Source organism: Vicugna pacos, chromosome 20 (assembly GCF_048564905.1).
Source record: "Vicugna pacos chromosome 20, VicPac4, whole genome shotgun sequence".
NCBI classification, from domain to species: Eukaryota; Metazoa; Chordata; class Mammalia; order Artiodactyla; family Camelidae; genus Vicugna; species Vicugna pacos.
Window position 1 is genome coordinate 35,403,849 of NC_133006.1, and position 979,731 is coordinate 36,383,579.

The 979,731-nt window shown below is 41.4% G+C and overlaps 4 protein-coding genes and 4 long non-coding RNA genes across 28 annotated transcripts; 6 read left to right on the forward strand and 2 right to left on the reverse strand.

Moving 5' to 3' along the window:
* The first annotated feature begins 1,315 nt into the window (after positions 1-1,315).
* On the forward strand, positions 1,316-98,199 carry GFOD1 (Gfo/Idh/MocA-like oxidoreductase domain containing 1). Of its 3 annotated transcripts, XM_072945670.1 has the most exons (3): positions 1,316-1,586; positions 78,064-78,200; positions 91,144-98,199. In XM_072945670.1, exon 3 carries the CDS (start codon positions 91,200-91,202, stop codon positions 92,061-92,063), a length of 864 nt encoding a protein of 287 aa, XP_072801771.1. In that variant the 5' UTR covers positions 1,316-1,586; positions 78,064-78,200; positions 91,144-91,199; the 3' UTR covers positions 92,064-98,199. The 3 variants fall into 3 exon arrangements, with proteins under 3 accessions (XP_072801771.1, XP_072801770.1, XP_006198693.1); XM_072945669.1 differs by lacking the exon at positions 78,064-78,200; XM_006198631.4 differs by lacking the exons at positions 1,316-1,586; positions 78,064-78,200 and adding an exon at positions 6,693-7,817.
* On the forward strand, positions 7,681-138,085 carry TBC1D7 (TBC1 domain family member 7). 6 transcript variants are annotated; one of them, XM_072945672.1, is made up of 8 exons: positions 7,681-7,817; positions 122,116-122,270; positions 123,287-123,367; positions 126,465-126,652; positions 130,524-130,661; positions 135,319-135,464; positions 136,743-136,872; positions 137,860-138,085. In XM_072945672.1, exons 2-8 carry the CDS (start codon positions 122,159-122,161, stop codon positions 137,944-137,946), a joined length of 882 nt encoding a protein of 293 aa, XP_072801773.1. In that variant the 5' UTR covers positions 7,681-7,817; positions 122,116-122,158; the 3' UTR covers positions 137,947-138,085. The 6 variants fall into 6 exon arrangements, with proteins under 6 accessions (XP_072801773.1, XP_006198694.1, XP_015090158.1 ...); XM_006198632.4 differs by lacking the exon at positions 7,681-7,817 and adding an exon at positions 120,613-120,858; XM_015234672.3 differs by lacking the exon at positions 7,681-7,817 and adding an exon at positions 120,613-120,814.
* An 8,756-nt stretch (positions 138,086-146,841) lies between these two features.
* On the forward strand, positions 146,842-155,751 carry LOC116284456 (uncharacterized). The gene is made up of 4 exons (XR_004194222.2): positions 146,842-150,929; positions 151,638-151,796; positions 152,868-153,234; positions 153,345-155,751. It is a non-coding gene; the product is annotated as an uncharacterized lncRNA (long non-coding RNA).
* On the reverse strand, positions 155,719-622,301 carry PHACTR1 (phosphatase and actin regulator 1). 9 transcript variants are annotated; one of them, XM_072945660.1, is made up of 15 exons: positions 622,260-622,301; positions 589,127-589,279; positions 565,136-565,282; positions 324,630-324,794; positions 248,542-248,622; positions 229,430-229,597; positions 226,943-227,149; positions 216,204-216,525; positions 199,349-199,599; positions 197,255-197,411; positions 167,553-167,608; positions 162,840-162,922; positions 158,329-158,469; positions 156,601-156,677; positions 155,719-155,794 (listed from the first exon to the last, which is right to left on the reverse strand). In XM_072945660.1, the coding sequence occupies exons 2-15, from the start codon at positions 589,227-589,229 to the stop codon at positions 155,779-155,781; spliced, it is 1,974 nt and encodes a 657-aa protein (XP_072801761.1). In that variant the 5' UTR covers positions 589,230-589,279; positions 622,260-622,301; the 3' UTR covers positions 155,719-155,778. The 9 variants fall into 9 exon arrangements, with proteins under 9 accessions (XP_072801761.1, XP_072801763.1, XP_072801765.1 ...); XM_072945662.1 differs by having other exon boundaries at positions 162,840-162,901; positions 622,260-622,298; XM_072945664.1 differs by lacking the exon at positions 226,943-227,149 and having other exon boundaries at positions 162,840-162,901; positions 622,260-622,299.
* LOC140687800 (uncharacterized) lies at positions 256,029-261,424 on the forward strand. 4 transcript variants are annotated; one of them, XR_012062367.1, is made up of 5 exons: positions 256,029-256,863; positions 258,577-258,652; positions 259,008-259,078; positions 259,538-260,666; positions 261,140-261,424. It is a non-coding gene; the product is annotated as an uncharacterized lncRNA (long non-coding RNA). The 4 variants fall into 4 exon arrangements; XR_012062364.1 differs by lacking the exon at positions 258,577-258,652; XR_012062365.1 differs by lacking the exon at positions 258,577-258,652 and having other exon boundaries at positions 261,250-261,424.
* Positions 622,302-622,429: 128 nt separating the features above from the next.
* LOC140687802 (uncharacterized) lies at positions 622,430-886,821 on the forward strand. The gene is made up of 4 exons (XR_012062370.1): positions 622,430-622,745; positions 642,656-642,728; positions 764,774-764,833; positions 886,740-886,821. It is a non-coding gene; the product is annotated as an uncharacterized lncRNA (long non-coding RNA).
* An 18,748-nt stretch (positions 886,822-905,569) lies between these two features.
* Positions 905,570-913,083, forward strand: LOC140687801 (uncharacterized). Of its 2 annotated transcripts, none has more exons than XR_012062369.1 (3): positions 905,570-905,867; positions 906,498-906,687; positions 912,962-913,083. It is a non-coding gene; the product is annotated as an uncharacterized lncRNA (long non-coding RNA). The 2 variants fall into 2 exon arrangements; XR_012062368.1 differs by lacking the exon at positions 912,962-913,083 and adding an exon at positions 911,740-912,204.
* EDN1 (endothelin 1) lies at positions 912,303-920,705 on the reverse strand. 2 transcript variants are annotated; one of them, XM_072945676.1, is made up of 6 exons: positions 920,687-920,705; positions 918,513-918,611; positions 916,749-916,917; positions 915,369-915,527; positions 915,101-915,214; positions 912,303-913,535 (listed from the first exon to the last, which is right to left on the reverse strand). In XM_072945676.1, exons 2-6 carry the CDS (start codon positions 918,574-918,576, stop codon positions 913,433-913,435), a joined length of 609 nt encoding a protein of 202 aa, XP_072801777.1. In that variant the 5' UTR covers positions 918,577-918,611; positions 920,687-920,705; the 3' UTR covers positions 912,303-913,432. The 2 variants fall into 2 exon arrangements, with proteins under 2 accessions (XP_072801777.1, XP_072801776.1); XM_072945675.1 differs by lacking the exon at positions 920,687-920,705 and adding an exon at positions 919,091-919,109.
* Positions 920,706-979,731: the final 59,026 nt, after the last annotated feature.

The window sequence follows — 979,731 nt, forward strand, 5'->3', positions numbered from 1 at the left end:
CTCAGCCCTTTGGACCATATAACTACAGGGCTAGAGCCTACATTATGGTATCACTGCCCAGATACATATAGTTCAAGTGATTGATTTTTGGATTCTGTATGTTGCCTCAACTGAAAAATAGGAGAGCCTTGTTTGAAATGGAGCATATATTATCTTATGTGCTTAACCCTTTAGACCAGAAATGGCTCTTAATTTGAATTGCAAAGTCCACGTCATCCTCTCCCCAGCAGTGTTTACTTTCTGCCAGACTGTTACAAGGGTTATTTTCCTGGTGTGCTAATCTGTGTATGTAAGCAGTGTGTTAATGATTTGGGATCCTAAATAGGTTTCCTATGTACTTATTGATCCGTCCGGAAAAAGCACCATACCTACTTTCTGTTTATTTATGGAGCAATTATACCATCTGCCCCCCAAGCCTTCACAGGCTCACTGAGGCAGCAGAAAGTTACTCAGAAGAGCATTATCCCAGAGACATCACGGGCATGAAGAGGCCAAGTGCCCTGAGGATTTTCACGCATCAAGAAGAAAAGTTCTGTATTTTCCCCGTAAACTTGTGATGCCCAAGCCCCTGTGTACTTACTTTACCCCCGTTCCCACCCTCCAAGAGCCATGAATTTGGTGATGGTGATTTAAAGAGCACTTGAGTTTCTCTTAGGCTGGTGAGTGGCACAGATAAGAAATCTGTTGCTATACCACCTAGCTGAGTCAACTATTATTTTTAGTATTTCAGAGGACTAGCAACTAGTTAGATGAACTAGTACCTAGTTCATTTCCTCAGAGTTGGAATTAGAGATACAAGAAATTTCTGAGCATGTGACCAGAACTGTTAGTTCATTTAAACATTTACCTGGTTTTTTCCCCTTTATTTTTGAATGTAAGAAAAGAGGAAAATACATCTAGAAAGCAGTTTTTATTTCATAGGTTATTTCTTCTTAAAAATACATGGTTGAATGCACAACAATGTGAAAGTATTGAATGCCATTGACTTGTACACTTGATAAAAATGGAAAATTTTATGTTATGTATATTTCACCCCAATAAAAAGACAAAAATACATAATTGCAATAATATTATATAGGCAATATTATCTTGGCTTTTAAACATAACATTATGCTATAATCATTTTTCCATGCCATTGTATATTAGAAAACTTGACTGTCTATGGGATTGATTTATTCAACAAAGATTTATTACATATCAGTGAGGTACCAAGTATTGTTTTAGGCTGTCGAGATAAAGCAATAAATGAGACCAAGGAGAGACTGGGACGAAAGCAGCTTCTATTCCAGCCAGGAGAGATGGGCAGGTCAAGGAAGCAAACTCAAGAAGACTGTGTAAGTGGCTGAATGGAATGCAGTCGGGTGGCGATGGAAAGCAGCCCCAGGGGGTTTGGAAAGAATCACCATCATAGGGTGGGGAGGATGCCACATGTAATGGAGCCCAAGAAGCTGAGAACAAGCCAACAGGTGAATGGAGGGCTGAGGAGCTGCGTTCCCGGCAGAGGGAAAAGAAAGCACAAAGATCTTGAAGCAGGAGAGAACCAAGGAGTCGAGAGGAGGCAAGAGCAACTGATCCTCAGCTGGAGAGTGAGTGGTGTCTGACCAGGATGGGGAGGGACAGAGCAGAGAGCCTCCCGGGCCATGTTGTGGGGTTTAGATTGTGTTGTAAGCACCGGACAAAAAGAGCAGTTTTAAACAAGTCAGTGACATGCTTTGCAAAGCATGCTCTGATCCTTATAGATCAGAGGCAGCTGGAGTGTGAGGGTCAGTCCTGTTAGGAGGCTGACCGGGGGAGAGATGATAATGGGCGATCCTGTCCCTGCCCCGTCCCCCCCCCCCCACCCCACAGCTGCACAGCAGGGCACCTCCTTCCTGACCTGGAGGGCAGCTCCACTGAAGCCTTCCTCTGGGGATCACTGGCTTGTTAGCGGATGGGGAGAGAGACAAAGAGAAAGGCAAGTGTGCTTCCTTATCCATCTCCCCGAGAGGGTCAGGGCAAAGCAGGGGCTGTGGTACCTAACGTAAGTACAAGGTCGGCATGCTCAGTGGTTCCGCGCTATGATTTTGGAGTCAGTTGATTTTGGTCAGATGCCTGCCTTTATGACCACTCTCAAGCAAACTGCTTTTTTATGGAGCAGTTTCTTTATTTGTAATAGTGGGGATAATTGTACTTACCTAAAAATACTCTGAGGCATAAATGCATACAAAGTGCTTTACTTATGTCTTCATGTGTGTAGCAAGCCCCCAATAAATGGTAGCTATTATTCATGACAAAAAAAGCCAGACTTGAAAGCATAATGATGAACGGATGGGTACTTTTCAAAACTCTACTGATGAAAACAAGTTCAGGAATCAATTTCAGCATGATGCGTTTCAGAGCTGTTTAGTAGATCTGCTCCAGACTCCTCAGAAGTCATAACTGTGCTAGCTTTTCAACTTGGCAAAGCTTTATTTCTACAAAGAGCAAAAGTATGTCATTCCACACACAAGTACTTAGATTTATAAGGATATTGGGTATTTATGGATACTCAGCTAAAAATAACCAAAGTCTGTTTCTACTATGTGTCAAAAAAAGCAAATTGAAATAGCAAGACTTTCTCTTTTATTCATCAAAATATTTCCAAAACTGCGGAAGCAAAATAAAAATTATTTACATGAGCTATGTAAGGATGGAGAGATTAAGGTAGAAGTCATCTTGTTTTCTGAAATTTCTGTAATATGTGTAAGTGACTATTATAATGAAAAATACTCTAAATCATCATGAAAACTAAAGTAACAGGAGAAAAACTTCTATTTTATCATCATCCTAGGGCTGTGAATAAAAAAAAAAGAATCCATTCTATTTTTATTTCTAAAAGAAGGTTTAGAATGTTCTTTTTGGATTCATGTGACAATTATGTGAAATGACATTAGACTGGGCCTAAAATCTTCGCCCAAATGCAAATAGTAGAGGTTGGCAGCTAATCCATGGACTGAGGGGAAAGAAAACTCTAGGCTTATTTTCAGAACTGTTTCACAATGTCAAAATGTCAGGTTGTGTTGAGATTCAGGATCCAGGTTTAAGACGTTTTTACGTGAATAATAACCACCTGATGTGTCTGAGGGGACCGGGGATATAAGCACTATGGTTCAAAGATCTGTGTGATCAGAAGCTCAGAATCGATGTGTCATCCTCCCCAGCTCAGTGCTGATCAAGCAGGACCTGCCGAGCTAGTGAGACACAAAGGCGCACCTCACCCAGCTTCTTGGCAAGCCCCAGGCTGGGAAGTCGCCCCAACTCCTCCTCACTCACCTCCCACGTCCAGTTGGCAATGAGGCCTGGGAGGCTTCATCCCCTTGCCACCACATAAAGCACCCTGTTTCAGCCCTCCTTCCTTCACTCTCGGGTTATGGCAGTGGTATCCTTGCGGGCCTGAGATGAATGCAATCTGTTCACGGTCTGCTTTCAGCCTTTCAGTGATTTCCCATCATGTCCGAGCCTCCTCCACACACTTTCCACCTCGGGATAGCTTGTTTCAGTCTCCCTGTGTCTAGAATCTCCTCCCCTCTTCTAGCTAACTCCCACAAGTCTTTCAAAGTCGGGGTCCAGCCCACTTCTCTCTCTGCAAGTCTTCAAAGACTTCCCATTCTGATTTCAAAGCCTTTCTCCGCTCCCAAATCATCCCCCGCAGGCCCCTACCTTGGCATGAGTCACGCTGTGCTGCCATTGTAATTCATGGCCCCAGTCAACAGGCCACCAGGGGCAAGGGCCTTGGGTGCTCAGCAGCACTTCTCTGGGGCCTAAGCCATCCTGGCACTTGGCACAGTTTTTGGGCATTTATAAATAATAACTCATACAATTCTCATGATAGTACATGGTTATTAGAAGAATATATAAACATTCATCCAACAAATGTATATTAAGTGTCCAGCAGGTGCCAGATACAATTTTAGGCTCGGGAATTCAGCAATGAACAAGACACAGAAACTTCTGGTCTCAGTGAGTTTATAGTCTATTGAGGCAAATGGATGATAAAGAGATAAACAGGTCTCTAATATGAAGTGAGGCCGGGAGAGGAGCTAGAAAGAAAAATAAAGCCAGACAAAGTGGTGAAATGGGACAGAGAGCTCATTTTAGATAGGATGGTCAGGCAAAGGCAACTTGAGGAGGGGACATGTGAGGAGAGACCTGAGTAACGTGAGTGAGTCACGTGCATACGTGTGGAGGGTGGAGATGGGGGTGGGCAGAGGAAACAGCTAGTGCAAAGGCCCTGAGACAAGAATGGGCTCAGTTGGCATAGCCCACAGCGAGGAGGCCAGCATGCTGGGATGCAGGGTGTGGGGCGGAAAGTGGTAGGAGATGAGATGTTCCAGGCGGAGGTGGGGTGGTTAGGTCAGGTACAGCTTTCCAGGCCATCCTGAGGACTTCGGTGTTTATTCACTGGTAGGTGTCAAGCCTGGTGGGACATGATCTGACTTACCTCTTAAATGATCACCCTGGCTGCTGAGTGGTGAACACGGACTATGGGAAGCAAGAGTGGAAGCAGGTAGACAGACAGTGAGGAGGCAAAGCTGTGGTCCAGGTAGCGATGCTGCTGCCTGGGGCTCCCTGACTGCAGCAGACAGGTCGTCAGACTGGATGGGTCGTGAAAGCAGAGCAGACAGCGTCTGCTGATGCAGGCTTTCGAGTGTATGAGACAGAGGAGTCCTGGATGGTTCCAAGATTTCTGGCCAGCTGGTGGGCCAGTGGCACCATTTGTTGAGGTGGGGAAAATTGAGGGAGAAGTGGTTTGGGAGGGTTAGAAATGAAGCATTCTGTGCTAGACCCATAAATCTGAGTTGAGTTCCCTTTAAAAGAACACAGAATTTCCTCTGATTGGCTAGATGTTGCTGCCCTTGTACAATTATCTCTCACATCAAGAAATGATGTTGGTAACAGACTCTCTCTCTCTCTCTCTCTCTCTCTCTCTCTATAAACGTTTATGGAGAGCTTAGTATGTGCCAGACACCATTCTAAGGACTTTATAAAACTAACTCATAGAATCCCCCCAAATCCTTAGCGGTATATACCATTATTATTCTCATTTTAGGGGTTAAACTGGCCCAGAGAGGTGCAGTAATTTGCTTAAGATCCTCCAGCTAGTAAATAATACAGCCCAGAGTCAACCGCAGGTGCTCCAGCTCCGCTTCCAACCCCAACGCCCAGCCGCACATCTCCTGTTCCATGTGAATGGGGCCATCTTTGACACGTGACCCCGCCTCTGGGTACCGAGCCTTGAGTCTAACACCATTGCCCGCACCCCCGCCCCCGTGGGCGTTCCTGCCTCGGTGCTTACCAAACCTTTGCTCTAAAGAAGCCTGTCAGTATTGGTGGCTACGCCCCTTTTGTCTCAGTCACCCCAGCACTCAATGTCCTCGCTGCCTTTCCTCTTAACACCCTGAGGTCAGCCTCCTCCCTGTATTGTTACACACAGGCTTTTTTGGTTTCCTGCTCTCTCCAAGCGCCCCGCCTCACTGCCAGTTGTTACAAGTTGTTTTAAAAGCTTCTACAGATCTCGCTTTTCACCCCTGTGTTCCAGCCGACCTTGTACCACATTGAGCTGAGTGCTGAAGACAAGAGACGAACACGACAGGACGCCTGACCTCTCCAGAAACTTTGAACTAGAGGCTAGGTCCCATGCCTTTTAGGTTGCGTCCCCCCTCCCAGCACCAAGTGGCCGCAAAGCGGGCAATCAGTGAACATTCATTTATTTAGCAAATGTTTATTGAGTGCTCTTACTACAGGCCAGGTAGGCAGCGTGATAGGAGCCCAGGATATGGCGGGAAACCGGACTGCGCAGGGTTCCCACGGGTCCAGAGAAGCGGGACGACCCTCGTCCTGGCTCTGGCTCCTACGCGAGGACTCGGGAAGGGAGCAGAGGCTTGAGGTGGGGGCCGCGGGAAGTGGCGGCGAAGGAGCCAAGCTCGAGGCGAGAGGCTGGCGTATCTTCTGACTAAGCGACCCCTCGTTTCGAAAACCGGACGCCACACACACACACACACACACACACACACACACACACACACAGGACATGCCGCAGCCGCTTCGGGAACCCCTACCTCACTGCCGTCGCCTAGCACAGCAGCGTCTACGGGGGCGCCGGCCTCGCCGGGAAGCAGGGCTTATCCAGACAAGACTGTTGGGGAGGAAGGCGGCTGGACGGTGCTTGCGCGGCCGGCGGGTGGGAGGCACAATCGGAGCAGTTTCTCTTAGAAGGAGAGGGGAGAACTCCTTAGCTCGTTGCCCGAACTCTGGAGCCTGGATTCCCATCCCAGGCCTGTTGCTTACCTGCTGTGCGACCTTGCTCAAGTCCCTTCCCAGGACTCAGTTACATCGTCGGTTAAATGGGTTTTCAATTAATTTAGGGTTGGTGCGAGAATTAAGAGAGAGAGAATGCCTGGAAAGCTTCCCTAGCTTGGTTCCCAGCCTGGAGGAAGCGCTCCGGGAGCGGAGGTGGTAATTACCCACTGCTCACACCTCGCCGCGTCCCTTGGCCTCCCACGGGCTGGGGCGCCCGCTGCTCTCTTCCGAGGCACCGACGACTAGCCTATTAGGGCGCGCCCTGCCTTGATAGATTTATTGGCTTGCTTGGGGCGGGGTTTGGAAAGAAGCGAGGAGAAGGAGGTGGTGGAGGGCGAAGAAAGGGAAGACGCGAGTGGCAGGAGGCGAGCGAGGCGGGGTTGGGGAGGAGCCCGGCGTGTTCCTGGGCCCCGGCGCAGCGCGCACCCGGAGCCCGCGGCGGCGGGGGCGGGGGCGGCGCGCGGCGGCCAATGGCGCGCGGCGCTGCGGCGGGGGCGGTGCAGGAACCCCCGGCCGCTGACAGCCAAACTCGCCAACTCCGCCCTCGCCCCCGCGGGATCCCGGAGCCCGAGCCGGCCTCGGGCTCAGGCCGCTCGAACTGCGCGGCGAGCGAACATGGCAGCAGAATAAGGCCGGGCCCGGGTCGTGGCCTCCGCGCTGCAGCTGTAGCTCCTCGCCCAGCACCCTCAGAGCCGCATGCTTAGCTGGCCTCCTGGTGGCCGCTGGTTTATTTTATTCGGAGCGGCGGGCGGGGAGGAAAGGGGCCCCGCAGCCCCGCCGGTCCGGACTCTGGAAGCGTGTCGGGGCTCGTGCGTGCGACTCGCCGGCTGAGGAAACGACGCGAGGAAGAGCCGGTCCCGGCTGCGGCGGCTCGGGCGCGGGGATGAGCCAGCCATGGAGCGGCCTCGGCGGGGCGCACGCAGCCGGCCGGCGCTGCGGCGGGGGCGCCGCCTGAACCCAGGCTCCGCTGGGCTTCGGGGCCTCAGGCGCCAGTGGAGGGTCCCTGCCGCCGCCTCCGGGAAGGACAGGAGCCCCTCGTGACGGACACTGCAGCAGTCACCGTACTGAGGCGCCCGAGCCTGCTCCGTCCGCAGCTCGGTGCGCTCTGGGCACCCGGGCGCCTTGCCCGGTGTACGGGGGCTGGCGCACCGCGGCGAGCTGGGCGCAGGACTGGCTAGAGGGGTGTGTGTGCGCGTGTTCGAGCGGAGATCCGAGCTAAAGCAGAGCCAGGCGGACCAGAGCAGCCATGCTTCCCGGGGTGGGCGTGTTCGGCACGAGCCTCACGGCCCGTGTCATCATCCCGCTGCTGAAAGACGAGGGCTTCGCGGTGAAGGCGCTGTGGGGCCGCACGCAGGAGGAAGCCGAGGAGCTGGCCAAGGAGATGAGCGTCCCCTTCTACACCAGCCGCATTGACGAGGTGCTGCTGCATCAGGACGTGGACTTGGTGTGCATCAACCTGCCGCCGCCCCTCACCAGGCAGATCGCTGTCAAGACCCTGGGTAAGTGACCCCTCCCCCACCTCCCCTCCAGCCTTCTTTCCTTTCCAGGTGCTTTTCCTGTCTCGCCCCCTCTTCATATCAGCGGCTTACGTGGCATCTACGCCCACCAGGGCACCTGATAGCCCACACCCCACTTTCTCCTTCCTCATCCCTGGCCTTCCCCACACCTACGCTTCCCTCCTCCCTTCTGGCACCACCTGAACGCGCTTCCCCACGTGTGTGGCGCGGAGGCTGGAGCAGGCGTGTGTTCCGGGGAAGCGGACCAGGCGGAGGAAATGCTGCGGAATAGGGAAAGGCTGCTTGAAGGAGACAAAACTAAGTCCCCAGCTGTGTGTGATGCGCCGGGGTGTGTGTGTGTGTGCGTGCGTGCGCGCCTGCGACAGGCGAGTGCGCGCCTAGGAACGCCGGAATAAAGGGCCCAACACGTGTTTCGGGTTTTCTTGGGGGCAGTAGACTACCTGACTGTTAGCAGCTGTGGCGCCCTGCTAGGATAGTTTATTTCTTTCTGCTGTGAGTTAGTTTAGTGTGAGATTAGAGAGGTGACGGTCAGCTGGAATTGTTTCCTTTTCGCTGAAAGCAAGGGTGGCGGGAATGATTGGATGGGGGTGGGGTGGGGAGGGGATGTATTAGGATTCGGAGGCGGTTGGGAGGTCATAGGTTGATTCAAATTTATCTGAGAAAACCAGAGGGATTTAACTTTCGAGTGCGGCAGCTCAGGAATTATCTTCTGCGCATACTTGGAGTAATGGATCTTAAAATCTTAGGGGAGGGCGCAGTAGTTCCAGAGGCATGGATGTTTGGTGTGCGAAAAAGCCCCACGCTGCCAGTTTCACGTTAAACATGGAATAGTCCCTCCTTAATTCCCCGCAGTAGTTCCCAGGCCCGGTGTTGACAAGCAGGTGGGGATGAGCCTTTCAGCCTTCAGAGGCTGCTTTCCCCCAGGCAGACGGGACCATGTAAGAGCAAATCATCAGTCACTACCTTGCCCAGAGGAAAAAAGAAGTACATGTTTGTCCATCAGCAGTTCTCACACGAACCAGGAAGGTGGCTCCCTCCTTACCATCCTGAGAAAATGTTACCGCCCACCTTTGAAAGTTGGAATTTTTGTTGGCGTTTGAAAGAACGTTTTATTTTTAAAACGTGGTATGGATTTAGGGTAGGTGGCATGGACATATACTTCAATTCGATCTTCTGAGAGCTATGACCAGAATGTATAACTCTTTCACCCTAGAAAACCATTTTTTTCTCAAGCCCTTCTCTTGTTGACTCAGATGGGACCTCTGGTAGGATTCCTAAGGAGGCTCTCCAAGGCGGTCAGTTTTCACGTTAATTTTATTAAGCTTCTGATCTTTGTTGCCTGTTGTCTTTGGCCTTGAATTGAACGTCATTGGGTTCTGGCCAATATTTCTTTTCTGTTTGATCTAATGTATATGTTGGGTGGCTAACCTCTGGGCTTACAATGGGTCTGTGCATTTAAAATAGATTATAACCATCCTATAGCATAAATCTGTTAGGTCGGTTTGTAGAAAACAGGTCCATTTTGAGTCCTGTCTCTGTTGGAGAGCTTATAACTGATCACATCAGAAAGACCTTGTTGTAACATCGCTCCCCACACCCCCCCAGCCCAGGGTAGTACAGTCTGCAGGTCAGACCCACAGAGCAGGTCTCCTGGAGGGTGGCAATTTGGGGAACAAGGATGTCCCTGTTTCCTGACAGTCTCTGGTTCTTTAGCCAGGAGAGCATTTGGGGCTCTGGCTTTGAGAGAAGTGGCACAAGTTGTACATTTCTGGATACTTCTTTGTTCTTACTTTCAGACATCCCTATGATTTTTTCCTTGACAAGGCTAAGGTGGGTTACTTTTTCAAAACCAAGAGTAAGAGGCATGAGAAATAGACTTGGTTTAATAATCATAACTAAGGAACAGGGGTTTGTTCATATTTTCAAGATAAGTCTTGGGCTTTTTTTAAATTCCTGATTTCCCAGGTAATTCGAGGTAGTCTGTGATTATAGGAAATGTGGAGGCATTGGATTGAGAGATAGCTGAATATTAGGCTCATTCCAGGCTCTATCTTCACTGGAAAATCCCCAGACGTGGCTTTCCTTCTCATTGTACCTGCGAGTACCAGGCAGGGTGGTCATCTTGGTTTGTTTAGCTGTCACAGTTAGACGTTCAACACATACGACAGAGGAAGTGAAAAACCGCAGCAGTTATTGGGCCAGTCTGACCGTTGGGGGTTTATAGATAATAGTGTTTGCCTGGGATTGAAACAAGCCAGTCCTGACTAGTCCTGGCCTAGACGATTTGTCCTTCCATCAGCAAAGGCATGGGCTTTGGGTTGCTTCTCTAGCAATGGTGAGAGATCTGTGCCCCTCCCCTCCACCCATACTGGTCACAGGCCGACTGAGGTGAGGGGCTGATGGGGGGACCAGAGAGACATAAAACTTGCAATCAGTTGAATCACAGCGTTCTCCTTTGATTACTAAAAATGTCCTTGAAATCCCTACCTTAGTGAACTAGCATTTCTCTGTTGTAGAGACTTTTCTACAACGGATCATTTCTACAGCGTCCAGGGCTGCCTCTTGTTATGTACCTACCATGTACAGTGTGGTAGGAGCTATCTGTAAAGTGTTTCATTCCATGACTAAAATAATCCTCTAAGGTAGGTACCCATTTTACAGATGAGGCTACAGTCGAATTGCTTCAGGACACACAGCTAGAGATGTGAACCCGCCGTTGCTCCTCCCCTAGAGTCTTCCCTTCCTCTCCCATCCCCTAAACTTGCTCCTTGCCTCCCTTCTGTCAGTTGCAGCCCAGGTGAGATGGTAGAAGTTAGCCTTTATTGGTGTTGACCCTACCCATGGAATGGGTTCCCAGATCTGGTTGATGCCAGCTCCTCACCTGTCTCGTATCTGTTCCTGCTTCTGCATCATTGCTTCCTCCGTAAAAGGACCGAGGCTCTTACCTCGCTTCCGAATTAGGCTCCAGTCTGCCCCTCCCTAGCCCTGCCTCTACCCAGCTTCCATGCTGCTGCCAGAATTACCTTGAAGACCTGCAGACCTGATCACGTCACTGCTCCCCGCTTCCATCACTTCTGGGAAAACCCAACTTCTTGGCTTGATGGGCAAGAGCTGACCTCTAATGAGCCTGCCCAGCCTCATGTCCTGCTGCCTGTTGTGGAACCCTGTGCACTTCAGCTAAACCAAACCACAGGTGTTTCTTGGAAGGGCCCTGGTCTGTTCATATGTCCATACCTCTGTCAGGAACATGCTTCTGCCTCGTGTGTATGATGGATGCCTTTTCATCCTTCAAGACTCAGCTCCAGTGTTACCTCCTCCCAGAATTCTTGTCCTCCATCCTGCACCCCCACATACCCATCTGAGGTCTCAGCACCATGTAGCTCCATCTTTTCTCGCACTTATTTTAATACATTTGTTTAAAAAGTAGATTTTATTTAGTTATTTTAAATAGGTTATATATTCACATGGTACAAATTTCAAATGCTGTTAACACATTTAAAATAGTACATGGTGAAGTGTTAAGTGTCCCCTAGTCGCTGTCCTTTAGCTGGAGGCAATCATGATTACAAGTTTTTTGTCTCCTTTTGAAGATTTTTCTGAGTATATGCTGGTGAATCTGTGTGTGAGAATTTGAAAAATGTTTTTTACCCAATTAGTGACATCAGTGGGGGAAGGCATAGGTCACGGGTAGAGTGCATGCTTCATTACTTCTGTCTAAAATACATATATATATATATATATATATAATATATATATATTTATATATGCATAAACCCGATTACCTCCATCCCCCAAAAAACCCCAGGATTAGTGACATCTCATACATACCGTTTTTGTCATGCAACAATATATTATCTTGAAAATTTATATATATAAATTGTATATATGTGTATATAAAAAACTCAAAATGTGAAAGTATTCTTGTTCCTAATTTTGGCTTGCATAGTGTTTCATTGTATGGACAAATCAAAATTTATTTAAGCAGTTCCTATTACTCAACATTTAAGTTGTTTCTAATCTTTTGCTTATACAAACATGTAATGAATAATCTAGAGCAGATGGCATTTTGCGTAGATGCCAATCTCCTTGTAGGATAAATACGTTAACTGCTGGTGAAAAAGGATGTGTTTGTTTCATTTAACCAAGACACTGCCAAATTACCGGGCACCTGACTGGACACTGCTCTTTGTCAATTTCCTCGTGTGCCTCTCTCCACGAGCCCCTGACTGTCAGGTGCCTGAAGGCGGCCGAGGACAGTCCTGCTCACCTTTGTATCTAGAGCAGCATCACACGGAGGGCCCAGTGTGACTCCTGGCCGGCCCTTGGTCAGTCAAAACATGTCCCCGGTTTGTCCTCCCACAGCAGGCCACTCCACCGAGACTGTGCAGTCAGCCGCCTCCTCACTCCCCTCTGGATTCCTCTCCACTCTGTTCTCCACAGAACAGGTGAGTGGCATATACATGTATGTATGTGCTTGCGTTGCTCGCTGCTCAGAACCTTTCAGTGGCTCCCATGGCGCTTGGACCAGCATTCGAGCTCTTCGCTGTGACTTCTGTGGCTGAAATGGTCCTGCCTCGGAAGCTCTCCCACCCCTTGGGTGACGACATGCTCTCTGGGGCTCACTCCCTCCTCTCCTGTCACTTAGGCCTCTTTTCTGTTCCTCCCAACACACTAACCGCTTTCCTGACTCTGGGTCTTTACAGACTGGCTCTTCCCTCTGCCTGGAAGGTTCTCCCCTCACTCTTCTGACTGGCTGGCCCATTCTCACTTTCAAGTTTCAGCTCAAATGTTTATCAGGAGAGAGGCGTTTCTGGTCCTCCCTTCCCACTCGAAAGTCTTCCCCGCAGCTCTCCATCGTATACCTCGATCATCCTCTTTATCCTCTTGGTAGTGCTGTTCACAGTTGGTGATAATCTCCTTCATTTGTTTGCTCAGCCTCTTGTGTGTTACTTGTCTCCCCAGTTAGAATGTAAGTTCTTTGAGGTGGTAGGGCCTTTGTCTGCTTGGCTCCCCTGGTTGCCTTATCTCCCTTAGACAGTGCCAGGCACTGAGTCACCTCCTGGGCACACTGTAAATATTTCTTTAATGACAGATGAATGCCTTTCATGGAATGAATGAACGCTCGGGTTACAAACAGGATGTGTCAATCAATACAGAACATTTTTGTGCTGCCTGCAATAGCCCAGTGCGTCTCAGACTTCAGTTTCCAGTCCCAGTACCTGGGCGTCTTGTCCAAATGCAGATTCTAGAGTGGGACCTGAGATTCAGAATTTGCAGCCAGCTCCCAGGTGCTGTGGAGGCTGCAGCAGCCATATAGAGGTGTGATAGCCCTCTGGCCTTTGGGAAAAGAAGCTGTGCCCTGCCGTGAGTCATTAACCTGGCAGGGGGACTGTGTTCAAACACCTGTTGCCTTTGTGCGTAACGTAATGACGTCTGTTCCATGGTCCCTGCCCCAGTTTTGGGAGATAGTAGTGCAGGCTCCCTTGGGGAAGTCTCATGGGATGGATGGCTCTTTGGGATGGTGAATGAGGCTGTAGGGTTTCACTGAGCTTTGATCCTGCTGCCGCACACTGTTCTTGCTCCAACTTGTTTGTCATCATTAGCTACGGACCTGGAGCTCTGTGTCCTTTCCTGCCCTCCTTCACAGTGTCAGATACTGCTCAAGGTTGAGGAGGGCTGCTGGAAACAGGCCTGAGAGAGCAGGGAGGAAATGGGGTTGAGATGGGGCCCTGCTGGCTGGCCGAGGTTGCCACACTAGCAGAGATACGGCTGCTGATAACGAAACAGTGTATTTGGACTTGAGAGTAACCCTTCTGAAACTCCAGCAAACCCTGCATTTCCTGTTCTTCCTTCAAGTCTTTTCTCCATCTGTTCCTGTCTGAAGACTCTAGAAAAGGGGACTGCATTTTTTTTTCTCTACCTCTGGACACTGAGAGAAATCATTGCGGTCTGTTGATTTGGTGCAGAGTTGAGGAAGCCCTGGGGCATATGGGAATGAAAGGAACGACTCTGTTTACAGTTAGGAAAAGTCAAGCATCACCAGCCTCCTTTTATCTCACTGCAATTAGGCTCAGTTGAGTGAGTATTTTGTTGATGGTATCTGGCTTTGAAAAATGTACAATTCTGCAGAAGTTAAAAATGGAGTGAGGTGAAACCAAATGAAGAAGTTGGACAGTTTGATACCTGAAACTGGGGAAGAACCAAAAAATAAAAATAAAAATAAAAATAAAAATAAAAATAAAAATAAGTGAAGGCAGATAGCAATGTTTTAAGGGTTTCACCGATGAAGAAATACACAGGCAATTAGTTATATATTTTGATTAAGGGCAATCATGGCCCAGCAAAGGGCATCATTATTTAAGATGTTGTGATTCACAAGACTAGCCAATGCTGGGAAGGGTTGGCAGGTTCCAACTATGTGACATTAGGACAGGTAACGACCTTCCTGAGCCTCAGTTTTTCATCAATAAAATGGGGTTGAAGATACCATCATATAGGAGTGACAATTAAAATGAGAGGTTGTGTAAAGACCTAGTCTATGGCCCCCTTCCTTGTCTCCATGGGCTCAATAAATGTTAATTTTACTTCTCCCCAGTGTAATCAATTATCTAGCCTATTCCAAATGGTGCTTTTGAAGATTTTTTTTCTCATTTTCTAATGAAATGATTCCTTCCTGCTAGACTCAGAAAACACAGTTAAATTTTTTATTTTAAAAAGGGAATGTACATAAGCCAAGCTTCAGATGTTATCTTGGCTGAAAATCGAGTCCTTGCTTCATAGATAGGTGATCCAGAAAGTGTTGCTGGTGTTAGCAGGAACCTAGCATCCTCCTATGAAGATTTACCATCCCTTGTGAGAAGGATGCTGGGCCGTCTCATGGAACTCGGGACAGGGAGGTTAGCTGGGTCTCAGTAGGTACCTGGGAACTGTGAACTCCTAGAATTTGACCATTTTGTGTTCTGCTCCTCCCCACGTGTCACCTTCATCACCCACCCCTCATTAGAGCAGCGTCCTCTGCTTCCTGAGCCCATGTGGTGGATGGAACACCGTCCACATGCTGCTCCTAAATAAAAATATTACCAGTTCAGCCCCTTGAAAAGTGCAGCCCTGCCCCCCACCCCCAGGTGTGCCTACGTCCAGTGCTTCCTCCCAGCTCTGTCTTTCTGGAGGTTCCCTCACAATGTGGGGGATATGTCACGAAATGCTGTGGGGACCACACTACTGGAGGGTAGTGGCGATGGAGGGATTAAGAGTGGTCATTCCGAGCTGGGGGCTGGGCTCCACAAAGGTGCTGATTAGAAGAACTAGACTTGGTTGAAGATTTTACAGATGTAGACATTTCTGGATTATGTGGGTTCTTTGTCTACTTTATGAAATATGCATTTGGCATTTTGCTCTTCTTCTAGTGGCCATAGTAAAACCAGTGGGGAGAAAAATATATGTGGTGATCAAATGGCGTCAACCTTACTGTCATTATTCAATTTAGGGTGTGCGTATGTTTAAAGTAGGTTATGGGAGAGCCCATAAACATGACTGACTCCATGGAGTTGTACGGTCATCTGTCCAAATGGCTTATGGTCTGCAAGCCTTTACCGAGCGCCTCCTGCACGGTGTGCACCAGCAAAGGACCACTGTGAGCCATAGACCCTTTGAGTTCAAATGTAGGGCCTCAAAGGAGTCAGGAAAAGCTGAGGTCCCCCGAGGAAAAAGCACTTCTGTCTTCAGACTGCTTTTGTACTGGGAACTGCAGCATCAACTCTTCCTGGGTGTGCAGCCTGCTGGCCTGCCCCGTGGATTTCGAACTTGCCGATCCCCATGATTGCACATGCCAATTCCTTAAAACTAAACCTCTCTCTCCGTACATACACATCCTATTGGTTCTGTTTCTCTGGAGAACCCTGCCTGATGCAGGTTTTGGCTGGATCCAGGCCACCTGGCCAGGCACATGGGGCGATGCTGTGCCTATCAAGATGTGTCCCAAGTGTGGGTCTAGAAAAACTGGGTGGAGAAGCCCCTCTGGGGAGTTCAGCTGATGGAGTGGGCCCCTCAGACACACTGAGTGTTGTCCTCTCAGTGGGAAGAGCTTGAAGGGGGAAGTTCTTTTTATTTCAGACTCAGGCCAAAGGGAATGTTGGGAAAAGACTCTCACACTCGCTGCTGAGAGCCACGTCGCCCCCTCACCCGGACGGTTCTACACTCGTCAACAGGGCTTTGAAAGAGCTGGTCCCTCAGGTTTGGGCAAGTCTGGGATGCCTTGGGGTTTAGACTTTTCCTGAGAATTGTTAATGAGTATTTTAAAAAACATGGAAAAATAACTACAAAAATGATGTGAATTGTTTTTTAAATTTCCAATTTCCAACTATAATACCCCTGAGGGTAATGAGATTCTCTTTTAGTTAGTGTAATATCCATAAACTAAAACTATAGCGTTTTGAAGCCCCAAATTAAGTTGGTTTGCAGCTTTAGCATTGCTTTTTTAAAAAAATGAAACAACTTTATTGAGATATCATTTATATATTATAAACTGCACCCATTGTGAGTGATCTGATCATTTTTAGTAAACGCGTATGGTTGTGCAGCACAGAAAGCTTTAGAACACTTCAATACCCTCAAAAGTTTCCTCATGCTTGTTTTCAGCCAACCGCCATTCCCACCCCTAACCCTGGGCAACCACACGTCTGCCTTCTGTCTCTAACATTTTGCCTTTCCCAGAAATTTCATATGAATGGAATCATAACATGAGGTCTTTTATGTCTGGCTTCTCTCACCTAGCATGTTTTTGTGGTTCATTCGTATTGCTGCATGTGTCAGAAGTTCTTTCTTTTTACTTGCCAAGTGATGTTCCATAGTGTGGCTGTAACACATTTCGTTTATCCATTCAACATTTGATGGATATTTGTATTGTTCCCAGTTTTTAGCTATTATGAATAATGCTTCAGTGAACATATGCAGACAAGTCTTTTGTAGACCCATGTTCTCATTTCTTTCAGATGGACATCTAGGAGTGAAATTGATGGGTTATATGGTATGCAAAGATTTAACTTTTTAAGATAAACTGCCAAACTGTTTTCCTAAGCAGCTGCACCATTTTGCATTCCTACCAGCTGTGTAGAAGAGTTCTGATTTCTTCATCGCCAGCACTTGATATCATCAGTCTTTTTGCTTGTAGCTTTTATAGTTAGTGTGTAGTGGTGTCTCATTATAATTTTGAATTGCATTTCCCTAATGACTGATGATGTTGGGCACCTTTTCATAGGCTTATTAACCAGTCATCTATCTTCTTTGGTGAAATATTCTGCTCACTTGACCATTTTAAATGGGGGTTGTCTGTCGTCTTATCATTGAATTGGAAGCAATGGTTTTACGATTTTGGGATGTTGTCAAGTTAGGGGTAGGTTTTTTTGATTTTCAAGTACTTTCTTTATTTTTGATTTTGGAACTAAATACAGCTGAACTAATTCTCCAGCCCAAGTGAAATTAGCTTTGCCAAATACTTGTTGAAATGGTTCATTATTTAGAAGAGGGAGATGACCGTGTGAGTGGATGCTGGTGACCAGGTCTTCTGCGTTGTGCCAGGTCCTGGTAATGCACGGAACATTCTTTGGGAGCCATTCCCAATTTGGAGATTTTCAGAGTTGCTCCAGGACCTTTCCATCACTAATTTTGCCCGGTATCTAGAGAGGGTTTCTCTTTTTTTCATTTATTTCGATTTAATAAATGCCTTTGAATGTCTGTAGCACTGTTTTAGCTGTGGTGAGAAATAGCCCAGATATTAAGAGAAGATAAATATCTGCGAACACACAGCAATGCAGTGAAATACATGCATTAAGTACAGAAAGGATCGTTACTCTGCAATGACAGGAAGTGTTTGCTTAAGGCAGTTGAGTAACCCCAGAACATCAGTATTAGATTAAGGGTCGGCCATCAGGGTGGCTTCCCAGTGCCAGTCTGTAGAGCGAACTGGAACAAAGAGGGAAAAGAGAGACGGTGTTTGAACAGAATCCCCCTCCTGGAAAGCTCTCTGTGCGTGAATGGGAGAGCCTGGGGAGTGAGTCCTGGAAGGGGCTTCGCCCAACAGGAGCTGACGTGTTGCCAGGTTGCCTTGTAGAAGGGCCGGATCTGGTTCACTGCTGAGCCCTTATTTTCCTGAGGGGAGTTTGAGGTTAGAGAGAAAATGCACGGGGCCTGTGAGAAAGGGCCACACTGGTCCCCAGGGCCCATGCCCTCAGGCAGCCTGCTCCCTGAGGAGGTGGCTCTGCAGGTAATGGAGGAATTCCCGAGGGTGAATGGCTTGGGAAGAACCTTTGAAGGAGGTGGGGCTTATACTGGACCAAGAAGAGGGAATCGGATTTAAATAGCTGAAAGGTGATAGATTCTCTGAGGCAGCGCTCTGAGGAAAATTGTTTCCTACCATCAGCTGCGTAGAACAAAGTTAGAGTGGTTCAAGAATGTCCAAAATTTAAAAAAATTTTTACCTAGAATTAAAAAATATGTATATTTTTTGCTAGCCACCCCCTTCTCCCCATCAGCAGTAAGTTCCACTCACCATTTTCTCTCTCCCCAGATCCCAAACGGTGACAGTCACAGATGACACAGCTCTGGAGGAGGGAGAAGGGAACAGCTTGCGGGATTGTGGGGAAGGACCCTGTGGAGAGGGACACAAACGGTTTCCTTAGAGGGTGTGAAAAGAGCTGCAAAAATTGATGCAGCAAGAAACCTTGTAAAGACAAAGCTCCCTGTGTGATGGGGTGGGTGGAGGGCATGGTCAGCGGAGGAGAGGGCAGACGAGCGGGCCGTGCTTAGTTTTGTGCTTGTGTTGGACGGTGGTGTCTCTTTGTTACACTGTTGAGCCCCTTATGGTCCAAGGAGCAAGGCGGGCCTGAGGCTGTGAGTCACTGGATGAGAAGGGATGAAAGAATGTCCGTGGAGAAGAACACTCAGTGCATGAGCGGTGGACGTGCTTGTCAGCATCAGGAGGTGAGAACTCGTGGAGATGATGACTGTGAGGCCACCGCAGAAAAGTCTGCTGCCGTAGGAGGTGGGTTTAGGGAAAGGCCCCAGCAGTGGAATGTACACTTAGTTCTTGACTTGGGATCCAGGAGCCGGTCAGTGGGGCCATGCTAGGTGAGTGTGCTGGCTGGGCTTTGAAAACATCTCCAAACATGACACTCTATGTATTTTCATTGCTTTATTTCAAAAGGAAATGTTCTTTCCTTTTCCATATTTCCAAAAAAAAAAAAAAGTTGAACTTGGTGTCATTCTGTAGACAGTAAAGTGAGGCGTCCGAATACTTTCTTCGTTAGTAGAGAAGTTGCCTAGTTTTAAGAGGCTGACCCTGTCGTACTGCCTGGGGTTGAATCTGGGTCTTGCCGCATTTTACATGGCTATGGGTCCTCCACTTTTCTCATCGGAACCTCAGTGTCTTCATCTGTAAAGCAGAGACAATAAATGTACCTAGCTCAGAAGGTTCTGGACTTACTTAAACAGGGACTTATTTCAAGTGAGGGCTCAGGAAACACGGGTGTTGTGCTTAATCAGGACTTACTTTGGTGAGCTCCTGTCCATGCTTCCCTTGAAAAAAATCTTTTTGTTTTTAAATTGCGATCTAGTCAATTTATAATGTTGTGCTAATTTCTGGTGTAAGACATAGTGATTTCAGTTATGCATATATATATATATTCCTACTCATATTTTTCATTATAGGCTATTACAAGGTGTTGAATATAGTTACCTGTGCTAGACAGTAGGACCTATTTTATATATAGTAGTACCTGCAAATCCTGAATTTCTCCCTTTCCGTCCCCTTTCCCCTGGTAACTATAAGTTTGTTTTCCATGTCTGTGAGCCTTGGACAAACCTTTATTGAGCACCAGCTGTATACCAGGCAGTCTCTAGATCTGTGCTTCACAATACAGTAGTCACTAGCCATACATGGCTCTTTAAATTTACAAAAATTAAAAATAAAGTAAAGTATTCAAGTTCTCACTTACCCTAGCCACATTTCAAGCGCTCAACGGCCACGTGTGGCTGGCTGGAGGCTACTGTGTGGGACAGTGCCGCTCAGAACATTTCCATCGTGGTAGAAATTTCTGTTGGAGGGCACTAATCTCAAGGCTGGAGATTCAGCCATGAACAAAGCAGTCATTTGTGTTTGATATAAACAGGGATTTTTGAGCGATCCAAGCTTTTGGGTGTGTTTCATTTTCTCCTAGGAATGGGATGCTAGGGAGTCTACAGTGTGGGCTGCTGGAGTTGCATGAGTAATTAGTAGATATTTAATGATGTATAGGTACTACATTCTTTATTTACCCCCACCAGGGTCCTCGCAGGGACTTTGGGTGGCAAGTGGCACAGACGCAGCTGGAGAGATGCCAGGGCAGGACAGCTCCCCTCCCTGGAGACGCTTCCTTAGCCCTCAGCAACTCTCTGAAGTTTTCCTTCCTTTTGGCCCATGTAGAGCCCAAGGCACAGAGAAGCAAAGGGACCTCAGAGACTACACAGGGGGACAATGGGGGAGGGACTAGATTCAGGCCCCTTAATCCTGTGAGAACCCAAGGGAACAGTCCCGGCTGGTCCCCAATGACGTGGGGAAGGATACTGTGTTCACAGGAGGGTCATTTTCTCCTCTCTGCGCCGCTGGCACGACTCTGGGGAAAATGAGGTTTCTGACAGTTCCCCTTCTCCCGGCCCCCTCTGCCCTCTCCATCCGTGGGGCAAGGCTAAAACAGCACTAAAGCATGAAACTTCAGCCAATAGGTAATTGCTATTTTGGTAATTAGTATTGTTTTTCTTCCCCCTTCAAGTCCCATTAACTTTGTGAAAGCGATACCCATTTGTGCGAGCATTCCTTAGGGACCTGGGACTGTGAAATTCCAGCTAATTGGAGCTTGGAGGGAGCGGTGAGTGCCTCTGTGAGGGTGTGAGCATACTCATGCCTCCGACACACTGTCTTGTGATTGAAGTCAAGGGCAAAGTCGGGATTTTGGATGACTTGTCATTTACATTTGTCATTGGCAGTGTCCCTCATCTCCTCCGTGACTCTGAATAATCACAAGTGGGTGGTGGGAAGTGAGATTCTTTCCCTGCTCTGTCTCTTTCCCTTTTCCAGTAGAGCTGGGGCACCAGAGGGAAAAAAAGCAGAAGATATAAACACTTCTGGGAAAAAAAACGCTGCACGGTTCTGTTTGTCTGAACTTCTGCTCCTTCCAGCATCGCGCACGTGGGTCATTTGTTGACACCGCACAATGTTGCTCTCAGAGAGTCCTGCGGACAGGTTGAGAGCCCCTGGGGACGTAGCCTGTCTGACTTAATATGCACAGCTGTTCACATCTAGGACACAGAGGCAGCCTGGTTTTCCCTGGGAGGCCTGTGGGTACCACAATGCTGCACTTGTCTGCAGACCCGAGATGTAGCCACGAGTGCTGACCCACATGCAGTGGGCCGCTGTCCACAGCCTGCCCACGTGCTGTGCACCCAAGCCCCTGCCAGTCGCTTTTCTTCTTTCCAGTCCCCATGACCCAGGATGGTACTGACAGGTGTGCTCATCACTTCCAGGTGCTGGGGGAGCCAGTGGGATTGCAGTGGCCGCATCCTCCAACAGAGGTTCCCCCAGTGGGTATTGATCAGTTTTCAAGCTAGTTCAACCCTTGCATTCACTATCCATTTGTGGTGTGCCTAGGACGTCTACAGCATTGTTCTGGGTCATGACGGGGAGGTGAGAAGAGGTAAGAAGTCAGAGATACAGAAGATATGGTAACTACTCTGAAAAAAGCTTACACTCTATCTAGGACCTACCCCCATCCCTTTCGAAGTAAGAAGAGGAACTAACATTCTATCGAGTACTTTGTACCAGGTCCAGAGTCAGGTGTAGCACATGTGGTACCTAATTCCCACTGCACAACCAGCCTTCATGGCGGGGAGTTAGTGTCTCTGTCTTACAGGTGAGAAGTTTAACTGGAGAGAGGTTAAATATCGCAGATCATTGATACTGAGACTTTTTTTTTACGCTTTAACATCTAAAATCAGGACATGCCTACTGTCGGTGTCAGGTCGTAGCTTAATTGACAGTGGCTTTTCTTTGTTGGTAGTAGGTAAACTCACCGTAGGTCTTCACAGTGGTGGTTTAGAGCCTGTGAATCAGGGTATTTTGTCAGGTTTACCAAGCTCCAGAGAAGTGAAGTCAGACTTCGACGTAGGATTGTCTGACTCTAAAACCTGTGTTTTTGCCAGCACAATATGCTGCAAAATCCAGGCGCCATATGCACAGTGGCCATAAGGTTTCAGCATGAAATATGAAAAGGGGAAACTAGAGCGCACAGAATCCAATCCCATCCCAGTGGGGACAGCAGCCTGGGGAGCTGCACATGCCAGACAGGATGTTCAGAGACTGAGAAAATGTTATCTCATCGTCTTCCCTTCTCTGCTGATTGTAACTCATTGTTTACAGAGGCTAAAAATAAATGCCAAATTCTCGTGCGGATAAGGTAGAAACCACTTCTCCACTGGTTCAGGTGTACTCTATTCTGTGGGCGGTGTCTTCACCTCCCGGGATCCACTGGGGATGTGACTGGTGGTCGCAGGCACAGTGGCCTCCTGACTGTCCTGGGGAACCCTGATCGGGGACTCAGGCCAACGCCCTCCCCTGCTTGGCTGAATTCTGGGAAGTCCCCACGTGCAGGCCTGTGTGTGTTTATGGTTGTCGCAACGCCCTATGATCAGCACTCTCAGGTTTGACTGTTGAATTCCACAGCTGACCTGGATTCAGAAAGTAGTGCCAAGGACCGGGGGTGGAGTGGGGGTTTGTGGGGGCGGGGGAAACAGCCAGTATGGCTGCCACACTTGACAAGCCCTAGACCTGATCTGTGTGACCCTCACATGCTTAAAGAAGTCTGGTCTCGTGTTGGGCTTCAGCTGAGTCATTTTCTTGAGCAGCTGATGTTAAGGGGCAGAGAACTAGAAGGGAGAGTGGTGGATGACTTGGTGTCTCATGGGAGGCCATGTGGTATGGTGGGCAGAGACACAGTGGCAGGTCTTGGGGGGACCTGTCGCCTAGCGCCCAAGGGAGGCTGAGTCTCAGAGGAGCTGAGGCTTGATGGTGCGCACACAGCTGGGGGTTGACAGCTGAGTCAGCGCCAAACCCGGCTACCTAGAGCTTGCTCTTTTTACCCAATCGGACATTTCATCACTTGGGGCCTGTGTTTCTCCAACAAAGAGGAAAAGGTGGAGGTTGACTGCTGGGAAGCTCTCCTCTAAGGAAATAACGTCAAGAAATAACTAGAAAAAAACTGTTCACAAGAGCGTTCAGTGAAGACTTATTTATATCATGAAACACTAGAAACAAACATAAATGTTCCATAGGTAAATATGGTAAATGCAGTTGATTAAATACTAAATGGCCGTTAGAATTCTGTAAAGGAAGGCTACAGCAGTATGTGGAACTTTTATGATTTAAATATATATGTATGTTTAAAGTTACAGTCAGAATGTTTCAGTTTCTGGGGTACAGCATGATGTCCTGGTCAATTTTCATATTCCTTTTCATTAAAGGCCATTTGTAAGATATTGAATATAGTTCCCTGTGCTATACAGAAGAAATTTGTTTTTTTAATCTATTTTTGTATATAGAGGTTATCATTTGCAAATCTCAGACTCCCAAATTTATCCCTTCCCACCCCTTTTCCCCTGATAACTATAAGATTGTTTACTATGTCTGTGAGTCTGTTTCTGTTTTGTAGATGAGTTCATTAGTGTCCTCTTTTCTTTCTTTCTTTTCTCTTTTTCTTTTTTAGATTCCACATGAGTGATATCATATGGTATTTTTCTTTCTCTTTCTGGCTTCACTTAGAATGATGCTCTCCAGGTCCATCCAAGTTGTGGCATTATTTTATTCTTTTTCATGGCTGAGTAGTATTCCATCATATAAATATACCACAACCACAACTTCTTTATCCAGTCATCTGTCAATGGACATTTAGGTCTTCCATGTCTTAGCTATTGTATATAGTGCTACTATGAACATTGGGGTGCATGTATCTTTTCAAATTAGAGTTCCTTCTGGATATATGCCCAGGAGTGGGATTGCTGGATCATATGGTAAGTCTGTTTTTAGTTTTTTGAGGAATATGATATAATTACAGGTAAAGAAAAACGATGCAGAAATATTTGTATATTACGATGATAGACTTGTTTAAAACACACACACAGGCCCAGAAAATGGAAGTCTGACAGGTAATAAGCCAAAATCCTAATGATGGTTATTGTGGGGTTGTGAGACTGTGGAATTTTTCCTTTCCTAAATTTTCAATTTTTAAAAATACAATCTTAATGGAAAAAAAATACATTGATTTTTTTTTTTTTCCAAAGAAAGAGACAGTAACATGAGGGGAGAGCGTTTGGTTGGAATGACTCTCCAGTTCTTACATTCTGTGGTTCTTTGAATCTGGGGCAGCTGTCCCCAGGCACGTGCAGACGCTGATAATGTGTACAAATTAGTGCAGCGTTGGCCTTCCAGGAAGTGGAAGTGGATGCGTGAAGGTCCAGGGGCTCTGCTGTCTTTTGGGAAGGTGGTCGGATATGACTCTGACTCTGGCGAGAAGCTCTTGGTTCTAGGGGGATTTCGCTGTCATTCTAACCATGTCCAGGTAAAACCCAGACACTGCTGAAAACAGTGTGACCCTGTCGTTTTCCTCCGCCTCCTGGCCTTGCCTCAGGATGGGAAGTGGAGCCCTTGCTGGCTTCAGCCTTCCAAAGAAATACAGGGATGGTGCAGGGACAACATTTCCAGTTTTCACTTCCCCGTTTCTTTGCTGTAGGTTTTCTGTGCTGCAGCGGCTGGTGAGCAGCTTCAGAACCGTCGTTCTGGGAAAATGCATCACCGTCTGCTTGAACTCTTTCCTGGGCTCTGGATGGTGATGTGATACGGCCAAAGCGTGTTGGCCTGGGAGCCTGGACAGGTGATTCTTGTCCGGACAGCAAAGCTAATTAGCTGTGACCTTGGGCAAGTGACCTCACCTCCCTAGACTTTCATTACTTTCGCTGTAAAATGCCGGCGCCAGAGTCCATTTATAAGAGGTCCCACTGTGTGTATCTTTTCCAATAACTCACATTAAAGGCTTGGCTCTGACTGGGCCACATTATATGGTTTGGTAAATATTTTTAAGTGCTGTTTTATTTCTATTGCTGCAGTTAAGGTTGATTGCCTATACTTGTCATTTTTTCATCTGTTGCACAGACACAGCTCTCCTCCTTACCAGGAAGCAATCTTCCCTTTATCTGCAGGGGAGTTGTATTCCAGGGGCAGAGTGGCCTGACCAGTGTGGTTCGGTGGGAAGGCTTTTTGCCTAAGTGTGTGGTGTGCTGTGTGTGTGTGCCCGTGTCTGAACGCCCGATCACGTGCCTCATGCCCTTGATGGTGCAGGTTTTCTTTCCTTTAATGTCACTGCTGAGAACACATCTAGATGCATAGCTGCTGCTACCAGCTGCCAAGCTGGTAATTCAGTGGGAGTTGGGAGGTTTCTGGGCACACATGCAGTGGATGTTTGGGGTTAGCTTTTTCCGAAGGTTAAGCAGATTGTCCTCCACTGTGCTGAGGAAGGATGGAGTTTTGCCCAAGAAGAACTACCGCACTGTTAGCAGCGGATCAAAGGGAGAGTCACGCCAGGCCACTCCTGTCCAGTTGATAGGAGGCCGTTTTAGACAATGTCACCCTGTCACGCGTGAGCAGTTGTCTGGATGCATTCCAAGACGGGCCCCCTCTGCATGTTAGTCACCCCTCTTAAAAGGGAGCAGGTGGTGGAAATAAACTGGGGGGAAAACCTGTGGTTACTGACCGTAACTGTGGCAGAGGAATTCGTGGACTTCCCCAGGTCGTGTAAAGATAAACCCAGAGAGAGTTTGCAAGGAAAATAACTGCTTCCTCCCCTCTTTTCTCCCTGTAGTCTCCTAGCTCCGAGGAAAACTCTGTGCCATATGGCAACACTAAGCAAGTGCAATCATATCATCTTATTCCTTCCACAGGCATTACATAAGCAGAGAATCAGGGGGGCAGAGGGTAAAGGTGCCAGTGAAGGCAGGATCTGTGTCTGCATAGGACATTTTTGAGTCACCCTAGACCAGGGTGGCTCCTGTCGTTCCCAGCACTCATTTTACATTGGTTTCAGTGTTTGACAGTCATTAAAAATGGAAAGGGTCCTGGGATCCAGCGTACACTGAGTGGTTCTTTGTATTCATTGAGAATCCCATTGGTTCCTCTTTGCACAGGGGCCACGCGGTGTAGCGACAGTGTCTTGTGTCTGCTGGGCGTTGGATGACCCAGATTTCCTTTTAGATTTGCTGACTGCGCATAGGGATCTTTTTCTCTTTCCCTAACATTTTGAGGGAAACGGGAAACCTTGGTGGGGGTCCTATTCCTGCTACTAACTCACTTTGTAGCCTGACAGTCTCTTAACTTCACCAATCTCCATTCCTCTTATAAAAGAAGGGTTTGTTTACAGTGGTTCTCAAGCTTGGCTACACATTAGGAGCCCTTGGGAAGGTTTTGAACGTTCTGATGCCCAGCCTGAATCCCAGACCAATTATGTCAGAGTCTCTGAGGGTAGCAACTAGGCATTGATATTTTTAAAACCTCCTCGAAGTTAAACAGCTTTATTTAAAACAGTGCTTCTCAAGCTTTAATGCACTATGAACCACCTGAGCATCCAGTTAAAATGCAGATTCTGGTTCCATAGGTCAGGGTGGGGGTCCTGCATTTCTAACAAGTGTCCAGGCTAGGCTGGCATTGCTGGTTCGTGGACCAAGCTTTGAACAGGGTTTAGAATCTAAGTCTTAACCCTGGTACAAGGCACAAGAATTATGTTTGTAAAAATGTGGCACAAGGAATATACTGCAGAAATGAGCTCAGAAGCAGCAGCAGTTATTTTGACAGAGGGAATCAGGGGTTGCTGCATGGAGGAGGTGGCACTTGAACAATGAGGAGGCTCTCTTTGGGCAGAATATGAGTGTATATTAGTCCGGGAAACTTCTGTTTCTCCAGAGAAAGGACCAATAGGATGTGTGTGTGTTGTGTGTTTGCAGTTGATCCTTGAACAACTTTGGGGTTAGGGGGGGTGCCTCCCCGTAGTTGAAAATCTGCATATAAATTATAGTCGGCCCTCCATATCTATAGTTTATCTGAATCTGCGTTTCTACCTGCATGGATTTGACCAACAGAGGATCGTGTAGTACTATAGTATTTACTATTAAAAAAATCTGCATGTAAGTGGACCCACACCATTCAAACCTATATTGATCAAAAGTCAACTATGTTATGTGTATATATATGTATGTGTATGTGTGTATATATATGGAAGTTGGTTCATGCAATTGTGGATGCTGGCAAGTCTGAAACCTGCAGGACAGGACAGCAGCCTGGAGACCTAGCGAAGACTTGATGTTGGAGTTCGAGTCTGAAGCCTGTTTGCTGGCGAAATTCCCTCTTTTGAAGTGAAGATCAGTTTTTTTTTTTTTCCTATTAAGGGCCTTCAACTGATTGGATGTGGCCCACCCACATTATAAAGAATAATCTGCTTTACTCAGTCTCCTGATTTAAATGTTAATCTCATCTAAAACATACTTTCACAGAAACATCTAGAATAATGTTTGATCAAATATCTGGGTGTCATTTCCTAGCTAAGTTGACATGTAAGTTCACCACCACCGTCAGGGAGAGTGTATTCCAGTTTCTTTGGGCCTCTGTAAATGAGGGAACTACTGCTGGGGCCACAGGAGCTTGTGGGCCAAGGGAGCAAGAAGAATGATTTCTAGGCATGTCTTCATCGTGGCTGTTGATCCGACAAGCCTTTGCTGGGCCATAAATGTATCAGGGCCGGGCTTCATAAGCCACAGAATCAGTATCAGTGAGGCTGTGGGTCTGTCTGTCCATCCTCCCCCCGCCCCTGCCTGTGTGTGGGCCCTGGAGCCCAGACAAGTGTCTGGGTCCCACCGGCTGCCTGGCTCCATGCCAAGGGGGAATAGATGAGCAGGGAATAGCTCATGGGGCAAATCAGGTCTGGAGGAAAACCCGTGTATGAAGCTAGGAGCAGACACTTGGCCTCACTCTCTCGTGATCTGAGTCATCTGGAAAAGAGGAAGGTGAGCGAGGGCCAAAGCACCCAAATATTTACAGACATGGAGCACTTGAGTGCAGAGGCTCTAAGTTTTCCTGACCCTGACCCACTGGAAGAAATACCTTTTATGTCGTGGCTAAGTAGATATATAACTAGAAATATATAAATACAGAAAACGTATGAATGTGTGTGTATAAGTAAAACTGAATCAGTTGAAAACGTTTTATCACCTGACTCTTCCCCTTATGTCATTGGCATGTGATGCACTATGATATTTTCTATGCTGTGCTGTTTCATTAAGAAGAAAAGCGGGTCTGTCCCGCTGACCCAGTTTCACACCGCTTCACAGATGCCTGCCTGGGCTGAGAGTGAGACCCAAACCCCTGAGGAGTGGGAACATCTTGGGGAGTGTTGTCTGCAGCGGCACCATCCAGTAGAACTCTCTGGTGATGGAAACATTCTGTTCTGCGCTGTCCAGTGTGAGTGCCATGGGCCCCCTGTGGCCACTGAACACGTGCCATGTGGCCAGTGCCAAAGAAGAACTGACTTTTACCTTTTATTCCATTTTAATTAATTGAAATGTAAGCAGCCACATGTGGCTGGTGGCTCCAGAGGTGGACAGCACAGATCTGGGGTCCTGCCTTTGCCTCTGGCTAGCTGGATCGCAGTGCACCCCCACCTCACCACACCTCCAGGACCCCCAGCTCCACCTTTCTGGAGTCTGGTGGTCAGGAAAGCCAGGCCTAACGCTTACTTGGGGCACACAGCTGATTCAGTGCCCTGGGCGGTGTTAGAGATAAGGTGCTTTGCATTTTTAAAATGGTCCTTAAGAAACCTCTCCCTTCTTCCCTTTCAGTTGCTTAATTGTTCCCCTGTGTGACTTGACCGTTTGAAAAGAGAGATGCTTTCTGCCTAATGAAATCGTGGCAGCCCATGTTCTCCGACTTGCTGAGCTCTGAGTAGGGTGGCATTTGTGACCTGAATTCAAGATGCTTTGCTTCCACTGGCTTCTTTCTTTCTTTTTTCATTTGGTGGTAGGGGAGGGGGGTAATTAGGTTTGTTTGTTTATTATTATTATTTTTTAATGGCGGTACTGGGGATTGAACCCAGGACCTCATGCATGCCAAGTACACACTCTACCATTGAGCCATACCCTCCCCCCTCACTGGCTGCTTTCTTCTCGAGTGGAGGGAACCTCTCTCCAGACAAGTGTAACAACCCAAAGGAAGAGGACTGCGGGAATTGGGGTGCAGAGGTTAACCATCAGTCTGGGTTCGCTTTTGTTGCACGTGGTTTGCAAAGTTAGTGATTATGAGGTAGAGGGATGGAGAAGGAGCTTTCTTCGTCTCGAAGTCAGAGGGAAGGAGCTCATGTTGAAGGAAAGAGTGTACCCCACGCATAGCAGATAAAGGGGAAATCAGCAGCGTACCCCTCGAAGATCCAGCCAGCAAGAAGCAGCTGCTGAAGGAGGGATGGCGGTGCGAGGGCCAGGGAGCACTGCCCTGCTCAAGAGGGTAGGAGGTATGAGCTGGCAGTGGATGGAAAAACAAGGTGGGGCAGCCGCCCTGGGTCATTAGCCAACCCAGGCTGTGCGGGAGGGATCACAGCGGTGGTAACTGACTCAGGGGACCCGGAATGTTTCAGATGGCAAGAGTCTGGGCGGGGCTGGGCCTGGGAGGGTGGCTGCCTCCTGCTCCCTCTGAACTGGGGCATCCCCCACCTCCCCAGCTGCTCCGGCTCAGTGACATGACAGGTGCAGAGCCCACCTCGGGGGCAGAGGGCTGCCTGTCATCACAGCATCAGTGGGGGGTCCCCCAGGTATAAGACACTCGGCCAGTGGTTACAGAGCAAACACTCAAAACATAATGAGATGGATCTCGGCTTCCAAAGGATCCGGTTGGGAGATTAAAAAATAGATATTACACAAACAGAGAGCAGAAAAAGACAGAACAAAACAGAAACTGTCACAGTCAAAATTTGAACCTGCCATTTGGCCTCTTAGACGCTGCTCTGCTGAGCTGCCTCACAACTTCAAGCAACTTACAAGTTCAAGGTGACTCGCTGCGCCCCAGGGTATCTGTGACTCATTGTGTGCCTCTGATGTCCTTGGAACCCATAGACGAACGTGGGCTCCCCCGGCGCCCACCACCCCGAGGTGGGAAATGAAACCGAAGGCAGATTCTGGGGCCGATCAGGAGGCGGTGTGATTCTTCTTTTCTCTCCAAGAATTCTCCCCCTAACCTGTCGTTTGTGGCTGCGAGGGGAGGCTCACTGGCATTACTGAAGTTGGGCTCAGCGACCCTGCAACAGCTGGTTATTTCGAATCTGCTGGAAGCAGAGCGAGTTGGGGTCCCTGCCCTGAAAGAGCTCATGGTCCCTCCGCTCACGGGCTGGGCTGGGCTGCTGGGAGGGTGTGACATCATCTGTTTGAACCATTGACACCAGCCTGAGCTCCAGGAATCGTATCTGGAACCTCTGCTGTTGCCTGGATAGAAAATGTCTCTTGGTTCCCACTGAAGGCTGTCCCTGAAGCAGCCCAGGAAAATGATTTAAGAGCCCCAAGGACAGAGCCAGTGAAAGCTCCCTGTTCATTTTTCTTATGTAAACAGGCCGGTAGCCACTTCCAAAGAACGTAAATGATAGAGTCCAGTTTGGAGCCACGTTGAGGATGTCTTGCTTACTCTGAATCACATCCAGCTGCAGGCGTTCGTTACAGACGGTTGCTGACGCTTAGCGGGAAATACCCGCTCTCCATCAATAATCAATTATCGCTTCTGGCATACGAGAAGTATCAAGGGTAACGTTATCCAGACCCAGGCTCCACTCCCAGCTCTGCCATTCCCCCGGTGTGTGTTTCTGCATCAGTTTCTCAAAATGTTTCTGAGGATCCTGGGTTGGGGTTGGACGAAGGGCTTGTTAAACATGGAGCCTTTTGGCCCCTCCCTACCCTGCGGTATCGGGAAGTGGTGGATGGGGGAGTCACGTTCCTCAGTTGGCTCTTTGCTGGTGGTAAGCTTATTAATCATCTCCAAACATTGACTGAGCACCTGTTATCCGTAGGGCATGGTTTTACGTGCCATACAACTTTCTAGAGACAATTCTCCATTTTTTTGGCTCTGGAAAATTACAGGAAGTCTGGGTCACCTCTCAGATCTCTGGCAGGTACCCATTTGCCTCTAGCAAGTCTGACTCAGGATCCACAGGAGGGAGCAGGTCAGGGAAGGTTAAGCTCCCCTTGAAGTCATCTTTCCTGCTTCCCTTTGGGGCTGCTGCGTCTTTGGCCTGCACAGCCGTGGGCTGCAGGCACTGTTGCTCCTTTGCCTCATGTCTGTCAGAAAGACCCGTCTTGGATTTTCCCAGGTGGGTCTCTGAAGCCACCCGTCAGTCATGGGAGCAGGGAGGAGTGAGGACCTTCCCCTGCATAATGCTCCCCAGACTCCTCGGCTCTAGGCCCCAGAGTCAGAGAAAGGCATAGCTCAGTGCCTCCTGCAGGGACAGTCATCTCTCTCTGAGGTCTCTTGTTCTTACTTGAAAACTTCATGTGAACTTTTCATTCTACTCCATAGTGTCCCTGTGATTATCTGAACAGGAAAGCTTTTATTCCCAGGAGGCTACCATATGCCACGTGTGTGTGTGGTTGGGGGAACAGGGGTGCAGTTGCCCCGGGAGGCTGCACAGCAGGACCTGACCTGCTCAGGATTGAGTGCGGGCAGCAAGAGAGCCATTGAGATCTGTCTGCATGTTTATTTAGAGTCTTGCTTTATTCTAGAAAGGATGAGTGGGGGCTGTGATGCATGGTTTCAAAGTTAACCTCTACTTAATGGGCAAAAATGAAATAAACCTCAGCTGCCATGGTGATACTCATTTAATTTTTTTAAAAGCTAAAACAACCTATAAGAAGCCTCGCTTCCTCTTAAGCCTCTGGGATCTTATGCAGCAGGGTGGATGGGCTTCGGGCCCCCTCTGACACCCATATCCATTGTGAGATGAGACAGTGAGGATCAGGGCTTCCCAGGACTGAGCTGGGCTGAACCAGGAGAGTCCCCAGCCTGTCAGGCCTGCTGTGGCAAAATCATGCCCGGCAATGTTTTAGGAGTAAGCAGTAGTCAAGCTGGAAGAATGGTCTACAAATCGCCCGTGGTGTCTGTTTGGAAATGCTGTCTGCAGAGAGGGGACCAGGCAGACACTAAGCCACGACTGGCCGAGTGACCAGTCTCCCCTCCCTTTTAGCAGATTCCAGTGGGAGGGTGTGCAGACACAGACACACAGGAAGGACCCAGGCCACTCGACCTCCTGTGCTCTTCCTGATCTAACGTGGCTCTCTGTGTGAGTGTCTGTGCTGAACGTGGCTGAGACATTTCTTCCTCTTCTCCTTGGTTCAAACAGGATGTGAGGTGGCCCAGGCAGGGCACTGCTGACAGGCAGTAGCAGGACCTCCGACTTGCTCCTGTTTTGGCCTAAGGATCCCCCTTTGCCTACAATTTCAGAAATTTCCCTGCCAATCTGTGGTGAGGTGTCATGAGCGTTTTCTCTCTAGAAATAACGTGTATTTGCACCTTGGCTGTTTCTACAACCAAATTCAGACCAAGGACAAGGTTGCTTTCCCACCCAGGCAGCCTTCCTGCCTGGGACGATTCTCCATGGCTCTGTCAAAAGCCTGATGGGCGTCTGGAATTACCAGGGTGATTTAGTGACAGGGACTTCGGAAAGAACCAACCTTCAGCAAAAAACTCAGTCTGGATCGGGTCAGAAACCTGACCGCCTGGGCACCTCTTGGAGAGTTCCTGCTCACTGCCAAGCTTCCAGTATCCCCAGGGAGGCATGTGCTTCTGCTTGGATGCTTGCAGGGGCAGGAGTCTGGGGGGAAGGCCAGAGCGTGTGTGTGTGTGTGTGTGTGTGTGTCTGCGTGCGCGCACATGCATGCAGAGACCCGGTATGATGGGCACACATGCATAGAGATTTAGATCAGAGGGCCTCAGATGACTAAACCCTGAACTCTAGCGGTAGCCATGGTATCAGATGATATAAACTCTCACCCAAGTGCACTTGTAATCTGCTTGAGGTTTTTCATATCAGAGCAGGCGATATGAGGTTTGCTGTGAGTGACAGGCAGAGGATGAGTCCAGGTCCTGAGGTCTAAAGTGCCCCTATCTCCTTCCCAGCTCTGCTGTCCCACGTAGGGGGCCACTGCTGTCTCGGCCTCGCAGCCCCCAGAGGGACTGGGAGGTGATGGCCTCCGTCCCCGGCTGTCAGCTGTCCTCTCTGAATCCCGAGCAGGCCTCAGTCCATGGGAGGTGGAGGGTACCAGCAGTGGCCTTAGGCAGCGACGAGGGGAGTTTCTGCCTTTGTGGGGGTCGAGTGAGTGTGAAGCAGTGTGCCTGTGGGCGGGGTAGTGCCATTACTCACCCCAGGGAGCCAGGAAGCAGCATGGCAGTGAGTCTTCTCTTGGTCTCTTGGTTTCTTTTTGGTTGGTTTTAAAAGAAGTCACCAAAAGGCCAGGAGGTAGGATTCGGGGACTGGCCAGGGATCAGGAAGCCCCACTTGTGTCCTTGCTTTCCCGTCCAACGAGCACATGTTACTCTGCCGGCTCCTGTCACCGCAGGACTGTCCCTGAGAGGGGGACACGGGCCTTGCTGGCTCCAGCCTGCTGCTTTTATTAGCCCCGTGGGCTTGTGTGCGCTTCCTGGGCTGGCCTGCCCACCCTAACAAAGACGCAGCCTGGGCAGCTTCAATGACAGCAGTGAATTTTCTCAGTCCTGGAGGCTGGAACACTGAGACCAAGGCGTCTGCAGGGCTGGTTCCTTTCAAGGGCGGGGAGGGAGACTCTGTTCCAGGCTTCCGGTGGGTCACTGGCCATCTTTGTCATTCCTTGGCCTGCGTTCCTGTCCACTGGTGTTCTCCCTGTGTGTCTGTCTCTGTCTGCATGTCCCCCTTTCTGTCAGGAAACTAGCCATGTTGGATTGGGGCCCACTCAGCTACCCCAGTCTAACACGATGGTCTGTGAAGGCCTCCTTTCCAAATAAACGTACGTTCACAGGTCCTGGGGGCTGTGGGAGAACACAGTTTAATCCGTAAGGGAGGCAGAAAGGGCTTCTGTGCTCACCCAACATGAGAGGCCGTGTGTAATGGGGTCCAGCGGCGTGAAATTGAAAGCTGACACTCACTAGCTGTGTGTCTTTGGGCAAGTTGTCGGCCTTGCTTCTAGATCAGTGAAGTGGGCAAATTAAAAAAAAAAAAAAGGTTGATGGATCAAATAAGTAAATACACTTCAAGTTCTTTAAACGACACTTGGCACATTGACTCTCACTGAATGTAAGTTGCTTCCGCTGTTACCGCCACTATTCACTTGCTTGTTTTAAGTGACGAGCACTTGGTGTTATTGAGGACGCTTTAAAAAGGGTGAATTGGAAGGAGTGAGGACGTTACCACCTGAATTTCTACATTCATAACATCTTCAGATGACGAAGTAATTGTCCCCTCCAGGGAATTTGCAAGGCTCTGTTGTGTTGTGAATACTGAAAAATAATTCTTTGTAACTAGGTTTATTCTTTTAACAAACATTTGTTCAGGCCTTGCACAGAACACTTCACTACGTGCTAGGGTGGATAGAAAAAAAAAAAAAGACTAAGATAGTATCTCTGGGTTTTAAGACACTCGCAGCTTAGTGAGGGACGGACGTAAAGCGAGGCAGTCCGAGGCGGCAGCAGGCGTTCTGCACAGAGTGCAGCTGGATTTACCAGCATAATCCACGCAGTCATCTGAAGAGATGGATACAGGGTCACGGTCCCTAATCCTCAGTTCTGGAGCGGGGGAAACAAAAAAATCCAGAAAACTCAACTCTGAGAATTGAATTTTTTCTTTGGTTGGGTGCAGCCTCATTTGATAGCAGAACTGATGGGAAGCAACCCATTGTTTTATTATTTTCACTTCATGTGAATGTCCACACATTTCTCTACAGAAAAGCAAAGGGGTGATATGTAACATCTGGGAAATGCACCGTATTATTACCTTTTTGAAGTCTGGGAACCTGTGGCCAGAGATTTTGGGGACAGGATGGTGGGCCGGTCCCATTAGACATTTTACAGACCAGGAGCACCGAGGTACAGAGGACTTACACTGTGTGCTCAGGGCTCAAAGCTTCAGAGGGATGGAATCGGCCTTCTGAGCCGTGCAGCCTGGCTCCCTGGCCCGAGCTCGGTCACGGCGGGATTTGGGGGTGGAGGATCAGGACTGGGGAAGTGCTGAGGGCAAACATCTTACCTGTTGGGCCCTGCTGCCCCTGGTCCCTGACTCTAGACTCCTTTAATCTGGAACATTCCTACAGCCTCTATCATAGTGAAGAACTGAACTCTGCAGGCGTGGGTCAGCCCATCCTACCTGTATTCATAAGCCTGTGTTGCTGGCAGATCACAGAAACTGGCTCCAGGAGCAGACCTAGAGGGCCCTGGGCTGGGGGATATGAGAAGGGTCCACGGTACCTCCCAGATGCCCAGACAGAGCTGTGGCTCACCCTGGGGAGGAGTTAGAACCTGGAGCCTAGGGAACCCCGGGGAGTTTTTGCCCTTTGTTTCCCATCTGAGCTGCTTTCTTTACCGTTGACTTTTCCCGTTTCCCAGTCTGCCACCACCAAACCTGACTTTACTCCTCCTCAGTTTAAGAGGTAGCCAGATGGAGCTGGAGTCTCTCCTCCAGTCCGTACCAGCACGCGTCTGCTTCCCCTTGCGAAGAACTGGGAGGTGGGGCCTAAGGAAACACAGCATGTAGACCCCTCCCTCCAGGTGGACTTGGGGTGGGGCGTCCCCCGCCCTCGGTTCTTCCTGCCTGTGTCTGACGCCTTCTGTTCAGTTGCTGATTTGCAGTTCCGCTGCCCCGGGATGACCGTCCAGCCTGTTTGCTTGGGGCCCAGGGGAGTCGCTTGGCCTTTGGCTGTCCTTGTCCTCCAGTCTCCTGGTGTCAAACTGAGGGGCCCTGGAGCCATCACACCACCACCTGCTTGACAGCTGTGTGGAGGGCTTTGCGATGAAACCTCAAGGCAGCTGCAGGTGGGCCCTGTGTGGATCGGGAGGCACAGGGCTGGAGCTGCCTGCTCCGTGGCCTCTTGTTCAGCAGGACTGAACTTTTGGCCGCTGTCCCTGACCTCTCTAGGCCCGGTCACAACGCCAGACCGCTCCCTGAGCTCAGGCCTCCACTTTGCTGGTCTGTTTCTCTTCTGTCAGGCCGATGTGTGGGGCCTGGTCTGTGTCAGAGGCCGGGAGGGTCTGGTAGAGGAAAAGACTTTCAAATCCAGCCTTATTCTGGGCAAGTCACTTCCCCTCCCTAAGGGTCTCTTTCCTCATCTGTACCCCCAGGTGAATGAACCAGATGTTCTTTCAGGGCCCTTTGGGTTCTGAGAAATTCTGTGATGTCCATTACGAACTCTGGCAGGAGTTGCCAAGGGTGTACAGGGAGGGCGCATTGCAGCTGACCGGGAGGAGGGCGAAGTGGGCCAGCCCGCCGGGGAGCGCCACTCTGATGTCAGGGCGTGGGAGGAGCCCTCACAAGGGGAGCCCGGGCAGCTGTGCTCTGGGATTCGCAGTCCTCGGCCTGAGTCCCGGATTACTCGCTGAGCAGGCCTGAGCCTCCTCGGCTTGGAAAGGCCAGCCTGCAAGGCTGACCCTTGGCTGGGGTCTGGGAGCCTGACTGGCGGGCAGTTCCCTACCCTGACAGAAAGCTTCCCCTAAGGAGTACTCACGGCTCACTGTGCCTGAACTGTCTGTGCAAACAGTATGGTTTGTACCAAACACTCGTTTCCTTCTGGGAACCTGGAATGTTGGCACGTGCCAGGCAGCAGGGTGCCTGTGCGACTAGCCTCCAGCAAAACCCTGGGCGCCAAGTTCCTGATGGGTTTCCCTGGTCGACGACACCTCCCACTCGTGGTCACAGGTCGACGCTGGAGGACTTAAGTGTGTCCAGTGTGACTCTTCCAGGAGAGGACACTTGGAAACTTGTGTCTGGTTCCCCCAGACCTCACGCCACGTGCCCTTTCTTTTTGCTGATTTACTTGCCATTCGCTTTCACTGTAGTCCATTGTAGCTGGGGGTGTAACCCTGTGCTGAGTCCTGTGGACCTTCCTACCAGTTCACCTCCTAACAGGCCTGGGGGTGGCCTTGAGGACTTGAAAGTGGCTGGGAGCAAATGAAGGTGAGCCCCACACCACAGTGTGGTCCCCCGGGCTAACTCATGGCCCTGGGGTTCTGGGCTCCACTGCCTGGTCTGAGAGGAGGCACTTCAGTTCAATTAAAATCACTTCCTTCACACTCACGTCCCCACTAGCCACATGTAGCATCCGGATGTCGCACTGTCCATGGAGAGGCCAGATCACTCATGGTCCAGGTTTAAAAAATCAGCAAGGAACTCCACTCAGCTTGAGGTTCCAGAAGAAGAGGGAGTTTTCTGAAACAGAATGTGGCTGCCAGGCCTTCTCATCAGGGCAACTCTGGCTGCAAGATTCCTTATCCCATGAGGTTATAAATTCTCTAGAGTCGAGTCGGGAAAGCCTTCTATGAGTTAGGAAAAAATGATGGATGGAGGAAAGGTCATTTGAAAGGAGACACAAGGTCTTATGTATGTTTAGGATGCTTATGTGAATTTCCAGTAGAAGTCATGTCGCTTTCCTTGAATGCTTTAGGAAAGCATTCTGTTCAGAATAGAGGTCTGTTCTGGGCAGGTGGAGTCTTGCACCCTTTGTGGCAAGAACAGTGAGTCTGTAAGTCAGCAGAGGACAGTATGAGCTCTTGTGTTTGGCTGTCGTATCTTTCATGGACCAGGAGCACCCAGATCACCCCAGTTTGATTCTCCAAGCGGCTCTCTGTCCTGCTGGCAAGTTGGTTGCCCGGGTAGTTAAGTGTTTGGCTCTCCAAGGGCGGAAGGGTCACTCGACCACGTTTCATATTCCAGCATTTAAAATTAGCCCCCTGCTTCAGAGCTGCTTTTGGCTCTGTTTCCAGAGCCGGAGTTGGAAGTCAGCAGCCGTAGGAGCAGCATCTCAGGAGGCGCTCCAGGCCTCCACCCACTGGAGGGCGGTTGCTACAAGCATGGCTGTCAGGCCGCGCTGAGTCTGTGAATTCCCTGGCAGTTCCGGGCCTGAGACAATGACTTCACCTACATGTGAATTAAACACGTTTCCCTTTATCCTTGGAGGAGCAGATTCAAGGCGTTGAATCACACGAAGAGCTGCTGCAAATAACATGCGAGGAGTAGGCAGATCTTCTGCCCCTCTCGGCTCTGGTGAGGAAGTCTGAGTGTTCCAGTGGCATTTGGAAACTTTCATTTTCTTTTCAGGATTATTCATAAGATCTCCACTGGGTGGAAGACTAATAACAGCACCCCTTCCTTGGGGCTAAAATGACAAAAAAGGAAAGCGTTGGCCAGTCTTTTATGGGGCACCTCCTGTGAACAGAAAGCTGGTTGTACTTTGTGCCTGATGGGGTGGGGGGGTGGGTGCTGGGGAGACGAGAGTCGCCTCTCCCTTCTAGGGCTTCCGTTTGGGCTGGGTGAGGGGGGGCAGCCCTGCACCCCTGCCATTACCTGATGACTGATGGGCACTTTGAAGCAGAAGTATAAATCAGTGGAAAGTACTTGTGGACGTGAACCGCCCCACCTACCTAGGAGGTGTGGCCACTTAGAGAAGTTACTAAGAAGGAGGTTTCAGAGGGAACCATTAAAGCCAGACAGGCATTCAGAACCATCTCTTTCGTCCGGCCGGGCCCACTTGCTTTCCTTCCTTCCCTGCCTCTGTTCGGGATGCTGCCGGCCCCCAGGCTCACACACCAGAGACTTGGAAGTCATTCTAGCTCTAACCCTCCCTCGTCCCCCCGAATCCTACCAGTCAGCCCAGATTCTACCCCCTCTATTCCTCACTGCTGCCCCAGCTCAGGCTTTCAGCATCATTTTGTCCCCCGCCCTTTTATTTGGAATTAATTTCAAGCTTACAGAAAAGTTGTAAGAATAAGAAAAGGGCACATATTCATTTTAAATCAAGTAATAAAACCTAAAATTGTTATTTTGCTAAAGTACTTACCAGAAAGGAAAATGTTACTGTAAATAGAAAAAATGCTATAAATATGACTATTAAAGAATGCCTCATTGGTCATTAAGCCTGAAAATGTTTTCTCTTCAAGGATGAAATATTTTTAAGACAGGGTTCTCATTTCGTTGATTTGCTTCTGGGTGCTGATCTTAGTTCTAAAATCTATTCTATTAAATCCTTATTGTCAATTGAAACACACATAAAAACAAAAACATATAAATGACTCAACAGACAAGAATATAAGATTAACTAAATGAAAAGAGTATACCTATTAAAAAAAAGAATAAGAATAGTACAGAGAACACTGTTGACCCTTTATGCAGATTCACCTGTTTGTGCACTTTCCCTTCCACACACACACACACACCCCCCACACCCACACAGCCCCCACTCCTCTAATCTTTTCTTTATCCACTGGAGGGTACGTTGCATTTATCATGGCCCTTAACTTCCTAAATACATCGTATTTATTTCCTAAGAACTGCACCTCTTCATCTTCCCCTCCAGCCCGTTCACCTTATCCTTTATCATCTAGAAATACTCAGCCGGGGATGTTGCCTCAAATGTGTGCTTAGTTCCCTTTGCTTTCTTGTCCCGAATGCCTCTTCCCTGATGACTTTGGCAAACTCCTACACGCACTTAAAAACCCAGCTAGTTTTCCCCTCTTGGAAGGCCTTCCCTGGGCTCCCACAGTGACTTGTGCCTGCGTCTCTCGCAGCACTTATCACACCCGCTCCCACCCACTCTCCATTCCAACCCCCAGACCTAGTTCCACAGCAGCAACTGGGTCTTATTTATTTTTAGAGTCTCAGAGCCAAGGTGAGTGCCTGACATGGAGAACACACTTCATAAATTTTTCTTGTAATAATGAATCTTTAGTTTAGAGTTGGAGCATTTCTTAAACATACTGGACCAGAGGATTCATTTGTTCTCATTCTCTCTCTCTATATATATATATTTTTAAGTTTATCTTTTATTTATTTAAAAAATACTTTATTGACATATGATTAACATGTAAAAATCGTACATGTAACATACACAACTTGATGAGTTTGGGGATAGGTGTATCCTTATGGAAGGGTTCTCTCTCCCCACAGCACTTTTCAAAACTCGTGTTCCCTAAAAACCGCTGACACCTCAGAATGTGACTTTATTTGGAAATAGGGTCACCCAGTTAAAATGAGGTCATTCAGTGGCCCCTAATCCAGCATGACTGGTGTCCTTATAAAAGGGGAGTTCGGGGACAGGCACACAGGAAGAATGCCACATGAGATCAGGGCAGAGATTGGGGTGATGTATCTGGGAGAGGCCTGGAACAGATTCTGCCTCTCGGCCTCAGAAGGAACTGACCCTGTTATTACCGTGGTCTCTGACTTCCGGCCTCCAGGACTGTGAGACGAGACATTTCTGTCATTGGAGACGAGACATCATGTCAATGGAGACATTCTGTCTGTGGGACTTTGTTGTGACAGCCCTGCAAACCAATAGACCTCCCAGCCTGAACCTCTGACCTTTTGAAATGATGGTGAAGTTGTGACTTGTTCATTTTAATATTTAGGAGGGCGTGTAGACTCTGAAAACTTCCCCGAAGCACTCCCTTTCAAATTGTAATTAATTTCAGTCAATTTTTAGAAAAAAATGAATGGTTATTTTAGACTAGTGTATTAGAAGATTCGGTTGTGTTTTAATGTTTTTTTCCCTCTAAATTAGTTAATAAGTTCAATACTATTCCAATAAAAATCACCTTAGCCTTCAGTAAAAGTTTTGTTTGTTTCTAAAATTTATATGGAATTCCAAATGAAGGATTCTTGATCAGCCCAGGTTTTTGACTGACCACATGAGCAGAACCCCTCCCTCTGTTAACCATAAGCATAAAAACAAAAGAAAAAACAAAAATTTTCATTATTTCCTTCTTTCTACTGACTTTGGGCTTCTTTTGTTCTTTTCTTTTTTTAATTGAAATATATTCAGTTATAAATGTGTCTATTTCTGGCGTACAGCACAATGTCCCAGTCATGCATATATATGTGTGTGTACATATATATATATACACACACACATACATACATACATATATTCATTTGTTCTTTCAAAAAAGCATTCCCTTTTAGGTTAGCAACTTTTTGCAAAACAAAATCAAAACAACAAAAAAACCTTTGACATCTAGTGCAGATGGACCAAGAATTGGGGAAGCCACCTCTGCTTTGGGCCTCTACAAGGTGGGGGTGTGGTGAGGATGAAGGCTGGCGAAAGGCCCAAAGGCGTGCTCCCAGCCTCTCAAAGCCATTTCACCATCAGCAGGCCGGTTAGTGGGATGGTGTCGGCCTCCCCCTTCCTTAGGACCCCCCAGTCCCTGCACGGCTCACTTTGCTGTAACTGGCTGCCACCCACGTTGCTGTGTTTGGGGGAGTAGACACTGCCGGCATATGCGATTCACCACCAATCTCAGGGGCATGTCTGCTGACGGTGCTTGAGACGGTCACTCTGGGATTAGCTGGTGCCCACCGCAGGCCTGTTTGACTCTTGACCGTCATTCAGACTCTCCCCGCTTCACCCTCCTAGGGCTGCACACCCAGGCTCTCCCTTTGGAGTGGCTTTTCCAGAAAGATGGTCCTCACCACACTGTAGCCTCCAGCTTAGAGATCAGGCTACCAGGTGGTGTAACTAGTCACCCCACCGGCGGCCCCCAGAGCTCTGACAAACACAGGCCTCTGTTTTGATGCTCTGGACTCATTCTCCAGGGGGCTGCCTGGGAGTGCTGGTTGTTAGGATTTGATTTTGTGCATCACAGGTGACTAGATCTGTGGGAGTTTTAAAGATGGTTTGACATAAATTCTGTTTCAAAATATGGATACTTCAAAAGCTTGTCCCCTATTGTGTCACGGCCCCCAGAGCTGTGGCTTTGGTAACTTTCTGTTCTTGGCCTCATTGTCATGCTACGAACGGGCTGTGCTTGGTAGCCCAGTGGGCAGAGTGGTAGGTCCAAACCCCAGCATGGTGGTTTGTGGCCCCTCCCCCTCGGGTGGTCTTTTTTGGTCCCTGCCAGCATCACTTTCCCCCTTTTGTGATTGGACAGACATTCTCCAACCTTCCCTCTGCCACCCTGTGCATTTCTTTTAATCCAGGCTGCCATACTTGGCTGGGTCCTTGGTGTGATGTTCTGTTAAGAGATCAGAGCTCAATGTGGTGTTCGGCCCAAGAGGCTTTGGACAGCCAAGGGTTTGACGTCTGTGCAACCCAGCAGGACAGGCTGTGTCACACGTGGCCTAAGGCTTCTGGCCTCTTGAAGATGAGACGTGTGCTTTATTTCGTCGGTGCATCCTCTGAGCAGCAGCATTAAGATATCTTGGTCTTGAGTACATCTCTTGATTCTGCAGGAATAAGGGAGAAGCATTACCTTTCTTTTGAAAGCGAGCTGGTTAGGAGAAACCAGCTGTCATCCCCACTGGTTCTGTGGGCGGAGAAATCTTCTCCCCGCTCCACACTGTTGTTTTGAGAAGAAAGAAGCCAGGCATTGCCAAAGGACAAGATCTGTTTGCCTTTGCCTGTGAAAAATGTCAAACAAGAGCTTGTTTTCCTAAATCATTTGAATTCTGTGGCTATTCTGATGGTGGGTTCGGGTCTTGAGCTCCTTAGATTAAGGACCCAGTTATGAGTGCAGAACGTTATTGCTGTGAGCAAAGAGGAGATTATGACCAGGCAGTCTCTACGTCCCACTGAGATGCGTATTAGTTCCTCAATATTCACATGTAAATATGAGGAGGACTCCGTGAACATCGGGAAATCTGGCCCTTTGCGGAGACAGGGGTTGTGAAGCAGGCTTGGATGGCTGCCAGCCAGAATCTGCCAGAATTCTGCTGCCCTCCCCAACCTTCCTCCACTTTGCCTTCTGCCAGAGGCTGAACCTCTTCTTGGCCATGTTTCATCTCCTGCACTGTGTGCATAAGACAGGTCGTCGCTGTGTTCCTGGAGGTGGACCTGCGGCTCTAGGACTGTTGCTTGTGTTATTGTTTAGTTACCTGTTAGGCGGACTCAAGTCATTAGGGGAGGTTGATCGTTATGGGGGAGCTGAGAAGATTGGAAGATAAATTCTTTGCACAAAGTATGACATTGAGGAGAACTCTGAATTTAAATATTTGCCCCCTTTGCCCTTGGATAAGTGTCTATCTGTGGAATGCATCTGTTCTGCATTTCATTTTAAAGAGACCTGTCATTTGCAGCAGTCTCAGATTTGTTGTTTTCCTGGAAACTTTTCACCAATAGCCCCACCAGTTCAGAAACCAGGGAGGCCAAAGCCCATAGGTGTGTGGTGGCAGCATACCTGTGGGCGGACCCAGGAGGAGAGCGGACGCCCACGCTGGTGCCTGTCAACCTGCAGGGCCTCATGGGGGCTTGGAGTCCGTGAGGAAACTTGGGCCCCAAGGGGTTTGAGGTCTTAGGTTGCTTGTCTGGGCTCACAGCTGGTTAAAAATCATGGATCGTTGGTTAGAGAAGTCTCCTGGTTTCTCAGCCCGGTGGAGTCCATCCCACCATGGACTTGGCCGGTTCTCCAGGAACAGGGCAAAGCATTTGAACTCAGGGCCGGGCAGTATTGGCTCTGGGCTACAGACGCATCCCCACTCACCTTCCTGTGCTGGGAACTGACGTCAAATGTGTGGCTCTTCAGTGTTGAAGGTACCACCCTGGGCACATTGCTGCCCTCGCCCCTGTAGAGAGGGCTTGGGGAGGGGAGCTTAATGTTAATGCTTATCATGTAATGAAATGATACCAACCCTGGCCGATGTGGATGGTGGAATGACTTCTTTGCAGTGGTCTGATGACTTTTTGATTGGCTGATACAGTGACTAGTGCACCAGGCCAAACCCTTTTCTTTTTATTCTTGTCTGTCTGAATGCCCAGAGAGTTGCAGTTGTTCCCGTCTGTCATGTAGGGAGAAGAGAGGAGAGAGGGGTTCTAGAGCAGGAAAGACACACACCAGGGCTCACTGGGCAAAGCTGAAGCATTGGAAGAAAACATAAGCACTTACTTGAAAGTATTGAAAGCGTTCCGCATTTCTTAAAACAAACGAAGGATGTTTGAGTAATAACCCGAGTACTGGTTACATGGAAAGCTGCTCTCTGATTTAATAGGAAACATAGCTGGTTTTGATTTTTTGAAAACATTTGTTAGCAAAATTGCTGCCAGGAGGTCAGGCCGGTCCTGGGATGGGAGGACGTCTGAGCTCTCAGTTTTCTAGAAATGAGGAGTGGTGCCCAGGGGCAGTTCTGAGAGCAGACATCTGAGGACACATTACAATGCAGGAGGTGGGCACTGCTCACAGAGAACGCATGTAAACCCTTAAGTGGAAAGACCTGGAACTGCGTGGGCAACCCGGGCAGCCTTGAACTGGAGAGCTGGTCTTGCTGGGATTGTCTTTAACAATGATTGACTGCCTGCACCGCGTGTTCTTATTTCAGCGCAGGTCGTGTGGGTAAGCGGTCACGATCGCAGGCTCTGGGACTGGAGAGATTTGCGTTCAGGTTCTGCCTCCTTCACTTACTTACCCTGGTGCCGTGGTTCTCAGTCTTGACTGACTGCATATTAGAATTGCCCCGGGGACTCTTAAAACTCTGGGTGTCCAGGCTGCATCCTCGAGCAAGTGTATCAGCATCTGTGCAGGTAAAACACAGGCATGGATATTTTTTTAAAGTATTTGCCTTCTCCTACCCAGTAATGGAGAACCGTGCTGGGAACGAGTGTTTAAGTAAGGCTGTGGAGAAGTGTGCTAGCTCAGTTCGCTGTGTTTCCTTTCCTGTGAAGTGGGGATAACGTTATCTAATGTAGACGGTTCCTGTGAAGATAGGAGATAACACATGCCAGGTGCAGAGTCCAGCGCCCAGCATATCGTAAGAGCTCAGTAAAGGACGACCTGCATCGCTAACTCAGCTGTTCCGCTTGCAGAGAGAACTCCGGAAATGCAGGCGTGACGTTTCTTACATCCGCGAAGGAAGGCTCGGGATGACCAGTTTTGCATTTATTTGAGACAGACAGACAGGTGTCCTCTGCGCCGGCAGTGGTTGCCGAGGAAGGAGGGTTGAGCATCGGAGCCCCTCTTGGTTAGGTCTGCACAGGGCGGCCGTGCTGCCGTGGTCTGACTTTCTCAGACCCGCAGGCACACCCAGATCCATCTGAAATCACAAACCTGATTCTTCTTTTACTGTCAGTTGTTTATTCTCTCCTCTGCCTCAGCATTGCAGTAGCTGCTTAAAAACTGATCCTATCATGGTGTTTGACCAGCAGCCCATATTAGGAGCATTGGGAACACGGATAACAGTGCAGCAAATCCCTTCCCTGTGCTTGTTCCTGACGGTCACCACCCCATACTGTGGTTCCCATCCCTTCAGAAGACACTCGGTTTGGTGCGTAACTAAATCCCAGGTGGGGCTGCCCGAGGATGCTCCCTGTGGTGTGGTGGGAAGAGGACCAGGCTGCTAACTGGGGTTTGGGGATTTTGTCCCAGCTCAACTATGTATTAGCTGTAAACTTGTTTTCTGGAATCTGATTTCTCATCTATAGAAGGAGGGTTTGGGTTAGATAATTTTTCCAGCCAATTCTAAACCTTAAGTTATATGAGTTCTTGAAAGCTTGCCTTTAGGACAAAACTTCTCCAGGAAGCAGCCTTCTCTGTGGCATCTCCCCATAGAAAGGTCTGCCCTTCCTCCCCATCCCCCCTTGCCTTGCTGGTGCCCTGAGCAGGACTGTGAACTCACCTGTTGCCTAGGCTCAGGGGACCTCCCTCATTTTCTCTCTGTACAGTAGGAATGAGAGCAAGGTGGGCTCTCCCAGGGGTGCTGGGAAGACTGAATGGATAGCACGTAATAGGCCCAGCACACTACTAGGCTCAGTAAATTTTTGTAAATAAGTGAACAAATGAATAGAAAATAAGTGGTGGTGAAGTTCAGTGTTTCCTGAGCTTTTTTTGACATGGGGTCGGTGTAAGAGATACATTTTCTATCACAGCTCAACGATTCTGCTTCTCTCTGGCTGTGTCCTGCGTCACCCCCAAATCTAGCAGCATGAAACAAAACCAGTCGTCCATTTAGCTCTTGAATTTCTAATTTGGGCAGGGTTGGTACGGAAAGCACATCTCTGCTCTACACTGCATCTTCTGCGTGGCTCTGAAGATGGCGCGAGGCTGGAGTCACCTGAAGGCGCACTCACCCATCTGGTCAGTTATCAGACACGGCTCCTCAATGGGGTGTCAGCTGGGGCTCTCGAGGAAACACTTGTGTGCGGCGTGGGCTTGCTCACAGTGTGGTGGCTGGATTCCAAAAGCCAGCATCCTGAGGGAGAGCGTGAGCCATCGGGAAGCTGTATCACCTTCTATAACCGACCCTTGGAACTCACATAGTGCCACTTCCCCTGCAGTTTTGGTTTTTTTTTTTTTCATCATGCCAGTTACAAAGACTCACCCAAATCCAAGGGGAGGGCCATACGGTCTGCCTCTTCATCAGGAAGTAAGAAGATTCTAAAAGAATATGTGAGGTTACAGATTCTGCACTCACATTTGAAGAATACAATTTGCTACACCAATATATACATGAATATGCATAGGTAGTATACGTGCATATTTATATAATAGCATGAAAATGCGTATGTCTATATAATATAGGAATATATGAATACATGAAACAAATGAACTTATTACATCGGGTAACACTCTGTTTTCTGTTCTGTTCTTTTAAGAAAGATGTCCTCCATCAATCCACTCAGTCAATTTCATGCCATTATTGTGCCCTGGTCTGGTTCTTCCAGAAAGTCTTGGGCAAAGAGCTGTTTCTAAGAAGCTCAGTGTCTGAGTCACGCCCAGAGGCCCAGGGCACCACCCAACTTAGTTTCCAGCCAAGCTTTTTATACCAGCAATACCTGAGTAACTCCTAGATCTTGGCCAGCAGGAAACACATACCTTTCTGCCTGTGAGAACCCCTTATAGTCTCCGAGATCCTCCTCCTTTGCATTAGATAGGCAGTTGGGCAGTTTTGGAAACAGCAACAAGCTGGCTGAATGCCCTGGTGGATGGCATGTGAAGGAGGGAACCAGCTCCTGAATGCAGCCACCCTTTCGTGTTGGGGCCACAAAGCCCTTTGGCGGTGCAGTGCCTGCCCTGCAGGGACTGGCTCTTCCTTGCAGCTGAGGCCGAGGACTGGGAGGTGTGCTGTGGCCGGCCAGGGCCTCTCATCCCGCAGGGCGCAGGGAGATACCTGTACTCTTCTTTCTTTCATAGGAATAACAGATGCACCACCCACCCTGACTCACTCTGGGTCCTTCCTCTCTGTTTCATTTGTGAGGCTCCCAGGAGCACATCTTTGTAGATTCATGCCTGGGCTCATCCTCTTAGCATCTTTTCTGGGCTTCTAGTGAGCTAGCTTCCCCTGTTCAGGGGCTTTGGTACTAATTAAAATGTTTGTTTCCACCTTTTGGATGATCAAGAAAATGTGCGTCTAACCTGATACTTGTTAACTAGGTCAGAGAAAAAGCAGGCAGATGCTGTGCATCGTGGGATCCCCGGTGGACCTGATTTAACAACTGGGAATAATCAAAGTCCTCTGCTCTTGATGGAAGGAGATGGGGCCCCTTTGAGCTTACAGCTGGGCTGCGGTGGTGGGAGAAACAAGCATGAAAGTGCAGATACTGGAGAGGAGGGCCCCCTGCTCCTGCCCTCGGAGGAGGCCCGGGGATTCCCTCAGAGAAGCTTCCTGGTGCTTCAGTGGGGCGTAGAGAGAGGACTCTCTGCTGGTTCCTCAGCTTCATGATTTAAACACTTGAGCCCTTTTTTTTTTCCCCCTTAAAGCAGTCTTTAATGTGCCAGGTGTGAAAGGCAGGGGGAATGAAAAGCCAGCGCTGTCTCCCTGGGTGCCAGAGATCAAAAGGTAACAGGATTTGACACAACATTGTAAAATGATTATAAATCAATAAAAAATGTTAAAAAAAATAAAATACAAAAAAAAAAAGGTAACAGGAAAGTGACAATGTCAAGTTTGCGTTTCCACTGCTGTGTGTGGGGCTCCTGGGGCACCCTGCCCCCTCCATTTTCTCACACTCGCCACTTCCTCCCCAGCCCCCGGTTTTCACACCGCTCGGTGATGAGTGTCACCCTGGACCAGGGCTCACATGGTGTCAGAAGAGGCGCTAGGGCCAGAGCAGGGGCCGCTCAGCCGGGCTGGGGAGCCAGAGGGGACCAGCCGTCTGCAGACGCCGGAGGGGGCTGCTCTTCTTTTTCTAACACTGAGAAGAAAAGGGAGTTCGGCATTAAAACCTGGCTGATGGAAAAGGCAGCTTGTTTCCACGGGATTTCCCCTCTCTCCGGTGCCCGGGATTCCCAGGCCCGCGTGCGTGTGGATGCTGATCGTGTTGCTGAGGTCTGTGGGCTGCCAGGCCTCTGTGCTCTGCTGGCCAGGAGCCATCTGAAAAGGGAGCAATCATAGCTCTCCACCAGGGACTGGTCATCGTTCTCTTTTGTCAGAGTTGACCTCGAAGTTCTGCAGTCCCTTCCTACGCTTGGGGCCCGCAGCGTCAGGAGGCTCATGTGATGTTCCATGGTCCTGAGGAAGATGTGCCCTTCGGGGCCCCCGCATCCCAGAAGTGCCCCATCCAAGGGAGCTCCCGGCCCAGCAGGCAGTGGCATCAGCCTTCCTTCATCATCAAATGTGCTGGTGACACCTTTGAAATGCGGGCAGCTCAGACTTGTGATGGTTGAGAAATCAGAGGAGTTTGCTGAAAAACAGTGCTTTTTAAAATTGTGTTTGCAACTCTTCCCAATTCCCTCAGGTCTTTTCTCAGCCTTGAGCCTCCCTGTTGGTAATTTGGCTTTGTGCACAGTTCCTGGATCTTCTGACAGCCGAGGTCTCCCATGGGCCCATTTTCTCTTCCAAGGCCTGAGATGTGCAGAGGACCCAGGGCCCTGGATCCTGGGAAAACTCCACACCACCTGGAAAATGTAGTTTCAGGGTGATTTGGTCCAAGTGGAAAAGCTCAGCACGTCGAGAGCCCCGGTTGGCATGAGTTTGTTCTATCAGTTTCCAAACACGTGCCGTCAGGGCCGCTTCCCGCTCCGTTGTGATTTCAACCCCTGCTTCCCCGTGGTTGTGCTCATCACAGCAACCACGCAAAGGAAATACTGCTGTCCTGCTTTGCAGAGGAGAAACCTGAGGCCCAGAGACGTTAAATAGCCTGGCCCAAGACACAGGCAGCCAGAGAAAGAGCTGACTCGAACCCCAGCCTCTGGCTCCAGAGCCCTGTTCTCCCTCCACAGACACGGTCGCCATTCCCAGAGCAGGAGAAAGCTGCGAAGAACTTGCCATCTTTGTCAAAGGGCTCTCTGTTCTCTGCTCTACCTTAGCTCCCGTCCCCATCCTGCTTGTAAGGTTCTGGGTTGTCCCTTGCTCAGAGTCTGCCCTGTAATCCACCCAGAGCTCTGGGGAGCTGTTCTCCCAGCTCCAGGCTCTCATTGTGACCTCCCTTTTTTTTTTTTTTAAAGTGAGGTACAGTCAGTTACAATGTGTCAGTTTCTAGTGTGCAGCACAATGTCCCAGTCATGCATATACATACATATATTCGTTTTCATATTCTTTCTCATTAAAGGTTGACCTGCCCTCCCTGGGTGCCTGAAGGACCACTTAGCATCCTGGGGGAGCAGATGGCAACTTCCCAGGCTTTGAAGGGGCAGGCAGTGCACCTGGGACCCTGGGCAGCTTCAGAAGGCTGGAGGGAGAGGGTGCAGTCATTTTCCTGGGAGCCGACAAGTCTGCGTCTCACCCCCGTTAGAGCCCCCACCCCACCTTGTGACCCAGAGGACAGAGTCAGGGCTGGGGGAGGATGGACCCAGGCTAGTTTGTGGGACACCAAGCCCCTCAACGGCTGTTTCCGTGGCTTCCTGGCGCTCACGTCCTCTGTTTTGTAGAGCCAGGCAGGCTGGGCCTGAGGCTCGCCTTGCTGTGTGTGGCCTTCTCGGAGGAGGCACTGGGAAGCCAGCTGGGAGGGGGGAGCTGGAGGCCTGGCCTCAGCCTGACTCACCTGCTTCCAGCAGCAGTGGCGCCCATCAGACCTGGTGACGTGTGCTTGTGCCCCCACCTATGTGAGCAGGACGGCCCAGACCCTCTTCCTCTTTTCCGGAAAGAAGTGGTGAACATGGCTGTCATTTTTATTTTAATTTCTAGAATTTCCACGTGGAGCCTGACAGGGGCCGGGGTAGAAATGCTCAGGCCATGTGGACTTGTCAGGAAGAGGCAGGTATTGGAGACCTTGAAGCTTTCAGTCCTGAATGAAGACTGTGACCTGTGGTCTCTCTCTGAGCAACCCCACAAGCTCACCGTCTTCAGATGCTTTTTATTCATTTTGAATCTTTCCCATTTTTTTTTAATTGTGGTAAAATACACATCACAGAAAAGTTACCATCTTAACCATTTTAAGTATACAGCTCAGTGGTATTTAATACGTTCATAGTGTGGTGCAGTCATCACCACCATCTGTCCCCGGAACTCTCTTCATCTTGTAAAACTGAAACTCTGTGCTCATTAAGTAATAACTTTCCATTTCCCTCTCCCTCCAGCCCCTGGCAGCCACCATGCTGCTGTCTCCCTGATTTTGACTACTCTCGCATACCGCATGTGAGCAGAATCTTACGCTGTTTGTCCTTTTGTGACTGGCTTAGCTTAATCCCTTCAAGGTTTATCCATGAGGACAACTCATGCTGTAGCATGTGTCAGAATTCGGTGTGTGTATGTGTATATATCACGTTTTCTTTATCCACTCATCTGTTGATGGGTATTTAGTTTGCTTCCGCCTCTTGACTATTGTGACTAATGCTGCAGTGAGCATGGGTGGGTGACTATCTCTCCAAGATCTGGTTTTCAGTTATTTTGTACATATACCCAGCAGTGGACCAAATGGGGTTTTGAGCCATTTTTTGCTGCTCTGAATCTTAGCTCAGTTCTGATGGAACATGGGCCTTAGAGGAGTGGCCCAGAGCATGGCCACTCGGGTCAGACTGCCTGGATTTAAATCTACCTTTTACTAGTTCTGGGGCCTTCGACGAGTGCCTTAATCTTTCTGACCTCAGTTTTCTCCTCTGTAAAACGGTGACAATGGTAGTATCTAACTCAAAGGGCTGTGGTGAGGATTCAGTGTGTTAATGTATTTGATGAAGTCCTAAGAATGCTGCTTGGCCCATAGTGAGTCATAGAAGTTTTGGAGCTGCTACCGATATTATTATCATTATTATTGCTATTATTATTCTAATCTTTATATGGATGTGCTCACGGGTAGTTCCTTAGATTGGATGGCTAAGTCCGAAACATTAAAAAAAATTTGTAAAATTTCAAAAGATGCAGAAATAGAAAAGGAAGACTTTTTTTTTTAAAGCCCTCTTCATTAATCAGGGGTGATCACAATTTTTTTTGCATTTTTTCTGTTTATTTTTATATGTTTATAGGTTTTTGGTTTTTTGTTTTAACAGAGTTGTGATTATGCTGCTTTTATTATGTTCTTGTTAACAGTATGTGGTGAGTATTATGATTCGGAGTATCACTTGAAACTTGATTTTAATAGTTTTATAATATCCATCATCCAGATGACATAATATATTAAGTGTTCTCTTTTGTTCACATCTTGATATGTCTCGTATGTCCTGGATGGGGTGTTAGGTTTGAAAGGGGACCCTTGACATCTGGCTTCTCTGTAACGAGGTTTTAAGATGAACTTTGATGGCATCACTGCCGTGTCATTGTCAGCATCACCTTCCTGGTGCTTGCAAAATTTGGGACAGAACTGAGCACTCAGAACCCAGGAGTCAAAGTTATGCCGGGGCAGCTTTCAGCCCAGTGTAGGGACAGAACTTTGGACCGCTGGTTCAGCTCAGCCATGGAGTGGCAACTCTCTCAGCCCATTGTCACTATAATTAGTTAAGCAAAGGGGGAATGACCATCTGCTGGGAACATTCCTGCTTTGGGTGGGAGGCAGGTTGTAAAGGGTCTCTAAGGAAGGAGCCGTCTCTGAGTTACTTTGAGAAGATCCTTCGTGGAAGGCAGTGTGTTATAGTGAGCAGAGAATGAGTTCTGGATCAAAGTGGGTCCAGTCCTGGCTCTGCTGCTGATTCCTTGAATGACGCTGGCCCAGGCACCTGGGCACTCCCAGCACCCTCCTCTGTATGGCGAAGTGGGTCTGACTGCCTTCTCAGGGTGACAGGTGACACGGACAAAGAGCAGCTGGCCTAGTGCTTTGCATGGAACAGGTTCTCAAGAAAGGAACCTAGCTTCGTTCTCAGGACTGTCGGTGTAACTGTGTGTAAATTTCAGCCGTCTTTGGGAACCTGTTCTCAAATGAAATGCTGGAGTAAGAGAGTCTGAGATTTATGTCTTTTTCTGTCTGCCAGGTACTCTGTGGGCATTTTAGACCAAATGTAATGCTGTCTGGAGTTTCCTTCCATTATTTTATTTTGGAAGTGAAACAGAGTTTCAAGGGGATTCTCTTGGTTGGCTTTCAAGAATGTTTTTGGTAGACCAACTGAAGGGCATCATGGCCCCTTGGACACCAGCTCTTTGTGAGAATCATGTTTGTTACCACACATGTGTATTTGAAACAGCATTAGTTGGAGAGGAAATAGCCAATTAAAGCAAGCTGGATGTCAGGTCGCTCCTTGGGTGAAACCACTAGTCACACACATTCACACGGTCCATGCTGCCAGCGCAGTGTCCAGAATTGTCCAGCCAGGGTAAGACGTTCCCACCGGAGCGCCTCCTGCTTTCACTAAACTGCTTGCTAAGAATCCTTGCCCTCTGGTTCCTTGCAGCTTTCAGGAAAGCCTTTTGTTTAAACAAAGGAACCAGCCCACTGGTATCTGGGTGAACACTTGCTTCCTACTGAGATGGAAATGATCTGAATCAAAAGGAACGTGAGTTTCTTTTTTTTCTTTTTCTGTGTTCACATCCACCTGAAACAGTGAGTGACTCACTTGCAGAGGGCTGCAGCACAGATGTGGAAGCATCTCTGCTTTTTGGGAAGCCTCTGCTTCGGTCCTGTGGTGGCATGATTTCAAATAAGTCCCGAGCAAGTGGAGAAGCAAGGGGATGAAGGAGAGGATTTATTGGGTGGGGACTGGGACTGGAGCTGGGGAGGGCACAGAGCCTCTGTGTAGCATCTTGGGGACACTAAGCATCACTTGGGAAACCTCAGCATGCTCTTCTGCAGGGGGCGGGGGACGTCCCTCAAGTCCCTTCCAGCCATGTGGTTCTCCGCACCTGCAGTCTTTTACTCTTGGGGGCATCCAGCTGGGCGGCATGAGTTCCATGAGCCTCTGGTTCCACCTGGGGTTTTCACAGCGTCACAAACCATTCAAATGAACTTCCTGTTTTTTGTTGTCCTTAGAACCTAAGGATGGAATCGCAGCCTTAACTGCAAAAGGGGATGATTAGAGGAAAGGAGATCACCTGTGTGCGTGTGTATTGGTGCATTGTGTGTTCACGTGTGTGTGTGCGTGAGTGTATACATGCCTTATGTGTATATAGAGGTGGAAAGGGGGAGGGCTCCCAACCAATCCCTAGTTTTCTGACAGCCTCTTGATTTGCATTCTTCTTCTTTTGGATATATTTCACCTTAGAGGAAGGATAGCTTATAATTTCAGATTTTCCCCCTGGTGCTTCCCAGAGGAAGAAGCCAGCTGCTGCTCTAACTATTGCAGGGTGTGACTGACAACCCTGGAGAAAGGCCGTACTTGCCCAGCAGGCCTTCTGGACTGTCCCTGGAGACGCTCCTTGGACAGGAGGGGCTTCTGACCCATTAGTCTGTACGGTCCTTCCTGTGACGTGCATCTTAGCAAAGGCACAAAAACATGATAGATGCAAAGAAAAGGAAAGACATGCTGGTTGAATTGCAGAGTGGTTCTTTTTCCACCTGCTGCTCCAAGGGAAGGCTAATGAAGACCCACGGAGCAGCAGTTCAGGTAGCGAGAACAGAGCTTGTGGGTGGCATGTCCTTTTGTGCAATTGTCTGATATAGGGGTTGCGGTGGCTGGAAAAGATAGATGGGCCTTTTCTGAAAATACAGGTGGACAGACATCTCCTGTTGGAAGGCAGTTGTTGATTTTCCTCTTACTCAGATTTTTGCAGGCGTATGACTATCCACCATACAGTGTACCCCACAAAAATGTTCTACCCACTCCTGTGTGCCTGGCACTGGACTAAGAATGTCACATGCATTATTAGTCTTATTTTTAGATATGTAGGTTGTTCCCAGGGTATTTTTCTGTTATAAATCGTGCTTAGATAACTATTTGTGCAAATAACTTTTTGCCTGATTTATGACATCCTGTTTAGACTCAATTCTTCTAAGCACAATTACTGGGCACGGACTTTAAAAAATCGCTCTTAAGACACGTCGGCACGTTGCTTTAGTGTCGTGTCCCGTTGCCACATGGAGGAGGGCGGGCCTGTGCCTACTTCCTCCTGAAGACTCAGGACATCAGACCTTCGTGGACATAGAGACCAGCCTGTTGTGTAAATTGAAGTCCTGAAAGTTAAGATAAATACCTGACAAAATTCATTCCAGAGACCCAGAAGAAAGGACAGCAGCTCTTCTACTGTGTTTCCCTATGATGCAAATTAGACGTGGCATATTGGAGAGAGAAAGCACATGCCTTTGTCCTCATGGGGCTGGGATGTTGCAGGCGCGCTCTGGGGCCAGCTTGGTTAATGATGCGTTTAGCTTTCCTCTGTTCTGCCGCTCTTAACATCCTTGGCATTCCCCTCCGAGGTGAGCCGTGTCTCAGAAGGAGGTGGGATGGGACTTTCCTCTGAGAGATGCATCAGAGTCAGGGCTGTGCTTGGATCGGAACCCTGGGAGGGCCTCTCCTCCGGGAAGTTGAAGGCTGATCCTGCTCCCTCGGCCTCCCTGTGGCATCCCTGAGGCTTGGTTGTCACCCTTCAGAAGCAGGGCCATGTGGGCAGACAGAAGGATGTATCTAGTTGGAATCAAATCTATATATACAGAGAAACCAGAGGGCCCAACCAGCTTTGAGTTTTCCAGTGGAAATTGTGTTTTCTCCATCCACACCTAGTTGAAAGGCCTGGCTTCAGCTCCACGCAAGCCAGCGAATGTGGACTAAGTTCCTTCTGTGTGTCTGCTGTTGTCCCAGACGGGGCAGCACTCGGGCAGACCACACGGCGCTCGCTGCTTCCAGCCGGGAGGAGCAACACTGAAGGATGATTGCAACCCCTCCACTGGAGAGCCAGGAGGGAACAGAGAGTGATGGGGCCAGAGAAGGGCCCTCTGACCTTTGAGTAGAGATTTGAAGGAAGTGAGAGAGTGAGACTTGGAGATGTCTGCGGCTGTTCACAGGGCGAATGCCCCAGGTAGAAGGCACAGCTGGCACCGAGGGGTAGGAGGGTGTTTGACCTGTCCTGCAACAGCGGGTGGCCAGTGGGCCACAAAGGAGTGAATGGGGGGTGGTCAGAGTCGGGGAGGGAGACACTGTGGGTCTGTGGATGCCCGAGAAGCCACAGTGAGGACTCAGTTTTGGTGTTAAATGTACTGCAAAGCCACCGGAGGGCTGGTGACAAGAGAGGGACATGATGCGATGTCCTGCTTTACGAGGCTGGCTCTGGATTAGCAGATGGCAGAGTGAAGCAAGGAGAACTGCAGTGACCGCCATGGTCCAGGTGGGGAGGATGGGGGCAGCTCTGGGAAGCGAGGAGTGGTCCCCGGGGGCACACACCGTGGGGAGGTCAGATGTCGTTTGCCTTTATTCCATCCCTTGCAAGTAGACCTCTGTCCAGTGCAGGCCTTCCCTCCTCCAGGGAAGATTGGAAACGTCTAAAATAGTCTGTTCCCTCTTCAGAATTGTGATCTCCAATTCTCAATCACATCCATCTCCTTCTGGAAAGATGCGTAGCGTTCCTCTCACATTGGCATGAGTCTTTCTTTCCGAGGCATGAGTCTTCAAAGGAAATACGGGAGAAGTCCAACATGGCAACCCAGACTCAAGCCAGAACCGTCTGTTTCTTTCCCTCCCTGCCAAGCCTTCTGCTGGATGGGAACTTAAGGGAAAAAAAAACCAACCCCACAAACCCAGGAACCACCTGCTAGAGCTCCCCAGCTATACAATCCAACCAGGAAACACTGAGCAGACAATTGTCGGGTTGCATTTTGAATGTCCCGTCGGCTTTGGCGGCTGTCAGACTTCCTTCTAGGGCTTTGCATTATTGAAGATGCTAGTAAAGGGCGGAGTAACATTTCCCGGTATATCAGGAAGGCCCTTGCTAGACCAGGGCTCCGGAAGCCTTGGTTTTCCCTCCAGCTCTGCCAGATGTGTGCCTGCGAGCATCATCCTTGTGGGTCTGCTTCTTAATTTTGAACATGAGTCCCAGACAGCGTGATTTCTAAGATGCCTTTCAGCTTTGATGTCTTACAATTCCAAGTAAGCGTTGAATGAAACCAGTGCCCTAGGCTTCAGGAGACAGATTCCTTCAAGTGGTGGTCTGGTCTGGGTTTAAATTTAGGGCTGCCTTCTCTGTGTCCCTTTTTAGGGCTCCACATTTGTAATTTTCATGATATCAGGGGCTGCATGACTTGGCTTGTTCTGTTAAAGGAAGTATGAGCAAACTGAAGCCTGAGATAAAAAAAAAAGAATAAAATTTTTTCCATATAAGGAGAACTATCCCCATGGCTGCATATTCTACAGAAGGATCTAGTTTATCAGCCGTGTGTCAATCAGGCTGTGCGTCTAGGTTGGACTTTGGCATCTCAGAAGAGAAACTAAGGAGAGAGAGACAGGTAACTACTCAAGAGGTGACTGTTTCCTGCTGTTCCAACCTTCATTTTTTGGGGGGGGGAGGGGGTCCAGTCCCTATTTTGATTTACCGTCTTGTCTGTCCCCTGCGGTGGCCTTGGTGTAGATTTTAGAGTAGGGGAGTGGCTAGCTTCCAAAAGTGACAGCCTTAGTCCAGGTCTAGGGTGGAAGCCAGGTCAGGTAAGCCAGATGCCTCTCTCTTTTCTTACCTACAAGTGAACCCCTCCTTCCAGGCACGAGAGGATGGGGGACCCAAGGCGTTCACCTTTATCTTCTCACTGTGCTTTCATGTCCTCAGTGCACCCGTTGTATAATTCACTTGTCCATTGATGAACATGGTCCACGTCTTCCCGAATTCATTCTTACTAAAATGAGTGTGTGCTCTACACCGAGTATTCATGCTGTGGACGAAAAAACCCCGTGTCCCAGCAGTTCTTTACCTGCCGCCTTTATGAGAAGCTGTCCGTGGGCTGAGGGCTCTGTTGCTATTTTGAGCTGACGTTCTGGGTCTTTGTCTGACAGGCTGCTTGACGCAGTAGGAACCTTCCGTGTGATGCTGTCTGTCCTCTCGGCACTGCTGCGTTGGTAAACAGCACTGGTACTTTGTGTCTTTAGGAGGTTTGTCCCCTGGCTTTGCTCTTGGAGCTGACTTAAGTCATCTGGACCATTCAGCAATTGTTAGGGTCTTTTGGAAACTTTCTAGGTTGAGCCACTGGCAGTAATAGGTCTGGATGAAGTCCCTAAGCACGGAGTATTAGATACTCTGGAGGGCACGTGCTTCTTACTGAACACATTGTCCTTCAAAGTGCCGTGTGCATAGCTGGTGCTTTAGAAACACGTTGGCTAATTGAATTCATCTCGATCTTAAATGATCATTGTGACTCGGAGATGATGATGATGATGATGATGAGAGATAGTTGGAGAAGCTGGTGGCCATGGCTGAGCTGGCTTCTTCCCTGGGCCCCATTCATTCTGTCAGCAAAGCCCACCCTCTTAGCTCTTACATATGTCTCACTTCTGGCCACCTGTCTGTCCCCATTGCCATCACCCTAGTGTCTGCCTAGATGATGCAGGTAAAATTCGTATCGCAGCCTGGCTCAGAGGGAGTGCTTAGTAATGGACTGATATAAATGTTTGTTATGAATAATTGAAGGAAGTGTCATGCATCTATATGAGGTACCATTCCCAGGTGAGAGCCTTCCAGAGACTCCCCTTAGGATGAAAATCAAACTTCCTTAATAGGAAGGCCTACAGCTCAGGCCCCAGCTCTCCTGCCTTACCCAGGGACACTTGCCCTCTGGGATGGCCTGCCAGCCATGCTGACTTGCTGTCCTTCTTTGGACCCGTCAAGTTTCTGCCCACCCCAGGGCCCGCCTGTGTGCTGTTCCTGCTGCACAGAGCGCCTTGTCCCTCCTCTAGCTTTTTCTCGTCCTTTCGGTTTTAGCTGCAGTGTCCCTTCACGGAGGCCGTCCCTGGTCCCTTTTGTTATCCTGTCTCACAAACTACGCTTGAGTCCCTCAGAGCCTTCATTCCACACCTGAAATGATGTTTCTCTCTGTTTCCCTGTTTGTTGGCTGTCTTCCCAACTAGATTGTAAATTCCGGGAGGGCTGGGACCCCGTGCCCGGCACATGGCTGATGCTGGGAAAACATGGTCCACGTTTGTTGAATGAATGAATAGAAAACTGAACATCATCATAAATAGATAATGATGCTAATGATCTGGTGGGCAAATGGCCACTGTGTGCCAGACTCGCACCTGCGTGCTCTGTGTTCATGCACCTCACTGAGCCCTTTCCACAGTCCAAAACAGAGCTTCACCTGCCGAGGAAGTGAACCATCAAAGAAGTCAACCTGCCCAGGAATCGAAGCCAAACCCACACAGGTTCTGCTGTTGCTTGATGCCCTGTGGAGGTGAAACCAAATCCCCCTCAGGTCCGGGACGCGGACAGATGCCTCCCCTTGAGGAAGGATGAGGGTGGGAAGGCATCCCAGATCTGCAGCTGCCCTCGGGGCTGGACCACTCTTGGTAGCATCCACAGTCGAAGAGCTCTGTTTTCTGTTCTGGGCCTGAGTGGCTGAGACAAGGTGGATGGAGGAGGTGGGGTGACTCAGCCACACTGCGTTCATTTCAGGGGAGAGAGTGCCGTCCCTTGGAGGGGGACATCAGTGCTGAAGGGTCCCTGTGGGTGAAGCGCAGGGCGTGCTGGCCGGCCAGGAAAGATCCTGTTTCCCCCGTAATCGGACGTGTTCTAGGACAGTCTCATGAGGAGAAGCACATGTTCGGTGCTGGAAAGGGTGGGAGCGGGGAGGGGACTGACTTTAAGAGGACATGAGAAGAGGAGGGTGTTTGAGTCTAGCCTCTATTCTGAGGGTTCTCACCAAAAAGGGCGGCAGGGCTGGGGAGTGATCTGAACGTATCCGTGCAGCCCAGTGGGGCTCCTTCGCTGCCGCTAGGTGTCCTGGGACATCATCACTGATGCCCTTTCCCTTCAGCGCTCCCTTCAGTTCCCACGGCCCCTGGTCACTCACAGGAGCAGCAGGCCACCCCTGTCCCTACCCATGTGGGCTGGGGTGACAATGGCCTCCACCCTGAGTTACAGCTTTTTATGACTAACACCATATTCATGGGACTCTTGGGCCTCTCTGGAGGCCCTTCTCTCTCTCTTTTTTAAATTGAAGTATAGTTGATTTACAATATTATATTAGTTTCAGGTGTATAGCAAAGTGATTCATTTATATACTTATATATATTTTGTATTTTTATATATATTTTTAGTATAGATATTTTTTCTGGTTCTTTTCCATTATAGGTTATTATGAGAAATTGAATATAATTTTCTGTGCTGTACAGTAAATGCTTGTTGTTTATCTGCTTTATATATGGTAGTGAGCATCTATTAATCCCACACTCTTAATTTATCCCTCCTGTGCTTCCCCCATTGGTAACTATAAATTTGTTTTCTGTCTGTGAGTCTGTTTCCATTTTGTAAGTAATCTCCCTCCCTTGTCTTATTTAAAGTTACTTTCCATTCACCTAGTCTGTCTTTTGACTTACTGAATGTCCCGATTCCTGCTGTTAACCATGGGAGCCCCATCAGAAGTCCAGGCCCGTGGTAATATGACTGACGCTTGTCAGCCCTTCCTGTGGCCCAGGCACTGTGCTGAAGTCCTTCCTGCAACAGCCCAGTGATGTGAGTGCCGCTGACCGGTCTGCATGTTACAGCTGTGGAGGCCCAGAGAGATCACGTGACGGGCCCGGGGTCACACACAAGCACATGGCGGTGCCAGCAGTTGCTCTCAGACTCTCTCCAGCTCTGTGCCGGGCAGCGTGTCTGGCTGGAGATAGCCGTGATGACCCTGAGTGGCCCAGTGCACCGCCTGCCTGATTTCAGATGGGCAGCTCGGCCCCTAGCCCTCTCCAGTCTTTGCTGGCTGGTTTGGTTTCATTGGTGGGTGCGCAGCAGGGCTGGCTGACTCTGGTGCTCTCCGGATGCTTAAGCACAGGTGCCTGCATCCCACGATCTGGCGCTCCATCCAGTGTGATCTCACTGCCACCTCCAGTCATTGCCAAATATGTACGGCTTTTCTCTCCATCCAGATTGTAAGATGCTAATGATCAGGGCCCCGGTTTTGTTTTTCCTCCCGTTTCCCCAGAGCACCTGGAATATTAGTGGGTGCTTAGAGGTGGTTTAATGCCGCTTAGCCTGACTGAAGGACAGGGCCTACCCTCCTGACTTCTTTCACCTTAATTACCTCTTGACAAACCCTGTCTCCAAGAACGGTTCCATTCTGAGGGACTAGGGGTGAGGACTTCAAACTGGGAATTTCCAGGGACACAGCTTAGCCCCAAGCACCTGGCACTCAGTCTCAGTGGTAGAGGGTCCTGGTGGCCCTTACTGTGTCCTGGAGCTGTGCTCAGACTTGAGTGGACCAGCTCCTCCTGTCCCTGCAATAGCACTAAGGTAGCTACGAGTACCCCCTCAGGTCACAGATGAGGAAACCGAGGCACAAGGGACCTGAGGAAGCAGCTGGGCCTGAACTCGGGGTTCTGCTTCCAGAGCCCCTGCACTGAGCTTTTCCCTGCAGCCTCGGAAGCAAAGGCTTAGCGCGGGTCTCTCGTGGGAGACTGTGTCGGTGAGCGGGTGGGGAGAGGTGTGGCCTCAGTTCGGTGACAGAAGACAACACCGAGGTGCTCTTTCACCCTCAGGCCTGGCCCCCGTCACAGGCCAGGAGGACAGGCCTTCATCTGTGAGGCCAACTGCCGACCCTTCTGTGTGGGCAGGAGGTCCCCCAGGTGACACTCTGTGCCTGCATCCGAGGAAAACAGGCCGCACGTCACCCCGCTGCTGAGACTGGACAGCTGATGTCTTTGTGGGTCCTTGCTCCAGAGTGGAGGAGGCAGGCCCACAGCCGGAGGTTTGGTTCTGGCAGAGTCTGGAGCTGCTCTTTTCACAGCAGGCTTCTCCGATCCGGGGTGTGGCTTTGCCTGGAACCTTCCCTCTTGCTCCTGCTCCTTCCCGGCGAGGCTGGAGGACTGCGTGGGCTTGGCTGTTTGTAGGCCCCGGTGAGATCCTGAGGCTTTACTATACAATTAGGTACGAGGCCTTGGTTACTTTGAAAGCATTTCTCATTGTCTTTTGAGGTTCAACTGCTTTGCTGTGTGAATAACAATGTCCCCTCAGAGGCCGGGGCAGAGGGCAAGGGGTGGGCTTTGGGGGGAGCTGAGGTTTTGGTTCTCAGTGTCAAGATTTCCAGACGTGTTTTTTTCTCTCACCCTCCTCCTCCTTCAGTCTTTCTCTTCCCTTTTTCTTCTTTCATCCAAACTGCTCAGACCTCCGTCAGTCTATCCTGGGAGTCTCCTGACACACTCTGAGCTTTCAAAGTCTTCCCCGCTTTCTCTCGCCAGCCTGTTAGGTGACCAGCACCGTCCTCTCCGTCCTCCTCGTTCTTGCCAGAATTTCTCCAGCACTGAGGAGATGCTCCCTTCTTCAGAGATCAGGTAATCTACCCAAACACAGGTTGAGCCAGCTGTGCTGCTAGTGCCAGGGCCCGGGCTTCCAGAACGCTGAGTCCAGAGGAGGCTACCGTATGTCAACTAAGGCATCTCTCCAGAGTGCCAAGGAAAGCATTTTAAATCTCTTAGGGGCTGGGGTTTTATTTCCCTGTGTTACCTGCCCCTCTGATGTCCTCTCCCTCAGCTGGCCTGGGACGTTCACTCTGCCTTCAGAATCCCACCCACCAGGATCACAATCTGTGTCTTTTCAGAAATGTGGCAGATTCCGTTTCATTTCAGTTTCTTTCCTAACCTGTCGAGTTCAACTAATGGAATCCTCTTTCTCAGAGGTGGTGTGTGGTAAACTCCCTGTGACATTATTGCTATCTAGAAATCCACCTGTCTTCCTAGCCCTCTGTGGCCATAAAGATGTCACTGGATCATGGTTACCTGACTTAACGGTGGAGGCTTGATGGGTGGTGGGGTTTAGAGTTTCATTTTCTTCAGATTTTTCTGAGTTGCTTAAGTTAAAAAAAAAAAAAGGAGTATGTGTCATTTCTCCAAAAGGCAATAAAGTCATTCTGAAATAAATGAATATATAAGTGAACAGCTGTATTAGCCCAACTAGTCCCTTAGCAGAGCTGTGTTGACCAGGTGGACACAGTACCGTTGGCCAGGAACATGATGTAGGTAGACGGCCCGAGGTCTGTGCCGGCATCAACTTGTCTTCTGTTTATTAAATCTTTTGTTTGCTTGTGAGTGGATTTTATTTCAACCCACTGGCCTACTTTCCTTCGGGTCCGAAGATGTTCACTTGAACTCCTTTACGTGGCTGTCTTATCTTTTCTCCCTGCCAGGTCACAAGGGGAGGTTCTCACAGGCAAATAGAAATTATTCCTGGGGGAGCTGCCAACAGTAAAAAAAGAAAAAAAAAATTCTTTCTCCTCATCATCATCACTGCTTTTTTTTTAAGCAAAATATGCCCCTTATCAAACTTCTGATTCAAACCATAGGAAAGAACCAGGGGATGCCTTGGCCCCACTGCCCAAGATAAGATGCTTGCTACATTGTGCAGAAAATTTAATTAGGCACAATTAATAAGACAGTTGGCACTAGGACCTGCCTTGGGAGGAAAGGAAATTAACCTCTGCCTGCCACAGCCGGGGTCCAAGGTCAGGTTCAATTGTGTTCTGACCAGGCAGCTATTTCCGGAGCTGGAGAGTGAACGTGTCAGTTCTTAAACATTCTCCACTTGGAGGACAAATGCTTCGGGGTCGGACTCTTGGCCACTCTCTCCTGCTGCTGCGTTTGGTGGTTAGGGCCCATTTCTCACATACCTTCGCTGGATCACGGTTCTTCTGGGAGCACAGCCAAGTGCTCCCATCCTGTGGGAGCTGACCCAAGAGGAGAGATTCTGTGAACTTCTGCTCTTTGGTTGAGCAATCTTGGAGAGTTGGTTGGATGAGTGTGAGGAGGGAGGTGGCTGAGTGGGAGTCACCCGATTTATTTCGTCACCATCTTCATTAAACAGAGGGTTCGTGTTTGCAATTCTCTCCTGATGAAATTCAGTGACTCAGGAAAAGCCATCTGACTAAATCCTGTTGCAAAAGTTTATCCTCTGACCCCCGTTTGACCTCGATTTCCCCCCAAATTAATTTCCCCCAAACTTTCCACTTTCATTTTGCTACGTAGAACCTCATGGCTAGGCAGAAGGTGTTTATACAAAAACTCAGTCTCTGCTTTGAAGAAGGTTTTGATTCTAAGATAAGCCCTTTGAACTTGGCCATCTTGGACAATTTTCTCAGCTTTTGTAACAGGGTGTTTCAGAGGCACTCCAAAGAGATGTGACAAAGGGCTTTGTTTTTAATATGATCCTTTGTTCCAGGATCTAGGAGTGCTGTTCTGGGTCCAGCCTGGAGTAAGTAGCATATAGAGGGAGGTGGAGGCAAAAGAAGGTGATGAGAAAGGTGCGTCTCTGCAGCCCAAGAGTATCTAATCTCGGTAGGGATGTAAGATTGTTCATCAGTAAGAGAGGCAGGAAGAACCAGAGGCTGGCTCTTCAGAATGAGAGCCAAATAGTGGGTGTATTAGACAGGATGCTCTGGAGAAACAGAATCAATTGGAAATATATCTGTATCTATATCTGTAGCCATATCTATCTATCCATCCATCCATCCATCCATCCACTTAGAAATGAAAACTATCTATCTATCTATCTATCTATCTATCTATCTATCTATCTATCTGATAGTATGGTGTAATTAGACAATGCCTTGTCTATCTCCCTGTTGGCAGGACGGCATCTTACACAACACCCTATCTCCAGCACCTGGCAGGGTCTCGGCAAATTATAGGCATAGCACAGACCCCTGGCCATCCCTCTAATCAGCTCTCACCTTCTTCTCTTCTAACAGAACCATTAACGTCATGCTGGTTGCCAAGAATAAAAGAAGAGATTTAGTGTGAGGAGTTGGGTAGCACAGTTATGGAGGCTGAGAAGTCCCGTAGCTGTGGTCGGTACACCGGCAACCCAGGGGAGCCAGTGCTGTAAGCTCTAGTCCGAAAGCCAGCAGGCTTGAGACTTGAGAAGAGCTGATGTTTCAGTTTTAGTCCAAAGACAGGAAAAGACTTATCTCTCCACTCAGACAGTCAGGCAGGAGACGTTCCCTTTTACTCAGCCTTCAGGCTGAGGTCTTCAGTTAATTGGATGGGACCCACCCACCTGAGGGAGGAAAACTGCTTAACCCAGTCTTACCAGTTCAGATGCTAGTCACATCAAGAACCACCTTCCAGATACCCGCAGAATAATGTTTGACCTACTGTGTGGGGCACCCTGTGGCCCGGTCCAGTTGACACATAAAATAAGCATCACAGTGGGGTTCACTGTTTTAGGGGTGTCCTTGTCTGTTTTCATCAACAAATAAATCCTAAGCATATAATTTCAGCTACTATAACCCAGTCCCAAAATAATAGTTTTGTTCTCACACGGCAGCCTCTCTGAAAGCCGTCTGGCAGCTCCACATTGTCTAGGATCCAGGATCCTCCGTCTTGTTGTGCCACCATCCCTAGGTTGTTGTCCTTGCCTGCGTGGCCCGTGATGGCCTCACGCCTGTCAGTACTCACACAGAAGGGAGAGATGGAGAATGGCACTGTGAGAAGTTTGTACATCACTTCTACTCAGATCCTATTGGCTAGAACTTAGTCCCATGGCCACACTTAACTGCAAGGGAGGCTGGGAAATGTAGTTTTTATTCTTGGCAACCATGGGTCCAGCTAAAACTTGGTTCTGTTATTAGAACCACTGTGGGGAGAGGAAGGACAGCCTGTGCTTTGCCGAGACCCAGGCAAGGCGCTGGAGATAGAGTGGCGTGTAAAATGCAGTCCTGCGGGCCGTCAGTGGGGAGATGGACAAGGCGCTTGTTACTACGTTGTGCAGTAAGTCCTAACATGGGGGTGAACACAGGCAGCCAAGCTGGAACAGGACTGTTAAGGAAGGCGTCCTAGTGAGCTGCTGTAGATCATTTTAAAGGGCAACTGAATTTGGCCCCATGGGTTGAGAGTCCGTTTTCTTAAACCTCAGTTTCACCTGAACTTGTACTTTCCCTTCTTTCGCAGTCAAACTGAACTCAGAAGTTCACGTTCAGATCTTTGAACTTCATGTCGAGTCAGGAGATCCACGATATTCCTGAAAGTATGAATTAAAAACGAATAGGATTCCTTCCCTTTTCTAGCTCCGCTTCTGCCTTCTTTCTGCCTCCCCACCACCCGTTTAGTCTGGGATTAAGAGGCATCCTTTCTGAACCTTGTTAACCTGTGCACGTGGGGCTCTTGCAGGCTTTGCACAAGGTGCCCTTTAAAGGGCTTCAGGGTGGGGCTGGAGGAGGAGTGGTGGGACAGAGAGCTCTTACGTAATGTGGCAAACAAACAGCAAGCGGGCGTTTTGTTTTCCATTAGCCAGAGAGGCATTTTATTTCCACTAGAAATGGCAGCAGACGTGGAAGCAATTAGTGTTAGTGGGTTTACAGTGACGTCCCTGGAGCCAGCAAGATCCTGGGGCCAGATGTCTGTGCTTTATGATTCCTTGTTCAGAGAACATTCGTGAGTTATTTCCACCCCTGCCCATCCCACCTCCTGCCAGAAAGTCCCAAAATATCACACTTGGGAGAACATGATATTCCTCGAATAGCAGAGCCAGAAGGCCTGTTCTTTGGGGATAGAGAAGGCTGCCTCAGAAGTCGGGGAGGGGAGGTCGAGAGTAGCAGGAAGAATCCTCGCCCCGGGACCTTCAGGTCACTGGTGAGTTGGGGCCGGAGCTTGAAGCAGAGGTAAATGTCAGGGGTGGTGAGCTCTCAACCCCACCTTCTGTTCTTCTCTGCTCTGTTTTCAACCCTGTCCTTTCCCACTTCCAGTATGCATGGGGTAGGGAGGACGGAAGTAGAAGCCACAGCAGAAAAGGAAGCCCTGGATGATGTCCTCTCCACTACTTCCTCCCTACCCTCCTCCCAGCAATGGAATCATGTGACCTCAAAACTTCATCATGACCATTGTCACCACCATGATTGTCAAAGCTCCAAAATCTGCCACTTAAATGATTTCCAGTGTAGATGTTCTTTTCCTGTGTAACCCCACCTCTTCCTTTAAGGTCTTGTATTGCATGGTTTGTCACTGGTTTTCTGTATCTGCACTCTGCAGTTTGCGAGCCACTGGCCACAGGTGGCTCTTCAGCACTCGAAATGCAGCCATTCCAAGTTGAGATGTGCTGCAAGTGTAAAACACACACCAGATCCCAAAGCCTTACTTTGAAATAAGAATAGAAAATATATTTCTTTTTACTTTTTTCATGTGACTATTAGAAAATTTAAAATTACACAAGCAACTTGCATTTGTAGCTTGTATTGCACTTTTGTTAGGATAGCGCTGGTTAATATTTTAAAATATTTTACAGCCATATTTTTTAAGTTATTGTGAATATTTAAATGAATATTAAAACCTTCCAAAACTTGAAAAGTCTTAAAAAAAAAAATAAGAGGCTCTCCAAACACATGTAAGAGGAAAGTTGAATAGCTAACAAAGAGATTTCACAGCATTTGAGATAGAGCGTAGAAACTTAATCAGGGACCAGACAGTGATGTAAACAAGTGAGGTCTGCCTGAGGTTATCAGTGTGGAATGGTGGGGCTTGTGTTTCACTGGGATGAGGGACCCTGTATAAAGGCAACCAAATTTAAAATTTTAAAATGCTAGTTACTCCATAAGCAATGTCTTCAGGTGGACTTTGGGTCCAAAGGACTGCAGCCTGCTATCTTGGGACCTTTAAAACAAACTGTTGCACACTACAGATTGTATGAAAACTATGCATTGTAGAGAATTCAAACTGAGCTTTGTAACTTGGAGTTTCTTTTTTAAATCTTGAAGTGGCATTTTAATGTTGCACCCAAGTCCCCAGAGAGGCTTCACTCTGGAGCTTACATATTCTTTCACTAAGGACATGGCTAATAGGTAACTCACATGGACTGAGTTCATATTCTGGGAGATGCCAGGACGGTGTTGCCTCCTTATAGTTCTTGTAACAACCCCATGAGGCTGGTTGTATCTTCATTTTCTCTGAAGCTCAGCAAAATTAAGCCACCCACTTGGCCATAGCAAGAAAGTGGCAGGACTGAGGTTCTAGCCCATGTAGTTGGGATGCCATGGTTTTAATTTACAAACACGAGTTCTCACAGTTTCCTCTTGTGTTTTCTTCTAAAAGTTTTATAGTTTTAGCTCTTACCTTTAGGGCTTTGGTTTGGGGTTAATTTTTACATGTGGCATCAAGTTGAGGTCCAGTTCATTTTTTTGCATATGGAGAGCCGGTTGTCCTAACATCATTTGTTGAAAAGATAGTTCTTTCCCCATTGAATGGTCTTCACACCATTGTTGAAAATCAATTAGCTGTAAGTGTGAGGGTTTATTTCTAAATTCTCAGTTCTATCTATTAATCTGTTTCTCTCTCCACATGCCAGTATCACATCATCTTGATTACTATTGCTTTGTAGTAAGTTTGAAATCATGAAGTGTAAGTCTTCTAGTTTTGTGGTCTTTCAAGATTGTTTGTGCTATTCTGGGTTCATTTCCATATGAATTTTAGGATCAGCTTATCAATTTGTTAAAAAAAAAAAGGCAGCTGGAATTTTGATGAAAATTGCATTGAAACTGTAGATCAATTTGAGTAGTGTTGCATCTTTTATTTTAATTTAATTTTATATTGAAGTGTAGTTGATTTACAATGTTAGTTTCAGGTGTATAGCAAAGCAATTCAGCTATACATATACATAAATATATGCACATATTTTCAGATTCTTTTCCATTATAGCTTATTACAAGAAATTGAATATAGTTCCCTGTGCTATACAGTAGGTCCTTGTTGATTATCTATTTTATATAATATACAAAAGTGTGTATCTGTTAATCCCAAACTCCTAAGTTATCCCTCCCTGTCATTCCCCTTTGGTAACCATAGTTTGTTTTCTGTGTCCATAAATCATAATCTGTCTCTGGTTTAGTATTGCATCTTAACAGTGTTAGATTTCTGACCCATGAACACAGATGTCTTTCCTATTATGTTAAGTCTTCCCTAATTTTTTTCAGCATTTTTTTTAGTGTTCAGAGTACAAGTTTTGCATTTCTTAAATGTATTTCTAAGTATTTTATCCTTTTGATGCTGTTATAGATGTGTTTTTCTAATTTAATTTTCAGATTGCTCATTTTCCTGCTCATTCCAAAATACTTACATGACATTCTACCTGTAAATACCTAAGTTAACATTTGTTAGTTCCCTCCCTCCCTCCTTCTCTCCCTTCTTTTTCCTTCCTTCCTTCCTTCTAGTTAGCCACCATGCCGCTATTGGACCTACAATAATTAACAAGAAGTCCCTGCTCTCATTCACCACACAGTCCAGATTCACATTTCTTTGATTGTCTCTAGAATGTGTTCTCATGGTTGGACCTCTCAAATCAGGATCCAAACACGCCCTGCCCTTAAACCTGGCAATGGTATCTTTCAAATCTCCTTCCCTTTCTAATGGCTCCTCTTTTCTCTTTTTTTTGTGCCTGGAGTCTCTCACCTTATACAAAGCTAACATCTACAGCTAGGTAATCCTCATTAGACAGAGTCAGAACCCTCCTGCTTTGTTTCAGGTGAGAAAATTTGAAACATAGAAATTTTCCTGCAGTGGCGGGGCTGTTGGTCTACACAAATGTGTGATGCTGTTGCTGGCCCTCCAAGCACCTGTTGCAGAGAAAATAATCCCTGCTGAAGATGCTGGACAGATCACCATTGTTTCTTATCCCCACCCCCACACTTGAGTAACAATGATTAATTGTTCTAAGGAGTGACGAAGAAGGCTCTCCTCATCTCACTTTATTTAATAGTGTGAGCCAGATGCCCCCGCCCCGTGGAAGAGTTTCTCCCTCACTCCTTTGCTCCCATTTCTTCTCCCTGGCCTCCAGTCACCAGATACAGTTTTCTCTCTGTCCTTCCAAGAGTCCTCCCTCTTCCCCTCATTTAAAATGTTGACCTGGAAGCAAGACACAAGTCTGCAATTAGAGTCAAAGCAGGGCTTACAAACGGAAAAATCCCTTAAGAGTTTTTACATGGCATGTGCTTTAAAAAATTCCACTTTTGTGGTTTTTCCATTGGCGGCCCTCCATCCTGACAAAATGTGTGCTCTTTTAAAATCACTGTAGGCTTGTGGCTTACTCCTAACTTCAATTGTTCTTTCAGGGGAGCCACTAAAACTGTTTCCCCATCCGGGATGGTTGGGCACCAGCGCATTGGCACAGAAGCCACCTTGGAGCTGGAGTAGGGTCTTGGCTCTGTAGCTGCCAGCCTTCAAGTTACTGGACCGTAGGGAGGCGGGGAGGGTTCCAGGCTGATGGGGAGATACTCAGAAATCTCAGGGCAGAGGCTATTTACCAACTGATAAGTACATGTTTTAATTTTTTTTTGCCTCGAACTGATCGTGTACTGGCTGAATACCACCTAGATGTTCTGTACATTTCCATCTAATAGCTTGTACTCTGTCCTTTCCAGAGCCTCCACCTCCCGTCAAGTCTGTTTTCTTTCCAATATATCAGAAGACCAGAGGTTTCTCCTTTTAAAAGCAAAAATCAGTATTCTCATAGTTTCACAGAGGCTCAGGGGGGCCAACATTTTATGTACACATACATAACATTATATAATATACACCATATAGCATGTCATATATATGTTATATGTACTGTGTATTCTATACATAATACCTGTTACATCTCATAATTGATAACAGTACAGTAACCTGATACAGCTAGTTGCTGGCTGTGCCAGGGGTCAAGCACAGCTGTGAGAGATCCCCTGTTGGCACTTTTCCCTAAACCTGATTTCTCAGACCTTCTCTGAAATATTTGTTAAAAAGAGAGAAAAGGGAATGCATACTTAAGGGGACCCAGGGAATAGCTGGGGACGTGGCCTAGAGTTGGAAATTTCTCCTTCTAAAAATTAATGCAGAATTTGTATGTGGTTCCACATGTGTCTGTGTTAATTTTACTAGAAGATACAGTTACTATAAAAATGCTCACACACACCCCCCCACAAATGGTCACATCAGGGACATGGCAGGGAGATACATGGCGGCCAGTGTGTCCTGACACACACACCTGGGACACCGCCGTCTTCTCGTGACGCTGAAGTTGAGTTGCTGTTTGGCTAAATATATGTCCTCCTTCCCACCTGCTCTCCTGTTTTGCGTTGGCTTCTGACGTGGCAGACGGAGGCAAAGGTTTGCCCTGCCAGGTGGCATCGGGGCACTTGGTTTCTCCCGCGGTCCACCTCTGGGTTTTATGACAAGTCCCTGCCTCCCACCCTTCAGGGTATCACCGGGGCTGCCCCAGAGATGATGGAGGGCCTGGGAGACAGAGGAAGTGAAAGCCATGTTGTGACAGTGCAGGTGAATTTCTCACTACAGGCTGGCCAGCTGGCCTCTCTCCGATGGAGAGGAGGAGGGCCTGACACCGGCTTCTGCAGGGCCCACGGTCCCCAGCCACTGCTGCGAGCTTACTCAGTGACGGTCGGTGCCCTTGTCCTTCCCTGAGCACTTTTCTCCCCCAGGCCTCTCTGTGCTCTGAAGGTGTAGGCCTTCCAGGGGATCACAGCACAGAATCTTTGGCATCAACTCCTGGGAAAGGCTGCCTGTCCTGTAGGTAACTGAGATGCTAGTACAGCTCGCGGATACTCACATGGCACTCACTTTGAGAGGCGCATCTGAAAGTCTGGGGAGGCGCTTAGACCCAAGTTCCAATTCTGACCCAGCTGGTAGTTCTGTGACCTCTGGCAGGTGAAATAGATCATCTCTGAGTCTCCGTTACCTCATCCGTAAAACAGAGGCAGTTTGCATCTAACTTTACAGGAAAGAGCGAAGATAGAGCATCTGGCACTATGGCTGGCAAACAATAGGTGCTCAAACAATGATGCCTATAATTATTTGGAGAATTTCTAGTGAACTGCCTGGAAGTGGGACTGATACTGTCCCTGAGGTTAGTTTGCATGTCAAGTGGCTTCCTAGGTGCATCTGTGGTTTTGAAAAACATACTGAACGTATGGATGCTGTTCCCAGGGTTCCCAGATTCCAATTCCATGGCTGCAAGTCTGGGAAGGGCAGTTGATGGTGATGGTGACGGTGACAGCCTAGGATGGCCTTCCTGCATTCCCCTCTGCCTGCCCTTACTCACCCCAGGCTCAGTGGCTGGCGGTTTTAGTCCCAGGATCAGACCCTTTTGGAATGAATGAACACCGAGCTGGGCCTGGACTTGTCCCAGCCCCCAGACCAGGGATTACACAAGCCAGAGCGAGCCCTCCCCAGGGAGGGGCCCCAGCTTCCCCTGCTCGTGGCTGGGGCTGCCCTCGGGTGGGATTCATGCTGGCTAGTTACTTATGCCAGGGGAGTTTCTTTTCTGGGGGAGCAAAGACCAGAAAAGAAGGCTTTCTTCTTTTAGGAAGGCTCCCCCAGCGATGGTTTCTGGGCCCTTTATCGCTCATTTCTGAGTGAGTGCTGGTTTACATAAGTTATCTTTATTTGCTCCTCGGGATATGACTGCCTGCATGTTGCTGGTGAGGAAGCTAAAACCCCAAGAGGCGAACGCTCTTATCTGCGTTTGCACAGCTACTACAGGGCAGCCTGGCATCTGGCCAGCTCTACGCCGACCAGCCCGTGACACCACCGTATCTGAATTTCTGGATAAGGCATGAATCTCTTGTATTACAGGAAAGGAAAAACAAGATTCCCCTATCAGAGGCCAGGCCGTGATGTGTGAGCTTTAGTGAGTGATTTATAGGCTTGTTATCACACACTCAGTGCGTCTTGGCAGAGGGCCATGCCCACAGCGGTGGCTGGCCCGCTCCTGGATGTGCCCGTTCCTTGGTTAATCCGTCCTGACCCTCCCTCCGGAAGCTTGGGCCCCCACGTCCATCCAAAGGACATTGTAGGGGTTGTTTTTTTCCTTTTCAAATGAAAGTTGTAATTTTATCTGTTCATTTTATAGTGTGTTGTGCACTCACTGGGTTCAACATTCAAAGAGCACAAAAGCAGATACACTGAAGAGCCACCCTCCTGCTTCCTGCTCTCTCACTCTCCTGCCCAGTGTTACTGGTTATCAGTGTTCCCTTCCACAGAGATTTTACATAAATACAAATAAATATACATTTATCCTTTGCTTTGTATACACATGGTAATATACCAGGCATCCTGCCCTTTTTGTGTAACTTTCCGTATCATGTGTGAAGATCTTGCTCATTTGTATGTGAAGCACAAAATTTACATAAACCATGAAAAAGATCATGTTTAATGACAACTAAAGTAAATCTCTGAAAAACAGATTACATATTTATTAGTTAGCTAGCTAGCAAAATACCTATAAATTATTCCTTTGAGAAACTGGCCAAGGAAAATAATGTACTATTTTGTAGAGTCCAAATTAATTGAATAAGGAATGATGTCCCCCCCCCCAAAAGTTATTTTGAATCAGTTTTTAAAAATATTTTAGAACTCAAGTGGCACAGAAACTCAAGCTAGACCATTGGAAGACACTAAGAAACAGACATGGTTCCTTATTGTTCCGAAGAGTTTCACTAGCTGATTAATAAAGGCACTTACGAAGCCCTCACTGTGCCAGACTTTGTGCTAAGTAGCCTGCATGCATTATCTCTTTAATCCTCATAACAACCTTTGAATCAGATACTCCTGTTATCTCGTTTTAATATAAACTGAAGCCCAGAAGTTTTGGGGGACCTTGCTCACAGTTACAGAATTCGCAGATGGTTGGCAGCTTTAATATAACGCTGAAAATATGGCTAAAAATTCCAGATGTTATATTATAAAGGCTAAGAAAGTTATAACAGGCAGGCAGCAGGTATTAGAGAAGGAGAGCTACTTGAGGGTTGAGGTCCTCAAGAAAGATGTCTCAGAGGAGATGGGACTTAAGTTGGACTGTGGAGGGGTCTTGGCACAAAGTGGTCTAGGAAGGAAGGGAGTAAAGGTATGAGGAGGAGAAAGTGTACGGCGAGGCTGAACCTGTTTGAACTTGAGGACCGAGCTGGGGGAAATAGAGAATCCCTTTGGAGAGGTAAACCGTGGCCAAGGCCAAGTGTCAAATGCCTTAGGATGGGCAATGGCAAAGATTAAGTTTCTAAACAGGAGGCGTGTGTGTGCACACACACGCACACTTGTACATCAATGTTTGGAAAAGACTAATAGTAAACTAGATTGCAAAGGTGTGTTAGACACTTTTCTTAATGGAAGTACTGGGGATTGAACCCAGGACCTTGTGCGTGGTAAGCATGCACTCTACCACTGAGCTATTATCCTCCCCACAGGATGTCAGACATTTTTTTAAAGACACTGTTCTGATACAGTTTGGACCTTTAGAAAATTGATTGCATATCAGCCGTTGGTAAAAGCACCTCTGTGTGAATTGTGCAGTGAGCTGTTTCCATGTCCAGTTGCTAAGATTTTTTCTGAAGTTTACCAAACCTCTTTCTACTCATTCAACTTCAAGGCGGGTGTGCATTGGTGGGTGGGAAGCATGTGCTACCCAGCCTGTTCTAATGCGTTCACATCTCCGCCTTCCCTGAACTGTACCTTCTAAGAGCTAAAGCGCTCCCCTCCCTTGAGGCCACGTGGGAGGCCAGCTGTTACACCATGGGTAGCCCTGGCTTAGCATCAGATCCCCTCTGGCCCCTCGTCTTCTCTCTGTTCCGACGCCCCCCAAATAAATGCATATGAGTGGCTTATTAGCAAGGCACCTACTGAAGAATGTAAACCATGGATGGTACACTTGGAGGCGTCCTGTAGAACATCTAGTCCAAACACCAGCTGTCTGTCTTCTCTCCAGCATGCTTTACTAGAAAAGGGAAAAGCCGGATCATTTGGGGATTGTTCCAGTCTCACTGATTCCTTGCAGAGTCACGTAAATGTTAATGGCTTGAAATAGTAGTACATCAGGGAAACTTTCCTGATGGGAGAGGGTAGTTGAAACTTCAATTTATTGTGTGTGTGCCTCTGTAACAGGGTGCTTAACATTGCTTTAAAAACCATCAAAATGATGGTTTTGAGCTATACTCCCCTACCAAATTGGGGAGTATATAGCTCAGTGGTCGAGCATGTGCTTATTAGCATTCACAGGCTCCTGGAATCAATCCCCAGTACCTCCATTAAAAAATAAGAAGAATTAAATAAACCTAACTTATGCCCCTCAAACAAACAACAAACAAAAAACCCCATCAAAACACACAGGAGCATAGGAGGTGAGGGTGGTGATTGGACTGTGAGGAATGAGATCTAGGCTAGGAACGGGGCTGGAACCAAGAATAGACACTTTTTTTCCATTTTTAACAAGCACTTCCCAAGGTTCCTGACGTTAGAACCCTCTTCTTGTGCATGCGCAGCAGCGACACCCCGGGACTCTCATTCCTCAAAAGTTCTGTTTTAGCCCCGTCCCCTCCCTTCACAGATGAGAAAATGCACAGTGGATGGTATACTTGGGACTGCGGCCTGGGTGCAAGGGGTACAGAAAGTCTCGAGCCCCTGCTGCCAGCCTCACGCCCACGGGTACTGATGGCTCAACTTCTAACAGTGAGATGTGTGCTGTGTGGAGGGGACGCGCCTGTTAAAGCCATCGGGCAGAGCAGCTGGAGGAGGGCGTTTGGCGAGGAGAGCTTTGTGGGGCTGATGCACTGGTTGGGGAGCGGGCGATGGCGAGTTCTGCCAGGTGAACGGTACTTCTGCTGACTCCAGGTGGCAGGGGACAGCAGGTGTCTCCCACAGAGGACGAGGTTCCTCTGCAGTCAGGCTGGAGGCACTGCCATGAATCAGCTTTCCAGTCAGTGGTTCTAGAATTGCCGATTCACTGGGCATGTGTCCAGTGTAAACGCAGGGCAAGTTTGTTTGCCTGGGTTTAAAAATGAGGATTTGGGAGGGAGGGCAAAGCTCAGTGGTAGAGCGCATGCTTAGTATACACGGGGTCTTGGGTTCAATCTTCCCTCCATTAAAAAAATTTTTTTAATTAAATAAATAATAAATCTAATTCTGTCCCTCCCCAAAAACTAAAAAAAATTTTTAAAGGGGGGATTTGGGTTAACAGGAGGCCCCTGGGACATCAGTGTGAAGACCCTTTAGGGTCTGGGAATAAAAGGAGAACAGAGGACTGTAAATACAAAGCTGCTGTTTGAGAAAATAAGGGTCATTGTCCAAACTCACTGTCCTGAGGTTACTGATAAGATAAAGGTGAAGAATCATAAACGTGTCTGATGGGAACGGGGTGTGAAAAATTTAAAGGAGACTCGAGCTGCATAGACCAAGTCCCCTTTCTGTGGAGCAGACATGCCTGAGGAGGGCACAGTGACTTTACTCTTATACATTATTACTTATTGGTGTATTTTGTTATTTATTATCTTCCTGCCCTGTGAGTGCTGTGCCTTTCACGGAGTACATTCTGGAGGCTTTAAGCCCTGGACGCGGGTGAGTGGCTGTGTTTTAGGTGCTGTGCTTTATCTGCCCCTCACCCCTTCTGCTGGATTTAATACTTCTCTCTCTTCTCCCACCCACCTCCCCCCAAGAGAAATCGACCTGCGCTCAATTATTCAATGAGCTAATAGGACAATTTGGCCAGTTCTACTCATCAAACCCTTGATGACTGCTTAATCTTAATGCACAGAAAGAAAAAAAAAAAGATTCCGTAATGTCTTTCCAGCCCAGCAGAAATGCACCATAAGAGTCCTCTCTGGACCCCACATCCCTGTCTTCCTGTCCCCAGCCCCAAGTGGGGACGGCAACCCTTCCTTGTTGCACGGTCTACAGAAGGTTCCCACCATCATCATTTGCCAGCTCTAAAGACAGGTGCATGGACTCCAGTGGCATTTTCAACTTGTTAATCTCATCTCCAGTTGATTAGGACCAGAGCCCTGTGGGAGCAGGTGTCGTGTGGATCCTCTCCTGCTGGTCCTGTCTTCAGATACCCACATAGAAGACTGGCACATGCCCGAGATTAGAACTTCAGCCTCACCATGAACACACACCTCCTCTGCTCTCCCCTCACCCCACTACCCTCTCAGTGAAGCGGGCTGCAGCTGTTGCTAAGCAACCAGGTTATCCTCACTCTCCTAGTCAGCAGATACCCAAGCAGGCCTGCAACTCCTGCTGGAGAGTTCCAGCTGGGAGATACCCAGGGGCTAGAACTTGAACTCTGCTGCTGCAGACCACCTCTGACCCTTCCCTCTCTGCCAAGGGCCTTTTATTCCTGGAGGTGTAGGGTCTGCCTTTTGACACTGGAAAGAATGATCTCGATCAATGGCGTAATAATAGATTCAACTCAAATAAAACAGAGTCTCAGAAGTTTAAAATGATCTCTACCTAAAGTTTAGAGCTTCATGTGTGTTTAAAACCCTTAAGAGACAGTTGATTACATTACTTTGTATCAGAGAGCTCAGAAAATCGTAGTCATTCTCTAGGATCAAGAAGGTCCCATACATGTCTCTACCTCCCAGCTGGTGGGACCTGTGGGCTGGAGTGTCAGGAGCCCCTGTATCACTCACACTTCACTGGACTGCTGTGGATCTTTAAGGGCTTGCCAAGGCTAGATTCAGTCTTTTATTGTAAACTGTGAACAAGTACTAAAAAGGCCAGGGACTATTGTGATAGGAAACCAAAGCAGTAACCAGTAAAAGATGGCTCCTGTCTTTAAAGAACTTCAAATTATGGGTGAGGGGAGAGTGTACACAGAATGTTCTAGAACAAAGGTTCCCATACCTTCTCCATTTACAGTGCCCTTAGTGTCCCAGTAGTTTTTTCATGGTGCTCCTAGGCCAAAAGAAAGACCTAGCAATTCCATGTAATCAGTCCAGATAATAAGATCCAGATATTATTTGTCCTAACAACATAGCAGATGCTTGAAAAAACAACACATGAGTTGAAATAAAGATATTTATATATTTCATTCTTTTTTTAAAAAATTGAAGTACAGTCAGTTACAGTGTGTCAATTTCTGGTGTACAGCATAATGTCCCACTCATGCATATATATACACATATATACACATTCATTTTCATATTCTTTTTCATTCAAGGTTATTATAAGATACTGAATATAGTTAGTTCCCTGTGCTATACAGAAGAAATTTATTTTTTTATCTAGTATTTCATTCTTAAATAATCAGAATGAGTTATACTGAGATATGTGTGCCTGTGGGGCACCACACAACTTCTCAAACCATGGAATCAGAAAGAACACAGTCACCCTCACTTCCTGTCCTACCTTGAATTTTGCCTGGTACTTGTGTTTGGTTAGTTTCATCACAGCAGCTGCCAAAAACCAAGCGTCATAGAGATGGGATATTAGTGAAAGGAAGGCAGTGCAATCCAATATTGAAACTGTGAACTTTTTTGAGTTAGCAGTTCCTGAAGCATCCAATAGATGTTGAATATCACTGTTTTCCTCAAAAATTTAAAATACACTGCAGTGCCCCTGCGAGTTCACAGTGGGACCCCTAGATGCCTTGGGTCCCAAGACATTCAGGTTGGGAACTGTGGTTCTAAAGCACAGAAACTAGTAGTGGAAAATACAAGACCAGGTCGAGCCCAGGCACCCCCTCCCATTGCTTCCCCAGGAAGCTGTTAATAAGTGTTTGTGGGTTGAATGAATAATTTCATGAAAATCTATGATTACAATTGGCTTCCTTTGCAGTCATGTTTTACAGCCTGTCGAATTGCAACAGACTTTTCAAGATGAGCCACAGATACGCAGAGGGAACCAGGATATGTGGGTGTGAATCCCAGCTCTACCACTTACAAGGCTGTGAATTTGGATCTTCACTCTTGCAGGTTTGGCTTCATGGCCTGTGAGTTGGGGATGACAGTGTCTCCTCAGGGTACTGGGAGGATATGAGGCGTGAACGGCCTTTTGCCGGGTGCTTGGTACCTAGTAAGGCCTTTAATCAGTGTGTGTTAGTTCCTCCTCTAATTCTTACTCCTGCGGTGGGCACTTAGACTTCAGTGTGATTGAGCATCACAAGTTTTTCTCAGAACGGAATGTTAATGAGAGGAGGATGAGTGGGTCGTGGAGGCGGGAAGGTGACGAGCCACATCTCTCTGCTCTCAGAGGGCCTTACCGACACACCCCTACTCACTGTGGAACAGAGTGAACCAAGCCTGGTCTCTTCCTGGTTCTCTGTCTGTTTCTGACACACCTTTAGGGCATCTGCTGTGTCTAAGACATTGGGACATCTCCCCATGGTCCTGTGCCAATCTGATGAGTGGCCGGATGTTCCAGAGCCCCAGGCCAGACTTGTTCCAGCGCTGTGCCCATGCAGAACCCTCTCCTGGGAGTCAGACCCCCTTCCCCTTCCATGCGGGAGCATCCTCAGGATGTATAGGGAGCCTTACAAGCCTTTATCACCTGTATGCCTGTATCCTGGCCGCCTCCAGGGCCTCGAATTATACTATGTGGAAGAGAAAGTATTAAGACTTGATTCCACCCATTTCCTCATCCGTGAAGGGGCTGCTTCCACCTGACACCGCCAGGCAGCCCACAAGCTCTCTAGCTTTTCAGGCTTTCAGTGAGCGCTGCAGGGGCAAACACACCCTGGTGTGCCCAGTTTCTAGGTTTTTGCCTTTAAAAAATGTCTGCATTGGGAGTTGGGGGGTGGATATAGCTCAGTGGTAAAGTGCATGCTTAGCATGTATAAGGGCCTGGGTTCAATCCCTAGTACCTCCATTAAAAAGACAAAGAAAGAAAAAGTGTGCACTGGTATTAGCCTATAATGAAAAAGAATAAGAAAAGGAATATATATATATATATAAACTGAATCACCATGCTGTACACCAGAAATTAACACAATATTGTAAACCGGTAATAGTTGAATTTAAAAAAAGTCTGCATTGTTTGCAAATTGTTGCCAAAACAAAATTTAAAAAAATCAACAAAACCTCAAATAACAAGAAAGCCCCAAAGCCTGGACCTTTTAGCCTCACCTCGGTTGGCTGGACTTGCTGAAACCTTCATCAGTTCAGCACCAGGGATTGTCATCCGGTCCAGAGATGGAAAACTGAACACTGTCCCTTTAAGAGAAAAGACTGGAGGAGGGAAGCCTTGGCCCGTGGCTGGCTTCTGGGCTGCTCCAGGGATCTCTGCATTCAATTAGGGGCTTTGTAAACTCCCTGCCACCCTGACCCTCCCTGGTCTTGCCCATTTCTGTAATTCTGGGCTCTGTGGACAAGACCCTTAATCTAGTGATGACAGTAGCATAGATCTGTCCAGATATCAGCTGCAACCAAGGGTAGGGGTGATTCTCAGGAAAGAGGTCCCGATCTACAGCCTGGATCACTAGCTGCGCTTCAGTTATTCACCAGGGGCAGCTGATAAGGTGCTCAGCTAAACATCTCACGCTGCATTCGCCTTTATGGTTGCACGACCTCGCCTCCCTGCACCACCCCATACAACTAATAATGCCCACGGAAGTCCTTGCCAGGGGTGTGTTTGGTGTCAAGTGAATCGGCACACCAATTGATGCCTGTAGGCTCTGCATTTTGTTTTCACAAGAGCATCTAGGATCCAGCCCAGGGATTCTGGGCAGAGCGCGCTGCCGTCAGTTTGTTTTTTTCAAGGGATTTTTTTGCTTCCGAATCTCAGCAGGAACTTCATTCTTGTAATAGGCTTATTCCTTCCAGCAGACTTTCCTATATACTATTCATTTCATATTCTCAGCAGTGTGATAAAGCTGGCAGGGCCAGATATCAGCCCCATTTCACAGATGGTTTTTGCACATTGCATCTGTGGCAAAGCCAGACTTAGAACCCATTTTAATTTCAAGTCTTGGTACCTTACCCACTGCCGGACTGTGGTGTACTTACCTCCCTGGCCCTGACCTCTCCTGAATTCTTGTAGCTCTCAGAGCTGACATGAGCAGTTTTTATTTGGAAGCGTTGTTGACTTCAGCAGGCATTCATGAGCAAACACCTTTCATGGGTCGGACAGTACCTACGTGTCATTTTGTCCTCAGAGCAGCCTTTTGAAGAAGGTCTTGTTATCCCAGTTTTATAATAAGGGAATTGAGCTTTCTCAACGTCAGATGGCTTAGGTCACACAGCTCCAAATGCCAGAATCAGAACTTCAGCCCACGCCACCCGACCCCCATTCCACTTCCCTTTCCAATAAGTCACACCAGGGTCTCGGGTGGCTTTATTTATAGGCCCTCAGTGGTTCTTCTGTGCCCAAATCAGTCTTTTCAGAAAAGAGTCCAGAGAGCTCATAAACCCACTGTTCTCGAGAAGCATTTTAACTGCCCACGACAGAAATTACCTGACTGATTTTAGTAGAATGGAAAAATTTGAAAAGACATTAATTCATCCCCAACAGAAATGTTGGGGAGGTGGTAGGGAGTGGGGTTGGAAAACAGGAGGAGCAAAGAAAGGCTTGGCAGCTGGAATCAGTCCAGATCACATGGAGAAACCCACCCAACGTGGACGGACCCCAATGCTTGTGACAATACTGGCCCTGAACCACAGGTGCGGTCATTTGCATCACTGCCACCGAAGCCCTTGAAAACTGATGTTGCTGCCCCCACTGCCAGCCTGGACTCGCCACCTTTCTCCTTCCTTGTGTCAGGCCCAGGCGGTATCCCTGGTTGGCAAACCCAGATGTGTCCATGCCTTTGCTGCAAAGGCTGCTGGGAAAGCGACCCCCGGCTTGGCTTCCGTAGTGAGAAGAAGCTGTACTTCCCACCAGTACTCACACAACAGGGAGCTTCCTACAAGGAACAGGGGGTGCAGGTGCCGGGCAGCCCGGAACATTACAAGTCTCCACCACCCTGCCCCAAACACACACAGACACCTAACTGTTGGGGACTTCTCTGTTTCTAGCCATCACCACCTTCCCACCACTCGCCACACCTCATCCGTGGTCTAAATGTGTAGCTGATGTAGGTGGAAGTGCTCTGGGAAGTGGTTTGTTAATGATTATCCGCAGCCCTGGCTCCAGTTTGCCCCCGGCCGTGGGAGGGCTTGGTTACTGTTCTCTGTTCATCCCCAGAAACACTGAGCCTTTTAATTGAAGATGGTCTCATGGCTGGTTTGTTCCCCCAGCTTCTGGCTGAAGGGCGAGATCTGTAGTTTCTTGGTGAGGAAGCCTGAAGCGTGGTGCTACTTTCCTTTCCCCAGGCAGGTCTCTGGCCACCCCGAGGTATGTATCCCTCCAGGGACCTGGGTTCCTGGGCCTCAAGGCAGGCGGTGGTGTGGCCCTGCTGTGATTTTGCTGCTGCCACACTGCTCCTTGGAGCTGAAGTCTGCGGCGAGCCCGCGGCCGCCCAGTTCCTTCTGCCGGGATGGCAGGTGCCTGGGGCCCTTGCAGGGCTTCCTTATTCGTCTGTGGGAACCAGTCACCACAGCGGCCCGTTTCCCCAGTCACTCTCCTTCCTGATAATATTCTTTCGGTTGCTCTGGCCACAGGTGTAGAGCAAGGACATCTATCTTTCAAGAACAGCAGTCGCTGTGGTTCTCCCATGTCGAGCCCCCAGCCCATCCTGACTTCTGGCTCATCCCTCTCCAGGCAGCATCCAGCCTCTGCCCTCCAGCATCACTTCTCAACTCAGTGCTGGGCTCCTGTGGGGCCCAAAGGCTTTGGGCTTCTTTTATTAACCCTCCTGGTCCTCTGAGGCCTAGTGATTTAATTCTGCTTCCACCCTCCCGCTAGAGCAATTCCCTGGACGGAAAATGGAAGATGTCAAGCTTTGGGATCTCAGAACTGAATTCGTAGCGGGCCCTGCCATGTGTCTGTGACTGTGGGTGATTGTGGTCACTCCCAGCCTCCGCTCCCTTTTCTGGACAAAAGGGACTAATGATGTTAGTGTGTTGCTCAACTGATCTGATGGGAAGCCCAGGCACCTGGTAGATTCATAACAGTTTCAGCTCCTCTTCCCTTCCTCCTGCTCACTCCAAGATGGAGTCTGCCACCTTCCTGGCTCTGTTCCTATTACCACTGCCTACAGGGAGCCCTGAATTGGGGACACAATCTCCGTGGTAACGAGGAGATTAATAATAAGTTTTAAAAAGCCTGGAGTACCTTGCTGAGTCTTTGATAGAGTAAAAACTGCCACAAGAACATAGAGGCAAAGCGGGGTTTTAAAGGAATGTCGATGGACGTCTGAGGCACTTTGCTTGGGAAAATACTCAAATCTTCCTCTGGGCGGAAGCTCAGAGGCAAGTGAGGGGGCTGAGCTGGAATAATTTTAAGATGGCCTTTGCCCCTTTTGTCACTCCTGTGATTGGTTATACAGCCAAAGAAGGGTCAGTGTGGGTGGGGTGGGCCTAATCTAATCACAGGAGCCCTTTAAAGACACAGAGGTCTCTCTGGCTGTTGACCAAAGAGGAAGTCAGAGGGATTCCCAGCATGAGAAGGATTTAGGGGCTGTGGGGGTTGGGGGGCCTGTGGTCTACAGGAGGCGCCCACACCACCAAACTACGGAGGCCACCGTTCAGTTCCAACTGATTGTTGCCGTGCAGGAGGCCCTGGGGGAAGAAACCCAATGTTTCTGGATCTTTCCATAAAAAAAAGAAGAGGCCAAAAGCTTAGACTGTGGGAAATATACTGATTTTTTTACAGAAACATTTGCTGGGTCAATATACCTGTGATCCCTTCACTAAAGCATAACCCCTCTTGAGTGGGGTTTCCTACTTTTTTTTTTTGAGGAGTTGCCTAGTTTAAAGTCTGTTGTCTTTCACGCACACATAGAGTGAAGATGGTGTTTCTCTGGAGAGTGTAAACTTGCAGTGACCACCAGGGATGGAGGTTTTGTCTGGGGCCACGCGGGGGCTTTTGGGAGCTAGCACGAGTCTCCCACCCTTTTAGATGTGTGACGAGAATTCCCACTTCAATTAGGAAGAGGAAGTACAGGTTTCTTTATTTCTCTGCAGCCATCCTGATCACCGTTCTGAGCCCCACCCATAGGAGGGAAGGTAGGGAATGGAGCTACCCGGTCATCCCCCCCCCCAACCCAGTCACCTACGTTTTCTTTTAAGTAGCTAGGTCTCCTTTAGGTGACTCTGGTGGCCCAGCTGTTCAGCATTCTGCCCTTTGCCTGCCTCTACTGCAGAAGGTGGCTGCTTCTACGGGACAAGTGTGGCTGATGCGACTGGCTGTGTTCCCTGGATGCAGGTGGTGCCTCTGACTCCTGGCTTGTCCAGATGTGTGATGGCGGTGCAGGCTTGAGAGAGGCTGTTCCAGGCCACTCCCCAGAATAACAACCGCTAAGGTGCAGGAGGTGTCCTTTGGCTATATGGGACCAACACAGCAGGACCCATGGTTCTGGCTGTTTTCTTCTGTCCCCAAGTCCCTGACCACTGCAGCCACCGCATCCAACCCCAGACCTCTGTTCTCCCAGGGCCCCTCTCCCCACCTCCCTGCCCCTCTCACTTGGGTCCACAGGCAGGAGCTGCCTCAGGCCACCCACTTGGGAAGCTTGCCACTAGCCCGGAAGGGCTCTGGCTCCTGCCTTCCTACCTGCTGTTTCTAAACCTATGCTCTTGGGCTCCCCTGGGCTAGAAGTGGCTAGCTTTTCTTTTCTCTCCTAGGGAATAGTCAGGCTGGAATGAGCTTTCAGGTAACTTCCCAGCATCATATCCTCAACCTCACCACGTATAAGCCATAGTGATGGAGATGTGTGTGATTTACCAGTAAGGAAACCCCGAATGGAAAGCGTTTCAGGAGTGCTGTCCCCGTTATGGATGGTGTAGGCTCAACGGTTAGATGATGCATGAAACAATCTGAGAAAACCTAACTCCTGATGGGGGCTCCTGTGCAGAAGGAGGGCTCGGATGACAGGCGTGAGTCATGGGGGAGAGTCCATGAAAAATGATGGTGGGATGGGGCTGGCCTTTAAGGGTGGGTTGGATATGGAAAAGCACTTGAATATCTAATTCAATTCCATATCCAGTCCCGTCCACATTAGCCCTGCTGACTGTCTTCCTCTGGTTGTCCTCCCCTATCAGAGCCCGGCATCAGGGGGCCTTGACATAAGGAGCTAAATATGGGTCTCCCTGACCCGTTTCCATCTGAAATTTGACATTAGAATGGAAACTTCATCACGTTGCTCTGAGACTTTTGGCGCGGGGGGGGGGTCACCCAGCTGAGTGTTAGGCACCCCATCCCCCGCCACCCTGGTTTCTGGTGCTCACTACCGTCACACCACCACCTCGGAGCCCTCCTATGTCGCTGCGGGTATGTGCCACAAGAATGGGACCATGTATCAGGGAGGTGGATATCGCCTCTGGGTGTTGTACACAGTTTAGATATGGGTGCAGAGAATAACCTAACCAGCTGGAAGACGAGGGTGGCTGGTGGCATAGGAGTGCAGGAGTGAAGACCAGGTTTGCTCTGGGGCCAGGCATTCTGGGTTCAGATCCCAGTGGTAGCACTCATTGAGTTGTGGAGCCGCAGGCAAGTTGCTTACCCTCTCAAGGGCTCAGTTTCCATGTCTGTGAGATGGGGATAGTGTCATACCTGCCACGTGGGGTTGTGCACACACAGAAATGGAAGTGTGTGTAAGATGTGCACCCTCTTCTGGCACAAAGTAAGTGCCCTGTGAAAGGTCATCATTGCTATTTTAAATGACATCAGAATTATTGTGACCACATCAGGTCAGCAATGTGAGTTGGGAAGTTGTCTGTCAGGAGGTCTAGTGGGGCTGAAGATGAAGGATTTCATCTCTGCAAAGGGACTCTCTTCCCAACTTCTATGGAAGAAGGGCTGGGGGCAGAGATGGGGTTTTGACAAGACATTTCTGCTGATGCTGCCACTTCTCTGGGGGGGGTGTGTTGGGAGGTAGGGCAGGGGAAGGAGAAATGGAAGTGGGAATAAAGGAAGAAAGAGGCTGAGCTGGACCTGTCCATTCATATACTTAGTTCTGTTAAAAGCAGAGATTTGTCTTGACTTGTTTTTATTTTTCCTTCCCTCTAAACTCTAGTCCTGTTTGATCTCCTTTGAATGATAAGACTCTTTTAAGACTATAACAACCCTCTTCCTCAGAACATTGAACATCAGGATACACACAACTTTTTGTAAATAGTCACATTGTAGTGGTTTCTCAGACCCAGATTAAACACCCACGTTTTAGACCATTTTTTAAAATGGGACCCGAAGCTTCTGAATGAAGAGGTAAACTCTTACACATGCTTCAGAACCCTGCCCAAATGTCACCTCGCCGGCAGAGCTTTCTACCAAACGCAAGTCGGTTGGCCAGCCCCTCTCATGGTTCGTCCCTCTATTAGATCCTGTAGTCTGTTAGGTCCTCTAATCCCTCATTTCCTGGTTGGTCTCCTCTCTTAGACTGTGAGCTCCTATTCATCGTTCTTACTCACTTTTTGGGTCCCAGTGCCTAGCCCAGAAGTGCTGAAGGAATGGAGTGTGAAGGAAGAGAATGAGTTTCCTGGTTGAAATGCAGAGAAAGGCTTCTCTACACTGTGTGAATGGGAGGGAAAACTAGGAAGCCGTATCTGATGGGACCTCCTGTGGGGGCTCCGCCAACCTGCCCGGACCACTGCAAGCCAGCCTAGAGAACCAGCATCCTTTTTGGCTTTCAGGAGATAAGGGGCTGTCAACACAAGTGGAATAATCAGGGAGAACAGGTGGGAAAGTCGCCCTGGCCTCATAGATCACCACCATCGATTAGATAAGGGTGTGTGTCATTGGAAGTGTGCTGGCAGAGAGGGCTTTGAAGTTCCAGGCTGATGATGCTGGGGAAGGATTTTGGTGGCGGGGCAGCAGCCATCCTCCAGGTACCCAGGGATAACCTACCTGATCAAGGGCCGGAGAGGACCAATGCTCTATGGGACAGCAGAGGGCAGGTGTCTTTCTCTGGAGATGTTAATGGGCCACTCCTTTCCTGCTCCTGGGGGGCCCCCGGGGTGGAGTATCAGCCCCTATAAAAGCTCTGGTCCCTGGAAAGAGATCTGGGTGGGTTCTCAGCCATAGCTTGGAGACCCTGAGCTTGCAGACCCTGAGGGGTATAGCTCCCTGAACAGACTTTAGGGTCTGTTGCTTAGAAACTCCTTCCCTGAGTCCTGACGGCACTGACGCCTCCAAGGGCCTTGGAGATTTGGGCTCCTTTACAGAGCACACGCTCAGCAGGCACTGGAGGAGGCCAGGTCTGCATTTCCCCATGAGGGGTCTCAGGAGGGAGGTAAACTTCCTTCTGAAATGATTTAATGCAAAAGCTTCCGACAAAGAACAGGCCCACTGCTTTGCACGTGGCACTTTCCCTTCCAGAAATTTCCCATCAATCTCATTTTCTCCCCAACCTCAGCTCCGTGACATGGGGGAGAAGGCATTGACCCCACCCTCTTACGGAGAGGGAGCTCTCGCTTTGCTGAAACGCCAACTGCTGGGGAAATGTCTGGGCTCTGGCAGAACACACAAGGCATTTTTCTCAGGCACTCAGTGAGTCCATTTCACACTGCCTGTTTATTGGAAGTGAAAGCAAGTCCATATGTTTCAGGTCCCTTTGCTTGATTCTCTGCCATATGATTTTCTCTATGATTGAGGCCCTAAAGTGTGGGATCTTTTGCCTTAGGAGGAGAATGCATCTGACCCCAAGAGAATATGAACCCCAAACCTCAAGGGAGCGTGTGCCGTGCTGCTCTCTGAGAGATGGATGGATGCAGGGCAATAGAGACAGCCCTGCTGTCCTTTTGGTAAGGTTGTGCACCCAGCGATGAGAGTGTACAGGCTGTCCTCCTAGGGTTTCCAGAGCGGAGACGAGGGTGGTGATTTCCCCCGTTAGGAGTCCGCCACGGCTGCACCTCTCCCTGGCCTCTCCCGTCTCTATCTCCCTGGTAGAGTCTACTTACCTTCATATCAAAGGAATCTCAGAGCCATGGGCGTGTGTGTGTGTGGGGGGGTGCCCCTATTATTTCCTTTCCAGCACAAAATGGAGAGAGAGAACTTTTCTCTAAAGAACCCATTCCAGTACTTTCTCTGGGCATGGCGAGAAAGGCGTGGTGAGAGGCCATAGGAAAGTCATGAAGACACCAAAGCCCTGTGGTATTCCTGGAGAACCAGTCCCAAAGGCTGGGCTGACGGGGCGATTTGGAAGCTGACTGATTTCTTTGGGAAAAATCCTTGCATATATTCAATGGCATGTGATACCCCCGACTGTGGGCTGTGTCAGCCCTCTGTGCAGACAATGCATGTCCCCGTGATTTTAGGGGTGAGGGGGTGCTCTGTGCCACACTGATGCACCTACACACACATGCATGCACACTCACATGCTATCTGATGACCGCAAGTCCACAATTAGAATTGTATTCCTTTAGCCTAAGCCCTTGATTCTTGTCACGCTGTTAAGAACCTTGGAGTTTCGGGTTCTGGGTATTTCAGAAGGGCAGATTTGGGTGGAAAAGCTGAGCGAGAGAACCGAAGGATCTTAGCAGGGAGGTGGGGGAGGGGTGGCTCCCAGAGTGGGCTTTGCAGAAGCCCCACAGAGGTGAGGTTTGAGGGAAATCTGTGTAGAGCAAGGAGAAGACAGACTCTGCCTTATACATCTGTGAAGGGCCTGCTAGCTCTGCATTTTGGGTTCCTTTGAAGCTGGAAGCATTATATTATTTTTGACAATATATTATACGGGCTTCCAGGAGCATGTACCATGGAGATGCCCATTCCTCAGACCATGAGGGGACGGTGCACTGGCTTGGGATGTGGGTAAAGTGTTGTGTGTATGTGTGAATAGCATCTTCTGGAGAGGGTCCCTAGCCTTCACCAGAATCATGAAGATGCCTTGAGGAGCTGGAGCAGAAAGACGTAGCAATGTAGCCTGAGCCTTCGAAGCGTCACAAGTTCAGGGTGGGCAGGAGCTGGGCCAGGACCTGCCTGCCCCAGGCTTTGGAGGGCCCTTCTGCCATCACATGAGCTCTTCATGTCTCCTTTGAGCTTGAGAGAAAAAGTCATGTTTTGCTGACCATAAAAGTAGATAGACACTTAGAAAATCTGGAAAAAGGTAGTGAAGAAAAGAAAAATGAGTCCTAATCCTATTAATTAACTACTGTAAACATTTTGAGCTGTTCCCTTTCGGGTTTTTTTCTTCTTCTTTTGTCTTCTTAAGAGAGAGCTGAGATCATAGTATGTCTATGAATAGAGCCCTTTTCACTTAACATGACCTCATGTTCATCTTGCTTGCCATTAAAAAGGTTTTATAAGCATCATTTTCAGTGGCTGTATAATATTCCATTATACGGCTGGGCTACAGCCTACTTACCCATTCTATGGTTGGGCATTTGTAATACTTCCAGCTTTTTGCTTTAATAAATAATGCACTGAGAGGCATCTTTGGGTAAGCCGTGCTTACATTTTAGATGATTTCTGTATGAGAGATTCCTAGAAGTCTCTTTTGACTTTTGAAGATACTGTGTGTTAATATGTTGTCAAGACCCGTCTGTAAAGTGTGGACATTGCAAAGGACTGCGGGCGGAGTGGTGCAACCAGGCAGTGAGGCGCACGGGGTTCCTGCACACTCAGGGCACGCCTCTAGGTGCTGCAGGAATGGTGGTGACTTTAGAAATTAAACGGCCCAGCCTTTATTCTTGGAACCATAACATACTTAAATAGCCCGGAGGAAGAGATGCCTGTGTCTTAGAATCTTGGGGGAAGAAGCCACGCTGTGTTTTTCTGTAAAGGGAGTCGAGCTTTCATCAGTATCTTTTCATCTACAGCGCTTCAAAGAATTACCCCTGCGATGATTGTTTTGGGTATACCGAGTGGGAGAGAACTGTTTTTCTCTATTTTTTCTCTTACTATTTTATCTTACAGTGTTTATAAGAGAAAAAGATAAACTTCTTTTTTCATGTGTCATGAACATGACCAGTAGAGTGTATTACGAAGATAGCAGTTGGGTGCTGGTTTTGCAGACTATGAATTAGATATAAGAGGGTCACAGCCTACATCCATCGGGTGGGAGGCAGGTTTTGGCAGTATTTGTCACCTGTACCTACAATGACCGGCCAATCTGTTTACATATAAATCTGCTCCTGCCAACGTGAGCCCATGTTACATGAACCTCATGCCGATAGGGCCATATTCTCAGCACATAGTTACATGGGTGCCCAGCACATTCGGTTTAACACACCAGTGTTTCCCCATCCCTTCACTTGGCTGCTCAGAGTTAAAGGTGCTCTTACTGCTCACTCATGGTTATCAGGAAAGCCAGCCCAGCTCTGCCAGTGTAGAAGAGGCCAGGAGATGTGGTCATTGTGTGGGCTCCAGGCCTTTCACTGGGGCCAGAATTAGATGTGCCCATGGAAACTGACAGCCATTGACTGTATTTATTTTCTCCAGTCTGTGCTGACCACTTCTATTGCTCAGCCAGCTCTGGTTAGCTCTCCAGAGGGGAAATGATAATGCCACGTGTCCGTAGCCTTGTCTAGGCATCTCCACTGGATGGCCACCCACAGATGCAGGACTTCCACCAAACCCTCTGAGCTCAGTTTACTGGGAGTGTTCATGGGTTTTGACAAGTCGAGTGCCCATCCATGGTCAGGATAGCTGGGATGGGCGCATGTCTCATCACCCCATCTCCCCTGTGGCATGTCCCTCGTCTGTGGCCGAGCGCTCAGCTCTTCATAAGAGGGCCTACGTGCAGAACGTGACCAGACAGTAGAGACTTTTTTTTTTTGTATTTTTGAGTTCCACTTGGCTGTTTCTCCAGGTTCAGCTTAGTTGTTTTTCTTCCCTGACTCTTGGCTTTACCTTGGAATAAATCCTTTTCTCATTCTCTGCCACACGCCTTCCTTCAGCTTTGTTGTCTCCTGACCCAGAACTACTCAGTCTCTGACAGGGTTTCCATCTACCTGTAATGTGTGCACCCAGTACAGTCAGCACATAAGCCGAATTCTTATTTGGCCTCAGCTCCGTTGCCAAAGAAACCAAACTCCACCGTGAGGACAGGTGAGGGTCGGGCCACTGCCCACCCCTCAGGTGTAAGGAATATCTGCTCTTCGCCTAAGGAGCAGGAGAACATCAGACACACACATCTGTGACCACTGCCAGCCCTAATCCATAACGCGAAACAGACAAGCAAGAAAACACTCAAAAACAATCCTTTGTTGATGGTTATGGGGAAGATGGCTAAACGCTTAGACCTTTGAAGGATATGAAGACATTCTTCCTCATACTTAATCAGACTCTCTCCTTGGCCACGATTTCAGCTTATGTCTTCTGGTTCTGTCCAGATAAAGACACTATTCTCTACATATGGTCTTTTTAATAAAAGTTATATCTTACATATAAAATAAAACATGTCAAACATTTCCTGTGTAAGATAACTTTTAATAAAATATATTTTATATTATATGTGAAAAGCTATATTGTATACTTTGATAGAACTCTTTATAAATATTTTAAATATATTTTAAAATTTATATTTGAATATATTTTTACAAGTAAAATACATTTGTATATAAAATGTTATAGGTTAATATAAATAAAACATTAAAACGAAGCATTTGATATTGGTACACATTTTAAAATATTTCTAAAATATATAGACTAAATGTATGAAAATAAATCAATATTGAAATCAATGCCGATGGTTTAATACTAAAATTAAATAATTGGACTCAAGTGTTATTTTTGTATAAATAAAAGTTATTAAATGTTTCTAAATTGTAATAAGGGTACCTAGTCTGGTCTGGGTCCGTGCGTAAGTTCCCATCCAGGGGCCACAGCGCCCCCTGTCGCTGTCTCGGCGCCAGGGCCCTGATGTACTGTTTGTCCTCCCGCCCGCAGGCATCGGCAAGAACGTCATCTGCGACCGCACGGCCACGCCGCTGGACGCCTTCCGCATGATGTCGGCCGCCCACTACTACCCCAAGCTCATGAGCATCATGGGCAACGTGCTGCGCTTCCTGCCGGCCTTCGTGCGCATGAAGCAGCTCATCCAGGAGGGCTACGTGGGCGAGCTGCTGGTGTGCGAGGTGCAGGTGCACGGCGGCAGCCTGCTGGGCAAGAAGTACAACTGGAGCTGCGATGACCTGATGGGCGGCGGCGGCCTGCACTCGGTGGGCACCTACATCATCGACCTGCTCACCTTCCTCACCGGCCAGAAGGCCGTCAAGGTCCACGGGCTGCTCAAGACCTTCGTGAAGCAGACCGACCACATCAAGGGCATCCGCCAGATCACCAGCGACGACTTCTGCACCTTCCAGATGGTGCTGGAGGGCGGGGTGTGCTGCACCGTCACGCTAAACTTCAACGTGCCCGGCGAGTTCAAGCAGGACGTGACCGTGGTGGGCTCGGCCGGGCGCCTGCTGGCGGTGGGCACGGACCTGTATGGGCAGCGCAACAGCGCCCCGGAGCAGGAGCTGCTGGTGCAGGACGCCACGCCCGTCAGCAACTCCCTGCTGCCGGAGAAGGCCTTCAGCGACATCCCCTCGCCCTACCTGCGTGGCACCATCAAGATGATGCAGGCGGTGCGCCAGGCCTTCCAGGACCAGGACGACCGGCGCACGTGGGACGGGCGGCCTCTCACCATGGCCGCCACCTTCGACGACTGCCTGTACGCCCTGTGCGTGGTGGACACCATCAAGAGGTCCAGCCAGACGGGCGAGTGGCAGAACATAGCTGTCATGACGGAGGAACCCGAGCTGAGCCCCGCCTACCTGATCAGCGAGGCCATGCGCCGGAGCAGGATGTCCCTGTATTGCTAGCAAGGAACGGGGACCCAGCGCGACTTTGGTTAGGTCCCCCGTGGGGCCGGGAGAGTGGGAAAGGCCAGGGGGACAGGCGGCCTCGAGGAGTGTGGGGGCGGGGAAGGGGAAAGGTGGTGTGAGAAAATGGCATCTGGGAGGCGGAGCCCCTGCCCAGGTGAGGGCCCCCCCAAACAAGACTGTTGCAGGGCTGAGCTCGTACCTGGGGGTATGCAGAGGGCTTGCTCCGAGGTCGTCCCTGCTGGCGCCTGCGTAGGGGGAGGAGGTTCAGCTGCCTCTGCTGCCCTTCACTGTGGGGCGGGGCGGGGCGGGGTTGCGGTCCTCCGCACCTCGTCCCTCCCCGACATCTTGGCCTCCTTTGCAAGCCAAATGCTCCTGCGAGGTCAAGGCCCTGTATCCAATGGCAGCTCAGTTGGCAGGAGAAGGCACATCTTCACATGTCCACGCAAGCCTGTGGGTCTGGGGAGAGGTGGGAGCGCAGCGGCTAATGAGAAAGTTCAGATTCCAGGAAGCCACTTAGTGTCTGAAGGAGAAAGTACTTGGTAGCAGAGTGTGTAGCTTTCTTGATTGATTGGTCTTCCTCCCAGGACACAGGAGGGTGTGCCTTCCTCACTGACTTTTTGCCCTTCTCCTGACCTGAGGTGGGGTGTGGGAGTGCCAGGAACCACAAGAAGTGGGAGGGGTTCCCTTGAACCCAAAGGAGAGAGCAAGGGTACACCCTGCACCCAGACAGATGAGGCAGAGAAGAAAATGTCCCTTTGGATTTGTCAGCAGTGAAAAGCCCACGAGGAGCCACCGTGGAACTATTTCTCGTGGGATGGGGTGGAGGGTAAGAGGGGCTGGGTACTGGGGTGGGGAGGCTGTCCTTTGATGGGGCCAAGGAGACAGCAGGAGCTTGGGGTTTGAGGGCCCGCTCTGTGCGGGTCTCCAGGACTGGGGGCAGCTGTGCGCACCCGGGTGGCAGTGACAGTTCCCCAGCAGCAGAGAATGAGCCGGCCCAGGCCCAGGCTCTCCTAGGAAACTGGGGAAGGGCTCTTCGGAGATTCCCCAGCTTTGTGGATTGAAAAAGGGAAATCTTCAGGTCTACTCAGATATAATCCTCTTCCCTGAAAAAGTAAATAAATAAATAAAAGTCAAGGCTCTTTTCCTTAGCTTTGACCTTTGCTTTCATGAATCACACACCTGAAAAATTTTGAATAGGTATTAAAAGGCCAGCAAGGAATATCATTTTCAGTGTTTCTAAATAGGGTTTCAAAGCCCTCTGATGTGTATACTTCACGTAGGCTTGAAAAGCCTAATATAGGAAAAAAAAATCTTCCTCCCCTTGGTCTCCTGTCTCTCTTGTCTTGTCACCCTCTGCTTGTAACTGTAGGCTTGGATCAGGCAGTGCGGAAGGGAATCACTGGACACACACACACACACACACACACACACTCTCTCTCTCTCACTCACTCACACACACACACACACACACGGGTTGATAAATGCTCACTATCACCAGTGTTACTAAAAATCGCTCTTAAAAATTCAAACCAAAAAGAAAGCCCAAGTCAAATACATTTTGAAAATGGGAAATTACACTTTTGTTCTCTTTTCTTAATCCTTCACCCCTCCTCTCCCCCATAGGACATTTGTCAAGGTCAGTGTGGAGACTGTTACTTATAAATCTACACAGTGTGTGTTTACAGTCACAGAAATCCAACTGTTGTCTTTGGCACACAAGTGAGGCTTAAGCTTCTTTTCAGACGGCTGGCAGGAGGCCTGGAAGAGAATTTAAGGGGCCCAGAGGGCACCCCCAGGTTCTCAGAGCAAAATCTGAAACTGAGCAGTCTGGTCGGTTGCAGCCTCCCTCCTCCTCCCTAGGTCGGTGCACGAGGGTGCAGCGTGGTCAAGCCCCAACACCACGGGCATGTTGGGATTCTCTCGCACAGAGGAGTAAGGATTACATTCCCAGAAAGAACGACCTTGCTTCCTGGGGCCTCGCTGCAACGTGCTGAGGTTAGTCAGCTGAAACTCACCATTGTACGTTACGGTCCCTGTGCTGTTGGCAAAGTTCATGATCAGCGTGCCAGCTTTTGTAGCTATCAGTTCAAAACTAGAGACTTCGTAGAATGGAAGTCTCCCAGTAACAGTGTGAGCAGAGGGTCATGCCATGGACTGTTTTGGTTCAGATTGTCCTAAATTCCTTTCTAGATAAATAGCTTTTGTGGAAATTGAGTGGAAATAATTTTTATTTTCCTAGCTAGCCCAAAGGCTGTGATAAAGGATGAAGAAAAAGGAAACTAGTGACTCTGTGGGTCTCATTTTTCTAAGTCATTTATAATCTAAGCAGGGATATTGCTGTTTCTGTACTTCACTAAAATACTTGGGAGTTTTTTTCCCCTAAAAGATCTCTGAACTCTGTGATAAATATTTAGTGTCTAAAATAAAAATTCTCACTTGAGGCTGGGGTATAGAGAAAGAATATATATTCTTTAAAAGAAGCATGAAAAATATTTTAGTAAGTGTCCTCAAATTTTATCTACTGAAATGCATGCAGTAGGTAGATGCAGGGACAAGAGGAAGACAAGACCTAGATAGTTCATTTTTGAAAAAACAGAAACTATAGTAAATGGGTTCCCTGGTGCTCCCTTGGCCCCTTTCCTACTACTTGCAAAGACTTGATTGGGAGCCACAAGATACAGCAGAAATCTCAAGCTTTCAGCAACATTCTACAGAAGGACTTTGTTCCGGCCCAGCATCCCTAACAGTCCCCCACAGGGGACTGGGTACCATCAGAAGGATTTGGGCTTAGATGGAGTCTTGGGAGTGATCGGCCCCTTTCTGCCTTATTGATTGTGTTTTGGGGACTTGGAGTAATGGAGTCTCCATTTTAGGGGCATCACACTTAGTCCCTCCTTCCCTGCTTTGTGGCCATCATCGTGTGTTTGCCACTGGTGGTGGCCTCTGCTGATGTTCCAAATTCTGAGAGAGATTGTAAGTCAGGCTCTTACCCAGTGCCCACAAGGGTTTGGGAATGCTCCGTGCTTACTTGGAAGGTTTGAATGCTCTGAGGTTTATTCTGGAGAGAGTCCAGGACCACTGTCAGCTTCCTTACGACTTCTCCCCCCGATGGGAGAGGCACGGCAGGGGACGCTCCTCAGCCTACCTGGTAGCAGGTACCTCTAGCCTCTAAGGGCAGTCTTGGTTGACTCCAGCTGAAGATGATCTTCTCCCAGACCCTGCTCTGTCTGCGGGGATCCATCTAAATACTCCCCACATTCCCACATGTCCTGACCTTCCACTGTGTGCGGGGTGTTTTAAGTACAGTATCTCACTTAATCCATAAAAACAACTACATAGTAGTGGGTTGTTCCATTTCACACGTGAGAACATGGAGGCTGAGAGGAAGAGTAATTTGCCCAGAGCCACAGAACTACTAAGTAGAGGTGGGATCACTTGAATCCCAAACCTTTCTTCGCCTCCAAACCACGCTGCCTCCCAGGTTTGAGTTTCTCCAGTTCCGTGCGGGGCAGGAAAGCACTCCTGGTGGAACCCTGTTGGGGTCTGTGGAGCAACAGCGATTAGAGCTCAGTGTGACCTGCGTGGGGCTCCACTCTGCCGCTGTCGGCACCTTCCCGTTGAGCAGGACTCCACGTTTGATGTTCTGCCAGAAGGTTCCTTGTTGAGCTGCATATAGAAGAGTCGATTTTTCTTCCCCTTCCAAAATGGGAATGTCACTCAGCTTCTTTTAGAACCAACTTCGTAGGTTGATTCTGATTGTAGGTGATGCAGCAAACTGCAGATTTGGGAAGTTTCGAAACACTGTTGGCCGATTATTGTAGACGGTTGGGTTTTGCTCTTGCTGGTCTGAGTATAACATAGGAAAATGGCTTTTCTCAGGGAATGGAGCTCTTAAAGTTCATTTGTTTGGGACTCAGATTTGAGCTGTGTTTCTACTTGTAGACTCTCTTAACTCTTCATCGTGTCTCGTAGCTGCAGCTGTGGAAATTGACCTGTGGTCATAAAATAGGTTTCTGATTGCATTGCTTTTATTCTGGTGGCTGTGGGGTGGGGATTCAGTATTGCTAAGGGTACCCTGGGGAGAAGGTAAATCTATTTTCATCTGAAGGGACTTCAGAGCCCAATCAATATGTTCAGTTCCTTTATTTTTACATCCCCAAGATGTTAAGTGACGACCAAGGTCACACCGCTTCAGAGCAGTAGAGCCAGGACTAAAATTCCAGTTTTCTGACTCTAAGATCCCATCCTGCCTCACACAGCATCTTCAGAGCTCTCAGATGGGGAGTGGGAGGCCGAGAGAAGTGCGATGACTCGTCTGAGGTCCCATAGCTAGTTGATGGAAGAGCTGCATTTAGAACTCAGACCTGCAGTGGACCTGAGCTGTTGCAGCTGAGTTTTTTTTGGTTTTTTTAAGAAACTCAATGATGTCTTGAGAGGACTCAGAAAACTAGCTGTTTAAAATTTCCCCTTGTGACTGTAATGTGAACAATAATCTCTAATTTGTATCGTCTTTGGCCAGGGTGGAGGGCACATATGCAGATGTCCACCTCTGGGATTTCCTGAGGCCACCTCTACTCATAGGCCTCCACCCCTCTCCCGGATCAGATCTAGGCCTTGACTCCCTTAGGACCCCTGCCCTCCCCGCCACCCACTTTTCCGGCCGTCCAAATCCAGAAGTTTATAGGGCAAAGGCCACAACACTGGGGAGCTTTGTTGTTGTTTTTTTGATCAACTCTCAGAGCCCTGCATTTCAGTTCCTTTTTGGGGATAGGAAGGTAATGAAAGAAAAGCTGTATTTGTCTGCAGCCCGCAGGCCCCCCCAGCCTGCCCTGCCCCACCCCACCCCGGGTAGAGAAGTGGGCAGGTGGGGAGTGCTTCAGGATGTCTCCCAAGAGGAGTGAAGACCTTCTTGCTGCTTAAAGAGGTGATGGGCACAGTGGTCTCATCATAGCCTGGAGGTGAAGCCAAGACCTTATCCGAGTAGCTACACCAGTTAGCAGCAGCAGGTGGTGGCCTACTGACCTTTCCTTCCCCGAGACGCAGTCCCTATTTGCCGGAGTTCTTGGGAGGGCCACCCAGGTGGCTGGCTCAGTCAGGCTCCTACAGTGTCGCACTACTGAATGCTCTCGAATCTGTTGCCCCTTTCTGTTTACGCCAGCAGTGAGGAGAGTCATCACGAGGCCATGTCACATGCAGTGGCTCCATGCTTAGCGTGGCAGTCAAAAGCTTGTCTGGGAGGGTGTGAGCAGGGCCCACAGACTAAGCCTGGTGTCAGCTATCTGTCCTTCCCCGTCCGTCCAGGCCTCTGCTGTGCCCCGCAGCCATCACAAAGGCTGTGTTGTTGAATGTTCCCCGTAGTTGTTCCTCATAAACTTGATGGGCTTCTTTGTGATTCTAGTCCCAGGCTCAGAAACAAAACACAAGCAGGAGACCTGCCTGCTCCTGTCCGCCACCCCCACCCCCACCCCGGCCCCTGTCAGGCATCCCGTTGAGTTTAGTATTCCGCCCTGTGCCTTGCCCAGGGGAGGGGGAAGTTTCTAGCAAGTATGGCTTTCTGTCTGTTGCCTGGTGCTTTTACTGTACTTCATTTTTTTTTAACCAAAATTGCATTTGTTTGATTGTCAACGTCGAGTATATATTGTGTTTTACAAACATGAGTATATATATGTATGTATATGTATAAAACCAAACTTATATATAAAAGTCAAGGCATGTATACTAGATATTTTAAAGAGTTATTTATCAAGGGCAAAAGATGTGTGTTATAAAGTAAACAGAGTCTATATTTTATATATAATGTAGATAGCAAAAAAATAGCTTATAAATTATAGAAGGTTTGGGATTTTTTTAATCATTAAAGCAAAGCAAAGAAAGACAATGAATGCAACTGTTCTTAGTGCTTTAAAGGCCACACTGCTGTGGGAGGCGGCCTCGCCTACCAGGCCCTCGGGCTGCACCGTCTGTGCCCCGGCCCAGAGCAGATGGCCTGCTGTTACCTCTGCGATGCTCAGGGGGCTGTGGTTGCCATCATTCCACCCGCTGGCCTGTACCACTTCAAACCTGGCTTCCTGCTGTCCTCAGTTTGCGTTGGTTGGGTGAAGGAATGGAAGTACCAAATAAATATTGAAGAGAAGATACGAGTCCAGCTGTTTTCCTGTTTATTAGAGGGTGCTCCATCTGATGAGTTAGGTACCTGGCCAGTTTATGGGATGTGAAGCAAGAATGGGGTGGGAATGATGGTGGAGCACCCGGGGGTGTGTGTGTGTGTGTGTGTGTGTATCTAGCATGGGAAAAGCTGTTCTTTTTGATTGTAGATACATGTAGATGTGGATGTTAGAACTGGAGGCAGTTTAGAGCAATGTGGTTCAAAGCCTCATTTTGAAAATGTGGAAATGGTGGGGAGATAACCTGTATAAGGCCACTTGGGGGGGCGGTGTGTGTGTGTCTGGGTGGTTGAAAGTCTGGTCCCAACAAACAAGAAGATGACAGCATAGACTTTAGATTGGGGGAGAAAAATTTAGAATTCTCTGTTATTTCAAGATCTTGACCTAATACCACCCACCAAGCTCTGCAAGACGTGTTCTAACAGGCTCAGCTGACTAGTTTCAAGAGCATCTTTGCTTACTTCGTTCTTAGTAGTGTTTAAGGGCAACCATCTAGAACTGAGCTCGGCCGAATTTCAAATTTGCATGAATGAGGATGGGCTGGCCTTTCCTTTCCACCATCTGCTGTCTTAAAGAACGCACGTGGGTAATTCTTCTGGTCCATGCTTTCCGTTCACTTAAAAACAGTTTAGACTCAGGAAGAAGAAAACAAAAGCTGAGATTCTGTGATTCATTCCTTCATGAGCAAGTCGTGATGTTAATGCATTCAGAACGCAGCCCATCTGTTAAGGCAATAAAATTGGCAGCAAACCCTTGCGTTCACATAGGTTATTACGAGGCACGTATAACATTCTGAACCTTACGACACTGTAGTAAATCTAAGATCAGTACTGAAGAAGGCAGTGAGAGAGAACACTTTGTCAAAGCTGAAAGCCTCACTTGCCCAAATGTACTACGTGGTTGCCGTGGGGTCCGGTCCTCTGAGTTTCTTCCAGCGGAGTGGTCTGGGAACCAGCCCCTCATGGAAGACATCACTTTCCTAAGCACTTATGTATATTTTCAATCCAGGAGCTAGTTGTTCCTTCGCAGATTTGGAATCTCTTGGTGATGCTGGTTCCTCTCAATTTAGGCTCATTTCCTGTTACATAAGCCAGGGATTATGCTGCCTCCTACGATATCACAGGATATGATCACATTGCTTTCATAGTCTCTGGACTGCGGTTTCCAAAGAACAGTTGCAATTACATTGCGAGTCATTGAGGTTGTAGTTTACGGGTCAAATGAAGAGAAATCTGTGTCTCCTCCCGTGCCTAGCTACCTCAGCCCCTGCCCCACCACACACACGTGCATGCGTGCGCACACACACGCATGACCATTTCTGGTTTTATCTCCCGCTGCTTTTGTCTTAAGCGTTTTAGCACCTTTTGTGGAAAAAGAAAATGACTGCTACAATTGTTATGAGAATGGACTATACATGTACAAAGTATGCAGAATTTTGTATAGAAAAAATAATTTCACCTCACTCTAAGTTGTATGCTCCCATTTTATGAACCCACACTTACCTAAATCTTGCCTGAGAAAAGATCCCTCTGCCTTGATTGTCCCAGGCAGTCTCCACATGCCTTTGTCAGGAGCAGTGCTCCCTGCGGAAGGCTGGCCGAGAAGTGACAACCACAGAAATAGAAAAGAGGCACTTGATAGCATGTGAGCCTTGTCATGACCAACTAGACAGCCTTACAGCTTACTTTAGCCAAAACCTCTATGAAGAAGCTTATGCAAAATGTTCAGAATTCTTTGCCTTGTTCATTCAAGTTCAGGCTCCCTCTTGAATCCTACCTCTGAGTCTCCATCTGCTGGGTAAATTCTTGAGCTAGGACAGTCTTTGCAGCATCACTGTGGTCCAACCACTTCTACTAGATGGACTTCTAAGTTGGTTATTGGACTTGCTCCCAAATATCCTAATGATGGGAACCCCTTTCTCTCCTAATGTTACCCATATTCTAACCATCTTAGGTCAAACAAAACTCTCCCTTTGGCCATGAGTAAAAATGAAAGACTAACTTTAGGAGTAACTTCTTGGGCAGTTATAGATGCATTTCTTTCTTGGTAGATGATTTGTACATCGGTGGGGCTCAATCCCAGAATTACAACCTGGGAGGCACATGTATGTAAGTCCCATTGTCTCTGACCCATTTATCACTGGCCATCAGCCCCTTGGAAGCCGGACGCCCTGGGAGGAGGAACCTAAGAGGGCCGTGGGGATTGTGACCACAAAGCCCATGAGGCCCTAGGCTGTCCTCAGTCTTGAACCCCACCAAGTCACTGACTCCCTTTTAGGGAGCATTGAGGGGTCTAAATCAGGCCAGACCAAAGCTGTTTGGGGCTGCCTTGGGAACACTGACTCACTCTAGGCTCCTTAAAACCAAGACCAAGCAGACAGAATAGCTGGTGAAAATATAGAGGCGGAAAGGAAGGCCAGAGTCCCTGCTGTCTTTCTAGGTCTTCTGAGGCTGCTTGTCTGGGATGTGGCAACTCACAGGTGAGGCTGGGGCCTCGGTCCCTCTTCAGTGTGCTGAGCTAAGTACTCAGATTTCTACCATGAAGCAGAAGAGAGAGCCAGCCGGGGAAGAATAACTGGGTATCGGGTATCAGCCCGGCTGTGAGGAGCTAAAACGTCTGCTTCACTGAGGAGGCCAGTGGGCGGAAGTGATGGGGAGAAAAAAGAGAAGGAACTGGGGTCATGGGGAGTGGCAGTGGGGACATGAGGCAGAAGCAAGAGTGGACATTCCTGCCAAGGGTAAAAAGACGAGTGGGGGGAAACAAGTGGAAGGCAGAGGCATGCATGTAAGATATGGAAGGTTCTGGAGATAACTATGTGTTACATGAGACACCTGAGACATGGCTCCTCTGCGGCTGACAGCCTTATCTGTGTGCTGGGAACAGTTTGTTTGAGGAGGAGGAGAGAAGACGAGAAAGCACGAGGTAGGAATTCTTACAGGAACCTGGAAGAGCTGGGCTGACTCACTTCTAGAGCTGTTCAAAGCAATCAAACCGTTGGCGTTTGCTGGGAAAATTTCCATACGACCCTCTGTGTTAAACGAGTACCAGACTCCGAGTGCGCCCTGGGTCCCCTCCTCCTTTCTTGTTGCTTTTGCTGTTTGCAATCCCCTTCCCCCTCGCAAACCTGACGTGTTCAAGGATTCTACATCTTCCATTTCACCCTGTCTGCTCGTCCCCCCTGGGGACACATTCGGGAATCTGCCAGATAGCCTTTTTTTCCCCCCCACACAGGAAGTCTCACCCTCCTCGGCTTTCAGGGACCCCACCCACCAGGCCATTGCTCAATCTGCTTTCTCCTCTTGCCAAGAGCATTTCTGAAGGAACTCTCCTCGGGGAGCAGGAGGAGGTGCTCCCTAGCCACATCCAGCCGTGGCTTTGCTGCCTTGGACCCCCGCTCAGTCCTCAGCTCTGTCCCGGATCTCATCGGGTTGCTGTGACACCCAGGTTTTTCCCTTACTTGTTGACAATAACCTCTTGCTTTCATTTATCCATTCATCCAAACGGAGGTCATCTGATGAGCTCCTCCCTGCCTGTTTTCCTGATCACTGAATGTGGGTTGTATCTGACTTGCTTCCTCATCCTTGCTTGGAAACAAAGGCGGGTACCTCTGCCTTTGCTATGCTGGACCACATCCCTTCCCAGCCTGCTCCCGCGCCCCACCTTGAAGCTCTCCTTGTCCACTCAACTCTCCCTTCATCCTTCAGTTGGGCCAGAATATGAATTTCAGGCAGTCTTTGAAGTTGGATCAAAAGAAAAAACTAACGAACAAAAATCTTAATTTTTACTAACTCTAACTGAAATTCAGCATTTTCTTTAATTGTGGCATCAAGTCGCAGGTGGATTAGTGGCATCTGTGACTTTATCACCAATAGGAATCACATATATCTTCAGATCTCATCACTGGTTTTGCAGATATGTTAAAATATCATTTATACTCATGACTTCTCTAAAATTATGGAAATCATTAGACTACAACCAGATCTTGTTATTTAATACTTCAGTAAAAATCCCATACACTGCCCTATCACAACTTTAAAATATTTAGAGGTACCTGTATAGCAATATAATTCATTACCTTATAGTCATATGTGTATTATTTTATACATTCGAAAACATTTTCCTGGATGTTATAATAACATTATTCCAAAAAGGGATCCATTGACTTACAAGACCACCAAAGATATACGAGGCACAAAACAGTTGAGAACCCCTGAGTCTGGCAGAAACAGCTTTTGCATGATTCTTACTCTCAACTATGAAAATTTTCCATGGTGATTGAATATGATTTAAATAATGATACACTGACATCAAAAGACCCCTTCTAGGTGTCCAAACTCTTACGTTTAGGAAGTTCTTGTTTCAACAAAGCTGGATGGTTAAGATGGTCAATTTTATGTGTTGTATATTTTGCCACAATTTAAAAAATTTTAAGCTCCCCAGGTAACTGAGGGGCAGCCCCAGCCCCCACCCCTCCCCCACCAGCTCCCTCCCTCCTCCTCCTCCCTCACTTCGTCTCCCACCCCTCCCCCACCTCTTCTTCCCTCCCCCCTTTAGGTCAGCCAATCTGACATTCTGGAAACGCCCCCTCTCTTTTGCCTGTCTACCGCCATTCAGAGCCCTTTCATTCGTATTTCTTTATGGAAACAAAAGCCCTTCTTTCCACGGGTGGCTGTTAGCAAAGTGTAAGTGGATGAAAGGTTCTTCCCTAAGCCTGTCAGGAGGCAGCAGACAGCTGGCATTACCACTGACAGTCCCAGCGCTGGGGAGGGCAGCATCCTTTTCAGCTCTGGAATGCCTTTCATCCTCAATGTTGAAAGCTTTGCAGAAATTAGGCCAGGGCTTGTGAAACAATTTAAGCCTGGTCGTAAACAACCCCGAAGTCGACACTAACGCCTCCATGTACTTTCTTTCACTGGCTTTTTGGCATCCTTGACCCAGCTAATGGGCTTGGAAAAAGCCTTTTTCACAAGTGGCACGTTCAGCCAAGTTACATCCCCTGAAATTCAGCACCAGGTGGTGTATCTGTGCAGTTTAATGCACTTCCACTGATGTGGGGACTCGAGCAGTTCAGATCAGAGGGAACAGATCAGAGGTGGAGCCCTCCTCCCAGGCAGCCCCCACTGCCCAGAGCCTCGGTCCCATGTTTCACGTCAAGTCTGTGGGAGCTCTTGTTCTTGGCTGCAGATGGACTCAGGGCACCGAGTCAGACCCTTGCCTTAGTGACCTGGAAAAGTGACTGTGGCACCAAATTCTTGTCTCTCCCTGTTAAGGAATCACTTAAAATCTCACTTTGAAAAGCCTCTGTGTGTACTTGCCACATATATGTAGCTGGCTCTGTGAGTTTGTTTGAGTCTCCATCAGTAGGGTCCCGCCTGTGAGGTTACTCTGTTGGAGAGAATTTTCCCAAGGTTTCACCCCTCCCTGGAGTGCTTTGCTGTGTCATTGCACACATCAACACTTCAACACTTCATGGAAGGAGTCTTTGGTGAGGCATGGCTGTGAACTTACAAGTTCACTGGAGAGTCTTTTCAATTTTCTACCCCCTACGTACTTACTAATGGCTACTTTTCTGGAAGGTCTCATAGTGTGCCAGCACCCCCCCCCCTCGCCCCGCTTTGCCTACACGGTCTTTCCATGCATTCGTGAACTCTAGTCCACTGTCCCCGCTTTCAGAGTTTGACCGGCTCACACACCATTTCTTTGAGCTGCTGTGGCCTTGCCTGGCCCAGGCATGGATCGTCATGAAGGCACAGGACCGAGGAGCAGAGGCAGTGCCAGGCTTTTCTATCCAGAGAACTGTGTGGCCGCCACACCCATTGTGCGTTCATTTCTCTGCTGCCTTTCCTCTGAGATCAGATTGTTCTCAGACCTCATTCTGTGACTGAGGTCCTGGCAACTACCCTATAAGGTGAAGAAAAGGAGTTGGGACAAGCCCCACGGAGCTCCAAAGGCCCGAATCTCCTGGCAAGCTGGTTTTCTTCAACCCAGCGCTGGCTCCTGGTGGCTGGGTTGCTCGGTGGCCTGATCATGGACCACGTCTAGCCTTTTCAGAACTCTTTCCCGATAACTAACTAGTTCTAGGATGACTTTCAAGAGACTTGACTTTCAGCCAAGAAAGGAAATATAAACAATTTTCAATTCTGCTTTTTGTGTCGTGGGTCGCTTGTGGCCATGTTTTTCTGCCCAGGATCCCTGAGAGACGGCACCAACTACAGTGGGCGTCATGTGCGCTGCCATCATTTTTGCTCAGAGTCTTAATCAGAACTGCCCCCCTCCCCGTCCTGTGCTCCCCAAGTCCACTCTAGGGGGTACAACAGACTCTCAGGCTGGAGACAGTTTGAAAAGTGACCTGCAGAGCAGTGGTTCTCAAAGTGTGTTCCCTGGCTCAGTGCCATCACCTGGGGAACTTGTTAGAAACACAAATCCTTGGTCTCTGGAAACAGGGAAACTCGGACCTGGGCCCAGCAAGCCCTCCAGGTGAAGGTGAGGCATCACAGCCCTAGGCCAGTCTTTGTTTTCCATGTAGCCCCCTTTAGAATCACTCATGCTTCTAGAAGAGTGGCTCTCAGCCCTGGCTGCATCTTAGAATCACCTGGGGGAACTTTCACAAAATAGATACCCAGTCTCCCCCCACCCCCCACACACCGAGATTCTGATTTAACTCCTCTGCCAGGGGCCCAATCACAGGTCTTCAGGTGATTCTAATGCACAGCCCAGGCTCAAGAACCACTCACGCTCCTCTCTCTGCAGATTTTGGCAGCCTTGTAAGTAACCACCGGTTTGTTCCCCACTCCCTCCTTCCAGCACAGAAGGAATTACTCCTTGTAATTCAGCATGATCCCTCATCAGCCTGAGAGACAACAGGAGGTAAGACAGAGCGTTGCCAGAGGGGACACTTTGGTTCTGCCCCCTTTACTTGCTGCAGGACTTTAGGAAAATTAAATCCTTTCGTCTTTCTAGGGCTCAGTTGCCTCATGTCTAAAACAGAAATTATATTAATAATCCCTTCCTTTCTTAAGTCGGAAAGCTAGTTGATAGCCAAAGTCTTTTCTAGCAAAAAACAAAACAAAACTTATATTCTAGGAGCTTTTGAAAGGTCAGAACTTGTCTTCAGCATAGAATTGCTAATATTTAATCTTACCCCCCCCAGGATGGACAGAAAATATTGTGAGCTGGTCAATTTTGTGTTTTTGTAGTATTTCCAAATATAAGTTGAGTCTAAAAGAAGCTGGTACTCAGACAAACAGATGCCATAAAAGAAGCCATTACAATGGTTTGCGTTCTTACTCTGCTCCAGAACGTCCCAGCGGGGCCCTCAGCAGTCTGTCTGGAGGGCGGTCCACGTTCACGTTCAGCCCAGTTACCCCGTGGTCACGGACGCCTGACTCTTTTCACGTCTACTCAGCTACCTGCCTTTTCTCCTGACTCCTTCTCCCCTTCCCCTCTTTTTTTCTTGGCTCGGCAAAAACTGTACTGTAATCAGCCTGTGATGAAACTTCACGGAGCTTGTCGGCCCCGCCGTGCTAACACATAGACTCTTGTTATAAAAAAAAGCAAGTCGAGTGGGCCAGGATGGAGAAAGTGAATAGGCTGAGTGTTTCCTGCATCAGTTGCTTAATGTTTTTGGTTGGCTCACTTTCTTCTTCCCAGAAAACAAGATAGGTTGGAATTCCTCTCCCTCCTAAACCACCCCTCCCTACAGTAAGTGATGAGATTCGAAGGCTGAGAGAGGATGGTAAATGGCTTGAGGGTGATCTCATGTCAACGGTACTATGTAATTAGCCAAGTAGATCTCGAACGTCTAGAAATTCCTTCAGAAACGCAAAAGAAACACTGAAAAAGGAACCTGGGAACTTGGCCAGAGAATACAGCCAGGCCTTCCCAGCTGTGGCCCGGGTCACCCTGGGGACAGTGCAGATCTGCACAATGTGTTCAACATGCCAGAGTCCTACCTTCTTTATATATATATAAACATATATTTATTTACTAATATATATATATTTATTGAAGTATAGTCACTTTACAATCTTGTATCAATTTCTGGTGTACAGCATAATGCTTCAGTCATATAGGAACATACATATACTGTTTTCATATTCTTTTTCACCATAAGTTACTACAACATATTGAATATAGTTCCCTGTGCCATACAGTATAAACTTGTTGTTTATTTTATATATAGTAGTTAGTATCTGCAAATCTCAAACTCCCAATTTATCCCCTCCCACCCTGTTCCTCTCCTTGTAACCACAAGTTTGTTTTCTATGTCTATGAGTCTGTTTTATAAATAAGTTCGTTTGTTTTTCTTTCTTTTTTTTTTTTAGGTTCCACATATAAGTGATATCATATGGTATTTTTCTTTCTCTTTCTGGCTTACTTCACTTAGAATGACATTCTCCAGGTCCATCCATGTTGTTGCAAATGGCATTATTTTATTATTTTTTATGGCTGACTAGTATTCCACTGTGTATATATACCCAGCTTCTTTATCCAGTCATCTGTTGATGGACATTTAGTTTGTTTCCATGTCTTGGCTATTGTATATAGTGCTGCTATGAACACTGGGGTGCAGGTGTCTTTTTGAATTAAGGTTCCCACTGGATATATGCCCAGGAGTGGGATTGCTGGATCATATGGTAAGTCTATTTTTAACTTTTTGAGGAATCGCCATACTGTTTTCCATAGTGGCTGCACCAAACTAGATTCCCACCAGCAGTGAAGGAGGGCTCCCTTTTCTCCACACTCTCCAGCATTTATCTTTTGTGCAAGAGTTTTACCTTCTAACCTTCACTCCCTTCTCCATTTCTATCATCAGAAAACTTGTCTTTTCTGGAGGATATGCACAGGAAGGGGGTGTGGCCAGCCAGTTCTATGCCCCTAACCCATCTCTCAGCTTGAATTTGGGAGACTCAAGTGCAGCTGGCCGAGAATCCTAGCCATGCTTTTTATTTAGTGTGCAGATCAAGATCAGTGACCTTTATTCTCTTTCACGTATGTGCCCCTTGCTGTTGAAGAGACTTGTTTTCTGGACCCCAGGTCTGCAGTCCGATCATGCCACCTGGAAGTTTCTCGGGGAGATAGGTAAAGTTTAGAGGTATAGATTCCACACACTACTTCTTAGCGTTCCTACTGCCTTGATGAGTAAAGAGACTTTTGCATCTTGTTTAATGTTTTGGTTGCGTCTTTGATTCTTTTCTTTTTTAATTTTACAATTGAGGAGATGTTTTAACTTCTAACTGTTGTTAAACCCAGATGAGATCGAGTTAGCCTCCAAGACAGCTTCCCCATGCTGTGGGGCGTACTTGGAAATCTATATTCATTTGGCTATGTTTAGGTGCATAAAACAGAGACTCAAAATAACAGTGGCTTAGGCAAAGTAAGAGTAGCTTTCTCTCTGTGTAGCAGCTGAAGCTAGAGTGGAGGGCCTGGCTTCTTTATCTGGTGGCTCCGTCTTCCCTAAAAAGTTGTCTGTGTCCGGATGTTTCTAGGGGGCTCCCCACTATGCAACTGTGTCTGCATCCCAGCCGGCATGAAAGGGGCATGGGAGAACATGTCCCTTCCCTTGGAAGGCATGACCCAACGTTTCACACAAATGTCCCCCTCACAACTTGTGGCCAGGACTTAGCCTCATTGTCACACCTACCTGCAGGCAAGGCTGAGAAATGCAGCCTTGATTCTGTGGTTCTGTTATCCCCACCTGAGACTGCCCCACTCTGACCCAACTAGACCTAATTTCCATGTTCACACTTGACTTTCGATTTAGGTCACCCCCTAAAGACCCATCCTCAGCTGTCTTCCCACTTGTGCTCCAGATCCTGGACCGTCTCCCCTACTCAAGGATGTGGCTCCAGTAAATTGCACCCCCCTTTCACCGAATCTTCCTTTGCTAACATACTATTGCATCCCTGCTGCTGCTTCATCTTGACACTACTTCCTTATCACCCATTTCTTCACTTCTCTTTGCAACAAAACTTCTTAAAAGAGCAGCTGATATGCCCTGTCTCCAATTCCTCTCCTCCCATTTTCTCCTAAAACCATTCCAACCAAGCTTTTGGTCTTGTGGTCTTGTCAAGATCATCAACGACCTCCTGTGATCAGTTCTCAGTCTTCTTTTACTTGATGTATCAGCAGAATTTGATGCGGCTAATTGCTCCCTCCTTGATACACTTTCAAAATTTGGTTTCCAGGAAAGCCTCCTGATTTTCGTCCTGCCTCACTGATTGCTCCCTCTTGGCCTCTTATGCAATTTCCTCCTTCTCTCTTGACCTTTTAAAGTTGAAGTGTCTCCCTATTTCCTTCTCTCCTTCAATTACCCACTGCTTTGGTGACCTCATGGCTCTTAGGTAGCCTTTATATGCTGACAACTCCCAAGTGTATATCTCCTGCCTGGACCCCTCTGCTGAACCCATCAGTTGCGACCAGTCAGGAGACGGACACAACACGGTAACCTGAACCAGGACAGTTTAATATAATTATGACAGGGGACTGGAGTGATGGAGGATTGGCTATCAAGGAGTAAAGAAACTCTAAAGAATACAGGAATTGCAGCTACAGGGAACAGCCACTACCCCTATGGCTGAGATAGAGAACCCAAGGAGGGAACAAATCTGGAAGAGGGGACCCCCCCCCATTCACACCCTAGGACTGAGGTCCAGACCTAGTTGGATGGGGCAGAGCTGTGGCTCATGGGATGGTGGAGAAGTCCGCTTAGCTGCTGTGCTGGTGGGATTTACTGAGAACGGCCCTCTCTGGTGCTGGGGAAGCTTTTGCTGGTTGGTGCTGTACTTTGGAACTTGCTGCGAAACTTCACAAAAGAGCACCAGAGGAAGCCATCCATGAGGAGGTATCTTGTGTTCCTGCCTGCCAGGGGCTGTCATTGGTTGTCACTGCAGGAGCCAAGCTCTGTAGATGCCAGGCACAGTGCCAGGCACTGTCAAGAAGAGTGAACCAGAACCAGGAAAGGAAACTCTTTCTTCTTGCAGGGTCCCACCAATGCACTCTGCTGAGGAAACTTAATATCATGCCAGAGGGCCAAGTAAAAATGTTCACAGGGTTCAGCTCCATTATCGCACAGCAGGTGTTGAAAGGTGGGCTGGGAGCTGAAAGGCATATAATTGACATCTCCAAACTTGTGATCAGTCAACTACATGACATTTCCACTGGGATGTCTGATGGCCATCTCAAGCTTACTGTGTCCACAGCTGAACCAGTGTCCAAATTCTCCCAAATTCTCACTCCCTTCCCCACTCTTGCAGTTTCTGAGGCCCAAGTCTCTCCAAGTCACTGCTCTCACTCCCTGTATCTAATCTGTGAAGAAAACCTGTTGGCTCTACCTTTAAAAAATATATCTATAATCTGACCACCTGTCCCCCTATCCAGTGTTACTTCCCCATTCAAGTCATCATCATCATCCCTGTTCTAAAGCACAGTGGATGGATGGAAAGTGCAAGGTCTAATAAGGCCACAAGATCAGGAGATGACTGCCATTGAAAAGACTGTTTGACTCATAGTTCCTAAGAGGAGGGGGGCATGCTGCCCTGTGGGGGGGGCACCCGGGGAAGCACCAGGGTCATCAAGAGGCAGCGAGAGAGGGGAATGGTGGGCAAGAGCGTTTGCTGTGGCTTCCCTTGGAAAGCAGAGATGAGGCAGGGAAAGGAGGCTTAGGATTGGCTGGTTTGAATACTACCAGTGGACTCTGGGCACAGGGGCTGTCCCTAGGTGTCTGGTGTGTGGCCCTGGGAGAATTAGGGCAGGGGAATCGAGGCCCAGAGTGTGAGAGCTGATAAGGGAGGTGCTTGCGGGTGTGGACTCTGGATTGGTTGGTTTGCATTTGAAAAGCAAGCTCCTGGAGGGGGACTCCTCCCAAGAAGGGGGCCAGCGAGGGAGGCAGGAGACACGTGGGGACCCCGGCATGTTGAGGTCCTCCAGAATGAGGCATGTCCAGCTTGTACATGTGGGACAGATGTTAAAACATCACGTTTACAGAAGTTGCAAACGTGCTTAATTCCATCCCTGGCTTGGATTTCTGCCTTGGCTCTTAACAGGTATCTGTTTCTCCATGTGTCCCTCTGAAGTCTGTTGGCAACATAGCAACAATGTGGTTCTTTTAAAATATGAGTCAGATCATGTCACTTCTCTGCTCAGAACTCCCCATTTCACTCCAGAAAAGGCTAAAGTTCTTGCAGTTACCAATGTGATCCTGCCACCCACCATAAACCTTTCTGCCTACCGCTGTAATAGCTCGGCCCCTCTGTCACTGCAGTCCAAGCACACCAGCCTCCTTGTCATTTTTCAATTAAAGACATATGCAATCTCACCCCCAAGACCCCAACCACCGTGACCCTCATCTAACTTTTCTCCTTTCCCCCAAATTTACTTATTTGTTATATATATTGTTTTTCATCCATTTACCCCACTCCATGGAAGGGATATTTTACTTTTTATCTACTATATGTTTATCTTTTTCTTTATTTATATGGACATGCCCCAAGCCCTTAGAAAAGTGCCTTGAACATAGTAGGAACTCAATAAACATTAGTGGAAAAGTGAATAGCTGGTGTGTGTCCTCAACAGAGGAGGCACCAGTGACCACACTTCCTACCAGCTCCTGACCAGCAAAAAGTTACTCTCTCTTCCTGCTAAAAGCTTGTGTTGTACCAAAGGCCCTCCTTAAGGGCCTGCTTCTAATCTGGGGCACATCTCAATGGCTTCAGCCTTTCTGAGGATCCACCTGGGTGTCCACATGCAGCTCCTTACTTCCAACCCTCTCTTTCCAAAATCTGGGACTATCTTATCCACAGAGTCAGAGAAGCAGTCCCTCCCACCATCCCTCAGTTCATCAAACTACTGGGCATGGATGTCACTCTTGAGCAATTGCAGGTAATCATGGTACACTTAAGCGCTCGACATATTCCTTTTATTTAATTCTCATGATAACACCGTGAAGCACATAGTTCCACTCTCCCCATCTTACAGAAGACATTGGGAAGTTAAGTACTATGCCCAACCAGTAAATCAAGGAGCCAGAATGCATCTGTGCCTTTTGGCCAGAAAGTTTGATGTCTTGAAAACGACAATTACTAATTTGGAGGGAGCGAAACCTGACTTGAACTTGAATTAAACATTGGTTTTGAGCTGAATTATCAAGGGATGGAAGTCCAATGTAATTTTCCAAAGTAAACTGCTCTTAATCGGTCTTAATAGGCTCAGATGGAGCCAAATCAGAACAGCCTGACCTCATCCTGGATCACAGGGCTTGGGCTCCTGTTTCTATATGCGTTATTCTTCAGTGCCTTCCCGTGGCTCTTAGAGCAAAGCCCCCATTTCCTCATTTTCTATGACCCCTCCCAGTCTGCATGAATTCTCCTCTGACTCCTAGACGCCACCTCGTACATGCATTACAGCACCAGATATCTGTGTGGTTTTGGGGATTCATCTGTGTCTCTTTCTGTAGACTTCGAGCTTCTTCTTGAGAGTAGGGATGTGCATTCCCAGTATTTGGCACACAGTGGGGACTCAAAACACTTGTGGAAGAAGAATGAAGGCTTGCAGCCACCTCCAGTCTCAACTACTCTCCTATCAAATCACATTCTCTGGAGAGAATCTGATAAACTCACATGCTCTCGGACACAAATGATCAATTTGGTTGAAAGTCTGGATCCTTCCAGGGTTCCTTGCTTTCTAATAGCAGAGAGAGTCTTAAGTCAACAAAGTGGCATTTAAAGCAGAGCAGGAGCAGGGGCGGGAAGATGTGGGGGGAACCGGGCAACACTTGTTGGCAAATCGTATTGGATGGATGGACATCTACTCTGTGTTTGCGCAGTGCGAGGCAGCTGCTCCTGTATCAAGGCAGAGCTGCGCATTTTCCCCTTTATTTTCTCAAAGAAGGAAAATGCCTGAAAGTGAACAAAGAACATTGCATTTTTTTCTTCTTTTACTCTAGCAAACCCCATTCCACATTTAAAAATTTTACATATGCCTTGACAAGTACTTTTTTGTTTTTTGATTTTCCTATGGGAAATGCCACTTCTCCTAGAACTTTCCCCACCCTGACGCCCACACTCCTAAATAGCAACTTTTTGATGCCAAAGCTGGAGGAAGGCCAAGGGCTCATTTTTCAACTGAGAATCAGGTATTTTTTCATCATAAATGACTAGGAACAAATCAGTGTGGAAGCCTGGTTTATTACATGGATCTTGGGATCCTTTGCTGTATCAAATGTATGTGCAAAAGATGCATCAGAAATTCCTAAGGGCCGGTGTTAAATGAAATTACTCCGTATGCCATCTGTTTCTTCATTATTTTGTGCTTTTCCTGTATTCATTGCAGTGATTTGGCCCAAAGATAAGAAGTGAAAAAGGTTCCTGTTCCTTAAGTCTTTTTTTTTTAAACAGAGGCACTGGAGATTGAACCTAGGACCTTGTGCATGCTAAGCATGCACTCTACCACTGAGCTACACCCACCTCTCCATGTTCCTTAAGTCTTATCAAGATTTCTCCTTCCTCTTTCTCCCCCTCTTCATCTTCTTCCCACTGCTCCCTCCTCCGCTGCCACCTCCCTCTTCATTATATTATAATCACGACCATCAGTGGAGCTGTTGGAGGATTTACAGGAGTAGCTCCTCCATGTTTTAATCATTGTGCTGGGTGCTCATTTTCCCTGTTAAAGGAACAGATCTAAAATCCTACAGACTTTTACATCTCTGTTATGAATTCCACTGCAGGGCTTCTCAAGCAATCTTGTGGCAAAGAACCAGCTTTCTTGATAAAAAAAAAATTCCACTCTGTTCTGGACTTAACTTTTCTCAAATATAATAAAGATGAATGACTAGAAAATGAAATAAAAAAGACATAGATGTGTAAGTCCCCAGTCTTGATTATTAGATGCAACAGGCATAAAACTACTCTGTCAAATTGCTATCGGAGTGTCTGACTGTGTGCTCTGAACTTCTGTACTTACCAGGTTGCAGACCCATCATGCACAGTCCATGGACAAACACTAGACAGAGGACCACACTTTAAAGCAACTTTGTTCCAGCAAACCAAAGTATCTTGTTTCTGCCTTACAGTGTTTTGGTTTATAGGAAAGATCAAAATGCCTACAAGTTCTCCATCTTACCCTAAATCTAAACAACTAACAAAAACTCTTTATGCGCCACACACACACCCACACACACACCCACACCCCCACACACACCAATAACAATACCACTCCCTAGAGAGGTAATACAATGTAGGTTGAGTATATGGACTCTGGAGCAAGATATCGATCATTTACAAGTTGCATCCACTTGAACTCATTTCCTGTAACATGTGGATGGTAATAATAACACCAACTGCTTCGGGTTGTTAAGACAGTTAAAAGGCATAGAATGCATACAGCTCTTCGAACAGAAGGCACTTGGTAAATTTAGCTGTTAATCTTTTTACCTGAGGGAATGAAGAGGTCTTTGTTCCCTTGCTCACATTTCCATTTGCAAGAAGATGGATCTGCGGTTTATCTGACAAGCCAGGGTCCATCTTCCCTTCCCCAGCATCTGGATGTACCTGCTAGATCTTGGTGGAGGCAGAATCCCAGCACCCCTTTGGCTTGAAGCTCAGTGTGAGGAACGTCCCAGCCGCCTACCGTTGCTGCCCTCTGCTGCTTCTGTCGGGAATGACGCCGGGCAGTGTTTCTCCCGCGGCAGCCTGGCAACATCTCCCAGCAAATGGAGGGGATTATCAATTTGTACTGTGTTCAGAATTTAATGAAATGTCCTAGAATTTGTTCTTCGCCTTCCACATCATAGCTTTGCATTTTCACATGGGCAGACCATCTATAGCTGCTTTTGGATTTTGCCATCAAATGTATATTATGTGTTACCTCAAGCTCAGCCTATTTGCAATCCAATGTGGCCAGCTCTCAAACCTGCTCTTTGCTGATGTCCTCATTTTGATGTTTCATGCCCCAATACTCCAGAGGTCCAGTCTTGAGTGCCAAGTTAGCTGTGACCTCCCACATCTTCTCCGCTGCCCAAACTCATCCTTCCTTCCCTCTGCACCTCCACAGGCACCCCCCCCCCGCCTCCAAGTCTCTCCCCTTTACAGGTCTTTGAGACCCGTGGTTATAACATCTTCTTGATCCGAGTCACGTCTCCACTGCCCACACTTGGTCCGCGCTCCTTTGTCCTCCTCCATCTGACCCTTCTTGCTCTCGTCTTATCTTGTGTGATGCCCACACGGCTGCCACAGGCCAACTCCCATCTCCATATACCCATGATCATTTCCTTTGTGGTTTAGCGGATGCTGTTTCTTTTGTCAAAAATACCCTCATTTCTTCAAAAATTCTTTACTAACTCAGCTCAAATGCTATTCCCTCCAGTGTCTTCTCTTAACACTCCAGGAAACAGTGCCTCAATTTCTATCGCATTTCTTATGTGTTACTCAGGTCACCCCGAACAAATGCATTGTTATTTGGGTAGACTTAAGTTATTATTCTGATAAAACATTTTGTTGAAATTTGGGAAATTCATAAAGAAAATTATGATGAAATTAAAAATACTTTTGGCCCTTTGCCTCCAACCAAGATGTAGACTAAAAATGACAGGTTTATCTCCTATCTGAAACAACCAAAAAACTGGACAAAATGTATGAAACAATGGTTTTCAAGACACAGGATATCAGGCAACAAAGGACACTGATTCCCTGAAAGGCAGGAAACAAAGGAGGCAGGTCCTACAGTTAACCTGGCTTACTGCCTTGAGACAGTTTCCAAGCCGTGGTGCAGGGAAGGGGAGCCCACGAGGAGCCTGGTGGACTCCTTACATTGAGGACAGAGCTGAGAGACTGGGGACCCAAGATGGCTAGAGTTCACAGGACAGAGTATTGCAGAGGAGAGCAGAGAGCAGATTCAGAGATCTATAGAAGACCCCCCTCAAGTTTTCCGCAGAGTCCTGGGCAGTGCATGCATGAGAGGAAACAACCCGAGTTTGGGGAAAGAACCACCCCAAAAGAGAGAGAACTGTGTCCACTGGGTTGAGGACATTAGTGCCTCTTCCCACCAGCCAGACTGGGAAGCCTCACAATTCACGGAGCGTCAGGTAGAGGACTCAGAAGGCTCTTGCCTCAGTAGTGGGAAATAATTAGCCCTAGAGTACCCATGCCTCTGGTTTCACCTAGCAAATCTTAAAAGCAAGATCCAGAGGGATCAAACTGTTTCCCAGGCACTAAACTTCATTCCAGAACAAAGCTCAAGAATATTTACAGGGATGCAGTTATATGCAGCACCCAAAATGTTACAATTGACAAAGTCTGGCATCCAATACATTACCGGGCATATAAAGAAGGGAGAAAATATGACCCATAATGGAAAGAAAAATTGATCAACTGAAACTGACCCAGAACTGACAGACATTAAAATGACCAGACAAGAACATTAAAACAGTTATTATAACCCTATTCCTTAAATTAAAAAGTTCAGTAGAAGCATGGAGGATATATAAAAGACCGCAGTTGATATTCTAGAGATGAAAATTACAAAGATCATTATATAATGATAGAGGTCATTCCTCATGGCAACACAACAATTGTAAATATATATGTACCCAACACCAGTGAACTTACATATATATTAAGCAAATACTAACAGATTTGAAGGAAAAAATAGACAGCAATACAATAATAATAAGAGACTTCAATATTCTACTTTCAACAATGGTTAGAACCTATAGACAGTCTGTAAGGAACCACTGGACTTGAACTACACCTTAGACCAGATGGACCTAACAGACATAAATCATATGTCAGGTCACAAAACAAGTCCAGTTACATGTACCAAGGGTACATTACGAAAAACTTTATGGAAATTCTAGATTTGCAGATACTAACTAATATACATAAAATAGGTAAGTAACAAGTTTATACTGCATAGCACAGGGAACTATATTCGCTATCTTGTAGTAACTTACGGTGAAAAAGAATATGAAAACAAATATATATATGTTCCTACATGACTGAAGTATTGTGCTGTACACCAGAAATTGACACATTGTAAACTGACTACACTTCAATAAAAAAATATATATAAAGGGTTAAACAGCCCATGGCAAAAAAACCTTTATTGCAATAAATTTCAAAACCTAAATGAAATGGAGAAATTTCTAGAAAGACCTAAACTACCAAAGCTCAATCAAGAAGAAACAGGTGTCCTGAATAGCCCTCTATCTTTTAAAGACATTGCATATATAGTTTAAAACTGTCTCACAAAGAAACCTCGAAGCCCAGATGGTATCCTACCAGACATTCAAGGAAGAAATAACACCAGTTCTACACAAACTGTCCCAAAAAAATAGAAGAGGAAGAAGGAACACGTCCCGACTTGTTCTATGAGGTCAGCATTAGCCTGATATTAAAACCGAATAAAGATTTTACAAGAAAAAAAAACTAAAGAATCTTATCCCTCGTGAAATTAGATGCAAAATTTATACATGAAATTCTAGTAAATCAAATCCAACGATATGTAAAAACAATACATCATGATCAAGCAGAGTTTATCCCAGGAATGCACAATTTGTTTACCTTTGAAAATCAATTAATGTAACTCACCATGTTAAAAAAAGCATGTATGAAAACCTGTGTAATTATCCCCACATGTACTGAAAACTCACGTGGCAAATTCTAACATCTGTTCCTGATAAAAACGCCTTTGGGAAGTGTGTACTGCTAGCTCTGAGATCTGCGTCTTTGGAGTCTCTACTTTCTCCGACATGTGCCCTGCTTGATCTCCACTGCTTTTGGAAACTTCTACTTTATACATACATTTTTCTAGTTTCACTGAAACTGAAATGCAGTTTTTATTTTTACCGTGCTGACTTTATGTGCCATCTTGACACTTAAAGGGCCAAAGATTCATGCAAAATATAAGACATGGTGAAGGCCAAATAATTACTGATGGCTAATGGATTTCATTATTTGTTAAATGACCCCATATGTACAAGGCACCCTGCGACCTCTGACCGGGGTTTCCATATACCAGGACAGTATTGGAAGTCTATAATCACATCCACCTGATACATATGCTCCCGGTTTTGACAGGTAAAGTAACGTCTCCTCCCTCTAACAGTTATAAATCCTCAACAAGGGCCATCACTACTGTAAAATGACGCAAGTATAAGGTAGGCTTTATTAGAGGAAGATTTTACAAATAGGAAACAGTCAAGTGTACACAGTCCTTCAAATCTATTCCACGGCTTAGACCAGACCCAGAGGGTCTACATGCACTGCAGCTGACACTGCAATCAAGGGGAGCCCCTGTGCCCCTGATTCTTTACATAATTACAGTGATGGGGTCGGGGTGGGGTGAAGCACAGAATGGCTATGACACTAAGGGAAGCTTGCTGATTAGAAAGGGGGGACTCGAGTCCTGCAGCTGGTATCTGTCTATGTGATTAGCCAGCCCAGACCTGCGGAACCAACCAGTTCTCTGTCAAATGACCAAAATGAAGGAGAAAATGAGCCTCTACGACCATCCAGATTTGTCCCTCTTTAGATGTTTTGGAGATGTGAGTTGATTTGTCAATTACTTTAATTTATATAGCACCCCCCCCATCATGCTGTATTGGATTTTTTTAAATTGAAGTACAGTCCATTACAATGTGTCAACTTCTGGTGTACAGCACAAGGTCCCAGTCTTGCAATGTATTGGATTTTTTTTAAACTATGTTTATTTTAGATGCTACTGAAAATGAAGACAGTTGCCTTAGAGCTAGGACCTCACTGGGTCTCCATTTCCTTACCTCTTATAAAAGGGCCAAGGGGCTGAGGTTGATGGTATTTGATCATTACTATCCTACTACAGGTGAATTTAAAAAGACGCAATGCCATCTCTAAACACTTTCTGCTGTTTTCATACCCTGAGGTCTAGCTCTCAGGCCCACCACACTGAATGGAACTGGCTGAACTTTGAGTCCCTTTCAACCTTGAAATTTTGATTGTTTGACCAGCAGTGTAATTATTCCCATAATTTAGTAAGAATAACTAACCACCAGAGGGCAGTCGGGTTACAAGGGAGTAAGGAGAGATGCCAGCAAGGTATACACTCAAATGAAGTGAACTGGGGAGTTACTGCAGGACTTTGAGCAGAAGGACCTTTCCAAAGGGTCACTCTGGCTGCAGTGTTAAGACTAGTCTCCAAGAGACTTATTTTCTATAGGAGCTTCCAAAATATTCGGTTTATCAGCTTATCCAAAAGCACAGTGGATGAAGGTTAAAGGCAACCATCTTCTGTCACCATTTAGCTAATAGCAGCCAATTTGAATACATCCTCACTGTGCCAGTGCCAGGCACTGGGCCAAGCACTTGACGTACTTTCTCCTTTAACCCTTCTGATAACCTCTATGATAGCATCACCACCATTAGCTCTCTTTTAGAGGTGAGAAAAAGAAGATTGTAAACGTTAGTGACTGGTCCAAGTTATTGACTGGTCCAAGGTTTAGATAAACTAAGTGGAATTCTTGAAAGTTAAAACTTGAAGAATGCTGCTTGCTAACGTGCAGAAGTACTGCTTAAGCAAGGCTTAGTACCCCAGTACTGCAGAGTTAAAGACGGTGATGGTAGGGGGTTGGAAGAGCATAAATGTTTGAGTTCAACTATCACACACTGCTTTAAAGTTCTGAGGAGCCACTACACCACAAGCTTACTGACTCTGTAACTGCACTGACTTTTGTATTGTTGATTCCTAAGATTCCCTCTAGAGCTTGGTCCCTCTGTAGTCTGTTTTGTACAGATTTGGGCTCTTAAGGAAGCAGCTCCTATCACTGAACTTATTTCGAGATGGTACTGAAACCGTAGATCAAGACCATTTCATGTGCCTTCACTAATCAAGATCGTTTTAAGGCTTGCTTTTCCTCCAAGTGACCCATGGCCTAAACAATAAGCTGTTTGCTGGAAGTGTTTTGCAGGAATTTTAGAGTCAGCTGTGTCTAGTTAGAGCTGAGCTGGTTAAGACTGGATGGGACCACTGACCATCCAATTGGGCATGCGCGATTAAAAGTGTAGCTTAGTTAACACCTGCGCAGAATGACTATTACCGCACCTTCTCCCAATCACGTCTCTCCACGCTCCCCACGCCTCGGACCGCCCTGCTTCTTTATTTTTCATCCCGTAAGTACCTAAGCCTCTTGTCTCGGCGAACCAGGTTTGAAGCTTGCTCTCCCTCTCTTTGCTGCAAACTTTGGTGTCTCAGCGTTTGGCTTGCCGCGCGTTGGCCAAAGTGAATCTGGTTCAGGAACAGTTCTTCTCAAACCCAACGGGTTTAAAAAACCTGCTCTGGCAGTGCTGCTCACAGGAATGTCTCTGGAACCAGTGCTGGTCTGTTACAAGGTCAGTGGGGAAACGCAAAGTGTTTATAAACTTTAATAGCTCGTTTAAAGAGTAATTTCGACTGCTGAACCTAGTAAGTTGGGGCTTGTGTTTAGTATATTTTGTTTTAGAACTTCGTTTTTAGTTTTACAGTGCCTTATTTTTTTATAGTGTTTTACTTGAGAGGCGGAGTATACAGACAGAGGTTGGACCATATGTAAAAACAGGACTGCCCCACAACCTGTCGCAACCCGCCTAGAAAACCAAACCCTCATCTACAAAAGCCAGCCTACTGTAAGTCAGACTTGCAGGGAGCCTGACTGCTAGCTTTAGTAACAACCCAGGAAGCTGAACAATATTGGCCTGGACTCGATTAATGGACAGGACTTGATTATTAACTGAACTTTTGTCTCTGCTTCCAAATTAAAGAACAACCAGAGAAAGTCAAACGTGGCTAACGGACCACATGGGACGCCCGCTTCTAGTCTGCCTACACCTTCCCCATGCCAGCAGTCTCCAACAGGGCACACCCGAAACCTTTCCTTTTTCCCACTATCAACCCTTTCCCTCCTCTGCCTGCCTTTGAGTTTCTGCCAAAATCCACGTGAGCGTGGGGCTGCCTCTTGTGCAGCAAGTTCTCAGTAAGGTGCCTTTACACTTTCCATTTGGTTGGTCATTTATTTCCACACACCGGGAAAAAGGAAGTGAAACAAAGCAGGGGTCAGCAGACAGCTTGAGGAGCACTGTTTGGGGGCTCTGAGGTCACCAGCATGGCAGGGTTGGGGAGAGCATCCCGGCATTCACCGCCAGGACAGCGGTAGTAAGGTAGCTCGCGAGGTTCTCCAGACCCAGAGTTGGGTGGATGCGGGGAACGCTGTCGTGGGAGAGGAGCTTGCTCCGCCCGCGCCGGGTGCACGCCCCTCCTTCTCGCGTCTGCGACCGAAGCCCTCGGCCGCACGGTGTGGGTGGAGACTGCGCAAGCTCTGACGCACGAGCACTCGGCCCCGCCCCTGGGGCGGGAGCTGACGTCACGTCCGGCGGCGGCGGGTTGTCGTGTCCCCGCGCGCGTGCGCGGGTGTTGCGCCGTCTCCCTCCGTCCCGCTGGCCGGCCTCTGGCGCGCTGGTCCCCGGGACCTGGGCGGCCCCGTCGTCGCCGCCCGCCCGCCGGCTGGTCAGCGCGCTGGGCCTGGTTTCCGCTGCCTCCCCGGACTACTTAGTCTCAACCCGGGTGTGGTTTCCACTACTGGAGGTGAAGCATAACAGGGAGAGTGGAACCTGGGGTGTTGGACCAGGGTGTGTGTACTTTTCCCGTCAGGTGGGCGTCCATGGGCAGGAAGGAAACATTTCCTCCCGTGAGGACGCGTTTGCCGTTGCGTTGCAATTCGAGGATGGTGTCCTTAGGCGGCAGCCGCCGTAACGTCTCGCAGCTGTTTGGATGCCTCTTTTAAATAAAATCCCTACTTATTTAGCTTCTTAATGCTTTGGAATTCTGTTTTTTTGTTTTGTTTTTAATTTGGTCCTAAAAGCCTGAAAACCCTTTAGAATTCCTCAGTGGAAACGATTCCTATTCTTTCTTGCGCCCGAGCCGGTCCTTGTCAATAAGGAAGACCTTGGCTGTCTAGAACGCCCCCTTGGTCCCTGGGGACAGCTCAGAATTTCTAAAACCTGAGTCTTATACTCTGTTCACACTGACGCTTTAAGCATTTGGATCGGGCAGGACAGTACTTCTTGGAAAGTGCTTTATATCCATTCTGTTGTTAAAACACAAACCTAATTTTACCTTTTCCTGACGACTTGCCATTAGTCTACTGTAGGTTATTGTGAAAGAAACTGAAACCACCAAACTTTCTGAATTCTAATGCCAGATTTTAAGTCGTTATTGTCTCTGACTCTGTAGCATCCCTTGTCAACCGGAAACATTCCTGCCCCTCTTCTAATTTATAATTAATTTAATGCTTAATCTGTGGGTTTTGAATTTTGACCATTACATTTGGTAGGACTGTGCTTGAAGGAAAACTGAGGAACTTGCGGATTTTTATGAACTTCTTTTATAACTTAATTTTTGTTTTACCCATTTTCGAAATGCCCACTGTACAGCTAAGCAAGAGAGCTGGAATTCTGCTACCTAAACATAACCGTTGTTAATATTTCCAAATAGTCTTAATTTTAAAAATGCATCATATTTAAAACAAAAGCAATCATTGTGTATGTACCCTTTTGCATGGCATTTTGTCTGTCTTCCTGATTTGCTTTTTTCTTTGAACATGTACAATGGCTGCAGAGTATTTCATTGTGCGAGGTGCCCTCCTCAGTCAAGTTGGAGCCCTAAAGCATGAACCTTGCCCATCTATTTTTGCAGCTCAGAGGACTTGGTTTTTATGATTTGGTTTTGGCCAAGGTGCACAGGCAAGGTGGTGGTAGAGTTATGTAAAAGGGAAGATTTAATATTGAATCTTATGCGAGAACATACCGTTTATCATAGTATATGAGATTTATGGAAAAGTTGGAGAAAATCATTTAAAAATTTCCTCAATTCTTCTTTGTTTCTAGGCTCATTTATTTCCACTCCCTATTGTCTCTCCACGAATGAAACATGACTGAGGACTCCCAGAGAAACTTTCGCTCAGTATATTATGAAAAAGTGGGGTTCCGTGGAGTTGAAGAAAAGAAATCATTAGAAATTCTCCTAAAAGATGACCGGCTGGGTGAGTTTTGTAAGTTAAATTAAGCTTATTGGTTCTCAGTCTGCCAGATCTTCTGGAATAAACATTACCTTTTAAGGCATCCAAAGGTATTTGTCATCTGCCATGTATTTTTTTACTGATAGGATGACAGCAGAATAGTGTATTTTGGGAGAAGTTAAGAATTTTTCAAGTTTACCTCTGACTGAGTCAGAGCCAGACCTTTTTGAAAGGCCGCTTAAGAAGTCAGTAATATTTTTTTCTCTTATTAAACCCATATATTTTCCTTTCTTAGTTTTCAGAGGTGTCTTCATAGCTTCTGGGTAGATTTGCAGCAACTCTTGCCATGATTTTCTTTTATGGAAATACTAAGACTACCTTGTATATTGACTTTTTTTTAACCTAATCCAGTCATAATGAGGTCTGTTCTGTTGCTAACTAAAGTAAGATAAACTGAACCATAGTTAAAAATAGTAGTTTAAATGCATAGAGTGCTTTTAAAGTTTCAAAACCACTTTCCACCTGATCTTAGATCCTCACTGGATAGTCCATGCTTTAAATATTAATTCTCACTTGATGAGTAGAGGAATTGAGTTCCAGGATGGTTGAATGTGGTTTGTTGGAGAATGTGCAGACCTGTGGGTTGACTGCCACTTGCCAGTTATGTTAACTTAGTTAAGTCACTTAACTGCTTTGAACTTCAGTTTCTGCATCTTTAAAACAATAACTACCTGACAAGCTTGCAGTGTGGATAAATGAAATGTTCTATACATAGTAACTACTGCTAATGTTATAATGAATGTCGTAATATATACAAAATACATCTCTTATGCAGTGAAATGCTAATTGTTTTTAAATAGCTAGTTGGAACACCTGGGCTGAACTCAGTCTCGTGTTAAACCTTTCCTAGATTTGCTGACTCTATGGCAGACTTTCTGTGAAGAAATCTCTTACAACTTCCAGTTTTAAAAAATGAAATGCACTTGTACGTATCGTGGTCAGCATGAAAAGCATCTAATTATTTTTTTTTCGTCCTCTAGATGTCGAGAAACTTTGCACTTTTAGTCAGAGGTTCCCGCTCCCGTCCATGTACCGTGCGTTGGTCTGGAAGGTGCTTTTAGGTATGATTCCCAAGAGTTGGAAGCTTTATCTTCAAAAATGTTGAATGATTGGACCATTGGTATCCATCGGTTAGAAAAAGGAGGATGTGTTTAGGCTTTTTACTGAATGCTGGATCTAACCCCAGGAGCTCACTTGGGAAGCCTTGAAGAAGGAGACTTCAGTGGCAGGACACGGAAGGTCGCTGTAAGAGTGTCTGTAATGTTAGAAGAGACAGCAACGTACCTTCCTGACACAGGTGTGGGGAGCATCGGGCTGGGAGGAAGAACTGGTCTAGGCTTTGCTGTCAGCTGGGTAACCTTGAAGAAGACCCTTTAGACCTTTTCCCTAGGCCTCTTTTTTTTTTTTAATCTGTAAAATGAGAGTAGATTTGAGCTAAATTAACACCTAGGTTTTAGCTTTCAGTTTTAGCCTGTGACTCCCAGCTGTAGAGGCATAACTTCCTGATGAGCTCTATCAGAGTCAAAAAGAATTGGAGGGTTCTTACTTCTAGAAGCACAGATGAATACATTCCAGCGATGATCGGCTGAAGGAGAAGGGAAACATGATCTTGCTCAGTTTCTGTGGAAGAGAAAGTGTACTAGGGGCCCAAAATGACTGGCAGCATTCCTTTTGCGCTATGGATTTTTTGTTCTTGATCATCGCTGAGCCTGCAGATGCATAAAATACCCATCCATTCCCGCTCTCCTTTGCATTCCGGGAGAAAAAAAGTAATCTTAATGACGGGCAGGTATCAATATCCGTGTTACTGATGGGAAAAGACTAAGGCTAAATAATTTGCCTAAGGCCTTAGCCTGTAAGTGGCAGAGCTAGGATTTGAGCTCAGGTTTGTCGGGCCCTTTTGAAGTTAGGGTAGATGTAGGCACTGCTTTCTTTCCAAAATGTACAGTATTTTCAGGACTTGAGAAATCTGTAGTCCTCAGTCTGATTATGTGATGTGGGGGCAGCGAGGGGATGCAGGCCGCACTAGGAAGCACTGCAGGATGCCTTTTTTGTTGTGCATCTCGGCAGTCTGTATGCTTGTATTTCTAATAGGTCACCGTATGGTTAAAATATAGAGCATGTGTGCACAGAAATAGAAAAAACCGTAAAAGAATACTGTGAACAACTATATGGCAATAAATTGGACAACTTAGAAGAAATGGACAAGTTTCTAGACATGTACAATCCACCAAAACTGAATCAAAATATAGAGCACATGTGAAAACGGTTTCAGTTTTTCCCTGAGCGTTTTTTAAGTCTTAATGTTTCCAGTGCCCATTAAAATAAATGCCTTCTAGGGGTGCCTTTTAGGTGGTGATGTCGATGATCATTTATTTCTGCTGGGAAATACCATGTGTCCTATTAAGTGCCAGTGGATTAGTGTGAGATGGACAGTTGTACTTTGCAGCTAAGCGCCGAGGCCTGTCAGGCTGTTCGTCACCTCTGTTTCTCGTGGCTTCCTTTATCAGGTAAGTCTTTGTTCTTGTTTTCGAGGTAAAAGGCACTGGAGGTTTAGAGCTGCCACGCTACATTGGAGACAGGCTGACTCTTCCTAGAACAGGTGCTTGATGGCTCGGGGTCCTTGGCATGCCTGCCTCCTGAAACCATTTTAGTTAGTATCAGAAGGAGATGTTTTAGGACCAGATCGTAGGAGACAAGTTTAACATGGGAAGCGGGTGCCGCCTCGAGCAGTGTGCTCGGGGTTTGGCTGTATTAACCCAGGTTGGAGGGCACCTGAGTGTTCGTCCTCGGCTTTTCTGGAGGCCTGGCACAGAACCCCATGGCTAAGGTCTGTAAAGATTTATGTCAGGAAAAACATTTAAGCAAGTTTGGCTCTCACATTAATGTGGCACCATGTTAGCTGGCGTCGGTCAAGCTCATCCAGCTTGTTTCCCAGAACATTGAAGATGCTGGATCCGTGGTGGTTTGCACCAAAGAGGGGTCCATCAGCAGCTGTGCTAGCTAATGCATATGAGCTTAGCGTGTGCCGTGTGCTTCCTGAGTGCTGTGCGTTGCTGATCTGTTGATTCATCATTGCACCTGTGTGAAACGGGTATTATTACTCCCATTCTTCAGGTGGGGAAGCTGAGGCACAGGGAGATCAAATAAGTTGCAGAAGGTCATGTAGACAGTTAGCTGTAGAGCTCGACTCACACCCAGGAACTTGGACTCCTAGAGCTTGTGCTGCAATACAGCTTCATTACGTTTAATGAGGCTAGAGTAAACGACGTTTTTCTTTATAGCAAAACTTAAAGCCTTAAATTCATTGTCACCATTTCCCAAATCTGTTTGACCAGGGTACCTTTATTCTCATGAAGACCCTTCGGGCTCATGTTCTGCAGAGAACATTTGGTGAAATGCTTTATCTGCCTCTGGCAGATGAGGAAACAAGTGCCTGGAGAGACATTTGTGAGAGTCCTGGGTTTAAACAACAGTGTGTATCCTCCCAGCTCTGGAGGCTGGGAAGTCCAAGATGGAGGTGCTGGCCCATTTTGTTCCTGGTGAAGCCTCAGGTCCTGGCTTGCAGGTGGCCACTTTCTTGCTGTCCTCACATGAGAGGGGGAGGAGAGACCGCTAGCTCTGGTGTCTCTTCCTTTTCTTATAAGGGCACTGGCCCTATTGGACTGGGGCCCCTTCTTACGACCTCATTTAACCTTAATTATCTTCTAAAGGCCCCGTCTCCAAATCAGGCACATTTGGGGCTTCAGCATGTGAATTGTGGAGGAGGGGGTACAATTCAGTCCATTAGGGGCCAAATGCAAAAAGTGGAGATAGCTCTGGAGGTCTAAGGGTGGCCCCAGTCTGACAACCTTAAACTTGAATTAAATCAGTATTGTAACGGGTGTAATTATCTTGAATTTATGTGGCATATTTATTTCATTTCTCCTTAATAGCAGTGATTCAGTTGCCATTTCAAATATTGATAGTATTTAAAATTTAAGATTGTATTGTTTCATAGTGAGAATTTCTCAAAGAGAGTCATCACGGTGATTAAATATCTGTGGGTCCTAGTCTAATTGTGATAGGCAGCTTCTCCCGGGATTCTCTTTCGTAGAGGTGGGGTTTGGATTGGCGCCTCAGTATTTTGCCCCTTTCCTCCCCCTTGGGTCTCTGTAGGAATCTTGCCTCCACACCACGAGTCCCATGCCCAGGTGATGATGTATCGCAAGGAGCAGTACTCTGATGTCCTTCACGCCCTGGAAGTCATTCGCTTTATCAGTGATGCCACACCGCAGGTTGAAGTCTATCTCCACATGCATCGGCTGGAGTCTGGGAAGTTGCCTCGAAGTCCCTCCTTTCCACTGGTTAGTGGTACTTTTGTTTGACCCTTGGCTCAACTCGAGACTGCTCTGTCTTGCCAGCCTCTGATCGCATCATGTTTTGCCTTACGAACTTTCAGTGACTCTGCTTTGTAGGGTAAAAGCAGCAGATCTGGCTCTCATGGCCCTGTACATTCTGATCCAATCTCCACAATCTTTTAAAATTTTATTTTGAAGTAATTTCAAACTTACAGGAAAGCTGCAACAATACTGTTAAGAATTCCCATAAACCCTTTAGCCTGGTTCCCTAGTTGTTAACATTGTACTACATTTACTTTGTCATTTTTCCTGTATATGTGCATACATATTTTTTTCCAAACCGTTTGAGCATCAGATGTAGACATGGCATCCCATTACTTCAGATTCCTTCAGTGTGTACTTGCTGAAGATAAAAACTCTCCCCTAGGTGACCATAGTTCAGTCATCAGCACCAAGAAGTTGACACTGATACAGTATTAACATCTAATCTTCAGACTCCATTCCCGTTTGACCAGTTGTCCGTATCATTCCCTTTATTACAAACAATAAAAGTTTTGGTTCAGAAATTAGCAACATCTCAACCACTAGTTATACCTTTTGCTGATTTAAAATTTTTTTGATATTTTAAAATCATTTTAGACGTAGAAAAAAGTTGTACAGAGTATAGTGTTGCCATGTACCTTCACCTGGCATCCTCAGATGTTACACCTTAATTGTACTCTGGTTATTTATCAAAACCAGAAACTTAGCGTTGATACAGTACTGTGAACTAATCTATCTAGCCTTTGTTGAAATGTTGCTGACTGTTCCACTGACCTTTTTCTGGTCTGGGGTCCCATCTGGGATCACATTTATTGCCATGTTTTAGTCACCTTTAATCTGAAACAGCCCCTCAGTCCTTTCTTATCTTTCATGACCTTGACCGTTTTGGAGAGTTCGAGCCAGTAGAGCATTTCTCAGCTTGGGTTTGTAGGTTTCCACACGATTAAAGTCCGGTTGTGCGTTTCTGGCAGAAATACCACAGAAGTGTGATAGTTACTCTGCTGACTTTGATCACTTGGTTAAGGTGGTGTCTGCCAGGTTTCTCCCATGTGAGATTGCTATTTTTCCCTTTGTAATTAATAAGTAACTTGTGGGGAGGTACTTTGAGACTGTGTAAATATCAACCCACTGATGATTGTGGCCTGAAACAATTTCTGCTGTGCTGCTTGCCAGATGGTGACTTTCTGACTCCTCCATGCCGTCTGCATTGAACAGTCGGCATTCTTTTCTGTGGAAGAGTTTTCCCTTCTCCCTCATTTATATTAATATGAATTTATAGATTCCCTTTTTCTTCAGTGACCTATAATTCATTTCTACCATGGTTTTGATGTTCAGATTGTCCCAGATTTCACCAGTGGAAACCCTTTCAAGCTGAAGTCTGTGTCTTTTTGATAAGTTCCCATCATTTTGAGCATATCCTTACTTTTTGGCACAAAAAGATATTCCTAGTACATTTCCTGCCCCAGGCCTGGAGTTAGCTTTTTTTTTTTTTTTTGAATGGTGTATTGTATTTAGAAACCAAGAACAGAATGCTAGTTAGGTATGTTCATTGTCGTTGGTTTGCCATGGCTTCTAAGGCGCTCACAGCAGACAGAATTAGGAAATACACACATTCGCACACACACGTTTGCATGTCTGTCTCTCCGTAATAAAAACCCTGAGTTCGTGGTAACAGTGCCAATTCCTTTCTACTATTATGAGTTCATTCTAGCCCTCACCCTTTCTGTATTTGCACCTTCCTTATCTGGCAGTTGCACATTCGAAGAGGCTTCCATTAGCCTCATTGTACTTTTTTGCTCATTCCTCTGTAACTGACACGGCCAGCTACCTCTTCGGCCCTGGCCGGCAGGCCCCACAGGCCTTGTAGTTTCTGACTGCCTCCTTGGCCCTGACCCCTCCTTGGCCTCAGCGCCACAGGCTCCAGCCTGCTTTTTAAACTTCATCTTTTTTTTTTTTAATTTTAATTCTTTATTTTTTATTTAAATAATTTACTGAGGTGAAATTCACAATCTAGAAATAAACCATTTTAAAATGAACAAATTCAGTGGCATTCAGTACATTCCCAGTGTCGTGCAAACATCACTTCTGGCTAGTTCCAAAACATTTTTAAACTTCATCTTCGACACATTCCTTGGTCTTCTTGCTGACTGGACTGCTTATTTATAAAGGAAAGAGAAAGGGAGGAAGAGGAGGGCAGTCAGAGTAGTGCCCACAGCTCCGCGGCTTCGGCTCTTTGCCTCTTACATTTCAATCCAGGCATTTTAACTTTTGGCTGAATTGTCAAAAACAGGGATTGTCCTGCAAACTGTGCTGTTCTGTCATTTTCTGGGGCAGCAGATTGCAACCTGCCAGCACAGCAGTTTAAGCTTTGCCTTGTTCTTTCTTTTGAGGTTAATGATGTGGATCCTACGGATAAATCTTAGGCCATCCACCTTTAAGTTTATCAGGAGAGAATAGCCCTGAGAATAATCGGGACTCTTAAATTTCTGTAATTTTTTTTCCATTGGCAAATGCAGTTAGTTGATAGTATTACCCGACTTCTTAAATTATATGTGAAATTAGGGGAGCTTATCCACTAGCTCAGGAAGTCTGCGTGGTGGGTCATAGTTTCCACCTCCTTTCGGCTCCACTTGCCAGGCCCAGATACCTGTGCTGCGGCCTCGGGCACACTTGCTGCCCAGGGGTTCGTTTTGGGCTCGTGTCCCTTGGGTCACCAAGCCCCAGTCAGCCTTATTTTTTGTATCTTTTAGTACGCCTGTGCGACAGTGCTCGGCCCAGGGCGGGAGCACAGATGCTGAGCTCAGCTGAGGGCGTTGGTCCAAGATGCTGCCGCTGGTGGGCAGTGTGGAGATGGCATGTCCTGGAACACGCGGGGCCAGGCGGGCGTCCAAGGAAGGATGCTCCCTTTCCCTTTTCTTCCTCTTCTCTTGTCTCCTTCCCTGACACATTTACAAGTGTTTTGGAGAATTTTATTTTCTATGGTTCTGCTACCCTTCACATTTTGTAGCATGTTAGTAAGTTGAGAGAGGCCTAAAATGAAATACTTGTATTAAAATAGGGATTTTGATTTAGCTTCAGACTTTTTAGGGGAGTAGGAAGAAACTTTATAGTTGTTGGTTTTCTTTTCCAACGTTAAAATCCTTCAGCTGTTAAGTCCTAGTTGAAAAATGTAAAGCTTTTGGTATAAGATACGGTATTAGAAAACAGATTTTTCAAGTAGATTCCAGTTTTTGTAAGATTCCTTTTGAAATCTATTTGAGGGTTTACGTTCATGTTCTGAGTATTGACACCAGGGTTGAGAAATGCCGTACTTCCAGGTCCTAAAATTCTGATTCTAGGGACATTTTTAGCTTTTCAGGTGCTTAAAGACAGAATAAAATTCTAAAGGTATGTATGAATGCTTTGAGATAAAGTGCTTATTAGCCCTTTAGGGGTCGTTTAAGTTTTGCAAATTGCCATGTTGGTGAATGTCTCTAGTTATTTGTGCTGTTTATCACATCTGTTTAAGAGGAATTCTCCAGCACTAAGAATATTTTTGGGTAGAGAGTCAGCCTTTGTTTGGATTTATGTTGACTCATCGGCCTTAATGTTAGAAGTTGGAAAATCTCTGTGCGTCAGGCTGAAACCTGATCGTCAGAAGCAACACTGGTGCAGGCAGATTCCTCTGGTTGCTCGTCCTCCTCTCCCTCTGGTCGTCTGTTTAGTGACTGCTTTTGGTCCCACTTTGGTTTCCCGCAGCCTCTTCAAAATTTAGGGAGCAAGGCTTCATTTTTATTAAAGAATTACGGATTTCTCTCTTCCTCCTTCCTCTTGAGATTTGTTGTTAATCTTTCAGGAGCCAGAAGATGAAGTCTTTCTCGCCATTGCTAAAGCCATGGAAGAGATGGTGGAAGACAGCGTGGACTGTTACTGGATCACCCGATGCTTTGTGAACCAGTTGAATAACAAGTACCGGGATTCTCTGCCCCAGCTGGTGAGGGATGATGTCTTGGCTCCTGTGGGGTGGGGGCGAGCCGTGGTAATAGGGGTCTTCAGGAAATGCCCTTACCTCCCGGTGCCAGTGCAGTTGAGTGGACCCACCATAGTAGGAGTCAGCAGATATTTTCCTAAAAGGCCCGAGGGTAAATATTTCCAGGTGGGTGGGCCGGCTGGTCCATGTCTCTGCAGTCACACAGTTCCGCAGCTGTCATGCAGAAGCAGCCGTCGGCAACACATCGAAGAACGGTTGTGGCTTTGGCCCCCGCAGGCCGGGGTTTGCTCACCTCTGCTCTGTCACACTCCTTATCCTGATCTAGAGTCCACTGACTTTTTCTAGAATTATCTCTCTGTCCTGAGGTTTGCATTTGGCTCATATGGAAAGCCCACATAACAGATGCTTTCTTATCTTCCCTCATGTAAGCCAGAGTCTGGAGGCAAGGCAGCCCTGAGCTGGTGCCACAGCCGCAGTACTGACAGACACCCAGGCTCCCGTCCTCCGCTCCAGCATTCTTAGGTGTGATTCTTCCTCTCGTGATCACGCGATGGATGCTGGAGCGACTGCCACGCCATTCCTGTTCCAGGCATGGAGGGAAAGGCGGAGACAGAAGTAGAGGAGGGGAGTGTGACAAGCCAGTCCAGCCTGTCCCCCTGTGACAGACTTTCCTTCTGCCAGGCTGGTGTGGGGCAGGACCTTGTCACCAGGCTGCCCTGGTTTGCAGTGGAGCCTGGGACATGTGGCTTATTTGGTGGTTTTGTGCTGGCACGTGTGATCTCACATTGGATTGGGGATTCTGTTGGTGAAGAGGGAGAGGATGGAGGGAGGCGGCGGCTGTGGGCTGTCCTCTGACAGGAAAGCCGAGACCCAGCACTTGCTTCACCAGCTTGAGCCGGCGTCCTTTGCTGTTCTCTTCCAGTTTCTTCCCTCATTTCTCATTTATGAAAGTGAATCTGTATTTAAGTCATTGAGTTGTTTCATTTGGAAATTCTGTTGGCAGCGGTGACTGTGGTACAGGGCACAGATTCAGCCAAGGGGCGCTGGTGGGGGCTGGGGGAGCCGGAGGGTCCCTGCAGTTGGCATGAGTCCTCAGCTTCGGAGAGCACCGTATGGGCATGTGTTTTATGTATTTCAGTGAAGTAAAACTTAGTTTTTAGAATTCTAAAATTTAATGCACTTAGCTGATTTTAATAAAGCGTGGCATTGGAGGACATGTAAATGTTACTTGCCTGATTCAATCAAGAGTCCCACGTTGCATCATGATTTAATTAGCTTTTCTTAATATTGGAGTAAATTCAGTAGCATTTTGATAGTTTCTTTAAAAATGTATTTTGAATAATACAAGTAGTAGACACATTGTGGAAGCGTGAAACTATCCAGCTGAATCCAGTGTTGCGTACCTGCGCCAGCACCTCCCCTCCCCCACCCCTGAGATGTAAGCGTTGTCATCAGCGTGGTGTGTGTTTGTCTAGGCTGCTTTGTGTGCACAAGAATGGCTGAGAGTGAGTGCATACCTGTGCAACGTGTGTGTGTATGTAACTTATGTTTTTTTAAAAAATATGTATGTACATACCGTTTATATGGCCCTGTGTTTTTTCTTTAAACTTAATGTTTTAGAGCTTTTCCATGTTAGTACGCGTAAGTAATTTTCTTCCCTGACTTCCTACTAGTGCCACTGGGAGCACTTAAAAATGACCAGTGCCTTTCCTCCTCCTAGACCAGTTAAATCAGCATCTCCACAGGTGGGGCCCCAAAATTCTCATTTAAAAAAAAACAAAACTCAGAGTGATTCTGAAGTGAAGCTAAGATTGAGAGCCACTCATTTAGAACCACCTCTAAAATTTTTTTTAAATTCTCAAAGTATTTTCTGTTAAGAGTTTGCCATAATTTAATGTAACAGCTCCATGCTAACAGTCACACCGCCTGTATGTGACATGTTCCCGTGTGTGTGTGTGTGTGTCTGTCTGTCTCTCTCCCAGGGGTGGGTTACCTACACAGGGAACGCACAATTGAAAGAGACGTCATTAAATTTGTTAACTGCCAGATTACTCACCTACAAGTTGGACCAGTTTTGCTTCTCCAGTCTATGAGATGTCCTCTTTTCCACCCTATTGCCAATACGTGATAGCATTAGTCTTTTCAGTGTTTGCCACCCTCATAGTGAAATGGTAGCCCATTTTAATTTCTGTAGCCTCACTTCTGAGTGCAGTTAAACAGCTTTGGGTATGTTTATTGGTCGCTGTATTTGTCTACCTTTCTATTTTGTTTACCTCTTTCCTTTTTTTGGGGGGTAAGAATTATCGACATATGCTGGATATTTATCCTTTGTTTTATAAATTATTTTCTCTCTGAAAACCTTTCTCCCTGTTGTATAAAGATGTAAAGTTGATACAGTTGGATTTGTCAATTTTTTTTTTTTGGCTTTTCTGTATCTAAGTTAGAAAGGCCTTTCTAACCCTGAGATTAAAAAAACAGGTTTTTAAAAAGCTATCTTTGAAAAATATTTCAACATTTAGAGTCCTTTAATTTATGAGGAACTTTCCTTTGTGACTGGCGTATCAGATGCAAATGTGACTTTGTTCCTTTGTGGTTAATTGCAGCACAACTTCAGCCAGTACCTCACTGCCTGCCTCCTCCTTCCCACTCTGGTTAACAGTTATTGAGAAGGAGCATCATGCCAGCCAGTGCTGAATTTCCTTTATTAATGAGTTGTTTTATTTTAACATGTTTTTACAGATGAGGAAACTGAAGCACAGAGCAGTTAAATAACTTGCCCAAAGTCACACAGTAAGCAGTAGAACTACCAGTTATGCTATTTTTTGTCAGTTCATCCTTATTCACAGATTTGTAATGCCACCTTTATCTTCTACTGGATTTCCGTATTTATCTCTTTCTAGACACTTTTTTTTTCCTCTCAAGGTATTTGTCTATTCCTGGGCCAGCACCATATAATTCAATATAACTTCCTAGCATATTTCGATAGCTGGTAGGGAAATTTCTCTCTCGTTCTTTTTCACGAATGCCTTGAACATTTTTTAGAATCAATAAGATACTTAATGTCCCCATGTCCCGTAAGTCTCAATTTCTTCTTGTATATATTACAGTGCCTAGCATGTAGTTTTAAATAGTTATGAAAAAAAATTTTTAAGTTCTTCACTATGTATTAGAAAAGCTAAATTTTCTTTGCTATTTGATTTAGGCAGCAAGTGACTGACTTCAACTTTTAAGGTCAAGTTTTTAAAAGTCTTTAGTTAAACCATGTCTAGTCTAGCTTAAAATTTTTTATTGTTGTATATAAGATCTCTTCTTTTGAGCTTTTTGTTAGCGTCTCCATAATCTTGTCTGTTGTCTTTTCACTTTTTTGTGGTTTTACCAAATTAGTTATCACGAACCCATTTGCTTTTTTTTTTTTCTGTGAGAATTTTTGGCTTTTTTCTTTTTTTGGAAATTCTCTTTAGTTAGGGATGTTTACCCTTTAAGCTGAACTAGATGTTACTATATGGCCCTCTTTGATGAACTTCTGTCCCTTCTTAATGGCTGGCTCACACATCTGCTTTCGTGGGAACCTGCTTCTGGCCTCTAAAGTCTGGGTCAGGATTCACACATGGATGTACCCAGTGCCTCGTGCTTCTTCCATCATGGCTTTACGACACTGTTACACTTGCCTCTTTGCAGGTCTTTCTCAACCACATTGTAAGCTCCTTGAAGGCAGGGGTGCTGTCTTACCCTCTGGCTCTCTTCCCTGTGTGTAGCACCGTGTCTGGCTGCAGTGGATGTTGGAAGGATTATGAATTGCCTCTTTGGCAGAAGTGCAACGGTGCAGATACTTAGTAAAAACATTTGCGTTATCCTGGGTGATATGGGATCTGGTTGTGCCCTTCTGGAGAGGGAGTTCAGACTTGAGGGTCTGAGAATGGTCCCTATAAATGTAGCAGCCCGTGCCAGGTGGATTTGGCCCCATCTGGGAGGCAGCCTTGTTAGCTCCCTAGTCTTCTGGAGGAGTTGGCTGCTGTGTAACTTTACGTGGAAGAGGCGACCTGAGGGAATCACGGGGCTTTGCTCCTTCTGAGCTATTCCTGTGCCTCCCAGGACTTCGCATGCACATTTTTTGGGGTATGGAGGTCTCCCTTGCGCCGTCCCTCTTGTCTGGACCTCCCTGCCCCGGGGCACGATGCGTTACACATGGGCCAGCACAGGTGTAGTCAGTGGCTGCTGGGCCCTTTTAATCTCCAGCTCTTCCTGTCTCATTCTTCCAAGTTCCCTCTCCCGCTGTAGCCCTACTCCGCTTCTTCGGTCTTAACCTCTCCTTTCCCTGTAGATATAATCTCCTGCCCCAGAGTAGCCAGAACATGGCCTTCTCTCCCCGGAACAACTGAATTTTGCTTTGGACTTTGTCTTGGGCTAGTGAATTGGTTAGTGCGGTTAGTACTGACTGTTCTGTTTAGCCTGGGGCTGTCCCAGGAAACCTCAGTCTGGATGGTGGTTTGCTCTGGTTTGTGCTGATCTGGGGAACCGCTGCGTCACCAGTGACTTGGAGGATTCTGAAGTTTTGTTTTCCAGCATTTCTTTGTGTTCAGCATGTAGACTTTTTCATCAGAGGCTGTAAGATCAGGTAATGTTACAGGAAATGAGTAACCCCTTCTTGTTTACTCATTAGCCAAAGGCTTTTGAACAATATTTGAATCTGGAAGATAGCAGACTGCTCAGTCATCTGAAGACGTGTTCTGCGGTGTCCAGACTTCCTTATGATCTCTGGTTCAAGAGGTGCTTCGCCGGGTGCTTGCCCGAGTCCAGTTTACAGAGGCAAGTATTTCTTTCAAAGACATACTGAAGGCTTGGAGTCCAAGAAGAACCCTGTTTTGTTTTTTCTTTTATTTAAACGTAATCATCTCAGAAAACAAATTTGCTTTAGAACAATAGTTTGATGCTAACTTCTCCCGCAGCTAACACAGCAACACAAGATTCTGCTTAGTGTATATACAATTAGAAATGTTAGAGAGAGTTAGCACTAGTGTAAATATTTAAAGTGTTAAAATATACAGGGAGAAAAATTGAAGACCATCAATGTATTAGATGCTGTATTCACATCTGAAATAGCCTCCAAGAGTTTTACATAGGCATGGGCTTTTGTTTTCCAGAACGGAGGTAGATTGTAGAGAAAATCTTTATTTCTTGGACATCTTATGACGTTCTAAAATAGTTGAAGGCAGTCAGAGATTTGACACTCAAACTCAGCTCTTCCATCAATTTCAGATATGAGTTATGGGTATCTCAGAGCCCTGTCCCGCCCCCTCCAGGACTCTGCAGTTGAGGAGAAAGGCAGTATACAGAGACCAGTACAAGACCGTGCGTAGTCGGCACAGAGAGGGTAATACCAACTACAAGAGTTAGACAGGAGCTGTCGGAAGAAGAATTTTAGCGTGTGCTCAGTAACTAGCTCCTTCATTGAGGAATGTAAACCACCAGAAAATGCAATTGAATTTATCTCATTTCATTTGCTTCTGTTGTTGTGGTTCCTTAATATGTAATGATTATATGAGCATTACAAAATATTAATAAAATCTAAGCTTTGGTTTAGGACTTTCCAGCCCCAAAATGTCAGTTTTGGAGCATGAGGGAATGGGCGTTTGGTAGCAGAACAAGTATTTTCTAGTGCTCATCCCCTTTTTTCCTTCCAGTGCTGACTGTGTCTGAAATAGACTTCAAATGGCTGATTTGTTGTTTCCCTGATGATGATTCTTTATAGCTCTTCTCTGGAGCGTATGCAGTCAGCCCTCTGTGTCCGCAGTTGTGCATCTGCGGATTCAGCCAGTTCCGGATCCTGTGCTGTTTACAGTTCGTGGTTGGTTGAATCCTTGGATGTGGAGTCTGCGGGAACAGGGGACTGACTGTACCACCCACTTTTACATGAGGGACTTGAGCGTCCACGGATTCGGTATCCTAACGAGTCCTAGAACCACTTCCCTGGGGACACCGAGGGACGACTCTACTTGAAGTGTCATTTGGTTTAATTTTATAATTTGAAATGTTGACGTAAGCATAAATTTCAAACTTGTAATTGGATTGTCTTTATTTTTGTAGGGTTTGGGATAAAGTTGTAAGTGGATCCTGTAAGATACTAGTGTTTGTAGCTGTGGAAATTTTGTTAACCTTTAAGATAAAAGTAATGGCACTGAACAGTGCGGAGAAGATAACGAAGTTTCTGGAAAATGTAAGTGTGCTTTTTGTTTGAATTTTGAATCTAGAAAGGAGGTTTAGCAAGCCAGATTTTTCTTTCGCATTAAGTTATTTCAGTGTATTTTTACATTATAAGAAACTTTTTTCCCTTGAAAAAGTTTAAAGTTGGTCTGTGGATTATAGTCCCTGTCGTTTGTTTGTTTGTTGAGGGAGGGGGTGGTCAGTGGTCTGAGCAGCAAGACTGTCTCCATGAGTGTGTGCGCTTAGGACCAGAGTCTTGTCCCCTGATGTGACTACTAGGAGGCTCGTCAAAAAAAGGAAGAGGTGAGATCTATCACTTTTGGAGGAGCGATCCTTGCTGATGGAGAAGTCCTGATGTTTTGAGGGATTTTGTAAGCCCTTGGCATTTCTGTTACTGTCGCTGATGGAATCCCAGTTAGACTTGGAGCATGTTGAAAAAGGTCTCAATGAATCAGTTCCCCCCCTCTTTGTATCTTAGAGTACCCCTGAACTGGGCAAGAGGTGTGAAAGTAGAGACTTCGGATGAGTGAGTTTCACTGGACCCACAATCTGTGTATTTTAGCCAGTATTAACAGCTGAACAGTGAGTGTGTGTTGGATAAAGGAGCCACCGTCATTGTAGGGGTTAGTGGCTCCCAGTGCTAGGGCCCCCACTAAGTATTGTTTGTGAATTATCTCATGTAACCTTGTAAAGAGCTCTGTGAAGTGGGGCCATCATTTGCCCCATTTTAGAGATGGGGATCTGAACCCAGGGAACTTCAGGAACCTGCCCAGGAGTACACAGTTGTGGGCAGTGCAGGACTGGCAGCCAGGCAGTGTGACCACAGCTCCTTGGGATGACCTCAGGTGGCGCATGAAGCAAAGATCTGGCAGCAGCCTCTTATGGGATCACTTTCTGAAAAAGCAGTGGAAACCCAGTGGAAATGAGTGTTAGGCCATAGTGAATGAGGGAGATACTGAAGCTGGAAACCCATTTCAGAGACTGGTTTGCTTGTTCACAGATTCCCCAGGACAGCTCGGATGCAATCGTGAGCAAGGCCATCGACCTCTGGCACAAACACTGCGGGACCCCAGTCCATTCGGCCTGAACGTTCCTGACGTTGTGGACAGTCCGCCCGGCCTCCCCAGGGCATTTTGTTCTTGAGATGTAATCTGCTGAATTGACAATAGGGTTCTTGCTTTGGTGCTCACAGTGTAATTGTTTTTCCAGTAAAACTATTTAAGGTACCTGGGGTTGCTGTGTTGTGGAATGGCATCTCTTGGTTACGCAGAGGTACACAGTTCAGCGCTGAATAGCATTTTAAAAGGGTTGTTTGAAAATAGTTCCCAGCCTTTAAAGCTGTTCAGTCAGGGTGTGGGGGATGACGCTTCAGTCTGCAGCGTGTACCAAGCCTGCCCTGCTTCTCTCATTAGTGCCAAGCTCGTTACTTTCTCGGGTCTGTTTCTGGAATGAAAAACAGCTTCCTTTTGTTGGCGTCTCAGATTCGGACTTGGCCGGTGCAGTACCTGTTGAACCCTAAGCTGACTTCCCAAATCTCAATCTTTGGAAAGCTAAATCTAGTTTCTGGACTTCGTCTTGTTAAATAGGCTGAAATAAAGGCCTTACCTTTTTTTTCTTTTTCTTTTGGTCTTAGTGCTAGTTGGAATGAAACTGTCAGTAAACGAAATGTGTCTCAATTTCCCTGCTAGGAGAGAAAGGACTTGTTGATATTTTGCTGGACTCAGGCTTTTTCCTGATGGGTCATTAAATGTTGGGTGGACATTAGGGAATGCTCTGCCGCCCGGAATAGGAACGGGAGAACCGGCAGGTTCAGGTTAACACTAATGACCCCCCGGGCCATGTTGTGTCACTTCGATGGGACAGTTGCAGGCTTTGAGGCAGGCGAGTGACACGGGGCCCTGTGTTTGAGACTGATTCAGCTGTCAGATCTGCGGGAGCCTGAGTGGTGAGTTGGATTCTTTGCCCCACCCCACCCCGAAAAGAGAAGGAAGACGATGAAATCCTGGAGCTGGGATTCTGGGTCCCTGCCTAAGGTGTAGCTGGCTGCTGAGGGAGTGCAGAGCGTGCTGAGTTGTTGAAACCAGCCCAGCATGGCTGTACAGTGACATCCAAGAGTATTTGATTTTTTTAAAAACAAAAATATACTCAGAAGAAAATCTGTTAAAGCGAACTCTGCTTACAGTTAATACTTAAAACATGTGTTCAGTCCCTCTGCCCCTGTGGAACTTTGAATCCAGTTGGGGATGTGAGATAAAGCACGAGAGAAGGGAATTCCTGCTCCAGTTGTCCACAGTCCAGTGGACTTGGGGGACGTGTGAAATTCACAGAGAAGGCATAAAACAGATCAGTTTCCTTCTGTTTAATTTACAAGCTGCATACCATTACAAACCATAAAAACTTCTACAACTTTTTATTAAAGTAGATTATCAAGTCAAATGATGTTAGTAAATCCCAACTCCAGAAAAAGAAAAGAATGAGCGAACGATGTCTCAGCGAGAGGCTGGTTTGAGGTAACTGCTCCTGCTCGCCCCCACCTCCGCGCTGGGGGAGGGTGGCAGAGGGGCCACAGAGCAGGGGGCGGGGGGTGTGGCTGGTGGGTGTGCTTGGGACTCCTGGGGAGGACGGAGCTTAAGGGGCTGGAGTTTCTCTCTGATGGTTCTGGCCAGGGTCCACATGAGCCAGAAGGGAGAAGGACTGCGGTACCGCTGAGGGATCAGAAAGTAAGTATTCTGCAAGTGTATTCAGTCAGTCCCTGTCTGGTAAAAACCTTTCCTGCTGTAGTCTGTGGGCTTTGGATTTTTTTTTCTTTTTTTTTTTTTTTTGGAGTCTGATTATCAAGAATTTTCCTTATTAGAAAACTGAACAGCTCTGTCTCGGCAGAATTTAAGGCCCACCATGAGGACACACTAATACACCAGGTGAAAAACCAATTTCATCTTAACATCAGAATTTCCTTTCACTGAGAGTGAAGTACTTTGAAAATGTTCCTGCCTACTGCCTCCTGTGAGGGGTAGAGCTCCTGATGAAAATTCCCTAAATTCCCTTTATAAATCAAAACATTCCTTCCAGATCCTGCAGACATCAGGGTTTCGGCTGCGGCCAAAACTATCGTGGCCAGTAAGCAGGGTTCTCCCTCTGCCTGGGAAAGCCAGGATGTAACACAATTAAGCTTAGTTTCTAGTTCTTCCCTTCTGCAGTGTCATCTTAAATACGGATGGGAGAAGTGCCACATCTGCTCTGCGAGGAGGCTCGGAGGGCTGGGGAAGCTTGGGGTCGGTGTGTGTGGCTTTTGCCTGACGACAAATCAGGTGGACAGATTTTGTGTGTACAGGCTTGTGTGTGTGTCTGAGGCTGCTTCGGGAAATGAGGTCAGGGGTCATTAGAGTAAAGTGCTTTTTTGTTGTTGTTGTTAACAGTTTGCCTGAAAATCAGGGGCAACCCTCCAGTCATGTGCTGTGTAGAAAGAGCTCTGAAGGCCTCACCTTCTGCTGTGGGTAAGAGACACCTGCCTTGTCTCGAGTCGCTGAACAGGCCTCCCCTTGGCTCCGACCGGCCCCCTGTCATGTGGTCATCGGCGCCTCACTGTGGGGTTATTTTTTTCTCCCTGAAAGTACAGAATATAGAAGGAAGTCGTGGGGATGAGGAGGGTAGAAACAGCGTGTGTGCCCAGGACTAGGGCCGGGATGGGTCCTTGCCGGGGGGCGTCCTCTGCCGGCGCCGTGGGGTCTCCAGCAGGAGTAGGGTGCCGTGTTCTTGAGCCACAGGCAGGCTTTGTGGGGTTCTGTGGGGTGTGGACGGCTGGCGGGGCGTCTGGCTCCGGGGGTCCCGGAGGGCCAGTAGCTTTTGTCTTGAGATGCGGGTTCCGGGCTGGGAAGGGCCAGAGGCCGCCGTTCTCTGCCTTGACAGCGGACAGTGGGAATTCTGTAGCAGGAGTCAGTGGCGATCCCTCTGGCAGGGGGACAAAGAGCTGATTCTCCTTGAGAATCGGTGCCAAGTGAAACCGCTTGTGGCTCTAGGCGTAGCCGTGGCTCCCTGTCAGCTGCTGCTCCTCCGAGTCAGCCCGAGGTGGAGGGAGGGGCTGTGAGAACAGAGGGAGGAGGAACTTTCTGGAAGACTGCCAGGCTGGCGGGCACAGCGCTGTCCTCTCCCTGCTTTCCTGACCAGTCCCTCCCTCTCCTTTTTGGTCTCCCAGCCTGGCCTTCTGGAGGCTAACAAGTGGATAGTTCATTGCTAGGTGAGGTGACAGCCCCCTTACCTTACTCCTGGGGGCCGCTTTTACTGTAGGGCCACCACCCGGGGGGTCAGAGGGTGTGATCAGAGGACATGAAGAAAATCTTTCAAGAAGCTTGTCCTGACTGAGCAAAACTCCAAACAGACTATCTCAAAATCACGCCTAAAACATAGGGAATACTTCGGCATTTCCTTACACGCGCTGGGGCCCGCCGGAGCTCACGCCGTCCTCTGATCCTCCTGTCCAGTCTCTTCTTGGCCTTCTCCCGTCACCCTCCTCTCCCTAGAGCGTTAATGAGCAGCAGCCTGGGGCTTGGTGATGTTAGCCTCTCTTTGCCCCGACCCCCAGCCCTGTGGACGTAACTCCACGAAGGCTTGTGGGGGAGGCAGCAAGGTGGAGCGCTTCGGATGATTCTCTTTATGTCAGAAGGCTGCGTCCTCACCTCCCATCTCCCCCTTCCATTCTGCATGGTTCATTTCTTTTTTTATTCATCCTCAATCATAAAATGACATGTGAGCACACTCCCATTATGGCCCAGGTACTGAGCTGAATTGCTGAGTAAGGCATGTCTGCCCTTTGGAGCTTGTCACCGTTCAAGGAAGACAAATATTACACAAGTTTGTATTTTGTTTCCTGTTTTTAAGAGCACATCTCGCTCCTGAGCTGCCACACGAGGGTGGAGGTGACCTGGGTTTGCCCAGAAGCTCCAGAGGAAAGTTAGAATTACTCTGTAATGGAGGAGGTGACAGAGGAGGAAGCCTGGGGTGAGGGGAGGGGTGGGTGTTGCTGGGAAGGGTCTGGGCCTCTACCCTCCCCCCAACTTAGTTCTGTGACCCAAGGAGACCACCCAGTCTGCATCTGTTTCCCCGTCACCAGTCAGTTCTAGTACTTTCCTTACTCCTCAACTTGCTTGGGAGCATCAGATGGGTCTAGTGTGAAAGCACTTGACGCAGCATGGAGCTCTGAGGAACGCTGAATGTTTTCATAGCGTGGCATGCAGGGCGGGGCCGGCCGCTGCCTCTGTTTGACTCTGCCCTGTGCTTCAAGGCCTAACTCAGCTCGAAGCTTCCCTGGGACAACTTCCAAGCTTAAGTGCCTTCTGCTGCCTCTGAGCTTCCGCAGCACTTCATGTATGATTGTTTAGAGTCTTTGGTTTGGTAGTCTTGACCTTTTATTAGAGTCCACGTGGTTTCCCTCTGAAATGCAAGCTTCTTGAGGCCAGGTTGTGTCTTGTTCCCTTTCACACTCTTCGCCTTTACCTAGTACAGTTCCTCATGCGTGTTTTCTCCCCGAAACCATGCTATCCCCCGCCCATCTTTGGGTGTGCTGTCATCTTGGTCGGGAATACCCTCTCCCCACTGCGGGGACTGTGTCTGATTGGGCTGAAGTATCCCCTCCTCCAGGAAGCCCTCCCAGCTCTCTGACCCTTGGCTTCTGCCCCAGGCTTGTTTCCTTCCATGGTACCTTGTTGAACTTTTCACCACATTTAATACATTGGTTTCCAATGACCTGTTTCGGAGCGACACAAGTCTGTGAGTCCCTTGAGGGCACAGATCGTGTCTTACTCTTTTCCTTTCCCTTGGTGACAAGCATGTCTTAGCCTGCCTGGGCTCTCCATGAGTGTTAGTTGAATACATAAATGCCTGGCTCGGTGTTGAGACTCCTCTCGGGACAAGTAATAGAGCCGTTCTGCAGCTAGCCCTTAAAGGAGACTTGATTACTGGACACGGGGGTGAGGCTCAGAACCCAGCAGGCGCAGGGCTAGAATCTGGGACGGGGCTGTGAGACTCTGGCCCCTCTGATCTTTGACGTGCTCTGCAAATTTCTGAGCGCGCTCTCTGTGCAGCCTGGATTCTCTGGTGGAAGATGCCTCCGCCTTGCGAGCCTGAGCTCACGTGGTACAGGTCCAGCCTCTGGAGACAGTTTCCTGGCCCTGCTTCCTAAATCCCTGGGACAGGGCCTGCGGTCAGTCATCCATGGCCGTGGAGGTGGAGGGGCCATACCAGACACGTGGCCAGCAGGAGCCTCCTGTGTGTCCATGGCAGTGTAGGGTGGTGAGCGAGGGTCACTGTCCAGGGTCCTCTGTGGACTGGGAGACCCTCAAAAGCTCCCACTCTGTTTGGCAAATTTGTTGAGTGGCTGTGTGCCCTGCAAAGGTGCCAGGAGGGGCAACAGGCCCCTTCCACTGTGAACTAAGTCCAGGTGGGCGGGCAGCGTGGGAACCCCCCGCGGCAGCTTTGCAGCCAGCACCTCACACAGCCAGGCGCTTCCTCGTGAACATTTCATACCGAGCCTGATTCTGGGAGTTTACGGCAAGTTGGCTTTGCCCTGCACCTGAGTCCAGTGAGAAGGCTGAGGGGGACGCGGGTGGGGAGGAAGGGGTTGAGTGGCTGGCAGCAGCTGTGTTTATTGGCTTCTGATGGCTGGGAGGATGTATGGTTCTCCCTGGGGTGTCCAACAGCTGGGTCTCCAGACTGAGTTGGGCTCCAGCCAGGCCTGGCGGCAGTTGGGCGAAGCTGGATGAAGTCGAGTCAACAGCTGCTAAGGCTGACTGACTTCAAGATCACAGGGGAGGCACTCGTAGACTTGAGGAATGTCAGCTGGAGGAAAGCTTGCTGATCACCTGATCGACACTCCCCTCCCCAGTACACAGATAAGAAAAGCCAGATTCTGGGTGGACGGGGGGTTATACGAGGTCACTGTAGGTAGCCAAGCAGCCTTTGGAACCGAGGCTTCCTGGCTCCTGTCTATCTAGAGCATCCTTTATTTCACCAAGCTTTTCCCTTATCCTAAAACACTGCCACATCTGTCCTCTGAGGCTTAAAATGCCATCGGTGCTTTCTGTGTCAGCCACTGTTTGGCAGATTTCCTATTATCTGAAGGCTGCTGAACCCAGTGCTAATTGACCCCACCCGAGCAGATGCAGTTTAGCAGGGCAGACATGGGTTTTAACCTGTGTCTAAAACTGTCATCCTGCTGAGCACGCTTTGTGGGATTCCCTGGTCGTGTGGAACTGGATTGAGGTCAGAAGCGTGGGGCGCTCAGCTCAGCTTTGCTCTTTCCTGGCAGTGTGAGCCTGGTCCTTTTAAACCTCAGTCCCCATCCTGTAAAATGGGGACAATGGATGATATGTGTCCAGCAAGGTGCAAAATGCAGAACTCACTCCCTGGTGTTGGGGTGGCTGGGGGGGGGCGGTCCTCAGGATGATGGGGAGGATGCGCTGGTGTTGGGGTGGCGGGGGTCTCAGGATGACAGGGAGGATGCAAAGACCAAGCAGCCGCAGTGACCAATGCTGTTGGGAGCAGCAAGGGGACGTACAGGGGTGGAGCTTGGGGATGGGCACTGACACCTGTGTCAGTGCCTCCCCTGGTGCACTGAGGGCAGCCAAGCACCACGTCTCTGCTGTAACCAAGAGGGGTGGGACGCAATGCCCTGTCAGCATTGATGTGAGTCCGCTTTTGTTCAGAGACAGGGGGCGGCACAAGTAGCTCTCAGCTGGGCCTTGAGCCTCCAGCTCGTGAGCTCGAAGGCAAGGCCTGGAAGTGGCCTGACAGCGTCTCCACTCCCCCTATGGCTTTGCTTCTGAAACCTGAAGGCCTGCACCTGTCTACTGGCTCCGAGCAGCCAGGTGGTGTCCACAGTAAACAGCAGTTCCTGTGCCTTCTCTCCTGCTGGCTGAGATCTGCAGTAAGATGTTTTCCACCACAGCAGAACCGCCCACACCTCTTTGGTCCAAATCAGAGCCCCGCTTTGCTTCAAGTTTCTCTCAACTACCTTCCCAACGGGAAGCCATCACTCTGTCTTGCTCTCTTCCCCACCCCCATTCCTTATGTTTGGCACCTGCGCTGTCTCCACTCAGGCGGTGCCAGCTGGTTCCCGGAGGGCAAAAACCGTGTCCTTACAATGAACTGCAACTATCAAGAAGCATCTTACCCCCCAGCCTTGAGGACAGAGGCTGAAATAAGACCGCTCACTGGGAACATCTCATTGCTTGGCCCTGCGGGGCCCCATTTTTCTGACCAGCTGCTAGATGGTCTAAAAATGCCTGCATTTCCTTATTGTGGCCTGTTCCTAGATTTTTTTTATGCTGATATGATTGAAACAAGGTCGATCTGGGTAGACGTGATACACATGGGTGAGTTTCCTTGTTCAGGGTGACAGGCCGCCAGCAAGCGCCATATATACTTCCGATCCCCTCCTCCCTTGAAAGATAATTGTAACTAAATGTTTTAATGGGACAGGGATCTGTGCGTGTGGGGATAAGAGGCAACCAGGACAGGAGGGTGTGCAGTGCCCTCCCGCTCCCCCCCCAGCCCCAAGCCCCTTCCGCAGAAGCAGCTTCTGTCGGCTTAGAAGGGAGCGTGGTGTCACGGGACTTCCTAGGAAGAAGGGACAGCGTAGGAGTGTGTCCTGCCTGCTCTGGGGCTGTTGTGACTGAGCGAGAGAGAAATGAGCATGCAAGGTAGTCAAACTGCAGCAAGGGGCTTTTCTCGTGCCGTGGTTGGATGGGTGTCGAGCGGTGGGGTGAGGCTGGGGCTGGTGGGGTGACAGCGTTTTAACACTGGCTTGGAACAGTGTCCCCACCGCACCCCCATCAAAGCAGCGCATAGTGTGAACCAGGCCAGCCCACTGGGGTGCAGGGGCCAAGGCCCTGACCTGATTCTGTGGTGGGGGGACTTTGAGATCATAGGCTCACCCGGTGCGCACAGTAGTTTTACCTGTGTGGCTGGAGAGATGGGCTCATCCTCTTCTGGGGGGGGGGGACTCTGAACGTGCAGGTCTTGTAAGGATGTAGCCTCTCATGGACCCTTGAGACAGACCCCCACTGAACAAAGTGTTGTGATGACCATCCCACTCCGGGTGGCTAACTAAGAGACAGACCAAACTTTTCTCCCTCCCTTCCACACTTGCTCTTGTTTTTCATTGAGAGACGTGTGTGCCAAACGTAAGTGCTAACATCTACTTTTAAAATTTTTAATAGACTATCAATTTATTGGAATACTATATAACCATAAGATGAAAAAATTTGAAGACTAAGAAACTTCACATAATAAAGCTAATTGAAAAAGCGGAATATAAGTGTAAGCACATTGGAATTAACATTTTGTGAAAAATACAAATGGTAAAAATTGGTAGACAACTCAGGTATGAAAATCCACTGGGGAACTACAGATAATTGTTTCTTGGTAGGTTTGTTTAGTGTTGCAAATTTTTCACATTATTTTGTAAGGAAGTCATAAACCATAGTTGCTAAATATAAGATAGCAAAACTTGAAATTTAAAGTTGAAAGACTCTGTGCTTTCTTTTCATAGTCAAGAGATGGAAGTTTTTGAAGGTAATTTATTTACTTTTGGTGCCTCTTCTTCCCCTGCCGCTGTCTTGCCCTGCCTGCCTTCTCTCTCCCCACTGGTAGCTACTACTTTGTTCTCTGAATCTGTGAGTCTGTTTCTGTTTTGTTATAGTCATTCTTTTTTTTATATTCTACATATAAGTGATAACATACGGTATTTCTTTCTGTGACTTAATAATACGCTCCAGGTCCATCCATGTTGTTGCAAATGGCAAACTTCCTTTTTTTATAGCTGTAGTATTCCATTGTTTGTATATATACCATATTATCTTTATCCATTCATCTATTGATGGACACTTAGGTTGCTTCCATGTCTTTAGTTAATTATAAATACTGCTGTGAACATGGGGTTGTGTGTATCTTTTCAAACTAGTGTTTTCATTTTCCTCATATACATACCCAGGAGTAGAACTGATGGATCATATGGTAGTTCTATTTTTAGTTTTCTGAAGAACCTCCGTGCTGTTCTCCACAGTGGCTACCCGAGTCTACCTTCCCACCAGCAGTGTACTAGGGTTCTCTTTCCTCCGCATACTTGCCAGTACTTGTGATATGGGGTCTTTTTGATGATAGCCATTCTGGCAGGTGTGAGGTGGTATCTCATTGTGGCTTTGATTTGCATTTCTCTGCAGATTAGCAGTGTTGCACATCCTTTCATGTGCCTGTTGGCCATCTGTATGTCTTCTTTGGAAAATTATCTATTCAGACTTTCTGCCCATTTTTTAATCAGGTTGGTTGTTTTATTGATATTGGGTTGTATGAGCTGTTTATATATACACACATATATTTTATTTTTCCTCCCTCTGGCGCTCCCTCCCCACGCTGTTTATGTATTTTGGATATTAACCCCTTATCAGTCATATGGTTTGCAAATATTTTCTCCCATTCTTTAGGTTGCCTTTTGTTGTTGTTGTTGATGGTTTCCTATGCTGTGCAAACGATTTTAAGTTTAATTAGGTCCCATTTATTTATTTTTGCTTTTGTTTTCTTTGCCTTAGGAGACAGATCTAAAAAAAATACTGCCACAATTTATGTCAAAGAGTGTTCTGCCTATGTTTTCTTCAAGGAATTTTATGGTTTCTGGTCTTAAACTCAAAACAGATTAAAAACCTGAATTTATTTTTGTATATCATGTGAGAAAAATGTTCTCATTTCATTCTTTTACTTGTAGCTGTCCAGCTTTCCCGGCACCACTTACTGAAGAGACTGTCTTTTCCCCATTGTATATTCTTGCGTCCTTTGTCATAGATTAATTGATCATAAGTGTGTGGGCTTATTTCTGGGATCTCTATTCTATTTTTATACCCATACCATACTGTTTTGATTACTGTAGCTCTGCAGTATATCCTGAAGTTAGGGAATGTAATACCTTCAGCTCTATTCTTCTTTCTCTAGATTTCTTTGGCTATTCAGGATCTTTCATGTTTCCATTCAAATTTTAGAATTATTTGTTCTGGTTCTGTGAAAAACGTCTTTGGTGTTTTGATAGGGATTGCATTCAATCTGTAGATCACCTTGGGTACTAGGGTTATTTAAACAATATTCTTCCAATCCGTGAACACAGAATATCTTTCCATCTGCTTGTACCGTCTTCAGTTTCTTTCCTCAGTGTCTGACAGCTTTCTAAGTACAGGTCTTTTACCTCCGTAGGTAGGTTTACTCTGAGGTATTTTATTCTTCTCGATGCAGTAGTAAGTGGGATAGTTTTATTAAATTCTCTGATAGTTTGTTGTTAGTGTATAGATATTCAACAGACTTCTGTATATTAACTTTGTATCCTGCAACTTTACTGAATTCATTCAGCTTTAGTAGTTTTTTGGTGGCATTTTTGGGGATTTTCTGTGTATAGTATCATGTCATCTGCAAACAGTGAGTTTTACTTCTTCCTTTCCAATTTGGATTCCTTTTCTTTCTTTTTGATTGCTTTGGCTCGGACTTCTACTATGTTGAATAAATTAGCAAGAGTGGGCATCCTTGTCTTATTCCTGATCTTAGAGGAAATGGTTTCATCTTTTCACTACTGATTTTAACTGTGGGCTTGTTATATATGGCCTTTATTATGTTGAGATATGTTCCCTCTGTACCCACTTTGATAGTTTTTATCATAAATGAATGTTGAATTTTCTGCATCTATTGAAGATGATCATGTGACTTTTAGTTCATTAATTTGATTTTCAGATGTTGAACTATCCTTGCATCCCTGGGATAAATCCCACTTGATCATGATGTGTGATCCTTTTAATGTATTGTTGAATTTGATTTGCTAATATTCTGTTGAGGATTTTCTGTATCTTTGTTCATCAGTGATATTGGCCTGTAATTTTCTTTTCCATGTGATATCTTTGTTTGGTTTTGGTATTAGGCAATGCTGGCTTCATAGAATGAGTTTGGAAGCATTCCTTCCTCTGCAGTTTTTTGGAGTAATTTGAGGATAGGTGTTAAGTCTTCTCTAAATGTTTGTGAAAGCATCTGGTCCTGGACTTTTGTTTTTTGGGAGTTTAATTACTAATTCAATTTCATTTCTGGTAATTGGTCTGTTCATATTTTCTATCTCTTTCTGGTTCAGTCTCAGCAGTGTACATTTCTAGGAATTTGTCCATTTTTTTTAGGTTGTTCATTTTATCAGTATATAGTTGTTCATAGTAATCTCTTATCATTTGTATTTCTGTTGTATAGGTTGTAACTCCTCCTTTGTCATTTCTTACTGTGTTGATTTGGGCCCACTTTTTTTTTTTTGATGAGTTTGGCTAAAGGTTTATCAATGTTATCTTTTCAGAGAACCAGCTCTTAGTTTCATTGATCTTTTTCTTTTTTTCTTAGTATCTATTTATTTTTGTTGGATCTCTATGATTTCTTTCCTTCTACTAACTTTTGTTCTTTTTAGTTCCTTTTGTTTGTTCTTTTTCTAGTTCCTTTATGTGTAAGGTTAGCTTGTTTGCGATTTTCTTGTTTCCTGAAGTAGACTTGAATCACTATAAACTTCTCCCTCAGAACTGCCTTTGCTCCATCCCAGATTTTGGATTGCTGTGTTTTTCCATTTGGATTTGTCTCTAGGTAGTTTTGGATTGCTTCTTTTTTACCCCCAGTGATCCATTGTCTGTTCAGTAGCATGTTGTTTAGCCTCCATGTGTTTGCCTTTTTTGCAGTTTTTTTCTTGTAGTTACTTTCTAATCTTATAACATTGTGGTTGAAAAAGATGCTTGATACGAATTTCAGTTTTCTTAAATTTACTGAGATTTATTTTATGGCCTACCATGTCATCTGTCCTGGAAAATGTTCCATGTGCATTTGAAAAGAATGTGTATTTTGCTGCTTTTGGATGGAATGTTTTATGTATATCTGTTAAGTCCATCTGGTTTAATGTTCTGAATGTCAAGTCTGAGCTGGTGTTGGCCCACTGTGGGCAGGGCCCAGGCGCAGGGTTCCCAAGCTAGCGCTGGCACACTGGTATATGGGGCCAGGTCTTGGCCCTCTGCAGGGCAGGGCCATGTCCCTGGGCAGCTGTGAGCTCAGGGGTCTGAAGGCAGCAGGCCTGCTGGTGGGTGGGCTGTGTGAACTCCCCTAAATGGCTGCCGAAGCGTCTGTGTCCCCATTGTGAGCTCCAGTCGCCTCCTGCCTCTCTGGGAGGCTCTGCAAGATCAGCAGGTGGGTCTGACCCAGGCTCCTTCCACATGACTGCTTCCGCCCTGGGTCCTGGAGTGTGGGAGACTTTGTGTGCGCCCTTTAAGAGTGGAGTCTATTTCTTACAGCCCTCTGGCTCTCCCGAAAGCAAGCACTGCTGGTCTCCGAAGCCAAATACTCTGGGGCCTGGCCTTCCCAGTGCAAGGCCCCCAGGATGTGGAGCCTGATGCAGGGCTTGGGCCCCTTGCTCCCTGGGGAGGACCTCTGCAATTGTCATTATCTTTCCACGTGTGGGTCTTGACTGTACCATGACTCCACCCCTCCTACCTGTCTTGTGGTTCGTTCTTTATATCTTTAGTTATATAAGATCTCTTCTGCTAGATTCCAGGCTTTCTCATCAATAGTTGCTCTGTAAATAGTTGTGATTATGGGTCCATGGGAGGAGATGGGCTCAGGGTCTTCTTACTCCACTGTCTTGGCCAAGTCTCAAGAGCTGACACTGAGCAAGGCCTAACTGTGCTAATAATAAGCACTTTGCACATTTTACTTAATCCAATCAGGCCTATAAAACAGGTGCCATTATTCCCATTTACAGACGACGAAGCTGAGGCACAGTGAGATTAAGTAACTTGTCTAAAGCTGCACAGCTAGTCAGGGGTGGAAGAGACAGAATTTGACCCCAGGGAGCCTGTCTGACCCACGTGGCTGCTTTGTGACATTTGGACATGTGGGTCAGGAGCTCAGGGCGGACCTGAATGACAGCTGTAGATAAGGAATCATCTGAGTCCAGAACAGCACTCGGGACCTGTGGAGCCAGCCAGGGAGCATCTCCAGCGTCAGACCTGTCCTTTGGATTAATGATCAGGGGTAAGTAACCGCATCACTGAAGTGCTCTTGAACTTGGGGTGCTGTAGGGGACAACAGGCTGGGTCTTAAGCATCACCATTCAAGCCCACAAGCCCCCCAGGGTGCTGTGCCCAGAGGAAGTGGGTGGCGGGGCGCAGGATGGCATTATCTGGACGATAGCAGCTTTAGGCCGAGCCTCCATGAAGACATGTGGGAGACCACAGGTCCCAGTGCCAAGCTGCCCTCCAGGAGGCTGACCTGTGGCAGAGTAGGGTGGCAGGCGTGGTGCATCAGACTTGTGGGTGGTCTGAAGGAGAGGGCGCCAAACTGTTCTCTAAGAGACTTCCCCAAAGCTTACTCTTTCCTAAGCACTAAGTTTAGTGTTTTAAAAATTCAAATAAACCCAGATCTTAGAAAGCTGACGTCCTAAAGGATGTTACAGGACGCCTAATGCCCCCACTTTCCATGTGAGGACACTGAGGCCCAGAGAAGTGGACTTGGCCGAAACTGTCAAGTTTGATGTCGCAGCAGGGCCACCACTTCTGTGATAGGATGACCCAAGAGTGGACACACCAGGTCCTCCACCTCTTGAGAATGTGCAGCCATGACCTGCTTTACTTCAGAAAGGGCTTTATCTTAGGATGACAGCTAGTTTCCTTCCATCTTTCAAGCCGGAGCCTGTCGGTGGCACTATCAAAGCTTTTCTTTCTTGTCCGTCCGCTCCCCCAGGTAACTGCAATCAAGTTCTGACTTGTTAAGGTCAGAATTCTGGAGTGAAGAGAGGGCAGAACGGCAAAGAAGCCCTAACCTTGAAACCCGAAGTCCTTTCTGTGCACCGTGCACGCTCCACTGCGGCCCACCGGCTCGGGCATCCCTCTTCCCGCACAGGTGAGAGCTCGCGCGACTCTGGTGCGGTTCCGCTGACCTGCAGGGGGGCCTTCCCGCTGCTGCTCGGCAAAGACAAGCAGTGTGCGTGGTCACCCCGAGCTTCAGGGGCCGGAGATTCCCGGGCAAAGGGGGAGGCAGCTCCCTTTCCATGGTTCTCTCAAGCCCTTGCTGCTCAGAAGATGCCCACGGGCATCGGCATGCCCCGGGAGCTAGCCGGAAGTGCAGGCTCGCAGGCCCGCCCAGGCCGCAGAGTTGGCACCTGCACTCTGACAAGATGCCCGGATGATTCCTGGCAGTGGCCCAGGGGAACAGCACTGACTCGGGTCCTCTTTCCCAGAGCCACCCTCCCAGGTACCTAGTCCAGCGGTGTGTTCCTCAGCAATCCCACGACCTAGAATGCAGCCAGTGGGCACGGCAGCCCTTCTTCCCGCCCCTAAAACCTGCAAAAACACGTTAGGACCGAAAGGTTAAGGAATGAAGGTCTCTGCTTTATGGGACAAATACTCCAGTTCCTCAAGGAAGGAGACAGACGTAAGTCAGTCCTCCAAGAGCAAAGGCCTTTGGGGCAGTGATGCCTGCTGCTACCAAGGTGACCGAGTGATGCCACTCATTGGGTTAATTTCCACCTCCTCATTCCCAGGTTACTAAAGGACAGATAGCTGGCAATCCATTTAAATATTCTTTGAAAGATGTTTGGAAGGAGAAAAAAAAATCCTAGCATACAGAAGTTATCCAGAAAGCTCGTTTATGTGCAGGAGTCCTGCCTCCCCCAATAGCAGCACCTGGGTGAGGCTGCCCTGTGTCTTCATAACCTGCTAGCTTGCTGATAAGCTGGTTTACTCCTCCCCCCCACCCCCACCCCAGCCAAACTAAGTATTTTCTGTGGTCCCTGCTGGTAGTTGATAAAAACACACACAAGTCAAGGAAATGATTTTTTTACTTTTTTTTGGTTTGTTTTTAAAGAAACTGCATACATCATCAGAGACAAACAATAATTTAAATACCATGCAGTTTCTCTATGTACAAAACCTAGGCCACAGAGATCCAGCTTAATTTGTATTCTATTTACAGTGTCGTCCTCATAAGCTGTCGTCTGTTACGTCGGAACACGGGCGAGTGCTCCTCTACAAAGACACGCTATGTACAGACACCCGGGGAGCAACTGGAAAAAGCAACTGGTCTGGGGATCAACACAGGGGAAGAAAAAGTCATTTCAGGTGACCTTTGCCCTCTGGCTGTGCACAGGGCGAGCCTGCAAATCCACTCATCAAAGCACACACCACGATTTTCATTCGGCAGATACACATACACGTTCAGAAGCGGGAGAAAAATAAAACTCGGAGGTTTTCATCACATCTACCGTCGCCTCTAATCTGACAGTTTTACAGAGTTTTGAGAGCCTCCGGGGAGGAACATACCAGCAATTTCAGAAGAGCAGGTAGGCCAACGGGCAGTCTCTCTGGTGGGTGGGGTAGGGACTGGGGGGCAGTGTCCACAGGGAAACGTTCTGATTGAGAAATGTCACTCCCCCCCCTCATGCTACTCCAGATGACCAGAGGCTCAGCTGGGAACTGATACCCCAAGATAAACCTTTATCCGAACTGCAGCTTTCTCAGAAAAGGGGCACGTCGTAAACTACCTAGCCCATCTTTCTTCCCTCCCACCGATGTCAAACTGTCATCTTGGAGAGAAATACATTTTTCAGTTGTCTTAACAATGTGGCATAAAAGGAAGTTTGGACAGACGTCTATAAAAACCTCACGATTTCGAGAGGAGAGAAACAGCCGAGGGCCATCCTGTGACCTCCCCAGGTTGCCGAGCTGCTCACAGGGGGCTGGAGGAGCCCACTGAGAGGGCGGTGACGGCGCTCTCCCAGAAGAGGGCGCTCAGCAGGAGGAGGAACAGAAGCTGCGGTGCTGCGGCGCTGTGGGCGGAAGCCCTGGCCGGCTGGCTGGCGGCAGGGAACTCAATTTAGGTGTCACGTTCCCAGGGAATCTGAAAGGCCCCGGAGCCGGAGCCGAGGCCAGCAGCGAGGCCCCTGGCCTTGGTGGGCGGAGTCCAGGCGGTGGACTGAGCTCCCTGAGGCCTGGCTCCTGGGCCGGGGAGGGCCTGATCGTCCGCCAGGCCCCTGGGAGGCACCGGAAGCACAGCTGTGAGTTAGGGGAAGGTCAGACTCAGCTCCCGGCCCAGCACCCCACCCAGAACACGTGCCCACCACAGAGAAGTTACCAGAAGGGCCCTACACCCTTCGTCACGCTGTCTGCACATTCAAACATCAGTAAGCCTTTTGGGAAGACCCATGTTTACAGCCACAGTAAGATCCTGACCACATGTTTCTGAACGATACCTCTACCCACAGCAGTAACTATTCACTTTAACAGTCAAAGAACGGATGGGGTGATGGCATCCCCCGGGGCTGGGCGGTGGCCTGCTCCTCCAGGTGGTGCAAGGAGAGCATAGGCCAGCTTTGTGCCGCTGTGGGCCCCCGCCTAGGACCGGGCCCCAGCTCCCCACAAGACACGCACGGGTTAACACCGGCCCAGGAGCTGGGTGTGCATCCCCAAAGTAACGTGATCCGACACGGTTCGGGGAAGAGACCTATTAACTCTTTGGTGAAGGCCAAGCTGGCATCTTTCTAAATCCCGGGCCTGTGTGGCGGGAAGTGAGCCAGCACCGAGAAAGCTGGTAGAACCACAGGACCCCACGCGCAGGCCTGGTGGGGCTGGGCAGCCAAATGCCCTACAGGCTCCATCAGGAAGGAAAATGGAAGCAGCCTGGGGCTGGGACAGCCTCCCCTCGTGTCCCCCTGTCTGCACTGCTTTCCTGCGGTCCCAGGTGGGGGAGATGGTCAGAGAGACATCTCCAGTCCCTTCACCAGCACCGAGAGGGAGAGGTGGGGTGGCTCCCTGGAGAAGCGGGGACGGGGGGGTGCAGCACCGCCAATGTGGCTGTGTCTGCAGGACTCTGGGGCTTCTCCAAGACTCTCCAGGGCGAAGAAAGACGGGAAGGCCCTCAGGTGGTTCTGGAGGACCAAGCCCCTAGTCGCTGGAAAGCCAGCCTTTCAGGAAGGGTCTCTGGACTGCATGCATTGGTTCTCGACTCAGGCCATTGACTTCCAAGCCACATGGTCACCAGCACTGGGGCTGGCAGAACAAATGAACATCAGCCACACGGTCTGTCACCCCCTCAAGGGCTTTTATACCCTCAATAGGGTCCCGCTGCCCCCACGCATGATAGACACGGCTGTGTGCCTGAGACCACCTGCGCCGTCTGGCTGTTTTACTATGACAACCTTCCCCTTCTAAACCAGAGCTTCCGGGAGGCAGCTCAGCTCAGCCTGAGGGGACAGGAGGGGTGCTCGGTGCCAGCCTTCCCCTTCTGGAGCACACACACTCTTAGGACAGACACTCAACCACAGACTCGCCCAGCGAAGGGCTCTCCCCTTCTGTTCACCGCACGGATGGTGGTTGGAGAGAGGTAAGGACAGGGGCCACCAAGGACAGTGACCCTCTCCACAACACCTCCGCAGAGGCTCCCACACCAGATGCCGCACCTGGAGCCAGGCTGTTTGGCCAAGTGGAGGAGGCCAATGCAGATCCCTCGCTTTGCAGTCTCCAGGCTGGCCCCACCGCCTCAGCTTTCTTTGGACTCAGGTGTTGGACACTTTCGAGGCAGAGGCTCACTGGAGCCGAGATAAACGTGGTACCTGTCGGCCTGGCTGGAGAGGCCCAGGACGTCTCCGGTGTCGTCAGCCCTGTCCGTCATCAGCGGTGGTGCCAGCAGCTCTGACCACGGAGCCGTAACCATCGCATTTTTGCAAACAAAATCCTGATTGTGTTTCCTTTTCTTCCTCCTCCTTCTTTTAAAAAAAGGCAGTTCAGAAGATTTACATCGTGATGGGGAAGTGAATAAATACCAGCACTTATGGTTCTTATAAATTTATGTTTTGAAGACAGCATAGCACTCAGGAGAAATTCGACTGTTAAGGTCGGTGAAACCTAGGGAAACAAACAATCACATCAAGACCACAGGGCCGGCAGAGGTGTTGGGTTTGACAGCCCAAGCTCTCCATCTGCGGATCCCTTGCTCCTGACAGCAACAGGGAGGTTTGGGGGGCCTGTCTACCTGAAGGCCAATAAATCTCCACCAGACCCATCAAGAACATGAGGCCCAGCCGGTTCACCTTTGGTTTTGGAGTAGTCTGATCAGGAACTCCTGGGGCCCCCCAGCCCATGCTCAGACTCAGCGGTGAGGCGGAAACCCCAGCCTGGTGTCTGAGGCGCCGTTTCTCCAGACATTCACCAGAGGAGAGGGTCAGAAGGATTAAGTCAGTGGCTCTGTCCCTAACTAGCCCTGTGACCTTGTGCCAGCCCCTTACATCTCTCTGGGCTTCAGTCCCACCAAGTGTCCTCACACAGGACGGTCTGGGAGACTGGCGTGGCGTCACAGCCGCGAACCCACTTGGACGAGCCACGTGGGTTTGGTATTTTGCCCAAGTTAGGTCTCGGCTGACTGGCTGTAAGTTGGCAATGATCTTTTCTCCTCAGCTTAAGTTTTCCTAAAAACACACTGCGGGGCTGGCACTTTTCAGAGCTTTAGTCTGAGTTAAAAACTAGGCTTTGAAAAGGTGGCCTAGACTGCTCCTCCTCCCAGTTTCGGCGACTGCAGTGGAACCCCATGCTGACCTTGTCCCCCACGGCACCCATCACACCACCTGTCCTCCAGAAGCAGCTGGGAGAGTCGAGTTTGGGAGTAAATAATTTTAAGGGGGGAAAAAAAAGAAAAAGACCCAGCTGCTACTAACCTTGTTAAATGTCTACTCAATTCGTGAACTTCCATTTCAGTGCTTTTAAATTCATTGAGCTCCTTTCGAATGGCAGCCTGGAAGGGAGAGAGCCGTGAGTATGCAGAGGAGACAGACGGACAGGCGCTCACCTCTTAGCTTATTCCTAACAGTATTTTCTTTCTTCAACAAAGCCACTCAAGTGCGGAAAATGGCTTCTCTCACCGGGAGGAAAGGAATCACCGGGGCGATCTTTTAGAGCCTACGAGGCATCCCCTCCCCTAAATCTAAGTTGCCAGACCTGTTCCATCTGGGCGCCCAGAGGGCCTGTCCACCTGTCCCACACTCCTGGGGCCCAAGTACACATGGAAAGGTCAGCCTCTCGTCTTCCTTAGGTAAATCTAAGGTCCCAGAGGCGCAGTGATGCCTCAGGATGGCTCCTTCCAGAGGAGGTGGATCCAGCGCCCCAGCCAAATTAAGGTGCGGGGTTACGGCCAGCTCCTGCCTTGCCCTTTGACTTACGAAGCCTCTGCTCTTTTACAGCTCTATTGGTGATGTAGTTCACCCTCGAGGGTAGAGTTTTAAATTCCCTCAACTATGCACGAGATAAACTTGCATGACCTATGGTGAGACGCTCAGAGTGGCTGCAGCGAGTGGACTGGGCTGGTCATCAGACCACAAAGTGGGGTGTGGGGCACTGGAGCAGGAGCGTGTCTGGAGGGGAAGAAAACCTCATTCCTTCCTTGGGGGCTGACATTTTAAACATGTGCCCTTTCCCATAGCTCTAAGGTGGACATTTGCTTTGATGGGAAGCCGCCAATGCGCCGGAAGTCTGAGGATGGAAAAGCCTTTGTGTAGGGTCAGAGTGGCTCCCGCCAGGGAAGGCAGGCACTGGGCTTTAAGTGGCTGCAGCAGGGGGCCCTGCTTCCCCAGCAGCCTTTGAGGAACTGGAGATGCTCCTGCCCACCAGCCACTGAGAACCTGAGCACGTTGGTGTGGAGGTGGTCTAGACTTCCCCTTGACATTGGCTAGTTCCTGCCTCCTGGTACGCAGGTGCACTGCAGTGGGTGTGTAAACAAGAAAGCGAGGCCACGGTCCTTCCTCTGGTCACGTCTACAGGACACAACTGCCCCGGGGACTGGGTCATGAAGGGAGGAGGGGAGTGCCGTGCTGGCAGAGGAGAGCAGAGGCTTCCACAGATCAAGATCTGGGTGAGGAGAGAAGGGTGGACCCACCCCAACAGGAGGCCGTTTCTGGGAGACGTGTCTGCCTTTGGCCACGTCCAGCCTCACCAAATACAGAAGCAAGTTCCCCGGGCTCACCCTCCAGCCAGAGGCTGGGCTGGAGGGACCTCCTGTGTCGTGGCAGGAAGTCACTAGCCGGGGAAGGATGGGGCAGAGGCAGGGCTCTAGGAGATGGTCCCTGATGTACCCCAGTGTCTCCTTATTGTCACTCGCACATTAAAAAAAGGCCTTGGCTCTTCAGGTCCTTGTGGTGGATTGGGGACAAATGAGCCCCAAGCAGAGGTCCATGCGCTGATGGATGGACAAAAGTGTGTGTCCTGTGCCTTCTCGAGAGCCGTGGAGAATCAGTGGCCTCTCTGCACACTGTCTGGGGCCCGTGGGGAAGGGGCGGGGAAGCAGCCCGCCCAGCAGGCGCCCCGCACCCCAGGACCGACTGTGACCGGCTCTGCTGCTGGGAGAGCCAGCCCCCAGGCGTGGGGACCGCCACCCTCCTCGCCCCTCTTACTTTGTCAGCAGCGGTGAGGCGGGTCCAGGGCTTGTCGGCCCTGCGGTCGTAGTCCTGAGCGTCTGCCACCTCCACGTAGTCGCTGAAGCGGATGAGGATCTTGCGCTCCCGGAGCTCTTCCACGGTGGGCCTTTGGCTGAGCTGCGGGAGGGAGGGAGCAGTCAGCCAGGGCGGTGCAGGCCATGTGGCCCCTCCGAGACTGCAAAGGTGTGGGAAGGCCACCGACTCATCACACACAAGGGAGGGCCCCCGCGGGGAACATGGGCTCCTGACCCCCGGCCCCGGGACCGCCCCAGGACTCTGAGAAGGAGCTTTACTATCTCATGAGCCAGCTCCAGGCCTGTTCACATGGACAGCCAGGCGGTCTCTTAAGCACACTGCAGTGTCTTGGTCTTGACAAGCAGTTCGTCTTTCCTTGTGGGCAAGGATTTTCCCACATCTGTCCTGTCTCTCCCATCAGGTGACAGAAACCTTACACAACGGCTCTGCATTGTTTTGGATTTGTGAGCCCACCTCTGTGTGTCAAAGGCAGTGCTGTCCGCAAGGTGGATTCGTAACCTTTTATGTTTTTTAGACACACACACAGTGTACGTGCAAACAGTACACAAACTCTAGGGTGTGCAGGAATGGGAATATATTGATTTACGAGGTCAAATGAAAGGGGGGTCCACACACACACAGCAGGCCGTGTTGTTGCCAAGGGAGACTCGCAATGGGCCGTTCGGATGGGTTCGCGGTGAAGGAGTGAAACGAGTGATTTATTTAACCCTCTCCCGGTGTAGCCCACGGGCACCCCTCTTTCCTTTGAGCTTTAACAACATAAGGCTGACATTTCTATTATCCCTTCCTGTCACCAGGCTTATTTCTTCTGGAGCAGCACAGGGGCTCTCTCTCTAGGATGCTGTCAACTCATGTTCAACCGATGTTATTTAAAGGCAATTTTTCCTCCAAGCCCTAGACTGTATTTAATTCTATTAAAAGAAGATGCAGTCAGACAGAATCTTACCACAAAGGCCTATAAAACAAACACACGCAAGTGAATGCAAACCACCCTGGCTGTTTTGACTCTGTATCGTGCAGCTGCCATGCACCTTTGGCTGGTGCCAGAATGTTCCAACTTGCTGCCCACCGGCCAACAACGGAAGAGCATAATTAGGTGACGGCCTGGCTGGTGCTGCATAGGATGATGACAGGTACAAGACTCTGACAGGACCAACGCAGCCTGCAGCTCTGCCCTGGCCAAGCGCAGGAAGATCTGGGGGCCAGAGGCCTCCTGGGCTGTGGAACTTGCCCCCTTTGTCTAGACTCTGTGCAGCCCCCCTCACAGTGGGTCCAGTCTGTCCTGAGGTGGCCCTGGTTTTCCAGGGATGGGACATTTTGGCATCAGTGGTGGCCTGTCACAGGGAACCAGAGGTTTCCCAGCCTCCATGGCTGGGGCTGCTGTGAACAAAAACGGTGGTCCAGCCTGACTCCCAGATGCCAGGGCAGGGAGCTCTGTGCCACCGTCACACCCACACAGGCGGCCACCAAACACCACGAAGAATAAGGACTCCTGCCCCAAGCCCCAGTGTGTGCTTCTAAGTACCAGTGAAGTTACCCTGGGCTGTCGGACGAACAGCACTCTTTACTAAGTGTGCCATGACATAAGAAAGGTGGTTAAGCACAGTCTCTAATTTAGATTTCTGGAAATCATGACTTGGATTTTGCAAATAGCCTGTCCATGGTAGAGTCTGGACTGAACAGAAAACTAGAGGTTGGCTCTGCAGGCGAGGGGCTATGTTTCATGCCTGAATCCCATGGGGACCTTAGACACAACCTCTCCAAATCAAGATGGGACTGCGCCCAAGTACTACCAGGGAGTGAGTGAGGAGGGCAGCAACTGCTTCCGCTGGGAGCATCTCCGACTAACAACCGCCCAGACTCTGCCGTGAGCGTGGGCTCCTGCCCGGCCACATGGGGCTCAGGAGATGTGCCTTCAGCTCACAGCTGGCTGTAGCCCTTGGGGCACTTGAACCCAAGGTACTTCCTCGGATGCTAAGGAAATAATCTTTGCAGCCAAAGTTGGTTTTCTGTGGATGAGGGCTGGAAGAAGGGGTAGGGTGTAGAGGCTGACAGCGTTATTTTTCAATCTATGGCACCAGTATCATCATTGGTAACCAAATACTCAAACAAAAGGGTAAGGTGGGACCCAAAGTTTGCTGTTATTACAACCTGACCCAGATGCATGTCTTCCCTCCCTTGCTTCCATCCATCCGCCTCCCTCCCTTCTTCCCATTCATCCATCCGGCTAGCGTTTTTTTGGAGGGAAGTGGGAGGCAGACTAATAAAAGACAAAGCATATAATTTTTAGGTTGGTCTCAGTTTGGCCGAAGAAAATGACTGGTCCGTTGCTATCAGTATTCGCTACAGTTTCATCTTCCTCAGTGCCTTAAAATTAACTAGAACGTAAATAGAACGGAATTGAGGAAATCCTCGGGCTGAGGGGAAGGAGGCGAAAGGCAGTCACCATCGCTGGCATCTGGTCTTGCTGAGATAAAGGCTCACGAGGAGCAGAACTCGCCCAGAGCCAGGAGGTGGTGTGGATTCTCTGCCTGCCGGCTGGCTCCACATCTCTGCTGACAACACCTGATGTGAAAGCTGCATCCGGTCTCTCCCTTATAAACAGTTATCCCTTCATTCAAGCTCATTATTTCTTATTCGCCAAGCCAGGCCCAGGGGAGGGCAAACGCTGAAATTACAAGGCCATTTTCCTGAGAGAAGGAAGGAGAGGCAACGAGGAGGAGGAAGAGGCATTACCTTGTCTTGATGACTTGCAAAAACTATGGGTGTTTGGGGGTACCCACCCCTAGCATCACCCCTCCTAGGGGAGATGTGTGTGGGAGGAAACCCTCTTTTCTCGCCCCCTCCTGCCAAATCATTCAGTTAGTCAAGTTTTCCCCTAAAAAAATCATATACTCTTTTTTTAAATGGAGGTTCTAGGTATTGAACCCAGGACCTCTTGCATGCTAAGCATTCGCTCTACCACTGAGCTATACCTTCCCTCCAAAATTATATACTATTTTTAAAGAGATGAGAATTAAGTGCACATCCAAATCTTTTCCTATTACTAGTTTTTAGCAAGAAACCCTAAAGGTTAGGAGAATTTTGGGGTCCCAGCAATCAACGGCAATGAATTTTATGAAAATCAGATGAAAACATTTTTTTCTGAAATGTCTAGACCTTTCTGTGTCAGACGTGACAGGTTATCACCAGTCTCCTTTTGATGTCCTTGATATTTCAAGGACACACTTAGAACAATCTAATGCACCTCCCCTGGTCCTCCTCACTGCTCTGGCTCAGGAAAAGGGATGCCTGATGTCAAAGGCTAGGTGGCCTTAAGGATGTTAAGAGTCAGACTTGGACTGGAGTGGGGGCACCTGGCGGAAGTGAGGTTCCTTAACTCTTGTTCTGGTTTCCCACCGGGGGCCCCAGCCTGTCGCTGGCCTGCCAGGCCCTTGTTTCTCCTGTTTCTCTCAACTGGGGTGGCGTTTGGCTTGTCACCAGATGTCTGGGATGCTGCGAGGAAGATAAACTGTTGAGAATCGCAAATCACCTCCGCAGTAATTGGTATGGTATTTTAGGATCTCTGAATTTCTTCCTTTGCATAATATTTCCAGGGAGAAAGATCCATTAATAAACTTTTAAAAGATTAATTTTAATGGGTCTCTTAACTGTCTCTAAGCTTTGAGTATCCTTCTCTCAAGATGGTCACTGTAGGAGGCTGATTAAAAACACTAGTCAGGCAGAATACAGCATTTTATCTTACGTGTCATCAATTAAATTTGTCAACATCACCCAAGTAAGAATTTATTATCAAAGGGGCCACTTGTAGGATTAGATCCACTTGGTTCTACACCACATTTCCAAACCATCTATTTTGGGGGTTAAAAGTACACAAAAATTCTAGCTTTCTGCCTTTTATCTTTATCTAAGTGCTTCTCAAATATCTTCATTAGCTTTATCAGTACTTTTGGTCAGTACTTTTGGCATTTTCCTAATTCAGTACTTCAAACTGGATTTAGCATGAGAAACTAAATAGTTCTTAGGTAATAGGTTATGAACAGTATTAAAGGAGACAAGGAAAACATACTTTCCCAGGCTCATAGCAAATAACAGATATTTGAACTATTGATTTGGATGATGAATTTCCAACTGCTTGATGGGCTTAGAGTGAATTTTTAAAAAATAAATATTCACTGTAACTGAAGATACAAGGCACCTGACATTAAGTTGCTTGGAGGTAGGTCAGTGTCACAAAGTCTAGCAACACAGGATGTCACCATCCAAAAGGACTGAGGGTCATGAAGCTGACTTGACCTCTGTCCTCTGGAGAGGCCAGAGAGTTGTGCTCCGACACCCGAGGAGGGGGACCATTAACGTCACTCCCAAGGGCAGCTGCAAGGCCAACACAGAGCGCAGGAGTGGGGTCGGTCACCCCCTCCCCTCCCAGCTCAGCATAGAGAACGTCTTACCTTTCGAGTTAACCTCCTCTTGATTTCTCTTTTCTCCTCTTGTTCCTCTTGTTCATTCCGAGCTGAAACACACACAAAAGACGCTTTTGACGTTGGTAAGCAGTGTCCTGCTCAGGTGCACCCTCTGATCCTCTGCGGGTTCTAGGCCAAGCACCTACAGTTTGAAAAGGCAGGGAGAGTTCCCATCCCTTACCCTGGCCAGCCTTCTGCCTGTGGGGACACTTTCCAAACTGCCTGCACTGTTTCAAATTGGTGGTGAGCAAGCAGGTTGACCTTATTTTGTTTTCTTTATGTCACACGGGGTTCTGAGTCTCCAGGCAGAAATGCTGGGTTGAGGGAGTGGGGCCACAAGACAAAGAAGTTGGTCCTAAAAGAGTGGGTGCTGTCCGCATGACACGGGCATCTGGGGATTGGTGAGGCTCCCTTCTCTGGGTAAGACCTGGGCCTCACTCAGTGCTGCCTCGATCCTCACAGCGACTCACTGTGACGTGGCCCTTGTGTCTGGTGCCCTGCGCAGATGGAACAGAAGACGGGCCTGGTGGGGGCACCTGCCACCCGCTGCAGAAACAAAACGAGGCCCAGCTGACACCAAACACGAGGCTGGAAGTTCAAAATGCTCACCTTTTCCAAGCCCTGATTCCATTAATTCTTTGAATCTTCCAAGAAGTCCACAGAGCATGTGTGAGGCCACAGTGTGGGAGACAATTGCCTGCATTTGGACTCTTGAGGAGTGTCTTAGGCGAGCAGACTTCAGAGCTTAACCGTTCTCAGCTTAATATGTGGGGTGACTGACTCGTCAGATGTGTAAAGCACCGGAGGTGAGAGGGTCTGGGGAAGGGAGCAGAGATGCAGAGGGCAGAGGGTGGGTGTATTTAAGTCACTGGATGACATTCGGGGCATCACTTTCCTTCTGGGCTTTGGAATGGAACCTTGGATGCCAACATGACATTGTCTAGCTTGCGCACAATCATGAAAGTCAACCTGGGTCTAACGCCTCTGCTTCTCGTCTGCTGAACTGAGAACAGCATTTGTGAGCGGACACCACTCTGCGCTGGTTTTGGTACGGGCTGTACCAAAGAGGGCCCAGAGCACTTAATCCCTCGCTTTGAAATCACTGTTGTAAATGATGTTCCAATAACTCCCTTAACTTATCGTGTCAGCGTGCCCTCGCCGTTCCATCGACTCAGTATAGGACAGATCTTTAAAAGAGGGGCCTCTGTGCCTAGAAGTGGGGTCCCCCCACCCCTCCTTGCCAGCCCGACAGCAGCAACCACGACCACAGCCAACTCATACCGCAGGTGGCATCACCTCCCGCTAGAAGGAATGATGGTGCTTCAGAGCAGGACTCGGGCCCTCGAGTGATGCCCCCAGGGGCACAGTTTGGCTACTGTGACTGCCTGTGGGGATCAGGGTCTTAAATGAGGGCAGCACCTGAAATGCCCACAGCCTGCTGTGGGCCAGGGTCACTGGAGCCCCCTGCTGCATGCTCCACAGTGCCCCAGACCCCACGAGCTCCTTCCTTTGAACTTAAAAGGTCCTCCCTCCCAGAGTTCCTTTTATAAATGTGTGAATATCCCTTGGATAAAAGCCTGTTAAATTGGCCAGTCATTAATATCTTAGCATGAACTAACAGAGATACGCTGGGAGGCAGACAGCCAGACCCAGGAGAAGGGAGCCCCCACACAGCTGCATTTGCAGGCGGGAGGGAGAATGAAAGGAAAGGTCTAGGGAGGATGCTGAACGCCCAGGAGGTAGCTGCAGGGCACTGGGTTAAAATGCACAGACTCACAGAACATTAGGGCCAGGAGGGGCCCGAGAGACCACCTGGTCTACCGCCCTTGGTTTGGAAATGAGGCTACGAAAGCCCAGGGGAGTGGAGCGGTCGGCCACACGCTCGTGGCTAATTAGTTAGACAAACAGCCCAGCTCTTTTTCCTGCTGGAACACACTGCCTCTTCCCCCCAACACATTTTGCCTGGGACCAGCCCTCCTTCTCATTACAGGTTACTGGCCTCAGACTCCAGGCGGGGCCTCCCCATCCTACAGGACCCCTTCCAGGCTGTGGAAGTCGGCATCCTGCGATACAGCATGGAGCTGCCCTCTCCTGCTTGTGTCCCTGAGGTCCCTCTGAGGGGTGGAGGCCCCAACTACCACCTATGGAATCAATACCTTTAGTTCAAAGCCATTTATAAACCCAAGGTCATGAATTCTCAGGCACTGGGTACGGAGGCAACCCCATTGGGCAAGGGGGAGGGAGACCAGGGAGGGGCCAGAAGTCATCACCTGCTGCCACCATCAGAGGCTCATTATGTGCTCAGACCTGCACAGTGTCTCACTGGCTGCTGAACAGAGCAAGTGCTGCCTACAGGGCCCGGCAGCCTGGGGCTGGAAGGCGGGCCAGGCTCTCAAAGCCCCACCGCCCAGCCTCTCCGCCTCTGCCTACCTCTCTCCTGCCCCTTAGAGGAGTGGTTCATCCTGTGATTTAGAGCCCAATTAACCTGAGACTATATCACTGGCTATTTTCTGAGACCACTAAACACTTCTTGTTTAACAATCACAATAGATTTAAAACAGAAAGAAAAACATATTTAGGAAAACAAAGTTCCAGAATGCAGGGGTGCAAAAAAAAAAAAAAAAAAAAAAGAACCAACAAGAAAAACGAGCTCATTTCCATAAAGCTCTGAAACTCTGGAATGCTGGCCCTGCTTGAATTTGGTCAGGTGGTTCTTTAATCTGCACCTATTTGGATAGGACAAGGAGGAAGGGAACAGAATGAAAGGGAACCGGTGGGAACATTCTTAAAAGCCCTCTGCTCCCCTGAACCTGAGCCCCCCAGCTTACTAGATGCAAGGAATGGTCTCTGAGACCCGAGCATCTTTCTGGAGGGCGGGAACAACCTAACTCCAAGGACCAGCCCGGCGTCTCCCACGGATCCGGGTGAGCCAGACATGGGAGCCGGCGCCTTCAGGAAGCCAGGTGAGCAGGGGTTCTGGGCCATCTCTTTCCGACGCCCTTGCCCTTGCCGAGAGGAGTGCTGTCTTCTGAAACCTGAGCAAGTCCCCAGAAGGTTTCAGCTCCTTCACGTCTGAGAGTCAGCTCAGGGGCCACAGGCACCGTGCGGCCCCATCGGTAAACTGTCCAGAGGTTCCTACCGAAGACAGCGGGTCCGTGTGAGGCACGCGTGGGGCTGGGGGTGAAGCCGCAGGGGAAGAAGGAAGTACGGCCACCTGATTTCTCTTTTTAGGAATAAACGGTCACTTCCTATTTTTCTTTCGCTAACAGTGGAAAGCTGATAACCTGTCAGGTACCAGGGTGGGGCAGAAAGGGAGACGCCACAGATGCCAAATGCTTCCCTGACCAGGAGCACCTCCTGCAAGAGTTCTGACTCTGTTTCACGGCCTGTTAAACCTTATAGACTTAAAGCCTCCCCCCAAGCCCCCCCCCCCCCCGTTAGAAAGCGTGTAATCCTACACACAGCTTCCTAGACATCTGGAAATGGGAGGAGCCCGGAGGGCTGAGGGAGGCCAACGCTGAGGGCGACCTCCGCTGAGAGGTGTGGGAGCGGCCTGCGCAGGGGCGGGATGCTGGGGCGGGCGGCGGGGTGCTCTGGGGGGCTGTGGGCCCCGCACCTCCCCCACGGCCTTCCTGGTGCCACGCCACGGCTCCTCACCCTCAGCGAGCCATCTGATGCCGACCAAGTCACAGGCCACAACGAGGAAGGGGCGAAAAGTAAAATCAAGAACGCCTGGGCTTAGTCTAAGTGGAAATACCCAGCCACGCAGCGCGAGGCCTCACGTGACTGGCGCGCGTGTGTGCGGGTCTGTGCTCACGTGCGCAACACAGCAGCTCTGTGAAACTCTGCGTAGCTTCTGTTTCTCTTTTCTGGAGAGAAATTAGAAAGGGATGGGTGTGTGGGGAGAAAGGTCACGAATTAACCTAAAAATATTATCTGTTGACCATCTTGAGAGCGGTGCTGGTCAGAGTGTAGCAATGATGGAACTGACATGGACAGACAGGTTCTTTTTAATGACTGTCTTTCTCCCCCTAAACTGGGGCATACCAGTGTCCATGAGATTTCTTTCAGTATTTTTTAAATATACATTTTAAGCACCAAATGGATTTTCTGGACCTATTCAAATATCTCTGTGTTCTGACCCAAAACAGAGACCTGTTAATTTTTTTCTGCCCACAAATAGAGTGACAGCGAGTGTTTTTCTGACTGAGAGCATGGGGAGGCACACCAGCGGCCAGCTGTGGGAGCCCTGAGCCAGGACATGAGATTTTCACCTGCAAATGCCTTCTTAGACTTTAACGCTCAGGGAGGAGGCATTTTATCAACAGCAGCCAGCGGCCGTGGAAAGCTGTGTTTTCTGGTCCCAGTTTTCAAATGGCTACTTGCCTTCTTTTAGCCATCAGTATAGCATTTGCAGTTTCTAAGCCAATTTGAGTTTCAAGGTGACCCCAACCCTCATTTAATAATAAGTCCTCTCTCTCAAATGTTTCAGCCTCTGCAGACCTCGAGCTCCTCGTGAACTTAGTGGATTCAGATTTCTTTCTCTGTTCTGGATTTTCTAGCATATGGGGATAAAGTTTCCACCACCAGATTCTCAGTCATTTCCACACGAGCACACGGAAGAAACCTTGTGGCCTCCAATCAAACAACAACCAAAGCCACCGCAAAGCACCAGCACTTGCCGTGGGCTCAGTCACTTACGTTTCAAAATGTTCCTCTGCTCCAACTCCTCTGCAGTTGGCCTCTGGCTCAGTCGCCTGCGGAAAAAATCCAGGAAAAGTTTTTGGACCATATCATACCCTCCTCGGGTCATTAAGCTCCCCGGCCGTCGGAGATACATGAGACTGGGTTGGTGGCTGGAGTTCTTGTTCCATCCTGTGCTCTGAAGGACTGACTCTCACCACCAACGCCTCCTCAGTTCCTCAATTTCAACCCCAGGAAAGGCACCGACGTGATGTCACGTGCCGCTGACCCTCCCCCTTCCTCGGCCCCTCCCCAGCCCTGCAGGCAAGCGGACTCTTCCCACAGAAGTCCCTTTCTTTCGTTGCGGTGGCCTCCTAACTTAGGGAGCGTGGCCTCTGCCTTTCTCCCCCGACCCTGAGGCTAGAGCTTGCTTCTCGCCTTGTTTGTGCAGGCCCAGTTAGAACACAAAGAGGCTCGTGGCCCTAGGGAGACAGGAGAGAGCATGCCTGTCTGCAAAGAACAATAGCTGCTCTTCTGGTCCCCACCCATCGCCACCAAAGCCTTATTAGACGTGGGATGACAAATGGCCAGGAACAGGAATGACACTCCTGTTGCTGGCATGGAAGTATCCATAACAAGTGAACACCACAGCCAGGACGTGAACCTGGTACGCACAAGGGCAGGGGGTGGGCGCCACACAGTGACAGAAGTCGCCAGAGAATGGGGAGGGTGCCCAAGAGTGCCTGTGTGTTCTTAGATGCTTTTGTGGATCTGACTGCAAAGGTAAGGAACACAAAAGCAAAAACAAACAAGTGGGACCGTATGATTCTTAAAAAGCTTCTGCACAGTGAAAGAAACAGCCATCAAAACAAAGAGGCAAACTACTGGATGGGAGGAGATAATTTCAAGTCATATATCCAGTAAGGGGTTAATACCCGAAATATATAAGCAACAAATACAACTTAACAACAACAACAAAAGGAAACAACTGGATTAAAAAACAGGCAGGAGATCTGAGTAAAGACATTTCCGAAGAGGACATATAAAATGGCCAATAGGCACAGAGAACAAGGTTCAACATCACTAAGTATCACAATGCAAATCAGAGCCACAATGAGATATCACCTCGCACCTGTCAGAATGGCTATTCTCAGGGAGAAAAAAGAAGTAACAAGTGTCGGTGGATGTGAAGAAAAGGGAACCCTCATACATTGTTGGTGGGAATGTAAATTGGTGCAGCCACTACGGAAAACAGTATGGAGATGCCTCAAAAAATTAAGAATACAACTACCCTATGACCCAACCATTTCACTTCTGGAACAGGAAAAGTCTTAATTCAAAAAGACATTTGCACCCCCATGCTCTCTGCACCATTATTTACAACAGCCAAGATATGGAAGCTACCTCAGTGTCCACTGATGGATAAATGGATAAAGATAATGTGATAGATATACACAGTGGAATACTACTCAACCATAAAAAAGGATGAAATCTTGCCATTTCCGACAACATGGGGGGACCCTGAAGGTATTATTCTGTGCGAAATAAACCAGACAGAGAGATAGCACATGATTTCACCATGTGGAATCTAAAGAACCCCTAACCTAATGAACAAAACAAAAACTCACAGGTACAGAGATCAGATTAGTGATTACCAGAGGGGAAGGGGGTTTTGGGGGTGGGTGAAATGGGTCAACTGTATGGTGATGGATGGTAATAGACTGGTGGTGATGATCACACTGTAGTGCATACAGATGTCAAATTATACTGCTGTACCCCCTGAAACTTACATTAAAAAAGGGGGAGAACTACACGCCCAGATGCAGGTCCAGGAATGGTCACACGATGGGCCTCAGTGTCACAGAGACACCTGCATTTTTTTTTTATAGAGACATTCTGTATTTTTGAGGCTCTTGGAAATTATTTAGCAACCCTGCAATTATTCAGCATTCTGCTTCCCCCACTGGGATGTGGTGTGTGTGAAATGAGAAAATTGTGGAAGGAGCTGGAGGCTGCTCAGAATCCTCCAATGGGACTAAAGGGTAGAAAAGACTGCCGTCCTGGCAGCAGGGGTGGTAGCCCCTCCCCAAACACCGGCAGCTGGTGTCTACGGTCAGCAAGATGTTTACATCATGGACTCTGAAGACAGACTGAGAGTGAAAATCAACAGTCCACAGAGTCATCAGATTGATAAGAACATGTTCACATTCATTACTCATTTTCTTCTCAGAACATCCCGTGAAGGCATTATTTACCCCTGCTGCTAAGAGCCAGCTGTGTATTCGGAGATTCACAATCCTTGTTGTTCTAAATGTAAACTCAGCAGTCCTTGCGTCCTTTCTAAAGCTGCATTCTCAGACTGCAGGGGGAAACTTGTGGTTACTCGACTGAGCAAGCTGGTGTCATGGGTCTGGAATGCAGCTCCGGACTCCACTTAGAATGAATGTCTTAGAGGCTCTGCCTCATCTTTCAATTTATTTTCCCCAGGAATACTGGTTTTTGTTTTGTTTTGGTTTTTTGTAGGGATGCAGAGCCCCCTTTATGGGACCATTTGGTAAAACCCAGGCTTTACACGAAGCTAAGGTTTGGAGCAGTAAGTTCTGAAGAAGCCCTCCAGATTCAAGGTTGGAGCTTGCATCCCCGAAGTGGGGCCAGCGGTTTGGAATCTCACGCCCAGAAGTGTCTGCAGGATGTTCGCTCACTGGCTTGTGCTCCTCGACTCCATGACCAGATGCGCTGCCTGGTTCTGGGCTGGCCTTTGTTTTTCTTATGGGTCATACTCGGACGCGACAAAACAATGAGTGACTGAACAATCACGAGAGAAAATTCTGTTAACTAGGCAGACTTACCATCAGACACACGTAATTTCAAACGAGGCCCTGTATTTACGTTTCCTTTCTCCTGAAAGGGTCTGAGCACACGCAGGGAAATCACAGCTGTAAAACGGAGCCGAGCCCTCCCGAAGGGTACGTGCTATAAGTAGCTGTTTTGACTTTGAAAATGTGATTCGGCAGGAAAACGATATTGTGGCATGATGACAAAGCGCTAACAGCTCAGGAGTCAGGGAATCTGGGCTCAAACCCTGGCTCTGCTCTCAATCTGCTTTTCTTGGACAAGGTATTGGACCCGCTCAGCCCTACGTTTTTCCCTCTGCCAATAATAGGTAGTAATTTAATAAGCAAACGCTGATTTAATGCCTAAAATGTGCGGGCATGGTTCTAAGAGCTGCATATATGTTAACTCATTTCATCTTCAGATCAGCCTCGTGAGGCAGGACGCTGGACGCGTCATGGAAGCAGAGTAAGAAGATGGGTGTGGCCAGCGAAGAGACCTGAGGGCAGCTGAGAGGTCAGACGGGGCCTAAAAGAGCTGCCCCCTGGGCTCAGCCCTGGGGAAGTTGTCAGTGACCTCCCCCAGAGCTCTTCCCGAGGGGCGATGAGGACAGAAGCCAGGACGGCGTGGTTGGGAACAGGGGGGAGAAAAGGGACACCAGCAGCCTGGAGGACTCTTCCGGGAAGCCTGGCTTTGAAGGGGATGAGAGAGAACCGGTGGTGAAGGAGGCTCTGGGGAGATTCTTACTCTTTTGTGGGAAGAGACTGACCATGTTTAATGGGAAGAATTCAGATGTGGCGGTGGCGGTGGTGAGAAGCTAAGTATATTAGGAGGGAGAAGTCTCAACTGATGGTGCAGGAGTCCTGAGAAGGCAGGAGGGGTTGGGACTTAAGGGACAGAGAAGACTTTATCTTTCAAATGGAGGGGGGAGAGCTCTTTACCGTGACAGGAGGATGCAGGAAAGAGGGTGTTGTACAGAGGTCTGTATGTTTGGTACTGGAATTAATAAGGGAGTTCCTAATGGATGGCTTTTACTTACTCTTTCAAAGTAGACTAGAAGAAAGATGACTTAAATTAGTTTAAAATACTATCTTTCTTTGTGGGATCTGCCTTTAAACAGAGCCAAATGCACCAAGAAAAGGGATAAAGCTGCAGAATTCTAGCCGTCAGAATTTTAGGGGAGCACCCAGGGCAGCCTGCCATCTTCACCAAGTAAAGCAGCCATCTGCTTGGTTCCTTTTAGGATCTACCTTGTGCAGAAGTGTTGGTTCATAGAAAGCAGAAGAGCAGAGTACAATTACTGTATTAATGAAGTGGTCAATTTTACGCATAATCCCAAGGAGCTAATAATTACAAGAATAAAAGCAGAGATGCCCTCTGAATGCACTGCATGTGTTACACTGTCCTCATCTTGAGGGCAGATGCTAGTCATCTGATTTAGACTAACATTTCATTAAAAAATTTCCTGCCTAGGTATTTAGATATGACCATTCCAATACTAAATGACACAGGAAACCTTTTTGGGAGTTAAACTTTTATATAAGATGAATTAACCAAAAGTAAAACTTGAACGTCCTCTCAAGTGATCTATTCAAATAGCTTTGTTGTTATATACACGACCCTGCTTGATACAGCGTCTCTGAGCAGCAAAATTGTTTCCATGCCTCAAATGATTCCTTCTTTACCATGGACCGTGGCTAAGTGATTTCCATTTACTGTGAACTGAAAAGTCACTGACTTCCATTTAAATGCTACTTGCCTTCAATAGCCAACTATGAGCCTTCTGTTTTCTTTCAAAAATGTAAGAATGGATCTTATTTTTTTATGAGTCTGAACAACACCATGTAGACCACTGACCATAAGAGAAAAGCAAACACACTAACATTTTTCTGTGAAGCAAACCCACCAACCCCAAACAAATGGCACTTCGGCGCCGGCGTTGGCAGATTACTAGTGAGCGCAGCGGCAAGACGTTTTAAATGTATGCAGAGCAGAGGAGAGCTGTCTTTGTGCACTGCAGCATCTCCCCAGAGAAGTGACACAACCCTTAGGTTTTGCTGGTCTGACTCGACGCCGACCAGGATTCGTTCTGCTGCACGGACCTAATGAGCCTTCTGCAGGCTTTGGAGCAGCAAGGTCACAGCTTTTATGAGTATTTACAACTGCCTGTTGTTTTGCAAGCCCTGATTTTAAAGTGTGGATCTCTGAAGCTGAATCTGCCATTTCAGGAGAAAAAGAAAAGTAGAACTGACTTTGATTTGCTGCATCTCAGCCCCAGAGGGAGGGAGGTACCTGCCTTTTCAGACAGATGGAAAGAGAAAATGCAAAGGCGCCTGTGCACAATGAGAAAAAGCAAAGTCCTCTTTCCTAAGGCAGGGGGAGAAGGGGGTCTCCCAGCAGACGCCCTAGGCGGGAAACGGAACAAGTGGAGATGGACTTGCTCGGGGTAGGCGGAAGGAGAGAAGCACTGAGTTGTCCCCTGCACCTCCTTTGGAATTCTTTCCTCGGAACCTGTCAGTGCCATGAGGGCTGGGGCATTTCTGTCGGTCATCACTCCACCCCCAGGTTCCTAGGAGACCACTGAAAACGTAATGGATGCTCATTTAGTGATTGACCCAGATCCTACCAGTTCTGATGCCACACGTGCTCCTTGCACGATCTCTTCAACACTTACGACTTCAGTTAGCATTCGCATGCCAATGACGCCAAAATCTATACCTCCAGGCGTAATTTTGAGTCCCAGACCACCTTTCCCAACTGCATTCTTATATTTCCACAGGCCATCAAACTTCAAGGGTCTCAAATGAATTAATTCATCTTCCCCTCCTGTCTAGGTAGTTTTGCCAACTGGACAAATTATTTTGTCCACCAATCCTATCCCCACCCTGCAGTAAGCTGCCCAGGAAACTGGAAAGTATCCTCTCTGTACTTCACCCTTAGCGGCCAATCAACCATCAAGTCCAAAACATCTTTCATTCCACTGCACCACCGCCCCCTCAGGAAGGCAGGCCACCAGCATCTCTCCCAGGTGCAGCCAGCCTAATGGCTTCCGCCCCAGGCAGCATGGTCTTTCCAAGGGGTAAATCTAATCACTTCACCCCCAGCTTGAAAGCAACACACACCTTTCCAGCACCTGCAGCAAGGAGTCAAAACACCCAGTGTCCTATGAGGATCTTCGTGATCTGGCTGCTTGCCAAGCACCTCCCCCATCCCGTCCTTTAGATGGAACCACTGCCTCTTGGTTCCTTCCAGATTTGCATGCCCTTCCTTATATCTAAATATTCTTTCTCTTCCTCTTTGTCTGGCTAACTGACAATAATCCCCAAGAACTGCAGCTTAAACCTCAAGTGTCACTTCCTCTGTTCACTAGCCTTTTGGTGAAGGTGCTTCTACACTGTGTATCCACAGTCCTGTATCTTCTGGATCCCGGTACTTGTCATACATCCATTATTGCCCATATTGTCCACTGGAGCCCAGGGCTTCAGCTTTGTAGGGCGGGGCCGTGTCTGCCCCCCAACCCCAGGGGTGCTTCGTGAGCAGATGACCTGGGCAGGTGCACGGAAACCCCCACTGAGAAGGGCCCTGTGCTTGTGGTTTGATGTTCCTGAGGTCTCAACAACCCGTCACAATCTGCCTTCTGTCTACAACACTCTATCATGCAGGAATGACTCCCCCCGACCCTGGGGCATTTGGAAACGTCTGGGGATGTTTTTGGTTGTCACCACTGGGGAGGATGCTGTTGGCATCTCTACCAGGTAGAGTCCAGGGTCGCTGCCAAACATCTTACAAGGCACAGGACAGCCCCCTCAAGAATTACTCAGTCCGAAGTGTCAACAGTGCCAAGGCTGAGAAACTCTGCTCTACTGCGTCCCCTCTCGCCAAAGTCATTGATGACTTAAATGCCAAACGCAGTGGCCTGTGCAGAGCCTTCATGTTATATGACCTTTACCATATGACACTTTCGACTAACAGCAACTTCCTGAAGCTTTTCCCTCCCTAGGTTTTTAGAGATCTCACATCTTCTTTTCCCACCTCCTTAGTTCCTGCTTCTCAGCAGGTTTCATGAAAGATGAGAGCACCAGAGATGCCCTCTCCTTCAGGGACAGGACTGTGTACACCAGTGATCAGCACAAGTCCATTACCTGACAGGTGTGGGACCTCAGATGAGCTGGTGTCCCTCTCTGAGCCTCAGCCTTTTCATCCCTGAGCGATGGAGCAGAAGGAATCCTCAGCTGCCAGCCTCTGTCAGACTACCTTGAAGAAATAAGGCTACCTTATTGCTGTGCCCAAGGGGGTGACTAGAACTCTTGGCTTGCGGGACAGCCTTCCTGCCACTGGAGAGAGGCCTCTGGGGAGGGTAAGCAGCAGTTGGCTTTTATCCCTCAGTTCCCTGTCCTCTATCTTTTCTTGTGCAAATGAGGCAGCACAATTTTTAAAGCTGTTGATCCATGCACCCAACTCTTTCCAGAAATTTCTCAACCCTGCCCCCCCATCATCTTTCCCCTTAAGCTATTAACAAACAGCCTGGCTACTGCATAAGAAAGAGCACAGACTGGGGAAAATGGACTGGGATTTGGAGCCCTGCCTCCTGACTTACCTCTACCATTAGCCAGAGGCTCCGCTGGGCACATCACACTGCTTCACCTCTCTGCACCCGAGTTTTACCATATGACAAATGGCCGTAACAACAACCCAGCCTGCCTACTGCATACAAGTGCTGAGAACCGAAGGACAAGATGTGAAAGTCCCCTTTAAAAATAAGTATATAGTGCTGCTATGTACATTGGAGTGCATGTCTGTTTTTGAATTAGAGTTTCCTCTGGATACATGCCCAGGAGTGGTATTGCTGGATCATATGGTAAGTCTATTTTTAGTTTTTTAAGGATTCTTCATAATCTTTCCATAATGGCCGTGCGAAACAACATACCCATCAACAGTGTAGGAGGGCTCCCTTTTCTCCACACACTCTCCAGCAATAGCCAAGACTTGGAAGCAACCTGAATGTCCATGGACAGATGAATGCATAAAGAAGTTGTGGTATGTTTATACAATGGAATACTATTCAGCCATAAAAAGGAATAAAATAATACCACTTACAGCAAAATGGATGGACTTGAAGACCATCATACTAAGTAAAATAAGCCAGAAAGAAAAAGGAAAATACCATATGATATCACTTATATGTTGAATTTTAAAAATTGAGACAAATGAACTTACTTATAAAATAGAAACAGATTCATAGACATAGAAAACAAACTTGCAGTTACAGGGGCGGGGGCAGAGGAGTGGGGGTGGAGGGATATATTGGGAGTTTGGGATTTGAAGATACAAATTACTATATATAGAAATATAGGTCGTACTGTATAGCACAGGGAACTATATCTAATACCTTGTAATGGCTTATAATGAAAAAGAATATGAAAAGGAATGTATTTATACATGTACCTGGATCACTATGCTGTACATCAGAAATTAATACCAGAAATGAATGTTGGAAATTGACTATACTTCAATAAAAAATAATAATAATTAAAAAAGAAAAAATAAAAATAAGCATAAAGCGTGATACGTTAACTCGAAAAAAAGCCTCTCACCTCAACTAGATAAACAGGTTACTCTTAAGAGAGAAATGATTTTGGCTTTATTCACTGGAGGCCATAGCCCCACTGTGAAGCCCCACGGCAAAGATAAAGGACTGCAGGTAATGATCAGGAAAAACACTGAAATGATGCTGATCACTGAACTGAACACTGAAATCAGTTTGGGAATACCAGCGAACTGGGTGTGTTGCTCGTGGCATCAAACTCATTAAAAAAACAATAATTAGTACAAAGACTGAGCGCCTACATAGTGCATACGTTTGGTGTTACTAGGATTCCTAGACATAAGGCTCAAAACTAGCAATCAGGAAGACCACCTTGAAAGAGTATCTGAACAGAAATTAAGATAGTTAATGAAGTTAACCTAAGAATATAATCATCTCAATAAAGCCGTGTTTACATGAAGAAACAATCAAAGGAAATGCTAAAACAACGTGATGTCAAAGGATAAGGAATATGGGAATAAAAACTAATGTCCACTCTTCTACCACTTTAAAGTGACTCAGGAGATTTGGTCCCCTGTAGTTTAATCTTACCCGTCTATCCATCCATCCGTCTGTCTGTGCATGTGTACATCTATCCATCTTTCTATTCATGCGTGAGACTGTCCATCCGTCCATGTATTCATCCATCCATCTGTGCATGCATCTCTCCATCTATCCATCCACCCACCCATCACATACCAGACACTGGTCTAGGCCTTCAGTTAGAGCTAGTTATAACAGCTAACAATATTACCAAGAATGACTGTGTGTGGATGATAGAATAAAGTTCAAATATACACTGTGTTTTATCCTTAGCCTCTTCTCAAAACATAAGATCTGAAATTTGATCCTTGCTTTTTTTTTTTTTTTTTTGGTAAATCCTTCAATAGATAGCTCTACTGCATTTCTGTTGTAAAAGTTAACATTCTCCCCGGAAACACAAAACTATTTTTTTCCATCAGAGTCTTCAGCAAGTTTAATATGATCTGCTAAGAGGTCAAGGTAAAAGACTAAGACTGAGGCAAAACTAGCGCGTCAGCACCGCCCCAATTACCACACCTCACTAGTCAAGTGGGAACAAATATCCTCAAGTTGTGGCTTGCTGCTCATCCCTGGTCCTCTCCCTATAGCGTTTTGTCTTTCTTCCTAATCTCTGCTAACTCCATGGTTTCCGAGTCAGTGGCTCTCAACCTTGCAGCACATTAGAATAACCTGTGTTACCTTAAAAAAAGCTAATGGCGGGGCCACACTCTGGACCAGTTAAATCATAATACATGGGGGGGGGCAGAGCTTGGGCACTGATACATACTTTTGTTTTTAAAGTTTACTTTTTAAAAATTATTTTTTAATTTTAATTTATTTTTTATTAAGTATAGCTGATTTACAATGATGTGTTAGTTTTAGGTGATACGTACTTTTTCAGGCTTCCCAGGTCATTTCTCGCAGCAGCTGGGAACTCACTAGCCATGCCAATTCCTGGGCTCCAGTGGAACTGAATCAGAAAGCCTGGGGGTGGAACCCAGCAGCCTGTGTCGCTTTAACACAGGACATGGGCCCACAGGGGTCTTCAGACTTGCCCACACACTGAAGTGTGAGAACACGGACGGTATTATAAAGCACCGGAGGAGGCTGCTTTAGCAGCTGGGGGAAGGTGGGGGTGGGCAGAGACGAGGCAGGTAGGTAAGTTTAGAGAGCGTGTGAGGATTTGGAGGAATTCTGTATATCCTGAAAAGGGTTTAGTCATTAGTAACTTTACTGAAATGAGGAAGATGATCGAGAAATCAGGGGAGAAATGGAGTGGGCAAGATGCTAGTCTCCATATACAAGGCGAAGAATTGAGATCTATTTTCTATCTTACGGAAATAAAATCTTGAAGAAGTTAGGGGCCATAATTTAGACAAATGAGTTTAATATTTAGTATTTATTTCACTTTAATTCCACTGAATTCAGTATGATTCCTCAGATCTGTTGAACATTTTCCAGATAAGTGCCAGGTAGGTGGAAATTAAAGAGATGAATCTGATGTGTAATAAAACTGGAATTAGAGATGTGTTAGTTTCTTGGCCTCGAGGAGCTAAGAAGTAGGTCTTTTTTGGTTCCAAACTTACCTCCTGTCTTAACTCATTGCATTTGAGAGCTTCCCACACACTGAACACTTTTTCATGTAAAAATAGATAAGCAGGCTATGGCATTATTGGTTCTTATGCACAGTGAAAAATTAGTTCATCTCATTTGTCAGTTCTGACTGTTTGACAGAGGATGCCTAGAGCTCTGTGTTAAGAAGGATTCTGAAGCCTGTCCACATCTTTGTAATTAGTTCTATTGTAAATAAACCCTCCTCCAGTAATCATAATGAACGCACTGCCTATCTCCTGTCAGATCCCTGATGGATAGGAAGATCATGGTAAGGAAAGTCTTTCTTTTTGATGAAGCTATTGAGATTTGAGGTACTGAGAAATACCAGAGGAGGACACCCTGGCTTTGCTAGTCAGATAAACATACCAATTCTGGTGATGAGCAGAGTGACAGATGACAATCTCATTAGACTGTCTCCGTACCATTTCTCGTTAAGGGTGGGGACTCAAACTGGGGACAATACTCCAACCAAGAGGAAAAAGTCAAGAAAAAGATTCAGATAACTTACACACAATATTTCCTACGTCAAACACATTATCTCCAATGTTTGCAAATTACCCCAATTACTTCAGGGAGTCCCCAATTATGTCCTCAGAACAAGTCCTGTCATTACCAAAGGGCACTGGCAGATTTCGTCCTTTTATGCCTTAGCCCCTTCAGCGCGGACTCTTGCCTTCACTGCTGGAAAGGGCACCTGACAACGGCTGTTGCTGAAGGACGCCTGCCCAGAGTGAGGGCACAGCTGACTTCCCGCAAGAAAGAAGACGTCTTGTCAGACCCAGAACACGCCTACCAAACAGGCTTACAGCCATCTGAATCTCAGCCAAAGATCCGATCTAGGCCCAAGCAGGAACTGCTATGCACGGGCATCTGGACAGCCTTCTCTTAACTCGAGCCTTAGCGAGGTGTCCCTGTACTTACTGTCCCCGCTTCTTTAAAGAACGCTGCTTCTGGTGAACAGACCTCTGCAAGAAGGACAAAAAGTGATTCAAATGAAAAGCAGAAGCTCTGGGGGTCACTGCTGAGTGACTGTCCTGGACAAGACTGTGGGTAGGTTGACTTGCACGGTCTAGACCACATGAAAATGTCACAAGCAAACAGTTAACTTACTCGTCCCCTCATTTCATTCACAAAACACTGTGGGTCCAGATGTCCCAATGTCTTGCTGTGCTGGGCTTCAATAAACAACATATCCAACCCTCGATTACTTTCCAAAGCAAGGCAAGGGATGAAGAGTTGGAAGTGGGGCCCCGGGATGCCTTCTCCCATGCCCATGCTCTGACTGTGACACCCGGACGACCCCAGGAGCGACAGAGTATGTGCAGCCCATGCTCTTTTCATGTTCACCCCACAGGCCAGTCCCTCGTCTTGGGGCCATCAGCACCTCCCAGAGAGAGGCTGAAGGGGCTTATGTGAGACAGAAGCTGGGAGACAGGTGCCAAGACCTGGAGACAGAAACAAAGAGCCTCAGACGCTCGAGTGGTGGGGGTTTTGGTCACATTATTTTGCAAAGTTTTCTATAATTATCTTTTGTTAAAGGTCTCATTTCCATACTGTTTCCTGATCGATGACCTCACAATTTTAGCACAATATTTCATTTTAAAAATCAATAGCCCCAAAGAACGAAAGAGTGGTGAAGAATGTCGTTATTCTCATTAGACTATAAGCGCGTTCCCATGGCCTGATAATGTTTCACAAAATACATACAAATATATCATGCAACAAAGAGACATCACTCCACTCACGCACTCACATCTTTTCTTCCCCAGCAGCAGGTCGATTTTAGGACTGTGTAATCAGTTTGGATTTGTATTTTTGCGTTTTTTGAAAATCTATTTGTTAACTCTCAAAGAACCAGGAAAGATGGAGTTCTAATACTGGAATGGGTTTATCTGACCAGGGAAGTATCTGTAAGATGGGAAAGGCGAAGAGGAAAAAGAACATAAAAATGGAGTGTGACATGGTTGCTTCAACAGACTTTACCCTGACCACACAGAAAACAAATAGGAATGATTTTCACTAAATTCTTGGCCTTATCTTCGCAACGGATTGGGAGAGAGATGGCTTGTAAGAAGAGACTGTATCCCCTCAAGTATGTTCGCCAGAAGAGGCCAGGAACACATAGCACGTGTGTAGCGCAGGATCCTTGGCTCCCAGCCTGGTGGACGGTAGTCAGTATCCTTGACTCTCCTGTGTACGTGTGTACGTTTGTGTGTGTGTATAAACATACACATTTCCTTTTTTGTGTATGTGTATACATATGTATAGATGTAAGTGTGTGTGTGTGTGTGTGTATATATATATATATATATATATAAATATATATATAAAATTTCCTTTTCTCCCCTCATCTCCTTGCATTCTGTCCACATCGGATACCCAGCACACACACACCTCCCCCCACTCTCTCGCATGTGCACCTGGATGTGTGAAGCCACAGGGAACTCAAAAGACCCAGCAGCACCAGCAAATGGGCATGCAGCTTCTCCACGCAGAAATGCCCCAGCAGGAGCCCAGGGAAAACGTGGGCAGAATCCGTTAGTAGCCCTGGGCCGGGACTGCCTGAGCCTCGCCGGCATTACCAGCGAAACCAGTTCCTGAGGTGTGAAATAAACACCCACCTCTGTCCCGAGGGGAAGGGCTGACTGTAGAACCTTCCCCCGCACCAGGCGTGATCCCCCCTTTCCGGGAGAGCCTGACCGTGGCCAGCATCCTGACCAGCATGTCTTTAACAAGAGGTAATTGTGAGGCCTGAAAGCAGAATCCTACACGCAGCAGACAGGAACGCTTGGACACTCAGAGCCCTGAAAGCCACCCTTCCCAGCCAGGCCAGCATCCACGGAGAAGCACGTGGAAGGGGACAGAGAGGGCCAAGCACAGCCAGGGGACCCGTCTCAGCACCTCCTCTGTCTACTTAGAAGACGGACGTTCCTGACATGGGTGTCTGTGCAAGATACAAATGCTTCTTCTTTATGCAGTAAGCGTCGTGTAGAGATTTTGTCAGCCTCCTGTCGCCACAGTTTTACACACGTCCCCGCGTTTTGGAATTTGTCAGAAATGCCACCACAACACTGCTTCATACCTGCGTGATGCTCGGTTAACCGAAACCTGTGTCACTGGGCCTGAGGTCAGGCCTATTTTGCTCCCCAGGAGTCGCGTGCTGTGATCTGACTCTCACTCCGTGTCTCTCTCACTGCTCCCGACCTTCCCCTGTGGGGCTTGGAATTTAGCTTCGACAGCAGGAACAGGAAGACACTCATCACCCCTGCGAATATTTATGTTCAAGCAAGGCCTGCCTGGCATGGCATGTGGCCTTCCCCTATTGAGGACAACACACTCCTTTTGCTAAAGTGACTCCCTCTGGCACATGTCTGGGGAGCCAGTCCCTCCCTAGCTGGCCAACAGCTGAGCTGCACCGCTTTCGATGGTACCTGGGTGTCCCTGAAGCAGCTCCTCTACCTGCTCAGGTAACAGCATTTAAAAGAAGGGACTGTATCCTCAGTGTCATCTCTACAAGCAATGCAGTGCTTCAGATCTGGACTAAGAAGTAAAAGTAAACAGAATCACTTTGACGGTTAGAGAAATTAGCACAAAGGAAAACCATACTTGTGTGAAGACAAATATTTCCAGCCGTCAGATGGAGATATCTGATGGCTGCCCTCCTCCTAGGTGGATCCAGCATCGATGCTGTGAGAGCAAGGTCACCTTCTCTGAACATCCCTAGTCTAGATCTTCAGACACGTCATCTCTTTCTTCTTCAAAGGGACAGACGGTAAATACAGTTAACCCTTGAACGCCACAGTTTGAACTCTGTGGGTTGATTGACATGTGGATTTTTTTCAACACTGAACACTACAGCACGACATGGTCTTCGGTCGGCTGAGCCCACAGACGCAGAACCTTGGATTTGGAGGGAACCTGACCATGGAGGGCCGGACATGGAGAATCGACTGAGCGGAGGGTCTGCATTCCTAACCCCCCCATTGTCCAGGGGTCAACTGTACTTCAGGTTTGGGGGGCCCCTGGGCTCTGTCATAGCTGCTCTGCCCCATCTTCCATCTGGAAGACGTCCTGCCTCTCGTGCACCGGCTCTTCTGCGCACCGTTTGGATAACTGCTGAGTGTTTTTCTTATGCCCCCCGTCCCTGCACTGAGTTCTCATCCTCCGCTGTGGCTTCTGGCTTCCGGCCCCGTGCTCAGGCTTTAGCCCACACGAGGATGGCATTTTCGGTGGGCCTGCAGTTGGATCACAGCTGCAGCTATGCATTCCTTAAAAGCACGCTTCCCTTAATATGATTTATTGCCTCATCTCTTCATTGGCTTTACAGTGATGACTTATTTCCTCTACTAGGGTCCACGGCCTTAGAGCTTTGTCATTAACTCAACCTGAGGATACTGTTATGCACGTGAAGCAGATCAGAATTTACCCCTAAACCCCGTTTACCTGTCCAAGAGGCAGTTTGAAAACTTACAGAAATGAAGAGTTTTAATGTTCAAGAAAATGTCCCATATATTTTTACATATGTCAGTATTCTATTATTAGTCATTTAGGAAACACATTACATAACAAATAAATTCATGACAGATTTAAGCTAATTTCTTAGGTAGTCTAAACATGACATTATAGGTAGGCATTTTTTTTAAGTGGATAAGCTGATTTTATTTTTGCCTGGACAAAGTTATATGAATTTATAGCTCCTTCATGGGAAATGGCCTGAGCATTAGCCAGTGGTACTGTTTGTTGGCTGTGGGGTGAGAATCAGATTTCACAGGCTGTGGCCCCAGATGGTCACATTGCATTAAGGGCTGTGAAGAGAGCGGGCAACATGATGGAGAAGTGAGATGGAGCAAGAGCCGGGTCAGGCGGGGGAAGTGCTCAGAGCACGTGCTGCGCTGACTGGGCAGGCACCAGGCAGAAGGCACCCCCAACCTTTCTCAGCTTCCATGAACCCAAAGGAAGTGCCAAGTCACTTAAGGAGGGCGTGCTGAGGGCTTCCCTTGGACAGGACATTGACCAGCTTCTTGGGGAGAAACATGCAAGATGGCAGACCTGTTGGTTCGAACAAATCTGGGGATGGCAGCCCCTGCCCAGTCTCATTTTAACACATGGGAAGATGCAATGCAATGACCTGTCCTAGCGTCTTTCAAGATGGAGCCTGTTAGTTACAAGATGAGCAAAACAAGGAACATCGTAACAGTCAAAGGAGGGTTGGATTCACTGTGGGTAAAATTCCTTTCAACACGCTGATTACCTGTCAGCTTCCAGTATTTATCTGTCTGCCTATTTTTTTCCCCCAAAGGCACTAATGAGGCTGCCCGTTTTGAAGAACTATTGTTTTAATGGTTCAGTGGGCACAGAACATAAAATTTTCATGATCACATTTCCTAAAATAGAAGCGTATTCACTTCTATTTCAAAAGAACTGCCTTTGGAATCAGAGGGAAATGCGATTTTCCAGGGTTTGTACCTTTGGATGATTTTTCCAGTTTATATTCTGTTAAAAAATTACTAGCTAGCATATATGCAACTTTCAAGGCTATAATGAAAATCTTTGCATTCTAAACCAAGAAATGAATATAATGACGATAAATAAAATGAATTTCTCTTATTAGCATTTTGCACGAGAGTTGGGGTTTTTCTTTTTTGGCCAGTAAACAAAGATGTGCGGGGACCCATGAAAAACAACTGTACCGCGAACGTCTCCGTTGTAACCCAGCTCCGTATGTTAATGTGCAGGACTGTGTGCAGCTCTGCAGGCGAGCTACAGAAAAAGCACGTGCAATCAAACCTGCAGCCACGCTGGCGGATGAGGAAGAAAGAGCATTACATACCATGGAAATTATTCTGCAAACGAGAAATGCCAACTTCACCACTGAAACGGAGAACAAAGAAATCTTAAGGATAAATGATCAGAGCTTCACTGATCATGTGAATGACAGAATCACGAGAATAGTCCCAACTCCAAACGAAGGCACCAGCCAAAGAATCTTCTAAAGTATCTGCTCAGTCTTCAGAATTATTAACGAGACTTTCTCAGCTGTGTTGAACTATTAAGATGGAGAAACGTTTCTCACTCAGGCACTTGATTTAAATGTTCTTTCAGCTAAGTGAGTGGGACTGAGGAGGAAACAGTGCCCGTGAAAGAACTCACCTATGAGAGAATCCAAGGATTCCTTATTCACGGGCCTTCTGATTTCTGAAAATGCTTCCTCAAGATTTAATTCAAAAATTTGCTTTGAGTCATTTGTTTTTCTTTCAGACATGAATTGAGAGAATCAGTGACGATCTATGACTTGGTATACTTTGTAACAGATTAACTGGCCTGTTTCTTCCAGCGAGAGGTGAATGCACTGCTCCCCTTTTTTCAGGGATATTAATTTTTAGCACTGGCTGGTGTCAGAGGACTTGGTTTCAAATCCCAGTGTAGCCAGAAAACTATGTGAACTTGGCTAGCAAGTTAATCTCTTGTGGCCTCAGTTTCCTTATTTGAAAAATTAAGGATGTGAGAGGTGATGACAGTGAGTGCCTGTCGGAGCTCTGAAGTGCTCTAATGCTATGCTTCTTCCCATCCAGAAGATGCAATTGTGAAGGACACGGGAAAACTCACAAACAGACTCCCCATGGAATAGGTACAAAGCCCATTGTGGAAAAAAAATCTCTCCAAATAAGCCAATCTGAAAGCACTAAACCAGATTTTGAGGTAGTGTTCCATGAGATAGAATTATCTTTCAACTAAAGTTTGACAGATACTTTGGATGCTTCATAAGATGATTTAAACTCAGTTTATTCATTGCTTCCCAGTGAATTCACCAATAGCTTTGAGAGCTCCTTTCATGGACAGGAGGATGATAGCACTGACATTCTTATGACTTTCATCTCATAAAGAGATCGAAAGATTGTAGGAAAGAAAAAGAACGTATTGCAAGAAAAGTGGTCTGACAACTAGTGTTGATGTTCCTACTAACGTGTAAGTGTTCAGATTATTCAGTGTTTAAATTATCCAGAACCCCGTCCCACCCCCTTTCTTTTGGAAACATTTTTAAAGGAAAAAAAAAATGGAAAGAGAACTAGTCTAAAATACATCCCACCAACGAAAGCCTGTGCTCCACAAGGACCCACACCTTCCCCACAGACCCTGCCATCAGCATCTCTTTCCCAGGCTAAAGCAGAGAACGATGAGTTACCCTGACCACTTTAAACTTCTCTGAGGGACGATTATCCAGCTGCCTTTTAAATGACACCTAGTATAGTGCAGTGCACCATCAATTCCAACAGGATGCCTACAGAACCAATTTGTTGAGGTTCCACGGTCTCCCTTAGTAACCTGTTTCCCTGAAAAGGTAACCTTAAGCCCACAGAAAACAAACTCGTGCTGCTCCAGGTCCACTGTTCCTTTTGGGGACCTCCCAGTTGTACTTCAGCCAGTTTTTCCTTTAAACGGAAGTAATGTTTATTTGGGGTCTCATTTTTCTCTGGTTGGGATTATCCTGATCTCCTTGAGTTGCGTTACTGAACTGGACCTCACTGATGCAGATCACAGGCACACAGTGATCCTGGCCGCAACACAGACCCTCACAGCTTCTCCACATGATCTGCTCCCCTTGGATTAACTGCAAGTCCGTATTCCAACTGCCAACTGGCTGCCTCCTTCCTTCAGCCAACTGTATAATACTTTCATTTACTCTTATTTTTGACAAATGAAAATTGTATATATTTAAGGTGTAGAATGTGATGTTCTCATACACGTCTACACTGTGAAATAAATGACCACAATCAGTTAACGTATCCGTCACCTCCCAGTAAGTTACTGTCTTCTTGCATATGGAACACTTGGCAGCTACTCTCAAAAAATTTCAAGTATGTAAATTACAGTTGACTCTTGAACAACACAGGGTTGACCTACCTGTGCATAGATTTTTTTTGGAGATTTTTGACAATTTGAAAAAACCTACAGGCAAACCATATAGCCTAGAAATACTAGAAAAAGTTAAGTATGTCATAAATGCATAGAATATATGTAGATATACATGTAACATACAAAGCGTGTTAACTGACTGTTATCTATAAGGCTTCCTGGTCAACAGTAGGCTATCTGTAGTTAAAGAGTTTTGGGAAATCAAGTTATACATGGATTTTCAGTTGTTCTGGGGAAGGGGTGGCACTCAAACACCTGTGTGGTTCAAGGGTCAACTGTATATTAACTACAGTCACCATGCTGTTCATTATCTCTCCAGAAACTACTCAACTTATAACTGAAAGTTTGTACCCTTTGGGCAATAGCTCCCTTTCCCCCTCCAACCCCCAGCCTCTGGTAATCACCATTCTATTTGTTATGAGTTTGACTGTTTTCCAAAGTTGCAACATATAAGTGAGTTCATGCAGTATCTATGTCTGGTTTATTGCATGTAGCATAGTGTCCTCCAAGTTCATCCATGTTGTCACAAATGACAGAATTTCTTTCCTATTTCAGGCTGAGTACTAGTCCATTGTATGTGATTACCACAATCTCTGAAAAGTCTCTTAGTCAAGTCTTTTTCAGATGTGATGGCCCAGATCCATGCCCAGAACACCCAACAAATAAAGACGACCCAAGACAAACGTTGCCTCAGTGGAATTGTTGCAAAGACACTTTGTGCTTATCAAATACTCCAAGTGCTCCTCTACCTTGTCCAGCCTCCCCTGCGGCTGGATTGGGATCATGAGCCTAGTTTTGGTCAGTGAATTGTGAGCAGAAGTGATGTGTTTATCTCCTGGACTCCATCCCTGGCTATGGAGATGCTGGAGCCATGGGTTCTAGAACTAATAATAGATACGAATGGATAGAGGTCATCTGATCCATGGTAGGCTTTATTCCAGTGAAACATACACTTCTAATGTCTTAAGCCATTGGGATTCAGAATTTGCCTGTTAGGGCAACTAGCATTACTGTTCTGACTAATAAGAGTCTAGCAGAACACAGCATTCAAATTCACCACGAGAGGGAAAGAACTAGGGTTCATTATCTACGACTCACTCAGTGCTCCTGAGGACCTGAGTGGGAGGTCCATGTTACAGGTGGGGAAACTAAGGCTCGCGGGAGCCCAGCTAGTCAGTGGTGGATGGAGCTTTCATCCAAGGCCCAGCTTCACAGTCTTCGATTGTCTTCCCTACCAGACCACTGCTTCTCAAAGTCAGTGTGCATCAGAATCATGCTCGTTAAAATGCAGATTTCTGGGTCCCATCCTCAGAATTTCTGATTCAGAGTCTGGGGCCTGAAAAGCTCCATTTTAATAAGTTTCAAGTGATGCTGATGCCAGTGACCCCGGGACCACACTGTTGGAACCACTCCACTGGACCACCTTGTTTCTTGCCCTGCATCAGGTACCAGTGTCTTGAGAACCAAACCACATTGTCAAGTGTTTCAGATCTTCCTACTTACTGTGCACAGTGTTACTGAAATGCAAGAAAAAACCCAGTTAAGTCCAAGATGGAAGAAAATTTTCTATTTTTCTCTTCCTTACAAGACTTATCTCTCCCTTGAGCACATCTGCACATATAAGCCTGAGCCACTGATCCAGAACGCCACCATCCCACACAATCCCCACCCAACCACAGGCACCTGGGAGGGAGATGCTGTTCAACATAAAAACTACAACACACTAAACACTGCTCTCAGCATGTCTGCTTGCAATGGGAAAGCCTTGGATTTGGAAGATGTGCTTCTCTTTGCCACTTGTCGCCCCTAAAGTTCAGAGCTCAGTTTCCTCACCTATGAGAAGGGATCCCCAATTGCAGCCACAGGCAGGGTTGTGGTGAAGACTATCAGAGGAGGTGCTGCTGGGAGAGTGTTTTTATCATCAGCAAAGTGCTCTGAAGTCTCTGACAATGGCATGCCAGGGACAGTCACCCTGAGTGGTTGTCTCCAAAGACAGATCTCTTTCTTAGCCAAGTATTCCGAGAAACAGGACCATTCTTTCCGCACCTGCTAAGATGAACAGCAAACAAGAATCACCAGTGCAGACGACCCCAATAACGATCAGGAGAAAATCCCTGGAACACTAAAAGGGCATCCCTCACCAAACGCTTCCCGGCTAAGAGGAACCTCTAAGCATGGGGCCAAACAGCAGCCTAGAGGACTCGCCCATTCTCCGCTTAGTCCGTAGCTGAATACAGCGGTACCCTTCCTGCCCCTGGGCCCCAAGTCTGAGATGCTGCTGGAATAATCAGCCATTTAAAACAGCTTATTAAAAAAATGACTCCCTATCCCATAATGATGGCTACTTTTTTTCTTTTTAAACCTTTGCAAGTTTTAAACACTGAGGTCGATTCTGTTCCTGCTGGGTAAAAAGCAGCTCCTTTGTCCCTCACTCTTACTCTATCATTGAAAAATGCACAGGCAGCCGGGGCAGCTGCAAGGCACAGACGCAGAGCTCTGGGAGGGCCTGACAAGATGTGGCTTTGTTCCTCAACATCCATTGTGGGGCCTGCAAATTGTGACTCGACACACAAGACAGAGTCAGGGTCAGAACTCTGTCTTGGCAACAGGATGTCAAGACCGCAATCCCTCTTTTTTATTTTTTTAACTGGAGTATAGTCAGTTACAATGTGTCAATTTCTGACGCACAGCATAATCCAAGAACTCAATCCTTACTGCTATCTAACAGCTGGAGGCTGGGCTGAGAGGGCAAGAGGCTGTAGACACCTCTGCAAGGTTCTGAGACAAGTTCAATGGCTGTGGGTCCCTGTGGGACAGGCTAGGACCTGGGACCCTCCACTAGACTGCTCACACTTGCACCTGGACAGACGTCTCTTCCAGCAACAGAATAGAAAGAAAACTATAAGGGACTAAAAATCACCGTACCCATGCGCAGTTGAGGCAAATACGAACAATAAGCTACAAGAAGGCCACAAATCAACCGCCATTTCTGAGATGCTGGGAGCAAAAGCAGGGGACTGTGCGTGATCCCTGCACACGGCACCTCGAAGAGGGTGGCAGACCACCTAGACTACGCCTCCTGCCCATCCACTCACCCACCGGACCCTCACATTCCAACCCTCACATTCCATTTAAGGAAGCAGCCTGCCCTCCATTTAAGGAAGCAGCCCGCCCACGTTTGGCACCTGTTACTTGTGTTCGTTCCCTCATGCTGCAGTACAAGTAAATTTAGGGGGAAAAAAAAGCAAGGAAAAAAAAAAGAAAAGAAAAGAAAAAAAAGGAGAAAAACGCCTTGTCTGAATTTATCCGACCTCTTATCAATTTCTGTTCATGAAAGAGTCCAAGGACCCGAGTCGGTAACACCTGTGATGGGTGTGGCTCGTGCCTCAATACCACCACCTCTACGCATGTGCTTTTCAAGTTTTACTCCACCTCCTCTCCATATGCCTCCCTCAAATCTTATCGGGACTGCTTTCATATCTCTCATTAAACAAAACAAATGTGCAGCTGCCCTTAACTTTCTATCAGGCAGGCAGTGCCGTACCTTGACTCAACTCGGCACCTTTCAGAAGATGTCAGCATTTCTGAAGGGCGTTTACAGAGGACTTTCTATTTTGTGCACTGAGTTAATGGGAGACGTCAAATGGTCTGAAAGCAGCTGAGCTGCTAGAGGATTCCACCTGTCTGTTATACAGATGCCAAGGGATTCAATAACTCTGTTCCCATCATATTCCACCCTGATTTAGCTTGTTCCAATCACTCAGTTTCAGCTCGGTAAGTGACTGGTCTTCAATGTCAGTTTTGTTTGTGGGAGGGCTCAAACTCCACAGAAAAAGCCCACCGACCTGAGCTAGTCCCACCTAGGCTTTGTGGACATGAAGATGAGTGGATACAGCGCCCTTTTCCTGCTCCTCTCTGGTCCCCTCTGAGCCGTGCTCCACTCACGCTCCATCACGGTGGAAGCGGCAATGAGAACGCTGATGATGCTGCAAGGCTGCAAAAGCCAGGTGTGCAAGGAAGCTTCTCCAAAACTTCATTTGAGTCTATTTTCCTCCCTTTTGTCTTTCAAGCGATTCACGGGGACGCATGTCCAGAGCATACTCAATCAGCCAAAGGTGAACTGAATTCATAAAACCTTTGATTGCTATTCCTATTTTTAGTAAGCGCTTTGCAGTGGAAGAAATTACCTCGCCTGGGGAGATGCCAGCTCACCCTTAGCATCAGCTCTTAGATTTTGGGAGAGAGACTATTTGCCACCTTGGAACTAGGCTCTAGTGTGTCAAGACTCTTAACACTGATTTTCCCAAACCACACACAGGATGCCAGCTACAGTTAGAAGTCAGGATGACTGCATTTTATTGCCTGTGCTATAAGCATAAAAAATGGATTTCAAGTTTCTTCCCTTAACATTGTGTTACGATTTAAAGTAGCACATAATCCTTTACACACATCATTTTATAGTCTGCCTATAGTGTGAAGTGTGAACTGCTTAGGAGAGTCAAATACAGATTTAGAATACTCTTCCTTTCTAGCATATTGTTAAATTCTAAGTAAGAGAGAATAACATATTAGGTTTCATGGGAATGATCAGGTTATCATTTTTCCACCTCCCTATCTCATTCCCCACCCTCCGGCCACCGCAAAGACAACAGCTTTTGAAGTGACGGTGTGAGCAGTACAGATGAGGAGAGAAGTGGGGGAATTGTGGTAAGTTTCAAAGGCGGCTCCTACACCTAATCCGCCACATGAGGCTTGGGTGCTGGATCTCATGCTGTACGTATAGATTCAAACTATCCACAGTGACCAGTGTTTCAACCTTAAATCCTTCCGATTTCCAGACTCATTAGCATTAAGGAAAAGAAAGTGGTTACAGCTATTTCAACCGATTTCTTCATTCAACTTCATAAATTTTCCAAAGTCACTGACAGACATTCTGAAAAATCACCTGACTAAATTCCTAAAACAGAGCTGGATCAAAAGTCCTTTCTGGAATACAGTATATTAACAAATAATCCACATAACCACATTCAAGTTAATTTACATCCTATAAGGTGTTCATTCCAAACTGCTACACAGAAATACATGCACACTCTCACAGGTACATTTATCACACACAGAAGAGCTCTACCTTATGTCATCAAAATGTGTAGTGCACACCACAGGATTTAGGACGACACTGCAGACAGGGAAAAGCTATGGCTTCCAAGCCAGAGATTAAATCCAGGGAGGCCAGGCTGAGACACGATTCTTGGGCTGAATTTAATTCATAAGTATACTATGCTTGGTCTTTACTATGTTTTAAAAAATTTGGGATTTTCACTTAAAACATCCATATCTTTTTCATAAGATCTGACAAATGGGTCCTTCATTTCTCCAAAACCAAGGGGGCTGCAGCTGAAGAGCGATGACCCCTTTGGATAAAGGATGGACTTTCCATCTCATGCTAGCTCCCCACACTCCCTGTTAACAGTGTTAGAACGGCCTGACTGCCTATGTTCAGTGTTTGTCTGGCCCTGGACACACAACTGAGTTTGTGGCTCCTCTTCCAGGTAGACGCACTTTATGCTTCTCCAAACGTTATGGACTGAGTTGTGCCTCCCCAAAATACCTATGCAGAAGTCCTCGGTACCCCAGAGTGTGACCTTATTTGGAGACAGGCTCTCTATAGAGGTAATCAAGTTAAAACAAGGTGATGGATGGTTGGGCCTTAATCTAAGATGATTGATTTCCCTACAAAAAAGGAGAAATTTGGACACAGACACACACACACACACACACACACACACACACACACACACACACACACTGGGGGGAAGTGAAGATGAGGGCAGAGATGCACACAAGCCAGGGAACACCAAAGACTTAGCAAACCACCAGAAGCCAGGGGAAAGGCCTGGAACGGACTCTCCCCCGTGGCCCTTGGATGGAACCAACCCAGCCGACACCTTGACTTTAGACTTCCAGGCTCCAAAATGGTGAGACCATAAATTTTTGTTGTGTGAGCCATTCAGCACGTGGCACTTTGTTACAGAAGCCCTAGAAAATGGATCCTCCGAGTAGCTGAAATTAAGTCAGTACCCTCTGACCCCTGGGAGGAGTCAGAGGGGAGTGGCCTCAATCGCCAACTATGTCCAGTCTAGGAAAAGGACATCACGAGGAGCAACATCCTTTCCAAAACCAAGCAAGCCTTCCAAAAGCTTCCAAGAGCTTCCTCATTGGATGTTTCCAATTTTCAGAAGGGGCTATGCCTGCTCCAGCTCACAGGGGTGCTGAAAAAATTCTGGTCAACCATAACTTCGACTAAGATGATGACAGTTCACCCGTGGGTGGGAGGGTGATATTTTAAGGGTGAAGAGGTATTTTAGGGGCACAAGTGTGTCAAGGAGGCAGACTGCCCAATTCCTCCTTTATTCCCAAGCTTAATTTAGGTTATATACTCCTACATAAACTGCAAAGCCCCTCCCATTTTACTTTTCTTCCCAGGTTTTTTGCCCTCCTGACTGATCCGAATATTACAGAGGGTACTGGAGGAAATAGAGGGAGAAATCTCAGTTGGAGAGGACTGGGCCAGTTGGGTCTGAAAAGCAGGCTGTTCCCAAGAGGAAGCCTCTACACACTGACTGTTGAGTGACCATGACCAGATCATGTTTTAGAGTCTTAGCTTCTTCCTATTAAAATAAATAGTCTTAAATATCATACGGTATCTCTTATATGTGAAATCTTTTGAAAAATGACACAAATGAACTTATTTACAAACCAAAAATAGACTCATAAACTTAGAAAACAAACTGTGGTTACCAAAAGGGAAAGAGGATGGGGGGAGGGATAAATTAGGAGTTTGGGACTAACACACACACACTACTGTATATAAAATAGATAAACAACAAGGACCTACTGTATAGCACAGGGAACCATATTCAATATCTTGTAGTTACTTATAATGAAAAAGAGTCTGAAAAAGAATATATATATATATATATATATATATAAAACTGAATCACTTTGCTGTATACACCCAAAACTAACGCAACTTTGTAAATCTACTATTCTTTAATTTAAAAAAAAAGTAGTCTTGGTGACTTACAGACCGATTCACTTTCTAAAGGATGTTTCAGAAGCAAAAGCATTACTTCTTTAGGCATCAGACTTCCCTTTAATTCTCAAAACCCCCATTCCCAACGGTCCCGAGCACCATCCTCTGGATGGAGTGGGGGTGGGGGTCACTTCTTCAACACATCAATACCTCAAGCTGGGAAGTGGAGAAGGGCCAGCAGGCACTGTGCCCTGGCTGATCAAGGGGTCACTCACTACGAACACTGAGAAGCATGGCTTCTTGTCTGATTTTTTAAACAATGATTTTGCGGGAGAAGAGGTAGTAAGTTGGATTTCTAATACATAAAATGGAGTCCTGTGGACTCAATATTACTTTCTTGGGGGAGTGAAAAGCTCAGTAAAAGAAGGCAACTAGAAATGAACTGGAGAGCTAAGATCACAGTTAGGCTGACCACCTCCTCGGGTTCAGGTTGAAGGGCCCAGAGAAGAGACTCAGAGAGCAGGCAGCAGCATCCTGCATCTGGGGGCGCTGTGGAGGGCGAGGGATGGCCCCAAGGTCTCTACATCTCCACTGACTGGAGGTCACTGGAGAGGAAAGACCTGCTCATCTAGCCCTGAGAAGGGACCCTCACATCTGTGGACTCAAAGCTTTTTGAGAACTTCATCAATTTAACATTTTAAGCACGTACCCTGACATATTTCTTTACTTACAAGTTCTATAGAAGCATGACTGCATGGCTACACCACGTACATTATAATACCGACACAGTCAACTCAAATGAGGCAAGTTCAACTGGAAGTTCTACAATTTCACCCCGGCCCCCTCAGAGGACGATCTTGTTGGCCCCTTGGGTCTCTGCACCCAGCCTGAGTCTGTGCACGTAGTGGGCAGAGCAGTGTGCACCCAGCCGACCACGTCCATGTCTCAAGGGCAGCCCGCACTTCTCAAATAGCAGTCAACTAAAATAGCTATTAATTACCAAGGCATCCAGATGACTTTTGACTGAGGTTTAGGAGAGTCTGCCCAATAGCATCAGTCAGAAAGCATTTCTGGAAAAACAGTATTTCTGCATTCTTTGGTAGGAACTCTGCCTTAACACTTGGCATCATTTTACTTGATGTTTCTGTTCCCTACCCCCAATCTGGAATTATTCTCGAAATGCATTTTTTCTTTAATGTCATTAAAACTGCCAGGCTAAAATGATGTCTTCTATCTTGCTCAGTCCATGAGGATTGCAGACTTGGCTGCACATTTTCCAAAGACTTCCCGTACATCTCACGACCTCAAACAGCCAAAGGATGCCACAGCCTTGAGGCTTCAGAAATGCAAACAGATTCCTACATTCTCTGTTATTTTTGAGGATAATGAAGTTCACATTTTGCACAAAGGGATCAGATGATCTCGTCTAATCCCCTCGGATTAGGAAATGTAGGTCCAGAGAGCAAGTGCCTACTTAGGCCAAGGCTCCTGGCCTCAGATTAGTTCACTCTCTACCATGGTCACCCTCTGGTTCTCAGATTTACCCTTCATTCTGCCCTGGCTTCGGGATAAATGAGTGGCTGGAAGCACAAAGCTGGGTTTTCATTTTAAAGGGAACAGTCCTTAAAACTCCTTGCCTCCAGGAGGACCTTGAGATGTGGACTGGGCCCAGCCACCAGGTCTGCTGAACACACCTGGTGGCCTTTCCTTTAGGCTCAGTTCCTGTAATCTGGCCAGAGAGGCCAAGGGTTATACCACGAGGAAATAACCTCCACAGCTGAAACAGGGAACAAAGACAAAATGGATTCAGAGCTCAGTACCTTGTACGTTCCCGACCCCGCCCTCTCTACCTCCGTCTTTCTCAGCCTGGTCAGTGTGTCCTTCTGCTGATCAGGGCGAACGAGGGGTGGGTACAGATGTCTGCTATGGTGAAACCTCCGTGGATTTCATGACTCCTAAGCAGTACTGAAGTGTTGTTAGAAGAAGGGTTGGAAATGGTTGATTCACAAGGCTCAGACTTCAGATGCAGAGTTCTTTCAGGGCAGGGATGGTCTATGTCTCTTCCCACCTCTGGGATTTGTCATTGCCATCGCCGGGCACTCATGCTGGCCGTATGTGAGGCACGAGAAACTGGGCTGTCTCTTTTTAGGAGTACGTTCTGGGACAACTATAGCCTTTTTCACTTTGTCAGCTTCCTCCAGGTAGAACAGCTCTACGGTGAACAAGCAGAGCAGCCAGCTGCACACGTCTGCTTTCTGTACCTCCCACCTTTGTCTCTCTCTCCACAGAAGATGCCGCCTTGGGCAGCCAGATGGGCTGGCTTCTCACGTACACCTGTAGAGAAGTTCTCAATTTCCCCCACAACCCTGGGGCTCTGCTTATGCTGCAGCAAAGCTGGGGAAATGGGAAGCAGGGGAAAGAATGAGCAGAAAGGACGCCCACACTCAGGGGTGGAGCTGAACTTTGGGAAGGGGGACTGGGTCCAGGATCTGCTCCTTCTCTTTTTTCTAGTCCCCCAAAGGACAGTCCTGTTTGTACTGGTTGTAAAATTGAACGAGCTGGTGCAGGAAGCAGCCTAGAATTACATACACCCACTCCACCCAGCCCCAGAGAGATCTGGCTCTATGTGGGGGGGGGGGTTGGGGGAGGAGGTTTGGGGAGCAAGGACCATTGTCTCCAAGTACCTGAAAGCATGCATGTTAAGAGAAGGGCTGAGGCACTGAGTAGCTGCCGAGAGAAGAGAGTAAGACCAATGGGTGGGAGACCCATGGACAGAGATTTCAGTTCAATAGAAGGAAGGGTGTTTAACAATCGGGCTCTTCAACAATGGGACAGGCTGTCTAGAGTGCGGTGAGTAATCACTGAGGTAGTAAGAGAGATCGGATGTCCAAGGTGTGGATGTGGTACCAAATTCAATCAGAGAGAGAGAGTTAGATTTTTCATTCTGTAACTTGAAAGACCACGTATCACAAGGTCAAATCACCCACCAGTGTTGACCGTTTTGCACAGCCCTGTACCATTAAAACAACAGCCTGAAGGAGGAAACCAAGTGAATTACGAGAAAGAGAAGCTGCCCTTAGGTGACAAAGTAAATCAGGTGGGAGCGAGGAACTGCGGCACACGGCTGGATGATGTCCGTGCCCCTATAACTTCTTTATGCACCCATTTCCTCACGTGCGTTGATGAAGCTGACAATGAAAGTGACTTGACTGGGCTGCTGGAAGGAGAAAATGAAATAACAGCAGATAATTGAGGGTGTACTCTGGGGCAGGGACGGTTTTAAATGCTTTACTTACACTGTTTAATTCTTACACCAACCACCCCATCTTACAGAGGCAGAAACACGGGTGGAGAGAGTAAGTGACTTACACGAGGCTCTGCGGCAGGCAGAGGGAGTGTCGGGAGGAAAGCGGGGAGAGGGAGACCTCTACACACTGGATCCGAACCCCGAGCACAGGGCCAAAGTGGGGACTCACGGGGTGAATGTCATTACAGAGCGGCGGCATAATGTATGGTCAAGAGGGGGCGCTCCAGAGCCATCCTGTACGACACTATGCACGTAACTCAGGTTCTGTCTGTCTGGTGTTCTTTTCCATGAAATGGGCACAGAAAGGTCCATTTCATAGGGAAGCTCAAAGATTAAATGAATTAATACACATACAACATTTAGAAGAATGTCTGGCAAATAGCATGCTGCAAATGCTAGCTAACGCCATATAAAGATGTCCTAGGGTACTATTACACACACAGGTGTTTAACCTTAATATGACATCCTGCTTTGCAGACACCTGTAATATCCACACATAAAGACAATCACTCCAGAAGTCACAACTCAGTAAAGATGCATCTTTTCCCACCACTGACCTCTTAGCTGCACAATCTAACAGAAAGTGCATTTATTTGATTGCTTTGGAAAACTTAACCAAACCACAGTGCCTCTGTGTGTGTCCTCAGTTCTACTGGATGATGGTGCTTTTCCTACAGGTGGTTGTTCTCCCTGGAAGTCTGCCTCTCAGCTTCTCCCTGAACCTTTAATCAAGTGAAATGTCCAAGATTTTGGTAAGTGAAGAAGAGGGGACCATAGGAGCAGCCCTGGAGAAGAAATGTTTTCCACTGACTTTTTCTGTAGGCAGCTGCTCAAGAGACACTCAGGTCTGATTTGAGGATGGGGACTGAATTCTTCTACTGAAATCTGCAGAGCCAGTGGTTCTGCGGTCCTACCTGGTGAGCTTGGTGCCGATCTGCTGCCTCAGCTCCAGCCTCTCCTCATCCGTCTGCCGCGGAAGGATGTTCTTTTCTTCCAGTTCTCGCTTGGAAGGCCTGTTGCTGAGTTTGATGGCTAAGGAGTCCTTCCTGCACACCTTCATGGCCAGGGAGCCTGCAGGAGGGGAGGGACGAGTTAGTCAGGCTGTCACAAACCTGCCTGGGCTCCCATGGGGCTGACCAAGGGCCACAAAGTGACAGGCAGGGAGACATACACCATGGCCCAACACCAGACAGTGGTCAAGAGCTCAGTCAGAGGATACTTGCATATACTTCCTGCAATCAGCATATCATCTCTACCTTGCAGCATGCTGGGCATGTGACGGGCACACGGGGAGCCTGTGATTGGATCTCTGCTCCACAGGCCCCCCAGCATGCGGACAGCATCACAAAGAGGGGGCAGGACAGTCCGTGGAGTGCAAAACAGAACGCAACGGGCAGAGGAGGGACAAAGGCCTTCGGTAATTATGGAAGGCTTCTCAGAGGAGGAGGAGGGGCTGGCACTTGCAGGATAATGGAGGCAAACAGAATATAGGCTGGCAGGCATCTGCACGTCTGAAAGGCTGGAGGTGACAGATGAACCAGGGAATCCTGGGAGACAAAAGACATCAGCTACAGTGGAGCTGGGGATGGTGGCGGGAAGTAAAGTCAGGCAGACGAAGTGGGGTCAGTGCAGCGCAGGAGAGGGAGTGAGGTCACTGAAACAGGCCATATTCTGGGGTTGTTTATCTTTCAAACATAAGAGGTTCTGAGCACCAAGGGCAGAGCTTCCTTACACCTGGGATAAATCCATGATTCTCAATCAGGAACGACCCCCTCCCACTTCCCTAGGCAAAGACACTTGGCAAAGTCTAGAGACATTTTTGGTTGTTAAACTGGGGTTGGCAGGGGGGTCACTACTGGCATCCAGTGGGCAGAGGCCAGGGATGCCAATAAACACCCCACGATGCACGGGCCAGCCCCCATGAGGAAGAGGCATGTGGTCCAAAGTGCCGCCTGCGCCGAGGCTGAGAAATCCTGGTGCGAAGAGTTCCATTCTCTGGGCAAGAAATGGTAAGCGGAGGCTGGGTAACAGCTCCTGGGTAACAGCTCGGGGGGCACGTGGCTCCCCTCCGTGGCTCCCTCCTTGATGCTGTTCTACTCATTTCATGGCGCACCTGGACTCGTAAGCAAAGCTCAAGTCCAGCTATCCCAGGTCTGGGAGCTGTAAAGCAAGAGGAAGGGACAGGGAGGCAGCAAGTTCAGGGGCCTCCTTTGGATTTCATACAGAAAGGGCTTGTCTTCCTTCTCCTTCCGCTGGTTTTAGAACTTGGGCTTTGGAATGAGACACCGGCAGCTCCAAATCCCAGCGCTGCCACTTAGTAGGTGTGAGGCTCTGGGCAAGTCCCTCACCTCTCCACTTCCTTCCCTCACCTGTAAAATGGGGCAGTAGTTTATGCCACTGGGTGCTGTAAGGTGTAGACAAGAGAATAAAATCTTAGCTCACTGTCAGGCACGTTGTCGGTAAAACGTTACTATTACGTAAGTTCACGTATTAAAAAGTTGACCAAATATCAGCCTATATTCACTTAACTAAAATCTATTTGCTTCTCAAAGCCAGAATGATAGATTTTCAACGTGGCTTTCATCATTTTTTCTCTTGTCTCTTAGCACATTTCAAGGCCTTAAAGAAGAAATTTAAATTCAGGCCTTCTAAAGTGGTTGAGGTAGGCGTAAAAATGAATTTGTTCCATATACAATGCTTAGCAGCACTATGGAGCATTCTGTAGACTCAAATTGAATTTTAAGGTGCCCCCAGCCTTTTTTTTTTAATTGATGGGGGTGTTGCATCCCAAGGGAAGCAATCAAAGAGACACACATCTGAAGAGGCAGGAGACGGTAGCATGGTGTTGCATTTTTGGAGCTCTGAGGCTGTTTAGAGAATAGTCACTCTTTCATTTTACTCATGAAGAAACAGTACCACCAGACCTTGGACTAGAACCCACAAGGGTGGGCAGCTCTTCCCACCAGCCCCGCCCCCCCCACCCCCGGGGAGGAGGCAGATGCACCCACTAGTGTACAGGGAGCTGTCGTCATCCTCATCCTCTTCCTCCTCCTCCTCCTCTTCTCTCGTGTACAGGCAAGGAGAGTCTTCATAGTCTGACTCATGAGGCACATTTTCTTTATTGTCATCACATTCAATCACAACAGTTGGCACTTGTCTTATTTCCGGAAGGCCCAGAGGTCCTGCTTTGGTGACACTGTCACCCGAGTGCAAACCAGAGCTGTGGTAGGAAGTAGAACAGGGAACCCGCTGCTCAGAGCTGTTGAAAGAGAAGGAGAAAAGAAGACATTCATTCTAGCTAAGGCGTCATGTCAATGCAATACGACCTTTTTAAAACTTAGCTGTCCCGTCCTAAGAGGCAAAAGGTCTACTGGGCAATTCAAGCCTCACTTCTCATCTTACAGCCAAATGTGTTAGGACGGCAGTTACCCTGATGGAGGGAGCAGCACGGAACAGGGAACAAGGATTCTAATTCCCTGTGGATGGATGGTGGTGATGGTAGCACAATTATGAAACTGTACTTAAATGCCACTGAACTGTGTACTGCAGAATGCAGAAGATGGTAAATTTTATGTGCTGTTTATTTGCCACAATTAAAAAAATTTTTTAAATAAAATTTTAAATTTCTGATTAAGAGTGATAACTCCAGTGGTTGAAGGAAGGTTCCTATGCAACTCACATGTTTCACAGGAAGAGTAAAAGGATTAATTTGATGATGAAGCTGGAGATTCAGGAAAGAGATGCTGCAAGAGGGTCCAGCCTGCAGAGCTCTACAGCATGAGTGGTCAGGGCTGAGTGTGGGAGAGACTGAAACGTCACAGATGGAGATGCAGAGAAAGAGAAGAGGTGGAACCACCAGGCTGGACCACCAAGCATGACAGCAGGGTGGACATGGTCAGGGTCAATTCAGACAAAGTTCTCTCCCAAGGACAAAGCCAGACCCTCAGGAGACACAGGTGGTGCCCGTCTGGTTTGTCAGCAGGTCAATGTTCTAAGGAGCAACGATGATAATATTCTTGGTTTTAATCCTTTGGTTGAGCCAACTCAGATGAAATATATATTTTTAATTAAAAATGATCTGGTTCGCAATAAAAGTCATACAAGTTCAATGTAAGAAAATCAGGAAACGTGTGTCATCAAACATAAAGAAAATAGTTATTTTCTTAATAGAGTCTATCCTAGGTTCCTACAGCAATTTGGAATCCTTTTTATGACCAGCTCTGAATGAAGTCCAGCAAGAACAACGGAGCCAGAAACATAGCTAAATTTTATAATTCTTTTTCAGATTAACTGGTAGTGGAATTTACGTCTTTCATTTAAGGAATTTCTAAACATAGGAAACTGAATGCATTTTACCAACCAAAAGTGTTTGGCATGCATAAGGAAATGAAGCAGAAGGTTATCCTCTACGGCAACAACTTCTTATCCAAAAGAAAAATCTTACTCACGACATGTGAATGCATGCCAGGTCTCCTTTAAAACTTTCAATTATGTTTTAACTGATTGCTAGGTCTAATTTAAATTCAATTAATTTTCCTCCTCCTATTGTTTCCAAAGGGCTGTTTTTCTCTTTGTATTTTTCATGTAACTCTTTAGGGACACAAATGGAAAATCTAGTCAACATGTTTATGAGCTATGATGTTCAAGGCAATGAATTAAATTAACTTTAAAAAAAAAACCCAACCTTCAACCATTAAGATTAAATCACATATTTACAAAAATGCAGCATCTTCATTAGATATTAGCAGGTTAAGGAGTCCATTTTCTACTTAAATTTAATACAATGGCAGTGAGAGAAGCTAGATGGAACACATAACAGATGGTCTCCGGGTGACAAATATAATAGCTGACTGAGAGGTGACTGATAGGGGAATTACTGACCCACCTCACAAGATGGCCCTTCCATCAGACGATGATACTCCCTGGGTTCCAACCCTGCTTGGATTTCTACATTGGGTGTTAAGGGAATTACGGATGAAAGAGGCAAAAATATAATTCCATGGCTCATATTTTGCCCCATCCCTGCCTTTTCCCCACCCCATGTATGTCTCCTGCAAACGCACAGAAGTGGGGACATGACAGGAGCGGGGATGAAAAGAAGCCAAGAGATATCCTTATCTGGTGGGAAGAATCTTTTGAGGAAATAAAAGTTGGAAACCAGAAAGCGTAAGCATTCCTTAAGGTAGAAGGCTCCAAGCTGCCTCAAGAGGATGGAGAGAGAAATATTATGCAAAGGAAGATAAGAAACTCAGCTTCACAGGTAGTCTGTGATGAAGAGGAGACTGTGGTTTCTCCTCCCTCCAAGATACACAGGAAGTGTGAGGCCTTGAGTAGAAGGGGATTATGAGGTCCCTTGGGCAGGTCCTACATAGAGTGCTACCATGGTGACCAGTCATAGTGACCAGCGACTGCCAGAGACCTCACCTGGCCAACCCATTCATCTTCCTGAGTGTGAATCGAGCACGTGACAGAATATCTAGTTTCCAGAAGGACAAAGAAGGTATTTTCCAGCAAGCTAGGTGAAAACTCACCAAACTCACCAAAAGGGTTTTAAAATATTCTGTTAATCAATATCCACTGACTGCCGACTATGGCTTAGGAAAAATTGCTGAGAGGGAAGAAGACAAATACCCAGCTAGCCCACACGCCTGGTAACTCCGGAGGAGCACCGGACAGCAAGAAAAGACACAGGAGCGCAGAAGAGTTAGCCGAGAAGGGGGCTGGCAAGGTTCGGATGGGGCCTCAGTTTGAGGAGGCAAGACACAGATCCAAGTCTGAGTTTTGTCATTTACTACCTCCTGACACTGGGCAGATTATTAACTTCTCCGAGCCTCACTTTCCTTGGGCAAAATTGGGTTAAGTTGTATTTTTTTCATGAGGGCTGGTGCAGATGAAGTGTCCCACTGGCACAGCCTCAAGGGAGCCCCTCACTTGTAATTTAAACAAAGGGCCTCCCCTTCCAAATGGTTTCCACGTACTCTCCATGTCAATCTGTTTTCCAGACTGTCATCAGAACAACGTTCAGAAACTCAGACAGAACCATTTCACCCGTTAGAACTCGGAAAGTCTGCCTAGTCTATGAACTCAGCGCTCCAAGAGTGAGACACGTGGAAAACCCAGAAAATCCACATTACCAGCTACACTATTCACAGCAAAGGACGAAATCAGCTGAAATGTAGCCCCTGACTGTATCTGGCCTCTCCTCCCCACCACCCAGCCCGATCGGTTTTCTGTAACGGAATTGCCACTCAGAAGCCCTGCTCTACATAAAAGGTCTCACTACAAAAGAAGAGTGAAAATCATTAGCCTGGGAGCGGTAGTTCACACACAGCCTGACAAGCGACGCCTTGTACAATGTGACCCGTGCTATTCACCCAGCCTCATCCCCCTGCCCCACCTCCATCCCCACACAACTCACCCCTCGGACACATGCAACATCGCACTGTGCGCTCTTGCCCTGGAGTGTGCTCCCACCCCCCACTTCACCTTGTTCATTTCTATTTAAATTTTAGTTCTCATCTCAGACAACACTTTGCCTATGTTCTCGGGAGATTTCACAACCTTGAAAACTGGGAATACCTATTTGCTTACTAGCTTCCCCTCCCCAACCAAGTGTAGGTGCCTCGAGGGGCAGGGACCCTGTCTTCTTCAGGTCTGCAGCAGGTGCTGGGCACCCTGGCCGACACTAAGTGGACACTCATTGTTTATTGTTCTTGCTGAATGAAAGAAAGATGGGCTGGAATCACGGACACTTTAGATGCATTTGTGAGTGGTTGACAAGTCATATTCGAAGAGTATTAATGAAGAGATCATTCTTTAATTTTCAGGGAGGCATCCGGTGGTGTGCTGCAGAGTACAGGTGTCCCTGCCCTGATTGGCACTTTTATTAATGGCTTCATGGATAGGATCAAATATACGCAAGAACCGAGGTAGAGAAGGAAAGGCGGGAGTGAATAAAGGGGAACATTTACTGAATGTCGCCCACTGTTCTGGAAACTTCCACATCCAGTATCTCATATCATCATTATAACCACCCTGCAGGAGAGGTGTCATTATCCTCACTTTACTAGGCAGGAAATGGAGCCTCTGAGAGGGTAATTAATAGGTCCAGGAGGGCACAGGCAGAAAAAGCAGGAGTCGGAATTTGAACTCACTCTGTGTCAATATGCTGTGCCCCAAAATCAAATCGTGATACTTGTAAGACCGCTCATTTCAGTTACAAACAAACCCCACTAACCCTACACCTGCAACACGAAGGAAACACCAGGCACTGTCAACACAGGCACAAAACAGGCACCATTACTTTATAAATATTTAAAATCTTACTAACCAGGGTGAGCAATAGGGTCCTCTCCTGCCAGAGTCGGGCCTCAACTGGGGCAGTGACTTGAAAGGATGCATCCTAGACTGGGTTTAGAATGGTCAGGATGGGGAAGGGACCCATCTGTTTACTTACTGTCATGGTGACTTCTACACCAAGATGGCAGCACTGAGAAGTTCCAACAGAGCCTCAGATATTTACTACCCAGTTCTTTACAGAAAGTTTTTTGACCGCTGGTCCAAACCAATGTTTTCTAACCTCCGTCATCCCACACTTGTTAGCTTTTTTGTGTGAGCCGTATTTTGAAGTCCATTTATACTATCATTTACCTTACATTTTAAAGTCAACACATAAAAAAACTTAAATACTAATTCAGCCTCATCTTAAGCAATAATATCTTTGTAATCACTGGTTTCACGTTATGTGTTTACAACTTATGTTAAAATAAATACGCGTCTATTAAACTTTCAAAACACTTGTCTTAAACTCACTTTGTGTTCCACTGATGACGTAGTTATCTTATTTTGGTTCAGTGTTGGCCTAAGCCAGAGTCTCTCAGGCTCGGCGTGGCTGACAGTCTGGGCTAGACAGTTCTTTGTGGTGAGGGCTGTCCTGTGTGTTGTAGGATGTCTTAGCAGCATCTCTGGTCCCTACTCACTAGCTGCTCGTGATTCATCTCCTCCAGGTGTGACAACCCCAAATGTCACCAGTTATTGCCAAATGTCCTCTGGGGGGCAAAACTGCCCATTTGGGAACCACTGGCCTAGAGTATCCACAACGGCTTCGCTACTTGCTGCATTCTCAGATCTGTACCACGTGAGTCTCCTCTAATGCAAGTTGAGCACTAATTATCAGGAATTTGCAGTATTCCCTGAATGATGAACTGCCCAGATCCCATCTCTGGAACTCTGACGTGCCGTCTCAGGCTGGCACTCTGGGGGCCGTGCCCACAATCTGCTATTTACAGGTCCACTGAGTACGTTATTTGCACCCCTGCTCTAGTTCTGAGTCACTACCCGATTAAGGCAAGAGCTCCAAACTGATTCGAGGGAAGCAGCTTTTTTCATTACGTTGCCCAGATTAGTGATTTATGAAATGACAAGCCACAAGTGCCCTGAAAGAGTCACCACATCTTCCAGAGTACCTGCCAAAGTCCCTGAGGAAAAGCTGACTCACGTAATCAGATCTATTCTAGACCGTTCGCGTCAACACTCTTCGGGGATTAAGGATTTAGTCTGCTTGGAATCCAAACGGGTCTCATTGCACCGGGGTTGTGCTCATTGTTCCTCTTCCCTGTGGGTGACTAGGAACTAAAACAGCTGGTCAACATGGAGCCCCTCATTCTAACCTCCTAGATGGGGCCTCCCTAACTCCTCCTGGACCACTGCACATAGCGGTGATGAAAGCTAACACTTTAAATGCTCACACAGTGCTGGGGGTGGATTCATTTCAGCCTCCCAACCACCCTATTAGGTAAGTATTGCCGTTATCCCCCCATCTTGGAGAAGAAAAATGAGGCACGTGGCCGTGGTCACAGCAAGGGGGTGCAGGCGTCACTGAACTGCGGCAGTAGGGCCGAGGGGACTGATCTCACGCCGCTGTCACTCTAGCACGGCTTGGGCAGAAGCAGAGCCCTGCAGAGACTTCCAACCTTAACTCTCTTTCCACAGCTTTCTCTCCTCATCATCACCCGGCTCACTCCCTCCTGCTGTGAAACAGATCCGAACATGTAACTCTCCCAACTAAAAGACCTCTGAAGGGTCTCACTGTCAGCTGGATAAACCTCACCCTCTTTGGAATGGACTGGGGGGGGGGAGCACCTCAGAATCTGGCCCCCTAATTCCTTCCAATCTCACTTGTTCCTTTCCTCACCGTGCACCCGGTGTTCCTGCGCGGCAGGCCACTCCCCACTTCCCAAGTACCCGGGAGCTTTCCTGCCTCCTCCCCCTGCTCCTGCCATCACTCCGCCTCAGAACTGCTCCCTCCGAGTTTGGAGCATCCCATCCATCCTCAGGGAGAGCGCCAGTGCCATTTCCTCTGAGCAGCCTTTTCTAATTTTCCAGTGGAAATCAGTCCCTTCTCTGGGCTCCCACAGTCTGTGCCCACCTCTGTAACAGCATGTCACATAACACTGTAATGACACATCGAAGCACTTCTCTCCTGCCCTCAGTGACTGTCAGCCTTTCAAAGACAGAGGCTGATGATCAATTGTCTTCATATCCCAGCCCCATTTTTGTACATGTTTTTGGAACTGACGGAAAAGTCAATCAAATATTTCAAGTCTCTAGGAATCAATACATTTTCTATCATTTAATTCAATAAACAGTCACCCCTGACCCTTAGATGTCTTGCTGTGCAGGGAAAGTATCCTATGGAAGGAGAGTGAAAGTTGTGGAAATAGTGAAAGAGAGTTCTTCCTAAGAAGATAATTTAAAGAGATAAGCACAGAGAGATCTGTCTAAGGAAGAATGCCACGTGCCGCCCATCCCAGGACGGTGTGAGCACGGAAGGTGTAACAGAGAGAGCTTAAGGTCACTGCATTTTCCAGCTCTACATCCACAGGCTGTCAGGCGCTCCAGTGAGGACTGTCCAGGGTTAAGCTGCTTTGTAAGGGGAGGTATCTGGGCTAAATGAGATCCAGAAGGTTTCTTCTTATATGGCGTTCTACCATGAAGTTAAATTAACACCAAAGAACCTACATTATTCTCCAGGGTGGGGAAAAGATGAGATTCTGTTCCCTGTCCAGGTAGCTTCAAAGGGTATAATCTTCCTGAGAAACATAATAGGGATGAACATGCAAAGAGCTGAGAGCGTTTCATGACACTCACTGGCCCGCTGGCCCGCTGCACCACGTTGGAGTGTTTCCACTCCATTAACAAAATATACCAGGGGCTCCACGGATCAGGGCAGAGGGGAAGAGCATCCTTCAAAAAAGCGACAACAGCTAACACAAGTGGGCCTTTGCAGGTCCTATCGCAGTGCTTCGTACATGTTCATGATCTCATTTAACCTTCACAAAAACTTGCAAAGTTAGGTAGGGTACCGTTATTATCTTGATGTTATGGACGAGGACATCGCGTTTCTGAGGAAATAAGTGGCCGCTTGTCTGTGACCACAGCAGGGATATGGACTTGGGTTTTCCCGCTCCAGGGCCTGTGCTTGCTCCATGAAGCACGCTGCCCTCTCCCAGAGGACCCCCGGTGTCACTATTTCCTTGTCTGTGGACATGCTGACTATAAAGTGCAGTTTGCACCCCAAATTCAAAAGAAAAACACCAAATAAAATAATTACCTGGATAATGAAAAGCAAGGACAACAGATGCTCACAGAACTCAATTCCTCTTTTGCTGTGAGTTTTGCTGGGAAGAGCCCCCAGGTTGGAGGCTCTGATGGGACAGAGACAGGTTTGAAATCTAGACCTGGGTGGTACAACAGTGTCTGTGTGAGTAGCACGTGGCTGGGGTGAGGAGGTGTGCAGAGAGAACAGGATATGAGAGAGAGGAGAGGATGACCACCAAGCTGGATAATCCAGCCTTGGGTGATGGCGTGTCATCAGTAAGAAGAGATGCCGGGGGTTTACTGTGGCCACGTTAATGATGTAGTTCCTTGAGGGCAGAACGGCATCACCATCACCCGCTCCCACTCCCGTTTGTATCTTCTGCAGTGTATACACGTATATACCCAGCATATAACACATTCACTGGTGTACGATCTGTCTCCTCCACTGAAAGCTAAGTTTGTGAGGATGTGAACTTTGTTTTGTCCTTTCTCCCCATTCTCCAGAGGATGGAAGTGCCTGAATATCTACCTTCATGAGAAAAAAAATGAGTAAGTCAGGAAGAACAGAAGTTTATCTAAAACAGGAGGCCTGCTATTTACAAGAGACACACAAAAACAGGATTCAGAAAGCTTGAGAGTAAGACGGCAGTCCTAAATTGGTAAAAAGCACACATTTCAGACTCCTTCACTCTGTCCCATGATTTGTCGGGGAAGTGAAAAGCTATATTCTCTCCCCTTGGTCCTGTCTCCATCAAGAATAACATTTAATTTCTTTCTGGCAAATTCAACTCTCTTTTTTGAATCTACTAAACCAAGTAGGAGACACATAAATTGAGAACACAATGGCACCCCTCAGGTCCCCATCCACAATTTCCTACCATTTAAACAGTCACATGCTTCTGAGAAATCCCTAGACTTTGAAAATTAAGAGACTGTTTTACCTTCCATGTTCATTACTGGTGAGGGAGAGGCATTTTATTTTTAATAATTCATCAAGAAACGAATGCCAAGACATCTACAATGACTCGGTCATTACAACAGTTGGCCCCTTTTCAAAGGACCTTTATAACCATCACTTTATCTCCACCACATGGCCATAGCTGATGCCTGGTACACACTGTGGCTCATCCCTGGGCATGGGATTACCCATTCTCAAGCACCTTCGACTCTCTTGCAGGAAATCAGGGGCAGGTTTTGAAATTAAAAATCACTATTTTAAATCCTTAATCTTCTTGGAAAATACCTGGGAACCATTTCACCACCACTGCTAAAGAAAAACGTGTCATAAAGGGACACTGCTTTCCGGCATCTGATTACAAATGCAACTACTGTCAAAATGAAAGAAAAAAAAAAGACATTAATCTCCTGAAAGGACAGAGACAATTTATAAATCCCTCCAATATGATGCCGAAAATGAAATTAAACTTCAGTAGGAACGGCTTCTGTAATTTACACTGCACAGAGTTATAAGGAGTTCTTGGAGAGGAGAGGGGACAATCAGCTGTTTTCTTCTCGGGGCTTAAAAACATGTGAGAAATTATGTTACAAATTGCAGTGCCTGAGGCTGAAAGAATGACAGAAATAACCACTGAAACCCAAGAAAACAGTTCATCGGTTTCATTTTAGGAAAGTAGGCACACACTGTGTGTCTTACCATGGCCTAGGATTAGCCTTCTAAGATAAGAAACTCAACATTGGAGCTTTTGTGTTTTCGGTGGGCTTTAGTCAGCAGGAAACGATGCTGTTCTATATATAGACTAGGGGACGAAGCTTTCCTGAGTAGAGAATGTGTTCTGAGCTGCCTTTTTTCCAATGGTGGTAATGAATTTAAATAAATTCATTCATATCTCTTTCTCTGTCCCTCCAGGGACCAATGACCCACATTTCTGAAATAGTGTCTGGGGTTGGGATGTGATGAATAAAACCATACGACACCCAGAGTCTGACCAACAGCACCTCCATGTCTGATGGAGGAACCACACAATGGCAGCTTTTCCACATGACTTTCTCCTTAGACATCAGCCAATGCCCTACGTCCTGCTTGGCTGGATGGTGGCGCTAGGAAGTCAGGACATGAAGCGAGGAGACCTATGTTTGAGTCTCAGCTGAACCACTCACTGGTTGAGCATTCTGGTCTTTCGGTTCCCCAAGTGGTAAATGGAGAAACCTATTTCCCTACCTGGCACAGGCTGCTGCAAGATCAGAAAATAATGCTTCATAAATGTCAATGTTGGTAGTTGCTGTTTTAAAAAGGGATGTATTTAAACACCAGCAATTTCTGATAAACCAGTCATTATGGATATTATCCATTAGTTTGTTAAAACACTTCCTCTAGCTTGCAGAATCATTCTGGACAATGGTTTCCAAGATCAAAGAATACTGATACACGGGGCAAAGGCAAGGTTTCTGCTGATGTACACATAAGAATTCAGAAGCAGATTCTGTCTTTTTTTTTTTTATATATTTCCTTTTTCATCCTCTTAAGACTTCAAAAGATGTTAGTGATTCATCTAGTCTCATTTTAACCTTCCTCTGACCAGTTTGCTCACTAGCCTTGCAGGGAAGGCTCTCTCCTGCTCAAGGTGACATTACCTTGCACTGAAATCTCATCGTGCCCGTTAAAATAGCAGCTAAACTGCACACTACCACCTATGTGCAGCCACTTACGGATGATAAATACATGCTGTAAAATCAAAGTACTGACCTAAAGAGATTGATAACTCTGGCCTCAAAGAGTCAGGGACAAATGTGTCACCAGAATTGCATGAGATTTTGAAGAGATGGTCATCAGTACAAGAAAGTCTTTCTCTGGAAGCACATTTTGCTTGAAAATGTATGCCATTTACTATACAGTGAACAGGATACCAAACTTCTTCAAACAAATGCCACTTCAAGCAGATAAGACATAGTTATTCAGAGGTTCACTTTTGCTAGGGCACCAAGGCACATCTGTTGATCATCACGGGACACTGATTTGCAGGTGGAAATATTAACATAAACCAATGCAGTAATTATGTCAGACTGTCAAAGCTAAAAGGAACCCTGAGGATCATCCAGGTCAGGACCAAGAATTATTCTTTAGAATTTCCTGTTATCCTGGAGACCGCATGAAGAAAAGTAATTGTCAGCCTGAAATGTTTTTATACATTTTATACATGCTCTTTGAAAGCCCTAAAAGATAACTACGGAATGCCAGAATTATAAAGATTGATTTCAATTTCTTCTGTCCAATGTTGAAATCGTTCCTTCTTCAATATTCTTGACAGGTAGTAATTTAACCCCTAGCTAATGTATGCAGTACCCAGTAAGTGTTGCTAAGAGTTCAAGATGGTTCTGGAAGCCTTCTCGGGTCTGGTTGGCCATTGTTGGTCTGGACTAGCTGTATTAACATAGATGTACAACTAACATCCCAGAAGAGGTAAAACCACTGTATTTCTAGAAAACATTCACATTAGAGTTTACAATCTACTTCAGTATCTCTAACGTGGAGTTACAGGGTTGGACAGGTCCTTAGCAGACAACCTCACTTGTAGGGATTTTCTTTATGAAGCACATGAGTAAACCATTTGGGACAGCTGTTAGCCTGATCTTGTCAAAAGATCTTCTGTATTCTCTCTAGTGGTTCCTAGGTTCCTCCTTACGTCTGTCAGATTGCAGTTGTCCGTCATTTCTCTCACCCTCTATGACTGCTTCCTGTCTCTGCTTATTAAAAATCTCATCACCTGTTTGGAGACAGTGTTATCACTCCTTCCTCTAATCTGCCTAGAATATTCTCTCACTCCCCTCCTCCCTCTTCTCTTGGCTGTTTCTGTCTGATTCCAGAGAAGCCTGCCTACCACCTGATACACTGGGTCTGGGGTGCTTTGCTACGGTGGCCCTAGAGAACTAACAGTCATGATCTGATTTTTGCTAAACCTCATCTCTTTGACTGTTGTGTCAAGGACAGACTGACGAGACAGGTGTGGAAGCAGGAGACCAGGTAGGAGGGACCACGGGGGCTCAGACCATGGGCAGTGGCAGCAGTGGGAAGGGGCCCAGCCTAGACGTATTCTCAGTGTAGATGAGATAGGACTTGCTGCCCAATCAGACATGGGGTATGAGAAAAGGAAAGGTGTCAAGGGTGACCTCAAGATTTCTGGTACAGCACAATGTCCCAGTCATGCATATAAATACATATTTTTTTCATATTCTTTTTCATTAAAGGTTATTATAAGATATTGAATATACTTCCCTGTGCTATACAGAAGAAACTTGTTTTTTTAATCTATTTATATATATATATACATATATATATAGCATATATATATATATATGCTAACATTTGCAAATCTCAAACTGTGCCTTACACCAGAAATTGACACACTGTAACTGACTGTACTTCAATTAAAAAATAAATAAATAAAAATTTTAAAAAAATTTTTTGGTATGAGTAACCAGAAGTATGAAGTCAGCTTTCATAGAGAAAGGGAAGATCTGTTTCAAGCTCACTCCCTTCAGAACCTTCCTAACATTCCTTCAGGGTCAATAGGGGTACACATCCCACTTCATTTTACTAAGAAGGAAACCAGAGGACACAGAACTGGTCAACTGAATTAGGATGGGAAAGAAAATCAGAGGCTGATTAGGATTTTAAGTCTGTATTCCGGGATGGATGCCAACCAGATCACAGAGCTTATTGCAGATATTTAAAAAAAAATTGTATAATTTTTTTTTAAAGTTTAAACCACTGAACCAATACTTTTGAATGAAACACACTTAGAGCTTTTCCATGTGCCCACTCAGGCTTCAGGCGGTGGGAATGGGTTGTTTGTACAGACCTATCAAAGATGTGAAAATTTAAAGAAATATACATAGATATGTATATTTCTCTCTCTGAATTTTTATGGAAATTAAACATCAGAGGCTTTGGTTCTCTCCATCTGCAGATCAAGCTCATTTACCCCAGGGGACAAAGAAAGGTTGCTTCTTATATATCCTCCTTTCTCCTTTGGAGTCTGCCCCACCCAGGAGAGAAGCAAGCTCAGAAGACTCTAAGGCTAAGGAGCTCCAGGAACATGGGGCTCGGAGGGGAGGGAGGGAAAGAGACACAGAAGCCAGGCTCCCTCCCACCTCCAGCAGCTCCAGGGTTGTTGCCAGGCCTCGATCCACAGACGCTCTGACCTGCTCCTGGCTCCAGGGGCTGGATCAGGAGCCGTGAGCAGAGCCATGCGTACTGACTGTCCTCTTTCCCTGACTTACTAGGCAGGTGCAACACTCACCCCAGTGGCATCTCTCCATTATCCCAGGGCACTGGCTTGCAGCTACAGGGAGAAGTCAGCAGTGGGAGCGGAGCAAGGGCTCTCAGACCACACCCCCATCGCCCCCAGCTCTTCTTCTGGGATGGGCTCAATCTCTCTCCTTAGTGGAGGAAAAGCAGCTGAGAGGGAGGTTCCTTGCCAGGCTCAAGCCCTAGTCATGGTTGAGGAAAGAGGATCAGGACAGACGGGGTGGCCCTGGGTGGCAGCAACGCAGTCGTGGGAGGAGGCAGTAGGGTCACCCCTGTGGAGTCACCTTCAAAAAAGATGTGAATCATCAGGGAAGAGAAGATAAAAGAAGATGATCTAATTTGAGGAAACTGAGACAAAATTTCCAACCAGATTGGATCCAATCTATTTGAATATGCCTTTCAGGGGCACTGAAGACACACTCTGAGTTCCATAGAATTCTGCTTAACATTCGCCACCATCTATGGGACACTTCTTATATATCATGTAATAAGATGCCTGATGTGGACTCGGTGTCATTTGTTCCTCGCAAACAACCCAAACGAGGTTGATGGTGGTATTATTATCCCTGTTTTAAAGATGAGGAATCAAAGGCAAAACGTAGTGGTATCTCTGAGACTGAAATCCTGGCAGTTAGATTCTGGAACCCAGGCACTCAGCCATGATGTGGGGAGCGGGGGCCGCCTCCAGCTTGGCCACGCTGCCTAGGGCAGCCGGTGACTTCAGATAAATACAGAACTCTTTAAGTTTGCTTCAACTTGTCTCTAGTTCTCTCCTTCTGTACCTCTTACCCCAAATCTGGTGAGCCAACACTACGTAACTAACTACGCATGACTTTTTAGTATCATCAAGCAAGTTTGGGTTAGGGTAATGGTTAAGAAACTCTTCATACAAATCAAAACAGAGTAATCTTGAGCGACTACAAGATGGTAAAGGGTCTCGAAACCATGTCAACAGATGATTCCATGGGATTATCAGCCTGAAAGAGAGAAGCCATTTGATAAAGGAAATAGTAGCTGTCTTCAAAGACTTTCTTGAAAGCCTTTCATGGGAAAGGAAGATTAGCGACAAGGCTGGGACAATGCAGTTACAGTAAGTAAAATTTTTAACTTAATGTAAGAAAGAACTCCGAAAAAAAAAAAGAACTCTAATAATCAGACTTTCTGGACAATGGATTGTGCCATTGTGGTACCTGGGGGGGGGTCCCATTCTTTCAGAGACCAGAGGACAAATGGTCAGAAAGGCTGCAAAAGGCAGTGGTTAGCCGCATCAGTGGTCTTCGGGGGCCCCTTTCAATTACATGATGACTATGTATTCATATTTACGGTCCAACGTCAGCCATTAATGCTGTTAAGTTCATCATTTGATTTTCAAGTTACGTACAAGATTTCACCAGGGTCTGGACTATATGGGACGTTCTAAGAGATCTCAGGTTCTGCGTTCAGTAGTATTTCTTCCTTTTTGCGATTTTTTTTTTCTGTCACTGGATATTGCCAGAATAGAGAAATGATTCTTTCTGAATGAATGAAACTTGGTCAGAGTAAGAGTGAAATCATGTTGACAGGTAGCAGGGAGTATTTTCAGGGGGTAAAAAGAAGGATGACCTCCCCGGAGACAGCACTAAACTGAAAGGTGCCTGTGACCCCCTTCTGCTCCCAGATCCTTCCAGGACTCCTGGAAGATAATGTGGATGCTCAGAAAGCTCTCTCAATCCTTCTTTGCTTGGACCAAAGGCCTCGTTTTCTCTGGAGGGCGATCTTGTCAAAGCGATGCATGCATTAACCCCGTGTCCTAGCTGGTCTACCAGAACAACCCTGTGCCTTGGCCCAGGGTGGGCAGGCGGGGAGACCGAGGAGGTAACAAGGGTCTCAGGGTGGCACAAAGCACAGGAGATTGCCTGGGTTCAGCTGTCAAGCTCATGCTGTCCTTCCTCTGATCCCCTCCCCCACCCCACTGCAATATCCCATTATCTCCCTTCCCATTCACTCTCTCTGATTCATTTCAATAGAGAACCTGACCCCATGTAGGTCCAATAGACTTTCCCATTGGTCTATGCTCAATATTCTACAAATACACACAGAAACTTCTGAACTAATGAATCTCATGTAATTTGTTAATTAATACTTTCAATGGAAACTTTTTAAATGGCATGTATGCTTTAAGTAGAAATGTTTTTAGCCAATATCCACTGTCATGAGTATCTTTCCCAGATGGTTAAAGCTCCTGAAGAGATACAAAAATGTACTGAGGGTTACGGGAGACGTGGGGGCAGGAAATTAATTGTGCTATAGTCCAAAGAGTTTTAGATTTGCAGGAGGAAGACCCGGGACCCTTGAAGCCTTGGACCCTTGGCTTACTACCTAGGGCAGGACTTTTAAAAATGTCTGTGGGGAGGACCAGTTTTGTGGGTCAGCTGGTTGACTTATATATTTTAACTTTCAATCCATCACAAACTGATGCTTTAAAAAAATACAATAAAAACGCACAGCAAATAAAACCCCTTTTTATAAGTTGCTACAAAGGTACCTAAAAGCTTGCTCTCAGTTTCTGTATAATTTCTGCAGATGGGCACCAAGTTTTTGGACCACTCTTTGAGTAGCTGGTGTTGGGGAACACAGCCTTCCTTAATTTCTCTGCTGATTCAGTTTCCCTAGGTAATGTGAGGATTAAGATGGTAACAGAGGTGTGTGATAAACTACAAAGAACCATCAAATTCTAAATAATTATTGTCCTCATTAACAATGACAGTAGTTGAGAATGATGCCAGTGGGCCAAATATATACATATTTTTTTCAGTGAGGGTAGATATTCACATGAACCTGTCAAGCCAGAATTCTTAGTGATAACAACTTCCCTTAGAGTTTACTAATTTCCCAAACATAGAGTACCTGGCTGAGATGGAAGGAGGGAGGAAGCCACTGAGCGTTGGGAAACAACAACAGAAAGTTCCCGACTGTGTCCATCTTGCCTCTGGCTCTCAGCCTGGTGATCGGCTGGGCTCTCGGGCTGCAATCTTCCCATCTGCAGGACTCAGTTTAACTAACCTGGGACAGGCATTCAGGACCCCAGCTCAGACACATCCTCATGCCAGATTGCAACACTTCCCTCTTGGCCTGCCAGGGAACTGGGTCAGGCAACACGTCTGGGAATCGTACCGGGAAATCTCAGCTACCTCTTGGGCACCAGCGAGGTGGTATTTGAAAACACACGTGCATACACACATGAGCAATTCAGAACCAGCATGAGAGACCTCCCTGGGTGGTGGGCAGTCAGGATCTCTGCTGCAGACCTGCCCTTGGAATCCTCTTAGCAGACCTCCCTGCAATGCTATTGGAGGCAGATTCTGGTGAAAGAAGGGGCCTCACCAGTTGCTGGTAAAAATGAGAGGCTCAAACGCACATAATCAGCCTACAGGACTCTGCTCCCTCTATCAGCAAGAACAAGGGCGTACCTCTCCACCTTTCCCATCTCTCTGGTTTTCCACCACCACCCTGCCAGTTCTCTTCTTTTCTTATTTCACATTCACATTGTTTTTTACAACATAAAAGTAAAATATAAAAAATTAAAAGACAATTAAGCAGTACCGAAGGACACGAAATAAAAAAGATTTTCTCCCCTTCTCCCTGCCCTAGGGGTTACCACAGTAATGACTATGTGCATATGCTTCCAAAATAGGTTAAGGCTTACAGAGGCACAAATGTGCTCTCCATCCATCCATCCATCCATCCATCCACACGCACACACACATGTACATACGTCTACGTGCTACTTTTTCTTTTTGATGAACGCGATTGTTCTATAGTTTGGTAATTGACAACACTATTTTTTTTCCTTCCATACTTGACATTCAGATTTTGGTCTGATTTTACTTTTAAACTTTTTCCACCCTACAGTGGGGATGAGCCCTTGCCCTGGTCTCCAGATTTCTTGTTCATGGTCGGACCCCCAACCCCCAACCCAGCCAAACTCCCCCTCTTGCCCTCACCCTTCCCTCCATTACCTTTCCAGCCTCTGCATGGTCATGGCCAGCGTTTTGTTCAGCTCGTCTATCATCCTGCAGCCCGAGGGGTGCATGGGGAGGGAGCCGGTGCTGGAGGGGAGGTGCTGGCTGAGGCTGCCGTACTGCAGCTGGTGCTGGATCTGGGAGGGCAGGACTGTGTGGTGGTGCTGGGTCCCGCCCTGCTGGCCGCTCTTCTGGGCGGCATAGGATGCCAGGGAGAGGTCTGGCCCCCCCACAGGCATACAGATCATGACTTTCTTTGGAGGTAGCGGAGGCGACAGCTTCACTGGCAGACAAGGCAATTTCACGGGGGCGCCAGAATCTGTGGCGGAAGGAGGGTGAGAGGTAGATGTGAGTTTTGGAGCATCAGGGAAAAAACCTAGAGCACCACACGTGCCCACCTGAGGACTGTGGGCCTTGAGATAAAATGCATCAACTCAGGTGAGTATCACTCAACAAGCATCCATCAGCTCTCACTTCCTGCTCGAAGCACTTTGGCGCCAGGGGTGCTCAGGGACCCAGGTGTCGCAGTGTCTGTCACACAGCTGTCAGGCTGAGCCAGCTGTGGGAAGGGGGAACAAACACACTCGTCTGCTCTTGGAAACTCATGGACCTTCAAAGAAGTCTTTTCTCGGCTATGCAGGATGCCTACAATTCTGCCATTATACAACAGGCATGGGATTCAGTCAGCCCAAGGTCCAGGTCCACTGAGGGCGTGTCCCCCCACAGGTGACTTTAATGCCGCCAACTTTAATTCCCTCATCTGGAAACAATCAGCCCACCTGAGAGAACGCCTGATCGGATTCATGGTCACAGAGAAGGCTCGGGTGCCCCACGTGGGAACCGGACGTGAGCATGGCGGCTGGGCTGGCCAGTCCGCTCACGTGGCATCCACGGTGGGCTCTTCAAACTGTAGGGGGGGGTTCCGATCACACTCTGGGAGCCTGGTGGCACCTGCACACAGCTCACCCCTCACTCCTGAACTGCTGGGTTCCCCAAACCACCTGACGTTTCAAACCCCTGAGGCTTGGTGACTTTCCTTCTGTTCTGTTTTGTCTTCTGGGTTAATTCCTACTGTCCCTTCGAGCTTCAGCTCAAACATAATCTCTCCTGAAAACCTTCCCTGATGGTTACATCACTGGCCTTGGTGAAACCACCACGAGCTTAGAACTCAGAAGAGCTGGTTTCATCTTAGCTCTAAGAGCAAGAAGCCCTGTTACTCTCTGCCTAAGACATTTATCCTTCCTGAGCCTCAGTTTTCTCATCCATAGAAAGGGAATACTGCCTACCTTCTAAGTCTCTTATGAGAAGTAAATGGATTAACAGCTACACAATCTCCATGTAAGAGGATGCGTGGGCTGAAATCCAGCCCGAGATCTGTCCTGGAATGGGTATGAGTCATCCCAGAGGACGGGGGAACTTTGTGTAATTCATTCCTCCAAAGGGCACCTTTTTATAATTTTACAAAATCCCCAAACAAGTTAGTAGAGGGCCCGAGTATAAAATAACCACAGTACAGTCCTTGATATGTGACAGGAATTCGACAAATGCGGTCTTAATTGATTCTGAAAAAACAGTAATGTATTCTGGGCTTCTCCCATAGGTCATCGCAAGGGTCAGACAAGATAACGTGGGCAGGCTTTGTAAATTGCGAAGCACTACAGACATCTGCAGTGTTACTCTCAGGGCTCCTGCCGCCCCTGTGAGAGTCCACCTCACCTGGTGCTTCCCAGTCAGGGAGGGGGAGCCAGAAGCCACGAAAGCAGCAGCGAGGATGGTGGCTGCATTATAAGCAAGTGGGTGAAAAAGCCTGGTGGAAGTGAATCAAGTCACAGAGCAAAGAGGCAGCCAAGGGACCATCCTGGGAGTTTTCCAGGTTCACAACAAAGCACTGGGAAGAGAAAAAGGCCAAGTCGCCCAGGTTTTGGTGTGTCTTTCCGATCCACACCGCCCTGCATCAGTCCTGAGAGCTAGTGGAGAAGGATTCAGAACTGAGTCAGGAAACCTGCATTCTCTGCTACTCATCAGCTAAGAAACAGAACCAGCCTTTCTGAGACCCAGACACTTTTACCTGTAAAAATCCAGGGATTAAAAATGCCTCCTTTACCCCTGATGGCACCTGGCTGAATCAAATGCTTTGCATCTCCCTGCTGCATGGTATTTATGGATTGTGGGAGGACACACTCTGCCTCTCGCATCCGTAACGACAGCGGCTGGTCCTGCTGGGACATACACAAGGCTCTCTGCTTGCTGACTTAGGGGTGGATGAGTCTTCTGCAGCCAGGCTGATCGAGACGCAGCATATTCATAAAACTGTCTCTGCTGATGGGAGTGGAGAGAGCAAAAACCACCAGAGAACAAGAAAAATAAACCCAAACGGTGTCACAGAGTCATAAAACCCAAGGGAGCAGTATTTCCCAGCCTGACACAGCTCTGGCTTAAGACTTCAGACAAGAAAATTAAACCCGCAGGTGACTTCTAAGTCGATCCTCCTGCTTGAAAACTGTCCTTTATGCACAGAATGAGTCTGGGCCACACAAATACATCCCTCGTCTCTCTTCTCACTTTTTAAAATTAACACCAGCAGTGGATGCTGTAGAAGCCCATTTATAACTGCTGATGTACCAGAAGTCCTTGACAATGAGAGTAGCACTTGGTATCTTAATGAATGAAAGTGTTGTAAGAATTTCTCAGTCATCTGCCACCTGGTTCCAGTGGGTTAGACTGTCTGATCTCCTTCCGCAGATACAGGCACCCACCCAAAGCCACAAAGAGCCTAAAAGAAGTATACTTAGAACTTAAATAAGAGTCCAGTATCACTAAACTACCAAATCAGATCCCTCCGGCTGCAAGAAAGGTGATCACAGGCGCTCCACCAACCCCGCTGGGCCACCCTGGGGACTCTAAGGTAGCTTGGCCTTCTTCATGGCCAAATGCCAGGAAAGGCAAAACGTGTTGACCGAGGGATCCAAGAGTAACAAGCAATTTGTGTTAAATGCCCTCAGCCTGAAGCCAGCCCCGCACCTGGAAACCACAGCAAGTGTCTGATGTCCTGAGACCTTCCAGGATCCTAAAAATCGAAGGCCATTATTGCACTGCATCATCAGCACTGGACTTTGTTTCAGTGCTACTTTTCACAAAGAAATATTTTTGTTTTTAAATTGACCCGGGAAGGCCACCTGGGAAGGTGACAACAAACAGGGGGGAAACAGGCCTTGCTGAGGTGCTGACGCTGGGCAGGAGAGGGGGTTGCTCTCCAGCTAACCGGGTTACTTGGGCTGGTCATCTCTGCAGCAATGAAATTCGACTTTGTAAAAGTCAAATTACACCTTATTCATGGTTGGGAAAGGGCTCTCAAAGAGTCAAAAATACAGATGTTCCTAGAATCATGAGGAGAAAAAAAAAAAACACCTGTTCATCAGATCAATATTTTGTTAGAAATTATCAGTCATCGATAAAAACACACTCTACTGTTTATTTCTGCAGCAATGCAGACCAGTGCCGTCGCTCCCAGGGAGACCAGGCAAGGAGAGGGCCAGCCAATCAATGACTGGGTTGTTGAACCTGAACCTTCTGTAAAACAGGCAAAAAGGAAGGCGAGAAGGTCCAGAGAAGGGCGACAGAAAAGAGCTGGATGGGACAGTGCCCTGATGGGAGGGCTGTTTGTGACCGTCCAGGCGAAAGCTGAGAAGCAGTCAAAGCAAAGTCACAAAGTCATGAAGCCAAACATAAACATGCTTATCTGGTCTCAGAATGCTGGAACCTGGGGATCTATCTGTGAAGTTCAAAAGCAGTAAATTTAGATCACATACAATGAAATACTACATAGAACATATGGAACTATTAAGGGTTAAGTACATTCACAGTGAAGGTACCAAGAAGTTCAAGCTAGACCCATAAATCTTATAAAGGGGAAATGAGGATGGCTACAGTTCATCTCTAACCTTGCATCCATCTGATGCACAATACATATTCATTGTAGGGGGACACACTCAGATTTCTTGCATTTATAGTGATGGTGGTGGCTGGCCTAACCATCTGCAGTGGTGTCTACCAGGGCATCCTCATCTCCCCATAAAATTCCCAGTGTACTGCCTGACATCTAGGGCTGGACCACAAGTTTTCCTGATGGATGACTGTCATGTTCTAATTGCTGCTCTTATAAACGGTTGCTTTTCTACCTACATTGCCCTGTTTCCTTCAAACACTACAGAACACATGAGAATCAGATTTCATTTATGCAGAACTCAGAGCCAGAGAACAATGTGCACAGCTTCTCCTAAACAAGCAAGCATCCTGCTATGAACTCATGGACTAATGATCATCCCGCTCCTCCTTCAACGCTTCTGTAATGGGGTTCTCTCCCTCTCAAGGTCTCCTGTCCTGCTGTTGAACAAAGCTAGCTAAGGGCACACCAGGGAACAAGACAGACTAAATCTTCACCCCCAGAAAACTTAGCCCTGAGACGTTCAAACAATGCCCAAGAGGAAGAACCAAGGGCAGCAGCTTGGTGCCCTCTGCAATTTCAGGTTGATGCTGGACAGCTCCAGTTACACTGCTAAGTCCAGTTGTAAAGCCATCTAACAGCAGTAATGTCCATCCTACCCAACCAACCTCAAGATGAAATCAACCTCTGGTTGAAATCTAGCAACTGCTGCTAAAAGTCCACAAGAGATGCCCACTTCCTCCTCCAAAGTTAAATCCTTCATCTTGGCTTTCAAGGTTCTTCACAGTTTCCCTTCAACCCACTTCTGACCTCATCTTTCTTTACTACCCTACAGGAATTCCACATCCCTGCCCAGCCAGGCTGTTTGCTATGTCTTGAACATGCTTATGCCTCATACAGTCGTGCCTCTGTGACCTTTGCCTCAAGTTTCACGGCAACCTCCTCTCTCATCCCTTCCAATTGTGCTCATCTTTAAGGTCTGTCCTAAATACAACCTCCGTTCTGATGCTTTTCCTGACTCTTTCAAAAGGATTTGCTCTCTTACTATATGAATTTCTTTAGAACCACATTTATACATCTTCACATTAAACATTTTTGGTAGCTTACAACTATCTACAACTCCAACATGACAGGTGATGAAGGAACGCTTTTCGCAAATTATGTCAAGGCTGGAAGAGCACTTTGCACTCAGCGCAAGAAACAGACAAAATGGAAGCGCCATTCAGTCTTACAAAGGAAGGAAACCCTGTCACGTGCTCCAACAGGGAAGAACCTTGAGGACACTACGCTAAGTGAAATAAGCCCGTCATACAAAGACAAATACTGTATGATTTCACTCATGCCAAACAAGAGGCAGTCAAATTCATACAAACAAGAAATAGAATGGTGGTTACCAGGGGCTAAAGGGAGGTAAAAGAGAAAGGGCTTTTGTTTAACAGGCAGAGCTTCAATTTTGCAGGATGAAAAAGTTCTGAAAATCTGTTGCACAACGATGTGAAAATATGTACCATTACTGACTGTACACTTAAGAATGGTTAAGATGGTAAATTTTATATTATGTGTTTTCATCACAATAAAAGTGCCATGTGTGAATTAAATCTCCAATTTACCAGCGTTACAAAAAACAAAAAAAGGTATTACACAGCAACCATTGCCCTGATCATAGAGGTTAGAGCTGAAAGTGCCCCTTTTAAATGTGTTTTAATTAATAGACAGTCCTTACATGCACTAAGAATAGAATGTCTCCATTTTGAGAAAAGAAAATTAAGACTGGAAAACTATGGAGAAATGGGTATGAAGAGTAAATTCAGGTAAATTTTCCGTTCCTTCGAGGTATCAGTTATTAAGAGACTGTGAACAGTAAACCTTTTAATGAGACTTTTGGGTTATGATTCTTTTTTTTTTTCCACTTAAAGGCACAGATGAGGTCTGGGGCCCCAGTGGTCTAGTCATCAGTTTCCTTGCACTTTCAGAGTAAGATACCAGAAGGGAAGGGAAGGACAGAGGGAGAAGTAGTTAAATGATTTTGGAAGGTTGGAGAGGGAGCTTAAAGAGGAGAGCAAGGAGGGTGGGGTGGAATATCTTGGGGAGAAATGGGGACAGACAGAGGATAAGGGAGCAACAGAGAAACATAACGAAATCACAAATCAGAATGAGACTGCAGAACGGTTCCTGGCAGATGCTGCCCTCAGTTCTAAACAGCAGTACTGGCTTTGCCTTGACAAGCCCTGGATGGAGGGCTCTCGTTAGTCATGCACTGCGGCTGAAAATAGCGGCAACTACTTCCTAGTGCTGAAACCAGCAACCAATCAGTTCTGATGTACAGTTAGTTTCCTTGTTATTTCAGGGTCTAAAAACAGTGCAAATAAGCCCTGGGCAGGTTCACAGGAGCAGAGGGACTTGTTTTGCAGAATCAGCAAGAGTTTCTTCTCTTTGCTGAATTGTCAGCCTCTAACTGTGGTCAAGTGCTTCCCCTGTGATTGGCCTCAACTTTGATTCTTAGACTGTCTCCTTCTAGCATGTTCTTTGAAACCCAACTCAACTGCCCCTTTCCCTCTTTATAATCAAATGCCTTGGAAACATTATTTATTTCTGAAAGACTGGATAATATTTTGTCTTTGAGATATACAAATGAAGTGGAGTTTCTAACTTCTTAAATAGATTTAAAGACAGTGCAAAAAAAACAAGAAGACCAAACCAAACCAAACCAAACCAAAACAAAAAAACAAACAAAAAAACCCAAGAACACCAGTAATTCCACCGTTTTGAATTTTAAGAATAGGTATCTTAGTGGAGACGGTGTAAGCTAATGATTAAAAGTGAGGACTCTGGGGTAAAACAAAATGGGGAGACTCCATCCCAGGCACTTACAGCTATGTCACCACGACTAAGACATTTAACTTCTCTGAATTTTGTTTTCCTCGTCTATGAAAAGGAGAGAATGAAGTTAATAGTACCCACCTCCTAGGACTAAATGGTATATTGTAAATTTCTCAAAAAATGGCAGCTGTCATTATTACTCGAGTGAATGTCAAGACTGTGATGCTCAGCTATCACATAAGTTGGTGATCCTTCATTCAAATGGCACTATGGGGCACCTAATCGCCGGTACCTTAGGCAGAAGGAATAGATTACTCAGTCTTAAAACATTTAACTTCTGGAGCCAGAAGAGCTGGAGAGGTGATTGGTGAAGACTCAGAAAAGTAGGAGACCCCATTTTTTGCCTCAATTATCCTTTTCCTCTATGGTCAGCCATTATTCCAAGAAAGATGCATTTTGAGAAACATTCATCTCAGATCATATTCATTATGCCATCACTCTGCTGGGCACAGCGCTTCCAGAATGGAAGAGAATCTGATGCCTGAGTCCCTGACCCTGTATCATATGCCGCTGTGCATCCTGATGATGGAGATAAGACGGAGAGGATGACAGCAGGGGAAAGATGGCTGAGGAGGGGCAGGAGGGCTTTCCTCTATCTCTCTGAAGAACAGAGAAACTATGTAAGACAAATAACCTCCAAGTTAATTACGGTTTTCCTGATCAAGTGGAAGCAAATGCCAAAGCAGAGAGATTTCGGCATGTCTTTCCCTGATCGTGGATCTAGACGTAGCCCCAGTTCAGGCTCCCACATCCTCTAGACCATTAACCACTGTCACTCTCTATTAACCATGCTTGGTGTCTTTCAAATTGTTGTCTGTTTCCTTTCAAAAATGTCAACAGAACAACAGACATTGAGAACATGCTACAACTCGTACACTTCCATTTAGAGTTCTCGAGTTCTCAGTTTATTAATTCCTTCTGACATGGCCCAGATGTCTCTGGAGTAATTAGTAACAGAACAGGGTTAATGGAGCTGCCTCGTGGTGATGCAGGTTCATTATGACTGATTGCTCACTTCCGAAAATTAAGCAAGTCTCACTAAGTTTAAACCCAAAAGGAAAGCACCAGACTCGCACCCCATGCACATCTGCACCTGTCCTGTCTGCATCGTATGTAAGAGGCTGCCAGGTACACTATGGTGAGGACGACCAGCTTTTATGTATTCTTCTCTATTTGACCCAAGCTCTCTGGATGTGAGATTTATAAATAGATAAAATCCACTCTCTTGGGGAAAGAATAAGGGAAGCCAGAGAGACCGGGCTAACTGAGGCATCTGTAGTCCTTCCTACAGCAAGAGTCCTGCGGACACCTGGCTATCTGAGTTCACGGCTCACGGCTGAAGTTCATGTGAGCCTCCATTAATTAGGTAACTAGAGACATTAAAGGGTGTTGTCAGTTTAAAAATTCTGTCAGTTCTTTTAAAATGCCTTCTCTACTGGCCTGTTCTCTCTTCCCACTGCTAGCAGTCATATGCTTGTCAGCTCCTAGTTCCACACCAGAAACAGCCTCTTGAAGAGTCTCCCTGCCTCCAATTGTTTGATTTAATTCAACTAGTGATTCTGCAGAACGAGACACAGGGCTGGCCTCGGAGGCTTCTCTGTCAGGCCTTCAATCTTCTCCTCTTTCGGTTCATTCTATACACAGCGACCCAGGAATACATTCTAAAGGCTAGTTTCCATCATATCCCTCACTTCTCGGCTCAAAAACCCCCAAAGGCTCACAGCTGCCATGGGATCCAATCTAAATCCTCACATGCCCAACCCAGCGAACCCCCTTCTTTCTCAGTGCACCCCCAGGCGGACCCTCCACGCCAGCTCTGCCTCCGCGTCACTGACCCGAAGCACGGCCGCCCCCGGCCTTTGTCCAGGTCTCCTTTTCTGGAATGTTCTTTCCTCATTCCCTACAAAAGTCCATCATGCTTTAAGGGTGGACTCAAGTTTCAGGCCCCCCAGGAGCACTTCTGTTAGACTGGGCAGATCTGCGAGCATTGCACTCGGCAGTAGGCAGGCTGGCCCTCTGTTTCTGAATAATTAATGAATTATATATTCACATATAAAATACATCATACACATAAATTGATGTCTCAGATATCCGTATCCGCTTTGATACCTAGCACAGTATTCTTCCTAGAGTCAGGTGTGTTGAATAAACAGGTACTCTATGTAGGAGTTAAGTTTTTCAACATTTAAACTTTCCCAAAGGAAATTTGGCATCAGTCTTAAAAGGTACCTAGCCCTTAAAGCATACACAATTTACTTCTAGAATTAGAATTAGCAATTCTTGTGCCAGGGATAAGTGAGGAAAGACTCAGAAATGCTTATAAAAATATATGCGCGCTGCTGAGATGCCGTGTTTTTATAAGGAGGACAGAAAGCTCCTAAGGGGTCCGTCATGTAAATCCTGATCCCCACCTTGCAGCTAACAAATTGATGTTGTGGAATATTCACTAATGGGAACCTGGTCACAAGACATCACTGAGAGCAAAACAACAGGTGATCAAAGAATATGTACAACGGTGTTTGATTTTTATTAGAGGATAGATGGACAGTGGTTATGTCTCCGAGGGAGGCTTACAATTCCCTTTTTTCCTTTGTGACTTTCTGTGCATTTAAATTAGTAACACTGAATGTTACTGATGCGTTGGACACTTCCTTTAGATGGAAATGTGCTCTTATGAACCACAAACACCAACCTGGACGTTGACAGAGGAGCTTGACACAAACTTACACTTGAATTTTGATCTAATGCAACTCAGCACCATGTGAGACATCCTGCCACTGAGGAAACGATACTCATTCATCTAGGAGTTGGGAAACACGAGGTCTAATCATGGCTCTACTGCAGAATTTCTGCCAGCCCTAGAAAAGTCACTTATCTTCTTAAATCTCCATCTTTTTATGATAAAATAGGTGAACATCCTTCCACCTCCATCCCATTGTACAAAAACGTGTAGAGATCAATTAGAAACTATTTATAGAAATAACAAACATTGTAAAGAGGCAGTCAATCAGTATCAGGTGGGTTTATTATCACAGTTGGAGAAACTCCCCTGTGAAATCTTGAATCTCGAATTATTCCATAACCTTGAATCACAAAGCAGTATCTGATTCCCAAGGCTAATGTGCGGTGAAATGCAATTTCACTAGATGCCCAATTTAATAACTGTGGGTACATTTGTTAAGTGACATTTAAACAATGAGCATATAACAGTCATTTCAGGTTATTATAATTCCCTGTGCTATATGGTAAATCCTTGTTGCTTATCTATTTTATGTACAGTAATTTGTATCTGTTAATCCCAATGATAATCTAAAAAAAATAACTGAATCACTTTGCTGGACACCTGAAACTAACACCATATTGTAAATCAACTGCACTTCAATTAAAAATAGTCATTTTAGGACAACCTTCTTCAGCTTACTCGTCTTTAAAAGTGTTTCCCATAATACTTTGCAGGTTATTGTCTTTGCCTTTTTTTTTTTTTAAGAGAAAAGACATAAATTTTAATTGAAGAAATACACGGGGCTTCAGATCAGTATTTTAAAGCTTTGGCAAACGCATTATGAAGGGAACAGGTGCAACTCTTTATCTCTGCAAAGTTTTGATGATGAATCGAATTCACCAAGATGGGCAAATAATCTTGACTGAGCCACATAAATACCAATGTACATGTTTACAGACGCACAAGACTGCAGGCTCTTAGCATATGACTGGTGGGTGTGTACTGAATGCTTCTGGACACAAACACACAAACCCAGGTCATGACTGCGTGTACCAAGACACACACAGAAACACCCAAACGTCCCACAGAGCAACCTCTCCAAAGAGGTGCCTCAGGTGAAAAAAAGACAGCAAGAAATGATCCCTTGAAGGGAGGGCGGGGCTGGGGCCCCAGGAAGACGTCTCGACTCACCTGTTAAGTGGTTGGCAATCCTGGCAGTGGGTTTGGGAGGCAGGGCGGGGGGCTGCTTGAGAAGGGAGAGCTGCTTCACTGGGGTCTCCTCATGGTCTCCAGGGAAAGCAGCAGGTTTTTTGGGGGGCAGGAGCAGGACTGGTTTGGCTGAAGGATCTTGGGACAGGAGGACTCCAGACTCACTGGCAGAGGGACTCTCTTCAGACACTGAGGGGACAACCACAGGACACACAGCGACATTACATAAACGCAGTGCAGGGAGGTCCAACGGGAGCCGGTGGGTACACAGGACAGGGACGTGGGTTAGCAACACAGCAGAGTGCTGACCGCCCCAGGTTGTCAGGGGTGGAGCATTAAAAAGAGGACATCAGAAATCCAATAAAGCCAGGGTAGGGGTGGGGGATGGAGAGGGAGGCAGACGCAGAAAACAGAGAAAGCTGGAAGGAGCAAGAGGGAGAAAAAGGAAGAGGACACTTCCTCAAAACCGTCCAACGTGTCACCCCGTCAGTTCCTGGTGTTTATAACACAAGTTCTGTGGGTGCTCCAACATGTGACTCCGGGACCAATCGAAAGACGGCAAGTGGAGCGGACCAAGGACCAAGAGCCCCTTCTGAACCAAACCAGCGCCAAAAGCAGGCACCTTCCTCTGGGCCTGCTTGCGCTTTGTTGGGGAGGAAGAGTGAGTGGATTCTGGGGTCTCACTATGACCCTGCTCCCCAGCCTGAGGCTCACAGTAGGGGACAAGGCCCCCACACACCTGGGGTGGCGAGTCCTCCAGGTTTGGGGGTCATCTGAGCTGGGCAGCCGCATCCAAGGGGTGCTCTGCAGTTTGACAGGCAACTTCCTGCCCCTGCTGGCTCCTGTACACCTTGACAAGGTGAAGATGCTCCAAGTCAACATCTCTTATCTTCTTCCTTCCCCTCCCTTACGCTCCATTTCTCATTGCTCTGCACTGGGCCTGCCTCTTTCTCTCCCCCACAGGGAACCAGGACCAGATCCAGTTAAGAGCCGCCACGGGTGGTAATGTAGGCTCTCCCACCAGCCTGGCAACCTGGCCAATGACAGACTAAGACTCAATGACTTCCCTAGGATGACAGATCTCACTCCAACCATCAAATCCATTTGATTCCAAAGCCACAAGGGAGGTTGGATAGAAATCTCAATTTACTGCTTTAGCTGGAACAATCTCCCCTGCAGGGGAGGGGGGCGGTGTGGAGGGGGAGGGAAATACAACTCAGAAGCATCTCTTCCCTCCCCATTGCTGCTACAGTAAGAACGTCTGTAAATGACTCCTCTCCTGCCCTCTTCTTCCTCCCTAATCTGGGTAGCAGCGTTCCTGGCAGCATCCAGGTCCTGTATATACTCCTCATGAGAACTCAATTCTCCCCTGTCTCAAGGGCACTGTTATTATCAGTGTTGGACACACTGACGGAGCAAGAACTCACTGGGTCCCAAGGTGAAGCTGACTGTGTGAAACATCACCCCGCCCAGCCTCCCCCTGTGCAGACTCTGCGCACCGTGTGGAGGAAGGATGTGGCCTTTCTACCCAGACTCTAGATATTCCAAGAGGTCCCTTCCCCCAGGCTCATCTCCTGGCAGCAAGGACCTCTCCTGATTGGCTGTCAGGAGGGTCCCATCTTCTGGCTAATGAGGACCAGTCTGCAGACCTGAAGAAGTGAGTACTGGCCACTCAGAGGGCTTTGGACCAAAGAGACAGTGACAGTCAGATGGCATCAAAATTCATCTGTCAGCAGGATATAACGTAACTGGGAAATTATAGACAATTAACATGCTAATTAATTTTACGCAGTAAGCTGTTACAATTTACTAAATTGATGTAACTTTTTTTTCCACTAGGTCAAGTAATTTATTCAAGGTCACAGGATTCACAAGGGACCAGCTTCGACTTGAAGGCTTTATCTCCTTTCAAAGCCTGTTTTCATCATCATTCTGCTATACTATCTATTTTTGGGGGTGGGTGGCAGGTCATTAGGTTTATTTGTGGGTTTTTTTTTTTTCTAAATGGAGGTACTGGGGAATGAACCCTGGACCTTGTGCATGCTAAGCACATGCTCTTAAACTCATATAACTACTAACCAGTATATTGGAATTAGGATTAAAGAGCATACCAGGGTCTACTGACCAGGTACCACAGAGAAGGAGAGGACTCTTCAGCCTTAGCCTAACAGAAATGAGTGTTAGAAAACAAAACAATGACATTTTAGATCATCAGTGTGACAACACAAGATATAACCTTCTTTAAGAGATTAAGGCTATAAAAATGTTTTTAAAGACTGTAGAAAAATAAATGTATATACCTTCCACATTTTTATACTTAGCAAGCCCTCTCTGGTCAGCTCCACCCTCATTTCCAGGAGATCCTTATGCTCAGGGTGGTTCAACACAGAACCCCAAGTCCAGCCAGGCTGGAGGTCCTTAATGCTGTGCATGCTGGGGACCAGCTCTACAAGTCTAAGGGGGCATTACCTGTCCCATCCATGATGTCAGAAGGCTGGAGCACCTCATACGAGCAGGGATCCCTGGGCATCGGGACTGGCTCCATCTCAGACAGGGCGGGCAGAGACAGCTGGCTGGAGCTCAGGGACTGCCCATTTTCCAGGGAGTCATCTTCATTCGATATGGAGAGCTCCCCGTCTGTCAGAGCGAGAAGGAGAACACGGAGTTAAGAGCACGCCTGCCTTCCGGGAAGGGTGACGTTCACCGCCTGCTAACAGGGACTGGATGCTCTGGACAACCTTTATCAAGGCCAGTCTGTAAAGTCTACACTTGTTCTTTTGCTTTTACGGCGTCTAACCACCAGGCAGCAATTTCCAATGACCTTCGACCATTTGTCTATTTTGTCTCCATCTTTCTGACCGATTTTGCACGGATTTTCAAATGAGAATTAAAATGACTGTTTCTTCATAATTTTTGAAAACTTAGAAGAACTGAGCAGGACTCAGAGACTGGAAAATCAGAATTCCTATTTCAGGGGGCAAAGGGCTTCACAGCATTCAACAAGTACCAGGACACAGTCTACCAAGGTCCTAGGAGAAACTCATCTTGTCCTCTCCCTACCTCTGCCTGCATCCAGTTTCTCCAGGTAGATAAATGTGTAGGGGGGTGGGGTTTAAGTGCCAGCTGAGGGCTGCAGCAGCTCAAGGATGCTGGGAAGTGCCAGAATCCTCGCAGTGCCTACCAGGGATCCCGCCGTGTGGGCTGCAGACTTTGATCCTGCTTGAAGCTCAGCAAGACAAGGGGCAGCTAGTAGAGGATCAAAGCCTCCTGCACAACGGCCGTTTGTCAAATCAAAATCCCCCTCCGTGTGATTTCACCCTAGCCCAGGGGAGTTCTGGATAACTAGACATTAGAGTCAAATTAATTTTTAAAGAGGGCTGAAAGCTGTTCCAGTCAGATGCATAAATATCCACATGAAAGACTCTAAGTTATGTTTAGTCAGAAACACAGAAACCAGGAAAGCGATTACCTGCCTTAAAACGGGAAGATAGACGATTCACTTGTAGAAATAAAATAGAGAAATGACTCCAAGGTTAATCTTGGATAAATAATCCTTTCCTTTTGCTATGTTCCTCCCAAGGCTTTAATTTTACACACACTGATGATACAGCAGCGAAGGATTTCTCTGCCCGCCCCTCCTCCCCCCGGTTAGAAGTGGCCTGATGAAATAAATGTTCAACAGAGCAATTTATAAACCGACAGGCTTTAGACAGCATATGGTTCAAGGACATAGGCTATTTGGCCTGAATCTTCCATAAACATAGGAAAAATGGCTATAGTGGATACCCAAAACCTCACGTGAAGCAGACCATATAAAGCACTGACTCTTGAAGACTATGGGTGCTTTTCCCCCCTTCTTTTCACTCGGCCTCTTCTATGCCTCAGATGGTAACAGTGGTCCCCATGACTGTGACTGACAATGTGATCAGCGCTCCTCACTACTGAGAGCAGACCAGACTTCAGGCTGCTGCTGTGCTGTGGGCAGCACACAGCTGAACTGCGTCTTCAGGATGGAAAGGGCTGCGGGTGCGAACGTGAACGCGCTGCCGTCCCAGGATGGATGGTCCCTAGTCTTCCTAACATGTTTTAATTTAGCTTGTTCAAATGCACACCGTGGGAAGTAGCTCTGCTGAAAGTTCCCAGTTGGTGAAATGACGATGCAGCTGCCATTAGGTTTAATACATCTCTGGGAAACCACTTTGACTTCTGATGTTCCCAGTGCAGTGAAAGTCCCGGATAAGGCCACCCGAGGAGGACGGGTTGCAGGGCTGTGGCCCTGTTCTGCTCCTTTGGGGCAAAGATGCAATGGAATGACTGCTATACATTTTAACTGTTAAAAGTACCACAGAAGCAATATTAGGGAAAAAAAATACAACAGCAGTCAGATTGCTTTAGATTCTATGAATCTCTGTTCATCAAGGCAGCTGGTTTAGCGCTAGAGGTTTTGGTGGTAACAGAGAGGCAGTATGACTTACTTCTCTTGGGAACATATTAAGTCTCAAAAAATTTAGCTCCCTATGGATTAAAAGTACCTTTGCTAAACTGCAAAGGCCCAAACCACTTTGGAGAAAAAATAATCTTGAAAATTCTACTCTCGTAATTTCTAAATACACATTTCCATTGAAAACATGAAAGTAGGAGAAAAAAGAATAAGACACTGATCATATCACTACCCTAACAGAAAGCTTTTTCCCCACAAGTTTCACAGTTGTGTGTATCAAATTTTGTCCTGTTTTTTTAAAAACTTTGATAAGCATGTAATTCGCATGGTTATCGTCTTAATTATACTGAATGAACATGCAGAAGTTTATTTAGTTATCTCTTTGCGATGGGTCACAAAAGGATTTCCAATGTTCTATGCTATTATGAAAACAGAAATCTCTGCTGACTACCTTCCTGTATAAAATCTTCTCTGCAATTAGAATTCTCCCCCTTTAGGAAAGATTCCAGTAAGTGAAACTTCTGTGTATCAATATTTTAATGTCTGGTGACATATACCTGGATCTCGTGAAATCGTTTTTTTCCACAGCGTTTGTCCATTTACACAGCAGCAGGTACAGACCACAGAACTTTCTCAGCTTTTGGTCATCTCTTCAACATTAACACTAGTAACCATGTTTTATCTACCTACCTGCTCACATATATGTACAGACATATCTGGTAGAAATAAATTGAAACTATGCAATAGATACACATTCATCATTAATACTATTTATGACTAAGATGACAAGTGACAAAAGTGAAACCTGATTTGCATTCCTATGATGTGGGGATAGAACGATGCTGCTTCTGTTGAGTAACTGTTATTTTAAAGTTCCTATGACATGTTCAAACCCACACAGAAGTAGAAGCGTTAATGTACTAGACTCCATGTAGGAAAACCGTCTCCCCTGGGAGGAATTTAACCCTCCTGAACAAACCGAGTCTTACGGATTATTTATATTTCCATCCATCTAGATCATCACTGTCTCGTTATCATTAACAAGATGGGAAAGAGCTCACTGAGTACTGGAAATTATTTTGATGTTTTACAGGCTCTTCTAAAATTATCTGTAACGGTGGTTTTCAAAACAGTACAATTGCTCTAAGTGTAAGACGTCTCCCACTAGAGTCAACAAAGCACGACGAGGAGGAAGGAAGCGGGCAACAGAAGAGACCTGATGGGTGAAGGCAAGGGCTCTCACACCTCAGCGGGCATCACAGCTTCCTGGAGGGCACTTACAACACAGGCTGCTGGGCCTCATTGCGGAGTTTCTGACTCGGGGGGTTGGTGCACGCACGTCTAACAAGTACTTGGGTTATACCAAAGCTGCTTTTGCTGGTCAGGGTTCTGCACTTTGAGAACCACTGGACTGGAGGTAAGGAATGTCACAGAAGCAAGAGAACCTGGAATGGCAACAGTGCCTTTTCCTGATGAGGTTTAGGACAAGAAATGCTGTTTACGTGGCTAACACAGAACAGAGAGAGTTGGTTTGACTCTCAAAGACAAAGCAGGAGGTTGCGCTGTCTAACCATGGATTATGAATATGAACTTGTCACGATGGACACTGGGACTGGAGGTGGCGATAGGGCGGGGAAGAAAGTACACTGTGAGCCAGATGCAGACACATCCGACAAGGCAGAAGTAGGTCACAGAAGCGGCAGAGAAAAGAACGCAGAAGTGAGTGCAGGTGAGTGTCATGACTTAAATGGTGAGACGTGGGAAGCAATGGATTAAGAGAGAACTGGCCACGGACAAGGTGCGGGCCATCGGCTCCTCTTCTCCTTGTCAGGTGTAAGAAATAAAGATGTTGGTAGAATCAGGCTCACATCAAATCAAGGAGCGTCAAAGGCAAGGTGAGAGTGAACGACTTCATCCAACCGACAAACACCAGGGCAGACCCTCTCGTGAACAACAGGGATCACATACCAGAACTCGCTGACCCTTACAAATGGATTTGCTCTTAGCTCCTTATGATACCTGGAGAAACGACTGCCAGGTCGCTGCCTCCAAACCCTGGCGCTGAATCGCACCCTGCCCGGCCTCTCCTCCCACAAGGCAGGTGTTGTGCCAAATGCTAAGGAGAAAACAGACGTGCCCTGGGGAAAGAGTGCGGCAAGACGTGATGCAGAAACGCAGACAGAGCGGACCTCGTGTGAGCTAGCTGGTGTGCGGGTTGGAGGGCAAGAAGTGGATAAGAAAAATAAAAGGTGAAGGAGAACAGAAGATGTATGCTCAGAATAGACGGAGACCACACAGGGGATCTTGTCTTGCATAAAATTTTCTTTATGTTCTAAAAGTACAATCTGCGTAAAAGAAGGCTGGCTCAAAAGATACTTCAAAAATATTTGTTTGGTTCAGTTTGTTAAGGGATTACATCCACCTACAACTGGGTATTAACTTTGTGATTTTATTCCAAGTGGGTCTCAAAAAAAATTGTTGTCTTGTTATTGTTGTTTGTTTTGCTGTAGGAATATTCTCTGATTTTACGGTGACTGACATCAATGTCTGATCAATTACATTTCTCAAAGTTTAAGGCTAACCGAAGACTTTTTTCAAGTGGATGAATGTCTCTATGGAGAACAGGCAACAGGAATTCCTCTGGGTTTTCGTGAATGCCTGTGTAATGACAGTTTTTGTTTTTTAAAAAAGTGCATGAAAGTTGGACATTTTGTTCTGAGGGCACTCAGGATTCATGGCCCCATAGAGGCCAAGATTAAAAAAATTTCAATTCTGAAAACCAAAATACTTTAAACAAACTCACCACTTAATCTAATTTTCCAGGATACGTATTATGGTTTATATAAAAGCGTATGTTTAAAATTGTATTTCTAGTTGGATAAGAACTATTTATTTGATAAATACTAGTTGAATATGAGTTTAAAGAACTGCTTTACATCTATATATTGAATCACTCATTACTGCAATAAATTTTACCAGGTCATAAAGCTAAAAATAAAACTTTAAAACTACAATTGTTTAAATAGATAAATAAAAAAATACATGTGTATACACACGCACACATTTTTAGTTAGGCTGTGTAACAGGGAAGCCAGATGGAAAATTTTAACTTACTCATAAACTTTTAGATTTTTAATTTGCAAATGAAAATGCTGTACACCCAATATAAGGAAAAACCCAAGCAGCATAGTGGGGAAATATGAACCAAACTAAACATAGCTAATAAAAGAATGGCTATTCCAAGTATGCAGACTATTTGTACAAATAAACAAAAGTCAAGTCCCAGGTGCCACTTGTGACACGCACAGCCTGGCTGGGAATGAAAGAAATGCAAGTGAAGTGACCCTGCGGGTGACGCGGACCCAAAACAGTGTGTTTGAAACAACGTCAAGGACGAAAGCAGGCGTGGAGAACAAGATGTACATGCTGATCACAGTGACCTCAAGATGAAATATGTATGCAGCTCAGCCGAGTTCTGCAGTGCGTTTGGCATGACAGAGCAGAGCTTAATGATCACTAACTTTTTCTTTTGGAAAACATGCTTATATGTCTAAAAAATAAAAAAGGGCATGCTGCCTTCTTAAGTTATACGAAAATATAATAGGTTTTTTGGAGGGAAAAACCCTTTCCTTGCTCGTCTGGTTTCTTGAGGTATTTTCCCTGAGCCCGGCTTCTTACCCCTTCTCCACAGGTACCTCGTTGTTAGGATGCAACCACTGGGCCCTGTTTCTCCACCAGGTGGAGCAAATCCATCCAAACAGGGAGCACAGGGGACTCTGCATCCTCCCCTTACCCCCGTGGGCCAGTGCTGCTTCAGGACTCTGACTTTCCCTCCTGGTGGGCTGACTTGGGGAGAGTAGAGAGTTATCGGCCTCATCACTGACTTCCCCCCGGTTAGAGTTTATTGGTAATAAAGGTGATACCCTACTTCAATTCTCACTTATCTTAGCCTTCAAATGGTTCAGAAACTCAGAGAGGGAAGAAGTGTGCTAATACTGGACCACTCAGATGCTTAACAGTCTGGAGACGTAAGGGAAGAGAATGCTTTTTTCCATCTCAGGTAAAAAGAAACTGAAGGACCCACTGACAGGTGCCAGAAACGATGGTGGTATAAGCCATGCTCTCCTGAGAGGCCTATGTGTCAATAAACAGAGGGGTGCTGGTGAGCACCCCTAACTCATTCTTGAGGGGCAGGAAGAGAGAAGCAGGGACAGTGGAAAGGAGCCAGACTCTGCGCACCAGGAGGGCGGTGTTCTTGTTTTTGCTGTCACTACGATGGACCTCAGTTTGTCTCTTGAAAACAAAGTGACTGTGATGAATGTTGTCCAACGTTCTTCCAGATTCAAAGTCCGGATTATCGACAGATGCAAAATGAGAATAAGCTCTCCCAAGCCTGCAAACAAGCCTGAAACAACAGATCAGCTAAACTAGCAAACTGTTTTACCTTTGTTCCAGAAAGGAAACAAAAGTTTTCCTTTTTCTCCTACAACTTACTCTACTTGTGCACATTACAGCAAGAACTAGGAACAACATTGATTGATTTCATGTTTACCATTAGCCAAATAAAGCTTTATATTTTTATTTTTAAAAAAACTAGTAAGTTTTAGTGTAGAGCTAGAGGCTCATAATGTACATAAAACCCTCTATACACAGCTGAGAGACAAGGAGGAAGAAAGGAAAGAGGGAGAGATGGCAAAAGAAATATTTTTGGAGCATTTGGAACATCTTCAGTATCAAGTACCACACTGGGCATCTTACATATAATAACAAAATTTTGTAAACTATATTATTTCAGGAATATATTATGTGCCAGGCTCTTGTTCCCTTAATATATATAAAACAATCCTATGAAGTTGGTACCCAAATTATCCTCATTGCATAAAGAAAAGTGAACATTAGATGATTCAAGTAACTTGCGTAAAGTCATATAACTAGTAGGTGCTGGGCCAGTACGTGGTCAGAGTGAGTGTGTGAGACCTCATTTAAAATGACTGACTTAAAAATTTTTATTTCCTTAAGGATGTCAAAAGGACAATATAGCAAACCTTTATAAATCAGACATGTAACTGTCACAGCTCAAATTCTGCTACTGTTAGCACTTGAGGCAGAGGAGAATAATGAACATCACGAGATCGTGGTTACACTGATGCTTCCACTGTAAAGAAAAACAATTCTGTAAGTGATGCAATGTGACAGTTTTAGACCGAAAACATTAGGAAGTGTTAACGACACTACATCTCTGTTGGTAACGCAAATGTGTAGAATTCACACATGCATGCCTGTGAAAATTCAAACACGTTTTCATTCCCTGGTGATCACCGATGGCTCTAATTAAAGCAAAATCAAAAGGTGAAGCCACCTATGTTAAAGCAAATGATTATCTTGGCAAAGACATGGAAGAGGAGCCCTCATGCAGGCATTAGCTAATTGTTTTGTCCCTCTGAGACAAGAGCGGCTGTTGCGGCTTCCCAGACGTGCTCTCTGACCATAAAGGGCATCTCCACTGAGTGGCTGGTGAGTTACCCTGCGGAGCTGAAGGTACTCTCCCGAGAAGTGTCACTCTGGTGGTGGTGAGCCACAAAACAAAGACTTCGATTTTGTTTGTTTGTTTGCTGACACTGATATACCCTTTCCATTAGAGTGGGAAAAAATTAAACAGTGCTACAGATCTCATTGTGAAGAATTTTAAACACACACGGAAAGCAATGCATCTCTATTAACATTGCATATTTACTAATTAATTTGGGGATTCTTGCGAATTTAAAAAGACGAACTGAAAGTCTTACTTGCAAAAGCGAAAACTAGAGCGTGTCTCCCTGTCTCTCTCTCTCTGTCTGTCCGCCTCCCTCTTCTGGTGCACTTTCTTCCTCAGTGAGGAAAAGTCATTTTAAGTGTGTGTCTGTATGTCTAAAAGTACCCGTGTACCCCTAGGATTTAAGGCAGAAATTGCAGGAATTCTGTAAGGATCAGAGAACCTATATTTTCTGAATCCACAAGTTAGAGAATCTTCCCGCTTACATTTTACCTCTGTTTGCAGGCAGAAGTCTTTGGATGATTCTGACCAGCCTACACAGAACAATTCTGCCAGAGCCACGAGGTCTTCTGTCTGATACAGGAATCTTTGTAACTCACAGAATCCTTCTGAGCCTAATACTACCTTGAAAATCTGTGCAAGATGGATTTCAATCTCAGAAGGCAGTCAATTCCCTGATACTCTGATTGGATGATGTTAAATATAGGATGGAATGGTACATGTCTTTGTGCTTGGAGAACTTGGTTTTTTGGTTGGTTGTTTTTAAATAGTTGCTATTGTTCTGGATTTAACATCCTATTTTGATGTTAATGATTTTTCTGCTCTTGTTCAGAGATCTTTGCCTAAAACAATGACTTCCTATCACAAAAGTGGCATTGGCTTTGGGTAGCCTCGGCTTTGGGTAGCCTCTTTTCCTTGCACTTCCCTATAGCTCTTTCCCGCTGGATTTATCAGCATTTTCTGCCTTTTACTGGACCTCAAGGTCAGCAAACCACAGCTCATGTGGTTTCTCGGCTGCTTCCGTGACTCCAAACACCTCATCTGTGGTGTGTCTCCCAGGGGTGTTTCTTTCACCTGCCTCCCTCGGTACAGTTATGCCTCCCCCCAGTCTTCACACCAGGTTTTTACATCATTTATCCTGAGGAACTGGGATGGTTTTGACCACTATTACCAAGTCACCACCCTCGTCTCCCAGGTTTGTAGCTGTAAGAGGATCTACCATCTTGCTATTCCTGGGCATCTTGGTATCAAAAATGCAACTGGAGCAGAGACTGAATACAAAATGAATGGAATGGCACAGTTTCTCTCCTACATTATTATGTGATAGTGTAGATCTCACAGAATCATACATCGTTGTGCAAGGGGCCTTTCAGAGTTAACAGGGAATCCAAGATTTAAAAAAATCTTTACTGGCTGGAGTTGGAGGAGGAAAGTGATGAGGGCTGACCACTTCAAAATTTAAGCAGCTCTGTCTCTCCAGCTGAGCTCTCCAACAGGAAACCCCTTGCCACGTACGGCTATCGTTTAAATTAGCTAAAATTAAATAAAATTAAAAAGGCAGTTCCTCAGTCAGACTAGCCACATCTGAAGGGCTCAACAACCACACGTGGCTGATGGCCGCTGCACTGCCCGGCAAAGGTGATGGAGCATTCCTGCAATTGCTGAAAATTCTGTTGGACAGCACTGCTCAAGACAGACTTAAAAATCACAATAATGGGCCTAACGAATATGCAAAAGTGAACCCGTTTCTGGAACCGGGAGATTGAAATGATGTTGCTAAACTGGTCCACATCACAACGAGTGGGCAGTTTAGCGGATATTTCCTTTAGCGATGAAGCAGTGGTGGGTGGAGCACAGCGGGGAAAGACAGGGCTTGAGAGCACGTGCAGCCCCGAGAGCAGCAACACACAACTAAAGGGGGGGGGCCTTCGGGGAAGTCCTGTTGCCTCACAGTGGAATCTTAGGGAACTAGGGAGAGTCTAGGCTGGGGTGAAGGGGAGCCAGGCAGGGGAGACAGGCATGTAAAAAGAGCAGAGAAGCAGTCCAGGCCACATGTCCAGTGGAGACCACCGCTGACACTGCGCACTCACTCTGGGCAGGCAGTGCTCTAAAAGCCCAAAATGGATTGTGTCCCTTGACCCTCCGACAACCCTATGAGCGGACGAGCCAGGGCAGAATGGAGTCGCAGGGTCAGCCATCCCCGGATGCTCCCAGAGACTCTAGGAAAGCCCGCTGGTTGGTAACAGACTGTCTTCAATCAAGCAGGCTGGAAGCTGGGCGCAGTGAGAGGATGAGAGGAACGAAAGGCTTTGCTGGCGGGAGCAGTCTAGGATCCTGCGGTTACATTCAGACAGCAGAGCCCAGGGAGGTGAGAAGCCGCCCTGTACCAGGTATAGACAGAAGGTGACGCTGCTGGGACCAGAATCCTGGGCTTGGGGCTCCTAGGAGAGTGCAGCTGTTTCACAGACATTAATGTGGGGGTTAAGGCCCAACGCCCCACTGGCCTGTCTAGCTCTGTAAGAGTCCGAGGCAAACGCATAAAGTCAGGAAAGTTTTCCTAAGCATAACCAGCTTTCCTTATATTGGCTACTACCTTCCAGAGTCCGGTTTGCCTTCTCATTACAAACATCAGTGCAGGTCAGTGGCTGTGGAACAACCAGGCGTCAGAAGCAGGCGGTGATGCTCACCATGCCCCAGGCACCCTGCCCTGTCCTGACTTCACATCGGGGCCCAGGCCAGGCAGTTGGACGGGTGGTATTGTGGTGGGTCTTCCAAGGATAACTCATACTAGGTAGCAGCTCTTGGGAGTTGACTGCACCTGCAATACTTTGGTTTATGGAAACATCTGTCAAAATTAGGGGGAAAATATCCAGTGGTTATCTCTAAAAATTTTGCTCAATGAGAAATAAGAGTAATTCTGGAGAACTTATGGGGCCAGGTTTTCTTGCTCACAGGAAGAGATACCAAGAAGGGAGACAGCCCTCTCTCTCTCCTCTGGATATTGTCTGCATATGACGCTGGAACTACTGCAGCCATCTTGTTACCATGAGGAGGTGTAGCCTGAGGATGGCATTATCTTAGCCATGCTACTGAGATGATGAACTAGCCAGCCCTGAAGCTGCCCTACCACTCAATTTTATGATGTGAGATTCATTCATTCCTTCTTTCCCTTACTGACTCATTCATGCAGTAGTAAATGAGCGCTGACAAATGCCAAGCATTGCTCAAGGCCTTTAGTTTGCTTTAGAAGGTAAAGCACACAAAGATCATTGGTCTAAATTTGCTTATTGCTGCAGCCTCCTTGAGTTGAGGTTTTTGTTACCCGATACCACAAGCATTTTAACGTACACATTGCTGACGGCACACTGGCTTCACAGGTAACTAAACAGCCTATGATTAAACAGCATAGAAATCATCAAAAGGACACTTATCATAAAAAATAAATAAATTAAAAAAAATTTAAAAAGGACACTTCTTGATCCTTATGTTATTTGACATGTCTGTACTTGACACTTTGGATCATTTTCCCCCCACTGAACCACTGTCTCTTGTCTTGGCTTCCGTGATGCTACACATTTCAGGTTTACTTCCTGTTTTTCTGTCCGCTTCTCAGTCTTTGAGGGTTTTTCTTATTCCCAGGCCATTTTTTTTTCACTCCCAGATCATTCAGTGCTGGGGTGCCATGGGGTTTTCTACCAGGACCACTTATTTTCTCCTTTTACATCTTCTCTGAGAAATATCATCAATTTCTATGATTTCATGGCCATTTACACATGGATGATTCCAAATCCGCATCCTCAACCCAGATTTCCCGCTAGAGCTTCAAATCTGAACATTTAGGGGTCTGCCTAGAAATCTGGATATCTCAAAACTCAGTGCGGTCACACCACTGCAATACTTTGTGCCCTAAGCTCACTTCTTGTTAGTCCCCAGCTCAGTGAATGTCCCCTGTATCTGCTGTATCTGTCCACCCAGTTGCCAAGCCAGAATCCTGAGTGTCAGTCATGCTGACATCTTCCCCTTCTCTCCCCAGATCTAAGCAGTCACAGGCCCTCTTGACTCTGGCTCCTACAATCCTCCAGCCTGTCCCCTCACCCACCTCCCTACTACCGGCCATCAGGCCATCTGAATCCCACAACAGTGGCTAACTAGTCTCCCTGACTCATGTCTTGGTCTCCCTCCAAGTCCTTCTCCCCCCACAGGCAGAAGGATGAGGCTGCAAATCTGATGGTGTAGAAAATGCTCCCAGAGCTCCTCACTGCTCTCAGGATAAAGAACAAGCAACTAATGTCATTTTTCTGCTTGCATGGTCTGCCCCGACTCCCCCTCACCGCACAGACAGGCTGGACTCTCTCTCTCCCTAACTTGGTGCCTCCACATGTGCTAGTCCTCCTATTTAGAGCATTTCCCTACCCATCCCACCTTCCCCAGCTCCTCCTTATCATCCTCCAGGTTTCCTTCCAGGATGCCTTCCCTAAGTCTCCAGGCCTGGGCAGATGATGCTTCCATGTGCCCTAAATATCCCATACTTTCCTCATCATGACCATCAAGCACCTGAACCCATCCCAGGACTGTAAGCTCCGTGAGTCAAGGGAGCCACCTTGTCCCTCCTGGTGCCCGGAACGGTGCCAGCAACGTAACAGGGACTCAACCAATACACAAGAGATGGATACATTTGCTGGGGAACGTTTGCTCACTGTTCTAATCATAATTTCATTAATTTTTCGGTTCGGGATAGTAACTTTATGAAAAACAATGCTGCTTAAGAGAATCTGGATCACAATTTCTCTTTATTCTTCATTTTATCATTTCAACTGCTTTCCATTTACCCCACACGAGGGCAATCCACTGTGCTAGACGCTGAGGTGCCATATAAATGATTATACGTCACTGAGGCCGAAAGTAAACACTCTTCATTTTCACAGTTACTCCAAACTGCAACTTGCAGAAGATGCCATTCTAGGTGAGACATCAGAAACAGCTAAAACTGTGACAAAATCACAGCGCCTGGTAAAGGCTGTGAAAAGCATTTTCCATAAACTTCAAGACTTTAAAAGCCTACACACCTGGGATACCAGATAAACAATGGGGCCTAAAAGGCTCCAGCCGACTACATTCTTTTCCCTTGATACAGGGGAGAATTGTTATTTTTATTTTAAAAGATCATGATCTTCGAATTTAAATATCAGGCTTTTTCCTCCTGAATGCCAGACGGGGGTGGGGGTGGAAAGGCAGCCTGTGCATAGGAGTTGTCCATTTCAGGTGCTTCTGTTTGTGTTGATAATTAAAAATAACACCTTCCAAAACGTTGCTCTAACTCGACTAAGGGAAAAAGCACACCTCAATGCACTTTATTATTTGCTGTGAAATGTTATCTCTAATTCTCAGCACACAGTGAAAAGCGAAGCTGCTCACTGAACGTAATCAGTTCTGTTCTTCCAAGTCCCGTGATCCTCCTCCTCCGGTGGGATCCTCTCTTCCCCCGGGTCTTGGTGTGACTGCAGGGAGCAGCCACCTAGTGACTAGGGGCACACCCCTGCTTCCTGCCCCTCTGAGCTGTGGACATGTGTCACACGCAGGGGCAACACTGTATCATTCCACCGTAGAAAGACGGTTGTCTTCCCCCTCCTCCCCTCCCGACAAGTGATACACCCACTGATGTGAATTAAACACACCCGTAGTGTACAAAGCAAGCGACGGGACAGATAGAATTTCAGTGATGAAAATACAGTACAATTGCCACTGATATCCCTAACATCCTTTAAATACAGCACTATGCTTATTTGTAGAAATCATTCACAATAACCACCAACAGCAATATTTATTAAGATCCTCTGACTACCAACAGGCAACATATTACCCTGTTTCTTTTTGGGCTCCCATGAATTCCAAACGAAGGACATAAGGCCTTAGCAGGGGTTTCCAGAGTCCACACTCACTGGCCGTGAACCCTTAGGCAAGTCAATAACCTTGCTGGGCTGCAGCTGCTTCATGCCTACATTGGAAAAGTAACAGAAGCCAGGCCAGGTGACCTCTTGAGATCCTTGCTAAGCCTGGGAAATATCGTCACTGTTTCACTGCTGGCCAACCAGTTCAGTTTTCAGGGTATTTTTCTCCATAACACTTAAAAGCAACCATTTGTAAGTAGACTATTTGGCATCCATATACAATGAATATAATATTTCCTATTTAAGTAACTAGCAATAAAGTTTCATGGGCCATACAAATGAATAAACAAGGGGGATCAGCACTTTAGCGTTCTGGATTTTGCCAGCACAGGTGAACCAACCAAGGGGTGTGCACATGCAGAGAGAGCCTCAGGCTTGCATATAAACATAAACTGAGTATCCACTATGTCCCAGGCACTGCTGTGGGCAACTGAATGCCTGTAATACCAGTGAACACACCAAAGATAAAGATCCCAGCGTGCCTGGTGGAGCTTACATTTCAGTGAGGAGAGACAGATGAGGAAAAGGCTAATATAATATGTAAGTAATTTATAGAGCATGTCTGCAGGTGATAAGAGATGGGAAACAAACAAGCAAGCAAGCAAACCAGAAACAGAAAGGAACCCAGTGGAGCAGGGTCAGGGGACTAAGGACTTATGGAAGGAGGTGGCAATTTAAAATCTAGGGGTTCCAGGTAAGCTTGATTGAGAAGCTGACATTTGGGCAAAGAGTTGGAGGAGTGAACCATGTGGATGGGTATCCAGGGGAAGAGGGTTCTAGAAAGAAAGCTGCAGCCAGTGTCAACCTCAGGGGCCGGAAAGCAGGGCTGGCGAGATAAGTTACAAGGAGGTCCATCCAGGGAGTTAGCTGAGGGCAGATTGTGGAGGGCTTCTTAAGCTGTGGCAGGAACTTGGAACTTCTGAGTGAAGTGGGGAGCCACTTCAGGCTCTGAGCAGGGGGGCCCTCTGAGTTACAGAGGACTAAGAGAGAGGCAAGTGTAAAGAGAGGCTTTAATTTAAAAGAAACACACTGAGTCAATGTAAAGAACTTAAAGGCTCATGATTAGGTTTTAAGTTGTTTTGAAGCACTAGTAGGACCCACACTCCCATTTCAGGCACTGATCACGTCTCTTAGGTCTCTGTACAAATATCACCTCCTCCAGAAGTCCTCCGTGATTGCGTTTATATAAAATCATGGCTCCCCACTCCCTGAATTTCTCTCCTTACCCTGCTGCTTTGTTTGTCTTCATAGTGCTTATTGCTCCTTGACAATATATCATATGCTTATATAATTATTTCATATTTCCTTTAGTTGAATGTCAACTCTGAGAAGGTAAGAAGTCTGCTCTTTCGGTTATCACTGCAGCTGAACACCTAGATCACATGGACAATTTGTTGAATGAACGAATGAATGTCCTAGGAGCCCAGGAGAACCCTTACGTTTCTAATTCAAACAAACAGGCTACAAAATTAGGGAATAAATAGTTCAAAATAAGTTCTCAAATTACAGATTATTTTCTATCATTAGTTGATTTAATATCTTTTGAGTGATGATGGTTCAGTATAATGTTTACATTGTGTTTTTCATAAAATTGCTAAATCCAAATTATGAAACATACAGAAAATGAGAGAAAAAAGAATTTACAATTTTATGTTACTACCACATCATGATTAACAATTAAAACTTTTCTTTGTATGTAGTTTTTAAAGTTTGCTGCACTCTTACATGGCCTCGATGTATCCAGAAATCAAACCATTTTCTCTGAGTTTAAAACTTTGATCTAAACTTCCTTCTGGATTCTGATCTTACAGGATTCTATATGGAAACCAATAAAAAAGAACAAGCTGTCCAGTATCCTATGTTCTTTACATTCAACACATCCCATGAAATGAAGAATTCCTGAGCTAGTTTCTACAGATATTGAGAAAATTTCCCCTTTTCAACCTAAGCTCTCATTTCGCCTGATTTAAATTTACTGACCAGTTTGGGATTTTAACCTGCTAAGAAAAATATAAAGAATTTTGAGAACTATCAAGAGTAATAAAACCTCATTAATTCTGAGGCCACCCTGCTGAAACAGTTACAAATCTCCATCCTACCGTTTATACTTTTTCTGAATGAGCGAGGTATTATCCAACAAAATTATTAAGAGTTGGAAGAGAAAATGTTGCCAATTAAAGATAAACTCCTTTCCACCAGGTTAGCAACACCGTACCCAAAACAGTATAGCTGCAGCATGAACAGGGGCCGGCCCCGTGAACCGGCTGACGTAACAACTGCAAATCAATGGGCAGCTGTCAGGGACCATGCATCTCTGGTGGAAACTGTTTTGCTGCCAAAGGACCAGAGTCATGTGCGCTAACCCAAAAGGCGGTCCAAGATGAGGCATGACGGCCCAGCAATGTGGAAGGACTGCTGAAAATCTATGAAATTCATCTTTGAGACAAACTACTTGGAAAACCATTAAATGCTCTTTGCCACGTGCTGTTCACTCAGGTTGCAGCAATCAAATTTTGTTTTACTCAGTAGGATCCCAGACACAGCAACTTGAATGATGCTGTAGGAAGGGAAGAACGAATGACAAGAAAATGGCCCATTTAGAGGTTAAAAGGAGGCAGGGAGGGGGTATGAGAAGGAAATTAAATCGGGTATCAAGGGGCTTAGTAAGACCACCGTGAGGCGGGTTGAAGAGCCTTGCACCTCAGATAAAAGAGGACAGTGATGTCCCTTCCTAACTCGTGGGCCTGCTGAACCAGGGTCAGGCACGTAAAGGGTTTCAAAAAATATAAAGGAAGATGATGCGATTACTTCTACTAACGGTTTGTTAGCAATTTCTCGTGAATGTATGGAACGATGGCCGCTACCTTCACGTGTTATGGACTGGACTGTGTCACCCCCTCGCCTGAATTTCTATCCGAAGCCCAAACCCCTAGTCTGACTGTACTTGGAGAGAGGGCCTTTAAGGAAGAACTGAGGTTAAATGAGGTCATGAGGGTGGGCCCTGATCCAGTGGGACTGATTTTCTTATGAAAAGAGGAAGAGACACCAGGAGTGTGCGGGCCCAGAGGAGAGGCCGTGTGAGGACACAGCCAGAAGGCAGCCGCCTGCAAGCCAAGGAGGAGGCCTCACCAGAAACCAACCCTGCTGGCACCTTGACTCTGGACTTCCAGCCTCCAAAACGGTGAGGAAATGCATTTCTGTTGCTTAAGTCACCCAGCCTGCAGTATTTTGTTATAGCAGCCCAGGTAAACTAATACAAATGTTATCTCATATAATCCTCATTATAACAACATCATCCACACTTTCAGATAAAGAAATAGAAGCACAGAGAAGTTAAGCAACTTGACAAAAGTTGCACAGCTATTCAGTAGTGGAACTGGAATTGAATCCAAGCGATCTGATTCCAGGGCCCAGGTTCCTAACTGCTGATGGAATGTGACATAAGGTAATGTCATTAACACCCACAGTGGTACAAAATGGATGCTTTTATCAGAAAAGCCCACAGCAGATACCAACTTCTACATCTACCATGTGCAATGGATTTCTAATTTTAGTCCCCCTCTGCTCCTCCTCCCATCATCCAAACAGTAAGTATCTATGGGAGCTGATCTATCTCAAGTAATCTGAGGCTTGGGGGATCTGCAAATAAGCCAATGAGGTCCGTGTTCTCCTGGGGTTTCTGCGCTGGTGAGGAAAGCCAGCCGACAACTGAACAGTACAAGGCACACTGATAAGCGCAAAGACAAAAATAAAACCAGAAGTTGTGGTGACAGCTCAGGGCTAGACTGGTCCCCTCCTCCACAGCCAGCTACTGGGTGCAAGCTATGGAACAACCACGAACAGGACACGGCTCTGAATCCTGGGGGAACTCCTAGTGCCCGCGTGGTGCTGGCAGGCCCCAGACTCAGTACCCCAGCCACCATGTTCCTTCCTCTGTAAAATGAGGCCTTGCTCTAACACTCTAGTACTGCTTTGATTAAGTCAGGAAGTACCTTAGGCAATACTGACCCAACCTAGTTATTAGGTGTAATGGAAATAATAAATACTGTAATGAAATGTATTCTCTAGGGTATTCCTGAAGTTTTACAGTGAGAGGTACAAAGGCGGCAGGAAGAAAGGAGGGAGAGGAAGGGGTCATTTAACTGCATCTGCACAGACTTTAGCTGTGACAGTAATGTTCATTTCAGCCATCACTGGGCGCTGATCACGTAATAGCACAGTGGTGGTCAGACATGCCCCTTCTCTACCAGGGAGGGCACATGAATAACAGAGTTTGGGCTGCAAAACGGAAACTTAAGGTCAATAACAAGGGAGGGTCAGGGGGCTGTACAGAAATTAAGACATTGGATAAAAGTGACAAAATTATGGATTCTTTTCCCCTGGAGAGCTTAATTAACGAAAGATGGTGGATCTTGGTTTGGCCTTACCCAGAAACAGAAAGACAAACAGTGACTCGCCAAGGGATGCCTTGGCACCAGGGGGCTCTGAGAGTTAACCTCACACCCCGCCTCCCGCACCCCCTGCCCCTGGGGCAAGAGCAGCACCACTTCCTACCTGCAGCATTTCAGGGTGGCCGTGTGTGCGAAGAAAGAACACTCCCAAAGTGCCACCAGGAAGCCCCGTGATGGGAAAGAATGAGGCAAACTGCACTAGAGGAATAAGGACCAACTCACTGACGACAGGGAATCACGGAGAAGCAATCAAGTTTGAAACACCACTCGCCTTTCTGTGCTACAACACAGACTAGGCACAGGGAAGACCCACACGAACGCGGTCAACTGACTGCGCTGTCGGACTTACAGGGTCACTCTGATGATCAGGGTGGACCTTTAGAGTAGAGTATGTGATTTAATAATCTGGCCCAACAAATAACACAGGCCTCAAACAATAAGACCTGAAACTGACAGTTACTAGTGGTAAGTGTAACAAGATTGGAATCAACAGTTCATCATTTCTTTTAAAGCCTTAAGTGAAGAGTGGTGAGGGAAGGGGGGAGGGGGAGGGGAAGGGGAGGAAGGGAGAGGAATACTTACTATACTGTATAAACCACTGCATACATTTGTATTTAAAGGCCAGAATTCAGTTAGCAACAGACATAGAATAAGTTCACTGGCAAACGCTTGTGGACACATTCACAGAGCGTCCGAATCACTGTAACTACTAGCATTTGGAGTATCTTACGTGTACACTTATAGTTTATGCTTTTCTCCACTCTGATTTCTTCTGTTATGGGGAGATGAGCTGCCAAAAAAAAATCTGTTAGGGAAATTTCAGATGCTTGTGGATGCTTAACGTCTGTCTTGGGAACCCCTGGTGCCTGAAAGAGCCTGAGCAATTATATTCGCCCCAGCCATGTGTGCTCAGACACCAAGGCGCTCACCACCAGCACCGACACCACTCCTGGAGCCACGTCATTCCCCGTAGCATCCTGTGGTTTGACTTCAACACCGAGAAAGCGGGAGCCCTAGTCCCTGCTGTAACACCGATAGTTTCAGCACTGTCTGCTGCTTCCTCAGATCTCTCTGCGAGTGTCTGGAGTTTTAAAGGGTCCAACTCTGATAAAGTGACACAGAAAACCAAATCCAACTCCGGGACACATGCACACGGATTCCACGCACAGCTTCCATCTGGACCCCCGAGGCTGGAACAGTCCTCTTACCTTTGTCATAGATCTCCTTCAAGACTCCTCGTTTTATCAGCTCCTCTCTGCTTTGCCTCATTGATATTTTCCTTTCCAGGGCTACAAGCAAAACACAGGGAAGCAGGTGTAAACAGGTAACAAAGACGTGTTTAAAAAGCATCCTATTTTAAGAAGTACTGAAATGCAACGTATGGAAAAACTTCTGTAAATTATACTTTACTAATGGAAGCTAATGATAGCAGTTAACATTTCTGATACAATCATCAGCATTTTAATCCGATTATTTTATTTAATCTTCAAAACAATCAAATTACTCAGGAGATAGGCATTTTTATTTCACTTTATTTAAATGCAGCAGGTGACGGAGGAAACTGTAGCAGAGGGGACTCAACAAACTCCTGGAGGCACACTGAGAAGCGGGTCTAGAATTCAAAGCCAGAAACGCTACTCTTGATCTTGGCGACATACCTATCTTCCTGTGTATGGCCTTTCCTCATAGGTAGGACTTCTTTTTTAATTACCTAATTCATCTAGATCACATCTCACTGAGGATTCTGTTGCTTCTTGACTATTAAACAAATGACGTGAAAGTATCTCCTAAAAAGTTCCCTGGATTGGTACCCGGGTCTCCAAGAAGAGCCTGGGGGGCAGTGGGAGACCTCTGTGGGACAGCCACCCACTGCTCTCCTCTCTTAGGCTCCAAGCAAGGAAATGAACTGCTTGGTTCCCAGATGCACCTCCACCGTGACCCAGCCACTCACCAGAGCCGATCGCTCAGGCAGGTGGGGGATGAAGGAGGAAGAGGGAGCGTTTCCTCTCAGATCAGTGGGCGTGACGGAGGGCAAGTCAAGTGGAAACAGAGCCCTGGAGTGGGGACGTGAGGGGCTGCACCAAAGGGCAGGACCGTGGCTCAGGGTAGGGCAGGGGAAATCAGCAGAGCCTGCAGAAGAAGGCTGTTCTGGCAGCTGACATTTCAGTAAACACCGAGCGGAGGAGGTGAGAGGTGACTGCGGTTGCTTTTGCAGCTTGAGCCTCTTCACATCCTTTGGATACACAGTTATTCAGGGAGAACAAAAAAGGTCCAGTTATAAAATAAGGAAACTAAGTCATGCAGACAAGTTTAGATACAGATTAACATACACTTCTCATTAGAATTTAGTGCAAATAATATGAGTAAGAACTAGAAAGAAGGCAAAGAAATGAAAGTCATGATTGTAACTCTGTTACCCGCTTGCTGTGTAACCTTCATCAAGTCACCTGGCTAGCCTGGGAAAACAGTGGTGCCTCAGCCCCAGCCACTCTGATTTAATAGGTCCAGGTTGGACCTGACGTCTATATGGTAATAAAAAGCTCTCTGGGTTATTCTCAGGCATTTCAAGGCTGAAAACCACTGACTCCGTAACTTGGAACTCACTGTTTTAAAAATGCATCCTAACTCCCTCCTTTAGATTACAGCGAACTAAGTGGCATGAGAAGGAAAAATTAATGTTAGGTTAGGTTGTCCTAGCAGGTAGCTTACTGAGAATGTATTAATAATAAGATAGATATTTATAAATATATACACACAGAAGTGAGGGCAGGAAGGCTGGAAGGAAGGACAAGGGTTAGAGGTGGGTGTGAACCAGGGGAGCTCTGCGCATTTGGGGAGATAAAGGAGTTGTATGCTCAGAACCAAAGGACACGATAGGGTGGGAAGAGGGCAGAAGGGTGTTCTTGTGCAGGAGACGGATGCCTGGGGAAGGGAAAGGGAAGTGTGTGCAATTAGGTTAGAAAGTTCTGCTTGATTTTTTTTAAAAAGATTTGCTGGGCAGCAAAGTGGGAAAGACTGAACAGACAAGGTGAAGAAAGGTGCTTTGCCATCCTGCATTGAACCACGTAAATGAATCGATTTCTCTTCAAAGAAATGAGACGTCCCAGGGGCTTTTCAAAACTACGGACTAAGTGTAAGGACCGGACCCACAGCACGAAGGGAAGGGTCTGCAGCGAGGCGGGTGGAGCCCTGGGCGTGGAGGTCCAAGATCTCAAGCATCAGCAGAACATGGACATCTTTCAGGACGACCCCTCAGCCATCTGGACCTCAGCTGTCTCTGCGTACGCATTCAACAACTGAGGACCACCTGCCTGCAGTGAAAGGCACCACGCCAGGGGCTGGACATGACAGTGACCAAAGGGACAGTCCTTGCTCTCACAGAAATTATAGACTAATGTGTGATTTAGTCATCAAATTATAATATTACCTAATGTATGATTGCAAACTGAGATTGCAAATTGAGTCTTCTTAAAAGAAGACATGGTTCCATCAGAGCATGTGATAACCTCCTCCACTGGGGGGTTAGAAAAGGCTTTTCTGAGGCAGAGACCCCAGGCTGAGTTTAAAGACCAATATACTTTATGTCAGCCCAGAGTGGTCAGGTAGGGGCTGAGGAAACACTCCAGACATAGCACGCTGGGTAACTGCTCCCGATGGAGGAATCACGGTGCCCTGGACAAACACAAAGCAAGCAGGTGTGACTGTACCATCAGCATCAGGTCCAGAATGATGGCTGGAGATGCGGCCAGAGAGGCAGAGGTGCTGGGCTATGCAGGGCCTTACTGATCAGGTTATTGTGAAGGAAATGGGAAGAAATGATCAAATTTGAGTATTTGAAAAATCAACGTCCACTTTGGCGTGGAGGACGGATCGGAGGGAAGCCAGTGACTAGGTGGCTTCAAAAGGCGAGGCAGAAGATAACAGGAGCTACACTAAGATGCTGAAGACAGAGGTGGAGACAAAGGATGCACTCAAGACATGTGAAGCTGGCGGTGTTGCCACCACTTGAAGTTAAAGTCTAAGTGTAGGATGTGCAGGAAAGAGAGGGGTCAAGGACGACTTCTTAATTCACGACTTGAATAGCTGAATGGACAGTGGTGGTGATTACTACGGTAGGGTAATCAGATGAAAATCAGGCGTGGAGGGAGGATGCTGCACTCAATGTTAGCCACATCCGAGAGGAGATACCAAGTGTGTGCTGGGAAATGCGACGGAAAGCTTCATGAATCAGGGATGGGAAGTTCAATGAGACTGTCCTGTACGGCATGGACCTTGCTAGACCCTTTCATGCACTAGTGCTTCTCAAATTTTTCCATGGAAACACTCCTAATAGCAAAGGAGTAATGCCAGGGGCTCCAAGGGGATGACTGAAGTTGCCTGTCTCAAGCATGCCATTTTTTAAAAATGCATTTAGTTTTTCCTTAAAGATAAAGGTGGACTTCATATAATAAATCTGCTCTTATTTAACTAAAGTACCCCCAACCTTACACACACACCAATTTCCAACTTTAATTGACACTCTGGGAAGAGATGGCTTATTCATTCTTGGACTTGGTCCATTTCCTACTGCAGAAGTAGATGTGCCCAGAGAGGATACACAGATCATTCTGGGCAAGGCAAGATGTCATGTCATTTAACCTAATCTTCACCACAATCCTGTGAAATGTTATTCCCATTTTACAGATGCGGTACCTGAGGCCCAGCAAAACAAACTGGCTCACAGTCACAGAGCAATACATAGAAGAGCAGAAACAGATTTTGAAGCCTGTTTTCCCCTCTATACCACATTTTTGAGGAGATCATTGTAATGTATATAGGCTCTAAATATGATCTAATGTATAAAGCTTTAAAAATGAAAGGCAATTTTATTACTAGTTTATTTGGAGCTGAAAGTCACGGTAAAATGACATAACCACACTTTGTATCCAGGAATGACCTCTTTCCAGGCACTCTTGACTTACTATCTCTATTAACAATGTAAGCAGGATGCCTTTCTGCTAATCTTACTTTCAGCAGTTCTTCCAAAGTTAGAGCTAGTTTAACTGGGGCCAAAGACACAAGCCCACCACCACTCCTGGAAGTGAAATAAAACAGGCCCTCCAGCGCAGAAGGACTGATCATCTGAGCCATAAACCCCGGGGGGAGGTGGGGGAGAGGATTCAATGTGGGGGAGGAAGGAAAATATAACCGTTTCCTTGTCACCAACCAAGGCTAGGTCCGATTCTCCCTCTCCAACAACTCTGAATTTGGGTAGAACAGAGACCAAAAAATGGGGAGAAGAGATTATGAAAAGTTACAGAAGTCAGAAGGAGAGGGGCAATGCATCAGGGAAGAGAAGCTGTAATGCATACTGCACCTGTCCAAGGGTAACAGGGATGAATCAGGTAAGGGAGCGCCGAGGCGTGACAGGGAGCTGATTAACCGGGCAGTGTTGGGCTCTGGGGGATGGGAAATGGAAGTTAACAGAACAAAACTATTCATCTCAAAACAAACAAACAAGCAAAAAAAAAAAACCCCAACAAAACCCTGAAAAATTGCCTCATTAGACTGGTGGCAGAAAGCATATGAATAGGTAACATTTTCATACAAAAGAAAAATAAAGTCATTAAGGACTTCCTTTCAAACAAGAAAATCTATTATATAAAGATCACTCACTCTAATGTTATTCAGTCACTAAAGCCCAAGGCAGTTTAAAAGCCGAGTGACCACACGTAGGAATGTTCTGGTATAAATTTTTTGGTTATAAAACTGGATCGTGGTGATGGCTGCACAACTCTCCAATTTTACTAAAATCATTGAGTGGTATTCTTACGAGTTGATTTTACATTATGTAAGTTTTAGCTCAATCAAGCCATTAAGAAACGAAAAAAAAAAAAAAGTGACCACAAAGGAAAATTCTCAACAAGGGCAAAAACATCAATTCAAAACAAAAGCAGTAAATCTGAGCAGATGATTAAATGAATGAATTTTAAGGCTACAGGAGGCAAGGGGACAACGTTAAAATACAAGGATTAGAAATATAACATACAAAGGCAAATTTCTAAAAACAACAATTTCTTTTTTTAATCTCTAACACAGTGGAACCAACATAGAAAAAGCAGGGAGCCGATTCCCCTCAAAAATGAAAACACAGCTCAGATGGTGACAACGCAACTCCTTGGGTCTTTAGAAAAGGACCAAATTTCCAGGCTGCAGTAAATGCAAGACACTGCAGTAGGCTTTTGAGATGGTCCTGTTGCAACTGAAACATCAAAACGAGATCACACAGACCAGCAAATGTGTAAAGGCTACTGCAGGGACATCCAGTCTGAAATGCTACGCCACATGCGAAACAGCCTGAAGAGGAAAAGGGAAAAACATGGCTGACTTGCTTTTACAGGCCAACAAAGAATTAGCTGAGTAAGTCCAAACACATTTTTAAAAGCTTCACCTAGTCCTCTTTCTTGTCTGAAATGAGTGAGAGACTTGGCAATTATTTTATCAAAAATGGCCTAAAATGACCCCCAAAAACCACATTCCTCAAAGGTTGGCCTCTCCAAGGAAGGCTCTCCAAGTTTGTCATTAAATAAAATATTAGTATAAAAACCATGTAGAAAACCTTGAAAGGCATAGCTTTTCTTCTAGTTTATCGCCACCTACTACTGATCATGCCTTTTTATTTTCTGTAGCTCTGATCTGTTGACATCTTGCTGATCCTGGAGAGACTGCCCCTCCCAAGTTAACCAGCTCCTACAGATAGTAAATGACGCGCCTGTGGGGCTGCCTTTCATATGCAAACCAAGCAGTCCAAGGGCCCTACCCTCAACTACCTCCAGCATGGAGTTTTTACACTACAGGCCACAGTTGCCCGCCCTAGTCACCCCAGGGACAGGTACCAGACAACCAGAGACAGTTCTTATGCCCTAGGGCCCACTAAAATGATTCAAACTAGCCAGGTAAGCCTGCTTACCCTGTCCTGCCCATTTCTCCCAGTGGAAACCACAATAAAGGCTCTGCCCCACATTTTCCTCCCATTCTTTCTGCCTCCTGACTGACCCTGGTGCTTCCACATATGGCCCTCCGTGGCCTGCTGTGACCTCTTCTCTTGGGATCTGTAACTGTGACAAAGTCTCTCAAACAATGGCGGTTGTCTCTTGATTTGCTGGCCTCACCACACCTGAATAGTAACAAAACCTGAATCTTAAAACACATGCCCTGCACTGGTTTATAAACAAAGGTAAACACTAGTGGGGGTTCCCACAGCTTTATGCTCCATTCTGTTGCTCTGAAGTCTGTTTACATGTGACCAGGTGCTTTGGTAAGGAGAAGCCTGGTGAAGGACTGATTCTCAACAGTAAATTCCACCAAAGCTGGGAGACCAACTCTGGTAAGAGAGTGACAGCGGCTCTAATCGCTTTTGTAAACTCTTCTTCTGAGACACCATTGCCATCGATGCCGTATTTGCTAAAAGCCAGTGTTCCATCATCTCCCCCTAATTATTTTTTCAGTCTCCCTATCCACCTAGGTTTGGGCTAAGCCAAAAAAGTCCTATGCTTCTTTGACATCTTTGATAAACTTAAAACAGGCATCTTGGATGGGTTTGTTCTGCTTAGTGAATGCCTGGGTTGGATGAACTTGTTAAAAATAACTAGGACAATCCTTTTATTTTTTTGTAAATGCACACACACACATACACACACTTTAATTTTTTTTATTTATCAAATACATGAAAACACTTTCACTGTAAATAATTCAAGAAATAGAAAAACTCCTTTTTCACTGTCCCTCCTTCCATAGACCAAACTCATCAAATCTACTGCCCTTCTCTGATATTTTTATTTTCTCTATCTTTTCTTTCCTCCCTCCCTCTCCCCGCCTCTTTCCCACACACTCCTACACTACGTATAAATACAGATTTTATGACCACAAATGGGATCATTCTGTTTGTACTGTTCTGCAACTCTTTTCCCGTCTCATTCATCCATGTTTTAGGGATCTCCCATCAGTACCTACAGCAACATCTCAGTAGCTTCAAGTACCGTATACCATGACATGGGATGTAAGTGCCATAACTTATTTTGTCATTGGCAATTGAAGGAAATTTAAGCCGCTTCACATTTTTGGCCTGAAACTTTTGCTCCCGTGAATATACCTGCTCAGATACCCATGTGAACAAGTACAAGAATTTTTCTAGAATCTATCACTAGACTTACAGTTGCTGGGCTCCCAGTATTGCACTTTACTCCCAGGACAGTATAAAGTACTCTTACATTCTATAAAATGAGGAAAGCGGGGCGGAATGTAGTATTGATGCTTTTTTAGTTATCTGGTTCTTCTCAGAGTACCAGAACAGGGAGTTGTTCAGATGTTTCTCCAGGATAATCTATCTCTGTTGAATTCCCTACGCAACTGCCTTTAAATTACATAGACGTCTGAAGGGGGGTAAAAACAATTGAGAAATGATGAAATCTGCAGTAGCTGACTGCATAGTCTTACACCTTGAGTCGTTAAAACAGTCAACCTGCAAGTAAGAACTGTAGCTTTCATCCCTTTGGAATTTTACAACCCCAGTGAAAGTGAATTTAGGCTAGAGATCTACCGTGACAAATGGAATGAACCTCCAGAACTGGAACCTATCTCTACTTCCCATCTGACATCATAAATAAGGAGGATTATGAATATGATGCAACAGCCATAGCCTAGAAGGACGCAGCATGAAACAATCAGCCACATTTACACTGTCTCCTGAGAACAGGCTCCCATTTTTTTTTTCAAGATGAAAAGACTCTTTCAAAATTAAATCTATACATACAATATATGAAGAGGAGAAAAGAGAGCAAGGATCTGATGGAGTAGGATAAACTTGGAGGCCTTCCATTTCGAAAGATCAGATGGCAAATGCCAGTTGATCTTTTATTTCATAAGGAAATCAATGAGAAAACAAGGCTGTCAATCTAAATCCCTTGTTGGGAAATAAGCAGAAAAGAATGCAACTCTGAATGTCTAGTTTCAGACAGAATAATATGACAAATACATTCAAGACGAAGTCGTGTTAATCTAGAAGCAATCTGGGGGGCACCAAGTATTGTGACTTTTACCAACTCAGATGATGTTCAGGAGTCCCAGGAGTATCTCAGCATTTTGCTACATGTAAAGTAACTAGGCAAGAAGGTTTTTAACTGGATTATCTAAAGCTTTCTGAACTACTCATTCAAAATGAAAAGTACCTTTAGAAATATTTGGCAGTTAAGGTCAAGTGATCCTCAAAATCAGAGAGGCTAACCAGTTTGGAATTTTTTTTTTTCCCTGTAAAAATCTAAACCACGTGGAAACATCTAAAAGAGAGATGTGTGATGAAGCGTTAAGTGTCCTCATCACACGATAATAAGCAATGATCCTGATTCCTCCCATTATTAAAGTGTGAACTTCAACGAAGGTCCAAGTGGAGGGTGTGCATGAACAAAGTTCCTCATCCCCAACGTAGTAACCCACCTGCTGAACTTGTGCAGTGCTGAGTAGCTACCTTAGATGAACTCTTCGCGGCCCACGAGGTAGGAGATGGGACTGTTTATCTACTGTTGTTTGTGATGACATCCAAGTCATGTAGGTCAGCACTTTCCACAGTGTGTTTAGCAGGACAGCAACCCCCAGAGATGCTTGGAGGACAATGATTTGGGGAAATGTGTGTGCCACCTGAGACGCGTAGTGTTCATTAGCAGCAGAGGGCCTTGGTTTAACCCAGTGTTTCTTCCAAATTCATTTGACAATATGATCCTTTTTTTTTTTTTTTAATGGAGTACGAGGGGACTTTCTTCACTCTGAGGAGAATCTTCTGGGAAACACTGACCTAAGCACCAGGTTGCGGGAAGCAAAAGTGATGTTTTGTTGTAAAAAGGAATCAGGGAAGTCAGCTCTTCTAACTCAGCAGGGACACAGAGAGGCCAAGATCTTTTGTAAAGAGCTATCCGGCCAATGTTTGCATCAATCACAACTGAGAACCCAAAGTCCTATAATATTAAATGAACAAGGCATGACTGACCAGAAAGATCCTAACAGAGCAAAGTGATCAGCCATCTACCTCCCTGTCCTCCTGTGGTCCTGGCAGAAACTTCAGATGGCAGAGGTCTGCATTCCAATGAGCTCCTCGATGGGCCAGCCCGCCATCCAGCCCCCAGATAAGTAAAGACTAGACTTAAACCGTGATCAGCTCAATACCACATAGTAGCTGTCCAAAATAACAATCTTGGTTTTGACATAATTGATATTAGGTACTTCTTCCTAACAGTTATGCACAGTATAATTTCCTCTGGAGTCAGAGAGCATGAGAGTAGCACTACGTCACCAGCACAGACGAGGTGATTTATTTCCCCTCTTACTGTGGGAGAGGTGCCGGCAGCCAGCTTCACCCAGTGATGAAGTGCGTGAGAAAAAGGATCACAGACTCATTTTAAGCTGCAAGTTGTGCTGTTTAAAGCACATTCTTCGTGGATCTTGATCCAATCCTGGTCTGAACAAACTAGCTGTAAAAGCATTTTGGGGTCAGTTGGGAAAATATAAATATGGACTGGATATTAGATGATGTTAGGGAATTATTCTTAGTTTTGCAATATTTGATAACAATCTTGGGTTTATACAGGATATTTTCCTGAGTATTTATTGATGAATTATTAGAGCTGTCTGCAATCTACCTTAAAACACATCAGGGGGAAAAAATACGGCCAAATCTTAGTAACTGTTAGGTGATGGCTTTATCACGAAACAATTGTACAATAATACTCTACAATTCTCTCAGTGTCTCTTAATGTTTGAAAAATTTTCAAAATAAAAAGTAAAACACACAAAATGAATCTTTCAAGTAATGTTCAGGGAAAAAAGCAAGACAGACAGATATATTGTGATTCCATTTCCATCAAATTCAAACTCTGGCAAAACTACATGTGTGGTTTAGAGATGCACCTCTCTCAACTTACAAGCTACAAAGAAAAGGGTATTTTGACAACAAAAAATTAGGACAGTGGCCACATCTGGTTGGGAGGGAATCTCTCAGGCACATTCAGGAGCTTCCGGGCACTGTCAATATGTATATGTATTTTTTCTGATTTGGCAGCAGTTACATGGTGGTCATTTTATAACCATCGGTTAAACTGTACAATGATGCTTAATGCATTTTCATTTAATGTGAGTTTCATTTTCCAAAGCAAAACACTAAAACGACATTCTTACTAACTCTGCTTCTCTTTTTACTGTTGCAATGGTCTCTGAAGAGGAATAAAAAACCCAGTCACCATATAATGAAATGACATCGCTGGCCAGCAGACTAACTCCTGCTAATGAAAGAAGGTGCAATTATAAGGCAATAAAAGCCACAAGTCCCTTCCTGGTCATTTATTCAAATAGGTTGGATTATGAGTATAGAAGGATAGCTCTTTATGCCTGCAAGTCTCTTAGCAGGACAGGGACCCGAAGTTTCACGGGGAGAAAGTTGGCAGGAAGTTTTAGAGGTGAGAAATTTTGCAGAAGTTAGGATTCTGATTTTTGGAAACAAGGTGGACTGTTGTTGGAGTGATCAGGAAGAAGCAACTAAGGGGAGAGTGGTTTTGCGAGGATCAGACTCAACAGTGGGAAGGCACTGAGGAAAGCTGATGTTATATTTGCAGATTCCAACTTCTCTCTCTCTTTACCTCAATCTGCACAGGAAACTTCAGTCCAAGTTCTAACAGAGCAACCATCAGTTTTCTCTTCTGAGGTTGACAGGACACAAAAGAAGTAAGTCCTTCTCCATTTACTGGTCCCCTCTTATGGGAACCTGGTAGGACATGATTTAATCAAACTAAGATCTGAAAAACAATTTATGTTGAGCCCTGTTTACAACCTTCACTTTGTCCTTTCACCCATATTCCACCTATTCCGAGAGACGTTTTCATTAAATGTGAAACAGGTGGCCTTAGAGTGATAGAGAAGGCAATGTGATCGAAGTGTTTATGTTAGAAATAAAGGTTCAGTGCTTTGGGGTTTGCTTCTGTGACTTGTAGGAAAGTGTGTAATAACATCTTATGTTTTTCTGATGGTGCACAGAGCCACAATTCACATTTCCACCGTGTTCCCTGCTACCTCTAGCAACCTCTCAACACAGGAATAAAAAGAAAAGTCATTGATTTAGAGCTAGTTAAGTGAGTTTCTCTTCCAGATGTAGGAAGCATAATGCTGTACTGTATTTCATTCCAGACACCTAATTATTATTGATCGCTTTATGAGAGAAGTGTACTGCCTGAAGCACTGAAGAATGGAAATCTGAAATCCTGCCCAGAACAGCTTAACACCCCAGCTACCACCTGTTACCTCAAAGATAATAGGGTCCTTGTTCAAAGGGTTTTGAGGAGCCAAGTTAATGGAAATAAGGTCTCCTGCTTCATTGCTTGTTTTTCCACTCATGGGCAGATCAACTCTGCTGACATGAAGTCTTTTAAAGGCAGTGTTAAGAGGTTTAGGCTTTAAAATCTTAGTTCTCTGACACTCTGTAAGACAGAGAAAGATGTCAGCGTTAGATGGAGGGTTTTTATTTGCTCTTATTAACCACGGTCAGAACTAAAGTCAACTAATGATTTTGAACACAAATTTTAAAACTCTTAACTATGTGTATTTATGTCAAAGTTCTTCTCAGACAAACGTTTTGCCTGAAAGGGACATTCTGTGTGAAGTCCTGATTGCGCCCTTCCATTGCCATGGTAACACCGTGCATTAGGAGCTGCTCTGTGTGCTTTTCATGTAGTACTTTACGTAAGTTCCAAAACAACTCCAGAGAGTTGGTACTACTATCTCCACTTTTCAGACAAAGAAGATGTGAAGTAACTTGCCCAAGGTACAAAACTGGACTTGAACTCCAGCCGTGCAATTCCCGCATGTGAAGGCTGCCCATCGAAGACTTTAAAAGCTATGAATATGCCTCACAGCTTATCCAGACCATCCATAAATAAACATGTGCAGATAGGCCACAGTGCACACACAGAAGAACTAAAGATATAATTGTTGCTGTTTACTAGGCAAAATTTTGTAGCTTGTAAACTATGATCATTTCTTAAATGATTTTAAGTTTAATTGTCATCGAATGAGGTTTCACATACACAGACAAAGCATACCGCCTTGTGCACGGAACTCAATACACTGTGATGGTTTTTACGCTCACTCTGCACTTTAGGAAGAAGTTAAACTGGCCAGAGGAAACATAGAGTCACACACAAATTTATAATTTCTCTCTTCTTTTATATGCGTGGGATAAGTAATAGCCGTGTTTAGGAAGGGAGATATCTGTGCAGTTACTTCTCATCGGTCATTTCAAGTGGAGAGAACTACACAGGTAAGAAACATGCAGATTTGCTATAGATTTTGATGCCCATCCTGGAAATATTGAGCTATATCACGACTTTTACACCATAGCAGGGCAGAAATGCTCATGAAAAACAGATGTATATTACACATAATTAAATAACAAACTCTTCCAAATCTAAGAAAAAGTCCAAGTAATTTAAGAACATCCTTTCCTAGTCTGCACACCAAATATTTTTTTCACTCCTGTCTCAATCTTCTCCTTTTGCATAAAAGATGCTTCACTCAGAAACAGACAGGCTTTGGCTACTTCATCTGAGCATTTGCCAGCTAACGATAAAAACATTATGGCCAAATAGCCATTCTCTTCAAACAGGAGAACTGAAATATTAATCTGTATTATGGGGGGAAAAAATCAACCTTAAGTACTTGGATATTATCCCTGAAAAAAATCCCAGAGTGTTTGAATAGCAGGTGTGTGACTCAAATTATCTACCCAAACAGCAACTGGAAAAACTGAAAAATATAACGAGAAATCTCATAACATATGCAATGAGGAGGAGAGGTCTAGAAGCTACTCAAAGCTTTCCTTGAGGCACTGCTTGTTCTTCCAGATGCCACAAGTCCTCCCAGTTATGACAAGGCAGTGAATGTGACACGCGTCACGCTGCTCCCTTCAATGAATGCTCGGTCTTCTCCATTCATCCTTTGTGACGGCGACTTCTGAGTTTTGTTTCTGATGGGTACTTCTGTGTGTCTTTTGAAGTAACTGTAGCACGCCTAGTGAAAGCTGACAAATGTGCAACCCTTAATTCACAAATGAAAATAGCAGAATTCAATTTCTTTCATTTGCTTGAGGCTGATTCTTTATGATATCACAAATGGAAAAATTTTTTCCCCCATAAAGTTGTCCAGCAGTTTCTCAATTCTAGGGATTGACTCTCAGTGATGGGTTGATTTGAGTACATGCTGGACCACAGCAGCACTTCAGAATTCAGATTCTGAGTCTTAGTACTGTTAACCAAGCAGGACTCTACTGTCACGAGTGACCATCTGATAGCTGTAGTGGAGTTTGTAACTGCTTAACTGTAAAATGGCTGAAACGGTTTTCCTCACGCTCTTGCCGACGAGGACTGGGCTGGAGCGGCGGGGGCGGGGGGCTGCTCGGGTGATCTGCCCATGCCCCTCATTGCGCTCCCAGTACCTCAGAGACAGCAGCTGGGTGTTGTGTGCATCTTGTTTTTCATAACTCACCCCACCTACTCAAGTCTGCAGCTATTTTTAGCCCCTTATGGTTTCTCTGTGTTCTGTTGTCCCAGCCTGAGCAAACACTGCAGCAAGAGGTCTCAGGCCTCCGCCTGCCTAAACTGCTACGAGCATCTATCAGCCTGACTTTAAACTGCACAAGTCTTTCCCTAGAGCACATTTCCACAGACCCCTTGCCTAAGCCTTTGTTCCAGGCACAAGAATATTAGAAAAGTTCCAAAGCCAGAGGTGAACACCACACCCAGCAGAGGGAAGGAGACCCCTGAATCTGCAAAAACAAGGACAACTTTGCAACAAATTGTTACCCTGTATGTGATCTCTGTGGAAAACAGTGCTTTCCCTTAAACTCCTACTATAACCCCCCACCTTCTCTCCCCAGCAGGCTCACAGTCTTGGAGGCATTAGCCCAACTCCTTTGCCTGACCAAGAAATAAAGCTGCCTTTTCTACTTTATCCAAAACTCTGTCCTTGCATCTCAATTTGGCACGCAGGGTACAGAGGCCGAGTTTCAGCAACACTACCACCCGGGCTTGACTGGCGAGGGGAGGAAGTATTCGATGGCTGTGGTACTGATGGGAACCCAGTTGACAGCAATGGTGTTCAAAGGCGAAGTCAACGATCAACCCACTTTTCTTTCTTCCTTGCCAACCCACAAACAGAGGGCGTGGTGGCACCTCATCACTAAGTTAACAGAAAATCTTGCCTGAGGTTGTGTCTGTACAATATTACAGAACGAGTCACGAAAACAGATCAATCAGCTTGATTTGATTTCTCTCCCTATTAAAACATGCTGTCACCTGACAGAGCTAACTCGATAAATGAACTGCTGTGAAACCATGAAGACAGGGCCTCAACAGAAATGGTCTGGACTTTGTTACACTTTCTGTCAAAACTATTAGCCCAGGGATGCCATCAGCTTAGTATTTTTTTAATTATGGAAAAATACACATATCATTTGAAATTTACCATCTTAACCACTTCCAAGGGTACAGTTCAGTAGTGTTAAGTATATTCATATTGTTGTGTAACAAATATTTTCATCTTGTAAAACTGAAACTCTATACCCATTAAACATTGAAACTCCCCACTCCTCTCTCCCCACAGCCCCTGGCAACCACTATTCTACCTTCTGTATCTAGGAATCTGACTACTCTGGGTACCTCATATAAATGAAAGCATACAATATTTCTTTTTTGTAACTGGCTTATTTCACTTAGCAAGGTATATCCACGTTGCAGCATGTGACAGGACTTCCTTTTTAAAGCTGAATAAATATTCCATGGTCTGTATATAGCATGTTTTGTTTATCCATTTATCTGTTGATGGGCACTTGGGTTGCTTCTGCCTCTTGGCTATTGTGACTAATGCTGCTATGATCATGTGTATGCAAATAATCTCTTTGAGATTCTGCTTCAGTTCTCCTGGGTATATACCCAGAAGTGGAATGGCTGGATCATGTATGTGGTAGTTTTAAGTTTAATATTTTGAGGAACCACCATACTATTTTCCAGAGTGGCTGCACCATTTTACATTTCTACCAAGAGTGCACAAGGGCTCCAATTTCTCCACATCCTTACAACATGTTATTTCTGCCTTTTTTTTTTTAATAGCCATCCTAATGGGTGTGAGGAGATGAGCTTACCTTTAAGATGTCAAGACTCAGGGAGAGGGGAATTAATGAGAATCTAATATCTAGCATCTAATATTTGGCTATGAGCTTAAATGCTTTTAAAAGTTGCCATTTCTTCACCTCGGGTCGCAGAAATAATATAAGCTAAAGGCCTCTTTGACCCTTTGGGATTATAGGACTTGATTTCTTTATAGAGAAAAGTAGGGATAAATTTTATGGAAAGGATGAATAATAAGATTACATTTTTGGAAAAAAAAAAGGTTTGCTGTTGCTGTAATTTTTACATTATTTTCAAAAATAGAAACGTATCCATGTATCTCTTTATGATTCATGGAGGACAGTAGCTTCAATGCAAATCTGTCTCTATTTTGTGTAATGAAAGCGTTTAATTTTATGAGCCAAAGTTTCTAGTTTACAAGGAAATCTGGCTACTGGAATGCACTTGGGTCTCTTTCTTTGAAGCTTCAAAGGGCCTTGAAACAATGCTGTTCATTCAACTTGAAATCCTCAAATGAAAATTTGGGGGGAAAAATACAATTGAATTCAAAGGTAGAAAGTATGGACTCTGTAAGCTTTTCAACCCCATGTTTAAAATAGAATATATTTCTAATGCAAAGAATTAGATTGTGAATATGCAGAGCAGGTGTTGGCAAATGTTTTCTGCAAAGGGCCAGACAGCCACAGTTTTGTGGAAAGTACCCGACTCTTGTCACAGCAGCCGCAGACAGTACGCAGATGAGCAAGGTGGCTGTATTCCAATAAAACAACACTTACAAAAACAGGGTGGGAGGTGGATTTGGCCTGCGGGTCATAGTTTGCTAACCCCTGCTGTAGAAGGTCAAAGAAAAAAAACTTCAAAAATTAGTTTTCTCATAAGTTGAAGAAGGAACAAAGCTTCAAGCTCTGTGGCAAAAAAAAAAAAGGGGGGGGGAGACAAATGGCAAAATAAACCTTCCTGATATTTCTTTCAAAACTAAATGTGGAGAAAACTATAATTCGAAACAACACCTCCCACCCCAGTGTTCACAGCAGCACTATTTACAATAGCCAAGACATGGAAACCACCTCAATGTCCATCGACAGATGACTGGATAAAGATGTGGTATATTTATACAATGGAATACTGCTCGACCATAACAAAAAAGAATGAATTAATGCCATTTGCAGCCACGTGGATGGACCTAGAGTTTATCATATGAAGTGAAGTAAATTAGATAAAGAAAAACAAATATCATATGATGTCACTTATGTGTGGAATCTAAAAAACAAAATGATACAAATCCTATTTATAAACCAAAAATAGACTTACAGACATAGAAACTATGTTCTCCAAAGGGGAAAGGGCAGGGGAGGGATAAATTAGGAGTTTGAGATTAACAGATACACATTACTATATATAAAATAGATAAACAACAAGGATCTACTGTATAGCACAGGGAACTATATTCAGTTTCTTATAACAACATATAATAGAAAAGAACCTGAAAAAAAAAGTATATATGTATAAATGAATCGCTTTGCTGTATACCTGAAACTAACATTGTAAATCAATTACACTTCAATTAAAAACACACACACACACAAACACAAAAATGGCCTAAGTATAAAACTGTGGTTTTCATGTAAAAAAATGCATTTCAGGGGTCCATGTCATGGTCACACTTTTGATCTTTGATCTGAGGAAACTTATGGTATGTGAGAATCAACATAACCTTGGATGTGGAACGCTGAGTCCCAACTTGCTCAAAAGCTAAAGTTCGACTTTACAGAGAAGAAAATCTCAGGCAGAAGTGGCACATTTCATCACAAGTCACTTAACAAATTCTTGTTGTCAGAACAAGGAAATGACATTTTCCTCATTAACCACACTTGGAGGCGCCAAGGTAACCAGTGGAAGCAACGCTGGACCAGCCCCACTGACGTCCACTTCGTTTCCCCCTTGCAGTTTCTCCCAGAGTGGTCACAAGGACTCTCTCCTTGACCAAACTCTAGTCAGGCTCCCCTGAGCCTCTTCTTGACTTGGGCCTCAACGAACTCAATTTTCAACACAATTTCATCCACCCTCGACATTAAGAGACTTGAAGAAACACACATAGTTTCTAGCAACTCAAGGCCGTGTCTCTTGGATGATGACTCCAGCCCCCAACAAAGTGCCTCTTGAGAAACCTCAGTGCTGCCAGAGAACGTACTGCTCGTCCAGCCAACACCTGACACAGGCCCCTGGACTCCCCTTTCTTCAGGCATTTACTTAAGAAAGCTTACAATAGTAAATCCTTTCTCTGTCCCTCTGAGACAGAGACAGACATATATGTATCTTCTACAACCCAAGAGTGTCTTTCTCAAGGACATGGAAGCCATTCCTTTGAAATGCAATCATCAAAAAGAACAGAGCCCCTGTCTCTCAGTTCCTGTGGCGGGTAGGAGCTGAACTTCCATCAGAGCCCGTGAACAGACACAGACGGCCTGATCACATCTGTGACCCGCCTTTAGGGCTTTTCTGTTAACACACCCAGTGTTTAAAAGGCCTCCTGCCTTTTGTTGCCATGAAACTGAGCTCAGGTTACACTGGGTACTACGACTGCAATAGCAAGGAACAAAATCTTTCTTCTCGCCTGTAACTAACGTCCAGCTTTCTCTCTGACAGTGGTTACTGCTCCCCATTGCCTTCAGGGGACATTGCTCCATCTTTAATGCTCAGGGCCCAGGAGGGACAAAACTTCCTCCTCTTATTTTCCTTAGCATGTCTTGTGACACATCACCCCTTCCAGTCCCAAGGGGCCCAAGCAGGCTCTCTGGCTGATGCTTCATAGGCAAGTCCAAGAGATGTATTTTCCTCTCCCACCCCCTGGAGCCTGCTCTCTCAATTTCAGACTCCTGGAGAGACAAGGCCTCTTGGCCCAGGTGGATGAACCAGGAACAGACTCACCCATTCCCAGTCCCAGTCCCCACGTATATGGGCCACCTGTGCATTATTACCACATCTTCATACAATACAATAGCATAGGATTCAAACCACAGGAATTACTGACTACAGAAACCAGACTTACTTTACCTTTATTTTGGACAAAAGAGGATGAAGGAAAAGGTATATGGATGCCTTAATCCCAATAATTTAAACCTACCAGTGAGGCACCTTTGGAAAGTACCATTTTATGTGGAACCTCTAAATTAGGATGGCTTGGGTCCAAATCTCGTTTACACATTCCATCACCAAAAACTAAGCATCTTTATCATGAAGGCCCTGGACTAGCTTTAGGTAGTAGGCACATTCCATTAACTTGATTCCTTGGTACATCCTGAAAAATTACTTTTTATCTTCTGTACTTACTGAAGAAAAACAGAGCAGAAGCAAACCAACCCAAAATCTAACGCCTCATATTTCCAGGCTTTGCAAAGGAAGTTTCACATCCTCAGCACAAAAGACTGTCCACCGGTTAACTCAGCGGCCTTAACTGCTCGTTTTCCCCGGTGCTTCCCAAAGACAGCTATTCCGCCTTGATGAGACAAATAGTAACCGACAGCACTACATCACTGACCATAAAACGTCATGAACAGACATTTGCTATGTATTTACTACGTGCAGGATGAGAAGGATGGCAGGCGGCCTTGGCATTTGCAGAACACAAAGGGCAAATGAAGACACAGGTCTCTGGGGAAGGCTTTCGAGCTCAAGGCCAAGGTACGGGGGAGAGAGGAGAGGCTACTGTGGGTTCAGAGGAGGGAGGAGTCACCTAGTGGGTGCCTAAGGTGGGACTTCGGCTGGGATTAAAAGGGAAGCAGAAGTCAGCTCTGTGATAACCTGCGCTGGAAGTTCCACTAGTTAATTGGAACTAGAACAAAGGACTCAACCAGTTCTCCCACCAAGTAATGATAACCCCTTCTGAGTTACTGATTCTGAAAGGTTCTTTTGAGAGAGTTAGTCCATGAATCTCTAACAGAAGAAAGTGATACCTGCGATGTGAGTCAATCTTCAGTTTCACGTAATGAGGGGCCATCTGAATTTCTTTTCTTAAAAGGGAGTCTAGTGCACTATTTTACTTATAATGGGTCTTGGAAAGGATTTGAAGAAAGGAGATTAGAGAATTTCATGAAATTCAAATTCTGAGAGACATCTGAGTTTAAGCTTTTTCTAAACTTCTGGCTCTGTGAAAGCTCCTTTCTACGCTATTAAAAGAACAAGAGAGGTCTGTATGTTTGTGTTTGAGGTTCAGATCATTGAAATAAATCCTTAAAAATATTTAACAGGTCTACTCAACAGGTCAAAGAAGCTGAGGAAGTGTTTTTAAATATTTTAAATTATTATTTTAACAGCAGAATGCCAAGTTATCAAATTAAATGAAGGTAAAATTTCACAAACATCTGAATAGGCTTTTGAAACAGCGAAACAGTTACTGAAGGGATTTAAAAATAAACCCTGCTCTTAACTTATTGAGTTATAGGAATTAAAAGTAGCATCCACATAGCTTGTGACAAAAATTTTTAGAGAAATACCAGGGACAGATCTCACCAGATGCACTCAATCTCAGTGGAACATGCATCCCCACCGAAGGCTGACTCTGCTTGGGCACCAGTGCCCCGAGCCTTTCTGGCAGAATTTCACACCAACAGGAAGAACAACCAGACTTCAACAGTCTGCTCTGCTTCAGGTCAATGAGCAAATTTTGAGTATTTTATCGGTGGATTTCATTCACTGTTCTGACAATTTTTTTGTTTTTGTTTTTTTTCAATTTTTTCTATTGAGTTATAGTCATCTTACAATGTTGTGTCTATTTCCAGTGTAAAGCACAATTTTTCAGTTATACATAAACACACTTATATTCATTGTCGCATTCTTTTTCACTGGAGCTACCACAAGATCTTGTATATATTTCCCTGTGGTATGTTTTGATTTGAGCACATGCGCTGGTCCAGGCACAGAGGTAGGCATTAGAAATAGAGTGGAGCATAAGACACCCAATCTGATATTAAAAAATCACAGCTAATCTTGCTCTGCCCAAGTGTTTTGATTCCAGAACCCCAGTGTCAGTTTTATCCTTGAACTCTCTACTGTTAGGAACTAAGATTCTTCTGTTTCTTTCACTTTCGCTAACAATTTTTCCCCCTTGAGGATTTTTGCTAGGGAATGCAGTCATGCACTTTTGAATCCTCAGGACTGTGTCTGAGTTTCTGCTGCGTTCCTTCCTGACTCTGACTACCCACCCACTGTAAATATATTCAGCTAACTTTTCATTACCTTTTCATTCTCCTAGTGATACAGGCACTCGATTTCTTACATCAAATCTCTTTCTGCACCGAACTTCAGTGATGCCCCAACCATGATGGGGAGGTTGGGAAGGGGTCTCCTTTGGGCTGGGAGGTGGGATAGAGGAGGTGGTCTTATCCTTTGAATGAGCTGGGATATCTCAATGAAAACGCCTTATGGGCAATGGAATATATGTAACTGGAGAACTGACAAGAAGTCAGAAGCCAAGAGAGAAACTAAACAGATCTCAGTATAAAATCAAGGGAGGGAAAGGGCTTCCTAGGGAAATGAAATTGGACAAGAAACGACAAAAGGAAGATGACTGAGCCTTAGAGACAATCACAGTGATGAGGCTGGAAGAAAAACATTCACCAGAAGTGAGAGAGGAAAAGCAAAGCTGCTGGAAAGCAGGCTGGGACAAATTCTAAATTTTGAATGTTATATGTAAGGAGTCCTACCACTCTATTTCCTAGAGGTCCTCTATTTCACACAAAGGTTGTGTAATCTTGTTTGAACCACACCTTTAATGGGACTTACTGTATCATCCATCCTCAAAGCAGAATTTTTACCTTCTTAAATGTTCATGTAAAAGGGAGTCATTTCCTAATTTGCACAGCTAAGAAGAGGCACTTTTACCTTCCAGGTAAGTCAATTACACATTCAAAACTTGTATGTCTCCACTTATGAACACTGCCTACAACTGACTTATCCAGATACAGAGAAAATCCAGAGTCGTATTCTCCTACCAAGACACCACAGATAAGAAACAGTTTTGTAGAAGAAAAAAGGATTGTTAAAAAAAAAAAAAGTCTTTGGCTTTCAAATTTGAGGTGAGAATTTTACAGGACTAGCTTCCTTTAGAGTATACCAGGCCTTGTTCATTTGGAATACACCTAAAAGGTTATTTTCAAATGCACCCGTCTAAAATCACAGGTTGATTTCCTAATGAGGCCATTAAACAATTTTCAAGCCTCACATTGCTAGTTTATGAGAAGGTTCATTTAAAATTTTCATTTGCCTCAAATGAACTGCAAAAATTTATACTGGGCTCATGGTTGCCTAGCAAAACTATGCAAGGAAAAAAAAAGTCCTTCAGATTGTGAACTGAAGCTAAAAGAAGAAAAATCTTCCATACGTGTCAATTTTTTCCCAGTTTAAAGAAACTAATGGAATAGCAGGTGAGCCAATTAAATGAGAGAATAATTCGGAAGCTCAGATAATGTTTTTCTTTATATTAATGTATTTTAAATTAGAGGGACTTCACCTTTATTAATGATTTGAAATAGATTCAACAAATTGTCTTCCTCTCCAAGTGTTACTTTAAAACATTTTTCAGCGTTTTAAGGCATCACAGCTACCACGTGCCTAAGCTGCAGTCAAGTTTCTAGCAAGCAAGAAGCCAAAAAAGCAATGCAGCCAGCAGAATGGTTGGCACAAATCCATGCATTAAAACTCACGCAGTTAAATCATTGTGAGGGCTCCCCAAGCTCCCATCCCTAGCTAGTTTACTTTAATTTTGGTTACAATTTAAACGGGCTTGGTAGTCTGGTTTCCTAGCCTATCCCAGATGAGAAATATAATTTAGAAAGCACGAGGTAGCCTGATAGGAGAAGGAGCATGGTACAGGAATGGGGAAGAGGGGAGGGGATTTTCAAGCAAAACAGATCAAATTGTCCTACACCCTTTATTAGCCCCTGTGAGCATCATTAGTCAGGGCGGGCATAGTAAGAAATGTTTTACTAAGGACCCTGAAGCATCAAGAAAATATAAAATCAGGTTTACTGTACTCTGAGGAAAAATGGGAAAGTACACGTTTCAAAAAGACTTTTACTGCAGGCTGATTTTAAAAATTAGCAGGCTGATTTTAAAAATTATTTAAGGCATTTCAGAGAGATAATCTTTTGGTAAAATCACTAATATAGAACACCCAATTTCCTAATGCTTAATGAAGCATTATGATATTTCCATAATGATGTAAATTGACATAAATCACATGGAGACATGATTGTGTATACAGCTGCATAACACTGTGTGCCTGATTAAAAAATCAATCAAAGGAATGAACAATTTAATAAAGCTATACTGATGCTACTGTTTTCTAAGTGCTTCGACAGCCTCAACATGTATTTTCAAAGTTCAGCTTACAAAGTGATGAAGCCAGAACACGGTTCTAACTCCACTGTATCAACTCATCAAGCCTAGTCCGTTTATATCTAGATCCCTAGAGGCCAGTGGCAGTTAACACTTCTGGTAGCTGTCACTAAAGCCATCTACCATTTAGAGTAAGAGGATACCTTGGGGGTCCCACTGGTCTCTGATTCTGAGAAGTATCTTTGGTCAAACATGAAAAAATCCAAAGAAGCCATAATTTGCATGAACTCTCAACCCAAAGATGGGGCAAAGTCTATCACAGAAAAAAAAAAAAATGGCCTTCAAGCAAAATGAATCATCAATACACAATACAGTATAAGAGATATCTATATATTTCATATACATAAGTCACTAAACCTTTTTGTAAGTTATAGAGTATGTGTCTTCATATCATATGAATATAGGAAAAATATCAGAGACATGGAATCAAATATTTTATGAATGGATGAGAAGACAAGGACTTTCTATTCCAATTTTCAAGAAGCAGAAGCTGAGAGAGGGGCCAGTGATGTACGACTCTGATATTTAAATGAGCAGATAGATACTAAACACATGCTGGACATCTAGATTGGATGCTGTGGCGGGTTACACATTCTGGTTCTAGGCCTCAGAGGCCTGTTCAAGGCCAACCCAATCTTTAGTGGGGGGGGGGGGAGCTCAGTTTCTTGGTGTAAACCAGTCACCCATTCTCCTAACTTGAAGAGGTCTACCCAGCATTTAGCACACTTCTGTTAGCAAACAGTATTTTATAGGCACCTGTGGTTATTTTCTTTCTTGACCATTTGAAGAATCAAGTAGGTAAATTCCTTCTCTCTTATTCTCTCCCTCTCCCTCCCCACCTCCCAAATTTTGATCTGGATTCAAGATACATTATTTGCTAAACATAAATGCAATAATGTATCTTCATGAATTGTAGAATAAGATAATTTCTGATTCACATACACATATAAACACAACTAACTCAGTCATATCATTTATGCTACTTTTGCCTTTTTATTTTTCTTCTTGCGTGATTATTTGGTGGCCTGCATCCCAAGAAAGAAATCTTATTTGAATAAGAGCAATGTTTTTAAATATTATTAAATTCTTAATATTAAATATTAACCAGGTACAGATGCACAACTTGGACATCTTCCATGTGGAAACATCTTCACACAAAAGGCATTTATTTAACCTGGAGAACGTTCAACATAATATTTTTTAAAACACTAGAACTATGCCTCTACATATTAGGGGTTTCTCATTTAAATTGTTTAGCACAGAGTCAAATTTGATGGATTTTTAGAAATGATACATTTCTTCCTCTGTTGGAGGGAGACAGAAGATGACATCATAGGAGTAGTGATTATAAATCATTTTTCAGTGGGTTTCTTCCATTGATAGTAACATTAAAAATGACTGAAAGGTAAACTAGAACAACCCCCCAAAACTGCTGGCTTTGAAAACAAGACACAGTCAAGTTATAAAACTAATTGCAATAGAATGACTGCCACTGGGTTTACTAGTTACAATCTAAGAATACAAATAAAAATTAGAGCAGAGCAAATACACAAGAATGTTCAAGAACTATCTTCCTAGAACCACCTAAAACTGTAACTACAGCAGGAAATAATTACAGTTAATGCCCATTATGTGTGGTAGTTGTAGTCTGGTAAGAATACTGGATTAGTGAACACTGAACCATTGCTCCTAGGGGAAATACAGGGATAGGTTCCTGCAAGCCTCAAATCACAACTTTTCTGTTAAGAGATCAGCACATAATTTTGTTTTATATGTATTTCTGGGTTTTTTGGTTTTTCTTTTTTTTTTTTTTTTTGCCCAGCCTTACTAAGGTATAACTGACAAATAAAATTGTAAGATATTTAAAGTGTACAAAGCAGGGAAGGGTATAGCTCAAGTGGTAGAGAGCATGCATGAAGTCCTAGGTTCGATCTCCCAGTACCTCCAGTGAAAAACCAAATAAACCTAATTACCTCCCCCTGCAAAAAAATAAATAAATAAAAACAAAGTGTGCAAAGTGATTGATACATGTACACACAGTGAAAGGATTCCCCCATTAACACATCCATCACCTCATGTATGTATTTAATATATGCTGTTGGCCCATTAACCTTGAAATCTGCCAAAAGCAATGCAACTCATGCCTGAACAAAGCTTATCAAACACATGTATTTCCTCCATAAGGCACATCGCAGCCTTCTGGCACTGAGGACCACTAGACAGCACTTCAGCACTATTTTAAACAGAGAAACCACCAACAAAAAGTATTAAAATACAAAAAACATGGCACCAGATAGGCTGCAAAAAGGACGCTTATTTACCATATGAGAGGTGAAACAAGGCAGCAGATTATCGCCTTGTTTGGACCTCTGCTGGGAATGTGTGTTGAGGAACTAAAAATTTTCACTGCTCCCCAGATGTCTGCGGATGACTGCAAAAGCGTTACAAGTACTGATCTTGGGGTTACAGATAAATTTTAGCGAGTAGGTGAATTCGCAAACATGAAATCTGTGAATAATTCTCAACTCTCGTTACAAATGAAGCCACCAATACAGTGGCAATCAAATTGCCCTAGTGCCTTAAATATAGTACTTGATTACAGGAACATGATTTGGAAGGAATCATTCCTTTTTTGTGAGATGAGGCTCAAATCTACATCCACATAAACAGTAACACACTGCATCTCCGACACAGGTGCAGGAGTGATTACTCACTCATAAATAGATGATGTTACCCTTGTGCAGAAAGAAATATGGCGTTCCAGCAGTGGTGCAAAGGGTTTGACGAGGAGGAGTTAGAACAGGATCAATGACTTACTCAGTAAGTGTGTCCATCTGCCAGAAGGGAAATTCCTCAGGAATTGTTTGGTGGGTATAAAACTGAATGCCACTGCTTCAGTAAAAACTGAGGTCAGAACTGTTAGAAAAACAAGGTCAAATTCTCAGTTGTCCTGGCTTGTGCTGTCCAATATGGGAGCCCCTACCCATCTGTGACTGCTTAAGTTCATTAAAAATAAATAAAATTCCATCACACTAGCCACATTTCAAGTACTCTGCAGTCACACATGGCCAGGGCCACTGACCTGAATGGTATAGGGGAGATGGCTGGTCTGTCGGGTGAGAGGCTTCAGGCAGAGACCTCTGTTTTGTAGAGGATCCCAGACTGTCCATATCTGGAAGAATTTCCTGTGGCCTGAACACATTCCTTAGTTAAGAGTCCTCTAGTTTCTTGCTTCGAAACACAAGCCCTGGCTGCCAGCATTTCTAGCCCCTGGGCTGGGGGGTAGGGTGGGAAGAAGAGATGGGTCCGTCACAGGTCAGTAGGAGGCCATGCGTTATATAAAGTGGGCATGGCCCATGTGGCCATAATCACTTGGGTTCAAGCTCCACAATGATTAAGCCCCATTTCTTTTGCCAGGATTCGGGGTGGAGGTAAGGAACAGTTGCTTCTTTGCATGGGGTGAATGAGGGGATCCAGAGATCTAATTGCTTCTTATATGATCTTTCAAAGAATCTACCTTTTCCAGCCCCACTGCACCCAGGTCTTTAAAACTACCTGAAGCCCTTGGCTCCTGAGCCTTGCTGGCGTCCTGCAGCATGGATGGCCCATGGCTGCCCCACTGCCAGAAGTTAGTTTTCACCTTTCTCTGGTCTGCTCAGTTCACTCACCTGGTTTTCAGCTCTGAAAGTTTGTTGGACTTCAGCTCTGAAATTATGTCCTCTGCTATTTTTTTTCCCCAGGTAGGTTCATATCTCTATTGCTCTTTTATGCCATTTACTGGTGTTGCAGTAGGGCGTGGTGATCAAGTCATGTGTTCAGTCCACCATGTTACCTGGATGCCCTTAACTTGCATTTCAAGATTTGGGTCTCATCACAATCTAAATATTTGTGTCCCCTCTGCCCCGCTTCAAATTCATATGTGGAAGCCCTGATGTGTTGGTATTTGGAGGTGAGCCTTTGGGAGGTAATAACATTTAGATGAGGTCATAAGGGTAGGGTCTCCATGATGGGATTTATGTCTTTAAAAGAAGAGGCACCAAGAATTTTCTGTCTCTCTCTCCACCATGTGAGGACACACCCAGAAGGCAGTCATCTGCAAGCCAGGAAGAGAGTCCTCACCAGAACCCAACCAGGCTGGTACCCTGATCTCAGACTTTCAGCATTCAGAACCGTGAGAAAATAAATTTCTGTCTGAGCCACCCAGTCCGTGGTAGTTCATTATGGTGGCCTGAACTAATACATGTTCCTGTCTTTAATGAAAAGGTCTTTATAGCTATAAATGAAATGTTTGGCTAAGAATCAAAACAAATTTGAACTGTATTAGTGGCCACAATGCACACAGGTAAGTGGGGTACCACTGACAATAAACTGACCAAGTGACTAAGTCATAAGGAGCCTGCACACTGAACGACCACTGACATGCTTGCTTGAATGCTCTAAAGTGGTGTCATTTCATAGGGAAAACATGCAATTATTTCATTGATTAATTTAAGAAATAAATGGAAACACACGTTACAACTGCTTCTAATGAACTGACCCCCGGGGAATACCACTGGTTGGGGGATCCCATGGTATGGGGAGCCACGCTCTGTGGTTCTTCCAAGTTAGCTGGAGATGCAGCCCTGCCCTGACAGCCACACCCCGAGGCCCCAGTGGCACGCGGCTGGTTAAAACGCTGGGGAGAGGGAGGCCTGCACGCAGGATGCTGGAGCACTGCACACAAATGAGCTTTTTGTGGTTCAACACCCCCAGACCCTTTGATGAGGTTCTTACTCAGCCTTTTAAATACTGTGGCTTTCTGTTTCCTTGGGTTATTTGAATATGGTATTTGAATATGAGAGGACCTGCCCCCCTCTTGAACTCGAGATAGCAAGCTCTCTTTGAGACTTGGGCTGTCTGACCTCTGAGCAGGGTTCACTGCCTTCATCAGCAAACCAGCAATTTGCAACACTCCCCCTCAGGGCTGTCTGAGCCCCCACCTCCTGACCACACGCCACTGGGGTGGCCTAAATGCAAGTGACATCTACCCACTGTGGTACTCAGGTAACTAAAGAGACATGATGGAGACCAGCATTTCTAGCAATATATACAAATGCAATTCATAATTTTTTAAATTGAAGTCTAATCGATTTACAATGTTGCGTTTCTGGTATACAGCATTAGAGGTTCAGCTACACATACGTATATATTCTCTTTCATATTCTTTTTCATTATACATTATCACAAGCTATTGAATATAGTTCCCTATGCCACATGGCAGGACTCTGTTATTTATCTATTTTGTATATGGTAGTGTATATCTGCTAATCCCAAACTCCTAATTTATCCCTCCCCCACTTTCCCCTTTGGTTTGTTTTCTATGTTTGTGAGACTGTTTTGTAAATAAGTTCATTTGCGTCTTTTTTTCAGATTCCACATATATGCAATACCATATGATATTTGTCTTTCTCTGACTTACTTCACTTAGTATGATAATCTCTACATCCACCTATGTTCCTGCAAATGGCATTATTTTTCTTGGTTTCAACTGGATATTCTTTTATCTGCTTTAGAGGAATGGCTATGAATGCTGGGACTTTCATCAAAACTTCAGAGATTAACAAGAAAACACCCCCTCCATGCCCAACCCCTCTCAAACCAACAAGGACGGACAGATGTCTGCCAGTGGGATGGAGGATATTAACAACTCTCGTTTTCTCCTACCAGAGCTGGCTGCAGGATCCAAATTTAAGTGGCCTTCCAGTTCTCATTTTGAGAGAGACACACCCATTACAAGCCTTTAAATGTTTAATGCTTCGCACCTGCTGTGAGAGGGGGACAAGCTGTTAAGCTTCTTCATTTATATTCTGAGGACAACCCCATTCAGGACTTACCATTCTTCCAATTATAAGAATATACAGATTTGGATTCTCTCAATGTCTTTAAAACGTTCCCACCTTGAAATCTGATCCCTTGGGAGCTCAGCTGTCACCTGGCCGCTCAGGAAAAAGGCACTAAAACTCTCTTCCAAATCATTCTCTGCACCCCAGAGCAGGAGACAGGCTGAGCTGACTTGAGGTGAAACTAAGTAAAAAATGTTTGTCTTCAGCATCTGAACTACTTATTCTTTTGCTTTTTTAGGCCCCTTTTTTCTCCTTCCAAGATCTGGAAGCCACTATCCTTGGGCAGTTTAGGAGGTTCTGGATCTTTATGTTACTTCTTCAAAATTCACCCCATGAGTGATTTCCTGAGAAGCCCCAACTTCACACCTCTGGCTTCTAAGGAGTCTGTTCATTAAACAGATGAAACAAACCAAAACAAACTGCTGCTGTCTGATGAGTATTTGTTGGGCACTGTGTAAACTCACAGGTAGCAACCCTTGCTCATTCTCAAAAGGACTAAAGGTATGCCCTTAACTGATGGAGTCAGTCTATCAGCCTGGTGGGAACGTCAGGCTGAAAAAAACAAGTAGTCCTTCCAGCGGCCCTAAAATCATACCATATCCTCTCTGAGGCATGGTTCCTGACAGTACCTTTCAGTTCCTCCAAGTGGAATTCTTCTTAAAAACTAAAGAAAAAAATAGATTTTTAAAGTATTTGAAAGTAGAGAGATTAGTACCATGAAGCCCCATCTCTCATTCCCTGTCTTCAACAACTGTCACTAAAATTCCCACAAGGTGGATAAGTTAGCACTTCTCTAAAGCAAAAGTCCCATATTTGGGTAGAACAATATATAGTTTGACGTTGTCAGGATGTCTTAACCTGTAAGCACTATGTTGATGTACACGCGTGTTTTCAAAGCCTTCTTTCTTCCTATGACAATGATGAAGCTCTTTTCAGATCAGGTGTGGAGGAAGCTCACCACACCGTCTCTTCATTACTCTAATTACAGACGTAAGTGGAATACGTATTTGGGGGTTAGGCCGGGTTGTTATGCAACCCTAGTTAAAAATAACTCATGAAAGCACAAGGCACTGAGATGTAAGAAACAAGTCCTTATACACTGAAACCCTTCAAAGTGATTTTTTAAAGAGTAATTCTGTCATTGGACTTTTTACTATTTAGACAGTGCTGGCCAGTATTCCAACAAGAGATGAGTTCCTACAGAAGAGGGGTGGCCGCAGGGCTCAGGAACAGGCTGCTCCTGTAGCACACTGCAGAGAACACACAACCACACTATAAACACATGGCAGGTCCTAATACTGCCTGTAACTTTTTTTACAAGACTGTGTGTGTGGACAGATTTATACACACATGCATAAATACAGACACACAATTACATATGCACACACGTACATGCACTTAAATACACATGTTTAAAGCCCGGAGTGCCCCTGAACTTCATGATGCAGGATATAAAACTGAATCCACGAAGTCCCTCTCCTCCTGCTCCATTCACGGTAGCATCTTGTTCATAAGATCTCCGTCACTTCCTGCACAGCCCTGCTCCAGGTAGACGGACGCAGCCTGGGTTACAGCCCTTTTACACCCTGTCTGGACTGAAAGAGGCATCTGACACATCTTTCTTCTCACGGTCTCACCTGTTCCCCACCTGTCCCTCATGTTGCTGCCGGAGCTGTTCTCTGCAAACCATGTCAGACTGTGTAAAATGCACCTGGAGCCCCTTCTCCGTCTCCCCGTCACTTACAGAATAAATTGACATTCATCATATTGGCACAGTATGCCCTATGCCAGGGAACCTCAAATTCTAATAGCTAACTACTCTATTATACTATACATATATAGTATTATATAAAACTATATACTTACTGCATGTTATATGATCAATAATATAAGATCTACAATATACTATATTAGAATACTTACTGTACAATAGCCATATGAAGGAGGCACTATTATTCCCATTTTACTGATGGGGAAACTGCAGCACAGGGTAGTTGAGTAACTTTCCTAAGGGCGCCCAGCTCTTCTTAAAATTTTTTTATTATTTATAAATCTTTTATTGAAGTACAGTTGATTTACAATGTTGTGTTAGTTTCAGGTGTACACCAAAATGCCCAGGCCTTAAGTGACAGAACTGAGAGTTGAGCCCAGGCAGTCTGGCTCTTCAGTTCAATCCCACTGGGTTTTCACAGACACACTGCCTGCCACTGGAATTTCACTAGAAGGGCTGCTTTTCCCCCTATGCATGAGGCCCAATTTGTTATCTTCTGCCATGTGAATAATATACTTGGGGATAAAGAGAAGGGATGTTGAAAAAAAATGCCTCACTCTGTTCCTTATGAGTTAGAAAACCCAAGGAGAAAGCCTGAAAAGGCAAGACAGGGAGAGGAAGTTTCTTATCAACTCTCCAATGAGGGAGAAGAACTGTCTGCTCAGGGCCTATAATGTGTCAGGAGCTTCTAACTCCTAAGTACCCCCACTGCTTTGTTAGCAGTGTTAAGTCCTCTAGGTACCATTTTACAGATGAGACAACTGAGCTCAGTACTGCAGGAACGGCGACAAAAGACCGAGTCCTGAATGTGGCTGGGCAGAGGTGCAAACCTGGTGGTTCCAGCTCCAGTGCCTGGGTCCTTTTCTCTGTACCACCCTGCCCCTCCTAGAAAGGGCCCTGCTCGGCCACGCGTCGGAGCAATGACCTCATGGAGGGGTGGGAAAAGCCCCCGGGACCTGGGTAAAAATCCCAGACAAGTGGCTTCTGGATTCTTGCTTCCCTGAGGCCAGTGCCTCTGTTTTGGCCTTTCTGAAGGCTGGGATGGGAGCAGCAGAATCTGAGTGTAACTGGTGAACACGCAAATCTATTCCACATCCATGAAGCCTAGGTGCTTCTGGGCAGTAAAAATAATGGACAAAGCAGAAAATCTATCAACACATTCAGTGCACTCTTCTTTTCCCTTTTAGAGAAGTTTAAAACATTTCTCTGAAGTTTTGATTCATAGGTAGAAACGGCCTGAATATTGAATTTATCATTTGATTCCCTCTAGTTCTGAGGACCAGCACTGAAAGAACTACATACTGGTTTAAGGAAGAGAGTAATATGAGATTCTACACACAGTGTGAATATTTAAAATTATCCTCCTGCTCATAAAAACCAAGAGCTGAGTGGAGAGGCTATGGTGTGCATTAATTTACTTGAGACATCTGTTGAGTGCTTCCCAGATGCAGAGCTCTGTGCGCGGTGCTATAAAGGTGAGAAGAAAAAGTAGAAAAGCGGCAGCTAAAAGAGATGACAATACCCAACGGGTGACAGAAGGATACAGTGCTACAATCACCAATCAGCATAATGGAGGAAGGAAGAGACGTGATGTGATTGGGCTAAGATTACAAGGTGAATTACTAAAAATTATGTTAGATGCCAGTTTAAAAGCCTAGCTTGGTAGGATTTAAAATATGTACACACATTTGCAGATATCCCATCTTCCTGACCAAAGAGCCCATTTCTGTGAAACTTACAACACGTGCTAACTACTCACAAAACAGTTGTCAAATAAAAACTTGCTTGATTGCATAAAACATGTCGGATGGTGACTAGGATTCAAATTGGAGTCGTTTAACAGCTAAGGATGAATTTTAATTTGATATTTAAACTGTCCTTTATTAGCAGCTGTCTGGGATTATTCACCCAATTCACAAACACATCCACATGACCTCAGTCCTGAAGAGGAGCCTGTTTCAAAAGATGACCAGACCTGACACAGGATGGAAAGGTTATCAACTGAAACCAAGCCCTAAACCCACTGAACACGGCACCTTGCTAGAGATGGGGGGTGGGTGGGGATCAAGTCTACAGAAACTAGACTAAGTGGTCTCTTGTTTTTGCAGCTACAATTAATCGGTAACTTTTAATCTAAAGGAAAATCCAAGAGATGGACGAGAGTAGCTGGTTTCTACAGAAAAATGTCAGCTGCTCTAAAATAACATGGTGGCCGACTTCTTCCTATGTGGCACTAGGGCACTTTGCTCTTGTCACATTGGGCCTCAAGGTCTGAGGGTCTAAGCTTCCATCAGTGAGTGACTAAGCCATCACAGGCTCGCTCAGGCTTTGAATAAACCAAGAAACTGCTGAGCACCTCACTCCAATGGGCCAGCTCTGACATTTTAAAAAATGAAAACCATTGTGTTCAAATAACAAAACTCACCAGAGCTCTGGGTAGTATGACCTGAGACAAGTAATTTGATCTCTGTGTGCCTCAGTTTCCTCATCTGACAATGGGGTAATAATACTGTCATCTACTTCATAGAGTATTGTAAGGATGAAATGAGATAATGCTTACAAGTTTCTCACTATTATTGTCTCCTCCTCAGGAGTTATAATTTTTCTATCTAGTCATTAAACAAATGTTTAATACTTTAACCTCCTTTCAACTGCAAAAGATCACGCACTTACAAAAAAAGATATAAAGCCTGAATGTATTGTGTGTTGCGAAGAGCACATCTCTGTAACCACCACTTGGAAATAAGAAATAGAACCTTGCCAGCTGCACAGAAGACCCTCATGTGCCTCTGTTCTCTCTGCAAGTAAACATACTGTTCTGTCTTCTAAACTACTACCATATTCTCTCAAGGTGTCCTTAAAGATTTAAAGCATGATAAACACTCAATAACTGATGGCTACTGATTTTTTAAGAAAATACAAGGCACACTCAAGCAGTTTTCCGGCTTCTTTCTATCTCATTCTGTAATTGCACTTATATGTATGTAACACATCTCACTCAGCCTGTCTCAGGGAATAACCAGCCTGCATTTGTCATTTTGAATATGGCTGTCAGACTTCACAGCACATTGCATTTGTAAAACTGTGTTAATTTAATGCACATGCCTCCAATTTCAGTCTAGTTAACTACTATTGTTAGCAACCTCAAGAGCAGCAAGGAAGAAATGAAGCCTTAACAATTGCCTCTTGTTCTTTGGATTTGCTCAGAACTTTCACAGAAAAACCAGATAATTCCAGTAGCATCCTGAAAGAAAAAAGTGAAGAGATAATGTGTCTGTGTCAAGAAGAAAGTCTGTCTGCAGCACGCTAACCATACGGGGACCCATCTGATCACATACACGACAGCTCCGTGTTACACCAGCAGGAGACTGGTGTAACAAGACTTAGTGGAGAAATCACTGTGCATCTGCTATTTTGTCACTGTGCTTGGTCAACCTTCCAGAAGAAATGAGTTGATATCCTTTGCCCTAATTCTGAATTTAGCTGTAGCTGCGGAGGACAGTTCCATGTGAACTCAGACCCAAATGCACTGAAATCATCCCCTCTCAAGGATACAGTGCTCATCTGCATCAACCCACCATCTGCTCTAAGCCCTTTACGTTCAGCCCAAGCACAAGTGCAGCCTGAAATAGGTGGATTTAAAGCAGTGGGTACAGGAGCTCCCAACGCTCACACTGACAACCTAATAACACACCTTTATACTGGCTTTTCTTCCTCCCTTACTCGGCCTCATCCCTGTTTCCCGAGCTCACCTTCCAAACTGAATACCTGAAACCAAATCCTTGCCTCAGGCTCTGCTCTCAGGCTAACCCAAACTAAGATAAGGGTGGAAGGGCGAAGAAGGCATAGCTTCAAAAGGCATTTCTTTGGAGGAGGGCAGAATCAAGTGTCATAAAGCCTGATACCTGGAAGTGGGAGATGGAGGGGTGGGGAGGGCTTTTCGCAGTCTCGCCTTTAACCCCAGCCGTGTGACCTTACGGAGGTCACTGTACATGAAGTCAAGTATTAGTAAAACAAAATCTTCAACCAAACACTTCTCTCGTAGCACAAAACCAAGTCTGGGATAAACCTGTCCCATGTCATTAGAGCATTTAACTATGAGGACTGAAAGAGGAACAAACCTACGTTAGAATTCCACAAAGTTCTGTAATTGAGGGCACTGACTGTGACTCGGGAGGCAGCTAAGCCTAGTTAAACGTTCTGGCCCTGGAGTCAGACAGATCAGTTTGAATTCCAGCGTTTTCTCCCTTAGTCACTGGATCATCTTACAAAAGTTTTTAAACCTCTCTAAGCCTCAGTTTTGTCAGATGTAAAACAAGTGTAAGAACGGTATCTTCTTCATTCAGGAAGAGCTGTGGAGGTTCCATGAGAACATACATGCGATTTATTTAGCACTGTGTCTCAGATATAAGTGCTCAAAAAATGTCCATTGTTCTTATCGTGATGATAGTTTAGATTTATAACCTTTGGAGGACGACTTGTTGGATCACGGAAGGGTTTCTCAAGCGCAGCACAGCTGATATTTTGGGGAAGACCATTCTTCATTGTGGGGCTTATATCAGAGGATGTTTAGCCTCTAGTCACCAGATGCCAGTAGCACCAATACCCACCACCACCATCCCTTCGAACTGTGACAACTAACAGTGTCTCCAGACACTGCCGAAAGTCCCCTGGACAACCGCCTCAGCTGAGAACCACTGAGCTAGAGAAATTAGATTCTAACGCTACACTTGCTGATTACTGATTCTGAGATTTATCGTGAGAGAAAATGTCTTCCTGCTGTATATGTAAATATTTGTTTCTTAATACATATTTTTAGTGTTCAAATTTCCAATTGCTGCGCAAATGTCATAATTTATTGAGCTATAACTGACATAAAACACTGTGCAAGTTTTAAGGTATACAACATACAGATTTGAAACATTTATGTTGCAGTAGTATGATTGCTGTTGTAGTGTTAGCTAACACCTCTACCCGATACATCATCGTCATTTATTCTTGAGGTGGGAACAATCAAGATCCAGTCTCTTAGCAAGTTTCATATTTATAATACATCTTAATGCTTAGGGTATCTTGTTCCTCTCAGCCTCTAATAGAACAATATTTCCCGGGGGGAAGGAGATTTAATAGATGCTCCAGATCAAGAAAGGGGCACCTGAGCCTGGAAAGACCCAGCAATGTTTCTCATGCGTGTACCAATACCAGGAGCTCTAGGGATGAACTCACCAGACGCCTTCCCCACTCTAGAGACTTTTCTGAGAGGTCTCAAGGGAACAGAGAGGTTTTGGGGGGGGGGAAGTAACCCTTCCTGTTCTTGAGTCAACCCGTGGGAGCAGCTGGAACTTCCCTGGCAGAGGGAAGAGAAAATGAAGCCACTGGGACTACTCTGTTCGTGGAACTGGCGAGCAGGAAAGCCAAGCCAGGGTGGCACTCGGTCACTTTCAGGATCAGATACGTGTGCTGTGCATGACTGTGAGTGAAATGTTTTTGCAGATCTTTCTGTTTTCATTTTGGATTTTCTTAGTATTCCCCCCCCCCCAAATTAATATAGTTTTACTGCTTTTTACCCATTTGAAACTTGGTTATTTGTAGCTTATCTTGCTCAATACTTTTATTTCTAATAACTAATCCAAGAGTTTTGTGTGTGTGTTTACGTGTACGTTTGCCTAAACTATCATATAATCTGCAAAAATGACAGGTTCTTCCCTTCCAATCTTATAATTTTAATATAATGTTCTTACCACACTGACTGGGTCCACTGGCACAATGGTGAAACAGAAGCCTGAAAAGTGGACATCCTTGCCTTTTTCCTGATTTTAAATGCTTTTTAGCATTCAGCATTAAAAATGATGCTTGCTCCTGTTTATGTCTTGTATTTGGTTTTGTTTTTGTTGTTGTATGTTTTGTTAACATGAAGTCGACTATTTCTAGTGCTTTTGTCATTGTTAATCATGAGTAGGTGTTAAATTTTGTAACGTCACTTTTCTGTGTCTATTGAAATGGTCATATGTCTTTTCTCCTGTAATTTAAAAACTATGAATTATGAACTGAATCTAATTGAATGAGGTAGCGTGTATCCCTTTTTCCTTTCCCTGGAAGAGACTGGTTAAGGGTGTAATGATGTTTCTTGCAAGTCTGCTAAAACTGGCTTTAAAACCTTTGATGTACTTTTGTTGAAAAAATTTTATCTGTCGATTCAGTTTATTTAATAGTTATGGATTTATCTACATTTCTATGTCTTAAATCAGTTTTGATTCATTATCTTTTACTAAGAATTAATTTTATTTAAATTTCAAAATTTACCTAAAGTGGTATATTATTCTACATAAAACTGCCATATTTCTTATTATCTTTTAAAACTTTGTCCCCTCTTTCATTTCTAATATCATTTATGCACCTTTTCCTTTTTTTTTTCCCTTGATCTCTTCACCAAGTCACTCTATATTGGTCCTCTGTATTGTATATTTTTCTATATTAATCTCTGTCTCTGGAATCTTCTTCCTTCTACTTTCTTTGAATTATTCTTTTGTTCTTTTGCTTAGTTTCTTAAGGTGGAGGTTTTAATTTTTACTCTTTTCTCTATAAACACTTAAGGCCGTGAATGTCCCTGCATTCCACAAGTTTTAATATGTAGTTAAAAAAATGTTTCTGTTCTAAATGTTAAATTTCCATTACAATTTATCCTCTTGCCCATGGGCTGTTGAGATGTATGCTTATAAGTTTCACATATAACAAGAATTTTAAAAATTTATCTTTTTGTTGGTGCCTTCAATCAGTATTTGCTTTTATGGAAATCTAATTCAACTTTTTTTTTCCTGCTAAATAACTTCCTCTCAGGTGTCAGCATAAGACTTTTTGTTTTTGCCTTTTTATTGCAGTGGTTATTTTACGGTGGGAGAGGAGCTCAAAATTTTTATCACTTTGTAAAAACTCAGCAAGGCTTCATGCTTAAATACAGACACACAATGAATGGTCACCTGGATTTGATGGGAAACTTTTATATGAAAGAGGGGTACCAGGACAAATTTTAAAACAAGGGTCTTAAGAAAATAGACACTACAAAGAAGAACAGAATATTATTAAAAGTTCTTTGAATAAAGATGAACTGTATGCTTTAAAAAAGAAACAGAGAACAACAAAGTGCTCTTGAAAATAGAAAATGATTGCCAAAATAGTTGTATGTATACGAGTTAAAATAGAAAGTCAAGAAAATATCCTAGAAACAAAAGGCAAATGAAGAAAAACAAAATACAAATTTCACTCAGTGAAACAATCACTCAATGAAATCTAACATCTGATGGACACTATTTCTAGAATGAAAGAGCAGAGAAAGCCAAAGAGAGTAAAGTTGTAAAAGAAATAATTTTAAGAAAATTTTCCAGAGCTCAAGGACAAAAGTCTCCAGATTGAAAAGGTCAGCCAGATGCCAGGCACAATGAAGGTCCAGGAGCAAAATTATGAGATTTCATAACACCAAGGATAGAGAGAATATCCCAAGATACTCCAAAAAATAAAAGGTCATTTCCCAAAGAATAAGAACCAGAATTCATTCAACTTCTCAAAATCACTGAGTGCTATAAAACAACAATTGATGCTCAAATGTTTATGAGAATTATTTTAAACCTGGAATTTCATATTCAAAGTGTGAGATTTGTTGGAATTTACTTGAGAATATGCTGCAAAAAAATCCATAGAAAACCAAAAAGTAAGATCAAGAAAAAAAATATGAGATCCAGAAAAAAATGAGTTGCATGTAGAAAACAGCTAAGGAAAAGTTCCCTGATGATAAAATGGCAGGTCTAGAGAGTAAATGGCCTATACTTAAACAGGAAGATGGAAGGGAGGTGATTGTACAGAAAAAAGGGAGGCACTCACTAAACATTATGCTAAAGCTACAAAACGGTATCATTTTAAGGAAGATATTGCAGGAAGAAAAGAAAAACAATTAGAAACTTGAGGAAGGCAAAAAGCTTTCTAAGATGAAAATTGTAATACATAATATCGTCTCTGAGAAGAACATCCTTACTCAGACACAGTAATATAAACACTGTTTACTGATTTAACTATACAAGTATGTTGAGAGGATTGGGGAAGAAAGATAGAGGATTGGAGCAAGAGTCTAACCTAAAAGAGTAAGAAGCAGAGAGGAAACATTAATATTAATAACTGAAGTAGTAGCAATGTAAGATCTAATTTAAAAGTGTAAAGAGTTAAAACTGGTTTCCTTTGAGCAACAGGACTGGGATGATGAAGTATGGGACAAGGAATGGCTGTTTTCATTGCGAAACTTTCTCCATTATTTGATATTTTAAGACATGTACATAATTTAACTTGATGGGATTTAAATAAATAAGTGGCCAATAGGTATTATGCAAATTCAAGCACAGCACTAATAAAATGAACGTCCAGATGAATGATGTTCCAACAATAAGATACCAACTTTTACTTAAATTGAAGAGTTAAAAAATATTTCAATATCTAGCACTAGCAAGGTCATGGTGATATGTACAATCTCATACAGTGATGCCAGGTTTAAACTAAAATAATCTTTCTAGATAACAGTTTGGTAATTTTCATAAAGAGCCATGCAAATGTCTACTCCCTTTGACAAAAAAATTTCATTTGCTCCTATGGCAATAAAAATGTACATTAATATTAATGCACTACAACTGGGGTCGATATTCTTATGTAAATTATGAGGGATTCTCATGTAAATGATGGTATATCCACTCAAAAGACTTCTTCAGTCAATCAAACGAGAATTTCTGAGAGGTATGGAAAAGATTTAAAATATAAAGAGAGAGGAAGGAAGGAAATAGGGTACAAACTCTAAATGAAGGGCAGAATTTCAGCTTCCAGATATGACAGAGAAATCTGACTTGACCTTTGACTGTAAAAAACTAGGAACTGGGCAAAACTTAAAAACAACTGTTTTCAGACAGTTCAGACAAACTGAAATACATGAGAAAAGGGTGAAAAATGAGGTAAGCCCCATGATCTCCACAGATTTCTGTCTGGAGTCACTTTAAAGATCTGGTGCAGAGACGTGGATATCAAGTAGAGTTCAGCAGTCTTGCTGAGATGAAGAGATAGAGATTAAGGAAGTTGGAATATGAGAATTAGAGTACTGGAGGTGAGAAAGCTACACAGAATAGAGGTAAAGAAATCCCCTTGAGTTTTTAGCTGAGAGTCAAAGTTTTGTGCAAACTACAACTTCTGGGGAAAGAAAAATTGCTGGAAAGCTGGGCTTATTCAAATTCTGATCATTAAGAATAGAGAACATTCATTGAACACCTGTAGCATTCTGTACAGACTCCAAAAGGCTGTAGTAGAAAGACTAAACTAGCCCTAGAGGAAGAAAATACCCCAGACCCATCCAAAACAAAATTTAAAACTAGTTTTGGAAGAATCACACAAATAATTGCTAGCTAGAACAAAACTCAACACTCTATAGTGGAGTCCAACAAAATCCAGAGTGTCAACAAGTGATAGCACAATGCTCAGTATTCAGTCAAAAATTACTAGGTAAATGAGAAAGCGGAAAAGCATAAACTATAACCAGGAGAGAAACCAGTCAACAGAAACAGACCTAGAAATAATGGAGATAACAGAATTTGCAGACAAGGACTAAGACACAACTATTTTATTTATACTCAAGGATTGAAAAGTAAACATGAACATGAGAGAAACTGAGAAAAATTTAGGACCTCAAAAAGAACCAATAAAAACTAAAGCTAAAAAATACTGTATCTGAATTAAAGGTTTCACTGCATGGGGTTAACAGAAGATTAAACAATGCAGAAGAAAAGATCAGTGAGTTTGAAGACATAGGAATAGAAACCATGCAAACTGAAAAACAAAAAGAAAAAAGACAAAAAATTGAACAGAGCCTAGGAGTCTTATGGGACAATTTTAAGTATCCATAAAATACATATAATTTGAATTCCGAAAGACAAAAAGAAAAGAGAAGGGGTAGAAAAGTTTTGTACCCCAAGTAGGAGAAAATAACACCAAGACACAACATAATCAAATTATCCAAAATTAATAATCCAGATAAAGTTTTTTAAAAAGTAGCCAGCTAATAAGATCTATTACATATAGGTAAACAAAATTAAGAACAATCTCTAACTTCTCATCAGAAATAATGCAATCTACTAAGGCAGTGGAATAGTATCTTTATATTGCAAAAAGGAAAAATTAGCCCATCACCTATAATTCTATATCCAGAGAAAATATCCCTCAAAATTGAAAGTAAAATAAAGAAAATTTCAGATAAACACAAGTTGTATGAATTCATTGCTAGCAGTCCTCCACTATAAAACATATTAAAGAAATTCTTTAGGCTGAAGAAAATTGTATCAGACAAAACTCAGATTTACACAAAAGAACAGAACAGTAAAATGGGAACGACTTCTCAGTTTTTAATTCACTTAAAAATAAATAACTAAATTAAAGTATTAAAAGACATTGTGAGGTTTATAATAATATGTAGAAATAAAATATATTTCAACAATAGCACAAGGATTGTTGAGGGAAATGGTAATTTACTGTTTTCACGTTCTTACATTATAGATAAAGTGGCCTATTACATAAAGGTACACCGTGAATATAGTAAACCCCAGAGCAACCAAAAATAATAAAAGAACAAGGGAATATAGCTAGTAAACAAAATACATGTTAACAAAAAAAAAAAAAACCCTCAAAAGGCATAAAAAGTGGGACAGAGAACAGATGGGGCAAATGGGAGGTAAGCAGCAAGAATGGTAGATTAAATCCAACTATACTGATAATTCCACTAAAATAACACCCTAATTAAAATGCAGAGACCCACTATATGTTATCTACTACAAACAAAATACACTTTAAATATAAATACACAGATTGGTTAACAGCAAAAGGATGGAAGAAAGATATACTATTCAGACACAAATAGTAGGAAGCTGGAATAGCTACGTTAATATCAGACAAAATAACCTTCATGACAAGAATATTGCCAGATACAAAGAATTCCATTACATTATGAGTCAATTTTTGAAGAAGATATACATAATAATGCTAAACAGCAGAATTTCAAAATACATTAATGAAAAACTGACAGTATGGAAAAGAAAAACAGACAAATTCATCATTATAGTTGAAAATTTCAATACTCTTTTTGCAGTATTTGCTGGAGAAGTAGGTTGAAAACCAAAATTTGAACAACACTATCCACCAGATTGACCTAATTGTCATTTATAGGATACGTTACCCCAGACTGCAAAATGCACATTCTTTTCACGGGCACATGCAACATTCACCAAGATATACCATATGCAGAGCTAGAAAATAAGTCTCAATAAACGCAAATCAGCTGAAATCATAATGTCCTGTGACTATAATGAAAACAAATGAGAAGTAAACACCAAATGTTTTTAAATAGTGATGTATTACAAAATTAATACCAATATATATAACCGATAATTCCAAGAAGAAATCATTAGAGAAATCAGAAAATAATTCAGAATTGAATAATAATAAAAATACAGCCTATCAAATTTGTGGGATGCAGCTGACAAAGTGCTTACAGGGAAAATTATAAAGCTTTAAATACTTAAATTATAGAAAAAAAATCAATGATATAAAATTTCACATTTTAAAGGAACCTGGGAAGCAAAATTGAACTGAAAAAGTAGAGAAGGAAATAACAAAGACTGGAAATCAATGGGAAAGAAAATGAATAATAGAAAAACAAATCAATGAAACTAAAATCAGTAAAATTGATAAGCCTCTAGTAAAACTGATCAAGATTAAAAGAATTTTTAAAATTATCAATATTAGAAATGAAAGAAAACTAAAAGACATCACTATAGATACTGTAGACATTAAGAAGATGACAAAAGAATATTGTGAAAAATTTTAGGCCAATAAATTCAACAACTTTCATGAAATGGATAGATTGCTTAAAAGACAAATTGTAGTTGATATAAGAAGAAAAAAATGCAAATAGTCCTGTATCTATTAAAGACATTGAATTTGAAATTAAGACCTTTCCTACAAAGAAAATTCTAGTCCAAGTGACTAGACTAGTCCACTGCTGAATTCTATAAAATACTGAAAGAAGAAATAACAAATTTTTAAAAACTCATTCATAAAATAAGGAGAAGGAAATATTTTTCAACTCCTTTTACAAGGTCAGCTTTACACTGATAACAAAGCCAAATAGACATTACAGGAAAATTACAGACCAATGTCTCTCGAAAACATAACCATGACAATTCTTAACAAGCCCAGCAATATATGAAAAGTATAATACAGCATGACCAAATGATATTTATACCAGGAAATGCAAAGTTGCTGTAACATTTCAAAAGTCTTTAAATTGCAATCTATCATACTAACAGTACAAACGAAAAAATCAAATGATCTCAAAAGGTGAAAAAAAAGTGTTCAACAATATGCAGCATCAATTCATGATTTTAAAAAACTCACGGAAAACTCAGGATAGAAGGAAACTTCCCTAGTAAAGGGCATCTATGAATAACCTACAGCTAACATCATACTTAATGGTGGAAGACTGAACATATCTCCTCTAAGATCAAGAACAGACAAGGATGGCCATTCTCACTATTTCTGTTGAACACTGTACTGTATTATAAAACGTGCTTTAAAATATCCTAGGTAGCCAGCACAATGGAGCAAGACCAAAATTAAAAGGACTACAGATTGGAAAGGAAGAAGTAAACGTTATCTGCAGGCAATGCGATCACAGATTTAGAATACCCCAAGGACAATGTCAACATACAGAAATTATTTGCATTTCTGTATACTAAAAATAAATTGTTAGAAAATGAAGTTTTCATAAGTACTATTTACAACAGCATCAAAACATTACATACTTGGGGATTATTTAAGAAACTAAGAAAATCTATAAACTAAGCCCCAATATTGTTTAAAATGCAGAGAAAAATGATTAAAATGTATATAAGAATATTCAGTGATGTTTTGATTGTGTAGGATCATGGATGTTTATTTTCTTCTTAACTTTTTTTGTATTTTCCAAACAGTATGCGATGTCCTGTATTTTACTATCAGAAAAAAAATTTGAAGAGAAAAAAAAACCCCAGAGAATTTGGCCCTTGCCTTGGGTGGGGGACTCTGAACCTTAGCTATCTTCTGAGTGATGAGTGTCTTTGTTATTCGTGGTGGGATCTGTTAGTTTATACTAAAAAGGTGACCCATGGTGGGCCTCTGTATAGTTTTGTAACCAAGCAGGATCCCACTGTCATCGGTGACCATATGGTATTTGTAACTGTTTAATTGTATAATGGTTTAAATGGCTTTTCTTATGCTCTTGTGGACCAGGGTTAGGCTGAAGAGAAGGAGGGCTTCATGCTCAGTGCCCTGCTTTTGATCCTGATACCTCAGAAATGGCAGTTGGGTGTATTGTGCATCTTGTTGTTCATAACTCACCCTAACTGTGCATATCTACAATTATCTTTAGACCCTTACGGTTTCTTTGTATTCCGCTGTTTAAGGTGCAGGGCTCAGCCTGACTTTAAACTGCACAAGTTTTTCTCTAGAGCATTTTTCCACAGACTCCCTTCCTAAGCACCCTTTGTTCTAGGCACAAGAATGTTAGAAGAGTCGCAAAGCTGGAGGTAAACTTCACACCCAGCAGAAGGAAGGGGACCATTGCATCTGCAAAAACAAGAACAACTTTATAACAATTTGTTACCCGATATGTGATCTCCATGGAAACTAGCTCTGCCTCTTGAACTGGTACTATGAAACCCCCTGCTCTCTCTCCCTGGCAGGGTCACAGTCTTGGAGGCATTAGCCTACTGTGACCTCCTTTGCCTGGCAAAGAAATAAAGATGCCTTTTCCACTTCATCCAAAACTCTGTCCTTGAGTCTCAACTCAGTAAGTGGGGTAGGGAGGCTGAATTTCTTCAACAACAGTTTCAGGATCGTCAGACTGGGAAGATTATATGATTAGAGGGATGAAGCTTTGAGCTACATGGTATCAGCCTGACTTTCTGATCTCCAGGGAAGAAAGAAGGGGTTAGAGACTGAGTTCAATCAAGTGGTCGATGTTCCCTCATAAAGAAACCCTAATAAAAACACCACTCAGTGGAGCTTTCTGGTGGGTGAACACACTGACGAGCAGGGAGGGTGACACGCCTTCATTCCTTGAGGACATGGGAGCTCTGCATTCAGGACCCCTCCAGACAGAACCCTCTGCTTCTCTCCATTTGGCTGTTCCTCATCTGTATCCTTTACAGTAAAACCGCAGTCATAAGTGTAAGTGCTTTCCTGACTTCACTGAGTCCTTCAGGAGAATCACTGACCTGACAACGGGAACCCCTGGATCTGCAGGCAGTCAGTCCAAGTTGCAGGTGGCCTGGGGACCCCACTTGTTGTGGCCTCAGAAGTCTGGGCAATCTTGGGGATTTGTGCCCTTTGACTTGCGTGGTCTGAGCTGACTCTGGGTGGTTAGTTCAGAATTGCAATATACCTAAGTTGGTGTCAGAGTGGTTTGAACAGAATGGAAGAATAAAACAATGTGGAACTGGCGTGTGTATCTCCACTCAACAGTCATTTTTAGGAAGAGGTGCAGCATCAAGAATTCCTGCCATTTTTACCCACTGGACTATGTTCACAACCGTCAAGTACACATGTGCCTGTTGGGGGAGAAAACAGGCAGAGGACCAGCACACTAAGAACAGCTCAGTTTATAAACGGTTCGCCTGCTCTCCAAAATCACGTGTCAGTGACAACTTTCAGTTTCTCATTCAATAAAAACCTCACTAATTTGAAATTTGTAGAATATGGCCAAGATTCTGGCTGTGGTTTATTTTTGCTTAGCCAACACTTCTTAATAACAACAACAGTAGCAATAATAATAATAGTAAGATCCTCCTCAGGGAAAATATTTAAAGAACCAAATTATTTTTTGAAGTTGAAATAATTTACTTCATACAAATAATACTTACACTAATTATAAACTGGCCTTACATATTCAATAATAAGAGCTCCTAGACAACAGGTAGAACGAAAAATCTCTATCAATTTAGAGTTTTGTAAAACTAATGAAATTAGGGCCCAATCTACTTTTCAATTATTATATTTTAAAATTTGAATTCGGCCTTTGTTTTTAACGAAATCTAATTGGCTTTTAAAAATTTAATCTGAATTAGTAAAGTTTATTGAATAAAACTAAGTTGTCACATGTTGTTAATGTACTAGGACGGTCTCTGGAATATTTTTCTTCAAGCAAAGAAGGAGTTCAAGTGTTTTCCATTCAATTATCATACCCATCCCCCAAAACACACACAAGATCTTCCCATACATGTTACACCAAATACACAAAATATTTGCTCTTTAGGAGGCATTTTCATGAAAGAGACAGAAGAATGGAGTACCACAGATTAGAGGAGACTAAAGAGAAATACCAAATCAATTCAACTGGAGGTCCTAGATAGAACCCAGAAAAAAAAAAACTAATGGAAAAATGAGTGAAACTGGAATAAACTATAGTTTGGTTGATAATATGATACCAATGTTAATTAATGTTCTGTCTTTCATCATGTATTCTGGTTATGTAAGATGCCAACATACAAGGAAGCTCTGTGTGTGCTGTTTTTGCAACTTTTCTATAAGCCTAAAATTAGTTTAAACTTCAAATTTCAAAACAAAGGAACATTTTTTTTACCCCATATTAACATTTTTACATTTTACAAAAGTATGGAAGGTTTTGGAAAGAGGAAAGTTCATTTTAAGAAGTTCCTATAGGTACTGGGGTGTCTGTGAAATAACAGTGGTCCTACCATCTGTTTCACTATAATTTTCTATTACAAAAGTAACATGACCACCCTTCAAGCTTTGCAGAAAGTATTTGCAAATTCTCACAATTAACCAATCTCTGCTAGAGTTTTGTTAACATCTCTTGCTTTCCTTGGAAAATAATTCAGAGACTCTCCTGTATCTAAAGCTGGTACAGGTCTTGTGTTTCGACGTGATCGTGTCTAATTTATAACATGCCTCCAATTAGATCCCTGCTTTAACACTAATGTGCTTGCCAGAAAAGCAATAAAATTAACAGCATGGCATTTTTTTTTCCAACAGGGAAAAGTAATTTATGTAGAATGTTCCAAGCCATATTTACGACAAGCCTTAATAGGTAGAAGTAAGTAAGAAATCTGTATTTTTTTGTTTTGATGGTATCCTAAAACAAATTCGCATCATATTTGAGCCTGGGCAGGCTGAGCCGTTCCACGGAGAAATAAAACAGCACAGTATGGACTCTCTACTCTGCAAACAGCGACATTAAGGTCATGAGCTCCTTCAGTGAGCAACCTTCTTAGATAGAGGTTGACAGACCAGAACTAGGCAGTAGGTGTCCGTCCATCTGTCACTTTAGAGATTATTTCTAAAGGGATGATTTGCTTATGAGTAATATATAATGAAACATCAATGACATTTTCTAGGTAGTATACACTACTATTATACCAGGATGTTTTGTGAAATTTTCAAAATAAGTGTTTGCTGCTAAATGCAGATACATGGAAACTTTTTTTTCTCCCAGCCCAGTTCTGTGCATCCTTGAAGTTGCATTCAGACTGTACAGACATCTACAGCTGATGTTGGCAATAGTTTTGGTTGCTCTGCAACATTTCCGAGCCAAACAAACAAACAAGACAAAAAATACACATACTTCTTAGAGTAACTGCTCTGAATGAACAGGCTATGTTGTTAAACACGAAAATCCTCCCTGCCTTTCAGTTCTAATTACAAAATCTACCATGGAGATTTACAAATTTTATTCATTTCATTTTTGATCCTTTGAGAATAAGAAAATATTCCAAATTGCTGAACCGTGGTTTTTCACACTGTAGATGACCCTCCTCTCCAACAAACCCGGAAACTCCCATGCTCCAAGGCAGGGAAAGCGGTTTTAATGAATCTCTGGAACAATTCTGTCAATGTTGAACTCTGATGATTAGGCTGAAACTTAATTGTACTTTCTTCTCCTCCAGCCCAATTGATAGCTCTTTGCATGGGGCTTGTTAGAAGCTGCTTGTTAAATACTTGGCAAGTGCTTCACCCTCAGGGAAAACAAAGGAAAGTGCTACTCTAATTGCAGGGGTGCAACTCTGGGTCAATGAACAATACAAATGTTTTCCCAGATTTTAACTAGCATCCTCTAGCTGGTGAGGAAAGCCTTTTCAGAGGTTCTCTGGGGTATCTAGAGAGTGGACACCCAGCAGGACCTCTCTGAAACCTGGTGGTATTAACCTGTGGGCAGCAAGAACCCTCCAAGGAAACCCAGTGTTCTAAGTATCTGACTTTACCCAAGGCAACGTAACAGAGCAGAACAAATCTGACTTCATGTTGGATCTACTTCTTTCACTTTTTTTTTCTTTTTAACAGAGGTTATCTGTATCCTATTGCTTTTGTTACAAGCTAAGAATGTTGCCCATAGCCTGAAATACACAGGACAGCCTATTATCAAAGCTCTGACTTTTTTTTTAAAAAAACATTTTTTTAATTGAGGCTCTGACTTTTAAAGGTGTAACACTTTTTCATTCATATAGAGATAAAAAGTTGCAGAACAGAGAATAACATTTGTCTTGTTGGAGGTTTACAGAAACACGGTGACCTGAGGTGACCTGAGTACAAGAACCAAGAAGTTTGTAGCAACCAACCATACCCCTCTCCCCTTTTAGTATAAAAGAAGCCTGAATTCGGTCCTGCAGCAAGCAGTAGGAGCTTGGACGTGGTAACAAATCAGAGGTTCTCATAAGATATTTGGAGATATCAAGTAGAAGTCTGCAGCTCAGAAGAAAGTCTGGATGGGAACGTAAACTTGGGCTTTGTCAGCACAGAGATGACACCTGAAGCCACATGAGTGATGAGAATTCCTAGAGAGGGAGTACAGGAGATTTCAGCGGTAAGGGGTTGGGGAGCAGTGGAGGAGTGGTCAGGGAGAGAGAAGAAAAAGCCATAAAGTGCAATGCAACAGAAGCCAGGAGAAAAGGACATTAAAAAGGAGGGATGGGTCAATGGAGCAAATGTCTTTGGGACGTTAAGAAAAAGGAGAACTTGGAAGGAGCCACATGGATGGCATGGGCCCTTAAAGGAGCATTCAGTCAAGCAGTGAGCAACTTGAGAAGTTCGGCCACAAGGGATAAAACGCCTGCACTGGTAGCTACAGGGTCAAGGGAGAGTCTTCTAAACAGGAGTTGCTACAGCACCTCTGACTGGCTACGGGAAGGATCCGGGAATAAACGAAAACTGAGCTCTAAGAGAGAAAGGAGGTGGAAGGGGATTATGACTACGTGGGAGAGTAGGATCTAAGTGGGTTTTGTTTTTTTTTTAATAAGGTAAAGGGATGTTTCATTTATCACGTCAGGAGGACAGGATGCAGAGAACAGGTAGAGGAGACGCTGGGAGTTGGGAGCATTCCTGTCTGAGGCCGGCTGTTCTCTAGAGGCTCATAAGGTAAAACTGCATCTGGGGGATGGGAGTAGGGGCTGGGAGCAGGGAAGGGAAATGAAGGGACGCACTAAGGTGCCAGAGGAAGGATGCATCACCACGGACAATGGGAATGTGAACATGCTAGAGAAGTGTAACTGGACTGCAGAGTGGTACCCAGGCCCCCATTGAGGCTGCTGGGTTTACAATCTGCCACGGCTGGATGTGAATCTGGTTCTGAACTACTCAGTACACATTCTGGCCAGTTAGCCAGGGCAAGAGGGGCATTCTTCAGTTTTAAATCAGTTTCCTTGCAGCCTCCTGGTTTTGTATGGCTTAAAAGTAAAGTAACTTTCTTTTGCTCTAACAACCAAGAAAATAAAATCTCAGAATGTTACTACAAGTAACTCATGATTAGGCATAAAAATAACAATACATTAGCTCCCAATGAATTATCTTAGAGTACAATCACTGCTTTATACCATTCCTGGTGGCTGTCAGGGCAGGAGGTGAAGGGGGTTGGGGACTGGGAGGGGGAGAGTGAGGACAAAGGAGAAAGAATCGGTGCGGGGGGGGGGGCAAGGCATAGATTAATTTACGTCAACCTGCATAATACTTTCTTAGAAACAAATCCATCTTTAATAGGTACAATGCTTCCCATTCTCCATGGGAAACAGAAAAAGAAATCCAGCAGTCCATTCGGAGATTTAAAAACAGTACTCCTTAGCTAGAACAAAGCTCAAGGGAACTCAAAGTGACCCTATCTGCCACCTTGTGGGTTGCAAGGAGTTAACTTTGCTCCGGAAAAATGGTGTATGTCTGCCTTGTCTAAATTTGCGTTTATGGGAAACACAGTTTCCAATGACTTCCCCCGCCATATGAATGCGTATGACAACAAAGAAGCTGAGTCTTTTCTTAATATCAGATTAGTTTTTCCCTATACATCTAAATTTATGCTACCCTGACTTTCTCTGCCATATTTGTTTTTCCCTTTGGAGCACAAATGCAATAAAAGACCTTTTCACTATTCCAGAAGCCATGCCTGACAGCAGGGAGAAACGACATGCTTCTTGAAACCCTTCACAGAACAGACCCAATCTTTACCTGTTACGTTTCCTGGCACCTCTGTATCCGGGGCCCTTTCCTAATAGTAATACCCACAAAAGGCTATGCTTCATGAACAAATCTGTCACAACACTGACTTACAGCCCAGATGAGAATATTTTAGAAACAAGTGAAAAATGAAGACTAGTGAAGTTTCTGCACAAACTGCTGTTCCCTGGGTTTTGTCACGTCCTCAGTCTCCGCACGTGCTCTTTTCTCTGTGAGGCAACTCCTTTTAGAATGTCCACACCCGCACAATTCTAATTACTAATATTAATCTGCACCCACAGTGTCATCATTTGATTTGTTTTCCCAAGAAGCTTCCTAAATGTGATTTCCGTATGTTTAAAGAGTAAAAAAGCGGACACATCTGTAAGCAGCCTTCCTCCTCAGGCTCTGTGAAGGGAGTTCAACTACTTCTCATTAACCAATGTACTGGAAGGATCTGAAACATTAGTTTAATCTCTAATCAGAAGAGGAATTTCTCTTCTACCTTTAGAGTCTTATGAATGAGACCATCACTTCTTTACTCCTAGGATAACAGAACTAATACCAGGGGGGTGAAAAGGCATGGTCCCATTTATTTAACTAATCAGTTTGATCTCTATCCAGGAAAGTATGTTGGTAAAAAGAGAAGGAAATAAAAACGTGAGTTAGAAAGGCTCTCATTTTAACCTCTGTAGGCAGCTTAATGCACTGGCTGACTGTGCAAGGGCATAAAAACTCAGAAGTTAACATCGTTTGTGGGGATGAGTTTTAAAAACTAGGGAGCACAAAGAGGAAGAATGTCATCCCCAGTTGTGATTATTTCAGATTCTGGTTATTGGAAGGCACACATCGATCAAAAGAGATCTATCTCCCTTCCACCTTCTGAGTTTCAAAACCTGCAACTGTTCTATCCACTTGATTTCTTGTACTTACGTGACTGAACACATAGACATGAAATGGGATAAACAACAGATCAAAACTCAGTTCCTCTTCCTGGTAAGTTATCCAGTTAGTTATCTATTTCCTTATTTCTGTTTATCTGCCTGACAATCAATTATCAACAGACATGTATTAATAAGTTCATTCATTTATCTTTCTGTTTGGCCACCTTTTGCTGTATATACATTGTGACTATGGAGTTAGTTAGATATACACATTTTTTTTTATCATGACATATTTATACTGCAAGTATACCTCTCCAAAACATACATATAGCAAACATCTACAAGCTAATCTTTTTAAAGAGGATATAACTTCTGATTTGCAATACCACCACTATATTTAGTAACCCGACCCAGTGATTCTTAACCTATTTTAGATCTGACACCCTATTGAAAATCTGATTAAAGTTCTTGACACCTTCTCTAGAAAAATACATGTACATAGAAAATTTGGTATAAAATTTGACAGTTTCACAGCCCCTGATAGAGATATAGACATATTTTGAATTGTTATATCTTCCTCATGAATGGCTCCTTTTATCACTATGTGATGACCCAACTTTACATTTCTTGCCTTAAAATATATTTTGCCTGATATTAATGTAGATAAACTAGCATTCTTTTTTAAAAAATTATTGGTTGGTGTATCTTGTAATGCCTTTTTATTTTAAATCTAATGTCCTTACGTTTTAGGTACATTTCATAAAGCACTTCTATCTGGATTTTGTTACATAGTTTTTAGCAATCTCAGTCTTTTAACTAGTATATATGGATCATCCACATTTATTGTAATCACTGATATATTTGGATTTATTTCTATTCTTATTCAGGCTAATCGTCATGATTTTTCTTTCCTTTTTCCTTCTTTATAACCAGGAATTTCTTGCCCAGTACTTTAAACACTGCACTCTATTCTACTCTCTCCTCATGCGGAGAAATAATGTATCGCTATTCAACACATTCGGATTTAATGTTGATGTAACAAATTGTCTGTACGCCGAGTGCTCGTTGTATTTTTCTAAAAATATTCTCACTTTTAGCTCAGCCTGAAAAATCCTCTGGTTTTCTATTAGTCACAGAAGCAAGCCATTAAAAACTTTTCTCTTTTACAGAAAAAGTTCTAAACTAAGAGAACAGAAAGTTTAGGTGGAGACGGTTCTAACATCACTGTACTGTCTAATCTCTAACACCTCCTTTTCTCTTTTCCACCAGGTTTTCTTTTGATATTTTCCTTCGTGTAACATTGTTTATTGTCCTCAAGGACAATGTAAGGGAATTTTGTTTTCAAAAACAGTATTTCTGGCTCCAGATCATCAGATATAGGCCATGCACAGTGATCAAAATGGGGGGGGAGCATTTATCCTATTTTGTCCACTGAGCATTTGAATTTTTAGTTCTTGGAAGACCATCTGTGAATTCAGAAGGTTATCTTATTTTACAGGACTTTTCAGGAGGAAATCACATGTACCGTTGATTTAGTTAGCTTAGTGTCCTGAAAGCCTCATCCATGTAGACCCTGCACACCCCTCAGTTCCAATTAAGGCGGCTGGCTAAAAATTTCAATGCGGTTAGTTTTGCCCGCAGAGCAAGTTCATGCTCACTCAGACTCTTGCTTCATTACAGAGGTCTCAGGCCAACTCTTGTCCTACAGAACCCGAACTTCCAGCATTTGTATAACTTTTGAAAAAGTCCCTAAAGAAAAGTGTTCAGTCTTCTGAATCAGGAGTGATGGTTGCGTGGGTCCGGTGGGAAGGAGGGCAGAGAAGGTCAGGAGACAGTATTCATTGTCAAGACAGAGAGCTGGCAATGAAGCTGTCCTAACAGGAGGACTTCTATGGGACATGCTTCTTACACAAGGCTTGGTGCAAGTGAATTTTTTAGCCTTCCAACACACAGATCCTGTTCTTGCCTAGAAAAACAGTGACAGTGTGAGAGAATGGTTAAATGATTTTCTTTGTACTTGTAGAGAAGGATGCCCTGCTGCTGTCAAAATGAGAGGGCTCAGATGTAACAGACTCTTGGACACGGTCCAGTCTAAGCCTCACACTTTGAAGATGGAGAGAGAAGGTTCAGAGAGGTGAACTCACTTGTCCATAGCCTTACAGCTCGTAGTATTCGGACCAGTGATCTTGCTAATACATGGCACTGTTACTCCTTAACACCCAATTAAATAAAGAAAGAGCAGATCACTGCCTACCCTGATACTGGGATACAGTGCAACTTTCTCAAGGACTAACGGGAGCCCCATAATTAGAATGCAGGCAGGTCCCAGGCATCTCACTTGTCAAATTCCCTGAAGCTATGTTTCTGAGACCTATTGCCGGGCGCAGAAATGGCTTGCCAAATATTCTTTGGCCTGCAATGCTAGCTCTGCATATCTGTGCGTCTCCTGCAGGAAGAGGAGTGAAAAATTAATGAGGAGCTCAGAAAAGCTTATTTTCAGGGCTACAGAGATTGGAAGGGCAATGAAAATTGGAAGTGAAGGGAAAGGTTTAAGCGATCAGCCTCGAGCTCTGGCAAATCATATAAATGTGGTGTAAATGTAAATATACCCATACAGAAATGGAAAACCACCAAAGAGCTATTTAAGGAAGGACTAGATCTGAATTATAAACACCCAAGGCAGAGAGCTCTTTGTGATTCATTCATGGGTGTCCATGCGGCTCTGAGATGCCCAAACTTAGCAGCCATCTGACAAAGAGCACAGCCCAGGGCTCCTTGGGTTGTCATTTCATGAGGAATGACCATGTATCTTGATCCAAATGTGTTTTCTTCTGATACCGCTTGGGTATAACAGCCCAGAAGCCTTAGGAGGATGAGGGTAAGAGAATGAGTGAGGGTGAATCCGGAAATTTTGGGAAGGATTTTTTTTTCCCCAACAAGGTGATATAATTCATTTTCCAAGAAGAAAAAGTCTAATTAGAGTTAAAACCTATAAACTACTTTATTGACAAAGCTTGATGTCCAAAGCAGAACAAAATGGGTACAAATCACTCCCTACTGGGTACTGACTACGGCATCTTCTTGGCACCTTAACGCCTGGGTACTCCCAGCTCAGGCTCTGGTTTTCACCTGTCCTTTCTCTCAAGCAGTTTATTCCCAAGTAAGAGTACTCTAGGCATCAGGTGTGTGCTCCTGGCTGTGAACTACTTCTCCAGGAATATGATGTTTGGGACAGGGACTGTCATTGCTTAGATGTGCTCTAGGGCTGGGAAACCAGGAGAGCACTATTCGTGGGAATCACTCAGGCACTAACATTCTTCTACTGATTAAAAGTATTTGCAAGTCCAGTACGGAGATGTCACCAGACCTCAGTTCTTACTGACATGATAAAAAAAAAATTTAAGCCAATAATGACTTGCTCAGAAACCTCCAGAAAATGACTAAGAAGAGAAACCTGGTTATCTTTTGACAGCAAGAAGGCCTTCATCTCGTTCACTGTTGTTATGGGTTGAATTGCGTCCTCCCCAAATTCACATGTTGAAGTCCTACTCACTATCTCAGAATGTGACCTTATTTGGAAATAAGTCCATTAAAGATGTAATTAGTTCAATTAGGATGAAGTCACGTGGGTGGTAGTTTGGGCCTCTAATCCAATATAACCGGTGTCCTTACAAAAAGGGGAATTTTGGACACAGACACACGTATAGGGAGAATACGTAAAGACGAAGGCAGAGATCAGGAGGCTGTATCTACAAGCCAAGGAATGAGCAAGGTTGTCAGCAAACCACCAGCACCTAGTTAGACACGGGACAGATCCTCTTTCACAGCCCTCAGAAGGAACCAACCCAGCTGATACGGGGTCACAAGCTCAGAGCTATCTTTGATTTCTCCTTCTTCCTCTTCCCCACATCTCTTCTCCCAAGTCCTGTCACTTCTGCCTCCTCGGTGTCTCTCAAACCTCTCTCCTCCTTTTCATCCCCGATGCCATCCCCCCACGCGGGCTCCAGTGATCTCTGGCCTAGACTGTTACTAACCGGCCTCCCCCTGCCAGGATCTCACTGTCCCAGTCGGTTGTATCTGTCACTGCCAGTGAGTCGCCCAAGGGCCAGCTGTGATTATGTCACCTCCTTGCTCAAAAGTCTGCGAGGGGATAAAGCTCAGCTTTGTGGCCTTCACTGCTTCCCACGATCTAATACTAACTTTTCTCCCAGCACCTGCCTATTTATTAACCCATGTTCCAACTAAGTCAAACTCCTAAAACCCACTTGTGATTGCCCACTTCTGTGCCTCTGTTTATCGCATCTGCTCTGTTCGGAATACCCTCTCCCCTGATTCCGTATGTCTAAAGTCTAGCCACTATTTAAGGGCTGTGGCTAAGCTTGCAGGTTCTAGCGGTCAAAGAACAAGGTCGATGTGGCGCCCCTAGGCACTGAGACTTGACATCAGCGTGTTGCGGAACTTCCCTGCATTTCAGTTTCCACAAATGCAAAACGAGGATAATAATACCTTGTGGGGTTACAGCGAGAATTGAACAAGAAAACGCATCAACCACATTTAGCAACAGTAGCTGGCGTATTAAGCATTCACTGACTTTCATCTGTTGTTCACAAACACCTCTGTGGGAGTTGGAGGTACCAGCACTGTCCCCTGACCACGCATAGCCCTCTGACTAATCTGCTCTTAGGACACTGAGGTTTCCTTTATAATTCCTTTTGGGCCTGTCTCTCTGCAACTTTGCAGCATTTCTTCCTGTATCTGGAATGAGTCTTCTCTCACAGAACTTCAACACCAGTTCCAAAGTCCTTGAGGAGCCTCCATCTGTCTGCTCTTCTCTCCAGTGTTCTGCTGCAGCCTCCACTCCTGCACTGCTGGGGCCACGCTCATCTCTGAGGGTGGGAACTGCATTTTGTCATCTTTCTGTCCAAGGGCCTAGCTCAGTGCTTAACACTTAGTAAGTATAAAACGAATGCTCACAAAACAAATAGGAGATCAAATGTTGAGCCGCTAGAAGGCTCAACACCCCAACAGACAGTAACTCTGTCATATTATCTTAGGTACCATGCTTTCATTTCTAGGTGCTACGTAAGTGTGTGTTGCACGCACGCACAGGTGAAGGGCTGAACTATCCCAAGGCACCAGTATTTCCCAATGGGGGCTTCCGGTCATTTCCCTGTGCAGTAATTCTCAACTGCAACTAAATTAAGACAATCAAGAAATTACTTCTTTGTGCTTCCAGACACCTTGTATATATCCCACGATCACTAATCTCGCAGCCTTGGAATTACTGGTTGCCAGTTCTGTTTATTCCCTTAAGGGTGTGTTCAGTGTGGGCAGATTTTGTCTTATTTAGCTTTCAATTTTCTGTGCCTTGCATTTAGGAGATCTTGGGAGATCTGTGTGTTGAACAATGGAATTTGCAGAAGAAATTTCAGCTAAACAACAGGGCACCAGGGGCCATTAAGCGGCATCAGACAGTCAGAAAAAGAAAGATGTTCTCTTGCATTTTTGAATATTCCATTGCTAAGATGGTATATCTGATCAGATACAATTGTGGTTTCCACAACATAACATGAAAAGAGTGAAAGTCTTAGTTGTAGTCATCTAATCACCCTGGCTTTGGATCTAGCTTAATTTACAGCATCTGGTTTTCCAAGCTTGATACAGGGATTCAGAGAGCAGAAAGACCCCTTGGCATATGATCTTGAACTATAAAGCTTTCTGCTACGGGGCAGTCAGGAGGCCCAGCCTGGGATCCCGCAGCTCGGGATGACAGAAGACAGATGTGAAAGTGTCCTAGCCAACCCGCTGATGGGGACCCACAGCATGCCTGGAAGGAGTAACTCTGTGCATGTCCCTTTCAGAAAGCAAAACTAAGGCTGATAAAGAGGAAGGAAGGACTTCCCTCCTTATATAATGGCCTCACTGTGGACAGATGAAGGCTAAACAAATTCTGAATCTGAAAAAGAGGCACCTGTTGGAACCGAGGCCAGAAACACTTCTGCCTTCTTACTGAATAAAACTGTTTAGTGACTGAACAAAAAGAACTTCAAATTGGTAACAAGTAATAGTATATGGATCATTCCCAAGAATTTACTCTAGGAAATAGCTTCCAGTCTCTTTTTTTTAAGAGCTGTGTGACCCTGGGGCAAGTTGCTTACCCTCTCTGTGTGTCTCTGTTCTCTCATCTGCTAAATGGGAATAAAGATACTTCTGGTCTTACATGGGTCTGTGATTATTAACATGAGTTAATAAATGTAAAAAGCTTAGAAGAGTGAATGGCAGATAAGTAATATATGTGTTGATGAACTAAGATTAAATCAGCTAAAGTTGATGTTTGGTTATAATTCAGTGAGAATTTTTCTTTTGTAATTATTTTGTATAAAAGTAATACATACCTATAGCAAGCATTCAAATGCAAAGGAAGCAATATGATGAAATGCCGAGCCCTTCTCCTTTGTCTAATTGCAATAACCAGTTCTGTTTCCTAAAGACCACTCCAGTCTTAAATGTTTCTTCCATATTTTTGCAGAAAAAAACTCTTCAGAAACCAACATGTCTATGTATAACCTATCCCTCAATTAATAATACTGTGTTGGATACTGGAAATTTGCTAGGAGAGCAAATTTTAGGCAGTCATCACACACACACACACACACACACAAATGGCAACCATGTGAGGAGATGATGTGTTAATTCCCTTGATGGAAGTAATCAGTTCATTACATGTGTGTCAAATCAGATTGTACACCTTAAATACAATTTTTATTTAAAAATAAAATTAAAAAGATGAAATGCAGAAGTAAAAAAAAATCATAAGTAAAATCATAATACACCTACTGTTCTGCACCTCACCTGGCTTGTTTCACTTAACTGTACATTTTAAGGTTCTCTCCAATATCTGAAGATAGACACCTACCTTACAACACACATTTTTTGTGGCTCACTGGCACTACATTATGTAGAAAAACCATGATTTATATAATCAGTCCTCCACTGGTGGCATTTGTCTTGTTTCCAGTTTTCTGATATTTATAAATAATCTGTAAGGAACAACCTTGCACACCCATCTTACTCCAAGCAAAATGTAGGTTAAATCCCTGGAGACATACAACTCCTTCTGGGCATGCCCCTCCCTCAGTCTGTAACTTTGCATCTTCTTTTCCTATATCTGGAATCTTCTTTGTCTCACCATCCTTTGTTAGGATGATGAATTGCCAAGGTCAAGGGCAAACGCATTTAAAATTTTGACTACTCTTGCCAAGCTATCTGCTAAAAAACTTACATAGATTCATTCTTCCAACAGTGTATGAGAGCGGGTGTTTCCCACACCACTGTTGCTCTCGCTGACACAGTTAGTTATCAATTTATTTTATCTGCCAAAATCGTAAGTGAAAAATGGCAATGTCTCATTCATTTCAATTTGTTTCTTTAATTATGAGTAAGAGTGAAATATTTTTATTTATGGAATATTTACATTTTTCTTTGATCTGCTAGTTATTCCCTTTGCCCAATTTGTTTTAAATCAAAAAAGTGAACTTTGCTACTTCCCTGCTTAAAACTTTTAATAGTGACCCACTGACTATAGGATCAAGTCTGGAATCCCTAATATGAGAAAAAGGGGCCTATGTCCTGGTCCCTTTTAAGCCTCCTCTCTCAGGTACTTGCTAGCCTTGCTCAAAACTGAAGGTCCAATAACACCTGGCTGCTTGTGATTCCAAGTCTGTATCATAAATAATATGTCCGTCATGGTTTCTGCTGGTTTATACTGATGACTGTATCTAGGGATCTTCCAGCTGGCTCTTACTGCAGTTCTTGCTGAAGTTCAGCCATTCTGATGGGGGAAATGTTAGGTTACAAGTGGGCTGCCACGCTCACACCAGGAGTTTAAAATGAACTATAGAAGAACTTAGTCCAAATAGAGGTCAAAGATCACAATGGCTTCCCTGAGGGCCACTCTGGACAGATGATCCCGTGCTGAAATACCCTAGACATCCTCGCCTACTCTCCCCGAGACAGGAAGGGGACAGGGCGCAGCCATTCAAGAAATGCTGCAGCAATTAACATCAAAATGGTGAAAGATTCAACCCCCAGTAGGCCTTGAGGCTCAAGATGGTGGGAGATTTAACTTCTAGTAGACTTTGAGCTTCATTTTATGCTTATTGTAATACATCAGCATGGTGAATAACATGCCCACAGGTACCATGACAGTCCCAAGGCTAGCCACAGAAGGTCAAAGAGTGGGAAATGGCCAACTTCCTGGGGATCCCAGCCCCTTCCCCAGGCTAGTTAGACTGGTCCTTCCACATATTAGCATATGAAGCCATTGGGCCCATAAAAACTGGCAACATGGCAGCCTCTCTCCGCTCTCTCCCCCTCTTTGGAGATGGCCCACACTCTATGGAGTGTATACCTACTTTTAATCTGAGCACCCACCCCCCACACCTCATGGACTTTCTCTCGCCCTTCAATGTATCTCTCTGGATAAATCTACCTTTACTCAACTGTGGCTCCATCTTAAATTCTTTTCTGCACGAAACCAAGGACCCACACTTGGCGGCCACGTCCCAGGAGCTCAACCGAAGCCTGGGACACGGCCCTCCTCACACCCCACATCCGTTTTTCCTGCGTCAGCCCCTCCTGATTTCTCACTGACCACAATTACAACTTAACAACACGACACATCCTTATATTCCAACTCTGCTAAGTGCAAAGTCATTACTCTCCACATCACATTATAATCTTTCTGGAACGCAAGGGCCAAAAAAAATATTCACACCCAACGTGGCCCAGAACCAATCCTCTACCCTAAAGAAAAAAGTACAAAGAAAGAAGCACTACACAGGCAGATGTCTGGGGCAGGGTTGTTTATGACAGCACACACCCAAGGGGATGCTTCACAGTCATTAGGAAGGTGACTTGGCAGGCTCTGAGCAAGAGTTCTACTATGACATAACATGAAGTTAAAAAATTAAGATAGCAAGGTAAAATTATACTTCGATTTCATCTATACAAAGTCATTACGAATGAATGAAGCAAATATGTGCAAGGGATCATTTGTGAGCATGTAGGATTAAGGGTGAATTTTCTATTTTCAAACTTTAATGGAATCAATTCTTTTTATTCAAAAAACTCTCAAGCTTTCTTATTTAGAATCTAAATACTAGATTATGACAGTAATAATCTTACATGGGGATGCAGTTTCTGATAATGCCCTTATTGACTTTTTAAAAGAGACAGTTTAGTATTCAACACACAAAAGCCTAGTGGTCTCACCGGAAACTGACGTGACTGTGGCCGTCAGGGAAGGTACCTTATTATAAGTATCTCTGTAAATATCTACCTGATCCAGATAGATCAAGTGAGGTTTCAATCATTCACGAAGCAGGCGAGAATTATCCTCGCTGTAATGGCAAATTTTCTGGTAATAAATCCTTCCAGTTGTCCATGCATGAAATAGAGTTTTGTGCTAGAATGGAGAAATTGTATAACTTTTTTTTTTTAATATAGGAACATAGTATTGCAAAATGATGTTGTAAAATGCCAGTTCATAGTGGCTTCATATAATCTTCATAGAAACATCTGGGAAGTGTAATCAGCATGATGCTCAAACTACTGCCTTAAACAACCCTTTGCTGGAGGCTGGGAAGCACTTAAAGGCTCTTTCCATGGGCACCTTTGACAACCACGTGCAGTGGTAGCAAACACCTTCCTATAATTTCAGAGCCTCTTAGGGCTCCTAGAATACAAACCCCAGCACTACGCAACAGAGCAGCTTTCCCAAGGACACGAAGATGTTGCTATGCCACAGAGGAGACATTCATTCTCTTTGGAAACTCACACTTGGTTAATTGGAGGACAAAAATAGACTAAATGTTAACAATACTCTTCTGTGCCAAAGTTATATCTGCATCTGAACATCACCAGCATGCCTCTCTGACTTCTTCTTCCACAAAGACCTCTCAGAGCTCCGCTGAATTCTAACTCGCTGGGACTAGACAGGAACGTCCTCTGCGGCATTTGAGGTTATCACCCGAGTCCTCCTTCCCCAGGTCAGACCGCCACTCAAGGCAGGTTCTCAACACACAATGCTCTCTTTCATTTACATGATTTCATGAATAGCTCACACATTTTAAACTGACACATTGCCCCCATCCCAACTCACCCACCAGCTAAAGAAAAGAATAAGGAAGACCTTAAAAAGTGACCTTCAGAAACAATAGACTCACGGTCTATTTTCCTATTAAGGTTATTCGGTGTTTCAGTCAAACAAGCCCTGAATAATAATTGCTTCACTGCCTAACGTCATTCTTCTATCGCCTATAACCTTATGAGGAAACCCACACCACCACAAACCAACCAGCACACAAAGGAAATCATTTGTTTCAAAGATAACTTAATGCACTTCCTGTAGGTGTCTTTGTCTGTCTCAGGAATTCCAGCATTAAGCACTGAATTGCCAAGTCTTATTTCCAACATTATTTTGTCCCCTTAATGAGATCGGCTTTCTGAACTCAAGTGTGTTTAACACCTGTCTATCTAGATGTACATACATTCTAACCTTTTCACTCTTTATGCTTTCAAGTCACTTGTAACAGTGATATTTCCGAGCAAAGCCTGGAAGACTTTGGTGTGAGGGCTTTATCATAACCAGCCAAGTGACCCTGGGAAGTCACTGACCCTAAACCTCGTGACCCTCATCTGTAAGATGGGTATTAGGAGCAATTGCCTCGGACTGTTGAGGCAGTGAGAACTGTATCGCAGCTAGTTCAGTATCTGCCGTGTTGTGCGCACTCGACTAACTCTGTAACTCTGTTACCTCTTATTACTAGAGCTAGTATGTTATTATGATGCTCACAGTCACTAGAAGTCCGAGGGAAAAGGTCAAAGAATTCTGGGGAAACACAGAAGATCCAGATAAACATCTACAGGCAGACTTCAAAGACATTGTAGGTTCACTTCTAGACCATCGCAATAAAGCGAGTATCGCAATAAAGCCACACGAATTTTTTGGTTTCCTGGTGCATAGAAAAGTTATGTTCACACTATACTGTGGTCTATAAAGTGCATAATGGCATTATGTCTAGAAAACAACGTACATACCTTAATTTAAAAATACTTTATTGCTAAAAAAAAATACTAACCATCATCTGAGCCTCCAGTGAGTTGTTAACAATAACATCAAAGATCACTGATCACCATGACAAATAATGAAATTTTGAAATATTGCACAAATTACCATCATGCAACACTGAGGCATGAAGTGAGCAAATGCTGTCTGAAAAACGGCGCTGACAGACTTGCTTGAGGCTGGGTGGCCACAAATCTTCAATCTGAAAAAAACGCAATCTCTTCAAAGTGCAATAATAAAGTGGAGCATAATGAAACAAGGCACGCCTGCGTGTGAAAGAGACAGCGGAGAGAGGAGAGTGCACTCTGAAATTAGACTGGATATGGACATAAAATAGAGGCCTGATTCAAGGGTGTCCGCAAAGTGAATGATGATGCATTTCACAGAGTCAAGGTGCTCCTGGACTGGAAGGCTATCAGGGCAGAAATGAGGAATTTGGTACCCACATGTTTATTTAGGGTGAGAGTGGGAAGGTCCGGCCGAGGGGTAGAGCCTGGACCTGCCCACAGAGATCCAAGTCCAATACTGCCATGCGGATGGTGCCTGCGAGTGTCCGGGAATGTAATGAACTTAGGAGACGTCAGTGCTTCAGATGGGACAAAGGAGCACCTCCAGGAGGAAAGGGGAGGCAAAGTGAGAAGGGAATAGAGCGAGGAAGAGGAATAAAGAAAGAAGAATGTGGCGAGCTCAGGGAGAGTGGGGCCTGCTTTCAGACCTGGTGGAGGGGGGTGCCCTCCTGGGGGGCCTCCCAGTGGGGAAAGGCACCCTGCCTGCCAGCGTGGGAGCTGATGACAGGAAGCGTCAGGAACTGCGGGGAGAGGTGTCGAGGGAAGACGGAGTAAATCATCAGAGGAATAAATTGGCTCTGGGACAGAATTTCCAATCAAGACATTCAGCTGACGTGCAAGCGGAGACAAACATAGTCTGGGGGATGGGAACAAAGAAATTTAATTCTGTAAAGATGCTTAGGGTCTCGACTATCATTAATGAATTCAACTGGAATGGCAGACTTTGAGGGCCATTCTGATGCTCTTAGCCCCAGTGGCCCCTTCTACTTACTCTTGCAAGTTAACCGACACTTCTATTCTGTTTGCACAATGGGACTGGCCTCAGGGTGTGCAGTTTACTGCAGGCCGTTTTGCATGGGTGCCCATACGCCCCGCCTTGCCCAGGGCAGATGAATTTCATACTTATTGTCCTGGCCACGGCAGTAATGACATCTCATTTTCCCGTGAAAGATGTCCAGGTTTGGAAAATAAAGTGCATGATCATCCTGCTGCCGTCTTTCTCTATATTTGAGCGTTCTGACTTGCCACAGAGATCTGATTTTTAGAAGGAGACGACACCCTCATTGTTTCTTCTCCCCCAAGAACACCTCTTACATGAGTATTTTTGCCTATGATGTAGCAAAGGAGAAACAGGATGGAGCGCTTCCTCAGGAACCATTGTGTTCGCTGACTTAATTGTAAATTCACAGAGAAGAGGAAATACTTTGGTGAGCTAACTTGCTGGTACCTAGGAAAACACGGGGAAGACTCTAGCTCTGTGGAATTGTATGATGTGTTTAAAAACAAACTCTTACACTGAGGACCTAAATAAACATTTCCTAAATCTAAGAGAAGCTCATCACAATTGTCATTTGATACACACACCATCCAAAAACTGAAACTAAGAAATGAGAAGTCTTTTGTTACTCTTGGATGTTTGCTTTTTAATGCCTTCCTTGAAAAAGAAGTAATGGTAGATAAAACCTCCATAAAACTTACGTGTAAGATGTTATTCTAAAAGCCTCCACGATTAACTTCTTTTTCAATCCTCACAGCTCTATGAAGTGGCAGTTTAATTCCTATTTTAGCCGAGGGAACTGAGCTCAGAGGGTACAGATAACCTGCCTGAGAAAACATGGCAGTCAGGCTGCAGGGGCCGTCCTCACCGTTAGCCGGTCCACACCACCTCCCTGCGTGGAACTCCCAGTTACCTTGGAAGTCAGCAGCCAAGCAGAAGCCTTATGACAAACGCCGTAAGGTTTGCGTCCTTTCAGAATCAGTTTTTCAAATGTCTCACCCTAAATCTAGCACCCACCCCAGAGGCCTGTGTGATCACTGTCTCTGTAACCACCCCAGGTATGTTTTGTTGCTATGCCCCAAATAGCAAAAAGACATGGCGTTTTGTTGCAAACATGAATGCAATGGTTTTGAAGGGTTTTTGTCTGCAGCCAGTATCAATTTATTAATTAGCCATTTCAACAAACAAAGCATTTGCCATGTACATGGCGTTGAACTAGATACAAAGATGAGTAAGAAGTTAACCTCTGCCTCTAAGGACAGTCAAGAAAGATAGTATGACGTCCAGTGTCAGTTTTTATAGATGAGATTCTCTCCCTTGACATTTTGGCTTTCTAGAGAGACGTCAGACAAGGGAAGTATTCTGTAACATCGCTATTCAGTGCGGATGAATGATGTGTTTTAAAGCATCTGAATTATGAGTTCCCATATCTGTGGGTCAGAAATGCAATACAGGTGGTAAGACTCCAAGGCTAAGTTCAAATTCCAGCTCTGCCGTTTCTAACTGGAAGGTATTTAGTTGCTCTAAGCCTCAGTTTCTTCGCCTGCCAGATGGGATTAATTACACCATGCAGGTCTGGTGTGAGAGTAAAGTAGTAAGGCATGGAAAGGGTCTTACGTATTTCACATTCAGAGGGAACCTAAGAGTTCACAGCAACTGCTGTTGTCGTAGATATAAAACTGTTAAAGCACATTCTACCTGGATAGAAGGGAATATGTAGCACTTGAACTTTTCTTACACCTTGCCAATGGTGGTTGCTGGCTTCCAAAAATGGCACCCAATGAGCCATGCTCCTGGCGTTCACACCCGTGTCTGTTTCGCTCCATGATTAGTCTGGGCTGGTCAAGCAACTCATCTTAACAGAGCACTGCAAATGTGATACTGGGCCAGTTCTGGACTCAAGTCTTAACAGGCCTGGCAGCTTCTACTTCTGCATTCCTGGGGGCCTGAGTTCTCCCGCAGGAGAGACCATGGGAAGACCCCACATGGAATGGCACTGAGGTTACAGGAGGAGGAGAGAGGCCGGGCTCCCCCCAGGTCCTGGTGAGCCTCCAGTCCCATTTGTCTGCAAACATAAGAGAGAGATCCCCAAGGGAGACCAGATGAAGAACCACCCAGCCGAGTCCAGTCAATCCTCAGGTCACAGGACTTAATACAACTGAGTCTGTTGTTTTAAGCCACTAGGTTTTGGGGTGTTTTGTTACACAGCAACAGATAACCCAAGCAACAGTGCAGCCCAAATAACCAGAGATCCAACACACACACAGTCTTGTAATTAGACTTGTGTACAACTCTGGGGATCTGAAAAGCAATCAGGAATGATGCCAAGTTTTTCCAAGGCTGAGACTTTGTCATATGAGTCAATCACTGTCCTCACCTTTTCCTTTTTAGATCTACGACAATATAGTTCCCTGGCCACCGCTTGTGGGTACCCACTGCATCAGGCGGTCTACTCAATGAGGGGGGACAAAGGGGCAAAGGCAGGACTACTGTCATGAAGGACTCTACAGTCTTGACATGTAAGCAAAGCGTGATGGATAAAATTCACTCTGAGAGGAAACACTGACATGTTTACAACCCCCGCTCCAGGGGGGTGCTGATTTCCACAGCCTTCACCCTGTACCTACTAGAGATGTTCTTTAAAAACAGAGCCATTAAGTCCACTTTGCCGCCTAGCTCCTAGGTGTTCCCTTTGTGGGTCAGGATGGATATGCAGGCAAAAAGATTCTGTGCCTGTCCACGCTCAGCCTTTTTTTTTGTTTTTGGGGTGGGTTTTGGGAGGTTTTTTGGTATTTTTTTAAATTGAAGTGTAGTTGATTTACAATGTTGTGTTAGTTTCAAGTGTACAGCAAAGTGATTCAGTTTTATATTATATACTTTTTCAGATTCTTTTCCAGACTAGGTTATTGTAAGATACTGAATACAGTCCCCTGTGCTATACAGTAAGTCCTTGTTGTTTATTTTATATACAGTAGTGTGTATCTATTAATCCCAAACTCCTAATTTATCCCTCCCCTCCTTTCCCCTTTGTTAACCATTAGCTTGTTTTCTAGGTCTGTGAGTCTGTTTTGTAAATAAGTCCATTTGTATCATTTCTTTGGATTCCACATATAAGTGATACATGATATTTGTCTTCCTCTGACTGACTTCACTTACTATAATAATCTCTAGGTCCATCCATGTCCTGCAAATGGCATTATTTCAGTCTTTTTTATGGCTGAGTAATATTCCTGTGTGTGTGTGTGTGTGTGTGTGTGTGTGTGTACATACACCCTACATCTTTATGCATGTATCTACTCATCCACTGATGGACACTTAGGTTGCTTCCATGCCTTGGCTATTTATTGTAAATAGTGTCACTATGAATATTGGGGTGCATGTACCTTCTCAAATTAGAGTTTTCATCTTTTCCAGATATATGCTCAGGAATCAGACTGCTAGATCATATGGTAACTGTATTTTTAATTTCTAAGTGATCTCCATACCACTCTCCATAGTGCATGCTCAGATTTTCTTTTTTAAGTTGAATGTTTCAATTGTAGAAAGAAAACTGTGACCCAGCTAGGTGCTGAAAGCTACACAACTTAATGATTTCTTATTAAATCAGATGCTAGCTAGCACCTTAATGGCATGCTTGTTGCCCCTACTCATGAGAATTGTCATTACTGGAAAATGTGCGGAGATATATTTATTTGGCTTCACAGTCACTGTGCTGATGTTTCTACTTCCTTTGAAATGTCAAAGCCGTGTTAAGGCAAATTTTGCATCTTGACACAATCCAACCAATCTTAAACCAAAAACATCTCCATCAAGCTCATATCCCCTTTTGGCGATTACTATATTTTTCTCCTCCTCTCTCCCAGCCAGACTCCCCAAAAGACGTCTTGCTTCCTTGCCTCTCATTCACACCTTAACCATATGGTTTCTACAATCCCAGCCACACGGCTTCCCTGAACCTGCTCTCCCCAAGGACACCCAGTGGTGAGCTGTCACTGAACATACCAGACACTTCTCAGTCCTGACCGTCTCGTCAGGACCTGGCAGGGTAGACCCTCCTCCTTCCCTGAAGTCTCTCCTACTCTTGTTAGGGGACACCAATGGCCCCGCTGGTGTTCCCCGAACTCTCCAGTGGGCCTTGCCTGCCCTCTCTGGAGATTCCACTGCCTGTGCCCCTAAGTTACAGGCCAGGGGGCCATCAGGGGGCCGCCACAGCCCTGTCTTTGCTTCCTGTGTCACATTCTCCTTTCGGAGTTTTCACCCCATGGCCTCTGCAAATATCCAGGTCCTGTGACCTGCAGATCTGCATTTCGAGCCAGAAATCTCTTCCGATCCCCGTCCTCTATATTCAGTCTCTCTCAATCTCGATTATCTCAGAAGCACACAAAAGCCAGCAGGCCCCCAAATAAATGCTCATTTCCCCCACATCCCTGAGGTAGTGAGTGGGATCTCCACTCACCCCACTGCATGTCACGGTTCAGCAAGAAACCAGAGTGTGCTTCTTTATTCTCCCCTCATCCTCCACATCCAATCTGTAATCAAGTCTTGCTCATTCTGCTTCCTAAATATCTCTTTCAACTGCTTATAGTCTTCAGTTCCTAATGCCACTCATTTAGTCTAGGTTCTCTTCATCGTGTCCAACAGTATAATCAACCACCTGCTAGCCCGTTTCCTTGCTACCAGAATCAGTGGGAGCACTTCCTATTCCGCATGATGGGACAGCAAAGAGGTGTCTTCTGAATCCTCTCACAAGTAAATCTTCTCTCATTACAGACATCAATACAGGGAAGTAGTTGTAGTAACTTCAAAACAGCATTTGGTACCACTCCGAACTTTCCCCTTACTATAGAAAGTGATCTTTCAAACAGGCAAGTCCTCTGAGAGCTGCATTAGGATGATGCATGAGGAGAAAGTCCAGACGCCACAAGATTCTCGTAAGAACCTTTCTGAGCAGACCCGTGCCCACCTCTTCATCCGCATCTCTCCCTACTCCGTGCTCCCCCGCAACAATCCTCTTCAAACTGCCACCTCTTTCCAAGCTGGAGAGCGCCAGGCCCTCCTCCTCTCCAAGCTCTTACACTCAGTTCTTTCCACTGGGAGAGAGGACTCCCTCGCGTTCACTGCCTAACTCCTTGGCTAAACATCCATTTCTCTAGGAAGCTGTTCCTGGTAACCTGAAACTCAGCTGGGTTTGTCTCCTCTGAGTTCTTGGAGCCCCTGTGTATCTCCTATCATTCCACTTATACTTTATTGTAACCACTGGCTTAATTACCTGTTTTTTCCCTCAAGGCCGTAACCTTTGAGAGGCAGGGGCCATGTCTGTCCTCACCGTTGCCTTTTTTAGGGACAGTGGCAGTGTTTGGCGCAGATACAAGTGCAACATGCCAAGCTGGTATCATTTCTGAACTCCCTATGGTTTACAGAAGTCTGAAATCCCAACCTCTGGCCAGGTAGATAACATCACTTTGTGAGCCTGAAAAAGGGGAGCTCCCAGAGAACATTACAGTTAGGGTACAAAAGCCTAAACCAACTCTCTTCCAAGCACACGTGTCTATTCCTGAACATCAGCGTTAACAACCTCTCAGTTTCATCTCTTTGTCTAAATGGAAAGAATAGAAACTTCCAGCTCAAGAGGGGTGCCAGTGAGAATCCCAGTGGACACAGCCAGTCTTATGCATAAGATTCCATTCATCAAAGGAATCTTCAGTCCTACACTAGAAAAGGATGTCAAGCTAATCCTCGATATAAACCTTAGGGTTTAGGACTTCCTTCCAGGAATTGCAAACGTACTCCCCCAATCCCACAGCACGCTGGGAATCCCTAACGGAGAGGATTTAGCAAAGCAGGGTTAAGATGGGGCCCAACCATCCTAGACTCAGGGACAGACTCATCCTGAAGAGCCAGGAAGCCCATCGCACCAGGCCCAAAGGCAGAATCCAGTGCTGACCGTCTTCACTGCCCAAGGAGTTTTATTTGAAGAGGAACAATTCTAGGGACAGGGGCTTCCCAGGAAGGGATTCCTCGAAACTAGTGGTTGCTAACAGCATCAGTAACTCTGGGTGAATCTGTGGGTAAAATACAGGAAGCCGAGTCTGGCACTGAGGGAAGGGAGCAGCCAGAAACTAGCTGAAGCAGTCAGCTAACAGGCCAGGGTTCAGGGTTGCTCTTGTTCTTGCGTTGGGGTGGTTTGAGATAAGTGGAACCCACAGCAGAGGGGCCTAATGAGAGGGCTGGAACTCCATGCTCAGGTGAGTTCCTAACAATCTCTTACCCACAGTTACACCACCGTTGTGTTGCACAGAAAACACCGGCCAATCACACAGCCCGCTCCTGGATCCCATCGTAAGTATGAAGGGGGCTCCCAATGTATTTCAGGCCTGGCCCCTCATTACCGCTGGCAGTTGGGTGGGGCTGTTGTGAGCAAAACTGAGGCCACGGTGCTCAGGTTCCCAACTGTGTGGCAGAGAAGCAGGTGATCCATTACTCCTGCTTGAAAGTTGCTGCTACTGCAGCACAACTTTACCCACGTTCGCTGGGTTTGCTAAGAGCTGGAGGGAATACTTAAAAAGCAACTTTCAGTTTTCTATGAATCAATTAAACGGCGGTACTTTACTGACCTGAAAATATTATGGACTGAAACATCTCAATTGGAAAAAGAAAAAGGAATCTTTGCAAGAAAATATAAATTCAGCAATAAGTTGAATGCTGTAATCAAAAAGGAATGCTTTTGTTTCTTGATTGAATATGGAAAATTAAACCAGCAAAAATTTTGCAAATAAGATGTGTGTTTGTCTATTAATTGATGGGATCATTTACCGCATTTTCAGTAACTTCCAGACTTAATTCCTCCACCTCAGTCAGCTACTTCGATGGTTTTAGTCTGTGCTTTATCACCATAACTGCACCACGTTCAAAATCACAAATTCAACAATGCAGCTCTGACCCCACAAGCTCCTGTCCTGGCTCGCTTCCGGCAGCTGCTCCCACTGACTGCTTTAAATTCTTTGACCTCTTTGGAACTTAAGTCTATTGATTTTTCTAACTCCTCTCAACCCACTGGACCTCTCCTTTCTTATCGAATTTGAAGTCCAATACTATAGTGGGCTGAATTGTATCCCCCTAAAAGATAGATCCAAGTCTTAACCCTCCTTAATATGATCTTATTTGGAAATAAGGTCTTTGCACAAATAACTAAGTTAAGGCTCTCTGGATGAGATTATCCTGGATAGAGAGAGGACTCAATCTAATATCTGGTGCCTCTGTAAGAGGAAGGAGCTTTGAGACACAGAGAGACCTGGGGGAAGGGCCGCACGAAGACAGAGGCAGAGATTTGAGTTAGGCAGCTGCAAGCCAGAGAACACTAAAGACTGCCCGGCAGCCACCAGGAGCTAGGAGAGAGACACGGGGCAGATTCTCCCTCAAAGCGTCTGGGAAGAACTGACCCTGTCAACCTTGATTTTGGACTTCTAGCCTCCAGAACTATGAGAGAATAAATTTTTGTTGTTCTCAACTGCTAAGTTTGTGGTGATCTGTTACAGCAGCCACAGGAAACTGAAATCATCTTCCCCCTTCCTTCTTTCCCTTTTATACACATGGCGAAGCTCCAGCCCTATCGGACACAACTATGTGCTTTACCCATAACTGCACTTGGCCAAAGCCACTAAATCAAGTCACCAGTGTCGTTGACACTCGTAATCATCAATCTGAAATGGGCTTAACTCTGCATGTCCCCTTCCTCTGCTCCCTGTTACGAGCCAACCTTACTACCTAGAAGAAATGAGGGTTACTCCCAATTTCCCACCTACCTAGGAAACCAGCCCCTCCGAGTGCCTCACGTCAGAGGAGGTTTTCAACCCTTTTCTGATGCTCACTCTCCCACCTGTGCGTCACATCTCAACTACTCCCAACTTCTCAGCATTCATACCCTTCTGTCTCGTATTTTTCAACTCTTTCCACTGGATCTTCCACATCGGCTTCTCAGGCTTATGTCTCTTGCATCATAAAATGACAATGACAACAACACATCACAAGGCACACATACAGCCCCTCCCAATCAAAACGCACACTTGTAACAAGCCCCTGTAGATACAACACAGGTCCTCCACTGTCCATTCTCGTCCTACTCTTTATCCCACGTCACAGCCAGACATTTTGAAAACTTATTTCCCTTTTCCTATTAATTTCTCACTCCACACTAACCTGGCATCTACCTTCAGAGAATCCACCCAGTCACCTCTAGCTAAGTTCATCAATGACCTCTAGCTGATCAGAATCACTAAAGTCAGTGGGCACTTTTCTGTGCCTCTTTCCCCTGACTTCTTCACAGCAATGAACGCAGCCGACCAGACCCTCCCTTGAGATACTCTCCCTCTCCCGGCTCCTTTCACCACATTCTTCTGGTTCCTCTCCAATCTCTCTAGCCACTGCCTTTCTCTCTCTTGCACAGATTCGTGCTGCTCCATCCACTCATCAGAGATGATACCATTCCTTTGTCTGTAAGACAGTCTTTGAGCCACTTTTATTTCCATTCTCCACTTGTTCCCTTGCCAATCTCATACATGCTCATTACTCTAATCAACATAGGAATGCTAATAATCCCAAAATTAATAAATCTAGCTAAGCCCTCTCCTTTGCCTTCCATGTGTTTCACTACCAACTTTGGTACCACAAAGTCAACACAAATAGGGACCTAAAATTAGAATCATATCTCCTGCACTTCCCTACTCGCCCTGCTCCTCCAAACCTGTCACTCTTTCAAAGGACTCATTTCAGGTAAGGCCACCAGCATATACCCTAAACTAACACAAGAGCATCAAACCTGATGTTTCTCTTTTCCTTCTTTATCTGACCTGTTGCTAAGTCTGTCACTTGTTTCTTATAACATCTCCCAAATCCACCCATTTCTGTCTCCAAATATTAGTCCAAGCTACTACTGTCCACACAATGGCCTCCTAACTGGCTTTCCTGCAGCCATTCACACTTTTGTCTAATTTGTTCTATGGGATACAGGCCCAGCAAGGGTCCAGTCTCTGGTTACCTCTCCAGTCTCAGCCCACCCCATATTCCTCACTCTCCATTCTCTGGCCACTGGTCTTCTTGCCTTCCTAGGTTGCTCACCCCTGCTTCTTCCACCACAGGGCCTTTGCACATGCTGTTTCTGCTACCTAGAGTATAATTTTCTAAATTCCTGTCCCTCCTTCAGTTCCCAGTTCAAACTTCTCTTCTTCAGGGAAGTTTCCCTGATCCCTCAGGCTGAGTCAAACACCCCTTCACTCTTCCAGGTACCTTCCCTTCCCTGTCCTTATCACAGCTGTGATCTTAACCTTTACTCTTGTGATTTGATCATCTGCATCTCCAACAACACCATGCATGCCATGAGCTCACCAACAAGGTCTGGTTTTCTCACAGTCACATTCCCAGGGCCAGCTCTAGTTTCAGCATGTGGTAGGCACTCAAGAAAAGTTTTGTTTTTGTTTTTTTGCTCAAGGCTCTAGGGATGCAGGAAAGCTCAGAAACACAAAGGGAATTTTGGCACATTGTGGAATTTTAGGGCCAACTCTTGCAGTTTGTGATTTCCTGTCAAGAGGAAACAAAAGTCCACAATGGTATCTTCACAGTTGATTCCTGCCAGTTCTGCTTTTCTATAAATACAGTCCTCATTTTCAAGGAAGTTGGATATGATGTCCGCAGTTGACTATTTTGGGGGAGGCACTGTCGGTTCTATTTCAGAGGGGATGTTGTCATCTGTCTTTGTTCCTGCGGCAGGTGTGGGGATGTTTCATGGACACCTGTTGCTGATTCCCACAGGAGACGTGGGGCGTGACAGGCTAATTGCTTCACAGGCCCTGGGCAGGGCCCGTAAGGACAGGCTGAAAGGCCTGTCAGGATCATCTCCCTGAGGACCCATTATTTCATGTTCTATCCATTACTGTTTCACTCCTACTGTCATGTGATGCAGGGATGATTCTGAGAGAAACTCTTTGTCTTATAACACTTTCACCACCATCCAGGGGCCAGTGCTCAAGGGCTTTTAAGGATGCTGGACTTCAGCTTAGGATAGGAAGATGTCTGAGCAGCATGGGACATGGAGATCTGTCTTTGAAAACTTCATGTAATTGTTGATGCCAAAATTGAGGAAAACGTTGTGATCATAATTTTCTAATGTAACTTTCTTATTGCTAATACAACTTACAAAGCAAGATTTCTGGGTGTACCTTTGAAAATGCTGTATACACAGACACACATCCTGTAACCTGAGTTACAGTAAAAGTACAGTATAGCTCATTATGGCAAATTATAAATGTAACTCATTGTGGAAATAATAATAGGCCAAGTACGCATTGTGTTAATGCCCTTTGGTGTATTCAAGAAAGCATACAACTTTAAATACAAATACATAATGTAAATTTAATATCTAGACTTACTCTTTTTATTTAAAATTGTGGCAATCACTGTACATATGGAAAGACATTACATACACACACATACAAGACAAATATATGCACACCAGCTAAAACTGACCAACCAATTCACATTCCCATTCAGTCAATCCTCTTGTATATTTAGCATTTGACTCTTATTCATACACAGGGAAGTCTGCACTTCAAAGTATTACTTGAACATATACACAATTTATCATGTTAAACATCCTTAAATTGTCAATTATTTTTCTCTTTGGGGCTAAGAACTAGCACAGAAAGTCTCTCCTTTGCAAAAATACAGAATAGTATTTCTGAGTCCAGTTAAGAACAAAGGATACTACAGTGTAAACCACTGACTTAAAAACAAAAACAAAACTACAACCATCCACATAGCAGGATAGACCAATATCCTATTGTCTATCCTCTATTTTCTCTCATCAGGAGCTGAACGTCTCTTTAAAACAAAACCACATACAGGTGTATACACACACACACACACACACACACACACACACACACACACACTGGAATGTTACTCAGCCATAAAAATGAATGAAACAATGCCATCTGCAGCAACTTGTCAGACAGAGAAAGACAAATATTACCCGGTATCACCTATATGTGGAATCTTGAAAAAAAAAAAGTGTCAGTAAACTTATTTACAAAACAGAAACAGACTCACAGACATAGAAAACAAACTTCTGGTTACCAAAGGGAAGGGGGGGAGGGATAAATTGGGAGTATGGGATTAACAGATGCACACTACCATATACAAAACAGAGAAACAAGGATTTCCTGTATAGCTCAGGGAACTATATTCAGTATCTTGTAATAAACTATAATGGAAAATATTTGAAAAAAGAACATATATATGTGTACCCAAATCACTTTGCTATACGCCTGAAACTAACACACAATATTATAAATCAACTGTATCACAACAAAAAATTTAAAAACCACATACAAGTATCACACTCAGCTGCCAAATTAACCAGTCTGGGAATGTAAGAACTTTGTAAGAATAGGGAATAATAAGAATGATTAAAGCTGCTGCTTTGCCTGTCTCATGTTTGAATTCTTTCTCCCAAAAGAGTTTTAAATGGTGGGCTTTTTAATGGTTCATCGGAAGTTTGACGCCATCGTATTTGTATCCATCTAGAGGACAAGTCTTCTGACATCTTAAAGAAGTCCGCATAATGGTCTGGGCGGCTTTTCAGGTGAGAAGCGCCAGAGCTCCGCCCTGCGGTCTTGCTACATGGACTAAGCAAAGCTCCTGAATGCCAGGAGGAAAGGCACCAATCAGGCTTTCATGCTGATAAATGGCAATTCTTTAAATACATGTTTGTATTATTATGAACCACTTTCACTGTAAAGTCAGGAAGACCAATATAAAGGAACTTGTGGAACCTTTGCTACGATTTTTCCCAGTGCTTACAGAACACTCCCTCCTTCTTTCCTGTTCTTTGCCTAAGAAGAGACTTCGTTTAGATTTCTCCTCTCCAAGGCAATGATCTAAGTGCCCTTTTCTGTTTGTTGGGGATACAGAGGGGATACAGAGGAGTCACCCATTCAGAGTTTTGCTTGCATGTAAATCTCTCAGGAGTGTTTTGAAATATGTGAATGACCTACACGTTTGATGACAACTTAACACTGTACAATATTGACGACAGGGGGAGAATGCAGTCAGGTGAAGAGATGCATCCAGAGGGGTGACATTTTAGAGATTCATGGAATTCGGAAGTTCACTCTAATCTCAGGAAAGAACAAATTATAGCAACAGGGCATTGGGGCTTCCACCTGAGAAACAGTCAGAAAGCACGAAGTAGAGATGTCTACTGAGAACTGTTAAAGATTTCAAGATATTCTGCAACTTTCCTATGTTTGGGTCTCTCTTTCATTCCCCAAAGCAACTAGCATGAAAATTCTCAGATCTGTGGACTAGTTGTTCAGGGAAGAGAAGCATATCATTTCCTATTTCACTGTTAGTCTGGGGGTGAGTCAAAGGGGAAGATGACTAAGAAATAGCGGAGGTGATGATTCAGACGAGGAGAGAGAGCAAGCCAAGTTTTTGAGGACGCACAAGAAGAGGCAATGGAATGACCTGGGCACATCAACACCAAAATCGGTACACAGAAAAGAAAAAACAATCTACATTGCTCTTTCATCATCTTATCTCAAACCCAACAGGGTGAAATCAGAACTCTTTGGGTTTCTTTCCCTGTACATCTCCCTCTGCAATACCCTTGCTTACTGAAAAAAATACCCACATAACGTGCCTCATGAACACCCCACGGTACTCAGTCGTGTCGGGTGCTATTCTGACCTGTCTTACAGACAGGGAAGCTGGGGCACAGAGCTCAGCTGAGCAAGGTCCTGCAGCCACCACGCGTCAGAGCTGGGACCTGAACCCAGGCCATCTGACCCCGGGTCTGTGCTCTTCCCACCTCAGCCACGCTGGCTTCCCCCAATCCCTCTGCGGCCCGCTCAGCCACACACTGTCTGCTTATCTTCATTATTACAACGCTGCTTCCTTTCCATTCTCCTGCATTCTCCTGCCATGTCCAGAAATTATTTATTCAAGATTTTTCCTCCAAGAAATAACCTATTCCTATCTGCCAACGACCATATATAACTTACTTCCTGCTCGGTGCAGATTTTTACCGGAGCAGTGAAAATAAGGGTGAAGGGTAAGAAATGGATTGTCAATGCCAGAATGAACGCATTCACTTATGGGAAAGGTGGGGCTCTAAGCCCAGATATTCATAGAGCCAATAAAAGTGGTGGTTTTTTAAACGGAAAAACAACAACAAAAATCCTGAGACAAGAGAGAACACATGGGATCTAAAAGCCATTCTCAATCACATTGAAGAATTATTTAACACAAGAGCAATGCCAAGGCTTGATTTTTCCCTTGGGTTCAGATAGTCTACAGTAATTAAATTCTACTAATGAACACAGAGAGTTGATGTCAACAAACGCCCAATGAGAAATATAGGAAAAATATCATCTTACCTGCAGACGTGTGTTTGAACTTTTCGCTTTTCTTCTTCCTCCATTTCCAAGGCTTGAAAATCCTTCCTAGGTTGGCAAACTTACTTCTCCTCCGGATGGGTGGGGTGTGGGTACCTGGGACGAGGGAGTCAGAACGCATCGCCGCCAGCCTCTCCACTTCCTCAGCTTGTTTTCCCGAGAAAGAGATGGAAATAGAGAGAGAAAAAGTGTTAAAATGGGAGCCTCACAGATGGCCAATGTTTTCCATGGTTACAGATAACAGAAACCACATGACTGAACTTCCGTCTCTCTTTCTGCCTTTTGGAATGGAAGTCATACCAACGTGTTCCGAAGGCTGGTGACAGTCAGCCAAACCCTAGGGATTCGGAACACCCCAACCAAATTTGCCCAACCTTAACCTAAGCTTGGGAAGGAAGACACGGAGGTGGAGGAGGAGGAACAGAGGCCTCCTGACACATCAGAAACTCCCCACAAGGCAGGGACAGGGCAGCGGAAGAGTCAGTCCAACTACCGGTCCAGCAGTTCCTCAAATTAGACTTGGTGGATGCAATCACTACAACACCATCCGCTGAGAAAAGAGGAGGGAGAAGACCTTTATCAGTGGTCTATTCCAAGGCCAAGGTCTCCGCCACCCAGCACTCTCTCCTAGCGCCATGCTTTACTCAGGCCTGCAGAAGCAGAGGAACCTGTCGAGTGGGTGGCTCCACCTTAAAACCCACGGACCGACCCATTTTAGAATCACTCACGCTTCGTTAGATTCTACAACTGCCTTAACTCCTCTAAGTCTTTAAGTTCCCGGTGCTTTGCTCTAGCAATTTTTTAAAATTCTTAGAAATTGAGAATCAAGAGTGATACCAGGTACCACCTAGATTAACCCCAATTAACTTGAGATTTGAGGACATGAAGACCTTCATACTCATAATGCCCAGTGGACCCTTTCTTAAGGGCCACAACCACTCTGACCGCACCCATCACTTGGAATACAACAAACTCTTTTCCGATGTACATGAGCATGCATATGTCTATGAGGCAAACAGACCCTGACTTGAACTTTTAAGACAGGAATAATCAGAGAAAATAACCTCCTTGGCAAAATCAAGGAGGGTAGGAGGGGCTTTCCAGAAAGTCCACTTACATTTAAAGCTGCGGCCAATCCAGAACCACACTGTTGAGACTCTAACACTGTCCTTCAGGAAAGTCTCCTAAATTTGCAACACAGGCTGTTCTCGGAAGCTCAGCCTTGCAGCCTGATAGTCTACCCGCTATCGTCTGATATGGTTTTAACTCAGGAGATTCAATATTCAACAGATATTCAGGGAATCTCAACCATGTGCGATGGTGATGCACTGGTTGGTAGTCTCCTGGGCAAGACTGAGAGGAAGGAGATAAATTTGAGAGACGTCTGAGAAGTCAAGTCAGCAGGACCCAGTGACTGATTGGGTGACTGGATCACGTCCGTAGGCTGAGCTGCAAGAGCCAGTGGAAAGAAAGAGACTGAAGATGTAGGAAAGTGGTTGAGAAATCTGTGAAGCCAGCTTCTTAGGGAAGAGAAGAGGAGGCGTCAAAAGCACTTATAGAAGTTAGTCGTCGGAAGACTTTACTCTGAGTTATCGAAGTCTGAACTGAGGTCTCCGATCACAAATGGCAGGACCACATGTGGGCCTCGAGAAGATTAATCTGGCGGCAGCGGGTGAAATGAATTACTGGAGGCTAAAAGGAAGATAAAGATAGAGGAGACTTGGCTAGGGAGAGTGGTTTAAGAAACCAGCTACACTGGGGAAGCAGAAGGAAGCCAAACGGAGCAAGTAAACAGCCTCTGGAGCAACACTGAATTTGGAAATCGTTCTCTTTAAATGGTGTCAGCTGCTTGAGTTGGTGCTCCCTCAAGAACGCTCCGTAGTTGCGAAGAGCCACACAATGACAGTCGTGGGAACCCAAATCAAGGAGCTTTTGAGTCCAGGATGGAAATAAAGCCAAGACAGTCTGGCCATCTGATTCCCACAAGATTGCCTTCTATTTTACACCCATCGCCGTTTTAAATTTTCTTACCTTAGTTGATAATCTCATTGTTACTTGTCCAGATTTTGCAAATCTCCAAGCGTACGTTCCCAAATCAAGTCTCCTGCCTTCAGATCTGTATTTTAAATTGTTGATACTCTTCCAGAAGGCTACTTTTCTCAGAAACTTTCAGTGCCCCCCACAACTTACAGTAGAAAGTTCTAATCTTTTGCCTTGATCTTCAGGAACCTCCATCTGAGTTTCCTGCCCCAAACAATCTAACAGTAACTCTCTAAACACACGCTGCAGCCAAAATGAAACACTGCCTGGATCCCAATGGGCTCTGTGGTGGGGCAGGGTGGGGGGCACGCAAACCACTGAAATTATATGCAAAAGTTCACGTCTACTTGAGTATCTGCATTTGGTTGGAAGAGTTTCCATCTTTCTTTTGAATCTCCAAATAGTCTAAGACACAAAAGGTGTCTTAGACTTAAAGTATCCAGGTTGAGGCTTCTATGAGTTCACCTGACTTAAAACATCTTCTGCTAAGGATTAAAGAGGAAGAGTATATACTGGAGCCAAAAAAAAAAAAATCACGATACAAGTTATTCAGGATTGAATAACTATTAGCACTCATAGTTGGCACTCCACAATGATTTGTTAAATAAGTAAATGAATGAGAGCATTTGATTCAGCTAATTCACACCATCTCGAGAGGTATGAAAATCAGTGTCACTATTCGACTTAAAAAAAATGCACTACTAGGACCAAAAGGCTGTTTCATAATCACATCTTCCAGGACTGAATAAAAATGATTCTGAAATTACCATGTTAAAATAATTATAAGAAATTAGGAATGCCTTTGAAAAATTGAGAGTGGCAATGAGCTGACAAAGTGTTATAAAGGCCTAATTATAACTCCACAGTTAACGGAGCCCTTAAGAAGAGTATTATTAAATTCAAGATGTTTAGCCCTCACGTACAGATTTTTTTGAGCAGACTGGATTATTTTAAGTTTAACTGATTTATAGTTTAATCATCTACAAGTCTTCCCCCACCCCCCAACCCATTTGATGATAGAGTTAACCTGATCAAAACCTGTTTGTTTTGCCACCAGATAATGAAATCGGAAGTTCAGAGTGAGGAAAGAGGCCAACTGCAAATACAGTTTGAAGAGGAAGATAAACAAGAAAACAAAATAGTCTTGGAATAAAGTGGCCTCCGTCCGACCAATAGGAGGGACATGAGAGAGAACGGGATAGAGAAGGTGTGTTTATGGAAAAAGCTTTTTTTTTTTTTTAGATTGAAGTATAGTCAGTTATAATGTGTCAGTTTCTGGTGTACAGCATGTTTCAGTCATACATATACATATATATTCGTTTTCACATTCTTTTTCACTAAAGGTTACTACAAGATACTGAATATGGTTTCCTGCACTATACAGAAGAAATTTGTTTATCTATTTTTATATACAGTAGATATTTGCAAATCTCAAACTCCTAATTTATCCCTTTCCACTGCCGGTGACCATAAGATTGTTTACTATGTCTGTCAGTCTGTTTCTGTTTTGTAGATGAGGTCATTAGTACCTTTTTATTTTTTTTAGATACTACATATGAGTGATATCATACAGTATTTTTCTTTCTCTTTCTGGCTTACTTCACTTAGAATGACATTCTCCAGATCCATCCATGTTGTTGCAAATGACATTATTTTAGTCTTTTTATGGCTGAGTAGTATTCCATTGTATGAATATACAACAACTGCTTTATCCAGTCATCTGTCGATGGACATTTAGGTTGCTTCCATGTCTTGGCTATTTTATATTGTGCTGCTATGAACATTGGGGTGCATGTATCTTTTCATATTAGAGTTCCCTCTGGATATATGCCCAGGAGTGGGATTGCTGGGTCATATGGTAAGTCTATTTTTAGTTTTTTGTCAAATCTACATACGAAACAGCCTTCTTTTGAAGCAGATCAAGAAAAGGCTGCTTTGCCCAAGCCCTCTGCTCTCAAAGGTGGCTCCCTCCTGCTGCTGAGAGAGGAGACAGCTGTCTGGAGAAAATGCTCACTTAGCCGTGAATCAACTCAAGTGTCAGCTGCCAGGATGGAAAATGCTGAACCCAAAGGCAGGAAGCTGGGCAGCTGAGCTCATTCAGAGAGCTGAGGGGTTGGGGGAGCCTGAATCAGATGATCTCTGGGGTCTTTCCAGAGCCTCCATCCAAGAAAACATTCTTCTAAGAGACTAGACTGTCTGGGCTCCCTTTCATGACAAGACTGGAATTTGCTTTATCCATATGGAGGGAAATGGTTGGGGAGTGATTTTTCTTTCTCTTTTTTCTAAAGAAAAGCAGGCAACAAAACACCTGATGGGTGCATGATTTTAATCCCCAGGAATCCAAGTAGCTGTGTCTGTTTGTGCTCTGATGCCACCCCTCAGGGTAAGCTAGGGGGCTCTCAGAGCAGGCAAGGAGGAAGGGTGGGCAAGGGGCACTTCAGCTGACACCCTTACCACTGTATTTCTCCTGGTGGGTTAGTTTTCCAAAGGCTTATCCAACGAAAGCACCAACTTTGGTGTCCTGCTGACCTAGGAAGTGTTAGTCATTCAGTGACCCCCGAGAACTTTCGGAAAAAGGAAGCCAAGGTATCTGTGCTGTATGAGGTCTTGTCAACAGAAGAGGCAGACAGGCCAGGATGTCTGGGGTCCCCACTCAGATCTCTCTACGTGCCAAGTGCTCTTAGGATTTTTGGAGGACTTGAGATTTCAGAGGTTGGATACTTGCTTCTCAAGCCAAAGAGAACCCCTAAACTGAATGCTAATGTAGCAGGATCCGATAACATTCATTTTTCCTTCCAATCTCATGGGAAGGGGTTATGTTCTTGCCAAATCTCACCATCCTAGGAAAGGGAGCCAAAGACGGGGAGGGGGTGGGTGGAGGTGCAGTTAGCTGTCACTAACTACACTGAGCTGTCCAGGGTCTAAAACTGTCACCTTTCTGCCTCAAGCAGCATTATCTTTTCTTACAGCTGCAAAATGATGTCACTCAGGTCCCTAGCCATTGAGAAAGTTCTCAACGACTATGGCTTTCCCCCTTTTTTAAGTGCACTTTCAGTTTTATCGATACCTTATTGCAGGGAAATGGAGAATTGATATGAATCATCAGGCCTAAGAGGGCAGTGCTTTCCCTTTTTCACTCCAAAAGAAGTCATAGCACCCTCTCCTATAGAGGCCAGATCTCTTTGAAGAGTTTCTGTCTAATCTAGGATGGATCTGTGTTAACTACAATGTCTGTTTAAAAAACAAGAGTGATGCATTTTTATCCTAGTCCCTGGAGCTGAGGAATGGGATGGAGATGGGGGTGGAGAGGGCAGGAGGACTGGGCATTAGAGGAGGCGGCCATGGGGGCAGTGGAAGTTCTACTGCCCAAAAAGGGTTGCCTGATTTACAGAACACATGTAAGCCTGTAAGGGCTGGGACATACTAAAGGGTTCAGTGCAGACATAGGCTACAATCAGGAGCTCAGGAGGTGCCAGTTTGGCCTGGATTAGACTCAGACCTGCTATACTTAGAAAACGCTATATGTTGTGTGTGGGAAAGAATGTTAGCTCTGAAGCCAGGGGGCTGTGGGTTCAGATCCAGAACCTACCACCTAATAGCTGCTGATGGACAAGAGTTCTTTTTGGCAGAGCTGGCCTGGGCTTCCTGGTTCTCCTCTGGAGAACCACCTCTCCTCCACTTCCAGTTCTGACAGTTCAGGAAAGGATGATCTCACTCCTGACTCCAGAGGCGGGCACGTGATTCAGCACTGGCCAATCAGAACACTGCATTCTTCACCCACCTTCCCACCCCTGGTAATTCATTCAGGGATGAGCAACTGGGCCTCACTAGGCAATAAGATTCAATTATAGATTTTGCTGGGGCTATTGATAAATGTGCTCCTTCAGCTAAGATTGCAACTAGTTAGGCTCTAAGCCTGGTCAAAGCAGGGGCCATAAACTTAAAAACTTGTACTCAAATTTGGCTAACATTAAAAAAAATTTCTAGGGTACAATGGTAATTCATATACTTTGAAAGGAAACTATTCCGTCAAGTACTTTCTGTTTTGTAAGTACTGTGCTGAGAGGCTATTCCTATTCCATGACCACAGGTAGTCAATGGATAAAGAACACTGCCAACAGACTAGACAGGGAGGGAAAAGTCTTATTTAAATGCAAATTTATACAGGTCTGTGTGGTTATATTTACTGAGATATTAGATGTTATCAAAATTCTTCCTGTAATATACAAAACAAAATTCCTGTTTCATCTCCCAGGAATCTAACCTTCAACCACTAAAGCATGTAATGACTACAAAAACTTACAAAACATTCTACTGTTCCTTTAATTTACAGAATACACTTGTGCTGGGAATGGAACGTCTTTATGTAAATTGGAAATGAACTCCCAAGTCTTGTGTTAATCCAAAGCAACAATCTTTAAACAACGTAGGCTCTTTGTTCATCTTAAAACCGCAGACCCTAGGGTCTGATACTCTTGATGTAAATAAACAGTGTCTCTCACAGATTCAAATCAAACCTCAATGAAACCTAGTTTCTCCTGCAGGGGTCAGCAAACTCTTTCTGTAAAGCCAAATCATAACTACTTTGGGCTTTACGGGCCATACACTTCTGCTGCAAATACTCACTTCTGCTGTTGCAACATGAAAGCAGTTGTAGACAAATGTACACAAATGGGCGTGGCTGTGTTCCAAAAATTTTTTATTTACCAAAATAGGCAGCCAGCCTTTGGGACCATAGTTTACCAACGCTTGTCCTATAGAGTAGAGCGGCTGGTAGTCTTTCTACCACCTTGAGGAGACAGCCTGCCTGAGAACTGAGCCACTAGAAGAAAAAAGAGCTGAGGGAAGGATCGCTCAGGTGGGACTGGGACCTCATTACATCATTTGGGCCCCTGGATCCAGCCATGCCTGAAACCATTATAACCCTGGACATTTTCCTGACGTGAACCAATAAATTCTCTTTGTTACTTAAGCCAGGGTGGGTTGGGTTTGCTTTCACTTGCAACCCAAAGGGTTCTAACAAGTTAACTGTGACCTCAGGAAAGTACCACGAGTTTTCTCTTTCACGTGCAGACAACACTGTCTTGTAAGGATTAACAGGTATGTACTTAAAAGTACTTCTTTGGGGCAAAGAAGAGGGGCTCAATGAAAGTTATCTATAAATGAAGTCTCCTCTGGTACTAGGCAGACCACCTGGCCAATAAGGGGTCCTCTAGGGGTACAGTTCCTTACCTCTTCACCCTAGGCTGTCCTTTAAGGAATTACATGAATTTTTAAAGTTTTGGAGGCTCTGAACCTATGCCGAGACTGCACCCCACCCCGCCCCGCCTCAAGGCTGATACAAGAATCAAATGAAGTTATCTGTAAAAATTTTTGATCACTAATTTCCATCTTACATCTGCTGAACCAGGATATGAATGCATAATAAGCATCCCAGGTAATTCTGACGCCAGAGTTCTGATGATCACAGAGAAACATACCAGAGCATTCCCACAGAAGCTAGAATTCTACTCCCATCGCCCCAGTTAAATCCACAGCCTTCAGGTGGCTGGCTAAAAAGGAGGATCCCCAATGTAGAAAATGAAGTTGTTCCCGCACCATCAGCAGCCCCCAAATCCTCAAATCACCGGGAATTCTTTAAAGAGTGCTTTATTCTTTCCAAGTGCTTTGACGTCTGTTATCACATTAGAGCTTCATAACCTGCCCATTATGTAGGTAGGGTATCAAACTTCCTAAATTTGTTTCCCTACAATTTATGATTAACATGCGATTTTCTCTTCTCGAAGAATCCCATCACAATTTAGCCTTTTTAAGACTCGGAGAAGGTCTGCAATAAACCTTTAACACTTTGTTTCCAAAACTTGACTTAATCACACACATGTTTATGCACTTTACTTGCAATATGGTATTTCCCCCTTTCTGAAGTTTCCAGGCATTAAACGATAAGGCATCAGGTCAAGGGAAGGGACAAAAGGTGTCCTAAGGTACAGACTGAGTTCAGGCCTCTCTCCTTAAATCTGTACCTTCAGGCACTTTCAGCAAACCTTTGTTACACATCTATTTCACAACTCAAGTTTATGGTATAGGGGAGTTAAGGAAAGAAAAGATGAAGCTCCTACTCTCTAAAATCCTAAAATGCAAAGGACTACACAAAAGCAAACACTATTTCAATTTTAGATGAATTTGAAATTGATATAGGCATATAAAGCACATACACAATGAAAGATAATAGAAATTCCTTGCTCTGTGTGACCTTTAATAATCTTAAAGGTCACTGTTTAATGCAAAAGCAACATCTGTTTCTGGAGCCAAACTCAGAATTTTAAAAGCATATCTATTATTCACAGATAATTCCCGCCTACCCTAGAGTTTAACAGGGAGAAGAACTTCATTTGCTTTTATCCATGCCTGAATCTCCAGGCACCATATGTAGCTTCAGTACCTAAAACACCCTGTTAACTTTGCAGTCAGTTTCTTAATGATGATGGCAACTAGTTTCTGAATGATAGAGCCATTCCCTTAATTGCAGTCACCATGAGGGATCCTGGCTGGAATCCTTGTTATACTACCACTAAGTCAGAATGGTGAAGACCAGGTGGGTTAATGATATAACTTCTGTCCCTACAGATAATTCTCCCAGTTTTTCGACTAGACAGCATTCCTTGGACAGTGCCTAGATTCAGCACACAGTAGGCAATACTGACAAGACATTTTACCGCAGAGCTAATCAAATATCAATCTCGGATATTCTGAAATTGATTCTGAAAGAAAAAGGAAGCTTTGCCATTGGAACACAAGATTTGTAGAAAAATGTTCTCTTGCCCCCAGTTCACATGCCCTGCTTTGAACCTAACAAATTAGTGAAAAATCTTAACGGGCTTCAGGATTTTCTCATCCAAAATACAAATGTCTACTGTGTGCAGGAGTTAATGGTCATTCTCACAGCAACTTTTTGAATAACTTTTTCTCATTTATCAAGCACTTGCCCATTATTGTATCATCTGATCCCTACAACAAATCAACAAGAAAAGTAAAGCAAATATTTTAATCCCTACTTTATAAAAGAGCAAACTGACAATGGCAGAGACGGCTGGTTGCCGCCAATATCCATCCTTCCCTTCCTCTTTGGTGAAAGCTTCCTGGTGTTTTGCCAAGCTGAAGACCGCTTCCTGGGCTTCTCTGAGAAGAGGTGTGGCCACGTTACCAAGCTTTGACTTGAGCTTATATATAAGCTGAAGTGTTGTGAGCAACTTCTGAGATGTCTGCTTACAGGGAAGGGATGTGCCATTTCTTCAGTCCACTTTTCTGTTCATCCAGTTTTCTAAAGCAGAGACGTGGTGGCTGGAACTTGGCAGCCACTATGAGGACAGAGGCCACGTCATAGTAAAGAAGGAGCAGTAAGTTAGGTGGCACCTTGGTCCTTAGGAACTGTGTGGAGCCATCATACAGAGAGCTTTGAACTGGCTGCCTCTGCACTTTTCTGTGGGAGAGAAATAAGCCCCTATCTTGTTTAAACTACTACTGTTCTGAGTTTACAAGTTCTATGCAGCTGAATCTTACCCTAATGCTTCAGAAGCAACTTAAGTTTTTATAAACTATAGTTTAAGCGGCGGAACAGCAAGGGCTAACATCCATGTCCATATTCCACACACTCTCTGGTGGAGTTTCAGAACTGTTTATAACCAGCTTCTTTCTTAGTTTGTAAAGGAGTCAAATTCTTTCATGTTTTTTATTTTAACACTAACATTCATTTTAAAAAGCCAAACTATACGAAGACTTTCTTCCTCCCTTCCCCCTTCTCCCTCTCCTCTATTGTCCTTTTCTATCTCAGACTTTGATTTAAATCCCAGGGTTCAGCTCTCCCTAGACAGTGTCATTTACTCTTATGGCTTTCATTAGCATGGATAAGCTACATATTTCTACATTTACCGTTGCAGCCTAGAAGGTTCTTCTAACCAACACTGCACTTACTAGCTGTGTGACTCTGGCCAAGTTACTTAACTTCTCTGGGTCTCAGATATCACATTCGTAAAGTGGGGACAGAAACAGTATCTACCTCACTGAGTTACTGGGAAAACTCAAATATTTTATACAAATAAAGACTGTGAGTGGCATCTAAACCTCTACTACTATCACTACTCTTCTCCAAATATTTCACAGGCACCTCAAATTCACTTTATTTAAAGTGAATTGTTTTTACTCTCAATCTGATCATTCTTCAGTAACGGCAATGCCAGTTACCTACCTGCTCAGAGGGAAACCTGAGTCAATCTCGACATCACCTCTTCCCTCACCCCCCTCAATCCAATTCATCACCAAGAATGGTCAAAACTCACTCTTACATTATGTCTGAACTCTCCCCACTTCACTCCTCAGGTCAGACCATTTTCCACATCACTCACTTCTGTGTTCTTACTCCTGCCGGTCACCTCCAGGCCCTTTACACAGCAGCCCAGGAATCTCTCATCAACTGAACTAAAGCACGACACTGCCCTGCTCTAACCCGCTGTTAAGTCATCCTGCTCTCAGAAGGTCCCAGAGTCAGAGGGACATGATCTGCCCCATGCACTGGCTCCAGCCCTGCTCAGCTTTGTTTTCTTTCAACACAACAAGAGACACATCATTTCTGCGTCAAAGTCTTCACATCTGCCATTCCCTCTGCCTGGATGATTAATTACTTGTTTCACTTCTGAACGTCAGTTTCCTCTTTGACAGAATGTCATGCCACTTTCTGCTCATCTTCCCTCTTAACAGAACCCAGAGTATCACCCTGCTCACCTGTCCATCCCTTCTCCACAGGACCACAAGCTTCTGGGAGGTAGGTCCCAGCCACAGCACCACAAGGTGGATCTTTGATCAATGACTGATTAAAGGGTGGGGAGCCTGAGCACGTCTGGCCACTGAGATCCGTAAGTGGCACCTGTACAGGCAGCCAGGCTCCTAAGGATGGCTTCCTTGCTCTTAGAGACATCAAAAGACAGTCTTATTTCTACCTCTCTTCACGGTGGTGCCAGGATATAAGGCCTCCACTGACAGCCATCTTGCCACCAGCCTGAGAAAGGAGTCCTGAACTCAGGAGGGCAGAGGAGAGACTCACGGGGCAATGGAATTGTGCCCGAAAGCCTGCTCCACTTTCAAATTTATTCCGTAAGACAATAAATGACTTCACTGTTTCAGGCCAAGATGCACAGGGTCCTCCTTCCTGCAGCCAAAAGCATCCTAATTGACCTGCCCCTGCTAGATTAATTCCTCTGAAGAGCAAGGACCATTTATGACACATAGGAAATGATCAGCAAATATTTCTTGAGCAAGCAAATGAATGAAAGTTTCTTAGAAAAAGACAAGATAGGAGATGTTATATACACGCACGTCAGAGCCCGGCTCCTGGAACGTTCACAGTAAGGACAAACCACTGTAACTGTGATTCACCCTTTATTTACGTGCAGGCAGAGCCGTGGCTAGAGATGGGGCTGTGGGATAGGAGACAGTGTCTCCCTCTCAGCCGCAGGCAGAAACGACACAAGGAGAACTGTCTCCCATGCAAGGGATAGATGGGAGGCTGTCACGTTTCTGAGAAGAGTTGTCTCGGTTCTAAGTGCTATCCCAAATCGGACTGAACTGAAGCTTTTGCTTCAACATAATCACTGGCTTTTCACAAAAGATTGTCCCATACGGCACCAGATATTTGCAAACCTGGGTCAAGTCTGATATACTGTTGAAGGGTAACATCATAAACTAAACTCCATTTGCATCTTAACAGCATAAAAAGACAGTAACCCAAATGGTCCAATCACGAGGGATTAAATTAAGGGACAACCATGGAACATACAACGATCTGGCCCTTAAAAATGATGATGGACATCTCTAATTATTGACTTGAGAACTGTCATGGTTTCCTGTTCAGTGGAAAATAAGTTGCCACAAATTATATATAGTATAATGTGGTTTTTCTAAAAGAGAAGTTTACTTACTATCTATCTACCCATAAGCATAGGATCTGGAAGAAGAAACTTGGTTACACAGTGGTTCTAGTTGGGTCATAAAGTTAGAGATGAACTTAACTTTCTCTATAATTTTATTTTCTGAAGAGGGGGTGGATTGGATGTGACCCCGTCTCTGCCATTTACAAGCTCTGGGCAAAGCCCCAATATCTACCTGTGTACAATAGAGAATCTAAGAGAACCTGTCTCTTAAGTTGTTACGAAGAATGAATATATGTGAAGCATTTATTTTGGTATCTAGCATATTAGCCATTGTGATGATTCTATCACGAAAAGTCTGTTGCCATTATTATAATGTGAATATTGCATTTGTGGTTCAGTGTAACAGAAATCTACCAATGGTACTTAGCAGAGGTGTGGCTGAGTATACAGAGCATAAAGGAATTACTGGTAACTGAACGTGACCTCTCCTACCAGAGGCTATCACTGGTATATGCGTGATGCAGCATTTAAAAGCCTGGCTTTGGAGTGGACAGACATCAGCCTCATGAATTAAGGCAAATTTCTTCACTTTAAAATGGGATTGACAGTATCTTCTTTACAGGTTATTGTATTACACGAGAGAATGTACCAACATGCAGAATACAGTTCCTGGTCATAGTTAAGAGCCCAATAAATATTATTATTATTACAAATCACCATAAAATTATATCTTAAATACAAAAATATTGCCGTGACATTCTTACCTAGCAAATTTATCATATTTTAAAATAGAGTTATAGGGATTTTTAAACAAAAACTAGAACAGTACTAAAATGGCTGGCCAAGTTAAACGAAAAATCAACCACATAAAGCTTTTCTGGAATATTAATATTTCAAAAGGAGATAACTCCTTTCTAAACAGTGGAGGCAGGGAAGGGAAGGAACTCATTACAAGAGGAGGGTGTATGTAATACTTTCAAATTTAATTGGATGCCAAACTTGTCTTTATCCTAGGATTTAATGTAGGATTTAATTTACATGAAAATGGCACTCTACTGAGAAGTGGAAGTGCAGTCTTTATAAACTAATTAAAACAACAGGACCTGCTAGGTGGTTAATAAGACATAGTTACAATTAGTTTTTGTCTTGGGGAAAATAATTTGGATTTTAATTGTAGAGCTAAGTTGACTGAAAAAGCAAAGGGTAATTCAAATATATACACAACACGATCACACAAAGCACAAAGCAAAACGCCATGAATTCTTTGCAGGCTTCAGGGGCATGTACCTAAACAGAAACTGCCTGAGATCTCGGGTAGATCCACTAAGCAGAAAGAAATTCGACACCACGAAGTCAATATTTTCATAGGCTTTCCAACAGTATTTGATATTTGTTAAACTATCCTTCAAGAAACATTGAAGGTGATTTCTTCATCTATTTCCTGGCTCTCTGCTCCCCAGAAAAGTAAATTTTTGCCATTCATACTGGCTCAAATGCAAATATAACTTTTCCTTTTCATGTTTACTTAAAAATTAGACGCAGTTACAGAATGGAATGGCTTCAAGACAGACTCAACTCCGGAGGACAAGCCAGGTGAGAAGCAAATGGAGAAGACACAGAAAATTTAAGTCCCACAAATACGTACCCTCTGTAACACCGAGATACAACCACAACCCCAAAGCCCATGAGAGATTAAAAAAAACTCTCTGGAGAACTCAGCCACACATCCACTGGGGAAAAGACAGTAGCTGTTCATTTTTAGATCTTTCTCGGCTCACCAAGAGAGCAATAACTGAACTTCTAAGATAAACTATGGGAGGAAGTGGTTTGGAGGGGGAAAAATCTATATTAAGGACTTTATCAAAAATTGGCTCCCCCAACAAACTGCCTTTTATGAATTCAATTCAAGCAACATTTACTGAGCATGTGCTTTCTGTACAGCTTTGTAAAGCAGACAAGGATGAGCCCTGACTCTTCAGCAGTGCTCACAAGATAGTGAAACACACATAATCACACACAGCTTAGACAAGATGTGGAGAAAATGATTTTCAGGTTTTCCCAAAGATAAGGTCATGCAGAAATTTTAGCAGAAGTGTTTCTTGGGAACGTTTTGCTCTATCATAACTCAGTATAAAGAATAGACAATTTTATTAAAAACTGTAAGCTAGCACTTTGTTTAGGGCAAACTGTGGGACAGGAAGTAGGCAAGTGAGTTCTATCCTTAAAGCATCAAGAAAGTTCTTTTCTAGAACAATTTCAACTGTAAAAGTTTCAGAATGACAGTAGTCAGATTTGCATGAATTAAGCTTCAAAAATTCTGGCAGACTGAATCAATACCACATACAGAATTTTCCTTTCTGGTTCTGAACTTGATCAACTAGGATAAACAGCTGGAAACAAACAGTATTACGTGTTGGTCTTAATTTTTTTTGTTAATGTCTAATTGCCAACAACTGTTACGTACGGCTGTTTCTAGAAAGAATAATATAATGGTACATTATAGCAGAATGTGCCCATACAAGACAACTTGTCCCTAAAACTCTGGCAATACTTTTTGTATAGTGCTATCATGATACCAGCAACTAGAACAGGTCAAGTAGATGCAGTTATTGTACTCTGAAAATGAAAAATAAGCTCAAATAGTTACAAATCTACAATTTAGTTGGGGCTAGAACGAAGGGAAAATACCCTCACTTGTCAGTTCCTTGTAAAAAGGCAATGGAAAATATTTTGCTGGTGTTAAAAATCTAAAATTTAAGCATTTGAAGACAATTTTTTGAGTTATTCTTAATTTGGGGGGATCTGGAGGGAGGGAGGGCACTGAGTAATGCAGCCATTGGCCCTTTTGATGACAAGAATATGCACCAATGCTGTATTTATATGATCGTGGAGAAATTTTAGCTCATTTGGTTATTAATCAGCTACTAGTTCTCCAAAGATTTTTCTCCTTATAAATAAGGAGAAGTTAGGTTCATTTTCAGGACACTCAGGAAAAGTAGATTTTCATAAAATTGAGATTTTAACTGGAAATTCTGATCATAGTTTCAAAATAATAACAAACAATAGCAACAAAAAACCTCTCTCATATCATCTGTAGTCTCAAACAGTATAAAAATTTGAGACAGAGTTAGTAAATATCACATAAATATACAGGGCACAAGGGATATTCTGCACATACTAAAAGAACCTAGAAAATACTGTTGTAAACACAGCAACAATAGGCTTTATTCAGCCAGGACCTCAGAAGAACTAAGCTCAAAATGGACAGGTACTTGGTCATTTACTTACACAGTTCTTTAAAATCAAGCATTATAAAAGAGGAGGGACATAAAGGCAAATTATTACATGTACACAAATTCAGGAAAGAAAAACAAATAGGTGAGCTTAAAATCATGGTTTTGGGAAACCCAACTTTCTAAAAATATATAATACCATAAGCCACAATTATTTTTCAAGGTACTGCTGTTCAGTGGAAGATGAATCTCTTCAATAAACAGTAAGTTTACAATGTTGTGTCAATTTCTAGTGTTCAGTATAATGCTCAGTCATACATGAACATACATATACTCGTTTTCATATTCTTTTTCACCATAAATTACTAAACGATATTGAATATAGTTTCCTGTACTATACAGTATGAACTTATTTATCTACTTCATATATATTAGTTAGTATCTCGAACTCCCAATTTATCCCTTCCCCCTCTGGTAACCACATCATAAACTGACTATACTTCAATAAAATACATTTTTTAAAAAAGGTTAAAAAAAAACAGTAAATATACAATAGTCCAGGAATAATTTGGCAAAATTATTCCCAATCTATACAATATTAGAAAAGTATGTCCACAGGTAATTATTCTACAACATTAGGTAAAATATATTTCTGAATTCCTCTACCTGATGCCAAAAATTTGGTGTTTCATAAGACTCGTAAATGCCGTAAGTCTCAGAATAGCAATACAGAAAAACTATAGGCATGTTCTGCCACAAATACCTTTAAGCCATAATTTAAAACCTGACACCTTTCTCAATATCCCCTATAACTTATCTTATTAAACAGCCACACTGTCATGCAGCACTTGGTGTAAGGTGTACTAAGAAGTACGAACACAGATTCAGTTTTCTTGCTACCTTTACTTGGGCAACGGTGAGTTTAAAAGAAAACTGGTAATTTTTGATACTTGTTTTAAGACATGAATCATGTCAGCCTTATTTTACAAATGGTATGCACCCTAATGATAAAGGAACCTGCTTCAGGTAATACAGCCAACGTGCCAGTAATTACCTGCAAAGGTATCTTGGTAGACAGAACAATACTCATGTACTCCAAAAGGCCATCCCTTCCCAGTCACATAAAATGTAACTAAACCAACCAGCAGTGATGATACATGTGAACCACCCCCCACAAAAAAAAGCTTTACCTTAAGCACCAATATGGAAAAAACCAGACCAAAACATTGTGCTCTTCTGCTTAAAGTTTTAAGTGAAATTTGTTTCAATTAAACGAAAGCAAACTTCTGTCACTCTCAGGATATAATTACATTTACTATCATTCATTGGTATGAAGTGCACCCACTATTTGTCTAAACAAAATTCACGGAGACTAAACATGAACAATGATACAGTAAACATCTTCAAACCTTCATCCCCAAACAAGACAAATACTGCAGAGGAATGGTCACCCTATTTTCAAATTTAAGAAAATCAGCTGAAGTGGGCTTCCAAGCCTAGGCGTATTTGTTGGGTCACCAAATTTTTGAAATTAAGAAAAGAAAAAAGTAAGACTATCTGAGAAATCTGGCATGTATGTTTCCATGGGGATAACTAATCATTGCTTGGATATACAGGGCCATGTTGTCTCCAGGCACTGTTTAATCATTAGTCTACTCCTGTGGTTCTTAATTGGGGCGGCGGGGGGTGGGGGGAGGCAAGGAGGCAGGGGAGACACTTGACAATATTTGTAAATATTTTGGTTGCGACAACTGGGGTGGAGAGGTGTTACTGACATCTGGTGGACAGAGGCCAGGATGTTGCTAAACATCGTACAGTGCACAGGACAGCCTACCATAATGAAGAATTACATGGCCCAAAACATCAAGAGTGCCAAGACTGAAACCTTGTGGTCTGTAACTTAGAACACATGACTCAGAAGAAGCCAGGCTTCGGCCAACAAGCTCTGCTTTTGCCTCCTGTATATATTACTGCTCCATCACTGACTCAGTGCATATATGACCATTCACAGCGAGTGCTCCCAATATGTAAAACAGACTGTTCTTTACGACCAACAGACAGCTGTTTTGCCTGTGTGATTTATCTTGTTCTAATAAAAACAGACGCATTTTGAAAAGCAAATGCCTTGACTTGTTTTAAAGTTCCTAGTTTGTGAGCAGTAGATTCCACTGTAGGAAAGCATTAATCAACAGAGCCAAGCAATTAATCGATTCCAAATGTAAAAAAATGAAGTCATTTATGTATACTGAATGCTGAAACCTCCCCATAAGAACTCCTATTTCACTGAAATGCCACAAGATTTCTAAGTAATTAGTGAATGTCTTTACATTCTTCATTCTGAAAATGTACAGTACCAACTTCTTCTCCCTTTTAGCTATAACATACGGAATGCCATGTCCCAGGCACTGTGTGAATTACTGCACGTGCATTTTGTGCTCACAGCAGTCCTAGGGGGCAGCAACTACAGAAGTTCTCCTTACCATTCTTCAAACTCAGGAAGTCTGCCGATAGGAAATGAGGGCAAATCAAACATCTGACCACAGCACTCACATGCATGAATTCAATCCGAACTCACTTAACAGAATACAAAACAAGAAGGAAAAAAGCCCAGAGGGTATCAAGAATATTTATAATAATTACAGTAATAGCCACCACTTATTGAGTGCTTACTATACGCTAGGGTCAGTGCCAAATACTCTATTTACATTATCTAATTTGATCCTACCACCAGCCCTAAGCGTGGATGCTGTGAGAGTCATCATTTTACAGATGCAGAAACTGAGGCTTACTCTGAACAAGACCACACAGCAAGTGGCACAGCTGGGGTCTGTGTCCTGTAAAATCTGAGAGCCTACACCAGGGGTTTAAACCTGGCTTGCTGCCTGGCTTTGTAAATAAAATGTTATTGGAACATAGATTTATATATATTTATATATTGCCCGTGGCTGCTTTGGGGCTACAACAGCAGAGTTGAGAAGTTGCAACAGAGACCACATGGTTAAAGCCTAGAACGTTTACTTGCCTGGCCCTTTACAGAAAAAGTCTGCTGACACCTGTGTAAACTCAACGCCACCCTGCGCGCCACACTGCTAAGCACTGAAGTCCTTTGCTCTCCACTTCCTGGGTAAGCAGCTTCATTTCCTTTCATTATGACCTCCTGCTTCTATTTTCGTAGCCATCCTGAGGACTAATACCATCCTTCTCTTCAGGAAAGAGCTTGCAGCATGGTAATATTACACAAGTCAAACTTACGGAGTCTGATTACCTCGCTCTGAAATCATTAAGAAGCCAAACAACACACAAAAGCAATGATTGATCATCTACTGGGAACAAGTTACGTGCCAGGAATACAAAAATGAATACAACACAGTCTCGCCCTCTGGGAGCTCCCAGGTGAGCAGGAGAAAAACAGGTACACAGACAGCAGAGAGGCTTTCCCTGCACTACACCCAGGGGCCTGGGAGTCCAGGGAAGGGATATCTCCTCCTGGGCCAAGCAAGGCCTCAAAAGGAAGACAACATCTGAAAAGCAGTTTCTCTTTTTAAGACAAAGGTCTCCATGATAATGAATTAAACAACAGAATTAGGTTTGATTTGTTCAGTAAGTAGAACTATCATTCAGACATGGAATGACAGAGCGAAAAGGAAGTTACAAGCTCAGCCCCTTTATTTCATAGTTGGGAAAACCAAACAGCAGGTAAGCGTCCCCAGTGATGACAGAAGATGACATCGCCCAAATGCCCAGCACCTGCGAGTACATAACACGCTCCAGAAGCTGCATAGCTGGGTACTTAAGGGCGTGACTGTGGAGCCAGATTTGGATTAAGCTTAAACTTCTCTGAGCCTTGGTTTCCTCATCTGCAAAATGAGGTTGCCTTCCGAGGTCATGGTAATACGTGAATGCACATACAGAAAGTGCAAAGAGCTGCCCCTGGCTGATAGTACGTATGAACGTGCGCTTCTGTGAAAATTAAAAATGAGGCCTGGAAATGAACTAAAACTCTAATCTTTAAATGAGCCCACATTCCACCCTGCCCTTCCATTACACCTATGCCCTTTCCACTGGGGGGATGGCCGTTCTAGGCTTTTGTCTTAGATGCTATGGAGTAACCTTCTCTTCAGCCTTTATTTCCTATCGTCAAGACACTCTGACACCTCTTTCCACTCCAATCCTATTGTCACTCGCCTTGGCCCAGCACTGATTGTCCAATCTCTATCACTTGATCTTGCTCGGCGCCCCCCGCCCCACCAGCCCACCTGCAACCAATTCCTCGTGCCTGGTGCCTGCCCCTCCTTGCTCCTGTTCCTGTGAATTCTCCTATGTGGGATTTCTTCCTGACTTCTGCCAGTCTAAACCAGTCCCTTCGCAAACACCCTCCTCCTGGGATTTAGTCTGCGTACTTGCTTGCTTTGGTGAACTCATGGATGCCACTACCCACTCTGGCCTTTAATCAGTGATTCTCAAGCCCTGGGGTGATTTTTGTCCCCAGGGGACACTTGGCACTGCCTGGAGACATTTTTGATGGTCACAAGGGGAAGATGGGTGTATTAATCATGTTTTTTATTTTCTGTATTTTATGATACTCTGACATCCTGAGGCCTGGAGAGACTGCCCCTCCCAGAGCTAGCTAACTCCTAGAGATAGTAAACAACTTGCCTGCCAGCATACTTATCCTTTGTAAACCAAGCAATCCCAAGCCTGTACTTCTGACCTCCTCCGGTGTCTAACTCTCATACACCAAGCAGTTCCTCTGCTCTACATCACCCCGGGCCCGGGTACTGAACAATTAGAAACCACCTCTGCAGCCCTGAGCCCCTCTGCCTCCAGACCAACCGTGGTACTTCCCCACGGGGCCCTGCGTGGTGTGGTGTGCCCCTCCCTCTTAGGAACTGTAACAAACTCTTCTTTCAAAGACACTTGTCTCCGTGTTTGTCCCCTTAACATACTCGAGCAAAACAAGTCCCAGGAACACTTTCAGACCGTAGGTGCTACTAGCACTTAGTGGATAGAGGCCAGGGACGCATGGAACACCACTCCTAACCCCAACAAACAAGCACCTAGTCCAAACGTCAGCAGTCTGGAGGCTGAGAAACACTGGCCTACATCAGATCGCAGGTCTCTGGAGGCCCAGCCCTGCCATATGGTTCCGCCACATAGCCTGACTAGGGAAACAGAAGATGCACCTGATTCTTAGATTAACTGAAGCAAAGATACAATAAATATGAGAGTCTGATTTGCATCGGTTGCCCTTTTAACCGAAAATCACTCAATAAACATGCTTCGCAAAAGCGCAAGTATTTCTTCTCAGTTACTATGCAAATTTCAGTGCCATCAGCTTCTGGTCAGAAAGAAAAATTCATCAACGAACCTCAGGGTTCTGCGTGCGGTTCTGTATTTCTCACACGCGGGAAACGTTCCATCCACGCAGTACTTTCCATGGGAGGGTTCTACAGCAGTACATTTTTCTCTAGGGTGTTCATTCATCATCTGTGACGCTCTCTCACCCTGCCTACCACCCCATCCCACCTTCAGCCGCCTCCCCCCAAAAAACCCCACTGTGTGTGATAAAGTAAGTTTGGGTAAAGAAGTATCTACACCCCATTTTTGAAGTTTCACTATGCCCATGGGCACACCGAGGGCTCAGGGGTCAACTTAACTTTAAGCTCAGTTTTCCAAATTAGTTTGCTCTTGAAATATTTCACACACTATTACCAACTTATGGAGCATGTGTCAGGTGGAACATGTTTTGGAAAACATGTCACTAAAGTTGACAAAAATTTCAACACGGAACTTTGGAACGTGAGTTTTCAAAGTTTCTCACACTGCAGTCAGAGCTGCTCTGGGTCGCTACACAGCAGAGAAGCAGGGCACAGCCTCTGTCACCGTCAGACGCCTTTGGCAGGAGGATCGGTGCTTCTGCAGGTCTCTGTTGGCACAGCCCAGACCCTGGAATTTGGGCAGACCATACTTCCAAATGGCATGGAAGAGCTTGTCTTTTCCGACTTATTACCCTGGACTGGTTCTAACAGTACAGACTGCAATGCATGTAGACACCAGGAAGAAAATTAGTATTTTCCCACAAGCAGTAAGGCTAATTTAAACTTTTGTGTGTTGGGGAGGAGCAAAAGAACCAACAAAATATGTCTATAAGGAAGCAAAGGGAGGGAGTAAATTAAGAGTGAAGGTGAAGATACAAAGTACCCGGATTTACAAAGTACCACTTTCTGACGAGTCCACAGTCCACTCTAACATCTTTTATCCCTAAGTCATACACACATTTTTGCATTTAAAAAAATGGTGTGATACTTATGGATTTAGTTGGATAGCAGAGGGCTGAATTCTGAAGAGGATCTGTACTCCCTAGGGGACCTGGGCCCACCCACTCTGGCTAAAGTTCGAGCAGCCTTTGTCTTTTGGGCAAGGCGCCTGGGTCTCTCAAACAGCCTTCAGGAGACTGCTCTTCAGAGCCGGCCACAGCTCTGTGACCTGTGTGTCTGAACAGGGCTCAGCTGGGTGTCGCGGGGAGGCCACGCGCAGCCAGAAGCAGATGGCGGAGTCGTCTGTTCACCGAGCTCAGGGGATCCCTCTGCTCTTTCACCTTGAGAGAAAGCATCTCTCATCTTCCCAGCCCTACAAGTCACATAGCCTGCCCCGGTCTCCGTCCTTCCACCGTCACCGTGAACAGAGAGGAGAACACGAACTCAGTTCCTTCAACCCTTTGGAATGAGGAAGCCAGTACAAACAGATTTAAAAGCACAAAACCCACTGTGTTTTCTATTTTTGAAAGATTTCCAGAAGCTTCCTGAATATTCTGGAAAAAACAAGTATGATCCTCCTCTCCTTCATCCCCTTCCGCAAGAAGGGAAACAGAGGCTGAGACTAAGTGATCTGCCTGAGGACAGTTTGTGCCAAGGCTACTGGCATCGAGACCGAGAAGCCCGATTCCCAGAGGATGCTTTGTTTCCCTAAACCTCCCCTGGAGGCTGCTAATTCCTTCTCTCTGGTAAACACTGCCAGGAACTGCACTCCTAGGATTTTGCAATAAAAATAAGCTGTGTTTGCTTTCTAAAAGCATGGTGGGAATCCTCCCAGTTAAATCTTAACTTTAATTTAGGCCATGACATTTTCAAAGTAAATTTGTGCCATTTCATTCATGGTGACTTATGTACTTTAAACTAGTAACACACACAGACCCATCCATCATACTTATGGTTAAGTGCGAAGTGTCATTTCTGTTTGGTCCTCAACACTTGCCTATAAATCCAATGGTGAATTTCAACAATGTTCCATCAACAATGTTAAGAAAGAAGCAAGATGGACAATATACCTGATCCAACTTGATTTTGAGCAGTTGCTTTTTTTAAAAGAGGTGATTATTAATGTTGGCATGAGATTAAACATTCCTCTTGAAATAATTTGAACCTAAAATTGTTAGGTTACTACCCATTTATACATGATGCAATGCACATCTTCAGCCAATATACACATTTTCCCCAAAATTAACTCTAGCCTGCGGTATACCCAAACACATACACGCAAAAACCTATTAACTTATTTGGTTAAATCTTATTCATGTCACAAACTGCTCTATTGGAAGTTTCATCATCTTCATAGGGTAAAAATTTGGGATATTTAAATGTCCCATTATGAGCTGACATTTGTATTTTAGAAATCCAATAATCATGGTTTATATATAGGAGTCTTCTAAGGTACTTGTAAGTTTCCTCTTCCAAAGAGTAACTCTCATCTTTGGTCATATCTCTTGTCTTTTATTCCTTGAATATAGATACTCCTTTCTCTATGTCTTCCCTCTTCCGCCTTCTAGAAAAACTTGGGAAAAATTAACCTAGGCACATGGTCCAATGACTACACACTCACCAGTACTCCGAGCTATTCCTATTGTCTTAGCACAAGAAATCTGTATTCACGTTCAAGCTTCCGCCTCAAAGACCGGGGCAAGGGTGGGAAGGGCCCAGTAGCCCATCATTTTCACTTCCACTGCAAATATTAAAATCTGCTCCTCTGAATTCAGTTTTACTTTGGGTAGTGGTGTTCTGACCACAGGCTGCTTAATAGTGCGTGAATAATTCATATCATGGCTAGCTGGAAGCTGCAGCGAACTGTTCATTCTGGACATGAAAACAGTGGAGCTTCGGGCAAGCAAAAAGGTTCACTAGGTGTTCATCTGGGGGATGATAAGCCCCTGTCTGTGGCCTGTTTGGTTTTTTTAAGTGAGCTGGCAAAGGGACCCATCAATCAGTGAGTTGCTGAAATCTGGGGAGGGTCATTCCTGAACGCATGGCAGACCCACCACGGCGCCCACAGCCAAGACCTGTTCTGGAGACATCCTCTCATCAGGTGGAGTAGCCCAGCTTATCAGACAACGACGTTTCCAAACATATAAATGAAACCTGCACTATGTGCTGCCATAAACAGACTTTAAGTCTCTCTAGAAATCAGCCAGTTCTGGTACATGCCCAGCCTGTCGGTGACGGATGGTCGCTAACTGTGTGGCAGATTTCACTCCTCACTTGGTGCCAGGAAATCCTGGTGCCAGCTCTTACTGGGAACACCTTCAGAATCTGGAGGCCTCACTACAATGCAGCTCTCCTGAATAATTCCAACCAACCAGCAATAGAGTCCGTAGGCTGTTACTCCCCTTTTAAAGTTTATTTCCTATTACCTCAATTCAATCAGGCTTTGCGCTTCTCTTTTCTTGCTTGCTCCTCTGTCTTTCCACTTATAATCTCGGAGCACTGTTTTAAGAAGGGCGCATCAGAAGCAGCTGGTGCTTCACTGAAGACCACGGTTATACTTGAAATAACACAAGAACTAAGCTAAGAGGGGAATGGGAGCAGAAGGTTACAGTCCTAAAAATGAAAGTTAAAGAACAGGAAATTTTTTTCCCCTCCCAAGAGTCCTTGCTGAGGTTCCAGCTTGTTCAGAAGATAATTATTTGAGTTTACAATTACTTGGTGGGTTGCAAAATAATTACTGGGAAGGCACAGCTCCATGTGCCAAAACAGCAGAGGCGACTGTTCTAAAGTTCACACCGAAACAGTAACAGAGGCAAGAAGGTTAGCTCTTCAGTGGGGATTAGAAATCCATCCCCTTTGTCACATGCACCAGCCTGAAGCCCACATAAAGGTCAGGGTGGGGGTGGGGACAGCAAAGCTACTCCACCAACCCTCCTTCGATGAGTTGTTTCTTGTCAGGTTGATTTTAATTTTAAATCTGTCCCTCTGCGTACACTAGGACATCAAGGAGCCTTTTAAAAAGACTAAAACTGCAGTTCTGGTGAATGACATGTGATCGGAATCCCTGTCAATTCTAAGATTAAATGCGGTGCCAGGATGGTTCAGCAGCCATATCTCCTAATTATAGGAGCTGTGATCTATCAGGGTTGGGAGGATTTTGTTTGATAAGGGCTAGAGAGTAAAATATTTTAGGGTTTGCGGGTCTCTCGGGCAGCCCCTCAACTCTGCAGTTTCAACGCAAAAGCCACCATGGACAGTACGTAAACGATTGTGCTTGTCTGTGTTCCAACAAAATGTTATTTATGGACACTGACATCTGAATTTCATGCAAGTGTCTTGTGTCACAAAGTATTCTTCTTTTGATTTCGGTTAGCCATTTGTAATTGTAAAAAACATTCTCAACTACAAAACCAGGTGGAGGACTTACAGACCACAGGTTACAAACTCCTGCTCTAGATAAGTTTTAGGCATCTCAACAATCTTTAGCGAAGAGACGTAAATTTATCTCACAGGTGGAAGACACTCAAGACAGAGGTAACTCAAGAGTGGGCAGAGGGCATCAGTGGTCCCTGAGGCTTTCTCATTCTAACCAAACACACTCTTTACCACATCATGTCCCCTTTCACTTTTTAATGAATTGACAGTTTGCTTTCAGTGTTCCTTTCTGCCTGAATTTTCCTTGAAGGAATTACTTTCACATTTAATCAATGCCTTTAAGAAGTTAAATCTTATTGGCCAAAGCAACTAATCTCTTCTTAGAGGGTCATATCTCAGAAGCAGCCAGTCCTGGCTGCACAGGTAGAACTGGAGAGACAGCCCAGGTACAGCAGCATCAGCAGGTGACAAGGAGGAAGCCAGGACCACTGACCCACCGTTTCCTCTTCTCTAAAATGGTCACAACACTATTTCAAACCTTAAAAGGCTGTTCTGATGATTACAACGAAATAATAGGTGCAAATTATAAAGTGTAATATATTTACGTCTAGGTTTTCTGAACTTACTGGCTTTCTTAAATGGACTGAATACTTGCTCTTTGACCACCAATTGATAACCTTCTCACTTTCTCTCTTAATCCTCCAGGGTGGCTATAATCCAGAACACAGATAATAACAAGCACTGGAAAGATGGAGAGAAATGAACTTTATCTTCATTGCTGCTGAGAATGCACAATGGTGCAGCCATTTTGGAAAAAAGCCTAGCGGTTCCTCAAGTGGCCAGACATGGTGCTACTCTCTGATCCGGCAACCTCACCCCTCGGTGCGCACCCAAGAGAAATGGGAACACACATCTACACTAAAACCTGTACATGAATGCTCAAAGGAGTATTACTCATACTAGCCAAAAAAAAAAAAAAACCAGAAATGACAGAGACTGATTAGTGGATAAGCAAAATGTATCATACCCCTACAACGATTCAGCGATAAAAAGAAATAAAGTACTGCTATGCCTTCCAGCGTGGATGAACCGTGAAAACGTTATGGTAAGTGAAAGAAGTCAACCATACAGAACCACACGGTGCCTGATCCCCCTTATGTGAAACGTCCAGAATAGGGAAGTCTGTAGAAGCAAGACATAGATTAGTGGTTGCTGAGGTCCAGGAGAGATAAGAGGAGTGGAGGGATAGACTAAGGGGAGTGAGGTTTCTTTTGGGAGGTAATGAAAATGTTCTAACACTGATTGTGGTGACAGATGTACAACTCTGAATATATTAAAAGTCATCAAATTTATATACTTTAAATAGGTGAACTGTATGGTGTGTGAACTACATCTCAATAAAGCCACTAAAACTCCAATGACATTTTTCACAGAAATTTAAAAAAAAACTCCTAAAACTTGTATGGAACCACAAACAGCTAAAGCAATCTTGAGAAAGAAAAGCCAAGCTGGAGGCACCACACTTCCTGATTTAAAGTGTATTACAAAGCTATAGTAATCAGAACAGTACAGTACTGGCATAAAAAGACATACAGATCAATGGACTATAACACAGAGCCAAGAAATAAACCCATGCATACATGGTCAATTAATTTATGACAAAGTAGCTAAGAATATACAATGAGGAAAGGCCAATCTCTTTGATAATTGGAAAACTGGACAGCTGTATGCAAAAGAATGAAACTGGACCCCTATTTTACAAACTACACAAAAATCAACTAAAAATGGGTTGAAGTCTTAAATATAAGTCCTGAAACCAAAAAATCCTAGAAGAAAACATAAGGGGTAAGGTCCCTCTATTGCACTGCATAGGTTTTGGCAATGATTTTTTAAACTTGCATCAAAAGCAAAAACAAACAAACAAACAAACACACACGCACACACACAAAGCAAAAACAAGTGGGACTACATCAAAGTAAAAAGATTTCACAAAGCAAGGGAAACTATTAACAAAATGAAAATGCAATCTATGAAATGGGAGAAAATATCTGCATCATATAATCTGCTCAGGGATTAATACCCAAAATACATACTCAGCATATATAAATAACTCACACAACTCAATAGCAAAAAAACCAAAAAACAAAAAACCCCGAGGAATCCAATTAAAAAATGGGCAGAGGATCTGAACAGACATTTTTCCAAAGATTTCAAATGGCCAACAGGTGCATGAAAAGGTACTTAACATCACTAATCAGGGAAATGCAAATCCAAACTACAATGAGATCTCACCTCACACCTATTAAAATGGCTATTATAAAAAAGACAAGAAGTAAGTATTGACGAGGATATGGAGTAAAGGGAGCCCTTGTACACTGCTGGTGGGAATGTAAATTGGTGCAGCCACTATGGAAGAACAGAATGGAGGGTCTTCAAAAAATTAAAAATAGAACTACCATATGATCCAGTAATCCCACTTCTGGGTATATGTCCAAAGAAATGAAAAAAAGGGGATATTGATGAGATATCCGCACTCCATTATTCACTGTTGCATTATTCACAATAGCCAAGACATGGAAACAACCTAAGTGTCCATCAACAAGTCAACGAATGAAGATTGGAACCTTCCCATGAGAAAGCAGGAAATCTTGCCATCCGTGACAGCATGGATGGACCTTGAGCACATCACACTGAGTGAAATAAGCTAGACAAGTAAAGACAAATACCACATGGTGTCACTTCCATATGGAAACAAAAAGTCAAACTCAGAAACAGAATAGAAAAGTGGTAACTGGGTTGCAGGGGAAATAGGGAAACGTTGGTAAAAAGGCACAAACTTTCAGCCATAAAATGAATTCGTTCTGAGGATCTAAAGTAAAACGTGATGACTACCACTGATAACACTGTGTTGAATAACTGAAATTTGCCGAGAGTAGAACTTAAATGTTCTTACACACAAAAAGGTAAAGATGAGAGGTACTGGCTGTGTTCATTAACTTGATGGAAGGAATCCGTTCACAATGTATACATATATCAAGTCACCACATCTTACACTTTAAATATCTTACAAAATTTTTCATCAATTATGCCTCAAAGTTGAAATTTAAAAAAACAAATTTAAGCTGTTAAAAAAAAATCCTCCAGGGCATCTTGCATCCCAACCTAGACCAAGTCCCAACTCCTCCACGTGGTAACCAAGGCCCTTCATGACTGACCTCTACCTATTTCTCCAGGCTCCTTCCTCGTCATTCCCAAGCCTGTATGTTCTACCCCAGTCATCCCAAACAACTGGCCGTGCAGTCGCTTTAATAAATGAATAGAGTTACTGAATAGATCAAAAGTTAATATATATATTCAAATGTTGACCACATTTTTAAATGCCTATTATCTGTGCACTCTTCTAGACACTGGCAATACAGCAGTGAAGAGGAGAGACGAGAGACCTCTGCCCTGAGTAGTTTACACCTGATGCCCCCTGTGGGCCTCCTGACCTTTCTCTCCACCTGCTCTTCATCCTGCCCGAGTGACTCTCCCTCAGGCGGCTCTGCCAGCCTAATCCTATGCATCTTCCCTGATGACCTCACTGGTCTCTCTCAAGACGATGGAGTCCCCACCCGTGTCTGGAGGATCCTGAGCCTGCCTCTACGTAGCAACGTTCCTCACTTGACTGAGTTTCTCAAAGGCCAGGAACTCATCCTGATCTCTCTATTCGTACATCATGCTCACTATAGGCATCGATGCTTGCCACGTGAGGTCACAATGCTTGTTACACCTGCCTCTCACACACTTTAAAAACGTCTGTGCATGTGTTTGTCTACCTGTGCTACGTTATAATGTCTCTGAGGGTAAAGACCATTCTATCTTACTGACTTTTATATTTCCAGTGCTTACCCTGGTACATAAAAATGCTTCACAAATATATTGTTGGAAAAAAAAAAGGAATTGCCCCAACATATGTTTCCAGACTACCTCACGACATTTTCCACATTCCACTAATTCTACCTGTGGAACTTCTCTCCTCTCCCAAACAAGCAGTTAAATCTCTTTTCAGTTAAATCGGTTGCAGTTAAATGTGATTTTTTTTTCTCCTTACCAAAATGCCCTTCCCTCTTCATCTAAGAAAACTCCTCCATTAGGTCCTAGTCCAAATATCACCTCCTCTGGGAAGCCCTCCTGCCTTACTCACACAGTTAATGGCCTCCTCCAATAATGTAGCAGTTTACTTTCCTGCTGCTTTAAGGTCCAGACTTCAGAGACAACTGGTTGTTGTACCTGTTGGCACCTGAGGGGGCCCTACACACACAAGCTGCTAATTTTATAAATGAACGTTAACAGAATCAATCAATAGCTCAGTTATGTGAGTGCAGCCTGCCCTCTGTATCTGCAGATACACAAGCCACAGATGCAGAAGGTGGACTGTAGTCATTGCACTAGGCCATTTTACATAAGGGACTTGAGCATCCCTGGACTTTGGTACCCATAGAAAGTGCCTTGAACCAACTCCCTGCAGATACTGAGGGATGTCTGTACATGATACTTTAATAGAATTTTAAGAGTACAACTGCATTAGAATTCCCCAGTTCTATACAGCCCCTCCTAACACCCCACTAAGCCCTTCTTCACCTCTTCACTACTGTCTGAGCACATGCCTTTCTTTTCAGGGTTACTCTCTGCCCAAGTTAGAGCTTTTAGATACATATGCAAATCATTTTACCTAGGAAGAAAAGATTATGATCGCTAAAACTCTAAAATCACCACAACCAAATACTTTTGACATAACATAATGTTGAAGGAGCTCCTCCCCGATCTCACTTTTACTTTACTTGCTTTTATTAGAAATACATGTTTTCACCATTAAATACTGAGTAGAACTGGTGTTTTCATCTTGGACCTAATCCAGGGACGTTTAATCACAGAAGAGACCGAGGAGTACAGTATAGCAGCAGGAAAAACCCAAGACAGAACTGGACTTGGCAGTGACAATACAGAGGCTAGTACTCACAGCTCATACTTCTCGAGCACTTTCTCTTGCCAGGTATCACGCTAAGTGCTTCAAACCAAGTATCTCTTTTCATCCTCACAACTCCATGCAATAGATAATATCACGGTATCCTAGAGCCATTCAGCCAGCAAGTGGAGGAGCCGTTATTTGAGGACAGACAGTGAGATTCCAGGATCCAGCCCTAGACTACTACTAAAGGCTTCTTCCTCCATCAAGGGACAGGCTCTGTTGGCAGCCCTGGCACCAAATGGCGGTTGAATCTTGGAGGGCTGCTCACCTAATCTTTATGCTCTTCAGTTTTCTCACCTGCAAAATGAAGGATCTGACCCACAGAAACGCACAAGGCTTTCTTTTCTAAAGAGGCTGTCTTGCGGAATGAAGTAAGTCAGAGCAACAGAAGTATAATCACAAACCGTTTTTGTTCTAAAAGATACTGGAATCCATTAGAAAACATGTCAAATATTTCTAATCCCAAAAACAAAATTTGGAAATGTGTCTAGTGAGTCAACAGATTAGCCAATTTGTATATGAATACTTGAAGAACAGAAATCATATTTAGTGAAATGAAGACAATCTTGAAATATTGATTAATCACATGTAAAAGGCACTGAGTAGCAGCTGTAATCGATACGTCTTATTTCTAACTATTTACTTTGATTACTTTTTAAATAGGCCATTATAAGATAGAGGCTTCAAAATATTTCTAAAAATTGTTTTTAAAATGTCTTATTCCTATTAAAATTACTTGAAGTTACATCTTAATATATAATTATTAGTGACATTATAATTCCTACAATAATTCCTCACTACTAATAGGCTCAAAAGGAATTCAAAAGAGAATGGGAAATACATATGAAATTATATATGGAAATACCTTGTCTTGAATAGATTTCTCCCTAGTTGATTTTTAACTATTTGTAAATTAAGTCATGTTCCCCTTTGACTTCCAATGTAAGTTCAGTGATAATGTAGTTATGGTTCTTGTAGTTTTACAATGTACATAACTTCTATCTACTTAGCTAAAAATTTCTTCTCATCTATTCCTACCAATGCCAGCCTCTCTATCAAGTAAGTAAGGCAGATAAAATTAAATGTACTAGGAAACTGAACAATTTCTTCTAGTTCTGTATCTTAATAAACCTGGCTTATCAAGACTACACATGTATGTAACACAGACACACACACACATCACAGTTCTCTCTACATTTGGTATGGGTATCATATAAAAAAAATCAACTTGATGGCATAGTGGAAAGCTCTTTAGTTTTAAATACAGACAAGGATTTCAATCTTTGTTCTACTTTTACAATGGGGCCTTTACAATGAAGTGCTATATAAGCTGTTTCCTCATCTGCAAATGGCTTCAGTATTGAACCAAAACAACAAAGATGAAGGAAATACAAACTGTCTTTGGCCTTTAATGGTGAACTGCATTCTATGATTTTTAAAAAGTAATTTTCTATTAAAAAATAAAGTCAGCAAAACATCTTTAGTACTAGTTAGTGGACATCAGGAACGTTGGGAAACAAGAACCACTCGAGTAAAGTGACAAGTGTTAAAATGTAGTTTTAGACTTTATATATGTTCATCTCGCCAGGGAAATTTTTCCTCTTAAAATTTATTCTCTGTCAGCCAAATACTCTTAGTTATATGTTGTCTTTAGGCTGAAAGTTATTAAAATCTGCTTTCAGCATGTTTAAACATATTTTGTGTAAATATATTTTAGATATGAAGAAATTAAGAATGAGACTCAGTGAACAATGCCTCTCAAATTTTCCTTGTGTAAAATTTCAAGTGAAGGCTTTCCAGTTGGACCAGAATTTTCCTTGGTTGCTACTAAATGGCCCCCGTGGTGTTGAATGAGAAAATGAACACATTTATGGTACTGAACACAACGCAGGTATGCCCCACCATAAGAAATGTCCTCCTCCATGGGGCCCAACCAAATCTGTTGGCATTACTACAATCTTTACTACACACTTCCTTTAATAGCTGGCTCTCCCGGCATACAGCAAAGATGACTCAAACTGAAAACAGCTTCTTGAGAACTTAGCTAACAGAACATCCACTCATGACAAACTATCTTTCAAGGTCAATCCTTGCAAAAAGTGAAACTTACTTGAACTTCCTTTCCTTTCTCAGTGGGCAATGCTGCTTTGGCCTTTGGTAGTAAAAGTAGAAGGGTTAAAGCTCCTGACCTCATTTGATTTCAGCGACTAAAGGAGAGCACCACACACTGGAAGGCAGGATGAGTGGGTGTAGAATTCAGCGAAAGTTAGACACCACAACATGAGGTCTCCCCTACACAAGAATCCTTTAAAATTAAAGGCTATAGTCATTCCAGGTGATATGTGACCATCCATAGGTAGCTCCTTAAGATATTCTGGGGGGGTTGAGTCTGTATAGATGGTGCATATTGTAAGCAGCAGCATTGTGTTAATAAGTATACACATCCTTGAGTGTAGATACAGACCTTTCCTGACTGTAGCAACATTCAGAGGTCCTAATTTAAATAAACCCCAAGGTTGTGGAAGTAACCCATTTGAGAAGCAATTCAGTCAACAGAGCGATTTAATAAATATTCTAGCCTGCATCTCATTCTCTGTTACATTAAGTAAGTCTGGCTTTGGATTATCCCGTGAATCCACTTATATTCCATAGGAGTCATCAGCTTATAAACGAACCAAAGGACCAAACACACGCAGTGTGTGCTGCTCACAGGCGGCTATCCTCCCCCAAACCTAACAGGAGCTGCCTTCCTGCGTTCTGTGCGCCTGCCTTCCTCCTGTACGGTGGCAGTTTTCCTCTTGGATGCCTAGTACCATCCTGCACAGCCTCTCCTGCAGTTTAATCAAAGAAAAGTATAATTACGCTAGCAAGACTCTAATTTTGAAAAGACATTAGCCAAGCCACAGTCACTTCATTAAGCTGCACTTTGGCGGCCAGCAAGGAACCAGAGGGAGTGTAAGTAACGTGTATCCTTCCAAAGCGAACAAGCGAACCCCGCCTGGTTGACAGGAAAATCTGCCTGCCCAAGCAGGTGTGAGTGGTCAAGCCAGGCAATGAGCTTCAGGCTGGCCAGTAGCTAATGCTCTCCCTGCAAAATCTGCTGCCTAAAACTTTTCTGAGACCTTCAGTGGCCCTCCAGAGTCTGCTGTGAGCTGCTTCGGAACCGCCTATTGGATCCTGTGAAATGCACCGCCACCCAGGCGAGTCCACATCTGCAGAAGCTTCCGCCCGGTTCTTTCTGCCCAAAGACTCCGGCAGCCCGGCACCCTTTCACCGCCCTGCTTCAGCTCGGATTCGGTGGGGGAAGCTCTTGCTCGCACATACACAAGGCTCACCTGGAAGAAGCCGCTGCACGCCCCCTCCCCCACCTCCCACATTTTGGCCATTAGGCATCCTTCCAAAAGGGGCCAGCAGCGGCACTCCAAAAATCACGGCCATGTTTTACTCTGAACGGACATCATTCAGCAACTCCACAAGTCTCTGGGGCGCTCGGCGCTGTGGCCGAGGCCAAACCACCTCTCCAAAGTGAATTCACCCGAAGCCCACATCTGTAACACAGCCCAGCAAAGCTTATATCCTATCATAAGGAAAGGATGGGAGAACAGCTAAGAAGCCCAGAAAGCTAGTAAGAAAGCGAGTGTAACCATCTTTTTAAAGCTAATAATGTTGCCCCGGACAAATCCCCTTAAACCCCCACCTTTTCAAGAGAAAAATCCCAGAGTTGCCCCTTTAACTGTTTCAAACCCCTCTTTGCGGGGAGCATTTACATTTATGGTCTATATACGGACGCGGTACGAGTTTGGCTCCGGGCAGCACTCTGCAAAGTGCCGGGCGGGCGTCACGCTTGGGTAAAGGGCGGCTGTCCCCGCAGTTCTCCAGGCAGAGACGCCGGAGGTGCCCCTAAGCTGGGGACCAGCAGAACCACCTCCCCGCCTCCCGCGCTCGCCGCCGCCCCGACGCGCCCCGGCACTTACCGTCCCGGGCGTCCTCCCCCCGACTGCAGTTGCTGCAAATGTGTTTGATCTCCTTGCCTAGTTGACAGTGGATCACAAAGGACACGTTGTTGTTGTTGGGGGCGGGCTCCTTCAGGGGCTTCATCCTCAGCAAATAAAAAGCTTTCTTTTTGGGTCTCTGGGCGCTCGCGCCTGGCACCGCGCCCTCCCTGCAGCACCGCGAGCGGAGCGCAAACCTCCCCGGCTCCGCGGCGCGCGTGGGCTCCGCCATCCGGCCCCCGGGCGCCCCGGGCCGGGCGCTGCTCCGGGCGCCCCGCGCTGCCGCTCGCGCCCCGCCGCCTGGCCAGCATGCCCCCGCCACGCCCCGCACCCGCGTCTCTCCAGCCACGCGACCGCGGCGGGGCGGGTCAGGGGAAGGCGCCGAAGGGGTCTTGACCTCGCTGACCTCCCCGCCGGAGCCAATCCGGATCCCGCGGCCGGAGGAGGGTTTCCGGAAGGCGCTCCTCGGTCCCACCTGAGCCGCTCCACGCCCACCCCTGGCGCGGCCTCACGTGCTCATCCTCCCCTGGCAGCCCCACCCCTCCGTACGTCTCAGCACCAGCGATTCGAGCCTGCCGGTTTTGCAGCTACCCTCACTCTCTCGAGCTCCAGAGACGCCAGCCTCCCCCTCCCCCTTTTCCTGAAGCCTCACGCTGCCAATTGAAAGCAAGATGTACCCCACAGAAGGTGGCTGCTCTGGGAGCTCTCGGGGTGCAAGCGCCTCTCCGGGGCCAGAACAAATTACTGTTCTCCGGTGAATCCAACCCACAGCCCTGACTTTAACTGGAGTTGACAACCTGTTACAACATAATTGATGTTTTCACGTTCAGTAGAAATTCCCCGGCCTGAAGGGGGCCTTACACCAGTGTCAGTAAAACTTAGAGCGAACAGGAACAAAAAAGGCTACTTTTATCAATCCTCAGAAACGACCACTTGCAACTTTGGGATCCCAGCTAATTTGGCTGAAGCTTCCCCAGCTGTTTTAGCACAGTGAATAAGATTTATTTTAGCAAGGCCAATTACATCAATCGAGATTTCTAAAGAACAGTGTCTTTAAGATTGCAAATCCATAGCTTAGTAATAAAAGCAACTATAAATTACCATGCCATTGTTTGTTCTACTTTTTTTTTCAAAAAGATACTGTATCTACATAATAATCCTGACTCCGGTATTGTGAATACTGCGTCACCTTTTAGAGAGCTAAGGCTTTGAGAAGCCTCATAACACAACCGCCTTATGTGCTTATTCTGAAAACAGACTTTTGCGTCCCCCCCCCACCCCCGCCCTGAGATTCTGGTTTAGTAGGTCAGGATAGGGCCCAGGAATCTGTAGTTTTAACAAGCTCCCCAGGTGATCTTGATGTAAGGCATAAGTGGGGAAAGAGGTGTTTACAGCCGGGTTTAACTGGTCTGACTCCAAGCTCTATTATTCCCTCAGCACCCCATTCTCTGTGAGCCACAACCTTTGTCCTCTTTTCCTGAAACATTTTCTATTAAAGGATGCACTATCACCACCGATTGTTTCCAGGAACTTTTACAAAGTGAATTTATTTCACATAATACCCCGTGGCTGACATTTCCACCGTTGCTCTCTCCTCCTCCTGGGCAAACTCTACATGTCCAGCTCACCTTCTATGGAAAAGACTCAACTACCTACTGGGGATCTTAAATTACTGTGTTACCATGTGCTTCTGATCACCCCAATTCTCCCACTCGCTCATTTATATCACTTCTCATCTGCAAAGCGTTCTGCCTAAATCAGCACATTTTGAGCTTCATTTGCATTCTGTAGTGAGGAATGCCAGGTGTCCAGCTGCCATGGCCTGCTCTAGAAGGAGATGTCAGGGAATCCTAGCGTTGGAGTTGTGCTCTCTTTAATTACATCACAACCAAGTCTCTTTCCCCATGCCCATCGGGGGCCTTCAGGGACCCCCTCCCTTCTCACTTGGATGACCAGCCAAACCATAGTAAATCTCACTGCTTCTGCTCATGTCAGATTCACTTGGTCCCTGACTAATCATAAGCCTTATCTTGGAGATGGCCAAGGATTCATTGGTTCTGCTAGTGGAGTGTTAGGGGGAATTTATTGCTCTGTGTTAGGGCAAATATTTGTTATTCTCTTTTTCAAATCCTAGATCCCTCTCCCAAACTGTATCACCACCTAACTATCTTCTGAAAAGGAAAAAAAAATTTTTTTTCTTAAATGAATTTCTGAAAAATTGCAAACCTTTTCCACCTTACCCTCTTCCCACAGATCAGAACAGCAGACCTGCATACACCCTGCATGGTCTTGTCAAAACAACAGAGCCTGCAGCAACCTTTTTTCACTGGCTGAATACTAAACCAGACCTAAGAGCTCAGGTGTCTCTATTTTAGTTGGCCACATGACGTTGTAGCATAGAGAACACTGACACGGCCGTCAGCTGAGTCTCAAATATTAACAGGGATGCCCCGCAGCTGTGGGAGCTCTTTATTCAAGTTCAGTGTATAGAAGCCTAATGTGTAGCTCAGAGAGCTGTTCTCTTGTTTGGTGGTTCATCTTCCTAAACAGTCTTCCCTGAGTTTGCAGCTTCTGAATGTGTCGGCCAGGATACCAGCCACATGTGGCTATTTACTTTAAGTTAATGCAAATTAAATGAAATTAAATTTCAGTGCCTCAGTTGCACCAGCCACAGAGTCACATGTACGTGGTGGCTACTGTGTCAGACAGGGCAGGTGGCAGAACGTTTCCACTGTTATTGCTGAAAGCGCTATTAGGCCTTGCTGCCCTTAGAAGATGCAGCCAAACACCTACCACTGAGCTACACCCCTGGCTGAATTTGGAAGCTGAGAAGCAGTCTTCTGTTGTAACAAGGGCAGGTGGGTGGAGAGGGGGCCAGGATGGACGATAACTTAGTGCGGGCAGCATTTTGGAAGAAGATGGCTGTGTCTGGTGGCTTCTGACACCCCCTTTTCTTGGACCCTCAGCAGCCGTCAGAACAGGGGTGCACACAGGTCTCGTGTTTTTTCTTGACCCTGCTCTGTGCCCTGAATGCTACCTCACCGAAGCCTTCTTCCAATACCCATTACTCTAATGTCCCTGTAGCTCCTGGTGCCAAGACGTGTCCTATACAGAGTCTGTGTCTGCTCCATCCCGTAAGACAAATCTGTGCTTAACTGTGATCCTTGTAATTATGGCTCAGCCATTGATAATCATCTCCCTGCAATAATAATGGGAGAAAATGGTCATCTTGCAGCATTCCTACAAAAACATATAGTATTGTGGGATTTTTTTTCACTTTTAAGAAAAAGGAGGGAAACACTGAAGGGACGGAGAGTCCAGAGCACTCTATCACTTACATCAGGGGTTCTGGTTCTCAATGCAAGGCTATGAAACTTGCATGGGATTTTTACCCAGATGATCTAAATGGGAAAGAAGAAATGCAGCTTTTCAAACTCTACCGCAGAATTTGTAGATTAACAAGAACTCCTGGTGATTCAGAGGCATATTAAGTTTTGAGAAGCACTTGCTAGGAATCAGCCTGGAAATAGTATTAATTGCCCACATTTTGTTTGTCCCATAGAAAATACCAGATGGGACCCCTGATATCATAGAGCTTAAAATTTAATAGGAAAGGGTATGCACTCAATGAAAGGACCTATAACAAAACACACTCTGCTGAAAATACGTGTGCAAATTTATAACTAGGAGCAGCCCTGGAGAAATATGCATTTACTGTCTGAGTTGGAGTCGTGTGTAAAGGGAGTTCTGCAGTGATTAATGCAGAAGAGATGGAGCTGTTGAAGGACAATTTCCCTGGGCAAGTTGATCTGCAGTAGAGGGGTGGTGGCAGTAGTGGTGGCAGTGAGCAGAAGGCAAGCTTGTAGGCTAGAAGGGGTTCATGGTGGGGGCAGTGGTGGGGGGAGTCATTAGTCCTGCAGGAGAGTTACACCCAGCAAGGCAAGGTGTGAAAACTGAGCTTTCCAGAAGACACCACCATTAAGATGACAGGAAGGCAACTGCAGACACTGAAACTCCCCAAGTCTGAATGTGACAAACAGTGTGCGATCAACTTGGACCGGAGGTTTGCTCTGCTTTCTGTTTCTCTATGCCCCACCCTACTTTTAATGCTCAATAGTTCTTAGGGTTAAAGGAAGTCAAAATCAAAGTTAAGGGTACAAATTTGGAAATGCTCATATAATGCTTTAACTCTTATGAAAAAGATAGAGTCAAAATACAAAATAGTAATGTCAATACAAAGCAAGCAGTGGAAACATTCAACGAGAGATGTACTTAGAGAAATATCACTACACGTATTTGATGTAAGAGAAGAAAAAAATTTTTTCTTCTCAAGCTATCCATTACATATTCTTCCTGCTTCTGTCCACCTCCTTTCTTGCCCCTAACCTCCCACTGTAGGTCTATGTCAAATCCCTGGAACCCATGAGTAAGACTTTATTTGGAAAAAAAGGTTCTTTGCAGATGTAATTAAGTTAAGGATCTCACAGGAAGGAGGTCTTCGTAGATTATCTGGGGGGACTCTAAGCCCAATGACAAGTGTCCTTAGAAAAGACACAGAGGAGAGATACAGAGAGGAGAAGACACAGGCAGGAGAGAAGGCAATGTGAAGACAGGCAGAGAGTGGAGCGAAGCAGTCACAAGGAATGCCAACAGTCACCAGAAGCCAGAAGACAAGGAATGGGATCTCCTTCAAGAGCCTCTGGAGGGATCACGGCTCTGCTGACACCTTAAATTTGGACTTCTGGTCTCCAGAACCATGAGAGGATAAATGTCTGTTGCTTTAAGCCACCAATTTTGTGGCAATTTGTTACAGCAGCCATGGAAAACTAATACACTCCCTAACTATTAACAATATGTTACATATCTCAGATAAGAAGAGCATCTATTTTTTCCTAAGTTTGATCTAAATGTAATATGTTAAATTCTAAATGTAATATGTTAAAAACCAGAACTGTAAGCTACTCTACAAAGTACAAATCTAAAAACTGCATTAAAAATTACTGCCAAACGGTTCACGGACACAGAATTGTGCTCCACTACTGCTACTTCTGTGTGCGTGTTGTGTGTGTGTGTGTATTGTTTTTGTGTTTGGTGTTTTGCTTTTATTTTTGCAGATGCTGGAATGGAAATATGAAATGGAATGGAAGTAGGCTGTCATTAAGAAGGGGTTACAGCTTCCAAGCTTTTTTATAGTTAGTATAATGCATTTATATTCTGAGCAAGGAGACATGATCAGAGCTGGCTGTGGGAGGCTGGTGAAAATTCTTTAGGCAATTTGGTGACGTATAAGCAGAGCTCGTAATCAGCCCTCGTGCATTGGTACAGCTGTATGGATTGTTTGTGGCTGGTACCTGTTCTAATAGGTCTTTCTGACTCTTCCAAGTTTAGTTATTAAATACTTTGAATGTTACTGCTGAAGATAAAGGTTAGAAACCAGCTGTACTATTGGCAAACCTCGATTCTCCCTTTAAAAGAAGGGCTTTCTACCACAGTGTTTTTCTTCCAACTGAGTTTTAGAACCTACAGCAAAAGTTCTTTTGGTCTTAGCTTTTCCCTTATGATTTCTTAATTCAACCTGGAAGGGTTTTGTTGTAAGAGGCAGGGAGAGGTCAGCAGACTATAGGTTTGAAGAAACAATTTCATGTCTCTGTTTTTAAATGTTTGAGGCATCTGAATGATGTGAGCAGTTTTTTGGTTGTATTTTGGTGGATTTTTAAAATTTTTGCTAAGGGTTTGCTTTTTTTTCCTCCTAAAACTTTGAATAGGAAGCAATTTTACTTCTAGGCTCATGATAATTATGCTTACTAAGGGACTGTTCTGTGCAAATTGTTCTGCAAACATTTAGTAGATAGTAACCTGATGAGAAGGGAAGATTGGAAGCACTGAGATTACAAAACAGGTGGAGAAAGAGGTGACTGAGGGGAAACCATCAGGAGTAAACTCCTGTAGTTTCTTGATTGCAGTGTTATTTTGGGATGTTTCTTTCTTTTTCTGCCTTGCCATGGACAGGAAGAGGACTGGAGTGGTCTAGTTCTTTAGTCCAAATAGGAAGATCATCTCCATCACAGGCCATGCTTTCAGAGTGAACAGAAGTTTTGTGACTGTGATGGAAAGAAGGCAGGTCTGGTAGGAAAATTTCCACAAAGTCTTCTTATGTCAAGCATCTTTAAAGTCCATACTGCCAATATCCAAGGAGGGCTCTCAGTCTAAATTTAAAAATTAGACATCAAATATTTCTGCTTATATCCAGGAAAACATGGAAGAGAAGTTAAGTAGAGGTTGTGGATTGTTAAAGATTAGTGAGACATCTGTTGTTCTGAACTATTAAGTTTCTTTACATTTTCCTCCAAATTATAAATCCAATTTAAACTGAGAATTACAGCTTTATAAATATAGCCTTATGTTTTCTTTTTTGAAACAGGTTAATCTTGGCAGATTTTGACACTTCTGGAATATTTATCTTATAGAAATGAAAGCATCAAAACAGAAAGATGTTGTAAATCTATAACATAGGCTGTTTACACTGCAATAAAATAAAGTTCACCAATAAAGAAATGGCCACATAAATTATGGTATATTTATATTATGATGCCACTAAAAATAACGAGTTGTATCTAAACAAATTGGCTCGGAAGGATTTCCATAGCGCATTCCTATGAGAAAATTAACAGTCAAAAAACTGACTACAATATTATGTAATTTTTGTAAAACAAATATTGTAGGCATTAAAATTGTTCTCCGAATATTTCTGATTTACTACCTTCAGGTACATGGTAGGACTGCAGTCTGTATACCTAGGTCCCCTTAAGGGTGGGTGAAACCAGGTGACCCTTTCTGACCTGTGTCATGATGAGCTGAAGTTCAAGGTGGTGGCTGCTGCTTCCTTGGGGGTTCTGAGTGAGCTGACCCTCCCTGCTGACACACAAGCGTCCTGCGGTGAGCACTATTTTAGGGCAGAAGCATGTGGCATCGTGAAACACAATCAAGAAAGGTTATGGGACAACGGGCACGGGACACAGAAACCTCGCCTGCCACGCAGAGTGTCACTGCTGGTGGTGAAGAGAACAGGGCTAAAACAGGACACACAGGTTCTCACCTAGCATCTCTATCGGCAGATTTGTGCCCTTTCAGTCTTGAAAACAGACCACAGTTGATACTGTCATCCTTTGGGGCCAGATTGTATCAACAGTGTGGCGAGCCCCTCAGGGCTGTTTAACAAAAGCTCACGATCAGCTAATGAGTATTGGCCATGGGGACCGAATCACAATTGTGTTTGTACAAAGCAGGTGCAGGGACAAGGTAATAGGATAATGTAACATTGGCAAGAAATGCAGATTGGCCCTTTTTCCAAATGGGAGAACTTCAGTTATACATTAAACATAACTGAGCGTGTGGGGGTAGCTGTGAGCAGCCGGCTATGAGGAGCTTTTAAGTGGGTATCACCAGTGTATAAAGTGTGCCATGCAAATTATTCTTCGTGGAAAATCAGATGGTCTAATTCACTGAGGGAAACGGTAGGCACTAAGACTTGTGAAGTGAATGATCAAAGGAACATCTCTGCTCTAACAAGCCAAGATGTACTGATCCTGTGATCTGGTGAGCCTCCAAAACAGTTTATAAGAGAGAAGCTGTGTTGAAGAGGAATTATATTTATTTGTATTCATTTTATGTCAGTAGAGCTTCTTCCTCTAGGATACAGATATTCACACAAAGTACTGTAACAACAGTTTGTTGCCATCTTACATGTAAAAGGAAATGTTATTTATAGGAATGGAAGGGTAAATTAAAAAGCTAAGAAGAGGGGTAGGGTATAGCTCAGTGGTAGAGAGTCTGCATAGCATGCACAAGGTCCTGGGTTCAATCCCCAGTAACTCCATTAAAAAAATAACTGCCCCCCACAAAAAAAATCTTAAAAAAAAAAGGCTAAGAAGAGTCTAAGGAGAGAGCATATTAATTAGAGGAATAGATACACACCTGTATATATAGGTAAAGCTATTCTCTAAAACCCATGCTCAAAGGGTCACAGTGATGAGTTTGCAGGGGAAGACAGCTTATTGCAGGGAGGAACATATCCCTTGGTGAGCTTCTAGTGTGTTTGGGAAACTCTGCTGGGCTTTTTGTTAATGAATACATTAAGGATTTTAATGTATACATTATTTATAAAATACAGAATAACAAATATATCAAATACATATTAAAATTAAATATTATCTATTTTATATCTATTTTATATTTTTAACTAAAAAAATTAGCATTGAATTCTCACCATTCCAAGAGTTGAGGTGTTCTGACCAACATCTAATAAGGAAGAGGCAAAAAAGATGAAAGAAGTTGCCCAAAACTGTCAAATGTGGACAAGGCAGAGCCCAGATTTGAAACGAATGCAGATTTCCCATTCAGAGACCAGTCACTCTCCGCTATATCATGCTGCTGTCCAGAAATGTGCACTTAGGAAAGATGCTGTAGTGGAGTAAAAATATCTTTCCAAGCCAGTCTGGGAAGAAATTCCTGGAGGACTTCCTTAAAGATGAAGGGCAAACCTGTTATACTCGTTAGGGTCTACCCATTTACACTGGAAGTAAATCTGCCTCTCAATTTTATGGATTAAAAAAATTACTGAAATGAACATCCTTTCATTCCCCAATCTGTAAGTAATGTATTTCTAAAACCACTTAAAATCATGTCTTTTTTCCTTGAAATTCAGCAGGTGAAAAAAAACAGAATTATTAAACCTTGACAAATATGATCAATGTTTAGAAAACATGAGTCATGATAAAAAATGAAGGAAACATTCAGAACCTATGGATATTAAATCAACGTATTTTTATATTTTACCAAACTTCCTGTGCAGAAACTATTTAAAATCAATTGTGCAAAAATTTTAACTATGTGAATTTTTTTCCAGACTCCCTTTCTCTACCTTTTCCAAAACTGACAGGATGTCAGAGGAGACCTGGAGGCCCCAGATTAAGGCTCCTTGATTTCAAGAAAATAACCATGCCTTCCCAGGCTGGTGCCCCCTACATTTATCAATGCCTTAAAAGGCAAAGAAAGCTTTTACTCTTCTAAATCCTAATCTTAACTTTACCTTAAAACACTCCTGCTTTGCTTACAAATGGTGTAGACGCTGCTTAACAGTCTACATCCAATGTTCCAAAGTTTTCAGACATGTCCAAAGGTATTAATGGATATGAATTACAAGCATGACCTACAAAGCTTTCCTGCTAAAACGTTCATGAACCCACACAGGGCATACTAGCGTTTTTGTATATTAGGATCCACTCATTTTTCCTAAATGGTGTATATTAAGTCAACTTAAGTTGTTCAGAACATTTTATACACAGTTTGGGAACTACTGCCCATGACGAAATTTATTTAGAGTGAACTCTCAAGGCAGGCATTGTAAAAACTAAGCTCAGGTTTCTATAGCTGTATATGATCAACTGATCGCTGAACTTGCTTTGATCTTAGGTTTACTCTCTACCAGAGACAGGCTCTGTCATTTCTGTTACTGCGCTTTTAAGCATGAGAGTTAATACAGGAAACACATAATAATCACAGGAAATGCTTTCTGTTTAAATTTTCCCTCAGTTTTTAACATGTAAATAAGGAGAGACACGGATATTTCCACAAATAATATTGGAATTAAAAGAGAGCTGAGCAATCTTCCTATGAATAAATATTTGCAACTAACAAGAAAAGGGAGTGGAAATGTATAGAACACTTTGTAGTGTATGGTGTCATTCCGCCAAGTCAAGAAAGAAATGGGATAGCTAAGCTAATGTAGCAGGCATTTGTGCCTTCACCTGAGACACTGTTGTTTGCTAAGAGAGATGAGCAGTGTGCTGCTGTGTTCTCTAAAATGACCTTAGCTCAAAATTGTATAAAAGAGGGGAAAAATCAGTAACCCAGAAAGAAATGGGTCCATTACCTATAAATGTATAGTTTTGGGTGTTAATTATAATTACAAGCATAAGTTTCATAACATGAAGAGACTGCCCAGAACTGTTCAGATCACCAATTGTTGGAGAAATGAAGGAAAGAGTTAATAAAATCATCTTCAAACCTAGGCTAATGGTACTCGCCACACTAATCACCTGTCAGTGTTACCTGGGCTGAAATCTTCGGTGATGGTAGTTTTATGAATTAGAATAATTCTTCATGAACATCCTGGTTTACCTAGGGCTCAAGCATGACATGGAGGATCAGGAAACAAAGATTTCAAACCAAAGTAAGAAAAAAGAGAAAAGACTGGAAACAAGAGAACACATCCCTAAAGTGAGGGCACACTATTTATTGAATTTCACTTTTCAGGCTGCCAAATTTTTCTTGAGAGATGGCGTCTGAATCAAGAAAAGGAAGAGATTGTCTTTCTATGGTAGAAACCACATTTCAGAACATGTCAGAGCATCCTTGAGAAAGACTCGATCGTGCTTACCTGAGCTATCACAGAGCTGTGGTGTCATGGAAGGGGCATGAACCAAGCTGATCTGCAAGGTAGTCATATTCTGAAATTCAACAGTCTGAACTCAAACCATTCTCACTGTCTCCTTGTGTAAACTGTTGCTGCCTCCCAGGTCCTCCATTCCTCCCAGTCACCTGGACTAGAGCCCTCTGAGTTATCTATAATCCTCACTTTCTGTATACAACGACCAAGTCTTATGCATTCTTCATCTTAATCCTCTCATTTATGATAAAAAAATTCCCAAAGTGGCACCCCATCTCATTCTTCAGAAAATGAATTAAAGAGACAACTTCTTCAATTAATTTTCATAATTAAGAATTCACCAAATTAATTTGTAGTTTATTAAGCACCCATCTGTATATATATCACAGTATTACTTTCACGAGATCTACCAATGAACAACTTCTCTGGATACAGTCTTTCCCCTGATTCCTTCCTAAGTCTTTCCTAGGAATCTATCCTTCCAGAAAGCCAAAGGAGTTAACTGGGATTGCAAAGATAAAAGCCTTCAGAGAGGTTTGCCCTCAAAGTGATCAGGCATTCTTCGGTAGATAAAATGAAGGGAATGGACTAGTAGATGATTGCTAAGGTCTTTCCAAAAATGTGATTCTTTGACTCTAATAGTCACTAAATTGCAGCTTTTGGAAGACTGTCTCAAGGAGGAAAGAACCCTAAAGAACTGATCGTGTTGGAAGAGGAAAGTAACACTGTAGATAGAAGCAAGAGCTTTCAGTGAATGTTAACCTTTCTAAGACATTAAATCTCAACCGACAGCCAAGACAGGTCTGATCTTCCTCTGTAGCGGCATCTTCCAGGACCTTGCGTATCTCCTGCCACTTCAAGGTTAGTTACTACAGGTCATTCACAGGTCCCACAATGCCATGCCTTGTCATGGCTTTGCACATGCCATTTCCTCATCTGGAAGACCTTCCCCTTCCCTCTCCCAGGCGGCTATTTCCCATTCTTTGTATCACAGCATTAAGAGCGCCATCTTGGAAGGCTCTCTTCCTCAATGCCACCTTGGAACCTACTGCTGATTGAATGCTTATTGTAACACCCTGTAAATATTAAGTTCTCATTTATGATCATCAAAGATACAGAAAAAAGATAGTGAAGATGTACTACTCATGTGTGTATTACTCAGGGTTTACAACGTTAACATTGTGTTCTAGTTGCCTTGGCGCTTTCAAAGAATACAAAGGGATAAAAATTACATATAGAGCCAAAGACCACCAATCTTCCCTTTTCCACCCTCTTTCCCATAGGCAGTTACTATCCTGAAGGTGATGTCTGCGTATCCTAGCTGTTTTTTTGTATTTTTACCATATATGATGCACTTGTAAGCATTACATGATATTGCTTTGTGGATTTCAAATGTACATAAGTGGTATCACATTTTAAGAATCACTTTGTAATATTATACATTTAATTCAATGTTATGTTTTAGGATTATTGCATGTGGATTCATGGAAATCTAGTCCATTCATATTTCCTGCTATATTAGTATTCCACTATATCACAATTTATTTATGAATTCTCTCATGGAGGGTTCTTTAGTTGGTATCTAAGTTTTTTTGGCAATTACAAACAATCCTCTGGTGGGCATCCTGATAAAGTTCTCTTCTTTGCTCTTATGCAGTTCTCTCTCTAAGGAATGTAACTAGAGTTGGGATAGCTGTATCGCAGGATATGCACACCTTTAGCGTAACTAGATATTGACAGATAGCTCTCAAAGTGATTGTAACAATTACCACCTTATCAACAATGTAGGAAAGTGTCCCTTTCCACCTCTTTGTCACCTGGTATTACCAATATTTTAATTTTTTTTCAGTATGCTGATAGTGATTTAATCACCCATCCTGACTACCTGTTAGGTATTCAGATTTCTTCTTCTGCAAATTGCTTGCTGATATTTTTGTCCATTTTGATCCGTTGTTTATGTTTTGTTCTGTTTTTGGACTTTTAAAGGAATGCTTTCCCATGGTGAGGTTATATACCTGTCATCGGCTTTCTATTTGCCTTTCTCCTCTTGGTCTCTGATTGACAGAGTTTTCTTTACTCTTCTTTTTCCTTCCTTTTGTTTGGAAGCTGTATGTTTTATTTCTATTTTCTTTACATTAGCCATTAAATCTTTAACATCTTCTGAACTTCTATCCACTATATCCTGAACAACCCTAGAATGCTTGAACGGATACCTATCTCCATCTTTCATGTTATTATAGCCTTGCTTTTAGTTCTACCTTGTTTATAATCCTCCTTATTTAAAAAAACATTCCAACATTCCATCGCTTTTGTTTTTGTTTTACTTTTACAAACGTACTTGCCAACTTCACATCTGCTTCTTGGATTCCACCCTTTCTTGGTTCGCTTCCTTTCTTCTGAATAATACGTGATTAGTTCACTTAGTGAAAGTCTATGAATAGTAAGCTCAAGGTCTGTCTGAAAACATCTTTAGTTCAGCATCAATCTTGCATGATTGAATTGTAATTATCCAAGAAATGCATGTAAATAGCCTAAAAATTTTAATAGTGCTAAAAGTAGTAGTCTCACTTCCCCAGAGGTAACAATTTTCAACTTTTCAGGGAGAATTATTCCTTATGGTATTTACCTCCATGTTTTAAAACAGTGTGCCTCTCTTAATTCAGTAATTTATAATACTATTTATCAATGATGTATTATGGTAGACATCAATTAAGTGCTAATGATTTATCTCAAAGTTACAAATTTAGGGCTATGAGAGTGATAAAAGGGAGGAATAAGGCAAAGAAGGATGGGAAGTGATGGTAGGCAATGCATGAGTGCACTGGCTACTGCTTCACGATGAGCCAAAAGGAGACAGTGCATGTGGGTCCCAGGTGTGTATGGAGAAATGGGGCCTGAGAGCGGTTCATTGGGAGGAAGAATCCTGGTTCCCTCCTCACCTCGAATCCCCATCCCTTATTTCTCTCCGCATGAACTTCTTAATCTGTAAAAGTGGGGCTCGTAATAGTACCTACCCCAGAGAGTCATCATGGGGCTTGATTGAAATAATAGAGAGAGGCAGTGTGAACAAACAGGGCTTGGGACACGGTCAGGACGTAACAAGTGCTAGGTCTTACTCACTGTTATGTCTCTTAATGCATCATATTTTTCTTATTATTATTTCTCTAGGCTTCATCCTGAGTGATTTCCTCAGATCCTCCAGTTTATTCATTCTCTCTGGCAGGGTCCACTCTGCTGTTTACTCCGCTGAGTGCTTCATTTCAAAGCCCATCTTGTTCATTCATTTCTAGACGTTGTACTTGTCTCCTTTTCTAGTCTGTCTTTTGTTTGCCTGTTTTTCTTGGGGCCTCTTCTTCCATGATGATCTATGACTTCTTCAATTGTCTTACTGCAAGCATCTGTAGTTTATAATAACCTTTATATTTTTCTCATTTCTAGCTCTTCCTTTGTTGCATCTGCTGACTCTCCTTATTGTGGTCCATTTCTCCGTGTGATTTGGAATTTGTCATTGTGAATGACAGGATGGTGTTCTTCATTCCCCACAGAGTGAATTTTTGTTGGATTCTATCACTATCCCAGTGATTCCTATGGTCCAGGAGAAAAAGTTCACTTTTGGAGCTGGGATTCCTGAGTCCTATCAGCAGTGTAAGTTTGAATCCCACATAAAGAGGGGGACAGGCTTGCTGTTTCAGTGTCTCCCAGGGACTTCCCTGTCTCTACTTGCATCCCCAGAGCTTGTCTCCTCGCTTCCTCCCTGCCCTTATAGGCAGAGTTTTCTTGTCTGTATTTTCCTGTTTCCAGGTTTAGTATGGGCTGACTCTTGAGGGGCCTTCCCTTAAGCAGGATCTTAGCTCATCGCCTCAAGCAAGGCCAAGGACACGTCTCTTGTCCCTGAATTGGGCACTGAAACTCCAGCCCTCAGTGTCTAGGGTGTACATCCGGGTCAGGCCCCCCAGTGGACCATCAGTTCAGCCACCTGTGCTACTGAAAGTCCTTCTAGTTGAGTTTCTACCTGTTTGTCTCCCTCAGTGGTCAATGAGCATCTCTAAGGCAAGAACCACAGTTTGTCACCTGTTATTTTGCTCTGCTCCATTCTCCCAGCTTCTAGCATAGTCCTGGCACTTGGTAAACAGGAGGTCGGTAAGCATGGGATGAATGAACTAATGACTTTAATTTAGGTGAGTCTGACATCTGCTTAAAAGTTTCCTACAACTTGTCACAGCATGAGGTAGAATATTTCCAAGACACAGATAAGAGGTGTGTCAGAGAATTAGAGGACTGGAGAGAGACACTGAGACATGTCAGTGGTACCTGATTGTTCTGACCTCATCTTCAACTAGTGTTCTTCCTCATTGTTTGAGACATTGTTTAAGTTAAATAATTAAAACTGTATTAAAACCTGAGAACAGCCCTCAGATGCTACATATATATCTATCTCTCTTCTGACTACCTAGTTATGCAGTGCACTGGAATGCGGCAAAAAGCTTTTTGGCAATTTAATTAGCATCTTTCTAGATCATCTTTCGATTTCTTAAAAATACTGGGGTGCTTCATTTTCAAGTTGCTTACAGTGCAAAAGGAAAGCACTCTGATTTGTCCTTCAACATCTATCATCAGGGGACCTGGGTGTGGAACTGGAGGAGAAATAAAGAGGAAAGGAAAGCCTTGTCCTTTATTAACCTAGAACTCGTCCTTTTCTTGAACTCACGTTGTAAGTCAGTTGTTTACCTTTTGAACATGGTAAATAGCCATGCATGTGTTGTCAGTGAATCCTGGATGTTAAAAAAACAGCAAGAGTAATTAGGATTGAAAGACCTATAATGATAGTGACACACACAGAGTGATGTCAGTGCCACAACTGGGGAAGGCCATGTATTCTGATGTGAAACTTGCAAAGTTTATCACATCGAGTACTTGATATTTTCATTATCTGAGATCCTGAGCAAGCTTTTAATGAAGTGTGTTTAGAAAATATTGCTCATGTGATTTCCCCTCCCTTGGCCTCAACATGATAGTTTAATCTAATTAAACTAAGTCCATTTCCTTCTCGGGCTCTCCACAGTGTGCTGGCCCCTTCTGATAATGTGCCTTGTCATCCAAGTCTCAGCTTATTCCTCCGAGGCTGGCCAGCTCCAGATGCCAACAAAATGCTGATGAAGTTGTTTGAGTTCTTTAGTTGTAGTTGTTTTCTTTGTTTTGTTTCTTTTTAGAGGAAGAGAAGATGTACAAACAGGACCCAAACAGGACTGTGTCAGGAGATAAACCAAAGAGCAGAAGGGAGTATTTTTAATGAAATCAGAGAAGTGGCAGAAGACTACTTTTCTATATTGCTGGCCTCTTCAGAAAGCATTCTGTTGGGTGAGAATTTTCACTATAATGGAACAAGCTATTGTAATTACTGAGAGCTGAAAGTCAGCTCTATTAAGAGGAAAATTTTCCGCTGTGGGGCAGTCCTGTGGAGACACATGCTACTGCTTTGCAGACCACAGCCTTCCCTCGAGTGTGCAAGGTCTTTGTCTTTAGGAACTATCTGAGTCACTCCAAATCAGTGCATCAGCACTCATCTCACCTGATTTACAAAAGGAATAGCATGCTGGCCAGTGGGAGAAATCTGCTAGGCAAGCCACCCTCTTGGAACAAGGGACAGGCCACAGAGCCCACCACCCACCCACAGTTGGGAGTTCTGAGCTCCTTGAGGCATCTGATCAACCTCACATGCCATGCATGGAGTAGGATGGAGTCCAAGGATTGGAGAACATCCCCAAAATGAGAAACAAGCATCCAAGGCCCCCATGGGTTCTGGTCCAGGTCCAGGGCTCCCCACTCAGACAGCTGCCACCTCTGCAGGCCCAGGCTCCCAATGAGGCCTTAGAAAATGTCAAGAACAATGTTCTAAAGTGGGGATTGATGGGGTATGGGGCTGAGGAGAATATTTTAGGATGGAGGGCCCTGGAACCTGGAGATTACATTGCTGTAAACAGCCCACGATCCCAGCGTCCTAGCTGGGTGGCCTGCTGGACATTGGTACGACCTGCAGCTCAGAGGTCATCTCCTGGATGCGACTTTCTTATGTAGGCAGTTACCCACTCTTCCCTTGGTGCCCACCCCCAGCATTTGCTTCATGCCTCAGCTCTCACTTGGCTTTGTGAACATGTAGTTCTCGCTCCCTCTCCCCTTGTAGGCTTGGCGATTCCATGGAGAATAATTACATACTGTGTTTCTTTAAGTCTGCAGTGCCTGGGCACCTGGAGTAGCAGTGATGTCTGGAAAATAAATCAATGAATGGCTTGTCCCCCTGGTAGTCACCTCCTGTAATAGCAGTCCATGTGCTGATTGCTAATTTCCACGTATAGGACACCAAGCTCAATGGCAGGCACTGTGATGCTGTGTTAAATATTCACACTGAGTGTTTGAAAACAGTTGCCTCCTTTTTAAGCCTTTATTGATTGCAGCAGCAGGTTGAGCAAGGAGCACATTGTTCTAGGGGATCGATATTCTTCAGTGGGCTGTGCGAAGTCCAAACATGTCTATGGGAGCTTTCCATTCCAGTGACACTGATGGTATCTTGCATTTGAACACTGCTTTCCCATCCATTATCTCTCTGATCCTCTCAAAACTCTGTGAGATGGGTGGGCTCTTTTATTTTACAGGAAAAGATAGCAAAACAGACTGGCATCCCTGGTCCCCAAAATTTCCAACATGACTGTCTTGACCAACTCAGACTTTTTTTCCCACTATACACCTGCTGTCCTGATGCTGCCCAAGTCACTTAACTTCTCATCGATCTTTTTAGATTTTGTATATAAAAAGAGGGAAAATGTACTTTACATAGTGAGGGAGGTGAGATCAGAGATTTGAAAGAATGCTTAAATACTTTGCAGGTATTATCATTTTGTGTCTTGGTGGGGGTTTTCCACGACTGTCTGAGGGACATGTCATTCACATGCATTCATAATGTTATCACCCCCACCAGCACTGTTGATAATTCTGTAACCGAGGATCAAAGGGGAACCTTCTGCTTCAAGACTTCATTACGAATATTTAACATGGCATCCAAGCACTTTTCACACCCTTTTGCTACCTACCCATGGTAATTGGTGATCTGTGTGATGTGACCCTGTGGCACATAACACTTTGAGACGATTTCTAGGTCATCTACAGCAATCAGTCTGGATGACGGCCATTTAATTTGTAATTGCTTATGACAATTCCTCTATATTTTAAGAAGCTCTGAAGGAAATGGTGCCTTTAATCCCTGTGTATTTTGCTCACCAATATGTACTGCAAATGGAGCCCAAACCATTCGGTTTCCTATATTAATTCACATTAGTTACCTTTGTTGACTGTCACGTGGTAAGTGTCACATTAGAGTTGGAGGTGTGCCCTGTTATCACATAGTTTTGCCCTTTCCCGTGGCCATAGACTAACCAACCCTTTTATAAACGCCCACCTTGAGCCACTGAGGGGCTTAGCTAATCCAATCCAGTACAGTTGCTGAAAAAAATCCACGACATTCATGCCCACGTGATGGGGACTGGTGTTGCCACTTTCATATGAACGGGCTACTATGGCAGTTTGTAGTTATCTTCAGGACTTAGAATTCTGCCCTATGGTGGAAGCACCATGAACTCTTCCCACTCATTCAGTCTCTAGCCAATCTTCATCCATTCAACTAATTTTTAAAATTTTAAAATGTGCTACCTCTGCTGCTCCGGTCCGACTGAAGCACTGTCATCACCCACATGGAGATTATTAGTGCTTTTCCCACCCCTTCTCCCTGAACACTGCAGCCGAATGAGCTTTATTTGTTCAAGAACTATTTTTATCCCATCACTCTCTTGCTGGAAAATCTCCCCTGGCTCACACAATCAAGTCCAAAACCTCCTTTCTGGAACTAGGAGCTATCTTAATCTGCCACGATTTCACTTGTGCATCCCCAGATCTCATTATTTTCAACAGAAATATTTGTCCTCAACACTTTGCTTTTGCTCACACTTTGCTTCAGCCTAAAATGTCCTCTCCCCTGTGTTTTTCCTCTTTCTAAACATTACCAGTCTTTTCAAGATGAGCTCTGCACCCGGGTCTTTCCATAAAGCCTGTCATCCACATTCTGGTCTGTGGTGCTGTTTCCTCCTCTGACCTGTAGCCTATGTTGACATAACACATTTCAGAGCTGAAGCAAATATTATTCTGAATTGTTCTCCATTTGTTTCCATGGGTAATTCATTCTTTCTCATTTCTTATTTGTCTATAGAGTAAAATCCAAATCTTTCGGATTCTGGATCCTTTTTAACCCAATCACAGTAGATCACTGGCTTATGATCATGATATTTCAAGCTACATCCCTTTTAAAACCATAACGCATATAGATTTTTTTTCTGATGGTGAATACAGTACATTCTTTTTGTAGAAAATGTGTAAATGAGAGTCTTCTATAAAGAAGCAGGAAAAATCTACCCCTCCGAGGCAGCCCCATGTCCCAGAGGACATCTTGGTGGCTGTCCTTCAGATGTGTCTCCCACCAAACCACACACTTTCACATCCCTTGGCCTTTACTCACATTGTCCCCTCTAATGATACAGTCCTTCAAGGGTCCTCAAATGAGCATGACTCAAGAATTGTCCAAATATACCTCACCTGTAAAGCTCCCCTTACATCCCATCCTCACGGGTAAGATACTGGCATCATAGTGTTCAGGTCAAAATGACTTGGCAGTTACATCATTTGCATCCGCAGAATCTAATTTCCTACATCTATTTGGCCTGGTTTTTTTTTTCTTCCCAAATCTCAGTAAGCTTCTTTTCCTGATTGTCTTGGAAGGAGATTAAATGTTTGCATACTGATTTTCAATATGACCACTACTTTTGGCTTTATTGTTTCATAGATACTAACCAGTTTATACCTTTTTATTTATAGAATATTAGCTACAACTAGTTTCTGAATACTTTTGCATGTATCTATATCTATATGGAGGTGAACAGCACACTGAAAGATACTCCTTTTTGAAATACTGGGGGGAATAGATTATGTGGGCAATGATACATGTTCCTAAGGTTAGAACTGTTGATTTACACTCAATCCTGACATGGCATGTTCCTAGAACCTGTCCTTTTCTCTCCATTACCACTGTCCATGCCCTTGTGGGCATTCCAACCCAACCTAGACTAAATTTTTAAGTGTTAAACTATCTCACACCCCTAGGCTCCTCAAATACCTGCAGTGGCTGTCCATTACCTTAAGGGCCAACGCTCTTGACCATGTGGCCTCAAACTGTTAAAGTTTTCAATCTAAACTCTACACATATCTCCTTAGAAATCGTACACTCTAGTTAACATGAGTCTCTTTTGTTTTTCAGTCCACATCATGCACTTTCAAGAGTCCAGTTTTACTTCTGTAATTTCTTCTGCCTGGAATGCCCTTCCTATCCCCTACTTCTCCATTCATCCAAATTTTTCATAACCATCAAGACCCCCATGGAAATGCCATCTCCCCTTTGAATCAGAAAAATTACAAATATATTTTGCTTTATTTAGCATTTACTTCATCCTGCCTTATATGATTTAGCTGGTGACATATTTGTTTCCCCTACTTGTTCACAATCTTTTTGCCTGGTAAGGACTTCTGATTTGTAACCCTGTCTGGTGAGCATTCCTACCAGTACACTTGGGGGAAGCTGGCCAGGCTTATGTCAAACAGAATGGTAGCACATCTCCAGACATCTGTATAACCTGCATACAGCTCAAAAATGGGAGGAAGAGTAGGTGGAGCTATGAATACTGATGCACAAGTTTAATTTTAAAGAAATTGTGTAGGCAGATTCAGTCCTACATGGGAATTTCTAAAAAATTAAAATAAGTCTAAGAAAAGATTGTATAAAGGCATATAAATAACAGTTAGACTATCTCGTGGCCATCATTATCTTTGGTTTGCACCCATGTCTCTAGGAAACAGTAAGAAGAATTTATATATGACTTAGGAGATGGGAGTCTCAAATAGTTTTCACAGACATGCAGTGGGCATTGTTTTAAAAACCTGCCCACTTCATCCTACCATCTCTGCCACAACCACACAGAGAAGTCATTCTGCTTGGGACTCCGAAATGGTGAACCCAAACCCACCGCAATTTCAATCCCTAACTCCTATGCACTCAATCCAATGTTTATGGGGCACTACTAACTAAGTGCCAGGCACTGCACCTGCTGTCCTGGTAGCAGAGCTCAAGCAAGGAGAGCTCATTCCCTTCCAGAACTTACTGTATTAAAATGATAATATGAAAACAAATACATGTATGTATATGCATGACTGGGACATTGGGCTGTACACCAGAAATTGACACATTGTGATCGACTGTACTTCAATTTTAAAAAATGATAAAGCAAATAGCAGAATAACAACAATGCAAAGAATGACTATGATTAGCATTATAAGAAAGACCCAAACCAACTGTTACTAGAGGGAAAAGCATCTGGCTTGAAGGAGCAGCACGTAAACCTGGATCAGCAACCGTGGGAGAGAGCAAAGGGATACTCCAAGCACGGAGCAAGGTGGGAGCAGAAGCAGAGAGGTCGCCCGGCACAAAGCACGTGCCCCTTTTTGGAGCACATAACGGTACTTCTGTGGATGTGTCTGACACTGCTGGCTCTGCTGCCAGGAGGTACTGGGGTAGGGGAAGAGCGAGGGGTGGGAAATAATGAATCATCCTCTCAGCCCGGTCATTTTAAGGCCCCTGGAGGGATGGATGTGTAGGAGCAAAGAGAGTGAAAGAGGCAAAATGATAAACTCTGCTAGCATTTGTTGTGGGCACGAACACACACCCATCCAATTTATGATTTTTTTCTGAAAGCTTTTCAAGTCCCCAGCGTTTTCACACTGTAGATAAGAAACTCTGTTACATCGAGGACTTACCCCGCTCTCCTTTTGCTATGACACAAAACAACTCTCCGTAATTTGACCAGGATATCATAATTATGTTATCGTTTTACCAGCAGTTGATTGAACATTTCTATCTATGGTGAAGAGAATTCTCTCTACTCGTGGCTAATAAATCATGCTAACTGTGAAAATGATTTCATTCCTATGCAAACAGAAAAGAACCATTTGGAGAGCCATTCTCGGAATGAGAAGTCTTAAATCAGCCATTCCAGATCAGCTGTGTTATTTAGCAAGCATCTGACAGCTAAAGATGGGAGAACTTTCATCACCGATTTTGTTTTGGAGAGACCCATAGTGCCTTCCAGAATTCCCAGAGTGCACACTAACATTTGTTGTATTTTTTTTGTTTTGTTTTGTTTTTTGGTGAGAGTCATTTACTTGAAAGGAAAACTCACTGTCTTGGAGCTCCTCCATGCACAAACACAGAAAGGGAATGTTTCTCAAAACAATAATGTCTGTGTGTGAGGCTCACAGTGGTACCCAAATTATGCCAGGACAGCACAATAGAAGCAAGGAATGCATGCAGGTGTACGCAGGCTGGACACACTGCTGGTCTTTGGGCAGGTGGGTGGGCAGGGTCTCCCTCCACTGCCAACTGCCGAGCTGAGCTCTGGAGGGCCCCCTGGACTTTGATAACTTTGCTCTCTTAAGCACATTTGCACAGTGAACTCCTGAAGGTAATCTCCACTAGCAGCTCTGCATCCTTAGCTCAGTGCCCAGCACAGCATCGCTGCCTTGAGAGAGGCAATTCATAGAGTCAGAAACAGATTTAATGATTATAATCATGATTAGAAGGAATCCAGGCAAAGGGAGAAACTAGGACCCAGGTGGAATTTCTCAAGTGGCAAAAATAAAGCAGGACTAACCCTCCCTCATCCTCCACCTGAAGAAAGAGAAATACAAGTCTCTGGCCACGGAGGCCCCTGGTCCCTCAGGGACAATGTGCTCAGTGGCTGGGCTGGAGGTGGGGAGGGGAGGGGACATCTGGCCTCACATTTTAGCTGAGAGGTCTCCAGGACCACGCTCTTCTTCAACTTCTTCCACAAAGCATTGCATTTGATTTCCCTTCCTGAATTAGAGCTACGTTTCAGAAAACGGTGTTGATAATGGCTTTTTCAGTGGGCTAGGAGCGTCCCCATCCTCTTTTCACTAATTGGCCTCATTATCCCTGCCGTAAAGATGCACCGGAAATGGTGGGCCAGGCTTGAGGGTTACTAAGAATATTCCAATGAAAATCTAAGACGATGATCCTGGCATTAAAGTAACTCAGAGTCAACCTGACCCTCCTATCTCATGAGTTCCTCTATTTCATTCTGAAATGTCGTCAAACACGTATTACCCTTAAGCCCTGATACTGCTGTGGTGATTAAAGAGTTAATGCTGTGTGGACTTTATTGAACATATTCCACGACAACTATGCTCCAATGTTGCGAAAACATATAAGACTGTCCTCCAGCTTTGTAGGGGAAGAGGTGAGTAACTCATCGGAGCAACAAAGTGTCCCGGGAGTTAAGGCCCGGGCATGTAAAGGTAAGCACAGTGAGGGAAGGAGGGGACATTTTTATTGGGGATCCTGGAGAGGCTTCACCATCAGATGATTTGGGAGCAGAGTCAAAAAAGAGGGGTATGCCAGACAGACACGGGGGAGAAGGTGCAGGTGCAGGACACGGCAGCCATGTAGGCAGGAGAGCCCGACCTCCTTCGGAAACAGCAGACAGTGTGGCTGGCTGGAGTGTGGAGGCAGGGCTGGCAAGAGAAAACACTGGAGGAGCAAGGACTGGCTCCTTCCTGGGGGCCTTGGATGCCTTTATGGAGTTTGGGCTTCTCCTTAAGATGATGCGGAATCGGAAAATTTACACGAGAGGAAACATGATTAGATTCAGATTTTGAGCACTTACTCGGGGAGCCAGTGGAAGATGGACCCATGGAGTAGACTCAAGGCAGGCAGGGGACCAGCCAGAGCCACTGCTGTCAACCCCGCCAGAAAGGATACGGGCCAGATTTCTTGGGATGAAAAGAACACTGTGGAGGACACTGGGACACATGGACAGATTTATCGTGAAGGTTATGACACTTAAATTAGGCACAGTCCCTTTCCAAGGCCCTGGTGGGGTGCGTACCTAGCAGTGTGTTCACAGGGACATGGTACTTCCTAAATTTCCAAAGTCAGACATTTTTGTATTTTTTCTTAGAAAGACCCTTCTAAAATAAGATACACCCCTGCCAAGAAGATTATTCAGACATTAGGAGACTGAGGTTCAGAGAGGTTAGATGACAATGACATTGGAGCGGGTCAGGGACAGAGAAGCTGAGAGAAGCTGGACAGACAACACAGAAATGTGGCCTTTTTTTTAAACTAAATGTTCTGTGGTATGTCATGGAGATCAAAGTGAAGGTCACTTCGCTCAAAGTGAAGATCAAACGGGGACAAGGTCTGGAAAAGACTGTTCCTGTGAAAACAGCCCCTTTCTCCATCAGGGGCGCGTTCCTCCCACCTCTGCCCTGCGTAACAGTCAAGGATTTTGTTCTCGGTGTTAAACAAACCCCACAACACAAATCCTCGCAGACCTCATTCGACAGGAGGTGTTCAAAGGTTTACGTTCATCATGGTAAAGCCAAGGGCAACTTCGTAAATTTCTGGGGGGGTTGTGTGTGAATCTATTACACGTAGGGATAAGCTGCAAGAAAGAGATCCTACAGTGTGGTCCTTTCAATTCAGGTGTTTCATTGTCTAAATGAACTGGGGGTTGGGGGAGGAGATGTGTGGCCATGTGGTGAGGTAGAAACAACACTGGATGGGGTATCAGAATACTTGAATTCATAAACTCTGTAGTCCTGGAGAACAAATCTCTGAACCTTTCAAGACCTTGGTTTCTTCTTGAGTCAAATGAGGGTTGAATTTGACACTCTAGAAAGTCTGCTCTTATTCTAAGAATCTAAGTTGCATGTAAGTCAAATCTGATTTAATATTCACCCAAGGAGCTTCACTTTTTACCAGACTGTTTCCTAAAGGAGTTACACCTATACTTGGCTTTATCAGAATATTCAATATGCCATTCGCATACCGCCTCTCAAAGGAAATCTAACAGTCAGCAATCCTGCTCTCATGTCCTGAAATACAAAATGATTGAAGCTTGAAGTTCCTCGGCCAGCTGTCTCCTTCCTCTTCCATCGCCTCCTCCTCTAGTGATTGATTGCTAAGGCCTCTTCTATTTTTCATAGATGTTGACAAGTCGGGTTCTCAAGAATAAAGTTTAGAAGGAGGAGAATGAATTGAATTATCCCATTCCTCCTACCCCCATATTTCTAAGAGCTCATCTGAATGCTGAAACTTTTAAAAGAGCAACGGATGATCATAGAACCAACTGGCCCATTTTACACAGAGCACTGGCTCTGCATTAGGGAAGGCTCTTGGCCAAGCTGAACCTTCTACACCAAGCAATTAAAAATGAGTTCCTTGCTAGTTAAAATGTCACAGCACGATAGTGCTTTAATGTGATTGCCTGGGTAAGGAGAGAAAATTTCACGGCAGATTTTTGCAACACGGCGTTTTAAGAGTATTTCTATGCAAATAATATAGAGCATCCATAATTTACTAACACTCTTCACTCGGGTCAGGATTCTGACGTTTAGATACAGTTTATTCTCTTGCCCGTGCCCACCATGAAGGCAGCATGTACACACTGCTAAACCCTGCAGAACAAGAGCTTGTAATCTCTGGAACATTCTTGGCAAGTTTAAAAGGAAACCTACTGCCTTCCTTGTCTTTTCGGTCTTTCTTCCCCAAATCTGTCAGTCCTTCCTGAGTACACCTCCCAAATAAACTACTTGTACTCAAAATCTTATCTCTGGGTCAACCTCTTGGATACCCCAAACCAAGATCCAACACATGGCTCCCATAACCACTATATGTTCTGAGCTTATAAGATCTTGGAACTGAAAGGCATCTCACAGTCCTATTAGACAATCCTGACAGGTTTGATTTTCATGTGGAAAAACCGAAACCAGACAGGCTGACCCCGAGGTCACATAAGCAGTTAATGGCAAAGAGCAAATACCTTGAGTCTCCCAGGATTCTACTTGGAGAGTAGAACTTAAACCTGGTTAAGGACCCAGGACATGTTTGAACTGAACCACTGCTTTTAGCAGATGCATGTCATGGGGTTTGAACTGAAGAACAGGAAAGGTCCATGGTGGTACACTGACTGTAAGAGAATAAAAAGTTAAGAGGAGGACCTATTCTGTGAAGGTGGCAGGAGTTATAGAGAAAGGTATTATTACTCCTGTCAAGGAGAGAAGGAAGCACACAGGAAAATCTTCATTAAAGGATCACCTCCATCCTCGTCAACTCCCGAACTCTTAGCGTTCAGTATTCTGAATGTGTATTTCAAAATGTGGTAAGGTTTCCCACCTTTCCAAGAACAACCCCTCAGAGCCCCAGAGCCTTGGATAATAACAGGTAAGTCTCTTTCTCTACACTGTGCTTTTGGTCAGCAAAGTCAAGGCCGTCTCACGGCCCCCGGTTTTGCTCTTTATCTTCTGTTTGGCCCTTGACTTCGACAATTTCAGCTGTTGCTGTAGGATGTAAACCTAGAGGGAAACAGACACCTACACACCACAGAACTTAAAAAAAAAAAAAAGACCCTATCCTATTTAAACAATGTCTTATGAAGCACACAGTCACCTTAAATGACAGTGTGGAAGAGAAAGCATGCCTTGAAACAGTTTATGAGCAACATAAATATTATTTGACATGTGTGTTTGTTCTCATTTGTCCAAACATCCACATTCCTCTGGCATGAAATCTCTCTGAGGGCTTGACATACTAAAGTAACCCTGTAATTTATCAACTAAAAATGACACCTTCAAAGGAAAGTAGTATTCGTGATGGCACCTCATCAAGCTTTTTTTCTCTTTATTTTATTCCTCTAAAGTCTCAAGAGACAAACTGGAGACCAATAATTAGCATTATTTAAGTCTTCACTTTGGTTCTTAAGACTAAACAGAAACTTTTGAGTTTATGTTCAAGGACAAAATATGGACGATTACATTTATTCAGAGACTCCTTTCAAACAGATTTCTAGAGCAGGGGTGTGCTGGGTAGAGTAATGCACCTCCCCAGTGATGTCCACATTCTGGTCCCCCAACCTGTGACTATGTTACCTTACAGGGTAGAAGGGACTCTGCAGGTATGATTAAATTTGGGCTCTTGAGATGAAGAGATTACCCTGGATTATCCAGATAGACCAATGTAGTCACAGGGGTCCTTCTAAGAGGGAGGCAGGAGGGTCAGGTCAGAGAGGAAAGAGATGTGCTGACAGAAGCAGAAGTTGCAGGAATCCCATTGCAAAGAAAGAACCAGAGCTAAGGAACGCGGGTGGCCTCCAGAAGCTGGAAAAGGCAAGGAAACGGATTCTCCCCTAGAGCCTCGAGAAAGAACCACCGCTGCCTTTATCCCGGTGAGACTGCTTTTGGTCTTCTGACCTCCAGAATTGGAAAGAATAAATCCGCGTTGTTCTAAGCCACTAAATTTGTGGTCATTTGTTAATAAAGTAGCGACAGAAAACTAATACAAGGGCATGTCAGAGTATTAATGCTGAGCAACCTACCAAGTGGTTTAAGCCCAGGCTGGGCACGCAGATCCACCCAATCTCAGGGCAGCGGGGTGGAGCAGAAAGAGCAGAGCCTTAGCTCAGTCAGACGTCCCTTGAGTTCTCCTGGCTCTGCCACTTACTGCCTGTGTGCTTTGGGGCAAGTCACTTAGCCTCCCTGAGCCTACATATGAGAGCTGTCTCACAGGTAAAGCAGTGGTTGTCTGTATTTCAGATCTGGTAGAATTACATCTCTATAGCAACAGCAATAAATCATCCAGCGAGAGTAAAGGTACCAGTATGCTGCTGTGAGGCTTAAATGAGAGGATGTGTAGCAGGTGCCTACGCAGTGTTTATCACACAGCAGATGCTCAGCGGAGGCCAGTTCTCTTTACCTCACCCCAGCCTTGCACAGCAAGGGGTGCGCCATCCCAGGGGGGTGTTTTCTAAAATGCAGGTGCATGAGTCTACATGGTCAGTACCTTCCTGCCTCAACCGGGAAAACATCCAAACTCCTTAGCAGGGTTTCTGAGATGCCTTTTTATTTTAACAGCGTTATTCAGATATAATTTACACACCCTAAAATCCACACATTTTAATTGTACAATTCGATGAATTTTAGTATATTTACAGAGTTGTACAACCATCACCAGAATCTAAGTTTTGAACATTTCCAACATCCTAAAAGGAAAACAAGTTCCCATCTACCATCGCTCCTGAGTCTCACACTAGACCTGCACAACTACTAACCTGGGTTCCCTCAGACGGATTCCAGATGTGGTGTGCCCTTGCTTCTAGAAGAAAATTTCACTATTTAAGCAAACTGACACCCATGAGCTTACTAGCTATCACTTCAAAATTCTACACTAGCTTTTTTCAAAAACGACAAACAGGATCTACCTGAAAGTATTCCTGAAGGGGAGTGGGTTTTATTGGTTAGAACTTTCAGGATTACAAGGAACTGGCACTTAAAGGGTGCATTTTCAAATTATGATTTTCCAAGAATGTACCACTTTAGATGCTCCCCTCCTCACTCTTCCTCCCCAATCCCTACTCCCAAACTCTCGTCTCAGTGGTGAGAGGACCCAGGGTTTCAGAGGTGAATATAGACGGACACAAAGTCCCTGGAGAGGGCATCAGCTTCCAAGTGCATGTAGGGTGGTTCCCAGCCCCCTCTCTCCCCTCCTCCCCACGCTGGTGTCTTCAGGAATCTGAGGGCCAGATCCATGTCACTTTGCTCACCCCAGGCTTCTAGGTGGTCTTCTGTATAGTTGCTGGGTGGGCCTGGCTAACGTCGTCATGATGGGAATGGGTTCCTTGGGGATGAGTTTGGACAGGAAGTTTCTGACTGAGGCAGTAGGGGATGTGGACAGCCACAGGGCAGCCAAGCCTAAATCTGTGAGGAAATCTGACGTCTAAGTGCTGATGAGGAGAAAGGTAAAGTACGATGTGCAAAGAGGCCAAGAGATGAGTTCCAGGCCCTGGAAACTTAGGAGCTCCAGGCTGGCACTGGGAGAAGATGAACTCAGAGAAGAAACAAGGGGAAGGGATCCCAACTATGTCCTCCCGCGCTGGCTGGTTTGTGTTGCTCACGCTGCTACATGAGTGCACTAAGTCCACTCCAAGGGCCAGGGCAGAGCACACAGGAGCTCAAAACAGTGGGCGGGCTGCACTGAAGACCAAGAAGCACCCCTCATGACCGTCCTGGCCGTGTCCGTCCTACTACCATCATTACGGTACAGTTTCAATTCATGGAGACGTGGGTAAGAAGACAACTTCTGCAATGCTGATTACTTTTGTCAGTCTCAGATTCATGCCCACGAACTACCCATAGCATAAAGTGAGGAACATTTATATGTCATCCAAAATCTTAATTCCTTACAGCCTGTCATCATAATACCACTGGCAAAAAATGGGGTGGGAGGAGATGGCTTTTGGACGGATTAATCTAACTTCTAAAATATGCTGGGCACTAAAGTCCCCTTCTTTGGGGTTTAATGTTTAGATAACTTGATACAGTTATTAGACAAAGTGGGTCTGTATCCATCTACCAGAATAAACAGGGATACATTTTTCTCCCTGTCTTGCCATAGTTTCATTACCAGAAATGAGCAGAGACCTTAAAAAGTAACTGCAACTGTTGGCTAATTATTGGGGGAGAGAGAAGTTCAACTTCAACTTGGCTACAATTGGAATAATTGTATTTGGCAGGCATTCTCTAATGTTTAAGTGTACAACATTTAATTATTCAACCACAGACAGCACATTCAGCTACTTATGGGTGCACTTTGCAAGTGACTCATCCAAAAAGGTCCACTGGGATGCAGTTATAAGCACAATCAGATGTTCCACAGAAGTAAGATTACATTTATTTTATGCTGGAGACAAGTGGATTGAAACAGTTTGACATTGTTAAAGCAAATTTTTCTCTTCATTGTTTGTGTGTGTGTGTGTGTAGGGTTCTGAGTTCTCAAATATGTGTCTAAGTACTTGAGCATTTTAAACATCTTTTGTTGGCACGTCAATGTTGGCTGTACTCATAATTCTATCTGTAGCTCACCTATAAGAGTAAATAGGGAGGTTCTCTGTAGAGGAGAGAATATGAAACAGGGTGCTAAATTTTCACAGCTGAATTTCAACTCTGCAGTCAGCAGGTCAGGAATCTAAAGCATCTGGCTCTTTCTTTTATCAGCAACATAGAAATAGGCACTTAAGGGCTCTTTTTACAAAAGTATAAATTCACTGCAATCTAATACTCACCAAATACTGGGGCGAGACATCTGACTTTGAGAGAAGCTGCCTAGAAATATTAACTCTGCTTTTCCAGGTCAGAGCTTCTCAATGCTGGCTGCATATTAGGTTCACCTGGGGTGCTTTAAAAATACCTATGCCCAAGCCCTACCCTGAACATTTGACTTAGAACTTTTGTAAAGGCTTCCCAAGGTCGTGAACTACTATTCTAGAACCTTGCTTCTCCCAGTGTGGATCGTGGACCAACATCATCTCCTGGGAGACTCAGAAATGAAGTACCTTAAGCCTTACTCGAGACCTGCTGAATCAGCAGCTGCTACTAACAAAATTAACAGGTGGTTCTAATGCATTTGAAAGTTCGAGAGCCACTTTGTTTTTAAAAGGTTTTATAAGCTCTTTGTGCTGTCAGATCATCACAAAGCAGCGCACCAGCAGACCTCTCTGAAGAAACGCCTTCATTGAGCTCCAGCCTCATGATCTGCCTGAAGATCAGTACAGTCCATCAGGATCAACTTACAATTCTCATTAAAGACATTTTCTCCATTATATACCCAATATTCCTTAAGCAAGAATTCATGCAACAAAAGTCCTCTTACATTTTAATGACAGAAAACACTCACGTCATCAGATGAATTAGTTCCTACTTTTATATAATTGTAAAGCCTGCAGATAGTCTAATTCATGAAAGTCTCTAAAAATCATAGGTGTTCTATATACACTGGCTTCATGGTACTCCCGTTTCCTAAACTAATTCTTTGTAGAGGCCCCAGAGTTACATAATCATTCTAATAATTCTGTAAACTATTTCATTTCTTTGGCCATGAATAATGATCCATAGGAATTTTGAAAGATGGTATCCTTGTAAAATCGAGACACAAGTAACCATTAGAGGAAGCACCTGGAATGGGCTCCACTTACACCTGTGCTTTAATGCCCATCTCCCTGCCACTCAGCTGCCAGCCAGTGATGAGAACTGGAAAGAAGGTAGGGTAACGGGTCTGCAAGCAGGAGGACCAGGACAGCAGCATCACCTGGGAACTGGTTAGAAATACAAGCTCTCGGGTCACACCCAGACCTGCTCAATCAGAAACTCTAGGGGTGGAGCTTAGCAACACATATTTTAATAAGACTGTCAGTGATTCTGATGTATGTATAGTTTGAGAATCACTGGGAGCAGTAGGTGTGAGGTGGGCTCAGAGATTTTCCATGTCTAACAACTTCCTCGGGTGAAACTGATCAGGAAACTTACTTTAAAAACCACCGATGAAGACCAATGAGAGAGAGAAAGCAGCACGAACATTATTTTATTTAAAGCCATTTTAGGAGACTTTCTAAAAAAATTCTGAGAGTTTTAGTTTATTTTTTTAAAAAACTCAAAAACAAAGAGAAAAAAAATTTTTTTCCTATTCCTGGAGTCAGTGGCTCCTTTGAAGCCGCTGTTTTCTAAGCTCATTTATGAAATTCCACCTTAGGTTTGTAAGGGCTAGGATGTTACCATTAAAATTTCGGTAGAGGAGTTATCTCCTGAATTACTAGTTAGCAAACAAACTATGGTGAGAGGGATATGAAATCTCATGAAAGAGAATGAGTTTGAGTGAGAATCATGGAAGCCAGTGGTCACCCTCCCCTTGGGTTATCCTCCCCAAAGGATTTCTATAATTCTAGTGAGTGGAACCAACACACAGCACAGATTCCCCAAAGGCAGTATGAAATTGGCTCTGCCAGACTTGGAAATCTCAGGACCCAGGGCTCTGCCCCCACAACCAGATCCAAAACCTCTGTGCAGGCATCTGCTAGCTCTTGGCAAAAGAGGGCTTCCTGTTTCCAAGATAATGTTTTAAAATGGCTCATAAAAGGTTTCTTGGATATAACCAGTCCTTGCAAAGCAATATTTTGATGATTAAACTATAAATAAATCAGAAACATATGGAGCTAATTTCCCCTGGGTTTGGCAAAACACACTTTGGAATTTATTCTGTCCAGAATATTTGAAGGATGGTTTCAAGTGTTTGTTGACTCAAACATGGCTTCATTTTCCCCAGTTCCCTTTCATGCCATGGCTGCTGAAGAGGACAAAGATTCCTTAAGGTTTCTTTGTCTTTGCCTTTGTTCCTAAATTACCAGGTCTCTGTACAAATGCAGAATTTACTCACCTAAGCGTCACAGTTGACTGAGTATATAGTCCAGTTGCCAGCAGCACTGAAACTCTCTCTTCTGGTTTCAGAACAGTTCAAGAGGTTTCTTTTTAACTTACAAAGGGAAGGTTTCAGACTTGGGTTATTTCAAAGAATAGAAACTCCCTTGTAGGTGAACTCCTTCCCACTTAACTACAGAGATTTCAGGCTAACTGTTCTTGCAACCTCTGGCCTTTGAGCTCTGTGGGCAGAAGCGTTTTTGTGGAGTTCACAGCTCCGGAGAGCACCTTCCGTGTGGCCAGAAACAATGTTCAGCTTCCGGACATTTGGGGGGGTCATATGAGAAAGAAAGAAGGAACCAAAGATTCTGACAGGAGTTTTTCCCCTATTATCCACTGTTAACATGTTTTTGAATGTAATAAATGGCTCTGGCACTTTTTAGATGAAACACCCTCTGTTTTGGGAACTCATTCCATCCCCAGGCACAGTCCTACTAGGAGTGCTGTGAAAACAACACTTAACACCTAAATGTTGGGGGAATATATAATTTCTTAATATCCCAGGGACATGGGCAAATAAGTCTCAGTGATACAGATTTGGGAAACTTAATGGGACACTTTATATCTTTTAAAAAAGTTGAAAGGTAATTGATATCCAAGATGAAAAGCAAAACAAGGACCATGTCATTTTATGCCAAGTTATCCAAATCTCATATACAAATAGCATAATCATGTTTCCTCTATTAATGAGAACACCTGTAAATAAACCATAACACTACTAATGTGAAATGAAAGAAAAATTAGAAGAATAATTCTTCTTTTTTAAATGGAAAATAATTGACTTATATTAGCTTCAGGTATACAACATGATTGAGTATTTTTATACATTACAAAATAATCACCATGCTAAGCCTAGTTACCACATGTCACCATGCAAAATTATTACACACTCACTGACTATATTCCCCGTGCTGTACACTTCACCTCCATGACTCACTTATTTTGTAACTGGAAGTTTGCACCTCTTAATCTCCCTTACCTAGTTCACTCATCACCCTATGCCCTGCCCCTCTGGTAACCACCAGTTTGTTTTCTGTATCTACGAGTCTTCTGTTTTGTCCTGTTTGTTCATTTGTCTTGTTTTTTAGATCCCACATATAAGTGAAATCATAGGATATTTGTTTTTCTCTGCCTGACTTATTTCACTTGGCATAATACCCTCTAGATCTACCCATGTTGTTACAGATGGCACTATTTCATTCTTTATTTATGGCTGAGTAATACTCAGAGAATAATTCTTCTTAAGCAACATGTATTACATTTTAGGAAACCTTAAAATGTTCAAACGTTTTTAACAATACAACATAATATAAAATGTAAGGTGTCCAATTTCTGCAGCAACCAAATCACTTTACCCCTTTGCAACATTAAAAAAGAAAAAGAAAGAAACCTAAAAGCTAGAAGAGAAGAATAGTATTATTGTAGAAGAGAAGAATTTGAGTAAAAACATGAAAGTAGGAAATATGCAGTGTAAAGAGAGAATATTGGAAAAAACAAAATTAAAAAGAAGAAACTAGAGAACAAGATAGGGTAGTATTAACACTAATGCTTCTCTTCTTCCAAGATCTCAACTTCCAAAATTTCTCTCTGTTTGTTACAACTTCTAGGGTCACTCTGCCTGAGTTTGAATTCCCTGTTCTGTTGTCTATAAGCAGGGTGTCCTTAAGCACCTTACTTTACTTCTTTGAGCTTCACTCGTCTCATCTGTAAAATGGGCATGAATAGTCCCTGTCTCATGGGGCTGTTGTGAGGATTAAATGAGATCATTAAGCTAAAGACTCTTAACAGTACCTAGAATATAGCGACTGCTCCAAAAGTAACTGGCATTTATGTTCTCAAGCCCCAGTCCCTAATCGCAGTTGACCTTGCTGCATAACCTCCCTGCAGCCTTCCTTTCTCAGGCCCTCCTGATTCCAAGAGGTTATCACCTCCGCCAGACTTCAGACTCCTCTTGGACCTCTCCTTCCTCTTTGCCCTCCCAGTGCAATCAGTGGCCAAGTCCTGTCGATTCTGTTTCTTAAACCGTTTGTAATTTACCTTGTCCCCTCCATCCTTCATTGCTCCCACCCGGTCCAGGCCCTTGTTATGTCATTACAAATGTATATATCACATGATGACATTCCTATCAGGTATACTGGGTTTGCGACTGCTGTGTGGCCTCAGGCAAGGTCCTCATCTCTTCCAGTCCCAGCTTACTTCTCTGTGAAAAAGAGATTACCAATACATTCTTGATATTCACAGTAGCCTTGTTCTACGAAGTCACTGTGAATACTGAATTAGTGAACACTGAACCATGTTCTTAGGGGAAATGGCTAGGTTCCTGTGAGCCTCTGGTCACAGTATTTTCAACAATTGATCAATTTATTCCTTGTCTTATGTGTGCTTCTGTTTAAAGGCACCTTATTTAGAATACATTGTTGATCCATTAACCTTGAACTCATGTCCAACAGCACTATGAAAGCATGCCTAACACACAGAACTTCTCCATTAAGCACATTACAGCCTTCCTACACTTAGGAACACTAGACCGCACATCAGCACCACACCTGGGGACCATTTTAAACAGCAAGATTGCCAACAAAAAGCAAAAAAAAAAAAAAAAAAAAAAGTGAAAAATGTGAAACTAAATAGGCCACAAGGATGACACCCGTTTACATTATGAGCTGAAACAAGAAGACAGAGCATCACCTTCCTTAATTTCACTGGGAAAGTACACACGGGGCAACTCTGCACATGTCCACAGATGACTGTGAAAACACCATGAGCACTGGTTTGGGGGTTACAAAGAAATGTCAGCAAGTAAGTGCATTTGCAAATACAGCGTCTGCACCTAATGAGGACTGGCTGTATTCGTACCTGCCTTGAGGTTTGCTGAGCAGATGAAAGGAGATAATCTAAAGAAAACGCTCAGCAACGATGGAGCACTCAATAAGTGAGAGCTGTTTATGACCGTTATCATTACTGCTAAACACTATTACGTCCTCCGCTGCTCGAACAGCGGTGTAACTGATGGATGCACTCACCATCCCTCTCCATTCACCCCACCCCACACATGGTTTTAAGCTCTGACGATGTCATTCTCCACTTGATACTCAAGTGCTTTCCAAGGTTTCTGCAACTGGTTGCCTGCTTCACCCTCTTCCCCCAGCAGAACTGGCCTGGCCGCCTTGCCTCATCTACAATTCAGGTGTGCCTTCCTCTATGGTTTTGCTTCCTGCTTAGTCCCTCTCCTCTGCTGGCAATGTCCCCTGCCTCCCCCTACTCAGATCCCTCCCCCCTCTACCTCTTCACCCGTCATACAGAAATATTCAGCTCTCAGGACTCTTGTTAGAAACATTTCCAAAGCCTCTTCTAGCTGGAATTAATATTTCCCTCTTCTCAACCTCGATAACCATTTTTTTTCCATTCTCGTGAAGCTGTCATTCTCTATACTTTGTTAACTCTTTTATGGACAGTTTTATTTCTCTAAAGAAATATGGGCAAATTGGATTCATCTCTTTATCCTGCAAAACCGTGCATAACACCTTGCGTTAGGTTCAGTAGACAGTGCTTACTGATTAAATACAATTAACAGCAACAACAAAAATTCCAAGGTAGTTATTTTTTATGTTGTGCTTTCATCAAACACATTTTCATTTGAGAAATGCTATATATTAACAAACCAACTTAAATAAGAGTTCCTAATTTGTGTTCCTAATTTATAGGAAAGCCAAAGAGAACCAACACTGGTTGCCTTAAAGTCTGATGGCTTATTCCTGAGTCTGGGCCCCTTATTCTCTTTAGCCTTTAGGTCCTTTTCCTGGCAAGTCCTGAGCCTTAAAATTAGGGCTAAATAATGCAGGCACTGAAATATTCTGAATTACACCATGGTTCCTCTCAACAGCCCCTTCCCAATAACCCAAACAGGAGCACTTGACACTTGGAGAGAACACTGCGTCCCAACGGACTGAAGGTTGGGTAAACTGATTTAGTGCACGAACCCATTCCTTCCCCTGCCGCCAGAACGGATCCTGGTAGAAAGGGAAAAGTGTGTACTAGTGATGAAGTGTTCTCTTGTTTGTGCTGAAACAGCACCAGAAAGGATCAGGAGGTATGATCATGACCTTGGGGAACTGACTCTTTCCTCCTGGGCAATGGAAGCACATTTTATTTTTAAGGAAAAAGGATACCATGGGAGTATTTCACAAGTTACTAAATAGGTGCTTCTTTGTTGCTCCCAGTATATTTTTTTCACCATCATCAGTTGTTTAAAAAGGAAAATCAAGGTATGTGCCTTGTTTGCATGATTTTCCCACATGTCCTGTGTGGATCTAGCACCCACATTGCTAACAGGGACCTGGGATGTGCTGGACCAGCACGTGTAAATGGTCCACCTACAGGGGCAGCTGAGATTGGGGAGGGGAGAGGAAGGCAGGGGGCACACCCCTCCTTATCCGTATCCCCCTGGGAATCCCTGTCATCACTTTCTCCGTCATGCCTTTTCATGCCTGTGAACTTCAACTAGGCATCAGTTCCCTTCCTCACTTGCCACATGTGTGGGGACATCTCAGCCGTGAGCTGGGCCCCCATCTCCTTCCCTGAAATCAAAGATCTGAAATTTAGAAAGAAAGCGATGTGTAAATATCACTTACAAATCATCTTCCTCTCTAATCACAAATTCTGTTTCAGGAATAAATAAAGGTGTGTGTGTGTATTTCAGGTTACCATGTCACTGAATAGCATGGTTCATAGTGAATGGGAACTGGGAAAGTTAGGGACTGACTGAGGAAACAGTGAAAAGTATGCATGACCACACCAAACAGCAGGAACCCAGATGATGGAACCAATCTTAATCTTCCTTTAAGAGACAGAATATTGAGAGGATGTGGGAAACTAGCCCATGAAATGTCATAATCCTTTTGATCTCAAAGGAGCCTCTAATCTCAAACAACATTAAATCCCTCCTCCAAGAACAGCTGTCACCATAGAGATGCGACCTTGCTGGGGACAGTCTGCTAGTTCTCTGACAGAATGCCAGGTGGAAGTGAAAAACACAAGGTCTTCACTTTCCCTCTTAGTTGAAATATGCCAGGAAGGCAAGTTTCTCTTGAATCTTGGGCCACATCTATCAGGCTACCTTCCATGGCACGGTCTCCCTACAGCAATTTGGAGATACCATTTTCCTCTCTAGAGGTAACATTTTCTTTTATAAATTCCTAGACCAAGGATATACCTTTTAACTAGAGATGTCATAGGATGAATAGTATTTTCCCAAAATTCATATGTTGACACCCTAACCCACCCAGTACCTCTGAATGTGACTATATTTGGAGATAGGGCCTAGAAAGAGGTAATCAAAACTAAACGAGGTCCTGTGGGGTGGGGTCCAAATCCAATAGGACTGGTGTCCTTACGGGAAGAGGAAAAGACATGGGGCTGTGCACACACGGAGGAAAGGCCATATGAGGACACAGGGAGAAGGTGGCTATTCTCAAGCCAAGGAGAGAGGCCTCAGCAGAAATCATCTCTGCCAACATCTTGATCTTGGCCTTCCAGCCCCCAGAGCTGTGAGAAGATAAATTTCTGTTGTTTAAGCCACCCAGCTAGTGGTATTTTGTTATGGAAGCCCTAGCATACAAATATAAAAGTTAATGGTTATTCATCAGCTATTTCTTCTTCTGCGTTATTAAGAAGAAAATTCTGTTTCTTTATAACATACATATTCTTTTTTTGGTCAAATTTCTTTAATTCTATACAGTTACTAACACCTGCCTGATAGACTCAGGTGGAGTTCAAGTTCCCAGTGTGGACAAGAGGAATACTGGTCACCTCTCCAGTCTTGATACCTGTTCCTCAGCTCATCTGTTACTGTCAGTAGCCTTGGGTGCAGGGGCAGGAATTATTTTTATAATTTTATAAAAGAAGAGATAGATTCAACTGAATGATTTACCCGGGGTATAGGACTGAACTTATAACCAGGTCTTTCAATCCCATTCTCTCTGCTATTTCTCCCATGTTCCAGCACCTCCCCTCTTTTCCTTAGCATTATAATATTTCCAAGTGTGGGGTGTTTTTACATGTCAAAATTTGGGGGGGGGTTGTTGTTATTTTTAAATCTAGCATCTTATTTTTCTGTAATTCTGTTTGATTTTTTTTTTCTGTTTCTATTAATTTTAGACTTTGGTGTTGCCTTTTGTGGTAGATTTTTTAGAAGAAGTCATCCTACACTATTCTCCACTCTGCCATTTTATGACCAATCCCAAGTCAGGGTTTTTATTTAGTTAGTTTCCTAGGGAAGCCCAGGCTATACCTGGAAGACCTTTCATGAAATCACTTCTTTTAACCCCTTTCTTGTACCAGTGGATTCTGAATTTTATCAGAAACTGAATACACATGAGATGTAAAAGTAAAGGGCTTTTGACATCTTTACCCTTCAGATTAATTATGTGACTCTCTTTGGACTTCACAGTGTATAATGGGGAGTTTGCTTTATGGGAGGCATTAAATCCCTACGTTAGAAGTCTGCGAAGAGAAAATAGAAACACAGTGTTTCATGCAATTTCAAGAGTACTGTCATTAAATAATTTTTCATGTTTTTCAATTTAAAAAAAAAAAAGAAAGAAGGGGCTAGACAAAGGTAGCAGATTCTGTGTTGTCCCCAGGAGAGACTTGGAGAGCTGCTTTTTTTAAGGTGTTTGTTTTTTTTTTAGTTTAATTTTTTTTCTATTTTGGGGGAGGAGTAATTAGGTTTATTTGTTTATTTATTTTTAGAGGCAGTACTGGGGATTGAACCCAGAACCTCGTGTATGCTAGGCATTTGCTCTACCACTTGAGCTATTCCAGTGGAGACTTGGAATTGGGCGTTCACGGTCACCACCACCCATTGGTATGAGCCAACCAAGTAGTCAACACCTGTAAGGGTCCTCCACCCAGCAAGTCCAGGAGGAAAGAAAGGCAGAGCCACAGCTAATAGTAGGGCTGAAGCAGGGGAAGCCAAGCCTGTGGCACCAAACTACACCCCTGGGAAGGTGTCAGAGGCTCTTCAGAGACAGGAGCTACTCTGCCCTTGTTGGACCACCCCCGATGTGGACCCTCCACAGTACCATCAGGAGTGGTAAGATCCGGGGGCAGGGTACAGAGTCTGGAGGCAAATCTTCCCTCTCTGGTTCTGCCACTGATGTCCTGTGTGCCTTAAGCCAGTTCAACGGATTCTTCTGTGCAAAACATGGGGATAGCGATGCCTCCTTATATAGAGAAACAGACAGGCCAGTGACTTAATTCCAGAACAGTCTGATGCTCATGAACCTTGATCTAAGGTTGTACAATATATTCTTTATCTCTGGCATATTAAAAGGTACACTCAGTGATAACGGTAGTAACAGCAGACACTGTCTGTTAGGTACTAACAGTTCCACACACTGTCCTAGGTGCTGTTCTAGTCACATATTATTTTATTTACTCCCATGCAACCTCCAAGGCAAGTACTGTCACTATCCAATTTTACAGAGGAAGAAACAGCCTTAGGCCAAGAAACTTGCCCAGTGTCAGTCACTGAATAGGTGGCAGAGTTGGAATGCAAACAAGTCAGTCTGAACACAAAAAAAGTACGCTTTTAACAAAAGCATCTGTATTTCTATGAGGGCTGAATTTTCCAGAGCTACCCTATTGCACACCTTCTGACCAGCTGTCCCATAAAGTGTTGAACTGTCCCAGAAATGGACATCTGAACTACAACTTGGCATCTGAACTGCATTTCCCAGACTGTCCCTCACACTGAAAGTAACACAACAGTCCTTTGTAAGAACACAAGTCCTGGTTCTTGGTGTGAAAAATGGGGGCACCACAATTTAGGCAGATTGCCAAATTTTAGAGAATTAGCAAGAAAATGCACTCAAACTATTCAGAGCATCATGTTCTGATCTGTGAGCTGGAAGGCAGTGCTGATTTCTTGTGGTGTCTGAAGGTCATCCTTATGAATTTCCATCCTTATTTTATTATTGAAGTGCAGAAATGCAGGTTTCCAGCAAGTTTCAACCCATGCAAATCTGGATAGAAGGAACTCACTGTGCTGACATAAATTATTTAAGCAGTACTTCTTGAGGGACCACCATGGCTTGCACAAGATGCTTGATGAGCTGTTTTCTTATATTATGAATATTTATAATATTTTCCCATTGATATTTCAAAAGTGGGCTTTAATTAGAAACCTCATTATGCCATGCCTTCTGGGTTTGTTGTCATTGTTTAGTTTTATTTGTTGAGCATCAGAAGATGGGGGTGTTAGGGCCACAACAGAGAGATGACTCTAGAAATTCATCATCACCTAAGTCATTTCAATTTCCCAATGTGGTCCATGGTCTCAAAGATTCAAGAGCCACTGATTCAAGATCATTTTTATTCTAGCACCCAAATATCCTCTTACAGTGATAACTGTATCACTCTAAAGAGTTGTTAATATTAGACACATTCAAATTATATAATTTGCCCAAAACTGGGAGCAGGATGGGGAAGGGGGGAAGGGCAGCAGAAACTTGAAAATGTCTTCATAGGCATCATTCTAAGCACATTTTCCCTTTGGTTCTAACATCACCATATTTTGTTTACAGGACCTCATGTGGCCAGAAGGAATAGCTATTAGAAATGAACTCTTCCAGACTCAGGTCTTTTCTAGTTCTCAGGGTCTCTAGGAGTCAGTGGGGAAAAAAAAGACTCCATTGTAGCACTTCTTATTCATGCCCCATGAGCTGTCATTGGTTGTCTTATTGATTTTTATATCCACGCTGCAAACCTCAAAATGGCACAGCCTGAGACAGGATGCCCCCAAATCTACTCCTTTACTAACTCTTTTATTTTGCCAGTCATCTTTCTCCCTGATCCTTGATAACAGCTCCCAGCACCCACCTTCTCCAAATTAACAATTGCCTATGCCAGGTGGATTTCTCCTTTCCTATCTCTTTTTTCCCCCTTATTTTTATTATTTTTTTTGAAATATAGTCAATTTACAATGTTGTGTTAGTCTCCGGTGTACAGCATGGTGATTCACACACGTATATATTCTTTTTCAGTAGAGGTTACTACAAGATATTGAATACAGTTCCCAGTAGGCGGGGGTAGGGATGAACTGGGAGTTTGGGATTTGCAGGTACTAACTACTACATGTAAAACAGATAAACGACAAGGTCCTTTCCTGTCTCTTTAAGTCAGAAACTTCCTGAGATTCCTAAGTGCTGGCTGCCTCAGCAAGCATCCAAGACTCCCGGCAAGTCTCCATTGCAGGGAGATTTGCAAGTGAATCTCCCCGATCTGAAAAACAGCACGGCTTCCTAACGAATCTCTGACTTCCAGGCATCTACAACAGCACCAGGGGGTTCCAAGACATCCAGCGAACCAAGTCCGAGGACTGAAAGACCAAACCAACTCATATTGGCAGCTCTGAAAAGAGAAAATTCCCTAAACTGAACAAAACGTAAAGCCACTACAAGATCCAACTAACAAACACACAAAAAGCAATGAAATTATTTAAGACTCAAATGCCTACCTCACAGATTTCCCAAAGCGCTTTGCTCACACGTGTATTGTCCTCTGCCTCTGCTCGCTGGCTCTCCAAAAGAAGCTGTGCGTTCCTACACTGAGCAACAGTCTCCTCAAGTGTCAGGCTCTGAAATACACACGCTACACACGCCCAGACAGCCTCTCGGTGCCAGGCAGCCCCTTCTCCTTCTTCCCAGCCCCGGGCCAGCCGGTGCCAATTCCCTGACTACGACCAATTCCTCCCCGGGATGGAGCCGGGGAGGGGAAAAGATCAGACAGGGGTTGCAGACAGATCCAACTCACCACGGACTGAGTGGCCACCCATTCACGCAGGAAGGGTCCATCTTATCCCTTTTCTAACCTTAAAACCCTTCCACAGAGAGTTTCTCCAGCCTGGTTCAGATCCCAGAACAAGTAGGCAGACTCCTCCTGGCGTTCCCTGCTCGCACCCAGTCCACTCCCGGGGCGGCAGCCCCCAGCCGCTGGGACGCGATAGCTTCTTACCTTCACAAAGCCCTGGCTCTTAAAAGCCTGGCTGGAGTCTCCAAGGAGTCCTGTGCTTTCCTTGACATTGGAGGTAACCAGTTTCAGAAGCAGGGAACATTTCGAAATGAAACAGAAAGTAACCCGGTGATCCAGACCAGACCCCCGACCTGCACTGGGCTCTCCGCAGCCTCTGTGAGTCCTTGGGACTCAGCCAGCCAGCCCAGCTGTTTCAGCCTGGAGAGAATTCAGAGGAAACTGCAGCTTGGAAGTCTGGAACTCACGGCCTGGGCTTTGCTTTTTTTTGTTGTTTTTTTTCTTTCTGAGTATTTGTTGAGCTTTTTAACATGCAGTTTGTTTCCTTCTGCAGGGAATTACTCAGTGAGCCTGTCACCTGACTCCCAGCAGCTCCATTATATAATTCAAACTGTGCTGTTTGCGTTCTGATCAGAAAATCAGAAACTCCCTGACCCCTCATCTGTCTCCCCTCCTCCTCCCCCCCCCCCCGGAGTGGAGGGAGAGACACTCCAAACACCAGACAACGACAATGAACCTTTCTTGAAACTTCAGGGGAGTGGCTGCATTTTTGCAGTGTATTTCTATCTCTCTTTGGCTTGATTCTTCTTGGGCAGAGGACCTCTTAAATACAAATGCTGAGTTAGCAGGGATTTCTCAAGATGTAACATCTCAAGGTGTAACTGTAGCAGCTTCTTTGATTTTCATTTAGGGCGACTGTCTGTAGATTAAATAAATCAGTGAATGGATTTGCAAATGACAGAGCGCATCATCAGTTGAAAAGCCTCGTGAAGATTTATCACACCTGTGCAAATCAAATCCAAAAGCTAGAATGTTTATTACTCTAGTCACAATATCTAAGTTCTGTGAAATGCCAAAGGGGTAGGTTGGATCGAGGAGTCTTTAGCCAATCCCCTCCCCTGCCCTTGACAATCATAAACCCTCCTCCAGCCACCTCAAATAAGCACAGTATCCAACTGAAAACTGCATGCTTGCTATGCAAACACCTCAATGTCTAAAACGCAGCCTCCACTACCAACCATGTGGAAATCCTTATGGCCCATCTATACGGATATTTTGAAGCCAGCACTGGCTTGAGGTGAAGGAACTAAGAATCACTTTAGTCTGTTCCAATTTTCCTTTCTCAGCATCTCTCATCTCTGTCTGGATGATGTATATTGAGGGACAAGTATGTTAAAATAGAATTGACCCAGGAATGAGAAGATCTTCGAGAAACTTAACTGGCATAAATGAGCACAACACTTAATGCATCATGAAATGACTGACATAAAAAACTCCAACCTGTTTGCTTTTTCCATGTGAAAGCTGGGATGAACTCTCTGCAGCAGGGGCTCTGGACTCCCAGGCTTGTCCCAGACAGTGGAGACTTGTTGCTGAATATGGGAAATACCCCAAAAGGGCAGTTACAGGCTAGGGGAACAAGGCTGACGTTGGTCACCTGCTTTTGGTTTTTCCTGGTCTGATCTCTTTTCTCCCTGCTGCATTCCCTCACCCGTAGTCACCGAAGGAAACCTCTTGTCCTTTCTGCCTGCCTCCAGCATTGCACTAACAATAGTAGATACCATTACTATATTAAACTGGGTGACATTAGACTGACACTGCACCCTAAGAATAACTTGCAAAATACTCCGTAGCTATCTATCCACGTGTCCCTCTAAAGTGGGCACGGGATAGTTATTCCTCTCCTCATACAGACCCAAGGCAGCCAGTGACAGAGGTGGCAATTAGAAATCAAGTTTCCTACACTCAGAGCTCTGTTTTGCAAAGGAAGACCCAGATATACATGAAAAGAAATATAAATATGTAAATCTGAATGACTGATTGATGTCTGTTTATATCTCTCCCTCCAGGTGTGGTAAATACAAGGCGTTGCAGCAGTTGCTATGGTAACTACTTTTTTCTTAAAGAGCATAAGGATACCTAGTGAAATATTAGAAAACATCAGGTGGTGAGACCCTCCCCAGCAACGGGAAGAAAACCAATAATACAAAATACACCCTTGGTCTAGTTGTTCAATATTGATGCTGCAAAAATCGAATTTCCCAGACCAGTGCTGTCCAACAAAAGTACAACGTGAGCCACATATATAATTTAAAACTTCCTCGTTGTTGCATTAAAAAAGAAAAAAAACTAGTGAAATTAATTTTGGTAATATATTTTATTGGATCCAATATATTCAAAATATTATTTTGACATGTAGTATATAAAATTATTAAGAGTATTTTATATTCTTTTCTTCATACTAAATCTTTGAAATCTGATATGAATTATATATATTTTACACTCACATCACATCTTAAATAAGAGTAGCTCTATTTCAAGTGTTCAGAAACTACCTGTGACTAGTAGTCACCATATTAGACAGTCCAGCCTCAGAGTATTATTAGTTATTTTTGGCTTGACATCTGTTCTTTGAGTACACGTTTGTCTGTCCCTCCTTGGAACTTTTAGAAAAATGAATTGCATTCATTTGGTTCTGACTTTATGGCATAATTTAAGTGGTGTTCTCTTGAGTGGAGCAAGAAAATATCAAATAAGCTCGGAATTGAAATGGTATTAAAAATTCAGCCTCTTTCATGCTACCAGAGGATCATGAAGATTAAAAAAAAAACACCTCAGGTTTATAAAAAGTTCCTTCCTTGGGTTGCCTAAACGACCAAGTTAGAGACCTCAGAGTCATGCTTGACTGTACTTTCTACCTGCCCACTCTCTCTGCCCTCTCCTCACAGCCTCTCCCAATAGACCACTTAGTCTTTACAAGTCTACCTGTTGCCTCTGCTGAAGTCTGGGGTCCTCCGCTATAACCCAGATGATCTCAAGAACCCCTACGTGGTCTCCCTGCCTCCATCCTCTACCCACTCAATTTCATTTTCTTTCCTGCCTTAAGCATGGAGCATGTGTTGAAAGCAAACATTTAATCACGCAGCTTCTTCTCAGCTTAAAGCCTTTAATAGCAGGGTGCTACCTTTCAAATAAAATCCATACTCCTTGGTACCATACACTAGGCAATCAGCAACTGGCCTTCAGGGAACATTCTGGCCCATCTCCTGGCTACACTGTCTTTGATTTTACCCTTGTCTACATTTTCGACTGTGCCATGATTTCCATGACTCCATGCTGTTTACAGTCTGTTCCCTCTGCCTGTAACGTCCTTCCTTAAAATGCCTTCCCCTCACCAAACAGCAAAATCCTTCCAGCCTAGCTCCAATATCTACTGTAGCATTTCTTGATCTTGCAGTCAAAGTAACAGTTCCCTCATCTGTGTTATCATGCCACTCTTACGAATCAATGTTACAACATTTATCACATTCCATGATAGTTGCACGATACGTTAGCCAAGGATTTCTTCAAGAAGGGGAACCACATGCCGTTTACCTTTGAATTCACCTTGGGGATAATAGCATCTCAATAAGCGCCTAAGGAATTCCAATACGCTTTTCTTTCCATTCCTCTTTCTCCTTGTTGTCGAACTGCCTGGTACATCATCACCATCATCGCCACCATTACGTAGCAGCCAATGTTTATTAGCACTTCTATGAACCAGACACTACGTCAAGCATTTTACATACATTTCATTTAATTCCAACAACAAATCCACAAGGTGGGGACTTAGCCTCAATTTTTAATAGTTGTGGTACCCTGAATGCCACTTCATTCTTTCAACGGACGTCTTGATGTCATTATGACAAGCAGGTATGCAGGTAGGCTTCTGAAGAATGCAAGATCACACAGTTGTTTGTTAACTTATTTGTTAACAGGCTAGTGTGTGTGTCTTTTGTTTTACGCTCTGAGTGTCTCCATCTCTTTAATGCTTCCAATTCTTAGTGGGCTGGGAAAACAGAAAACCAGACTTAATAGTATTTTGTGCAGAGTAAGAATTGGTGGCTTTGAGTAAGGGCACGAGAAACTCTGCTCCACGGAACATCACAGGATGTAACATTGAGTGTTGTTGCTCAGAGGCATTTTTGACTTTACATCTGGCTCTCTAGCTGTTTCTACACAATCCGGCTCAGTAGTGCTTTAAACAGTGCAGGGAACAAGCCCAAATGCTGGTGAGAAACTCTCTTTCATTGCTCGGGGGAATGCAAAATGGCACCACCACTTTGGAAGAGTCTGGTGGTTTCTTACAAAACTAAACATACTCTTGCCTAACAATCCAGCAACTGCACTCCTTGGCACTTACCTAAGTGGACTGAAGATGTACATCCACATAAAAACCTGCACCTGGATGTTTAGAGTAACTTTATTCACAACTGCCAAAATCTGAAAGCAAACAAGATGTCCTTCAGGAGGTGAATGAATAAATAAACTGGTGCATCCAGGCAGTGGAATATTATTCCGTGCTGAAAAGAATGAGTTATGAAGCCATGAAAAGACATGGAGGAACCTTGCATGTCTACTACTAAGTGAAAGAAGTCAATCTGAAAAGGTTCCATACTGCACAATTCCAACTCTATGACATTCTGAGAAAGGCAAAACTATGATGGCAGTAAAAAGATCAGGAGGTACCAGGGGTTGGGGGACAAGAGGGATGAATAATGTGGAGCACAGAGAGATTTTTAGGGCAGTGAGACTACTCTGTATGAGACTATAATGGTGGATGCTTGTCATTATACATTTGTCCCAACCCATAGAATGTACAGCACCAACAGTGACACCTTATGTAAACTAGGGACTTTGGGTGGTGAAGATGTGTCAGTGCAGTTGCGGTAACTGTGGATGTAGATTCATCAGCTGTAACACATGTAGCGCTCTGGTGCCTGATGCTGACCAGGCGGAGGTCAGTGCAGGCCTAGGGGTGGAGGATATATGGGAACTCTCTGTACTTTCTGCTCAATTTTGCTCTGAGCCTAAAATTGCTCTAAAAACTAGCCTATTTTTTAAAAAAGGAAGGACCAGAGAATGGCTTGCCCGTGGGTGCCCAGGGATTGGCCTCTGACATGATGTACAAGTTGTTTTCCTGCTAGGTTGTCAGTCGCTTCAGTTTATTAATTGCTTTCTCTACTTTGTTTCCACACCAGCACTAAATAAATGGCAGTGCCTGTACACAAGGACTAATAAATTCTTGTTTAAATGAAATGAAGGAAAAACACACTTAATGCTTCAGATAATAAGTACATATTTCCACCCACAGAAACAGCATAATAGCCTTAGTGTCAACAACAACAGCAAAAACTCTTACTGAGGCAGTTTCTGGAGACTCTGGAGCCTGGGACAGACTCAGACTTGGAGGAAGGGTCATGTTAAGAGGCCTGGCTCTAGGCTAAAAGGGTGACTGAGCTGGGAAAATTTAACTCGTCCTTTGACTGAATCCTGGCAGTGCTCTCTGTGCCCTTGGGGACCAGCGCTTGATCACTACCTAATAGATTTACAATGCACTGCCCAGAGCAGGGCTATCTCTGCTGGCAAAGTACTTGCCCCCATGAGCCTCAGTTTCCTCATCTGTAAACAGGGCTGGAGGATATAGTGGGTTATTCTGGGTGTTCACGAGATCATGTCTATAATCCCTCTGACACAGAGTGACAGTGTCAATTGATGGAAAATGTTTATTCTTAGTATTACATACTGTTAGATGTTTCATAATAATAAAGCATCAGAGATGGGCTTGGGGAGCTCAAACAACGGCGGTGCCAGTGTGCACTCTTCTTCTACTGTTTCACCACATCTTCTTTCTACTCAATTTGCTATTGGCACATATTACAATGATGAATTTATTGACTTCCATAACCTCTGCCTTCCTTCCTTCCTGTCTTCCCTCCTTTTCTTCTTTTTTTCCATCCCTCCCTTCCTTATTTCCCTTCTTCTTCCCTCCATCTTCTCTTTTTCTCTCCCTTTCCATTTATTATTTTTAAAATGAGTTTATTTTGTCCCTTGCTATTCTTGGCCAACTAACTAAGACTCTTTGTATCGAGATCTTCTTGCCAAAGCCACATTAAGCTCCCCAGGTTGCTAAACTTAGACCAGCCTGTTTCTGCTCTCTCGGAAGGCTTGCAATATGAAAAACAAGCGAGGTATGAGGTCAAAGGATTCTTGTTCAGAGCAAAGGGGGCTGCTTCACACAGAGCTTCCCAGAAGGAAGGCAGAGCCTGACAGGAAGAAGATCTGAGGCCTCGGGCATAACCTATATGAGAGCAGTTAATACTTCACTCCCTGCCAAGTCAATGCGACTGCCAATCTCAGAAGCGATCTTTCAAATTGCTTTTTGGCCAGCTCAGCACAGTGTCCATGTGACAGCTCTACTTTGGGAGAACAAGAGAAAAAGGCAGGTTCCCAGAGGGATAGGCAACTTCATTGCTTCCTTTAATTCTCTCCAGAGCACCATGTGGAATTTATGGGATGAACTGTGTCCAGAAAGACTAAGCTCCAAGAAAGACACAAGAGGAGAGATGAGATACATAGTGGCCCAATAATGGGGCAAATGAATGAGGTTTCAAAAGGCAGAAAATGCGGCAGAAGGATTGAATTCTAGTCCTGCCACCTGCTCACTGGGGGCAAGTTAATTAGCCTCTGTTTCTTCCCGTATGAGAGCCTAATAGTAATAAACTGAGGTGGGGGGAGTCTGAGGGGGTGTTTGTAAAGCATCTGTCAGGGGCCTGGTGCAGAGCGGGTGCAAAATGACCCTGACCAGGTAGGCAGAGCCTCCATTTTTCATGTCTAAAATGTAAAGAGATTGCAATGTCCCTATTATAAAGTTCTTTGGTGGAAGTTAAATGAGATCCCCAGCAAAGGGTAAATATCACAGGTATGTATCTTCCCTCTCATGCTCCTCATCCCTGGCCCCCAACGTCCACACTGCAGCTTGTATGTTCCAAAGATGGACACCACTGTATCTCCGACCCCACATACTCTTCTAGAACCTTGCTCCTCCCCTGTCACGTGGTGGCATCTAATTCCTCTCCCTCTGAATCTGGGTGGGCTTGGAACATGCTTGTAGCCTGTGTGGTAGAAATAATTCTTCGGGGCTACAGAGGCTAGGTCCTAAAAGGGGATGCAGCTTCCACCTGGTTAGTTGGATGCTTGCTCTTGAAGCCTTCTGCTGGCAGGTAAGCAGTTGACTGCACTGGGGCCACCCATGCTAAGAGGAAGTCCAACCTGGCCCATGTGGAGAGACCGTAGAGAGAGTTCCCAGATGCCACCCCACCCCCGCCCCGACTCCCACCCCCAGACATTGTCTGTTTGCAAGCTCTGGAGAGACTGAAACCAGAATCACTCACCCAGCCCTTCCTGAGCTGATCCAGGTCAGCGAGATAGAGACAAGGAACACACAACTGAACCCATCAGGAAGAGAAGCATGGCTTCCCTTACACTCTCTGAGAGCACAATAACATAGGATTCAAAGATCAGACCCTGGAACTGAGGAGAACCAGAGTTCAAATTGACCCCATTACTTCAGCTTGTGACCCTTAACAAGTCTGCATGTCTAAAAAAGCGACAGAAATAACGCCGAGGTCTCAGGATTACTGTTAGGGTAAACGAGGTGGTTCATGTTAGGTACTCAGCATCATGATGGGCACAGAACAGACACACATTTTAGACACTGTTTGTCATCGTCATCATCACCACCACCAACTCTACTCCACTCATTATAATGGATTTTGCTACTAAGGTCTTTAGAGCTGGCTGGAATATGCCCTCTTTCTCTTATCATAATTCCTTCTCTTTAGACCCACTCCCTTCAACTCATAATATGTATAACTGCATTTCTCAGCCTTCATGTTAATGTCACAATCATGAGGGATTGTTTCAAAACATCCAATCAGTCTTAGCTGCTACAGACAGCTCACCCACAATCAGCCGTCTCATTGCCCTCAGTGTTCCTAACTGTCTTAGTCATCATTGCGTACTAAAGGCCAAATACTCTGCAGCAAGAAATCTGTTTTGACTAAGGATGCAGAACCATCCATTCCTACATCCGTTGGACCACTCAGCTCAACTTTTTCTTTAGTGATGTAGAAGGGCTCATCAAATACCTACAATGAGCCAACAGAGGAGAAAATTGAGGTTCAAAAAGATTAGAAACAGCATTATAGTATCATTGTTCATTCACCTATTCATCTGCATATTCATTCGGTCATTCAACAAACAGCTATTACAGATGTCTATGTGCCAGGCTCTGGACTTACAAACATGAACAGTCTCACTGCTTTTGATTTTGATTTTCCTCCAAGTCATTAATTCAACTCATCACTCATTCAAAAGTAAATATTCCGTTTTTCTGTGTGTTTTTTCCCCATGGTTTCTTCTGTTACGCAGCTTATAGTTTTGCCCAAAGGGCAGATAATTAAACATGCAACAACCACAAAACACGCGAAGAGCTATCAGAGGGGAAATAGAGAGCTGTGGCAGTGCTTAGTAATAGGACTTAATCAGTCTGGGGGAATGGCTAGGGACGGCTTCCTATAGGAAGTGGCTTCATACGGGGGCCTGAAGACAGACGGAAGTTGGGAGCAGAAAGGGAAAGAGTGCTGTAGGCAGAGTCTGCTTGTGTGAAGGTCCTGAAACAGAGAGAACGTGGGGAGGACTGAGGAACTAGAAGAAATATCAACTCAAAGGTCACCATGAAGTCTTTAATACCCCTTTAATCTCCACTCCCAGAATCTTCCCGTCTTCCTACTCTACCTGGCTTAAAAAGCACATGTTTCATAAATGCTTGTTGAATTGCTATTTCACTTATAGTAATCTTATTGCACTGTTATTTTAGGGAGACAGATAGGGTCTGTTGAAGCTACACACACACACACACCTCCAACACTTTTAATACATTCAGAATAAAGGAGTTATTTTCAGTTAACTTCTTTAAGTTGATGTTTGTAGACATTGTGTTATTAATTTTATTTCCAATTTATTTTCTAATTAAAAAATTAACTATAGATATGTAACTGTGAACGGTGAGGTGATTTTCTTAATTAACTCCATTGCTGTTTAATCCTCTTTAATATGTTTTCCATTCTCAGGCAAGCTGGCTTTTGTCATCAAGCAAACAGAGAGGTAAAACTGTAATTGGGCAGACTGAACTAGATGCTTAGCACTGAGTATTACCTAAGAGCCCAGACGTTGGACTCAGCCCCTCTTTCTGTAGCCACTAAACTGGGATTTCTGCTCTCTCTGGCTACCTTAATTCCCAGACACACTGTAATTCTTGCCTTTCTTTCTGGGGCTGCTGTCTGGTAATAAAAGAAGAGCTGTCCCTTTTGTCATCTGTAGAACAGAGGGTAATGTCTCTTAATTAACGAAAGGAAATGGTGCAATGTAGTGAGAACATTGCAATGGTTTCGAATTAATCCCACATGCCATTTGGCAAAGTTAACAATCCATAGAATGACCTAGGATCTAAATGTGGAGAACCATCATCTTTTATCCGTCATTTTTCTATTTTTCCAGAAAAAGTAAGAAAATTCAAAGGCTAGATGCAAAGTAGGACTACAGATTTAGAGTATCGTGAGTTCCTGAATATAATCTCAAATAGAAGAGAAATGTACACGTGCCAATCAGATCTTATGAACTCCCAAATATTTTACAACCTCTGTAAGTCATCACATACTGACAGGTGTCAGTTCAACCACCAATGGAGCAATTATTTGCTGTTTACACCATTTGTCATTGAAGCAAAGACACCTTCACGGTCATGGCAGAGCAGGAAAGACCTTTATTTCATCAGACATTGCATTTTTAAATCCTTCAAAGATAGAGAATGTGTCTTGTACATTCATGAACCCCTAAAAAATGTCTCATGGAACATCTTACCCCAGACCCATAATACTTTTTTTAAAAACTGAGGTCAAATACACATGACATAACATTCACCATTTTAACCATTTTAAGGTGTATAATGCAGTGCAATTTAGCACATTCACAATGTTGTGCAACCATCACCACTATCTAGTTCAGTAATATTTTAATAAACCAAAAAGGAAACCCTGTGCCCAATAAGCAGACACTCCCCGTTCCTCTTTCCCCCTAGTCCCTGGCAACCACTAATTTACTTCCTGCCTTTGTGGATTTCTCTATTCTGGACATTTCATATCAACAGAATCATACACTATGCAGCCCTTTGTATCTGGCTTCTTTCCCTCAGCATAATGTCCTCAAGGTTCATCCATGTTATAGCATATATTAGTATTTTATTCCTTTCATGGGTGAATAATATTCCATTGTGTGGATATACTGTTTTTTTAATCCATTCATCAGTTGGTGGATATCTGGAGTGCTTCCACCATTTGGCTATTGTGAGTAATGCTGCTCTGAACATTCCTGTACAAGTTTTTGTTTGAACACTTATTTTCCATTCTTTAGGGTATCTACTTTGGAATAGAATTGCTAAGTCATATGAAATTTCCATGTGTAACTTATTGAGGAACACATAATAGTTTTTTTTAAATGAATATTACTAGGATTCTACAAAGGTTGAGTGTGGCTGGTAGGGAAAATTTACACCTGCTGAATGCGCTGATGGAAACACTATAGGACACTGGGATATGCGTACGTATATCACGACAGGCCGGGAAGATTTTTGTGGGTAATTCATCTCTTTGTTAACCTACAAGCTACTTTCTTCAGTCAAGCTTTGCTGCCAAGCACTTGGGCTTTGGAGTTGGATTATGTGCATTTCAGCACCAGGCATGGTATGTATCACTGTATGACTCAAACTCTAAGAGTTTTGTCATCTGGAAGTGTGGGAACAGCTGTAACTACAGTATAGGTTGTGATTACTTTAAATAGGGAAGCATCTATAAAGGATTTAGTATATCAGTTGGCTAATCAATGCTCAAAAAGTGTGAGCTTGGATTGTATCAGTGCTTCTCGGTATCCTTGTAGTGTTTAAGCAGCACAGTGCTAGGCACACAAAAGGCACTTAATCATATCTGAATAAGTAACATGTTTAATGGGAAACAACTTGAGTCATTTTGAAGGTTTTGAGTTTCTTTTCTTCTTCCTTCCTTTTTCTCTTTCTCTTCCTTTCTTCCTTTCTTTTTTCTGTCCTCTCTTTTCTCTCTCTCCTTCCTTCCTTTCTTTCTTCCTTCCTTCCTTTTCCTTCCTCCCTCCCTCCTTCTCTATTTCTTTCATTCCTCTTTTTTCTTTCTCCCTCCCTTCCTCCCTTCCTTCTTTCCTCCCTTCCTTCTTCCCTTTCTTCCTTCCTTCGATCTCTTTTCTGCTACTTGTGTGTTAGAATATTTTCTTTCCTGAAGGGTGAACAAGAGATGGGATTTGTCATTGGAAGCCCGATGTCCACAAACATAAGCAAAGATCCCCTCATGGGGGCTTGTCATTGAGTCACTTTGTGGGTGAGGTCTGCAGAGTAAGTGAGTGTATGAATCTGGTGTTGCCTGCTCGAAGTCGCTCATACCTTTGGGAGGAGCTTCTCGAAAAGGGAATATCTAAAACTCTCTGGCTGCATTAGAAGATTTATTTTTATTAATTCAAGTCCACCTAAGGTATTTTGATTGCAAGCCCTACATACTAATATTTCAGTCTACATCATGTAAGTTCCTATACCAGTGCATACCTTCAGCTCTACAAACATCAGATTGTATAAACCTCTGCTTACATGCCTGTTCTTGGCTTATCATGTGCCCCGGGTTCTCATAATTCTGTGACCCTGACTTCTGTCTGCTGTTGGCTCACCTGTCCTGACATAATTCACAACTCTGCAGCTTCCCAGAATCCCAGGGTTACACTTGAAGAATTTTTAGCTCCCACCCACTTTAGATGAGAGTCAGATTCAAGTGGAGAGACCAGAAATGGTGAGAGAGCAACAGCAGGTCCGGCCGCGAGCTCTCCAGAGTACTGGAGAGACGTGCTGGGTGACGAGACTGCTTAGCTCCACTTCCCTTCCAGTCAGTCCTCCTGTGCCCTGGCTTTCCACTTGCTTCTGCTCACAGTTGTAACTGCAAGGAAGATCCTGCCTTTACTTGTCAGGGGACATCTATGGCATAACAAATGGTCATCAAGAGAACCGCATGCCATGGGCCACGCAATGGACACCATACAGGAAGGAGGCTGGCTAACCATCCTGTACTTGTCATGGATGTGCTGCCCCTCTAGGGATGCTCCCAAAGGGACATTTCTGCTGGTCTGGTTTGGCCTTTCACCAGCTGAAGGTTTGTCCCAATGTACTGGGGCCCAAGGATTTTCTGTAGGTGAACTGGTGTGGGCGAATGACCTCGGCCGTGAATCTCATCAGCAAACGTTGCTCACGTGCAACTGGCACCATAGGGAGCCCAGTAAACCCAACATCCACGTGAAAATTCTACGCTTGCCAGGCAAACACCTCCTCGAGACCATGCCTGTAACCAGCTGCTGCCTTAAACCGTACTGAAATTCCCCAGGCCATCTAAATAGACTTTTTGAAGCCACCAGTATCTTGGCTGAAGGTAGTAAGAATCATGTCAGTTTCTCCCAATTTTTTTGTCCCACTACTGGCAATTATAAAACAGCAAGTGTCTCTCTCTAAATGATGCATGCTCAGGGGCAAGCATATTAAAACGTTGGAATTAATCTATTCCTGAGAGGCTCAGAAACCTGGATGGCATAAATGAGCATTGCACTTAGAGATGCATTAACACAACAATCGACAGAAACATGACCAACCTGTTTGCCTCCTTCACGGCAAAGCCGGGACAGGCTGGCTGCAGGGCGTGACACGGGGAGGTTGGAAGTGGGCATCTCAGTTCCTTCTTGGCAGCACACTGTCTCCAACCAACAAAGCTCTGAGAACTCATGTCTCCTCCCATTCAACGTTTGAAGTGTATTATGAACCCTAAACTGAGTCCTGGTCAGCCAACTATAAAGCAATTTTATCTCCACTGAACATTTCACCATCCTAAATAGAAACTCTTTCAGCTATTCCTCTGTTATTTAAGTTGTTCTAAAGAAGAGTCACTCTAGAACAAATATATGGAGGCTTCTGTGAGCTAAAACGCTAACCTCTTACAACCACGTTCTGTATGACAAATTAATCTTTTAACATCGAAAGATGAAAGATGGTTTAACAAAGCCTTAACAATTCCATCCTACCCTGCGAGTTATTTAATCACAGTATGAATACATGTACCAAGAATCATTCCTTAATTAGTCTAAACCTAAAACAGCAGTTGTGAAACGTGTGATTTGAGCTGATGCAACAGCGTGTGCTTTGCTGTTGTGCACCAGGGACAGTAAGGCTGTTTTATTTTTAAAGTTTGGGTAATTATAACTTAAACAAACAGAAGAGGGGAAATGAATCATTTATTTGTCTCTCTTATTACAGCTTCTATCCTGCAGAAGTGTTTCTTGCAGCATTTACCTAGCTAGTGAGGTGTTACTCTGTGTCCTGAGGACTTAAGCATCTGCGGTTTGATCACAGATTGTATAGTAAACATACTGAGACAGATGACTGCCACCCTAATTCATTGTAAACTGGAAAAAAAAAAGCCTGCACCCATTTAATACAGCACATTGGCTTGATATAAAACTAGAACAATCAACAAGCAGCAGTTTCGTGTAGGAGAAAATGGTCTGGATGATGTGATGTCAGGAAAGCTTCTGCCAGTGACTAGGGGTCACCGCGGTCACCCCCTCACTCCCTGGGCCTTGGTTTTCTCACTTGCTTTTTCAGACTGTATGCAGCGCTGGGATGCTGGGATCCTGGTGAGCAGGAAGGCACAGCAATGAAAAGCAGCGGAGTGGCATGAATGTACAACCCCTGGGATAATCTACTGCTTTCCTCTAACTAGTATGCCCCATGAGTCAGCCTTAGACTTGGTTGGGAGTTTGACTGATGAGGAAAGAGTTCTGGAGAGGACAAGTGACTTATTGGCAGTCACACAGGTAGTAAATGCGGGAGAGAGACCGCAAACCAGGGATTTCTGCACTAGGTTATCGATGGCAATCTCTCCTGATGGAGAAATCAAGCGACATCTGAATTAAAGGCTTTGCATCTATATTTTTCAGTGGTTACTCATCACCCTTGGACTAGGAAGGGATCACAGCTTTTGGAATCTAGAAGTCTTGATTCTGGTTCAAGTGTGATTTTGCCACACAATGTAGCTTCTATGCATCCTATTTTTAACTTTTGAGAAGTTGTATTATATAATGGTTAAGTGAGTCTAAGTCAAAGATTTGTACATGAATGTTCATAGCAGTTTAGTTTGTAATAGCCCCAGACTGGCTATTAATAGCCCAATGTCTGCTAACAGGTGAATGGAGAAATAAACTGTGGTATATCCACTACAATGGAATACCACTCAGCAAGAAAAACGAACTGTTGATCCCCACAATGACATGGATGAATCCCAGGCTAATTATGCTGAGTGAAAGAAACCAAACAGAAAAGAGTTCATACTGTATAATTCCACTTACATAAAATTGTAGAAAACGCAAAGCAGGTCAGTGGTTGCTTGGAAATGGGAATGAGGAGAGGGAAGGATGGGGAATTAAAAGGAGGCACCAGGAAACTTTGGAGAGTGAATGTAAGTTCATTATCTTGACTGTGGTGATGGTTTCATGAGCATATACATATGTTAAGAATTCTCAAATTGCACACTTCAAATGTGTGGTTTATTGCATATCCCTTACAGTTTGTTACAGATGTTTCAAAAAATAAAATTCCCCACAAAACCTCAGGGGGCCTGGAGTTGAAACCTAGTCTCCCTATCCACTAACTATGTAATCCTTGGTGAGTTACTAACCTCATCAGCAGAAGGAGGATAATAATAATTTTTACCTCCCGAAGTCGCCGCGAGGACGAAACGGGTTAATCCTTATAAGGCACTTAACACAAACTAGTTCTTATTTTCCCAGAACCACAGAGAAAGGATTGTTTTATCTTTTGCATCTCATTCCCATAAGATTTGAATTCATTAGTCTATTTAAGGCATATTAATAAAGACTCATTTATGCAGATTTTTCAGATCTCTGCTTGTCACCCTGTCTGGGAGCTTTTTCCTGACCACACTCTAAAATAGCACCCTTTCCCCAGTCACTCTTCAGACCCTTCCTCTGATTTATTCTCCTTCTTGACTCTTATCACCACCTGACACTACGTTATATACATTTCCCTGTTTATTTCTTTACTCTGTCTCCCTCCACTGGAACATAATCTCCCTGAGACCAGGGAGTTTGTCTGTTTGGTTCACTGAAATAAAAGTCACTCCATGAGTGTGTGTTGAGTGCTGAATAAATGAATGACTGCATTATCTCCAAGAACCTTCCTTGGGGATGGTGGTAGTGGTGCTGGCCCTGTCGTCACGGCACTGTTGATGCTGGTAGAGTGCATAGGTCCCTGGTTCCCCTGTGATTGGTGCAGCTGGGCTAACCCCCAGAGACAGCTGGGCAGAAGGAAGACCTGAAAGCGGTCAGATCAGTGAGGTCCTAATCTTGCATCATTCCTGGCTCTGTAACAGCAAAGGACTGCACAGGCTGAATATGACATTTGAAAAAATAAGATCGAGGCCTGAGACTGTTGTTAAAATGATGAAGAGTAAAGATCTGAAGTTTTAGAAAGTTATGACCACATAGACCTTGATGTGATCCATCCCTAGACTCTTTCTTTGATAGTCAATACGGAGAGAAATTGGCTAAAAATTGAGTCCAGTGTAAGAAGTCACCCTGCCCTCCAGGGGCCCTGGAAGCCAGCCAACAGGTTCTGGTTTGGGTAACTCGAGACCTGCTCAGACTGTCTTTTTTCCTTCTTTTTAATCCTCTAAATGGAAGTCACGTATCTAAGCCTCAAAGGAGTTAATTCTTGACTCGCTTCCATTTGCCCATCTTGTCTTCCTACTCTGCTGTTTCTGCAAGTGTGTAGCTTTAGGAGAAACCTGAAAATGGTATTAACGTCAGCTCAGCATTACAACTTCTAAAAAGATGCATCTAAACAACGCTCTGTGGAAGGTAAGCTTGGACCTGCAATTGGACTGCAATCAGTCCTCGTGTGAGTACGTTTATTCGCTATCTTCGTGTAAGCAGATCACAGAATTCATTCTGCCTTGAACTCTCTCCTTAGGAATCTCCAAACAATGCTTTATAAATAAGTAGCACACATTTCAAAGCATACCCAAGACTTTCTGAGTTAGCATTTGTCATCTTTAATGTTTTAATTATCTCATTTGATCTCTCTATTGTTGCAATTACATTCTAATTTTGTGTGCAGACACTTGAGTGCCTTGGGCTAGATTAATCAATTAATATTACAATGATAATGATACACTATAAATGTAAGTTGCTAGGTGGTACAGTGGCTCTGGATCATTATTTTAATTCTGAATAAAGAGAGTCTGGCTGTGGAAAATTCTTTCAGACTACTTTGAAGGAGAAAGATGAGATTCTTCCTCAAATCTTAAAGGCACAAAGGGGTTTGGATGGGGTTTTTTGCTTTGTTTTGTTTTGGCACTAAGTCAACACTGTTTTTGTTGTTGTTGTTGGAAATATGCAAAGTTTTAAAAGGAGCAACAAGACTGTCTCTTATCTTGTTTTCTATGATGCTTAGTCTGAAACCACAAGACAGTGGCCTTGATCAAAGGCTCTCAGTGAACGGGGAGCTTGAGCAGGTTGTGAGGACATTAGGGTCCAGGAATAATCTCTTCTCAGGCAAAATAAGGAGACATATTTCAGCCATGGGGTGACCTCCCCGCTCACAGCACAAGTCTAACAGACTTTTCAGGAGCCTACTGATTTCACATAGGCTGCAACCAGCATGAGTGCAGGGCCCAACACAGAACAGAGTTCGTCCCTGGGGCTTTGCAGGAACCCTGTGGTTAGAGGGAAATAAAATGAGAAAGACAGGGTCCTAAGATCTTTTTCAGCCCCAAGAAAGATACTCTTCCTCCAGATTACTGCTCCTTTAACAAACTACCTCCAAACCCAACACACACACATACAGAGTTACCCTCATCTATGCATTCACATGCAAATAAATGCATGCCATAAATAAAATAATAAATCACTATCTGAGATGGTCCCTTTCCTTTGTCTGAACTTCTATATTATAACATGAATATATTATATTGTGCTTTTGGGTCTTATTTGTTGTCTAAACCAAGGGCTCATTCTGTTCACACATTGGATTGAAGCCGTTGGTAACATTTATGGAGTCTTTGCTACGGTCCACACAGTGACTGTTATCTCATTTAACTCTTGTAATAACCCTCTGAGGAAGGGGCCACTGTTATCCCCAGTTTATAGACAGGGAAATTGGAGCACGAGACAGGTACCTAACCTGATGAGATAGAGACATGGTTTGTACACCTCAAGTGTGCCTCCAGAAGCAATACAAACACATGCAAGGTGACCAGCAGGAACTATCAGAATTGTAACCCACCCAGTGAATAAAGGCAGGGTCCTTGGGGAGTTGATGCAGATCTGAAGTCCTCCTCAAAACCATGACCCACAAGAACTGTGGACTGAGTCTTATACACTGTCATGGGTTGAATTGTGTTCCCCACAAAAGATCTGCAAAGTTCTAAGCCCCAGAATCTGTGAATGTGACCTTATTTGGAAATAAGGTCTTTGCAGATGTAATTAAGTTAAGACGAGGTCACTGGGTGGAGTGTGTGTGTGTATGTTCTACTACAATTTGACTGGTGCCCTAATGGAAAGAGAAGAAAGCCAAAGACAGGCGTGTACGTAGGAAAGATACTGTGAAGACACATGGGGAGAAGGCTGTGTGAGGATGGGGTCAGAGGTGGAGGGATGCATCTACAAGCCAAGGGATGCCGAGGTTTGCAGTCTGCCACCAGAAGCTAGAAGAGACAAAAGAGGTTTCTTCCCTGAAGTCTTCAGAGAGAGAGCATAGCGCTACTAGCACCTCAGTTTTGGACTTCAAGCCTCCAGAACTGTGAGAATAAATGTCTATTGTTTTAAGCCACCCAGTTTTGAAGCATTCCCTAGGAAACCAAAACACACACCAACCCATATTTTTCTCTTTCTACAATAGATCAAAGAGTAAATGTCCTTTCGGACTTCTAAAGTCTCCTTGAACAGGGCTCATACTGAGTAAAGAACTGCCCAGCTGCAGTTGGGACCCCAGGTGTGGGCTAATGTAGTTTATGTAGGAGCTCTCTCAAGGAGTCCATGGTTTCTAGGGAATCCAACTCAAGTCAAAGAGTCTAACTCAAGTTTTGGCATTGCTGATCCGACTCTTGCTTCATCCATATCCCCCAAAAGGGAAAATTCTGGATCTTGTGGGAATATGAAGTCATTAAGGTATGAACCCCAGTCAGAAGGAGAAAAGATACCCTGAGGTGTAGTCAGGTGTCTAATATCCTGGCATGACCCTCTTTTGTTGGCTTCTCCTTGTTTGGCCCAGGAGCTCTGTACTGGGCCACTAAAATTTTTAACAAAAACAGTCCTTTAGGGGGAAATACTGTCTTTATTCCAAGATTATACCTTTCTATATTTAAAATGTTAACATGTCATTTGTTCTGCGAAATGAAGGTGATTCTAAATAATAAGTTTTTTTTTTCTTTTACTATCCTTCCTTGAAAAAATAAACAAAGTTAGTATTCCTATGTCCATCCCTGATTGTTTATTGAAATTTTATAATTTGTACCATGGAAGTTCAAAGTCTGACTTCTTGGTTAGGCTGTTTGTAGCCCAGAACTGTATCAGCTACCTTCTTTCTGATCTAGTGTTTAGCAGGGAAATATAATGGAAGAGAGATGACAGAAAAAAGAACTGGGAAAACTGAGGGGTTTCTAACGTATAATTTACAGACAGTGAAATGTACAAATCATAAGAGTCAGTTTGATGAGTTTTGACAAATGCAGAACCCACATAGGGAAGGTGAGTTTTAATTCCAACTCTACCATTGTTCATCTATAGGACCTTGAACATGTTACATAACTTCTTGGTCTCAGTCTGCTCATCAGAAAACAAAGAATGGGCGGGTGGGCCTCTAGATAATTCTCATCTCAACAGGCAGTTGTTGAGGGCTGCCTGACTCTGATATTTTCCTTGGAAGCCCTCTTTGAAGACGAAGAATCAACCCCATGTTTATTTTCCTAAAACTTCATGGTGTACACATACTAGGTGCAAGGCCTTCTTCTAGATCTGGGGACATAGCAGGGGATTGTCCATGAAGTAGTTTGGGGGAAAAAGTACTTTTTTTGATAGTGTTGGTGCTCACCCCCATGAAGATAACTCTAATGAATCAATTTGCCACCTTTGCCTCCTTCTCTTTCCTCCTAGTTTTCACGGCATTTGGATTCTCAAATTACGATTATTTAACCATCACTTTTTTTGAAGTATCCCTTTAGAACATCCAATTTTATGAAATAACATGTCTTTTATAACATGAACATTTTAATTCATATAGTCATTCTTGAGTATGTAGATATTTGTAGGACATTTAAAGCTTCTAATTTACAACTGAATTTCCAACCTTAAGAAAAATATGAAATCGTTACTTTATCAAGATTTGGAATAAATGCTAGACATATAGACACATAAAATTGAGGGTATTGACTCTTAGCTGGTGAATTTCTCCCCTGCCATTTCCAAACTCTGTATCCCCAGGCAAGCGTGTTAACCTTACTTAAGCTCAGTTTCTTTACGTGTAAATTGGGAAAAAACAACAGTGCCTATTCCTTAGGGTTATTATAAGGAGGATTAATGAGCTAATGCTGATAAAGGATTAAGATACTGTTTTAGTCTGTTTGAGCTACTATAACAAAACACCACAGACTGGGTGGCTTATAGACAATAGAAATTAATTTCTCATAGTTCTGGAGGTTGGAAGTCCAAGATCAGGGCACCAGCATGGTCAGGTGACCTCTTGCAGGTTGTAGACTTCTCATTGTATCTTCATATGGTAGAAGACACTAGGAATCTCTGGGGGGTCTCTTTTATAAGGCACTGATCTCATTCCTAAGTGTTTCACTCTAGTGATTTAAGTACCTCCCAAAGGCCCCATCTTCTAACACCATCACCTTTAGGGGTTAGGATTTCAACATATGCATTTTGGGGGGACACAAACATTCAGACTATAGAGGAACCATCATGATCATTGAAAGATGTTTGTTATTTGAGGAACTAGAATTGTTTAGCTTAGAAGAGAGAAGAATAAACAATGATTAAATAAATGTCTTTTAGTATACAAATGATAACTAGAATGACCAAAGATTGGAGATCTCTTGAAAAGATTTAAGAATACATGGGCTTACAGAAAGAGAAAGAAAAATACCGTATGATATCACTCATACGTGAAATCTAAAAAATGACACAATGAACTTATTTACATTTACAAACAGAAACACAGTCACAGAAATAGAAAACAAACTTATGGTGGGGAAAGAGGGTGGGAAGGGATAAACTGGGAGTTAGAAATTTGCAGATGCTAACTACTATATATAAAATAGATAAACAAGTTTATATTGTATAGCAAAGGGAACTATACTCAATATCTTGTAGTAATGTACAATGAAAAAGAATATGAAAATGAATATATGTATGTATATGTATGACTCAAACATGCTGTACACCAGAAATTGACATAACATTGTAAACTGACTATACTTCAATTAAAAAAAAGGATATCTGGGCTTACAATACAATAAGAAGAAGTTAGGTTATAAAGAAAAGAAAAATATCTTGCCTAAATTCAGGTTGCACTGGAATGAGCTAACAATTAAGAGCACTTATGATTTCCACACTTGGAGATATTCAGGAATAGTGTTGGCCGCAATGACTATCTTGGATGGTTTACATATATACTACTATAGAGACAGACGGGTGGATAAGAGAGTTTTTTGAAATTCCATCCTATCTAGGATTCCAGAACAGGATCTCTCACTCTCTTCCTGTGAGATCCAGGCCACGCCAAGCTACATTTTGGGCTGCACTGTTTTTCTCTGAAGACACTGAATGGTAATGGCTCAGTAATGTCAGGAGAAAACAGATAATTGAGGGAAAGCAGCTATCTAGAGTTGTGGTGCCCAGACTTGAACATGCATCACAATTATCTACAGAGCTAATTTAACACAGATTTCTGGGTCCCACCCCCAGAATTTGTCTTTTAATAGTTCTGTGGGTGGGGCCTGAGGATTTGCTTTTCTAAAAGTTTCCAGAAGATGCTGATATAACTGATCTGGGGACCATACTCTGAGAACCAGTGACCTGTAGTGAAAGGGATGCTGAGAGGGGAAGATTCCTATTGTCTGAGTGATGTCTGAATGCCAGGGCAGCGGCCTCGGTCCCAGCTGGCTGAATTTCCCAGCTGTGAGATGCTGAGATCACCAATGAAATGAGAGTTAAGCTCTTTCCTTGGTTTCCCAGCACACATCTGCCAACCTCTGCTGGCCGGCACTTAAGAGGATATATCCAAGGGCAAGCCAGAGTGCACACTGCTAGGTCTTTTGTGCTTATGTGAATCCATCTGCATGGGACTCTGCTTTGTGAATATCACCCCTATTTAACTGGAGTTTCTGGATGCTGACATGAACATTTTCATTTCATTCATCCATTTATGCATTCACCCGTCAATCCAGCCTTTGCATAGGTACCCAGTGTTTACAATGTGCATAGCGCTATGGTGTGTGCCTACTTAGACTTCATTTCCTGTCTTCTTCTGGATTTATCTGGGGGTCCCTGAACATTTACATTAACTTGCCATGATAGAGACTGCTGATCCCTTTCTTTTAATAAGAGAACCCCCTCAGTTTAGTGGGACATATCGCCATTATGCTCAAAACTAAGTTTGCCAACCTTCCATGCATATAGGTTTGACCATGAGACTAAATTTAGGCTAAAAGGATATGAGTCAAAGTAATGTGTGTGGCTTTTGGGTATCTTCTTTAAAGAGGAAAGTGCATCTCCAAACTCTCCCACCGCACTCTCTACAGTGAAAATGGCTGGGACAAGCCTGGAAGTCACATGCTGAAGACTGCAGAGCCACTCCACCAGCCCTGCACCACTTCCTTCTAGGCTGTTATGTTAGAGAGAAAAAACAAATTTCTGTCTTGCTTAAGCCTGTATGGGGGCCCCTTTGTTATAGCAGCTTAGCCTTTACCTTAACTAACACAACTGCCTACGTGGTTGTCCTCTGCATTTGTTTGGACACAAGATTCAGCTCAAACTCTTAGAATCATGGTGCTGATACATCCTTTCTTATACCTAGAACTGGCCTTGAGTTGATATTTGTTTCCACTCTTTCCAAGCAGAGTCCCAGACTAAGTCCCCTCTGCCCTCCTCTGCAGTGACTTACAACCTGGGGTACTTGTGCAGGGACAGTATGTATTGCAGGACAGATGTGGTTGGCTATCCTGATATACAAATGTTGTAACAACCCAAGCAAAGACAATGATTATCAAATACTCGAGTAATTGTTTGAGGGTCAACTGTCAGCTTTCTTACACTTCTCTTCCTTCTTGTATAATCCCCAAGGTGGCTCTCCAGACACACCAAAAAGCTCTGTTCAAAGGGACTGTTTGGAGGTTTCACCATTAGATTAGAAAGTCCTTTACTTATGGTATTTTGGAGGTAAAATATTTTACTAAAAAATATTTGGAGATAAAATATTTTCTAAAAAAAATCAAAGGCCATGTTGGTGACTCAAAAGACATTGTCATTTGCATCAACATTTTAAAACAATGATTACTCAGCCAAGAAGTGCCACGAAGGCATTTACAGAAAATTAAAATGATTACTTCTGACAAGCTTGAATAAAGGCGCAATCTCAGTGGAGGCTGATCAGTTAGAAACTATTCAAGAATATCATCTGGGGATCCTGGATGTGTTTTTCTAGACTAAGACAGCATAGTGAAGAAGCTGAAGGCTCTGGCTGTGAATAAACAGTCCTCAAAAGAGGTGAGATTGGCAGCTGTTTATGTGGTGTGACTGAGGAACAATGAGCCATTTGTTCTTTAGATCTGTCTGCCTCACATCTGAGAGTCACTGTGTTGCCTCAGACTTCCTTGGATTAAACCCCTGTTCTCCACATTCGTACGAAAAAGGGACAATGCATCATTTGCAGATACCATTTTAGAGGCCATACATCCTCTGGGAAATTTTACCACCATCACTACACAGAAATCCACCTTATATAAGCGTTATAATGAACAGCTTGAAGGACTGGGGGTCAGGAGTCAGGTACCTAAAGCAGAACCCAGATGGAGTTTCAGGCGCATGTGACTTGCTAGGTGAAGGCCCTCAGGAGAAAGAGAGTGAGTAGGGGCAGGTTAGGGCAGGGAAGGGGCTAAAAGCAAGGATGTGATCTCGGCTAGGTTCTAGCTCCAGCCTGACCCATGGGGATGCTCTGAAGCATGAATTGCTCCACAGAGTTGGTCCCACCTTTAGGCAAGAGGGCCAGCCCTCTGTCCCTCTGGGCCAGCCATTCATTCATTGGCTGCCAGCTGCCCTGGGCGGGGCATGAGTGGAGGAGGAATTGGTGGGGCCTAACTTCCCAGATGGAGCAGTTCTGTTTTGGGTAGGGCGGGCCCCCAGAGCAGTGCTTCTTAAATTTTGCTACACATTGGAATCTCCTGAAGGTCTTTAAAAAATACCATTGTATTTCTCCCTTACTCAGACACTGTGATTTAAAGAACTTTGGTCTGAAACTCCTTGACTTTCCCCTCTGCTCCTTCAAAACTCATGCACCTTGACTCTGTGCAGCTTTTCGGTAGCCCACCTCGAGGTGAGTGAACACAGCAACTCTGCCTTCTTCTAGAACCTTCACCTCTCTTTGCTATAGAATGAATCATCCTCTATTGAAGTTGTCTTTCTACCCAATCACCTTGTTCGCTGGACCGGGTTGTCCCTTGAGGATACGGACAGTTTTAATTTGTCCCCCTGTCTCAGCCCCATCACAGCACCTGGCTCAGGAAACAGCCCTGGGTCAGGGTTTGTTACACTGGTTTGTTACACGATTGGGTGGACAGAATGGAAACTTCTCAGACGAGGGGCACAGCCACAAAGGCTCCAAGGCCCCTGAGCAGGAAGCAATCCCGTAGGACGGGAGCAGGCTTTGAGGGAAAGGTGGCCACTAAACCAGTACACTGAAGGAAAAAGGAAAACATCTGCAACGTCCTAGTTTCACTGTAGAATCAGGGGCGTTAATTTCAAGCCGGTTTTGGTGGTAGGTAGCGGGATGGAAGCTGGATGAACCTGGAGTTTTCAGTGCCTCTCTCAGCAGCCTTCCAGAAGGACTAACTGTGGTTTTTAACACACATAGTGAAAACTGCTTTGGAAGGAGATCTTGCCCTTCTCCCGTAGTTGGTTGATGAAGATCACTCACCCACCAGCAGGCCTTCCACTCTGGAGGCATCTGTCCTTCTCCTGCTCAATGTGTTAATGAGCCCTAGGTGACACACTGGGGCGTGTGGGCACGGAGCCATCACCCTGGCAATGATCAATGGTGTGACTGAACCTCCTCATCTGAGCCTGACAGGGGGCTCCGTAGCTTACACAGAGCCTGCATATGACTGAGACTTGAACAAGAGCAAACAACCCAGCTGAGGTTTACTGCTGGACAGAAAGCAGTGATGCTGGTGGCAAGAGACACCTGCCGGGAGCAGTCAGAGGTCCAGCCCTCTTAACTCTGAGATGCGCTAACCTGCCAGGAGGATGATTCCTCTTAGACTGCCAGGAAACAGCTGAGCTGGCCCTTTTTCTGCACAGAAAAGTTCCATCTACCTTCTTATAGGTGGGTTTCACAATGCCTCTGGGTTCATCAGACTGCTTTCAACAAAAACACTTCAGATTCTCCAATGGTCCTGAGCCATAGGCTTTACCGTCATGGGTATTTGGTGTGTGCGTGTATGTACCTGTTCCATTCTCCACAGTGTTTAAGGGCCCAGGCTCTGGAATTAGGTACCCCTGGATCCAAATCCTGGCTGTGTGACTTTAAGCAAATAACTGAGCTTCTCTGAGCCCTCGTTCTATGATCTGTATGACAGAAGTAATGATAGTACCTTCTTCATAGGCTTATTGTGTTAACTAAGTGAGATTACCCAGCTGATATCACAACTTAACTGTGTTATATCAACAGGTTAGTTTGAACCCTCAGTAAAAAAGGTGATAAAGTTGTTGGGAGCTATTTGTGCTTGAAATTTGCATCACAAATTTCCTAGGAGCTGCTTGATTGTATATAAAACACAAACGACATCTGCTGAGCATCTGTATCACAGCTACTGTCGGGAAAGTACATGCCAAGATAAATAAGCAACTTAGGTGATGGATCTGAAAAAGAACCAGAACCAGAGAAACAATCCACGCTGGCATAATGAGCGTCTCACAGATGATTTCTGTCATAAATGGTGCATGTGGGAGGGTGATGCAAAAAGAAATGACTTGAAAATGTCTTATTTCCATTGTGATCATCAACTTGTAATATAAATGCATAAGAAAAAGCACTTATGCCTTTTTAAGATGGGTCCAAATGACTGTAAGCAAGGGCTAAATATGATTACTTACTATAATTTAAGAATTTTATCTCACTTTATGTCTCATTAAGAATTCGTGGAAATTAGTGCATTGTCAAAAACTTGGCAAATCAGTGTTAATGAGAACAAGTTTAGCGTGGTTGCTTATAGAAATACACAATAAAACCAATAATAAAACTTCTACTTTCATTTGTATATGGTTTAAATAACCTAAATAACTATGAATGTACACATGTTTGTGTATATGGCTGTATACTCACATACACATTATCTATATCCATATAAAATAATGTGTGTGTGTATATATGTGTTTATGTACATATGCACATATTATCTAGAACAAGTAGTCTCAATAATCCATACTATAGTTCAATTTAGCCTAAAGTACAAATCTTTTATATATTCTAAAATACTTCCAAAAATTAAAAAAAAACAAACCATAACTTGTGCTTGGCAATGATATCTTTCAAGGTTGAATTAATACACTAAAATGTTTAATGCTCAGAGTTTACTTTAGAACTTTATTATCATGAACAGAAGCTCCTAATTATCCAAACTTCCACATTTATTATGTTGTTCACAGAAGCAAAAAAAAAATCACAATGTACATGAGTCATGGGTAAACCTATCACTTATAAGTCATCACCCATATCACTTACTACACACCATATACTAAAGTCTATTCAGGTCCATCCTGTCTTTGAAGGTTGGTTTCTTGCTAATGGATAATGTTATCTGACAACACAATGCAAGTCAATTATAAAGAGAAAAAGCAAATTCTATGAAGAATATATGGTTCCGAGAAATGAGTGAAAATGATGATGGAAAAACTGCAAAGCAGTGAAACATGAGCTTCTGAAAGAGATTAGTTAGCTACTGAAAAGGGGAAAAATTGGCAAGGATAATGACATGATAGCAGCTTCAGTGGGAATACGTTCAGAATCAAGGGACTGATACTAGGAGAATGCAGAAGTCTTCATATAATTTTGTAAATGCAATTCCTTTCTGATTCACACTGCAGACGTCGTATGGGACATCCAGGTGGCAGCATTGTGCTATCAAAATATTTGTTGCAAAGTTATTTTAAGTAATGTATTCTTTTTGTGTGTTTGTTTTATGAATTAGAGCATAGCAGTGTTTTATCCTAAATTTCATTAAATATGATATGAAATAGCTTATGTAGATTCATTTTTCAAGGCAGAGTCTCAGTCATATACCTTTCCTACCATTTATTGTTAAAATATGGCCAATTTTGGAGTAGATTCACTTCCACAGTCTTTGATAAGGATCCATCCATCATGGCTTAGACCCCCTGAGTCTCTTCTTCTCGGAATCTCTTCTAATTTTGGTGCATTTCTAGTCTCCTTGGCTTTACTTTTTAAGCTACTGGAATTCTCTTTAAATATTCCTAGCTGCAGAGGTAATAGGTCTATGAAGGAAGGCTCAGTTTCTGATTCTATCCCTGTAATCTCCCATAGCCACTGACCCAGTGTCTTGCTTGTAGAAAATATTCGGTAAATATTTGCAAAATGAAAAAAGGTCAATTTCCTTCAATGTCCCATGCAGAATCCTGGCCATAAGGTAGAGTTGTGGGAGGAAGGATTATTCCTTTAATTACTGTGGGTCTGACTTTTAAGGCAATGTAAGTCGTGAAACTTCTTTTGTGTTTGGAAATTTGTGTCTAAGAAGGTGGTATAGACACCCTCTCTTTTACATGAAATAACGATAGATAGCTGTGGCAGCTCTCACAAAACAGGGCTAATTTTATGTACAATAGCAGAAGCAATGTCAACAAACATAATTATAAATGCACTGTCAAAATTTGTGCTCAACTCCTTTCACTGAGTGGAGATGTAATTATGTATGAAACAAACTGTGTTTGCAATCTGAAGTTATGGATTTGTGTGCATGATTACAGCAGCTACAGCATGAAAAGTAGCTGTTCAGAGGAGGGATGGGCATTTGAAAAGGCCAGCCCAGTGTGTCCTTAGAGCTATCTGACAATTCCTGGATGAGGAGGAACGTGCTGAGGAGATTTGCGGCGGGGCCAAACGAACCGTCCTCTAACTGAGACTGTGAACCTATCCTGTCTGGTGGAAATCACTTTGTGGCTTCTGATAGGCGTGATTTTCCCGGACTGATTTATAAAGGTGGTCCATCGTGCAATGATACTGTTTGGTGGCACATGGGGAGAGCACAGGGTGAAAGCTCTAAGTGGCTGTGCTGTTCCCGTCCTGGCACCTGATCCTATCACCGTGGGTGGTGCTAAGCTTCACGCCCCAGCAGGCAAGATCATGTTTTTGTAGTTATTTTTGCTTCCCATCAAGCACAAAACTGGATTCTATATTTAGTACTACCATCAGAATAGTGATGCCTGGATTGCCTGTCACCTCTGAATCCCCGAAGTTCTGGGTTCCTGAGCACAATTCAGTCAGGGCAGTTCCCGTGTTGAAATGAGGGGCAACATCCACCTCGTGGTCTGAGCTGCGTTTCACTAACTGCTCTCTCCTTGGAGGTGACCACAGGCGGCCAGCTCGCAATGAACACAGATGATTCTGCCAGCGTATAAGTTCCCCTCTAGGGTCAACTTGAAAAGCTGTAGGTCTGGAGCTAGGCTCCCACCTTCCCATGCAATGGCCCTGGGAGAAGAAAAACCCCAGCTATGCTACCTGTGTCCTTGAGACAAATTCATTCAAGAACACTCACTAGCACTTTCACTAAGAGTGAGAAAATAACATACTGGCGGCTGCTTGAAGAACTGTCCCTGGTCATGGAAAAAGGAACTGATGCAACCAATGTGAGGATTAAAGGGGAGAATTCACGTGCAGCACTGGGGTCCTGGCGTATTTACTTATGTTTTTATTGAAGTATAGTTGATTTACAATTTTGTGTTCGTTTCAGGTGTACATCAAATTGTGTATAAATAAATAAATAAATATATATATATATATATTTTATACACACACACACCCACATACACCCCCCCCACATCTTCTTTATCCATTTATCTGTTGATGGACACTTAGGTTGCCTCCATGTCTTGGCTTTTGCAACCAGCTGGCTCACTGACTTATTATTAGTGGGACCCAGAATTATAGTCACAAATGTGCACTCTGCTTACCTCTGCTGCTCTTTTTCCACCTAAACTTAAAAAAGTAATAGAACTAGAAATCACTGGATTTCTGAGTTACCGCGGATGAAGTGCAAAGGCCTCTCATGCTGATATGTTGAAAGTAAAAGCCATTAGTCCCTTCATCACTTCAACAATTTATTCTACACAGGAGCCCAGGCCCAAAAGTATCCAATTCTCCTGAGACTCATATAAGTGATTAATCATTTTGAGTTAGCAATTGTAAACTTACTGGTTGTCAACATTACACTTTTATTAAGGGTGCGCAGATAGGAATGTCTAGCGTTTTTATTTTGCTCTATTATTTTCCCCCCACAAGACACGTATCCTGACTCCCTGAATGATATTGCTCTCCCAATTGCAGAGACGTAGCAATAAATTTGCTACAAGACTCCTGATGCTCTTCTCGGCATCCACTCATCCCTCGTTCATCATCCCACAAACATTTATTGAGTGTCTATTCTGTTCCAGTCACTGTAACAGGTGCTGGAGGTAAAGAGCTGAATAAGAAGCAGTCCCTGTTCTCTAGTTTGCAAACAAATGACAAAGTCTAACATGCAAACAGGAAATTTAAAATATTTCCTGTTAAGAAATAAAATGAGAGTGGAAGGAAATAAAACAGCTAGATTGCCCTGGTTGTCTGAAAGGTTTTGCTGAGAGCTGACATCTGAGCTGGAACTTGAAGGGTGGGTAGAAATTTTCCAGGGGAAGGAAGCAGGGAAGTTGTCCACACAAACGGAATGCCTTGTTTTGAAGGAGAGCTGTGGAAATTCAGGACTTGGTATGGGAAACTCAGTCTGATGAGAATGGAAAGATGAGGCAGAATGACATGAAGGTTGGGAATGACCTGATGCCAAGAGAAGGAGTTTGGCAAAGGTGGGGGGACCACAGAGGTGGGTTTTTTCTTTAAGTTAATAAACTGTTTTTTAGAGCAGTTTTAGAAAACTGAGTAGACAGTACAGAGAATGCTTATATGCCCACCCCAGCAGTTTTTCCTGTTATTAACATCTTGCACCAGCCAGTTAGACACCAGACACTTGTAAGCAAGAGCATAAAGATGATTTTGTTATTTTAGGAAGGTATCTGGTATTTGCATGGTGCTGGGGCTAGAGTCAGAATATGCTGGTGGCAGGAAGGCCAGTTACAAGGTTATGGCCAAAGAACACGTGACAGCAGAGGGGAGGATGAACCAAGGCAGAGGCGGTAGGGGTGAGAGAGAAGGTGAATTCCCTTCGAGAGACATGTATCTGCTAAGTGGTTAGCAAGGCTTGGTAGCTGAATGTGAAAGAGTGAGCAGCAGGGAGGAGTTTAGTTTGGGCAATCATTCCAGCCATCAGTTTATTGCCTCTCAGCTCCAGATTCACCCTTCAGCACCTGCTCTGCCAGAATAAACTGGCCCCTGTAATCATTTCTCCTTTACCACATCGGTAGAGGGGACACTGCAGGAAAAAGGGAGCTTCTCTTCCTGCTGTGGTTGCTGAGTGTTGCTTTTTCTTGCTTTTGCCACATGGCCCAGAAGTGGTGCAGAATGTGCAGGGACATCCAATGGCTCCCTGCTCTAGATGCACCACAAAATATGCCATCCTTGGCTTGCTCTGGTACCATACTGCTGTAGCCCCCACAATGCACACATGACACACTCCAGGACTCATGCTCATCGTGGTGTCCTGACTCCCTCTGTGACCTGTCCTTCAGGCTGGGCTCACCTGCACCCCAGAGGGTAGATTCCTGTTGCCCAGTGACTGTTGATAAGCTCTGGCATGGACACCCAGGCAACTTCTCCATCATCCTGTGGGCTGTAACCCATACATTCTCCAATGAGATCTGAACCCCAGGCTTGGGGAGGAAGATCCACTTCCAAAGTTGTCCATCCTTGGGTATTCTCCCTCAGCCCTAGGCTGCCCTTTAGAGTCCTCTTTACACTTTCATAATTACTCTGCTATCCTACTTAAATAATTTTTACATTACGCTTCCTCTTTTCAGTTTCTATGAGGTTTATGCCTCATGATTGGATCCAGCTACTAGAGCAACCAAGTGGACGGTGGCCCTGAGACAGAGGAGGAGGAACACCTTTTGGTGGTACAGATAGTGAATTCATATTTGCAATTGCTGCATTTAAGGGGCCTGTGGGACTTCCAGGTGGACAAATCAGATAGTGGATTGGGACAGGGATCTGGAACTCAGGCTGGTGATACAGATGTCTTGAGCACATATACGGCAGCTGAAGTGAAGTCATTCAAAGACACATAGAGTCTCAAAGGTAAGAAAGGCCAAGAATGGAACACTTAGGGTCTCCAAAGTGGAAGGACGAGGCAGAGTGAAGGAGTCAACAAAAGAGGCAGGAGAACTAGTCCTGGGGGTAGAAGAAGGATTAGCAGAAGCCAAGGAGGAGACACTGAGATGTCTCAGACCACTCAGCAGAGTCGGCTTGTTTTCAGAGCTTGCTCTGAAATTCAGGATATTCTCAGGAACAACATCCCCAAGAGGGTCAAAATGTGTGTTATGTAAAATCGTCACCTCCGTGAACACTTCCCATTTGTTAAGAGTGAAATGTTATTAAGGGAGAGCTGGTGTATTCCTGCCTTTTCTTCATTATGAAATACACCCACAGGTTTATAGCTCATGATATCTCTGGACCATAAAAAAAAAAAATCACTCAGATCCCTTGGGATTTGAAGCTCTGAGCTCCTCTCTGACATTGAGAAGGCACTGGGTGAGTGTGTGATGCATTTTGCTATTTCAGAGGTGGAGTTTAACAAGGATATCAGAAAACTCATTCCATCCTTTAGGAGTTCCCTTGAGCTCGAGGGTGTGTGGAGTGGATCTGGAGTCAGCTGGGCATCCTTGGAATGATCTGAGAACTGTCTTATCACTCAGACTTTTCCTGGGGAGATACGGTCTCAGATGGAAGCTGCTGGCATCGTTCTGTGTGATCAATTGTACCCAGTTCTAAGCTGCCCAGTGCCTAACTGGCATATGGCTCTTGGATTTGTAACAAGAGGGTCTTGGGACTTCGGGTGCTAAAATTTGCATGCAGCTCTATTCACTTAACTACCTGAAAACCAATAGGTGAGAGAGGATGGGCGAAGGAAAGTGCATCACTGAGAACAAAAGTACATCACTGAGAACAAAGAGACACAGAACTCACGGTCAATTTGCCAGGCAGTGTGCTGCATAGACAGTTCACTTGACAAATCTCTGGTCCCAATGCTGTTAGTATTCTGTATGACCTCTCTCCACTGAGACCTAGGAAATCATTTTCTATGTTCTTATCAGAAGGGGCCATTGTATTTTTATACTTCGGTTATATGCCTACATTAGCTTTTTCTGTAGGAAACTCAGTATCTAATCTGATACGCTAAACCATGCTTCCTAGGGACTGGGGGGCAGACATGAAGCCTTTTTAAGTAGGATGGAGCCATCCTATGAAATGTATTTATGATGGCTCTAAATGCCAATTTTTTAAAAAAAATTGTCATTTCTTGACACACGAGGACTAAACAGAAACTATTTATTAGAGAAGGCATGCTCCTGGGGTGGGGGGTGGAAGGTGTGGTCAAGAAGGGCTCAGCATGGACAGTGTCTGCACCCCTAGCACCGTCATTCTTACATGGGCACACCCTAACTTTAGAGACGTGAGCCAAAATGACCAGCCGACAAAACCTTCTCAAAACCTAACGACTGATTCTCTCTTGGGATAACACAATCTGTGCATGCGCTACATATAATGAAATAAAATCATTCACACAGACCCTCTGATTTAGGTTTATAAATAGAATCCCCTAAAAGCCTGCGCTGCCAACTCTTGAGATTAAATGTTGTTGTGAAATGTCTCTTTGTCCTCGCCTGTCGGCTCTCACCTGTTGGTTTCCAGGTAGTTAAGTGAATAAAGCTTTTGAGGATTTCACAGTTGGTAGTGGAGGAGGTTAGCTGCCTCCTTGAATCACACTGAGGATATTTTGTGACTCTGGAAAGAGGACAAAAGCAACAGTAAAGGTGTCCACCATAAACCCTTTGAGAAACAGCAAAACCTCGAAGGCTGCTGTTTTTCAGCTGAGATGCCTCTGGGCTTTGTGGATTTTTATTTTAAAGACCCATTTGGGTAGCTCACAGACCTCGCTTTTGAACTTAAACAAAACGAAACAAACGAACAGAACGTGTGTCGCCCCACAGAACAGCCACATTGTTATTGAACATAGGTTGCCCTCTAGCAGATGACTCAGTATTGCAACTATTTCATTCACTAAGTTATTCTGGCACGTATATGAGACATGCATTACAGAACTAGAGCAGGTCTAGAAAGACGTGCAGAGGAGAATTTGCCCGGTTCTCCCTCTTGGCCAGCCTGGCCCCTAAGTATCTGGTACAAAGGCTGGACTGGGCTCTAAAGTAGGCAGAATTGAAGAGCAGATGGGCACATCCTTATTGGAGCTGGGCCAAGTGAGATTAAGCAGCTCCATTCTGTAGAACTCACCGCCATGACCAGTGGAGGGACTGCACAGCTTGCCAGGGCAGAGCTAGATGGATACTGAGGACCCCTGGATCTTAGGATGAGGGGCTGTGAGAGAGCACAAATGGTCATTTGTTTTGTTAGAAGCGGGGGGCATCTTGGCGGTCTGGCCGTGGGCATGTATAAGTGGTGAGCTTAGATGCTATCACACATAACTCCTGGGGAAATTTCAAGTATTCATTGCTGAGGGAACACCCCCAAGCCTCAGCAGGAGGACCAGGATGCCCTCCTCTTGCCGTGGGCGCTGGTCCCCTTTCAAAGTGACTCTCGTGAAGACTCCATGTGGCAAATGTACTGAACAGTTACTGAACTTGGAGGGGTCACTGTATCTACACTGCACTATGACAGATGAGCAAGGTTTGATTTCAGCTACTGGTAATAATCATTTCTTTAATCTACTTATTATGAAGACATGCATCGCACTCAACGCCATGCCCTTTGTATTTTTTAATTCACTTCCATGTTCAATTAATATGATTACAAAAAGAAATTTAAAACAAATTACGCCTGCCTATAATTCTGTATCTCACAGCTCAGCACTGGCAGATACAGGAAGCCGTAGCTATGATGACAGTAGTTCCTAATAGCCTGGACTTGTGACTTAATTGCAGTTTAAGTTGACGTCGTGATATAAACAGTGACACTGCTATTACTTCAGGACCATTACACTGTGAGGAAGAATGGGTTGCAATTAAGTTATGGCAGGAGGGTCATCAGGTTCCATCCGTATCAAGACAGTAACCAAAATGGTGAAGAGACGGGAAACAGCGTGGCATGGAATGGTTGAAAAGGTTGGAGTCTAAGAAAAAAAATCTTCCTGCCCATGCATTTCTTGGACATTCAGTCAAGTTCTGGGTCCTGAGGATTTTACCCGCATGACAATCTGGGTCCCCACACTGCCTCTCCATCTCCATTCCAGGCACCACTACATACCAGTCTTTTTCCTTTCTCCCTGTCCTGTCATCCCTTCTTCTTCTCTCTGCACAAACATCTGACAATTTTACTGAAGTGCAAATCTGACAGTGTCATTTCTCTGCTAAAAGTCATTCCGTGGCTCCTGATGACTTGTTGGATAAGCGGTTCTAATGTTGCCAAGCAAACCTATGAGGACCTTGGGGATGCTGCCTCCTTTGTATCATGGACCATCGCCCCCTTCCCTTTCCTTCTACTGCCCAGGATCCAGTGCCTGGCTGACCTGCAGTTCCATGAATACACTGTTTTTCAATCCCACCCCCTGCCCCAGCCAGTGATTTCATTTATCTGTGCTCCCTCTTCGTGGAGAGGCAGCCAGGTTCTTTCCCCTGCCAAACTCCATCCCACCGTCATCTGCTCAATTCTTATCTGCCTTTCAAGACTCAGCCCAGACAGCATCTCCTTGCTGATGTCTTCCCGGACTCCTCCAGGAAGCGTTATCTCCTCCATCTTAATGCCACACACCATCCCGTTGTTAATCTCTGCAACTGCACTTACCACAATTTAAACTCGTTTTGATTACACATTGTGTCCTTCACTAAACCTTTAACACTTAAAGACAGCCACCAACCTTTACACTAGAACTTAGCTCACTGCTTGATCGAAAGGCAGTCTCTATACGATATTCAATTCTATTTTTGATAAAGAAGAACTTTGGTCTAAGGAAGAGATGGACAGGGACTTGATAACCGTCTTGGAACATCTGAAGGGTTGTCATGTGGAGAAGGACTGGGGTCACTCTGTATTCTGGTGGGTTTTAAGCCGAGTGTCAATTCTGCAGTGCTTTGTTGTCCCTCGTAATTCCTAAATTCCATTAACGGTTGAATACCACTGAACATAAAAACTAAGATATTTTTAAACCATTCCAACTAAATGGTTAAGCCAGAGCTGTCAACAGGCCTACTCTCTGGGAATTGATTTTACACTTGGAACACAACTGACCTTTCCAGTCTTCTGTCTCATACACAGACATTGATACACAGATAAAAGCTGTCTTCATTAGTCTACCAGATAAACAGAAGAGTGGGAGTAAAATAAGGGAAAAAGCTTGCAAAGTCATTCTACCTGTATTCTAGAACTTAAAAAGTTACAAACAACCTTGGGAGTCAGTCAACCTTTAAAAACACACTGTTTCAGGATATTGTCACACATATTTCCCAGGAAATCTAACTAATGGGATGTTGCTGTGATATTTAAACCCCTACGATCCTAATACTATCCCCAATGTACAACAGGTGTCTACAGATTTACACCAATAATTTTAAGATAAAGCAATATTAATTCATGGTGGTTACATAAAATTGGCAAACCATCCTTCCCATCTGTGTCACCAACATCCTATCATTGGACCTCTCTTCTCTGCTCAGTTCACTCCTGTTCATTCTTATCATCACATTCTCTGGATATGCTCTCTGGTCCTCCCCTTCCCTACCCGGCTCCTGCTCCAGCGCACACCTATACGGGAACACGTCACCCAGAACTGTCACTTCTCCTTGCTTCCTCCATTAGACTGGGAGCCACGCGAAGGAAAGACTGTGTCAGTTCTAGATCCCAGAACTCAGTTCAGGCACAGTTCTTGACACATACGTTCAATGACTTATGTGTTTAAATGGACACGTGAATGCTGATTCAGGCTCTAGAAGATCATACTTAGACGCTATCTCACACGCTACATTCAAGTGGATCTCGCCAAGAAAATGTGCCTACACGGCTGTTTACCATCAAACCTCTGACTTACCAGAGTGCGGGGACACTGGGTCCTGCTCACCTGTTAGTTCAGGAGGTCCCAGTCCTGGAAGGTCACTAGAATCCCATGGGGGACTTTAGAAACATATAACTCCCTTGTGCTCATTTAAATCAGGCTCCATGGGGGTGAATATCAAGCATTCAGAATTTTTCAGAAGTCCGCTAGGTGATGTTAGTACTCAGCTAAGTGCTGGGAAACACCGAGGTAGCTAATGGGTAGGAAGGCTCTTGTACCATCAAATCTGCTTTCCTATGACTTTCCTGTTATTTCTGTGGAGGTGATGGGGATCATGCCCTAATAAACATCATGTGCTCAGGGCTCACTGGATGCCACGCACTTGACATAAATCATTTCCACAAAACCGCAATCGTTTCTCCCACCCTTGTTGAAAATCACTTTGCTCAAACTTAGACACTGGAGTTTACTAGGGACTTGGGTCTCAGGTGTGGACTCTCTTTTCTCTCTTAGGCTGTACAATAAGAAGATTGAAAGAAAACTCCCTGAATTTTCATTTTCACTTTTTTCCCTCCCTTCCTTTGCATTAGCTTCCCCACTCCCTCTCTCTCTCTTTTTTAAACCATATTATCATCTTTTGGGGAAGATTATAAGGGGAGCGTCTTGTTCTTACATCTCCTCAACTCTCTTCACTTTTTATGAGGGCCAAGGTGCAGGTGTTTATACCAAAATTACTTGTAATTGTGGTTTTGGTACAGATGTGTAGGTATTGTTGCAAAATTGCTCTTGTTAGCAGAAAACAGAATCCTCATTACCCAGCTACTCAACTCAGAGCTTCAGGGCCTCCAAGAGCCCCTTCTCTGCCTCACTTCCTGACTCAACATTCTTTCCTTGTTCATACACACACACACACACACAAAACTATGTAAAGGTGAGCCACTGGCCTGGACTCCCCACTGCCCCTTCCCCTCTCCCCGAGGAGGACAAGCACCCGTGTGCTGTTCTTCAAAGCATGGGTCAGCCTTCTGACCGTCCCCTTAATCAGTATGTCTCTTGAACTGCCCTTTGTAAAATAAGAGGAAAAAAAGGATCATTCAAAAATAAAAAGAGAAGGTAATACTCGTCTAAGCAACATAAGAAAAACAAAGCAAGAGAGGCTTGCTCGTCAAGTGGTCAAGTAAAATGCTGAACCGAAAGAAAAACACACACCCAAGGGTTAGGGGTGATTAGTGAACACTGGATGAAGTAAAACAAGGCAGAGAATAATTCATTCATGGAGTCACACATTGAAACCTGGCTTCAATTGAAAACAATTGATAAAATGTTAAAATAAGCAAAGACCATGTGAAAGAGCTAATAACATAAGCGACTGGGAAATCTAAAGCTTGAAAGTCTCTCAGTGAAAAGACAGGAAGTAACAGTAAGGATAAAATAATAATGTATCGCAAGATAAAATGATCAGAAAAAATGGGAAGAAATAATGAGAAAAGGAAGCAGTCAAAAACAATAGAAAGTAAGACAATGAACTGAAAACAGAGAATGGGGACAGGATTAAGACAAGCAAAAATAATAAAGAAAGAAGTTGAAGTTCACACAGTTTAAGGGACTAGTGAACTGTAAGAGGAAGCATCAAGCAGGGTGAAAGGTAGCGTCCGGGGACCGCAAGGTGGTGTTGCTGGTTGTGTCGGAGATCAGGTAGCCAGAGAAGAGAAACTATTCGCCATATATTTGCTAAATCTGGCAACCGGATTTCTAAGAGAGCCAGCCAGGCAGAGGCAGTCCCCTGACTTGGTGTTTTAGCCACCAAGGCAGAGGCCACTGGTGGTGGAAGGGCCAGGACTGTGTGGCCAGGGGCAAGGGCTCCGTGCCTCTCAGCTGGAGGGACAGAGGCAGACGGATGGGGTGCAGAGCAAGGATGTGGGCTTCCTGCAGAATGAGCCGCCAGGACCGCACAGTCCCCTGACCAAGGGTGATGTCACACACTTCCCTCCTCGGATGTTCAGCTACTTATTCTCACCCAGAAAGTCTGAGTTGATGTGAACCCAGAATCACGCTTTTAGGTTGGTCCTCCTCATTCCTTACGGAATCTTTTCCACACTTAAGCTATTCTCAGTCCATCCAGAAGAGGGCGTAGGCAAACACACGTTGATCGCTAGGAAGCGTTAGTTTGCCTCCCTCACCTGAAGGCTTATTTAGTATAAGAATTTTATGAAAACTTGCAAGTATCTGCATAGAGAAACAGCTTGAATTACAACTTCATTCACGTGGACAAAATAAACAAAACATATTAGTTGCGCCAATTTAATGGTCTATGGCATATAGATAGGACTAAAAATCACATTAACTAGAGTAACAGGTAAAGGGCTGATTTGTCATCTTCCTTCTGGGGGTGATTTTATTACTTTAATGCATTTAAAACGATCATTTCTATCAGGATTCCTCATACTATCCCTGCACTAGGAAAATAAAATCATGCTGCATTTATTCAATTGCTATTTATCCTTCACTTACTATACGTCAAGCAGGTTATAGACTTTGTGGGAGAGTGATGAATAAGATTCAGACTCTCCCTTTGTGGATTTGCAGTTCTTCTCAAACCAAGAAGACACAGAAAAAGAGGCCATTTCAGTCCAGTGCATAGGTGATATGACTGAATGACATATCCACGCTCTGAGTGGGCAGAGGGGGCCATAATCACAGCCTTGGGGGATACGGGAAGTGAAGACATGCGGATGGTAACTAGACAAAGCAGTGGGGCGGGTGGGGAGTTCTGCTAGAGGCGGGTGTGTTTCAGGTCCAGGGAATAGCACAAAAAAAGGGACTGAGGTGAAACACAGTAAAGCAAGTGCCTGAGTCCTCAGTGCAGTGGAGCTGGTTGACAGAGAGGGCTGGGACGAAGTGTCGGTGGGAGACTAGAGAGAACCCTGCAGAGCACATGCCAAGGGGTTTGTATTCTAGAAGCAACAGGGAGGTCCTGATAACTGGGATGGACTGTGGTGTTGAAGGTTCTGGCTGCAGCGTGGAGACTGGATGAGCAAGAACAGAAGCAGTGTGTCCCATCAGGAGGTGGCTGAGGTGGTCCCAGTGCAAGACAACATTAGCTGCCGTGATTCAAGTGACAGTAGCTGCTTTAGACTGAATGTTTGCATCCACCTCCCCTCGCTCAATTCATATGTTGGAACCTAGTTCCCAGTGTGATGGTGTGTGGAGGCAATCAGGTCGTGAGAGTGGGGCCCTCAGGAATGGGATTAGTGCCCTTATAAAAGAGACTCTGCAGAGCTCCCTCATCCTCTTCCATCACGTGAGGATACAGTGAAAAGACAGCCATGCGTGGACTTGGATGCAGGCTTCCACCAGATACGGAATCTGCCAGCACCTTGATCTTGAACTTCCCAGCCTCCAAAACCATGAGAAATAAATTTCTGCTGTTTTATAAGCCACCCAGTCTTGGTATTCTGTGACAGTGGTTTGAATGGACTAAGACAGTCGCTAAGATGGAGAGAGGGGTTGTTTGTGAGACACTGAGGAGGTAGGCCTGTCAGGATAGGGTGGTTTTGTCATCAAGGATGACTGCTGGGTTTCTTGTCTGACAAATGGGCTCTTGGGCTTCCCACTCATGGACACGAGGGAGACAGAAGTGAGGGGGAGAGCTGAGTTTGGGACATGCTCAGATTGTGGGGTCTGATGGGTGCATGGTTTTAGGGCACAGGCACATGATCAGGGCTGTAGTGGAGTTTGAGGGATGTCAGCTCGCAGCTGGTATTTGGAGGTGTAGGGGTGGATGGAGCCCCCAGATGAGACTCTACAGAGAGGAGAGAGAAGGGTAGAGGGCAGGACAGTGTGCAACCACAAGATGTAGGGGAGCAGAAGGAGGCATAGGAGGCAAAAAGGACCCCAGGAATGGCTAGAGAAGTGGGAAAGAATCCCCAGAGAAGGTGGTGGCCTGAAGTCAAGGAAAATGGTGTTTCAAGGAGAGAGTGGTTCACGGGCTGTGTGCTGCCTGAGAAGTCAAGCAGTAAAGTCACCAAAGTGCCCATTACATTTCGGAACAAAGACGTAAGGGGTCATTTGGGTGGAGAGGACTTAGAGGAGTGAGAAAGGTTGAAGTGAGATTCAGGATATAAGTGAAAGGGAGGAAGTGGACGCTGTAAGTTAGGTGAAGTGTGTGTGTGTGTGAGGTAGGGACTTAGCTGGATGGCCTGTGGCAATAACACAAGGATGTGGGGCTTTTATTTTTTAACACGGGAGGGACTGGGTGTGTTTAATTCTAATGGGAATCTTGCAGAAGGTCGCAGGAGAGGGTGTGAAATATTTTCTGTGTCCATCATGTGGCAGAGGAACACAAAAACTAAGGCCGGTGATGACTTTCATTTATTATTCAATTCAATTAGGTGCTGTTTTCAGAAATGGCTCCTTTAAGGGGGGTGCATGTGATCATCTCGATTTGAGGACTTGTCTTTAAATCCAACTTTTCCACATCTGCTGCTGACCCAAGTGACCGGATTTAGGTGGAATTCATTGTGACACTGGGACCTTAAAGTTCAAGGTCAAGACACATCAACAGAACTTCTGGCTACTTCCCTTAGCTCATAGGAGACAGATACAAAACTGACCTTCCCAGTTCTCCAGAGAGAGCCTTCCATCCCTCCCCCCAAAACACAGGAGTGATACTTAAAAGACAAGAAAGAGCTACAGAGATCAAAACCAATTGTGTAGGAAGAAAAACACATAAAGGAACTGTCAGTTCACTGGAGTTTTAAAAATGAGACTTTTATTCCCTAAAGAAATATGGTTAGAACTGTTTTTGGCATTGAAGAATGTTTCTCTGCTGTTTGCTTTTATTTTTAACTAGAATCTCCCAGGGAGCAGGGACTACATCCAATGCCCTTATCTTGATTACATCCCATGGGACTGTCTGGCATTTTGGTCCCATGTGAAGCATTCATTGTACCCTGGGATGGGGTGGGGACGGGGTGAGTGATCTGAGCATGTTCAGTTCGGAAAGGGTTGCTCAGAAGTCTGGTACAAGTGAAATGAGAGCAAACAGCAATCAGGCTAAGAGAACTGCCAAAGGAATATGTGGTCTGTATTTCCAAAGAATCTGAGAGGAGAAATTCCCTCATAAATCTACCAAATGGTTCTAAACCAATTACAACGTAGGTACTGTATGCAGTTCCCAGGGTAATTTCTTCGGCCTTGCAACAGAAGCCTGCTGTAATGCTGAGGGGGAGCCATAAGAATAATGCCTGCTAATGGGTTTACTATATTACAATGGAGAGATGTGGTCTGCGTGTTTATGACTGATGTATATAGAGTCACTGTGGTATTAGAAGTCATCCAATAGATATTTACTCTACTTGCATTACTTCTGTTAATTCCCTAAACCAGCTCTGAGCGGTTCCAATCAGCGTGAGGATGCAGGACCTGCCGCACTGTCTCTGAGAAGAAAGACATGCATACCGGGCATTCTGTGTCCATCTTCAGTCACACACCCACGGGGGCTGCTGTATTAGGCTGTCTCCCCTCTCGTGCGGTCTCCCTGACATGAACTCTGCGGATAACTCCATTTAAAGTAGAGTTCTCTCTACTCTGGCTGCATATTAGAATTACCCTGAAGTCCTGGAAAACACATGTGAATGATATCCACCTGAGACCAATTAAATCACAACCTCCAGGGGCTGTAACCCAAGCATCTCTAGTTGTAAAAGTTTCCCCCAGGTAATCCTCCATTTGTAGATAGACTTGAAAATCACAGATTAATGTTCAGAGGAAGATGATGTCACTTTGGTCTCATCCTGATGGGTAAATCTGTGAACACAGGGTCTTCTGTATCACAACTGTATTTCATTTTAAAAGCAGTCATCACCATTATTGCTGCTGATCTCATAATCACAAGGTTGACAGAAGGACCCCTTTACCACAACTTAGTAAGACTCAAAACTCTACTGCCCTTGCTTATTGTAGTTTTGTTAGTGATAAAAATTAAAATACATATATTATTAGATAAAAGTAGATTGGTTACATAAACATGGGGAAGCCCCGAAGTGGAATGTTATACAGGTATTAAAAGCAATTATGTAAATTGTTTATTCACATTCACTTATTTAACAGCTACCTTTAGGGAAACCCCTTGTGTGCCAAATACTGTTCTAGGCTCTAGGAATATAGCAGTGAGCGAGAAAAAGGCACCAGCAATTTTTAAAAAGATGTTTAAAAACAGCCTGCGTTATGACACTACTTTTGTAACATATATGCATAAAATATGGGAGAGATACATAAAACGTTAATTGAGAGCATTATCTCTGGGTGATGAGATTTAAAACGATTTAAATTTTCTTTCATTTTTGGTATTTTTTCCTCCATGACAGGCATTGATCACTTATGTAGTTTATGTATATAAGGCATATATTCCGTACTCAGATACCTCACATGCTAATGGGAACGTGTTAAGTGACTTGTCATCTATCAAGACTTGTCTAGCTCTGTAGGAGCGATAGCGTGGCTGGGCTGAAAGGTCAGTCAGAGGTTGCATTTCAATGTCCCTTTAAATCTGGTGAGGCAAATCTGACGGCTGCGGTTTAAAACATATTAAGTGATAAATTCAATAATAATTGTAGGCTTTCTTACTCTTTACTTTTACTGGCTTGCTTTTCAGTGCAAGTGTCTAAGATTTTAGGAGCTCAAAAAGGACTTGTTGAACAAATGAGTAAATGAGTGGTCGCCAAGGCCAGTTAACCTGCACCGAATCCTTCACATGCAATATTGAAAGTAGCCACGAGATGGCGATAAAGTTTAAAAAGTGAAAGTTACAAGGGTTTCTAGAAGAAGCCCCACAGGTCAGGCGTGGAAGATGTGTTCTGGTGCAAACTGCCATTAAGTAACCCACACAAGTGCTGTCTTTCCACCTGGGGAGTCTTCCCTTCCTGGTCCCTGCCGGGTGGGGGATGCAGCTGGCCTCAAGTAAACAGAACTGAGTTCCTGAATCTTCTCTCCCTCAAGCATATGGTTGACAAATAGAAGTTTATTGAAAGGGCTGCTTTGCAGAATCTGTAGGCCCATGTGAGTCCTGTCTCAGAAAAGGGTTTTAGCCTTGAGTGAAGTGCCCAGGCAGAGAGGACCTCAGCTGTTTGTCCCCAAGGGGCAGGCAGTATCTGCAGTAACAGTGGAAGAAGAGAAAAGATTAAATGGTTTCTTTGCTTGTGATCAGCCTGAGGCTGGAAAAGAGGGGCTGACAGGTTGGCTGGAAGCTATTGGTGTTACTATCACACAGGCTGCAGAGGCCCTGGGGTGTGACAGGTCACAAGGAAGACAGATAAGGTGGACCCCCAAAACATTTGAAAAACCATATATATAAAAAGAAGGGATTCCAGGGCCATTTGCTTATATCTACAACCTGTCCAGGGATCAGCTGGCCAGTTTGTGACTTATCTTTCTGCTTACTGACTTTCAAGCCATTCTGTTGTTTATATTATCCTGCTAGCAATTCCTGTGGAGAAACTGGAGAGGTAGGGAGAGTTAGGGGAACCTTAAAGCAGCAATTTTTTTTAATGGTTGACAAATAAAAGTTCATTGAAAAATAACAGCAAAGTCTTTCTCCCCCTGACTCTATTTTTGGATTTCGACTTCCCAGCCTAGGTAGCATTTGTGTATCTGATGCAAAGAGCGTAGGCTCTGAGGTCAGACAGCCATGAATTCAGCTTCTGCTTTGCACCTGACTGGCTCTGTGACCCTTTTGGACCCCTCAGAGCCCCGGTTTTCTCGCCTGTACAATGGTCTTTACAGGAGGAGCCAGGGAATCAGGATTCTAAAGTGCTCAGCACAGCCCAGTACATAGTCAGGGCTCAAATAATGAGGTTTCCTTTTCTTTCTGATTTTATTTTCACCACATTACTGGCCTAAAAGTTTTGCCTGGATGCTCTTTATACTGTCAAGAATGTCCCTTTTCTGTTTCTTTCCCCTTTCTGGAAGACTCCCTTCTTTGCCTTAAGAAACCCCAGCATCTGAAAAAAATGAAAGCCTGCCTCTTTCTCAGAGCCCCCTCAGCCCATCCCTGCACAGCTTCAACAACACCTCTTCTTACTGGCATCATTCACATCACTTTAGAATCGTCCTGCTCAGTGGGAGATGGCAGTCTCCACATCTTCCACCCTCCCTTACTCCACATGGTGTATTTCTTGAGGACACAAGATCATGACAGTGTCTTACAGGTCCTCGAATCTCTAAATAAGTAGGATCACTTTGATTACTCACACTATTCTGTTTCCATGGAAAGAAAAACTGTTCATAAACTGTCTGAAATGGTACCTGCCACTGCTTCTGCTCTGCTTTACCATCAGCTCAAGCTACAGCCAAAAAAAAGGAGACATTTGAATAGACCCTATTATTTTAACAACCAAACTGGACCCTATACTTGAAGATTTTGCAGCTGAGTCCAAAAAACCCCCAACACAGCTATAAATCCAAATGGGTGTGTATGTTTCACGACTTGCCTCGGACAGATCCAGATGCAGCTCTGTCCTGATTTGATCCAGATCTGAAGAGCCTCTGTCCAGGCAAGAGCAGTTATGCACATGTAGTCTATTATTTGAATAAGGTGAAGCCCACATTAAATGCATTAAATCTTAAATGAGCTGAAAACTGCCCTGGGCCTTTCAGATTTTTACAAAGAGGACAATTTTCTCTGATGCGTTCCTTTGGCAAATACTACTAATTTTAACAAGAAAGTTTAAACTCAGTGAAACTGCTTGCCCGCTCATGTCATTAGGTCTAGCGACACAAGAGGAGCTGGATTTTTCAGTACTTTCTTTGGAAAGGCTGAGAGTTCGTGGGGAGAGCTGTATCACCCATGTGTTCAACATGGACTTCTAGCGTCCCTGTTAATAAGCTGGTTGCTTTATAGGGAGTCACGTAGACTCTTTAACATTCTGCTTGAACAGGATTGATGGAAGAGCTAACAGAAGCCCTATATGTCTCATTCTGTCCTCCACCAACCCTAAAACATGCCCATTTTACAGATGAGGAAACTGAAGCTTAGGGAGTTGAAATGACTGTCTGAGGGTTATACAGCCAGCAGGTGGATAGAACTCCAGCCCAGTGTGATTCAGAGTGAAATGTTAATATGTGCAAAACCTTGTAAGACTTAGCAAAATCAGGTTAGTTTGTTTCCAGTTCATAATCTAGGGTGTGTTGTATGTTCATAAAATGCAGAGTCTGAAAAATCCTGTCAACAGGGGGCACAGATACTCTCATAGATGCACCAGGAATTATGGAACTTGGTAGAAGGAGGGGATCAGGAAGGCTATTTGGCAGCAGGGTAAGTTAGGTCATGAAAAATGGGAGTTATTTGGAGCAGCCTTGATCAGGTTTACCCATCAGTTCCAGCCTGCCTGTCAGGGGAGCGTGGCAGGAACCCAGGTGACTCCAATCAAACTCTGCCTGTTTGGGGGGAGTTAAAAAGAAAAACGGACCCATGGAAGATTGTTGCTTGTAATCAGGTTTCAAGTCTATCTCTGAGTTCTCTCATTTACTAAACAAATGAATTGGTGAAAATAAACACTTTTTAAATGCATCAAAATGGCAGTGGATGGCAATGAAATACTGGCTAAAGGAAGGCCGTTTAGCTCACGAGTGGATCTTTCTTGCTGCCATCTGCTCCCAGATGGCACAGAAATCGGAGAGAAGGCTGACAAAAATCACATCAGTTCCTTTCCGGGCCTCCAAAGTGCAAAGTGGAACCCTGGTGTCAGATTAGTGTACACTCTCAAGTATCGTGTTTCCTTGACATTTGTGATTCTCCCAGCGTGCACTGACCAGTACACGTTTGATCGTCATATGTCCTTGAGATATAGACATACATATAGATGTAGCCTCATCCGGCCAGCAAAATAGGCTTACTGAGGGCCTGGGAATTCAGTAAATACTTGCTTCCCTCCTCCACCCCTTGCCCATGGGAAGCATACATCTCCACTCCACTGATTTTGACCTTGATGTTGTGACCTGCTTTGGACAATGAAATGTGACTCACTGTGACATACACCTCATAGAAGCACTTTAATAGACACTGCATGTATCTACCGGTCCTTTTATTCTTTCTCTCTTGAAAGATCAGCACACTCCAGGTACCTTCGGCATGAGTTTTTAAATCGTAAGACACATCAAATAGAGCCCCAGCTTATAAAAGAACCCATATAAAGCATGAGTGAGAAATAGTTACAAGCTACTGAGGTTCTGGAGTTGTTTGTTACTGCACCAAAATTGACTAATATAAAGTCATTCTGGACGACTGCACTTTCTACATAGCGAATCTAATTAAAACACACATTTTATTTACCAAAAATATGTTACTCAATTTATGGCTTTTAAAAAGAGTCAAATGGCTGAGTTAAATAAAACTCCTTTCTGATAATTTGGGGGTTTTGAACTTTGTGATTAATTATAAACTGATAACCTAGATACAGTCTATTAGAATTTGGATTTCTGCTTAAAACTATTTCATTAAATGATAGATTTCTTGAGATGAGAAAGAGTGTAGTAGCCATCATTTCTATCTCTGGCACCTGGAATAATGCCTGGCACATCCTGGACTCCATAACTGTTTGCTGAAAGTATGTGGCAAAGGAAGGAAAGAAAAATAATAAAGTGCTAATATCACACTCAGTGTTGGAGAACTGCTGCTCTTTCAACTCAAAAGGTAACATGACAAGGATGGACGACAGTACAGGATGATGTGGATCAGTGATGCAGGGAGAAGGGAGACCCTGCGTGCTTAGCTTTGCTGGTGGGTTTTGGATTAGCCAGGAAGACCGGGACAAACAAAGAAGAGAAGCCTTGGGCTGCACGCTACACTGAGCAGAAAGCTGCAACGCATTCAGCTGACTGTAACATAAGCCTCCCCTTCACTTTCAGCAGGCGCTGGGCGTTCTGGCCTGGAAGTCCCCTCCTTCTTTCTGTTGGTGCACATTCAACAGAGCCTAGAAGTCCAAGAGGAGAGGAGCAGGTGGAGGAGACTGGGGAGCTCAGGAGATGGCTTGATTTCCCAAACTTGGGAGGGACTGGCTAAACCAGAGGAAAAGGAGGCCCCCTCCTGCTGGCTGGCTACGCGAGACAGCCCATGGCCGACTGAGAAAGTCTCCAGCGCAAGAGAAGAAGGAGAACATGGAGGTGGAGGAGAGGGCATCTTATCTCGTGGAGCTGCACGCTGGTCTGAAGCCAACCAGCCATTTCTGCTGGGATCCCATGCTTGGAGCCAAACTTTTTTTTTTTTTTTGATCTACATCCTCTTATCCTTCCCTCTACTGTTTTTTGAAGTGAAAGTATTATTTGGATCTGCATTCCTGAAGTTTCCGCCTGCCTGAGACTCCTGACCATCCCTGCCGAGCGGCAAGTACCAGACGTGAATACTGACAGAGCAATTCTTTGCCCTTTTGGCTGCTCCAGTCTCCTCCTCTCTCTGCATCACACAGCATCATGAGGGTCAACAGGTTTCTCTTGGTGGGTTCTCTGGGTCTGTGTAGTTTGCAATCCAAGAGACTGGAGTCCTGTATCATCAGTGATGTTTGCTCCGAATGAATCACTTGGCTTTAAAGCCAGGACACCTGGCCAGCCATCTCTCCTGCTGCTCCTTTTCTTCCACAGCCAAGCCCAGACCTGGGAATAGCAGGTGGAGCATTTGAACCCTGAAGTTCTGCTGCTCCTCTGGTGGTGTGGCCTTGGGGAAATTTACCTATCTCTCTACTTCTCTCCAGTTACTACTATGGCCAGTAAAATGGCCATAATAATCCCACACCAAAGAACCATTTTGAACATTTTATGTAACAAGTGTATTTTAAGTAGTGAGTGCGAGCAAGCATTTGGTAAGAAGGCTTATAATTATAGAAATGATTATTGAGACACTTGTTTCCAACGGGAATTGCTAGCACCAAGAGTGACCTTTTAACTTGCAAAAATTTTCCTTCATGTTCAAGAATGTAAATCTCTGACATTTGAATGCGTTTTTTTTAAAGTTGCTTTTTTTAAGCAATAAGACAACAATTTTAATGTGAGAATATATGCACTTACGGTTTGCTTTATCACAAGGCCACAGTGAACCCATTTCTTACGGTCATAGTAGAATCAGAGCTCTTTTCCATTCCATTATGCCTCCTCTGACAGGGTCTGAAATGGTCAGTTGTGTTCCCAGACCTTATTCCCCGTGTCCCGGTCATGAGATGAGATCCTTGCTCATTTCTCACATTTGTAAGGATGTATGTAGCTAATGAACAGTATCTTCTCTTAGGGACACTAGTGACAAGAGGCTGTGTCACTGTCAGGGAAACTTTCATACAACAGTCCTTCTGGTGAAGTGATTCTTGAAACAAATCCCATAGGAGGAGAGGCAAATAGAGAAGGAAAATATATCTTTGCAACTTCTAAAGCCAGACTACAATTTAAAACTTCAAAGTGAAATAAGTAGGCAAAGCCTCAAACACTCCCTACCCCAGCTTTCTAGAAAACCAATTTTCCAGAAAATTGTGATTCTCTGATCAAAGGCACACAGGCGTTTCCCGTCAAATGGGTCAAATGACAATTGCCTATGTGAGACACCCACGTTAACAAAGTCTTCAGCATTCTGAGAGCCTGCAAGGGATTTGGATGGCTTGCAGGCAACTGTCCCCAAAATACTTTCCCAAACAGCACCAGATGAAGCGGAAAGGCTACTCTGGTGCAAGAGGAAAAGCATTTCTTTACCATGGCGCTGTCTGGTCCTGATGCAAGGAGATTCCAAGGAACCTCCCTGCACTCCACAGGGATGTGTGGGAACCTCGCTCCAGTCTGTGACGTCAGTGATGACAGTGGATTTGCACCGTCTCCAGGTGAGTCAAAAGATGCTCCTGTTTTTCCCCAGGACCCTACTCCCCTGTGGCCAATGCTTAGTTACCAAGTCAACCCCTGCAGCTCCTTTATCAACCACTTTTATTAGAATATGTTAAGCTACCCTGTAATTATTTATGATTAATCTTTTTTTAAAAACAAAACCGAGTTACAAGAGAGCAGGAATTGTGTGTGTGTGTCTATGTAGTGTGTGTGTAGTGCGCACAGTGCCTGGAGAGAATAGGCACTCAGTGATGTTGAATGAATTAATGGATGAATGATGTATTCATTCATCATTGGTGCCATTTTGAGGAGTGAGAAATTCCAAGAATTCAACAATCTAATTCTGTCGTTTTCTGGAATGAGTCATGATGCTCATCTCTGTGTGTATATAATCCTTTTAATGAAAGTTTGTGCTAACTTACAAATGTATAGAAAGAATTGAAATGGAAATAAAATCCATGAAGATTTCCAGGGCATAGCACTGTTCCAGGTCCCAGAAGGTGAAGGTGTCTGGCATTGGACCCTGCCTTGAAGTGTGCACGGTCTGCTGGGAGCATGTGTGTGCCTGAGGAGTGTGAGGGCAGATGAAACCGTATATATACTATAATCTTACAAGACAGGACCTGTTGCGGTCAAAGGGCCGGCATAAGTGAAGAGATAAAGACGGTAACATAGGAGGAAAGAAAAAGGACTAGAAGGTGATCTGAAACCTGAGAGAAAGAAGTGATTCTTTGCCAATTCTAAAGCCAGACTACAATTTAACACACCAAAATCCCATAGCAATTATAGCAGTTCCACTCCTGGGTATATACATCTGAGAACAACAAAAACACTAATTCAAAAAGATACATGCACCTCAGTGTTCACAGCAGCTTTGTTTACAATTGCCAAGGTGTGGAAGCAACCTAAGTGTCTATCACCAGATGAACAGATAAAGAAGATGTGGTCCACACACACAATGGAATATTACTCAGCCATAAAAATGAACGAAACCTTGCCATCTACAGCAACATGGATGGACTTGGAGGGCATTATGCTAGGTGAAATAAGTCAGAGAAAGACAAATATTGTATGATATCACTTACATGTGGAATCTACAAAATAATACAAACCAGTGAGTATAACAAAAAAGAAGCAGATTCATAGCTATAGAGAACAAAGCAGTGATTACTAGCACGGAGAAGGAAGTGGGGAGGGGCAATACAGGGCTAGGAGATTAGAAGGTACAAACTATTATGTATAAAATAAGTTATAAGGATATATTGTACAACATAGGGAATATAGCCAATATTTTATAATAACTATAAATAGAGTATCACCTTTAAAAATTGTGGATCACTGTACACCTATAACTTACATAACACTGTACATCAAATATACTTCAGTTTTTAAAAACTGTGAATCACTAAAATAGATGCCATAATCCATCAGCCCTAAAGCCCCAGCTTCAAACTGTCCCAGCTCTGACCCTACAGGGGACAAGAGGGCAGCAGGAATTGGACCATCCCTGGAGAACATGGAACTCTAAGAACTCAAATCCCTTGATGCCTGGAGTTTGGGGCATTCCTTTTTCTCTGTTGTATGAATTTTTTTTAAATCTTATACCTTTTAAAAGAAAACTTCACATTCTTGCTTTGAGGTACCTGAGAATGCATGCTGCAGACCTGGCCCCCCCTCAGTCAGGGGCTGGAGTGGGGGTCCTCCTGCCAAGCTCCCCATAACGCAGATTTATCACTTAGGTAACGTGGGAGGACCCCGCTGCTGGCCGTGTCGGATTCCTGCCCCCAGGACAGCATCATCCCCCCAGAGTCATGAAGCCTCCTGTTGGTCCAAATCTTCCTCCAAACAGGTGCTTTCAAAGGTCTTTGTAGGAGGTTGCTGGAGACCCATCAATCACCTCTCAAAGGGTGTAGGCAAAGCTGTCTTGTTACATCTGGGATAATAAAGTCAGTTTTAAGCATGACTGCACCAGCTTGCATTCATTTATAACACACTCTAAGTGCCTTAAAGCATATTATTTTTCTATCAAACCTATGCAAAAACCTCCCAAGGAAGGGAAGAGTCCGGGAACCATCCCATTTTCCAGAGTGGACAGCCACAGTTCAGGAGGGTGGAGCTTCCACCAGGTTGCTGGCCAACGTGCTGACGAGAGCCCTGCTACTTTTCTTTCCTTTCTTTATTTTGACTCTCTTCGTCTTTCCCTAATGATTTTCTCATTTTGCTTCTGATGCTCTGTTTTGCCCCTAAATTGATTTTAAGCAGGTGAAAACAGGCAGGTCACAACTGCCAACAGGGCTGAGTGTCACGAACTAGTAAAGCAGGGTAAGGGGACAGAGAGTGCAGGGGGCTGCTACCCTATCTTAGGGTCAGGGAAAGCTCTTCTTAGGAGGTGACTCTGAGCTGAGCCATGAATGATAAGGAAGCCATGGGCACCTCTAGGAGAAGAGCACTCAGGGACTGAAGCAAGGACATGCATGACATCCATACAGATGATGCCAAACTCAGGGCCACAATTCGTGATGTTTAAAAAAAAGCTCTCATTCCCTCCCTCCAACTGCTTCCTGGTGATAGTCACTGTCACTGCAGGTACAGCTTGTCTGCAACCAAACTCAACACGCCTATAAAAACTGGCTCTCTATTTTCCTGATTTCTCTGTCTCTTGCATCAGTGCCAGTTAGGCTGGAAACTTAGGAGTCATCTGGCACATACCATTGTCCTCTTTTCTAATATCCAGGGTGTCAGTAAGTCCCTAGCATCCCTTGCTTCCTCACCCTCCATCCTTTAATGCATCTCCCTGTCACTGGGTTCCTACCTATATAATTCATCCCCTGACCCACAGTCAGATGAACAACCACCACTTAACACTATTCTAGGCATGTGCTAGGCACTTTACACACATTGGCTCATACTAGCCATAAGGCCGTGTGAATAGCTCTATTGTACAGATGGAGAAACTGAGGCTGGTATCCACCTAAATCACGGCCTTCACTACGTCTTCTTCTCTGTATAAAAAATCAACATGAAAAAGACCACATTTCTGAGCCTGACAAAGGCCCCCAACACTCTTCTGAACCACAATCCACCCGCTCCTCTCAACATGAAATCTCGGACCCTCCTAATCAATAAATCTATCTCGTGTTCACCCATCATGTTTTCTCACCCTGACCTGCGTGTCTGGAATGCCTTGCCCTTTTTCATTTTGCTGGCTCAAATCCTGCCTCATCTTTGCTCTTCTCCTCACTGATGTGTTCTCCATTCCCTTAGGCCATGAAAACCCACAGAAAATGAGATCAGTTTTTTTCTGGGCTCTTGATCATGCATACATTTCCTCACCATAACCGTGAGCAAACCTGTTTTGCAGCAGAATGTGATGCCTAAAAGTGTGAACTCTGCAGATCATCCCAGTTTGAATCCCGGACCTGTCCCTCAGTGGCCATGCGATCTCTGGGTTCTATTCCTCATCTATAAACTAGAGTTGATGCTAACAGCACCTACCTCACAGATTTGCAATGAAGTCAAATGAGCGAATGCACATAAGGGGTCATTAGTCTGGCACAGACTGCACATTCTGTGAGTGTTAGCTGTTTGCACCCCAGCTTAGCAAGGTATTTGGGGAACAGTGTGGCCTTGACGAATATCCTTTTAATACCAATTTATTCAAATCAATAAACGTGCATAGCAGTCTTCTAACTACCATGAGGATAGAGGGAAGTACCCATTTAAGAACTGAAGAACTGACCCAATGGACCAGATTCATCACCGACTATTCACAGAACAAGTGTGTAGTGAAGTGGGGGCTGTGGGTTAAAATCCTGACACTACCTCTGTGCTGCTTGGCTTTACCATCTAAAAATGTCGATAATAATATTATCTGTTTCAAAGAGTTCTTATGAGGAGCCAGTAAAGATAATAAATGTAAAATATTTAGTACTCCTACAATGGAATACTACTCAGCCATTTGCAGCAACATGGATGGACCTGGAGATTGTCACACTAAGTGAATTAAGCCAGAAAGAAAAATACCATATGATATCACTTATATATGGAATCTAAAAAAATGAGACATATGAACTTATTTACAAAATAGAAACAGACTCACAGACATTGAAAATAAACCTGTGGTTACCAGGTGGGTGAAAGGGGAGGTGGGGGATTTGGGAGTTGGAGGATAAACTGGGAGTTCGGGATTTGCAGATACACACTACTACATATAAAATAAACAGCAAGTTCCCACTGTATAGCACAGGGAACTATATTTGGTACCTTGTGATAGCCTATAATGAAAAAATATGAAAATATATATATATATACACACACATATATACACGTATAACTGAATCACTATGCTGTATACCAGAAATGAACATGACATTGTAACGCAACTACATACTTCAATAAAATTTTTTTAATAAAAATAAAATACTTAGTACTCAATAATTGTTGGTTCATGACATTATCATGTATTGTTGTTGATCCAGTCCTGCATATGTCTCTGACATGAGCACAAAGGTCCTGAGGGAAGGGTCACAGATCAGATTTGAAGGAAATCAGGAGGAAGGAAAGAATCAGAACATGAGCCTGAAGCTTCTGGAGAATTCTGGAGGATTCTGGGCACCTGGGGAAAGTAAGGGAAAGATGCAGACAGGAGACAGGGGGGTCTCTCTGGGCCTCTCAGTTGCTTGATTCAGAGGCTCTCCTGCACTGGTTCCATTTAAACAGGCTGAGTGGCCTTGGACAATGACATTCCCCTTGACTCCAACCTCCTGCTCAATTTCCATGTTCAGCTCGGAAAAACAGACCCAGGCTCTCTCCCCAGAGAGCTTAACCCTCTCCCAGGTTTCTCCTCCTCGCATCTGGCCCACTGCCTCTGCCTTGTCACCAACTCACAGTTCGAGTTTCTTGCTAAGATGATTGCTTCAGCCCCCTGAAATCTTCATGGCCTCCAGCCACACCTCTGTAATCCTCTCTACACTTGAGCAAAGTTAACCTGCTTGAAAAACATAGCTGCACGCAAGAACTGTATTGAAAAATATTGAAACTGTAAGCCACCACACAGCATCTACAGATTATTAACAACCCCCCTGCTGCTACATGAGTCATCTCAATGCTGTTGACACAAGAAGATGGAGAGGTGAAATTTTAAGTGTATGAAAGATTGATTGTATGGGACCATAAATTTCAAATGAGTCCACTACAAACAGTGCATTTGAATCTGTCTCAAACGTCTTCATGCACCTCCTCCCGTTTTAGATGACAGTTCCAAAGGATAATACATAATAACACTTCCAGGACCCAGGGAAGTTAAAAGGAAGACAATTTAATGAGGCTGAGCGGTGCACAAGTGCTCTAAATATTTCAGAAGCGATTCAGTTCTCAGAGACCCACTCTAAAATCCCCAGGGCAACCGTATTTCCAGGCTGAACTCCAACCACACTGGCAGTTGTGGGCGTACCACTCAGTCCTTGGTTACACACAGTATCTGTGTGTGAGTGAGCAAGGCTTCTCTGCAAGATGTAAGTTCCCTGAAGACAAGTATCAGGGACTCAGGAGATTTACCTGCTTATTCTGGCTCTACTGCCCAGTGGTCTATGACCTTGGAAATAATTTAAAATTAAATTTCCCTCTGTTTCTCAAATATAGGAGGTTGAATTACATCTATAAGCCGCTGGTAAACAGCAGAGGTCTTTCATAAGTTCATTCTTTAAAAAGTTTATCCACTCATGAGTTTGGATTAATAAATCCATAGCAGCCTATTTATTTTCTCAATGCACAGATATTTCAAATATCTACGATTTTGTGGGAATCATCAAATTTTGATTTATAAAGGGGATCCTTATATACATGGCAAAGCATTAGATAAGATACTCTCTGAGATCCTTGGCTGCTCTAATGTTTATTCATCCTTTTTTTTAATTTAATTTTTTTAACATTTTTAAATTGAGTTATAGTCATTTTACAATGTTGTGTCAAATTCCAGTGTAGAGCACAATTTTTCAGTTATACATGAACATACATATATTCATTGTCACATTTTTTTTCACTGTGAGCTACCAAGATCTTGTATATATTTCCCTGTGCTATACAGTATAATCTTGTTTATCTATTCTGCATTTTGAAATCCCATTCTGTCCCTATTCATCCTTTTATTAAAAAAATAAATATTCATTGAAGACTTCTTTTAGGTGCTCTGCTAAGTGCTCTGGAATCACAGGTGAAAAGGTATGATTTTGGCCTTAAGGAGTAACAGATTTTAAAGAGACAACTATGTCCAACATGATACGAGTAGGAAACACATATTGGAAACTTTCTGAAATTTTACGTGAGTGTATCACTTGGCCTTCCCCCACGGTAAAGCAGGTACTCTGACAATCCCTGTTTGCACAGGAGTCAGCTGATGTTGGACAGTGAATGAGCCTGGGTGGGAGAAAACTCTGACTCCAAAGCCTGAATTCTCGACACTAAACCAAAGTTCCCTGATGAAGGGGAGCACTCCGTGCAGTGGGAGAGTGGATGGAAGAAGGACGGTTTGGAGAGAAACAGGGAAAATGTCACAGCGTGACTATGTGAGAATCATCCAATGACTGGGGAGCAGTTTGCCAGCTCATTCCAAGGAGTGAGAGCACATGGAAAGCCACATGAGTGGGAAGGCAGAGGACACACCCAGGGAACGTCAGAGTGCTGTGTGCTGGACCAGGGTGACGGGGTATGAAGCAAGGCTGAGGAGGAGATAAAGGACCGGGTTCTGTGACTCTGTGCATCCCAGTTCCTCTTTATACTGGATGGTCTGGTATACAGTAGGTGCTCTCTAGTCCCCATTGGTTGATTAGGACTGGATTATGTGCATTGTTCCTTTACGCAGTGTTTCCCAGTATTTCCTTTCAGGTGATGCTTTATCTTGGAAACTACCGTCATCCTAAACTGACATCCAAGCCTTTGATGACTATATGCTGAACTTCAGAAGGAAACAGCCTCCTGTACCCCAAACACACACATCACCAGCATGACACTAGTTCAAGCAGACATGCAAGTCATTTTACTACAGCCGGCTGGTGGCTTTTAGCATCCATACAGATGGCTTTGCTGTGACCCTAGACTACGGGTGCTGCATGTTTGGGGCGTTTCTTCCCTTGATGTAAATTTTGGAATCAGTATTTCTGAGGCTAGGCAGAGTCTCTTTAATCAGACTGCACAGATTCAGTGTCTGCTTGCTTGGCCTTGCAGAAGTCTTCCCGGAGAAGACAGTGATGGTGTGCTCACTCCTACAGGCAGGGAGAAGCTGAAGCTCAGAGAACCATTTTCTCACCAGAGCTGAATTCTAACTGTGAAGTTCACTAGCTGTGTGACCTCGGGTAGGTCTCCTACCTGCTTCTTGTCTCAGTTTCCTCATCTGTAAAATGGGAACAATCATGATGTCAATATGAGTATTGTCATGATTGTAAATAACACTCACATCATTGGATTACTATGAAGGTCGCAAAATTCATATATGCTTTTGTTTAGAACAGTGCCAGGCACATTGCAAGCAGCATTTAAATATTTGTTCTCCATACAAGGAGGCCCTATAGAAAGGGTGCGTGAAATCCAGCCTTTACTCTGCTCACAGACCCCTGTGCTGCGCAGAGGAGAACATTTTCCTAACCAGCCCAGAGGCACTGGCTGGACTAGCAGCAGCCCTGCTTGTGAAGGCGACGAATTTGCTCTCTTTCTTTGGTGTTCACTGAGAAATATTTGTGGAGCAGACACACTGAAAAGCTTTATTAGATTGGCTACAAGTGTCCCCATTTCCCATTCATGTTTCTACCCTCCACAGCTTTACCTTAACATTTAGCAAAGAAACACAGTGGAGCAGACCTTCATTATCATTCCGTGCAATGTCCCGGGTTCTCCTTTTTATGCACTTGTAAACAGAGTGCTGGCACCTCTTCACCAGGGACACTTAAGGCACCTGTTATATGTAGTCACATTTGGTTTCTTCAGTCCCTCTGAGAAAAGCTTAAAACATTCTGACAATGCAAGCCAAGCTTATCTAGCAATTTCTCCATTGATCTAACTGAAAATCTCCATTGCTCCGTGGGAACTGACACAAATTCCACAATGGTGATTTCCAACGTCAGCCCAGAAAACAGGACAGCAGCTGAACAACACTGGGGGTTGTATGTAAAGGTCAGACTGGACTAGGCAGCTTCCATACCAGTCGGTCAAGCACGAGGTACTAAATGGATGATTTTTATTCATAGGGGTAGCACAGAACATTGAAGAAAGCCCTTTGTTTGAAATCAGAAGGCTGAACTTGACTCTTGGTTCTGGGTGACCTCGGGCAAATCCACCAAATTATGCTCTTAGAGTGAGAGCAGGCCTCATTGGTCACCATGCAGATACTGAGGTGGTGAGCTTAAGCAACTTGCCAACCATAACTGAGTTAGTGACAGAGTAAGGACTCTCCCTCTCGGCTCCTGGCCCAGGGCCCTTGGAGAACCAAGAACCCTTTGGAGTCATGATGAGGGATAAACGATTTTTCTGGATAAACTGTAACATGCACTCTATTGAACATACTTAGTATAAAGTCCACGTGTAAAGCTTCTGCGGGAATTCAGTCTTTATGTTTCTGAGTCATTTGGAAACTCACCTAAATGTTACTCTTCTGAGAGCTACTGATGCCCAAAGTGGCCTCTAAGCTTAGTTTTTTACATAAGACTTTCTTTCTTTTCTTTTCTTTTCTTTTCTCTTTCTTTCTTTCTTTCTTTCTTTCTTTCTTTCTTTCTTTCTTTCTTTCTCTTTCTTTTCTTTCTTCCTTCCTTCCTTCTTTTCAAGAAATAGGACATTCTTTGCCACAAATAAACACGTTTGAATGCCAGATGATTTAAAATTTTCTTTCAGGCTAAATATCTGCCAAATCTCAGTTAGTTCTAATGCTCTATTTTAAAATAAGAGGAGGGAAGGTTCAACCCTCATAACAAGCCAAAATAAGCAAAGCATAGCCTAAGTCACTGGAGTAAGTGTTCTTATTTTAGTGTAATGTTATAAGGATTTTGGAAAGGGGTAAGTGGAAATCAGCATTGTTATTACATTTCTTATGGTTCAAGGTAGAGACCCACTGGATTTTCTCTTATGTTTTACAAGAAGTCCTTTTAGTTTGATACTGCATTTGGAAAAATGTTTGGTTACCATATTATTGCAGCTAAGAGAGGGATGTAGATGGATGGTCAGTGGGGATGAAGTGCATGGGGGGAGCCTTATGTAGCCCACCAATGAGGAGATCTTTAGTTAAGAAGGAATAGAAGTGGAGAGAATGTATGCAGAGAATATAGTGACTATGGTAAAGCCTTGTTTTGAGGATGAAGCAAAATATAATTAATGGCCATTTGGTTTCTAAAACTGTTCTAATAGTTTCAGCTGTAGTTGCTGAAACAGGGATTTGCATCTCAGTGAACTTCAATTAAGTCAGGTAATACCCAGGTTATATCTGGCCATATCCTCAACTCTGAGATGCCTTCTGATGGATTGTTATCCCAGAAGCACAAGCCCTGAGAATCCAGAGTTTCTCTAGATCTTTGCTATGAAGAGTGTCCTGAACTGTCTAGCAATGTTGGCATCACCAGGAAGGAAGCTTCTTAGAAATTCAGAGTTTTAGGTCTACTTAGTTCTATTGAATCAGAATCTGCATTTAAACAAGATTCCCAAGTGATTTATATGCAGATTTAAGTTTGAGAAATACTGTTCTGGAGAAGAGGTGGAGAAACCACTTCAGTAAAGGACCAGACAGTAAATATTTCAGGCTTTGTGCACCAGAAGGTCTCTGTCCCAAATACTCAACTCTGCCATCACAATACAAAAGCAGCCATCAACAATCCATAAACAAATTGGCTGTGTTCCCATAAATGTTAGTCACAAAGCCAGGTGGGGGCTGGATTTGGCCTGTCGGGGGAAGAGTCACAGGCATATTGTTACTGAACAACGCAGAAAATCAAGCCCCTTTCCTTGTGTTCTTCTTTGTCGGTTTATATTCCTCTGCCTGTGGATATCTGAGACAGGAGGGAGGGGGGCAGGGCACAACCATGAAAAGAATGACACAACAATTGAGGATGGGACATAAACTGGTTAGTACCTGCTAAGCCCAGGATGGCAGAAGACTTGACCTCCAGTAGAGCTGGAGCTCCATTTCATGCTCATTGTAATACACTAGCATGTTCAGTCACACACCCACCGGTGCCATGGCAGTTCTGAGGCTGGCCACAAAAGGCCAAAAAGTGGGCGGTGGCCCAATTCCAGGAAACCCCTGCCCCTTCTCCAAAACAGCTGGAATAATCCTCCCACTTGTTAGCATATGAAATTACCTAGCTTATAAAAACTAACCACCCCCGTATCCCATGGCCTCTCTCTCTCTCTCTCTTGCCTTCTGAGACAGCCTACACGCTTGTCTGTGGAGTGTGTATCTACTTTTACTTAAACTAAACCTCCCACAGCTCATGGCCTCTTGCCTTTTGAGCCTACACGCATTCTGCCCATGGAATGTGTGTCTTCTAGGGCTGCTCTCCCTTTCCAAAATGACCCCATCTCCCCGGGCCTCTCTTGCCTTCTGAGACGGCCCACACTCTGTCTCTGGAGGGTGTATCTCCCTGAATAAGCTTGCTTTCACTTTCCTACGGCTGGCTCTTGAATTTCATCATGAAGCCAAGGATCCTCACCTGACACGGTGTGTCCCAGGGGCTAGCCTGAAACCAGGGACGTGATCATCATTTCTCACCCCATTTTCCTGCAACAGATCCCCTTTCCTCTCCCTAAATAATTCCCTCCTCTTCCCTTGATTCCATTCCCTTTCATTGTCTGGGGAATTCCTACTCCTGTTTAAAGGCTCATTTCACATCCTACCTTTTCTCTAGATTTCCAGTTCTGTGCTTCCTCAGAATTAATTGGTCCTCCTTCACATTTCAAATTGGACTTAACGTTGAAACTTTTTCTCTTCTGCTAACTTCCAAGCTACTCAAAGGCTCTGTGTGCACCTAATGGTTTATATGTCTTTCTTTCCCCCTAAAATGCAATCTCCTTGAAAGCAGGCGCTGTGTTTTTTTAATTTATGTTTGCATATCTAGTGCCCAGTACAGTAATACAGTGCATACCAAATAAATACTTATCACTTCTTTCATCCTCATTTAAACTGGTCTTACATTAAAAAATACATTTAGAATTGAAGAGAAATATGGACCTAGAAGAACTGCATAACCATGGGAGTGCCAGGCACTGAAAATCCAAAGATGTGGTCCCTGTCCACAGTGAGGAGGATATTCCGGGATCCAGCACATCTAAAGAACCATAGCGGAGAATAAGAATGATGAAGAACTCCAGGGGTATCTTCATGACATCGGGGAAAGAAGTTGAACTAAAGAAGTCCAGGATTGAAACAAACCAGGTTCATAATAGGGGATTCTCCTTGTTAGGGACTAAATACTCACATCCTGTATCTCCCTACTCTCCTCCCTGTATCAAGATACTAGGAGAACTGAGTAATTAAGATGTTGCTCTATGTACGTGAAATCAGAAAGAAAAGTGAAAAGTTAGGGGTGTAAATGTGTGTGTATGTGTGTGTGTGTGATATAACCCTCTTTTAAAACTTTTTATCATGGAGATTTTCAAACATCCAATTAAAGTGGAGTAAATAGTATAAAAAAACCTTCGACACAGCCATCATTCACTTCAAATAACATTTTCCAAACCTTTTTTCCATCTCTCTACTTTTTAAAAAAGTTAGAATTTTTAAAACAAATCCAAGCGATCATGTCATATATCACTAATACATACTACAGTATGCACATTTAACAGATAAGTTTTCTTCTAATGTAGCCACAGTATCCAATACACAATATTTTCTAGCTCTGTCCAATGATAAAGTTCAGAAGCAATGAAGATCCAGTAGTAATGAACAACCCTAAAACCTAGATGGTGGTTTGTAAATACCTCCCACAATACAAGGAATCAGGGCTCCTTGGAGAGATGAATGAATGACCCCAGGTACAGGCTGGAAAGTGTATGAAACTATGTATGAGCTATGAACATCTTATTGTGCCAGAAAGCAAGGATATTATCAGAGACCCCCACAGCCATTTCAAAAGGCACAGGAGCTAACTTGAAGGTGCTCCTACCAGCCAAACATGACACAATTTGAATGTCAAAAGGAATAATGACCACAGTGGATTAAAGCACATTTTATTTTAAAACCCATGTGTTCATAGTGGTACAAAAACTCAGTGGTCACTAACTCATTCCTCTAAAAATTTATAAATAAAAGGAAAAATAATGAATCATACAGCCTGCTGTTTACACACCCTAAAATTGTATTTTAGGATAACACAAATGTTTGATGAGGGAACATTTTTTTTTAAAAAGAAATTCAGCTACTAAATGCAGAAGAAATGAATGAATTATAAAAGGAAAATTTTTTCAACCTCTAATAAAATAGTGAAGCTCAGCAAGAATCATTAATGGCTGTTAAAATATTTGGATATAATTTTGATGAAGAACCTCAGAATGAATGACAATACCTAACAATACTTCACAACTTCAGGCTGATGATACCTAAGCCATTAATCAATCTTAACATCACTAAAGTGGGACAACCAGATATTCTGTGACTACACATCAAGTACTTTTGGCAAAGAACTGAACCTGAACCTACGTGAGCCAGTTTACAGGAAGTATGGGGAACAAAGTAACACATTAAATGACACCATGGGGATGAAATGAACTAACTCTAGAATGTGAGGAATTCTACAGATGAAATGACCTGATTATTTCCACCATAAATGAAATGATAAAAGGGGGAACTTATGGATGAAAAGGAACTTATAAACCAAATGCAACGTGAGAATCTCTTTTGGGGATTTTGATTAGAACAAACCAACTGAAAAAACCACTTGTGAGACAGGACATTCAAACACAGCGGAGAGTCTTGAGGCATTTTTGGCGGGAGGTCTGAGACACGTACATGCCTAGTGATCAGGTGTTGGATCTACAGACTCATGGACCAAGGCCCATAGCTCACAGAGCTGGATGAATACTGACAAATTCTTTATTTGTCCCCTTTTCTTTGAATCTAGCCTCCCATTCTCGGTGAGGAACTCTTTCTTCTTTCCTGGGCTTCAACTTTTGTAGTGACCACCACAGGCCTGAATTAACCAAATTTGGGTCTTTATGTGTTTCAGCCACATATTTAGTGACAGTCTCCTGTGACTCTTGTGATTTCTGCACAGGCCGAAGTTCATTCCTTATAGATGATAATTATAGTTCTATTCCCAACATGGTGATTTTATTTCCTGGGTCTGCGAATTAAGTACTTTTCCTCAGGTGCTGATATTAGCACGTGTGTGTGTGCGTGCGTGTGTGTGTGTGTGTTTTAGAGTGAGGTGATTTAAAAAATCACTTCAGTGAAGGCCTTTAGAGGCTGATGAAAGTCAGCTTCTAACTCTCATCAGTCCAAGGAGCGCCACCATGGAAATGAACATATGTGGCTCTTTACTTCTAGATGGAAGTGAAAGTATGTGTTATGGGGTTGTGTGTACTTTGAGGATAGTGTTATGAAGCATTGTACTCAGACGGGGAGACCTAACGTGCTTCAGCATTCAAAGAAGAGAAAGACCAGGATGCACGCGGGTATGTGCAGGTATGCAATTACAGGTGTACCTGCTGGAGGCCCTCAAGTAAAATTCCCAAGGAATCAGGCTCCTGTCTGTGTTTTCCGGATGATTATCATTTTAAACTTTTCACAGGCTGACATTTTCTAATAAAAATCATTCTACCAAGTCCCTCTCCAGGAAGGGGATGGATTAAGTCCCCTTGATGAAACATGTAATCATACATTAATGAATCTTCCATTTAGATGAATTGAATTAGGTTGTACAGCAACAGCCTGAAAATAAGGGGGAAAAAAAGAAAAGCATTCCAAACAAGATACACATTTCCCTGAAATCAGTGTGTCAAAGAATCTCTTTGAATTGACAGAGCAATGTGTTATTACACCTACATGTACTGCCAGAATCTCTGCCATCTTATTGAAGAAAATGTGTATGTTTTCTTTGAGCCAATTAAGGATGCTTTTGATGCATGAAAAGCATTGGAGTTTTTTTTTGTTTTTTTTTTTTACTGTGCCCCTATTCAGCTGCAGTGATCATTCAGCCAGCTAATTTGCCTTCCTTCTTTCATTCTGTCCAACATAATGGGCAGAGGATCTGTTACTGGCACTTTGCCAGATGCTCTAGGGACATATAAATGATCAGACCATAAAATAAGGTCATATGAGGCCATGCCTTAGTCATCTTATAACATTACCACCTAGGACAATGACTGAAACAGAGGAGAAGCTTGGGGACTTTTTGTTAAAAAGATGAGGCACTGCACCCAAGTTCACAGCCTTTACAGTCTTGTGTGTGTGGGCAAGATATATATGATGCATCTAACCATAAAAATAGAATGTGCAGGATAAGTAAGAAGAGCCATAGACAGAGAAGATGGAAGGAGAAATTCTGATCCAAAGGGATCTCACACAGGTGGTAAATTTTAAAAATAGAGAATATGAAGGGCATTTAGGCAGAGTAAACATCATTAACAAAAGCATCATGGTTGGCAGGAAGGAGGAGGTTGCATCTGCTATACAGTGAAGAGTCCAGGTTAGTTGAAATAAAGGGGATAGGGCTGAAACTCAGTACTGAGTGTCAGCAGGTGGATGTAGGGCTGGACCATCAGATGGAACTGCAGTAGGACCATCCCTGTGTTACAAGAGTGAGAGGTAGGACTAAACAAGAAGATAGAGATACAGGAGAGGGAGATGGGCTGGACTATGAGGTAGAGGTGCAGGGGGTTGGGGATAGTGCTGGATCATCACGTAGAAGTGCAAAGGATGGGAAACAGTGCTGGCCAATCAGGGAGTGGTGCAAGGGGTTGAGATGGGGCTGGACTATTAGGTAGAGGATGCAGGGGATGAGAGACAGGACTAGACTATGAGGTAGAAGTCCAGGAAATACGAGATTGGACTGGACTGCTAGGTAGATGGTGAAGGGGTGGGAAACAGAGTTGGGCTATTTATTAGGTGGAAATATATGATAGAAGACCTGAATGTCACAGTAAATTTGCTTCTCATTTTGTATGCCCTGCAGAAGCACTGTTAGCTCCAGGCTGGGAATATATCACTGCTTTGTGAGTCTCTTTCCTGGCTCAGAGTTATTATATCCGAAGCACATGATTGCAGATTTGAAGGAAGGTGTAGGTGGCAGTGGAAAGGGGCTTGAAAGAAGAGGAAAATATGCTGGACACTTGCTATTGATTATAAAATGAATTAATCAGTAAAAGTTACCCAAGATCTGGGACTTAGCAGCGGCCAAGCGTGTGGCTACTCCCTCCCATAAGAGGTTCTAGATAGTCTATGGATAGGACTGAGGTTCCTGGCTTTTGGTGAAGGGACTACTCAAAGATACTCATTTCTCATTGTTCTAAATGAAGAGAATGCCTGCCTGGGGCCGGATCCTGGGCAAGTCTTAAACAGTCCTTAAGTTTTCAAACACTGTTTCTAACCCTCTGCATGACTCTCAGGGGAAAGGCCAGGCATATGCCTTTTGCTATTTTGGGGGTGTTAAGACAGAATTTGACAGCTTTCTTCTCCTTTCCCTCCCGTGTTTCTTTCTCTCTCTTCCATGTCATATTTCCATTCAGTCTGCCTGTTATCTATCCCTGGTGCCATTTTCGTGAAAACTGATGAGAAAGTCTTGACCCACATGTCTTGATAGACCGTAGACTGTCTACCACCCACTCCGTGTTTCATGTGTCCTCTCCCTCACTTCTCTATTGAGTTTGCCATCTCCAGAAATGTCTTTTCATACAGAATACATCTTTAGAGTGTAAGTGCAGATAGTATCATGAAAAACAAGAAGAAAAAAGATGGTTATCATTCCCTAAGGGCTCATGGAGATAAGGAAGTGTTCAAGGGGTCCTCTCAAGCACTTGGTCAGTACATGAATTTCTTATTCCCACCAAATTTGTCAGTTGAGATAGAAACATTAATTGGTATGGACTGTGTGGCAGCGTCAGTCTGAAAACAAGAGTGCTCGACATTCAGACTCTCCCCTACCTTCATCCACACATGAATCGTGGACCAACTCCTCCAATAATCTAGCTAAATCAAGCAAGAAACAAAAAGAAGGGGAAAAAAAACAACCTGTAGCTCTATCTTTCTTCATTTGCAATCCAGGTCACTATGACTCCAAAACTCTTACTATTGATAATGACAGTGAACCTGTATTTTGAACTTGTGAAGAGCTGCTATGTGCCAGGTGTTGGAATAGGCTGGACCTCTTGAGTCACATTGCCGGGGTTAAAGTTCTAACTCCTCCATTTTCTAGTAGCCTTGTGAACATAAAATTAATTAACCCCTAGGGCCAGTCAGTTGCCCTCTTTGTATCTCAGTATCCTCATCTATGAAGTGGGGACAATGACTGAGCTGGAATCATTACTGTTCCTAAGAGGATTAGTGAATTAATGCATGCTAAGCACTTGGAGGAGAGCGTGGTTAAGCAGGAACGGCTGAACAAGTGTCCACGAAATGACTTTTCATTTAATCCTTGGAAGAGCCTGACCAGTTAGGTATTGTTATTTCCAGTTTACAATGAGCCTAGCAAGGTTTGGCTCTCCTTTGGCCCCTGGAAGCAGCCAGCACCAAAGATCCCAGCAAACACATGATGTAAAGCCTTTTGATATGATCAAAGGTCACATGACCTGGATTTGGATCTTGTCCTCCAAATTGAAGACCAGTACAAATGATCAGGCTGGTGGTCACAGGGAGCCCTGGATCAAGCATGTTGCAAAACCCCCTCTACTGGAGGGTCTGATTTTTTTTTCCACCAGTGTCCTAAGCAGCTTAGCAGTCTTGCAAATTGTACTGATAATAATTAACTATGTGAGCCCAGACAAGCTATGAAATCTCTCCCAGATTCTCCTCTTATTTCATCTGTAAAAGCTGGTGGTTAAACCAGATTACCCTCTCCTTAGATTCTGTGATTCTCCAGCCTGTTACCTACATAATCAGGTTCAGCACCTTCTTCTGGTTTATACCCTGTCTACTCTACCTCGAAGGGCTGTCTCCATAGAGGTCATCCATCATCCCCAGCATAGAGGACATCTGTGTCCAGCTCTCTCTCTCTCTCTCCTGTTTTCTTTCTCTTTCTCTCTCCCTCCTTATTTCTATTTATCTATGTCTTTCTCTTCTCTCTGTATCTCCATGTTTCTCTTTCTCTTTATCACTCTCTGTATCTTTATCTTCTCTCTCTCTCTGCCTCTTTTTGTCTTCTTTCTATAACACTGAATACATATCTTTTATTCTCTTTTCTCCTCTCTGTATCTCTATGTTTATCTTCTCTCTCTCTCTCTATTCCTCCTATGTCCCTCTCTATTCTTTTTCTCTATGTCTCCTATCCTCTCTTTCTTTCTCCACTACCAGTTTCTAACGGTTAGCTAAGCTCCAGATTTAGTAAACACAACAGGCAATTGAAGGGAGAGGAGAAAAGGAGAAATAACAGCATTCTGCAAAGTGGGACTCTAGCCTAGTAACCTAAGAGGGAACACATGCTTCCTTTGAAAGATTTAATTTAGCTCAACAGCAGTGAAAAACAGAAAGCCTAGTTTGGCATCTATGGCCCCTTGACTCCCTAGCATAGGAGGCTGCAGAACACACTTCCTAACTATTGTTGGTAGTTCTTTTCTGCCGCCAAAGCACGGAGCCTCTTCTCCACAAGGCAACTTGCATAAAATTTTATTTGCAGAGGGAAGTTAGGTGCCCTGCGGGGGCTCCTTAACCTTTGCAAACACAACTGAAACCTTTTGAATGTGCTTCTCAATCATCCCATCTCAACCTGCAAAAAAAAAAAAAAAAAAAAGTGGCATGTGTGGGGGAGGAAAGAGGATTGAGCAGGCTAAGCCTCTCAGGCACCAATTCTTTCTGACAAAAAGAATAGCAGTACTGTATTGCAGGGGGAGAATTCTTGAAATTTTTCCATTCTCTCTTGGGGAGTAAGGGACTGATGAGAGAATTTCATCAGAGTTGCGTGGAAGCAGTCCTTTACCAGGGATGTGGGTGGAGGGAGGGAGGAAGAGGTTAAAATAGCCCAGGAGTGGAAGTTGCAAATGCAACCAAAATCTTTTTTTCTCACTTTTTTCCTTTCCCAGGAAAAGCTCAGGACCTATAATGCATGAGATCTGCTGGCTTGATACACCGTTTGTTCTGGTAGAGAGGAAGCGAAAAGCTTTAAGTCTGCCATCACAAGCCCCTCCCGCAGCTCGGATTACTTAGACACAGCAGAAGTACACACTCTTGGTGTGTTTATCATAATGTTTCTTCCCCAGAACTGCTGCTTAGACTGAAATGCGCTGGGTACAGCATCCATCCACAGATGACATAAAACATAATGGAAAGAATCCTGTATCTCCTTCCTTTCATCAGAAAGAGAGTAACTAACTCGGGGGTAGAGGAGAGAAAGGATGAAAACTAAAGGATGGAATGGAGGGTCAAAAGTTCAAGTTCTCCCGCTGAACTTCATTCATGGGTCATTTGCCTTCCTTGGGGGAATAGAATCATAACGTTTTATAGCTGAAGGAAAACACATTATCAAATTTCCCAAGCCCAAAATTGCTCCCCCGACTCCCGCAAGGCCACAGACATTTGTGGGGACCAATGTAACAAGCTCTCTGAAAGAGGGACAGTCCGGGGAATCGAGAAGTTAAAAGCCTTTAATTTTATAGCTTTGCAAACTCCAATATTTGAATAGTACTGGTAAGTGGAGAGGAGGAAGCTTTCACAGTGGCACTTTATGACAGTTTTAGACTACCAAGAATCCAGTGCACTGCCTGTGGGAATAGTGTGCAAAGGTGCCCGTTAGAGGGACTGAAAAGACCAGGGAACTGAAGGCGAGAAGAACTTGGGGAGAAGGGATGGTCTCCACACTCATGGACCCATTAAGCAACTGCACAGTGTTTCAACAACAGCTTCACCCTGGAATCTACACAGAAGGCAGCAGGCATGAGCTTGCTGGTATTTGTCAAATCAGTTCATCAGTACTGAAGGATATTTTTCTGCACCCATGATACCATCATTGTCAAAGGATTTCACCAGTCTGAAGCATACTGTTAGTATGATGCCCTGATCAGTAGTCATTACCCTCCTTCTCTCCACCCTCCCCCAAGGTCATTGGCAAGCTTCTGCTAGAATGACTGACTGTCCTGGTTTGCCTAGGCTGAGGGGTTTCCTGGGATGGGAAACTTTCAGTTTTAAAAACTAGGATGGTACCTGGGCAAACTGGGATGTGCTGTTGACCCAACTTTCTACTTAGTCTCTCTCTACTCTCTGTTTCTTGCCCTTGGCTAGCTCTAACTAGCATTAACACAGTACTAACATACTAAACTTGGCTGTGTGGACAGAGGTGAAGAACATTCAATCAATGACACAAAGCAGAGAATCAAGAACAAAGAATGCAGTGGATTATAAAAAGCTAGGCTGTACAAATCATACCCGAAATCCTTTAAACTACTGAAGGAACCCACAATGGAAGCTCAGTCCTCTGTGCTAATCTGTGGAGAGTTTCATGTTGATCTCATGAGTTTTCATCTGAACTTTTCAAAAAGACCAATTAGCTTAAGGAACTATTTCTTAGAATTTAAGACTCAGTGTTGGGGTGTGATTTCTTTCTTAATTACATGGAGTTTGAACCAGCAACATTGGTATCACCTGGGAATATGTGGGGCAAATTCTCAGGCCCCACCCTGGACCAAATGAACCAGATACTCTGGGGCTGGTGCCCAGCAATCTGGGTCTGCACAACCCCTTCAGGTGTCTTACATGCCTTCAGCAAAAATGTGAGGAACGCTGAATTGATGTACCTATACCCTATCTTCCTTGCTTGTGACTGATAGTCGATGGGTTAGTAAGATACATATGTAACCACAGGACCAGCTCAGACTCCTCCTATTCTGTGGATACAAGGATGTCTAGTTCTCTTGCAGACAGAGCATAGCCAAAACTGCAAGTCATGTAACCTGGGCATGCCCGGAGGAGGAAAGTCCTCCTCCACTAACACTCAGAACCACATTTCATCCCTGCAGAACCAAGAAAATTGGAACATGACAGGAACCCTTTTAGAAATGAGGGGTCCGCTGTCCAGGAAGATCCAGTGCTGAAACCCACCATCCCATACCTTAATGGACAAGTTTAAAGCCTATTCAAAAACCTGCCCTGCCAGCACTTCTGCACACCAGCCTGTTATCCCTAACTCGTAAGAATTTGACTGCCCCCAGATCAGAGCGATAGATTTGAGCCCTGCCTCCTGTCTCCTTGCCAGGCAATCTCACAGTAAAACTCTCTTTTCTCAAAGGCCTGTACAATAATATTGGCTTCTATGTGTTTCGGGCTACAAGCCCTTGCTCAGTAACACATAAAGATTCCAACTTCATAGCTTCTCTACCTGCATTGTTGGTTAGTAAATTTTAGAGTTCACAAAACCTTTCATGGATTATTGGGAGTCCCCATATAATGGTGAAAAACTGGGGTTCTGGGAGCTGAAATGACTTGCTCAAGGACACAGCCAGTAAGGGGTAGCACTAAGCTAGAAACCATGTCTTCCAAAGCAGAGGTCATTGTTCTGTGCACTGCAACAAGGTTATTTCAGTTGCACAGGGTTTAAATTACATATTAGTATCTATCACATACTAGTACAGACATGAATGTGTGTAAAGCACTATGTGTTTATATGTGCAAAGTTTATGTAAAGTATATTTATATACATACACATTCATATATATTTACAAATGTGTTTATATGTACATATTATATGTTTATTTCAAATGTTAATTTACATTGATTTAATAAAAATTATCTATTGTGGTATAGGGCTAGTTTTTGAATTCCAGCTTGCCAGAAAAGGTGATGTGAGATCTCACACTTACTATGTGTACATTGGAGAGGACAGTTAATTATGGGTTTGAAGACAAGGGAAAGAAAACAACTGAGAAGGACACTTGGGTAGATTCCATTTTCATAACTGACCTAATAAAACAAAGATGACAACTGGATGGCCTTTACATACAGCACAGATCCCCTATTCTCTTTCAATACGCTTAATCCTCTCACAGTAGAGAAATCATTTGTTTAGAACAGTGCAGTGACGGGAGGTCACCAGGGGAAGTGTTTGCTCAATTTCTCTATTTCTTTTCTTTGCCACAGAGATTACATTACAACATGTAGCTAAAATGCTTGTTTCAACCTGAGTTTCGTACACCAGCTGTTTTAGTCTCAGAAGACTGGGAGTTGGCATAATTATCATTATTTGTATATGTTGGTTTAACAGGACTTGTGTGCAGTCCAAACGAGATCCAGACCGGCAGATCACAACGCTGTTTTTTCTCTCTTGAACCGGAGTGTTGGCTGACCATTTTTCAGCTACTGCATGGGTTGTTTCTCTCAAGAACTGTGAGCCATAACATTTGCCCAATGGGCAGGTCCCTGAGGCTCAAGAAGTTCAATGTGAGACAGAGTGTGCCTACTGGCTTTATTTTTAAATGTTTCCATGATCAAAAAGGTTTTATGTTTTGGGAATTTATTTCTAATGTATTGAAGAAATAGTTTTCAGTCACCAGCATATCTAAAGTGTGTGGGATGTTTTGGGAAGAGAGGCATGGCCCTCTGCAATGGCATTCTGCCTGTGGACCACATGAGCAGGGCATTTTGTGAGTGATCTGAAACTGCACATTCACTTTACAATGCTGCCTTCCTTGTCCAACAAAATTAGTATAGTTTGTGTAATACACCAGCAACTGATCTTGTAATTGTCACACAATCCTTAAATCATAACCTTGGGAAAATGGTACTCTTAAGATACCATCCTTAACCCATGGGTAAGAATTTTTATAGAAAATCCAGTGGCACCTTAGTGCTGTTGGTGTTCCCTAGTTCTAAAAGCTCTGTGTCTAATACTACTAGAAACTTTAAAAAAGCTCTCTCTGGAATTACCACCTGCTGTCTTCATGTGTGAGAGTCCATGTTAGTTAATGATAGTGAACACACTGGTTCTGGGCAAGGGTACAAAGCAATGGTTGATAAGGCACCATCTATAACCAAGAGGAGGGCTCAGTCAGCATCCATGGGACAAGCAGGCTACTTGGGTGATGCTCTAATTCATAGCCCTGCCCCCTGAGAATGAACTTGGCACACACGGTTCCTGAAGTGTGTTTGCCGCTGCTGTGGAAAAAAAAAATCTCTAGATTGCTATCTTCTCTCATTGTCTCTGGACTTTTGCCTACATAAACCCTACCACTGTGTCAGATTTAGAAATCAGTTAGTACAACATTACTGGTACAATACTGAATTCATGAAATACACTTGAAATATAAAAGCCATGGCAAAGCCTCATCGACATGTGTAAAACAGGAGGGAAAAAAGCTCTAAATTACTATGTAAACAGTATAGATTTACTATATATAATACATATATTGGCTGAAAATACTATTCACTGTTATAAAGCAGGCTTGGGACAGTTTTTTTATGATTATATCCCAAGTGCTATATATTTCCATAGGCAAGAAAGTATGTGTAAGTGGTTAAAACAAAAAAGAATAGCTAGTAACTTGTGAGAATAGTGTCTAAAACCAGCAATTACTTTCATAAACTTTCCCTTGTTTCTTGCCACATCCTATTAAGTCACTCTTACAAAGGTGTTTGCAGCTAATAGGTTCTTGCAGATATATTTTTATTATTTTATAGGAAATTGTATACTTCATGTCCAACACCACAGGTTTTAGAATAAACCATTTTCAAAAGTTGGCTGTGAGGCTTGTTCATTGTGTGGTCTTGAGTAAGTTATTTAAATTCTCTAAGACTTGGTTTCCTCCTTTTTAAAACTGGCGTAATATTACCTCCACCTTAACACAGAGGGAAAGGATGAACTACATAAAAGACACTGCACAAAAGGACACACATCAAGCACAAACGCAGCACCTGGTTTAAACATTCCGTGAATGTGAGATATTTGGATAGCTAAACTTTGATCTCAAAACTTAGCCATACACTTAAGAGGCACACTGGGAATGTATATTCATTATCATTATTGTCATGTTGACAGATAAGAAATTAAGGTGTCAGGTGTAATTATCCAATCCCCTGGGCAGTTATATGTTTATCTGTAAATTAACAAATTGGTTTTATGATTTATATCCTTTAGCCTTCTCAGAGTACCAACAGCCTGATGGGCACTGGGACCCTGACCGAAGAGAATTTCTAAGCCTCTAATAATAAGAGTGACATGCAGATTGTTAGAGAATTTATCAATATTACTGTCATCCCGTTAGGTCCCTTTAAAAGCCTCTCCCAGTCTTTTCTCAAACTCACTGTGTGCTTCCCATGCCAACCTCTATAACCTGTTATTTTAATGCTCATGTTATAGGGTAATTGTATCTACTGTTCAGCTCTACTGTAAATTTATTGAGAACAGGCTATATCATTTCATCTTTGCCTCCTAAATGCCTAGAATAGTAGCTGACATGGAAGAAGCACTCACTATTGTCTGTTGAATGATTAAAATGACCTGGCCAAGATTACAGGGAATAAATGGTGAATTCAGGACTTAAACCCAGACCTTGTGATTACAAATCCCTTATTTTGTTCCTACAGACTGTAGCTGAAGCAAGGCGACTGAATCTCGTATCTTAAGAGTGGGAGAATCATATCTAGTCCTGAGATACATTAATCCTGGTTAAGGGCTGAAAGATACAGCCTAGGCTTTCGTGATATAAAAACCCCCAAATCCCAAACTCACGTTGTTAGTTGATTCAGCATGATTTTTTTCATCACCAGTGGAGTACTACTCAAGCCTAGGAGAATGCCAATTTGTGTGTGTGTGTGTGTGTGTACGCGCGTGCATGCACGCAACTATATTAATCTGGCTTTAAGTGATCTGAGTGTAATTTATAGATCTTTTCCTTATGATAACATTTGACCCAATTTTTATCTAAGCAATAAATTCCCATCTAACTGTAGCCCATAGGCAAGAAATAGCTAATAGGAAAAATAAACACAAATATCCTGTGAATAAAATCAGCATTTGGTCTACCTCATACACAGAGCTACTTACTGAGAATAAGAGATTGCTTTCAGGTTCTGTGTTAGAGTATCATACTTTTCTCAGCTGACTGTTGGTCTGTTTGGTTGTTGGTCTCAGTTTTCAGTTGGTCTGTATGAAACACAACATTTCCCAAACAGAGTAACTCCCCATTTCAACAGAGAACAAAATGATTGAGACCTCAGTTTTCACAGGCTGGGAAGAAGTATGAGGTTTCATTACTCCCATGGGCCCTTTTCTGTGGTCCCATTGCTCAGGAGAGCAAGTTCTCTGATCATTAGTGGAGAAGGAATGCTCAGGGCCCTTCTGGCTTATTTCTCCTGTAAACACAGAATTCTGTTGAGAGACTGTCTAATGGTGTGGCACTGCCCTTTTCTGGGTGCTTCTATGAACTAGTCAAGGCGAACAGCCAAGGCAGGTGGAATATGGGATCAACACAATAAACACCCAATAGGAAGTGGGGTTCTCTGTAATTATAGGCAGGTCTCTTGCATATTTGGTTGATCATCAAGGAAGATTTGCATTTGGTTGGGCAGTTATTTTTTAGGTAAGTCAAGAAAGAGTGAACTTTGGGAATTCAATGTAAATAGATGGTGACTTAATGAGTTTAAGAGACTGCACAATTATACTACCCTTGGGACCCAGGAAGATAGGCAGTAGCTGAACTCAGATTAGCTGAGCTTTTCCACTGATAGCCTCGCATAAAACCCTCATCATTAAGAATATGTATTACCTTTAGTCACACTCTTAATCCAGTTTAGCAGCTTTCGATTGTGACTATTAATGTCAAGGTTCACTATGTGCTGGGCTGTAAGGCTCTGCAATTAAGAGAAATCAGGAATTCACTGTAAGCCATTCTGCCGGCAAGTAGCCAAGGTGATACATTTGTAACTTGTATTTCCATTCCCATGCCACATTGTTCTCATGTCATTTTCAGATTCTGAGCCAAATTTTTTAAAATTCAGTATTCAGGAAGTCCTTGGACAGAAGCCATCGATCACACAGTGACACTTCCATAGGTATACAACACAGCATTCTATCAGGATTTGATAGAAACGAGGCAAACACTAACAAGGTGCAAACATCCTTTGAGACAAGCAGGTCAACCCAAAATACATCCTATTAGCCTGAACTACTGCCCTACATCTGAGGAAATGAAACAAAAAAGAAATATACACATTTCCATGAAAAAACTTTAAGCAGATTTTGGAGGACCCTTGCATTTGGCTGCTCTTTGGAAAAAATGGGTACTTTAGATATTTATGGTTCTATTGTAAGTGAATTGATGAAATTAATATATTGTTATTTTCCCCTCAAAACACTTCTATTATTTCAGAGAAAAAAGGTGTTAAATTTCCTAAGACATTGAAGGTCTTCCATGGCATGACTTTAGGTGACTTTTTAGTTTCTACTATATCCTTACATTCACCCAGTCACATGGAGTTGCCATCACATCTAGTTCCATATACATATGCTTTTGTTCCTGATGTTGTCCCAGTCATGAATGTTCATGTCGCACACATCTATTCACTGACATTACATTCATTCTGTCAAGTCTTATTTAAAAACTTTGTCCTCCATGAAGTCTTCTCTGCTCCAAACATTTAGAATAAACTTTAATTTCTCTTCACTCTCTCAGCACACTATTTGAATCTCTACTTAGCACTACAAAAATTACCTTGAGTCATTACTGGTGACATGCAACGTGGTTAACAAATAGATCCTATCTCCCATGGCAAATCTGATCAGCATCATTTGCCTGCCTAGACGTCGTGTTGAGGATTCTGAAACTGTGTCCACTGGGGGAAAAAAACACCAAGGATTGCTGGCAAATACCAGAAGCTGAAAGAGGCACGAAAAGACCCTCCTCTAGAGCTGTTAGAAAGAGTATGGCCCTGCTGATACCTTGATTTTGTACTTCTGGCCTCCAGAGCAGTGAAACAATGAGTTGCTATTGTTTCAAGCCACTCAGTATTTGATACTTTGTTACAGCAGCTTATGGAAACTAATACAAATACTGAATGAGGCCCGTGGTCCTTCGGAAACCCAATTGGGCTAGAAAGTGATTTTTCTGCTGATTTGAAGACAAATGATGAACAGTCCCTTCTCCAGGCAAAGTCATATAGGAGGAATGGTTAATCAATTACATCTTGTCCACAAAGCTGATTTACTAGTAGTGGCTGCTGGGAGCACCAATTGAGAAGGATTTTGCAACTGTATCCAGGCTTGGTGGGAAAGAGAGCAGGCATCCATTAGGAGTTTCTACAGGGAAGGCAGAGGACAGAGGATGGAGGGGTAGATATCAAGCAAGAGTAGAGCAACAGTTGTTATTCTGGTGCCTACCTGGAAGGAACAAAGAGATCCAGTATGGGGTAGGCTTGGAGAATGTGGAGTCAGGATGAAGAGGTAAAATTTAACTGAGGCAAAAGGAAAAAGGAATCCCTGCTTGTTCCAAGTTTTAGCCTAGGCATTCAAATCCTGTGACAAGCTGGAAGAAGGGCCCCTGAAGACAAGAAATCCCCTACATCTCAAAGCCAGTCCAGGAAAGAGAAGCAGGCACTGACGTTTATAGAATGAAGTCATCTAGGAAACCTTCATGACTCTAAGCAATCTGCTCACTTCGTTTTGAATAAATGTGCATTTATTTATTTTCTGGAAATTTAAACCTCCTAACATAACTTTGTGACCAAGAATTGTATATGTATGTTTTGTGTTTTGAATATTCCTAGGAGTCCTGGGGACAGAGGAAGGGAGACTTTTTCACCATTATTATCTGATTATCTGGAGTTGGGGGAAAGCATTAAATGTTGCACAGAGTACAATATTGATGAACATAATGTTGGTGTCACAGTTGGTGAAATCTGAGCTATCCTAGGTCTCACCAGCTCCACCACAGCAATGGGATCATAGTAACAGCAAGATCTCAAAATTCACTGGCTTTCACTTTTCTTTCTCATATGGAGTCTCTGGCCTCCTCCTAAGCTTCACCCTGTTATTTCTAGGAGTCCACAGACTACGTCTCCTCTATGCTGACAGTCAAGTCTGCTATTATGTGTGCTGTGCATTACTTTCTTGCTCTTCAGATCTGACCTATAATCCACGTCGCCACAGGGTTTTGCCTGCAGCCCTTCTCCACAGGGGGTCACAGACCATCTGCCATCATCTCTCCGCCCCTCACCCCTACCCCAATCTCAGGGCACTGCCTCTTCCCAGCAGGTTGATGTGTCCTTACAGAGAGGCGCCTGTAGGTCTAGCTGACTAGATCCCCTACGTGGGACCTTATTATCCCTAAATGTGATTCTCCGGGGGCTCGGTAGTTAAGTTTTCCAGAACTCCCAACAGTGGGGTGAGCCCTTCCTAATTGGTTCTTTCTCTAACACACTCCCAGGGAGCTTCTGTTACTGCCTGTAAGCCGGAGAAACTGTACCATCTGACTCAGCAGTCTCCTTGATGCCGCACCTGGAACTTCCTGCTGGGGAGAAACGGCATCCACCTCACCTTTACAAGGAGTTGCATTGTGGAGAATGAATTAGGCAATATCTGCAAAGTAATTTGAGTTGTAGCAAAGAAGAATATTCCCTGTCTTAGAAATCCTAGATAGAACAATCATCGGTAATGAGAGGCAGTCAGATTAAATGTGCTTTGAAATATCAAAAAAAAAAAGTTTCCATTTCCTTGGTATTTCAGTGACTTTAATAAATGTCTTTTGGTTTTCAGCTATAAATCCAGAATCCTATAGCACTTAAAAAATTTTTTTTTTTTTTTTTGCTTCCTTAAAATTGAGGTGGATTTCTGTCTCAGGGGAATTCATTTAAGTGTTCTCTGACAGCAGAAAACCATTTGAAAATAAGTTCAGAAGCAGAAATCTAGCTATTTTCCTCATTGTTGTACAAGTTTGCATGTCTTGTTTTCAGAGAGATCAGTTACACTGTAATGTTTATCAGGATGTGGAAAAGAAAGCTATTAAATGTCATCTTAAATGAGATACTCTTCAGGCGTGTTGCAAACCAAATGTCTTGAGAAATCTTTTATCAAATTCCACCACCACCACCCTTTCTAAATGGACTGCTATTAAAGTTCCAAATAAACGTCTCTACTAGTTGCATTAGGTTTTTAATAGCTATGGATTGGCACCTTAAATCAGTTCAGTGGAGCCTAAAGAAGCTTGGGAAAGAAGATAGTAGGAGAAAAGAAAAATGAGATAACAGCCCTCATACGTATTTGTGTTTATACAAAATCTCGTATATTTAAAACACACGTATGTACATATATATCTAAGACCATAAACAGAGAAAATGGATACAGCTTGGTCTTTCATCAGTGAGTGATCACTTCTGCTGGTTAAAGATAAAGATATGATCACACAGTCTTGGTCTCCGTGTGGGTGGGTAGCTCTGTTGCAGAAAAATGTGTTACAGCTCAGTTGTGACAGCAACCTGGATCCAGGCGAGAGACCAAGCGGCACTTAGAGAGTTGGAGAATTCAGGTTTATTATACCACTGGGCCCAGTGGAGTTAACACTTCAAGCTCTGGACCCCATCTGTACTTTACACAGGCCTTTTATAGGCTGCTAGTTTTACACTTTGCAACATCACATGCAAATAAAGTACAACAGAAATTGACCAACCAGGAACAAGCTTTGTAGAAACAGACCAATCAGGAGTGAGCTCCATGCAAATGAAGTACTACAAATGGACCAATCAGAAGTTAGGGAAGTGGACCAATACAGAAGTGAGAGTAACAACCAATCAGAAGTGAGAGTAATAACCAACCAGGAGTGAAGGAAATAACCAATCAGAAGTGAGCTCAGGGAACCAATAGAATTCTAGGTGTAAGTTAGCTGCTTTAGAGGCAAAAAGTGAGAGAGAGCCTCTGGGCCAGGGAGGGAATCAGACGGTGCTAAGAGGAGAGCAGTGGCCTTGCCAAGGGGTCCTGCCTGTCTTTTTATGGGGCTTCCCGCCTCAGCTCTACTCTGTTTATAACCAACATGTGCTATTATTGGTCCAGCCTAAAGTTGCAGGTGCCCTGCTGCAAGGATAACAATGATTAAGGATCATTTCTTATACTTTTCTTTCTTGTGTCTATCATGTATGTATACTAGTATCACACCCAATGATCAGCTGTGGTTCCCAGGAAATGTTCTCCTAACCACATCAGGATGAGGGGATCTATCAAAGTTCAAATAAAAGGTAATGTAAAGGGAACAGTGAATATTATTTTTAATACCTCAGCTAAATGATATTATTGAGGAATAAATTGTTTTAAAGAGGTATACTTTGAGGGATGTTGTTTTGTTCCTTTAAAACCTCACTGTAATTTTTCTTAATCAACTTTGGGTGAAAATATCTCCAAATACATTAGCTATTTTCCTGTCTTTGGAAACAGAATACATATCTTGAACATAAAGTAGTACTCTTTAAATAGTTCCATACCGAACACTCTGCTGCTGAAACACCTTGGGACATGCTGTGTAATTTTATTTTCTTATACTGTATGGGCTCAGAACCCTGTTCTCACTGAGGTTTTGTGTTTATTTTTATAGTTCTACTGTTTCTTTCTCTCTGGGCTAATAAATCCTGGACATTATCAATATCAGTATTAGTACTAACATCAAAAGCCATAATGAAGTGTGTTAGAACTGGACATAAAATAAGAGTACTAGATCATCAGTGAGCACTGAAAGCTACTTAATACGATTAAGATTCATGAGCTGTGTCATCTAGTTTGGTGACTGAAAGCTCTTTTTAATTTGTTCTCTTGGTTTTTGACTCATCAATTTGTCATAGATGAGATTATGGAATGTTTAACTTCCAAATAGCTGAGAGGCTATTATTTATTCATGTCTATTTCTCTATCTCTGCTAATACGTACATACATATATATGTTCGTGTACAGAGGTGATGTTAAAAATGACATCACTAAATGTGATAATACCAGCTGTTGCAGAATAACCTACAACTATAAAGACTATGCAGCAACATAAGATGCTTATTCTGGAATATTATTTTATAAAAAAGCAAGACATGGGGTGGCATATAAAGTATAATTGGAATTATCACAAATTCTCCAAGGCTATGGAAAAAAGGCCAAAGAGAAATAGGCAAATAGAGGCATTCATTATTGGGTGACAGTGATGCTATTATACATTTCTGTATTTCCAAAATCTCTGCAGGGTTAATATTGTTAAACTAATTAAAGAGGCCATCAGACTGAGGTAGTTCTAATATGTCAGCAGCCTACTTAAGCAAACCAAAACCTAAGCCCCAAATATATTGAGGTTAAGAAATCGAAACCTAAGGAGAGCCAATCACAGACAGCCAACTGGGCTTTCTCAAATAATGCAACTGCTAAAGCTGTAGCCAATCAAATTAATTTCTGTGCTTTGCTTCCGCCTCTTCTCTATAAAAGTCTCGCCCCTACCTCCTGTCTGCAGAGTGTCCCTAATCACTTCCGGTTTGGCGTTGCCCTTTTGAATCCAGTTTTGTTCAAATAAACTCTTAAGATTTTTCATAGGCCTCAGTTTCTCTTTTAAGAATCTCATTTCAAAGGTTAAGCAAATGTGCACCCAAAAAGCCCAATAAAGAACCCAAAGTCCCCACAACACTTTACTCATAAGAAATATGATTTTGACTAGTAAGCAACACAGTGTGTGCCTTCCAGCTCCGAATCTTGGACTCAAGGTCTACCCAAGGCTTCGTTAGAAAAAGAGCATCCTCCCGTAAGGTTCACTTACCTAGCAGCAGGGATCCTTAAAACATGAGAGAAAATCGGACTTGCAGAGTCCTTGGAACTGTCACTATTTTTGAAGAAAATGTGCAATACAATCCCATAAAGAATATCTAATATGTGGCATCAAATTAAAATGTTCCATTTCCATAGCACTTAAGATTACACTCAACATTTAAGATCTTAACTTTTAAGATCTCCATCTCAGGTGTAAACATTTATCAGTCATTTCATTCCCTCAGCAGACATTTCTTAAGCTCTTACTACATGTCAGACAGCACAGCACAAACACTGAATGATAGTCAGATAACAACATGGGGCTAAATTCATCCTTCTGAATGGAAGCCTTCATTCCACAATGTTTACACCTCAGCTTTATTTCGTCTTGTTTTTTAAGAAATAGCTTCAAAACAGGATTCAGTCCTCTCCTTTCCACAGTCCTCATTTTTTCTATTGGCAAACAAATTACATTGAAACTATTCACCTTGTTGGCTTGATTTTGGAACACTGTAGGGAAGAGAGATGCATGCTTTCAGCAGATGCATAAGGTCTGCTCACAATTAATTGCTTACTTTGTCAGATGAAATGTTAAGGTCAATAATACAAGAGCTCTTTTGAATAAAGAAGTCAAAGTGACTCTTAAGAGTATGCTGCCTTCTGGTGAAACAAATGGTCTTTTAAAAGGAATAAGATACCATGCATTGCAGGGACGCATGGTGAACAATTTCAAATCTGAGCTGACAGAAAGAACTGAATACATTGCCAAGATCTGGTACCCAAGTAGCAGAGAGCACGCTAAGTAGATGCATTAACCTCAGTAGTTATCTTCCTTTCAGGAGTATTTTTTTGTAAACAGTACACAAAAGCCATATGTATGATAATAATCTCAGCACATTAGACTGTCTCCATGCTGAACAGAAATAGTAATCCCTGAGGTGAAGTATCTGCTGCGCCAAGGATGACAATACTGCCATCTGATCCTGCAAAGCAGCAGAAGGAATGCTCGGTATTAAGGGGGACTTTTCACAATGATATCTTTGCACTCCACTCCTTTTTACCTGCAAAAGAATGAGCAAGCACCTGGCAGCAGAGATTCAAATGCAGAGGAGAGTGGGGAAGGATTGACAAAAGATCTGGTAGCATGTGTGATGTGTAATACCTATGCACCATGAGAGCTGGTGAAGTAGAAAAGAGACCAAAATAACGTGGAACATTTCCGCACTTCCATCATACAGATCATGCTAAGATTTATAAGCACATCAAGCATGTAATCAAACTGTAATTAAAAAACCCACGGTTTTGCAACACACAGACTCTTTTAACATCCTGAAGCAGCTGTATGTAAATATGCAGATAAAAACACACTTGCCACACATACACCATTACGGCTTTATTTAAATTTTTTTCTTTAAAATCTTAACTCAGGAGAGAATTGAGACAAAGTAGGTGTCCCTTTCTGCAATCAGTTCATTTGTGGTGTCTTGGGCTGCTCAAGTCTTGAGCATAGTTATTTGTTTCCAGCAATAGAGAGCTGAACCTGGGGGACAGTTTCCTCCTCTGTATCTACAGTTTACGTTAACTATGGTCCCAATTTCATCCACAAGACACTTCTACTCTGATTTTTTCAGGAGTACCTTCTTCTGCTGTTTTTCCATCTCTTTCACATTTACTTCTTTCCTCCAATATCACCAGAACCATTTCAGGTTCTAGAAGGCAGATAATCCACCCAGTATTTCACTTCACTCTGTAGCACAATGTTTTGTATATATTTATAAATCCCATCATTTATTGAACCTGTTTATCAATATATAAACTCCTAAGAGCAAGGACTTGGTCTGTATGCTTCCCCTCTGTCCTCACTGTTTGGAACAATGCCTGGAGCATCAGGGAGAACACCAGGACCCGCGTGTTTACCCATAGGATAGCTGAGCCTCACAGCTGGATAATTGATTCTTATAGTTAGATTTTTAATCTCATTCTACATACAAGGAATCTGGGATTCAGAGACATGAACAACTCTGCACAGGGTCACACAGCTAGTGAGGACAGAACTGAAACTCAGACCCATATCAACTTGCCTTTGAAATGTATTTTATTTCTACTACAATACACTTATTCAAAGAAAGAAAGGCTTTTATGACCATATAAATATTTTATACAAATATAAATATTTAAATTGACTTGTTTTCAATGAAAGACAAAGAATTTTATTTTTTGATTGTCTATCAGGGTCATATCCAGTTCAGGGCATGCTACCTATATTACTTCCTCCACTTAATGTCAGGTCTTTATTAACCATGTTTTGAATATCTGCAAAGCTCAGTTGCTCGTGTAGGACTGAAATCCTTGATCTGATTTTCATTGGCATTGGGAAGGAGTTGTAAATTTATGATGCATAAATATATCACTTATATGGAATCAATGGTTTCCAAGCAGCTGCTTTGTTCCTCAGCTTCAAAAGAAATAGGTGTTTCCAGGGAACTCCCTGTGTGTGTGTGTGTGTGTGTGTCTGTAAAACTGCTGTCCCTCCACCCTCTTTGCCCTGTTTTCCCCATCTGCCACCTCCCCAACCTCATGGCATCTTCACCAGGTTCTACGGCTCCTTATTTGTGTTTCCTCTCTTCTTTTATCTCCCATAAAATTGTCATTGAAATGAGAGCAATGAAAAGATGAATCAAAAGATGGGATGGATGAAGCTCTTGGTGTCCAAATTCCCAGAGTGAAGGTCCTTAGAAGAGTTATAGAAATGACTTTTATTTTCATGTATTCAAAGACTGACTCTAATTAATTACTGCTCTTAGCTAAGAATAGGAAAGTTTTGCATTATTCTTTTTGCTGAAAGAGATTTTTAACAAAAGAAAAGGGTGCTACCAACTGCAACTTCAAGACTCTTGGACCATCAAAGCATCACCTTAAAGTTTTTCTAACCTCCAAAGACAGAAAGCAGTTTCGTTGATAAATTTTTTTTAGATAGCATATAAAGAGGAGATAAGTCAAATTGTGACCCAGACAATATATATAATTATGTGCTGGCCGTGCACTTTACAGTACATTAAATAATCAACAAGCATAGTATATTCACACTGATTTTTACAAAATTTAGAGAAACACTTTTACTGTTTAAATGCACTTATTAAAATGTGTTTCACTGTTTAAATGCACTTATTTAAAATAATTTCAAAGATTTTAAGTTAGATACCTTCCTTTTAACAGATTATCAGTAATTTATGACATTGAACCATTGGTCAAGCTCACACACCCCACTACTAGCAACCATGTTCTCACAGGAAAATATGACACACTTTTTATAACTGACTTTTCTCAATAACACGGGGAAAAGTTGAGGACTGTGTAGTATATAATACTGACAGAAGTGACACTAATAAATCATGAAGTTATGCCATAAATAATTAACTAAACCTAAATAATGCAAGTGAATGATCTGATTGTTTTTCAATTTTTTTCAATTAAAATTTTAAGGGTAGGACACTGAGCAAGCATCATTTTTCCTGGTTGAATGCAGTTTTTTCTCACTACTATTTTACATGTGTATTTTTATTTATTTTATTTGTAATGTCTCTTATTAAGTGGTAGAAAAACAGTTGTATGCTTATCATGGAATGAAACTCCTTATTTCTAGGGGCATAAAAATACCCACTCGTGAGTGCCTCGTATGATGCCAGGAACCTGAAGAATATTGTCAGGATAATAACAAGAGGTTCTAAAGAGGACTTTTTTTATTTTTAAAATAAAGGTGTAGGAAGCCCCAGGCAACTGAAATAAGCTGCTTAATTAAGTGATAGTATCACCAGAAAAGTACATTGTCAGAGCCTAATGATCCCCATGAGAGAAACACGAGATCCAGCAAGATGATTATCAAAATGAATTTTAGTATAAAATTGAAATGTTTACCGTACTCCTTCTTGGCCAGCTCTATTTAATTCTTTACATAGAATACTTATTTTTAAAACTATCATTTCTAGTCTCCCTTTTGAGAGCTGGATGGCTACAGTAAACACTGAAATACTAAATTATTCCATTTGACTCACATTTCTTCCCAAGCATGATGGAAGTTTCATTTTATGTTAGTCATCAGTGTATCAAAAATAATCTTCTTTTCCTAGTAATATAACAAAAAAGAAAATCTTGCTATCTGATGCTTAATTCATATATATTCTGCTTTCCTCTTTGCAACTATAAGTATGCAGAACTGAGAAACGAAGTCCTTCTTGTTTTAATCAACAATAGTCTCCTAGAACTTGGCCAGTTCAAGGTAGTGGTCCCTCAGATTACCCTGTGCAAATATTTAGGGGTGCACTCTTTATTGTTAGTAGGATGATGTTAATGTGCAGCAAACAAGAAAAAGAAGGAAGCAACACATGGTCTAACGGAAAAAGCATGGTCTTGGGGTCTGTGCCTCATCTGATAACATACTAAATGTCTGACCTTGAGTGTGTCACATAACTTCTCCAAATCTCTGTTTTTTTATCTCACACCTCAAAAAGTTGTGAGGATTCAATGAAGTAACTGTATCTGAAGAGCTTAACACACTGCCTACTATGCAATAGACAGTAAAACAAAGTTAGTTCTCATCAGATTTTTCACTATAACTCACTCTAATGCAGCCAAGGTCCTCTCTCCTACAGTGCCACACGTTTAAGGTCTTGTCTGAGCATCGTGGAAGGAGGGACCATGTTATCCACTAAGTCAGCTCAGGTGCTGAGTCTGCAGCATTATTTTCTCACCAGTGCAGAGCAACAAGCATTTATTAAATGCTTATTATTATATTATATTATAATTATATTAACTGCTTATTAAATGCAGCACTCTTCTTTAAAGCACTGATAACACCCCTAGATATTTTTTAAAAGGCAAGAAGTAGTCACTATCTTTTAAGACATACACATTTGTAAGTGGAGGGTATAGACCTATGCATTCTTCTTTTTCGGCAGAGATAGTGATATAGAAAACATAGGTGTGGGTACAGAAAAGCCATGCCTATGTTACTCACTAATACAGAGGATTTCACTCAAATCTGCATTATAAGGTATCCTCAGAAATTTCCCCTGCTGTTGATGCATTAGTGTTTCTCTGTGGATGAGGACACAGGACCAAGTGGCAGCACAGAGGTCTCCATGTATGTCTAGCTGTCGGGGAGTCTGTTGCTACAAAGCCATCCTGGAGTGTAAGCTTCCTTGGCACCTTTCTCAGGCACAAAAGCTTTATCTCTGTTATGCATAGATTGTGAGCATGCTGGAACAAGTTTATGGAATGAACAGCTACTATTTAAAGACAACAGATTAGACATACCATAATATCGGCTTGACTAAAATCAGCTATTCTGCATTATTAGATAAATTTCTATGAAGATCTAAACCATGCATTCTTGAAGGAATTAACATGAAAAAAGAATGGAATATAAATGTTTAAAAATAATTTTTAAAGTTGGTGAGATAGAACTGGATCTCTTTGAAGGCTCCTACAGGACACCCACATAAAAACTCTGTGCGTGACTTCTATCAATATATATAACTCCTCTATACTGGGGTTGGCAGTAATCTCTGGTAACAGAAGTGTAAGGTAATGATCCTTTGTTCTTGTTTGGTAGTTGTATTACACCTACATTCTCACCTGCCTACCACAGACATTTAATTTCTCCTCCTGTGCAGCCTACTCTCACCATATCTGACCAAAGCAAAGCACCTGGAACATTAGCACCTGGATTAGTACCAGTTGGCCTTAATTTCTTTCATTTCAATTTAATGAGATGTGTATCGTGATATGGATGAACTCACTGCCCCTCAAAATGTGTCCATTTCGATCTGTTTGTGACAGGTATTCTGTTTCTATTAACTGCATCACACTTTGGGATAAAGTTGGGAGGCTGAGCCCCGAGGGACCAAGGATAATCTGGGTACCCATATTTTGGGTCACAGGAACCAAGTAGAAGGGGGCCAGCCCATGGGACCTATGGAATATTGAGCAAGGGCAGCCTGCCTCAGATATGTCCTGGTTACTCCGCTTGCTGGCAAAGGACAAGCCTGGCTCTCACTGACTCCCACTAAGGACTCAATGTGGAGTTCAGGGGCTTGAGATATCCTGGCCCATTCCCACTGACTGGCTCTGACAAAAGGGGTAACAGCTTGATGGTACCTGGGTGTATGTTCACAGTAGCTAGGATGGGGTGAGAGTCAGAGCAAAGGCTGACATTCCTTGGTCACAGGTATGACTCTTACTCATCTTCAACAAGACAGTCCTATGACATTCTAAAGAGAATATTTGGCTGCACCTTCTTGCTTGTGTCTTAAAGTCCGTGTTTTTTTTTTTTACAGTGAGTTCTGAGGTTCTGAGATTGGACCTTTCTATGGTTAGAATCCAAGCCCTACCACTTACTAGCCATTTGACCTTAATCTCTCTAAGGCTCAGTTTCAGCATTTGTGAGACAGGGAATAATAACAGTTCCTTTCTCACATGGTTGTATTTGATTACACATATGAAGCATTTTAGAGTAACTGGCATGTGCTAAATACATAGTAAATGTTAGCTGCCATCATCATCATCATCATCATCATCATCATCACCATCATTATCAGCAGAAACAGCCTTATATCATGAAAATCCCTACCATCTTTGGAAGACCCTAGTTCTCAAGAGACTCCAGAGACCAGAGACGCAGGTAGGGCGTACCAAACACGGCCAAACTACCCAGGATGACTAACACCTACAAAGACGCCATTCTACCCCATGTTGGGGCTTGTGGCTATTTTTTTTAAACATTTTTTTTATTGAGTTATAGTCATTTTATAATGTGTCAAATTTCAGTGTAGAGCAAATTTTTCAGTTATACATGAACATACATATAGTCATTGTAACTTTTTTTTTTTTCGCTGTGAGCTACCACAAGATCTTATATATATTGGGCTTGTGGCTATTCTTAACCACACTTATGGGGAACAAAATCCACAGCCATTTCTCGGCTATTCAGTGAAATTATTTTGCAGTGCCTGTGTTTCATGAGTGCTTTTGTACTCAATCGATTCAGATTTGCAATTATTTTCTGAACACACTCCAACAAAATGGCATCAAAAGCATAAATAAATAGGAGGAAACAAAAAGCCTTCTGTTTTATGAAATTTTACTTAGATACTAATTTTACTGATAAAATTTAATTTTATCTTCTTTTCCATTTTATTTCTATGAAAGTTTAAAGTACTGTCTTTAACTACTTAGACAAAGAAGATTTTGATGGGCAGCAGAGGTCCCTAAGAATCAAAAAAAGGAAGGCATGGTAAGATAGGAAAGAAAGAACTGGGTATTGGACAATGTGGTGGGCAGACCCAAGGTGGACCCCTGATCCTTCCTCTTGAGTGTGGGCAGGAACTGTGACTTGCCCAATAGAACTGTGACTATACTCAACAGAATATAGCTTAAGGGATGGGATGTCATTTCTGTCATTATGTAACATAGGGAGACTCTCTCCCTGCAGTTTGATGAAGTAAGTGAATCCTGTTGGGTGGCCCACATGACAGAGGACTGAGGGTGCCTTCTAGGAACTGAGGATCCTTCAGCCAAAAGCTAGTAAATATCCAACCCTACAACGGCAAGGAACTGAATTCTGCCAACAACCATGTGAGCTTGGAAGTGGATCCTTCCTCAGTCAAGCCTTCAGATGAGTCTGTAGCCCTGGCCAACACCTTCATGGCAGCTTTGTGAAACCCTGCAGCAGAGGACCTAGCTAGGCTATGCCTGGGCTCCTGACCACAGAAACTATGTGATAATAAATGTGTGTTGTTTTAAGCCACCAAGTTTAGGGTAATATTGTTATGCAGCTCCAGATAACTCACACAGACATTACTGCCATTCACTGGATTGTTACTTTCACTTATACAGTGTTACAATACTCCCAATAATTCTGTGAAGGAGGATTTATTCATATTTTTATAGAGAGAAAGCTGATGCATGGGGTTGTTAAATAACTTGCATAGGGCTATTCAGCTACATTGAGGTAGTGCTGTAATTCTTATAGAGAAAGACATTTGTATGGTTTGTTTGTTTCATCTTTTATTTTGGTCAAAATGTGCTAAGTTGGATAAAGAGTGTCTCTCCCTTATCTTTTATTCTTCATAAATAGAATGAAAAAGATTTGAAATATCAGTTCCATTTTTTTTCATCTTATTAGAACTAATAAGACTGATGCGATAATGCCTTTAAGAAACTCCTTGCTCCCTGGAGAAAGGCTTGTAAATGCAGTTAATATTTGAAATAATTTTAAAGATTTTAAATTATAAGTGAATTACTGAGGAAGTACTTGCTTTCTCAGAGCCATTCTTTCTTCTTTGTAACTAAAAGACAGTGATTTAACAAGTATGCAATTTAGACTAGTAATATTACACAGAAAGTATTTCAACTGTCATTTCTAGAAATGGACACCAAAGGTAAATGTGTCCCTCTCTGGCATACACTGTATTTCTTTTTATCATTCTTTATTGCATTTGTTCTGGAAAATTTGCGAAGATGATAGCTCAATTAGCACTCGAGGATGTCTCTTTACTTTTCAGTTCTCTAAATATTGCTGGAGACTTTCTACTCTTATATTCAGCCTAAAATCCTGCATGCTGGACTAATGCTGTTGGTTTCCAATAAAGGGATAGAAGAAAGTGCTAAAGTCCTGAAAACTAAGATTCAAAAGAAATCAAGATTTTGACCTTGCTTTTTGAGATTCACCGAACTGCGCCACCAGAAGAATTCAGATAAATTGTCTGGCGGCCAATGGGAAAAAGGAGACTAGGACTAGAATCAGTCAGTAGAACAGAAATAGTATTTGTCCTATCTACCTTTCAGGGTGTTGATAGGATAACATGAAACTATGGTAAAGAATAAACCACTATATACTTCATAAGTACATTTTAAATATTCAATTTGTCCCCCATTATAGCTCTCCAAAAAGGGGTCTATAAAATTTTTATAACATTAGTTGGTGGGAAGAGACATTTTCATTTGCATAGCCTTTTGAAACTTTTGAATTTTGAATGATAAGAATGCATGGTCTATTCAAAAATAAATAAATAAAATTAAAGCTATTAAAAGGTTAAAGAGAATGTTTCCTGCATTTGACCTTTCTTTGGGCCTGGCACAGTGAAATAGTTGCCTCCCAGCTAAAGGATTAGACAAACAAGCGGTTCAGACCTCTTCTATCTTATACTCGCCTGTCCCCAGAGTCTCATGTCTCACACTCTGACACAGGCATCCCTGGAAATGTCTCATTTTCCTTTGGCCAGATTCCTTTGTTGGGCTGAAAAGGAAGCAATGTCTTCATAATTTGGCAGGACCCAGTCCCAGTCCTCTCATAGGTGTACTCTTCCTCCAGGCTTATCCTAACCCTCAGCATATGTTCCAACTGAAGTTCTACTCTGTGCACAGATTCTCTCCCTCTGGGTTTGCCCACCTATTCCCCACTCCTCCAGCTCTTCGCATGTCACCTAGGCCCGAGCTTTAAGTCATCCTCAATTTTAATGTTATACATAAACATGCTCACTCTAGCTGCCACACAGAGAACAGACTGTGTGTGAAGTTGTATGTGTGTGTGTATGTGCACACACAAGAGTGGAAACAGAAGACCAGTAAATAATTCAGATGAGAGAGACGTTGTTTCCAAACATGATGGTAATGGTGAAGATGGAGAGAAGTAGACACATTCAGATTATGTTATTCAAGTAACAGAAGCTCCTAGAATAGAGATTATCTGGCATATCCAAAGGTATCTTAGATGTACCCAGCTTAACACAAAAAAGGAAACAAAAACCCAAATAGCATGTGGATAGTTACTCTACATCATAGCATTTCTGAGGTAGAAGGGATTTCAGAAGTCACTCAAGAGATGAAAAGACAGCGAAATTTATAGTTAGATAACTTCCTGAAGTACATACGATGAACTTGTTCCAGAACCAAGACTATGCCTCCTCAGATCCTGTCTTCCTCACCATAGGTCAGGCTAGTTGCTAATTTGGAATTTGCCACTTGGATCACATTATAGTTGGTACTCTAAAGCTGCAGGTTACCTAAAGAAAATCTCAGAAAGACCACTTACATAGAAGCACCTCGTATGTTCTAAGACTTTGGTTGTGATGGAAAAGAAGTCAAATATCTTTCTCAGAGAGAGGAGGTATTTCAGCATTTAGCATAGCCAGAGATTTGCCTTTCTACGTCCCTAAAACTGTTATTGGTACTTCTGTGTGCCGGACAACATAAGGGGAACAAAATAGAAGAGAATTTTCCTCTTCCAGGTCATAGTTGAAAGATCTGAGACTAACTTATTTCATGAGGCAGAGCAATCGGGTAAGCATTATACTGAATTTTATAAAAGCATTTCAATTTTGCTTGCTTTAAGAGTTCATCAACTTTCAGAGTTCTTGACTCCTTTAAGTATTTACTTGCATCCCACATAGCAGGGCCAGACTGAAAGAGCCCAGAAGGGCTTCCTGTTGGCAAGGGATGAATTGTCTAACTATTTGAGACACGCTATAGCAACGAATTATTTTCCAGGGTTTACTGTTTTACACCCATAACTGGACTGTAACTTTCTTTACTTTCATGCTAAAATGTGACAAATATGTTGACCATGTTTGTCAACCAATATGGTAAGGAGACCAACAGTCTAAAAGTAAACATCTATGAGCATACATCTCAGTTGCAGGTTATATAGTGTGATTCTTAGTTCTTATAATGTGCTCTTTCCAAGTGCTCTTCCCATAACAAATGTTGTGTCCTAGAATTTCAAAGTGCTTTCTTCAGGGAATGTGAGGAGGGATCCCTAGGTTGCACCATGGTTCTGACAGAAATGAGTATCACCATAGTCTGCTCACTTGTTAACTTTTTCAAGGTACATTGTTTCCTCCTTTGTAAAATGAGGAAGATATCTAGATTAGATGCTCTAAGATCCCTTGCTTAGGAAATTAAAAGACATAGCAGCTATTTTAAGAACTTATTAAAAATTGTGTGTGCCACAAACGACCAAGACCATATTCATGAGAAGGAAGTTCTCCAACTCTTAGACTTAATCTTGTCTTTTCTTTTTCTCCAAATAGCCAATAGAATTTGCATATTTTGAACCATCCTTGCATCCCAGGGATAAATTCCTCTTGACCATGGTGAATGATTCTTTTAATATGCTGTTGAATTCAGTTTGCTAATACTTTGAGAATTTTTACACCTATATTCATCAAGGATATTGACCAATAGTTTTCTTTTTTTGTAGTATATGTGTCTGGCTTTGGTATCAGGGTAATGCTGGCCTCATAAACTGATTATCCTCCTCTTTGACTTTTTGAAAGAGTCTGAGAAAGATTAGCATTAATTCTTCTTTAAATGTTGGGTAGAATTCACCAGTGAAATTGTCTGGTCCTGGGATTTTCTTTGTAGGAAAATGTAAAATTACTGATTCAATCTCCTTACTCATTATTGGTCTGTTCAAATTTGTTATTTCTCCATAATTCAGTCTTGGCAAGTTGCATGTTTCTAGGAATATACCCATTTCTTCCAGGTTGTCCAATTTGGCTAGGAGGATTAAACATAATTACTATGAGAGCATTAAACACTGATGGCTTTAAATCATACAGTGTTTGCCATTCTTGTTATGTCAAGGAATGTGATAGAACATAGAATAATCCCAGACTGGCCAAAATCTCCTAAGAGGCAAGAAACACTTCAAACTGGAACAACCAATGTGAATTTAAACAGTGGGTAGACATCTGATCTATGTCTTTATATCCAAGTACGGCCTACATGTCAGTTAGTTAGGAAATGATAGATGAAACTTCCTCCTGTTTTAAGGATGTTATCCCTTGCTCTAGGTTGTCGAAATGCAAGGCACAATAATACGTACCTGAGCTCCTGAGTGAACGATTCTTTCCTAATGATTCTCCTCGTTTTGGTACCATGACACTCTTTATCTTCTAATAAATGTAATGTCTATAGACTACAAAAATTGTATCCCTAAGTGCTCACATAGCTTTAAAAATGCACCATAAGTCCAACATTATTTATTTATTTCTTCATTTATCTAGTTATTCAGTGGATATTTTTGAGCACCTACTATGTGCAGTGTAATGGCTTTTCAGTCAGAAAATATGGAGAAACAGTAAAACTTTATTTTTCTTTCTCCACAGGAAACTTAAATATAAAAGTTCCTTCATACCTTCATAAGCTTAGGTTTGCATAATTTTACTTTAGTGTTATGTCTTAGAAGAATTGAATTGTCAATTAGTATATGCTGCTACTGGTCATCTAAAGTCCATGTTCTTCATTTTTTAGTTTTTTTCCTCTCTCTCTCTCTGTGTCTCTGTCTCTCCATCAAGTCATCATTTTATTTATATGTTCAATATAGAAATGATATTGCATAAAGATACACATCTCCATAGAGCAGAGATTTAAAGAAGCAAATATCTTACTATCAATGCTTTTTTCACAGATTCTTTTTTCCTAAGACCCTTGAATCCTATTCTGAGGGCAATCTACAAAGAGAATAGAGTAAGATTCTGGGAAACCAGGCCAACTGGGTATCAAACCCGATTAGAGTTTTTGGTTTATTTCCAGTTTTTAGATTCAGTCAACTGTGAAATAAATAAATGGTGTATCTTAGATTAAGTGAACTAAGGACAGTTTTAATTTTCCTTTATAATCTTTTATTCATCTCATCCATACCACTCATAAAACTAGAGCCCATTTCAAGATCATTTTAGAAAGTCTCAACACCTTAAACTCATTCTGCTATTATTCCATTCCCCAAGCCATTGACCCAGGGTTGCAGATTTATTTTCTAAAGCATAGCACTAATATTATCACCCACTTACTCATACGCTTCCAGATTAATTCTCATTATCTCCTAAATCAAGCACAAAACTCCTTGGTCTTGTACTTAAGGCTATAATGGGGCTCCAAACTCTTCTATTAAACCTCCTAAGAGTCTCTCAAAGCTATCTTAGGCTGAGATAAAACTTCATGTGAGTAGTTCTTTCCACTGCTAGAAAGACACTCCTAGAAAAGCTTTTTCTCTAAGTTTGTGGGTATTTTAAACTTTTTTTTTTTTAAGAAACCCCACTCATACTCCTTCCAATCAGGCTTCTGTAATGACTCCCCTTGGCCAAGGGCTGAAGTGTAGGTCATGCCTCTATTCCAAATTGCTTTTTAAAAGGATCTGCTTTTACAACAGACAATTATTTTCCCCTCAAATGAAATTTCTTTTGTTACCTTTTTTGCTCATTATAAAAGCAATATATTTCCACTACAAAAAAAAATTTGGAAAACAAAGATAAAGAAACAATGGGAAATAGAAATCACCCATAAGCCTACCCATCCAGAGATAACCACAGCTGAATTCTAATGTATTTCCCTCTCCTTTTATAAGAATACTACTCTTTAAAAAGTTCTCAAATATGGATTTAAAGTAATAATAAGACACCAATTATTACAAATAAAAGAAACCAAAATGAACAGAAACTCCAGCATAGAATACCCTTGATTATCTACTTCTTATAGTTATTTCCTTATAAAAAGAACACATCCCCATAATTTTACATCCTTTTATACCATCTAAATTTACTTCAATCTCTGGGTTTTCTCCTGTGCAATGGTTTTATAAAATGCATATAAATATGCTATAGAAAATGTACAGTATCAGTTCTAACAATATTTAAGTAGGTAACTGTGAAAAACAGTGGCAAATCCTAATTAGTAGGAGAATAGAGAAGCATAATGTTCCACTTTAAGCTGAGAATTTCATGATGTTCTATAAATAAATTTTTTGGGTTCACTGGCATCATATGTAGCAAAATCACAGAATGACAATTCTATTACCTACCCACTCAGCCAACTGTGATTGGTTAAGAGGCAATCAAAGCCCACAGCTACTTCTTTGTATAGATAATTCTAGCTCTGATTAACCTGACAATCACACTCCAAAATTAAGTTTTCCGCTGGAAAAGAGAGACATTAAACAATTGTTGGAAACCAAAGTGACTAATCAGTATGAAAAAGGTACAACTATTACATCATAATAGATTCTAAAAATTCTATTTATTGCAGGGCCCCCTCCCTCATGTAAGACAGAAAATAAATCTCTTCTTTTTACTTTTATGTTGTCATGTAATGTGGTTGGAAGTTTATATTAGAATCCACTTCCGCCTCTTCCATATCATGGGTATGATTGCTAAGGGCTAGTCTTCTCAGGAAGTGTGGACAATTTTAAGCTGGCTTTGCTTCTATAAAAAATATTATATTTTGGCAGCTCCAACAATATCTCAGTCTTAAACATCAGCTTCTTTAAATTCCAGTAAATTGTATATTCATTTGTGTGGGGATTTATGTTGCTTTTCATGTGAATGAAAATACCTTCACAGTCTGGCTACTGACATTGACGTATGGTCATTTCCAGTTAAGTCCCAGAGCAAGATTTTCCATATGCAGGCTTTCATTTATGTGTCCTTACCTTAAAATAACCAGATTAAGTCAAACGAATAGCATTGTTAGGTTAGAGGACCTTTGTATAGACTCTAAGAGGCCTACAAAATTTCTGAAATTGTATATAAAATTTAATATTAGGAATCCTTGTGCATTTGTCTGGGGAAGGGGTCTGTAGCTTTCATAATTTTCTTGAGAGTTTGTGATGCCAAAATGTCTAAGAACTCTTGCACGACACTGAATACATTTGAGTGACTTTGCTTTCATGTTGACGCAGTGAAGTTACAGCAGCTATTTGGACAGCCCCTCTATCTAAAGTGATTAATCAAAAGATAGGAAAAGTTTTTCAAGAAAAGTCTAGGAATTTTAGCCAAGAACATTATTTCAAGATGTGTTGCTTTCCTACATAATTGATAGCTTAATGGAAATCAGTTTTATGACCATAAATCATTAAAGAGGTTGACAAATGATGAAATGTAGGTATCCCACAGGATTCATTGCCTTTCTATAGATGCTTATTAGGATGTCATTAGCAGCCCATTTTTCAGTTGGGATAAAACTGATGTATAACAATGTATAAGTTTCAGATGTACAAGGATTCAATATATGTATATATTACAAAATGATCACCTCAGTAATTCTAGTTAACCTCTGTCATCACACAGTTATAATTTTTTTCCTATGATAAGTACTCTTAAGATCTACTCTCTTAGCAACTTTTAAATATATAATACAGTATTGTTACTACAGCCACCATGATGCACATTTCATCCCTAGGACTTATTTATTTATTACTGGAAGTTTGTTCCTTTTGACTGCCTTTACCCATTTCACCCACCTCCCATCCCCGCCACTGGCAAACACCAATCTGTTCTCTGTATCTATGAGTTTGGCTTTGTTTCATTTTGTTTCTTAGATTCCACAGCAGCCCATTTTCAAGGCTGTTAAAATAATTAGTCCAATGGAGCTTCCTGATGTTTCTATCAGGATGTCATGGAGAAAGCTATTCGCTGCATAAAAGTGAGCTCATTTTCATGAAGAGTCTCAGGAGAAATTCCTACTTGACCTTTGTTTCAAGATTAATTGTCTTTAACTGAGTCATTATTTCCTTTACATTGATTTGTGGACATTGAGAATTGTGCAAACCTAAAAGTTCTCCAGGAAGGAATGTTTAAGATATATTGCAAGTGACTTTTATTATTAATATTAATATTAATGCAATGAAGTTTATAAATTATGTACTTAAGAAATAAATTAGAGAAGATTCAAGGATAACCTATAACTATGTCAGTCATTTGAATTCCCATGTACTTTCTTCTTGAGTGGCAGAGAGAATGAATAATAAATAGCAAACTGGCTACAATTGGGTCTATCTGTCCTATAAGCTGAGGCAGAGAATACATCAGAAATTGTTACTAAATCTGATCAAGTTTCCATTTTTTCTAGCCAACTATGTGAACTCATCCAAAGAAGAGGTTTGGGTCACTATGATATATGTGTGTAGTCTCTCTGCTACAACGAATTTTGGTTCTCTTTTTTTGCAGGGGAAAGGGGGTGTAAGTTTAAATTCAGATTATCTTGTTGGAGAGTATATATTCCTGTAAACTGCTCAATTCCTTTCCAGAAAAAAAAAGGCAAATACACAAATGAAAAAAGTGTAATAGATGTACACTCTCTCAGCTTTCTTGTTTCTAAGTCAATCAGTGAAGTATTTGGATGTTGGGTATTAGCCACAGGGAAAAAATTACAGAGCCTTGTACTCTAAGTGAACACATAGAGCCATATGAGAAACACTCCCAATCTATTAAAATTATTAATTAAAATTCAGGTAAAACTTTAGGAGAAAACATCTCATTAGTCATGTAAACCTAAAGCTGTGAAAAAAGTCTCTTCCTAAAAATGTTTCTTTTCTTTTTGTTTGTCACTTAGTAATCATTTTACAGATGCAGAAACCCCAATACAGGGGTATTAACATTACATGTGCTGACCTGCATATTTCAATTTAACACATACTGCAGTGATTAAGAAAGCACGGATTCTGGAACCAGAGTACCTGGTATGCATATGTATACTCCCACTAGGGACATCAGGCAGATGACAAAATTCTCCTTTCCTTGGAAGGAAAAAATGAGTAACTTTTGCTTTGGTTATCTTGGCTAGGTAAATTTTCACTTCCTTTTCCTTGGGAAAAAAAAAATCATGACAAATACAATTCAGGAATGCATCAAGTCAACGTGTAGTCACACCCCAACGAAGCAGCAAATGACCCCTAACAGCTAATGAGTTCTAGTTTCTATCTGTCTGCAAAATAAGGACAGAAAATGGATGTGATGAAGGAATACTAATTAGGAGCTTCTAAAGTGGAAGGAAACAACTTCCACCCTATTTCATAATAATAGTCAAAACCCTTGCCAGAATCAAAATAGAGAATGAACCTTGAAGTTCTGCCTGAGAGATCTTAGAAAAATCAATGACTGTAATTCAATATGACACTGTGTCCTGAACATGTAAGCGGGTCAGCTCACTTCCAGGACGTCCACACAGATCTCTAATCACTACCAAAACCAACAGGACAGAGCCCTCTAAACCCAAAGGTGAGCTTGCTGTGCCCGTATAACCACCAAAGTACAGTGAACACTTGATTTTTTTCCACATCACTCAAAAAAATTTCCTGCCTCTTATTGTTATTCGCACTGCTGGAACATTTCTCATATTTTATTATTCTTACACTCATTGCTCACTGAAGGAGTGGATGCTTCCATTTCAGCTCTTGGGTCACTGTGTTGATTTTAGTAGAGTTTACTTAAAAAAACCAAATGAAGTGCTCCCCATGTGTCAATTACTCTTCTAAGCATTTTAAATATATGAAATTATTTACTCCTCTCCCAGCATCTTATGAAAAAGTGACATTATCCCTACCATTCTGCGGAATGAGAGGTCTAAGCATGGAGAACATAAGTAACTTGACCAAGGTCATAGGGGTGACAGTAGATGACAGAGCCTCTGCAATCAGCTGGTGTCTGCGAATGGTCAGATTTTGTAACTCTGCCTTGCTGTGCAATACTTTGTGATGGGACACCAAGATGCCCATTATCAAAGTATTGTTCAGTAAAAAAAAAAAATGCAGGCACCATGAGGTTTATCTGTTGTCACTGCTAAGCCACTCCTATCCCTGACCCAAAGGCTATTGTTCAAGGAGGACTTGAGGGTAAAATCAAAAGGCATTTCTCTACCCACTCTCATAACTTTTCTCGAAAACTCTCTCTGCGGACCCATGCTCATCCTCAGGGATAACAAAACAAAGTGAAAAATCCCTTTCTCACTTTAGACCTTGAAACAGTCTCCATTCAATAATTAATGTGTCCAGTCTGGTTTATTATACACATGCCGAACACTAGCTGAAGTCAAAGCTGTAAGTCAGGACTGCTGCAGACTAGAAGCCCATTCTAGGGAAGAGAGGCCCATCTATTTCTTTTCTTTTCTTATTTGAGTTTCTGCTTCTCCTTTCTTCCCTGCCCCTGACCTCAGCCACACACTAGCTAGATTCCCCTGCTTCTCCAGGGCATGGGAGAGGCAGGGCCAAAAGAGAGAGGAGGAACAGGGAATGTCTCAGTCGCTTAGAACTTTTGTGAGTTAGCACGGGTCTCTTCTGGCCGTGGCATGGCCATCTCTTTCTCGTGGAGAGCCCTGTGGATTATCGAGAGGGCCTTTATCACCCGCTGTCCCCCATTCACTTGGTATCTCTCCCTTGTGGCTCCCTCACCAGGGTGTCTGGCTGTTTCCCTGTGGCTTCCCCTTAGGTCTCTGGTTCTCAGAAGTCTGTTGTCACACAGGTTTTCCCCATTGCGGTCTCACTGCTCCTGTGGGTGGCCCTCTATGCAAAGTCCACTTGGGAGAGTTTCAGGCCAGTTTTCTGTTTCTGTCCACATCTTATCCCCTGGAAACACACATCTTTGACTGTTTGTTGATAGAGTCAGTGACTTCCAAATCTACAGGCTTCTATTCTGCTGCCACAGCCGGGTTCTTGTCCTTTATATTTCTCAGGACCACGTTCTACAACAGCCCACTGTGCTCACCAAATATCACAGGACATATAACAAACTCTCCTGGTTTTTAAAATGTTTTCCTTATTTGGTTTGAGGCCTGAGGGAATCCCCATCAACGATGATCTCCTTAGATGGCTTACAATTAAAATCAGTTTCTCCAAAAGCTTCTTTCAGGGAATTTTCAGATAACTGATGTTTCCAAAGACATAGTAAAATCTGATCACTGAATTCACTTATTCACAGCTCTGGGTTCAAATATGGATCAATTTGGATGAACTTTGGCAACTTATATAACCTCCCTTCCTGATTTGTAAAATGTAATAATAATATCTAGAGATGTTTTATTTATTATTTATTTATTTATTTATTTATATTCATTCATTCATTCATTTATTCATTTATTTGGGGGGGGGTAATTAGGTCTAGTTATTTGATGGCAGTACTGGGGATTGAACCCAGGATCTCATGCATGCTAAGCACACTCTACCCTGAGCAATAACTACCCACTTCTAGAGATGTATTAAACACTGACAAAAACAAGTACAAAACATTTAATCCAATATCCTGGCACACAGAAAGCAGTCAATAAATTATAGGTATTATCATTGTAAAAGCCTTAATTTTTTTTCACAAAATATCTCTTGAATCACTTCCATTTATATATAGGCATTGAAAGACTAAGTGATTGGCTGCAGGTTGGAGTCTAGAAAGGTTAGAGGTAAGAAATACCCTGGGATTTCTGGTCTGTGGTTTAGGATCTGAGCCATATTCATTGATGCTCAACTTCTCATGCACTTATCTTTTTTCATTTGAGTGTTTAAGACATAACCACATTGAATCACCACATTGGTAGACCTCAGAAAGACTGTCTAGCTTTTACAAGTGCTCACAAATTAAGTCTTTCCTGAAAATCTTGTATCTCAATACTAGGTTTTCCAAAAAGAAAGTATTTGAAAGTGGTCTGAAAAGGTGAAGGGAGAAACAAAGTAAGGCATTATTATCATCTCTCAAGAGCAGATAGGGCAGGTTTCCTTTTGCCTGTTTCTTTTCTTTTCTTTTTTTGGCTTGGTTTTTGATGCTGATAATAACAAATTTTTAACAGAGTTCATACAGGTAGTTCTCATATTTTAGCATTTCAATTTCTATTCTTCATTGGAAGAAGTACATTGGAATATATTTTTAAGTTTGAAAAAATTAAGAATTCAAATGTTCAATGAAATGTTTAGCTCTCTGATTTCATATTGGCTTCCATTTTCTCTTGCCAAAGTGAAAGTTTGACTTTGTAAATCTCTCTGGCAAGGAAACCTTCTGTAAGGATATGGTACCCAAAGATAAGAGATGAGAGTGGAAGTAGAGAAAGGAATGGAGGAGAGGAAAAACACACAGGTGAGGACGAGAGAGATATAAAGTATCTCTTTGCTCTGAAACCAGTTTTTACTGTCTTTAGAAACATGACGAGTATTTGTTCTCTGATGATGTCATGAGAGAGTGAACACTCAATGGTGTATTCCAAAAGGCTAGGGAGATAATAGGTAATTTACCCTTATATGAAATATTCACCCTTACCCCATCCCCTTAAATATTTAAGTTCTCATTGTTTACTTTCTTTCCTATGTCTGAATGGAGTACCGCTAACGTGTAGAGTGGTTACTAAGAAATGAGCTGCTGCAAATTTGGGCAGCAACCGGAAGGAAGTAATCCACGATCTGGATAATTAGTATCTAAATAACTGAAAGTTCTGGCACCTTAATAATCCCAAACAAACTAGAATGAGGACGTTTGAGCTGATACAGAAATGGCTTTCTTGCTTCTCACTTGATGTAAAATTTATTATTCGTCCTAATCTGAAAATGGTGAAAAGACATTACTGCTTAGTGAGCCCCTTACTGCTCTGAATGATTACAGATGTTTCTGAAGCTAGTAATAATAATGGTAATGCCACATCTCTCTCTATTTTTATTATTTGCAAATCACTTTTCCATACATGATTTCTTGAGTATCACAACAATACCTCTTGGGATAGGCAAGAATTTCTATTTCCATTTTATTGACGAAGCAATTGAGACACAGTGAAGTTGTTTATATTGCCCCAATTCACACAGCTGCGACAGAAGGGGTGAATTTAAATTAGAATCCAAGTTTGTTTTTTCCAGATTCTTATTACATAAGTGAGAAGTTATCATCTATATCAATATTCTGTTCCGTGTGGTTGAATTATGCAAGGGACCTGGAGACAAGCTGTTTGAATCACTCTGGTATTCCCCACAAGAGCTATTACAGAGTGAAAGAGAAAACCCAGTGACTCCAAGAAATATTTTGTTTGCAGAAAATATAGCTATAAGTTGTAACTGCAGAGAGTTTTCCACTCACATGACACACACACGTCTCTTTTCTCACCACTGCTCTCAGATATTAAATGATGAGCCATAAACAACCTATAAAAATCCAAATAATCCAATAAAGAAAAGCACCCTGATATGGAAATAAGAGCTATGGACAAGACACACTGATCAATCTGAAGATGCCAAGGATTTTTAATGGACTACTTGATGTTCATTGTCTTCAAGTCACCGTCACTCAGTGCTGTGGCTAGAAGTTGCAAAAGGTGCGGCTGCAGTGTTGTTTGTTTGGTTCAAACACTTTCCAAGCTCTGATTTTTCTAGCTAATGTTCCCTGCAAAAACATCTCCGGCTTTTCTTACCCTGTATTTTCTTGAATGAATGTGGAGATGCAGAACCGCTCCACTTTCCAACGTGTTTTTCCAAGAGTAAAGGGAAGCCTGACTTGTGTAGAGAGTTCTGGACCAACTTGCTTTGGCTATAATAACCTTGCAAATTTTATATGTACATTGGTAGTGGTTGAAAGGCCAAGAAGTAGATGTAGATAATGATTCTGTATTCAAAGAAGTGTTGCACTTTTTCCTAAAGGCTTTGACTTTTTTATTGGAAAGAAAGCTGTAGAATCACTACAGAATATCCTAAAGAACTCTTGTTAACAGCTGTGTGTGGAGATGAGAAGGGCTGGCTAACTAAAGCCCCTGCATCGTGGAGTCTGAATGGCCAAACGTCTTCTGCAGTAACTCCTACAAGTGGTGGAGGCTATGCTCCTTCAAACTGGGCTGGCCATATGATTTGCTTTGGCTGATCAGCAAAGAAGGCTTAAAGAGTACTTGCTTATTAAGGGTGCCCTTTCTAACTGCTGGAAACCCTTTTGCCATTACGTGAACAAGCCAGGCTAGCCTCCTACAGGATGAAAAACCTCTTGGACACAGGTTCCTGCCAGCCCAGGAGTCTCAGCTGTCCCAGCTGAGGCAGCAGACATGTGAGTGAGACCACTGTCTATCCAGCCCTACCGGGACTGGTCCAGACCAAAAGACGCACCCAGGCAACTCATAGAATCATGAGAAATAATAAATGATTTAGGTTAAGTTTTTGGATGGTTTGTTGCATAGTAAATGCTTACTGGTATATATTCACACTCCCAAAAAAGGAAAATAATTTAAAAGCAAACACTTGCTTAAAATGTCCATACAAAACAACCTACAGAGTCAACGTAATCCCTATCAAAATTTCAATGGCATTTTTCACAGAAATAGAAAAAAAATCCTAAAATTCTATGGAATCTCAGTGCTTTAGACATTATCTCAACCAGAGCTAGGAAGATTTTATTCTTCCTCTTTTCTAGTTTACAAAACGGAGGCTCAGAAAGATAAACTTATCCAAGATCCTACAGTGAATGGCAGAGCCAGGATTCAATCCCAGATCTTTCTGATTTTCAGTCATTTTAATTTATGGCTTCCCAAGGCATTTATTACCACTATGAATAAGTTTAAAATAATTTTCCCAGAATTTAATGGATGGAAAAGTCTACAGAGGTATAAAGAGCAGTAAAAAGTCTGCAGAAGAAGGTGACAGAAAATGTGATGATAAACTTCACCTGCTTCATAATTTTGCTTTCTATCACCGTTTCCTTGGTTAAGGTCCTGTTTGTAAAATAGTCTACACTTTTACCATCCACTAAAATTCCCCAAAGTCAATGAGGGTTTATGAAAAATCATCATGTTTAAACCACTCCACAAGTATGACCAAACTTGTACCTCCCTGCCAATCAGGAAAACTAGTATTACCACTGTAAAAATCCTCTCATTACATGCACATGCACAAGTGCACGAGCGCGCGCACGTGCACACACACACACACACTGCCCTACTTTCTTCTCTTCCCTTTTCAATATAAATTATGACTGTCCTTCTGAGCCGCCATGCTTTTTTTCTTTCTCATGGCTAAATCAAGTGGGAACTCTCAAGGGTTAAGACAAGCCATAATTCCATTACTCATTCTGCTCCAATCTAAATATTGTTCTGATAATTTTGTATTCTTTCTCAAAGCAGTTCTCCTGAAGTCTTTGGACACTTTGTTAACATCCTTCTGACCACCCTGGTTTGTTAATAGGATTGGGAAGATTTAAAAAAAACAACAGCAATAATAACAAAATTAAAGCCTCTTTTGGGGCTCTGGCTATTACAATTTATATAGACAAAAACAAGGCTTACTACTTCTGAAAAACTGTATACTACTTCAAAATTGTGAGGATAGAAGAAAGCTGTCACATGTGACTTCTCTGGACAATGACACATGGACAGATGTCTCCAAGTCATGATGTACTATAATGCAAGGCCTCAAGAACAAAAAGTGTCCTGTCTCAGAGTAATCACCTTCCCCTGGGGTGAGCCTAATGAGGCTCTATCTTTCCTTAACGTGAAACACAGACATACACCCTCGGAGTTTAATTACATACGTTTAGAAGACTAAAGAGAATGACTGAATCTACCTTAGAGAAAACTTCAGATTAAGAGAGGGATAAAATGTTAAAGAGATGACACCCATTCTTTGAAATTCAAAAAGAATGGAGGTGATGAGATATTTCTCAGAAGAAGGTAAGTGGTTCAGAGCTCTTTTGAATACAGCAGGTATTGTCAGGTATATTAAGGAGACAAAGTTGACAGCTTCTTCATGTAAATGTCGATGTTCATGAATCTCTACATTAAGAACCACTTACTCAGTTCCAATTCTTAGTTGAGGTGGAGCCATTTAAGGTAGCCTTAGTGGCAGGTTCTAGAATACAGTAATAATAATAAACAACTCTTGTTCACATATCCAGTACGGTCCATCCTCAGGGGTGAGAAGTGCTCCCTTAACTTGCTTTTGTCCTATCCCCCCGGAGAGATTCTTCCTCTTGAAAACTGAGTATTGGCCCATGGCAACATGCCTTGCTCCCTTAGAAGATGGACATACACAAGGATAAAGATGGACATACGCAAGGATAAAGGAACTAACTTTACTCCATAAAAACCTTTGGTTCTTGGGTTCAGTTAGGTATTAGAAGTAGGTTAGGCCAGAAAAGAGACAAAGGGACAAAAGAGCCAACAAGGCATGAGAGAGAAGAAAAAAGTAAACAGATTTCTCTTTTATAACTTTCCCTAATGACTGGTATTTGACCCCCTGTTTTGGATGTGAGCTGGAATTTCTGGAATTTGACTTGGTCTGGGAGAAGGTACAGTTAAGTAGACTGTTTCTGCATCTCTATCTCTTCCTTCCTACCCAACTGACAACCTACACTCCATAAAAAAGGGGGTGATTGTTTTCTTCCTTTTCTATTCTAAAACACAAGTAGATAAGGGTAATTTCGCTAGCAACCACTGAATACTTGGGAACAGATTAATTTGCCGTATTTGCTATTCAGTAGCAGTGACCTGGCTTCAGAGAGAATGATGAGAACAGTTAAGTTTGGCATAGGGAGATTCAAGTAGAGGAAATCCCACAGTGTGAGGTTCTCAGTAGAGAACGGAATCTTGGATAGCTGTGGAGAGAGGCAGCCGTGGGGCCTAGGATTAGAGGAAAAAGGAACCTCTAGTCAATACTGAAAGCCACTCTTCAAACTTCCCTGGTTTGGGACTCCTTGAGATGCTTTCGAGAGAAAAAGCAGTATCTACAGGTTGTTGAAAAATTTTCTGAGACTGCAAACAAAGCATGGTGGCCCACCTATTGCATGGGCAATGCGTTTACATTGAATTATAATTCAAAGCAAAGCAATTAGAACAGATTCCTTGAGCATGATTTTTAATTGTCTGCATGGGAGACTGTATCATTACAATGACAGTTGGTCATGATGGATAAACACAAAGTATTGAAGCTCAAAATTAATCTTTTCATTTTGTCACAGAGGAATTTGCAACTGTGCTTAATGCATGTGAAGTGTGTTGTGTTTTGAGGCAAACTTAATGGAGGATATCTCACAAAGGACCAAAGATTGGGCTCTGGGTTACATTTAGCAGTCACAGCAACTCAGAATCCCTAATGGAGGGGATTAATGTCTGCAGAAGTGGAACAATGGAAGTATATCTCTCTCAAGAGATGCCCTTCAAGAGTCTAATTCTACACAGTGTAACTTTTTCACCATTTGTAGAACATCTGGTGGGTGACGGCTTCCTTTGGGAGACAACACATAAAATGACAGAGTCAGGAAGGATCTGAGAGAGCACTGCTGTCAAAGCCTCATTTTATAGGTTGGGAAACTGAGGGGAAAGGGACTTAGCCAAGTTCACACAAAACTAGTCAAAGCCTGATTAGGGACAAGAAAAGCAGATCCTCTAGCTTCCAATTCAGCGCCCTTTCTGGACTTTAACAAGGATACACAATTTCAGTTACACAAGATAAATAGGACATAAATTCTGGAGATCTACTGTACAGATTAGTACCAACAGTTCTCAATACTGTATACTTTGTATACTTCTTAGTAGAGGAACTCTATAGCAAGATGAGGAAAAACAAAACATGCAAACAGAAACACCAAAAAGAGGATACTTTTTTATACCTCACTATGTTCTTTAATTATATATCTTTTCTTTACATTTCTACCATTGATTTTTTGTTCCAAAGATTGTGCATTTTTTTTCCTTTTTTAACTGTGGTTAAAAAACGCACAGAAATTTAGTAGATCAGTACATATTAGGTACAGGTGCATTTTGCACACTTAAAATTTGCTAAGAAGATAGATCTCAGGTTAAGTATTCTTACAACAAAATGATGATGAAGGGAACGGGAGGGAACTTTGGGAGGTGATGGATGTTTTGGGGAGGTATGGGAGTAATAGTTTCACTGTGTTTTTCCCCCTAAGCTCATTGAATTATACACATCAAATATGCACAGCTTTTTACATGTTAATCATACCTTAATAAAGTGCTTATTTTAAAAGAAAAGAAACATTTTTGGAATATCAACTCTATGTGGAACACAAAGTACTTTTCATAAGTATCTTTGATCCTTATCCCAACTCTATGAAGACGAGGAAATTGAGGCATGGGAGGCTGTGACTTGCTCATGACTGTTTCACTCGTGGAGAAAGTGATTATAGAAACTAATCTTCTGATTCCCTTCTTTCTTCTTATCACAGCACCATCAAGAGAGGGCAGTGCCTAGAGTTTGTGCACCAGCAAGGGGCTGGAGCTCAGATCACATGCACTAGAAACTGCTGCTAGGTGACATGAAAGAACCATGGGCATCCTATGTGACACAGAGGAGCCAGAATCAGGGTGGAGACGTAGGAGAATGTGGCTTCATAGGGGAGATGGCAGGAAGGAACCGTGCTGGGGTTGGATGGTGACATCCAGAACTATGCACCTGCTGAACCAGTGTTTCTCAAAGTCTACTATGTTTAGGAATCCCCTGGGCATCTTGCTGAAATACAGATTCTGATCGAGTAGGCCTGGGTGAGGCCTGAGATTTTACATACATTTCTAACGTGTCCCGGAGGGTGCTAATGCTGCTGGTCTGTGGACCACACTTTGAGTTGCAAGGCTCTGATCATTCTTTTTCTGCACCTCCAGAAAACTACCTCTAGTAGCTGACTGGCTTCTAGTGTTGGCCTTCATCTAGCTGCTCCCAGTGTTTACTGCAGTCTCTGAACTGGTTGTATGAGTTGGTTTACTAGCAAGGAAGGCACAGGTGGAAAGTGCACAGTGACCACTCCAAGGCTACAGCCACAGGAAGAGCTCCGAGCCCCTGCTAAGGGGTCAGTTGGCCATCAGGGACTCTGGGATGGTAGAGGCCCCCTAATATAGTGCACATGTGTCTCCTCACATTGCAGAGGAATTAGGGTCCCTAGACTGCTAGACCACTGTTGGCTGATGCCTCAGAGTCAGAGAGAAAGTTGTGACATAGTAGTTCCTAAACTGTGACAATCTGACAGAAGCTCTGTATCTTCACCCCAGAAAAATAAACACACACAGAATGTTTTCCAGATAATTTCAAGGTATTAATGGACCCGCTGAGCACGTTCATAACCCCAAGGTTAAGAATGCCCCCCCCTCAACTCTCAGAACTTGTGTTTAGAACCGACGTCCCAGAACAAATACAGACAATACCCATCTCTGAAAATAGAAACAAACTTCATTGAAGTGCAATTCGTAAATATTTAACTATTTGTTTAAGATGTACTCAGGGCCCTCTTGTCTGTTTTCATCTCTCTGTGCATTGTTAATACCCAAACTCCACCAAGTTTTACATTTTTTAAAAATTGGTAATTATTTTTTTATTGCCTAGTTGACAAGGCTTCGTAACCAATTAAAGAAAGAAATAGGCCTAATGAACTAATTATTAAAATCCACCTCTGCTGTTGCTGCCTTGGTGAAGCTCATGCATATTCAAAGCACTCCCCAACCCTCTTCCCAATAGTTTAAACAGACCTTGAAGAGATCTTCTTTCATGACCAGCAGGTGATGAAGGAAAATGGCTTTTAGCTTCAATTGGATGAAACTCCCACTACACAGCACTGGAGAGCAACAGAAATTTCTGTAATCTTCTCAGTGTCTATATGGAGAGTTACTGCATATGATTCCAAACAAGTGAAACCATAAGCAAAGGTCCGTTTGACCCACTCTGCAATGTCGGGCTGTGCCACTATCATACCAGCAGGTAGTGGAGAGACAGATGCGGATGTGAAGTTAGGATCCTACCGATGCTGGGATGAACGAGCTAAGGAAATCAGGAGCTAGCAAGAGAGACAGCCCAGGGTAGTGGGGAAAAGCTGCACTTGGCGTCAGGAATTTGGGTCCTAGGCCTGCTTGGCTTGTTTGCTTGCTTTATAAACGTGGGCTAGACATTCACTTCTTTGAAACTGAGTTTCCAGATCTGTAAAATAGAGATAATAATATCTATATCTTAGGGCTGTTACGAGGACTCCATGAGGTTACATATGTAAAGCACCTGGCGCGGCATCTGTTCGCGCTCAAAAATGGTAGCATTTTAGCCCTACAAAGGAATGAGACACTGATACATGCTACCTGGCAGGTGAACCTAGAAAACATTATGCTTAATGAAAGAAGCCAGACACAAAAGGCCACATATTATATGATTTCATTTATATGAAACGTCCAGAATAAGCAAAGCCACAGAGACAGAAAGCAGATTTAGTGGTTGCTGGGGGCTGGGGGAAAGGGAAGGGAAGGAGACTGCCTAATTGGTATGTTTTCTTTTGGGGCCATGAAGGCGTTTTGAACTAGACAGAGCTGGTGGTTCACAACATCATGAGTGTACTAAATGCCACTGAATTATAGACTTTAAAATGGTTACTTTATTCAGTGCATACACAAAATGTAAAAATTATAAAATTTCTATTAACAAAAAAAATGAGTGCTTGCTCATCTGTTTCCTTCCCCCTCCCCCAAAACCCATGAACCAGCTTTTTCTTTCAGAAAAAAAGGAAGGGCTGCGGATCACCATGGTTCCTTGCAGTTCTGACATTTTCTGACTCATTATGTCCTTAATGAAATCCTATCATGAGTTAAGTCCTGTGCTGGCTGCCATGGAGACATAAAGGGAAAATAAAAGACAGGGCCTGCCACCAGGAAGTGTACTGCTAAGTAGGCAGCAAGAGACAGACACACGAGTTATTTAAACAAGGGCAACTGACAAAGTCAGAACCAGAACAGGGCTACCTCAGAGGAGGAATTCAGTAGAGGGCGGAATAACAGGAAGAGAAGGGAGGGCACTGCGGGGCATATTTAGGCTACAGACCCAAACTGGAGGCAATCTGGCCAAGAAAGGGATGAGAATTAAGAAGCAAATTACGTGATGTCCTTCCAAATTAGAGCAAACATAAAATAAGATGCTTCAAGTACACTAACCTTAAGTGTGTAACTCAGTGACTTTTACATTTGTAATATACCCTCGTAACCGCCACCCATGTCAAGATATAGAACGTTTCCCATAAGAAAACACGTAAACTTTGAACAAGTCAAATCATTAAAACCTACCAGTTATTTTCAGTAATGAAACTATACTCTCAAGCATAGCTTTATATAATCAGGGATGCATTTTATGTAATGGTTTTAAATAAACCCAGGGCTAGACCTTGCCATGCATCTATTTTAAAGGCTTGCATGAACAGACATCCACTACATTTTTCTACATTTTCTCAAACTTTTACACTTCTTCCTCCTATGATTTCGGAAGCTCCCTTATGTAATCCAGGACTGACACCAGAACAAGTGCAGAGGCAACTTCCTATCATGGTAAGTCCCATATCCCCTTACAACTCACAAAACAATCTAGGAAATCAATCTTGTGCTGGACGTGCTACGGAAGAGGTCTTCAGCGCATCTGCTGAATCCACAGCCATTTCTGAGGTGTTTCTTAGGCAGAGAAGCACCTAATAGGCAAGAAAATGGACAACTGACACAGAGCCAGCCATCTCTAGTCTGGGCAGCAGCCTGAGGAGCCTGCTGCTTCGTGGGGGCGCTCTGCCTGCTACCCGAGGGTGACTGGACCACCACATGTGCTCGTTCTTGAGGAGTTTGAGTGAGACACACTGAGAATGGGGACATACAATAGAGTGGAACAGGAGCAGAGACTCACAGAGGGAGAAGGAAGTAAGCAAGAGCCATGATAGGGAAAGGAGGTAGCAAGGAGGTAGGTGATGGTTGAGGAGGGAGAAGATGCATTTAGTGGGAGAGGCAGAGTCAACAACGTGGAGCTTTGAGCCGGGCACTCCAGGCCAGTTACTATCGGGTCTCCCTGGAGAAGATGTGGGAACTCAAGCTACCGTCACCTCCCAACAAAGGAAACAGCCTTCTAGTTCTGCAGCTGCTGCGAGCTCTCAGGGGTCTGTACCAAAAACCCCATCCACTGAGAGAACCCAAGTGCATCCCTGTTTCCTAAAACCCCAAGGAGCTTCACACAAATTCTGTCTTATGTGAAATTCAGTGAGAGCACTTTTACAAACGCCTGGGGATATGGAGGGATACATCAGGTCTTTGGGAAGAACACTGTGAATTACTTTAGGAAACAAAACACACAATGCAGGAACAAGACTAAATTGTCATAAAATAGGGGGCAATTTTGGTCCCCCTTTTAAAATTAATTATCAGTGAGGGAAAAAAATGAGTTTAAAAATACCTAGATTTTGAAATGTGTGTACCTTATGAAGAGAGAAATAATGTGAGGGAACATTTCATTTCTAATCCAGATAGATTTCACTTGAGTAGTTCTGTTTCATTCCCATCAAAACTGAATGCATATAAGAGTTAGGAGAATTCTTGAGGAGCAAATGTGACTAGCCAGGCAATGAAAGTAGGCTGTTTAGAAACAGGTTTTAAGTAAATCCAGTTTATTTATTCCATGTTTCCACCTTCTAGTATTAAGGTCCTACACCACTTTCCTTCTAAGGGTGAGGCCTTGGACTTAAATACTGAGGAGATGAGAATTATTTTAAGATATATTTATTGTTCCTACCATTAGAAGAATAATCAAATCATAAGGTTTGCTATCCACAAAAGATAATGTTTTATATATTTTATTTTATTTTATTTGGATGGAGGAAAAGTTCTAATCTACAGGCCTTTCTATCTATATCTGGTCTTATAAGGACAATTGAATTATAAAGCTTCTTTAAAGTATCTTTTTTTTTTCCTCCAAGAAAGACACCTGTCTTCATACCTATCATTTGTTTGGTCTATACTACTTCCCTGGAAGTAAAGAGAAGTTTTTACAAAGGGAAAAATTAAAACATTCCATTATATAAAAAACAGAATGCAAGAAGATAAATCTTCAGTTCCTGGGAACAGAGTTTTGTTTTGTTTGAGTAAAGTTGGCATGTAGGCTTCATGTCTCACGCCAACTTGAATTAAGGGATAATGGCTGCCAAAAGCATTGTTCTCAGAAAATTTGAGGTTTCATCAAGGTTGCTCAGGGCAAAGCACCCAGATTGGTGAGTGGTGCCTGCCTGGGGGCGGAGTATCTGGTATTCCTGCACTGGGGAAGGGGTTTCCTTCTTTTCATGTGAAAGAATCCATGTAAATGTCAATGACAGCTTTTATTTTCTTATTGCTAAAGCAATCCCTGCTCATTGTAGAAAGTTAGAAAATACAGATAACTACAAATAAGGCAGCAGAAATCATTACCGTTCTATGCTGATGACAACAACACTAACAGATACTACCTCCCTTTCCCCATCCACATATAATTTTCTAAAAAAGAGGTTGTACTTGTTTAGTTCTGCAGCCTGATGTTTTAGCCTCGATCGTATCTCATGAAAATCTTTCTAGGTCATTTAAAATATCTTCCTTCTTTTCCATTATACCAGTTTTATGTAGTTCAACCATTCTTCTTGTATATTATGATGGTCTCTAATTATTATTATCTCGATAACCTCAGTTCCATGAAATTTGTGTAGCTACCTCTTTTGGCACCTACATGAATATCATACCAGGATAAATTTTCATGAGTGGTATTGCTGGATCAAAGTGAGCACAAATTACTTTTGATGTGTATTAATGAACAGCTCTCCTGAAATGCTATAAAAATTTGTTCTCCAACAACTTTTTAAAAGTTGAAAGTATATTTTTAAATGTGCCCAAAGATTGAGTAAGAGTACTAAGATTTAAGATATTATTGGGGAAATCTGTAAAAATAAAATCACTATTATGTTGTACACCTGAAACTAATATAATGTCACATGTCAATTATATCTCAATAAAATATGTATCAATATAAAAAAGATTTAAGAGACTGATAGGGAATACTGTTGTATAGATTAGCAATTAGCTCTCTAAAAGCTGGTTTCTGCACATATGATTACAATGAGTTACAGATAAAAAAAATGATTACAATGAGTCATTTTAATGTAATGTTTGGAACTATGTGGGTAACAAAAAACATTTTTTAAACACAAAAGTATAATGGAAAAGTTACCCACCTATCACAAATATTTTGACTCATTAGGTGTGTCAGGATTTGACACTGAACTTTACTCTGAGATGTCTTAGAGAAAATAAGAAACAGTTCCTACAAATAGGAAAGGCAGAGTTCTACATTGGGATCCCTGCTTTCAAGATGCCTTGATAAACAAATTAAAACCAATAGATCAGAATCAATTAAAATGAATAGATCAGAATAGAGAGCCCAGAAATAAACCCACACACCCACAGTCAATTAGTCTTCAACAAAGGAGGCAAGAATATACAATAGAGAAAAGAGTCTCTGACAAGTAGTGTTAGAAAAGCCGGACAGCCACAGGCAAATTAATGAAGTTAGAACACTTCCTCACACAGTACACAAAAACAAACTCAAAATGGCTTAAAGACAAACATAAGACAAGACAACATAAACCTCCTAGAAGAGGTTTAGAAGAGAACACAGGCGAAACATTCTCCGATATAAATTGTAGCAGTGTTCTCCTAGGGCAACCTAGGCACTAGAAATAAAAGCAAAAATAAACAAACGGGACCTAATTAAACTTATAAGCTTTTGTACATCAAAGGAAACCATAAATGAAGTGAAAAGAGAACCTACTGACTGGGAGAAAATATTTGCAAATAATGAGACTGACAAGGGCTTAATTTTCAGAATACACCAATAGCTCATAAAACTCAAAAACAACAACAAAAAACAAACAACCCAATCAAAAAATGAGCTGAAGACCTAAACAAACGTTTCTCCAATGAAGACATACAATGGCCAATAGGCACTTGAAAGAACGCTCAATATTGTTAGCTATCAGAGAAATGCAAATCAAAACTACAACGAGGTATTACCTGACATCAGTCAGAATGGCCATCTTTAAAAAGTCCACAAATGATAAATGCTGGAGACGATGTGGAGAAAAGGGAAACTTTCTACACTGTTGGTAGGAATGTAGTTTGGCGCAGCTGTTACGGAAAATAGCATGGAGATTTCTTAAAAAATTGAAAACAGATTTATCCTATGATCCAGAAATCCCACTCTTGGGCATATATCCAGAGGAAACTTTAATTCAAAAAGATACATCCACTCCAATGTTCATAGAAGCTCTATTTACAATAGTCAAGACATGGTGGCAACCTAAATGTCCATCAACAGATGACTGGATAAATAAGTATCTGTGGTATATTTACACAATGTAAAACTACTCATCCATATAAAAAGAATAAAATAATGCCATTTGCAGCAATGTGGATGGACTTGGAGATCATCATACTAAATGAATTAAGCCAGAAAGAGAAAGAAAACAAATATGATATCACTTATATGTGGAATCTTAAAAAAAGAACACAAATGAACTTTTTTACAAAATAGAGACAGACTCATAGACATAGAGAACAAACTTATGGTTGGTTACTAGTGGGGAAACAGGGTGGGGAGGGATGAACTGGGAGTTCAGGATTTGTAGATACTAACTACTATATATAAAAATAGATAAATAACAAGGTCCTATTGTATAACACAGAGAATTATGTAACTATATTCAATACCTTGTAATGGCCTATAATGAAAAAGGATATGAAAAGGAATATATATACATATATATATGAATCACTATGTTGTATACCAGAAATTAACACAATGTTGTAAATCAACTATACTTCAATAAAAAATATTTCATTATTTAAAAAAAACTAAACCACACCAAATGTATTAAAATTATGGAACCAGTTCTGCAGCCTAAATGCAACATTTGATCTCTGAAGATTATATTTGTGGATTATAAATCTCCTTAAAATAACTGAGGTTGAAGTGTGAATATCTAATATATTTATCCTCCCAGAACAATTCAACAAAATTCATCGGGAAACCAAATTATGCCAAACACAGTGGATGCAAAGATTATTAAGAGACAGTCTCACCCATTCAAGCATATCACAAAGCTATTGGGAGAACATCCAAATAAATATTTGGGGGATTAGAGTAACAAATGCCAGTAAGAAAGTGCAAGACACATGGACAAGTGGAAGCAACGCACTCTGCCTGTGGACCATTACTGAAGGCTTTATAAAGGAAGAATATTTTAAGACAGACTAACTGGGAAGACTGGGTTGGCAGGTGATTTTTGGTCAGAGTTTCTACCTGCTCTTTGTAAGGATTTCACATGTTTCTGTTCTAACCAGTCTGCTGCTAAAATAAAGTATCTGAAATCACAATGATCAGCTGCATCCACTAACCATCCTGCCTTTCTCAGTTCCTGTGTTTCCTGGGGTTGACACAATAATTAACATGGAGAATCAAAACTCTTCAATGCACATTAGTATCTCTCTTGGTTTGAAATTCTCCGGAGAAACGCTATCTACCTCTTTAATGTCAGCCTGTGGGGGACGAAAAGAAAACAGTACCAACAAATATTTTGAATTTTCTTTTCTCATTGCTCTCTCACACATACACAATAGCTTTTAGAATGATATGCTTAAATAATCAAAATACTAATCATTGACTCGTCCATTCACAAACTACTCATTGGGTACCCACTCTGTACTAAGTGCTGTGTGGGATTTTTTTTTTTTTAAACAAGCCCATCTCTGCAAGACAATTAAGCACATAGGAAAAAAAAAATCTATGAGAGCACACATGTGTTACAACATCATCTTCCGGAATCAGACTCTTCATGTTTTGGGAAAAAAAGAGATTTGTTTGCCAAAATACTGTAGCATGGGAAGAAAAAAATAAATCTCTTTGTGCTTTTGACCACAACAGCTGCTTTGAAAAAAAAAGTCATCTTAAAAATAGTTAAGCATGGAATGGTAATTACTCAACTTGTCATCTGATTGCTAGATTAAAAACTCCAGATTTGTAATTGCAGTTATCATGCAAACAAATTCACAGTTCTGAAAATATATGTCCTACTGGCCATGTTTTTTAAGGACAGTCATTTTGCCCAGGGATTTTGATGTATGCTAAGTATTTGAATCATCCTAAAGGTTGAATTTATAGCTATTACTAGTGAAAATACATAAGGCAGGCCTGATTTGTGAAAAATTCACTGTTTGACTAAATAATATTCTTTAAAAGATAATTTCTATTGTTAAAACATGATATACGTGGCAGAAGTCACGCTTTTAAAAAGACTTTGAAAAATCCAATTAGCATAATTTAAAATATTCCATTAACCACATTTCTGTTATTTAACAGACTAAACCTCTATATTCTATTACATAATCATTCAAAAGACATGAGAGAATGTCTTCCAGGGGCCCTCAGTGTTAAGAATCAGTTCTGAGTTGAGAGGATCTGTAACAAAGTGCAGAGGGAAATGCGGGGGCAGCCTTAAGCTGCATTAAAGAAAAGTGCTCTCACTGGAGTGCAGAGATGAGCTCCTTGAATCTAAGAAGGCAGGGGAGTCGCATATAGCTCTATGCACTATCCATATGACCCAGAGGAGAGTAACTCATGAATAAAAGTAGGGGAGCTGAGGACGCTTGCATGGACACTCAGCAGCTGCTTACTGGAGACAGGTTTGCACTGTGGTTAGTGCTGACGTGCGTTGTTCTGAGTCTTGGAATTATTTTAAATGCACTCTCGAAATGTCTGGAGTTCAAGAGGGCTGCAAGCACAAGAAGGCTGAGCACCACTGAGCTAATCTTTCAAGGGTGCCACTGCAGTGTTCACGTTGGGTGAGTTTCATCAGTGTAGCCTGTAGACCTTGGAGGAGTACCCTAACCTTGCTGGGCATCTTTAGTTGTCAGATGGGGATCTTGCATCTCCTTTCTCAGAGCTTTTAAGAATTGAAGTGCCCCTTTTGAAGGGCTGGATATAGAGCAGATCCTCTATGACTTTCCTAATTTGGAAATCATTACCTTGAATTCTGGTCAATCATTAGAAGAGCAGATTTGCTACTACTTTAATTGCCCAGGTAATCTCAATAGGGAATCAAAGTGAAGCAAGAATTTCAGCAGTGTATGGCTACATTTGAAATTATGGAATGGTTACCACCACCTGTGTGACACAATTAGCTCTCACGCTCTTCCAACTTTTATTCCCCGCCCCCCAATTCTGCTCTTACCTGAGAAAATTGGGCCTGTGAATATTATTTTATATTAAACATACATGCATAGTCACAGTGACTCAGTCTTATAACTGAATACTACTTTAAATGAATCAATAAATATTAACAGTATAAAATGGAATAATAAGAGTTCAAACCACAGATGTAGGACAATTGGGTAATTTAGATGTATTCATTTTAATATTTAAATTTCATGCCTCTCTGGGAAAATGCTCCTCTTTGTCTCCAGACACTCCTTTGGATAAAACAATTGTACAAACAGCAACAGTAGCTGTGAACTTTGTGTGGAGTAAGGCACATTCTGAAAACACAACTTCTTGTCTCTTTGATACTATTGTGCAGTTAAATTTTTTTTCCCAGAGATCAGACAGTCCAAATGGTCTGAAGTCAACACCACAGTATCAAATAGGCCTCTCATAATTGAATAAGCATGTGAGATTAAAGAGTGGATTTATTTTATTAGAAAATTAAAGCTACTCTGCCAAATTTTAAGTGCTCTTTCATTTCTCCTGATAACCTTCTGGATTCTGATGAATTACATCACTCACAAATTAGAAAGTTTTATTCATTGTTTTCAATTCTACTTTTAAAAAATAGAAAACAGGTGAAAAAATGCCGAGAGACGGCATAAAGCAAAGTAGAACACACACACACACACACACATACAAGCTCCCTATCCTTGAGCTTAAAATCTACCAGGGAGGTCCAACATGTGCGTATAACTGAGAAATAAGGATGGACTTTGAAAATGAGACGATAAAGACACAAGAGGTAACTATGGGAGCAGGACAAAGAATTAGAGACAACCTTATGGAAATTTTTGAAAAGGCAGGGAAAATTTTAGCAGGGAGAACAGGAAAACACTTTTCATGTTCACAAGCGTTAGTATGCATCAGAATCCGCTGGAGGGCTTATTAGAGCACAGGCTGCTGGGCCTCACTTTCAGAGTTTCTGATGCAGCAGGTGTGAGGTTGGCCTGCGAATGTGTATGTCTAACAAGTTCTCAGGTGCTGCTGATGCTGCTGGTCCTGACACAACACTCTGAGGAGCACAGTGTGAGCAGAAGGACAGTGAGGGCACAGGTGGAATGTATTTGGGAGATGGCGAATTGTCGGGGTTGGCCAGAGCGTGGGACATGGCAGATATAGGTCATTTGAGGTCAAAGAGTAAAAGACATTGGATGCCCGGAGAGACCACTGAAGCTTTTTGAGCGTGGGAAAAGCAAGGCCAGTTCCCATTTCCTATAAAGGAAGAAAGAGCCATTGTTGATAAAGTGGTAGGTTCTAAGAACAGCTTGTAGGATGCATTTGAAGGGAGAAAATCAGAGATGTGCTTAGTCCCTAAGAGAGGGAACAAGGGCCTGAACTAGGATCTCGAGACTGAAGGGGAATGGAGAGGGTATCAGACACAACACAAAGTGCCTCCTACCTGATGGGCAACTGATACAATGCGTGGCGTGAGGGAAGAGGGGGCATTAGGACTTTCTTCTAGGCTAAAAGTCTGAATGATGGCAAAGAGGATGGTGCTCTCACGAGACTGGAGTAGAAGTATGCCCAAGAGATAGGATAGTGGAATTAGTTGTAGAAAATCGAGGCCCATGTAGGTTAAAAAATGCAGATCAGGAACTCCAAAGATGTATATTTTGGAGGCGGGTACTAAAGTCTTAAGACTGGATAGGATTGCTAATAAAGAGAATGTACACGGGTTATCAGGCCAAATACACAGTACTGAGATGCACTTAGTAGGGAGGGATAGGAAACTGGGGACTTGCGATTTAGGAAGCAGGAGAATGAGAAAAATGCGGCATTACGAAGCCAAGGGATGGAAGTATTATGACGGACTTTAGTCAACAGTGGCAAATGCTACTAAAACTTAGAGGAAGCAAATAAGAAAGAGGCCATTCACATCGACAATTAGTAAGTCATTGGTGTCTTCCAGAGAATGACATCACAGGGCAGAATTTGGGGACTCATGTATGAACGGGAGGTGACAAGGGGAGGCTGTTAAGGGCTGAAGAGGACTGCTTGCGACTAAGAAAATGTGAGCCAGAATTTCAAGCCACATAAATGTTTTGTGCTTTTTAGAAAAGGAAAATATTTGAGGCCCTGTGATCTCAAGTAGAGCAGGTCATTTAAGAAGAGATTTAGTCAAAAAAGAATTTGAAGAATTTGATTTGACACCTCAACAAGCATTGTTAAATAAATTCCATACAATGTGCTAATTGATGAATTTCAAGTGTGATATATTCAAGAGCACAGATGAGTCATTTCCTCCAAGATAACATTGTCTGACTTTACTAACAAGACAGCTTAATAGGTTTACCCCAAACTTTACCAAAAAAAAAAAAAAGTTAAAAAGTCAAATCCCAAACAACCCACATGTGACCAGAAAGAAAAATTCTTTTTCTATACATATGTTGAGGATAATAGGGGTGGATTCTGAATGGCATATGAAGTGCTGATTGTTATTACTGTACAATTTTGTAGCAATAACATGTAAATTAGGATAATATTTTTTAATAAACTCCCCATGAAGGTGGTGGGCCTAATCAGACTTAGTGGTGCAGGTGCAAGGGAGGAAGGGAAGAGACTGGAAAGACAGGGCACCTTTGTAAATCCTGCCTCATCTCCCACCTCGTAGGTCCTGATTAGCTTCCACTCTTGGCTCCAGGTACTGGAGTTCTGTAATTTACTGAGGGCAGCAGTGCTGACACATATAACTTTCAAATAAGAGAACACACAGAGAAGTGATGAAATAATGGACCATACAGAATCAAGCTCAGCAGAGCACAGATACAACAGTGCAGCTTGACAACAGAGCACAGTGTAACACACAAGGTTTGAAAGGGCAGCCTGGTATTTTAACATGTGTGCTCATTTCTATTACATTATACAATGTGTCTCCTCCTCCTTAAAAAGCCACACATATATCTTCACATAAGGTTTTTATTTTGTCACTCTTGTAATCTAAGAGCATAGAATGGATTTAATCAATTTTCTCTTAAAGAAGGAAAAAAAAAACTTGTGATGACTTTAAAAAATTTCTCCTTTTAGAATAAAATGACTGAGATGAAGATCTTGGGTGTGATGGAGTTTCGAGAGGTAATCAATTCCTATGTGGTTAAGCTTAGGATATCATATTTCACTGATTCTACTGTACACACTTTTAAAAAGATTTTAACATTTAAGAAAGGATGCATTTATAATTGATCTGATAAAAAAGCATTGTGTCATGGTTTAATTGGTTTTTCCTTTTTGGTAGCAGATTAATACATCCTACAATTGATGGCATTGTAGATTCAGTGAAACAAAGTAAATTCTTTCCAAATTTCCTAGAATCACTTGGATCAGGCAGGTCATCTCTAAAACTGCTCTTTTTTTGATGCTTGTATATATATATCTTTTCTTTTTTAAAAATTTGCCATATGCACCTGGGAAGGTGAAATTTTAATCTAGTGATACATTCTATTTGCTAGCACATAAAGCATGATTAATTTTGTGTGTGCTTTTTGTTCCTAAAATTGTTTTTTTATTTTATATTCTTACAAGTTGCTAATGAGGACTACAAACTAATGAGCACTGACATATTTTTTTCAATAAACAGGTTAGACTAGAAATAGACGAATATAGACAGAAGTTAGTATCTACTTATCAGCTTTGGCATTAACTGGCTATAAAGTTTTACTCTAATTATATAAAATAAGGCATGGCTCAATTTTGTCATAATTTTAAGGGGTACAGAAATTCAAAGGGTTGTGGGAGGTTAAATTATCACACCAGAACCTAGAAATTATATTTTCTTTTCCAATTTCAACAATTTGAATCAGATGAGGCTACTAATATGGTATATATATGTAATGCTAAGCCAGGATATCAAGACTGGATCTGACAATTTATGAACTCCCTTCTCAGGGGCTTAATTCTTATTTATATGAGTAAAGATATTGGCTTATATGTTGCAAAGAGATCTCCTATTTCAGGATTCTAGGATACTGGGAAAGAACTGAGGCAGAGTTTCTATTTGGCTCATTAAGCTTTATTAAATAGTTCTCATTTGCAGAAGATTTTTCTTGCTCTTTATCTCAAGTTTCCCCAGCTTAATTTAGCCTCATTAATTCCAACCAAATCGCCAGATGATCTCTAAGATGCCTTACAGTTTTAAAATTCCAGATTCTGCTAACTGCTTCCTTCCTAAACTTCTACAGACTCTTAGTTCCTTCTTTGCAATTAATTCCTCCCCCTTCTGCCATCCATGCCCCGGCACAGCTGTCAGCCAAGCAGAGGATATCCTGTTCTTTTTATTTTTATTCTTACGTGTGAACCCTTGTGATTTATTTTTGTGGCCTCATTCTGAACTCATTCTCCTTTGCCTACATTCCTTGTAAGAATGAGATGCCCAAACCATATGCACCTGGGAAGGTGAAATCTGCCAACACACGGTCCAAGAGGACACATGGTGCCAACTCTGTGGACTCAAGACCATCAGTCCCATGGTCCTGCTGACCGTCTCACTAATATGACACAAACAATTGAGCTTTATCACCAAATTAGACTCTGTTTCCCCAGAATTCATTTGTACCCATCTTTTCAGTCTTTTCTCCCATCTTGACTATTATCAATATATATATTAACATGCTCAAAATCTTTCTCTAAAGTACTTTCTCTAAAGTAATAATTTACCACAAATCAATAATTCAAGACACACCATTGCACTTGTCATTTGCTTTAGTATTCTGAATACAAAATTCAAAAACCCTAATGAACCACTATATATAATTACTATATATTATCTTTCCAGAAGTTTCACCTTATTTTAAAAAATTCTTCTACTTAAAAGTTTACTGGCACAATTCACTCCTTAGAAACTGAGAGCTGGAAGGGTCTCTGGGGAATGAAATACTCGAGTTGAATTTTAAACTTCTTTAACTCAGTATTTTCTACACCAAACAACACTTTTTCTTTGTTATGACTGACTTAATGAATTCACATTAAAATTAGGAGTCACTCTGCTGACTTCAAGTGAAAAAACGATGGCATACAATGAGACATAAAATCAATTTGCTTAACTTGAACCTAAGAAAGATTTGTAGTTGGCACAAAATACAAAAAGGATCTAGTCAGTCTCCCTGCATGTGTTACCCACTCACTATCCTTCTTGGGTTGTATCCTTTTGGTGAGATGCCTAGATTTGGGGATTTTTTTCTCTTGCAGATATCAAATGACGATCCCTGGATATAAAAGAATTAACTCCAGGGATTCATATCCCCTAAAACTCATTCTAATCAAAGAAAAGAATAAACATCCAGTTTAAAATTTTCCTTTGTCACTGCTTCCTGTTTCTTTGTTCCTCCTTGATGGAGTAATGGAATGATCATGGGGCTGGAGGTCAGAAGTTTGATGTGTCAACAAAAACGGCCAGTGTGGCTAGAGTGCACTGAAGGAGGAAAAGAGGGGTCTAAGGAAAGGTTGATACAGTAGGTGGGCTGAGATGGACCAGGGTCTCCACTGGCCACAGGGTGGATAAAGCTGACACCTGCCTTCTCCTGCACTCCCACTGCAGTTGGTATCTCCTCCATCGAAGCCATTAAATTGTTCTCTTCCATTATTACTGTTCACTCCCTTTTCCTACTAGTCTTTAAGCTACAAAATATTATGGAGAAGATGCACAAAGAATGATTTATTGAGAAAAGTATGAATGAGTTAGTTTTCACTTACATGTCCCATGGTTAGAGCCACTGCAGTTACTGAACTGAAGAGCCAGTGGATAACAAATTTGTTGATTACCAGATTAAAAATTCAATGAAAGTACGTGTCCTGAAATTACTACACAATAGCAGTCCACGAATGTATGTTTTTGGTTGTTGATCTGTGTTAAATAGTCTCTTCCCAGGGGCTTCTGGAAGGGCCCAGTTGCCCCTTAGCTGCTTGCAGACTGGATGCTACAGAATTGACAATGCGTTTGCATCCCATCATTCTGTCTTACCACATCTATTGTGTACACCCTAGACTAGCCATCTCCATCACTCCTGGAAGGCCTCAGGTATTGCAAGATCAATTCTCTTCTCTCCGACTGGAGTTCTCTTGTTAGTCAGCCTCCTCTCAACCTCTCTCTGTCTCTCTCTCTCTCTGTCTCTCTCTGTCTCTCTCCCTCTCTCTCTCTCTCACACACACACACACAATGCTAGGCTTCCCTAGGCTTTCCTGAGTTTGATATACGGGCTCTGAAGTCTGACTCTTCTACTGAAAAGCTTTGTGCCCTTGAGTGGGTGAGTTAGTATTTCTAAGCCTCAGTTTTCTCTTCCATAAAGTGGAAGTGGTAACAACTGCTCTTCCATGTTGGTGTGCAGAGTATATGAGAATTTTTCAGAAGTGCCCAGCCCAGCATCTGGAACACAACGGGCAAAGAGAGCTGTTAGTTGCCTCTTTCTGCTCCTGCTTCAAACTGCTCATGGACTCAAGCCTTGGCGTGTCCTGCTGTTCACCTGCCACAAGGCCCAGCGAAAGTCTTTTCCATGATGCTGCCTCCATTTATGCTGAACTATTCCTCCCAACTCACTTCTCTCCTTAGGTGTCTGTGGACATTCTAGACACCAATACTTAGCACATATATTGGGAATCTGACCCAGAAATCAAAGATCAGAAGAAAATTAGTTATCGACTGAATGCCATGTGTCCGAAAATCAAGGCATCCAAACTCTAAGTTCATTTTGCAGGGGCTTCTTAAAGATCCAACTTGCTGTGTGTATAGCGTTAAGTATTGAAGAACTGTGCTAGTGCTCGGTCAGTGGGCTGAGGGGGACACTGCTGCCACTTCAAAGTCTGTGCTGGGCACTAGGTCTCATGAGAAAACAACAAAACAGACAGTCCTAAGCATCAGCAATCTTCCAAGTAGCTTGTCCTGGGAAAAAGAAAATGTTGTCTCGCCCAAAGTGTTTTGATACAAATTGAGTTTTATATATAATTGCTATAAACCAAAAAGCATACATGCTTACTTAAGTCAGAGGGTACTCAAAATATTGTAAGAGAAAAATGCAGATATTTAGAAATGACAGCAATTAATCCCCCCTCCTGCTAATACATCCCCCAAATGCTGTTCTTTTTCCATCCTTCCTTCCCAAGGTCTTTCAACTTATTTGAGAAAAAGTCAGCTTTTTGGCCTTGGCAAAGTTTAAGTAAGCTATACAGTTTAAATCTTTGAGTTCTCAAGGAACAGATGTATATGTTGGGATCTTCTAATTTAAAATATTAATTCTTTATTTACTTAATAACACAGAATGGCCAAGAATCATTTGGGAATCTTTAATGAATTTTGAAAACAATAATTTATGTTTCTCCATGAATTTCAAGATTTATTTTCTTAAAATATAAGTTCTGGCTAAGGGAGGACAAGTTTTCCATCAAGAATTTTCCCTGAAGAAAATTCTCACTCTTTTACAAAAAAAGAAAAAAAAAAGAAAAAAAGAAAAAGTCAACCTAATGAGCTAACTTACTTCGCCCTTTAAAAAATGGAGGAATAAAACAGTATATAAAATAAACTTCAAAAACCATGTTACTCTCCATATAGATCAACTGACCTCTCAAATTATTTCACTTATATTGACATAGGAAAAATTCACCACTTTTATTGTCACCCCCTCAACCCCCCCAACCATTATTTGGTTGCCTGTTTCCTACATCAAACACTAGGACTCATTAATCACACATCCAACCTTTACATGGGCAATTTTGTTACAGTCCTGTGGTTTCCAACTCATTTGTGAATCAAAATGTTCTTCCCCAGGAGCATTAAATCACAGGCAGTTTGGGCTCAAATTGTCTTTATCCTTTTAACATGAATTAATGAGTTTCCTGGAAAGGTTAAGGAAATTGAAATTCAAGATAATGGTTGCCATTCGCATCCTTAATTGACACAGCTAGTTAAGGGGGAAAGGGTGACTTCCACAGGAGGTCAGTGCTCAGTAGTTAATTCTGGACTGCAAAGTACTAGTGTCATTTGTTTACATTTTGATTATTAACTAGGGATTCTCCCTCCTCTCTAAGTAAAATAATCTTTTATATTATTGTTTAGTTTTCATTTTTTTAATTAAAATTTTTTTTAACTTTTTTGGGGGAGGAGGTAATTAGATTTATTTATTAATTTATTTTAACAGAGGTACTAGGAATTGAACCCAGGACCTCGCATATGCTAGGCACACGCTCTCCCCCTGAGCTATACCTTCCCCACCTAGTTTTCGTTCTTTTTTTTTAAATTTTTTTAATTGAGTTATAGTCATTTTACAACGTTGTGTCAAATTCCAGTGTAGAGCACAATTTTTCAGTCATACATGAACACACACGTATTCACTGTCACATTTTTTTTGCTGTGAACTACCACAAGATCTTGTATATACTTCCCTGTGCTATACAGTATAATCATGTTTAACTATTCTGCATATGCCTATCAGTATCTACAAATTTTGAAATCCCAGTCTGTCCCTTCCCACCCCCCACCCCCTTGGCAACAAGTTTGTATTCTATGTCTATGAATCTGTTCTGTTTTGTATTTATTTATTTATTTATTTATTTATTTATTTATTTAGATTCCACATACGAGCGATCTCATATGGTATTTTTCTTTCTCTTTCTGGCTTATTTCAGTTTTCATTCTTGATTCTTGCTACTCGAAGTGGGGTTTGCAGACCAGGGGCATCAGCATCGCGCAGGAGCTTGTTAGAAATGTAAGATCTCAGATCTAGAAAGTCAGAATCTGCATTTTTAACAAGATCCTCAGATCATCCCTGTGCACCTCAAAGTCTGAGAAGCAATAGTCTATCTAGATCATTTGTGACAGCCTCCTAGGCGATGGCCCTTCTTTCAAATGCTCCCTCCTGCACAGTGATCTTTGTAAATTACAGATCTGGTTGTATAACTCTCCTTACACTTGTCAAGTCCATTTCCATAACCCAGTTACACTTTGTCATCCAGTCCCTGTGTTCCTCTTATCTCTGCTCTCTCTCTAACCACCAGGCTCCTTCACACCCACACACCCCCTATTCCACGTGTCCACTATAGCAGCCCCGAGTCACATGTGGCTACTGAGCACCGGTATAAACTGAGAGGTGCTGTAAATTGGAAATACTGATTTTAAAAGCTTAGTATGGGGAGAACAACATAAAATACCTCTAATTTTTTTACATTGATGGCATGTTGGTATGTTACTATTTTAGATACATAGAATCAAAATTAATTTCCAGTGTTCCTTTTGCTTTTTTAAATGGGGCTTCTAGAAAAGTTTCATTTATTTCTATTGAACAGTGCTGCTCCATGACCAATACATTCAGGCTTGTGATCTACTTGGCCAATTCTCCTGGTTTGGAATTTTCCCCCTTACCCTGTCTTCCTGAAAAATGTCTTCCCCATTCAAATACTTTCTCTGGTTTCCTGACACTTCCTTTTAAGATAAAGCAAAGGATGCCCTCAGAACTTCAGCAGTAACTCACTGTCGGTTTATCAGATTGTATCATTGTCATCTGTTCAGTTTGGTCTCTCTTTCTAGATTGCTTAATCTGTGAGTTAAAGGGTAGGGGAATGTCTCACACTTGAGGATCTACTCTGTGTGAAGGAGACTAGGCATCTTACAAAGCGTCATGTTCTTTATCCTCACAAGTAGGCCAAGTGGGCTGAAGCTCAGAGAGGTTATTTTCCCAAGGCCATACAGCTGCTAAGTGGTTGAACCAGAATTCAAACTCAAGGCTCTCTGACTTAACTGTGCCCTTTCTATCTTATTTTGCTTCATATCTCCAGGACTTAGCATAGTACTTGGCATTTTGTTGGTGCACAGTAAATTCTTCCTTGAATTAAGTTTATTTCTAACTCACATGAATTCACACTTTATAGTCTCACTCGAATTACTCGTGGCTGTAAGGTAGTTCTGGAGGAACCCCTGGGAAGATGATACTGACTATATGAGAAATTGGATGATTCATTAGAGAAAACAGAAACACAGTGTATCTCAGAGAAGCTGATTTACATTATTCATTTATTTTTCCCTTACCTTTGGGAAACAGAACATTATGGTTGAAACACCACTAAGTTGGTAGTAACAAATCCTGAATTCTGATGTGGCTTCTACTACTAACTCAACTTTAAAATACCACCCACCTTCTGGGTCTGTGTCTTAGGTGATAAAATCAGAGTTGAGAGAACTAGGTGTCTTCTAGACCAAAGATTCATAAAAAGTTCATTTTCTCTGTGATTTTTGCATTTCCATTCAAATCTTAAAGCATAAAAATGACATTATATTGAATTTCCTTATGTTCACTTAATATACAAAAAGGATGGAGAAAAAGATACAGGAACCAAAATCCTACAACATCCCATTCAGTTCATCCTTGTCCTTTACCAAATAGCTTTCTTTAAAAAAAATGCCAATTACAGAAAGGATAACAAATCTGATTAAAGGAAAAATTATATGCTTTGTAGTTATAAAGCTTTGCAGTTACAAGATTTCATAACCCAATAAAACTTTAGAATCAGTACTGGTGGGAATGGTTGCCAACTCTCGCGTAAGGAAACACTTGACATATGTCCAACTTTGACTCTAAAACACTCATGAAATATTGCTTAATAATCCTTTATCAGAGCACTTGAGAAATAGTGCAGCAAAGAATGAAATACCTAATGTGAATGATATCTAATAATTGTCCTTTTCTTTTTTCTTTTAACATGGGGCAAGAGTTGATAATGACCTTAATAAGGATCTTAGGGGAGAAAACACAACCTTGAAGATAAAATTAAAATGACGAATCTCACAAACTTGACTAGGAGCAAGAAAAATGTAAAATCTAAGTAATACCTCTGACTAGGAGGGAGCTTGCCAAAAATAGCAAGCATGTGGGTGTAAAGACAGAAAAGCTTCCGAATTCCTTTGATGATTACTCCCTGAACAAAGCTTTTATTTAAGGTACAAATTTAGTGGTAATATCAAGCTTCATAAATGTATAGCTCTATTTAATATCCCTAATTTTTGAATTCCATTTTAACTCCACGCTTCAGAGTCCAAAATAATGCTAGCTGAAGTTACATTTTCAGGATTCTGAACAGAAATTGGAAGAATATGATCACAACAGACTAATTTCTAAGACATAAAAGCACTGACATTTTTCAGAACCATAGATCTAACTTGAAATGTATGGGCATAAACGTGATGTGTGCAGTGCTGTATCTGAGTTTTCCCAATAATAAAAATTATTCTGTAGATTTTAATTTTTTCAGGGTGATGTCAGAATTCTTCATTCTTTTATTTCTAATCATAGCCTAATGTGCAAATATGAACATGTAAGTAGTTACATATGTAAATATACACATTTATATATATGCCGACATCTACTTTCATACACATGCAAATATTTACACTTGCATATTAACACCTCCTTTGGATCTCTGTTCAAATGTCACATTATTAGAGAGGCCTTCCTTCACCGCCCTTTATTAAATATTACCCATTTCCACCTAATTACTTTCTATCTCTCTTGCTTTTCTTTCTTTGTTTTCAAGACTCTTATTACCAGAAGCATATTACGGAACATTTTATGTATCTACTGTCTGCATTTCCTGCTATGGTATAACTCACAGGAGAGGGGCAATTTTTTCTGTCTTGGTCATTGCTACACCCAGAAGTTGGACGCAGAGGTGTTCAGCAAATATTCACTGAAAGAACAAATACGTAACACTGCTTATCTTGTGTGTGACACCCTGCTGGTCATTCCACACACAGCAACTCATGGTCTCATTTAATCTTCTGAAAAGACTATGATTTTGCTGCATTATTATCCCCTTTTGCAGAGGTGAGTCTTAAAGAGGTGAAGAAACTCTCCCAAGTCACCCCCACCTGCCAGTGCATTCAACCACTCAACTCTGCTACCTCCTCATCTGTCCCTTTGCTGAGGTTACTGGGCAGGCACCTTCTTTTGCCAAAGGTCTAGTCTCTTCACTTCTCTCTGAGGACACCACATTCATAGTCACTGTAAAGCTTTGCCCAGGTCACTTCATCTGTGGAGGAAGTGAGATCAGGGACGAGTTCCCAGGGTCTTACTCGTCTCTGGATATTTGCGCTTATCTAATTCCTTAAGTAGATTCCTCCATTCCAGGGAGAGAACATGAGCAAGTATCTCAAAATGCCATGAGAGGGGCCCTAATTAAGCATCTCCTTAGCACCCATAGGTGAGAGAGATGAGGGATGAGATTGCTGAGATCCTCTCTAATAAAATATCTCCACATCTTCTAAAAACTTTCAGCTATTTCTCTCCTCCATCTCTGCACAAAGAAGCAGTCACTCACTTTTCTATGTCCCCATTGAAGCTTAGTCTGTTATTATTACACATAATTACTTACACGACTGTCTGCCCCTTCCCTACACCCCATTTCCCGTGAAGTCCCATGCATGGCATACAGTTAGCACTCCATCAGTGTTGGTTGAATGACCACTGAACAGGCTTCTATTGTGTTTTCCTGATCATTATTCATTTTCCCTTTTGAAAAATAATAGCATGCTAATTTTAAAGGGAGGAACTGATCTTTCTCCATTTGTTCCAGTTTTGAGAGAACACTCCATCAAGCTACCCCACCCTCCCCTGGCCCAGTGGTCAAGCCGGTGACCAATCTAGGCCAATCAGAAGCTCTCTTTCTGGAATTTCAACCTTGATCCAAAAGGAGCTCATGATTTAGCCTGATGGTAGGGACCTGAGAAGATGGGTTTCAGTCTTTCTCAAAACCTAGCTCATCACTTTCCTTTCGAGTCTTTGACCCATCCCGTGTACTTCCAATAATGTCTTTTCCACAAGTTAGCCACGGTCAGTCTCTGTCCCTTCATTCAGCAAATACTTAACTGAGCACTTACTACATAGTCTCGACTACTGAGCAAAACACACAAGGATCACTGGTCTTACGGAGCTTGCATTTTATCAGGAGGACAATGGACAATATAAAAGTAAGAGCGACGGGTGTGGGCAGGTAGTTTGCAACTTTAGAGTGGTTAGAGGACCCTCACTGAGATGAATGACACTAGAGCAAAAACGTGAAGGAGGTGAGGACGTGAGCCTTGTGATACCTGAAGAGAGACTTCCAAGCACAGGGAACAGCCAGCAAAAAGGCTGTGAGGCACAAGCTTACCTGATGCAATAAAACAAGGCAGGTCATCGTGGCTGAATCAGAGTGAGTGAGCAGGACGATTCTCGAGAATGCGAGCAGAGGTAACAGGGTCCCAGCTTATGAAAGGCCTTTCAGGTCGTTGTAGGGATTTCAGCTTTTACTCTAACGGAAACTGGGGAGCAGTAGAGGGTTTTAGTAGAGGAGTGACAAGACCTTTCATTTTAAAGGATCACTCCTGCTTCTGTTTTGAGAATAGATTTCAAGTAGTAAAAAGTAGAAACAGGGATTATTTGGAGGCTCTTGTAATAAACCAGGTAGGATACGATGGTGGCATGCACCAAGTCGTAGCAGTAGAGGGGGCAAGATGTGGTCAGATACTAAAAATATTTTTAAGGATGAGCTAATACGATTTCCAGATGTAGGTGATGAGAGACAGAGAAGAGTCAAGAATGACTCCGAGGTTTTAGCCTAAGCAGCCAGAAAGATGGAGTAACCATCAACTGAGATGGAAAGGCTGAGGGTAGAGCTTAATGGGTGGAGATGAGGAGTTCAGTTTGGGACATATGTTGGGCATTTAGGTAGAAATGGCAAAAAATAGTTAGATATTTGAGTACAGAATTTAGGAGAAGAGTCTGGGCTCAGAACACAAATTTGGAAGTTATCTCTGTATACATGGGATTTAAAATCATGAGACCAGATGAGATCACCAAGGGAGCCGGTGCAGATGGATAAAAGACCAAGGACCTAGCTTCGAGGCACTTCAATGTGAAAAGATCAGGGACAGGATAAGGGTGAGAACAGGAGAATTGGGGACTGTAAGTATTAACAAAGAAGAACAAAGAAATAACTGTATCATCCAAAGGATCAGGGCAGATAGAAAAGTAATACACTTATTCAGTTCCTGACTTCTTCCTTCTCCAAATACTCTTGATTTTCCAGTTTCCATCTTTTTTTTCCCCAAAGTCTAACTCATGTCATCCTGCTTGTCCCTGAAGATGTGTTTTTGCATTTATTTCCTCTGCCCTCAATTCTGCATTTAATCAAATTCTGCCTCACATTGTTACTCTACTCTTTTCTTGTATGTCTTATCTTTCTCCAAAATTATTAGCTCCTGGAAGGCAGAGACAGTGTTTTAAATGTGTTTGGTGTTCTTATAAATGAGCACTAGACTATCACCCACACAATGGGCACCTGACAAAGCCCGACTGCTGTTCTCTGTCAGATTAGTTTATAGTCTCTGATAAATTAACCAATTCCACCCTTTATTAATATTTTAATAGGTAAGAATAATAACAAGGACAAAATTAATTTTGGTATCTTATTCCATCTCAAAAGCAGAACAGTGTATCAACGTGAAATAAAATGTCATAGAAACTCAGAGCCCAACATAGCTTCAATGTCCTATGAAACCCTCTCATTTGTTTTATTTCTTTCCTCTCCTTTGCCCCATGAGGTCCTCATTAAAAACAGTAGATTTTGTACATCATTGCTAGGTCATTCAAATTGCCCAAAAATAACTCTGACAAGATAATATTCCCATCTGGCCCATCTCCTCTAGATTTTCCTTCTGCAAACAGGAGAAGGGGCTTCATTCCTGCAAAGCCTGCATCTCACTAAATGGTTGAAAATCTCAGGACAACTCACACCAGCAGATGTCGTGGGGAGCTTGGGAAGGAAAGCCAGGTGATAGTAGTGCTCAATTTCTCTCATGTGGGTTGTCCAAACCTGCTGTTAATGGACCCACCTGCCCTCTTGAAACCCCAGGTTTAGGCCAGGGCAGAGGCAGAAGCCATGGGCTCTACAGTTTGTCTCTTACTCATCCTGAGGTGCTGGTTCCGGTCTAGAAAGGTCACTCTGGGTAGAACACTGCAATTGATAAAAGCCCGGGACCCAAAGGGGCAACATACTAGCCTGTTTCTGCTAAAATCCCTCAAAGAGGAAAAGTGCTGTGATTTAGCCCCTGACCCCAGCCGGACGTGTGATTGATTCTGAGCAGATCTGCCAGCCTGCTACAGGAGCCTGACTATAAATTAGAACCAAACAGAGCTTTTTCTCACTGCTTTCTTAAACTTTGTGCAAAGGCACGTTGGTATAAACTTCCCAAATAGGTCTTTGTTCTTTGCATCAGTATTCTGGGAAACCATTTGCTCAGGATACATCAGACTTTTTCCATCTTGGCCTTGAATATTTAAGATCTGCTGCACAGAAGATCCCTTTTACCTTTCACATTCAAGTCATGGGAGGGTACTAGCGTCTTTCTCAAAGAAAGTCTCTTTCTACAGGGAAAGTTCAACCACGTTGAGTTTAAGTAAAAATTCAAAATTCTCATGTTTTACTCCTGCTTTTAACCTCATACCCAAGTTCTAAACTATAATAATAATAATAACAAGTTCCAACTTAAAAAGGTAGCATCACTAGTAGAAAGAAACTGACAAATTGTTCCCACTCTGCATCAAAGACTGGCCTCAACTCCTGATTCAGCCTTCTGCCTTCTTGTGTCACATTTCCTCAACTGTAAAATGAGGGGGTGACCTCTAAGTTCCTGTCTATTCCAATATTCTATAAAAACTGTCCATTCGAATTACCTCTTTTCAGACAGTTGGAAAATAGTCCTGATTTTCAACGGCCTCACTAATTGAAATATTTTCCTCGGTAGTAGTACTTCGCTCACACCTTAACAGCTTATTTCCTAACCTCTCTGAATTTATATAAAACTTATAATTTTCCCTCAGTTATAGAAGTTCGGAAGTGCTGTCTGTCCCACACTCTGTTTCCCAAATCTCATACCGTAGATGATTTAACTTGGGAGTTCTGAAACATGTGATTTCATAGCTGGAATATTTTTATATATGACCATAATTTGAGTATGCTGCCTTCTGTCACTGCAGCTTAGCTAAGTGATTCAAAAGTAGGAGGGGAAAAAAAAGACAGACAAAATGACTACTTTTACCAAGACTGATGATAGTGGGCACTGAAGGGGTTTGCTTTGGTAACCTGGAAACAGCTGTCACTTTGAACTCAACTTCAGAACAGCAGTTTCCAGATCTGCAGCTTCCTTGACACTTTAGTACTCCAAATAGTGTGGTAAGGGAATCTGTCAGTTAATATTGATCCTAAGCCAACCTGAAGCATATATGTACAACCACTCACAACTGACACTTTTCAGAAACAGGGAATTCGGTTTTTTTTCCTCTTCCTACTCTCCTTACTTGAGTACTGATTTCTGAACCTTATAACCCAATCATGTAACAAACATCACATTCCAGACTGCTTCAAGCCTTGTATTTGATGCTTTGAAATTATTACCAAAACACCAGAATCTGTATTTAGAAATATTTTCCTATTCAAAAGAGTCACCTTAGAAAGTATGAATTTATAATGCTGGCACTGCTGAAACACACACACAGAAGAAAAAATTAGAAGCTCCTCATTTGGGATTACCATCGGTTTATGAGAGCATAAGAAAAGCAGTCACATTCCTTTATAATCGAAATGTGTTATATTTAAGACCCTAAAGGCTACGTACCCAGACCATTATAACAAGTGCCCTATTTACTGGAAGAATCTGCAGTCTTTCTCATCATCATGTTGATACATTTTGAGCTCCCAAAGTTAGAGAGAAAATTGCATTAAGAAGAAAAGATTTTATTTTCCCTTCGACTAGTGGTTTTAAAATCTCAAAACTACTATACTGCAATGAGCACAATGCAACCCTTGACCTTTGAAGGGCTGTTTTGTCAAGACAGAATTACTTCCAGAAACGTCAAAATAGACATCAGCAAGAGGATGAGTACAACCAGTGAAATATCCCCCACTACCTTGCATAAAGTTGAAACTCAACAGATGTTTGTTGAATGAATGAATGAATGAATAACTAAAGCCGTGATGAATGATTAATGGATAAAAATATAAATGAAAGTAATATAAATAATACATGTTAAGACTAGGAGTTTGAAATTTGGAGATACTGACAGATACTTATAGAACAGATAAACAAGTTTATACTGTATAGCACAGAGAAATATATACAAGATCTTGTGGTAGCTCACGGTGAAAAAGAACGTGAAAATGAATACACGTATATTCATATATGACTGAAAAATTGTGCTCTATGCTGAAAATTGATACAACATTGTAAACTGACTATAACTCAATTTTTAAAATTAAAAATTTTTAATTAAAAAAATTTTAAATAATATATGTTAAATATATATAAACCATAATATAAATAAATGAATAAAAACATATTGGCAAAGGAAAAAACAGTTTATTTTAAACAAAGTATATTAAGGTTTGCCTTAAGAATCTTTTCTTGATGACATCCAGATCCTAAAAAAAAATTCTAAATTAGTTTTTCAATGCCACAGAATCTTGACTCAACACACTGTAAAAGTACTGTTCCTTCAACCCAAGGGAAGAAACCAGAAACTTCCATTTTTCTGCCGCATATAGTGACTGGCTTGGCAGGTCTGCAGTGATTTGGTCAACCCTGGGCTACTCTGCTTTGAGACAGCCAGGAATTTCCTTTCTGAGCAAAACATAAAAAAACCCTCTCTACCCTTATATGTCCACTTAATGCATACACTTCTATTTATTGCCCTGTGTAAAGCTCTCTATGGAATAGCAATCAAGACAAAAGGAGGTGGGCTCCAGTAGCCTCTTCCGTCTGATGGCAACGTATGCAGTTACTACTGGTGAGGTCCAGTCCTCGTCTGCTGGTGAAATACATTTCTTAATGGATATGTACTGTATTTCTTCTTAAACTATAAACTCCTAGGAAGTATTTAAATTTTGTTTTCTCTTTCTCTTAATTTTTAATTTAAAAAAATTGTAGAATAGTCTATTTACCACATTGTATTAGTTTCCAGGGTACAGCACAGTAAGTCAGTTATACATGTATATTCCTTTTCATATCCTTTTTCATTACAGGCTACTACAAGATATTAAATACAGTTTCCTATGCCATACAGTAGGACCTTGTTGTTTATCTACTTTATATATAGTAGTTATCTGAAAATCCCAGACTCCCAATTTATCCCTCCCCAACCCCTGTCCCCCTGTTTTCTCTTTCTCTTTATAATATATATGTATGTATGTGTTTATATCATCATGTATATGTACATATCATGTATGTGTGTATAAGTGTATGTGTATATATATCATGTATATGTGTGTATATATGTGTGTGTGTGTATATACACACACACACATATATATATATATATATATATATATATATATATATATATATATATCATAGTGTATGTGTTTGTGTTACTCATTCTAGCATTATCTCCCAGAAAAGTTGCCAAGCAAGTGTAGGACTAATCTCTTGTGTTGCTCTTTCCTTTCTCTGAACTTCTAGGGTAATTACCCAGACTATTTTATTTATTTAGCATGATATAGTAGGAAAATGTGGATTTAAATTCAGATAACCTGAATTTGAATTCTGAATCTGGTTATTTGGGCTTGTCACTTAACCCTGCTCACTCTTACTAAAATGAGATAGTAATTTATGTTTGTATATGGTTAGAAATAGAAGTAAAGCATTTAGCGTACAATAAATGTTGACTGCTATGGCAACTGTGGTTTTAATGATCGCCTTTCTCCACAATATGCTCAAAAGCTCCTTGAGGCTAAAAAAATGTTATTTTGGAATCTACCATGGATTTGCTTACCAAAGCAGCAAGTACATCATGCGTTTATTATACATGCGTTTATTACGCTGAAAAATCCATGAAGTTTGGACTATACCAAAATAAGTTTAAAGATAAAGTTATCTCACTATCCTAAGAACACAGGCAAAGCCCATTCACATTCTCTGTGCCTCTGTTACCTCACCATTACACTTCAGCTGTCATTGTGCCCCAGGTATTTCTGAGCACAAAGAGAGCAAAGAGGCATATTTAAGTCTTTAAATGAGCACACTGAAAAATAAACGTTGTTACATATAATTTTTACACTTTGAACCAACGCTAATCCAAAGTGGATTTGACCTCTGTAAATGTGAGGCATATGAACCCCCACAGATTCTGATCAGCATATTCCTACTTACCTGCCAGGATGCACAGCACAAAAAAGTCTGGGCATTTGCTGCAACCCACCTGGGCAACAGATGTAAAGAGATGACTTGAAACCAAGGTTCCTGACATCAAACAAGCGATACACAAGCAAAGCAACAGGGTTTGACAGCCTTCCCTTTTCAGTCAACAGCTCAGACGTTCTCACAAGGCATGTAAACTCAAAGTGTTTGCCTAAAACATGGCTAAACTAACTACAGGACATCACAGTTCATACAAAACATTCACAGCTGATTTTTTTCAGATTATTTACAATGATGTCACTCCAAAAATGAAACAAATTGAGTACAAATTTTTTTTCCCTCTCTATCTCCCAATTGAGTTTCCAGCTGGCTATATATCTCATAAAAGAATAGGCACTAAGATAATTACTATGTCTACTGAACAATTTTTCTTTTTGATAGCTACACAGACCCTCATTTCCTATCATCAGGGTGCCATCCAGAGTCATTATTTTCTGTTTTCCTCTTACTCTGCCTGTCTAATTAATAGCAGTCCTCTTTTTAAATTCTATTGCTGGCCACTATCCAGCTTTAGCCAGCATTCCCTAAAGGCCAAACACATCTCTTTCAGTTCTTGTAAATTTATTACTACTTGTAAAGTTATTACTATTTTTCCTGTAATTATCCCGTGTGCCACCATAATTCAAGCTCATGAAAAGTAAAATATTAGATTTATAGACTTAGGTGGAAAAAATTTACGTCAGTCAATATTTTTATGAAAAACCTAAGCCATATCCTCAATACTACAAACCTACATGCAAACATTAGAAATAGTCCTAGAAACTGGATTCAAAACACAAGCTGATTATATTTCATCCTAAAGAATACAGTCTTCTTATGGTCTGACATTATACTGGAAGGTCAGTATAATGGTACGGTCAGTCATGGTACTTGCTACATCTAATGTGCTCTCTGAGGACACTGGTTGCCCACATGCCCTGCTGGAGAAAGAAGCCATAGGCAGTTCGCTGTGCAGGGACTCGGGCTCTGTGCCCTGTTTTTAACCTCCAGATCTAATGAACTGGACCAAGCAAGGGCGCCTGACTGTTAAACCTTAGGGTGACCTGAAATCTACAAGATGACTTCGTACAAATGCTCATCCCCAATAGAGTCAATATTCATTTGTTAGGACAAACACATTCTTTCTCTTGGAATTTTTGAAAGGAAAAATTTCAAATAAACAGTTAGCTGGTAATGAGAGAAGATTAAGAATTTGTTGCGTAGCTCCCTCCAGGAAGAAGTAGAGATGGCCAGAAACAGAGCCATCCAATGAGATGGGAAAGAACTGCCCAGTCCTGGAGGACCCACCATGAAGGTGCACAGACAGTGACTGATCTTGGACTGCCTGCCTCCCTATAGCTATGCTTTTTGTTAAAATGATCTCCCATGCATCGATATTGCCATATCGAGTTTTTCTGTTCCTTCCAAATGAAAAGTCTAGCTAACAGTGGACAAGCTTGAAGAAAATGTTCTTTTGGACAGGGCAACCCTAGAACCCCTGTTGGGCCTGTTGGGAAAATAGCTTGCCAAACATTTCACTTCTTTATTAGAGTGAGCGTTGATTTGAAAATGGTTTTGTCATTAGAGGCTCAGGTACTGGGTGGAATGAATATTTAGTAGTGAAGGAACAATCATAAACTTGGTCATCTACAGCAGGTGCACATGGGGTCTGGATTCTCCACCCTAAAGTTACCACAGAACATGGAACTCACAGTGAAGCCAGAATCATCCCAGATGCAGAATGTGGGAGACAAGCAGGGAAAGACTCAGAACCACCAGCCTCCAAGTTCACGTACAGAACGCAGTAGGGACACCAAAATATTTGAAGAATTCATTTAATTTCCTTTCTTCAAGTCCCTCAGTCTTCCCTAGGAGAGTGACAAGGAATACGAGGCCTCTACATCCCTCATTGGAAGGAAAGATTTCAGTTTTTCATGAGTGACTTCCAGCAATTTGCCTGAGGATAGCATGAGTGCCAAATTGTGCAAAGGGTCCTTCTGTAGCTGAGGGGGAAAGAGCTAGAACAAAAATATGTCTTTCCCCGATCCTTTGCCCAGTTTATCTGCCCTCCTAGGGGATGACAGGGATGAAGCATGGAGCCAGTACGCACTCCAGTATATCAGAAATTATCCATTTAAGATTTGTACACGTTTTTAGAGTTTTGGAGATCCCTTTCCATAACTTTTGCTTAGATGTGCTTAGACAACCTTTAGGCAGCTTGAATGAATGTGTGCAAACACCAGGAAGGCAGCACATAAAGTCCCTGCCTTGAGTGTGCAGTTCTTTATTTGCTTGCCCTGAGGAGGTCATCCTGCATGCAAATAGAGGTATTAGGGACATATCCAAGGCTTTGACTCTAGGTAGAAGGCCTAATGCTCTGTTCCTTTGCAGGGATCTGGCAAAGATTTACTCTGTGATAAACGGCCATAATCCACTAAGTAAAATTGCCTCTGCATAATTCCTCTGGGTCTGAAGCTTAGAGAAGAGAGGATTTACTATATAAACTCACAATCGCATAACAGCAATTATCTGTTTCTGTGTATCAGGCCTTGATGTTCATACATAAAGTTGCCACTGCCAGAATGTTTAGGTATGTGTGTTTACACACACAAAACGGAATGGCTTCTCTCTCTTTCTCTCCCTCCACACCCCCTCCTCACCCAAAATGGAATGCTTCCATTGCTCTATCTTCTAGATATTGGGTTTTTAATAGGCATACACCTATCAAATCCTTTAAATATTTAAGCAACAATAACAATAAGACTAAAATACAGTCAGGTTCTTGAAACCCTTGATCTTCCTGATTTCTACCTCCAGGTGTCATCTGAGAGTTCCCTGCCATAGGTTCCTGATGTATTTCTCTCTTCCCTTCCCCTCTCTGGGCTAGAGCAGGGTGGGCTTGCACACTGAGAAATGACCTGTAAGTAGCACTTAAAAGCTCGGTGAGTAATAGTCAAGATAACAGTATTATATAATTCTCTGGGATGTATTCCTGTTTGAAATGCTCTAAGAAAAGGGCACTTTATTTAAATTAAGTTATATATATACATACAGAGAAAGAGACAGCAAATGAGAGGGAAAAAATATATTCCTGTATTGCTGCTGAAGAAACACTGTCAGAGAAGATAGTAAAAACATTTCTTTCCAATCCCAATCATATAGTAAATCAGTGGTTCTGATGACCAGGTCCAATGCGGGGAAGGGAGTTTCCCCTACACCAGCAAGCAATGCTTGTTCACCAGCTTGGTGTCCTACAGTTCAACTCAGTGTTGACACTATCTACCCTGGAGACAGCATCAGATCCCACAGGTTAAGGGGTCAGTCCTACAAGACTGTCCCCTCACCCCCCACTTCCCATCAACTTCAGAGGGAGTCACAAGCCCAGGCTGCCACCTATGTGTCTGATTGATTGGCTATAGATTAGATTCCAACAACCTCCTTCTTGGGTTCAATTAATTTGCTAGAGCGGTTCACAGAACTCAGAGAAATACTTTACTTACTGGATCACCAGTTTATTATAAAAGGACATGGTAAAGGATACAGATGAACATTCAGATAGAAGAGATGGGTGGGCAAGGTGCGTGGGAAGGGCGTGGAGCTTCCATGCTCTCTCTGAGTGTGCCACTCTTCCAACATCTCCACTCTCCCCAAATCTCCTCCAGCCCAGAAGCCCTCTGAGCCCTCTCCTTCTGAGTTTTTATGGAGGCTTGGTTAACTAAATCATTGGCCATTGATGTATTCGATCTGCAACCTCTCTTCCCTTCCCAAAGTGGGAGGGGGTAGGACGGAAGGTTCCAACCCTCTAATCACATGGTTGGTGTATAACCAGCCCCCATCCTTACGTTACCTGAGGACTTTCTAAAAGTCGCCTTATTAATATAATGAAAGATATCTTACTGCTCTTACCACAGGAAATTCCAAGGGTTTTAGGAGCTATGAGTCAGGAATGTTTGATGAAGACCACATGTGTATGAGAAATATATTTTGGCCATCCAAATGACCAAATACATATTTCTTATAAATCACAATATTGCATATATCAAGGAAATAGTCTTTTCAATAAATAAAAAGTAATCAAGAAGATGTGAGGGACTTGAAATTAGAGCTTGACTACTTGGTCAATTGTATCAAATGGAACAAAATGGGAAGAATGCAATGAAATTAGGGAAATAAGTGGAAATGGAACTTATGGGTAGAAGTGTCTTTTATTTAAGATGAGGTTACCAGGAATAATTTCCCAAGGGAAACTGCATAGAGTATCTCTCAGTTCATTTGCTTTAATTAACTGGAGTAAATATGACATTTCAAAGAGGTTTAGCTTAGCTAATAAGTCAATTTGAGAGTCAGGATTTCTTTCTTTAGAAAATGAAATGAAGAGGAGGATTCTTGCCTCCTTAACTTTTTAATATATTGGGTCGGCCATGTACAGTTGTGCAGGTTGTCAGAGCATGAAGGCACCAAGCCAGTGGGCAAATCCTGCTGAATTCCTGTTGGCCCCTGTGGTTAGGACTCTGCTTGGGACTGTGGCTGCTGGGAGGGACTCCTGGTTTTAATTTGCACAAAGGAACAATATGGGTTAGTAGTGAACTTGCAACATACTATGTAGAAAATCAAAATGCATTTTAATTTTTTATAATGTGACACTGAATTTCAAATCTTGATGCTTTTTGTACAGACTACCCTTTCACATAGTACAGGTTCAGAACAAGATTACTATTGTTAAGAAAAAAAAAAGACAACAGGCCCAAAATGTGCCTGATGCGCTGTGTCCCTTGTGCTTAGTCCCATGTCAGCAAACCGACTTAATGCCTAATCTATTTGAGGTTTCACCTCTCCCAGGCATGTAACCTTTAACCAGACAATCTGGGATTTTTAGGTCAGCACTAGTGAGGTAAACTGCCTGATAGACCCCTTTCATCCCCCAAGGAAAGAGGAGGTAATCTACTCTTTTCTAGTCCCTGCCTCCTTCTGCCTGTAACTCTCCCATTTTGTACAGCTCTTTGGAGCTCCTTTCTGTTTGCTGGATGGGATGCTACCCAACCACGAATTGTTGAATAAATTGAATTAGATTTGCAGATGCACTCAGTTGAACTTTGCTTTTTAACACTACCTTCTAGGGCACTGGTTTCAAACAGGTGTCCATGGTCATGAAGAATAGGGGTGGGGGAGTTCTTGGACATGTTTTTAAGATTCTGCGAATTATAGGAATTGATTTGATTTGATGCTTTTATTCAGATGATAATCTAAAAATTAATATAATCTCTTTAGCAATAGCGACAAGTAATATTAATAAGAACTATAAGATGAACTTAATACTTCAATGATTTATCTGCACCAAGTAAATCCAAAGAAGAAATTATTTGTTCTATCAGAAAACCATCACCTCGCACTTGAAATACATAGGCATTCTGAAATCAAAATCCCCGTTCCCATAACAGTCAATACCATATTCACACTTTGAATGGTAATTTAATTTCAGCTCAACAACATGTTTTGCCACATTAAATTAGTTTTGTTAATTTGATTTTAATTGATTTTGTAACTGCTACTTGATTGTTAACTTATTTTGATTTTATGGTTGGACAAAGGCTCTGAGTGTAAAGAGTTTATAACCAGGTTTGCATGTGTACAGGTTTAACATAGCTATTATGTTGCATGTGTACATAAAAATAATTTAATTCCAGGGATCAGTAATATATACTTTTTCCTTTTAAAAGGATTCATTCATTACTCAGTTCTGAGAAACCCCCTTATACCTTCCATACCACACTGTTTGAACTGCTGTGGGACCACAGAGTTATCAGAGGCAGTCATCCCATCCATGTGTATATACCAGATATTAACTGTAGTCTGAATAAATCTCAAAAGTGTCCATGCTATTATTCTTCAGATGTATGCAAATACTGCTATATTGAATAAAGTACAAAAAGTCTGCATATTACTCAATTCTTCACCATTTCCACCAATCAATGAATATGAAACACAAATACTATATGCATACGATGCTCATCTTTATGGTGGAGGCAGGGGAGAGTGTTTGAAAATTTCTAACTTTCAAACTGAGTGTTTTTACTAAAAAATGAATGAAAATTATTACTCTGGGAGCCCATTGGCTATTCTGAGGAAAAAGTATGGGTCACAATTTCTTATTTCCATGTATTAAAGAAGATATTTTTCAACAAGCTGTATCATGTAAATAATCCTACCTGGTTTTCTTCCTTTTCTAAAGAATCTAAGAATCTTTATTATTCTGCAACTCAGTATCTTATTTCCTCAGTCTATGGATGAGCAAGAAGAAGGAGGTAAAGATTAATTTGATTACATAACTAGTATGTGAGATTTCTTATGTTCTTAAGTCAGAGAAGACAGTATGAATGATCAGTCAAAACAAAAACAAACTTTAAAATAAATGTCTATTTTGTTTAAATAACTCTATTTAATGGGTGGGTGGGATTTTACTCAGACTATGTGAAACTCCACATGTGAAAATGGAGTAATAGAACTGATTATAATATGCACAAGGTATTTCTGATTTTCTCTAGAACCTGAGCCCACATCTGCCCAATGACAAATGCTGTCTAACGCTTTTCAAAGCTGAGTGGAAACTTTTGCAGGATGGAGGGTGCAGATGCCAGGACCACTGCAAGTGTCAGCTGGTGGACATGATCCAGCACCTGGTTTATCAGAGGCTGCTGAAAGCAAGGATTCAGGCTTTACAGAGTACGCTTTTTCAGCAGAAGTAGAAAGACTGTTTTCTTATTCTAGACTATCTTAAATCTGTAAATGGTAATGAGGAGTTTGTTAAGACAACAGAAGAAACTCTCACTTTTTTCCTTCAATATATAAGTAAACAGGAAAAGAAAAATAAAGACATTGTTGGCTACACAACCAATACTTTCTTCTGTTGACAAAGATATGTATAGTTAAAAAAAATTTATAGCCAAGAGTTGGAGGAAAAACCTCCTGTTTGGTTAAAATATTTTATATACATTTTAAAGAAAAAAGGATCTTTAGACAATAGTCTTTTTTAAAATTTTCAAACATTACTTGAGTGTTTGATTAAGGTGACCTTTAAGATTGTAAGAGCCAATAGAACAGGGAATATGATTATATTGTTCATCACTGTCTTTCTACCTCCTCAAATAATGCCTGGCATAGATTGAGCATTTAATAAATAATTGCTGAATGTAGTAATTATTTTTAATTATTTAGTTTTCACTGATTTTAACATAAAAAATTGATGAATGGTTTCTTGCCCCCCAAATCTATGAAAATACTTGAGAATCTCTTGTCTTTTCTTAGATCTGGTGGTAGGTAAGCCTGGTGGTACATTATATTCTAACCAAAACTATTGGCAGGAGAGAATCTTGGGCTCTGAGATCTTAAAATACCAAGCTTCTAAAAAATGTACTAAAGTAAGAGCAAAAGAAAACCAGCTGCTCCTGGAGTCCCATATGTACAAACTGCGTTTCATCCTGCCATGTATCTCACATGAATTTGCATATTTTCTTCACCATAATGGATAAAAAAAAAACCCATAACACTGAATCTTATTTTAATCTGTCGTTTGGCAATCAAAAATAAATGAAGTATCCCAGAATTAGCCTTTATAATAATGCAAATTTAAAATATGAGTAATTCTGTGCCGTCACATTAGACCCCGTGATGAGTTCAGTGAATGGAAATAGATTTATGTCCTCATATTGTATTTACTACTTTACTAGTTAACTATGTGGCAACAGATGGCCAGATCCAACTCCCTCTAAATAGATGTTTTTAAAAATGTAAGATATTTACTGTAATTTTTTAATAGGAGGTGTTATTTCATTAGGGGTGTTTTGGGAGAGCAGAACATTGATTTAATCATAGGGTTACAAATATTAGGAAACCGGTTCTTTGAAAAATTGAGTAAGACAGAGTCCCTGGGTAATTAATGCGTCAAAAAGATTAAGAGAGACTTTGGCAAACCTTTTTAGGTTTGCCCTTGGGAGATAGGACAGTGATGTCCTTCATTTGCTCATCTTTTTAACAGGCTACACGGGCTAGAGAGGCCCTGGGAGGCTCTTGCCTGGCACTCTCATCTTTTCAACAATTCCTAAGTGGGAAGTCTCCTTGGAGACACAATAGAAAAGTCTCAGGTCCTTCTGTTGTAGACACATTCTAACAGTGACTCAGGAACTTCTTAGCAACATCTTGCCTTACTTTATTTGGAAATGACTTTGCTTTTTGGGAACTAAACTGGATTTGACGCCAAGGCTCGCACCCCTTTCTTACAGCCTCTACTGAAAACTATCAGCTATAATATGTCTGTGTCTGCAGGTAAGGTATTGCATTTAAACACCCCACAATACCTAACTGCTCAAAGAATTATTGGTTTGAATATGTTCAAATCTCTGTGAAGTGTCAGGGAAATACAGACATGCCTCATGGTTCCCAGGAGTTTACATTGCAGTAGATGAGATAAGACAGGATAAAATAGGGTAAGATCTGAGAGTGCTTTGTAAAGTGTAGGGGGTTGTGCAAACATTCATCATGAATATTACATATAAAGATAGCTAATAATACCAAAAATACATGTAAGTATAAAACAGAGTATTTCCAATACAACAATATGCATCCATTTCACCTGGAAGAAACATTACTGCCACATATGTTAAATTTTATTAACTCACCTAGCAGTTGAACATCTTTCTTTTTACCCACTACTGATTTTTCTTGCCCTTTACTTCTGCCTGTGTAAGCTCTTTAATTTCCCAGAGTAAAAGTCTTCAGCAAAAATTCTAACAGAAAAATGGTTTTTGTTTTCATAACCCATTTTCGGGGCAGTAATTTTGATTGCCTACTCAATTAACCAACCCATACAAAATGAAAGTGTGAAAGTATGTTCTAGCCTAGAAATAAAAAGGAGGAAAAATAAACTTACCAAACAAAAAGATATTTCTGACTCTTGAGTGACAAAATTGGATGTTTCAGTTAAAGTTTGATATTTTTAAGCATTAAGTGAGAAGTAGATATTCTGGCAAAGTGAAATGTCTATGTGGTCTCAAAGAGTTTTTTTAAATGCCAAGTTGATGCCTGAAGCAAATATTCACAGCTCAGATATTATGAGATCTGTGAAATCTGAGGGTGTATATTCGAATTGAGACCTGACTTTAACCGACAGCCTACTGATTCTAATGTGTATTGTTCTTACGGTTAATTTGAAATGTGGTCTTTTTCAAGTCTCTGATTTAAAACAAGGTAATAGAATTAACAAAGTTACATGTGTTATCCCTCTAGAAGGTCACGAAACTGTGGAAGTCTGAAAAATACACTAGTGATTCAGGTGAGACTAGCTGGTACAGTTACAGCAACTGGAAGTTAGCTGAGGAAAATAGAACCATCTGCCACAGCACTCTTAAGATATTAAGCAAATGCAGACCATACAAGCACATACAAGGGGCAACTCCTGGAAACAAAATACCATTAAGAAACCTTGGTGTGAAGTGGAATGTAGCTGAGACAACCGGTCTCTTGATTTGCAAATTCAAGCATCTTTCAATATCCACCCAGAATTTCATTTCAGGAAAATGCAAGCGGAAACCACTGCACACTAATGATTACGTACTTTAAACTTCCACTGAAGAGAGGCTTCTGCCATGTATTCAATCGGCTCACAAGATTTCTTAATTCTTTTTATTATTTTAAAGGGCAGATTTTCTTTTTTAAAGGTCTCTTTCTTATCACATCCATACTGTATCTTTACAGAAACATCTGGAAATCCTACTAGATTTGGTACAAGCATAAGTGAAAAATGGGACTTGAAACATAGGGGCCATTTGCTATGATCTTTAATCAGTTCTAACATTTTTCTGAGCTTGAATGACACAGCCTCACACAAACAGAAACTTTAAACATGTTTTTGGGGGCGTGCTTTGCCCAATATAAACCAATGTACAGCTTTCCATTTAAAAGCAGTGGTAAGGTGATATTTTTGATCAACAAGTTGTTGCCCAGGAAGAGCTGATCTCATGCTTAAGCCTAATAACTATATTTGCTTGGCATTTGAAAATGATGAGACCCACCCCCAAGTACCATTTACTCCACCAAAAATAAGTCAAAACACTACAGAAGAGGAACATATGGTCCAGCCATTATGATAGAGAAAATGTTTCTTAACAGATGAAATGTAGGAGAAAGGCCAGCGTGCAGAGAAAAGTGGGCACAAAGTATCTTGTAAGTAAGTCCAGATCAAAGAAGGTAAAGAAGATAATTACCTACTGAATCATAATATTTTTAATATATTCAGTACTGTTAGTTAACTTCACAAAATCTGCTTTCTCTCCTTATGAAATGTGTCTATACACATCTGTGTAAATGTACTAAGAAATTACATTCAAAATTGATGCACACGCAATTAATATTGTTTGAATAATTCTGTGACAAGGATCAGCATGTAAACCTGCATGTCCTGAATCAGCATCTGGACTATGCCCAGTGCTGTGGGGAACACGGCTGCTTCTTTAGGGAGCCTGTAACCTAACCAGGGAAATCAGATTAGCCACTCCCCTGTGCATTACTGAAAAACAAAACCAAACCTTTCTGAAGTTCATCTCACTCTAGCTAGCTAGGGTACTTGTTCTCACTTTTCTTTCACAGCCAACACCCTTGAGCGAGGAATCAGTGTTTAGTGCCTCTGTGTTCTCACCTCTACTCACTCCTCTACCCACTGCAACTGGACTTCCACCACTTGATAAAGGCACCAAAGAAAAGGACCATGGTTCAGTCCTCCCTGGGTCTCTCCAATGCAAATGAACCTGCTGGTCATTGTATTTCCCTAGAAAACCCCCTTTCCCCTGGCTTGCTCTTTTTCCCTCTCTGTCTTCTTTCCCCCTCAGGTGCCTGTGGTGCTTCCTCCTCTCTCTGCACCCCTTTCAAACAGATGTTCCTTGGGGGTCTGTTGCTAATTCTCTCCTAACTCTCACCACAGTTTCCCTAGCATAATGTTCCCTTCCTAATGTTCTGACAGGTCATGTCAAATATAGGAAAGGATGGTGATGGATGTTAACTAAACTTATTGTGGTAATCATTCTGCAATATATATGTATATCAAATCATTATGTTGTATGTCTAAAACTAATACAACTTTGAGGGTATCCATACTTTGGCACAATGCAATCACTGATGAGACACTGAACAAGAATCTTTGACCTAGATCTCACCCACCTCTGATTTCTCCCTAGTTCCTGACCCATGTATTCACTTCTTGAGGGGTCCTCCACTAGGGTGTCACACGGGCACTCTAAAACCCACCTGTGTATGGATAAGCCCATTAACCTGTCCCATGAGTATTTGCCCCGTCTGCTGTACCCTGAATTGATGACTAGAACTGAATGGATCAAGGAAGAAACTTAGAGGTCCTCCATGCCTCTTCCTGTAGTTCCATAGTCAATTGGTTACTAGGTCCTGGCAATTCCACCTTTTATACTATCTTGATGCTAAATCAGTTTTCCATCCCTGCTACTACCACCACAGTTCAGGCCTCTATCATGTTTTGCCAAAGATAAACTAAGTACCTCCCTGCCTCCAGCAGTGGCATTTTCCAACCCATCTTTCTCACCATTGTTGAGTATGACAGGAAGCCCTGCACTCTCCAATTCTCTCCCCAGTCTCCCCTCTGCAATTTCCTGCTCACATGATGTGCTCCAGTCCCCCCAGCTTCCTCGCTCTTTGTGGTTTGTGCACACAATAATTCGCCTTCATGCCTTCATACACACTCTCTCCTCTGCCTTCCTGGGGGACATCAGTCATTCTATAAGCCCTACTCAAGCACCACATTCACTGTGAGCCTCCAATGAGGTCTCCCTGTGAGATGCCAAGGCTCTGCTTAGGGAGATCTATTTCCTCCTGACAGTTACAGCACTTATGTTACATCACAGTCTCCTTCCATTGCTGTCTTCTCTCTAGTCTGTGCTCCTTAATGGCAGAGATGCCCAGAGCCAGCTCAGGGCATTACACATCATACATGTAGTTTTTAAAGGAATACATATAAAATCTTTGTGAACCAGGGTACCCTAAATGCCAAATGGATTTTGTGCAGACTGTTTCCTCTGATTAGAATGCTCTTCAATCCCAAAACCCTTCTTCCATGTGCCTCTACATATGATTTCATCCATGGGAAAAATCTACTCATTCTCTGAGGATCAGCCCAACTGTTCTCCTCAAGATGGATTCGCCAATTCTCCCAGGCAGGGCTGGTCTCTTCATTGTCTGTGTCCAGTGATTCTCTGTCTGTGCCTAGACTATGACACTTTGCATCAGAACCATCTGTTTTTTATTCCTCTACCCAAGCAGACTCGGGCTCCTAAGAATTAGGGGTTTCCCTACCTATCTTTGTGTCCCTAGAGCCCAGCACAGGGTCTGGGTGCAGGGGATGCTAAACAGAGGTATGATATAAAATAGCTGTACTAACACCTAAAACATTGGCTCCACTATCACCTGATGGGATAATTGTGAAACCAGGTAAACGAGTTCTATCAGTGGGAGGACACACCAAGGAGGCTTTCCAAATGAAAGGGCAAGAGGACTAAGTCTACACTGACTCATACTCTGCTTCCCACGTCTTGTGGCATTTCAAATTGCATAATCATCTCAAGCAGTTAGGATTCAAAATGACTAAACACTGGTATATCACATCTTTTACCTGCCTACTGAGTTAAATACTTAGCCCCATAAATTTCCTAAGTTATCTAAAAGAGGCTTGAACATTGAATCTGCTTAGTCACAGCCTGAATGATGGCTTGGGACAGGTTGCTTCAGCCAAGACTCCACGTAGGGGGTTAAAGAGGTTTTCCTCTGAGCCTCTAAGCAGATCTGTGCAGAACAAGGAACAAAGCAAAAGCGTCGACTCACAGAGAGATCCACAGCTGAGCCAGCTGGCTCTGCTCACCCCTAGTCTGTCTGTGCTCTTCTCCCAGCAGGTGCCGAGTCTCTAAAGCTTATTAGCATCCTGGGCTGACTGGGCCGGCAGTCCCCACTAATAACATCAGCGAACATTTGCTGAGTGCTTACTACGTATCAGAAACTCTTTAAGGACTTTATACATATTGCCTTAACTAATCCTCAGAACTGTAAAATAGATGCTATTATTATCCCTGATTTATTGAAAGAGAAGAAAGGCACAGAGGAGTTCAGCAACTAACTCAATGTCCCACACTTAGTGAGGGTCCACTCCACAGTCCATGGTCTGACTCATAGACACCAACCAAGACCAACATCTTTCTCAAAGGACAAGAAGGTGAAAAGAAATTTGCTGGCCAACCATACGAATTCATCCTATCAAGATCCTAAATAAGGAAAAATCCAATCTTTTCTCAGGACCTTTTGTCCAACAAGAGTTTGATGGTGATTATTGTTCTTGCCAGGATCTGTTCCCCAAAAGGGGTTTGATAGTATTGCTAAGTAACTGTCCTCACAGAAAGAAAAGCTGTTGTACCAAGTCACATCAGACTTGTCAAAATCAGGGCATTGCAGTTCCCAATTGATGTATCAATTGTCCCAGTGAACCAGGTCTCCCTTTTTATATCAAAGAAAACTGCCAGGCCCATTATGCAATAATTTTAGTCCACATAACACTAACACTTTCTGCTTGATTTATGTATCCAGCTGGAATATGTTAAAGTAATTCAAACAGGATTTATTAATACCTTTTAAGTTTGCCTTGTGATTTCCCTGGAATTCTCCATTCTTTGGCCATTTTCTTAATTAATGACCTCTCATTCTGAATCCCTTTATACATTTTCTTCTGTATGTCAGAATGCTCAGAAATGACCTAGAGAGCTTTAAAGATGCACCATGAGAACAAATATTCTCATCTATTACCATATACCACCCTGATGCATAAACTGTGAGGTTCTAATTTGGTTTCTTAGTGTATGCATGGATACTCCTTTATGATTGTCATGGAGTCACATTTTAAAAAGAAAAAGAGTGTAAAGGAAGTTGTTCAAATTCCCTACAGCAAGACAGGTGTTCCTCTGGGGCCCTCATTTCATCTACAACTGCACTCACTATCCATTAACAACTATTGAGAAAACAACAAAAAAGCTTTCTCTCCCCTGCTTGAAAAATATATGTGACCTGCAGAAACTGAAATATAATTTTAAAAGTGTCTCTTTGGAAAGCCTACTTATGATGACTTCAAGAAAAAATTCTGGTGTAATCTAGCAGTTGTGCTAAGGACAGACAGCTGGGAGAATTCTAAATAGCAGTCAACTCCCTGCTTCAAGATGCTTCTTACCAGTTGGCAAGGCTGGTTTGGGGACATTATAACTGATTCACCATTAATTTGATTGAAACTGGATTCCAAATCGCGTTAATGTATTACAGTAGCATTAGCTGGGAAGTGTGGAAATGCTGCATAATATGCTGCAACACTGACCAACTTGATTTTATTATTGGATGGACTGCAAAAAGAAATCCATTTTCATCTTCGTAAGTGTCCCAAATATAGTATACAGTGATAAAATATTTTCCATGAAAAATTATTAAATGTTATCATACATATTTATATCTATTTTAAAGATGAAAGCATATTTTCAGTAGACATGCTTATATCCTTCACCTTAGCCACACTGATTTTTCCATATTAAAGTAATAGTAAAGCAATAAAATAGCAACCTCACCTAGCAACATACCCCTAGATCCTTTGAAGTAAATAAACATTTGAATGTTAAGTTGTCAAATTAAATTGATCAAACAAAAATAGTCTGATGCCTTTCCTTTGACATTTTTAGCATCTATTAAAACATGCCTAAACCACTTATATCTTATACTCAGATGGTGCTTAGAGTTATTTCTATCAAATATCAGGCTCAGCTCTGTGAACTGAGCACTAGTGTGCTGGTAAATGTTTAACAACCAGCTCTTTTAAAATTCTCTTATTTATAGTAGTGCTTGCTGATTTCCAGGGGGTAAAGACTCCCTCAAGGATGATTGCAAACTACTAATATGATGTCACTGAATGTGCAGCTGGGAAGAGATGTACCCAGTTGGCTCCCACGACCCTATATCAGTTGATTCTAGCTCATACCTGAAACTGAGCTACTTTTAAATGTCTAGAATCTGAGGAATTTCCCTTTTACTTTCTTTTTTCTCTTCTTGAGGAACCACAGACTCTCTAGGACATAATTTCCTTATTTGCAAGATATGTTAATTGGAATAGGTAATCTTTAAACTTCAAGCTCAACTCGTTAAATATTTCAATAATCTTCCTGCTCTGAATTTAAAGGCACCCTGAGTCTGACTCAGAATTTTTAAAAAATTCTGTTGATTCCAAGTTCATTATCTAAGGACTTGGAGATGAAGGATGGCCTCTAACAGAGAGCATGTTATTTCTATTTTGGTACGGTTTATTTTATAAAATTTAGGTATACTTTTGAGAAATACATAAAATGGGAGGCTCCCATGATCTTGTCACAATGACGTCAGTTCCTATAGTTCAGCTCAAAAAGGAAAGAAACGCTGGATCAATGAGGAGAAACACATCGTGATCGGCTGTACCTGCTTCATTTCTACTTCTACATTTTCAAGATGGGTAAAATCAAAGGTATCCCTATTTCTGATGTGTGGGAGAAGTAACAGCTAGGCTCCTTTGCAAGAACTGCACCTTTCTTCACATCTAGGGATTCACTTGAGAGGGGACCATGAACTGAATATTGATGAGAAAAAGTTAATGGTATCATCACAAGTGCTATTGCAATGATAATGTAACAGGCGTAAAAATCAACATAACCCTTTTGTTCCACATTTTTCAGAATCCTGACACAAACTAGAGCACATCAAGTCTGCGGATCTTTCCGCAGAAGAGGAGGGGCTAAAGAGACGCACACAGCAAAGCTGAGAGACCTGACTGGCTTGTAGGCAGCTCTGGGGGGTAAGTTTGTTTCTTTGTTCTATCCCTGCCTACAGAAATTGTCAAATGTAAATGAGAACCAGATATATGAAGATGTCTATAGATGTCAGTAAAAAATGAAGAGGAAGAATTCTCATTCATTGCTGATAGGAATGCAAAATGGTACAGCCACTTTTGAAGACAGTTTGGCAGTTTCTTACAAAAGTAGACATACTCTTACCATATGATCCAGCAATCGCACTCCTTGGTATTTGCCCACAGGAGCTGAAAATTATGTCCACACAAAAACCTGCACACAGATGTTTATAGCAGCTTTATTCATAATTGCCAAAACTGGGAAGCAACCAAGAAGTCCTTCAGCAGGCAGATGGATAAATAAACTGTGGTACATAGAGACAATGGAATGCTATTCAGCACCAAAAAGACATAGGCTATTAAGCCATGAAAAGACATAGAGGAAACTTAAATGCATATTATCTTAAATGCATATAAGTGAAGGGAGCCAATCTGGAAAGGCTACACACTGTATGATTCCAACTATATGACGTTCTGGAAAAGGCAAAACTATGAGGGCAGTAAAAAGAACAGTGGCTGCCAGGAGTTTTGTAGGGAGGGAGAGAGATGAGTAAGCAGATCACAGAGGATTTCTGTGGCAGTGAAAATACTCTGTATGATACTATATTGATGGATATTTGTCATCATATATTTTACCAAACCCAAAGAAAGTACACCACCAAGAGTGAACCCTAAGGTCAACTACAGACTTTGGGTGAAGATGACTTTGGGTGAAGCTTCAATGCAGATTCATCAGTTGTAACAAATGTACCACTCTGGTGGGGAATGTTGATAAGAGTGGGGGTGGGTATGGGTGTGTTAGGGCAGGTGATATACGGGAAATCTCTGTACCTTTCTCTCAGGTAAAATTCTTCTAAAAAAAATAAAGTCCTTTTATCAGCACCTTATATACCTTAAACTTACATGATGTTATATGTCAATTGTATCTCAATAAAATACTAAAAGTGAAAAAATGAAAAAAGTCCTCTTAAAAATTTGAAGAAGAAATCCAACAAGTTTGGTGTAAAGACACACTGACAGCAAAGTGGCCATTACCCTGATACATTTCTCATGACAAGAACTTCCTGAGCATCCCTCACAGGTCATGCCCAGTGCCAGGTACTGAGGCTTCAGGGGTGAAGAAGGACTCAGTTCCTTCTCTCAGAAAGCGGAGTCCACTGGATGTTGATGTCCCTACTGATGGACTCAGCTGTTGATGAAACTGTTAAATCTACGTTGAGCCTTTGATGAATGTTTGTTATGTTGTCATGTAATGAAATAAGTCACAATAAACTATAGCAAGTCATCCTTTCTTTCCTGAAAATTGTGTCCATGTTTGATCAGAGGGCTTTAATAATGTAGTGAAATAACTGTCACTGTGATACAACGTTGAGATTTTATGTCTATAAACTAAACTGAGCACGTGCCTTGCTTGAAATGCTTGAAAGGTGTTTATTAAGCACTTGCTATGCCAGGTCCTTTGCTTTATATCCCTCTTCATGTAATTCTCACAACAGTTCTGAGAAATGAACACTCTTAGACTTTTTATTTTACCGGTAAGCAAGCCGGAGTTTATAACTATAATAAACTTGCCTTAAAACTGACAAACAGAGTCAGAATTCATACCTGGGTATGTCTGGCACAAATCCATTCTTTTCCCTCTACACGCAATTATTTAAGAGCTGTCAGAAGGGTCATTACACCTTTGCCTGACCAGAGATCCTCACGTGAACCAACATGCCCTAGACATTTTTCTCCTTCTATGTAGGGCGGTGTATTATAAATCTGTGGGTACTCCAGGAAATTTATCCCTGGGAAGACCAGATTTCTACCTTTTACTTGCTGCCATACTTTCTTTATCTGCTCCTAACTGTACGGCTTCTAGGTCTTCATCACAACAAGGCATTTTATTTGAACACTAGGCAGAGCCAGGAACATAATGGGAGAAATTACAGGAACCTAAGGCTTGAAACCGTTCTCCCACTCAGGGGAGGAAGATAATGAACTCCAGCAATAGATTTATGGAAACTAAGGCCCTATGGAAAAATTTATGTTTTTATGAACCCATATAAATAACACAATTGTTTTCCCTCAGGTCGCTACAGAGCAAGCATGAGAGAGATGAAACGAGTTATAATTTAACAAGACACTAGCATGCGCTCAAGATTTCCTGTGGTTATCGGACAGTAGTTGAGGTTTCAACAAACTGACAGAGAACAAAGTCCACTGAGAACCAGCTACCGGAAAGAACATCACACCAGCTTTAATATACACCAGTGTTGGGTGTTTTTGTCCAATGGCAGTGAATGCAATAAATATCTGAATCAATGCACTAGTAGCCATAACATGCTTCTCATTTCCCCCTAGTTCTGAATGGCAAGTCTTGGCTACAGGAAAGCTTCCATCTGCACATTAAATCTATTTCTCTACTTGGTCCTTTTTTAGGCTTTTTCAATATAACATGTGTGATTTCTTTTTAAAACCAGTATCACCACTCAACTCTGTTTGAGATAACAAATTTAATATGGTCTGAGCCTTGGTATAAGGTTAAAAGGAATCACATCTTCAACAATTGGACTTTTTCCCCCTAACATTTTATCAATTATTATTGAACAATGTGTTTTATTATTATTGTTATTTAACTCTCTGCCACTTGCCACCAAAAATCTCAGTTATCAAAGTACTATGATGGTTGAATTTAAATTAAATAGCCAACTAATACTTTCTAATGAATTATGCACAATTTTTTGCAAATACATCAGTGAGATATCGAAAATTTATTCATGTTTGTGCACAAAGGGCCTGCTTATAGGTTTTCTTTAGACAAATCACCTATAATAAATGAAGATGACAATATAGCAACAGAGAGAACTAAAGTTATGCCTGATTGAGTGATGACACCAGTCTTTTCTGTGTTGGCTAAATTCAGTCACCGTTTCCTCTCCACTTCAGTATTTCCACTTCAGTGTCTTTAATAAGTAGAACCAAGGAGGATATAGAACACAGATCCTAGAGCTATAACTCTACTGAACTGTTCCTATAATTGGGTTTATGAAAGGAAGCTGTAGATGATATATTTCTTTATGAGGTAACTTTACAGCAGAAATTGTTCATACACATCACATTATACAAGCTGTAACCGAGAGGCCAATGAAGTGAGTTTAAGTCTGATTTGCGCTTACTTTGGGTTGACCTGGTATTATTTTTATGGATGTTTCTAGTTGGTCTGAGATGTAACACACACTTCTGTTTATGTGGTTGCCATTCTATGAGACAAGTGGTGACACGGTTTGACTCTGGTCTGGTGAACAAGAAAAATAAAAGCACATCTCCTATTCTGAGAAATATAAATGTTCCTAAGATACCTGAAAGGGTATAGGTGCAGACATGAATAAATTCTGAAAAACAAAGGCGAAACTTAGAATCAACTAAATAAACAAACCGAGCATCGTTTACTGTGACCACTGACCATGCTGTCTGTTTGCTTAGAAAATGGAGAGGATTTTTGTGGTGAGAATTGAGTAGTGCATGGGGTTATAGGGACAATCTTTAGCTAAAATGTCAGAAACCACACTAATGATTTATTTCTGCATACTCAGAATGAACTACTTACATAAGTGGATAAAAGAAAACTACCTCAGGCATTTTACAACTTAAGGAAAGATTTAGTTGCTGTGAAGTTTTACAAAATTGTAATAATGTATCAAGCATTTAATTTGCATAAGGTCTGTTAACCAAATATCTTTTTATGTCAAAGTGGAGTAAAATACACTCATGAAAATCATGTGGCATCATACATTATGTATAAAGGGGAACCCAAGATTAACCAAAATTTGGTGTGGTCTGCATTACCCATCATAGCTCCAGACCCAGATATTGGCTGAAAAATTTTGCTTTAATATGAATGAAATCCATAGCTTAGAAGAGCCTTCAAACTGTAAAAGTCAAAGACAAGAAAGAATAAAAATAAAAAACTAGTCACTAATAATTTTGTTTTTGCCTGTTCTATTTCAACTGATCAAATCGAACATGGAGAAATTGTTTCTAGAACTAAGAAGTTTCCTTACATGTAGGACAGCTCTGAGTCTATGCCAAAACTGTTGGTAGAAGTCACTTTTCTTACTGAAACAGTTGCTTCTCAGCTATTACTGCCAGCATCATGACCAGATATAGCAAGGATGTTGCTGGAAAGCAGCATGGAGCGAGGTCTGGGGTGAACGCAGGGCAGCTGGCTCCACTGGCTCCACAGCTGTGCAAACTGAGTAATTCTATGATTGGAGTGGGAGGCAATGAACATCCCTAGACTTCTGCAGATACACTGGGGTCATTTAACCCTCTCTCTCTTTCTCTCAGAAATGAAGGTTTTGCCTTGAAACCTCTGGTTGTGTTTTTTAAGGTAAATGCATATATTTACCATATATATATATATACACATATATATCTGATATTCAGTTGGGGGAAGAAGGAGAGGGTGAAGAGAAGAGGCGAGGAGACTGTGAAAGGAGGGTGCACCTGGTTGTTTGTTTGGTTGAGGGTCTGCTGAAGGCCAAGGTGATCTAATGCCCTTACATGGCACTGGCCAGTAGTTCTAGTGTGCAGTTACTCGTAACTTGAACATGACAGGTACCTCCTCCAGGACTGTTATCAGGTGGAAAGTTAAAGGGTGTCTGGGACTACACTAAAGAAGTGAAAAATTTCTGCAATGCACAAACTCTTGTAAAAATTCAAGCATTTTGTTTCTTATGGATGGATAATAATATCCTAGGGTGACCACATTTCATACAATAATGGGAATTGACAGTGGAGGCATGAATATAGCCTAAATTTATAAATCAGTAGATGCTGTATTTAGTCTTTCTGGACTATTAAGGCTGTACTGAAATTTTGGCCATGACAGAGGCAACGTGTTAGGTAGAATTAGTCTATTTCTCGCATTTCCATTTGTGTGCTTTATTTGTGTCAGAGCTAGACATTTAGCTGTCCCATTCACCCAGATCATATCTGTTTCTTGCCTTTTTACAGCACTTGGCTGTTGGCAAAGCATTTTCACATTTGGTCCTCAAAGTAACAATGAGAATTGGGCAGAGTATTATCCCCACATTACAGGTTTCAAAGATTGAGAGATGATTCAGCTCATAAATACAAGACAGATTTTGGAAACAGCAAATCTCCAAACCCATCATGGAACCCTTGTGTTAAATGCTCAGAGAAGACATTCCTCTTGACTCTCAAAAATCAAGATTCTGTGATTTTTGATATACTCTCCTGACCGATATGGATGGCTTCCTCAAACTGAGTTTTGTTCTTTGTCTTATCCCCTTCCTCCTTTCTTCTCCCTGCATCTCTTTCTCTGCTCTTTTTTTCCCCTTCCCTCACAACACCTCCTCCAAGTTTAGAGGATTGTTGGAAAGTCCAGTAGGTTGTTTTCCACATGGTCGTTTTCATGTGTCTTTTGCAAAAGACATTTCAACGTTGATCCATTCAACTCTACTCAGAAGATAGAGTATTCTTAATGTAGATTTCCATAACTTTGAGTTTGAGGGTGACTTACTTTCGCATTTTGGGCAGGTCCTATTCATTCTGTAGTATAAGCAAGAAGGATTGGATGAGGGTAAAATTTACTTAAGAAAATTTATTCCTTATGTGAGACTTTCTGAGTCTGTACCACATTTGGTCTTGTAAGATGTGGTACCTAAAAGGGCACTTTTTTGTATAGTATCTTGGAAGAATAGAACAAAAGTGAGACAGAACACAGAAATATAATGGAATAATGGAGTTCATTCTTCACTGTGTAATGAATACCCACTATGTGGCAGGCATTATTCTAAGTTTTTCCATGTTTAAAAAGCTATTTGTTATTCAAAACAAACCTCCAAGGTGGTAACCATTATTAGTCCCCTTTTACAGGTGAGAAAACTGAGGCAGGGTAAGGTTAAATGCCTTGCCCAAGGTCACACAGCTAGTAGGTAATAGAGTAGGGTTTTGAACCCAAAAAGTCCAGCTCCAGGATATAATCTCATAATCACCATCCAATCTCAAAAAAAGAGAATTTTTTTCTCACTGCTCCTCCCTCCACCCTTTGCAGGGCTGCATTATGACTTTCTTGGGTCCTAGGCACGTTTGTGTATATAGATGCCTTTTAACATAAAATTTTTTGGCTTGTATTGCTTGTTTTACGAGGGGGAGGTAATTAGGTTTCTTCATTGATTTCGGTTTGGAGGAGGTACTGGGGATTGAACCCAGGACCTCTTGGGTACTGAGCATGAGCTTTACCACTTGAGCTATATATACCCTTCCCCCTACACAAAAAAACTTAAAATATATTTTATGATATAAATATTACAAAATATTTATATGTGTTGGTAAAAAAGATGTATGTAAAACAGGTTGGATTATATTTATTTTTTCTTCTGACTTCAGAAGAAATTAAAACATTTCTGTGGGCTCTAAGTGTATCCTGAGGCTGGGCTCTGTGCCTACTGTATCCAATAACTAAGTTGGCCTGTACCCTGGGGTTTTTCTCTTTCAATTTGATTCATGTCCACACTCCTAGGGAGATAGTAGAAGTACGAAAGAGGGATTTCCTTGCAAAAGCCTTTCCTTGCAGAAATCACTCCTAAAAAAACTATCAATTAATTAATCTTTTTTAAATTGTGGGTTACAAAAATCATTCCGATGGGTCAAAACTAGCACTTTGATAACTAAAATATGTTAGAATAAAATGAAGTGGGAAAGGATGGGATAATACAGAAAACATCAGAGTACATTTGCACATTATAAGGGTATTTTGAGGAATATTTTATTCCAATTATCAATATGTATGAGAGGTGATATAAAGTGCATTTCTTACAGTGAATCCTAGACAAACATTTTTTAAAATATTGAACTAAGATGCATTCCTAATTCCATCTCTTTCTTTCTCTTAGCCATGTTCAGCTGAATACGTGACTTCATAACAAATCTAATAACATAAGCTTGCTCTCTTATAATAAATCATGGCCATTAAAAAATAGATTTTGAAATCATATAAAACATGATCTGAATTCTAATTCTTCCTCTTATTCCTCTTATTAGCTTCATTGCCTTTGCTAAGTTATTTGACTTTTTCGTTAGTTTTTGCATAGATAAAATGAGAAGAAGAATAATAATATGTCTCATAGGGTCATTGGGAAATGAGAAATAAATGAGCAAATGCTTACAAAGCCCTTTATAAGGGCTCTCTCTCTATACGCTGACAACTCAAGTATCTATTTCTGGGCCAGATCTCATTTTAACCTTAGACATGCATAACTGCTTATTGGATACTTCCACTTGCATGTCTAGTAGACATCTCACACTCGACATGTCAGTATTTGAAATCCTGACCATCCTCCCCACACCCCAAAATGGTCCTTCTATCCTTCTAGTTGCTCAGGCCGAACTTTGAGGTACTCCTTGCTCCTTTCCTTCTCTCACAACCACATTCAGTCCATTGTGAAAGCCTGTTGGCTAGATTTTCACACACATACAGAATTCAACTTCTCACTGCTTCTGCTGTACCACGTTGCTGAGCCAGCACCATCTCTCAGCACCATCTCATCAACTATAATACCTTCCAAGCCAGCTTCCCTGCTTCCTCTTTGCCCCATTATAGTTAGTCTGTTCTTAACACAGCAGCCCCAGTGATCCTTTTAATATCTATTTAGATCATGTTACTCTTACGCTCAAATCCTTGCCTTGCACCACATTTAAATAGGAGTGGACAGTGGCCCACCAGACCCTCTGTAATCTGCTCCCTGATCCCTCCTACCACTTGATTCAATCCCCTCCAGCCACACTGAGTTCCTTGCAGATACCAAAATCCACAGATGTTCAAATCCCTTATGTGAAATAGCCTAGTACAGCTGGCCCTCCATACCCACAGTTGGTTGAATTTGTGGATGCAGAATCATGGATACAGAGGGCCGACTGCATATTGAATCCTCATGTCTACAATTATAGCCCAAGCATTTACTGTTCAAAGATTCTGCTACTGAACTGTTAGTATAAGGCATACAAATGTGGCAGAAAAGATCAATAGGAAATCTACAGGCTTTTACACAGCACTTGCCTTCATAAACATTAAATGAGATTATTCTTGTTGTCCCTTGATAACCTGTTTAAAAAATCATGCTAATCCATCACCATTCAATAAGGCCATAAAATTGATTTTTCTTCTATTTTAACTATCCTTCATTATATCAAAGAATTGTAAATTAAAGCAATTAAAATGTCAACATGGCCCACATTCCACCTATCCCCCGCCCTAGAAATAACATCCAGTTTATTACCTACTAAAGTGGATGGGGAGAGTTATGAAACAAAATGTGAAGATTCTAGCTGTTTTTTTTTTCTAGAGTTTTTCTTGTATCATACAATGAGGAAAAACGTACATCTATTATTTGTTCCTTCAGGCCCTCTTCTGTTTATAAAACATAACAATACGTACATTATATATATGTATGTATATGTACTGTATATGGCTATAATGTATATCCCCTTTTCCACCTTATTAAGTCAAAGAGAAAAATAGCTCTACAAGTTATCTTCTCTTCGCACTTGAATTTTAACCCTTTTAGTTATATAATAAATAATGATGATGAACTGAAGTTGTGTATGTCAGAGAGTAACTCCATAAGTAATTTAAAAATATTTTTGTATTAAAATGTATGAAAGAAAATCTATTTATGCACTTATTCTGACCAATAGTTTATTTGCTCCTGTCAGTTTATATGCTTGTGACGAAGAAGGGGAAAAAAGAAAAAAACAATAGTTCTTTGTCGTTTGTGGTCAGATTTTACAGACAGTGCCTAGCAGTAAGGATTAGTCTATGTGCGAATTTCAAAGGGATATATTGCAGCTTGATTGAATCCTGCCATTTAGCTAGTATTACTTTCCCCAGTGATTTTAAAGGATACAGGGAAAATATAGATCTTACAGGTATACCATTTCATTTTAATTATGAAATAGAACAGGCTATAAGACTTAAAATGCCACCTGGGAACTGCATTAATATTTAGTTTCCTGACTATTTATGGCTAAGATTTTTCTAATACCGTATTCAATCACTCAACAAACACTTACAGAGCATCAACTGTGTTAAAGATGCTAATCCCTGAATATTCAAATTAAGAACATTTTGATCAATATGGTGCATATAAATGTGCCTTCTGGCAATTCTTTATTAACTTATTTTTAAGTATTATATAAATTATTATTTTAAATTTATTTTCTTAGCTGTGATCAAATATTTTAATTCTTATTGTAACTATGCTATTCTATATGTTTTATACCATAAAGAAGACTATATGTAAAATCAGTGGCATAGTATGTATCCACTAGCAAAGCTAGAAGTACCAGTTATTTATACAAATTTTTTAGATTGGATGGGACTTTCGAGATTTAAGAATTTAGAGCTGAGTGAATCAAACTCAGAAAGGTTAAATGACTTGCCTATGTTTTTAGAGGAAGAGATTAGAATCAATCTTGATTCTTAATTTTTCATATAAACATACCTTCATAGTCTTCCATGAAATTAAAATATATGGGCATATACAGACAAACCAAACAAGAAACTTAGCATTTAGTGATAATAGTAAATATAATAGTTAGATATTTTTAAAATTTTTTAAAATAATGCCCAGATTAAAAGATCCTAAGAAAATTTAACTATGCAATGCAGATTTTGTGTTTGAGTTGTCCATTAATGTATGAATTATTGAAACAGTGACATGACAAGCAGCCAAGTTAAAGATTTATGGCAAATGACTTCCATTTTGTCATAGTGTTACTTACTTTTCTGTACTCTGTGTATATTATTTGTGTTATCTGGAGTGGTCATCATTAGTACCACTTCAATGCATGACATAATGGGATTATCAGGTCAGCTAGCTTTGCCAATGGCACAGAGGAGGGCAAACCCTCAGAGAGTCCCACAGTAAAGGCTCCTGGTCAGCTACATAGTCAGCCACTTGGATTCTGGCTACTGAATGCCAGAGCAATAATTTAAAGGAGATTTTGGACCCACCAAATAAAAGCCAGACCCATATACCTGCCTTCAATTTGAAATCAATGACAAGAATATTCTGAAGGATACATTGGCATTCTTCAGAGAGTGAAGGAGGATGCTTACCAAGAGCTTCAGATTGTTGAGACAATCTTGGTTCAGCATGACAATAGTCTCAGTTTTGCCTAGCAACAGTTCTCTTTGCTAAATGATAGCACACTAAGGGCTGTCACTTCTCAATACCAAGGACTTTTATAATTTAGCTAAGGGATAAAAGTCTTCCTCCTCAAAAAGGTAGGAAAGGGATCTCAGTTTAAAACTTAATGTGACTGACCCATCCATTCTTACAGGTAGGCAGAGCAAGAGAATTTTGACTGCAATTTTCTTCTGGGCCTGAAAGAGCGGAGGAGACCAATGGCACTCAGAAACAACTATCCCTGGCTAACATCAGGAACTAGAACAGATCACAGCCTTCCAAAGAGGATAAGTATTCTGGGGTTGACCATGCTATTTAAAATTTCCTCCATAAGTACAAAGCCATTCTGAAATGTCAACAAAGTTTAAATGTACTTATGACTAGAGAAGAACTTATTATTCTCAATAATGCAAAATGGCTGGTTTTGTGTTTAGCAATCTTAAACATCACAATGGCTAGCCTTCCCTCTTTTGACTGCCCTCTGAGAAAGTTCAGATGTGCTTAAATCTTCCATTTATCATAACTTTCATTTATTTTGGTGTGTAATTATAGAGAACCTTTTCGTTTCAGTATCTTCTATGTATCAAATATTCTTTTGTTAACATAAAGATAAATACATTAGCCCATTGGAAAATATTTGCCAGATGAGCTGCAACTCTACACTGCATTCACTTCCATGCAGGGAATGGATGACCTCATAAGGCAGGGTAAGTTATTACAAGCTAAACATCAGTGATGTTCATTACTGAGTGAGAACACAGTTAGAAACACTTGCTACTAATAGTGTGAACTTACTGTTCTGTTACACGATGTCCTTTTAACACATTTGAATTTCTCAGGAAAAAAACTTCTTCCAGTGTTCTAAATGAGATCTAATGTGTCTGGGTAACTTTCAGGAAATACATTGGCTTAATTCTCTCTAGAATTTACATGATCTCCAGCAGTCATCTATCAATGTTTTCATAATATGCTAAATGCTAAACAGAAGTTAAAAACCTACAAAAGGGGCTCTTTTAGAAAAGTAAAGTCATGGTTCAGACAATTTCTGTTCTCTAGTCTTTCAATTTAAGATGAACCCTGAAATTAGCATCTTCACAAAGTGATGAAAGACCCACATTTTGGTTCCCACATTCTTTGACTGACTTGGGACCGCAGGTGAAGGATTATATCCTTCACTCAAGCTGTGGAGTTATTTCTGAAATGATATTATTATGTACCATTAAGGACATGGTATAGTTGAAGAAATGCTTAAGAATTTAATCAGCATTTAAAATGCCCAGGCCACTTTATTTGGCAAGTGTACAGGTTAGTTTTAAGGGAGTTGGTCCCCAAATGATTTCATGATATCCAAGTAAAATGAATATGTGTGTATTTATTTCCTTGAAGCACTGCTGAACCACTAAAACATTAAACATGGACTTATATATAATGAGTGGGTATAAGAAAGCAAATATTAAACATAAATAGCTTAAACCAATAAAGAATTTCTCTGGAAAGAATAAAGAGTAAGTGCTAGGGATAGAGAAGAGTGGAAAGGAAGGGCAGATAAAAGCTTCCTTGCTTAATTGTTTATAAATTGTTGTTAAGAGACAAACAAAATTCTCTCTATGCCCAAATTATGTAATTTATCCAGAGTGTGCAGGCTCCTCTGTTCAGCAATGCTGATAACGACACTAATAGTTTAATTACAACTTTCTGCTCAAGGAGATAAACAAGGCTGTTTGCTTTTTAAACCAGGGGTTACAATTACTTTTAAATGCAGGGGAAATGCACATCTGCGGGTAGATCTTACTATGTCAGGAAAGCAACCACAACCAGCTGGAAAATAAACAAAGCCCCAGGAGTGAGCAGCCGGTGCAAAATTAGAGCAAACCCTCCCGATTTGAACAGTGGAGTAGTAGGCGTAAGGTGTAGTAAACAGGCGGCAAACGTAGGTGGGCAGGGATAGAAAAGTTTTCAGTGGCCAGATATTGTGCCTTTTCCACGGGATTCCATCACGAAGAGAGACTGAGCACTCCTTCCTCTGCTGTCCAGCTTACAGCCTTGTCTGTGTCGCACAGCCCTACGCTTCAGCACCACCGAGAGGACAGCTCCCCTAACCGCAAAACACAGCCGTCAGCGACTGCCCTCCCTCCTTGACAAACATCCTCTCCCACCGCATCTCTTTCTTGCTGCTGTCTTTCCTGACACTTTGCTTTTAAGGATATTCTAAGGGACATATGTAAGGGACTGGGAGCTTGTTCTGCTTGTTTATTTCCAGATGGAAAGGCGACAAGTCCAACCTGAAAAGTCCAATCTTTTCATTAGCCTCCAGAGCAATTTAACCAGAATAAAAGACTGCAAGTCACTGGGTTTAATCTGGTGGCAAAATGGCTCAACCTAATTCAGTAGTAGCAGAAACTTAAAATTCTTTTTTTGTGCTTTATTTTATTATTTGTTGTAAAAGCAGCACTGGAAGGTAAACAACATTTATTAACTGCCTCTTTCGCCCTTTTCCTTCTGTGCTAAGCCAAAGACACTAAGGGAATATACCAGAGTTTGGCAGCAGTGTAATCAAAGGAATAATTCTTAATATTGCTGGGTCAGAAAACAATCTCAACACTAAAAGAAACTCTTTTCAGTCCTTCCCAAGACTTCTCACAACTATATTCTGAATCGGGAACACACAAGTGAAGGATTAATAGTTCCACGGGGAGAATACAGGCTACTATAGAACACCACAAAAACCCCCAATAAAGTCCTCTTTCTCCCAGTCCCAAATCCAGAGAGGCAAACATTTCAGGAGTGACAAGGAAACACAGAATTTAAAAAAAAATCACCAAGGTAGGAAAATTAAACTCCAAAGAACCTGGCAACTTTGGCACATTCAGTAACCAACCTACCAGTCACACATCTTGTTTCTCTATGCAGAGTTTTCTCTTTTGTTCAAACTTCTCAATAGTGTATAAAATAGTCATTATCTGAAGTTTCTCTTTAGTCCAGCATGTGCATGTGCACTTGCGCGCACACACACACACACACACACATTTTGATTCAGATCCATTACCAAGGGTTTAGTTTCCTAAAGAAAAAAAGTATCATCTGCTTTTTAAACTTATTTTGAAGGTGCATCTTCAGGAAAATGCCCTTGCTCTTTTTGCACTGGAGTTGCTAGAATACTAAGGGGCTCTAGAAAGGAAGAGATGCAATCTTGGGTAGAGACTTAGCCATCTTTCAGAAGAGGCAGCAATGCGAAGTTAGTGGTGAACACCTTCCTCCCAGTGATAGTGACCACCTGCTAGTAACAGCAGGTGAGGTCTGCCTGTGAACCTGGAGCAGCAGCAGTGGAGACAGCAAACACTGGGTGCTTCCTTTCAGATAACCCTGACAGGTCTCAAAGCAGTCTGACTCCCTGAATCCCTCAGTGGTCTTTGTGGTTCCTTCTTTCCCTCCCCCTTCCTTCTTCTCTTCTCCTTCCCTCTCTCTTTCTCTCCCTCCTCTACTTCAGTTATCTTTTTCTCTTAATTCCATCTGGGCCACTTTGGGCACCAGTCCTAGTGACAACTTCATTATCATCCCACATGTATCCTATAGACCATATTATTATCATCATCACTATGGTTGCTTGCCAACTCTTTGGTCCTGTTCCCATCTGTTAACCCCAACCCTCTCTTCACTCCAAAACCGCAGCAGTGGTATAAACTCCGCAAAATCACCACAGTCTGAATGTCACCAACAAGTTCTACCTTCTCAGTAACCCCACCAGCAAACCACACCAGCGGAGCCTTGCCAGACCCTCCGCCCACAGACAGCACACTTGCAAACCGACCCAGCTCTTGGCTACGCCCACGATCATTGTTACCAGTGACAACACTTTCTTCTCTTCAAGGAAGGGGAAAGCCTGCGTGTGACTCCTGGGTGGATGTAGGGCTCCGAGCACTACCCTCCCCCACCTCCGCAAAACACACACACGCACACACCCCTCCTTACTCTGCACACAAAGAGAGCAAGCGAGCGAGCGCAGGCACCCGGCTGGGTAGGAAAAGGGGCGGGAGGGGAGGGCACTGCCGGGAGGGGAAGACCAAAGGAGGGGCAGGGGGCTGAGCCAGCCGGCGAGGAGGGAAGGAAGCCAGGCGGGGTGGGGAAGAGAGCAAGGCAAGAGCTTCGTCCTTACCTGCCCCTAGGTTAAAGGAGATCCTGGCCTCCGCGAGGTACGGCGTGTCGCTCTTGGAGCGGACTCTTCTGATGGGCCGCCGGTCTATATCGTCCTCCGAAGATGCCGCCATTAATGTGGGAGGCAGGAGCAGGGTCGCCCGGCGAGCTGAGAGGGAGAAGGAGATGGAGAGAGAGAGAGAGAGAGAGAGAGAGAGAGAGAGAGAGAGAGAGAGAGGCGGAAAAGGGGAGGAGGGGAAAGGAAGAAGCTCACACACGGAAAGGGGGAGGGGAGAGGGGGAGGGGAGAGGAAGGGAAAGGGATAGGGAGGGAGGGGAAAAAAGAGAGGGAAAAAGGGGGGAAAAGAGGGAGAGAAAAAGAAAGAGAGCAAAGGAGAGAAAAGGGTGAAGGGAGAGAAAGAAAATCCGTTAAGGATTTGTGGACTGGAGCAGAGATCAGGCTATCCCTGGCTATCGCTCAGGGCTCCCCCTAACTCCTTCCCCAGCCTCAGGGCCAACGGGTCAGTGCTCAGACTGACACCCCACCTCCTGCCCGCAGCCCCAGTTTTCAGCTCTTGGCACAGATAGCCTTATGCGAAAGGGAAGACTCCAAAGCAAAGATGCTCAGTCAGCACTGTGCCCTCTCCCGCCAAACGCACTTACTCTGCTCTTCAGGTGCCCACTAGGGTCTCCTTAACCCATGAGATCCTCCAGTCTGAGGATGTCCAACCAGATATCCCAGCTTTCGCTCTCCTTGCATGGAATTATTATTTTGGGGTGCAAGCCTAGGTCCAGGTGGTCATGGAGGAGAGCACCGTACACAGAACAGCCTTCTGCTCCCTCTTTCCCAGCCTGAAGCTCTCTTAAAGACAGAACCGGATACAGAATCCCCAGAAGCTCTCATGCAGGCCCTCCTTGAGCCTGAGAGGTAGCGGGCAGAGGAAAAGTGTATACAACTTCAGGAGCAGTTTGGCAGTAAAGTTTCTAGAGTTGATATTTTGAATGTAGACTAGGCATATTCACACAGAACTCAGTGGCCTTCTTACCACCACTGACTTCTAGGATGTGTTTATCTCTATAGAAGTACCCATTCATTTTAACCTTCAACTTTTTATTTGGTGACTTAGAGCACAGATAATAGCCTTTGGATTCTGTAGTCTCTGTAACTCTACACTACTGTTTCTGAAGGAGGGGGTGAAGATCAAGGGCACCTTACATTTCTTTGAATGTTTGCACTGTGACCTTCTCATGTTATACAGCAGGAAAAACTAGAAGGGTTTCTGGAGTGTGAATCAGAATGCTTTAATACTCCCACTGAACCTATTGATGGCTCAACTCTTTTATGTTTGTCTTTTGGCAGCTTCAGTCACTTGGTCTTTTTGTGGCCTGATGTTGCCACTTTTCTTTCTAATAAGAGCCCACCTGGAGGATACAGATAAATGTTACCTCGATTCCCTTCCCGCTACAAAGGAAATCTCAGTGTCAAGTCATGCCCCTCTCAGAGGATGAAGTGCTGCTTCAGCCTTGCAAGACTTCCCTCTCCACTTCAGCTGTCAGTTCTAACTCTCATCCTGTATTCTTGCATCCTAGAATCTGCGATCTCTTTACATTGGTCTCTTAGTTCACACACAAGTAGTAGTTCTTCATTTGCACTTGGCCTTGCTGCTTTCTCAGTTCCTACCAGACTGCTGCTTCCCCATTCTGTTTAACCTTCCACTGGAACTCTTGGTCTCATGGGCTCCATTTTTTCAATCTTAATTCCCTTCTTTCACCCCTACCACAACTTTTTATCCCCACCACTCAAAGTTATTTTAAAGGTCATCAATATCCTTTCAATAGTTAAATCCATTTTTTTTCTTGGCTTCTTTGAAGTATGTGGTAATCTATCCTTCTCGAAATCATCTCCTCCCTTGGCCTTCCTCTTCCAGTCTAACTTCCTAACTGGAATTCTAATTGTTAGCCAGTTCCCTGCATGTTAATTTTAAATTGCTTATCCTGGCAGCCAGGGCCCTTTATAATCCGATTTCAATCTATCTTTCCAAACTCATCTCCCATTATTTCCCTCCAGTCTGTTCAGGGTTGCCCAACAAGTCTGGCTCATTTTTGCATCTGCACCTTTCCTTGTGTTGCACACCACAAATTTCTTCCCTATAAACTTTCCATGTTCTCCCTCAGGTATATAAGATAACTGGCCCACCAGTGTGTGGCATGAATCCAGGACAGAGTAAATGCTCAATAGATACTTTTGAATAAAAGGAGGGAGGAGGGGGAAAAGGGAGGAGGGAGGAAGAAAAGAGAAGAGTAGTGAAGGAGAGTTATGTAACTAACAAATAAATAAGTAGTTGAACTGGGGACCAAATCTATGTCTACCTGATTTTGAATCCTGTGTCCTTAACCAGTATATTGATTTAGTAAGTATACATATTTGGTTGACTAGCCACGTTTTAAATTCATTTTCCTGTAACATTTGCCTCCTTACTATGCCCCATTTATCTCTGTTAAAACATAGATTAAAAATGGATACCTCCTCTCCCAAGAGGCACAGCAGGGGCATTTGGCTCATCAAATGAACCATGAAGGTTAATGCTTTTAGATGACTAATAGGGCTGCAAACCAATATTATGATTATAACATTTAGGTTCAAGCTCTTAAGGAAGTACAAAAGTAGGGAAATCAACGCAAACAACCCTGAATACTGTATGAACTATATATCTCTTTGAGTTCATGCAGTGGTATTTGATTGCTCAAATTGTTTGGGATTTTCCCACCCCCCCTTGTATTTTCCTTCATCTGCCATGTCTCTAAAAAGCAATAAAATCACCTGAAGGAATACCTAGTCTTAGTTTTCTCTGCACCCCTTTGATATTACATAATAATGGTTCTTGATATAGAGAAGTACATCTTTGAATTCCTGTTTCTCACTCATTCAACATTTTAAAGCATTAGGAACTTAATATTGTTAAGGTTTTAGGTTTATCTTTCTTCTCAAGAATTTAAATGTATTTTCATATAATCTCTTTCATATGAACTATTATTATTGAAATAATTCTAGATACACACTTTTTACAAAAGTGACATGAAAATACTACACCTATCTCCATGTTCTTAAATTATTTTATATTTTCATTGCTGACTGTTATCTTCCATTTTTTGGTCTCCATAACTTATTGTCTTCTTTATCTCATTTACTAAGAATGAGAACATTCTGTTTCCACTTAGCCTCTTTTTTCCCCTTCCATCTTAGTTCTTTAATAACAACTTCCTGACAAAGTCCCATTTCATGTATCTCTCTTATCCTGTATGAAGGGTTCACTCCTGTATGAAAATTTACTCTTGTGGGCTTGTCCCAATGTTTCCACATTCTTTATTCTTCGGGATTTCTTTCATACATGTGACCTATTGTCATAAAATGTCCAGCTGAGTAACATCAAGGGAAGAGCCCTGTGGTGGGAATCAGGGATGGTGGGTGCTGCTCTCAGTTCTTACCGCTGTCTCTTCAAGTAACACTGGGCATGTCACTCAGTCACCCCAGCTATGAGAATGTGAGGGTTATACTGGCACAAACACAGACACATGGGTCTACGGAACAGAATAGAGAGCCCAGAAATGAACCCACACTTACATGGTCTATTAATCTATGACAAAGGAGGCAAGAATACACAATGGGGGAAAAGAAAGCCTCTCGAATCAGTGTTGTGAAAACTGGACAGCTACATGTGAAAGAATGAAGTTAGAACACTTTCTCACACCATATATAAAAATAAACTCAAAATGGATTAAATACCTAACTGTAAGACTTGAAACCATAAAATTCCTAGAAGAAAACATAGGAAGCATGCTCTTTGACATCAGTCTTAGCAATGTTTTTTTGGATATGTCTCCTCAGGCAAGGGTAACAAAAGCAAAAATAAACACATTGGGATGGCACCAAACTAAAAAGCTTTTGCACAGTGAAGGAAACTGTCAACAAAATTAAAAGGCTGCCCATTGAATGGGAGGAGGTATTTGCAAATAATATATCTGATAACCAGTTAATATCCAAGATATATGAGGAATTCATACAACTCAACATCAAAAAAAAAGTTGATTAAAAAATGGGCAGAGGATGACATGCAGACATTTTTCCAAAAAAGACATACAGATGGCCAGTAGTCAATAAAAAGATGTTCAATATCGTTAATAATTAGGGAAATGCAAGTCAAAACCATAGTGGGCTGTCAATTCATGCCCGTCAGAATGGTTTTTATTTGGGAGACAACAAATAGCAGGTATTGGCAAGGATGTGAACAGCGTGGGGTTTCCTCAGAAAATTGGAACTAGAACTACCATGCAATCCAGCAATTCTGCCCTTATTTGTCCAAAGAAAATGAAAACACAGATTTGAGGAGATATGTCCACCCCTATATCTACTGCACGATTGTTTACATATTCAAGGATATGAAAACAACCTGGGTGCCCATCATGGATGAATGGAGAAGATGTGGTATATATATATATATATGCATGCAGTGGAATATTACTTAACCATGAAAGAGAATGAGGTTTTGCCATTTGTGACAACATGGATGCACCTGGAGGGGACAGAGAAGGACAGATGCTATGTGGAATCTAAAAAGCAGAATGAATGAACAAATATAACTAAATAGAAGTGGAGTTGTAGATGCCGAGAAAAGACCAGTGGTTGCGGGGGGAAGGGATTAAGGGGTGAGAGAAATAGGTGAGATAGATTAAGAAGTACAAATTTCTAGTCACAAAATAAATTAGTCATAGGCAAGAAATGTACAGTGTGGGGGAATATAATCAATAACTATGCAATATCTTTGTATGGTGACATTTTAACCAGTCTTGTCAGTGGTGATCATTTTGAAATGTATAGAAATATGGAATCACTATGTTATGCACCTGGAATTAACATAATGTTGTAAGTTAACTATACTTCAAAAACAAACAAACTCATAGAGAAAGAGTTCAGATTTGTGGTTACCAGAGGTAGGAGCGGGAGGGGAAATTAGATGAAGGCAGTCAAAAGGTACACACTTCAGGTTATAATAAAAATATGTTCTAGAGATATAATACACAACATGATAAATACAATTAACAATGCTGCATCTAATATATGAAAGTTTTTAAGAGAATAAATCCCAAGAGTTCTCATCACAAGGAGAAAATTTTTTCCTTTTCTTTTCTTTCGTATCTATATGAGATGGTGGATGTTCGCTAAACCTACTACAGTAATCATTTCATGATGTATGTAAGTCAAATCATTATGCTGTAACCTTAAACTTATACAGTACTATATGTCAATTATATCTCAATAAAATTGAAAGGAAAAAAATGCAAAGGTCAGATAACATGACCTTAATGCTCTACTTAGCTCTAATACTCTGAGTATTTATAGCCATTCTTGGATCTCTACTTCTTTTCATAAATATCCATGGCGTATTTTGTCTCCTAATCTAAGAAAATACATTGTTCCCTTGATTTATAATAAATCATATTTAGGAAACCACATGGCATCCATACTTCTCTCAAGTTATTTCATGTTATTCAAGTCTATTTGATGTAACTATGCATCCCTTAGAATCTGTTTCTTTTCCTTCATACTGTTTCCATCATGTGGCAATACCCATATGATTGTGTGTGTGCCTGTGTGGATGTGGCTGTGCAGGTAGAAAGGACTGAGTTCAACAGTGACCTCAACAACTTCCAAATATAGTTTTGCTTTTTTTAAATTGCTTCTTTTTAATGTGATTGCTGACTCAGGATAAGGACTGTTTTCTTTTTTTTTTTTCCCTAAAGCCAGTCAACATTTTAATACTAAAGACCTTTACGTGCATGTTATAACCAGAGCTAGAGTATCAAGTTATACATTTTATATTTGTGTACATCATTCTACATGTGTTTTATACTATTAAAAATAAATCTTAGAAAGCCTCTAGCTCACAGAATTAGGCTTACTTTAACAAAAATTTGCTAGCTACCATCAGCTACATATTTAGAAATAAAACAGTTACATCGTTCTTATAAACAAATACATTCTGGGGGATATCATACTAATGATGTGGAATATCATAGCTATTTGATACCAATCATTATCAATTTAAAAATAAATGCACAAGGTTTTTTGACGTTAAAAAAGCTTTTATCTTATTAAAATAGAAAATAAATTTGAAAATTATTGCATTTAAGTACCAAAGCTGCAAAATCATACTATTAATAATAATCAATTTAATTTGGCTTGATTTGATTACTTAAAATAATTTCTTAATGTCTTGTGCCATCTTTGTGAATTCAACCTTTCACTGTGTCAAAATTCTGTAAGTTTTGTTTCAGATTCAGCCTTACTTTTAGTCTGTCATCATATTTATCTCTTATAGCAATAATCTTTTAAGTATTTGCTCCCAGTGTTCTGTGGTGCATTGAAACTGACCAATTTCTGGATTGGAAATGAATATAAGGAATAAAGAAAGAATGATGATAGTGGGCTTCTGGTCATGCCAGAAACAAGACAGCATTCCTCCCCAATAAGGAAGCATGTCACAGAACACAGGAGCCAGCTTGAAGGGTCTTGCAGTGGCCAAATCTGGGACAATTTGAGCACAAAAAACAATTAAGTCCATTAATGAATGATAACCTATTAATATAACACATATATATTCTCTGTCTTCCTTCCTCTCTTCCTTCTTTCTGTCTGTCTGTCTCTCTCTCTCTCCATCTCTACATATACACTTCTACACTCTTCTCTGGATAGATCAATTGATCCATCTATCAGCAGACAGATAATAGATTAGAGACAAGAGGCAGCAAGTGATAATCAAATGAGGTCAAATACTATCAACAGGTGAATTTGCATAAAGGGTATACAAGTATTCTTTGAACTATCTTATTTTTGCAACTTTTCCATAAGTTTTAAATCATTTCTAGTAAAAGTTAAAAAGTACTAGTAAAAGCATGTTTATTTGCATTTATGAAAGTTTCCAAGGATTAGAGATGGTGTCCCATTATTATTTTAAATTTTTCTGAAAAATTATCATTGTCAGGCATCCTCACAAGCTGTGGATAAATACAGTATTGATCCTAAGGGTAACTGGTTCTGCATTTATGCTAGAGGTGTTTGAATTTTTGTTAAAAATTGATTCTGGTATTGTATTGTCAGACAGATTAAGAATCTGGGCTGTACAGATGAAGTATATATGTCACTGTTTTGCATATCTAACATGAGTTAGAAATATAAGAACATTTACACCTTGCAGTTAAACACAGTATGACGTCACTAGAGTGATGTTACTAAAAACCATTCATGTAGAAAATACAAAATGTAAATAATGAAGATGAATGTTATTAACTATAATATCGAGCCAACAAGATTGCAGTAGTAACTTGCATATTTAAATAGGCTTAATACCAACATATCAAAAAGGCTTTTGGACTTTTTATTATAACTAAATTTAATATGTAGTGGCTAAGATATTTTTTCTTTTCTATACATAGACATGCTTTCCTAGAGAACCAAGAATCTGAGGAACTGTTATTGGTACATCTTAGTGCCCTCTGCTTAAACTTGTAATTAAAGGAGCTGTCCATTCTGTACAGTTTTGATATTGATTTCTTTTTCCATTTGGATAATTTTGTGGGGTCCATAAGCTGCCTAGCTTTTTACCATCATTGCTGCTTAATTTAGGTCTTTAGTGGAACTTCAGACAGTGGTGCACCATTTACATCATTGTCATGTTAGTGGAATTATGGAATTGTGAAGGTCACAACTTGTGCAGCCATACCCCAAAGGTGGTGGTTTCCCAAAGAGATGGTTCCATGCCTAGGCATTCAAGCCAGACATGTTTCTTATAACAATTTATGCCTTTGTTCTGATTCTTCATTTAAGGCTTGAATACCTAGCTCTCCTTGAATTGATGCCTGGATAAAGATGGATGCAATACTATTTAATACTACTTAATAGCTAACATAACATTGCATAGTGCCTTCTCTACCCAGAAGGACTAGTATTTTGGTTTATGTAATATTGTGCTTAATTTTAAAATTATTTGAAAGATATGAGATCTATTAGCAAAACCTGTTCAAGTCTGGGGACCATGTTCTCTACGTTTTTTGAAATTTCTCTGCTTCCATAAAGACTTGTATGTTGTGATAGCTAACCTCCAAGATGGCGCCCAATGATCCTCGACACTTGGTATCCATGCCCACTATAGCTTCCTCCCACATTCAATTAGTGTTGGCCTCTGTGACCATTCTACAATATGGTAGAAGTGATGGTGTATCACTTCCAAAACTAGGTCATAAAATACATTACAGCTTCTGTTTTGTTTTCTTTTTAGGTCTTGGGAGAAGCCAGCTGCAATGTCACAAGGACACCCAAAAAGCCTGTGAAGAGGTTCATGTGGCAAAAAGCTGGGGCCTCCTGCCAAGCACCATTTGCATGAGCCACCATGGAAGCCCCAGTTAAGCCTCTGGATAACTGTAGCTCTGGCCAGTATCCTGACTGCCACCTCAGACTCTGAGCCGGAACCACCCAACTAAGACATTCTTGAATTTCTGACCTCCAGAAGCAGTGAGATAACAAATGTTTGCTGTTTTAAGCCACTAAGTTTTGGGGTAATTTGATATGCAGCACTAGGTGAGTAACATACATGGGTTCTCAATGGACCGAAATCATCAATTGTGAGTGCTTAGATGCCATTTATGTCTACCAGAAAACCCAAATCTTCACCAGCTTGAGCAACGGGGAATTTTAAGACACAAGATCCAATAATGAAGAAAACATTATCAAATGACAGTACAAATGCTTCCACTGAAAAAACCCTTCTTTTCCTTCTTCTTGCCAATCAATGGCTGTCTAAACTCTGCCCGTCTTTTATCGCTAAAATGTTTTTATTCTCATCCCCAATCCAGCACCAATGTGAGAATGTAGTATTTTTCGCTTTCTCGCTACCTGTGGCACTTTGTAATTTTCCCTTTGTATGAATATAGAAATAATGTGGATATTATTTTCCTTCTAGACAATATGCAATAAATTTAATTACGTAGGCTTTGGGGTTAGCCTTCCTGAGTTTGTACCCCAATTCCATACTTAATAGCTGAATGATTTTATGCAAGTCACTCACCTCTTGTACATCTATAAAATGGGCCTTACATAGTACTTATGTCTCAGGGTTGCTTTGAGGATTCAAACATGTGATCTATGTAAAGTGTTTAGCAAAGGAAATTCCCAATAAACATTTATTATTTTAAAACTATTATTACTAGCCAACTTCAAGTAAAACTGTCACTGTGAAATTAAACCATGGCATAATTCCCAAGCTTAATGTTTATTAGATCTTGGAAAAAAAGTTTGTGAGCTCTCCAAGCTTTAGTTTCCTTACATGTAAACTAGAAATAAAATAAACTCTCTCACTGGGCCTTCGGAGGATAAAACATTATATAATAAATGTAAAACATCGAACACAGTGCCTGACAAACGGTAGGCGGGCAACAAATGTTCATTGCTTCCTTTCCTCTCAGCTTCTTAAAGTAGATACTGTGCAGAGTGCCTGGGGGCTGGCTGCTAAAACACGCTAGATGCAAAAAGGAAAACGTGTTTTAAGCTTGGTATGTTGAATTGCGCTGGACATAAAGCTAAACAGCTTTCTATTACTTAAATGTTGAACATGCCTGGTTAAGATATACAAGTCACTTTTCCAATCTTGTTTAATAGTATAGGTAATGCTAAATCTTATCTATTTTATTTTTATTTGTTCGTATTTTTTATTTGTATATTCTGCATGGCCAATTTTTAATACAGTTGCTGTAATTAATGACCTAATTTGAAATCTAAAGATTCTAATGCTTCTAGTTCATGTTCAGTGAACAAAAGGATGATATATACTTGGACTTATCTTTGTGTGGTAAACTGTTGGGTTTGGCCACTTGCAAAGTGATCTTAGGGGCAAAGGCTATGGGGTTGAATCTCATTTGAGCCCCACATACAATAACAGGATATAGAGATACAGGCATCAGACTAGATAGTAGGAGTCCAGGTCTGCCACCACCTAGCCATCAGGTAAATCACCTCGTTCCAGAAAGTCAAAATGTTGTAGGGAAAGCTGAGTTAGAAAGACCCACGTTGGAATCTGGGCTCTGCATCTTCGTAATTGTGTGATTCCCTGGAGTTTTAGTTCCCTATAAGTTGAGGGCCGTCATATCTAACTTACAATTTTGTGATTATCGAATGAAATAAACATGCATAGCTTCTAGTATGTGGTAGATATTTAATAAACAATATTTTTGCTTTTCCTTTCTTCCCTAAGCCTCAGTTTTATCACCTATAAAACAGGCCAGTTGAATTTTATTGCTCGTTTAATGTTCTGTTATGAACTATGCTGTTAAGTGGTACTTGGTATTGAAATGTAATGAAGTGCAATATCTGGCTATAATAAGAATAAAAGCACATTGTGGTGGTGGAGGGGAGAAAACATAAAAATTCAAATGTACATGTCTAAGGGGAAGGCCCACCCCATATAGATTCAATAGTTACTTCATTTGCATTCTGTTGTGCCTACAGATGCGCTGATGACAGTGATCAGTTTACAGGGTTATTAGTCAGAGGCTTGTCTAGTAAATAATGGCAGAACAACAGATCCAGTAACATCAATCCAGCTGGCAAAGTCACCCTTTGGGCGAAAACAAAGCATGGTTGACCTTTTCCTCTTTTCTCCTGAACCATGTCTGATTATTTCCTACATCAGTTAGAATCAACTACCCCAAGATACAATTTTTAAAAATTTTTTTTTAAATTAAGACAGAGAAAATTGAAGGTAATAAATCTGAGGAGCTTGATTTAGGTTGGAAAAACATGTATGCATATAAAAAGAATGTAAGAATGTTCACAAGGTTGTAAAAAGCACCTGTTTTTAGATGATGGGGCTGGTTGAGTTCTTCCTGTTTTGTTGTTTGTCTACATTTTCTGAACTTCCTTTCATTGTTATGTGCTACCTCAGTAGTGAGAGGGGAAAATGGGCTATGAGTATAATAAGTTCCCATGGGGACTTGGGCAGATTGCCTTCCTCTCCTCCACCTACCCCTGGAATTCAACCTAAAGGATGGAATTCTCACCACTCCCTAGTGATAGTTTCCCAAGTAAATAAGGTAAAAATTCACTTTAAGAAGCTGAACCTCAGGGTCTAATTATATAGAATGATTCAACTGCCACATCTATTCCTTACAACACTGAGACATCCTACCTTTGAATGTGTGGAAAGACATGAACGTCTATACATCCCTACACATCTGCTCAAGGAAGCCTTTTATAGAATTGCCATGGACATCAGTACACAATAGGACTACAAGGTGTAGTAGGAAAAGTCACTAGGTTCAGGATTATAATTCTGGCTCCATGCCTAATAGGTGTGTGTCTTAGGGAGTTACTTGATGATTAGAAGCATGGATTACTTCATCTATAAAATGAGGATCATAATAAGTACTTCACAAATTTCCTGTTCCAGGACTAATGAGGCCATAAATACCAAGCCAATGGCACTTAAAATGTGGGTCTTCCCTTCACTCCCATTTCCTTTTGTGACTTCTGTGTACGTGTCCAGATTATTGCGCTAGTGTAGGATATGGGGCTAAGGTAAAAATCAGCTTTCCAGAATGATGTTTGAAGTATGGTTTTGCTTTCCAGAGACAAGGATAAAACTGGACTAAGCCAAGTAATTTTTTCTCCACGTGTAACCAATCAAATTTAGTCACAAATAGTGCATAGTCAACTAAATGGAACAGAAGATCTTATTGCGTAGGTTCAAAAGAAAAGTGAAGTCTATTTTTAACTAGCTATAGCTGAGTCTCTTTTTTTCTTCCTTTGCAACATTTTGTGACAGCCTACAGTTCTGTAAAGTGATTGAGCTGCACTGAGATTTAAAAAGAAACCAAACTTGTTTTCTTCAGATGATCTCATAAGGGTTAACTTGGAATTTTGCTTCCTATGAAAACACAAGCCGAAATTTGAATAATGTTGGTAACTTCAGATGTTTCGTTTTTGCAAATATTTCAAATGGACTATTAATTTTAAGCACTAGTGCTAGGGAGAAAATATTGTACTCACAGGAAAAAAACTTTTAATTTAGAAAATAAGTGTTTCCTTTAAACAATCTCCCAATCCTTCAAATAATATGGAAGGAAAATTAAAGGCCCAGAGGAACCACATATTCAGAGGCAGATGTAACACGTTAGTGAAATTATTTTAGGAATTACTAAGGCACACAGAGTGTTTTGGATAGTTTTCTAAGCTTTATGTCTATAGAATTTATCCCCTACTGGTAATCTGTATTTGGATATTTTAGAGTGTCTCCAAATTCAATATATTCTAAATTGAATTTATATTTTCCCCCTCCATCTTGATTCTCTTCCTTTATCTTCTTTCTCAGTGAACAGCTTCATTATCTACTCAATGAGTCCAAGTAAAACATCTGGGGATCATGGGACATACCCCCTTCTCACACTTGGTGTACTTATTTTACCAACATGTAATCTGGTAAGAACTTTCCTAATATTTCAAAGATCCCTCCCTCCTGCTGGATTCACTCTGTCAATTTCCTTTCCAAACTGTCTGTCTTTCTTGCTGGGATTACTGCAGTGGCTTCCTTATGGTTCTTTTTTCCTCTAATCTTATTCCCTCTAAACTGTCCTCCATATTTGTGGTCTTGATCTGAGAGCAGATCTCCTTTGCATTAGATTCCTTAGTGGGTTCAATGCCAGGTTTGGAATTCCTTAGTTAACCATGCAAAGTCTTACATGCCTTTGCTCCTGCCTACTATTCTGGTCTCTTTTCTTGCCAGTCTAGATAACTGTAATGCACCTCTCCCTCTGCTATACGTACAGCTCCCGGAAGGTATTACACTCTTAATATGCCTTCTCACATGCCACTTCACACTGCCCAGAACATTTTTTTTTCTCTCCTACCTAAATCTAACTCAAAGATTAATTATCATCTCTTAGACACTAACTTGGAATCACATCTAACTTTCTCCCCCATACACACACACATACACACACATTTCTGTCTCATTTGGATGCCCTCACTTGTCCTTGCAAAACTCCCAGTGTGCAGATTCTTCCAGAATTTATCTTTTGGGACTAAAAGAAATGATTTCTTTATTTGTCTCCATATTAGATAATTAACTTCTCGAGGCCAGAGGATTTATCTATTTTGAGTTTGAATTCCCAGTCTATGGTTAGTGTTCAAAAAACAGTGAATTTTGAATGAATATAATCTTGAATTTTTTTTGCACTTCACTCATTTACCTCTCTGGGCTCCATTTTCCTCATTTATGACAGTAAAGAATTGGACTACTCAATGGGTCTCAAATTCTAGACCTCACACTATTTGCATCAAAGCTTCTGGGAACTGCAAAAATAAAACAAAACAACCCCTCAAAATAGGAAAAACCCAGATTACTGTACTTAACTCCCAAAGATCCCGATCAGCATAGCTAGGCAAGGGCTGCAGAATATGTAATTTCTGATATGTAACAAGGTTTGGGATCAACTGGCCTAGAAGGTTTTTGAGCTTCAGAAACCATTCAAATGCTCTGTGTTTCCTGTAGAATAAATGCCAAATTTCTCAATCTGGTGCTCAGGGTCTCTTTCCCTGAACCCTATTTTTTTTCCTGCAGTCTCAGGTATTATCTTCACCTTCTTGCATTTTCTGATCCAATTGCACTGAATTGCTTATAGAAAGACCTATACATGCTGTCTCTTTCTGCAAGTAATGCCCTGCTATTGTGTTAACTCCATGACGAAGCTTAGGCACCAACTCTTCCATGAATAATTCTCTGAATTCCCTTTTTCCCACTTTGAGATCCTGTTTTTGCTTCTCCAAAGTTATTTTGTATTATACTGACTTTGAGCTTCTTGAAGAACAAAACAGTTATTCAATGAGTGCTCTCTCCTTTCTTTATTGTGGCAATTTACTTATTACTTCAACAAATATTTACTGAGAATCTACCATCTACACTGATAATCTACTAACTTAAATTTATTAATGTCATTTTATCCTTATACTAATAACATTGCAAGCACTGTCCTCATTTTGCAAATGAGGAAATAAAGGCTGATAGAGGTTCAGACACTTGAACAGCCAGCTTTGTGGCTGTTTAACGGTTGGGTTAGAAGTAGCTTTCAGGTACCTTTGATGTCACTTTCTTCACAATATCATGTTTTTCTTAAGGGAACAAAATAAAATAATGAAGATAAATACAATTTAAGGTGGATTCTCCTAAATCTATGTCCTCATTTTTAGGTAATTGCTGGCTCATTTTTAAAATTGAGGTAACACTGGTTCATAACATTATATAAGTTTCATGTCTATGACATTATATTTCAACTTCTGTATACACTCCAGCATGCTCACCACCAAAAGTTTAGTTTCCATCCCACCATACAGTTGACACCCTTTATGCATTTCAACCTCCCTAAAGCTGATTCATTTAAATCACCCCTTGGAAGCCACAGTCTAATAAACTAGAATTTGTTGTAAAGTCAGAGGAAGTCAGTACAGTTTAGTCGATGTTTTAAGCGAATTTGAAGGAAGAAAATTCCCAGTAGTAAAATTATAAAGAGGATCCTTTTGGGATTTGTGAACAATTTAATTTAAAAATCAGTTTTGATGCTTTGTCTTTTTCTTGTGTTTTAAACTGTTGCACCTTTCCAAGGACTTAGAAATTTGCATTAGGAATGAATGGCGGCAGAGAAGACCAAACTGGGCAGAAGTCTCTCTTGGGGGGTTGAGTCCCTCACATTTTCCTCTGAGGCCTGACAAGATTAAAAGATAATTCACATGAGCTAATATATATTAAATGCATATTAAGTACTTGACATTTTGTTTAGTGTTTTATATTCATTTGTTCAGTGTTTCCGAATGTCAGTCATTCCTATATCACTTTTATGGACTTTGCTACCCCTAAGTGTCATCTACACTATTACTTAATGTTTTCCCTTAAATGGATTTCAGTCATCCTTTTTATCCCCTCTTGTCCTAAGCAGTAGTCCATAAGTATGAAGTCCAGTTATATATTTTTATATTTCAATCAAGTATTTTTCAATTCACATTAAAAAAAACACAATAAAACAGATACATCATTATTACAAAAGAGTTCACGTATTACCCCAAAATCATATATTGGACCATAGTTTGTGAAACACTGTTTTGTTTCATTTAAATCCTCAAAAATAACCTTTTGGGTTAAGAACTCATTATTATTTGCATTCAAAAGTGAGGCAAAAAGAAGGAAAAGTGAGGCAAAAAGAGATTAAATAGCTTGCCTAATGTCACAAGCTGAGAAGTGGTAATCATGGTTTGAACTTCTAAAGCCCAAGCCACAAAATATTCTGACAGTCTTCAGCCTGCCCTGGGAAAGATTTAATTCATATATTCCCAATTTTGCATATGCCATAGTTGTAACTTTGTAAAAGTATGAATGTGTGTGAAAGTGACTGAAAGTAAAATAAAAAGTTATAACAGATGTGTAGGGTTGGTTTTCCTTTCCATCTTTTTCCCTAAAGATTTTAGTATTACACTTGTTTTACTTTTATGATTGAAAAAAAGGTAGACAGATTTCTGAGATCATCTCTCTGTTCAGTCCTAGCATTTCAGAAGTCCAATTTAATACCAATATTCATTCAGTGGTTTTATATAATTGTGTGGGTCTAATTGTTTACTAAAATATCTTTAAAACCTTAAAAACGGTATCAACCATGAACTGATTTTGATGTGCTAGGCTCTGCATCCTTGCCTTGGCCAACTGTCATAGAGGGCGGTTCTGAAAGTTTTTAGAGAAACAGATGTTTGAACAATGAGGAGTGAGAATTTTTTTCCAAGCACCTGTGACTTGTTTATGCTAACTGGGTCACGGCGGATGCTGGCTGTGTGTGGGCTGCATCTTTTATGCTGTAGGTGAAAGTAAGAGTTATTAACTGGAATTATTTTATTGTATTTTCATATGATTTTCCTCTTCTCTGTCTCTCATCCTCTCATATTCTCTCTCTTGTCCTCATGGCCTACTTATGAGCCCTGAATCACAGTACGTGACAAAGCAGATGCTTGCTGGGGGCAAAGGTACAGCCAGCATTGGAAGGCCACGTGCAGGTAAGTTGTCAGCACCGAAAATGCTGCTTTGTATACAGAGAAACGTCCTGTTTCAAGGGCACACTTTAGAAATGGGAGGTTGGATTTCATGATCATCTATATATGGACAGAATTGGCAGCCTGGGTATCTCCACAATATCTTTCCTCTTGATCTGCCTCCATCCTCTCCTTCACACACAGTGTTCCTTGCGTTAAACACAGGTTTGGGAAGCCTGAGTGTGAGCAATTAGAGGTCTAAAATGGAGTCCGTGGGAGGTTAGGCGGGAAGGCTTGGTAGTTAGCTTGTCATTCATGAGTGAAGCACAGCATGCTGCATCCCGGCTAGAGCTACAGAGAAAAAAACAAAGAACCTCCCCCCCTCCCCCCAAAAACCCCAAAGCAAGTATTTGTTGAGGGTGATGACCTGAGCACCATAAGAACAAGGCTGGAATCTGGGTAAGGAAAGTGTCATCTGAAGCACTTCTCAGAAGCAAGGGTCTGAAAAATAGTACGGCTGCATGTAAACTACTTGGTTAGGTCATCACCATGAGGACACAGAGGAGATGTGGCCAATTTTGCTGTGCTGGTCCTAGCAGGACTCTGAGAGGCAGACTGATGAATGGAAAAGATTATAATCCAATTGGCAACCCAGCCCCAAACGAGGATTCAGTTGCTTTACAATCACTGTTTTTGCCTCAGTCCTTAAGGAGCAAATAAGACTCACAAGTCCAGATATGAGACACATCTAAGTCCATGATATTAAAATTTGGGGGGACAGACATGGAGACAGAAGACAAAGTGGCAAGCAAGATTTCTAGAGATGGCATGGCCAGGCTTTCAGTGAGTGGTTCTCAAGGTGCACTTCTCCTGCGTGGGGCTTAGGTGGGTATCTACGGCCATCTTCCTTTGAGTCTGGTCAGAGGCAGGAGTGTGAATGGTAGTTGGTTTGAGGATTAATCAGCCCAAAAGTATAAGGACTGGACTGGGCAGCAAACATCTAAAGAAGGAAGGGGAGAGGGACCTCAACTAATGTACAGCTCAGAGCTAGCTTCCTAGACATATTTAGAGCGGCTTTTGAATTGATCTCAATTAAGTTCGTCAGAGTCAGTGTTGAGGGGTCACCTCTTCCAGTATTCTACTTTTAGGCAGAATAAAAACTCAGCCTTCACAGACTATTGTACATTAAACATTAGAAAGTTCTTCTAAGAAGGGTACTATTCAAGAACCTTGGAAGTCTATTTTAAAAGGTTAATTCTCTTCAATAGTACACCAATTGCCTCCTGCTGTATTTTCTTTTTGCTTCTGGCTTTTAAATTCTTTCTGTTTTATAGAAGATGTAGCAGTGTTGATGACTTTCTTCCATTTCCTGTGTCTCTATGCAATTGAAAATTATTTTTACCTGTCCCTCCCTTCCCTTCAGTCTTTAAATAGAGCCTCTATTTTCAACTAAAGATTTTAATTCTTTAAAGGCCTTAGGAAGTTCTATTTTGTCAGTCATGAATCGTCAAAAGTCCCTTTCCTGGATCCAAAGATTCTGTTTGTAATGCAGATTTAGGCATTTTCATTCCTTCAGTTCAACAGAGACATTTAATAAATCTTAATACTACTGTATACCAAGGATGCTACTAGGCACCCAGAAAATGGTATTTAAAGACTTCACCATCATCTCGGTAGGTAACAGACACCTAAGTAATAACAAAACCACGGCATCAATAATAATTAAGAACAACAATGTACAAAACACTTTATAGGCATATAAACTCCTTTAATTCTCAAAACCCCCTATGAATTTGGAGCTAGTATCAGATCCATTTTGATTCGGATCCTGAGGGTTAGAGAAATAAGGCTGTTTATATGAGCTCATGTATCTAGGAAGTGGCAGAAGCAGAATAAGACAGTGATAGTGGCTATAGTGTAGGCTGAACAGAATACTACAGGAGAAAGCCCTGGAAAAATCAGGCAAGGCTTCACAGAGGAGGCGGCACTGGGGCTGAATCTTGAATTAAACCCAGGAAAGGAAACAGCATGAGGACATTACATGCAGATGATTATTGTCAATGATTTGCAAATAACTGAGTGCAACCAAACATCAAAGAGTCCCAGAGACTTAGAGTTTAGCTTCAGAGTACACTTAAAGCTAAGGATGGAAAAACTAGCAGTTCTGATAGATTTCACAGGGTAGGGAAAAGGTGGAGTTGGAAGGTGGTTGGAGGGGTGGGGATGAAATGGTCGACAGAGGAGTTTTAGATGAATTTCTCTCTATTTCCAAATACAACTTGAAGAGGCTCTTAGCATCTCACTGTGGCATTCATCAGTTGTCAAAACTGGCATTTCCCTTTGTTTGAATAAGAACAATGTAGACGGCAGAAAAGATGCATCATGATGAAGTAACAATGGTTCCAAGGCCGAGAATTATTTAAAATGATTAAAGAGGGGAAACTGTGAGCAGGAATCATAAATGTGTTTGTCTAGTAACTTTAGTCAAATAGCTGCCTTTTAATGTATTTTCCCTTTTGAATATAATTTTAAACACCCAAAGATATTGATGGTCTTTGAGAAAAGAAACCTAATGCAGTAGACAGGGCATTGGTTGCTGTGGTAAGAAGACGTCTGATTCCAGTTTCCATCTTCTCACTGTTGTAAAGTGTGTGACTTGGGCATGTGGCTGAACGGCTCTGAGCTTTACCATCTCCAGAACTATGATTTGGTTACTAATGTTGCCTTTACTACCTGTGGAGTTGTGGGGTCAGACACGCTGGAATTCAAATTCTGGTTATGCTGCTATCTAAACGTGCGGTCTTTTCTAATCTGTGAAATGAGCGTTATAATTCCTCTCTCCATCAATTTCTTTGAGGATTAATAGATACAATGAATATGCAAAGGGCAGTGCCTGATACATAGTCCAGTCCTTCTAATAAAAAGTCCATTTACACCTTTCCAATGGTTTGGATTCATTTAATAAAAAAGACCTAGATAAAGAAAGCTACTCGGGCAAGAACAGCTGCACAAAAGGAGCTGTTAAAGCCTCCTTTACTGTCAAATAGGAGGTCAGCAGTTCTTAGCCCTGGTTTCACATTTGAATCACCGGAGACAATTTAAAAGATTCCGTATGGGACTACTGTAACCCACCTGTGGAGCCTTCCCAGCACAGACCCCCTACTAAGCCCCCGAAGTCCCCCACCTGTAACTTATCTGTAGAAAAACTTTAGCCTCCCAGGCTTCCCCGAGTTCCAAAGAGTATATTTAATCAGAAGTGAGAAAATGCAGAAAGAAAGGAAAATAGTCAAGCAAGACAAAATAATAATAGTTCAGCCATTAAACGAAGTGAAGGACCTTTAGTTCCCCCTCAAGGTCTAGAGATAATATTGAGTCACAGCCCTTGAGCTGTTTTGCAGCTACTGAAACCCCTACCAGGTGGAAGAAGTTAACTGTAATCTGCCCAGAAGCACATAGACCCCAGACTGATTGGAATCTGGTGTCAGAAGATTGACTTTACTGTCTGTGGGCAGGTGGACCCAAGTTTGGTGTGGTAACATCACCACTGAAGATTCTGCCTTAATTGGTTTTGCCATGGTACTTCAGCCTTGAGGTCGTAAAAGCTCACCAGGTGTTTCTAATGTGCACTAGATTCAATCATTGCATCTCAAACTTCACCATAAGTTACTTGGCAATCTTTTTAAAAATGCAGATTCTGATTCTCTAGGTCTGGGGTGTCTGAGATTCTGCATTTCTAACAAGCTACTCTGGGATCAAACTCTGAGTAGCAAGTGATGTAATGATCCATACTGATTGTTTTCAACCTCCAGTGTCCATCAGAGTAGCCCGGTGGCTTGCTGAAAATGTAGCACTGGGACCTGGTCTGGTCCTCACAAATTCTGTTTTACTGGAGGGGCCAAGGAAAATCACTGAAGTATAACGTCCATTTCCAACCTGAAAATTCTGTGATGCTAATTTTGTGATGTTATAATATGTCCCATTTCAACTATACTGTAAAAAAAAAAAAATGAGAGAGTCCGAAATTGAGTGTGTGGGAAAGATGAGTAAATTCAAGCTATGTGATGTCAAAACAGAGCTGATCTTGATATCATCTGTATCTTCAACCTCCAAAAATTCTCCCCTTGAGTTAATGAGGATTTTCGCAGAACTCTGCATGAGCAGGATTCACTGTTGACAAAGCACTCACAGATGAACTGGGAGAGGAACAGGTTAACCCTGGACTTTTTCTGCTCTTTGCATCAAGCTTTTTAAAGCAGAATCCCTGGAGAAGCAGGCTCTCATCTTTCTTACCTCAAGATTGAACCAAGGGAAAATGGAGATGGGAGAAAATAACAAGCTGCTTTATTCAGCAGAGCAGATGATTGAAAATCTCTGGGAATTTCAGCAGAGTTTGCCCCAGGATAGATATCAGATCACTTTTCCCCTTCTTTTTCTTATCCTCCTGGATTCCTCTTGCTTTTACTAAAAACATCTCCTACCTACCTAGGGACAGGCGTTTAGTCACTTTCCAGGAAAAACTGAAAAACAACCATGCCAGGGTCCAAAACATGATAACTCTTGTATTGTGGTTTTGGATAACCATTTTGCATGTAATTAACATAGAAGGGGGTTGTTCTCAAAAAGTTTATGAATTTGTAGATCAACTGATGCACAGACAACAATGTGGAAAATGAAACTCTGATTTTCTTGCTTTCCCCTTTAAAAACATTTACATCTGTAAGATTAAAAGTATTTATACCTGTAAGAGCACTTGATCCGTCCATAGAAATAGCCGCATGCCCTTGAGAATGGACAGCTCAAAAACATAATAATCACACAACAGTTTGCCAACCAAGTCCTAGGTCACCCTCATTCCAGGTACTTAACTCCATACTGTGTTCCCATTTGGACCTTCTTTATAAAAGAGGGTGTCAAGTCAGGGCCACTTGACTTTACTAATATTCCCTCTGAAACTGGGCTGGCCTGGCCAAGTAGAGAGCAGCACAGGGCCGTAACTGCTGCCTCAAGTGCTGTTCTCAAGAATGAGCCACTAGGCTGCCCTCCTTCCACTGGTCCTCAGAGCCTTGCCACTGGTGAGATACAAGCTTTAGTCATCTACTCTAAAAGATGTGCATTTGGTTCAGAAAGGGAGAGGGTGCACGCCATGATCCTCAGCCCTCTGCCCATTCACTTGGAGCCCTTTATCAGGCGGAGGGACTCGTTATCCAGGAAAGACTGTGCCCAGTGGAAGAAGACTGCCGTGAAGGAGCTGGAGCGATGCAGTAACAAGCCCCACATCGCAGTGGCAGCAAAGCTCCAGAAAGGAGACTCTGGGGGTGACTGGCCCCAGGTGGTGGGGCTCTGGGGCAGATGCTGGGAGGAGAGGGGCTCTCAGTTTTCAAGTGAAATGAAGGACGAGGTAGATAGGGAGTCCCAAGACAAACTTACTATTTTCAGTTTTGCCCTGAGTTGGGTTTTGATGTGACAATAGTCACTGTGCTTTAAAATATATTTAAAGTTATTTATTTATTTATTTATTTATTTATTTAGCTAAAAAATAGGAGGTTAACTTCTATCAGGTAACATTCTTGTTTGTAAGGCAGCGGCTTCCTTACAGAATCTCAAACACAGGAGGGATGGCCTTTTGCCAAAAATGTTTATTTCATTGAATTGTTTATGAATGGCATTTCCCATGTGGCCGACAGTTTAAAGCACTTTAAAATCTTATCTCATGAATGCTCTTAATTTATGAATTGGGCACTATTATTATTTCCATTTTTCAGAAGAGGGAATCGAAGATCGAAGAGGTTATTTCTCCCAGGATCACTGTGGTAAACCCAGGATTTGGACCTAGGCGGTCAAGGTATAACCACTGTGTTATCCAGCCTCTAATGCTGAGGAAAGTGTTCTCATTCTGGGGTGGAAGGACAGAAATTGGACAGGATGGACTGGCTCTTAAATGCAGGTCCCCAAACTGGTGTGCTGGCTAGGTAATCATCATTGGAGCTCTTGCTTGAAATGCAAACCCCTAGGTCTTAACATCTTGATTTCTGATTCAGGAAGTCAGAGGGTTTTGAAAAACTGACCTGGATGTTGTTTAGGGAAACCCCACTCTTACCACAGACCCAAGATGCCTTGATTGGAGCATCATTCTGATTACCCTAAAATGAACGTGATACCCAGGTAGCTTATGCTACCACCTCCCATGCATTTCCCAGTCATTCCAGCTCCTGTGTCTAAACCACAGTCACCAGTGGCGACAGTTCTGACCACTCCGCCCCTAACTCCATCTGCCGACAACCATCAGGCTGCCTTGAGTCCTCTGAGCCTCCCATACCCTGACTGCTTTCCTTCTGTAAATACTTGGAGCCCACAGTCTTCTTAAAGGCTTAAGCCATGTCCACGGCAAGGCAAAATGACATCTTTATTAACTATAGTTAACAGCCCCTCCCCTTCTCTGCTCTGCCAACAGATGTGCAGCCCAGAGGATGACCCCACCACCAAACATTTTTCTCCTGTTCAAATGGAATGGACAGAGGCAGCAATGTTTAAACACAGAACTGGAGATGGAAATGAGCCCTGCCTCAGCCCTTCCCTTTTCCCTCTGGCCTCCATTCTCCATCTATTCCTAGCATCTTCCTACTTGCAAACCCAGAGGGGGCCGGAGGTTCTGGCCAGCCTCTCACCCTTTTCCTACTTTAGTACATTTTCATGTCTCTTTAAGTGGCTGACAGTAGCAATGCTGACTACATACAACCACAGGGATGAGAATTAGCTACTGTACCACTTTTGCTAATACTGATGAGTGGGCTGACCCAAGCAAATCAACCAGATAATTACCAGCCTCTCTTGGCTTTAAGACTGGATCCTGCCCAGGAAAATGGAAGTGGAGAAGGAAGAGGCTTACATGCCCTTAAGGTTGTCATGAGATATTGGCTTGAGAGCCAGGTAAAACCAATTCAGAAGAGACTACTGAGAAAGCCAAGGCAGAAAGTTCTCAGTGCCCTATGTGAAGTACCCATTACTGCATACAGTGAAAGATGCCAGAATTATCAAAACAGCATTTCCTTTTCAGTTCTGCCTTGAGACATCCAAGAATTCAACTACTTCTCTCTTTAAGAATATGGATGCTGCCTTTCTCCTCAGTGCATTACTTGTACCATTTGGGATATGCCCATCATCAGGTTGCTTTGACCGAATACCCTAAATATTCCATGGAAAAGAGAAAATAGGCTTAAAAGAAATCTCCTGCCTGTCAGGAGAGCCCATTAAACACTCCAGCTTCTTTGTGCTGGCAAAACATTCTAAGTATACCCTGGAACAGAACAGCAAGCAAACTAGAGTCTAACTGACCATCTTAGAATCTGTAATAAAAATGCATATATCAGCCACACTTCACAAGGGGCATGTTTCTTACTGTGTCCCGAGTGCACTGTTTATTCCTTGAGGCAATTAACTGAATTCTAAAATAGATAAGGCAGCTGTTGAAGCATAAAGCTTATTTCAGGAGCCCCTCATCCAGCAGGATCTCAATCCAATAGGTCAGAGTGCCCTAGATCTTCTCCAGGGCAGTGTCTGCAAACTGAACTTTTCCCGGGGGCTAAAAACATCCTTAAGCCTTTGAAACTTACACTTTGGTTGCAAAGAGGTGGGGGAACAATTTTCTAACATAGCTTTCTGAATGGCATCTGTGCTGAAAGTTGGGTAGGTTGCTTTTTTACCACATCCAAGAAGTCTCTAGATTTATTTATTCCACTATATGCCTGCCTCAGTTCCAGGAACAGTTCGATAGAGGTTATCAATTTAGAAATCGCAGTCATTGAACTTCTGCAGTAGAGCACACACTGCTACAGTCGGCACTGCACTGTTAATATAAAACCAACATGCAAACAAGAGGAGTTTCCTCTTTCTCCCATTTAATTACCTTGAGCTCCTTGACTGTAGAAGAATCTTTGAGCCGACTCAACATCCAAGAGTCTATGAGCAGACTCGACATCCAGAAAATAATCCATTTTGGGATAATCCATCCTTGATGTTCCAAAAACAGAGTTTTAAGACAAAATAGTCACTTGTATGCCTATGAAAAAGGGCAAAAAATCCACAGTATTTTAGACTGTCAAATACAATTTTGGAATAAGAAATATCCCATTATAATAGCACATTACTTGACTGACACTTCCAGTTTTAAGTCCCTCCCTCAACAGAGCTTTCCTCTCATATGAGAAAATGCAGCATTTAGCCAACATTTGTTAAAAGTAATATATTCTACACAGAAAATAAAGACGATCCAGGCTAAAGAGAGATAACATACCAGTCTTTCCTTGCTGTGTACTAACTGGAAAACACACTTTTAAGGTCATATGCTGTTTTCAAAAGGTCTGTCTGATAAATGGCATCATTAAGGGTCAGCCGTTCTGAGCATTGATCCTCAATTGATCCAGGGAGTTCCAATTCCCCACAAGCAGTGAGGAATGCCAGGGAATCAGACACTCCACTTAAGCTGCTTTGCGTTTATGACACATGCTGACATGTTTGCAGTAAGAATGCCTTGCGTTCTTTCCTTTCAGCGTTTCTCTACATTTTATAAAGTGCTACACGATCATCACCTGCTTGCCCCTGACACAGGCTGCTTTTGAGAAGGAATTCTAGTCTGTAGAGCAGTTTATTCCAGAATTGCAATGATCCCCGTAATGTCATCATGCACTAGCCTGTCAGGAAGCTAATATACTTCATTTAAAAACATTCAGCCTGTTAGGTTCTTTCTAACATATGTAGCCTTTCCCTGATACGTGCACAAATGAAGAATCTCTATTTCTGCAGGATGTTTTTGGAAATAATTAACAAGACAAAGTCATTAAAATCAAGCTCAGAAGGATAATCCAATTGGTTTCTCTTTTAAACAGTGCATATTTTCATGTAAGAAGCCAAGTCTGTTAAGAGGAAACTTTTAAAAATACCACAAGCTACCCCAACAGCAAAGCATACTTACTGCAAAAAAAGAGGAAAAAAAAAATCAAGGGCTAACTGCCGGTAGTAAGAGCAAGAGCAATTTCAGCCAGAGTGTCTTGGATCTCACTAACTATTCCTGGCGAATGTAAACAATTTTGATTGTTTGATTAGAACGGCGATGAATAATGTATACCATCCACTGGACTTTCTTTATCAGATAAAATGGCCAGAGCACGTTACCTTAGCAACGGAAGGTGACGCCAGCCTCAGCCTCTTTGTATTCACCACTGTGAAGGAGGAAAATGACCCGTTTCCCGTGTAAAACTTTGGCAGAAAATCATCACCATCAAAATCTACATGTCACCATCACACGGGTCGACTTCCCCATCTCCCGACCCCCGCCCCCACCCCCACCCCCGACCGCTGCCGCCCATCTTATGCAGAAAACTGTCATAGCCATTAAAAAAAAAAAAAAAGGTTTTGGTTTAATTATTTTCGTAGCTCCAAGCCTCAGTTTTATTTGCAATTATAACAGAATTACATGATTAAACAGTTAATCTGATAGCAAAGTTGTCCGAGTACCAGCTCTTACCCTGACACTGGCTAAGGGTGGTGGGGAAAGGCCATTTTAGCTAGCATATGTTAAACATTCCTCCGTTATAATTAATACATGGAACACTCACCAGCATCTAGGCTGAAAATAACTCTCTTCCCTTCTGCGAATCAGTCACTGGAAGAAGCTTAAAAAGCTGTCTGAAATTTCCCAGGTTTTGAAAGATGCATTATAAATCTTTTGGGAAATTTCCCCCCATAAAGAAAAGATATATGAAATGAAGAGTCTTGAAGTTAGCAGATACTCACCAGCACTTGTTGGCCCCTTTCAATAGGACAGCGTAGAGCATAAAATGAAGCTGTGTTACGCTGCTGAGCCCACAAGCCCAAATGAACAGCTTCTAATTTTCCCTTCAATCTCAATTCAAGAGCACTGAGCAGAGGAAAGTGATGGATTTGCCCATTTTATATTGTGATGAAATGCAACCCCTAAGAAGAGATCTGAGGGGAGCTGCTCTTTAGAACACATTAGACTGCTAATTTAAGAAAATTGAAAGGTTTTGTTTTACTGTCTTTTATGTGTTCTCTCTGCTACCCCCTCAATTTAATTTGCATTTAAAATTATGCTCATGTCTCCTTGGTTCTCCAAGGTGTGGAGTACTTTCTAATCACGACGGCTGCTTGGGTAGGGTTTGGTGCAACGCCACTTTTATTCTGAGCTGCAAAACAAGGTGGGTAATTATAATTGCGAGCTGTTTTCTGGAGTGAAATAGAGGGAACATTTGAGTTCACCCCCTCCCTCTTCTCTGGCTTTTCTGCCTCTTCCGCCTGTGATTGCTTTGGTCAAATCTCCAGCCCAAATCATGCCAATTTGTCTAAATGCATTCCTCTCTGTCTGAATGTAACAAAATGAACCTAAAAACAAGAAATTTCAGTGTAGTACTTGAGATTATTCTGGTTGAATATCCTCCCTACCAAACCTCAGTAAGGACTTTATGGCACAACACTTGACATCTGCTTGTGAAAGGCATAATGACAGCCAAATACATCTATACAAATACAATCTAGTGGGTTTTCCATGACCCTCTTGGACCCTTTGTTGACCAAGCAGAATTGGTAATACACATGGTGTGGAGTATGACATGTTGGATTGTTAAGAAAAGAGAAACTACATTTGAGAAGACTTGGAAGGAAGATCACCAGACTCCCTTCTCCCTTACACACTGCTCTGCTGGCTACTCTTGAGACAAACCTGAACATCTTCTGTTTGTCTTATGGGCTCTCCTACCCAATCAGAACAAACCAAACACCAAGCTAGTACTGCAGTGGAAGCTGAAACTACCTATCATATGCCCTTGTAGGGAAAGCCAACTTTGGGCTCAGAATACTGAGAGCTTTGCCCAGACCTAAGGACTTACTTCTCTAAGGTTACATTTCTATTCAGTCCCCAGTGGAGACATGCTGAACACTTGACATTTACAAGAGGAGAAAGCTGTCTTCTGGTTCCTTTAGCTACAGTAGGGTGTGGGCGACAGGTTCTGAACTCTATTGTGATTCTACTGAAATTGTAATGACTCACAGGTGAGAGAGAGAGAGAGAGCGTATGCAGTCTACTGCTGCTGACAAACGTCAAACATTTAGGTGAGCACAAATGTATGTATAATTGAAAAGGACATGCTAAATTGGAAATTTGAAAAATAGAGTTGATTCCTGGGAACTGGGGTATGAGTTTGGAAGTTAGTCATCTCTGGAGAGTTGACCAAGAAAGGGAACTTGAAATATATTACAAAATGAACATATAATGTGAAAGGGCCATGGTTTGAGAAAATTCAGAGAAGAAAATTTCAACTCGGAGGAAAAAAATGTATTTGGGAGAGGGTTGATTATTCACTTGCAGAAAGGGATTTTATTTTCCTAAGTAATTAATGACTGAGTTTTTTTTTTAAACGTGATACGACCCGGTTCTGAAACAGATTTTCAAAAAATGATTTTACTCTGGGGAGCATACATGTAGATCACATATAGGCATATCTGTGAGAGGAATTATTTTTAAAGGTGGGGAAATACTGCAATGTTCAAAAGCCAATGTCAAAATCCGATCAGCTCAGCTCTGTTTTATAACTTTAATCTACTCAAAAGCAGCATTTATAATTGTTCTGAGATATAACAGAACCAGACAGAGAAGGCAAAGTTAGAGCAAGTACTCAGAATAACACTTATGCAGCAGGGAACAATTCAGCCCAAAACACCCTTGAGACAACAGCTCTAAAAGTTAAACACTGTTAAGATATCTCAGCTAGAAATTTAAAACACTATTTTTAAAAAAGCCCAAGTAGAATTTTATCTTTTACATTGATGGCATTACAATATGAAGGTTTAGAATTGTAAGGCTGAAATAAATAATCTAGTATTATTTAAAGTACATGACTTGGCAGAGATGTTTCTATGTTTTTGTTCAGTTTGGTAGTAAGAGGATGTGTGTGTGTGAGTATTCTATAGAAAAAAGGAAGAAGTTTGATTAATTCAAAATGGAGGCATAATTCAAGATGGAATCTGGAGATCAGGGAAGATATCTGCTTATACTGATTTATCTTTGAGGTGTACTTATTTATACTAGATGATGGCATAAAATCCAAACAATCTGGGAAAGAGGATCACGTGATTTGTAGTTAGACAATTTGCTCTTTTAATATCATACAACTGACTTTCATCAGAGTCAGTCTGGGTTTATTCTGTTTGCTAAGAGATAAAGATGTTTGTGTTATTGACAATTTTTTAAATTTTGTTTTTGTTTGTTTAATTGCCTTACCATAGTCCAGAGCTCTCTGGAAGACCACGTTTATATTTGTGCTGACTACATGAAGTTCTGCCTTCCACTGGCATGAAATCTTGGGGAAGTTTCTCTTTTCCCAATAGATCCAACTAACTTTAAAATACTAAAACTCTCTTAAAGTGTGGGACTATTTTGGATCCCTTGCGGGTTACCTAGATTGAAGATCTTTGGTTAAGTGCTAGATTGCTAAACAAGTATAGAATATATTAATTTATTTTTGCAAATAGTTGACCTGAGAGTGATATGTTTCAATAGCAGTAGTTGCTCTCTGCTTGGCAAGTCACTCTTTTATCTCTCGACACATCACGCAAAAGAAATCTCTCCTCTTCTCAAGAAAGCTTATCATTAAATGGTAGGGGCATTACAAACATTTTATCTGAGGCTTTATTTATATTGACATCTCCCTGGGAGAGGAAACACTAAGCCATCATCAATTACTTTTCCTTTACAGTAAGTAAATTTTCAATTTTTCCTGGTGATAATAGTTGGAGAGCAAAAAAGGCTGGGAGGGTTGGAAAGATGGATTGAGGGGGAAAAAATAGTCTCACAGGGAGGAGGAGCCTAATTTTATTCCTTGTAAGCATGGAGTCATATTTTGAGGGCTTCTGTTATGTATAAGATGCCAGGTATTCAGCTGGCAAAGAAGGGCATTAAGTCTGTAAACATTAAGTTGGACCAGGGCTTGAAACTGCCTTAAAGGACCAAAGGCAGACTCCTAAATCCTATTCAAGATCATTATGTCAAAGGAGTTTCCCCTTGGTCCTTAGCTAGCAGGAAAACTCTTCAAAACAAAATCATGCAGCCTTCTGTTCTTGAAACTGCATTAGAGACAGACACACTTAGAAGGGAAGCTGCATTGGCCAATATGGTAGAGGCTAGGGCCAAGAGTAGTGAAGTCTTTGGTTCCATTTGCTGTCTCCTTTGAAAGTAATCTTTCCCCTCTTTTAATACTTTGTAGAAGGGTGTATTCACAGAATGAAGAATAAGAGTTCAAAGTGTCATCTTACCCTTCTGCCAATGGATTCTAGTAAGTTGATCTTGCTTATAATGTGGAAATTTCTTGGCTTGGAAGAAAGAATACTCAAAAATTATGTTTTTATCTCAGTGTTTATGTGATTGATGCAGAAATAGGGAAATGAAGAAATGTTGAGTAGGAAAATGAGGAAGTTTTAAGCAACTCTCTACTTACTATAACTCCTAAATCCCTAAATATGAAGACATGAAAATGGCCAACTAATGATGGAGAAATGTAGCAGCTTTTTTTAAACACAAATTTACAGATGTATAATTGATATTTGACTTCATTCCCTCTGGCAAGAAAATCACATTGCCATGAATTCATATGCGTGTGTATATGTGTAATTTGTTTCAGCTTTCTTGGAGGGGGATGAAAAAAATCTATCACAAGTTCAATTGTGTTTTCCTAGTCCTCCTAAAATTCCAGATAGGAACCTGAAAAATATCCAAAGATATTGGATATGTTGAAGAAAGAGAGCAATGATTTCTAAGGGCCATGAATCTTATAGATCTTACACAGAAGTTATGAACCCTGAACTTCCAGAACACATGAGGAAAATGGGATTGCCTATAGCAGTGGGAGCCCACAGGGAGTGAACGCTATCAAAACAGTGTAAGTCAGTTTTTAGGTCATTGTGAGGTCATTTTTATAATCCCACGTTACTATGCAAAGTGAGGACTGCCAGTTGATAGATTAGATAGATAAAAAGATATAGAGGTAGAAGTAGAAATTAGAAAGAGTCAGAAATAGAGACAATATAGAGATATTTAGAAGAAAATGATCAAAATGAATTTTGGCAGAGTGGTGACTTTGAACTACCTTTTCTTGTGTTCCCAAGTGGCAAGGTCAAAAAACAAAACAAAGCAGTGTAAGTCAAAGGAACTTGGGTAACTTTCTTTCCTTTTAGGCTTTGAATATACTGACAAATTCTACAGCAAGTTCTATGTGCTTCAGTGTTAATACTAAATGTTTTTCTTATGCATATATGTAAAGGTATTTTATGCATATCTTTGCATAGCAAATATTATTCATGATACAGTCTCTGGCTTAATTTTAAAGTTGAATGTCTTCAGGATCCATCACCTGAAGGCACTGAGGAGTGTTATATCATGGGTATCAGGTTTCCAAATCAGCATTCTCAGCTCCTAGTGGATTGAAAATAACAGAAGACCCACCCGCTTCATGATACTCATGAAGCAGGGTGATGGTACATGGGCACTTGCTTCTGAAACAAAGAGAACCTTATTGGTATTCACTGCGTTTTTTAATTTCTCACAAGCATTATTACTATGTGGGGAAAATGTCATATTCAGCCTCACAACACTCACTGCTCTATAATAAACACCAAGGAAATGTTATCCAAGAGACAAGGCAGTAAAATAGCTAAGAGTATGTTGCTTTCTAGCAGCTGAGGAAGCTAATGTCTTTAGACCTCAGTTTCCAGGTCTGCAGAACAGGAATAAAAATAAGAATCAAAATCTCTGTAGACAACATAACACTTGACACACAGGAAGTATTTAGGTTAGATATTATTTTAAAATATTTTTAACAGCTTGCAAATGCAAGGAGTTGTGGGAGTGTGACACCCCATCCGAACAGCATCTGTTTCACATACCAGTTGAAGTATTACTTCCATCACTTTGATTGCAGATAAGCTCCTGGTCCTATGAAATCTCATGGTATTTTGTCTGTATTTCTAATTTATGTTATAATCATGTGTACATGAGGATTAAATGAGTTATTATGTGCAGCACATTTAGAGTGGTTCCTGGCCCATAGTAAGTACCCCCAGGGTGTTGGTCATTTTAATTATTTTCCCCTACAGGTGGCCCTTAGTGAGCTCTTCAGTGCATGTCCTTTTTCTGGACAGCCATGCAAACCAGGGGAGCATTGAGGACCCATGCCAAGATAGCCTCACCAAAAGGGCATGTGTTATTGTTTTTAACACTATGCTTTCCTGAGAAGTTTGCAACAGGGAGTTGCACACTAGAGCAGAATTTTGTCCACTGTTTTTCATAAACTCATCTTCTCTTTCCTCAGCCAAATTAAGTGACATAATATATGTAGTTGCTGGGCACAGAATAGGTGTTTTATCCACTGGGTACTGAGGGGCTCAAAAGACGGTCCTATTCTTCCAGGGATGAGTCGCAGATGCTTCCCAATCTAAACGTTCAGTCACCATTCATTTATTCATAAACAATTATCTGCCAATAAACAGTTACCATTCACTAAATGCCAGGCACCACATGAGTGGCCGAGAGTACAATAATAAACTAGACCCACTCCTCTCCTTAAAGAGATTACCAGTTAGGTGAACTTAGATATTCCCAACATTTTTCATATTAAGATATATATTGAAAATGACCATGTTTGTAATTGAGCAGATGTGTCCAGAGGCAGTCAGCTTCAGGGGCTCAACTTGGCACACCAGTTGGAAAGCATTATGTAAGGTGCTCAACTTTCAATGTATTTAATTTCTCCATAGCTTTTCAAATTAGATGAACAATACAGCGTCTAGATGGCAGTGGCGGGAAAGGACGAGTAGATACTAATTAAACTTGGTGCAGTCTGTAAGGCTGAATTTGCAGGTTGGTACCCTGCCACCAGAACTTTGAATTAGCAAATGAAAGGATTAGTGGGCTAACTGGTTGGGGAAATGTATGGAGGTGGGGCACCATATTTTAAACAAATAATCTCTAAGACGGTTTCAAGAGCTATCGGTTTTAAAACAATTGTTTGGTTTTTAAATACTCTCCCACAACAATTTAATAATTAGCTTGGTTGAGTTACCATCCGTTACAGACTCTTTTGTGTACTTCATAAATCCCTTCTGGGGAAGAAAATATCAGAACTATATTGTGTTTCACTAGCTTAGAAGTTGTGGGACCCACAAGGTACCTGGGAGAAGCCTATGTCTTTTAGCTGTTCGAGCCTTGGGAGTGACATTTTTTTCAGATTAATACAGCGTCCTTTGGGAGAGTAAACATTTACGCTGCAGTTTTTAAAGAGCCACGATTTTAAAAGCTGGTAGTGGTAAACAGCAAGAATCCACTGTCACTTTTTTTTTTTAAACATAGCTCCAGAGGAACTATGACTTAAAATCTAAAGTCTTCTCATTCCTATGGCAACAGAAGTATTCAGCTAATGCTACACACTGTGTACATTAAGCGGAGCATTGTGTACTTCCCCCACCTTCTGCTACCTCCTTCCCTGTGGATTCAATCTAAACTTCACTAAACTGTATACCTTGAGAAAAGGCTCTTTCCCGACTCAGCGTTGTTTTCCAAGCTGTAAGCAATCAAACCCATGAATGTAAAAGGGAAGAGTCCTCCCGGAGGAAACCTTTACAAACCCAGAGGGGAAATGTACCCCAAAATAGAGACACCGTCTGCTTCCCTGACTTGACAGGTTTGAGAGCTCCTTGTTTTAAAGCCAGACATGAATCTGTGAAGAGATTCCCCTGAGTTACAATCCTTTTTGGGAGCAGCTACCATGAAGATAACATATGTGGTGAGACAGAGCCAAAAAGCACCCAGTGGGCTGCAGCGCAGCTCTGGGAACATTTATAACACATTCTCAGGAAGCTGGAGTGGTTAGTCATGGGTATGGAGAAAGACCCCCTCGGTGTTGACTGTCTCACAGCGCGGGGAGTTGGCTGTCATCACCACTGCCTGTTCTTCAAAGAGGACTCCAGTGGTTCTGTTCTCCTGAAGGGCTTGTTTTTAAAGAGTCAGAACCTGAACCCTGGGGTTCAAAGATGCAAAGGCCAAGCAAGGACGGGCTGAATCCTGGATGAGTGTTTTTTTTTAAATTTCCAAGAAATAAAAAATCTTTTTCAGAGTGGAGATGGCTTGGGATGTTGTGCATAAAATCTTCCTTAGATTCCAAGATATTGACAAAAGGTGGACTAGTCATTCACTTTTGTTCCTTGGGGAAGGTTCAGAGGAACATCCCGGACCAGAATGAAGCACGATGGCCCTGTTCGCTTCTCTCTAGAGGCCCACCATAGTCCCTCTGTCCCCCATGCTTCCTCAATCCTTTAGGATGTCCGTTTGGGGTGGGGGTGTTGGGTTAGGACCCTGTCCTCAGTCACTGTATTCCAGGTAAGTTTAAGGACTGCAAGCTGGAAAACCCAGATGTTGATTCCCAGATATGTTGGTCTGCGATGTGAGATGTGGTACTTACCAGCTCTGGGCTTTCCTTTCCCTCTCTTGTAAGACAAAGATGTTAAACAATTTAGTCTCTAAGTCTCCAGGTATCTTACTGCTCAAGAAGTCTAGAATTTCCAGAGCTGAAGTCAACAGAATTGGGATCTGATGAAAGCTTTCTGGCTTTGTCTTTCTTTCAGTAAAGGGAGACCAGAATATTTAGAAGTGAGGCACACGATGACTCTTGCTGCTCAAAGAGTGTCCATGAACGAGCAGCATCTGCAGCACCTGGGCCCCTGGGAACGGTAGAATCTTGGGCTCTACTCCAGACTGACTGTTTCAGAATCTGAATTTTAACAATTTCCTCAGGAAATTGAGGAGCACTGACATAGGGTAGTTACAAAGGCTGTGTTTCTAGTGATGAACGTGTTGGCAGCAAGGTGAAGTGTTTGAAGCACCATGATCCACCTCTCACATCCCCTTCCCCCAGAGGTTTTTACTGATCAATATCCCCATGTAACAGATGAAAAAACCAAAGTGCAAAGAGATCAGATAACTTGCCTATAGTCACACAATACATAGGTTATTAAGCGGTGAAACCAAGATAGATTTAAGGTAGATTTGTCTGTATAGCCAGTCAGCTAAGAGGGGAAAGGAGTGTCCATTAGGCCTTCAGATTCTCCACCTTAAACCTCCCTTGTTTATTAAAAGGTAGAGTCTCCTGGTACAGACCTTATCCATCTCCCAACTTGACATAGCATGTTTTAGTTTAAGAATCATCACTTGATTTTCATGACAGCATTACATGGAAATCATGGGTGGGATAATTACTTAATTTTAACAGAGGGATGAGACCCAAAGCCTAGAGAACTAAATTGACTTGTTTAAGCTGGTAAGTCACAGAGCCCAAGCAAAAGCCTGGACCTTTGGCGCCACGCCCAGTATGGTATCATTGCCTTCATACTGTGTTTGATTTAGAATAGTCACTGTGCTGCCACTTGCTGATTTGTGTGTCCACGTTGACTTCAAATATCAGAACAATGGATAGTGCCTTCTTAGTGATGCTCTTTTTAATTAAATATTAATTATAATACAATATGTATAACATGAAATTTACCATTTTAACAATTTTAAAGTTCATGGTTCAGTGGTATTACATACGTTTGCACTGCTGTGAAACCATCACCACCATCTACCTCCAAAGCTTTCATTTTACAAAACTGAAACTCTGTACCCACTAAATAATAGCTCCCTCTCCCCTATCCCCTAGTTCCATTCTACTTTCTGTCTCTATGAATTCTGACTATTCTAGCTACTTCGTGTAAGGGGAATCTGCAGTATTTGTGTTTTTGTGACAGGCTTATTTCATTTAGCATAATGACTCCAAGGTTCATCCATGTTATAACATGTATCAGAATTTCCTTCCTTTTTAACAGTAAATAATATACCTCTGTACATATGTAACATTTTGTTTATCCATTCATTCATTGATGGACACACAGGCCGCTTCTACCATTTGGCCATTGTGAATAACGCTGCTAAGTAAGAGGGTGCACAGGTATCTCTTTAAGATCCTGCTTTAGGGCTTATGCCCAGAAGTGAAATTGCTGGGTCATATGGTAACTCTGTTTTTAATTTTTTGAGGAACTGTCATACTGTTTTCCACAATGGCTGCACCGTTTCATATTCCCACCAAGAGTGCAAAAAAAAAAAAAAGGTTATTTTGTTAATTGAAAGAAGATTTAATACCATAATTGATTTTAATCTCTATTTTTGTATCTTATTCCTTTTAGTTAATATTCTGGGAGATTGAAAGGCTGAGTTCTAGAGACTTAATCTGGTACAACAGTATTTTCACTGCTCAGAAGGGATTATACCACATCTTTTACTCTTAAACATGTATAACCTATTGTGAGACTACTACATCAGACAAGCAGCAGTTCTTGCTGTAATTAGTTTTCATAGCAGAAAGTCATTTCAACAATGCAAGAAGTAAGCTGGTCTTAAAAGAGGTAAATATATCAAGGAAGGTATATTTTTGAGATTATTGGCTAACTCACGGTGTTTTCAAAGCCAAAACGTCATTGACGTGGGATATAAACATACCTCAAAAAGTAAAAAATGGTCCTTTGGAATGGTTATGTGGTTATCTCATTTCACAGAATGAGCAATTGTTGAAATAGATTGTTAAATGGTGTAAAAGATTTCTCATATCATAACTTGGGCAATGAAATTAACAGAAACATGGCTCTATCCTGTTTCATTTTGACTCTGGTATCCTTCAGTGACTGGCTGGTCTGAATTTCTCTAAATTGTCATCAGGAGGAGGTATCTTCCCCAAAAGCTCACTTAAACAAAAAACATTCATGGAAGAACATTTTACATCTTCCAGAGTTCAGTTTTTCCATTTTAGCTTTTCATCTACTCTTAAGAACTGTTGAGAAAACCTTTTATCTATCTATCTGTCTATCCATCAAGCCCTCACAAACATGTACACACCGAATGAAAACTTGTTCCTAGGAACAAATATTCTCAAATTCAAAGGGTCTATAAAATTTTAATTAACGTATCAGAATATGACGAGGCACAAAGGTCTTATTTGGTCTCTGTTAGGGCTGAACTGTTTATGTCTTTAAAAACTGGGAAAATCCCCATTGGATCAAGGGAGCAATCGAATAGTTGGTAATTTTGTCATTTCATAAACATTGTAACACATGAAATTCATGGAATAAATGCTGACTTTCCTTTTAAAAAGTCCAACCCTGTTAAGTGAATATCAATGTGAAGTAATTGACTGAGTATTCAGTTATTAAATATTGAACAATTATTAGGTTTAACAATATGAAATTATTGGTATTGGATCACTGTTGGTCTGTAAAAGCATCAGGCACTGGTGAGGTGCTTAACATTCAGAAATGATTGAAGATAAAATCCCTGCATTCAAATAATTCACAGCCTACTGTAGTGAACAGACTCAAAATATGATTAACATGAATGTTCTGTAATAGAGACATGCACATAGTATTTTTTGATGCCCCTGTTTTTAGCCATATACATGATTTTACATTCACTGGTACTAACAGGTCTTCTAATCCTTACAAAGAACTCCTTTCTTGTTAAAAAAAATTACATAAAGAAAAATAAGCTGAAGAGAACACTTTCTAAACATTTAAAAGTTTTAAACACCTACTCACATTAAAAAAAAAAAGAAAGCAATTGCACAGCAAACCTGCTGATGTCACTTTCCATGAATGTTGACGCATTTAGGCTGTCAATTCTATTTCTGTTCACTTAACCATAGCCTCTGATTTCCACTTACAGAATTTAGCTTGGAAATTTGGCTTTGTTCAAACTGTGATGGCTGAAAAGCCACGTAAAGCACGATACAATAAAAATACCCTTGAAACTGCCTCACCTTTTTTGACAGATCTTGAGTTGCTTTTGTGATGCTAAGCATGGCACTTTTATCTGGGGCTAACTATGGAATGAAAGATCCAAAGATAGGTAACCACATTACTTAATAAAAACCACCATTTATGCATTTGAATTCATCCTAAAGTGCGAGTATTTGTTTTTTCTATTCGCTAAATTGACATCTCCTAATTCTGTTGCTCTCTAGGGCAGCTAAGCAATCCATTTGAGTTTAAACAAATAAACGTTCATTGAACAAGAGAATGAAACAAATAAAGCCTGAATTCTTTCAGAGAGTCAAAGAAGGCAACATTACTGACCATTTAGTGCTACCTATTCAGTTTGCGATTTCTTTGGTTGATTCAAAAGGATTTGTGCTTAAATAACAACAACAAAGAGAGACAAAGAGACATCAGAGTTTTTTCTCCTAGGGCAGAGGTGGTGGGCGGCTCTCGGTTCAATAAAGAAAATGTCCTAAAGCAATAGTTGCAATTCAAAGTTCAAAGTGATTTAGCAGAGACCTGGAAGAGGGAATTTGACCAACTCATCTTGGGCTTTAGAGAGGGTTTAAGAGCAACTGTTGTTTTTCCCAAGTTAACTGCTGAGCAGCAGGGAAGAGGGAAAGTAGAGTGGAGAAGAAGGTCTTAAGGCAGAGGGGTCAGCCTGAGAAAGGCATGGAAGCAAGGAGGAGCCAAGCTTATTTCAGGCAGAATAAAGAAATGAAGAGACTCCTCCAGAGGACAAGTTCAGATCTCGGCAGAGGATGTAGAGGTAAGCAGGAGTCACATCATGAAGGAGACCCTATTCTGGCTTTATGCTTAGACTAGAGGCAGGGAATCTTGCTAAGAGGCGGAAAAAAAAAAAAAAAAAGTCCAAGCAAACTCTGATGAGGGCTTGAGTTAACGACAGTGGAATTCAGTTGGAGGCACTTTGAATTTCAAATGTCTCAGAAACATTCAAGAGGAGGTGTTTAAAATGGAAAAAGAAACATGAGCCTAAAGGGAGAGGTCTCACCTATAGATATGGATTCTCAATCAGCATACTTAGAAGCTGAAGCGGTGAAAACAGAGTGGGTTCACTTAGGAGATAAAGTGTTCCACAGAGCAGCCTAACACCTGGCAGCTTGTTAGAAATGCAGAATCAGGCCTCATCCCAGTACTGCACTGGAATCTACATTTTACTTAGATTCCCATGTGAGCTCCATGGACATTAAATTTTAAAAGCCCGCTTCATACGTTACAGTTGACCAGGGTATTGCCATCACACAGGTCATGGGTCATGCGTAGAAGTCAATTGGCAGACCTGGCCAAACCCAACCAAAGTATCCCCTGAATTGCTAAAACAGTAGTCTAAACCCTGGCACACATCGAAAGTACCTTCCTAACTTTAAAAATATTCTGAAGCTCAGACTTTACCCCCTTGAGATTCTGATTTATTTATTCTGGGATAAGACTCGAGCATTAGTATTTTAAAAGCACCCAGGTGATTCTAATGTATAACTAGGGAAAAGAATCATCATGTTTAAGGGGAAGCAGAAATCTAAATTCAATCAAATACAATAGGATTTTTTAAAAAATAATGAGAGCATAATGCTAGGAATGTATTAATAATAGAAGCCTTAGTTCTGTGCAGCAGGATGGTGTGAAGGTAATTTCTGGAATGTATCACTGATGACATAAAAGATGGCATATTCTTTAAGAAACCTTTTAGTTCTTATTAATCGCTTAACTTGTAAGTTTCAATTAACTTAGGAAACTTACACAACACTTTCTTAAACTTAGCAGGGACAGAATAAAACCTTGTTTTATGTTAAAGTAGTTTGGGAGAGAGGGAGGGAGCAAGAAGTCAGGAGAAGGAGAGAGATTTTTCTCTTGGCGGTAAAGAGCTATATGCCTCAATTTGCTAAACCTTGAAATGTTGGCATTTTGTAAGGCTGAAAGACTTTGTGTAGGTGTAAGTAGAATGTCAAGGATGAGTCAAAGATTAATACCTAAATTATAGAGTAGGGTCTGAGTTTTATGCCTCTGCCTTGGAAATCAAGTAGGGGAGAAGGAAGTATTGACTGATTCTAAAGCACTACTTATATTGGGTTATAATTTAATCAGATGGATGATGCCCAATTCCAAGAATGGAGAAAGACTGAAGCCATGTATTTTTAAATAGTTCTGCAAATTTTGTCAAGCATATAGCTTATCTATTGGCAGGCTAGCTCCAACTATGTAGAAAGAGATCTCAAAAATTTAGGAATTCTTAATTACCTCAGAATGCATTATGCACTGATTGTGATAAGATTTTTCCAAATGCCCAAGTCATGCTATAATGGAAGTGTTGCAGTAATCTCAAAAATGACCTACTAGCAGAAAGATTCTCTATGAAATGCTTTATAGAATGTCTGTACTTAAGCATCAACAGCTGCTTGTTTTTTTAATTACACTTTTTTTTGGTGGGGGGAGGTAATTACGTTTAATTAAAAGCCCTCAGGTAATTCTAATGTGTAACTAGGAAAGAATCATCATGCTAAGATGTCTTAAGGGTAAGCAGAAATCTAAATTCAATCAAATAGAACAGGGTTTTTAGAAAAAATAATGAGAGCATAATGCTAGAAATGTATTAATAATAGAAGCCTTAATTGCTGTGCAGCAGGATGGTGTGAAGGTAATTTCTGGAAGGTATCACTGATGACATAAAAGATAGCATATTCTTTAAGAAATCTTTGAGTTCTTATTAAGCACTTAACTTGCAAGAGTTTCAATTAGGAAACTTACACAACACTTTCTTAAACTTAGCAGAGACAGGATAAAACTTTTTTTTTATGTTAGTTTGGGGGAGAGGGAGGGATCAAGAAGTCAGGACATCTCAAAAGTTTAGGAGTCCTTAATTTTCTCAGAATGCATTATGCACTGATTGTGGTAAGATTTTTCCAAATGTCCAAGTCACGCTGTAATGGAAGTGTTGCAGTAATCTCAAAAGTGACCTACCAGCAGAATGATTCTCTATGAAATGCTTTACAGAATGTCTGTATTTTTGTATCAATAGCTGCTTGGTTTTTTAAAATCACATTTTTTTTTGGTGGGGGGAGGTAATTAGGTTTACTTATTTATTCTTAGAGGAGGTACTGGGGATTGAACCCAGGACCTCATACGTGCCAAGCACTCACTCTACTACTTGAGCTATACACCTTCCCCAATAGCTACTTGTTAAATTCTCCAAATTATCCTGGGTACCTATGTATGGTATGAGAGAATTGCAGGACACTATCCTCAAGGAGCTTAAACATTCAATAAAAACAATTAGATTTGGGCATCTAGGTAAAATATATTATTGTGAAGATAAAATAAAATTGCACTTACAATCGAGAAAATCTATAAAGTCATAAAGCTCAAGGTTTTCAAAATTGAAAGACAGCAATAATACTGGGAATGCAAAATAGCCACAGATGGTTTAATATCTGGTGCAATATTTTAAAGAAATTATTATGTCAGCTTAAGGACACAGAACACTGGTCTGAGAAGCTGTATTATTCAGTAATTCTCTTTAACTTAGAACATAGGCATAATTACCTGCTCACTCCAGGTCTTGTAATAGGGTAGATACAAACACGATTGCTCTTCTCACCTGAACATGTTAATTTTACAAAGAAGATGGAAAGGGAGCCTATTCTGTAGTATTCACCCCACGCCCCGTCTGTTCCCTGGTATTTTGTGAAGGTGGCTACTTTTAGAAGTGAATTGGCTACTGCAGATCGAAGAGAGTTGAATGTATGATAGACTTTTAGTGAGTGCTTACTATGTGCTTCACTTTCAAATAAATCCATTTTATTTCATTTTTGGAAAAATCCTTTTAGGTGGTTGATAGATGAAACTTTGACAGCTTGAAAAAAATTGAAGCTCAGAGATAAAATTAATTGCCTAAAATCACACAAAGGAGCATTTCAAACCCAGTTTTTTTTAACCTAAATTCCCTACAGCACAGGACATTTGCTCCCTGGGTTGCAGTACATTGCTAGAAAAATGCAATAGCATGAATTTATTTTCAAAGGCACTCAAGTGCAGTTCAAGGTTCTCACCTTAGCAGCTTTCTTTGGGTCTTCAATCTCAAGGTTTAGGAACTAGGAATGTGCTCTCTGATTCAGATTTTGGCTCAGCCATTTCCTAGTTCTGTGGCCTTGGGCAAGTCAACTAACATTTCTTGTTAGACTTTTTTCTTTTTCTATAAGAAGAATTAGTGATAGTTCTGATCTCACATGGATGTTTTGAGAATTAAGTGGGTGACACACATGAAGTGCTTAGAAGAGTACCAGGCATGTGGCAAACATTCAATGAATGTTAGCTGTTATTATCTCCATGATTCTCAAATTTTTGTCTCCAAACCAGCTAGCTCTCCTCAGCCGCAGACTCATATCCTCATGGTGCTGCTGGTGAGGATGCTTTCCTGGAGAGTCACAGACCTCTCAAACTCATCATGTATAAAATAGAACTCACCTTTGATGTATGATAATGCGAAGAGTCTGGCACGACAAATGGTGAGTAAGCACTGAATAAATTTCAGTGGTGATCACTATGTCTTCCTGAGCTACTCTCTCTCCTGTATCCTTCTTTTTGGAAAGGGCACATCATCATCCAGGGTATCTCATCCAGAAAGCTGAGAGGCACCCTAAATTCCTGAATTTTCTCCATCCATCAAGATCTAGCCATTCATTCAGTCTAATCAATTTTTTCTCCTCACAAATATCTTTTATATCTTCTGTTCCCACTGCCTCACCTTTTTTGCTTCAGTTATTTGAACAGGTTTCTAATGGTCTCTGGGATCCAAGTCATGTCCCCCTCAATCCATTCCCCTCAATGACGCTAGAAGGAATCCTTAAAATTCAAATTGAGCATGTCATTCACTTGTCTGAAATACTTTACTAACACGCATCCAGCCTACGGGATGTCTGTCACGCCTTTCTTGCCACAGTAAACAAAACCACCTTCTGCTCGAGCTTCGCTTCTCACATGTACCAGATATTGTAGCCACATGGTCTTCTGAAGTTTTCTGTACACTCTTATCTCTGAGGGACACTGAAAATGTTTTTCAAACCTAGAATGGGCTTTTCTCATCTCTGTAAAGAAATGTTTTTATCCAAAAGGTTGGGAAACAACAATTGTTTGAATACATTCAACAAATTTCAAGTATATGAAATCAAATTCAATATAATAACTTTTTTGGGAAGCTAAAAATTTGCCAATAAGTGGGTACACAGAATTCACATAAGAGATGCTTTGCAAGAAAGGGTAGAAATTGTCATTACTAATGGCTTTCTAAATAGAAACTAGTATAATTCTTCAGATGCTGAGAAAACTATAATCAGACAAAGTCTCTTTGTTAAGGAATTATGGACCTAACACAAACCCAAACTTTAAACATCATTCATATCACTACTGTGGAGAGGGTGAGAGATTCTCATATAATTGAAGTATGTCAGTCTCTCCTTATTGCCTAGGTGTCTTTCAGAACCTGATGTTAGTTTTTACACTGCTCACTGGCATTGATTCAAACTACATGGGCTTCTACGTACTACTCTCCTAGAAAATTATCTCCTGGCACCTGGAGAGGGACCACTTGGATTTGATCCTGAAAGAGACTATCAGGAAAAGTGGCAGTTAACACATCAACAGAAAAAAAAAAAGTTTAAAAATTCAGAGAAGGGTGTTCATACCAAACATTTCAGGGAAAAGAAGCAGCAAAGTTCCAAGCATTTCAGTAAGTGGTTGAAATAAATATTTTGCATGCAAAAATTCAATAACAGATCATCTTTGCTGGGTCAATCTGTCTTTTATACACAGCTTGTAAATGTAAACTTAGGTCATTCAAAATGTGTTTCTTTTCAGAATCTTCTGTCTTAAACAGTCCCAAATTAATATCAGCCTACAACCTTCAAAACAGGAAGGTTTTGGTCCTGCCTAGGAACTATGATCTTTGGTGATTCCTTCTTTCTTCAGGATGCAGTTCAAATTTCCTAGTATGACACACAGGACTTCTAGACTTTTTCCTTTCAGCAGCTGCCCCATGTCATTGCATCTCCACAAACATCACCCTTTCTAGTCAGATCAAAACTGCTGGTTTCTAAAGGCACATTGCTTCCTCATGCCTCTTTGTCCTTGTAGTTGTTCATCTTCTGCCCCGTGTACCCTTCTCTCCCTGAGTAACTTTCTTTCATCCTTCCACACACCAGTTCCTAAGGACTGAATTAACATCCTACTTATGTTTCCCTCTCTGATATTCCTATAATACTAGTCCATGTTTCTGTTGTGCATATGCACTGTTTTGTGGTGATGATGATGATGATGATGATATCAAGTATTTCATTCTAGGCTGTGAGCTTTTGAGATAAGGACTATTTCATTCTTACTTTATCCTCAATTTCTAACTCAGAGCCTCAGACATAATACTGTCTATAGAATGAATGAGTAAAGCATCACAGTATTCACTAGATACTTGCCTTTTAGATGGCTTATATTAAGAATTGTCTATAAGATATATGGTTGGCTTTTAGGTGTCATCCAATTATTACAGTCATAAATCTAAACACATCTTTACAGCATGTCTGATGTACTGTCTCGTCTCTCTTGTGTGAAATTTATGCTTGATTCCAGTGTTTGAGTAAATTTCCTATCATCCTCCTTCTCTCAAGCCCATTCTTGGTGGATAAAATAAACTGGATGAGACCCAAATGTCACTTTTGCTTTGACATCTGAGCTGGTATAATGTCTATTCATTCATCATCCATCATTCATTTATACATATTTATTGGGCACTTACTATGTGGCAGGACCAGTTCTAAAATCAATTATACTCCTATTGCATGTTGTATTGCACTTTATTATGTGCTATTATCTTATAGTTGTGAGTGAATGTGGTTGCTTTTGCTCACCTGGTACAGTTCCTGAAATAGACATTTAATATATGATAATGTGAATAACTGATGAATATATGACCCAATGGCTCAATTTGTTTATCCTGTCAGTATTTAAATTTCAGACTTAATTGTCAAACATAACAGTGGCTTAGGTGTATTTTCCAATTCAAATGCTCTCTGTTCATACTTTCTTTGGGATTATAAAATGCCATGATTAGATAAGTAGCTTTCAAATATATTTAAAGTGCTAGAACTTTGTTTTCAAATGAAGTTGAAAATACAGACCAGTATACAGAAAAAGTGAAGATTACCCTTAATCCTGTTGTCCAAAAGCAATGTTTCAATTTCAATGAATGTCTTACTTGCAGTTCCACAGTTTTGCAACCACCCAGATACACCATTTACACAGAATTCAGTGTGAATTGTGCCCCCTTGAGTTGTCTGATGTGGCAACACACATTACCTTGTTATCTTTCTAATATGTATGTCTATGTATATTTTTATCATTTGTATTTTCATTAACATAGCATCCTGCTTTTCTAATTTATGTTTCTAGTATTTTCCATATTATTAAACTCATTTTACTAGTTACCTCTTTTAACTTATCACTGTTCTGTTCACAAAATTTAGACTTATGTAGCATTTGTAGAGCCCCGGAGACATGAGTTCATGCTTTCTGTTAATTTTGTGTTGCTCCCATCAGGAAACTGATACATAGAGTATTTCATATAATATCAAGACCCTATCAAAACAGTTTTTGTTCCCACAAACCATATAATACTCATCTGTGGCAGGACATTTCTGAAGGTGGGGGGTATGGTATGTGAAACCGTCTTATAGAGCTAACTGCCAACAACATTCATTATTAGTTTCAGTTAATATAATCCTTTTAAAAAGGAATATAGCTAAAAGCCGAAGACAAGTTTGACCTAGTGATATTAAGAATTTATCATAAGGAAATAGCTCAACGGTACTGAAAATATATTGATCTTCATTTCTATATTTTTTAGTATACTATGAGACATATACCATTATTCTGTTGATGCCCTTATTTTATTCTATATAACAAATGCCACATGGACTTTAAAAATGAATCTAAAAAATGGAACCATCAAAAACAGGAGAAAATTTTATGTGACTATTTAATAAGTATTTAGGTGGGGAAAACTTTCAATCTTTGAAAAGAACAGAAATAATAACAAATGATAATACTAGAATATTTGACTATATAAAATGAAAACTTTTATAAATATGAAATATAATAGAGTGGAGCAGAAAAGGATTAACATCTTCATAACTCAATAGAAAATTATAACTCAAGACCAACTATAACTCAATAGAAAAAATCAGCACAAGTCATGAAATACACAGGAAAAACGGCTCATAAACATATAGAGATATTCAAGCTTAGAATCTAGAAGTGAATATTTAACAAAGCTTTACTATACGTCTTTCTCTCTTTCTAGTGACTATCTTAATAATATTAATAGTCATGTTTAAACCCATTTGTCTTTAGCCTATATCAAGTAGAAATGCACTTGTCCCAGCCCTTCATGGTGCAGATTTCCTTATGGTTTGTTACCTCCTTCTCCATCTCTCCACTAGCATTGTACACAATAATGCAGAGATGCCTCCCCATCCAGAGCCAGGCACTGCACCATCTCTGCGGAACCCAAGGTCCAGCTGTGTGGGGCCAACTCTCATGTTTCTAGAAGTAGATGTCATTTGTCAAACTTTTTGAGTAATCTCATCAGAAGATTGGAAATAAAAAGGACTCTTGGACTGCCACCCAAGCCAGGATCCCAGTTTCCTCTGATTTAGCATATAATCAGGAAAAAATTGAAAAATATTGATGCATACATTGTTGTAATTATTAACTATATAGAAAATATCTTTGCATGAAGAAGAATATATACAAAAAAGGAAAACAGCTGTGCTTCAGTGGTGTAGTTATTTACAGATTACTCTTAAAACAATGTATTTTTTAACCTGCTATTTTTAAGTTTTAATAGAAAGTAAGAAACGTATTCACAGTTGCATAATAAACTAGAGCTTCCAAGAGGGGAGATGTAGCCTGCTTTCTTCACTAAGCACCATCCCTTATTCACCTCCCCATATGAAACCTAAACAATCTTTGCACCAATTAAAAATAAGCAAACATACTGCCCAAGGCAATCTACAGATTTAATGCAAGCCCTATCAAATTTCCCAGGACATTTTTCACAAAACTAGAACAAACAATTCTAAAATTTATATGGAATCACAAAAGACCCAGAATTGCCAAAGCAATATTGAAGAAAAAGGACAAAGCTGGAAGAATAACCCTCCCAGATTTCAGACACTACAGAGCTACAGTAATTAAAACAGCATGGTACTGGCATAAAAACAGACATATGGATCAATGGAACAGAACAGAGAGCCCAGAAATAAGCCCACAGACCTACGGTCAATTAATCTTTGACAAAGGAGGCAAGAACATACAATGGAGAAAAGACAGTCTCTTCAGCAAGTGGTTTTGGGAAAACTGGATAGCAGCATGTAAATCAGTAAAGTTAGAATACTCCCTCACACCATATACAAAAATAAACTCAAAATAAGTTAAAGACTTAAACATAAAACAAGACAGCATAAACCTCTTAGAAGAAAACAGGCAAATCTTAGCAATGTTCTCTTAGGGCAGTCTACGCAGGCAATAGAAATAAAAGCAAAAATAAATAAATGTGACCTAATTAAACTTATAAGCTTTTGTAAAGCAAAGGAAACCATAAGCAAAAACAAACACATGGAATGGGAGAAAATATTTGCAAAATGATTCAACTGACAAAGGCTTTATTTCCAGAATGTATAAACAGCTCGTATAACTTAGTAACAAAAAAACAAACAACCCAATCCAAAAATGGTCAGAAGATCTAAACAATAAAAAATGTTAAAAAAAAAGATCTAAATAAGTAATTCTCCAATGAAGACATACAAATGGCCAATAGGCACATGAAAAAATGCTCAGTATCACTAATTATCAGAGAAATGCAAATGAAAACTATAATGAGGTACCACCTCACACCAGTCAGAATAGCCATCATTTAAAGGTCCATGAATGATAAATGCTAGAGAGGGTGTGGAGAAAAGGGACCCCTCCTACACTGCTGGTGGGGATGTAGTCTGGTGTAGCCATTATGGAAAATAGTATGGAGATTCCTCAAAAAACTAAAAATATACTTACCATATGATCCAGCAATCCCACTTCTGGATATATATCTGGAGGGAACTCTAATTTGAAAAGATACATGCACTCCCAATGTTCATAGCAGCACTATATACAGTAGCCAAGACATGGAAGCAACCTAAATGTCCATCAACAGATGACTGGATAAAGAAGATGTGGTATATTTATACAATGAAATACTACTCAGCCATAAAAAAGAATAAAATTATGCCATTTGCAGCAATATAGATGGACCTAGAGATCATCATTCTAAGTAAAGTACATCAGAAAGAGACAGAAAAATACCGTATGATATCACTCATATGTGGAATCTATGAGACACTGTGAACTCATCTACAAAACAGAAACAGACTTGCAGATATAGTAAACAATCTTATGGTTACCGGGGAAAGGGGGTGGGAAGGGATAAATTTGGGAGTTTGAGATTTACAAATGTTAGCCACTATATATAAAATAGATCTTTAAAAAAGGTTTTTTCTGTATAGCAAACTATGTTCAATATCTTATAATAACCTTTAATGAAAAAGAATATGAATATGGATGTATAGGCATGACTGGGACATTGTGCTGTACACCAGAGATTGACACATTGTAAATGACTGTACTTCAATTTAAAAAAACAAACAAGCAAACAAAAAAATAGTGAAAAATCTACTTGAAGAGCAAGGTAGTGAGAGATGCTATCATGATCCAATCTTTCTCTCAGATGTTTCAAGTCATAAAATCAAGTCTATTTTAAAAAAAAAACTTTAAAAAGTACTGAGAAACATCAGGGGGAAACTGATGAACTTTTAGTAAGAGATTTATTTCACTTTGTTTTGTATTTTGCTTTATATGTCCTGTAAATAGTAGGAAATATTTTTGGTAACTTGTGAATAAATGATTTTATGTTTGAAAATTTTAAATAGGAAGGTGTGAATTCTTTACTTGTTAATTCCATGAGTTACATTACAAAACAGTGTCTCTCTACATTTTCTGATTGCTCAATGACTGAGAAGGGCCATGCACACAATTTTTTATTTCTCTCAATAGTTACTTCATAGATATCACAGCAATTATTTGAACAATGGGGCAATGATTGTGTTCATAAGAGAGAAGGCCACTCTATTTTCTCATTAGAAAGACCCACGAAATAAGCAATTTTGAGAACGTTAAACTATACCCTTGCCTGGGAAGGACCTGTCTGAGCCTCTTTCTTTTGTGGAACACAGGGTGAAGCTACACATTCGTTTTAGCAAAAAATTTTGAGACGAACAGGACTTAGAAGCATCCAGTCAGTAAGTTTTACAATTTCCAAAATTATACAAATAGGCTTTTACTTCACTTGAATGGGTAAACACTCATTTTTGAAAAAAATAATTCTGATGGCCTAATATTCTCCCATGTGTAAAGAGTACTGCATTTAAACTTTGTGCTTGAACAGTCTCACCATTCTAAGGGTAAAAGAGATCTCTGGAGGCCAAATTTTTACTAATTTTTAAGTCTTTATAATGCATCTTGCAATTGATCAAATCATTGCTCTAACAAGCTGAAGAGAAGTAATGGTGAAAATTTGAGCCATAAGAAGAAAGAAAAACACACTTTTCAATGAAAGTGCATTGCATCTATCCTGGCTGTTGGTCTCTTTGGGGGCATTTTAGTAGAAAGCCAAGTGAGTAAGGCTGTTCTTTACTTACAGAGATGGGTTTATAACTTGAACGTTTCACTATTTGCTGTAAAATTTCATCTTTCCACAAATAGGTTTTAAACTTAAGCAATAACTAAGGCAAATAGTTATATGAACAATTTGCAGATAAAACACATTTTATGCCTTAGTTTAAAAATAGCCCAAAGGCTCACTCTTTGAAAACGGGCTTAAGGGACAATCATAAGCAAAATCAGGACTGGCATCCTAGCTTGGGCAGTAATGGATGATAACTGCCTTACTACCTTCTGAACCACATTATCTCTCTTAACTCTAGTGAGAATGAGGCTCTCCCACCTTATTTCTTCTCTCCTTTTCCCAATCTTTCTCCCCTGCATACACAGGAGTGGGCCTGTACCATGAGCTCACATAGTCAGCCTAAAATCTTCCTTTGCACACCCCAAGACTCATTAAAACCCTCTGCTAAGTAATGGTTCATCCAGTCCAGGCTCATGCTTTCTCCTTCCTTTATCAATTTTCAAAAGTGGGAGAGAGTAAAATAGATACTTATTTCCTTGCTAATAAGATTACAAGAACTGATTCTTTCCTCCCTCCACTCAACCAACACAGAAAATGGGTTATCAGAACCTATCTTTTCCCCCTTCTCTTTTTTTTTTTTTTACAACAGATGAAGTGTCCCTCCTCCAATCTAAGGCTCTTCCCTCTGCTTGGGCTCTAAATACTATTCCCTTTCATCTCCTCAGTGACCTCAATCTGTCAGTCATCCCTCCTCTCTCCTCTAACTTCTATTTTGATTTAATTTTAAACTTACAGAAATGCTGTAGGAAAAGTACAAGAAAATCCATGAACCCAGATTCATCAATTGTTTACATTTTGCTCCATCTGCTTCTCTTCTTCTTTCTCAATCCATAAGGAATAATTTCAGATACATTGGAGAGACAGCATACTTCTTATCTCCTAAATACTGCAGGGTGTATTTCCTAAGAACAGTGCCATTCTCTGACATAACCACAGTGCAATGATCAAAATCATGAAGTTTAACATTGATAACAATACTATCTAATCCACAATCCATATTCAAACTCCACCAGTTTTCCTAATAACGTCCTTAATAGCTACATTCTTTTTCTGTTCTAGGATCCAGTCTCAGATGATGCCTTGATTTAGCTGTCATATCTCTTTAAAGTCTCCTTAATCTGAAACAGTTCCTCACCCATTTTTATCTTTCTTGAGCTTGACCATTTTATAAAATAAACATCAATTGATTTTTAGAATGTCCTTTAATTTGGATTTGTTATTTGTATATGATTGGAAATCAGGTTATTTATTTTTGGTGGGACTATAACAGACAGGATATTCTGTCTTATTTAGTACATTTTATCAGAAGGTTCAGGATGTCAATTTTGTCCCAATATTGGTAATATCTACTTGGTTAAGGTGGTGTCTGCTGTATTTCTCTACTGTAAAATTATTAGTTTTCCCTTTGTAATTAATGAGTTATTTGTGAGGTGATAATTTGAGACTATGTTAATACCCTGTTCTTCAATATTTCACTCATGAACTTTAGTATCCTATTTGTAACCTGCGGAAAATTGCCAATTTTCTAGCCCTATCATTTCTTCCATATTTATTAGTTGACATTTAGTTGAAAGGAAGAACTTTCCTTTCTCATCAATTAATTGATTGTATTATATTACTATGGACGTATGGATTTTACTTTTAAAAAGTAATTTCTACTATTTCTATCATGATTATTTTAACGCTCACATTTTCAAGGTTTGGTCATTGGCAGTCTCTCACCTGTATCTTTAGCCTCTCTCCTTCTGCTTACTGCTTTCCACCAGCATTTAAACATTCACCCTACATCAGTCTATTTTGCATCTATATCACTCCACCAAAACTGACTCATCAAGGCAAAAAATGGCCTCCTGTCACTAAATTGAGACAATTTAGAAATATTCATTTTTGATAACTTTCTCTTTTAACCTCTTCATTATCAACAGATGCAAAAGAAATCACAGAGAATATATAACTTACTGAATTACAAGTTGAACACTCTGTTAAACATCACTCAGGCCAAGAAATAGAACTATGCCTGCCACCTGGAAGCCCCTCCTTCCACAAATAACCTCTATCTTAACTTTCGTAATTATTTCCTTGCATGTCTATGTGCTTTTATCACTCATGTGCATCACTAAAACACTTAGTCTTGCCCTTGCAAAATATTTGATGTAGCATTTTAGTGTCTTTCATCTACTTTTCCTCTTCCATTCCTTTCTTTCCCTTACAATCTGACTGTGGAAGAACCCTGGCCATTTCGCTGTGGATTGTCCCACAGTCTGAATTTTGCTGATGGCACATTCCTTGTGCAGGGTAGCATGTTCCTCTGTCCTATTTCTTGTAAACTGACAGCTGGGCTCAGACACTTGATCAGACAGACTTGGGTTTGACTTCTTTGGTAAGACTATACGTGGCTGTGTGTTCTTTTATCAGGAGGCCTATTATATCTGGTTGTATCTTTTTGTGCTGTCACTAGCCCGTGATTCTCAGTGCCTCAATCTATTAAATAATGGGAGCTGGCATATTCTAATTTATTAATTCTTTTGAATTTGTTATTTGAAAATCTTTTATAGAAACACATTAATCTACTATTTGGTTGATTGAGGAAAAGGTGGGTAAATACTTGATTCATAATCTTTATTAGTTTTCAAGACAATGAAGGTTCCTTGTGATCTGACAATAACTATTGTTTTAAAAATATTATGAACTTGTGGATTTAAACATATTTAATAATTTCCAATGTATTGCAAATCTTATTTTTATTGAAGATCAAAGCTTGCTCACTGTAGATTCTTTTGCTCAAACTTTGGTCAGTGGGGCACTCTTATTTAGAGTCTGAGTCATTTTGACAATGACCCTAGCAACATTTAATTTCTCCCTTGATATCGAGTAGGTCAAGGAATCCCAAAATCATCTTGTGCATTTCTTGCCATAGGCCTGGAGCCAGCATTTCTCCAACAAGCCCTGGTTTCTTTTTAATGGGAAATAATACTTCAAGACTACAATCTAAGTGCTATAATTTCTTTCTCTCTCTCTCCTCCCACTGTATATACCATAATCTGTGTTTCTTTTCCTTTATACCAGGGACACAGAGAGTGAATTAGAATTTGCATATTCCATTATTGTTCATTTGCTTTATCCAAGTGGTTCTCAGCCAAGGGTGAGTTTCCTCTCAAGGGATATTTAGCAGCACTCAGGAGACATTTTTGGTTGTCACAGCTGGAGGAGTTGGGGCATTGGTGCTATTGGTATTTAGGAGGCAGAGGCCAGGGCTGCTGTTAAAACATCCTAAAAGCACAGGACTAGCCCTCACGACAAATAATATTTGGTCCAAAATGTTAGTAGTGCCAAGATTGAGTAACCCTACTATCCCATATTATACACAAATAAACAACAGTCTCAGAATAATACTACTAATGCTACTACCATCAATTATAATCACTAAAGTAGTTTAAAACTTATTTGAATATGCCAATCTCCTCATACAGGCCACCTAATGAGTGTAACAAATTTACATTGTCAGATTATGTAGCAATTACATACTAAACTCTCTTCCCTTTAACTCCCTTTTCGTGTTGGGCTCTAGACCTAGGACTAGATCAAGGGTTGGAAGGGAAGTTTAATAAGCAGGTGGAGCTTGGCTCCAATAAAATGATGTCACCAGACTGCCACATCAACAGTAAATCAGTTTAACTAAAAAAAATCTCTGTGCTCAGAAGCTGTGGAGAAAACAAAATACAACTGGGCTATTTTATACATTGGCCTATTTGCCTCTTATGACTATAACTGAATCTGTTCAAGTACATTAACTGATGACTAATAGAAACAGAGTCATAGCAGTAGACTTGAGGAGCTGGGTGGCAGGTCACAAGAGCTTGGAGCAAGATAAGTCCTCCTATTTCCCATTACTGCCTTTTTTTTTTTCTGATTACTTTCAACAATCTGAATTTACAGTTTTTTCTGACAGCGACTGCTGCATTTTAAGTTTTAATAAAAGGTAGTGTTAGTTAATGATTATTCATCAGTAATTCGTTAACCACGTTCATGGGATTTGACTCATAAATCAGAGACTTTCTCTCCAAAGTTGTCTTCTGTGTATTTCCTTCTAACTCTTGCACTTCTTCCAGGAACACCCCCACCTTTCCTGTATTTCTCTCCCTCTTCCTGTCCTTGTTTTCTTCCAGCATCTCTGCCCTTCTGTCCTTTCATCTCACATTCTTTGCTATATATTTTTTGATCTTTTCAACTTATCTCCTGACAGAGTACTTGTTCTTCTCATATTTAAAAGATTTTCACAGTTCACAGATCTTTTCCTCTCATCACCTCTCATTTCGCTTCCTAATCCCAGCTCTTATTCTCTCCCCTGCCTCATATTCCACTCCAGTTATCCTTATTTACATTCATGAGAGAAGTGGTGATTATGGCTTGACCACTTTGCCGTCAGCTTTAAGTCTCCCATGCTTCCAACATCATTTTGGGGTGTTTTTCTAGGGTTGCTGCTTTTGTTATTGTTCTGATGGGACACTCACAGGAGGGCCGTTATCATGCCTGTCCATCTCCCTCCAGCATTCCCGTTGCTTTCTTATGCTTTTGATGCCAGGTAAGGAAGATGGTCTTCAAAACAGGGCTATTGCTCTAATTTTATAATCTAAGGGAAAATTGCACTCCTCTTAAATCTTTGCAGAGAATTATATCTCACTCTATTTTCCTTATTCACCTTTCTTCTGCGCATTTTATTTCCAGCCTTTCTTAAACCACCCTTTGGACCTGCACCTGAATTCACTGTTGAGCAGAAGACCTCGCCCCTTTTCCCTAATCTGGGTAATGGGGGCCAGGATCTTGTTACTGCTAGCATTGAGGGTTGACATGGACTCCTGGTGTCTAGTTATCCACTTTGGGCTCCCCACAGTTGGAAGACAGCTGGGATTAGAGATGGAAGTGGGGAGGTACGTGTAGAGGGGAATGATCACGATTTAATTGCTGCCTGGAATACCCTCACTGGTGGTGGGGCTGGCTCTGGTGGTGTTCACCTGGTGATAAGTCCCTACAAAGCTTGATCTTGCTATGCCAGGGCTCCCTGCTGGGCACCACGCTGCTCTGCTGCTCCACTAGAGAAAACAAGAGGAACTGACACATTTCTTCTTAACACACAAGGACCTGAGCCGAGCAAGTGGGAAAAAAACACCAAATTTCAAAGTGGCCTTTCTCCCTTGGGACTTTCATTTCATACATAAAATTTTCTGTATTCCTTAATCAGGTAGCACATGGTGGCCATTCAGAGTTGTCACCTGCCCAGCTTGAGATTCCTGCGGTGATGGGAAGTAGGTTACTGAGAAGTTAACTGATCCCTCCACCCCCAACACCGGCCAATTCCTGGCAGGTGAGGAAGGTAAGCCTACGAACCAAACGGAGAAATCAGAGAATGCATTCTTAAAGCAAGAAGGGACACCAAGCATTAAGAAAGCAAATTTCCATACAGGAGCAATAGACTGAGAAACTAACTGCCTGTGTGTCCAGTGTCAGCAAAGCCTTTCAGCCTCCTCATGCTTCTTGCCAATTTCTGTCACAACCCACAGAAAGCAACCAAGCAGGGACCTGCTAGACAGTCAAACGCAGTCCTCAGAATCCATCCCATGCTGCCCAGTTATCAGCGGAGGGAAGAAAGAACACTTTTGCTCAGAGTTCCTCAAACAGGGTCTCAGCCTTCATTTTAGAATTTTAAAACCCAAGATTTCAAAGTCAGTGGAATAACAGTTCCATTGACCCAACATGTTGCAAATCTGGCAATTAAAAAAAAATCAGTCTGCTGTGACTGGTGTCTTCAGGCTAGCATTTAGCATTTCTCCCTGCTTATTCACTATTGGAAGAGATCCAAATGTTTGTTACGAATGCTGGTCAGAAAAAGCTGGACTGCAGCAGATAAGACTTTTTACCTTCGAACATCAGTTGGTGTAAAAGCATTTGTAAATCTGTCTCAAAATAGGGAAGGGAAGAAAATGTATAGTGTCAGGAGCCCAAATGTATCTTAAGTGTAATACAAAAAGGGATGCTCACTCATGGGTTAATTGTCAAAGACACTTTTCACTCTTCTCTCTTTTGCAGTAGCTTCTTAATTGAAATTTAAGCAGTGTATCTGGGACTCTAGTCCCAGAGTTCTTGGCACATTCCAAAATATTTGCTGTCATTATACATGAAAGACAGCTTGTGTGGGACTGTAATTCTTGGGTCAACCTCTCAGGTAGGCAGAGGGCATGAGAAGGTAGTAAACACAGCATAGACCAGGATATGGATGAAAAAGCCTTTTTATATGGCCCGGGTTTCAAGGAAAACTGTCCATAGGAAATGCCTTAGCAGAGAATCAAGGCCATTGGCCTAATGATTCAGCTTTACAGCAGCACTGAGTGAAGGAAACTTGAAGTGCACACACGGCTGGTCTATCTATTTTAATCAGCTTTGCTAGGCGGTTACTCACCCATTCACATCGGTCCACCAGCTTGATCCATCTTAAGAACACCTGCTACTGGGCCGTGTCTCATTATCTAAGGGAGGGTGCTGATAATTGGGCTCAGGTGAGGGTGCAGATGATTTGCAGACAGGACGCCTTAAATGATGCCAAGCTGGTTTTTGTCTTCTGTTTTTTTTTTTTAAATGTAAACTCCCAAGTCTCCTGGTCATCCTCTATCATCCACCCCTCACCAGCTAAGCTCCTTGAAGAACTGACCTCACCCATCTTCCTGCCACCTCCCTTCCCATGTACTCAGCTTTCTGAAGCTTTGATTCTGGCTTTCTTCCCCACGTACTGATATGTTGTCCTATTTAGTGAATGTTTTCCGTTATCCTCTGATTGGTCACTATCAGGTACTCCTTCATTTTAAACCTCTACTTTCTTGGTTCCCCCATACATTTCTGCACGTTTTAATCTCTGTATCCTGTATAGGGCCATTTGTTTACCAGCACCCCACCCCCACCCTGCCATTACAGCTGGTATACCCTTGTTCTAGCTTCAGCCCAGTGTTTTTCTCTCATCTCATTATTGCTTTACAGTAATGCCCCATATTCATGTGCACAGCTATTCACTCGGTGCTGATAAGCCCCAAATCTGTCTAGCGCAGACTTTTCAGGCATTTACCTAACTGCTGATGGACCTAACGACCTCAGCTTCAACCAGGTATTAGCTCCACTGCAGTTAAAGGCAACTACTAACATCATCTTCTTTGGCGTCCTGTATTTTCTCTAGGTTGACAGTATCTCCTAGGTAACACAACGTGGGAGCATCCTCGACTCCTCCATTCCTCTGAAGTCTCCCACACAAAATAAGTCTCTAAACCCAATTTTTCACTTTATAACTGTTTCTTCAAGCCCTCATGTCTTCTCTCACTTTATCACCCCTATCTAAAACAGACATCCTCTGTGGGGGGATATTGTACTAGGCCCCTAATCACTTTATCAACCTTTGGTATTTTCCCTCTCAGATTCATCTTTTGCAAAGCCAGTGGGGTGATTTACCCAAAATATTAAACCAACAATGTAATTCCACAGCTCAGAATTCTTTGCTGGCTTTCCAGGACCTGCAGAATGAATCCCAACTACCTAACATAGAGTATGTGTCCAGCCCCTGTACCCTCTCAAGCTTTACCTTCTGTATTTTGTACTGAAATGACACTGAACTCCTTGTGGTCTCTGAGCACACAGAACACATTTTCCTTTCCTGTTTTTGCTCATACTATTCGTCTGCCTGAAAGTCGTCTTCTACCACCCACCCCATTTTGATATTCTACTCATCCTTTAAGAAAAAAAAGTCATAGCATACTTATGCAATGGAATACTACTCAGCCATAAAATATAATAAAATAATGCCATTTGCAGCAACAAAGATGGACCCGGAGAATGTCACTCTAAGTGAAGTAGGCCAGAAAGAGAAAGAAAAATACCATATATCACTTACATGTGGAATCTAAAAAAAAATAAAAGGCCAAACAAACTTATTTACAAAACAGAAACAAACTCACAGACATAGAGAACAAACTTATGGTTACCGGAGTGGGGAGGGATAAATTGGGAGTTCGAGATTTGCAAATACTGACTGATATATATAAAATAGGTAAACACGTTTATACTGCATAGCACAGGGAACTATATTTGATATCTTGTAGTAACTTACGGTGACAAAGACTATGAAAACGAATATATGTATGTTCCTATATGACTGAAGCATTGTGCTGTACACCAGAAATTGAAACAACATTGTAAACTGACTATACTTTAATAAAAATATCTTTAAAAAATTTTTTTAAAAGAAAGAAAAGCTTCAGGGTCCTACCTACATCCTTAGGAGCCTTTGCATTTCCCTCGTCACGGCTTCTCGTAGGTTCCGCCGTCTCCTCAGAGCGGTAATCCGTACTTTCCCCTTTAATTGAACGGACCACAATGCCTTGCGCGCGCCGTTTACGTCACTCTCTCCCCCTGGGCTTCGAGTTCCTTGAGGTCAGAGGGTTGTCGGATTCGCGCAGCCAAAGCCAGGCAGGGTCCCTGAAGGAGCGAGCGCTCCGCTAGCGGTTGCTGAATGACTGACTGAACCTGTGAACATCTCTGGCTTTTAGTTTCGTTTGTTAACTTAGAAGACAAGAAAGGGGATAGAACAGGAAAGCTAGAAAAGGAGACGTACTGAGGCGGTTGGTTTTGCCCGATGCACGGCGAGCCAAAATGCTGAGACGCCGACGTTTGAGGCCTACAAAGAGAGAGTCAAATGCACAAGGCAGCCAAGAGAGAGGACCGGAAAACAAGCTTCACGTCCGCCTCCCGGGGGGTAAGGGTCTTGGGGTGTTTGTGGCATGAACAAAGAAGCCGGGAGGTGGGAGGCGTGGGGAGCTTGGGGAAACGTGATTGGGAAAAGGCCCGGTAATCGTAGTTCTCCGCAGTCTGACTAGGCTACAAATTATTTGCATGCTCCAGAATATTTGTTGGCATACATGAAAGGCAGCTTGGGTGGGTCTATAGTTCTTGGGTCAAGTTCTCTTTCTTTGAAGATTTTGGGGCAGAACTCCATGTTCTAACACTGTGGCAAAGTCTGAGACCAGACTGGTTGTTTTTCTTCTGATATTTTAATTACGTATTAAAAGATTCTTTATCTTTGAAGTCCGACAGAATTACCAATTAGTTATCCAGTGTCTGCTACGTTAGCTTTCTTCCTCCATCCTCAAATTACCTTCTACGTTTTTCTCCTCCTCTTCAGTAAGAAGGGTGAAGCTAAGCCGTGGGCAAGTGCTCCAGCCCCATCCACTCACACCTACCCTTGAACCTTGTCCTTTTATTCTCTCTCTCACTTGACTTGCCAGTCTCCCCTCCTCTGTGGGTCCCTTTCTTCTGAGTCATGAGGCTTATCTTCTCCTCATCATTGCTATGACCCTGCTAAGCGTTCCAGCTACTGCCTTTTCCCTCCCTTTGCATCACCACCAAACTTATTAAAAGAAAAATGCCCAATCATTATCTGAATAATGAGACTTTGCAACTCATTTATCTAATCCATAAAGAATGAACATATGGTGGAGGGGAAGCAGTATATTGCAAAGGAAAGGACCGTTTTGCTTCAAAAGCATCTTTCAACATGTAATCTGTTAGAGGGTATGGAAGATAATTCAAAAAAACAAGCAGTTAAATTAAGACCTCCACATCTATTCCACCCCATCTCTTTCTTTTCCACTTTCTTCCTTAAAGGCCAATAGACTCCCAGAGCTTTGATAGTCACCTTGATCTAGGCAGGTGACTCGCAGAGCTGCATCTCTGATCTGCACTCCATACCTTCTCTGTTTTTCTGCCTGATAACCTTATTTGTGAGTCCTAAATCTTAATATGTCAAAATTTCAACCTGAAACTCTTACGAAACCAGTTTCTCTTCCTCTTGACTCCTCTATTTTCATGACCATTTTTATTGGCCTCCTGATCATTCAAGCACCTTGACTTCTTTCAACGTGTCTCTCAATATAATCACTTGCCAGGTTATTTTCTTACACTTTTGTAACAGCCCTGAAATCACTTTCCTCCATCCTATTCTCATAGATATCATGAGATCCTATTTCTTTTTGGCTTAGGTATTGAAACAGCATCTCTTGTCTGTCCATCTTCCCAACATTGTATACACACTGCTGCCAGAATAATATTCTCAAAAACATATAGTGATTCTCTATTGCCATCAAATAAAGGAAAAAAGAAAAAAAAACCCAGAAAACAAAAGCAACAATAAAGTAAAATCTTTCTCTGGTTTCCAAGGGATACTACAGTATAATCTCATCTTATTTTTCTATCCATCACTCTAAACCAAACTATATTCAGTATTCCTGCTCCTCCCCTTGGGCACAGTGTCTGTGCCAGGAATGCATTCTCCCAGGTTGAAGAGCTTCTGGGGTTATATCTGAGCTACTCCGTGTCCACCTCCATCATCAAGTGGCCTTGTCCTACAGAACTCCCCCCCCCCACTTCTGTCCCAGGTACTTCTCTTTTTGCAGAGCCTCCTCATGTCATTATAATTATCTAGGCAAGGAGGGAAGTGTGATGGGAGGAAGAAGGAAATACACAGAGGGCTGGACAGTTTATCTCACCATTTTTTAATCACCTTCTTTCCCAAACCATGTTCCAAAATTTCTCTGATATTACCCACTCTTCTCTCTGGCATTAGGCTGTAATTATAGTTTTCCAATTTTAAGATAGCAGATAAAGTGGTGGAGGAGAGAAAAGGACACATATAAAACATGTTCCCTACCAGGTTCCCCATCCTCTGCTCCCAGCTCTTCACTGCCATTCCTGCCACATATGTGGCAATAAAGACCCAGTTCCTGCTCTCCTAGGGATTTCCTTCTGTTTCTGTGTTAGATTCTAGGATCCATCAACCGCCCTTACTTCCATGGCATCTACCTCTTTGGATTCATGAGAAGGAGCCAATACCCTCTGCTACTTTTCCTTCTTTCATTTTTATGCCAATAAGTTGGACATCCCTCTTAGGAAACACCAACTAGGTCACAATAAACGCATCTTTCACAAAAGTTACTTGATAATTTAGTAAAGAACTTCCACAGATAAGCTCAGGTTTCTGGAAGTTGTTAAAATTCAGTAGAACTATTCTGAAGAGAATTAATATATAAATGGCCATGAAAACAGGGGTGATGAGGTCCCACCTTTTAAGTGCTATAAAGGCAGATAGCCTGGTGAAGCATTTAAAAATCAGAAAAAGCCTTGAGTGATAGATAAATACTAACAAAGAATTGCTAATGAGCTTTAGTATCTTCAGCAATAAGCAAGCAGAACTCACCTACACCATATGTAGTAGGGGAACATAACGAAGGTTGGTTTTCTGACAGCCCAGAGTTTCAAGAAAGAAAAAAGTGCAGTGGCTGCCTGCCTTTATTAAACTTGTACATGTATGCATCTGATAGAACTAAAGTGAGAAAACACATCTTTCTTCAATCCATTATTTTAGGAAAGCAAAAATACTACATTATTGAGATCATTTTAAAAAAGATTGTTATGAATTATTATAAGAAGATTGTTCCAAACAGTTTCCTTTGAGAGTTACACTTGGACTAGTCAGGGATCCTTCTGTTTGTTTTTGCCTTCTGTCCTTGAACTGTGAAATCAAAGTACAAGTGGAGTGGAGGAAGCCAGTGCAAGCTAATTCAGCCAACCCTGGCAGCTGTCTGTCACTGGAGCTTGTCGCCTTGAAGCAGGAAATTGTTTTTTTTTTTCCCATTGCACCAGAAAAAGAGCGATGCAAACAAGGTGGATGGGAAGGTTATCTAGACATACAAAATTACTAAAAAGGGAAATATTTTAACTTTGCCTTCTTTCCAGATTGTCCTAAGAATAATGAGATCATCTAAAAAGAGGATGAAAGAGAAATTAGATTTCTATAAGTATTTCAAAATAAAATAATTTAGAAATGTCTATTCAGTTGCTGACAAGGATAGTAATGAAATTCATTAATAATCAATTATCCCAAATCAAATATCCCAAATATACTTCTCAAATTTCCAGAAAAGAACAAATCTCAGCTTTCATTTTAGTAAAGTTAGAGAAAAATTTGGACAAATCAACGTTTTCCCAGGAAATACAGTAAGGTTCCAAATGCCTATCTATAATACAGTTTTTGCGTACATTCTTTCAAATTGTTTCTCAAGCAGATATAGGTGATTTGTACACCTAGTTGTGGGTTTCCAACATACATTGAAAAGAATTTGCCTTTTTTGACATAGCATTTTATTACATTTTTATAACATGAAGATTTTCAAACAGACAGAAAAGTTGAAAGAATTTTACAACAAACACTGAATGTGCACCCAGATTCTGCCATTTTACTATAATCACTTTATCACCTATCTGTCTAGTCACCCTTCTAACCATCTAGAATATCACCACCCCGACAGCTCCCCTATGGTTTTTCCTGTAAATCCCCCCCACCCTGCAAAGGCAGACCTTAGATTTTCATCCATCTTTGATTTAAAATTCACATTTAAATGTCACTTAAAGACTTCCTGAATGCTTTATCATTTTGAAGTATTGGGGAGTTTACATAGTTCTTTTAATTTTTAAAAGTAATATGTCTAGTAAGTATTTTGCTTTCTAGACAAACAAATCACAGCCCACATTCTATGAAGAATCTTCCATCCTTAAACAGGACATGTCTGGGTGGCATTTAACATCACTTTGGGTGAGAGAGTTCATCCCTTTTGGGGTCAGTTCTTTATTTGTAAAATGGAGGTATAAATACCAACTGTAAGCTCACCTCAGGATTGTTGTGAAGGTGAGAAAAAGTAGAAGCAGTTAAAACTTCCATAGAAATGTACACTGTTCTCCTTATCTGTGTAATCAGGCAAGATGAACTATTAATGGCACGTTGCAGGTGCAGCCTTGGAGATCACATACTTTCCTAAATAGACATGATGAGCTTTATCTTGTGGAAAATTGGGTAGAATCACAGAATTGGCTCAGTGTGCTATAGTTCCATTTTTCTCATTAAAGACGTTCAAATTCTCACACTGACAAAGCTTGTGAAATCACTGAATGTTTTTGGCATTAGCCTTTAATAATAATATGCTTATTTTTAGTGCACTGTACTAATTCAAATCAATTTTATTTATTTTTATTGTTAATTAGATGAGGATTTGAGAATAAAAAAACATTAAGGCCTTTCCCCTATATCCAACTTATAGGTTATTTTTTAATTCTTTCCTCAAAGCCAGCATAAAGAATTGACAGCTGATCTTACTGATTCAAAGCAGTTTTCACTCTGCTAAATTACTCTACATATCAAGAACATAAAGCATTTCAGATAAAAGTCAGTCAGAAAGTGAGCAATATAAGCATTTTGTTTAACTATCTAAATAACTAGCTTTGATGAATTTTTCATTTCTCAAGTGATTATTCTACTGATGGTGTGTATCTCTATATATGAATGCTACAGCAGTGATTTCAATCTTGACATATTCAACATGAAAGTCACCTTAACTAAAATTAAAACTTAATAATATTACTGTTTGCTTGAAGATCCATATCATAGTGTTCTTTAGGTTGGAGAAAACTGAAAACAACCTAAATATCCAATCTTAGGGGAAAGGAGTAGGTAATTTATGGCATATCACACAATAGGGTGTTATATTACCAGCACATTCAGAGTTATAAACCTATGTGTAGTTTGCTTACAAGTGAGCATAGAAAAAGATAGGTGCATAGGCATCATAATATTAATACTGGTTAGAGCAGGATCATGGGATTATGGTGTTTAAAAATTTAATTATCAAATTTATTTCTTAAACTGCTTTTATTTATTTCTCTCAGATTAACTATGATGCTTGCATTGTATAAAGCTACAAGACTGCATTGTATTAGACATATTCCATTGCTGTTTTTCCTAATTAAAATATGAGCTTTTATTAATAATACAAACATTATAGGCATGTAAATTTAGAAAATAAAAATTCTTATAATCTGATATATCAGAAGATTATTGCGCTTTTTATACACACACACACCACATCACATAAGGTTTAAGAGCATGGAATTAATCATACCTGAGTTTGATTCTCAACTATGTTGTGTGGTCTTAGGAAAATTACTTAGTATCTTTAGGCTTTAGTTTTCTTGTTTGTGAAATAAGGATAATGATAAGACATTTCAAAAAATGCCCAACATTATTTATTCAATAAAAATGAGTTTGCATGTACATATATATATTTAACAAAGATGGTATATTTTACATGCTTTTTTTAACCCCCTTTTCCTATATGACATATCTTAACAATTCATATCAATTCATTATGTACCTGTCATTTTTTTAAAAAATGGCTTCATAGTATGTCATTGTACGTGTGGAACACAATTTACTTAGCAAACCCCTATTTTATTTCAAGCTATGCTGCAGTGAAGCATTATGTGTATATTTTTAACTTCTGCAGTATGTCTGCAGGCTTAATTTCTAAATATTGGATTGCTTTTTTATAAAGAATGGGAAATACAAAATTGGAAAAGAGCCATTCATTGTAGCAGCAACACAAATAGTGACAGCAACAAAACGACTACTGCAATTCACATAAAATACCTAGAAATAAATTTAATAAGATATAAATATATAAAAATGTTATGAAACTACTGAGTGACATGTATTAGCAGATTGATAATGGAAGATACATGCTTTTCCTTAGCCAGAAAGATTCAGTTATAAAAATATGATTAATATGTAATTTAAAGTACAAATTAAATTCACCAGTAAGACACTATTTTATTCACAATAGCTTTTATCATAAATGCTTGCAGTCTTGGGGGCAAGTCTCACTTAATTTCTCTTCTCTTTCAGGATTTTACTATTTTCCCTTGTTTTTCCTTACAGGTTAAATTTAAACTTATTTTATCAACTCCTAAAAACATTTTATTGGAGTTTTAACTAGAATTACACTGAATTTATTAAGTTTATTCCCAGGTATCCTATCATTTTTAGTTTGTTGTTGCTTATTGTGAATTAAAAAAAGAATGTTTTCCCTTGTGTTTTTCCTAAATATGGTGTTTCAGCATCAGGCATACCTGACATAATTTAATCCTGTTAAGAAAGCATTCATTCAGTTGATAATTTTAATGAGCTGGAAAACATGGGGACTTTTTTTTCCAGTTATTTTCATAGCTCTTGCAATAATCACAATTTCCTATTGGATCTGTTTTATTACTGGGGTGGTTGAGGAGCAGATAAAAGGACAAGGAGAAAAGTAAGATTTGGTCAGGGAGGTAGAAATAGCATGATCAGGAATCAAATCCTGGATTTACCTTTAACTAGCATTGACCTTGGGCTGGTCTGTCACAGTTGGGTGTCTTAATTTTCTTTCAGCTTTAAGATCATCTGATTTGTTCTCTATTGGGTTAAACCCACTGAATTCACATATTTATAAATACCTGTTGAGTGGTTTTTGTTTTTTTGTTTTTTTTAATGTACTAGGCACTGCATTAAGAGCTTAGAAATCTGCATCTTAGAGAGGCAATACAGAACATTCAAGTAAGGTGGCCTTTTGTTTCCAATTCCTCATGTTAATGTTACTGTCTTTAGATATCCTAACTAATTTACATCTCTGAGTTGTAGGTTCTGGAGTGCAGATGTTCATGGTGTGATTTGCGGCAAGGAGCCTGGGTTAGTTCTTCCTCCAAGTCAGCTTCTTCCCAGTCCCTGGTTTCTCCTCTGTGGAGCCTGGAGCTCTTCCATTTAACCTTCTGTGATTCTCTAACTTCCATGTAGTTTCACATTTGACCAACCAGCAGAGAGAAAGCAGGAGCATGACATTCTCCAAGACAGTGATTCTCATGCTTTTATGCATCTAAGAATCACCTGAGATCTTGATAAAAGTTAGCATGTCTGAGATGGGATCCACAGCTCTACATTTCTAATCAGCTCCTAGGTGAGAACTCTGACTACAGTTCCACAAACTACATTGTAAATAGCAAGGAGCTAAGTCAGTTTAGAAAAGGAGTGAGAATGAGTTGTTCCCTAAACAGAATAGCCTACTAGGGAAATCTTGCCATAGCTGTCGAATTCATCTAATTGCACAGTAACAGGTCAAAAATATAATCAATTCCTTTCTTGTTGTTCAATCTGCCCTGAATCATTTCTTCCCCCTCGCAGGCAAAATGACTCAATACTGAAAAACTCCTGCTGTCTTAAATCTCAAAATGGGATAATCAAGAATGAGGTTTTAAGCAATCTTCAGTAGAGGGAAAAAAATAATGGAAAAAACCCAAACACCCACACATTTGCTGAAATGCAAGAGTAGAGAAATCAGGGAACCTTTCTGAGGGACAAATAAAAATGTATCCTTTCCCTTTACTATTCCCCAAATTTTAGTTTTTTAATTTCCCCCCACTTTTAGTTAAATTAATAACAAACTTATGGTTAATAATTTGACCAGCAGTGAAAACAATAAACAGCAGAGTAAAACTTATCTAAAATCTTTATATTCAGATATAACCACTTCTAATATCTTGGAAAACATTCTTCTATGTCTGTTGGTCTAACTCAACACACACCCACACCCTATTTAATTTAATTTTTGCATATTTAAATGCATTTTTCACGTATTGCATATTGATTATTTTTACAAAGATAGATTTACCTAGCAATAAGTCTTAACACTAGTACTTAATTTTTTAAAAATTTGAAGTATAGCATTGTGTAAGTTTAAGGTGTACAGCATGTTACTTTGATACATTTTTCTATTGTAATAATCTGATGTAGCAATTGTTATCGTATTATATAATTATAGTGCAATATTATTGTCTACATTCATTATAGTGTGCATTAGATCTCCATGGCTTATTTACTACTTACTAAAAGTTTGTAGCATTAAACATCATCGCTCTTACCAGTACCTCCTCACTCCCCATCCCCTCTGATTATTATAGGTTACACTCTGATTATTACAGGTTTAATTTTTTGGGATTCCACATATAAGTGATATCACATAGTACTTGTCTTTCTCTGAGTTATCTTGCTTAGCATAATGTGTGCAAGGTTTATCCATGTTGTAAATGGAAGGAGTCTTCTCTCCTGTAGCTGAATAATATTGCATTGTGTGTGTGTACCACATCTTTTTATCCATTCATCTGTTGATGGGCATTTGGGTTGTTTCCATATCTTGGCTATTGTGAATAATACTGTGATAAACATAGGAGTGCATATATTTCATCAAAATGATATTTTCATTTCCTTTGGGTATATGCCTAGAAGTGGAATTGCTGAGTATGGTAGATCCATTTTTGATTTTTTGAGGAAACTCCATATTGTTTTCCATAGAGGTTGGACCAATTTACATTCCCACTCACAATGCGTAAGAGTTCCCTTTCTGTCACATCCTAGTCAACACTAGTACTTTAAATAGCTGCTTAAAAATTCCTGGTATTGGTCCAACAGAGGTATTTTTTTTTTCAAATTAGAAGACACACTTTTAAAGAATATTTTATTAATTTTATGTACCTTACTAATTATATAAGTTCAGACAATATAATTATAGAGCAGAGAGCAAAATATCACCCCAAATTTAACTATCTGGTGTACTTTCTCAAATATTCAGTGAGCAGCATTCCTGAACAGTTTTCTGTGCACATCTATACAGTTTAAAAATAGGCAAATAAAAAATCAATTTTTACAAAAATGAGATTATAGTGTACATATAATTTTAATTGAAATATTTCAAATTTAATTATCACATATTAGGGAGAGAAACAAACTGAAGTCAAAGGATCCACCACTTAACTTTCTTTGGGGACTTGAGCAAGTTACTTAATATTTCTTGTGTCTCAAATTTCTGATCTGTAAAATAGGACTTATAGTATCTAAATCATAGGATGTTGTGAGGATAAAAAAAGGTAATATAAACAAAACATTTAGAACAGTGCCTAGAATATAGCGATTCATACATGTCAGTTATTTTTACATTAGCTCAATTATATGAATTTATTTTATGGGAAATTGGTTATGAAAAATATCAGATAGGAGTCATGTTTTTGGGTTAGGTCCATTTTTGAAAAAAAATTCATAGCTTTCTACTGTGAAAAATGGAGAAATGTATCATGTTTTCTCCCCCTCCCTCCTACCTTCTTCCCAATCACATCCTGACTTCTATCTTATTATTTTTGTTTAGCTGAGAGTTTTAACATCTACATTCTGCTCTATGCCCATAATTCCAATAGTCATCTCCCTTTCTGAGAACTTTATTTCAATTCATCTTCTGATTCATGGGTTTCACCTTGGCATAACTGCTTTCAACAAAGGCCCATGGATGCACTACCCCATGATTATTTTCTGATTAAGAATGTCTGTTAGTTTAGTACTTGGACAAAAATATAAGCTGCATATTATATTCTTCAACTACTTTTCCTCTGATTTTTATAAATGTTTTTGTATTATCCCCTGGAACTTAATAGCAGTTACTTTTCCTCTTTGTAAGTGAACTGCATTTCCTCTGGATGACTAAAGATTTCTTTTCTCTCATTGTACTTAATGTTTAGTAACTTCTTTGTGACATGTCTTGATGTAAGTATTCTATTAAAATAAATCTTCTGCAGAACATAAAATGTCTTTGTGTCCTGCATATTTAGTTCTTCCTCTATTTAGGGAAATTTTCTTCTACTTTATCTTTAAAAAATTAATTGTGAAAGATATCTGTATACAGGTGCAGTTCTGGGCTCCCCAAGACCACCCTCATGTTCAAAGATCCAGCCGTCAATGCCTGGAAGGACTCACAGAATGCATCAAAGCTGTTATACTAACAGTTACGGCTTATTACAGCAAAAGGATACTGGCTAAAATCAGCAAAGGGAAGAGATGCATAGGGCAGCATCCTGCACACCAGGTGTGAGCTTCCAGTTGTCCCCTCCCAGCAGAGTCATGCAGGCAGGTCTTTCCCGGCAACTGTGTGTGTCAACATGCAGCGAGTATTGCCAAGCAGGAAAGCTCAATCAAGCCCTGGTGTCCAGGGTTTCTTGGGGGCCAGACACGTAGGCATGATGGACTGCCCACTTGGCTGACCTTCATCTCCAGCCTCTCCAGAGATCAAGCTGATAGTGCGTGGCCCAAAGCCTCCAGTAATAAACACACTCTTACCAGGCAGGACATTCTAAATTCTTAGGGGTTACTTCTCAGGATCTAGTTAAGGGCCAAACCTTCCTTTGGTCAAAGTTAATCCTTAGTGCAGAACCAGAAACTGGGTATACATATAGGGAGACTAGATAGATAGGTAGGTAGGTGGGTGTATAGAGAAATAGATAGATTTAAGAATTTTAATACAACAAAGAACTATGTAGCCTGTGCTCACTACCCAGACCAAGAAATAGAATGTTACATACTTTTAAATTTTCCCAGTTGTGTTATCATTTCTTTCTACCAGAGATAACTACTACTCTGATTTTTATGTTGAACATTTTCTCTCTTTCTCTTTCTTTTTTTCTGTGTGTTTCCTTATCTACCTATTCTTAGTTTTGAAAATCTGAGTAGCAGGCACAAACCTATTTATATTGGTATTCTGAAACGTGGCAACAAAGTGCCTTGTTTGCACCTGTCACCCATGATACTAGAAACCTAGCCAATCATTTAGAAAATGCTTTAATGAAATACGCTTCACATATAAACAACTTTAATGAGATATAATCTACTAACAAGTCACTCATTTGAAGTGTACAACTAAATGGTTTTCAGTTTATTTAAAGAGTTGTGCAGTTGTTACCACAATAAAATTTAGTATATTTCATTACCCTAAAAAGAAACCCCACACTTATTTTTCTGTTTGCTTTTTGGCTTCCCAAGTTGTGTTACAGTTTTCACCTCTTTTTTCTGTCTAACATAGGATTATTATTATCACGTTTATTGTTAATATTATTATTATCCTATAGCTACAGTGGAGCATTAGGATGGAAGATTATTTGCATATGTTCAGATCACCATCCTCACCTTAATTTATTTGTCATTTTCTACCTCAAGGAGAGGAGCTCTCTTGATGCAAGATTGTATTTGTCTTTTATATCTATTATTTTCTCTCTAATTGCCTTGCCTTGCCTTTGCCTACTTCCTCAGCATTCATTATGATTATCCCAGAGGCTTTCTTCTTTGTCAGTAATTATTTTCAGCCATACTTAATCATTCCTTAAGGTTTCTAATTTATTTATTTGTTAGGTAATGGTGAACTTTTGATTGTCAATTTAGTTCCTTGGCTGGAAAGAATTTCCTCCTTCTCTCTTATTATGTGGTTTTATTGTTTTAACTTTGAGTCCTTAATTTATCAAATTCATATTCTTTAAAAACTTTTCTATCACTTGAGGCACTGACTAGGAATTTTCATCTATCCTTTGGTTTATGACTTCTTTTATTGTTGTTCCTTTTCTTTTGTTCATGGTTAAGATGGATCACACTGTCCAGACTTAAATTTTTCTGATAGAGTATGAATTAACATTTGTTGACCGTATTGCTAATTCCTCTCATGCCAATATACTAATGTGGCTTCCTCTTTAACCTACAGTTTAAGGGTAAGTTATTTAGTTTTATTTGTCTTCCTGCAGTTTGTGGGGACTGGAGGAGACAAGGGAGTTTGAGAAGTAGGCAGAGAGATCTGCTGCAGATTTTACTGAATGGTGTAGATTTTAGTCTCCGTTCTAAGATTGTGTTGACTGTCCTATTTCAGAGTTCCCTCCTTCTATTTTGGGGGTGTACACTGTTTTCTTTATATGGTATCTTGGGATACTCCATTAAATTTACAGCCCCAGCATATGAGCTATGGTGGTTTTTCTAGCCTTTACTGATAAACTGTAATATTAGGTAGAGGCTTTAATTAAAGATTTTCTCCCCTTGAATTTTCCCTGAGTTGCCTTCTTAGAAATTTCATTCTCTTTGCTATTCATTGATCACTTTGATACTTTTTCATAGATCTCAGTTTCAAATGGGGCTAACTTTAAGACAAGGAGTAGCCTGAGGACAACCAGATTCCAACTTTTACCATGTTATGCACATAGTGGTTCCCCTCACATTTTTCTAGGGGTCTAATTCTTAGAGTATAATCTGTAAGTCTAGAATTTGCATCAGAACTTCTCATTCTCATTTTGATATAAATGACAGATATTAACTCAAAGTGTGACTTACTCTGATGGAATTTTCTGTTTCTGTTTATTAAAAAAATACTGCTTATGATTTACTTTGCCAATGGTATATTAGCTTGTTTCTCATAAACCCTCTGCCTGAAAACAGCTAGAAGAACTGCAGAGCAGAGACTTGTGTGCTTGAGAAGAAAGTAAGCCTAGATAGTTGAGTCCTCAAAATATTTGCCTGTTTCTAAAGCAATGTTGAAAATTTAAGAAGCTGAGCAGAGGTATCAACAGACTCAAAAACTGGGATGGGAATGAAGTGAGAAAAATTGAAGTTCGAGGTCCACCAGTGTGGAAGGAGTTTCAGAAATACTCCAGCATAACTTTCCAAGGTAAAAGTAAGGGGGACTGGGAATAGAACATCCTTTATAGAGTCAGGACTAATTTTAGATCATCTCAGTTCCTGATCAGAAAAGTGAATCTTGGATTGCTAGTACCCCAGCATAGCTGCCTGCTAGAAGCAAAATTAAATTTTCTCTGGAGAAAGATAATATTATCTAGAATCACAAAACATAGGTACAGTTTTGCATATGAAATATCTGGCTCTCAAGAAGAAATAATCAGTTATGTGAAAAGACAAGACTTGACCAAAAATTGAGAGAAAATTCAGGAAATAGATACCCAGATACAGGTAATGGAGTTATCATGGACTTCAAAATGCGTGATATGTGTTCAAAGCATTAAAATAAATAAATGAGAATCCTGGAAGGAAACTATAAAAAAAGAATAAAATGAAGATTCTAGAATGGAAAAATACAATATCTGAAACTACAGACTCAATAGATATTTAACACAGATTAAAAATAGCTAAAGACAGAATTAATAAACTTGAAGATAAGACAGAAGAAAATATCCAGACTGAAGCACAAAGAAATAAAGGAATATCAAATACAGAAAAGAGTAAGAGACATGTGAGACTTGGTTGAAAGGTATAACACATGTGTAATTGGTATCCTAGAGGAGAAAAGAAAGAGAATGGGACAGTACTATTATTTGAAGAGATAATGACTTAAATATTTCTGTAATTGATGAGTGACATCAAGCTACATATTCAAAGAGTGCTAAGAACTTTAATCAGGTTAAATACAAAATGGATCATATTTACACCTATCCTATTAAAGCTACTGAAAACAAAGAGGATGTCTAAAAGCATTCAGAGGAATAAAAAAGTAATGCTTACTTGTTTAAAAAATATGGCAATATTGAAATGTAAACACTCTTTCCCAATTATATTCCTAAGCTTCATTTTTCCTGTCTTTTTTAATGAAAAATAAGACAATATACACATACCAGCAGGAATCTTGTATTATTATGATTTTCTGCATAATATGTATTGTATATCTTTCAATGTCAGCAAATATAAACCTAGATTATTCTTTTTAATTGCTGTAAGGTATTCCAATATGCAGATGTCTAAAACTGATTTAGCTGATCTTCTATTGATGGAGATAAAATAAACAGAACAAAAATTTACACCAAAACTAAAAAGAACATTGAATATTAATTTTATAATTATTGTACTTGGTACTGTCCTAAGTGTTTAACATGTATCAACTGACATTTAAGTAATAAGTTATTTCCAGTTTTTAATTAATGATGCTCATATGAATATACTTATTTCCAGAAGTAGTATGCAAAGATGCACAGATGTACATCCATAAACACACATGAAAATACTTTCATAAGTACACACAAAGACAGATATATCTTTGCATAGTATTTCTGGAAGTATATATGGCCTAATTTCCTAGAAGAAATATTGTATTGTGATGGGTTTATGCATTTACTTATGCATTTCATAGATACTACCAGAATTTCACAAAAAATACATAACTGATGCAAATTCGTGCCCTATTAAAAAGTTATTTTCTATCAGAAAAGGTAAGGTTTGTGTGTCTTTAATAGTTCTTCAAGAGTTTTTGGTCTACGAGTGGACATGTGTGTCAGTTCTGCTCGATGAGACTCAAGGGAAAGACTTGAATGACCCTTCTTAATGAAAAGACAGAGCCCTAGAAACCAGGGTCTTTTGGTCCTTGAACCTTTCTTCTTGCTTAGTGTTGTCACATAGCATTCTGGAGCTGCAGCAGCCATCTCTCCATCATGGGATGATAAGCATGGAAGTAAAAAGCCACAAGTCTGGAATGATGGGGCAGGAAGATTGAAAGACAGCAGTTGAACCAGGGCCAACAGCTTCCATCCTCCCAGTTTTTATGCTTTAAAAATTAAGCACCATTTCTCAAATCCATTGTTAGTTGGGTTTTTCTGTTACATGCAGACATAACTATCCTATACAAGTGGTAACATTTATCTACCTAACAGCATTTTATGAGAGTACCCATTTCTCCACACTGTTGCTGACACTGAATGTTTTCAGTCTTTTGAAATTTTTCCAATCTAGTGGATAAAAATATATCTCATTGTTTTAATCTAAATTTTAATTGCTGGTGAAGTTGGTAAGCTTTCCATATACTCATATCATTTTTATTTGTGATTTAATGATATCTGTTACCCAGTTTCTGTTGGGTGGTCTTTAGGGCCTAGCAAACACTTGAATTTTCAGGAGCAGACTACATTGGTTCTTTATCTCTTTTGTGTTTCTTCTGGCTGTACTGAGCATATGGTCATTTCAGTGTTCATTAACACCTCTCCCAGGCAGTAGGTTGAAGGAGGAAGAGAAGATGAACTCCAATCCATCCATCTGTGGTCTTGTTGCACGAATCTCACCACCCTCGCATGCAGTGCTAGAGAACTTTTTGAATTCGTAGTGCAAAGTAGAATTACTTCTCACTGAAAAATGATTCTTATGCACCCAAGGGTAAAGCTCATGTGAAAAGAATAGAGACCAAAAGTAAAATAACATCCCTCACACTGAGTAAACAGTGTATGAGTGTGCTTGTTACAGCTACAGGAATGTTTAAAACAATAAATATATATTTTAAAATTTTGGTACTTCCTAGTACTGCTGGCTTTGAAATAATTATACAAGTGTGGCTATTCATAATCACAGATACAAGTGAGTTGGCAGTATAAATTGAAATGTTGATAACCGTTATATATTTTAGCTCTTATTGTTTTCTGGTGTGCATGGTTTAATATGCATAGGAATAAAATACAATAAAAGTTAACTACTTCTTACTTCATACCCTGCCTAAATTCTATTCATTTTTCTAGTATTAACCAATGTTAAAACTAGCCCTCAGTCAAGTCTTACTTTATTCCAAGATTTTCTCCATGGTCATTTTTCAACATTTTCTCAACAATGTTAGCCTATTATAGAAATTAATTTTATTTGTAAAAAAAATCTGTTATCTGTCTGCCTGCCTGCCTGAGTATCATCACTACTCTTACCTAGTGTATCATCTACTTAGATATATAGATAGATTCTTTTTATCCTATTATATATAAGTATTTGGTTATTTTAAAAGTTGTATAAATATATGCTGACATATATATACACACACACACACACACATAATATATATCTCTCCAAACCTGAGATAATCCCAAAAATTATCCTCCAGTAAAAAGGATATTGCCTTATATTCAAGTCCTTGAAAAATTTCATACTAAATGCCATTTCTTAATATTTTGAATAGTAAACTATTGTTTGGGAGAAGGCATATTTTTCCCAGGTAATTTCAATTCATTCCCAATGCTAGGAATTTAAATGCTATGCTGGGTTGTTTTTCTGATGTCAACTTTAGCCTTTTATGACTTCAAATATTTTTATCAATATTCTTGATACCCTACATTAAAAATGTTATTACTTTCAAGTTATGCTTATTTGTTCTAATATTGATATATTTTGACATTTTAATATATGATCGCTCACATCAGGATACTGAAAATAATGGTGGTACCATCGTACATTTTGTTATTTTTCTCTGATAGTAATGTGATAAATCAAGTATTTTTTTAAACATTTTTTACTGATTTATAATCATTTTACAATGTTGTGTCAAATTCCAGTGTTCAGCACAATTTTTCAGTTATACATGAACATATATATATTCATTGTCACATTTTTTTCTCTGTGAGCTACCGTAAGATTTTGTGTGTATTTCCCTATGCTATACAGTATAATCTTGTTTATCTATTCTACAATTTTGAAATCCCAGTCTATCCCTTCCCACCCTCCACCCCCTTGGCAACCACAAGTTTGTATTCTATGTCTATGAGTCTATTTCTGTTTTGTATTTACGCTTTGTTTTTTTGTTTGTTTGTTTTTGTTTTTGTTTTTTAGATTCCACATATGAGTGATCTCATATGGTATTTGTCTTTCTCTTTCTGGCTTACTTCGCTTAGAATGACATTCTCCAGGAGCATCCATTGTTGCTGCAAATGGCGTTATGTTGTCGGTTTTTATGGCTGAGTAGTATTCCATTGTATAAATATACCACATCTTCTTTATCCAGTCACCTGTTGATGGACATTTAGGCTGTTTCCATGTTTTGGCTATTGTAAATAGTGCTGCTATGAACATTGGGGTGCAGGTGTCATCCTGAAGTAAGGATCCTTCTGGATATAAGCCCAGGAGTGGGATTCCTGGGTCATATGGTAAGTCTATTCCTAGTCTTCTGAGGAATCTCCACTGTTTTCCATAGTGGCTGCACCAAATGTCTTCCTTGGAGAATTGCTTGTTTAGATCTTCTGCCCATTTTTGGATTGGGTTGTTTATTTTTTTCTTACTGAGTCATATGAGCTGCTTATATATTCTGGAGATCAAGCCTTTGTCGGTTTCATTTGCAAAAATTTTCTCCCATTCCATAGGTTGTCTTTTTGTTTTACTTATGGTTTCCTTTGCTGTGCAGAAAGAAGCTTGTAAGTTTCATTAGGTCCCATTTGTTTATTCTTGCTTTTATTTCTTCCAGGAGAAAATCTTTGAGATGTATGTCAGATAATGTTTTGCCTATGTTTTCCTCTAGGAGGTTTATTGTATCTTGTCTTATGTTTATGTCTTTGATCCATTTTGAGTTGATTTTTGTATATGATGTAAGGGAGTGTTCTAGCTTCATTGTTTTACATGCTGCAGTCCAGTTTTCCCAACACCATTTGCTGAAGAGACTGTCTTTATTCCATTGTATATTCTTGCCTCCTTTGTTGAAGATTAGTTGACCAAAAATTTGTAGGTTCATTTCTGGGCTCTCTGTTCTGTTCCATTGGTCTATATGTCTGTTTTTGTACCAATACCATGCTGTCTTGATGACAGTAGCTCTATAGTATTGTCTGAAGTCTGGGAGAGTTATTCCTTCAGCCTTTTTCTTTCTCTTCAGTAATGCTTTGGCAATTCTAGGTCTTTGATGGTTCCATGTGAATTTTATTATGATTTGTTCTAGTTCTGTGAAATATGTCCTCGGTAATTTGATAGGGATTGCATTAAATCTGTAGTTTGCCTTGGGCAGTGTGACCATTTTAACAATATTGATTCTTCTAATCCAAGAGCATGGGATATCTTTCCATTTTTTAAAGTCTTCTTTAATTTCCTTCATCAGTGGTTTATAGTTTTCTGTGTATAATTCTTTCGCCTCCTTGGTTAGATTTATTCCCAGATATTTTATTACTTTGGGTGCTATTTTAAAGGGGATTGTTTCTTTACTTTCTTTTTCTGTTGATTCATCGTAGTGTAAAGAAATGCAACTGATTTTTGAACGTTAATCTTGTAACTTGCTTACCTTGCTGAATTCTTCAATCAGCTCTCGTAGTTTTTGTGTGGACCTTTTTGGGTGTTCTATATAGTAACATGTCGTCGGCATATAGTGACACTTTTACCTCTTCTTTTCCAATTTGGATCCCTTTTTAAATCAAGTATTTCATCAAGTGTTGATGTGGTTTCTGGTTTTAGACTAAATTCTTTATTATGTTTAGAAAATATACTGTTATTCCTAGTTAACTAACAAGTTTTGAGAATTATTTTCTGTTTGACATGAAAATACTTTAGGAAAGGTTAATTTGATGCTTTCGGTTTCAGCTTTTTATACATTTCTGGTACTAATGTAATGAGATAGGAGAAAGTAGTCTGTATAATTGTTATTTCTTGGAATTTTTTAAAGTTTTCTTTCTGGACTGGTATATGACCCTGTTAAAAATATTTCAAGGGCTTTAAAAATGGATATCTAAAATAAAAGCATGTACACATATATATACATATACTTACACACATCTGTATTGAATCCAAGTTTATTGACTGTGTGTATTTCACTTAGAAATTGAGTTTTGAGTCTAAAATTAAGCAGGACAGCATTTGAAGGCAGCCATCCCTGCTTTGTGTCTTATGGACCTGACTGATTGGGCTGCATATCTGTAACAGTGGTTATATTTACACATATGGAAGACAGCTGTTTATAAGCTGGAATCCCCAAGGTTTTGATGGTATTCAACGAAATGAGCATTTTGGGGATTATTTTCAATGTGTTTAAGAGTGTAATAAGGATGTTACATCATGTGCAAGAAAGCTCACAAGATAATTGTCTCGGTTACTTATTGCCCTCAAAACGAGGAGTTTTATGCTCTATAAGAAACAGTGATGTGTGTTTATCATGTGGGGTCAGCTCTGGGTTATCCAGGTGACTCTGCTGATCTTGTTTGAGCTCACTCACCTGCTGGGGGTTGACTGACCTAGGCTGGCCATGGCTTCTGGCAGACTAGCCAGGGCATGTTCTCATGGGGATGGCAGGAAAACAAGAGCAAGCAGACACTTGGAGGCTCCTTGAGGCCCAGATTCAGAACTAGCCCGCTGTCACTTCCACTCATTCTACAGGTCAAAACAAGGCACATGGGACGGAGAAACACTCCATCTTTGAAGGAGGAACTCTAAAGTCACTTGACAAAAGGTGTAGAAACATGAAGGGGTAAAGAATCCATGATGCAATTCATCTACCACAGTACATCCTCTGCAGGAGGAATTCAATCAGGTTGACCTGGCTTTCTCGTGACAATCAAAAGCACTGACTTTTGTTTACAAAAGCCTTTGATGATTGCAACAGGTAATAATAAATTGGTATTTAATATTTGGAGTTGTGTTAATAAAATATTTCAAAATATAGTCATGATGAAAAGACATGATAAAAGTTAAACTTCACTGTAGAGATTTGATGTGCAATTGATACATTTGATGCTAATGAATATGTACAGGCTACAGAGTACTAATATAATGATGCTGTGGTTCTTTGTATTCGAAAGTTCCTGTTTGTAGTCTTATTTCCTGTAACTGTGGCCTAATTTCCCTCCAGCTTTAGTGGAACCTAGTTAGTTCAGTTTTCAGGGCAAAAAGATGCCTCTTCAAGCTGTTTTATCTTTTTATTTTTTAATTTTTTTAATATTTAAATTTTTCTAATTAAAGTATAATCAGTTAAAATGTGTCAATTTCTGGTGTACAGCATAATATTTCAGTCAAGCATATATATATATATATATATACATATATTCATTTTCATATTCTTTTTCATTAAAGATTATTACAAGGTATTCAATATAGTTCCTTGTGTTATACAGAAGAAATTTGTTTTTTTATCTATTTATATATATGGTGGTTATCATTATCTTTTTATTTTTATTATTCTGGACCAGGGGAGGATGGGGAAGACACTCAGTACTTCAGGATCTTGAAGACCATGTTTTTTCACTTAGAGAACAAAAAAAGGTAAAGTTTGATTCTTTTTTTATTTTGATACCTAAATTTGTGATAAAGATGGCTATTCATAGGCTATTTTGGCTTTAGAAGCTGTGAATTTTTTATTATGTAAGTTTTCAACACTACTGAGTTCTTGCAAGCTTTCTATAGAATCACAGCATTGCAGAGCTAGAATGATTTTTATAGTTCCTCTAGAAAAATTCATTACCCATTACAAGAATCCTTTATAGAACATCACTGTTAGATGATGATCTGACCTTGTCTTGAACATTTCCAGTGATGGGGAGCTCACTTTGATATAAAGCAGACTGTTTCATAAGTATTGACCAGTGCACATTATAGCAATCTATTTTTCTTTCCATTAATACTCCTTGCTTGATCCTAATATTACCCTCTAATCTAATCTGTTCTCTTTTCCAACATGACAGATGGTCAGAGTTTTGAAACTCATTGTCATGTATCCATTCGATCTTCCCTTTCCCAGGTTAATTATTATATGTTTGCTGTATCATTTCTCATGTGCTGTGGTTTCCAGACCGTGCTGTTCTGACAATGATATGCACACCTGTTTATTCATGTCCTCTTACAGAAAACTATCCAGCTTTGAACCCCATGCTCCCAGACACAACCTAAAGAACACGAAATCTTATAATACTAGGACCTCCTCTGGAGTCCTAATGGTTAGAGATGGGAGTGATTATAGAAAATGATTAGTGACCCAACGTTTCAGAGGAAGAGACTTAGATCCAGAGAAATTATATGACTTGCCAGTGGGTCTAATTAAATGGCAGGATCCAAATGAAAATCAGATGACTGGAAATGCAAAGTTAGGCCTAGAAATCCCAATGGTAAGGGCCAGGACTGGCCAAGGTCATTAAAGAGACTCTAACTTATCTTGGTTTCCTCGACTGTGTCAGGTGCTGCTCTAGATATTTTTAGCTGTCATCACATTAAATTATCAAAACAATCCTTGAAAGTGAGTACTAACAAACCTATTTTATTAGGTGAAGAAATTAAGGTTTTCTGCCTGTGTTTCTTGCTAGTTAGAGGAATAGCTGAGGTTCAAGAGAAGTTTCTTCCAATTATAAAGTGCATGGTATTAGGTGGTTTTAGTGTCCAACAATGGATCCATAATACAGATGACAGAAAAGTTAAATCTGTTGATTCCTGGTGTAAGGATAGACTTATAGATCAGTGCAGCAGAATAGCAGATGAAGAAATGAACTCTTAGACTTAAAATCAGCTGATTTTCAACAAACATTTCAGGGTCATTCATTAGGGGGAAAATAGTCTTTTTTTTTTAACAAACAATGTCAGAACAATTAGATATTCGTATAAAAATAAATCTCCAAATTACTTTACAATATATTACAAAATACATATTTTAAATATATATAAATAATATTACAGTGCACAGTATAATAAAAATTAACCAGAAATAGATAATTAGTATAAAAATAAAAGCCAAAAGTACAATAATTTTAAAAGATAGCATAGTAACATTCTCCTCCCTTGTGGGAGGAAAATATTTCTTAGTTATGACATAAAAAACATAAATCACAAAAGAAAAAAATCAATAAATTATATTTCACTAAAACCCCAGAGTGCTTTTCAAAAGACTCTGTTAAGAAGGCAAGTAACAAACTGGGAAAAATATTCACAATACACATACAAGAAAGAGTTTTATTTAGAACACACAAAGAACTCTTGTATCTTAGTAGTAAGTTTTCAAACGTCTGATCAAAATGAGGAAGATTTGAACAAACTCTTCACAAAAGATGTACAGATGGTCAATAAGCACACGAACAAATACTAAATATCATTAGTAATCAGGGAAATAAAATGAGACCCCACTCCTTGCCATTAGGATGTCTAACCTTAAAAAGACTTACAATATCAAATGTTGGTGGGGGTTGAGCATCTGAAACTTCCATACATTGTTCTTGGGGAAATAGCTTGGTATAACTACTTTGGAACAGTTTGGCAGTCTTTTAAAATAAAGTTAAGTATTTACTTAATGCTATAAAGAAAATCCATTCCAAGACATTTCCTTAAGAAAAACTAAAGCATATGTTCACAGAAGGACTTCTACACAAGTGTAATTAGAAGCCTTATTTATAATAACCAAAGGCTGGAAACAACCCAAATGTCCATCATTAGTTGATATGATAAAGTGTTGTGTGTCTTTAAACTCAATACTGAACAGTGAAAGGGAACAAACTGTGGACATATGCATCATCATGTGTAAATCTCAAAAATGTTACGTTGAGGGAAGAAGATAAACACAAAAGACTACATACTGTATGATTAAATGACATGAAATTTTCAAAGAGGCTAAAATGACAGGTAGTGACAGAATGCCGACCAGTGGTTGCTGGGGGTGAGGATGGAGCAAATTGACTGCAGATATTCTATCTCTCAATTGTAATGGGTGTTATATATATTAGGATGCCATTTGCCAAAACTCACTGAAATCCACACTTAAATGATGTATATTTTATAGTATGGCAATTATACTTCAATCAAGTTGATTTTTAAAAAATCTATGGGGTTTCCTTAATTGTAAAAATAATGCAACTCCCTATACAAAGTGTGAGAAACAAAAAAGGACCAATCCAAAACAAAACTATTACTCTACATCCAGAGAAAACAATATCAAATTACAATATGTTTTCTTCCTTTCTTTTTTCTGCATATGTGGATTAAAATACATGTATATTAAAGTTATATTGCATTATTGGATATTTGATGGTATATAATATTTTGTTGGAGTAAATAATGCCAGAATGAACTTTTCATATAAATTCTTTGACTAAGTTTCTAATAATTTCCAGAGGCATAGTCCTGATCAAAGGGTATAAAAATGTTTAGTGTTCTTGCTATACATTGTGAAATTCCTTTCTGGAATGGCTATATATTTTTACTAGTAGGCATGTGTGAGGTGTGACTTTGACCTTTGCCATATTCTAACCACCATTGCTAACACTGAATACCTCTTTGCTAATTTGAACAAAGGTTATTTTCATAACTTATTAAATTAAATATTATCTTAAAATACATCTGTAGTTACTTGTGCTTCTGTAAATTCTATTCAGGTCCCTGTCCTTTTTTTCTATTAGGGTCTTAATTTCTTTAATAGATACATATGAGCTCTTTATCTCTTAAGAACATCACCTTTTGTAAATCGTATTTGTTGTAAATATTTTTCTCAAAAATTTTTTTCTGATATTTTGGATGTTAAGACACTTAAATTTTGTGTAGTCACATTTTTCGATCTTCCTATTTGAATTCTGCTTTTCAAGGTGTCAGCAACCAAACTTTAGAGGAATCAGAGATATTCTTATATAAAGCACAAGGCAGTCGAATAATTCCAAATGTGAAGACATTAAAAAAAAAACCAAAAAACTGGGCTCTAGGAGGAAGGAAAACTTTCAGAAACTTTGACCTGCCTGAGGCAGGTGAAATATTTCAGCCACCTTCTTAATGAGACATTAATGGTAGTTTTAAGAAAGTGAAATATGGAAAAGAAAAAGCATTAGATGGTGTTTTGGCATACACCACTCCTTACAGACAAGACATAGAGCTAAGGAGGTGGAAGGTTATGGTTGGCTAATACCTGTTTAAGATCGAATGCTTGAAAGCTCACCTGAGTGGGCCCTAGGGAGCTATTGCCAGGTAGTGAGAGAAATATTTGGACATTGCTAACATGACTCTTCCCAAGACACTGACAGAAGAATAACAATGAATCTGAATTTCAGAAATTATTAGGAAAACCATGACATCAGTTTTGAGTAAGCAGGCCATGATGTGTTGTTCAAGAGTGAGATGATAGGAAGGTGCCTTGTGCATCAGAGGGAATGTGACCACAGAGGTCTCTCTAATCTGTCTGTGAGCACCGCCTGCTGGCCATAATGGGACAGCTGGACACTGGAAAAGTTCTATATGGAAGCATTCATCCACAAACAAAATATCATAGTCTTTGAAGTTGTTGGGCTTTCTGGAAACTTTAGTGATGACTGACTACGGAAAGAGATTTTTGCTTTCAAAGTTTCTTGGAATGTGAGGTTTTAAAAGAATCATTTTTCTAAGTGGAGCATGTGTAGAGAAAAGTTATTTTCATGGACTGTTTGCAGGAGCATAGATGGTTGAATCTTTAGGAAGTGCATTTTAGTAATGTATGTCAAAAATTAAAGTGAACTCCCAAATTCTATTTTTGGGAATTTATCCTAAATAAGTAATCAGAATATTTAATGAAGCTATATTGCAAGGATCTTCTTCAGAGCATTATTGTAGAAGTAAAAGAAGATGAGGGAAGAAACCAAACTAAACTCCATCATGTAGAGATCATTGTATCATCTAATGGGATACTATGACTATGCAGCCATTAAAAGGATGTATGTATTTTGATATGTTACCTAGGATTTTAATGCAGGTCATTAACAGCACCTAACGTACTGTGGACTTGGAGTCAGACTCCCTCATTTCACTTTCTGAAATGGCTTTGGGAAAGCTGACTCTTTTGTCCTCAAAATTCTTCATCTCTAAATTAAGAATAATGACAGTACTACTTTTTAGGTGGCTTTTAAAATTAGAAAGGAATTCAAATAAAGTTCTGAAGCACACTGCACCTAAAATAAAGTCTATTATTCTGCTTGTACTTTTGTATTCGTATATATGTTTGCATTTGTATTTCTAGCTATGAACAGCTAGAAGTCCAGAAGGACACAAACATAATGGTAACGTTTATTTCATAATGTTGGAATCAAAGGTATTTTTTCATGTTTGCTTATACCAATTATACCTTTTGATTTTTGCTTTGAATTTGAATTACACATAAAACTTGAAATTAAAAAAAATCAGAATATTTCTATACCAAAAAAGAAAAGTAACCTTACACTGCAGGAACAGTAGGATATTATTAACAGCATACTTTTTTACTTGAAAATGATCCAATTTGATATTTCGTATTATATTTAGAACATCATAATCACAGTCAATGGCCTCAGTACTTACTGAAAATCTTATTTTTCTAGTATGAAATGTCTATGAAAGTTGGGAAAACAAATTGAATTTTCCGAAGGAATATTTTCCTTGTAATCTTTATGCATTAAGCAAGAGTAGGCTATGCACTGATGTGCATGTGATTATTAATAATGATGAAATCAGACTGAATGCTGCATAATGTTACTCTTCTGTCTTATGTCGTCTATGGAGAGGAATAGATGAAGAGAAGGAAAGAGGTCACGTGTGGTCATTTTGGAGGTGCCGCTTAAATTACTTGATTTTTATTCTCAAAGAAATCTCGTTTGAAGTTTGATGTCAGTGTATTAAAACAAAAAATCATCTTAATGTGAAATTCCCAAAGTTTCATTTGTGTCTCTCTAAAGGGAACTAGTTCACAATACTCATTTAGCAAATCTTAGTGTCTGCACATTGCTTCTCACTCAAACTTGGAAGCGAGGGGCCATTTCTTTTGAGATGACCCCATCTAAAAACTCTGTTTTTACAATCAGAAGAACAATCCATTCATATAAATATTGACCACCTTATGTTATGGGTAAGTGTCACAATTGGGCTTATATGATTACTAAAGTTCATGGGAGAACATGAACTTGTCCATCTGACTTTGTGAAATAATTCATTTTGTTTCTGATCCAGTAAATTACCCTGACTCTCCACGTTAGGTGGTAAGATGATTATATCACAGTTACCTAATATTCTCCTCCAAGTTCCCTGGAAATGATTATTGGAAACCTGCATAGCCACTGGGAACTATAGAAGGGCACTATGGATTTTGCATAACATCTGAAGAATTTATGGGAGAAGTGGTGAGATGGACCCAGATTGATAAAAGTGACCCACACCATTTCTCCTGTAAAAGAGCAGTGTTTCTGGGCATGAGTGTTCCTGACAAACACTGGCAAACCTCCCAAAACTCAGAGAAGCAAGAGTTGGAATCAAGCACAACCTATTTGGCAGGATTTGGACCCCACCAATTACACTCTGTTATAAGATGTCAAGTGGACATCAACGCACATGTCAACTCCAATTGATTTATTCTGACTGCCCCTTTGTGCCAAGAAGAATTTAGTACTGTGACTGGGATGAGCAGTAGGGTTGCCAGATAAAATACATGAAACACAAATAAATTTGAATTTTAGATAAACAATGCATACTTTTTTAGTATAAGTTGGTCCCAAATTTGCACAGGACATACTAAAACTACAAAATTATGTGTTGTTTATTCAAATTTAACTGGGCATCTTGTATTTTTAGTCACCATATCTGGCAACCAGGTGTAGCAGCAAAAAATAAAATACACTGACCATTGGGTTTGTCTGTCATGATTACTGAAGTGGAACTAAGAACTCCTAAGGAGATGTGGGGTTTTCTACTGTGTGGCATCCGCAGTCATATGGAGAAACGACATGGACAAAATTGACTGCTGGGACTACTTGTGGTGCTGACATTTTCCCCACCACCCAGTACTCAGGACAACTCAACCGACAGTGCAAATTTATCCCAAGAAAAATACTTATTCTCCCTATTTACCTGGACCTGAAGAATCAGTAATAAGGACACAACATCTCTCTCACAAGCCCATCTTCACTTTGACTTGACTCTAAGTCATATGGGCAGCAATAGCATGCTTCTGAAAGGTTTAGTAAGTCATAAATCCTGGAAAAAATAAAACATTTATTTTAGGTTAAACCATATAAAATCACCAGGTTTTTAAATTTAAAAATGGCTGGGATCCTAGCAATTTTATATGCGTCAACCTAATATAAGAATAGTTCTGAAGAATTAATGCAAACACTTTGCTCTGTAACAGACTTGCCACAGGAGACAGTAGGAAAAAAAAAGTTCAACGATTCCGACTGTGTTATCAATGTGCTTTAAGAGACTTTGCATATGTGAGTCCAAAATAAGCAGTCATGAAGTTCTAAAATCAGAGTGGTATACATAGAGATGAAAAACACAGTGTTTAATAAAAACCATGACGTTTACAATGAATAGTAGCTTGCATTCTGAAAAAGTAAAATTTGTGAACTAGAAGAGAAACTCAAGAATTTTTCCTGAAATTAAGGCAGAAAGTATGGAGATAAAAAGGAGAGGAGAAAAACAAAAAGTGAGCAGTGCAGAACGTAATTAGGAGTTCACATTGATGTAGAATGGAATTTCAGAGGGAGAGAGTGCTGTTGATGAACCCAAAGCAGTGATCAAAGAAGAGAGAAGGAAATGTTCCTGAGCACTGGAGCCTGTAGATGAGAAGGGCTCACATGTACTGACGAAAAAGAGTGAAGACCCCTACTGGTATTTTACGCAAAAAGATGATGAAAAATGCACTTGGGTCTCTGTCAGTTAGTCTAGCTAACTGAGCGAGAAATCAAAACAGGGAACTGGAAAGTGTGTGGGAAACAAGGAATAGCAATGTCCGTTTGTGAGCATTGAAACTAATATTATAGATAAATCTAACTTCCATAGATACACACACATACAACATAATAAAAATGTCAGAAGTTCTTTATAGGTAATCTATATAATGTTAAAACACTAATAATAACTAATTGAATAGTAGTTACATAAAAATAACTTGGTTCTAAGATTCCAGATTATATCAAGGATAGGAGGAGGTAACTAACACTCATATTTTTCATCTTACACAGTAGGAATTGAAAGATTTTTTTCCTTTTTGACTTTGCAGAGTAGAGAAAAATAAATTTAAAGATAAAGTGTGATCACTAATAAAACATAAACAAGCTATATCTAAAAATAAAGTATAAGAAAAAGAGACAGAAACAGTCCACTTGGTAAAAGACTAAAAGAGAAAGAAATAACAAGGGGGAAATATGTTAGAAGGATAAATTGTTTTAACTGCCATATTAAGTCTCTCAGAGAAAAAAAAATTCCGAAAGCCAATTATGTGGAACTTTGCAGCCATGGATTTAAAGTAATAGGACATGGTTAAGTCAAAAATAAAAGTAATGGATGATAATTTTCAGGTAAACACAATCAAAAGAAATTATGTACCTATAGATACACGTATTAGGAAAGATACAAGCCAGGTATTGATAGTGTTATCTCAAGGTGTAGATGAATGTGAGCTTTTCTTTTTCAGTATTTTCTTCTTTATACTTACTGATAATTGCTGATTTTTTTCCCACAGTGACATGTTTTATCATCCAAAACAATTATGATTGCTTTTAGTTAAAAAATTGATGAGCTTAAAGAATAAGAAGGAACTGGGCACAACACTGGTACATGTATGGGGTGTTACTATCTTTAATATAGAAGTAAGTTTTCAAATCAGTCAGAAAAAGATGGATGGTTCCTTAAAAATTTGGGCAAATGAGTAGTTTATAGAAGAAATGGAAATATTCAGTGATGTGTGTTATGATTCTGATTTTTAAACACATGCATATGCATTGCTAAAAGCCTTGAAAGGAATATTTTAACATGTTCACAATGGTTCTTTTCAATATCCTCTTTGTATCTGTGTTCTCTGGAATGAGCATATATTATCCATGCAATCATAAAATAATGTGAAAGAAAATAACCTCTCAAAGGAAAAGAAAAAAATAAGAACAATGTGTCCTAAAATTGAAAGTAAGTTTGCAGAATTTGAACACACTTGCTCAAAGCTAAAGGAAAGATTATGTCTGGGATGGCTCCCATCCTCTTAGAATGTTCGTCTGCCTTTCCCATCTCAGCCAAAGCCTCCTGGAGCCTGGCTCTTCTACCAGTTGTACAATTAGCAGAGAAGTGAGATGAGAGGCCACATGTGCTCTCAAACTGAAGCAGAACATACCAGACCATATTATTTGGAAGCATCTCTAGGAAAGCACACTCTTGGTTTCTGGTGGCTAGTATAACTTTTCCTGAGAGGTAGTATTCTTGGAGCTTTAAAACGGCCATGCATTTTGCATCTCTCTTTATTTTATTTTAAAATTTTTGTAAGTGAAACTGTATTTATTTAGAGATAACATTGTCATCTGCATCTCTCTTTAGATGACAGCCCCTAAGCCTGACTAAAGCTCCCCCTAGGTGTCCACACACCTAGGAAAATGCAGTAGCAACTGAAAGGAAAATTGTTTCCGTCAAACAGCTGCACTTGGACTATTTCTTAGGTGTGGAAGACCCTGTATGACCCTTCTCCGTGTTACATGCCTTTCTACATGGGAAGTGGCATTCTCTATATCCAAACCCACTGCCAGGATTTCCAAGTTCAGAACAAGACATTTTTCTGTTTTTATAAATAGCTAATTGAGAGCCTCAAATCTAGAGCTGTATATCTGTCTCTCCCCAAAAGATTTACCAGCACAGATGGCAAATAAGCCAAAGATAGATGTATCTTCGTCCCAAAGAAAGAAATGTGATTTCTCGAGCTACTTCCACTTCTGTAGTCGACATTACTAGAACCAGCTCTGCATCCCCCATAAGCTCCTACAGATCCTTCAGGTGAAGGAGGGATGTAAGCAAAAATCATGCACAGATTCTTTAAAATGTACGTGCTTTTTCTATTTCTGTGTAAAATCTTAATATATAGCAAGGATACTTATTTATGATCAAATTCTGACTCTCTTCCCTAGTCAGTTTCTCAGCTTGAGTTGGGAAGTCCGGAAGGACCCCATCCCCCCACTGGAACAGGAGACCAGTTGTAAGCAACTGGAAGGGACCCAAGTGTTGGACAAGATTCCAGGGTTCAGAGAAGGCCTGTGAACATTTCTACAAAACACACAGTTGAGCAAAAACAGAAACAAGAGTAACTTAACATTTTATAATTCATAGCATTTCACAAGTGTCTTCCTTAGGCTTCACCAGTTCTTGTGAAGAATGCCGAACTGGGAGTCTTCATTCCCAATTCACAGATAGGGAAATTTACTCGGAGAGGTTAAGTGACTTGCCCAAAGTCACACAGTAAGTGTTGGAAGTTCAACTTCTTTCTGTTACATAAGAATCCTCATTCTCTTGCTAATTTTTGGTGTTTCTCCAGCTGGATGGTACTGAAATTACTCACTAGGACTTCATCCCTTTAGCTGGAGCCTGTGCTGCTTAAATTCCTCTACAGATGCCTGTATGCTTGCAGATGGGCGTGAGATCGAGTAACAGAAGGATGACATGCTTTGGGGCTTTAGCTCAGGTAGCCTATCGTAATTTTAAGATTTCTTTACAGTCTTGTGTTCTGTCTTTACAAGTCTTGGGTTCTTTGCAATCTCAATTTATAAAGCCATGCTTGTTTTAATATACAAATTAATATTTACATTCAGGAAGATGTACCATATTTTTTCTGGAGACTTTGCATGCTCTGGCAGACCAAATGTACTCCTAGGATTAAAGGTACTCTGACAAGAGAAGCTCAGCCATTGTTTCTTGTTAAAATGCAGTTATCTGAATGATAAAAGGAGGTGATAGTATGTTAAATTCAGTAGTTATTTCCAAGACAGACTTTGATGGGTTAGATCCTGTAAGTGGTACAGACACAGTTCTCCCTGGAGGATAGAAGAGAAGGTGGGAGGCGGGAATTGGGGGATGCTAGGAAACATATTGGGTAAATGGGCTTATGATTTTGTCTAAAGCCAACCCTGGGTATATGTCTCTAGGAAGCATGACTCAAGAGAAAAGTATTTAAACACCTTGATTAATGTAAAAATAACTTTACCAACAAGTTAAAGAAAAATGAAAAAAATAAAATCATATCCTCAAGCATTTAAAAGAAATTCTAATTCAGGATACACAGAAACTGTGTTCTGCATTATCTGTAGTAACAGATATAAGAGACAGGCATATATTACTTCATAATTTATACAGTAAATATTCTCTTGACTGAGACTAGTCATTGGTAACATCTGAAATAATCATGACAGCAGAAACAAATAAAAATCAGACTGTTGAGATGTCTACCGTATAAAGTCTATTTTAAAAAATTACAGTCTCAGTATCACTTATAAGCCAACAGGAAACTTAATTGCAGTTAATCTTGGTGTTTTGTTTTTCTTGTTAATATTAGAACAACACAACGTTATTTCGTAAGTACATACGGATTTTCATATTGGGTTTTAAAAGTACTAAAAATATCCTTTGAAAGGTGAACATAATTTTTTTTTCCAACAACAGTGATCTGTGGCAAAAATAATGCTACAATTATTGTAACAAAACACTGCCCCTTTTGCTTTGCATAGATCACCTCTGCTCTCTGATACCTCCCGTTGACTTGGAAGTCCCCAGAGCAGCAGTAGCCCCTCAAATGTAAGCCTATCTGGAGACCTATCCTAAGATTTGTCTGGTTAGTGAAGAGTGAGCCAGGACACAGATGTTCCTGGATACCAGCTGGCACCCTCTAGTTCCCTCATTTCTTGCTGTCTTGCTGTCAGTGACAAAAATGGCACCCATGCCAGAGATGCCAATTCAAGCTCCTGCTGGGGTGTCAGTGCCTGCCCAAGGTGTCCATCCTGGATCCTGACACTGCCTCTTCCTAAGAATGTTGATGCCTGACAGCAGAGGCCACTGACAGCCACCAGCCAGCCCCCACTGTCTCTCTTTCTGCTGCCACCACCAGTTCCAATACTACTGATTTGTTTCTCCTTCAGGTTTTAGGGAAATTTTGCCACGGTAGTTCTTTTGGGTTTTATTGCTCTTTTCTTTTCAGTCTTTTGCTCTAAGGGAACAGAGATGGAAGATAATCTTCCACTTGGACTCAGAATTCTCTCTTCATTATCCATGAGTCAAAGTTGTCTGCCCGAAATTTAAGGGTAGGATGTTCCCTTCTGAGTTTTTCACCAGAGTCTGAACCCCAGTACTCCTGCTACATAGCAAGGAGGAAGGAAAACTAGTACTAGCTGGAGAAGGTATCGGTGCTTATTCAAGAACAAGGAGCATCCTCTACTTCCCCTTCCTAATACCCATCACACCTTGTAGTAATTTCTTGCTCGATGTCTGTTTTACTGTTGGATTGTAAGTACTGTTACATGAACAAAATAGTAGTAATAATAGCAATAACAACAATAATAGTAACAGAGGTAACTAGCTTTTATGTAGCATGTGCTGTATTGGGGGCACTGTTACGCCTGCTTCACATTAACTCATTTAGCCTTTGTAATAACCCTATGAAGTGGACACAGTCATTATTCTCATTTTGCAAATGAGGAAACTGAGTCACAGAGAGATTCAATTTGGAAGTTCTAGAGCCAGATTCTCAGTTTCATCAAATGAAAGTCAGTTGTTCAGCTGAAACCCTAAGCTTCCTAGGGCAAAGCCGTATTATTTCTTAGTTTCTTATCATTCCAAAGAACAACATAGTAAAAATGTCTACACATTGAGATCAATTAATTTAAAAATTGCTGTATTTCAAACCCTAGTTGTTTGTAACTTTTCATTCATTATTGCTTGACTGAATTATTTATGCATATTTAATTTATATATATTACATATATACGTGCACACATATATATGTGTATATATAAATTTCTAAATCTTCCTATGGGTAGATACAATCCAAGTCCACTGTAAATGACCTCATGCTGTTAACATCTCCCTGTTATGGTCACAGTGGCAATTATTGCAGAGATTATGCAATGCGCTTATAGCAAATGTTCTCTATTTACACTACAGAATCACTTTCACATTTTCCAAAATCAGTTCAGTATTCATTTGTCAAGAGCCCCCTGGGCTGAAGGAACTATTGTCAGGCACCTCCTTGTGCAAGTTGCATATGCAGTGCTGGATCTGTGCAGGTTGGATGGCTGTGCAGTGCCGGATCTGTGCAGGTTGGAATGCTCCCAAAGCCTGCAGGCTGTGTTGTCATTGTTAGGATGCAGAAGACAAACTCACTATCAAGTTATTTCTTGGACCATTTGCCTCTAGTATCTAAAAGGTTAAAATTTCCTTGCATCTTAGTTGGAAAGCCCCTTTTTCTTTGATTTCCTCAGAAGTGAAATAGTTTACTACTAAACCCTGTCTCCTAGTCTCCCTGCTGGGGTTCTGAGCTCAGTCAGATAATATTTGTAAAGCATTTTATGCTCAGAAGAAAGGTCACACTTAGAAGGGAAGTATTATCCACCTGACTGCACCAGGGGCAAATGTTGTGACTGGCCAAGCTTTTGTCTGCCTTCACATGCCACGTACCAAAGGCGTGTGTAATAAAGAGAAACTCACTTTTCAACCTCAAGTACAAGAGAATAAAGCAACGCTCTTGTGCCTGAAGGAATCTTGGAAGGCATGTGAAATAAAGCAGAAAGCAGTGGTTTGTCTTGCAAATCATTTGAAAAATCATCAGACCACAATATTCATGATAGGCCATAAATTGCATTGGTCTTACCCAGGCTTACAAAGTATGCTCGTAACTCTCCATTTGTTGCCTTTGCAAATATTTTTTCCTTTCTCTGCTCTCTTGAACTGGAGATTAAAAGAATCAATAAGACAACTGTTCAACTGCTGTTTGGATTTTAATGAACTATAGCCACAAGACCATCATATCGCTAGATCATTAACCACTTTTGAGAGTTCAACACATTTTTATTATGAACTATATTCATTGAATAGGTTCCTGAGATAGAGATGAATAAGACAGTGAATGACTTTGTTTATGTAATAAATAGACACCAATTAAACAATTTGATAATTTCAATTATCTCAATAGCCAAGCAGTATTAACTGCAGTGTAAGAAATCATTTTTCAATTGGCCATTATTACAATTTTAAACTTACGTGCTGTGCTTTCTGTGGGGTTTGGCATATAGAATGCTAACTTCTTTGGTTTCTTCTAAAAATTGGAGTCTTTGCCATGAGCACCCTGGGTGGACTTTATATTTTTGTTTATCATTCTACCTCCAGTGTCCAGCACAGTTTCTAGCAGCAGGTAGATTGTCCATAATATTTGCAGACTGAGTCTATCACAGAGTGGTAAATGGACATATGAATTATTTCTTAACACAGCTTACAGTGAGGGTCTAATAAATAAGGTAAAGCACAAGAAAGCAACATATTTTAAATTTTTGAGCCATCTTTTTTTTTTCCATTGTTTTTGTCTGTGGTTGATGATGGTTACTTCATCTCATTTTAACGCTGATGATATAAATCTTTAAAATGAGCCCCAACAAAGGCCTATTTTTAACAGCTTTACTCAGGTATAATTCATATTCCGTACCATTCACACGTAGATAGTGTACAATGCAACGTCTTTTAGTGTATTTAAGGCATTGTGTAACTATCACCATAATCAGTTGTAAAACACTGACATCACTCCAAAAAGAAATGCCTCTTAGCCATCACCCTCAAGGCCTCCTGCCCATCTTCCCCAGCTCTACGCAGCCATGAATTTACTATCTGTATTTATAGATTTGCCTATTCTGGACACTTCACATAAATGGAGTCATGCAATGTATGGAATTCTGTGCCTGACTTCTTCTATTTAGCATGAAGTTTTCAAGGTTCATCCCTATGGTAGCATGTGTCAGTATTTCATTCCTTTTTATTGCCAATTAATATTCCACTGAATACGCATGCCATGTTTTATTTACCCATTCATCAACTGACGGCCATTTGGACTGTTTCCACTTCTTGGACGTCATGAAAAATGCTGCTGTGAATATTAAGGTATGCGTGTTGTGTGGATATATGTTTACTTTCTCACCTAGGAGTAGAAGGGCATATTCATCAATACAAAAAAACAAAATGAAACAAATCCCACATCCATTTATTTACTAGAAGAAATAGTGGGAGAATTTTAGGCATATGGAAATTGCATTGACGAGGTGTCTGTCAGGAGACCAGGACATCCTCCCAGTTCTGGCACTAACTAGGCATGTGACCTGGAGCAAAGGACTTCTCTATTTTCTTAGACATATGTGATTGGGCCCTTATCTCAAAAGTCAGCTTGTAATGAAGGTATTCAAAAAATCTAATGTAATAGTGGCCTAGAGTTAGTTTTAGTTAAAATGTAAGCCTAAATTGAGAAGTACTAGGTCCAGAAAATGGAAAAAAAGTCTAATAAATATGAAGATTAACATAATTAAAAATACTCTCATGTTGCCTTTAGGAATAATTAAAAGTTGTATCAGAAAGAAAGAAAAAGTTATATTCTTGTCATTTTATAAAGCACTGATAAATGACTATAAAAAAGAACTAAGTAAATATTTATGCATAAAAAGAAAACAGTCCTGCTTGTTAAACAGACTCTTCTCTACTTTCTAAGAAATGCAGATAAAATTGGATTTGCAAACCTACCTTTTTTTAATCTACGGAAATCTTCTTTAATTACAAAGAAAAAAGAGCATTTTATGAATACAGTTGAAGATGTAATAACTATCTCTGAGAGAGAACTATTTGAGAAGAATCTTATGTTTTCATGAGGAATGTCAAAAATTTAAAAACATTCATGTATAATATTTCCTTTGTTCACATTACCCAGTGACTATATCTCTGGTCACAGCAGAAGGTGGCAAACATATTGACTACCCCTGTCTTTCTATTCTTTTCCCCTTAATTAAAAGCACTGTTCGTCCAGAGGGTTCCCTCACTGCTTCTGTTCTTCAGTTTCACTTAAATATTTTTCAGCTTCCCATTAAAATGTAGATAAGCAAGAATGCAATAGAACCTATAGTGATTAGAAGAGAATTTGGAAAAGTGAATAGAGTCCCTTTTTAAAAAAATTATGCTTAGTTAATGACATAAATTAATGTCCTTATGCCTAAAACACGTTTTATACAATACGCCTTTTCCTTCCCTTGTGCTTAGAAATACTTCGTCATTTTTCAGAGGTGGAGACGGGGTGGTGCTTCTCTCGTCCCATATAGGTCCCAGATATTACCTGGGGGATAGCTTGTGTATAACTGTGATAAGACAGAGATGTTCTCACTCTCACATTTATCAAAGCCTCAATGCTTCCCTCTCTTTTACACACACACACACACACACACCCCACACCCACTCTGGGTAAAAAGAAGTGGCAGATGGGAAGGTTGGAGAAGTGTGTTGAAGAGGATATAGGCGGTTCCACTCCACTCCCTGTGTGCTGTGCTTGGTTTATATGAGCCTCAGGTTCTTTGCTGCCATTCTTCCTTCTCCTGTTGCATAGTGGCATCCCTGGGTCATTGCCTCCAGCTGTCTGGTCACTTGAGAAAGTCAGAGTGGAGGGAGAAGGTGAGAAGTGGGGCTAGGAAAGTTGATCCAAATCCAGAGAGTTTTAAGCATCATTTTTGGGGATTACTTTTTTTTTCATTTTTGTTTTTAACACTGAAACATATGGCATTAATTTTATGAGAAACTAGGCATTTGGAAAGAATGATTTTGATATGAGGTTTTTGGCCTGTCCAGAATGAATTTCAATCTTTTCCAAATTTTCTGTTTATTCAAAACAAATAGTTTTTAAAAAACTGAAAAAAAGAAAAATACTCATATTAATCAACAGTAGAATGGGTAAATAGATAATGTTTTTTTTTAAATAATAGAATGTTTTATTGCAATGACGTGAATGAACTACTGCTCCGTGGAAAACATGCACGAATCTCAGAAATGTGATGTTCAGAATCCAGATACAAAATAACACAGACTGATGAGTCTACTTATATAAAATTCAAAGAAAAATTTTGTAGTGCATATTTAGAGGATTAAGCTGTAAAGAAACAGTAGGGAAGTGATTACCATGAAACCCAGATGATGATTTCCTTTGCAGAGAAAGCAGGTAATGATTGGAAGAGGATATGAAGGTGTTTTCCAGGGTGCTAAAATAGTCTATATTTAGACTTAGGAGATAGTGACATGGGTGTTTGTTGTGACAATTCCTTGAAGGTATAAGGAAGGTATAATTCCTTGGAGTATAAGATATGAAAGAAAACAAAACATACATTCATTGCCATTTGGAGTAGAGGGAGCACAATTAAATATTTAGTCAGTCTAGGTGATATCCCTCTGGCTCAGTCCTATGAGTTTTTGGCAATGATCTCACTGGGGGTTTAAAGAGAATTATAAGGGATGATAGGTCTAGCAGTGCCCTGAGGCTGCAAATTAATCTAGGCCAAAGATACAAAGCCTGTGTCCAGAGCTTCCAGTATAGAATGCTATTCAGACTCAAACTAAACTGGAGTGCAAAGCATTCTTTGGCTTTACATACTTTTCTTAAGAATGTTGTATTTCCCAATACAAAACCTTAACCCTTTATGTAAGCAGGTACGGTTGTCATCATGCACAGTGACACATTGTTCCCAGTTACCTTTTCTTACGTAGAGCTATTCTAAAACTACCATGATTTACTATGTGGAACCATCCTGAAGTGTGTTCCTTTTAACAGTCACTCCATGGGTTTATCCAGTAATTGGGAGAAAATAAATTTAAAGATTTTCTTTATTGCAGATCCTTTAAGAAGCTTTGACTGTGCTTATATGTTCATTGTAAATTACTTACTGGTGTCTGGTGGTAGAGCATTCCAATCTACATGACAGTGGAGAAATACTCTGATCCACATCTTCCCTCCACTCTCCTTCTTAGACCTTCCATGGTAAACTCTGGTACACACTGAGTAACATAATGCCAGTCCTTTTTGATAATCTGACGCAACTTAAGAGGTCAGCTGCAGAAGGCTAAAGAACAGTTTTAAAAAAAAGGCCACCCTGTCATTTAATAAAGGAAGTTTACAAAATGATCCTTAATCTCTATAAAACGTCTCTCTCTTTCACATATACATACACACAGACTCACATATGTAGAATTTATTGTTTTTTAAAGTTAAAGTATAGTCAGTTTACAATGTTGTGTTAATTTCTGGTATACCACATAGTGATTCAGTCATGCTCCCCTACGTCTGAAATGAAAATGACCCTCTGAAGGTGACCTTGGAAATCATGTGTTGAATATGAGAGACTCTATCAGCCCAGGTGCCTGCATGCTGACATGACTTACATGAGCAAGAATTAAACATGAATGTGTTTGCACCAGTATGCTTTTTTGGGGGGGGATGTCTATTTGTTATAGCAGTTAGCCTTCTTTAAGCAATACATTGAGGAACCTCAAAATGTCAGTATCTGTTTTTTCCCCTCTGAGTTGATTCACTTTCTCCAGAGATGGATCCTGCCTGGAGGTTGTATTAGGCTGATTATTGGCATTCTGTCACTTGGGGAATGAGATAAGGCAGGTGTGTAGTGTGTATTTTTTCTTCTTCTGACTGCAGTTTAGTACTTCACTACCACCTTCCTCTGTCCCTGCAGTTTCTGAATCCAGAGCTGCTTTTTCTGAAGAAATTACCTCTTATGTTTAATAGTGGAAGTGGAAAAGAAGTGGCCCGATTGTCTAGAAAGGATGAAGCACTGGGTATTTAACAGCTCTTAAAAGAGATTTTCAATGAAACTGCTGTGTTTATACCCTCCCCTGACTTTCATCTTACAAAGCATTTGGTGTCTCCTATTCCTTAGCCTTTCCTGGGTTCTAGAGAGCAAATTGGCTTGTTTATTGGCATCACCTTCTATAAACTTAGTTTTGACATTCCATAGCTCTGCTAAGTTGTACTAGTTCTCCAGTTTTTTTCTGCTTCCTATTTTGTGGTTGAGGTTTGGAGATTTCATCAAAAAAAGAGTTTGTGTTCTTTGTTCTTTTTATCGTTGAGTGACTTTCAAGAAGAAATAGGTGAAGAAATATCTCTGCTTGATCATCCTAAGGCTAGAAATTGCCTGTCATTTCAATTAACCTGTGAAGATTAACTACCCAAGTGATGATTTAAAAAAGACAAAGAGATCCAAGACTAGTTATTTCCAAAAAAACCCACAGAATCTATAAATTCTTTGTGTTCACTTAACTGCCTAGTAGAATAATAAGCCAGGTGTCTAAGAGAAGGCACAGAGATCATGCATCCCATTGTATGCTCATGACCCCACAATCTCACATGGATATTTGGCAGTTTTGAGACCTGCAGTCTTGAAGTCTTGTGGTCTCAACATCTCATCGTTCCACAGTCCCAATTCTCATAATCTTCAGATTTGCAGGCTAATAGGCTTGAGGTCTCATGGTTAATGAATGTGCCTCGCAATCCCATGGTCTTAAGTTTTGTGGTCTGGTATAACTGAGGTCTCATTGTTTAAAGGTCAAGTAGTCTTGTGAGTTTGGCCTTAGGGCCCACCAGGAGGGAGAGGTAGTCAAAGCTTTAGAAACCAAAGGTGAACTAAGACTAACCAAAGCTGCAACCACGTACTCATCAGGATAAACGCAAAGAAAACAACCCCTACATTGTCATCAAACTCCTGAAAATCAAAGATATATATAAAAATTTAAAATAAGCCAAAGAATAATAGACAAGTACATAAGGTGAACAATGATTTAAATGAACAGTAGCTTCTCATCAGAAGGGAGCCAGAAGACAATGGAATTTTTAAATTCTGAAACAAAAACAAGAATTATCCTAGAATCCTATATTCAGTAAATGTTTTTGAAAATAAAGGCAAATAAAGACATTTTTAGATAAAACAAAATTGAGATAATTTGTTACCACAAGACCCACACTATAAGAAATGTTAAGGGAAGCTTCTGACTTGATATCAGATAGAACATAAAATCTAGAGGAAAGAATAATGAACACTTGATAAGTATGTAAGTAGAAAAAATTAATTTCCTAAATTAATCAAGTTTATTGACTATTAAAAGCAAAAATAGTAACAATGCACAGTGGAATTTAAAACATATTTAGAAATAAAATAGGTACCAATAGGACAAAGGGAAAGAGGGAGTATAAATAGAATTACATTATTTTCAGGTTCTTGCACTATATGTCAAGTGGTATAGTATTCAGAATGGATTGTGGTAAGTTGAAGAAGTATATTGAAATCCTTTGAGGAATCACTAGAAAATATTACAAATAAGTATATTTAAAAAACCAATAGAATAAATAGAAAAGACTACTAAAAGACATTTGTTTAACCCAAGGAATTTTCCATTCATGTCCATTAGGGCACTTTTGACCATAGCCCATCACAACCTTAAAGTCAAAATTGTCTCACTAAGAATGAGCATACGATCACCTAGTAACCAATTTCCCAAGTGATAATTTTTTTCTTCCTTCTATGTCATCACCTTGGTTTTAAGTCTATGGTCTAGGGAAAGAAGTGGGGATATTTTAAAAACAAGGAGGGACAACACCTGTATTTTGGTGAGAGAGTATTTGGGAGACTTCATGCCCACTCTGACTCACTCTTCTCACCCCAGGATTTGAAAGGGTCTCTTCCCTCTTATGTAATTCTAGAGGATGGCAGAATTCTTTCCCCAGAAGCTGATTGCAAAAAATCTCACTAGAGCATTCATATAACAGAATGATGCATTTCCTTCTCCAGATATAATCTGAGAAACAGAACTTCTCTACCAAGGAACATCTCTCATGCACAGTAAATTTCAACACAGTCAATGTGATATGTATCTTACCACATTGTTATCCCCAGAAAAGGACATTATAAGATTTGAGAGTGTCCTGTGGCAATTATTCTTGACACAGACTTCTGGGTGGTTCAGCCTGTCTGCCTTTTTATTTCCAAGATTGTATCCTTAGTTTCTTTTTCTTTGCCTTGTGTTACTAGAGTTGTCATGATTTTTTAACTTGCGACTACCAGTTGATTCTGCCGTGACAAAATATAGCTTGAAATACTCCAGGTAAAATACAGGACTACCATATCTTTTTAGACCTAAAGATTTTTCAGTGAAACCATAGAATCTCAGACTTACAGGTTTAAAAATTCTGAAAGAAAACTATAGAGTCATGTTTTCATTGAATTATTGAATCTTACAATGAGTTGAAAGGAAACATATGCTCATTCCAATTAAACTCAGAGGCATTTATTAGACACTTTATATGTATATAAGATATAATATGGTCTGTAAAGATGAGCAATGGTCTGTCTCTTTAAGAGACTTAAGAAGTTTTTTTTAATTGAAATATAGTTGATTTACAATATATTAGTTTCAATACTCTGTTAAAAGTTATTGCAAGATAATGACTATAATTCCCTGTGCTGTACAATATATTCTTGCTGCTCACCTATTTCATACACTGTAGTTTGTATCTCTTGCGCATCCCATCTCCTCAACCCCTCTGGTAAACACTAGTTCGTTTGTTTTTTTCCTATATCTGCAGGTCTGTTTCTCTTTTACTATGTACATTTATGTGTTTTATTTTTTAGGTTTCACGTATAGCATTTATCATTCTAAGAGACTTTTAGACAAGACTGCAGTAATGGCTACAATATAAGGCAGTATGAATACAGTAAGACAAAGTAGGAAAGAAGAGATGCTTTTTCACGGTAAAAGTCACATAGTAAAATCTCCTGCTTGTGTAAATGAAAAACTGAAGTCCCAAATCAGTTAAGAAGCTTGTCAATGACAGAGCTGAATCCTCTACTGGAGTTCATTTCTAATGCCCAGCAAAATGTTTGACAAATATACTTGTTCTCAGTATCTGTTGATTAGATGTTCTTTTCATTGCACTATGCTAATTTATAAAATTACAGATTTTTAAAGAGTTTGATAGCTTTGAGAAACATCTTGTCTAAAAAATCTCACTTTAAAAATACGGAAATTGAAACCCAGATAAGACAAGTGACGGAGGTAAAGTCACATACTAGCTAATAGCTGGTCTAGAATTTAGGTCTTTTAGCTTCTCAGTTGTTAGTACTTTGCCCGTAACATACAGATGTAGAGAGGGCACTGTTCAGAGCATTATCACAAGTCAGAACCAGACCTTTGAAGCAAAGGGCTGTTCTTCAGTTTTCATTCAATTGAGAAGCATATCAAACACCTATTAGGTGCAGTATCTCGTGCTTGATGCCAAGGAGGACATGGTTCTTGCCTTAAGAAGTGTTCATTCTTTTAGTTACCAAGTATTTACTGAGTATGTGCAAGGCACTGTGAGGGACAAAAGGGTAAAACACAATCTTTGACCTTGAAGGCTCAAAGCACCTAGTAGCCATGTTAAGACATATGCAAAAAATTATAATTCAGTGAGGATATAGTGAACCAAAGAGAGTGGGTGAAAGTACTGTAGGCATTTAGAATAAGGAGAAGTTACATCACCATGTGAACATTGTGTGAGCTATCCTTGGAAGAGCAGGTGAGGTTGCCTTTGAAAAATGGGTGAATTTTCAAAGAAAAAGATGAAAGGGAGCCAAAGAGTCTTCTAGCTAGTGCAGCAGAGTGAGGAAAGGCCTGGAAGTAGAAAAACTTTGGTCATCTTTTGGGTGAAAGGAATGGTGGAGTTTTTGTGGAACATAGGTTATACTTTAGGAAGCAATGGGAGATAAAAATGGGAAGGAAGGTTGTGAAGGAATGATGCCAAACCTTGAATACTTGTACAAAGAGTTTGGAGTTTATTTTGTAGACCAAGGTTCTCAGACATTAGGGTGCATCAGAGTCCCCTGCAGGGCTTGTCAAAACTCAAATTCCTGGGCCCTACCTCTGATGTTGGATTCAGTAGGTCGTGGGGTGGGGGGGGTGGTCCTGAGAAATTGCATTTCTAACAAATTCTCAGGTAACGTTGAGCTGCTGGCCAAGGGACTGCACCCTGGGAAGCACTGCAGATGACAGTGGGGAGCCATTGGAGGGAGGTCTCTCATCAGGGCCATAACAAGGTCAATTGGAAGTCGGGTAGCAAGGGGTAGAAGGATTAAGGGAAGGAGACACTAGATGGGGGTCTAGTCCAAGTATGAGCAAATGAGACCTAAACTAACTGATGGGGAAAAAACTTGCAAAGGACAAAATAGACATGAGATACTTCATGGGAGTGAAATTAACTCAAAGTCACTGAGAAAAATAGTGTACAGAGTGGGATACTGTTTCCAGTTCTGTCTCTTTCTATTTCTGCCCCCGACCCCCTCCTTCCCTATCTCTCTCTGTTTTTCTCGCTCTGTATCTCATCTTTATTAATCTAATCATTGCCACTTTTTCAAGTCCTTCTGCTGAACTACCTTATACAAAGTGACTGCATGTTTTAAGGCTTTAATTTTCTTAACTTTAAAATGAGAGAATTGGATTAAACCCATGCTTTCCATCAATTTTTATTTTTTTTAAGACACAGAATGAGTTGGACCATTTGCTTGAATTGGGCCTGGCCCTTGATGCATTTCTTTAGAATTCAGAGAGCTTCTAGGAGCAGTTTGGAAACCACTGTCTTTTTTAGGCCTAGCATAAAATGATTTCTGAATTACATTTATGAACTGACAGAATTTTCTCCTTAAAGGGGGGGGCATAAATCAGATGCTGGGTGCTCAGACAGAAACTTCAGAAAAAGTCTGCCCAGTGTATTAATTATAAACTAAATATATTTTAGTATTTTTTAAAAAATAGATATTTTGGTATCATTTATTCCTATGGAGAGCTAGAAAGAAAGGAAATACTGTGTAGATCAGAGCCATGCTGATAGTTAATTTCTAAAAGATTAACTAATCATCAGCTCATCTATACTTCATCAGAAGATTAATCTAAACTAGATTTTATATTTTTAAAATGGAGATTTAGGTTATATTTTGGACTTACTCTGAAAACAACTTTCTGGATTTATAGCGCATTGAACTAGGAAATGAAAGCTTTTTATAGTTACTTGTATGTTTTGATTAGCAACTGAACATGTATCTCTTTTTACTAGTATCTGGATCTTTGCTTTTATTTCTACCATTATGACTTGATATAATCTAGCTCTTGGTCTTCAAAAAGAAATACTCAAAAATCAGTGTTCTATTTGTTACTCTGTGATTAATAGAAAGCACTGCTCTTCTGGGCACATTGACAACAGTAATAATATTAAATGCCCAGGAAAGAAATTGCCAAACACAATTTAATTGCCTCTAACACCAAAGCTGAATTTGGGTGCCAATAGTCTCTTTTAGAACTGTAGCTCTTTTTATGATAAAAAAGCACTTTAGCAATAACAAGTTTCCACAGAAGCAGTAGATGTGTGGGAGGAAACTGAAAACAGGGACAGGCATAACATCTTATTGTAGGTGGTTTTTCCCTTTTCCCCTACATGATGTCAGTTCTGTGCGAACTTAATCACAGCACATTACCTTTTCTTTGAGGATTTTCGTATCTTTTAAAACCCACCTGGGTGCTAATGTCAGTTCTCTTTTTTAAAAAAGAACAGTTGTTAAAGAGTTTGTGATGCTTACTTGAAAATGTTCAGATCTGCTAGGTTCATATGGGTACAACTGAGTCTTGGTCCTAGACTTTGGCCAAAGAGATCATCTCAGACAAACTTGATTCACCTTGCATCACAAGAGAATTCCCAGCAATACAGAATTACTATCCTTTTCAAAAGAGCCCAGTAATGATAGCAAATATTAAACACAAAAGAGGTTTGAGGGAGCCATTCTTTACTTAAACTACTCATGTTGTGGAAGAAGCTGAGTGCTGAGTTAATTTAGGGTGACTTACAGTCACATAACTAGTTAATGACAGTAGTAGGACACTAGCCTTCTGAACAGTGTTGTGTCATCATTTGCCCAAATACAGTGCTGAAAAATTGGGCTCACTGGTGTATATATATATGCTTGCTGATAAAACAAAGATTGCCAACACAAGACAGAGGGGTGGGGTGGGAACTTTTTGTGCATAGCACTGTGTTTTCTCTCATCTTTCCTTTCGTTGCCTTTAAAAAATCTTTTCATCAGATGTGCATTTTATCCATGAGATGAACACAATGAAGAGCTTTTACTGAGTGACAGGAGGACTAACGAGTTAACATTATTTGGGAGTAGCTGCTACATCAGATAACGTAAATCATCCACCCCCTTTTCCATGGGCCACACTTTACCTCTATAAGCAGGAGTCATCAGGTTGTGGAATATTGTATCTTTCAGTTAAACTTGAAACGTGAATGTCTACCTCATAGGGTCTAGAATTAGATTACTTTAAAATTGATATAATTAACATACAATGCCATATACAGATCTAAGTGTTTATTTTGATGAACTTTTAATACTGTTTCAACATTTTATTATGAAAATTTTTAAACAGAGGAAAATTGAGATATATGTACAGTGAACACCCATATTCTATCACTTAGACTCAAGATTGGCTTATATTCTTAGATCTACAGATTTTGTGTTTCACCAAATATGGAAAAATTTCAGCCATTACTTCAGATAATTTTTTGGGGGGGCTCATTCTCTCTTTCCTCTTATTATTGGACTCCAAAAATTCTGTATTGAACCTCTTGATATTACCCCAAAGGTCCCTGAGGCCATATTCATTGCTTTCAATTCTATTTTTCTCTCTCCTGTTCAGATTGGAAATTTTCTGTTTCTTTGACTTAGAGGTAATAACTGATTCTTCCATAGTTTCCAATCTGCTGTTAAGCTCATTCATTGAATTTTTAATTTCAGATATTTATTTTTTCAGTTCTAAAATTTCCATTTGGTTCTTTTTTTCTAGTTTCTATTTCTCTCCTATCTTTTCTTTTATTCTGAATTTTATTACATACTTTAGCATAGTTGTAATAGCAGCTTTAAATTCCTTGCCTGCTAATTCCAATTATCTGGATCATCTTGGGGCCAGTCACCATTGATTGCCTTTTCTCTGGAGTGTGAATAATATTTTCCTCTTTCTTTATTGAGTACTTTTGGATATAATCTGAACAAATGATATGTTGTTGTCACTTTGAAGTCTGTATATTATTTCTGCAAAAATACTGATTTTTAGGGTTAGGTAGATAACTTGACTGGATCCAATCAGCAAACTGATTGACGGCTGAAATTTCAGTTCAGTTCCTTTAAACTTAGCTGGTTTGCCACAGCTGACTTAGTTGCTCTCTAATGATTACAGGTTGTTGCTTTCTACATTTTATCCAGAGTTTATAGTTATTGTCTGTGCATGGAATGGTCTGGTAGGAGCAACTTGGCCATTACCAGAAATGGAACCCCTCAGTCACTGAATCTTGACATTGTTTATAGTCTTGTTATGTTCATCCAAAACAAAATACAGAGCATTTCCATCTCACAGAACATTTCTGCTCTAAGTCAAGTTTTCCTTTCAACCACTGTCTTATTTCTATAACCATCTACATAACACAGTAATGTGAGGTATAGATTCTTATACCCATTTTATAAGTAAGAAATTTAGATTCATTAAGAAATTGCCAAAGCCACCCAGTTGGTAAGTGAATGTTTGGGGATTCATACTTTGGTTTGTCTATCAGGAAAGCCTGTGTCCTTCCCACTGCTCACTGTGCTGTTTCCCTGGTTCAAGGGCACCATAAAATTTACTACAGTGGAAGGAAATTCCAGACTTTAAGCTATTGTCAAGGTAAGTCACTTATGTGGTCTCATGTTAGCTTGACAAGCTGTAAACACCTTCAGAGATATTTCCTGTTGTTTCTCTATGGTAAACTTTGACCTGTAGATTTATAATTTGTCTTTCTGGCCAATCCTATGTCTCTTCTCCAAGGGGAAGTTTAGATGTCACTAAGTCCTTTTTGGTGAAAAAAAGAATAAGGTCACTTCTAGTTTGATTTATGCAGCCTTGGATTGAAAAGATTGGGCAAACTGCTGGATTTTCTTTTTTTAGGCTATCCTTGGTTGAGCAAGTGGGAACAGAAGATTAAAAGAAACAGAAATGGTTGGAAGGAACAAGAAATTAATCTAGTTTGGTTTATTTTCTCAAGTTGATTATTTGTGGCTGGCAGTCTACAGATGAAGAAGTTCAGTGAATAGAGCTAGAAATTGCATTGTGCTATTTTGATTCTGTTTCATTAGTATATAAGCTTGCTGGAGGTACAAAGAGAAAGTTTTTCTTGTTTAAAATAGCATACCGTATTGATGATCTCCTCAGAGTTGCTCAAAGTTATCATTTAACTCAGAATTTTATACCGGGTTTCCAGAAGATATGGTGATGCTTTAGTTTCTTTTTTATTTAAAAATTTTTTTTTTTACAGATAAAGCACAACAGCACACACTGTCCACCTGCCCTTTCAATATGACCCATTGCAGGAAATTAGCTAACATTCTTGGAATGTGCAATCTTTCACTGATCAAGGTTTTTGTTTTTCAACCTTTTACAGAAAGGATTGTTCTTAACATCCTACCAAGGGCACATCAATAGAATCATCATCACAACTGGTGGATATGTTCTGTTATATTGATAAAACAGTGTGCCAAAGGACTCTGCCTTCCTTATGTAACTCTGCAGATGTCAATAGATATTTCTTAAACAAGAAATAGATATTTTATTATCATCAGGCTTATTAAGAATACAGCAATTGGTAACTCAAGTTCTGCACCAGGGAAATATACTTCAGGGTGACTCTCTCACAAAAGCAGTTTCTCTTTGCTTAATATTTAAATCAAGATTCTTGTTCCTGGCCTTAGCACCTCTGTAATGTATATGTATATCCCCCTACACGTGTGCAATTTGCATTATTATTCATCGTCTAAATATTTTTTCATTAATATCACAGATAGTGAGCTGTCTTCATTAAGAATGTCCTCAGATACATAGGGACACAAAAGAGCCAGTATGGTCAGAATAAATTCTTCATCCAAAATCCAGTCTTCCTTCTGGTAGCCAACTACTGAATGATCAACATGGAGGAGGCTCACCTTTGCTAGAAGTGAAACTTGGTAAATTAGACTGTTTAACTAAAATTATTCACAATTATAAAAGTAAAGATAAATTTTACATTTGCTCTGTTCACAGATCCTCTGTGTTATGCGCCAGCATTTTAAGTCTATATCCATGTAGAAATAGATGAGGAAGATGGGCTGTCAATTGGGAAATTTAAAGAGTAGGGATCAACTTTTACAGCTGTAGGTGTTGAATAATTCATTGGTTGTTCTGATGCCAGGAGAGTGATTCTGTGACATATATTTCTTGCAGAAAAGAAAGAGGAGAGGTAAATCTGTGAGTACTTGTATCTGTGTATGAGGGAGACCAACCATGGGTGTTAGAACTGTGAGAGGATCAGGAGGGAGGAAGGGGACAGATGAGAAGGGAGAGAGATGCTGGAGTAACCGTAACAGTGAGGCTGAATTTTTTCTTTGTCTTTCTCATTGCCTTAACTCATTTTTGGCTCTGAGTTGCTGAGGTCCTTCTTCTGTGAGTTCTAATATTTAAGTCTCGTGTGGTCCACAGGGAGATGACAAACAAATGTTTGCTTGGGACTAGATTGATTGCTGAAGAGGACTTCTTCTGACACGTGGCTTTTGTGTATGCTGAAAAGGTCAGCATGGCAAGTTCTCATGGACACTGGGCTCAGTTCTTGAATTTACAGTGGAGGCTGGTGCTTCCAACCCATTATTCAGTCAGAGCAGGCAATTCTACCCTCCTACTTCTTTACTGATAATATATTCCTTCCCCTTCAAACACTTCATCTTCAGATTTTGATAACTTCTGCCCACCTTAACTCCCATCAATCAGACTTTACGTAAGAGCACTGTGTTCTCTTCCCAAAATGAAATCTATTCTTGAGAACAGCTATAAGTGGATCAGGCTCAGAAAGAAAGTAGATGTCAAACGCTGTTTGTCATATCCTAATAACAACTAGACTTTCATAAGTAATACCGAATCCAGTCATAGCTGGATGTAAATGGAAGACTTAAGTCGAAGAAGTCTAAGATTTTGTAGACAAAATAAGGAGAAATTTCCCTTGTACTAGGTCCTAGTATCCAAAAGGACCTCTAAAAATGGAAAACCCAATGAAATGCAAATCCCTCCAAAATTCTACCAAAATTTTTATAATTGTAATAATTACACTCATATGGTAGGGCTGGAGCTATGAGGATTCTCGTAATTGACTTCATGCACTTTGAGACTTGGGTGACTGAAAATGTGTAAGGTGGTTTTCCAGTGTAATTGAGACTAGAACTGTCCCCCTACCCTTGCCAATTCCTATTGTGAGACATGTATTAATGAGAGTTGAATCTTATGTGATGGATCTTATGTGATTGGATCAACATGGCAACAATAATTATCACGCCACCCCTGCATGCTTGCTTTGGCATTATGTGCTCCCTGGTAAATAGTGTCCAGTTTGTCCTTCAGTCACCAGACGTAATTTAATAGGTGACAGTCTATCCTGGGCACTAGGTGGCAGCAAACTGCTGAGATAAACAATCAGCCAAAGGACAAAGAAACTCAAACCTTTTCATGATTCTCAGAGGGAGATGATGCAAATGAACGTGGATAAAACTGAATGGTATGAAAGAACACACTTGGTTGCAAAGTTTCCAAGGCATAACTATAAGTATTGTACCTCCCAGTATTTCTGAAGCTTCATGATGTTATGTCTTCTTACCTTTAAACTTCATAGAGCAGATTTATACACCTAATAGACCCTAATCCTAATGAAGACCACATCCTGTTTTATTATTTCTCTGGAGTCAAAGATATTCAAATATCATGGCTTCTATCATAGCTTCATGAAAGGTTAATTTTAAATCTGTGTTGCCAACTAATCTCTTATTTATTTTAGATCTGTGCTCGTAGTTCTTTTAAGTGGTAATATTTAAATTCAAATAATTAATAGCAATATAGAAATATATATATATATATATTCCATATATGTATATATATCAGCCCAATGCTTAGTACAAATGTTTTAAAAAGTATAAGCTGTTTAACTGTGTACAAATCGCCACTCAGTGTTGGCTAAGAATATTAATTGCCTATGAAAGATTATTAGATTATCAATATAGTTTTAAATGTAAAACAAATAAAAATTGAATCAATAAAGTTTGACAATGAGAAATCAAAAGACTCTATAGAAGCAGATAACATAATTTTCAACTTGTTCTTTCCCCTCTAAAGCTTTCTTGTAATATTTCTTTATAAATTGTTCCATCCTATTTTATATGCCCCTAATTGGCTTCTAGTGGTCCATTCTGTACTCCTGGGACATAAGAATGGGCATAAATTATGCTAAATATAAACCGTAAAAAGAAATAGAACAGAATTCCCAATGATGGAACCCAGTGTTTCAGGAAAATTCCAGTGACATTATATTTGGAGTGAATTCTATGCATACTATTACCAAATAAAGTTATAAAAGAAAATCTGAAGTTTTGTGAATTCATTTTGAGGCTTTTAGACTGAATTAGGCTTGAGGAATTTCTAAATTCTGCCAAGTCCAAATAGCTCTTCGTGGTAAGGCCATTAGTTTGTCAACTACACATCATTAAAGATCTTTGTGAAGAGCAAGTGGAGAAACAAGAGACAACTGTACTTTGCATGGGTAACTAAAAATATTCTTCAGCTTCCTATAGTCATCAAAGAAAAATAATCAAAGTATAGGTGTTTTATCAGCGCACTGACATTCTCTTTGGGAATCTTACTTCTTTAGCCTAGACATTCATTGCCAATTTTCTACAAGATAAAATAGGATCTGATGAATAATTTTCATATAACTAATTAGTTATGTGAAAAGTTATATAAAGGTATAAAATTATCATTTTGACTTTTCTATTTAATGCCATGCTTTCTAGAAAGGAGTAAGTTTATTTGAAAGGATTACCCAGAAAATAACTGAGATACGGTTGCTGAACAAACAAAACAAATTTTAAATGACTTCTTTAGATGACTTTTGAAGTTCAAATTTTGCTTTAACCATAGGAGAGAACTTTCTTCTTTTGATACTTGGCTCTACTCTCAGCCAATACCTTCCAGCCCATAAGAGAGAATTCTCTCGTATCTCAGTGGATACACATGCTTTATTCTGCTTTATTGTAAGAGGGTCTGTTTCTTCTACTGTCAGAAAAGGAAAGATTATCTACAAAGCCAGAAAGCATCAAGTGGTGGTAATTTTTTGTACTGACATCGATTTTATTTAATTTTTTTATGTATATTTTTAGTATATTCCTTCCTTCTCAAACTCCCCCCCAAATAAGGGGCTCCTTGAAGTTAAGGACCTGGCCATTTTTCATCTTACTGTGTCTCTTTCTATCTAGCACAGTGTCTGACATCCAACACATTTTAATTGAATATAAATGAATGACACCCCCCCCCCCATGGCTCATGTAGTAATGGACAGAAACCCAAACAGAAGTGAGGTTGTGGTGGTTTTCAGAAAGGATTATTGAAACTATCTGTGGAGGTAAAGTTTCCATTAATAAATCAGTCAATTTAATTAAACTATACATTTGTTTTCATTCAATCAACTTCTGAATTTTGGGTTTATAGGCAAAATAGTAAGATGATGCTAGCAGTGACCTTGAATTTGGGTGTTTTTTTTTTCCTAGTATGAAAACCAGTACCACTAGAGGTCACTCCAGCCATTAGCAACAGAGAGATTGGAGTGGTCTTTGTCTACAGGATAAGGCAGCTCTTGCAAGCCCTTAAAATTTACTATCAGCAGGAGCAGGATAAAAATTAAACACTCACAAATGGTCAGTGCAAATATATGATTTGCTCTGTCTTTTTTCACCGTCATGGTTTACTTTCCTCTGTGTCATTCTCTTGGCTCTAGCTAGAGACTGACCAGCCAGTTATAACCACCCGTTTATTGTGTGCTTATTATGTGTCAGGCAATATTTTAAGCATGTTGCAACACTTTATAGTGACTCTATGAGGTCCGAACTGTTACCAATTTACAGAAGATGAAATTGAGAATGAGAGATATCACATGGCTAGTGAGTGACAGAGCTGGGAATCAAACCCAGTGCCCACACTTTTAACACTAATCAGATACCATTAGCAACAAAGAAGTATGTTTGGCCGTCGTTTCCATTTAAGTAACAGGCTTCAATGTCATAATAAGAGAAAAGTTTAGGGGTTACATGTATGTGGCAGCAGAAATGATACTGTATAGGTCAGGCAAATGACCAGTGTGAGGAGGTATTGTGTGTATGTCGGTGTGTTGGGAGGGAAGGTGATTTGGGGAGAGAATGGGAGATGAATCTAGCAAGTTAATGGTGGGATTTGCTGTTCAACATAGTAGAAATGGCCAGGCCAGCAGATTTATAAGTTCATCACTTTAGAGTAATTTATCAAAAAGAAAAATGAAACAGGTCTTTCCAACCCTGTCACTAAAAAGATACCACTGGTTCTGAGCAGCAGTTGAGTAATGTATCAAAAGCCAAAGAAAGTACTTTTTCTAGAACATCTTCAGAGTATCTTCAACAATTTGGATTGAGACCCAGGATTCTGATTCGCACCCTGTTCTACACAAAAGAGAGCCCTAATGGCTAAACAAAGCCTTTATTTGTCAAGAAATGATGATACCTATGTATTTCCATAATACCTATCACCATGGCATGTCCAACTCAATAGATGAAGAAATGGAGGCAGAGGGATTTTAAAGACACATTTGCCAGCTTACAAAGCAATTCAACACAGACTGAGTTTCGAATCCACAGGCTTTGTGTTTCCACTGAATTCTTGGTCTACTGAGACATTGCTTTGTGCTTGTTTGTACTGAACTTGAAAATTCTCCCTTGTTGAATTTTCTTACAGAATACCTTTCACTCGGAGGGGACAAAGGGTTACAGCTTACCCTAACACAGCAAATAGCTTAATCTCATAATGAAATCTTCATGAAAACCCCCTCTGCTTTCACTCTGAGCCCTTAAAATCAGTAATCAGAAATACTCCTCATCCAGGCAGTCGCCACAGTTGGCACCTGTACTGGCCGTGTGCCTTTGGAGTGGAAAGTCAGGATGGTTTCAAAGTTTCATATACAATAACAGGAAAAAAATTAAACAAAGGAACATTTTAAGCAGCAGTCCCCACCTCTGAGCTGTTCCTTTCCTATCTCAGCCAAAGCTGTGCATACTTAAATCCCCTTGAGAGTACAGAAGACTATAAAACCGACATTTCAGGTTTTCTTTGCCCCACAACAGAGGAAATACAAATTGTTATAAACTTTCTCTTCTAGCATAACTTGCTGCCTTACAAAATGTTCTTGAATAGCAAGTAGAGACAGTTGAAAAGAAGGAAAAAAAAAACTGATCTCCAATCTATTTATCTCACACCCTTTAGCATTAGTACAAGAAGTGGTGTTTTCTGGAAAGATGTTAAAACTTAAAACAGCTTTTGCATTTCAGTCAACCTTCACATTATAGCTTTAGTACATAGGGAACAACAAAAGTAGTAGATTAAAAATTCTTTCTAACTTTTAGGATGGGGAAATAGGATTTAAGGAAAGAGGAACCTGGTGATATATTGTGTCTTATAATAGCAAACTATATTCTCTAGATGAAGGGTTTATTAGCTGTTAAGAGACTTTCTATATAAAAGCATCAGTCTTATTATGAAAGTTCCATTCATGAAGCTTAATGTGGTCAGAGAGGCAGTGTTTATGGTAGAAAGTTCTCTGGAGAAGAAATCAGAAGAACTCTAACTTAGCTGAATGACAATTTCTCAGGGCCTTGGTTTCTTCATTTGTGAAACCCGGGCAATAATACCCTATTGTTCCTTTTTCGTGGTTTTCATAAAACTTTTTATATTACAGATATTTTGTTAGGATCAAGTGAGCCTTTTAAAGTAATATATGGTTGCAATTTTTTTATTATATAACATCTTTCAATGACAGTCTTTAAAAATTCTCTATTGAGTATTCTTATTTTACCATTTGGAAAGATAAATACAAATGCAGAAGAGGAGATCATGTTAAATTATTTGCCTTAAATTTTCCCTAAGTGAACTGGTGTCACACCAGTGGAATTATAGTGACCAGTACACTCTTCCATTTGCTGGGACAAAAGCCATGCTGTCAATCTTGACTCCTTTCTTTCTTTAACCCACCAGGTTCATTTCAATAGGAAATCCTGTAGTCCCCACCTACAAAATATACCCAGAGTCTGACTGCCTCCATTGCCAGCTGCTTGGTCATCACTACCTGCATTACCGCGTATTTAAAAATGATCACCTCAAACCTACAGAAAAATCACAAGTGCATTGCAGACTTTTTTCCATGATGTTGTTTGAGAATCTTCTGCTGACCTGTTGCCTTGCAACCCTAGAATGTTTTACTGTGCCTTTTCTACAAACAATACATTCTCCTATGTAATCACAATTTAACCATTCAAACCAAGAAATTGCCATTGGCACATTACTGGCATCATTGGTTCTAATTGCTTCTACTTGGGCACCCTCTCACAGATCTATTTTCAAAACAACAGCCAGAGGGATACCTTTAAGATGCAAGTCAGATCACATTCCTCCTCTGCTTGAAGCCAAACACCCCTGCCCCATGACTGCCCATCGCCCTCAGAGAAACAAATCCTTTCAATGGGTTACAAGGCTCTGTGCATGTGGCCTCCTAACTCTCTGATCTTTCTGCTACCAGCTGGCCACTCTGATTTTTTGCTGTTCCTTGAACACATAGTTGTGCTGCCATCTCAAGTCCTTCACGTCTGTGTGCGCATCTCTGCTCGAATGTTCTTCCTCCAGATAGCCTCACGTTCACACCTCATCTCATTCACCTCCTCAAGTGCTTTTCAAATGTCACTCTGTCTGTGATCTCTCCCCTGAGTATCACATTCAAAATTGAAATCCACCTCTCACTTAACCCCGGACTTTCCTGTCCTTCTTCCGTATTTTATTTTTTTCCATACTACCTAGCATCTTCTCATCTTTTAATATATAATTTACTTCTTTCTTTTATTTGCTTGTTTGCATTTTTTCTCCCCCATTGAATGTTTGCTCTTAAAAGGAAGGTATTACTTTTTTCTCTTTGTTCTCTGCTTATCCCCACATTTAAATGCTTAGTAGGCACTCAACCACTTTTTGCTGAATGAATGAAAGAAACATACAATAGAGACACGAATACCTTGGCCTTATAATGGGGTGGCTTCTCCTAAGAACCAAGGTAACTACTATTTCACATATCATACTTAATCCACAATCTCTTTGTGAGGCAGATGTTTTTATCCATACTTAACTGGCAAATATGAGGTGCCAGATGGCTGTCTTCCTCTAAGTTGTATAAGCAGTTGGAGAAGAACTGTAATAAGAGACTTAAGCTCTTTCCAACTTTCAGACCCAATTTTTTTTCACATCCTTCACTCCACTACCTCCCCAAAAGGACAGGGTAGATTTTCAAAGTTAAGCTGGTACCATTTTGTGTGAATTTTTCAGATGAAGTCTTCAACTTCCATTCTATATTATAATACTATTGCTTAAAAGAATTTTTTCCAAGAATTTATCTATAGAGTTTACATTCTTAACAAACAGTGCTATTTGTGCAGGCAGGTGTGTTTTTATATTTTGCTTAACTGACACATGGTAAATGCTCAATTGGGTTTTCCAATACCTGGAATTAGACCAAAATATATAATCTCACCAGATACGTAGCTATATCATCATTTCAATTTCCATTTTAGAAAAGAAAACTTTCTTTAGACCTCAGAAACACCTTCATATTTGGATTGATCTTCAGAAAGATCTTTTGAACTAATTAAGCACAATAAATTCATTTTTTTTTCTCTGTACGCCACAGTAAACCACCTCTCAGAAAGCCAACCACTCAAGATAACTTTGGCCCTTTTCAAAATGATTCAGTTTTGGGGGCAGCGCCGAGAGTGTCATTCTGTTTATCCAGCTTTGGGTATGATAGCAAGCCTGCACACTGTCGAGAAGTCACCTTCAGTAATGGTGCCTATGATGTAGTAAGAGAGATGCTGTTTTTCCTGCTGCTGTTCCCAGGCTGGCCTTCAGAAAACAAAGACATCAGCTATGTGGATTCTGTGGTGAAGCAATGGTGAAAGAAATTATTCGTAGACTCATGGCAGTACAGACAGAGACTTTCAGAGGTTATCAGATCCCTTCTTTCCCTTTCGGCAGGAAATGATACCAATTCTTACAACATGGCATAGGAGGTGGCTACTAACTTGAAGTGTTCTGGGTCATTGTTGTTCCAGTTGGACATGAACTATCCATGCCTTGCTGGGTTAGGACCTTAATTTCCCAAGAGGAACCCAGGTATCATCTGACCATGAAAACAATCTGATAAGGGCTACAGGTGGTGGAATGAATTAAGTTTTGTAGAAGCGAAGAAGAAACTGTCATTACATTTGCCTGGGAAATGTGTTTGTGTAGGATGCAGGGAATAAAGAGAAATACCAAGAAATGCTTCAAAGAGGATGTAATTCTTTTGTGTGTATTTTACAGAATAAGTCTAATTTTTTCCAGGTTGAGAAATTCAGGAAAGATATTCCAGGTTCAAATTTAAGCAGAAGCAAAGACATGAGGTTCAAAAGTCATGGCACAGTTGAACAATTTTCCCAAATTTATGGTTGGAGGATAAAGAAGGTGAAGAGACATTAGAAAAGTAGACTGGGATAGATCTTGAATGACTTTCTATGTCACAATGAGAATTTTTAAGCAGGGAAGCAACATAAGATGTATCACTTAGAAAGATCACTCTGGCAAAGTGTGGAAGAAGAACTGGAGGGTTGTCAGAACAGAAGCAAAGAGATGCATTAGGAGGCTTTTTTTCTAAACCAGGTGAGAGACAAGAGTGGCATACATTGAATAGTGACAGTAAGATGGATGTAGAGAGGAGGTTAGAATTGACAAATGCAAGGAAAGAAGATCTAACAAATTTCTGTTGGTTGAGCATGGAACTTCAGAGACAGTAAGCCCTAAAATTAAGTAAAACTTCTTGGGAAAGCTAATGGAATTAGAAGCAGGTCAAGACCTGAACTTGGGACTACAGACTTTTAAAGGATAAAGAATGATACTATATCTAGAAGCAATATTTAGATAGGTAAGGGAACTGATAAGGAGTTAATATTTTAGAAAAGAGAGCATTGCAAGAAGAAAGAAATGGGTGGCAGTCTTGAATGGTGCAAAAAAGTCAATTGGGATGAGAATTGAAATGAGTTTATTGATTTGTCAGTGAGGAAATTAATAAAACAATTTGAGAACAGATGGAGGAACAACAGACGAATTGTTTTAATAAAATGTGTGAGTATTTGTGTGTGTATGTTTGCTTTTTGAGAGAGAGAAGAGCTGAACTTTTTTCATGCTAAACTGAGGCTAAGGAAGAGGGTGAAGACACAGGAGAGAATGGAGGTAATAGTATCATAGGTTCTAGATGAGATATAAAATGTCCAAGTGAGAGTGATTTAAAGAAAGGCTTAGGTTCATCAGGGTGAAGAGAGGACTATATTTCCCTATAAGACAGTGTTGTGGCGTGGGAGTGGGGAGATATTGATGGGTGATGACAGAGAGAAATTGAATAATTTCATAAATGGTGTCCTCTCTTTCCTCTGAGAAACAGAACTAGGTCATCTCCTGAGAGTAAGTAGATATTGTACAGTGTTGAAGGCTCCAGGAGACAAAAGTGTAAAGAGCTGGGGAAGAGTGAAAGAACAGCATGAATTCTTGAGGATCCACTTGAACTGGATTGACCACAAATGATCATATGCTGCTACATGCTACTGCCTCTTTTGTGAATTGTTATTTATTTCTCAAAGCTCCATTTAGATGTAATTTCCTCTGGGATAGACTCTGTGATAAAAGCCATCCGTATGGCTTGTTCAACTATGAATCCCTAGATTTTAGTTGAATGCCTGCAACATACTAGGTGTTTAATAGAGGTTTGCCAGATGAATGGGTATTGCATGGCATTGCATGAGCTAATTCCTAGAATGGCCCAAGCCAGTTCAGATAAAAGTTTTAAATCAGTGAAATTAATCTTCATCTTTCTCTCATTTCCCCTTTTCTATCATTTTTTGTCCCCTGATGTCTTTGCCATCTCTCTTCCTCTTCTACTTCCTGCACCCACCAGTAGTTGTCTTCTCTTTGGAAAGAATCATTCTTGTTCTCAGCTGACTGTACTAATTTTTTCTAAGACACCACTTCAAAGTTAATCCAAATATCAACAACACTTAAAGTAAGTACTCCTCCCAAGTGTACTTGTTTTAAAAAGATAAGACACTGAAAGTTGTCTAGAGAAGCAAATGAGCTTGAGTATTAAAGAGAAACTCCGGTCCCAATACTTGGAAGCCTTCTCTCTGGGTGGTTTCCCTTTGGCATCTCTGCTAATAGGCTCAGCTAGTTTCTTGAGGGGAAAGTTGCCATCACCACCTTTTCCATTCTGGTAAAGGAAGAGCTAACCTTGCTCATTATTTGGAAAAGGAGTCGGGAAAAATAGACACGGCGCACTGCCTTAATAAGGATTGAACAAGTATGTATATGGTGGCCATCCATGCTCTGAAACACAAATTGTGTGCCTCTCCTCCCTGTTCCAGGCAAACTTTGTCAATACCTATTACCTTACTGAAAAACGTCCACTTTGAAGGTTAATTAATGTGACATTTCTTGGAGTCAGTTTTGACAGGGAGAAATTCTTGTAAGTTTCCCTGTCATTCTCCTTTATGTTCCTAAATCTTCAATAATGGGTAGATACCCCTTTTACCCTGAATTGACCAGGGATAGTCTAATATATGATTTCATGACTCCTATCTCTTGCTAAGCTGAGACTAAAAGGGAGAACTGAATTCCCCATTTGGAAAAAAGGCAGCCTTATAATCAAGAAAAATGAAGACATTGCTGATAATGTTTACTGTCCCATTAGAGTTGGCATTAATTTGCTTAAATTTGGGAGGTGTGGGTCTTTTTGATACTGAGGATATTTCTTGGATATAATGCAGCCTTTTAGAGTAATTCTGAGTGATCTTCCTATACCCAGAGCTTAGCATACCTCGAACCAGTAAATAAAGTTTCCCCCTTGTAGCTAAACCATAATTTGATTGCAGTTATTCATTGACTACCATGAATAAATCAGCAAATGGCATTTTTTTCCTCTCCTAGGACTGTCTCATTCCAAAGCTGGGAACCTGGGCATTTCTTTTTACTCATTCTCTTGGGCAAATTAAATTGCTTATCTCCTAGTGACTCCACCATTTATGCTTTTCTTAGGATCTCTGGAGGCTGAGGTATAACTAAGGCTGGTTTTGCCTGAGGGGTATTAAAACCTGGACATTTGAATCTTATTTTCCCAAGAGTTTCCTAGCTGATCCCATTCCGCACCTTCTAATCCACAAATATACTGGATCTGGAATCCCAATCAGATCTTACCTATGCCATCAGCCACTGTTTAGAAAGACAAAAGCAAGAAGAAAAATGGAACAACCACTGTAAGAACTTGTAGTTTTCCAGTTTCTGTGTGACCCTTCTTACTTTTTTTATCTCTCTGTCCCTTCCCTCTTTTTCTATAAGCTATTATTCAGTAAATGGTTATATGCAAGTTGAGATTTCTGAAGGAAAAAAAGAAACCAGATCTTTCTGACTTGGTCCTCTTAGGACAAGTTTTGCAAAACAATGACTTAAGAGCTGAGACCATGTGAAGGAGAAAGACCCTCAAATGACCACTTTGCAGAATTGCAACATGCTTGGGATGGCCTAGGTTTAGCCTTATGTGGTCATCACACCTAAAAATAGTTTTCTTTTGTTAATAAAATTGGAGAATGTTCATAAATTCAGTTGAAAGGGTCAACAGAGGAAAGCTTATGAATTATAGCATTCCATTAACTAACAAAGCCACAGGAATGCATATTGGGAAACTGTAAGAAATGCAGGTCATCTACTCTGTGATGAGAAAGGAAGCTTCCATCCTTTCCTCCACAGATAAGATGAAGGTCTCAAAACAGACCCCTCTCTAATCTCTAAATCAACTCTGTTAATTCCAGTTCCCATGTCTCTTTCTTTTACTCATCTTGGATGAAAAAGGAATTGAGGTGAAAAAAAACCCCCAGGTATACTCTTTAGAAGCTCAAAACAAGAAAAGTTGGTCAAGGAAATAATTGCTTCTCCCACTGTATTTCTTTTTTCTAGTGATCTAAACAAATACACAGATAATTCTCCTTTTCCTCCTCTTCCTTCTTTTTCTTCTCCTTCTCCACCCCCCTCTTCTTCTCCTATGTCTCTCTGTCTCTGATGATTTAAAAACTTTCTCTCCACTCATCTTTTCCAATTACAGCCATAGCATCTAAGCTCCAGATTTTTCCTTTTTGCAGTGTCTTCCTGGATGAGCCCTTCAACTCCCACAGCACCATTACATCTTTTCTTTTATGAACAGGATGACCACATAATTTACTGTCAAATTGGGACACTTTTGAGAGCGAAAAGGTACTGTTAATAATTGTCCTGGGACAGTAGACATAGCTGAGGCACTAGCAGGCACCCATCGTCAACATGCTTTCGGTCACCTACTTTCAGGTAGCTATTTAGTTGACGTAAGTTGTTTTACATTTGTTGACATGCTGCTTTTGGAATCTTTCTCAAATTGCTTCTTGTGGGACAGCTGGGTAGCAAACTCAGTGGCTTTTCCTTTTCTAGTATTTCTCTACCTTATTACTGAACCCTTAGCATCTTAGCAAAGGCTTGTTAATTTGTTCATGTCAGGGGAAAGCATTTAAAATGTCTTTTCTGAAAGGTGTGTATTTAAAAGGTTGAAACCTGAAAAAAGTACAGATGTATATAAAAAATCTCTTTTACACTGGCCTGCTTAATTCTGGTACCCTTTTTGGGGGTCCTCTGCTTTAGCAGGATCCTCCCTGCTTTTTTGTGTATCTAGAAAGAACTTCAGGTAAAATAAAACAAATAAAACTGCATTCTGGTGTATAAAATATATACAGAAGAGACTATAAAAACTTTATGTACAGTTTCAAGAATGACCGTAAAAGGAATGGCCATGTACCTATCAGCTATATTAAGAAATAAAATGTCACCAGTATTTTAAAACCACCCCCTTCACCTAATATATCTCAGTGATATATCTCAGTGATTATGTTCTTCCCCGTCCCCTTGTCAGAGGTAACTGCTCTCTTTACCCTGCTGTTAATTATTTCCAACTTTGCTTTATAGTTTTACACAGAAATATGCATCCCTAAACAAAATCTCTGCTTGTTGCTTTCAGATGGTACTTTCATGTCATCAGGAAAGAAAAAAACACTGTCATTCTTCTTAGCATGGGAACAAATTGTTCTTTCTAGGAAGAAAAAAACTGAAATGTGATGTGCTTTCCAAATACTTTACTGAGGGGAACATCCACACATGTGTAAGGCAAGAAGTTGAGGGAGAACCCCCAGAACTTGCCTTCCACTTCCCAGACTGTCTTTGTTTTCCATTTCCTTCTATTTTTGTGATTGAATTCCAGCCTTACATTATTCCGAATTTACATGAACAGCTAATGTCAGCAGGGAAGTGGTGACTGATGTGGGATTTCCAACCTGTGGCAACTCTGTAGGCAGGAACAGGGCACTGCGGAATTATTAACTATGTGAAGCATGTTGATGATGGGTGCCCACTAAATTCTGGTTCTCTTTCCCTCCATGCCCACCCTGGGTAGCCAGTGCCCTTTCCCAGCATGTATCATCTCATCCATCCAAACCATAAAACTCATCATTTGCATTGATTAACTTTAAAACAGGGCTTTTAAACATTCCCTACCAAAATGATCCAGTGGCAAAGAATAAGGTATTTTGAGGAGCCTCTGGACATATACAAGCTCAGGTAAGCATAGATTTATTTATTTTTATTGTGGAGAGTATCATGTACACAAAAGTGCCTAAAATACATCTCTACTATAGAAGATAACAAAGTGGGTATCCACCTGCCTACCACTCAGCTTTAGAAATAGAACATAAGCTACAGTTTAAATCCTCCTACATGAACCTCAACAGCTGCTTCCCCAACTCCTCATCAGAGGTAACCACTATCCTGAGTTTTGTGTTAATCGTTCCCTGCTTTTCTTCATAGTTTTTGCATATGTGAATCTATCCCTAAGCAAACTATAGTTTAATATTGACTTTGGGGGAATTTATATAAACACATTGTTATATCTGTATTTTCCTATGACTTAATCCTTTTGCTCAAAATTATGTATTAATCCATCCACATTGATGCTTATGTCTGTAGCTCACTGTTTTCACCATCATGTAGTGTTTCATCATATGAATTCATTTATTCTGCTTTTAACAGACATTTGCATTTATCCCTTCTGCTTCATTCATTCTAATTTTGATTGACACTTGATTTTTTTTTTTCTAACTCAGGACTACTGCAAAGAGCACTGACACGATTTGGGGGAAACTTCTCTCCTGGTGCCCATTTGCAAGAGTCTCTAAACTAGAATTCCACCTAGAAATGGAATTGCTGGGTCATAAACTGAGTGTTCAAATTTCTTGTCAATTCCAAGTTGTTTTCCAAAGTAGTAGTACACATTTAAATCCCTACCAGATGTGAATGAGCGTTCCCATTGCTTAACATCCTCTTTAAAACATGCTATTGTCTCCATTTTTCCCCCCATTATGGTGCATTGTGATCTTGTCTTTTCATTTCTCTGATTGTTGAAGAAGCTGAGCATCTTTTCATGTGTTTATAATAGGTCTTACGTGTTTCCTTTCCTTTGGAATTTCTTTTCGGGTCTTTTGTCAATTTTTCTATTGGGTTATTCCCCTTTTTAATGTCAAAGTAGGAATAGCAACAGGCAATAATTTAAACTATATATTCTTTATTTGTTTTTATAAATTCTATGTGGGGTGATTATCCTTTCTCAGTCCATAGCCAATTATTTCACTCTTTTGGTGGGCTCATTTGACAAAGAAAAATTCTTAATTTTAAAGTCATTAACTTCTTCAGTCTTTTTGTTTAGAAACCGTAAAGTGTTTTAAGTTTTGTTTATAGATACCTCCTACATTCTCTTCTTGGGATTATGTAGTTTGACTCTCACATCTATTTATTTATTCCTCTTTTAATTTGATTTTTATATATAATGCAAGGAGGTGGTGTAATTTCAGTTTATAAAATTTGAATGTAGCATCTTTTTAATAGTTCATCTTTTCCTCATTGATTTCAAATACAATCTCTGTCATAAATCAAGTTTCCAGATCCAAGTGGATTTATTTCTAAATTCTCCATTCTGTCCTTTGGTCCATCTCTCCATTAATGTACAATATCACTTGTTAGTAACTTGATTAGTTTTATAATGAGTCTTGATATTTAATAGGACAAGTTCCTGCTTATTTTACTTCCTTGGGACATATTGGCTATCCATTATCTTTTTATTCTTTTGTATGAATTTCAAAATCAGCTTGCCAAATTCCATGGAAAACTTTGAAATTGGTATCGTAATTATATTAACCATTTAGAGCCACTTGAGAATTGACAGCTTTATGATATGACCCTTCTTATCCAAGAACATAGTGTATTTTTCCATCAGTTGTGTTCTGTAATGAAATTCAAAAAGCTTTCTAATTATACATGCCTTGTATAATTTTGTTAGATTTATTCCCATGTGTTTATGTACTTTATATAATTTATTGCTTTTGTAAGAGATATTTTAAATTACACTTTGTATCTGAATTTTTTTGATATCTAGAAATGCAATGGATTTTGTTTGCCAGCTGATTTGTTGCTAATTTTTAAAATTAATGTAAATTTATCTTTTGACATTTTGGGTTTTCTCTGTAGATAATATCATCTATTAATTGTGAGAGGTTTGCTCCTTTCTTTGCAATTCTTGATTATTTATTTATTTATTTAGGTTTTACCTTGATGGTTGGGACTTACACTACAGAATGAAAAAAGTGATGATAGTGTCATCCTTGCCTTGCTCACGATTAAAAAAAATAGTTTCAAACTTCTACTATTAGTATGATGTTTGCTCCTAGAGGTTTATAGGTCTTCTTTATCAGGTTAAAGACACTCTTTTCTATTCTTACTTTGCCAAAAATTTTATCACAAATGATTATTGAATTTTATTGGACTTTTTTTGCTACTGTGAGTGTAATTATATGATTTATCTCTTTTAACTTGTTAATGTAGTGAATTGCATTAATCCTGACCTGTAATTTTCCTATTTTGTTTTGCCCTGGGCTGGTTTTTATATTGAGGTTGTGCAAGTCTCATAAAGTATTTTGGGAAGTATTCCATCTTTTTTCTATTCTCTGAAAGAGTTTGTGTAAGAAATGTTCGGTAGAATTCACAAGTAAAATAATCTGACATGTTATTTCCTTTGTGAAACTTTACAGATTTAATCACATTTTTCGTTTGTAGAACATTTCTCTTTCACCTTGAGTCATTTTTATGTGTTATGTTTCTTAGAAATTTATATATTTCATCAGTATACAAACTTAGTAGCCTAAAATTATTCATAATAGTTTCATTTTTCTTTTTACTTATCTGTGGGAACAATATTTCCTCTTTTTTTATGCCTAATGCTATTATTTGTGTATTCTCTTCTTTTTTCTTGATAAATCTGTCTTTTCAAACTTTTATCTCTTTAAATGTTTATATGAAATTTTACTTTTTGTTTTATTTGTTTCAGCACTTCTGTTATCTACTTTTTCTCCTTTCTTTGGGTTTGTTCTTTTCTACTTTCTTAGACTGGATATTGAGCTTATTTAATTTTAAGCATTCCTCCTTTTTAAAAAATATAATTTCTTTCTTCTTTCTAATATAAGAATTGTAGACTATATTTTACCTTGTAAAAACTGCTTTTTTGCAAACCACATATTTTGTATTAATATATACAGTACATACAGTGTTTTTGTTAGCTCTAACTGCATAAATATTGAATAAATAAAGCAATTACCTGACATTTTATTTACATCATCTGACAATACGTTGAGAGCATTTAGGGCACAGAACATGGTTTTCATAATTTCTAATGTATGTGTTTCTCTTAACCAAGACATACCTTAAGTAAATAACTCCATAATTTCCTTTCTCTTGTATGTATGCATGTCTTAACAGGGAGAAAAAGAAAATTAGCACAGTTAAAATCAGAAAATGTTCCTACACAAGGTCAGTGGCCTTTTGCATTTTTGCCACCTAAAACATGGAGAAAACTGAAGATGACGTAGCAAGAAAAAACAAGAATTCTTCCCCATTAGGTACCACTTCTCTTGCTTTCAGGCTGTTTAAGGAGCCCTGTTCTCAGAGCCCAAGATCTTGATCTTTTTTTTTTTTAATTTGTTTTTATACTGAAGCCTTTATCCCTCTGTACTTTTAGCAAGCCTCAGTTTCCTTAGTTGGTAAAATGAAGATCATAAATCAAAGTCCTAGGATTTTCCTGAGGATTTAATGAATATGGAAGCACTTTTTAAAAAAATGCTATGCAAATATAAGTTGTTGTTTTTCTTCCTATGGCAGGATTAATCTTCAAAATTTTATACCTCAGTTCTTTTTCTCATGTGTGCCTTTTTCTACTTCCTCTGGGGAGCCTTCACTCTCCCTCTCTAAAGAATCTTGGCTCTAGAGACCACATGTTATAGAGTCTACTCTATAGTTGTAAAAGCCCTTAGAGGTCACATATTCAAAGCTCCTCCATTTGCAGATGAAAAAACAAAGTTCCAGTGAATGATTATCCTACCATCTATAAAGAGCAGAGGTGAAATTTCCTAGTAGGTAGTTAGTGGCAGAGCCAAAAAGAGAACAAAACTCTCAGGACTTCTGATCTGGCATTTCCTACCGTATTCCTACCCTGATGAGTGGCACTTTTGATTTTTCTTTAGTTTTGAGTGTTTTGACCAGTAATTAGGAACCATTTATGAGGCAGTTACACTTACCACTATGTCTAACAATGGCCCTCAAGGAGCCTACTTGAAAGAAATAAGTTCTACTGAGAGGCTTAAAGGCAGCTGTGTGATTTTGCCCAGAGCGTGCGCATTATTTTAAAGAGGAACCTCAAGAGGCCTATACACTTAGAAGTAAAATTTATTCAACAAAATACAATCCTCCATGGTGAAACCAGAGAGCTAAAACCGGTATTGGAGTATATAATGTGGGACTGGATGAAAAGTATCTCAGTGTTGTCCATTTACTTTTCTGCTCTGGAGGAAACAAGCCCCTCTTAGCAAGTCACTTAAGTTACAAAACAATAGGCTTCATTCAATTTATATTGATTGGTTTGACATCAACAAATGAACCACATGACATGAACTACTGTGATTCATTCAGTCCTTGTATGTAAGAACATTTGGGCTGTCACGTTTACCTATAGGTGCCATGACATTGGTGCACAGCATGTGAATATCTCCAGAAAGTTCATTAAGCCTGAGTAGCAATGGATGTTCCTAATTGAAAGGACACAGGCCCAGGCCATCTGGTTGCTACAGCAGCTTTAACAATGGCTGTATACTATTGCTTGTTCAGCCTGGCTTCGGCATCCCTCATGGAGAGGAAGCAGGTAGGGATCTGGTCAGTCATGTCTAGTTGGGCAGCTACAAAGAGATTTGGTAGGGTTGCGGGACGAGGTTAACAGGCCACACTGCTGCCTCTGCACTGAAGCAGTTTGGGTGTCCACTGTTGGGCTCCAGCAGCCCTGAGCCCAGCGGCACCGGGAATCTCTAGTCACTAGGCACTGCAGAGAAATCAAAGAATTCGAGAGCGAGGCCCTGGAATGCCTGGCTGCCTCCCAGCTCTCTCACGAAGAAGTAAATTCCATTGTTGTCTCACTCCCCTTTCCGCACCCTCGGAATCAGCACTTACTGTATGCCAGCACCTTTCTCCCTCCAAGGAGACTGTTCAGCTATACCAGGAAGCACAGAAATCTTGTAACGTAAACTCAGAGCACTCCCCACGTTTATCTTCCACACTGGCACCCGTCTCTCCCATCAGGGAGTGTGGGCTTCGTGACTTTCTCCATGCGCTGGACTGTCGCATGGTCACGGTGGTTGGGGACTCTTTGAACCCATCCCAAGCTCGTGTCAGAAAAGGCTTTGATTGATTCTCTGTGCCATCCTGAACCACAGATTAGGATATCGCACCTTTAAACTGTAGGGCTTGGTAAACAATACAGCATGTACTCAGCTTCATAAACACTCTGCGTTGTTACAAAGGGCACTGCAAACTCAGTGTGATAGGACTTGACCTTAAAAGCTATAGACAATCTAGCGGAGCACAGACGGTTTCATAAAGTACAATCACTTCCTGGAATTCTTGGGCTAGTGCAGTCGGAGCCGTGCAAATCCTGTTTTCCTTGCATTGTTTCCTGCATGTGAATATCATCAGTCTAGCAGGACCGTAACCATGGCACTTGTAAATAGCCGAGGAGCGACGTCTGATAAAGGCATACAGTTTTAAGAAGCTTTTTTTTTTTTAAAAGACGAGTTCAAATCAAACCTTACAAATGCCATATGTCAACAACAAAATTGACAAACTGCAGTTTCAAAAATGTACACATTCAGACCCAGATGTGATTTTAAATTGCCAAAGGAAATAAAATAGTTTCCCATAGTACTGAGAGTAGGATGAGTTGTTTTTCATTTGTTATAATGTAAACTTACACGAATTCTTACAGGGTGAGCGGGAATGAGGGCTGACCAGAATCGTTAAGTGATTCTCTCCATAGTGTGGTTCCTCTTCTACTGAACAAGCTTGTGAATCTTAATTGTTGGTCCTTCAGTTTCTCTATCAGTAATAAAAAGAAAGAACATTGATGTTACCCCTTGAAATACTCAGTTTAAAACTCTTACTCTTCAAGAGTTTGACATCACTGTTGGGTAATTCTCTTCCAACTTTATTTGGTACTTGACAGATTCTTATTTACACTTTGAGATGATATAAAAGGGGAAACAGGACAAAACAGACTACTTTAACCTCCACAGAAAGTCCAAAGATATGTTTTCCAGATTTGTTATAAATGCCTCAGTATATAAAATTTGGACCTGCTGAATCTATGATTTTTCAGCCTTGTACATGATTGAAATGTGGGTTGAGATGACATCATCAGTTAAAGTTTTTAACAGATTTAAAACATGATGGGTATTGGGCAGATGTTGACAGAAGGGTTTACTTTTTGAGAAAGATTTCCTTAGGAGAGAAATAAAGAAAAGAGAAGCTTGTAAGACTGTCAGTGATATTTTCATAGATGCTTATGTTTTATTTTTTAACATCTAAAACTTTAGATTATTTACAAAATAAGTCATGGGGATGTAATATACAGCATGAGGGCCACAGTTAACAGTGCTGTGTTGTATATATGAAAGCTGCTAAGAGAATAGATCTTAAAAGTTTTCATCACAAGAAAAAAAACTTTTGTAACTATGTGTCGTGGTGGATGTTAATTAGATTTGCTGTGGTGATAATTTTGCTGCATATGCAAATATCATTATGTTGTACACCTGAAACTAATGTAATGTTGTATGTCAGCTATACCCCAATACAAAATCAAAAAAATTTTTAAATTATTTCTATGTCTAAATTTTAAATTAAAGTCAGTCATAGCTGACCAGTATTTTCTTTTGAGTATCAAGGATCAGTTTGATGCCTTTGGGTAAAAATTAAATCTTTATTTCTCTAATACATTACACATAGTAAGTGCTAAAAGTCTTAGGATGCTAATTGACAGAATACTTCCTAGTTCAATCCTTCTTCTTAAAAAAATAGCACCAGTATTTTCAATAAGTTGTTTTGCTCGAGACATATCTTAGAATAATGATCTACTTTCCTATCCTCATGTTGTCCAGAATTACTCCGGGTTTCGGGTGTCATTTAGCTGTTTCATACAGTCTTTCATAAATGGCTTCTACAAAGCAAACAAGGTTCAGAAATTTCCCATCTAAAGCCACACAGCTAGCAAGCACCTGAGTCAGGATTTGAGTCCAGATGTTCATGACTTCAAAGCAATTTTATTTAACCCCAGCAATGCAATTGCATTGACCACAGACATCAGACACAAGTGTTCTGAAGAATCTGGAGAAATAGGAAAAGTTCAGACAAAACTGATGCACGTGGTGGAAGAGGCTGTGAAACAGGAACAGGAAATAAATGGGATGGTTCAGACATGAAGCAATGTAATTTCAACCTGACTTTCCTTCTCCATTGTTTTTGCTCATTGTCTAGCTTGTAATGTGGTCATGGTTATGTCCAGTGGCTAAATTCCTGCATACATATTTGGTTTCCTCATAGGAGGCAAGTAATTCCTGATTGATTTAGATCAACAAAATAAAATAAATGCCAGTTCTCCAAACTTCAGTTCCATAGAGGCAAAACATGTTTTTTTAATTAACATGTTTAACCACCTGCCCTACATAAACTCATGTTCTGATGCTAGTTCTCAAAGGATCTGACTGCTCTTTGTGATGTTAGAAGTTCCCTTACCTCATGGACAAGGTAAAAAACACTTTCCCGGCAGCCCGTAGGCTGGAATACCATGTCCCGGCACACCCTGTTGGTAAAAACCACTTAATGGCGTCCTGTTAACATATTGCCTGCAACCTAATAATGGCACTCCAAATTTGGTCCTCTGATAAGCATGAGTAACTTCCTCTATAGCCAAAGGGAGGCACATAACATGATTTTGGAACCAGGTTTGGCTTTATATATTGTATTGACTTTGCAGAATTCATTTACGGGCATAGGCAGGGAGATAAAATATCACCTTTTCATGAGGGTCCCAGAGGGACAGCAGGCGTACAATGTCGCTTCATACCACACAAACAATACAACACAGAAGACTTCTTCTAGCATAATAAACAACTCACAGTCTACAGTCTCCGTGTTCTTGACATTGACAATGCTTTTTAAAGTTAGATCAAAAAGGTACTTGGGCTTTTTTTTTTTTAATTAGTATCTATCTGAACTGGGCAAAAATTCTGTCCAAGAGTTGGATGCAATACACCTGAAAATCTGATAATCAAAAGGAACTGTGCTTCCAGCATGTTGAGGGCATTTCTCCTTCAGAGCTGCAAGGTAGAAAGAAATTTCAGGTTTTATTTCTATCCATTGTGTTAAATTAACTATAGATTATATCACCTTTCTTTTGCCTGGTGGAATAAAGACCAGTTCAATAAAGAAACTAAAGTCTCTAGAGTATCCCTGAAGGTATCTCGTATTTGCAGTTTCAATTAACTATTAACTCTAACTTAATTCATAATAAGTGTATATTATATTTTGGATAGGATTTTAAGGAATTTTTTAAAAGGAGCAGTGACTGACTTTTTTAAAAGAAAGCAAGCTTAAACGCATAGCACTTACTATGTGTAATGTATTAGAGAAATAAAGATTTAATTTTTACCCAAAGGAAGTAGGAGAGTAACATCAAAATGCTTCCAAAAGTTAATCTGTCTTACTCTTTCTGTCTGTCCCTTTCTTTGAAATTTTTGAAAACCTATAATAGACAGTTTTCCCTAAATGAATTTAAATATCATTTAATCCAGCAATAGGAATAAGGACATTCCCAGTCCTAAGAGTTCACCTACAATTATCAACAGATTCCTCTATGTATAGACATGTGCCTTTCTATTTAGAAAAAAAGGAAGTATTATTAGAACACGATCTACTTACACTCATTAATAATTCATTTACCAGTAGTATGTGCTAGTACTCCGAGAGTAACAGTGAGTAAGGAAAAGTAATTCAGACCTATGTATAGCCAACATGGGGTCACTATCTGGTAAAGGAGTTAGGACATGAGCACATGCATGACTTGGACAAATATTAACGGAAATAAATCCCCAAAGACAGATATAAAGTGCTAAGGGAGGTCCTATTTGAATACTAATAGACTTAAATGCATACTCAAGCCATCATGGGGGTAACAATACACAATATCCTCAGGTGTCAAAGTGCTTTATTTCATCAGTGTCTCTGATAAACAATGTGCTGCATGGAATCGCCAAGATATTTGCTTTAGTAAGTTACCTGCTTGCAAAAACAACCAAAATTCAGTTTAAGTATGGCTTATTCATAATTGGCAGTTGAAACTTCTAGACTTCTGATAAATCCATTTTGCCCCAGTTGAAGGAAGATGGATTGTCTGCTGTAGGCAAAGTGTGTATGGACAAGCTGTATGAGAGTTTATTAGCAAATAAGTTGTCTCACAAAAGGACATAATAGGAAATATCTTATTTCAGCCATCAGAAATGCCTCATTGATGTCATGGTTTTTAAAGAACAATTTGTACAGCTGTGATCCTGACCTGTAACAGTCAATTATATCCAAGCACCTTGTGAGAGTTGTTTCCAACCACCCCTGTAGACAGCCAGAGCATCATCCACAGTTTCCCGAGGTAGTTGATTTAAGCTTAAAGGCAGATCCAGCCCTCATGATAAAAGCCAACCTCAGGAGGGTGTTTCTCCTCATATAGGCTGGGAGGAAGAATTAACGGGTTTCCCCACAACATTGGCAAACTCAATCCACACAGAAGCAGAAATTTTCCACTGTTTCCAGCTGTGGCACTTTTTATCAGGCTCCTTGTGTCTCAGTTATTTCCGGGTGGTTGGAAACAAGCACAAACAGACTTTTTTTTCCCTCTCTCTTCTTTCTTCTCCACCCCACCCCAGCCCCCACCTCTCTCTCTCTCTTTCTTCCTTTCTTTCTCTCTTTTTGCATTTTTCTTTAAGGCAAAGGCAGGAACCTTTGAAAATCATAGGTTGGTCTTGTAAACACTACTGTACTGTAAAAATAGAGAATGCGTTACCCCAAAGTCGAGGCAGTCAGGGGTCCTGCTAGGGCTGAGGAAGCAGCTGCTACCCACCTGTGCCTTCTAAGGAATTTCACCTGGTTGTGGACAGAATCATTTTTACAGTCAAAAGATGAGGTGGCATGCTCTACAGAAGTTAGAATTTGGAAAAAGTTATTCATTGGACCTCAAAGCATAAGTGTAAATTGTAATTCTGAGACTTTGAAGAACAAAAGGAAGGTTTCCAAATTTTCAACATATGTTGCTCCTCAAATGGTAATTATAGAACAAGTGATGATTTACCAGTGATAAGATTAGAGTCACCTCAACCAAGTGCAAAAAATTAGATGAGATTCATGAGATTCACAGATGTTCCTTGAGATTATTCCTGCCAATGAACATAGCTTTGGCTTAATCCAGAGGACATCCATAAGCAGACTTGGAATTAGACAACAGAAACTGGGGACAATGGAAGGATTACTAATATTCTGGTGTATCATCTTTTTTTTCTGAAAGGCTTTAGATACTACTAAATTTTTTTCTTTAAGAACAATAGATAATAATGGTGACTCATTTCTGATTCTCTTGGTCACTTCAAATAAAAGAAGTCAAAATAGCTCTTGTAATGTCATGGTGACCAAGTCTATTCTATATAGTTTCATTCAAATAATTGCTATCTGCAGGCTAACAAATTGTACCTAGCTCCCCTGGGTTTTGTTTTTCTTTGAACCACATTTGGAGCAAGAAAAAACAAATATCATTGCAGAGTGATGAACTGGATTTAGTCCTGGCTGATTCAGGCCTGGGCGATGGCTCTAAAATTCTTGTCTATGAGTCTAGACCTGTTGAGTCACTGAAGATCAGCAGTGCTAGGGTGCTATATGCTGGTGGAGTGCAAACTCAAAGGCATTAAAGGACCCAGGGCAAGAAAATGTTATGCTCTGGGTTGCCTGGGGGATAATCACACTTCAAAATGCCTAGACATGTACCTAAAAATAGGAGGGGTCTTCAGCTCTTTAATAATGCCAGCCCTTCTGCTGGTGAGAAATGAAAGTTGTTGGATACTTATGTGTGGGATTTTTCTCAAATTGACAGTTGATTTTCTGTCTCTTAGCTTAATAGTAATAGAGAATTGCCATGAAGGTAAAGTACTGGGCTCAAAGTATAGTTAAAGGAATTAAACTAAATTCTCTTGACTTCATTTCTTTATTTGAGATAATTCTGTCATCTTTATTCAATAGAAGTCTTGGAAGTTTGTGGTATATGGCTTGTGTTACACTTGAGCAACCTTGTCTACGCCTTCAAAATCTCTTGCACGTGCATGTTTAGGAAATTTTCAAGAATCCAGTGTAACTGGTTTTTGTATAGCAGCCAGTCTTACCAAGAAACATGTGAAACATAAGATTTACTTCTAAAAATTTCATTTCCTTACTCAGTCAGTGACTTAAATTAAGTCACTTATACATAATACAAAAGGGCCCTGGAGGAGGAAGTATAAGATAGGTTTGCCTTGCAGAAAAGGATACACCTCAATTTGTCAACATAAAATTCTGCACAAATTTTACACTAAATGGATAGGATTTCATTCTCTGTTGAATCAGTTTCTCCCACAGAAGTGTTAAAAACCAGCCCCAAATATCCAGGAAAACCTGACAGCCTGTTATTCACTGCCATGTCTCACTATAGAACGTACAATACTTTGTGATCTTAAGGAGATTACAGAGCTACCTTTTTCTTCTCCTCCTTTATTTATTTATTTATTTATTTATTTATTTATTTATTTATTTATTTATGGGTGGGAGGTAGGGGCAGTTAACAGAATGGGGTATGATGATTGAGCAATTTTAAGACATTTTCATATCCTTTTGCTCTTAGTATCTGAGGCAAAGAAGTGGCCCTGTTTTTGTGTAAAGTGTGTGGGTGAGCATATCCAACCTGCCTTTAGGCAAGGACTGAAGGACTAGAGATACTGGCAGTTTTAGAGAGCACTTGGACTCACCCAGGAGGGGCAAAATGCTCCTTGTAAATTCCTTCAAATCACTGAAGCTGCCTGTCAGATTCATCTGTGTTCCTGCTCATGAATCAGACCCGCAGGCCATTTCCTGCTGTGAGGGTCCTGGTCACTCAGAGCAATGCCAGGGAAGCCAGCCCACTGACTGTGAAAAGTGTCCATGGGCTTAGTTCCCCCAAAGTCACACATCCCCTCGGGTAGACAGCCTTCTGGAAAAGTGGACTCTGGGAGGTACTGGGCATAAGATGAAGAGAAAGATAGCGAAGAAGGAAAGAGGCAGAAGAGGAGGGAGGAAGATAGAGATGCGAGCAGGAGGAAATAAAGAACAGGACACCCACTTACATTCAGCCGTATCAGTGGACCCATGGTAGTAAAGTTCCGCTTGACTCGGGAGAGTTTCTCCAACCGTTTATATAACATGTCTGGATCTGGGGATCTGCAGATGTTGAAGGCAGGCTGTACACCACCCAGAGGAATTCTCAGGAGTAAGAAGGTTTTGCTTCTTGAACATAAGTTGCCCTTGGAAGTGCATTCTCCTAAGTGCTGCCTCTTGAACAAGTACTCATGAGGATTAAAGAAATGATTTTATGTCTCATGAGGATTGGGATGACCATTCCCATGGGAAATGGAGATCAGCACACAAACTTGCTTTTTAAAGAACTTATAAAAACAAAAGGTGAGACCGTCAGCCAAGGTTGATCATCTAAATAGTGGGATCCTAAAACAAACAGCAACAGTATTATTATTGTTACTATTTTTGGTTTATTTGAGCTCACACTTCATGTAAATTCTTTTTTTTTTTGTTATTGAAGTATAGTTGATTCACAATGTTGTGCTAGTTTCTGGTGTACAGCATAATGATTCAGTTATACATATATATATTCTTTTTCATATTCTTTAAGATTATAGATTATAAGATATTGAATATAGTTCTCAGTGCTAAACAGTAGGACCTTGTTGTTGATCTGTTTTATATATGGTGGTTAGTATCTGCAAGTCCCAAACTCCTAACTTATCCCTCACTCCTAGTTTCCCCCCTGGTAACCATATATTTGTTTTCTAGGTCTGTGAGTCTGTTTCTGTTTTGTAAATAAGACCATTTATTAGATTCCACATATAAGTGATATCATATGATATTTGTCTTTCTCTGTCTGACCTACTTCACTTAGTATGATAATCTCTAGGCTCATCCATGTTGCTGCAAATGGCATTATTTCATCCTTTTTTATGGCTGAGTAGTATTCTTTATCCAGTCATCTATCAGTGGACACTGAGGTTGCTTCCATGTCTTGGCTATTGTAAATAGTGGTTCTATGAACATTGGGGTGCATGTATCTTCAAATTAGAATTTTTTGGATATATGCCCAGGAGTGGGATTGCTGGATCCTATGGTAAGTCTATTTTTAGTTTTTTAAGAAATCTCCGTACTGTTTTCTATAATGGCTGCACCAAACTACATTCCCACCAGTAGTGTAGGAGGGTTCCCTTTTCTCTATACCCTCTCCAGCATTTATCATTCATGAATTTTTGAATGATGGCCATTCTAATCAGTAAGGTGGCACCTAATTCTAGTTCTGATTTGCATTTCTCTGATAATTAGCAATACTAAGCATCTTTGATTTGTATGTCTTCATTGGAAGAATGTCTGTTTAGGTCTTTGGGCCATTTTTTGATTGGGTCCAACAGCATAATGTTGATAATGATTAATCTGCTGAAGGACCCCTGTAATGGAAACTTCAAGGGTGGGGTGGCAGCAGTATGGCAGAAGAAGAGTTCTTGAGTCTGGTGGCTCTCTCTCTACACAAAACTAGTAGATAAAGGTTCATCTGTTTATAAGTAGCTAGTTGCTACTGGGAACATTGGGTCTAACCAAAGTTCAGATGGTTATATTAAAAAAAAGTCCAAATCTTTACATCAATTTTTCTGGATGGAATGTAAACTGATGAAGCCAATTTAAATACTTTTATCATTTCTCCACTTTTTGATAGTCATCCTTTTATTCTCCTTCTTTTCCTTATCCTCCTGTTCTTTTTAATAAAATATTATCCATTTATTTATTTTCACCTTTATCTTTTTAAATTATACAAGTAATGTGAATACATTCACATGGTAAAACATTCAGTTATGAACATACACAAAATAAACATGAAAGCCCACTTCATGTGTTCCTGTATTCCCACTCACCTCTTCAGAGGAAATCCCAATCAGTAGTTTGGTATTTATCCTTTCAGCCATGTGTATGTACATGTACATACACATACACAAATACAATTATACCCATGTCTACATGTACACTTACATATACACATGAACTGTACGTATGCATATACTACATACACATTTATTACTAACACATCTATATATACGCTTACATATACACATACACACATAGGCACACATACACATACATGTATATAATTTACTTAGTTAACCAGAATCATGATACTCTTCTTATTATTAAAATCTTCCAGAGACAGATGAAAAGTTTGGTAATATATTATTATTTGAGAGCCCCATGTCTAGTAACATCTCAAAACTAATGTGTAAAATATGCCATCAGACACATTTTTTCAAGCATACATGGCTTCCATCCCCATTTCATAGTAAAAGTAAATCAGGGCTAAATTCTGTTAGCAAATCGTGGTTATTTTTATTTGTATGTTGCATGTACTGATTGGAGAGGTACTAAACTTTTGGGGGATTTAGTAGAATATTCTCCAAAATTCTTGAAATCACCAGTTGAGTTACAGAATTCCACAGGCGTGAGTTCTTACATGAAACTTGGAAGTACAAAGATTAATGACCTAAGCATTTCAGTTTTAGCTTCAAGTCTAAAAGTGGAAAGAGACCCACCCATAATTAATGAAGTAATGTTGACTTAGATAGGCTGGTAGATCTTTTTACATAGAGAAAATAACTATTGTCAGCTTTAAAAACAAAATTCAGGTCTTACCTATTTGAGAAAACTTGGCATACTAAATCCAAACTTGTAAAACAAACTAACAGAGCATAATGTTTCACCAATCAAACAGATTTCTAACTTTATAAATACTTTCACCGTAGGGTTAATATAAATAATAACTTGACCTCACTCATAGACTTCCAAAATAATTTAATTTTCAGAAATGATCTATTCTCAAACCCTCAGGCATAAGTATATAGTACAAGTTCTATCCAGAAAAACTGAAAATTCAGTCTTTAAAAAAATGCAAGGTAATCATTCATCAAAGTTGCCCTAGAATAGGAGATAGGAAAGCTTTCAAAATTTAAAGTTGGAAGTCAATTTCGAATCTCTTTTTATATCACAAATATGGGATGGGTGCCTGTAAAAATTATATCAGCCTCTTAAAATAGAAGAGGCAGAAGGAGATAATTTGAACCTTATTTTACTTACGTGCTACCTATGTGCTGATGACTGCCATGTTAAAATTTTTGGCCAGTCATTTTTTTCCATCTCTCTCCACTTGGATGTCTCACAGGAATTGCAAATTTATTACCCCAAATTATTGAATTCTTGATTTCTGCCACGATCCCCTACCTTATAAACCTTCTCTTTCCCAAAGACATCCTTCTCAATTAAAGGCCTCAACTATCTGCTCAGCTGCTTGACTAAAAGTTGTAGGATTATTCTTGACTCTTACCTTTCCCTCAAACCCTAGCCTAATTCACCACGAAACCTTGTTGGTTTTACTTCCAGATAGATCTCAAACTTTTTCATTTCCACTATGGTCTGTACCACTATTGCTTCCTACCTAGAATGCTGCTAGAACTTCCTAAATGTTATTCTTATTTTTACTTTTGCTCTCTCGTTTTCCAATTTCCAGATAGCAACTAGAGTGATCTTTAAAAAAAAAACTTTGAATAGCTTTCCATTTTTCTTGAAGTAAAACCTTATCACGTTAAAGCGGCTTATAACTAGGATGACCATCTGTCTTGGTTTGCCAAAGACAGTCCTGTTCATCAGTTGACTGCGTTTTTTATAACAACCATTCCCTTTCATTTCCAAAGTGTCCCAGTTTGGATAAGTTATGATGACTTTACTTAATAAGACGTTGCATGATTTGGCTTCTGTTCTCTCTTTAACATTGTCAGGCTGTTCTGTCTCTTGTTCATGCTACCCTAGCCACATCAATCATTTTTCAACTCCTCAGATATGACAAGGTCCTTACTAGCTCAGGGTCTACACACCTCCTGTTCTTTCCTCCATTCTACATCTGGCTATTTCTTTCCATCTTTTCAGTTTCAGCTTAAATATCCCTCTGAGAGAATCTTTCTCTGATTGATTGCCCAAACTATCAAAAGAAGATTCACCCCATCCTAAATCTTTCTGACAGCACCATGTTTTTTTCCCTAGCTACATATATGAATATTTACAAATATACTTTATCTGTGGATTTATTGGTACAAAAGAGAGTTTTCTTTAATAGAAAATTTGCTCCAAGTGCACAGAGAACATGTGTGCTTTGTTTCAACATTGGAAACTCTGTGCCTAATCCAGTGCCTGAGACAGTAAGCTCTCTGTTGAATGGATAAATGAGTGAATAAATACATGAAATGGATGATCTTTTATTATAAATTAGGAGAATTCGAGACTGATCCAACTTTGGATGCAGTAGGAGGAAAACTAGCCACAAAAATTGAAAGCTTCTTGAAAATCAGAAAGATCAAGCAAGATAATAACAGAGACATAGTTACTGATGTTCTTAGAACAGTATTAGTGGAATGGACAGAGGAGGAATGTAGTATAAACTAGACTGCATAAGAAAGAAGAGTAAATTGGAGGTGCAAGCAGAATGAGTACAAGTAACCTTTTCATAGAAATGTGGATGAGCATGGAATGGGGAACAATGCTATAACCAAGAGGTCCAAAAGAGTTTGTCTGATTAGCACAGAGAAGACTTGAACATGGTTATAGGGTGAGACAACGAAGCCGGTTGAGGGAAGAAGACATGAGTCATTAGTCATCACAGAATATTCTGGAGGATAAAGGAAAAAATATTATCAAGAGAATAAGTAAAATATCTTTCTCTTTCTCACTTTCTCTCACACATCACAGAATGTTGATCTTTCAGAGGGAATACAAATTGTAAATACCAAGAAATTCAGCAATAAGCAACAAATCATTTGTGTGATAACTAAAGGAAATATGAATAACTTTTCCACATTGAGTAACACAGGATGAGAAACAAGAAACAAATATTCTACCACAAAAAAAAGGGTGGGCATGTTTCAAGGTCTAACTGTAACAGGAGGATATCATGTTGTACACCTGAAACTAAAATTTTGTATCAGTTATAATTCAATAAAGGAAATAAGGGTATCCAAAAAAAAAAAAAAAAGGGTGGGCAAGGCCAGTCAATAAGAGAGAGAAGGAGAAAAGATAAAGATTAGAAGACAGATTAGAAACTCTTCTCTTACCCTGCTGGTTATAAGCTTATTATCTGCTTCTTAGAAAGGAGAGGCTAGCCATGGTACCAAAGTACTTATTCAGAGTAAATTGCATGTACTTCTCATTATAGAAAGCAAGTGTGATTTTTCTCAACAAATCCTTTCATTATCCTCAAAAAGAACTGAATTAAAGAAGAAACTTCTTAGGGAACTTTTTCTAAATTGTGCTGACTAGTGCCCTTTGAAATGTTAATAAATCATTACAAATAAAAGAGGGTGATGGTCTACAGGCAAATTAGTTTTGAAAACACTGAGTTAAAGTCAAGCAGATTCTTAACAGAAGGACTTCTCAGAATCATTACTGTAATTACATGCATTAGGAATTATTCAAGTGAGTGATATAGTGGATACCATTTCCCAAACTTAATCATTGTTTTCATTGAACTATTGTTTTCATTGAACACTTGTTGACTTCTTGCCACAAACTGGTGTCCCAGGGGTCACAATTTGGAAAACATTGCTCTAAGGTATTGTTAAACTCAGTAGTGACTACCTGATTAATTAGGGTCATGATTCTTGTGCCTAGCGTATTTAAATTAGTAAATACCCCCTTTAAAGAATTCAATTTTAAGGCTTACTTCTAAGTAAACATACTGTAAGTCATTAATACACCACAGTGATTTCTAGTTTTGGTGTTATGTTTCTGTTTTTTATTTTATAATACATCCCCACTTCTGAAAAATAGTCCATGGACATAGTAAACTCTCAATAACAATGTTTTGATTGATGCCTTTATATTTTAGATGAATTTTAAAGTAATTTTTCTTTTGTAGTCACTAGTGACATCCAATGGGTAGGGAGAACCAGAGAAGGCATCATTAGTGATTATCCCTCAGGAAGAAACACGCTGTGCCCAGCACATCTATGAAGACCACAGACAGCCAACCATGGCATTGCTCATCCAACAAGTTTTTGTCATTTGGTTCCAATAAGAACAGCATAAGACTTGTAGAAAATGCTGCATCTTGATTTTTTTTTTTAGCTTATGATATCCTTTATAAGAAGAATATCATACGCATTTTTTATTCATTTGAAATTCAGAATGTGTTTGAATTCCAATTCAATTTAGATGCCATGGACATTAACCAGAGAGTAAGAGACGTGATTCCCCTACTCTCATAAGCTTACAGTTGGCTTGAGTAGATAAAAGAATCAATGAGAAAAAATCAAATCATATAAAGGTTAAATTGTGTTACACATTAAATATAAAGCATCATAGGACAGTACACGATTAATTGAAATAAAAAGATAGTAGACAAGGTAGTATGCATCACATCTAAGTGCCTGGATGTGTATGAATTGAATTGAACCCACATGTGTATATGTTCCCAGGAATGTGCTACCCAAAGTTGAAGTCCCAACAAGATAGTCAGGGCTGCTTCTGTTGTTCTGAGGAGAGAGTTGAGACAAATCTGTTCCTTTCACAAGTCAAGTAACAGCTGAGAGAACGGCACTATCCATGTGTTCCCGAGCACCCCAATCTCCATCGACTTGGATCTCAAAAAGTTTAAGTTAAGGTTTGGACTAACAGAGAGACTGCATCCCTCCACCTGGATCTCAAGAATCTGGTCTGACACCCAAACCAGACATCCGGTAACAGCCAGGCATTCCTGACGTGATTGCTTGATGAGTCATTTTCAGAACTCTTAAATTTGTGAAATGCACTGCTTTATTTTCATTCTCTCTCTCTCTTTTTTTTTTTTCAGCTAGAAAAGCTTCCTGGCATTGCTCTTCCTGTAAAAACATGATTAATATTCTGTCCTTGATTAGATCCAGATTTCTGTAGAGGGCAATGAACAGGTTGTTTTGTTCTTTCTCTCCAGCTGAGAACTCAGGGAAAGAACGTCATTTAATTTCTTTTCTACCTCAGGGAGATTCTTGGTGGCTTTGTCTGCTGTGTTACAGACTTCACAGGGATGTATCGTATGCTTAAATGCAAACTTGCAAGCTAAATACCTTTTGAAATCAGCCAGTAAGAATATATACCAAAGAACTGGTGAGCCAGTAAGAGTTGAAAGATTGTAGTTTTCAACCAGCAGCTCGATTTGATAGCTCTTTAACCGATACAAATTGTTAACATTTATTAAAACGTATAAAAATGTGGAATGGAGGGGTTTCCAATGGGGCTAGAAATTCTAGATATATTAGAACTAGTCATACATGGCATCAAGGCATTATCAGGACATGACAGATCTAGATAAAAGTGAATAAACTAAAAGGAATTGACATATGAAAGAATGCTGTTCACTGATGGATATTACAAGCATCCACCTTCAAAATAATATTATCGTTATTTTAGTAACATATACCATATCCTGAACACAGTGGAGCTCCTAACTAATGTTATAAATATCTTTTTGACCCTTTCTTAGGATTCATATTTTATTTATTAGATTTTTTTGCATCCGTTTTTTCCCAAAATGTATTTTTGATCATGGTGTTTATTTAACAAATGATACTCTAAGTATTGGGACAAGAAAGTGATAAACCAATCAATAAATGCATGTAAATTGTAAACAGTCAACAGCATGGAAAGCTCAAATGGTGTTAACACCTGTGGGAAAATAAAATAACATAAATAGATAAATGTTTCACATATTTTTATAATTAGACATAAATATATAATGATAATATAATGGTTGAAATGCATGTGTCTACATATGAACATAACTTTTATAATCCACTATAAACATGTATGTTAAAAAACAAACACGGAGGGGAAAAGAGAAGAAAAAATAATTTATTGGAGTTACAGGAAAATAGAAACAAATATTTCAGCACAGTTGCACAGAAATCAGTTCTTCGGGGGTTTTGAGGGCATTTAATTTCCCTCAAAAACTTTTCCTGAGGATAGAAAATAAAGTACTCTTAATTTGAAAGACATGCAGTAAAGTGAAGAATTAGCAATTATCCATAAATATGTATAAGAAAACGACAGCCTTCCACTGCTGCGAGGTTTCAGTAATTATAGGTAATATTTTTAGCAAATTATGAGACATTTCAGGAGGTATCAACAGGGCTAGGTCCTGAGTGAATGAGGAGACAGAAATTTCTGGATTACTGTTGTTTTTCATGTACATAGTAAGTCTTTGAGTTTTGAAGAGGAATCCATGATCAGAACACATGACAGGTAAGCCCCATACATATGTATCCTCTGGAACATAGCCCTCCTGATGGGGATGCGTTCTGAACACCCAGATATAGCAATATTAAGAGAACAATAACTCTTTCGTAAAGTTAAAAATGCATATTTCCAAGAATAAAAACGGCTTAATACATGCCAAAAATGAATCATATATGCTTGAGGGCCCCAAAATGAATTATTAAGTACCATGCTTTAAACAATGTAAACAATAATTTCTTGATTTTCAGAGTTATTCATTATTTGTTGACATTTTTCTCTGAAAATAAGGACTTAGTATTTTTACATGCTTCCCTTACCCCTATCCTAATTATTAGTAACTGAACCGTGTAAAGTACTGTGATTTCATTTCTCTTTTTGAATACCTGATCATTTTTCCTGGAGTTAATTATTGCTTTACCTTTTGGTTTTTTATGCAGGTAATACAAACTCATCCCCAAACATACCCAATAAATCAGTAAAACCCCTTTTCATGTAGTCAAATATATCAGTCGAGCCTGTCAGCTCCATCTTTTTCTCGGAGTCGATTCTTTTCGAGCCTTCCTCCTCCTGCTCTAATCTGAATAGACTGCCCTCCTGCAGGCCTGCTACACAACTGTCCTCTTGAGATATTTCTTCTCCTCTCTGATGGGAATATCTTTCATTTCTCTTCTCTGTTGGATTCCTATTTCCTAAACCCACATCTTCCTCTCTCCTGGTACACCTACTCCTTTAGTAACTCCTCTGAGTTTCTGGGAATCATTACAGAATGTTCAGCCTAGAGCAAAGCCAGTAGGCCAAATTCATGGCCTGTATTTTTATAATCAGTGAACTAAAAGTGGTTTTCACGTTTTAAAAATGTGGTTAAAAATTAAAAGCAATAACAAAGAATAATATATAACAGAGATTAGATATGACCCCCATAACCTAAAGTACATGCTGTCTTGTCCTTTGCAGAAAAAGTTCGCCAAACCCAGGCCAGTCCTTGTAGTGATTTTGTAGAGGTCAGTACTCTACACTAAATCCTTTTCTTTATAAATTAGCTGGAGTGATTTGCATTATCTACACTGATGTGCCTAGTGTTTTCTTGTTTATGATTTTAGATGACTGATTCAGTAACTTAAGTGGCTAGTTTTCTATTTCAAGATTTTAAATTTTTTCTTGAGTCAGTTTTGATAACTTTGTAAAAAATATGTGGGGTTTATTTTTGGTCTTGATTAGATGACAAGATGATATCAATTTTATTAGTATTTGCACAGAATAAACTTTTGGATTTGTTAATTCTCTGTATTTTATCTCTGCCTAGTATGTTACTAACTTCAAATTTAGCTTTATCATTACAGTCTTCTACACTTCTTCCTGCTGTTCTTTTTTAATTTCTTAAAGTTGGATGCTTATTACTTTAAATTTCAGCTTAAATTTCAGCTTTTAACATTTTCTAATATAAAGATTTAAACTCTATGATTCTAAGTATTGCTTTTCAGTATCACTCATGTTTTGATATGTAGTTATTTTTGATATTGGAAAATTCTAAATTTTTACATGCATAATTGTTTCTTTTGTGACTCAAATGTAGAATTTTTAAAATTTTCAGTTATATGGAATAATACTAATTCTATTTTTATATAAGTTTTCATCTTGTGGTATTGTGGGCAGAGTATTAAGTCTGTATCATACCATATTTTGAGATTTGTTGCTTCACGATTTGTGCATATTATAGACCAAAGTTTAAAAAAATTTTTGCATGATTTAAAAGTATGTTTTTGGCCCAGTGTTCTATATATCCCTCTCATATATTATAAATCAACTATGCTTCAATTAAAAAGAACTTGTTAAGTGTGTTATTCAAATATCCATACCTTACTGCTTGATTTATCAAGTAAAACAAGGGACATGCTAATGTTTTCCACATAATGGTGGATTTATATATTTCTTCATGTGGTTCTGTCAGTTTGTACATTATATATGTTGGTGATATGCTACATGTATCATGTTCCTGGTGAACTAAAAACATTGTATCATTATGTATCTCCAGTATTGCTTTTTGTAAAATCTATTGGATTTTATATTAATATAGTGATGCAGTATTTCTTTTGGCTAATATGTATCTTTTATTCTAAAGTTTTCTGCATTATAACTTATACGTACTCTTGTTAATAGCATAATTGGACTTTTTAAATCCAGTGTAATAATCTTTACTTTTTGGCCCTCCCCAGTGTGGGTAGGCATCAACTAACCAATGAGGGCCCAAATGTAACAAAAAAGCAGAGGAAGGGTAAATTTGCTCTCTCTGCTGAAGCAGAGACATCTGTCTTCTACTGCTCTTAGATGTCAGCTCACTCAGATTGAGACTTACACCATCAGCTCCTCTGGTTCCCAAGCCTTTGGACTTGGACTGAGCGACACCACCAACTTTTCTGGTTTTCTAGTTTGCAGACAGCAGTTTCTCATGTTTCATAATTGTGTGAGCCAATCCCCATAATATATATCCTATTTGTTCTTGAGAAAGAAGAACACTTAATATATATAGTTACTCATTGCCTTTGCCCTGCTACCTAATGTTATAGAAACCAATACTCTATAATCCCAAACATTCCCTCCTTTCTTGTATGCTATATACTGCCAGTGCACTGAATTTTTGTTTTCTCTTGTGTATTTTAACCAAATTAGAAATTATTACTGTTATTCTATGCAGTCACTGCTTGTGTAGGTTGCTCATATACTTTGCCAGTTTCTTTACTCATCCATTCTTTCTTCCCTGCATGATTACTTCTGCTAAAAGACTTTCTCGATACTTTATTTCACTAAATAATATTAATGGAAATACTCTCATTTTAGTTTTTCCTAAACATATCATTATTAGATAGTTTTTCTGGATATACAGCTTTAAATCAGTAATTGTTTTTGCATAACATTCTGAAGATATCATTCAAGGTGTCTAGGCATCTATCATTATTGATGAGACATCAATTAATCAAATTGTTTATTTGTCAGTATTATGTTTTCTCTTAGACAAATTTTCAGATTATTTCTTAGTCTTTAGTGTTTTTCAGTTTTATATGGTAAATAATAACTGCAGACGTTTTTATTTATCTTGCATAGGATTTGGATTTTCTGATGCTAAAATCTGTTACTTTCTACAATTTTCAAAAATTCTGTTATTCTCTATTCAAATATTTCCTTTTCTGTGTTTTCCTGATATTGGACTCTCCTCCATGTCTCTTAAATTCTTTTTTGTGTTTTCTCTCTTTGGCTCAATATGCTAAATTCTGGATAATTTCTTCAGATCTGTTTTCAAGTTCATTAACTCTTTCCTCAGCATAGTCAAATATGCTGTTTAACTCATCCACTGAGATTTTTAAAAAAAATTTTTATTGAAGTGTACTCAGTTTACAATGTTGTGTCAATTTCTGGTGTACAGCATTATAGTTTAATCATAGATATTCGTACATATATTCATTTTCATATTCTTTTTCATTATAGGTTACTACAAGATATTGCATATAATTCCCTGTGCTATACAGTAGATACTTGTTGTTTATCTTTTTTATTGTAGTAGTTAGTATCTGCAAATCTCAAACTCCCAATTTTTTCCTTCCCACTCCCTTCTTCCCCTAGTAACCATAAGTTTGTTTTCTATGTCTGTAAGTCTGTTTCTGTTTTGTAAATAAGATCATTTGCCTGTTTTTTCTTTAAGATTCCACATATAAATGATATCATATGGTGTTTTTCTTTCTCTTTCTGGCTTACTTCACTTAGAATGATAGTCTCCAGGTCCATCTATGTTGCTGCAAATGACATAATTTTATTCCTTTTTATGGCTGAGTAGTATTCCATTGTATAAATATACCACAACTTCTATATCCAGTCATCTGTTGATAGACATTTAGGTTGTTTCTATGTCTTAACTATTGTAAATAGTGCTTCTGTGAGCATTGGGGTGCATGTATGTTTTCAAATTAAAGTTCCCTCTGGATATATGTGCAGGGGTGGGATTGCTGTATCATATGGTAAGTCTATTTTTAGTCTTTTGAGGAATTTCCATAATGGCTGCACCAACCTACATTCCCACGAATGTAGGAGAGTTCTCTTTTCTCCACACCCTTTTCAGCATTTATATTTTGTGGACTTTTGAATGATGGCCATTCTGACTGTTGTGAGGTAATACCTTATTGCATTTTTGATTTGCATTTCTCTGATAATTAACAATACTGAGCATTTTTTCATGTGCCTAACAGCCATTTGTATGTCTTCGCTGGAGAATTGGTTGTTTAGGTCTTCTGCTCATTTTTGGATTGGATCGTGCTGTTTGTTGTTGTTGTTGTTATTAAGTTGTATGAGCTATTTGGAAATATTCTGGAAATTAAATTTATTGCATTTGGTTTTAATATAGTGATGCCGTATTTCTTTTGGCTAATATTTGTCAGTCTCATCTTTTGCAAATATTTTCTCCCATTCTGTAGGTTATCTTTTTGTTTTATGTATGGTTTCCTTTGCTGTGCAAAAGCTTTTAAGTTTAATTAGGTCCCATTTGTTTATTTTTGCTTTTGTTTCAATTGCCTGGATAGACTGCCCTAGGAGAACACTGCTAAGATTTATGTCAGATAATATTTGGCTATGTTTTCTTCTGAGAGGTTTATAGTGTCTTATTTTATGTTTAAGTTTTTAGGCCATTTTGAGTTTACTTTTGTGTATGATGTAAGGGAGTCTTCTAACTTCATGAGTTTACATGCAGCTCTCCAGTTTTCCCAGCACTATTTGCTGAAGAGACTTTCTTTACTCCATTGTGTATTCTTGCCTCCTTTGTCAAAGATTAATTGGCCAAAAGCTTGTGATTTTATTTCTGGGCTATTTTGTTCCACTGACCTATATGTCTATTTTTGTACCAACACCATGCTATTTTGATTACTAGCTCTGTAGTATTGTCTGAAGTCTGGGAGGGTTATTCCTCCAGCTTCATTCTTTTTCTTCAGTATTGCTTTGGCAATTCTGGGTCTTTTGTATTTCCATATAAATTCTAGTATTACTTGTTCTAGTTCTGTGAAAAATGTCCTGGGTAATTTGATAGGGGTCACATTAAATCTGTAGATTGCTTTTGGGTAATATGACCATTTTAACAATATTATTTCTTCCAATCCAAGAACATGGGGTATCTTTCCATTTCTTTAAGTTATCTTTAATTTCCTTAGTCAATGTTTTGTAGTTCTCTACATTTAAGTACTTCACTTCCTTGGTCAGATTTATTCCTACGTATTATATTTTTTTGGATGCAATTTTAAAAGCGATTGTTTCTTTACTTTCCTTTTCTGATACTTCATTATTAATGTAAAGAAATGCAACTGATTTCTGTGTGTTAATCTTGTATCCTGCTACCTTGCCATATTATTTTATCAGCTCTAGTAGTTTTTGTGTGAAGCCTTCAGGGTTTCCTGTTTGTAGTATCATATCATCAGCATATAGTGAAAAATTTTCCCCTTCTCTTCCAATTTGGATCCCTTTTATTTCTTTGTCTTGTCTAATTGCTATGGCTAGAACTTCCAATACTATATTGAATATAAGTGGTGAGATTGGGCATTCTTGTCTTGTTATGGATTTTAGTGGGAAGTCTTTCAACTTTTGATCATTGAGTATTGTGCTGGCTGATTGTCATAAATAGCTTTTATTATTTTGTGGTATGTTCCCTCTATACCCACTTTGGTTAGAGTTTTTATCATAAATGGGTCTTGAATTTTATCTCATAATTTTCTTTGTCTGTTGAGATGATCATGTGATTTTGTCCTTTCTCTTGTTGATTGATTTGTATATGTTTAACTATTCTTATGTCCCTGGGATGAACCTAACTTGATTATGGTGTGTGATCTTTTTTATGTGCTTTTGGATTCTGTTTGCTAATATTTTGTTGAGGAGTTTTGCATCTATGTTCATCAACAATATTGGCCTATAGTATTCTTTTTTGGTAGTGTCTTTGTCTGCTTTTGGTATCAGGGTGATGGTGGCTTCATAGAATAAGTTGGGGAGTGTTCCCTCCTCTTCGATCTTTTGGAAGGGTTTGAGAAGGATCGGTATGAGCTCTTCTTTGTATGTTTAATAGAATTCCCCAGTGAAGCCATCTGGTCCTGGATTTTTGTTTGCAGGGAGGTTTTTTATTATTGCTGATTCTATTTCGCTTTTAGTGAGTGATCTGTTCAAATGATCTATTTCTTCTTGACTCAATTTTGGTGGACTGTATGTTTCTTGAAACTTCCATTTCTTCTAGATTGTCCAATTTATTACCATATAGTCATTGATAGTATTCTTTTATGATTTTTTTGTATTTCTGTGGTGTTGGTTATAATTTCTCCATTTTCATTTCTTATTTTGTTTATTTGGATTCTCTCTCTTTTCTTCTTGGTAAGCCCAGCCAGAGGTTTGTCAATTTTGTTTACTCTTTCAAAACATCAGCTCTTGGTTTGATTGATTTTTTTCTAGTGCTTTTTTAATCTCTATTTTATTTATTTCCTCCCTGATTTATTTCCTTCCTTCTGCTGACTTTAGATTTTGTTTGTTCTCCTTTTTCTAATTCTTTTAGGTGGTAGGTTAGGTTGTTTATTTGAGATTGTTCTTGTTTGTGAGGAAGATCTGTATTGTTGTGAACTTCCCTCTTTGGACTGCTTTTGCTGCATCCCATAGATTTTGTGTGGTTGTGTTTTCGTTGTCATTTGTCTCAAAGTATTTTCTTCAGTTTCTTCTTTGATTTATCATTGACCTGTTGGTTTTTTAGTAGCATATTGTTTAGTCTCCACGCAGTCATTTTTTTCTCATGTGTTTTTCTATTGTTGCTTTCTTGTTTCATGGCATTGTGGTCAGAAAAGATGCTTGAAATAATTTCTATGCTCTTAAATTTGTTGAGGCCTCCTTTGTGCCTGATTCTGTGGTCTATCCTAGAGAATGTTCAGTGAGCACTTGAATGTATATTCTGGTTTGGAGGGATGTAATGTCCTAAAAATATCAACCTTGTCCAACTTTTTTATTGTCATCCACTGAATTTTAAATTTCAGTTATAATAATTTTTATTTCTAAGTGATTTATTTCCCTTTTCCAAGTTTGATTGATTTATAGACATTTGTTTATTCATATTTTAACTCCTTTTTTCTTTTTTAAGCCCATTAATTATTTTTATTAAAAATTCCAGTATCAGAAAATATAGGCTAATCTGATTCTATTATACATTGTTTCTTTTGGCTCTCATTCAAGGCATCTTTTTTATTTGTGTAATTTGTCATTTTAAACTGTGAATTCATATTCTATGAAACATGATCTGGGGAAATATTTTATGGTCAGTGTCGGGAGTGGATTTCTGCTGAGATAATTTTCACTTGGTTTTCTGAGGTAACTGGGGCACTAGTAACCTAAAGCTAACTCTCTGAAATACTCCAACCACTCTGTTTTTCACATATACTCCAGGTGACAAAATGATTACTGATCAAATGTAGCACCCTCTTACCTTCAGATCTTTACACTTAACTGTTCCTTTTGACTGAGAAGTTCTCTCTGATACTGTAGATTTCAGCATGACTGGCTTTTATTTTTTTATTTTATTTTTTATTGATTTATAATCATTTTACAATGTTGTGTCAAATTCCAGTGTAGAGCACAACTTTTCAGTTATACATGAATATATATATATTCATTGTCACATTTTTTTCTCTGTGAGCTACCATAAGATCTTGTGTATATTTTCCTGTGCTTTACAGTATAATTTTGTTTATCTGTTCTACAGTTTTAAAATCCTGTCTATCCCTTCCCACCCTCCACGCATGATTGGCTTTTAAACTCATCATTCAAGACTATCTCAAGGTGGCAATTCCTAACTTCTTTGCTGAAACTGAAGACCTGTCTTGATTACCAGTCATTCTCTGTCTCATTTTTCTATTTTTTATAGCAGTTATCATTTTTTTAAACACTATTATTGTTTTTTCTAGTTGTTTATTTTAAATCTTTTCCTATTATAATATACTTTTGGTAAGAGCACATATCTTGTCTGACTTATTCTATGCCCCAGAACATGGAAGACCCTGGTAGACCCTGTTCTGGGGCATAGAACAATTATTCAGAAATGAATGAACTATTTCTCTCCTTTTCCCCAAGAACCAGTCACAATTGCTTTCAGATGCTTTATTCACATTGAGACATTAATCTTTGAGTGGAAATAAGTCATTATACAAACTTTCTTTTATTGGGAAGGGGATTAAATATACTAATATATATGGAGGACATTTTATTATCTATAGAACAGAAAACTAGTTCTGATTTTTAAATTCTGACATAACAATAAATTGTGAATACTGGAAAGGAGCTTAGTGAGGCAGTATGAACCGTATAGCAGTAAAGCATTTGGGGCTTATTATGGATTGGATTCTACTTTGCAAATTACTACCATTCACTTATCATGACTTTGGGCAAGTTACTTAATTACTATGCTTCTGTTTCCTCACCTATAACTTAGCAGTACTGCTAATCATGAGATGATACACAATATAGAATTTTGTGAGAATTAAATAAGTCACTTTAATGGAGTAGAAACTTGGTTCAAAGTATTCCACTTACTTTTCTTTCCTTAACTTGCTTCAGTCTTCTAAAATTGATGAATTTGGAGACTCAAGAGGATTAATTTCTTTAGCTTTGAGGATAGTTTACTCAAGAATAGAGTTACAATAGATACCTGGATAATAATATCTTCATTTGTTACTCAAGTGTTAAGGTAAAGAATTAGATAATGTATGGAAAGATTCATGCTTTACTCATTGGGAAATAGAAAAATAATTGGGGAGTCAAAGGCTTATTTCCCAAGGTCTTGGATTGAATTCAGGTTTCTTTGGACTAAGCTGGAAATGCAAGATTGAGTAGCAAACCTACATATGTGCCAGAGAGTGGTTATGAATTCTTCAAGGAGATTTTTTTCCCCTTCTATCCATTTCTAAGGTCAGGACAGGCGTTTTTCCTCAATGTCTCCTTCTATACATGGATGTATTTCTAGTTTGCCTTGATATGTCAAGTTCTAGGACCTGTTAGCTGATTATTAGCTATTCTATTCATGTATAAGAGCCATTTTTTTCTTAAATGTTGATACATCCACTCCAGTGTCAGAGATGATTATTTTATTGTTTGCAGCAAGCTCCTTGAAAATTAGAGCACAAAGCCTTTGAAAACTGATCTGAAGCATGTGTAGCTCAGGAAAGTATTAGCTCTGTTAGCCAACATTCAGTCACATCCTTCCCAATGGCAATGACCTTCCTTTTTTTCATTGAATGTTTTATGAAACATGAAACAACTGGATCACAAGGACAGTTCTAGAGAGCATTGTCATCAGATTGAGCTATCATTATTGAAACAGCTTCCAACCACCAACATCGTTGAGATGAGACGTGTGAGGGGGAGTGGGCCAGGCTTTCCTTTTTTCCTGCTGGTATTTGTTTTTGCCTCTGATGGTATTCCCTGCTCAGTAATATATGCTTTGACTTTGTGACCTGTCTTCCTGCAATAATTCTTTGGTGGAAAAATCCAGTAATACAGCCAAGAGTTAGTTCTTCCTCTGGCCCCACGTGCCTGGCCCAGAGATCACAGCTTTTTGGGTTAGCAAACACATCTAGCGGGATACTGTGTTAGTCATTCAGGACTTTTCCCCTAATGCTGGGCCAACAGGGCATCATTCTCTTTCCAAGTTCAAGATTTTGGTTAATTTATGGATAGTGGAGGATGAATATAACCTGGCATAAATAATGACAAAAGAGCTGGTATACCAACTTCTATCTTTTTGGAGTATAAGTCAGGGTAGTGGTACTGTGAGAAAGCAAGAGCAAAATTGAGGAACCAGGGGGAATATTTACTCTTTCAAAGGGTAGAAAAATCCATTGGCTAAAATATCACAAGACTCTGACAGAGATAATTAAACTGATTCATGGCAAAAAATAACATTTGCATTATTTGTTTTAATAATGCAGTAAGCAGAATGATACAGGGCACTAGATTATGTCAAGAACATCTATGGGAATATTCCTATTTTCCTTGTATTGTTTGTGAGGCTGCAGCATCTGTCTTGGTTTCTGCATATGTAATACTATCAATTGTAGAGTACTTAAGAATTAAGTTTGACCTTTGTTCCTTGACACTCTTGTGGGAATCTACAATGGAAATGGTGCAACCACAATGGAAGACACTAAGGTAGTTCTTTTAAAAAGTTAAAAATAGAACTACCATATGATCCAGTAATCTCACTTCTGGGTATACATCCAAAATAGTTGAAAGCAGGGTCTTGAAGAGGTATATGCATGCCCATGTTTATAGCAGCACTATTCACAATAGCTAAGAATGGAAGTAACCCAGCGAGTATCAGTGAATGAATAGATAAACAAAAGGAAGAAAATCCTGTCACATGCTACAACTTGAATGAACCTTGAGGACATTATGCTAAGTAAATAAGCCGGTCACAAAAAGACAAATACTGTATAATTTCACTTACATGAAGTATCCAAAGTAGTTAAATTCATAGAAAGTAAAATAGTGGTTACCAGTGTATGTGTTTTACCCACACACACACAAAATATTTCCCTCATTTTACAAACTTGATTCTTCGTGTCTGCATGTGTGTAGAAAACATATATTAAAATGCCTGATGTGAATTATTTTGAAATATACAGTTCACTAGTGTTAAGTATATTTACATTATTGTGAAACAGATCTCCAGAACTTTTCTATCTTGCAGAACTGAAACTCTGTACCCATAAAAAAACAAGTTCCCTTTCTTTCCCCCATCTTTTGTCCCTGGTAACCTTTATCTGATCCTCACATCAACCATATGATTGGAAACAATTCAAGAATTTATCAATAGGGCTCTATTTACACAAATGTTGGCATATCCATGTAACGGAAGACAATGTAGCTACAAAACAAATGATGAGAAAGCTCTCTGTATGGAACAGTGTCCAAGAAGTTAAGGAGAAAAAAAATAAAAAAGCAAACAGTAGAACAGAATATGTAGCACAGTACTTTGGTGTAAGAAACAGAAAAATATGGATATATTTTTCTATAGTATTGTATTTTTATAAAGAAATTTTAGAAGAATACCAAAGAAATTCATTAAATAGTTATCTGTAGTGAGAAGGGAATAGAGGGTATGGAATAAAAGTGAACATGAGGTTTTCAAGCTTTTCCTTTTCAGAATATTTTGATTTTTGAAACATCAGAATGTATTATTGTCAGTTTTGGGAAAAAATACTATGTGAAAAGAATTTTAAATGCTGTAAAGCATTATCTATGTGTAAAGTATATTGTTATTTTTATAATTATTAATAATACATCAATAATAATTATGTACTTTATAGACATTTGTTCAATCAATAAATCATCAATCAAATCCTTTCCTGCTATACTCTAACCAGAAAAGATTCAATTTATCTGGTCTCCCCCAAACTCCTGTAGCATTGGACTGTTTTGATTGGCATGCTCTGATTCACCTCCCTCCCTCTCCCAAGATATCTCTTATACTCGAATAGTTTGATTTCTAAATTTCATTTGGAATTCCTGTCACCCCCCCCGACAACCAGAGCTGGTAAAGCCAATAAAAGTTAGTGGACAATTATCATCTTGCTTTCTCACCAGTCTGTCACTCCTCCCTTAGCTGTAGGGTGGGTAAGTGGGAGGCGATAATCTCCCCAGAAGGAGGTGAACCATTCTTGGATCACGGGGAACAGAACCACAGCTGACCCCAGGCTAAGGCGTAATACCTCCTGGTACAGTGGTTCTCAGTGGGAGGCAGTTTTGCCTCCCAGGGGACATTTGGCAGTGATGTCTGGAGATATTTTTGAGGTCATGACTAAGAGGCAGACTTCTGCTTGTATTTAGTGGGTAGAGGCCAGAGATGCTGCTAAATATCTGACAATGCACCAGACAGCCCCTCACAGCAAAGAATCATCCAGCCCCAATGTCATAGTGCCACCAAGGTTGATAGGTCCTGTCTTAGGAGAAATGGCATTCTATAGGACTTTTGAGAACTGAGAGCCATTATTGCTCGGACTACATTAAGGAATGATATAGCAAATACACTGAATGAGAAGTGGTGTGGCCATTACCTTTCCACACTGGTGCCTACTACTGTGGACTGGACCTGCAGAGGGAATGTAACTGGACTTTGTTGTATTAATCCTGGGGAACTACTCAGTTGCAGTTTAGTGCACTGCCATCAGTCTATGTGGGAGTATGCTTTAAAGAGAGGACCTGTAAAATTTGGCCTCATGCCTACAGCAGTGGTTGCCAGAGTGTGGTACCTGGACAGCAGTGTCAGTAACACCTGGAAGCATGTTAAAAATACAGATACTTAGACCCCACCCTATATGTACTGCACCAGAAATGTTGAGAGTAGCAATGGCAATCTGTGCTTTAACAAGCCTTCCAGTTGCTTTGATGTACTCTTAAGTTTGAGAACCACTGGTCTATAGTGAGTATATCATTAGGGATATTCTTTACTACTTACCCAGTACCATCTTTAAGAGGACTTAGAAGACAGATTTCTTTCTCATATACTTTCTTTAGCATTTAAAAAAATCTTAGAAAGACATAATTCACTTCTTAAGTGAAGTATGTAATTGATTGGTTTCCTTTTCCATTGACAGCTAAAAAGCTAAGAGTCACATCAGTGTCTCTTACAATTGTTTACATTATGGTATATATTGTGTTAGCTTCTCTTTCTTTTTTTTAATATTCCTCTTTTTCTCGTGTACATTTGATTTCTCTATTTTACTGTATTTTATGTTCCTCCCCAAATTTCCCCATGCTTTTTGAAAATGTAGAATATGAATATCTCAGTGTCAGAGTGTTAGTATTTGTTACGTGTCACTCAAGGTTAGGCAGGACTAGGGCATTTGACATGCCAGTGGGAGTTAAAAATGTTCTTTCCCTATTTCAATTCATCTTCCATCTCTGGATTTAACTGGCTGTGGAGCAAGCAGTTTTAACTACGGTAGTTCTTAGGTTTTTCCTGGTGTCCAGAGCTTGAAAGAGTCCACATGCTCTGGAGGATTTTGGAACTCTTGGCTCCTAACTCAGTGCCCTGAGTCACTCTTAAAACTTGCCACACCAGTTGGCTGCTCTGCCTATCCCATGGTTGTCCCAGAAAGCCTCTCTCTCTTGCTCAATAGATGTGTTCCTAAAAAGTTGTGTGTAATTTGAACCACATTTACACTCTAGACCAATATTTAAAGGAATCTTATGGTGAATCCTTAAGTACTTCAAACAATTGGCCTCTCCTGCAGTGTATTGTTTAGAAACCATATTTCTGGACATCAGAATTTATACATAGTGAGATTTCCTAGCCTCTGCCTTATGGTACTCTAGCCTTCCTTTTACTATAGATATAGTAAAAGAGTTCCCTCAGTTTGGAATGGGAAATTTTTTTAATAAAGAGTAGGAGGAAAACCTGATAATCAAAATAACAAAAATTTAATAAGGTGATGCTTTTTCATTGGCAAATGGTTGAGTCTGATGAGCATTTGGGAAGGGCTCATTTAGCCAAACTTTTTTTGTGTGTTAAAGCAGAATTAAGTCAAACCACACCACTGCATATTAGGAATTTTTGGAAATACAGTGGAACATTCCAAGATAAAATATTAGGTCATTTCAGGGAATAAGGTGGGGTGAAGGGAACTACATTGGTCCTCAGATTGTTTTTTGGTTTGGGTTTCTTTTTCTTTCTTTTTTTTTTTTTTTTTTTTTGAGAGCGAAAATGTGTGCTTAAGTGGGAAAAGCATGAGAAGGGTATCAGGAATCATAGACCATTCATTCAATAAATATTTATTGTGTGCCTACTATATGCCTGGCACTGTACTAGTTCTGGGGATATAGTAGGAAAAAAATGGACAAACATCCTGCCTGCACAGGGCTCACAATTTTGACTGTCAACCTTGCTCTGTTCTACTAGGGGAGGGGTGGTTTTGGTCTAGTCATTAATCTGGCCCTGAGTTTGCTCATTTGTAAAATAAAGTTATTAGACTAGATGATCTTTCTCTAATGTCTTTTATAGCTCAAAATTGTTGGTCTTTCATTCTTTAAGCAGAGACTCTTTGATAATGTAAAAGAACTGGATGGTCCAGAGTTTCTAGTTTTAGGGTACCAAATCGATTGGGAGGGGGAGATGGAGGAATTTATATTAAAGCTACATTTCTATAGTCAAGATAGTATGTAATTGAGTTTGAATGCCACTTAGATGGTACACAAATGGAAATTAAACCAAGGCTCCAGTCCCCATCCATCCTCTTAGCGCTGCTTCTGCTCTCTCTTCTTTCTACCCTTTTCCTTTTCTTTGCCTCTTCATCTCAGTTTGGTGTGTGGAACAACTAAATTTAACAAAATTAACTAGCAAAGTCAGAGCTACCTCAGAGCAGGAGAAAATGAACTCATTCAGTTCCGTTTTGGTGCATAGAGTGGGAAGAAACAGGGGTGTGCTCCAACTTCAGAGTCAATTAACATAGAGAAAGAAAAGCCAACACAACCTAACTGCGCTATCTTGAGAGCTGTCTGGATCTAGGATGAGAGCAGGGGGCCAAGGGAAATTTCGAACAGGGCCTGCACCTTCCTTTTCTGATGTCCACAGGAACATCAAGCCAAAGAGACCTTAAAGAATCATCTAATCCTAGATGCCATTTGTGTTGGTAGTCATAATTACATCCAGTTTATTCTAGTTGGACAAGAACTGTGGTTTTTAAAGACCTCAGGAAGGTGATAATGAGGCTGATAGTTACATCCTTAACTGTATATTTTTGGTGTTGGAGAAGTCTCCCTATTGCACATCTCATCCTCTTGGTCTATCTGAATCTCCCATTCTATAATTCCTTTCTATTTCCTCCTTCTGCCATTTGCTTTACTGACTAAAGAAAAGGCAGCCCACCATATGCTTCCTTTCCAGTTAAACATTGTACATCCTACATGCTTCTTTGGAAAAAGTATCACAGCTGTACATTGGTGACCTAGAGATAGCATGAAGTTCATTGTAAACCCCAGACCATTTTTTTGTGTCATGTTATTTTCTGTGTGTGTGCATTGCCTGGAACACATCCCTAAAATCTTCACTAAGTTCCTCCCCCACGTTGAATAAAGTCATTCTGAATTTTAATTTTCTCTGGGTCAGCCTTGGGTCATCTATTAACATAATGAACACAAATATGTTCTTGGTGCCATCAGTGAGTTGTTGCTGAAAATATGAAACCCCTACAGACCGAGGACCTACCCAACAGATATCACTCCCCCATGTTATCACATTTCCTTCCTGGACTCATATGCACTTTATAGGGCTCTTGTTCAGGAATCACATTGCTAGTCCCTGAGGCTCTAGACATCTGTTTTCTTAACATTAATTTTATGTTCTTTTTCATATCCCCCAAGTCCTTCTTGCAAAGTATATGCCTTGACACCAGGGAGCATAGTCCTTTGGATGGATGTGATTATTTGAAAACGCCTATTTTTAATTCTTTCAAAGTTTTAGGTAAACCTCTTTAAATTTGTACAAATATCACTGATTTGCAAAGATTCACTCGGTACTTGTTATGTAGCCTGCTAACAGCTTCTGCATAGGAAAAACACATTGCGTTATGTTTGTGTCTCTTGAAATCCAAAAAAGATGAATCAGCTCTACATAATATTTAATAAAAACAGCAACTCATTAGAGAGTGGTTACTTCTAGGCAAGAGTGTCTAGAGATCATTTTGCCTTTTGCCAATTGAAACAGAGTGCTTTGTTTTATAGTAGCTCCATTGGGTCCCTTTTGTCAAAGCTTAGCAAGCTGACAAGTATGAGACAGGGTCAAAAGACAACAGTAACTTATTAAATGGTTCCCAGTTAGGCAGATGGTGCTTTGGACTAGTTTAATGAGCTCCTTAACCTGTGAATGCCTGCTGCTATTTTGATAGCAATGGAAAGAGTTCTGAAATGTTCCTCTCAATTTCATAACCAGATTTAGAACTCAAATAGAAGTCCTGTATTTACTTCAGCTGGTACTTCACTAGGGGCTATTCAAAACCAGTTACAGGAAAGTTGCCTGCAGACTGGAAAATCTTGAAACCAAGGTGCAAAGAAACTATACATTGATCTAAACACATATAATGAGTTATCAAGCAACCTAGGAAATGAATCCAATTTTTTTGCCTCAGAATCCACTGACATAGGGTACTGAAAAGAGGTACATCTGGGTTCACATCCCAACTGTCACTTGTAGGTAATATGACCTTAGATAAACCATTTCTCTGAACTTCTGTTTCCCCATCAATTAAATGGTAATAAAACCTCTTTGAGAGTTGTAGTGAAGACCAACCAAGAAATGATATAACATGAGGACAGCATGTAGAAACAGATGGGTGCACAATAAATGGTAGCTATTCTGTCAACACTTACTCCTTTTTTTTTTTTTGCTTTAAATGAATTTAATTCTGCAAATCCTATGAAACACATCCAGGATAATAAAATAACTTGCAGATGTCATCATACAAACATCAACATCAATCTTTAAGAAACCATAGAAATGGCCCAATTGCTAGAAACCTGGAGAAAGGCAAATATTGGCTACCACTACATGGTAGAAAGGGAGATTCAATAAAATACAGAATTGTCAATTTTACATGGATTCCTAGCACAGACTTTGGGAAGAGTGAACAGTGTTTGTAAACACTTACTCCTTCTATATATTTTCTTTAATGGTTTCCTTTAAAAATAAATACATAGATAAAGAAACCACCAAGCATTGCTAATCATTCTCCAGGTATCTAATTCTACATACACAAAAGAGTCAGGGACTGCTGAACAGGACACTGCAATGAGACCAGGGGACCTTGATCTTGGACACGAATTCAAGCCTAATTTAGAGAAGATGTGACAAAGCAAACTTTTCTGGGTCTCTCTCTTTCTTTCTCTTTGTCTCTTTGTCTTTTTCTTCATATTCACATATCCTAAGTTTCCCGTCACTAGTCGTTGCCGATACTATGTTGTCATACTTAATTTTCTTTACTTTTTTCTCCTATCGTATACATTCATTACACATGGTTTTCACATCTTAACTCTTCTCCAGTTTCTCTTGTTCACTTGCTGTAAATACGTTAAGCCACAAAGTGGGCATATCTTCAGTTGGTGAGGTCACATTCTATATCCTAGAGAAATATTTTACAAAATTTCCTAATACAAAGAATCATCTGATCAACAGTTTATATTCCTAGACTCCAACCCATATCTACTGAGTCAGTCTGGATTGAGGGCTGGGTAAGTGAGGGTGTGGAAACTTACACTTTTAGCAAATGCCCCAAGTAATCCTTCTAATCTGACATACTTGAGAGACACTTCTCCCTGTGGTCAGTTGGCTTTACATAGTTTTCTGGACCCAGGCAGCCATTACTAACATCTTGAGTCTGAGAGAGCTGGTTAAGAGAATACGGATGATTCTACACCAGTTCACACCCTTTCTGAGAAAGTGTGTTCTCTAATGCACATCCTATGGGTCTTAGTTTGGAGCAATCTTATTTTTCAGACAATGTGTCATGGAAGCTTTAGAATTTATACACAACAATATACAAAAGATTTTATTTTTCACATTTGAGATGTATATAGATTATTATTAAAGAATACAAGCTTAAACAATGAAAACAAACAAAGGACTTTTTTTACAATTATCATCGGTCCGTTTTGTTGCTGTGGTTGTTCAACCTAAGATGGTTTACGTTGTTCTTTCCAATTGTTGGTTTCCCTCTTGGACCCCATCTCTGTTGGGGAAGAAACTAGTTAAAATGTGGTGGGTCCAAGTAGAATTTATAACTTCACTGTGTTGTTGGGTAGTATGTCTAAAATCTATCAGATAGTGAGGGTCATTTACAGTCTGTCCTACCCACACCCAAACTTAAAGAAATAGTATCTCCCTAGAAATGTATTCCAAGATCTTTTGAGAAGTTGTACATCACAATTTTTTTTTCCGGCACATAAAAGATTCTAAACATTTTGTTAAGTTCGTTTTCTTGCTTCACATCAGATCCAAACATTTGAACACCCAACTTTGAGGAAAAAAAATATAGCTATGGTTTAAATCAGTCAAAGTGGATTTTAAGAGAGGTCTTGCCATATGTGAAACATGTTTCCACACTAAGGAAGCTCACCTCGGTGGTTGACTAAAGCTCATCTGGTCAATGAGAGATATTGAACCTCAAAAAGGAAGCCCATACCCAGCTGCCTTTGATGATGGATAATTGAGAAGGGGCGTATTTAAGCCCACTGTCAGTAAATGGATAAGGGTCAATGCAGAGAAGAACATGGAAGCAAGCCAGTCTGTTTAGCCAACACTAGCGATGCTAACTAAACAGTGTTCTGCTAGAAGAGCCAGAACAATAGAGGAACTCACCCTGTGGGGCAGACCACACACACCTGGTATGCCATGTGTGCAACTCAAGGGGATTCCATTCACTCCCATGTCACCAAAGAGGGAGCTTTAATTTCTGAACATTTCTAGAAGTCAGCTCATGCCATTTACTCCAGCAGGAATGGCAATCAGCCATACTGGAGAATATTAAACAGTTCTAGCCAGTCTCAACAGTGCCTTATTGTCTCAGCATAAAAACATTTGTTTAAATATTAAACAGTGAATCTCGCCTAGTCATTAAAACCCATAAAGAAAAAGAACAGGATGGAAATTGGTTAATATAATAATCTTAGACTTTGGCCAGCTGAGTGACTAGAATGCCATTTGTCTTGGTAGTGTGTCACCCACCCAGAGGAAGCCCTGAACATCACAATCGCAGTCTCATTCTCACACAGTGTTTACAGTGCTCTCTTGATACGTGCTTTTCTTCTCATCAGACTTGCAGATGCTGAGTAAAATCATTTTCAGTTTTCTCAAAGGCTGTTTTGAATAACTCTGAGACTTGGTATTCTTAATTTCTATTGACCACATACCGTGTTTTGATCTAGGAAAGAGAAAGTGAGTAAAAATGCTTCTTAAACCAAATGTAAGTCAGTTAAAATTTACCAGGATGCTTAAAAAAATCCCATTCCATTGCAAAGTATTAGTGGATATCCACAATGGGCTTATCTTCTGTCTACCCAGGAGCGGGGAGGTAGGAAAGAAGGCTTCCCTAACACACATGCCACATATTATGTGACCAGAGGTGATAACACCCTGGTTAATGTGTCATCCTAATCCTAATGACTTTCTTCTGAAATGGCTTTACTAATACGGCCTTCCACCACTGTACCCATCACTGATATGTTCCCAAGAGTCTTTTTACAACTTCTGTCAAATACAGTGTTAAGAAGAAAGATGTCAGGCTGTGCTTTTCAATCAGTGACCTACCCAGGTAAGTAACTCTTCCGCGAAAGTATGTTGTATTCTCAGTAGAATGAAATACTATCATCACGTTACCAATAAAAACCTTATGGCTTCTTTAAACACCTTAGGAAAAATCATTATATACATAGTATATGGATGAGGGATGGTTATTTTCTTAAAAGTACTTGATATTTTTGCATTGGAATGTGATTATTTGCATTCAGTATGAACATATTTTTCTAACAAGCTTTCAAATAACATAAGATAGTACACTGTTAGCAGTACTGTGAATTTGTTTTGTGATGTAGATGAGGTTAGATGTCCCAGTTTCCTTTATTCCCCAGGTATACACTGTGACAAAACCAAAGATTCTAAGAGACTGTGGCATCCTGGAAGCCAAGGGAAGAAGGAGTATCAGAGAATAGAGCAAACAGGTACACCAGATGCTGTAGGTAGTAAGTCACGTAGCATGAGGATTGAGAGTTGAAATACGGATTTAAGACCATTGCTGCCTCTTTGGGAACAATTTTAGCAGCGTATTTAGAGTAGGGAGGGTGAAGGCTTGATTATAAAAGTTTAGAAGGGAAGCAAGAAGAGAAATTGAAGAAAGTTCTAAAGGAATTTTATGTCAAGGAGATATAAAGAAGCAGGACCATAGAGAGAAAGTTTGGTTAAGAGACTTTTTTTTTTGGTTTTTTATGCTTTTTTGTTTATTTTAAGATCAGAGAAGATAAAAGCATGTTTGTAAGCTAATGGGAATGAATCAGTGGAAAAAGAAAAATAGATGTTACAGAAAAGAGAGGAACAGTTGACTTTTACTCATTGTATTATTTGAGGATTCAGATGTAGAAGAATGCAAAAACTATCTCTTGAGCTAAGAAGTAGAGATATGTTTCTTATTCGAAAGCCACAGCAAGCAACTGAAATTGTACAAATGGGAGATTGTAAAACAAAATTGAAACCCAAACCATGCTTTAATATGAATAAATCTGCAGAGTACATGACCAGTATGTAGCCTTTAACTGTAGCAATTGGAGCTATACACTAGAGATTGTAGAATATTTTCACAAGATTTTATTTATCCAGAATGTTTAAGGAATAGGCTGGTTTGGTTAAGAGAACTGTACTAAGTTTACCTAAAGTGAATTTGAATAATGTAAAATATACTTAACCCTAAAGCTGCAATCAAGTAGACCTAAATCTTTTATGATTTAGATGCCTCCTAAGAAGTTGCAAGGAGTCTTCAGGTCAATATTATGAACACTGTAAAATATTGAGTGCATATAATACACAGGTAGACAGATTCATTTTATATCAACCCTTTTATACCAATCTGTAAAAGGCCAGATAGTCAATAACTTCAGCTTTGTAGAACATATGGTCTACTCCATCATTATAGCCTTAATGTAACCATAGACAATCCATAAAGGAATGAGTGTATTCTGATAAAATTTTATTTACAAAGGCAGACAAAGAACTGGATTTGGACCATGGGCTGTAGTTTTCCAGCTCCTGCCCTAGAAGATTATTTATTTCAAGAAATCCCTTAATATTAGAAAATCTTATATTATGATTAAGGCTTCAGCTCCTTAGGTAGCCTTAGGTATTACCTCTTTATGGAAGCTGTACATCTGACGTAAGTAAATCCCTGACATGAAAGGGTATTGCAGTATTAAGTTCTCAGGGTTTGCAGCAAGTTAAAGGTAATTTCTGATGACCTCGAGCAAGTTGCTTAATCTCTTTAAGCTTTAGTTTCTTCATCTGTAAAATGGAGATGAGGTCTATTTCAAGTGCCTGGTGCTTAGCAAGTGTTCTGCAAACTTTTGATTAATATGTGCAAAATAAATAGCGTCAATGATATTAAGTAAAAGTACTCATGCAAGAAAGAACTGGCTGATGAGTGATCTTATAGACATGAAGGCTCTGAACCTCTTTTAAGGGAAAAAAGAGATTCCATATGCCATTCTAGAGTACAGAAGTTTTTTAGAGCAGTGAAAATACTTTGTATGACATTATAATGATGGAGATCTATGTAATTATACTTTTGTCCAAACTAAGGTGAACTGTGGACTTTGGTGATTATGACGTGTCAAAGTATGTTCATCTTTATTTTTAAAAAAGTACCACTTTGGTAAATAAAAAAAAATGACTATGCATATGTGTGCAGAGGGAGTATATGGGAAATTTCTGTACCTTCCTGTCCATTTTGTTGTAAACCTAAAACTGCTATTTAAAAAAAAAACAAAACTCTTTAACAACAAGAAAACTCAGGAAAGACATTTTTGGTAAAACTTTGGTTTCAGTCATATACATATGTTATATATGTGTGTGTATGTGTTGGATTGTGATGTAAAAATGTGTTTTTTAGGTCAGAAAAGGTTTGCAAGCTACTGTAGTTAAGTTACACTGGCAAATAAAAGCAAAAATTAACCTCAGAAAAAACCTGGCTGAGATAATATTTAAAATAGAGAGAAGTACTTGTCTCAAACTCATCAAGATGTATACATTAAATATGTATAGATTTTTTTTTGCATGTCCATCATATCTCGATAAAAAAATAAGTAAAATAAAAGGAAGTGATTGCTGTGAGGGGACTCATCAGTAAACACTACGTTTTATTTCAGTTATGTTCAGCACTCCCCAATCCCACCCATAGCATAACTCTCTTAATAAAAAATAAAATAAATAAACTGAGGGAGATGGCAAAGAAACAAGAATAGGGGCTAACAGGGACAAAGGGGGGAAACTATCCCAAAACTTTTTGTGTTATTCTTTCCTCTTTATTTCACTCATCTTCCCAAGGTACTTCGCCTTCTAAGCAAATGAGAGACGATGCCCACCACACTTCCCTCCTCCTACTACTTATCTAGATGGGTGGTAAGTCCAGTGGGCAGAGGTCATGTCTACACTCCACAAACCTTTCAAAAAATATTTACATTATAGGTGGGAGCCAATCCTTGTTCACAAACCTGACCCACCAGAGAAAAGAATGCAGAGTCAGTAGAAACTGACCAGCCTCCTCCACTTGTGCTCAGGTTAAACTTTCCATCCTGATGCCAGACCACAAAGAACAGAGTGCCCAGAAGCTTCCTGGAAATTGGGCAGCACCGGGATGACCTTAAGCCAGTGTTGCCTTGGAGACCGTTGCACTGTGTTGGACTCAGCCGTGTGGCTGCATGTCCGCTGCGGCTGACTTCGCCAAAGGGAAGGGCAAGGTCAGGAGGCCTCACAAGAACCATTTCTGTATGGCATATTGATTCAGGCAAATATGTTTACACATTAAACTTTTTTTTTTTTGGCACTTCCATTTTCCAACCAAATGACCTCCTTTTCTAAGTTATGGCACAGTTCCTTCTGTTCTCAGAGCAGGCTTGTATTACAGATGGAAAGAGGAGCTGTGACTGAAAACTGGGTATTGGACAGACCTAACTCCATATCTGCAAGTTAGGCATTAGAGACATGACTGGATGCCAGTGAGAGACCCTGGCTTGCGTTTCTTTGAAGACCAGTGTTCTCCATCCCTTTCCTTCCATTACCATTAAAAGAAGACTGGCTCTCAGCGCAAAGACACTGCTCTTGAATCTGAAATTCTACTCTCACTGCCCCTGCCTCAGATGAATTCTTGGAAACCTCAGCCTCGCTGGCTGTAACGTGGACGCTGAGATCCTTAATATTTATTCTTAAAGAACAAAGAACTTGCCATATACCAGGTAGTAAAAAACACCGAAATTCCTTAAACATCATTTTTACTGTAAGGGAAGCACTTGTCAACCTTCCAGTCATTTCAGATATGATTCCTGAAAGGGGACATTCTTTCATTCTTTTCTCTCTACATGCATAAACATTCTGCATTTTAAACTTGAAACATACAATGTTATCTACTTCTGGTGTCTTATGTAACGTTTTAGGAATGCTGCAAGACTTTCCGGGCTCTGAGAGGTTGGGAATGGGGAAAGGAGAGAAGGGGGCTGGAGGTGTGGGGGAGCACGAGGAGGAGAAGAAAAATCAAGTGTTTCCATACATCACCGCGTTGGCTGTTTGTGACAAGAAGTTATTGCAATTAAGATACAAGCCGGATGTGTGGGCCAAACACTCTCAGCTGATATCACAGGCATTTATTGATAATGAAGAGTTGGAGGAAGGGAACTGGAAAGTTGTTGTCTTTCGTGGTTTCCTAGGCAAGAGGACAGACCATATGGATTAATCAAAAAATTACTTTACCTTATCTAGGAGAAGAGAAAACTGTTTATTTTACTGCAAAAGGAATGTTTCTGTCAAGTTTTAAGTGTCAGTCTTCTAGGTTTGGGCTTTATATTGTACACTCCACACATAAGCACATTGTCTTGCTTTAAACAATCATTTTGGAGTTGCTGAACGACCCGGCAGACAGCCCCAGCTATAAGGATAAGGGATAAACATTCAGGGGAGATCACATCCAGAAATCCTTGTTACATGGGCCGCTTTAACCCAACTAAGCCTGAATTTGCCTATCCAGAGACTACGTAAATGTACTCCTAGACCTAATAAAGCAAAATGGATTTCACTTGAAATCATGTTATTTTCAAGCAAGATGTTATTAGGGAAAAGCCTTAAAAAAATCTGGAATGTCTTTTGGAAATGGTGTGCTAAGTTAGTGGGAATAATTAATGAAAATCAGAACCCTTAGATTAATTTAAAAGTAAAATATAAGGATAGTGTACCTTAGCTAATGCTAAGCAGAGAGTAGAAAATCTGGAAATATTAATATCATGCACAGAAAAAAACAGTGACGGAGCAGAGAGTGAGCATGAAGCTTTCCAGAGAGTTAAACTTCAAGACCTTTTATGAAAAAACTAAATGGTGCATGTGAAATGAGCCTTCATAATTAGATGTTCACCTTCATAATTAGATGTCGCACTTTGAAATTCCCACATTTCAGATTTTTCTTGGATGAGCACATCAGCAAATTTGATATATCAGCCTCCACAGCATGACTGAAAAAGTCAGGTTACTTATCACAAATAAAACAAAAATTGGATAAAGATGATTCCTTGAAGAATACTTATCTATATGAAAAAGGCTGGCCTGCTAGATTATTGAATTAATAAACATATGAACTCATGATTATACAAATGGGGCAATATCTCATGGGAATCTTTATCAGACTCAAAATAGCCCTAACCCAATCTGTATCAGCTCACATACTCTTTAGAAATCACTCAAGTAACTTGTTTGGGTTGGGACAAATCTGAATTTACAGTAAGAATTTAGGTTGCTTCAGAAAGACCTTCCAATAATAGCTGAAGTTCAGGGAATTCAGATGAGTGGTTCTGGCTTTAAAGATTTAGGTAATTTTAGTGTCAGGTCTACTTGCAGTGCAGCCCATGTTGAATGTACGTGACTCACAGAAAAATATGATGCCTCATAGAATATGAAATACATACCTATTTGAAATAAATACTTAAGTCCTGGAGAACTCCTCACAGGAAGAGGAGAGAGGACTTGTTAATATCATCTGCTCTCTGTGAGGGTGGAATGGTCTCTCCTCCAGATTTGCTTTCTTTTTATCAAGAAGATCTAATCAGGTAACCGGATATAGTCTTCTATATCTGACAATCAGCTAAGAAACATGTTTGTGCAATAGACGTGTATGAAGAAAATAACTTTCTTAGCTATAAAGAGATTCATGTGTGTTGTAGACCAATCAGAAGACTCAGTAACTGGGACACTGAGTCTTAATGCAGCTGCATTCTGATGAGGCCATCTGTTTCCCTGGCAAGGGCAGCTCTGCAGACACAAACCCTGGATTCCCTCTAACATTACAGGAAAGAACACACAAGCAACCATAGAGGGGCTTTTATCGGGTATGTTTACAAAATCTTCCTATGGTTTCCCTCTTACAGGGGAGAAAGGGAAGATTCAGAACATTTTTCAGATATGGGACTCATAATCACACAGTTTAGAGGCTCTTATGCCAGTGTGTTTGTTCTTTTATTCCTAGAGTGTCTTTAGAGGGTTCTCAGGGAAGTTTCCAAATGCAAATGAACCATTAAACTGGCCAACCTGTGAGTGAGACTCATGCCACTAGTCACTGACATGTGTGTATACATGTATACATTTGTAGATAAGTCCTAATCTTCAGGAAGCACAGGGCAGGGAAGATTCTACAGCTGTCCAGTGTGTTACTTCCTCTACACACTAAATCCAATTTCCAGAAAAGAAGGAAATGTCAATATCCTACCACTTTTCAGTTCTTCCTGCTCTACCCACAGCTTACTGGGCAAAGACCACTTTCATTGTGTATGATTTGCTTGCCTTCTTTAACCCCAAGTCAGATAATCTGTCATCTTGCCTTTAATTTATTCCATGCAGAATTCATTATACCTGTGTTTATTTTTCTGTAGCTCACTGGATAGCAAAATTGGGAGTAGCCTTATACTATCTACTCCAATATTCGAACTGAACTTGACTTTCCTCTATTATCCATCATTCTGGGTAGACATATAATTGCCGCATGATCCTACCAATGACAGGGAACCCACTCCCATGCTTAGCAATTTTAATTTTAAGAGAGGTCTTCCTTGTATCTAAGTTTGATCCTCTGAAGGGATACAAAATTAGTTTGCTGTTTCTTTCAGAGCAGATTTTTAATTTAAAATAGATACTGTAGACTGTATTTCCTTTCCTCCCTTTTCAATTCATGTTCCCTTGACAGAAGTTTCTGATGAAGACTAGACAGGGCCAGTTCTAGAGGCAGGTGACATAAATGTATACTTGCCTCCATTTTTATAAATGATAGCTGGTGTTACTGGAGTGTTCCTTCTCTCCGGTTAGGACAGTGGGGACAAATTAGATTACTCTTCTTTTTCTAATGTAAAGACATGAACACGACCTCATTTCCCAAAGGTCTACATGCTGTTCCTTGTGGTTTAGGAGTAATAGAAACAGTAATGGTAGTAATAGTAATGCAGTGCGGTTTGGCAACTCACTCTCTTTCAGGAATTGGGCTAAACGACTGCAGAGGACTGTGGGCTCCTAAAATGCAGTTCAGCACCAGATGATGGTGGAGGACATCGGGGATGGCATCAGTTAGGGCTACATGTAACACAGCACCCTAAACATGAATTACCCTTCCTGTTCCCTGCAGGGGGAACTCAGTCCCAGGTAAGCCCTGTGAGGAGAAGCAAGAGAAGGAGCCTTCCGCTGTCAGAAGGACCCCTAGATATAAGTGTGCTCTCGACAGAAGACTACCACTGACACCCCAGGAAAGCTGCAAACTTTCCACTAATCTTAGGAAGTACATGAAAGAGTTTCCCACTAGACTTAAATTTTGCTGTGGAAGAAAATCAAAGGAGGAAGGTTTAGAAATCTGTGAAGCTATGTTGCATGTGGTTTTATCTATTTATGTTGGAGAGGTTTTTTTTCCACATCTACGGAGATCTTTCTCAGTATTATCCTCAGAGAATGTGTAAGTAGAGTGCTGTGTGCTTGTTTCTTTCTGACTATAGGAATTTACTGTTATATCCAGCAGTGAATTCATCTGTCAAGAAAGGGAGGTCCAAATCTCTCCAGACATAGATGGCACCTCCACTCCACCCCACCTAGGCAAAAAATAATCATTTCCTCCTCTGGGCTGGATGTTGACATTATTTTTGCAAGTGATGATGATTAGCACTCTCCTGTTGGTGTTAGTGGAAGTACATCTTTCTTCTCCACTGGCCTGTAGACATCTTTAGAGTAGGAAGGCTGTGTTGATTGATTTCCTGGTAGCATCCCCCAGCAATTTCTCATCCCACAAAGATACTTACTACCTTAGAGGATTTTTCTTTCAAAGACCAGCAACTTTCTCTAGAAAAAAAATCTGTAGTGGATTCCAAAACCCTCTAGGGTAATGAGGAAATGCACCCACCCAGCTCTGCAGATCTAAGATGACCCTAAGGACTCCAGCCTTTCCAGAAGGGGAGGCAGTAAAAATGTCCTTCAGTATTTAAAGAGACTCTTGCTTAAATAAATGCACCATAAATGGGCAATGGATTCAGGAAAAAGAAAACATTTTCGTGATTCTAATATACCACATTTGCTTTTTCAGCCCCCAAATAAGTGTACACTTAGTAGCATTCTAATGTTTATGTGTAATTTAACATGCCTCGAAAGAGGAGATAATGAGCCAACATTTTGTTTTCTCTCCATATGAAATAAGTCAGGAGCCAAAAAGATCAATGTTTACAAAACATGAAGCCTTTAATAGCAAATATTTTGTATTAAAAATATCTGGACTTTTGATGTGTAGATACAGTTATGAACTAAAAGGTCAAGAGTAGAAGAATGAACCCACTCCCTAGAGTACAGAAACCTCCAATAGATATCCAGGATTGGAATCCGAGTGATTGTACTCAACTTTTGTCCAGTCTGGGCCTAAATCCAGACTCAAACAATTATAATCTCAGAAAGTCCCACCCTGAAAAGCAGGATGGATTTCCCTGTGGAGAATTACTGAGTCTGAAGACATGTGAGGATTGATAGGTTAAAAACAGAGCTCATTGATTTGGTCACCCCACCTCTCTAGGCATCAGTTGTCATCATCAGCTGCTGGAAATTCCACACAGCAGCCAGATGGATGATGCATTGTCCAATAAAGCTTCCAGAAATGAACAGCTAATTTGCAGGCTCTCCAACATCCTATATGAAATTTTAACAGTTACCTTTGAATCTTTACCTGAGTCACTGACTCCAGCAGAGAGGCCCCTGGTGGAGAACACGTGGATATACACAGAATAACACACATTTCTGTTCAGTTTCAAAAGAGAGGACAGGACAAATGGGAAGCCATGTCTGCTATACGAGTCTACATTTTGTGTTTGGAGATGCCTGTTTCTGATTATGCATTCATTTTTACTTGCATTAAGTATTATTTTCATCTCTGGTTATAATCTATGAGAAATAAGGTGTTTTTTTTTTAATTCAAGCATTTGTTATGCAGAATTGCTATTTACCAAAGACAGAAGTAAGAAAAAAATAAGAAGCATTCATTTTAATGAATCTTCATAATGACCTTAGATTGGAGGATTTATTTTTGATGATTTTACAAATAGACTTTACCTCCTCTCTTGGTTTGGTTTCTAAGAAACCAAATCTGCCAAAATCAAGATTGAGAGAGAAGCCAGAAGAACACTATAGCGAGTATTCTTACTTCATGTAATTGTGGTTATTTATTTAGTAGTTAACATCTGTTCTACAGTTTTCACAGAATGATTGTGAATATCAAATCACATAACATGAAAAGCACCTTTGCAAATTAAAAGTGCTATAAAATGTACTATTATGAATTGAGGCTTCTGTATAACTGACTCTTAATTTGACACATTAGAAAACCTAAGTTTTATACAAAACACAGGAATTCTACAAATTCCTACAAAACAGGAATCTGAGTAACAGTCTTTGAAATCCATTTACAGAATTATCTTGAGACCAGACTTTCAAAATCCTTTCAAGTGGAAATTTATTAAAGAAAAAAAATGCATTCTATTATGTTCTTCTTCCCCATCCTTATTTTAACAAATAAATCAGAACATCTCTGAAGATATACCAGTTCAAAAGCCCCCCAAGTAGCTAGCTGCCAAGATTGAATGTGTATAGACCAAATTCTCTAAGAATGACAGTATTAAGTGTGAACCTCCAACCCATTCCACTCTCTATTTGTAATAAAGTCATTCAGAAATATTTTTATTTCATAGACTTGACTTCCTCCTAAGTCTTCATGAAGTCAGCATTAAATATCTCCTTTCACTCAGGGAAGAGGAAATGCAGTGTACTTTGCCAACAGATAGTCACACAATAAAAATTAAACTTAAAAAAAATGAGGCATCGGAAACTGGGAGAAAAATGGATCTTTAGATGTTCTGAGAATGTTAATGGGATAAAGTGAAGGAAATCTGTTTTTTCTTTTTGTTTTTGTTTTTTATTGAAGTACCTTCAGTTACAGTATGTCAATTTCTGGTGTATAGCACAATCTCCCAGTCACATATATACATGCATATATTCATTTTCATATTCTTTTTCATTAAAGGTTATTACAAGATATTGAACATAGTTCCCTGTGCTATAGAGCAGAAACTTGGAAATCTGATTTTTTTCCCTGCATCTAAAAATTTTTAGAGCTGCTTTAAATTTAAAGAAAATTGAACTGAAAGTACAGAAAGTTCTCATAAATCCTCTCCTGCACTCATTTCTCCCATTATTAACGTTTTGCACTGTTGTAGTACATTTGTTATTATTGAGGAAAAAATATTGGCACATTATTATTAACTAAAGTCCACTGGTTACATTAGGATCACTTTTTGTGTTGTACATATTATGAGTTTTGACAAATGTATAATTATATATATCCACCATTACAATACATACAGAATAGTTTCACTGCCCCCCAGATCCTCCCTGTTCCAGCTCTTCATCCCTCTTACCCCACCAACCCCTGGGAACCACTCCTCTTTTAGTGTCTCCCTAGTTTTGCCTTTTCCAGAATGTCATATAGTTGGAATTATGCAGTATGAAGCCTTTTCAGATTGGCATCTTTCACTTAGCAATAGGCATTTAAAGATCCTCCATGTTTTTTCATGGCTTGATAGTTCACTTCTTTTAAATGCTGAGTAATATTCCACTGTATGGATGTAACACAGTTTGTGTATCCAATTACTTATGAAGGACATCTTGGTTATTTCCAATTTTTAGCAGTTATGAATAAAGCTACTATAAACATTTGTGTACAGGTTTTTATGTGGACATAAGCTTTCAATTCATTTCAGTAAATACCTATATGTATGATTGCTGGCTCATATGGTAAGACTATATTTAGCTTTATAAGATACCAACAAAGTGGCTATATGAAGGAAATATTTTAAAACTATTTTTGGAAGCAGTAAAAAGACATATATTGCATGATACGAATTCATTCATCATTCATATAGTGCAAGATATTAAAGATAAACTAGATAATAGAAAAGAGGATGATTTTTTTCTTATATTAAGGAAAAGCCTGATAATAGTCACGTATGATGAAGAGACAAATATGTATTATTTTAATTCAGTTTAATCAATCAATTCCATTGTATTTCTAGCCCTAGAACAATACCTAATACACAGCAGGCCAATAATGAGTGACTCTATTTGCAAACATTATATAGATATAGATATAAATATAGATATAGATATATAGGTGGATATTATGTTATCCCATGTCCTTCCTGAATGTCAAAGTGCTTCATCCTCAGATAATCAGCAGCATCTCTGCATCAGCACCATCTCTGCCAAAGGGCCATGAGAACTACAAGGGTGCAGGTAGGTGATGCATGCTGTATTCTTCCTCTGTGGCTGGGCTTCATACAGGTCCTTGACCTAAGGCAAAATCATTCACATGGCTGACTCCATTGTTGTTGCTGTGAGGTCAATCTTGCATTGTCACAGTCGGTAGCAGCCTCCACTACTTTCCCCAACCACTCAACTACCGTCTTATCCCCTCTACAAGCCCCCGTACATAAATACTTGGGATCCGAACTTCCTCTCTTCTTCCATCTTGCCTTCTTTCTTAATGTATTGAGTGTAACTTTGCAGGGTGATACAAGAAATCAGACACTGCTTTATCTAGAAGATCTCGAGTTTCATAGTGAAGGACAAACACATGACCAGAAAAATGCAGGACCAAGTGTTAAGTGAGATATGTGACCAAAATGCTCTCAGACCACACCTGAAGGTAGGGTGAGGGTAAGCTAAGCCTGGAAGTGTGGGCAGAAGTCTGCTTAAAGCAGATGAGGGTGTGGAAGGTAAGACTGAGTAAGAAGTGGGTCCTCCCGATTAACATATTTTGGAGAAGAAGTTAAAAACAAAAGTAGCTCACTAGAAAGAGGTAGAGATGTGCAGGAAGTAAAGAACATTTTAGAATGTTCTCACAAGGCATTCCAAAAGGAGGAGAGGCCCAGCACAGCTGGAGGCCACTGAGACTGGCAGGGTGTCCGCTGGTGCCCCCATACCTTGAGATGTGTGATTGTCCACCTGTGAGGGTCACTTACGCTCATTTTGCCTGAGGCAAGTCCTACTTTCTGTGAAGACAAGCCTTAGTATTCTGAATAGCTCCGAATACAGGATTAAGTCAACCACTTATTGGAAATCAGAACTAAGAAGTAAATATACTTGGCTTTTCAGGCAGAAGAACCAAATTAGTGCTTTAGATTTCTGGACCAGTGGCATCAGCATCCCTAGGAACTTGTAAGAAATGCAGATTGCTGGCCCCTCCTCCGCCCACCATATTTTCTGAATCAAAGACTCTGGAGATGGAGCCCAGCAACCTATGTTTTAACAAGTTCTCCAGGGAATTCTGATGCTTGCTAAAGTTCTGGAACTGCTGCATTAGACAAGTGGGGTTGTCAATGAGAGGAATATGGAAATTGTAATCAAAGCTTCATTTATATCATTAATAAAACAGATTCTAACTAAAGAAAAAACTCATAACTCTAGCAGTGGGACACTATCAGGATTTTAGCTCAACTGGTGCTGAGTAATCTAGTAAAACTAATTGAGTCTATTGCTTCACTTTCTTGAGATAAAGGAAATCTTCTGGACTTATGCAAGAGTATAAAAAGCATAATAAAGGTTACTGAACTGTAAAAATTTACAGTGTTTTATTTATCTATGTTGACAGTTTGGCTGTAAATGTTTACAGTACTTCGTAGACCACATGAAAGAAGCACATCGACCCACGGGAAATACATAACAGTAACCCAGGCTTGAGAAGTGTTGACGGGGCTGGGGGCTCATTGCAATAAAGTCAGAGAAAGGGGTCTAAAGGCCAGGTTGTATTGATAAATATTTACAAGTAAATCACTGAAGAATGAGAGAGGTCCTATTATAGTCGAAAGGCAACAGGTCATTTTTGAATAGTGGCATCTGAAACTGGAAACAAATTTGTTGCTGAAATACAAATTGGAGGAAATTGCTTTTGTGGGAAAACATTTCCTCTCCTCTGTGGGTTTCTCTTTTGTGTTCTGCCTGTTCTGATCATGGAATTTCAGAGGCAACTGGGATCTCCTGATAGGGGACTGGCTTTGGTTCCAAGCTCCCCACGGTGGCCTTAGGCAAGGTGCCTTCTCCCCTGTGTCTGTTTTTTCTCATGGAGATGGTTACCTTACTACCTAACTCTCTGTCAAATGCTATATGATCTTCAAATGATTGTTTCTAAATACAGAGCATTAAAAAAAATGAGTCAAGCTCATTACAATCATCCCAGTCTTCCCCCTTCTCCCTTCAGTGTGAGTTCAAAATTCTGAAGATTTTCAATCATGGCCTTGAACTTGAGCTTGGTGCTGTCAGGAATTTTTTCAACATAGAAAGGAGTTTGTGTCTCTGAAAAATATGAACAACAGGAAACAAAGACAGCAGTCCTTTTCTCCAAATAACAATACTTACTGACCAAACATTGGTATCCTGCACAGGGAGTTTTTTAACGTGCCCACTGAGTTCACCTCCTTGGAAGTTATCATTCAGAGATCATTTGAGCAGAGCTTGAAGAGTGATATCGCAGAGTGAGGAGGAATAGAGATGGGAGAGGGCCTGTGACCTTGTGACCAGGGTGGTGACCATCTGCAGGAGGAGACCCATGCTCCACCACTGCAGTCAGCCCCCTGGGGGCTCTAGGCATGCACACAGGGAGGGCTGGGCTCTTTGGGAATGACAAGGCAGAAGTCACTGCCCTGGGCTGACAGCGCCATGTCATGTTGTTTGGAGATGACAAGAGCCACTTGTCCACCCCCAATCCAGATACCAATCCTGTATCAACATGGAGGTTTCAATCCCTTGGAGACTGTCCAGAAGCTGTGGGTTGAGAGGTGGGCTGGTGGGAAGGAGAGCTTGGTTTCCCCACCCAAGTCCGGCCTCACATTTTCATTTTCCCCCAGTCTCCACAAATGATGTAAACAGCACACACAGAACTAATAAGTGCCAGACTAGACTTTAAATCCAAGTCTGCCTTACCCCAAAGCTCCTGCTTTTAAGAACAACAAATAAACATTGCATATTTACTTATGCAATAAAAGGCCTTAGACCATCGCCTGCCAATTTGAAAAAGGGGGAAAAAAAGAACTCTTCTACTTCATACCATATATGACATGAATTCCTAATGGATTATCAAAAGACAGTATAGGATAATTTTAAATCTTTGGTTGGGACAGTCTGAGCAAGAGAAAAAACCCAGAAGCTCCAGTCAGATGAAAGAGTGATTGGTCAATTGATAGATAGAATTCATACAAGTGAATTAAAGAATCTTAAAATGGACCCAAAAGTATGTATTTGTCAAAAGACAGAAATATTAGCAAAAATGTATGTCTGATATCTCTGGAATTACTAATTAAAACAAAAAATGTCGTATTTTACCAACATAATTTAAAACCTTTAAAAGATAAAGTCTACCTTATTCTTTTGGTGAAAGTGCTAATTGGTAAAGAATTTTTGTAATGTAATTTGGTGCAGTATATATCAAAAACAAAGGAATTCATACTCTTCTCAGCTGTCTACCTTTAGGGAGTCTATTTTATAGAAATAGATCAGCCACACAAATGCAGCAGTTTTTTAAATAACAAGGAACTGTAGTAAGCTTTAATATCTATCAATAAATAAATTATAATATATTCATTCTATGAAATATTTTATAGTAGTTAAACAGAATAAGGTAGACTTTATATATCTAAATGGAAAATTCTCCAAGACAACTTTTTAAGGGAAAAATAAAGCTGCAGAATAATACATATGGTGTAATCATGTTTTTGCAAACACTAATAAAGGAAAAGATATATGCAATTGTGTGTGTGTTAAGAAGCATGGGAGACTGGAGAGATGGATAATAAATCACTTACAGTGCCTCTGGGGAGGGAAATGAAATTTAGGATAGAGAATGTGTAGAGAAGTGATATGGGAGGGTGGGCAGGAAGGAAATGCTTGGATAATTTGATATTTGAATTTTCTACATTAAAAATGTATTTATATATAATACACAAATAATGCCTACTTGTAAAATTAAAAGATTTTAATAAAGAATCACGGTTAACGCATTAGCATGGATTTGGGATGATATGCGTAAGCAAAACTAGAAGCCATGAGACCATTTTGAAGAGCAGTTCAAAGCTAAAGCAAGATATAATGGACACCTAGGCTGGGGAAGGTTGGTTGGAGATGTCTATTTCTCAAAAAACAGACAAATTCTAAAGTTAGAAAGAAGGCAATATTGAAAGGACTTGGTAATAATTATATCTGGGTGGACAGGGAGTCAAAGTTGACTCCAGCTTTCTTGCACCTCCCTCTGCCCCTCCCCACCTCATACATTCCCATCCTAAATTCCCTTCCCAGGGGCATTACCATTAAAGGTTTAGTACACATCTATGCAGCCTTTCACCTTAATTTCATTGTGTTTTCACACAAACACATAACCACAATTTATTTCCTTCTTTCCTCCCTCCGTCTTTATTTTTTTTTCTTTCTCCCTTTCTCTCCCTTTCCTTTTTCTTTCTTCCTAATAAGGCCTATACCTTACGTATTATCCTGCAAACTGATTTTTCATTTAATAAGATGTCTTGGAAAATCCTTCCTTCCTTCCTTCCTTTCTTCCTCTGTCCCTTTTTCTTTCTCTCTCTCTCTCTTTCTTTCTTTCTTTCTTTCTTTTCTTTCTTTCTTTCTTCCTTCCTTCCTTTCTTTCTTTTGTTTCTTTCTTTCTTTTCTTTCTTTCTTTCTTTCTTTCTTTCTTTCTTTCTTTCTTTCTTTCTTTCTTTCTTTCTTTCTTTCTTTCTTTCTTTCTTTCCTTTCTTTCCTTTCTTCCTTCCTTCCTCCCTCCCTCTCTCTCTTCTTTCTTTCTTTCTTTCTTTCTTTCTTTCTTTCTTTCTTTCTTTCTTTCTTTCCTTTCTTCCTTCCTTCCTCCCTCCCTCCCTCTCTCACTCTTTCTTCCTTCTTTCTTTCTTTCTCTTTCTTTCTTTCTTTCCTCTTTCTTTCTTTCTTTCTTTCTTTCTTTCTTTCTTTCTTTCTTTCTTTCCTTCCTTCCTTCCTTCCTTCCTTCCTTCCTTCCTTCCTTCCTTTCTTTCCTTTCTTTCTTTCCTTTCTTCCTTCCTCCCTCCCTCCCTCTCTCACTCTTTCTTCCTTCTTTCTTTCTTTCTCTTTCTTTCTTTCTTTCCTCTTTCTTTCTTTCTTTCTTTCTTTCTTTCCTTCGTTCCTTCCTTCCTTCCTTCCTTCCTTCCTTCCTTTCTTTCCTTTCTTTCTTTCCTTTCTTCCTTCCTTCCTCCCTCCCTCTCTCCTTTCTTTCTTTCTTTCTTTCTTTCTTTCTTTCTTTCTTTCTTTCTTTCTTTCTTTCTTTCTTTCCTTCCTTCCTTCCTTCCTTCCTTCCTTCCTTCCTTCCTTCCTTCCTTTCTTTCCTTCCTTCCTTCCTTCCTTCCTTCCTTCCTTCCTTCCTTCCTTCCTTTCTTTCCTTTCTTTCTTTCCTTTCTTTCTTCCTCTCTCTCTCTGTATCTGTCTATCTCTATCTCTACCCATCCATCCATCCATGCTTTGAGTTCAAAGAAGAGAGCACAAAATAACAGCAGCCTATTAATAGCTGATGCCATGGTTCCAGCAAAGGCTGTTGCCTGGAGCCTTACTGTAGAGCCTGGAAGGGAGGGGCAGCTGAAACTCACAAATATGATTTAGTGACCACAGTAAGAAACCTCTGTGAAACAGTTATGGGAAAATTTAAGTGTGGTTCCTCATTCATTGTCAGGGGATCATTTTCACTGTCAGAAAATGCAGAACAGTCAACAAATGTGTCCTTCTGCCACATAATCTTCTTAGCTATCTCCAGAAGTACTTTCATTATTTCCTATTTACTCAATTAAAGAATTATTACTCAGGTTCTTTGGGTGTTAGTCCAACTTCCCTTGATGATGGTGCGAACAACACATTTGATTCTGAGTATTCATTTGCTTCAAGGGTGATCTATCTATTTTAAGGAAATCGCAATGCTTCATTTATCTTACACCATCTGTAGAGTAAGATTTTGTTTTCCATCTCATTGTGTAATATGCTTTTAATCTCCAAAATGGTAACAATTTTTATATTTTCTTTTTGAGCATAGTTTATCTCTTTTTTTTAACTCTCTGCATTATAATTTGATGATATTTGAGGAATATAATACCACTTCTCCTTTGGATTTTTTTCCATCTGTGATGTTTCAGTCTTCTACTTACTTGTGCTTGTCTTGATCAGTCTTTCTCACATATTTCTAGTTTCTGATCAAGTTCATGAGAAATTATAAATCCCAATTTGTTTGAATTTCGTGTTAATTAGCAGTCAGTGATATCCTGAGTGCTCACCAAATGAGGCCTTATGAGAATTATAGGGGTGCTCTGTTCAAAAGTCTTTTTCTTATTCCCAGTATTACAGGCTATAAGCAAGATAGTTAATGATAAGAAGGAGTTGACCTTTGAATAGTAGAGTTGACTGTATTTACCAGTACTGATGTAACATGTATCAGTTGTATGCCTAATGTACATGGATAACCAGAACTTCACAAAGTGAAGTTTTATTTCCTAAGGCAATTACTCATAACTTCTCTCTCATGGATCCTTTAGTGTGACTAAGTAAAAATGATGCTTATCAATCAGGTTTCAGTTGCAGTATTTTAAGCAGTAGGGAACTCAAAACAGAGAATCAGATACTGGAGGAACAGTCTCTACGTCTACCACAATCAGAATACTTCGGAGGCAGGAAGCCGTTGTCCGAAACCTGTCTGCAGTCCAGTGCTGAGATCATCATCGTCTCTCAGATCACATGTCCTGAGCTATGGTCTGGAATGAGGGAGTCACCGTTAGAATGACTGGCTCTAGAACCTGGTATCCCTATGATACCTCTGTCAGAAAAATGGATGCCAGACCTACTGCTGCCTGGTTCCCCACCTGGTTCAGTGCTAAACTCAAGACCCTCAAGAGTGCCTCTGATCAATAAAACCTAGACCTGTTCAGAAACCCAGCTATAAGGGAGTCTGGGAAATGTTGTTTTTATTTTCTTGCCAATGCAGTGCAATAGGACACACCAGGAAGGGGTGGGGCAGATAGAAAGGGAATCTGCCATATTGTGGATTCCCATGCAGTCTTCATTTCCATTTTCTTCTGATGCCTTCATCTCTGATATTTCCCCTTCAACTGTACGCGGGCTTCTCTCCAACCACTGGACTTTGGAGAATCATTTCCTCCAGTCCTTTTCCCCTCTTCTTTTCCTCGCTTTTTTATTCTGTCCATCTCTCATCGAATACTCTCTCCTACCTATACTTTGGCAGACTGCCAAAAGGTTTTAAAAGAACTCAGCTCCATAGAAAGGCTAGATTTTTGCAGAATCAACTAAAATTTCTAGTATCTAAATGTACATATCCATATAAATTCGAAAATTTTAAAACATTTAGATGTCTATCTATCACTACCACAATGCAAGAATTTTTTAAAATGTGTTTTGCAACATGTTCTGATGGCCAATGAAAAAAATTTTGTTCGAATTAAGGAAAAATAGATTTCAAAGCAGAGGACTACCATCTTGTCTTAGACAATATAGTTATCTAATTCCATGAACTTTAAAATCAAGAATTGTGAGGTATCTTACAGGAAGTTTTTTCTTGACCTTTCCAATCATCCATAAAATTTCACTATACCTAAACAGCATGTATATATTTTACATACCCATAATGTAATCCTTTATCAGTTAAGATGAAGCATTCAGTGAAGGCCAACTTGTGCTTACAGGAAGTTTGATGAAAACTAAGCTTTGCAAGGAAAAGTACAGATGCTTTTGAATACAGATTCCACTGACTTGGATGAGGCTCTAGAAAAAAAAACTCAGTTTGAAAGATGGAGGGCAATGTGTTCAGGACAAAATCATCTCATACATTCAGCAAAGTCAAACTTTGGGTATTATATGATGGTAGCTAAACATTTTGCAAATATTAAAATTAAATTAAGTTATAAAGAAAGAATAGCCAATGGGTAAAGAATCTCAAGACACACATTCCAACTCTCTAGTGTGTTGATTTACCCTTGAAATAGCTTTCAGGAGCTTGTGTGTGTGTATGACATTCACTGCTGCTGACCTCATTGGAACTGGTTGTGTAGAATTAATCACTCCTGAGGCCAATGTAATCTGTCAGTTGAAAGCATTTTCCACCCATCTTCTCAGTATGCATCCCTGTCCTGGGAGCTGTGTGTATACATATGAGGATGTTCAAAGGATTAGAAGAGGAGGTACCAAAAATCAAAGCAAGGTATGTCAGGGCAGGAATGCTTTTCATTGTAGTCGTAGAGAGAAAGCTTTCATGAGTGAAAGAAGAGAACAGCTCAGTGGTAAAATGAATGTCCTGTCAATTAGCACAAAAGAACCTCAAGGAAGAGAAAGTTAGCCACCTTCTAGCTGGAGGATTGAGAGTCTCCAACTTGGACTCTACCTCCACTCTAGCCTTCCTCCATCCTCTATGCTTCTTCCAGAGACTTCCAAAATGTGCATCTTTTAACTTAATCTCACTGCTTTAAAAATTTTCAATGGCTTTTTACTCCCTTGAGGATAACATCCAACCGCTGTAGGACAAACAGAAAACCATGAAGAACTGACATCTCCTACCTTTCCCAACTTACCTCTTGCCTCACCATCCCTCACCCACCAGTCCCACCTAGGTTCCTACAGCTCCTAACAAACCAGGATGCTTGGAGCTGTTGTGCCATCACATGCAAGGTCCCTCTCTGAGGACTATCCCTCTCCACCATCTTCCACATTCACCCTACTTGAAAGACACCTGCTTACACATACAAGATACTTGTATGTATAAGGTCAGGTTCATGTCCCAGTAACATTAAGTATTTTCTGGACCACACTACCTTGACCAAGTTCAGTTGACAATTTTGGTCCTGTCTGTAGTTTCTGAATCCCTTTATTCTAGCACCTGTGATATTTTATTCCTGAATCTCCACATTAGGCTGTAGACCTGTGGAAGGACTCATGGAGTCTTTGTCCCTATAGCAGGGTTCCCTGCATCTAATAATCCCTTCATTTGCCAAATAACAGCCAAAGAATTGCTGAAGGATACAGTGCTTGTTCTGGGTCTTGAGCTACTGGTAGGATTTGGGCAGGATTCTGAGCAGGGGAAGATGTATGAGCAAAGAATATATATATATATATATATATATATATATATATATATATATACACACACACACACACATATATATGTAATGTTTGTGTGAGACAGGGAAAAAGAAAGTGAGATGATTGGAATAGGGGAACTTAAATTTGAATATGTAGCATGAAACCACATTCTGAAACCCTGAGAAGTGACCACATGATGATGCTACCATGAAACAAAAAAGCCAGGAAAATGGGCCTATATGTTACACAAAGGCTGAAGAATAAAATTATGTTAATTTTGACAGAAGGAGGCCTATGATTGCTTCCTTTTCCTTTTATGTCATATCTCTTTATATAATCTTGCCAAAGGAATTAATATATACTAGAATGAAATGTTAAGTACTATGTGACTGGGAAAATAATATGAATAAAGCATATTTAATCTAGTGCCTTTAATTATGGTTATAATCAGTGTATTTATCATGAACAATTTGCATATTATCCTTTGATGACTAAATCCACTAGTAATAGGTAAAGTTTGTTACCATGGTACCAAAGAAGCCTAAAATCTACTTGGGGTTAAATGGGTTATAAAGGGAAATAATATTAAACATCTACTATAATCTAGACACCAAAATATGTATGTAGTTTATCCAATTTAGTCCTCATGACTACCCTGGATGGTAGGAATCACTGCTGATTGGCATATATGAAGAAACTAAAGCTTAGAGAATTGAAATAGCATCCCCACAATTATCTAGTTATGGGTTGAGGAGCTTTTATTCAGCCCTAGTCCCACAGCACTTGAAGATGAGAAACAAAAGTCATCCTTTTTTAGCATCCTAGAAAAATTCTTTGGAATACATCTTATATCAAAGATATTTTAGCATCTTAGTTATTAGGAGAATATTTCTTAAAGTCTACTCTAATTCCAATAAAATCAATTCTAATTCACACAAAAACATGTACTTTTTGTAACTAATGTGGAAATAAACTTTTGAGGTAAGGGGAAGGAAGACAAGACAGTTATCCACATAGAAATGTTGATTAAGCCAGTGTTTTGTAGCCCCTAAAAAACTGTGATATTAAGTACTTCAATTAATTTAGTTGCTTCTTATCAATCTCCCCAGAAAGCTCTTAGGAGATTTAAGAAACTCAATCTGAAAGTCACATAGTGACTTTTAAAATTAAAGTGGAGAATTCTTCCACAAGGTTTGAAGGAAGACTGGGCGTGTGACATTCTTTAGTGAGGTGTCCTTCCCCTCCTGCCTAATCCGTTCATCCCACCTCTGCGGTAACATGTAAAATGACTAAAGCTATCTATGCTCTCAGTGCCTTAAATCTTCATGTAAGCAGCATAGAGCTTAGCAAAGACAAATAGCAGGGTTCTTCAGTATTTTTTTAGTAAAGCTGCTAGTATCTCTAAACCATTTGCTTTTCACTCTTCTTGCTCAAAGGCATAATTTAATTGAAATGCAAGGGAGTGCATTTAGTGGATGTATCTTTAACTGGAAGATTTGTGGTCATATAACCAGGTTTCTATGTCATCTTGGGCATGAATTTTACAGTCTTTGGAACTCAGTAACAGTGTCCTTGATATGGCCTTATTTCTTTGCTGTAGGAATCAGCAGTTCATAAGAAGCAATGACTCACTATTTGAATAACATAATAGAACAACTTTGTATATCTATGTGATTAAATGTGAATGTCTGGTAGACTGTAAGCTATCCAGGTAGATTTACTCCCAAGAAAGCAACTTTTCACTATGTTACCAATTTATTATTTATTACCTCTTATTATATTCCTTCTTAAAAAAGTATGTCCGCAAATAGTCACAGTCTGTACTTCAAAAACTATGTTGAAAACAATTTGGGTTTAAAATATAATTAAGCTCCTTGGATGTTTATTATTGTGTGTAATTATAAATGTCCATTGAGTCTTCTGAGCAAGAAGTTCATGACAGAATGGAGGGAAAAAGTTGGATTTTAGGAGCTTTCATTCTTTCTTTTTTTTTTTTCCCTAAACATGTGTGAATATTTTTCAATATTTCATCATCCTGGCAGGACAGAGTTTAAAATGTTTGTAACATCCCTGAGTGAACTCAGTTCACATAAATTCCACAAGTAGCTAGGAAGTGGCAGCCCCATTGATAAGCTTCCCCAGCCCACAGAAATTGAGCCATAACATTCCCATTAACTTTGTTTGGAGCCGTGATTAATGATAAAAAATAGAGACAAATCCAAGTTAATATAGATAGGGAAATGTTATTTTCCTCATCCTCCAAAATTTGGCTATCACTGGATAAACATTCCCTTCTGTGGAAGCCTTTCTTCTTCCCTCACGCTGGCATGCCAGCATTGTTGGGGACACTCTATGAAAGGACACAGAATCTCCTCTTCCCCAACCAGTGCCCCCATCCCCTCAAAGCAAGTATTCCCTCTATACTATTATCACCTCAATTTCCCCAATACCACCTCCAGTTTCACAATACTTAGGCTTACACAGCTTCTAAACTTCCTTAGAATAAAAAATACAAAGAGGATGGTAGGAATGTGGAACAGTTTCCACATGGTGATCTCTGAAAACTGCTTCCAGTAGCAGTTTGACTGGCCAGGAGGGCCCCAGAGAAATTACCTACCATGGACCCCAGCCTGACTTTCAGTCTTAAGGACCCTGAAACCAGATATGTTAATGCAATGAGAGAAGGAAGGCTCAGATTAACCTAGGTAGAACATCACTCTTATGTATCCAGTGTGTTCATTTGCAATGAGAAATAGAACTGTCAGAACTGAAATACTCGTGCTGGCATTGTTAGTGAAATTACTCCTTGAAGTCACACCTACATGGGGTGAACTGGCTTAGATTTAGCACATGAGGAGTTCAAGGAAGGTTCAAATAGATCAAGCTCTCAATAAGGGGGCTCTCAGTTTAGCAAGGATTTCAGCATTTAATGATACACTTATTTGCAAGACTCCTTAGTTTTTGCTGAGGCATAAAACTTGAATTATGTTTAATTGGGCAATTGCTTTCTGGTTGATTAACGCATAGATTGTTGCCAAGATACAATTTCAACTGAAGGATGTTTCTTGTGCAAGTATAAAAGTTTTTAAAATGTCTGTGGTCAGACAGAGAAAAAAACTCCAAATGTAAATCAATTCTTTGAGGCTCTGACAAACCAGAAGTTAACCCCAAAAGATAGATCATGCCAGTTGACTGAGAGTTGCCCTAACATCAGCAGAGCATCAAGAGTAATCCCCAGCTTCGGAGCTTCATGACTCTTCATAAAGGAGAGATCATATCATCCAATCTCCATTCTCCTGTCAACCCGAGAGATAAAGTTCTAGCAATGCCACCTGCAAATGCAAGTAAATATACTAATAAATAAAAATCATGATTTTCATGCCCTATGGCTTCTTTCCTTAACCATCCCTACCATTATGGAATTTGATAGATACTCTCAAATAGGTATTTCCATCTTTCCAGATAATACAAGGAACGAGCAGAAAATCTTTAGTTTTAAAAAGCACTTTCCCTAGGAGGTTAACTGCCTGAAAAATGGATTTAGGAATATACCTCCTAGAGAGAAGCTTCAGCATTGCTCTTGCAGTTTATATCATGTGTAACTACTTTATGTTAAAAAATTTTTTTTACTCCCTGAAGATGTTGTATGGAACAAGTCATTGCATGCAGCCCAATCGCTGTTACTCCTTTCTAAGGTAAGATCAGACACAAGAACTGTCAGAAGTTGGAAATGGGTTTTATGGCCATTATCTCCACATACTTATTCATATCTATGGAAAATTCTCCTTAACTACTGCCAAAAGGCTCTTCTAAAATGTTTTGTGATGCATGGTTGCTTGGAGACATTTTAATTTCAAAATAAATAGTTCTGCCTTGTCCAAAATGTATACACACTGCACTAAACATAGATTTTTGGCATCCTACAAACTTCTAAAGTTGACATTGCAAGGCTTGCTTCAAACGCATTTTTGGCAAAACCAAATCCTTAATTATTTTTGAAAGAGCAATATGTTAGAAATGTGCATGCTATTATCCCTAAAAACACCAGAAGAATCTAAAGAACTCTTTTCTCCTGACAATGCTGCTAATTTGGATGTAAGGAGGTACAGAAGAACTCTGTACCACAGACAGCAATGAATCACCCTTCAAACAATTGGGTCTCACCCCCTTTGTTGCTTATAGGATTCAGCAAATTGTGATTAAGGAGCAAAATTTCATGTTCTTTCTAGTAACCAGTGTTGCCACTGAATAACTTGAGATAATTGTGCCATTGTGTCACTGCACAGAAGCATCCCAAGGAGCCTTGCTTTCAACTGGCGTGTCTACTGTCTTAACAACCAGAAATAGATTGTAAACACAGAATGTCTCAGGAGAAGTCCATAGAGGTCAGTCTGGGGCTGAGACAGGTACTTGAGCATGCTTATCATGGTATGAACACAAGAAAATACCAACTTGAGTATTTCTACTACTTCCTATTTGGTACAGTTATTGAGGGATGCTGTGGGGCATAAGAATGACATGATATTGCAAAGCAAACAGAGCTAGGTGGATACATGGCTCAGTCTTTAAGATACCTCTTCCAGTCCTATGTACCTCATATAGTATGCTAGATGAAAAGCAGATAAACTATTTCCAGCTTATCTCAATTGAGATAATCTGCCTTGACACTAAATGCAGTTTACAATTGTGATGTTTCTCAGCCACCTCATCTGGGTTGTTTTGAAATGTCTGCCCATCCCTACTTGGGAATCATTTTTGGCAATTGAAAATAAAGACCTAATTGATGTCAAACATGATTTCCCTATTTGCTGCAGAGTTTTTTCCTCTTTCACTTCCAATGAAATATAAATCTCAAGGACAGCAAAAATTTGAGTACTCTCTGTTCATCTCTGAACCCCATGGTCTCATTTTGTCAGACTTTAAAAGAGCCTAAAATAGTTACATAATATGAAATCTCTGGTTGATTCAGAAACCAAATAAGCAAACCTCCAAAATAGACAAGACATCAGTTTGTGAGCAAGTCAGCCTGCTGAGCTGGGATTTCTGTCCAAGAGGCTCACGCCTGGTTAAATAACAGTGGAGACCTGTAATTTTTCTGAAGCTCAGTTTTCCTTTACTCACCCAATGTTCTGAAAGCTTCCCATTTTCTTTTTGACAAAAGGTAAATGGCTTCAGATTTCATTTGTATTAATGTGCTTCTAATTAACTGACTTTAATTTGATTCTTTAAAAATCTTTGCAAGTTAAGTATGCCATTTCTGTCTTATAGATAATAACCTTACTTTTATTTACCTGCTTACATCATAAAAAAGAAGAAAGTCACTGAAAGCACCAAGCCATGACCAAACACTTTAGAGTTCATGTAACATGTTCCTTTTAGGTTGGCAAAATGCAATCTTATCTCAAATCTATTTTCCAGTTGAGTTTGAATTTTCATCTTTTCTAGGACACAGCACAACTGTAGCTGGTCATCTCTGTCATGTCATCTCTACATGCAGTAACTATAACCACATTAGCCATTGGGGGACTACGTGAAGTGAGGTAGTGAGAAAATTAGCCTCCTGATTGACTAGAGTTGACTAGGGTTAGGATATCTGCATTTCTGTTTATTCTCTGTGTGACCCTGCCTTAGTCACTGAATTTCTCTGAGCCTCAGCCTCCTCCTCTGTTAAATGGAGAAAATCATGTATTCTTTATCTATTAAGGAGCATTTATAGGAATCACCATCTTTATGTTGTATGGAACAAGTCATACATATTAACACTATGTGTTAATGTAATACAAGAAAAGCATCTTTTGTATAATGTTTGATTAAACTCAAATGAAACATTAAAGTGAAATTAAAGTTGAACAGGTTTCTTTATTGCAGACCTTCTTGATATGTTGACACAATAACATGAATCTCCAATGGAGGTATGGATTACACAGCATTATCAAGACTTGCTTCATTCTAAATGCAAAACAATTTTGTATTTTTTATGTGATTACATTTGAGGGTTTCTGGTACACTCAAATTACTTTAGAATTTTCTAAACTTCATGATTAATAAGAGATCATTTAGGAAAGTATATGCAAACTGTTAAGCAAGCAGGAAACATAAAGGATTATTCTTATTCTTAAAGAATGAACTTTTAAAAATTGCCTGTGATGTTACCCTGGTTATAAATGTGAATATAGTTTTAAACTCCTAGCATTTAGTAGTAATTTAAAGATGTCTTCCTCCATTTTATCTTAAACAAAAATATTCCAATAGCTTGCCTTTAACACATGCTCTGTTTACCATAGTATAAATTTTCATAGGACCATCTTCAAATTAAAGAAAACCAAATACATTCCCTGACTTACCTTCATAAACTTCTGTTGGGGTATAAAGTGGTACAACCTTTCTATCAAACAATTGGGCAGTATGTATCAAGAGTTCTCAAAAAATTTGTATCTTTGACCTTGTAATTTCATTCCTAAGGATCTTGAGGAAATCATAAGTAAGAAGTACATTTGCAAGGATGTTTTTGCCCAGAATTATTTATAATAAAAGCACTGAAATGACCTTGATGTGTCAATTACGGTATATTCATATAAAATGATCCATTTATAAAAATGATTTTTGAATAGAATTTTAGTAGCATGGGAACCTGTTTATAAGATAAAATGAAGAGAAATAAAAGCAGGATGCAAAATGTAATCTAGTATGGGTAAAGCATAAAATGCACGGCCAAATACAGCTAAATGTTAGCAGTGATTGAGTCTGAGTCTGAGTTTGGAGATTTTCAGGCATTATTTTGCATCTTTGCAGCTCCTTAATGGTTTTAACAATAATACATTCAACAAAGGTACTAATCTCACCCTCAGTTACTTGGCCTCAAAAACATTTCACAATTGTTGACATAACCACGTATTAAAAATCCTTTTCTGTGTCTTGTCAACAATGGATGACATCATTGATGTCTTAGCAAACAAAGAAACGTATGATCAGTTACCATGATTAAAAGGCTGAAAACCATGACCAGAAAAGAACCTTCACATTATAACCTAAAGAATCCCTTAATGTACATATTTCAATACCAATATATACTTAGGAGATGTGTTTTGAGAGTTTTGTGTCTTAAAATGACCCACTGGCTTTCTGATTTCACTTTCCTATCTTTTTCAAAGCTACTAAAGAAGATAAACTTTAAAATGAAACATAATACTCCCTAGCTCTGATGTTACATAACTTGAGAAAAGTTGGAGGAATTATATTGTAATAGGCTAGCTAGCTCTTGTACTTGGATTATAAAATATGCAATAAGTAAATATACCCTGGACTAACTGAGTAAGACATCTCCTTGTACATTCAAAGGAAAGATCCCATATAAGGCTACTGAGGGCTCTTATTTCTTCTAGTCTTAGAGAATATCTGAACTGTGGTATCTTAGGAGTCCATTGGAAGTGACCTCCAACTTGCTTGTAAGTTGGCCCTTGCCTTGGTTCAAACTCATTTTCTAGAATGTTCTTGGGGCAGAATGGCTCCAACAAATGACCAAGGCTGAAATGGCTGCACTCTTAGCAATAAGTTCTCTTCTGCCAACTTGTCATTTTTCACTATTTTCTGGAGCAATGACAAATGTATGTGCCTCCCCCACCAGAAATAGAAGCTACAATGTAAGTCACCCGGCCAAGACCATGCAGTAGACAGTAATTTATATGTCTTTAACAGTATGGGCCACATGCTTTCAAAAAAAAATCTACTATTCAGTTCTTATCTGGCAAACTACAGAAATAGGAGTTTTGTTTCCTGTTATTGCAGTACTCGTGGAGTTGGAGAAATGCTCTTGATTTCCTTTCATAAAGTTTTCTTTCTGAAACAATCAGGATTGTAGTAAACACTGACCCAAAAAAGAGGGTTCATTTCATGAACTTCCAGTAATGCCTGTGCTCCAAGGTTTGTTTTTGTTGTAAAAGGTATGAAAGTCTAATTACTAATGTCACAAGGATATTTCATTTGTTTCAATTGCTGATATTTTCACCAAAGGTTTCCCAGATCCTGGGTACTGCTGTGTTCCTAGAGAAATAGGGGCAATGCCACACTTGCTGAGCTCACTCTCTCCAAGGCTAAGTTAATCAGTTTAGAAATTCCAGGTGATCCCCATGTCCCTGTCTTTGTCCAACTACCCAAGAGCTTTAGGCATGGATGGACACTTGACTCTAACCTGACTATTCAGAATCAATTTTGCTGGCCACAAAGATTAATTTAGGGATCGTCATGTGATCCCATCCAAGCTAGTCAGAGCCCTCTCTTGACCCTTGCCAGAGCTACTGGAGAAGATGGTACCTCTTTCTTTGAAATGAGATCACAGATCCATGTAGACTCAGAGTTGCTGGGACCAGATTGTGAATTTAAGAGTAGACCAGGGATGTTCACTGCTGAGGACAGGATTCAGTCATATCTAGACTTCTAAGAAATTCTTTTTCTTTTTCTTTTTCTTTTTCTTTTTCTTTTCCTTTTTCTTTTCTTTCTTTTATTAAACTGGATTGAATTAGTTTTCTAACCCATATTACCAAAAGTCTTAGAGAGTTCTTGATACGAAGGCTGGGACTTCCCTCTGAGAGATCTCTTGCCTTGGGAAAGTTTGTCTGAGATCTTTAGAATCTCAAGGAACATTCTCAACCAGCTTCTTTCATCTGCATCTTTAGCACACTTGTCTTCTTGGAATCTCATCAGGAAAGAGACTGGGAATCAGAGTGGAGAGAAACAGGTCTCTCTCTCTCAGGACCCCTTCTGTCTTCACTGGTGTCTGGTTTAACCGTAACAGAAAGCCTGATGAGGCCAGTATCTTGGAGGACCTGTTAGAAAGTTGGCTGCGTACAAAACCCATGACAAAGACTAGAAAGGAACTGTTACTTTTTCTTCTGCTCTCCCTGGAATTATTTATATTTCACTGTGGACTGACAGGAATGCTGTTCGCTCTCTGCTAAGTGCCAAATCCCATACTGGAATGTGCCTAGCCAGCTCACTGGAGATTTTCCTCAGAAGGCCAAGGAGCCATCATCTGAGAAAAGACCCTTTTCCAACAGAATTCAAAGTTGGCACACTTGTTTTTCTGCTGACAATTGTCTTTCAGTAAACAGGCAGGATGGCTCCAGAGTGCAGATGCCTTGGTTGCTTGAGACTTGGAACAAATATTATTGCTGCCTGACTGAAAGGTTCTGGTGAATCTTTATTGACTCTTCCATCTCCAGAACGAGTAAGTCTTAACCACAGTAAAATTGATTCTCACGTCAAGAATTTCTCAAATGCTTTATCCAAGATCAAAAGTGAAAACAAAACCAAAAACAAAACAAAACAACCCTGAAGGAAAAGGTGAACCACATGGCCTAACATTAGGGTATTTTGTCTTGGTGTCAACCTCTAACGTATGGTAATTTTCAATGACTGACACATGAAATGACTAAGAAGGAGAAGGAAAATTGTTTACTCCTGGTAGCAACTGACAGGGGTTTGTTTACTGTAATTCTTTTAAAAGGATATCAGGCTGTTTTCACAATGAGAAAAACTTTACTTGGAAAAGATAGCAACTACAATCCTGAAAGCTAAAGTGCAAACACAAACACACAATCAAAACTAAACTTTATAATAAAATGTGTAAATGTCTTCCCAAGGAGAAACTAGCCTTCTACTCATTCATACAAGAAAATCTTCACTTGTATATGAAATTATATAGGGGCCTGCTAACAAGGTGATGATGAGAAGAGGAATCCCGCTGCTGCTAATAATGTCTAACAAATATTTCCATAATAGTAATAAATTGGAAATAATAGTAATGGATCTAGACTGATTTGGACTCAGGCATTTGTGTATTTAGCTATGCAATACTTTATATAATTTTATATATATATATATATAATATATATATATGTATATATTTCAGTTGTGTAGCATTATAATTTGACATCTAAAAAGTGATCACTACCACAAGTCTAGTTACCATCCATACTGTACAGTTGACTCCCTTCACCCATTTCACTCACCTTTCAGCCCTTGTCCCCTCTGGTAACCATTAATCTGTTCTCTGTAGCTAGGGATGTATTTTATATTATTTGTTTGTTTCTTTTTTTAGGTCCCACATATGAGTGAAATCATATGGTGTATGTCTTTGTCTTACGTTCAAGATCCATTCATGTTGTTGCAAACTGCAGGATTTCATAATTTTTTATATACACACACACACACAATTGTGTGTGTGTGTGTATATATATATATATATATCATATCATATCACATCTTTATCCATTCATCCATTGATGAATGTTTTGGTTGCTTCCGTATCTTGGCCATTGTTAACAATGTTGCAGTGAACCTAGGCATGATTGTACTTTTTCAGATTAGTGCTTCCATGTTCTTTGGATAAATTCTCAGAAGTAGAGTAGCTGGGTCATATGGTATTTACATTCCTAATTTTTTGAGGCAACTCCATACTGTTTTCCATAATGGCTCTACCAATTTACAGTCCTACCAACAGTGTATTAGGGATTCCTTTCCTCCACATACTCTCCAGCACTTGCTATATAGCTTGTCTTTTTGATAAAAGCCATTCTAACAAGTAGGAGGTGTTACCTCATTGTGGTTTTGATTTGCGTTTCACTAATAATTAGTGGTGTTGAACATCTTTCCATGTGCCTGTTGGTCATCTGTATGTCTTCTTTGGAAAGATGTCCATTCACATTCTCTGCCTACTTTTTAATCAGGTTGGTTGTTTTTCTCTTGTGTTTGGATTGTATAAGTTCTTTACATATTTTGGATATTAACTCCTTATCAAATACATCATTTACAAATATCTTTTTCCATTCTGTAGGTTTCATTTTTGTTTTGATGATGGTTTCTTTCACTGTGCAGAAGCTTTTTAGCCTCAGGTACATTTTTTAATGGATCTCCCAGGGCTCCCTTTCACCTGGATTGCATCTTTGGTAAATAGGACCAGTACTGAAATCTAACACAGAGATCCTGAAAGTCCAAACCTTCATATTGAAAGTCTGACTTTAGTACATCCATATCTTTGTTTCACAGGCTTCAACTTCAACACTGTGGACAGTATCTCACACTTACCTCTTTTACCAATCTTTTTTTTTCCAAACCAGTTCCTTTTTCCCAAACCTATTTTCATGAGCACCTTGCTTTCTGCTAAACGTCCTGAAAAAGAGAGTGTGATGACAGGGTTGCATCTTCTCAACATGGAACCACCACCCGGAGAGGGGAAGACAGTGAATCAAGTCACTGTTTTCTTGGTCAGAATTCTCCCTGTGTTGCATTTGTTACAAATCAGAGAATCAGTAACCATTCCTCTTCCCAACATACATCTCCTTTAAAAACAAAACAAAACTATAATTCAAGCTGAGACAGCTGTAAAGACGAAAATTAGGGAGTATTATTGAGGACTGATATAAAGAAGTATCTCTGTTTCTTACGCTCGCAGAGGAGTGATACATGGATGTGTGTCCTTGCTTTCTTGGTTTCTCCCTTTGCCACAGAATTTACAATGTCTGTACAAGGTCTAGAAATATTTTTCTTCAATTCTCAATCATGTTATGCTCTGATTCTTCAAATGTTGTTGCCCCTGACTGCTCTGCACATGTCAGAATTATACCCCTGGCTATGGGATACATCCACTTAAACCACCTCCAAGATGGCAATGAGAGACGAATGAAAGACTCTAAAAGCATTACGTTTCTTCCAGCACTGCCGATGGGTTTTGGGGAGTGGGGGCAGGGGCGGTGTTGGTATGTATCGGTAGATGTAGTTTTCTTTAGATTTAATCATGCATTTTTATGGTTATACCACTGCCAGGTAAGGGAATCTGTTTGTGTTGCCTTTAACTGTAAAAGAAATGGAAATACAGGAAGATAAGCTTATTTGGCTCATTTTCATGAAGCAAATTTGCCATGGCGTGTTTCTTAGCTAAACCTGTTTTCAGAGTCCCCATGCTCTTTTTACCTTCATCAAGATAGTCAGATGCTCCTTTTGGCTTGGGAAATGTAGTGGAATCTGATGAGGAAGAAAGCTGACATAGGTATGCATGGTTATCAAACTTGCCAGAGTAAATGAAAGTCTGCAAGTAAATGGAAAATTAACTCAGAACTAGCTTGAAAGGATTTGGGTTTTATAATTTCACTGACCAGCATAGACAGTCACCTGAGTGCACAAAGAACTGCTTGCTTTATGGAATATTTTCATACTTGTAAAAATTGATCATATATCACTGTCAGGTCTAATTTTCTTTTCTGTTCTAGGAGTAAAGTTCATCCCCCTCCTACTTATTAAATTTGAAAAATAAATAACCACAGCAGTATCTCAATAGATTTCATGTGTGTATTTTACACTACAAGAATGTGAAATAATTGGGCAACATGTCGTGGGGGGAGAAGACCAGGAGAACAGCTTGTTGTGTTTAATAAACTAACATTGGTTCTATGTGCTGAAAAAACAGTTATTGACAGTTATATATCTTGTTTACAAGCACAGACCTAAAACTTTATTGGGAGGAAATAAAAATACTCAAAGTTGTAGCTGACGAAATTGCTTTTGCAATTTGCAATTGCTTCAAAGAAAAAAGTATAAATGTTTGAACTTCCCATCCTTTTGTTATTGGACAGAGGAAGAAGGAAACATTCCACAGAGATAAACTGCCCCATTGAATACTGCAGGAATTTAAAAGCAAAAATATCAGTATTGACATGATTATAGATACAGAATTACAGATTACTTTGGAAAATATTTACCCCTTTTTTTCTTCCTGGTTTAAGGGAAAAAATCTCTTTGCAAATACCAGTGATTCAAATGCATGAAGTATAAGATGGGGAAAGTTCTCTCTGCTCTGTTCTCTTCAAAAGCTATGAGTATTTCTTTAAATTGTAGCCTAGGATGGTGGCAGCCAAGGGCTGGAGAGTGGGGGAAATGGGGATATTTTGGACAAAAGGTACATTAAAAAAAAGTTTTCAGTTATTCCAGATGAATAAGTTCTGGAGACCTATTGTAGGGCATGGTGACTGTAGGTAACTATACTATACTGTGTACTTGAAATGTGCTAAGAGATCTTAAATGTTCTCACCACAGACATACACACACATATACACAAACAGATGGTAACTATGTGAGGTGATGAATGTGTTAATTAGCTTAATTGTAAGTATCATTTCACAATGTATACATGTAACAAAACAGCACATTGTCCACCTTAAGTATGCATAATTTTTGTTTGTCAACAATACTTTGATACAGCTGGAAAAAATTTTAAATAATAAAAAATAAGCTGTAACTTACCTTTTATGATGAGTGAGACTGAGGAAGTGAAGAAATGTTAAGGGGCAACTTTGAATAAATTATCACTGAATTTCTAATATTTAACTGACTCACCTGTGATGAAAGTTAATTACCATTATTAATTATAATTTAAAGTCTGTGTTTTGAAGATCTTCCAGGGTTTTCTAATTCTGACAGCATCTGTCAGAGGGAGGTAGTGGGGAAGAACTTGTCTTCAAGGCACAGAGAGTTTCTGTGGTTTGTCAAAGGTCCCAAAGTCCCAGAGGCAACCAGAAATGCACCCATCACTTCTCTCCAAGCAGCCCACACTTCAGCTATGAGTATAGATTTAGCCACAGAAGGGTGAGGTCAGCAAACAAGAGCTGAGATAGGATTCCTGCAGATACCAGACCTATTACCCAGAATGGGGATTTCTGCCAAAAATGTCGGCCTGTAGACTACTTATCTGAAAGGAGAGCTAGTGTCCATGGGTGACATATGGCTCGATGACCAAAGTGGAAAGTTGAACTATTGCTTTAAGAAAAAGAGCCCAAAAACCTACGTGGGACTCCCTAATCTGAGGAAGAAGCTTCCTGATTTCAGTCCAAATCTGTAAAACACATGGGAAGCCTGAATATGTTTTTATTCCAATCTGTCGTGATTGATTAGCATGAAGTTCTTTCTGTGGATTAAATAACAACCAAGTGCGGTGCTGCTGCTGTCCGAGTGCACCACCATCCATGGCTCTTACAGCTACAGCCCCGACATGATGGTCTTATCAGAAGACTCCTGTCACTTAAAGCGTTTTATAGTTTTTGGGGCACTTTCTCCAAAATAAATCTGCTCCTTTCTCAATCTTCCACAAAAATAAATTGACATGAAGTGAGAATAGGTCAAAGCTAAGATGAGCCTGACACTCCAGAACCTCCCACCTCAGCGCAGGAGAGAGGTAAGAAAAGCCACATAGCCCATGTTTACAACAGGGTAGTGACATAACAACAACAAAAGCAGGAACAGTGGCAACATCTGTCATTTAGTGCTGAGACCAGAGGAAACAATTTCCCGTAAGCCTCACCAGTAGTCTCTCATTTTACAGAGGTGGAAAGTGTTGTTCAGACGTCTGTGTAGCTTTTCTGGGATCTTAGTCCTAAGAAATGACAAAGCTTAGAAGGTAACCCAGGTCTTCTGGATCTAGTTTGGTCCCCTTTCTCTTTCTACCCATAGACTGTCTGCTAGTGAAACTTAATCCTTGGAGAGAAGAGGAATTTTCATCATTCTTACCTGGCTCTGAAATGTTGAGGAAATACACAACTGACCCTTGAGCAACAAGGGTTCGAATTGTATGGATCCACTTATATGTGGATTTTTTTTCAATGACTATATTGGAACATTTTTTGGAAATTTGTGACAACTTGAAAAAACACAGATGAACCACATAGCCTAGAAGTATCAAAAATTGAGATAAAGTTAGGTATGTCATGAATACCTAAAATACATATACTAGAAACATCTATCCTTACATAGGTATAAGTTGAGTGATATTTAATATAAAATTAATGTTACTTTTTTATAACTTTGCTTTCAAAGAATTGTATTACCATACAATATGTCTCTCTCTCTGATAATTGACTGCCTATCAGCCTGTCATCACAAAGTGGTTTAAAAAGTAACAATATTTCCAAAATTGTATTTTGGATATGACTATAATACTGTATGCCATAAAAAATTTATAAGTATTCATTCATTAGTGTGTAGGCTAGGCTACCATGAAACAATTGTATCAGTTACACTAGGCTACCATAAAGCAATCACACTGCTGCTTCCTCATTATCAACAGGTGAATCATTATACTTGTAAATAAATGTGAATTTATTTTTCACATTATCTTTTTATTTTCAATGTCTAATATTAGTAATACATGTATTGGCTTCAGTGTTTTGTATAATATAAGGCTATTGATAATAGGTACTCACAGACAATTCATCTTGTAAACAGATGATGTAAACTTAAGGTATTGATAAGTATAGTACAAAACTATAAATGCATTTTCTCTTCTTTATGGTTGTCTTTATAACATTTTCTTTTCTCTTGTTTACTTTATTGTAAGAATCCAGTAATATAATACATATAACATACAAAATATGTGTTAATCAGCTGTTTATATTATTGGTTAAACTTGTGGTCAACAATGGACTATTAGTAAAGTTTTCAAAGAGTCAAGTTACATGAGAATTTTCAACTGTGTGGGGAGTCGGCACCCCCTAACCCCTGCGTTGTTCAAGAGTCATCTATCCTCCCAAGTCGTATTTTCCTCTTTCAGCATGTATTTCTTTTTTTTTTTAACTTTTAAAAATAGCTCTTGGTTCTAATCTAGTGACATGAGCTCACAATGCGTCTTGAGTAGTGTGAACCCTCTTGCATTCAAGGGGAGAGCACAGTTTTACTCAAGGTAAGGTGAGAAATGGTAGAGAGATTCGAATTTTGAAGACCGTGAGAGAGAAAGCCATAGCTATTTGGATGCTGTTTCATGAAACAGCTGTGTTTCTGTTGCTCATTAGCATCTTTGTCAGTAGTTGAGGAGCTTTTGGCTCTCATTAATTTATTCACGTGCCCTGGGCACATGTAAACTTATGCAACCACTGTAGGAAACTAGCTGATTGTTTTTCTTAACCCTCTCCTTGATATTCTCCTAAATGACCTTTGAAACAGCTTGTCCTATAGATCCCTCTTAGTTGCAAGTCTTCCAGGTTTTAGAGTCACCTGTCTCCTTATTTTACTTCTCTCCATGTTTCACTGTTTCATTTGGTCTTTATGCCAAAATCTTCAGGCATCACCTTCTTCCTCATCACTATTATTGCTATAAACAATAGTTTAAAATCAGCTCTCCCTCAGAAGATCAAAATCTCACCTAATCTGCCTTCTTACTTCTTTTCTTTTTTTGAAATGCATTCTGAACATAGCTACTAAAATCATTTTTACCAAATGTAATTCATGTCTTATTAGACCCTTTACTCCAAGGATACCAGTGGCTCCCCATTACTTATAAGAGTAAATCCAAGCTCTAGATTATGAGCTGCTCTCTCTCTGCCTTTCTCTCAGTGCTTACTTCCCTCTGTGATCTCTATGCTCTTTTCAACAAAGCTTCCTTCAACAGCCACACTCACGAAGGTCTAGTACAAGTGACTGATAAGAAGAAAAATGTTAATAGAGTTTTATCCTCACTCTGTCTCCCCACCCCTCATTGGTAAAGATGCTAATGATTAAGAGAGCTTCTCCACGTAACACCATCCACAATAAGTCTACAAATTGATCTCTTTCATCATCTTCAAAGTCTAAACCTCTCTACCATTTCTTACATCAATTTGAGTAAAATGCTTATCAACTGCCAGGATTTTGCAGCCCTTGATAGCTTTCATAAAAATATGTACATTATGCAATATCATCAATTATTTTAGGGTTATTTCTTCCTTAAAGCTAATTCAGCATATGGTAGAAGTTTGCTAAGTATCTGTTGACTTAATCCATAGGAAAGGACAGTACAGTAAAATATAATCATTTGGATAACTGTAGTAAAGGTCAATCTGAACTAAAAACTTAAATTGTAAAATATAGTCAGTGCTTTCAAAGACATATAGGGTGGATTAACTAGATCTAAGGGCAATGCCAAACGGCAATCCTCCGGGTTTTTATTTTGATGGAAAGATTAAAAGGATTCAGAATTAGGATACTAGTTAGAATGGAAGTGGTATTTTAAAGCTCTGGAAGTGTTCCTTTTGGAGTCTTGTTTATTCTGTTTACTCCTTTGGCAGATATTTTCTTCTAAGATGAAGCAAAGGTAACTACAGTGTGGTCCCTGTCCAGATAACCCCAAGTGTCAATGAGGTGGAACAGAATGTTGAGGTTTCATTATCTAGGTCAGAAGGATTAGAAAGAAACATTTTCTATTGGATGAAACATTCACTCGTTGCTATAGAATTCATAATAGCCCTGATTGATTTTAATAGTTGGACAAGTTCCTTCTGCCTCCAGCAACTAGTCAGATTACCTTGTTGTTTTCGAAGGCTCTGTTTCATAAAAATTTAACCTGTAACACGGCACCTAAAGGTGTTCTCTTCAGTGTGCAGAGGGCTCTACTTTTGCAAGCTATTTCTCTTAATGTCTCTAAAACATACATTGCATTTTCTACCTCTTTGCTTTTATTTGGGACCCGTCTCTTTCTTTTATTTTTTTTCATACTCAGTCTCCACTCAACTTTCAGTTCCACTTCTTCCTTGAAACCTTCCATGACCATCCCAGATTCAAAGGTCTCCTTTTGAGAGCTTTGGCGCTCATTTAAGTGCTCAGCACTCACCCACCTCCTGGTTATATTTCCATGTGTATACACTGTATCTCCCTCCAAATAGCTCTAAGCTCCTTAAGGAGGGGTGACTCCTTTTCCTTCTGTTTCTAGAATGACTGGTTCATTCATTAGAAAAATATTTTTTTCCCTGGGGGCTAGATTCATAGTTTGAAAAGATGGGAAATTCCAGTGGCTACCTCAGGGACCTTACAGCCCATTTTAGAGATGAGTAAATTAAGGTTCAGAATGATTAAGTACATTGACTATGATTGTGCAAAACTCAGTAGTGGAGACTTGAGTGTGAAAATGTTGCACTACCCATTTTTATCCAAACTTTCCACCTTCCTCACAACCCTTATGAAAGTTTTAACTACAGAAGTTTGTGTCACTGTTTTTCTGCCTCTAAATGTCTTTAGTCTTCTGTTTTTGTATTAGTTTGTTAAAGCTGCTGTAGTGAATTACCACAGGTGGGGCAGGTTAAACAGCAGAAATTTATTTTCTCATACTTCTGGAGGATAGAAGTCTGAGATCAAGGTGATGGCAGGGTTGGTTTCTTCTGAGGCCTCTCTCCTCGGCTTGTAAACCACTGCCTTCTCATCTTCCATCTTTAAGTGTCTGTGTCTGAATTTCCTCTTCTTATAAGGACACCAGTCATATTGGAATGGAGCCCACGCTGATTAACTTACTTTAACTGTAATTACATCTGTGAAGACCCTATCTCCTAATATGGTCACATTCTGAGATACTAGGGGTTAGGACCCCAGCACATGAATTGCAGGGTGGGGAGGGGGACAATTCTGTCCATAATAGTCTCCTTTAAAATTTCTTTCCTTCCATTTACTCTGTGATGGAGGCCTCCTGGAACTACTAAAATAAATCTAAACTACACATATTATGCCCTTTCTTTCCATGTCAGTTCAGTATCGAGAGCTAACTTTCCCAACAATTTTTTTTAAAGCGGAAAATGGGTTCTTCACATTCTAATAGGAATAGCAGTGCTCTTATAGCTTTGAAAAGTTCTCTGACATTTTTCAAATCTACTGAGGCTCCACCCACTCTCTTATTCACATTGTCCTCGGTGCCAAGCAACTGTACCACTGCAATTTCCAATGAGTCTGCTCCAAAGGAGACCAAGTCACGCTTGGTTTTCCTTCCCAGCTAAGTTCTTGGTGGGGCATCAGGCAATTGCCAAGGCATGTCAGAAAATATCTGTTGGGTGATCTCAGTCTACACTCAATTAGGCAGTGAAACAGAACATCTAGAGTAATTAAGTGGAATTAAAAATAAAACACGCCCCAGAGACAGCTGTTTCTACTGAAGAGATTTCTGACCAAATGACACTACAAATAGATTTCACCCAAAAGTGATGGAGGGAAAAATCCGTGGATCAAGATATGGATGGAATGCCATGACTCTGAGTTTTAAACATCAGACCTTAGAGCAGTTGCGTTGCATGTAGTTTTATTTTTCATCCCATGTAATCTCAAAAAGTCATTATGTGACTGGGTACATTTTACTTGCCACCTTAATTATCCTTCATAGCTTACAGCATAGATCTGTCTTGTTCTATGCAGAAGGCCAGTTAAATACCATAAGAGAGAAAGAGGCAGATGTGCGTTGACCAAAACTCTAACAGACTGTCTAAGGGGGGAGGGTATCAGTGTTAACAAGAGCCGGGGCACAGCAGTTTCCCACGGGCGCTGGCTCAGGCTCAGGTTGGTCTCCAGCCCCCTTCCACTTAATTTTCAATCTAAGTATTGGATTTGTCGTAAAATGAGAATGAAGAGTTAAGAGTGTGAGCATCATCGGTTTATGTATTCATTTCATATAGTCATTCATTCAACAAATAATTACTGAATGCTCACCATGTGCTTGACACTGTGCTCATAAATTTCATGCTGATGTTAATATTTTTATGTTTGCCAAAGCCGAAACTTCACCCTAATCTGAAAAAAATAAAGGAAAGAAGTGCTATTTTTGAGATAAAAAGAGTGAACATTTATAAATTGCTTTCCATGCACCAGGTACTGCTCTAAAAAGGTTAAACATTAACTCACAGCAACTTTCTAATGTAAAAACTGTTATTATCTCCACTTTACAGTTGGGGGAACTGAGGCATATTTATCTTAATAAATAAATGGAAGAGATTAAGTTTGCTTTCAATAGGCTAGTCTTTAAAATTATATCACGTTTTGGAACATGGAAGCATAACCCCTTGAAGCTTTTGGTATCTGAATAAATTGTGTGAATCCAAGGTTTACCAGATTGTCATCTGTCTTGGCTTGGGATGGGGAAAGTATAATAATTAAGAAAAACGAAAGACAAGGTAAGAATTTGCATTTCAACAATCAAGTATTTCTAACAGTTAAAAAAAAAAGCAAACCAAACACTAGTTGACTAGTATTTATCTATACCACTGGAAAGATCTGAATTGGACCAATTCCTTTTCTTTGCATCCTGCATTTCTAGGGTATCCTTTGCCTTTGTATTGACTTTAGACAGCCTCCCCACCATCCATGTGTGTCCCCCCAGTTGCCCAATGCCCAGCTCAAGAACTTCCTTCCCAGCAAGGAGAGCAAATAACCATCCTTTTGATTATTTATTTATACCGGTGTCTCTCCATTCAAATCACAACTTAAGAGAGACAACTTTATTTCTCTTCCAGATCTTCTTACAATTGAGTGTATTTTGCAAAAGCCTATTCAGTTGGTTTTCTACTGGATTGCTGACTTTATTAATAACCTCAATTCAAAGAGAAATTTGTCACTTTAGAAAAGAGTGACATCTCTTTATATTATTATCATCATTATATATTTATATTTATAAAGACATTGACTAGGAAGTAAGTCCTAATGTCATACAAATTTAAATTATATATTGAAAAGTAAAATTCATATTATAATGTTACTTTGGAAGGTTTATTACACTTAATTTATATAATTTGACATGACATGGATATACACTTTAAAAAATACGTATATGTTGGGAGACAATTCTCAGTGAATCATTCATATTCTGCACATTTTGTGAGCAGAGGCAAAGAGATTGATTGACTGTCTTTTTTCTGGATTATCTTTTCAGAGATGTCTGTGTAGTAAACAGCCTTCGAAGATAGAGATACTGTCTCCCTCTGGAGCAAAGGTAAGCATGCTTACTATAATAGATTCTAGTTCCCAGAGCTCAGGGTTCCTTTCTTGTAAAGCAGCCCACTGTTCTTATAGATGTCAGCTGGCTCTTTGAATTGCACTGTGTAATTGGGGCTGTGGAACCAGCCTAAGAAAATGCTGCTTCTTGGCCTGTTGGCTATTACTGTGAGTCACAAAGTTCTTTGTCTCTGACCCAGGAGTCTCATGTCTCCTGTCAGCATCTATAAAATGGTGGCAGGCTAACTTGTTAGCTTTTAAGTAAGGTAAAACTTTAGATCCTTCACAGTTTTTGACACATGGAATATGTTAAATAATTTCATTTTGAATGGGTACTCTTAGTTATGAACCAAACATAAGATATTTCCTCTGAAATCTTATCTGTAAATGAGATCTATTACTTTATTTCAAATCGTATTTCAGAGAAGAATGAATATAACAATTTAGCAGTTGACTTTTCATCCTAAAAACTCGATAGTGAAATATCCCTAAAATCAGTTATTTATGGAGGCAGCAGGGGGAGGTGGGGCATGACATAACCTATAAAATTTCCTTCTGCATGTTAGCTTTCATCTTCTTGTGATGAATGTTCCCAAAGCAAGTGACATGCCAGCAAAAGACAATTCTAGGTATTTTCAAGATTGCAGAAGTGGCAATACATAGGAGAGGACTAGCTGCAGGTCTTCAGGTGTCTGATCATTGTACTAACATAAGTAGGGTTTGGATCAAACGTCAGTTAACAAAAGAGAAAGAGATGGAGAATGGAGACTGATTAAAGAAGGTAGAATCTTTCTTCACTTGATGGATGATCTCTTGATTAGGAGAAGAATTGTTAATAATTACCAGGGGTACTTATCAACTGAGTCTCTACTTTGTTACCTTCCTTGCTCACGCAGCTATCAATCAGTTCGCCTTTGCCTTCCTGAGCCAGCAGGAGAGGCCATAATCCGCAGTGCTTGTGTGGTCACTTGGAGAATGAAATACAGTGTTTCATGTGGGAGCCATATTCCACTTGACTAATGTTACCTTGCCTCCATTAGAATGTTCCCTTCTGCTCCTATTTCTCTATCAGTCCAGGGGTTTGCAGCCCTCTGAAGTCTTTTTAGTGACCAAAATCTTCTAATGTAGGTAAAGAGAGAAACAATGGAAAATGGTGTTCACTTGATTCCCCTCACTTTTTCAGCACTGAACTGGGCTCCGAGCCTCTCCCTGCTCTCTCTCCACCCAGCCTGCTCTCTCTCTGACTAGCTTAGTCCTGGAAAGAACTGCTTCCCCAACATTCCCTTCATAAATGTTGGAGAGACTCCAAAAGTCAGGTCAGGAAAATCACCTCCAACATGTGGGTACAAATAAGGTAACGCTGAGTAACAGGCCGCATTAACTGGCTCACTGCACCTCCTTACACAATGAGGCCCTCACTACACGCTGCCCTCATCTCTCCCGTTTATCTCTGGGACGCCCTTGGTGGTTCACACGTGCTCACCGAGGACCTTCCTCTGTTGGTTCACACTGGTCCAGGCGATGTTCACTGTAACCTCTGTCCCCTGGCACCTGCACCCACTGCCAGAGTATAAATTCTGAGTCTCTCCCAGCTGTGGGCATCAGAACTGTTGTTTGCGTCCCACTTGTATACAGGGAGACTGGTCCTCTCTTCACTCTATCCCTGTCCCCATGATGTCCTTTGTCACCGAGGCCTCAAAGCAGTTTTGCACGAGCTCTGTATCTCTCAAATCCTCCTTTTCAGTTTCTGTCTTCAGCTTCTCTTTTGAGAAAGCTCCCACCAAGTTCATGGGCCGGGGGGGAGAGGCTTATGCTCTTCATGTTGAGCTTTTCCCTCCCTCTAATTACAAACTTTTTTTGTGTATGTGCCAACAGTCTCCTCAAAGACTCTTCCCTTTCATGCAAATCAATATGCACATAGGCCCTGAGGCTACTTCTCTACCAGCAGTTCATGATTCTTGATGTGAGTAATTTGAGTACAGCCTCCCTGAAACCTGAGACGGTATTTTGTAATTCTTCTGTGTCTTACCCAACCATCACCACAGAGCTGAGAATAGCAGTCAAAAATACAAGACCTAGTAAATGCCTGTTGACTGGTTATCTGTACTAATAAACACCTCTTCTGCCGTGAACAACCAGGACTGGAAGCTAGAGGCAAGACCTAAATTACAAAAACCTGCACACCTAACGTGAACGTTGATTGAACAAAAGCATCCTTAGGTCCTTTTACTGTTTCTCGGGAACAGAATGAACTTGTATTAATTAATATGACACAGAGAACCTCTAAGTCAATGATAAGAGCACCATGCTGCTGGCTGGTTTATAAAATCTTAACCAGTATTTGTCCCCAGATTTAAGTCATCTGAGTCATCGCTGGTTGTACCAGGCAAGGCAGCCTGATTTGGAGATGCCTGCCTCTTCATGTACAGACAAGCAGTCACTGGTTGTCTCACCTTCATCTGAAAATGCATTTCAGTTGGTGCTCTGTAATAAATATGGGCCAAAGAGGGCATTCTGATAGGAGTTAACATCGGCTTCATAAGGACTTGTGGGAGCGGGTGGTCGTCAGTGAGTCAGGAGGTTGCCAAGGCAACAGCAAGATGCTCTTTCTGGCTGGTTGACTCTGCCTCAGGTCCAGGAGGGGTTATGAAAGAGTTGCAACTGAAAAAATGAAAGTATTTCCCCCAGTCTTCTTCTTCTTCTTCTTCTTCTTTTTTTTTTATAATGTTAACGCTTTTCCAGCTATCCAAGGAGATAGTAATTTGAGGAGGAAAGTTAAAGAGTTCTAATCTGAATTATTTGGAAAGAGAAGAAATGGAAACAACGTATTAAACAAGATGACACAGGCTTGGGAAAAGTTAGGACAAAGGCAAAGAGAAACACTTCCTTGGTGCCCAGACTTCGGGAATGTGTGTCCGTGAGTTTATAGGAGTGAAAAGAATTTATTTGAAAGGGTTTTGGTAACGCAGCTCATACAATTTAGGAGATTACTCTAATTCTGTTAGATAAATGCAACACAGTAAAGAATATTAGAATAAAGCACAAAGACATCTCGATTCTCCATCTAATTGTGTTAACAGAAAGCTAGGAGTAAACCTAACTTTCCCAGTAGTCACGCAGAGACTGTCACCAAATGATGTCAGAAGAATTAGCGCCACTTACAGTTTTCAAACACTTCGTTTTGTTTTTCAGTGTATGGAAAGATAGGAACTATATATAAGAATGAGGTCTGTTTTTTAAAATGTTTTAGAACCATGCTACTTAGGGTTGCTGAGTATTAAGTTACAGTCTTAGGGCATTTGACAAACCAGGAAGCAGGCTTTTTTGCTGAGGTTCTAACTAAACATGGGTGTTTGTTACATACTCTGAAAGACGACAGACTCGGAGACAATGCTCACTGATTAAAGGGCCATTACTTCTCCTTCTGCTTCTTCTTCTTCAACCCATGTTTGACCATTTGGTTCTCATGGGTCCCCTTCCTGATGGGAAGGGCCACGAGCAAGTCTGCACAGACAGATGTGAGAGGTAGGTGGCATGTTGCCCAGCTGGGGCTTCCAAGGAAACCATCCTCTGGATAAAGTGCTGGCTTTTCCTCCTTCTGTTGTACATCTTCCCTCTCTTTCTCTATTCTCTATTTTGATCATTCCACCCCCGCCCTCCTTAGCCAGTTGAAGCAAACAATATAACCTAAAAAATTCAACAGTTATTTATGAAGCACCTGCTTTGTACCAGACACTATTGCTGGCCCTGGTGATGCACTAATGAACAACACAGCTAAAAAGCCCAGACTCCGAGGAGCTGGGGCAGGGTCGGGGAGACAGACAATAAGTAAATACGTGAAATATATTGAGATGATAGTGCTATGGAGAAAAATGAGGGTGAGAGAGATGGCTAGCTGCTGTTCCAACTTTAAGTGGAGTGCTCAGGGAAGGCTTCTATGGGCAGGTATCAGCTGAGCAAAGACTTTACACAGGTTAGGGAGTAAGGTGTGAAACTGGGAAAACACCCAGGGAGACAGAAGAGAAAGAATAAAGGTATGGGGCCGGAGTGAGCTCAGCAGGTCAGAGGGTGGCAGGAACAGGGTGAGCTCAGGGAAAGAGATGAGATCAGAGAGTGACTGGGGTGGGGAAAGGAGGAGAGACTGTCCAAGGCTGGGGCCTGTGAACCATTGTAAAGACCTTGCCTTTCACAATGAGGGAGGGGTGAGTACTGTTAACCCTGTTAATAGTGACTATTAATCTTGTTAATCAGTGACTCTAATTATGTCCCCGGTACTGTGTTCCACACTTGGCCTGTGTTTCCCCACTTCATCCTCACCATGACCCTGGCAGTTAGATATCAGAATCTTTACTTTACAGATGAGCAAATTGAGGCCCAGACGGGTAAAGGGATTTGCCCAGGATCACTCAGTTACTAAGCAGCCGAGAACAGGACCTAAGCTTGTATGGTTCTCAAACGCACATTCTTTGCCCTATGTAATCCATCTGGCTAAGGATCACAAATCAATGGAGAAATGCAAGATTATTTGGTAAACGTTGGGAGAGTTAATTTATTATTTTAACATATCAGTTGAGATCTTAACTCACACAAGGGATTAGAATTAATTCCAGGAGGATTACAAAATTAAAGTTAAGCCTTAGAAAACTAGGAGAAAATAAGAGTGTATGCTTGAAAACAGAAACGCATAGATATAAAGAACAGAATACTAGTTACTAGAGGGGAAGGAGAATAAGTAAAGGGGGCCAACTCTATGGTGACGGCTGGAAACTAGACTCTTGGTAGTGAACATGCAGTAAGGTATATGGAAGTCGAATTATAATCTTGTACAAATGAAACCTATATAATCTTATAAACCAATGTTACTTCAATAAAAATAAAAGTAATTTTATCTGATGCTATGCTGAAAGAATGCTAAATTTATCACTTATCAAATTATCTTAATTCATTACCTATTTAACTATACATTAAAATTATATGTTTATAAAAATAAGTATATGTTTGGCAAATTACGAGGCAGGAAAAATATTACTAACATTAGACATGATAGAAAAAATTAAAAGGGAAAAGATTGATAGATCTGACTGTATAAAAGCTTTAAACTTTTTATACAAAAAAGTCAATATTCAGGGATATTTCAAATTCAGACAGTCAGTAAATAAAAGGTCAATTTCATTGTTTTATAGAGTTCACAAAAATTACAGTAGGGAGTGAAAAATAGATTCTGTTCAGACAGAGGGTTGGCTGTGGGCACAGTTTTGAGGTAGCTATAGTTTACATTTGGTATCTACAACCTTCTTTTTCCCTTCTTCACAATAATCCTGGAAAGTAGGAATTATTTCTATAGGTGAGGAAACTAAGATATAAGAAAAAGTTTACAAAACTTGTGCAGGACACACACTATCCTGATGATCCTCAGCAATGCCACTACTGCTCTCCTCCAAATGCACGTACGCATCTCCACGTACACATCATTTCCACATTTAGATCTGCTGTCCTTATTTCTGTATTTCTCTTTCCATCTGCCCCAATTATCCTTGCATTTTCAACCCAGTAAACAAATTCTGTAGAATTGTGTGAATGTGTGACCCCTTGAGGAGAATTTCTATTCTGAATGATTTTTCCTGGATAGAAAAGAGAAAGCTGTTTCCAGAGCCCTGGGTTCAAGTGCCAGGTGTACTATTACTAGCTGTGGGACCTAACGTAAGTCATTTAACTGCTCTGGACCACATGATTTCAACTGTACATTGGAAAGAAAAATCTCTACCTTGCAGAATTTTCATTAAGGTTAGAGATAGCACACAAATAACACCATTGTGGGTATTCCAGAAATTCTTACTGTTTTTTCTAATCATTAAAAGTGATAAACCAAAGAGTATCTCTTAAGGGAAATGGCACAATGTCATGATACGTACATAGGGAGATTCTTTGGCCAAGACAATGTCCCAGTTTCTTCAAATTCTTGTTGACAGTAATCTGAGATCTAGGGTCCAATTGCCCTACTTTTCAAGTGTAGGACCCTGGATAAGTCACATACTTTCTTTGAGCCTCAGTTTCCTCAATGATAGAAACCAATATTATGTAAATGCTTTGCAAACTGTAAAATAAAGCAAAGACAATGAGCAGAGGAAGATTAGAGCAAGCTTGTTAAGAATCAACAACTGGCTTCAGGGATCAACTCCATCCCTCTAGGTTCCTAAGGCAAGTAGCAACTGCCTTTGTACAAAGTGAATTTTGTGCACAGGAGATGGAATTAGCTCTGAAGATGTCCTCCAGATCAACCCATCTGATCATTCAGAGAAGGTTCTTTGTATTTTTAGATCCTTGGATGGTATCAGTTGGCCAATTGTGCCTTCCTAAAGAGAATGCAACCTCTTACTCTTGCTGGCTGTGTATAACTTTTTTAGGTAAAGAGAATACTATAAATGTTTCAAGTTCACATACTCTAATTGTTTTGGCTGTAAGGCATTAGACTAATGTTTCACAGCACTTCTTATGGTGTATAAACGACTTACTCTTATCTTTTGCGCTTCTATGACTAACACTAGATACGTGTTAAAACTTTGCATTTTTCATTAAAACTTTTGCTACCAACATTTAATAACAGGCCAGTTCTGATAATAGAAGTGTCTTATCTGTAGAGCTCAAAACTAATTCAGCTAGCATGGACACTACGAAAGCAAACACTATACCTTTCCACTAAGTTGAATTTTATATTTCAAATAAGCTTTATTTCACTGCAACCTGAGATTTGTGGTCTACTCTAGTTGAATTGCTAACAGAAAGTACTCCTTTCAAAAGTAGCACTTAGCATTTAAGTTCTAGTTTCTCAGCACACCTTAAGCATAGTATAAGCCTAAGGGGCTCGTGGAGAATCGGAAAGTTAATTGAAGTGGAAAGAAGAATTTGGAGATGGAAAAGATAAACTGGGTGAAAAAGTACCATGAAAAACCTGACATATCTTGTCGAGTAAGACAGTCATAGAAAATTCTTCTTTTTCTTTTTTTTCAGCAATCAACGTGTTCCTTTATTATTTTTTTACTGAAATATAGTCAGTTTAGAATATTGTCTCAATTTCTGGTGTGCAGCATAATGTTTAAGTCACACATATCAAAGATTATTTACTTCTCAGTAAGAAGTAGCCATACTCTTTTACTCTTTTACTCCTTTTTCTTATTAATGTAGAGTTTCAAGAAATTCTAATGTGGTTGTTGCATGCTTTTCTCTAGTCATCTATTTGAAATTTTTGGCTCTCATTCAAGAGAATACAAAAATACCACAAATATGAAAGTGTTCCTCATAGTGTTACATATCAAAGTGAACACAACCTAATAGAATATAATTCAATAAATGATGGTATTTTGGGAAGAGAATGTTGCCTACTCACTTAAAGTGATGGTTACAAAAAACCAGTGATTACATCAGAAAATACTTATATTGAATAGAAATAGGTAGATGTAAAATGATTAATAAAAAACTGAGTTTTTTGTATACATAGGGAGAAAGAGAGTATACTCTGTACACACATACAGATACACACATATAGATGTGTGTATAGATGTGCATGTATAATAGGAATACATACATAGAAAAAAATTTAGAGGGAAATCAACATAAATAACATTATAGTTGTTTTTGCCAAATTCTGGTATTAGAGAGACCTGTGTTTATCTATACATTTCTAGATGATTAAGTCTATTATAAAGATTATTCATGTGTTACTTCAATTCATTTTTATGTGTGTGGACATTTCTACCCAGGATTGCTTTGAAAAGGATTTTTAAGTGGCTAGTTTTAGGTCACTAGAAGAATCTAAAATTGAGCACCAAAAAATTACAATGTTTCACAAACTAAAAAGGTTTCAGTGGCCACTATCTAAATCCCCTCCTTCAACACACACACACACACACACACCCTTGACACCTGCACTCACAGCATATGCAATTATACATGCTCTCAAGGAACAAGCAATCCTCTCTTCTAGGGGGATTGCAAACTACTACTTGTGGGTCAGATTCAGCCCAGTGCCTGTTTTTCGTGTGGCCTCACAAGCGAAGAGATTTTACACTTGTAAAGTGTTGTTGATGGGGGAGGAGAAAGACACAAAGAAATGAAGACTGTGGAACAGAGGCAGTATGTGGCCCTCAAAGTCTAAAATATTAAGATACACAAAAAGGATGTGTTATTTTGCAGAAATAGTTTGTATTTCCCTGCACACTTCAGGAATCTCTGGTACAAATCGTGGAAAAGTCCTCTGTTGTGGGCTTTGTTGACAGAAAAGAAAGTCATCTAGACGTGGAGAATTCATAATATAACATTGAGACAATTCTCCCTACATTCCTATATCCTGGTCTTTCCATTGAGTTCTGAGAAGTGGAGAAGCTCTCACCTGCATTGATAGACAGAGAATAAAACAATATAAGTTCAAATATGAATTAAACAGACATTTTAGATGCATTTTTATTATTTTCACATACATAATTTAGCAAAATGTTTCCAGATAGAAGTTTTGTTCATGATGAAAGAAAATGACACCTGTGTAGCAGGTTTCATTTGCTTTCACACAATGGTTGTGTCTTTAAAGTTTCTTCCTTTAAGTAGATTTCTCTATTTCTTTAAACTATTTTACTCCAAAAGTTTATTTAGGAAACTTCCTATATTCATGGAGGGCAAAGCTAAACTCTGGTCAGACCTGAATTTTCGTAATTGCCTGATAAATGGAGTTCAACAGAGAACGCCACATAGAACATATTACACAAAAAAGCAGACAAGATAATCACAGTGATGACTGGGAAGAAGGGAAACACACACACGTTACAAAGTGCCGGGGTGACAATTTGAATTACAAAACTGCTATATGTTCAAAGAATTAATAGCAAAACAAACAAGCAGACATCACTCTTTTCAGTGTGAGAAACAATTTGTTCCAAGCTAGAGGCAGAAAAAGACACAGCAGAGAGATCGTCTGTAATGTGTTAAGAAGACCAAGATGTCTTCATTGACTCCTACACTGAAATGGCAGAATAGAATATAGTTTATGTACAAATGATGAAATGTCATTAATCCTTGCCTCACAAAACAATCACCTCACCAGAACTGCCATGATGACAGACAAGGCCTTAGACTTCCCTACTGAAAGAAAATTTCCCCAACCAATGGCTGATGGAAAGAAAACCATAGATACTAGTCCACTAAACACTCACAGAAAACTAGGCAAAACTTTAAAAACAACAGAGACTAATTAATGAAATCTAAATGTTTCCTGGAATATGTGGGCATGATTAAGGAACAGCAATGAAAAAAGCAAAATCGTACACTGGGAAATGCAACTGATCCCCCTGGTAGGACTCTGCCATGGAGACCCTTAGGCTAGGTCTATGTTACACCACCATTTATTACTTTGGGTTTGGACCCATGCTCTTGTTTGATGTATGAGTGCATGACTAAAGTGGCAAATTAGTTGGAGATTAATTATTCATCTAGCCAGCCATTCAGTGGAAATGTATTTACTAATTTATTTATACATTTTTGACAAATCTAATTGTACATATTTTAAGTGTACAACTTGATGATTTGATATACATATACATTGTGGAAAGCTTACCAAGATCAAGATAATTATCACATCCATCACTTCACATAATTAACTTTTATTTTGTGTATGTGGTGAGGAGGCTTAAGATCTACTCTTGGCAACATTCAAGTATACAACATCATATTATTAACTATAGTCACCATACTGTACATTAGATCTTCAGAACTTTTTCTTCCTATAACTAAAAATGTGTACCCTTTGACCTATCACCCTATGACCCTCTCCCCAACCTCTGGCAACCAGCATTCTATTCTTTTTTTCCTATAAAATCAACTTTTTTTTTTAGGTTTTAAATTCCACACATAAGTGAAAACATACAGTATGTGTTTCTCTGTCTGACTTACTTCACTTAGCATAAAATCTTCCATTTTTGTCACAAATGGCAAGATTTCCTTCTTTTTTATGACTCAATAATATTCCACTGTATGTATATAATTTATATATAAAGTGTATCTATACATATATAAAATATCATATTTTGTTTATCCATTCATGCATCCAAGGATGTTAGGTTGTTTCCATATCCTGGCTGTTGTGAATAATGCTGCAGTGAACATGGGTGTGCTGAGAGCTCTTCTAGATACTGATTTCAATTCTTTCAGATATATATGCAGAAGTGAAATTGCTGGATTGCATGGTACCTCAATTTTAAGTTTTTGAGGAGCTATCCTACTGTTTTCTATAATGACTATACCAATTTACATTCCCACCAACAGTCCCTAAGAGTTTCCTTTTCTCCATATCCTCATCTCTTGGCTTCTTGATAATAGCCAGATTAACAGGTGTGAGATAATAGCTCATTATAGTTTTGACTTGCATTACTCCAATGAGTAGTGATGTTAAGTACCTTTTTATATATCTGTTGGCCATTTGTATATCAGTGGAAACCTATTAAGTGTCTCTCATGTTCAGGCACTGTGAAAAGTGCTGGGACCACGGAGATGACTAAGAACGGCATCTTCTAAGGAGTTCACAGTATTACTTATGGATAATTCTGTATACAAATAGTACAATCCTATACTGATGTATTACAAAATGTACAAAGTGCTAATGATTGTGGGACAAGGAGAGCAGAACCACTTATTTGGGGTAGGAATCTAAGAGAAATGGTCCTAGAGTAGCTCATTAAATCTGGAGTTGTACTTTATGCTTCTCTGGTGAACAAGTATCGACTGAAACAGCATCACAAGAGAAGAGGGTCAGGTCTTCTAGAGTAAATAGCTGGGAATCACATATGCCTTAGGAAGACTTGAAGCAAATCTGTCTCTGCAGGGGAATTGGGGAAAGCATGATTAGGCAGTATTTAAAACTTAAAGTTCAATTTCAAAAAAAAGAAACTTGGTTAAATTCAAAATGGTTATTTTGAGAATAATCCTTATACTTCACTGCTGCAGTCACATTGTGTGTGTGAATGAGTGTTGTGGAGTGTGTGTTTAGCCTTTACATGGTATATTGTATATGTGTGTGTCTTTTACTATATGTGTTTGTAAGGACATTTATGTGCCTAACGGTAAGGGTCACATCTTCTTGCTCTGGGATCTGGGACAATATTTTGCCCTATGAGAGAATGGTATTTAGTTATTTGTTCCCATCATAATGGCTTTCCAAATTAGGCTGAATTAAAACTTATGAAAATAAGGATCCATTGATGAGTTTTGCCCCTATAGCAGGCAAGAAAGAGCTAAAGCTTTCTGTTGCAGACCCAGCTAGCACACCAGGTTCCATGGAAGGAACCCGGTCTGTATATCAGGCATTGGAGAAGTGTTTGAAATTGGGAGCAGGAAAAGACTATGGACTGAGAATCTGTGCATCACTGGAGAGCAAGTCTTCATGCTGTCTGACTGCCAAGAAGCTATTTCTTTTCTCTCAAAACCACAAGACAAATAGCCCTTTCAGCCTGCTGAGAGCAGTCAATGGAGCTACAAAAAGACCTCAGAGATCTGAGAGTCCATATGTGGCCTCCAGGGTTCTGAGGCCAACCTGCTCGGTATGGACTCTGGTCAGGCAGCCTGCAGAGGCAGGATCTGCTCAGTGGGACCAGAGGCGAGAAAAAATCTAAAAACAATGAGGATGGGCCCAGAGAGAATTAGGAATGTGATGAGTGAAGTCATCGGCGTGTGGCCCAGGGTGGAATCCCTCAGAGGCTGCACATTTAGGAACATTCCCTTACAGTGCCAAAAAAGCAAGAAAAGAAGTGCAGCCTTCAGTGCAGAGAGGAGCGCTGTGCTTGGCGGAATCAGAACCGACATAGGACAGCACAGAGCTCACAGAAAGGCACCAGCATAGCACTGTTTCTGGAGAGGAGAGCACATGATTTTACTGAAAAAAATCAGACTTCCAGCCAATTCCAAAGGTCGCAGAGAGTTCTGACATCGACAGTAAGAACTAGAGAAGTGTCTGAGAGATATCAAGGCAAAATCAAGGCACTGTCATCAAAGAAGCAGATCAGAGACTCAATATCTTGGTACCCTGGCCAGAAAGATTCCCTTCCTCAGTGAGGAGAGATGGGCTGTGGGAATGGGAGAGGGAAGGTAGGGAGACAAAGGGACAGGGGAGGATGTAGGGATGAAAGTCACAAAGGATTAGTTGGCATTATATATGATGAATCTAACCTTGTATTGTAAGAAAAAAGATTCCTGAATTGAGAACTCCTCAAGCAGTCAGGCAGTCAGGGACCTGATGCTCACTGGGACATCACCACGGAATGGCACCTGGCTGGGATGATGAGAAAAATGGAGCCTGAGCAGATGCTACCTTTGACTTGGGATTTCCAGTTCTACATCCCAGGAGCCCTCAATTCCAATTCCAGAGCTCACTGTATCCTAAAGTTACACTCAGGCTCACCCTCTCAGGATCTCCATTTCTTTTTTATGAAAAATGAAAGTTTAGAGTAATGATGAGGTGCACATAAGCAATGGGGTTTCATCAGTAGAAAAATTAAAACTCACAACCTTTAGAGCCAGATTAATATTTAACAAAAACCTCTTGAAACTCTAAATTCTTCCTGTAATTGAATATTCAATTCTCATATGGATCTGCATACACTCTGATCAGTCATAATCCAGGGAGTCTAAAATCATTTTGTTTCCTAGGACTCTGTTTGATCTCATCCAATATTTCAGATGCAGAAATTCTGATGTAAGAATCTCCTTACTTTTTAACTAATTTACTCTGAAGACTGAACGCTATTTTTTTCTCATTTCCAATGCACAATTTGCTTAGGCTCCTCATTACAACTAGTCATGCAGCGAATTAAGTAGGGAAAAGAGTCTCCAAGCACAGACAACAACTGATGGGAGGGATAATAGAGTAAGAGACCAGAAAGACAGCTTCAGTTAGGGTTGGAGTTTCAGGGTTTTCCAAATCTGTCAGCCTCACAATGTGCTGTTTCAGTAAAGGTTGAGTCATGACTCCATTTCAATTACTTCACAAAAGAAAGAAAATTGTACGTGACAGTAGACCATAAACACCCTAGAGCTGCTAAATCTGCAAAAACAAAGGGCAGGAGTTGTGCATTTTATCAGTAATGTGGTAAGAGTACAGAGCACCCTGGTGTTTGAAAGCCAGGTATGAAGTATGTTCTCTGTTTGTGTGTGTGAGGGAGAGAAAGAGAGTAAGAGAAAGAGTGTAATAATAGCAATAATTATTATTATTATTATATGAACAGAGACAAATGGCTGGACATTGGGTAAATATAATTATGAGACAGTTCAGTGTTGGTCTATCTAACAAGAACAGTAAAGGAATTTGGGTATTCACAGTCTGCAAACTATGGAGCAGTTAGTTCTTCTTTTGAAACAGTGAGTGTCTGATTCAGGCAAACTCAGTTACACAAGCCAGGGTTCCCATTTCTATGATGATGCTTGGCACAAACTAGGTGCTCACTAAATGTCAGTTATTTCATGAATTCCTAAACTGAAAGGAGGTATCAACTTGCTGCTTCACAACCTGGTAGGAATGTTCTTGTCTAGGCAACATACTTTATGCTGACTTGCTCCCACATTCTTCCTTTAGCATCCAACTTAAAATCACAGGGGCAGGCTCACTCTTCCCAAGCAGGAGTGACAGCTCATATGTGACAAGGAGATCTCAGGCCATTATACAGGCCCAAGGAAAATCTCTGGAGAGTCTCTCAAATCTTGAGAGCAAAATACCCTTCCAGCCTGAGGATGTTCATTGAGACCAGGGGGCAGAGCTTTCTGCTTGACCTCCAAATTTCTTCCAGGGCTTTTCTCTTTCTGCTCCAGGCACCTGACAGCCGGTTCCCATGGTAAAAACAGACAAACCTCCACTCATTCACTGGATGTACCTTCTTTTCACCTCCTGCTTTACTTTGTTGCCGACTTCTAACTCAATGGACTCTTAGCTGAAAAACTAAGGAATCCATATGAGAATTGAATATTCAATTACAGGAAAAATTTAGAGTTTCAAATACTTGATTATTAATTTGAGGTCTGGCAATGTGTCACAACCCATAGTCATGCAGATCTAAGCTGCTTGATACTCAGTTGTAGATGTGGACAAGGGTTAGGACCATGATGAGCAAGACAGTGGACAAGAGGACCATAAACCAGGAAAGTCTTAGAAATGGTGACAGGTTAACCTGAAGCTGTAATGCTTTTCTGAGGGAGGGACTTTCTATGCATAAAAATAATCAGGAAGGTCACAAAGAAGGGTGATTTTGACAACATGAAAAATTAAAGCCAAAGAAACCCCACCCAAATCAAGAAGCAAACAGTAGACTATAAAAAGTGTAACAACATGACAAGTAGCCAATATCAAAATCTTTAATACTTAAAGTATGCTTAAAAATCAATTTTAATAAGTAACTCTGAGAAAACACAGAGGTGTGTATGTGTGTGTGTTAACTATCATTGGTTGGTATCATGGAACTCAAAAAGGAAGCTATCTTATATATCAATAGACGGTTAGTATTTTCACTTTCCCACTCTTCAAATTGTCTTTCACACCTTCACCCCACTATTCATGTCACATACACACCCCTGTTCCTGCCACTCATGAATGGCCTTGCCTCTCACATTACAGAGGAAACTGTAGGATTCAGAAGGAAACTCCTTTTCATCATCATACCTTAAACCCCCTGCTTGTGGATCCAGCAAGTCTGCCTTGCCTCCTGGTCCAAGATCAGAAATATGTCAAAGGATGGAGTTCCAGCCCATCTCAGCTTCGAAAAGGTGTAGCTCCCGCACTTGAATTCTCTTTGTTGTAAAATCAACTTCCCATAGTGTAGAATCCCATGACTTCGTATTTTTTGATTGACAAAAATCCTTTAACTACTATCTCCTTGAAACACTCATCTCTCATCTTTTAGGACACCAGACTCTCCTAGTATTCCTCTACAAAGATCTCATGTTTCTTCCTCCTGTGTTTAGCCTCTTAATGTTGGAGCACTCCAGGGCCAAATCTTTGGACCTTTTCTCTATCTAATCTCCCGAATGACCTCATCTAGTCTCATGGCTTCAAAGACCATCTGTTGTGAGTTGAATTGTGTTCCCCCCAAAGACATTGAAGTTCTAACCCCTAGTCCCTATGAATATGACCTTATTTGGAAATATATCTTTATAGCTGTAATCAAGATAAGATGAGATGAGATCATTATGAGGGACTTTAATCCAATAAGAGAGAAATTTGGACACAGAAAAGGACAGGGAGAAGAGTGCCATGTGAAGACAGAGGTAGAGATTGGACTTATGCAGCAGCAGGCCAAGGAATGCCAAAGATTGCCGATGACACCAGAAGCTCCGAGAGAAGCACAGAACAGATTGTCCTCTGGAGACTTGATCCTTGTCAACACCTTGTCAACACCTTGATCCTTGACTTCAAGCCTCCAGAACTGTGAGGCAATAAATTCCTGATGTGTTACACTGTCCATTTGGGGGGGGGTACTTTGTTATTGCATCCTTAGGAAACTAATACCCATCTATATATTATTTATTCCCAAATGTTATATCCAGCCATGACCAACTCTGAACATCACTTTGCTTATATGATTGCCCACTTGACATATCATCAAATGCCCAATAGGAACCTCAAAACAGAAGTTGTGATTCCCACCCTGCAACCTGATTTCTCTCCCAGTTTCCTTCCTATCAGTAAATATCCCACAATTCTCCCAGTTACTGAAGATAATGTAGGAGTCATTCTTGAGTCCTCTCTTTCCTTAATCCCTGTATTCAATAAGCGTGTAAACAAGTCTTGTCAACTCTACTTTTAAAAGGGATTTCAGATCTGTCCACTTTCTTTCATCCTGACTGCTACCACCCTAATGGGAGCCCTCAGCATCTTCTCCATCTGGACCATCTTCTCCCATCCTGACCTCTGCAGTGATGTGCCATCTGGTGTTCCTGCTTTCACTGCAGCCCATGCTTACAAATAATGACCTCAAAAAATAAATAGCCCAGTTTAAGCTGGTCCTCTGCTCAAGTCCAAAGCTTTAAAGAATAACAATTACACAAGCTGTCTATGCTACTCTTCAAGACCTTACCTGATCTGGCCCCTCTCTGTTGTCATCTTGTACTAAGCTTATCTCTGCCCTGTCATCTCCAGCCATACTTGCTTCCTTTCTTCTCTGAAGAATACAAAGAGTTTACTGTCTTAAAGCCTGCGCACTGGTTTCTTCCACTGCCTAGAATGATTTACCCCAGACTGTTGCATGGCTGTCTCTTCCTCGTTATTCAGGTTTTAGTTAGAACTCTGTCATATTATCTTGCTTAATCCTTACCAAATTACTAGCACTACTTAACATATTTTTATTTGTTTATTTCCTGTCTTCCCCTACTATATTGAAGTTTCATGAGATGAAAAATCTTGTTGTCTTATTTACTGCTATATTCCCATCCTAGAATAATGCCTGACCCTGGATATTCCATAAATAGCCTTTGTGTGGCAAAACTGTTGAATCCCCTATTTTATAGAGGAGAAAATAGAAGCAGATTGAGCAGAGGTTTGGTTGAGTCTTTTCCATTCCAAGTGTCCAAAAAGACAGTTACTATTTTATCTGTTGGTGGTCTTGTTCCTTCATTCTGGACCTCTATTTGAATTAGATGAACTGAAAATCTGAATCTGTTCACTTGGTCAGTCCATCAGTTAATCATTCAAAATGAAGTGCCTACTATGTGCCAGATACTCTGCTTTGTGCCAGGAATATAAAGCCAAATTACAGGGAGTTCCCACCCTTAGGAGTTTTGACATATGAACATAAATAAATTGAAAGGTAAAATAAGTGCTGTAGCGAAAGCTAGAATATAATGCTGCAAGAGCCAAAATAATGTGATGAAAGAATATTTTCTCCGTATAACAATGTAATTAACAAAACCCATCTATAACATTTTGCACACAACAAACTCCAAATGACCATTATTGGCTGGCAAGTGGAAGGGTTGTTCAAATTCTCCTTCTCTCTGAGGAAAAGGAGCCTCTTATTTTCCTGGAGACTGTTAAAGGTAGGACGGATTCTCACTAACTTGGGTGGTTTAGATAATAATAGCAACAAATAAAACCTGAGAACTTAACTATGTTTCAGTCACTGTGCTGATTCTTGGCAAGCCCTATGACATGGGGATTGTATGAGTTTCCCAGGGCTGCTGTAACAAATTACTACAAACTTGATGTCTTAAAACAACAGAAATTTATCATCTCACCATTTCAGAGGTCTGAAGTATAAAATCAGTTTCATGGGCTGGAATCAAGGAGCCAGCAGAGCCACAACTCCCTGCAGAGGTCCTGGGGGAAAGTCTGTTCCTTGCCTCTTCCCACCATCTTCTCTGGCTGTGGCTGCATCACTCCAGTCTCTGCGTAAGTGGTCAGACTGATATTTCATCTTCTGACTATAATCTCCCTCCCTTACTCTGGTAAGGATGCTTATGATTGCATTTAAGGCCCATTCAGATAATTGTAGGTAATCTCCCCATCTTAACATCATTCAATCACATCTTCAGAGTCTTTGCTATGTAACAGTCAGTGGTTTCAAGGATTAGGACATGGTTATCTTGGCAAGGGTGGGGGTGGTGAAACTATCCAGCCTATCACAGGTACTGTTATTAACCCCAGGTTAACCCCAGTAACAAGCTCTAACATAGTTCTGACCGACCACAACTGTATCAATATTTGAGTATAGTGTGTTCCTTCTGTGGCAAAATCCTGGGACTTAGAACTGCTAATATCTCTTTTTTCCCTCTTCTTTCTCTAGAATAGAAGAATACAACTTCATAATATTTTTTATAATAAGAAAAATCTTGAAATAAAATAACCAATGCTAATAAAAAATGCAGTCCCGAGGGAACAAGAACTTGAGGACTGACTAGGCAAATAGAAGTCTTTGGAGGAATAAATGAGCACATAAAACCCCAGTGAGGATTGAAGGGTCCTCTAGAAAACATAGAAAATGCCATATAGAAAAAGGAGAAGAGGCATTGAGATGAGAAACTCTTAAATTACTCTTGCCTGCATAAAGTTAAAGATAGTTCTAAATTTTTTAAAGAAAAGAAGGGAAGTTATCAAAAGAAATGAGTAAATACATGTGCATAGTTTTCCAGAAAATAGGAGGTAGAAACCATTGCACCTTTCTTTATGATGAGATTTTATCCACTTGGCTTTTTTGATTCACCAGCCAAGTTTCTGGTCCTCCTCATCAGGAGATGGAGAGAAGTAAGGGACTCCAAGGATATTTAGGAAATATTTCAGCAGAACATAGTTAGGAGGTAGGTTGAATGTGGAGACACAGACAAATCAATGACAACTCATTGGTCCATGTCATGAGCAAGAGTGTGGGTGAAGGTGCCATTTACTGAGATGGAAAAATTGGAGATGGTACATTTTAGTTTGCAAAGAAAGTAAGCGTTTTAAATGTCCATTATGAACTGACTCTAAGATATTTGGATGTATAAATCTAGAACTCAAAAGAGATGTTTGGACTAGGCATGAAAATTGAGAACTGTCAACATTCAGGGGATACTTGTGTATGTGAGAATGAATGAGGTTGTCTTGGTAAAGAGTACACCAAGAGAAGAAGGTCCTGTCCAGAGCCCCAGAGAGCTCTGATAAAAGTTAAATGGAGAGAATGAGGTCAGCAAAGGGGTGGAAATGTTTCCCAGGAAGAGATAGTGTGTCTTGAGAAAAACAGAGAGTGTTTCTAGGCAATCTCACTTGGGCTTGAGTCCCAGCTCTACCACTTATCATCTTTGTACACTTGAGGAAAGTATTTAGCTTTTCTAAACTCAAGATCACTTTTGAATTTGGAGAAGTATTACATACATCTGCAAGCGTCAAAATGAGTCACTTTTAGTGCCCTAAGGCACCTGTGAAAGTGAGAACAAATTCCTCTTTTGATTTGATTAAAATAGTTTTGCTTAACATGTAAGGAAATTGGCAAGAAAAATAACATAACCATAGGTTTTATATAATGCTCACAAGAATTTTATTCCAATTTTCAAATGCTTTCTAAGGAAATGATTGATGTATTTGCAAAATATGTAGAACAGGTTAAGACATAATTTACTTTATCTATTCATACCTAAGAATGATTCTTCTTACCCGAGGCACTTGAGATACCTAGCTCAGCAAATCTTGAAGAATTTTAAAAATTTCTTTGGAGAGACCAACTTGTCAGACAAGGGATGTCTCAAATGATTTTTCAATCAATTCCTGTTTGAGGAGGAAAATACAATGAGTCTGTTATAGAGAAATTTCATCTAATTATACCCATCTCATATAATTTATAACAAAACCCGTTGGTGAATTTATCTTGATTTCTGGATAAAGTTCCCAAAACTTTGAAAATACTTGTTGTACTTGAAAACAAATTTTTGTCCAGAGAGAAATGTGAATGTCTATTCCTTTTAGGTTTCAATGACTCCTAACTTCAGCCATGTTTTAGAATCTTCCTTCCTATTGCATTTAACAAAGTGATAAAAAAAAACCTTGAAAAAAATCATGTTGCCTCTCTTTAGTCTATTAGTTAGGAACATGCTTTAATTTATTAATATATATAAATTTATAATATATAATACAATGGATGTTATATGCACATTAATTTTTACACATCAAATCTCAATTCTCGTGATAGTTCTCATTAGCACCCAGGTTGATTATCAAAAGCTCCCCCAAATATAGTCAGTCCACATAGAGATAGCAACAATTTACCTTTTAATAGTAATGAGATTCATATAATTAGTAGCATATAAACATGTGCCATAACCTAGAACTAGTGTTCCACTAGGACTCTCTGTACTTTATAGAGGATCATTTATGTATTTCTTTCAGGGAATATAATATGCAAATTGAATTTTCATCTTGTCTCTGAAAACAGAAAATGATCCATTCTTGCATTTCAGTTTTATTCTCTCTGGGGACTATAATTCCCCATTGGAAAACAGTGTGTTTGGTTTGGAGCAATTAAAACTGATTTCTGAGTTCCAAGTTTAAGAGAATGAACAATCTTTTTAAGTCTATGCCATTTGAATTGGTGGAAGTAACTGATGCTGTGTTAAAAGATGTAATTTTTCAGGTATAACTGGCTAAAATAAATGAACACATCCAAATTAGAAATAAATGAACAAATTCTTTCAAGAAGACTGAATTAACAAACCCATATAGGAAATAGAAATTAGGGCTCTTCTTTCAATTAACCTCCCGTTTATACGGTTTCTTATTCACTTGTGTTTTGGTTCTCTAGGAGACAGCAAAGTTTGAGCCAGTACAGGGAGATGGGTGGAAAGGTTACACAGATCAATCAGGTTACCATACAGACTCTGAACACTTCAGCCAGAAGGAATTTACTCCCCCACTCTCTTGTTAGAATGCCTTGAATACAAGAAAGCCCTTCTTTACAGTGAAGCAAAACTACCTCCCAGGATCTTCTCAGTATTACTTCTAATTCTTTGAAATAATGGTACCTACTATCTTAGTCAGGTCAGGCTGCTATGAAAAAAATACCATAGACTGGATTTGAACAACAGATGTTTATTTTCTCACAGTTCTGGAATCTAGGGCATCCAGGGTCAAGGCACCAGCAGATTTGGTTCTCAGGGAGGGCTCTCTTTCTACCTTATAGATGGCCACCTTCTCTTTGTGTCCTCACATGGTCTTTCCTTCGTGTGCACAGGTCTTATGCATCTTCCTCTTCTTCTAAGGGCACTTATCCCATCATGAGGATGCCGTACTCATAACCTCATCTAAATCCAGTTACTTCCCAAAGGTCCTGCCTCCAAATACCATCACACTGAGGATTAGGATTTCAACCGAAGAATTTAAAGGGATGCAAACATTCAGTGCATAAACCTATTGTCTGCCAGGTAGTTTTAATGCCTGTCTTTTAATCCTCTTAAGGTAGAGGATTATTATTATTTTATATATATTATATTTATCATCATCATCATCATCTTCCCTTTACATATCATGAAATTAAAATTCAGATGGGTTTAACAAATTATCGACCTCCCACACAGCTAGAAAAATGATGTGACGAACCCAGTTCTGACTTATAAGCGAAATATTCTAAATTTACTCTGCCTTCCTTGAAATGTCTTGAGTTTGAATCTTTTCACCATTCTAGTGTCTCTTATCTAAATACAATCCATGTAGTCAGCATCTTCTTAAAGCGTGGTACCCAGAACTGAGCACACAACTCCAAGAAAGTTCTGACTAAGACGGGTCTGAGTGGGATCAATATGTACTTTGTTACAAATATTATGCTTCTGTTAATACAGTTTAAATGTAAACTTGTGCAACAGCCACTGTGAATTTTGTCCATAAGCGTATTATAAGATTTTGCCAAATGCCTTGCTAAAATTAAATATCCAGGTTATATCAGAATCTTCTAGGTATCTACCCCATGCTAACCTTATAAGCTAGCTCTGTCATCATTAAATAAAGTCAGTTATTTTTCCACTTTTCTGGCTGTTAGTCAAGATTAATTTTTTTGTTTGTCTCATCCCAGAGCATGAGTTGTGTCACTATACACAAGTCATTTTCACCCTGGGGAGAGTCAACTTTCCAGTGCAAAAAATACTGTATGTTCTGTTGCTTGTTTTATAGACAGGAACGATCAAACAGAGGGAGATGTAAGTGACAAAGCATTTCAATAGTTGAGCCAGCAATACAAAGGTTTTTGAGCAGAAAAAAAATGTCGTGGTGTTTTGTTTTAGAAAGATGGCTGATAAAAGCAAAAATTATTGCTTGTAAGTCGTCATGACCTCTTTGCTTAATCCAAAAGCCACAATCCTACGCAAAAGAGTAGCATCATACTCAAACAGGATCCATAGGAATAGTTCTATTAAATAAGTCATTCATTCACTGGCAAACTGTTTTGGCAAGAAAATAGTAATTATTTCACTTATTCATAGAAGCCTAAAGCAAAGGGCAGAATTCTGGACTAACATCTCACAGGTTAAAACCAGTATCTGCAAGATACTCCCTGTCTCAATTAGTGACAATGAAAATAATCTTGAAATGAAGTACATGGCTTCACTGTATGTATTTGCAAATTATCAAAATAAAATAAATGAGTCCTCCAGGAGTTCTCATTGTGTATCAAATTATAATAAATTAGTGCTGTGACCTGAGAGCAACTCCAGTGAAGTCAGTCTGTTTATATAATGTACTTAGAGGTCAGTCCCAAAATTCATTACAGAAATATCCATCTCAGGAAGATGACTCCAGAGACATCATCTGTATTTACACTGGGATAGATAATGTGCTTTGAAATCTATAGGAAAATGACAATGGGAAAAATATCACTCCTATAAAAAGAAAAGAATGAAAACAATCCAAGAGTTAGATGTTGTGTTGCCAGTCATGCAAAAGGCTCCCTCTGCGTTAACGTGCAGCCTGTCAGCATCACTGACCCAGAGTACAATTGTCTGAACACTCAGTCTGGCTGTTCTGTTCTGAAGGAACAGGAAACTCTTCAACACTATGCCATATAGGATATCTTGATAACATCAGCACACAGAACATTGAGCACACGCCTCCTGGTCACACACACCCCAGATGAAAAGATGACGAAAGCAGGAATTCTTCTATGTTCTCATCAACAACAGGGAGGCATACAGAAACAAACAATTTTTGAAGATAACTTTGTTGGTCACTAAATGTATTCATGGTAGTGGGAGAAAGCAACCTTTTTTCACTGCAGTCAGTGAAAAGTCTCACAAGTCTCAAAGAATCTTTACAATTTGCAAAGCATATTTATGACATGCCACCCCTTTCCCTGGCTGCTCCTTCACAAGTCTCTCCTCTAGTGCAAAAGAGACCCAGGAAAAAAGACATTTTGAGGGAAAATTTCTATTCTTTCTTTGCCTCACAGTGTCTTTAAAACGGTAAGTAGAAATGTTAATCACTGCTAATTTCCAGAGAAATACCTAAGAAATGAAGATCCAAAAAAAGAAAAATAGAAAAGCAAAATCTCTATAAATTACCTACTAATCACCACTAATTTTGAGTAATATGGAGCTATTTTATTCCTTAAAGTGAAAGAAATACTTGCCCTGCTGCCTGAACTGAAACAGAAATAAAGAAGTACCATGGGAGACAGACCCAAAGTTTAACTAAATGTAGACAGTGTAATCTCCCTCACTTGTAGGCATTATCGTATTTTAGTCATGAGCACTATTATCCTTTATACATACTAATGAATCCACTAAACCTAGAGCTTAAAGAAGGATAATTAGCTAAGATTTGGGGCTGGAAAGAGACACCAAACAAAAAAACCCAAGGGAGTATTTATATTTTATTTATATTAGTCTCCTAGGGCTGCCATAACAGTTATCACTGAAATGTACTGAGGACCCTTTAACAACATGGGTTTGGACTGCATGGGTCCACTTATATGCAAATTTTTAAAAACTAAATGCATACTACACTACTACATTATCCATGGTTGGTTGAATCCTTGGATGCATACAGAACCAGGGATATGGAGGAGCCACTATTAAGTTACATGCAGACTTCTGATTGTGTGATTGGTTGGTGCTTCTAACCCCTTCATTGCTCAAGGGTCAACTGTATTCTTTCAAAGTTCTGGAGGCTAGAAATCTGAAATCAAGTTGTCGGTGGGATGATGTTCTCGCTGAAGTCTCTCAAGTGGAAAATCTTTCCTTGCCTCTTCTAGTTTCTGGTGTTTGCCAGCAATCCTTGGTGTTCCTTAGTTGTAGATTAATTATACAATCTCTGCTTCACTTTTCACATGACCTTCCCCATTGTCTGTCTGTGTTCAAATTTCCCTCTTGTTATAATGATATCAGTCCAGTGTTACCTGGTGTTACCTTGATTACATCTGCAAGGACACTTTTTCCAAATAAAATTACATTCATATGTTCTGGGAGGTTAGGACTTCAACATACATTCTTTAGGGACACAATTCAACCTATAACAGTATTCATTTAAATCACTGACTCACTCAAAAAGCCAGTTAGCAGTATTGCTGTAACTCTCGGGTGCTGGAAGATGACAGAAATGAAGAAGGCACATGGCCTACAGAGAACAACCATGTATTTTTGTATCAGGACCATGGACAGTAGCTCATGTTTTCTTCCACCGCTTCCCCCATCCCACCCCAACATAAGTTATGCTTATGCCTATAAAGAGAAATGCCTTGCACAAAACAAGGCTTCTCTAATGACTGTTATATTGTTTCTCTACAATTTCTAAACTTGTATTTTGTAAATCAATTTATCTTATAACTTTGCCTGGTATTGTGTAAAGATTATCATAATGGAGAATACTTTGCTGGCTTATAAAGGCTATTGCTACTTTTCTTTAATCCAGGGTTCTATCTTCATTGTAAAATGAACCTGAAGACTCAGTTTAGTGAATGATAATAAGGTGAGAAAAAAATGTCACTTACCATTTAAACTTATTCAGAACTTTTTTCAGAAAATCAATAAAATTATTGTAAGATACCTAAGCTATAAAACTTACACTTATGTTGCTTTTCTAAGATGAAGTATGTTAAAGCAATGTGTAAAGAAATACAAATGGATTGGAATCAACATGTTTTAAAGCCAGAAATGGGAGGATGGGAATGGGAGATGGGACAGGAAGTGGGCAGAGTGGACATATCAAAGATTAGGTGACAGAAGGCCTTATATACACTTCTGAATAGCCTGGACTTTATGGAATAAAATGAGGAGCTATGTAAGTGTTTTAGGCAGAGAAGTGACATAGTTAAATTTGCACTTTATTAAAATAATCTGATTGTGCAAAGGATGATGTAGAGGTTGGTAAGAAGAGAGGCAGAGACATTTAACTAGGCTGATGACAATACAAATGGGAGAATGAAATAAATTTGAGAAATATTTAGGAGATGGAATCAGTAGGTCTTAGTTACTGGTTAGGTATAGGAGGTTACATTCTGACTTGAGTGACTCAAAATACAGATTTGTTTAGGGAGAGAAGGTGGCGAACAATGAGTTTGGTTGCTGATATGTTAAATTTGAATTGCCATTGGACTTCAAAATCTATATCCCTGTAGGCTGTGCTGCAGAAGCATTGCCCTCTTTCCTAAACCCCTCGTATCAGTACTTCACACTGTTCTTTCACTCTTAGATCATAAACTCAATGAAGGTTATCTTATGTTCAACTTTGGATTACTTAAAGCTTGAGAAAGTGCTTGCTTGCTAACCATTTCTGATGCCATCTTCAACTCCTCAACTGCTTTAGGAAGAGGGATTGAAAAATTTATTTTTAACACCTGGTGGAGTCTGTTGTGCTTCCATCTAGCACAGGGACTTTCTTCTGAGGACAAAGGGAAAGGCTGAGGGCACTGGGCTGCCTATAGTTACTAAATTATTGACAGCATTTAAAGGCAAATTTTCATGACACACTCTGCACATGTGTTGTGACTTGTCAGGTTATTTGGATTCTTCTGAATATCAGGGATTAGCATGCCCACAACAGAGTAGGGCAGAGTATGTGCCTCTCTAAGGAAGAGTTAGCAGCTTAAAATGGCAACCATTATGAAATTCATGTGTGACAACCATGCGTTATCCTGGAAATGCCTACCCAGAGGACAGATACCTAACACTCTGATTCAAAGAGTCAAGGTTACCATGACAAGACAGATGGCTGTGTAGGTGGAGACCAGGCTTCCTGGTGATTCATATCCCCACCCTTCTCATCTCCACATATTGGTGGGGGGTAATGTCAGTTATAAGTAAGTGGAGGCCATCTCTTTTTAAGATCTCCTCCATTCTATGAAGTGAGAACAAAGGAAATAGAAAAGTCTGTCCCTTTCGTAAATTTTACTATTAGAAGACACCATGGAAGCCACCTAGTTCTATACCTTTAAGTATGGGGAAACTGACCTAGAAAAACAAAATGAAGTTCAAGGTAGTGACAGAATTTGAATAAGTATCTGATATCTGTGGTTTACAGAGCTGATATCTTTCTATTACATGATATTACTTCTTTTGGCTTCTATTTTCTTAAATTCGGATACAGGGCAAAATTAGTCGGAAGGACCTCAACTGGTTATTTTAACAAGCAATTACACTCTGTCTTAGGGAAGATCATTGCAATGAACCCTTAGTTTAGGGAGCTCCTAAATGTTGACTTAGTGTTTTTATTATTAAAATTCAATTTTCCAGATAACTAAGGATATGTCTTATTAAAATTTTAACATTTTTCATCCATGATCATTTTGCTATGTAAATCAAGATCCTATTTAATTGTAATACAGATTTTCATGCCTTCTTGTTGAATCTAAGACCTTATTCCCTGAAGAATACTTAACAGTGCTTGAAGCACTTACTCATACATGGCTTTCTTATTGTTGGTATTGCACAAATAATTTCACCCTCAAGATACTAATGAGAAAACAAATACTTAAGAGTTTAAGTGACTTGTCCCAAGTGATAGTGTTAGCACTTAAACTCCTGTCTGTCATTCTTTGAGAAATTGCTGCTTCTATATGATGAACATGTCACCTTTTTTTCTCAAAGCTTCAGTTATAATTCTGCAGTTACATCAAGATGATCTAGGACTTGCTGAGAGATGCATGATATTAACACCAGACTTTTGTGCTTTTACATATACTGACGTGAGCTTTCAAAATAAATTTGTCTTCTCTCTTGCCTTTGAGTTATTGTTTATTGCTACTATCATACACCTGATTAATGCCATATCTTTCTGTAGTCACTGTTTCTATTTTCTGCTTCAAGGCTGCTGTGAATAATGTTATGGGCTGAATTGAATCCCCCCAAATTCATGTATTTATTGAAGTCCTAATGGCTAGTACATCAGAACATGACTATTTTTGGAAATAAGGTCTTTAAAGAGATGATTGATTTAGGCGAGGTCCTAGAGATGGGCCCTAAATCTAGACGCAGGCAAGCACACACACAGAGGAAAGACCATGTGTAGACAAAGGGAGAAGATAGCCATCTACAAGCCAAGGGAAACCGCTCAGAATGAATGAACTCAGCCCTGATCTTGGACTTTCCAGCTTCCAGGCCCAAGCAAATACATTTCTTTTGTTTAATTCATCTTTCATTTAATCAGTCTGTGGTGCTTGTTACGGCAACCATGATCAACTAATATAAACAAGAAACAGAAAATAGCTAGTTTTTTTTACTGGTTTATGAACGACAAATAAATAGATCTTGAAGGTGGGCTTGCCTCTGAGTCATGCTCTTGGGTTTAGTGCATGAACAGTGATACTGATTGTAGCTTACAGTTATACCTTTGACTTTGGTTATGTTCTTGAGCTGGTGAGGGGGTTGCAGGAGAGGTGAATTCCAGGTAGGTGAGGCCATAGTTCCCAAAACAAAGAATTATAAAATGTATACCAAGTAGTTCTTTTAAAAAAAAAAAAAGGAAGTTTTAAAAAAAAAAACTCAATTAGAATGCTGTTTTGATATGCTCTTCTAGTCCATTTAAAGTGTAATTTAATATCCCAAACCTTAATCTACTCATGCTCTTTCAACAACATACCAGCTGTAAATGTAGCATGTGCCGTGTTTTATTTTGTATTTCCTTCACTCGGGCTGTACAGGTAGTTGCAGGCACCATTCACTTACTATTCCTAAACCCGAGGTTGCGATGAATTTTGACCTGGACTCTTCGGAAGTTCAGAAATGCTGACTAAAGTTCACTTGCCAGCAAGTTTGCTCTACCCTTCCTCCCCAGAACTGCTTCAGTATTTTGGCTGGAAATCCGAACCCTCCATGCAGCAAGGGAAGAACAAATACACTTAGTGTCTTTCTGTAGTAGTAACTCAGACTATTAAATAGTCCCTATCAGACAGGAAAGCCCATATGGATTTCGAAAATAGCACCCATGTGTCCGTGAGCTGCTAAAAAATGGATTTTAGGCCTTGGAACACAGCCCTAGAAGCAAAATCTGACTTAGGTTCTGGAAAGGCTATAGACGAGCTCCTCAGAGAATTACAAAAACATGTACCTTTTGCATTCCAAGAATAATAACCCGGCACAGGGGGACACTCAGTGCCAAGTTTCACGTTTAAAACAAGCAGCACACACGGACTTGAGGGTTGAACTCTGGCCCTTCCCAGGTTGTGTGCTGGTAAAACATCATTCCTAGGTTCAAAGGGCAACACTTACAGAGGCATCCTGACAAGACATCCCAGGCACACAAACATCTGTTCAAGACACATAAATTAAGCATGAATGAATAAAGAATATAGTTGAAATTACATATCTTTATCTGTCTATCTCATTATATTTATATACATACATATACATATGTGGAATTTAAAAATCAAGGGGAAGCTAAAAAAAAATTAGCTGGGTTTGTCTAGGTCAAAGGCATTCTTTGGGGGAAATAACCCCATGATGTTTTATCAGAAATGAATTGCCATCATATTCCTATTCCTGGCAATTAAAAAAAAATTACACTTTATATCTGTTTTGAAAAGGACATGTGGTTAAAAAAAATAATGTTCAAGATGTGGTTCCAAGTCATTTGCAAATCTCAACTTCCTTTAATTTTGTTATCTCTCACCTCCATATACAGAAATCGGAAGCACTGTATCTATTTTATGAAGTGTAAAGATTGCTGAAAATAAAATATCAGAATTTGCATGTTATACCTAATGAGTCAAAGCTTTTTGATATGGCAGACATCCAGGTAAAAATTATTTAGCCATTTTACCGTACTATGGAAAAATTGAGTGAAGTATCATTTTCTAATGAAATAACATGGGAGGTTTAGAGGACACCTTTAAAGGCAAATTCACAAAAGAAATTCTCATGTCTCCTATGTGATAATGAAGTGTGTGAGGAGTTACAGCAAAGTAGAGCATAATAGAATGCAATTCTAGCTTTTAAAAACCTCACAGTCAGGTATTAAAATTACTACAGGGACAAACATAACAGAAAAGGAATTATGATCAAGTTCAGGATGTATATGTAAATGGCATTCAGGTATTATGGTCTGAATACGTAAACTCTCCTGTCACAGGCAGGTTGGCCTTTTGGGATTTTGTATTGCTGGTTAAAACCCTGAAAAACTTTAATTGTTCAGTGTATCAACTGAGAGAAATATGGACCATATTTATTCTGTTCACTCTAGTATCTTTAGCATTTGGCACATTTGCTGGCACAGGAGAGGTCCGCAATAAAAATCACTGAAATGAATGAAAATAGGTCCTGGGACACAAAATATAGAGCTGAGTTACTGATGTAGTTGGTTTAGGAATGTGGCTTGAGAAAGTAGATCAGCTCATGAGATGCTACCTCTACTGGGAGACAATTATCCACAGGTATCTCACATGAGAGCAAAGGCACTGACTGCCTTTGTTCTAAAGAGTACCTCTTCAAGGATATCTGCACAGCAAACAAGAAAGAAATAGTATTTCCCTCCACAGCAAAGGGCAAATATACTTGCTGCCCATTATAAAAGATTTGGTTTCCTTAAACTCAGGGTTCACCTATAACACAACCCACTGCATGTACAGGTATTATCTGGCCCTGTTTATTGCCCTATAGGAACTGATGCTTGGAAAATGGGAACAAAAGTGATGGTATTCTGCACAGCCCTGCTGCTCGGAGTTACAAAATCACCTTAGTCGGGTTCAGGAGTCTTGTGTCTTTGTCCAGCATCCATAAAACAGAGGCAGGCTGCCAAGTTAACCTGCAAGCAGGGTAAAATCTCAAACCATTCACAGTTTTGACAGTTTCCTTTACCGAACAGATACTGTTTGGAAATTTCTGATTCAAACAAAGAGAATTCTACTTCCTTCTAGGAAACAGTGTTGCTTCCATTCTGACAACAAGAAAAAAAAACTGGATAAACTGTATATAAGAACTTTCCTTGAGCTCCTAAGGGAGCTGAAGTTTCAAGGCAACCAACAGGCCTGAAGTCTAAGTAGAAACAGGCTCCTTCAAAGAGATAGAATGTGGACACTGGCTGAGAAAATAATGGCTGAAAACTTTCTAAACCTAAAAAAAATATCAAAACACAAATCCAAGAATTTCAAAGAACCTCAAGCAGAATAACCACAGGGCACCCCACACACACATAAGTATCTAAACCCATTAGATGCAAACTTGTAAAAGCTGAAGATGAACAGCAAGTCTGAAGGCAGCCAGAGAAAAAGACACATTACATTGGGGTGCATGTATCTTTTCAAATTAGAGTTCCCACTGGATATATGCCTAGGAGTGGGATTTCTGGATCATATGACAAGTCTATTTTTAGTTTTTAGAGGAATCTCCATACTGTTTTCCATAATGGCTGCACCAAACTACATTTCCACCAGCAGTGTAGGAAGGTTCCCTTTTCTCCACACCCTCTCTGGCGTTTATCATTTGTGGACTTTTTAGTGATGGCTTTTCTGACTGGTGTGAGGTGATACCTCACTGTTGTTTTGATTTGCATTTCTCTGATAATTATCGATATCGTGCATTTTTTCATGTGCCTTTTGGCCATTTGTATGTCTTTGTTAGAGAATTGCTTGGTTAGGTCCTTTTGCCTATTTTTTGATTGGGTTGTTTGTTTTTTTGTTATTAATGTGTATGAGATGTTTATATGTTCTAGAAATTAAAGCTTTGTCAGTCACATCATTTGCAAATATTTTCTCCCATTCTGTAGGTTGTCATTTTATTTTGCTTTTTGTTCCTCTGCTGTGCAAATAACAGCACTATATACAATAGCTAAGACATGGAAGCAACCTAAATGTCCATCAACAGATGACTGGATAAAGAAATTGTGGTACATTTATACAATGGAATACTACTGAGCCATAAAAAAGAATAAATAATGCTATTTGCAGCAACATGGATGGACCTGGAGATCGTCATTCTAAGTGAAGTAAGCCCAAAAGAGAAAGAAAAATACCATATTATATCAGTCATATGTGGAATCTAAAAAAAAGAAAAAAGAGGACACTAATGTACTCATCTACAAAACAGTAACAGACTCACAGACATAGTAAACAATTTTATGGTTACCAGGGGAAAGGGGGTGGGAAGGGATAAAGTTGGGAGTTTGAGATTTGCAAATGATAACCACTATATATAAAAGTAGTTAAAAAACATATTTCTTTTGTCTAGCACAGGGAACTATATTCAATATCTTGTAATAACCTTTAATGAAAAAGAATATGAAAATAAATATATGTGCATATAAATGCATGACTGGGACATTATGCTGTACACCAGAAATCGACACATTGTAACCTAACTGAATAGACTAAACATGCAAACATTAAATTGACTAACAATGCCAGGCAGTTCATAGTAAATCCTAAATTAGCAGTCTAGACAATATGTTTTGTAGGTATTATAAGGAAGAAAGAGAACTCTGAGCTGAAAAAAGACATCCTTCAAATATCAAGGCCAGGGTTGGCTTTTTAAGATGGTAAGGCATTAGAGGGCTAAGAGGGTTAAGATGAGAATTCAGAAACAAGTAGCAGTTTTCACTAAGGCAAAACGTAGGAATGAGCTAGCCTGATTTATGCTAACTCTTCACATACATTCCATAAACTTACATAACTTTCAGGTGCTTTGCATTTTATTCCTTTTGTTTGCACACATTCCAAACTCATTTTTTACATTCCATTCATAATACTTTATTTAATTAATGTATTTTATTTACATCCAGACTCATTCCAATAGGGACTTGAAGCAGCTAATATGTATCATTTTATTTCATACTCATAACAACACTATACAGAATTGTTAACTCTCCAGTTTGTACAGGTGAAGAAAAATGAAGTAACTTCTTCCAGGTCACACAGAGCAGGGATTGGAAACTAGATCTGAAGGTGAACTGGGTCTGTGTAAAATAATACATGCTTCTCTCTTTTTTTAATGCTTGAAATGGAAGCTAAACTACAGATGAAGTTTGTGAGGTTGAGAAATAAAGATTACCACTCAGGGTGGCACCAGGCTGTGGAGGATCTTGAAAGACAAGTAGAACAATTTTCTCGTAAATGGAAGGAAATAGCAATCATTATAGACCCTCAGTGAGAGAGACATGATGGAAGTATTGTAGGAAGACGATGGACATGTACTGAGAGGCTGTAAAAAAGAATAGTCAGGAGGCAGATAGAACAGTCAGAAAGTTATGCAAAAGCTGATAATAATAATAATGCCCAATGTTGATACCTTTGTAAATGTGACAGGACTGTTCTTTGTGTTTACATATATCAGCTCATTTAATTCACTAACAAGTCTGTGAGTATCATTATTATCTCCATCTGACAGGTGAGGAAAAGAAGACACAGAGAGATGGTATGAGTTAGTAAAGGTTACATAGTAAAGAGTAGAGCTTGAATCCAAACATAGATGGTCCAGCTCCAGTGCCTGTGCTCTCACTGCTACCCTAGATGTGGGCTATTGAAGACCTGGCCAAAGTGATAGCAATGGAAAGAAAAGGAAGAAAACAGATGTAAGAGACATTAAAGAGAAGAATATCTATATATAGTTTAGTGGCTGGCTGGATAAATAGCTGAGAGAAAGAATGAAAAATTAAAGGTAATTCCATGGTTCAGCACATTGATTTCCCATGAATGAAAATAGGTAGGTCAAGAAAAGGAGCCAGTATCGTGAGCAAAGGAGGTGAATTCGGTTTCAGAATATGTTGGGGTTACAGTGATAAAGTATGACATCCAAATGGTACTGCTCAGAATCTGGTAGGAAACAAAAATTTAAGCTCAGAAGACAAATGGGGTTGTGGGGGGAGAAGCATGCTCAGAGATGATCACAGATTTGGTGACTGTGAAGCTATGGGATGTTTGACTGAGATCCCAGAGAGAAAACATAGAACAGAACAATCAAAGGTCAAGGTCTAAAATTTGCAAAGATCCCACAGGGAAAGATGTAGAACCAGGGAAGGAGAAAGGATAACCAGAATTAACTTCCCACAGACAGGAGAGCACTTCGTAACAAAGGATGTGATCAACAGTCCAATGTCAAAATAGTGAAAAGGATGAAACTATGGAAAGGGCATTAAATATATTATGTGTGGGTTACTGAAAGTTTCCAAATAACAGCTTCTGTAGTGTCGTGGAATGTGAAGTCACATGTTAAGGGAATTACAAGAGTGAAGGGGCCATGATGAGACAGAGAAATTGCCATAATAATAATGAGTGACTGTTCTCCAGTATATTACAGTGTAAAGAGCAGAGCACATGGTCATCACGTCAGGTGTGTAGAAGCATATTATGTGTGTATTTTCCTGGGCACAGACAGATTACAAGATAATTCTAAATGTAACCTGCTACCTCCATTAACTAACTCAGGCCCGATCTACATTCACTGCTCTTAAATTAGGCTAGTAATTAGATTCATGCCACCACAGAGTGCTACACAAAGCAGCAGGGATGGGTGATACTTCAGGACTCTGAAGTCACTATTGAGACACTTTCTTTACTCACTCTTGGCCTGCCTACTGAATGAACCCATTTTCTCCCATGACTTCAACTACTACTCGTAATCATTCAACTCTCAAATCTATCCTTAGGCCTAAGCACCTGTCCCCATTTGCTTATCAGACATCTCAACCTGGATGCTCTGTCCACACCTCAAATTCAGAATGTCCAGGACTGAACTAATCATTTTGCTTCTAAACTCCCTGCACACCCTATGTTATTTGTCTCATCAAATGGAACTACAGTCACCCAGTAACCCAAAGTAGAAAGCTTCCTCTCACTCACATCCACCTGTCACCAAGTCCTGTCACCATGATATCCTGTTCCTGCTGTTGGTCTCCATAGCTACTGCTTTTCTCCTGGCATTTCTAATGCTTTGCCCACATCTACTCAGTCAGTAAGCCATTCTGTCATTAAGCACATACTTACTAAGCATTTACTAGACCAGACACTCTGCTATGAGTTAGAAATACAGGGAATTAGAAAAAAAAAACAACAGAGTTCCTCACTTCATGGAGTTTACATTTGAGTGAGGAGACAGATATTTAACAAATTAATATAAGATATTGAGTAGTAATTAGTGCTTAAAAGAAAAAAATAATAAAGGGGATAAGGGGGAAAAAGAATAACCAGGGAAAGTCTGGAGCCTGAATAAAATGAAGGGAAAAACACGTTGCTGACTGGTGGCAGAGCATTATAACTAGAAGGTAAACAATGTGGAGGCCCCGAGGAAGGAGCATGCCAGGTGGGTTCAGGAACCAGCAAGAAGGTCAGTGTGGGTAGAGGAGTGAGTGAGGGAAGAAAGGGCAGAAAGAAGCTGGAAGGCAGCCAGGGACCATATCATGTACAGCCTTGGGTCATGACATGGAATCTGGATTTTATTCTAAGAGTAAAGGAAAGCCATTGGAATACCTTGAGAAAATTAACTACCTGATAAAATTAAGAGCTTTAAAGGGCTGTTCTGGGTGCTGAGTGTAAAATAGACTCTAGGAAGGCCAGAGTAGAACAGGAAAGTCAGTTAGAAAGTTATTCTAGTAGTCAAGACAAAGGTATAGAGCTTTTGACTAGAGTAAAGGTTGTGAGAAGTGCTTGGATTCTGGCTACATTTGGAAGGTAGAACTAGCAGGATTTATAGATGGATTGGATGGAGAGTGAGGGAGAAAGGTCTAGAACCTAATTCCTAGGTTCACAGTCCGAGCATCTAGGTAAAGTAAGTGACATTTACTGAGATGGGAATTCAGGGAGCTAAATACAATGAAGACAGAGAAGCCACCATTAGGTTTGGTGGTGGCGAGGACACTGAGAACTTGGCAGGTGTCATTTCAGTAGAATAGAAGGAGGAAAGTCTGACTGGAGCTGAATAAATAGCTCAGGCATCACTTCCGCCATAAAGTTTTGTTGATACTCAAAACTTCCACTTTTGCCTCCACCAGACACACAAGGTGTGCATCCACCTCACAGTCTCACACATATACACCACACCCACTCATTTCATACCCACACACTTCACTCACACACACACCCCTCATCACACATACACACAAATCATGCTCACACACATCTCACATTTACATATATACCACACACAGCCACACCATGTACACACACACACACACACACACACACACACACACACTCATATTTCAATCACTATGAGTTAGATACCCCTTCATTGTGCTGCCTGAGCTCCTAGGTTCATTCCTGTCTTAATTCACTTAATTTACTGTTGATTGCCCACCCCCAAAATGGGTGTGGGTCCCAGCTCTAGGAAGCACCATTCACATAGACTTGAGTGTGACTGGTACCCTTGGGTTCCAGCAGTGCAGGGCTCTGTCTCCACGTGAACACCTGCAAATTGAAGAGAGACTGTGCTCACCCATATGCTCATCACCTGGCCAATGTGGGAACGTGGGAGACAATTTGTACATAATTATTAAAGAATTATTAGACAAATTTGCCACGGTCCATATTCCTCCCTCCATGCCCCTCAACATCCTCTAAGATGTGGATCCTAAAATGCAAACAATAATATTATAAAATTCAACAAACAAAAATACACCATCATTTTTTGCATACCTCTCTATTATAGGCACCAAACAACATGATTTTGCATACATTATTCAATTAACTTTATTAGTTGGAGTGATACCTGAGGATCAATAATACTTTAGGAATTCAGTTATAAATTTCAATCCAAATCTAACCAGAGAGGACAAATAAGACAGTGAAACATCCACCAGTGCTCAGAGTAGATGCATTCAAACATATTCACTCTAAAGCAAGTATTAGTAGACCAATCTACGCTTTTGAATATTAAAAAAGTGAGATCAAACAAGTGCATTTTTGGTCACTGAAATTCTGTAGTCATGACAGGCCAGGCACAAAAGAGATGGCAAAAAATGATTTATGGGTACCCATAACAGATGCAGTTATGTGGTAGGTGTCTCTTCCCAGTCATTTTCTGAAACTTAAACATACGTACACATCCACAGAGGCTCTTGTTAAAATTCAGATTTTTATTCAGTAGGTCTGGGGTGGAACCTGAGATTCTGCGTTGTTTGGGGTTTTTTTTTAATATTTTATTTTTTATTTTTTGGGGGGAGATAATGAAGTTTACTTATTGAGGAGGTACTGGGGATTGAACCCAGGACCTCATGCATGCTAAGCATGCACTCTACCACTTGAGCTATGCCCTCCCCCCCAGATTCTGCATTTTTAACAAGCTTCAAGGTAGTGCTCACCATGCTTGTCCATGGGCCACAAAACTTCATAGAAAAGGTTCTAAATAAACTTCCTTCTCAGCTCCCAATCTACACTGAATTGCCATTGTACGCAGAATCTGTTTCAACAAGTGTTAGTTTTTACATGTGATATCACTTTACGATCACCAGCTTGAAGGGTGTGTGTGTGCAAGGGGCAGATTTCACCTAATTAGTGCAAATGAGGCAAAGAGATTTCCTATAAGTAAACATGTTTGGTAGGAAAATAGCGAACTGCAGTTCCTCCAGAATCAGAGGCACCACCTTTGTAAAAGTTGTCTCTGGCCAGGACCAGCTCCAATCACATTTCATGCCTAATACTATAAGCATTTTTTCTTTAATAAGTAAACTTGGCAATGTAGACAGGCTCCCTGGTGTGATTTCCAGAGCTCCTTGGTTTCAGCCAAGCTGAAGTCAACTCTGATGTGTGGTTACGTTCCCTGCTGAATTAAAATAGAATTTTACAAGGAATGGGTAGGGATAGACTAAGGCAGAAACATAAAGCAAAAAAGAACTTGAACCCATCAAAAAAAGAATAGTAAATGGGAACTGTTAATCCCTGATGGCAGAATTGCTGAGCCAAGTAGCAGACACAGTTGAGAAAGAAGTGATGAGAAATGACAATAACTATGTACCACAGGGATATTAATAATATCTGTCTTACTGGGTTGCTCTGAGAATCAAGCTTGATGAAATTACTGACAATTCATTGAACATTTTAAAGAACTAGACAGATGTTTAGAGGTGTTATAAGAGCATCATCATTTACAAAATGCTCTGATACATTCTGTATTACTACAAAAGGGAGCAAAACATAAAGTATGGTCATAGATATGCAGTTAGAAGGCCTGGGTGAACATTGCTCTGCTACATACTCTTTGTGAGCCCAAGTTTCTATATATGCGAAATGAAAATTTGAAGTCAATAATGTAAAATATATTTTTATGTTATTTCTGAGTAAAATTCTTACCACCAGCTTAAGAGGGAACAGTCACCACATAGCAATGTGTTTGGCTGCTAGAAAGAGACTCCCTGACTAATAGAGACCTGAATAAATAGGGAGAGCATGATACTTTTCTTACATAACAGGAAATTGGGAGGTCAGCCATGGTTGGAGTCAATCCAGTTGCTCAGTAATCTCTTCCAGGGTTCAGACTTTTCCATTTTTCATTCAGCCATCCTTAGCACATTGGATTTTGTCCTCTGCATATCACCTTGTGATCACAACATGGTTGTCATAGTTCTGGTGTCACAGTTGCATTCAAGGAAGAAGGAGGGAGACAATGGGGTTGAGATGTGGCACTGGCTGTGTCCATGCCTTTTTACTAGGAAAATAAATGTTTTCCAGAATTTTCCACCCCATCTCAACAATTACTTACATCTCATCAGGTACTTATATCTCTACTTACATCAGCTTGCTACATGACACAGCCATCTCTGGCTGCAAAGCTGGCTGGAAAATTCATATTTAGTTTTTAAAAGTAGGCAAGGGAAAAAGAGAATGAGATTGGTAACTCAACACTGTCTGCTGCAGAAGGGTAGGGAATATCAGCATTTTACTCTGAGTGAAGTCTTGATAGTGTTAAATGGCTCACCTAAATTCACTGAGTAAAGCTAGAAATGGAGCTTGCTCTAGGGACCACAATAAGTTGAAAATGTTACATGCCCTGGTGTAAAATATGACTTTAATTTTAACTTAAATTAACCTGGGATAGTGCTTGGCACCTGGCATACGATGAATAAGTATTTGTTGGTCACTTGAGTGGCTACAAATCAAACCCCAAACTTGACATGTTACCTTTCTTTTCTTCATGAACATTTTGTTTTCTTTTGGAGATGTACATGCTAGAATTCCTCTACATCTGAGGCTCTGGGTTTAAGGACATTGTATGCTTCAAAACATATACTAATAATTCTTTAAATGCATTAATCTATTAAATTATGTAGAAGACAGAAATGTGGAATTCCGAACCAAAGTGACAATAATACTAGCTTTTGGATTAATAATTTTTAATGTATTAACCTCTTTTTTAATATTTTTTATTGATTTATAATCATTTTACAATGTTGTGTCAAATTCCAGTGTTCAGCACAATTTTTCAGTTATACATGAACGTATGTATTCATTGTCACATTTTTTCTCTGTGAGCTACCATAAGATCTTGTATATACTTCCCTGTGCTATACAGTATAATCTTGTTTATCTGTTCTACATTTTGAAATCCCAGTCTATCTCTTCCCACTCCCCACCCCCTTGGCAACCACAAGTTTGTGTTCTATGTCTGTGAGTCTATTTCTGTTTTGTATTTATGCTTTGTTTGTTTGTTTTTTTAGATTCCACATATGAGCGATCTCATATGGTATTTTTCTTTCTCTTTCTGGCTTACTTCACTTAGAATAACATTCTCCAGGAGCATCCATGTTGCTGCAAATGGCGTTATGTTGTCAGTTTTTATGGCTGAATAGTATTCCATTGTATAAATATACCACATCTTCTTTATCCAGTCATCTATTGATGGACATTTAGGCTGTTTCCATGTCTTGGCTATTGTAAATAGTGCTGCTATGAACACTGGGGTGCAGGTGTCATTTTGAAGTAGGGTTCCTTCTGGATACATGCCTAGGAGTGGGATTCCTGGGTCATACGATAAGTCTATTCCTAGTCTTTTGAGGAATCTCCATACTGTTTTCCACAGTGGCTGCACCAAACTGCATTCCCACCAGCAGTGTAGGAGGGTTCCCTTTTCGCCACACCCTCTCCAGCATTTGTCATTTATGGATTTTTGAATGATGGCCATTCTGACTGGTGTGAGGTGATACCTCATTGTAGTTTTGATTTGCATTTCTCTGATAATTAGTGATATTGAGCATTTTTTCATGTGCTTATTGATCATTTGTATGTCTTCCTTGGAGAATTGCTTGTTTAGATCTTCTGCCCATTTTTGGATTGGGTTGTTTGTTTTTTACTTATTAAGTCATATGAGCTGCTTATATATTCTGGAGATCAAGCCTTTGTCTGTTTCATTTGCAAAAATTTTCTCCCATTCCATAGGTTGTCTTTTTGTTTTATTTATGGTTTCCTCTGCTGTGCAGAAGCTTGTAAGTTTCACTAGGTCCCATTTGTTTATTCTTACTTTTATTTCTATTGCTTGAGTAGACTGTTGTAGGAGAACATTTTTGAGATGTATGTCAGATAATGTTTTGCCTATATTTTCTTCTAGGAGGTTTATTGTATCTTGTCTTATGTTTAAGTCTTTGATTCATTTTGAGTTTATTTTTGGGTATGGTGTAAGGGAGTGTTCTAGCTTCATTGCTTTACATGCTGCTGTCCCATTTTCCCAACACCATTTGCTGAAGAGACTGTCTTTATTCCATTGTATATTCTTGCCTCCTTTGTCAAAGATTAGTTGACCAAAAGTTTGTGGGTTCATTTCTGGGCTCTCTATTCTGTTCCATTGGTCTATATGTCTGTTTTTGTGATGACTGTAGCTCTATAGTATTGTCTGAAGTTTGGGAGAGTTATTCCTTCAGCCTTTTTCTTTCTCTTCAGTAATGCTTTGGCAATTCTAGGTCTTTGATGGTTCCATGTGAATTTTATTATGATTTGTTCTAGTTCTGTGAAATATGTCCTGGGTAATTTGATAGGGATTGCATTAAATCTGTAGATTGCCTTGGGCAGTGTGACCATTTTAACAATATTGATTCTTCCAATCCAAGAGCATGGGATATCTTTCATGCTCTTGGATTGGAAGAATCAATATTGTTAAAAATTTTTAAAGTCTTCTTTAATTTCCTTCATCAGTGGTTTATAGTTTTCTGTGTATAATTCTTTCGCCTCCTTGGTTAGATTTATTCCTAGGTATTTTATTACTTTGGGTGCTATTTTAAAGGGGATTGTTTCTTTATTTTCTTTTTTTGTCGATTTATTGTTAGTGTAAAAAAATGCAACTGATTTTTGAACGTTAATCTTGTAACCTGCTACCTTGCTGAATTCTTCGATCAGCTCTAGTAGTTTCTGTGTGGACCTTTTTGGGTTTTCTATGTATAGTAACATGTCGGCATATAGTGACACTTTTACCTCTTCTTTTCCAATTTGGATCAGTTTTATTTCTCTCTCTTGCCTGATTGCTGTGGCTGGGACTTCCAAGACGATGTTGAATAGGAGTGGTGCTAGTGGGCATCCTTGTCTTGTCCCAGATTTTAGTGGGAAGCTTTTGAGTTTTTCACCATTGAGTACTATGCTGGCTATAGGTTTGTCATATATAGCTTTTATTATGTTAAGATATGTTCCCTCTATACCCACTTTGGTGAGAGTTTTTATCATAAACGGGTGTTGAATTTTATCAAATGCTTTTTCTGGATCTATTGAGATGATCATGTGGTTTTTGTCCTTTCTCTTGTTGATGTGATGTATTACATTGTTTGATTTGCATATGTTGAACCACTCCTGTGTCCCTGGGATGAACTCCACTTGGTCATGATGTATAATCTTTTTTATGTGCTGTTGGATTCTATTTGCTAATATTTTGGTGAGAATTTTTGCATCTGTGTTCGTCAGTGATATTGGCCTATAATTCTCTTTTTTGATAGTGTCTTTGCCTGGTTTTGGTATCAGGGTGATGGTGGCTTCATAGAATGAGTTTGGGAGTATTTCCTCCTTTTCAATCTTCTGGAAAAGTTTGAGAAGGACTGGTATGAGTTCTTCTTTGTATGTTTGGTAGAATTCCCTGGTGAAGCTGTCCGGTCCTGGACTTTTATTTGTAGGGAGGTTTTTTATTGCTAATTCGATTTCATTTCTAGTGATCAGTTTGTTTAAGTGGTCAGTTTCTTATTGGTTCAGTGTTGGTGGACTTCATGTTTCCAGAAATTTGTCCATCTCCTCTAGGTTATCCATTTTGGTTCCATATAGTTTTTCATAATATTCTCATATGATATTCTGTATTTCTATGTTATTTGTTGTAATTTCTCCATTTTCCTTTCTTATTTGGCTTATTTGTGCTCTCTCTTTTTTCTTCTTTGTGAGTTTGGCCAGAGGTTTATCGATTTTATTTACTTTTTTAAAAAAAACAGCTTTTTGTTTGATTGATTTTTTTCTATGTTTTTTTAATCTCTATTTTGTTTATTTCCTCCCTGATCTTTATTATTTCATTCCTTCTGCTGCCTTTAAATTTTTTTTTCTTGTGTTAAGAGCTCTTAAGATCTACTCTGTTAATAACTTACAAATATACCATATAGCAGAGTTTAATAAAGTTATCATGTTGAACCTTACATCCCTAGTACTTATTTAACTTATAACTGGAAGTTTATACCTTTTGACTACATTCATCTAATCCTGTATCTCCCCACTCCCTACTTCTGGTAACCACAAATCCAATCTCTTTTTCTCTGACTTATTTCACTTAGCATAATGCCCTAAAGTTCTATCCATGTTGTCACAAATGGCAGAATTTCCTTCTTTTTTATGGTTGAATAATATTCTTGTGTGTGTGTGTGTGTGTGTGTGTGTATGTATACCACAACTTCTTTATCCATTCATCCTTCAGTGAACATTTAGGTTGTTTTCCATGGCTTGGCTATTGTAACAGTGCTGCTGTGAACCCGGGAGTACAGTACAGATATCTCTTCAACATAGTATTTTCATTTACTTTGGGTGTATTTCCAGAAGTGAAATTACTGGATCATATGGTTGTTCTATTTTTAATTTTTTGAGGTTCCTCAGTACTGTTTTCCAGAGTGGCTGCATTAATTTACAGTCCCACCAACAGTGCACAGGGGCTCCCTTTTCTCCACATCCTCACTATCATCTTTTTTGATGATAGCCTTCTAACAGACATGAGGTGATATCTAACTATGGTTTTGTTCTCCATTTCTCTTATGATTAGTGATATTGTGCATGCGTGATGACTTCCTAATTTCTCTTTATGTGTGCAGTTGATTTGGAATATTCCTAGTCATTCATATCTGACTCCCTGGGTCATGGGGAGAAAAGTAAGCAGGGGGAAAAAGGGCATCAGCCCTTTAAATCCCCTGGAAGATATGTCAGCCATAGGTGAAGCGATCTGCAGCAATGGGGACAATACAACAACAATGAATGTCCACCTCTTTGTCAGCACCTCTGAAATCAGAAGCAGCAATCAGAGCCCAGATCCATGATATTTGTAGAACAGTTTCCTTTTTGCCCACTGTAATGGTTAATTTTGTGTGTTAACTTCACTAACTAAAAGATGCCCAGATAGTCAAACTGCAGCTCCAGCTTTCCTGTTTTACCAGCTTGCAGATAGCAGATTGTGGGACTTCTCAGCCTCCATGACTACATGAACCAATGCCTTTAATAATCTCCTATTATTATAGCTACATCTGTATATCCTTTGGTTCTGTTCCTTCGGGGGACCCTGATTAAAATATCCACCCTGGATCCCAGAAGTTGTATTCTAGCTGCCCCTGGAACACCTGCATAGCTCCCTGCCATGGGACTGGTTTTGGGAAGCGGCTACTCTGCTAAGAGTTAAAATTGACTGAAATTAGCCACAATTTACCATCCAAGTCTTCCCCTGAAGTAAGCCTTCAGTAGACTCCAGATTTCATCAGACAGGTTCTGCCAGTATAATTGTTGTCCAGGTGGAGAAACAAATTCCTCATGCTTTCTGCTCTGCCATCTTCTCAGAATCCCAGGAATAATGATTCTTAGAACTATGGAGTCCAAATCTCCTTAACAAGCATTCAACCTTCCCACATTTCTTTTCTGGGAAGTGAAACTCCTGCATTTTAGAAAAGGGGACTGAAAGACAAAATGAATTAAGGTTAGCCACCCAGAGAAAATATTGAAAATCTTCCCTTAAAATGTCTAGTTTTCCTTCCTCATTAATAAATAAGGTGCTGTATATTCTTCAAGAGGCAGCTGCAGTTTGTATTAATCACTGGCATTTTAAGAGCCTAGCCCTGAAATGAAATATCTGCACAGGCAAAATAGAATAAAAAAAGTGGAAATATGCTTGTATATTTTATCAAATAGAAAACGATTATGAGAAATGGTTCATAACATTCAGTCTAAAATTTGGTATAATACAAATGTTTTGATCTAATTGGGTATCTTAAGTAGATACAGTGTCTTTGAACCTTGTTACAGAAAATACACTCAAGCTGCCAATAGTGATTATTAAAGTAGGTCCCTCTCCACTGCAGTATTCAATTTGATCTTATCTTTAAATATCAAATTAGGGACTACATGCACAAAATAGATCAATTTTGATTATGTCATTAAAAAAAAAGAATCTTTATTGTATGAAAAATCATGCCTATTGTTTACTGTGGTGTGCTGGCAGTCAAAGTACTGTAAGTCTCCCAGATCTGGTCACTCAGTCTCTGCTGACATTCTGTCCTCTTCAGTTCCCCAGTACTGGATCACTTGAACATCTGTCATTGCTATGGATTAATCTCTTGTTTCTGTGGTTTATATTTGGTAGTGAAATTGTATAAACTCTCCTAATTGTAAGTTCTTCAAGGATAAGAACTATGACTTCCATTTCCTGTACAAATGTCCCCACATTACCAAATAACAGTCAACATAAAAGATGGTGTTGGCCAAATTACTCATCTGGGGATGAAGTTAGATATCAGTTTACTGCATCTATGAAAATAGTATTTATTCCAGCTTCTAGACTATAGTTCATTATAACTTTCTTGAGCTATATTTCCTCCCTCTTTCTGATGACCTAAACCAAGCATCTATAATTAAAATTTTAGTAAAGAAAAAAAGATATTTCAAATAACAGGGCATAGAGCCTTATGTAGATAAATACATCTGAATAGCTGGCTAACATTTATTTAGTTTTTATTAGGTGATTTGCATTATTTCAGTACAACTTTGGCTCAGTCTGATTAATATGATTAGTTCCCTTTTTTTTTTCATTCTAAAAAACAGACGTTGTGGAACAGAGACACCTAACAAGTCTTCTTAAGGGCTATATGAGAAAATAGTTATTCTAATGGCCCATTTGGCTTGCTTTCAAGCCCATGTGCTGTCCTTTTACATTCTTATTTCTTATTTCTACAAATCAAGTGCTGCATTCATCATGGGGTATATGGAAACTAATATTGTCATAGTTTTGTGCTCATGTTTGCAAACCAGCTTTGAGATCCTTGATAAAAGGTACCATCACAAGCTCAAAATATTTTTCTTTTATTACTAGGCAACACAAATAAAAATTGTTCCAAAGAGTCAGAAAGACTGTACTATACATGCATTAATAAGCTCCACAATAGTGGGGGGCGGGAAGAACCTGTGGATGGGCAGATCTGCAGCATTCAGGCTTCACTGAGGGTCTCACGTTCAATTTTAAAAAGTGATTTGGGTATTAAAAACAAGCAGGAAGTCACATTTTTGGCAAATGTGAAGAAATTCAAAGCCCGAACAGTGGTCGAAATTCTGCTTTCACAAAAGCTGAGTGGGCCATTTCAGTCCCTTTCAAAGAGGGAAAAAATGCTTTAAAAGGCTAAAAAGCAAAAGCATCTTGGACATTAGGTTTTTTTCTCAAAATAAAGACTGATGAGTTACATGTAAAGGAATCAGAAACACAAGGATTAAGCTTTACTTAAAACAAACATAGGTTTAAATGTGGAAAGAAAGCCATAAGCAAAGTCTATTAAGAGCTTTTTTCAGTCCCAAATATTTGCAAAAAGGGTTGATTTTTCCAGCACATCAAAAGTTTTCTGTATCTAGTTTGATGGTATCACTCACTAGAAATTGCCATTTACCTAATACTTTTCTGGTCCCAATAGCTCTGCCATTTGCTCACTGTTGTTCATTTCCCCCAAATTATTATTGATTGTTCTCTATGCCATGTGAATGTTTGGTTACAAAAGCAGACTCATAGAGCAGCAGATAGGCAGCTCCACGCCTTTAAATTTGAGGCATATTCTGTGCCTGAACGGGACCGATAAACATTACCAGGTGCATCTTATAGGCATTGTTTCCAGAATGGCCATGTCACTATGCTTCTGATGCCTCTCCAACCACTTTGGCTAAATTGGTTTCATGTGCCATTCACTCTAGATTTGTGGAAGGCTGGCTTTTCTCTAGCAATGGGTGACATTTTCCTGGCCCGGCAATCACATGCCTAGGAGGTTTCTACTCTTGCATGAAGGCGAATTCTGGCCAAAGGAGCCTGGCTGACATGCTGGAGGCTCAGATCCTCCAGACACCCAGCATAGACAGAGAGCAACTGGCGCCGGGCTGCGCGTTCCCACCCATCTTCAGCATTCCTAGCGCATTAGGGTGAGTCAAAGGTCTTCCCTTTGTTTTCAGCAAGTGAAATTAGGTCTTGAGGATCTAAATGCTGAGTTAGAGCTCAGCTCACGGAAGAAATGGGGGGAATTGAAATAAATTATCTAGATTAAGTAATTAAAGCAGTGGGTCTCCAATTTGACTGTGCACTGGAATGGCCAAGGAGGCTTTAAAAAATCCCGACACCTGGGTCCTGTGCCCCAGAAATTCTGATATAGTCAGTCCAGTAAGTAGCCTGAACATCTAGACTTTTTTAAAGTTCTCATCTAGTTCTTTTTTAAAGTTTTAAAGATGATTCTACTCTACAGCCAAAGTAGAGAACCTCTCAGCTAGAGCTTCAGGTTTTATTATCATAATGAAGCTAAGTATTGGGATAGAATCAAACCTGGCTGCATATTGGAATCACCTCAGGTCATTTTTGAACTACTAATACTAATACCTACTGCTGGAATTTCTGTTCAGTTATATAATGTTTACTGTGGCCTAAGCTCTATTCTATTTTTATATTTTTTAAATTAAAGTATAGTCAAGTTATAATGTTGTGTTAGTTTCTGGTGTACAGCACAGTGATTCAGTCATATATATATACATATTCCTTTTCATATTCTTTTTCATTATAGGCTATTATAAGATATTGAATATAGTTCCCTGTGCTGTACAGTAGGACCTTGTTGTTTATCTGTTTTATATATAGTAGTTAGTATCTGCAAATCTCAAACTCCAATTTATCCCTCCCCACACTCTTCCCCTCTAGTAACCATAAGTTTGTTTTCTATGTCTGTGAGTCTATTTCTGTTTTGTAAATTAGTTCATATGTGTCATTTTTTTAGATCCCACATATAAGTGATATCATATGGTATTTTTCTTTCTCTTTCTGGCTTACTTCTTCACTTAGTGTGATAATCTCTAGGTCCATCCATGTTGCTGCAAATGGCATTTCATTCTTTTTATGACTGAGTAGTATTCTATTGTATAAATATACCAGAACTTCTTTATCCAATCATTTGTTGTTGGACATTTAGGTCACTTCCATGTCTTGGCTATTATAAATAGTGCTGCTATGAACATTGGGGTGCATGTATCTTTTCAAATTAGAGTTTCCTTTGGATATATGCCCAGGAGTGGGATTGCTGGATCATATGGTAATACTATTTTTTTGTTTTTTAAGAAATCTCCATACTGTTTTCCATAATGGCTGCAACAAACTACATTCCCACCAGCAGTGTAGGAGGGTTCCTTTTTCTCCACACCCTCTCCAGCATTTATCATTGTGGACTTTTGAATGAGGGCCATTCTGACTGGTGTGAGGTGATACCTGATTGTAGTTTTGATTTCATTTCTCTGATAATTAGCGATATTGAGCATTTTTTCATGTGCCTATTAATCATTTTCATGTCTTTATTGGAGAAATTTTTTTTAGGTCTTCTGCTCATTTTTTGATTGGATTGTTTGTTTTTTGGTCATTGAGTTGTATGAGCTGTTTGTGTATTCTGGGAGTTAAGCCCTTATCAGTCCCATCGTTTGCAGATATTTTCTCCCACTCTGTAGGTTGTCTTTTTGTTTTGTTTATAGTTTCCTTTGCTGTGTGAAGCTTATAAGTTTAATTAGGTCTCATTTGTTCATTTTTGCTTTTATTTCTATTGCCTGGGTAGACTGCCCTAGGAGAATATCATGACAGTTTATGTCAGAAAATGTTTCTCCTTTGTCTCTTCTAGGAAGTTTATGGTGTCTTGTCTTATGTTTAAGTCTTTAAGCCATTTTGAATTTATTTTTGTGTATGGCTTGAGGGAATGTTCTAACTTCATTGATTTACATGTTTCCCAGCACTGCTTGCTAAAGAGACTGTCTTCTGTCCATTGTATATTCTTGCCTCCTTTGTCAAAATTAATTGACTGTAGGTGTTTGGGCTTATTTCGGGGTTCTCTATTTTGTTCTATTGATCCATATGTCTGTTCTTGTGCCAATACCATGCTATTTTGATTACTGTAGGTCTGTGTGAAGTCTGGAACAGTTATGCCTCCAGCTTTGTTCTTTTTCTTCAGTATTGCTTTGGCAATTCTGGGTCTTTTGTGACTCCATGTAAATTTTAGGATTATTTGTTCTAGGTCTATGAAAAATGTCCTAGGTAATTTGATAGGGATTGCATTAAATTTGTAGATTGCCCTAGGTATTATGGCCATTTTAACAATATTAATTCTTCCAATCCAAAAGCATGGGATATTTTTCCATTTCTTTAAATCATCTTTAATTTTCTTAATCAATGTTTTATAGTTCCGAGCTCTGTTCTAAATGTGAAGTATACACACACACACACACACACACACACAACATACATATTTTTGCAACAAGCCTGTAAATTGGGTACTTGTAGTAGCTACCTCCAAAATGGCCCCCAATGATTTTGCTTCCTGACACAAGTGTGCAGTCTCCTCCCAGATTGAATCAGGGCTGATTTGTGTAACCAGTGGACTACTGCAGGAGTGATGGTGTATGACCTTAAGGCTAAGTCATAAAATGCATTGCAAGTTCCCCCTTGGTCTCTTGGGTCATTTGCTTTGAAGGAAGTCAGACAGCATGCCATGTGGACTCTCAAGCAGTCCATAGAGAGGACTTTGTGGAGAAAAACTGAGGCTTCCTGTCAACCATAAGCACCATTTTGTCATTCATGTGAGCAAAGCACCTTGGAAGTGGATCTTTCAATCCTAATCAAGCCACTGGATGGCTACAGCCCTGGCTCAGAGAAACCCTGAGCTGGAATTGCCCAACCAAGTTGCTTCTACATTCCGACCCACATAAACCATGAGAGATCTTAAACCACAAGAGATCTTAAGCCATGAGTGTTTTGGGTGATTTATTACGTAGCATTAATATGATACTATTATTATTCCTATTTTATAGTTGAAGGAACTGAGTCATGGAGAAGTTAAGAAACTTACTTAAGATTACACAGCTATAAAGAGTATATATTTGGAAACTAAATTAGCTAATTTGCCCCCAAATCTGTGCCCTTAAAAACAGTGCAGTTCAGTCACTCATGCATATTGTTAAGAATCACTTGATGGAGAAGAATTACAATGGCAATAATAAGCCAAAGAAAGTAAATTCATGCAAACATCTGACATGTTGTGTACGCATTGCCAATTGTTTTCAAAATTAGTAGACCATCAAAATGCTATCCTTCCCATAGTTATCTGACATTTTTTATTATTTCCTTTAACACAGCAGTTTTGAAGGTGCTGTCAGAGCATCATCCACTCCAGCCCTGTGAATTTTTTACTAATACTCCAAGACACAGATTATGGAGACTACATTACAGATGGACCAACAAATAATTTCCTCATTTCTAAACTTTTTTCTGCTTTAAGTTAAATGTTCGTTTAGGTTTTTGCAATCTTTGAGAACTAAGCAGCTGTTTATAGTTTAAAGAAATCCTTCCACATGCTATAGGAAATGTCTAGATGTTTAAGAGGCAGAAAGACTTCTGCTTGGTCTTTGCTGTGTGACTTTGGGCAAAGCATTTGATGCCCAGGTGCCACTCTCAGGAATTTTGATTAAACTGACCTGGGGTGGGGCCTAGGCATGGGTCTTTTTCAAGCTCCCTGCATAATTCAGTGTGCAGCCAGAATTGTAAATGACTGATGTGACCTCTTACAGTTTCAGTTTCCTTGCTTGTTAAGAACAGATAATAATGCTGAGTCTTTGGTGTTTTTTGTGAGGATTAAGGGTAAGTAATTAAGACAAAGCTCCAAGGATGATGTTTGGCACATAGTGGGTACCCAGTGAACACCATCCACCAGTATTTGTGGCTTATTTTAAAATTTTTAGTGTGTTATACAGAGGTTTAACACTTGCTTAGATACATCTATTGATTTATTTTCCCTAGTGAGTCCTTCTAATGCATTTATATTTAGAAATCCCTTTCCATTCAGACAGGAAGTAAAAATACACCTAATTTTCTTCAAGATTCTAATGATTTCATTTTTGCATTTATCACATCTATCTGGAATTTATCTAAGTATATAGTGCAAGGTGAGGCTAGGGATAGATTCCCCCCCCCCGACATACATTGAATCTACTCCCTCCCCCAGTGATTACTAATATCTTCTTAGTTCTTTATTAGGTTTTTAGGTATATACCAGCATTTATTTCTGGCACAACTACTTTCATAAATGAATTATTTCTTTATTCTTGTCCTAGTCTTTTTTTTAAAATGCTTAATTATTAAGGGCATCAAAGTTCAAATATTTTTCTTCTTTTACCAAAACTTGTTTTAATATTCTTATCTGAGATACATTTTAAAATATCAAGTTCTTATCCTGCTTAAGATCCTTCAGTAACGCCTTGTCAACTAATGGAGTCACTTAATTTCTCCACTAAGACACCTCAAATGGAGAGAAAAGTAAATTATTTACTCATGTTCAGGGGATATCATCCAAAGCAGCCCAACAGAAGCCCAACATTCCTCTTAAGTCTAATGTTTCATCTTTAAAATCCAAGCAGGTTTACAATCTGTTTTCTAATATAACTACTGTCTTTTTCTCAAGTAAACTTTATTTTTTAGACTTATTTTAAGTTCACAGCAAAATTGAGCAGAAGGTACAGAAATTTTCCATATACCTCCTACTCCCACCCCTACCTGTATAGGTTTCCCCATTATCATTGTCCTCCACCAAAGTGGTACTTTTGTTATAACTCATGAACCCACACTGGCATATTGTTAGCACCCAACTTCCATAGTTTACATCAGGTTTCACTCTTGGTGTTGTACATTCCACAGGTTTTGGCAAATAGATAATGATGTATGTCCACCATTATAGTATCATACATAATAGTTTCACTGCCCTAAAAATCCTCTGTGCTCTGCCTATTCAAGTCTCCCTCCTACCCACTGGAAACCATTGATCTTTTTACTGTCTCCATAGTTTTGCCTTTTCCAGAATGTCATACATATGATCGTACAATATATAACCTTTCATAGTGGCTACTTTCACTTGGTAATAGCCATTTAAGTTTCCTCCATGTCTTTCCATGGCTTGATAGCTCATTTCTTTTTAGCGCTGGGTTTTTTTTCCCAAATAAAATAGTACTTCCGTAGATATGACATGTGTTTGTCCTGTTGCTTTAAGTAGCACTTGTTCCCTGCACTTACGTGCCTTGGGGTTAGGCCAAGTTGAAAAGCAAGGACTTAGTGGAAAAATTCAAATGCTGTATTATGACAGGCTAGGCCCTTGGACCTATCTCCGGTGTATTTTACAGACTCATTTGCTATCACACCTCTTATGCCCCTGAAAGCCACCACTACAGAATGACTTGCAGTTCCTTATGGTAATGTTATTTTTACCTTCATGTTACAAATAAGAACACTGAAAAATGTTAATGTATTGCATATACAAGACTTCATAGAAAGACCTGATATTTTTAAAATAAAGAATAAGAGTAGAAGTATCATAAAAGAAGTACTAAGAGTTAATTAACATTTGAGGGGAAAAAGTTCTACTTCAGTATTCAAGGTAATAAAAATTAAAATAATAAATCCCTTACTAGTCAAATTAGCAGAGAGTACTTTTTAATGAAAATTCTGAATACTGATAATAATAATTATGATGATACAGTGGCTAACATCTTTTGAGTTCCTGCTACACACAAATCACAGCTATGTGTAGAACCTACATTAAGTCATGTGGTTGTTTTAAAATAAATCCACAAATTCTTTGACAATCTTCTTTTCCAAAGATAGGGACTAATTCTCCTTTCCTTGAGTGTAGTGCACAAATAATGACAAGCTTCTAATGATTAGAGATTGGCAGAAGTGACAGTGTGAGACTTCCGAGATTTGGCCAAAAAGGCAAGGCTAGTTCCTCCTTGCTGACTTTCTTGGATCATATGGAAGCCAGCTGCCATTTTGTTAGGACACTCAAGCAGCCCTGGAAAGAGATCCACATGACAGGGAACTTAGACCTCCTGCCAGGAGCTCACACTGACTTGCCAGCCACATGAGTGATCATTCTGGAAGCAGGTGCTCCAGGCTTGGTCAGCCCTTAGATATCTGACTACAGCCCCAGATGACATCTTGACCACAGCCTCTTAAGAGATCTCAAACTAGAACCACTCAGCTTAACCATACCTGATATCCTGACCCATAAAAACCATGTGAGATAATGTTTATTACTGTTTTAAGCAGCTAGATTTGGGGCAATGTGAAATGCAGCAAAAGATAACTAGTAGAGCTTATTTAATCTTCACAATAATCAATGAGATAGTTAACATTAATAATCCCCACTTTACCAAAAGGAAACTGGGGCATAAAAAGATTAATTTACTTGTTCAAAGACACACAGAATCAGGAATTGAACCTAGGTGATTCAGAGTGCAAAGCCCTCATCCTTTCCCCACAACTCATGCATTTATGCCTCTGTGCATTTTCCCACAGTGAGCCTCCAGACCACCTCATTCCTCCACCTTGGTACAACCTTAACAAGGAATATAGATGGTGCAAAAGAAAATGATTAAGGTCACTACACAAACAGGAATGAAAGTACTAAGAGTTAATAAACATTTGGGGGAAAAAAGTTCTACTTCAGTATTCAAGGTAATAAAAATTAAAACAATAAATCCCTTACTAGTCAAATTAGCAGAGAGTACTTTTTAATGAAAGTTCTGAATGCTGAGATACAGCTCTGAAAAGGGCCCTTTTTTATATGTCAAGTGCAAGTAATAAATTGCTACAACATTTTTGAGGAGCAGTTGGGTAAAATATACTAAGAATATTAAAAACTGCCATGCCCTTTGATCCAGTAACTCCATTTCTACCTGTTTATCCTAAAATAATAGTCAAAGAAGTAGACAAATATTTGCATACCAAAAATGCTTATTGTAGCTCACTTTAGAAGAGAAGGAAAAAAGAATGAAAAATGAAGTTAATGTCTAACAGAGAAATTATAAAGTAAATTACTGTGTCCACAAAGCAAAAGATTAGGTCACCCTTAAGGAAGACATTTTACCCCAAAATAAATAAATAAATAAAGGTTTTGATAAAAAATATGCAACAGGTGGTGGGATCAAAATATTCAAAGTCAGTACAATGAGATTGCCAAATTTAACTGTAGTATTAATTTTGTGTTCCAGTTTATTTGCATTTAGGGATTAGGAGAAGTGTATCAGTTTCCTAGGGGTGTCATCTAAAAAAAAAATACCACAAACTGGGTGGCTTAAAACAACAGAATCTCTTCTGTCACAGTTCTTGAGGTTAGAAGTCTACTATCAATGTGTCAATGAAGTCCTGCTCTCTCCAAAGCCTGTATAGAAGGAATCCTTCCTTGTCTCCTCCAGTTTCCTGTGGCCTCAGGTGTTCCTTGCCTTATGGCTGCATAACTCCAACCTCTGCATTCCTCTTTGAATGGCTTTCTTCCTGTATCTTCACATAGCTGTCCTCTCACTAGGACACCATATTGAATTAGGAGCCTGATCTACTCTAGTATGACTTCATCTTAACTAGTTACATCTGCCACAATCCTAATTCCAAATAAGGTCACATTCTGAGGTCCTAGGGGTTAAGACCTCAGGGGCATGGGGGGCAGGTCACAATCCAACCCATAACAAGAATAAAGGTATATGACACAGGATATGCTTACAGATCTTAGTTCACTGAAGAGATGTGATAATAGGTGTCTGTCCAGAGATGTCCTCAGTTGCTTCTGGCTCTGGAATGATCGTCCTATATGAATCCAGGTGGTAGTTAGTCCAGCTATTAAAAGGCATCCAGTTTCTTTCATAAGAATGTGATATCAATAGTTGTAGTGCAACTAGGCTAATATCTGTATCCTCACTTTGGATTCTTGGCAGTTTTGAACCCTCACTTAATTCGATGGGAAAGTGGGACGATACATCCACTTCCATGGCAATTCAAGAAAAGGATCTACATCCCTGATGCTATCCCTTTAAAAACATGAAGGATTAACACACATTACCAGTATCTCTGTCATGTTGTAAACTTCCCTTCTGTGTTGCACAAACTCCTAGCAAACCTAAAAGCATTCATAAAGGTGAAACCACTTTTATAAATTAATATCTGATTTAAAAAGAGGGCTTTTAAATACACAAGCCCTTCCCTAGCCCCACTTTCAGAGAATTGAGAAGCTCTGAACTTGTTCCTTATCTGAAAGGCACATCAGACCAGCACAGCGTTTACCATGATCAAAATGGGCATTACTTTTGGCTGCTGTGGTATGGATGTTTATCCATCACATACAAAGTTAAAATGACCTGTATATACTTTCAAGAATGCCGAGAATATTTATCTCGGCTGAATGAGAGTGAGGGGAATGTTTCACAAAACACATTGAGACCCAATAAAATTTAAAAGCTCTTTTCTTCAGAAAGCATAATGTAAGTAGAGGCTTTTAGACAAACTATCTTACTGAATCTTCTCAAGGTACTGTTGTGCCAAAGTAATCAACAAATATTTGTTAAGTTCCTCTACCACATACAATAGTTATTTATTCAATATACTGCATACAATAATCAAGGAGCTTCTTTATGAACTTTAAGGCTCTTCTTGTGAAATATCTAGAGAATTAGTTGCCTTTCATTGTGTTCTCATTGAGATTTCTTGGACTCCAGTATTCCCTGTTTCGAATAATAGATAATCACTTCTCAGATTCCCAAATGAAAAATCTTGGAGAAAACTTCGAAGTTTCCAGGACCTTTTATGTGCTGCCTCACTCATATGCCTCCTATCCTACCACTCCTTTTCTTTATTTAGATTCTCCAAGCTACAAAACGTCTAAATCAGGCCATGTCAATATGTCCACGTCTTTTCCAAACCATTTCCTCTGCTTTGAATGAGCACTGTTTTTCTATGGCCAAGGGGGAAAATCAAATTATCTATTGTAATGCAACTGAAGTGTTACATCTCTGTAAAACTTTCTCTGATTTTCCCAGAATTATTCCTATATATATATATTTAAAGGTAAACATTTTAGAGTGGGTCTAAATGAAGAGGAAAAGTCTTCCATCAGTTCCTTTGATCCCCAGGTCCACTTCCAAGAGAAAATCATGTTTAATCTGTTTGTGTTTGTATTTGTTATTTATTGCCACATTTCTCAATAAAGTTGATTTGTCACTGATCTGCATTATATTTTGACCACTGCTACGAAAGAGAATTTAGCCCTTCTGTTCTTCCCTATCTTCCTAATTCCCCTAAATATTTCAGTTACGTTGTTTCTTTTGCTCTTTTGGTTCATCTACTTTTCTATAACTTTAATGTTTGTATAATCTCTAGTTTCAGTCCCATCAACTTTACGCAAATATATCTTGCATCCTTGGTTTGTAAAATGAGGAGATTATGGCTCCTTATACTACCCTCCATTTTTCTTTCACTCTCCATTTTCTTACTTCTTTCACAAAAACCATTACTTCTACATTATCAAGTACTGTAATATTTGTATAGAAGATGTATTTACATTTTTAGACTTTGTATAAACTATTTTGTCTAAATTAGAAATCAGTAAAAGAGAGTCCTGCTTCCAGTAATGGCATCGTAGGTAGTTCATCCCCAAGGAGGGAAGCCGGCATCTGGGGCTGCGTTTCCCTTAGGGGTGTCTTCTCATTCAAGCATAGATTGTTTGGAAGATGAGCTAGACTTTCTTTGTAGTCTTACAAAGCTCCAGGATAAAAATTAGACCTAAAAATCAGAGCTCAGACTTGTAAACTGGATGGGCCTGGTAAATCACTGAGACTTTGATTTGTGGCTCTGAAGGGGCTATACTCTAGGAAAAAACAGTGAACCAGAAATAGGGTGAAACTGAAGCCCAGCCCTGGAAGCGTCTCAGTCCCTCAGAAGTCGACATAAATCCTCTGTGGAGAAATAGAACATTATCCTGGACCTCATATTAATTCTATAATTTTTTATAAGCAATGTCTAGCACTCAAACAAAATCAACCAGGAATAAAGGAAATAAAAATTGATTTAAGAAGAAGAGAAGAAAAAAGAGGAAAAGGAGGTGGAGGGAGAGGAGGCAGAGGAAGAGAAGGCAAAATATAAACAAAATACAATAAATACAGACCCACAGGGATTCAGAAATAGTTGTCAGACACAAAATTTAAAACACTCATACTTAATATATTCAAGAAATTAAAAGACAAGATTGAGAATTTCAGCAGAGAAATGGAAACTATAAAAAGAGAAAATCAATAAATGATACTTGAACCCATTATAAAATTTTATAGTTATATTTCCCCTCTAAATGATGCATTCTTTGAAAGCAAAAATAGTGTCTTATTCATTTTTTATAACCAATACCAAGCAGATACATGGGTCACAGTTAAGACTTTAAAAATTAAAAGCTAAATAGGTTTAAAAAGGAAGGAATAGTTGTATAATTTCCCCACAAGTTTCCTAAGTGCACTAGGATAAATGCTTTTGGAAAACTAACTATATTAAGTTCCAGATTGACTTGAAACTGACCTTTGATTATTCATCTTTCCTCTGATTATTGGAAAATAACATATAATTTAATTTAAATTATAATTATCTACATTCTGTATTATCTTCTTAATAGAAATTTCACCTGTCCTAATTAGAGCCTTCATTAAAGAAAAAATAGGTTTTCAGTTTATATTTCTGTTCCAAAAAGAAAATCATTTGGCAGATGTCTTGCTAAGAGTGGCATCTAAAAGAATCAATAGAAAACAGGAGCCTCCAGAATACCTTGACATTAGTTTTGTAGGTTAGAAATATGAAAAAAAATTTTAAAGACTAGTTTTACCTTATGATCCAATTTTCACACTGATTTTAATATAAAACTGTTTTCAGATACATCAAGATATATTTGGGAAAATTCCATGGATATAATTTTCTTAATTATATAAACAATCTCCCCATCTACCCCTCCTAGACAATTTTTAGAGGTTGAAGATTGTTCTTAATGGGTACAAAGGCTCATGATTCACAAAATCTAGGTAAGTTATTTAAACTTTGGCCAATGAGACACCTTTCTCAACCTTTTAAAAGGATTTATGATCATAATTGTTTAATTAGAATTTTCGAAAATTCTACTAAAATTATTGAAGTTTATTAAGAGTATGTAATTAAAGGAGAGAGCTAATAGAAGTGGATTTGAAAGAAAAGAACTTGGAATACCCTCGTGTTAGCCATAAAACATCTGGCTGTCCTGCCCCAGGTATTATTTCGTTAGTTACCAAGTGAGTGTCTCCAGTGCTAGTCTTGTCCCCTCGCACCCATGCTCTTCTTTGCTCACCAGTAATTCTTTCTACTCTGAAAGAATGGGAATCCCATTCTGAGAACCAGTGTGTTAGACTTCTACCAATGTGACAGATTTAGAGAACAGCTGAGTTTGGAAACATTGCCCCTGAGTCCCCTGATGGAGTAATAGATTTCTAGTAGGCCACTGGACAGCCAGTTTAGGAGCTAGAGGAAACAGCCAGGTTTGGAGATAAAAATTTGGATGTCAGCACATAAGAGAGGCCATAAATTAAGCCATGGAGATGGGTAAGCTTGTACATGTAAAATGTATACAGTGAGAATAAATTAAAAAGAGAAGAAGGCTAAATAATCTTCCTGAAAATTTTTTTCATCATGTCACTTTTTCTTTTATTCAAGTATAGTTGATTTACAATGTTGTGTCGTCATGTCTCCTTTCAAAAAACTGTAATTGCTTGCTATTTTTGACTCCGTCGTTCTCAAACCTTTTAATCCAATATTTTCCAGTGTTCTCTGTAGATATAACAAAATATTAGTACACTTGATTATGGTATAATATTAGGGGCACTTTTGCTACAATAAAATAATCATAGTTAACATCTGCTGATGGCTTATTCTGTGCCAAGCACTGTTCTAAAAACTGTATATAGATATATACACACACATACACACACACACATATTATGTATATTATACTCCAGATACATATTTAATTCTATGAGATAGGCATCATCATCACTATTATCTCCTTCCTCATTTTGTATGTGGGGAAACTGAGGCACAGAAAAATATAATAATAATAACTTCTTGAAGATCTGTACTAGGGAGAGGTGGAGCTGGGATTCAATCCAGTCTTACTCTACTCTGAGGTTTGTTTTCTTAGTTACTACACTGAACAGTGGCCATATCTGACTGTAATAAGTATATGTAACCAAAAAAATTAGAACCCCAAGTGCAAGCCTTCCTTAAAAGCAAAGCAAAATGCAGACTGTCAGATTCTGGGGGATTGAATGGCTCTTTCACTCCTAATGTTTTTTAGAATTAAGCTGAAAAACAATCATCAGCAGTAACCGAAAGTTAAAGAAAAGTTATGGGTTAAAAAACAACAACACCACCACTAAGAATGAGATAATTTTGCCTCCCTACTTCTGTAATGGAATTGAAAGAAAACACTTTTACACTGGTAGAGAATGCCTTATCCAGCTGGGGGTTCTCCAGCTTTCTTCAGGACTGTATGGGAGTCAAACAGCCACATTATCACTATAGATTCTTCTGCCTAGATGTCAAAGCCCACTATCACCTGGCCACACCTTACCTACTGATTCATTTGTGACTACTGTTCTCCCAGGGTACCTCTACTCCTGTCAGGAAGGGGTTTTTATTGTTTGTCTGGTTTTAATGTTGCTTTCTGTTTCTTTGTTGGATCAAGTGATTGTTTCTCAGTGGCCATGAACAGAATGGCCCCTTTTTGATGCTTGTTGCCCTCAAGCTTGTCCAGAGTGGAATCCATCTCAAAGATCACATCAAGTTGTACTTTCTTCTGAATATTCCCTCGTGGATCTGATTCCCATTTAGGTATCTCTTACCCTATTATGACTCCGAATCTCTCAAGTTCAACCTTGTTGCTTCATTAAGTCACTTGTAGGAGTCTTCTTTCCCTAGCAAGACAGACGGCTCCTTGAGGGTCTGAAACAAGGCTTGCTTCCTGATATACAAGAGAGTAATTAGAACCAGGCTGCACACATACTCTACAAATAATTGTAAACTTTCTAATTTTCCTCAAGTGGATGAAGCTGGGTACTTATATGCATCAATTCTGCTTCCTTCTGCCTGAGCCAAAACGTACAGACAAAAAAAGCTATTGAAACTCAATCAAGTAAGTTGGAAGCTTGACTTATCAATTCTAATAAAATGTTTAAAACAATTAATAAGCCAAGCAAAAACTATTATCCCGTTATGAAACTAGTGTATAATATTTGGGTTCTAAACAATACTTGATGTTATTTAAAGTGCTTGCAAGAAAAAGAAACCTTCTACCAAAAATGTATATGAGCAGCCTAGAAAAGCTATTTGACTTGCAAAATAAGAGACTAAATACAATCTTGCTCATCTATTTAATGTTAACAGAATCTTAGTCATGTTCTGTCACTGAATCTGGATTATTTAAGGGTCACTGGAATTTTCTGCTAATAAAAAAATACAGCACATATGGTGAACAGAAAATGGAGGAGCTTTATGTTTACCAAATGTTACAAAATGTAGTCTAATCCCTGAAATCCTCTTATTATTCACATTGCATTGAAAGGAATCCCACTAGCTATTCTCAACAATTTCAGAATGTTGCAGTCATCTTCCCATTGATGATACTGACCTAGAGTTTCCAAGGCATTAATTTGCCTCCAGCTGTTTCTTCTTGTTTTGGTGACTGTTAGGTTGAAAATTCTTAAGCTTAAACTGAAAAATCAAGATGCTAAATCATTATCAAGATTCTTTAAGATATGGGTTGTCAATAAACAACTCTGTCCTTCCCCTGTGAGGTTTATTTTTCTAAATTCTAGCTATCCTGAGAATCCACTTCTGGGCTATCTTCTACGTTTCTGCTTATTTTTGTGATCTTCTGAGAGACACAGGAAGCAACAAAAGGACTTACTATTCTGGGCCGATTTCTGATTAACCATGAATATATAATTAAATAGAAGTAGTGAGAACACATTGGTCAATGATTTCTTCAAAGAGGACAGTTCAAAGCCCACTTCTTTAATGAAAGATTGCCCTAGTTTCACAGCTTGGGATATTCTCTCCTAGATCTGAACCCCCACATCTCTGGCAAAGGTTTTAGGCAACAATTTGGTATTTAAAAATTAATTTTCTGTCTACCTATGACTTGTTTGTTGAATAAATATTTCAGTTCATTGAAGGTGTGGGAAATGGCTTTAGTTTCCTGCCGTACTAAATGCTTAGTATGGTACCTGATACATTGCACACAAATAATACATACAATTGACTAGAGGGTTATAAACAAGAGTTTTGTTTCGGCCAACAGACATTCCTACAGACTGGCATGTAACTTGAAATTTCCTTAATTGAGTTACATGTTAAATATATAGAAGTGCTCTTCTTTAAAGGAGTCATAGAGAAATTGGATCTTAGAGTTGGCATTAAAAAGCCATATAATGTAGTTACCAACCCATGTAAACATACCCCCCAAAAATGTTCTTGAAAATGAGCCTTGAGCCTCTGTTGAAAACCTCCAATGAAAGAAAAATAGCTATTACATCAGAGTCTGAAAAATTCCTGTCCTCCTTTTGTGACTATTCCATATAGCAAAGCCTCATTTTTTAGTCTACATTTTAGAAAAGAATTTGAATTTTTCACACATTTATTTAAACCTCTCCCTTCTTGAACCACAGACTAAGGTGGTCTGTGTACTTGTACTTGCTCATGTGATTCTCAGTCAAATGGGTTTTCCTGAAACACTGAGGTCGTTCAAAAGTCCTTTGAACAACCAGAGATTTACAGCTGCCAGTTAGTGTGAGAATTAGCCAGCTCTAAGACAATATCTACAACAACTGGCTAAGTGCTTGCGGCCTCTCCAGAAATGAAGGAACAATGTCCTCTCTTGGCAAGGCAGCTCCAGCACCTCCGTGGAGCCACAGGTAGAATGCAAATTTGGAAAATTGTGCCGCCAATATGCTTCAGCCGGAGAAAAATCTGTCGTAAGATGCTTATCAGACATCCTTTTATTGTCTCCATAACAATGGAAAGCAGTTCCACAAGCAGTCACTTTGCATGCCATTCTGAGCAGAACAGAGGTCGCCAAATAATAAGAAGAATACAGGAAGGCACCAGGGGAGGGTACTCAGCAGGAAGATGATGTGGAGGTATCAGGTCAGGATGAAACCGGGTGGGGTGGGGTGGGGACAGGGATGAAGATGTTATCTAGTTTGCAACCACTTACTTCCTCTATTCATCTTAAACCATTCTAAATAAGATCTATTTTAAATGTGTTGTATGAAGGACAGTGATTCACCCTGAAAGGGCTTTTTTTCATTGGTTTTATTCTTTTGGCCAACAATTGGCTGACAGTAATCCTGTTCCATCCATAACTATTTTATGACAACTTGTCAGGAAAGCTGGAAGAGGAAAAATGCAGCCTGGGAAGGGTTAAAAAAGCAAACAAAAACCTCTTAAACTAGGATGAATTTTGGTTCTGACACCTGTGTGGCACTAGAGTGTCAAGGCTCCTCTTCCCGTTTTGTTCTGATGCTGTCAAGGCCTAATTTCCCTCTCAGCTCATTTATAACAGGAAGCTCTCAGTGCTCCTGGTGCAGCTTCTCAGGGGTCCTCAGGTCATACTGACCAGCCAGCTCCAAACCTCATCCTAGCAAGAGGTCAGGCTCTGACACAATAATAATGTGCTTTGGTGTCTTACCTCATTGCCAAGATCATCAATACAGGCACTGCATGAACTTCAGCCTTTTTTGCTCTACTTATAGTCAGGATTGTCACTCTCCATGGTCACGGGAGTAGAAGGAGTAGGTCACACTTGGCTTCTAATTGAAGGATTTCTAATCAATTGGACAGATAGCAAAATTATTTGTTTTACTATGTTTTATAAGAGGAAATTGTTCAGCTCTTTTCAAACAATATTTCTTAAACATACTAGGGGCCCTGAAGTAAAAAGATTAATAAGTTGGCCCCACTCCTGAGTGGACTAATGTGTTTCTCTTTCTCCATCCCTGCAGACAGGGTTAAAGACAAAAAGGACAGAGATTCTAATAGGAGACATAGCAAATTTTTTACTTAGTAAAACAGTGTTTCAGCCCTTGACCCTCACTTTTAGGTCAGCTGCTCACCATCCTTCTCATAACTTCTCTCCTTCGTCTTGGATCTCTTTTCCTTGTGAGTTGCTTGTTGCTTCCTTCTCTCCTCTTCTTGACACTGAACCAAAAAGGCTGAGATAAAATAAAACAACAAAACTACAGTGTGCAGTCTGGGTGACTTCAGGAAACTCTGATTTGTGCCTTTGGAGATTTTCTTTCTCTTAGGGGTGTACATTCCTGTCCTTTTCTTGCCAATAATAGTGTGCAGTGGCTTAGAGATTTATTGGGGATAAGAAAAATGGCTGTAGCCACAGATAGGGTTGGAGAGAGGCACAGAATTTGAAATACTGGCTGGTTCCTCTTAGACATGTGACTTTCTATGTCCCAGGCATTGTCATGTCTATTGATAGTGCATCACAAGGGGCAGAATCAAAACAGCCATGTCCCAAATTCTGCTTTAGTGCTGCTTAACAAGCACATGGGAGAAGGTCCCTTTGGGACCCTGTTGGTAAGTGGTGCTGTTGACCTGTTCTGACTGTCGAGGCACAGGTGAGCAACTGAAAGAATGGCAGAACTGTTGCCATGCTGAGACTGTCTGGAGCAGGCCTGTCAGTCCTTCCCACCCACAGCCTATCCTGAGTCCTACTTGGTCAGTGGAAGTGGAGAACGAAGGTATGGAAAGGTAACAATGAAAGTTGATGCCTCAAAGAGATGCTGTAGTGGACAGAATGTTTGTGTCTTCCTCCTCCCCAAATTAATGTATTGATAGCTTAATCCCACTGTGATGCTATTTGGAGGTGGGACCTTTGGGAGGTGATTAGACCCAAGGATGGAGCCCTCATGACTGGGATTAGTGCCCTTCTAAGAAGAGGCCAGAGAGCTAGCTAGCATTCCTCCTACCACGTGAGGATACAATAAGAAGTTGACAGTCTGCAACCAGGAATTAGGCTGTCACTAGACAGAGGATCTACTAACACCCTAATCTTGGATCTCCCAGCTTTCAGAACTATGAGAAATTAAATCTGTTGTTTATAGGCCACTCAGTCTATGACATTTTGTTATAGCAGCAGGGATAAATCAAAGACAGGGAAATGGCTGTGTCAATGACAGATATCAGAGTGGAGACCTACGCAGGCTGATGTCTGAGTCATCCTGGGCTCCAGAAGGCACCGGTGTATCTGCCTCTTTTCTTAGATGCCATGTGATCCTGCCTCTCCTTTTAGTATATACATCCCAAGAACGAAACCTTCATTTCATCTCTGATTAGTCTCTGTAACCAAAGGTTAAGTATCTGGCTAAGAGGATAAGATATACATAGAAGCTGCTGTGTTGGTTTTAGGGAGACACAGAATCTACCAGGAGCTGAATCTAGCAAGGACAGACACAGAAACACACAGTTGCAGTATTATTGTGTGATCTGTATCAGGACACCCATCAGCCAAAACACCTGTGACTGAAACGTACACTGGCTTCTTAGGATTTTGTGGATTAACTGCATAGTAGCTGGTTGATTAAGTTCCCAAACTTTTTCTCTCTTTCTTTCTTTTTTTTAAACATTGTGTGCTGAGAGAGAATTTGGTTCTTGGCTTAGGACACTGGATGACATGGGACACAAAACAAAATTAATGGATAGAAGTGCATGATGAACCAAGCTAGACAATAAATAATTATGTTAGAAGAGCAGCTGAAGGAAGAAAATGCAGATGGTACACACTCTACTGGACCAAGAAAACCACTTTAAGGCCAAGGAGGGTTCCTAAGATAAGCCCCTGCCTTTGCAGTCCCCAAATGCCCCGAGTGAGAAAAGATGGCTATTACTTAATTATTATGCTTTCAGTTTAGAAACAAACAAACAAAAACAGAAACCTCACCCATGAGCACTATTCCAAAATTAGGTCCCCATCTCTTACTCCTCAAGCCTCAGAGGGGAACAGTCACAGGATCTAACAGTGATTTCCATGTGTCAAGCACTCTTCCAAATGCCTTTTTACACATACCACTGCCTGATGCTACCAATTTTTATTACACCCATTTTATAGATGAGGAAAACTGAGGCACAGCTACTTTAGGCCACTTGCCCATTTGCTTCCCTATAGTCAGGAGAGTATAAGTAAAGACTGAACAGAGTCATTTCTGCATTGGCCTAGTCTCTTCCCTGGGGAATAAAAAACCAGAATTCCATGTTGGAAGTCGTTTGACAGACAGCAGGCAGTAGCCAGTGATGGTTTCCAACTTGAATTCACACCTTTCCACCATTCCCCCTGGAGTGGAGCTTATCCGAGGAAGGAGCAATCCTGTGATTTCAAGGGATCTAGAAAATCTCCCTAGCCCCCACAGTATTTCTCCACCTCCTCTAGGCCTCATGACCTCTGCACCATTTGAGGAAAATATGAAAGTGACAATTCCATTCAGAAAGGTAGCGATCAACCTCAGTCAACACTCAAATATCAGGCAACGATCAGTATCTTTTCTGGAGTGAGTAAGACAGCAGGAATGTGGGGGCCGGAAGACAAACCTCACCGATGGCCAAGGGTGCCAAGGCCTGACTCCTGCTGACCAGACAGTCTCAGGAGTCACGGGGCACCTGCAGAGGTGGGAGTGACCAGGGGTGCCCTCAAGTCTGGTGACCTTAATTAGCCTCGGGGCCTGGCCCAACAACACGCAGCCTGAGCCTCGGCCCATTGGAGTCCTGGTGCCCATAAGATCAGGAGACCTCCAGACCTCTCCTCCTGTCCCACAATCTCCCTGGAGGGAAACCTGAATTGTCAGGGTCAGATGACAGCTGACAAGCTAAGCCATTTCTAAAGGGAGGGGGTCATGCGAAGTCCTTTCAGATATTGGGATTAATATCCCCCACCCCACTGCATAAATCACAGTTAATCCTTAAACACTCTGAAGGCCCAGCCTTCACAGCGTCTGTCTAGTGGTTAGGATTCCTAAGTTTTCTTCTTGGGGCTAGTTAGGAATTTTAATCACTAATTCCCTGAAGATGGAGACTCTTAAAGAGATTCCAACATTTTCTGTTTTTAAAATTCTAAAACTCCCCCTTTATTTTATTGGAATACAGAGGCATAGTGATGGAAAAGGACAGTTATCTCTCAGAGAGGAGAGATGGCTGTTTAAGAAGCAAATAACCAGGAAGGAAATAAAAAAAAAAAACTGGCCTGGGATGCTCTCCACAACCAATCTTTTATTTCTGTCGTCACTCAGACCTTGAGCAGGAAGAGGGCAAGAGAAAAGGAAGAAAGAGGAAAAGAGAAAAAAAAAAGGAACAAGTTTTCTAGAGTTTTGCAGACTTGAGAAGAAGCCTCTTAGTCTACCCTCTGGCCCCTGCAGAGGCCCCGGTTGAACCAGTGAATCAATTTCTTACTCATTCCCTCACTTTACATTGACTAAGACTCCCCTAAACTCACAGTGATCAAAAGGGTTACACTGGGACATTGGTGGCCCTCAGACAGAGTGTTGATTCTAAATGAGTCCTTTCCTAAATTCTTACAGGCAGGCGGCAGGCAGGCGGCAGTGCAAGGTCATAGATTTCCACTTTACATGGAGCCAATCAGCTAAGTAAACCATTACAAGCCACACGAACTTCACAGTCATAAACCAAGAGTAGCCTGTTATTGGATTTTACTGGAGATTCTAACGTCACATTCTACAAAATATCCAGCCTCTTAGCAGCATCGTCCAGGTCCTACGGCATCAGCCTACATGCCGATATTTGGAATTCAGTAATTTTTGAGAAAGTGACTTTCATATCAGTGCCTCATCATTTTTATTTGGTTGCTTGGAGTTTTCAATGGCTGTCATTCTTGGTCTTCAGTGATAAATTACTCTTGCACCCGCTTTATTATTACCAATCTAGTTTGGTGTAGTTTATTTGATTAACCCTATACTGTGCAGTGATGCATTTTTGCATCAAGTTTATTTTTGGCCTATAATTTCCTAATTACTAAACTAAGATACGTGTGTGTTCTGGTTCAGATATGACTCACCCACACCCTTGTGCTAGAGCAGATATAAGCCTACTTGAATGGTAACACCTTCAGGTGTTATATGCCATCTATACATTTGTTTTATGTAAGTAATTTGTAACTTAATAGCAAGATAAATGTAATAATGTTACTGGATTAGTTTAGGTTTATTTGACATGGCTTTATAACTTGCAATCATGTATATAAGCTCAAGAGATTTTCACATAGAGTAAGTGTTTCTTACACACTGTCAGCAACAAATTTACCGCAATGTGTTTTGCTTTGTTTCTCCAATTTTATATGACTGATGGAGAGTGGAAATAGACTGAGAGGGTAGGTCATGAAGATTTTCCCTGCCTAGTTGGGCTTTGATGTTAAGAATGTTTGAGACCTATTACCTTCAGATAGTATAGGAGAAAGCATTTTTTTAAAAAAATCTTGTGCTTGATGAAATTTACAGCAGACCAGAAGGACTAGAAATAGTAAATGTAACAAATCTTCAGAGTATGATCCTTGTTTGCACCGTTGCACCTCCTCTTAAGCATAGTGAAGGAAGAAATCAGACTTTAAATAGTACTTTTGCCTCATTACAGAAATAAAATATGTTCAAAGTTTTCAGCAAAATCCAGCGGCAAAAGTATTAATAGGCCTGTTATTTTGCCACCCACTCTTGATACATTAGAATATTTAATCTAAGTTCTTATTTTAAGCAAATATAGGTATAAATATAGACTTTTGTTACAAAATTAGAATCCTTCTGTATACATGGTTTTGTAAGGTGCTTTTCCTGAGCAATATATCATGAACATTCCCTAAGTTTATCAGATGTTTTTTCTGAACCATCATTTTTATGGTTCTAAAATTAACAATGATGTATATATAAATATATCATCATTTATTTAAGCAGTTCCTCCGGGTCCAAGATCTTGTTGTTATAAAAACAATGCCATGCACCCTTGTAACTAAATCTTTGCCCTTGTTCAGTTTCTTTCTTCGTGATTAATTTCTAGAACTGGGATCATAGAGTTAAAAGTCATGAATATTCACCAAGCTTTTGAAACATGTAGTCAAATGCCCTTCAGAAAAGGAACCAGTCCTTTTCTGTGCTTTAGAGAGAAATATGTTGAGTGGCAGAAAGCCCAGTTTCCTGCCTCTCTTGGACAGTTGTCCTATGGCGAGGCTGAAGGGGAATTGGACAGCCTGCTTTGTGAAGGCGACTCTAAATAGTCCTGCCATGACCTTGAACTACAGTAGACCTGCCTTTACTTCATACCCATTGTTGGGAATCTAGATTGCAGTGGGAAGGGTAGTGGGCTTGGAGACAGGATGTCTGAGTTCAGGTCCTGAGCCACACACTAAACATGTGACAAAATTGAGCAGATAATCTAATATCTCCAAGCTTTGTCTCCCCACCTAGAAAATGAAGAATTTATTCTAGATGATCTCTAGAATGCCTTACAACTCAAAAATTACGTAATTCTGTTGTATGTTTTAGACAAACCATCAATCTATTCACCAGTACACAAAACTGAACTGTGAGCTCAATCCCTGGGAAGTTCCATGTCTGGGTCCCCTGAGATTGTTGGCCATAAGAGAGGGCACAAAATGACCTTCAGGATAAAAGATTTTCCATGTTTCATGAAGTTCACATGAATTTCATCACCTCCAATTAGTGATATTCAGAAATAACAAGACTTTTGGACACTCATTTAAAAACAACTGCCTAACCTATTGTGGAATTCCTCTGTCATGGGACACTCTAAAAGTTACTACTTGTAAACATGACATTTCATGCTATTCTTCAGGATAATGACCTGAGGTGGAAAGAGGGATCTCATTCAGGGCAGTGAGTCGTCCCAAGTCAGCAGCCAACTTACTCACCCTTAACAGAGACATTATGTTCTTTAGTTTTTCAACTGGAAAATAGCTTGGAAATTTTATAGCCTCTTAGGCAGATTCAAGTGGCAGTTTGAAGGAGGTGAATGTGAGCTGAGATCAAGTTTTTTTATTTGCTATCTGTGCTAATTTATTATTCTCACCAAATACGTAGGTTCTCAGGGGTAGGACAAACATGCACCTGCAAGAGGGGGAGTTCCACGTTGGTTTGTGAGCCGTCACTTGGCTTGTTCTGCACTTAGGCTTCCTAAAACAAGAAGAAAAGAAAACTGTTTAATTCTCTTTTAACCATAAGAGCTATCATTTATTGAGAGTTTACTGTATACTAGGGACTGGGCTAAACACTTTACATACATTAGCTGATAACAGTAAAAACAGCAGGGAGGATGGTATAACTCAGAGTTAAAGTGCATGCTTAGCATGCATGATGTCCTGGGTTCAGTCCCCTCCCCAGTACCTCCATTTAAAAAAAAAAATACTGAAAACAACTCTGGTGCAAAGATTAATCATGCCAATTTTAAAGATAAGGCAACTGGGCAAAAGGAGGCTAAATAATTTTTCCAAATTCAGACACATAAAGAAGGATGGATTTGGGATTTAGATACAGGTCTGATCTCAAAGCCAATAATCAATTTATGAATTTTTTCTAAAATAGAAGAAGAAAAGGAACTTAGAAGAGAGGAAAGTGCTATAAGTTTCAAGGCAAAAGATGCTGGTGTCTGCAGATGAAATAGAATGTATTCTACTTCTTCAAGAGTATTAGGTCTGTAATACCTATTACTCTGGTTTATCTGTGTGAGTCTTGCTGTGATTCAGCCAGAGATTAAACCCTAAAAGTAACATTTGATCCCCTAGATCAGTATTTCTCAAAATGTTTACATACATTTTACATACATCCTTCTACATACAGTTGGAAATAAAATTTTATATTGCGATTCAGAACATGTTCCCACGCACACATATACGAAGCAACATTTCATGAAAAAATATTTCTTCTTATTAAATGGAATAACCCTGTTTTCTATTTTGTTCTATTTTATTTTTCAGTGCTATTTATGGTGCAATAAACTGATTCATGACCTACCAGTGGGACCTGTAGTTCGACACACTTCACTATACACTAAACATTTGGTCACTAGTGAACATTTGCTCCAGGCTTAGTGGGCGGTTCCTTCATTATCTCCACTGCTCTCCCGTCCTCCCTTCTTTGATGTTCACCCTCCAAGAGAAGAATCCAATGCTTCATATCAAATATTTTAATTTCTTAAAACTCTCCTTGGTTTTCTACTCCAAGGGAAGTCTGCCCTCTAATGATACAAAAGCACCATTGATTTCAAAGACTCATCTAACAAATGAACAAAAAAAGGAAATTCTGAATGTAAGAGGGTTGAAAAGGCATTCACTTAGTGTGAACTTCTTATTTGGAACTAAGGGAAACTGAGGCCCAGACAGGCATCTGTCCCATTGTCTCAGGCAGAGTGGCTACAGGTAAGAGAAGGGTGCCATCTGCATCCCATTATGGACCTGTGCTCCCTGGGACTCTGAGAACTGTGTGAGAACCAGCAGCAGCAGGCAAGGAGAAGTGAGGAGAGCTGTACACGAAGGCTTGTACCTAATGGAAAACACAGTGGAATCCGTATTTTGAGAAAGACCCATTAATTTGGACTTAAGGGAGCAAAACAGAAGGATGAATGTAGCCTTAATTCTGAAACTTTTGAGCAAAATTATATCCGATAATTGTCCAAAGGGACTCCAAGAAGTGAGTTGACGTGTTGCTGTGGAAACAATTACAAGAGGACACGACTCTTCCTCTCAGCGGGGAAGGGCCAAAGGAGAAGCAGAGTGGCAGTTAGAGCCTGATTTTCCTCATCCTTCTAGCATGTGCTGCCAAAGCAACCCGCCTCTCTCTCCTAGTCCTTTGTAGTTTTTAATTAGACGGTGTTATAACTGTCGTTTCGCTTGTCTGTAGTTCTTAAACAACAGCATCATCTTGCGTGCTGAAAACAACCAGTCCACTTCGTTAATCTCTATGTCCCCAGCACCTAGGTAGGTTTTTCTGGTGAATGAATGAATGGATATTAAAGCAGGCCAACCCTGTGCAAGGTGTATTTGGAAACAGGCACCTGCCTGTTTCCTGCCCATCTTTCACAGTCCAGCTAAAATATCATCTTTTGTATAAACAAATCCTCAACTTGCCCAGAAAGAATCAGAAATCGCTTTTCTGGGCTCCCTTTCTGCTTTGTGTAAGCCCTGCTTGCAGATAGTAGATTATTGAGGCATTTTTGACCCTTTGTGTTCCACCATTTAACATCGCAAAGGATAAGTGACCAGTATAATTCATGCTCAGTCTAGATGCAGAATTTAGAAGTTGCTCTATAAATCTAGAGAGTGAGCAATTTAGAATCCAGCCCCAGTCTCTAATTCATTTACCCTGTTTTTCTCTGGGATCACTGACTTTCATGGTGTCTGAGGACAACTGCAGGAGAATAACTTTTGTGTTTGTGTAGCTATATGTATATATGTATAAATGGCAGTACTATTTAGGCAGGACACCACATGAACCACCCCGTCAAAAACATTTTGGAAAAAAAAAAATCATGAAAATTCTCCCGGGATCCACTCAGCTGTTCTTATTTGTGATCAGAACAATGGACCCTCTCAAAACAGATTTTATCAACTACTATTCTAACAGCAGGTATGGGGACATGGAGGCATGTCTTAATAATGTGGGGGGGAAGGGACACTCCTCAGTACAATCCCGGCAGAGCTGATTAAACCGAGAAATATTCCATTGTGTAGCATCTACAGTAAATCCTACCTCCCTCGGCCCTTGCAAAGCACAAACTTATCTATCCCTCCTCTCTGATGGAGTCTTAGAAAGGCGAAAGGAATTCGGCATTATCAATGTGCTGGTTTATCAGATAGGAATTCATTTGTTTTCCTCAAAATGACTTATCAGCATGAACAGAGCTGGCTGACCAAAGCGTGAATTGTGCTCCAAATACCCTTTCTGAGTTCCCCAGAGTTTGAGAATGTTTTATCTCCCAGTTTGGTTCCCCTGTTTGTTGTGTTTTTTTAACTTCTTACCTATTGAGGTGCATTTCTGGGTCACGATTCCTGTAAAGACTCTAGGAATTAGCACCGCTGAAGGCAATAGCCAGCTCAGGCTGTCTGGGGGCTAGTGTGTCGGGTAGGGTTTCAGCTTTCGTGAGAAAACAGTGGACAGTTGGAAGTGAGATGAACTGCCTGGAGATGACTCCTGGGGCTGAGCCTCCGGGGCTCTGCCTCGTGCAACCGTTGTTTGCTCGCTCTCGCTCTCGCTCTCGCTCTCGCTCTCAACAGCGGAGAATGTCCAACATGAAAGGCAGGGCCCAGGCCAGCAGCCCTGTGTGCTACACCAACACAGCAGGAGAAAGAGAGAGGCACTCCTCAACCTAACCCCGTCAGCTGCCTCCTCTCCCCTCTGACGGGTCCTGCAAATCCCACAGTGCTCATGCGGGGCAGCCTGACCAGGGCTTCGTCCTTCCCAGACTCTCTGATGTCTGGTGTCGGTTCACCTTGTTCTGTGTCTTCAAGACATGCTCTTGCCTCGCACTGTCCTGGGCCCCAAGGTCCATCTGTAGAAGGCTTCCCGGTTGTCTCGTTCACACAGACGTGTGAGGCAAAGGCTTAATTCAGAAAAGCCCAACTTGTTTTCAATCCCTTGAACAAAAAGCAAGCCACAACAACGTAAAGAAAGTTCAGGACTCTCTCTAAAGGTAAAATAAATGAAACAGGTGTCAATTTCGATTTCTTACTAGAAATGTTTAATGGTTAGAGGAAAAATGGAAGGCCTTCATTTTTGTGGCTCTCGCTTTAGTTTGTATGGTTGTAATTCTACATTCCTTTTAGTGTTCCTAAGACTTAACATCCACACAAACATGACACATCTCATGTGAGGGAGACCTGAAATTGAACCTGAGATGAGGCTGTCAGAAATTATCTGTAACCCACAGAAATTCTTTCTTTCCAACGTGGCACTGTGTGGCTTGTAGCAACAATGCTGGGAAGGGTCATAACATTGTAAGGATGCCTCTGAGGCCAAGGCTAGACTTGTACTATCCAAGCAAGTTTATTCAGCCTCTCTTATGAAAACTTCCCAAGGAAGCGACTCCACAAACCTCCTTAATGAGGTCGTACAGCAGTGTGATGTCTGAGAAAGGCAGTTCAGCAGGGAAATCCAAGTCAAGGTCAGGACTAGCAACTGTGACAACTGTATGTGAGTGTGCTCTTGGCTGAATGCAAGCACGAGCCGGGTGTCAGGAACTTGAGTGCTCAAGGTAAAAGGCCTACAGCATATGCAGTTACCAGAGAGCAGAGAAGAAAGGCAGGGATCCAAGATAATCAGCCATTGGTTATTGGGAAGACAAGTGTCTAAGGTGCAGACATGAGAAATGCTGAGAAACTAAGAAGAAAGTCTCAGAAAACCACCTGTAAGTCGATAGTGCTGATGGAGCCCTGAGTCTTCAAGGTTCTTCAAGGTTCATCATAAACAGGGGTTGATTATATGGTCCTTGATGTGGGACTTGGGTTAGGACGGGAAGGGGAGGGATTTCCCTGAACCACCTGGAGAGGGCGGGGACCCTAACTTTAGACATCCTTGTAAACACCAAACCTCACTGGAAATAAGAAAGCCGCATCACCTCCTTTAGCCCTGTGTGACAACGTGCACCTCCGTTTCCATCTCTCTAGACTACTGAAGTTATTAACACCAAATTCTGCCATGCTTGGCAGGATTTTTCTAGAATGGCTGCTATCCAAATTCACGCCACCCTCTTAGTCCACTAAACTGTGAGACTGCAAAGCTCAGCAGGGAAAGATATCAAGATCTCTTAGCAGAAGCCAAGTTCCCAACCCCTACATTAAAATTCTGAATGGATTTATTTTCTTGAAGTTCACTTTTAAAGCAAGTTAACTTCCTAGGGAGGGCCAAGGTGCCTCCTCTGCAAACCCAGCTGGACTTAAATAGTGTCTTCTTACTTGAAAGTTGAAAGACTGTGATGATAGACTTAGGAAAAAGCCTGAGTCTTTATAAACCATATTTTAAATATGCTTTAACATTGTGATAATTCTCTACACTGCCAAAAATTAAATTGGTTATTTATTGGCTATTGCTACCCTCTAAAAGGGGATACAGATGATGAAGAAACATCTTCATAGGGCTTTCATTTTTATTTTAAAAGTCACAAAAACATAAGGACATCTTACTGTCTATCATGTGTTGATCAAAGGAGAAACATGTACCGTGTGTTGTATTAAGAAATTTGATGACTTTTTCCTGTGATTTTTTTTAAAGACCTTGAAAATAATTTAGAGATTTTTCTACGTGACTCATGATGGATTTGGAGCCCTTGGAAAACTCTAGTAATTAGTGATGCTGGAGGCTGTGTGGTGGCCAGTGCGTCTGGTAGGATTTCTGCTCTCATGGGGAACTGGAAGTGAGATGAGCTGCCTGAAGATGGCTCTCGAGGCTGAGCAGACAATTTGAAATGCAGCCATTGTTTTTTTTCTCTCTCTGGGCACAGTGGGAAATGTCCAACTTGAAAGGCAGAGCCCAGGCCAGAAACTTGCATGCTAAGCCAACATCAGTGGAATCAACTGCCTGCCATACCCTAATTCACATGTTCATCAGAGCACCAGTCACTTTTGTGGCACTTATCTCTGTCTCTGTCTGCCCTTAACTGGTGTCTCTAGCTTCTCTCCTGGAGTCTAGAAGTCACTGGTGACAATGAATTCTACAACTGTAGAATTCAGTGTTGTTTACAGGATAAAGTCTAAACCCCTTCCTTGGCCACTTCCTCTGCCGAACTGACCTCATGACTATGCCAAGATCACACCTAAAACACCTCCATCTCTAGGATTTTACTCCTATCACTACCCTGCTAGGGATACCCTAACATCTCCTCCGGTTACTGAAGTCCTACTTATTTTTCAATATATATTTCAAATTGAATCTACCAGGAGGCCTTTTCACTGCTGGAGTTTATTAGAACTTACCATCTATACCACCTGTTTGGCATTTACTATCCCATTTTAATTCTACTAGACTGTATATTGTTTCCTCACCTACATATTAACATTCTTAGGGACATAAACTATGTCTTTGATGCTCATTTTTAATTCAGTCTTTTATTGATTAGTTGAGCCATTCATTGATCTGAAAAACTTTTACTGAGCATCTATTAAGGACAAATACAATATTTTAAGGAAAGAAAGATGAATTAGATACAGCCCTTCCTTAACTTCAAGAATCTTAAAATGAGCAAGAAAGCACTTTCTGTATAACAAATTTCAAAGCCTAACAATAATGATTGATTGATTACCATTAAAAGAAGTCATATGTCTCTATTAGCAAAGAATGAAGAGGTATCTTGCATCAGAATCATAGAGGCAAGATTATAGTTTTGAAACTTAATGCATGCATGATAAAAAAAAATTGAATTTTGGCCAACCCAACAAAGCTATCAGAATAGATTATCGATCCTATAACTAGTGTTTCTCCCCGAAAAAAGTCAGAAACAATAAGAAAAAGAGGCCATTTATTCAGCAGAGCATTGATAACTTGACTCACTTGTTCTGTAAGAGCTGCTGAAAAAGGAGACACTGTGCAGGGGTATCTTTAGGGCAGAAAGAAAGCAATTATTTGGTTCGTTTTTGCAGTATCTCTGTTGTGTCCTGGAAATGTGTGAATTCAGGAATGTCCTGCAAGTTGTGTGTGCAGCTGATGATAATTGGTGCATGACCTCTTTCCTGAAGGCCTTCCTTGCTGATAAAAGACTGGCACTAACAGAGCAGAGGAAATAACTTAGAGGCACCATCATCCCCATGAGTTCTTATTTCCTTCATTACCTTCAGGCCAGAATTAGATAGATTCCTAAGAGAAGAAAACATCTATGCCATCAGTTCCCTTTAAAATGAGCATTTTTCTGTGAAGATTGTAATAACTCTGATTATATTTCTGCAGAAGTTATTTTCTACTCTGCTCTTTGATCATCCCCTCTGTTCTCTCCCTTTTCAAGAGAGAGATTATTCCGTAAGAAAGAAATTGCTCCCAAAGCTCACCGCTTTCTAAAGTTGTTACCCTAACGCCGTGTCTCTTCTCCACTGTTACCCATAACATGTCTTTTTTCCTCAGTGGATTTACCCAATCATATTGCTTCCTAAATTACCCCATGCCACCCCTGAAATTTAGTTTTTCCAAACTAAATGGATGACTGGATGACTGGAGTCTGGATGACTCCACAGGTTAGTTTCCTTCTAGTTCCTTCTCTGTGGCATCATTAGAGAATCAATTAAATCATTTCTTTGAATTTATATTATTTTCAATTCTGCATCCATGAACTTATCCTCTGTAAGGACTCTGGATAGAGAGGATCTAAGCATTTTCTACACACATATTCTAAGAAATAAATGCATCAGAAAAGAATTCTTCTAAATATATTTCCAGAATTTTAAAGATGCATAGGTCTCCCAAACTAAGTATTTTATGTGTTGAAACCCCAGTTATTTCTAGTGAAATCTTTTGTCCTCTTCTCAAATATGATGCATCAAAGTGACAGTATTGGTCTCCTCCAAGAAGTCCTAGTCCTTGAGGGAACAAAACCTCCCTTTCCATACATTATAAAACTATAGTAATTAATTTGTGCTAGAGTTCAATGATAGTTAAGTTGTCATTGAACTAACTTTAAGGCAATATACAATGTATGTATGTGGTCAACAAACATTAATTAAGACTCAGTTATGTGCCAGACAGTGTCCAGGCATTAGAGATTATAAATAAAATGTTCTGCCCTCATGGAGCTTACATTGTGCAAGAGGATGATGGGCATAAAATAGATACATAAAATTGGTATGCATTGGATAGTGGTAAGTGTCTAGGAGATAAATAAAGCAAGAGAAAAGGATAGGAGCAGATTTGGTTGGCCAATGAAGGCCTCACTAAGAAGGCAGTAGTTCAGAAAAGACCCAATCAGGTCAGGGCATCAACTATGTGAAAACCTGGAAACAATGAAAGTATGAGGGAGGAGTCTGACGTGTCAAGATTGAGAGTGAAGCAGAGTCCGTGAAGGTGGGGAGAACCGTAGTTAATGGGGTTAGGAGGAAGCAGTGGGGTGAGATCCTATAGGGTTTTGATGGCTACTGTGGGGTGGGTGTCGAGATGGAAAGGCAGCAGAAGTTGTGGAATGGAGATACAATGAACTTGACATTAATTTCACAGTACTACAATGTTAAGATGAAGTTGAGCTGGCTACCATTTCCATTTTAAAGAGAAAAAACAGAATGGAGAGGCCATTGAAATTAGAAGAAGTTCTAAAGAGAAAATCATGGGAGGGAAGACAAAGAAAATCAATTCCTTTTTACAGGTTGTACGATGATTTTAAAATATTTCTAATATAAGTTTGCATAAGAATATCCTGCTCTTTCTTTTCCCTCTAAAAGACACCATTTCTAACATCTTTTCTGGCCATTTATTCCTATCAATACAGAAGTACTAAACCAACGTGTCTGTATATGCACAATTCATCATTTAAAAATTATAATTTATATATACATCATATATGACCTATTAAGCATAAATTTTAAAAGAATATGATAAAAACAAAATACGTTTAAAGGTAATTTTTATTTCTTACTGATTTTATTTTGTTAATAGTTCTATTCTCTATTAATGGTACCAAACAGCTTTTAGCTCCCACTTAAAATATTAATAATGTTTGAATTCTTTTTAAATGTCTTTCTAATTGCCATGGTTGATATCTCAAACGACAGCTACATATCCTTAAATGAGATTCATTCTTCACCACAATGACTTTAAATCCATATATCAAATAGTCCTCCTGATTATTTGAGATTTGTTTTTTTACTTCTTGGTTACTATAATTCTTGTTTGATGTCAGATTAAATATTCATTATTTTTACCTCCCAGTTTGGCTGATGAGAGCTTATATGGGATGCAGAAGAGTCAGCTCTTTTTTTTCTCCTTTTGCCAAAATTATTACTATTATTTTAATCTGTGATTTTTTGCAGCCATTTTTGTAAGCCAGTTAACCACATCATGAGATTTAATTTAGTAAAACCAAATAATATAATCTATAGTCTGCTCAATCGGGCAAACACAAATGACAGTATGTGCCACTGTGCTGGCAATTGGTGACCAAGTGATGGTCAAGCCTCTAGGACGCCTTTCCATCAGGGTCCCTCATGGACCATGTGTGATATGTCACCTTTTGTCATTCAATCCAAAAAAGGCAACAGTGTCAAGACTCAGAGTAGAGACTATAAAGTTGACTGTTTACTGTTCTTTAGGTGAAACACAAATGAAAATAGTAGTTTCTTCCTCTGTTGCCAAAAGATTGCACTGCTCACTGATGAGGGTATGAACATCTCATCTCTGAGCCCCCTGGATGGGAGCAAAGGGCTTCCAGGAGCAGCAGTCTGGGATGTCTTGACCTCGTTCAACCTCAGTGATAGGGAATTATATCCTAGGAAAGGATATTAGTATAGAAACACTATCATAAAAGGCAGAAGAATGGGGACATCATATTGGTTTGGAGTTAGATGGGTAAATGTTAGATGGGCTTTCAAAGTGTTAAGACCAGTGTCTGAGAGTATTAAGAAGATCTGACAGATGATCACTGAAATGAGAACACAGGAGAAAAGGCATGAAAAATAGGAGGTCAAGGTCCGAGAGCAAGGGCCTAACCCGTGTGAACACCAAGAATTCAGGCATGCCTGGGCCTCTGGAGGAACCAAGTGGCCTCAGGAAAGATACAGTGAGTAGACATGTCGAGGTAGTGACAGAAATCCAAAAATGGACTGTCCTGGAATCGAGGCCCCTCCATAACATTCAGATCTGGCTCCCAGTCGGGAGAGAGGGGCATTGTGACTGATATTGGCTCGGGGCTGTAAGTACAGTGTGGGGCACAACACTCCGATTATCTCTCAGACTGCTCTGTGGGAGAATGAACTTAATGGACCATAAACAAATGGGAAGTAGGTGTCCCAGGAACTAAAGCATGAGGGTGTTATCCATCTAGTTCAGTGAGCCGAATACAAAAGCAGTGAGGATCATAGCAATATCACCAATATGGAGAGTGAGAGAGATTGCCACAAGTGGGGAGCACTGGGGCAAGCTGAAGACCAGAGACCAACAAGAAGGGGTGGGAGAAGAAAGCCATCTTGAAAGGTGGAAAGACATAGAAACTCCTACAAGGAAAGGTCTCCGAGAAGCCTGGGATTCTAGTGATCCACTGGTGGACACTAAGCCATAGACTTCTGTTTTATTGCTGTTATTTATCATAATCCTATTGAACCTCAGGCTGTTGCGACTCAGGGAACTTCTTGAATACGGTTTTCTGTAGAAGTTACTCTGGCTGTTCTGGTGGTTAGGCCAGTAGAGAAACTTAATGAATATGTAAGCTTCTTTCTCGTTCCTTCTTAATTTAAATTTGGGTTGGGGACAGATAGCACCTTTAGTCCAGTTTAGATTTGGTCCAGTCTAGACAGTCTAGCATGGAGTTAGTCTTGTGATGTGACTTGGAATAATCCAGGTAATCTCAGTCCCTGATGAAGGTCAAATAGGAGAGAACAGGATTTTAACATCACCACAGGACAATCTTAGATTCCCTCTGATAGGTCAAAAATTAATAACTAGGATAGTGTACAAGAACTGTAGCTATCAACTTTTGAGGAATGGATGAAATACCAGCCAAGAGATAAATTCCCTATAACGTAGGAATTCAAGACAGAAATCTGAGATATTTCCCAGTGGAGCTCAATTTTCCACAGTTCTTACTTTCAACTTTGGAGAAGTGACAGTGTTGGCTCCACAAGATTTCATGTCTCTGTTATTATGATTAATTTACATTTATGTTTTGTTCTGAGTGCATTTATTTGTTTTCTTAGCCCCTAGTTAGAATGAAAATGGCCATAATATTCTCCCAGAGACTTGTTCTTCTCATGGAGTGGTGGATGTGAAAGAAAGAAGAGACATTGGCTGTCTTACAAGACTCCAGCCTAACTTAGCAACTCTTGCTTCCATGTGGCTTAGAATGAATATACAAATGTGTATGCACTTCGGTCAAATAAATTTGAAAGGGACCAATGGAGAAACATTCCAAGTCACATTGGATTCTTAAAAATATGTATTAGTTCCCATTGTACAAGGGGCCCATGCTTCTTGTTGTCTCCTCTTCTCATTTGATCAGGATTCTCAGACCTGATCAAATCAGAAGCTTGTGATTCCCAAATGTCCCCCAGGACAAAGAAAGATACAGGTAATGAAAGAAACCAGAAGAGGGCTTTTATAAAACTCAGAGTAAATTAAAAAATAATTTAAAATAGGCAGTTTGGAGAGCAAGACATGTACAGAATTATTATTTGGCCCAATTTTAGGAAAAAAGAACAAGACAGGACCTAAACATCTCATAAGTGCTTAGCCCACTACTATAGATCATACACATCTACCTACTCTTTGTAGAAAATATGAGACTTACTCCTCACGTATTTCTACAGTTTACAATCGCTCCCTCCCTCTTTATCATTTCTGAGAAATTATTATATAGACCAAAGTGAGAGGTAGGCAGCTCCATACAAGTTAAAGAGAGGATGAAGATCATTTGAAATTTAGATGTGTAGAATTTTTATATTCCATAAAAATGTAAATTAAAATAAGACTCATCAAACTTGGATTTCCATAAAATACTGATCCAGAGGATAAATCCAAAAGTAGAGCTGTATTGTTTTATATTCTGACATCTAAACACCTATAACATTATTATCTCTACTTATAATGGACACCATTAAAATTCTGGCCTCAACAACCAAGCATCCAGAAGAAGGCATGGTTGAATGAAGACTTCTTGTGAAAATGCAAGGGTTTCCTAACCTGACCTGAACAAATTGGTAAAAGGAGCTAGCAAGGCAGCTGTCAGACTGAAGACCAGGAAGATGGCAGAATTCAGACTTGCAATTTGGCTGCCAAACTTGGACGTGCCCACAAGGAAACTGGGGAGTGGAGGCTGGGTGGATGGGGGACTACAATTGGAGATCTGGCTCCCAGAATGATCCAGGTGTCACATGCCCAGTCCAGACCAGCCTGGAGAGCAGCGTGAAGATGCCTCGGTCTTGGAAAACTTCCATCAGCTGAATGGTATGAAGCCGCAGCTGCGGCAGCAGACAACTCAGCACTTCTCCAGGAAAGATTCTGGGACGTGCAGTGATGCTGTGAGACTGCAGAGCCAGGGTACATTGGTCCTCCTCCAGCAGCTTTGTTCAGACTGTGGAAGCGTTCCAGATGTGTGGAAGCCTGGTTATGCTTTACACATAGAACTCTTTGTCTTCCTCACTGCAGGAAGTAAAAACGTTCATGAAGACCCCCTCAGAGACAGGGAGGAAGGCCTGGATGTTTCAGCATTTAATACTCCATGTCCTACACGGACACTACATTGTTTGCATCATGTAAGCAATCCAGATGGCCTCCTTTGATGTCTATCTGGCACTCCCATAAATTTAAGAGAAACAGAAAACACTCTGAATGTTGGGTCTGAAAGGCAAGTGTCCAAAGAAGAAGGGAGGCCATAATGTCAACCCCACCTCTTTCACAAGGTCCTTTCCTAAAAGCACAGGAGAAACACTGATGGAAGAAATACCAAGTAGCTTTTGGTGGAGGAGGGAGGGGTCCCTGAAAGAGAAAGAAAAATGAGACTGGCTGATGTGAGAAGAAGAAACTGACGACATCAGCTTTGTTTTTTGGAACATGTGCCTCAGCGAGCAGAAGTGTGTCCTCTTCCAGGAGTTGCCTGAAAAATGGCAACAGAAAATGAAGACAGAAATCACCAATCTCGGTCCTAGGATGCTGTCTCCTTCAGGGAGTAGGGGAGGGTCTGCCCCAGGGGCCCCGCCCCTATGCTCCATGCTTACAACCTGCTTTGCAAATCAGTGACTTCTCCAGCATTTTACCAGCAAAGTGGAGTCCTACCTTCTCTTTCCTAGGCAACAATCATCTCCAAAATCTTTTTTAATTTTCGTGAGAACACAACTTGGGAACTACCCTTTTAACAAAATTTTAAGTGTGTAATACGATACTGTTAAGTATAGGCGCAGTGTTGAATAGCAGATCTCTAGAACTTATTCATATTACATGACTGAAACTTTATACTAATTGAACAGCAACTCCCCATATTCCTTTCCCACCAGCGCCTGACAGCCACCATTCCACTCGCAGTTTCTATGAGTCTGACTATTTTGCAGACCTCATATAAGTGGAATCATGCGGTATTTGTCATTCTGCAACTTGCTTATTATTTCACTTAACTTAATGTTCTTCAGGTTTAACCATGTAGCATGTGACAGGATTTCCTTCTTTTTTATTGCTGGATAATATTCCATCATTCCACGTTTCCTTTATCCTTTCATCTGTCAGTAGCTACTTAGGTTGTTTCCGTATCTTGGCTGTTGTGAAAAGCACTGCAATGAATGTGCAAGTTTCTCTTCGAGATCCTGATTTTAATTCCTTTGGATACATACCAAGAATTGGGATAGCTAGTCAGATAGTAATTCTATTTTTAACGTTTTAAGGAATTACCATACTGTTCTCCACAGCGGCTGCACCAGTTTACATTCACACCAACAATGCATGAGGGTCCCAATTTCTCTATATCTTCACCAACACTTGATATCTTATCAATAGCTATCCTGACAGGTGTGAGGAATCACAAATTTTACTGGACATGCTTGCCACATGCTCTAAAAAGTCATCACAATACATTTAAGACACATCTTAATAGCTTTCAGTAGAAAATAGAGCTTCAAAACTCAGCATTTTGCATTAAAAATATAGAGACCAGGAAGATTAAATGGTGTAGAGAAAGTAGCCTTAGGATTAAAGTCACACAAAGCGTGTTTGAGTCCAAGCTGTGCCATTTAATAATTGTGTAGTATTTGTGAAGTCATGTCCTCACTGGCCTTCTGTCACCCAGTGGTAAGAATTGTAGGAGAAAATGTGTACAAAAGATTTTTGGAAACTATAAGACATTATAAAATCTAGGATTATATTAATATTATAGATACTGTGTGAGCAAACTAGCATCAATTTTATTTGGCTGTGGAATAGGTTCTCCATTTTTTCCACTTGTGTTTAATTTTGCCCAGGAATGGGAGAGGGATGCGGTCTGCAGGGAAGCACATCTCAGACTTACAACTGTGCTTGTTAATTCAAACAGCATGTCCTAAATACAGATGTAAAGTGAGCTGACTAGAGTATAGGACAGTTCATTCAATGTGACACATATATTGGGGGACCTGCTAGGTGTTTGAGGTGGTAGAGGTAAATAAATGAGTGCCACATGTCTCCTTCCTTCAGGCAGATGAGAATTAGAGAGGAAAACAGGTATGTGAAGGAGAAGGGGAAGAGCGGCACATGAGAGCCACACACACATTTCTTTTGTTCGACAAGCATTTATTAAGTATTGGTCTAGACGCTATGAGTACAAAGTTGAGTTGGACATAGTTGCTGGACTTAAGGAGCTTACAGTTTCCTTAGGAGTATAAATTTGCAAACAAACCCAATAGAATATCACAGGTGTTATTACAGAGAATGATAGCTCTTTAGCCCACATCTCTGACATGAACTCCAGACTTCTATATTCAAACTTCTACTTGAGACTTCCACTAAGGTGTTTAGTGTGCAGCTCAAATGTAATATGCCCCAAACTGAGCTCCTCGTTTCCCTCCTAAAAGCTGCTCCTCCTGCTGGAGTCCACATGGCAGGAAATAGCAACCCCAACCTCCCAGTTGCAAAACCTTAAAGTCATTTTTAACTCTCTGTCTCTGTCTCCCTCTCTCTCCCTCTCTCCCTCCCTCACAGCAAATCCTTCAGTATATCCATTTGCTGACTCTACTATCAGAATACATCCCAAATTTCAGCACGTTGCACCACCTCCACTGTGAGAACTCTGGTAGACATCACCGCCATCTTATTCAGGATTAGCAGAACACCCTCCTATCTGGCTTCTCTGTTTCTCCCCTAGCTGAGTTACAGACCACTCTCAGCACAGAGCCAGAATGAGCCTTTTAAAACATAAATCAGATCACTTTAGTGTTTCACTCAAAACCCCCAAAGACTCCCCATCATTCCCTGAGTTAAATCCAAGTTTCTTCCAAGTTTCCTTTATCTCTGATCTCATTTTCTATGATTCTCTACAACAGTCACATTTTCCCCACCATGCTGGCCACCTTGCTTTTCCTTTAAGGTGTCAAGTGCATGCTTAACCCCTGGGCTTTTGAAATCGTTGGCTCCCTGCCTAGCATGCTGTGCTCTCAGTTACCCACACGTCTTGGTCCTTTACTTCATTCAGATCTCTCCTCAAATGTCACCCTGTCAGTGACACTTAACGCTGACCACCCTATATATAACAGCATCCTCTCCCAGGAATCCCCCACCTCTTTCATTTGCTTCATGTTATTCCCTAGCCTTAATCATAAACTTCCATGCTGTATATTTAACTGTTTTTATTTATTGTCTTTGTCTCTCTACTTTATCTCAAAATCCGAGATAGCAGGGACCATGCCTGTTTTGTTCAGTATGATATCTTCAATGATAGAATAGTGTGTGATATAGAGTAAGTGTTCATAGATATTTATTGAGGGAATGAACATAAATAGTGACATAAATTTGACATAATTTTCAAGTAAGTCAGGAAAGGATACATAGAAAAGTTGAAGAAGGGCTTTCTGAGAAGAGCAAACCGCATGTACAAAGGCAGGATGACATGAGCTAGCCTGGCCAGTTCTCTGAATGTCAACCAATTCAGGATTGTGAAGCATTCTGTGTAAGGAAAAGAGGAGAGGGACAGGCAGATCTAGAGCTTGGAGAATTGTCCGTGTCATTCTCAAGACTTTGGACTTAGACCTATGGATGAGAAAGTTACATCAAATGGCTTTAAGAAATGATGAGATGTGCTCAGTTTTGCATGTCTGAACCACAACTTTGTAGGATGGTGAGCATAGAACTGAAGAGGGAATTATGTGAGCAAACTGCTGCAAATGTCAAGGCCATAGTAGTGGGCACAGTAAGTAAAAAGAGATGTTAAAGAGGGAGAATTGGTTGTGAATAATGTCTGAGGACTGAAAGGAAAAGAATACACCAGGATGTCACCTAGATATCTGGCCTGAGTAGCTGGGTCTGTCATATGTCAAGATTTGGAAGACATTAATAAGAAGCGTTTTGAGAGAAGATATAAAATGTTAGTATATCAAGCAGGGTCCTTAAAGAAAACATGCCAAACTCTAATGAGTAATTAAAAGAATTTAGTCGAAAGCCTAATTACAAAAGTTGTGTGAAGGGTTTAGGGGTAGTAAATTACCCCAGGGCAAGGGCAGGATACATTACCACCGCAAGACCTGAAGGAGGCAAGGAGTAGTGACCAGAAGCCAGAGGGTCCTCTAATAGGAACTAGATCCTTAAGTAGAGCAATGCATCCTACCTCCAGAATGGAAGCTAGGGGAATAAATACCCTCCCTTCACTCTCTCTTCTTGCCCTCTGGACTCCTGCTGGGGCCTTCTATTGGCCAAACCCAACAAGAAGGCAGCTGGTGGGACCATTAATATAGTCCATAAAAGTAAGCCTTTCTTGGCAGAGTAAGATGTGGAAGGGTGGAGATTGGATTCAATGGGCAAAATAAAATATTCAGTCCTCTTCTTTGCCCCTTGGCATCTGCTCTTGCCCTTTGGATGGAAAATACTGCGATCCCAACATAAGAGACACACATAATTCTAGCAGTTGCTGTATCCTCTTTGGATAAATTCAGTCATCATCTCATTGGAAACTTAAAACATTTGTCAGGTCAATACTCTTCATATAAGGTATAAGATAGCAGTGGGGTTGGGGGAAGAATCAATTAGTATAAAACATCATTCTACTTTTGTAGCAGATATGAGACCAAGCTGACAAAGATACCTGCCTTCTTCTACGACCCATGCCATGTTCCCTTAGTTCAACATGGCCAGACACGGTTCCCTATAAGGATGTAACTAAACCTTAATTTTTCTGAGATATGAATGCTTAGTCATCCTATGTTTATTGCGTTGCCAGAGTTTTCCTTTTACTTGACCTACTGACAAGAGAGGTACTCAGAGGTATTCTGGTGAATCCATTAAGTCCCAGGCATAGCCCTTCATGCCCTCATTGTGCAGTGATGCAGGGTGATGGGAGAATGAGGCTGACTGAGATCCACAAGGTGACTTGCCTTGACTGCCTGATTATTGAAGTCTCTGAAATGGTGACTGGACATTTATTTAGGATACCAATATCTACATACTCATTCTAAAAGTTCACCCACCTACTACTTCCCCCAGAACTTCTTGCACAAATATCTCAATTTTCCAAGTCCCTGTCCAGCAGATCAATTCATCAGCAACCTGTCATGAATGAATACAAATCCATACCAGGCCATCCCTCCATCCACATGAACTGGACAACTACATGGAGTGTATGAAGTTAGGCCCTCTGGGAGGGCCCTTGTCACTCTCATTCAGGGACAGCCCCGTATTTGACTGTAATTTGATGCTGTACAGATAAAATCTGTAAACCAGGTTCACATTATTTCCTCCTCCGGCTGATCCTAAGAAACTTCCGTGTGTCTATAGGTAGGGCTCAAGGCAGAAATTACAAAGCAGTAGGAGTGGGTACCACAGCAGTCTGAGTTTCCTGTCCATACAGTGTACTTGTACTTTCTGGACTATTCAGGTCCAGTTTTGTATATTTCATCTCAATACAACGGGCATGGAATGCTACAACTCAATGGATCCAGTAATACCCAGGACATTAATAGAGTTGCAAAATCACTTCATCTCCCATGATCAGGCATAGCCTGGAGCTGATTTTCAAATGGAGAATTGTTGGCAGAAGAGGACATATCCTTACTCCAAAACCTAGAACTTGTTCTGTGAATCTCTTCTTGAGGTTTTCCAGAGACACCCAAGAACCACAGATATTCCTAATGCTGTGGATCTGGTGGAACATGTGATAAGCACCAGGATAGTTTGCAATACAGCATAAATCTTCAGCGCCTTCTTTTCTTTTGGGTCCATTCCAACTCAGCATTCTTGCGGAATGTGTGATAAATGAGTTGGAGCAGCATGCCTAAATGTAATATATGTTGCCTTTAAAATTCAAAGAAAACTATCTATCATGTGCCTTTTCCATTAGTGCGAGGCTTGGCAAGTTGTCTCACTTTAGAGGGGCTACCCCAAATTCCCCAAAGAATTGGACCCCTAGAAACCTCAACAATATTTCAGGCCCCTGATACTTTATAGTTATTGTTTCTTAACTTTGGGCACTCTTCCATTTCACTTAGTTACCTAGGGCTCTTGCTGTTCCTGCCAGCCAGGTCCAATAAGCATAATGGCACCACATGTCTGTACAAGGCATGATGTTTTGGGGCATATCAGCCCTTATGACAGCAGAATTGACGTAGCCCAAGGAAAAGCAGTAAAACAGCAGTTACAATGTTACAGTGACTAAGGGAGGTTTGACCCTTTCTCATCAAAAGAGCATTAAAATATGCACTTTTGAGCAAAAAAAAAAAAGTGAACACTAAAGGAAGTAGTAAGCTCCAAGAGCAACAAAGTGGTATAAAATCATGGCAAGTATAAGGAAATGTTGAATAGAAACTTAAATAATATTGACAATATTTTTTCTTTTGTGTTTAAAACGCATTGAACCTAAAACTATGCATCACTATCATGAAAAGAGAATAAATTGGGAAAAAGTTCGAGCATGCTCAGAGCCTTCACATCTTTAGGGAGGAGGATAAGGATACTGATTAACGGCTTGTCTTGTCTTGTTTGAGGTATTTTTGCATATAAAACAGAATTTATTTTGTTAATAAAAATTGTATATATTTAAGGTGTGCAACATGATTTGATACACATGTACATAGTGAAATAATTACTACAATCAAGGTAGTTAACATAGGTATCCTTTTTTGTGTGTGATGAGAGCATCTGAAACCTACTCTCTCAGTAAATTTCCAGTATTCAGTACAATATCATTAAATATAATCAATCATGCTGTGCATTAGCTCCCTAGACTTACTCATCCTGCCTTACATCATAACTGCCACTTCATACCTTTGATCAACATCCCCCCATTTCCCCTACCTCCTGGTCTCTGGTAACTACCATTCTACTTTTCCTTTCTATGTGTTTTTGTTAACATTTGTTCAACATATTTTATAGTTTCCACTTTGATCTCTTCTTTGACCCATGGATCATTTAGAAGGATATGTTTAATTTCCATGCAGTTGGACTTCTCTCTTTATCCTTTTGTTATTGATCTCTAGTTTAACTGCATCATGGTGAAGGACATATTCTCAAAAATTTCAATTTTTTGAAATTTATTAATGCTTTCTTTATGGCCTAACATATGGCCAGCTTTAGAAAATATTCTGTGTGCCCTTAAAAAGGTTAATTTTATCATTTTTGGATGCAATATTCTCTGTCAACTAAATCAATTTATTTAATGTTGTATTCACATAATCTATACCTTTACTGATTTTTTTACTTGCTTTTATTATGGTGTTGAGAAAAGGTCTTAATATGTCCACTATAATTTGGATTCATCTATTTCACCTTTTAATTTTGCCTATTTTTGCTCTATATATTTTGGAGTTTGTTTTTGATATGCATATATTCAGGGTTGTGATTTCATCCTGCCAGATTTACCACTTTTTCATGGTGAAATGTCTTTATATGTTTAGTCATATTTCTTGTCTTAAAATGTATTTTGTCTGATATTAGTATAAATTTACCAGGTTTCTTTTGATTTAGTTTTGCATAGTGTATCTTCTTCTATCCTTTTATTTTTAAATTTTATATTTTTGTAAGCATTATAGAATTTTTCTTTGTTTACTGAGTCTAGTAATATTATTCCTTTACTGTGAGTATTTATTTCATTTATATTTTACTTAATTATTAAGTTTCAGTTTATATTGACTACCTTTTAATTTGTTTTCCATTTGTCCTATTAATGTTTCTCCTTTTTTCTTCCTTTCTTCCTTTCTTTTGAGATAACTGATTTTTGCTACTCAGTTTTTCTTCTATTAATTTTTTAGTTTTAAATTACTTTATTATTCTCTTAGTGATTATTACAGGCATCCTTGACTTGTAATAGTACTAATATAAATGATGACTTTTACCACTTTCCTAATACTGATAGAAACCTCCATTTACTCACAGTCACTGTTGCATTATCACTGCCATGCATTTTTAGTTCTGCATATAATTTACACTCCACCAGACATTAAAATTTTTGTTTTGTATAGTCAGCATTTGTTTACATTTCCATATATTTTCCTATTATATTATTCTTTATTTCGTCCAACATTTCAACATTTCCATCTGGAATCACTTTTTTTTAGGTCTGAAGGAATGGACTCTGTGATCTTTAGCTTTTTCTTCAGTACAGCCTGTTTTTAACCAATTCTTTAACTCTCTGCCTGAAAACATGTGTATTTCACCTTAATTTCAGAAGGAAGTTTTTCCCTTATATAAATTCCATATTCTTTCTGAATATAAATTGGCTATTGTTTTTCTTTAAACCTTTCAAAAATAGTATTCGATTACCTTCTGACTTTCATCACTTCTGTTGAGATTTAGCTCTCAGTGTTACTATTGTTTCTGGAAAAGTAATAGGCTTATTTTTCCTCTGGCTGTTTTTAAGGTTTAAAGATTTTGATTTTAAGCAGTTTGACTATAATTTGTCTGGTTAAGTTTTTTGTTTATCCTGTTTAGAATTTAAGTTTGTTGTTTTTAAAATATCCACTTAATTCCTTTTTGTAGATTTGATTTGTCTGTTAAAATTATTCATACTTTCATTGACTTTGTCCTTTCTATTCTATTTTCTTTAGCATAGTAATTATAGTTTTACTAAAACCCTGTCTGCTAACTCCAATATATTAATCATCTATGGGTCTACATCTATTGTATTATTTTTCTGCTGTTTATCAGTCGGTATTATTTTTTTGCATGATTAGTGATTTTTGACATTTTTCTAGATATTCTATACTAACGAACTCTAGCCACTCTAGAAGATAGTCTTACAATAGAGAGTATTCCCCTTTTCCTCTGTTAGGCAGATAAAGTAAGGCTCTGATCAAATCAATTCAGTCAGATACTGAGCTGAGTCACTGCTGGGTTGCAGTGTAGTGAGAATCATCTCCTCTCTGGTTCACCTCTGCTCCTAGGAGATGAACCTCTGACCTTTTGACTGAAAGCCTGAAGAATCTGTCTCCTCAGTACTGAAAGCTTAAGAGATCCAAATCTGCTTTGCTTTAGGTTCCAGCCTCATGCCCCATGTGTCTTTAAAATACGGCAGAGATCTTGAGGGGCCCTATGTCTGTGTAGTGAAGTCACCTGCTATCCCAGCAGTTCTTTGTTCCCAAGTACAAGAAGACTGTGAGAAATTTTACTCTGCCTTTACAAATCTTCCGTCTTGGTTCACCAGTCTTCCGCATAGCACTGGAACCCAGGAAATGTCCCATGGGGAAATCCAGAGGTGCATTTATGTCCCTGTAAGTTTCCAATCTGTCACATCAGCTCTGCATGACTGCTACAGTTTTGTTGATTTTCTTTCACCCAACAGAATCTTTTTGCCTGAGTAAGTCTAATTCTTAACCTATACCCATAACTAACAAATGTCTCTAAGATTTAAAAAAAAAGTCTAAATAACATTGTCCATAGAAACATTTTCCCCTTACTGGGAATTAGTTCATCCAATCCTCCTTGCCTCTGTAGTTACCTAGTATCTTTAAAAATAGAATGTTTTTATAATTTATCCAGATTTTTGTTGCAGTGAAAGCATTAACCTATATCCAACCTGAAAGCAGAAATCCTATTTATTTAATTTTATGTATCTCTTCATGATTTAGTTTAGAATCATTAACAGGAAATTTTGCCACTGCCGTTATTTCTGATTCATTATTTGTTACACATTTTCAGTAGGTATTGAACCAGACCATCTGAATACTGCAATCAAAATTCAACATTATAAGTATTAAATCATTATGTAACTGCTGCATCAATAGATAAATCAGTAGAACACAGTAGAAAGTCTAGAAATAAACCCAAAGAAATCTACCTTTAGTACATGATAAAATTAGCATTTTAAATTCATAAGAAAAAAATACATATTATTAAGTAATGATGTTGGAACAACTAGAAGTACTTGGTAAAAGTAAAGTTTTATCCATGCCTTTTACTTTATATCAAAATAAATCCCAAGCTGATCACAGATTTAAACATAAAAATAAAAAAAAGTAAGACTATAGAATACTAAAAGAAAACAAGAGATTTAAAATATATAATCCTTAGAGTAAAGATGACCTAAGTATACATCAAAATCCATATTGAATTAGAAACCATAAAATAAAATATTCACAAATTTGGAAATTTTTGCCTGTTGAAACAATGAGCTAAGTCTCAAAATGTGCTAAATTAAGACACAGTATTCATAACTTACATGAAGCAAAGGGCTAATTCTCTTGATATTTTATTAAAACCTCCCATAAATCAATACAACAAAGACCAAGAACCAAACGGAAAAGTGGACAAAAGATGTAAATAGTCACTGCAGGTTCTTAAACATATGAAAAATGCTCATCTTCACTTGCAGTAAAAGGAATGCAAATATATGCTTCATTGACTTACTATTTTCAACTTTCAAGTGTACAAAAATCTTCTAGTTTACTCAGCACAATCTGTTGAAGATGTCAAGAAATAAGCACTTTTACTGCATTAGTGAGTGTAAACTGGTACAACTTCAGTGAGTGGAAATTACCAAGATCATTTTCTCATTCAACAAATATTATAACAGAATGTGATTGGGACCATGGGTGTTCTGACAGACCTTACAGATCAGCTTAGAAAGCAATAATTAAGTGAGCATCTATAATAAAAAGTAATACGTTTGATGAGAGGGCCCTAGGTGGATACTATGGCAACATCAGTAAAGGTTTTCTGCTCTTATGTTAGCATCTTGCTGGTTTCTGGAATCAAGGAACCAACCTCCTCCTTCAATCCCTCCAGGCATAAGGATGGTAATTATTTCTTGTTTTTGGCAATTTCTGAGTTGTGTCACCTCCTCTGCTTGCTTTCTCAGTTCTTCCATCATCTATGTGACCAATTCTCTGTATTAAATTTCTTTCTGTATGAAACTGCAGTGGTTTTCATTTTCCAGAGTGGACTTTGATATACGAGAAAAGGAGGGTTAGTGCTCCAGAAAGTGAATGTCCTAAAAACATGTCTTAAAAGTAAATCTAGCCAGAGGAAAAGAGAAAAAGAAATATGATGGAGGGAAGGGAGAGAAAGGGGAAATGATGTGACTCAAGATCAAGGCTTTTCAGGTGAGAGAATCTATTGATGAGATTTTTATTCGGGAGGATCACCCTAGGGGTAGACTGGGAGACAGGGTTCAGTCAGCAAACTGCAGTAGTAATTTAGGCAAATGATAATAGTAGTTTGAATGGAGTTGGTGGCAGTGGAGACAGAGAATGGACTTGAAGGATATTTAGGAATAAGGATGAGTAGAATTTGGTGGTTAATTGCATAGACAGAGAGAAAGGAATGCAAAACCACTCCTCTTTTCCTCCACTATTTCCTCATTTGATGCACAGAGGGTGTTACAGAATAGATAGTTTTTCAGTACTCTCATTTGGGGATTCCCCTTTGAGTTATTTGCATCCTGCCCTAATAAAACAGGTGAAGCACTAGGGTATTTCCATGTGCATTTTCAAGTCTTTGATACCTGGGCTCTTGAGGGAGATTGTCATACTAACACATGTTGGACACCAGAAGTAGGTTAGTGTTACTGGGCCAGAGATAAATGAAGCCTCTGTCTGGCGCATTGGTTTATTGAGGTTGGTTATACAAAGAGCTCCTTTTACAGTCCAGACATATCCATAAAGGAAAATGCAGAAGTCGCTATTACAAAGTTCAGTTTAAAAAAAATTTATTGCTGTGTGTCCAAACCAGTTTCTAATCATTTATTGAAATTATTCTGGGAAATTGGAGTGAAATGTAAAAAAATAAAAAATAAAAAAACAAAAGTAGAGAAGAGTGATTCACAGTCTAGTTAAGAAAGGAAGGAAAAGGGGCACTCTAAAGAGAATGGACTATAAATCTTCATCAAGCTTCTAAAGTTTGAAAGCTGAAGGTCTGTTGTTTACAATTTGTCTCCCTTTCATAATGAATTCTTGGAAAGAAGTAGTTTGGAGGGACAAGGAGGGGTGGTCAGAAACCACAGAAATCTTGATTTTCCACTGTAAATCAGCTAGAATCCTTCACCATCCTGAAGGCCCTAGAGGGGCTAGTCCACGTCCTAGAGTGACAATGCAGTAGGAGATTTAAGAACACAATTCTGGAGTCATGCTTCCCGAGTTCAAATCCTGACTTCACAGGTTGGTGATAGCATCAGACTACTACTGCCACTGCTAATGGAGAGTTACTTAATGTCTGTTTCTCAGTATCCTCATCTATAAACTGAGATATCAGTAGCAAGACTAGAAAACAACTCCATTTCCAATAGCATCAAAAAGAATAAAATCCATAAGAATAAACTTAAGGAGGCAAAGACTTGTACACTGAAAAGTACAAAATATTGCTGAAAGAAATTAAAGACAGAAATAAATGAAAAGACATCCTGTGTTCATGGATTGGAAGACAATATTGTTAAAATGTCAGTACTACCCAGAGTGACCTATAGACTCAAGGCAATTCTTATCAAAATGTGAGGGACATTTTTTGCAGAAATAGAAAAATTCATCCTAAAATTTATATGGCCTTTTAAGGGACCCCAAACAGCCAAAAAAAATTTGAAACAATTTTAAAAACAGGAGAACAAAGTTGGAGATCTCATATTTCTGATTTCAAAACTTAGTATAAAACTATAGCAATCAAAACAATGTGTTAGTGGCATAAAGACAGACATTTAGACCAATGCAATTGAGTAGAAAACCTAGAAATAAACCCTGGAATATAGGGACAAATGATTTTTGACAAGGGTGCCAAGACTATTCGATGGGGAAAGGATAACCTCTTCAACAACTGGTGTTGGGAAAACTGGATATCCACATGGAAAAGAATGGAATTGGACCCTTACCTTACACCATATACAAAAATTAACTCAAAATAGATCAAAGACCTAAATGTAAGAGCAAAAACTATTAGAAGAATAGCAAGATTAAATGCATCTGAAGCTCTTATAGCCAAGCCTGGAACTGAGCAAATGGTACAACTCTGCAAAGGCCATGCATGGATGGCTCCATGGGGCAGAGTGCCCTGCTGACTTCATTGAGCAATGCAGCAGGGAGAACGGCTTATTGGAAACAAAACCAAATAATTGGAAACAAAGTGGAGAAGTCTAAAGGCACAGAAACCACTAAAATCACGGACAAGAATTGAATCAAATCTTGTAGTTCATGCTGCTGGTGGCAGGAATTCCCTCTGAACATTAGAAGAAGTTCCAGTGAAGGGAAGCTTGCAACCCCACAAGACAATCCACTACCTCATTTGAACTCTAGTTCCTTGTCTGTATCTCTTTATCGTTATCTGCCTCTTTACAGCATCTACTATTTGGTATAGTTCTCCTCTCTCTTAAGACAGCTTTAACATGTATTTGAAGATATTTATCATGCATCTTTTGACAGACATCTCCCCAGTCACAGCCAGGAGAAGGTGCTCAGCTAAAAGCAAATCAGGACTATGTGACTAATCTGCTAATACAAAAGCTAACACACAATGAGGCTACTTTATTGAAGGTACCAGGAAAATAATAGTCCTTCTGCACTCTGTATGGTCCAGAAAATACACAGAGCATTGTGTGAATAAGTGATGGCCTGATAAATAAGTGAATCCATGAAGTTCATTGAGCATAGGGGTCTAGAACCAAATACAGAAAACATTTACATTCCAAGTGCAAAAAAAAAATTAAGTATGACAGGTTTTAATATCTTTAAGTATCCAAGGATTGTTATGAGAAGGAGTCTTTCATTCTTAAACTTACAAGTTAAACTCTGTTTATAAAGGATACGAAATGATGAGAAGAAGCTTGACCTTACATATTACTTTATAGGTGAGAACTAGGATAAATATGAAGAAGTTAGAGTAATACAGACAGAGGCTCATATTAAGGAAGATCTCTTTTAAAATTAGAACCAAAAAGGAAAGATGTTACCCAAAGATATGAGCTTTCCATTCCTCACAGGGCCTGTAGGTATGTTCTCGAAGGAGGCCTGTGTCAGGTGAGACCATCCAGGTGTGATCCAGGACTGAGATGCTATGACAGCTACAATCTCTCAAGGCAGCATCTTCAGCTTTGCTAGCAATGTGAGGTATTGTATCCTGATCAAACTCCTGTTCTTCAAATAGGAGCCCACAACTGAATGAATTCCATTCCCTTCTCCTAGGATTCAGAACTGAAAGGCTGAAAGACAAATAGAGAAACTTCTGTTGGCACACTTCTACTTCTATAGTTTATATTTTTGCTGTACAGATTTCTAGAGGCTTTCATCACACAGAATATCTCAGCTCTAGGCATTACAGGGACTTCCAGAACTTGGAAATGTGAGCGAGAGATGGACAGTCTTACCAAAAGTTTCCTTTTCCACATAGGGATCAGATTAAATAATACTATAGTACTGATTCAAGCGCTGCCACCAAATTCATAGATGGTATGTGTCCTGCCTCTAAATACTGCCCCAGTGCCTTCTGGCCATTTCTGTTTTTTGTTCTGAAATGTGGAAAAGGTTGTGTCACTAACTGTCACCATCACACACAGCCCATGGGCATCCTCAGCACCAAGGAGAAGGTCAATGGTAACTGCCGATTTTTCAAAATGAAAAACTAAATAAACACTTAAACACAAAAATTAGTTACCCTCAGGATATGTATTCCTGAAATAAGCTGCAGACTCTGTCACATTCCACTTAGAAAAGTTAAAGAAAACATAATACATTAATCCCTTGTAGTGAATTCAGGAAGAGGGAGATTGTGTCCCTGAGTAGGTTGAGGCCTCCAATGGGAACAGAGATGCTCTGGTCCTATTACTCTGCCCCACCTTCCCAACCCAAGGTTGCTCAGTGGCTTTAGGCAGTCAATTAGTTCTCCTGCACCTTAGTTTTCTCAAAAATAGGGGAGATAGTAATGTCCCTCTCCTTCCATTCTTGGCTTTTGTGAGACTGGTAAATTGTATATCTCTTCTCTTCATCCCACTAAATCGCTTTAGTTGGGCTCTCCATGGCCCTTCACCTGGCGCACACGCAGCCTCTGCACCATCCATGAAAAATCAGTATGACTTTCTGGGTTTCCATCAATTAAATTTAAAATGGTTCAATAAGATTCTTGGTGTGCTTGTCGTCTCAGATTTGGCAGAAGATGAGTTGCCGCCCTTGGCAACTTAAGGCCTTTAATATAGTATCAGGTTAGTAATGAACTAGCTCCAAGGTCACCTCAATTTCTGAGACATTTATGGCATTTCTCTGCTGATTATTTACCTTGGGTGCTGTCTTCTTAGTGAGCTGCAGTGACCTGAAAAGAAAATACTGGCAACTGTTGAGTCAACCTTTTGTAGGAATAGAGTGACTTCCCTAGGCAATGTGGTAGATTTTCCTAGTGGTTTTCCTCAAACTCTGTTTTTAGGAAGGGGTCTGAGTTTTTTGAGTGAGACGAAACTTCTTCAGTCGAATTACAAGAGCCAGATAAGACATGTTCAAAGATACTCTCTTCTAGCTCATGGAAAATTTCAGGCAATTCTCACTTCTGCTACTTGTCTCACCTGAATCAGGAAAAAAAAAACTTTATTTATTTGTTTGTCTGTTTGTTTAAATTGAAGTATAGTCAGTTACAATGTGTCAATTTCTGGTGTACAGCATAATGACCCAGTCATACATACACATATATATATTCATTTTCATATTCTTTTTCATTAAAGGTTATTATAAGATATTGAGTATAGTTCCCTGTGTTATGCAGAAGAAACTTGTTTTTGATCTATTTTTATGTATAATAGTTAATATTTACAACTCTCAAACTCCCTAGTTTACACCTTCCCACCCCATTTCCCCTAGCAACCATAAGATTGTTTACTATGTCTGCAAATCTGTTTCTGTTTTGTAGATGAGTTCATTAGTGTCTTCTTATTTCTTTTTTTAGATTCCACATATGAATGACATCATGTAGTATTTTTCTTTCTCTTTCTGGCTTACTTCATTTAGGATGACCATCTCCATATCCATCCATGTTACTGTAAATGGTATTATTTTCTGAATCAGAAAAACTGATCTAACTGGCCAGGCTCCCCTTTTGTCATTCATTCAACAAGTATCCATCAGCTCCCTTCTCTGTGTTAGACACCGGGCTTCATACTGAGTATAATTTATATAGAACAAGGTATTCATGGTTCCTGGCTTCTTGGCACTTAATGCTACTGGGAGGGACCATTGAGAAAGTATGGAAACAAGGAAGCAAATAAATAATTATTAATTGTGATAATTCTGAGAATTGTAGAGAAAGAAGGTAGAGATTACTCTGTGTCGGGTGGTCAGGGAAAACCCGATGGACAAAGGATGAGAAGGCATTTTTGCTGGGGATTTCCAGGGAAGTGGTTCCAGGGAAGAAGAGCAAAGGCTCGGGGGCAGGAAAGTTTGACAGATCAAGGAATAAAAGAACTTTTGTGCTTGCTACTCAAAGTGTGGTCTGCAGACAAGCAGCACTGACATTCCCTGGGAACTTTAGGGAAATATAGAATCCTAGCCCCCACTCCAGACCTACTGAATTGAAATCTACATTTTTAACAATTAGGGGACTCATTTTCATGGAAAAGTTGAGGAACATTGTCAAAAACACTGGTTCCAACCTTGACTGCATATTGGAATCTGTTGGGGAACTGTAAAAAAAATTCTGATTCCTGGATCTCTCTTCCCCAGAGATTTATTTGGTATGGGCTACAACATGGGCCTCAAGCTCCCCAGGGGATTCTGAAATGCAGTGAAATTTGAGAATCACTTGACTAAAGTACAATGCCTGGCACACAGTAGGCACTTGATAAATATTTGTGAATCAAATGCTTAACCCTTTAGTTTTCCCAGAAATTCCCACAAGAAGCTGCAGGTAGGCATGGATATTACCCTCCTCTTACTTAACACAGTGGAAGGGGCCACTCTCCCCAGAAACATGAAGCCAGACCCTAAACCATTTGGAAGAATGAGTTTAAAGACAGCAGTTGAATGCTTCCAAATTCTGGGCATTTTTATTTTTGACTCCAATTTACTGGAGTCGTCAGAGGCATCTATCTAGTGGAGGGGACACAGGTGAGGAGATGCAATTCTGAGTTGAAGGCAATATAAAGGCAGCATGATTTTCAAATTACCTGTACAGCTAGGGAGAGCCCACAACAGAGAAAACCCTTTTCAGGGCAGTCTGGTAACATTCTTGACTAATGAGCTCAGAACAGAATGTCCCTTCCCTGGCGTTATCAGGGAAGACTTGAGGGAGGAGAGGTGTGAAGAGGGTACAAGATGTGATCAAGCCAAAGATGTGCACAATACAGAGCTGTGGGGAAGCCTGCTGGGTACTTCCTGCACCTGTAGGTGGTAAGAAATGCACAGCCAACAACGCATACATTAGCGCAACACAACCCCCATGTCAAGGACAATTTAGTGACCAGGGCCACAGTCAGCTTCCCATGGCCCAAGAAGGCCCAGCCACCAGGAAGAACTGAAAATGCACAGAGCGACCCCTGCACTTGCCACAGGAGGTTGCAAAAGATTTTCAAGAGAATAAACTTCATTCTTTTCCTCCCTGTTGGGGCCCTAAGCTTTAAAGATCACTTCTGAATATTGTTGTTCCAGGTAAAGGACAGGCAGGCAAGTTGGGTAATAATGTAAGTCAACACTAGATGAAGGGACCAGAAAGGAAATTTGGGTGACACAGTCTCTCTAAGGACTATCTCAACCTTGTGGGAGAAACAAAAGGTTTCAATTCTAAAGATAAAATGAGCAATACCCTGACATAGAGGAGATACTGTAAGCCCCGGAAATAGCTGCTTTCACCCTTTCAGGCTTTTCAACAAACTACTGAATCTGCAGAATGAACAGATTTCCAGTTGGGGACTGCCCATTGTGGAGCATAGGCACTAGATAAGGTTGCCATGTTTTAAGGAACATGAAAATGTTTAGTTGAACTCCAGGTCTAAGCAGAGTTGAAAATTACATGGGCAAAGGAATATGTAAATATATGTTACTTCCCCAGAGATAAGTGTCTTTGAAAACAGTAATGTAGAAATCTAACATGAATAGAATACCAAGGAAACAGCATAGTCTTGGGAAGTAAATAGTTTTCCATAATGTACATCATTCAAATCCAGTGTACTTGTTTTGTGAGTTTCCTAAGGAACTGGGACATCTAGTCTTTCTGGTGGCTCTATGCACACGGTACCAACCACAAGTACAACCTTTGGAAGTACATCTCTTGGCCTATTCCACATCTGTGCCTGGGTGGCTGAAAGACCAAAGGAAAAAGCACTGATGTGCTGCCTGGTCCTACTTTAATCGCATGACCACAAGCCTCAAATGGATCCTACTGCTGCCAGACAGGCATTCTATATGCACAGACCCCGTTTCCTCTCCCTTTCTCCTTGGTGACTTTCCCACCTTCTCTCCCCTGAATCATTCAGCTTTCTCCTTTATTCATCTTCCTAAGCTGCTACCTTACTTTACTTCTTTTTCACTTTTTTTTAAAGTAACAAATAGAAGAGAAATTCCCCATTATCCCATCATCACATCTACCCAACTGCTGGTATCTGTGCCCATCCATCTATTCTGCTTTCTCTCCTTTCTCCATGGATAAGCTCCCCTTGCTGCCAGCCAAGACCAACCACAACACATATGCATTAGACCCTGTCTTGTCTTGTTGTTATCTCAAGGAGTGAGCAGCCCCCCTTATTATCTTGTCTCGATTCCCATGAGTACACAAACATTCTGTAATAATGTCCTCCATCTTTCTAACCTTTTCTTGACGCCCCTCTCCCTGCTGCCAACCTCCCTCCATGGCCACCTATTTTCTCTGCTTCTCTTTAGAGCAAAACTTCTCAAAGGATTTTCAAAAGATTTGTTCCTGCTGTATCTTTAGCATCTAGGACAGAATATGGAACATAGTAGGTATGCAATACTTTGTCAAAAAGGAGGAAATGAATGAATGCATGGCTACAGCCAATTTATTGCTCCAGTGTAAAAATACCAAGCAAATCAAATCAATTTTAATTATCAAAATGGTTGTAAACTTGAACATAGATAATTCTACCCTACAGAGAATTCACTGTATGCTAAGCATTGTGCCAGATGATGTTATGAAAAGATAGTAGTTGTTGTTCACTCTTCCTTCAAGAAAACTGAAGATCATTAGAGAAGATAGTATGCAAACAAACCAGGTAATGCATTCAAGGAAAATATAGCAGTTCTCACCTGGAAAGAATTTAATAAGATAGATATTTGTGGAGGTCCTGCTGTGTTGTATTTTTAGCTAACATTTTTTGAGTGTTTAAAATGTGTCAGGCACACTATGCCAATATGAGGGTTTCACAGGTATTAACTCATTTAAAGCTTACCAGAGTATTTTGAGATAAATACTGTTTAAAATCCCATTTTACAGACGACAAAACTGAGTCACAGAGAGTCAAGTAACTGATCCAAGATTTTATAGCACAGCATAAAAATAGTATAATTAGATAAATTATAAACTGGAAATGTACAGACTGAAAAGCAGGAAGAGGCTAGACCTATCAGTCATCAAAACACACCTATTTGTTCATTACCTACTCACACCATGTACCACATGAAGACAATCCCTAATAGACTATTGTACCTTTGTATGTTGACTCTGCCTTCCAGAAGTGTCACTAATGGGATGTTAGGGCCTTAGACCACTGCTTTTCAGACTTTAAAATGAATAGAGATCAACTGAGGATCTTGTTAAAATACAAATTCTAATATTGCAGGTCTGGGTAGACCCTGAGATTCTGTATTTCTCACAAACTCAAAGGACATGTGGACTCTGCTGGCCCAGGCTTGCTACTTTAAGTAGTAAGCACTTAGACAAATTAGTACCTACATCTGATTTTTTTAAATTGACCAATCTATAACAGACAAGAAGTCACCTCAAATGAGTGAACTATGCGCTATCGTGAAAGATAAGCTCCTTCTGCCCATTTTGACCACATATCAAGGGAAAAGTAAAGATTTCTTGAAAAAAAAATCTCTTTTTAAGTGTACAGTTGTTGCCAATTTCTATGTCATAGTTTCTTAAAAAAAAAATTACTCAGAGATGAAATTGGCTTAATCCCCAGACCTGTAACTTATCTATTGTTCCCACTGGACCAACAGCTAGCTCTTAAAATACCTTTTCAGTTTATCTTTAACCCAGAAGCATGGGTCTTTTCCTGGTCTTTGGCTGGCTCCCTGCTTCCTCAGCCTAAACAGAAGTCTGCCCTGCTGTGGTCACTTTTCCTGCTTGCTGCTAAAGGAATTTTAGGGAAACAAAAGCACAGAGCCTTCCACTCCCTCCATCCCCCATCCAGGAGGCCTTTTTGCTTTGAGATTGGCTGAGAAGCTCCACAGGTGAAGAAGCCCCGGCAGCCGAGCGCCTCCCTTCCTACTTAACAGGCGTGGTGAGGTTAGAAGGTTAAGGTAGCCTGCTCTTCAAAGCATTTCGCAAAGATTAACTAATCCAGACAACAGCGAGCCTCTGGCAGAGCAGAGGAACGTGAAATCTACAGTTACTGGGGGAAACTGCCCCAGGCAGTAAGGGCACTGGTATTTCTACAGAAATGAGGAAGTTTCAAGCACAAATTAAACAGCATCTCAGAATCGTGCGTGTATATGTGTACAAGAGTATAAGTAAAATATATTACATATAATATAATAGATTTTATTTTACATGTTTATTTTTATATGTAGTTAATCATACATCTGTGTATGTGTGTGTGTATATATATGTATAATGACCTCCTGGGTCATTAAGACTATAAAGTACTACTGTAGGATCAATGATTTTCATTCTTTTAAGTGGGTGAAAAAATGTTAATATAACAATATATAGTATATAAACCTTAAATGAAATGAAAAAAATCATCTATTCCAGATATTTGACTGATGTAGTTTTCTTTTTAAAATTAATCAGGAATCCCACTTCTATTATATTGTCTCACACACGCTCTCTGTAGAGACAGAAAATGTTGATTTTCAGTGATAGACTGTACATGCTGTATGCAGGCCATTTGTTCCAGTTGCATTGTATAAATCAGCTCTTTAAGGTGCTTGCATGTGCGTGTGTACTCTCCCTCTCTTTCTCACTCCACACACACACACACAAACATATTGTTAAGAGCTGAATTATGTCACTCCAAGATTCATCTATTGAAGTCCTAATCCTTGGTACCTTAGAATGTGACTGTCTTTGGAGACAGGGTCTTTAAAGAGGTTATTAAATTAAAATGAGGTCATTAGGATGGGCCTTAATCTAATATGACTGGTGTCCTTATAAAAGAAGCACAGATTAGGATATAGACAATGAACAGAGGAAAAACCATATGAGGACAAAAGGAGAAGATCGCCATCTGCAAGGCAAAGAGAGAGATCTCAGAAGAAACCAACCTTGCTGACATTTTATCTTGGATTTCTAGCCTCCAGAATTAGAAAAAAAAATTCTGTTGTGTAAGCCACCCAGTCTCTGGTATTTTGTTATGGCAGCCCTAGCAAACTAATACACACACATGTGTGCACACACACACAGTGGCCACAAAGTCTAGAAAAAGTAACATTTTAAAAGGCTTATTGCTATCACCTTATGATAAAGTAGTATTATCTAAGAATCAAGACTTTATGGCCACCCTCTATAGGTACAAACAGGTACAAACATCTTGCCTTATCCAGGCCCTGGGAGAGAGAAAGGAGTGTACGGTAAATATAGAGTCAACTGATAAGGCTGGGAAAGGACTCAGAAGTGCTACCGCATAGCTTTTGGCCAGATATGGGAGTCGGAGGGAGTGTTCTCTTTCCTGAAGAACAACTTCTTTAGAGTTATTTTTCCTCTGTTGGCCATTGGGTTCTCTTTGAAGTTGTTCCATAAAGTAGCCCAAACACATACCTCCACTTGGCCTTTAACTAGACACTCTCCTTGCCTTAGACTTCTTTGTACCATGTGAACATCCTTCCCAGACACTCTCCAGTGAAGTCTCAGGTTGGGGAAGAGTTATGCCTATCTTGGGATGTTAATAATTTCCAAGAATTTGTAAATATTTTGACCATGACTATGCACAGAAACTGAAATGTAAAAGTGAAAACAGAATCCCAGAAATGAGAAGAAAGATGACTGAAAGGAAGAGAACCCAGCTCAACCCTGTCCAGCTCTGGAAAATATATGACTTCAGGGGAAAAGCAGAAGTTCTTCTTTTCCATCATAGTAGTGATTATAAAAATAGCAGTGTCACTGTTTTGTTAAATGAGGAAGTCCAAAAAGAAGTATTTTAGACTGAATTAACAACTTACCATGAGATCACAGGTCACTGAAAGAAGGAAAGGGAATTCAGATATTTAAAGAACATGTTGTATGTGCCAGGGGCTTTCTTTGGCTTACCTCATAATTTTCATCATAATTACGTGAAGTAGATTTCATTATCCTCAATGTGTACATGAAGAATTAAAGAGAAATCAAGTATAGGCATTGCCAGTTGGATGATTCAGCAGACATTAGCCTTTTCTCTCCTGCTGTCCTTCTCTGTAGAAAATGGAAAAGGTAAACATTTCTTTTCTTATTGCAACTGAGGGTAGCCTGACAGTATGACAAGGTTCTAGTTAATGATACGTAAGCATATGCAGAAGATTCCCAAATTTACATCTATAGTCTAGAATTCTAGTCTAAACCCAAACTGAATGTATCCAACATCCTGCTCAACATCCTTGTGTAGCTAATCAGAGTCTCAGCCTAACATGACCAATCTGATCTGAGCTTCCTGGCTGTATCTGCCCTCTGCTAGTCTCTGCCATCTTATTAATGCAATTCTATCATCCCCTGTGCACAGACCCACAAAGCTGACTGTCCTTGTCTCCTCTTTCTCTCACATTCCATCCATATCCAGTCAGTCCTCAGATTCTGCAGCTGTGTTGCTTCTCTTGCCCTCACTGCTGCTATTCTGCTCCAGGTCACCAGCATCTCTTGCTCAGAAGCCACCTACTGGGTCTAGATGTTTCTATCTTCCCACCTCCTTTAGTGTAGTCTCAACGTAGTACTCGGAGTGAGTATTTTAAAATGTAAATCACACCATGTCCTTCCTCTGCTCACAATGGTCCCATGGCTTCTTGTCTCAATCAGAGAAGAAGCTAAAGTCATCACAGAAGCCCAGAAGTCTCTACATAACCTGGCTGCCTTACCTACTTGATCTCTTGTCTCATCCTCTCCCTTTGGCTCTGCTCCAGCCACATTGATCTTGCATCAGAACTTTGCACTTGATAAACCTCTTTCCTAGAAAATTTGTCCACAATACATTTGCATGGTTTATTCCTGTAACACCTTCTTGTCTTTGGTGAAGTGCCACCTTCTCAGTGGCACCTTTACCAACCCATTCCATTTAAAGTGCAACCTCTCTCCACTACCACCACCTGGACCATTCTACCCTCTTCCTGGCTTTATTTTGTCTATAGCACTTATCATCATCTGGTACTATATATTTTACTTATTTATCTTGTTTACTGTCTGTCTCCCCCCAGTAAAATGTCAGCTTCATTTGGACAAAGATTTGTCCCATTAACTAACTGCAGGATCACCTAGCATAATACCTGACCTGACATAGCTACTCAAAAAAATATATGATTAATTGATTAATTAGTTCATTAATGCTAGGGGATTTGGAGAAAATAATTTTCTCCTTTATGTAAGGGAAAGGCAACAGAGATGACATTGCTATCTTTTAAAATGCTGAGAGTAAACAGAAAAATGTTAGGTCATGTTGAGCCACTGAAGAATTACCTGCAATCTCTTAACTCTAGGCATCTTATTATGTAGAGAAAATATCACCTTATTCATGTAAACCAGGTGTCAGCAAACTAAGCCCCTGAGGCCAACTTTGGTCTCCAGCCCGTTATGAAAAAGTATTAGTGGAATAGAGTCACACCTACATATTTGCATAATGTCTATGGCAGCTCTCATCCTACCACAGAGTTGTATGGCTCACAAAACCTGAAAGACTCACTGTCTGACCCTCTACAGAAAAAGTTTTCAACTCTTGATTTAACCATGGTTTAGTAGAGTTTTATTATCAGTCAGAAGCATTGTGATGGCCACGTGCAATGCAGATGTCCTGCTGTGGGGAGCATAACTAAATGACAACCCCACCTGCTGCCCTGGATCCACGACCACATTCTTGGAACCCATGCTTCAAACAGACTGCTTCCACCCAATAGCTAAGCACAGATGCTATTTCTGTTTGATTCAGGGATCCTCCAACAAGTGACTTTGGCTCAAAGACTCCCATCAACTTGGCCAAAACTTTCTTGCAACTGTTCTGGAATCTTAAGACTCTTCCTATCCAGACCTCCTTCCTTTTCTCCTTCCCAGGGGTCAGACCTACATCATAGTCCGAGGGCTCTCCCTCGGACTCTTCTCCCTTCTTGTTTATCCTTCACAGGCATTTTCTCCAATAAATCTCTGCCACATCTAGTCTTGTTTGCCTTCTGCTCCTCAGAGGACCCCAGACCACATTAGCATTCTTTTTTGGTGGGGGAGGTAATTAGGTTTACTTACTTACTTACTTACTTATTTACTTATTTATTTATTTGGAGGAGGTACTGAGGATTGAACCTGGGACCCTGTGCATGCTAAGCATGCGCTCTCCACTTGAGCTATACCCTCTCCCCAACATCAGCATTCTTGACTGAATGCTTGTGTTAGTCTGAATTCTTGACTGAAATCACAGAGCTGGTAAGAAGTGATTTTTCCGTTGGAACAAACATGGACCTGACTCAAAAGCTTCTGCTCTCTCAACATTGCTCTAATATTACTTTTCCTCTAAACATTTACTTTGCTTCCCTCCTTATGTTCATTCATTCAGTAAGGAATCCACAAAACCTTTATGGTATTTTGTTCACATTTATATTCCTAGCAGAGCTTTTCAAACAGTTGGCAACTTTATATATTGGTTGGATGAGTGAATAAAATGGATGAACAAACTTTGATTGAAAAGCTAAAATGCTTGCAGTTGGTTAAAGGTTTTACAATTTATGCAATCTAGTTGAAGAAATGTCATACAAATGACAATGTACAAGAATGACTCAGTAGCATTGCCTAAAATGTACTAAGAGATAAGACCCTGGAAACAATGGGATCAGCAAGGAGATCATTACAATCGTACTGACATGATATAATAAGGGGCTGAACTTGCTCACACAATGGGAGTTGAAATAAAAGGACAATAAGAGTGAGATTTTTAAAAGATGAATAATCAATGAGCCATTAATTGGTAACAGAGGTCAAACAAGAATAAGGAGCAAGATAACTCAAAAGTTTTGAGTCTGGATGACTAGACAAAAAACAGTATCATTTGCCAAAATGAGGATTTTAAGCAAAGGAGTGAATTTATTAGGTAAGAGTTTATGAATTCTGGTAGGGAATGGGAAGACCAGGAATCATTTAAAAGATGAATAAAGAAGTCCAATTAGCCTTAAGAAGAGCTGTCAGAACCAGAGACAGCCTTGAAAGTCATCCCACTAGGAGAAGATGGTTGAAACTATAAGAGTGAATGAGTCCTAAGATGGAGAGTATGAAAAAGACAAGTAAACTCAAGTGTGATACCTGCATTTAGGAGATGAGTGGTGGCAAAAAAACCCATAAAGATAATGTGAAAGGAGTGGGAAAGGAAAGACTGAGAACCAGAATAGTGAGGTGAGCCAGAAACCAAGAGAAAATTGAATGTCAGAAAGAGAGTGGTTGATGGGAGCAAATGATGCAGAGAGCTCAGAGTGTGGACAGCAGTGTAGGGATTTTGGAGCAAATAAAAGAGTTTAAATAAATGAGAACTTGAAGAGTAAGCATGATCAAGCATCAGCTGACTGGTTTGATTTGGTCCGTTTGCTTTTACTTTCTTCTTCCTTAAAGGAAAGTAGGCTATTCATGTTTTCAGCAGCGAGTAGAACCTCTTTGGGGGAAAGAAATTGAAGAGAATAAAAAAGGAGATGATGAGATAACAAGTTTCAGGGGAGGAGAGTTGGGGAAGAATGAAAATTAGGAGTCTGGTTTTGAACGGGAAGATGAAGCTTCCTTTAAGTTGGAAAGAGAGGATGAGAGTATCCGTCCATCTCCATGTCAGACCAGACTTGTATTCAAGTGTTATTCGACATCAGAGGTCACTGTAATGTAAGTCCCACATCTGCCAACCCTTAAACAAGGTTAGATGTGATCTAAACCAACCCCTCATTTGCATGCACTTATCCAACCATATTGACACAGAACCTAATAGATATTTCTTTTGTGTTTGAATATACTGTGTACCCTTGTTAAAAACATAATGATCATTCAGCTAAAACTTACATGACTATCCAGATGAAAATGATAAAATAAAGGAAAAAAACACAGTCATCACATATGAAGGCAGAGATTGCCCTGATTACCTCAGAGGAAAGTAATGATAAAAAGCAGTAGGATTTTCCAGCAGGACTGTCTTCAGTCCACCTGGATGATGGGTTTCTGAGAAAGCCCTACATGTTTGCTTCTAAATGGTAATCTTACTGATGAATTTCCTGTGGGTCATTAAAAACACACATTTTATTCAATGTTTTAAATATCTCCATGTAGATTTCAAGTTACCATTATAGAGAGTCTTGAAGTCATTTTAGTTAGACAATTCATATACTGCTGGAAGTCTTAAACTAGCTCACAAAGATCTCATTAATGCCCTTTCTCAAATGGGTGTTTCAGTATGCCAGAGTGATGCCACAAAGTTTAAGTCAAAAGTATTAACCCAACCGACAGATTTTATCAATGGGGGGTGAGGACAGACTAGTGAGGAGGGAAAGGAAGAAAAAGACCTGGGAGGGCTTTATTGTTTACTCATATCAAGAAGAATTTGAAAGAGTAAATTCCACCCTCCCAGTTTCTTTCTAATGTTTTTAGTCTTTGGGGTTGCTCTAATGAGTTCAGATTTAAATTAAAGCAATAGCTGCAATTTTGATTTCAAAAGCTCTTGCCAATAATGATGTCTCCATTTGGGGGAGATGAAGTGGAACAAACTAAAGGTTAGAAATCAAAACACTTGGATTTGATTCCTGGCTCTGACCACTTACTCCTTTGTAACCTTGAGCCAGGGGTTCTTCCCAGACATGGGTACATGCCACATGCTCCCCCAGTAACTGAGACATGCACCCAGAAGCACTGCCCTTAAGCAAATCACTTAAACTTTGTGAAATTCCATTTCCTTAACTCTATAAAGAGGGTATGGGACTCACTAGAGATTCTGAATTCTTGCTGCACATTGAAAAACACCTGGGACACTTAAAAAAAAAACAAAACGATACAGGGTCCCATCCCAGACCAACTGTATCAGAATCTCTGAGTGTGGGGGTCCATGCCCTGGTGTCTCTTTAAGAGTGCCTTAGGTGGTTCTGATATGCAGCCAGAATTTAGAACCACTGCACTGATATTCAGGCATTTTACCAATATTTCAGCATTCTAAAAATCACTTACTCAGGGGGGAGGGTATAGCTCAAGTGGTAGAGCACATGCTTAGCATACACAAGGTCCTGGGTTCAATCCCGAGTACCTCCCCTAAAATAAATAATAAGTAAACCTAATTACCTCCCCCCCAAAACAAACAAACAAAAAAATCACTTACTCCAAGGCTCACATGCACAAGAGAAAACAAGAGTCCACTCAGATGGCTTTATGTTCACTTTATGTCCGTAATAAAGGTCTCCAGTCTGAGTCCTAGAGACCTGTGCATGGCTGATTCCTGGGGATTTCTGGGGGAGTAAAAGGACATACCAAAAGAATGCAGTTTGGTGCAGCCACTATGGAAAACAGTGTGGAGATTCCTCAAAAGACTAGGAATAGACTTACCGTATGACCCAGGAATCCCACTCCTGGGCTTGTCTCCAGAAGGAAACCTACTTCAGGATGACACCTGCACTCCAATGTTCATAGCAGCACTATTTACAATAGCCAAAACATGGAAACAGCCTAAATGTCCATCAACAGGTGACTGGATAAAGAAGATGTGGTATATTTATACAATGGAATACTACTCAGCCATAAAAACCGACAACATAACGCCATTTGCAGCAACATGGATGCTCCTAGAGAATGTCATTCTAAGTGAAGTAAGCCAGAAAGAGAAAGAAAAATACCATATGAGATCGCTCATATGTGGAATCTAAAGACTCATGGACAGAGAATACAGACTTGTGGTTACCAGGGGGGTAGAGGGTGGGAAGGAATAGACTGGGATTTCAAAATTGTAGAATAGATAAACAAGATTACACTGTATAGCACAGGGAAATATATGCAAAATGTTATGATAAATCACAGAGAAAAAAATGTGACAATGAGTGTGTATATGTCCATGAATGACTGAAAAATTGTGCTGAACACTGGAATTTGACACAACAGTGTAAAATGATTATAAATCAATAAAAAATGTTAAAAAAAAAGGACATACCAAAAGCCAAGTTTTCACTTTGCTTTTTTGCTTACCATTTTTCTTTTTTCAATTTAAAAAAATAACTACCTTTTTTATTGATAATGCGTAAAATTTGATGAATTTTTATATAAATATACACCTGTGTAGCCATAACCCAGATCTAAATGTAGAATATTTCCAACCCCCAAGAAGACTGGTCCTACTATTTTGAGAGGACATAGTAGGTCTACAGAATTTGGCAGATGGCCTGTCTCCAGTGGCCCCATATTGTTTTCTAATTGCTTTGTCACATCATAAAATAATTGGATCTTATTCTCCCATCACTTCTGCCACAATGTGTGATGCCATCACATATGCTTTCTTATTTCTTTGGAAAATATGTGCCTAATTTTCCCTTTATGTCCCAGGGATGTTAACTCTATAAGCCCAATCCTACTGGCCCTTGAGGGTAAGGACAAGGTTTGTGCTCCTCACTGTTGTATCCGCAGCCCTAGTACTTATGAACACCCGTTGATTGAATACTAAATACATACATGACATTTAGGGTGGGCATTAAGAACGGTAGGAGACATGCTCCTGCCGTGAGTTGGGGGAATTTGGGTTGAGGCACATTCCAAATGCATTCGTACTTTGTGAGCAATTATAAAACAAAATATCATTGGTAGGAAAAGTTTTAATATTGACTTGAACTTGAATAGACTGAAAACTTAGAGGACAGAGGAAGCAGAGTGAAGAGGTCATCAAAATAGGAGCCTTATTAAAGAGTGTGGTTTCCTGGATAAAGGATTTAGGTCTTGAGAGAGGCAGACAGAGTAGAAAAGAGATAATTCCAGATGAGTGGAAAGATTTGAGCAAGCCTTAAGGGTAAATATCTAGCTAGTCTCGTGAAGTGAAGTGCAACAGATAATCTGAGTTGAAAGCAGAAGGACCATGTTGGGGAGAAGTAAGAGAGGAAGGAGAAAAGTGAAGTGAAAATGAAGCCAGTTGCTGGAGATCTAAAGAAATAGGCTGAAATTTGTCTTGTGTCACTCGATGCCCTGCAAACAGCACCTGCAGAAGCTCATTCTGGCAGCCACGTGGACGGCAGCCAGGAAGGCTGAAGGCAGGCGAACTGATGAGGAGCTGCTTCCCCCATCCAACCTTTTCAGGGTGCTTGGTAGTAATGATTATGAGCAAGTGATGCCCCGCGGCCTTAGAAAGTGAAGGAAGTCAGCTGTTCAAAATCATACTGAGGGTCATGGTATTAGTTACACAAATGGGATATTTGAGACTGAGTGACCACCTAGGGGAGAAACTGATGGTTTTAATTTGCTCTTCTGTTTGGTATTGCGCATGTTTTAGGCCTGGTATTAGACAACATCAAATCCACTTTTTGGACCACTGAGAAGGAAAAAGGAGGGTAATTCCATTCCATTCTCATCTTCAGTAAGGCGCACTACTGCCTAAAGTTGAGACTATTTTGCCCACATTTGTTATCCTCCAGACACATTCAGTGTATTTATATGTATGCCCTCCAGGGGAATTATGAAAGAGACAATTAGGACCAATCTGGAGAAACTGGTGGGGCCACCACTTTCTAGCCAGGTGAAAGGAGCCTCTGCAGTTTACAGGCTTGGCTGAGCTCTCATCTGTAAATGTTCAAACATCCCTGATTTAGAGCCAAAAAAATAAAGCACTAGAACCTCCCACAAATGCACATCAGATCTTAAAAGCAGCAAAAGCTAAATAGCAAGATGATTGTGTCTTTTTAAAAGGTGGTGGATGATTAATAACTATGTTTGTATCTTATTTGTTGATATGCCAGCAAAGATAGACACAATCAAAACAGACTCTTCAGGGTGGGAACTGATACACAGAGGAATTTCTAAAATCCTCGCGTGCCATGGGTAGTATTTACTTCCTAATCGCCCAGGAGCATAACTGGCAGTCTCTTTTCCCTAAATTATCGAATACTGGAGGCAGAGTAGCAGAACTTAAAGGGCAAAAACAAAGTCTGACATGACCATTCTGAGAGACAGTGGGAGAGTACACTCTACCTCCTGGGTCTCTAAGCAGCTGACCGTGCATGTGAGAATAATAATAATAATAACACGCTCCAGGCTCTGGAGGGCACGTAGTGTTCTCTTGGAAGCAAAGAAAGAAACATAGGATCTAGGTGGCCTTTTTGCCAGGAACTCCTCCAGGAAATTGTTCAGATAATTTATGTCACTGAACTATACAAACTGTCATCTTCCAGAGAGCAAAACACAAACACACACAGACCAAGAAAAGGAAAAGAAAGGAAAGGAAATAAAATAAAGCACAGAATAATATTCTTTTCAGTATGGGATTTGAAATGCAGTCTGCCCCTATGATTTTTTTTTAATGAAATGAAGGACTCCCAGTATAATATATTTGTGCCCATTCAGGCACAGTATTAAAAAAAAAGTATCTTTTATTGTCACTAAGATGGAATTGATGCACTTTTCATTTGGGCATAGTCTGTCTGTCTTTCTTTCTTTCTTTCTTTCTTTCTTTCTTTCTTTTCTTTCTTTCTTTCCTTCTTTCTTTCTTTCTTTCTTTCTTTCTTTCTTTCTTTCTTTCTTTCTTTCTTTCTTTCTTTCTTTCTTTCTTTTCTTCCTTCCTTCCTTCCTTCCTTCCTTCCTTCCTTCCTTTTTTCTTCCCCTCCTTTTTTTTGGCTATTCCATAATAACTTGTTCATGTAATGATGTTAAGATTTGTTGCTTTACCATGATTACACCATAGCCAGACACTCACTTTTCTATTGCAAGCTACTTTGATCAGTTGCATTGATTAAATGGCAGTGGTGACCCAAATTCGCTATGGGTTATGAATCTTTTATCTGAACTCAAGACACGCAACATAGAAGCATGAAAATATAGCAATCCTTTCAGGCAGACTTTGCCTTCTAGAGGTCAATCTTAGATTCCACTTGGTCAAAAATTCTGTTACAGCTGAAAGAATGTTGTTGTGGGAATTGGCAAAACTATAGCCAATACCAGAGGAAATTCAGTGAAGCCTCTTGAGTTATAACTGAAGTTGGAACTGGCTCCAAGAAACATTGTGAAAGAGGCAGAGTGGGTCTTTGGTGCCTCCTTCCTTTTAATGAGCATCATTTCCAGGACCCCTGTTCATCTTCAGATTAACTCCATCTTGACCATGGGCCTGCCATCAGCTTCTGATGATCAGAGCAGGAAATCGGGACATTTCTCTCCAGGAGTGCACAAGGGGCCACTGCAGCCCAATAGTAGGTGGCTCACTTATGATTTTCAGTGAGCCAAGCAATGTTTCCATGGCTTGAGAAAGAAACGGCTGAAAATAAATTTGGGGTTCATTTTCAAAGTTGATACTCTCAATGTTCTTATATAAAATATATGTGATAATGACCAGAAAAGACCCACGTGTAACACTAAGTGGAGCTATGGGAAAATGGAGAATTGGAATAAAGGTGATGGCTAGTGTGTGGACTGGGAGTATGAGTGAGAACTAAATTTCAGAGGTATTTTAATGGAGAACGAAGGACTAGGAAAAGTAATCAGTAGGCTATGTTCAGAGGATCATTGTAGAGAAGAATTAAAAGATAAACCAAAAAGCTTGTTTGCCAGTCAGGATCAATTATAGTCTCTGTTTACAACAGCAGAGGATCGTGGGGACAAGTGCACGTGTCCATTTGTGTGCACACACAGCGTCTATTACTCTTTGTTCCCAGGGATCTGTCTTTGTTTCCTCCTTTTGTAGAAAGATTAAGTTAAGATCAGGAGAAATGTGTCCTTCAAGCTGAAGCTACCACAAAAGCATTTTCTCACTACGGTATTTTTAACATTCCTTGTATTGTCATGGAGTTCGTTTGGGGCAGCGAGACCATGTAACAGGGCATCACTGCTTAAGTCCAGGAATCCCTCAGTAAACAGAGGTGGCAGAGCTGTCCTGTGCTATGGGTGAGTCTATTGTTCCTTGGGCTCTAAGTGTTCAACAAGTAAAAACATAGTAAAAATACCTCTGCAACGAAGAATAAAGCACCCATAAAAGTGAAAATAAGTGACCAAACCCACTTTACAGTCTTTGTTAAGTTTCTCGGAAATAACACTGAGCAGGAAGCGTCAATGCTTGCCCATAAAGTTAAGGTGGGGGGGGAATAGTCTAGCTTACGCTTCGACAAAACAGCCCACTAGGGTACTAGGAGTAATTCAGAGATACTCAAAACCCATTCAGAACACAGAATAGCTCAGCGTACATCCGGAAGCTCAGGAGTTCTGACCCCAAACTGCTGAACGCACTACTGTTCTGACTCCCAGAACCCATCCAACCCCCAAACCAGCCTCATCCACGGTCATACATTCTTTCATTGACTCATTTAACAAATATTTATTGTGCCTCCAGTATGAGCAAGGCACTCTGTTATGCTTTGAGGGTATAAAGATGAAAAGACACAAAATCAAGTGTGGGAGGGACGTGTAAATCAACAATTTAGAGTGCAGTGTGGTGGAGGTATGGCCCAAGGAGGCCACACAGGTGGGGGCACGGAGCTCAGCCTGGAGGCGGCAGGGGTGCAGAGGGGATCGCATTCCAGGTATGAATGAACACAGTCCTCCGAGATCAAGAATTTCAGGAGCACGAGGCACGTGCTCAGGAGCAACAGAAGACGACGTTGGCTGGTTTAGGGACTCTTAAAGACCCCTGTGCCTCCAAGTGTTTCCTCATTAACTTGAGGATTTAGTGAGCTCAAAATACTCTCATCTCTAGTGACTTTAAATTAAAGCTCTGTTAATACTGAAATATTTCTTTGAAGAAGTAAAATATCTGAGTATTACTTGTCATCAGCATTTAGCTTAAATTAACAAGCCCTGAGAGAATAAGACATTAGATAAGAAAGTGTCATCAGGGGAGAAAAAAAGAAAGACAAGATTAGTCTAGACATAAAAGGTTTACAATGGACCAATTCAGTAGGACACCCAAAGTCAGGGAAAATGGCCTGGATGCTTGAAGAAATCTGTACCAACAAAGGAAAGGAGAGTATAAGAAGAAAGCAAATAGGACCTTAAAAACAAACAGTGCCATTATTGCCAGCTCACTTAGATGTGGTACTAGAAAGTTCTCACCATAACCACTGAGCTGTTGTGCCCGAACCACAGGGTCAAAGTCATCACCGTATAGTCTTTCCTCGTTTTACCCTGCTAGGCAGGCAGCCTTAAAGCAGTGCTTCTGAAATTTCAAGTGGGAGGCATGTGGATCACTTGGGGATCATGTTGAAGTGCAGATTCTGATTCAGTACAGCTAGGGTGGGGCCTGAGAATTTACCTTTCTTAGAATCTCCTAAGTGATGCTGAGACCACTGGTCCCAGGACCATGCTTGGAGTCACCAGAATCTAGCAGGGTCACCTCCCTGGCATCACTCGCATCCGTTCTTTTGTTTCCATGCCCTCTGTTACTTCCTTAGTTCAGGCCCTCTCTGCCTCTCCCCTGGAGAATTATTTCTGGACCAATCCATTCCCCACGCACCCGACACATAGGATGATATATGTATTTTTAATGACCATGTTATATCCCTGCTTAAATCCCTTCAAAAGAAGTTATTTGGCCTTTGCCAAAAAAGTTATTTTTGGAATTTTGCTTTTCAGTTGAACTCTTAATACAGAAGCTTCCCTGAAATCCAATATTCAAAATGTATGCAAGCGGCCCTGCTCTGGAGAGAAGGACCTAAATTCCAGATCCTCATTCCCCCAGCTTCCCATTTCCTAGTGGTGGCCTGAGATACCTGGCCTGTAATCCTAGACCCCTAACAATTAAATCCAGAAGCAATTTCAGGCTGAAATCATTATATACCTTTCGAGAGGTGACTCTCATTTTCTTCCTTGGGTAAATGAATGTAAGATTGCCTCTGTATAGAATTGAATTGAAGATTAAATTGGACTATGGGCACAACATGATACTGGGGACATAGTGGGCACTCAATAACTGCTTGTTCCTTTTCCCTTGTAACTTTACTGTTAGATACGTTTTCCTTTGACTTGAATCTTCTTTCCCTTCATAAGGATAACATGCCAAGATTATTGGAAGAGGTAATATATTGATCTTTTTAGTGTGAATAGACTTGGTTTAGGCTCTTTTCCTATGAACAGGCTTTGACTGGGGGTGAGTATTGTTCGAAGAAATGAAGAGATAACCCCTGAGCAACTAGATAGAGGGGACGGAGAGCTGGCCAGGAGGGTAGAGAGATGCACAAAATGTGGGGCCCAGGCCACTGAAAGGGGGACCAGTTTCACACTAGTGCTGTTACCAGCCCAATGGCTTTCAAAATAATTTGTATTGAATGCTTAGAAATTTGGAACAAGTTGAAACTAACTAGACAAGGTTCTTTCTGCATGTGTACCCTTGGGGGCATCAGGCTTCCTAAGAAAGAGTGCACTCCTGTTGGCCTCACTCAGACCGTTTGTGACAGCATGTTAGGGCTGAAGCATGTTCCTTAGACCTGCTCTGCAGGCATGTGCACTGCCCCTGTGCTGGAGTCCTCACGACTCAGGGGCACAAGTGGGGGCAGTGGTCCTTTCCATCGTCCACATCTCTCTCTCGCTCTGGTCCCCTAACCCCTCCCACTCCTCCCAGAGTCCACGTTGCATCCGCCCCACAAGAACTCTCAACAGGCAGTCTGTCCGCAGCCTGACTCTGGAGGCATCTCCAAAACTGTCCTTCCCTTAACTCTCCTCGATGAGCAGTTTGCACAACAGGTGGCAGGGTGCCCTCGGGCAGCCTGGGGAGTGGTCCAAAATAGGTGAGAACAGGCTGCTGCTTTTCACCAAATAGGACAGCTCTACATGAAACCTGAACCTTGTCTCCTCAAGGATTTTAGCTGCGTGAGGTTCCTGGTGTCAGTTCAGGAAGCCAGACTGAAGGCAGGGACACAGGGCACCCTCCCTGCCCTCTACTGCCTGGCATTTCCTCTGCAACAAAATAGGTTGGCCCCACTGTGGGGCCTGGATGCCATCTCATCTCCCTGGAGGTCCCCCCCCCCCAACCGGGAGAACAGCCTCAGAAGGTCTTATCAAGCCTGGGCATCTCGAAGCCCCTGCAAGGCCACTAACATCAAATGATAACCTACCCAGCAGAGTTAATAATCAGTTACAATCAGTGAAAAGCCAAACACATCCCCAGCTCCAGTCAACGACAGGGAGGCACTAGAAATACCAGCCAGCTGGGAGCTTAGCAAAGCAGATGAGAGAAAGGCAAACTGGGGCAAAGGAAAGATCCACCCAAATCTGCGGACTCAAGGTTGCAAATGCCAGGACGGTTGAATTCTTATCACAGACTCCTGCAGTCTCAATCTCTCCCATCAGAAATGTGTTAGCCGTCCTACTGGACAAAAAGATAAATGTGTATGTTTCTGTACAATATGACTCATTACAACAGTGCCCACAGAATCCCCATCAGAAGCAGCTGGCTGTCTCACAGACCTTTTGCAAATACAAGGAAAGCAGAATTTGTGCACAGAGAAAACATTTCAGGTGTCAAGCAGCTGCAGATGGACTTTCCTGATAGTCTTCCACCTGCTTCTGACAACACCCAGGGTGGATGTCTAAGGCGATACAGCCGATGACTCTATCGTCCCACCTGTTTCTCCAGAGAGCCAATTTCGTATCCAATGATAAGAAGCACAGAACTCGACATTGTATCTAAAAAATGCACAGAGGACCTCTGCGGGTTTTCTGGGTTGGAGGTTAATTCTAACAATCGCTCAAGGAAAAGGAAGGGCACATTCAACTCCTGTGAGTTCCAGTTCATTACAAGCCCAGATAACAAAACCTTTTCTCCCTGTGACATAGAGGCTTATGCTTTAGAAAGTGCTTTCACATGTGGTCTCCCACTGGCTACGCACCACCCTGCAAGAGAAGCAGGGCGGGGAGGCAGGTTAGGCTCGTGTCATTGGTGGAGGAAGAAACGTGAAGATGCTTAGTGGTCTGAGTGTGGGTCTCAGTCCCTGGCCTTGTGCTCTCTCCTGTAAGGACTGCTCTGACTCGCTTCAAAGCCAGGCTGGGAAAACAGAGGGTCACCGAACAAAAATAATCTAAAACCCTGACTTGAGCCAGCACGAGAGTTTGGACCTCAACAAGGCAACCATTTGTCCGAAGCAACACTGAAGGACTTGAAAGATGCTGGTAAACCTGAAAAAAGAAGTAACACTTTTATTTTCCCCTTTAGATTTTGCTACTATTTTAGCAGAAGGAGACTTCGGATAAACCATGTTATGCAATGAAGAGGGTTCTGTGTCATTAACTCCATGAACAGAAACACTGACTTGCCATTCCCTGACTGTGGCTTTCTTTTTTTTAAGTGAGAATCCAAAGTAAGAAGAAAGTGGAGATTTTATGGAAGAAAGTAGTATATTTAAAAGCATTTTTAAATTGAAAAGAAAAATTGATTGCTGAAGAGAATAGAATTTAAGAGCTTTTTGCCAGCATAAAGTGTTAAAAAGGACTAAATAAGAGGTCCTAGAGAGTTTTTGTTTTTTTTTAATAGCTCTGCCCCAACCATGCTTTTCAAGCTCAGAGGCTGTCAACCAAGGATCCCAGCTGACCCAGCCGTGAGGGGGTCAGAGTCTCACCTCCACCGATATCTCACCTGCGCAAAGTTCACTGAGCGTGAGCACAGCAGCCTCTCACTGAATGCTGATGTATGTGGGATCCATTAGTCTCTTGATTTAAAAACAGGTATTGCTAGGCAGCTAACGCTGAGACACAACCATTCCCAATTCAGTCCTGGGGAAGACGGGAGGAAATGGTGTCTTCTTGGTTTTCTTGCAAGTGTCAGGAAAAACCCTTGAGTTAGTCTTAGTGATCTTCACTTGCCCTTAGTGTAAAAAGGGGTAAAGGAGCCCTTTCTAAGCATTTGGCTCTCCATAGAGGAAGCTGATACTGTGGAAATGGACAGGTTTAGAATTCCATTTGTAAGGAAACTGTAGAGGCCATTTCAGCTACATCACGTGACGCTAACTCAGTGTAAATTACAAGCACAGAAATGTGCTTCATTCATCTGTAGCATTGGAGAGTGATGTAGTTCTCATAAAGGAAATTTCTGGACAACTGAAATGTGTTTTCTGCAGCATCAACATTTTTATATTATAATCATTTTCATGGAATTTTTTTCTAGAGTCTACTGCACATGTCCCTCCCTTATTAAACACAGCACAGCAAACATAAGTCACCTTTACATGATGACTATGAAAATGATTCTTTCAGTGAAACAATGAAAATTGTTGCTCCACTGGACAGAAATACCCCCAGGGCTAAGGGGAGGTCTGAGACCTTCTTCCCCCTCTCCCTGGTGGTGGTGCCTTGTGAACTCTCCTTTCTGCCTGGTGCTGTGGGGTGGGTCTTTCCCCCTCACTCTCACCTGTTACTTCTAATCTGCCCTGGGCCAAAAATGGAAAATGCCAGGCTTGTCCCAGTTGTGTTTAACATAAGCAGATCAGCCGCCAAGTAAAGGACTGAATAACTGAATACATCCCAACAATGTCTGGAGCATGGGTTTAATGGCATTGATTTTATACATTTGGAAATGCTCTTATTCCCAGCTTTCTTTAGTGTGGTTGAGGTTACCAGGCAAAGCCCCTCATCGTCCCCAAAGGATGTATGAAATGCAATTGTACATTCCAGCTGGTTAGACAGGTAGAATACATATTGACCAAGCCAGTGTGGAAGTCACTAGAAGCTGTGAGAAGTTTGAGACTCCCTGCCTGTTACAACCATAAAGATATGGCCTCAGATATTCAGCTGGTATTTGAAGAACCTGCAGCCAGATTTCCTTGTCACTGGTAGGGGAATGGTGAATAAAGGAGGTGACACCTAGGAGCATGCAGCCCCTATCTCAGAGCCATTCTCACTGTGGGGTGGGGACCAGCCTGGCAGAAATGACTGTGCATTACCTTAGGTTAATAAGGGAGGGAAATAAAGTACAAAGCTCATCACTCCTGTACTTCAAAAAAAAATTTAAAAAAAAAGAAAGACAGGACTTGCAGCTTCAGGATAAAGTCCAAACACCTTAGACAATTCAGTCTAGCTCTTTTCTAAGGCTCCCTTTTTCATCAAATCCCCCAATGAAGATGATGCCATCCCCTCTTGCCAGAACACCCTCTCCTCTAGCCTTACCAACAGCCCCATCCTGGGGCCTCCCGTGCCATTTCCCCCAGCCCTCAGTGATGCATCCCACCTCTGGGGTCACAGGCTCACTGAACCTGTGACCCATGGTTCACATCCTGCACTGAAGTTGCACATATACTTGACTGGCCCCCTTGATTGCAAGAGTTTAAGGACGGAAACTGCTTCTCAATCATTTCAGTGACTGCAGTACCCAGCCCAGGGCCTGCCACACGGATGCTTAATTAATGTGGGATGAATGAATGAATGCACATTTTTATTCATGAAAGCAGCCCAAGGGAAGCGAAGTGCATTAAAATGTCTCCTCTCCCCACCTCGACAAAGCCAAACCACTGATAAAACACAAGAGTGAATTGCCGCCATCCTGATGCACTTTGAATTTCCCAAGGGTCAATGTATCACTGATGAGTAGACCTCCCGCGGATGAGGTTACGGGGAGAGGCAGCCCATCAACAGTCCCCAGAGAAGGGCAGAGTCTCTTTAGCCCCCAGCCCCCTCCCCTCAACAAAAGGTGACCAGAGTCCTCTGGTCTCCTTGGAGGTGGCACTGATGCCAGAATCCCAAGGGACGCAGGACTTGAGAGCAGCCCAGAGACCTCCATGCTGCCTCCAGGCCAGACTGTTACCTGCATCATAGACCATCATCATGGCAACATGCAAGCAGCGTCTGGAATGGAAGGGGTCTTGTTAAGGGCTTGCTTGATTAAATAATTCATCAATTCGAATTGGAGAGAGAAATATACATGAAGTCGAACTGCACAAGAGGAAATAAACATGCCAAGACTAAATCAGTACTGGAGGCATTCCCCACTTCACCTGCCAAAGAGTAAATATTCCTTGTAGGAAAGTGTCAGGTGACTGACAGCTGATAACTGCAACTCTGCTGGGGTGTTGGGTGTGAGGTGGCGGCCCAGAGACAATCTCTTCCTTCATTTTTCCCTGCTGTGTTTAGGGCTATGTTTATGGCCTTATGCTGGGCAGGTGAAATGGAGTGGCCTGTAACAGCTTCAAGGACTGTTCCTAGATGCTTCCAAGTTTAAGGCCAGTAGGGCTGCGTGACTGCAGAAGAGTTGCCAGTGACTTCTTGACTTCCAGCTGCTTCTCTGTTTGCTCTCGTGTTATGGCCACTAGTAAAAACTCCTCCTTTGTTTATTTGTTTGTCAATCGGTCTGTGAGATTAGGTCAGCTCTCAGCCAGGCTCTGCCCTGAAGGACTCTGCTGGGAAAGGACTCATTTTACCACCGCTGACCCACCCGGAAAGTCTGGATGTGTTCTTTCCTCATTCCAGCCCCACCAAGCAAAAAGGGAAGAAAGTTACAAATAAGGAGCTTCTGAAAGTAGTGAAGGCTGAAAGTTTGGTCAGTGAAAACAGGACCCTTGGAAAATCTGGGCTGCTGAGAAAAAAAACAAATCCCTGACTTCACTGCAGAATAAGACAGATCACGCGCTTCTCCCGGCAGGTTACCTCAGTGGAGGGCTGGCGGGGTTGGCACCAGCTCACATCTCCTTTGATCTCTCTCCAGACCAGTGGGACTCACCCTTGAGATGCTCAGTTAATCTGTCCACCTGGAAACCCTGGAAGTCCAGAGGATTGGGGTTTTCCATTGTGAGTGCCATGTTCTAAGGAGCCTGGAAGGACTCTGTTAAAAACCCACTGTCACCCCTTGTTTTATCAAATTTCTACTCTCATGTGATAACATGTTCTAGTGAACAGAACAAGCAAGGGCTTTGGACTCTATAGAGCTTTGGCTGCATCTCTTCCTATTTACTAGTTATGTGGTAAATGATGTAACTTCTCTTAGGCTCTCTTTGATGACCTATAAATAGTAATAATAAAAAATCAGTTAAAATAGTAATAATATATATATTACAGGGCTGTTATGAACCTTGAATCTGAGACAACAGATGACAGGTTCTTGACCCAGGACAACCCTTGATAAAAGTTACCTATTGATCACCTGTTGATAAACTGGCCCTTTCCCTTGGCTGCCCCTAGCTGGTAAGAACTTTTTGGTTGGAGTTCACATGTGGCCTTTGAGAAAGAAGACAAACAGAAGCCTAGTGGCATGTAGTGGGCCAATTTCTGTGGTTAAGTAAAAAAGTTATTCACTAAAAACGTGATACCTACTCTGGGAGCATTCTGGTTGCTGTTTGGAATTACAGGAGTAATATAATAATTGTCATAGGAATAAACATACTAATCCAGACAAATAGGTGAAACCTCTAGGGTTTTATTATTCACTTTCAAATAACTAGAAGTGCCTGAACCTCTAAGTATACAGTAACGAAAAGAACCCAAAGGCTGGGATTTTCCTTGAGCTTCTTTATGGATACGTTATGGTAAACCCTGTGCTTCAGATCCTAGGTGTTATCAGATTCCAATGTACAGGCTGAAAAATGAGACATAAGACAACTGTGCCTTGAAGTGGGAATTTTTTCTCTCAGAGGCCAAATTGCTAAGGAATAGTTTGATACTCTGCCTTAAGAGATCAAAGACTATCTCATGGAGGAATGTAATATCAGTTTTTATTTTGTCATTCACAAAGTCATCCACCCATCCATTCATTCATTCATCATAAAACTAGCAATTATCTACCCTATTTCAGGCACTGTGCAAGATGTTGGGGATACAAAGCTGAATTAGACGAGAATTAAGCATGGTTTCTGCCCTCAAGGAGCCTGTGGTTGAATCAGGGGTGTAAAACCCACACACCATTAATGGGCTCAGTGTGACCCAGGGGGCAGTGGGTATGTGATACACTGTTGTGCAATAGATGTTCCAGGTATAACCATGGGAGGCGAAGCACACTGTGTGTCTATGTGCCTAACGGGACGTGGGGCTGGGAATATGGATAGCTGGCATCCACTGTGGGAAGTTTAGAATGCCATGATGAATAAGAAAGGAGAGGAAACAAATGTCAAATGTAAAAGGGGAGTTAGGTCCAGTGAAGGCAGAAATTTCTCTCAAGACAAAAATACTCAGACATTAGTATAATTAGGAGAGAGGGCATCGAAGACTAAAAGTCATTGCGTGATGAACCCCAGGGCCAGAGATGAATTGTGCTGTGTAATTTCTCAGCCTTCCTTAGTCCTGCATAGTGTTTCTGCAAGTTTTTGAAGGTAGGTTGGAAATGTAATAGCAAGGGCAAAAAATACCATCCTGGGTGGGGAGGGGCATTGTATTTTGCCTGATGTGAGACATTATGGAACAAATGCATATTTCATTTGGTTTCATTATTAAACAGATGATTTTATATTTTCTGACTTCAAGAGTCATACATGTTGGTGTTTAAAATAGGGAAATGAAGGCTTGAAGAAGGAAATAAAGCTTTCTATGTGGATTCTGATATAATACAGATAAGGTGCTCTTTTGTAATTGGCTTTCTACTCAGGCTTTTATGGTTAGAAATGGTTTCCCTTTCAAGAGATCAGATAAAAATGATCTTCATATTTCCTTAGAATTCTTTTTTTTAATTTTTATTAAAGTATAGTTGATTTACAGTTTTGTGTTAGTTTTTTGTTTTAATAGCATAGTGATTCAGTATACATAATATATATATATTATTTTTCATATTCTTTTTCATTATAGGTTATTACAAGCTAGTGAATATAGTTCCCTGTGCTTTACAGTAGGAACTTGGATGGACCTAGAAGTTATCATACTAAGTGAAGTAAGTCTTATAATTCTTTTTTGTTTTTAGTTTTTGTGTTTAACTCTTAAGTCCATATTGAATTTATTTTTATGAATGCTCTTAGGTAAAGACATGGTACATTTATGAGCCTTGAGCCTCTTTTTTACCCATTAAACTACCCATTTAGTTCTTCATCTTGTCACTAGCTTTGCCCATTTCTTGTTTTTGTAGTTATCAACAGTAGGATACACGCTTCCTGGACACATTTTTCTTGCATTCATAATAAGGTACCATTGCTAAAGCCATTCCTTCTGCTCCTGTTTGTTCTGTCCCCAAACTGGCTACCATGACCTTGGCCTTTGACCCACTGACTACCTCCCTGAGTCATTGAGCTGTACTAGCAGCTTAGAAATTCAAAGTAGGGCCTGTAGAAGGGACCCCCATTTGGGCCCTCTGCGAGATTTTTAGCAATAACCAGGCATCTGCGTGACACATTCCTGTGCTGATCCCCTGGGGACCTTCCAAGCTGACAATGAGGTGATACTATCCCAAAACATTATCACCCATCCACCCCTTAAGCAATACAGACCTTCACTCATTCCTTAAGGAAACACCTGGCATCAGACCCAGAGATGAATGAGCGGCCATTCCTACCCCCAAGGTACTCGCCCTCCTAGAATGCTCCGGAGGAGCTGCTGAGCTGAGCTCCTTTATGGGCTGACATCATGGGAATCTGCCCAATCTCATTCAACTGACTCAATAAATATTTGTTAAGTTCCTACTATTTGCCAAGAACTGTGCTGGGTGCTGGGATTCCAAGAACTCCGGGAGCTGGCTGCTGAGGGGAAAACAAATAAATAGGCGGTTACACTCCAGCGCGATAGAGCCAAAGTAGGTGAAAGCTTAGGCCTCAGACGTTATGGGTTTCTGGGTTATTCATTTTCGCCTGCCAAGGACTTATCAACCATGTTACCAAGGCATTTCTTTTCTATTCAAAGCAATAGCAACTAAATTGTAGTCTCGATCACCTGAGATCTAAACTCCCTTCCGATCCAACTGTTAGAGTTAGCAGGAAGTCAGCTGAGGTGGATGAATGAATGGATGAATAAATGATTTGAAGAATGAAAAGAAGTAAGAGATGAGTGAATGATTTACTCCTCTCAACCAGGAACTTCACTGGCTGCTTGGCCTCAGAGCAGTCGACACCAAGAGCAGCTGCCTAGGAAGACAGAACAGAAAAAGGGCACATTAGAAACATCTTTTCCTTTTAACCAGTGACCCAAATCCATGGGCCCTACCGATGTTTGTTTGGGGTCCTTTGCTCTGAAGCCTAGGGCAGCTCTCCTGTGGTGGGCTGTTCAGTTGAGAAATCTTTTAATGGACAAATTAGCAAGCTTCTTATGTGCTCACCTGGTAGATCAGACAGTCTTCAGCCACACAGAAAACTGGAGAATCAGCTTTTTTTTTAAGCTGCCCCCCCCAACTGCAAGCAACCAAATCTTGATCATTTTATGATAAAATTTTGGGATATTCTGAGCTCCCTCTCTCCATCTACATAGTAGGGGAAGGAGAGAGAAGACATAGAAGGAAAGAGAAGTATAAATAATGAGTTAAGCCACTGTTAGGCAGTCTTCCAAGCAGATTTGTTGGAGGAAATTACAATGAAGTTTTCCTATTGTTTTGTTTTGTTTTGTTTTTCATTTTTATGCCCCTCCATTCTGGGTCTCTTATTGATGAGTAATTAAGAGTGGGGTTTTTTTTTATTGATGTATATTTGATTTACAATGTTGTGTTAGTTTCTGCTGCACAGCATAGTGATTCAGTTATACATATATATTCTTTTTCATATTCTTTTTTATTACAGGTTTTTACAAGATATTAAATATAGCTCCTGGTGCTATGCAGTAGGACCTTGTTGTTTATCTGTTTTATATAGAGTAATGGGTATATGTTAATCCCAAACTTCTAATTTATCCCTCCCCCCGCTGCCTTTCCCCTTTAGTAATCAGTTTGTTTTCTATGTCTATGAGTCTGTTTATGGTTTGTAAATAAGTTCATTTGCATCATTTTTAAAGATTTCACATATAAATGATATGATATTTGTCTTTCTTTATCTGCCTTACTTCACTTAATATGACAATCTCCATGTTGCTGCAAATGGCATTATTTTATTCTTTTTTATGGCTGAGTAGTGTTCCATTGTATATATAGACCACAACTTCTTTATCTAGTCATCTGTCAATGGACATTTAGGTTGCTTCCATGTCTTGGCTATTGTAAAAATGCTGCTATGAACATTGGGGAAGAGTAGGTTTTAGAACAGATCTTTGCTTTCTTATAATACCCTTGAAATGTTCCCTTACAGTCTCTTTTTTTAACCCAACAATTACTTCAAAGCTTGCTGCAGTCTCCTTTGGAGTTCTAACATTTGAACCTCCTCTTTTCCTGTTTAGTAATTCACACTTTTAACCACACAATATTGCCATCTTAACAAGGGGACTGGGATAAGACATGTGTTGGTGGGGGCTGATATATGAATGAAATCTACATCCTCATTCCTATTCTACTGGAGATTTTTTTACATTGTGCTTATTCCAAAATCCTTTCTTAGCGCCACTACTTTCTTTTCTTCTTTCCTCTCACTCTTTTGCATTTTTTTCTTTGCTCCTTGAGTTGTCACTACTACAGTTTATTCTTTATGCTCTCAGCCTAAAGATACCATAGTTCCCTGAACAGGAAGTGACCTGAGTCTCATAAGGTGGGAGGACAGGCAGACCTAGGGATGGGTGGATGGTGCACATTTGCCTAACTCCCACCTTCAGGGCTCCCTGGCTTATAATTGCATTGTCCAGATGCCACTTTTGCATCCCATCCCCAGGGAAGGGGCCAGACCCAACCTCTCCCCTCTGCCTGCCTCAGGAAGGCTTGTTTGATATCACTGGTGTATGTACCTTGTTCTAAGCCAAAAATAAAAGAAAATGAATAAGACTTGCAAACCATTCCTCACCACTATTGTTATGAATCCGCAAAGGAAAAGTCTTCATCTTATTGTCTTTTCATGAACCACACTGTTTTGATTTGGGGCTGATGGGTTAATTTTTTTCTGAGTCTTGTACACTGCATGTGAACTAAGAACCCACGATTTTTCAAAGTGGAGTGCAGAAGTTTAAGGGTCAATAATTCTTGCCTAAGACAGTAATAAAGTCCTCGTCTTCCTTCATCCCTTCCTTCTTCCCTTCATTCCTGGATCATGTGCCCAGATTCCTGAGCCTTCCTCTTGCTTTGCCAGTTACATTGCCTGCTGTATTCTCGTGGGGAGGGGTAGTGTTCCATGGAAAATGGAAACTTCTTTGGGGTGGGGACCTAGTGGCTCCATGTTCTCTTCTGTTCAGCACCTAGGATGTGTTTCTCTTTCTGTCACTCCAGGATAGATGCTTCCCCTGGCAGTTTGTTTAATTGCACTGAGCAGAATATGGATACTTAATTCGGTAGGTCCTTCTGGCCTATGGCATCTGGTTACAGAGCTCTATATGAAGGGTGCCTAATGGCTACTGTGGATTGGCTGCCATGTATCCTACTTTCACCACCTCCCCTTCAATAACTCTTCAAATGCAGAGTTGGGAGTGGGAGGCAGCCACAAGGCAGCAGCATAAAAAGCCAAAGATTTGAACTGTGACTAACACACAAGCTCATATGTGAGACTGTAACCGAGCAGAACCTTTTGGGGCCTTCCTGGGACAGACCCCTCCCCTGTATCCTCTGCTATAGCTCTTCTCTGAGGTACCCAGATCAGAGTATCTCAGAAATATTTCTGGAGTTTTTTTGGATTCTAAATACCACCACCAAATGGAAGAAATTAACTACTTAATGATGAAGAGCACATGGCCCCCAGACCTTCTGGCACCTAAGGATTGATCACCATCAACAATCAGAACTGTGCATAGCTGATCACAGACCCTGGGACGCCCCTCCCTCAACTGGCCTTTAGAAATGGTCAGCTGAAACCCTTGTTTCAGTTCGGGGGTTTTAAGCGTGAGTTACCCGTTCTGGCTACCCAGCTCAGCAATAAACCTTTCACTGCTCCAAACTCCAATGTTTGGGTATTTTTTGGCCTCACTGTGCATCAGGCACACAAACTGGTGCTTGTAACAGATTTTAAGAAAGTCAGCCCAGGAGTTTGTGCCTGTGACAGGTTGACCTCCTGCCAGGGGCAGCTGCCTTCTAGGGTCCCCAGCAGCTGCCTGAGCTCACTTCACTCCCAGAAACCCAGAGAGACACTCCCTGACCCACGCCAGCCACCCCGGCACGAGGCTACTTAGAGCCGAGAAACATCCTACGCTACAGTCCACGTTCAGTGTCGCCTGGGGGTAAGTCGCTCCAGCTTGCATGAGCAGGGAATTCTCTCCACTCTACCTGGGCTCGTCCCTTTACAGAAAGTGAGCCATCCTGAGCTTATTGCAAGCCACTCTGGGCGATTCTCTTTTGGGAGCCAGGCCACTCTGGAAGCCTCTGTCTGGGAGTGGAAGTGGAATCTGGGGGCTACACCTTATCTGATCTTTTGTTTGTGGGGCCATGTTTGTCATTTGTATGTGTGTGTGTGTATCAGTACTTACACTGACCAGTTGAGACATCGTTGGTGAGTAATGAGGCTCACGTGTGACGACACCAGGGTATCCTTCCCTATGGCATTGGCCTTGCCTGTCGTGGAGCCTTGGTTGGGATTTTCCCTTTCTAGCCTTGATCTCTTATTCAGCCTCATCTCTGGTGGGGCATTGGTTAGGGCTCTCCCCTTTTGAACTGACAGGGTATTAGTTGAGAATCTCCCTTTTAGGGGCTAGGGAACTGTGACTCTGAAAGACCATTTTGAATTGTTTTTTGTTTGGTATTTAATAACATTGGTCATGAATAAGTATGGATGGTCAGAGTTCTGTTCCATCTTGTAGTCCCCCTAGGGTATATTTTGCAAAACTAGGAGACCTTCAGTTAATACTCCCACAAATGAAAGAAAATGATATTTTTTATTGTAACACCATGTGGGCTCAGTACCCCCTGAGAGCTGGAGAACAGTGGCCTCTAATGCCTCGCTACTATATCAAGTTGGGCCTTTTGCAGTTGCTTCCGCTTTTATCTTGAGGGAGTGTGTGTATGAATGTCTTGGTACCTGGGTCCATATCCCATTCCCTTCCTGGTTTTCCTGAAAGTGAGGCATGTGAATGTGGGTGAATTTTATACGTATATATTATTACTGTTACTGTTATTTCTTGCAACTGAAGTAGGTATTTGGGATCTAGGGGAAAAAAACCCCTGAAAATAGCCAAGATGCTTATAAAAGCAATTAGAGGAGGAATTTCCTTTTCTTTTCCTGTGCCTTTGAGATGTAGATGATCAACCTGGGCTCTCAAGGGGAAAAGAGGGTTTTTTAAAAAAGAAAGCTCAAGTGGAAAAACTGTGAGATCTCTGGATCTGTCTGTCTGTCTGTAAAAAATTAACTTGTGGATGGATGAGCTCTATTGAATTGACTAAAAAGTAAGTGCTTAAAATTAAATAATTCTAAGTATAAAAGAAGCTAGACAGAACAAATTCCAGGTTCATGTGATATAGGAAATGTTCAATATTGAATTGACATCTTGATATTAAAGCTAGCTTGGGGGGTGGGTAGAGCTCAGTGGTGGAGTCAGGCTTAGCATGCACTAGGTCCTGGGTTCAATCCTCAGTACCTCCATTTTAAAAAGGGGAGGAGGGTGACTAGCTTAAGCCTGTTGGTATAGTCAATACAGACTTGTCTTTTATTATACTTAGGTTTACTGAAGGTCAAAAGTTCATAAGTTTGTCAGCAGAAAGAAATAATTAAGTTGGTATGAGGAAATTCTTATAAGTGAATTAAATGCAGGTAAGAGCTTTGGATGAACTCTTTAGAAATAATATGTTTTAGAAATGTCTACTTAAAAATGATCTCTCCAGAAAGTTGATAACTTGAAATTTTAGAATTGTGCTAAACTAAGTCAAATGATGAAAGTTTATTGAATAGTAACATTGCTAGATTATTCCCAAACAAAATAAGATACTGAAACGTTCACTAGAAATTAAGATGTTTAAGAATTGAGGATTCTAATTTAAATATGTAACTGAAGCTACTAAAAATAAAGTGGGAAGCAATTCAGTGTACAGTAGGAAAGTAGGATATGTTTTGAATGAAAAAGGTATGAGGAATGGAATTGCAGTTTGTTAAGGGAAAAGAGAGTGATGTGGTCCTAGAGCTGGTTGTTTCTAGATGGGAAAAAATAAGGGTAAACTAATATGGATACAGAAAGTTGTGGAAAGTTTGTAGAAAAGGAGCCCCCAAAAAGGAATTCAGTTTATGGTCAGGCTAAGATTGGACTAAACTTAATTAGGTAGATGGATTTTGTTATTTAAAGTAGGCTGGTACAGGACCTCTTTGTTAAGAGAAGGAGTTCCTCTCTGTGAAGAGAACAAGCTTACTTAGAATACTTCTGATAACAGAATGTGTGAAACTTTCTGATTTTTTTTTTTTTTACAAACTTCCTGTCAAATTCTAATTAAATTTCTTTTGACTTCAGCTAACTTTGGGATGCTTCAGAGGGCCTCTGAGACATCTCAGAGAAAAATATTGAGCAAAACTAGAATTGGTTGGTATGCTGAATTGCATGGGAAGCATTGTCAAGTGAGTGCGAAGCCGCCTCAGATTATATGGTATGGATAAATGTTGATATGGACGTTCTAGGGATTGTGCAGTTTCTGAAATCTGGATATGTCCTGGTGTAATGCTATCCGTCATGATTCTGGCTGTTATCTTGGAATGTTGCATGTCAGAGCAACTTAATTAAGTTTCTTTGTCAAAAACATTATGGTTGGATCTTTTTACCTTGCCTTTTTGGGTCTTTTGTCATTCATGGACAGTTAATTTAATGCTTTGCAGAACTCTTTTATCTTCAAGAGGATTTGTAAAGGTTTTTTTTTTTTGTGACAAGTACAGATTTATTTTAAATGATGCTACTGAGCTGGGTAAGGTATTTAAGAAGTTCTAACCAAAACTGTGATTTCATGAAACTGTTAGTAAAAGGGATTGATTGGATGGGATCAAGTGCGCTGACAAATATGGTTATAATTTTTTGGTTGTCTGAAGTATTACTGGCTTTTAATCTATGTTTTGTAGTTGAACTGTTTACTAAATGTTTGCCTCCCTGTCAATATTGCTCTCAATGTTTAGGATAGAAAGAGAATTCTAGAATGGAGTTGTCACAGGTGTAACTATTCATGATGTATAACAATGCTTCCTTTAAGTCTATTGCTAAAAGCATATGCATGGTGCTTGTGTAACAATTGGGTATAAGTGATCAAATTATAACCTATAAAGTGTTTTCCCATTAATATATCTCCAATATCTGATTAGTTTTCCCCCAATAGGGATAACTAGACAAATATAAAGTAGGCCTTGCACTGAGGGACATGATCTAAACCTGAGAGAGAAGCTACCACCCCAACATAAGGGATAGATATTTTGATCACCAGTGCTTTCTATTGAAAGATTTATAATCATAAGGGGAAGTGATGGTAAAATCTGCGCATGTGAGGAAGTCATTCTGGTTTATGCACAGTTTGAATTAAACTTTACTGACTAAAGTGGCCTGTTTTATGGACTTTTGGGCATGCATTGTACATCTGCTTTGGCCTTGAGAAGGAGAATGCATTTGAAAGTCAAAATGGAGTAGCTGTGTTGCAGACATCCAAGGTACAAGTAGGTGGCCATTGTGATTTCAGACACGTTTCTGTATTGTTGAGAACTCTAATTCTCTGAGCTGTGTCATACTTGGGACACCACCAGCCATTCTCAAAGCAGTGTCTGCTGGCAGATGACAGCTGCAACCTTATGACCTCAGGGTCTCCTCTTGTAACCATTAAAATTTTAGACAATAAAATTGCTTCAGATCAGATGTTAGCAGAAAAAGGGAGATGTGTAGTGGCCAATAGCTCTTGTTTTATGTGTATGTTAATACCATAACAAAAGTTAAAACCCACTCAAATAAAAGTAGACAACTGATTACCTGGCTACAAGTCTTCCCCAAAGTACCAGGTCCGGACTGATTTTTCATGCTTATTCTCCTGAATCTCTCAGGGAATGAGATCTGAATCATACAAGACTCAGATCCAGGAGTTGGAACTAGGGAATATTTCCAACTCGATGTCCATTCCTTAAGTCAAGGCAGGACGGTACCCATTTCAGCAGGATGTAGCCAGAGCAGTCATCACCCCATTCTCGGAAAGATTTGGGGAGGGATGAAACAGGATTAGAGACTGAAACTGAGTTCCTCTGCCGAGTTTATGGTGAACCTCTCTGTCCAAAATATTATTCCCCTTCTTGTCCAACGCCTGTTCTCCCCAAGATTGAGGAGTTTCAAATAAAAGGGGGAAATTGTAACCAAGTAGGACCCTATGGGGCCTTCCTGGGACGGACCCCTCCCCTGTATCCTCTGCTATAGCTCTTCTCTGAGTTACCCAGATCAGAGTATCTCAGGAATATTTCTAGAGTTTTTCAGATGCTAAAACCACCACCAAATGGAAGAAATTAACTATTTGATGATCATGAGCACATGGCCCCCAGACCTTCTGGCACCTAAGCATTGGTCATCATCAACCAATCAGAATTGTGCACAGCTGATCACAGACCCTGGGGCACCCCTCCCTCAGCTGGCCTTTGAAAATGCTCAGCTGAAACCGTTTAGGGATTTTGGGGAGGGCATGAGCCACCCATTCTCCTTGCTCAGCCCAGCAATAAACATTTCTCTGCTCCAGACTCCAACGTTTGGGTATTTTTTGGCCTCACTGTGCCTCGGGCACACAAACTTGTGTTCCGTAAAAAGACCAATCTTTTAAAAAGAAAGCAGTGACTCAGGGGATCTCTAGAATCTAGCCTGATCTATATATAAAGCCAGGCTTTAAAATCTATTTTGTCAACATTGCTGTATATTTTTATACTCAATGAAAAATAACATAGAACCTCAATAAATCATTGAATTCTACAGTTGGTAGATTATGAGCTCCATGAGGGTTAAAAGCTGGGTCCAATCAACTTAGTGCTCCCCAGAATAATCTTGCACACTGCCTGTCTCTTGGCAGATGCTGAAATAACTTTTCTGAGTGAATGAATAAATCACCCCTTATGTGCTTCCTCTAGGCTGGCTTTATCTCACTAATTGTAGAGAAATTATACTTCGTCGTATTCTTTATGATAGCCAGGGAGGAAAATCTCACAATATTCTTTAGTCTTGACATCAAGTGCCTAGAAGTTCTTCCTGCTGGGAGTCTTTCTTGCTCTCTTCCAAGTCTCAGCAGCAGTTATATATTTGAAGATTATCATATTGTCACCCCATTCCCATTCCTTTTTCTTAAACCACTTGGAAAAAAAAAAAGAAATATCTCTAATTCCACCAGCAGAATCCTAATTAGATGCTTGAGTCCTGAAACAAAGGCTTAATGAGAGAGCTCTTGTAACCACCCCCGGGATGTTGACAAGGTCCCTCCCCAGCCGAATTTCCCATCATGAGCTGGCAGAACTCCTACCACCCAGAAAGTGATAGATGAACCTACTTTAGATGCCTGGCCCCTAGGGGTACTCCAAACTGAGAAGACAAAGGCAGAGCAGTGAGATAACCTGCTAGGCTGGTAGGGAGGTGGGGGGGTGCTCCCTGACCCTGTGTTTCCTAACCACATCCTTGGTGGGGGAGCAGAGGAGGCGGTGAAGCCTCAATTAGTCACCGTCAGCACTCGGCATGTATCTTCTGACCTTATCTGCATGATGATTACACAGTAACAGCTTGAAGGGCAAATACCCCTGTCTCCTTTCCCAGAGTGGAGGAGAAGAGAGACCTGTATGGAGGAAAATGGAAGATATATTGACTTGGGCTTCATTCTCCATTGACGAAATCAGCATTCCTAAGTCCAGACCTTGTGAGAAATAGAAAGGAAAGGACTCCCCCATGATCCGTGACAGGGTAGGTGCGCCAAGATCAACAAAGATTCCAGCCTTTTGGTTTACAGATCCTCTCTTTCTAATTCAAAATCACACAGTCCTGTTTGACAAACTGGGCTCTTGGCTGATTAAAGAGTGCTACAAGGCTAGCTAACATGGCCTGTGGCCCCCTTGGGCTAAGTTAACAAATACCATGCTGGTGAATCACACCAGGGACACTCCTCGTCCCCACAGCCCCATAGAAACAAGTCACTAGGCACTGGATGCCTTTCGCTTTCTTGCACATTTTCCACAGAGTGACTTCTTCGTTTGAGATGGGCTTTCCCCTCTTTGACGTCTACGGTCATCTAAGAGGACCCCATTCAAGAAAGCTAACTGGGGGGTGAATACATACAGCATCCCCACCAGCAGATGGAGGTGGCTGGGCTCCTACGTCAGGGTGGGTTTGATGGTAACAGGTGTGTGCTCCAGATACCTGTGCCTGTGACTTGACAATGACATTTCCTTACCCCTCAACCAGAACTCCTGAAACTACAGCAGTTTTATGTAAGAGTTCTAAGTCTCATGAACCTAGGATATCTATTTAAAAAATAAAATGGGTAAATAAGAGGGGAATAATTAAAAGAATTAACAAAAAGATGAAGAAATTGTATTTCATTCATTCATGAGATTTTCATTACTAGTCTGAGCAGCTTTTTTTTTATTGAAGTACAGTCAGTTTACCATGTTGTGTCAATTTCTGGTGTACAGCATAATAGTTCAACCATACATACACGTACATATATTCATTTTCATATTCTTTTTCAATATAAGTTACTACAAGATACCGAATATAGCTCCCTGTGCTATACAGTAGAAACTTGTTGTTTGCGAAGCTTTAAAGGAAAAGGAAAACTGCCGAAATTTTCTATGAGAAAGTTGTATGGCAACACAGAACACAAAGATATATGCCCACACAAACACATGTGATTTACTTACATTGTTTGAATTAAAATATATTTGAAAAACATTTCCTCGCTAACTATGGAAGCCTCAGTAAAAAAGCCTCAGGACTCAAGCATAATAATAAATCATCCATTCAAATATTTACATCAGATAACTAGAGCAAAAATAACAAAAATAAAAGCCAGCAACCCACATAAGTCTAACTCATAGTACTCTGTCTGAGTAAATTGGTTTTAAGTCTTGCATCTTATCCCCAAAATGATGTTGGAAAATATAAGTTTCTACTGATAATTGGTTTTTTAAAAAATGCTGAGTTTCAGCCAGTGAGTTCAACTTATGACTCAAGACTATAGCAGAGTCAGTCATCTATCTTTCCGGGATTTAAACAGTATTTAAGGCTAGGCATTCAGAATAGCTATGTTCACAAACATGACTTTACTGACATGCTTTTCCTTGGAGCACATATTCGGAAGGACCTTCCAAAGGCAAAGTCTGTGTCATCGCCAATGTATTAATTATCTCAGGGCCCAACACAGCACTTCAGAGCAGTGGCCAGTCACGAAGGTGGAGATGAAGGAATGGTTCTACAGGAACACCCCAATGAAGTGAAGAGACACTGGAGCTAGTTAACTTCAAAATGCCGACCATAGCTGTATGAACTCTTGGGACACAAATTTCCAATGCTCTAGTCCTTTGACAAGCACTGGAATACTCAGGGAAAGACTTCATAGAAAGGATCCACCAGATGGCAGGTGGCATCTAATTTCATTCCCTGATTCACTCGCTCACTCACGCGTTCATTCAATCAACCTTTATTACCAACCCTACTACGGCAAGTCATTGTGACCGGGGAAGTGACCATGTGTAAAATCCACTCACTGCCTTCCCAGGATTAGGGAGAAAATGCATCTGTTCTTCCTTTCCCTCCCATTCCTTTTTGAGTTGCTTGGTAGTTAACCAGTATTTGTTGATGAAAAACAATGACTGAATCTGCTATGGGCAATTGTTCATATTCCTTTCAAACATGGTTTCTCAACTGCAGCACCATTATTAACATTTTGGATCAGATAATTCTTTGTTGCTGAGGGCTGTCATACTCGTTGTGGGATGTTTAGCAGTATCCCTGGTTTCTACCCAGCAGACAGATGCCAATAGCACTCACCTCTCTCAGCCAAGACAATCAAAAACGTCTCCTGCGGGGCAAAAGCATCCCCAACTGTGAACCATCACTCACTGAGAAGAGCTGAGCAGCAGAATGTGATCCGGATGGCTGGGTAGAGAAAGACTTTAGAGAAATTAGGAATCGGAGATTGATTTTATTCCTTTTTTTTTTAATGGGTGGTGTAGAATTTCAGTTGCCAAATGATTCTGAATGTCATTTTTAGACATTTGCTTCCTGCTAGGATATAAAAAGTAGCAAGAGATGATCGTTTCTACCTTTGCAGCAAAATACATCCCAACAAGCTACGGAATTATAGTTTTAAGAAACCTATCGAAGAACTGTGGAGCAAAAAAACGTTAATGAGGTGAATTTCAGGAGAGAGAAGTCCAAGACCTTGACCAAAACCCTGACCAAAAGAAGGAGTCTTCTGTGGAGGAAGTGAGAAGTCAGCTGAACTTTTGATGGACTTTTGATGCCCATGGGTTAGCTGGGATGGTGGACTGGAGTCTCATGAATCTTTAGTCACAAATTGAGTGACTCACTCCCTCATTCTTTCCTGTGGGCCTTCACAGAGTACACAGAGACAGTGCAGACGGTGGGAGACAGGGCAGAGTCCCGAGAGAACCCAGATGAGATACAAAGGGCTTTTGACTAGTGCAAGTCAGAGGGTTCCAAATGCTGGAGATGGGGCAGGAGAGCTGATGGAATCCCAACAAGGCACTCTGGGCTTTGGCTGGAAGCAGGGTAGGATCCCCGCAAGATGTATCCCTGAGATATTCTAAAGCCAAGAGCAGCACAGTGGCCTGCTGAAGGCTGGGATCAGGGCACGAGAACTGAGTAAACCCTTCCATGGTACAGCAGGACACAGGGAGGAGAAAGAACTCACAAAGTGCAAAAAGCCAGGGGCAGGGCCAGAGGGGAAAGTGTGATATAAAAACCCAACAGCCAGACTGTAAAGCAGAGAGACAGTGGAGTTTCAAAGCCTAAGAGGATCTCCGAGGTCCCACTGGTATTCAGATGCCAAGCCCAGATGAATGAAACATCTTGATCCTGCCTTCAAGGATTTGAGCCAAAGGCGAATGGAAACTGACAGAGCATACCGACCGCCAAAACCTGAAGGGAGAGCAGAAGAGTCAAGAAACTGCCCCTCCCCCCCAACCCCCAGGCCTTACACCAAGCTGCAGGGAGCGAGGGTCGGCAACTGGAAAAGGGATGGGGATTCTGAGGAACGCTAGAGAACGCCACGTGCCTATGTGACAGCGAAACAGGAGAGTGAAGAAATCTGCCTACACTCCAGAATTCACACTTAGTATCAGGGGAACAGAGCATAGAGAGGGACCTTCCTGCAACGTGGGTACTTGGCACCTGCCTGAGGCTCAGGGCAGAGCCGGCAAAGCAAGAGAATCCATCCTGGAATCTCTGGTCCTCCAGACCAGATGCTGAGTTAAGTGTGAGGCACCTTTGTCTGCCTGTGTGGGAGAGACAGGATAGCTGAGAAAGCCAGAGGCACAGAAGGCCTATGAGGGAATAAAGGTGATCAGGAGAACTCAGAGAAACCCCTCTCCTGGCTTTACACCAAGTACCAGGAAGGGTATAGTCTATCACCATCACCAGGGGGAGGGGAGGGATTCTAAAACCCCCTCCCGCTGTTGTGCCCGGGCACGGGGACTTCTGAGGTCTGACGGCAGAACAGGGCACCTGAGGGACACCTTCTGGGACTCCAATGCTTATACTAAATATGAGGCTGTATAAGTGCACTGCTGGGGAAACTTTAAACATGTGGTGTACAGACAACAACAGAGCTCAGCCCACCTCACCCGCAATTGTTATGGACCAAACCTCTATATTAAGTGTGACGGAAGATGAGACATGCCTTTTCCCAGGTGAAAATAAGTGATTTTTGGTCTCTATTGTTCTTTTTAATGCACAGTGTTGGGCATTAATCTAAAATTAAGAAATGTATGACTATAGCCAATATTTTGTAATAACGTGAATGGAGTGTAACCTTTAAAAATTGTATAAAAATTTTTTTTAAAAACTCGCAAAACTGAATAAGTATAAATGAAATTAAAATAATATTTCAAATGATGAAAAAAGAAATGTATGAAAAATCAAGAAAACAATCAAAAATTTTAAACAAAATTCAGATATTGGCAAAAGAAAAAATAGTATAACCAGATCTTAATACATATTGGTATTTTAAAAAAGACTTTAAAATTATATTCTAGTCATATGGATATAAAAATATATAAAATCCTTAATGAAATATTAGCAAATAAAATCCAGCAGCACACAAGTCATAGTTAACAAATAAGTCATAACCAAGTAGGATTTATCCAGAAATGCAAGATTGGTTTAACATGTGAAAGTGAATCATGGTAATTTGCCATATTAGGAGAATAAAGAAAAAAATTATCTCAGTAGCTGCAGAAAATGCACTTGACAAAATAATACATTCATTTAGATAAAAACTATCAGCAAACTAGAAATAGAAGAAAACTTTCTCAATCTATTTACAAGCTATTGTTCAACCTAATAACATTGGATGCTTCCCCTCTGAGACTGGGAGTAAGGCAAGAATGTCCACTCTTAACACTTCTATTTAGTAATATTCCAGAAGATGTGGCAATTCTATAAGACAAATTAATACAATAAAAAGCATAAAGCTTCTAGAGAAATAAATCAAACTGTTATTATTCAAAGAAAATTATGTGCATGGAAAACTCTATGGAATCAGCACAAATATTATTAAAACTAATAAGTGAATTTAGCAAAACTTCAGGTTCCAAAATCAGTATACATTATATACTATATCCTAGCAATGAAAAATTGGCAAATAAAATTTTTAAAACATCACTTATAACCACCACCAAAAAAGTTAGTAACTAGGAATAAACATATTGAAAGATGTGCAAGATCTCTGCACTTCGAAAACTACAAAACAGTGTGAAGAGAAACTAAGCCATATAAATGGAAAGACATACCATTTTTGTAAGTTTGAAGACTCAACATGTTAAGATGCTTATTCTCCGTGAGGTGATAAGTCAACCCAATTACAATCAAAAACCCAGCTGCCATTTTAAAAGAAAGTGATAAGCTGATTCTAAGATAAACATAAAAACCCTGAAGATTTCAAATAATCAAAACAATCTTGATAAAGAAGAAAAAAGTGAGAGGACTGATACTAACCAATTTTAAGACTTACTTATTTTAAAGCTACAAAAATTGAAATCCTAATCTGTGGAACTGAAGAGAGTCCAGAAACAGATCATTAAAACAGAAGAGAAAACCAAGGATTAGGCATACACATATGTACCAATTGATTTTCAGCAAAGTACCAAGTCATTCTAACAGAAATGAAAGTCTTTGAATAATCCTGCTTGAACACCTGAAAATTAGGGAGAAAAAGATCCTCCTGTTTCATACCGTGCACAGAATTCAATTTGATATGGATCTTAGACCTAAACGTAAAAACTAAAACTATAAAGCTCCTAGGGGAAATTTTATGAGACTATCACAACCTTTGGAAAGGCAAAGATTTCTTAAACAGGGCATAAAAAGCACTAACCATAAAAAGAAGAAATTGTTAAGTGCGACTTCATAAAAATCAATAATTTCTGATCATCAAAATCACCATTAAAAAACTGAATTGTCAAACCACAGACAAAGTCCCGGAAGACATTTACTCGAAGACAACAAAACACACACCTCCTGAAACCAATTGGCTGCCACACTGTTGCAACCTGACAACAAGGATGACTCTTTGCATCTACTTCCTGTGCACATCGGCACAAACCTTTTTGGTGCTGCAACTGTGTCTAGCTTAGTAAAGATGCTAAATTCCTCTGGTCCTAGGTCAGACAGTCATGGAATTGACCAAATGGAAGGACCAGTGGAATTGACTAAAAGAAAGTAAATGCTGGTTTGGTCTCGAAGTCAAGTGTCGGCCGACAAACACACATTGCCAAGTGATGCTCATCCTTACCCCTGGTTTCAGGTCACAGATAAAGGGAAACATGCTCCTAGGGAGCCCACTTCAGTCAGTGAGATCCAGGAGTCACATTCTGCAAGCTACTCAAGGCAGTCAGCAGCAACAAAGAACCACTTACACACTAGCCAGTCCTTCCTGATGCCCTTTCTTTTCCCGGATATGTGTGTTGATGTCATGGGCAAAGAGAGCTTAGAGCGAAACCCAAGCATTAGTAAGAAATTAGAGTTGATGTGTCAGTGTCGAGTGGGTGGGGGTGGAGACAGCATCTCTAATGTCAAGCATGTTTCCCACTAGTTACAAGGCTTCATATTTTCTGATGTGTCCTTTCCCATGCAGGAAGTTTCTTTGTGAGAGAGAGGGAGGTGAGCTAGCTCGTGGGAAAAAATGTCTCGGGCTGTGAGCAGTAAACTGGCTCATGCCCAAGCAATGTCCTCAAGGTGTGCCACGAGAGATGAAATCACCTGGCTCATTTTACCATCTTCAGGATGGCGTCAAAACCAGACAAAGCCAAGCAACACATACAAGGAAACTAATCTAAGGCACCGCAATGGTGCTGGAAGAGCCTTTTGTATGCAGCCAGGATGGGGACCTTATTAAAAAAAAAAATGCTAAGGAGGCCTTTACTCTGAAGATGAAAGCTAAGTCGTGCTGCAATGAAATGAGTTGCACCAAGTGCAATTGCACATCAGATGCCCGGATGGAACCATAACATATACACCCCTTGAAGCAGGCTATAATTCTGGCACCACTCAAAACTACAATTCTGTATATATTTGTTGAGCATTTATTATTGAAAAAAAGGAAAATAAAACTGCTTTTGGGGAGAGGGAGGTCAGCTTTCTTGAAATACAAGACATGCAGAAAAGAGCACGTGTAATAATGTATGGCCCAAAGAATTCCCCCAAAATCAAGGCACCTGTGATTTCAGCACCCAGACTAAGTAGAACATCAGAAGTCCCTCAGGATCTCTGCTAGTCATGACCACCCCTCAAAGGGAGGGACTCTCTACACTCCTGACATTGAAACTGCTTTCCTATGCAGGAGGTTATAAAGCTCTTTATGATCACATGTTACTAAATTTATCTTTTAAACTTATTTGGAATCATCTTCCATTTCATGGCTTATTGTGTTGCCCAAAGCTAGAGAGCAATGTTTTTCACACTCGTAGGTGAAGTTCAGTGACACTCATATAACTACATTGTTCCCTAGAAAGAGGACCTCATCATGCGGTATTTGGTTTCACAATGTCAGCTGCCTGTTACTGCTGACTCTGGGTGCTTGTCAAGTGGCTGGACTCAGAGATAGTAGCAACCTGTCATTGCCATAGTAACATACCCATGCACAAAAATAGCAAAGCTAGGTTGATGCTAGGAAGGTTTTTATTTCTACTCAAGAGCACTATTGACTTTGGCAGTAGTAGAACAAATGTCTATTTTGCCAGTAATGAAATGCGTTGTATGTGGAAAGCTGAGTTAGCAGGCACCGTTTTTCTGATTTTTCACTGTCATGTGTTAGCATCATTTCTTAGAGACTAGTACCCCAGAGATACCTAGTCTTTCATCCACTATATGTATTGCAAATATTTTTTTCAGTCTTTGCCTTGACAGATCTTACTATCTTCTGGCCTGAAGCTTTGGAAGACTCTCAGTGCAGGATTATAGATGAGGTTATAGCCAAGGACACAGAGAGTCCAATCATTCTTGAAATAGAGGGTTGGGATTGTCATTTCAATTACCAGACATTTAAAGCATGCCTTCTCTAGATGTTGAGGACAGAGATAAATAAGACCCAATCCCTCCCCTCTAAGAGCTCACTACTGAGTGGAGAATTAGACTTGTAATCAAATACCAGAGGAGAGATGACAAAGCCCTTTTGCCTTGAGGAGTCCAATAAGACCTCATGCAAAAGAAAACATTTGAAAGGAGACTTGAAGAATAAATAAAATTTCACTAGCAGAACTGTGAAGAAAGAGCATTCTGTACTGAGAAAACAGCATATGAATACCTAGGGTGGAGACAAATTTCACAGCCAGGGTACAGAATGGCTAATGGCTAGTATTGTTTTCAGTTATCATCTAAAGCTCATCGACATTGGAACCACCCAGATGTAGCTAAAGCAAAGTTTTCTGCGTCCTACCATGTACCAGATTATAATTTCTGGGGTTTGTGACCTAAAAATCTTCATTTTGGCAAACTTTACAAGTAATTCTATTGCACACAAAATTTTGAGGAAAGTTGCCCTAAAATAGTACCTAAAATAGAAGGTAGAGGTGGAGATGGAAGATAAAACAGGAAAAGTAAGTTAAAGATACACTGCAAAGGTTTTATTTCATGTATTGAGGTCTGGTCTCTGGAGTTTTCCTTTATGTGGAACGTTAATCTTTACAATCACACTGTGTGGCAGGTCTTATGATCTCCATGTTACATATAGAATAGGTGGACACTCGGGAGAGTAAAATAGCTTTCCAAAGGTTATATAAATGATGGATCCATGATTTTAATCCTGGTATATCTGAACCCAATGACCATGCTCTTAGCCATTTAACTACATTTGGGCTAATTTCCTTCATGCGTTTGTGCTGACCTGGCTCCCTTTTCTTCCCACATTCTCCTGGTAAACAAAGGCTCTCTCAGTTTGATGCAATGACTTGGATAAAATTGGATCTCACCTTCAGATTCCCGTTCCACCCAGCAATGAGCTAACCAGGGCCCTTTGTGCTCCTGACTGGTGACTTGGGGACCTTTGTCCAGAGGTAGCACAGTAAAGGTTTGATTTTGATTTTTTTTGGAGCGCTCATTTGATTTCTGATGCCATCTCCTTTTGGTTTCGTGGTCTAACCATTTGATGGTCTCTGTAAACAGTTGCTGGTTTATAGCAGTCTTGCTTCTGTTGGGTGAAAGGTATCAGAGAGTTTGGCTTTTTAGTCTCTTCTCTTTGCCTAATTTTAGTTCAGATCATCTAAGAGTTTTGTGCAAACATGGAGGTGAATATCTGGATTGGTGAGTTTTTTATTCTGGGTTTATGCTTGACCCATGAAATTTTAGAATCGAAAACTACAATCTTTCCCTCTGTGTGTGTCTATATGTTTATATGTCTGTAAATTAGAAAGTTTTTTGCCTTGTGAGTGTGTAATATTTTCCTGTCGCCTGGTGATATTAATAAACTAGATTAGAAAGTCTTTAAATTAAAGGAGCTCTAGTCTGATTGGCCTAGAGATAAATGAGCACTTCTATAACTTGACTATTCCTTAAATTACTAGAAAATAAGAAAATTGAATCTCTAATACTTTCACTGTGGGAAAAAAGAGGTATTCTTATAGAAACTAACTCAGAAATAATTTAAGAATGTAAGTTAACATTATTTAGGTAAATTTTTGGCAAATAGTACTAGTTTAATAATTTTGGTTTAATAAAAACAGCTATGTTTTCTCTGATTTATCAGTGTTAAATAATCATAGATTTTTATTCTACTTGTATATGTTCTTCCTAAACTTATACAGATTTACTGATTGAATAAGCTAGCATAACTTCTGGTAAATGCCTAAGACTGTGAGAAATGTAAATTTGTGGTTAACTCATTTGAATCATTACTCTGAAAAATTTTATTTCAGTAGTAATTATGTTTTACAGCATGTCGGCCTGAAGATAATTTGCAAGACCTTTAGGAAATGGAAACCTTGAAACTAATAGTAAATTGAGTTGATGAATGGCTATTCATTAGATTTCTGGAGCATTATGATTTGGCCTCTGATTTGTACGTGGTACAAGATGTCATATATATGTATGTGCATTACCAGAGGGCCCCTGGAAACCCACCAAGGTTTGTTTTCATCTTTGTAAAAGGAATGGTACTAGAAATAATTAGATCTATTTGATATGTTCTTATTGATTAATTAGCACATCAGAAAAAATGCTTAGTTATCCCTAGATAAAATTCACATAGGTGTAATGTTATAAGTATCTGAGAAATTGTGTGCAATATGAGAAATTCCTACAGAATTGTCAGTGCCGTCACTGTCCTTACTTCTGAGTCTTAGTGCTGCTTTGCTGAATATTAGATAACGAAGTATAGTGCTATTGGTCATAATTTCAGAGGTTTTTTTAAAACATTAAGTTGGTCACAATTTCACTTCCTTATTTTGCACCTGGCATCTTCTGGCCACTGATTTTTCAGTTGGGATTCCCATCACTTATCAGTGGAGTTCTATTAACTTCTAGGTGTTTAAGACATTCTCTAGACCTACAGAATCTCTTTACTTGTTATTCTTGATATATCCGTTTATGTTCTAACGATATTGCTTGGTATACTATGTTCATGGTTTATTGTGTCAGGATCATCACAGTTACATCTGAAGAATTTTTTTCTCTGTAAAGATAATATTCATTTACTTTTATCAATTAGATACAATATCCAGGTATGGTTGTGATGCTTCAAGATTTTCAGTATCATTTAATTATCCTTCCTGAATTTTAGTGGGACAAATCTTCTCTTGATGAGATAGATACCTGCTTACCTTTCTTGTAAATCAATCATATAAGCACTTTAGGCTATGTTCTTTTTATCAAGTCCTCTGTAGGTGAAGAATTTTCTTGAGACTCTTCTATACTTTTGATGGAATTATTAATCTTTTGAGTGGTATCTTGCTTAGTTAGGGGCTCAAAGCCCATTCCTCAGAGACTCTTCCCAAGAAACCTTCACTGAAACCATCACACTTTCTGTTTCCACCCCCAGGCAGAATGGGTCCCTGTCACTTTTACACCATCCTAGAACTTGTTCATCCCATAGTGTAGCCTTTACCACTGTTTCTTCTTAGTCACAAAGCATAGTGCACCAGTTTATCTGGGTCATACCAGGCTCTGCCTCTTAATTGGCTGCCTGACCTGGAACAAGTTACTACTTAATCTCTCCCTGAGTTCCCTCATCTATAAAATGGGGCAAAGAAAAGTACCTACCTCACAGGGTGATAGTAAGGAAGAAATGAGTTGATGTGAGCAAACCTCTCAAAGGAATGTCCGGCATGCAGTAAGCACTACATAAATGTTAGCTATTACACATGTTTGTCTCCTTTGTGATGATGAGTCCCCTGAGGTCTGGGAACCTTGGTTGTTCATTCCCTCTAAGCCCCAGACCCACATAGCCAATTGACTATTTCACATTTTATTTGGTTGAACAGAGCATATCAAATTCACTATGTCCATATTGAAATACTTGCAGATGAGATGACAGTGATACCTGGGGTTGCTTCAAAGTAATCCAGGAAGGGAAAGCAGAGTGTCAGTAGAGGTGAAACATGATCAAGCATACCTTGACACCTGTGAAAACTGTATGATGGGCATGTTGCGTTTATTATATTATTCTCCCAAATGTTGAATATGTTTGGAAGATATCTGTAATAAAAAATTTAAAGCTCAAAAATTACAATACCACCTTCTAACCTTTCTTGTCAGTCTGGTCCTTCTCTTTCCTCCCTGCCTCAGTAGATAGCATTTTTTATTCTATAAGCAAAGAATGGCAATGGGAGATTTTTTGAGATGGGGAGATAACATACATTATTTTTAAGTTCTTTCCAACTCTGCATTCATGGAAATTGTGGTTGAAGCGCATGGGGAAGATTATTATGATGATGGTGATATGCAGGGTGAACTGGAATAGAAAGAAATAGAAACTCACCCAGTTGTGACAATTACCACTAAAATGGAGCCTGTAAAGAAAGGCATACTTTGGCTATGCAAACTCTCCAGAGAGATCCCTATGAGTGGGTCTTGTGAATCTTCTGAAGTCTCATCTCATTATCACCTTCACCCCTCTCTTACTGAACCCTGTAACTTATCTGTACATTTATTAAGTCATTGATATATTATGCCTGAAATTCCATGCTCAAAGCTGGAGGCACTAGAGAAGGTGAAAGTTCTCTGCCCTCGCCTGGTCGGCAGATACAGAGATAAAGACATTGAGTCTGCTTAAACAGGGCCAAAGCCCACGTCATCTCTAAGATATCAAGGTGGTTCTGAAAGTCTGACGTCCTTCAAGGCTTGTCCTATTTGCCAACGACAGTCCGTGGTAATTGCTAAAAGCATCACCAAGCACTATCAAAAGTGTTCCAATTGTAATGATAAATTATCTGGCCACCCTTTCAGTTTCCAAAGTTAATCTAAGAGGGCAAGACCCAACTTTACAAGCAGCTCCTTTTTGAAAATCCTAGAGCAGATATAAGACCCTAGCAAGTCTTGGTCTCAGGCAATCCTAGTTTTGGCAACCATAAAATTGTCCTGCTAAAAACCTCCAAGGACACAAAGAATACCCTAGAGCATTTCCACTTCTACCAAAGGAGATCAGCGCATGAGTGAGAGGAACATGAAGCGTGAGAAGACCACACAGAGGGATGCCGATGCAGCAGGAACACAAAGGGACAAGGACAGAAAAATATGGGACGAAACTTTGGAAGGCATGCAGACAGTGTGGTCCCACTCAGTGAAACTTTAAAGAAACTAATTTAGCAAGAATTTTGGCGCTTCCAAGTCTGACATGCACAGGGGCAGGTACCAGTATATTTGTTTTTCCAAGATTGAAATACTATCATAATGGTCTGTAAATAGTCATAGCAGCAAGAAGTCTGGAAATTCCATCCCAGCTGCCCATACCCTCCCTGGATTGCCGGATCTTCCCACAGTCCAACATCCGGAGGTGTAACATCTGGCCTAGCTAGGGGGCCACCAAGAACCACTCCATGGCTCTGGCTATCCCAGTTGGTCGGAGCCTATGCCATGCCAGTGATGGCTGTTGCAGATTTCACCCCTAGATGCCCCACAGCAGTTTAGGGTGGGAGCCTGTGATGACTCAGAATCTGAAAGAGAAAAATGAGATGCAGAAACACAGGAGACTGAACCAGTAAAACTGCACGTCAGATTCCCGACATGATGCCTTTTGGGGCCACACTGCCTGTCACACTTGGGACACATCACGTCCATCAGTCAGTGACCCCCCCCAAGGCCAAGACCCTTCTCTTTTCACTGTCCAATGGTGCCAGCCCTAGATCTTTCTCTGATCATTGCCCAAGGCTTGAGGAGATGCTACTGCCACTGCCGTCACTTTCATCACTGTAATTTCTTCCTGTGTGTTGGATCTATTTCCAGTGGTTATCAGTGAAGCCCTCCATGAAACCAGATTTAGAGGCAGGCATGGTAAATTATGGTAATTTTTCTGCCAGCCGTGCCTTGGTACCATGAAGATAATGTAGTAGACAAATATCATACAACTGAAATGTTCACGACCAAGGCTTGCAGACACATCGATCTTCCTGAGAGAGTAATAGAAAGGATGGATATGGTAGCCATCATCTGTGAGGTGGGAAGGCAAAGCTTTTATGAAGAGTGATTTTGCTTTACCGCCCAGAACCCTCTATTAAGATTTGCTTGAGTGTCTGTCTCCATGGACCTCCAGGTACCTCTTGAGAGAAACAGCCCTGCTCAAGGGTTCAGGCTACAGAGATGCTACAGCTCGCCGCGTGACCTTGGGTAGATCACTTCCCTCTCTGGGCCTCGGCTTTTTCACCTGGGAAGACTGAAAATTTCTCTTTCTTCCTGAAAGAACCCCTGCATTGTGCAATACCCAGAGTTGTGAGAACTTGAGTATTTGGGGGAAGCTCAGATAGGATTAAAGCCAGTGGTTTCCATCACAAAAGAGGCCAGTCCCTGGAGTCAAAATGAAACACTTTAGTGGACCCCACTCCTTTCACCCAAGATCACCTCTCCCCACCCAGCATCCTCTTGTCCTTGGAGCCCTGAGATCAAAGCTCTGCCTGGCCGTTAGTGTGAAGAGAGAAATCTGTCCTAAGTGGGCTTCCAGAAACCACACTTTTACTGGAAAAGCAGGAGGAAGCACGACTGGCTGTGCCACCAGTTCACCCCTCAAGTTAGCATCGGCCTTAAGACTTAGTCAGTCTTTTCTCTACGTGCTTGAAAAATATTTACTTCGTAGGAACCTTCCAACTTAATTTACTACTGACTCTCAAGCCCTAGGAGAGCTGCTTCACACATTTTACTTGTCTTGCTGGTTACTGTAGAGGAAGCATGGAGGGAGAGGATTTAAAAGTCTGAATAATAAAATTTTTAAAAAAGAAAGAAAGGAAAAGAAAATCTTATCTCCATTGCTTACCGTGTTATACTTTTGCTCAATGGCTTCTCCTCCCACTTCCCTCTTAAATATATTAGATCCGTGTCCTGCAAGGGCTAATCTTCCCTCTTTCCTGTCCCCTCAACCTCTTCGTGCCATCTCAGACTCGCTCTTGGAGCTGTTAGAGAAATTCCTCCCCTTCCTCATTTAACAGATGAGGAAATTTACGATGCCAGGGGATCAAACGGTTGTGCAAGGTTAAACAGCGGCTAAGTTCAGGCCAAGTCCTTTGTCAATGTGGGCAAGACTTCACAGTCCCCAGGAGAACCACACACCGAGAAACAGTTTGCAGGAGAAAGTGAGCTTTATAAGCAATTCTGCCAAGACACTGGACTGTCTCTTAAAAACACAAGAGTGAGAGATGAAAAACAATGCCAGCAAAGATAGAAACCCTGCCCAGGACAGTGCGTATGCACACCTGAAGACTGTTATTTAACATCCTTCAGCGGTGTCACTGTTTGGACACCAGCATCCCCGAGAGCTAATATTTGTGGAATGCCAGACATTCTTTCAGACAGAGAAGGGCGGTGAAGATTCTCGAAAGCTGATCAAGCTCTTATGAGCTCCTGCTGGTAACTACCGTTTGCAGTGCTATTCTCCCCAGTGGGCTGGCGGGTCAGCCTAGGGCAAAGTTGGGAGGAGGGTGGTGCCTTGATGCGGGACGCCCGGAATCAGCATTTGGCATCTCCACCTCCACAGGCAGGTGTCCAGTCCTGGGCTACCATGAAGAAGAAGCAGAAGTACTCACTGTTCTTCAATAAGCAAACTTCTTAATCTGCGCAAATAAAAAGCCATTGGGAGCCCTTACTTGCTCTGTCATCTTCCTAAAGGACGTCTGGTGTGGAACTGTGTATAATTAGGTACCTTTGGGGAGGTTGCCTGGCCGTCGCTTCCTCCAGTTTATTACTATGGAGAAAGCACCTCTCAGCACACCATCAGCTTAAAACTGTTGGAGCCTGTCTAATAGCCAAAGCAAAGTTTAATGGATAAAGTCCCTGGAGAGTTTTCAGGTAAAGGAGAAACAGACGGCAGCCATGCAGGGAAAGACAGAGGTGTAAAAGCTGGTTTTTTTGTTTTGTTTTTAGCTTAATGCAATCTAAAGGTGACTGTTAAGATATAAATCAAATTCTTGTTTTAATTAGCGCACGCTGTTTTCCTCCTAAAGATTACCTCTCCAAGAGATCATCTTTAACCCTTCCCCTTCATTCTTACCACTTTGGCCCACTTCTCAGGATTTTCCAAAATGATTCGAAATCAGTACATACAGTAGGGAAAAAATATTTATTTTCTAAAGTCATTACCTTGACAGGCAAAACAAAGCATTTTCTCAATTTCATTCAGAAATACATTTCTAAAAAAATACATAGACCAATATGGCCTGCCCAAACATATATTTCACATGGTAAATATAAGGAATAAATTGTTTGAATATAAATATCTATAAAAAAATAAGTACATCAAAATTTAATCCACCTCTTCCATTAGCCAGTTGCATAAAGGAAAATAATTTTACTGCTTTAAAGCATAACCAATGTTCCACCCTTCAATGTCTTCCATAACCAACCCTATACCACAGTGTTTCCAAAAATCAAAGTAAGGGAATCTCCTGATTCAATGATTTTTTTTTCTCATGAAAACAGAACTAGTAGATTACCATGAAAATATTATATCTACTATTGACACATTAGACAGACTTCCACGAGGCTAGGATTTAGTATGAAGATTTTAGAGGAGGGAGCAGTGGGAGAAGGAAGAGTTTGGGGAGACAATAATTAAAGGTGGGGAAATACTTCAGCCAGAGTGCAATATAGGTGAGGTAGACTCATATTTATGCAACGCATCCTGATTTACAGTAGTAACAGTTTCTTTCGGTTTGCATTTTATGAATTTAAAAAAATCTTTTTTTTTTTTCACTCGAGAGTTTGTCCTTCGAGTGTGTTCAGTCTGTGCACTCCTTAGACAATCTTTGTGTGGACTTTGGAGTTTCTCCCTGAAATGTGCCAGGCGCCTGAGTGAGACACAAACACTCCCTTCGGACCCTCTTCCGGAACTCCGCCCGCACGTGGAATCTCCTCTCCTCCTGCTGGAGGAGGCCAGCCTAATCTGCAGGTCACTGTGTCTCTCTGCCTTCTTGGAGCGGCCCACTGTCACCCCAGAGCAGGAGAGAAAGCAGTTACCACTGATAGAGGCAAATGAAGATGGAACGGGGGACTCCTTAACCTTTCTTGGAATGTTTAGACCGAGGGCACTGGTCCTGTGACAGTCTGGAACAAGAACCGGTCTAAGCAGGGAGGGTGCTTTTGCTCTGGTCCCAGCCATGCGGAGAGAGCGCAGTCAGGCCTGGGGCTCGCTGTGGATGAGATGGCTTCAGACAGGCCCCCACAGCCTGCCATCAGTGTGTTCGGTTGTGGGTCACTTTCTTCTCTCTGTAGAGCTCGGCTTTCAGCTTGGCAATGTGAAAGGATGTTTTGATGCTGTTGCTGATGGCCTCCAACCTATTAAAACAAAACAAGAGAAAACAAAACAAAAAAAAATTTTTTGAGCAAAAATCATTCCTGGGCAAAAGAAACATCTAAAATTAGAAACTGGCACAAACAAATCTAAATCTGGATCCTGAACTTTCACCCCCACCCACAACCTCATGGTACTCTGCTAACCTCAAGTGAAAATAAACTACCCTTTATGCCTAGAATGGGGTCGGGGGAGGCTGGGGGGAGAAAAGGGATATGGTCATGTCTAAAGGGAACTGGGTATTAAATACAATTCTAAAGTACAATTTTAAGGTAAACTAGAGATATTCTCTTCCCTACTTTAGCCCTCCTCCAACCACTGTCCCAACCTCTGTGGGAGTGTGTGGAGAGACCAATTCAGCACAGGTTTCAAAGAGTCACGAGTGTCTTCTTAATCACGTAAGGAATTGAAGGTGACTTAGCGGGAAAGAGATTTAAAAAAGAGGACCCATACAGGTAGGCCCAAAGCAATTGTTCTATGGCAATTTAAAAAATTTTGTTTTTGCAGGACAAAGAAAGAGGGAAGAACTGTAGCACTGATTTAATAGTTGATATAATAGAAACTAAGAGAAAAAATAAATAATTTCCAAGTCAGCTCAGAAAAGTTGTTTTACATAATCTTGAGATCTAGGGGAGCATTAGTGGCCTGAGTTCATAAACAGGGAAACTTCCAGGGCACGTGGGATGTCACAGGCCGCTAGGATGTCAGTAGTAAACAGCTCAAAAGTCATTCCTGGCTGCCAGGTCTGTGCTCAGAACACTTGGATCCTGGAACTGCTTGCCAATGGATTTTGAGGAGAAGCTTCCACTGACCATGATAGGGAAATGTAGACTATGGGACAGATCTGAAAGCAGGATTCCTCCCTCCTGTCTGTGAATTCCAAACTGTTTGGGATTTGGAAGGGTTGTCACTCGAGAGCTGCTCAGAGCAACCCTGTGGTGTTACTTCTAACCCAGATCCGTTCTCTGCCCCAGCTCATGACTGACTGAAAAACGAGAGAGCTTTTGGGAATGACACTGGCTCTGTCGACCAGATGCATTTCCCTGTTTAAAAAAATAAATAAATAAACCTGAAAAAAACGACCTGTTCTAACTCTCACCAACCCTACCTAGTAACTTTATTTTCCCTTTGGCCATTTGAATACTACTTTTTGAAGAATTGGATTATACATGACACTTTGATTAAACAAACAAAAATCTCCCTGAAGTGATTTTTAATTTCTTAGGGAAAGCAGTAAATATACTGACTCAGAGAGGCAAAAAGTAGACGTGATCAAATAACAAAGGTGTCTCTTGATACATCTTGTTTGGAAAATCTACCTTTAGAATGAGTGGTGTGTGTGTGCTAAAAAATCTCCAAAATGTACAGTGGGCAGCAGTCTGCATTCAAGGCCTTCAGGAAAACATTTGAGAGCGATTCCTTTGGAATGCAGAGATCCCCCTTTCCTTTGCCATTGTCTCCTAAGCCTTTCCCCCATGGAGGTAAGAGTGACTAGGAGCGGAGACCATTCACAGGGGATAGGGGCCAGCTGTTCTTGGGAGCCTCTTACCTTCTTATTTTCCTTCCTGCCACTAGCTGCTGCTGAATACACTTCTCACCAGGCTGGGAACAGTCTCTGCCTTTCTTTTGGTTATTCCAGCCTTTCTCCGTAGTGTCTTGGTCCCTATTAAAATACACAAAGGGAAAACATTTCAGCCATGGTATCTCCAGTTGCTCTCAAGGCCTCAGTTAATCTTTCAAATAACAAGGCAGCATCATAAGAGGGAGAAGGTCAGGAGGCCATAAAACTGATGGAAAACAAAGTTGTTTGGACTCACCTGAGTTCTTTTCCTGCTTGGCAAAAATTCCAGCATTTCTTGTCTTTTTGGCTTGCACACTGGCATCTGTTCCTGTGGAGTGTCGCCTTTGTGGGAAATAAATCCTTTAAGGATCGCTTGGACCTAGAAGGGCTTCCAAGTCCATATGGAACAATGTGCCTGTTATTGAAAGAGAGGAACAAAAGAGATTAGCATAATTAATAGTCTAATAGTCTCCAAAGATTGCCTTCTTTGGGGCAAGCTCATTCCATTAAGACAGAAGGAGCTCACGCCACAATGTCTGGTAGTGGAACTTAGGAGAGTGAAATGTAACAGGATCACATGCCTGTCAATGGCCCTGCGCATGTAGACGCAACCAGGAGAAAATCAGTTTTTCCGAGTCATTAAAATTCTATGTGAACTCTCAAACAACATTCAGTTTCTTCTCGATATATAGTAGCCTTGTTTTTTGTCCAAAATTATGACATCTCTGCTTTGGTATCTGTTTCATATTTTCTTCCCTTTTCTAACTTTCTCCTTTGTTAACAGTTCTTAGGAGGGGGGCACTTCCACGTGAAACTATGACTCACAAGGTTTTGAAAACCTATTTTCCACTCAAGCTATACATGGTAATGCTGAAAGGGGCCCCGGAGGAGACGGGAGGAGGCATCGTACCGTGTGCATAGTTCCTGCCCATGCTGCATATTTTCTGTGATCTGGTAAGATCACATGACTATAGAAGGGTCCCTTGCCAGAAGTCTGTCCAGTAATTGCCAATGTGTCTCTTTTGATTCTCACCTAAGGAATAAGTCCTCCCCTTGGAAGTATCACCTTACTCAGTATCAGGCTTGCTGTGGATTTTGTTTTGGTTTGATTTGATTTTGTTTGGATTTTGGCCGTCCCTCACGGTAATGGGACCCTGCAGGCACAATCAATGTGTTTTTGTTTTCGACTCCCTCTGATGGGTGAACTAGTCTTCAGAGGGTAATGGAGGAGGAACTACTTTCTTCACTCTGGAGACAGAAGGGAAATCTAAGGATTGGGCTTCGAGTCGGACACCCAGGGTCTAGGTTGAACTCTGCCATAAACTTTTTCCTCACAAGTGGCTTCCACATTTGGGGTCTTTGTTTTTCTAAAAGTAAAATGGGCAGGTGGGACTATAACTATAATCCCTTCTGCCTTTTGAGTCTCTCCCATGAGAAGCTTAGGTTGGACCAACCCACATAAGATCTCAGCAATGTATCTCCTAAACCAGGCAGATCCCACGAAAAAAATATCCCCCCCCCAACCAAAACCCGGGCCCCACACCTACAGTGTCCAAGCCAAAAAGTAACAAGAGTGAGCTCCGGTAACGCCAAAGGGGAGGAGTGACTAGTGTAACGATGCCCTCTAGAGACTCACTCTGGAGTGTTGACCCAGATGATGTCCAGGTGGCAGAAGTAGACACACTCTTTATCCATCAAGGAAGAGCAGGAGCAGCGCTTGGACCGGCGGGGCCTCCAGGGAGTGCTGGGAGAGGGCCTCTCCCCTCCGCCCTCCGCTCCTGTGCTGAGCTCGGCGCCCAAGACCACTGGGGAGAGAAAGAGCAGGTCAATGGGAGATGTCTCCGTGGAGGCCCAGAGGCACACAGGTCACGGTATCGACGCCAGATCTGGCAGAGCAGATAAAAGCCGATGAAGCACACGGCTGCCTTCAGCAAGAAACACAGAGGGAAAAAGGTTTTGTTGTTTTTTTTTTTTTTTGCCCTCCTTAACATGACTTCACCTTTATCACCACTGGCTTATCTCTTTCAGAGAGATTATACAAGTGCAGGGGAAACCACCACCTGAAAAGGGACTTACCAGCCCCTTGAAACAGCCTTCAAGGAACTGCTGCCTGCTGGAAATTTGGATTGGCTTCTGCGTGGACCCTAGTAGGACAGCTCAACCTACAATGCCTTAAAATTGGCTGATGACCAAAAATCTAAGACTAAATAAATCATACTGCCTTTTTTTTTTTTTTAAGATTCAGAGCCATGACCTTCTGTTGAGGGCAGGACCCACCAGTTCACACCCTGTGCTAGGCAGGGAGTAGCCCGGGTGATATACACCTCTTGAAATAGGTGGAGGTCCAGAGCTTTGGGGAGGTGATTGGAGAGAGAGAAGAGAAATCAGCTCTCCGGTATTTATTCCAGGCAGTCAGCTCCACAGAAACCACAGACCTACAGAAGCTGAGCAGCAGGGGACCTGGTCAAGGTCCTGGGGGGTTATGAATTCTGAATCTCCGAGCAGTATGCGGTGCGTGGGATTTGCCTCCTCCCCGCTCCCCACTGCAGCATTGCCTCCTCTTACTGACAAGTTAGCCATGCAGCTTATCTGCCCAATTTTGTCCATTTCAAATGATCAGACACATTCCAGGATTTTCCTTCCCTTGACATCCTTTCCCTTTAGCCAGGGTCATGACAAAACAAACAAAAAAATGCATTGACCCTAAAAGAGGGAAGCAGGCAGATGCACCCATACTATCTAAATCCTTAAGCAGCCAGGATTTACCCTAGCTTCCCTCTCAGGACAGGTGAATCAGACTGGAAATGGAACCCACACTGTTATGAGTGCCAAAAACCTGCCAAAAGAAACCTAAAGTCAGTGATGACAAATTTTAAAGAAAGCATCTGCATCACCCTGACACTGCCTGAGGGGATTTTCAACCAGACTCCTGCAGGTGATTTTACTGCTCATATATTGCTTCAATGACTTGAATAAAATTCCTTGGCTTCAAGCTGAAATGTTTAAATGTTTTACACATTAACACACTATTAAAGAGTATTTGAATAAGATATAAATTAAGATATAAATTCCTGTATGTCTTATTACCTGTATGAACACAAATATTGCAAAAATACATTTGGCTAAATTGTATCTTGTCTTTAATTGAGTTGTATGTTTAAAAGCCAAGGAAATACACTAGGCAATGATAATAATATTACTTTAATGCTATAGGAGCATTTATCTTCAACAGGATTTTTTTTTCCCACTAGAAAACTTAAGCAGCTTTGAGCAATAATTCCCCTCCACTGGATATCCCAGCAGCAGTCAGAAAAAGAAGGGGGGAAAAAACAGAAGCAGGAAAGCATGAAGGTTGCGAAGAAGACATCAACATTCAGGGATTACAAGTCAACGTGCCTACCTGTTTCTGTAGCTCCGTGGAAAGCCACGAACAGCAGAGCGAAAATCATAGGGAAATAATCCATTCTGAAAAAGGGATCAAAATCCTTCCCCCGGCGAACTAAACCCGAAGGAGGGGGGGGGGAACAAAACGCAGAAAAGCAGCTTTAGTTCCCTTTAAGCGTTTCTGGTCATTCAGATATCAAAGGGATCCTTCAGCCCGAATGCTCTTTAACGGGAGAAAAAAGAGGTTTCTGCCGGGAGAGGAGGCAGTGGGAGCGGTCGGAGGACGCACGCGGCCGTGGAGCGCGGGGACCGAGGACCCTGGCGGCGCTGCTCCCAGTGCCGAGGCAGAAGCGCGTCTGACCTGGACAGCTCTCAGCAGGCTTTTTATATTGAACCCCTATAGAGTGGGGGTAAACAGCTCCAACTTTATTCCAGCCCCAGACAATGTTATTGTGTTATTAGTCACCAACAGGCAACGTGCAGCCGGAGATAAGGCTGGGCTCTAAAGGAAATCACTGCTAACTTCAGAGGCAGACGCCCGCCGTCTGACAATTCAGGGGCAGGGCTAAGAAAAAGAAAATACCCATTAGAGACCTTTGGTAAACCTGCCCGTGCAGCGCTGGAGTCTGCTTCCCCTTTGCAAGCTGCCAGCCCCGGAGTTCAAGAATCAGAAGAGGGACTCCAGAAAAGTCATACCATTGGTATGAAAAGTATGAGCCACAGTTTAAATAGATGGTATTGTTGTGTGCGGGGAATTTTTTTTAATTGTTGTTCTCTTCATTTGCCTTTTATGTCTCTCCGATTTCTTAGTGCTGATCAGACCAGGGAAGGCTCTCCCTGTGCGCTCCCCCCTCCCCCGACTCGGGGGTCAAACTATTTTGGCAGATCCATGCATTTTTCTCTTACTTCTAGCCCCCTCCTCCAGGTCTGTTTTGCTTAAGTTCTTTGCGTCCACAGTGGGAAAGATCAGAGAGCAACTGGCAAAGAAAGGAAGTTTAAAAAAAGTAGAATTCTTTCAGGCACATACCTAATCCGTTCAGTATTGCTGATTAGTAGCCCTCATAAACGCTGTGTGTGTGCGCTCACCCTCTCCCCTATCCCGGATCGCCCCGCTTTCAGGAGCACCAATTTTAAGAAATAGCGAGAGAGGAACGCCAGGGGGCGACGAAGAGCTACTGGGGCTGATGTTTTCGAAGGACAAACGGTAATGAACAGCCTTGGCTTCCAAATAACAGAAGGAAACTCAACCACCTGAGACGGGAGCTTAGGAAAGAAAGGGATGGCGCCTGACACAGAAGGCGAGATGCCCCTCAGAATATAACATTTGGTTCCTACATCGGGACATTTTGTAGGAGCCCTTTTTTTTTTTTTTTTGGCTTCATCTTTTTAAGTCAAAAGGGTGTTCTTGTACAAGTTTAGGTGACTGCACCACCAGGGTGGTTTTGGGAAGGAGGAAATGCCCGAGCTGAATAAGGGATCAGACAATACCTCACTTTTAATAATATGTTTATGTTTTCAAAGCAATTTCCTGTCTGTATAACCATGAAATACCCCTGAGGTCCCCACAGGGCACTTACTGCAGTGGAGACAACATGCTGTAATGTATAGAGCAAAACATGAATGTAAGACATGTGCCTTTTTCAATTAGCCTCATTTTTCAAATGAGAAAGTTGAGGCACCCACAAGTTCTGTGCTCCATCAAAGTTCTCAGTGTGGCTGAGTAAAGCTCTCAGGATAAAACTAGAGCATCTTGCCTGCATAGGAAAAAGATGTGCCTTTGTCTAGCTCCTAGGGAAACCATCAAATAGATGCTTCTGCCATTTCTTCATCTTTTTTTTTTCGCCAATACCCCCATACACCCCAGGATTGGAATGTGGACTCATTTCGAAAACTCCTGAGGCTCCAACGGAACCATTTCCTCCTGCTTCTGTCTGCTTACTCTCCACCTTTAGAATGGAAAGGACAGATTTTATCCTGACACCAAAGCCATGGACCTGGGCACACTTGGTCCCCCTGGACCTCCCCGGAAGTCACAGCGGGGGAGATAGTAACAGTAGCAGTACCCATTCCATAATGAGATCTGCCCCCTAAACAAGCCACTGCAGCAAGAGCTGAAAACAGGGGAGAGGCAGGGACCCTGCCCCCACCACTCCACTCAGTCCCCAGGGGTCTCCTCCTCCGGGTGCTTACCTCAGCCCAGCTCTGGGGCCGGGGAGGGTGCAGCTCCCCTAGGACTAGGTGCCACCAAGCAGGGAGCCAGCTCTGCCTGCCTCGGCTCTGGCCAGTGTGTTCTGACCTCTTCCCACCAGCAGAACACAGGAGAGTGGAGGAGACTTGATGTCACATTCACAGGATCCAAGACCCCCCCCCCCCCCCCGCTGTCCTGGGAGAAGTGGCCTGGGAAGTGTGTCTTGGCAGGGATCCCACACCTTTTTTTTTTTTAACCTCCTGGCAACTTTAACAAACATTGGCCACAGCCAGGACCAGCTTGTCCTCAGCTCCTCCCTGGAAATGAGGGGAGCCTTTCCAGGTCCAGTCTGGCTCCTCCGGCAGGGAAGCCCATCTCCATGCCACCCCTGCCTTGGTGAGGCTGCCCTGACCGGTGCCAGTGACGCCCAAAAATCAGGAGAAGTGAAGCAGAATGCAACTGCCCACACATCTTCCCACAGCCCTCCTCCCCCACATCCCCTGTGTCATCCTGTGAAGTATTTAAATTACAAATACAAAAAGTGGGCAGCAGCCATCCACCCCCACCCTTCACCCAGGGTCTTCTTTTCAAGTAAATGCACAGGTTTTCGGACCTGGAAAGGTCCCATTGTTCCAAGGACCATCTTGCCCCCATCTTTAAATCTTGAGTTTCCAAGATACACACTCACGTGGGTGTGCACCTGTGGTGAGCATGCGCCTGTGTGTGTTTCCATTTTTCTCCATGTGTCCAGGGGCAGTGGTGGGATCTGCCTCTCTGCCCATCTCTCCATCTCCAGCTCTTGCCGCAGCCTCTTTTCTTCCTGTAGGAGGAAAGGGGAGCCCCTTTCAAGCACAGAGAAGGCAGCTATGGCATTGCCAGGCAGCTGCCCAGCAAGATATTTTGCCAAGAACCGAGAGCGGGAGGGAAAAAGAACCCCAACAAACAAGTTTTACAAGCTTGATGCTCCCACTGCTCCTTCACTTAAAGCCTTGCTAGGGAGGGGGGTGGGAGAGGAGGAGGTTCCTGGACAAAGGAATAGAAGTGGAGAGCCCACCTCCCTCCAAGTCCACCTGCCCAGCCCTCCAAGATCTAGCAGGGGGAAAGCTCTTTGCAGACACAGCCCTCCTCAGAGAGGAAAGGGAAGGGAGAGAGGAGGTAAAGAGATGGCTTTTTCCCCCAGTGGAACAGTTTTCTGTTGCTGTTCTTCCTTGTAATGTTACACTTGAATACTGGAAACTATTTGATAAAACTATTTCTTATGTGTTCCTTTCTGTATCTCTTGCTATGTATTAATAGATAGCTATAAATAAAACACCCTGGGCCCCAAATACAGATACTGCACAGTAGCAAAGTGTACTGTTTTTAGCATTTTTCAGCTTTGCTCTTTCTCAACTTTTGCATAATAAAATTTGCATCTTTGCCAAGCCAGTAAATCTGGGGTGAGACATGGCATTGAGCTCAGCAAAAGGAGCAGTCATTTCGTTTCTTGACAAGAAGACAAAGAATAGGGAGTAGCTTACTGTAGAGATGGTGAAGCTCTCCAGGCCACCAGGCCTGGTTCAATTGTACATTGTTGACTGTTTGACATCCCTACTTTGCATGGCACTGTATAAAAGGTTGTGCACCCCAGACATTACACCATGACATGTTACACACCTCCGGGAGTCATGAACAAACACAGCTTCTCCCTGGGTCCAAAATATAATGGCAGTTGGCACAGGAGATAGGATGATGCTCAAAAGAGATTCATCCCATGCATTTAAAAAACATAGAACATTAAGAGTCATCGACAGATGAATGGATAAAGAAGATGTGGTGTATATACAATGAAATGGCACTCAGCCGTAAGCAACCACATGGTTGGACCTAGAGGGTGTCTTGCTAAGTGGAGTCAAACAGAGAAAGAAAATACTATATGGTTTCACTTATATATGGAATCTAAAAAAAACAAAACCAGCCGGCAAACATAACTAAAAAATAGATTCATAGATACAGAGAACAAATTGGTGGTTGTCGGGGGTGGGGTGCTGGGCGAAATAGGTGAAGGAGATTAAGAGGTACTTCCAGTTATAAAATAAAGAAGTCGTGGGAATGTAATATATAATGAAGGGAATATAGTCAATAATATTGTAATAATTTTGCATGGTGACAGATGGTAACTAGGCTTATCATTTTGTAATATATAAAAATATCAAATTGCTATGTTGCACACCTAAAACTAATATAATATTGTAAGTCAATTATGCTTCAATTAAGAAAGGAAAGAGAACCATGTACCAAATGCAACTGTACTTCCTTGGCACGTTCATCCTTAAGATGATGACAGATAGTTGGTATTTAGTTTAAAAGAATATGTCCAGTTCTCTAACCTAGTGTTTCCTAAACCTCAGACATTCAGAAACCTTTCACAACTTTTACCATATTTGTGCGCCACCCATAGATTTTTACTTAATATTTTTCTTTCAACTGACTTCTTTTACTTGAATAACTTTAAGAAACTGTCACTACCATCCTGAGCAATAATATGTATGGAATCATGGTTTATATAGTTAAATAATATACATTTTAATAGTTAAATAAGGTACATGAAATCATGGTTTAATACAGATTAAAATAAACATAATTAGTGTGTTCATTAGGCTATTAGAAATAAAAACTGTCCTGCCAGATACTGTCACCTGATATACCAACCCCAGCATGCTCACCCCTCTTGGGGAACACCATTCATTCCACTCTGATATCTTATGTCTTATTATGTTAAGAATTAAGCCCTGGTTTAATTCCACTCTCTGAGTCTACTTTCAAGATAATATCTAAATATTCCACATCAAAACTCTCATATGGATGCATTTCAAAGAAACAGAAATTCTGGCACCCAGAACCTAGAAAAACAAGGAGTTCGCAGTCCAAAAATTTCCTAGTTCATACTTCTCCTTGGTTTATGGCTTCAATGTTTTGGCAGTTGTCTTTTATTTTGACCCTCTATCCCCAGTTTAAATATCCTAAGTGTTTTTGCGCGCGCACGCACACACACGTGAACCTATAGCCTGGAATGGGATAGTAATTGTAATATTTCACACATCCAAGAGACCAGAAAAATGTCACAGCCAGTAGCTGCCTCCCCATCTTTTTCTCCTTAATTCTATGTCATTCATGACCTGTGGAACTAAAGAGATTCTGATGCAGGGGTTAAAAATTAATACCACTTGAGGGTACATGGAACAGAGTCAAGTCACTTCATTAAACCTAATTTATGTTGTCATTCTAGACAAGCTTTTCTTCCAGGTGTTTGAAAGGTACAGTAAAAGGAACTAATTCTGGAGAATAGGTGTGGTGTAAATATGATGGGTACCTTTCTGTTTTCCTAAGCAAGTGGCATGTGTGTGACATTCGCAAGGGTGGGGTGACTCTGGTTAAGTCCACTGCTGTTAACACCCTTTTTGTGACACCATTTCACTACTAATTATGCATTTCTTTTTGGTTTTTAAAAGTTTTTTTGTAGGATACTGGTATCAGGGGATGGGGATGGGGTGAGTGAGAGAAATGGGGAAATGTTGGTCAAAGGATACAAACTTAGAAGTTTAATAAGTTCTGGGGATCTAATGTACAACATGGTGATTATACTTAACAATACTGCATTATACACTTGAAACTTGCTGAAAGAGTAGATCTTATTCTCTTCACTAAAAAAGAATCATAACCATGTGATGTAATGAAGGTTCAGCTAACACTGCAGTGGTACTAATTTGCAGTATATAAGTGTATCAGATCAACACAACTTACGCAATATTATATGTCAACTATATCTCTATAGAGCTGGAAGAAAAGTTTCTTTTGCACCTTGTATTTAATGGCAAAAAAATAAGCCGGAAGTCTTAACTCTTTCTCAACTTTTGTGTAATAAAAGGTCTTTGGTGCCCTGCTGAAATTTCCAAAACTATCCTAGGAAAGTAGCAAGAAAATGATTCATTTGAAATTCATTTTCAGATTGGAAATCTGAAATCAGAAAGCTTCTGTTATTCAGTGTTGTGTGCATATAGGTGTAGTGAGCCCCCACTGGGTGTCCAAAGTAATTCTAGGTACTTTGTGTATTTCAGTGTAAAGGTATGACGACTTCATATTCATAGGTCAGTGGATTGACATGGAATTAATAAAAGCCAGCGGGGAAAGGCAACACTTGGGAGGAGGGAGGGAAGCAAAGGTACCTACAAGAAAACGAGGGATCTGAGGGACTAAATGATTCAAGAAATAACCATAGAATGAAAGAGGCTGAATGAAGGTTTTAAAGGATAGCAGGAAAGATCTTCACAGATGAGAGGAGTTAGCAGCTGTTTCAGAGGACAGAAAATGGGTAAGAGGGGAGGGAATTTTAGCAACTTGGTTTGGTTATTGGCTTTATAGTTCCAGTGGGACCAGGTGATTGATGATGATGCAAGAGAGAAAGATTGTGTAGGGGACATATGTGGTCGATATTTTTAATATCTCTGTAATGTGCCAGGATAATGTACAATGTCTATAGTTTTCACTCTGTGATTTCTGAAATTTTAAGGATTCACATGGGGCACAAAGAGGAACTTTTTCCTAATGAATAAGGTCAGATGATTTTGACAGTTCATTGTATGGACTATGTCACCATTAGAAGGTCTGGATTTTATTTGTATTAGAAAATATTAAGTGAGTTAAAGTTATTCCCACATTTTGCCTATCTCCTTTTTGGACTCAGCCATTTGCAGGGAAGAAAAAATCTTCACTATAAAGGTTTAGAAATGTTCTCTGAGTTCCTACATTTTTCCTTATCTCTTTCTTTCATGAGAAAAGATTTAGTACAAGGATTATTTTTATTATTCTTACCAGCCACCTACCTGCAAGTAACTCAAACCTCCCTCTTTAAACTATGATTTTGATAAAATTAAATTTCTCTCCAGATAATATTTTTTCTTAAGTATGAGTGTGCAGTGGAAAAGGAAAGAATATTTATTACTGGTTGTCATCTTAGAAAAAATATTGGGGAAATAGTGGGTTACTTTTTTAAAAGGGCATTGGATTCATTTAGAAATGCTAATTTAATTTCACAAGTCCCAGAATATATTTAATGCTAAGGATTTTGTTTGATTTGGCATTTGCACTTATTTTAATTTGTTCTCTTGATGGGAAAAAAAAAACTTTTGGACTGGGGACAAGAATCATTTTCCTGGAAATTGATGTCTTCAGATTTTTTTTTTCTGAGAAGCTTAAAAAAACACCCATATACTTTTCGTTAATATTATTTAACATTTATTGATTATCATCTTTCTCTGAGTATAATTTTTACTAAGGACAGTGTGGGAATTCAAAAGACATTGAAATACATTTCTTTCCCATGTCTATGAGTCACAAGAACAAAGAATGGGGCTTGATGACATTGTGTGTGTTGCTCCCTTATTGTGTTGATTTATTTTAGAGAAATGTGGGGAAAAGAAAAAGGGATTAAAATGAAGGCCTACAGGAGGTGTCTGCTTATGGCTGAATTTCAGGCTCTTGCAGGACTTCAGGGAGAAGTACTGCAGACTTACTTTAGAAGGAGGAGGAGAGGAAGGAGGAGGAAGACCAGGCATGAAGCTATGGCCCAGTTCTCAGCCCTCCTCCTTCCTGGGATGTGAGGGGAGCACGGAAGCGTAAGTTAGAGACTCTTGCAACTCATAATGTTCATGTAAAGCACACGATCTTGCTACAAAATGGAAAAGATTCTGTGAACTGCAAAGTAGCTGGTTTAAAGACTTTTTTCCAAAGTTGTTTCAAGACTGTTCCGCAAGGGCCAACATTTTCTAGATAAAGCATTTTACGGCATTGTTTCTTTCTGGCTGTCCTCTCTCCCCCGACATCCATTCTATTTTTGTACGTTATCTGGAAGAAACTATCTTTTTGGACTGGTGACCAGGTCTCTGCACCAGCAACCTCCTTTTCCCCCGATTCTCTCCCATACCCTTGCACTTTCCAAGCAGCATTTTGCCTCTTTATGATGACTTGAATCTCCCAGAATGGGCCGCAGAGTACAGGTTCCCAGTACAGACAGAGATTTCCAACAAAGCACCTGCCTCCCCTCTTTGATTGGTTAACATCTACTTTATATATATATATATGTATGTGTGTGTGTATATATATATATAGAGAGAGAGAGAGAGAGAGGTGGTGGGGGAGGGAGAGAGACGGTGGGTAGACATACGGATTTTTTTCCCCTGCTCTCAAAGGATGACTAGAAATCACCTAGCACAGTTTAATCCTTATTATTCTTTTTAATTTCTCTCAATCAAATCTATACTTACTTCATTTCTTTCACTTAAAGATGATATGATATTGATTCAAAACCTTAGCTATGTAATTTAAGGAGTGATAAGTAAGTAATAAATTCTTAGTAATTTTCCAGGACTTTGTTTCCTTGCAAGGAACCTGGAAATGACAACCACCTTTGGAATAGCCACCACCCACTAATGTAAGAGCAGGCACAGAAAATGCACTTGCACACACACACACACACACATTGGAAAAATAGAACTTAAGGAGGGAAAATGACCCAATTTATAATTAAGCCAGAATGATAAATTATGAGAACACCCAATTCTTAGGAAAGTGAAACTCTTAGTAATAACATGGTCATCAGGAACTAGCATCAGCGGATTAAATATCCCCTCACTCAGCCACACAAAGTACTTGGTGTCTCTCTATCTGCCTTTTCCCATTATACAATGAGAAAATATCTGCTACTTATCTCAAGATGCCTAAATGAAAGTATTTAGTCGAGCTCTTTAGTTGAGACAACCATGCCAATTGGACAAGTTTAATTAACGAAGTATACAGAGATTCACTTGCAATTCTTTTTAAGTCAAGGATCCATAAAAAAGAAAGAACAAGACATTATCAAGTGTAGAATGTAAAAAAAAAAAAAAAGAAGTAAAGAAGAACGGAGGGACAGTTTTATATAAGCTCTATTACTGGATGTCAACTAGGGAAAATGTAAGTAATAGCAGAGATCTTTAATTTGAAAAGTCAAAAATAAAAGCCTTGAAACACAAAGGACAGATTCTGAAAGAGGAAGGATTAGGCAATCTGAATGAAGACATGGTTTCTAGGTAGAGCATCTGAGATCTTAATTCTAGCTGAAAATGTAGGACTCAAGCTATGCAGTGAGCAGTGGAGAAAATGTAGTTTGTAAATAAAAAAGGAAAAAAGTTATTAGAGAAAAAAAGCCTCTTTCACTTTAATGGCCTCTAATTCTTTATTTATCTGGGATGAAATTTGTCATAGAAGTTTTCTATTGGGCTATAGAGATGCTAAACCAAATATATATATAAAGCTCTAAATGCCTTAAGTAAGAAGATAAAGAATGAAGAATTTAGATTTTCCCATTTATGACAATATGCTAGGAAAAAATGTTCAAGTATTATTGAAAAAACACTAGTGTATGCAAAAGGTTATTGTGGAGTGTGAAGTTATTATTAATAGCAAAACTATGCTCTTAGTAAGACCAAATTATTACAGAATATAAAGAAAGAAATTTGCTCTCCTGGTCACATCAGCACAAAATCTCAAAGGCAGAGTTGGTGCTGTTCATCTCCATTGAGAACGCATGTTTTAAAGACCTTTTGATTGCTCTGCTTAAGTATTTTGGAAATGTCAGCTCACTCCAAAAACTAGCTTTTCTTTTCTCTTATTTTATTGCAGAACTATTTTTTCACAGATAGATTAAAGCCATCTTTACATCTATACTTGGTTATATTCTGCTCCTTACTTTTTTTGTGTGAGTTTTTTGCAAGCAACTCCAATAAGACTTCTTCCTGGTTTATTAAGCAAATTTTTCTCTTTTCCTTCGTCAGAATGGTTTCTAATTGGATTTCTCATAGTTATACTTAATCAAGTCATACTTTTAGCTTCCCATAGTTTCTAAATCCTTTCCCTTTTTACAATCCTGGGGGTTTATAGCTAATTTTCACTGTAAGTTTTGAAATCTCCTCTCCAAAAGTCTATGATGTTGTCTGCTTTCATTCTGGATTTTCCTTCTTTCACGGTTGGAAAGAATAGTAGGTTGCAGTTTCATTTAAGGTTCTTAGCATTTTTGTTTCACCAGTCAGATTTCCTCTTCAAATTTTCCTAAATGGCATCTTTCTGAGAAATGACTTTGCAAAAAAAAAAAAAAAAAAAAGAAACTGCAGAGGAAGAGTGTGTAAAAGGATAGATAAGAGAAAGTCTGTTCTCAGACTCCCTGACTTAGCAAAATTTATCCTCAACCAGCCCTACTTTGATCTCTCTCTGACCCCTGGTCCCATCCTTCCAACTTCATACGTGTGTTAAGTCCTCTTTTCAGCTCCTGTCTTGGTTTACAGTCTCCTTTATCCCCCATCCCAACACTTCATCTTCTAGTTCCCAGCTCAAACGGACCTCCAACTCCAAACTCAAACTGACTTCCCCCTGAAAGTGACTACCTAAGACTACACTTCTCGGGGAGCCTCAGGAGTGGGCAGCTCTGCTCTTCCCATCTCCTTTCCTTGGGGCCATGTTTGGAGGATGTGCCTCCCCTCCTTACCTCGGTACAGTGCGGTGCATTGGAATAAACAGAGTGCTGAGCTTGAATTGCAATTCCTGTCTCTTTAGATCTTTAAGATGATGAGAGAAACAGCCAAACAAGTAAACTGATAAATAAAAATTAACAAGTTCAGCTAAAGGCTATACAAGCAGAGACCATGATGGGTTTATGACTATTAAGCTGGGAGTTTAGCTGCAAGCACTCCCAGAGAAGGGGGGAAAGAATAAAAATATAAAACTTCAGCTGAAAAGAAAGTATTCTTTTAAAAACTCAGCCAAGCATTTAACTTGATAAAGGACTCAAGTGTACAAGGTGGCTTTTGTAAGAGATTTTTAAATGTAGGATATGAAGGAAAAGCAAATGTATGGTGTATGTGACATATATGAAAGGTCTACGTGGCTGTGACTAGTCTAAGGAAGAGTGGGCAAGCATCCGGGATTAAACACCTTCAGGGACCCCCGGGAGCTGCACAACTCCCCCACCCCCACCCCAACAATGCTGTTGCAAGGATGAAGACCAGCGCTGGCTCAATTCAAGAAATGGAAAGGGAATGACCAGCTACCCAGTGGCCTAAGAAAAGCCGAGATCTCCAAGAATTGATGTCCTTTGCTGAATTTTAATCTAGGGAAAATATTCCATGAGGTTAACTTGGCAATTATTGTAAATAATAAGGATTGCCAACAAACTTTGCAAGCTATAAGCCATTGAGTTTAACCATACCAACAGTGAGTATTTGGGAGATAACTGGGGTCTTCTGCTGCTTCTCCTAGATGCTTTCCAGCCAGTATTTTTAGTGGTGAGTAAAGAAAATACAACATCTACATCAGTTAACTTTCTAACTCAGTAAGTGCTCTAGTGAAATATGTAATGCAGAGGAGATTAGGCTAACCACCAGCATTATAATAAAGGGATGATCTGAATTTTACTTCATAACCAAGTCCTAGTGCCTCATCCCTTATCATCCCAGATAATCAAGAATCCAAAAATAAAAATAAAAATCATATGTCAATCCTCCAAAGGCTGCCTTAATCACCAAGGGGCCAAGGAGCAGTGGGAAGACTACAGCATCTAAGACTCAGCTCTACCACTTCCCAGATTCCATTTCCTCCTCTGGAAGAGGCAGTTGGCAATCCCAACATGGAGGCCCTTGGCATCTATCACACTGTTGTCTTCCGAGGTATTCAACTCTTGGGCTGATGCAACCCCATCTCTTTCACAGGTGTCTCTTCCTCTGCCAACTCCTGAAATATCAGAATTTCCCAAGGTCCTACCCTTGGCCCTTTCCTTTTCTCACCTAACAAATGCCTTCTGGGTAATTCCATCCGTTTTTTTTTTTTCCTTCAGCATCTATGAACTAACCACTCCTAAATTAGTTTCTTATTAATTATGTAACCTTGGGCAAGCTACTTATTTATTCTTTTCGTGTTTCCATTTCCTCATCTGTAAAATGTGAAGAGTATTACATCTTCACGTTGTTGTAGTAATCAGTGAGTTCATGTATGTAAAGTGGGTGGAGTAGTATCACTCCATAGTTAGTGCTCAGTAAATGTTAGCTGTTGTTTTATCACCATCCTCCTAGTTGCTCAGGCCAGAAATGTACAAGACATCCGTGTCTTTGTCACCCCCTCCTTCCCAGTTGCATCCATTCTATCTCCTGGTAGCACTTCCACTCCTTGGATTGCTCAACGACCTCATGACTGGTCTCCTGCCTCTAGTCTCACTTTCTTCATAATGCAGTCACCCTATTGCAAGACAATTAACCTAAAGAAGTTGATTTTATCACTTACAGGCAGTTCCAGTGAAAAGTTTCATGGAGAGAAAATTAGGCTAACAGCCAGCATCATAATCAGGAGATCACATGAACCAACAAGTATAGCAAGGTCCCTGTCCCTCATCCCTTATCAAGCCAGATAATCAAAAATCAAACAATCATATGCCTTTATTCTACATGCTGAGATTTACATGTATAAAATGCAAAACTAATTCTGTTTTTCCACTATTTTAAATCCTTTGTTGATTTCCCAGTCATCAAGATGAATCTGAACTCTTTAAAATGGCCTTGCCTCCCAGCCATCTGTATCTGAACAGTGTCCTTGAACTTGTCAAGCCCTCTCTTGCCTCTAGCAGCTTCCTCATGCTTTTCTCCTCTCCCTGCAATGAAACTGTCTCTGCAGTTCTGCGCCAGTGACTTAAGATTTAAGGTGAATGTCATCTCCTTAGGGAAGTCTTCCTAAAACCCCTCCACATACATATTTACCAAGCCTGGTCTGACTGCCTGTTCTAAGGCTTGTCATCCTTCGGTTAAGATTAAGTGGAGGTGCCCCTCCCAAACGCTCCTGCATAATAACTCTGTACAGACTTCTTGCATAACACTTATTACACCCGATTATAATCACCCGTTGTTCTCCTGCCTCACCTTCTAGACTGTAAATTCCTTGGCGTAAAGGAATGTACTTTATTCATCTTTGCTTCCCAGCCTTTGCGGAGTAACTTACTTTTGGAAAGTAGTCGGTAAAACAGATTTCTAAGTACAAATCGAATTCATGATGAACATAAAGTCCCTAACACCATGCCTGCGCGAACAGTCACAGAACTCCAGGTGGGTAAAGATTTTCCCTCCTAGAAACTGTCCCGAAACGATCAACATCTTTGTGTAAATAGTAGAACTCTGTGTGTGCTAGGATTCTTCATTTTCATTTGTATACACATACAGGTACACACGCATGCATACACACACAGACACACACACACACATGCACACACACAAAACACACAAGCCAAGCCCCTCTCACTCCAAGTCCTCACTTTGCACCCTAACCAGCTAGCTAAGAAGGAAGATTTGAATGCGAGGCCTCTACCTTTTAAATGTCCCATGTAACACTTCCAAAAATAGCATTTGTTTAGCATACCTGAACATGTTTGCCCTGGATCCTGTTAGGAAGAAAGTGGGAAATTTTATGTTTTTATGATGTGTTACAATCTTCATGGTCAAGTCCAAAGGTTGGGGAGGAAAGTGGATTTTAGTTACAGTAGAAAAGAAAAATACTAACTGCAGATCTGCTGTGTCAAGTGTAAGATGTCTATTTTAATCTGGATTTTATAACAAAAGAAATATGTGTAACCAGGTCAAGTCTCTCTTCAGGAATTCATGCCAAGACTTCTTCCCACCTCTCTCCTGCCTCCTGAGTGAGAAGTGGCTTCGGGGCCAAAAATGACTCATCAGGACAGTACTTTCTGTTTGTCCATGTGACTCTTAAGGAAGCCTGTGTGCAAAGAAGGGAGCAGTGTGCCAGCAGCAAGCAGCCAAATGGGGGGCCCTGAGGCCTAATGGCCCATGTACGCAAGTGGCCCATGGATGCCACTGGAGGTGCTGTTGGGATAGGAGTTTTTGAGGTTGCCTGGCTTCCTGGTGTATCACTAAACATTAAGATCTGGAAGGAACTCGACTGGTAACTTATCCAGTTCACACCATGGGTCTTTGGAGACATATATACCAGCAGCAGAAGAAAAACTTGAAAAGATTTTGTAGTAGGCAGGACCGTGTCCTCCCACCAAAGAATCAGAATTATTCCCTAAACCCAAGATAATCAGAAACCATATTGCGAGTGAGTTTACAAGGCCTGGGTGGAGTCCCAGATCTGACACTCACTAGCTATTGGTCCTGGACAGTTAGCCTCTCTGAGCCTCAGTTTCCACATGGGCCAAGGGGATACCTCATTAACTCTGATGAAAGTCAACAAGACAAAGATTGCAAAGCATCCAGCACAGTGCCTGGCCCAAAGTAGGTGTGCATATGATTTTAGTTCATTCTGGAAATATTTATGTAAAGTGTTACATACGAGGTGGAACTTTAGATGCTGGTAGTACAGTCATGGACCGTACAGTCCCCGAACTTGTGCCCTTAAATCCCGACTAGGGGAGAAACACAAGAAATGAGAATAATCTGGGCTGAAATCAACATTTTGAAAATGAATTGCCACTCTTCCATCAGGAACCTATCTTCATTTACTGGGGATTTTCTGTGATGTAGTAAATATGCCCGATGAATTTCAGTTACATCACAGGGCTCTGTTCTAAGATGCAACCAACTGACTCTGGCAGTCAGTCACTTCCCATTGTGCTCTCTGTCAAAAAGTCAAAGAGCCTTTTATTAAAAAGTTCTCAAGTTGCTAATTGCTTCACAGTCCTTCAAATATTAGTATTCGTCTGTATCTAAATATATCTATACCCATTAGAATCAGTTTCATCTCTGACTCCAATCTGAGCTAGCCTAACACATCTTGTGGGGCGTGGTGTACTTATTTACAATTCACTGGTCAAAAGACAATTAATTTAATCACAATGAAAACGTATCAATACCTCTTTCTAAGATGAAAGTTTGTTTTTTTTTTTAGTAACAGTGAAGACCAAGTGAAGATAACATGAAATTTCATCCAGGAAGCCAAATACAACACATACAAAGAAAAAACTCTGTTCCTTTGTTACGGAAATGACAGGCCAGTCAAGAAACATACACCACTCAGAGGGTTGGAGTACTCAGATATATTACGCCAGAGGGGCTTCTGCTCTGAAGCTCTGAGGACCTCCAAGACGTGCACATGAGGTTTTATAGGGTAAAGTACAAACTTGGGGTATTAGGCGAATAGGCATGGAACAGCTTTAGCAGCATTATCATCACAAAAGTGGAGGTGGGGAGGCAGCAAACCAACATTCCAAAGCCAGATATGTATCTTTGAAAACCCAGCTGGCTAGCAAAAAAACATGAACAGCAAACCAACACTAATTAACCTAGATTTACAAGTTAGTCTAGCAGAACTCAGATCAGTATTCCAGTACTTAGATTTGTGAGTTATCTTGTTAGCCCAGCCCAGCCTCTCCTTCACATTCCTAGACTTGTGAGTTATCTTGTTAGACCAGCCCAGCTTTTCCTTCACACCTTTAGTCCCCTGACCCCAACCCACCCAGTGGCATTTCTGAACAGTGACTGCTCTTTTATTGTATGACCACTTCCCATTTAAGTTGATGGCTCTATTATGTTCCATTTTCTACATGAGAAGATTTTCTTCAGAGCTCCAGTTCTTCCCTTCTTGACAGAAGGGACGATTACTGCAATTCAAGGACAGCACAAGAACCTCACTTAAACCCCAAATCCACTAAAGTCTTTCCTTTGGCCAGTTAAATTGGGGTGCTAACTCAGGACCCTGAAATTTGCAGCTCCTTGAGTTATTTTTAGAACCAGCAACTTCGTAGGTCAGCTGTAACTTTAAAACAGATGGTCCTGACTACCATTCTAGTTACATCTCTCACCAGTGTTTAAACACATCCCTTTCAAAGAAAAAATACATATTGCTAAGTTTCCTGTTGCCCTCATTTATCTTAATTGGAATTGTCCTCAATTATATGCACATCATTTAGATGATATTAATTTACATTATTCAAATAAAGACATTTTTACGTTCTGAGAGAACCACTGTGGGTCTCTTCCCTTGCCCTTCCTCCTACCACTGAGAAAAGCACAAGATTCAGAAATACCGTTTCATACCTGTCATGGTAACTTACCTACCGTCCCATGAGTGAGTCATGATCTCTCATCTCGTAAGCTTTTCACAAGCCTGAAATGCACCTCCACCTCTCTCTGCATTTGCCTAACCCCTCTTTTTCTCGTAGAACTTGGCTTAGACATCCCCTTTTCTGAGAGGCCTCCTCTGACCCGCTGTATTCTCCCCAGCAACAGGCAAGGCATTCCCAGTGCATGCCATGTCTCCCCATCTTAGCACTTATAACATTGTAGTCCATCCACAGTTTACTGGTCAGAGTGCTCTGGACCAGAAGATCCTTGAGAAGATGGGCTGTGTCTTTCCTGTCTGGATCCACATCAAATACATGAGAGCAATTCAAGGGCATATAATCATAACTGGACCAGCACCACTCCCATTACATTATTCTCTACAGCTCTCCTGCACAGCCTCTGTTCATCTCCCAGAACTCCCTTAGGCCACCATTGATATTCCGTTTAGAGCTTTCAGGGTCTCTTCTCCACTTGTTTTTGCTTTCAAGGCTATCTTTGGCACACGATCCCCAACAAGTACAGTTCAGTAAACATTAGCTCCCTTTTCTTCCTTGATGTTTGTTCTGAATTGTTTCGCATGTGTAAAATGTAGGGGGTAGTCACATCGTGAATTTTCTCCGACCCTCATTCTTCCTCTGGTCTCTTTCTTTTCCTAACCAAGGCCCAAATTCCAGCTTCTCCTCCTCATCACCTCCCCCCGTCCCATTTGCGAAAGAATGAACTGAAACAATGGCCCTGACATCTTGCCTCCTCTTTGAATACTAGTCAATTTTCTAGGAAAAAATTTTGTCAAGGAGTGGCCAGTCTCTGAGTCACTAGTAAAGGGTGGTTAAGTATTCCCTCAACTTTATGTCCATCTTGATTGCATTTTTCATGTAGACTTTTGTTTCTGTTCCTTATTCATGTATGTCCCTATTTCTCCGACTTACTTTTCTCCTCTCACCTAACTTAGTCATTTAGAATGTTAAAAAAAAAAAGTTGCTACCATGGGGATAGACAACAAGTGTAACTAAGGCATAATTGTCATCTGGAGGAATATTAAATGAGAAGGGTGGTATATTAGTTTACTAGGGTTGCCACAACCAGGTACTGCAGTTTGTGTGGCTTAAACAACATAAACGTATTCTCTTGCGGGTCTAGAGTCTAGATACCCGAGACCAAGATGTCAGCAGGATTATTTAAGGAGAGAACCCTCTCCCTAGCTTGTAGGTGGCTGCTTTCTCCCTGTGTCCTCACATGGCCGTCTCTCGGGGTCCACGCATGCCTGGTGTCTCTCTGTGTGTCCTGATCTCTTCTTATAAGGACACAAATCACTGGATTAGGACCCACCCTAACAATCTCATTTTACCTTAATTACCTCTTTAATAGCCCAATCTTAAAATACAGTCACATTCTAAGGTACGGAGGGTTAGGGTTTCAACATAGGAATTTGGAGGGGACACAATTCAGTCTTTAACAGGTAGATTCTTATTTTCATTCATGAAACAAATTCAGAAATTATTACACATCAGCTCAAGCACCTAGCTTGGCATTGGACAAGTTCTGGTCAAAGCTTCCTACAACCCAGGCAGATCTAACATCGAGATCTCCCACTGCTGTTGGCTTCTAGGGCATTTCCTCCAAACCTCCTTCCTCCTTGGAGGCTGCTGCAATTCTCGGCCCCCAGCTCATCTCTGACTCTGCATTCCCATCTCATTCATAACAAAGCTAAGCGGTACAGCCCTTTATTCTCTCCCTGTTCCCTGGTGTTAGACTGATCCCTTCAGATAAATGAAGTAGCGTTGGAGCAAAGATGAGAATATGGCTCACAAAGGAAATCCCCATTAAGAAATCAAGTGCTCTGTGATCAGGTTCTACCAAAAAGACATCATTATTATGAAACACGTGGGCAGAGAACACTGCCTGAGTCACCTTTTACTTTTTTCATCTCCTCCTACTCCCAGCTCATCGTCCATGTCCAAGGACGGTGCCGTGCCATGCCCTAAATCCAGAATATCCTCTCTTTAGTGATCTCCCTTCCAACCTGCTCACTGAACTTAAACAAGAACTCAAATAATTTCCCCTTTTATATAGACTTCTCTCGTTTTCAGAAAAACGATTATCCTGTCTTTTGGAACCATTACTTCAAATCCACTTGTCCACACCTCCATCTATCACCTATACACATGAAGCTCAGAAAAGTTAAGAAAAATTTTCAAGTTTATAGAGTTATTGGAGCAATGGGTTCAAGCCCAGGTTGATCTCACACGCCTATTCTTGGTTCCCTGCTTCTGATCATGCTTCTGGAGCCTGGATTTCTTTTCTCACTAAAGTCGTTGGCATCTTGATGAGCAGAGACCTAGCCACAAGAAAGAAGAGAATCTTCCTACCACTATCAGAGTTTACATCCATCTTAATGTTACGTGAGGAATTACTCTTTACTCAATAGAAATTCTTGGGTGTTCCAGGTAAAAAGAGTTATATAAAATCTGTTATTAAATGATATTCTGTTTCTTAGAGAAAATAATATTAAATGTTGCAATGAGTTCAAAAGAAAAATCAGTGAGCTCAAACCTAAGATCAGGGAGAGTTGGACTTTTATGAGCACGCCTCCTTCCACTCGCTTTAGAAATCAAGGCAACAGAGCTGTGATTTAACATGCAAAGGTCAGTTCACAAAGATAATTTCTAAGAAACACATTCCTTTCTTTTTTTTAAACAAAGACCTGCAATGGATAGAGAAAATGATCATGCTGAAATTAAGCCCCCCAGTAAAGGAAAACACAACAGAGAAATGTGAGGAACTTGTAGCTCTCGTAAAAGATGTCCAGAATAATCCATTTAACCCTCTCTTCCAAGATCGCATAGTGTTTGTGTAAGTTCAGGCCAAGCATCCATAACAGCCGAGTTGATTTATGGTGGTGAAAGATTTTTCCGTGAGAACACTGATGATGGAAATAGAGTATCAGGAAGACAGAAGCATCTGTGCAAACCCAGAGTGGTGGGCTGGACAATGTCAGGGGGGTGAAAAATGAGACCACTTTGTGAACACCCATACCCTGGATGAGGCAGAGGTAACAAACTTCGTTCTCCATCAATAATTTGCAGATGCACATCCGTTGTAACAGATTTCTTCTGTGCTAATTCCTAAAGGAATTTGTCCTCGCTGGTTTTGATAGATATGGTTGTAGATGCAGGATACAGAATAAGATTTCTTTTGAAGACTGGATAAGCTTTGTTCTGTAGATTTACCAAAACTTATATATTTAGCTCGTCAAATTCAGAAACTCAAGTGCAGCGTCTTAGGAATCTGCAAGGAGGTAACCAGCTGGTCTAAGAGGGTTTGAGTAGCTCTGAATCTTTTGTGTCTGTCAGAGGATGCAGTACATTCTCTATTATCTACATGAATCATTTCTCAAAATGTGGGCCAATGAAAATGCTAATGACTGTAAGATGAAAGGAATGTCTTCTTCGCAGTTAAGTGGTTACTATAAAGACGATTGTGCCCATGGACTCTTTTTTTTTTTTTATTGAGTTATAGTCAATTTACAGTTTTGTGTCAGTTTCTGGTTTACAGCACAATTCTTCAGTTGTACATGAATATACATATATTCATTTTCATATTCTTTTTCATCATGAGCTACTGTAAGATACTGAATATATTTCCCTGTGCTATACAGTATAAATTTGCTTATCTATTTTATATATACCAGTCCATATTTGCAAATCTCAAACTACCAGTTTATTCCTTCCCACTCCCCTCCCCCTGGCAACCACAAACCTGTATTCTATGTCTGTGAGCCTGTTTCTGTTTTATATATAAGTTCATTTGTCTTTTTTTTTTAACCTGAAAATAAGAAAGTATCTGTAAACATACTCAGCTCCCACAACCCCACCCACTTTGAATGATGCCCTAGGTTAAAAATACACATTTGGGGAAGTGGGAAAACAAAACGTCATCAGGTGGATAATTGAAACTTTTTGCATGTCTACTTCTAAAGCGTGAATCCTTTTTGCTCCCTCTTTTGGTCTTCCTTCACTAATTTACTGTTGCGCCTTCCTTTTGTCCAAAACCCGAGCCATTTCTGGCAGATTTTGTCCTCAACAATGGAGTGAAGTCCATTCTGCTAGGAAGCCAGTTTCCCACCTCGCTCCACCCTGACTCAGAACTCAGCCCAGATTTCACATGGTCGCCGAATGTTCCTGTGCAAACACCCAGCCTGTCCCAGCTAACCTGAGCCAATACTGGATTTTCTCTTACTGTTGCAGCTCCAACCTCTCTCATCTGTGCTTTTTTTGTTTTAATAAACAAATAATCCTAAATTCATCCTCCTCACCACTTCATTCTCTTGCAAAGCATCCAGTCCTAAGCCATGGGGTTTCCCCGAAATATTTGTGCATGGAGTCAACCTTAAAACTCCCAATAAGCGGGTAAGTGGACCTGAGGTAGTTGAAACAGTAGTTTGTGGAGGCGTTTTCATAATTCATTCCCACATTTCGGTTGTAATTCTCGGGCTGTCAGTTCCATCCTGTTGATTCTGTTGATGCCCGACTGGGCCCAAATCCCTTCATTCCCAGAATTTCTCATCCTCAGGATTGATAAGGGACAAATTTCCGGTGGCCCACCCTTGTCTCATCTCTTCATTAATTCAGAGCAGCCTGACCGTTCTCCAGCACATCCTCCCCGCTGACCTTCCCTGAACCCTGCCCCAAATTATTTTTTCTGGTAGCCCTGCTCAGCTGCCAAGCAGCTTTCAAAAATTTAGAAACCTTTGCCTCAAATACGTACTCCTCTGCCTCATCCCAGCTGAAACCTGGACTTCCCCTGATGATGTAATTTTCCTTGTCACTCTCGAGATGAGTCTACGCATTTCCCACACACCCTTTCCCCAGGACCTCAGCGCTTGGGCAATTGTTTGCGTCTCCCTGTGAACTTTCAGGGATAATAGTCTTTCTCCAATAATAGTCTTTCCCCTCCTTGTCAGTTTCACATACCTACCTAACTCCAGACCCAGTCATTCATAGCTGTCTTCCTCATTGCTTGGAAGCATCACTACCATCATTAAATTAAAAATAAAGCCTCTGCGAGCCACGTGGGCCATGCATTCTGCGGAAGGTTGCCATGTGAATAGCTGCTCTACAGTCATTCAGCATTTGGGACTTTGCTGTGTATACTTGTATCCTTTGATTTGCAGGTCCTTTTGAAAGCTGACTTTGCTTGCCCTGGCTAGGTTTCCCCAAGATGTGAAACATGGCGCAGCTGGTTGACAATCACATAGTTTTCTTATTACACTTCCATTTATTTCATCCTTAGTTTTAGATGCTTGAAGACAGCCATTTCACTCTTTGAGGTGTTTCCCCAAAGTAGATTTCAAAAAGTGTTCTACCAATGAATTTCAATAAATCCAGAATACTCTATAATCTAGTAACAATTCAGGAACAGATGGACACTTAAGTCATTTCCAATATTTTATAGAAATTTCGTGGCAGTAGTCATCCTAGAACATAACTCTGTATAATGCCTCTGGTTGTTTTCTTAGAAGAAATTTCTCTAAGTAAAACATGGGGTCAAAGTCTTTGAATGTTTATAGCTTTCGACACATATTGACGACTTGCTTGCCAGAGCGGTTGTAACAGTTTACACTCCACCAGCACTGTTTGAGTGTCTCACCACACCCTTTCTTTCTATATAATCTTTTAAACAAATCTTTGCAGAACAACCAGCCCAGATTGCAGCAGAAAGCTCTAGGATTCTGCCAGGGTGGTTTAAGTCCAGGAGAGGATTTGCTAGCATGCCTGAAAGGGTAAAGAGTTTGAAAAAAATCTGACAATATGATAAAGGCAATTAGTGCTATAAAAAAATAAAGGCAATCAGAAATTCCAAAGGACCAGGGGGCAAAAGACTATAAAAGACATATAGTCATAAAACATTCCCTGGTTTTGCAGGGAATGATACTTACATGGTCATAACAATGTAATGATTTAACTTTAAAAAGTGATATAATTGCATGAGTAGGAGACGAGAGGAAAGTGTATTGTAAGAGGGTGGAACTTGTTATTTGTCACTGCAGAGATTAATAACTGTGGTATAAAAGCAATTAAAAATAGGAACAGTAATTTAAGCTTATTACTCAGAGATATGAACATAAATATGACAAGAAACAAAGAGTTAAGTACTTGCTTTCAAAGAGTGGGATTTGGAGTAGGGAGGAGAAGAAAACAAGCCTTTTGATTAAAATTATGAGACCTTTTAACCAGGAGCATTTTAACTTTGATAAAATATATTTTAACAATATTCAAAAATGTTGAGATTGTTGGAAGTCTTTATCAATTTTTTAAATTGTTATTACTTTGAATTAGTATTTTTATAAGCATCAGAATTTCATATTTCTTTTGTGACTTGTCTGTTCATGTACTTATTTATCAAGAGAAATCGCTGGTTTTCTTATGGATTTGTAAGAACTTTTTCTGTATTTGTCTACCACATTTGCTAGGAAATATTTTACCCAGTTTGTTGTTTGTATTGTATTTTGTTTCTGGTATTGGACAAAATGTTGCCAAATATATTAATTTTTACCTTTTTGCATATAAATTCCCAGATTAACTTGTATTTTCTTTATTTCTAAAGGTTTGACATTTTGCTTTAAGTTCGTAATTTATCTCGTTACCTTATTTTTTTAATAAACGTTTTCTGGAACTTCCTATGTTCCAGGCACAACTACAAGCTTTTCCTAAATATTAATTCAATTAAAGTTCATGAGAGAGGAGACACGTTAATCGTTTCTCCCTAAACAGCTAATTTTCCTACAATATTTACCGCAAGCACCATCCCTTCTCCACTGCCTTGGGATCTTTTTCTGACAATTTATTTTGTTTCAGATCTACTTTTAAATTTTTTCATAAAATCACACTGTTTTACTTAATGTTAGCTTATAATACAGTTTATATATGAAAGAGCAATTTCTTCCCACACTTTAATTTTCAAAAAAGCTTAGCCAATTTACCCATTTATTCTCTAGCTGATCTTTTGATTTTGTTGTTGTTGTTAAGCTCCAGAATAAATTCTTTCGGAATTGTGACCAGAACTTCGTTAAACCAACACATTAATGAAAAAGTATTTACTCTTTACAGTGCTAATTTGTCTTGATAGTAAAAGTTATACTTCTCTAATTATTTAAATCTTATTTAAAAAATCTAAGGTGCTAAAATTTTTGGTTGCCAATGACCTCACATCAACTCTAAGAATATTTCAGTTGATACTCATAAGTTTTGTACCATTATATTCACATCATCTGCAAATAATGGTAATTTTACCTCTTCTCCTTCAGGAATTATATTTCATTTCTGTTTCATGATTGAATGCATTAGTCAGTATATTTAGAACCACATTAAGTAGAGGGATATTGGCTACATATTTTGGAAGAATACTGAAAAGCCGAATATTAAAAATTAATATTTATCCAAAACCATGGCAAAGCCAATTTATTAATATAGAATAAATTGCAGGAGTGAAAAATTAACCTGAAATTCTATTTAAGATTATCATTATAATTTTATCACTAAAGTTTTTAGGAGTCAATTTTTAAAAATTTGATATTATAGTTTAGGACAGGACTCTGATAACTCCTCAGCCCTGTGAAATGCTAAATTGCCCCTATCGGTACCACAGTGCACATTGATAGTGTTAAGTGAATGTTCAGTTTCAGCAGAATTGGTAGAGGAGAGAGATTTTCTGGATAGTTATACAAGAATAGGCACTGCTAATGGACATGCTGACACCAAACTTTCCTTCATCTCTGATGGGCACAAAAAAAAGGCAGCTACCTTCCCTTTACCTCCTGGCCTTGGAGATTTGGTTGAGGGTGATAACATAGATTCACTGAGACAATCTCACCAACTTAAGCTCTGTGCACTGCTGGAGCAAGAGCTTTCTAAATACTTCCAGAATCACACTTGAGATTTTTACATTCACTTATACTGTATTTCTAATATACTTTGCATTCAGATAAATTATTTGATTAAAATCTGTCCTCAAGCCTTGGATCTAAAAATGCCAAAATGGAATGTAATCAACTCTCAGGATAACGGAATAATCTCTGATTTTCCCTTTGCATCTCAGCCTCTACTGCCTGTAGAGAAATTGCAGCAGTCTTCTCTGGAGCGGAGTGATAAGAGTATTTTTATAGCAGAAATCATGTAAGAAGTATTCGCACTTTTAAGACTCATCAGTTTGATTATTTCTTGAGGTTCCAGTGAAAAAGTACTCTCTCTGAATAAAAAAAAAAAGTTGGCAGTTGGTACATCTTGCTAGGCTGGTACCATTATCTGCAGCTTGCAGTACTTTATTTTGTTCAAGCCACATTTTTTCACATAATAGCTACATTCCTACCTTTTTTTTTTTTAAACATAGCAATCCAGTTCCAAAATCTCTTGTACACCATGAAATTTGTCTCTGATCAAAGAATAATAGAAGAGTCCTATGACCTTTCTTCTTAGATAGGTAATCCTGTTAACATACACTGTGCTAGAATTAGTTTCCAAACACAACTGAAGGGTATGAATAAATGAGTTGATGATTCCTGTTATTCATAAACTTCATCATGTTTATCCATCATTGATGATAATTATCTTTACTGATTTTCCATTCTGTAAATATTTCTGCATCAAATTCATTATGTGTCCTCAAATCTCTCATTCAGCACATAAAAAGAGAAACTTAGCTAATTCAGCATAAATCCACCACGCTGTCAAACTTAAAAGGACTTTCGGTGGGTTCTGTGTGTCCCAACAACTAAGACACAGGACACGAAAGTAGCACATTTAATAATGTCAATAAGCTCTCATGCACAGTAAAATGGAATTCAGCAAAATATTTTTTAGCAATATAAATACCAAGAATCGACTTTGTACCTGGGATTCATAGATTGTGCAAACCTGAATACTCCCCCACTTTCAATTCCTGAAAATGTTAGCAAGTCTGCAGCAATCATTTCAACAAGCTTTACAGTAAAACTTTTACCTTTGAAGTCTCAGAGATATGAAGGATTATCTTCTTAGCACATTCTTGTTAAATCTATTTTTTTGAGGGTAGATTAGGAACATTAGCTGTGGTTTTGGTTCCTCATTTTTCTCTTACACTCTTTCCTCATACTCTTCATTCTGTCCCTGTAAATCATCAAGATAGTTGATCATGATTTTAGAGATTCTTCTCCTCATGAAAATTTAAGGTGGTAATGATGACGTTCAGCTGTTAATTCATCTTCACAAGATGAAAAGAATTCCCAAGCTGTGGGTTTCCCTGAAATACCCACAGTTTAAGGAAAGTTAAATAACTGAAAATTGGATACAGCGCATAATGATTATTTTATTCCATGATGTGAGTACTAATATGCAAACAATCCTATGACGATTACTAGTAGTATATAATCTGATTCCATTATTTTCCTTATATTGTCATTTTTTAAAATAAACCTTAGTTGGTTCCAAATGGATATTATCATGTCACAGACTCGGGTAACCGTAGCCAGGATCACTTGGTGCAGGATGGAGCTCACAGGGAGAAAATCAAGTTTCTTATCCATCCTTTTGGCCTCATGGGGAAGGAGATGCTTTCCCTGGTCACAGCTGCATGCATCCTGGAAGTGTGTCCCAGCAGAGGGACCCTGTGCCTCTTTAGTCTCTCTTTATTAGGTTGATGTTTCCTTGGGAAATGGAGGTGAGTGGTGGGGAAAAATGTTTTAAGTTCAGATAACAAACAGTCTTGTTTTGTGCCAACTTCTTAGGGGAGTGTTGGAAAACACTGGTTCCTAAGCACCTGGGTGAGAGAAGTTGTGTTTAGGTACAGATTCATCCTCACCACACACCTGGTAACAATTTCTGGTTCACTCCTGAATTCCTGCTTATCTCCACAGATATAATATCCTCCCTAAAGTTATTTAACAAACATATTTCCTCTCAATACCTATATTAAACTAAACCATTTTTTAAAAAGGCTGACATTTGATCATTTTGACCTGCAAATGAAAATCTCATAGGGGTTAGCCCAATACTAACTGTCAATCATCTTTGATTAGATGCCATGTTTATCTACATAATCATATGACTTTTGATCAGGCAGGATCTCAGGGATGCCAGAAATCCAGCTGAAGCAGGTATTTATCTATTCGGTTTTCCAAACCCAAAATCAAAGCAAAAACATACCAGTAGATTTTGGTCAATTGTAAGACACAACTGATGTTCAGAGCAATTCTATCAATAATAATGGTGATATGAGGCCTCCTAGTCTTAATTCTGGTTTTAATGAGAGAACCTCTGCTGTTTAGCCATCAGATATTCATTAGCAATTCGAATAAATGTCCTTCGTGTTTTAGTTTATGAGAATTTTTATCCAGAATGATGAAATGGTGTTTTGAGCTTTACTATATTTTTTTTCTCATGAGATCCATTTATGTAATATGCAAACCTATTTCTCTCATTAAGTTGTTCTTGAATTCCTGGAATAAATCAGGCTTGGGTGCAATGGATGATTTCTTAAGGTGCTATTGTATTTAGACTGTAATTATTTTAAGGATTTCTGCAGCTATACTCACAGATGAGGTTCCTATTCAGTTTAGGAATTTTGAGTTATTTATTCAGCTTTTTGGAGCAGTCATTTCATCTTCATACTATGAATGTGATAGTTTTTTTTTAAATCTTCTTCTATTTTATGGAACAATTTCTCTAATGGAAATGATGTGCTCCTTGAAAATGTAAAAGCTGTAAAGCTGTCCAGCTTAGTAGCCTTTTTTAAAAACACAATTATTTGAGAATTTTTTCCAAAGTATTGGAGTTTTCAGACATCTTAATTATGAAGACAGTTTTGATCATCATGTTGATCCAGGAAATTTGCCATTTTAAAAGATGTTATAGATCACAAGCATAATTTTAGATATTCTTGATCTCTCTTGTCTGTTCTCACACCAAATGTTTTTCCTGTTGGGTATGTTTTCCACAGATGTATGCATTTTATGTTGTGCTTTTTTTTTTTTTTCTCCAGAGAAATACTGTCTTTCTGCTTTCTGGTTTTTTTGTTTGTTTGTTTTTTAATCTTGGCTGAGTCTTTCTATTGAGTTACTTTGGCATAATTTATTATTAATTTTTATTGATTTTTAAAAAAGATTTCATGGGGGGATAACTAGGTTTGTTTGTTTGCTTGTTTAAAAGGAGGTACAGGGGATTGAACCTGGGACCTCATGCATGCTAAGCACTCACTCTACCACTGAGCTATACCCTCCCCCTCTTTTCTAGATTCTTAGGTAAATTTTTACTTCTCTTAAAAAAAACACGTTTAATTAATAATAAAAGCCTTTCAGGGCAGATGTTTGGCCTAGGGGTAAGGCCCACAGCTTCATGGAGTTCATAGTCTAATTTGGTTTGCAGACATATCAATAAGCTATTATAATGAGAAAGGTGCTCTAATAGGAAAAGTTCCAGGTTCTAATGGAACACTTAGAATAGTAACTCCACCAAATCTGGTACAGGTGGAAGTCAAGAAAAGTTTACAAATTGAAGTGATGCCTAAGCTCAAAGTAGGACTTCTCCAGGCAAAGGAAGATAAAAAGAGAAGGAAACAGCTTGTGCCAGGAACCCAGGATGAGAAAGAGCCCAATCCCGTACTTGGCTATGGCAGACGTTCATGGGGCTGCATACAAAAAGCAACAAGAGTGACATGAGCTTGGAGAGATCAGTAAGAATCAAACTAGAAAGGGAGGTATCAAGGAGAGGGACAGTGGAATTCCAGGAGTGTTTTACGCATAAAAACGACATAATCATTTTTTGAAATGATTTTTTTTCTACTTCAGAAACTCTGAATGATCACTTTGATCTCCCTGTGGAGAAAGATGACTTTGGAAGATGATTTTGATCTCCCCGTGGAGACTAGATTTGATGTAAACAAGACAAGAAGCAAAGGAACCAGTTTTGAGGTTGAGGTAGAAAGCCAGATAAGAAATGGTGTTGCCCTAAATGAGCAAAGCAGCATTGAGTGTGAAAGAAAGGAGACAGACTGAGATGTGTGTAAGAGGGGAAAAGCTTAGAGAGTGATGGATTGGGAGTGTGGGGTGAAGGGAGTGGGAAGTTGTTGCCGGTAGATCCAGCCGGTGTTCCAGGTTCTTATCCCGTCCCAGAAAGAATTCAGAGACAAGACTTAGAGGTTAAGAAAAGTAAAGTGAGGGTTTATTAAAGGATGAATAGTACACTCTAAGGGGAGAGCCGGCAGGCTCAGGTGAGCGGCTGCCCTGAGTTTCTTTGGCAAGTTAGTCACATAGGGTGTACAAATGAATGGGCAGAATATTCATTGAGGAGGGAAGGGCTTGGGGTCGTATTTCCTGATTATCATTCCAACTCCAAAGGGAGGAGGGATTTTTGTCCTTATTTAGTCTGGATCAGAAGTGTCATGGCGTCAGTGCATGATGGGTACTTCTGACCTGCAAGGCTAAATTTATTGAAATGAGGGAATAATGAGCAAAATGTTACATTTGGACACTGGAAATTCCTGCTTTTTCTGACCTTTCTTTGTTGGTCTCCAGGCCAAAAGGTGTGGCCCCTTATCAGCCCAAAGATTCCTGCTTTTCCTTCTCTGCCCAGGGACCCTTGGTGCTTACATGATGTATGTTTTCCTGCATTTGGCCTGTGCCCCTCCCTTCTGCCCAATTCCTGCCATTTGGTCTGTGCCCCCCTTTCTCTGCTCATATCTAGCTATCTGCCTGCTCTAACATAGTGAAGAATGATGCCCAGGTTTTAGCCTTGACTTTGGGGCTGTAGGGCCCTCCCCTGAGTCAAAGAAGCAAGAGCAGAAACTGAGTCAAATGAAGAAGAAGACTGACCCTGGATGTGCCGACTTTTTACTATTCTTATTAATATGAATTGTTCTTTTGTCCTGTTTAGTGCCATTTACTTTGGCTTCTATTTTATTTAAGAAATAATGTTTCTACCCTTCATTTTGTGTGTGCATATACATGTAAATACCTGAAAATTATCAAACTTTTTTTCTTGTTTCTACATAAAGAATTTATCCCTCTTTTGCTCATTTCTACCCTTTTCTATCCATATTCCAATTTGGGTTAATAAAATCTGAGATATTGTGCCTAAATTATTGATCTTATGTTATTTCATATTATGCCTTTCATTTATTTTATCTTGTTCATTTTCTCATTCTTCTGCTAGACTATTAGCTCCAAAAAGGCAGAACTCATCTTTTACTTAATTTTTGTCTGATTTACTGCTATCATCTGTCTAGAACAAAGTCTAGTTTATTGGTGGGATCTACCAAATATTTGTTTAAAAAAAAGATAATTTTTCCATTATGCACCTTCTCTTTCCCCCTTTTGACCACTGCATTCAGTTTTTAAATCACTAATTTCATTGTTATTAGTAAACTACTTCACAATTTAGCTTGAATTTTATTCAGTTCTCGGTTGCCTGTAGTGTGTGTTCAAGCATTTTTTTTCTTCTCAAAGAGAATGTGGGGACATGTTTTCTGACCTCCACCACAGATACTACACCTAGAGTATGGCTTGGTCACAGACTTTCCTCTTGCAATTCTGTAAGTTGTTCCACTGTCTTTGGCATTTAGAGTTTTGAAGAAATGCTCTGAGGTTATCTGGATTTCATTTCTTTATACGTGACCCTTTTGTTTTTCTTCATGGATGCAGGTTGGATATTTTTCTTTATCTTTTAACTTTAAAATTACTGGTTCCTTGAGGACAAGTTCATTCACATTTGTAATATCTTGCAGGGCATACAGCTTATCACAGGGATGGAGTGAATACTGGATGAATACATACATGAATAAAGACACAAATTATATTTAGGTAAACTTAAAACCGCACCAGTGTTTCTCTACCTCATTATCAGTCTCCAGGTTAACTGACACTGATACAACTCAAGAGAAGTCAGGCATGCCACCTTGTATTCCTGCAGAATTACCAAGACCTGAAAGTTCTGTGAAAACATTATGACCATGCAGAAAACTTCACCACTATTGGAATCCAAGCCAAATTAGCCCCTCTTTCAATAACTTTATTATCCCACAAACTTCAGAGCCCTACTCAAAATGCTCAGTTTTTTACCCTAGAGAATTGGCATGATAAGGGACAGAAATGAAACCTAATTTTTCTATTTCTTTTTATGGTTTGGATGAAATAAAAGCATTGTCAATGACACAAAACAAATCATATGAGAAATTAAAATATCTTTCCTTCATTTTCCTTTTTATATTCTTCCCTTGGCTGCCTCAAAGCTAGTTTCTATCAGCAGATGGAGTATCCCATCAGAATTAGCAGCGATCATTTATATTTATACAACAAACTGCAAACTTTTGTTTCACTACCAGATTTTAGGTGCAAATGAGATGGAGAACAAAGCAAACTGAATCCAAGTCAAACAATACTAATGGGTGTATCAATCTGCCCTAATATAAACGCGGGAAGCTAGAAGGATACCCTGTATATCCTTTGTAGTTTGTCTACTCATACATATATAATTAAACACATATAAATTTAAAATGCATTTATATCAGAGTCACCTAAGAGTGTACTCATTTTAGACAATATAGTAATCCCTTCTTGGAAGGGATTTCTATCAAAAGATAGAAATTGCAAGTATGTCTTCTTGAGAGACACCTCAAGTTTGGTGAAATATCTATCCAAGGCATATGAACCACATTCGTTAGTGTGATCACTGGTTTTACCTGCTTTATTGATTTTTTTTCTTAGCAAGATCTGTGGCATTTATGATTCTCGTTACATAAGTCTTTGCAATGTTCTTACTACAGAGAAATCCATCACTGATCTATGCATTTTATCAAATGGTGAAATAACTAATCAGTTGACTCGGTTTTGTTGAGTATGGCTCAACATATCTTTTAGTGGTCTTTTGTTTTCATTTTAATATTCTTTGAGTTACATGTGAGTACTGTGATATGTGCTTTATCAGTATCCATCGAATATTTAACTTAAGAGGCGTAGCAGTTAAGGTGGAGCTCCCCTAATTATGTTGTGTTGCTGGTCTGTGCCTTTCATCAGTCCAATATCCCTTTATCTTCTACTTGCAGTAATTTTAGAGACATTTGCCCTGGTCGGATTCATGCTAACCTTTCAGTCTCAGGAAGCATAATATGATCTGTGCTTTATCAGTTAGGCAGAAGTGACTTGTTGGATTTCATTATACATTTCAGTGGTATTATTGGCAATGACTCTATGGATAACCTCTTGGTATATTCCAACATGCTAGGGGCCACTGGAAATGTGTGCTTAGGGGGCCCTGGACTTACAGATCAACAAGGGTAACTGACCTCATTGTTTAATTCCATCTCCTCAAGAGATATCTTTTGAAGAAACCTTTTACAGGGGCATTATTTCTTAAGGCATACTTTTATGGTGAGTCAAAAGAAGTCTTTCTGTGGTAAAATGAAATTTGGACATTGAGGGGACTAAAAGGGCTCCTTATAAACATTTCCAAAGTTTGCTTAGATGTAGGCAGGAAGAGGCATTTCCTAGATTATGCAACATGAAACGTTTTCAAAAATCAATCTTACCCAAAATTTCTCCCATGGAACATAACAACTCTTTAGCAATACTGAAAGTCTCTACTCATCGATAACAGCAAGAAGCCCAGAAATTTGGAATTATTTGAGTAAAGGGTTGAAGGAAGTTGATCCTGAAGATACCTGCTCCAAGTCAGTCATCTGCAGCACTTCTAGCTGTTTTTACCACTGGCAGGTGTCATAAAGACCTGTTGGTAGAGTATCAATTCCAGGGGCAAGTCTAACTTACAAAAGAAAAAGAAAACAAAGAACTGCAAGCAAAATACAAAAAATGTGCATCAGCTTTATCCACCTTAGGCAGTTGACAACAAAGGTGACACCATATTATTTCCAACATTCAACAAACACTTTTACTTAGAACTCTGTGAAATTGATTTATCTTGTATACTCCTGAGGAATCTGGTTCAGTAGGAGTGGGTATATAAAGCACATTTTTTATGTAAAAGATGCTCTTGAATTTCAGTTTTACTTTATGAATTACAACATCTTACCCAATATACATACATTCATATGTGTGTATGTACATATACACATATTCCAAAAGATACAAAAGATTGCTTCATGGAAGAGTTTTAGCCTTCCCTTGACCTCTGGGAACCAAGTCTGGTTCTGGCAGTCCTTCGTGTCTGGAGGGAAAGAGGTCCCAGAGTAAGCCATAATCAGCAATAGGTAGAATCAGCAGCAGAAATATGCTTCTCATAAATCACAGTGAAATAAACAATACCACACCCATGTGCTTACTAAGCCTTGCAAACAAGGACTCTGGCTTTACCAGCTCTTGTCAAACTTGTCAATGCCTTTCCTTCACTCCAGGAGGCAGCCAGTCATAAAATTATGAAACAAATCTTCCTTACCATTTCCTAAACCAATTCCTCACCCCAGATGAAGGACTGTTTGCAAAGGAGCTGTATTACCATTCCAGATTAGCCATGCTTTCTCACTGGCTCTCACACTGTTAACTTTGTCTTGTCTCTAAATGCCCAGAATTCTAGATCTTCTAAATAGGGATGTATCATTTTATATCACTGGAAGCAATTTGTCACACATCTCTGAAGATCTGCTTTCCAGAAAAATCAATCAATCTTCAGTATTAAGCATATATTCACATCAAACACTGGAAGCTCAAATCACTATGATGTAATTCTTCAAAATGCTGGGGTTTGAACCATTCTCAGAGAGGAATTATGATATACTGCAGAAGAAAACAACTCAAGTTCACGTGGCATTTTATTCATGGAGAAAAACTATACACTTCACCATTCAGTCTAATACACAGTGTACTACTGGATCAGCAGCCTGCACATAAACAGAAATTCAGAAATACAGAATCTGGGGCTCCATCCAAAACCCACTGGATCAGAATCTGTCTCTTAGCAACCTCTTCAGGTGATGTGTAGAAACATTAAAGTTGGAGGAAGACTGTGATAGACTAACTTTGACTCATTTATGTCTAACCATTTTAATATCTGGACTAAAGAATGAGAACAGTGTTGCACCAATCTTTCAAAAAATTAGAGGTGGAATTTTAAACCTGAGATCCAAAAATTCAGTATTCACACTTGCTCTATTGTCACATTGTAAAAAATACAGTTTTCCCATTCTCCCAAATAATCATTTCTCTGTGTGTGTACACTAGCAATACCACTTAGGTGTGGCTTCAAGTGGTAATAGCAGTGGTTTGAGAAAAAACCTGCTGCAACAGAAAGTCATAGACCTTATACATGGGGTCTTCAGAAAATTCCACAGGCTCACTGAGATAACCTACACCCTTTTACCATTCTGGAGTTTCATGAAATATACCAAAATTATCTCAGGCCAGGCAGGTAAAAGAGCTTCTCTCTACAGTTTACTGTCATTCAGTGGCTTGTAGATGTCCTTCTCTTTTCCATCATAAGGATGGTTCATAAGGATATTCAAATGTACATTCATTCACTCCTGGACTGCCATGTGGTGTGGCACATAGGATGGAGACAGAGGTACTGATTGCAGGATAACTACTCACGAGTGTGCCAGAGAAACCAAAAGGAAAGGAGGACTGTCTTAGTCAACTTGGGCTGCCATGTCAAAACTCCAGAGACTGAGTGGCTTAAACAACAGAAATTTATTTTCTCCTAGTCCTGGAGGCTGGAATTTCCAGACCAAGGTGCTGGCCAGTTAGGTTTCTGGTGAGATTTCTCTTCCTGGCTTGCAGACAGACAGCTTCTTGAGCCGTCTCCACATGGCCTTCCCTCTGTGGCAGGAAAGTGCAGGGATTGGAGGGGAGGAAAGGGTTGGAGAAAGAGAGAGAGATCTGGTGTTTCTTTCTCTTCTCTCAAGGACAGACAGCAGTCCCATCAAATTAAGGCCCTATCCTTAAGACCTCATCTAACCTGTATTACCTCCTTATAGGCACTGTCTCCAAATACAGTCATACTGGGACTCAGGGCTTCAACATATTCATTTGGAGGGGCAGGAGGGATACATTTCAGTCCATAACATTCCACCCTCTGGCCTCCCAATCTTCATGTCCTTCTCACACACAATACATATTCACCCCATCCCAACAGCCCCAAAAATCTTATTTCATTCCAGCATCAACTTTAAAGCCTAATGCCCAAAGTCTCATCTAAACATCATCTAAAGCTGGTTATGAGTGAGACTCGAGATACGATTCAGCCGGAGGCAAAACTATCCAGTTGTGAACCTGTGAAATCAGACATATTCTGTGCCTCCCAAATGCAGTGGGAATAGACATTCCCATTCCAGAAGGGAGAAATCAGAAGAAGAAAGAAATGGCAGGTCTCTAGCAAGTCCGAAACCTACCAAGGCAAGCTCCACTAGATCTGAAAGCTCAAGAATAACCTCTTCTTTGACTCCACGCCCCTCCTTCCAGGGCTGCTGGGACAGCAGTGTCACCCTCATGGCCTTAGGTGATGCCTTGTCCCAGAGGCTCTGGCTGGCTAATACCAAGAGATGGTCCGGAAACCAAGAAGGAACCAGCTCGGCTCCCTGGGCCGATGGTGGTAATCCCAATGACCCCTGAGTCACCTTTGGCACCTGATTCCCTTTCCTTGAGGGATAATTCTTGTTTACAACTGGATAGTTCTATTGTCTTGTCCTATGGAATCCCAGGAGTCTGCCTGCCTTCATTCTGTTCTGTTTTCTCTGTTCCTCTTAGTCCCAGCTGGCAGCGTTTCTGATGATATAATCCCACCTCTATTCTGAGTTTCTGCTAAAACGGCTCATTAAATTTGTGATTTACACCCATACTAATCTCCTCGGCAAATGAATAGGAACACCTTTAGTGTTCTCTCCAGAATGCCAAAATGGATAGGCTGAGAACTTTCCAAAGCTCTAAGTTCTGGTCTCTTGTTGCTTAGCGATTCCTTCGATTTACCTCTCTCCTCTGGCATTGTGCCATGAGCAGTAAGGAGAAAGGAAGCCGCTTCTTCAACTTTGCTTAGAAATCTCCTCAGCTAAAATACCCAGTCTCATCACTCCCAGGTTCTCCTCACACAGAACACCAGAACAGAATTCAGCCAAGTTCTGTGCCATGTTATCACAAGGATCACTAATACGTTCCTCGTTTCTGTCTGAAACTTCCTAAGAAAGTCCGTATTTCTACCGCCATTCTGTCCATCATGAAACATGTATTCCCTCAGATGATAGAGGCTTTCTGTATAGCTCTCCCCTTTTCTTCCTGAGCCCTCATCAGAATTACCTTTAATGCCATGTTTCTATCAGTGGTCCTTTCAAGGCAATCTAAGCTTTTTCTAGCACGCACCTCAGAATTCTTCTTGACTCCACCCAGCACTCGAGGCCAAAGCCACTTCCAAATTTTTAGGTATTTGTTATAGTTGCTCCTCACTTCTCTGTCTTAGATTGCCAGAACCAAATACCATAGACTGGATTGCTTAACAGAAATTTATTTTCTCAAAGTTCTGGAGCCTAGAAGTCCCAGATCCAGGTGCGGACTGATTTGGTTCCTAGTGAGAGCTCTTTCTGGCCTACAGATGGCTGCCTTCTTGCTCTGTCCTCACGCGGCCTTTCATCTGAGGCCCCCAGGGGTGGGGTTGGAATGGAGAAAGAGCTCAGATATCTCTTCCTCTTCTTATAAGGACAAGCCCTACAGGAGAATTAGAGTCCAGCCCTTATGACCTGATGTAATCTTGATTACCCACTTCTAGACTCTATCTCCAAATTCAGCGCCATTGGGGTTTAGGGCTTCAAGACATGAACTTAGAGGGAACAGAATTCAATCCATAACAAGTATATAAATCAGAATTCTTCACAAGAATACTTCTAAAATTCTTCTTTTTGCTATAATCCTGGTATTTGCTATCATCCTTTTTTTTGATCTGGAACTCCCTTGAAATTTATTTTCCAATGGAAATAAAAATTCCTTATCAGTATCTGTGTCATTCTGTGTTATATGAAAACGTGGTATGAATGTGTAAGACCAGCCCTCCTGGGGACCAACGTTTGCCCTCCAGCAACAGCACTTATATACCAAATTTCCTCCGTCGCAATCTGCTGGGCAGTGGGTCAGATCCACATAAAGAGATGTGATCACGGAAAACACAGCAGATGCTATGGCTTGGAAAGAGATCCTTGCAGCCCTAGCCGGGGCAGGACCCAGTCTGCTCCTAAATTGAACAGAACAAAAGCAGGGGTCTACAGCATTGCCCGCTATTAAGATCGTCTACAAGAAGTATAATAAAAACGTTTGTAGTTCTTTTACAGTTTGCAAAACATTTCCAAAAATAGTAATTTATTTAACTAATGTTTATTGAGCATCTGCTATACACTGTTCTAGACTCTAGAATGAAGCAAATAAATGTCAAATCGTGTTACATAATAGCAATTGATTGTTACAAAGATCTTATAAAGCAAAGTAAGCATTATTATTCCCAGTTTTAGGTGGAAAACTGAGACGAAGAGAAGTTAGCGGCTTTGTATAAGCTAATAACTAACAGTGGAATGTCCAGCCTGGGTCCTTGGGACCATGTTCCAGAGCTCTTTCCTTTATGCTGTGAGATGCTTCTCCATCCTGCCCAGATTTTATATCACCTTTCATCCCAGGGAGCTCACACTTTTCAACTGAGAACTGTAAAGCTGGAAACAACAGAATCAAGAGTTGGAGGTGGAAGGAGTCAAGAGATTATATAAAAGGGGTTAAGGGTGAGGGAGGTAGGGAAACCAGATAGTGGCAGAATAAACAATAAATTCCAATACTCAGCCTTGACCCTTACACTAGCCCCAAACAGCAGGGTTACCAATGCTTATATGTGTATGTCCAGGATCTCACCCATCGCTCAAGGGAGAGGGACTTGGGAACTGATTGATATTCTTGGCACAGAAGAGCAATGTCATTGCAACTCCTAGGAAAATTGCTGCCTGAGAACATGGTTTTCCACCCAGGCAAGCTGTTTTTCAAATGGTAAGAAGTGATGGCATCTGAGCAATGTGTATTCTTGTGATCTCTCTCTGACCCTGAGACACAGCGTGCAGAAGGAGGACTCTGAGGCGGTCCTGCCCGCCAGGTGGCTTGCATCAGGCAGGCGCCATTCAAAAACATTTCACCTGTGTCTTCCATTGAGCTCTGGTGCTAGGACTTAAAGAGTGGTGGGCACAATGGAAATAAGAAAAAGATAGGGGTATTTTCAAGAGAGAAGGGTCCTATGACATGGAAGTGGAGAGAAAACAGCTGCTTTTCTCTACACAGTTGGAGGCCTATGTGTTTCTTTAAGGATCTTCCTCTGCCTTTGAGAGGTAACATGGCTCACATAAATATAGCATCGTTACAGAAATTAGTTACTGGTGACAGGTAAAGAAGATTCCAGCTAGTAAATATGAACATGACGTTTTAAACCTGCCTCTGCTTATAGGACCACCAGGTCATATTTCCTTCTCTTTTGCTCAGTATGGATCCCCAACCACATTTCCTTCTCTTTTGCTCAGCATGGATCCCCAACCACATCCTCTTCACCGCATTCTGCCTAAATCTCCAAAGAGTATCCCCAGTCACTCACTTGAGGCCAAAGGCACTAGACTCCTTAGCCAAGTTTCCCCTCCAGCTCCAAAGGGGAAGGAAAAATGCATCTATACTTTCAGAATGAGCACCTCCAGGACATCGGGGGTGGAAGGCTCAGTCATTGGAGGGTGTTACTCTAATCTGGAATTCCAAATTTAGCAAGTGATGTGCCCAGGCTGAGAGAATTTCTTCCTTTCAATGAACTCCCACCTATCAGCAGAAATGGAAACTGGAAAAGCTCAAGGGAGTCACACTTTCCCTGCAGGTTTTCAGTTATTTTGCAAACTTCACCTTAGGGATTTCCACAGTCTCCGAGTTCATTGGAATCTTCTCATTTCATTGAAGTGAAACGTGTTTGCTGAGGCTGAACAGACCAAGTGGTTCAGGGTGGTGAAAAGGAAAAGCCTTGGAAATGGTAACCAGAAGGACTCTCTTGGTCCCACCCTCTTTTCCTTTGTGACTGTGGGTGAGTCATAGTCTCAGTCTCCTCACCTGCAAAATTAATATATGAAGCCCTGCAAAACCACATCACAGAGATGTTTTCAAGTTAAAATAAAATAAAGCATGATAAATCTTTCAGAAAAGAGCTGCTGAAAAATGCACTCAATGGGGATTTTGTAGTTACTCATTATGCTGCCTCTTAAATTCTGAAATGTTTTCAGGCGTGTAAATTTTGAAAAAGACATTCTCTTTAAAATTTTTAATTTAAGTATGGTTGACTTACAACGTTGTGTTAGTTTTAGGTGTACAGCAAAGTGATTCAGTTGTACATATACATATATATTCTTTTCCGGATTATTTTCCATTATAGGTTATCACAAGATATTGAATATAGTTTCCTGTGCTATACAGTAGGCCTTTGTTATTTATTTATTTTATATATGGTAATGTGTATGTGTTTATCCCAAACTCCTACTTTATCCCTCCCTCTGACCCTTTTCCCCTTAGTAACCATAGTTTGTTTTCTATGTCTGTGAGTAAATAAGTTCATTTGTATCATTTTTTTAGACTCCACATATAAGTGATATCATATGATATTTGTCTTTTTCTGTCTGAATTACTTCACTTAATATGATAATCTCTAAGTCCATCCATGTTACTGCAAATGGCATTCTTTTCCAATTGGAAAACAATATTTTCCAATGATCAATGAATTATGTGGCAAAATCATGCTTGAGCAAATGATCCATTAGGAAAATGTTAATTTCATTAAAATGAGTTATTTTTTGCTAATATGCACTGAGTTTATCAGTTATTTCAAACAAATAAATATCTTATTTTTTTAGTTTTAATTTCATAAAAAATTATTTTAGTGTATTGAGTTTCTCATTGTTAGTTTAAATAAAAATAAATAAATACTTTAAATATTCTCCAGTATTATTTATAACATGTTAAATATAACCCACGTAACAAAAGCTTTTTGGGGTCAATAATTTTTAAGAGTATAAGGGATTCTGGGTCACGGCAAAGTGCCTCAGCACTCTTCTTTCTGATCATTTCTGTCCTCTGTGTTGGAAGTCAGCCTGGTGAGGACTGATTGTCAAATCGCACCATCTACTGAGCCGTATTGTCAATATCCCGAAAGATTGCCCAGCTCCAGGAAGTGCTGGATGTAGGGTGGGTGAGGGGTTCCAGGCTTCTTCCTATGTCTCACCTGATGTTGCAGGGACAGATTTGCAGCAAAGAGAAATATGCCGTTGAGGAAAATATTTCCAAGCTGAGTCTTCCCCTTCCTCATTCCAGGTCACTTATACTAATACATAGCCTATTACCTAATGGGTTTGTGATTTAACTTCCTTTTCTCAAGCAGTATGGGAAAGCAGTAAAGATGGGGACAGCCCATACAGAGTACACTTTGAGGGTTTCAGGAGAAATCCCCACTATGACACCCTTGCTTTCTTTGGTGTACTGAGTTTAAATTTTTATCAGGCCTGTGTGTTGATGCAATCTGCAAAAGCTGCTTAAGATAAACCTTTGCTAGGGAATGTAGCAGAGTGTAAACAATGAGTCTTCAAAAAAGTTTTACTCATGTGATTATCTCCTATGGAAATTAATAAGAAAAGAAAGCCCTGTTTTCAATTCTGAATTACATTTAATTTCTGAAGAAAGAAAACAGGTGAACAATTATACTGATAGTCCACTTACCATAGAGCACTGGGCACTCATCGGGGAAAAATGTAGAGCCATGACTCTTGCAAATAATTTTTATAACATACGTGCTGAGCCTGCAGAAACTGTGTTGTGCCAGTGCCTCCCTTTCGTCCTCATCTGAGCCATCTCTTCTCCCATCATGATCTCTTAAGGTGTCTGCTCAATCTGTCTATCCTCAATGTTCCATAGTGAAAATGTTTTCCTGGAGTAGTTGGGAGCAGATTCAACTGAGAGTGACTGACAAGTTAAAATAAAAGTGACTTACACTAGGTAAAAGATTGTATAATCTCTTACATGAATGTGTCTGATCTAAGACGGGAGTGATGGCTCCACCATAGTCAGAGCATCCAGTACTTTCTACCTCAATGTCCCATTATCCACAGCAGGATCCAGCACCAGCCGTCATGTCTGCATTCCAGGCCACAGGATACAAAAAAAGAGGTAAGATGAGGCTACGTTACCTCCTGTAAGTGACACTTCCAAGGTAAACACGCCACTGCTATGGGCAGCCCTTGATTCATTCACTGAGGAGGACAGAGAAAATAGATATTTGAAGACAAGGAAATAGAGTTTTCTGCTAGGTGGTCATGACTGCTAGTGCTCAGAGATTTCATTATCGAGGAAGAAGAGGAACATGGACATTCAGGAATACTTAGCAATTCTATGTGTATTTTTCAATGACTTTACAAGAGGCCCTGGGTTCAATCCCCAGTACCTCTGTTAAAAAAAAATTAATTACGCCCCCACAAAAAAGTAAATAAATAAAACATCAAAATTTTTTTAATTAAAAAAATGACTTTAGGGGAATAAACAATTACTCTAGAGACTGTCATGTATATCACAGCAAGAGAAGAATAAGCAACATTCGGAAGAGAGGCTGCGTACTTGACTTGCCTGCTCTGGGCCCAGAATTGTAACAGCAATGGTCAATTGTGGTTCTTCAACCAACAGGGCTCTTGCTGTGCATGTGTCTGATTTAGACCAAAGCAGTTTCTAGAGGTTGGAATTTTATGCCAACTGCTAAAAGGCCAGTTGAGGATGGCTCAGCACGCCTGGCTGATATATACAGGTTTTCAAACAGTTGGCCTCTGCTCTGGATATATTAATCAAGAAATGATACAGAGTATGGTTCTCATGCAATTTCTCACTCATCTTCACTGAGGAACTAGGAAACTTTTAGTCAGATGGACCTAAGGGAAACGCCTCCTTGCAGCTCTTGCTTGCACTGTGTTCCGATTTCCTCTTTGATGTCACTTCTGTGGTAATAATGGAGATTTCCTCCTGTCAGGTCTTGCAAACTGAGGGCAGAGGAAGGGTGTCAGTATCTCTTCCTGCAAGAGCTAAACATCGGTGCTTTGCCCACAGTTTGCATCAACCCTGGTTCTTGGGAGGTTTCCTCTCCTATGAAGACACTGGCAGTCAGAGGGTTGTATCAGTTAACCCTGGAAAAGATTTTCTCTCTGCGTACGTCTCTGGTAGCTCTCTAACAAATGCTTTTGACCAACGTCCTCATGGCTGGGAGGGTCAGTGAATCTCAGGCAGTTCCTGTCCGATGGTGCCCTCTCTGCTGCAGCCACTTGAGTGGGTGTGGAGTGGGCTGGAAGGGGCCTCTGCTTCTTCGATGTGGGACCAGTGACTCAGGACTTGGGAAATGACCTCACAGGATTGTGGACTGGTTTCCTCATGGCGTAAATGTGCCTTCAGATCCCAGTGAAGCTTCTACATTATCTCAGTACAAACACCCCTGAGAAACAAATTACAAAGAAGTAGGAGCATGGGCTTCCTTTGTCTTTCTGCAGCACGTGGCTTATTTTAATGCCCTGAAGTTGTGTTTGCACACATCAGAAGTGTTTATGCTCAGGAAATACAGTTTAGGGGGTTTAAGTCACTTTCTGGAGTAGGGATGATCCTCTGCACCATGGTTAAAAGTGTATGAAGAATCCCTCAGATGGAGCCCTGGTCCCCTAGGATAATGGGGTCTCCGTATCATCATCGTAAAGCCAGGACAGGCCCAGAGCAGCAGACCATCACATGATCCCAGTTTGAAAACTTCAAACATGTAGCAGATAAGGAAAGACACCAGGGCTGCCACTTCTTCATTGCAGATGACAGTCAGAGTCTCGTGTTTACTCGTCACCACAAATTCTGAGATGCATCAGTATGCTTTTTCATGAGAGCTTCCACGTGTTTATAAAAATTATATACAGGACTTTTAAATCTTTTCTTCCAGCAAGGAGTCACTTTGTCAGGACTGTCACTTATCTGAAAACCTCTTTATATTTTTTGAGGATAAAGGCTTCATTTTGAGATTAATAGATATAATGTTACTCAGTCTTTGTTCCAGTTAAGAAATACTGGGCTAACTAATTAGAAGCATACTTGGAACGTAAGTCGAGTTTATTCAAGATAGAAGTTATGTAATAAAGCATTGAGAATTTCACTAGTTTTTTTCTAACTTGATTCTACAGATCCAATATTTTAGGAAAAATACACTTACATATATAAATCACTACTTCTAAGGACAGAATTCTATTTTTATTATTAGATGTTTGTTATTGAAAATACTCATTAGCTGGAAGACATTCTATGATTACCTTCAAATTTATTCTATTATTGACCAGAAAAAAAAATTGACAGAGTGAGAAATACTTCCCATTCTACTTAAAACTAAAGAATAAGTTCTATTTCCATGGAATCAAACAAGGATTCATTTTCTATTGTTTAATGTAAAATCAAGAAAAAATTCAGCCATCTCAAAGATAGAATACATTTTACAAAAACTGATATACCATTATACTTATGAAATCCTGTTTTCAAGAAAAACAAGACAAAAAAACTCAATCTTTTAAAGGTCTGCTTATCAAACCAGTATTAAAGATAGCTCTGTTGTGATATATGCTTGATGTTGTATGGTTATCATATATGATAGGATGTCAACCATACATGATGCCTATATTTAGCAACCACAATGTCTGCAACAAAGATCTGTGTTTTAACAATGTTGTAGAGCTGTACTCTCCAGTGTGGTAACCAGTAGCCACGTGTGGCTACTTAAATTAAAATGCAGATGAATTAAAACTCAATAAAATTAAACATTCAATCCATCAGTCATACAAAAGCCTCATTTTAAATGCTCAGTAGTCACCTATGGTTACTGACTACCACCTGCAGAGCACAAATTACACGTTCAGCATTGCAGAAAGTTCTATGGCGCTGTTCTGGGGTCTACCCTAGGACAGATGATCTGCTAAAAGGAAGCTTCATCAAACAGGCATCTAGAGTGAGCCCAGGAAGGAAAGAGAAGGAGAGAGGCTCTGAAACAAACAGGCACTGTCTCAGTGTCTCGTAGTAACCCTCCAAGGGAAGAAAATCCATGGCGATGCTTCCCCTTTCTGTGGAACTGTTCAACACTTTTCATGTTTCTTTTTGGTGGATGGAAAGGGACTCAGAAGTCATGAACTATACGGATTTATCTCCTTTGGAAAAACAGAGAAGCGTTTATCTCCTGAACCCCACCCCCCAGATCATCATCACTAGAAAATGTTATTGAACATCTCTGTGTGCAAGTCATTGTGTTACCAAAATGAGCAGCAGATTTGGTTGAGAATGGGAAAGAAGCATGGGCAGGGCAGGCTTTCTAAGGAAATGGAGAAAGCTGAGCTTCTCCAACTCAGACTTTTCACAGCTACATTGTGCACTATTTTAGAATCATCTACCTTTTAGTAAAGTCCAACCCTCTAGTCTACAAATGAGATCACTGAGGCTCAGAGACAAAGAAGTGATTTACCCAAGGATATTCACAATGTCACTGAAACGAGACTGGCACAAGGTCTCCCTTCTGATAGTATTTTACCCACGTTACTACTACCTGCTCACCTTATATACTAGCCAAACAGATACTCCAATCCCCCCTTAAAACAAACTATATGATAAAATAATGACTTTTTAAAGAAGATAAAATATCATGGATCAGGAAAAGCACTATAGTTCTACAAGTGAATATTTGCCAAATATCTCTCCCTGGTTTTGTTTTTTCATAAAATGATTTAGGGTCTGGTCACTTGTTCAGTTACTCTCTGGTTCATCGTCAAAATCCCTCACCTCTGACCATCTCAGAAGGTGGATGGACACCAGTGAAGTCTCCAGCTCTGAGTACAGACTTTCCTTACCAAGGAAGCCTTGGAGAATGGGTTACCTCCAGCACACCGAGTGAAATTCAGGTTAGACTCTAGCTGCTTCTGATTTGATTTAGCGCCCAGAGCCAGAGTGCCCTAGGAGAGAGAGCTTGAAATGGATCCTGGTCTTGGTCTTGGTCTTGGTTTGGGGGATCAGCAGAGCAGCGGTTAAGAGCAGAGACTCTCTATTTGAAGGGCTTGGCCTCCAATCCAAGCTCTGCACTTCAGTGTAGCTGGATCACTCAGTGACCTCAGACCCAACTCACAAAGTAGAAATAATTAGACCCATTTCCCTGTGGTTTTGAAAGGATTAAATTGGTTACTCATTGTAAATAACATAGTATTTTAGTGTCAGAAAACAGGAAACTCACACCATGAAGGGTGATGCTGTAGTTACCTGATCCAAGAACCCCCCAGAAGGAGCAGGAAGACACTCTGGGGCTCCTGCTTCCTGTCAGCCACCCTGGAGTCAGCTCTCAGACCACGGCTTCTCTGCCACCAGCTGAGGGAGCATTTCTAGTCTTAGCCCTCAAATTCTGCCACTTTAATAAATGCATCAGACCACAAGGTGGTGCTTTATTCTAAAGTTTGATATTAGAAGGCTTTTCCAACCACAAAAAGTGGATAGCAAAGTGCATTCAACAGTACTACCAAGTGTCAATTTCCCAATCCTAATACAATGTCCAGGTAGGCTGCGCCCTCTGTGACTAATGACCAAGGAGCACAGGCCACCTATGGAGCGCCTGGTCCTTCTTGCTCTTCTGTCTCTAACTGGGAGGGAGGTGACAAGAGCCCCCAGCAACGCTGACGCCTCTCTCTGGTTTCTTTTTCTATAGCATTATGTAAACTCCTGTCAAACTTACACACGCGCTGTGTGGTTTCCCCCAATTTCTGTCTTAATGTCCTGGTGAGCAATGGTTCACAGAGTGCAGAGATGAGGAAGAGGAGGGTGTCTTGGTGACAACTGCCCTAAGGCGGTGAAAAGTCCACTTCCCCCTTGTAGTGCAGTGACTGAAGCTTGTGACTGTTTTATACACAGATCACGGGGCTCTGTGTATAAAACAGATGCCCACCCCTCTTAATTCACAGTTTGCCAACACACACGCCACCCCGGTCTCAATGAGTTGGCATCATGACAACGGTAATCTTGCCCATTGGGCTCACTACCTTCCATTAGTAGAGCTGCTGGGCTATCTAAAGGACTTTGCAGCCAATGCATAGCTATTATTGAGCAGGAGTGTAGAATTAGGAGCTGTGAGTTCTAATCCAGGCTCAGCTCAGTCATTACCTGGCTGAAGAGGTTCTGCATCAGCTAAAATTTGGGCTGTTGTGGAGGCTGGGAGGGCTTTATGGGGAACCCCAGACAAAACCATGCAAAGTGAAGACAGTAAGAGGTTGGGGAAGGCAGGAAGAGAACAGAGCAAGGAAGGACTGGAGTCAGAGACTGAGAGGGGACTGAGAAAAAGGGAGAGAGCTGGAGAGAGATCAACTCACATCCTGTAAACCGGGCTAAGGCATAAAGGCAAAGTGAGAAGTTTTTGTGGAAAATGACTTCTATAAAGAGGAAGAAAAGGGGAAAAAGGTAAAGGATTTTCTTTGGATTCAGCTAAAGGATTAGCTCGAAGATTGTTTTCTAGCTGATCCTCTGATAATAACTTTCTAAAGGCTTATGTAGACTTCCCTTCACCAAGTCCTCTGACCTTTTAATCCTACTGAAAGTGACCCACCCTCTCTTTCCCCTAATGAGAACAGAGACAAATAAAAAAGCCTGCCAGCAGTCATTCCAAGAACATTCTGTTGATTTTCTCATTGCTTTTAAGGCTGCACCCAACAATCTTTCATTATAAACTAACGAAAAGACCTATATATGATTCACAACAGCTACTGTCAATAACCTGCCCCCCTAATTCATATCTTAGAGCGTTTTCCTCTAGCCTGTTCATGTTTTGAGCGAAAGAACCAGGATCAGTTAGGATCAACTTCATTTTGATAGACTCACTTTCATTTTCATTAGGAAATTCATAAATTTTTCTTCTAAAAATAAAAACACTAACACTTGATGGAAGGCACAAGGGATGAAAAATGAGCTTGACAGCATCAGGCCGCTTGGCTCAAAGAACAGACGAGGCAAGATTGCCGCATTCCCGGAGTTAACAGAATTTGGAGGACAGCTGCCATTGTCCTTTTGAAATGATCTGACTCAGCTTCTTCAAATTTTATAAGCACTCTGGTCCTGTTATTTGGGAATCATATGACCCTTATTTATTTTATACTGGACATTTTATTGTCTGGTGAAAAAAATAAACTCAATTACTAAAAATAATGAACAGACTTCCAAAATGGTGATCTTGCCAGATATATGTATTAATGCAGACTATGATCATGTTAGTAGAAGCTATATATATTACATATAAATATATTTATAAATCTTTATATATATCTTAAGATATGCTATATGTAATATATATTATATATACACATATATATCTGTGTATATATATATTAAGATATGTTATATATATAACCTTAAGATATGCTATATAATATACATATTATATGTAATATGTATATATATATTAGATGTTACATTCTAAGAGATTATGTAAAAATGGTGAAGAACTGCTCTCTCTCAGAGAAAATGTCAAGATTTTACCCTTTGTCTCTTTAATTCAAATGTTAATGAGTTCTTTGTGGCTTTAAGTCTTTGGACTTTTTTTAAGAAAACTGTTTTAATCCAAATTCACCACTGATACATCAGACTTATACAAGAGAAAAGCTTACCAAAAAGAAGGGATTACCACTGGCGTGCATCTTGAGTGATATCTCTAAGTGAAAACTAGAGTAAATCAGGCAAGACTGTTATTCCAAGAAAACAAGGTCAGGGTTACAGTGTCTTTAAATTTTACCCATTCCTTTTCTGTTTAATAAAATAAATTTATAGCTTTAACCTATGACTCTACAGATAACCATGTATTTTCTTTTGCAATGGTTGTCAAATAAGCCCCTGAAATATTTTCATTTTGCTTCTGTACAGAGCATGACCCTGGAAGAATCTAGAAATCAAATTATAGGCTAGTTCTAATGGGGGAGAGAAAAAAAAATCATTCCTAATAGTCAAACTTGAGCAGCAAGTGCAGACAGGAACCATGAGAAGTGCCTGTTTTAGATGGATTTCATTACATGACTTTTCCATTAGTTTTTAGATTTGGGTCATTCCTTCAAATCAATAATTAAGTCTTTTCCTGTTAAGGACGGATTTGGCTTTTGATTTATCCAATTGTAATTTTGATGCATCGTTGGCCTTTAAAGTGAAAGTGTCAAGCAAGGGATGTGGCTTACAGGAGCCTCACACCCCACTGTGGGTCAGCGTGTTCAGTCACCCACCCCCGGCAGGAACTCAGCGCTGCTGCGGAGGCAGGAGGGCCAGGGTTTAACAGCTGAAAGTTCACAGCAGCTTCTGGGCTGTATAATCTCATGACTCACTGTCAAGCTATAAGTCTATTGTTTATTAAAATATAATTACATGTACATGGTGACAAAGCTTGCATGTCTCGGCAAGCCACTTTTCACACTAGGATATCTGCAGACAGATGGCTGGGGATGCAAGGAATTCTATTGCTCCACCTTAGGCTAGTTAGCTACTAGTCGGGTACCACACCGCTCACAAATCATTTTCAACAATCTTCTGGGTCTCCAGAAAATGCCTAACTGCCTCCCCTCACCCTTTTTTCTACCATCTGCGAAAGGCTCCATCACTTAATAGGGAGGAGCAAACACAAGCAAATCCGCCTACTTGCTAAAATGTATTTGTAATCCCCGAATCAATACTCACAGCACTTTCACAGTGATCCGTGGACACATACAGGAGGACAGGGATGCATATCAGTTACCAGCGCGCATGCTCCCAGCCAGACAAGACGATGCTTGGCTTTCTTGTTTCGGCTCTCATACTTAATAAAGTGTCCTCTTTACTATCTCTTTAAGGCTACATTCTTTGCATTTCTGTGCTTTTTCGAGTGACTTCACTGTTTAACATGGCCCCCAAGCATAATGCTGAAGGGCTGTCTAGCATTCCTAAGCACAAGAAGTCTGTGTGAGATGCTTTATGCAGAAAATTGCATAACATATAATTCAGGTATGAGTTACAGTGATGATGGTCTTGAGTTCAGTGCTCATGAATCAACATGATATATTACATTAAGTGTCTTTCAACAAAAACACACATAAAACAAGGTTAGATATTGATCAATGGATGAAAATGTGACCAGAGGCTCACAGAAATCTAATCTCTGTTTCCCCTGGGAGTGATGGTTCCCAGTTCACCGATTCAATGTTCACAGCGACTTTGTAGAACACAATACCACCACAATGAGAATCGGTTGTGTCTACCATGGTGGCTTTTCTGTTTCCCAGAATGCATACTTCTGCTTTTTTGTTTCCTTTCTTCAGAAAGGAAACTGGAAAGGAGATAGTTCAGAGAAGAGAAATGAATAGTTTGTAAAGAGAGAAAAAGAATCCTAGGATAAACATGAAAAGGAACTGAGGTTTGTTGAGTTAAAGGAAGAAACGCACTTAACAGCCTTTCGGACCTCCATTGCAATAGAACACCAAAGAAGGGGGAGGTGGTCCCACATGAAAGCAGATAAGATGGTGTTTGGACTCAGTGGAACATTTTACCGATCAGGGCGATGACACTTTGGAACACAGAGTTCCTCCCCTAGAGAGCATCAGGAAAAGAAAAGAAAACTGACGTGATTGCACAAAACTGCCTAGTGAATTTGAGAGTTCCAAGTCAGCACTCAGACCGGCTTTTTACAGCTCTGGGATCCTATGCATGGCATCTACTTGCGAGGGGCCCCGCTAAGCTGAAAGGCAAGGTCTGTGATTGTGGAATGTTTTCACCCAGGACGGAATGAACTCTTCTGAATAAACCCATATAGGGTTTCAAGCGAGGCCGCTGGCCATATCCTGACCAATATTTTCCAGACTATGTTTTCTGGAAAGTGAAGTTCTATTTCACTAGTGTGTGTGTGTGTGTGTGTGTGTGCGCGCGTGCGCGCGCAATTAGTGATTTTTTTTTTTATATTCACCTTTCAATTTGATGTAAGGACATATTATTCAGCATTTCCTTTTTTCTCTGAGGTATGAGCCTGTAGGGTTTCTCATCACACAGCTATGAGTTTGAAACTGTGTGGTCTTGGGTAAGTTACTTCACCTCTCTGACTTCAGTTTTCTCATCTGTAAAATCAAGATCACTATATCAGCCTTGCGGGGTTGGGAAGAAGATTCTCTCTCTGATTCAAGTGGCTCTTCCTACCTCCTGCTGGCCCGTAACCCTTTCACTCACCCTTCACTAAATCAACGTGCGTCTCTCACATAAGGGGCTCCAGAAATGTCTGTTGACATTAAACTTCTGTTGGAGAGTCATTCCCAGTTCAAATTCTCCAAAAGTTCACAGAATGAAATTCAGATTCCTTATAGGACCAGAAAAAGCAGTGTGGAGTCTACCCCTGCTTACTAAAGCCAGCTCAGCTCTGGGCACCCTCCTCCCCACTCCCAAAGGCCACTGGGCAGGCTGGGCAGGTGGCCCCGGATAAGGGAGAAACGGTGCGCAGTGGAGAGACTCCTCATCCTGGAAGCAGAGTCTCTCTTTTTCTAATCGGTTGGCCTAGAGAGGGACCACCTCTTTGTACTTTGTCCACCTTGAGATGACGCCTTTTCCTGTTTTGCACTAAAGCCCACGGACAAGCAGCATCCCTGAGCTCCAGCCTTGTGGTTCCCGTTCCCTCGGGATGCGCTGAGCAGTCTCGCCTCCAGGCCTTTAAAGGACTTGCTCTTTCTTTCCTGGGCTCAGCACCATTTCCCTGTAGGATTCAGCTTAAATACCACTTCTTCCCCAAAGCCTTCCTGACCCCCAGAATACAGTTAATGGTCCCCCAGTACATCATGTTTGCTTCTCTTCTGGCATCGATTCATTTCTTCGCTCAGATATTCAGCGATTATTTTTAAGTGCCTGTTGGCATGCAGTCAGTATACAGCCATCAACGGGAGGGACTCAAGTCCTGCCTCTTGAAGTAACAGCAAATCAGGGGAGGCAGGCATTAAACAAATCACTGCACAAAAAGTCTTTGGTTTTAATTTTGAGGAGACTGTAGGATGCTGTGAAAGTGTGTATTAAACTGGAATAAAAATCACACTCTGCACACTGTACGGTGACTGCCTGATTCTTGTCCGGCTCCCTTGTAGGGTACAGGGTGTGTGAGCTCTGAACTTCACTTTTTCTCGGAGCTGTAGCTCCAGAGCTGAGTGCAATAGACCTAATATGCACTCAGTTAATTATAAATATTCCCAATATCAATAGCACTACCTTGGAAACAGTTTCTAAAAGGCTCTGCATTTGCTTACTTGTGGCAACACGGGATTTGGAGTCTCTCTCTGTCCACAGTTGTCCTTTGTCCTGAACAGATAGAAATAAAGGGCACAGGTGTGGAAAAATCTTGTGACTCTGGAGGCATTTGCTTTTAGGAAAGCTGAGTCCCCTTACTCCCTCCTCCTCCCCAGTAGATGAGCCTTTCCTCCTCAAGCACCTACAAAGCTCTGGGTTAAGTCACCACTTAACGGTTTGCCTGAAGCTCATTCATACCCGTGTGTCAACTCTCCCTGGGAGCTGCATTTTCAGCCTTCCTTTCAATATCTAGCATGAAAGCCTGTGTGTTCTATAAAAGGAATTTCAGGTAATTGTGAAAAGTAGGGGAAACTGACATAGAAGTTCCATCACAGCCGTGTGAATTTCATGCCCGGGGTCTGTATACTATCATTAAGGGACAGAATGTACTCAGGTTGCCTATATTCTCTTGCATGACTGGAATACTACAAATAATATGACTTATGAATGGAAAGACTCTCTGAGTTCTGAAGGCAAGCTTGGTTTAGTGATGTTAAGATAAAATGGATGTGGATCTTTGGGAGTCCTGAGCTTCAGGTGCTGGAGAATAACTGGGTTACTTCCTCACCACTGCCCTTCACTGCTCCCTCCTTTCCCTCTCACTCGTTCCCAAATGCCCTGGGCTCTGGGGCTCAGAGTCTCTGTGCCATCTGTTCCATTCTGTGCCCCGTCTTTGTGTCTGAATTTCCCCTTCACTCCTGCATCTCAGCCATGTGTGTGTTTTGCCCTCAGACAGGCTGCTAAAAGCACCCTCCAGGTTCCCAGGGAGCTTGGACTCTTAGGGACGGGTGGAGTGAGTGTGTATGTGAGAGTGTGTGTGTGTTAGGAGTCATGTGCAAGAAGATGGGTGCAGTGGGAGGACAAGAGCAGACGCAGAGTCCTCAGCATTGTATTGCAAGGAAGAGCATCTCAGGACTAGGGAACCTCAAGTATTGGTGGCATACAAACGAGGACGTGATCATCTGCATTTATGGAGACTCTCAGAGTCACTAGAGATTTTGGACTTTGCTGCCAATTATAGACATCACAGAAGTGATCAAAAGAGAAGAGAAAAAAATGACTGATTTGCCTAAATGATCTCTTTGTCATGTATGCCTACTGTGTGTCAGACGAAGTGTGCTGCAGACTGTATTGAGTTAAAACGGTAAAATCTATACCTATTAATGTAACTTAGAGATCATTGAACAGAATTACACACGAGCAAACATGGCAGAAATGTGCTTTCTTCCAGTCAACATCAGCCTTTGAGTAGGAACATTTGGGCCACAATGAAGAAATACAAACCTCTGTTTTATCTTGTCTCGTGGGGAGAAGAGCTTTCTGAAGAGCTTTTCTGAGGTATGTGGTTTCTCCCCTTTTCCCTCTGTCCCCTCAGCTCTCACTCCCTCCTCTTTAATATTTATAACTGTGAGAGTCAGTCATCCAGGAACAACTCCAAACAATGGGCAGCTTCAGAGAGCATGAGCTTCCAGTGGAAATATGGGATAGAGAGGGCTTAACGGGCAAGCCCAGCTTCAGGGAGGGAGGACAAAGAGAACGAGAGATACCCTTATTTGCTGTCTTCAGTAGCTGATGGAAAAAAATCACAGTAGGAAGAGAGAGTCAGTACAATTCAAGAAGACTGTAGCCTGTAGAAAAAATATTTTTCCATGTACGAGGCAGGGCTCAGGCATTTATAATGTAAACACACCAATAAGACATAAAATGAGATACATTAATGTAAATATAACACTAACTTTAATCCGTTATGAAACACCTGAAAATTGATACTTAAGTAACACACAGTACAATCCATTTATTTACCGAGTGCCGACTGTACGTTAGGCATTGTACTAGGAAGCATCGGGGAACAGTGATTACCCAAGCTAGACGTGGGTTTGTGCCCTCACAGACCTGACGGTCTACTAGGCATAGCGGTGTCTAATCCAGGAATCCCCCAAGAGAGGACGTGAGGCTGCATCTCTGACGGAGATTCCACGGTACCAAGCCAACGTCTCAGTGCAACTTGCCCGCTTAGGAGGGGTAGAAACAGGCCAGGGAATGCTCTTTGAGTAAAATTACATTTCTTGAGAAACAAAATCATTATGGTCAGGATTGTTATTTCATTTAACAGAGTTCATGTTCCCTGGTCCTCAGTTTCTTAAAATTTGGCTGTCACAGCTGTGAGTCTGCCAGGTGAAGCCAGCAAGCTGGAAATTCATTGTAAATGTTAGCTTCCTGGCTTCTTACACATCACTAGAGTTTTAAATATCAAACATGTGACTTCAGGACTTTATTTTCTCTTATAACTTTATATGCAATGTCTAGGTTTTTTAAAGTCACTTACTTATTTAACTAAATGTGGCTCTAGACACGTGCTATACCCTGTGCTATGTGTTCAGAGCATATGGTAGATACCAGGTAACAGGGAAATGTATGAATAAATGTAAAATTACAATCACAGTGAGTATTTCTTTGTGGGTCAGGGTTCTAAACTACAGACAATAGGATCCACACTAGACAATTTAAGCAGAAAAGGGTGAGTTAAAAGATATAGGTGGCTCCCCAGCTATGTCTTTTTAAAAGAGGCCTAAAGAAACAGACTCTAGGCAAAAAGTCCAATATCAATGCCCCAAACCATGATGCAAAATTGGGCCAAGAAAGGAGCTTCTGCCTTTGTCAAGGTGAGAACTCTCCTCCTCCAGGCTCCCAGCCAACCAAATAGCTTCCCTCCCTCCCTCCCTCCCTCTCTCTCTGTTCACACAACAGCAGGAAAAATCCACCTCCTGCATGTATGTCTGATAGGCAGAATCTCAACCACTTCTAGAACCCAGTTTCAAGGAGGCCTGGGAACGGCAGTTTCAATGTTAGTCCCTGCCTTCTAGAAGGAAGTTGGAAGACACATTGAGGGAACCTGCCCCGTCAGCCATAGTCACTGAGGGAAAGAGCAGAGACCTGTCAGAAGGCATAGCCTGTGAGATCTTTAGAGTGAGTGATAAAGCAAGGCTGTTAAGAAGTTGCCTTTAAGCTAGGTGTAGAGGAAGGACTAGGATTTAGTCAGTGTGTGCGGAGGCCCAGAGGCAGAAATTTGGTCATGACAGCAAACAAGAAGAAAAGGGGAACATGGGTGGGGAACTTAAACAAAGGCTGAGAGTCCTTGGAGAGGGGGAGGGGTTGGTGTGCAGCGCCTGGTGGACTCATGTAAGGACTCTGTGTTTTATTCTACCTGCAGTGGGAGGCCCTGAGGGTGGGAGGGAATGTCTGTGAAAGGGATTTGTGATTCCAGGATTGGTTCAGTTGCCCAGTGATGTCCAGGATCTGGATCAGCTTCTTCATGATCTTAAGGCTGTTCCCATGTGGTCACATGACAGTGGTTACCATTCCAAGCACCCCGTGCTTCCATCATGGAAAGAAGGAATAGGGAGAAACCTTTCACTGGAAATTAGAAAAAGAAAGATATTTTTCTGTAACTTTCAAGCTCCTTTGGCCAGAATTGGGTGCCATGGCTCTGCTGAGCTGCAAAATACACGTGGAACAAGATTATCTGTCATTGTCAGGTTCTACAGCAGGAGGCAAACTCTTCGAAGAAAGGGAGAGGAAGGAGTGGGTGTTGATGGAGAGCTGTGGCGAATGCCAGAGCTGTGTTTTATTACAACAGCACCTTCCATATGCACTCCTGTCATCCCCAGAGAATGAGCATCCCAGGGTTAGAGATGAGCTAGAGAAGGAGTGATGTTAGCCTAGACTTGTCTGGCTAGAGAAAGGCACAGAATGGATGGTTAAAATAAATCCACACTTGTGTAAATCAATCATTTTTTTTCCTGTGCTACTTAGAAACTTTGTTCATAAATTTTACCATGTGCATATTCACAGGTGATGCAAATCAATGACATGCTTGTAATACACTTTCCTGGGCTATGGCCCTAGGCCTGGGCAGGGCTGGGCTCACCTGCACCCTGTGTTTACTGGGGGGCTTACAAATGACTCCCCTTAGTCTACTGCATTGCTGTTTGGCCACCTGCCCGCCCCTGTGTGTGCCAGACTCTTTCCTTTCTCTCAGTGCCAGGGTGCCAGTATGAGAGGGTTCTACGTGGACGATCATACTCTTTGCAGTTGGTGTTATTAAAGATGAATCTTTTCTCTGTCTCAGATCAGGAACAGCATTTAAACTTCCTCGTCTAGCTTCGTTCTTTTATCATCTCAGAACAGTTCCAAATTTCTCCCTCCCCAAGGAGGGGGGGTGGCTAAGTCATATTTTCCAGTCGATGTTTGCACAAGAGAGAGGCAGGCCCGTGCACCCCCAGATAAATGTTATTTTCTGTTTCTTTCTCTGATCGGAAATATACTTATTTCTCTTACTGGAAATATGCTTATTTCTCTTATTGGAAGAGAAGTACGCTTATTTCTCTTATGCTTATTGGAAATATGCTAATGACCCTGTCAGACCCCAAGGCGATAACAAATCTGGAATGCGACACTCCTGCCCACTAGGATGGAGTGGTAAATAGTCATCTGTCTCTTTCGTTCTCATCACAGACTTGGCCTAATGTATTCCCAGCTCCCTCTACCAAATCTCTCTGGGCTGCTCGCCATCTGGGAGAGCAGGGTTCACCGGTAACTCTGCATCTGACATTGTGGTTTTGTGACTCCAACTGCAAGAGGGGCTTATTGTTAAGTAGACTAGACGGCACTCCAGAGATTTGTTTGCAAAATGTCCAGTGGAAGGTGTAGAGAAAACGGAAGAAGCGGAGGGATGGATGGCCAGAGAAGAGAATTTCTATGGAACCCTTCAGCTAAATGACAGATCAATTGGAGAATATCATACTCTGTACCGTTGCAAAGTAAGTGTTGTCTCTCCTGCTCTCCTGGCTCGCTGCACTGGGAGTTGGAGTGTTAATGTTAAAAACTCAACCTGATGCCCCACCCCTTGGTGATTCTGGAGGCTGGCTGTATGAGTGATGAAATGGGTGTGGGAGGAAGGAAAGAGAAACGGGAAGAGTAGTGAATAAAAAGGGAAAATAAAAGGAAGTTATCCAAAAAATAGAGTCATTATGCCAGAAAACTTAAATGCAAAAGCATGCAAAACTAAACAATATTGTTTAGAGGGAGATAAAAATAGAAGAATAAAGACTTGAGTGGGAAAGAGAGGCAGAAAGCTCTGGTAGTGTTTATGCAGGGGCTGCAGTTGGGAAGGCTACACAGTGGGCCTCAATGCCATTGGTAATGTTTATAGCTGGGTGGTAAAATTGGAGTGTTGTGTTTTCTTCTATATATATAAAATTTGTTTTTGACATCCAAATCCCAATATATTGCTGCATTAAAGAAAGATACTTTCTCAAATAGTAGTGAGGATGGTGAGGGTACAAAGGGGATGATGGAGGCATAGAATCCTCCCTAGACCATACTTGTAAGGGCTACATATTACTCCATCACATGGATGTATCACAACTTATGTAGCTAATCTATTTTTCCAAGAACTTAAGTTATTTATTTTTTAAGTATAAATAACAACACAATGAAAATTGTATTTTCCTCCAGTAGTTTCCCTAGGATAAATTCCTGGAAGTGAATTATTAAATCAAGAATATAAACATTTTTATGAAACATAATTCCAAATGCCTTAAATCTAACAGATGGATAAAATGTGTACTCTACAGTAGTTGATTACTTTATGTTCGCCTCCTCCTTCCCCAGCCCTGACCCTAAGATTGATTCTTGTCCCTTTCTGTTTTATGTCCTAGAAAGTTCACTGGCAAGAACTTGATCACATCATCTTGGCTTTTTTGTACATCTGAAATGTTTCAGATGATGATGTAATGATGTAATGATGAAACATGATAGAAGAAAATAACGGCCAATGGATTGGCAGTATCTCTCCTTTTCTGAGTTCTGGTGTTTTGCCACTCACTTGCTGAATGTGATCTCGAGCAAGTTACTTAAGCTCTGTGTGCCTCAGTTTCCTCATCTGAAAAACAGGGATAGATGTGCCTACTTTTTAGGGTGATTTTTGAGGATTAAAAGTGAAAATATATATGTATTAGTACTTAGAGTAGTAATTGGTCCCTGCCAAGCACTATATGAATGTTTCTTATCATTATTATCATTAACGTCTTTTTCTGGGAGATTGCTCGAAAGATTGGGAGACATTAGGTGCTTCAAAGCACCTACCTAAGTTAATGGAATGTGTAAATCAAGAACTAGAAAATATTAATTACTACAGTCCTGTTTCTCCTATTGAAATATCAGTATTAATGAAGTATTGACTTAAATAATCACTACGGACTTTCCTTCTTTCAGATAATCAACAATTGCATCTTCAGAAACAAACAAACAAAAATCCATACTCCTACATTATATTACTGGGAGATGGGGCATGGGCTCAGAAGGTGTTTCTAAAAATGTTAATCACATAGCAACACCCTGTAGTTAATAACTGCCCTAGCTACCTACCATTTGAAGAGTGCTTGCTCAGTGTCAGGCACTTTATGTATACTATCTCATTTACCTTTTAAAGAAATCCCAGCTGAGATTATTACGATCTTCATTTTATAGTGATGAAACTGAAGCCCAGAGAGATTCACTAACCCGACCAACAACTAGTGGATGACAGAGCTGAATTCAAAATCCAGGTCTGCAGTCTTCCAAACCATGGTCCTTAAATCTAGATTCTTGATTGCAAAGTAGTTACGAAATTACTAAACAATGAATCAGACTTTAAATCGGCAGCCCCAGTAGGCTTCAGAGACTGTTTCTCAGCAGTAATGGGGCAATGTATTAAGTATTTATAGAAGAAATGTGCAAACTGTAGGAATTCAATGGAAATCTTAGGTTTGTTATTAACACAGGGAATTTAAATTATCTATGGGAAGAGACCGAGGTGGTGGGAAAAGATTAAATGTAAGAATGAAAATTATATTTATTGAGCACTCAATGCCACTGCACTGCACAAACGTTTGAAAATTAAAGACACTACGGTCTCTGACAAGGTCTTTTTCATAGAGAAATTGGTGTGCTTAAACCCATCTTCAGCAGGTGCATAACTTTTCAATGTGCACTCTACAGAAATCATTTGCAGGAATTAAGATCTCAGGTTAAAATGAAACCACACAACAAGCAATTAAAATGAGGTGAGGTACCAGAATATCCACCCAGGTGCTGGCAATCTCTACTCATCAGGGATGATTTGTTTTAAAAAGTCAGCAGAATCAGAACAAATTTTTGAAAATGCTTCCGATACGTTGATTTGACATTTTTTCCATGGCACCCAATTTCCTCACGTTTTACTTGATCAGTGTTGGCAACCACCTCGGTTTATTAACAGGTGGTGTTGACAGGTTAATTACAGGAAGAAACCGAGCACCTATCAGAGACCCAGCGGAGCGGCCGCTACTTGGAATCACCTTTAATTGTAAACGATTTGCTACACCTGATGGGCAAAGGGTTTGTACAATAAGAAAGTTGCGTGGAACTCGGGCCTCGTAGCAAGGCAGGGAGTCTAGCACTGGCTCTTTACTAGAAACTTGGCAAGCCCTCACTCGAGGGCATCAAATTATTAAAGGCAGCCGCAAGGCCGCACGTGAAGGTCTAGGGCTGTGATAACGAAGGCCCACCAGCTGAGTCGTTAAAACCCCGGGGGCTTCTGGTCCGGGATCCTGGAGACCGGAAGTCTGAGCTCAAGATGGCGGCGGGCGGGTCCGACAAGGCGGAGCCCACGGTGCAGGCGGGCTGCTGCAGCCCGGCTTTCTACGAGGTACCGACCCTTGGGGCGCTTTGTCAGGTCCGCTGGAGGCCGGAGCGGGTTTGGGGGAGGGTTGGTGGTCCTGGAGACTGAGGTTTGCGGTCGAAGAGGGCTGCCGGGTCAAAGAGGGCGGTCAGGCCGAAGCCTGAGGCGGCTGAGTCATCGCTTGTCTCCGCTCCATGTGAGGTTTAAGGGTTCCCCGGCTCCTTTCTGTTTTGAAACAACATGTCGGACGCCTCTTGTGGAGTTCTACTTCTAAGCCTTCTTGCATGCTAGTGCTGCCTTTGGTGGAAAAATGAGAAGCCCGAGGGGTTGCAGGGCGGCTGGGAGCTCCCTGGGAGCAGCCTGCACGGGGGTAGGGGAATGGGGGGTAGGGATGAGGGGGTAGGGGTGGGAGGTAGGGTGAGGGAGTCGGGGAAGGAGCGGGTGGGATGTGTGGTCACAGCCCCCGGCCCGGGACTGGCCAAGCTGAGTACCGACTCCCACCCCCTTGGGGGAGGGGGGTGCCTCGCGGCATCTTAGGGATTCACCTTTCTACTAGGGTTCTGGGCGAGTCAACTTTAGTGTCTGAAGGGGAAGCGGGTACTGGATTAAGAGTTAAGATGGATGAGAGCAAACTAGAAACCCTTGAAATAGGATGGGTAGAGATAATTGTTTGAGGCTTGGGTAATTGGATGGTGCCTTAGCCCCTCTAACAGAAGGGAAGGCGAGAGTTACAGGCTTTAAGAATTAAAATGTGAAATGAATCAGGGGGACACAAGTAGGAAGGTAACTAGTTTATCAGTTACCCAGTGTTTGGGAAGGCAGTGTTGATTTTTGGTTTTTCCAGGTGTTTTTGTTTTCACTGGGAGGAAGGAGATGCATTTCTATGGGATCATAGGGCTGGAAAATGGAAAAGGAATTTGAGAGTAGAGGGTTTCCAGCTTCGGGATCACATAACAGAATGAAATCCTTGCAGTTGAGTTTTGCCGTTACAATGGTCCCTCCTGCCAATTCTCCTTATCTCCTAGGTAAGCCGCGATGTTACAAGGTCAGTACAAAATTTCCCCAGCTGTTGTCTGTTGGTCAATCTCACCAAGCCAGCATCTCAAGTATTTGAGAGTCCTGGCTCTGTTTATGAAGGGCCTTGTATAATACAGGAGGATTGTGAGTACATAGAATGTATTCTCACTGGGTTTCGTTTCAGCATACCTGTTTTCCGCCACGAAATTTTATTTTTATTAGGTGGTCGTAGTTTCCTAGTTTACTAATTAGCTATATGGAATTGGATTAGCAGTCAGGCGGTCATAGCACTGTGCAGAATCACTGTTGGCATTTACAGGATCTCAGGCTTTTTACAAGTTTAAATCTCTTTAGCTGGTCAGCGTAAAGTAAAAATAGGGACTGCCTGGTGGAAAGGAGTCTTTTAATGTGCAGCTACTTATAGTATCAGTCTAGGATTAAAACTTGGTGCCAGACAAAAGAACTAAGTAAAATTTGAGACTTCATTAACTTACATTCTTCAACCTAATGGTTGCCTTCTCTGAAGGACTGCAGATACAGTTGTGGCAAATGCATAAGAAATGGACTCATATTCTCCTGTCAAGGGTAGATAAGGTTCATCATTTTTCTGTCACCCCCCCAATGGAAAATTGCCAGATTCTCACTGTTTGGCTGTATGGTTCTTGTGTACTGGAGGTATGCGTTTTTTTCCTGGCATATTGAAACTTGGAAAAGGATTATTTTGCCTTAACAAATTATTTTCAGCATGTTGGTGGTAGGTAGAACACCATTTCTTTTTAGCCAGGTATATTTTATTTATGATGATCACCTGCTATACATACACTTTTTAAATTTATTTATTAGGTTCAATAATAAGATCATCAGTTTGAAAGTTTTAGTAAAGATTGTGTTCACTAAAAAAAAAAAAGCACAACCTAAAGTTGAGAATTATGTTTAATTTGGTGGACTTTCTGAGGACTTGAAGCCTGGGAGATAGCCTCTTAGGGACTACTCAGAAGAGGAAGGGGAGGAGCCAGGGTATATAAGAGTTTTTGCAACAAAGACTAGGTAGTCAGAACATTATAAGATTACTGTTAGTTAAAGAAAAGCAGATCTCAAGTTAAGGAATTTAGTGTTTTTGTATGTATGGGAAGGTGCGAAAGTCTGGGCTCATTGACATTGTTCGAATATGTACCTTAGCTGTCGGGCCAGTATCCTGTGCTTCCGTACTGAGTCTCCTCAGGCTGCACCATTGAGGGTGGCTGCCTTAGCTGATGGTGGGCATCCTGTATGCATCGTGAGTTCCCTCCAGGCTCACCGTTGGGGGCGGCTGCAATGTGATGGCTTGATGGCTGCAACACCCTTTGTTTATTGTTTGGCAGGCAGTATTTTTCACTCACAAATGTTTGCCACCTTAAAAAAATAAAAAGATATCAGTGGAATATGCTCCCTTCTAAAGGTGCTGGGAAGAGTCCCTTCCAGGCCACCCTCCTGGTTTCTGGTAGTTTGTTTGTGACAGCAAAGCTCCAGTCTCCACCTGGCCTCCCTGTGTGTGTGTGTCTCTGGGCCCAAATTTCCCCTTTGCATAAGGACACCAGTCATACTGGATTAGGGCCAACCCTAATGACCTCATTTTAACTTGATTACCTCTGTAAAGACCCCATCTACCAGTAAGGTCATGCCCTGAGGTTCTGGGGGTTAGGACTTCAACACAGGAATTTGGGGGGGGACACAATTCAACACACAGTGTTACTATCACATTAATGATGGCTCTAGCAGCTTGGGTTGCTGAGGGAAAGGAGCAGGTATCATGGTGAAATGTGGTTTCAGGGTCAGCAGACCTGTGTATAATCCCTATCTGTTCATCTATGAGTTGTG

Coding starts and splice junctions, on each gene's coding strand:
- PHACTR1 (XM_072945660.1), bottom strand. CDS start 589,229: ATGGATTATCCCAAAATGGATTATTTTCTGGATGTCGAGTCTGCTCAT. Junction 167,609..197,254: donor ATCGGCACCAAGCTCACCAG/GTAGGACCGCAG, acceptor TTTTTTCCGCAG/GCGACTGAGCCAGAGGCCAA. Junction 158,470..162,839: donor AGAGGAGGTTAACTCGAAAG/GTAAGACGTTCT, acceptor TCCCTCCCGCAG/CTCAGCCAAAGGCCCACCGT.
- GFOD1 (XM_006198631.4), top strand. CDS start 7,565: ATGCTTCCCGGGGTGGGCGTGTTCGGCACGAGCCTCACGGCCCGTGTC. Junction 7,818..91,143: donor GATCGCTGTCAAGACCCTGG/GTAAGTGACCCC, acceptor TCCCGCCCGCAG/GCATCGGCAAGAACGTCATC.
- TBC1D7 (XM_072945672.1), top strand. CDS start 122,159: ATGACTGAGGACTCCCAGAGAAACTTTCGCTCAGTATATTATGAAAAA. Junction 135,465..136,742: donor CCCGAGTCCAGTTTACAGAG/GCAAGTATTTCT, acceptor TTATTTTTGTAG/GGTTTGGGATAAAGTTGTAA. Junction 136,873..137,859: donor TAACGAAGTTTCTGGAAAAT/GTAAGTGTGCTT, acceptor GCTTGTTCACAG/ATTCCCCAGGACAGCTCGGA.
- EDN1 (XM_072945676.1), bottom strand. CDS start 918,576: ATGGATTATTTCCCTATGATTTTCGCTCTGCTGTTCGTGGCTTTCCAC. Junction 916,918..918,512: donor CCACGGAGCTACAGAAACAG/GTAGGCACGTTG, acceptor TTCTCTCCCCAG/TGGTCTTGGGCGCCGAGCTC. Junction 913,536..915,100: donor GCAGGAAGGAAAATAAGAAG/GTAAGAGGCTCC, acceptor TTGTTTTAATAG/GTTGGAGGCCATCAGCAACA.